General features: G+C 41.8%; 1 protein-coding gene and 1 non-coding gene across 2 annotated transcripts; both read left to right on the forward strand.

The window, feature by feature from the left end:
• Window positions 1-100,671: 100,671 nt before the first annotated feature.
• On the forward strand, window positions 100,672-825,584 carry LOC126474444 (glycine receptor subunit alpha-4-like). Its single transcript, XM_050101915.1, has 12 exons — window positions 100,672-100,800; window positions 224,408-224,497; window positions 423,949-424,037; window positions 457,536-457,603; window positions 609,011-609,234; window positions 707,034-707,116; window positions 709,815-709,949; window positions 720,370-720,561; window positions 729,036-729,104; window positions 798,715-798,935; window positions 814,438-814,581; window positions 823,263-825,584. The coding sequence occupies exons 2-12, from the start codon at window positions 224,433-224,435 to the stop codon at window positions 823,404-823,406; spliced, it is 1,434 nt and encodes a 477-aa protein (XP_049957872.1). The 5' UTR covers window positions 100,672-100,800; window positions 224,408-224,432; the 3' UTR covers window positions 823,407-825,584.
• On the forward strand, window positions 571,215-571,289 carry Trnat-ugu (transfer RNA threonine (anticodon UGU)). Its single transcript has one exon. It is a non-coding gene; the product is annotated as a tRNA-Thr (tRNA).
• Window positions 825,585-1,153,433: the final 327,849 nt, after the last annotated feature.

Below are 1,153,433 nucleotides of genomic sequence, written 5' to 3' on the forward strand. Positions count from 1 at the left end.
TGGATTCTGTTTTTCTGTAAGACTGATGGTATAGCGCCAGTCTCATTGACTCTAATCACCAAATGAACAGTCGTTAAGCTGCCAACTTCCCCAGTGATTTTAGATGTTCCTTTGGAATTTTATCTTTAATTCTTATTTGGAAAAAAAATATTTCCCATTTCTGGTATTTATTGAGTTTTACAGGAGATTTTCCTTGATTGTAATCAAATTCTGGTACTAGAAACTTCCTCCAAAATATTTGTATATAAGACTCCTTAAGTTATACAACAATTTCACGAGGTACAGGGGGCGTAATGACTACTGTGCGTACGAGATGTTGTGTGCATGACATTACTGTTTACGCCCATGTCGGAAGCTGATGTCATGTGTGTTATCTTATTTCTGTTCATTCAGTTAGTGATTAGCAAGTAAGACTGTGCGGAAAGTGTCGAAGCAATACCGGTATTACTGTTGTTGGATTTAACGCTCTCCAGTCATAAAACAGAAGTGATGGATGGTGTGATTTATGGTTTCTCCGGAGATGCAAGTCTGCAAGGGATCTGGCTGTCGAAATGTTGTAGGAAAAACTGGAGTTTGGGGCTGCTAAATTTACATCGGAAACAAATGCTGAGTATTCCCATCTATATGCTGTCTTGTAGTAGCACAAAGGGTACCACGCCATGAGGAGGAAAGAAGCAACGTATTAGGAGCACGCATTAGGTACAGAAGTGAAGCTTCTCTGAAAATGCTAGGAACTCCAACTACCCAGTAACATTCCAAAACTGACGATGCTAAGGTCTTTTAGCTTATTTTCCCCGTTACATCACGGAGATTTGCTGAACACAGCGCACAGGACACCAGCTCGTTTATGTTACCCGTAAATCGCACTTTTTTCACGGAATGACATCTTATGTGGGTTAACCTCAACAACCAGGTACAACATTTTCTCCTTTGACAGGAACACCGAAGGATAGTCGTGCGACTTGAACAACAGTACGTGGGATGGTTATATTATCTAATTCAGATACTTTATAGAACGAAAGTACTTGCATAAATACGTCTAATTGAGTAAAAGATACTTAAACGTATGATACATACAATACGGAAATAGTGCACAAGTTACACCCTGTTTCCTCAACAAAACTTTTATGATAGCCAAATTAGAAAACAGTGTGCTCATGTGAAACACTCCCTTTGACAGAAAACGTCGAAAACAGATTGTATTTAGTGTTTTCTGGTATCTGTCCGTTGATAGATGTGATAGTTACCAAAATCTTTTACTGTATTTTTTTCATTAATGTTTCTATAAAAGCAGCGCAAACTACAGCATGTAGCAGCGTGGATTTAACAGTGGCATCTAGAAACTGGGGAAGAGTTTCAGACTCCTGTGGAGCTAATATAGCACTTTTACCTGTACAACCGCCCTTACAGTTCATCAGAAATGAGAGGTGTGACGTCAAGTTTCTGGTGTGCTGTTTTAAAGACTTTGATGTTGGACCTCGATGTTGCCTTGCCCTAATGTATTCTTGATATGCAGTAAGCCTGCATGCAAAACATTGCGGATAATATGTAATATCATTGCTAGTCGGTGTGTTTTACTATTCCACTTGCATATGGAGCAATTGGAGAAATAATATGGTCCTCTGTCAAGTAACATTAAGCGTCCAAGTGTGGTGAATCTGTGAACCTTAAGCCGAGGCGCGAATTGAGACGCGTATAGCGCGTGTGGCACGACACAGCGCAGCGCGCGTTTTTGTAACATCACAGGTTCAAATGGGACCGCGCAAATTGCGATGCGACGCGACTGGGACGTGACACGCGCCTGCGCCAGGTCTCGCGGCGTTGTGGTTGAGGCACAGTTTCTAGCGGCGCGCGTCGCGCGTGCCTCGCTAGCACCTTGGGAAATTTGAGGCGGGCAGTGGAAAATTAGACCGGCCATATGCTCACATCGGAATGGCGCATTTGAGTATTGGCCATACGATAAATTTTACCCTACTGTGTACTAAATTTTATTGCCTTTGGGTAGTGTTATGTTTTTCGCCATTTAAACGCTCCAGCTTTCTTCGTTAGTATGTTATAATTTTCTGTTATTTATATCTGTATAGTTTTGTGTTGTTTCTCTTCTGTCAAGAAAAATGCATACTTCGGTAACTGATGAGCCATTGGCCGCTGGAATTGCATCATACACTCCTGGAAATGGAAAAAAGAACACATTGACACCGGTGTGTCAGACCCACCATACTTGCTCCGGACACTGCGAGAGGGCTGTACAAGCAATGATCACACGCACGGCACAGCGGACACACCAGGAACCGCGGTGTTGGCCGTCGAATGGCGCTAGCTGCGCAGCATTTGTGCACCGCCGCCGTCAGTGTCAGCCAGTTTGCTGTGGCATACGGAGCTCCATCGCAGTCTTTAACACCGGTAGCATGCCGCGACAACGTGGACGTGAACCGTATGTGCAGTTGACGGACTTTGAGCGAGGGCGTATAGTGGGCATGCGGGAGGCCGGGTGGACGTACCGCCGAATTGCTCAACACGTGGGGCGTGAGGTCTCCACAGTACATCGATGTTGTCGCCAGTGGTCGGCGGAAGGTGCACGTGCCCGTCGACCTGGGACCGGACCGCAGCGACGCACGGATGCACGCCAAGACCGTAGGATCCTACGCAGTGCCGTAGGGGACCGCACCGCCACTTCCCAGCAAATTAGGGACACTGTTGCTCCTGGGGTATCGGCGAGGACCATTCGCAACCGTCTCCATGAAGCTGGGCTACGGTCCCGCAAACCGTTAGGCCGTCTTCCGCTCACGCCCCAACATCGTGCAGCCCGCCTCCAGTGGTGTCGCGACAGGTGTGAATGGAGGGACGAATGGAGACGTGTCGTCTTCAGCGATGAGAGTCGCTTCTGCCTTGGTGCCAATGATGGTCGTATGCGTGTTTGGCGCCGTGCAGGTGAGCGCCACAATCAGGACTGCATACGACCGAGGCACACAGGGCCAACACCCGGCATCATGGTGTGGGGAGCGATCTCCTACACTGGCCGTACACCACTGGTGATCGTCGAGGGGACACTGAATAGTGCACGGTACATCCAAACCGTCATCGAACCCATCGTTCTACCATTCCTAGACCGGCAAGGGAACTTGCTGTTCCAACAGGACAATGCACGTCCGCATGTATCCCGTGCCACCCAACATGCTCTAGAAGGTGTAAGTCAACTACCCTGGCCAGCAAGATCTGCGGATCTGTCCCCCATTGAGCATGTTTGGGACTGGATGAAGCGTCGTCTCACGCGGTCTGCACGTCCAGCACGAACGCTGGTCCAACTGAGGCGCCAGGTGGAAATGGCATGGCAAGCCGTTCCACAGGACTACATCCAGAATCTCTACGATCATCTCCATGGGAGAATAGCAGCCTGCATTGCTGCGAAAGGTGGATATACACTGTACTAGTGCCGACATTGTGCATGCTCTGTTGCCTGTGTCTATGTGCCTGTGGTTCTGTCAGTGTGATCATGTGATGTATCTGACCCCAGGAATGTGTCAATAAAGTTTCCCCTTCGTGGGACAATGAATTCACGGTGTTCTTATTTCAATTTCCAGGAGTGTATGCCTCCGAGATATTTTCAGATCGCAAGAAGGGACAGCGGGTAGTGAATAAGGAACAAAGGAGAATTATAAAATCATGTGATTAAGAATCAAGGCAAGAAAATAAAACAAGGTTATCTTCTCACGGCCTAGTATGCTGGCGTATCTGTACGATAAAAATTTAGAAAGCGATAATCTTCACAGGTTTGATCCCTTTCCGGTTCTGGTAAAATGCGTCCACTATCTGAAGTATTGAAGTCACATTGTGATTACTCTGATATGGATGTAATAATGTACATACTGTACTACATGCATGTGAACATCATATTTCCACTGCTAGAAACAGTCGAAAAGCAGTCACAAATAACAATGTTTTAATTGGTTCACCGTAATGAGAAAAAGCATTTCAATTGTTGCATGGACATTATCAGCATTAAGAAACTAATTATACAAGAGGCTACACATAGGAAGAAAATGGTCTGTGTTATTACGAAAGTAGGAATATCCTAAAAGAGTGTTTTGATTATATATATTTAATTTGTTGAAATGTACTGTTGAAAAAGGCAGATCTACTTTCCTGACAATATTTTTCGTACTCCAACTCACAAGGCACACATGGCTAGCTTGTGCATTCCTGTCGCGCATTATCCTTCGGTGCTGACAATACACTGACCACTGTGGTGTGCGACAGATCAATTGTTTATTTTTCTCAATAACTACTATTTTATTCGCGATTAAACATTGTCAGTTTAGCAAGCCCTAGGTGAGTAACCAGTATCTAGCATGAGCCTATTATTCCGGCTGAAGGAACGCTCGTCATTATTTTAATACTGCTCAGTTCAAGAGAAGGAATAAATTCCTTTGGTAAGTTTCCATTCCAGTCGCTCTGTGTTAAAAATACGAGGGCAGTTCAATGAGTAATGCAACACATTTTTTTCTAAAACAGGGGTTGTTTTATGCAGCATTGAAATACACCAGGTTATTCCCCAATCTTTTAGCTACACAACACTATTTTTCGACGTAATCTCCATTCAATGCTACGGCCTTACGCCACCTTGAAATGAGGGCCTGTATGACTGCACGGTACCATTCCACTGGTCGATGTCGGAGCCAACGTCGTACTGCATCAATAACTTCTTCATCATCCGCGTAGTACCTCCCACGGATTGCGTCCTTCATTAGGCCAATCATATGGAAATCCGCCCCCCATGAACCATGGACCTTGCCGTTGGTGGGGAGGCTTACGTGCCTCAGCGATACAGATGGCCGTACCGTAGGTGCAACCACAACGGAGGGGTATCTGTTGAGAGGCCAGACAAACATGTGGTTCCTGAAGAGGGGCAGCAGCCTTTTCAGTAGTTGCAGGGGCAACAGTCTGGATGATTGACTGATCTGGTCTTGTAACAGTAACCAAAACGGCCTTGCTGTGCTGGTACTGCGAACGGCTGAAAGCAAGGGGAAACTACAGCCGTAATTTTTCCCGAGGACATGCAGCTCTATTGTATGATTAAATGATGATGGCGTCCTCTTGGGTAAAATATTCTGGAGGTAAAATAGTCCCCCATTCGGATCTCTGGGCGGGGACTACTCAGGAGGACGTCGTTATCAGGAGAAAGAAAACTGGCGTTCTACGGATCGGAGCGTGGAATGTCAGATCCCTTAATCGGGCAGGTAGGTTAGAAAATTTAAAAAGGGAAATGGATAGGTTAAAGTTAGATATAGTCGGAATTAGTGAAGTTCGGTGGCAGGAGGAACAAGACTTTTGGTCAGGTAATTACAGGGTTATAAATACAAAATCAAATAGGGGTAATGCAGGAGTAGGTTTAATAATGAATAAAAAAATTGGAGTGCGGGTTAGCTACTACAAACAGCATAGTGAACGCATTATTGTGGCCAAGATAGACACAAAGCCCATGCCTACTACAGTAGTACAAGTTTATATGCCAACTAGCTCTGCAGATGATGAAGAAATAGATGAAATGTATGACGAGATAAAAGAAATTATTCAGGTAGTGAAGGGAGACAAAAATTTTATAGTCATGGGTGACTGGAATTCGTCAGTAGGAAAATGGAGAGAAGGAAACATAGTAGGTGAATATGGATTGGGGGGAAGGAATGAAAGAGGAAGCCGCCTTGTAGAATTTTGCACAGAGCATAACTTAATCATAGCTAACACTTGGTTCAAGAATCATAAAAGAAGGTTGTATACCTGGAAGAATCCTGGAGATACTAAAAGGTATCAGATAGATTATGTAATGGTAAGACAGAGATTTAGGAACCAGGTTTTAAATTGTAAGACACTTCCTGGGGCAGATGTGGATTCGGACCACAATCTATTGGTTATGAACTGCAGATTGAAACTGAAGAAACTGCAGAAAGGTGGGAATTTAAGGAGATGGGACCTGGATAAACTGAAAGAACCAGAGGTTGTTGAGAGTTTCAGGGATAGTATAAGGGAACAATTGACAGGAATGGGTAAAAGAAATACAGTAGAAGAAGAATGGGTAGCTCTGAGGGATGAAGTAGTGAAGGCAGCAGACGATCAAGTAGGTAATAAGACGAGGTCTAATAGAAATCCTTGGGTAACAGAAGAAATATTGAATTTAATTGATGAAAGGAGAAAATATAAAAATGCAGTAAATGAAGCAGGCAAAAAGGAATACAAACGTCTCAAAAATGATATCGACAGGAAGTGCTAAATGGCTAAGCAGGGATGGCTAGAGGACAAATGTAAGGATGTAGAGGCTTGTCTCACCAGGGGTAAGATAGATACTGCCTACAGGAAAATTAAAGAGACCTTTGGAGAGAAGAGAACCACTAGTATGAATATCAAGAGCTCAGATGGCAACCCAGTTCTAAGCAAAGAAGGGAAGGCAGAAAGGTGGAAGGAGTATATAGAGGGTTTATACAAGGGCGATGTACTTGAGGACAATATTATGGAAATGGAAGAGGATGTATATGAAGACGAAATGGGAGATGTCATACTGCGTGAAGAGTTTGACAGAGCACTGAAAGACCTGAATCGAAACAAGGCCCCGGGAGTAGACAACATTCCATTAGAACTACTGATGGCCTCGGGAGAGCCAGTCATGACAAAACTCTACCATCTGGTGAGCACGATGTATGAGACAGGCGAAATACCCTCAGACTTCAAGAAGAATATAATAATTCCAATCCCAAAGAAAGTAGGTGTTGACAGATGTGAAAATTACCGAACTATCAGTTTAATAAGTCACAGCTGCAAAATACTAACGCTAATTCTTTACAGACAAATGGAAAAACTGGTAGAAGCCGACCTCGGGGAAGATCAGTTCGGATTCCGTAGAAATGTTGGAACACGTGAGGCAATACTGACCTTACGACTTATCTTAGAAGAAAGATTAAGAAAAGGCAAACCTACGTTCCTAGCATTTGTAGACTTAGAGAAAGCTTTTGACAATGTTGACTGGAATACTCTCTTTCAAATTCTGAAGGTGGCAGGGGTAAAATACAGGGAGCGAAAGGCTATTTACAATATGTACAGAAACCAGATGGCAGTTATAAGAGTCGAGGGGCATGAAAGGGAAGCAGTGGTTGGGAAAGGAGTGAGACAGGGTTGTAGCCTCTCCCCGATGTTATTCAATCTGTATATTGAGCAAGCAGTAAAGGAAACAAAAGAAAAATTCGGAGTAGGTATTAAAATTCATGGAGAAGAAGTAAAAACTTTGAGGTTCGCCGATGATATTGTAATTCTGTCAGACACAGCAAAGGACTTGGAAGAGCAGTTGAACGGAATGGACAGTGTCTTGAAAGGAGGCTATAAGATGAACATCAACTAAAGCAAATCGAGGATAATGGAATGTAGTCGAATGAAGTCGGGTGATGCTGAGGGAATTAGATTAGGAAATGAGACACTTAAAGTAGTAAAGGAGTTTTGCTATTTAGGGAGTAAAATAGCCGATGATGGTCGAAGTAGAGAGGATATAAAAAGTAGACTGGCAATGGCAAGGAAAGCATTTCTCAAGAAGAGAAATTTGTTAACATCGAGTATAGATTTAAGTGTCAGGAAGTCGTTTCTGAAAGTATTTGTATGGAGTGTAGCCATGTATGGAAGTGAAACATGGACGATAACTAGTTTGGACAAGAAGAGAATAGAAGCTTTCGAAATGTGGTGCTACAGAAGAATGCTGAAGATAAGGTGGGTAGATCACGTAACTAATGAGGAGGTATTGAATAGGATTGGGGAGAAGAAAATTTTGTGGCACAAGTTGACTAGAAGAAGGGATCGGTTAGTAGGACATGTTTTGAGGCATCAAGGGATCAGAAATTTAGCATTGGAGGGCAGTGTGGAGAGTAAAAATCGTAGAGGGATACCAAGAGATGAATACACTAAGCAGATTCAGAAGGATGTAGGTTGCAGTAGGTACTGGGAGATGAAGAAGCTTGCACAGGATAGAGTAGCATGGAAAGCTGCATCAAACCAGTCTCAGGACTGAAGACCACATCAACAACAACATGGAAATACGACGGTGCGAGATCGGGGCTGTAGGGTGCATGAGGAAGAACAGTCCACTGAAGTTTTGTAAGCTCCTCTCGGGTGCGAAGACTTGTGTGAGGTCTTGCGTTGTCATGAAGAGAGAGAAGTTCGTTCAGATTTTTGTGCCTACGAACACGCTGTAGTCGTTTCTTCAATTTCTGAATAGTAGCACAATACACTTCAGAGTTCATCGTTTGACCATGGGGAAGGACATCGAACAGAATTACCCCTTCAGCGGCCCAGAAGACTGTAACCATGACTTTACCGGCTGAGGGTATGGCTTTAAACTTTTTCTTGGTAGGGGAGTGGGTGTGGCGCCACTCCATTGATTGCCGTTTTGTTTCATGTTCGAAATGATGAACCCATGTTTCATCGCCTGTAACAATCTTTCACAAGAAATTGTCACCCTCAGCCACATGACGAGCAAGCAATTCCTCACAGATGGTTCTCCTTTGCTCTTTATGGTGTTCGGTTAGACAACGAGGGACCCAGCGGGAACAAATCTTTGAATATCCCAACTGGTGAACAATTGTGACAGCACTACCAACAGAGATGCCAAGTTGAGCACTGAGTTGTTTGATGGTGATCCGTCGATCATCTCGAACGAGTGTGTTCGCACGCTCCGCCATTGCAGGAGTCACAGCTGTGCACGGCCGGCCCGCACTCGGGAGATTAGACAGTCTTGCTTGACCTTGCGCCGATGATGACACACGCTTTGCCCAACAACTCACCGTGCTTTTGTCCACTGCCAGATCACCGTAGACATTCTGCAAGCGCCTATGAATATCTGAGATGCCCTGGTTTTCCGCCAAAAGAAACTCGATCACTGCCCGTTGTTTGCAACGCTCATCCGTTACAGACGCCATTTTAACAGCTCCGTACAGCACTGCCACCTGTCGGAAGTCAATGAAACTATACGAGACGAAGCGGGAATGTTTGAAAATATTCCACAAGAAATTTCCGGCTTTTTCAACCAAAATTGGCCGAGAAAAAAAATGTGTTGCATTACTTATTGAACTGCCCTCGTACGATGGGTTACGGGGATTCAACCAAAATTCCAACAGAATTGCCAGTCTGATTTTGTGTGTGTTGTTAAGCTTTTCTCATTCGAAGAAGCATCACAATTTATGAGTAAAGGCCACATTTCTCTTGGTGACTGGTTTAATTATACTTCCGTTGTCACAATGAAATTTGCCAAACTCATCTCACAGCAGCTATTGAGACAGAATTCCAAAACGGAGGGCCTCATTAAACAAGTAATTGGCAACCACAGAGCTCAATAGCTTACGAAAAACCTCCTAGTATCGGTTTGCAGTAACAGAAGAGAAGAAATTTCATATTTTCATACTAGGAAGCTCTTGTTTCTCTAGCTGTCGATAACTTTTAAAAAATTTTAGTCACTGGAGTGAGATAAATAAAAAAGGAAGTATAAGTGGTGATATATCGCCATCGATAAGAAAGTTCCGCGTGTTTAATAATTGGCAAAACACTCTCCTCCTTGTGTGCTATCATTCGCCACACTTTCGTTTCGTTGTCTCCAGCGGTTTAGGAGATATGAGAGATGTTCCGAGTATTTCATACTCGCGGGCGTGAGATCGGAAGTGAGCGCCCTACATGGGGTCGGAGGCAGATAGAGATCTCCTCCCAAGTCTAAACAAAAATTCAGTGTGTTAGCTAAACTTCATACGCAGTATCATATGGTGTAATACGCACCAAACGCAAAATCATAGCGACCCCTAATTTTCGTTGCAAACTTTTTGAGGTTTGCGTGGTGTCTTACTAAAATGTGTACATCACAATAAGGATGGTCATTAGCGAGGTGATGGGCACTTCGCCACGAAGCTGACATATAATGCTACAAGTAAGGCAAAAATCATATATTTTCAGAGAATAGTTTCTTTAAAATAGTTTGAGAATTATAACAGGTTGCGCGCGCTTCGATTTAGTCAGCGCAGAGCGTCGCCAGTGGGCGCGTGCGAAGTATGGTGTACGCGTTGCAATGTGCGCTGCACACGCGCGACCAGTGCTATACGCGTCTCAATTTGCGCCTAGCCTTAAATACAAGGTGCACTGTGTGGCGATCACAACGCGTCGTGCTTGTTTGGATAAATAAACGTCCCTGGCTCTTCCTATCCTGCAACGTACTGGCCGATGGTCTTAGGTGTCGGGTCTCCTTCTAGCACAGTCGGCGTCTCACATCTTCGTGTCATTACACGTTACATAAAGACATATCAAACAGACATCCTCTGCCATGACACAGAGAGAGAGGTGTGGTGTGGGTGAAGTCAGCCGGTGCCACGACACGACTGACGCTCGGCGTGGTGTAGACGTAGCGGTGTTTAAATAATGAAGCAGGTGAATATCTCTTCCGTCCCTTTTCAAAACTACATGCGACAGTGACTAGTGTTTGACAACCAAACAGACTGCATCAGTGAGTTATTCAGTTTTAAAGTTAGGACGAGAGCTCTAATCTTTGACAGCCAGCAGACCTGCCATAATTTACAACTTGGGGGAAGTGGATTTTCCCACAATTTGAACTTACAGTAGCTGGTGTGCAAGGGTAAACTGGTTAAACTGTAATGTCAGACAGGGTGAGAGGCTTGTTGGAGCATGGCGCAAGTGAACTAGGGATGGGAGAAGAGAGCCAGTATGGAGCAGAGGGACCTTTCCCTCCCGGCATTTCTTTAAGATACAAAAAGTGGAGGAATCCAAATCTGGATCTGGAGAAGCAATATGCAGTAACCATACACCTCTGAGGGTCCAGTATGTCGGAATTATAAGCTGTTATAAGGAGACGGACTGGTCTGAGCTGGATTGTAATGTCACGGAGCCTGTGCCAGTATTGGATTCTGACGTTATAGAGCTGCGCCAGTATATCCCCGGTCACCATCCTATATTTTTACTTTATGGAGCCCGTCCCAGTGTTCCAAATCTTGGATTACAAAGTCCCGGGTGAGCCATCCTTTATCGCCACCTTCGATTCGGACGTCACAATCCAGTGGAAACGTCTGTTATCATTATACTTTGCGTAAAACGTACAATACCATGAGTAACGATACTTGAGCCAGGTTTTTACGTGAGACGTGAATCGCTCACTGCATGGTGATCCTATTGTTGATGTGTATTTTCCATGTCCTTGGACGATTCTTACATATTGTCTTTCGGTAAGACTCAGCGCTTGGGAGTTGAACAATGCAAAATTTTGTGCTAAATTATGATCCTGCCCTATCTCGTCCTACAACGTTTACGTGGAAATACGCATCGGTAGAGACAAGTTATGTAAATGATGCCGCTATACGATCGATTTTAGAGTGCGTTACGAACATAATCGAACAAAATCACTGGCACCCTGTTAGGTTCATAATATTTATTTATTGTCCAGATCAAATTGTAGCAGTGTAACGCGAAATTCACTTCTTTCGGTAAAATGTTCTTCAGTTTATGCACCAAGTTGAATGATACGGTTAGGATATATTTTTGCTTCCTGCGTCACATTATGTTCCTTAATTACACCTAGAGGCTGAGTGTCAATACTTCATTCAGTTGGGTGATAGGAACAGTGGACTGGAATATCACTGTGGAGCAGTTGTTGCAGCATATTGAACCGTATCAGGATGTTGGACGTAAGGTAACTGTGAGCTTCAGTCTATATTTTAAACGGCGAGCCGTGTGAAAACCTGATTCAGGGGTAATTCAATTCCCTACAACAGGTTGCCCCAAGTCAGGGGTGGAAGATAGAAATATGAAGGTGTAGATTAATGTAATAATGATATAACTGTTGAGAGAAGCCAGTTCAGTATTAACTCCCTGTTCTGTAAAGGTAGTCACATTACAGAACAGGATTAGAGCAAGACGGGGAGGGATGGGGTCTCCTGCATGAGCGTTGACAGTGTAGTGCCGCCACTCGGTCTCGGAGCAAAAGTAATGGGAAGCAATGAGATAGCTGCTGTATAGTTTTGCATTTGCCGGCAAAAACCAGAAGACACAACTGTGATGAGAAACGTGTCGCAGTAACAGACACGCAGATGATTGCATGGCAAGAATAGCGCACCACAGTAGTGAACTTCAGTGGAAATTGGTAACTGAGTAGCAGGTGGGGCAGAGTCACAACTCTAGGGCAAGTATTTTGTTATGAGCGACGTGTCTAGGTACTGCGCTATAGTGAAAAAAATGAACACCAGAGGCGTACAGATATGTTTCGGCGTAACAACAAGCGCCGGCAGGATGATCAAGAACGATGATGCAGAGAGGGCTGTGAGACGACGGCAGCCTATAGCACGCTAATTAGGACGTCATCACGATAGGAGCGCTATCTACACGAAAAGAATAAAAGCGACGCGCCGCCTAGACGCGGCCGGACAGTAGGAAACGCCCACTAGTAAACCCGGACTAGAAGAGTGCACTAGAAGAGCCAGAGTGATATTAACGATAGCAGTAACTTATGAACTTGTGTGACTACCCTGCATGGAAATTGTATCTACAAGAGGACGTTGATTATTTGCATGCCATAATTGCTAGCGAATCATGTAGAAACGAAAGTTTTGTCAATTTAATAACTGTAACTAACTCCATTAATATTATTCGCTTGTGTGTTGTCTAGCTATCCGAGAAAACAGCTTCCTGGGCACCCTATGAGACGCGAGTGGGCTGGCTCCCACAATATAAGTCTGTGAGTTGCCGGAAACCAGATGAATCAGTACGATGCCATAGCTACACAGGACACCGAAACGATTGGGCAACGCCAGCAGCACCATGGGTTCTAGAAAAGGATGTGCCTGCCACTTACACTAACTTGATCGTCGGACATGGTGTAGGGGAAGGAGTAGAAGAAAAGGTTACAGGAGAATATGAGCTTGGGACAAGGAATGAAAGAGGAGAAAGACTAATTGAGTTCTGTAACAAGTTTCAGTTAGTAATAGCGAATACCCTGTTCAAGAACCACAAGAGGAGGAGGTATACTTGGAAAAGGCCGGGAGATACGGGAAGATTTCAGTTAGATTACATCATGGTCAGACAGAGATTCCGAAATCAGATACTGGATTGGAAGGTGTACCCAGGAGCAGATATAGACTCAGATCACAATATAGTAGTGATGAAGAGTAGGCTGAAGTTCAAGACATTAGACAGGAAGAATCAATACGCAAAGAAGTGGGATACGGAAGTACTAAGGAATGACGAGATACGTTTGAAGTTCTCTAACGCTATAGATACAGCAATAAGGAATAGCGCAGTAGGCAGTACAGTTGAAGAGGAATGGACATCAATACAAAGGGCCATCACAGAAGTTGGGAAGGAAAACATAGGTCCAAAGAAGGTAGCTGCGAAGAAACCATGGGTAACAGAAGAAATACTTCAGTTGATTGATGAAAGGAGGAAGTACAAACCTGTTCCGGGAAAATCAGGAATACAGAAATACAAGTCGCTGAGGAATGAAATAAGTAGGAAGTGCAGGGAAGCTAAGACGAAATGGCTGCAAGAAAAATGTGAAGACATCGAAAAAGATATGATTGTCGGAAGGACAGACTCAGCATACAGGAAAGTCAAATCAACCTTTGGTGACATTAAAAGCAACGGTGGTAACATTAAGAGTGCAACGGAAATTCCACTGTTAAATGCAGAGGAGAGAGCAGATAGGTGGAAAGAATACATTGAAAGCCTCTATGAGGGTGAAGATTTGTCTGATGTGATGGAAAAAGAACCAGGAGTCGATTTAGAAGAGATAGGGGATCCAGTATTAGAATCGGAATTTAAAAGAGCTTTGGAGGACTTACGGTCAAATAAGGCAGAAGGGATAGATAACATTCCATCAGAATTTCTAAAATCATTGGGGGAAGAGGCAACAAAACGACTATTCACGTTGGTGTGTAGAATATATGAGTCTGGCGAAATACCATCTGACTTTCGGAAAAGCATCATCCACACAATTCCGAAGACGGCAAGAGCTGACAAGTGCGAGAATTATCGCACAATCAGCTTAACATCTCATGCATCGAAGCTGCTTACAAGAATAATATACAGAAGAATGGAAAAGAAAATTGAGAATGCGCTAGGTGACGATCAGTTTGGCTTTAGGAAAAGTAAAGGGACGAGATAGGCAATTCTGACGTTACGGCTAATAATGGAAGCAAGGCTAAAGAAAAATCAAGACACTTTCATAGGATTTGTCGACCTGGAAAAAGCGTTCGACAATATAAAACGGTGCAGACTGTTCGAGATTCTGAAAAAAAAGTAGGGGTAAGCTATAGGGAGAGACGGGTCATATACAATATGTACAACAACCAAGAGGGAATAATAAGAGTGGACGATCAAGAACGAAGTGCTCGTATTAAGAAGTGTGTAAGACAAGGCTGCAGCCTTTCGCCCCTACTCTTCAATCAGTATATCGAGGAAGCAATGATGGAAATAAAAGAAAGGTTCCGGAGTGGAATTAAAATACAAGGTGAAAGGATAACAATGATACGATTCGCTGATCACATTGCTATCCTGAGTGAAAGTGAAGAAGAATTAAATGATCTGCTGAACGGAATGAACAGTCTAATGAGTACACAGTATGGTTTGAGAGTAAATCGGAGAAAGACGAAGGTAATGAGAAGTAGTAGAAATGAGAACAGCGAGACACTTAACATCAGGATTGATGGTCACGAAGTCAATGAAGTTAAGGAATTCTGCTACCTAGGCAGTAAAATAACCAATGACGGACGGAGCAAGAGGACATCAAAAGCAGACTCGCTATGGCAAAAATGGCATTTCTGGCCAAGAGAAGTCTACTAATATCAAATACCGGCCTTAATTTGAGGAAGAAATTTCTGAGGATGTACGTCCGGAGTACAGCATTGTATGGTAGTGAAACATGGACTGTGGGAAAACCGGAACAGAAGAGAATCGAAGCATTTGAGATGTGGTGCTGTAGACGAATGTTGAAAATTAGGTGGACTGATAAGGTAAGGAATGAGGAGGTTCTACGCAGAATCGGAGAGGAAAGGAATATGTGGAAAACACTGATAAGGAGAAGGCACAGGATGATAGGACATCTGCTAAGACATGAGGGAGCTGTAGAGGGCAAAAACTGTAGAGGAAGACAGAGATTGGAATACGTCAGGCAAATAATTGAGGACGTAGGTTGCAAGTGCTACTCTGAGATGAAGAGGTTAGCACAGGAAAGGAATTCGTGGCGGACCGCATCAAACCAGTCAGTAGACTGATGACAAAAAAAAAAAAAAAAAAAAAAAAAAGGACTTGGTGCTATTGCTCCACTGACCTGTCATCCGTGCCTGCTGTGTCCGATGTTGAGTTTCTAGTGGCATAAGGTGTCATAGTCTCAACCATAGTCCGATTTCTGCCAGAGGGTACAGCTTCCTTCAGGTACCGACGCAGTGATGTGAGCAAAATGAGCAGCAGCAAGGGATCCAAAATGCCAAGAAAATGTGCACTCTGCAGTCATCAACAGCCGTGACCTCTAAAGGCTACCGGCCTACCATGGATGTTGTGGTATCACATATCGATACCACCCCAGAGGCATCGTTACGTTGGTACAGGAACTGCAAGTTTCTGTTAGACGCCGATAAATGTCGCACAGGATCTGAAGGACCCAAATGTGCGCACCTCTGACTGGTACCGCTCAGGTCGCTCCATCCTGGGAGAGCCCTCTGACGCCACAGTAGGACAGCCAGCAGCTGCTGCTCACTGCCACTCGCTCTTGTAGGCACTGAACTACGGGACGCTACACAGATGCCACCGACTCACAGCTCCGACTCCATTGTCGTTGCTGTTGTGATAGCTGGGCTCGATTTCTCGCTGCATCATTTGTAATAAGTCTTCGTTCACTTGGAAAATATAAGTTACGTATGGCTTCGGTTCTTTGTTCTATATTGTTCACTAATCATTTGTACATCTGTCCAGCTTTCCTACGAATGCAAAAAAATGGTTCAAATGGTTCTGAGCACTATGGGACTTAACTGCTGAGGTCATTAGTCCCCTAGAACGTAGAACTACTTAAACCTAACTAACCTAAGGACATCACACACATCCATGCCCGAGGCAGGATTCGAACCTGCGACCGTAGCGGTGGCGCGGTTCCAGACTTTAGCGCCTAGAACCGCTCGGCCACTCAGGCCGGGCCTACGACTGCAGTTGCAATACCCCTCTGTAGCCCATCTCTCCTTACCACTGTGTACGAAGTCGTACACAACAAGTTTCCCGTCAGCATTCTGGGGTGACAGATCAGCAGCCAGGGTGGAAACCACTGCCCTTAAGTGAGCGCCAGCCTGGACCAAGGCCGGCTGCGGTGGCCTAGCGGTTCCAGGCGCTCAGTCCGGAACCGCGGGACTGCTACGGTCGCAGGTTCGAATCCTGCCTCGGGCATGGATGTGTGTGATGTCCTTAGGTTAGTTAGATTTAAGCAGTTCTAAGTTCTAGGGGACTGATGACCACAGATGTTAAGTCCCATAGCGCTCAGAGCCATTTTGAACCTGGGACCAAGGACATAAGAGAAAGGCATGTTTTCCTCTATATTTCATGTATTGGAGTTAGTATAATTCGTTTCTAAATGTCAGCAGTGTGTCCTGTATCCATCAGCTCACGAACCATCTCACGACTCCATCAGTATATAAATAAAATCAGATCTACATATACTATTCATCTACATCAATACTCCGCAGTCTACTTCATGGCGCGTGGCCGATGGTATCCCGTACCGCTATTACTCACCTCCTTTCATGTTCCACTATCAAATACAATAAGGGAAAATGACTCTATATGGCCCCATACGAGCCCTAATTTCTCGTATCTTATATCCGTACTCCTTACGCGCAATGTATGTTGGAATCAACAGAACAGGTCTGCAGTCAGCTTAAAACGGCCGTTCTCTAATTTTTCTCAGAAGTTTTTCTCGAAAAGAATGTCGCTCTCAATTTAGAACACCCATTTCAGTTCCCAGAGTATTTCCGTGAGATTTGCTTTTTATTCAGACCTACCGGTAACAAATCTAACAACACGTCTCTGAATTGCTTCGATGTCTTCCCTTACACTCGTGCGGTACTCAAGAATATGTCGCACTAGCTTCCTATACGCGGTCTCGTTTACAGATGAAGCACACTTTCCTAGAACTCTCCCAAAAAATCGAAGTCGACCATTTGCTTTTCCTATTGCAATCCTTACACACTCTTTCCATTTCATATCGCTTTGCAACGTTACGCCAGATATTTAAACGACGTGATGTGTCAATCAATACCCCAGTAATACTGTATCGGAACATTAAGAGCTGGTTTATCCTACACATCTTCATTAACTTACATTTTTCTAGATTTAGAGCTAGCGGCCTTTAATCACACTAACTAGAAATTTTGTTTCAGTCATCTTGGATCCTCGAACAGTAACTAAACGACACAATCTTTCCGAAAATCAAAGCATCATCAGCAAACAACAGTAGATTATTTATGTTTGTTGAAAATAACAGCGATCTTATCGGCTTTCCCTGGGCACTCCTGACGATACCTTTGTCTCTGATGAACACTCCCTGTCGAGTACAACGTACTGGGTTCTGTTACTTACAAAGTCTTCGAGCCTCTCTCATAGCTGTGAATCTATCCCATGTGGTCGTACCTTCTTCAACAGCCGGTAATGGGGCACCATGTCAAACGATTTCGGGAAATCTATAAATATGGAATCTGCCTATTGTTTCTCTTTCTCAGTTAGCAGTACGTTACATGAGAGAAGGGCAAGCTAAGTTTCACACGAGCGATGCTTTCCAATCCATGCCGATTCGTCAACATAAGGATCTCGGTGTCAAGAAAATTTGTTACATTCAAACCGAAAATAATTTGAAGGATTCTGGAGTAAGAGATATTACTCTGTAATTCTGCGGGTCCGATCTTTGGCCCTCCTTATTCACGAGTGTCACATGCGCTCTTTCCAGTCACTTGAGACTTTCTGCTGGGTGAGGGATTCGCGATAAATACAGGCTAGGTAAAGGGCCAAAGCAGTAGAGTACGCTTAGGAAAACCGAACTGAGATTCCATCCGGCCACGGCGACTTATTGGTTTTCCACTCCTTCAGTGGTTTCTCTACTCCAGGGATAATTATTACTATGTCGTCCATACTGGAGTTTGTTCGATGGTCAAACACCGGTATGTTTGTACGATTCTGCTGTGGACGATTTCTTGAACGTGAAAGTTAAAACAACGGCTTTAGTTTCTCTATCTCCAAGCGCCACACCAAAGTAGTCAACGAGGGAGGGGATGGCAGACTTAGATCCACTTAGCGATTTTACAAAGGACCAGAATTTTCCCGTGCTGTCTGGCAGATATTTTTCTGAGGTATGACGGTGGAAGTGGTTGTATGCTTTGCGCATAAGTCTTGTCACAGACCCATGACTCCATACTAAACTTTTCTTGTTGTCATTTACACGTTCTCTTCTGAACCAAGAATGCAACAGGCACGGTTTCCTCAGCAGTTTCCGAATATCGTTACAAACCATTTTAGACCGTCTGGCTACAAATGTATGCATTAATGTTTGCCGTGTAGTACCTGCAATAGAAATATTATTCCTCAATTGGAACCACATGTTCACAATTTTTGAATTTTCAGTCCTTTCACGATCCACAATTGCTGCCACCGGTTGGGCATAAATATTAAAATATCAAAAACGAAATATAGCAGTACGCAGCAGCTTGTGGCCACCACAATACACGAAAGTGGTTGGATAGTTGTATTCCACTGTAAATTTGAATAATGTTATTTTCCTGGCAATTATTGAATGATCAATTTCTTTCTTATGACAGTGAATCTAAATCTACATGTACATGGATACTTGCAAATCACATTTATGTGCATGGCAGAGGGTAATCGAACCACCTTCACAATTCTCTATTTTTCCAACCTCTAACAGCGCGCGGAAAGAATGAACACCTGTATCTTTCCGTATGAGCTCTGATTTCCCTTATTTTATCTTGGTGATCGTTCCTCCCTATGTAGATAGCTCAATATTTTAGCATTCGGAGGAGAAATATGGTGATTAGAATTTCGTGAGAAGATCCCCTCGCAACGAAAAACGCCTTTCTTTTAATGATATCCAGCCCAAATCCTGTATCATTTCTGTGACACTCTCTCCCACATTTCGCGATAATACAAAACGTGCTGCCCTTCTTTGAACTTTTACGATGTACTCCGTCAGCCCTATCTGGTAAGGATCCCACACCTCGCAGCAGTATTCCAAAATAGGACGGACAAGCATAGTGTAAGCTGTCTCCTTAGTAGGTCTGTCACATTTTCCAAGTGTCATGCCAATAAAACGTAGAGTTTGGTTAGCCTTCCCCACAACATTTTCTATGTGTTCCTTCCAATTTAAGTTGTTCGGTATTGTAAAACCTAGGTATTTAGTTGAATTTACGGCTATTAGATTAGACTGATTTATCATGTAACCGAAGTTTAACGAGTTCCTTTTAGCACTCATGTGGATCAACTCACACTTTTCGTTATTTAGGGGCAACTACCACTTTTCGCACCATTCAGATATCTTTTCTAAATCGTTTTTCAGTCTGTTTAGGTCTTCTGATGCCTTTATGTGTCGATAAACGACAACGTCATCTGCAAACAACCGAAGACGGCTGCTCAGATTGTCTCCCAAATCGTTCATATAGATAAGGAACAGCAAAGGCCTATAACACTACCTTGGGGATCGCCAGAAATCACTTCTGTTTTACTCGATGACTTTTCGTCATTTAATACGATCTGTGACATCTCTGACAGGAAATCACAAATCCAGTCACATAACTGAGACGATATTCCATACGCACGCAATTTCACTACAAGCCGTTTGTGTGGTACAGTATTAAAAGCCTTCCAGAAGTCCAGAAATACGGAATCGATCTGAAATCGCTTGTCAATAGCACTCAACACTTCATGTGAATATAGAGATAGTTGTGTTTCACAGGAACGACGTTTTCTAAACCCATGTTGACTGTGTGTCAATAGACCGTTTTCTTCGAGGTAATTCATAATGTTCGAACGCAATATATGTTCCAAAATCCCGTTGCATATCGACGTTAACGATATGGGTCTGTAATTCAGTGGATTACTCGTACTACCTTTCTTGAATATTGGTGCGACCTGTGCAACTTTGCAGTCTTTTGGCACGGATCTCTCGTCAGCGAACGGTTGTATATGATTGTTAAGTATGGAGGTAATGCATCAGCATACTTCGAAAGGAACCTAATTGGTATACAGTCTGGACCAGAAGACTTGCTTTTATTACGTGATTTAAGTGGCTTCACTACTCCGAGGATAATTACTTCTACGCTACTCATGTTGGCAGCTGTTCTAGATTCGAATTCTGGAACATATACTTCGTCATCTTTTGCGAAGGCATTTCGGAAGGCTATGTTTAGTAACTCTGCTTTGGCAGCTCTGTCCTCGATAGTATATCCATTGCTATTGTGCAGAAAAGGCATTCATTGTTTCTTCCCGCTAACATACTTCACATACGACCAGAATCTCTTTGGATTTTGTGCCAGGTTTCGAGACAAAGTTTCGTTGTGGAAAGTGATATAGACATCTCGCATTGGAGTCCATGCTAAATTTCTAGCTTTTGTAAAAGATCACCAATCTTGGGGATTTTGCGTCTATTAAAATTTGGCATTTTTGTTTCGTTGTTTCTGCAACAGTGTTCTAACCCGTTTTGTATACAAAGGAGGATCAGCTCCGTAGTTTGTTAATTTATTTGGTACAAATCTCTTAATTGCTGCCGATACCATTTCTTTCAATTTAAGCCACATTTGGTCTACACTTTTATTAGTAATTAGGAATGAGTGAAGATTGTCTCTCAGGAAGGTGTCAAGCGAATTTTTATCGGCTTTTTTTAAAATAGGTATATTTTTCGCTTATTTTTCGAGGATTTGGGGATTGCAGTATTCAATCTCGCTACGACAACCCTGTGTTCACTAATCTTTGAATCGGTTTTGATGCTCGTTATTAACTCAGTATTATTTGTTGCTAAGAGGTCAAGTGTGTTTTCTTAACCGTTTACTATTCGCGTGGGCTGATGAACTAACTGCTGGAAATAATTTTCAGAGAATGCGTTTAGCACAATTTCGGATGATATTTTATGCGTACCTCCGGAATTAAGCATGTACTTTCGCCAACATATCGAGGGTAAATTAAAGTCTCCACCAACTATTATCCTATGAGCCGGGTACGTGTTTGAAATCAACCTCAAGTTTTCTTTGAACTTTTCAGCAACTGTATCATCTGAATTGAGAGGTCGGCAAAAGGATCCAATTATTATTTTATTCCAGTTGCCAACAATGACCTCTGCCCATACTAACTCACAGGAAGTATCTACTTCAATTTCGCGACAAGTTAAACTACTTCTGACAGCAACAAAGACGCCACCGCCAACTGTGTTTAGCTTATCCTTTCGGAACACCGTTAAGGTCTCCGCAAAATTTCGGCTGAGCTTATATCTGGCTTTAGCCAACTTTCAGTGCCTGCAACGATATGAGCATCAGTGCTTTCTATTAGAGCTTGAAGATCTGGTACTTTCCCAACACAGCTACGACACTTTACAAGTGTTATACCAATGGTTCCAGTGTCTAAGTTTTTCCTGTGTTCAGCCTGCACCCTTTGTGATTGAAGCCCTTCTTGTGTTTTCCCTCTAACCTAAAAAACTACCCAGTCCACGCCACACAGCCCCTGCTACCCTTGTAGCCGCCTCCTGCGTATAGTGGACACCTGACCTATTCAGCGGAACCCGAAACTCAACCACCCTTTGGCGCAAGTCGAGGAATCTGCAGCCTGCACGGTGGCAGAACCGTCTGAAGCTCTGATACAGACCCTCCACTCGTCTGTGTACCAGAGGTCCGCAATCTGTCCTGTCGACTATGCAGCAAATGGTCAGCTCTGTTTTCATCTTGCAAGCAAGACCAGCAGACTTTAGCACTTCTGTTAGCCGCTCGAAACCAGAGAGGATCTCTTCTGATCCAAAGTGACACACATCATTGGTACCGACGTGAGCTACCACCTGCAGCTGGCTGCATCGTGCTCTTCATGGCATCCGGGAGGAACCTTTCCACATCTGGAATGACTCCACCCGGTATGCACACGAAGTACACGATGAATTTCTTACCCTCCTTATCAGCCAAGTCCCTAAGGGGTCCCATAACGTGCCTAACGTTGGAGCTCCCAACTACCAATAATTCCACCCTCAGCGATTGCCCGGATCTTTCAGGCTGAGTGGTTTCCTCTGAAACAGAATAGGCGACAGTATCTGGCTCAGCGTCAGTGTCAGCCACAGACGGCACCTGGAACCTGTTTGTCAGACAAACCGGGGAGGCATTACGTGTGGCCGCCTGGGAAGTCTTTCGCCACCTGCTTCGCCCTGGGGCGACCTCGCACTCGACCACAGGTGAGGGGGCGGCCTTAGTGCCAGCAATAACTAGGTTGGCCACCGGTGAGGACCGATCGGAGGACCCTGAGGTGCTGGACGTGCGTTGGATCCACACGGTGGTTCCACAACAGTGGTGCCCATCCACAACAGCCTCAAGCAGTGTAACCGAAGCAATCACAGCCTGTAGCTGAGAGCGAAGTGACACCAACTCGGTTCGCATCCTCAAAAAACAAGCGCAGTCCCTGTCCATAGTAGTGGAGTTAATTACTATTACTGAATTGATAAAACTTTCGTTTCTACATGATGGGTTGCAAGCATGCAAGTCATCAACGTTCTTTGATAGATAAAATTTCCATGTAAGGTAGTCACACGAGTTCATAAGTCACTGTTATCGTTAATATCGCTCTGGCCCTTCTAGTGCTCTCTTCTAGTCCGGGTCTACTAGTGTGCGTTTTCTACTGTCTGGCCGGGGGTAGGCGGCGCGTCGCATTTATTCTTTTCGTGTAGATAGCGCTCCTATCGTGATGACGTCCTAATTAGCGTGCTATAGGCTGACTTCGTCTCACCGCCCTCTCTGCTGCATTGTTCTTGATCATCGTGCCGGCGCTTGTTGTTACGCCGGAACATATTTATACGCCTCTGGTGTATAGTTGTTTCACTATAGGGCAGCACCTGGTCTCGTCGCCGTTAACAAAAGACTTACTTTAGAGTTGTGACACTCCCCCACCTGCTACTCAATTACCAATTTGCGGTGAAGGTCACTACTGTGCTGCGTGTCCGTTACTGTGACCCGTTTGTCATTTAGTGGTGTCTTTCGGCTTTTGCTCGCAAATGCAATACTATACAGTAGCTTTCTCACTGCTTACTTTTGCTCCGAGACTGAGTGGCGGCACTGCACTGCCTCCTCTCATGGAGAAAACCCAACCCCTCGCGCCTTGCTCTGACCCTGTTCTCTAATGTGACTACCTTTACCCTTAATCTGCAGAACAAGGAATTAATACTGAATTGGCTTCTCTTAACAGTTATATAATTATTATATTAATATTAACCTTCTTATTTCTTTATTCCACCCCTCGTTTGGGGCAACCAGTTGTAGGGACTTGAATTACCCCAGATTAATGTTTTCACACGGCTCGCCGTTTAAACTATACACAGAAGCTCACAGTTACCTTACGTCCAACACCCTGATACAGTTCCATATGTTGCTACAACTGCTCCACAGTGATATTCCAGTCCTGTGTCACTATTACCCGACTGAATGAAGGATTTGCACTCAGCCTCTAGGCGTCGTTACGGTAGATAATGTTTGATTACGACAGTCTGACTAGACGTTTGGCCAATACAGCTGTGGGCGTGTCACAGTCAAGAGACTAACTACCATCACAGTAGCTGGTAAATGTGATGTACATTCCATAGTTTCAGGATTACTGGTTATGTAAGGAGAGTTCTCGAACGACATAGGAAGTTACCTGTATTTCTGTGATATCACCGATATAATCACCAATAATGACATCAATGACGTCATCGGTGGGTCAGGAGTTTCGCCTCTGCCCAACACAATTCCCTCTTACCAACTGCCCTGTGTGTAAAACGGCGAGAAAGTCAAATTTTGGGGCTAAATTCAAAATTTTGAAGGGAAACTGAGAAACTAGCCTAACTGCGCCAGCGTGTTTCCTATGGAAGTAGGTTTGATGTCCTGAGTGTAAATTGGTGGGAATTTCCAAACGCTGGGTAACATATACTACTGGGTCAGGCTCTATGACGACAGAGTCGAAGACTTGGAATACTGGAATAGGATTTGTGATTTTACAAGCCAGCTCTCGGGCTATTTACAACAAGGTATAATCCCGATTTACTGACCCTGACTGGAGATACTGGGACTGTTTTTTGACATCAGAGCTCAAGTTCTGGAATATTGGCACTACGACGCCAGAAACAAAGGATATTTGTGCTAGTCCATTAAATTTCGGGCTTACAGCAGCGCAAATAAAATTTCCTCCACAGATATTTCGGCCGCGTATCTTCCGGCCATCCTCAGAGTGAGTCACTAGACTGACGACAAGATGCCAAGCGCGGCCTTATATGCTCCACCGTGGCGGTACTGCGCATGCGAGTCACACATGCTTGTGGGCGGCAGAGAAATACGTTTACATATGCGCCGCCTGTGGCGAAGGCGTACAGACATTCGATTCGCTTATCGATGTATGATCGGCGGCGATGACACCATGACGACTTCTCTGTAGTTTAATTACGCCAAGAGCCGGATTCCATGCTTTTGTCCTAATTAAAACCATTATCTCTATTTATTAAATTATTAGCTAAGCTAATCTCTGTAGCTTCCTTGAAAGCAGATTCCCTAGAAGAAGAGTTGGGTGCTAAAATCTTCACATCACTGTAATTCATGGAAAGCCCTGTATCAATACAATGTTCGGCCACAGCTGACTTGTCTGGCTGTAATAAGCGTGTGTATCTTCGATGCTCCACACACCTCTCATGAACGGTGCGCGTTGTTTGACCTATGTACGACTTCTCACAATTTCCACAAGGAGTCTGATACACACCAGCTTTACGAAGCTGTAAATTGTCCTTCACAGAGCCGAATTAAGCTGCAATCTTCGTGGGGGACCGGAAGATCACCGTAACACAGTGTTTCTCAAGAATACGGCCTATCTTCGAGGGAAGAGCACCCACATAGGGCAAAAACGCACTAGATCTGAAGGAATTACTGCCTTTTCTCCATCACATACTTGCATTTTAGATTTTGCATCGAATGCTCTACGAATTTGTTGCGGAGAAAATCCATTCGATTTAAAATTGCTCTTGGGGTATGTGAGCTCTTCTTCCAAATTGTCTTTATCGGATATATAGTGCGCCCGATTCACTAAGGTCTTAAGAACACCTGTGGTCTGTGATATTTGTGCTGGTCGAGACAATTTGCTGCCCTACATAACATGTTTGTCACCCATAAGTTACTATTCACATGGAAGTGTGTGGTCAGTGTGTATCCCAACTTTAGATTTGGATCGCTTCAATTGTGTCTTTACTGAAACAAAAGCTGGTGGAGGAAAGGGAAGGTTTTCCACCCACAAACTTACGTCCCACCCCATCGCTCTATGCCTCAGCCGCCAAGCGTGCACGTTGTCCTGCCGTCCGCGACATTCAAGCAGTAGCCGTGACTTATTCCTTAAGTTAAAGTCCAAACTATGCACTGTATATTAGGAACACTTGCATTTTTATTTATGCAAATACCTTAGTAGGGAGAGCTCCCTATTCCATGATCGCCAAATTAACCATCACAAGCCCGGTACAGAAGTTTATGGTACCCCACATAAGAATGAAGTAGCCGTGGAATTGCGGCGCCACACACCGATGACAGCTCTGTTCAGAGAGACACTTTACGCTTGCTGTTGATTCTATAACCTAGCGTGGAATGGGATTTAGAAATTTCGATACCCAATGCTACTATCTACTCTGTTGCGTCAGCACTGATGCCACATCCTGCATGAGTGGAGTTAAAATGACAGAAAACACGAAAAATGCCAAAATAAAATATCTACTTACTCTAGGTTTAAAGTACGTTCGATGGTTGTCAAACTATGAAGCACTCGTCCCAACTTTACTTCTGTACATCCCAAGGATGCAGCTTGTGTGGTGGTCAAGCACTCGTCACTGTCGTATGCAGTCGGGGGAAAGGAATGGGACAGGTACTCACATGCACCTTTATTTTAACACCGCCATCCCCACACCGTCAGTCGCTGTGGCGCACCTCACTTTGCAGTGCCGGGCAGTGTTGGGCCACGTCGGTTGTCGCATCGGAGATATACTCTCAGGTTGATAGACCGCGTGTAACTCAGCACCAGAATTGCTCGGAGCGCACACCATGGCGTCAAACATGCCCTGAATTCATCGCTACAGAGAGACTGCGTTCACCAGTAGTATGTACGTTGAAAGGTGGCTACACTGAGCCACTGCGCCAGAGATTGCGCCAAAGAGTATTATTCTGCCGCCTCCACAGTGCTTGTCGAGAGCTCGTAGAAGTCAGTGCCTGTTAAGAACTCGTAGCAGTCAGTGCCTGTCGAGGTCTCGTGGTAGTCTGTGTTGAGATGTTGTAGCAGAGAGTGTTTGTTGAGATGTGCTATTAGGCAGTGCTTGCTGAGATGTGATATTGGAGAGTTCTGGTTGAGATATAATGTAAGGATTAGAATGATTTTCATCAATATAAATGAGGTAACTAACTCAGTTTGTTTTCAATTTCAGTATCCTAAATAATGCGTCATTACAGGTTCAGTCAACAAAGCATCTGGCGTGTGTTCTTGTATTAGAGTTCAATTCTGCTTTCCTTACGCAATTATAGTATTTGTAATTTTCTTTTATCACGTCAGTAAAATTGGTATTTAAAAATTCTTGTCTTGTTGAAGAAGAACCGTGCCAGATGTGCGTTGAGTCATACTTCCACATACAGAACAGTTATACTTATGCTTTGGTTTCGTAGGTTTCATAGTTGCTGGGGACTTAATTAATTAATTGTGTTAACGAAAATTTTTATTTCATTCTTTGTTGTTGTTCTTTGCAGTCAGATAGCGTAATAATACTAGTCAGGGCCAACCGATTACGAGACACAGCGTAATCGGACATTCAGCTACTAAAAAACTAAAAGTATTTTCAATCATATTTAATTAAGCCCCCATGCACGATCCTGGCAGGAACACCAGACTCCACATCATACAGTGGGGAATGTAAACTGACTTCTCACGCTTTTCTTTGATGCAGGCCGAGTGGTCCGCCACAAGCTGGTCTCTCTCTAGTAGGAGGGAGTCCATTTCCAGCACCTTACCTACATTCACCTACCAAGTTTCTCTGGCACAGTGCTCTAAAATTTAAGGGATGAAATATTAAATACAACACAAATTCCGTCTGATAATAACCATTTATAAATTTTTGAATGCTTACATCATTTTCTTCCATAATATCTGTGTTGTCACTACAACCACAGCTCAATGTAACTTATGACAAAATGTCAGGGAAATTTAAGAGTGCGAGCATCGCACATTTGATTCAAACTGTATTGAGAAAAAGTCGGCAAGTTCAGTATAATGTACAGCCCTCGTCAGTGAAATTTAAAAATCAGAGTCAGTTCATAATTAATCACACTATTCCTTTTATAGTACACATTAGCGACCCACCTCACATGAGATACGAAGAGATCGAAACAATCCTGGTGAGTGTGAAGGTGTTCTTTTCGAGCTGCGTTATTCGGAACAGTTATAACGGTAGCATTGCGATGTAAGTGCTGTTCTGTTACCTTAAGACATATATAACGACGGTATGTAGACGTAGTAAATGTTGTAATCCTGTCTAAAGGCCGCTTACAACACTCACGGTTTCTACTCTTGCAGTTTCGTTTAGTACTTCAGATGTTATTCTAGCTTCGGTAATTAAAGCACCTAATCACAACTACCACCTTAACAACCGCTAGTGACCTCAGATGCTGCGTAATGGATAAAGCTCGGTCAAATGTGAATTTATCGTATATACTTGGTTACAGCTTTCCTTTATCGTCAAACTACTTCTTGCGAGTGATAATAACACTGAAAAACACGTTCGCCAGCCAAAATGAAGAATCGATTGACGTTATTCAACAAATTCACCACATTTGGTCTTTACTATATTTTCGTTCTACTTAAAACTTTTTCTCTTTTAATAATTACTATCATTGAAGGAACAGGCTAATGCACGTAGATAGCTGAACAATGATTGCAATCAGAATCGGTCACACGCACACACTTAGAAAGTTCTGGTCCATGGAAACAACGCCGGAACGACAATAATGCCTACTTACGTACCTGAAGGTAATATCAGCAACACTGCCTCTGAAAACATGTATTATACATAGTTCACGATACATTTGTTGGTATCGAAATGATTGCAAAAGGTTTTTATACTCGGATTTTCCCAGTTTTATTGAAATAATTACTCTAAGTAATTTCTTGGACAGAAGTTCCCAGTTATCAAGTTTACACACTAGGTATAATTCTTATTTACTTTACTTACTTTCAAGGCAATCTGCAATTCTCCACATATACTATAATTGTTGCACGTGCGTGATAATTTAAATTGGCTTTGCAAGAAAACACTCAACTGCCCAATAATGTTTCACACCGATGGGTTCTCGGTTTCATTCTCTTTAGTATAGGAAAAGATCCCTACCCGGAACCCTTTAGGTTAAACGAGTAGTTTTACGTAAAAAAACCCTTAAATGATTATTGAACAAAACAAGCAAAAACTAGTCAACACAGCTCGTATACAGAACTATGGACGGTTGATTTCAGTAGTGTCGTTGTGAGCACAGTTGCTGGAGATTTAGGTCCTTACCGTATCGTTTACTTCGTAGAGGCACATTCTATCATGCGCCTCGAGGTCCTTGTAACTCGCAACAGATCTATCTAATTGTGAACGACAATTGCGAGATTGGTGGCTGCTGAAGCTCTGCTGCAGAACTCTGATCTCTGGTGGGACACAGCATCTGTAACATGGAAAAGCAGTGCAAACCACCAGCCACACCAGCGTGCACTAATTCAAGCTGCTGGGAGGGCCTGGCTTCGCTATCGTAGCTAATAACTTGTCTAGTGCAGTCTCTGAGCCTCGTGTTGAAAGGAGCTCCTCACTACAGCACTCAGTAATCAGGATGACATGTGTGGAAGTTAACTAACCCCATCTACCACCCTACTACTAGCTATCGCCTTCCCAGTGATGTGACTAATTTTGAGGTAGAAACCTCTTGCCTATGTACAGACGCTCTTTGCAGACGGGAAATGACTTGGAGATTGTAGTAAGCAAGTTGGTGATATTAACAAGTTACTGAACACTAAATCGAAGACAGTTTTCATGCCTTTTCGTATTTCACAAAAATTCCAGATTTAGTACACAAAGTGTTAAACTCCTGACTAGATACAAAGTTTTCAGGGAATCCTCATAACCCCAAAACACGTAATGAATTTTTTTTGTCACGGGAAGTATAAGTGCGTGCAGATACAGTAGAAATCGTACGCAAGTCTATTTCGCAAGGAAGTAACACTTCTGATTGCCGTAAAATCACCACAGAAAAAGGGACGTAACAGAGAAATTAAAGGTGCAGATTCACAGAACATTGTGAATTCAGTGTTTAAAAATGAGCCACAATTAATTATTTAAAAGTATTTGTATCCATGTATGTTATCTTTCCTTGTTTTTTCAGACTTGTATAAAACTGGAAACTCAAGTTTTTACTGAATGAAAAATCATTTGCGTATTTCGTACTACTGTGCGCAGATAATAAAGTGATTGTAGGTAAAGCTATCATTTTCCATAAAAGATGCTTCGGCTGTTAAAAGTTTGGTTACTTTCCCGACATGTTTCGGGCCAGAAGACTGCTGTAAGTGAAATCACTGCACTGTTAAAGTTTTATAAAGTCCATTGTCCATCCTCTTGGCAACTGTGATACTTTTGTATCAATTCGTCCACCTGAATGTTTGGGTACATTACAACTGCTACGATGACGATACTTGCTGGTTGTACACTGTGACAGTGTTGTTATTGCATGAACGTTAAAGAAAGGTGCATATAATTCAAAACAGATCGTACAAAAGAAACTCTATAATCGCAGACATAACGACTGTGGAGACATTCAAAAACTGTTAGGGATTCGTAGCTACTTATTTATTTCAGTCATAGTTGGAATTTAATATAGGCAACTATACTAAATGGCATGTGTGACTGACGTAAATAATCAGCTTAAACAAATTTTGAGAAACTCAGAAAACATTTATTGAATCAACTATGCTTCACTGAATTCATCCGAGGGGCCCAAAACCAGGAAAGAAATATAGCGGACCGAATTAGAAGCTTTCTGAGTCATCAAGGGCTGGCACTCTAATGGTCACCCCAACTGGAGACGAGATGCCTTGCTTTAAACGAAGCAGCCGTTATGTTGGATATTTCTCCCCAAAAAGCAGTTGCCACTGAAATAAGTTAATGCTTCTGACGCCTGATGCCGTCTGCAGGTCACCAGCTGTCGTTCGCCTGGCATAGCGGCAACTGAAGTGATAGTGAAGTATTTCTAATATTTTAGCCAAATCTTTGAACTGGATTAAGGGAGACCAAAATTATTTTTAAGGAGGCTTTGGTCTATTACTCAAAAAATTGCCACCTATTTTCTAAGCTGCTATATAGGGTACAACTAAAATAGTGACCATTTATAAGGTGGTATTTTCTATGTTTCCCTGTGTCCTAACATGCTTTTCCCGATACACTACTTTAGGATGGGGTCTGCACTCTGTGATTACGTCTACCTAAATTATGTTATTCACAATGCTCAATATCAATATCAGCCGTTCACTTCAGCACACACCTGCCAGTTCAAGCGTGAAGAACCCCATTGTACAGATGCTCCTTTGATGTACAGACTGAACAGTAGGGGGGAAGGAACACTTCCCTGTCTTACGCTCTTTTTAATCCGAGCACTTCTTTGTTGGTCGTCCAAACATATTAATACCTCTTGGCTATTGTACATATTGTATATTACCCGTCTCTCCTTATAGGTTACCCACATTTTCTCATCGTCTTAACATACCATGAAGAGATTTTAGGACATAGTCCCACACACGGTGAGTCTCGAAGAAAGGTAAATGCTTTGACGCTTGATAGTATCAGTGATACTGAAAAAAAAGCTGTATGGATATGCGTCCTGCTCTTAACAGCGTCAGAGGAAACTAATGAGAACATTATGCAACACGTGAAAATGAAGGTGATAGTAAATCACAAATTAAGATCTAATGTTTTAATTGCATACATTTTCTCACATAAGATGTTAAAAAAGTCCATCATGATTTGCAATGCATTTTGCAGCCCATGTAGACAGCTGCTGTGTCGCTCATTTTAGATAATTTAGAGAGCCCTTCACTTCAGCACACACTTGCCAATTCAAGCGTGAAGAACCCAATTGTACAGATGTTCCTTTGATGTACAAATTGAACAGTAGGGGCGAAAGAACACTTCCCTGTCTTAAACTCTTTTTAATCCGAGCACTTCTTTCTTGGTCGTCCAAACTTAGTAATACCTCTTGGTTCTTGTACATATTGTATATTACCCGTCTCTCCTTATCGGTTACCCACATTTTCTCAGAATTTCGAGTATCTTGTGCCATTTTATGTTGTCTAACTTTTTCTCAGCACCATAAAACCTATGATAATGTCTTGATTTCCCTTCAGTCGTGTTTCCATTATCAATCGCATCGTCAGAATTGCCTCTCTGGTGCCTTCACTTTTGCTAATGCCAAACTGATCCACATGTAATACTTCCCCAATTTTGTTTCCATTCTTCTGTGGATTATTTTTCTCAGCAACTTGGATGCATGAGCTGTTAAGCTGAGTGCACAATAATTCTCGCACTTGCCAGCTCCTGCCGTCTTCGGAAATATCTAGAAGATATTATTCCGAAAGCCAGATGGTATGTCATCAGATTCATACATTCTACACACCAACGTGTATAACCGTTTTGTTGCCCATTTTCCCCAATGATTGTAGAAATTCTGATGTAATTTCATCTATCCTTTCTGCCTTATTTGATCTTAGGTCCTCCAAAGCTCTTTTAAATTCTGATTCCAATACTTGATAACCTATCTCTTCTAAATCGACTCCTGTTCCTTCTTCTATCACACATCAGACATATCTTCCACTTCATAGAGGCCTGCAGTGTACTCGTGCCACCTATCCAGTCTGTCCTCTGCATTTAATAGTGGAATTCCAGTTGCACTGCTAATGCTTTTAATTTCACTGAACGGAGTTTTTTTTACTTTCATGTATGAAGAGCAAGTTCTTCCGACAGTCATTTCTTTTAGAATTTCTTTATATTTTTCTTTGCTTCCCGGCACATCCTATTTATTTTATTCATCAGTGACTTGTATCTGTATTCCTGAGCTTCCCTGAGCGTTTTCGCGCTTCCTTCTTCCATCGATCAGCTGTAGTATTTCTTCTGTTACCCATTGTTTCTTCGTTGCTACCTTGTTTGTACATATGTTTTTCTTTCCAGGTTCTATGATAGCTCTTTTTGACAGATGTTGATTCCTCTTCAGCTGCACTGCCTACTAAGCTATTCCCTATTGCTGTATCAATATCTTGAGAGAACTTCAAGCTATCTCGTCATTCCATAGTACTTCCGCAACTCACTTCTTTGCATATTGGTTCCACCTGACTAGTCTCGTAAAGTTCAGCTTCCTCTTCATCACTACTAAATTCTAGTCTGAGTCTGTATCTGTTTCTGGGTGCACCTTACAACTCAGTATCTTATTTCGGAATCTCTGTATGATCATGATGTAATTAACTGAAATATTACCTTATCAACCGGCCGTTTCCTTGCACGCCGTCTCCTCTTTTGATTCCTGAACTGAGTATTTGCTATTGCTACCAGAAATTTGTTACAGAATGCAATTAGTCCTTCTGCTCTCTAATTCCTTGTCACAAGCCTATATTCTCCTATAACCGTTTCTTCTACTTCTTGCCTTAAAACTGGATTTCAGCCACCAATGACTATCATATTTTTGTCTCCTTTCTCGTACTGTATTACCCTTTTAGTTTCCTCATATACTTTCTCCACCTCTTCATCTTCAGCTACGACATCAGCACTAGAAGTGCCGCTGTCGTTGTTGGCTTCCTTTCGATTCTGATAAGAACAATCCTGTAACTGAATTGTTCATTGTAACAGTCTCTCTGCTCTATCTTCCTATTCCTGACGAATCCTACTCCCGTTATATCATTTGCTGCTGCTGTTGATATTATCCTGTACTCATGTGACCAGAAATTCTTGTCTTCTTTCCATTTCACTTCAATGACCCCTACTATATCTAGACTGAGCATTTTCATTTCACTTTTCAGGTTTTCGAGCTCTCCTAGCACGTTGAAGTTTCTGAGATTCCACGCCCCGACTCGTAGAACGTTATCCTTTTGTTGGCTATTCAATCTTTTTCACATGGTCACATCACTCTTCGCAGTCCCATCCTGGATACCCGAATGGGGGACTATTCCGGAATTTTTTACCAGTGGAGAGATCATCACGAAACTCTTTTAGTTACAGACCACATGTCCTTTCGATACATGTTACGTGTCCTTAATGCAGTGCTTTCCATAGCCTTCGGGATTCTTATGCCCTTGGTCATTACTGTTTCTTTCGCATTTAGGGGCAGTTTCCCAGCCCAAAGGCAAGAGAGTGCCCTGTGCCTGTATCGCCTCCGGTACCCACTTTGACAAGACCATTGGCAGAATAAGGGTGACTTCAAATGCTGGAAGTCTTCGGCCGCCAATGCTCTTTATTAATCGAAATTTAAATACTGGCGTGTTTCGAATCTACGATCGGGGACGTTTCGTTTGTTAAACAAAGATGCTACCCGTATACGACACTATGCAGGCTAGTGTCACTCTCATTGTATTCACATGTGAGGGTGGTGATTAACAGCATGCGGCTGAAGCCTGTGATTTTCAAACATCTGCATGTCGTACACGACTAACAAAAGGACATACGCTTTTTTGAAATTTCCGTTTTTTCTGTATCGCCAATATTACCCCTCTGCCCCTCAAAGCATGTACCTTTCCTCACACTCTACTACGAAATATCACTGGAACAGTTCTCAGAGGAGTAATTTAAACCGCATATTATCTACGAATAAATTGCAAGCGCTATTACGAATATCACAGTGAAGAATCACGAATCAAACCATCAAGCTATCAAGAATATCGCATACTTTGTTTGGCCTAGTTGTTAAGTCTGCTTGCTAGTAGACAGTAATAAGTGATAGCGAGACTAGAGGTGTATTTGTTATATTGTTGTTGTTGTGGTCTTCAGTCCTGAGACTGGTTTGATGCAGCTCTCCATGCTGATCTATCCCGTGAAAAACTCCATCTCCCAGTACCTACTGCAACATACATCCTTCTGAATCTGCTTAGTGTATTCATCTCTTGGTCTCCCTCTACGATTTTCACCCTCCACGCTGCCCTCCAATGCTAAATTTGTGATCCCTTGATGCCTCAAGTTATGTCCTACCAACCGATCCCTTCTTCTAGTCAAGTTGTGCCACAAACTTCTCCTCTCCCCTATCCTATTCAATACCTCCTCATTAGTTACGTGATCTACCCATCTAATCTTCAACATTCTTCTGTAGCACCACATTTCGAAAGCTTCTATTCTCTTCTTGTCCAAACTGTTTATTGTCCACGTTTCACATCCATACATGGCTACACTCCATACAAATACTTTCAGAAACGACTTCCTGACACTTAAATTCGATGTTAACAAATTTCTCTTCTTCAGAAACGCTTTCCTTGCCATTGCCAGTCTACATTTTATATCCTCTCTACTTCGACCATCATCAGTTATTTTGCTCCCCAAATAGCAAAACTCCTTTACTACTTTAAGTGTCTCACTACCTAATCTGATTCCCTCAGCGTCACCCGACTTAATTCGACTACATTCCATTATCCTGGTTTTGCTTTTGTTGATGTTCATCTCATATCCTCCTTTCAAGACACTGTCCATTCCGTTCCACTGCTCTTCCAAGTCCTTTGCTGTCTCTGACCGAATTACAATGTCATCGGCGAACCTCAAAGTTTTTATTTCTTCTCCCTGGATTTTAATACCTAATCCTAATTTTTCTTTTGTTTCCTTTACTGCTTGCTCAATATACAGATTGAATAACATCGGGGAAAGGTTACAACCCTCTCTCACTCCCTTCCCAACCACTGCTTCCCTTTCATGTCCCTCGACTCTTATAACTGCCAACTGGTTTCTGTACAAATTGTAAATAGCCTTTCACTCCCTGTATTTTACCCCTGCTACCTTTAGAATTTGAAAGAGAGTATTCCAGTCAACATTGTCAAAAGCTTTCTCTAAGTCTACAAATGCTAGAAACGTAGGTTTGCCTCTCCTTAATCTTTCTTCTGAGATAAGTCGTAAGGTCAGTATTGCCTCACGTGATCCAACAATTCTACAGAATCCAAACTGATCTTCCCCGAGGTCGGCTTCTACCAGTTTTTCCATTCGTCTGTAAATAATTTGTGTTAGTATTTTGCAGCTGTGACTTATTAAACTGATAGTTCGGTAATTTTCACATCTGTCAACACCTGTTTTCTTTGGGATTGGAATTATTATATTCTTCTTGAAGTCTGAGGGTATTTCGCCTGTCTCGTACATCTTGCTCACCAGATGGTGGAGTTTTGTCAGAACTGGCTCTCCCAGGGCCGTCAGTGTTATATAGGCTAGTAATATTTCCTTTATAGACCATGTCTACAATTATGATATTGAAAACTGTCTTTTCCAAGACTGATGGTGCCATCAGAAAATTCTGTTCCTTAGGTATAAAAATTTTTGCAGTTTTTACCACTGTTGAATACGAAATTCTGCAGAAGTCGCACGCTTGCAGCACTGTACATTCCTAAGACTGTAGGTGATGTCTTGTAGAGTCTACAACAAATGCTGGTAATCTTACACAGTCGTTTAAGAAGAGACACAGAGTTTCGTTTTGCAGTCTGAGTTATTCTGAATGTAAATACAAGGTGACGTTTATTGGACTGTATGAAATAAATTCGACGTAACTTCTGAACGGTTTGCGTTAGGACTTTAAAACTTCACGTTTGACCGTGGGGTGTGATTGGAATCAGTATGTACATGTGCAAGCGCCTTGTTGTTGTTGGTGATTTTAACGTGAAAATGTCACGGTACAGGGTGAATGAGCGTAAAGCGGTTGTGAAAGCGTTTTATGCAAGCAATAACATCCCAACTGCGGCTCAAAGGAAGTTTGCGACCGAGTTCAAGCTGAAGACAACTGGTCCAAGTGTGCTGACAATCAAGAATGTCATTCACAGCATCGACCGGACGAGTAGTGCTCGTGATGACAGTGTTGGCAATGTCGGTCGTCCTAAAAGGCTGAAAACGCCTGAAAACATCGATCAGAAGAGCTATATAACAGGCGGGAGTCAACTAGGAGACAACGAGCAGATGGTTGCTAAAGACTTGCATCTCTTCCCATACAAAACTGAAACCCATCCGCCCTTAAGCCCCAGGGCCATGGGACAGTGGTTGTGTTTCGCTAACACTATTGTCCACAGACATGACGAACAGGACACCGATGTGAACGTAGTTAGGTTTAGTGACGAAGCCCACTTTAATTTGGATAGGTTTATCAATAAGCAAATTTGGCGCATTCTAGGGACCGAGAATTGATTTTCACGGTCGAGATGTCTCTTCACTCTCAATTGGTGACTGTGTGGCGTGCAATGTCCAGTCACTGTATAATTGGTGCGATATTCCTTAATGGCACAGTGACTACTGAACGGCACGTGAAGGTTTTGGAAGATGATTTCATCCCCATTATGCAAAGTGATCCAGATTTCGACAAGATGTTATTCATGCAAGACGGAGCTAGACCCCATCGAAGAAAGAGAGTGCTTTAAGTCCTGAAGGAGTTGTCTGTGGACCGCATTCCCGCTCTGGGGTACCCAAAGGTCGCTGGCATTGCCTTCGATTGGCCGCCATATTCTCCGGAAGCGAACAAAAAAATGGTTCAAATGGCTCTGAGCATCATGGGACTCAACTGCTGAGGTCATTAGTCCCCTACAACTTAGAACTAGTTAAACCTAACTAACCTAAGGACATCACAAACATCCATGCCCGAGGCAGGATTCGAACCTGCGACCGTAGCGGTCTTGCGGCTCCAGACTGAAGCGTCTTTAACCTCACGGCCACTTCGGCCGGCCCGGAAGCGAACACTTGCGTCTCCTTTTCGTGGGACTACATTAAAGACATTAATCACAAAACCACTGTTGAGCTGCAAACAGCGACTGAGGAGGTCATCGACAGCATCGATGTTCGACACTTCAGCGGTTCATTCAGAATTTCGCTACTCGTGTGAACCACATCATCGCCAACGATGGCAGGATACGGAACATGTCATTACCTAAATCCGAATATCTGTAGTGACTATTACATGTTGGATAAAGTGTGTGCTCGCCGTAGTTTGTAACCAGTTTATTTTTATTTCTTATAGTTCAATAAATGTATCCTAAAATTTAGGAGACTCCCATCTGTTTACACACTTCTCTCCCATTCATCAATTTCTCGCGTCCTATATTATACAAGACTGCATGCTAAGTTAATAATAAACCATTTGCCTTGTAACAATCCAATTGTTAATAAAATGTAATTTAAATTTCCGTATTTGATGTGTCTTCTTTACAACCTAGTTTTTAATTCTTAAATCGCAATCGAAAATGAATCTATATGAACAAGTACTAGAACTGAATACACTGAAGTTGTTTCAGAACGAGTCATCATATTTCACAAGACTCTGTATCTTCCACTTAATTGTAAATGGAATGGGGTGCATTTTAACTCCCAACTTACGGATGGGAATTTATTTTTTCTCCAAAATGAGGGTTATTTTACAAATATATGTCCTTTACATGCTTCCATGTACAAACTCTGGCTACAGTTCACAATTAATTTTAGGAAGAGAGCTTTCTTCTACGGGTCACAAATGTGTCCGTCACAGGACCAACGACTATGCTTCAAACTTTAGATCAGCATGTCTCATATTTCACAGATAACATATGGAGCTACTGCATTTGAAACGTGACTGTTTAATGAGTGTGACGAGTCCTTAACGTCTTAAAATGCTGGCAGTGTCTAGTGTTATGTCATTTTTACCTTCTGTTAAATTACACAGAGCCCCTGAATTTGGGAAGAGCGACCGTTGTTTATTTACTTGCTCACAGCTCCTTCTGTACCCAGTTTTCTCCGCATGTGGTCATGTTCAGTCAGTATGAGTGACTGTATTTTGAACTTGGCTCCAGATGTCAGAGGGTGTAAGGTAGTGGCTTTGCGTTCGCAAATTAACTGGTTTGTGTTCCATCGTAGAGCCCAGAAGATTCCACAGAACTTGATGAACTGTAACAGGGCAATAGTAGGGACAAAACAATCTCCAGTGAATTTGATACAATCGTATACGTGCTAAATGAATGTCACTTTCACACAGGCCATCAATGGATGGTCAGAGCCCACAACCTATTGGACACTCTTTCGGTGATGAAGGTAAGGGTGGCTGTCTCTTGAATTCCAGTTGTCAAGAGGATAAAGATGTTGATTTAAAACTATCCTAATTAGTCATTATTCTTTTCTCTCATCTATGAGGATAGGTTAATTAAGCCGCAAGCTCTCTTACCTGCAATTTTAGCCATATACTTCCTTTCTTCCCTGTGTAAAATGCATGTGAGATGGCTTCCATTATTTTTGTGGTAGGCTCTAAGGATGTTTTCGTTTTACAGTCACTTTGTCCCTTCCTTGACAGCTGCTTACGTGGTCCTGTTGTTTCTTAAACTCCATGTCAGCGAGTACTGAACTGAATTTTTGGGTACTATCAAGTACTGGTCTATATATTAACCTATTTTCGACTTGTCTCGTCGTCTTCACCGTAAGGTCATTCGAAGCGTGGGATTGTCATACCTTGCCGCTTGAAACATACCTGACACTGTGTAATTTTTCCATTATTTCCTCACTATTTAATGCCTCTCGAAGTTACGTAATTCTGCCTCAGCTAACCAGTTGCTCTCAGATGAAAAGACGGAGGTTATCTATACCGATTTGAAGATGGGTCACGAGATGCAGATTCAACGAATATTTGCACGGTGTATAATCTCCATTAATTAAAAATTCGTTCGACTTAGGGCAAGTGTGGTGTTCGCTCGATTCTTGTGCTCTCCGTCATGAGGTTAGCCAAATACCATCTCTTACAAATGTAGATGGTAAACTAATGATTCGTATGACAGCCTGCGTGTGTACTAGATATTGCGGAATTTTGTTGATAATCTGTATCTATTTTTTTTTCAGAAACTTTATTTGCCGTTTAATACATTCAGATACTCACATCACATAACTGAAGGCATCAGAAAACAAAATCACTTTATAAATACTTATATACTCCACAACACACATTTAAGTCTGTAATGTGGTGTTCTGTAAGGTATTACCAACTGGGTAAATTACTAGGTGAAATTTGTGTTGAATTCACATTACATTTACCTTAAGGAAGACGGCATATTTCTTATAAAAATGTAATTTTTTTTGTAGTTTGTGGATTTGCGTAGTCATGTACAACAAGAAATCTTCTTCATACCCGTCATGTTTGAGAACATGTAAAATATCGTAGTTTCTATTGAGTTTATGGTAAGATATTTCATCTGTATGTTGAAGGATCGTCAGTGTTACCGTGTTGGACGATGTCCTTCAGATGCAATCTAATTTTTTTCTGATGCACAATCATACAGTGGTTGCATTGCCACAAACTTTGGTGTCAGTTAAGTTGCAGGTGGAACACACTGAAGAATCTGCCATGCGAAACAACTGCAGCCTTGAGTTTTTTCGGAATTTTCTGTTGGGTTCAAATGGTTCGAATGGCTCTGAGCACTATGGGACTTAACATCTGAGGTCATCAGTCCCCTAGACTTAGAACTACTTAAAGCTACGGACATCACACACATCCATGCCCGAGGCAGGATTCGAACCTGCGACTGTAGCAGCAGCGTGGTTCCGGACTGAAGTGCCTAGAACCACTCGCTCACAACAGCCGGCTTTTGTGTTGGAAACATGGGGTTTTGCTCTTACATTGATGGACAAGAGCATGTCATGCATATTTTTCCAGATTTGAGTTAGTGGGCGTCTTGTTCACACTCATCCATACACCCCCTCCTCCTCCATCACCGTCCTGCTTTTCTGAGTTCTAAAATAGCTGATCTAGGTCTGTGATTTGATTAAATGGTGCTATACTCTTCGTGAACGTGATTACCTACACGTATGAAGGGCCTGTGGGCACATGATTTTATGACTTTCATTTCAGTTTGTTTTTTCTATATGAAACGATACATGAAGGATTTTGAGTATTTTCGTACCTCGTCCTTATTGCAGCCTGTTATAGTAATATGACTTCATGAGTTGTTCATGATAAGTTCAGTTTGTTTGCTGAACCCCACGAACACTTCATGGAGAAATGCATACTAGTGTAGTACGGTTTTTGAGTAACAAATCCACAGGTCATTTCCGCAATCCATTGGTTCTTTAATGTACCCTAAACAGCTCTGTCAGAGTTCTCCTCCATTCCATATCCTAATTTTAAAGGCTTGCAGAACGAAACGCATGGTAAATCGTTAATGATATGGAACAATGACTCCGAAAAGTTATTTATCCATCCTCTTGTCTTCGACCAATTGTGAGTTAGCTTCCCATTTCTCACATGCCTGATGAGTGTTCAATAACTAACATTCGAGCTAAGTGTTGCTCATAGTTGTCTTCCTGTTTCTTTGATTCATTAGCTAGCCTCTATCTCTGGACTATTTCAATCACGATGTATGTTCATCTTGAGTGGTGACACTAGAGACATGGCTACAGATATAATTATGATACAGTCTATCAGCCAAGAATTGGGCCAAGTAAATGGCATTCCATATATGATCCATCCCATGTATGACTTTTGTCATTCGTTGCGTATAAATACATTGTGTTAGCGGTATAAGGGCACATATATCTGTGTGACCATTGGTACCTTCATCCACTTGAGTGTGTTATTTGTTTCTTTTCTGCATCTAACGGTGTTCCCTTAAAAGTCACAAAATTACCTACCTGATGTTTTCTGCACAGTCATAACGGCACCAATAAGTGTACCACACCTGTCAGTACAGACTGAACATTTTGATTCCATGTGTCTTCACTTCAACAGTTAACCTGCTGACAAGGGAAAAATAAAGATTAATTGCTTGCTCTGGTCACATATACTTCGAGGTACCAACGAACCTAAAACACACAATCTTCTAACTGCTTTTATTTATTAGTTTGCAAATTATGTAAATACTGCTATAGTGTTGTTCAGTTCAGTGTTCTCAGTTACAAATAAAATTACCGTCACTTACACCCTGACACGCATATTAATATGTGTGTGTTCAGTTTCTCCACCGAAACCCCCTGATCGAATTAACTAAAAGTGACACAGGAACAGCCGGCCAAACGAGTATCAGCACTTTGGGATTTACAGCTTAATAGCTCTAAATGGGTCATAGACATGGTCAACAGCATGTTTTTCCAGGCCCTAGAATATTTGATACCCTGTATGGTATTTATGTTGTGTGAGAATAGTACTGACCTGGCAAATCAACCTGCTTTGCAGAGCAGCATACATGTCAGGTGCAATGAATGGTTTTTTGGCCCCCATCATGTAGGTTGCCCTGCAGGTTAGGTGTGTTGTGTAGTAGTAGTATCGACCTACTTTACTTGGGCAAATAAATTATTTTTTAAGCCCTTGATCTGTAGCCAGCCCTAAATGTTTGGAATATTGTGTGAGTAGCAGTTGCCTAGTTTGTTAACAATATAGCAGGTGGTAGATGTGCCAATGTCATAGCTTCTGATATGTTGTGAAAGATAGTATACGGGATGGACAGAGCCAGGCCAAGAGGAAATGGACAGATAGGAGTAGAAAGGAAGATGCATGAGATATACAGAAGGTGTAGATGGATGGTGGAGAGGGAAAGAGGCAGGGGGAGAAAGACATATGATCAGAGAGAGGGTGGGAAGATATGATCAGAGAGAGTGGATAGAGGATATAGAGTAACAGAGGAGGAGGAGGAACACAAGAGAATCAGAGAATGGGGAGAAGGGGACAGATACTGATGCAAGGAGTTGTGTTCGATGTAAGTGTCAAATTCACACGTGGCCAAAGCCACAGGGAAACTGCTATATATTACATTCATAGTGGTCACTTTTAGCAGGCAAAAACGAATACATATGTCTCAAAAATGAGATCGACAGGAACTGCAAACTGGCTAAGCAGGGATGGCTAGAGGACAAATGTAAGGATGTAGAGGCTTATTTCACTGGGGGTAAGATAGATACTGCCTACAGGAAAATTAAAGAGACCTTTGGAAAGAAGAGAACCATTTGTATGAATATCAAGAGCTCAAATAGAAACCCAGTTCTAAGAAAAGAAGGGGAAAGCAGAAAGGTGGAAGGAGAATATAGAGGGTCTATACAAGGGCGATGTACTTGAGGGCAGTATTATGGAAATGGAAGAGGATGTAGATGAAGATGAAATGTGAGATACGATACTGTGTGATGAGTTTGACAGAGCACTGAAAGACCTGAGTCAAAAAAAGGACCCGGGAGTAGACAACATTCCATCGGAACTACCGATGCCCTTGGGAGAGCCAGTCCTGACAAAACTCTACCATGTAGTAAGCAAGAAATATGAGACAGGCGAAATACCTTCAGATTTCTAGAAGAATTTAATATTTCCAATCCCAAAGAAAGCAGGTTCTGCCAGATGTGAAAATTACCGAACAATCAGTTTAATAAGTGAGGGATGCAAAATACTAACCCGAATTATTTACAGACAAATGGAAAAACTGGTAGAAGCTGACCTCGGGGAAGATGGGTTTGGATTCTGTAGAAATGTTGGAACACGTGAGGCAATACTGACCTTACGACTTATCTTAGAAGAACGATTAAGGAAAGGCAACCCTAAGTTTCTAGCATTTGTCGACTTAGAGAAAGCTTTTGACAATGTTGACTGGAATACTCTCTTTCAAATTCTGAAGGTGGCAGGGTTAAAATACAAGGAGCGAAAGGTTATTTACAAGATGTGCAGAAACCAGGTGGCAGTTATAAGAGTCGAGTGGCATGAAAGGGAAGCAGTGGTTGGGAAGGGAGTGAGACAGGGTTGTAGCCTCTCCCCGATGTTATTCAATCTGTATATTGAGTAAGAAGTGAAGGAAACAAAAGAAAAATTCAGAGTAGGTATTAAAATCCATGGAGAGGAAATAGAAACTTAGAGGTTCCTGTCAGAGACAGCAAAGGACAGAAGAGCAGTTGAACGGAATAGACAGTGTCTTGAAAGGAGGATATAAGATGAACACCAACAAAAGCAAAACGAGGATAATGGAATGCAGTCGAATTAAGTCGGGTGATGCTGAGGGAATGGGATTAGTAAATGAGACACTTAAAGTAGTAAAGGAGTTTTGCTTTTTGGGGAGCAAAATACCTGATGATGGTCGAAGTAGAGAGGATATAAAATGTAGAATGGCAATGACAAGGAAAGCGTTTCTGAAGAAGAGAAATTTGTTAACATCGAGTATAGATTTGAATGTCAGGAAGTCGTTTCTGAAAATATTTGTATAGAGTGTAGCCATGTATTGAAGTGAAACATGGACGATAACTAGTTTGGAGAAGAAGAGAATAGAAGCTTTCGAAATGTTGTGCTACAGAAGAGTGCAGAAGATTAGATGGGTACATCACATAACTAATGAGGAGGTATTGAATAAGATTGGTGAGAAGAGAAGTTTGTGGCACAACTTGACTAAAAGAAGGGATCAGTTGGTAGGACATGTCCTGAGGCATCAAGGGATCACAAATTTAGCATTGGAAGGATCAACAATTTAATTTTGGAGGGCAGCGTCGAGGGTAAATATCGTAGAGGGAGACCAAGAGATGAATACACTAAAGAGATACAGACGAATGTAGGTTGCAGTAGGAACTGGGAGATGAAGAAGCTTGCAAAGGATAGAATGGCATGGAGAGTTGCACAAAACCAGTCTCAGGACTGAAGACCACAACAACAACAACAAACCTTATCCATGAACTTTCTATATAATGTATCCACCACCACTAAAACAAGGTAATTAAAATTCAATCCACCCTCTTTCGCATTCTGTGTTTTTGTCACATGGATTGAACACCCACGGCAGATCGTGGGTGAGGGACATACAGAGTCTTTCATAAATTCACTAAGGAAATCGCATTCCATGAGAGCAGACAACTGTCACATAAACAGACAACAGAATTTTCGTTTGTAGTGGATTACAGAAGTCACTCTCTGTCCCTGTATTTTTCAGCAGCTAGAGCTTAATGACATTACACTAGATAATTCTTTCATTGTTAATACAGTCAGACCATTGTTGTCAATGTTTAATTCTTCCTCTTGTCCAATTGATCCCTTTGTTGTTCCTACACTCACGACCAATTAGAGACGTTCTGATAGAGTGTAGCACACTGTGAAGCGTTGTGGTATGGTCTCCATGTTACAGTGGAAAAGTCGAGAACCTATCATGCTCTATAGGCGTTAATGCACCACTCACTACTGACGGCCATTGGGTGAAGCTAGGTGTTAAATAAGTGCAACCCCTCTGGGTTGGCATCCCAGATGTGTTCAATCGGACTGAGGTCAGGTGATGTAGTAGGATTTATAAGAATCCTAGAGTTATTAAGACTCAATTAGAGAACCATGGTGCTTTACTGAGGTTCATGTCTCCTGCGTGTTCTGTAGGCGATGAAATGGACGCTATCATATGGTAACCTCCTGTTTGTTCCCCAGTGAGGAGCAGTGGTAGACATATCTAAGGCATCATTTCACCTCATGTGATCATTAACTCATGCAAGAGATTACATCTCCCTTCTGGTTTATGCTGAGATAGTGTCAGTTGCTTTCTATCAAACCAATCACTCCCAACCGTTGGGTCCGACACATACCTTAACACATCAATCCATGTAATCATTTTCAACACAACCTGTCCCATCCTTGTCGCAATAGACTTTTTCGTAAATGTATGTATACAGAGAGCGGGTTTATGATTTGAAGTCACTGTACACTGAAGCACATACTGTGAATGTTTTAAAGTGTAACCGATTTTCGTCACATACGAAAATTCTACAGCATTTAGAAGAGTGAAGCCATGCACTTGCAATAATGAGTTATCTCTACATCCTGACAGGAAATTAGAACATGGAGAGACTGGAGTAGCAAAATACTTATACTGGTCACAAATATAATTATGAAATTGAGAGATTCGTTGTGGAAGCCATATGGCAACTTTACAGGAACCAGGATCATGGGACCACATTGAACGGAGTGTTTTAGAAAGGCAATATTGTAATGTGTGTAGAGGTGGTAGTAAATTAATAGTTAATGGAAGGTAGAGGAAAGGAAAGTGTCGTGTTCAGAACGTGATAGACTTTATGCTACTGGAGAATGGCGAGGAGTTTGAAACACTCCCTATTAAACCCACCGTTTTTGTCTAGTTGATTATCGCCTAACAGTATATAATAGCTTGAGTGTGTGCAACTGATAAAGGCTGTCTGGTTAATATTTGCAGAAGAGATGTTTCGTATCAAATCCAACGAAACTAACTGGGTGGCATACAGCAGTTAAGCAACTGTAAATTCAGTCAGCCATCTTTCTGAAATCCACCGTGGAAGCTTGGCAGCCAGCAACTTACTTGCTCGAAGTCTCAACACTGACTGCTCTCTAGTGCGCTGGGTGCCCGACCATCGATAGTACCTATAGCGACCTGTGTGAGGCAAAGATATATTGTACTTAGTATGTAAGAGGCAGTTGACCCCTTACATCACCCCAAAAAGACTTCTTTGAAACTGGAGGTGGAAAAGAATATAAACAGAGTTCACAGTGATAGAAAATAAACGTATGAATTGATGTACAATAAGATTTACATATTTAATGGTGAAACCTCTGACTCTGGTCGTAAACTTATAACGGTGTCTCACGGTAACCACGACAACGCCGACGGCGAAGGAAGATACGGTAGAAACTGACTCTACAAAGCAGATTACATCTAAATTACAAACTATCCTAATGACACAACTAAAAAATTGTAATTTGCTAAAACAATACTATTACACATAGATTGCAACAAAACTTCTCTATACTGCAATCGATCAACTATACAAATGGGGGAATCTACTGAATCATATAATAAGAAAACTATTTTCATTTCAGTTTGTCTCAGCGAGGTCTGTCGTCCATAACACAACCAAAATCGTACTATATTTGCACCACATCACAGGAAAAAACTAGACCAATACCTGCTTAACCTAATATATCAGTGGCCAAAAACATAGTGTGTAACAAGTAATACTTAATACAAATGCAGATAAATGACCATAATTTACTCACTGCTCAATAATGCGTATATGAATGTACCATCCGTGTGGTCATTGTAAGATCAATCTCTAAAGAAATGTCTTTCACGGTTGTTACAAATTGTGTTTCCTGCTTTTGAGCGTCTATTGCTAACAAATTTTTCAGAGTGGTCCGTATCTAGGTCATATTAATTCACACTACCATATTCTAAATGTTAATACTTCTCACACTATATAACGAGATCTCAGTTCTTATATGTAATTCATACCATAAATATGGTTGTGTCTGTTCTCATCATGAAGACCTGTAATCCTGAATATATACAAATATAGTAACTAAAAGAAAACAACTGACTCTTGAGCACCAGTTCTCATGACCTTTATTCTCCAAATACACATAATAAGGAAAAAACATCCATACACATTTATGTTTATGTCTGTCTAGGCCCTATTTCAGCATCCTGATTACTTCTCTCCTCTGGGTTCCTCCGATCTTCACGCAGATAGTATCGCTTTATACTTTTAACATGTTCCTTACCATGAACTCGACTGATTTGAGGATATTCCAGCTCCTCAGTATTGGGGTGTTCGATCTTTATAATTCTATATGGTCCCTTCTGTAAATGGTTAAATTTGTATATTTCAGAATCTATCTTCTTCGACTTAGCAAGAACTTTCACCAACACTAGGTCCCCTACCCTTTAGATTATAGGTTTCACCGATTTATCATGTCTTTCCTGTGTGCTTTTTGCCTTCTCCCTCATGTTCAGTTCTAGTAGTCCAAGTTTTCTCTTCCAAGTTAGGTTACCTTCCTGTGGATATTCCACCATCTCACGAGAAACACGGTCAGATTCATGTTTAAGTAAGATTTCGCATGGTGCAAATCCTGTTGAATCATACAGTATGTGATTCCGACTATGCTAGAATTCTTCTAGGTATTCATTCCAAGTGCGATGTTTCTCGTGACAGTAGGTCCGAAACATAGCATTTAAATCCTTCGTCATCCGTTCAGCTGGGTTCGAGGCCAATGTGAATCTACAGATGGTGATCTGTTCTTTTTGACGCTTATTCAACATTTCCCTCTACTCCCTGGATCGGAATTGCGATCTAGTATCACTTAGGATCCGTTTCGGTTTACAGACATTGCTGAATTAGTCTTTTTCAAACTTATTAATGATGTCCTTGCTGGTCGCTTTCTTTAATGGATAGAAATTTACAAATTTAGATACTAATTCTCCTACAACAAGAATTTGGGTGTAATTTCCTTTTCCCACAGGCACGGGATGGAACAAGTCCACGATGTCACTAACTGATTCCGGTATGACCAGACGCTGGTAAACTTTATGTCGAACAGTGGTAGTTTTAGTTTTCTGGCAGGTATGATAAGTGCTCTGCAGCTTGAGTATATGTCTTCCCAGGTTGTTGAAGACACAGTCAAATTTCAGTTTCTCCAGGCATGTCTTAGGTCCATAATGGGCACTTCTATAATGTGTGTACCAGATTAACTTGTCTATTATATGCTCTGGTATACATAATCTCCAGCTCTCTTCATCCTCTTTTCTTCTCTTGTACAGTATTCCTTGATGGATATAAAATAATGTCCTAATCTTTTCTTCAGCACCACATCTATACCTACTCTTGATTATTTTAGTCTTTCATCCTGGTTCTGCTCTCTACGTATGTTCTGCAAGAACCTCTTCACATAATCTTCGTGCTGTACTCCCTTCATTAAATTGATCCGAATGTCTCCTCCTTCTGGTCCGCTCACAGCTGTTCCCCAAGAGTCGAGTGGCAGCCTTGATAACAAACTGAGTCTGATATGTGATTTACCAGGCTTGTATATCACTTGGAAGTCAAAATCTTACAACACCAGTGCCCATCTTATTAAGTTTACTTGTAGTTGAGAATGTTAGGGCTTTGTAGTCCGTGACCACCTTTAAATGTCGTCCTGTTAGATAATAACGAAATTGCCTAAAACCCACAACGATAGCCAGTGCCTCTTTCTCTGTAACGCTATGTATCATTTCCCATTCATTCAAGCTTCTCTACCAAAAGCTACGGTCTTTATTACTTCGGTATCTCCTCCTTTCTCAAGCTGGTATAAATGTACGTCTATAATCTGAGTTATCCGTTGCTAAATAAAGGACTCTAGAGAAATCAGGATGGCATAATACATCTGTATTACACAATGTTACTTAAATCCTTCCTAATTCTTCTTGACATTCGTCACTCCAGTGCTTTGTCTTTAGTAAGTGTTCTCAGTTTGGAGGGGCAGTGAGTAGACGTTCCTTGAGGAATTTTTGATAGAACTCGCGTACGCTGAAGAATGCTCTCAATTGCCTTTTGTAATGAGGAACTGGAAATTGCTTTGGGTCAAGGTAAACATCCTCTTTGGTTGACATTAAAGTTTTCTGGGTATGGTACCACGTCATAATGTAAATACTACTATTGCTGGAGAGAAACCAACGTTTCAGCCACGGTTGTAGCCGCTGTCTTCTGAGTAGACCCAGAAGAAGGCCGCTGCAGCCATAGCCGAAACGTTGGTTTCTCTCCGGCAGCAGTAGTTTTTCACTCCTGGAAATGGAAAAAAGAACACATTGACACCGGTGTGTCAGACCCACCATACTTGCTCCGGACACTGCGAGAGGGCTGTACAAGCAATGATCACACGCACGGCGCAGCGGACACACCAGGAACCGCGGTGTTGGCCGTCGAATGGCGCTAGCTGCGCAGCATTTGTGCACCGCCGCCGTCAGTGTCAGCCAGTTTGCCGTGGCATACGGAGCTCCATCGCAGTATTTAACACTGGTAGCATGCCGCGACAGCGTGGACGTGAACCGTATGTGCAGTTGACGGACTTTGAGCGAGGGCGTATAGTGGGCATGCGGGAGGCCGGGTGGACGTACCGCCGAATTGCTCAACACGTGGGGCGTGAGGTCTCCACAGTACATCGATGTTGTCGCCAGTGTCGGCGGAAGGTGCACGTGCCCGTCGACCTGGGACCGGACCGCAGCGACGCACGGATGCACGCCAAGACCGTAGGATCCTACGCAGTGCCGTAGGGGACCGCACCGCCACTTCCCAGCAAATTAGGGACACTGTTGCTCCTGGGGTATCGGCGAGGACCATTCGCAACCGTCTCCATGAAGCTGGGCTACGGTCCCGCACACCGTTAGGCTGTCTTCCGCTCACGCCCCAACATCGTGCAGCCCGCCTCCAGTGGTGTCGCTACAGGCGTGAATGGAGAGACGAATGGAGACGTGTCGTCTTCAGCGATGAGTGTCGCTTCTGCCTTGGTGCCAATGATGGTCGTATGCGTGTTTGGCGCCGTGCAGGTGAGCGCCACAATCAGGACTGCATACGACCGAGGCCCACAGGGCCAACACCTGGCATCATGGTGTGGGGAGCGATCTCCTACACTGGCCGTACACCACTGGTGATCATCGAGGGGACACTGAATAGTGCACGGTACATCCAAACCGTCATCGAACCCATCGTTCTACCATTCCTAGACCGGCAAGGGAACTTGCTGTTCCAACAGGACAATGCACGTCCGCATGTATCCCATGCCACCCAACGCGCTCTAGAAGGTGTAAGTCAACTACCCTGGCCAGCAAGATCTCCGGATCTGTCCCCCATTGAGCATGTTTGGGACTGGATGAAGCGTTGTCTCACGCGGTCTGCACGTCCAGCACGAACGCTGGTCCAACTGAGGCGCCAGGTGGAAATGGCATGGCAAGCCGTTCCACAGGACTACATCCAGCATATCTACGATCGTCTCCGTGGGAGAATAGCAGCCTGCATTGCTGCGAAAGGTGGATATACACTGTACTAGTGCCGACATTGTGCATGCTCTGTTGCCTGTGTCTATGTGCCTGTGGTTCTGTCAGTGTGATCATGTGATGTATCTGACCCCAGGAATGTGTCAATAAAGTTTCCCCTTCCTGGGACAATGAATTCACGGTGTTCTTCTTTCAATTTCCAGGAGTGTACATTATGGGGCGCTACCGTACCCAGAAAACTCTTATGGCGACTGACTCTGGCAACTGAAGCCTACATAATTATATCGTCTTTGGTAGTTATGAGGCCCAAGAATTTTATATGGGATATACCAAATTCTGACTTATCCAAGTTCGCTGTCGCCCCAGCTACCTCAAATGTCAGCAAGACTCACTCGACTTTCTCTAAATGTCCTTCCCAAGTCTCACTTGTAATTATATATCACCCCTGTAAACAGTAACCTTCTTAAGTAATTCTTCACCAAAAATCTTATCCAGTGGTCTAATGAATTCCGTGACTAACAAATTAAACCCAAATGGCAATACTCTAAAATTATAACTTCTGCCAGCATAAGTGAAGGCTGTATACTGATGTGACTCAGTGGCCACAGGTATTCGGCAGTAGCTGGCGGTCAGGTCAGTGCTACTAAATATCTTGGCCCCCTGAAAAATGGAAATGAGCGTTTGGCGTCATTGGCCTGGAGGCCCCTTACGGGACAGGTCTGGCCGCCTTGGTGCAGGTCTTATTATATTCGACGCCACATTGGGTGACCTGCACGCTGGATGGGGATGAAATGATGTTGAAGACAACACAACACCCAGTCCCTGAGTGGAGAAAATCCCGAAACCAGCCGGGAATCTGTTATCACTGTCCCGTCATTCTTGTCTACCACATATAATGTACTATTATATTGGTTCTTGGTTCTCTCAATAAGCCGTGTTCCTCAATTTTCAATTTACACTCTGCCCCTTTATGATTCCTGGCTGCTGAGAGAAGTTATTTCTGTGCTTATGTATGATCTCCACTAACCTCTTCCAAATCTCTTCCTCCAAATGTGTCATATCTTTTAACTTCTTGCCTCTAGGGTATCCACTAAGTTAATTCCCTTGTCCTAATCACTAGTAGAATATCAATACTTCCTCATCGTATGGTTGTTCTTCCGTAGACCTTTCCTCACAACGTAAATTCAGCCATCAGAACTCTTCTTTCTCTTCTGACTTCTTACATTATAGCAAGATTAATTCTGTCCCTTCTCCCTCACTTCCTTTCACACTCACTGTGCCTTCATCAAAATTCATGATTGATTCCACTTCATTCGGCTAGTCAATTTCCAAAATAACTGCCTTGTTAAAACGTGGTACCACCAAAAATGTCACTTCATATTCTTTGCCCTCTACTTCAAAACCAATCGATACTTATTTTGTAACGGGCTTATTTTTGGCACCTACAGAATTTACAACTCGGACACCATTTACAGGAAAACTAGGTAAGCTGGCGTTGGTATTCAGTATCTGTTGACATAGCTTTTGAGATACAGCACACGCTTCACCCTCGGTGTCAACTAGGGCATCAGCATTTAATCAATACAACTTTATCCTGACTACAGATAACCTCGCTTCTTTGGAACTCTGTTCCATTTCCCTCATGAGGTCTTCTCTCAGAACTCTATCATGCCTAATCAGATTTATATGGGTCCTCCTTTGTCCCACTCCCAAATGGACTTCATCATGTGCATGGTTTAGTATACTGAACTTCCTTCCTCCTGATCTTGGATCTCACTATTTCTTTGCCTGTCCCTTTCTCTCTCTCACTGCTCTGCTGCAATTTACCTTCTCTATCCTGACAGTGTTTCGCCCCACCTCTTCCTTATAATCCTGTAATTCTCTCTTCAGATTTTCTTGTTCTCATAATGTCATCTGAATCTTCTCATTGACAGTATCAATATGTTCTTGGGTTATTCTAGTGGTTTGCTCGATTTTCCAATTGGTGGCTCTGATTTCCTTATTAATGGCTTCGATTTTGGCTTAAATATTTTCTTGGGATGTTCTATTATCTTCCTTGATTTCCTGCCTGGTTTCCCCCATTTTCTGATTGGTGGCTTCAATCATTACATCAATCTTTTCTAATATCTCCAATAGAATCTCCTGCTGTCCTGGATCTACAAAGTTTAATTTACTACTCCTGGGTTTAAATAGTGTCTCACGGTAATTGGTGTAATGTGCTAATGGGCTTTCAATTGACAGTCTATAGTCACTAATTCCTGAATCACCCCTATCTTCCTGTCCTATCTCCTTCCCCTCAGTTTCTACCTCCGGAATCTCCTGCTTGGTTTCAGTAGACATATTTGGTTATGTATATTATAAACCAGCAATATTAAAAATTAAACCTTGGACAATCTAAAAACTCTTGGCCACCTGAGAATTTAAACAAAATAATCACAGCAACACTTCATCTAGCTCAAAACAGAAACAATACCTATTCATACAGGATACAAAAAAACCCTCACTAACTTCTCTGAACCAAACATCAATGGTAAAGTTCATCATCTGACACCAAACCATCAAAAATCCAATAACATAAACAATTAACACTACAAAACTTGTAATCAACAGCTAATGCTGTAGCATTAGTTTTAATATCTATTCGCTACTGCCTTGCATGTGAAAACACACATAAAAAAGGCATACATGAACACGCTATTGTAGAGCCAGAAAATTGCCAAATGTACGGAAAAAATATTATACAGCTCGTGTAGCTTTACAAAATATGATTAATGTTCGTTAAATGATCTGCAGATAGCGCAGTATAAATTATTATTGCAACAGCAGGTTGTCTTCACTCACCACACAACGCTAATACCAGCCAAGGAGTTCTATGTTTGGTGCGTACCGTGTTTACTGGTAGCCGGTCCGCTACTAGTCATGTCGCCGCCGCTGCTGTTGGTGATATTGGCTTGTTCCATGCAGCGACTGTTGGCTGACACATCGCTGTTGCTGGCTGCCCCTTGCAGTGCCTGTAGACGTAGTCGTCAAAGTTCACTGATCAGGAGCGAAATGAGGCTGCGGACAGGATACTTCGTAGCTTCGCCACAAGATGTCAGACTCGACAGCATGTTAGTCGCTACTCAGTTTAGCTTGTCTATACTGTCGAGGCTCTCACGTGGCTAGAACTAGTGTTGTTTCGAATTACTACCTGGCTTATGTTCTTTGATGCGGCAGCTGGGCTCGTTTTCGTGACGTCACTCAACAATAACATAGCCACTCACATTATCGCCTACATAACAGTTTATGAGTCCACATCAAGTTACACGATTGTAAAACAGTTTAAGACCAGTTTCACGCGTAAAGTTACGGTGCAACACTTCTCAGATACGCTTGTAATGAATATGTGATCGGTTATGTCGTGACAATGTCTACCCGTGTCCCTAGTTAATATTCACTTTGCACTGTTTTCCAAACGTACTTCCGTGTTTGTACTCCACGGGTTTATTAATACTGTCCCTATCGCCTGGTACGGCCATTTACTTTTAATGATGAGGTGTTACTACGATCTATATCCTACGCACAACTGATAAAGGCTGATCAGTTAATATTTGCATGGGAGTTGTTTTATACCAGATCCTACAAAGCTAATTAGGATGTCAGGTAGCAATAATCAGTACATACTTTGTGGTTAATGATCTATATCTTTCGTCTAAACAGCACAAATGAAGTAGTTACTCCCTTTGTCTGACACATTCATAACTCTTAACTCATCACAGGTTGCCTATTAATGTCGTCACACACCAATATCCTCCATGTGGCATGGAATACACAATCCTCACTCAATCGATGTCGTGGGTGTCATCGATGTTGTCGGGTAATCAAGGTGCACAAATGAACACTTAAATACACTCCTGGAAATTGAAATAAGAACACCGCGAATTCATTGTCCCAGGAAGGGGAAACTTTATTGACACATTCCTGGGGTCACATACATCACATGATCACACTGATAGAGCCACAGGCACATAGACACAGGCAACAGAGCATGCACTATATCGGCACTAGTACAGTGTATATCCACCTTTCGCAGCAATGCAGGCTGCTATTCTCCCATGGAGACGATCGTAGAGATGCTGGATGTAGTCCTGTGGAACGGCTTGCCATGCCATTTCCAACTGGCGCCTCAGTTGGACCAGCGTTCGTGCTGGACGTGCAGACCGCGTGAGACGACGCTTCATCCACTCCCAAACATGCTCAATTGGGGACAGATCCGGAGATGTTGCTGGCCAGGGTAGTTTACTTACACCTTCTAGAGAACGTTGGGTGGCACGGGATACATGCGGACGTGCATTGTCCTGTTGGAACAGCAAGTTCCCTTGCCGGTCTAGGAATGGTAGAACGATGGGTTCGATGACGGTTTGGATGTACCGTGCACTATTCAGTGTCCCCTCGACGATCACCAGTGGTGTACGGCCAGTGTAGGAGATCGCTCCCCACACCATGATGCCGGGTGTTGGCCCTGTGTGCCTCGGTCGTATGGAGTCCTGATTGTGGCGCTCACCTGCACGGCGCCAAACACGCATACGACCATCATTAGCACTAAGGCAGAAGCGACTCTCATCGCTGAAGACGACACGTCTCCAATCGTCCCTCCATTCACGCCTGTAGCGACACCACTGGAGGCGGGCTGCATGATGTTGGGGCGTGAGCGGAAGACGGCCTAACGGTGTGCGGGACCGTAGCCCAGCTTCATGGAGACGGTTGCGAATGGTCCTCGCCGTTACCCCAGGAGCAACAGTGTCCCTAATTTGCTGGGAAGTGGCGGTGCGGTCCCCTACGGCACTGCATAGGATCCTACGGTCCTGGCGTGCATCCGTGCGTCGCTGCGGTCCGGTCCCAGGTCGACGGGCACGTGCACTTTCCGCCGGCCACTGGCGACAACATCGATGTACTGTGGAGACCTCACGCCCCACGTGTTGAGCAATTCGGCGGTACATCCACCTGGCCTCCCGCATGCCCACTATAAGCCCTCGCTCAAAGTCCGTCAACTGAACATACGGTTCACGTCCACGCTGTTGCGGCATGCTACCAGTGTTAAAGACTGCGATGGAGCTCCGTATGCCACCTCAAACTGGCTGATACTGACGGCGGCGGTGCACAAATGCTGCGCAGCTAGCGTCATTCGACGGCCAACACCGCGGTTCCTGGTGTGTCCGCTGCGCCGTGCGTGTGATCATTGCTTGTACAGCCCTCTCGCAGTGTCCGGAGCAAGTATTTTGGGTCTGACACACCGGTGTCAATGTGTTGTTTTTTCCATTTCCAGGAGTGTACATCAGACAAATCACTCAATTAACGCCATTTACGCATTTGCTGAAGGTCAGACCCACGGCTTTGAGTGACACATACAGATGTAAACAATTGTAAACAAAGTCGGCCATCCTGCCGAAACCCGCTCTGCTCGCTTAGCAACGAACAACTTACTTGCTCGGAGTCTCGACACTGACTAACCTCTGGGGCACTTGGTCCTCAACTATTGATAGTACCTACTGTGATCTGTGTGAGGCAAAGATATATGGTTCTCAATGAAAGGCGGTCTACCCCTTGCAAATTGTATGGAAAGAAACAGGCTATAAAATGTGTGAAACAGATTATTCATCTGTACGTTAGGAGACTGTAATTCAATAACAAATGCACATAGCGTAGGAAAAGGAAAGGCATATTATCAGCATTAAGTTATGGTAAAGAAGAGACTTCTTATACTTCTCAAGGCCATTTTCTGAAGATACAGTAGGGTATATGAAAGTCGGATACATACAAAAATGCTATGAAATGCTGCAAAAGTAGCAAATGATCAGCGCTTGGTCTAAATTCTTCACCCTTCCCCTAATTAACAAAAATATCATGCAACTAGTAGTTACTGTATGAAGCTAATTAAAATGGTACAAGCAGATTAATGTAACTAACGCGAAGGATGAAGGCGGACTGAAACTTTCATCACGGATGATGAAAACGTATACCTCATGGATGTAAATAATGCCTTACGTAATCATCTTTCGGCCAAACTGAGAGTAATGTTTGCCTGCTTGGAACTCATAACAATCTGGATTACCTAAAGATAGGGGAAACATATAAATGAGACCTAGTCGACCCATCGCTAGTAAATTTATGATTTTCTAATAAAGTTCTAGGTAAGTAATTTCGTCTCATGTTTTAATAAAAACATGTATCTAAAACTTTATATGAGGAGTAGCCGTAAAGTAATAATTATCACTTTAAATAAAGTTTGATGTGGTGCTAGTCCTTCTCTATACTTTCAATACGGCACATGACACTTTCAGTGCGACACATGACTTCGTCACAAGAATGTGTTTGTAGGAGTATGCAGTTTGGCTGTTCAGAAAACGTTGCACCTGAAAAATCACCTTGTCATCAGTCTGCAAATGCTTGTCATGCAGTAGTTTCGTCATCTCAGCAAAGAGTAAGAAACCACTGGATGTCACGTCATGAAAATGCGGGAGTTGGGTAAAGTTTTCTAACTAGCAGAAGCTGAGTACGTGTGTGCCAGTGTGACAAAGGCTGTGGCGTTATCGTGGAGTGAAAGCGAATACTTCGATAGTTTCCTATGACGCTTCATATTGATAACCTCCCATAACCCGGTCAGGAGGTTTCAATAGAGTTTTGCTGTGTCTGTTTGCCCGTTACGATCATAATTTATTATAACCACACCATGGTAATGCTGAAAAGCTACACTCTTCATCTCCTTCCCCAATAGCGGTTGGTTCCTTGTGTTTATCGATAATTAGATCCACATATTCCCATTGCTTGAGGTTCAGTAGGAACTATCATTATTTCAGTTCCTCAAATTATGGTGTGAAGCCAATTGTTTCCTCATATAATTTGTTTAACTATTCAAGGCCGTACTGATAAGCAGTGCCTCCAAAGTTTTGAAGTGAAAGTTCTTGAAGACTTATAAATACAATATACGTTATAAAAATTCTACGTTTTTACTCATGTCTACATATTTGCGCCCTTTGGTGCTAGAGGGCTCCGAATTGTAGCAGATAACATAGCTGTGTGTAGCGTCGGTACGTGAAAACAGCGTCCTATAATCGTGTTCGTCTGCAAATAGAGCACCTCCTCTTACAGCATGACAATCCCAGGTCAATCATTAGTACTGCAACATCTTCAACAATCGGACGCCTTAAGTTCACCGTCATACTCCTCGATCATCTTCCATAAACTACTGACTTACCCCTATTCAATTTTCATCTTATCCCAAAATCCATAAGGGACACCTTCATAAACTTCAGTTTGACAGAAGCGGTGCAAACATAGGTTTTGGATCCGTCAACGAATTCAAGCTCCCAACAGTGACGGTATCAGCAAATTAGTCTCTGAGTGAGAGAAACGTGTTCGTCGTCAGGGTGACTATGTTGAGAAATAAAAATGTAGATATGAAGAATAAAATATGTAGAGTATTAACAAAGTTGTTTTATTTAAAATACGAGTTTTCACATAAAAATTCGGACGAATTACTTTTCAGCAATCTCTCATACGATAGGGCTTATAAACCGAATTTACATTTGGGCACTGTTCAGCATATGTGGCACTGTGATCGCAAAAAGCAATGCGACAAGTAATTCTTCATTCAAAATGTAACGCACGCCGTCTCCCGCTCTCTCTTTTGAATTGGGTCATTCATACATCTTGAAGCATCGTCAAAAGCGTAACTAGGCAAGCGGTTATAGTTCTACAATGTTCTTCACTTGGTTTGTCATCCAGATGTTACTTCAGCCACCCATTGCACAACTGAAAGAGCAGAATCCTCATATGATTTCCCAACATTGGATGAATTTTAATTTGTGATGAACTGTCGAATAAAATGAACTGTGACTGCACAATAGCGTAGTGTATTCATGTCCAACGTACGCACTCTTAACGCCTGTTGTTGAAAGTCGTATCAGAAATACACTTGCCAGAGTTTACATGTTTAATTTATTGAGCTTCATATACAAATATTTCAAAAGGTATAGTGATATAAACAGTGTCTCAGTGAGAGGCCGAGTGCCCTCCACGTTGTCGTCGCGTAGTATGCAGTAAGAGACGAAGCTCAGGCGGGTGAGGAGTGCGCACAGCTGCCTGGCAGTGAGTCGCGTCGCGGCAGAGTGAGTCAGCAGCCGCCGCGCCACAGCCGCCAGGCACGTTCCAGCAGTTGCCACGAGCCAGACAAAAAGAGATGGCGGGGGTGATCGATAGCGTACGCAGCGGGCGCCGCGAAGGTGTGGCGTTAATGAGGAACCGCCGTGATGTGTGCACCACACGGGAGGCAGCAGGTCAGTCATGTGCCACATCCGTAGCAGCTGCCTCACTCCTTAGGGGATCGATCTGATCGCTAGAAATTTCTCTCTTCGTGTGAAATTAGCTCCGGATGTAACAGAAACAATCAAGAGTGTTTAACTGCACCAACGGTAAAGCAATTGACACGCTTAACCAGTTTTTGTCTTCATAGACCTGTCGTAAAACGCGTCGTACTGACTGTTTTCATGGCTCTTTCAGTTCCTGGATTCACGCAGTAAACTTTGCCGCTGCAGAGTTTGAATCGTATCCGATTCCAAAGTTGCTCCACACCTCTAGCACTGTATGTAAGTGTTTATCAAAGAACTAAATGAATATTCTTTCATAACTGGAGTGCTGACCAGATTTCCTGTTGGGAATATTAAGTCACTACAAAGTTGAAAGCACCGTCATAGGTTGTTAATACAGATTTAGATGACAATAATGTCTCTTGTACTATATAGAATATACGCAACTATAAAAATATCTGAGAAGTGCTTAAAACACTATATACTCTATATTTTAAGTGTATATGGCTTAAGCTGTTGTTATCATATTGCAATCAGTGAAAGGGTGCTATCTTTCCACCCAGTCTCTCGTGAAGTAGTATGACATTAAAGTTAAATACCATCAAGAGAAATAAGAACCACTAAATTCCTCAATTAAATGTCTGTTCGCGCATGACGATACCGTTAATACCACAGTACTCTTTGACCGCCGCACACATTCAGACAATTTCTACAGCACACACTCTAACAGTATTTGTACATTTGTACGATGGACGACATCTCTTTCTACTGAAGTAGACTCCGATTCATAGAACCAATTGAGACTGCTTAATGCGAGTTAGGCACCAGGTCTTTACAGATTTCTTGTTAGCTTCTACATTTATTACGCAGCGCAATTAGAGAATATCTTGAATGGGAATGACCTCAGGCCATACCATCTTACATACCGGGAAGCCTTATGTACGTGAGAGCCAGCTTTGTTCACATGGGATATGCTGGAGTCAATAAAACCTTGTCAGCCACTAAAGTCTGTATACATAGATTTTCGAAAGGCATACAACATTGAAAGACTTCATCGACTCATAAACAATACTTCGGTCTATGATATTATCTGCGGCCACAAATAAAATCATACTAGGTCCCGGGAACTTATTCAGCGACTGTTTAAAGTCTAAATAAAAACCACTTGCGATACCTGTCGAGTACTTCTGCTAGAGGAGGTCATCCTCCTTTTGCCAGCGGTCTTATCAAAGAGGATAGAGCAGTACACTGAGTTTCGGGATACGCTCCTGTACTTAGGGTGGGAAACTGCCACTAAAAACGGAAGAATCAGCAACGATCAACGTCATGAGTGTGCAAGGCAATTTGAACCACTGTACTGAAGACACACAGTGTGTTTTCACTGGTTATGTAGTCTGTTTTTGAAAAAGAAAACTACCATTACGATATAACCATTGGCCAAGGATTCCGGTTTAGTATCCCAATCAGATCTCAATGAAGGGAATACGAAGAGGACGGTGAACATCAGAAAAAGATTAAATAACATTCTGTGCGTCGATACGTCGAATGCCAAAAGCCTGTATCAAGTATGGAAACTAGATGAATCAGAAAAAGGAGAATGCAAAGTTTCAGTCTATATGTAAAGTGTGTTACTGAAGTAACATGAAAATACGGTAACGATTTCATCATGATTAGGAAGTTGGGACAGCTAGTGAGTTATTCTCATCAAAAACCATGCAAAGGGAACAACAGTGTAGACATACATACGACGCCATAACCGGAAGACAAATAGCTGGAGACAGCCTATATAGCCTCTGAACGTGTGATACGATATGTAGAGGGAGACGAAAAAGTAATAATCAACGGAAACTGAAACGCTGTAGCAGGAAAACGAACTGTTTTTTAATATTATATTATATTATAGTGTAGGAGTTTGCTTGCAACCGCAGAGGCTGACCGGCGGCGGCTGAAAGACAGGGCGCGGCGGCTCGTGAAGGAGGCAGTCGGTATCGAGCACTGGGCTGTGAGTGGCGCGGCGGTTAGTTTGGCAGCAATGTTCTGTGGAACAGCATGGCGTGGCCTAGCATCTCTCTGATGGCGAAACTGGTTTTTGGATGGGGCCGCGGAGCAGACGTCGTTGTCTGCTCCCGCTGTCGCCAATCCGGTAAAGAGGAGGAGTTGCTGCCTTGCTGCGCTGTTCGCATTGATATTGAACGATTAAGCTGTTCGCAGTTTAAGTGTCCTGCTTAGGGCACAGTGTGCGGTTGTGTGGCCAAGCTTCTTTAGCGGATTGCGCTGTCGTAACCGGCCATGCACAATGACCCTGTGATATCTTGACTGATTTTACACTAAGGGAAGGTTTTTGCTCTTGACAATATATTAGAAATCGTAGTTAGCCCATCATATGAACATTTTTAGTGGGCGAAAGGGGTTTATTGTTTTTAATTGACACCAATCGATGCGAATCGGGACTTGGTGTTCAACTGTAACTTCTTGTATGCAAATTTGTTTAATGTATAGTATCAGAAGGGTTTTTAGAAGTAAGGTGGTGCCTAGTTGTAAAATGATTATTTCCCTGCTTCTTAATTTGGCCTCAATGACTTGGAGATCAGAATAAGGGAATGTTTGTGTGAGGATTTTCCTTTATTATTACGTGTCATGTATACATCTTTCAGAATGAATTGGTCGATAAATTGAGTGACCAAGAGTAATACTTGTCGCTGTTAACTGATAATTTGGTGGTAATAGTTGTCTGAAACTATTTTTATAAAATTGAGCAACAATTGCATCTAGCTAACAGCTAGTGGACCGAAGAAGAGAAGAAACAATAATGTTGTTTAATTACTTTTAAGGTTGCTTCTTTTCCTTTTAAAGAAAGGAGGGGAAAGATTAAAGAGTGCATCATCTTGTAAGGTTGTTGCCTTGCCGCTTTAGTTAATTCTGATTTAACTGTTGCAAGCTCATCAAATTGGATAGTAGTCAGTGTTTTTGCTGACAGCAGTGGAGCTTGTTTTTTAATTAAAAATTTAATCGTGTATTCTCAGTATTTCTTCTCCAGCAGCCTCTGTGGCTCGCTTTCATACCTACCAGTTATCTCTGAAAAGGACAATAACTGATGTAGGACAGACAAATATAAGACGAAGTAACGTATCTGAGAAAAACTGAAAAAGAAACAGTCGTGGGAATAAACACTTCTCTATAATTAGAGAAACGTCACAATAATATTGTCGGAAAATTGAAATAAAAGCGTCAATAGGCATGGTGCTATAGGAATTCACCATTAAAAGCAGAGGCAATGGCGCATACATAATGGAGTTAATTGAAGGAAAGCGACAGAAAGAGAGGAGCTGTTTCATGGCATGATAGATGAAGAAATGGGGGTTAACGTGGAAGATAGTTGGACCTAGTACAGCAGTCAGGTTTTCAAAGAGCTTAGAAAGACCAAAGAACAAACACGGCAGAATATCTAAAGCCACTGGATGAAATGACCACCAAATGATTAGCAAATTTTTTTAATAGAATCTGAGTCAGGAGATGTACCACAAATTTTATAGAGAAATGTCATCAACGTCGGAATGTCACCTAGCTGGTTTAATTGCTATTTCAAATTTTAATTTTGTTTCTAAGAATTCCCTTCAACACTGTCATTTAATGTATAAGAACAATTTATTGTTGCTTATGTGGCAAACAGGATCGTCGCTTCAGCTAAGGTTGTTTCTTCCTGCAGAACGTGATCTGCTAGCAAAATTCTGAGTGTTGGCCCGTTCTCAGTAGCCAACAGGTAGCGTATGAGAGAAATCACGAGTTGATTTACGTCGAAGCGCGTCGCCTCCAGTCACAAGCTCTTACCTACTGGCTCCCAGATGGCAATTACGTCAAATCTCAGCTACTCTCCTCATTTCTCGGACTTGGTTCCAACACAGAAAGTGACATATTTCCCTGACCACCTTCACTGGGTAACGGTCTCACAGACCGACTGGCGTGCTCCCATATGTATTACGCCTAAAGACGATAATATGTTATATTTTATTTAACTCTGCCGGCCGGTGAGGCCGAACGGTTCTAGGCGCTTCAGTCCGGAACCGTGCGACCGCTACGATCGCAGGTTCGAATCCTGCCTCGGGCGTGGATGCGAGTGATGTCCTTAGGTCAATTAGGTTTAAGTAGTTCTAAGTTCTAGGGGACTGATGACCTCAGATGTTATGTCCCATAGTGCTCAGAGCCACTTCAACGATTTTTTAAATTAACTCTTTTATTTAATGAAGACGCGTCGAGTCACCCACATCGCTGACTATCCTTACCAGTGCTCTCTCTGCATCTGCATACATTCTAACTAAAATAGCAAAGGCAGATAAGTGTGAAAACTACCGAATAATCGGCTTAAAGGCGCATGCATAAAAGAAAGTGACAAAAATAATACACGGGGAAAAGGTAAAAGAATATTTAAGGACTCTTAGATGATCATTGTTTTGTGTTCAGGAAAGGTAAAGGCATTACAGAACCAGTACTTGATAATGGAAGCAAGAGCTAAAAATATGAAAGGGCTTTCATAGAATTTATTGACTTAAAAATGGTTTAGATAATGGTAAGGTGGCGCAAAACATTTGAAAATCTCATAAGAATAAGAGGTAGGCTTCAGAGAAAAATTGTAGTACACAATATGTACAAAAACAGAGAGGAAAAGATAAATTTGTAAGACAAGGTTTCGGTGTTTTCCCAGTACATAGAAGAAGTTATGACGGAGATAAAAGTCAAGTGGAGAAGTGGAGTTAATATTCAGAGCAAAAGTAAATCGATGATAAGTTTCGCAGGTGACATTTTTATCTCACTGAGATTTAAGGTGAACTACAGAACCGGTACAGGAATGAACAGCATAATGGAGCACGTGGTTACATGTAAATGTGGCATAGACAGTGGGAAAACAGGGTAAGAAAAGACACGAAGCATTTAAAATGCGATGCTTTAGAAGGATGTGCAAAATTGATACTCTATTAAGATCAGAAATGATGAGTATATAAACAGAGTCGGCGAGGAAGGGAACCTATGAAGAGGATTGACCAGAAGACAGGACCTTATGGTAGGACATATGTTAAGACATAATTGAACATCTTTCATTTTATTAGATGAAGATTTATATTGAGATGAAGAGGTTCGAACTAGAGTGGAAATCATGGTTCACTGCATCAACCTTTTACAAGACTAATGACAGTCTCGAACCCTGTACATAAAAGCCAAGACGTGTGGTTCAAATGGTTCAAATGGTTCTGAGCACTATGAGATGTAACATCTGTGGTCATCAGTCCCCTAGAACTTAGAACTACTTAAACATAACTAACCTAAGGACATCACACACATCCATGCCCGAGGCAGGATTCGAACCTGCGACCGTAGCAGTCGCGCGGTTCCGGACTGAGTGCCTAGAACCGCTAGACCATCGCGGCCGGCATGACGTGTGGAATACCCTACCTAATACAGGGTGATTTTTTTCAACCGTGTACGAACTCTATGACTGATCGACGAGAGGATATGGGACAAAAAAGCCGGAATGAACTTATGTCCGGAAAGGCATGGTTTCCATGCTGGAGTCCATTTATTTAATCATACATTGTTACAGGAACTGCTGTCTAAGACACGCTGTACCATGCAGCCGTAGTTACCGTATGTGATGAAAATGATTTAAATGTGCCTCATGCGGGCGTGTATGTGCCGTAGCATTTTCTGTTTCACACGTTCACATTGCCCAGGCTGCGTCCGAATAGCGTCAAGTGCAGCATGAACACGCTGCTCCCATGTCTCCACATCTGGAATGGGCTCTGCATACATGACTCTTTTGAGATGGCGCCATAACCAGAAATTGCCCGAGTTGAGAGCCGGTGAACGAGCAGGCCATGCAACTGGGCCCCTCGTCCGATCCATCGACCAAAGAAGTCACGATTGAGATGCGTCCGCACTTTAATGGTGAAGTGGACTCTAGCGCCATCATGTAGCAGCCCCATAACCCTTTGAAACATCAGCGCCACGTCTTCCAGCAGGGGAGGCAAAGTCACCCGCAAGAAACGCCGATAGTTCTGACCTCTCAGGCGACGTAAATGGAAGTATGCTCCATAAATGCGGCTGCCAATTACCCCGGCCCACACATTCCGGCTGCACCGATGCTGATGATTCGCTGTCACCACTCTATGGGGTTTTGCACACTACCCCACAGATGACGGCTACGAAAGTTGAAGATACTATTCTGCGCAAAGGTGGCCTTTTCTGTACCGGCGGACCAAGTTGACGGTGGTCGCCTTCCACAGTGGTAATCACATTTTCCTACAAGTCTGGTGTTCGAACATTTCGGCTACGTCGTTTATAATTTCCTGTTTGCTGAAACGACGCTGCCCAGACGAACAGCGAATTGTTCCTAAAACTGAATGCTGTAGTTGTTGCCAGCGGGGATAGACTTCGCGATATCTCCTTGCTGCCTGCCGCCCATTTCCATTTGCCTTCCCGTAAGTAACCGCCATGTCAGCAAGCTTTCGATTCGAATAGCGAACCGTTGTGCACAACGCTGTATCAAATCAACTACAAGGTGAGTCAGGAGAAGAGAATCGAACAAAACTTTACCAGCTACTAGGGCTTGAGAGGGCGCTAGTGCATGACGTATCAGGAACAGTACCACACTCCAGGAGGAAGCCGTGCATACTTTAACTGTGGATGCATGGTACAATGCATGTTAGACCGCAGTTTCTGTAACAAAATATGACTGAAGAGATGATCTCTAACAAGGATAAAATGCGTTTCCGGACATAGGTTTATTAGACCTATTTTGTTCCGTGTCTTGTTAGTGATCAATCCGTAGAGTTTGTACACGGTGGAAAAACATTACCTTATATGTAACTCAGTGCAAGTGTGTTAAAGTGGTGCAAGTCAGGCAGAGGCGCTATCCGGCGAATGTTCGATCCAAACGGAAGCGCTGGACCACAGATGATCTCAACGAATGATGTATCAAATAGAGTGAGAAGCAGTACAACTTCTTTAAGACATAATCTAGTAAATCAGGGGAAGGCATTCGTCAAATGATGATGAGAAAGTGCATCTCGACTGCCTGTAATGAATAGAAGTGAATAAAAGTGCCATAAAGTCCGTAGCCAATAGAAAGAGTTGGAGTCCGCCTATGTCGCTGTAATAAATTATACTAAGAGGGACTTGGAATATAAAAAATATCATTAGCACAGAAGATCAGAGCGTTATATTTGTGTGTAGCATCATGTAAAGGTGGAATTAATATGGAAAGAGAACTGCATTCAACACGATAGTATCCTGCTCTGTAAGTTCATTATCGGAGTCTATAACATTAGCATGACAACAAACACTGAAGAGATTCAGGTACGTCCTGTCAGGATCGTAAAAGACAGTGTAGTGCACACGACTGCATAACAGTCATGTTCAAGAATGTTAAGTGAGAATCCCTGGAAGATAGACAACACCGTTGTAACGAAACCCTATTCGATAAGAGGACCAGTATCTGGCGACGGAAATGGTTATCAAATGCGTGACGCTGACGACGCAGAATTTCTTCAATGTATGTATAGGTCATTTTTCATCACCCTGAAGATTTTCACTAATAACAGCTGCTTTGAACACTCAGATCCGACAATGATTATTCTACATAATCTAAATTTATAATAAATCATTCATCTCAAGGAATCGAGAGTCCGTCAATTTTTGCCTAACAGATACAGTCGCAGTATTGCACACAACAAAATATCGTCCATTGTCAATAATGATTTCTGATTCAAATTTGCACCTATTGAAAATGTAAATATCGTTGTTGTTATTGTTGGTTTGTATTTCCCAAGCAGTGGTTCCAGACACCTATCGGAAAGGCTATCGTTCTTCCTCGCACAGTGGATCCTGTCATACATGAAATATGAGACTTATGTCGTATGTACACTTCTAGAGTGTAATGGATGACTTATGGTGACGTGCTATGTTAGTGCTGCATAACGAGAAATAACATTATCAGAGAAGGAAGAGAGTGGAATCTGGTGCCGGCGCATGCTCTGTGCATCTCGGGTAGCACCACGGCCTTAACGTCATCTTCCGACCGATGAAGTGCCATCAACAGTGTCACATGCTCTCATGAAACAAGCACTGCGTCATTGAGAGAGATGCAGAGGCGAGTGAGTGTGCCCAGACTTACCCCAGGTCACTACTACTAGCGTCACGTCACCATGACATGCCCATGTGTAGTATACAAGATATTGCGCCACTATCTAAGAACGAAATTAAAAATTGAAGTAGCTTTTCCAAACTGTTTTAATGTATGCTTCAATATATTAAGGTTAAAATAGTGAAGTCTCAGAATGATCTGAGGAAAATATTTGGGTAAATATATTGTTTTAAGAAAAAAATAAGTGGCGCTAAATAATAAAGCTACAAAGGTAAAAATTGTTCAGAATGTGCAGATATGTGTCAAACGCGAAAGTGAAAAGTCGCAGCCTGACCAGAGCAATATTTTGGTGAAAATCGGCATTTTTAAGTAAATTTGAAGGCGCTAAGTATTAGATTCAGAAAGATAAAACCTCGGCAACATGATTTGATGAAGGTAACTATTTGTATGCCGCCTGTAATGATGACAAAACCGTACGGCAAGTGGTGAAATTATTTTCCACATTTTTCGTATGTAGCATCAGTTTCATATAAAAACATTTACTAAGTGACTCCATTAAGCTACCTCCATTAGTTTTCAGGTTACTTACAAAAACTAAATTTGGGACGAAAACCTCCCTACATACAATAAATTAAGTATGATATGAACGTGTTATAGAAAGTTTAACTACAGCACGCGATTTCACTGATCAAATAATAGAGCTATACCAAGTTTCAAGACTTCAGTGTAAGTAACAATCATTACAAGGAATTTAACAGAAGCAGCTCAGAAGTCATGTTCTACTGTCGGTTTTATTCAAAAAATGTAGCCAGCAAAATTTAAATACAGTCGAGCTAAACTTTTTCCAGTAACTAAAGCCAACATTGTTCCATTTATATAAAAATTAAGACGATTTTAAACGACAGAGAGTAAATTATTACGTGTCCAAGAGAGATTCCATGTAGATGCTGCTACCTGTACCTAGAGAAGTTGGTAGCAGATGTTCTGTTCGGTGGTCTACTGCCATTGTATGTAAATACAGCCAGTGAGGGAGTGGGGAAAGACACTTTGCACCGAGATATCAATCAGTCCGCGTCAGTCAAATGCCAGCATACGCTGTGCCTCGGATGACGTTAGAGACAGGTTGCTACAAAAGTATTTTTGGTAAAAGTAGGAAGAGAACTCGTCGGGACTGTACACCGTTCTGGGTAACATAATTTGATGGAAGTAACTGTTTGTGTGCCGCCTGTAATGATGACAAAACCGTGTGGAAAGTGGTGAAATTATTTTCCACATTTAAGGTGAGCAATTAACTTTTGGTCATTACAAGTCAGGGCGATAGACTATTTTACTTGGAACTTCCCGCAGAGGTCGCCTCTGAACTGTTCATAAGCCTACTTCCGATAGGGATATTATTATTATTATTATCACTAGATATATTGTTATATATTTTGCATGTGAACTTTTAATGAATATATCAATCAGTAACAATGATAGTGATAGCATCCTGATCATGTTGAGTAAATTAGCAAGTAGGAACATTGTCTTTCAGTTAGCACAACGAGTAAGGTGTACTTGCAAACTGGAAATTATAGACAGGCTCCATAACGCCTTCCCTTCGTGAGACAATGCCGTGAGATTTGGAGTTTGATCCTGGAAACTTTGTAAAAGCTGATGATCGGGAGTCTCACACAAACACTTCTCCACGTCTTACTGTCGAAATACAGCGATATTATCTGCCATCGAATCGGCTTACCTCCTAATCGTTCGTTACCGCACAGAAATGCGTATCGATCTTGCCTTCGGTGACGGGTTGCGTACGTCTGGATATTTTGTAACAATGGAAATGGACAAGCAGTGCGTTTCCCCCTCTCCCCACTTTTATAAAATGTGCTGGAAACCAGTTTGGTTTCTTGTCATTCTTAGATGTTGCAGGAAAGCCCATTTGACTCTACCCATTCGCTACCCTCACTACGCTGTTCTGTTACATGATTTACCCCATAATACCATACTGAAACACTGTGAAGATGACTGAAAATCCATTGACTTTCAGATTTTTGTTAAATAGGATCCCATTGACAATAGTCTTTAACATGAAACTCTATATTTAACATATTATCTATTAAGTGAAAAATCATAAATTCATTTTTGTACAGGTAGTAGTACCCTACTGTGGAAACATACACCGCGGTGGCCGTGCGGTTCTAGGCGCTCCAGTCCGGAGCCGCGCTGTTGCTAGGTCGCAAGTTCGAATCCTGCCTCGGGCATGGGTGTGTGATGTCCTTAGGTTAGTTAGGTTTAAGTAGTTCTAAGTGCTAGGGGACTAATGACCACAGCAGTTGAGTCCCATAGTGCTCAGAGCCATTTGAACCATTTTTGAACCCAAAAATTCCATACATAGCCCGTAATTTATTAGAAATTATATCAAAAGCGCGCTATATAATTTTTCATTTTATTGGTGTGTCAGGTAATATATCTATAAATTTTCTGTTTCTAACGTAATTTCTTTGGTGATGAAAATTCTTTGTTTCATTGCACGAAATAAACGTGAATAAATTCTTTTACGATAACACTAGAAAACGTCCTTGAATCTCCATCCTAAGTAATTTAAAATAAAAAATTGTGAAATTTAGGGAGAAGGAGTGTTTCCTCGTGTAAGCATTCAACATAGGTTTTGTAATAATGCAGGAAATACCGGTTAGTTTGTTTTATTTGCATGTAAGGTTATCCGAAATAGTTACCATTGTCGTGTAATGACAGAGAGCGAAAACCAATAACGTACTGATCTAACGTTTATGGTTCGTTTCGAGTGTCTACCAGCATAAAAAATCTAAATCCGTATGTAGTGTACCAATAAGACAGCAAACGTCCCGTGTGTTATCTTGCTGTCTGTCCGGAGTTATACATTTAGTTATTTATTTTTGGCTTTTAAAGCTTATATTATAGAGATATTTTCGTTAAGGACAACTTCGTTATGAAGAATAATCTTAGAGAATGTTTGCACCAGTCCTACTCATAATTTATACGGTCGAAACCTGGAATATCCCCCTTCATGAAGTTGTAAGCTTATCCTACCTGCTTGTTGACATTTGTTTCGTTAGCGCCTTTTTCTACAGGAGTATATCGACTCTGATACTTAGATTTTGATTACCGAGTGTTACATCCTATGGATGAAAATCATTTAGCCGGTATTACGGCAGATCTGCAGGACATGCCTTGACATGAACGATTTATAATCGGAAAAACTGTTGTAACATCTCATAAGCTGTGTTGCCACTAACACAGCAGTAGAGATTTGAAATATTTTTTTCATATGTGCTTCATCATAACTTCGGTAAATAAACTAACTGGTTCACTAACTTCCTGTACACGTGCCGTAACCGTGATACCAATAGTTAACGTTCGGCGAAGCCAAATAATCATGCCATATGACGTTATTAATTTACTGTTCTATTAATCGACAGACATTAGTAAGTAAAGGAATATGTTTCCAACGGGTTAAAAAAAAAGTACCACTGTGAAATCGGAGCTGCGTTAGAAATCCCACCACCGTAGTAGATGAATGTGGAGACAAAAGATAAAACATGTGTCTATTATGGGACAGGATGGTAGTGATACGTTGTTTATCTATTAAGAAACATACATTACGTGAAAGATTAATGTGTTAATATTTAAACCGTAAGAGCATTGATCAGATGTTTCACCATTTCATTTCCTGCCAAGGAAAGCACCTTAAAAAGCAACCATCAAAGTTATGGTTACTCTGCATCTGCTTATGCAATAGTATTCACTTCTACTGCTCCTTCCCATAGATGTGTTGCTGTCGTCGTACTTTGCACTCACAAATTTTAGTCATCCCATCAGATCGATTCCATTTATTTATTTTCCTTGCATTGCTTTAGTCATTGTTACAAAAGGATCAGACTGTTTCTTTACGCACAAAGGCCCCGACTCCATACGAAAGTGTCATTAACAAAATACCTCCTGGTAGTCGTGAATGAATTACTTTTCAATAAATCGTATTGAAAATTTACATAATTCTTCGTTTTATGTAATCCAAAGCCAAAATTTTTACTCTTAAATTCAAGAGCGTACGAAAAACCTTACCGAGAATGGTGTAATATTTATTAGAAGACGAGTAGCTTTTCCGAATCTTCCAAACATCATCGAGTGAAGGACTCGAGAGTCTATCACATTTGAAGTAATTTCTATGCAGGTCAGTGTTTTATGGAGACTTTAAATAGCAATCTGGAGAAGAGTAGCAGAAAACTTCTTGAGTGCGTGAGGCTATGTTAATGTAGAGTACTTTTTGTCACATGTGTAATTTTCCTCATTTATACCAAATCTTTTAAGGGTGTTTTGTTTCTTACTAAAGTTTAATATTTGAGAATATAATAATTGTAGACTTCTCAAACTGGATAAAAATTTTGGAAATTTGTGTTAAGGTCTAATGGGACCAAATTGCTGAGGTCATCGGTCCCTAGGCTGACACACTACTTAATCGAACTTAAACTAACTTACGTTAAGGACGACACACGCACCCATGGTCGAGGAGGATTCGAACCTCCGATGGGGGGGGGGGGGGGGGGAGCCGCGTCTACCGTGACAAGACGCCCTAGACCGCATGTCAAACTGGATAAGACTGATATCAGATATGAAATTTTGTCATATGATGACATGATGGAGACCGTGGCTGTTGTTTGAAGAGAAATGTTGATGGTGTTAGGACAGCAACCAGCGATTTACCATCTGTTGACGTGGTTAAACTCTTTAGTTGAAAAGAATTTGGCTGATCACGAACAGGGCGTTTTCTTTACAACACTCAGGGATTGTTTCTATAAGCGTTTTATGGTTCAGCAACATTTTTGTTAAAATGTTAAGAACATTGTGAATGAAACTCATCAACAGCGAAATAAATAAGAACAGGCAACGCTTCGTCTGTCGTTTAATATTATGAACAGACTGCATTGGCAGAGGTGTCTTGTGGTGAATACGACGCACACCTTTATACTACGTATACGAACACATACAATTGCTTGAGCAAAAGTCGATTTTATTTACTATTTTTTTCGTCTCGTATTCAATTCGAAATTATTCCTCTAAGCATCGTCCTTGGTCAACTTACTAGTCGCTTGTTGTATCTGTTGACAGTGTTAATTGTGGTGGAGGCGTCGATGGCTGTTTCCCAGGTTCGCTGTGTCTTCGTACGCCGACCTACAGAGACTCCGAAGTGAGCATAACACTCGCTGGTGGCCAGCATTGAGCCACTACACCTGGCTGATTTTGGAGCTCCGTGATTTCAGCGTCGTTTCTGGTCGGCATAATCTCTGCCAATTCCGCATTCCTGCCCCCTGGCCTCCACCCACCAACCTTACGTACCATTGCCGTGTAGTGTGGGTGTGGGCAATAACGTGGGGAGGCCTGCGCTGTGCTGTGGTCGAGATGATGGAGGTGAACAGGTGGCTATGGCAGATAATGCTGTCCAGCCCATTTACTGTTTTTCGTTTTCCGAATTTGCGAGAACATGTCCCAATAATTATAAATAGAAATAGGACGAACATCTACAATAAACAGTAGACTCTGGCGCTGGCACATGATGATGATGATGATGATGATGATGACACTGGTGGAGATGATAGTCGAGGTTGATGAAGGATGTCACTGATGGTGGCAACAAATGTTGCATCGGCGGTTGCGAAGTCTGCTGCGTAGGCTGGCAGGGATTGGCTTCCGTGGACCTGTCTTCAGCGGAGCCTTGCGACTGTATCTCTCGCATCGGCAATGGCACGCTACTGGTAGCTGGCTGGCTATCTAGCAGTGGCGCTGAATAACGAAATCCCACGGCGGATCTATGTATTCAGGTGGTCAAAGTCGGTTTCGGTGCCATCTAAAAGTGCCTATTTCGCTTTATATTGTCAGCGGCAAGTTCCGTATCTTGGTTTAACCCGATAGAAATCGTTGTTGTATTTGCGAAATTTCTCTCTGAAATTTTTCTTTCAAGTAGCGTTTTGAACTGTAATGGTATCGGCTACGCAGTCACCATTATCAGCCAGCAAGATAGCATCTGCCTCAGAATGGCACGTGCATGAAGAGTGAGTAGTGTTCTACAAATACTACGGTGAGCTCGGAATCAGGAAAGCTCAGTTAGTAATAAGGTTGTTTATTCAGCAAGGTTTACATATAGGGGTTGAGCATAGCGTCTTAGCTGTGTGTTCGGTCATCGAGGTAGCGGCTGCTACATCAATGTGACTCCCAGTGCCGTGGTCGTGTCCTGGCAGTGCCTGTTTAGGCAAGGCAAAGGGGCTGCTGCAGATAAAGGCCATGGGAGGAGCGACGACTGTCATGAGATAAGGTAAGAACCTCTGGAAAGCAGTAATCGTACGCCACAGTCGCCGAGTGAAGCAAGTCGTCGTCGCAGATGACCTTTATCGGACCCAGGACCCACAGTGTCGCCTTGTGCCGGGCGCGGACACTCTAGGCGAGGACTTGCCGTCGTGGCACCGGCTCGAGACCAAGTACCATGAGGTACAGCGGATGCTGGTAGACCAGCAGCTGGCTGATGACACTGCTACGAAAAGTTAAATTTGGTTGGCCCCACATTGGACTGTCGGCTGTAGTGTTGAGTGTTACGGCGCCAATTGCCGTGCGGAGGTGGATACAACGGTTTCGTCCGATTACCGAATTTAAGCACCCTTCGGGGGTGGTCAGTACCCGGATGGATGAACATCTAGGTTCGCCGCGCGCTGTTTAAATGTTCCACGTTGTCCTTACACTAGAGGAGACAGGAGTGGTGTTGGCGTGAGTCCCATATCACCAGTCTTTGAGCGAAATGTCCCGAATTCAACTCAAATCGTCCTCACTATATGTCATGAAGTGAGGGGCACTGTTTTGGTGATCTCTCAGTCGGATTGGGATGTTAAGGTCGGCGGCACGTTGGTGCTGTTGGAGAGCAATAGGCAATGTGCTGGCACCATATTCCACCCTCTCCCTTCTGTCATCATTTACAACACGAACATGACACTACACACACACACACACACACACACACACACACAAGCGTAACTGTTATGGACATTTAATTATTACACTTAGATACAGAAGTCTCATACTTCGATGAGGAAATATGCCTACGGGTGCGAAAGATAGGGAAAACCTTTCCAATTATGCGGCTGATCCTGCCCTTCGGGCCGACCGGAGTGGCCGAGCGGTTCTAGGCGCTACAGTCTGGCACCGCGCGACCGCTACCGTCGCTGGTTCGAATCCTGCCTCGGGAATGGATGTGTGTGATGTCCTTAGGTTAGTTAGGTTTAAGTAGTTCTAAGTTCTAGGGGACTGATGACCTCAGCAATAAAGTCCCATAGTGCTCAGAGCCATTGGAACCATTTTGAACATGCCCTTCGGGCTCTCCCAGCCATTCAAGCCATACGACTTTACTTCACTTTAGTGTTACGGCGTCGGCTGTAATGAGTAGTCCGGGAACCAGTCCTAGTACGTGTGCTGCTAAGGGCTGAGAGGTGACTATTTACAGTTTCTCTGCCCGAATACATTGTGACAGGAGCCTGCATCCGGTTACGAAGGTGACAACGCTAATGCAGTATTGTTCCAAGACATGTGGAAATCCAGTCCGCCCCCAAAGCAGACTCGCAGTATTTTGGCACTCAACAGCACGATTTCATAAACAGTACGCTCCTGGATGTGATGTGACGACTGGACTGCCGTTGTTACTGCGACGGAGTGTACTGGTTTTGGCCTCTATAGAGAATGGCGTGAATAATAACGAGTGTTAATTTGAAGAGATGTTGCCAAATAATCATCAAGCAGATGATTTGTCTGTGTCACTGAAAATTGTGATTTTTGTCATTCACCTACCTGTAGGCAGTTACCCTGACAGTGGCTGGCACCGAACTATTGCTCATATTGCAGGGGTTCAGTTGACGGTTGGGTAACATAATGGTTCAAATGGCTCTGAGCACTATGGGACTCAACATCTGAGGTCATCAGTCCTCTAGAACTTAGAACTACTTAAACCTAACTAACCTGAGGACAGCACACACATCCATGTCCGAGGCAGGATTCGAACCTGCGACCGCAACGGTCGCGCGGTTGCAGGCTGATGCGCCTAGAACCGCTTCGGCCACACCGGCCGGCAGTTAACATAATGGATAGCACAACAGAGGGGAGTTACAAACAAGAGAAAATGCATCTGTTCTGGTAGAATATTTTATATTTTTCCTCCAGTAACACAGAATAAATTGGTGAGGTATCCTGAAAGTGTGAAATTGTTTAACTGTGTATTCGCCACTCAATTATCATTTCCCGGTATACAGCATGCGGAAGTAAGGCATTTGCTTTCGCCGAGCTCTTGCGTTCGATGTTTATTCAAACACAGTTCCGGTAAGACCATGTGGGTACTATTCACGGACGCATCGGTATATTTCTGTTTTCCAGAAACGTACGGAAGCTCATCATACAGCAGCCTCTGTCAGTTCTATTGCTATGCCAAACTACATTATTTATGTATGTGCTTAATGCGAATACCGGTCTCTTGTACTCATCTAATATGAAGGTTGGTTACTGAATGACTTTTTGGGGACCAATGTTATTGATTGATTAACTCTTAATATGTTACATATTCTAAAAGATAGTATTGAAAGCGACATAATTTATAGTTGTTATTGCAAATCTCGTCCGATCATTTAAGAGAGTCATTTCAGAACCCCATGGAAACGACGATACGTCGTTCGCCCTCAGGCGCTGAAGTTAAAAACTCTAACGTTGAACACATAACTTACAAAGTGAAATAATAGTTTTACTAACAAACTGTCTCTTGCAGAGCCAAATATTTGGTAGCTGATGAATCCTAATGATAGCTCTGTATTTCTCTTTCGGTTGCCATTTTTCATCAGACAGAATTTGGAGCATAAAATTTAACGGTACGGGATCCTGTCACTGTTGTGACTTTTATAGGCTAGGATGAGATGTGACTTGTAACTTACAATATTATATTGCACACTCAGTCTAGCGTGATTTAACCTTGGATAGATCGAAGAGCAGTACAGTCAACTGAGACAGAAGTAACTTAACAATCGGTTTTTAGAAACACAGCTTAAAATAAGCTTGGACACAATAAAAGTGCAAGTGGAATTCCAAGTTTGAAACTGACGTGAATTTTAAGGTAAAAAAGAATGTTTATATATATATATATATATATATATACGTATATATATATATATATATATATATATATATATATATATATATATATATATTCGTCGTGGCGGAAATGTTCGATGCATTTGGCAAAGCACTCACAGCCCGTTTCACAAGAGAATTACAGTGTCGATAACTCTGAATGTACTATATAATTGTTCATTTCATGGAAATTACTCTATCTTGTCGATTGCATCTTATCACCTTCCTTTTATTACGAACTTTGTTTGTCGTGTGCTGTGCCGTATTCTCTCTTCGCGACGAATGCATAGTTTTATTTGTGTCTCATTCAGCCAACTGCTCCGGCGAAGTTTCTAGAATTTGCAAGTCCTCCCCTTATCTCACCAATGCCCCCCCCCCCCCCCCCAGAGAGTTGTTTCCTGCACCGCAACAACGTTTGTTAATTGCAGAACTTTATCTATAGCCTACTCTACTGCAGAGATGTACTTCTACTTTGTAGCCACAATTGTATCCCCTTAGTGCCCTCTCGACTCTACGCAGAGCACAGATATCATGCTGTCCGTACTACTAGTTCTCATTTGTTAGTAACACTTTACTCAATACAGTTAAACATGATGTTCACATGATAAACCACACATTGCGTTAAAAATATACGGTGTGTGATGACGGTGAATGTCCTCTATGTCCCTCATCAGGTTTCAGAAGACATTGCAGTTCCACATTAACACGATAGGTGACGAAACTGGAGTACGAAGAAAACAGGGAAATTCTCGATTAAGTGGCATAAAACGAAGTGGTTATAAAGGGAAACTGAGCATGGATCACCAACTATGTTCAATAAGATAAAAAAAAGGGAAACTGAAATGACTTGTTCCTTAAACATAAATGTACGATACCAAAAATCAGAGGATCGATACAATCACACTTGGGAAACTTATTAGTTATTTTATATGCCGATAGGGCGCTTTTACAGCACTGAGGCAGTTTCGCAGGCATTTGAGAGGCGACAGATCTGTTTTGCAGTCCGTTTCCGATCGCACCGAGGCTTTCGTCAACAGTGTGTCGTCGTCGGACAGCAAGTCAGCGCCCGACTTTGCGATGAAGTAGGTGGTGCTGTTAGCGACAATTGGTAACCCGAGCCTCTGATAGTTGTTACTTGGGCATCTGTTGAATGACAGCGAGAAACTTTAACATCATTGTCATAATTAAATTCCCCTTCGTTTCAGTCTACCTTATTTTTATGTGCCGCCCATATTCTAAATCCGTCTACCGAATGGATTATTATAATTTAACACATTTAGGGGAGCTAAAGTTTGCTTTAGATTTTTCGAGCAATTTGTCATCGAAAAGGTATTTAAAGATAATGAAGCTTTGAGGAGATTTAGATTGTGAACTGTCCCACATACTGATTTTAGAGCAGTCGAATGAATATATACTGTTAATCCAAACAGTGAACTATTAATTTTATGTCGTTACTTCCTCACTCCCTCCATTCCAGCCACGTCAAACTGAAATGTGGACAAGGGGACCACGGACTGCGAGTAACGCATTAAGTAATATTTTCCGGTTGCTCACTTAAGTAATTCACGGGCAACTGTGGAGTAGTTGAACCTCCATTTAATGAAATGTACAGTTAAAACACGCTGGCCCAAAAATTCTTAGTTGCGGCATTCAGCTTTCTTATTCCTCCGAATGCCAGGATGCCCTTAGTTTGTACAAATCACAAAACCGTGCCGTTTCTTCGTAAGTCTCATACAGCTGCAGTTGTTGAGCATGTTTAATAGGAAAATCTTCTGCATTTATCATACGAAGTCAGTGTTGGCACTATGGAGAGCGAGTCAGTTATTTTTACCGTGTGGATAACTGCGATGGTTATACTGCATATTATTATCCTGTCTTGGCTAGGAACCCGTTCTTGTAAGTTGATGCCTATTTCGGTAAGTGAAATAATCCATTCTTTATACATGGAACAGCTCCATAGGCACAGCTGACGGTATCATTGATCTGAACGTGTATCTATACTGGGTCATTCCCAGATGGTGTTATGAACTTTCAAGGTTGATGGAGAAGGACAAATGAATGAGTTTCACGTCAGGGAGCCTCCTCCGGGAACGAGCGAGTCGAAAGTTACAAGCAAAAACCTTTCTGAACCTTTGCACTGGAAAACATTTACCAGCACTGATGTTTATAAAACTGAAGGGAAGGCAACTTTCAGAAGCGATAATATGAACCAAAACAAAAAAAAGTTGTTGTTGTTGTGGTCTTCAGTCCTGAGACTGGCTTGATGCAGCTCTCCATGCTACTCTGTCCTGTGCAAACTTCTCCATCTCCCAGTACCTACTGCAACCTACATCCTTCTGAATCTGCTTAGTGTATTCATCTCCCAGTCTCCCTCTACGATTTTACCCTGCACGCTGCCCTCCAAATGCTAAATTTGAGATCCCTTGATGCCTCAGAACATGTCCTACCAACAGTCCCTTTTTCTTGTCAAATTGTGCCACAAACTCCTCTTCTCCCCAATTCTATTCAATACCTCCTCATTAGTTATGCGATCTAATCTAATCTTCTTCTGTAGCACCACATTTCGAAAGCTACTATTCTCTTCTTGTCCAAACTATTTATTGACCATGTTTCACTTCCATACATGGATACACTCCATACAAATACTTTCAAAAACGACTTCCTGACTGCGGCCGGTGTGGCCGAGCGGTTGTAGGCGCTTCAGTATGGAACCACGTAACCGCTACGGTCGCAGGTATGAATCCTGCCTCGGGCATGGATGTGTGTGATGTCCTTAGGTTAGTTAGGTTTAAGTAGTTCTACGTTCTAGGGGACTGATGACTTCAGAAGTTAAGTCCAATAGTGCTCAGAGCCATTTGCAGCATTTTTTGACTTCTGACACTTAAACCTATACTCAATGTTAACGAACATCTCTTCTTCAGAAACGCTTTCCTTGCCATTGCCAGTCTACATTTTATATCCTCTCTACTTCGACTAGCATCAGTTATTTTGTTCCGCAAATAGCAAAACTCCCTTACTACTTTAGTGTGTCCCATTTCCTAATCTAATTCCCCCAGCATCACCCGACTTCATACGACTACATTCCCTATCCTCGTTTTGCTTTCGTTGATGTTCATCTTACATCCTCCTTTCAAGAGAATGTCCATTCCGTTCAACTGCTCTTGCAAGGCCTTTGCTGTCTCTGATAGAATTAAAATGTCATCACCGAACCTCAAAGTTTCTATTTCTTCTCAACGAATTTTGATACCTACTCCGAATTTTTCTTTTGTTTCCTTTACTACTTGCTCAATATACAGATTGAATAACATCGGGGAGAGGCTACAACCCTGTCTCACTCCCTTCCCAACGACTGCTTTCCCTTCATGCCCCTCTACTCTTATAACTGCCATCTGGTTTTCGTACAAATTGTAAATAGCCTTTCGCTCCATTTATTTTACCCCTGCCACCTTTAGAATTTGAAAGAGAGTTTTCCTGTCAACATTGTCAATAGCTTTCTCGAAGTCTATAAATGCTAGAAACGTAGTTTTGCCTTTCCTTAATCTTTCTTCTAAGATAAGTCGTAAGGTCAGTATTGCCGCAAGTGTTCCAATATTTCTATGGAATCCAAATTGATCTTCCCTGAGGTCGACTTCAACCAGTTTTCCCATTCGTCTGTAAAGAATTCGCGTTAGTATTTTGCAGCTATGAATTATTAAACTGATCTTTCGGTAATTTTCACATCTGTCAACACCTGCTTTCTTTGGGATTAGAATTATTGTATTCTTCTTCACGTCTGAGGGTATTTCGCCTGTCTCATACATCTTGCTCACCAGATGGTAGAGTTTTGTCAGGACTGTCTCTCCCAAGGCCGTCAGTTGTTCTAATTGAATGTTGTCTACTCACGGGGTGTTGTTTCGACTCAGGTCTTTCAGTGCTCTGTCAAACTCTTCACGCAGTATCGTATCTCCCATTTCATCTTCATCTACATCCTCTTCCATTTCCATAATACTGTCCTCAAGTACAGCGCCCTTATATAGTCCCTCTATATAGTCCTTCCACCTTTCTACTTTCCCTTCTTTGATTAGAACGGCGTTTATATCTGAGCTCTTGATATTCATACACGTGGTTCTCTTTTCTTCAAAGGTCTCTTTAATTTTCCTGTGGGCAGTATCTATCTTACCCCTAGTGATATGCGCATCTGCATCTTTACATTTGTCCTCTAGCCATCCCTGCTTAGCCATTTTACACTTCCTGTCGATCTCATTTTTGAGACGTTTGTATCTCTCTTTGCCTGCTTCATTTACTGCATTTTTATATTTTCTCCTTTCATCAATTAAATTCAGTATTTCTTCTGTTACCCAAGGATTTCTACTAGCCCTCGTCTTTTTACCAACTTGATCCTCTGCTGCCTCCAATACGTCATCCCTCAGACCTACCCATTCTTCTTCGACTGTATTTCTTTCCTCCAATCCTGTCAATTGTTCCCTTATGCTTTCCCTGAAATTCCATACAACCTCTGGGTTAGTCAGTTTATCCAGGTCCCGTCTCCTTAAATTCCCACCTTTTTGCAATTTCCTCAGTTTTAATCTACAGTTCATAACCAATGGATTGTGATGAGAGTCCACATCTGCCCCTCGAAGTGTCTTACAGTTTATAACCTGGTTCCTAAATCTCTGTCTTACCATTATATAATGTGTCTGATACGTTTAATATGTCCAGGATTCTTCCATGTGTACAACCTTCTTTTATGATTCTTGAACCAAGTGTTAACAATGATTAAGTTATGCTCGGTGCAATATTCTACCAGACGGCTTCCTCTTTCATTTCTTATCCCCAATCCATATTCACCTACAATGTTTCCTTCTCTGCCTTTTCCTACTGTCGAATTCCAGTCACCCATGACTATTAAATTTTCGTCTCCCTTCAGTACCTGAATAATTTCTTTTATCTCATCATACATATCATCAATTTCTTCATCATCTGCAGAGCTAGTTGTCATATTAACTTGTACTACTGTAGCAGGTGTGGGCTTCGTGTCTATCTTGGCCACAACAGTGCGTTCACTATGCTGTTTGTATTCGCTTACCCGCACTCCTATTTTTTATTCATTATTAAACCTACTCCTGCATTACCCCTATTTGATTTTGTATTTATAGCCCTGTATTCACCTGTCCAAAAGTCTTGTTCCTCCTGCCACCGAACTTACCTAATTCCCAACATATATAACTTTAAGTTATTCAGTTCCCTTTTTAAATTTTGTAACCTATCTGCCGATTAAGCGATTTGACATTCCACTCTCCGATCCGTAAAACGCCAGTTTTCTTTCTCCTGATAACGGCGTCCTCTTGAGTAGTCCGCACCCGTTGATCCGAATGGGGGACTATTTTACTTCAGGAATATTTTACCCAAGAGGACGCCATAATTATTTAACCATATAGTAAAGCTGCATGCCCTCGGGATAAATAACGGCTGTAGTTCCCCTTGCTTTCAGCCGTTCGCAGTACCAGGATAGCGAGGCCGTTTTGGTTAATGTTACAAGGCCAGATCAGTCAATCATCCAGACCGTTGCCCCTGCAACTACTGAAAAGGCTGCTTCCCCTCTTCAGGAACCACACGTTTGTCAGGCTTCTCAACAGATACCCCTCCATTGTGGTTGCACCTACGGTACGGCCATTTGTATCGCTGAGGCACACAAGCCTCCCCACCAACGGCAAGGTCCATGGTTCATTGGGGGGATGAAAACAAAAATACTTATAGGTAATGGGCTCTAAAACGCGGGTGTTAATTGTAATGGGAAGACGTTCAGCGAGGGAGATGTTATTCACAGTATAGAATATGGGAAAAAGCTCGTAACTCGTACAGTATGCATTTTACAGCCAATGTTTACTACCCATTTTTCTTTGTTCTTGGTCACACTGCCACCTCTGAAAGTTGCCTACCCAACAGTCTTAGCAACAACACTACAGGTACAAGAATTCCACTATTTAAGGTACTTGAACGGTTTTCACTTTTAACTTTCGAACTGGTTGTTTTTGGTCCAGGGTCCCTTACCTTTACTTGATACATTTACGATCCTCCATCGTCCGCAAACTTTTGTAACAACATTACCGAAACACAATATATACCCACACACCACCTAGCCATTCTTGGAGAAGGATTTCTAAATTGTTGCTGTTAGTTACTATGTTCTTAGAATAGTCCGTTAGCCGTGCCAGCTGCTATAGATACTGCGAGCTGGCAGACTCTTTGTTACTAAGCAACGGCTATGCGTGTGGTGTCGCAGACAGCGTGCTTGTCGAGTTCCGTGCATTTTGCGTACGTACGGAGCTGACGAAGGTGAGTCTTGGTCTGGCAGCTTCAGCGCCATCTCCACACCTATCAGACAAGCTTAATGGGCGTCTTAAAAGATGTGCGAGGTCTGCGTCGGTTCCTGCGTGTGCGTGCTGAAAAAAGATTAAGTGGTCAGCTGTACATTGGGCGAAACAGTCGCCTTGTCGCGGTTTGCGCCAGAGAGTGAGGTGCAAGTGGTCACTTCCGACAGCCCCTGTTCAATTGTAAGAACTAAACTAGGTGAGCACATTTCAGAACATTGTCCGTTGCTGTGAGCCTGTGCCACGAGGCTTACTTTAACATATATTCCAATCAGTTCAGTAATGTTTTCCGGACTTTGTTCCCTGTTGAGTTGCTGCCGGTTTTTTCTTGGTGTTTCTCATAGTTTCTCACACACGCGAAGAGAGCGAATTTCTTATGGTTTCATATTGAATGGTGTGAGTTAACTAGCAATGCGCTCTCATTTACATATATGGCCGAAAGAGTCAACCTACAGGAATTGTGAAACTAACCTTGTCCTCCAGGATCGCGTGCCACAAAGGGCGCAGATTCATCACGAGATGGGAAAATTCACAGGCGTCTATTGTCTATTGAGACCTAATCACTGTAGTGTGCGAGTGAGACCGACGAGAACCTACGTCATAGGGAAATCCAGTAGAAGGCTTTTGTGGGCGAGGTGACGTAGCAGTGTTAAATGTGGCGGACCTAAAATCGGCCATAAATGGAAACAGTAATGAAAATTATTTAATTCTGTATTAATGCAGGGAATCAAGCCACAGTAATTTTAATCTGCCATCATCAATAAATTTTGAAAATGATCCCAATAAAACTTAAATATTGATCATAGCTATAATAGTTTAGGATTTACTGTTAAAGTGAAATGAACGTGATTTATAACGAGGACCTGAATGCTAAAATCTTAACGCTTTGGTCTATCTTAACGATCCACATTTCATTTAGAAGCGCATCATTAAAATGACAAATGTTTTAAATATCAACTCTGTAACTCTATTTGCTTAAAAGCTATAGTAAATTTAAATTATCGGTATTTTCAGTTAAGCATCAGGTTATCATTTCCTCCACACAAAACACACTGAACGATGACAGCATGGCAGCTTCTTGAATCCTTATGTAATACGATATTTGTTGTAAAGTTTAGTGCATAATAGTTACTTTTGTTCTTTATTTATTAATCAGAAATCACATTGGTGCAAGGCTACTGGCCGTGACATTCAAATTTTAGAAGGAAATTATATTGGTTTTATGTAAGAGAATTTATCTTTTATTATGTAATGTGTATTATTGTTACTTTGTTTAGAACGTGGAAGTGATCACGATTTGAGTATTTAAAGATGTAAAATGTAAAATAACGTATAAGTTGTAAACAATCAGATGGACCTCTTCAGGAAAGGGAATTGCCCTAGTTAGTTGAGCTATATTCGGCGCGCGTGAAAAGCGCTCGGATACGGGCGGGGGGCAGTTCTGGTCTAGACACCAAAGAGTACAGTTCGGCTGGAGGCACCGATTGGCACAGTTCGGATTGAGGCACGAAAGCGGGAAGTCGGTCTTTAGCCAGCTAGGAAGTGAAACGACTTAGAATATGTCGCGTTGAGTGGTATCGCGGGGCCGGCCATGGTGGCCGAGCGGTTCTAGGCGCTACAGTCTGGAACCACGCGACCGCTACGGTCGCAGGTTCGAGTCCTGCCTCGGGCCTGGATGTGTGTGATGTCCTTAGGTTGGTTAGGTTTAAGTAGTTCTAAGCTCTATGGGACTGATGACCTCAGAAGTTAAGTCCCATATTGCTCAGAGCCATCTGAACCATTTTTTTGGTATCGCTGGAGTTAGTCTCTGAGCGGTGAGCAGGTTTGCACCTGGTGTGAACACTAACTTTTCGCTTCGTAGTTAACGAGGTGGAGTATCGGACATGTATTTCGCGCTGAGATTGTGAATGGTCGAACCGTGTCAGCTGGATATGCGCCCTAGTGTAACAGTAACTCTCAATACGACCACTTGCGGTAATAGTTTGGTTCCTGAATAAACATTATTCTACCCAAATCGTAACCGTGTGGCCTACAACTATGGGTCGTTAATTTAGATCCCGATATTATTATTATCGTTATTATATGTTATATTAACTCTGCATTTCGCAAACTTATCATCAGCCAGACTATTTAACCAAAGGGTCACAAGTGTCTAATTTAGGGCGTGTAATGCAACACACGCGGTTCAGCCCTAGACGAGTGTGAGACAAGACTTTTCAATGAAGGGGAACCGCATGTGAGGTCGAAAATCTTTGGGATGTTAGCTCGCAATGGCTTCCGCCCGTTAATTGCCTTGCGCACACAGGATGGAATTAAATGTTTTGGTCTGAAGGCTTAAATTATTCATTTATTAGTGTGTGTAACAGGATGGATCGGAAGAATACTGTAATTTCCTAGAATGATTGCAAATCGAACACGCCTACCCCTAACGATATATATTGAAAGTGCGACTCGGGTGGTGCGACTTACGGACCTTCCTTGCTGTGTTTACTAGAGCAACGACAAATAACGCACCTATACCAGGTTATAATTAATTACAAACGAAAGTGTTAACTTTACTTACTTTACCCGTCAGCCACGTCTTGTTCATGCGCTGTTCCTAGTGTTGGATAAGCCGCCTTCAGGAATCCCTTTTTCTCATAACCCGTGTATACTCTTACTGCGTCAGTCAGAAATATCGTGAGAGTATCAGGAGAGCTAATTTTTCCACGCAGCATCAGGCTGCGTAAATATAGGTTCTGGAAGAGGCGGAGTTCATATCTCCTGGACGCCTTAGTTTTTATCGACGACTAACAGATTTCCACAAGCATTCGACGTTCTATTTCAGTGATTCACAAATTCATGTTGAAATTCTTCTTTCTTTAAAATCTTGTAAGACTTAAAGTAGTCTGTCATCCCTCGAACAACCTCAAATTATAAAGCACGGCGGGGAAGGGGGGGGGGGGGGGGGCGGCGGATTCTTTTTCAGTGCCGCCAAATACCCAAACATTTTCAACTTCAAATTTCAACAGCAGCAGTCCTCTCAGGTGTTTCCTAATGGCTATAGTTTATTTGTCTATTTCGGAAACCGATTGGAACACTGTCGTTCGTGACTACGACTTAACAGGTTTCTCGGCAGTAGCAGTAGTAGTCGCAGACGCTTCTCGTGGACAACAGCGTTTCAAAAGCTGTCGCTTTTGGCGTACAGCCTCTTATACAACAAGAAACTGAACTGATACTCTTCTCCATGGATAAGCTGGAACAGTCAAACCATGTGTATTTTCTTATAGATTTTCTCTTGCAACACAGGGCACAGTGCAATTGCATAGGAAAATCAGGAACGGCATCTTTCTTGCGAAGTATGACGGCGTTGAGTCCATGACATTGAACAAATTTCCCGCTATCTTCGTTCGTAAGCAATCCGTAGTTCCAACAGAATTTCAAACAACTTTCCACTCTTCACAACCAAGGCATTAGATTTCGCTTTGTGAGCCTATCGGCACTCGAAATTGCAACGCTTTAACTCACTGCTAGTCACAACCGAAAACCACAAGGTATGTTCTCCTTGCAATGGAGGAGGAGGAGGAGATTAGTGTTTAACGTCCCGTCGACAACGAGGTCATTATAGAGACGGAGCGCAAGCTCGGGTGAGGGAATGATGGGGAAGGAAATCGGCCGTGCCATTTCAAAGGAACCATCCCGGAATTTGCCTGAAGCGATTTTGGGAAATCACGGAAAACCTAAATCAGATTGGTCGGAGACGGGATTGAACCGTCGTCATCCCGAATGCGAGTCCAGTGTCTCCCAGCAATGCTTTAAACATTTACCATAATCAGCGCTACCAGATACGTATCGTCGACATCGGGTGGCACGCTCTGTATATATTATCGGTAGGTACCCGTGAGTTCGATACGCAATCACTGTTGGAAATTACTGAGATGAGGGTCTGATCTTGCTTAGTTAGTTCGTCTGGTTTCTAGTCTATAATGTGATTGATTGTAATTCGTCTCAGTTGACGCTTTATGTCGCTTAATTCTATCTGACTCGACCTAGCTGCATTAGGCTTGTATCAGATTGGTAGTTGTTGGTTATCTATTCAAGAGTCAACAGCTATTGCCGTCACATAAAGGCATTATCTCTTTTAACTTGTTTTGCTTCTTATTTGTGGAGATTAAATTAATTACTAGTGTCTTGACATGTTGTTTGAAATACATTTCTACATGCAGGTAATGCAATGTGTAATTTACTAAATTTGAAAGGATCACACGCTTTTGTCAGCTAGTTGCTGTTTGTGTGCGTCAAATGTGTTTCATTTTTGTGTTTCAGAAGCACCGGCGACAGCGTTATTTGGCCAAATCCTGTAGAACGGTATATAAATTACTCTGAACTGGTGCCGTATTTGGGTTCAACGAGTATTAAGGTGACTGTAAAAAAAATTATTGGAGATCTGCTGTCATTTATGACAGTTTGTAACCATTTGCCTATTTTGTATCTTGACTTCGTGATCACAGCGCAAGCCGATTAAAATTCCTGACATTGTCTTTCTTCGACCGAAGCACCTCGTTTACTATGCAGTCTTCAGTTTCGATGTTAAGCTCTGTCGCTAAGCTCATTTCTGTTGCTCCTCAATACTTTTATCCTTGTACGGTTTACTCTTAATTAGTATTCTGCAGACAGCAACTGTTAATGCCCCAATTTCTACTTCCGGTAACGATAAATGTAATTACTACCCGATTTCGCAGATGATGACAATGCCATCAATGACATCTGCTCGCTCGCAATTGTTATATAGTTTCTTGACTTCCCGTTTCTTTCTTTCATTGTTTCTTCAGCGTACAGTTTTAGCAGTAGCGGAGATCAATTATAAGGAGATCAATTATATCCCAGCTGCACATCTTGAATAATTAGAGAACGTTTCTCTTGCTGTTTTATTTTTATTCTTCTCTTTTGGTTCTTGTGCATGTCGGATATTCCTCTTTTTTGTTACGAAATAAACGTAATTTCCCAAGAACTTCTAACATCTTGGATCTGCTTAGATTCTCGTAGCATTTTTTTCAAAAAAGTAGACGGGCGGTAAAAAATTGCGACCCGAAGAAAGAGTTGTGTGTCAAAACGAAAGTAGGTAGTCGGATTTCTACATCTGAGAGATCATTTCAATTGAAATATCGCACCACTTGCATAACAGCTGCGCTAGCAGGGCAACTGTGAGGATGCCGATCATTTTGGTTTTAACTACATGCTATAACAGTCGTGAGGGTTAGTTACCTTTGAGATTGGGCGTGGTGAGTTGAAGTTCGCCAAGAATGCCCTTAAGGTGTCAAAGACGCCATTATCGTCACCTTACTGAGTGTGAATGAGAAGCTGGATGTTGCTTCTGCGATACAGCACGAAGACTTGGTAGGATTGCTGCCACTTTAAGTGATCTCCGGGAGCGATGGTCACGAGAATCTGCGGTGGCAAGAAGACTGGGTCCCAGACGGCAATGTGGCACTACCGAGAAGGAAGACCTTTGCGTTAGGCGTATGGCTCTGGTGCATCACACTCCATCTGCAGCAGCTGTTTGAGCAACAATTAAACTATTAGACTTTGGTTATGTCAAGAAGAGCTCCGAGGCAGTCGCCTTGCAGCGTGCATTCCACCGAACCCAAACCACCATCATTTTCGACTTCAGTGGAGTCGAGCTCACCGGACATCTGTGGTGTTTTCTCATGAAAGGTGATTCTGCCTCGGCGCCAGTGACGCCTGTGTGTTGGTTAGAAGGAGGTCAATTAAGGACCTGCACCAAACCTGTCTGTGGCCTACACACACTGGACCTACTCCTAGAGCTATGGTCTGGGATGCCATTTAGTATGACAGCAGGAGTACTCTCGTCATTGTTCCATGCATTCTGACTGCAAATTTGTACATGGGTCTGTTGATTCGACCTGCTTTGCACCCATTCAGGAACAGTTCCAGGGGGCGTTTCCCAACACGATAACATCACTCACAAACCGCTATTGTAACCCGACAAGCTCTACAGTGTCGACATGGTGCATTGGCCTGCTAGACCACCAGATCTGTGTCCAATCGAGCACATATAGGATATTATCAGACGACAACTGCAGTGTCATCAACAAACAGCATTAACAGTCCCTGTATTGACCGAACAAGTGCAACAGCCATGGAACTTCATCCCACAAACTCAAGTGCAGCACCTGTACAGCACAATGCAAGCAGTGTGTATGCATGCATTCAACATTCTGGTGATTACTCCCGTTTCTAATGTACCAGCATTCCAAATTTTGCAATGGCTAATCTGTACATACTTTCACCTGTGATCTTATAATGTTAATCACTTAAAAAGTTGCCTAGTCATATATATTCCCAAAGTTTCATTACCCTACATTAATTATTTCTATGTTGCAACTTTTATCATCAGTGTATTATGAAGGTGTTTCGTGGTTACGATTTTGCTACATTAATTTCGTCTGTGATTGCTGGTTATCGGTTTTAGACGTGTAAAAAAAAAAAAAAAGTAGTCGGTCGACGGAGTGTGTAGACGTAGCACGGCAACATCTCAGAGAAGGTAGACTGTTTCAATAAAACGAACACGGAATTATGGAAGTGAAAAATTACCGAATGCTGGCAGCATAATACAATTAATATTTTAAATCCGTTTGACAGTTTTTAAACCATTCCATTGACTTTCGTGAGCTATGTTTTCAGCTAACATTGGATGATTTAACTCTACCTGAGTAAAATACAGTTAATCCAATTGGAGTATAATTGATTGTGTCACCTTCAGCACTGTTACTCTTCCTTATATCCTCACAATTTTCACATTTATATTGTCATTAACCTTGTGGTAATTCGTGCAATGTTTTCTGGTATCTCTTCAAAATTAAATGTACAGTTTTTGAATTCAATTTCTTAAACTTAAACTTACTGCTTTGGTACTGGTTTTGTACATGTAGTTTACGAACACTTTTCATTACACCATCACTAACGCTTTCAAGTGTATCATAGTATACTTAATGTTTGATGGGTCTCATTGCTTGCTATGTTGCACCATACAGTGTTTTATCGAGACAATTCATTTTCCTTTAATATGGAACTGCCAGTGCGATTGTCCTGAAATTCCCTGTATGGTTGTCCCGGTGGAAGCGCCCAGCTGCGGTGCCTTCTGCGGTGTGCAGTGGCTGGCAACACTGGAACATTTTGTCCCTTCCGGCAGCAGCTCCGGGCGACCCGCATATACTATGTTCCTACGTTTCACGTTGCTTACGTTAATGCGCGACTCTTAAGACGGCCTCAAGGCGACATTATTCATTTCTAGCCTTCAAGTAACAATTTTTCGAAAGAGTGGTCCCAGTAAACTCGCTAAAGGCTCAGGTACAGGATTATTAATTTTCTTTACTATTTCGCAACAGTTAAACGGCCTCAGTTTGCAGAAGGGTGCTAATCTGAAGCATAAAAAGTGAACTGGTGTGTGGAATATCGATAATTAAGGAATGAGGGCTCCAAACTAGAGTAATGATATGTCGATCTACACACATCACTATAAGAACGAATCATTTCATTCATTTCTATGCGAATCATTTACTTTTTCCCGTAACGTGCATACATTTCTTCCCTTTACGTGCCTAATTAAATCTCTGGTGCCATAACGCCTTGGTATGTCCTCGAAATTCACATACGGCTCAAAACGATGACAAGAAACTTGAAAACAAGCGAAACACGGGAGTAAATAGTTAAAACTATGAGCGTAAATAGTTAAAATCGGCAAAACCCGTCGTAGACAGATTTAATCAATACTAATTAGATACATATATTCGTTAGCACCTTCTTGACTTTTGAGAAATGTTACTAACTTCAATTCCCCTAGCAAGGTAATGGATGGTGTTTCCCTTTGTGCTAGAACCGAGATTTCGTATTGGTGACCAACAATGTAATCTTCCAGACCGAGACAATGGTATCCGAAATACCAACGAGTCTAACATCCCGACAATACCATCACAAATCTCTAAAACAGTGTCTATATACCGCTTAACACTCAGTCTTAACGAACAATCAGTGTTGCCCTTGTTGTTGTTGTGGTCTTGAATCCTGAGACTGGTTTGATGCACTTCTCCATGCTACTCTATCCTGTGCAAGCTTCTTCATCTCCCAGTCCCTACTGCAGCCTACATCCTTCTGAATCTGCTTAGTGTATTCATCTCTTGGTCTCCCTCTACGATTTTTACCTTCCACGTTGCCCTCCAATACTAAATTGGTGATCCCTCGATGTCTCAGAACATGTCCTAACCACCGATCCCTTCTTTTAGTCAAGTTGTGCCACAAGCTCCTCTTTTCCACAGTTCTATTCAATATCTCTTCATTAGTTATGTGATCTACCCTTCTAATCTTCAGCATTCTTCTGTAGTACCACATTTCGAAAGCTTCTATTCTCTTCTTGTCTAAAGTATTCATCGTCTTCGTTTCACTTCCATACATGGCTACACTCCATACAAATACTTTCAGAAACGACTTCCTGACATTTAAATCTATACTCGATGTTAACAAATTTCTCTCCTTCAGAAACGCTTTCCTTGCCATTGCCAGTCTACATTTAACATCCTCCCTACTTCGACCATCATCAGTTATTTTGCTCCCCAAATAGCAAAACTCCTTTACTACTTTAAGTGTCTCATGTCCTAATCTCATTCCCTCAGCAACATCCGACTTCATTCGACCACGTTCCCTATCCTCGTTTTGCCTTTGTTGATGTTCATCTTATACCCTCCTTTCAAGACACTGTCCATTCCGTTCACCTGCTCCTCCAAGTCCTTTTCTGTCTCTGACAGAATTACAATGTCATCGGCGAACCTCAAAGTTTTTATTTCTTCTCCATGGATTTCAATAACTACTCCGAACATTTCTTTTGCTTCCTATATTGCTTGCTCAATATACAGATTGAATAACATCGGGGAGAGGCTACAACCCTGTCTCACTCCCTTCCCAAGCATTGTTTCCCTTTCATACCCCTTGACTCTTATAACTGCCATCTGGTTTCCGTACAAATTGTAAATAGCCTTTCGCTCCCTGTACTTTACCCCCGCCACCTTCAGAATTAGAAAGATAGTATTCCGATCAACATTGTCAAAAGCTTTCTCTAAATCTACAAATGCTAGAAACTTACGGTTGCCTTTCCTTAATCGTTCTTCTAAGGTAAGTCATAGGGTCAGTATTGCCTCACGTGTCCCAACATTTCTACGAAATCCAAACTGATCTTCCCCGAGGTCGGCTTCTAACAGTTTTTCCATTCGTTTGTAAAGAATACGCGTCGGTATTTTGCAGCTGTTACTTATTAAACTGATAGTTAGGTAATTTTAACATCTATCAACACCTGCTTTCTTTGGGATTGGAATTATTATATTCTTATTGAAGTCTGAGGGTATTTCGCCTGTCTCATACACCTTGCTCACCAGATGGTAGAGTTTTGTCAGGACTGGTTCTCCCAAGGCCATCAGTAGTTCTAATGGAATGTTGTCTATTCCGGGGCCTTGTTTCGACTCAGGTCTTTCAGTGCTCAATCAAACTCTTCATGCAGTATCATATCTCCCATTTCATCTTCATCACATCCTCTCCCATTTCCATAATATTGTCTTCAAGTAGATCGTCCATGTATAGACCCTCTATATACTCCTTCCACCTTTCTGCTTTCCCTTCTTTGCTTAGAACTGGGTTTCCATCAAAGCTCTTGATATTCATGCGAGTGCTTCTCCTTTCTCCAAAGGTCTGTTTAATTTTCCTGTACGCAGTATCTATCTTACCCCTAGTGAGATAAGCTTCTACATCCTTACATTTGTCCTCTACCCATCCCTGCTTAGCCATTTTGCACTTCCTGTCGATGTCATTTTTGACACCTTTGTGTTCCTTTTTGCCTGCTTCACTTACTGCATTTTTGTATTTTCTCCTCTCATCAATTAAACAAAATATCTCTACTGTTACCCAAGGGTTTCTACTAGCCCTCGTCTTTTTATTTATTTGATCCTCTGCTGCCTTCACTATTCCATCCCTCTAAGCTACCCATTCTTGTTCTACTGTATTTCATTCCCTCCTTCCTGTCAGTGGTTCTGTTATGCTCTCCCTGAAACTCTGTACATCCTCTGGTTTGGTCAGTTTATCCAGGTCCCGTCTCCTTAAATTCCCACCTTTTTGCAGTTTCTTCAGTTTCAATCTACAGTTCACAACCAATGGATTGTGATGAGAGTCCACATCTGCCCCTGAAATTGTCTTACAATTTAAAACCTGGTTCATAAATCTCTGTCTTACCATTATATAATCTATCTGATGCGTTCTAGTATCTCCAGGATTCTTCCATGTATACAACCTTCCTTTATGATTCTTGAACCAAGTGTTAACTATGATTAAGTTATGCTCGGTGCAAAATTCTACCAGACGGCTTCCTCTTTCATTTCTTACCTCCAATCCATATTCACCTACAATGTTTCCTTCTCTCCTTTTTCCTACTCTCGAATTCCAGTCACCTATGTCTATTAAATTTTCTTCTCCCTTCACTTCCCGAATAATTTTTTTTATCTCATCATACATTTCATAAATTTCTTCGTCATCTGCAGAGCTAGTTGGCATATAAACTTGTACTGCTGTAGTAGGTGTGGGCTTCGTGTCTATCTTGGCCGCAATAATGCGTTCACTATGCTGTTTGTTGTAGATTACCCGTACTCCTATTTTTTATTCATTATTAAACCTACTCCTGCATTACCCCTATTTGATTTTGTATTTATAACCCTGTATTCACCTGACCAAAATTCTTGTTCCTCCTGCCACCGAACTTCACTAATTCCCACTATATCTAACTTCAACTTATCCATTTCCCTCTTTAAATTTTCTAACCTACCTTCCCCAATAAGGGATCTGGCATTCAACGCTCTGATCTGTAGAACGCCAGTTTTCTTTCTCCTGATAATAACGTCCTCTTGAGTAGTCCCCACCCAGAGATCCAAATGGGGGACTAGTTTACCTCCAGAACATTTTACTCAAGAGAACGCCATCATCATTTAATTGTACAGTAAAGCTACATGCCCTCGGGAAAAACTACGGCTATAGTTTCCCCTTGCTTTCAGCTGATCCCAGTACCAGAACAGCGAGGCCATTTTGGTTAGTGTTACAAGGCCAGATCAGTCAATCATCCAGACTGTTGCGCCTGCAACTACTGAAAAGGGTGCTGCCCCTCTTCAGGAGCCACACGTTTTCTGGCCTCTTCAACAGGTGCCCATCCGTTGTGGGTGCACCTATGGTACGGCTATCTGTATCGTTGAGGCACGCAAGCCTCCCCACCAACGGCAAGATCCATGGTTCATGGGGGGGTTGCCCTTAATCAGTAGCATATTTGGAGTTATGTGATGAAGTAATGTTCACACAACAATTTAATCAGGGGAGCTTAACACTTGCTGATTCGTGGTGTCACGTCTACCATTGATGGAGTGATGACTGAATTTACTTGGATGTTGTTTAAGATAGCCTCTAATGCCAAGGGATATTGCTCCACGTAAGCATATGGTTTTTTTTCATTAATTTTCTCGAGTGAACAACCACCATAAAAAACCTTAATAGAATCCCCTGCAACGATTAAGTTACCAATATAAAAATCCTAAATTTGACAATTGTCTGCTGCGTGCTCCGCTAACAAATCAATTTTTCCTATAAGGTCAGTCAAGGAGTAAACATATATGAGTCAGTGCACCACTAAAAAGCTGCAAAGGAATCTAAATTATGGGATGTTAACAAGGAATACTTCCACATCAGCTGATTTTGTAAAATAAACCAATAATTACTGATTTGAAAATAACCATCTGCTGATATGACATGTGTCGCCTCTCATTCCATGGCTGTTTTCCCGCTCCTCTACCATGTGCACGTCAGTTTCTCGAATGTTCCACTGCTCAGAAAGCATTGCTGCGAGGCGGTACAGACGTTCTTTGCTGTGTATACGCAACAGATTCTGCCCATGTTATTAGTAGAAGGAACTTTTCCCACTTGTTGCTCCCCTCCAATCACTCAGTGTACGTTTAAGGACCACTATCATCTCTTTTACATTTTAAACTAACGGTTTAGGAGGAATTTAAAAACGTATGGAACTGGATTGTTGCAGTAGTTTGCGACATGTACATATTACGCTGAACAGACTTGTGCTTGTAGTGATACCAAGTTCAGAATATCCCAAACATTCTGCAAACTATTGGTTAGACTTTAGGATCGTCAGCTGACTAGCGATGGTTTGTCACTTGTGTTGTAGAGCTGAGTCATTCAACCTTGCATATTTATCGGTCTTCTTGCCAGTAGAAGTGTGTAGTCTGTTAGTTGAGGCAGTTGGTCCATGGGAACTATTTAACAAATAATGGTCCATATCTTATAGGCGAAGGCGACGCAGCGTTGAATATCTTAACTAATTAATTTAATAGTGAAGTTACAAACTGCACTAGTCAAATAAAGGTGATTAATTGCACCTGGTGGAAAGACCTCCACTAGTAGTTTCGTCAGATTCTATCAAGTTCCGCTTACCATAACTTAGTCTAACATACCCAACGAGCCTACGTTTCTTATACTTCCATACATCTTGCAGTCACGATTCACAGCTTAACCCTACAGTGGAAGCGCTGTAAGAAGGAACATATGTGGACTCATGGATTTTATTTTATGCCGTTTTCTTAGATAAAGAAGAAAATATTGCAGTTTGGCGCTAATTTTATTTTATGTTTTTTACGTTCTTCATAATACTGTTTATTAAAAATGATCAACAAAGAGAAACATTTTTCTTCCTATCTGAGAAAACAATAAGGTTTTAAAAGTACATTACAATTTTAACTAAAATAACGTCACTGGCTATGTCTGAGGTTAAAAAATCCATATTCTGATAAGTAGTGATTTAGTCACGCACTATTTCCTAATCACATTATGTGGCCCACTAGTGGTCGCAGATCGAGTGGCCCAGTGGCTCTGATACCTGGCTTTGACCCAGGAAGCCCTGGTCGTCTCCCGATTGTGGACCGAACAGTATGACTATGGAGTGAAGTGTTGGGCTGTGTGACTGAGACTCGGTTCTGCAAAACAATCTTTTCCTAAATCTTTCAGTTTAAAATCTCACCAGCACGCAATTTTCGGTCTTCGGAATCTGAATGAAATTTCGACCACCCGACGTCGTCAGAGTGAATCCTACACCAGACATCAGAATTTGACCCTTCTTGACCAGAGTTACGTCGATACCAGCGATGGCGCGATTGGGATTACTGAGGGTGGAAGACAAATGCACAAGCGATTTAGTTCTGAAACAAAGATCTGAATAACTAATGTGAGCATTTAACTCTTTAATTTCCTTCTGACTCAGCTTAAAAAGACATCTGGCTAGCTAAATTCGTATTTAGAACAGACCAAACAAAACATTCAATCGACTCACGATTTAACTGTTTGATAAGAAATTCATTCGGCGATCACAGTTAACTGAAGACTGCAAGCAAATGAAATTCTGCTCTGAATGATTATTAGATGTCACTGCTGATACTGTACTTAAATTTGTTATCACACAGTTGATAACCCGGGTATGCCAATTTGCGCAAACAGAACCACCTAGTGGTACTCAGTACGTTATCATAATGTTGGTGATTTGGCTACGCTACTTTGCGCAAACAGAACCACTTAGTGGTACTGAGTAACACATAGATTAAATGGTAACCATAGAATAAATTAACAAACAGCATCAGTGGCAGAGTTGGTAATTAAGTAATGGAGATATTGAAAGGTTCAAAATGGTTGAAATGGCTCTGAGCCCTATGGGACTTAACATCCGAGGTCATCAGTCCCTTAGAACTTAGAACTACTTAAACCTAACTAACCTAAGGACATGACACACATCCATGCCCGGGGCAGGATTCGAACCTGCGACCGTAGCGGTCGCGCGGTTCCAGACTGAAGCGCCTAGAACTGCTCGGCCACTCCAGCCGGCTATTGAAAGGTACTCAGTTGGCAGTAACGGGTGCTATGAATTACTAAACAAACGAGAGGCCACTCTCTACGCTACCAACATCGCTCATTTGATGTTCACCAATACTAATGATGTTACAGTCACTTGCTACCAAGAAAGCAGCCGCTTGTCGTTGTACATCACTTACTCCATCGGGCAATAACCCTCTTACCCTTAGGTGGCTCTAAATATACCTCATCAGTGTTTTCGGTATACAGCAGGGAAACTTCTTTGTAAACACACAGACTTTAGTCTAGTCAATACTGACAATAGAACAGAAGCATACGGCAGGAGCCTTGCAAGTAATCTGCACAGTAACGCTGATTCACCGCTGGTATAATCAGAACCGTTCTAACTATAGGCTTTTGCGTTTAACAGCTCAAAGTACCCACCGAGCAAAGTAGATCACATGCGATAATAAACATACGTTGTTATTTACAATCAATCTTTAATAGCCGGCCGCTGTGGTGGAGCGGTTCTAGGCGCTTCAGTTCAGGACCGCGCTGCTGCGGTCGCACTTTCGAATCCAGCCTCGGGCATATGGATGCGTGTAATGTACGTAGTTTAGTTAGGTTTAAGTAGTTGTAGGTCTAGGGGACTGATGACCTCAGATGTTAAGTCCCGTAGTGCTTAGAGCCATTTGAATCTTCTATACTTCACAGAAATCGAAAGGTAATGCCAAACATATAACGACAGAACTCAATCAAGTCACAGATCGAAGCAACGCAACAACGTAAGCTAGAAATGTATACATACAACCACTAAACACAGTCAACAAGATAAAAAAAGCTCACAAACGTAGTCAGCCCACACTCAATGCTCACTCGGGCATAGCTTTCGTAAACCACACGTCCTTTGACGAAGACAATTTAAACCACAGTGGTACAGCTGGTCTTATTCATGAAACCCGCATTCAGTTAGTTACAGTAGCTTAACATTCTAAACAGTGCCTCAAATGAGGCTTACTTTCTCCCAAATGGTTAACAGAACCAATATCCCACAAATAAACTGACTGGACGAATCATGCTAACGCTGTTGTGAACGAGTACAAAATTTCAGTCATAATTCACAAACATAAAGATCTCACTACATAGTTGACAATACAAAACATCAGGCAGATATACTATTGATAATTATATGATCAGTTGGTAATGGGGATTTAGAAGCCACATACAATTAAACAGCGAATTTTAAGACGTCTGGCTGTGTATAGTACCCATTTCTTTTCCAGTTCAATGAAAACAGTGTTCACTACTCACGTTTATAATTAAATAGATAATAATACGAAGATAGGTCATGTTCGACAATTCAGACTATCAAGTACATACACTATGTGATCAGAAGTATCCGGACACAAGAGACTGAGAATGATTTACAAGTACGCGGCGGCCTCTATGGGTCATGCTGGAATTCAACATGGTGTTGGCCCACCCTTAGCCTTGATGACAGCTTCCACTCTCGCAGGCTTACGTTCAGTCAGGTGCTGGAAGGTTTCTTGGGGAATGGCAGCCCATTCTTCACTGAGTGCAGCACTCAGGAGAGGTATCGATGTCGGTCGGTGAGGCTTGGCACGAAATAGGTGTTCCAAAACATTCCAAAGGTGTTCTATGGGATTTAGGTCAGGACTCTGTATAGGCCAAGTCCATTGCAGGGATGATATTGTGGTGTAACCACTCCGCCACAGGCCGTGCATAATTAACAGGAGTTCGATCGTATTGAAAGATACAGTCGCCATCCCCAAATTGCCCTTCAACAGTGGGAAGCAAGAGGGTGCTTAAAACATCAATATGGGCCTGCGCTGTGATAGTGCCACGCAGAATAACAAGGGGTGCAAGACCCCTACATGAAAAATACGAGCACACCATAACACCACCGCCTCCTAATTTTACTATTGGCACTACACATGCAGGCAGATGACGTGCACGTGGCATTCGCCATACCCATAGACTTCCATCGGATCGCCACATTGTGTACCGTGATTCGTCACTCGACACAATATTTTTCCACTGTTCAATCGTCCAATGTTCATGCTCCTTACACCAACCGAGGCGTCGTTTGGCATTTACCGGCGTGATGTGTAGCTTATGAACAGCCGCTCGACCATGAGATCCAAGTTTTTTCACCTCAAGCCTGTCATAATATCTGCAATGGATCCTGATGCAGTTTAGAATACCTGTGTGATGGTTGGGATAGATGTCTCTCTATTACACATTATGACCCTCTTCAACTGCCGCCGGGCTCTGTCAGTCTAGAGACGATATCGGCCATTTCACTATCAAATCGGAAACACTGGACTTACGGATGTTTAGGAGTGTGGAAGTCTCACGTACAGACGTATGACACAAGTAACACCCAATCACCTGACCACGTTGGAAGTCCGTGAGTTCCGGGGAGCACCCGATTCTGCTCTCTCACGATGTCTACTGAATACTGATGTTGCTGTTGTGGAGTACCTGGCAGTAGATGGCATCACAATGCACCTGAGGTGGCTGTTATGGAGTACCTAGAAGTAGAAGGCAGCACAATGCACCTAATAGGAAAAACGTATGTTTCTGGGGGTGTCCGGATACTTTTGATCACAGTGTAGTTATAATCACTCTGTAACTTCATTAATGTCAATCACCGTTTCTTTTCATTTACTTGTGTTTGTTTACCTACTCGCCTGAGAAACTTCAAACCAGAACACCAGTTAACTAATAGCACCTAAATGGCAATTTTTCCACTGAATCAATAATTGTTATTCTTACTCTAATCACGTTAATAGATGTTAGCAAATATCTTCTACTAAAAATATTATTGCCACCAGTGAAATCCTGTGCACTTTCTGTTGTCACTTCCACGACTCCTAATGAATGTACGTTTGCCAAACTACTCGTATATCTATGGACGTGGTTGAGTTACGCTATACACACATGGAGATATCGCACATCGCTCTGAAATTTGTCAGAGTCAGCACTGGTTTTCTGTAACTATCTTTGTTCATAATAAAAGCCAATATCTTCTCAAGAACTTTTAAACGCCTTAAAAACTAATATAGCTCAATTTAATAAGAAAAGTAGTAACTTCATAATCCCTCCAGAGAAAATCGATTCTAGTTTAAAAGATACCGGAAAATATTACAGTTATTCCTACAGTGATAGGTGAAAAATCTTTCTTGGATTGATGCATAAGCTGACAATCGATCCTGAACGTAAATAAATGTAATTTATATCTTCTAAAGAGGCGAAGAATTTCACTACCGACGACTACATATTGGTGAAAAATCACAGGAGACAGTAACTACCGCAGAAAACCAACGAGTAAATGTCCCTAGCTACCTGTAAGAAAAGAAGATGCCACACTTCTATTCATAGAAATAACCATAAGGAAATGTAATTCATAGACGAAAGAAATGACTTAAAAGTACTTTTTCGACCTAATCTTGAGTATTACCACTCTGTTATTGTTATTAGGTTGAATTAATAAAAGATATAGAAAAGATCTAACAGACAGTACGGTGTTTCGTCACATCATTAATGCACAAAGAGCAATGGTCAACTAACTCCAGTCACAAAGGGAATAAAAGAGGCATTGTGCATCACGGAGAGGCTTACTTTTAAATTTCCAACAGAGTGCCTTCCAAGGAAAGAGTTGGCGTTGGGTTGTTTGGGGGGAAGAGAACAAACAGCGAGGTCATTGGTCTCATCGGATTAGGGAAGGATGGGGAAGGAAGTCGGCCGTGCCCCTTCAGAAGAACCATCCCTGCATTTGCCTGGAGCGATTTAGGGAAATCACGGAAAACCTAAATCAGGATGGCCGGACGTGGGATTGAACCGTCGTCCTCCCGAATGCGAGTCCAGTGTGCTAACCAAGGAAAGGTTGGGGAAACGAAATAATTTAAGGTTTGGAGCTAATTCGGAGTTCTGCCGACGACCCGTCTTTTGCGAATGGAACAGGGAAATCGGGAAGGAGTAGTGGCGTCAACAAACCCTCGAACACACACCGCATAGCAGCTTGCGGAGAATAGATGTAGATGTAGATGAAGATAGGTTCGAAGTCCCTGTAATTGTTTCCAGCCACTTCAATCTCCTGATATGCATAATGTGACTTGAATTAAGTGTTCTGATAGATTTATGATAGTTATGTGCTTTAGAAAAAAGGAACTGAAGGAAACAAACCCTTTCAGAAATAAGAAACTTTGCACTAATTGGAAGGAATAACATGACTGATACAGGGGACAAGGTTTGGAGGATGCACTTGCTGGTAACGCATGCGCCGTCGCAGTTAGTAATTTCATTGTAGCCGAACTCGGTGCACGTGGTGGTGGCAGAGGAGACGGAGGGCCACAGACGCGGTTTGGCGTGAGGGGCGCAGGCGCCGCGCGGCCGCCAGCTGCCACCTGCGCGGCTGCGTCTGGACAGCAGGCAGAGCACGGCAGCGGCGCTACGCGAGCCACCAGTCGCGCTCCGACGCCCGCCGGTGGAGTACGGGGCTGCCTACATCCCAGGCACCAGGCGGGCGCCACAACGCCGCTACCCGGCACGCGCCGCCGGCCGCATCACAGGCAAGCTGTTGCACAGCTGCAGCCTCGCGGTGATTTCATTTCTCACTGTAAGTGAACAAGAGAAAACTCAGTAACCTGCAGTACTGTTAAAAAAATATGTATATCACTATTCCATTTACTGTGGTTGGAAACGACTGCTCTCTTATCGGTTGAGATTCTACTGACGACCAAGAAATTCTTTGAAAGCATGGTACTGATGATGACGAATATCATAAGAAGCTGAAGAAGCTAGTACGTCATGTTTACATGTCACATTAGTATGTTCAGTGTCACTTTAGTCTGAAATAGGATTTTTAATGCTGTTACTAATATCGCAAATGATAGACATAGAGTTTTCATCAGTTTATTGTTCATGTTTAGAACCCATTTGCTTTTTAGCTAGGCCGTTCTGGAATGTACATTGTCACTTTATTCCAATTTCTTGCACTGCACAACATCTTGCAGTTAAAGATGTTGCTGTTACTCATTGCTACCACTAGTTACTCGTACAGAGTGCCTTAAACAAGACTGGTTGTACGGAATGATGCCAACTGCATGCAAGCAAATGGCTCTCCATTTCGTAGAAACTACAGTCTTCCATTTTCTAAATTAAGGAACATTAATGACGACCAGATGATGGGAGTAAGAAGTATGTGCTCGAGGACAACAACACTAGAACTAGTTGTTGAACTTCATTCTGTTTCAATGTCTGTTGCGTTATATTGTGTGTTACATTGGAGTCAATGTAATATTTACATACAAAGCATACCGGATATGAGACAGAGCACAATGCGTTGCTTCTTTCAGCCTGCTATATATAAATACGCTATGTGGTATGATTTGAAAATTATCTTAGCTGTACTGTAAAAAGGCTTACATTCCAAATGTACATAATGTACAAGAGCTATTAGGACACAAGCGAAAAAATTTTCTTAATATTTTACGTGTGGTAATTCTTAATGCAAAACTTTTGGCTTGATTATGAATGAACGCTGTCTCTAATTTATGTGAAAGCTGTATTGGTATTCGCCACTTATGCTAACATACTGAATGTATTATACCAAAATCGAAGAAATACAAAAGTAATAGTAAAGTCTGAAAATTTGTCAAATAGAGTGAATTTGTAGTTTCTCTTGTGGTTATTTAACGGGGGAGGGAGGTTGGGACTGGGACTGAGGTTTTAGCTGTTGATGAAGTACATTTTCATAACCTGAGTTGCTTGTTTAGCAGTATATACAGACTTGTTAGTGAAATCAAACGCAACGAAGCTGTTTGTTGGTTCAGGTTTACACAAAGGCTCTCATCATAATCGAACTTCCATATTTAACTACATAAAATGCTCAAAGATGAATATCATATTGAAGATATCTGACACTAGGTATTAACAAGCACGACATTAGAGAGAATTCGTTTATAAAACCGTGTAACTATCCTGACATTAGTAAAACACATAGTGTTAAATATTTGTCATATCAAGAACGTCTCTTACATTTGATGATCCTCCGGTTTCAATTCCAGAAGTCACTAGCTACATCATGTACCTTAGCATCCTATGTTAAATGAAATACGTGTTAAGTTCTGTAGGGGCCTCTTAGATACTGTAAAAACAATTTGAATGCGGTACAGTGCTAAACAAACATAAAAGGCTTTCATCTTACAGTGTTTCAGTAAACCAAACTAACCATATTTGAATTTATTTGTTGTGAACATTTTACCATAAATCATATTTAATATGAGTAACATCAGAAATTTGTAGACTGATGGCACTAAACGTCAATCAATTGTATTTGTAAATTCGGATTAAAGATTTATGTCTGCTAAGTAGTAATCATAACGTAAGTAAATTAAACATTCTTTTCTCTCTGTATTGCATTGCAGTTATTTTGCGAGATTAGTCTCGACCGTAGATATCAATTGTGCAAAATGAAATTGTTACTAAATTTTTGTATTGAAAGGTGCAACGCCTGTTTCTCTGCATGTTAAGGTAGTCGTTATCTCTCACACACAAATCCATGATTTTAATGATTATTTGTTTATCTCCAATGTCAAATAAAATGTGAGGATATGAAGAAAATAATTTGAGGACTGGTTGAAGGTAACATAATATATCGAAAAACCAAACTAAGTATCGACACAAAGTGGAATTAATCCAGTTAACAAAAATCCCCCATGTGGAATAGAAAGAAAGAAACACAGCTTTCTATATATTAATTTGATTGGGAATGAACATTATGTAAATTTTATTCACTGTTTCATGTAGGTATCTGTTCGTATCATGTAGAAAAGTGAAACGATGCAGTTGCATTTCAAAGATTCAGTTACCCTGTTGTACACAATTGCTCAGTTCAGATTGTTGACCGTGATCTTACTATTAAATAATGCTGAATTTAACTAACTATATCTGCCACTCATGATGTATATTTAATTAATGTTCAATTTTGGAACAAAATAACCACTTACAAAGCCAATCACAAACTGAGTTATGTGATTCATCTCCACGATCACACAAGATCTTAAATGTCCAATGATTGTTACTTGTATAATTTAAGTACTCAGTTATATTGTAACATAATCACAAAGATAATGTTGTGCCATTTTCGACATGAATAAATTTCTCTTGTATCTGGTACGTCTAATACGATCCCTATGTTTACTTTCATCTGAGATTGTTTAGGAAACTTATTAAATGAATCATCGAAAATCCACAGCAATATCTTTGTCTAACAATGCGTCGTTCTACCAAGGTTCTGCTGATGATGAAGATAAAGTTTGACGGGCGTGATAATATTTGTGGAATGATGAAATCATGGTACTTGCAACGAAATGGATGTCGTATTACTTCATGCTAGTGGATTACTCTTCCCTTGCACAGGCATAGAATTTCATCCTGTTCATGTTTCATCGCCAATTTTCACCTGGTACGTGTACCTCAGTTCCATAATCGTAGCGCTTCTTTTATTAACATACAATATCGATTCGCCGGTTCTGATAGTAATGGACCTAAACCAAAACTTTCCAAGACCCATCTATGTGATCGCTTGTACTATCCACTGTTTAATCACTCTGTTCAGAACTAAAGCTGGCATTTGAGGAATTGCATGTAAATCCGATAGTTAAGTTTTGATAATGATGCCATTGTTTCATAACCCCTACTTAACGAAATTTAAATCTGAATATTCCCTACATAACATAAGCCCTACAAGCAGCTTTTGTAGCCACATCTTCTATGACGAAATTTTATCTTTAACTATGTAGTGGCTTATTTTTAGGACAGTTCACATCTGCTTTACTGTTCATAGTGAAAAATTTAAAATTTGGACTTTCAAAGTGCCTTTTCCTAGACAAAAAAAAAAGCAGAATGTTCTTAATTACTGCAATATTTATCCGTCTATATTATGATGGAAATAAGAAAACTCACTGAAAATTACAACTGGAGATCTAAACTGCTCTAATTACTTCCTTTAACACTAAATTATATTGGCTGTGTGCAGGGAACTATAATGTTACCTCATTACTTATATCTTGTAATTCATTTTACTGTTGTATTTGCGTATGGTTCCTAGAAAATATACTGAAACTCTCACCAGTTGACGTCATAATCAGTTAATGTTCATAGCAATTCTTTAGTTGTTATTTTAAGTAGCTGATTCAAGAGTCATTTTTCGGTAATATCCACTGTGAAGAATAGAGCAGATAACTTTTATTTAAGAGATTTTGAACTTCTATTAGTACTCCTGCTGAAGCAAATTTTTACTCACTGTTAGATTACTGAGAGGTGGTGTGACCTATATTACATATGACTGTGAAGTAAATATAGATGTGACAATAAAACAGAATAGTTTAAAGAGAAGGTAACAAGTACAACATCTTTCTTACAGCACTAATATGAAAGCTGTTGATTGGTTGTGCAGCTATTCCTAGCTTGGATACTCGCATATGTTACTTTCAGATCATATAGAATTTGGAATTATAATGTCAGTGTAAATATTATCTTGCTAAACCGGCTACAATACCATTGAAATTCAGCAAACCTCACAACACATACAAACTGTTTTCATACAGATTCTTTCAGGATTGTTGTGACCAAATTAAAATTCACACATATTGGTGAATACTAGAAACGCAGGAAGGACGTTAACGAATAATGTCACAATGAAAATGTGGTATTCTCGTTTTCGTCATCAATTACTGCAAAAGCAAATACTTCATGAAATAATGACTCACAATGATAGAGAAGTTTATGAATGATCGTTGATCTTGTAATACAACTCCCTTCGGCTAATCGGTCGAGTTCATTACACACTTTACACAGTACAATTTTAGCCAAAATCCGATGTACTACAAATTTAAAATTTTACAATACATCAATAACAATATAGTAACCGAACAGTGAACGAGAGGATGAACTACATATCAAGTGTTGTCATACCCAATCAGATAAAATGAATGTGTTTTGCTGCTAGACTCAGTCGCTCAATTGTTAGGTCAATAAGGTACTGTGTATCAAGAGGGCAAATAACAGCTTCCTGTAACATGCATACACTGACATAGGTAGGCCCTCACACTGTGGTATAATGAACACCCATATTAGAACAGTAATTCTTGCCATATTAAAAATATACTTCCTACGTTCTGGTCAATACTCGCCTCCAACAATAGTCATTTGATGACAACATTTCAAAAATTTGCAATTTTCATCAGTAGCCTACACCTTTCAGTTACGTATCTGGTGACGAGGCGCTATGTATCTGGTGATGAACGACAATGTATTGCGCGTTATTTTATTCGCTGTTCTAGATATATAGGTGTCAACAAACTTGTGTAACAGTAGTGTACTGCAGGTTTTAAGAGATCTGATATAGGCTACAGCAGAAGCTGGTCGTGGGTGAAGTGGAATTGAGCACATGTAGACTGTGATAAACTTTCAGAACCAATAAGTATATATTTATTTATATTTTCAAATCTCGACTAGAGAACTTAAGGTCATATCATTAATTCTATCCGGTGAAGCAATCATATCTTACGTGTTACTGAGTCGTCACATATAATGTGCTCAGAGCTATGACAAAGGAATGGTTTTTAAAGATTTCTCAAATTGTACTCTCGCGATCCAGCTTTAGGAATCCATATTTGATTTACCTTACTTGATTAATGTAACATATTACTGCCCATATTACTGCCCACATGATCAATGTTATCAACAAAACAGGGATAAATATCCCGCCATTAGTTACTAAATCGGCCACCGATCGCGAAGAACCGATTACAATTCAGAAAAAAATCGGTCAATGTGAATGAAGGAAGTGTTTAGTAACTGTGAATGTTATGCTATACTGATTCCTGTAAGAGGGACATTCTCTTATGAATAAGACCACTGTGTATATGAAGATTTTTAACCGGTGATGTCTGTATCCCAAAAGCGCCTGCATCTACAACACATCAGACTGGCATATTTAGACAAACATCATGATACCAAGGACACTGAAAGACACATGGTGCAACACGTTGAAATGATCTCCTAAACGAGGAAATAAATACAGATGACATAAAATGCAGAATATTCTTGGCCAATAACGAAAGCAGAAACTTCGTTATCATGGAATATCTTTAACTTTCTTGCCATTAAATGCGAATTTAATTTTCAAATAGTTACCAAAATGTGATATTTCTTATTGGTAGGAAGATATAATACCATAACAAGGAACGAGCTAGCAATAATTTATCAGATTTCTTACATACACTGAGGACAGCTAATACTATTATTAAAGTCTGTGGTTCTAAGGCTTTTTGTGAACTCATCCATTAAATTCCGTGGAAGCACAACACATTTCCGAAACACTTCCCATTGCTTCACACAATGATGTGCATCTTAACTCAGCGAACTGTCAGATGACCTACCGAACTATATGTAGAGGCAGTATGCGAATACTACCACTCTTATGCTATTATCTCATTCATAGAACTAATGTCTCACCAATAGAAGATGTATGATAATTAGTAGAGAATAATGGAATATGGGTAGATATTTAATATAAAAAGTTCTAAAACATGTATACCCAAAAAAACGAGCAGTTTTCAAAGTAACTGTGAAAGTGTGATTTATAACCACACTCACTTAGTTACTAAATCATGTCATAGTTGGCAAAAAACGAATTTTAAATGTAGAGTGACAATCCTGCGGGGTCAGATTTCATATTGGTAAATTTAAAGTGAAATACAATAGTGCGTCAGCGCCATTCATGTTACAGTTTACTGTACACTTGTGGATGGCAAAGTAGATGTTCTACATTTCTTCCTCGAAATTGGAGTCAATACTACACTCGTCTCTATAGTTACTTACGATGATGATCTCGTGATTCCTGACAAGAAAACAAAGTTCGCTACACCATTTCTTCAACCGTATCAAGGACAGTGTCATTCACTTGACCTTTGAAATGACATTATAAAAAACAGTCCTGAGGTCTGAGGCGAGGTTACCTTGGAGGCCGAGATTACAGGTCCTGCCTAACCTATCCATCCTGGACCACAAGTGTGTATTTGCTGTAGTCTTACATTAGCAGATGAAGGTGCCGCTTCCCAATAATACATGTACCATGTTCGTAAACCTATGGTCGGGAAGGATATTTGAGGCCGAGTAGATTATTAATTAATCGACAAATACGCTTTTGAAAACTTGTACTCGTAATGGCATATTCGTAATTACTGGAACTTCGCTGTCGACTCATTTTTGTAACCTTCTTTACTGGAATGTTTATGAGTCTCCTATCGTATACTCTTTCATGTTTCAGTTTTCACTATAAATTATGACAGATTGTGTGTTTATACTAATCAGCCAAAATATTCTGACCACCGACCTACAGTCAATATAAACCCATTTAGCCGATACTAATATCACCTGGCGAGTAGTGACTGCTGGTCAGACACACGCACAGTGCATGCAGTATCAGTGACTGTGCTGTCCATGTGTAGAATGGGGAGGCCCACAATCTACCTGAGTATGACTGAGGGCAGATTGTGATGGCCAGCAGGCCTGTCACGAGCATCTGGGAAACTGCACGACTTATCGAATGTTTGAGGAGTGCCGTGGTGTCTTCAACATGTAGCGAAACAAACGGGAAACTACGTCCAGACGTCGTTGGGTTGGGCGGCCACCGCTCATTACAGATGTTGGATGTCGTAGGCTGGATGGACTGTTAAAACAGGACAGATGATGAACTGTGGCGGCACATAGTGCCATGAACGCTCTTAACGGTGGGCCTCCACAGCCGACGACTCATGCATCTGACAATATTAGAATTATGACATCGGCAGCTACGACTACAATGGGCACGTGTCCATCGGTATAGGACGTTGGCACAGTGGCACTGCGTTGCATGGTCTGATGAATCTCGATACCTTCTTCATCATACTGATGGGAGGACGCGAATCAATCGTCTGCCAAGGGAACAGCTCCTTGACACCTCTACTGCGGGACGGAGACAAACTGGTGGTGTCTCCATTATGCTCTGAGGAACATTCATGTGGGTATGCATGACGGTCAAGGAGTATCGAAAACTGGTTGCAGAGCATGAATGCCACTTCACGACGATCGTCTCCCGATCCCGGTAGCACTTTTCAGCAAGATAATGCCCCAAGTCACAAAGCCAGGAGTGTGATACAGTGGTTCGAGTAACATAGTGGTGAGCTCCCATTGATGTGCTGGCCCTGACTCGCTATATCAAACCCCAGTCGAACATAACTGGGATGTGATTGAACCTGGTGTCAGAGCCCATCGTCTCCCTCCCCGGAAATTATAGGACTTAGGTGACTTGTGCGGGCAGATGTGGGGTCAACTCCATCCAGCGACCTACCAAGACCTCATTGTTTTCATGCCACGATACGTCGCTGCTATTATCCATGCCAAATGGAGACATACCAACTATTAGATAGTTGATCACATGTTCTGATTGATGAATTTCCGATACATATATCATGGTTAATTGTTAAAAATGCATTTGTAAGCTAAATTCCCAGAGTGAATATTTTATCTTCAGATACTAGATGAGTATGCTCCTGCTCTTAAGTCGGTTTGTTGTCAAATCATAACAGTTGCTTCTAAGCGAATGACATATTTTATTAGTTATTGTGGCTCATTAATAAAGCGTTTGATCTGTTATCTACTTGAAAGAAATTGATATTACCTTCAGTAAAGTATATGTATACCCACTATTCTAGCCAAGGATAGGTCGCTACGTCCTCAGTGGTTTTTCGCACTGATCGGCACTGCCGTTTGCGAGAGCGGGGAGTCCAAAACACAGATGAACGTTGGGATTAAAACGGCGTTACGGCGGGCAACGATGCGCGGCCGAGGGCATTCAACCGTCACAACAAAGGGAGGGCGTTTTAAATTGCTTCGTTAGTTGTACGCACACAGCCACTTCGCACTCATAATTAAATACAGAGTTTTTAAAGAGCTCCTACCCCCATAGAATTAAAGACTGTCGACGACTCCGGATAAAAACTGTATATCCTATTATGACAGTTTTGGCAAAGGCAAACTAAGAGACTGCTTCAATTTCTTTTCGAACACAATAGAGGAAACTAAACATTAATACACCAAACGTTAGAGGCGTCCCGAAATTTCATCCTCGGAAATGATTTACAGACTTCCCAGAGGCTATATGTACTTTAGCTCAGCAAATGGTGCATGACAAAAAGTTTCCATCGTTAGCCCATTTCATGTTAGCTGCATCTAAAACTGTCCTTAACGCAGTAAAGGAGGGAAAGGAAAATTTGATTCCATTACTCAAAGTTTATCTTTACTTCGAAACATCTCCAAGTGAAGATATCCATCCGATTGTCATAACAAGACGCCTCCTGAGACGCGGCAAGGTAGTAGTAGGCAAAACGCAACAGGGAATAACAATATTAATGTGGTGATAGTAAACTGCAGGAGCGTCTATAGAAAGGTCCCAGAACTACTCTCATTAATGAACGGTCACAATGCCCACATAGTACTAGGGACAGAAAGTAGGCTGAAACCATACGTAAACAGTAATGAAATTCTAAACACAGTTTGAAATGTATACCGCAAAGACAGGCTGGACGGTGAAGGGGGAGGCGTGTTTATAGCGATAAAATGTGCAATAGTATCGAAGGAAATTGACGAAGATCCGAAATGTGAAATAACTTGGTTGAAGGTCACAGTTAAATCAGGCTCAAACATTGGATGTCTCTATAGACCCCTGGCTCAGCAGTTGTTGTGGCAGAGCAGCTGAAGGAAAATTTTGAAAATATTTCGAGTAGATATACCCACCATGTTGTAATTATGGGTGGAGATTTTAATTTGGCGGATATAGACTGGGAGACTCAAACGTTTTTAACGGGTGGCGGGGACAAAGAATCCACTGAAATTTTATTCAGTGCATTATCTGAAAACTATCTCGAGCAGTTAAACAGAGAACCGACCCGTGGTGATAACATATTAGACCTTCTGGTGACAAATAGGCCCGAACTATTTGAAACAGTCAACGCAGAACAGGGAATCAGCGACCATAAAGCGGTTGCTGCATCGATGATTTCAGCCATAAATAGAAATATTAAAAAAGGTGGGAAGATTTTTCAGTTTAGCAAAAGTGACAAAAAGCAGATTTCAGAGTACTTGACGGCTCAACACAGAAGTTTTATCTCAAGTACAGATACTGTTGAGGATCAGTGAACAAAGTTCAAGACCATCGTACAATATGCATAAGATGAGTATGTGCCAAGAAAGATCGTAAGGGATGGAAAAGAGCCACCGTGGTACAACAACTGAGTTAGAAAACTGCTGCGGAAGCAGAGGGAACTTCACAGCAAACATAAATATAGCCAAAGTCTTGCAGACAAACAAAAATTATGCGGGACGAAATGTAGTGTGAGGAGGGCTATGCGAGAGGCGTTCAATGAATTCGAAAGTAAAGTTCTATGTACTGACTTGGCAGAAAATCCTAAGAAACTTTGTCGTATGTCAAAGCGGTCAGTGGATCAAAACAAAATGTCCAGACACTCTGTGACCAAAATGGTACTGAAACAGAGGATGACAGACTAAAGGCCGAAATACTAAATGGATTTTCCCAAAGCTGTTTCACAGAGGAAGACTGCACTGCAGTTCCTTCTCTAGATTGTCGCATGGATGACAAAGTGGTAGATATCGAAATAGACGACAGAGGGATAGAGAAACAATTAAAATCGCACGAGGGAGGATAGGCCACTGGACCTAATGGGATACGAGTTAGGTTTTGCACAGAGTACGCGAAGGAACTTGCCCCCCTCCTTGCAGCGGTGTACCGTAAGTCTCTAGAAGAGCGTAGAGTTCCCAAGGATTGGAAACGGGCACAGGTCATCCCCGTTTTCAAGAAGGGACGTCGAACAGATGTGCAGAACTATAGACCTACATCTCTAAAGTAGGTCAGTTGTAAAAATTTGGAACACGTATTATATTCGAGTATAATGACTTTTTGGAGACTAGAAATCTACTCTGTAGGAATCAGCATGGGATTCGAAAAAGACGATCGTGTGAAACCCAGCACGCGCTATTCGTTCACGAGACTCAGAGAGCCATAGACACGGGTTGCCAGGTAGATGCAGTGTTTCTTGACTTCCGCAAGGCGTTCGATACAGTTCCCCACGGTCGTTTAACGTACAAAGTAAGATCATATGGACTATCAGACCAATTGTGTGATTGGATTGAAGAGTTCCTAGATAACAGAACGCAGCATGTCATTCTCAATAGGGAGAAGTCTTCCGTAGTAAGAGTGATTTTAGGTGTGCCGCAGGGAAGTGTTGTAGGACCGTTGCAATTCACAATATACATAAATGACCTTGTGGATAACATCGGAAGGTCCCTAAGGCTTTTTGCGGATGATACTGTGGTATATCGAGAGGTTGTAACAATGGAAAACTGTCCTGAAATGCAGGAGGATCTCCAAAGAATTGACGCATGGTGCAGGGAATGGCCATTGAATCTCAATGTAGACAAGTGTAATATGCTGCGAATACATAGAAAGAAGGATCCCTTATCATTTAGCTACAAAATAGCAGGTTAGCAACTGGAAGCAGTTAATTCCATATATTATCTGGGAGTAGGATTAGGAGTGATTTAAAATGGAATGATCATATAAAGTTGATCGTCAGTAAAGCAGATGCCAGACTGAGATTCATTGGAAGAATTCTAAGGAAATGCAATCCGAAAACAAAGGAAGTAGGTTGCAGTACACTTGTTCGCCCACTGCTTGAATACTGCTCACCAGTGTGGGATCCGTACCAGATAGGGTTGATAGAAGAGGTAGAGAAGATCCAACGGAGAGCAGCGCGCTTCGTTACAGGATCATTTAGTAATCTCGAAACCGTTACGGAAATGATAGATAATCTCCAGTGGAAGACTCTGCAGGAGAGACGCTCAGTAGGTCGGTACGGTCTTTGTTGAAGTTTCGAGAACATACCTTCACCGAGGAGTCAAGCAGTATATTGTTCCCTCCTACGTATATCTCGCGAAGAGAACATGAGGATAAAATCAGAGAGATTAGAGCCCACGCAGAGGCGTACCGACAATCGTTCTCCCACGAACAATACGAGACTGGAACAGAAGGGAGAACCGATAGAGGTACTCAAGGTATCCTTCGCCACACACCATAAGGTGGTTTGCGGAGTAGAGATGCAGATGTAGATGTACATGTAGAAGTACCTTATTTATAATGTCAAATTACTATGATGCTCCGTCCACATTTTGTTTTGTCATTTTTTCCTCAGTAATATGGCCTCCCATTCAGTTACGCAAAAATCGTGAACTATAAATCACATCGTGAAGGATTATGGAGGGAGTTATGCGTTAACTGGCAGAAGGAATCTCAAAATCCCTGTGTAAATTATGCGACCAACACTACGATAAATTTGGGTATTTAGTTAAGAGATTTATTTCTGCATCTCATTCTTAAAGCGTTAAAAGTTACAAAATTTGGTATTTTATTAGAGTTTCGCCTGGCTTGAAAAGCCACTGTTGCGCATCATAGACTACTCACGATTATACATAACCATGGTTAAATTATATTTTAAGGAGAAAAATAGCACAATTACAATATATCAGCCATTGTAATCGACCCTGCGTGGAAACTCTGCCATAATTCGGACATTAAGCAGTTATTACCTACAGAAAGTAGAGCTTACGAACTTTTGCGGGCACCGATTGTTTGCCGCTCACTCTGCGCCACTACAGCCATCTGAAGCTAAAACGTTGAGTACCATACAGAGGAGTGGGTAAGACATCTGTGAATTTCTGTTTTCACAACGCTAACATGATTTGCTCATTTCGTCAAATTCGCTGCTTTTAACATGTAGCTGTTGCTAGAGATGCTTTGAACATTTTTATAAAGCGATAAGCAAATGCAGTACAGATGTATGAAACGAATCTGTTTGTCTCGAAAGAAGCAGCATTGCACTATTTAATTATTACTGTAGCTTCTGTGTTCAAATAGCTCTGAGCACTATGGGACTCAACATCTGTGGTCATCAGTCCCCTAGAACTTAGAACTACTTAAACCTAACTAAGCTAAGGACAGCACACAACACCCAGTCATCACGAGGCAGAGAAAATCCCTGACCGCGCCGGGAATCGAACCCGGGAACCCGGGCGTGGGAAGCGAGAACGCTACCGCACGACCACGAGCTGCGGACTGCTCCTGTGTTTTTCTCTGGATTTCGAAGGTTCCATTGTCAAATAGACGTAGAATTTGCAAATTTGCTTTTTTCTCCAACATAATCTGCACCTTTAAATTGTGATTCGAAAAACGTTAGCGTCATTTATAATTCTTCAGTTGCTCATGTTTACCCAGTCCGTTTTGTTTTCATTTGACTATCCCGTATTCATTCGATATCGTTTCAACTGTATAGTCGGATTGATATTCGGCAGAAATACAACGTAATTCAGCTCCCCCTACAGGTGGGTTTTGTGCAAGGCAGAGCGCCTTCAAATAGAACAAGAAATATTTTCATTTTTTTCGGACTATGCGCAAACTTTGTTCCAAAGAAAAAAATTAAGATTACTTTTTTGTAAGATATTTTATGCTGTTGATGTTTGTACTGAGATACGTCTTTGCCAGAGGCTGTAGTTTTCGACCAAAAAAATTCAGTAAACTTTTCATCGTTTCAAAAGTAATCATGATACCTGTTAATACTTTTATCTCACTGTGAGACAAGACGGCCAAAGCCCTCATTGAGAAATGTTTTGCGGTTTCCTACTGTACAGTGATTATGACCGGGCGTGCACCTCTGCATCCGAAGAAAAGCAACGGCCGCTTACGTCTCTCTTCAGTACAACAAATTTATTGAAATCGCATGGAGAGAAAAAAATTGTTCAAATGTGTGTTAAATCTTATGGAACTTAACTGCTAAGGTCACCGGTCTATTAACTTACACACTACTTAACCTAAATTATCCAAAGGACAAACACACGCACCCATTCCCGAGGGAGGACTCGAACCTCCACATGGAGAGAGATCGGAAGCGGCACACATGTTACCAGTGCTGGATCGGGCATGCTGGAGAAGTTCGCTAGGAAGCCTTTACACATCCTCCTTACAGTGCAGATATCTCTCCTTGCAATTTCCTTATTTTTGGAGCGCTGAAGAACGATATTCGTGGCCATCTATTTATTTCGGACGAAGAGGTGCATGCGTAAGTGCGACCGTGTTTCCGCAGGCAACCGGAAATATTTTCATGAAGGCACTGACAGTCTTTGCCCACTGTGGGATGAATATATACAATAAACAGTTTACATACATTGTTCCATCTGTCTTGTTTTCATTTGCCGGCTCCTCGTTATGAGAGCGAGGTTCCTTTATTATGCGTTCATGATATTTAATGTTTTGCATTTGGAATAACATGCCCTCGAGCAAAATTTCAGTACACATCGTGCAGATGTTCCCGTTTTCCACGTCTTCTACATCCCTAGAATAAGAAGTTCTGGTTGTTACTCTGCAGTACACTACTTCGCTCTCGGGCATTAGGCAGTAGCATTAGGGTAGGGCTACTGACAATCGGATCAGGCGAAACTTTAAATGTTGTACTTTCAATAGGCCATAACTGCGTACTATGACATTATAATCTTGATTTTAGCGCAGAGGCAGTTGCTGAGGGTGACGTCTTGCAAGTATTCTCCTTCATCCTTTAAACATGACGTCAAGTTGGGGATTTTTTCTTGTCAGACGCTATTTTATCTACTGTTTCATATAAACTCTCTAAGTAACTTCACTGACTTCAGAGAATTTTACCCGCTGTCTATTTACATGGAATAGTGGAAACAATTAATGGTTACTTATTTCCCTGAATTCAAATGTTTCAAGGAATTGCATAGAGAGTTAATGAACAGATATTCAGATTTTCTTGTATGCCTGCGTTAGTCGTTCAGTCACACGAACTTTAAAAAAATTACGGTTCGCCTAGTTCAGCGCTGTATTCTCATTCAGCAGTTCAGTTTGCTTGAAGGTTACAGATCGAAGAAATATCGGTTTTCCACTGCACGACGAACTATCCAATCAAGAGGAATTATTTCAAATACGTAAACAGCTTTAAAATTTTCAGTGGTACCTGAGAGCGCCTCCCACTGCCTGTGCTAACTTATTGATATCTGCAGTGTAATCAACCAGACAGTTATTATTACTTCTCACCAGCTACATACCCATTTCTATACATTTCGTCTTTAACCCCATGTTAACGACGGATCTCTTAGCTACTTAAAACATATCCGCCTGATGTTGTAGCCAGCATACTTCTCGGACAATGACGACGTTACTGATGCCAGTAGGCGACGCTTCAATTAAAAGAGATATAGAAATGGAACGTTTGAGGAACTGCGCAAATCCGTGAAGCTGAAGAATATAAGTTTGGGGCCTTCTCTTCATCATGGGTACAAAGTGGACACCGATAGGATGACGACGTTTTTTAAGGGAACCACTACTGACAGTGAAATTACTAGAACATCGTAAGTTGTTACACTTGGGACCCACTAATGGCGAAGGGTATATTTAGCGCCTAGGTCACTCTCTTATTTATTTGGGATCCGTACTACGCATTATTCTGCAAATTCCCCGTCTGAAGCTCGACTAGTAAAGCTGTTGGTGTCATCAGATCCATAATTTCAATACAGCTAATATGTTCATCGTAAGTGACCCTAGGTAAGATCGTTGTTGCTTAAAATTAGTTTTAACGAAACTTCCGTCTTATAGACGGTGAATGTGTAACTAATAGACCTTTTCGGATCTACCTGTAACTGCTGATATAAAAATGGTTGCGACTGAGCAGCCGTTATTTGAGGGTAACACAACCTTTCATACTCGATTACAGCTTATACGTCATAAATAGGTTCCCTGTCAGCTATTGATGTACTCTAAAAGGCGGAAATTCACCCACCCTCATCAGTACTGCGTTCGGTAATGGGGTAGGTGATCCTATTTTTGCTTTATTTTGAAACATTCTTTGAAAGTATACTATTTTATTTCAAGATTAGTAAAAGGGTGTCCAAGCATAATATAAACCTAAGCATATTAAACGACGGCACAAATTTAACTCACTCTAATGTTTCCCTACAATTCCCATTAACGATTTTACTACACTCCTGGAAATGGAAAAAAGAACACATTGACACCGGTGTGTCAGACCCACCATACTTGCTCCGGACACTGCGAGAGGGCTGTACAAGCAATGATCACACGCACGGCACAGCGGACACACCAGGAACCGCGGTGTTGGCCGTCGAATGGCGCTAGCTGCGCAGCATTTGTGCACCGCCGCCGTCAGTGTCAGCCAGTTTGCCGTGGCATACGGAGCTCCATCGCAGTCTTTAACACTGGTAGCATGCCGCGACAGCGTGGACGTGAACCGTATGTGCAGTTGACGGACTTTGAGCGAGGGCGTATAGTGGGCATGCGGGAGGCCGGGTGGACGTACCGCCGAATTGCTCAACACGTGGGGCGTGAGGTCTCCACAGTACATCGATGTTGTCGCCAGTGGTCGGCGGAAGGTGCACGTGCCGGTTGACCTGGGACCGGACCGCAGCGGCGCACGGATGCACGCCAAGACCGTAGGATCCTACGCAGTGCCGTAGGGGACCGCACCGCCACTTCCCAGCAAATTAGGGACACTGTTGCTCCTGGGGTATCGGCGAGGACCATTCGCAACCGTCTCCATGAAGCTGGGCTACGGTCCCACACACCGTTAGGCCGTCTTCCGCTCACGCCCCAACATCGTGCAGCCCGCCTCCAGTGGTGTCGCGACAGGCGTGAATGGAGGGACGAATGGAGACGTGTCGTCTTCAGCGATAAGAGTCGCTTCTGCCTTGGTGCCAATGATGGTCGTATGCGTGTTTGGCGCCGTGCAGGTGAGCGCCACAATCAGGACTGCATACGACCGAGGCACACAGGGCCAACACCCGGCATCATGGTGTGGGGAGCGATCTCCTACACTGGCCGTACACCACTGGTGATCGTCGAGGGGACACTGAATAGTGCACGGTACATCCAAACCGTCATCGAACCCATCGTTCTACCATTCCTAGACCGGCAAGGGAACTTGCTGTTCCAACAGGACAATGCACGTCCGCATGTATCCCGTGCCACCCAACGTGCTCTAGAAGGTGTAAGTCAACTACCCTGGCCAGCAAGATCTCCGGATCTGTCCCCCATTGAGCATGTTTGGGACTGGATGAAGCGTCGTCTCACGCGGTCTGCACGTCCAGCACGAACGCTGGTCCAACTGAGGCGCCAGGTGGAAATGGCATGGCAAGCCGTTCCACAGGACTACATCCAGCATCTCTACGATCGTCTCCATGGGAGAATAGCAGCCTGCATTGCTGCGAAAGGTGGATATACACTGTACTAGTGCCGACATTGTGCATGCTCTGTTGCCTGTGTCTATGTGCCTGTGGTTCTGTCAGTGGGATCATGTGATGTATCTGACCCCAGGAATGTGTCAATAAAGTTTCCCCTTCCTGGGACAATGAATTCACGGTGTTCTTATTTCAATTTCCAGGAGTGTACATTTACCGCGTTTTGCTTTCTTCTTTAACGTGTTTCAGGTGTATCGTCCACCGTAGGTTACTAGTATAATGGTGTGTCAGCACTAGTTTGGAAGTGGGAATGCCAGGCTACCGGTGCCTAGGAATTACCACTACAGTTATGAACAATCCATACGACTCACTCAATTATTAGTACATTTCACCAACGACAGATTCATTTCCTATACGCCTTCCGACAGTTTTTCATACAGTGTGTAAACATATCATCAGTATTTCAAGGATTGTTCGTATTTACGGTGAAGGGCCGAATGAACGCATAGTTATAAGTTGCTATGACCGATACTGGCAGAGTTTTTCTTCGGAGGGGGAGACTGGAAGGGGGGTGCACTCAGTCTCGTGAGCCCAATTAAATAGCTGCTTGAATAAGACGTACCAGCTCCAAGTTACGATAGCTACCAACGGCTGAGAGAGCGGTGCGGCCCTCGACACTGCATCTAATGACGCCATTGGCAGAGGAAGACATGGCGGTCGGTTGGTAACGATAGGCTGTCCAGGGTCTGTGGACGGAGTTCAGGTTTACGTAGTGGTAAAAGGATTCTACCCTATGCAGATCCTATGATACTTATCTCAGGATCTCACAGACTGTTTTACACTTCTTGTCAACCTGAGTGACTTTCTAATGCCTACGACGTCGGCTGCAATTTTATGCATTCCCATTTCCTTCACAAAGAGACGTCAGTAGATGTTAAAGTTTACATTAACTGTGTCGGTGACAATACTAAATTATTCTCTTTGTTATTCGTTCATAACAGTCGGTCGAACGTGGCCCTGAGAACCATATTGCAGTGTTTATGACACTACCCATATTTGCATTTTATTTAAATTTTCCGGATTCGTATCACAAAGTGTAGTAGCGTTGTGGGCATATAATTGATAAAACTACGGCATAATTTGCATATTCATCACAGAACCGACTGATTACCTTTTTTATTCAATAACATCAATTCTAGTGGTCCATATATTATTGCAAAGGCTCCTAACGAATTACATCCTAGAACTGGAACGTTATATAACATGTGGTAACGTGGGTAGCGTGTACTCCTGAAGCTGTACTCTCACTTGACAGTGATATGCTCCGTTCTTCAATAGTAAAGAGGCCATTTGGACAATCACTATAATCTGTATCAGTATACTTCATCGCGGATTGACTTATTCGGCTGCTAACTACTGCATAAGGAGACAGCAATGTTTCTTGGCTATAGATATAGACTTCAACTGTTGTCTTATAAGCAGGGCAGTTTCGTTAGTTTACGTCATATGAAGGCGAAGGCACGTCCTTACGTAATGAATAATGGAAGTAAAGCAATGTGTACCTATTTATCTACTTCGTCAGTGTCTTTGTGTAGCACCTTACAAAATTCGGTACTGTCTGCTTTGGAGGCGTCTCTGCCCAAATTAATAATGAGTTAAGGAATGAGTGGTTTCTCTGCAGAATCGGAGAGGAAGGGAACATTTGGAAAACACTAAGATGAAGGGACAGGATAATAAGTCATGTGTTAACATATCAGAGAATATCGTCCACGGTAGTGGAGATGGAGATACAAGGAAGCAATTGTTGAGACAGAAAGAGATCGAACTACATCCAACAAATAAGTGAGGATGTTCGGTGCTAGAGCTACTTTGAGATGTCGATATTGGTACACGAGACAAATTCTTGGCGGGCCTCGTCACACAACTCAAAAGAATGATAACGAATCTGAAAAAAATCTCGTTAAACAGCAAACAAATTATTTATTTCCTTTGATTCACGTAAATGTAGCTGATTGGACCAAGTGATACGCATTTATCAAACAGTTTCATACGTTGTGCTTTGGTGAAATTCAATTCTGAACCATTTAACTCAATGTTTTTTCATCTCTTCTTGTCATTGTAACGGTTCCCTGTATCAGAACTCAGTGTGCTGATACATTTCGTTATTTTGTAATAAAACTGCTTCACTATATTAATTAGTTTAACGATTGACTGTACCTTACTGTCCCCTCTGATTTTGTAGTTCTGTCGTGATGAACAAATACTCTTTCAGCTATTCGCTGAATCACATTATTCTTAAATTCCCTCAAATTAAGGCAGCTTTAAGTGGAGCAATGCAGTCGTCTCTCGTAGAACAGTGTCAAGTACGGATTGAGTATCATTTCCACAACAAGTGGGAAGTCAGTTTATGGCTATAACAGTTAAACAACAAAATACGTATGACACAATGAGCAAAGTAATTAAACGCTGTCGCTGCACTTGACCAACGCACTTGCTTAATTCTGCATAAAGTTAAACAAAACAATATAACGACGTAAAATACAGGAGACATCTAAATTTGAATTTGATGGCCTTCTGTAGGGATGTATCTAGAATAATGTTCTATGACATAACGTAACCGACTTAATTTTTGTCGTGTGTTTCTCATAAGACATTTTTAGTTGTCATTGGTAGCAACAAAATGAAAATTTAAATTCAGCAGATTTAATTACTTTGGGAATACGACGTGAGACACTATTTCAAAAAGAGCAAATGTTGCTGATTCTCAGAACAGTGATCAAAGGACGAATGACAATGATATGATTTACAATGGAAAACTCTGATGAGCACGGTGCTGTTTAATGTGTTAGTACGTGGTCTGATATTTATCGCTGATATTCGATGCGGACTTTGTTTCAAGCAGATAGCGTCTGTCACCACAACCATACACCTCAAAATGTATACAACTTATTAATTCGTCGACGTCACGAAACTATTTGTATAAACACTAATTGCGAACAGTTCCTGCAAAAAACTTGATGCAAGTATTTATTTCTCTAGAAATCTCTACAGTAGTTATTAACAGAAAAGTTCGGACTCTATAACACATATACCAATACATCTCTTGAAACTGTAGATTTTAACTATTAATGTGGGAGGGTTGTTATAGGATTAAAACGCTGTGGCACAACGAGCATTCAGCCAGATACTGCTCTACAACAGCGAAAATATAGTGCCTCGTAACTAGGTATATTCTTTATTCTATAGGACAGTAAAGTATTGGATATTTTAAAAATTGTGATGTTGGTTGTACGTTAAGATATAATATGGCAAATAACAAAACAAAAGTAACAGAGATGACTAACGACAGACGTGAGAACATGTACTATGAGACTGTAGTCTCAGTTAGGTGTTAAATAGTTTCAAGAAGAAGTGGAACATATCTGAGGAACATCCGTATCTATAGGTATTACACTGAGAGTTCATTAAGGAAGCATATCATTGGACACTGCTTTCACTAGACGCTTCTTGTTTCCATTCGTTCTCAAGTTTACTAAATATGCTTATGAAAGATTAGGGTAAGAAGCTTTATATTGTACAATGAATCTGCACGAAAATTTATGGGTTTAACGTCACAACAATAGAGCACTAAAAATCTATGTATAGTGTTACAGTCATACGATTACCATACGTGGGATACATTAAGATGCAACTATATTCCACTCTTACTGCACAGAACTCATTTCAGTTACATTATACAATCTAATGAGAACAGTGGGAGCCATACTGACACGGAAGACCCATTTCTAAATACGGTAAGCCAAGTGGTTTAAGTACTGTATCCCTTTCCTCAGTATATTATAGTAATCTTCTTACTGCTAAAAAAGTTTCTGTGTCAGCTTCTTTTACCAAGTTATTGAGTAGACGGGTATAATTATTATTGTAGCTCTAAAATAAACCTGCAAGAACTTTAGAAAAGTATAAAATATTACTTTAAATTATTCCGACATTAGTATAGCAAAGAAGGGTAACCTATTTCTTCATGGAACAATTCGAAGCACAGGCACTGGACTCGGCGACTTGCAAACCTAAGGTGTGGTACAGGTACGTCGATGATACTTTCGTGGTGTGGAGCCACGGTGAAGAAAAGCTCGGTGACTTCCTAAGACACTTGAACAGCCTCCATGCCAACATAACATTTACCATGGAAATAGAAAAGGACAAGAAACTGCCATTTCTAGATGTGCTGATCACAAGAGACGGCGAAAACCTGGGACACAGCGTGTATCGAAAACCGACACACACGGACCGATACCTGCACAAACTGTCAAACCACCACCCGAGCCAGAAAAGAGGCATGATTAGTACGCTCGTAACGAGAGCAGGACGAATATGTGAGCCGCAACACCTCAAACGAGAAATGCAACACCTGGAAACTGTCCTGAGGAGCAATGGGTACTCCACAAATTATATTAGAAGTGTAACAGAGCCAAACACTCGGCGAAGTAAGGAACCAGAAAAAGAAATGTCGGGTACGGCCTTTCTGCCATACATTCCCAGAGTGACGGACAGAATCGGCCGTATGTTGCGCAAACATGGCGTAAAGACGATTTTCAAACCTACAAGTAAGATCAAAGAGTGTCTTAGATCGGCGGAGGAGGAAAGAGACCCACTTGCAATGTCGGGAGTATACGGTATACCATGCAAATGGGGAAAAATTTATGTCGGAATGACTGGACGATCCATCAACACCAGGATCAAACAGCATAAGCGACATTGCAGGTTGGGGCAGGTGGAGAAATCGACCGTGGCAGAGCACGCACTGAATGAGACCGACCACGTAGTAAAATTCGCCGACACGGACGTTCTGGCTGTAGAGAAACACTATCACACGCGCTTGTTCAGAGAAGCTGTAGAAATACAAAAACACGCGAACAGTTTGAACAAGAAGAGGAAAGCCTTATGGTAAACGGATCCTGGCTTCCCGTACTGCAGCGAACGACCGTCGCAGGTAGCAAGAGGAGAACCGCACCGGAAATGACCTCAGAGAAGCCCTCGGTCGTTGGCGCGCCAGGTACATATAGTCTGCGCCCGCGAGCTCGGCTCCAGTTCACCACCGGCAATGGAGGGTGAAGCTTTGACAATGCCAGCCACTCGTGCTGGCGAAACGTCAGAAAAATCTTTATATGAACGTCGGCCGAAGAACCCGAGACAGAAGCCAATAGGCAGTTTGCTAACACTATAGCTTCCATAGTCTTCACGTTCAGGCTGAGGCACGTTAATCACCAGCTCTAGAGAAAAATACTGAGATATTCAGTAAAAACTTATTTCTAGGAATAAGTTACCTATACTTATGCTGCGATAGTTTTTATAGATTTTAAAATTACGACTCCTCGATAATGCACATGAGCTTTGAAATATTCGTTATTCGTCAGAAAGTAAACCACTGTACACGGTGTAAGCACCACCCACCTCGCTTGTGGCGTGAGGAGTGATGCTGATGCAGCAGTCCAGTGATAACTCCATTGCATTTCCATGAATGGGTAACATGCATGTCCATGTCATTCTGTAATAGATTTTTGGTAGGTATGATACCCCTAACAGGGATCGCCAGTCCACGGCTGATCCCACTATTTATAACTATTTATATGGTCCTGCAGTCAAATGATTCAAATGGCTCTGAGCACTATGGGACTTAACATCTGAGGTCATCAGTCCCGTAGAACTTAAATCTAGCTAACCTAAGGATATCACACACATCCATGCCCGAGGCAGGATTCGTACCTGCGACCGTAGTGGTCGCACGGTTCCAGGCTGAAGCGCCTAGAACCGCTCGGCCACAACGGCCGGCTCCTACAGTCAACCAGTTAAGCAGTAAACCTTGCCAACAGGTAACCTACCGATACAAAGGGCCCCAACCATGCCACTCAATCACAACCAGACTCTGCCGCTATTGAACTGATAGAGATCTAGCCTTTGGAAGTAGTAAGGGGCTGAATGAAAATAAAATAGTGTATGACCAATGCCCTCCCCCGATGAACCATGGACCTTGCCGTTGGTGGGGAGGCTTGCGTGCCTCAGGGATACAGATGGCCGTACCGTAGGTGCAACCACAACGGAGGGGAATCTGTTGAGAGGCGAGACAAATGTGTGGTTCCTGAAGAGGGGCAACAGCCTTTTCAGTAGCTGCAGGGGCAACAGTCTGGATGATTGACTGATCTGGCCTTGTAACACTAATCAAAATGGCCTTGCTGTGCTGGTACTGCGAACGGCTAAAAGCTATGGGAAACTACAGCCGTTATTTTCCCGAGGGCGTGCAGCTTTACTGTATGGTTGAATGATGATGACGTCCTCTTGAGTAAAATATTACGGAGGTAAAATAGTCGCCCATTCGGATCTCCGGGCGGAGACTACTCAGGAGGACGTCGTTATCAGGAAAAAAAAAAGAGAACTGGCGTTCTGCGGATCGGAGCGTGGAATGTCAGATCCCTTAATTGGGCAGGTAGGCTAGAAAACTTAAAACGGGAATTGGACAGGTTAAAGTTAGATATAGTGGGAATACAGGGTTGAAAATACAAAATCATATAGGGGTAATGCAGGAGTAGGTTTAATAATGAATAAAAAATTAGGAGTGCGGGTAAGCTACTACAAACAGCATAGTGAACGCATTATTGTGGCCAAGATAGACACGAAGCCCACACCAACTACAGTAGTAGAAGTTTATATGCCAACTAGCTCTGCAGATGATGAAGAAATTGATGTAATATATGATGAGATAAATGAAATTATTCAGGTAGTGAAGGGAGACGAAAATTTAATAGTCATGGGTGACTGGAATTCGAGAGTAGGGAAAGGGAGAGAAGGAAACATAGTTGGTGAATATGGGTTGGGGGTAGGAAATGAAAGAGGAAGCCGTCTGGTCGAACGTTGCACAGAGCATAACTTAATCATAGCTAACACTTGGTTCAAGAATCATGAAAGAAGGTTGTATACATGGATGAATCCAGGAGATACTAGAAGGTATCAGATAGATTATATAATGGTAAGACAGAGATTTAGAAACCAAGTTTTAAATTGTAAGACATTTCCAGGGTCAGATGTGGACTCTGACCACAATCAATCGGTTCTGAACTGTAGATTGAAACTGAAGAAACTGTTGAAAGGTGGGAATTTAAGGAGATGGGACCTGGACAAACTGATTAAACCAGAGGTTATACAGAGTTTCAGGGAGAGCATAAGGGAAAAGTTGACAGGAATGGGGGGAAGAAATACAGTAGAAGAAGAATGGGTAGCTCTCAGGGATGACGTAGTGAAGGTAGCAGAGGATCAAGTAGGTAAAAAGACGAGGGCTAGTAGAAATCCTAGGGTAACAGAAGAAATATTGTATTTAATTGATGAAAGGTGACAATATAATAATGCAGTAAATGAAGCAGGCAAAAAGGAATACAAGCGTCTCAAAAATGAGATCGACAGGAAGTCCAAAATGGCTAAGCAGGGATGGCTAGAGGACAAATGTAAGGATGTAGAGGCTTATCTCACTAGGGGTAAGATAGATACTGCCTACAGGAAAATTAAAGAGACCTTTGGAGAAAAGAGAACCACTTGCATGAATATCAAGAGCTCAGATGGAAACCCAGTTCTAAGCAAAGAAGGGAAAACAGAAAGGTGGAAGGAGTATATAGAGGGTCTATACAAGGGCGACGTACTTCAGGACAATATTCTGGAAATGGAAGTAAATGTAGATGAAGACAAAATGGGAGATACAATACTGCGTGAGGAGTTTGACAGAGCACTCAAAGACCTGAGTCGAAACAAGGCCCCTGGAGTAGACAATATTCCATTAGAACAGCTGACGGCCTTGGGAGAGCCAGTCCAGACAAAACTCTACCATCTGGTAAGCAAGATGAATGAGACAGGTAAAATAACCTCAGACGTCAAGTAGAATATAACAATTCCAATCCCAAAGAAAGCGTGTGTTGACAGATGTGAAAATTACCGAACAATCAGTTTAATAAGCCACAGCTGCAAAGTACTAACGCGAATTCTTTACTGACGAATGGGAAAACTAGTAGAAGCCGACCTTGGGGAAGATCGGTTTGTTTTCCGTAGAAATATTGGAACACGTGAGGCAGTACTGACCTTACGACTTATCTTAGAAGAAAGATTAAGGAAAGTCAAACCTACGTTTCTAATATTTGTAGACTTAGAGAAAGCTTTTGACAATGCCGACTAGAATACCCTCTTTCAAATTCTAAAGGTGTCAGCGGTAAAATACAGGGAGCGAAAGGCTATTTGCAATTTGTACAGAAACCAGAGGGCAGTTATAAGAGTCGAAGAACATGAAAGGGAAGCAGTGGTTGGGAAGGGAGTGAGACAGGATTGTAGCCTCTCCCCGATGTTATTCAATCTGTAAATTGAGCAAGCAGTAAACAAAACAAAAGAAAAATTCGGAGTAGGTGTTACTTCCAGGAGAATAAATAAAAACTTTGAAGTTCGCCGATGACATTGTAATCCTATCAGAGACAGCAAAGGACTTGAAAGAACAGTTGAACCGAATGGACAGTGTCTTGAAAGGAGGGTATAAGATGAACATCAACAAAAGCAAAACTAGGATAATGGAATGTAGTCGAATTAAGTCGAGTGATGCTGAGGGAATTAGATTAGGAAATGAGACACTTAAAGTAGTAAAGGAGTTTTGCTATTTGGGAGCAAAATAACTGATGATGGTCGAAGTAGAGAGGATATAAAATATAGACTGGCAATGGCAAGGAAAGCGTCTCTGAAGAAGAGAAATTTGTTAACATCCAGTATTGATTTAAGTGTCAGGAAGTCGTTTCTGAAGGTATTTGTATGGGGTGTAGCCTGGTATGGAAGTGAAACATGGACGATAAATAGTTTGGACAAGGAGAGAATAGAAGCTTTCGAAATGTGGTGCTACAGAAGAATGCTGTAGATTAGATGGGTAGATCACATAACTAATGAGGAGGTATTGAATAGAACTGGGGAGAAGAGGTGTTTATGGCACAACTTGACAAGAAGAAGGGACCGGTTGGTAGAACATGTTCTGAGGCATCAAGGGATCACAAATGTAGCATTGGAGGGCAGCGTGGAAGGTACAAATCGTAGAGGGAGACCAAGAGATGAATACACTAAGCTGATTCAGAAGGATGTAGATTGCAGTAAGTACTGGGAGATGATGAAGCTTGTACAGGATAGAGTAGCATGGAGAGTTGCATCAAACCAGTCTCAGGACTGAAGACCACAACAACAACATGACCAATGCATTTGCAGTTCTCAAAGAACAGTTTCTGTGATACACTTCAGCAGGTACCTGACACTGGAAATACCGTATAAATCTGACAGATAGAATATACTGTAGGATCAATAAATACCAAAACATGAAGGTGAAAGACTTAATAGCAGTAAATTAATATATACACATACGAAGTAGGCAAGGGGAATGTTATGTCACTAATATGTACAACACTAAAATTTAAGAATCTATTTATTCCCTGTAACAATAATTTTTGTAGTACTGATCAACAGGTTCCCAAAAATAATATTCCACACAGGCTGTCAGATACAAGCTGCGATACCACGTGGGACTCGCTTTTAAAAGTGAACAGATATAGTTACTGAGCCGTGCATGGGCTTATATTGTGTCCTGTACTTGCAGAAATTCATCGCCTAGAGTTGCTAAACTAACGTTTCCTTTGAGCCTCGAGTAGTGGTGCCTCGGCAGCTTGGTAAAAGATTTAATAGCACGTGCTGGCTGATACGAGATCTGCTGCGATTTGGTAGTTTTTATGGAGACTCGTGTTGTATCGTGACATAACTGAAAGCCATGGGGTTCACTCAACGCATCTGTAAGCTTCATGTTGAAAACGAGGGCACAACAATCGCCCACTTGGGGTTTGTAGTTCGGGCGTGTTCCATCTGCCCTGGCATGTGGACGTGGCCACATACACCGTCCATGATTCGCTTGGCCCCAAACCGGAACGACGATTGGCGTCATTTCTCGTGGGCGATTATTGGTCGTGGTGCAGTCAGTTCTAAGGGACGTTTATTCAATACCTCGGTGTTTGGATTGTTGTTAATGACTAACTCGACTCGGTCTGAACGTGAATACTGTGGAAACTATAGTCTGAAGTCGAAATAAAATATAGTGCAAAGGAGATGTAGGGTAAACTGCAGAAGTCAGTAAAAATTTATGGAGTGATACGTATCGGAACGCGATACTTGTTTAATCTTAGGTTAGTATATGCCTGTGTCCCGTTGATCTGCGATTTTAATATAAAGTTTCCTTCATTTACGTGCATTCACCTACTCCACTAGTTGTTTCCAGATTCCAAGCATTTGTTTAGCAGGCCACTAATATGGGCTTCATTCCCCACAGTCCTTAAAAAGTACTTAAAGAAATTTATCTTTCCATATCAGCCGAGAACTGAGAATCCGTTTTCCCTCCGACAACAGGGCCAATCCGTCAGAATAGGTTGAAACCTTTTTTTCAGGTGATAGTTGTCAGTTACCGAAAGCGCCCTATAAGTGATTGGAAATGTACTCCATACCAAGCTGAAGCAGCATGTCGACTTTGTTGTAATACATTGGTGAAGTTAACACAAGAAATCGAGAGCTATAACTGGTGGGACTATAACAGTTCCATCAAACGCAATTAAGCGAAATTTTCCATCTCCAAGCATTAAATGAATATAACAAATCTAGTGTTTTGTGTGTACAGCCGGACTGCCATAGATTCGTCGAAAATGGTACGGTACGCGACTACACCAGGTAAAGCATGTGACGGACGTGAATAGAGAAAACAGTCACGTAGAAGGTCACTAAGACTGTTGAAACAAACTTCCTGATTCCTGTTGACCGAAACCTGAATGAGTGGCCTCTACTCATTCAGCGGAATCTGCTTCCGAAACATCACAGGAACCTCGCCCGTCTGAATTACAGTCTCGACACACAGAGGATAGACACCACATAAGATCTCGGTGCACGGGCCGCCTTTCATTAATAGAAAAGAGGTCATTTCGCCACATGTAGGGCAACGCTACACATCAGTGTCACGCTTATGCGTATTTTAGGCCATTGAAGAGCAACTCTAAGGGGCACTGTGAGGAACAGCCCGTCTCCAAACGTCCGTTACGTGCAATTACCTTTGCAATGATCACTCGGCAAATGGTAAAGACGGATCTACATACACGACCATGACCTGTTTGTGTTGCATTGGAAAACGATTGTCACTTACAGTGAGTGGCAGTAGTATCTTGTCCCTGCTGGTTAGGCCGGCCGCGGTGGCCGTGCGGTTCTGGCGCTGCAGTCAGGAACTGCGGGACTGCTACGGTCGCAGGTTCGAATCCTGCCTCGGGCATGGGTGTGTGTGATGTCCTTAGGTTAGTTAGGTTGAAGTAGTTCTAAGTTCTAGGGGACTTATGATTTAAGATGTTGAGTCCCATAGTGCTCAGAGCCATTTGAACCATTTTTGAACCCTGTTGGTTAGGATCTACATTTACAGCCAATGTTCTTATTCCGTGTTATATGGCTGCAAGCGGTAGAGAGTTCCCTGGAGATATGTTGCATGGACCTCTATGATATAGCAACACATTGGACAACGTCAGTTTCGACAAAACACGAGAGCCCCATTCTCCCGTACTGTCACGTCTCTACTTCGATTCACCTCTCTGCTATGCTTCCATACGAACGGCTGAATCATAAGCACTATTCCTCTCCCACAACCTACACATATATAACCTATTTAGGAGACAATGTGACTAGCACTCTTAGATTGTTTGCAAGTAATGCTGTCGTTTACCATCTTGTAAATTCGTCAGATGATCAAAATGAATTTTAAAATGATCTACGACTTATCTTAGAGAAAAGATTAAGGAAAGGCAAGCCTACGTTTCTAGCATTTGTAGACTTAGAGAAAGCTTTTGACAATATTGAATTCAATACACTCTTTCAAATAATGAAGGTGGCAGGGGTAAAATACAGGGAGCGAAAGGCTATTTACAATTTGTACAGAATCCAGATGGCAGTTTTAAGAGTCGAGGGGCATCAAAGGGAAGAAGTGGTTGGGAAGGGAGTGAGGCAGGGTTGTAGCCTATCCCCGATGTTATTCAATCTGTACACTGAGCAAGCGGTAAAGGAAACAAAAGAAAATTCTGGAGTAGGAATTAAAATCCATGGAGAAGAAATAAAAACTTTGACGTTCGCCGATGACATTGTAATTCTGTCAGAGACAGTAAACGACCTAGAAGAGCAGCTGAACGGAATGGACAGTGTCTTGAAAGGAGGATACAAGATGAACATCACCAAAAGCAAAACGAGGATACTGGAATCTAGTGGAATTAAATCGGGTGATGCTGAGGGAATTAGATTAGGAAATGAGACGCTTAAAGTAGTAGTTTTGCTATTTGGGAGCAAAATAACTTATGTTGGTCGAAGTAGAGAAGATATAAAATGTAGACTGGCAATGGCCAAGAAAGCGTTTCTGAAGAAGAGAAATTTGTTAACATCAAGTATAGATTTAAGTGTCAGTAAATCGTTTCTGAATGTATTTGTGTGGAGTGTAGCCATGTATGGAAGTGAAACGTGGACGACAAATAGTTTGGACAGGAAGAGAATAGAAGCTTTCGAAATGTGGTGCTGCAGAAGAATGATGAGGATTGGATGGGTAGATCACATAGCTAATGAGGAGGTATTGAATAGAATTGGCGAGAAGTGAAATTTGTGGCACAACTTGACTACAAGAAGGGATCGGTTGGTAGGACATATTCTGAGGCATCAAGGGATCCACAATTTGGTACTGGAAGGCAGTATGGGGGGTAAAAATCGTTGAGGGAGACCAAGAGATGAATTCACTAAACAGATTCAGAAGGATGTAGGTTGCAGTAGATACTGCGAGATGAAGAAGCTAGCACAGGATAGAGTAGGATGGAGAGCTGCACCAAACAAGTTTCTGGACTGAAGCACACCATAGCAACATGGTATCTGCATGACGTAAAAAATTGAAATTGCAAATAGATAATGAAATGTGTAAAGTAGTCCACATGAATAGGAAAATGAATCCGCTAATTTAACTTACACTATAAATCAAACATATCCATAGGCAGTTAAGTCAACTAAATACTTGGCGATTACAATTACAAATAACTTTAACTGGAACGATCACATAGGTAATGTTGCAGGGAAAGCAAACCAAAAACCGCGGTTTACTGGCGGAACATTAGAAAATGTAACAGGTCTACTAAAGAGATGCTTAGACCACGCTTTTCCGTCCTCTTTTGGTCTACAGCTGGGCGCTGAGGGATCCACATCAGATAGGATTGACACAGGACATCGAAAAACTTCAAAGACCGGCAGCTCTGTTTGTACTGTGGAGTAATAGGGAATAGAGTGTCACGGACATCATATGTGAATAGGAGTGGCAATGATTATAACAGATGCATTATTCATTGCGGCAATGTCTTCTGAAATTTCGATCAACAAATTTTTCACCAGAGTGTCAAAATATTTAGTTAGCACTACCTACGTAGGGATATATAATCATTATAATAAAATAAGAGAAATCAGAGCTAGCACGAAAAGAGTTGTGTTAATTTTGCCCGCACGCTGTTATAGAGTGGAGCGGTAGAAAAGTAGCTTAATGGTGGTTTCTTGAACTCTCTGCGAGCCACAACTCGTGAGTTGCAGAGTAATCATGTAGATTTAAATGCAGATGGCAGCCTTTTATTAGTTCTACACCTACTACATCGTTCCAAAGGAGCCTTTTTAGTTGGTGACTAATATTTTATCTGCGAAGCTCTTGTGCTCGTAGAGAGGGTGACGCGGACACCAGGGACTAAAGATTGAAGGCTGCTTAGTGATATATTGCTATAAGGGACACAGTGGTCTCTGTTGACTCTTAACAGACTATTAGAATTTCTGATTTTGTTCCTAGGTGCAGAGTATTTGAATAAGGATGAAAAGTCAATCGTCAACTGCACTGAAAACTTTATTTGGTTCCCTTACTGGTTTCAACAGTTTAAAGCGTTATCTTCGGAAGGGGAATAGGCTGAAACCATTGGTAAGCCAACGTTAAAAATTAATATCGGACAGTAGTGTCCTTTGTTATAGAATGAGTAAACAGAGACATATCGTGAAATATACGTGGTATGTCCGATGAGTAGCAAATAAGAATCTGTCAAATCGCAATCGTACATGGTATAATAGGATTTGACTAGTGATTCTTTGCTACTCATCGCAAACATCACTTATATTTTTCCGATGTGTCTCTGTTTATTAATTCTGTAACAAAGGACATTACGTTACGGGTTATACTTTTGACGTTGGTTTACCAGTGATTTGAGCCTATTTCGCTATTGAAGATGAGAGTTTAAACTGCTGAAACCGGTAAAATAGATCAAATAAAGTGTTTTGTATAGCTGGAAACTGTCTTTTCATCATTGTTCGTATCAGCATATCGTTTGATTTCATATCTCATTTTATCTTTGTATCAGTTTTCCACTGAAAACATGTACGTGGCAGTGCGAACGTCGACGGTATGCATTGTGTACCTCCATTCACTCTCGGTGCTTGCGTTTAACAACAGTAACGGCAACTTTACTCTTCACCGTTGGACTTGCATTCATTAGTGGTTGGGTTTGCCTTTTAGGAAATTTTATGTGTATGTTAACAACGATACACCACATTATGGATAACTTAGCAAGGATCTGCACCTCGTGTATGGGTCCTCTGAAATCAATTGAGCCGGCCGCATGGTGGCCGAGTGGTTCTAGGCGCTTCAGTCTGGAACCGCGCGACCGCTACGGTCGCAGGTTCGAATCCTGACTCGGGCATGGATGTGTGTGATGTCCTTAGGTTAGTTCAATTGAAGTAGTTCTAAGTTCTAGTGGACTGATGACCTGAGATGTTAAGTCCCATAGTGCTAGGATTATCAGTGGCACTACGCTGGCTACTAGGTCATCTAATGGGAAGTATCGACTGTTGCCCAAATCAAGGTACTGGCCAAAAGTATGAACACTTAAATGTACTATGAAGGAATCCTGATCGAAAAGAGGAAAACGGATCTTCAACATCTCCTAAATACGACATTCCTAATTATCAAAATAACAATGCAACGTTACGCGGAAACATAAGCAAGCCTTGTGTTACGAACTAGTCCCTTTACTGATAGGGAAAAAACGAAGCCAGCAGCGAGGTAGGAAGGGAGATAGGGGGAGAAGGAAGAATATTAAATGCATGTTTGAAATCATTCACTTATCATTTTTTTCTCTAGAATAACGACAACACGCAGCATAAGAGGCTTCTGATAACTGGAGGAATGTTTTAATTCGAGGACAGCAAAAGAAGACAGCGACTTTTTTCCTTGCACTTCGGGGGTCATCCGAAATTTTTCGAGTTGCAGCTTAGCGCGGCGACTTTTCCGATACGCCTTCTTCTTACTACTGGTTAAAAATGACGTGTCTGTATATTTTGAGAGATCCTTCACAATACTGCTACCTTTTTCCCGTATTACATGCTCATACGTTGAGTAATCGAGGTCCATCAACATAATACGTTTTTCTTTAATGACTGCAGTACTTAATAATAACAAAAGGTTACTACAGTACTGACAACAATAATAACATATAGTAGTTTACTGACTGGTGGTAATGAGCAACGGTCCCTGGGAGAGCGTAAATGTGAAGTAGCTGGCTTTCCGAAACCCTACTGAAGAGTAACTGTATTAATCTAATGCTTACTAAAGCAGTAGTCGTCATACAAATTCCATCGACTCCCCACTACCGTCATCCAACCTACCATCTGACTCATGATAGAACTCGATTACGTTTAACCAATGCCCCGAAAACCGGACGTGGGGGAAAATTGTTGAGAATGTGAATTGTATGGGAGCTGGCCACCTTTTACAGCTAGGAAAATATTAGGTTTCTGACGAGTGATTGTTCCTACTTTAATTTTGTAACAATACATGTCAGACAAAAATACTAAATTGTTATGCATGTACCACACTAAGGCGCTGCGACATTGAACTCTTCACGTCTACCTATCCTCTAGTGATTTAACACTCTCAATCTAACTCATTTCTTAAAAACTGCCGATTAAAGGCATGTAACTGTTATTTTCGAGATAATCCTTTGCTGCTGTCGTAAGTTTTTGTTTCTCTAAATTAGATATTTCTCTCCAAACGAGGCACATGGGTTGGAAAGCTTTCCTTATCTCGATGAAGGCAGGCACGGCGAAGTAATACTCTGGGAATTCCTCGTCCGTTTAACTTAATGAAGCCGTATTAAATAATATTTGGAGTGTGGCATCCATCACCGTGCGACTTACTTTAAAGTTGTGGACTATTAATTTAAGATAGTACACAGGAACTCTGAAACTGTAAATTGCAGCTATAAAAGATTTGCTTAAAGAACAAGGATATATTATGCTAAACTTTTGGAATACTGCACAAAGAGCGGTATGAACACTGTGTATTGACAATATATTAGAACCATAAAATCAGAAAATTAACAAAATGTAAAGGACACTTCGTACTATTTCTTGTTCAATCGACTGTATCTGACGTTTGACTGCCACCAATTTATCACTCGGGGCAATTTCTTGGTCGCATAAGCTCTTTAACACACAATCCATTATTCAATGCACTCACTTTGTTTCACCCACGAAAGAGACAGTACATGTATTTTAATGACTATAAGGCTTTCTAAATTCCAACAGTAATACCGTGTAGTTCTGTGCATAGGCTCTCAGACCATTCTCTCGACGCTCTTCCCTGTTTCACACATGCTACTATTTTCAAAGGAAAATACTTGGAGCTAAGTAAGAAACTGTTTGAGGCATAAGATTATTTTTCAAAATTTTACTTTTACATTCCCATATAGGTTCACGAAAATTTTAACACATATAATGATTCAGTCATAGTAATGTGAAGTGCAAATCTACATATTGTTTCCATGTATCACTGTGAAGAGCGTGGCAGAGAGTACTTCTCATTGTACTATGTATTATCGTTTCTCTTACTTCTATTCACGGAGGGAGCGCTGGAATAATAACTGTTCTAAAGCCCCTGTGGGATTTGTAATTAGTCTGGCGTTGTTTATGTGGTCTCTGTGGTGCAACACCTAGGGTGTATAGCATATTACTATATTATTCACTTATAACTGCATCTTGAATATGTGTGTGTAGCCCTTGAAAGGGTTGTAGGCGACTGACAGTTCATGTATCTCACCTGCACAATAACACTCTCCTGTGGTTCAAATAAATCTCTGACCACTCAGTCAGCCTTTCTTTGCATTATTAAGGTATTCCTTGTCAGTCATATGTGATAGGAATCCCACGTGCTTGAGTAATATTCTATTTGTGAGCCATATCCTCATGTAAATTTCCTTTACTTTACGTCTATGTTCACAAATTTTTTACCGTCAGACCATTTGTCACCATAGACGTGAAGTAAAGCTAATTTATCTATTTTCGGTCAACGTCCAAGATACTCATGTTTTATAAACCACCTCCTTGGTGGACTAATTTTAACTTTCTAGTATCCAACCCATTGTTAATTAATCGGCTGGAGCGGGCCGTGGCAACCGGTCGGAAGGTCTGCCACTGAAGCTGTTCCAGTGGTAGGCACCGTAATACTGCTACCTGAGCATCTTGTACTGCTCAGGTTGCCTTAAGGCAGGCCGGGTTGCTCCACACCAACCTCGCATCGGTACTTCTCAGGCAAATGTGACAGCAAATGGTCCTTTTTGACAGACCCACGCCGCCCTGGAGGTACATCTGGGCCCAGACCAATCCAGCCGAAAGTCGCTTGCACTGGACCATTGTCTCTTTCCACTCGACGTTACACAAGTCCAGTCTTGACGTCAGACTGGGCTTGTGCTGTGACTACCGCTCGCTCCAAGCTGGGCGTCAACTTCTGTCCTGGTTCTGACTCCAACCTCGGCACCAGTCAACTACAGCCGGCGGCCTCTATGGGCCGCACCCGGTGCAAGGCACTGTCGCGAGTCTGCTAGCACCCTCTAGCCTAATGCCCTCAGGCGTCAAACTCGGCTCAGCCCCGTGGGCCGTTCAGCTCACTCTTTAGGTATAGTATTGGTATTCCATACATAATGAAGTTTTCCCTCCATTGCTCAGCGTGACATGCTTCGTACATGATATGAAGGGCTGTGGAGTGTACTACATGTTCCCTTTCAGCTTACTGTACGTTGCACATCTCTCCCCAGGTCTAACGCAGCTATCAGTTTTCCGGTCAGTCCAGTAAGTTACAGGGCTAAATTAATAAAATGTAGAAAAATGGTGAATTTCATAGTGCAAGTTTTCTACTTAGTCCGTTTCACTTGAGTATAACGCCAGAATATTCATACAACCAAGTGAAACTGCGAGCAAAACCATTGTTTGAGGCGTTGCTCAGCTCATGCGTCACATTCTCACATTCTTCTGCAAAGGTGAGCCATCAGAGGCCCATTCAGCATTCTGCCATTTCTTGGTAGGTTCGTACTGATAACACCAAGTCTCATCAAGCATATTATTTTTTTGTCAAAAAATAATTGATGGCACATTTTTATTTCAATCAAGTCGCACCAGTCGTTTATGTATCGAAGTTTTTTCCGGAGTTAATGTGTGCGGGACGAATTTAGCATACACTTTTCTCTTCTTCAGACCATTCTACAGAATGTCTTGAATCCTTCATTTAAAAATGTTCATTTCGTTGATCCACTGTCATTTTTGACGCTACAACGTCGACGCACTACGGCCGGTGTCCAGCCGCACTGGATAGCGGCGCGGTCTCGGCGCTTTGCCACGGTTCGTACAACTCCCACCGTCGGAGGTTCGGGTCCTCCTTCGGACGTGGTTGTGTGTGTAGTCCTTAGGATAAGTTAGCTTAAGTTACATTCAGCAGTGTGTAGGCCTAGCGACCAATGACCTCAGCGGTTTGGTTCCATACGAACATACCACCACCACTGGACATCCACTCCCTAAGGCGGGCTGCTAAAAACTGACCGGTCGAATGGACATCAGTTTTCAAGCTTTCACCATAGTTACGGTGTTGACGTCGTTTATACGCCAGAAATAAATTAATTTTCGAAACTTTCTGAACGGACGGTGTATGGTATCCTCATAAAAAATATTGTCAATCATTCATTCTGTGACAGTTTTGCGAGTCGTATATTCCGCAAAAGAATCAACTAACCCCAGGCTAGAGCCATTTATAAGTGGCGCGATTTAGTCCTCCTTCGAACGGAAATATTATGAGAGATAGCTCTGGCCCCTTGAGATACGCAGACTTTTGTAATTGGTTAATAATTCTTACTTATAAAGTGGAGCAAAGCATTCTATGTTGATACAGTAGTATATTTACTGTGACAACAAGAACATCTACGATTTCGTTCGGTTTCAGTGAAAGACCACATGTAGGTAGACGGTGCGCTCAGTGCCAAGATCTTGAAATCTGGAGAAACATTGTCAAAAACGTATAATAAACTGTGGACAGTCTAGAGAAGAGGGTATACAAGAAGAGACTGCAATAAAACAAAACAAGCGGCAATCTGTGAGTGCCGTAAAAAGTAGGGATAAAAAGTGGACGGGGAACAGGTATAAATTCACATGTATCAAACGCTCCTAACAATGCAGATCTTAATAACGGACTACGGTTAAGCGTCTCGTATCACAGGAAATCTAAGGGAATCTAATGACACTATAACGTGCCATCTATGTAAAAGACATAAATCTCCTTCAAAGAGAAGAAGGTATGCAGAAATAGCGAGGGCTCCTTCAGAACCGGTGATCAGTAAGAACCATAGAATAGACCATGCTATACAGACCAAAATGGAGTTTCATGTATCTACCAAAAAACAGGAAAGAAATTTTGGGCGAAATTCATAACTATGCGGTATGACGGATAAGCAAGATCGCGGGTGGAAGCGGAAGTGACATATGATACAGGTGACAGAAACTGGGCAGTTGTATGTGGAATGTGACATCAGACAACCTAAGAAGTAAACGAAAATTTGACAATGCAGCATATGATCTGCAACAAAAATAGCACGGGACTTAACGGCCTGTTCGTACAGGCAACAAACACCTACTACTGAAAAGTATGCACTAGAAGAAAGACCGGAATAGTTCCGCTATGGATTTATGAAAGCACATAGAACGTAACGCCGTAACTGTCTAGGCTAGAAGAGCCGATGCCGCTTAAGACAGCTTTAAGACATAGGTAACGAGTATGCAGCCGAAGGAAGAGTATGCTATTTTTCCTGCAATTTATTTCGTTGAGATAATCTATCTCAGAGTAAGCAATCTAATGTCAGAGCTGGAGAAATCGGTAAGTTATTGAAACAGATCTCCGCCACAAGAAATGAATTAATTTCCTTGGATAGCTTGTACACGCACGTTATGATAGCGCATAGTAGTACAGCGTGGCACTACAGGAAGATTTCTAGTGCATACCCTCCATAGCTAATGGAAATGCAAGCAGGGTAACTTAATGCCATAACAAGAGACAACATATATAAGGCTAGAAAACTGGAAACTGCCAACAGCCTTGCTCCAGTGGTAACACCGGTTCCCGTCAGTTCACCGAAGTTAAGCGCTGTCGGGCTGTGCTAGCACTTAGATGGGTGACCATCCGGTCTGTCGAGCGCTGTTGACAAGCGGGGTGCACTCAGCCCTTGTGAGGCCGATTGAGGAGGTACTTGATTCAGAAGTAACGGCTCCGGTCTCGTAAACTGTCACACGGCCGGGAGAGCGGTGTGCTGACCACATGGCCCTCCATAACAGCATCCAGAGACGCCTGGGGGCTGAGGATGACATGGCGGCCGGACGGTACTGCTGGGCCACTACGGCCTGTACGGGTGGAGAAAACTGGAAGAAGAGTTGAAATTGAATGTGAGGGTGGTTATAATTAAACTTTGAGCCAGTGTAAGCGGAGAACTATTTACCGTATTTTTATCCACCTTTGTGGGAATAGTGTTCAGACTGTACGCTGCAATATTTGCATGGTCAGTACTGTTAGTGTCACGATTTGACATCAGGCTCTGATAATGGTATTGCATCGAAAGGTTCAAACACAAGCATCAGCGTGCAATTACAGTAGCAGACTGTTGACATAGGTCTGGACAAGGTGACCAGGGCTTTCCTCGTGAAGCTATCTTATCAAAACAACAGCAGTAGGGCTCCTGATCTTCACGAGTAGAGACACATTAAAGGACTACGAATGGGTCTTATTTCCACACCGGATTTGAAGAACATGATCCGGAAGTTCGAATTAATTGACAATTTGGGAATTGCCTCACGAAGATGACGACGATCAGTTGCGTCGCAAGTTGCTGAAGTTAGTTGCTATGGCTGTGATAAGGGACACGGAATACTACCACACCTTGGAACTTGAAGAGGAACATACCGAAGAAGGTAGACAATATCCCACCTGAGATGTTTCGTGGCAGTAGTAGAGTCAGCTCTAGTGCGGCTCCAGGCTGTCGTGAATGTAAATGGTCGTAACACTGAGCAACCTTTTGTAACGTGGAACGTAGCGTACCACGTGGGAATGTGTTTCATTCAATGGTTTATTCGTTATTTCTTTACCGCCTTTACCGCGTATTCTTAAAAATGTTTTCAGAAAGTTTCATTGCCTTACGTTTACTCGTTTTTAGTTTCGGCTGTCAAGTATCGAAAGTTTAATTACAATCACGATGTTGTGTACCCAACAACCTTGTACAGGAAAGACAGGAAAGACATCAGTATGCCAGTAACTGCCCAGACAGCCACCCAGGGGAAACGTCTTGCGGCAGCAATAATATAGTTAGAAAAATACAGTTAGAAAAATATACATTATTATCCAAAGCACATAATCTATGTGGAAACGTTAACTGGAAAACAGAGTAGGAGGCTCGTTTCCATGTATTTTTAATGTAATGATCAGATCGAGGAGTATATACTAATGCTAAAGTATATTTGTTACGTAGAACGAATTAAGCCTCATGTGTACGCAGTGTGAAATCAATATTGTGGCATAGCCGCCTGATTGATGATCTTGGAAGGCAAACAGAAGAAGTCATTATGGAACTTAACGTACACGTACAGAATACACGTCGCAGTGCTAGGCGTCAAAGTAACGAGAAATATGGACGTCACTGTAGCAAATACGACAGTGGCTCGCTGTGTGAAAGGCTGGAAGTTTGAGAGTGGAATGGCATAGCGTGATCACACCATATCATCATTGGAAGGGAAATCCAAGAAACCACAGAAAACGTACCCATAAAACTCAAATACATCATTAAGGACGCTAAATGGGATTAACTGAAAAAGGTTTTTTGATGTCTGAGATGTCCAACGCTCCGTGATGATGCAGATGTTGAAGAGTTAGAACTGAAAGTGACTGTACACAAGCAATGGAGGTGACGAGACCTATTGACGGAGGTCCTTCTAGAGGAGTAACTTGCATCTGCACCAAGGCTCTACAGAAATGAAGAAGCGAAACAAGACAGGAAGCCACACCAGCGCAGCATGACCAAAGCAGAAGAACTAGAAGGCAGCGTAGATACAATTATGTTAAATAGCGTTTTAAGGAAGAACTATGGAAAAAAGGTAACGATGGAAAAAATTCGTGGATACTAATTTAGAAAACGTTCCTTGGCGATTACCATAACGTACGGTCTCCTAGAAAATACTATCACCAACAGTGTTATCCATTGTCAAATGGAATGATGGGATGGTAACAGATGTATGAAAACAATGAACTGCTCCCTGACGACGAAGAGGATGCGTACGTTACAAAAACTGTTACGGGAAGTATGCAGAAACAATAAACTAGTGTACCCAATATATTTTCAGGAGGTGATGCCCCATAGCTCCTATGTATATGAAACTTCTCATATTACCGACCTGAGCTGTTATTTACCAGCAGCTCAAGGTGATAATATGACATTCTTCAATCTTTTGTATCTCTTCACTCAATACGAAAGTAGGAAAACAATTTTAACACTGGAAGAGAAATGATCTGCAGCACAAGATGGGATTCCTGTAAATGCAATACAAGCCTTACGTGCCCGATAAAATATAACCTTGAGTGAACTCAACAACGGGTGTCTCTTTCAAGGAAGGTTCCCTGCACCACGGATAAATGCGCTGGAGCAGTGAATATTAATAGACGCCAAGACAACAATCCCATACACACAAATTATACAGACCAGTTTCTTTTCTGAACATCCTCTGAAAGATGCAATGGGGTTGTTGGACCGTCGCACCAAGATACTTCGCTGCCTGGCGGTAGTGGCATGCACAGCAGATTCACGCACGTTTTGCTACACGTTGGCATGACAGACTGACATCATGGGAAAGTGATACGCCCGTACACATATGGCGGTAGTATTAGGTACACAATGTACAAGAGGTCAGTGCATTGGCGGAGTTGTCATCTCACGTGAAATGGATTTTGATGTGACTGTGGTCGTACGACAAGAATTAACAGCCTTTGAACGCGGAATAGTCGTTGAATCTAGATGCAAGGGATATACTATTTCCGAAATCGTTGGGGAATTCAATATTATGAGACCGCAGTGTCAACAGTGTGTCGAGAATACGACGTTTCAGGCATTACTTCTCACCACGGAAAGTGCAGTGGACAATGTCCTTCCCTTAACGATCAAGAGAAGCGGCGTCGAGTAGAGTTGCCAGTGTATGTAATAACCGCAAAAATCAATGTCGCACGTGCGTCGAACGTATCCATGAGGATGGTGTGTCGAAATTTGACGTTAATGGGCTGTGGCAGGCGACGACCGACGCGATTCCCTTTGCTAACGAAAGGATATCGCCTACAGCGCCTCTCCCGGGGTCCTGGCCACATAGATTGGACCATAGACGACTGCAAAATCGTATCTCGGTAAGATGAGCCCCGATTTCAGTTCGTAAGAGCTGGTGGTAGGGTAAGAATATGGCGCACACCTCACGATACCACGTACCCACGTTGTCAACAAAGGACTGTGCGAGTTGGTAGTGGCTCCATAATGATGTGAGCTGTGTGTCCATGGACTCGCTTGGTTACTGTGGTTCATCTGAACCTGTTGGAGTCCATCTGCAGTCAATTATTGACTTCAAGTTCCCAAACAACCATGTAATTTTCAAGGAAAACAACGCGCCATTTCACTGGGACACAGATATTGGCGATTGGTTTTACGTACATTCTAGACAATTCGAGAGAACTATTTCGCCACCCAAATCGTCTGACATGAATCCCATTGAACTTTTATGGGACATAAAGTCCTGAATCGGCAACAGTTTCATAAATATGGTGGGCTGTAGAAAAAGCGTGGCTCCGTAATTGTGTAGCGGACTTTCAACGAATTGTTGAGCCCATGCCACGTGGAGGTGCTGCACTACAACTGGTAAAAGAGGTACGAAACGATATTAGGAGGTAGTCCATGCCTTTTGTAATCTACGGAAGAGAGTACAGGATTAAAAACTGGAAGAGAGTACAGGATTAAAAACTGGCGCATCGGATGAGCCTCTCCAGTACACCTTAAGGTAAGTGATCAATAGGATTTAAAGAGAAACATGATTCGAAGAACATGAAACTAACTACCAAGAGGCAAGTTAACTGAAGAGGAAACTAGTAAGGCGATCTTGTTAGCGACTGATATTCATTTCTACAGTACGTACGATCTAGCGATGATATGTATTGTTGGCACTTTCGATAACCTATAGTGACCTTGTTTCTTTGGTCGACTTCGGCGGTTGGAGTGATCAGAGGCGCTGTTCAGCTACCTTAGGGACTACTGCTACTGTAGACATGCATCTTGAATATGCTCAAAAAATGAAATAACAAAGAAAATAACAAAAGGTTGTCCTCAGCAATTACCATATGGTTTAGCGTTTTGGGATGTTGCACTGGTGCCTCTACTAAAGATATTTTTTGACGGATTAATAGTAACTGGAATTGTAGCATTAGGACATGACATGTTCATTATAAGTGCTACTTCCGGAAGAATGATTAAAGAGAAACGTAAAGCTGAGCTTCATGAATTTGAATTGTAGTGTCAAGGAGTCGTGTCGTTATTAGCGGCTCAGAAATCTACGAAACTCCTGCTGAAATGGAACCTAGCGTGAAACGGTCTAAGAATTATAAGAAGCGCAGTAATGAGATATCTAGGAGTACTCCTGGACGAACGTGGTAAATTTGCACACCGTATGGAGGAGGAAGAAAAAATATATACAAATGTGATGAACAAAATTATAACCTTCGCTGGTATTCATTTTCGAATTCTCTCGACAACGCTCAGAGCGTACCACTAGTCAATATCAGCATCAGCAGTACGATAAGGTGCGAACGTTTGGGCACGTGAATAGCTTGAGAAGTCATTAAACAGAAGAATTCAACGAGGTGTGATACTAAGATTAACAGGGTGGCCATGGGACTTGAAAATCAGAAAAAGGAGAGCCCTTTATTCGTTGAAGAAAGGCTGTCAAATGAAAGTACGAAGGATACTTGGAACTGAGACCAACAGAAAATGTTATATAATTGTGACAAAAGGAATGGAAGGTTTGAGGTACAGATGGGAGAACGTACCAATTGGTTACTAGAAAGAGACTAAAAATGATATTCCTTAATTCGTCGAGTGGACTGATACATTACTGGACCAGTCATGGACCGTATTCTACGTATCTAAATAAAAGCAAAAAACAGATGAAAGACAGTTGCACCTGTGGCAATATGGGCCCTTCAAATACAAATTGTGGGACTGTACGTTTTCCAAACAAGCGGGGACAATGGCCGTCAGGCAATAGGAATGTTGGATCCTAGAACATTTCAGAGGATCTCCTCAACCAAGCGCTTCTTGGATGATGCAGGAAGGACAAAGAAGACCTCATGAGGCATTTAGCCACACGTCAGCATGCTTCCATTCATTTAGACATCATAATCTACAGATGGAGAGAAGACAACTGAGGTTGCCGCACTGATTGAATTAACTTCTCAAAAATTTACACTGTGTCGGTGCAAGGGATCACGGAAATATGGATAGTAACACTAACAGTGAACTGCGGAATCGCTTGTTGTAATGGAAAGGATGCTGACGTGCTGCCCTGTGCCCAAGGAATCAATCAGATAATTGTTTTCGATTGTGGTAATATGAGGGTGGCTCCACTATCGCTGATAACCACCTACAACCCATAGGTAACTGCACCAAAATATATGAACCAAAGCAGAGCATATTCTGTAGTACTAACAGTAGTTACATAACTGGATTGGGATTGTACTGTAGTTTTCTAATGGTAGAAAGTAGTGGTAGTGTTCCCGCATCTTTTTAGTAGTAATTATGTACGTATAATGGGTCAAAAACGGTCTGAAAATCTTTTAGGTGATGCTAAGAAATAAATTTAAAGAAAGGTTACGCTGTTTCCAAGTTAATTAGCTCGGAAGTTATCAAGTCAGGCCATTGCACGTGCTAATTCAAAAGGCCCACCAGAGACGGTATTGTCATATATGTTCTTCGTTTGGTTTCCGAAACAGAACAAGAAATCGATACAAATACTGGGCATGCGACTGTAGTATGGATTGAAACCGAAACAGAGGCTCATCAGTCTTGTGCACTATGAACTACGCTATGAGAACAGCCAACACCATTTGTAACTGTTGGGCCTCTTGAATTTGCACACACAGTGGCCTGATTGACCGCCGTATTATTTCTCAGTACAGTGTACAATGCAACACCCTTATAAGGTTTTCAGACTGTTTCTGAGAATGCTATATTTATACACTCACAGTAACCTTTGCATGTAGGATAACTGATGTGACGATACTATAGAACCCTTATTCACAGAATATGTTTAGGCTGTGATAAGGCCTAATGGCATAAAAATTGATTCAAACACATGAAAATGGGGTAATGTTGCCCTGACACATATTGTGGCAATAATCACATGATTGATAACTGGGCTGATATCCTCAATATTGCTTTGTGTGTAGGTTGTGATGTGTTGGTAGTGGGGGTGGCTAATAATGGCAGTCAGATATCTAAAAAACAATAACATGGTAATAAGTTTGTTAACACTATGTACACTTAATAACTGAGATATGCATAATTTTACATAGCAGTTGGTTGTTCTGCGATGCCGACTTATACACACTGAGAGTTATGTTCTTGATACATGCAAATAGTGTAGAATATTGGTACACAGCGATAGCCTCTGAATATATGTAAGAAGTGGGACAAAGCCGCCACCAACGAGTTTTGTTAGTGCTGGTGGCATACATCAGGGTTAGGTATGCACTTAGGGGTAACCTCATTATTCTCCTTTGATAGGTGGGTCATTAACCTATTATTCTCCTTTGATTGCCAGCTCCTTAACCTAAGGTTCTGCTAAAGTAATCCTACCTTTAGAATGACCTTTCCTTAACCTATTGTTCCACCAGCCCCTCCTCCCTCAGGGAACCTCCAACTGACTCCCCCACACTCGCTGCTACAGGTATACTTTAAGGTCATGATTATTGGTAGAGACCATCTTGCTCTCATCAATTTGATTGACTAATTAATTAATTGATCCATTAATTAATCTCTCCCCCACTGGTAAACCCCCTCCCCTCAACCCTCCACCTGGAAACTGGTGGGAAAAAGACTCAGTTGATCTGTCAGTGGGAGGTAATTCGATTGCAGTGTAGGGAATATTGTTTAACACTTTAGAAAAAGTATAGAGTATTTTTTAATTATTTATGGCAGTGTATGTAATATTGTTTTTTATTTAGTTAAAGAATTTCTCCAAATATCTATTGCTGTATATGGAATATTGTTTAGACAATGTAGCCAATAGTTTACTTATTTGTTTAAAGAATTCTTCAGGAAATCTATCACCACCACATTTTTTCCACCAGTCTTTGATATGCTAGATACACACACCACAGTCGATGTTCTCTCAACCAAATAAGGGCGAGAAATGTGGAGAAGCGTTAAACTGTATAATTTACATGGGAACGAATAATGGTCCAGCGCAAACACCCATCCATATTGAATCTTCTCAGATTTCACAACAGCTGTCAACACATATTAAGTATTAGTTGGCTATTATTCCGTCTGGAGGACAACACCGTTAAGTCAGCTACATTCCTGCATCCCAACAGGCCTTTCAATTATAATGGCTCCTGCCATTAGCGGCAATCATGAATCATTCCCGCCAGAGGTCACCCCGACCGCGCGCCGCGCGCCAACCACCCCTAGACGCAATCGTCCTTGGAACCTGACGACGTACATTTTTGATCACTATTCTTACAATTAAATATTACAATCGCGATCTCAATTGGACGACATTCAACAATGAGCCAAGTATCGGGAAAAGCTCCTGCTGATGGAAGTGACTCTGGAAATTGAAATATCTGTAATATTCTTATGACTTGACATACTTTTTCCTTTGCAAAGACAGCATACCACGTTAAATCAACCCCTTCCTTATGACTGGACATAGTCCTTTCCTTTGCACTTGTCGGAATACACACACACACACACACACACACACACACACACACACACACACAGAAACACACACATAGTTCATAAGCCCCATGCTCAAGGTGAACCTAACACACATCCCCTATTACTAGGTATAATACTTCGCTAATATCTGATTGGTGCCGATACGAAATAATACTGACGAAAAATCAGAGATCGCTGGACATGTCACATAAGTTTTTCCTATGAGTGGTACCACTGTATCTTAGAAAGAGAGGCATATTCGTCTTACAAACAGGCAGATGTTAGAAAAACACGATGACAACGACCATATTACTATCAGAATAGGTCTTGGTTCTACAGATGTATAAATGTATCCATATCAAAATCCATACTGGCTTTATAAATCCAGGTATTGCTTTACCTCCCAATTATGTGGTTTATCCAGACAAATACCATAACACTTAATGTAGATGGTGATCGCCGGAGTGTATATTACCACACCAACGGTACGGTTACACGTCGCTAACTGTGCTAACTCGTAATAAAATTAACGAATTTAGAAAGTGATTCGGCTAAGGAACGTGGTATGAAGCCAGGATTTGCAACACTCTCACGTCGCCGCTGGGTATTGGGATGCAGGAATGTAGCTGACAATAAATAGATTGAGAAGGATCAGAAATAGTAGATGGTGTGCTGATTGAGCCCTTAAGAAATGTACTCTAGATTTTCGGAACTCTAGTGCTATGCTTTTCGGTAAACATGATGTCTGTGATTTGTAATATTACATCCTCTAGTGAATCATATTTCTGGCACTCTCATATCTCTAAACGAGTCACCTATCAGCTACAGTACAGTTTTAGAAAGTCCATAATGCCTCTGGCAAATGCCGCCTTTTCTGCTGCTTTGCACATGTGATTGTTCCAATTCAAGTCGGGACTGAGCAGAAGTTCCAGAGAGCTATATCTACCACCTTCAGCAACCTGTATAGAAATAGACCTGAGTTATTGCAGCAGGAGCGTGTTTTGACTATTCAGTGGAATTGGGAACACGTTGTCATAACACCACTAACCACTTACGATGTGTAAGGTCAGCGCAAAATGAAACCTGCTTCTGCAACACGAAGCAGTATAAAAGACAGTACGGGAACTGGGAGAAGGACGAGGATTTTGCTACTGCATTGTGGTGCATCACCAAACTACACACAGGTACTGCTCTCTGAAGCAGATCCGAGTCCCTCAGGGCCCATTCACATCTATCACCCCAACATGCTATCATAGTTATTCTGTACCATTCAACACATAAGAATTATGAACTATAAAAGCTCCACTAACTTCATCCAATAGAGAACTTGATAAGATTTTTACCCTAGCCCTCTGCTCCCATACGTTGGAAATAAATACCGTCTGCATGCTGGCATCGAGCACATGTGATGATCCCATTAAATACACAGGTACTGATCCAGTGCACAGTCCAGTGTAAAGTTGCAGGAGCATGCTTCATTTGGCGCTGAACTTACACATTGTACATTGTCAGTGGCGCTTTCACAATGTGTTCCCATTTTCACTGAACGGTCAAAACACGCTCTTGTTGCAATAACTCAGGTCTGTTTCTACACCGTTTGCTGAAGTTGGTAGATATAGCTCTCTCCAACTTCTGCTCAGTTCCTACTTAAATTGAAACGATCACATGCACAAAGCTGCAGAATTGGCAGCATTAGTAAAAGGTATTAGGAACTATCTAAAATTTTACTGTAGCAGGTAGGTTCGAAAAAGGTGACTTGTTTTGAGATATGACAGTGCCTGAAATATGATTCACTTGTGGCTGTAATCATTGAAATCTTCTCCATCGGATACGAAACAGGTATGTGCTTGACTGGAAAGACTTGTTTCCAAACCAGAGACATCATTCCTACTGGAAAGCGTAGACCTAGAGATCTGAAAATCTAGTGTACATTTCTTATGGCCTCAATTAGCACACCATCTATTGTTTGTGATCCTTCTCAATCTTCCATTGCTTACAACCTGGTGGATATACTCGTATCACCGAACCTCTGATGTGGCACTGAGGAAGAATGCATTAAAAATAATGGAGAAATATCTAGCAGCACCAAGAGAAAGTAGCAAATACGAGCTTCATTCCACGTTCCTTTGCCAATTCACACTCTCAATTCAGTGATTTTATTAGGAGGAGGAGGAGATTAGTGTTTATCGTCCCGTCGACAACGAGGTCATTAGAGACGGAGCGCAAGCTCGGGTGAGGGAAGGATGGGGAAGGAAATCGGCCGTGCCCTTTCAAAGGAACCATCCCGGCATTTGCCTGAAGCAATTTAGGGAAATCACGGAAAACCTAAAACAGGATGGCCGGAGACGGGATTGAACCGTCGTCCTCCCGAATGCGAGTCCAGTGTGCTAACCACTGCGCTTTTATTAGGAGTTATCACCTTCGGCGACATGTAACCGCACTGTTGGTATGATAATATACACTCCGGCGATCACTATCCATATTCAGTGTCGCGGTATTTGACTGGATAAACTACGTCGTTTGGAGGTAATGCAATACCTCGATTTATAAAGCTAGTATAGCTTTTAATATGGATACTTGTGTGCACCTGTGGAACCAAGACCAATTGTGATAGTAATTTGGTCATAGCGACAGTGTTTTCTTCACATCTAGTGGTTTATAAGACAATAACGCCTCTCTTTCTACGACACAGTGGTACCACTCGTAGAGAAAACTTATGAGACATATCCACCACTCGCTGATTTTCGGTCAGTATTACTTCGTATCGCCAGCAATCAGTTATTGGCGAAGTACTATACTTAGTAGTAGGGTATGTATGATAGGTTCGCCTTGAGCATCAGGCTTATAAAGTATGTGTGTGTGTGTGTGTGTTGCCAGACATGTGAAAAGGAAATGACTATGTCCAGTCGTAAGGAAGGTGTCAGTTTGACGTGGAATACTGTGAGAGCAAAGAAAAAAGTATGTCAAGTCATGAGAATGGTACAGATATCACTATTTCCACAGTCACTGCCATCAGCGGGGGCTCTTTTCGATACTTGGCTCATTGTTGAATGTCATCCAATCGTAATATTTAATTGTAAGTACAGTGACCAAATATGTATGTGGCCTGTTTCCCAGGACGATTGTGTCTAGGGGTGGTGACCTGTGGCGGGAATGATTCACGATTCCCAATAACAGCAGGAGCTCTCCTAATGAAAAGGCCTGTTGGGATGTAGGAATGAAGCTGCTTTAACAGTGTCGTCCTCTAAACTGTCGAATAGTGAATTAATAATTAGTTTGTGTTGACAGTTTTCGTGAAATTTTAGAAAATTCAATATGGATGGGTCTTTGCACTGGAACATTATTCCTTCCCTTGTACATTGTACGGCTGACTGCTTCTGCACATTTCCTGCCTTTATTTGGTTGAGAGAACATTGACTGTGGTGTGTGCATATAGCAGGTTCTCTAGATATGAGAAACACTTTAGTTGACTTTGTAAATTATAAGGATAATTTGGAATCGACTACAGCGCCGACATCGGTATTTGTGAGCGTAAATATCAGTTTCCTTCATTATTTTCCGAGTTTTCACAGAAAGATCTTCACAGATGGGATAAGTTTCTAGTTACTCAGTAGTTTACAGTATGCTGCAACTTGCTTATGTTTCGGCTTTCTAGAGAAATAATTTCCAGTCTACACCTCTCGAATTGTACGGTGCAAGCGATAGTGCTATGCAACTGATATTACTATGTGCTTGATATCGAGAAGTATCGTGTAAATGATATAATACTCTGGCAAACCGTATGAAAATACATGTGTTCTTGTAATCCCACAGTCTGGAGATGGGTGTAGAAAGCCAGCAAGCAGATGGGGCCCAGAAACAAGGACGCCTTTGTGCTGAGGCGAACTGAGCAAGCCTTTGCGCAACAGTCTTCATTGTATACGTACGAGTGTCTCGTGGTCGCTAGTGTGTGTCCTGTCATGAGGGAGATATAGATTCGGTACATTGATAGCCGTAAGGGGAATTAAACATTTTTCCTATGTAATTATGTGTGCTACAGATATTGGGATTCGTTCCAGAACCATGGCCGTCAGGAGGAGACGTTTCCAGTACATTGCTCGGTGTCAGACTTCGGCATTTTTTCCCTTTATTTTCATTTCCAAACCTTGAAACTTCCCCTTTGATCAATTGTACATGACTGTGCTTAAACTGACACACAATATTTTGTTAGCGCAACGCAATCTGACTTTCAAAATTCCCTACAAAAGAATGGCCCTGACTAACATTAAACTATACCTTTCACAAATCACTTACCTCACAAAAATCTTCGCTGCTCAAGCTACTGCAATATAGCGAGCGCCACTACTGCCAGCTAAATAAAAGATTCAAACTATGGAAGGCACTAACTACTGATAGGGATAGTTAGCAAATGAAAGATATTAATAGAGAACAAACAATGTATTTACCTTGATATCATCATATATAACTATAGCAGTTCATGACAAATTACAAATCTCCGCCATCTCTCTCCCCACATCCACCACTGCTGGCGGCTCACCTCCAACTGCGCAATGCTATACGCTGTTCACAGCCAGCTGCCTAACACTACAATGGCGAGTATTACAACAATGCAAAGCAGCCACAGACTGCACACAGCACAGCCAGTGATTTTCATACAGAGGTGGCGTTACCAATAAAAAAACCTAAACAGCCTACTTACATAGCCCCCATGCTCCCCACAAAAAAATTTTACAAATTGGATTGGGCAGTGGCCAATACAGATTTGAAAAAAATTTTTCATAATTACAATAACAAAGAAATCAAATGCACACACTTATTGATACAATGTTGGTCAAAAGCTAAAAATTTCTCACAGTTCATAAAGACAGTCCAGATTGTTCATCACAGTAAAAATGCAGAGTTTTTCTCAAAGTCTGAGCAGTAAAAGAAAATGCACACAGAAGTAGTGGATTTCCATGCAGTCTTGAAGAAGTAGTGTTGTCCTTCCAACAGAAAGACAGTGCTGACTCTCGACATGCTGACAGGTAATGGGCCACCATGGAGCAAACCCACTGCAGAGTCAGTCGAAGTTTTGATGAATATTGGTAGGTAGGTTATCACAGAGCAGACCCACCGTAGTCCTGGTAGAGATTACGATATTGGTGGGCCACCAGAGGTGCAGACCCACTGTAGTCCTTGTAGAGATAATGGTATTGGTGGGCCACCAGAGGTGCAGACCCACTGTAGTCCTTGTAGAGATAATGGTATTGGTGGGCCACCAGAGGTGCAGACCCACTGTAGTCCTTGTAGAGATGGCCAGCAGCCATCTGTTGCGACTGTGCAGGTGCACAATCACCATCGAAGAGTCTTGCGGAGAATATAGCAAGTCCATAACCACCACTTGTGCATTCACAAAGTTTTTGGAATTGTCCTTAGAACCAGCAATGCTGTTATCCAGTCCCTTGCTGAATCATTAACACACGTGCAAACACTAACAGTCCCTACTTCTCACATATTGTCCATATACTATGACCAACAGAAACGTGTGCAGTGAAATGTAATTTACAAGTTAATAATATCATGAACTGGTGACAATTACAATTTTATAACATAAGAATACAATAACAAAGGTACAAAACACATCATTAAAAACATAATAATACAGATAACATTTGTAGTAATAGGGGCTTTACAAAAGAATAGAAATAAACATATACATCAGTGTTACAGGAATTATGACATAAGTAAATACATAAAAGATCAGAATAACTTTTGAAACATCAACTTTACACATGAGCATTAAAACAGAATGAATAATGTCTAACATCTTTACAAAGTAAATAACATATTATTAATGCCAATTATATTTGAGGATAACAGTATTCCTCATCATAGTGAATGTAACTTAGTATTAGAAGAGAAAAAAGTTCTATGAAACGGTACACAGAGACAGGAAAAAAACAAATACACAAGGGTACACAAACATATAGTGGGATAACACCAATAGGAAAGGACAGGGTTCGTTTTCAGTGTAACATGTGGTACTGCAGTCCAACCCAAAACTTCATATATCTTTCCTCTTATTTCATCCTTTGTTTCCACCAAAAAAATTCTATCTAAGCATGCTTTCTGTATTTATATGTTCACACATTTCTTACCTCAACATTTATTTCCAAGAAAATCCTACCTATACCTGCTTTCTGTACGTTTTTCGTATAGATTCTCAATGCATTTCTTCCAATTCATCGCAACTCATTCTCTTCTATAGTCTACCCCCTCTTAAGCTAACTTAAATCTACTGAGCTCAGATGCTAAACTAAGGGACGAGGCAATGCAGCAGCACATAAAACAATTAATATAAACAGCAATGAAAAAAATGGAAAATCGCAAAGCAACCTACAGTAAATCTAAATTACCAAGCAATCCAACATTACAACTAATATGAGCCAATGTGCAGCAACAATAAAAATAAATGAGTAGTAAAACTGGCTTAGCAGAGTAACACAAAGTCAAATTCAGTAACACTATGCCTGGCAAACAGCAGTAACTTATACCTAAACATGACATAGCTCAAGCAGAAAAAATAGTACACTAAAGATAACAATGCAGATAAGGGAAATGTATAATCACATCTTAATGTCTATGTAATTAAAGTGGTGCACCACAACAACTTATTGTAAAAAAAATATTATCATGTACTTGAAAAGAAAATTACGTGTTACTGTTACTAGTTCCTTCTTATTGTTCTTTCCTTTCCAAGTGCTCCTTTTTTAAAGAATGTGGATCATAAAATAATTATTTAATAGATCTGTTGACAGAAAGTGTTCACATTAGCAAATGCATTTCATTTTATAAAAGCAATGCTGCAACACAGCTGGAAACCAGATATCAAATGAAATAAGCAACTATGAAAAGCAAAGCATAAAAATATCATTCAGTAACTATGTGGCATTTCGTAAGTCAGTAGCTCTCAATTCTCGTAGAAAGACACTTGTCATTATCAGGTTTCCAGATGTAAGAATATTTCCGAGGATAATGGCCTCCCCTTTTTTTTGTTCTACCTGTGCCGCTGAAAAGGGCTCGCAATAATGGCTTTTTCTCCAGGCATCTGACACAGCTGGGTGCCTGCGACGCATTACGTGCAGGTGGTCACTTAACTTTCTTACGGAAATATTTACGACAGCAGTTTCCGCTACAGTGTCAGTCTCATATAAAAATATTTCACAGGTCAAAAATTAGCGTTGCAAATCTGTAGAAACAAAATCCTAAAAATATAAGTGTCCAAAAAAATTTTCTCCGGCATTGTGATACATTCACGCATTTACACACATTTCATAACTCTTAAAGTACGATTCTTGGTTTCAAACATCCTGTTTCACAAGTCAAGAGTCCCTACCCACTATTCATTACTCCTTACCTTATTACACATATACGTATCCATCGACACTCGTCAATATTTCGTCATTATAAATATGAAGCATAATCAAATAACTCATATAGCCTCAGCCTATTAATCATAAACATACCTCAGCAGCATAATACACATCGTCGTCGTAAAAATAACATCATAACACCTCAGTCAAATCTCAAAATCGTCGTAGCTTCCTCCAATAATTTCAAAACCTAAAAAAAATTCTCTGCTCATTTCAATAGTGTCATCTACCTCAAACGTACTTTAAAATCATGCTCCCTTACCAAATACATCATTCAAAGCTCTCATAGTATCACAATGGTTCCGAAAAATGTGAGCATTTCTCAAAGTACAGACAAAATACAATTTCGTAAGTGTGAAGTTATCCAACTGTGTAATTACGTAAACATCTGTCACTGATGTAGTAAAAACGTTTGTCTGTCTCAGTTAAATGATCAGATAGCTGTGTAATTATGTGTTGGAGAAATATGGTACTGATGTGTAAAGTTGTATAAGCAAATACCATATTAGCTAGGGTTCCTTGTGGTTGCCACACACATGGTACACAAAGTAGGTATGTACCCCCCTGAGGATTAATGTAATTATACCCTCAGGTGTTACAGATTACAGCAATGGAATGAAATGTATCATGGAAAACTTTCTTTGTAATTCAAAAATCTTTAAAAATAAATGTTTTGAGTACAAAATTAATCACTCAAATACGTGTACTGTAGCGCTAAATATGCGTCTTGTTGCAACATAATCTGTGTGGAAGTGTCGTAGTTATCGTCCTCCGAAAGCTAAATTCTGCAGAAGTCAATGTACTTACCTCATGATAAACAAAAGTGAAATGCTTTGCGTATATATATCTTAGTTATTACGCTTATTGCCGTGATGAGGAAAGTACTATACAGTAACATATTGTTATGCCACGAAAAAGGCTGTCTCATTGTTGCTATACCACAAAAGTTACTACTAAAACATGTTTTTCTTCCTAGAAGAATTCAGAAAACTGTGCAGATATAAAACAGATACACTGCAAAAGCAACATTGTAAATTGTCACTCATTAGTAGCGTCATGATAAAAATCGTGTAGCTGTCACATAAACTAACCTCTGTGTCGTCTGGTATCTCACAGAAAGTACTTTAAACCCAGAATGTATTTTCAAGTAAACCAAAATGTTGCATTAAAACCTCATTAGCAGTACCAGTATGTGTCCTAAGTATGTAAGCCTGATAGTCGTTACGTAACCGTGCAACTAACAAGCAAGAATGTACAAATACAACACTGTGTCGTCTGTTCACTATAGCAATGCATTCGAAATTTCTGTTTAAAAATGTTCCCTAGGTTCTAGACTGGATATTTAACTTCAAACATTGTAGCATGTTAACAGTTTCTTAAGTCTGACAAAGCATACTAGAAATGTGAAGTGAAAAGTCTTATGGCAAAGACAAAGTTAAAAAGCAGATTATCTTTCAATAAATGGTTTTACATGTGAAATGTGGTGTAAACCTTTACTCTTCCTAGTACGCAGAGTTTCAACTTCAACGCAATTATCATGTGGTATACGTCGGATTCTGTATGGTCCATTGTAAACTAGAAAGAATTTGTGACTCAAGTGTTTCTTCTTATGTGACAATGAATGAGCTTTAATGAGAACTTTCTGACCAATATACAATTTCTTTGCATTTGCTTTACCGTGTAGTTTTCTCCTTTTGTCTGCTGCAGATTTTATATTTTTAAGAGCCAAATCAATTATGTCTTTGTGTCGAAGTTTACGTGTATTCGGGAAAGGTACAAGTTCTCTGATTCTGTTCGGTGGTTCTTCATTCTTCAGTACAAGAGTAGGTGGTAAAGCAGTGGAATCATGAGGCATTTCATTCAGCACGTTTTGAAATAAGTGTAAATATCTGTCCCAATGCTGATCCTTTCTGTGACAATAAAGTCTGCAAAGCTTATTGATTTCTTTCATAATCCGTTCGGAGGGGTTACAATGTGGTGAGTACAATGAAATAAAAACAGGTTTGATTTTATGGTTGCGAAGCATGCGTGACCAAACAGCAGATCTAAATTGCGGTCCGTTATCTGAAATGACTTTAGCAACGTGGCCAACTTCACGTAAGAAATTTTTAACAAAGGCGTTGGATACAGACCGTCCAGTGGCTTTACGTAACGGTGTGAAAGAAACAAATTTTGAAGTAAGTTCAACAGCGACTAGAACGTACGAAAATCCATTAGATGTTCTGACAAGCGGTCCCAAGAGATCAACAGCAGCAAATTCTTTTAATTTAGAAGGAATGATAGGAAACAACGGAGCACGATGTGAGACAGTAGATGGTTTCGCCTTTTGACAAAGTTTACAAATAGACAAGACTCTTCGAATTCTCTTTTCCATATTGTTAAAATAACAAGTCGTTCGAAGAATATGATAACATTTTCGTGGACCAAAATGTGCGTAGCTGAAATGAATGTACCAAATGAGCTTATTAACAAAATCGTCAGGAATGCAAAGTACCCATAGCTTGTCATCAACAGTGCAGCGTTTGAACAGTATATTGTTTCTAACCAGATAATAATGCCGAATCTGTGTGTGTGTCTTTTCATGCCATTTGCTCTTGATGTCTTTCCAAATCGGATCTTTATCTTGTTCATGAGCAATGTCCTTTAAAGATGTGGTGATGAAGTTTTCAAAGGCGACTTTCTGAATGTGAAGAATACTGAAATTTTTCTCGAGGTTGCCTTCTGTGGTACTTTTCTCAAGCCCAGCCGGTGCGCGTGACAGTGCGTCCGCAACAATGTTCTCCTTGCCGGGAATGTAGACTATTGTGAAGCGGAATTCTTGCAGAAACAATGCCCAACGTTTTAACCTGTCATGATTTAATTTTGAAGACATAAGAAATTGTAATGCACGATGATCACTGTATACTTTTACGTGCTTACCAGAAAGAAAGAAATGGAATTTGTTAAATGCCCAAACGATAGCTAAAGCTTCTAATTCAGTAATGGAATAATTTTTTTCAGATTTTGTTAGCACTCGGCTAGCAAAAGCAATGGTTTTCTGAATGGTAGTGCTATTTTCTATGGCTTCTTGAAATAAATGGGCACCAAGACCGACTTTAGAAGAATCTGTGCTAAGGCAGAAATCTTGTGACAGATCTGGATGAGCTAAGATTGGCGCGTGAAGTAACGCTTCTTTCAAAGAATTGAATTCCAACTGTGCTTGTTCGTCCCAGTTCCAAATAGTATTTTTTCCAGTGAGAGAACAAAGTTTTGGTGTAACAAGAATTTGCATATTCAGAAAACGACGGTAAAAATTTACGAGACCTAGAAAACTGCGGACTTGTCTTTTTGTGGATGGAACTGGAATGGCTCTGATTGCTTCTAACTTTTCAGGATCCGGCTGAATGCCTTCAGAAGAAATAATATGTCCCAAAAACCTCACCTTTGACCTACCGAATTCAGACTTTTCCAAGTTAACTGTAATTCCAGATTCTGCAAAAATACATAAGAAACTGTTGAGGATGCGATTATGTTGTTCCCATGAAGCTTCTGCTATCAGAATATCGTCCACATATAAGGTGATGTGACGTTTTAAGAACTCAGGTAATATGGAATTTAACCCATGAATGAATGCTGCCGAAGAAATGTTCAAACCAAAAGGAAGTTTCCGAAACTGATAACAAACGCCGAAACAAAGGAAAGCTGTGTATTTTCTACATTCTGGATGAAGTTCGATCTGATAAAAGCTGGATCTGAGATCAATGGAAGACAACACTTTTACACCATTAAAATTTTGAAGAAGTTCTTCTAACGTTTGCGGTCTGTCTGTTTCAGGAATAATGATCATATTGATTTGTCTCGAATCTAAGACAAGCCTGATCGATCCATTTTTCTTCTCAACAACATGTAATGAATTGTTGTATGAGCTTACTGCAGGCTCAATAATGCCCTCATTAAGCATAGATTGTATTTCTGTTCTAACACGGTCCCTATAATGTGCTGGAATTACATATGGTCTAACACAAAATTTAGCATGCTCACGAACACGAAATTGGTATTGAAATCCCTTGATTGTTCCTGTTTTATGAGTAAAAACTGTGGAATGTGCTTGTAAAATCTCAAAAAGGTCCTGCCTATGAGTGTCATTACAATTCTCAATTGTTTGAATTTTATTCTGAATTAACTTGTTAGTGTCAAATGCGCCGTCGATATCATCCCTGTCAGTACTTGCAGAATGATTGTTAGCGTCAAGTTCCGTAGAAAAGTCCGAACTGTTGTCTAACAGAAGGTAAAGCCGATTAATTTCCTCATCATGGTTTGAGAGCCAATCTTCAAATTTCAAAGCTATTGACTTACCTTCTTTCTCTAAACTTATTTCAGCATCGTGAAAGTTTAAGATTGCTTTGTATTTATTCAAAAAGTCTACTCCCAATATAATTTCCATCGACAATAATGGCACAATGAGAAAGTTCATAGAGAAGCTGTGGCTTTGACAAAAGAATTCTAAATTGGTTTGTTGGCGTACATCTACACTTTTTCCAAAGATTGCACCTTGTAATTTAATCTTACGTAACGGAAGTGTGGGGCAAGCGTTCGATTTGTTGCATTTGATAAAGGCTGTTTCACTGACTACTGAAATGGGACTGCCAGAGTCTAGTACTGCCGTAAATTTTATGTCATTTACTGTAATGTGAACCACAGGATATGCAATGTTGTTATGTTTTACGTTGTGTTCTTGGAGTAAGATGTCCCTAATGTCTTCCATTTTTACGTAATTACTAGCTACGGCAGCTGCGTCGTTAGTGTCATAAGAACGTTTTGTGGCTGCCAGCGGTGTGAATCATTGCCTATTGTCTCTTTGTTGGCGCGCGTCGTTGTTGGGATTTGGAGACCTAACTTCTACAAATTCACCTCCTCGAGAGGGCCCTGCTCTGTTTGAATCCCACCAGTTCTGATGCAATTCAGGTCTGTCGTTACGATCACATCGTCTATCGTCATGTCGGTAGTTCCTGTAGTTTCTCTCTTGTCGGTTAAGTGGTGGAGAATTTCTCCCTGAATCGTAACTGCGCGTTGAACTGTTGCGTCTGAAGTTATTCTGTCTCCCTTGATAATAATTATTTTGGTTCCCATATTGTCTGTTTCTCTGATTGTCTCTGTGATAGTCACTACCGCGGAGGGGTGATCTTTCCCTGTAATTATTACTACTCTGCCAACGGTTGTCGTACGGGTGGTGTCTATTTTGGTCACGATTTGCGTTGTAAGAATAGACCAGTCGTGTCCGGTTATTGTTTCTGTCATCACGGAATTGTGACGGATGTGACCTGTAATTGTTGTGTCCTTGTTTTTGCGTTCCGCGATTATCAGTGTCAATTTCTAGTTCTTGTAACAGTCCCTGAAAAGCTTCAATGTCGTCTTTGCAACGTCCTGCTAAAATCATATGCCGTAAATGTTCAGGTAATTTGATTAAGCAAATGCGGATGAGTTCTGAGGGGCTGTATGGGTTTGACAGGTACTGATTCTTGTGCAACATGTCTTCAAAATATTTGACAAGACTGGAAAATTCAGATTGTTCAAAGTGTTTCATCATCATGATGCTATGTTTTACTCGGTCTTGTGTGGCTTGAGACGAATATGCTGAGAGGAAGGCATGGTAAAATTCTCCTTCACTGTGGCAATCGTGAATGACCGATCGCATTCTTGCAGCTGGTTCATTCTCTAAGTAGCCACACATAAATTCTAATCTGTGTTCCAACGACCAGTTGGGAGGAAAACAATGAGAGAATTGATGGAGCCATGCTTGTGGATGAATGTCGTTGCCAGAATTCTTAAATGTTTTGAATTTACGTGTAGTAATGAACAGCTTATAGTCAAAATCATCATGTCGGCGAGTCGTATATCGGTCATTGTTAGGTCGTGTCGGCCGTTCCATCTCAAAATTCGGTGCATATTGCCAATTTCTTTCATAACTTCCGAAATGCCCTGTGTTATTATTTTGCGGCTTTTCCGTGTTTCTAAGTCCCTCTTCCCGTGTTGGAGCGCGAGTGTCCTCTGAAATACGTAATTCTTGTATTACCTGTGTCAGCTGATCTTGTACTTCCCGGATTTCTCTTTGGTGTTGTGTATTAATTTGATTCTGATTTTGTTTGAATTTTCTTATTTGTTCATACTCTTCTGTGTCAGTGAAGGCTACGGGCCTTGGGTCATTCAGATCATCATCTACCTTTGTAGATAAGTTAGTGACCTGATCCGAAAGTTCGGCTACTTTCTCCGATAGTGTACTTATTTCTTCAGTGTGTTTTTCTGAACCAAGTTTCAGAGTATCTACTGTGTCCTTAAAGTTTTCCTGAGTTTTTGCAAGTTGCGTAACCGAATCGGTAGATGCAACTGAGTCAAATTTAGCTTGCAAGGTCTCATGATTTTCATGAACAATAATTTGCAGTTCTTTTATGGCTGCTTCGTGATTCTGTAACGCATTTTCATGCCGTGAAAAAAATAGGTTGAAAATGCTCACAAATTTGTGTTTTTACGTCATTACAGACTTTTTGACATTTCGATTCAATGTTATGTAACTCAGTAGTTAAATCTTCACGTGTTTGTTCAAGTGTTTGTTCCAATGAGTCTAACTTTTTAAGATTTTGTTCCACTGTGTCTAACTTTTGAAGCTTTTGCTGTGTTTGTCTCTGATTTTGTTCCAGTGTGTCTAACTTTTCAAGCTTTTTTCCCATTTGTTGCATTAATTGTAATAACAATGCACTGGTGTCTGAAACATGTTCCTCAGTGCTTTTCGGCAGTGAAGTTGCACCGGCAACATTCACATTTTGACAAGCGGAAAATGTGTCTTGACTCATTTGAGAAAACGGTGAGAACCCAGAACCTGAGTCTGCAGTATTTGCAATATTGTGTTCTGTCATTCCCGATTCCTGAGGCGAGCTGTTGCCGACCAATCGATAGATAACGCTTCCCTGTCCACTACCTGTTTCACTGTCTACACCATTGTCTGCCGCCCGCTCCATTTCCCTATGCGCAATTACCAAATTACTACTTTGAACATTAGTTAATTCATTACTCTGCGGCGCTAACACACTGCCTTCGTCTTCACTGTCATTTCTCAGTTTACTTTGGAGCCTAGTATTACGTTTTTCACACGCCATAATTGTCATAATATTTCACACGATAACACAGAAAAGCGCAATTTGAAGAGCAAAATAAAATAACATAGCAATGGAAATAATGTCTACTTAATTGCCAGCGCAGCTGCGAAATACTTCGTGCAAATCTACATGCATGCCACAACAGTTTTACTGTACAACAATGAAAAACTACAACTACAAAGGAAATTCTCTCTATGATTACGTGCTATCAATAAACAATAGCTACACTAATTACACAAACTACAAGAAAAAAATCAGAAGATTCCAGTGAGGTATCCTCGGCTAAGGGTCGCCATATGAAACTTCCCCTTTGATCAATTGTACATGACTGTGCTTAAACTGACACACAATATTTTGTTAGCGCAACGCAATCTGACTTTCAAAATTCCCTACAAGAGAATGGCCCTGACTAACATTAAACTATACCTTTCACAAATCACTTACCTCACAAAAATCTTCGCTGCTCAAGCTACTGCAATACAGCGAGCGCCACTACTGCCAGCTAAATAAAAGATTCAAACTATGGAAGGCACTCACTACTGATAGGGATAGTTAGCAAATGAAAGATATTAATAGAGAACAAACAATGTATTTACCTTGATATCATCATATATAAATATAGCAGTTCATGACAAATTACAAATCTCCGCCATCTCTTTTCCCCACATCCACCACTGCTGGCGGCTCACCTCTAACTGCGCAACTTACGCGCTGTTCACAGCCAGCTGCCTAACACTACAATGGCGAGTATTACAACAATGCAAAGCAGCCACAGACTGCACACAGCACAGCCAGTGATTTTCATACAGAGGTGGCGTTACCAATAAAAAAACCTAAACAGCCTACTTACAACCATTACAGGAAAAGTTGGCCGGCAGCGGCAAAGCAGACTCTGGCACCAATCCTAATTGTTTATTTTAGTTACACTGATAAATATGTGCCTGGTTCCGAATATCCTTTTCAGTCTGGAGATGGCCGTTGAAAGCACAGCAGCAATCAATCAGGTTATAGACGTAAACAGTGCCTCAGCAATGACTTTGTTCCAAGCTGCGGCTTGCCCAACCTTTGTACACTGATTCAGAGAGTCGGAGAAAGCTTCTGTCTCGCGGCTCTGCCTGGACGGGTGAATAGTGAACTAATACCAGTTTGCATAGAGTCCATATTTCGATATTGGGTCGCGTGTATACTCTGCCGAAATTTGAGAAGATTTAATATGACGAGTGTTTCCGCTGGAAGTACTTACAGCGTTCGAACTCCTACCACTCAGCTCCTCATCGTATGTGGGGTCATCCGCAGCAAGCTGGCCTCTCTCAGGCTGACACGCTCTTTTGTAGCTATGGCCATGGGCCGCGTTTACGGCGGCAGTTTCCTCAGTCGGCGCTGCACAGCGGCACGGTGTGTACGTGGGATGTATTTCACGATTTGTAGACGAGACGATCTTTTAACGGTAGGTGAAGTATGGCGGTCTGCACAAAATAGTTTTGTGGCTAAAAGTCTCGTCTGCAGAAAAAAACTGGCGGATAGTGTTCCCACACCAGCAGCGTCAGTAATTTGGGGGATAAATTCAGTAGAGCGAATCGGAATGCTCCATCCATTCACAAGACTTCCATCACGCTGGGGCATAGGAGCCTCCACAAACATGTTGAAAAAGATGGAAGCAAGGTAACTACATAAAGTTCTGAGAAAGCAAGTGTTCACAGACAAGTTGAAGCAGGCCATCCATCTCTGGTGGGGATGCTTTCATTCTACTGCCACTGTGACATTAGGACATTTCCAGAGCAGTAACTAAAGGACACCGATAAATTCCATTATTTTTCTGTTCTGTTGGACAGTGCTTCGAATCTTATTTCAATAATTGTTCTGATTTCCCTTGTATTTGCTTAGACAGTGCACTTCGTCCTAACAACGAGAATGCTTTTATGTTAACGTGTTTTAGAGAGTCAGCACAGACATGGTGAAGGCTTTTAGCGGTGAGAACGCTTACCATTTCTGAGATGTATGATGAAAGCAGGATGTCACGATTTTCAGAAAGGGAACAGATGACGTCTCGTTAGGAAGATTGCAATCGGTGTTATTCTGGGCTGTTTTCGTAAACAGGTCCTATTATGACAAGAATTTCCATGGAGACAAGCTGAGACATCACGAAAGCTCCTACAAGAAATGGAAAAGCGACAGTTAACTATTTCTGTGATTAACTATTTCTGTGACATTAAAAAATGGTTCAAATGGCTCTGAGCACTATGCGACTTAACTTCTGAGGTCATCAGTCGCCTAGAACTTAGAACTAATTAAACCTAACCAACCTAAGGACATCACACACATCCATGCCCGAGGCAGGATTCGAACCTGCGACCGTAGCGGTCGCTCGGCTCCAGACTGTAGCGCCCAGAACCGCACGGCCATTCCGGCCGGCTGACATTAAAAGATTTCCGAGGGAAAGACTTGGCTCTTATTTACATAGACATGTGACATCAGTGTAACACTGACTACCCTTTAGTTGCGCCTGCGAAGGTGAGCCGCTATTCAAACATCTCGCTGAGGGTGATCCACTGTGCAAACAGCTCTCTCAGTGTTGGAACCGCAGCTATATCTCATGGTGCCAATAACGGTGCCCAGCCGAACAAGTATTTCGACAGGTATTTCTCAGGTGTGATGTATGAAAGAGATGCTGCCACCTTATCCTGGCGGGACCTGAACTGACACCTGCACGTTGTTAGGCAGCTGAAGGTTGTGTCGTCACTTCGTGGGGGCTGCCGGAGTATCTGGACTCCGGGGAAAGTGTGCTGTGGCGACCTGTGCGGTCCAGTGGACAGGGTTGGAGGGCGGTGAGTGCTTGGTGATCGAAAGATTTTTAACTGTGTAGTTACGTGTGATGTGTGTTTCATGATGGTATTCCTTGCACAATCGGAATAAAAAAAGAAAAAGGATCGATGAAATTAGTTCTCACAAGACCTGCATCTTTCCAAACAGCTGAGGATGATGAGCAAGAGAAATCCAAGCACTGCAAACTGATGTTTTAAAATGGCTCTGAGCACTATGGGACTCAACTGCTGAGGTCATTAGTCCCCTAGAACTTAGAACTAGTTAAACCTAACTAACCTAAGGACATCACACACATCCATGCCCGAGGCAGGATTCGAACCTGCGACCGTAGCGTTCTCGCGGTTCCAGACTGCAGCGCCAGAACAGCGCGGCCACTTCGGCCGGCCTGATTTTTTTAAAATAAAAAGAACAATGTACCCTTTAATTTCCCTTTGTGAGATCTTCCTTCCCACTGCACGCCGCCAGTTTCCAGGTAGAGGACTGGTGGGTGAGAGAGGGGGGCGAGGAAGGAGGGGATGTGTTTAAATGTACAATATTCCAAACATAGTCTTAATTGTTTAAACAATATTCCATACACAGAAATCGATTTCTGGACAAATTCTTAAACTAAACGAAAAACTATGTTCCATACACTGCCATAAATTACTATACGACATTCCATACTTGGTTTAAATTTTTAAACAATATTCCATACAATGCAATCGAATTCCCTCCAAATGACTGATCAACTGAGTCTTTTTCCTACCAATTTCCAGGATTGAGTGTGGGATGGGAGGGTGTTTACCAGAGAGGTTAATTAAAATGGTTCAAATGGCTCTGAGCACTATGGGACTCAACTGCTGAGGTCATTAGTCCCCTAGAACTTAGAACTAGTTAAACCTAACTAACCTAAGGACATCACAAACATCCATGCCCGAGGCAGGATTCGAACCTGCGACCGTAGCGGTCTTGCGGTTCCAGGCTGCAGCGCCTTTAACCGCACGGCCACTTCGGTCGGCAGAGGTTAATTAATTGATCGGTATAATTAAGTAGTCAGTCAAACTGATAAAAGTGGGAGGGGCTATTCCAGTAACTCTGACCTGAAAGTGTACCTGTAACAGCGAAGGGGAGGGGGTTGGTTGGTGGTTTCCCGAGGTGGGCGAGGAGTGCGGCGATGTGGTGCAACGATAGGTTATGGAACCGTCAATCAAAAGGAAGGATCCTTTTAGCAGAACAACTGGCTAAAGACCTGTCAATCAAAGGAGAACAATAGGTTAATGACTAGTCAGTCAAAGGAGAACAATAGGCTTATCCCTGAGTGCATACGTGCCCCTGATGTAACCAGCACTAACAAAACGCACTTGTGGAGGCTTTGTCCCACTGCTTATGTGTTGTTTAGTAGTGTCATTGTATACCAAAGAATTGTCCTGAGAGCAACCTTCGTACTAAAGGAGATGGAATATAAGTCTGTTGATATAATTAATCTGCCCTCAAAGCTCTGACAGAACATGCTTAAAACGTTGTGCCCACCAGTCAGTGTCATGGTCATTGAGATCATGTCAATTTAGCGTTGTGTATGTGAGGTGCCACCCAACAGAGAACAGCGAGTGTTGAAGAATGAGTTTGTCAGACAGCATGCAGGTGCAAGGTTTAAAAGTGGTGTCTTTAATGCAGCTGTAAGCGGCGCAACAGGTGCGGTCTGCCAAGATGTTACAGATACTGCAGGTTGTCATTCCTTTCCTGCAAATTCCCGTCATCTGGCTGCACGGATCTCGTTTAGTCTCATATATAACTTGCTGGATCTTATATCTGACTTAATTATTTTGATGAGTTATTGACGAAGTACGAGATAAAACATTTCACCAAAGGTAGAAGTTACACGTTGTTAAATCACTAGACTGGTATGGCCAGGTGCAATATGTTATTTATCGTTAAGCAAAATGAACGATAATATATTGCCTATTCTGTCTGATAATACGTGGAGTAAAATAATGAAATTGACTTCTGCAGTCTGAAAATGAAAAAAATAAATCTTAGCCGTAATAAAAATGATCGTACAGCGATCCAACCATGAGACCACAGAGACATAAACCAAATGCATCACATAATACTACATTACACTACTCTCGCTTCTTTGGGGTTGTGAATTCTAAAGATCATTTATGTAAATAATTCTCTTTTTCATCAATGGCTGAGGTTGGTTAAAATTGCATAGTCAAGTCAAATTATTTCATTCAATTATTGTTATTGCTTGAACATACAGTATCCTAACAGCAGTATGTATGCTTTCCTAATGAGTCACGTCAACAATACCGATCAAAATGGGATAATATATTGGCTGACAGTTCTTTTATATTTGACTATTTCCCCCAGTAGATTGTAGACCAGCATCAGAGAGTTTTAAAAGACCCACTCATATTGCGCCTCCGGATCCTAACGTGAACGATCAGAAACAGAGATGTCGCGAAATACGCGATCTGTATAAAATAGATGATACAGGTTAAATTAGCATAACATGAATTATACAGAACAGTTCATTTTCGAGACAGGTTTAATTAGCATAACACGAGTTATGGCGAGCAATCCACTTTTCAGACATAAAAGGTAATTTTTCAACATATAGTGAGCGTGTGAGAGGTTTGGTTTTCTTTTTACCATCTGTTTGCAATTTGAGATAGCAAAAACTGGTCTTTAGTAATTGTTACTGCACAGCCATACTCATTTTCGTTGAAATAAATACCAATTACGCCACCAGTAAATATGCGGCTTCATACATAAGAACTCTGAATATGCGAACACGGCTTATGATTGATACGAGGGTTTTAGTGCCTATATGATAGTTTTATTTATTTATGTACGTTTTGCGGAAGAATTTGGCTTCATCGGAGTATAACATTTTATGACAAAATGTATTACCAGTTTCACTAATATGCAGTGTCCTTGAAAAAAAATGATGGTGTTGAAATAATGACACGGTCAGTCAGATATTACTCGTAAATGTATTCAGAAGGAGCTCTATCACGCTTGACTGCATAATTAAATTCTCTGTAAAACGTGAGCGTTGTACGTACATGTACACAATGGGTGACAGTTGTCCTTCATATACGAATTTTTCTTACGGCATCATACAACGGAAACATGTTCAGTTATAAAGTATCATTTTGTCTACGTTTTCGTCATTCAGTCCGATGATACACGTAACCTTTGACTAGCTATACGTGTCATATGAAAGAAACTTAAATTTCACGACACTGGCTGTGAAAAATACACGTTCTTCCTTATTGAGCTCAGCCATGGACTCTTGCAAACCATGTTCTTTTTAACTAATTTCGATCGTAGATATTTCTGACAGAAGATGTTAGCGAAAATTTACCCTTAGTCCACATGAACATCTTGCGAAGACTTACATATACACTCCTGGAAATAGAAATAAGAACACTGTGAATTCATTGTGCCAGGAAGGGGAAACTTTATTGACACATTCCTGGGGTCAGATACATCACATGATCACACTGACAGAACCACAGGCACATAGACACAGGCAACAGAGCATGCACAATGTCGGCACTAGTACAGTGTATATCCACCTTTCGCAGCAATGCAGGCTGCTATTCTCCCATGGAGACGATCGTAGAGATGCTGGATGTAGTCCTGTGGAACGGCTTGCCATGCCATTTCCACCTGGCGCCTCAGTTGGACCAGCGTTCGTGCTGGACGTGCAGACCGCGTGAGACGACGCTTCATCCAGTCCCAAACATGCTCAATGGGGGACAGATCCGGAGATCTTGCTGGCCAGGGTAGTTGACTTACACCTTCTAAAGCACGTTGGGTGGCACGGGATACATGCGGACGTGCATTGTCCTGTTGCAACAGCAAGTTCCCTTGCCGGTCTAGGAATGGTAGAACGATGGGTTCGATGACGGTTTGGATGTACCGTGCACTATTCAGTGTCCCCTCGACGATCACCAGTGGTGTACGGCCAGTGTAGGAGATCGCTCCCCACACCATGATGCCGGGTGTTGGCCCTGTGTGCCTCGGTCGTATGCAGTCCTGATTGTGGCGCTCACCTGCACGGCGCCAAACACGCATACGACCATCATTGGCACCAAGGCAGAAGCGACTCTCATCGCTGAAGACGACACGTCTCCATTCATCCCTCCATTCACACCTGTCGCGACACCACTGGAGGCGGGCTGCACGATGTTGGGGCGTGAGCGGAAGACAGCCTAACGGTGTGCGGGACCGTAGCCCAGCTTCATGGAGACGGTTGCGAATGGTCCTCGCCGATACCCCAGGAGCAACAGTGTCCCTAATTTGCTGGGAAGTGGCGGTGCGGTCCCCTACGGCACTGCGTAGGATCCTACGGTCTTGGCGTGCATCCGTGCGCCGCTGCGGTCCGGTCCCAGGTCGACGGGCACGTGCACCTTCCGCCAACCACTGGCGACAACATCGATGTACTGTGGAGACCTCACGCCCCACGTGTTGAGCAATTCGGCGGTACGTCCACCCGGCCTCCCGCATGCCCACTATACGCCCTCGCTCAAAGTCCGTCAACTGCACATACGGTTCACGTCCACGCTGTCGCGGCATGCTACCAGTGTTAAAGACTGCGATGGAGCTCCGTATGCTACGGCAAACTGGCTGACACTGACGGCGGCGGTGCACAAATGCTGCGCAGCTAGCGCCATTCGACGGCCAACACCGCGGTTCCTGGTGTGTCCACTGTGCCGTGCGTGTGATCATTGCTTGTACAGCCCTCTTGCAGTGTCCGGAGCAAGTATGGTGGGTCTGACACACCGGTGTCAATGTGTTCTTTTTTCCATTTCCAGGAGTGTATAATTCAGTCCTTGTGGACATGAAATACGTAGAAAGGCTGAATACAAAAATCTGACATTTTGCATACAAAAATTGCTATTTTAATCTCCGTCACACACTGTAATAGTAAAAATATTGCACGCTCTACTTCCAACATTTCCTACAGTGTAAGTACGGGCACGTTTCGCATAAAAGGTATTCGAGATCTACGGCTCAAAATTAGAGAGTGAATATATGCTGAAACAAGTAGGGAAGACAGAGAAGAGATTCTTCTGGTATGCCATAATAATCTTCAGTTAGTAAATGAGTGGATAAACGTGGAACTTGATAAGATAACAAGAACGATTACATTAATCTCTTAACGAAATTATATAACATTGCATGCTGATACAAGTTATTTGCTTGAAAATGTCAATATATTATGCAAACCACTGTGCTCTTGCAGACACCTAATGAGCGGCGAAGAAAGACTTTAATATCCGTGAAATTTCATCGGTTGCTAAGTGTGCTACAAAAATATCACTTATTTTACAATTTCACAATGTGATTAAATATTTATAATAAATGCGGAAAGTATCCAACAGCCACCAGCCTGAATACTGTAATAGAGGTTTAGTAATACGGTCGGTATCGAATGACAGGTGCCTACTGCACGTGCACGCCGACTACCGCCCGCTCCCTGCGTCAGGACACAGAACAAGGCATTCTCGGAGGAGCAGGTGCCAGCGGCCGAATCACGGGTCCGTGCGGAGAGCTACGCTCCGAGTCCTGCTTTGGCTCGCACGGTAGTCAGGCACGCCAACTATTCGGCCCGCGCAGCGCCACGCTGCTTCTGCGGTTATAGCAGAATTGCCTCACTCCGCCGGCTCGCATCTGCCAGCCGCATGTAGGTCAAGTCTACTGTCCACCAGCGGCGACATCGCCGACGTATATCCTCGTCGCTTTTTAAAGGAGATGTGTTGGGCTCTCACAGCAAAATTTTCTTGTATTCGTGGAATATATATTCATTTCTGCATAGCACGCTTTCACAAATGGTTTACACGAATCTATTTAAATAATTAGCCTGTTTTTCTGGCATTAGATGCAGCGGACTAGACCAGATACAAATATATTCAAGAAAGAGGAAAATACCAGCTAAATGTAACGATAAATGCACCCTGCTTGGGTTAAGCTGCGTAGCACGCTTGTAATAAAAGAAACCGGTATAATGTCAAATTTTGATGGATGCTGTATCAAATGAGGACAATACCTATCCAGGATACGTTTAGCATCATGCTGTGTCCAGTTTGTGCAATTAATATGCTAAAGGCAACAGATGTGTTTGGAATGTAAGCTGTTACGGTATTTCAACACTCAACACTTCGCTGCTAAATTGAAGTTGAAACAGAAATTGTACATCGTCAATAAAATAGATAAGTAATAGCAACTACGTTAAACATTCAAGTAAAAGAAGAAATTAAGGATCTGTGGAAAGGATAATGTGTTTGCTAATGGCACGTGTACGCATATGCTAGGTGTGCTTAAAAAGTAAGTGTCTTTATACTTTTATGAGAAAATGTTTATTTATTCATCAATATTCATGTTGTCCCCTTCACAGTAATCACCATCATATGCAATACACTTGTGCCAATGCTTTTTCGAATTCTCTAAGCACTTCTCATATGCACTTTCTGGTACAGCCTTGAGTACTTCCAGCGATGCAGCTTTTATTTCTTCAGTCGTTGAAAATCTTCGTCCTTTCATAGATTTCTTCAGTTACGGGAACAGGAAAACGTCGCACGGGGCAAATACGGTGAATATGGTGGCTGAGGCACGATTGTCTTGTTGTATTTGGCCAAAAAATCTCTCATAAGCAACGATGAATGAGCAAGTGCACTGTCGTAATGCAAAACCGAGGAATCGTTTTTCGACAATTCCTCAAGTTTTTTGCATATTCCTTCTCGCAAACGGCGCATAACGTCAAGGTAATACTTTTTGTTGACCGTACGACATTGAGGTAAAAGTTCATGATGCACTACGCCGCGGTAATTGAAAAAACAGTGAGCAAAACTTTGACATTTGATCGAACTTGGCGTGCTTTTTTCTGTCTTGGCTCTCCGGGATGCTTCCATTGGGACGATTGGGCTTTCTTTTCGACATCTCGACATCATAACAGCAAACCGGTGTTCTGCCACCAGTTATGACCATTTTCAGCAAAACAAGATCATGATTGAAATTATTCAGGAGCTCCTGAGCGATGCTCATGTGACGGTTCTTCTGATCAGAATTGAAAGGTTTTGGAACAAACTTTGCTGACACACGTTTCATGCCCAAAACATCCGAAAAAATTGCTTGACACGAGCCGACCGATATGCCAACATCTTCACCAACCACTCTTACGGTAATCCGGTGGTTTTCCAAAACAATATTATTCACAGCTTCGACGTTATCATCTGCTGTTGTGCTGGCGCGTCCAGAGCGAGTTCCGTCATTTGCATCTTCTCGGCCATCTTGGAAGAGCTTCTACCACTAGTAAACTTTTTTTTACTTAGAGTATATTCACCGTATGCCACTACCAACATTTCAAGTGTATTAGAGCACTTGATTCCGCTTTTCACACAAAAAATTTGATGCAAATTTTTTTCTCCATTTTTTATAATAACCGAAAATCGCCGAGCACATTAAAACTCGTTTAACCTGTCTATCTGTCAAATACAAACGAAGTATGCTGTACACTTGAATCTGTGAACATGTGTTCGGGACATGTGTACCAACATAACGAAAAGTAAGATCGATAGCCGACTGTACGTTGCCTGTGCAATATGAAAAGTCACCTTACTTTTTGAACAACCCTCGATAATACTGAAACAGAGATATGTCTGTATCCTAATTCGGTACGTCTGTACCGTCCCTTAAGATTTAGACAACGAAGGTACTTATCTTACCAGATTTTTAAATTTCTCATGAGTTTAACATAATACTGCTAGTAACAAAATGACTCTTAAGCACGATTCCAAATCCTATTGAGGTACATGTAGCTCAAAACCCTAACCTGTGTTGTTTCAATTATTAAGTGAAGTACACAGACACCGATTAAGGACATAGAATTCAATTCGCCAAGAAAGGTCATAAGGAAACGTATCTTTTTTCATGTCTTCATCAGAGATAATACATCCGTTGAAGTTCATTTCGTAAAACGTAACAAGTGAGGACTTATGGCCGTACAAGTTTCCTAAATTTCAGAGTCGTGTTACCATTTTACTAAGGTTTGAAGCTCCTCTTGTGTTTTTTCGTCTTTGCCATTTAAAAGTAGGATTGTTCTGACATTTAGCCTTATGCAAAAATAATTAATTTATTTTTTATTTTTATATTTACCTGGACTTGTTCCGACACCTATGTGTGATCTTCGGTGAGTCAAATTTTTATTTTTGTAAAGTACAATATCAACTTTATAATATTTTATCTTCTGTAGGCCTACGAATTACAATATGTGCATTTTACTTTGCTTTGTTTGGACGTTCACATTAAAATTACATCGCTAAATGCACTGCATTACTATACATCAGTTTCGGCTCACACTTTCGTTGATTTCTTTGACAGCATGTCATCTACAATCCAGCCATTAAGAAAATTATTGTGTATTTGTGAATAACTGATTCGTGGGTAGAGGCTATGTGCGTTTATGTACTTACATTTCTCGTCCTGCTGCTTGCCTCTGCTTGATGTCTCGTTCAACCGCTATTCAGCTCACTGTTTCGATTCAGTTTTTAACAAAATTTTTGCTCACTAGCTCGCCTCACACGTACTTTCACAAAATGTGGCGAAACGTGATCTGAGCGGACACTTCAGACTCCATACTCAGTGTGATATTATGCTCTGGTCTTGTGTTTGTCCTGGAGTTAATTTTTAATGTTTCGTCAGAACTAGTGTGGTGTGGCTGCTGGGAGAGGGCAGAATGCATGTACAGTGTATATGTGAGTGTGCGGAATAAGAGACAAAGAGAGAGAGAGAGAGAGATAGAGAGCCCGAAGGAGGGGTAAGGAGGAAACCAAGAAAACAGAAAGTTCGATATTTGAGAATATCTGATTGTATTTTGTCGTACAGTGTTGTGTTTTCATTCAGGACTCTCTTCCTTTGTATTAGTGCTTTTTGTATGTGCTAGTTCCGCTCTATTGTGAGTTTCTGATGGAAACAGTTGCTACCTCTGAAGATCATAAGACCTCTCTCCATGTTTTTCTGATGGTGGTTTTCTTGTATTAGATGGTCGGCAAAGGTGGAGTGCTTACTCTCTATTCTAAGGCCTCTGAGATGTTCGGAGTATTTCGATTTGATATTTCAGCATATTTGGACTATGTAGACCAACTGGCATGAATTAAAGGTTAACTGATACATCAAATCTTCGGAGAATTTGTCTGCAGAGGTATTCTTAGTGCTTAGATTTTTCTACACTGTGTTATTTGTGCGGAAACAAATTTGTAGCCCTTGTTTCTTCACTATGTTTCCCACACAGTGGACGTTTCTGTTACCGTATTTTAGTATGTGCCACGCTGTACTCTTTGTAGGGTGTTCCTGGTTCCCTGTGTTTCACTAGAGTTTATGTTTTTGGTTCTCAATTGCGGTTAGTGATTTGTTCATGATTTGTTCTATTTTTATTTGTTTTTTGCTTTTGTTGTTTAGTTTGTTTGTAATTTGTGTGTTGTACAGATTCTCTTTGGCTATCTGGTGTATTGTGTTTAGTTCCTGTGTGTAGTTGACTTTTTCGAGTGGAGTTCTGTTGCACCTGCGTAGCATGTGTCTCGAACTAGAGAGTTTGTGTACTTGGGGGTGTTTGGAGTTGATGTGCAAAGTTGTACTTGTGGCTGTAGGTTTCCTGAAAATCCCAAAATTATGTTCGTTGTTGTGTAAAGTGATGTGTTACAAATAAAGTTCTGTCTCAATGGTGAATTTTATTTTTGGGTGTACTGTATTTACGTTCCTGTGTAGTTGTTTTATTTGGGTGTCTATTTCATCTATCAAGCAAATGAGTACCTGTATATAATCTTCCACTGGTTTCGATGTATGATTTCACTGAATGTTTTGTTTACAATGTGGTTTAAACATATGCTTGCAAGTAGACTGCTGATTGGTGAGGCAGTCCTTTTGTAGTTAGAACTCCTTCTTGAAAGTGAAGAGGTTCTGTTGTATTACAGCCGGGCGGTGTGGCCGAGCGGTTCTAGGCGCTTCAGTCTGGAACCGCGCGGCCTCTACGGTGGCAGGTTCGAATCCTGCCTCGGGCATGGCTGTGTGTGATGTCCTTCGATTAGTTACGTTTAAGTAGTTCTAAGTTCTAGGGGACTAATGACCTCAGATGTTAAGTCCCATAGTGCTCAGAGCCATTTGAACCATTTTGTTGTGTTACAATCTTTAGAGTGGCTTCTGTTTCATCAATGTGTGCAATTGTTATCTCACCTCAATGCTACAGCTACTTTTTAGCAATGCTGATTGTTTCTTCTACTGGCACATTTGTGTATCAGGATGTGATGTCAAAAGATGCCAGGGTTTCTGTTGATGTTATGTTGATATCTTTTATCATTTCTATCTGTTCACTGGTATTCTTCAGGTTTCTGTTGTTTTTCAAACTGTAAAATTTCTGTAATATTGTTTGTAAATATCGAGCTAGGTTGTAGGATGGTACATTCTCCAAACTGATTTCGAGTCTGATTGGACAGTTATTTTCATATATCTTTGGTAAACTATTGAGGCTGGGTGCTTTGAGATCCTTTTGTGTCATGTATTTGGCTCTAGTTTCAGTGAAGGTTCAAAAAATGTTCAAATGTGTGTGAAATCTTATGGGACTTAACTGCTAAGGTCATCAGTCCCTAAGCTTACACACTACTTATCCGAAATTATCCTATGGACAAAAACACATACCCATGCCCGAGAGAGGAGTCGAACCTCCGCAGGGGACCAGCCGCACAGTCCATGACTGCAGCGCCTGAGACCACTCGGCTAATCCCGCGCGTCTCGGTGATGGTGACTATGAAGGTTTTTAAGAGTATTTGTATGTTACTTTGGTACCTAATGGTAGGATCATTCATCAGTTTTATGATGTAGTTCTGTAGTATAAATTCTTCTGTTTTCTTGGTGTACTCTGCCTCATTTATAAGTTCAAGTGCATTCTCTTTGTCTGCTCTGATGACCACAGCATTGTGATCTTCAAGTTTTTCGTTTAATTTTATGTATATATTTTTTTGCTGTGTTGTTTTTGTTTTTGAAATGGCGTGAGTCTTGTTCTTCTTGATTGTGTGTTTTATCTCTTCTGCTACAAGCTCCCTTGTCAAGTTGGATTGAAATCTGTGTTGTCCAAGTTTTCTTCTTGCTTTCTTATGTATTCTATTTCTGTGATCAGGTTTCCTACGATTAGTGTGACAAGTTTTTGTTTAAGTGGTGTTTTGGCCCCTTTACGAGTAATTATCTTTCTTGTTTTGTTACGTCTCTGTCAATTAAATTGACAAGTCTGTCATGGAACTTGTGTTGGTTCCCTAACCTGTCTTTTCTATCTATTGCTGAGGCATCTCTCATGACGTGATTCAGTTTTTTGTTTTATGTTTATTTCTTTTTGTTCATTAGTTCCCACCCCCCTTCCCATCTTTCCAGCTCTCTCTTCCTCATTCTCTCTCTCTGTCTTTCTATCTCTCCCTCTCCCTCCCTCTCTTCTTCAGCACACACACACACACACACACACACACACACACACACACACACAGTGCATCCATTCTGCCCTCTCCCAACAGCCACACAACAATAGCTATGACTAAACATTCAAAATATGCGTCACAACAAATAGAAGACGAACGATGAACACGTGAGCTGCGACAACAACGTAACACCTCTCACTAAGTTTGGTGTCAGAAGTGCCTGTTCACATAACGCTTCGCCAGATTTTGGGAAAGTACGTGTGAGAAGAGCCCGTGAGCGAAAATCTTCGGGGGAAACTGTGTGGAAACAGTGTGCTGAATAGTAATTGATCGAGACATCAAGCAGGGACAGGCAACAAGACGAAAAAAGGTAAGTATAGAAACGCACATAACCTCTACCTACGAAGCAGTCCTTTACTAACACAGTAATTTTCTTCATGCCTAGTTTGCAGACGACATGCTGTAAACGAAAAAAAGGAAAAAACGCAAAAGGGCACAAGAGGCTACGTGTAATAATGCAGTGCATTTAGCGGTATAATTCTAAGGTGAGCGTCTCAACAAAACAAAGCCAAATGCACAAATTGTGTTTCCTAGGTCTACAATAGATCTAATTTTATAAATTTGATACTGTACCTTACAAAAATAAAAATTTGACTCGCAGAAGACGACACATAGATTTTGAAATATATCTGGGTAAACATAAAAATTAAAAATTAATTGTGTCTGCATAAGGCTGTTTTTGAAGAAAACCCAATTCCCGTTTTACCATTTTAGGAAATATAGCACCTACTTCCATTCTCTGTGTGACTTTAATACCTTAGATCCAAAATGCCACAGGCAAGTGATTTACAATTCTACACCACCAAGAAATGAACACACATGCAACCTGCAGCTTCGTAACTTGTAGGATCGTCATGAAATAGGACTTTCCCTCATTACTAACGATTTTATGAGTTTCTCACACTAATCAAGTACTTCAATAGCACTTCTTATTGCTAATGTAGTACACAGTGACAAAATATAAATTAAACATATTCAATAATAACCATCGATAGATGTTGCTTTTTATGTTTTATTATCCTTTGGTTGTAAAAATGCAGTACTCTTTATTTTACTAGAACATGATAGTAGTGGGACAAGGTTCGTGTCACCCCACTCTACATTGTTGCCAAATTTATTCAAGAGGGCGGCGATGACGTCATCGAAGATAGCGGCATGTAGACTTGGCAATAGCGCATGTCGTCATCCAAGATGGCGGTTTTGGCGGGAATATAGGCCAATTGTGCTATGTCCACTAACCTAACCTCAAGAAAAAATGGGAGAAAGTTAAAATTTTGGCGGGAAAATAGCCCAGTTGTGCTATGTCCACTAACCTAAGCCTCCAGAAGAAAAAATGAAAAGAAGTTTGAATTCCAACAGGATAATGCATGCAAAAACCGTACTTATCTTTATTATTATTTATTATCATTTATTAATATTGAGTACCATTTGTTATTATTAATTATCATTTATTATTATTTATTATTACTGACCTGCCACCACTAGAAAATTCCCTCCAAATTCAAATTCTCACACGATAATGGCTGCAAAACCTTACTTTTGTTTATTATAATTCATTATTATTCATTATCATTTATTAACATTCATTATCCTTCATTGTCATTTATTATCATTCATTATCATTTATTATTATTATTATTATTATTATTATTATTATTATTATTATTATTTGTTATTATAGGCCTACCTCCACTAGAAAACTGCGCCAAATTCAAATACCAACATGACAATGTCTCGAAAACTGTACTTCTATTTATTATTATCATTTATTACTAATTAAAGATGTCCGATTTCCTCAGCGAGAAAGCCATTTTCCTTACATTTATAAGAAAATCTATCACAAGTTCAAATCCCAACACCATAACTGATCACACCTACGAACTTTCTCCGTCACTTATCTTACTTCACTGGTAGCCTATCATAATCGCATCAAATATTAAACTGCACTTATAGTAACGTAAGTCACGTCCTTTGATGTTGCAGGAGGGAAGGGCCTGAAGACTTTATTTCAAGCAGTATGGTCATCACTTGTTCTCCAACACAGTCAGCACACACATTTTTGATATCGCAGTGCAGTCGCCACGACGTCCGTGCTCCAACTGAATTACTTCAAATCCTCGCCACCCCCTGGCCAGCACGTGGAGACACTGCCGACGCCTGTCACGTGAGGTTGCCGGCCACTCACGCTGGACTGCCGGTACGCTGGGGGCGAGTACAGCGTTCGCTCCCACGTCGTAAACATGTTTTCGGTGGACACGCTGGAACTTGCCGAGTTTGACGTCACAGCGCTCCCTTGTCGGCTCACCATGTATATTCGTCGCCTCCGCACATTTTGCGCCAAAATTGTTTGCCTCGGAGCTGAATCACACAACGGCCGGCCATCCCTGCCACACTTTTGGCGTCAAAGTTGTTTTCCTGGGCACATTCAAACCTGTCGATGCCGACCACTCACCTTCCCCAATGTGCCCGTGTGCGAGCGAGAAAGCGGTGCTGCAGTTTTGGTGGCAAAGTTAGCTCGACAGTGGAATCCGCCATGTCTATACAACAGCACGTTTGGTTCGCACTAGAACGCTCGGTAATTGACTCTCTCTCGTGCGTGCATAATAGCTGTACAATTGTTGCACCACCGCCCCGCTTACGTCAGACACCCTCCATACACGCAACAGACGTAGTCTTCTGTATATACCTAAGTATGTAATTCCAATTCGTTTTTAATGATATTATATAATTCAATTTACAATTTCATATACGTATGCAAAGGTGTTCAAATACCTAATTTCATCTACTTTTCGAGGACCAGACAGCCACTTCTCCCCAGGAACCAGTGCCAAGTTTGAAATCTGCCAGTAAACAAAGCTCACTTGCGCTCCCCCAACCAACCTATGAAAATTGTTGCAAACGAAGCTCATCACCACTAAACTAAGTCACCAGCACTTAACCTCTTCCTACACGTTTTGGGAAAAAGGGACACACCCTGCACTAGGCCCATGAATGGAGGAACCAATTTACCTTCAAAACACTCCTACATAACTCTTTTATAATGCTCTAGTCACACGCTTGCTATTTGTAAACAGTTAAAAATAGCTCATAGCACAGCATACAGACATGCGAACTGCTCATAAATAATGCAAAACATTTACGTCCAAATAGCCTAAAAACTCCTAATATTCGGAAATAATTTCAGTTCATGGGCTGATCGAAGCTGGAAAGAGTGTACTTTAATTATTTGGGACATATCATTTTGAAACTTTTGCATCTCATAGTTTTCGATATGTAAGGCTGACATAACGCAGTTTCTGAACTTCAGTAGTGCACTACACGTAGCAACACAACCACACACACCAATATCTTCACTCCAATCCTGACCTCTAGCTCCTCTACAGATAAATTTGTCCAGTTATTAGTTGACTCACTTACAATCTGACCAGATTGCAGTTTTAGCGCAAAAACCACTCAGACTGCGCTGTGCTGCTCGGGGAAGTAAGGAAGGGCTCCACTCTATTTATTTGGAGCCCTTTTATTTAGTCGTGGAGTATATTTGTCACAAAATACCCGCACTGATCCGACTGTGGTCATCTGACACAGGCCACAAACAAGTAAACAACTCCCAATTTCACCACACCATAACAAACAGCTCTTAAATAACGCAGTGCACAATATCAGCAGATGAGCTCTGTACTCTTAAACCCTCCAAATAAAGCACCCAACATTGCACAGACATGCTCGCAATAGAATGCTACAGACGCGCCCAAACATCCCCAGCTGCCAAACCGACCAAAAGTCTCTGCTCGGCCTTCCCGAAACATGACCTCAACACAGTCGCATTCGCACCTAACACTGGAGAAACTGATATCCCCTACGCGCCTTAGATTACGCTCCAAGGCAGGCCGCAGGCGCGTGTGGTCGGCGGGGAAGGGGCTTCCAGAGTCTCCAGACAAGTTTAGCTTCCGAGCACTCGTGACAGCCGACACATGTGAAAGCTGCATTGTTCTACTCATGTATACCGCCCGCATCTCAGGTTTGGACCGGCCTTCACGTCTATTGTCAGAATAGCTCATAGCTCATTGACACACACGATTAACGTGGCCGGGAAAACATTTAACTCTCGCATGCAACCGATATGGTGAGGGAAAACCAGTCACTCTGATCTGCGCTGCAGGCGCGTGTAATCATTGAGAACACTCTATTTATTGTTTCGAACAACTTATTTAACCATGCAGTATACATATCACGCTATCACAAAACACCAATCCCAGATGTGCCCTGGGCTTTGTTGCACAGCCCACAGACACGCACTAAATCACAATTTCAGTGCACACTATAGCAAACTGCTACTAAATAATACCTCACAAAGATGTTTAGATACGCTCAGTACTCGTAAACTATCATAATAATGCATAGCAGAGACTGCGATCCGCTCGCAAAATAAATCAGCAGACGTGCGCGTGCACGCGCCCTCCGTCCACATCGTGTCCACATGATCGTGAAGTCACGCATCCGTCTGATTTCAGACGTCTTACAGCCCCTGCTCGGCTTCTGCAAGCGTGAGTTGGCGCGGTCACCTCGCTCGTCAGCGGTCAAAGCGCACAAATACGTCCGTCCAAGACCGTGATCCGTCACAATCCCGAGCCGCGACCACCCAACGAGGGTGAAAGTCAACATTATACCAAAGTAGCACAATTCCAAAGCGCAGCCCCCATACGCTAGACACATCACAGCAGCACATGTCTTTACCTCCTATGACACTGTAGCACACTGCGCATTGCTCCTCACACGACATTACACTGCCCTTTAACTAAACACAGCTACACATCCCTGCTCTCGCCTCGTCGCGTGACTAGCCATCTGAAACCTTCTCAATATTATTCTTACTTTACAACATTAAAAAAAAAAGATCTAATTTACACCTCCCTCCGCACCTAACCTCACACACGTCCCACCATCAACATACGCAAACGTCCTCAACCCTATCTTGACACTCATATAACACCCCACAAACCATGCCCATCAATCAATTTACCATTCTCATTCCCTCTTTTCGAATTACAAACGTAGTATCTATCTAAACACCAATCAACTCATCTTTCTCGCACTTTCTACAGTAAAATTAAATTTACACACACCCAGAAATACCAAATGCAATTAAAGAGTCTACCTTTTATACAGAGCATCAAGCACACACGACACTCACACCAATATTCAAAGCCTGGTCCATATTTACCACCTCCACCTTGAATTAAATATTATTACCATTGCTGTAACATTCTGAAAGGGCTCGATTCGTACCTATTCTTCCGCTCTGATCTGTTGTCACTAGCGGCCGAATATCACTATCTATAGATTACATAAATTTCCACATAAAAAAATCTCTCCACGCCATTTAGAGACTGCTATAGCCAAACACATAGCATCATTTAACTACCACTTGCTCTTATATAATAACTCATTCATCAGGTCTGGGGGCAAGGTCACACCTTTATTTCTTTCTTTCTTTTTTTCAGCAGCAGACAGCTATTGTTTTACAGTGGTAGCTAAACTGCGCCATCAACTTAACATCACCATTCGCGAAACATATCTTCAAATACGTAAACACACTTACTCAATTACATAGCGGTGCCGCTGAGGACATGACCCTCAATATTACAGTTCTTAATCCATTAACCACCGAAACAAGTACTAAATGCTCAAACTAATCCCATAGTGCCTTACAAAGAGAGTGTCCGAGCGCCGCCGCCGGCATGTCAAAGCCACATAGCTGTCCATCTAAACAGCCGTCCACTCAGCCCCAGGACCAGAATGCTGAAGTGGGCTTTCCCTGTACCTGCTCTCCAGCTATTGTCTAATGACATACAGTGCACAAGTGGATTCCTGAATAGCACAGATCTCTATCTCCCACTTGCATCTCCAACAGGACATGTAAACAGTGTCCCCACCAGCCAGCAAACTGGACGTCATTCACCATTCGCTGACAATTGCCACTCATATACATAAAACCATATTCACTGCTGCCAAAACTCACTTAATAATAAAAAAGTATTCTCCCTTTCTAAGCATAGATGGGTATGCATTTATCTTCACCCATCTGATCTATGCAATTTAAGTCAGAGAAAGACATATCTATTACCTACTGCAACCTGTCCATAAACAGAACGATCTCAGTTACTACAACTGGACCTTGTTTTGACCATTCGCCAGAAATGCTGCAATGTTGTACGCCTCAAACCAAGAACAAGTACAACAGATCCACAACATCCTCTTTATCCTGTACCATCAAACAGTGAAAAAGTCACGAAGGCACCAATGTGATCCACCTCTAGCGTGGACAAATGGTGTTCACAATACTCCCTTGGAATAACTCAGAGTGCGACCATCCCAGAATTCCAAGCAGCTCGCCAAGTCAGACACCCCAAACTACAGATGTCTATACGAACAAGATCATATTAAATAAACACACGCTGCCGAAACCCCTTTAAGGTTTGATCACCCATACTCTAAGCGAATGAGAAGCTGCCTCTGGCCTTTGTTCAAACAGTGCTTTCTACCATGCTTTTGCACACTGCCGACATTTCGTCTTTCTGCCGCGACATCAAAGTCATTGTCTGAACTTAAATAGACATTAATAAGGAATGATGCACGGACTCTCACAGGAAACTATACGTTGCACCTTGTAAATCATATTCTTACAGTCGATAGCATAACACTGAATGATACCTTGCACCTTCTACATCATTTTCTTACAGTGAATAGCATAACATTGAATTATTTTAAATAAAGGACAGCCTCAACACAAAGAATCTAGAAGAGCGTGCTGGCGTTGTAACGACTTCCCTCGAAAGGGATTGACCACCTTTACATTTAAACTCATATGTCGTAGTGACCGAATAGTTCATAACTCTACATTCCATTTCTAGTCATAGGTCATTTTTGGACACATGTACGGGATCACCATTTTCGTGCTAGCAACGCTGTAAGTAGCGGTCCATCAACCAAAATTTGTCCCCCAACTCAAGCAAGCATTATCAGTCAATCATTATGTCGTACCCAATGCACAGATGCGATTAATAACACACCACCGATCTACTGTAATATTATCCATCACAGCTGATATCGTGAAAAATTTTACAGTAATTCCAACATTGGCCAATCAAGTGACTGCTTGTTTCCTTAATTTCAGTATCATAGCTAAACCATACATCCTCTACTTTGCAAGTGTCATTGCGAACATTCATAGATCACTGCTCATCATGTCCATTCAGACTTAATTCTCGAACACATAAAGACGATCAAATTATACCAGACAACACTATACATATATCTAAGACCTCGGGCATAGTACTCGATCAATCTCTCTGCGTATGGCGGTCCCAGAGCTATCTAGTCCTCTCATGTTAAAACACCATGCTCACCTCGGCATTGACCAACCTACCCCGCAACATCGCTACACAATTATTCCTGAACCAAGCAGATGAATACAGCTACACTCCACCTTTCTTGACTGAATACAGCTTTCCTAGTCGTAACCCCTCCAAGTGCACCACTTTTCTTGGAATCTAACCAAGACTTGGAGCTTAGCACAGCTTATCGATCTACAGTAACAGATCTCAAAGTGCCTTAATTTAGTAGCATACAGTTAAGAAGAACAAGAACGGAGCGATATTTATACACAACGTAGATGGCTAGATTTTTAAGTAAATCATCCAATCTATCACGTGTAAAGTATTGTTCGAGAGTCCATGATCGGTGCATCGACGGTTCTGGTAGGAGAGAGAGAGAGAGAGAGAGAGAGAACATTAACACACACACACTCCCAAGACCAGAGAGCTCTGCACTTAAAAGCGAACAATTAACTTAGATCGCTTACTTTTCCGTCCTGTCAGACATACATCCTTCCCCTCGGTCACCCTACTCTGAGCTATCTCTAACCCAACCGTATAACTTTTCCTTTCCATGATACAAGCCCAATATAGCCCTGCGGACACGTCTAGTGCCCAATGATCACACCAGATCACGAGTCAGAAATAAAACTATTACTCCATCAGGTCTATATAGAAATGATAGTTATTAGCAGCCAGTACATCCTACAAGCAAACAGATACGCATAACAGCAGCGTCCGGCATGTGAAAATTACAAATCATCCCGTCACCAACTCTGTAAACATCCGTCTGTCAGGTAAGTGTGTACACAATGATTAGAGCCCCTCACAAATACCCATACCTAACTTAGTTATCACGTGAATGATTCTCTGTCCTCCTAAAAAGCATCAAATACAATATTCAACTCGTGCTGACTGCCTTCCTTATTCCGTTCGTTTCGATGTCATCGTTTTCCTGCATTCCTCTTGCTGCCGCATACTTGACTCCATGTACAAATGCCCCCCTGCGAACCAGAACATAAGCAAGTAAGTTCTCATTTTCAATACATTTCGGTGTATATTAGGTTAGTTTATATCTATGTGCTAATCAGTTTTCGCATTTCTTTCGATTTTATGTCAGATCCATCCATGCGACCGCGACATAAGTTATCGTTCTGTGTTCTAAAAGTGCCTCTAAATGTAACCAAGGCGTATCCAGTCACCTCCACATTCGGAGAGCGCTTGCTCTGATTTCTGTATCTCTATGAACATGCACTCCTCGCGGACGGCTCTCAGGACCCCGTCCCATCGGCTGGTGGACCAAACTTCGTGCATAGAATACTTCTCCGGACGTAACGCGTGCTTGGTCCACCCGCGAACCCTATCACGGATGCTGCGTATGGTGGATCCGCCTCTCGGTCACAGCTCTGGATATATAGTGCGCATCAGATCCACACTCGAACGTTAACTCGGGTATTCAATACTGTGGATCTGCATTCAAATGCAGCTTCCTACCTTGCTCGAGGCGGATCCACCTTCAACCCTACCCCGTGTGCGGCGTATTGTGGATCCGCATCTGGACACCGCTCTCGATATAACTCGTGGCGGATACACATTCGAACGCTAACCCTACTCCACCGCCGCTCCTGGGAGACTCCCACGAGGCATGCAGGTCCATAGAGATACAGAAAACAGAGTATGCCCTCTCTGAATGTGGAGGTGACTGGATACGCTTTGGTTACATTTAGAGGCAATTTTAGAACACAGAACGATAACTTATGTCACAGCCGCATGGATGGATCTGACATAAAATCGAAAGAAATGCGAAAACTGATTAGCACATAGATATAAACAACCCTAGTATAGACCGAAATGCGGTGAAAATGAGAACGTACTTGCTTATGTTCTGGTTCGCAGGGGGACATTTGCACATGGAGTCAAGTATGCGGCAACAAGAGGAATGCAGGAAAACGATGACATCGAAACGAACGGAATAAGGAAGGCAGTCAATTTTTTCTCGTTGAGTTCGTATTATAGTGTATGTCTACTGAGGTAGCAGTGATACACGCGAGTTGAGTACTGTCTTTCATGCTTTTCAGGAGGACAGAGAACCACTCACGTCTAAACTTCCATCTGTGTTAAATGATAACAGAGAGTGTACGGGATGATCGATTGAGACAGAGCTGCAACTAGGTACGATTTAAACGTTGACTCATTTATTCTAGAGAAGGACAAGTTGATGAAGGTAGATTTTTTCCCCAGTATTCAATTTGGATGCTTTAGTCACGTGATATTGATAGCGTTCTACTTGCGATCGTTAACGGTGAACCCGTCGGTCATCAGAGGACTTCCATCTCATGTGTGATGAAAGTTGACACATTCCACAAAACGCACTTTAATTTACGCGATCCCCACCCTGTCGCATGCTTGGTATAAAATCAAGACTCCAGTGTCATTACTAAGTTAGCTGTGTGTATTTGTGAGGGGCTGTAAACATTGTGTACACACTTACCCGACAGATGGGTGTTTACAGAGTTGGTGACGGACTGTCTTGTAATTTTCAAATGTTGGACGCTGCTGTTATGCGTATCTGTTTGCTTGTAGGATATACTGGCTGCTAATAACTATCATTTCTATATAGACCTGATGGAGTAATAGTATTATTTCTGAATCGTGATCTGGTGTGATCATTGGGCACTGGACGTGTCCGCAGGGCTATATTGGGCTCGTATCATAGAAAGGAAAATTTTTATGGTTGGGGTAGAGATAGCTCATTGTAGGGTGACCGAGGAGAAGGATGTATTTCTGACAGGGCGGAAAAGTAAGTAATCTAAGGTTATTTCCCGTTTTTAAGTGCTGAACGTTCTAGTCTTAGGAGTGTGTGTGTGTTAAGGTTCTCTCTCTCTCTCTCTCTCTCTCTCCTACCAGAACCTTCGATGCACCGATCATGGACTCTTAGAACAATACTTTACACATGATAGATAGGATGATTTAATTAAAAATCTATGCAACTACGTTGTGTATAAATATCGCTCCGTTCTTGTTCTTCTTAAGTGTACGCTATTAAATTAAGGCACTTTGAGATCTTTTACTGTAGATCGATATGGTGTGCTAAGCTCCATGACTTGGTTACATTTCGAGAAATGTGGTGCACTTGTAGGGGTTAGGACTTGGAAAGCTCTATTCAGTCAAGAGAGGTGGAGTGTACCTGTACTCGTCTGCTCGATTGAGATATTATTGGGTACTAATGTTGCGGGGTAGGCGGTCAACGCCGAAATGAGGATGGTCTTTTAACGTAAGAGGACTAGATAGCTCTTTGGCCTCCATACGCAGAGTGATTGATCGAGTATACGCGCAAGGTCTTAGAAATATGTATAGTGTTGTCTGATATAATATGATTGTCTTTATGTGTTCCAGAATTAAGTCTGAATGGACGTGCTGAGCAGTGATCTATGAATGTTCGCAATGATACTTGCAAAGTAGAGGATGTATGGTTTAGTTATGATACTGAAATTAAGGAAACAAGCTGTCACATGTTTGGCCAATGTTGGGACTACTGTAAAATTTTTCGCGATATCATCTGTGATGGATATATTATAGTAGATCAGTGGTGTCTTTTTAATCGCATCTGTGCATTGGATACGACATAATGATTGACTGACAATGCTTGCTTGAGGTGGGGGACAAATTTTTGTTGATGGACCGCTACTTCCAGCGTTGCTAGCACCGAGAACAGTGATGCCATACTTGTGTGCAAAAATGACCAATCACTAGAAATGGAATGCAGAATTATAAACTATTCGGTCACTGCGACATATGAGTTTAAATATAGAGGTGGTCAATCTCTTTCGAGGGAAGTCGTTACAACGACAGCAGGCTCATCTAGTCTCATTGTGTTGTCGCTGTCCTTTATTTAAAATCATTCAGTGTTATGCTATCGACTGTAAGAATATGACTTACAAGGTGCAAGGTATAGTTTTCTGTGAGAGGCCGTGCATCAGTCGTTGTTAATGTCTGTTTAGAATCAGACAATGACTTCGAAGTCGCGGCAGAAAGACGAAATGCTTGGCAGTGTGCAAAAGCGTGTAAAAAAGCACTGTTTGAACAAGGGCCAGAGGCAGCTCCTCATTCACTTAGAGTATGGGTGATCAAACTTTAAAGGGGTCTCTGCAGCGTGTGTCTATTTAATATGATCTTGTTCATACAGACATCTGTAGTTTGAGGTTTCTGACTTGGCGAGCTGTCAGGAATTCTTGGATGGTGGCATTCTGAGTTATTTCAGGGGAGTATTGTGAACTCTGTCTGTCCGCGCTGGAGGTGGATCGCATTGGTGCCTTCATGACTTTTTCACTGTTTGATGGTAGAGGATAAAGATGACAGGGTGTTGAGGATCTGTTGCACTTGTAGCTGGTTTGAGGTGTACAACATTGCGCGCATTTCTGGTGAATGGTCAAAACAAGGTCCTGTTGTAGTAACTGAGATCGTTCTGTTTATAGACAGGTTGCAGAAGGTAATAGATATGTCTTTCTCTGACTTAAATTGCATAGATCAGATGGGTTAAGATAAATGCATACCCATCTATGCTTAGAAAGGGAGAATACTTTTTTATTATTAAGTGAGTTTTGGCAGCAGTGAATATGGTTTTATATATACGAGTGGAAATTTTTAGCAAAGGGTGATTGACGTCAGGTTCGCTCGCTTGGGGGGACACTGTTTACATGTCCAGTTGGAGATGCAAGGGGGAGATACAGATCTGCGCTATTCAGGAATCCTTTTGTGCACCGTATGTCGTTAGACAATAGCTGGAGAGCAGGTGTAGGGAGAGCCCACTTCAGCATTCTGGTTTGGGGCTGAGTCGACGGCTGTTTAGATGGACAGCTATGTGACTTTGACATGCCGCCGGCGACGCTCGGACACTATCTTTGTAAGGCGCTATGGGATTAGTTTGAGCATTTAGTACTTGTTTCGGTAGTTATTGGATTAAGAATTGTAAAATTGAGGGTCATGTCCTCAGCGGCACTGCTATGTAATTGAGTAAGGGTGTTTACGTATTTGAAGATATGTTTCGTGAATGGTAATGTTAAGTTGATGGTGCAGTTTAACTACCACTGTAATAAAGAAATAAAGAAAGGCGTGACCTTGTCCCCAGACCTGATGGATTTGTTATTAGATAAGTGTGAGTGATAGTTGAATGATGCTATGTGTTTGGATATAGGAGTCTCTAACCGGATTTTTTTATGTGGAAATTTATGCAATCTATAGACAGTGATATTCGACCGCTAGTGACAACAGATAAGAGCGGAAAAATAGGTACGAATCGTGTGGGGATGTGGGGAGGTACCTGTGCCCGTCTGTTGAGTTATTTTGCTAGCGGATCACAGGCTCTGTTTTGCGTTATTAGGATAGTTTACGAGTACTGAACGTATCTACACATCGTTGTGAGGTATTATTTAGTAGCAGTTTGCTATAGTGTCTACTGAAATTATGATTTGGTGTGTGTTTGTAGCCTGTGCAACATGGCCCAGGGCACATCTGGGATTGGTGTTTTGTAATAGCGTGATAGATATACTGTATGGTTAAAAAAGTTGTTCGAAAAAATAAATAGAGTTTTCTCAGTGATTACACGCGCCTGCAGCGCAGATCAGAGTGACTGGTTTACGTCACCATATCGGTTGCATGCGATTACTAAATGTTTTCCCGGCCGCGTTAATCGTGTGTGTCAATGGGCTATGAGCTATTCTGACAATAGACGTGAAGGCAGCTCCAGACCTGAGACACGGGTGGTATACATGAGTAGAACAATGCAGCTTTCACATGTGTCGGCTGTTACGAGTGCTCGGAAGCTGAACTTGTCTGGAGACTCTGGAAGCCCCTTCCCCGCCGACCACACGCGCGTGCGGCCTGCCTTGGAGCGTAATCTAAGGCGCATAGGCGATATCAATTTCTCCAGTGTTAGGTACGAATGCGACAGTGTTGATGTCATGTTTCTGGGAGGCCGAGCACAGACTTTTGGTCGGTTTGGCAGCTGGGGGTGTTTGGGCGCGTCTGTTGCATTATTTTGCGAGCATGTCTGTGCACTGTTCGGTGCTTTATTTGGAGAGTTAAAGAGTACAGAGCTCGTTTGCTGATATTGTGTACTGCGTTATTTAAGAGCTGTTTGTTATGGTGTGGTGAAGTTGGGAGTTGTTTACTTGTTTGTGGCCTGTGTCAGATGACCACAGTCAGATCAGTGCGGATATTTTGTGACAAATATACTCCACGACTAAATAATAGGGCTCGAAATAAATAGAGTGGAGCCCTTCCTTACTTCCCCGAGCAGCACAGCGCTGTCTGAGTGGTTTTTGCGCAAAAACTGCAATCTGGTCAGACTGAGAGTGAGTCAACTAATAACTGGACAAATTTATCTTTAGAGGAGTTAGAGGTCAGGATTGGAATGAAGATATTGGTGTGTGTGGTTGTGTTGCTACGTGTAGTGCACTACTGGAGTTCAGAAACTGCGTTATGTCAGCCTTACATATCGAAAACTATGAGATGCAAAAGTTTCAATAAGATATGTCCCATATAATTGATGTACACTCTTTCCAGCTTCGATCAGCCTATGAACTGAAATTATTTCCGAAAATTAGGAGTTTCTAGGCTATATGGACGTAAATGTTTTGCATTATTTACGAGTGGTTCTCATGTCTGTATGCTGTGCTATGAGCTATTTTTAACTGTTTACAAATAGCAAGCGTGTGACTAGAGCATTATAAATTCGTTATGTAGGAGTGTTTTGCAGGTCTGTATGGTGTGGAACATGTCGGTGTGATACATACACTCCATTCCTAAATAAAGTAAATTGGTTCCTCCATTCATGGGCATAGTGCAGGGTGAGTCCATTTTCCCAAAACGTGTAGGAAGAGGTTAAGTGCTGGTGACTTAGTTTAGTGGTGATGAGCTTCGTTTGCAACAATTTTATAGGTTGGTTGGGGGAGCGCAAGTGAGCTTTGCTTACTGGCAGATTTCAAATTTGGCGCTGGGTCCTAGGGAGAGGTGTCTGTCTGGTCCTCGAAAAGTAGATGATATTAGGTATTTGAACACCTTTGCATACGTATATGAAATTGTAAATTGAATTATATAATATCATTAAAAACTAATTGGATTTACGTACTTACATATTTACATAAGACTACATCTGTTGCGTGTATGGAGGGTGTCTGACGTAAGTGGGGCAGTGATGCAACAATTGTACAGTTATTATGCACATGCGAGAGAGAGTCAATTAGCGAGCGTTCTAGTGCGGACCAAACGTGCTGTTGTATAGTCATGGCGGATTCCACTGTCGACCAAACTTTGCCGCCAAAACTGCAGCACCGCTTTCTCGCTCGCACAAGGACACATGGTGGGAGATGAGTGGTCGGCATCGACAGGTTTGAATGTGCCCAGGAAAACAACTTTGACGCCAAAAGTGTGGCAGGGATGGCCGACCGTTGTGTGATTCAGCTCTGAGGCAAACAATTTTGGCGGAAAATGTGCGGAGGCGACGAATACACATAGTGAGCGGACAAGGGAGCGTTGTGACGTCAAACTCGGCAAGTTCAAGCGTGTCCACCGAAAACATGTTTACGACGTGGGAGCGATCGCTGGGCTCGATCCCAGCATACCGGCAGTCCTGCGCTAGTGGCCAGCCACCTCACGTGACAGGCATCGGCAGAGTCTCCGCGCGCTGGCCAGGGGGTGGCGAGGATTTGAGGTAATTCAGTTGGAACGCGGACATCATGGCGACTGCACTGCGATATCAAAGATGTGTGTGCTGACTGTGTTGGAGAACAAGTGATGACCATACTGCTTGAAATAAAGTCTTCAGTCCCTTCCCTCCTGCAACATCAAAGGACGTGACTTAAATTACTATAAGTGCAGTTTAATATTTGATGTGATAATGATAGGCTACCAGTGAAGAAAGATAAGTGACGGATAAAGTTCGTAGGTGTGATCAATTATGGAGTTGGCATTTGAACTTGTGACAGATTTTCTTATGGATGTAAGGAAAATGGCTTTCTCGCCGCGAAATTCGGACATCTTTGATAAATGATAATAATTAATAGAAGTACAGTTTTCGAGGCATTGTCGTGTTGGAGTTTGAATTTGGCGCAATTTTCTAGTGGAGGTAGGCCTATAATAATAATAATAATAATAACAATAATAAATGGTAATGAATGATTATAAATGATAATGAATGATAATAAATGACAATGAATGATAATGAATGTTAATAAATGATATTGAAAATAATGATTAATAATAAACAAAGTATGGTTTTGCAGCCATTATCGTGTTGGAATTTAAATTTGTAGGGAATTTTCTAGTGGAGGCAGGTCAATAATAATAAATAATAATAAATGATAATAAATAATAATAAATGATACTGAATGTTAATAAATTATAATTAGTAACAATTAAGATAAGTACGGTTTTTGCATGTATTATCCTGTTGGCTTTCAAACTTCCCGCCATTTTTTCTTCTGAAGGCTTAGGTTAGTGGACATAGCAAAAATTCAATTTTCCCACCTTTTTTCCTTGAGGTTAGGTTAGTGGACGTAGCACAATTTGCCTATTTTCCCTCCAAAACCGCCATTTTGGATGACCTCATGCGCTGTTGCCAAGTGTACATGCCGCCATCTTGGATGACGTCATAGCCGCCATTTTGAATAAATTTGGCAACTGTGGAGAGTGGGGTGACACAAACCTTGTCCCACTGCTCATGATTTGGATGCAAGTTACCGAATATTCAATGAAAACATTATTTCACACTCTGCACTCTCATTGTATTTGACTTTTTTACACACAAGGGAGTAATTTGACAGATACAGTTTTAAAACAAAAGACTTGTAGAACACAGTCTTACAACAAAACGCAGCATGATGACAGACTAAATGGAAACTAAATGAGACAAACTGGTTTTGTGTGCATTCCTTTCTACATATTAATTTTACGTTTTTCCAGAATGTTCTAGAAATCGAAGATTATCAGGTTACCCAAATCTTCTGTAACTGCAAGTTTTGAATAAAATAACATTATTTTGTGCTGATGAAAATCTGAGATATGAAGTAATATCGTGAATTATTTTATATATGAAGTTACGAAAATAAATTAAAGAATTTCAAAACACAATATCACAAGATTTCTATTTATTTACTTTTATATCAAAATAAGTTGTTTGTGGAAAAGTGTGTTTTAAAATATTATTATTAAATTTGGAAAAAGCCATATCCTTGCACATTATTTATGAATGATACATATAAAAGTCGCATTAAAATAAAAATCAGAATACTGTTTCTATAGATTTATACTTTATTTTGACTGTGGTTATTCTACAATGACATCTGTTCTTGTTGTTGTTGTTACTGTTGTGGTCTTCAGTCCAGAGGCAGGTGTGATGAGCTTCCCTGTGCAAGCCTCCTCACCTCTGAATAGCTAATGCAACCTACTTGCATCTGAATCTGCTTAGTGTTTTCATCTCTTACTTTGCCTCTACAATTTTTACTCTCCATGCTTCCCTCTTATAGGAAATTGGTGATCCCTTGATCAATGATCTCTTCTTCTAGTCTTGTTGTACCACAGTTTCCTCTTCTCCCCAATTGTATTCAGTTCCTCCTCATTAGTTACGTGATCTATCCATCTAATCTTCAGCATACTTCTATAGCACCACATTTTAAAGCTTCTATTCTTTTCTTGTGTAGCCTGTTATCGTCCATGTTTCACTTCCGTACATGGCTACACTCGTTACAAATACTTTACGAAAAGACTTCCCGACACTGAAACCTTTACTCGATGTTAACAAATTTCTCTTCTTCAGTAAAACTTTCCTTGCCGTAGCTAGTCTGTATTTTATATCCTGTCTACTTCGACCATTATCAGTTACTTTGCTCCCTGAGCCTCACCTGATTTAATTCGACTACATTCTATCATCCTCGTTTTGCTTTTGTTGATGTTCATCTTATAACCTCCTTTCACTGTCCATTCCATTCAGCTCCGCTTCAGGTCCCTTGCTGTCTCTGACAGAATTACAATATCGTCAGCAAACCGCAAAGTTTCTATTTCTTCTCCATGGGTTTTAATTCCTACTGCAAATTTTTCTTTCGTTTTCATTACTCCTTACTGAATATATGGATTGTATAATATCAGGGATAGACTACAACCCTATCTCACTCCATTTTAAACATCTGCTTCCCTTTATGGACCTCGACTATTATAACTGCCATGTGGTTTTTGCACAACTTGTAAACACCCTTTCGATCCATGTGTCTCACACCTGCCAACTTCAGAATTTGAAAGAGAGTATTTCAGTCAACATTGTCAAAAGCTTTCTCTAAGTCTACAAACGCTAGAAACGTGAGTTTACCTTTCTTAACTTGTCTTCTAAGATAAGTCGTAGGGGCAGTATTGCTTCACGTATCTCTACGTTTCTCCGGAATCCAAAATGATCATCCTCCAGGCCGACTTCTACCAGTCTTTCCAATCATGTTAATATTTTGCAACCGTGACTTATTAAACCGACAGTTCCGTAATTTTCACACCAGTCAACAGCTGCTTTTACATCTTGCTCACCAGATGGAAGAGTTTTGTCATGGCAGGCTCTCCCAGAGCTATCAGTAGTTCTAATGGAATCTTGCCTACTCCCAGGGCGTTGTTTCGACTTACGTCTTTCAGCGCTCTGTCATATACTTCACGCAGTATCATATCTATCTCTCCATCTCCATCCACGTCGTCTTCTGTTTCCATAATATTGCTCCCAAGTATGTTGCTCTTGTATAGACCCACTATATACTCCTTCCACCTCTCTGCTTTCCCTTCTTTGCTTAGGACTGATTTCCCATCTGAGCTCTTGATATTCATAAAGGGGGTTCTCTTTTCCTCAAAGGTCTCTTTAATTTTCCTGTAGGCAGTATGTTTCTTACCGCTAGTGATATATACTTTCACATCCTTACATTTTTCTCCTGCTTCATTTACAGCATTTTCAGATTTTCTCCTTTCATCAATTAATTTCAGTATCTCTTCGGTTACCCAAGGAATTCTACTAGTCCTTGTCTTTTTACCTACTTGACCCTCTGTTGCCTTCACTATTTCATCCCTTGAAGTTACCCATTCTTCTTCTACTGTATTTATTCCCCCTGTACTCGTCAAAGGTTCCGTAATGCTGTTTCTGGAACTCTCTACAACGTCTAGTTCTTTCGGTCTATGCAGGTCCCAGCTCCTTAAATTCCTACTTCTTTGCAGTTTGTTCAGTTTTAATACAGAGTTTATAAGCAATAAATAGTGATTACAGTCCCCATCTGCCCTGGAAATGTATTACATTTTAAAACCTGGGTCCTAAGTCTCTCTCTTACCATTATACACAGAAGCACCACTGAAACTGGTATAAGCATGCGTATTCAAATACAGGGATATGTAAAAAGGCAGAATACGGCACTGCGGTTGGCAACGTCTATATAAAGCAACAAGTGTCTGCTGTAGTTGTTAAATCGCTTACTCCTGCTACAGTGGCACGGTATCACGATTTCAGTAAGTTTGAATGTGGTGTTATGGTCGGCGCACGAGCGATGGTACACAGTATCTCCGAGGCAGCGATGAAGTGAGGATTTTTCCCGTACGACTGTTTCACGAGTGTACCGTGAACATCAGGAGTCCGGTAAAACATTAGATCTCCGACATCGCTGCTGCCGGAAAAATACATATAAAACTCCCTGACAGTACTGTAATCAGCAAGTCTCCACTAAATCCAAACTAGTATGAGTACCTCCAACTGAATGCAGGAATAAGACATTAATAGTACACATTCACTTAGACACTAATCATTCGTCGCCTTCTGGACTGTTTTAACTATTGTTCCTTGGTTGGTCATTGAGGCTACGATATGTTTCCATGTTCTTTACATGCAGCATTCTATAAAACTACCCAGTTGACATTTATACCAACACAGCACCCTATGTGAACGTGTAATTCACAGAAATTTCAGTTCTGCTGAAGGAGTTAAACACACATACGGATATCAGTGTTGATTTGACGTTCCACATGGCATTATCCATTTGTGCATCCAGTAGCTAACTGGCTTTACAAGTTTATTGTGGGGCACTTTTCTTCGGTCTGCTATTTTCAAAATATGTTCTTTCAATGTATTTGTTCAATCTTCTGTGTAATTTCTGTGCAACGTAAAACTTTCACCTACTCGATGCGTATGGAAGTCTTAACCTGTTGTGATTTCAATTGTTGACTGCCACTTACAAATAACAATCCTACAGCCCATAATTTTTGCTGTTTACTATAGTAGGCTTGAACATTTAACCTAGCTCTATTGTATAGTTGGAGGAAAAACGTGTAGTTTCATTCGACAGTGTATCTCATACTTTTTGTAAGTATATGCGTATAAATATTTTATTTGAGTTGAGGTAGACTGCGTATCAGAAATCCTTTGTGCTTACTAAGAATTTGGAAGTAGACTTTATCAACTTGTTTTTCATGCGGTTGCTAAGAATCTTCTTAACAGATGCAAGTGGACGAATTTTGATAACTATTCTATTACATTGCGGAATAAGAGTTAAGTGGTACCTCGACTTCCACAACTGAGACGTATTTCAAGCAAGCACAACCTGACCTTGCAGTGAAATCACGATTAAGAACCTAGTTAACAGGAAAATGTTGAACCTTAGAATTACTAGCACAGCTCAAACGTGAATCACCGCCAGACCACTGACTGCTCAACCAATGTTCCATCAAGCTCCGAAACAAGACATTCTTCTTTGGCACAGCCGTTAATGAGAACGTACCACAGGTAGAAGTCACTTGTGTTGAGCCAGCAAAGTCTTCACTGCAGCCAAGATGCCAGGTACTACTGCCCTCTCCAGATCTGGAACTGACGCCTGCGTGTTGGTAACAAATAACCACTCCGCGCTAGGCCATGACTAACTGCCCCACTGCTGGCCGTGCGAACCTACAGATTCTCAGCAAAAATTCTAGTCTCGGTTTTTCCCTGGTAGGTTTCACCCTACTGGCTCTCCAGAGACTGCTTCTCCCAGTCCCTAAAACAACCATCCCTGCCCCCGCCCTCGATACATGCAGGGCCAATATCACGCTTTGCCGGCAGCCAACCATCACCTGTCTTCTCAGGTACAACCTACTGGACTCAGTAGCTTCATTGCAGATCAGTCATCTGCCAACCGCGAGGCAACATTCGCTGGCCAAGGATACCTCCATTATGTTGTCAGCTTGCTAATTACGACTCGTGTCCGCAGGCGGATCCTCTGAGACCAAGAAGTGCTGTTGCTTGTCGTCCGAATCTAAGAAACAGAACCTGCTAGACCAAGACCGTACCAGATGGCAGCCCCTCAGTGGACCAAAGCCACTCTTAAAGTGTTGTACCACTACATCAGCTCCAAGTCGTGGCCACTTAATCATCCGACACCTGGCCCTTTCAAGAGTCACTTACAGACGCTCGTCGCCTCGCGTTGGCGCCTTCTGCCTTAGCCGCAACATATCTCCAGCCATGCCTCCAAGTGCCGAGTGGGGAAGAACCTTAGAGGTGTGACCTGCCACAAAGTCATGGCACAGCTGCAGCCTGTTTTTCTAGTTATTTATCATACTGGTCATTAAACCTGGACGCTTTTGTATTATCACTTCGATAACGTGAAGCCCATGGAATTACACGATAAGGCTGCTCAAATCATCGTCGAAAATAAGCAGTGTTTCATTCATGCAACCAGAAGTTGGGTACAGTGTAAAACAAATCTCACCCGACCAAATCACTTTCTTCCATTGCTCCATGTTCCAGGTCTTACGGCTTAGGTCTTGTTACAGGCATTTGTATTACTGATGACTGATTCTGGAATTCGAGCTCACCATGCAGTTCTCTGATTATGGAACTCTCTTACGGCGTTTTGATGCTGGTAAGGTTCGAGGGTGCGACATTCAATTCTGCTGTGATTTTGCAGCTGTCGTCCATTCGTTATTCGGCATAATCCCGTTCACTGACTGTCTGTCGCGATAAATCAAGAAACACTTCCGTCCTTGCAGTAACTTAACGGATGATTTTTTTCCGCTATTCCTGTAAGCGGTGTAAGTGCTGGATACCATGCCTCTTGAAACACCAAGCAAATTGACTACCTCGGTTACAGAAGCACCCACCACACAAGCGTCAACTATTGACTCACGTCTGAATATACATAAATCTAGCTCAATGCACTCACAACTACACAGAACACTGTTTTGGCTACGGTTGGCGCTTCCGGCGTATTGAGTCTTGATCATACTCTATTTGCTAACAGGGAACCTCAGCGGGTCTTGATGCCTCATCTCGCTCAGTTCACTCCACACGTGGGTACAGACATCGAGATAACTTCATCTCCGACATTGTGAGTCGTCTTGGTGTGTTTAGCAATGGGTTCTTCGACTCGCCGATGGATTGCTGCCTTACGTGGCGACACCGACGAGGGACCCCTAATAATACGGGATCTTATACACACATAAAAATTTTTTTGCATCACCTCAATTCCGAGAGTTCCGGAACCTGAACAGAAAGCCGCGTGGGATTAGCCGAGCGGTCTAGGGCGCTGCAGTCATGGACTGTGCGGCTCATACCGGCGGAGGTTCGAGTCCTCCCTTGGGCATGGGTGTGTGTGTTTGTCCTTAGGATAATTTAGGTTCAGTAGTGTGTAATCTAAGGGACTGATGACCTTAGCAGTTAAGTCCCATAAGATATCACACACATTTTTGAACCTGTACAGAAAACTGGGATAGAGATCAACATAAACATCATTTCCGCCATTTTTTTTGCTCTTGAAAACCACACATTGCATGTTGTACACACCAGTACCTCTAATACCCAGCAAAAACGCCTCTTGCGTTGATGCATGCCTGTATTCGTCGTGGCATACTATCCACAAGTTAATCAAGGCACTGTTGGCCCAGATTGTCCCACTCATCGATGGCGATACCGCGCAGATCACTCAGAGTGGTTGGTGGGTCACATCGTCCATAAACAGTCCTTTTAAACCTTATCTCAGGCATGTTCGGTACGTTTCATGGATGGAGAACGTGCTGGCCACAATAGTCGAGCGATGTCGTTATGCTGAAGGAAGCCTTTCGCAAGATATGGCCGATGGGGGCGGGAATTGCCGTCAATGAAGACGAATTCCTCGCCATTATTCTACCGATATCGTTGCACTATTGTTCTGAGAATGGCATTCACTTATCGTACAGCCGTTAGGGCGCCTTCCATGACCACCACCGGCATACTTCGACCCCACATAATCCCAGGGGGAAAAAAAAACATCAGGGAGCCTCCACCTTGCTCCACTCGCTGGACAGTATGTCTAAAGAGTTCAGCCTGACCAGGCTTCCTCCAAATACGTCTCCGACGATTGTCTGGTTGAAGGCATAAGCGACACTCATCGGTATACAGAACGTGATACCAATCGTGAACGGTCCATTCGGCATGTTGTTGGGTCCATCTGTGCCGTTCTGCATGGTGTAGTGTTTGCAAAGATGGACCTCGCCATGGACGTCTGGAGTAAAGTTGCGCACAGTTTGAGCCGTAGCACTACCCGCTGTGGCTGCACGAAAAGCATTATTCAACATGATGGCGTTGCTGCCAAGGTCCTCCGAGCCATAATCCGTAGGTAGCGATCATCCACTGCAGTAGTAGCCCTTGGACGGCATGAGCGAGGCATGTCATCGACAGTTCCTGTCGCTCTGTTTCTCCTCCATGTCCGAACAACATCGCTTTGGTTCACTCCAAGTCGCCTGGACTCTTCCCTTGTTGAGGGCCCTTTCTGGCACAAATTAACAATGTAGACGAAACGAACCGCGGTATTGATGGTTTAGGCACGGTTGAATAACCGACACAGGACCTGTGTACCTCCTTCCTGGTGGAATGACCGGAACTGATCGGCTGCCAGAACCCCTCCGTCTAACAGGCGCTGCTCATGCATGGTTGTTTACATCTTTGAGCGGGTTTTGTGACATCTCTGAACAGCCAAAGGGACTGTGTCTGTGATACAATATCAACAGTCAACGTCTGTCTTCAGGAGTTCTCGGAGCCGGAGTGACGCAAAACATTTTGGATGCGTGTACTTTAACTGTCTTTGGTCCTTGATATCCTACTGTAGGAGGCTTTCCGCTGTCACATGCGTGGTACTAACATCACGCCATGCAAACGGAATACTGGTGTCGTATGGACCCCCTGTTCTTTCTCCTAAGTTTCATTTATCTCCCGTGATCCGCCTGTAGAAGCATTCTTTCCCTTTTCCCTCATGACAGTACTAACTGCAGATCTTGTATTGTTTAAATCCTATGAAATCAGATCTTTAAATAAATTATCCGCCGTCATCGTGCTCCATTTAATGACTACGTTTATTGCCGATAGCCCGTCGTTGCCGATGATATGTAACATTGAGCGACAAGTCATGACTAACAATGGAGTTCACTTAAAATTCGCTTTGCCCGTCACTTGACGACAACAAAACTTGTTTCTCCACGTGTTTCCTTCTTTTCTCGAACGCGGGAATAAGCGAGACCCCTTTAATGAGAATCTCCGCTAACTTCCTGGCCCTCTCTACCAATTTTACCACACAATGTGGCACAAAGGTTAGAACATTGCACTCGTGTTTTTAAGGAAGGCGCTTCAAATCTACGTCCAGCCATCAAGATTTACATTTGCCATTTTTCCGAAACTTCTCTAAGAAAAGTACGGATCTGTTCTTTTCGAAGGGCACAGCTGATTCAATTCCGCATTCTTGAAATAATACGAGCTTATGCACTGTCTCTAATGACCTCGATGTCGACGGGACGTTGAACCCTAACCTTTCTCCTTTTTGTCTACCAGTTGCCGTGAAAAACACTCTCGACCCGGCCGTTACCTCTGAAGCAGAATTCAGACGAGAATGTAATTCTTCTATGTGCATTTCGATGAGTAACACAGGTTCTGTGGTCAACAAAATATTGCTCGAAATCATCATGTGCTTGTGATCACCAGTACCACACAGCGAGTATGTGATTATCCCTCTGCATCAGGCTTCTCCTGGGAAGCATTATTCCACTTCGCCTATATTTGCATTTAACTGTCGTAGCTCCACCTTAGGCAGGGTCTGAAGCGATGGGAATGGTTGATCCCTTCTTCACCTCTGGTTTCATGACTCACTGACTTGATTAGCGCGGCGTCATTGACCCGGCGCTTCATTCCAGCTCATCTCACGCTCGTTGGTCACAAGGTGAATCCCAACCTAGTCTAAGCACGACATTTCTCCCGTCTCCTGTATTCTGCCCTTGCGAAAATTTTTGGACGGTTGCAGTCAGGCTGACTTGCTTTTATATTACACCGTGACACCTCAAATTTCCCACAAACTGTCTTTTGATTATAATGCACGAGTGTGGGGATGTGTGACAGCAAAAACCTTCGATAATCCCCACCCGTTAACTATCTTCCCACTAGCCCTCCAGAACCACCAAATGTCCGGCATCTGTTTCCATCGACTGTCATGGTTGTGAAACATTCTGACGCAACAAACATTCATTCTTGCAGTCGTCCATGCGGCCACTAAGCAGTCAGGAAATTCGTGAACTATTTATTTGAGCTTCTTTCACTGATGGAAGGATTGTACCGGCAGACTTCTCCTTATTTAGTATTTGATGTGACATCAGACCACGGCTTTCCCACGTATACCTAGATTTCTGTGGCACGCCTTAGTATGAATGCGCCGATTAACGCCGAACCTGTCCAGTACTATATCGTCTTCTGGTAATGTTGTAGGTAAACATGTCGACGAGACCTGTGTCTCACAGCTGTTTTCCAGTCCGACTGGAAACTGAAGATTTTCGAGGGTCGATATCCCAGATTGTATGTTGTCTTGTTGTTCTGCCTTACTGGATAACTGTTTTTTCCTGTGTCAGTGGAGGTGCAGATTTCCGTCATTTAAAACTGAGATCCGACTGCACGCCATTGAGCTTAGTAAAGCATCACCTTGCACATCACACTGTGTTAGACTGTTTCTGCCCGGATTTCATTAGGTTCTCATATAAAATGATGCCCCAGCACTGTGAAATGGCCTTCCCTCTCGCGATTGCACGCCTTAACGGCCTCTCTGCTTTCGAACAAGTTGCCTGGTTTCCTTCCCTCATCTCCACTAGTTGCTTTGTTTGCCTGTCGCTACTCTATATCCGTTCTGCTAATTGTTCCGCGGTGATCGTCAACACTGCAAGTATCCGATCCAACACGCTTGGTTACTTATTTCTACTACACGACACCCTGTGGAGCCACCCCAACGCCTTCACTGGTCCCTAGTTGGTTGCCCGACTTCAAATCGACTAATTTTCCTAAATGTCATTAGATTCGTAGAAGATACGCCACAGGTAGAGCAATGACGAAATGCCCATCACGACACTAGTTTGAATGGAACAGGCTTGCAACCAGGCAACACAGTAATGTAGAGGCAGAAATAAGAAAATAAGACAACAAATAACAACACATGCAATTTAGAATACAGGAATATACTGGAGGGACAAAATACGTACTGTGCCTGACCAGACACATCAAGCAAGCAGATTCACAGTAACTACGTCATTGCCTATCACATGCTGCGCATTCAACACAAATGAATTTGACAGTCTCACACAGACACGTGAACTCCATCTGTTTGCCTAAGGCCAAGCATAAAATAGTCATCGTGTCCTACTATAATCCAATTAAGTATTTAGTTAACTATAAGACATATCCTACACGAGACGCTAAAATGTGATGAATCGGAAATTTTAGAGAAGATATACGGAAAAATTAATGAATTTCTTGATTTCTGTGCGCCAGGTTAGATCAACATTAATCAGAGCAAAAATTATCTGTCCACTGGATGTACGTGAAACATCGGAGTGAGTGAGAGATGGAAACAGCTATATCAAAACAATTTACTATATCTAGAATAAAAAATGGAAAAAATCACTAAATACAGCGACTCAGGTTTCTTGGACTGGGTAAACACGGTATTACAACAATTTTATGACGACCTGGATTACCTATTAGATCTCACCGAAGTCTTCAATTTGCTGTCGGCCGTGTAGTGTACCTCTTGGGCTGCCGCCTTGTCCATCACCGCTTGCGAGTGAGCAGTACATGGAGCATGACTGAGAGCCGTCGGTGATTGAAATTCCTGTTCCCACTGTGCAAGCAGAGAGGACTAATTCCACGATTCACTGGTGGGGTCTGCATATCCAGATGTTTCTCCGTTCAGTAGGATTAGTCATCTTGCTGTTGCCGAATTACAAAGGCGGCTCCAAAGGTATCGAATTTTAACCGAATGACTGTGGTCGTGAGTATGACTCGTTGCCAGCAACGTCTGTCGTTCAAAACAGGGTAAATACTGGCATCAGAATTGGAATCTGACTGCGAAAGCAGCATTAGATAAGGGACGTAAATCTTGCTTCAAAGAAGTTAACGAAGTCGAATGCTCGCGAGAATAAGCACCGGACTGGACTGAACTCCATCACAGACTAGAACTGGTATCACTACAACATGGGGTAGACGGAAGTCATTTCACAATCGGATCAGAACTGAGGTCACTGCAGGCAATGCCCTTCATCTCCAAGTCTTAATGTGACTCCCCAACGTTAACTAGCTCAGAAGAATAATAACAAAGTTTCACTGATCACTGACTCTCTCCACTGAGGAAGTTCACCGAATGCGATCACCGAATCTCATAACCCAAAAGCAAACTTCTTTACTCTTCGGCTCTCAGGTTTCTGATACACGTCTTCCCTCCACAGCACTTTCACAGCTGTGAAACTTGTTGTCACGTCTTATCACTGGCTGACGTTGTATCAGTACCAAGCAACACATGATTCCTCCTGCAAAGTCACACATATTCAGGAATTCACTACAATATAAACTGAAGAGTCATTAGAAAGCTTTTAGTTGCATTTTATATACAATACTGGAAGCTTCTGAACAGCTTCATATTTAGCTGAGTGAAGTTCAGTGCATTGGTGGAGATGTTTTGTGTATTCTGTAGTGTCACCAATTATTGTATATCCACAGCCGAAATCGATCTTGTATTAAATGCTAACATGTCATCCATACACTGAATTCACCGCAAATATCTATCGTCACATGAACTTCGTCCACCTATGTAAATCCCTGCTGGTCGGTATCGGCAAAACAGGGACTAATCAATAGAGTGACTTAGTATTTAGATACGTCAGTCTCGGTGGCGGTGGCTATGTAGGCTTCCTGACCGTGAGGAAGCCGAAGATTGTAGGTGCCGCAGGTACCATGTGGCCTTCGACCTAGCAGATCTGCATCTTGGATTTTCCGAACAGGCCCTCCTCGCAGTTGATCTACGCCAGTTGTTCACTTGCAGCGGATGTGTTTACACCGTCATTCACATTATGCACTCGTCAGCAACCTCGTTTCGTAGTCCTAAGTTACTTTAGTTCTGTGCCCTGAGTAATAGAAATACATGCAGCAACGAATAGGAATGGCTGTGTTCTCAAAGATGGTCATTGCAGTTGGATGTCCAAGAAACATAATGAATATGTGAATTGGTTTTGCGTGAATTTCAAACGGAGTGAACTCCAGAACCGTTAAAAATGGCTAAAAAGTAAAATTATGGCTGAAGAGCAATATTCTTCCCAACTGACGAAGCATATGTGCGGGTTTAAAAACAAATGCGTAATTGCATGAAAAAGTACACGAAGAAAAGACGGCAACTATTCCCCAGTTTTTTAAAGCGGTATTTCGAGATTTCAGTGAGAAAATTTCAGATTTCGTCGTAAATATGGCAAATAATGAGACCTCCAAGACTGCGTTGTGCAGATCAATAAGGGAAACTACTGGCACGACCCAGAATGCTAGCACTACTTTGGTGAATCAGGTGGGCGACGATGTTTTGAAACTGGCTGACGGCAATTGTTTTTTGAAAACTGATGATTGATCCGTTCCTGAGAAAAGGGTTCTGATGATCGGCATTGAAGAACGATGGAAACCCTGTGTCTAAATGAAACATTTCTTATGGACGAGACATCTGACAGTTGTACGAAACAGCTCAAACAACTGTACACCATACACGCTGACATCGGAAACGTAAAATAATTGACGCTGGTATTACTTGTTTTATTTACCTTGCTTCCGGATGAAAGTCAAAAGAAGAATTGCAGTGCTAGACTTTGAAAACGCTACAATTTAAGCAAGCAAAACAGTGGTCCCCGAAATATCCCTTTCTGGTTGCTGTTTTCACTTCAACCAGTGTTAACGCAGAGAAATAAAAGAACTGCGACCGGTGGAGGAGTACAGAGATTGAGGAGAAGTCCGATTGTCTTGACATACGTATGCTGCCGTATTATTTCTTCCACCAAACGATGTTGATGAAGCTCGCATCTCGTGGTCGTGCGGTAGCGTTCTCGCTTCCCACGCCCGGGTTCCCGGGTTCGATTCCCGGCGGGGTCAGGGATTTTCTCTGCCTCGTGATGGCTGGGTGTTGTGTGCTGTCCTTAGGTTACTTAGGTTTAAGTAGTTCTAAGTTCTAGGGGACTGATGACCATAGATGTTAAGTCTCATAGTGCTCAGAGCCATTTGAAAATGATGTTGATGAAGCATTGATGGTAATAAACTATACGGTCAATATACAGATGGAAAATGCAAGTATCCAAATTGAAATGGGGAACGTTTTGAAGCATGGGCAAAGGACCACGAATGCTGTCGAAATAGGACATGGGAAGCTAAACTCTCCTTCCTCCAGAACAATCATCGCTAGGTCCAACGGTACCGAACGACCATGGTGTCATCCTCAGCCCAAAGGCGTCACTGGATGCGGATATGGAGACGCATGTGGTCAGCACACCGCTCTCCCGGTCTCAATAAAATAGCTCTTCAATTGGCCCCCACAATGGCTCAGAGACCCACGCTTGCCATGAACGCTCGGCATACATGGACCGTGACGCATCCGAATTCTAGCCTACTCCAAGAGCACTTAACTTCAGTGATCTGATGGGAAAACGGTGTTATAACTGCGGAAATGCCGTTCGCATAGGAAACACATCCGAATGTGTATTTCCTAATAAATAAGCTGAAGGAAGAATCAGGAATCCAATATCTGGAAAAAAAATGCTCCATTGGCCTGTCCTCACAAAACAGGTACAGTGATACATAGATCTTGACAAAATGTTAAAAGACATCACACGAATACGGAAGTACTAGGGTGATTTTAAGAATTTGTTTGATATGTCTGGATTTCCTACAGAAAACTGAGTGAGATATTAATATTCACAAAATAAGACAAGATGTTTAATCAATTGCTGCAGTAATGTAATTGAAAGAAAGGAAGATAAAAATTTACAACAAAAAATTATTAACAGTACCTCGTGCATAGACAGTCCTATGACTGTACGTATTGAAGACGGATGTTTCTATCGCAAAACGTTCGGCAGGGCCTTCTACTGTTGTGACTTCTTCCATCGATCGGAAGCCTCACGGCTGTGGTCGGAAACATCAAGTTGACGACACGGTTCGCAAAGCCCACGATCGAAAAGCCTACAACGCCGTGGCGGCCAAACAAAATAATCTGTTACCGGCCTTAACTACCTCCTGATGGGACAACGTCACAAATATCGACTGTCACTAGGACGTATGTTCTTTTTATTTTTTTATTTTTTTTTATTTTGTATAGCATGGTGCATTTTTTTTCTCTCGTGGCTCACAGTGTCTCTGTATTAGCACGGACTTTTCAGCCCACTTCACGAGCTTCTTCTGGTCAGATTCTTGTCCAAACAACCCATTTGTCATTATCTTGACATTTACATCATACAGTTGATAGCTGCTTTAAATACTGTCTTCTTCCCAGTAGCTTCGGCTCACCGGATGATATAACTTGCAAATGTTCTCTCTTCGTTCAGAACGTCATAAGCTAATCTACTACCAAATTACAGTTACACGTAAACTTTATTCCTATTTCTCATTCTAAATTTTAGCTATGCTCGACTAGGAAATGGTTTGAACCTCTTGTGCAAAACTCAACGACGGAACAAGTTTCGCATATCTTCCTGCCCAGGAACATGAGTCGATGAAACTTGGACCATACATATATGAGTTGCAGAAGGTAACTGTAGGAAATACGCCCTGAGACAACGGAAATAACCCTTCTATTACACTGACGTCAACATAATTCATGCAGGCCTCTAGGAAAACACAAAAGGCGGGACGTGATTCTCAATGGGATGTGTTACCACCGCAGACGGCAATGCTTGTTCTGCAACGTGCTCCCATCCTGGCGGCAAGGTTGGTACGGAGATTAAGCATTCCCGGGTTCGATTCCCGGCGGGGTCAGGGATTTTCTCTGCCTCGTGATGGCTGGGTGTTGTGTGATGTCCTTAGGTTAGTTAGGTTTAAGTAGTTCTAAGTTCTAGGGGACTGATGACCATAGATGTTAAGTCCCATAGTGCTCAGAGCCATTTGAACCATTTGAGATTAAGCGGTCAGGCGTTTCATTTCTCCACCAGCGCTGTTGACGGTCCTGTTGGTGCGTGTCAACGTGCTGCAGTCCCCCATTTGTCTGATGGCATTTAAATTGGGGGAACAGACAGGCCAGTTCATTTGTCGAATATCTTCTCATTACAAGAGCTTCTCCACCTGTGCTGTTCGATACGGTTGCGCATTGTTTTGCCATTCAGAAAAAAGAAGTCATAGCCTAATCCACCACTCAAGATAAACACGTGGAGAAAGAGTACGACATCGCAGTAACATTGACCAGTAAGTTTACCGTGTTCAAAGACTTAGAAGTAGGTAGGCTCGTGCAATATTATGCCTGCCCGCACATAATGCTTGGATCATCAAAAGGATCGTGTTCAACAACGTGTCTGGATTCATTACGCCTTCCCATCTCTAGTAACGTGAGGGTACATCCTACTTTGTCCAACGAGACAATTTTGGTGATCCAGGTCATGTGACAGGGTACGCCTTCCCCTAGTCCGTCTTCTCAGCGTTGCATTCGATACTGACTTCATTTTTGCGGATGACAACGCTCGACCTCACCGATCGGCGTGGTTGGAGGAGCTCTTTGAACGAACCTTGTGCCCAGCGTGGGAGCAAGTTTCAGATCATGCAAAACCGTCCGTGGTGACCACACACCCTGTTATGAGCCAAATCCATCCTCTCCAGTGTCGGTGGAATGATCATGAATCGCAGTGACATCAGGGTATTCTCTTGTCCGAATTAAAGTGTTATTTCTGTTTGTCTCATTGTGTATTTATTTTTTAAGTTCTTGAATACAGTGCAGCAGATATTTCTACGTATGGTCCATGGTTCATCAAGCTATGTTACATGTCAGTGATACACAATGCAGGAGTTACTATCATCCTTATGGTTTGCACACCAGTGTTGTAGCAAACAAGGTCGTTGTCAGTCACTGCTAAAATTTAGACTGCAACATAATTAATACGAGCAACGTTTACTTGTTACGCCCTTTTGTGTGTAGCTGTACTTTGATAGGTGGTTAACAAGCAGATATAGTTATCATATGCATTCCCGAACAAAACCTCTGGCCAGCATCCAAACAACAACCCTTGTGACATTGTAAGGTACACAGTGCTTGCTGCATGTGCCGTGTAACAGCCGTTCAAAGGGTTTCTGTACGTCTCTCCTACACTTTCCTTCTCTGCTTCTTGCTATATCTTTGAAATTATATCCTTCAAACTTCTCACATCATTCATCATTTCGCATGTATTGAAAAACATCTTCATCCGTTGACAACTAGCAAGAACATATCTGACAAACAGCACTCAACTCTCCAACTGTTGATCCCACAGCTCTCCTACTCCGTTCTCGATTATGACATGAAGCGCTGCCACATTGTGATTTCCTTTATCACTATCCTGGATATTCAGCAATCTGCCACTTCGAAAGACCTGACGTCGCTAAAACAATAAGTAACTCTACAGTTTAATCTAACCTACACTCTGCCCTCACTTATCCAAACAGCATAGTGCACATGTACGCCTTACTTCCTCGGTCTCAACCCATATGGTATTGGCGATACACAATCCCCGTTCTCACCCTTTTTCGTACTTCCTTTCTTCCTTCTCTTAGCACTCGATGCTGATATGTGTCACAATGCATCCAGAGAGCCCCAAAACGCTCGTAGGCGTCACATGTGAACCGTGTTCGCACTAACATCACCCATTGTCCTACCTGATATTGCTTCAAATTTCCCATAAGTTTTACTGCCTCTTCCTGAAGTTCCAGGTCCTTTGTGTTTGCCCCCTGTGTGCATTTCTATAATTCCTTTAGCGTCTTTGCAGAATTGCCAATTGAATTTCCACCCTGCCCAATTATCAGTCAGATTTTGCTAAACGTTGAAGAGAGCTTCCTTGCATACTCTACCTCATAAGGGGATACGAGGGCTAGTTTGATCACTGGAGTTGAATTCTTCTGTACAGTACCTAATAAGGGGATTGCCCAGTGATTGAGCGAACTTTGGAATTGTATCCTGCTATTACAAACGGCAAGCAAGTATGCCAGTCATTCAGGTGGGATTTGTTGTAGCAACTAAACGTTCTACCAATCGTTCGATATATATGATTAATTCTACCATTAGCTTCAAAACCCATAGCAATTGACTTACACTGAGGTTACAGAAGTCATGGGGTACCTCCTAATATCGTGTCGGATCTCCTTTTTCCTGGCGTAGCTCGATGCAGCACGGACTCAACAACTTGCTGGAAGTTCATTGCAGGATGACTGAGCCATGGTACCTCCAAAGGCGTCCATAGCTGCAAAAGTAGTGCTGGCACAGGATTTAGTGTTCAAACTGACATTTTGATTATGTTCCATAGATGTTCAGGGGGTGGACAAATCATTCACTCGAGCTGTCGAAAATGTACCTGAAACCATTCATGAACAATTGGCGCCAGGTGACATAGCACATGGCTATCCAAACAAATTACATGGCTATTTCGGAAAATGGAATCCATTAATGGCCGCGAATGATCTACAAGTAGCCAAACTAACAATTTACAGTCCATGTTAATTTCATGTAAATACAGACCACACCATTATGGAGCCACCATCAGCTAGCACAGTGCCTTGTTAGCAACTTGGATCCATAGCTTCATGGGGTCTGTGCCACACTCGAAATCTACAGTCAGTTCCACCAATTGAAATTCGGACTCACTGGACCATGTCACGGTTTTTCAGACGTCTAATTTCCTAGTGATGTGGTCTTGAGCCCAGGAGAAATGCTGCAGGTAATGTCATACTGCTATAGCTCAATAATGCCAAATTTCGCTGCACGGTACAAACGGCTACATTTGTCATATGTTCCACATTGATTTCTGTGTTTATTTCACACATCGTTGCTTCTCATTAGCACTGAAAGATCTATGGAAATGCTACTTCTCTCATTCGCTAAGGTCCGCAGCTAGTGGTCTCGCGGTCGCGTTATCGCTTCCCGAGCACGGGGTCCCGGGTTCGATTCCCGGCAGGGTGGGAGATTTTCACATGCCTCGAGATGACTGGGTGTTTGCGTTGTCCTCATCATTTCATCATCACTCATGAATGTGGCAAGTTTGGACTGAGCAAAGGTAGGGGATTTGTATGGACCCTGATAACTGCGCAGTTGAGCGCCCCACAAACCAAATATCATCATCATCATCATTTGCTAAATGAAAATCATCAGCCATTTCAATGTCTGAGGTGAGTGGTAATACCATCAATTTGGTGTTCTCATCATGCACTTGACACTGTGGACTTCAGAATATTGATTTTCCTAACGATTTACGAAACAGGATGTTCCATGCTTCAAGTTTCATCTACCATTCCATGCTCAAAGTCTGTTAATTCCCAGCATACGTCCATAATCACTTCGGAAGCCTGGTTACATGAATCACCTGAGCATAAATAACATCTCTGCCAATTCACTGCCCTCTTATTCCCTGTGTAAGTGCTTCTACCACCACCTGGATATGTGCATATTTATTTACAATGACTTCTATCACCTCTGTGTAGCTTCTTCATCAAGTCTGACATGAAATTACTACCTTGCTCTATGATCACTCTTTCAGGGACACCCAATTTCTGCAACCAGCTGTTCACCATGGCCTGTACCTCTGTAGTTGCTTGTTGATTAGGAGTGGTGATAATTTCCATGTACCTCGAGAAACGGTCCATAATCGCCAAAACGTAAGGGTTTTTGACAGGAGCATAGTCAATAGGATCTATAATAGCCGTCCCTATCATTTCAAAATATTTAGCTGCTTGTTGTAGCTTTTGTGATGGCATTTGCTGATGATACATTCCTGCTTGTTTTGGACATAGTACACATTCTTACACATTCCTGTTTTTACATATAGGTCTACATCCTCTGTCCTAGTTTTACATCAGTATTACTCCGCCGTCCTTCAATTCTTCACCCTTCAAATGCCTTACTCCGCAATACAGTACTTTCTTCAACATCCCTTCTCTCAGCTTACCAGGTACTACAGTGCACTGTATCAACTTAGTTCACCTACATAGCAAGCTGCAGTATGCAATGAAATGTGGCTGTGTTGCATACAGCTTGTATTTAACATCAGCAACATGCACCCTCTGCCAGTCGACAAGGTCAGTGCTTGTACTACCATAAGTTTCCTGCCTAGACCACTTAACATGCTTCTTCTCTGACTTTCGAATAGCTTCTTTGTCAAAGTCACATACTCTCAATGTCCATCTAGTGACACTGCTGGATGGTTCCTGAGACCCCAACTATCTCTTCATTGCTGTATGGCCATTTACTACCTTTAACTTCTTCCTTTACAAATAGCGTCAAAAGTATATGATCATGTACATTAAGCTTATCATCTCCTTCTCCATGTGGAGTAATTCCTTTCCTAGTTGTTCAGCTACTGAATAGTGTAAACCACTGAATGCTCTTCACTGTCTATGACTGGACTCAAAACACACCCCAGCGTGGGACTGAGAGCGTTACGTGATAGGACAAACTCCTTCCCATAGTATAGCAAAATCAACATAGACCTGAATCAAAGCTTCTTTCTATCCCTGTAGCGCAGCTTGACACTGTTCTGTCCACTCCAATTTCACAATTTTATTCCTCTCTCTAGCAACTGCATAAATGGCTGAGTCGCTTCTGTGAACATCTTCACGAATTCTCTATAATAATTGGGCAACATCTAAAATGATTTTCAGTCCTTGCTTGTTGTAGGAGTCAGAAACTTTCGTACTGCTTGTACTATCCTCAGGTCCGTCTGTACCCCATCACAACGACCTCTATGCCCCAAATAACTAACATCCACCAAAGCAATATGACACTTCTCTGTGCTTAAATCAGACATGTGAAATGTAACCTTCCTAAAACTTTTTGTAGCCATTGCGCATGCCCCTTCATATCAGCACACTTATATCATCGAGGTTTCAGACACCTTAGAACCCCGGCCAACAACTTTTTAAATGTTGCTGGAGCATATTTTCATTCGAATGGCATCCCTCAGTACTGGCAATGACCCAAGCAACTGAGAATATCATCTTTGACCGGTTTTCGGAAACCACCTCCAACTACATCTACATCTACATCCATACTCCGCAAGCCACCTGACGGTGTGTAGCGGAGGGTACCTTGAGTACCTCAATCGGTTCTCCCTTCTATTCCAGTCTTGTATTGTTCGTGGAAAGAAGGATTGTCGGTATGCTTCTGTGTAAGCTCTAATCTCTCTGATTTTATCCTCATGGTCTCTTCGCGAGATATACGTAGGAAGGAGCAATATACTGCTTGACTCTTCGGTGAAGGTATGTTCTTGAAACTTCTACAAAATCCCGTACCGAGCTACTGAGCGTCTCTCCTGCAGAGTCTTCCACTGGAGTTTATCTATCATCTCCGTAACGCTTTCGCGATTACTAAATGATCCTGTAACGAAGAGCGCTGCTCTCCGTTGGAACGTCTCTATGTCTTCTATCAACCCTATCTGGTACGGATCCCACACTGGTGAGCAGTATTGAAGCAGTGGGCGAACAAGCGTACTGTAACCTACTTCCTTTGTTTCCGGATTGCATTTCCTTAGGATTCTTCCAATGAATCTCAGTCTGGCATCTGCTTTACTGACGATCAACTTTATATGATCATTCCATTTTAAATCACTCCTAATGCGTACTCCCAGATAATTTATGGAATTAACTGCTTCCAGTTGCTGACCTGCTATTTTGTAGCTAAATGATAAGGGATCTATCTTTCTATGTATTCGCAGCACATTACACTCGTCTACATTGTGATTCAATTGCCATTCCCTGCACTATGCGTCAATTCGCTGCAGATCCTCCTGCATTTCAGTACAATTTTCCATTGTTTCAACCTCTCGAAGTACCACAGCATCATCCGCAAAAAGCCTCAGTGAACTTCCGATGTCATCCACAAGGTTATTTATGTATATTGTGAATAGCAACGGTCCTACGACACTCCCCTGCGGCACACCTTACATCACCCTTACTTCGGAAAACCTCTCTCCATTGAGAATGACATGCTGCGTTCTGTTATCTAGGCACTCTTCAATCCAATCACACAACTGGTCTGATAGTCCATATGCTCATACTCTGTTCACTAAACGACTATGGGGAACTGTATCGAACGCATTGCGGAAGTCAAGAAACACGGCATCTACCTGTGAACCCGTGTCTATGGCACTCTGAGTCTCGTGGACGAATAGCGCGAGCTAGGTTTCACACGACCGTCTTTTTCGAAACCCATGCTGATTCCTACAGAGTAGATTTCTAGTATCTAGAAAAGTCATTATACTCGAACATAATACGTGTTCCAAAATTCTACAACTGATCGACGTTTGTGATATAGGTCTATAGTTCTGCACATCTGTTCGACGTCCCTTCTTGAAAACGGGGATGACCTGTGCCCTTTTCCAATCCTTTGGAACGCTACGCTCTTCTAGAGACGTACGGTACACCGCTGCAAGAAGGGGGGGGGGGGGGGGGGGCAAGTTCCTTCGCGTACTCCGTGTAAAATCGAACTGGTATCCCATCAGGTCCAGCGGCCTTCCCTCTTTTGAGTGATTTTAATTGTTTCTCTATCACCCGGTCGTCTATTTCGATATCTACCATTTTGTCATCTGTGCGACAATCTAGAGAAGGAACTACAGTGCAGCCTTCCTCTGTGAAACATATTTGGAAAAAGACATTTAGTATTTCGGCCTTTAATCTGTCATTCTCTGTATCAGTACCATTTTGGTCACAGAGTGTCTGGACATTTTGTTTTGATCCACCTACTGCTTTGACATAAGACCAAAATTTCTTATGATTTTCTCATAGTATCCACTCCACAAATCTAACAGTCATGGAGAATTACTGGAACTACCGAAAGTTGTCAATGGTGTCTGTGAGTTGAGTATGAATGTGTTACCATTTTACTATTTAGAAGATGACAGTTCCAAGAGAACCAATACTTGCTCCAACCATTGGCTGATTTTTTGGGCTTGACCATGACAGCTGACACCCCCCTCCCGCACCCCTCCCCGTGGACTAGTATTCTACTCTAATATTCCATCAGCTACTTCATGGTCAACGAAGTTATTTGTAATTGGCTGTAAATGCCGAGGTTTATGGTATGCTTTTCGATATACTGGTGGTTTGGCAATTTTTTCGCTTTTGGGATTCAATGTTGCGTCTTGGACGTTGCTGGCATTTAGACCTGAAGATTAAACTGACCCTCTAATTCCAGAAAGAACCATTTCATATCCATACTCTCTGCTCCCTTCATGTGCTCTACCTCCAGACATAAATCAGTTGCATATGAATATGGCAAACACATAACTTGTCTTAATCAACTCTGTCTACGATATATAAATTTGCTACCAACAACTCCTCGGTCAGCTTCACCTAATCAGCGTCAACATAATCTAAACAGAGAAGTACCACTCTCCTTCAGTCTCTCTCCTGTACACATACAGATCCTCTTCTTACAAAACAATGTGAAATGTCAATACATCATTTTCTTCTGGCGGCTCTACGACACACAACTTGTCAACAAGCATCTGCAGCAACAAAATCACCCAAAGCAACTTCTTGGTGCCTCCAGGTATCATATAATGGGAAAAAGCCTTAGTTTTACTGTCCATTAAGATAGATTAATCTTGTGGCAGCCCTCTACTGGTGACAGATTCCCCTCGCCGGAAAACTCTTCCTCTAGCTTCCACTGTGTGTCGGCGAAGGTGATGGCGTGATGTTTGAACAAAAAGTCAGCCACAGGCTGTGCGTTAATCTTACTTCACATGAGGCGTTACTTCTACATGTTACTAAAAATTTCTCTGCCCCAACCCGAAACCTATAGGAAGGTGAGCTTAACTCCATCCTCTCTATGAAGTTCACAGTTCCCGCTAACACGTCTGGACAGGTGTGGACCGTTAGTTAATGCAAATGGCAAATAAAAGATTCATAGGGGAACTGCAAGATTTTATCAAATGTACAGAAGGTTTACAAACCGGGCAGGAGTCTCTCCCCTCTCCTCTGCTCCCTTCATGTGCTATACCTCCAGACATAAATCAGTTGCATATGAATATCGGAAATACGTAACTTGTCTTAATCACCTCTGTCTCCCACAGATATTTAACTGTCTTCTCCCATACAATTCCTACTACACTACTATCAGCCTATGCGTACCTACCTGTAGCATCAAAATTTAATGTTAACGCCGCTTAGTGAACTTGGGGTTTCCATTCACATTTTACGCACGCCTATTGCCCATTTGCCTGCACTGTTCTCCGCCTCTACAGTAATGTCGCTTGTGTCCAACGCCATCACACTTTTCACACTGAGGCTGACGACACTGCTGCTGGACGTGCCCTAATCGTCCACACCTGTAATACCTTACGTCAACGAAAAATACACATCGCTTATCGCACACTCCTATCTCTACATAAATTTCCTCTGACCCTTTAGTCAATCTGACGGCGGCGTGTACAACTTCTGGTGTGCTTGTCCGAACACTCCTAGACATAACGGGTGGCAGGCTCCTCAGGATGATGTGCAGTGCCGTACGTCCACCTTGTTGGAGTACTATCCTATTTGTCTTATTACTCTCCTCCCAGCCCGTAAGTCTGCACATTAACTTTTCCTCCTCTGTCATCAAAACTTTCTACTGTCTCCTTGTGTTTCTTCGTTAGTTCACTTAACTGCTCGAGGAAAATTCTTGTGCTGTTCGACATTTATAGCAATGCTGGAGCTCCTGCTTCAAAACTCCTGCCCGGTTTGTAAACCTTCTGTACATTTGATAAAGTCTTGCAGTTCCCCTATGGATCTTTTATTTGCCATTTGCATTAACTAACGGTCCACCCAATTCCCAAACTTTGCTGCTGCTTGCTGGTCATTCAGTTAGGGTTAGCTCAATCTGTTAGAGGATTAGCAGGCGTGAAAAACGCCTCCCTTTCCTCTTAGCTCCCTAATGCCTATTCGTCTCTGCTTTATCTGCCGACAACTACGCTCTCTGATTAACAACTGAACTGTTTCCCATTTGGAAACACTCTGTGCCCCTGACTATGCCATTTACCACAATACACAATAATGCATACACATTGACAGCACTGCGAAACAATAGTTTACACACTCATAACCATAGCATACTAACTCAAATCACTAATCTAATCATTAAAACCGTTTACGATTGGCATGCGATTTTATTCAGACTCAAGCTACCATCGTAGTACTTATGGTGTGTGTCGACCACGCCCCCTGCGGCACGTTCTGTGGGTGGCAGGTGGTGGACCACTGAGGCTAGCAGTCAGCCAGAGACTAGCTGAGACGCAAATGGCTATGCAGTTCCCGGGATGCGTGAGGTGGTATCTGCGCTGTCAGTACACGAAGCAGCTGCTTACGTCATTGTGTTCCAGTGACGCGGAAGTCCTCCCTAATTCATGCAGTGGACGCCAGCCATCAGAAGTGGAACTCGCCCCTGTGAGCGAGGGCACGTGGCAACAGGATGACAGCACAAGCACAGAGGGGCACGGGCTGGACTGCTAGGGAGTCGAATGGCTGCCCTCCAGGGCAGAAGTCCGCTATGAACTGAAAGGCGCTCGCCAGTGGGAAGCTGCCTAGTACAAGGAGGTGGACTCTGTTTCCTTAATTTGAATGGATACGATGAAGATCCAAACTCGTCGTGGGTGCTTGCAGAAACATATCGCCCTCTTCAAGTGGATGGCGCTTCCAGACTAGAATACCTATGGGAAGAAATGCTGGGTGTCTGGTTGTTATATACCTAGTTTTTGGTGTGATGTACCACTTATGACCAAGTATGGTACGAGCCCGTCTTTTGAAGGTGTGGAAACCGCCCAGCTGCTGCTGCATCAGTCCCGCCCATTTGCAGTCATCAGTACTGCTGGGCACGACCCGGCTCTCCCCCAGCGTGGCAACACACTGGTTGCAGCTTCTTAAGCTTTTATTTCCATAGTAGCAACAAGAATGTAGTCACTGCGCAACAATGATGACGAAAGCAATCTGGCAACGTCCGTTCTCCAGGAGCCTCCACACACGGATATGTCCATCATAATGGCTGCCGTCAAACAGTGAGACGCCTGAAGAGACGACGTGCAGCCACTGACGAGTCCAGGCCTGTTGGTTAGCGAACCAGAGTCCAGGTTCCTCTCTCTGCGCCGGCCGGTGCGGCCGTGCGGTTCTAGGCGCTTCAGTCTGGAACCGCGTGTTCGCTACGGTCACAGGTTCGAATCATGCCTCGGGCATGGATGTGTGTGATGTCCTTAGGTTAGTTAGGTTTAATTAGTTCTAAGTTCTAGGCGACTGATGAGTTCGCATAGTGCTCAGAGCCATTTGAACCTCTCTCTGCTGTCGCATCAATGGAAACTGCGGCAATACTCGTAAACTGAGTGTGCACTATGATCCATATGTATTTGCAAGGGTGGTATGTACACGTATCTTACTCTTGAAAAGTCGATGTTGTGACTCAAGGTATGGGACATTTTTTCGGGGAGGGCATACGACGTTGCAATTGGCTCCCCGTTTCTCCTGCAACAGCTAAGGCGGTCGTGGGGGTCTTTGAGCAAGTAGTAGTGGTTTCTCTATTTTTATCCCTGCAAAATCATGTTCAACTGAGTGAAGACTATGAAATTAATGATTATTGAGATGTCCCTTAACAAACCATTTATACTTCAATAAGATATATTTTTTAGTAACCATAAGCAGCATCTGGCCATTAAATCTCGCTACAGGTGGCTACACAAACATTTTGGTACTGTATCAGCATCGTCAGCAATATGTCGTCCGTAAATACGTAAAACGGCAACCATTCGCTTTTTTGAATAGTTATTTATTATTCCATGAACCTGTTTTTGAACCTTTTCAGGTTGATCTTCAGATGACTTTCTGGGAGTTACATCACTGTTTGTAACATAATGCTAAGTGCGAGCTCTGTGACAATAAGATGGAACACACTTTTGTCACAGAGCCAGCACCCAGCATTGTGCTGGAAACAGTGATGCAACTTCCAGAAAACCATTTGAAGATGACTCTGAAAACGTTAGAAAACGGGTTCATGGAATAATAAATAACTATTCAAAAAAATTACTGGTTGCAGTTTTATGTATTTAAATTCAATTAACAGTGAAAGGGTTCTGAAATATCCGTAACAGATAAATTACCGTCCGCTCATGAAACTGTTCTGTTCTAGTGAACATGTTTTGTCCCTCTTTGGACCTACTGAATTTTAGTGAGGATGAAATATTCAAATGTAAACACCATGAACAGACTACACTATCGGCTGTGACACACAAATACCTCTTAATGTTACTCATAACAGATGCAGCTGAAAACTTGTGCTTTACGTGAATTGTGCAACGACGTGGAAAATACGTTTCACCGATGGAGGATACCATGGAGGATGTAATACACTCTTTATACACCGTGAACCTGTGAAAGTGTCGTTCAGAAATCATATTTAATTTTTGTGATGACTTCAGTAAGAGAATATAATCACTAAACTATTCACGAAACATATAGGTTGCCAAATACACTTCACAGCAGCTTATACTAGCTATTCCCACATTTTCTGTGTGAGAGGAATGTGGCTTGTGGTCAGCAATTTATTCCTTCCATAGTTAAAAATCTTTAGAATTTGGAAAAAGTAAATCAATAATAAAAAGTGTATGGATAAAGTGTAGAGAATACTAGGCGATGACTTTTGCAACCCCTATGTAATGAAACTCCGCAACCTTCTAGATCATTATTCCTTAACTAATTTACTAATGCCATTAAAACGTTATATTGTTTCCCTGTCATTACTGTTCATCACGTAGAATGATACAATCTTACAATTCCTTATTATTACTAAACAAAAGCATAATTTGAATTCGATTCATGTATTCGAGACGTAATTAACGGCTGCGTTAATTTACTCAAAGTTTCATGAAAAGAATTTGTAAATTACATTCCTTAATAAACACTGAAGAGAGGCGCAACTTAATTTTCTGCGAAGCGCCGTCTTGTGTAATTTATTTCTTGACTTCGTCAGCTGCTGTCAAGCACGTTATCTTTTGTGTCCAACGTATCCAGTGAAGACACCAATTTCGTTAACATGCAGTTAAGGTTAAATAGTAAATTTGCGTACCCCATAAAACTGATTACTTCATACGCTGATTGGTGATAAGCTCAAAAGGTCTCAGTCTAACAGTCAGAACGCCACGAAACGTATATCTTCTTCTGATAACAGACTTTGCTTAAGCACTTGTTAGTAATGTATTATCATGATCAAACGTATCCGAGGGATCTGAATTGTGTTCCGCCTGAACTGGATGCATCTCACATGACGTAATGTCTTTCGGATACTGTCACCATACGTTACGTAAGTCATTTACGTCAGTAGAGGACGTTTCTGTGCTTCACCAAATGAGCTTTGTTAAATTACGCTTGTCATATAGGTCTCCAGTACTTTATTATAATGTTAACAGATCATAAAAACCATCTGTATGAACTCTTTTATGTTTTTCTTGTATTACTTACTTGGTGGATCACTTTATCACTGTGATACGAGCGAATACTCTAGAGCTTAGCTTTTGTCGACTTTGAAATTGGTGTGGAGTTATATTTTCTGAAGACAATCTTCAAATTTTTTAAATATTTTTTTGATATAATACAGCAATTCCGTATAAGACTGTCGTAGGAACCTGTTATTAATCTTTTGCATAAGATTTGGTGGATCGCATCATCGCTATTATAAGAACAAACACATTACAAACTGGCATTTCTGGATGCATTTCGAAGCTGATATGCAGGTTTACCTCCTGATTTTATTTATCAAAATAGTACTTTTTGTATGTTGGAATCAAACTGGATCAGTTATTTTTGTGCTTATACTTCATGACAGAAACTGAGGCTGCTGTACTTGTTGTAAACGATAACCTGTTTCCGTCCGTCTGTACACTAGTGATGTCATACGGTGACATGTACTCCTGCGAGTTGGTTGTATGGTAACTCACTCAAATGGTATGTTGACTAGAGTACGTTGACAAGGTGTTTTACTTATTGTTTTAAGTAAATCAGTTCTAATTCGGTAATTTTCTTGCTTTTTAGAACTGGAGGTAGCTATTTGTAGCTGATATCTGAATGTGCAGGAATAACAGAAATCCAGTGGTGTTACGGCTGATTCAAGCGTTCGTATTCTTCCTTCATTTATCAACGGTCACTGAACACAACTGTTCCTTATGGAATCAAAGTTGGTTATGAGTAGCATTGCTTATAGTTTAGAAAACGGAGCTTTAAACGGGAAAAGGTTTAACATTTGTAACATATAATTCACTTTGGATTTAATAGAGGGGTGAAGGAAGGCCGGCCGTTGTGGCCGAGCGGTTCTAGGCGCTTTAGTCTGGAACCGCGTGACCGCTCCGGTCGCAGATTCGAATCCTGCCTCGGGCATGAATGTGTCTCATATCCTTAGGTCAGTTAAGTTTAAGTGGTTCTAAGTTCTAGGGGACTGATGACCTCGGATGTTAAGTCCCATAGTGCTCAGAGCCATTTGAACCATTTTTGGTGAAGGAAGTGGAGGAATTTGTTCTCTGTATGTAATAAGTTCAATCGAAGAAATTACGTCAGGAAATAGGTATATCGCTTCATATAGTATCATTTTGACATGAATTATTAGTCTCATTCAAGTAGCTCAACGGCCGTAGCACTGTCATATAAAGGATAAAGCGCTGGGCTTCTCCGAGAATGGAACATAGAGACAACACGGTCTTGGATTCACAATTCATTGACGTTTCCTCAGATCTAACGAGCAACTTCGGTACTCAGTCCACTCCCATTTTCTTAGTGATGCGTAACACAGGTAAAAGTTTTGGTGCATAGTTTTAGGACTAGACTGTTTTGTTATATTTTTTCCAGACAGTTAAATTCACTATGTAAAGACGAAAGTAGTTGCAATTTCTGCCTGGAATAACCCCCGGGACTAAAAACATGCATATGACAGTTAGATGTCACACCATAACTTAAATTCATTCTGAGTATTTAACTGAAATAAGGTTGAACTATCAAGAGAATGTAGCAGGATAATAATTTAGCAGGATACTTCTGTATTACTGTAGGTGTAACTCGCCTGTCACATGGTTGAAAGACATATCCTGCAAAGTTCTATAGTCCCAATCGCGGAAAGAAGGAATACCTTTGCATCGCCGACGTGCTTCTTCAGTCAGGTAAAAATGCAGAAATAAAGCATTTGTTTCAGATACACGTAGAAAACGACTACCAAATTGAAAGATGCCTGAAACATGACAGGTGTAAGCAAATGACAACCGAAATACCACAAATGAAGAAAAGGGTAAATTACGCGGATGACCCGTCTCTTTATAGCTGTCATTATTTTATTTTTGTTTTAGTTTACAGGTTAACAGAATATTGACATAACAATTATCCAGGAGTATGTATTAGAATGCACCACCACTTTGAAAGTAAATAACAAAATAGCTTAATGCTCATTTTAATACTGAGTTCAAATACACCTAGTCCTTAAACGAAAAGAAAATAGGAGAAGCAGCCTCGAGTGACGTTTGCCACATCTACGCATGCAACGTCTATGGATACGATTAGGATGATATACATGGGCAGACAGACCTGCAATGTGTGGGGATTACCAAGAAAGCTGATGATTCATTAAACCAAAGTACCAAAATCCATTAAGAGCACTCGTTGGCAGCCAGATTATGGCTAAAACCTAATCTCTGTCGTGGAAAGGAATGGTCAGCAATGCGTGAACAGGATCAACTTTTTTGTACCCCACATACAACACAATCTCATCACCTATAGCTAATGACAGCAGTACACCCTAAGCTTACACCTTCCTTAACACGATTTATTTTATTCGCGGGTCACATGTCCCTCATTTACGAGGCGCTAAACCTGCCTAACAGATTGCCACAGCTCTTGCACCACCACTACTCAGCCCCCCCACCCCCCCCCACCCTACGTCCCCAACTAAATTCCATAGCGGATTTCTGATGAATTATGATCCCACACACAGAAACGCAACTGAAAGTTTTGTGGTCTTACCGCACTCGAAATTATCTTGGCAGTTCCCTATGGATCTCAAACGTTTGTCTTGTGAATCTGGTGTACTACCGAAGACAACTGCCATATCCTGCGCACCTTTGGGACCTAGATGTTGTTGTTGATGATGATGATGATAGTGATGTTTGGTTTGTGGGGCGCTCAACTGTGAGATTTTCAGCGCTCGTACAAATTCCCATTTTTTACTCAATCCAGTCTCTCCACTTTCCATGAATGATGATGAAATGATGACAACACAGACACCCAGTCGCCGGACGGAGGAGACCTAGAGACTTTCTTCTACACTCGACGAGGTATGACAACCAACTCCGTAATTCTGCGTGTTGAAAAGTCTCTTGAATTTCTTTGCGATTTATCCATTTTCACCACTCAGGTCTGTGGTAAAGTTTTATTTGCATCTTGTCTCACCCAAGGACATTTACACCAAAAGGCACTTATCTACAAATTTTACGTAGTTCCCTTGTTGTGAATGTTAGAATGGTTCGCCTGACGTCTCGGGCAATCATCGCATCAAATAGAGGACATGCGGCGAAAATAATTTTTCTTCATTAATAGTTGTGTGTAAATGGATGCATTCAGCTACCGTACCTTCTGCTTTTAGCTTGTCTAAATTACTAAAACTCTCGTAGCTCGTTCCGTTGTTCAGAGGAATTAATTTTCGTGTATGAATAGTAAAATGATCAGGAAGAATATCTCTTCTAACAGCTCGTTTGTATAGGTTGGTAGATAAACCTTTGCAAAGTAGTTCGGTATTCCTAAAGCAGTTGTAAAGACATTTCTTTCCCCGAAAATCGATAAAATTTATTTTCTTTTGTGCATTACCTTGTCATAGTACGTATGTATCATTTATTTCAACTATTCTTTATTTGTTAATACGTCACATTGTTTCATCATTCATTTTGCTACTGTTTTATATATTATATTGTACGAATATGAATGATCCGGTTTTATATGCTTTGTAAATCTTTGGTTAGGCTAGGAGAAGTACTGTGTCAGAGAGAGAGAGAGCGAACGACTATCGATAGCGTGCGAGTTGTTGTGGTATCGTGGCCGGTTCGCGGGTGGAGAAACGTTGCAACGCTCGGCGTGAAAGACGGTGATACGCGGAGGAACAATTAATGACAGTGCGTCCGCTGTGTTAATAGGAGATCGTGCATTATTAAGTGAACAGTAAAACTGAAAAGTATATCGAGTGTTTGCGGTGACGATTTTACATTCTGTGTGAACTTGTGACAATTAGCCGCCAACCAGACACCACTGCGTGTGGAGACACTAACTGTTAGAATTGCGTGAAAGTGGAACAAACCAAAATGTTAAATAAAGGAACAGTGCTGTTATTTGATCAAGAAACATTAATTATATCATCCAAACTGTCTTAAAGACGACGACGTAAAGTGAACTCATGTTTAACGGACTGTTATAATGATAAACATATGTGACTGTTTTCCTGTGGCACCATGGTGAAAGAACTGTGCGAAGTATTGGCATTAACCGGCTATACATCGTAAATACTAAATACATTTCATAATTCCGACCTACCCTCACCGCGTGATTAATAAACTTTTAATAATAAAACGTTGCGCGCATAACGACAACGAACACACTGGAACTATTATTATCGCTCCAGTGCTGCCAGCTGATTCGACCACAACGGAGACGTGGACCACCCACGTGGTAGTACGCTTTATTGAAAGTACTGCTAGGATTAATCTAGCACGACATTCGGTTTACCGATATGTTTTTACAGGAACCACACAACACGAAGGATAATCTGTACTCCAGCAGCGACTGAGTAGAGCTGAAGGGTGACACACTAGAACGTTAAGTCAATCAAGGAAGAGGTGACGATCGAGACATTTAGTGTGTTTTACCGTCCATGTTAATGCACATCCCAGAAAATAAATAAAATGTTGTGTTTGTAGGGCCTCCCGTCCGATAGATCGTTCGCTGCGTGCAAGTTTTTCGATTTGACGCGACTTCGGCGACTTGCGCATCGGTGGAGATGAAATGATGATGATTAGGACAACACAACACCCAGCCCCTGAGTGGAGAAAATCTCGGACGCAGCCGGGAATCGAACCCAGGCCCTCATGATTCACGTTCTATCGCGTTGACCACATTTTTTTTAAAATCACACTTTGTTCTATATTACTTGTGGCGGACGTCCGATGACATCCGTTGAGGTTCTTTGTCGATCCGTTCACTCAGTTTCTTACTATAGAGGGTAGCTAACCCTCTGACCGAGCACGCTGAGCTACCATACCGGCTTCAAAATATGTGCCGGCCGGAGTGGCGGTTCGGTTCTAGGCGCTACAGTCTGGAGCCGAGCGACCGCTACGGTTGCAGGTTCGAATCCTGCCTCGGGCATGGATGTGTGTGATGTCCTTAGGTTAGTTAGGCTTAATTAGTTCTAAGTTGTAGGCGACTGATGACCTCAGAAGTTAAGTCGCATAGTGCTCAGAGCCGTTTGAACCATTTTTGAAAATATGAGCCCCGGCCGGGAGTCGAACCCGGACCACTCAGCTACCGGGGGAGGACATGTTTGAACCTAATGTAACAGTACACTAATTTTTGACCAGTTATCGAATAGGCACGTAATATTCCGCTTTAAAAGCCATTATGTTTGTAAGAAAAAAACCGACCCCTTCCGCCGACACTGAGCAGGCGTGACGAGCGGTATTTGTCTGGATCGAACGGTCTGTACTCACTGCAGAAATGAAATGAAGCATGTCTGCCGAAACACGAGAGACACTTCACCTGACGACTCTTAGAACAGACACACGTTGTACAGACAACTAACTTGTTCTAAAAACAACTGAGAACGCTTCGTAAATAATGGGACGTGAAACGTGTATGCACAGAAGGAAACAGCCTTTTCATTTACCTGTACAGGTGGACCACATCTCTAAAATGCGACGTTTAGTCTCATTGTTCACTCAGTGGCACATGGGACACATTTTCTTCACTTTCATTTTCCATCACCAAGTACACATCGCACAACGGGACTTACGGGGCTTGGGCGCCACTTTTGCCCGATCTGGCAGCTATTTATGGGGTTATTTTACTGCCTACTACGATACTTACTGTAACAATGCACAGCTTTCATGCAAGAGCACATGACAGTTATTAAGAACAGAACATTCTTCCATCTACTGCAACGATGTCACCGTATCCTTATATGTTGTCTGCCATTTTCAAATATAGTTAATCATATCAGTAATCAAATTGACTATGACGTAGTTAGGAAGATAGGGCACACTACGTAGCCAAGAATTCGCAACCGGAAATGTCGAGACGTATAGTGTTTCCTTTTCTTCATTGTATGGAATGCATTTCAGCACAAATATCCGTTTCGCATAGCAACACTGTAAGAAACATTAGTCTTGCCAAACGGTGGCACAATATTTTTAATATAAATATAAACCCTTAGAATATTATTACCACTTGCTGTGAATTGTATATAACTGAGGTCAACTGCATTTAGAATGCAGAGGAAACAATCAGAACAAGAGCCAAGGAAATACCAGGAAGGATGCAATGGAAATAACAGTCTCTTGCACTGTAGTGAGAGATTGTTGTGTAACTAGCGGCCTTTACGCTGTGTTTCAGGTTTCTCGGGGACCATTTACCCACTATGAAGCGTCCGTACTTACCACTGCTATTGCTGGCGGCAACCACCACTGTTTTCGGCCCTGTTGTGTAAGTATTACTAACGAAACCAAGTATCTCTAGTAACTACCAGCTTTAGTTTCCACTCTCCTTCCAACTTACTGGTGCAGACCGTAGCATAGAATGTTGTCATGTTATATTTGTCCTTTCTGTTGAGGCTCTTTTAGTCAAGTATTGTGTTTTCCCTAGAATTAGAAACAGCAGCTGCTCACAAACGCTACGCATCCTCGCGCGCGTTGCTGTTTGCTCATCTGTGACATCTGTGATCAAACAGTCTCCAATATTTGGGAGATTCGCTGTGATGAATGTGCATTGCCTACTACCGATTAATATCCAAGTTACGTTTTGCAAGTTTACGTCATCATCCCGTAAGCTACCTATCTTACCGGAAGCGCACTAGAAAGTGAACTAGGATTTCGTAATAATTTCACTTTTACTATACCTGACCACTCGGGACTTCCGGTGGCATACATCAGTAATGAAGCAAAAGAACTAGTATTTTTGCAATATACTCACGAAAAGAAGAAAAGTTTACATTCAGGAATTGCGGTGATAACGTAATGCCTTTACAACATGTAAGCAACTATTCGTCTTCTGAATCCACTACGTTGTCACCTAAATGTAGCACCCACAAGTAACAGGTCTCAGTAAACTTTCCCAGTTCAAGACCAACCCTAATATCGCAAACAGAATATTTATTTTGTTTGCGGTGCGGATGAAAACGGCAACGCCAAGGTTTCTCGGCAAACAGTGATCCATTTATTGTCCCGAAGGCACAAGGCTGACGACGCAGTCTACCTACAAACCGTCCTACATAGAATTACCTGACAAAAGTCACGGGACTCCTCCTAATATCGTGTCCGACGTCTTTTTGCTCGGCGTATTGCAGCAACCCGACGTGCCATGTACACAACAAATCTTTGGAAGTCCCAGACAGAACTATTGAGCCATGCTGCCTCTATAGTAGTCCGTATTTGCGGAAGTCTTACCGGTGCAGGATTTTGAGCATGACCTGTCCACTCAATTATGTCCCATAGGTATTCGATGAGATTCGCGTTCCGAGGTCTGAGTGGCCAAATCACTCGCTCGGACTGTCCAGAATGTTCTTCAAACAAATCAGGAACAGTTGTGGCCCAGTGACATGGGGCACTGTCACCCATAGAAATTCCTTTGTTGTTTGTGAACATTAAGTCAGAGAATGGCACTAAATGTTCTCAATGTAGCTTAACATAACTATTTCCCGTCAGTGACCAAGTCAGTTCCATGTAAGCGAACCCCACACCATTATGGAGCCACACCAGCTTGTACATTACTTGTTGACAAGTTAAGTTCATGGTTTCGTGGCGTTTGCGCCACATTCGACCCTACCATCAGCTCTTAGTAACTGATATTGTGACTCATCTCACCAGACCACGCTTTTCGAGGTGGCTAGGAGAGGCGCTGTAGGCGATGTGGTGCTGTTAGCAGAGGCCCTCGTGTCAGTCGTCTGTTGCCATAGCCCCTTAACGCCACATTTCGCCGTATTGTACTAAGGGATACGTTCGTCGTACTTCCCACATTGATTTCTGTAGATATCGTACGCTGCGCAAACGCAGCTACTCCAGTTCGTGAAGTAAAGACAATCAGCCAATGCTTTCTCCTTAGGCGCAGTCAATGCTTGAAATATGATATTCGCGGCACACTCCTGACAGTGTGGATCTTGGAATATTGAATTTCCTAACGATTTCCAAAATGGAATGTCACATGCCTCTCCTTCCAGATACTATTTCGTGGTCAAAATATTGTCGTGCGTGTGTAATCAAGGCGATAACTTTTCACGTGAGTCACCTGAGCAAAATGACGGGTCTGCCAATGCACTGCCTTTTGTGCTTTGTTTACGCGATACTACCACCATCTGCTTATGTGCTTCTCGTTATCCCATGACTATATTTACCTCGGTGTATTACGTCAATGTGTAGACAGACCCTGGTAGCGCCGCATTGCGAGAATCCGCTGTGCTTGCCACACCCGTCAGACAGTAAATTACCCGTATCTTGGGGCGACGGTCCTACAGATCGTTGCGTACCAGTAGCGTGCGTGACATTCAGCGAAGTTCGCAGTATGTACGGATATGGAGATACTGTCATTTTATTTCAGGCTGCCCCCAGGACAACGGAATGCTTCTGTAACTCCCACATCTTATAAATAATTATGTAGTCAGACAATCTTGCGGAGACTGCCTCCACCTCTGACGTATTTCTCTAGTCCCTGCCAGACCATCGAAACCACTACACCCATCTGGTTGTACACCTACGCCATTCTGACGGCCGGAAGAACGTCTACCACCCCTCCACAGGACTCATATCACGCCGAACACTACAGTTCCTACTAACAAGACAGTGCTGTCTACGAACATCGTGACGATCTCCGTTATAATCTTCTTGTTAGCAGAAATGCACCAAATAAATTTTGTATCCTTTTTTGAAAACCTTGAGTCTATCATGGATGCTCTTTTTCTGTGCTAACGTTTTTAAATTATTAATGCATCGATAACTTAGATCTGTCCTTCGTGTCACTGAAATCCATTTGTTTCCTTGATTATGGATAAAACAACTTTATCCATTTATTAAATTACGCATCTAGGATTACTTCAGTTTTTTTATAGATAATTTATGTATTCCACAGCTCACCAAAAACAAATTATGGGAAGTATTGCTATCTAAACACAGTAGGCCGGCTTGCCCTTTCTAGAACTCAGCAAACAATTTACCAGTCTTTATTAAAATTATGTTCTTTGGACACAAATATAACGATAAAACGATTTCCTGAATGTAACAAAACGTGCAATTACTAAACTTATAGCTTATATTGACACATAATCAAATATACATTCAAAGAGCTGGCTGTTCATAACAGTTTAAAATACCAACTCATACATAAACACATTCAAATTCTATATCTAGATAGAAATTGATTTACGACATGCCCGACAGACAGACGCTAATTACACAGTATAGGGCCAGCCGCTATGGCCGAGCGGTTTTAGGCGCTTCAATCCGGAACCGCGCTGCTGCTACGGTAGCAGGTTATAATCCTGCATCGGGCATGGATGTGTGTGATGTCCTTAGGTTAGTTAGGTATAAGTAGGTCTAAGTCTAGGGGACTGATGACCTCAGATATTAAGTCCCATAGTGCTTAGAGCCATTTTTGAACACGATGTAGGATACAAAGTTAGACCATTTATCACGTGAAACATGAAAAATTCTTGCTGAGTTATTCTTTTATACAAGAAACAAATTAAAAATCAATACTACAGTAACAGCATATTACCAGTATAATTAGTCGATAGTTCACTCAAATTTTATATTTCCTTCAAAAATGATTCAAATGGCTCTGAGCACTATGGGACTTGACTTCTGAGGTCATCAGTCGCCTGGAACTTAGAACTACTTAAACCTAACTAACCTAAGGACATCACACACAGCCATGCCCGAGGCAGGATTCGAACCTGTGGCCGTAGCGGTTGCGCGGTTCCAGAGCGTAGCGCCTAGAACCACTCGGCCACACCGTCCGGCTTATATTTTCTCTCAATGATTGTCGTGTCCTTGCGTTTTATTTTTGTTATCCACAAATGAAACGAAGCAAAATGTCCACTAAAATCTGAGAGACCATTAACAAATATTTCAGTATTGTTATTGCGAAATGGGAAATGTTATTCATTTTATTCGTAAAGGATGCAGCTGTTGTGTGGTTGTAAGCAAATTAACCTATTTCGGTTCGATATCTCATTTCTTATTACACTACGTATTATCGTACAACAAGGCATTCAAAGTATCCTAATATTTCAGTAACTGAAATAAACATTTTTATGAATTATTTTGTCGTGTCGGATAACTAAGCAGTGTATATTCGAGCTGCGCTCTTCTTCGACACGAAGAACATATTCTTCTGTATGCTGACACAACACTTTCTCTTTCAGAACAATCTTCAAAATATTTACACCTTTTAATTTGTTGTTGTTGTTGTAGTTGTTGTTGTGGTGGTCTTCAGTGCGAAGACTGGTTTGATGCAGCTCTCCATGCTACTCTATCCTGTACGAGTCTCTTCATCTCCGAATAACTACTGAAATCTACTTGCCTCTGAATCTGTTTAGTGTATTCATCTCTTGATCTCCCACTACAATTTCCCCCCCCCCTCCCTCCCCTCCCAATTCTCTCCTGTACTAACTTGGTGATCCCTTGATGTCTCAGAATGTGTCCTATCAACCGTTTCCTTCTGTTGGTCAAGCTGTGGCACAAATTTCTTCTTTCCTCAACTCTTGATATAAGAAGATGTATACTGTGTATCTAGCAAGTAACAATTTCTTAAATGTCTCAACGGTCACCAAAGGTATTTACTTATGACTGACTTATCTTTTCAACAACTGTAGCGAAATCATGTCAGTTTCGGTCTTAAATGAACAGGAAGGGTGAAGAGTAATATTTTTATTCACTTCATGTATTAACGGACTCATCATTATTTTTATTCTGTTTTAGTAGTTGAGACGTTGTTATAGTACCTTGACGTGTTTGGAAAGCTGGTGCTTTATAATTTTACCTCCATAAATTGTTCCTAATTCGTACCAAGAACTTTTATTTCATTGAACCGAGTGATATTATCAAATTATAATATCAAAAACTCATTTTTAATTTTTGTCGACACCCCCATGAACTTGCTCTTTTGTTAGGGTCCCCTGAAATCAGGATACCAGGTGCTGTTTGTTTGGTCTCCTAATCAAAATTCGACTGACGAGTGGTTTAAATACAGGATATTTGAAGAAATGAGTTGACACGTTGAAAGCAAGGAGACAACACTCTTTTACCCAAACTTTTTTGAGTCTTGAAGAACTTGCTTACAAATGTAATATCTCTTCTGATTGGCTATAGTGTAAACTAAAACACAAGCATCCTGTTTCTAGGAGATGGCAGATTGCAGTGCAGATGTTATGATGGTATTTTTCCCAAAACACCTGGAGGCTCGCAGGGAAAGCAAAACCAGTAAAGAGTCGATATGAAAGTTTCAACATACCTCACAACATAAGGAGACAAGGAGACCGTTAGCTTAAAGTGTACTGAGTAACTAATATGATGTGACATTTTCCGAACTTGATCAATATGAAATCAGTATAATCAAAATTGAGGTAATATGGTTGAAGATTTTCAATTGTCTAAATCACATAGTATACTGTTCTACGAAAAACTGACGGAAAATGTAAAGGAAATAAAGCAGTGGTATTCACTGTTGTACGTAAGTCTTATAATGTCTGGAAACACTCAAGGAAGAAAAAGAAACGCCCGAAAGTGTTTTATCACTTGTACAGTAAAATTTCGGTCAAGATTCAGAGTTATATATATATTTGAGGCTTAGCGAAGCTAGAGCTCAAATACGGAAAAAACTTAGAATTTGCTGAACTGTAAATTGATCAGTATCTATAACAATGTTTAGTCAGAATTACTACATGGTTGTATAGTGTTTCAGAACTAGCTTTATGCTGTTTCCATACATGAGGAATACAGACAATGACAATGACGCCTTAGGCACAGTAATGTGGGCTGTAGGAGAGACTGGATGTTTGTCATTGGACAGCGTGTCATTGAGTGTGTATAACATATTGTACGTTCTTCCATAGGTTATAATTCATTACAACCAACATTCGCCAAAAATTTTCTATTGTGATAGAATCCGGAAAGAAGTGTCAGAGAAATGAAGCCATAATCAAGATTTTCCCTAGAGGTAACATTTTTTTCTAGTGGACGAGCAAAAATTAGGAACAGAGGGGCTTGCCTATGAAAAAATCGTTGTTATTGTTTCTGAGTGCATAGGGAGGAACTAGAGATACTAAAACTATATTGTGCTGGAGACAGCTTAAGACTTCGGCAATGAGAGTAAATAGTGACTGTCATTGATTGTGATTGTCACTGGTGATCGAATTCTGATTCAGTTCTTTGTGGCAGCAATAGTTACATGCCATAAATAAATAAATAAATAAATTGCTGTCGCCTAGACAATATGTGAATCTAATGCATCACTCCATGTAGTGAATCCACTGACAGCGTTTTGATTAGTTGCTGTTTTAATTCCAAGGAGAAGTAAACATGCCAGTTCCCCATTTGCCTAATAGTTAGAAATATCTAATATTGAATGAAAGAGAATAATGGACACATGATTGCCTTAAAATCAAGATTTATAATCAGAAGATGTTAGTTCATTGGTTTCAGAATTCAAAGTAATATATGAATAATATAACCATTGTATTATGTTTTGCTCAAAAGTATAGAATTGTTTTGAAAAAAAGTGCCACTGGCGTTCTCAGATATAAAAATTTTGGCAGCTGGTACACGAATAACCTTCATTATTATATATCACAAATTCTGGACAAAATATGTGACTTTAGTTAATCTGTTCGACTGTAATTTTGTATATTTTGGTTTATTACTCATGATAAAGAGTATCGGTTAGGGATAGCGACATAAATGAACTACCGAAATTAGGCCCTTAAGATACTGAACATCTACTTTCCGTCGGTGATTCAGATTTCCGGCCATCCCGGGAAGTGATATGGAGGAAATTTCTAAGATACTTTTGCTTCATACCAATGTCTAGCCGCAGCCACAGATATATCACATGGAGTCGCCCGTTACGCGTGAGTGCCTGTAAAGACGCGGCTTAACACTTGTCAGTTATCTGTTGCTATTCTGTGAAGCATGCTGTACGCGTGTCATTGGTATTACGGTGATTAAACTAGTCTATTTACGTTTTTCGATTCGGACCGCTTGAGAGAACCATTGCTACACTTTGGACATATCTTCTGGTTAGCCGTGCTCCACCGTCATCGACCACAGGAACTGCGTCTTTGTTCTGCCAGCTGCCGCCGTGTGAGACCCCGTTTCCGTTTTATCGAACAGAACTAATACCAAAATTCTAATCAGCCATTCCGTCGAGCTTCTACTGTTGATTCACATTCTGACTTAGTAGACGAGAAACTGTGGCATCCTTATATCCGTAGCATCTCCTCAGTATTTCAGCGATGGTTGACGAAGCAATACACAGAAGCGCTCAGAGACCGATAACCACTGTTTAATTTAATTCTTTCTATCGATTTCTTCTGATTCTTTGCATCAGTCTTTATGATTATTATTACGTCTCAACGAACTGTGGGGCTGCTCGTTCGTCAGTACAGCTGACCGCTACTATATGATTCGTAGATTACCTTGACAATGAACATATTCCCTCACATATTTGTCATAAGAAAACCAAAGCAACCTTTCAAGCCTTTTGGTATTTTTCAGAGATCAGTTTTCCACACTACATTGGCTTGCCGGATGAGTGAGTGACTCATCCTACAAGGTAAAATGATCGATTATAGCTCGGTAGTCGATCGATCTTACAGTTTGCACTACGTTAGTTCTTTCACCACTGGAAACGAATTTCTGAAATGCAAAATTTGAACTTTCAACGTGAGGTGGCGTCCGATGCTTGAACATGGTGTATAATTTAGAGATCTGAACAAACATTACAGTGAAAGTAACAGTACATAACGCATACGATTTTGAAAACTTATACGTTGTTTTAGAAGTTATATTGCAAACAAGTGACTTCAGTATAAGGGGTATTACAATGAGTCTACGAAACACACACTGTAAAAATAAAATCTAGGTAGACTTCTTCCACGGGATAGTGAGAAAGGTGTTCTACTTGATACTCTGATGGCACTCGTGTATGAGAGACCACATATGGCAGTAAACATAACGTTCACATACTACATAAGTGTGAGGCAAATTGTTTGTGCATTTAGTTATTGTACTTCCTAATGTGAAAAAAATTCATAAAGTGAAGTTACGAAAAGTGAACTGTTGTTAGGCTACAAAGCAGGAATTTTCAACCTACACATCGCACCTCCCATGTACGTCGCAGACTTACAGTACTGGCATCACGGTGGGTTCACAAAATAAAAATTGGTTTATTACATTTCTGAGTAAAGTAATGATATCTAGTGGGCCGACATGCATGTATTGTTGCTATGGCTGCCAGATCGTACTACTTAATAAATGTTCCTTTATTCAGTAGCGATTAGTTGGAAGGTTAGTTTTATCTATTGAAGACTGATTTTAACTGTTGCTTGTCTGTTTTCATATCTGTGTCAGCAATGACAAATGTTCAAATGTAAGTACTAAGCACTAATTGTGATACTTCAAAAGTATCATGCAGCTCTAAAGACTTAAATAGAAAAAATACGCAAGAAATATGACGACAGGTACTCGAATTTCGGTTCTATATTAGAATTGTAGAACGACCAAAATGTGCAATTTATTTCAAAGCTCTATGTACTAAAAGCTTGCGCCCAACAAAATGAAACGGCATTTGGAGTCAAATCATGAGAATATTTTCCCAAACTGAAACGAAATTACCAGAACAAAAAGAAATTTTACTATTCAGGCTAAGATTCCTGCAAAGGCTCTTCTTTATCTTATAAAGTTGTCTACCGTGTAACAAAGACCAAGAAACCTCACACCGTAGCGCAAGACCTCATTTTACCAGCTGCTCTTCACAGGATATCTACTGTGACTGGTGAGTCAGTTGCCAAGCAGCTGCATGTGTGCCTTTCTCAGGCAATACTATAACTTGACAAACACTCGATATTATCGAAAAGTGAGTTAAAAATTCAAATATATGTTGATTTCACTGTTCAGTTCGATGAAGGTACAAATAACTACTATCAATGCATCTAATTTGTTACGTGCAGTTTCTACACAACAGAGTAAAAACAACTCTTGGAGCCGAAGCAAAAGACCTCTTTGAAATGCAAGGCTCTTTTATGGAAGATAAGCTCTGATCCGTACAGTTCCCCTTGTTATTTGTATAAACTACTTTATTCACCGAAAAGCACTGGCGTCAAAAAGCATGGGCCCCGTCCTCCAAGAGGTTCCTCAGTGAGTGATATGAATGGTAAACTTCATTCGCTCATTTAAGTCGAAATGTTTTCCACAAATGTGCGTTGGTATGGGGTTTGGCTTCCACTCTGGAATGTTATGAAAATTGTTTATGAACTCAGTAAACAATTTTATTATTACTTTGTTCCAGAGAAACATTTGAATTCTGAGAAGTTTGTAGACTCCGACGTTGTTTGGAAGCTAGAGTACCTTTTTGACGTCTACTTGAAACTTTGTTAACTGAATGTATCCTTTCGAGGTAATTCTTCAACTGTTGGACAAAATATCAGCCTCCAGAAAGAATCTACTGTTATTAATGAAATAATGGATGATAAAGATAGATTTTTGTTTTCCCCAACTCTTAACCCGACGTTAAAGACAATTAATTTCAATTGAATGAAGGAATGAAATCAGTATTTGAGAATCATTTATCTGAACTCAGTAGATACTTTTTGAAGTACTTTGTAGAAGAAGGTAATCAACATACCAGAACTCCTATCAACACATTGAAGAACAAGAGCAGTTTATTGATACTTCTTCAGACTCCACATTGAAATATAAGTACGACTCCTCAGCACTGCTTCAGTTTCAGAGCTTGTTGAAGCAGGAGAATTGACAAGTAGGTAAGAAGATCCTCCGGGTTATGACACCTTTTGCCTCATAGTGCTTTCTTGATGTAGGGTTTTCAGCACTGGCAGTAATCAAAACGAAGTATTGATCGCGAATTATTCTGGAAAAAGAGATGCGACTCGCAGTTTCCATCCTTGTGCCGCGAATTGTAGAAATGATGAGGAAGAAGCAAGCTCGTCCTTTTCATTCCTTCCGTTCCAAGCGTAAGAGACACTAACATTAAATCTGATTAAAATGTGTTACGTCAACAGTTACTAAACAAATAATAACTCGTATTTCTTTTTTAGAAACTTAAGTTCGTTTATCCGACGCTTCGAGTCGGATGTCATGTGTGATAGGAGCCACAGTTGTTTATGTAAACGTCACCCTCTGCCAGGCACTTTATTGTGAATAACAGAGTAATCACGTAGATGTAGATGAAGGGAGTCGGGACCCAAAAAGTTCGAAAACAACTGCTGCAGAGTCATGTGGTTGCGACTGACGGAGGCACATTGCTTGTCCAGAGGTCTATAGGCATCTACAACTTGAAGATTAGAAAAAAATAGCTCCAAATAAAAAGCGGCCTAATATTACATTTTACTGCTGCTTTTGTGCACGTCGTTCCCATAAACCAAATGTTTAATTAGCAGTTTACAGTGACATTCATAATCACATTCCGTTTAGGTTCAGTATTGCATGCATATGTAACGTTCAGGGGCTAAGAGTGCGCCAAATGTTTATCATCTTTGGCTTCACAAATGGAGAAGTTGGTAATCAGGTTCATACGAGTTATAATACTTATGTTGATGAAGACAGTTATTTACTTAAAAATTTACTAATATAGCATCATTATCATACATACAGAAAGTAGTATTCATAACCAGAAAAGTCTAAAATACGAGATCGGTGAACATATTGAAGACATGAAGCACTATAGGTCACTAGTTTGTGGACAAGTTGAGGACCAAGTACGAATTGCTGGTATATGGTGGGAAAGTGGATGAAATATTTCGGGACACAATTAAAGATCAACTGACTAAGGTTCAAAAATGGTTCAAATGGCTCTGAGCACTATGGGACTTAACATCTATGGTCATCAGTCCCCTAGAACCTAGAACTACTTAAACATAACTAACCTAAGGACAGCACACAACACCCAGTCATCACGAGGCAGAGAAAATCCCTAACCCGGCCGGGAATCGAACCCAGGAACCCGGGCGTGGGAAGTGAGAACGCTACCGCACGATCACGAGCTGCGGACAACTGACTAAGGACACGTAACATAAATATTGCTCCATATTTCCTCATTTGCGCCAGCAGAAATGTGACATGGCATCACGTGATGCGCACTGAGGCCTGGCGCTTGTCGGCGTCACGTACCGGGCTCTTGTCGGCAATGTTAATAGTATCTGGCGTTGCCAGCGAGCTGGCTTGTTCGCATTTGTAATAACACCGTCATATCGGAATTCTGTTTACTAAATACACTGTGTTCAGTGTTTCTCGTATGGTGTGAAATGTATGCTAAAACGATGGTCAATCAAACGCACAGTAGCACAGAAGTCGTAGAATTAAAATTAATGCACGCAGTAAAATATTTGTGCCATGGATGTCGGTAAATGATAGAGCATAATATCAAATGAAAAGCAGAACTGGAATTGACTTGTTGGAATGTAACTGTCACCTCAAATTAGTTTATTACACGATGCGGCACACTACAAGTGGCCATACAGAAGTAACGTGTTTTACTTACCTTATAAAAATAATGCCATCAGTTTAACTCTGGATGCACATAAATAAATTTGGAGTTATGCAATAACATTTGTGAATAATGTCGCATCCATACAGATATACCAATGCCTTCTACGCTTCGAAACATTGCTAAACAATCTGCAAGCCGACATCAGCCTAGCTTATGTGCACAGGAATTTCAATGTTATACCATACTCAGTAAACGGTCGCCTAGCGAAGAAATCAGTAGCTAGTACACCCCTTTATCAGGTAATTGTGCAATATATGCGTGTCGCTGAGTTCGAACTGTGATGAGTAACCAGTTTACGGTAACACGTTCACTGCAGCGTAGCACTTCGGCTCATATCTTGCCTGCTGCTACGAGAGTGATGTTTGTTTACTACGCGTAAGTATTACATATTCGTGATCAACGATGACGTGGCACTCGACCACGAAAACTGACCGTCATTCGTCAGCGTTGTAATAACAGACCATTCAGTCAGTTGGCGTTGTCTACACGCAGGAGATCTGAAATGGGCATTATTTAGCCCCGTCGTCTAATTGTAGATGGACTGGACAAGTGACAGCGACAAGGACGCATTCGCTTAGTGTCAGCTGCATAGAAATAGTAATAGACCAATACTGCAGAGAGAAAGTGGCTGACATTGCATAGAAACCATAGAAGGCTCAGAATCCAGTCAGAAGAACGACGCAGTCGATGTCGTACTTAGTGTCAAAATTTATTAACACAGTACGAGTTCCGTCGTGCAGTGGTGACAGCATGCAGGTCAGATACTAATGAGATTTGTGGAATCTGAATGACTGCCACGCTGAGAGAAATAGTAAGTAAAGAATAGATGTAAAAGTTGGAGACATCATTGGATACATTATGCGGTCTACACTACTATAAGGTCCCGTCACGTTAACCTGAGCATCGCATATGTTCGACGTCAACGTGGAATAACCACGCACATATGGCAGTTGGAAGCAATAGCAGTGGAGGGTATGTAAAGACTGTAGAGGGGACGCGGAAAACAGTGCTGTCGTTGCAACAATCGTCGGAAGGGTGCACGTTGAAGATCATTCCCTTAGTGATCTCATTATTCTGTAAGGCACACTGAATCAACGTAAGTATGATATGAATACATCCTTTAGGACCATGTCTGCCGCTGCACGCAGTTTGTTTCTCTTCAGCACTGTGGCATCCGTCAGCAGCACAATGCAACGTGTCACAATGTACGTACGTGTCTCAAACAGCAAATATTGAGTTTACCGGACTCCTCTGACTTTTTGCTGTTAACACCAGCACAAACGGTTAACAGGATGCAAAGTGGAATACTTCTTCGGTTGAGGGGAGTTTTTGGCACTTTGTCAGTTGAGGCGTTGCAAGTAGTGCTTGGAATGTGTACAGGCGATCTCATACGGAAAAAAGCATCAGTTTATCTGCTGAATAAACAACAGTATCATGAGCGTAAGTCGAGCAATGAGAGAAGCGTTCAATGATTTTGAAAGTAATATGTTGTCAACCGACCTGAGTAACAACCCTAAGAGATTTTAGTCGTATGTAAAGTCATCTATTCATTCTCTCAGCGACCAAACCGGCACCGAAACGGAAGACCACAGAGAGAAGGATTAAATACTTAATTCGGTCTTCCGAAGTTGTTTCACTGCGGAAGATCGCAACACTGTCCCTCCTTTCAATCGCCGTGCGAAAGTCGAAATGGCAGAAAGTGAGATAATCGATCACGGAATTGAAAAGCAGCTATAATCGCTTATTACTGGAAGGGCTTCAGGACCAGATGAGATACGTATAGGATTCTGTAGAGATGATGCGAAAGAACTTCCTCCCCTTCTAGCAGTAATTTATTGTAGATCGCTTGAGTAACGAAAGGTACCTAACGACTGGAAAAAAGTGCAGGTCATTCCCTCTTCTAAGAAAGGCCGTGAGACAAATCCACACAATTGTAGACCTATATCGTTGAGGTGAATCTGTTGTATAATTATAGAACATGTTTTACCCTCATGTATTATGACGTTATCGAAAAATGAACATCTCCTGTATAAAAATCAACATGGGCTCCGCAACTGAGATCCTGCGACACTCAGCTCGCTCTGTTCCTCCATGAGATACACAGCGCAGTGGACAATGGCGCTCAGGTTGATGCCGTGTTCGTTGATTTCAATAGGGCATTTGACACCGTCCCACACTGCCGTTTAAAAAAAAAAAAAAATACGAGCCTGCGGTGTATCGGAGCAGACCTGCGATTGTATTGACGACGTTCTTGCAAATAGAACTCAACACATCGCTCTTAACGGAACTAAATCGACAGATGTAAAGATAATGTCTGGAGTATCACAGGGAAGTGTGATAGGACCGTTGCTGTTTACAATGTACATAAATGATCTAGCAGAAAGCGTCGGATGCTCTTCAAGGATATTTTCAGGTAATGCAGTTGTCTATACCGAAGTAACAAAGCCAGAAGATAGTAAGAATTTGCAGAACGACCTGCAGAGAATTGATGAATGGTGCAGACTTTGGCAGTGGACCATGAACGTAAGAAAAAGCAACATATTGTGCATGTAGAGGAAAAGAAATCCGTAATCTGCCGTAAAATATCTAGGCGTAACTATCTAAAGTGACCGTTGGAATGACCATATAAAACAGATAGTGGGAAAAGCAAACACCAGACTCAGATTCATCGGAAGAATCTTAAGGAAATGTAACTTATCCACGAAAGAAGTGGCTTATAACGTGCTTGTCCGCCCGATTCTTGAACACTGTTCTTCTATCTGGGATCCCTATCAGGTAGGACTGATAGAGGAGATAGAGAAGATCCAACGAAGAGCGACGCTTTTCGTTACGGGATCGTTTAGATGGCGAGAGAGCGTTACGGAGAGGCTAAACAAACTCTACTGGCAGACGATACAAGAGAGGCGTTGTGCATCACGGAAAGATTTACTATTGAAATTTCGGGACAGCACTTTTCAGGAGGGGTCAGACAACATATTACTTGCCCCCACATACATCTCGCGTAATGACCACGAGGAGAAAATTCGAGAAATTAGAGCCAATACAAAGGCTTACCGACAATCATTCTTCCCACGCACTATTCGCGACTGGAACAGGGTTGAAGGGATCAAATGGTGGCACCGAAAGTACCCTCTGCCACACTCCATCAGGTGGCTTGCGGAGTGTGATATAAATGTAGATGAAGTACTGAATTTAATAGGAGCACGAGCTACAAGCTACAGGGAGGCAACCCATGGTTTTTTGATAAATATAAAAGAGAGACAGAATGAAGCATCTGACTACCGCAAAAGGCCTGACATTCTCCTTGATTAGCCACGGACCATACGCCGTCTACTGGTATCGGACTAGTAGAAGACAGATCTACGAGTGTTGCCTGTGATGAAGAACGTACCTCACATCATAGTATCTGGGGATGTCCTCTGTCTGACGACGTAGCTGATACTCATCGGCGACTGAATTAGAACGGAAGCTCAGTGCCAAGCAGAAACTGCATTACAAAACAGGATGGCAGATACTGTACAAAACTCTCAAAAATCTCAAGATTGACCTGGGCAGTGCGTTATCTCATCAACTAGTCCCGGCTACTGCAGTACGAGAGGCTGCGACAGAAGATCGTGAAGCGACGCAGAGAAGGCAGCTGATATGATACTGCTTGAAGAGTTTGACAGAGCACTGAAAGACCTGAGTCGAAACAAGGCCCCGGGAGTAGACAACTTCTGGTGAGTAAGATGTATGAGACAGGCGAAATACCCTCAGACTTCAAGAAGAATAAAATAATTCCAATCCCAAAGAAAGCAGGTGTAGAGAAATGTAAAAATTACCGAACTATCAGTTTAATAAGTCACAACTGCAAAATACTAACGCGAATTCTTTACAGACGAATGGAAAAACTGATAGAAGCCGACCTCGGAGGAGATCACTTTGGATTCCATAGAACTGTTGGAACACGTGAGGCAACACTGACCCTACGACTTATCTTAGAAGAAAGATTAAGGAAAGGCAAACCTACGTTTCTAGCATTTATAGAATTATAGAAAGCTTTTGACAATGTTGATTGGAATACTCTCTTTCAAATTCTGAGGGTGGCAGGGGTAAAATACAGGGAGCGAAAGGTTATTTACAATTTGTACAGAAAGCAGATGGCAGTCATAAGAGTCGAGGGGTATGAAAGGGAAGCAGTGGTTGGGAAGGGAGTGAGGCAGGGTTGTAGCCTATCCCCGATGTTATTCAATCTGTATAATGAGCAAGCAGTAAAGGAAACCAACAAAAAATTCGGAGTAGGTATTAAAATCCATGGAGAAGAAATAAAAACTTTAAGGTTCGCCGATGACATTGTAATTCTGTCAGAGACAGCAAAGGACTTGGAAGAGCAGTTGAATGAAATGGACAGTTTCTTGAAAGGAGGGTATAAGATGAACATCAACAAAAGCAAAACGAGAATAATGGAATGTAGTCAAATTAACTCGGGTGATGCTGAGGGAATTAGATTAGGAAATGAGACACTTAAAGCAGTAAATGAGTCGACGTAGAGAGGATATAAAATGTAGACTGGCAATGGCAAGGAAAGCGTTTCTGAAGAAGAAAAATTTGTTAACATCGAGTATAGATTTAAATGTCAGGAAGTCGTTTCTAAAAGTATTTGTATGGAGTGTAGCCATGTATGGAAGTGAAACGTGGACGATAAATAGTTTAGACAAGAAGAGAATAGAAGCTTTCGAAATGTGGTGCTACAGAAGAATGTTGAAGATTAGATAGGTAGATCACGTAACTAATGAGGAGGTATTGAATAGGATTGGGGAGAAGAGAAGTTTGTGGCACAACTTGACTTGAAGAAGGGATTGGTTGGTGGGATGTTCTGAGACATCGAGGGATCACCAATTTAGTATTGGAGGGCAACGTGGAGGGTAGACGGAGACCAAGAGATGAATACACTAAGCAGATTCAGAAGGATGTAGGCTGCAGTAGGTACTGGGAGATGAAAAAGCTTGCACAGGATAGAGTAGCATGGAGAGCTGCATCAAACCAGTCACAGGACTGAAGACCACAACAACAACAACGTGCTTAAATTACCGGTAAGAAGCTACAATGTAACAAATAAATAAACATGTTACCGTACTCCCATGGCCACCAAACTCCCCATACTCAAAACAAATCGAGACTCTGTGGGACCGTCTCGATCGGGCTGGTCAGGCCATGGAGCCTCATTCGAGAAACCTAGCACAGCTTGCCCACCGGACTGGAGCCGGCATGGCGCTACGTCCCTGTCGATACCTAACATCACTGAATCTCTTCCTGTGAGTCTCGCAGCGGCCGCGTTATAAGCTTTAGTTATTCATTATTTGAACAGTTGTTCACATTAATGTGACTGGAGAGCGTATATTTTAAAAACAATAGCGATGGAAAACTCTGCGTTCAGCGAGTGTAGTTTACCTTTCAAAATAATTCCCCCTTACAATCTCAGATGTTTCAAAACACACCTAAGACTTATTCTATCAATAAAACGTCGTCTATATCCCCTTAGTAGTACTGCATCCTTCGGCAACACATGTTTTCCTTTCTATATATGCGGATTATGATTGATCAGTACAAAGTCCGTTACATTCTTCATTAAGCACGGCTGCTGATTGTAGACTCGCAAGTATACACATGAAGTGAATTTGGTCAAGCATATGTGTGGTAAATTATATATTTACTTTTGATTCTACGTCATACGCACCGGAATAAGGATCTTAGAAGTCATCTGCTGTACTGTAATACAATCAATTGTTAACTATTGTGGGCTTAATCCTCTGCATAATGTTCGCACTAACCGATTTTTTCCTATATTTCAGAAACCATTAATAAAGTATCACATAAATTTTACTGAGCTTAAACTAATTTGTAAGTCCTTGGACAAGTATCGAAGAGCTCAGTGAGCTTTGTCATGGCAAAATGTCGGCCTTGCACGGCATTAAATTTAATTACAGCTTAGCGAGCAGTTACAGGAAGCGATCCCACAAATACTACTTTCAAGGTAATTCAAGAACTAATTTTGCTTTTCAGAATGTGGCGAACTCTAGGAGGAGTATAATCTTGTTGCAGCTCCTTATTTGTAAGCTCTGCAGTAGCATTACGAACTACGCCCCCATAGTTGCACATGTATTACGAAACGGCACCTGAGGGAGTGCTGTCAGCTAGCCTCAGCGGTATGTTCGGTGCTTCTCGAGAGCAGCACGCCATTCTGGTCAATGAATTTCGACTTGTTGTGTATCCCTCTAAAACCTCTGCAATCAAGACCACACCCTACATCGTACGGTTTATTACGCACGTAGTATAAAGGCAACTTATTCTGCACTGTTGTGTAACAGGAACGACATACGAATATCGCGAAAGATAAGTGCCAACAGTTGCTGGGAAAGAAAGAAACTGCGATTACTAATCCATTGGCCATTCTGAGCTTATAATGTCACATGATCCATTAGATTCTAATGTGTCTGGTCGTATTTTTCTACTTTCAATAATAATAGCGCCACTTACATGCACTAATCTTATTTCCTATCTCTAGCTTTCCTTATTAATTCTTTTAAGGATGAATCACATTTCTGAATTTTATTACTGCATTTCTCCACTGTGTCTTAGGTCATATTATAATAGATTTATTGCTTTCAGTATCTTTAGTCAGCCATTATGTAACTTTCCCAAAAACAAAGTCACGTAGAATCTCAATTCTTGTTTTTAAATTTTGACAATTCTGAATGCGTATTCGCCAGACACTGAAGTTTCTTGATTTAGTCACGCACGCGATGGTTTTCTAATAGTTTCATAACGATGAAAATAAAAAGAAATTCTTATGAGATTTAAGAGAATTTTGTATCGCCGGACATGTAAACTTTTGCGTCTGGGGGATAAAGAATTACCCTTGGGTAGAGCTGTTTTGAAGATGATCGCCAAAACTTCCAGAAATGATCAAAAACGACAGAGTCTATGAAATACCTTCGTTTTGGAAACATCACTCATTGTTTATCAGCTGAAACAACTGCAAGTAGGCTATATTATGGTAGTAAATTCTTTCAAGAATCTACAGTAAGAAATGGCAAACTCGAAAACAAGCAGAAACACGTAACTGAACTGGCCGACTATATAGAGACTGTAGGGTTCTCGTTAACTCATTGATGTAGGTTCCTAATTAGGTGACAAGGCATTTGGTTATTAATTAAAGGCGCTCGCTCCAACTTCCCAACTTTGCGTGAGAGTTCATTATCTGTGTACTATACGTCGGTGTGGAACCAGCCTGTACAGCGAACCGACCTCTTGAAGCAGCGACCTTAGATACTGAGCTCGTTATCCACCAATAGCTGCAAGACGGGAGACAGTAGAGGTGTGAGCACATGGATAACGAATTTATATCGCTTTTGGTCTATTGCTTGTTTCCAGCGAAGAAGTTCTGTACTTAGTAATACAACTGCTCTGTCTGGCCAGCTTGGATCTTCCTGTTTTGAAAATAAATAACAAAATTTCCTCTGCTTTGAATGCTGGCAAGACAGTATACACTTTTAATCACTAGCCAATGGAGTGCTTTAGTGCTGTGTTATACGCTAACAGATTCGGGGTGATGATGGTACCGTCTTGAATAGGGCGTCGCCATAGCTATTGTTTGTTCCGGCGTAATTTGTGCTTTTCCGTATGAGAAACAAGCCATCTTACTTAAGGAGAGGACATAGTGTGCTAGACCAAATTGTTCCTGTACAAGTGAACATCGTTGTTGCGATCTTCACTTTCAAGGAGACCGCGCCTGATCTTCATCGCCGATTTCGTCCAAATTTATGGCGTATGGAGGACTTGGCCACAAATGAAAGAGGAAGAAGTGAAGATCCAGATGACAGGTCGCTTAGGAAAAAATAGCGGTTTTGGCGCGGGTCAGTTGAGTCATCATACAATTATGTTATCTTTATTTCTAGCCGGCCGAAGTGGCCGTGCGGTTAAAGGCGCTGCAGTCTGGAACCGCAAGACCGTTACGGTCGCCGGTTCGAATCCTGCCTCGGGCATGGATGTTTGTGATGTCCTTACGTTAGTTAGGTTTAACTAGTTCTAAGTTCTAGGGGCTAATGACCTCAGCTGTTGAGTCCCATAGTGCTCAGAGCCATTTGAACCATTTTTGAAATTAATTCTCTGTCTGCGAATCAGTTTCGAAGTAATGAATTTCGACTCAGTCTTCTCAGAATGTGATTTGTTTCTCTCTCTAGATGAGATAGTACCTTCTTTACCTGACGATAAAAACTGACCTCGCAGCGTTCCATTAGCGGAGTGGATTTAAGGGAATGTTACCTTGGACGTTTATTTCCAATCCAATATACTCCTATGGCTTTTCTTTTCAAGCATCTTATAAAAATATCGGTAAACACAATATACTGAGCATTATTACAGTTTATTTTCAATGTAAGTAACGTAGCAATTCAAAACAAATAATAAAATAAGCTTGTACATAGCGACTCGAACGCATGAACCTCGAATTATCGTTCTGCGCGATTTCCATTGCACGTTGTAACGAACCTGACTTAAAGGACTCTCACCTCGCCCGATCCGCCCCAATAATGCTACTTTTTCTAAACGCTTGTTCATGTGCAACTCCTACTTCCGTCACTTTCATCTCTGACAAAGTCCTGCATACTTGATGGAGCTGTAAAATAACTGGACTTGATTCTGTCTTAAGGTAAGTAAGCATGATCCAAAGATGAATTACCAATAGCTGTAAAGACGTGAAGCCTTCTCAGCCGAATGCGTAATCTCTGGTGCCTGTAGACAAATCAGTGTGGCCGTGGCGTTAGTTTGTGTAAGAGCTGTTATTTTATTTTGTCAGAAAAATAAATGTAATTATAGAGAAACGAATTGTCTTCAAATTCCACATGATAATTGGAAAAACTGCCAATAAATCCTATCTTTTACTGAAAGTTGTATATGGCGAAGACTGTTTATCGTGTATCCGAGTTTCTGAGTGGTTCGCCGACCGAAGTGGCCGTGCGGTTCTAGGCACTGCAGTCTGGAACCGCGAGACCGCTACGGTCGCAGGTTCGAATCCTGCCTCGGGCATGGCTGTGTGTGATGTCCTTAGGTTAGTTAGGTTTAATTAGTTCTAAGTTCTAGGGGACTAATGACCTCAGCAATTGAGCCCCATAGTGCTCAGAGCCATTTGAACCATATTTCTCAGTGGTTCAAGCGTTGCAAGATGGCCGAAAAATTTTGAACGTGACTCACGCTCGGGACTGCCTTCAACATAAAAAACACATGAAAATATCGAAGAAATAGGTAATCTAATGCGAGCTGACAGTAGGCTGAGTATTCGATTGATTGATGTAACTATAGGAATTGACTAAGAATGCATAAGGTATTTTACATAACCCATTTAATATCGGAAAAGTGTCTGTGGAACAGGTGCTGGAAATTCTTACTATCGAAAAAAAGGAACTTGAAAAAATGTTTGAACTAACACTTCAAATACCAGTGAATGTGACCCTAATTTCTTGTAAAGAGTAATAATGTGTGATGAATCTTGGTTTTTCAATTATGATCCAGCAACTAAGTGCCAATCTATGCACTGGATGGTCCGAACTCCACCACGAGTGGAAAAAGGCTTGGAGAAGAAAATTAAGTTGTAAAACATGACGACTGTTTTTTTAATATTCATGGAGCTGTGTATCCTCACTGGGTTCCTGAAAACTAAATTGTTGATCAGCATTGCTACCTTTAGGTCCTTCCTCAGCTCCAAGGGAAAATAAGAGAGCAAACGATCCGAATTGTGGAAGTGCAAGTCACGGGTTCTGCATAAAGAAAATGCACCGGCTGAAACGGCAATCTCAGTGTTAGTCAAGTCGCCTTATTCGCCTGACCAAGCACCATGTGGTTAATCTATTCCCCAAGGTCATGCATGAATTACAAGCAGCAACGTTTCAGTCCTTTGAAGCAGTGAAAGAAAAAGCGGCACTCGTCATCAAGGTGCTCACAGAGGAAGTTTCCATTGAAGTAAATTTGCATGGTGCGTTGTAGGAATAAAGGAGGGGAATATACTGACGGTGTCAATAACTAAACACGTATGTCTCTGAAACACGATGTTTTACAGCTGTAGTCCCGTTATTTCCTAGCCACACCTCGTATATCAAAATTTGTACGAAATCGGCGGTGACTTATTGGTGCGGTCCCCTTGCTAGAGGCCTATTTCATGCAGCTCTCGACTCTATGGCATCTAGCTAATATATCATGTCTCCATACACTCTAAATCTGCATTCATTAGTACTTGCTTAGTGAAGTCAAGCCTGGTCTCCCTCAACAATTTGTATCGCCCTCCACCCCAACACACACACACACACGCACATACAATCTCTCTCTCTCTCTCTCTCTCTCTCTCTCTCTCTCTTCCACATATTACGAAATTTACTATACTATGAAGACTTTGAACATGGCTTTCAACTAATCCTTTCCTTCAGTCAAATACAAGCAGAATATTTCTCTTCTCTAAGATGCTATTCAGATATTCTTCATTAGTTATTTTAACAACACATCAAAACATCAAAATTCTCCTGTAGGACCAAACTTCAAGAGGATGTATTCTACTCTTGTTTCTTGCTCTTTGTCGCCCATACTTCACATCCTTATCGGGATACACTACAGATAAATATTTTCAGAAGAGTTTTCCTTACAAATTACTTTAGTTTACCTATTTTTCTTTCTCAGAATAGCTGTCCTTACTAATACAAGAGTGCTATCTTCATTTAATTCGCAACCAGATCGAAAAAAATTCCCTTCTACTTTCAGTGTCTCATTTCCTAATCTAGTTCTTGCAGTAACCTGGATTTATTCATCTTCATTCCTTAAGTTTTGGTTGTGCTCATCGTTTAACCAATTTAAAGATAATTTCAATCAGGTTAAACTGATTCTCCGACTCTTTTGCCGTCTCAAAGAAAAAAACACCCTGCATACTATCGGAAAACAGAAAGTTCCAATTCTTCTCCCTGAATACTAACTCCCTAATAGAATGTTTTGTAGGTTTAGTTTATTTATTGATAAACTTATAGAGTAAATAACAAGGGGATTAACTGCAACACTGTCGTAAACAGTTGTGAATTACGATTTTTCTCTCATGCCTGTTGACTTCTGTAACCGTAATATGGTTACCGTAGAGACCGAAGGTAATATTCGGCTCCCTGTATTTTATCCGCTCTACCTATAGAGCACTAGTCGGAGTCTCCAGTAGTTCGCTCTCCGAACATACAATTGCATGTACTACTTTAGCCAGATCGTGTGTTAACCGTGACCCATTTGCAAAAAATATTGGTAAGAATTTATTTTATTTACTAGCGATTCATCAAGAACATTAACACATTTAATCACACTATGTAAGAATGGAAGTAATTGCCAGGGAGTAACTGATGAAATCACAAGCAAATTCCCGGTTAACAAATGGTAATTTATTCACTTTAACGGTGCCTAAAGCCTTTTTAAAAGAAACAGAATCAAAATGATAATCAGAAAGCACCCTCTAAATATCAATTTACAATTTATTCAGAGGCAGAAAGAAACAAATTTTTGACTGGATAAGCTTTCGGGCTGAGAACCTTGCCGCTCACCTTTGACACGGCCGTAGTTACAACAGCTCCCAACAACCTCTGAAAGACTACACTGGTGCAAATCTGTAACACACCAGTTTACTTTAAACTAGAAGTTTTAACAATTCACACAAGCACACAAACTATGCACCCCGTAGGACGGATGGAAATGGTACAAAACACTAAAATTAAAATATTAACTTTGCCACCGGAGGTACAAATTGATTTTAACTTCCAAGAAAAGTCTTACGGTGAAAGGGTGGCAACTTTATATACTAAAATGACCATTTAAATAAATACCCATGAAATGCAATCTAATATAAAATTATACAAGGCTGGCCAAACAAGTTAACTTGCTCTACAATACACAGATACCGCCTCTCAAGACGATAGGCAAGATCAAAACATATTTCAGGCATTAGTCCGTTACACCCCAAGCAATAAATTCGTTAACACCTAATCCGACAAACATGACAGAGGCAGCTACTAACGTACGGTATATTGATAGGGAGATTACCGAACAACCAGAATCGCAGGTTGCTCTAACGCGCCCCTACTCCACAAAGGAAAAACGGACCATCAAATTCATAAACAACCACCTTCCCGCGGGTGAGTAAACAGAGAAGAATGGTGGGACGACCCCAAAACAAAACGGCTGGTGACCTCACCAAGAAAACAAGTAGAATTTAACAAGTAGATGAAAGAACATATCATTAATCACTTAACTTCTAATAAACTGCGACTTCTGGAGAAGACCTGGCGCAGCACCCCCAAATCGCTCTCCAGAACCGTCCGCCGCCAGCCGCTTCAACGGACGCAGGAAGGCGCGCCGATCTCCCGTCTCACGGCGTCGCAGCTCGCACCGGCCAGACCGATGTCGTGGGTTGACTCCTGCTGCTCTCGTGTCGACCGCGAAGCCACTACCCCTCGCTATACGGCGCGGCCTCACATGCACCGATGCTCAAGCTGGACAAGTCATATTGTGTCTCAGTGCGCGACCGACCGACCGATCGATCCAACCGCCTTGACCATTGCCTGAGCAAACTCGAGCAGACTGGCGGCCTAACGCGCAGAGTCAGATGCAGGAACTAAGCCCTGATCGAGCGACCACTCGCTGAGTTCTCTTACTGCCGGAGAGGAAAGACTCTCATTTTGCCGGCTTTGAAGGTTGATCCGAACGATAGACATACTAGCATTCCGGACGACAGACACACACTAGCTGCCTCACAACTGCGGACTTGAGACAGACTAGCAAGCTGGGGACTAGAGACTGATCCAGGCTGACGCCAGACTGACCCCTGGCGAGCTCATAGCGCCCCTTAAATGCACGTGAACAGGCAACCTTTCCCCTTTCGCACCGGAGGGAGACACCAAAGCTGCGATTGCCACAGCGGCACGCTCTTCAAAACAGTAGTTTTTACGACGGCTCAGTGTGTAAGAAGAAATGACGATGTGACACACTTCTTCCATTAACTTTCGAGGATTGCAGCCGGGTTCCATCAACTTTCTGCCACGATATTTCGGCCCAGAGACGTCAGGCCATACTCAGGTAAGTAGACGAAGTACTGAAGGGCCCTGATGCAGTCATGGTATTTGTAGCAAACTCCACGTATGTGAATCGCACTGGCGGTTTACGGCGCATGCGTTAAGATGTGACATGCGCCAGGCAGCCAAGTTGTGTGTGCTGCCCTCAGTGGGGAAGTAAGAACAGTCTAAGCGCTGAGTGTCGACTAGGCATGTTGATTCAGCTGTGACGGCATCATAGTGGAATTCGCTATAAATACCATGACAGCATCAAGGCCTCTTCAGTACTTCGTCTGCTCATCTGAGGATGGCCGGACGTCTCTGGGCTGAAATACCGTGGCAGAATGTTGATGGGATCCGGCTGCAAACTTGAAAATTACTAGAAGAAGAAATACGCCAAGAAAATTTCAATGTAACACTTAATTGAGTAACTTTAATTATTGACGACAGGTAGCAAAAACAGTAGGAATAGAAAAGCTTGAAGTAAAGGCGAGCTTTCTCTAATCGCTGTAACTGTAAACATTCAAGGAATGCTGTAACATCACAGATCACACCACAAGAAACGCAGCCCCTCTGGCAGGCGGTGCGTGAAATCTTTTACAGTTCGCGCGTACACAGCAGCTGAGTCAATCTTAACTGACGGCGCTCGGCGATATCGTCGATAAATCGTCGCTTCAGCAGCCCTGTCGGTGAAAGTGGAGCGTTCTACAGAATGCGTGCCGGGAAATGCACCACTCATCTGGAAGGCGAAGTCAGCGTCGCAGGTGCTGCTGCTGGTGCTGGAAGCTGAGGTCGTGGTACCACATTCGGTCGCAACTCCTAGAAACATATGCGGGCTTCGATGATTCAGTATAGACGGTAGGGGGCGTCCCATGCTGATACGTCCACAGAGCGCGCTCCTCGTTGTACGACTCTGTTTTGACCTTTGTACGGTGGTTGAAGCGACGGTTTGACGTCATCTGTACGGAGGAAGACATGCCTACATGTTTCCGCGTCCTGATGTACAAAGGTGAAATGTGCCACGACGAGAAGCTTGGTGTGGGCCAGAACGGGAAATGTGTTCCCTGGGCTGACGAAATAAATCACTTTGTTTGTGGTCAGAGCGTTCGAAGGACAGCGTCTACAAATTCTGCCGGCAAGCAGAGCGCTTCACCATAAATTAGCTCCGCTGACGATGAATCTAACTCGGACTTGTAGATACTTCGTTGACCTACTGGTGTCATTATTATACATGAGTGCTGCTTTTAGTGAACGGTGCCAGAGTTCTGCAATACCGTTACTGGCTGGGTAGTAGTTTGTTCTGTGGTGAACACTACCGCAGAGTTTAATTAGGTGAACAGAGAGGTGAGATTCGAACTGACGGCTACAGCACGTTATGATGTGTAGCGTTCAATAAAGTCAAGCAACCCAGCTAGAGACAAGTGCAGAGAAAACGGTTCAAATAGATCTGAGCACTATGGGACTTAACTTCAGAGATCATCAGTCCCCTAGAACTTAGAACTACTGAAACCTAACTAACCTAAGGACACCACACACATCCATGCCCGAGGCAGGATTCGAACCTGCGACCGTAACGGTCGCGTGGTTCTAGACTGTAGCGCCTAGAACCGCTCGGCCGGCCGGCACAAGCGCAGAGACTAAGGTTTCTTTGGAGATGTTGTCTATTGGCTCTACTACTGGCCAGCAAGTAAATCGATCAACCATGCTGAGAATGTAACGTTGGCCATTAGATGGAGGCAATGGGCCTACAACGACAATTCGTACATGCGCAAATCATTTAGCTGAGTCTGACAAGTCCCTCAGAGAGGCGCCCGTATGGCGGGATACTTTGCTTAGCTGGCACTTGAGTCCTCTCTCGAAAGTTTTTTAGAATTCCTGCCAAACAAATCGTTGCGGAATTAGACAGATTGTTAGTCTGACCCCAGGATGAGGCAAGTTTTGCACGCTGTCAAAGGCACATCTGCACAAAGTAGATGCCAAAAATGGTCGAGATTTTCCTGTCGATAAGTCACAATATAAATTGACATCTGCAGCAGCAACATCAACAAGTTGTGAATCTAAGTCTGATTAATTATCCTTGAGGAGATTCTTGAGACCCTGGTCTGTCTCCTATGATTTGGCGAATCGCGTGCAATTGATATTGTCTGAAATGATAATGACATGGGAAATACTACCTTGCCAGTTCCAGAGACGTGTCTGATGTCTGTGATACACTGAACGATAAATACCAGTTGATTACTTCGCGAGGCGAGCAATTATTGTTGTTTTGCAAGCACGCATAAGAGAATGGCTTACGGCCTATATAAACCGCAAAGTTTCTAGCTTCTAGTTGTGAGCGAAAGGACTTGATGGCGTCGTAAATCACGAGTTGTTACCTGCCACACACACCCCACTTTTGCTGTGATGGAGACAGCTTACGCGAGAAAAAAGCGAGGGGGTACCATGCACCAGCGTGGAATTGCTGTAACGCTGCACCTATAGCTGTCTGGCTCATTTCTGCAACTACTTCGACAGATGCATTCAAGTCAAGATGTATGAGGAATGTTACGTTCACCATGCTCTATTTGCCGCTTCGAAGACATAACTCATGATAGCCGTCCACGGAATCAGTTAAGCTGCTCTTGGTTTTAGGATCAGTGAATGCTGCGGTCAACGGTCAGATGTCGAGGATATAAGTTTAGGATGCCTAGGAAGCGGTGTAGTTGCTTAGAAGCATTTGGTCGAACAATCTACAGGATGGAAAATTTTGAAATTTGTGGTAATACCTTATGGGACCAAACTGTTTAGGTCATCGGTCCATAAATTTTTTATCTAACTTAAACTAACTTACGCTAAGGACAACATACACACCAATGCCCGAGGGAGGTCTCGAACCTGCGACGGGGGGAGCCGCGCGTCTGCAGGATGGCTTCGACTTTTTCTGGTAATGTTAGCGAGCCAGCAGATGAAATGTAGTGTCCTGGAAAGCTGACCTGTGATTGACGAAATACGCACTTACCAGTGTTCAGAACCACACCATACTATATTAACCGCTTAAAAAATTCTATTAAATGTTGTTTCTGTTGCTCAGTGGTGGAATAAAAACCAGAATATCGATATTAAATTTTCATTCTGCAGCGGAGTGTGCGCTGATGTAAGACTTCCTGACAGATTAAAACTGTGTGCCGGACCGAGACTCGCACTCGGGACCTTTGCCTTCCGCTGGAAAGTGCTCTACCAACTTTTGTTTTTTTTTCTTTTTTTCTCATTTTGTTCGTTAGTAGACGTTGTATTTGTTCGGGGAGGATGTCTCTTGACGCTTGTTGAAGTTCATCGCCGGCCGCGGTGGCCGAGCGGCTCTAGGTGCTTCAGTCCAGAACCGCGCGACTGCTATGGTCGCAGGTTCGAATCCTGCCTCGGGAATGGATGTGCGTGCTGTCCTTAGGTTAGTTAGGTTTCAGTAGTTCTAAGTTGTAGGTGACTGATGACCTCATAAGTTAAGTCCCGTAGTGCTCATAGCCATTTGAACCATTTTGAAGTTCATCGTTGATCCATTAACTCAGTAGTTTACTACAGAGGGCAGCTAACCCTCTCACCGAACACGCTGAGCCACTGTACCGGCTGCCAACTGAACCACCCAGGCACGACTCACGACCCGTCCCCACAGCTTTACTTCCGCCAGTACCTCGCCTCCTACCTTACATACTTCACAGATGATCCTCTGTGAAACTTTCCGGACTAGCACTCCTGGAAGAAAGGACATTGCGGAGACATGGCTTTGCCACAGCCTGGGAGATGTTTCCTGAATGAAATTTTCACTCTGCAGCGAAGTGTGCGCTAATGTGAAACTCCGTGGCAGATTAAAACTGACTCAGTTGGTAGAGCACTTGCCTGAAAAAGGCAAAGGTCTCGAGTTCAACTCTCGACCCGGCACACAGTTTTAATCTGCTGTCAAGTTTCATATCAGCACACACTCCGCTGCAGACTGAAAATTTCATTCTGGAAACATCCCCCACGCTGTGGAAAAGCCATGTCTCCGCAATATCCTTCCTCCCAGGAGTGATAGTTCGGAAAGTTACACAGAAGAGCATATGTAAAGTTTGAAAGGTAGGAGACGAGGTACTGGACGAGGCAATGCTGTGAGGACGGGTAGTGAGTCGTGCTTCGGTTCCTCAGTTAGCAGTCTCCTGTCGACACGCTACCGGCACTGACGTCTTGTTTTCGTCCTCGCCGCGCAGCTCGCTCGCGGAGTTGTTTACGTGACATTTCCGCCGTAGCTCGCTGCATTTCCTTCTAAAGAAAATGGCTTATTCCTACAGAAAATCGACACTGAAGACGAGCTTCTCATCTGAATATAACCGACCAAACGCACTTTAAATGGAACACTTTATCAGGGATGAAGTCAAGATTGTTTGCAACGATCTTGTTGGCATCCACCTGTCTATGGTGAGCACTGTGGTACACGTGAAATTGGTTAACGAAGACGTATGTGACAAAATTCTAAGTGCAACTGTAAATGGTCTTACGTTCCGGTTCTCTGATGGACACATCGGTGGAGACTTGGACTGCGAATGATCCTTGTTTTTGAACTCCCTTCGTACGACCCTTCAGAGGTAGTGGGATATGAATTCCGCCCATATGGAAACCGGATTAGTTGTACAGCTGAAAAATGGGTTCAATTCACTATATACCCGGTTCTCAATGGTATACAACAGATCCGCATAGTGCCAACCAAACCTGTGCCGTCCTATTTATATATTGATGGCTGACATGCAATTATAATTTATGGCGGCCAGCCGAAGATATGCTCGGGATGTAGCAAAGAAGGACAATTCCGTTCCAGCTGTCAGCAACACAGAATCACACAGCTACCGCCTCGGGACCTGCACACCACGACCGCTCCGACGACGCTACTGCTGACGTTTGTCGAAGTTGGCCACAACGACCCCCAACCGCTATCACCACTGGTTCCTACTAATGGTGGGCGATTCCTAGTGTAGGGGATGGTTCTTGACTCTATGTTGGAGCCTACCAAGGCTTTTGTGCCTGACCATCCGGATCCCCAGGCGTCTTCGGACGCTGAAAATCACGTGCGCAAGCAACGGTTACCGAAGAGATGTCGGAAAAGGCGCATCGATCCGTCTGACTGCAGGATACAGTCTCAAGAGGATGAGGATCACAACTCTCAAGATGTTCCCCCGATGGACGATTCCGTGGTGGAAACACCGGCCTGTCCCCCGTCGGAGGTACAACCATCCTCACACGCACCAGGCGCTGTACCTATGGATGTTGGAGAGAAGCTGAACCAGCACCACTCTTCCACCGCCAACGTGGCCCCGCCTTCGGACTCCACAGGTACTCCACTGGACGCACACCATCTATACACCTTTGCATAGACTGACGATGTAGAAGGCGAAACACCCACAGTTGTGACAGCAGCGATGGTGCTGCTCCTATCCACGACTGCTAATCGACGGGATTACAGGATGGGGAGGTGCAGCCTGCTGGAACAACGTTCCTGTTCGCTGCTGCTCTTCGTGCCGCAATAAGGGTCCCAGTAGTCTCCATTGCGCAACAAACTTACAGGATTGGCTCCATCAATGTCAACACCATTGGCACCACTTTCAAACTACAATTGCTCCTTGAAATGTTGAGGGCGTCGGATCTCGATGTTGCCCTTCTGCAGGAAGTTCGCATAGCGACGTTTTCTAATATCTGTGGCTACGTTTCTTACCTCGTGTCGAGTGCTGACGGTGGCGGTGGGACGGTTACTCTTTTAAAAGAAGGCTTTGACGTAGATGACGCGATGGACCTACCATCGGATAGGGATCTTGCTGTGACATTCCACGGTGTTCGGATCATCAATGTTTACACTTCCTCGGGCACGGCCAACCAACGGGAACGATCGCGATTCTATTCAGAACAGGTCGCTCATCTGTTTGTGGACACGACCATATTCTTCTTCGCAGCGAATTCATTTGTGTGTTATCCCAGAAGAACGAACATTCCCATTTCACCACGTGCCAGGAACTCGAGTTGCTCGTGAATGTACTGAACCACACCGATACCTGGGATCGCATGCATGGTGATCTACCTGGCTATACGTACGTCACCAGACATTCAGAAAGTCATCTTGACCGTGTCTACGTTTCCCAAGGAATCGTAACTGCCACGCTTGACGCTGAGTTACGGCCTACAGCCTTCTCCGACCATATCTGCCACATTTGCACTGTTTCGATCCAGTGGCAGAGTGTCACCCATCTCCAGGATCCGGACTGGAGGCATGTCGCAACATGAAACAACTGTGTGAGACCTCTTCCAGCGTATCCTTCAACACTTCTGTGGTGACTCGACTGCACCAAGCATGCTTAACGTCGTTCGATGGTGAATTACGGTAGCGACTAAATGCTGTAGCCACGACATACCATGGAATACTATTTCACAATTCTCTGCGAACTCTCACATCATGCCTCCTCTGTTCAACGACAGGTTGAAATTCAACGGATTAAGGCGATGATAATTTCTCTTATGCGTCGAAGCCATGAAGGCACAATAGTACACGCAGGATGTCACGATTGTGTACTAGGAGAACCCCCGCCCATGTATCATATTATACGAGAGAGGCAGCGGTGTCGGAGACAGCTGGTCAGCGCCCTCTACATGCCTGTTGGTCGCCGATTGACGTCTCAGAACGATATCCTAAACGCCTTTGTGGATTACTACTAATAGTTCTATGTGGCAGACCACCGTAACATGATGTTATGGTAGGTGTCCTCTATTCCTTGACAGGTGCCCTTGACAGGGCTGCTGCGGAGATTCTCACAGCGACAATTACGGCTGATGACGTCGCTGATGCTCTTCATAAGGGTGCGGCGAACAAAGCCCCAGGTCCCGAAGGGTTTCCGCTGGAGTTTTACCGCACATTGCATGACATAATGGGCTCACGCTGGATGCGATCTATGAAGAACTGATGAATCCTATCCTTCTCCTCCCACCCGAATTCGTAGAAGGCTTCTTGTCCCGTTCCTCAAGCGATCGGGAGGTCGGGGAGTTGGACATTTTCGGCGGTTGACCATGTTAAGTTGTGACTTCAAGATTTTTACCCCAATTCCAGCCGTTCGCCTTCGGTGCGTCATCCCTCAAGTCATTTCTCTGGATCAAACGTGCTTTGGTGGTGACAGTAACATTCAGATGGCACTCGGCGATTACCATGACGTCATAGGCCTGGCCACGACCTGCAGCAGTGACGGTGTCATAGTGACAGTGGGCTTCGACCACGCCTTCGATAGATGAGTCATTACTTTCTAGATAACGTACTCCGACGGATGGCCTTCCCCCACAGATTTATATACATCTTGCAGCTTCTCCGAGGTGTCACGTCGCAAGTGCTGGTCAGTGGCCGTGTGGCGGGCCCTATTAATGTCATGCGGTCGGTCCGTCAAGGACGTCAGCTGTCGATGCTCCTTTCCGCCATCGCCCTTGAGTCACTGTAACATTGTTTGAGGAGCCGGTTGACAGGGATAACAGTGAGGGGTCATGCTTTCATCTGCCGTAGTGTTCTTGGTACTTTCTGAGAATTAAGTGTGAGAGGCACTGGCATGGATCAGTGAGTACGGGACTGCTGCGGGCAGCCGTCTGAACCTGACGAAATCTAGTGCTATGTTCTTCGGTAGAGGTCTTCCAACAGAGAGTGTGGCTTCATTGAAATTATTGGACAGCCTCAAATGTTTGGGGATCATCTTCACGCGTAATATATAGTGCACGATCTCATTTAAATATAAACGCCTGCTTCAAGCTATCTGCAACAACGTTCGTGGCAAACCAGTGAGAGCACTGGACATGTTAAGAAGGTGGATTTTGTTAACACTCATCTCATCTCGCGACTACCCCATTTAGCACAGATTTTACCGATGTCTAAGGCAATGGCACACAGACTGCTGGCGGCGTTCGGCTTCTTTGTAAGCGCGGGTCTTCTCTTCTAAGTCCGCTACGACACGCTGACACTACCTGCTCGAGATGGCGGCCGCGGCCTTGTCAACGTCCAAGCGAAAGCAGCTGCCCTTTACGTAAGTACGATGGTTAAATTGTGGACCCACCGCCGAACAGGATTATTGGGAAGCCTGATAGACGAACTGGCCCCTCCCTCTCGGGTGGCACCCGTTACAGTAGCCCATATCTCTCTCTCACTCTGCCAGCCGGAGTGGCCGTGCGGTTCTAGGCGCTACAGTCTGGAAGCGCGCGACCGCTACGGTCGCAGGTTCGAATCCTTCGTAGGGCATGGATGTGTGTGATGTCCTTAGGTTTAAGTAGTTCTAAGTTCTAGGGGACTGATGACCACAGCAGTTAAGTCCCATTGTGCTCAGAGCCATTTGAAACATCTTCCTCACTCTCACATGTCAGGACCTTTTTCATCGAATTCAGTTATGTCCATGCCGATTTCCCTAGTACCAGGAACCCTACGGAACGTGATGTTTACCACCTAATGATGAGAAATCATACTCGGAATGTTGTGGACAGCCGATATCCTACCATCGCGGGACCCTAGGTTTGGCGTTCTGTACAACATGTCCAATTTGACACGAGTGCTCGTGCGACCTGATACCTGGTCGTTAATGGGAAGTACGTGACACACCTTCGTCTAAATGCAATAAAAATGACAGATTCACCGCTGTGTCCTCGTTGTCACATGCTTCATACGGACGAACGTCGACTGATGGGTGGTTCTGCTAAAGAGGTGTGGCAGCTGATTCTGAAGATGCTTGTCTTTCCTGTACGCACGGCTCCCCATGCCATTACACCGAAATCACTCATGTTCCCAGATGAGATTTATTTCCAACGTACGAAGACCAACGCTGTGATCAGGATGAAAGGCCTCTCGATCTCTTATTTGTTCCATGAAGGCGATAAGAGTGTTCTTGATTTTTGGACGGTCCTGCAAGATCGCTTTACTTTTCTCGTGCGCAATCCGTGATACCGTCAGTACTATGCCAACTTTTTGGGTAGTGCATTTTTCGATCCCTCCTGCAGCTGCTTTGTCCCAGGTATGAGAAGGTGATTTCAGTATGGTTGTATAACACTAGGACTCGGTCCAAAATACCGGCAAAATGGAATGTTCTTCGAGAAGACGTGCGTGGAACATGCCTGACTGCCTTTGGATTCAGATTGCGTCCACCCACAAGTTGGCGAAACGCGGATGCCTTTTTGTTTGTTCTGCTAGGAGGGCGTTTCCTTTAATTTCTTTTTTTTTTTTGTTGGTTATTTATGCTAATTACACATCATTATTCTTCGCCTGGAGGGCGACCTATGTGATCTAAACAAGTAAAAAAAACAACAAAAAACAAAGAAAGTATTTGGTATGATACACTATCTGGGAAAAAAACCTGATGTTAAAAAGTATACGCATTTAACTTTTTCAAAAAAAAAAGTTGGTACATCACTTGGCGACGAAAGGTAATGGTTCCGTGTTCGAGCCTCGTTCCGGCACACAGCTTTAATGTGCCAGGAAGTAACAAGAATATCGCCTAGGTAGGCAAAGCAGTAGGGTAGATCTGGCAGTACAGAGTCCACACATCTTTGCCATGACTGCGCAGTATTCCTTAGGCTGAATGTCATAAACATATTCTCGAAGAATTGAACTGGAGTGATAACAGCTATCTTTGAAATATTATCCTCTACCACTGGAATTTGTGTTCAAGTCTTAGCACTGTCATGCATAGTGAACGAGTTTGCTCTGGATAAAGAGTGATTATAGTTGCATTACAAAGCACTGGGTACCGATCTGACACTGTTCGGGCATTAAGTGCTCGACAGTCTTCACATGGGCACCATGTACCACACTTCTTAAGCACGTACCTCGTGAGGCGCCCCATTCTCGCGCGTCAGGGTTGGAAACTTTTGCATAGGCCCGCATACTTCCCGTCTCCGCTAGCCGCTAGCTCACTCTTGGTCTTGTGCACAGCTGTGCTACGTCAGAAACCCAGAGCTGTCACGCCTGTCATTCTGTTGACATTTCGGGCTTTCACCCTGCTTGGTAACAGGTGGTAGATCTCCAAAATATCAGCTCCAGTGATGCTCTTTCTGATACCCGCAATTTTAAAGTCCCATACGAACACGACGACGCATCCAAGGTCCTGTTCCATATGTTGTGTGCCTTACGTTCTCAGAGAGGAACTGTTCACAGCATACAGACAACGAAGTGGCTAGCCGACTGCCGTGTAACAATGTACGTGGAAATACACACAAAAAAAATTTTCAGATGTGTGTGAAATCTTATGGGACTTAACTGCTATGGTCATCAGTATCTAAGCTTACACACTACTTCACCTAAATTATCCTAATGACAAACACACACACCCATGCCCGAGGGAGGACTTGAACCTCCGCCGGGACCAGCCACACAGTCCATGACTGCAGCGCCTGAGACCGCTCGGCTAATCCCGCGTGGCAGCAAATATACACAAATCTTATCCCGTGTCTACTAAATACTTACAGCTTGACTTTCTGTCGCTTATAAACAAGCGCTGCAACTGTGCTCGTCAATCGAATAATTCTCCTGGCACTTGGGAAGGCGCAAAACGTGGTGCATTTGCTCGCCGTCTCTCAAAATCAGCATTGATACCAACAGAGGGAGTGTTTATCTGTCACAGAAGTCGTAGAGGTTGCGGAAGAACGGCTCCCTGACCATTTGCGGTATTGGCTCCCGTTGCAAATTCGATATCACCGAGATAACGACCCGCTACTCTGATGAGCAAATCAACCTTAGCCACAGGATTATAGTAGTCTGCGCGTGTTACCATTGTTAGTGTTATGTTGCTGGACGACACTGTCACTGTACTATTCGATCGAGCATCATTGCTTCCATGATCTTGTCAACAAAGTGGGCCACTGCGTCCAAGTGCATCTCTGTTTGTGATGCTGCCATTGTCTTCACATGCAGTGGCAGGCAACTGCTCCATAACGCACGTAGCAAGTTGTCAGATACTGTGCCAGTGTCGACTTTGCTTCTAAAGTTCCTGAAATACAGAGATGACTTCCGATGGGCGATTTTCTCCTCCGTTGAAATTTACCTGATCCGTTATTTTTGACATGCAGAGATTCTACGTATCAGTTTTGATTTGAACTCATTGTAGGATTTCGTGGTAGGTGGTCCGGGTCTTCAGTCTTCAGTCTCGGCTGTGTATGGATGGCGTAAATGGCGCACAACTATTACAGAATCAGTAAATAGTAATTCCGTCATAATGAAAACTGGCTTCCACTTACGCAGGCCACAAAGTCGTGTTATGTGGCCAGAAGGGCGGTAAACGTACGGCAAGTCCAGAGGCAGACTTTACTGTCGCGTCTGGGAATATTGTCACAGTTCACAAACCTTGATGCATACATATAATGAAATACTCCTTTGTCGTCGTGCTGACTAAATCACGGGTTACAAATATCGGAGCCTCTAGTTGGTAGATCTTTGAACATATAAATGCGCGTTCCACTTCAGCCAGATCGTATGCAATTAGAAATGACACTTAACTGAGTAACTTTATAAGCCGACGAGAGATAGCAGAATACTTGAATAACAAAGCTAAAACCGTAGAAACAGAGTAACCTGAAGTAAACACATACTTTCTATAACCTCTAGAAAAAGTCTCTGTATTTCTGCAACAACAAACGGTAAAGAGACGCAGTACCATCACTGTACACAACACAAAAAACCGACTGCCCGTGGTGTGTGGCGAGTGAAGTCTTGACAGCTCACGTGAGGGCAGCAACTGACGTCAGCCACAGCAGACGGCACTCGGCGAAATCGTCGCAAAATCGTCGCTAAATACTCGTAGTCGAGATGACATTGTGAAAAGATTTCCTTAAATGAACAGATGATGTCGATGTGGAAGTGGCTTTCTTTCAACCAATCTCACAATGCAAGTGATAGGGTCAGTATTGTGTGATGCATTCATGACTTTCTGCGGATGTAACATTGATGTCTTCTAAGTTTGCTTCTACAAATCTTCCTATTCATCCACAAATAATCTTCATTAGTATTTTGCTAAAACAACTTACGGTTCATTAATATTTGTACTTGTCAGCAAGTAACTTTCTGAAATTGGAGTTGTTCCAAACTTTGTAATGTGAGAGGGACATTCACATAATTTACGATACTGCAGAACCTTGTTAAGACGAACGGTGCAGTGCTCCTACGGGAACTATTTAAAGTGTGTACAGGTATAGGCTGTGGTGTCGGTCGACGACATATGGAAGTATGGGTTTTGCCGCGAGTCGCGCACGAATAGCCAAAGCGGTTAAAGCAACCACTCGCGTAAATCGGAAAATTCAGGGTCGTGTCGATTGTTTTCCATTTTCGCAAATGTGAATATTTTTCATGTGTCCCATATTCCTCGCAAAATGAATAGAATTGTTTTGTTGTGGTTGGTTCTCCTCAGGATCTTAATAATTCTAAGGAAATGATGCCTACTTGTGGTTCCTTGCTTGCACTTTAGGCCTTCAGTTCTCTGTGAAGTTAGTCTCTCAGTATCACGCCTTCCATCTGACCCTCATCTGTATCCTCTTCCGCTTCCATTAGTTTACCTTACAGTAGGCTTACTTGTACATAGATACTTCTTGCCACATGCAGTGGCCGCGCGGTTTTAAGGCAGCATGCACGTATTGAGCGGCCTCTCTCACCAGAGGTTCGAGTCTTCCCTCGAGCATTGGTAGTGAGTTGTGCTCAGCATTAGTTAGGTTAGGTGTGTGTAAGTCTAGGGACCGATGACCTCAGCAATATGGTCGCCTAGGAATTTACACACATTTGAACATATTTCTTCTGCCTTTAAGTCTAACTATCTTTTCTTAGTACTAGCTTGAAATTTGGGATACATATGTTCATACAGTTTCTTCTCGTTATCCTAAGGATTATTTACTTTCTTATAAGGGTCCTACGCTAGAAGCCTACTGTCGTCTGGATTTTCTGAGGCGGGTGTGATGATTAGGGTCTGTTTATGCTCGGGAGTGCCAAGAAACATAATCCATAATGACATACTTATTGTTCGGGAACACAGATTTTTCTTCCCAGGGCGTTGGCATCTCAGTCGGCCAGTGTTGTGCCATCAGCGGCACATGCACACGTCGCCTAGCAGTATTGGTTGGTTCAAATGGCTCTGAGCACTATGGGACTCAACTTCTGAGGTCATTAGTCCCCTAGAACTTAGAACTAGTTAAACTTAACTAACCTAAGGACATCATACACATCCATGCCCGAAGCAGGATTCGAACCTGCGACCGTAGCGGTCTCGCGGTTCCAGACTGCAGCGCCTGGCAGTATTGCTGCATAGTGGATGGCTCGAGTGACAGCCGTTACATCACGGTCGGTCGCTAACCGCAGGTCCTAACATGACTGCAGACGATTAGGCATACTGAGAGGTCAGTGACGTAGCCTCCCTCTTCACAGGACAGCTGCAACTGTAATCACTGGATAAATAAGGAGTAGCTTTAACTTTGGCACTATCTGTGCGCTCTGATGCGGTGGAGGTAGCAATGAGATCATGTCCTCTGGTTTTCCCGTTGAGTCAGCTCTCCTATTGGCTTTAAACTTTCGAAACTTCATCTTTCAGCCTCGTCTTTCCTCCTGCCTTAGTGGCTAAGTGGTTTCTTCATCCAACTCTGCGGCAGACTTCTCGTCAACGATAAAAGCAGATACAAATCTATAGATTTCCTAACAAGAAAATTAGTTGCCTGAAGACGACGCTATGAAGTGTCCAAACTAGTTGCTGAGTTTTGGGAAGTTTTAGGAAGATCTACGTCCATTGGTATCCTTCTACCACGAGCTACTGATCACAGTCCCACATCCACATCTTTAGGATGAGTCTACAAAAACCAAATACATCTTACTAAATAATGGAGCGAGCGTATGGACATCTCAACAAGAAATGAATGTCCAGAAGAAGAAGCGTTGAAACTGGTTGCTTAAATCAAGATCCCAATTTTAGTGTGAGTTGCCGTTGTTGGTATCCCTTTTCTACGAGATACCGCATCGGGGGCCTTTCCTGAAAATGTTTATGTAATGTTAGCTGCTATGGAGTCAACTAAAGGGTCCAGCACACTCAACAGTTTGGTGTCGCTTGAATGATACTTGCTCACCACCGGCATCCTATTCCTCCACCCCTGTATGCAATGCCTAGTTGTACTATATGGTGGGCTGCAATCACCAGTTATGTAGCTGTATACCCCTTCAGAGTTTGCACCCTATTTATCAGAGTTTCTGCCCATGTGTGTGGCATTTTTCTAATCTTCATCTGCCCTTATACAAAAAAAAAAAGTAACAGTACACAAATGAGAACAAAACTGCATTAAATCTTTGTGCCGTAACACCTAATCACCTACACATTCCACATGTAGGTAACAGCCTGAACACATGGCAATTCATTTCTGGAAAAATTGCAATATGGACGTCTGACTGGAAGCAGATAAACCTCCCTAGTATTTGCAAGGAACAAAGGAACGGTACCAACTATGGACAAATCTCAAGCCGTCAACAGCCTTACTAATGGAAGAGTTGTGAAAAACTTTTCAGTGATTTCATTTCTACCAGTACCATTTGAAAGGTAAAAAAAAAATCTTTTATTATCATGTAACCTTAATTAGTTTCTCTTAGAGAACGAGATTTACATGTGTAAATGCGGCCAGTTATTTTATAAGAATTTTGCGAGTCACAATTCCATAAAACCTTCAAGTCTGGCTTTGGGGACATGTATAGCGTAAATCTTCTCTCTTCTTTGAAAACAAAAAGCAGGTCGTCAACAGTGACACAATCAGTAGGCACATAGCTTTGTTCGAAGATTTGAGATAAGCATTGCAAGTATGCAAGCTATTGCAGCCGCTTTGACACTTTTCAAACGCTCAGACCTAGTATTCACTTTGTATAATCTCGTATCTCTGCTTATCTGCCAAAACCAGTTGGACAAGCTTGCACGATACAGTGCAAATGCGATTGTTTTCTACATTTCATTTGTGTGTTCGCCTTAGAGTTTCCTACGCCAGTTGTAATCAATATGATAAGGTAAGCATGTAATATGTCACTTGTAAATCGCTTCCACACTTTTTATGCTGCTTCTCAGTAGATATTATAATTTCTGAATACCTGATTTGTCTCCCTGTTGATTTCACGCATTATTATGTCACACACTTCATCTGTATATATACTCTTGAAAGTGTCTTGTATAGAAAGAATTTTTGTTGCATATGTTGGACCAGGCCAGCCCCACAAAATATTACATTTGAACACCTTTCTTGTCCCAAAAGGTTCCTCATTTTATTCAGTTCGATCGTTACCATGTAGAATGTCTCCAGAAAATACAATCCGCTCATAGTTTTCATTAACTCTGTCATTCTCATCACTACTGTTATCACTCGTTTCACTTTCAACTTTAAGCATTAATAGCACATCGAATATCTGAAGCAGAAGCATCGTCCTTACTCTGAATCGATTCATCTATAGAATGTTCTTAACTGAGATGTGTGACTTCATCCACTTCTGACTCAACAGCAGACAATAACCTCTTAATAAATATTCTTCATAGTTTTACCTGCTGTATTTTGATCTAGAGAGTTCTCATGTATCACTCATGAGAATACTGAGCTCAGGCCCACTGTAGCAAAGCTTATACAATAATGAACAGTTCATAATGTTGTGCAACAGCAGCAAGCAATATGTTGTAATGATTTGGTGTGTAACCAAAGCTAACTTTTGCCAACTGTGACTGTATGGCAATAAAGTCTTTGGGCAACACCAGCTACCTGGTTAGAGAGCAGAGTACAGTTTGGTGTGTGTGGATGGAAGAGTTAACGAGCTGTGGAGGTCCCTACAGTTGAACATGGCCATTACAAAAGACACAGGGGAAAGACTGACAAATATCACTGGCGCACTGCACCACACTGTAGCGACCTGCAATCCGTAGCTGGTGGCCTTAGAGCTGAGTGCAGAGATGATGTCCGGTGTTGCTGTAGACAAGTGGGTGTGGCACCAGGTGTGTACGTCTCTACTGATTATGAGCACTTACTGACACCGGGTATTGTCTTCACAGGACGCTAGCAGCATAGTCAGGCAGGTACTGTGCAGACCCCATCAGACACCTGACCACCTGGTAGTAAAGGTGCACAGAGGATGGTTCATGTACCACCTTTTACGTTACAGCCAGTCTCAGTGTCGTAAATGGCATGGTTTTCATTGTACTGTAATGTACAGAATCTCTACGAGCTGAACTCCAAAGTGCTCTCATTGACGTCGAAAATGTGCTCCTTGGACACTCGCCCTCCAGTTTAGCCTGATGCGGTCATTTCGATGTAGAGTTCAAACGGCAGCCAACAGTAAGGAGATAGAGGCTGACACTATCAGTGCTGGCTGCAGGAACAGGGCGAGCAGCATCTGTGACTCCTCGTGTTGGCAGATGGCGAAAGCTTCTTCACACCATTGGCCAAACGTCCAATAGGGAAGCAGACTGATGGCGGTCTCTTCATCCCATCAGTAATGACCCAGCTGTTGGTGGCAGTGTTCATTTACAGAGTCTCTCCTGTAAGACTTGAGGCCTCATAGGTGACTGTAGACGCTTAGGCGTGATGAGAGTCGACTGACATAGCCTGTCCCTTCTAGATGACAGCTGCAACTGAAGTAATAGATTAGGACGGAGTAGTATTTACAATGGCGCTTCTCGTGAACTCTTCTCTGGTGGAGGTAGCAATGACATCACACGTACGGTTTTGGTTGTCGCGTTTGCTCACCTCTCCTGGAAGTTTCAGAGTTTTGTATCGCCTTTCTTCAGACGCAGATTTCTACTGCGTCAGATGCTGAGTATTTACTTCCAGCTTCTCATTTTTCAGTTGTTGTGAATCTTTTCGCATATCTCTTATCCTTCAGTTGCTGATATTTGTTATTTTTCCGGTTTGTATATAACACTGAATAACTAATGTGCTATCCAATGATCTATGCGTGAGCTAATCCATTTTTATTATTTCAATTTTTGTTTCTTTCACTATTTCGTCTCAAAGCCCCTTCTTTCACTGAACCTGCCCTTCGACAGGTATCAATTGGTATCCCCCATATATTTTTCTCCAGAGCACCCTCCCTCATTTTCTTGTAACTTATTCCTGTCTTCACAACGTCTTCTTCCTTTGGTCCATTTTTCTTTCAGTTTTCCCTCCTAGATTCGCTGTAGTAAAAAATTCCTACGTAATGTGGGGCCCATCCGACAAGTTTCCTTCTTCTATATTGTATGTTCCAGTCTTCTCTTAGAGGATGGTGTTCTTCGTTAACTATGTTTGACTGACTTAGGATTCTAGTTACTTTTTTATCGATGGGTATTTGGATCTTTGATTGAGACATTATTTTTTTCTTTTCTTCCTTCCTTTTTATCATCGAGGGGAAGTATATATTTTTTCTATGTGTTCCTTCTACAGTACATTCATTATTATAGGTTAACTTAAATATTTCAAAGTATAATCCAAATCTTTCATATTTCCATTTTTCCTAGCATCAATTAAATATTTCATTCATTTAATATCTATACTGGGTAAGTCAGTTTAAAGTTAACTACAAATTTCATTTTAGATACTAGTCACAAAAATTCACTTTATATCTGTTACGGAATAGATCAGTTTATACTAATTACACATTCCAATTTATCTTATATCTTAAATATTTCATTAATTATCTTTTGGGACTGGATTGTAGTCTTGTCTGTTGTTTTATCTGGCGAGGTCTGCGATGTGCATTCATCTCGCCGTCCCTATGCGGCTGCAAAGTGTGATCTTTTTGGTTCTGCAGGTCATTCGTGCGGTTGTCAGAGTGGGCCATAGGGAAAATGGGTAATTTACGTCATCTTTTCTCGTGCCACCTCTTTAATGGCTAAGCAACACGGCTTTTTCATTATGTAGCTCATGTCGTCTCTCCTTTATAGCTTGAAACATGATTGTATGTGTTGTGCCGTCTGTTCAGCGGTTAAGCAGCACAATGTTTTCATTCTTTGACCTATATTGCCTCTTCTTAAGATTTCAACATGCCCATCGTAACAATGGACCATCTTACCCTCACATAGCATAGCTTCTCGTATGATTGCGCCATACGACGTGTGATTTTAGAGTTTTCTTCCTCTTCAATTCCCATTCGCCGATTCTTCGTCTCTACTGTTAAGCTTCCAAATGCGTTCTTGGGATTGCCTACAGCTGGCGACCTTTTGCGGTAGGGTCTCCTTTTCCTTCAAAGTCTTCATCTCATCGATACCGATGTTGCCAGCAGACCTCCTTGTCGTTCTTCACTGAACTGACAATCAAATTTCTGGTTGACATCAACGAACAGGTCGCTTCTTGTATAAATTATTCGAGTGAATGCTTCGTGTCGACGCCCACCATGTAGGTCTTGCGACGTCTCGTAGCTGTTAGTTACCTTTTCTGGAAACGTGCTGCCAAATTACGACTCGCTGCATCAGATAACAGCTGCAGTCCTTCAGGTTGTTTGGGCTGCCACCTCAGCGATGAGTAATTTGTCTCCACACATTCTCCAGAACGACGAATATAGAACATACAGAGCACATATAGACATGGCATACAGACATGACATATCAAAATAACGTCCATTAATGTTACTCATTAAATTTTGGCCGCAGTAATGATTATTTTTGTTCTCTACTTTGTGAGGAAATAAAACCTTTTGTCGCCGCAGTTATCTTAATTAGCTAACAAGTAGCTTCCCTCATGTGGAATGCGAATGATATGGTGAGGTTCGGCGTAAACATGTTGCCATTTCTTGTTTAACCTCTTGAGTGGAGATGACTTACGGTGTTTTCTTAGTAAGACCTTATCGCTTATGGTATATGTCACAGTCGAACTCAATTTACGATCGAGTTTGGCCTTCTTCAGTCACGCATCATGCTCCACTGATTCACGCACGTCGTCCAACAGCGACTTCCTATCTTTGTTTGGCTCATCCAAGATCGGTAAAGGTTTAATCCACTTGTTAGATTCGGGCGTGTTGTGTATCATCTCCGCTGGAGTATGCCTGGTGAATGAGTGCAGCATGTTAGTGTGAATCTCTTCAAAGATCGAGACGTGCTCTACCCACTTATATTGTTGCATTGCAGCGTAAGTCCGAATAAATCTGTTCTAATTATATATTCAACTGGCGACGCTTCTCCATGATATTGTGACATCAAGATATCTCTTATGATTTATTTTGACATATGCTCCTTCCAAGCCTTGCTTGCCAGCTTAATGGAGTAAGAGTTTTTACAGTAAGTTTAATGAAGGTAGACATCCACTTGACAAACATAATCTTTGATCACACCAGGCTTCTCATCGAACACTTCCAAATATTCCTTTAACAAGCTAGCTAATTCATTCTGATGTACTGCATTTAAGTCTTCATATTCGACTACTTTATTCTGAATGACGTATTCGACGTCCGATGACATCTCTATTGGTAAACCACTTAGTCCACAATCTTCAATTACATGTAATATATTAGTACCTAAATAATTAATCATTGTTCTCTGGCAGAATCTCTCATGCAGTTCCATCTTCCTCACCAAGTTCGAAACAACAATTCGCCCATCATTGGTTAGGGTGAATATCCATTTTAAAAGGTCAATTACTGCATTTCTGTCCCTCAGAAAATTTCCAACTCCAGATATACGGATAAGATAGAGTAGAAGCTAATAAGATGGTGCTTAATAGTATTTCCCCATGTGCAACAGTCCAACCTGCTCCTGAGGCTTCACAGGAACGGAATGACCACTTAACGCACCTGACAGACCGCGTACAGTTAGGAACTGGCAACACAGGAAATCTTTGTTTACCATTATTGTTTAAACAGACAAACGCTCATCACACTACAAGTCGCTCCAGTATCGAGCAGGATATCCACAGGTTCGTTATTTATTTAAACTTCGACCATTTCCTGCATTATTTCAGTAGATTTCATTTACGGCCACTCGGATTTTCTAGTAATTCTTCTCGAATATCCATCCTATCGTTGTGTCTTAGCAATCTTCTTTATAATGATGTTTCGAGCTCCTCTTTAGGATCAGACACTTCCGGAAGGCGTGAGGAGGCTGGCTCTGATTTGTTTATTCAGCTGTCCTGTCGTTATTCCCTTCCTCTAGTACTACCAATCGTACTTCATGGTTCTAAGCCGCCCATTCATGGTCTTGATTACACGGCCTGTTTTCAGTTTTTTTTATCATCTGAGGTAGCATGTAGTGCCCTAACTTCTCTACTACGTTTGGAGACGTTGTCCATCAAATGGCCTATTGGTCACCCCATTGAACGTTTCCCACGTTATCATTCTAGGGTGGCATATTATGATCGTTACGTTTTCGCTTCTGTGTGTAACTGAATGAACCGCTATTGCTCTCGTTCGGTCTCTGCCTTAATACTCATTACTATTATTGTGCATAGCACCATTATTATGATTGCCGTTACCCGGATGATGATCATGTGAACTAGACACTCTGTTTCCCGAATGTTCGCTATTACACTTATTACTATTACGGTAATTTCGATTACTCCTGTTACTGTTACTATACTGCGATTTTGGCTGCGATGGTTTTCATTGCAACAACTACCGTGGTATACATTGTACGGATTCGCATTATTTGCATTACACATTGAAAACGGAAAGAATCTGGTACACCTGCCTAATATAGTGTAGGGCTTCCGTGAACACGCACAACTGCCGCAGGACGACGTGCTATGAGCTCGACTTACGTCTGAAGTTGTGCTAGAGGCAACTGACACCGTGAATCATGCAGATCTGTCCTTAAATCCTTAAGAGTACGACAGGGTGGAGTTCTCTTCTGAACAGCACGATGCAAAGAATCACAAATATGCTCATTAATGTTCATGTCTCGGGAGTTTGGCGGCCAGTAGAAGTGCTTAAAATCAGAATACTGTTTCTGAGCCATTCTGTAGCAATTCTGGACTTTTGGGGTGTCACATTATTTGGGGCGGCATTGTTGGATTGTTGGTGACTATTTGGTAGTGCCCCACTTTCTTCCACCCAGGCTCGACGGACAAAGTTATCATAATTTCGTAGAGAATGCTCTATCTGATTTGCTAGCAGATGCGCCTTTAGCTTTGGGACAAAACTTGTACTTCATGCACGATTGACCATCTCCTCATTTTAGTGTAAATATCTGTCGGCTTCTAAATAACAGATCTGGTGTCAGACGGATAGGTAGAGAGGCACTGATATCCAGGCCTCCGCGCTTTACGGACCCAAACACACTAATTTTTTATTTGGAGGGGCATTTGAAAACTGTTGTGTATGTAACCCCAGAACAAGATGTTCAGACACTCCGTGCCCGTATTATGGAAGGCTGCGAAATCATACGCAATACTCCAGGGATACCTTAGCGCATTAGGGATTCACTACAAAGACGGGTTTGAAGCATATATCAACGTCCACAAAGTTGAGTGTGGCACGCTGGGGCGTTCCGTCCGTGTTGTTTCCCGTGATTCATGAGTTCGAGAAAATGAGTTGTAACATGGAAACAAAGCGTTTCCAGATCCATGTTCATATAAAATAATTTATTCGTCTACGTGAGAGGTGTGTGTCCTGCAGTTTTTGCTGTACATTTTTGCTATACCCTGTATAGACAGGATGCTACGAAACGACACTGACGAAATTCGAGGGGTTGTAAAGGGTGTCTTGATGAACAAATTCAGGATAGGATTCCTTGTCGGGAAAAGGCATCCAATGACGCTACGGAACGTTGCATAGACAATCCTTGTCTTCTATGAGTGCGATGCTCTGGTGCCTTGATGGATGACAGTTTATTTTTCTCCTGTATGACGAAGAGAAATGAGATTTTAAAGGGCTCCAGGAGAAAAAAAAATGTTCGAGTGGAGATTCGCTGCCGAAACCGTTATCAACAGATGCAACACAGCTTCGCATCCATAGGAGGCAAGGCTTGTCTAAGCAGCAGGTAGCCGTTTAGATGACGTAGGTGGTTAGATGACGTTTCTAGTTATGGGTTCCTATCATCGACCTGTTCCTCAAGACGCCGTCTAAAACTCCTCGAAGTCTGTCGGTATCGTTTTGTAACACCCTGTGTACGAGGGCAGTTCAATAAGTAATGCAACACTTTTTTTTTTGAAACAGGGATTGTTTTATTCAGCATTGAAATACACCAGGTTATTCCCCAATCTTTTAGCTACACAACACTATTTTTCTACGTAGTCTCCATTCAATGCTACGGCCTTACGCCACCTTGAAATGAGGGCCTGTATGCCTGCACGGTACCATTCCACTGGTCGATGTCGGAGCCAACGTCGTACTGCATCAATAACTTCTTCATCATCCGCGTAGTGCCTCCCACGGATTGCGTCCTATATTGGGCCAAACATATGGATATCCGACGGTGCGAGATCGGGGCTGTAGGGTGCATGAGGAAGAACAGTCCACTGAAGTTTTGTGAGCTCCTCTCGGGTGCGAAGACTTGTGTGAGGTCTTGTGTTGTCATGAAGAAGGAGAAGTTCGTTCAGATTTTTGTGCCTACGAACACGCTGAAGTCGTTTCTTCAATTTCTGAAGAGTAGCACAATACACTTCAGAGTTGATCGTTTGACCATGGGGAAGGACATCGAACAGAATAACCCCTTCAGCGTCCCAGAAGACTGTAACCATGACTTTACCAGCTGAGGGTATGGCTTTAAACTTTTTCTTGGTAGGGGTGTGGGCGTGGCGCCACTCCATTGATTGCCGTTTTGTTTCAGGTTCGAAGTGATGAACCCATATTTCATCGCCTGTAACAATCTTTGACAAGAAATTGTCACCCTCAGCCACATGACGAGCAAGCAATTCAGCACAAATGGTTCTCCTTTGCTCTTTATGGTGTTCGGTTAGACAACGAGGGATCCAGCGGGAACAAACCTTTGAATATCCCAACTGGTGAACAATTGTGACAGCACTACCAACAGAGATGTCAAGTTGAGCACTGAGTTGTTTGATGGTGATCCGTCGATCATCTCGAACGAGTGTGTTCGCACGCTCCGCCATTGCAGGAGTCACAGCTGTGCACGGCCGGCCCGCACGCGGGAGATCAGACAGTCTTGCTTGACCTTGCGCGATGATGACACACGCTTTGCCCAACGACTCACTGTGCTTTTGTCCACTGCCAGATCACCGTAGACATTCTGCAAGCGCCTATGAATATCTGAGATGCCCTGGTTTTCCGCCAAAAGAAACTCGATCACTGCACGTTGTTTGCAACGCACATCCGTTACAGACGCCATTTTAACAGCTCCGTACAGCGCTGCCACCTGTCGGAAGTCAATGAAACTATACGAGACGAAGCGGGAATGTTTGAAAATATTCCACAAGAAATTTACGGTCTTTTCAACCAAAATTGGCCGAGAAAAAAATGTGTTGCATTACTTATTGAACTGCCCTCGTATATATACGAGAAGTAACTGGAAAAAGCACAGGTGTTTCTATTGGCGCATGAATATGGTGTACTGAAAAACATTACATCAGTATTCATGTCATTTGCAAACTAACAATTGTAGCTGTTTCAAGCTGTATGTTTTTGTGTTGGACAGTAACTCCAACATGAAAGTACTTGTGGCAAGAGCAAGCCATTATTGATATTTTCGCCTGGACAACTGGGGTTTTTAAGTGTGATTGAGTGAATGCCAAACGGCGTGTCCACTTAGTGGTGCAGTTACGATGCTGAAAAAAGCTTTAGATAGTATATCATGTATATCATGTAACGTGTTTGCGGGAAAACTGTTCAACGCAGAGAAAAAACAACCAGCACACTGATGTGTACGTACGAAGGTACCACATACAAAACATCTGCACGTAAAGCTGTTACAGCATATACATATATATATATATATATATATATATATATATATATATATATATATATATATATATATATATATATATATATGCAGGTGTTTCTATTTGCTCATGAGTACTGTACGATGTATACAGGGTGAGTCACCTAACATTACCGCTGGATATATTTCGTAAACCGCATCACCGATTCCACAGGCCGAACGTGAGGAGAGGGGCTAGTGTAATTGGTTAATACAAACCGTAAAAAAATGCACGGAAGTATGATTTTTAACACAAACCTACGTTTTTTAAATGGAACCCCGTTAGTTTTGTTAGCACATCTGAACATATAAACAAATACGTAATCAGTGCCGTTTGCTGCATTGTAAAATGTTAATTACATCCGGAGATATTGTAACCTAAAGTTGACGCTTGAGTACCACTCCGCTTTTCGATCATGTGTATCGGAGAGCACCGAATTACGTAAGGATCCAAATGGAACGGTGATGGACCTTAGGTACAGAAGAGACTGGAACGGCACATTACGTCCACATGCTAACACCTTTTTATTGGTCTTTTTCACTGACGCACATGTACATTACCATGAGGGGTGAGGTACACGTACTCACGTGGTTTCCGTTTTCAATTACGGAGTGGAATAGAGTGTGTCCCGACATGTCAGGCCAATAGATGTTCAATGTGGTGGCTATCATTTGCTGCACACAATTGCAATCTCTAGCGTAATGAATGCCGTACACGCCGCAGTACATCTGGTGTAATGTCGCCGCAGGCTGCCACAATACGTTGTTTCATATCCTCTGGGGTTGTGGGCATATCACGGTACACATTCTCCTTCAACGTACCCCACGGCAAGAAGTCCAGAGGTGTAAGATCAGGAGAACGGGCTGGCCAATTTATGCGTCCTCCACGTCCTATGAAACGCCCGTCGAACATCCTGTCAAGGTCAGCCTAGTATTAATTACGGAATGTGCACGTGCACCATCGTGCTGATACCGCATACATCGACGCGTTTCCATTGGGACATTTTCGAGCAGCGTTGGCAGATCATTCTGTAGAAACGCGATGTACGTTGCAGCTGTTTGGGCCCCTGCGATGAAGTGAGGACCAAAGAGGTGGTCGCCAATGATTCTGCACCATACATTTACAGTCCACGGTCGCTGTCGCTCTACCTGTCTGAGCCAGCGAGGATTGTCCACGGACCACTAATGCATGTTCCGTAGATTCACTGCCCCGTGTTTTGTGTAACCCGCTGCATCGGTAAACAGGTAGAACTGCAACGCATTCTCTGTTAATGCCCATTGACAGAATTGAACTCGATGATTAAAGTCATCACCATGTAATTGCTGAAGTAGCGACACATGAAACGGGTGAAAGCGGTGACGATGCAGTATGCGCATGGCACTACTTTGACTCAGTCCACCGGCTCTCGCAATGTCCCGTGTACTCATGTGTGGGTTCATGGCAACAGCAGCTAACACACCAACTGCACCCGCTTCTCCTGTGACGGGCCTGTTACGGACCCGTTTGCGTGCTACGACCATACCTGTTGCATACAGTTGGCGGTAGATGTTTTGCAATGAGCGACACGTTGGATGCTCTCTGTCCGGGTACCGTTCTGCATACACCCTGCAGGCTTCAACTGCATTTCATCGACACTCGCCATAGATGAGTATCATCTCCGCCTTTTCAGAGTTCGAATACACCATGCTCACAGTTCCTACAACACTACACTATCACAGACGTCTGGTAACACGGTGTACTACAGTTGGTCTGCGTGGGGTGACGAATGCAGAATAAAAATAGCAGCAAGCGCTACATGCGGACACTGTGACAGCTAGACCAAACCACAACAGTGCACTACAGCCACACTCGTAAACACGGTCGTCATCGTAAACATGTCCCTGCAGATGCTGCTCGCCGACCGTGGCCCGTGTTTGTTACAACACGCAACTGAACGTCGGAGGTTTCAAGCGTCAACTTTAGGTTACAATATCTCCGGATGTAATTAACATTTTACAATGCAACAAATGGCACTGATTACGTATTTGTTTATATGTTCAGATGTGCTAACAAAACTAACGGGGTTCCATTTAAAAAAATGTAGGTTTGTGTTAAAAAACATACTTCCGTGCATTTTTGTATGGTTTGTATTAAACAATTACACTAGCCCCTCTCCTCACGTTCGGCCTGTGGAATCGGTTCGTCAGTATTTGATGCGGTTAACGAAATATATCCGAGCGGTAACGTTAGGTGACTCACCCTATATAGCGTGGTGCTGATATCTTGACTGAATACAGTGTACAGAGCAACAAAACGTCACTATTTACTTCATTTGCGGACGAAAAACTGAACCTATAGGGGGTTGCATGTTTTTAATTTGGTTACTTCTTCCATACACATGAGGTAGGAGCAAGACATTAATGCTTGTTTTCCCCTGGGATCAGCTCTGGTGTCGAAGTCTGAATGCAAGGAGGCAAAGCTGTTAATCTATACTGACTTAGTGGTGCAGTTACAACCATGCAGAAAACAGGAGGTAGTAAATTAAGTGACTTTATCGTGGGAAGACAGACAAAAGAGAAAACGCAACTTAAGGTACTAATGTTCATATCTGTATCTATAATCCTAACACACACACAGACACGCACACACACACACACACACACACACACACACACACACACACACACACACACACACACACACACAATATATGAGATTTGCTGACGATATAGTGGTCCTAGCTCACATTAAGGTTGAAATGCAGTACTCTATAAAAGACTTAACACATCGTTGTTGGACTTATAATAAATCACTCTAAAACTAAGGTTATCCATAATAAGTGGGAAGCTACAGAAGAAGTAACAGTGAATGGCAATATCCTAAACAAAGTTACAGAATACGTTTATCTGGAGCAATTAATTGACACACAAGGGGATTCGAATCCTGAAATTTTTCGTCGAATTAAACCGGGTTGGAGAGCTTATGGAAGGAATGCAACAGTTTTCAAATCTAACATGCCAGTCTACTTAACGAAGACAGTTTCTGATCAGTGTGTCCTACCGGTCTTAACATACGGGTGTGAAAGTTGGACTTCAAATGAATTTCTCAAAAAGAAACTTCGAACTCTTCAGAGAGCCATGGAAAGGTCAATGTTAGGTCTCACTAAGAAAGAACGACAGAGAAGTGAAGACATACGAGCAATAACAGGAGTAAAAAAAATGATGGAGCGGGTTAAAACTCTAAAATGGCAGTAGGCAGGACATATTGCAGGAACGAAGGATGGTAGATGGGCAAAATCAAGTTTAGAGTGGAGTCACAGTGGGAAACGAAGACCACGAGAAAGACTAAATGATCGCTGGGTTAAGGAACTCAGGAAAACTGCGGGATTCAACTGGCAGAAGACACCAGCGGACACAGATACATGGAAACACCTCTTAGAAATGTAAATAGCTAAATAATAAATAAAATAGAGGTTTGCATCACCTCGGTTCCGAGAGTTCCGGAACTTAAACAGAATATTGGAATAGAGATCTACATAAATATCACTTTCGCCCTTTTTATTGCTCATGAAAACCACACATTGCTTGTTGTACCACCATACAGACAGACGTTCAGATGTGGTGGTCCAGATTGCTACAGACACCGCTACCTGTAACACCTAGTAGAACATCCTCTTGCTGTGATGCATGCCTGTATTTGTCGTGGTATACTGTCCAGAAGTTCATCAACGCAATGTTGGCCCCGATTGTCCCGCTCCTCAACGGCGATTCGGCACAGATCCCTCAATGTAGTTGAAGGCTACGTCGTCCTTAAACAGCTCTTTTCAATCTATCCAAGGCATGTTCGATAGAGTTCAAGTCTGGAGAACACGCTGCCCACTCTAGTCGAGCGATGTCGTTTCCCTGAAGGAAGTCATTCACAAGATGTGCACGATGGGGGCGCGAATTGTTATCCATGAAGACGAATGCCTCGCCAGTATGCCGCCTATATGGTAGCACTATCTGTCGGAGGATGGCATTCACGTATCGTACAGCCGTTATGGGGCCTTCCATGAACACCAGCGGCGTACGTCGGCTCCACATAATGCCACCCGAAAACAGCAAGGAACCTCCACCTTGCTGCAGTCGCTGGATAGTGTGTCTAAGGCGTTCAGCCTGACCGGGTTGCTTGAGAATACGTCTCCGACGATTTTCTGGTTGAAGGCATATGCGACACTCATTGGTGAAGAGAGCGTGATTGCAATCCTGAACGGTCCAGTCGGCATGTTGTTGGGCCAATATGTTCCGCGCTGCATTGTGCCGTGGTTGCAATGATGAACCTCGCCATGGACGTCGGGAGGGAAGTTGCCCATCATTCTGCCTACCGCACACAGTTTGAGTCGAACCATGACGTCCTGGGGCAGCACGGAAAGCTTTATTCAACATGGTGGCATTACTGCCAAGGTTCCTCCGAACCATAATCGGTAGGTAGTGGTCATCCGCTGCAGTAGTAGCCCTTGAACGGCCTGAGTGAGGCATGTCATCGACAGTTCCTGTCTCTCTGTATCTCCTCCATGTCGATGCAACATCACTTTGGTTCATTCCGAGTCGCCTGGACATTTCCCTTGTCGAGAGCCCTTACTGGCACAAAGTAACAATGCGGACGCGATCGAACCGTGGTACTGATCGTCTAGGCATGGTTGAACTACAGACAACACGAGCTGTGTACCTCCTTCCTGGTGGAATGCCTGGAACTGATCGGCTGTCGTACCACCTACGTCTAATAGACGCTGCTCATGCATGGTTGTTTACAGCTTTGGGCAGGTTTAGTGACATCTCTGAACAGTCAAAGGGACTGTTTCTGTGATACAATATCCACAGTCAACGTCTATCTTCAGGACTTCTGGGAACTGGGTGATGCAAAACTTTTTTTGACATGTGTATACAGTTAATTACGCAATTCACAAATATTTAGAAAACTTTCGCTCACTTTCCCATGAATTACACTATACACAGTCTGTTGGTGATCACATATTCAGTTCTGAGAAGTAACGGGGTGCCCACAGGAAGGGCATCCGGCCACCCATTACACTGACCGTGCCAAATCCATTAGTAACGATAACGACTCCACGCAGATGCGAGATGGAGGCACAAGAGAAAGAAGAAGAAGTCGCCGAAACTTCACGCCGTCTGTTATCCACTAACGGGTAAAGTATGTAGTGGTGCTTGCAGTTCTGTTAAGAGTTTATATTGATTGAAATTGTGCCTCGCTTTTACTAGTATTCCTGCTGAAGGCAGAGAACGTATCAGAGTTTACACTTTCCAAGTTAAATGCAGTTTGTGAAAAGCACGCAATACCCCATCAGTAACTTGATCTTCAGTCACTGATTCAGCAGTGGGACGGAAATGTGAATAAATCTTAGAATTTTCGGATCAATTGGTAATTATTTTGACTCAGACGAAAGTCATTGATACAAGAAAGATTAGAACAATACGCATGTGAAACATATGGCATACCCGGTTCCACAGAAGACAGTACTTAATATAAAAAAATCTGTATCTGCTTTTAAGTAAGTGACAGTGCGAAGTACTCAACAATTCTGCCGTTAGGGTGGATTGGCTCTGAGCACTATGGGACTTAACTGCTGAGGTCATCAGTCGCCTAGAACTTAGAACTACTTAATACTAACTAACCTTAGGACATCACATACATCCATGCCCGAGCCAGGATTCGTACCTGCGACCGTAGCGGTCGTGCGGTTCCAGACCGTAGCGCCTACAACCACTCGGCCACTCCGAACGGTCTTAGGGTGGATTAATTGAAACCAGATTCTCTATCCTGTGTAGCGAAAGCTAACTGCCTGATTGTAAAACGATCGTTAAATTTGAACACAAGTATAGGTATGTTCGTGATCTGTAAATGCCGGAAACAATATGACACTGAGCTGCACGATGAGAGCCTTTTTCTCATCATACTTCTACAACTCATTGTATGAGAATGATCATCGGAAAGGAACTTCAGAGCTCCCAATACTACTCGTCAACGTAACTCTCGTCAGTCATGTCTTCTCAAATATTCAAAGACTGTGGTACTTCCAGTAAACGATCACTTGTTTCAGAACATCATGGTAACATGCTTGCAATTCGAAATGTGTGGAAGAAGGTTCTGGAAAAAAATTAAAAAATATATATAAGGAATACGTAAAATGCTGGAAACATGAAAATCCAAATAGCAGATGTATTATGGACATGAACCATTTAACATGGAACACCACACGACAATTGTTATTATGAACAATCATAACAGAAAACACGGATGTGTAACGAACTTAGAACAAAACTTACACCATAAACACACAGACACACACACACACACACACACACACACACACACACACACACACACACACACACACATGCAAACAGTATTAAACCAGATCCGCGACCGCTACGGTCGCAGGTTCGAAACCTGCTCGGGCATGGATGTGTTGTGTAGTGTCCTTAGGTTAGTTAGGTTTAAGTAGTTCTAGGTTCTAGGGTACCGATGACCTCAGAAGTTGAGTCCCATAGTGCTCAGAGCCATTTAAACCATTTTAAACCAAATCAAAACACGGACGAAAAACACAGAGCGATAGTTGGCAATCCTACATAAAGTAAATAAATCAGGAAAAAATACAACTATCAACGGATGTGAGGTCTTAAGTCGAAATTCACATGAAAACACAGAGAATTGTACATGTTGGATACGTAAACCATCAAAGTATAACTCCAGGACGGCAGATATGCACTAATAAGATCACATAATGTAATTAGAAACAAGTATTAGTTATACAGTACATCACGAATCTTTGCTACTTAAAACTAGGCTCCTACCTAACAACGAAAGAATAAGAAAAAACTGTAATGTAGTAGCAAATCTGTAATTATTACATAGCGCAAATGTGGAATACAAAAACAAAATGTACCGTAGGCCACTGAAGAAACTTCATCAATGAAAAGAAGGGAAACACGCGTGCCACAATAAAAAGAACTCTCAGACATAACCGAAGAGGAAGAATGGGTTGTTCAAAAAGTTGACAGTGTGACACTGAGCTACTTTGTATTATACCTGTAAGTATTCACAGTGCAATGCGTTTCCTTTATTCATCACTGTACTTGTTTATTGTAACGTCACAGTTTGTTTCCGATAACGGCCCCAGAAGGACAAGTGCAGTAATATGGTGGTGGGGTAGTGTGCGATATTATTGCACTTGGGTACGCGTTGCTGTTGATGGAAACACGAGATGACGTTACAGTAAACAAGTACTGTCGTGACTAAGAAAAGTGCATCGCACTCTGAATGATTTTAAAACCATTATGCATATACTTCAAAATGGTTCAGCCTTTCTCCATGAAATATCACAATACAAACCCTCTATGAGCCAACTGAAGCCGCCGGACTCCATGATTTAATAATACTGTGGTCAATTAATACACTTTTACGTCAACGTCAGAGAAGTTTGCTTACATGTTGGTAACTTTATTACACTAAACGCTGTATCAAAAGTCTCTTTAGCATCAATTTATTAGTCGGAGGTTGTGTTGTCGGTTTCTCAGTGTTCTATTTCGCACTTCCGTTTGGTTTTATACCTTAGTGATTGCGTTGGAGTAGTCGATAGATCAAGTGCACTAACTTTAGATTATTAATATGCGCGACCACTCTATATCGCTATGTTAGTTCAGCTTTCCTGCGTCATTTCGCTTTATAGCTGATGGTTTCTTCTCTTTTCTGTTGCTGTGTAAACTTTAGCAGCATTCTATTCGTTCTGACTAACGGCCTTGCCGCAGTGGTAACGGCCGTTCCGGTCAGATCATCCAAGTTAAGTGCTGTCGGGCTGGGCCAGCACTTGGATGGGTGATCATCCGGTCTGCCGAGCGCTGCTGGCAAACGGGGTGCACTCAGCCCTTGTGAGGCAAACTGAGGAGTAACTTGAATGAGAAGTAGCGGCTCCGGTCTCGTAAAGTGAAATATGGCCGCGATAGTGGTGTGCTGACCTCATGCCCCTCCATATCCGGATCCAGTGACTGCTGCGGGCTGAGGATGACACGGCAGCCGGTCAGTACCGTTGGACCTTCCAAGAACCTGTTCGGACGGAGTTTAGTTTTTTAGTTTAGTTCTATTTGTTTCAGATTCCTTAATTACGTTTTTCGCTTGTTCTAAATGTACCACATACAAACAGTCCTCTGTATTGTTCTACGGATTTTTTCTTTTTTTTTCATTTGGATGCAGAAGGCCGCTTACAGTTCCATACGCTGCAGCAAACGTACCGGGCATATTGTGAATATTTATTTAGCATGCTTTATTGTAGAGTTTATACAAGTTTTCTAAAGTGCTACGGATGAGTCGAAAGTACGAAGCGCATTATTCATTGCGAAGTAATTATCTCACCGATGAAATGTGTGTACCAGATTTAAACACAAAGTTGAAGAACAGTCTCTCATTAGTGTATGCTTGTGACACAGCTTTTTACGTCAGCAGCCACTTCTATCGATCTCATACCAGTCAATTAGTTTACATTGACTTATGTCCATAAGCCACTGTGATGATGGAAATATACGCGCTGTAAGGATGAGTGAAGGATAAATACATTCGGAATATGCGGTTATGTTGATGGTAGACCAAAAGGCAAGATCTAATGATAGTTCCTATAGTCAGAATCAACGCATCCATCTAGTTATTAACTTGTAAATTCATTTAACATATAGACTGAAGGAAAGAAGGAACAGAAACTTCGATTTGTGTTTGTAGTCTGGTATGTTGCGGGCCATACAAAGTCACTAATTCATAAAGACGTGTTTAAAGAAGTGTTTTGTTAATGAACCAGTAAATGAATAACGAAGGTCTAACGAAGTTGAACGATAACTTTCATATTGATATAGTAATGAGGTTTAATTATTTCGAGACAGATATAAAGGTACTTAAATGAGCAGTAAATAAGATAAAAAGAGTAGTAACTATTATACTGGAAATCTTGAACGCATTATAATTTCAGTAATCAATCTTTTTTAATACAGTGATCATAACAGTTTCAGCCCTCCCCCTTTTTTCTTCATTTGAATTCTGAAGTGTTCTAAATTGGTTTGACCAGCAAAAGTTAAAGTCAATATAAAAGGCAAAGTTTATCAGTATTTTATCTTTATTAAAATTGACATTTTGTGTGTGTCACGAAAGTGCTATTGCTAGGGTAACCTATGCCCGATTTTAATCAGATTAATTGAGAGTATAAGGTTTTGTAGTATACATTATAGTGTAGCGTTATGTATTCATGGATTTTCCATATCAGTACAGAACGTGAAACTATCAATTCAATAGATTTTCTGGTTCTAAAATTCTACTTTATTGTGCAGTGTTACTACGTGTTGTTTTGCATGAATATATACCAACTTGTACAGGGAAGAAATTCAGTTAATGCCTAATTAGGCTGGTGACCGTATTATTATCAAATTGGTAGCATCTTCAGTGTCTTTGGTCCATCCTGACGTTTAATTGCATTTCGGACTTGCTTGATGGACCATTGTAATTACAGAGTGGATGTAAGTCTGATTTGCCACCATTCAGGTACATGCGGTCGATATCTATACGAAAATCCTTTCTCATAATTTGAACCCCGCTCACTTACCGGTACCTTAGTACAGGCTTTAATGAGTATTGTGTGCCCCACGCGCACATTACAAGTGGCTTCCCGGTGACAGGACATCCAGTTGATTTCGGTCACAAATTAACGTTAATACCGAACAGTGGATGTTCAGTGGCACGAATTGCAACAATATTCAGTAAAGTAAACAGCAGTGAACGTCAAGTACGGTAGTGAGGTGTAATTTGCGTTCAGTATGGACAAGAACGTAGGCCACAGTAGATGTGCCGATCTTAATGGAAGAAGCGGCTGGCAATGACAGGAGTTTACGTGGCCAGATAACAGATGGCGTTAGCGGAAGACAATTGGCGTACATACAATACCACGAACATGTTAACGAACAGATTGAAATGTCGAGATCGCCTCGAACACATCAAGGAATAAAACAGGAAGTAGAAGATGACTTTGTAGATGATAGTGGGTATGTGAACGAAACGACCGACATGTTTGATTCACCACACATAAAGAAAGAACCGAAAGAAAATTTTGAAGTAAGATCGGAACGCACCGATTCTGTACAACAAGACCGTGTGAAAATTTTAAGTATGAACGACTTATTTGAACGATTAACCAAACAAATTGCAGGACAGAATGATCAGCTTCAAACACAAGACAGTAATCAGGTTAGTCAGCTCAAACACAGTTGACAAGCAGCTTAAAACACAAGTTGGTCAGCTTAAAGCACAGGTCGAAGAACAATGAATTAAAATTAGTAAACAAATAGAACAGGTAGAACAAAAAGTGAGTAATTTAAGTTCTGCAGTAAATACTATGAAGTCTGAAATTGACACGATTACAAAAAATATGAATACTATGCAGTGGGAAATTGACGACTTTAACAGTAGGTTGGATGTTGAAATTCTCGACATCTAAGAGAAAGTAGAGCCGCTAGTTGAAACAAAAGTAGACGATAAAGTTTTCGGTCTTAAAACTGAGATCGTAAACGAATGCCAACATGGAATATCACAGTTGAAAAAGGCAGTTTCAGATACCGAAAGAGATTTAAGCGAAAAAGTTACCGGATGTGTACAAAAGTGTGAACAAAATACATTGAAAATTCAAGGCAAAATTTTCGATCTCGAGAGTAAAATCAAAGATAGTCCTGGTGTTGTCTGTAATGGCACGCCACTTACGAAGCTGTTGGAAGGTGAGGGGCGCTTCGATCCCGCCAAAAAACATAACGGATGGCATCCATTGGATTTCATCAAAAATTGCGAGAGAATGTTTCCTAAACACTTATCTGGTCAGGAGAAAATAAACGTAGTAATTAGCGCTTTAGCAGGTGACGCTAAGCGATGGGGAATTAACTTGAACACCCAACCAATGACGTTAGAAGAGTTTAAACAAAAATTTACGGAAGAGTACTGGTCCGAACAAAAACAGGATCATTTGTGGCGCGAGTTTATCATGGCCAAACTTCATGATAACAGGGGCAGGAATTCTTTGAAAGATTTCTGCGAACATTGGTACCGAAAGTTGACTCACTTAAGAGGGAGAAGATCCGATTCTGAAATCGTATAGGAGCTATATAAAAAGCTTCCAGAAGATTCGAAGAGATACGTGTGAAGCAATCATCGCAGCTTCCAAGCATTTCTCGAAAGGGTCGAAGACGAAGACCACTGGGGCGAAAGTCGTGCCAATTTTCAGAATTTTAGTAACAGGAATAACAGCAATAATGACGAGAGGAATGACGGCGATGGTTTTCGCGTCAACATGATACAGATAGGTAGAGGCAGAGGAAGAGGAACAGGGTGTTATCCAGGTCGCGGTAGAGGGTACACCGTGCAAAATAATAACGACGTGGGAAACTGATTTCCGCGAAAGTTGCGGGCCAAATGGAAGCAGACAGAACATACCAGCCCTGATTTAAAAAACATTACCGGACTGACAGTGAAGTTATGAGACAGCTTAGACTCAGGCATGGAACGACGCAGCATGTTGTTGCGAAACAAGCGTCAGGTGCGTGCGCAGATGATTCATCTTCGGCGCGTAGTTCGATACATGTTAACAGGCGACTGGAGCATCAGAGTGCAACGGCCCAGCCTAGCAGATCAGCTGTTCAGAGAAAAGCCGCTAGCAAAGCGGCAGCACTAGGTACGAACATTGCCGTAAGAGCTCGCGAATACATTATGAGTGATAATTCAGTGGCGAAGGAAATAGTGGACGGAACAGTGGACACACAGAGAGGTGCGGGTAGCAGTGTTAGCAATGAAGTAAATGGCGAGAATGAATTAGCAGAAGTAACTGATTGTCGTGTGCAGATCGACGATCTGTACAAGGACCTGAAGCAATGTGAGTGGAAGGATTTTAAGAAGGAATATGAGGCAAGGAGGTTAATTAGTGTAAAAGGAAATACTAGGGACGTCGATAAGCTGACGTGGCCCGAATTTAAAGAGGAAAGAGAAAAAAAGCGCCGCGCGAAGTACGCGTGTTGCCGATAGGACGATGGTTAAATATAGGAGGGAATTGGAGGATGAAATCCTAAGCATTGACGAGGAAGTAACTTCTGTTAATGATCCGCCAACAGTACAAGCTGTTACCGAACGGAACCGTGGGGAAGGGGCAGTTAATTACCTACGAGTAGCTGAAGTTCACGAGGATTACACTAAATATGAAGTAACAGTCGATGTGAGTAAAGCTGATAATGAGGTCGTTTTGCCTAAAGAGGATATTGAGTTAAAATTAAAGCCTGACGAAAATGCAGAGGAAGAACTTAGTACCTGTCTCAGAAAAGCTTTTACATTAGAACCTGAAAGCAATCCAGAATGGTCGGATGCGGACTATAGTTCAGATGACGAGTGTTTCGGTACTAGTGAAAATAATGGGAATACAGCTAATTGCGATATTGTACCTACTGAAGTTTCAAAACAAAACCCACATGTTGAGACTGAACACGGAAAGAAAGAGCCACCTGACAACTCAGTGTCTATTTTGCAAAGAGTTCAAGTAAGCAAAGACTTTGAACTCCAGAAACCGAGAAAGTCACCGGATATAAATGGTTCACAGGTCAGGGAAGTATCTTGGGACAATGTCACAATCTACCAAGGTGTGTCGTGGAAAAAACAGGAATGGGCATCATTTAGAGCTTGGGGTGGGTTTATATCGGACTTTGAGAATGTTATGAACACCTTACATCATGAGTCTACTGGGTTCCCATCGGAAGAAATTTTGTTAGGCAGCAGAAGTAAAAGTTTAATTGAGGAAAAATTTGAGTTTCCACCTTGTACAAGCTTGGGGTTGAGTCAAAAGAAAGAATTAGTCAGAAAAAAGGCAAAGCAAAAAGCTGAATCTAGATCTAAAAGACGTGATAAAAACCTGAAAGTTTCAAAATTTAAAATTGGGGATTATGTTCTTTTAAAAACCACGAAAAATCTAGTGAACTGAACCATGAAATTTCCAAATTTAAATATATTTATAATGGACCGTATATAATACAGAACATTCCACATGATAATGCTTACTACCTGATCTACCCAAAATCCAAGAGACCTTGAGGTGTAAGAAACGTTGCGGACCTGAAACTGTATGTTCCTAGGAGTGAGTGACCTAAGTACACTCAGAAAGCAATCTGCAGCAAATGTGCTGTATCTTACGGTTAAACTTATTTATTCTAAATGTAACAGATCTTTGTAAATGTATGTACTTATGTACTTATGTAAGTTTCAGATTACCAAATGTACTATAAATGTAAAGGTGTATGGAAAAAAGAGCTGAAAAGAAAAAGCAAATGCTGCATGCCAAATAAAAGATGAGACTGCCAAGAATCAAAGTGGGCAGTATGTGAGTCATGATATAAATGAATACTAAACACCAAAGAGGTCAGATAAATAATCAAAGGAGAATTGTAAGTGTGGTACAGGTGATGTGATAAAATGATGCGAAATAGACTGCCCAAATCTAAATAATAGGCAGCAAATATGTGTAGTGATTTTTCTAAATAGTATTGTGTTTTTATTAGTAAATAAGGAAATGGACTGCCATTCAATGGAAGCTGCAACAAATTGTTTTATTGTGTATATAGGTATTTCTTATGCCTTGTAGTTAAGTGTTTGTGTTCCAGATTTTGATTTTTATTTCTCTGAGAAATTTAATAATGATAAGTAATTTGCTATTTAAATCATGTTGTGATAGGAGGTTGGACTGAGCCAAAGGCATTTAAGTAAATGATAGGTAAATGTTCTCGATATATTAAATAGTAAAGACCTATATAATGTGAGTGAAGGAGGTTTTGTGATATAAAATTTTATGATGGCATATTCACACGAAGCTTCATAACCCCTGTATTAATATAAAGTTTAGTGTTCCCATCAAATTTGCACTTAGTGAAATTTACTGGAAACAGGGGCACGTGTAACAGCAACGACGCTGTACTATTGTACATGTAAGTAATTTTTTTCTTCTGATTTTTCGATAAACTTGTGTAATTTATGTTCTTATTTCATTTCTTTTTGTTTCATGCCGTTGTGTTAAGAAAACTGTAAACAAGTTTCAATGTAAATATTAATGTTTATGTCAAATGTCAAGTAATATTGTGATAAAATTGAAATGTAGCAAATGTTGAGACTGTTGTAAGATGTTTAAAATTGTAACTGTGCATGTGGTCCATACGTAGGCAATGTGTTAGGATATGTAGAATGCAAAACCTAAGGTGAATACCCGGCCTGTCAGGGAGCGGTAGAAGGTGGATGGCAGGCGAGCGCGGGAAAATGCACGCGCGCACTGCACGGCACAACGGACTCAGTAGTAGTTGGAGTTTGGCATTGGTTTGAGCAACACCTTCTGGAGCGAGGAGGCTCTCCTGGAAGACATAGCTTCACTGAGCTTCGGATATGCCGTTCCAACGCCCACACAGGATGACAAAATTCCACAGGCACTAAATGGAAAAGTATTGCGACGTTAAGAAGAATTAAAGTGCCGATACATCAAGAGCCATAGCTGTGGTTGTATGTGTGCTCTGTGCCTCGCCATCTCGCCGCCCGCCAACCGCCGCATCGATACAAGCAGGTTGAAACTATTAGTACTATAATCGTATGGATCAGAGAGTGAACTGTGCACTAAGAACCTAAATTTTACCAGAACTTTCCCATCATTTAATTATCCCCTCCACCAACCTAGACAGGGTCCTTTCCAAATATTGTGCAATTCTAGTGTCCCGAAATGATAAATTAAATTTTGAATTAATAGTAATTATTTGCAGTCCTAGCTATGTTAGAATGGTGTTTAAAGAAGTGTTTTGTTAATGAACCAGTAAATGAATAACGAAGGTCTAGCGAAGTTGAACGATAACTTTCATACTGATATAGTAATGAAGTTTAATTATTTCGAGACAGACATAAAGGTACTTAAATGAGCAGTAAATAAGATAAAAAGAGTAGTAACTCATATACTGGAAATCTTGAACGCATAATAATTTCAGTAATCAATTTTATTAATACAGTGATCATAACAGTTTCAGCCCTCCCCCTTTTTTTTCATTTGAATTCTGAAGTGTTCTGAATTGGTTTGACCAGCAAAAGTTAAAGTCAATATAAAAGTCAAAATTTATCAGTATTTTATCTTTATTAAGATTGACATTTTGTGTGTATCACGAAAGTGCTATTGCTAGGGTAACCTATGCCCGATTTTAATCAGATTAATAGAGAGTATAAAATTTTGTAGTATACATTATACTGTAGCGTTATGTATTCATGGTTTTTCCATATCAGTACAGAACGTGAAACTATCAGTTAAATAGATTTTCTGGTTCTAAAATTCTACTATATAATGCAGTGTTACTACGTGTTGTTTTGCATGAATATATACCAACTTGTACAGGGAAGAAACTCAGTTAATGCCTAACTAGGCTGGCGACCGAGTTGTTGTTGTGGTCTTCAGTCCTGAGACTGGTTTGATGCAGCTCTCCATGCTAATCTATCCTGTGCAAGCTCCTTCAACTTCAGGTACCTACTGCAACGTACATCCTTCTGAATCTGCGTAGTGTATTCATCTCTTGGTCTCCCTCTACGATTTTTACCCACCACGCTGCCCTCCAATGCTAAATTCGTAAACCCTTGATGCCTCAGGACATGTCCTACCAACCGATCCCTTCTTTTAGTCAAGTTGCGCCACAAACTTGTCTTCTCCCCAATCCCATTCAATACCTCCTCATTAGTTACGTGATCTACCCACCTAATCTTCAACTTCTTCTGTAGCACCACATTTCGAAAGCTTCTATTCTCTTCTTGTCCAAACTATTTATTGTCCATGTTTCCTGGCGACCGTATTATGGATGGACCAAAAACAACACTGAAGAAGCTACCAATTTGATAATACGGCTGCAGCCGTATTATTATCAAATTGGTAGCATCTTCAGTGTTGTTTTTGGTCCGTCCTGACGTGTAATTGCATTTCGGACTTGCCTGACGGATCATTGTTATTACACAGTGGGTGTAAGTCTGATTTGCCACCATTCAGGTACACGCGGTCGATATCTATACGAAAATTCATTTCTCATAAGGTGAACCCCGCTCACTTACCATAGTACAGGCTTTAATGAGTATTGTGTGCCCCACGCGCACGTTACAGTACATTCGAATGTAATAGTCAGCTCCAGGTTTGCTTTCTTTTGGTTTTTATTCATTATTAAACAATAATGTATGTTCGGTTGTTCCGCATGAAGCCTGCGGCCATGCGCTGTTAGGGTTCACACGAATCTCTTGAGATCGCTTTGTGCACACCCAAATTCCATTGGCAGTTCGTTGTTTTTTCTTAATACGAGTTCATAATAGTAAGTAATAGACCATAGGGTAGAGGAATGAAATAATAATCTTAGCAAATCTCGAATGTAGGCCTGAGAGTTCACAAGTTTGTATTATAGGGACAGTCTCCCTGACAAATACAGTTTTAGAAAAGGTATGATTGATGTTCTCAAGTGAAAGAATTACCTGACCTTGCCACTTTTCGTCATTAGATACTTTCAATATTCATTTCTGAAGTCTAGGCCTATTTTTATTGATGCCTTCTGAAGGAGTTCCGCGGTTAAAAAACAAACACTGTCGCAGTATAATGGCTATAACGCCGTTGTCATTAAAGGAATTCTAATATCTCCTGGCACGTAATTGGAAAAATTTGTTACCTGCCAGCATCAACAATTTGATGCAGTTACATGGATATGTCGTAGTGGTAAATTACAAACACAGTGGGGTGAACCGGAACTCCACCCACAAAATTTCAGTGACACTTCTAAGATATTGTCTAAGCATTAACATATGAAGGCCGTGTTTCCCCGGTTGCTACTTCAAGAGTAATAAGTTAATTACGAATTATTCGGTATGTTAAGGTATATGAATTTATGTCACTGAAAATACCACCGCAACAGTGAAGAAGCGTGCGGGACGTAATAATCCAAACGACCACCGCCAAGAAAGAAAAAAGAAAGAGTAATACGACATCCCCAGACACAAGAAGTACACTTTCATCACTGTGTTTTCAATCAGTTCTGTCACTGTACAGTGCAGCACGCAACAAATACATTTCTTTCCTTACCCTTACTGTTCAAAATGTCGATCATCATGAAAACGGTATAGTTACAACGACTCACTATCGATTGTTTTACACGCTCACGAATCGTTGAGTTTGGCGTAGGTCTTACACGTCCGCGACAGTCCCAGTAGCCAGATCCGTGTGAGTAACAAAAGTACTCGCAAACTAAGCTCTTCACTAGCTCTCACAAGTAAAATTTAATTAGTAAGTGTACGTTTCGGGTATTTTCACTGTTGTTAAGATATTTTCAAATAAACACTGTAAAATGAGGTAACATCCAGAATAAATCTTAATTAAACTATTGCTCTGTAAGAAGCTAATGAAGACCATTGGTATTTAACACCAAAATGCGCAGAGGACAGCCCTGAACCGTCTCCGAAATATTCTCAGTGGAATTCAGTTTCTCCCTAAGTACACTATCTGTCGTCTCGTAATACAGAGTTGTACACAATAGAATAAATGAACATATTTATATTTGAAGTAAAAACATACCGAAATTCTGATGACATGAAATCAGGGATGTGAGACGAAACTTTGATCAATACTTCAATTATCCTCTCACTCAGCGGACGTACTCACTAGAATGAATCCTACGTCTTGAACTTGGGTTCCAACGCTCAAATATTCTGCAGGGAATTCCGATAACGGCCACACGGAATTGAGAAAGCATTTTGAGTTCAGTCAAGTCGAAAAAACGCGATCGCGGTAGACACTTCGCCATGTTACTGAGTTTCACTTAGCCTTGCCTACGAAGCTCCCGCCACTCGCATCTCACACGTCAAAGTGTTTACATTCTCAGAAACATTAACTAACCAGTATATTTACAATATTCGTACGTAAATTTCCATCTCAGTTTTGGATTCACTGTTAGAGTTCAGGCAGTACATAGTTCCAAAGTATCATATTGATATTTTCGGTGTTTCCACATAGTTATGACATGCAGCATCCTTTACTCAATTTCGACTAGAGAAAAATTTCTCTGAATTTAATAACCGTCTTTGCATAATTACGTGTACTTGTAACTTTAGATAAACCTTTTCATTTCTCTCTAGCTGAAATGTTTAGTATACTATGGAATCGTATATTAAAAGCGATGGTCTTATAGCTAATATCAGTTTAAAGTCCTTTACCTACATGTTGCTTGTTTTACGCTACGTAACGCCGAATAAGCGTAGTCATGTCTGTGAACATTTACCCTACACACTATTTCAAGAAATACATCAGCTTACTTATTTCTCGAGTTTCTACAAACACGCATCTGTCTTTTACTGGCCACATTATAGGGTAATGATCATTGAAGCACTTATGAAAATGACCATTGTTTTAGTTCTGGGGTAAAGGGCATTTCTGATTATCTCCATGAGGGATTGTGTAACGAATTAAAGCTCGCAGTTCTTGACAGAACTGTGTTTTAACCACTAAGCATTAACATGTTCTGACGTTGGTTTTCTCTGTTCCAGTTTAATATTAAAAGAGACTTCTTCGAATCGCCGTATGTTGTGCTGTCTATAGATCGTTAGTTTACCTTCGGATCAAACACTATAGACATGTATACGTCGCAAAGGAGAGCTACACAACAAATTTCCTGTACGTTTGATAATTATTTCGTGGTCCCGTCAATTATTGGGTTCATGTTGTAAATGGTTGCTATTTGTTACGTTTGTCGCTGTATCTAACCAAGCATGTGACGATATAACTTTAATGTTTTACACGGCTTCCGCAATGTATTCTATATTTACCCAACCTATTTGGTATAAAGCTCCGAGAACAGAGATAAATCGTTTGATGAAAACCATTCACTGAATCAAGTAGGAAAATGGTACTGCGTTTGAGTCGTTGCCATCAGATGTGATGCACTGTTGCTGAGAGTGCTATGTCTGCCATAAAGTACATGAAATGTCGTTGCACTATTCAGCTGTAACAGTTTACAAGCAAAGAACGATGTCACATTTCGCCAGATCAGGTTTCATTTGGTGTAGTTGCTCAAAACTTTAATTAGTTAGGTTAAGGCTAAGGATACCCCAGTCGTCTAAATTCAACATAAAGACATTCAGTGTGATAGTATTATCAAGTCGAATGTTGAAAATGGAGTAATTTGGCAACTGTTATATTTTTGCCTCATTCACTCGGTTGTATTTGATTGCGAAACCTGTAATAAAAAATCTACCAACGTCTGCCAGTTGGGCCCTTTGAAAGCTGACCATTATTTAATTGGTGGTTTAGATGAGTGAAGTATCGTTGACGGAAGCTTGTATTATGCAGATATTTAAGGTTAAACGTCTCTCCAACAAAGAGATCATGGAGTCGGAAGAAACTAGTCGTTGCCTCTTGTCAAAGAGCGTGCCGTAAATTTTCGTAAGTGACTTAGAGAAACCATGGAGAATACACAGCTAGATGGACAGACAGGATTTTCAACTGCACTCCTTGACGTCCATTGGTCTTAGCCGCTGCGTGACTTGCCACCGGTGCTGTTATTACTCCAAAGTTCTTCAACAGTTGTTTTAACCCGGTTTTGAAACGAGCCCTAAAAGTACAATCAATAATAAAACTTATCTTCTAAGGAAAGATTTTAGCCCAGAGAAAACGATGGTGTAAATAACTGATATAAGGAAATTTCCTTACACCACACAGAGCGTGGGCAAAAATAAGTTGAAATTATTGCAGCGACTTCTACAACTCCAACTGCAGAACAGATGACCAACAGAGGCCCATCTGGAAGATAGGTGAAACCGTCAGCAGTCCGAAAATGAGTAATAGGATTCAAAACAAAAAAATGATATCTGCTTGACTCAGTCAACCAACGTGACAGCTCGAGTGCACAACGATGTTACACAACACATCTATTAGAAAACAACCAAAACAGTGGTGTGTAGATCCAGGTCAAAAAGGGAGTATGTATTCATACTATCAATACTTTTGAAAATCTTTGGGAAATGAGGACGTCCTCCTTTGGATGGAACAAAACTGAAGGAAAACACATAACGAGGTTTACCAATCGTAAGATTTAATTTTTATGATACACAATAAATTTTTAGAGATTATATGCTCTTTCAGTCTCCTGTAATTGCTATTGGATCGTCAGAGAACGACGTCGTATGACACCACTTCTGGTTCAGTCACTCTACTCATTCGGTAGTGCCTTCGTTTTCACGTATCATCAGATGATTTCGTCTCTGCATACACTTGAGATTCAACGTCTTGAATATTCTATCATGTTGTCATCTTTATTTAGTATCCAACACTATCTCTTTCCAGCTCCCTTCACCAAAAAATAATTATTTTTGTGTGATTAGGAAATGTTCGTTATTTTTGCAGGAATTTTTATATTTTCCTGTCAGATTATCTCGAAAAACTTCAAAATCTCAAATTCCACAATCCACTTTTGTTCCAAACTCATCCTGCTGCATTCCATGATTCCATTATCTTCTGCTCTCGTTTCTACTCCGTTTCAGTTCCTTCGAACCATGTGTTCCCCAGACAAGCTACTGTAGCATCTATAAGCTCCATATTGTTTGACGTTTCATCTGCTAATATGGCCCACAGACCATTAAATGTACTCGTCCCACGACAAGAGTGAACAGCATGGACCTACCTGGTGCATGGACTGGGGAATATGGAAGGTGAATGGGACAGCTTTGCATGCCTCAGCTGGAAAATAGAGAGTATACAGATAGGAAAATCGGCTGCAATGCTGGCGTCAAATTTGTGTGCACATGCACGAAATCTACCACAAGTGAATCGAGTAAACAGTTATGTTTGAAGCCAAAGGCGAAAAGATGAGATTTCTCTATACTTTTTTTAATTGTGAAATTTTGATTCTTGGCTACCTAGAAGTTAGGAGTTGTTTGATGTAACGTCCAACAGCACACAAGGAAACAACGAGTGATTCCCACGAAGCAGCTTATAGCAGTACTCCAGAAAAATGAATTTTCCAAGTTTTCTTGTTGTAAACAGTAAAATCTTATTAAAATGCAAGTAACACGATAAGTAAGTGAGAAAGTACCTCACCACCTCTACTCAGTTTTTAGGTAGAAGTTCTCCATTTTGTTTAAGAATTTAAGAATGGGTTGAGCTGCATTTGCGCGTTTTCTTCACTACCGCATATAACACCTCTCAATGGATTCTCAGGAATGTAAATGGCACACAGAATTAATTTTTTTGGATTTGATGGTTTCATAGCACAGCTCAGTGATGTAGTGTCTCTTTCTGTGATAATGGTCATTGTTATTGTGGTACTTAATTTTTCAGGTACTCTGCAACATAAAATTTAAGGGGTTTTCTGTGAAAATGTTCTCGATGGCTGCTTTACGTTTGTCTCAACTTACGTCATAGACTTCTATGCACTAAATGTGGTTGGCACACCGAAAATGTTTCTAAAATTGGGTGGAAAGCCACATCCCACTACAGTTTAAAGAAATTACGAGTTCAAATATTTTATTTTAGCGCACAGGCGCCGAGCTTACCGCCTAACCAAGCTCCGTGCAAGTACTGTACCCTGCAGATCAGTTGTGAACAGTGCTTGCAAGTAACAGTACGTATCGCAAATTGGTGGTCGAGTTTTATTTTTGAACTTACTGCTGGAAAAAAAGATGAAGAAGAAGACATTCTACACCAACCATTACTTAATGGAAATGCTGAGACACATCTCATATTTAGAAAAAAGCTTGACAAAAGTTTCTTTACAAAATTTGTAGCCCTTTATTTACGAAACGAATATGATTAATATTGCATAATGTGTGAAATTTAACCTGTAGGTCTCGACCTCATTCAAAACATTTGTATCAATTAAACTTTAGAGCCACGGACCTATTTATTGAAAGTAATACCTAAATGCCATTTCCAGGTTGAAAATATGGATGAAATTTCCAGCACTGACACAAAAACGTAAATTCCTGCAGTGCGTGGCACAATAGCTGCTTCTAATGGAAGTTGATTTATTAATTCCGAACTCCAGAAAAGAAGCATTAAGAAGTAAAGTAAAAATGATGCAAGTAAAAAACTGATATTTACAAAACAAAATAGCTTCATTGTCACCCGAAGATAAAAGCTTGTAGTTCACAATTTACACATGTGAACCGTAATGAGTTTAAAGGCTTATCTGACAAGTTTTTATCTAAATGTTTATCACAACTTTTGTCATTAACTTTCCCCTTCGTAAAAGTTTTCGTTTATTTGGTTAGATTACTTCGTTATGTAGCAAAGTCCATTTAGAACCGAATCGTTTCGCGTTAACTCGGTTCAATATGGCCTGAGCACAACTTTTCAGTTCATGTAAATTAAAGGGGCCGCCCCGTCCTTTCCTTTCAGTATACTCTGTGCTTCAACCATAGCAGCCTTTTCAGCAGTCACAAGGGTAACAGTCTTGATGATTGACTGATGTGGCATTGTTATGTTAGCCTAGATGGCCTTATTACGTACGGTCAACGCCTGCAAGAAAAGAGTAGTTTGACATGTTATTTTCCCCTGTGTTTGCAGCTCTACTGTATGGCATCCTCTTGGACAAAATATTCCGGAAGTAAAGTAACTCCACATTCGAATCTCCAGGAAAGGACTACTCAGATGGATATCTTCATCAGGAACAACGAAAGTGACAGTCTATGGAGCGGAGAGTGCAATGCTAGATTCCTCAGTTCGGCAGATAACTTAGAGAATGAAAGAGGAAAATGGATAGGTTGAAGTAAGATATAGAGAGAACTAGTGAATAGATGTGGCAGAAAGTGAATAACACCTGGTCATGAGAGTACAAAAACAAACCGAGATAATCCAGAGGTAGATCTAATAATGAATATGGAAACAAGAATGTGGATAAGCTATATAAACAGCGTAGTGTAAGCTTTGAAGTAACCTAGATATACACAAAGAAACAGAAGTACGAGGGTCGTTCAATACGTAATGCCCCAAATTTTTTTTTAAAATTCATCAATATACATAGACAAACGTCCTTCTTGTTGGTGCTTCACATTTGATGTTTGTTCTGTGCGCCGGTGAAGATTCGAACCGTTCTTGCAGGTGGCAGAGCTATACAACAGCGTCAAAATGGTGTCTACATACGACTGTCGATACAAGTAGCGTGCTGTTTTTGAATTCTTGTGTACAGAGAAAGACTCCCTTGTGAACATCCATGGACGTCTGTGTGCAGTGGATGGTGATCCTGCAGTTGACAGGAGCCCAGTTGGTTGATGGGTAAATAAAGTTACAACCTCAGGGACTACAGAAACCCGGGAACACATCGCCAAATTGGGTTCGACATCACTGCGTCATCCACCATACAGACCAAACCTGGCATCCTTGGACTTCCGACTCTTTACGCGCTTTACGACTCTCTACAGGGAACACACTTTAAAGATGACGAGAGTGTCAGTCATGCAGTGAAAATATGGCTACACCTACAAAAGAAGAGCTTTCACCAGCAGGTGTATGGCCATAAAACGTGATAGAGACTACGTAGAAACATAGGACATCGACAAGACATGTTTATGTATATTGTCACCAAATTCTGGCTCTTAACAATAAAAATTTTCTAAGAAAAAATGTGGAGCATTACTTATTGAACGACCCTCATACAAGTTTATATGCCAACTACCCGCGTCGCGCAGAGTAGCCGTGGGACCTAGGGCGTCTCGTCATCTTCGCGCGGGTCGCCCCTTCAGAGGTTCGAGACGTCCCTCGGTCATCGATGTGTGTGTTGTCCTTATCATAAGTTAGTTTAAGTTAGATTAAGTAGTGCGTAAATATAGGGACCGATGACCTCAGCAGTTTGGTCCCATAGTCCTTACCACAATTTTCCAACTAGTTCCGCAGATGATGAAGTAATGGAAAGGACGAATTAAATAAACCATTCAGAGAGTTTAGGAGGCTCATAATTTAACTGCAAACGGTGAATGTAATTCGACAGCAGGGGAAGGAATGGAAGGAGAAATAGCAGGGAACATCACTTTGTGGATGGGAATAAACAGAAAGCCACCTGGTAGGATTTTACATACAGCACATAGCTTTTGGAATTTCTGAGGAAGCATTAGTAAATGACTGTTAGAGAGAGAGGATTAACGTGGAAAACCGATGGGTTAGCATTGAGACATGAAATAGTGCCGGCAGCAGAGGATCACATAGGTAAAAAGGGAATGTCTTTAAGAAATCCTTGGATAACTCAGGAAACTCAGATATTGAATTTGATTGACGAAAAGAGTAAATAGAGAAGCGCATGAAATGAAGCGGGCAAAAGGGAATACAGACATCGAAAATCTCAGACACACATTTTTATACTCACGAAATTCTGAAGACGAGCGCGGACGGATACGACACTTAGCGCCCGCTAAAAATACTGCGTTACCCTAACCGAAGAACAGGGGCACGAAAGCAAACTCTAGGACAGAACCTGAGATGTAGGAGAGACTGCATGAAGGATGAGCAATACGTAAACAAGCTTAAGTAAACTTAGATAAACAAGGGATCTGCGCTATTACTAGCATACGAATCGCCTCGGATTCGGTGAGGTTGCACCACTTCACTTCTCAACCGCGGAGCCAGAGTCTGGCAATGATAAGAAATCCTACCCGTCCTCCCCCCCCCCTCACCACATTAAGAAGAATGCAGACCCGAAACTGCAAAACTGCTCCGGTTTGTGCTGGAGGCGGCAAGGGACAGCCAAGAGACGATAGGGAAGTCCATCAGGGTTTCTGCTTCCGTAAGGAAGTCGTTGGCGACGCTGAAGGCAGTGACAGGCCGATGCTCCGCCGGAGGCTCATAGCCGACAACCGAAGAGGAACGTGGGGAAATCTTTGCCGGCCGGCTGCTATAATGACGAAGGAGACTATTCTACTTCATCACACCAGTCCCTGCCAAATATTTGTCTTATGTGGTGGATTGCTCCTGGAGAGGACGCTCGTTATACGGTAAGAGGGGCACATGCAACGGGAATGGCTGCAGGGACAGTTAGGTACTTGAAACAGACGTCGTCTGCTTACCCAGTCGTAGTAGTGGCACTCGTCGCTGGTGGAGTGGTTAGTATAGCAAGTCAGGCGTTGTTGACCCACTGTAAAGATATTATGCTGTCGCCCCGTATGTCCCGTCACAATCCCTTGCGTCCACCCAGTGTCCACCCAAACGTGCCATGCCCAGATGGTGGAACCTTGCTGATACTGTGACATGGCCATACTGTGACTTGGCCACCAGGCCAGGAGCGTGCGATACTGGGTAGTATAGGTCAACGAGACCGTGGTCATGTAGCACTTTAGCTGGTCTGCACTTGTTGACTGGGTTTTCTTGGTAAACCACAAAAGTCTGGACAGGGCATCGTCTATAGGTGCTACTGAGACAGTTTTCTTGGGTTCCACTTCGAACATCCTGACCAGTCACTCAACACCTACAATTCATGCCGGATGGAATGGCATAGCAGTCAGGTGCTGAATACCATTTTGCTGGCAGAATGCTCGAAGTTCCTCCGAAACAAACTGGCGACCATCGTCAGAAACAAAAGTCGCAGCACAACCACGATTTCTAAAATGAAACTAATACGTGAGTTGCAGCGTATGATGTCAAAGAAGACAAACTAGCAACTTATGGGAAGACAGACCGGACGTATACCATTGACAGTAACATGGCCCCCAAGAAAGAACCCGCGAAACCCATGTGCACACCATGTCGCAGGTGCTCCAGTACTGCTCACGAAGAAAATAATTTTGATGGGGATGCCTGATTGGGAGTGCATGCTGAACAGTTTTGTACCGTGTGTTCGATGGAAGAATCATTTGCTGGTCAGTAGTAGTTGGGCCAATACTTTCATTCATGACGACACCGAATGTAACGTCTCCAAAAGCAAAAGTTCGCTATCAAAACAATGGTGAAAAAAAAAAACTACAAAGCAATACTGATCTTACGTAGCAAGTAGTAGATCAACGGTAACAACGTGGAACTTACTGTGTGGTTGAAAGTATGTCCAGAGCACTGTCTCTGACTCCATCGTACAACGTTCTGCCTGGCCTCTCTCTCTTGTGAAAGAGGACTGTACTGATGCCATATTGGGATCTACCAGCGGCCAGGGTCAAAGCCTTACTGGTGGGGTGGATTGGAGGCGTTGATTCGATTTCTGGTACGCCGACTGACTGCTCAAACTTCGTTTCTCTTACTAAGGAAATTCAACGGATGAGAAAATTGAGCAGCCCATAGAATGAATTCTGTACAGTAACTGATCTTCCCTAAATTCGACAGCAACTCCCTGACATTATTAGCAACTGTTAATTTGCCGATTGATGCAGTATTGACATTGACATTGGAATTATGCCGTTCATACTTATCACATGCCCCAAGTACTGCACTGCAAGATAAAAAATAAATGTAAATATCTAAGGCTTCCAAGGCAGCGCATTGTGTAAAAGGTGCTTAAGAACTTCCTACGAGTATTATAAATTATGATCTCTCGTGGATCTGGTAACCCAAAACAGATCTCAACTATCTTGTAGCAGACATAAGAACTCTGAAAGATAGTAAGATGAAACAGCATGTAAACAAATGAAACCTGATGAAACTGAAAAACGAAGATAACGAGCCCTTTACAAATATTATGGAAAAAGGCTCTGGAAGTACCAGTCTGTGTCTGGATCTATCGTAGGCATCAGTTATCATGAAACATGCAGTACTGGAAACTTGAGAGAAAGAAGTTGGAAGAGTTGAATAAAGGAAGAATAAAAAGAAATCGATCACACAGAACGTATTAGATAAAATGGATGGCCGGAGAAAATGGACAAATTACTCTTCAGAAGAAGGAAAACGACAATAGGGAGAAATGAACAACGAACGGAGGAGAAGAGAAGATTGGATGAAAAAGCAATGTGAAGAAATAGAACAGTTAGAAAGGCAAGGAAAGATAGGTGAAATATTCAGAGCTGCAATGTGTATAATAATAAAAGAACCGCTAAATATCTCACGAAAACAGTGCTAAAGAAGTAGGTTAAGGCAGCAATGAATACTGAAGAAAACGAAGGTGTGTGGATGGCTTATATGGATGATCTCTATTCTTCTAATGCTGATCATCAAGAATTAGTCTTAGAGGATGAACAAGAATTCGGGGAAAATCACCAGGGACTAGTAATAGAAAAATGGGGGCTGGAGTAATCGACCCAGAAAAAAAGCTGACTGCCTGAGATAAGACGCCATCAGAGGCACCGAAGGCAATAGGAAATGGTGTTATAACGAGAATTGTAATTATAATCAAGAGATGTATGAGACAGTTATCTGGCCTGAAGAGTGGGTGCATATGGTGAACACACCGCTCACGCGGCTGTTATCGGCATTTTTGTCATGGAGCCGCTACTTGTCACTCAAGAATCTCTTCATTTGGCATCAAGAGGTTAAGTACACATCGTTCCACTCCTCCTAGCAGGGAAAAATTCCTGGCAGTACAGGGAATCTAATCCGGATCCTCCACGTAGCAATTACACATGCTAACCATTGAGCTTTGGAAGTAAAGTGGCTAGTTTACAGAAATCTAAATACTGCTGAAGCACAAGAATCCGTAATTGCTGACGTAAAACCAAGGAGTAATATACAATGACAGGTAAATAATCGCAACACCAAACAAGAGGTTGTGCGATATGAACCAAATTTCGTATGCGTGTTTCTAAATTTGGAAGACAGTGCCTACTGAGATTGAGCGGCAGTCTCATACGAGTGGCGCTAGTAGCGCCACTACGAGGATGTAAATCACGTTTGCTTTCAGTACACGCTGTAATGGTCGTGAGTATTAGTTACCTTTGAGATTGAACGTGGTGACTTGAAGTTAGTCAAGAATGCTTTTAATGTTATAAATACGCCATTGTCGACACCTTGCTGAGTTTGAACGAAGTAATCCAATAGGGCTACGAGAAGCAGAGGGCTCCTTTTGCGATATTGCAGAAAGGCTTGGCAGCATTGTAGCCACTGCGCACGATTGCTGGCAGCGGTGGTCACGGGAATGTACGGGCATAAGAAGACTAAGCTCCAGACGGTTACGTGGTACTACTGGTACTGGAAGACTGACGTGTTGCGCATATGGCTCTAACGCATAGTAGCGCATATCAAGCAGCAATCTGAGCAGCAGTTGGTACCACACTGGGATAACGGACTGTTACAATTACGTTACTTTAAGCACAGTTTGCAGCCAGTCTCCCTGTAGCGTTCATTCCAATTATCTCAAACCACTGCCATTGGCGACATCAGTCGTGTTAAGTTCATTCGAAGAAAGGGTAGAGGTCTGTTCTGTTTTCTGATGAAAATTAGTTCCGCCTCGGTGCCTGTGTGTTGGTTAGAAGGGAGTCAGTTGAGGGCCTGCAACCAACGTCCGACAGCAGGAACACTCTTGTCGTTATCCCACGAACCATGACTGTAAATTTGTACCTCGAACTGGTGATTTGACGTATTGTGCTGCCATTCATGAATAGCATTCCAGGGGTTTTCCAATAGGACATCACTCGCCCATATACTGCTTTTAACCCAATAAGCTCTACACAGTGTCGATATGTAGCCTTGGCCTACTCGATAACCAGATCCGTCACCTATCGACCACATACAGGACATAATGGGACGACAACTTCAGCGTCATCTACGATCGTCATTAACCGTCCCCGTATTGACCGACAAACTGCAACATGCATGGTACTTCATCCTACAAACTGACTCCTGGCAACCGTACAACAAAATGTATTCGCCTTTGCATGCTTGCGTTCAACGCTCTGGCGATTACACATGTTATTAATGTACCAGCATTTCACCTTTTCAATGCCTTATCTCGAGCTTACATTAAACTATTGATCTTAAATTGTTAATCACTTACATATGTTACCTCTGCATTACTTACTATTTGGAGTTGTGATTGCTTCCGTCAGTGCAGACTATTATGCCATGTACATCTGCACTCCGCGCTCCTTATACAATTGTTCTATCTTAGGATTACTTGTCCAAAAGCACAAAACTCAGCTTCACCAATGAGATAATGGCGTACACGTACACTGTAATGAGAACTGTAAGGAAACTGCTAAATATATGTTAACTGTATAAAGCGTGTGCCACCTAACCGTAACATCTGATATATTTCCGAAATGAAAGAAAATAAAAAAAACGGATTTGGTCAGGGTTGCATCTATGTCAGGGGCTCACACAATGGGCAGGAATGCGTAATCCATAAAGGCCGACGAACAACCCTTTCAACATGAAGTAACGTTTATTGAGATGGGAATGAATGATTTTTCTACGGAAATAAAAACTAGAGGTACAATTTAGTGATACGACGTGGTTCTACTGTTCTATACACAATTATTCTTGGGATATATCCAACAGAAACTTAAAACTTGAGCATGACTTGCTGCACAGAATACGCATTTACTCATTATGGGTAACATCACGTTCGCTGAACCTGCGTTGCCTCAAGAGATGTTCGAAGTGCCCACCTTTACGACATAACACTCGCAGAGGCGAAGAAAAAGTGAGCCTTGCACATATTGTAGTGTTTCCTTAGGTATTGATGCACAGGTAGAGGTAATATATTATTGTATATCCCCTGGTGTCTTTGGAGGTCCGTGGTATGTAACTCTTTCACTGCTCCCCGCCCCCCTCTACCCCCCTCCCCACCCCTTCCCGGAGAAAGGCGTCTAACGGCATCAAGTCGGGGAGCTGGACTGGTAAGGTCAAAGGACCTTCTCGCCCTATCCGTCTATTTGGGGACACTGCGTCCACAACTGCCCTGGAAATACATGCGGAGTGCGCGGGGCATCGATCATGCTGGAACTACATTGATAGACGCGTTTCGAAACACATGTCCACCATGGCAAGGGGTAGAGTGCTTGCTTGCAGAAACGACGCATGTCACCGTCCAGTTAATATTCCCTGATAAAAATTCGGGCATAGAATACGGGTACCAATGACGTCACACGCAACACTGACCGCCACTGTCGTTGATGAGAAACGACACGAAGCCTTTGTGGATTTTTCACGGACCTGTAGTATATGTTGCGCAGATTCACATGACAGTGATATGTGAACGAAGCATCATCCGGAAAAAAATGTTACCTTGGAAGTCAGCATAACCTTGTAACTACTGAGGTGCTAATGCAGGATTAAAAGTCATTTCCGCACACCTGATAGTCGAGTGAGATAAGATATGGATGAAACTTTTGTCTGTGCAGAATTCTCCACACAGCCACACAGAATTACGGCTTGTTGCGGAATCGCATGCAATCTGTCTTACACTCACCTCAGGATTGTGCACTACAGCAGCCAGAACAGCAATTTCGCTGTCATTGTTAAATTCTGTGTTATGCGCTGACGCTTCTGCATATTCTGTTGCCTGTTTGCATGAGAGTTGCGCAGATGTTGGAAATGACGCGACGTGAATCACGGTGTCGATCTGAGTAGCGTTCAGTGTATACTGTCATAGCAGTGGTTGAATTTCTGTGACATTAGCCGTAGATTAACATCATGTATAGGTTTGGAGACGACCGCACACGGCATATTTCACACCAAAACATCGAAAGCACGGTCCGAAACGTAAGTGAAATGCGTCAAAGTGTGTTTTCCCGCTTGACACTGACAGCAGTACAGCAGGCCAGAGCAGAGTGCGCTATAGTTCAATTCTTTTACCTTGGCGGTCGCGCATGCCTGCCCAGACGCGGGAGATTGCTGCGTTGCCAGTTGGACGCGCCAAGAGAAACAGCGCCATAGTATAGTCCGTAGACTTACGTTAAGGGGGAAGCGCGCAGTTTATGAAGTAAAGCCACCACGGCCGCATGAACCCTTTCGCTGCTACAGAGACGTACTCCGTGCGTTCCGCGCTGTGCGCGATTTTGTCATCACTGTAGTGCTCCCTGTGCTGACACATGGTGTTTCGACTGCTTTGACACCCTTTATCATTGGATTTCACAAAAACTATTTCCCCAATAATTTGATTTTTACACATCTTCTTGACTGATACCTTCCCCCCATGAATGACATAATTTTGTTTCGATGTTCAACGCAGTTATTGTGCAGCATTAGATGTAGTAAACCATTGCACGAAATTTTGAAGATTTTCCAGAGGTAAAAGTCCATAGGGTATACTTTCCGTATGGTCGATTTTAGTTGCCACTAGAAATTTCAAAAAATTACGTTCAAGTGAGTAAAATTCATAAAGTAAGACACTACGGTATTGTTTCGAAATAAAGAAAAAATTAAGCTTCGAAGTAGGTTTGAACTGGTAACCTGACGCGTTAACCATTACACTAACGCAGCTCATCATTCCATTACTTTCCCAGAGGACTTTATAGCGTCAGGCAAAATACCGACAAACACTGTTGGTATGACTATGAAGTACTCACGTTTCGTCGAAGTACAGTAGGAAATAAACAATTACTGCTGTTCTTTATTGCGAAAAAGCGGTTAGTGAGAATGATACAGACACCTTTCCTTGCTATCACCTGAATTAGGAGGCTTATTGCTTGTTTGGTTTAATTAATTAATAGAATATGAAGCAATTGGTATAAAGAATGCCTTTTCCAAACTTTCTATAAAAGATAGTGTGCTAGCAAGACATTGCTTTTGTTCAATTACTTTATTTATGACTGAACGTTTCTAAAACTGATGACACTCCTCCATACTCTACACTGCAGTCGAGCTCTGGCAACGTTGTTCTCTGTGCATTGGCTGACAGTGTTTTGTGACGTCAGATGCGCAGAACGAACCTAAATTCGGCCGCCGTTGTAAATGACGTGCACTTCAGTAGACCGAACAGTACATGTAGAACGTCCTGTGGTCAGTTCACTCCAGGTTGCAGGACAGTGGAGGAAGCACCTGCTCTGCGCGTTGCGGGAAAGACGGCGACAGTATTGCCATCCCATTAAAGTCTAATATTTCAGAATGAATGTGGTTCAGAACAGTGACACGAAATGTAATATCACTATCTGTACCTCTAGTTCCCGTTTCTGTAGTAAAATCACACATGCAGCACTTAAAAAAAAATAACTTTTTGTTGACAGTGATGTTCGTTGACCTTCAAGGAATAAGCATTGCTGCTCATTTGTGAGCGCCTGACTTAGGTACATCCCTGACAATTTATCACATTTTGTTTCTTTTAGAAAATATATGAGGTGTCTGATTTAGGTTCTTTAGGTTCAACTTCTGTTGAATCAACAACACAAATCAAAACTATTTGGACAATGTTTGCTACACTCATCTTCATAAAAATACTGTGCGCAGAACACTGGGTAGAGAGATGGACATCATGTGTAACTCTTCTTTATTTCGAAAGTTTCAAGTCTTAACGGTAGCAACCGTGATATAAAATTTTACAGAAGAACATTGACTCTGAATATAAACCATATTATTCCACGAGGAATATTCGCAAATTACATGTTCTCACATTATCAGGCGATCAACACTGCCTTCCCCTGACTTAGGTGAGTGAAGGACCTTTCTAAAACATTTCCTCGTGATTACGCTGTTACAAGGCTGACAGCGCATTAAGTATTTGTCAGCAACATTCCACGAAAAAACTCAGTAATTTTATTTGCAAGTGTTAGAAACATGTAACTGGGAAATGTCTCATAGTGCTGTTTGACACTATGATAAGCGACGTGTAAAGACTCTGCTGGAGATTGGCATATTCTGTTACATGTTATTTGTTTCTGAAACGACACATATATCCCGGAAAAGGAACTGATGATCCCCAGGAAGATAACATATCACTTGCTTTAGTATGAGAAACAGTTAATGTGTTTAATACATTAGCATAATTAGTCGACATTTTCCTGTTTTACTGACGAACTCCTGCAGCGCAGTAATGATCTAAATTATACTCAGTGTCACCTTCACGACAAGAATCGTACTGATCATCGTCTGGCTGTCTCTGCTCTTGAGAAGATCATCTACACATGAGATCTCGACCAAGGTTCGGCATTACAAACTAGAGACGATCGTGCGCTGAATGCACCATTTCCTTCTGGCGTCGGCTAATTTCTGATTGACCCAGTTTAAATTTCAGCAATGATCTTAGGTATCTACCACAGAATGGGCTGTGTTGTTCTCTAGAGTTCCCAATTTTTCCACACATTCGGAATGTTTTCTGGCCTCGACTTTCCAGCATATATTTTCTTCTGTTCCATTTAATTGATTCCAGCCTGTGTTCCAATCGCCGCGCGGGATTAGCCGAGCGGTAGAGGGCGCTGCAGTCATGGACTTAGCGGCTGGTCACGGCGGAGGTTGGAGTCCTCCCTCGGGAATGGGCGTGTGTGTTTGTCCTTAGGATAATTTAGGTTAAGTAGTGTTTAAGCTTAGGGACTGATGACCTTAGCAGTTAAGTCCCATAAGACTTCACATACACTTGGCCTTTTTCTTTTATTCCAATCTCCGGATCGCTATGCCATTTTCCGTCGCCTCCTTAATATGCATCCTCATCAACTGTAACCACACTGCTTATAGTATCTAATACCTCTTCCCGCTGCTCCTTTAGCATCCCGAAAATCTCGTGGATCCTTATTCTCTAGTGCCCGTGCCTCCTCCCTGTTTTTGACCTATTCATCTCCCATAGTATCATCTATCTTTTCTTCTCTTTCCTCTCTTTCTGTTTCTTCAAATATTGCATCACACATAGACACCAGTTCCTCCAAAATTCGTGTGCCTACATTTTAAAACTTTACACTTCTAACTAGAGCAGTTCTATTAATAGTTCTTTAACTTTTCCCCTATAATTTTTATTTAATTCTTTTACATCCCTTTGTAAACTTCGTTTTAGCACGCTAGTCATTCCCTTATTTTCTTCTTTTCTATCTTTATTGTTCGCTTTCTATTTGAAGCTGCTGATCCAGACCTCTGAAACGGAGGCGAATAAGAATCCTCCGTAACTATTTTTTTTTCTTGCCGTACAGGTGTTGTGACCCGTTTTGGTACTACCACTGTAGAGTGGTGTTAAGGTAAGCTTCGGGTCATCAGAACGTTGTGGATTCTATGGGCCGGCGGGTCTACAGGAATCTTCCGGAGGGGATGTTGGCCACAGCTGGGTAGATGGAATTCTTGAAAACTTCTTATTATTAATGAAGCTAGAACAGATACAGTGCCCTCGCCTCGTAGAAGCAGCCTGAAGACGATCAACTCTGTCTTTGAATGGGTGCAGTGGAGACAGGCATCTCTGAAGGCCGCTCACAACGTTGGTAGGCACAACAGGTGAATGTAGTGCAGCATTCGTGCAGTCGAAAGCAACTGTTCTCCGTACAGCCGCTAACAATTTTGGGGAAGGATTCCCCCATTGGAGAAATTTGGCCCAGAACCTAGCCTGGTGCTACTACAATGAAGGCTGTCTATAACAGATTCTGAGACACATTTAGGAACTACAAATCTCTCTGTATATAGTTCTAGTCAGTGGCGTGTTCCAAAAACTATGTAGGTGTGCTATGAAAAGTCACTAAGATAGCACATACATTTATTCTTGAAATCTGTGACTACTGTTGTCCATTTGTTTACGCTTAGGACCACTCCTTTCATAAGGCACTAACTTTCTACGCTGTTCCATTGAGTCTGTAGGCAAAGCTAGTCCATAAAACTCTCTGACAGTCCACACGACATTCTGCAGCTTTACTAACCAGCTCCTAGGGTTAGTGTTTTGGGACTTCTGGAGGTTTCGTATAATTACGTAATCTCTACATCATACCTGTTTTTCCTATCCGAAAATTACAGAATTGTATGGTCGCTCATATCTTCTACATATTCTCAATAAATCCATATCTTTCTTGATCAACATGCTACTCATCAATAATGTATTCACCGTTTCCCATGTTATACAAGTCCTAATTCACTGATTACACTCACTGTTTTGCCTTAATATCTGATTCTTAAGGTACAGAGGCAGGAATTCGTCCAGAAGTACTTAGCCTAAAATATTTGTAACAAGAAATAGTTACTAGAGTCACCTTACCAATCGGAATACTCGGACTATCGTCACTACTGACAGGTTTGATTAGCCACTAGTTCTCTACCAAATGGTTCAAATGGATCTGAGCACTATGGGACTGAGGTCATCAGTCCCCTTGAACCTAGAACTGCTTGAACCTAACTAACCTACGGACATCACACACATCCATGCCCGATGCAGGATTCGAACCTGCGACCGTAGCGGTCGCGTGGTTTCAGACTGAAGCGCTTAGAACCGCTCGGCCACAACGGCCAGCTAGCTCTCAACCAGCTTCAACCTGTGATGGCTTATTTCGAATCATTTTACACAATTAGCGACACGTGCTCTTTCATCTTCAATCTATGTTAGCATCTTTCAACTCCTATTAAGCACCTAACACTTTCTCCTCATCGCACTTTTCCTTTCTAAGTTCTGCAATTTTAACAGCCTTGATCTTTTACCCATGATGTCCCACGTTTGTTCCAATAGTTATCTTACTAAGACTCTCTACTGTCATGCCCACTGAACTTAGAGGAGCCAGGAGTGGTATAGCGATGGCATCATGACCAATTACTCATTTTGCATAGGCGCTGTATCCCATAGTCTGGACTATGTTGTATATAATCAGAAGATGCATTAATAGTGTTAATACGGGCTTTTTTACTTCATGTAGTTACTGAAATTAAGGAGTGGTCCAATTTACCGGTTTTATTATAACCATGATGCAAGCAAGAACAAACGTGATTAAATGAGAGCACATCCACAATTCGAAACAGTCAGAGGTATAAGACAATCACAACAAAAAGTCGGTAAAAAGACTCAGTTAGATGTGACTGCACTGCGACAAAGCGCATAAGATTCGGCAAAGAAGAGGCTCAGGTACTACGCTTCGTACTTCATCAAAAAGACGAAATTCACGATTCCGTTGAGGACATGACGATCTGCCTTCGAGTTAAATTATATTACTTGTAAAAATTCAAAGTGCTTGGACTATCAGCAAGCCACCGATCACTTAGTGTAATTGTGAAATAAAATCCCATTAAATATTAGGAACGTACCTACACATTCCTAACTTCCCTTATCTCCCCTGTGGCACTGAAGTAAGATTTTATCACGTTACCTCTCAGCTGCAGTGTGAAATGGATTTTCCCACCGGCCTCTCACGGGAGCACGGAAGTTGGTGGACACGATACCCATCTGAATCTTGCATACTCCAAATGTGCCTCCCTCAGCTATTTCAGTATATCAAAGTCTTGTATCCACACCCCAGTCTATTGCCTAAGTAAGGGCGGCACCTTCAACCAAGTGGGTGCTAATATAAAAGCCAAGCGTCCGAAAATTCTCTTTGCTCCCCCATCTGCAAGGAAAAGCCATCAAATCATACCCGATCTTCCTATCAAGAACGTCACACCTACTCTGTGTTTTCTCATATAGCGGCGCCTGATCACCCACTTAAGCTCCTCTTTTTAGCACTAAGTTAAGATGGAGGAAAACCACTATCTTCTGCAGGTCTCGGGTAAACAAACCCCTTTGTCTGGCGACAAACCAAGAGTGTGGTTGACATTTCAAACGTCAGCACTGTCACGAATCAAATAAGATCTCTTCTTTCGACAAGTCTCACATCATTATTTCACGACCAGTGTTCGGCCTGCGGCCAGCAAGCACCATGTGTTATAGTTTCAGCTAAAAAGAGCAAAAAAATTAAGAAACGGAATGGTCCCGCCCAGTCGCAGGTTTCTCAGTATTATGCATTGGTAAGGGCTCTTTGGCGTCGCCTGCCCGCCTCTCTCGCTGCAGATCCTCCGGAAACCCAGCGCGTCACGCCACATTGGCGCTGAGACACAACAGCAGTGGTTCGACGACCTCCTCCCGTCGTGATAGGCTACTTCAGAATATTGCTTTGTACCGCGGTTGGGGTCGGAAATCTCAGGCTAAGTTGTCCTTTGGGAATACATACCTAGCCCATGGATGGCAGGTGTACTCTAGCTGGATGGTTCGACCAAGACTATGTAAAATTCTCCAGGCAAGTACTTTATCCACATTAAATATTCAGTCATTCAGGTTTATTGTATAGAGTGATTATCTGTACCGCTTATTTTGACATGTTGTTATGTTGTGGTCTTCAGTCAAGTCTTCATCTCCCAGTACCTACTGCGACCTACATTCTTCTGAGTCTGCTTAGTATATCCATCTCTAGGTCGTCCTCTACGATTTTTACCTTCCACGCTGTCCTCCAACACAAAATTGGCGATCCCTTGTTGCCTCAGAACATGTCCTACCAACCGATGGGTTCTTATAGTCAAGATGTGCACCCAATTCCTCTTCTCCCCAATTCTCTTTAGTGCCTCCTCATTAGTAACGTGAACTACGCCTCTAATATTCAGCATTCTTCTTTAGCGCCACATTTCGAAAGCTTCTCATCTAAACTATTTATCGATCATGTTTCACTTCCATACATGGGTACACTCCATACAAATATTTTTAGAAAAGACTTTCAGACACTTAACTCTATACTCGATGTTTACAAATTTCTCTTCTTCAGAAATGCTTTCCTTACGGTAGCAAGTCTACATTTTATATCCTCTCTACTTCGACCAACATCAGTTATTTTGATTCCCCGTAACAAAACTTATTTACTATTTTAAGTATCTCATTTCCTTATCTAATTCTCTCAGCATCACTTGATTTAATTTAACTACATTCCATTATCATAGTTTAACTTTTGTTGATGTTCATCTTATATCCTCCTTTCAAGACACTGTCCATTCCTTTCAATTGCTCTTCCAGGTCCTTTGCTGTCTCCGACAGAATTACAATTTCACCGGCATACCTCAAAATTTTTAATTCTTCTCCATGGATTTTAATTCATACACCTAATCTTTCTTTTGTTTCCTTTATTGCTTGCTCAATATACAGATAGAATAACACTGGGGATAGGCTAAAACACTATATCACTCTCTTCCCAACCCCTGCTTCCCTTTCATGCCCCTCGACTCTTCTAACTGCCACCTGTACAAATTGTAAATAGCCTTTCGTTCTCTGTATTTTACCCCTGCGACCTTCAGATCTTATAAGAGAGTATTACGGTCCACGTTGTCGAGGGCTATCCCTAAGTCTACAAATGCTAGAAACGTAGGTTTGCCTTTCCTTAATCTATCTTATAATATAAGTAACAGGGTCACTGTTACTTCACGTGTTTCAATATCTTCACGGAATATAAACTGATCTTCCCAGAGGTAAGCTTCTACCAGTTTTTCATTCGTCTGTGAAGAATTCGTGGCAGTATTTTGCAGCCGTGACTTATTGAACTGATAGTTCGTTAATTTTCACACCTGTCAACAACTGCTTTCTTTGGGATTGGAATTATTCTATACTTCTTGAAGCCTGAGGGTATTTCACCTGTCTCATACATCCTGCTCATTAGATGGTAGAGTTTTGTCATGGCTGGCTCTCCCAAGGCTATCAGTAGTTCTAATGGAATGTCGTGTACTCCCGGGGCCTTGTTTCGACTTAGGTATTTCAGTGCTCTGTCGAATTCCTCACGCACCATCAAATATCCCATTTCATCTTCACCTACTTTCTCTCCCATTTCCAAAATATTGCCCTAAGGAACCTCGCCCTTGTATAGAACATCTCCACAGGGTGTTACAAAAAGGCACGGCCAAACTTTCAGGAAACATTCCTCACACACAAATAAAGAAAAGATGTTATGTGGACATGTGTCCGGAAACGCTTAATTTCCATGTTAGAGCTCATTTCAGTTTCGTCAGTATGTACTGTACTTCCTCGATTCACCACCAGTTGGCCCAATTGAAGGAAGGTAATGTAGACTTCGGTGCTTGTGTTGACATGCGACTCATTGCTCTACAATACTAGCATCAACAGGTTAGTGTTCATCACGAACGTGGTTGTGCAATCAGTGCAATGTTTACAAATGCGGAGTTGGTAGATGCCCATTTGATGTATGGATTAGCACGGGGCAAGAGCGCGGAGCGGTACGTTTGTATCGAGACAGATTTCCAGAACGAAGGTGTCCCGACAGGAAGACGTTCGAAGCAATTGATCGGCGTCTTAGGGAGCACGGAACATTCCAGCCTATGACTCGCGTCTGGGGAAGACCTAGAACGCCGAGGACACCTGCAATGGACGAGGCAATTCTTCGTGCAGTTGACGATAACCCTAATGTCACCGTCAGAGAAGTTGCTGCTGTACAAGGTAACGTTGACCACGTCACTGTATGGAGAGTGCTACTGGAGAACCAGTTGTTTCCGTACCATGTACAGGGTGTGCAGGCGCTATCAGCATCTGATTGGCCGCCACGGGTACACTTTTGCGACTGGTTCATCCAACAATGCGTCAATCCTCATTTCAGTGCAAATGTTCTCTTTACGGATGAGGCTTCATTCCAATGTGATCAAATTGTAAATTTTCACAATTAAAATGTGTGGGCTGACGAGAATCCGCACGCAATTGTGCAATCACGTCATCAACACAAATTTTCTGTGAACGTTTGGGCAGGCATTGTTGGTGATGTCTTGATTGGGGCCCTTGTTCTTCCACCTACGCTCAATGGAGCGCGTTATCATGATTTCATACGGGGTACTCTACCTGTGCTGCTAGAACATGTGCCTTAACGAGTACGACACAACATATGGTTCATGCACGATGGAGCTCCTGCACATTTCAGTCGAAATGTTCGTACGCTTCTCAACAACAGATTCGGTGACCGATGCATTGGTAGAGGCGGACCAAATCCATGGCCTCGACGCTCTTGACTTTCATTTATGGGGGCATATGAAAGCTCTTGTCTACGCAACCCTGGTACCAAATGTAGAGACTCTTCGTGCTCGAATTGTGGACGGCTGTGATACAATACGCCATTCTGCAGGGCTGCATCAGCGCATCAGGGATTCCATGCGACGGAGGGTGGATGCATGTATCCTCGTTAACGGAGGACATTTTGAACATTTCCTGTAACAAAGTGTTTGAAGTCACGCTGGTACGTTCTGCTGCTGTCTATTTCCATTCCATGATTAATGTGATTTGATGAGAAGTAATAAAATGAGATCTAACATGGAAAGTAAGCGTTTCCGGACACATGTCCACATAACATATTTTCTTTCCTTGTGTGTGAGGAATGTTTCCTGAAAGTTTGGCCGTACCTTTTTGTAACACCCTGTATAATCCTTCCACTTTTCTACTTTCCCTTTGCTTAGAACTGGTTTTCCATCTGAGCTCTTGATATTCATACAAGTGGTTCTCTTATCTCCAGAGCTCTCTTTAACTTTCCTGTAGCCAGCATCTATCTTACGGCTAGTGATGTATGCCTCTACATCCTTACATTTGTCCTGTAGCCATCCCTGCTTAGCCATTTTGCGCTCCCTGTCGACCTTATTTTCTAAACGTCTGTGTTCCTTTTTGCATTTTCATATTTTCTACTTTCATGAATTAAATTCAATATCTCTTCTGTTACCCAAGGATTTCTACCAGCTCTCGTCTTTCTACCTACTTGATCCTCTGCTGCCTTCGCTATTTCATCTCTCAAACCTACCCATTCTTCTGCTACTGTATTTCTTTCCCCCGTTCTTGTCAATCTTTCCCTAATGCTCTCTCTGAAACTTGCAAAAACATCTTTTTCTTGCAGTTTATCCAGGTCCCATCTCCTTAAATTCCCACCTTTTTGCAGTTTCTTCAGTTTTAATTTATAGTTCATAACCAATTGATTGTGGTCAGAGTCCGCATCTGCCCCTGGAAAGTCTTACAATTTCAAACGTGATTCCTAAATCTCTGTCTTACCATTATATGATCCATCTGAAATATTCCAGTATCTCCAGGCCACTTCCATGTATACAGCCTTCTTTCATTGTTCTTAAACCAAGTGTTAGCTATGATTGAGTTATTCTCCGTGCAAAATTCTACCAGGAGACTTCCTCTTTCATTCCTTACCCCCATTCCATATTCACCTACTATATTTCCTTCCATTCGTTTCCCTACTATCAAATTCCAGTCCCCCATGACTATTAAATTTTCGTCTCCCTTCAGTATCTAAATAATTTATTTTATCTCACATTTCTTCAATCTCGTCGTCATGTGTGGAGCTAGTTGGTATATCAACTTTTACTACACTGGCAGGCGTGGGCTTCGTGTCTGTTTTGGCTACAATAGTGCGTTCACTATGCTGTTCGTAGTAGCTTACTGCCACTCCTACTTTTTTTTGACATACAATTTAGAATTAATCGAGGAAAAGAAGGGACATAAACTGCCAGATTGGCCTATGAGTAATTAATGATAATTGAAATAGGATATCAGTATGGCACCATCATGACGTTTTTCACAATAAATAACTCGGAGACTGTGGTGTCACCGCCAGACACCACACTTGCTAGGTGGTAGCTTTAAATCGGCCGCGGTCCATTAGTACATGTCGGACCCGCGTGTCGCCACTGTCAGGGATTGCAGACCGAGCGCCACCACAAGGCAGGTATTGAGAGACTGACTAGGACTCGCCCCAGTTGTACGGACGACGTAGCTAGCGATGCACACTGACGAAGCCTCGCTCATTTGCAGAGCAGATAGTTAGAATAGCCTTCAGCTAAGTCAATGGCTATGACCTAGCAAGGCGCCATTAGTAACATTGCATGTATCTATGGAGTCTCACTTATATCGTCAATAGCGATGTACCAAGGATGGATTAAAGTTAAGTATTCCAGAAGCTACGTACTTTTCTTTATAGCATTGATTACGTATCCTGTTACAGACCTATCTCTTGCATGCTTTAACTAAACGCGTGCCTTTCGGCTACTTCCGTGGCGTGGCTGTCTTGCTACGCCACAACAGAGACGAAATAAAGTACTAAATTCCCAGTAATATTCGGTAAAAAGAATGTGAAATCAATCACTACAGCACACTCAACAAATTACAAGACAAAGATGAAATGGTAATCATTGAGAAAAATTCAAACTCCACAACTCAAATAACTTAGAATCACACGCTAATTCTACCTTTAATTTCTTTACCACCAGAATCACACTTCGAAAATAAAAAATTCACACATCTAAATGCCTACGGTATTATTCTGTCACACTTGCTTCGCTATAGCGCATACTAATTTCTTCTCTTATTCACACAACGTCAGACCATTGCAGGAATATCTCAGATCGTAGGACCACATGATCACAAATGAGACAGTAAATATATACAAAACAATCTCCGAGAGAGAGAGAGAAAGCGGCGGCGTGGAGGGGGGGGGGGAGGGTCATTGTTTTTTGGTACTGCTAACTTAAAAGTTTGTCCCAGTCATTATCTGTCATGTCTCTCATTAGTAAATTCTCTTATCCCACAGGATAAATACACATAAGTGAGAGAACACAAGAATGGGCTATAGTAATAAAAACATTCACTTGGAGACCCTAATATTAGATTTGCCTCACTACCTAGTTGCTGCACAAAATTCACCACAATCAATGTATACTTTACAAAAAGTATCATTAAGAATAAAAACACAAAATTTTGCATTATAGAAAAACATTGGTGTAGAATATTAAGGGATGTAGCAAATCATATGACAATTGAAAAGTTTGTATTAGTTGTACTGAATGTTGCAGTGACTTTTATGCAACATAGAAGCACACTTGACTTAGATGGAATACACAGAAAATTTTTTTCATTGTGAATAAAACTGAATACCGCATCTGGCTAAGACTGACTGCTTAATGTCAACGGCAAACAATTTTACCCACTAGTAAGGCCGACTAAATTTGCAAGAAAAATCCCTTTTCATGACTTGCAGTAAGTACATTTGGTTAAATTGCATTACTATTACTTAACCAAATGTACATACTCGATAATGGTATCGCCGGCGCAAAGATAATCCATTAAATCTGCTCCACTGTTCTATACGTATCCACTTGTGAGACATCCTGGCAGCCTTGAGAAATTACAGGATGATTTGCCAACTATTTGTAATTCTGTATGTAGTCTCCTTTGCTCTGCAAGAGAACGTCGAAAGAAGAGTGATTTAGTGTTACATCTTCTAAAAATTCATTGTCAAATGAAGTTGCTTTAATATCTCTCAGTCGATGTTCCTCACTGTGATTGTCTTGCTAAAAAGGGTTTGCACTTAAGAGAGAACAAATGGGAACAAACATGTGGACACAGATGGCATGTGATGGACAAAGTAGACATAGATTAACAAGACCAAATAAAGGGAAAACACGAATGCATTAATTTCATGCTCCACGTCTGGAATCAAATTACGTTTAACTAAACAGTTAGACGTTCTCACACCTCACATACTGTACACTCCAGGACAACAGCGTTAGAGAACAAGACAAATTTCGTTCTTGAAACATTTCTCGGGGTTTACATAATATATAATGAAAAACAGAGCAAATTACATGACGCACAGACAATTCTATAAAACGAGATGCCTTACGCTCCTTCGCATTGTATCCACATGAGGGATACAAAAGTTCCACTTTCCAACAGTCAGTCAAACAAAAATATCCTACAAAATATGAGAGAACATTCACCTCTCGTAAAAACCACATGGAATCCCATCTCATTAGTTACAGTTGGTAAGACAAAGAACTTAGTGATTCCTAGACATCATGTGATACGTTAAATCTCACATTTCCAAAAATAAAGTACTCTCAAACATCTTATGAACGTAAATCGTGTTTCAACATAGAAATTTCCGAATTATTTACGTAACACATTGCCGGAATTCGGCCACAGTAACGGCATATTAGTTCTCACAAGGCAACATAGCATGGGACTGTAAACAACCTCTGGGTATGTCAATCACAAAGCGTTACAGGTACAGAAATAAACTGTGTTTAAATAATGTATTGCAGAACATTTACATGATGAATAGGCAAGAAGGTGCCACTCAAGAAAATATTTCACATTACAGTCCATGGATCAATACACAAAAAATGACAAAACAGTTAATGTTAGAGAAGATATGTACTTACGGAAGCAAAGCAAAAGTAATTCTCTTTCTCCTAAACAAGCTTAGTATGGAATATCAAATATCACCCAAGTATTTCAGAGCCGCAACAGAGTGGCCTGTATTCCACATAAAAGTGTTAGCAGCGAGGTGTGCCTGTGTTCGCCATATACGTGAAGTCCTGCACCTGAGCTGGCCCAGATTAACGATTGCTCTGTGCCTGAGCAGGCCAAGATAAACCACCTCTCTGTGGTCACAGATCTTGCTCACCTAGACTGTCACTTGCCTTACTAACCCACCGTTAACGTCACATATTTAACCAAAATATAAGAGCGAAACATAAAGCTCTTTGCGAGAACCGCAAATACCTCACCTCACTAGCCCATGCCAAATATATGAGCGACGTGATGTGTGAACGGGTATGAATACTAATACTCTGCATAAAAGGTAACCTTACGTAGTTATTGAGTTAGCCTCTCGTTTCAGGACATTTTCAACATACTACTTAATTCTACACTCCTCGAAATTGAAATAAGAACACCGTGAATTCATTGTCCCAGGAAAGGGAAACTTTATTGACACATTCCTGGGGTCAGATACATCACATGATCACATTGACAGAACCACAGGCACATAGACACAGGCAACAGAGCATGCACAATGTCGGCACTAGTACAGTGTATATCCACCTTTCGCAGCAATGCAGGCTGCTATTCTCCCATGGAGACGATCGTAGAGATGCTGGATGTAGTCCTGTGGAACGGCCTGCCATGCCATTTCCACCTGGCGCCTCAGTTGGACCAGCGTTCGTGATGGACGTGCAGACCGCATGAGACGACGCTTCATCCAGTCCCAAACATGCTCAATGGGGGACAGATCCGGAGATCTTGCTGGCCAGGGTAGTTGACTTACACCTTCTAGAGCACGTTGGGTGCACGGGATACATGCGGACGTGCATTGTCCTGTTGGAACAGCAAGTTCCCTTGCCGGTCTAGGATTGGTAGAACGATGGGTTCGATGACGGTTTGGATGTACCGTGCACTATTCAGTGTCCCCTCGACGATCACCAGTGGTGTACGGCCAGTGTAGGAGATCGCTCCCCACACCATGATGCCAGGTGTTGGCCCTGTGTGCCTCTGTCGTATGCAGTCCTGATTGTGGCGCTCACCTGCACGTCGCCAAACACGCATACGACCATCATTGGCACCACGGCAGAAGCGACTCTCATCGCTGAAGACGATACGTATCAATTCGTCCCTCCATTCACGCCTGTCGCGACACCACTGGAGGCGGGCTGCACGATGTTGGGGCGTGAGCGGAAGACGGCCTAACGGTGTGCGGGACCGTAGCCCAGCTTCATGGAGACGGTTGCGAATGGTCCTCGCCGATACCCCAGGAGCAACAGTGTCCCTAATTTGCTGGGAAGTGGCGGTGCGGTCCCCTACGGCACTGCGTAGGATCCTACAGTCTTGGCGTGCATCCGTGCGTCGCTGCGGTCCGGTCCCAGGTCGACGGGCACGTGCACCTTCCGCCGACCACTGGCGACAACATCGATGTACTGTGGAGACCTCACGCCCCACGTGTTGAGCAATTCGGCGGTACGTCCACCCGGCCTCCCGCATGCCGACTATACGCCCTCGCTCAAAGTCCGTCAACTGCACATACGGTTCACGTCCACGCTGTCGCGGCATGCTACCAGTGTTAAAGACTGCGATGGAGCTCCGTATGCCACGGCAAACTGGCTGACACTGACGGCGGCGGTGCACAAATGCTGCGCAGCTAGCGCCATTCGACGGCCAACACCGCGGTTCCTGGTGTGTCCGCTGTGCCGTGCGTGTGATCATTGCTTGTACAGCCCTCTCGCAGTGTCCGGAGCAAGTATGGTGGGTCAGACACACCGGTGTCAATGTGTTCTTTTTTCCATTTCAAGGAGTGTATTTCCATTATGTGAGTAACTCAGTTTTCAGGGTCCTGTTACAGAGGATACAGCTTAACAAGATTATGTTTCGAGGCTGCATTTTCAAAATTGACACAAAAGTTGTTCATTTGAAAGAGAAACGAGCTGAATATTTTTAAGAATTGTGATACTTCAGTTTTGCACATTTCGCCAGAAGATGAATTTGGTAACTATTAATGCTTAGTTATAAGCAATAAAATGTCGTGATGGAGCTAAAGGAGCCATTTCTCTGTGGGTATCATGCCTGAATGTAACAAGTAACGAAATGAACATGACATAATGACTGGCCATAGAAAATAAAATACATAGCCGTTTTTCAGGCGTGGAGAAAACAAGGGGCACTTGCATCAAATCGATTAGCTGTGGTGTGCGGCCAGAGGCTTTGTGTAACAAAGCACGTATTTGCATGAGATTCGCTGGAAAATTGATTTCATCATTTTAGAACAAGAAAACGAATAATTTGTCATAACACTTACGTTAGAACCATGAAAACCTGAAAATTAATCCACAGCGGCAATGACTATTTACAGTTTTGTTTACTTGCGGATAATGAAAATCTGTCTGCAACTGCGCCTTTCTCCTTTTGGTATTACGGGATAAACACATTTTCCTCCACTTATGACCAACCACCAGGATAGAATCCTCTTAAGTGTCTTCTTTCGGCCCAAAGAAGCGTGATGTCCCCCTTCTCTCCCCCCCTCCCCTCCATTCTCCTTTTCTTAATTTATTTTCTTAATTTATCCCCAGGAAGTAACGAAGAACAGCGTTCCTCATTTGCGTGACGCTATCTGCATATCATGAATCTGTTGTATTGTATTCCACAGTAATTTGTAACTAGCATATGAGCAAACATAATATCTTCAGAAATTGCTAACAACTCGGAAGTTACATATATCTTCATGTTTTTCAGTTATACCGCCATTTTTTACATATTTAATCAGTTGCCATCACTAATACAGAAATAATTGTCAATGTAGAGGCTCAGTGTATGTAGTGTGGAAGAGCTAATGGAAATGAGGTTACGTAACATTTTTCTGTGTTTTTTTCGCATGCATGAGCATTTTGATATTCTCCGTGTGAGAATACGTCGATCCACCTATTACTGAAGTGTTCTGCATATTTAAATGCAAATGCTCAGTTGTGTGAAGAGAACAGTACATCCGTCAGAAATTTTGCCTAGGCGTTGTTCATGGGAAGATTCGAGTTTTTGTTCAGCCAAAATGAATAAGATTAGTAAGGAATCACGTGTCGTTTCTTGTGCCGTATTCATTATATTTCCGCAAACAGCTTTTGTCTATGAATGAGATCCTCTTCAGAAAATAGACAGATGAATGAACAATTTCCCTACGTTTGTTGAATGCCGCTACTGGTTTTTTCCTTATATCTCAAACATCGCTGTCGCGGTGCAGTAGAATCATGGATCTCTATACCACCTGCATGTAGATATCCTATCTCCGAGCACAGAACTTCGACGTGCCGGAACATTCTTGTCATCAGCATAGTCCACCATGTTCTAGTAGTTCTCCTTGATATAAAAGTAAGTGTCCTGTCTTAGTACCTGGAGGTACACTCAATATTCTGTCGCTATCAGGAGTGTCTTAACACATGTCTTCGCTGGTCAGTGATGCTCAAGTCGAAGCAGGATTCTTCGCTGAAGACAATTATTCTACTCCATTCGGTGGGATTCCAGGTCAATGATATATCTGGAGATGCCGTGGAAAGTGATGGGATACCAACCTGGCAGTCGCCCACCACAAGAGAGGACAACAAGGAGTGGTCTGGTATGCCTTTCCAGTTCATAGTGGGACTCTTTGGCTGCCATCTTGGGGCAATCGTTACAGAACAGCGGTATATCGACGGTATTCCGCGTCCCGTTTTGTTGCCCTTCATGGCAAGCCAGTCTGGGCTTACAATTCAGCAAGATAATGCTTTCCCGCACACGGCGAGGGTCTCTACTGCTTACGTTTGTGCTTGCCAAATTCTACGTTTGCCACCAAGGTCGCTGGATTTCTCCCCCCAGAGGAAGTCATTTTCAGCATTATGGACAGGAGCTCTCTAACGAGCTCGGGATTCTGACGATCTAGCGGCTGTTGCACAGAATTTGTCGCGATAGCCTTCAGAAGAAGATCCAACAAATTAGTCACTGTCAAGCCGAATAACAGCATACATAAAAGCCAGAGGACGACCAACGCGTTTTTGATTCGCTTAGTTTGTGAATCTTATTCTCCTGAATGAACTACTCAATTTTTCTTAAAATGCAACTGCATATGTACACCAGGACGCCAATCTCTCTCCCATCCGGATATTTCCTTCCTGATGCGTAGTTTTTCCCCTTAGAGTTTCGAAAATTTGATAAGCAACACTAGTCTGTAGGTCTCACGCCCGTGATAAGCGACTGTTTCACGCCTATTGCATGATTCACCTCGAGGTGTTTTCGAATGAAATTACAAACCCTTCAGTTACTGCTTTTAGTACTGCTGTGCGACATTGACTGCAGATCTTGGGTACTGATGATCGCCACAGCTCGCATTTGCCATTATGTCTGATAAGTTTCCGAACTGATTTCGTCACCAGCATGACACATACTAAAAATCTTGCGAGAGTAGTGAGTTCTGACAGCACTCTACAGATGTCAACAGAAAAACTACCTATTCTGCAAATGAAGAGTAGTCAACAGAGATTACTCGATTCGTCACGGCAATCGGAGAATTATCAGCTGAGACACCTATCTCCCAATTTAGACACTGCTAGGCTGTCAACTGATGTGCTAACGGACGAGCAAATACACTTCTTTTGTCTAAGGAGGATTACAGTTCGGATAAAATTGTGTGCGAGGATTACAGTTATAGAGCGGATCGCGCACCCTTCTCATCACGTCCGACGGTATCAAATGATACCCTGTGAATCGATGTCAAGTTTAAAAACGAATGATGTGGTCGCTCCGTCCAACGTACTTACTACATCAGTCGAATTACCGCAATTACCGTCCCTTAACGTAGATGCCATTTCAGGAAACATGAAGAGTTTACCAAGATCTTGAGAACAATCTGAAAGCTCAGTGTATAGCAACCTGTCTTTATCCACTCTTAATGAGTATGTCTTTCTTTCTCGAAGGAGGAACCCAACATACTTGCCGATGGTATCGCTATAACTGTGACTACGTACTAGAATACGAAGAAAATTCTATGGCACCGTACGGCGATACTAACAAAGTCATTCAGAATAAACAAAATTGCTTGTGTAACAACTAAAACGGCTTTTGACACCAAATGTAACAGTTGTGTTACTAAATGTGACACTTCTGTCACTCAGTGTAACTGTGTTTTCTCTTTTGATGCTGTCAATTGTCAGGATGAGCATTCTAAAGCATTCTGTCAGGGTGAAAATGTTAAATAAATTAACTTTTCTCTCTTAACAACATGTGGGCAGGGTGGGTTCTTCCTTGGCTCGGGTATGAGGTCGAATGAAACATCATTTTTACATAAGATAACTTTTATTGAAGATTTATACAAATGTATCTTACGGGATGTTCTGGTTCGGAGAGCGGCAGCTGTGTCGTTTGTGAAGTCTTCTGCTGCGGCAGCGGCAGTGGCGGCGGCGGCGGCGGCGGCGTCTGATTACGCGTAGCGGTGTGTATCTCATGTCGCCGTCTCGCCCAGCTGACCGGAGACGCGCAGCGCGAGGTGGCCGGTTTAACTATTGCGAGCGAAGTCGTGCATCGGATGATACATTGGGTGCGGCGTCCCAGTGTTTCTCTTCTCTAAGCGGCCGCGTGTGTTGTGCGTCGACCAGCGGAGCGGCGCGGCGGGGCAAGGCCAGTGTCCCGAACTCGAACCACGGACTCCCGCTTGCCAGTCTTCGGCTGTCCGGTCTTTATCCCAGCTCACAGGTGACTGCTGAGGTGAGGCCGTCTCCTTCCCATCCTCACGAGTCACCCGGGTACGTAAGAATCAGACTTCCAATACCTTTTAACTTCTGTCTTCTGGCGCCGCGGCTGCTGCTTGCTATTCCATTACAGCGGCGGACTTGGTGCGACTGTGCATGATGTAGTCTCTTCTTGCATGACGGTCTTCAGCACCGAAACTGACTGAAAACTACTGCTACTCTTCTTTTCTTCCTTCGTCTCTCGTCTTCGTCTCCGTCTGTCTTCATCTATCTTCATCTGTCTTCATCCCTCGGGGCCACCGCGTCTCGCGTATTTATTCACTTCAGTTCACTGGAGGTGAACGACTTCACGGCCATTGCCTCTTCTGTCACGTTGAAAAGCTTCTCGAAGAATCTTCTTAACGTCGGTCATTGGCTCTTGGAATGTAGGCGAGGGCCTTTGCTCACATGCGACAACTGAGAAACACGAGAGCCGGTCGGGCGATGCCCTGACGGCTGAATCGACAGCACCCGCTTATGTGGAACTCGCTGACTTCACGGTCATTGTCTCTTCTGTTCTGCTGTTCTGCCCACTGAATGCGAGTATGTAACTCTCTAAACTAAACCAAGTTTTCCATTTATATTCTAATTTCTAGTTCACTTTGATTTCACTAATTTATTTACTTAAGTACCACTCAACACTTGGAAGGGATTGAGCCTATTCATATCTCCGGAAAAGTCCCAATTTAACATTCCTAGAACGTAACCGAAGAACACAGCAATTAAAGTCATTGGAGGAAGACGTGAGTATCTATGGAAGAGTCTTGGTTCCAATGAATTGCTGGCCTTTCCATAAGAAATCTCTTGTCGCTGGATAATCCGCTTAAAAGACAGACTTTTCCAAAGAAGAATTTTTACAATTAATGGAGGTTCTAACGAAGCAGACGGAACTCCCATTCCTCAGACGATCCATGGAGAAGTACAGCTGTATTCAAACACGCTACCCTCTGATTCGGCTCGTAATACACAATCTAAATAAATTTGCCTACCTGCAATAATAAGGGGACCTCGGATCTGTACTGCGTGTTCTGCGGACGACTGGCTCATTTGGTTGATGACGGCCAAACGGCACTAGAGGCACATAAGCGTCGGAAGATACTGGAGTCGTGTGACCACTGTTTCCTTAGCCTCAAGTAAGGCCATACTTTTAAAAACTGCGTAAATCAAGGGTTTCTGCTCCTCTGTAAAGGGAATCATCACAAATCTATTTCTGATCGCAACATATCCTAGAGCGCGAAAAAGTTCTAGTTCAGAGGACAATGTGAACGCCGGACGCCCAAACTTCACGCACCTGCAAAGAGCACGTGTTTAAGTAGCGAGATTCACATACGAGGAGAAACTAATTTGTTTCATTATGGACTCTGGCAGCCAATTAACTTTTGTTAACAGATCTTTGTTAACAGGCTGCCATTCCGGCCATTACAATCGTCGCATCTGAGTTCCCGGCTGCCAGATCTAAATGACGCAGACTCATCAGTCTCATTTTAGGAAGTAAGTGGAATATCGAGCACGTTAGTATCGACGCCTTTAGGGGGTTCATATCCCTTTAGCAGACACCAGTCTGTTCCACGAGACGCACCAGTTATTCAGCACGGCTGTGCCCTATCGCTGCCCAGTCATATGGACAAAGATATGAAAGATCACATTGATATGCTTACAGGAGCTGATCAATAATGGTAACTTGTTCGTGACATACCGCCTATACGAATACTTCACTCTCCAGCAGTAATGTCCTCGAAATTTGGTTAGATACGTAGCGGAAGTTGACCAGGTGTTTCAACAATACAGAGAAGAGTTAACCTTATTAACCCTACGTCACAACAGCCAATGTATGACAATATGAGGAGATCCTGGTATTTGGAATAGATAGCTATTACCTCTGAACAGAGGCCTTCAGTGAGTGCGAGACACTCCGCAATTTTGGAAGAGTTTGGCGTATCTCATCCACCACCGAAAATGGGTAGTTCGTCTTGTACGTGACTCAACATTCTTTCTCCGTAATAACGGCTGAAACACTGCAATTCCTTTTTCTGCACTTCATAGGCAGATATTAAAACACGACGAGCTAAGACAAGCTTATGACACTCAGATGTTGAGTTAGCTTCATAAGCTCATACGGGAACCTTTTATCTGCTACATCGGATACTCAAGAAATAATTGAGATATTGGTTAAGCGCACCTTCATCTTGATCTTTAATTACTCGAATTACTAAGATCTCACGAGATTCCTGTGTTATAAGTTCCCCGTAAATGAAACTTTGGAATCACTTCAGACACGACTACACATTGCTTTAAACGTCTTCCTTTCAGTGTTTCATGTAGGTTCTGTCCTTTACCTCAAACGCACCTTGCAAACCACATAAAAGTCACTCTTTCCCAAGACAGCAGCCTTAATGTGAAGAATAGGTACAAGGATGACTTTGCGACGGGAACCAAAGTACAGGCCGGATTAGTGTCTATTATTAGCTGAACTCTTTAATGCAACATATATTTTTACTATCGTTGAAGTGGGCAACAAATTCACCAACCTTAACCAAATACGGAAGTCCAAAGGACAAGACATAAGAACGAAAGCTATAGTGCTGGGTGTATTGTGGGACACAACATGCGATATGCTGTTTCACCTCAAATAGATATTACTGACAAAACATTGGAGGTATTAGCAGGGAAACGAAATTCGTTGAAAGTTACTGCAGATTTCCGCAACCTCATCTACCGTAAAAGTCGTGTAGCGCCAATCAAGACAGTAAAAGTCTCGTGCCCCGAAATGTAGCTATATTATTGATAATGAGACTGTTGCATTATTTCTCTAAAGCTTCAATCTGTGAGATTGGACTGACTCTTCCATTCCATAGACTAACATAGGTACGAGCAAACCCCAATAGCTACAATCTGATTCAACTACGTGCGGCTTAGGGGAAGACTGTCGGGGAAGAATGGTAAGTTCTCGGACAAGGCTCTCGGGACGAGTAGAGGTTCCTAACAGTTCTTGAAAGCACCGAAGCAGCACTTACCTCAAGACCTATCTTTCTAGCTGATGACGAGGTGCTCAGGCCATCACGTTTTCTGGCAGGAAAGTGACGAAATACTTTACCTTGTGCCATCGAGGTCACAAAGCCAACTGTTGTAGTAAAAAATTACAAACTCCCGCTGACCCTAAAAGAAAACATCTGAAATCGGTGGAGCGAAAGTTTTTTAGTGTCACTGAGGAGCTTTAATCCTGTTCAGAACGTTAACAGAAGCTAGAACAACAGCGTCAACGTCCTTCTCCAAGAAGACGTTTTGCCCCAACGTATGAGACGCCAAATGACTTACGAACTGGCCGAGACGAAATATATCCTACTGTTGTCCTGATTACTCCGGAACGACGACGGTTACTAGAGCACTTCAGCTGATTACGCGGCTGGAGGTTGTCCAGTGTGTGGAGGACGTCGCGGTGCAATACAATTACGTATCATAATATTTTTGTATGACGAAGTGTGTTCCTTTCCTCTTTGGTATAAATAAATGTTCTTCTCGATGTGAAAGCAAGCGGCTCATATTACGTACTTCTTCGGGGCTATACAGAATAAAAATGGTTTAAATGGCTCAGATGTTGAGGTCATCAGTCCCCTAGAACTTAATACTAATTGAACCTAACTATCCTAAGGACATCACACACATCTATGCCCGAGGCAGGATTCGAACCTGCGACCGTAGCGGTCGCGCGGTTCCAGGCTGAAGCGCCTAGAACCACTCCGCCACACCGGCCGTCTATGTCGCGCGGTTCCAGGCTCAAGCGCCTAGAACCGCTCCGCCACACCGGCCGGCTATACAGAATAATCTCTTGAAAATTATGTTTATAAACTTAATATTTCTTTCAATTACTCAGTATATTGTTGTAAATCATTGCAATTTAAGTTTCCTAAAGCTGTTTGGAACAAGCTGTAAAACTATCTGAGATATACATGCCGTGAAAGAAGGAGACACATTTGGAGTAGATTGCACATGGTACATTAAGATTAATTTCGAAATAATATTGGGAAAGAATAAGGAAGGAGGTACGGTATGCAAGTGTAACATCTAAAACAACCTTCTGTGTTTTTGTTAATGAAATACGGGGGAAAATGTATGTGAGGTGTCAGAGATTATTAGATCAGTTCCAAAATATATATTAAGTGTGGGGTTTGAATGATAGATTTTCTTAGTCACAATAGAATGGATCTACAAACAAGAAACAAAAAGAAAACAGTGTCTTACTCTTCCTCACTCTTCAGTCTCTTGAGTAATCGAGGTTTTTGAATCATTCAGCATTTGATCAAATGTATCGAAACACCTGCTAGTGGATATTATAAGGACGTGTCCACCCATTGCCTTTATGAGGGCTTGAACTTTGCTGGGGACAGTTTCAGTGATGTGACTGAATGGATGTGGGAGAATGGCAGCCAATTCTTCCTCAAAGGCCGATTCCAGACAAAGTAGTGATGATGGACGTTGGCGTCTACAGCGAAATCGACGTTCATCCCAAAGCTGTTCCATTGAATTCATATCTGGACACTGGTTAGGCCAGTCCATTCCAGAAATATCGTTATCCGTAAACCATTACCTCACACATGCTGTTTCATAACCAGGTCCATTGTCATGCTGATAGAAACCATCATCGTATCCGAATCACCCCTCCACGGTGTCTACTAAGCAATGCTGTAAAATACGTTCATATTCTTCTACATCTAACGTTTTCTTAGGCACAATAAGGGAACCACACTCTCATAATGAGAAAAAAACTCGCACCATAACATCAGTGAGTCCATACTTCTCCGCTGGCAGAACACAAGACGAGAGAGCGTTCCCTAGGCGTTTGACAGACACAAACACACCACTGGGTTGTCACAAGATACAGCATGTTGCATGTTTCAAAATCATTGGTTCCTCATCCACTGACCAGTGGCGTCGCTCTTTACACCACCTCTTAGCATCGCTTAGCACTGAGTACAGAAATGTATGGCTTATGAGGAGCTGCTCGACCACTGTACTCCATTCTTTTTAATTCCATACACACAGTCGTTGTGGTTGCTGGACTCCTAGTGTCAATTTGGAACTTGCACGTTTTCCTTCCTCTACCTTCATGCGGTGTTTTACAACCACCGTACTGCTCAGTGGTGCCTGTACGTCAGTATAAGAGGTCTGCCTGGTCTTTGTTAAGGTGTAGTTGTTCTTGCAGGTGTTCACGTCACAATCAGATTACCAAGCGGCGACGTAGGCATTCTAAGAAGGATTCAAATTTCTGTGATGGTTTTGTTACCCAGGTGTTCCGCATTACGTAAGGGTGTCCAGGAACTTTTGATCAGAGAGGGTACTTTGTTCCCAGTACAGTCAGGGGTCGCCTTCTAGGTAAAATGTCTACTTCGGCTCCTCCATCATAGTGCGTGTGCCACTGCATTCTATTAAGACAGTCTGCACTTTTATAGCTACATCTGTCTTAACAGATGTGCGCTATGACCTGGAAACAGTATTAGAAGAATGTATCTTACTCAGGAGCGCTGTACAATGTAACATTATTCCTATACCAGCTGTTTGAGTGATAGAGAACATTCGGTAGGACAGTATATCTGAAATATTATTTTGCCTAGATGGCCTTGAAGTTGGTAAATGATCTGTGTTGGAATTCGGATTGTGACCTACAGGTTAATGAAAGCCAAGATATGAAAAGCACATTGTATTCACAAAACTCGTAATAGTGGTAACCGCTACCGGATCATCAAGCATGTTATCAACGTGCCAGTCCCATTTAAACATATGGTCTGCCAACCATTGTGAAATGCATGACAGAGAGTACTTCCAACTACAGGACTTGGTGCCTCTTCCCACACGCTGCGCGAGTGTTTGCTTAAATGCCTACGAGCAAGTTGTAATTGGTCTAAAATTCATGGTTTCTGTTGGAGGCAAATTCAAGGATTTTTAGTTTAATCCTAAATAATGCTAGTTGTTAAAACATTGTAACTAAGTTTCCGTTAAAGTTCAGATTTTTCCACAAATTCGTGGTACACCTGTGACCGATATTCTTTGTACGCGGTCAATATCCCACTGAAGTCATACTTGTTATGGTTCCCACATACATGATCAATAGTGTATGGTGGGTCAAATGGATGTTTTGTAAGCAGTCTAAATTTGAATGCATTTCCCCATAGTCTTGAAATTATCCAATGTCTCCTATCCGTTTTACAATTAGCGAACCTATGTCACCATTCTACTTTATATCCCTACCAGATGTTGCACTTAGATATTTGTATGAATTCACGGATTCCATTTGGGACTCTCTGGCATTGTAGTCACAGGATACTACTGTATGTATCTTTCTGGTGAAGTGTATGCTATTACGTTAACGAATATTTTAAGCATGTCGGATTTCTTTGTACTTTTTGGAAGTCTTACGAAGACTTGACACTTGTGCAACGTTCTTCTGAGTATACTTCATTATAGACAAGTGCATAAAATACGACGAGCGTTCAATAAATAATGCAATACATTTTTATTTAAGCCAATTTCGGTGAGAAAAATGCAGAATTTGTTGTGGGACACCGTGGAATATTCCCTTTAAGAACCTATAGATTCATAAAGTTCTAATAGCACGCGGAGCTGTACCTATTCTTTGAAAGGGAGACTGTCAGCAGAGAGCTGTCACTGAGAAAACTAGAGCATCGTAGATGTAAACAGGCGCTTGCAGAGTGTCTTCGGAGACATGGCAGAGAACAAAAGCGAGGTAAATCGTTTGGTGAGTTGTCTGACACCATAGAACAAGGATTCACGAATCTGTCCGATCCCCCACGTGCCGCACGGCCAAACACAGCTACGATTCCTGCAATGTTGGAACATGTGAACACTCTAATTCGAGATGACCGAAGGAACACAAACACTTCAGTGCACAACTGGACGTCTCTGTTGGTAAAGATCACACATACTCGTCCACTAGTTGGAAGGTGTGCGCCCACTGGGTTCGTCATCCCCTAACCGAAAACCATAAAGAGCAACATATGGCCATATAAGAGTAATTTCTTGCGCTTTGCTAGGATAATCGTGACAAATTTTTGTTGAACATCGTTACAGGCAGTGAAATATTGGTTCATTACTTCGAACCGGAAAGAAACGTCAATCTATGAAATGGCGCCGCACCACCTCTCCTCCGAAGGAAAAATTACAAAATCGCATCCTCAGCCAGAAAGACTTGGCGACGGTGACCAAGCTCATGGTGCAACAATCCTCTCTGAAGTGTGTTGTGCTACTCTTTGGAAATTTAAAAAACCGTTTCACCGTGTTCGTCGCCACAAATGTGCAAACGAACTTCTCTTTCTTCTTCTCTACGACAATGCAAGGCCACGGTCATATGGACAGCCGAGAGAAGATGAGAAAATTCACTGGGATGTTCTTTCTTATCCAACCCTACAACCCGGATCTCGCACCTTCCGACTTTCATGTGTTTGGCGTAATGAACGATGCATTTCGCGGGAGTCAGTTCGTGGATGATGATGATCGGGATGTTATTGATGCAGCAAGACTTCGGCTCTGATGTCGCCCCTCCCCCCCTTCCTGTGTACCTTGAGGGAACTGTTAACATTGCCTGCCAGCTCATTAATAGAAGAAATGAACAGAAAGGGTGCACACACTCCCATTGGAGACGCTTTAAATTACTTCTGTATCTGTCGACATTTTGAATATAGTCACAATATCTCTTTGATAACCCGTATGATTATACTTTCCTTAGCAAACTTTGGGATGATACTGAGTCAAATTCTTTTCGGAAATTTATAAATACAGCATCAATGTGGACTGCGGGTGTCCAAGGCTTTCAGGAAGTCATAAAGGAAAAGCGCTCGTGGGATTTCACGTGATCACCTATTTTCGGAAGCTATGCTGGCTGGCGCCGAGATTGTCCTACTAGAGGTATCTCATTACATTTGACCCCATAACTTTATCAAAGATTCTATGGCCGATATCTTTCCTGAAACTTACCTGATCCTGTCTTGTGCAACCAACGCTAAAGATAGTGAAATCCTAGTCTTATGCTCTTCCTAGCTTGTTTTGTCAGAATTCCACGTTAGCCTTTCCTGTGTGACAATGCAATCTCCCATTAAATCTTCACGGTGTCACAGTCTTCAGTTATTCCAGATTGAATCTAAAGATGACATACAAAATATAAATCACAGCCGACAAGTCATGGAACTCGACATACACTTACATCATAGCTAAGGAAAACAGTAATTAACTTTCCAATTTGTTAGAATATTATCCCACTGAAAATATAATAACTGTTTTATTCATTAACTGAGACCAACAGTTACGTGCCTCGCAGAATACTTGCCGAAACCTAGACTTTTATTGTTCACCGCTGTCGAAATTGTTTCAAACCCCCACATCTATCCGTCATAGCACAAATGGGACACTTAGTTGACTGGAAAATTGGAGCCTGGGAGTTTCGGGAATCTCGACGTAGCGGGCGTAAGTTGGCGAGCAGGCACCAACACAGGGCTAGCCCTGATTAGCGGCTACGGCGGTCTGAGCTGCTTCCCAGCCAGCGCCGCAGGGGGTGTGGGTGTTGGGCGAAGGGCCTGGGGTAAGGGGAGGCCCAGAGATAATGGCCAGACGACTCCCTCCCACCAGATGGCGGGCCGATGCGTGCCCCAGAGTACAGAGATCGGCGCTTTCAAATCCGCTTCGCTCTCCCGGCAATTCTCACGAATGCACCAGCAGCTGAGGAAATGGAAGCAAACGTAATTGCCTCAGCATCCCCAGTTGACATTTCTGTTCATCATACGGTATAAAAATAGACTTGGATTTCACATGTGAAATCATTACTGTAAGTATAAATAGATGTGTAGTAAAGCCATCTATAATGGAGGAGCCCATTACATTCACGCCAAAATATAGTGGAAATGAACCAGAATGTTTGACATAAATTGCTTCTTAAGAGTAACAAAAATTTCAAACGAATAATAACAACAAAATTTAGCATTCGGTATATAGGTACAAGTTATCTCATACAATGAGTGGAATAATTTTGTTTGTGTGTGTTCATCAAATGTGTGTGAAATCTTATTGGACTTAACTGCTAAGGTCATCAGTCCCTAAGCTGACACACCACTTAACCTAAATTATCCTAAGGACAAATACACACACACATGCCCGAGGGAGGACTCGAACCTCCACCGGGACCAGCCGCACAGTCCCTGACTGCAGCGCCTGCGGCCGCTCGGCTAATCTTGCGCGGCTGTGTGTTCATCATACAGCCGGTGTTATTAGGGCCATAGTGACACTAATGTGACTAAAACCAGTAATACTAAAACTACATCAGAAACAAATTCACTTTAATTCATAGTCACTTATCCCCAGTTTCACTCAAATCCACCTACCCAGAAATATATCATCACGCAAATTAGCAACTTCACATAACAGTAAAATGTTCATCACACTCGCATCAACGTCTCATAAGCAGTGGACACATCAGCGGGATAAATAGGCTCTTCCCTTCTGTAGAAATAATGATTTAAAATGTGGTTTGCTGGAAATCCTTATGCCTCAATCACCATTTATATGAGACTCATGCTGCCAGAATGGAAAACCATGTTCGTTTGGACTGTGCCTTATTTGAAGATGTTTACAAGGACATCGTCGTGCCTCCATGCCTGAAAGTAGGTACGCAGTGACCCAGTATTTAGCTCCACCAGTCATAATTTACTGCCTGTGTTTACAGCCACTTACTTTCCCACCAACATACTTCCTTGAAATTAAGAGTATTCTGTTGGTTACTGCAAATGGATAAACAGAAATACAGGGGTGTTTTTATATTCGTTGCTTCGACATTTTATCGCGAACGGAATAGATCATAATTTAATGAATGTTTACAATGATTCTGTTCCTTCACTTTGAACATTAAAGAGGTGGCTGCTGAATTCAGTATTTTCTACTGGGCTAGAACCATGGGCCCTGTGGTTGTCAATATGGCATAATGTGGACTGAGAGGGCGATGATCTGTCGGACGCCTCACGGCGCTAGTTAGACGTTGTTAACAGAATGCACATTTATTGTTCATGGGTACACTGTTGACTTCTTTGAGGTGGCCAGTAGCGAAGAGAGTAGATAAAGCTTTCAGAAGCCCACTATCCACTGATGCCTGCGGATACCGCTACGTCACTGAAGACTGCTGCCAAGATGCATTGCGGATGTTGCCTGTGTAGTCCTGGTAGCCAGCAGCATGACTAGCGGGCTACCAGGGGGCTCTCATTGACGTCGTGGATTGTGCCCCGGAAGGGCAGCCAGCAGCTCTGCACAAGATACTCATGGGTGTCAAGAGTTACATCACGGCCTCTCAGGACGAGATAGTGGTTGGGGTTGTAGGCTACTGCACTCTCCTGGAATGGTGGTAGTGTGGCGGCTTATCAGGTACCATCATCTAGGCCACAAAAGGGCCTGGTGGTAGGAGGCGTCTTTTTATCAGCCAAGGGGAAGACGAGGCTGCAGCTGCCCACTGGAGCAGATGCTGGGCTGGATATTCCGTCACAGATAAAACTCGTCTCTGCAGACAGCGGATGGTGTGGTCACTGGTCCCACCTCAGAACTGATTACCTGCCAACTGAGAACTGGGCTTTGTAAGTCAGAGTATTTGTACCAGTCAGACCATGCCAATGATCTTCCCATGCGGCAAACGTGATAGAACGTAGCCTTCTGTTCTCAGGACTGGTCGAGAGTCTAAACTGTCCCACAGTGTGACAACTATTCACTTCAGGCTTTCAAGTTGTCTACTTCTGCCTTGACTGTGAGCTGTAAAGCCACTCTTGCATACGAGTTACGAGTTGTTACTTTACTGGGGATGGTCAACTGCCTGACAACATGTTCCCCTCCCCATAAGGCCACTCTGCTAGGTCGACAATTTGGTCATTCCACTCTGGTGGCGTGTGACAGTTATCTCGGCTGTGTGCCCATGCTACACGTTGTTCCTTGTTCCTACTCCAAATTAGATATTGCGTACCAGCCTGCCTTCGCTTCAGCCCTGCCACTGTCGTCGGTCAGGGAAAACATTGAAAGTCGTTCACATTTCGTTTTGCGGCGCAACAGTTCTCACTTATAAACCTACCTCAGAAAGCATATTAGGATAGTATATCGTATTCTTTTTGTGAAGTGTGGCAAAACCTTGGTAGAGGTATGCCGAATTTAGGAAAGAGGCAGCAAAGGAAAGGAGATACCGAATTTCTCACCCATGCTATATGTTATTTAAAATGCATACAACCCATTTTTATCACCGATTTTTGAGTATGGTTAATATCCAGGCAAGCTACTTACCACAAGACAAAAGTCTGAATACATCAGTGTGTAGAGGCCGATTGTTCATAGACCTGAAACTAGAGAGATTGATTTCCGATGAGGAAAGATTACAACCCCCACTATCTCTGATCCGAAAGGAATAGTTACTGGCGACTGCCCTTCAAACAGTGGAAACAAATACGAAGAGCAGCACGGTCCTCGCCAACAGCAGTGCGCCACCGCACTCAGTGCTGATCTTGCGGAATCACCTGGTTCAATACGTAGGAAGTGGCGAGATAGTTGAAGCAAGATAACTATGTTCGTCGCTTGTAGCTTGGTTTATTTTGACTATTGGCTCTTGAGAAATATTACGTAATAATGTAACACACAATCGACTCTGCTTACAGTGCTGAAAGACCTAAACAGCTACACTACTGGCCATTAAAATTGCTATACCAAGAAGAAATGCAGATGATAAACGGGTATTCATTGGACAAATATATTATACTATAACTGACATCTAATTACTTTTTCACGCAATTTGGGTGCATAGATCCTGAGAAATCAGTACCCAGAACAACCACCTCTGGCCGTAATAACGGCCTTGATACGCCTGGGCATTGAGTCAAACAGAGCTTGGTTGGGGTGTACAGGTACAGCTGCCCATGCAGCTTCAACACGATACCACAGTTCATCAAGAGAAGTGACTGGCGTATTGTGTCGAACCAGTTGCTCGGAAACCATTGACCAGACGTTTTCAATTGGTGAGAGATCTGGAGAATGTGCTGGCCAGGGCAGCAGTCGAACATTTTCTGCATCCAGAAAGGCCCGTACAGGACCTGCAACATGCGGTCGTGCATTATCCTGATGAAATGTACGGTTTCGCAGAGATCGAATGAAGGGTAGAGCCGCGGGTCGTAACACATCTGAAACGTGACGTCCACTGTCCAAAGTGTCGTCAATGCGAACAAGAGGTGACCGAGACGTGTAACCAGTGGCACCCCATACCATCACGCCGGGTGATACGTTACTATGAGGATGTCGAATACACGCTTCCACTGTGTGTTCACCGCGATGTCGCCAAACACGGATGCGACCATCATGATGCTGTAAACAGAACCTGGATTCATCCGAAAAAATGACGTTTTGCCATTCGTGCACCCAGGTTCGTCGTTGAGTACGCCATCGCAGGCGCTCCTGTCTGTGATGCAGCGTCAAGGGTAACCGCAGCTATGGTCTCCGAGCTGATAGTCCATGCTGCTGCAAACGTCGTCGAAATCTTCGTGCAGATGGTTGTTGTCTTGCAAACGTCCCCAACTGTTGACTCAGGGATCGAGACGTGGCTGCACGATCCGTTACAGCCATGCGGATAAGATGCCTGTCATCTCGACTGCTAGTGATACAAGGCCGTTGGGATCCAGCACGGCGTTCCGTGTTACCCTCCTGAACCCACCGATTCCAAATTCTGGTAACAGTCATTGGATCTCGACCAACGCGAGCAGCAATGTCGCCATACGATAAACCGCAATCGCGATAGGCTATAATCTGACCTTTATCAAAGTCAGAAACGTGACGGTACGCTTTTCTCCTCCTTACACGAGGCAGCACAACAACGTTTCACCAGGTAACGCCGGTCAACTGCTGTTTGTGTATGAGAAATCGGTTGGAAACTTTCCTCATGTCAGCACGTTGTAGGTGTCGCCACCGGCGCCTACCTTGTGTGAATGCTCTGAAATGCTATTCATTTGCATAACGCAGCGTCTTCTTCCTGTCGGTTAAATTTCGCGTCTGTAGCGCGTCATCTTCGTGGTGAGCAATTTTAATGGCCGGTAGTGTATTTTCGCCATGGTTTTCTTGGACTCATCATGTGATTCACATACTCGCCGTCAAAGACTACAGAATGACAGGTCACATATATAGATGGTAATTCATTTCGTCTCATATGCTCACGAAAGTATCATCAGTTATCCCTGCTGCACTGTACGAGGGACGTAGTTATTCGAAAAGTTCAGTTACAGCCGTAGATTGGGGGAGTACAAAATTTCGTAGTGGTTTCCTCTGTCTCCTCTCACCGTTGCTGTGGACATCTGTAGAAGTACCGTTTTGTTGAGGAAAAGTAACTGGTCAGTTAATGCTGCAGCTCAAATATAGATCACAATGGTGAGTTGTCTATGCAGGCGAAGGTGTGATCGTAGTCGCAGCGCCAATATTTTGAGCCCATAGCTTTTGCATACACTTATCGCACATGAAACATTCGCTACTGAAAGTTAATTCCCACATTACACAGCAGTGTGGAGGTTTTATTCGTTCCCGACCCTAACATAATGACGAATAATGTTTCTGGGTACGTGTGATATTATCAGTTCAATGAACACTAACATCTTGCCGGCAAACACATCCGCTCATAACCGATTTCGAATTTAGATGCCAAAGTCACCAGTTACGTCTTGTCATCCGATCTCGGTTTCAAGCAGCAGTCACAGTAACAGTACTGCTGGTGGCATTACCATTTACTATACAGGCAAAAATTAACCTTACTGAAAACAAAAATGTAATCGGTATACAGTGTGAAGAGAAATTCTCGCACTTGGAGCTCGGCATGCGATTCCTCATTCAGATTCAAGACAAAAACTTTATCTAGCATCATCAGATCGAATGCATTTTGAAAACACATGCATGGAAACGAGGAGCTGGCAACTCTGATATCGTGCAGTACATCGCGATGTACGGATGAAAGTACACCACATCAACCACCTTACCAACCGTCGTAGCTCATTGAGTAGGCAGCGAGCACGGTAGCTCAGCGTATTCGATCAGAGGGTTAGCTGCCCTCATTATGAAAAAAATGAGCGAATGGATCAACGACTAACCTGAATGGGTGTATGGCGCCTCCGCGAAGGAGTACAGGAACGATGAATAACTCAATACGCCTTAGGTGGGTGCATCTGATAACTAAGCTGCTCCTGCTGGTGGTGCGTATGCTGCTCAAAAGCGCCATCCCGATTTGGATGTTTCTCTTCGCCTGGAGCAATGCCTTCAGGGAACTGGCCATCTTCGTCCACAAGTAATGGACAGAGGTCGTCAAGTGCAAGAAGTACTCCACAAAAAGAGGACGTGCTTCTTGAACCGTTTTCTAATCGTCTCTGTTAAGTACCAGTGATATAGCAAGGCAATTCCATATATCTACTGACTAATCGTTGAAGCGTTGCACGATAAAGAACTGCATCCATATCATCGTACGTTAACGCAACACCAGCGGCCAGAAGACCCCACTGGGCGGGATCAGTTTTGTGAATGGCTTTTGCACCAAGTGGGAGGTAACGAACATTCTTAAATAACGTGATATTGACTGACGAATCTAGCTTCAGTTGTGAAGGAATTTACAACCTCCATAACTACCATAATTGGTCGGAACAAAACCAACATGTCCACCGTGACTGTGGTTTTGAAGCACGCTTTGACATTAACTTGAGGGCAGGAACCATGAGAGGAGTGCTCTTGGGACATCACTTGTCGCTGTACAAGTTGAATGAGCCCCTGTATATTACGTTCCTTTGCAATGTTCAGCATGACACATTAGGAAACGCCCCACTTTGTGTTCGGGAACAGCTGTGGTTCGAGAACGATGATGCGCCTTCACACTTTGTAGTAAATGTACATAACTATTAAAATGAAGCGTTTCCAAGGAAATGGATTGGTCGTGAAGGTTCTATATTCTGGTCTCCACTGTCTTCGGAAACTAGATTTTTATTTGTGGGAACACTTGACGTAACGGGTTTGTAGTACCCCATCTATGGATGTACTTGACGTAATAGCTCGCGTGCATGTCACTTCGCCAATGGTGAATTGAAAGGTGCTGCGTAGGGTCGAGTAAAGTGTGACCTGTCGAGTGCTGAAATGTTTGCAGATTTAAGATGGTGACCTAGAACTTCTTCTCTAAAGTGAACGTTACTCGTACATGTACGTACCGGCTGTGTGAAAATAAGCCAGGATATCAAACGTATTGAACGGAATTATTGTGCTTAGCATAATGTGCGATCTACTGTAGCCTACCTATTCTGTTTCTTGTGACTCAGTGGATACAGGCGATGTTTCTGTTGTCTTTATTACTATCATGGACGAAACAAACTGCCCGTTTATGTCTATAAGAAATTCAAGTTAAATCACAATGTTTAAATAAATGTAATACTAACAAAAAGAAGTACACAAGATACCGCATTGTAGAGGTGTCAGTTGTATAAAGATTGATGCCTTAATTGTAAAAAAAAAAAAAACATCGGTGAGTCTGCATATCCGTTTCCTAAGGTATTCTCTCATCTCACTGAGCTAAAGCACAGTGCCGAGTTCATGTAAGCACAGTGCCGATTTCATGTCACCTGTTCTTCGCGACGTTGCTCGCAGTTCCAGTCCCTGTGTTGCCTAAGTCTCTTTTTTTTAAACAAAAATCACATTTAAAATAAATCTATTGGCGGGACCAAAATTTTGTACGCAGATGCAGTTTTGTCTTGAATCGGTTTGAGGAATCACATCTCAAAGACCAACCCTCTGTATATCAATTAGGATCTTGCGTATCAGTTGCTTAAACAACAATAAACTTTTACTTAACATATTACACTGCAATAACTTGTATTAATAAGCTTATCAGAGACATTATTAGTCACCCCATAAAAGAGCACACTGGTGTATTTGGAGTGGTTAGATGGTATGAAACTGATTCCTGGGTGTCACATAGAGCTCCACTGCTGAGGTACTTTAGGGCAGTAAGGTGGTATGTTTCACATTGCTCTAAGCACTATGGGACTTAACATCGGAGGTCATCAGTCCCCTAGACTTAGAACTACTTAAACCTAACTAACACACATCCATGCTCGAGGCAGGATTCGAACCTACGACCGTAGCAGCAGCGCGGTTCCGGACTGAAGCGCGTTGAACCACTCTGTCACAGCGGCCGGCGATGGTATGTTTGTGCCAGCCGGTTGCGCAGTAAAACAGGTCGACGAAGAGCTATGATAGAACTGCAGAAACAAGCGATTTGTTTGGTATTACCCATGCCTGATTTGTTGATTATCAACGCAGATTGTCCATTTCCTCTGCAAGAAATGGCGTTAAACTGTTTGCTTAGTAGCACGATGTAAGAACAGACATCGTTAAAAAGGACATTCAAAGATCCAAACAACAGACCCAGGGCAAAAAAGGGAGGAGGGTAGTGTGGGACAACTACTCGCTATTATTGTCTTTTTTCAAATGTTGCAAGGCGTCGAGACTTCGACGGCCTAATTTAGGTGGCAGGGCATACTTCCTGCTCTAGTTTCTTCTCTCAGTTTTTGAGGTGTATCCCGTACGATGACTCATTATGGCTATCGTGTGCTATAACCAGGTAGCTTATCTCATTATTCTTCGTAAAAGTGTTACTCCATTTTTATGACGATTATGTTGTGGTCTCTTCCGTCTTCCAAGATAACAACAGCCATATTTACAGGGCTGTATACGAATGTTTCTGGTTTGAAACACTCAGGAGGCTCATCTCACTTCGAACTGTACCATCATATTCCCACAAATCATCGTCTGGGTGTATGTGGACCAGAGCGTCCATATACATCCTCACAATCTGTTGTCTGTCCGAGATGCTATTGTCAGTGAGTGACTGTAGCTGGATATTAAATACCTGAGGGAACATGTGGATCTTCTTTATCGTTGAAGTGATGCCATTTTGAATGCTAAAGGTGGACCTTGTGTGATACATCCGCGGAATGACAAAGTTTTGGTCCAGTCGCCTTATTTACTTGCACTATACAAAAACAGATATTTTCTCTGTATTTTGGTGTGTAATTTATCCTGGTCTGGAAAAGGAAGAAAATAATATCTGCACATGTGATGCATGATCAGCCACTGAAACTAATGATGGTTCCTTCCTGGTTTATTGAAACATAACAGCACATAGTAGTTTATTTTATTGGTATCACTTATAAGACTACAGCATTCTAAATTCCATATTGGAAACTTCAGTGTCAGTGAGATGATACCAGTCGTTCAAAATGTATTGACAGTGTAGAGATACATCCATCTTTAAAAGTGAATCATAGTATCGAAGTACAGTGCCCACACCAATCAATCTGTAACACTTTGATAAATATGAGAACTGTAGTATTAATGGATAATACTTCTTTCTTTCGGTAGCTGATTGTTCACGTGCATTGATTAATCAACCTTTGCGCTCTGTTAATGATTTCTTTTTCTTTCGATTAACAGAAAAATTTTCGAAGTTGATTACGTCGAAAAATCTACTACACAGGAAACCGTTGATGTACATTACACTACATAAAATGTCCACGTTTCTAAAATCTCTACTCATTACTAGTCAGAAAGACTACCCACTAATCGTTAAATATTTTAACTACACCAATTTTTTCTAACAGATTCGCGAGACTGAAACGTTACTCCTGCCACAGATTATACAAATAGCGATATCCTAATGACTGGGACAACATAAACGGACTTGGTTTTAGTTGATAAGTATGCACGATGTGAACTCACAACGAACACCAATCACAGTCCTAAGAAGACTTGAATAAATTCATACAGAAAGTCCATCATGCCTTGTTATTGACTGTTGAGAACACTTCGAAAGATAATTGCTGAGTGGGAGGGCAGTTGTGATTCAGGATACAATCTCACCTCGAATGGAGTAAAAGGCCTTGAAAACAGTAAATAATATGTGGCACTAAACCTGGTCACTCAGCCTGAATACATTACATACACATTCAAGTTACACCATCAACATGATTTGGAACAGATGGTGACATCACACCCCTCCTCTATCCTAAGCCATACCCGTCCACATCCCCTCTCATGATCTCCCCTTCTCTCGTTCAGTCAAAGTCCATTATTTTGATCAGCCAATAAAACCAAACATACCACAGAGTCGTCATGGTCTTCTATACGTGCCACTTGGCACCACTTTCAACTCCTTTTTAAGCCACGACTCTTTCTTGGAAATAGGCCACTTACACACATACGTATTTAGAACTCCTTATCACACTCAGCATTTTACAAGCCATTAAAAAGGAAACATTCATAAATTACATCCCATCATTTTCCTGGCCATTAATATGAAAAACTCAGTCAGCAACTGATGTAAGGCAAGTTAAATATTTCATGTTAAATCAATGGAAATGCCGTGTGGCTAGGGCCTCCCGTCGGATAGACCGTTTACCTGGTGCAAGTCTTTCGAGTTGACACCACTTCGCCGACTTAAGTGTCGATGTGGATGAAAAATATTGTTCAAATGGCTCTGAGCACTATGCAACTTAACTACTGAGGTCATCAGTCGTCTAGAACTTAGAACTAATTAAAAATAACTAACCTAAGGACATCACACACATCCATGCCCGAGTCAGGATTCGAACCTGTGACCGTAGCGGTCGCTCGGTGCCAGACTGTAGCGCCTAGAAACGCACAGCCACTTCGGCCTGCGATGGGAATGAAATTATGATGGTAAGGACAACACAACACCCAGTCCATGAGCGGAAAAATCTCCGACCTCTCCGGGAATCGAACCAGGGCCGTTAGTTATGACAGTCCGTCGCGGTGACCACTCAACTACCAGGGGCGGACTCAAGTATTTCCACACATAAATTGTCTGTATTACTTATGAAAATACGTGTGGGCCTCTTATTGGCAGCAATAATCGTTCTTGTTGTTGTTGTTGTTGTGGTCTTCAGTCCTGAGACTGGTTTGATGCAGCTCTCCATGCCACTCTATCCTGTGCAAGCTTTTTCATCTCCCAGTACCTACTGCAACCTACATCCTTCTGAATCTGCTTAGTGTATTCATCTCTTGGTCTCCCTCTACGATTTTTACCCTCCACGCTGCCCTCCAATACTAAATTGGTGATCCCTTGATGCCTCAGAACATGTCCTACCAACCGATCCCTTCTTCTGGTCAAGTTGTGCCACAAACTTCTCTTCTCCCCAATCCTATTCAATACTTCCTCATTAGTTATGTGATCTACCCATCTAATCTTCAGCATTCTTCTGTAGCACCACATTTCGAAAGCTTCTATTCTCTTCTTGTCCAAACTATTTATCGTCCATGTTTCACTTCCATACATGGCTACACTCCATACGAATACTTTCAGAAATGACTTCCTGACACTTAAATCAATACTGGTTGTTAACAAATTTCTCTTCTTCAGAAACGCTTTCCTTGCCATTGCCAGCCTACATTTTATATCCTCTCTACTTCGACCGTCATCAGTTATTCTGCTCCCCAAATAGCAAAACTCCTTTACTACTTTAAGTGCCTCATTTCCTAATCTAATTCCCTCAGCATCACCCGACTTAATTAGACTACATTCCATTATCCTTGTTTTGCTTTTGTTGATGTTCATCTTATATCCTCCTTTCAAGACACTGTCCATTCCATTCAACTGCTCTTCCAAGTCCTTTGCTGTCTCTGACAGAATTACAATGTCATCGGCGAACCTCAAAGTTTTTATTTCTTCTCCATGAATTTTAATACCTACCCCATATTTTTCTTTTGTTTCCTTTACTGCTTGCTCAATATACAGATTGAACAACATCGGGGAGAGGCTACAACCCTGTCTTACTCCCTTCTCAACCACTGCTTCCCTTTCATGTCCCTCGACTCTTATAACTGCCATCTGGTTTCTGTACAAATTGTAAATAGCCTTTCGCTCCCTGTATTTTACCCCTGCCACCTTCAGAATTTGAAAGAGAGTATTCCAGTCAACATTGTCAAAAGCCTTCTCTAAGTCTACAAATGCTAGAAACGTAGGTTTGCCTTTCCTTAATCTTTCTTCTAAGATAAGTCGTAAGGTCAGTATTGCCTCACGTGTTCCAGTGTTTCTACGGAATCCAAACTGATCTTCCCCGAGGTTTGCTTCTACTAGTTTTTCCATTCGTCTGTAAAGAATTCGCGTTAGTATTTTGCAGCTGTGACTTATTAAGCTGATAGTTCGGTAATTTTCACATCTGTCAACACCTGCTTTCTTTGGGATTGGAATTATTATATTCTTCTTGAAGTCTGAGGGTATTTCGCCTGTTTCATACATCTTGCTCACCAGATGGTAGAGTTTTGTCAGGACTGGCTCTCCCACGGCCGTCAGTAGTTCCAATGGAATATTGTCTACTCCGGGGGCCTTGTTTCGACTCAGGTCTTTCAGTGCTCTGTCAAACTCTTCACGCAGTATCATATCTCCCATTTCATCTTCATCTACATCCTCTTCCTTTTCCATAATATTGTCCTCAAGTACATCGCCCTTGTATAGACCCTCTATATACTCCTTCCACCTTTCTGCTTTCCCTTCTTTGCTTAGAACTGGGTTTCCATCTGAGCTCTTGATATTCATACCAGTCGTTCTCTTATCTCCAAAGGTCTCTTTAATTTTCCTGTAGGCGGTATCTATCTTACCCCTAGTCAGATAGGCCTCTACATCCTTACATTTGTCCTCTAGCCATCCCTGCTTAGCCATTTTGCACTTCCTGTCGATCTCATTTTTGAGACGTTTGTATTCCTTTTTGCCTGTTTCACTTACTGCATTTTTATATTTTCTCCTTTCATCAATTAAATTCAATATTTCTTCTGTTACCCAAGGATTTCTACTAGCCCTCGTCTTTTTACCTACTTGATCCTCTGCTGCCTTCACTACTTCATCCCTCAAAGCTACCCATTCTTCTTCTACTGTATTTATTTCCCCCATTCCTGTCAATTGCTCCCTTATGCTCTCCCTGAATCTATGTACAACCTCTGGTTCTTTCAGTTTATCCAGGTCACATCTCCTTAAATTCCCACCTTTTTGCAGTTTCTTCAGTTTTAATCTACAGGTCATAACCAAAAGATTGTGGTCAGAGTCCACATCTGCCCCTGGAAATGTCTTACAATTTAAAACCTGGTTCCTAAATCTCTGTCTTACAATTATATAATCTATCTGATACCTTTTAGTATCTCCAGGGTTCTTCCATGTATACAACCTTCTTTCATGATCCTTAAACCAAGTGTTAGTTATGATTATGTTGTGCTCTGTGCAAAATTCTACCAGGCGGCTTCCTCTTTCATGTCTGTCCCCCAATCCATATTCACCTACTATGTTTCCTTCTCTCCCTTTTCCTACACTCGAATTCCAGTCATCCATGACTATTAAATTTTCGTCTCCCTTCACAATCTGAATAATTTCTTTTATTTCATCATCTATTTCTTCAATTTCTTCGTCATCTGCAGAGCTAGTTGGCATATAAACTTGTACTACTGTAGTAGGTGTGGGCTTTGTATCTATCTTGGCCACAATAATGCGTTCACTATGCTGTTTGTAGTAGCTTACCCGCATTCCTATTTTCCTATTTATTATTAAACCTACTCCTGCATTACCCCTATTTGATTTTGTGTTTATAACCCTGTAGTCACCTGACCAGAAGTCTTGTTCCTCCTGCCACCGAACTTCACTAATTCCCACTATATCTAACTTCAACCTATCCATTTCCCTTTTTAAATTTTCTAACCTACCTGCCCGATTAAGGGATCTGGCATTCCACGCTCCGATCCGTAGAATGCCAGTTTTCTTTCTCCTGATAACGACATCCTCTTGAGTAGTCCCCGCCCGGAGATCCGAATGGGGGACTATTTTACCTCTGGAATATTTTACCCAAGAGGACGCCATCATCATGTAATCATACAGTAAAGCTGCATGCCCTCGGGAAAAATTACGGCTGTAGTTTCCCATTGCTTTCAGCCGTTCGCAGTACCAGCACAGCAAGGCCGTTTTGGTTATTGTTACAAGGCCAGATCAATCAATCATCCAGACTGTTGCCCTTGCAACTACTGAAAAGGCTGCTGCCCCTCTTCAGGAACCACACGTTTGTCTGGCCTCTCAACAGATACCCCTCCGTTGTGGTTGCACCTACGGTACGGCTATCTGTATCGCTGAGGCACGCAAGCCTCCCCACCAACGGCAAGGTCCATGGTTCATGGGGGGGAATCGTTCTTAACGGTTAAATATCAACTGTCGACGATACTTATATCTTTATACACCACATGGTTTTAGGAACAATGGAACAAATTTATTATTTCCGTACGAAAATTTTTCTGTTTTATTGCTCTGTAACAATGTATTACATATGTGGCTCAGATAACATGCTTATCAGGCAAATCAGAAAAAGTTGTCAGTTTCTTTAGGCCTAAACTCTGCATGTACATACCTGTAAACGTTCTACACAAGATAATTGTAACTGACTTTTTTGGGTATCTAATACAGCTCCAATTGTTTATAGCTTTAGGGTATTTCCATAGATCTACAAAATACAAATTTGGAGAAGGCTACAACACTTACCAGTGGCAACTGTAGTGCCAAATCTCTCATCAAAAGTTTATTGACGGTCCGTCTTTTTCATATCCATGAACAAATATTAAATAATACCAATATTGGTTACATGTTTAGCCGCCAACATTACATTTTTCGACTGTAGAACACCTAAGCATAATAAAACTGCCTCATTTTGGCGAGACATAGTGAGGTGTGTCACTTAAACTGCATGTTTTCGTAATACGCAAGTAAAACTTAAAAAAGCGCTAATTACATTTAAACCAACGCGGTGGCTGCCTAGTTTGCTTCTGTCAAAGACAGCGATAGACAAGGTTCTCCAGAGATAAAAGGTAGATCCCTGATCACAAACGAAGATCCCGTCTTTGCATCGGAGTAATATAGCACATTTGTACCAAACTAAGTTAAGAATTCTTCTACAACACAACAGAGCACACATAGTACTGGAGATGTCACCAGCAGGTTAAGTGCCGTTGGCATCGACGATAATTACATCTCGATACCCCACTTGAAAGAAAATAGATAGTCCGTATTATTTTTCAGTAATAGTAAAAAACACATGGCTCACTTATTGCCACAATCGATCCAAATTAGAGGCTGAGATGCACTTGCCGATATTTGTACCACTTATTAACAAATAAAAAATTTGTCTGTACTACTTACCAAAATGCCGGCCGAAGTGGCCGTGCGGTTAAAGGCGCTGCAGTCTGGAACCGCAAGACCGCTACGGTCGCAGGTTCGAATCCTGCCTCGGGCATGGATGTTTGTGATGTCCTTAGGTTAGTTAGGTTTAACTAGTTCTAAGTTCTAGGGGACAAATGACCTCAGCAGTTGAGTCCCATAGTGCTCAGAGCCATTTGAACAATTTTTACTTACCAAAATAAGTTAATATTTCTTGTATAACAGTGCTAATAACACTCAGGTTGCTTATTGGCACTACCGCTCTAATTTACAAGTTTAGATACACTTGGTGATAACTGATTATCTTTTTCTGTCACACAATGTAAACTACATGACACTTCAGTAAATACCATACTAGGCAGCAGTTTTAATAACTGAATTTAGCACATATATGTAGTTGTTGTACTTTCATCTATCCACTTCAAACTTCTATCCAAAGTCAGTCAAATATTATACTGACCCGTATTAGGGAAATAAATTTACCTTGCAGTACAAAATGTTTTTCGTTGTAGCTGGCAATGCTGACTTATGCAGCTGCAGTGGAATGTACATAACACTGATGAAATATCACGCTGAAAAGTAGTTTTAATATATGCCTCAAATAAACATTCTTTTAGGTAAGAAATGAGGGTTGGTATGCTTTCAGCTACCCACTTTCACCTACTTTTCGAAGTCAGCGAAATATTAGAGAGTGGGCCTGTCACGGTATTAACATTATCTCACAGTACAAAACGCTTGCCATGTTCTAAATTAATAACTCTCGAATTGTCTGATCACTTGCTGACTAAGTGAACATTCACATCTTAGCACAGTCCTCCTTACATAATCATGGCGTTAATTCTATTTATGCCGCCTATATTTTCTTCAACACTCTATTTTTCTGGATAAGCCCACATGCTTTTGTATCGTCTGGGTGAAATATGTCATGCTTGGAGATGGTGTCAGTTTTTTTAAAAATATGAATGTAAAGATGTCTTCAAGTTGCGTCTACCAAATTTAGGAGAAGTCTGAACTCATCTTGAGTTGCGTGGGGTTCCTCTGGGTGTTCATCAGCGCAAAATACTTCAAAATCGTAACCTCTTTTCTTTATCAGGTGCTACTTGTGACTCCTGGTAGAGTGAAGTAGTACTTACTTATACCTTTACCCTCCACAGTGGGTTCTAGGCGCTCAGTCTCGTCTACTCTCAATAGAATATTTCTGAGATGTTCTGACTTCAGTCCAGTGCAAGATAATCAGCAGAGATAAATTTGATGGAGAACTTCATCAATTGTGACACTGTTTACCAACTCGGTAAAGCCTGGGATCCATCACTGGAGTTGCTAAAAACGCAAAGTTACACCAGCATCACTCTACAAAACACTTGAGAAAGCTGATATGGATAATGTGACCCAGGAAGAAAACCAGGAGCACCAAACCGAGAGCAGAACACCAGACTGTTGTGAGGCGCTTCGATCCGAACGCGGAATGACAGCTCGCGGCCAGACACACCGGAATGAAGACAGAACGTATGAGGATGACTAGTGGTAACGGGGTGTATGTGGAACGCCTACAACAGGCTATGGAAGGGGAAGACCATGGATATAAGTATTGGACCTGTTCCAATCGACTAGCCATCTCAAATAACACCTGATGAACCCAGTGACACGTAAGTATTGCACCACCTCCCGACGACTAGCCGTCTCAGATAACACCAGATGAAGGCAGCGAGTCACGTCGTTGAAATATTGTGCGTGGACGACACTGACATAACGCCCGACATCAACACCCGGTGATATTATTATTAGATACACAGATCACCGGGAACGCCTGAAGATCTACATGTCGGGACTCGTCCAAGAGCTTGCTGACTGAGATGAAGTACACATTTCAGAACAACCCCCCTCACATCACTTACTTGCAGCCTCTGTCCACAGCCTCTCCCTCCCTCCTCATCGCATGCATCCTTGTTTAGTAAGCAATGACTCAACAAGTTGAAACTTGTGGGCGTAGATGTTGTCAAGTGTTTAGTACTGCAAATAAAGTAAGTTTACTACCACGAGGTAAGTATAATGTTTGGCCATGTTTGTAAAGTACGTGAAGTGGGTAGTTCACCGTCTAGAATTCCGCGTTCCTTTCCTGCACTAAATTCATATTTTATAATAGAAAACCTTTTTTTGTTTCATCGGAGTGTCATTTCGTTTCCACGGTATGACAGAATAAGCCGGCCAGTAGTCGCCAAGTTTACGTTAACCTGTAAATTAAAACAACAGTACCAACAGGGGCTAGCAAACTGTCCCTGAAAGGAGGAAGAGTAAGCAATGATCAACAGTCTGAGGCTGCAGAAAGCAATGGGGACCACTGCGTTAAAGACAGGTAATGTGTATCCACAGGACGTGTAGTCTTTAATTAAAAAGTGTTACCCATTGCCAAAAGATTCCAGAAAAGTCCCACATATTGGGTTTTTCTGGAAAGGACTAAGGGGAGGGGGGGAGGGCTGTAGGAGAAAGACTGAATAAGGATATCCTTCTACGAGTCAGGTCAAGGAATGCAAAAGTGTGAACGTGACATGGAAGCTATAAAATCTGAAAAGGGAAATGCTAAGGCTCAGTCTAGACATAGTGGAAGTCATTGAAGTCAGCCGGCCAGAGTGGCCGAGCGGTTAACGGCGCTACAGTCTGGAACCGCACGACCGCTACGGTCGCAAGTTCGAATCCTGCCTCGGGCATGGATGTGTGTGATGTCCTTAGGTTAGTTAGGTTTAAGTAGTTCTAAGTTCTAGGGGACTTATGACCACAGTAGTTGGGTCCCATAGAGCTCAGAGCCATTTCAGTGAAGTGAAATGAAAAAATGACAAGGATTTCTGGTCAGACGAATAAAAGGTAATATCAACAGCAGTGGAATATTCTGTAAACGGAGTGGGTTTCATTATGAATAGGAAGATAGGGCAGGGATTGAGTTACTGTGACCAGTTCAGTGATACAGTTGTTCTCATCAGAACTACATCATGGTCAGAAAGAGATTTAGAAATCAGACATGAAACTGTGAAGCGTACACAGGAACAGATACAGACTCAGACCACAATTTAGTAATTATTAAGAGTAGGCTGAAGGTTTAGAGACTAGTCAAGGAATATCTATGAGCGGAGAAGTGCTATACGCTTTCGGCTATCTGAGCCCATAGACAATGCGATAATGAATAGCTAGGTTGAAGAGGAATAGACATGTCTAAAATGACCAGATGTAGAAGCTGGAGGAAAACACAGGTATAAGGAAGGTAACTGCGAAGAAATCATGAGTAATAGGAGAAATATTTAAGTTTTTCGAAAAACTAAAGGAGTACAACAATCTTCATGGAAATTCGAGAATAGAGAAATACACTCCTGGAAATGGGAAAAAGAACACATTGACACCGGTGTGTCAGACCCACCATACTTGCTCCGGACACTGCGAGAGGGCTGTACAAGCAATGATCACATGCACGGCACAGCGGACACACCTGGAACCGCGGTGTTGGCCGTCGAATGGCACTAGCTGCGCAGCATTTGTGCACCGCCGCCGTCAGTGTCAGCCAGTTTGCCGTGGCATACGGAGCTCCATCGCAGTCTTTAACACTGGTAGCATGCCGCGACAGCGTGGACGTGAACCGTATGTGCAGTTGACGGACTTTGAGCGAGGGCGTATAGTGGGCATGCGGGAGGCCGGGTGGACGTACCGCCGAATTGCTCAACACGTGGGGCGTGAGGTCTCCACAGTACATCGATGTTGTCGCCAGTGGTCGGCGGAAGGTGCACGTGCCCGTCGACCTGGGACCGGACCGCAGCGACGCACGGATGCACGCCAAGACCGTAGGATCCTACGCAGTGCCATAGGGGACCGCACCGCCACTTCCCAGCAAATTAGGGACACTGTTGCTCCTGGGGTATCGGCGAGGACCATTCGCAACCGTCTGCATGAAGCTGGGCTACGGTCCCGCACACCGTTAGGCCGTCTTCCGTTCACGCCCCAACATCGTGCAGCCCGCCTCCAGTGGTGTCGCGACAGGCGTGAATGGAGGGACGAATGGAGACGTGTCGTCTTCAGCGATGAGAGTCGCTTCTGCCTTGGTGCCAATGATGGTCGTATGCGTGATTGGCGCCGTGCAGGTGAGCGCCACAATCAGGACTGCATAAGACCGAGGCACACAGGGCCTACATCCGGCATCATGGTGTGGGGAGCGATCTCCTACACTGGCCGTACACCACTGGTGATCGTCGAGGGGACACTGAATAGTGCACGGTACATCCAAACCGTCATCGAACCCATCATTCTACCATTCCTAGACCGGCAAGCGAACTTGCTGTTCCAACAGGACAATGCACGTCCGCATGTATCCCGTGCCACCCAACGTGCTCTAGAAGGTGTAAGTCAACTACCCTGGCCAGCAAGATCTCCGGATCTGTCCCCCATTGAGCATGTTTGGGACTGGATGAAGCGTCGTTTCACGCGGTCTGCACGTCCAGCACGAACGCTGGTCCAACTGAGGCGCCAGGTGGAAATGGCATGGCAAGCCGTTCCACAGGACTACATCCAGCATCTCTACGATCGTCTCCATGGGAGAAAAGCAGCCTGCATTGCTGCGAAAGGTGGATATGCACTGTACTAGTGCCGACATTGTGCATGCTCTGTTGCCTGTGTCTATGTGCCTGTGGTTCTGTCAGTGTGATCATGTGATGTATCTGACCCCAGGAATGTGTCAATAAAGTTTCCCCTTCCTGGGACAACGAATTCACGGTGTTCTTATTTCAATTTCCAGGAGTGTATAAGTCATTGAGGAGAGAAATAAATAGAAAAACCGGGAACCTGTAGGGAAACTGCTAAATGAAAAGTGATGAAATCGATAAAGAAATAATTGTCGAACGGACCGACACAGCATCTGTCGAAAGTGAAGTCAACCTCCAGTGATATTAAAGGCAAGGGAGATAACATTAAGAGTGCAATGGGAAATCTGCTGTTAAATTCAAAGGAGAGAGCGTATAGGTGGAGGAAGGACGGTAACATTAAGAGAGCAATGTAGAGGAGAGAGAGGATATGTGGTAAGAGTGAGTCGAGTGCCGCTATGAGTAAGAGGACCTCCCTAATGATGTGATGGAACAAAAAACATTAGTCGATTGGGAAGAGATAGGGAATCTAACATAGGAATCAGAATTTTAAAGAACTTTGGACGAATTGAGATCAGGTGAGGAAGAAGTGGTAGATAATATTCCATCTTAATTTCAAAATCGTTGGTAGATTTTAGAGCAAATAATGAATGAAACTGGCAAAATACCTTCAGATTTTCGGAATAGCATCATCCACAGAATCCAGAAAAATTCAAGAGTCGACATTGAAGGATTATAACACAATCAGCTTAACAGTTCACGCATACAATCTGCTGGCAAGAGTGATATACAAAAGAAAGGAAAATAAAATCGAGGAACTGTTAGATGATGACGTTCTTGGCTTTAGGAAAGGTAAAGGCACCTTAGAGGGAGTTGAGGGAGTTCTGACGTTGCGGTTGATAATAGGGGAAGGGCTGCAGGTACATCGAGACACATACTTAGGATTTATTGATCTTGAAAACAGTGTTCCACAATTTAAAATGGTGCAACAGATTCGAAACTCTGATAAAAAGAGGGATAAAATACAGGCAAAGGTGGATAATAAACAAAATACACAATATCCTGGAGGGGCTATAAAACTTGAAAACTAAAGCCAAAGTGCTATGACTAAAAGGACGTAAGACAAGGATTGAAACTTTCGCCCCTATTATCCAATCCATGTATGGAACATAAATGACGGGAATAATGGTAAGTTTTCAGAATGGGATTAAAACTCTAGGTGGAAAGACATCAATGATAAGATCCGCTGAAGACATTGTTGTCCTCAGTGAAAATGAAGAATAACTACAGGGCCTATTGAATGGAATAAACAGTCTAAAGAGTATAGAATATGGATCGAGAGTAAACCGAGAAAAGAGAGAAGTAATGAGAAGTAGCAGAAATGAGAACAGCAAGATATTTTACATCGAAATAAGCGCTGTAACCTCCCTGGAAAATTTTTGTAAGGACATTAATTAAATGTAAATGGACATAGTGCTAAACGTAACCTCCCAGCAGAAATAAAAGAAAAGTCTATGGTAATGAAAACGAGCCAAACGTTTGGTCCCCGCAAAAATTATAAAATGATAATGACCCAAATGTAAACTCGACACAAAAATTGAGAAATCAACATTAATCATTAAACCCACAATAATAGGGCAGCAACGCTGACCTTAAGCCCTGTGCAATAATAAATCTGATAAATTGATTCTGCGAGGAAAAACATAGGAAATATCGTTTCAGTTGGAATGATTTTTTTTCTTAAAACGATTGCTTTGAAAACAAAATTATTATTGGGGCATTTCTTGAACAAATTAATTACAATTAACAGATGTTAGTGGCTGAGAACAATGCTCTTCATTACCTTATTTAACAATATACCTCGTCCCGAACCGTGACCAGAGACCCATGTCGACGCCCGCCGACACCTCACACACTACTTCCGACTGAGTCCAACTCACAACTGAACTCTCGCGCGGTCAAGCGCAGACTAGCAATGATAAACAACTCTCTGGTCAGAGATTCTGTCATGCCTCGCCATCGCTGGTACTGAATACATACGCGTTTCAGCGCTCAATATTATTACAAGGGAGACAGGGCAACCAAGAGTACAGGATGACGGCATTACCATCAAAGCGAATGGAAACTTGACAAGCAACAAGCTGGAAGTCGAAAACATTTTGAATAATCATTTTCTAAATGTTGTAGAGAAAATGGGATCTATATGTTCATTAGAAGAAGCAGGGCAGTTAATGGAAGAGGCCTTACCCACACAATTTGATACAATTAAAATTCCACCTACCTCTCATTCTTAAATTAGGAAGATAATAAATTCTCTCAAGAATAAAAGCTCACATGTAACTGATGGCATTTCCAGCAGGATAATAAAAGCTTGTTCCCAAGAGATAAAATGGTTCAAATGGCTCTGAGCACTATGGGACTTAACATCTGTGGTCATCAGTCCCCTAGAACTTAGAACTAATTAAACCTAACTAACCTAAGGAAATAACACAAATCCATGTCCGAGGCAGGATTCGAACCTGCTACCGTAGCGGTCACGCGGTTCCAGACTGAAGCGCCTAGAACCTTACGGCCACACCGGCCGGCCTCAAGAGGTAAGTGGGATTCTTAGCCACATATGTAATAGCTCTTGAAGCAGGGTATTTTCCCAGATAGAATGAAGTATGCCATTGTTAAACCACTGCATAAAAAAGAAGATACGTCTGATGTCAACAGCTACCGCCCAGTCTCTCTTCTGACTGCCTTATCCAAAATTCTTGAAATAGTAATGTATTGTACAGTAGCTTCACGCCTTTGTAAAAATAAAGTTTTAACAAAATGTCAGTTTGTTTTCCAGAAAAGGTTTTCAACGGAAAATGCTATATATACTTTCACTAATGAAATATTAAATGTTCTGAGTAACTGGAAGTCACCCTCTGGGATTTTTTGTGATCTCTCAAAGGCTTTTGTTTGTGTAAATCATGGAATACTTCTAGATAAGCTCAAATGCTGTGATATGAATGGGACAGCGCTCAAATTGTTTAAACCATACCTAACTGGAAGAGTGCAGAAAGTTGAAATAGGCAGTTCACATAATGTGCAAAGAAAATGGTGATTTCTAAAACTGGGGAACAATCAAGACTGGGCTCCCACAAGGTTCGGTCTTGGGTCCTCTGCTGTTCTTAATATATATTAATGACTTGCCATTCTGTATTCACGAAGATGCAAAGCTGGAACTTTTTGCCCTTGATACAAGCATAGCTATCCCACCCAACAGACAAGAATTAAGTGATGAAATTGTAAACGATGTTTTTCTGAAAATCATTAAGTGGTTCTCTACAAATGGGCTCTCATAAACTTTGTCAAAACACAGTATATACAGTTCCACACAGTAAATGGAATGACACCATTAATAAATATAGACTTCGATCAGAAATCGGTAGCTGAGGTAGAATATTCGAAATTTCTAGGTGTATGCATTGATGAGGGGTTGAACTTGAAAAACACACTGAAGATCTGCTGAAACATTTGAGTTCAGCTACTTATGCTATTAGGGTCTTCGCAAATTTTGGCGACATGCATCTCAGTAAATTAGTTTACCAAGCCTGTTTTAATTCCCTGCTTTCGTATGGCATCATATTCTGGAGTAACTCATCATTGAGTAAACGAGTGTTCATTGCACAAAAACGTCTAATCAGAATAATTGCTGGAGCTCACCCTGCACCCTGCACCCTGTAGCCAAACAATATATGTACATTTACTTATGAAATTTGTTATTAACAGTCCGAACGAATTCAAAAGTAAAAGCAGTGTACATGGCTACAACACTAGGAGAAAGGATGATCTTCACTACTTAAGGTTAAATCTAACTTTGGCTCAGAAGGGGACAAATTATGCTGCCACAAAAATCTGTGGTCACTTACCTAATAGCATCAAAGGTCTGACAGATAGCCATACAGCATTTAAAAGGAAATTAAAAGAATTTCTTAACGCCAACTCCTTCTGTTCATTAGACGAATTTTTGCATATAGTAAGTGGGTAATTTCCCCACCCTCCACAAAAAAATATTAAGTGTCATATAATATTTTGTTTAATGTAATATCTTGTATAGACACCTTTTATTAACCTGACACGTTCCACATCATTACGAAGTGTCGTATTCATGATCTATGGAACAAGTACTAATCTAGCCTAATCTAATCTAATCTAATCATGAAGTTAGGAAGTCTGCTACCTAACTAGCACAGTAACTCATGATGGACAGACCAAGGAAGACGTAAAAAGCAGAATAGCACTGGCAAAGAGGGCATTCTTGACCAAAGGAATTCTACTAATATTAAACACAAGCCTTAATTTGAAGATGAAATGTCTGAGAATCTACTTTCGGGGCAAATGGTATAGTAATGAGACTTGGACTGTGGGAGAACAGGATCAGAACAGAAACGAAGCATTTTGTACGTGATGATACAGAAGAATGTTGAAAATCAGGTGGACTGGCAAGAGAAAAAATGAGGAGGTTCTCTGTAGAATCGGCAAGGAAAGGAATATGTGGAAAACAGTGACAATAAGAAGGGGCATGGTGATAGGATATCTGTCAAGACATCAGGGATTAGCTCCCTTGACACTAAAGAGATGTGTAGTGGGTAAAAGCTGCTGAGGAAGACGGAGGATGTAGGTTGTAAGTGCTACCCTGAGATGAAAAGCTTAGGACAGAGGAGCGATTTGTGGTCGCCACATGAAACCAATCAGAAGACTGATGACTCAGAAAAAAACCGAGTGCGATTAGTACTGTTTTAGAAGGTATCTAATTGTGTATTGATGAACAATGTAGACAATTTTTGTTTTCTTTGAAAAGCGGCACGAAAGTCAAACAATTGCTATCAGCAAGTGTTCCTTAACTTTTAAATTAAATCAGTAGTGCCAAAAAGGGAGTAACTTGCTTTTAAAGGGAGCACAGACGTTGTCGACGCCATTTACACGTTAATCTGCAAATTACAACAGTTGTATCATGTGTTTTGTGAATGGTTCTTGATGAAATTTTTATATATTTTGGTTAATTTAAAATGTTGATTGATAGTAGAGCAAAGATCAAATTTTTATTAGTAATCAGATACCAAATTTTTCTTTGTGTGGAATCTGTCGAGATGAAAAAGAAGGATGATGGCGGTATGGACTTACGCTGCACGGTGTTTTGTAGTCAAAGTGTGAGGGGTCTGCCGCCAACTTAAACTGCTCAGAACATTAGCAGACTGCTGTTTACAATTGCTTCTTGTTCACTTTTTCTGTCTTGGGCACGCAACAGCTCTTCTAAATAATAAAAGTTGCAATGTTTACATTAATAATATAGTATCACAAAGGCCATTTCGAACGTTTTTCAGTTCTTGATTGCGTATTTGCTCTAGTACTGTGAGATATATGGCCTCGTTCTCTTAACATGTTTTATTTCTTAATATCTTTCGAATAATCAGAAAGACAAAGTTAGGATGTGAAAAGGGTGCTTTCGTAATTCATGTAATTCCAGTTTTACTGTATGTTTATCTATAGGAAATACAGCTGGAACTCCGAAACCAGTGCTTGTTTGCTTACTGGTACTGCTTCATATTCGTTACACATTCAGTTCTTAGCTCGTCGGCACAACAATTTCAATGTTAACGTGTGCAAGAAATGTAGCTACGAGTTCTTTGTTGGTTCATAATGATTAAAAAAGCAAGGCGTGCTCTCTTACCTTGTGTTTGTCAACAAAGTGAGCGTTTATTGAAGTGTTATTGCTTTGTGAAACTATTACATCTTCATGTAATCAAAACTACAATATGTTATGTGGGATACGACTACGAACGTCTGTAGTTGCTCCCAATGGTCGAAAACGGATATGGAAGTGTCAAAGAGGGGATTACCACGGTGAACCATGGAGGTGTAAATGAGGGGAAAGTAATGTTTTTGGGTTACATAAAATGGTGGTGGTCGGCTTCAGGTTTGAGGCGTAATGACCACTGCCCTGCTTTTTTAACTCCTTAGTGGAACTTTATGCATCATTATCTTTGACAGAAGCAAACAAAGCAGCCTACAGGCTCATAGACCTTAGATAACATAGACTGCACGTGTCATATTTACACTTAAACCGACATCTACGTCACGTGATTCGGGGCATGAAGACCAATTCCTGTTATTACGCACTGTTGGAAGTGGAGTTGACAGTTACAGTCTTTCTCTTTTGTAGTTGAAAGGAAGTATTGATTTTAACAATAAAAGAAAAATTTTAATGGGATGGTTGTTGTTTTACATGTGGCTAGGGGGAACGTACTTACAGTTCGGTTTACAAGCAACAGAATTACAGTTCAGCATTGAATACTTGTTTCTTTTAGTCCATCACTTCCACGGGAGTAGAAGAAAAACTATCAGTTTAGCAGGCGGCATTACTTTTCTAACGATAGACCAACAAAACGCGTGGAATGTTTGTTGTGCTTTTATAAGAAATGAAACTATTTATATCCATAATTTCTTGGTTTTATGCGCCATAAGATTTTGTATTTTATGGCTCTTGCCACATATAACGATAGCGGTATGTAAGGGAAAGAGTTTATATCAAAAGAATCGTCTGAGTGTACCTGACATGTTTATTCGACAGGAATCGGTTTTATAGGTATAATTAAAAGTTTATATTCACCTTTAGTTGTCTACGGCGCTGTCAATAGCAGATTGTCACCACGAAGGACTTTCGTTCAAAATTGTTCAAATGGCTCTGAGCACCATGGGACTTAACTTCTGAGGAAATCAGTCCCCTACAACTTAGAACTACTTAAACCTTACTAACCTAAGGACATCACACATATCCATGCCCGAGGCAGGATTCGAACCTGCGACCGTAGCTGTCGCGCGGTTCCAGACTGTAGCGCCTAGAACCGCTCGGCCACCCCGGCCGGCCAAATACTTTCGTACTAGCATATAAACATAGTCAAGATCTGCTCGAAGTGTTTTTCAGTGCCAAGTATTTGGGTAGCTAACTATCAATCCAGCAGTCTGAAGCTTCTACCAAGAGATTTTTGATATTTATTCAGACTGGTACATCTACTACTTCTAAACTCTCAGTCGTTGCAATAAACAACGACTATGATCATATACCTCATCCAGTTGCTTACACTTCGTATTTGCCTATGAAACTCAACAAAAACTGGAATGCCACTTCTGGCAAATTTCACTACGTTCTTAGGTTTCTAGTACGGTACCTTGAATAGAGAATAAGAAGTGTATTGACTATTATATCCAATGATAAAGTTCATCTATCCAAATGGACGGCACAGGTTTAGACAAATGTCCGTCTTTAATGTGAAAAACACTCTGAAAAAATTAGTTGCCTCAACTTTGCAGGACGCAAGCAGCCCTCTACTTGATAGTCACTTTTATCATCTGTGAAAAAGCTGTACTCATCGAGTATTGTAAAAAAGGCTACATCGTGAAGTGAGACTCCACAGCGAGAAGATACACCATGTTCCGATTGAAGTTTCCACACAAAAATAGTTTTGATTAATAGCCAGTGACTTTGTGATTGTTTTGAAAATAGAATTACATACAAATGTGAAGGCACCTACAACTGCAGAAATCAAGCCACCTTCAGCTGAGTTGTAGTTTTTTGTTTGATTCTGTGAAATAAATTAATGAATTTGAATGCCATTCTGTAAACTTTATCTGTTTTTTTTTTTTCTTAACCCCTGTTGCTGACAAGTGAGAAGTTAATGCGTTATATTTGTTTCCGTGTGAAATTTAAAATATCAGTTTCCAAATTTCGATGCATTACAACTGTGTTACCATCTTAATTTTTAAGACGACTGAAATATTTTTTCTTCTTGCCCTCATACAGTGTTTCCTCTGCAGTAAAAGATGGATTAAATGAAGTTGATTCTAAAAGATTTGTGTTATGTGGTACAGTAATAAAGTTCCACAGTGAAGGGATATAAGTATTGCATAAACGCTGTTTTTATATGACGCGAATATTCATAAATTGTTTCTTTTTTTACCAACAGCATTTTTTCGTCTCTCTGTTGTGCTCATCGCTGTCCATTGAATCTGTTGGACTTTTAGCATCAGGCCAGGAGGAGTGAAATTTAAGTCACCAGAAACCATTCGTCCCTGACAAATTTTCAGAAAAGGCAGGAATCTTCAATTTCTATCATGCCATATAGCCTATTGCAGAGCCTTATGAAGTTAATGTATTTCTATGGAACTGATAATGATCCTGTTAAAGAGAGGCTGTTTACCTAACAATGAATTATTCCCTGAGGCGGGATACTCAAAGTGAATCAAGTGTTTCTCACTAAAATTCAACAGGAAGATAATCGTGTAAAGCAGATAACCATAACCTGTGCAGTATCCTTCTTAAGACCCTTGGAACTCTTCACACTCGCCAATACATGTACTGTTTCATGGTTTTTCTTGCAGCCAACAAAAAGTAGGTGAACTCTGATGTACACGGTCATAAGACAAGTCATCCAAAGTAATCTGCAAGTACACTTTGGCCTTTTGCACTGTGTTCGGGATGGAGTTCACATGGGAATTTCCAAGAGTTTAAATGAAAAATCACCCTTTCTAGAAATTGTCTGAAGATCTTGATAAAAGGATTACAAAGTCCTGTCACTTACATGGTAGATAAGAGAGTTCTTTACAAACCTATGTGTTAAATAGTAATTTACAGACGGAAGAAACTATTTTGTTAAATAAAAACAGGGGTAATTAAGTACATATAAAGCTACCAGTAGGAGATAATCAAGAACTGTTTAGTGTAACTGTGGAGCGGCATCTTCTTTCGAAGTAGAACCTCACTTTTTAATTTTCTTAGTTAAATTTAGCTAGTGTAGTCATGAATGCTACAAACCAATAAAAGGCTGGTAGATTAAAGTTAATATCGGTACAGATATAGTCTAAAATATGCACGTCTTTTGTTAATGTACATCTTGACTAATTTTAAATCCTGGATGTAGTCCTTCTTCATAGGATTTTGTCTCGGCTTACATTTTGTGCTTCGTACTAAAAACAGAAGTAATGAGCCGCATACATACTCAGAGAAGCAATGTTTCGCAGCCTCCATATTACACAAAACTACGAAACTCCAACTGCAGGAGTGTTCTATTTCACAATCCTTGCAGAGATATTCCCATGAGTTAAAAGTTAAGGTCTATGTATGACTTTCGCAATGAACCTCGATCAAAATTTATAGATTTTAAGACGTCTCAATGTTAATATCTAACTAACTAGAGCAGTTTTCTCTATAACCAACGTTTTCTACTAATTTATATCATGTTTCGGTATCTATACTGGTTTCAACAGGAGTCGTAAAATAGAGATCCTGACTTTGCATAAGAACCTGAAATTATGGATATAAGCGGATTTCATTTATTGTAGAAACGTAACAAAACATTTCACGTCTATTGTTGAGAAATCATAGTTTGGTCTCTTCCTTCAGTGGAAGTGGTGAACTAAAAACCTCACAGTGAAACAAAAACAGGTATTCTCAGGAGAACCGTAACTGTGTTGCTTGTAAACAGAACTGTCACTACGTCTCACCTCGCCACATGCAAAAACGACAACTATCGCATTAATATTAGGAATTCTGGAGGAATTAGGTTTGCTGTACTACTCCATGTATAATGGCAATAAGGCACTTTGATTTATCGTTAAAAGCAAAGTTTGACTTCAGTTTTAAATGAGAAAAACTGTAACTGTGAACTCCACCTCACATAGCATGATCGAAACCCGGCTTCTATCCCAAACCATGTGACTTAGATTTTGGTTTAAAACCTCAACACGGCAGAGAGAGGGTCTTGAGCAGTTTATGTTTTTATTGTTTATAAACATGGTAATTGATTGGAGCCATGTGCATCATTATTATTGACAGAAGAAAACAAAGCAGCTGTCATGCTGAGTGAAGTGTTAGCGAAGCTGACAATTCGTATTTGGATCATTTCGATGTTTTAATTGCTTATTATGAAAATATGCAGTTTAAGCGCCACGTTCCATTAGGCTTCGCTGAAACGCACCAGTTATAGTGTACTTAGTCGTGATAAAGTAGAAATATGTTACGTCGGCGGAAAGAAATGCTACAGATGCTGTTCAAATGGTTCAAATGGCTCTGAGCGCTATGGGACTCAACATCTTAGGTCATAAATCCCCTGGAACTTAGAACTACTTAAACCTAACTAACCTAATGACATCACACACACCCATGCCCGAGGCAGGATTCGAACCTGCGACCTAAGCTGCCCCGCGGTTCCGGACTGCAGCGCCAGAACCGCACGGCCACCGCGGCCAGCACAGATGCTGTTATTTTGTAGCAGTTCACTATGGAAAGAGAAAGGAACTACAATCCATTACTTTTTGATAGATTTGACGCCATGCTTTCTATTGGTAAATAAATGTCACTGCCTTCCTTTAACGTTAGTTTTCGTAGATTAGTGGTACATACCCTTAGGTGATGAACAGTGAAACCTATATTTGGCACTCAATAACGTCATCTATATGTTTCTTGTGGAGAAAATGATGCTCTGTCCTCTTCTTCTTTGAAATGGTGCTTTGTGAGGTGATGACATTCCGTTTTTCTATCTCCAGCAACATAGCTGCATTTAGACCTAAGAGTAACTGTTTTTTGCTGTTTGGCTTTACTGGTTGGCAAATAATATTTGTGGCTGGTTGAGAGAAGAGTGGGGAAGGAAAAGAGGAAGGGACATGATTTAGGAGAGGGATGCGGTATGATGACGTTATGCATTCAAGATCAATCACAGGCGGTTGAGAATCAGTCATTACATCACTCATTCAAGGTCAGTGGTCAAGTTCAGAGTCACTGATTATGTAATGTGTCAAGGTCAAGGACTGCATTCAGAGTCAAACTGCATCCCGCATCAGCATTGTTTTCCTACTCTACCGAACTGTGATAAATATGTTTCCACCAGTTACATATCAGTCTCGTTTGACAGGCCACCGTTCACGTCACAGTGTGTATCCTGAAAGCGGTACTAACCACTGGAAGACGTTTTTACACATGTGAGAAAGTGTTCCTAGTTTTTGAGAAACAGGACGTAATTAATTGGTGGGAGGAATAACCATAACTTGGTCTCCAAGACGTTACCGAAGAACTAGCTCCCTTTTAGATTTCCCAGTTTACATGGGGGTATACACAGCTATTTTATATGTTGGTAATGCCAATCTAGAATATTAACTGGCAGTTTGTTATCATGGGGATATGGTGCAAAAATTTGCGAATATCATTGTACACAGGTTGAATAACTGCCTTTCATTCGCAGATATGCAGATGAATATTTCACCTCACTTTATTGATGTCTGAAGTGACGTAATAGTGTGCGAGCCTCTGGCTCAGCATAGAGAAACCTGCATCCAAACATCGGAGCTCACAGGTACATCCTGATTAAAAAGAAAACAATGTCCAGCTGACACTGAGTTCGAAGGTCTGCGGCCCTTACGCCCCATAAGTCTATGTGATACTTACGCCGTTCGGCAAATATTTTGCTTAGGTAATCTTGCTATACTGTCGCAGCAGAATGCTATCTTCTCTTGCAAACCTGCTTAGAATAAACTAGTCGCTCCGCCCATTTCGATCGCACACAAATGATTCTACTGGACAGCTAGACATTGTCATTTTGTTGATGACTCTTATTCCCAGTTCGGCTTAACACAGACGACCCTATTAGGGACTGTTCGTCCAACTGGGTCCGTCTTGAGTACCAACAAGTTTTAATGATAAATAATTGCATCCAATGTAACAGTTTGCACTCACTAGCAGGTGTGCCAAAAGAATGTATTTCCGTTTTCACTCTTCCGTTTCAGTTACTTATTACTGTCTCATGTAACTTCTGAATAGGATTTAATTTGACTGTATCGGTCTTCACGAAAATTACTGCACGTGCGTTTGAATATGAATACGTAGAAACACTGCTTAGAGTGCATCTATCATCGCAGTAGCAAACGAAATAAATTAATGTCCAGTTTTCCACATTATAATACACAGCTGCCTGCTACAAATTAAGGTTCATCCTATGTTTTGGTAATATTTAAATTTTTGTTTCATCATACAGACACAGTTTAGACTTAAATCCAGGGATTGTTAACCACAATGGGCGAGTATTGTATATACTTTGATATAATGTGTACAAAGTTCTACATCCATCACACTGAGATGATACAACTCATGGGATACTTCCCAATGTCGTGTCTGACGTCATTTGCCCAGCGTAGTCCAGCAACTGACGTGGCATAGACCCAACAAGCCTTTCGAAGTCGCCTGCAGAAATATAGATTCATGCTGTCTCTATCGCCATCCATAATTGCGGATGTGTTGCCGGTGCCGCATTTTGTGCACTAACTGACCTCTCGATTACGTCCTACAAATGTTCGAGGGATTCATGTCAGGCAATCTGGGTGGCCAGATTACTCGCCTGAAGTCTCCAGAACGTTTTTCTAAACAATCGCGAATAATTATGGCCCGCTGACATGGCACATTACCGTCCATAATAATTACATAATTGTTTAGGAAGATGACATCCATGAATGGTTAAAAATGGTCTAATAATAGCTGAATATTCCAAGGACCCAGGTCAGTACATGTAAACAAATCCTACACCATTATGGAGCCACCACAAGTTTGCACGGTGCCTTCATGACAGTTTGGGTCCACAGATTCGTGGGTCTGCGCCACTATTATCAGCTCGACCAACTGGAATTGGGACTCAATTGACCAGGCCACGATATTTGAGTCTTCTAGGGTTCAGCTGATGTGAACACGAGCCCTTGAGAGGCGCAGCAGCGATATCATGCTGTTAACAAAGGCACACGAGTGGACCGTCTATTCCCATAACCCATCAACGCCAGATTTCGCAGTACATTCCTACCGGATACATTCGTCACTCGTCCCACACTGATTTCTACGGTTGTTCACGCAGTGTTGCTTGCCTGTTAGCACTGACTGTCTACCCAAATTTAACCGGTCTCGGTCGTTAAATAAAGGTCATCGGCCTCTGCATTGTCTGTGGTGAGAGTGAATGTCTGAAATGTGGTAATCTCGGCACAGTCTTGACACTGTGGATCGCGGAATATTGAATTCCGTAAGATTTTAGGGATGGAATGTCTAATGCTTCTAGTTGCAAATACCGTTCTGCCTTCAACGTATGTTAGTTCCCCTCCTACAGCCATTTTCACACCGGAACCTTTTCATATGCATCACAAGAGTACAAATGTCAGTTCCGTAGTTGCAAGTACACTTTTATACCTTATGTATGCCATACTTCAGCCGACTGTATATGTGCACATCGCTGTCCCATGACATTTTGCCACCTCAGTCTGCACCTCAATCATACTCCGCAGGACACCTGACGGCGTCTGACGGAGGATACTTCTGGTATCACCACCTGATCCCGCCTACCCTGTTCCACTCATGGATTGCGCAGGAGAAGAATGATTGTCTGTAAGCCTGTCTATTAGCTCTAATTTCTCGAATTTTCCTGTCGTGGTCATTGAGTGAGATTTATGACGAAAGGACGTAATATGTATTCCGACTCTTCAAGGAAAGTGCTGTTTCGACATTTCAGATGTAAACTTCTCCACGATGTATACCGCTTTTCACGTATCTTCTGACACTGGAGTTTGCTGAGCATCTCTGTAACGCTCTGGTGCTGTCTTTTCCGGCCGGTGACGAAAAGTTTCGCTCTTTGTTGTACATTCTCTGTCTCTTGTGTGGTAACGGGCGAATTGTGGCACCCAGAAAATACTCTAAGTTGGCGTGGCTGTACAGGACGCTCGTCAAAGCCGCGGCCCAGCAGCAAACACATGGTGCCGAACGTTAGTTGAGCAAGTGGGGTGGCCGGAGCACGTGGTCCGTCGGCCGCATGGCTGGGAATTCCATGTTGACACTGTGACGAGAACGGCGCTTTGTATCGAAGGAGATGTCTATGCCCGGAGTGCCAAAGATAGCGGACTTTGTCAACCTTAATGGCAGACATTTCACAGTCTGTATAGAAATTAATAGTAGCCATATGAATCGTGATACCTCGAAAAGAAACATGTATATTACTATTATTTGCACGACGATTCTGATGGTGTAATCAGATTTTCAATATATTTATTAGTTTAAAATTTAGTATCTAAAGGTAAATTATACAAGTAATACCCAGCAACAAATTTCCAGAATATAAATGCTTCATCCGATCTTCTCATCGCCGAGTCTTTAGAGAGCTATTGGTATAAACTTAAACTGGTACAAATTACAGGCATGTAACTTAAATAGTACATGATTTATTGGAGATCAAAGTGGCCGATTACTATCGATCGCGTCAGGCCATAAGTACTCCACAGTTACATTAAAAAACGGTAACAGCATGCTTATAAATATATTGATTCATCTATGTCTTTGTTTATATCCGATATATACTTTTCATGAAGAAATTGGTTAATTATTTACTGTGTAATGGAAAGCACTGAGACATTAGGATCCTGGCCTCCGTTTTGCATAATTTCTTTTGATTTATTTTTAATTGTTTATGTATTTAATAATGTGCGTTGGAGCGTGTTTATGGTGCAGCCGTAGGAATATTTATTTAATTTCAAGTATTTAAACGTAAATCCAGTATTTCGTATGTGGTTAAATGTGTGTGTGGGTGGGTTCGCTTGTAGACAAGGCGTAAGCGCTCTAGCCAATTACAACGCTCGTGAATGGGGTGACTGGATGGTAGCATCGTTTCCGGAGAGGACAGGAGGTAGTTCTGGCAGTGCGGAAGTTCTGAACTGTATGGCACGAGACACGGGAAGGACTTGGACTGTGGAGCAGTTTGCGCGTGGTCGCGTTAGATAGAAATACTTTGGAGTGCCGACTTGTGCACTTGTGAGATTTCCGTGGCTTCTACCGTGAAGACGTAGTGTGCGTTTAGAAGTGAATATCCCGCGAGCTGTGTTGTCCACAACTAATTACGTGCTCTACGAATCTATTGTTTCCCTTTTATTCAACTTATATTTTATTTAATTGCAGGACCATCGACACCAATAAGTGTTTTGCAGAAATAAACCACATTCTCAGGAGTACTTATACCATCATACTCATCATTTAAAGTCATTATGATAAACCTGCAGATTTTATTTTATTGCAATCTTTCATTTATAAATTTCTATACTAATTCGCAATTGCCGAGTGATAGGAACCTTCGACCATTCGATTCATGTGTGTATTCATATTGTATACTGTAGACTTAGCAGCATTTGGCCTGTAATGCGGAAACTATTTATCCCAGCCCCTAGACAACGAAACCAGACAAAACTTGTAATATCGCAACTCTGAGTCGGAGGGTGCGTAGTTATTTGTTCGAAAGCCCACACTCTTCTATCAGTTCCACATGGTAAGGGTCCCAGACTGATAATCAGTACTGTGTCATTGCGGGAGAGTCACATGAGAAAGAAAGATCGTGCGTATGATCGCCCATAGCTGCTCAGATCAGTGGAACGTTACTCAAATAAGAACTGGGACGGTCACTGAGCAGCGCCATGAAAGACCTAGATAATATCTCTTTTATGGTCGTGCGACACCAACTGAGGGTGAACATCAATGAAAATGAGTTCTTCTATTTGTTGGAACTACGAGGAATTTAGGTAAATGGCAGCTTGTTGGTGTGTTTGATGATGATGTGACTAAATGCAGATACATCGAAACATCAATTTGATCTGCTTTTGCTTAAATCAGAGAAGCTATCTTCAGATATATGACTCTGTAGTGACATTGTTTGCTGAAGAGCTGTGCCAACAATTGTTTATCAGTGATGGACATGACACTGTCTTGCATACAGTTTAAGACATCCTATACCGACATATCTAATACGCTTCGCCAATGAATACACTCTCTCTACGTCACAGGCCTGTGCTAAACAAAACACAACGAGCACTGCTATCTGAACTCCAAGGGTCCCCTCAGACTAGTCCAGTCTTAAGAACGTAGCATAAGCAGGGTCAATAAACAGTGAATCGTCGCATTAGGAAGATGTCTGGCACTTTGATGAGATGCAAATCGTTTCATAAATATGTATGAACAGTGTATCATTGTATATACACAGAAGAGCCAAACCACCGCCGAGAGAGCAATTTATGCGAAGTCCCCACGCTGAGGTTAGTGGATATGAATACAACTGTACGTATAAATAAAAGTTGTTCCATTACGTCGTAACACGCTTCCCATGGTCACGAATAAATTATTTCAACCTAAGTCTAGGATGTGCTGCTACGACACAAGAGAAATTTTATCAGCCTGACTTTTTAATATAGGTAAACCCATTCGTACATTCAGTGTCCTTTACGTGTACCTAAGACTTCATTATTTGTCTGTACATTTCACTAAACACCTTGGACGAACATTCAATTAAAAAGCAGCTTGAATTCCTCAGGAACCAATTCTCAAAAGAAACTCCACAATAGATGAAAATTACTTACTGGTCACAACAGCGACTAACAAACATGACCATCATCCATAAATATTTCTCATTTGCCTCAATCTGAGTCAATCAATTGGTCCAGGCATTGAGATTTTCCCCGCATACATGTTTGGTATATACAGGGTGATTACAATTAAACTTAAACTCTCTAACCGCTCTAGAAATCACACCACTGGTCAGAATGACGTCAAATTGCAACGGAATATTATCGGAGAAGGGATAAAACGTATGGCAGAAGAAAAATAAATAGTTCAAAGCGTAACATTACATGGCCCTGTAAGCAACATATTTTAATGGTGGTCGACTACAAATGGCAAATGAATCATACAACAATGCCTAAGGTGCAAGTTTGACGTTAAACAAACTATACTACTCAGTGTCCAAGGGTGTACAGATGTGATACTGTTAGTTACGTATGCGCATCCACCACGGCAAGGTCATATCACATCGGATATGAAAAATCAGTTTTTCACTGTCCTGAGACCAAATACCGTATAAAAAACATCACTCACATGAGTTTTTAGTTGTCCTGAGTCCAAAAACAGCATAAGAAGTATCAAAGAAAATGAAATCGGATAGTTAATTTCCGTGTGACTGGCGCAATATATGTTCAATATGCTGTCCACCGTTTTCTGCAACAAGTTGAAATCGAGATACAGCATGTTCCACAACTGATCGAAGTGTTTCCGTGGTCATGTTCACAATGTGTTGCGCGTTGCGTGCCTTCAATGCAGCTAAGTTTGCAATCGGAACACTGAACACAACATCTTTCAGGTAGCCCCACAGTCAGAAGTCTCACGGATTAATATCAGAGGATTCGGACGGCCAGGCTGCAGGGAAATGGCGGCTAATAATTCTAGCATTTCCGAAATGGCGCTTCCGCAGCTGCCTAACGGGATTTGCAATGTGCGGGGGTGCGCCAACTTGCATAAAAATGATCCCATCGACACATCCACGCTGTTGGAGAGCTGGAATGACGTGGTTGCGCAAAAGACACTCGTAGCGCTTACCAGTGATGGTACAAGTAACAGGACCGGAAGCACCTGTCTCTTCGAAAAAATATGGCCCTATGATAAATGATGCCGTAAACTCGTACCACACAGTGATCTTTTCTGGATGAAGTGGTACTGATGATTTGCGTGGGGATTTTCAGTTGTCTATATTTCACAATTCTGTGTATCGACATATCCTATCCGATGGAAGTGGGCTTCCTCTGTCCACAAAATCTTCCACGGCCAATCATGGTCCACTTCCATGTGCGCAAAGGTCTCTCTTGCTGGTAGGTCAACAGTAAGGAACTCGTGCACATAGGTAATTTTGAATGGATAGCAAAGAAGGATGTTTCGTTTGATTTTACACACCGTGCTCACTGGTATGACTGATGTTCCGACAATTCACCATGCACTACACTTTTCACACCACCACTTGTCTCCACCTTCTCTGCTATGGCCACTGCTTCCACTGGCGTCGAATCAATTCAAATTCAAATGTGTGTGAACTCCTAAGGGATCAAATGGCTTAGGTCATCGGTCCCTAGACTTTTACACTTCTTAAACTAACTTACGCTAAGAACAACACAGACATCAATGCCTGAGGGAGGACTCGACCCTCCGGCGGAAGGGGCCGCGCAGTTCGTGACATGACGCCATAAACCACGCGGCCACTCCGCGCTGCCGAGTCAATTGGTTTCACCCCTCTACCAGGTTGCACGCCAAAAGAAACCGTCTTTTCGAGTTTCCGAATCATTTTCTCCAGACCCACGGCAGTCATCGGACCAACGCAATTTTTCAAACCCTTCAGTGTCCGAAACTTCTGCAGAGCGAAGTGTGCACAGTCATCATTCTTGTAATACAGCTTTACAAGTAGAGCGCGATCCTGCATTGAGACAGGCGTGGCGTACGTCGCTGACGCGAAAGGAGGAAATGCCGAGTACTCGGCGTGTTTATACCAACTTCAATGGGTCGTGCGCGTGCTAGGTGATTTCATTTGCGTGTTCTAACACATACAGTGCCATCTATTCATCAGTTTTCCCACTATTTCTTTTCTTCTGCCATACGTTTTCTCCCTTCTCCGACAAAATTGCGTTGCAATCTAACGTCATTCTGACCCTTGGTGTTATTTATATAGCGCGTTGGAAGTTTAACCACAATTATATTCACCCTGTACTTCCACACATTTTCCACTTCAGACTGCCTCGTCACACTGGTTTTCTGTAGGAGCTCATAAAATACCACACTCACCCAAATTCATAACATGCCTTAGCTTTCCCTACTTTGCCCATAACTTGGCAGTAAATCAATATGACTGGGAACCCAGCCTGCTCCGAAACTGATATGATCGTATGTAGATAGGAAAGTAGGTATACTCCGGTATGAGGACGAAATGTTGCACGTAATACATACAGAACAATAGAAGTGGTTAACGTATGTTGAAGGTCGTGTTACTTTTGTTCTGTCCTGAGCAAGAGCCTGAAAATAGAAACATCTGCCGGCCGCGGTGGACTCGCGGTTCTAGGCGCTCAGTCCGGAACCGCGCGACTGCTTCGGTCGCAGGTTCGAATCCTGCCTCGGGCATGGATGTGTGTGATGTCCTTAGGTTAGTTAGGTTTAAGTAGTTCTAAGTTCTAGGGGACTGATGACCACAGATGTTAAGTCCCATAGTGCTCAGAGCCATTTGAACCATTTTTTTTAGAAACATCTAATTTTAATATAGCGTAAATTATGCTGTGTTAAAGGGCTGCACGCTATCGATGTCTATTTGGGAGCACTTTATCTCCAGCCGAGGGGAAAGACCGACTCTTCTAGTAGCAAATATGGCAACACGTGTGCTACGCATTAGTTATTTATTTGTAGTCATGTGGTATGGTCCATGGAGAAAAATAAAAAATTTTGAAGTTTTCCAGTGTCATTGTAATTCTGTTAGAGACAGAAAAGGACATGGAAGAGCAATGAAAGGAAGATTTTAATTCCTACTCTAAATTTTTGAATTGTTTCCTTTACTGTTTGTTCAGTGTACAGGTTGAATAACATCGGGGATAAGTTACAAACCTGTCTCACTACCCTCCAAACCACGACTTCCCTTTCATGTCCCTCGACTCTTACAACTGTCATCTGATTTCTGTACAAATTGTAAAAGACTTTCCCTCCCTGTATGTTACCCTGCCACCTTTAGTATTTGAAAGAGAGTATTATAGTCAACGTTGTCAAAAGCATTCTCTAAGTCTATAAATGCTAGAAACATAGGTTTGCCTTTCATTAACCTATCTTCTAACGTAAGTCGAAAGGCCAGTATTGCCTTACGTTTTCCAACATCTCCATGGAATCCAAACTGACCTTCCCAGAGGTCGGCATCTACCAGTTTTTCATTCGTCTGTAGGGAATCTGTGTTAGTATTTTGCAGCCGTGACTTATTGAACTGATAGTTCGGTAATTTTCACACCTGTCAACACCTGCTTTCTTTGGGATTGGAATTATTATATACGTCTTGAATTCTGAGGGTATTTCACCTGCCTCATACATCTTGCTCACCAGATGATAGAGTTCTGTCAGGGCTGGCTCTCCCAAGGCTATCAGTAGTTCTAATGGAATGTTGTCTACTTCCGGAGCCTTGTTTCGACTTAGGTCTTTCAGTGGTCTGTCAAATTCCTCACGCAGTATCATATCTCTCATTTCATCTTCATATACGTCCTCTGCCATTTCCATAATACTGCCCTCAAGTGTATCGCCTTTTAATAGACGCTTTATATACTCCTTCCACCTTTCTGCTTTCCCATCTTGCTTGGAACTGGTTTTCCATCTGAGCTCTTGATATTCATATAAGCGGTCCTCTTTTCTCCAAAGGTCCCTTTAATTTTCCTGTAATCGGTATCTACTTCACCTATAGTGATATATGCGTCTACAGCCTTACATTTATCCTCTAGCTATCGTTGCTTAGCCATTTTGCACTTCCTGTCGATTTCAGTTTTGAGAATTTTGTATTCCTTTTTGTCTGCTTCATGGAGCGCATTTTTATATTTTCTGCTTTCATCAGTTAAATTCAATATCTCTTCTTTTACCCAAGGATTTTTAATAGCCCTCGTCTTTTTGCCTACTTGGTCCTCTGCTGCCGTGACTATTTCATCTATCTAAGCTTCCGATTCGTCTTCTACTGTATTTCCTACCCCCGTTCTTGTCAATAATTCCCTAATACTCTCTCTGAAACTCTCTACAAGCTTTAGTTCTTTCAGTTTATCCTGGTCTCATCTCTTTAAGTTCCTACCTTTCTGCAGTTTCTTCAGTTTTAGTCTACAGTTCACAACCAATAAATTGTGGTCAGAATTCATATTTGCCCCTGGAAATGTTCTACAATTTAAGACCTGGTTCCTAAATCTGTGTTTTACAGTTATATAATCTATCTGACAGCTTTCAGTATTTCCAGGACTCTTTCACGTATACAACCCTCTTCTTTATTTCTAAATTAAGTGCTAGCTATGATTAAGTTATGCTCTATTCTAAATTCTACCAGGTTGTTTCCTCTTTCATTCTTTAACCGCATTACATATTCACCTACTGTTTTTACTTATCTTCCTTTTCCTACTATCGAATTGCAGTCCCACCTGACTATTAAATTTTCGTCACCCCTCACTATCTGAATGATTTCTTTTATCTTATCATTCATTTGTTCAATCTCTTCATCATCTGAGGAGCTAGTTACCATGAAAACTTGCACAACTGTGGTAGGCGTGGGCTTCATGTCCATTTTGGCTACAATAGTGCTTTCACTATGCTGTTCGTAGTAGCTTACCAGCACCCCTTTTTTTATTCCTTCTTCAACCCACTCCTACATTACATCTATCGAAATTTGTATTAATAACCCTGGATTCACCTGACCAAAAGTCTTGTTCCTCCTGCAACCGAACTTCACCGATTTACACTGTATCTAGCTTTAACCTATTCATTTGCCTTCTTATATTTTGTAACCTGCCGGCCCGATTTTGGAATCTGACATTCCACGCTCCGATCCGTAGAACGCCAGTTTTGTTTCTCTTGATAGCGACGTCCTCCTGAATAGTCCCTGCCCAGAGATCCGAATGGGGGACTATTTTACCTCCGGAATATTTTACCGAAGAGGACGCCATCATCATTTAACCACACAGTAAAGCTACAAGCCCTCGGAAAATATTACGGCTGTAATTTCTTGTTGCTTTCAGCCGTTTGTAGGACCAGCACAGCAAGGTCGTTTTGGTTAATGTTACAAGGCCATCTCAGTCAATCAACTAGACTGTTGCCCCTGTAACTATTGAAAAGGCTGCTGCCGCTCTACAGGAACCATACGTTTGTCTGTCCTCTCAAAAGATACCCCTCCATTGTGGTGGCACCTACGGTGCGCCTATCTGTATCGCTGAGGCACACAAGCCTCCTCACCTACGGCGACGTCCATGGTTCATGGGGGGAGATCAACTGATGAATCATTATTTTATTAATAATATATTTATTTGTTCGCAGGACGGTATGCAGTGGTTCGGAGGTAATCACTTACGACTAGGTGTATATCGACATGTAAGGCCAGACGAATAAAATCCAAAGCATAAACCATGACTACGTTGGGTTCCTGTTCATCTAATGACCACTGCGTGCCACAAAGTATTGTTTGTCTGATCAATACACTTCGTGACAGTCGTTCTCTTCATTGCCAGCACGCTACGTTTATGACATGTAAGTGTCTGGTATCACGCAAAACGTGACCAAGCATTCCGTGTCAGTGGACTGTTATTATTTAACTTCATACATGAACTGGATCTCATCAGAGCGGTCAACGTAACTGCCTCGCGTACGACGCATATTAGGCCCTATGTAGAATCAGAAACCTTCTGGTAATGCGAGGACAGAGAAAGATATTCAGTGTCGTAGAACGAACTAATTCGTAGAATGCTTATAAGCTTTGAATGCTGACACTGGTGGACTGGATGGTTGTACGCGGACAACAAACTCCTGTGGAAATTACTCCCTGTAACAACATATTGAGATCGAGGCACACTCGTATCTACACACAAACTCTGGAAGTCGTGCTATCGCGCATGGCTGTGGATGTCTTGTACCGCCGCTAGTCTTTTCCTTCCTGTTCCACTCGCAGATAGAGGAAGGGAGAAAAGACTGTCTATATGCCTAAATATGAGCCCTAATTTCTCTTATCCTCGTGGTCCTTATACAAAGTGTACTTTGGCGGCAACAGAATCGTTATGCAGTCAACCTCAAATATTCAGTTCATTTGTCAAAGACATTATTCTCATAGCTTTGTAATATAACGTGAATTTCATTTGTACTTCAGTCTCAAGACGTATCCCTAAGAACTTTCCCTTTGGTTGCTGAGTTGAGACTTTATTATTGCTTGATGCTCCACAAAAAATATTGATGTCTGCATCACGTTCGACGGCTGCTGTTCAGGCAGAAATTTCCTCTTTTCGTAACTACCAGTCTATGGTGGCGTCAACCTCAGATAAATTTTACGCAGTATTCATTTCTTCAATCTTACAACGTAACTAGGAAAATTGTTAATGAGATTTTTTATAAATACTCAAACAAGCAATTTACTGAAGAACTTTGCAGGTTTATGCAAGTCCCTGCCAGTGATTGTCATATATTGTGGTATGAAAAATATTCACTCTAGAAATAAGGTGCAGCTCCTTCAGGTTAGGATAATAATGTTCCAAAAACTCCTCACATTTAAGGCAGTACTGATTTCGTAAGGTATCCATCTCTAAAAACAAAATAACAATAGATTAGGAGGAGAATGCTCCACCCTACGCGTTTGCAGGTCTCAGTACACAAAATAGTGCTGTTACTCTGACAAAACTATTGATAAACAACATAAAATTTAGGAAATTTGACTACAAACGCAACACAGTTACATTTTGAGATAATTACCATTGACATTGCTGTCGTGATTTCAGTCCGAAAATTGGTCTGAAGCATCCATTCGTGATGACTTATCCTGTGTAAGCCTGTTCGCCTCCAAATAACTCAACTAACTACTCCTACTTGCATTCATTTGAATCTGCATACTCTATTCTTCTCTTGGTCTCCCACACCAACTTGTACTCCATATTACGCCCCATGATGTGTCCTGTTAATCAACTTGTGCGACCAACTTCTTTTTCCCCAGGACTGGGTTTAGTACCTTCAGAGAAGTTACTACATCACCCATCTAATCTGAAGCAATCTTCGGCTGAACGGCATTTCGAAAGCTTTTAATTTTTTTTTTGTCTGAACTGCTTATCGTCCAAGATTCCCTGCCGTACAAGACTACACCGCTCAACTATCTTTAGAAAGACATACTAACACTTTAATCTAGAATTTTTTAACATAGCTATTAGGAATGCTATCTGTCGTGAAATACTATTAAAATGTAACAAAAACGGTGCAGGCCGCATAAAATTATTTTATTTCAATGAAACAGGCCCGCGTTCGCAATTGCTCTTCACGATGTCCTGCATCAGTTCGTCCTCCATGCTACATTTCAAGCTGACAGCGAGGACTAACGATCTGAAGATGATCATATATTGATTGAAACCGTTAACCATTTCTTGAAATAAAACTATTTTATACACTGTTTTTATTATATGTTAAGTAAGATTTATATTACGTATTAATAAACATCAGACTTTCAGGAAAGCTTCATCTGATTTCTGCAGTCTGCGTCTTAGATACTCTCTACACTGAAGAGCCAAAAAACTGGTACATCTGCCTAATATCGTGTAGGGTCTACGCGAGTACGCAGAAGTGCCACGACACGACATGCTGGAGGGAACTGACACCATGAATCTTGCAGGGCTGTCCACAAATCCGTAAGAATGGAAGCGGTTGGGATCTCTTCTGAGGCCGGCCGAAGTGGCCGTGCTGTTAAAGGCGCTGCGGTCTGGAACCGCAAGGCCGCTACGGTAGCAGGTTCGAATCCTGCCTCGGGCATGGATGTTTGTGATGTCCTTAGGTTAGTTAGGTTTAACTAGTTCTAAGTTCTAGGGGACTAATGACCTCAGCAGTTGAGTCCCATAGTGCTCAGAGCCATTTGATCTCTTCTGAACAGCACGTTGCAAGGCATCCCAGATGTGCTTCATACTGTTCATGGTGGCCAGAGAAAATGTTTAAACTCAGGGGAGTGTTCCTGGAGTCACTATGCAGCTATTATGGACGTGTGGAGTGTCGCATTGTCTTGCTGGAATTGCCCAACTCCGTTGGAATGCACAAGGGACACGAATGGACGCAGGTGATCAGACAGGATGCTTGCTTCAGAATCGTATCTAGACGTATCAGGGTCCCATATAACTCCAGCTGCGCACGCCCCGCCCATCAGAAGCCTGCACCAGCTTGAACAGTCCCCTGCTAAAATGCAAGTTACATGGATGCATGAATCTGTCTCCATACGCGTACACGTCTATCCCCTCGATACAATTTGAAACGAGATTCGTCCAACGAGTCAACATTATTCCAGTCATCAACAATGTTGACGGGCGGCCACGCGTGAAGCTTTGTGTCGTACAGTCATCAAGGGTACACGAGTGGGTCTTCGGCTCCGAAAGCCCATATCGATGATATTTCGTTGAATGGTTCGCTCGCTGACACTGGTTGAAGGCCCAGCATTGAAATCTGCAGCAGTTTGCAGAAGGGTTCCACTTCTGTTACGTACAACGAGTTTCTTCAGCCGTCATTGATTCTTTTCTTACAGGATCGTTATTCGGCAGCAGCGATGTCGTAAATTTGATGCTCTACCGGATTCCTAATATTCGCGGTACACTCGTGAAAAGGTCGTACGGGAAAATTTCCACTTCATCGCTACCTCCGAGGTGCTATGTTCCATCGCTCGTGGGCCAACTATAACAACACATCAAATTCACTTAAATCTTGATATCCTGCCATTGTAGTAGCAGTAATCGATCTAACAACTGTGCCAGACGCTTTTTTCCTATATAGGCGATACCGACGGCTTGCCGTATTCTGCCCGTTTACGTATCTCTGTATATGAATACGCTTGGCGCTTCAGTATACATCGGCCTTCACGACGTACTTTGCTTCCAAACACATCTACTACTTTTAGGGTTTCGTTTCATAATCTAGTTCTTCAACACACCCTATTTTTATTCGCTTTGTTGATGTTCTCTTATAACCGCTTTTCAAAACACTGTCCATTTTATTCAACTCATCTCCCGAGTCCTATGCCGAGACTGTTAGTATTACAGCGTAATCAACAAAGTTTAACGTTTTTGCTTGTCCCCACTGACTTTAATTTCTTTCCCAACTTCCCCTTTTGTTCCCATTACAGTTTTTTCATTGTACATGTACACTGTATAACCGCAGGTTTGTCTTTCTTCTAGATGTTTTCAAAGGTACGTGGCATGGAAATTATCGTCTTTCCTGTTCCCATATTTCTCCGCATGCCAAACTGATCTTCCTCGAGGTTCACATATCAGTTATTGTATTCTTCTGCAAATAATTCGTGCCTATATTTTGCAGTCGTGATAAATTAAACTGATGGTTCGGTAGTATTCACACATGTCAGCACCCGCTCTTTTTGGAATTATATTTCTCTTCAATTCTACGGGTATTCCGTTTGTCTCATATATCTTGCACACCAGGTGCTGTTCCAAGGCTCTCAATAACTTTGATGGAATGACGTCCACTCCAGGGCCCTTGTTTTGCTGCCTTTCACTGCTCTGTCGTATTCTTCTCTCAGTAACATAGCTTTATCTCATCTTCGTCGGTGTCCGCTTCCCATTCTATGTTATTGCCCGTATGTTCATTTCATCTTTATAGCCCCACGCTGTCTTGCTTCCATCTGTCAGCTTTCCCTGTCGCTTAGTTGTGCTTGTGATTTGAGGTCTTGATATTCATACAGAAGATTCTCTTTTCTCCAGAGTTCACTTCAATCTTCCTTCAGGTGGAATCCGTTATTCGTCTATTTCTACATGCTTCTGCGTCCTTGTATTTCTCTTCTAGTCATTCATGTATTGCCGTTCTGTTCTTCCTGTCAATGTTATTCCTGTATTTACTTTTGTCTGCTGAAACTGGTGCATTTTTATATGTTCTCCTTTCGTCATTTCGATTCAGTGTCTGATGCGCTGTCCTAGGATTTCTACAGGACTTAACTTGTTTCCTTCTTTAATCTTGTACTGCCTCACTATTTCATATATCAAGGTTACGTCCAACATCGACATTATGAAGACCTAATAACTGTGAGACTCTCCCTCAAAGTCGACAGCTTTGTAATAGCTTCAGATGGTCCTCTAAGAACTACACATCCGTCTTCATTGCCTTTCTAGAGCTGACTTAGTAGAAGTGTCAAACTTAATGAAGTCTTCGGACGGAATGTTCATGTCATTTTTTGAAGTCTTCGGACGGAATGTTCATGTCATTCTTTTTTAAAGAAAGAAAGAAAGAAAGAAACTTTGTAGAAATTTATTCGGAGGTTTTGTTGAACTCAGTGTCACTGAAATTTGTAACTAGGACTAAGTTTGGCGGATAATGAAAACACAGTTCAATTTCGGCACATAGATGGCAGTTAACACTATTTGCCATTTCCTAAAACGTTGATTTTATTCCCTCTGAAGCAAGGGTTGTGGTCATCATGTTCGTAACTTTAGTTACACTTTCCCCATATATGTCATCTCAGGGAGCCTAATCTTCTGCACTTGAGTTCACATCAACCGAGCTGGATACATAAATGGAGTTATTCCCCAGTAACTTCAGGGCATGCTTCAACAGCCAGTTTGTGGTAATATAACTAACTTCCTTCCTTACACCCTATTACATTGTCCTTCCACTGTTAATCCTTACTTCAGTGTGAAATTGAGTGCAAAACACACAAATAAACATTCTGATTAAAAAAATCGACACTTACAGGATTTTCATGATTTCCTGTACTTTTAACCAGTAGAATGTATATGAAACATGTTCGTGAATGAGTTGTTGTTGTTGTTGTGGTCTTCAGTCCTGAGACTGGTTTGATGCAGCTCTCCATGCTACTCTATCCTGTGCAAGCTTTTTCATCTCCCAGTACCTACTGCAACCTACATCCTTCTGAATCTGCTTTGTGTATTCATCTCTTGGTCTCCCTCTACGATTTTTACCCTCCACGCTCCCCTCCAATACTAAATTGGTGATCCCTTGATGCCTCAGAACATGTCCTACCAACCGATCCCTTCTTCTGGTCAAGTTGCGCCACAAACTTCTCTTCTCCCCAATCCTATTCAATACTTCCTCATTAGTTATGTGATCTACCCATCTAATCTTCAGCATTCTTCTGTAGCACCACATTTCGAAAGCTTCTATTCTCTTCTTGTCCAAACTATTTATCGTCCATGTTTCACTTCCATACATGGCTACACTCCATACAAATACTTTCAGAAATGACTTCCTGACACTTAAATCAATACTGGATGTTAACAAATTTCTCTTCTTCAGAAACGCTTTCCTTGCCATTGCCAGCCTACATTTTATATCCTCTCTACTTCGACCATCATCAGTTATTTTGCTCCCCAAATAGCAAAACTCCTTTACTACTTTAAGTGCCTCATTTCCTAATCTAATTCCCTCAGCATCACCCGACTTAATTAGACTACATTCCATTATCCTTGTTTTGCTTTTGTTGATGTTCATCTTATATCCTCCTTTCAAGACACTGTCCATTCCATTCAACTGCTCTTCCAAGTCGTTTGCTGTCTCTGACAGAATTACAATGTCATCGGCGAACCTCAAAGTTTTTATTTCTTCTCCATGAATTTTAATACCTACTCCGAATTTTTCTTTTGTTTCCTTTACTGCTTGCTCAATATACAGATTGAACAACATCGGGGAGAGGCTACAACCCTGTCTTACTCCCCTCCCAACCACTGCCTCCCTTTCATGTCCCTCGACTCTTATAACTGCCATCTGGTTTCTGTACAAATTGTAAATAGCCTTTCGCTCCCTGTATTTTACCCCTGCCACCTTCAGAATTTGAAATAGAGTATTCCAGTCAACATTGTCAAAAGCTTTCTCTAAGTCTACAAATGCTAGAAACGTAGGTTTGCCTTTCCTTAATCTTTCTTCTAAGATAAGTCGTAAGGTCAGTATTGCCTCACGTGTTCCAGTGTTTCTACGGAATCCAAACTGATCTTCCCCGAGGTTGGCTTCTACTAGTTTTTCCATTCGTCTGTAAAGAATTGGTGTTAGTATTTTGCAGCTGTGACTTATTAAGCTGATAGTTCGGTAATTTTCACATCTGTCAACACCTGCTTTCTTTGGGATTGGAATTATTATATTCTTCTTGAAGTCTGAGGGTATTTCGCCTGTCTCATACATCTTCCTCACCAGATGGTAGAGTTTTGTCAGGACTGGCTCTCCCACGGCCGTCAGTAGTTCCAATGGAATATTGTCTACTCCGGGGGCTTTGTTTCGACTCAGGTCTTTCAGTGCTCTGTCAAACTCTTCACGCAGTATCATATCTCCCATTTCATCTTCATCTACATCCTCTTCCATTTCCATAATATTGTCCTCAAGTACATCGCCCTTGTATAGACCCTCTATATACTCCTTCCACCTTTCTGCTTTCCCTTTTTTGCTTAGAACTGGGTTTCCATCTGAGCTCTTGATATTCATACAAGTCGTTCTCTTATCTCCAAGGGTCTCTTTAATTTTCCTGTAGGCGGTATCTATCTTACCCCTAGTGAGATAGGCCTCTACATCCTTACATTTGTCCTCTAGCCATCCCTGCTTAGCCATTTTGCACTTCCTGTCGATCTCATTTTTGAGACGTTTGTATTCCTTTTTGCCTGTTTCACTTATTGCATTTTTATATTTTCTCCTTTCATCAATTAAATTCAATATTTCTTCTGTTACCCAAGGATTTCTACTAGCCCTCGTCTTTTTACCTACTTGATCCTCTGCTGCCTTCACTACTTTATCCCTCAAAGCTACCCATTCTTCTTCTACTGTATTTATTTCCCCCATTCCTGTCAATTGCTCCCTTATGCTGTCCCTGAATCTCTGTACAACCTCTGGTTCTTTTAGTTTATCCAGGTCCCATCTCCTTAAATTGCCACCTTTTTGCAGTTTCTTCAGTTTTAATCTACAGGTCATAACCAATAGATTGTGGTCAGAGTCCACATCTGCCCCTGGAAATGTCTTACAATTTAAAACCTGGTTCCTAAATCTCTGTCTTACCATTATATAATCTATCTGATACCTTTTAGTATCTCCAGGGTTCTTCCATGTATACAACCTTCTTTCATGATTCTTAAACCAAGTGTTAGTTATGATTATGTTGTGCTCTGTGCAAAATTCTACCAGGCGGCTTCCTCTTTCATTTCTGTCCCCCAATCCATATTCACCTACTATGTTTCCTTCTCTCCCTTTTCCTACACTCGAATTCCAGTCACCCATGACTATTAAATTTTCGTCTCCCTTCACAATCTGAATAATTTCTTTTATTTCATCATACATTTCTTCAATTTCTTCGTCATCTGCAGAGCTAGTTGGCATATAAACTTGTACTACTGTAGTAGGTGTGGGCTTCGTATCTATCTTGGCCACAATAATGCGTTCACTATGCTGTTTGTAGTAGCTTACCCGCATTCCTATTTTCCTATTCATTATTAAACCTACTCCTGCATTACCCCTATTTGATTTTGTGTTTATAACCCTGTAGTCACCTGACCAGAAGTCTTGTTCCTCCTGCCACCGAACTTCACTAATTCCCACTATATCTAACTTCAACCTATCCATTTCCCTTTTTAAATTTTCTAACCTACCTGCCCGATTAAGGGATCTGACATTCCACGCTCCGATCCGTAGAACGCCAGTTTTCTTTCTCCTGATAACGACATCCTCTTGAGTAGTCCCCGCCCGGAGATCCGAATGGGGGACTATTTTACCTCCGGAATATTTTACCCAAGAGGAAGCCATCATCATGTAATCATACAGTAAAGCTGCATGCCCTCGGGAAAAATTACGGCTGTAGTTTCCCCTTGCTTTCAGCCGTTCGCAGTACCGGCACGGCAATGCCATTTTGGTTATTGTTACAAGGCCAGATCAGTCAATCATCCAGACTGTTGCCCTTGCAACTACTGAAAAGGCTGCTGCCCCTCTTCAGGAACCACACGTTTGTCTGGCCTCTCAACAGATACCCCTCCGTTGTGGTTGCACCTACGGTACGGCTATCTGTATCGCTGAGGCACGCAAGCCTCCCCACCAACGGCAAGGTCCATGGTTCATAAGGGGGGGTGAATGAGTTATTGCTGGCTAAAAAAAATTTATCATTAACATCACCAGCAACAATGATAGAAGCAATTTCTTAGACCATGTATTGTTACCTATTAAGTAGTGCTATATTCCCATTCCAAGGAGTAGAATGGACTGTTTTCGATCGGGATTGTTACAAAGGCACAGTTCTTTTCAGCGAGTACCGCCAGATGACCTGATAATGGAACAGAGTGGATACCCAAAAGGTAATAAACGGTAGGTGTTTAAAAGTTCTCGAATTTACTCGAAAACCTTGGCTGTAATGGTATCGAAATTCTGACAACCCAGCCCCCAGGATGGAGCCTTGAAGGATGGTCCGCACGTTCAAGACCTATTTGTGGAAGGCCTTACAGACTTTATCAACTGAAGACACTTTGAACGAGTTTTTGTAAGAAATAGGTCCACACCGATCAACGAGGCCAATCTGGCCTAAATCCTGCATGGACGCTGGCATCACATCCTGTTCGGCCTCTTGCATTCTGTACAGCATGACCATTTTGTGTAGAGGTCTACCTAAGTCTGGGACACCTGTCGCTCGGCATGCACGTTTGGTAGACGTCCAGGGTTGACACGTAGGGTCATTATAAGGCACAGGAGTCGAGTTCTGACTGATAACATACCCAGGCACTCCACTTGTCCAGTCAGAGCAGCCAGTTCTTTCCGTGATCGCAGCAACAATCGGCACCGCTGTTCTTACCTCCGAACCGTGGACTGAACTTAGGTCTCTCGCACTCTGCCTATGTCTCCTCCACTAAAGAACAACTTCTGCCTCCACGCCTCCACTCATCTGCATGGGGTAATGGGATCATGGTTTGGAAGTGTATGGAGACGTAACCATTCACTGTGTCACAAGTAACTCTCACTCCATTGTTACCAGAGCAGTCTAGTGCCGCGAACGTGCCACTACCTCCACCACATCCGCTTCCCTGCGCTGGGATGCCTAAGGGTTTCGGCTCTAAGCATCCACTGGTGGAGAGTTCTGCCATACAACCAGCCCCCTACCACCGACAATGGTATCGGTCAGGTTATTTTCGGCCCTGCATGCAGATTTCCAGAGAGGTTGCTGGAGGGGATTTAATATCGCCGGAAACAAAGGATATCGACTGTGGGTCGCAGGCTTTGCAGCTCGTGGAAGAGAAGCGCCACCTGCAAAGCGGATGAGGGTCACATAGGATAAGCCACTGAAAATCTTGGGCTAAGCAATTCATCAGGGCTCATTCTTGTATAGCACGACACTTGAGTAAATATTTTCCATGCGTAGCTGCTTCACACATACTGATCGTGTTATGGACTTGGACATTTTCGATGTTGTTAATGGCATTCTTCCTGTATTCCGCTCACGACGAAATTGGATTTTTTTATAGATGGCGTGTTTGTCTCTAGTGTTATTTAAAATACAGGTACATAGACATAACAAAGCCATGCATGGAAATTTAATGAAGAAACGTAATAATTACGAACACTATTCTGCTAAGCTCAAGTAACTGCCATCCAGCTCTTTACAGTATACAGATATATCTCTCCTACGTAGAGTGACCTCTGCAGTTCTTTTTCTTTTACTTATTAATTTTTTAAATTTTTTCTTTAATAATTTATTTGTCTATATTGTCTGTTACATGGACTTGCACTTTACACAATTTGTGGTAGTCTTCTGCTCTCTTACTACTTTACAATCTTCGACGTACTCCACCACTTTCGTACAACACTAATACCATGAACTAACAAATGATGATGAACTACAATGATACCCCATTCCTTCTAGAGATTAATATCCCATTCAACAATTAATCCTTAGTCTACGACATATTCCATCATGTGTCTTGCACTGCATATTTCAACTTATCTCGCTCCTCTATTCGTACATACAAAACATTTAACGAAATATGCTACTATTGACAAATGAAATAAGTTTGAAAATTCTCTGCAGATCGGCTGGTTTGTGGTTTTTTTGACAATCTCTTTCTCTCAACACTCACGTCAGGCTCCATCTCTACATTCCTCCTTATTATCATTTCCAAAAGTCTGCTCACGAGCAGTTCACTACGTCGGGTTTCCATAACTTATGGTTGGCAGTACTATATCCACACTTTGCAATTTATGCTTATTCTCTTTTCCACCAATAAACTTCCATCTGTCGAACATTAAATATTCTTTTCAGTAACTGCATATTCTTTTTCATCACTCACACAGATTTACGTGACTCCACTCTCAAATTTTCCTTGACGTATCTTCAAGAGCTAAGTTACCCTATTGCATTCTCCCAGTCAACTTATTTTCTGGTGCATAATAATAAGGTCTGCCATTATCTTAATTCCTTTTAGCAACAAACTATCACTTACTCCATCCGACCACACACTTCAGTGTATCATGTACCTGCATGACATGCAATATTGAAGACAATGCTTCTCTTCCAAACCTATGTTCCCCTTCAATCAGTTATTTCAACACCTCAAAAACTTCAACAAAGTAATAAATTATAATAAGACGCCGATCCAGTGGTCGGAATGGGTTGATACTGTGAAAACCTCGTACTATATTCTCGTGTTTCTTTCCTGAATTTATCACATGTATTCTAATGCTACACTAGGACCTTTACAAAATGTCTCACGTTTGGAATGAACTGTAGCTATTATCATGTATTATAACTGCCTTTACTGATCAAAATATTTTAACTGTCAGTGATAATATGAAACTCAAAAATAACTGCCACAAATAGAGCTCAACCCACATTTATGTGCCACTGACCCGTCTGAATAAATATCTGTTCTTAAAAGTATACCGGATTTCTTTCCAAATTGTATGCTATTTATATAGCATTTCTTCTCAATACTTTCAGTTAGTAAAAATCGAATACGAACGCTCATTATCCCCACCTAAATCCGATTCCGTTTTCCGTTTGATCATTAATAAATTTCGTTAGTTAGTGATTAGGCCAGGAGACACTTCAGTGCCTTATTAACATTCTCTAAGTCTGGCTTTGTACCTGACGTATATTCGCACCTATATGTATCCAAACTCTTCTACCTTCACTAAGCTTTTCCTCAGCCCTTGTCGTATTTTCTTCTTCAACCTTCATCTTATAGCCTTATTCAACCCTTGCCTTGCTGAACTCAACTTCGTTTACTACTGACTTCGAAATATCAACTAAATTCACTGGTCGATTCCACTATTGGTGCTGCTGTCGACCTAAACAATACATTCAGCGTAATATCCAACTATGTAATACTAGAACAAGAACAACACGACGCTTGTATTCAATGCTGATCTGACAGAAATGAAGCAGTATATCAAAGCGCATGAAATCACAAGACGCTATAGTGGCTTGACGACGTGACATCTAAATTGCATACGTTACAACGGATCAGCTTGTGGAGCCTTCAAGGAAAACGAACGTTGCAAGCTTGCTTTCATCATTGTCGTACATGTCCATCAGGTGGACGGATTTGTTGAGATATGTTGGGTCCAAAAAACGATTACCTATAGTTTGCAGTAACTCGAACAGCACTTCTTTCAGGACACTATCTTTCAACAGGACGTTGTATATCGGATGTTGCTTCTGCTGCCAGACCATCCTCACACAGACCGTCTTTGACTGTTGTGAGTGTACTATAAAAGTCTCTCACCCACATGAAGCATGACGTCATTACTTGCCGAGAGACTGTTACCCTAGTAATGGACAGCCAATGCAATTGATGAACTTGGGCGTAGAGGAGAAGAAACATGGAATGAGGTATCATACCAGTCATATAAGCTCAATTTGACTCGATGCTCAAGCAAGATAGAGCTATTAATGCTGTCAGAATTACCAACTTTTCTGTATTCAATTTAGTACCCTTGTATCCAAAGACTGTCAACGCCATTCTGCAGTGGTAACACAGGTTCGCGTCATGTCACCAGAGCTGAGTGCTATCGACCTTGGATAGAATTTGGGTGGGTGACCGACTGGTTGTGCAGAACACTGTTGGTGAGCCAGTGCACTCAGCCCTTGTGAGGCCAACTGTGGAGCCAAGTGACCGAGAAGTAGCGGTTCTGGCCACGAAAACTGACAATGGTCTGCAGATCGGTGTGCAGATCCACATGCCCTACATTTTCTCATCCAGAGAACCGAACAATTTTTGAAGGTAGTTTACGTTCGTGAATACATAATACATAGTTGTTTCTGAGGTGTTATATGAATATGAATAATGAAGGACGCTTATAATAAAATTTTTGTTAATTTAGACCGTCATTTCCAGATCTATCACGACTGAATCAAGAGTGTCAACAGAATTCTTGTGTTTTAGTTCATACAAAATCATTAGTTTCCATACTTAACGAGTGCAGTAACCAATTCTAAAACAACATTTGTAACTAATATTATATGGATTTCAAGTTCGCTGTGCGTAACCGAATTCTATCAAGCGTAAGGGAGAGTAATATATCTTCGCCTGTTTCATCTGCTCCCTCCTTTCAGCTGTTAAATTAATTATCTTCTACGTTATTGAAGGATTTCTGCTACACATCGAATTTTTACTTATTTGATTCTCTTCTGTTTCCACTATTTCACCTCTCCAATCTATCCATTCGTCTACTGCTGTCTTCTTACCAATTCTAGTCAATCGTTGGCTAATGCTTCCTCTGAAACTATCAACAACCTCTGGTCCTTTCTGGTTGTCCTGGTCCCATCCCCTTAGTTTGCTACCTTCTTGCAATTTCCTTACTTTTAATCAACAGTGGGAAACCAATAAACTATTTGTCAGAGTCCAAATCTTCCCCTAGGAGCCGACCGGGGTGGCCGAGCGGATCTAGGCGCTACAGACTGGAACCGCACGACCGGTACGGTCGGAGGTTCGATTCCTGCTTCGGGCATGGGTGTGTGTGATGTCCTTAGGTTAGTTAGGTTTAAGTAGTTCTAAGATCTAGGGGACTGATGACCTCAGAAGTTAAGTCCCATAGTGCTTAGAGCAATTTGAACCACTTTTTCCCCTAGGAATGTCTTAAAGTTTAAAATCTAATTCCGAAATCTCTGTCTTACGATTATGTAACCAATTCGAAACTTTAGGTATCTGCAGATCCCCTCCATGTATAATAACTTATTTCACGATTCTTAAACCAAGTGTTAATTATGAATAAATTATGTTCTGTACACAATTCTAGCAGTCGGCTGCCTCTTTCATTACTTTCCCCAAGTCCATATTGACCTGGAGCTTTTTGTTCTCATCCTTTTAGAACCATCGAATTCCATTGTCCGATAAAAATTAAACTTTCGTCTTCGTGTTCTTATTTACCACATCAAACATTCCTTCAATCTCTTCATTATCTGCGGAAGTAGTTGGCATGTAAACTTGTACTACTTTGATGGGTGTAGGCTTTGTGTCTGTCTTGGCTACGAAAATGAGTTCTCTACGCTGTTCATAGTAGCTTCAGCACATTCCTACTTTCTTATTCATTATGACACGCACTCCTAAATTACCCAAATTTGATTTTGTATTTATAACCCAGTATTCACCAAACGAAAAGTCGTCTTCCTCCAGCTACCGAATATCACTAATTCTCACTAATTTAACTCCAGCCTGTACATTTCCCTTTTTTAATTTTCTAATGTACCTGCACAATTAATGTGTCTGGCACTCCAAGATCCGATGAGCAGAACGCCAGTTTCCTTTCTGCTGATGACTACATCCTCCTGAGTAGTCCCCGACTGAAGATCCGAATGAAGCACTATTTTACTTCCAGAATATTTTACCCAGGGAGATTTCATCATTATTTAACCATACAGTAGAGCTGCATGCCCTCGGGAAAAATTAGGTTGAAAATGGTTCAAATGGCTTTGAGCACTATGGGACTTAACTTCTGAGGTCGTCAGTCCCCTAGAACTTAGAATTAGTTAAACCTAACTAACCGAAGGAAATCACACATATCCATGCCCGAGGCAGGATGAGAACCTGCCACCGTATCGATCGCGCGGTTCCAGACTGAAGCGCCTAGAACCGCTCGGCCACTTCGGCCGTCAAAAATTCGGCCTGTAGTTTCTCCTTGCTTCAAGCAATTCGCAGTATCAGCGCAGCAAGTCCATTTTGGTTGATTCTACAAGGCCAGATAAGTCAGTAGTCCTGGATGTTGTCCCTGCACTCCAATAAAGGGTGCTGCCCCTCTTCAGAAACCACACGTATGTCTGGCCTCTTATCAGATACTCCGTTGTGACTGCACCTGCAGTACTTGTATCTGTATCGCTGAGACACGAAAGCCACCCCACTAATGGCAAAGTCAGTGGTCCATGAGGAAAGAATATGACTGAAGTTGCAGGTAATATTGGGATATATTAAACTGCATCCGAACAGGCCTCTGAAGGCCCAAATGTACGGCCCGTCCAACGTACCAGCCTCAGTTGGTCGTAAGATTAACCAAAATTTTTTTCTATAAGCGTCCTTCATTATTCACATTCATATAACACCTCAGAAACAACTATGTATTATGTATTCACGAACGTAAACTACCTTCAAAAATTACTACCAATATTGAAAGCAGGCCGGTGTGGCCGAGCGGTTCTAGGTGCTACAGTCTGGAACCACAAGACCGCTACGATCGCATGTTCGAATCCTGCCTCGGTCATGGATGTGTGTGATGTCCTTAGGTTAGTCTGGTTTAAGTAGTTCTAAGTTCTAGGGGACGGATAACCTCAGCAGGCCCATAGTGCACAGAACCATTTGAAACATTTGAACCAATATTGAAAATTCATCTTAAGTTACAACAATGTTTACTCACGTAACTAAATTTCCGTGTACCCTTGTAATTGAGGTTATATTTCGTTTCCTGTTCCTGACGTTAATCCCATACAGGAGTGCGTGTAGCCAAATTAAGCTGTATTTTATCACAGTTAAAGCTACAAAATGGATAGTTTTGTTTAAATTAGAATTCTGTGAGCTGTATATTTGATAGACTGACACCTTCTACAATCAAACAACTTTGGTTTAATAATTTATATTTAAAACGGGGAAATAAACAGACGTACTTAACAACAGAGCCTAGAAAACGATGCTATTTATTTTAAACCTGTTATTAAGACAATATTAATGATAACCACCTACAACGTTATTGGTAAGTCATAGTAATAAGAACACAAACTGGTTATGACTCTCCTACGAACAATTATTTGGTTCCATAATATAACCCATATAACTAAAATATCATATGGATTACATGTGTGCTGGTATTGTCACAAACGTATTTAGGTTCTTGACTGCCTTGTGATTCAATGTCGTGAGTAAAGGGTAAACTGATATGGAAATAACAGGGCACAGGAAGCAGAAAAGAACGAGTAGTTTATTATAACTGGAGAAATATGGATGTAATGTATATTTAACTATTACATTTATGTCTTCATAAACCTGTATATGGAGGTGATGATTGCTATAAAATAATACTGAATGATATAGCATTATGTAACGTAGATTTATAAATTTGTGATGTATTAAACATTATCTGCTAGCTAATTATGTACGTTTTACCAGTTTTAGTTCCTTCTCTCGCGTTGTCCGATGAAAACCAATGAATAAACGGCAGTACTGTCGGAGCCGTATCTACTTTGCAACTAAGAGTTTTAATAAAAAATTGTGCAACAGCAGGTAACAGTTAGTATTAATATTTACAGCATGTACAGCTGTGTTCTCTGTAAAAATAGCTGCAAAGCCATATATTACAATATTCTACCCTTTATATTGAAAAGTACGTTATGTAGGAAGATAGAAATGACGTATTAAATAATTACAAGTGAGAAATTTATTCGAACTTTGTACTGTGTGTTATAAAGCAAATTTTTGTGATATGTTTATAGCTTCTGTGGGGCCAAATAGGTAATTAGTTGATCTGCTTGTTAAAATTTGGCGCTATATGGGACTAGATAGCCTTGGTATAACATGGATACTTATGTGAAAACTGGAACCACTAGACGTTGGGAAGTATTTTGTGTACTTGTGAATGTGTAATGTTCTTTGGTATGATTTATAGCACCAAACTGTAATCGTTCGTATTATGTTCATGCTACACAAAATAAGGTAAAAATGTTGTTATAATGTCTAAAGGTGATGACCATTGAAAAACATATTTAGTAAGGTTTGTGCTAAATGTTAATTATTAAGTTTTAAATTCCGTTAGAAAACGTTGTACTGAACTCCATAATTTTTAACTCGTAAAAGCTATATCTTGTTTAATTTGTGCAACTGCAGGGAAATAAAATTGTATAATATTTCAGTGTATCAAACATTGCTACACATTTATTGAAGAAGTGACATTTATGTTAGTAGCAGCTGAGTGAGTCGGTTAGTAATTCAGTCGTGAGCCAGGTTCACAAGAAAACAGTAATAATATGATGTTTAATTTTGTAACGAAACTATTGGTGGTAATTCTTCAGAGGACGTTAATAAGCGTCGCAAAATAAAAAAAGCGAGTTTTCCTCAACGCTGTTTTGATTTTTATTGGAAGTCTTACATAAGTTCTAACCCATGTCATTTAATATGAAGTTTGTGTCAGTTAAAAAACCATGCTTTTCTGAATGATTCAAAGACAAGTGTTAAGGCACATCAATTTTATTTTGTAGTCTATTTCATCGTAACTTTGGCCATACTGTACGAAATGATAGGTGAAACTTACTCGCTTACGAAATTAATTATGTGTGGTGCTGTGCCTATTACTGCAGTAAGCATTCAGATCGCCATGATTTTAACAGGAGTAAGCCACAGGCTCCACGTGCCCAAATCAAGACTTTTGAACGTAAACAGACTTCCGTGATGAACAAAGACTTTTTAAAGTAGATAGAATTCCTTGACCAACATTAGTACTCAATGCATTGCATTTCCTTCCTGTGTCACCAGTTATTCATTGCATTTTCTTCTCCATATTTGTTTGCTATCCGTGTTTCCAAAAATTAAACACTACGTTTGATAAATTTCGTAATTGCTGTACTTTTCCTGCCCTAGATAACTTTTAGCTAGATTCCACTATACGTCACATATCTTTGATAACTAAATTGTTACAATCACAAATGACATTTCAGTTAGGTCTGAATGATGACTATGTGGCAACGGATTTTGGGACTGAAAGTCCACAACAGATCTTAAAGTTAGAGTGAACAGTGTAAAATTACTTGTCTAGTATCACGTAGTTAGTTCAACCCTGAATCTCGTCATTGAGTCTTTTCACCTGATTTGTAGCAATCGCTGCAAATATTTGCGATCATAAGCGGTCAGCGTTTCCTATACGGAATAGTATTATGTTGTTCTATAGAAGTAAGTATTTATTGTCTCAGGTACAATTAGAGTACGGCAGAATTCTAAAGAGGTTAGAGTAAAAATTACGGTTTTTCAGTACGTGCTGCTATTGTCTTCACAGCAGGTATAAAACTGCGTGCACCTTTGCTGTCATATGTTGACAGCATGTTACCTACTTTTTGTTTAACGGGCTATTGTCAGAAACGTGTGTCGGGTCGTTGTTCAGCTGGAATGAATGGAGCTTAGGTGGAAAACTGGGCGCTGCAGAGGGATTTGAACAGGGACAACAGTCAAACACACATTGAACAGAGGTTGGTTTATGTATCACAACAGCTATGTTTATGGCTACGGATACTTTATGGAGAATGAGGCAGCCTTCTAAACATGCAGCCAATCCCTACCACAGAGGGGCCACGAACGCTTCTCGGGAATACGCTCGTGTACTACATCAGGCAAATAACCTTGTGTTTCATATGCTGTTGATTATGTGAGGAATCCATTTTCATCGAAATCGTTCATGGAGACGTACACTATATTGGTCGTCGTGCGTAACGTCTGCTCAAAATGTCCATAAACATTTGAAAACTTAGTTCTATGCACGCCACCGACCTTCTAGTACTTCATCTATATTTATAGCTATAACTAAGCTCTGCACAACACCTTACGGATTGTTTTAGAAAATATTTAGGTTACCATTGTCATTTCTCTTTTTCTACTTCAGTTACTAAATAATTTGATGAGGGGAGGGGAGGTATGATTTGGATCGATCAGCCACGGAACGATCTCAAATTTATCTGATTTTACCATTATTGCCATTTCGCAAAGTGTATGTGGGAGGAAGTAACACGGCTCTTCTCTTCAAAGAATGAGAATTCTAGACTGATGAACAATGCAAATTAATCGATAGCTCCAATTTAAACGACTCCGGAATCAGTCGACTAGAGGCATAACGGAACTGATATTTCCGGCGACTGTTCGCCGGTCACGTTATCAATGAATTATTTCATGCTGGCGATAGAAAGAATTCCACTCTCTGGACCAGCTGTGGGCACTGAGCTTCCTGCAGTCAGTTACTGATTTCTTGTGATGCATTTCCTTTGTACAACTGAGCTTCTTCATGTAGCCATCTACATTATTAATGAATTGGTTTCTGTTCCCAATGGCATCTGTGACCATCAGCTGCAGCCATAATACGTATTTATGTAGCATTATCATGCCATTTCCTCATACCACTTAAATAAGTTCATTAGAATTTGCCTGTACCAGACGTCACGCTGTAGTTCCTTTATATCTGTACTTGTACAGCATGGTTTAAAGAAAACCACCCCGGACGACTGGATACGATTGTACGTGCATGTGTGGATATAACAACACCCAGTGACGCGCATACCACTTGTACGGCCGCCACGGGATCCACAACGTTTCAGTGTAGGGCGGGCTGTATCAGTGTGAGTGGAAGAGTTTTGAGAGGACTATGGTACTGACAGTGGAGCAACGGGTGTTCGTTGTGGTACGTTACGTAACAACAAACTCGTGACAACAGTGTCGTCAGTTGTTTGCTGACAGGTAGTGTCAAAGTACTTGCAAAGAGTGATATGCAACGCTTAGTCCGAAAATGGCATCAGACAGGATCTGTATTGAACAAGTGAAAAAAAAAGTCCGAAATGTGACCGCACACTCGAACGTGTGTCTGCAGTTCACCAGAAAACGCTTCGGAGTCCTACCAAATCAAACTGACGCCTGTCGCACGAGACCGGCGTATCACGTCGATCATCCGGACGAACACTCCACCTGGGCCTGCTCTCCGGACCACTTTTATTTGCTCCTCCCTGTGCAATTCTTACAGTCATGTAGATTTAATCGATGTGCACTCTTTGAATTCTTTGAAACTATTGCTATTCATTTCACGTAATTGGAGGAAACACATTAACATTATTCTTTAATATTTTCGTTGCTTCCTTGTCCTTATTCACATTCGTAGGCAGAAACAGGAATGCTCAGTCACGGGATTGCGACAGACTCTCAGACATGCGATTCGGATCTTTGGGTTTGGAGACCTACAGCTTGTCGCAATGAGCCGGCAACGAGCGGAAGGGTTGATGGAGTACAGTTATTGGCGTTAGACTGTGTTTGAAATACCTATCTTAAATATCAACTTTTCCCGGATACATTCTGTGTGAGACTGCTAATTGTGAGGAAAACATCAAGTATCTCCACCCGCCTCTAGTTTCTTTTCGTACCCTGCACGTAAGGTACCTGACACGAAAGCTACCGAGATGCCGACAGTAAAGCGTTGTACAAGACCACGCGGCAGATATATCAAAATTGATTGTAGTCCTTAGGATGCCACCTGTAAGGATGGAGAGGTAAGAAATTTAGGCACGTAATGTGCTTCAGCAACAATCTGTGAAGCGGGATCGTCCTGAATTTTGATAAGACGCTTTCTGTGTATTCCATAACACATGTCTTGCAGAGTCTCGCTGATGTTTCTGAAGGTTGCCGCGCAGTTACAGAGCGAGGTCGTCCGAAGATGAAACACTGCACTCGTATCCTGGAGTACTACGTAAGATCTCCATCCAGCCATCCTGATTTTGGTTTTCTGGGACTTAGGTAAATCTCTTGAGTCAAAGGTGGGGTGGTTCCTTTAAAAGGCTTCGATCGATTTCCGTCCACAGTCTGATCTTGTTCTCTATCTCTAATGTAGTCATAGCCGCGGGTGCGTTAAACCCTCACCTTAGCTTCTATGTACAGACCTCCTTGATGAAAGAAAAAAAAATTAATTAGAACGGATTTTGTATCAGAGATGATTAACTCCGTAATCAAAGATGATGGATGCATACTACAGTGAAGTGTACGTCCTTGTACAAAATTTCGTATAATTATATGATATAAAGTTTCCCAAAATTTACCTAACCAGTTAATGTTACACGTAAATTATGATTTCCATAGCCGCTATTAGACGTTAAGGTGGTATGTCCTTGTATTTCCCTGACCTTTTCAAGCGAGAACTAGAGTTTCATGGGTACTTTGAACTATGGTACAGCTTGTCATTTTCATTTTAATGAAATATTGACAGGGGGAGAGAAGTCACGGATAAATACTGGGATCAACATGGGATCTATTTTCAGAATTTAGAATTTGGGGTACACTGTGAGATGTAGATGACTTTCCACACTTTCTTTGACCGATTACTAGAAGGTATTTCATTCATGCACAAGTCAGCACATAATTTATCTTTTCAGATGACGTGTTATTTTTCACTTAGTAGTAACATCAGAAAAAAAGTGTTCTACCGTTTAAGATCTTTTAATTACGAGATTTTTCTGCATTAATAGTATCCTGTTGGAACAGTCTTCTCAAGAACAATGCAGAATATTCGCGAGATAATCTCAAAACACTAAAGAAAGAGAAAAATATAGCAAAATTATCGTTGATAATAACTGAAGACTACGCAGGAAGGAAGGATCAAGTACATTTAATAGATTTCTCAGGAGATAATTTTAAAGTTTGAAAGCTTACTGTTTCAGTGTTTATTGAAATAAGATTTCGTGACTAATACAGTGCATCGAATCACCATTCTGTAGTATACCGTTAACACTATTAACAATTGGAACCTACGTGTCTATTTGTCTGAATGTCTATTTTCCTGTTTCTTAGTGTATCTCTCAAATCAGATAGTTCTTGTCAGAATATAATGTGATTTTGGGACAAAATTTCACTAAATAGCCTCCATGCTGCTCACACGACAAAATCCTATTTAAGTGCGAGCCTGGTCATCCATCGTAGAGGTTATTCATGGGTAACTGGGTTTCAGAAATAATCAGTTTTCTGTTTTTATTTTGAATGAAGTTGAGTGACTTATTATTATCTATAAGTTAATACGTTACTTTAGAGTTTCAAATTTTGTATCAGAAATAATCCTGTATATGAATTCGAATAATCTTTCAGTCAATGGTTACAACACTCATAACCAAAACAGATTTAGTGGAACACAAGTTCAGTAAATATACGTAAATCTCGGTTATTATACACCGCAGTGTTCATGTTTTACGTTTGACTTACACAGAACTCGTAATAAAAAATAAGCTTGTTATTCACCGTCGAAAATGCATGTTCGTAGAGTACTATAGGGTCACTGCGTCACAGAACATTTTCAGTTCCTGCAGATGACTACATTTCTCTTTGGCGGTGGATAGCAGTCCTGAATAATTGAGCAGGTGATCTCCTATTCGCATGGTATCTCAACAGGTTTGTTATTACAGAACTGGAAATGCTGTTTCAGTCAACGTTATGATCCAGTTTAATTAACTGTGAGTAAATTCTTTACTAACTTACTTTCGTTAAAGGATTACAAGAAAAAAAGGTAACTCTCCTCACCTCTAACAGAAGCAGTGATAACTGAAGTGACCCGAAGTGCATTTTAAACGTCAAAGTGAGAGATAACCCATACATGATGCCACTCCATCTTCTTTGCTTAATAAGTCCATATGAAGATGGGCATTTTGTCGGTATCTTCGTTGCAAGAAATAATTCTACTTACGTATCATTGAGCCGTCAACTTCAACACTGCTAAAGATAGTGGGTTGCTTTAATCATGTCCACCCTGTCCTTCGTAAGCTCAGCTTTTTCTACGTCTGATGACGCCATTGGTTTTGCTGCTTTCCAGATACAAACATCCTCTAACTAGGAATATCACGCGAATTGATACAAAACTTTTTATAAGATAGAAAGGATAGTACTTCAACATGAAAATAATGAAACTTTTTTACCCATACATGATTCAGAGAGACTTAAAAATTTTTAACCTCTGGATCCAAAATCATAGTGACATAACCTTGCAGGAAAAGAATGGACTTTATTTGAAGCTTTCTTCCCTTTTGTTTCAGGATAAACATAAAATACTGAATTGCTGTCTGAGGGGCGATGTGCGTTTAATAGACATAGAGAAAGCAGGCGCTTGTAATAGACAGTATTGGTACTGATGTTTGAACACGGAAGATTCGTTTGGAAATCCATTAATATCGATTCACTGTCTGTAAACTTCCCGCTTCTGTGTCGTCGTCCTTTTGCGTTGATAGACTCTATCTGTCTTTTGGTGGTGTAGTTCATATTCACTTCTTCCTCTTAATATCATGATGGAACGACTTGTCTTTCTTTACCATCCGTTGAGGTGTGTCTACAGACCTTTGAAATAAGCAGTTTACTTATTGCAAGTAATGTATGTTTCGGTTCGAGAGATACTGAACTAGACATTACAGTTTGTATTAAATATTTTTCAATAAAGTCTGTGTGATACTGAACAGGTAGTATTTGTCTCTTAAAAAATGTGAAACGTCTTCTTGATACTTAGGCCTTTCGGTAAATAAAGTACTTTTTTTTATTTTGCTGTAATGAATGACATGTTATGAGTGCCGATGCTTCTGCTGAAAGCTTATGAGAATGGTTCGTGTTCCTCCCACTTGCCAGCTGGGGAAGTGCCTTCATTTTTAGGAATTCCTAACATCTTCCAATTGTTCCTTTGAAATCCCTTGCAGTCACATAAAAGCCTTTTGACAAAGAGTCAATTCTGTCATTGTATTATCTCTCACTATTCTTACCTTACACTGAAATGTATGATCACGCAAAGTAGCAACTGTCTCGCCTCTGCGAGGCCTTGGGCAATGAATATCATCATATTTTCGGACATAGTTGCCACCAAAACTGAACATTTCTCGTAGTGTGCAATCAGTTCAAAGAAACCACTCTGGTGAAACACGGTTCCTTGCGATTCAAAGAATTCTCACAAAGCCGGCTCCGTCTCCGGATTGGTTTGGAACTGACCTCTAGTGTGTGCGGTTTTCAATGCAGGGAACAGGTGAATGTCCGATGGGTCACGATCGGGAATGCTGACCGGGTCATCCAATATTTCCCATTCCGAAATCACAAATGTGATCTTGTTTTGAGCCTTTCTGTGTCTGGTTTTGCTTTGTTGGCCAAGAGCACAACGCCACCACTCAAGATATCTGGTCTTTTGCGTCGAATGAGGAATCTGTGTTTGGTGAAGGTGTCGCAGTAGTGTGTGGTATTTTCTGGAGAAAATCAAGGAGAACCCCAGTTTTCGCCTCCAGAATACAGTGCTCATATACTTTCTTGCGGTGTGTGACTTCAAATTTTGAAACTGCAATGAAATCCAGACCATTAGCTGCTTATAGGCGTTGATAAATATCAACGGGGGCAGTTGAACATATGTTCCCGCGATCTCCTGCTCACATGGCAGATGCTCTCTCCGTCTGAGCCATCGAGAACAAAGAGCACAGTGCGACTGCAGCGACTTGTCTCTATCACGCTCCCCGTGAGACCTATATTTCCTACTTACTGTCCTCACACTACATTTGTTGTGCCTCTGCCCACTACACTCATTGCTCACGGCAGTCAATATGCCGATTCCCATAAGAGTTTGAGCAATGTGAATAGATCCGCACTGAAGAAGACCGTTGACCGGGAAGCCCTATCTATATGAAGATGGTATATTTTCTTTCGTTCATCCTCTGTGTCATCGATGGCTCACAGTCTGTTTCAGCCGCGCTAACGAGTGCAGGCACGCGTACACACACGCCGACGGGCGTGAATTCTGGAACAGGATAACTATTGAATGGTAGCAAGAAAAGTACGTAGCTGCTTTATACTTGTCTACTGCCGCGCTGCACTACCGTGTTTACATCGCTGTGCTTGTGCTTCGCCGAGTTCTGTGCGTCCGTTAATCTCCGTCGTCGTTCGTGTTCCTTGTGATCAGATCGCTCCTTCTGGTCGTGCTGCTGCTAATTGGAATTTTGGGTTGTTGGCTACAACCATCAGAAATAATACTCTGGTATTTGCTTTTGACAAGGAATCCCGTCCTGTTCAGCCGACATCCCTGGAAGTAAATGACTGGATTACGCAGCTAACTGGTCTCAATTCCGAAATCTGTCCATACCTGGCAAATGGATCAGCCAAAATACTGTGTTTTTGTCAAGTTGTTCAGTACTGCGACTGTTGGTAAAGTGTCACCAAAGTGGAGCTATGAAGTACATTTTGTGCATAGAAGTGGTTATAAAAGTAATGTTTCCATTTGTAGAGTTGACACTGATTACAAAACCGTTCTTGTCTTGAAGCTTCCCATTGAAACTGATAATGATAAGATTAAGGAAGCTCTTCAAACTTAGGGGACGTTAAATCAATTGCAAATGAAAGATGATCGCCTCACCTCAAACTGCAATGTTTCAACGGGAACCGCTGTGTATAGATGAACGTTAAGACAAATTTTGTTCTTAAAAGTAATTTTATACAGCGTCAGAAACTTACCTTAAATGATGTATTACCAAAGAATAGTCCGTAGCAACTGATTTATGGTGTTAACGCAGCGGGCCAAGTTGATGTCCCCCTTCACGATAATAGTCAATTTCCCATTTAACAACAAAGGGAAACACTGTTACCACCATTCTGTGAAACTGAAATGCAACTGAGAAAACGACCTCTGGAAACAACTGATATTTGTTCAGAGGACGAGCTATCCTGTACAACTCCCTCAGTTCGCAAGCAAAAACAGTGCGATGAAGAGGCAGAGGAACCGGAAGGCCGAATGCGAATGGAAACGGATGGACAGGAAGATAATAGACATATGGCACCAGAAAATGAAGGGGGTGTAGTCAGTATATTAATTTGCAAGAAACAACAGGTGAAGTGGCTGACTGCAAAGATCAGCAGCTATCTGTTAGTAAATAAAGTCAGGTAGAGGTTGCGAAACTGCCGTCTCCATTTCTTTCCCTCGATTAGGAAGTAAGTTTTATTATTAAAGAACAAGGAAGTGGTGGCCAACATGAAATCACAGTCAACACCGCAGGGCAGGAACCAACAACAGAAATTGCGAAAGCGTCTGCTGCTGCTCCATATGAGCCGCGAAGTAAAATAAAAAAGCAACCAAATGTGATTGTAGCTCGTAACCAAGGGAAGGGAAAATCCCGGAAAGGCGACCCAAGCCCAAAGAATGTTCGGTACGAAACTGTCCTACACGAACCGCTGAAGGAAAAATCAGAAAGTTTACAAGGAATTCAGTCTGCTAGCGGTACAATAGAAAATCCCAGAAGTAGAAAAAAACGTGACAGTAACTAATAAACTGATTGAAGTGTTATTCTACGTTCAACCTTCCGATAAAACTGTTAATAGTTTAACTGAACCCTGAACCACAGGAAACTAAATTAGTTCATTAAAACAACTACATAGTGATAGCGCAATGACGCACTCTTATTCTTTCACCACTATGAACATAAATAAAATTACGTCTGGTTTGAAATTATCAGCACTTATGGAAGTTTCGTACGATGATATTGCCCTGTTACAAGAAGTTATAATGTCGGATTTAGTAATTCCCGGTTATGTCAGTTACGTAAATGTGTCTCACGAAACAAGTGATGGAACATCTGTTTTGGTGAGGGATGGGATTCCTGAAAGTGAGGTTCAACGACTGGAATCCGGAAGGGGAATAGGACTAAATATCTGTGATGTGACTATCATTAACTTGCATGCCCCTTAAGGAAGTTCTCATCCAGGCGACAGGGCACGTTTCTTCAAAGATGAACTGATGTATTTGTTAAGGAAAAATCCAAGACAGTTATTACTTGGAGGTGACTTTAATTGTGTTTTAAATCGAAAAGATCAGTTACCTAATTTTTATTTCTCAAGTGAACTAAAACAAGTAGTTAGTGGTTTAGAATTAAATGATATTTGGGAAACCAAATACCGCTCCACTGTTGAGTTCGCTTACGTCACGGCAACATCTCTTAGCAGGATTGATAGATTATATATTTCTAGAAATCTTGAAACCTCCACCGCGTGACCGCTACAGTCGCAGGTTCGAATGCTGCCTCGGGCATGGATGTGTGTGATGTCCTTAGGTTAGTTAGGTTTAAGTAGCTCTAAGTTCTAGGGGACTGATGACCATAGATGTTAAGTCCCATAGTGCTCAGAGCCATTTGAACCATTTTTTGCTATCGACTGGTGGTTAAAATAGAGATGCGAAAGTGGTGGAAGGTTCTTATTCAATACAGCGCCCAGAGCACAAGAAAAATGAAATGCACTATAGAATGCGTTTTGAGAGATCTATATAATCAGGTCTCAGAAAGTTCCTCACTTCGAATAGCAGACATCAAAAAAGTCAAAGCCAAGTTGCTTAAAACCAAGAGAAATCAAATGGATCGGTTGAAAATAAAATCGAAGGCAAATTCGGTGTCAGAAGACGAAACAACTTTCCTTTATCAATTAGTGAAGTATACGAAAAACGGAAGAAAGACTTTTATTAATGAAATTCGAACAAAAAGCGGTACAATTCTCAAAACCCAGCAGGATATCATGGACGAGGTTTATGGTTACTATTGGGAGCTATATTCTGTAAATCAAAGTAATGATGCGTCCTTGGAAGAATTCCTTGACATCCTAGCTCAACAGTTAGCAGAAGAAGACAACGAAAATTTTCTCGAGGTAGTCAGTAAAGAGGACGTGTATGAGACTCTGTGCGCCTCACCACCAAAAAACTCCCCAGGACCATATGATCTGCCAACAGAGTTTTACATCCTTTACTGGGCAATAGTGAGTGTGAAAATCACGGACATCGTAAATGAGATTATTCAGGTTAAAATGATTCCGGCTGAGTTTCAGGAGAGTAAAACTGTTCTTGTGCCAAAAAGTAATAGTAACAAAGATTTAAATAATTTTCCTCCAATTTGACTGCTGAATTCTGATTATAAATTAACAGCTAGAATAGTGAACAAGAGAATGTCATGCCTTACGCATAAAGTTATTAGTACACATCAGAACTGCACGCAAGGCAGAACCATTTTTCAAAATCTAGAAGAATTCAGGGATATCATTGCAATGACTTCTGTAACAAACATAAAGTATGCTTTATTCTTTTTTCAGATTTTTATAAAGCCTTCGATGTAGTATATCATGACTATTATCTGCAGACATTGAAGAAAATAGGTTATAGCGATAGGGGCATACAGTTGATAAAGAACATAGCAACTGGAATAAATGCAAAAATAGCGGTGAATTGTCAACAATCCAGGCCGATACAAGTGAAACAAGGTGTTCCTCAAGGAAGTCCTCTATCCATGTCGCTCTTCGCCATTTCACTGGAATCTTTCCTCCGACATGTCCATGCTAGATTAAAAGGCTTAACATTATCGGGAAATAAAACAGTTATAAGAGCCTATGCTGACGATATAGGGGTCATTAAATGGAATAATGAAGGGAATAATCACGCTGGCAACAGTGATTGATACGTACTGTAGAGCATCTGAAGCGAATGCAAACGGAAAAAAGTAAGATGTTAAATGTCAGAGGTTTTGGCAATATGAACGTCGAGTAGACAAAACTAGTCCGAAAACATAAAACACTTTGGATCACCCTGACAGCATGCCCCACGAAAATGACGATTTTAAATTGGAAAGTTGCAGCAGATATGGTGCAAGGAGCCATTATAGAGAATTTAACTCGATATATGAACCAAGTTCAAAGAACGAAGTATATCAACTCATGCATATTTGCTAAGGCTTATTGTACTGCCCAGCTGTTTCCAATAATGAGAATGTTACCGAGGAGAATAATGTCCAAAATCACAAACTTTTTGTAGAAATGGGAAGTGTTCAGAGTACCTGCTAAAGTAGCCACATTAGATCCCAAAAATTGTGGGCTAGGATTAACTGATATAATGGATAAAGACTCTGCACTTTTTATCAAAAAGGCAAGTCAATTTAATAGGAGACTCGCGAGAAAGCATAACCAGCCATCTTTTCGAGATCATTAAAACTCGAAGCCTGCTTTTCTCGATTGGCGTGCAGAATATCAAGAGTCTTTTACAGCATGTGAGGGTTTTCTATGCTGAGTTCAGTTATGTAAGTGCCGAAATCAGACGGTCACGACACTTAACATCAAGAGCCATAATGCGGGAACGAAAGAAAAGCGAAGCAAGGAAAAAAATAGAACGACAGTTTGCAAACATTGATTGGAATGAGATTTGGAAAACCATTAGTTATAATGTGCTCACTTCAATATAAAAACGTCACGGTACACGACAGGTAACAACATAGTTAGCAACAATGAAAGACTGTACGCAATCGGACTCTGTGAAACAAATTTATGAACAATGCCATCTAACTGACACAATATTTCATGGATATACTTGCAGCGGTCACAAGAAAAGTTGGAAGTGGATCTGAGAGCAAATAGCTCTCATTAGAAATACATCAACTGAAAGTATATCGCTATCATTGATACACAGGCCTGAAGCACGCTATTTTCCGGAGGCAAAAGATAACATTGTGTACTAGTTGCTGGTAAATTTTATTAATTACATCATTAACAGACTAGGATGCGACAGCACCATACAGATCAGGGTACACATGCTGTGTGAATACCACAAAATTAGAAGGTATTCGAATCATAAGAAAAAGTTCAGTAATACGTTAAAAATTATATTTGAAGGAATGGGCATTGGTTAATATATAAAAGAAGACTGTGTTGACAGTGGTGTATTGTATTTACATTAAGGATATTATTTAAATTTTTACTGTACATTTTTGGTGTGTGCTTTTTCTACTTCAGAACTTATGTGACGGTCAGATTGTGTGTCTAATAGTGTCAAAACAAAAAACATTAAAGCTCCATTTTTGGTTTATAGTATAAATATGAAAATTGGCAGTTTTTATGGAAATGACTTTATCGATTGGTTAAAACCATACAATTGTATCTGATGTAATGGAATATTCAATGGTTGGCAAATCGCCCTGTTCGTTTTTTCTCCGTGATGTGAAGTCCGTTTTCAAATGAAAGATCGTTAATATAGGTCTGATCACGTCACATAATTAACATTCCATTAATGTCCAGAAACTGTAGTTGGAAGGCTGGTCAACTTTATAACATCTCTTTTCTGCCATTCTCAAGTATTTAAGAGGCTGTCTAATATGATTATTAAATTGTTTTTATATTCGATGTGCATAAATCTTACACATACTGTATAATTTTTGGTGACGACCATACAATTTTGTGAAATGCTCATAGCTAGTCTGACTGAGCTGAGAAGGTTAAAGATCAGTTTCTTCCCTTGACCTGTCTCTCATGGAGACAGTTTCCTTGTGTACACTAATATATTACAAATAATCCCCAAAACTTGCTAGTATCCTTGATAAAACGCTATTTATTCTTCTGTAAAGATTGGATCACTTGTAAGTCAAACTACAGTTTTTTATTTATTCATGTTTGAAGAAGTTTGAATGTCCTTAAAAAACTTTTCTTGATATTCAAATTAATTCTTTCTGATAATTTAGTCTGTAACACGATCTTCTGTTGTATTTTTTAACATCAGCATAAATGCAATTATCAAACTATTTTTGTTTACATGATTTCATGTATAACATTCGTGCATGATTAGTACATGTGCTTAGTATGTATTAGGAATGTGTAACATTGTTCCTTAAATAAATGTTTTAAAAAAGTTGGATAGAGCACCTGCCGTGCAAGCAGGAAATCCGGGGTTCGAGTCCCGGTCAGGGCACACAGTTTCAACTGTCCCCGGTGATATTTATCAACGCTGTAAACAGCTAATGGTCTGCTTTCATTGTAATTTCATTTTTCGAGAGCTGCAAGATCTCAAATAATATCTGTTGTTTGGACATGTCCGAAAGAAGAGATAACATCTTCGTACTTCAAATTAATCGATTACACGTCATTCAGTCTACCTTGGGTGCTGGGGTAAGTGCTGTACCCATGTCACTTCGCCTTTGATGATTCTGAACAGAATCTCATTTCCCTCTTTCCCATACCGCTTTAAATGGCCGAGGCTGATTGCACTCTTATCATACGAGGTTAGGTACGTCGTACTTTTCGGTAACATAACACACCATCGAACATGTGATGGGTCTTAGCATGGTCAATGCGCATGTACATCCACATCTGAATGGATACTCTGCAAGTCACACTTTAGTGCCTGGCAGCGGTTTCATCAAACCAACTTCACAATAATTCTCTGTTATTCCAATCTCCAACAGCCAGCGGGAAAAACGAAGCTCTACAACTTTCTCCGCGAGCTCTTATTTCCCTTATGTTGTTATGATGGTCGTTTCTCCCTATGTAGGTCTTCGCCGATAGCATATTTTCGCATTCCTAAGACAAAGTTGCTGATTGAAATTTCGTGAGAAGATCCCGCCGCAACGAAAAACAACTTTGTTTTAATGATGTCCACCCAAAATCCTGTGTCATGTCAGTGCACCCTGTCCCATATTACGGGATAATCCGAAACGTGCTGCCCTTCTTTGAATGTTCTCGATGTACTTCGTTAATCCTATCTGGTAAGGATCCCACACCACACAACAATATTCTAAAAGAGGACGGACAAGTGTAGTGTGGGCAGTCGCCTTAGGAGATCCGTAACACATTCTAAGCGTCCTGCCAATAAAACGAAGTCTTTGGATAGCCTTCCTCACGACATTTTCTATGTGTTCTTTCCAATTTAAGTTATAATAATCGTAATTCCTAGATATTTAATTTAATTTACGGCCTTTAGATTTGCCTGATTTATTGTGTAATCGAAGTTCAACGGCTTCCTTTCAATAATCATGTGATAACCTCACGTGTTTCCTTATTTAGGGTCAATTTCCAATTTTTGTACCATACAGATGTTTCTAAATCGTTCGGCGACTTGTTTTCATCTTCTGATGACTTTACTAGACGATAAACGGCAGCATCATCTCCAAACAATCTCAGACAGCTTATCAGATTGTCTGCTAAATACTCTATATACATAAGGAACAGCAGAGGGCCTATAACACCACCTTTGGGAATGCAACAAATCACTTCTGTTTTACGCGATAACTTTCCGTCCTCTCTGACAGGAAATCACGAATCCAGTCACATAACCGAGACGATATTCCATAAACATGCAATTTCAGTACAAGCCGCTTGTGTGGTGTTATGAGAGAAGTGTTCTGAATATCTAGAAATATAGAATCAATTTGAAATATTTTGTCAACAGCACTTAGTGTGAATAAAGAGCTAGTTGTGTTTCTCAAGAACTATGTTTTCTAAATCAGTGTTGACTGTGTTTCAATAGACTGTTCTCTTCGAGATAATTCATATGTCCAAAACCATGCTGCATATTGCCGTTTTCGATATGGGCCTGAAATTTATTGGATTACTCCTACTACTTTTCTTGAGTATTCGTGTGACATGTGCAACTTTCCAGTCATTGGGTACCGATCTTTCGTCAATCGAGAGGTTGCGTATGAGAGTAGAGTAAGCAGTTATTGCATCAGCATACTCTGAAAAGGACGTAATTGGTATGCAGTCTGGACTGGAAGACTTGCTTTTATTACGTGAGTTAAGTTTTTTCACTACTCCGAGGATATCTGCTTCTAAGTTACTCATGTCAGCAGCTGTTCATGACTCTAATTCTGGAATATTTACTTCGTCTTCTTTGGTGACTTCGTCTTCTTTGGTGAAGTAATTTCGGAAGGCTGTGTTTAGTAACTCTGCTTTAGCATCACTGTCGTCGAAAGTATTTCCAGTATATCCATTGCTGTTGTGCAGAGAAGGCATTGATTGTGGTTTGTCGCTTCCATATTTTACATACGACCTTAATCTCTCTGGATTTTCTGCCATGTTTGAGACAAAGTTTCGATGTGGAAACTATTATAAGCATCTGGCATAGAAGTCCGCGTTAAATTTCGAGCTTCTGTAAGAGATCGCCAGTCATGGTGATCTGACATTCTTTCAAATTTGGCATGTTTCTTTCGTTGTTTCTGCAACAGTGTTCTGACCGGCTTTGTTAATTTATTTGCTATAAATCTCTCACTTGCTGTCGAAACTATTTCTTTGAATTCAAGCAACATCTGGTCTACGCTTACATTGTTAATGTGGAAGGAGTAGATATTGTCTGTCAGGAAGGCGTCAAATGAATTTTTATCTGATTCTTTGAAAAGGTATATTTTTCAGTTATTTTTGGAGGATCTGGGGTTTACAGTGTGGAAGCCACGTGTGACACTGTTGTGTGCCTGTTCGTTAACACCATGTCCGGTGCTCTAGAAACGTTGTTTACATTCGTGAATGTGGGGGGACGTCCACTTCTACCATCTTCCTCCGCAATTCGTCTTCCTTCTCAGAACATGCAACACCAGCGATCAACCATTAGACGAGGCATGCCCTCTTAAGAAGCATACACAGTCCGTAGGCGTTAATGGATGTCGGACAAACAATTCCCACCACCCCAGTCATACGGTATAACAGCACGAACTTCCACTGGCGACTGCGTTATTAGTACACGTCCGTCGGCCATCTTCATGTGCACTCGGAAGAACTCTGGCACCACGGTCTCCTGCTGTGCTTTCGTCATCGGCACGAAGTAAGTCTTATGGGACATTGTCTCATCGAACTTCTGCACGTTTCAATATATTTAAGCCTAATCTCACCCCTACTTTCACCAAAGCCATACTTTGTAATATACGTATGTAGTATTGTTGATGATACATCTGCTTGTAATAAATATATATTAAAATAAACGTATATTACAATTAAAAGTATTATTGACAGTACGTACGTTTAGTATAGAGTATAGCTTTGCCAAAAGTAGGAGTGAAATTATACTAAAACATACATAAATATACATAAGTTTGATGAGACTACTTCCCATAAAATACGTTACGTATGCACACGCACATGTGTAACTCCTGAGAGCTCTTCATACAGCGAACACAGTGCAAGTAAGCATCGTGATATTTTCGGGAGTTCGACTTTATTTATTTATATCTTTTTATTTATTGATTTATTTAACCTGGCAAGATTAGGGCCATCAGGCCCTCTTTTACATCTAACCAGGCATTCTACTTATTTTACATTCATATGTTTTAGCAGGCATGTTGAACTACATCTAATACAAGTAAAAGTGAAATAAACAATTACAAAGGCACACTTGGAATAATGCATACATATAGAGTTTATATTCGTCGATGATAAATACTGTTATAATTAGACATTATGATAAGAGACAGATTTTAGATAGGAGTGCTAGCAGCAGGGAGTGTGAGGGATACTGATGGTAAAGGGAGGAGAAGAATAGAGACATGACGAAACATAATTAAGGAAATATAAAGGAAAAGAAGATTGCGTGGCTAACAGAGATAGACGAAGACGAAGAAGAGAAAGGAGCAAGATGGGAGACACCAGCTTTGCTATTTGACAGAGGAGAGGATTGGCCTTTTACATTAAATTTGTGGAAAACATTATGAGGATGATAGCAAGACATGCTTCAACTTCTTCTTAAAAGCAGCAGTGGATTGAATTTTGCGCAAGGTAAGGGGCAGTTTGTCCCGGAGGCGGACAGCGGCAACTGAGAAGGAGTTTGCAAAACTTTTTGTTTTGTGAGTGGGCACAGTTAGGATACAAAATAAGACTGACCTTGTGTTACGATTATGATGGCATGAAAGGTACTTAATTTCTGAAGCAAGGTGCTGGGGTGCTTGCGCGACGATGAGTCGGTGAAGTAGACATAGAGTGTGGTATTCACGCAATTTGTCCGGCCGCAGCCACCCTAGCTGGGAGTATGAGGCACTAACATGTTCATATCGGCGAATGTTGCAGGTTAACGCACACAGGCATTCACGGTTAGTTCTAGCCGTCTTTTGTTTTCACTACTCATGCCTTGTTGAATTACATCACGATAGTGGAGGTTCGATGGAACGAGTATTTGCACGAGCTGGCGTTTCAAGTCCTGTGGTCATATGTTCCGAAACTTTTTGAGAGCATAGAGGCAAGCGGACGCCTTCCGGCACACTGCGACTGTATTCTCCGCCCAGGTAAGATACTCATCCAAAGTTACACCAAGGTTATTAACTGTTTTCTGATATGGTATTGGAATACCGTCGAGCAGAATAGGAGGCAGCCGTTCGCGGAAATCTGAACTTATTAATTCCTGATGGGCTTTTAAGATTACTTGTAATTTTTTGCATTTAGTTTAAGCCCCAGGTTTTTCGCCCATGTCACTACTGAACACAGATCATTATTCATCTGAGCGATTGCAGTGCATATATCTTCAGGTCTGACACTTAGGTAGAGCTGGAGGTCGTCGACATAGAAGTGATATTTACAGGAGGACAGAACTGACGAAATATCGTTGACATAGAAAGAAAACAAAAGTGGTCCTAAGACTGATCCTTGTGGCACGACCGAGGAGACATGTTTCCAGGAAGATTTTTCTTTTATGCAGACAACACATTGCTGTCTGTCTTTTAAAAAGCTTTCAAACCATCTCATTGCACTATCTGAGAGATTAAGCTGTTGCATTTTTTTGAGCAATATGTCAAAGTTAACAGTGTCAAAAGCTTTGCTGAAGTCTAGTAGCGTCAATATTGTTGCCTTTCGGCTGTCGATGGGATATTTCAGGTCATCAGTTACTTTAATTAGAGTAGTGCTTGTGCTGTGATGTTTACGGAAACCGGATTGGAATTTGTCATGTAGGCTGTATTCATGCAGGTGTTCAGTGATTAGATCATGAACAATATATTCAAGTGCTTTGGAAATAGCAGGCAGTAGAATAATTGGTCGGTAATCATTGGGTAGTTGTGGTTTTTCGATCTTAGGGATGAGTCGAATTATGCTTCTTTTCCATGGAGTGGGGTATATTCCGTTCACGAGGGAAGAATTAAATATGTCAGTTAAGACAGGTACTAAGATATCGGCAACATTCTTAATCATGGTTATACTGATACCGTCATTGCCTATCACATCAGAAGATATTATCATTATTGCTTTTCTTGCCGTATTTATTGTTACATATTTTAGATGGAAGGTATCGTTGTTAGTTATCCAGTTAGGGGATTCTTGTGGACGGTAATTATTGGCCGTGTGGGTATTCAGAGGTGCAGAGAAGAATTCATTTAATTCGTTAGCTGAGACATGAAAAGCAGTTTCCGATTTTGCCTTTCCCATCCCCAAGCTACGTAGGTTCTTCCATAGACTCATGGGCGTCCAATCGCTGCATACAAGGGAGCGAGCGTGCCAGATTTTCGCATTTCGAATGTATTGTTTCACTGTGTTCCATAGCTTTCTATAATCTTCGAAACGCTCGGGTTTCGGATCTGCCTTGAAACGCCTGTGGGCAGCATCCCTACTATTCATCATTTGACGAAATTCAGCTGTCAGCCATGGAGCAGGAGGTTTTCTTACACAGATTGTGCGTACAGGTGCGTGTTTGCCATAGAGGGCTGTGAGTTTATCACCACGTTCATTAATTTTGCCATCGATTGTAGGTTCTCTGATTATTTGATGCCATGAGATTTCTGAGCAATCGGCTGTTAGAGCGTCAACGTCAATACGTTTCATGTTCCTACAAGTTATGTAACGCAATTTCATCCTTGGGGGCTGCACAGCGTAGGCCAGGAATATTACATCATGTGCTGAGAGGCCTGGGGCCGAAGTTTGACCAACATCTCTTACTTTGTCAGTCTGTTTCGTTGCGATCGCGCCTATAAGAGTGTGACTGTGCACCATATGGTGTGTAGATTGTAATGGCAGCATGTTCATGCTATTACAACTAAACAATCTTCTTGGGTTTATTGCGGAGGGAGTGTCTCTTAGCAGGTCTATGTTCAGGTCACCCATTACGATGACATCTTCGTACTATCACTGAAGTGTATGTAATTCCGACTGAAAGGAACTCATTGAGCTTATTTTTGGCGACCTGTACACGACACCAGTGAAGAGCTTTCGACTTTGTGTATTTATTTCAGTGAACTTGAATTCAGCCTCTTTCTATTTGGCAGGGTTTGACGTACATAAGACTTTCGCTTTGAGATCTGTTCATAAATACGCGCCGATCCTGCCACCTCGCTTTTTTTATCTGTCTGACCTAAGAAGTGTGTACCCTGGGAGATGAATAGATGTAGGGGATATGTGTGGTTTTAACCGCGTTTCGGATAAGAGGATTACGTGGTAATTTAGTTGGTTGAAGAGGACGCTAAGTACTTCCTAGTGTGCAGGTAAGGACTGGATGTTGCAGTGCGGTACTAAAAGCTCTGACGCGTTCCGCTGGGCAGCCTGGAGTAGGGTGGCAGACTGGTTTGTCCCTTTGTGAGGCGCTACCTGCCGCGAGGGGCACTGGCCGCTGCTTCCGCGTGGTGACATAACAGATGGGTGACCGAGATCTCGCACGCCCTGATTGTGACTCCCCGAGTGCCGAAAGAAAGACGACCGCAAGAGATTTCCTGAGGTAGCAAAATGGTTCAAATGGCTCTGAGCACTATGGGACTTAACTTCTGAGGTTATCAGTCCCCTATAACTTATAATTACTTAAACCTAACTAACCTAAGGACATCACACACATCCATGCCCGAGGTAGGATTCGAACCTGCGACCGTAGCGGTCGCGCGGTACTAGACTGTAGAACCTAGAAGCGATCGGCCACCCCTTCCGGCCCTGAGGTTGCAGGTTCACAGAAAATGGAGTAGTGGGATTCGGTGCAACGAGAATATGACCAAAACAGTGACGGCTGTGAGTCACTGCGTATCCCCTGTCGTAAGAGCTGAAATGTAATTAGTGTATTTGAAACAGCTTAGGGTGGAAATAAGGAAAAGGGGAGTGATTTAAAAGGCCGATGCTGTCAGCAGAGAGAAGGAAGCTTAATAACTAATAGATTATCGTAGGAAGCTAGAATTTAATTTAAATTTACTAAAGTGGTACTGATAGTGATTATCGTAGGAAGCTACAATTAGATTTTAATTTACTAAAGTGATACTGATAGTGATTTTTGTTACGAGCAATTTAAACCAAAGAGATGGGTGATTAATTAACTAAAGGAGAGACTAATAATTGCAATGGTACTATTACAGAATGGAAGAAAATAAACTGAGCAAATAAAAATAATATTAGGAGTAACTAAAATTAAGTAAACGTTAGAGCCACAGGTACAAAGTTAATACAATTACAAAAACCATTAGTTGAAGGTACATATATGGGATAATTAAAAAGTTAATACAACTACAGGACAGTAAATTTGTGTATAGGGATGTTACAATTTGCCAATGGTGTTAAGTTTGCACTTTTGGTTCGAGGAGCTTCACTTAATACTATTCAGTTCTGTTATGTTTGTGACTGTCTCTCTTCCAGTTGCTGTCTTAATGATTACTCTGCCATCCTGAGTCCCCACATTCAGAAGACCGAAATGGGATATAGCACTGTTAAAAATCTTTAGCCGTTCGTGTGTCAGATCTTCCCTTATTGTAAGCCCTGTCCTTGCTGACCTCTTCTTCTGGGTAAAGATCTCTGCCCTTTCTTGGTATGACACAAATTTAACTAATTGGACGAGGTTTGGTAGCACCTGGTAGTTTTCGTCCCACCCGATGGCTCCTGTCAATGTCTGCCTTATTCACTTCAACGCCTAATTTTTCAGGTGCAACCTGTATAAGCAGTTTGTCTGTGTCTTCTTCCTTATTTTCTGCTACTCCAAACAGTCGTAGACTATTTCGCCTTTGGTACTGTTCTAGTTCGCCTGTTGCGGCAGATAGTTTCACTTCCAACTCTCGTGCCTTTTTCTCGTATTCAGACACAGACTTTTTTAAGTGCTGTAATTTCGGCAGTATTGGCCTCAACAGTCTCATGCATTTTGGCCAATACTGCTGCCGTTAGTGTATCTGATATAGTGCCTGCAATGAGATCGAGACTGTCTTTATCGCGAAGCACAGCGTTTACCTCAGAGCGGAAGAGCTCCGCTGTACCGGGAGCCGTGGCCACACCTTCCGCCAAGAGCAGACCCGCCGCACCTGCTGCTTCCTCGCTGCTGGACGCGCTCCTGTGGACTCTCCTGTTTACCATTTTCTTCAGCGTAGATATTGGTGGAGCACTGAAAAAATAGCACTACTGCACAGAAAACTGTTGTTTACACAATTTCCACTGGTACTAGACAACACCATTTATTGGTTGGAAGAAGGATTTAGGCAGAATTTGTAACTCAACAACACATAATTTGTAAAATAATCAGGAGTATCGTCAACAGAATTAAGAAGAAACAAGTAGAAGAATGGGTGTGCCGAAGATTTGCTTAGAGGAGGAGGGTAAAAGTAAGAAAACCATATCTTCATTTCAGTTGGTAACTAATTTTATTCAACAATAACCAGCGAGGGTTGTGGCAAAATCTGGTTAAGATTTCAATTTAAATTTATTCTGTGCTTCCATAACCCTCTTTATATGTACATTCCACATACAAAGCCCGATAAGATGTTTTTCCGTGATTGTAGAACTAATCAAGTCTTGATTCTTCGTAACGTACAGAACGATCTTTCGAGGGTACATGTTATGCATCACTGCGCAAATGAAAAATAAGCGCCTGTTTAATGGCTGGGTAAAACAGTAGTTTTTCTTTAACCAGCGGAACAAGCTCCTTTACATTTCGCTGTGTGCCACATATTTTTGTTCCCACATTTTGTACCACCGTTCAGTCTCACCAGAAAACCACTTGAACTGTAATAACAAGAGGGCTCCATTTTTCTCAAAACGTCTTCCTACGACATTTGAATCATTACCTGAAGGTGCAATGTAATCAATGAATATGCATGTAAATTATCCTCGAAAAAACTGGACACATCATGAAAGAACCTGGATTGAGATTCATTAAAGATCTTTTCCAAGACTCGCTGACACTCTATGCCGGAGGATTTGCACGATATGTCTGGCGATTTGTTATTTGCGGCATTCTAAAATCAGTCACAAGATCGTTGGCGATGGACTCTGCTTCGTTTATCAAATTGTCGGTTTGAACATCGACTTTATCACGATGTTTCCTCAAAGTATCAGCTATTCTTCCGATATGATATACAGAACTTAAAATCCTGTCTGAGGCCTGCGATCATTTTTACGTTAATAATTGGCAACCAATGCTGTACAATCGAAATAAGTTCATGAGATGTTCAATTGACTCTTTTATTAGATTATGTTACGCGTTTCGGGATTACACCCATCTTCAGACATCACAAACTTCAACTCTGCTCTGCTTCAAGACTGCTTGTTTCGCAGCCATATGTTATTCGACACTTTCTTTGAGTTGTCAAGGCTGTACGCGTGGTTGGTTAGGAAGGAGTTGAAGTTTGTGATGTCTCAAGATGGGTGTAATCCCGAAACGCACAACAAGTTCTAACAAAAGAGTCAATTGAACATCCCATGACTTTATTGCGATTGTACAGCCTTGGTTGTCAATTATTATCTTCCGATATGGTTTGCCCTTTGAAGCATATCCATACCTATGGACTGAAGAGCATTTACTTTTAGTTGCAGCGGTGCAGAGTATTTTGCTATAAGGCAAACGCTGACAATAAATTCAGAATTTGTAGCGGTGCAATGCAACTGACAAGCAGATTTTCTTGTTGGACTGGTACTTTCTTTTGACAGTGTGAAAAGCGTCATCACCACCTGGACATAATTCTGTTTAAAATTACTGATAGTTCTGTGTTTTTGGGGCCATCGGATTCTACAGAACAATGATATATTTGGTAAGCTTTCTCGACAAAGTGCCGACTCCCGAAAGAAGTTTGGTATTTCTTTTATTGTGATGACAGCATTTCATATTACCGGTATTTGGTATAAGTCATCCACAAACAAGTTCAGTTTGCTGTTAGCGAAGAGAAAAAAAGCGCTTCGTTATATTTCTCTCGTGTAATTTTCTGGACACCACTATTCTTTCCTGACATAGGTGAACGTCTATCATACTCTTATCCTGCTCAATATTCGGGATCCAGATCTGTGTTCACTATAAAATTGTCGATGGCAGAGCCTATAGATTTCGCATCATTGGTAGTAAGTTCGAGAAAGCCAAGAAATTCTTCACCAACCACAATCTTCTCTTCATCAAAAAACCTAACAACAATGGGAAGTTCTCTTCTCCTGATCTATTACAGCTCTTGACTACCAAGATACTACAGGCAAGTGCGTTCTTTATGTCAGCAATGATATAGTCTCTAATAATATTTTCATACGAATTAATTATTTCATTCTCACGTTTTGGTGAAGTGTATGTGGCATGGTTTTCACAGCTTTCTGTGTGTCCTTTAATAACATGGTCATTAGATCTAATTTTAAGATCGTAAAGGTCTTCAAATACACCCTGAAGCTCCTTTTTGCACCTTAAGGATAAGTCATTTTTATTGCAGAATACCACAGTCAAAATTATTGATCGTACAATTTTCTTGTTGATTTATATTTCCTGTAGGTCGGCAGAAATAAACTGTACAACTGGAACATTTTCAGCGAAACATTTCGCAGCTATAGCTAATAATTTGTGGTTTTTAAGATGCCGCGTGAATTTTTGCAGATCATACATATCTTTACCGTGAGTGAAATGCCTCACCGTGAGAGAACATTGCAAATTTGTTGTTTTTGGTGGACACAACATTCAATGAATGCATATTGCAGTCTTCAGATTCTGAGAACACGCCAGGCAAGGAAAATATTCTGCGAACCAACTGCACTTAAAGTTCCTTTTTGATTGTACAGCTTCCTTAGCAAAGTCATTAATTCGAAGGTGGAATGCAATTTTGTTTTAAATTTCAGGTTTTAGAAATGACGCCATATTTTACCAACGACCTAGCCATTGACCCACGTCATTGTGGCAGTTGATCTGATTCTGTGTGTGACATCGAGATAGGAGAATTAGTTCACGTGACACAGACGCAGAGGAAACAGGAACCGCTACGGTGATGCTATTACTAACGCCATCGCTAATAGCTGCTACTATCTTCTGCTTCGTCACTTCTCCACCGCTATCCCTTTCGCCACTACAATTTGTACCTGGTTGTTTCTTCTTCTTACTCTGCTGCGCTAAAAAAATCAGTTAGGTGTAATTAATGGAAATATAGGCCAGGCTAAATGATGTTTTCACCGTTTTTTTTCGAGTTGAAATCATCAGATATATTACCAGAATAATTTACCAAAGTAGCTACACGAAATTTTTAAATATTGTAGTTAGTAGGTAATAAAAATAGGCAGGTTTATGATGGAAACATGTTATTAAAAGTGAAGCAAAGGTTTAGAAAACAAATAATTGTGAAAATAATCGGATAAGTAAAAATGGGTTAGAGAATTAACATTATATCATAATATCATGTAGGTGTTACTAGGTTTCCAACCCGCAACTTCTCCCGCGTTATTCTATTTTTCTTTTGGAACGAGATATTTTCTCGCCATGTCTCCGCAATATGCTTTCTTTCAGGAGTGCTAGTTCTGCAAGGTTCGCAGAAGAGCTTCTGTAAAGTTTGGAAAGTAGGAGACGAGATACTCGCAGAAGTAAAGCTGTGAGGAGCGGGCGTGAGTCGTGCTTCGGTAACTCAGATGGTAGAGCACTTGGCCGTGAAAGGCAAATGTCTCGAGTTCGAGTCTCGGTCGGGCACACAATTTTTTTCTGCCAGGAAGTAACATTTCAGACGAATTAACAGGCGTAAAATTGATACAGTGAAGCAGTTTTAATTTGTGTCACTCTCGAGTGGAATAGTTACGGACGGAACAAACTGTGGCGGGAAGCAACATTGCCACAGGTTGTATACCTGTTCAACGTCACATTTTATATTCGGCGTTCTCCTTCCATTGTCACACCACTACGGTAGTTAAACCGGGTTATTAAGAAAACTTGAATTTAATTATGACACGAGTAGCAGTTTTGATGTATTTCTATGTCGCTGAATTTTCAAAGGTAGATTTAATACGCCGTCACCATATCCGTAGTCGGATCTTTACATTACATAGCAGAGACGAACTAGATGTCTACAAAACATTGTTGCGTCAATGGCGTAATCAACTATTACTTTGATGTTTATAGAATTATTGTACCTTCGGTCTATTTCCTTTCTCCTGCGTTTCCGTATGAGTAGTCTTCGTTAAGAAATTCCTGTAGTGCAAGTCACATCCAGTTGTTGGACGGTAATATGAGTGACCCTGTAGACCAATTATAATCTTCAAGAACGTCTAGTCAACTAGGAATAAAAATAATAATAATAATAGAAACAATAAATAATGAATTAGTTTTAGGAAGTTCTTTGTGTTTTACAGAGATATATTGATATGTGTCTGTGATACAGGGGGTTGTAACCGAACCCATCATTCCTTTTGACCATATATCCGATCTGAAGGATCTCTGGAAGCTGTTTACGTAAAAAAAAAAGAAAAAAGAAAAAAAAACACTAATTATTTTATACTTCGGAATCTAAATTTATCCACGACGTATTAAGGATAAATGTCTTCGCGTTTATTACTATTATTTGTACACAGATCAGAATTGAAATGTGGTGTCTGGAAATCACAGGCAACTACCTCCTCCGTTTATGGTAGTAATGGCAGGCGGCTCATCGCCTTACCACAAAAAACGGCCGTTAGCCACGCATAATATCTCTGTTCGCTTCAGATTCTCATTTCGCTCTGAGGGGTATTGGTGTAATATGCTCCACTGTACAAACTTAACATTTTCAATTAAAGAAATTAACTTTCAACAATTTTTAATTAGATTTCGAAATAACTTTTAACTGGTGTGTCATAAAGGATTTGACATTTAATTAAGGCAATCAAAAACGATTTTATCTTTTAAACAAAGTACTAACATGATTGGAGAGTCCCATTTATAATCAGAGTAGACCACTCTTTTATCAGTGCCTACCTCAATCGTAGTCTCCATGACTGGTTCCAATCTGTGTAGCAGCCGTACTGTAGACTCGAAAGTAATTGGTTTTAAGGGGATTTCGACGTTATGAGGGCCAAAAGATTGGAATTTTTTACTGAATAAAATTCTGTGAGTCTTCACGATCCTAAAAATATATGCTTTATGTATCGTACCTCATCATTTTCTTGTTTAAATGCCTTTCTGAAACATGCATCTAGCTGTCACACTACTGTGAAACAGAAAACATTGCCTCCAGTGCCTCGTTATTTTATTTGGCCACGCTATTCCCATAGAAACTCGTTTGTGTAATATTCTTGAAGAACATACCAACTTTGATATGAGCAAGGATTTATTGAAATCGATATTTCTACCGCTACAAGTAGATTCCTTAAGCTTACTTGCGTTTTTCGTGTGCGTTCGTGTCGTCATATTGTTGTTAAGTCTGTGTATTTCAACAATTTTGCATCGTAAAATGCCAAAAAGGAAGAACTTTAATTGCAGTCGTAAATTTTCCGATAATCAACAAAAAAATGTTTTAGAAATGATAAAAGTGAAGGAAATGCTACGCTGCAGCGAGATGAAGTTAGTACAAGAAGTTCTATAGGCGTTGCTACAAACGCTAGTCGAAACATTTTTATCGAAAATGAACAAGATGTTAATGTTGTAAATTGGGAAAGTAAAGGTTACATGTTAATTATTAAGTGAAAGCTTTCGGGATTGATTTTATCTCTTGCTAAATGTAAATACCGCAATAATGAAAAATACCTTAAGTCTAGAGAGGACATAAGTAGGAGAAGAGACATATACAGCAAAATTATTTTGGAGTGACAAACGCGTAAAGTGAAGAAATGTACAATAACATCTCCTCTAACATGCAAAAAATACAATGAAGTGAATTTACGTCATTCTTATACAATAAGGTGTATTAGAAATCTCCCACCGCCACCTGTCGAATTGGAGAGGTGTTATAAACGTTTCCATAATGCCCTAACGGAAGTCAGTGAATCATTTATGCAGAGAGTAGAGAATGAAACTGTAAATGTTTGTGAATCTACCGATATTGTTGCTGGATTGGGCGATTTCTGTCAAAAGAGAGTCTATACATGTCTGAATGGAGTTGTCACAGTTACTACTCTATGTACAGGCAAGGTGATGAACTAGGGGTGTCTGACAAAACACTGCCAAGGTTATGTCAGTGAGGTACATCGACGCAAATGTGTTATAAATTTTGAAGGTTTCAGTGGTGGTAAGGAAATCGGGAACAGTCCGAATGTTATTTGGTCAGTTGCTAGATGTGGTGCGCAATACACTCACTACCTTGGTGATGATGACTAAGAACTTCAGTAATGTTAAGGCCACTAAATCATATGGTGAAAGTGAAACTAAAAATTAAAATTTATAGAACTTGTGGAGAAGAAAACGGGGCAAGACCTACGATACTTTGCAAGGATACGACAGGAAAAACCTCTTTGATGCAAAGCAGTTGGTGGACAAAACAGACTCGCCAAATCAGGAATAGTACAACTCATAGATTATTATGATCTAGTCATTCGTGAAAACATCAAAAACGTTAGTGAGATGAGAGTAGCAATTTCGGTAACTCTGCTCCACATAAAATCCTCTAATGAGTATCCATATCATGCCCTCTGTCCAAAAGGTAACACATTATGGTGCAAGTACAATTAGTATCAAGCGAATGGACAAAAACAAATACATGCCAGAAACTGCTGTGTAGGAACTCAAGCCAAAATGCAGAGATTTTCAGATTTTAAACTCCTGGAAAAATTGTTACTTGGCAAAAGACAAATCCCGAATGAAATCTTCAATAGATGCATTTCGGAATGCTTGCCAAGTACTGTTTATGTTGGCATGTCAGCTTTTCGTCCTGTTGTGATAGACGCTAAATATGCTTTAATGATGGGGTAACAAGTAGATAAAGAACTATCAGCAGACTAGGCATAAAACTTCTGGCAACACGAGAAGTGGGCTGCTGCGAGTGGACATCCAACGTGTCGCTGGCGCTGAAAAAGCTGCTGAAAGCACGAGAAAGGAAGCCAGAATACCAAAGAAAGCAAAGAATACTGAAGAAGATGAAAATAACACTGGCTGAATAAGATTATGGAGCAGGAATATTTTGACATGTTACCATTGAGAAGAAAATGGCATTCAACTATTACTGTCGGTTGCCCATAAACAACATCTATGCACACTTAAATCTCATCCAACATTAAAACTATAAAATTTTTTCCTTGAATAACAATCTAATTCTTGCCTACACAGTGAATCACATTATTCAACTAGGTATCAAATGTTTTAAGATGGCGCATATCATATATTCTTAAGGTAATAGGAGGAAAAAGTAGCTATTTTAAAAAATACACAGGACAACTTTGTTCACTGTTTCAAAATGTTAATAATTAAAAGAATTTTATATTTTTAACTTTTATTTTAAATACCGTGGAAGCACAGTGTACCCACAGTAAAAGTTGAACCTATTCAGAACGTAAGATAAAAATCAATATTCACTCTACTATGTATTCCTATGTTTTTAATATCTTTCTCGTAGGGGACACAATACACGAATTATTTGGTTAATATTTACTTCAAAACTCTACTAAAATTTCTGAGTCACTAAACTTGAAAGTACTAGTAAAAAAGCACATTCAATGACATCCAGGTCCCCTTAACTCATGATTGTCCCTCTGAAATCGGATTACATTCCTACAAAGATTCGATCTTCAGCCACGAGGGTGCGAGTGATGTTGATATTTTCTGAAGGAAAGCTGAATTTATTTTGATTTGAGTAATATCCGTTAAGTCTGAAGTACTTTCATTATAGGTACGATGGATCAATACTACTCAATAAATTATGTAGCAAAATTTTCCGTTATTTAGAAGTTACTGATTCTACTTTGCAAATTAAGTCACTCATAGACCCACCAGCAAAGTATAACACCGCTGTTGTTTGCAATTAAAATGAAGTCAGCTATTAAAACAAATACTTTATGAATAAGCATTTAAAGCTGTGACTGATAATAATTGTGACAATAATTATCGCTCTGTAAACTCTTACAAAGTGTTTTCAAAATTTTTATGACCACAAAGTAGATGCGACATGAATCTTGGAAATGTATCAGTACTGTTGGAAAAGATTAGAACGAACCACCGCCGCCATTATGTATGCAATTGCACCGACCAACAAATCATTCTAGATAAAGCAAGGGTAATTCTACATCCTTTGCTCATAGTTTTAAGAGATGACTTTTCCTTCCAGATGAAATAGCTGCACCAAATATTATCATCGTAGACACAACTTTAGCACACACCTCAGAGTAAACGTATGATCAGATGGCACGTACGCACCTATCACAGGCTTGTTAGCTAGTGTTCTTCCCTTTCCCTTTCCTTCCTCGCGACGCGACGCTCCAATGTCATTTCGACAATGTGGAGCTAAAGCCCATACTAGGTCTCCGTGCTGTCTCCATTTATACAAATATGTTATTCTCATAGTGTAATTGCCCTGAGATATTTACAATCAGTTTTTAAAAATGTACAATGTAATACCCATAATATTGGTAACAGTTACTTCATTTTTCCATCCTCGTTTAAAGGGTAGAAAAGAATATTAAGCAGCTGAATAATCGGCGAGTCTATATCGACTCTTTAACTTCAAATAAAAATTTTACGAATTTATTCTGACTTTAGCTGTTAAGTTAAGAGACGAAACAAATTTCGGAACATCTCTGGCTTGCAAACTGAATAGCACACTTTTCAATTGTGGATTTACTAATCACACTTTCCTTTATAATTATCTTAGCCCCCGCTGCTTTGCTCGCATAGACTGTATGGGCTGCAGAGCTTTTTTTGTTTTTATTCAAAAAAATGGGTCAAAAAACGGCTCTGAGCACTTTGGGACTTAGCATCTGAGGTCATCAGCCCCCTAGAACGTAGAACTATTTAAACCTAACTAACCTAAGAACATCACACACATCCATGCCCGAGGCAGGATTCGAGCCTGCGACCGTAGCGGTCGCGCGGTTCCAGACTGAAGCGCCTAGAACCGCTTGGCCACACCGGCCGGCTCTTTTTATTTGATGCTATTTTTATGTTGTTCACGAACTGCAAAACCATCTAAGCTTTTCAATCTAATTATGGGCATTTAAGCACAATCTTTTCCGAAGTACATCTGAGAAAAAGCGATTCTGGTAGCTGGAGTCCAAATTTTTTGTTAATAATGTCTTTTGCGTTCTTTTGGAAATATGTACATTGCAACTCTAATCCCGTGACAGATATTTTCTTGTACTAAACTGAAAGGTGAATTACCAATTTGTATAAATTGAACTTTAAAATTTTTTAATGTAACGAAATATTTTCTTACAAGTTTCATCCCCTGTTGCTCTCACTTAAGGGTTGAATTTCCAGAAGCACTGTGGGGGGTTAAAATAACAAAGACGATCGGGCTCACATGCGGTTCCTCTTCGTAGAAATGTCTTCGCTCAAACTCGTCTAGGGGTTGAACCACAAGTGTCGCATTACACGCCCTAAATTAGACACTTGTGACCCTTTGGTAAAATTGTTTGGCTGATGGCAAGTTTGCGAAAGTGGTCGTACTTAGAGTTACTGTTAAACTCGAGAGCATATCCACTTGACTCAGTTGGATCATTCACAATCTCATCGCGAAATACAAGTTATCTAAGCAAAGAGTTACGTGTTCACAACAGGCGCGCGGCTGCTCACCGCTCGGAGACTAAATACCGCGATGCTACACAACGCGAAATTTTCTAAGTCATTTCGCTTCCTAGGTGACTACAGACCGACTGTCCACTTTCGTGCCTCAATCTGAGCTGTACCGTTTGGTTTCTCCAGCCGAATTCCCTCTACCCGTCCTCGGCCGGTTTCCGGCGCACCGAATATCCTCGCTCAACTGACTAGGGCAGTTCCCTTTTCTGAAGCCGTCCATCTGATCGGTTAGAGCTTATTCTACATTATTTTACATTTTAACATATTTAAATAATCAAAGCTTGGCCCTTTCATGTTCTAAATAAAGTAACAATAATATGCATTACATAATAGATGTTAAATTCTTTTGCACAAACCAATACAATTTCCTTCATAACTTTGAACTGTCACGGCCAGTAGCCTTGGACCAATGTGCTTTCTGATAAATAAATAAAGAGTAAAAGTAACTAATATGCACTAACTTTTCCAACATATATTATATTACCTAATGATTCAATAAGGTGCCATGCTGTCACAGTTCAATGTGTTTCGTGTGGAGGAAATAATGATCTGATGCTTAACTGAAAATACTGATAAATTAAATTTACTATATCTATTAAACAAATAAAGTTACACAGCTGATATTTACAACATTTGTAATTTTAATAATGCGCTTCTATATGAAATGTCAGTCTTTAAAATCGACAAAAGCGTTCAGATTTTAGCACTCAGGTCTTTGTTACAAAACTTGTTAATTTCACTTAAACAGTAAATCCTAAACTATTATGGATATGACCAGATTTAACTTTTATTGCAATCACCATGAAATTTTATGGATGATGGCAGATTAAAATTACTGTGGCTTCTTTCCTTGCACTACTACAGAGTTACATAGTTTTCATAAATGTTTCCCTTTACTGCCTATCTTAGGTCCTTCATATTTAACACTGCAACGTCTCCTGGGTTACAAACAGCTTCTACTAGGTTCCCCATGAGGTAGGTTCTCGTTTGTCTCACGCGCACACTATGGCGCTTAGGCCTCAATAGACAAGAGACTCTTGTGAGTTTCCCCATCTTGTGGTGAATCAGCGTCCTTTATGGGACGCGATCCTGGACGACAGGTTTCGTTTCACAATTCCTAAAGGCTGACCCTTTCGGCCATATACTAAAATGAGAGTGAAATTCTCGTTAACTCACCACTGAAAAACTTTTTTTTTTAATTTCTTACCGGGAAGTCAATTACCAGTTCCCACAGATGCAGCCTTAAAATACTTTAGTACTTCATTAGTAATTATTTATTTTCAAGAAAAGTTTCACCCACTGTTTTACCTCCTTAGTGGCCGAATTCCCGAAAATCCTGAAACACGTATTTCTTTATTGTGGACTGAGAAACAGAATACCACTTTTCATAGTTTTAGCTTCTACATTCCCTTGATAGCGACATACTTTCAAAAAGGCTTTCATTCCCTATTTCGGACAAATTAAGCGATGCCTAAAACATAAGAGCCATATTCTCTCCCAACTTCAAGTGTCTATCCTTTGTGGTTTGAACTGACCGATGATGAGTCAATGTATGAGTCTGACGCTATTTCACTTCATTAGAGGCTGAATTTCCAAAAACAGTGAAACACGTATTTTTTTATCTCTAACCAAGACAGCAAACATGAATTTTCAATGATATAGCTTTAAAAATCCTTTCGCAATGGAAAATTTTCGTAAAATATTCCACCATTATTTTAACCCCTTTTGGGTCGAATTTCCGAAAACAGTGAAACACCTGTTTAAATATTTCTAACTGGGAAACCAAATATAAATATTTATAGATTAAGCTTTAAAAATGCTTTCATATTAAAATATTTTCTTAAAGAAACTCATCAGCAATTTCACCCCCTTGGGGGTTCAGTTTCCAGAAACACTGGCACACGTTTGTTTTTATTTGCAACTGAGAACTCAAATACCAATGTTCATATACGTAGCCTTAAAAATACTTCTGTTGTTTTCTAATAGCGATTTCTATTAAAAAAAGCTTTCGCACTCTACACTCTCCTCACCCTTTATTTAATCCCCATGCGATTAAATTTATAAAAATGATGAAACACGTATTTCTTTATTTGGGACCGAGAAACCAAATATTAATTTCTGTGGGTCTAGCTTGAAAATTGCCTTAAAAGCGACATTTTTCAAGAAATCCCTTCATTAATTTTTCATCCCCTTACGGTTGAGATTTCGAAAAATCCCTTCTTAAAAGACGTCGAAAGTGCAAGATCTTCACCTGTACCAAATTTCACTTTTCCGTTCTTAGAGGTTTGGGGTGGCCGAAGATGAGCCAGTCAGTCAGGTCAGTCTGTCAGTCAGGACACTTCCTTTTCTACATAAAGAAGAGTGCTGTTAAAATGAGACACACAAAACTCATTAGCCAAGTATATTGATGGTAATAATGTACAGTTGTACTAGAATCTAAATTGTATATGATACATTGTCATTTCAAGCAGCTTCGATAATTAACTAATGGAAATGCATGTACAACGTTGTCACTCGCCAACTCAATATATCTGGAATTTATTGGTATTTGATGGTGCATTCAAGACCAGTTTTGGAAATAATAGATATACAACACGAGGTACGATAAATGAGTATTGAAATTAATCGGCATATAGGTATGGAGACTGCGTTTTATACACATGGTTTCCTTTTAATTTACAAACTTTGAAGTACAGCCGGCCGGAATCGCCGTGCGGCTCTAGGCGCTACAGCCTGGAGCCGAGCGACCGCTACGGTCGCAGGTTCGAATCCTGCCTCGGGCATGGATGTGTGTGGTGTCCTTAGGTTAGTTAGGTTTAATTAGTTCTAAGTTCTAGGCGACTGATGACCTCAGAAGTTAAGTTGCATAGTGCTCAGACCCATTCGAACCATTTTCAAGTACAATGTCTTAAAAATCCGTCAATGAAGAATGTACAAGATTTTGTTTCCGATTAAAAACACAAATGAAATAAGCCTATCTCGTGCTTTTCCATAGTCATGCACTCGAAAATATGTGTTTATCAAATTTGTTCATCATTTGTTAGTCACAACTTTGCAGTTGTAATATTTAATGGTCCACTCCTTTTGTTGTTAGATTGTGCGCAAGAATGGACCAACTTCAGATCCTGGATGGGCTTCTTACGAGTGCCTATGACCGTCGCGCCACGCCCACCAACCACCTAAGTGAGTAGTTTGAAACTTGTAGACTTTTTTCATCTTATATTTCAAGATAAATTATGTCACTGTAATGGAACCAACTTATGACGTTATTCACCTGATCGACTAAATTTTCACGTGTAATAAACAATATTAAGCTCATTAATGTAAGTCTGTTTCTACTGAAGTGAATCGTTGATTATGTGTAGCCATACAGACGATTGTCCCCTGACACCATTATCCGGTTCAGCTAACGTAACATGTGTAAGTCAGTAACCGCTACAATAACTTTCTAAGTTACTTAGAAAAATGTTCAGCTTTTGCATTTTTCCTTTCAATAGGGTGCCAAAATTCCTCAATATTGGAAGATTACGGGGAAGTCTTTCGGTGTATTAACAACTATTTCTTAATATTGTAGTAAAACATATTCACATAATTCTTTTATAATTTTGAATTTTATTCTTAGGCTACAGATGATCAGTTTTGTTAAGTTTTGCAAAAAGTTTCGGTTACGAAGCTGAATTATTTATCTTCCTTAACGTTTATGCGTTATCTAGAAATTATCTAAAAATCAAACGGTCTCTTTAGCTGTAGTTGCTGACGGCAGAGAATTTTCTGATGACTTTGGTGAAGCAGTCTCAGACGTTCATGTTGCATGGCAGTTTTACTACCGTTATCTTAGGGAGGAGTTGGTGACAAGGAGTTCATGATTGTTAGGTTACGCACCGTATAATGATTTATATGTCATACCTCTCTGTCCCGGAGTATTCATTGGGGGACATGTGAGCATGTTGGTAGTGGTAATATATTTATATTGCAGGAAAGTTAACTGGAGTAGCCTTCCTGGTGTTATTAAAGGCGACTTGAAGTAAGTTCCGGCTTCACCAGGCTATTGTTTTCTGTATTGTTAAGATAGCAGATCCAAGTAGGTAACGTCGAGACAAGTTGGAATTGGTGAGACCCGAGTTTCTCCCGGCGTATACAACATTTAACTAACTAACGGGAATAGCGCCGCGTAATTTCGTCGAGAATCGCCGTTGTTTGGGCAAATGTACACCCCACAATTTTAAAGTATAATCACAGCATGTGAGAACTGTGCAGGAGAGTTTAACTCCTTGGTTTTCAGAGAAACATCATGATGATAACACTTACATGCACTGTAAATTCTAGCGCCATTGTAAACCAAAGATGACCGATATCAGAAGTTATCGATTGTTAAATTAATAATCAACGGATGAGGCAGCAATACCTCTCTCCCCTGTTTTCTGACGAAGGAGAGAGCAGGTTTCCATGCAGAATTCCAACAAAAACCACCGTCTCTGTTTATTAGTTACTGCTTATTTAATTTCAACAGCTTCCTTAATAACACTACCCCAATAACAAGAAGAGCATGTCAGAATCTCCGTGTTGATTTATTCCATAGGACGAACGGTACCAAGAAAATGTTCTGCAGTGGCGGATTTGCTCGGCTGTTGTAAGTGTATGTAACGCTTATGCTCAGTATACCGGTCCTCGACAGCCCTGATATATGACACGTCAGAACTGCAACGAATACTGTAGAAACCACCCTTACGCAAACGAAGATAGTCGTTCATGAAACCTGATCCTTTACAGAACTTGATCTTAGATGGTGGTCGAAAAGCACATTTCACATCATAATTTGGCAAACTACGATCAATCCTGTTCTAAAAGCTCCCTCCTAATGGAAAAAAGGCTGTAGACTTTGGTGTTACTTGGGTACTGACACCATTCTCACGATGCAAAGTGGTCGACAGCGCAAGGTGCGTCTGATCAGTCCTGCGCAGTAACCACTGTGTTGAAATATGACTTCCAGATGGGCTAACTCAGCTGACAAACTCTCAGCGTCCTAGATGGCATGAGCCCTGTCAACCTAAGTACGAAACGCGTGTAGCCGAATGATAGTAACTATCAGTCTGCTGCTACAAGTCAGTGTGAGTGGCTTGCTATAAGAGGCATGCCCCTAAGGACCATCAACCTTTCTCCTTACCAACACATAACACTTCATCGAAGGGATAACAGTCATCCTATTGCGCCACAACCGTAAAACAAACATTCGGGTGGGTTGAATTCAGGTGTTCTAAAAAGTCGTTCAAATTCTCACTGTCATGACGCCAAACAAGAAGAGTATCGTCTACATATATGAAAAAAAGAAATAAATATCACCCATGATTCGAAGCCGCCGACTCCAAGGTAGTCCCTCGAAGTTGGTAATAACAGGTGTCAAACGGACTTCAAATTCAATTAACATTTGTCTGTTCGAAGTACTGGTTGTTGAATAAAAAGTAAGTAGAATCTAAACATGTCGAAATTTGTTCGTTAATTCTGCACCAAACCTGATCTCAATCAACTGTAACGAATCAGGCAGAGGAGCACGAGTGAACAGAGAGACTACGTCATAACATAAAGGAATATTAGAGTCATTCAAACATGATCCCACTAATCGCTGTGAGAAATCGGCCGAATTCTTAATGTGGTGGTCACACCGACCTACCATACGACTGAACAGAGTAGCAAGGTGTCGGAACACCAACATTACAACTGAAAGAAGAGTGGCCCCTTCCTTATAGACCTTAGGGGTGCCACACAAACCAGAGAAACAACGCAGTAAGAATTAAGACTTTTAATGGTCTACTAAGGCAAGGAACTTTTCTTCAGGAGGCTGTTAGTTTTTCTCTCAAAACTTTTTGTGTGGTCAGAATCGATTCTGCAATATGCTGAGTCAGCATAAGATGTGATTTGAAGATCAGGATCCTTTTATATTCCGTAAAGCATGATCTTGGTGTGCGTAAACCGGACCTCTAGCATTTTCGTGGCAGTTGTGGCATGTCATATACTGGTCTGACTATTAGGACTGTGAAGGACCAGTTTACTAAGCATAAACATCAAACAGACGAGCATATACGCCACGGCAGAACGTTATCTTGGCCGCGGCCATCCTATCAAATACAACAACACGGAGATTCTAGCATGTACTTCCAGCTATGGAGATAGTGTTACTAAGGAAGCTGTTGAAATTAAATTAGTAAGTAATCTTATGAATAGATGTGGTGGATTCTGTTAAAATTCTTCATGGAATCCTGCTCTGTCTACTGGAAAAAGAAAACAGAGAGCCTGAGTTAATGCTACCCCATCCGATGATCATTAATTTCACTACTGATAACTTCTGACATCGCTCATCTTCGGTTTGTGATGGCGGTAGTGTTTACAGCGTGTGTGAGTTTTATCATCCCGGAGTTTCTCCGATAACCGACGTCTTAAATTATCATGTACAGCGTTTATTTGCTACAGTTATATCTTTAAAGTGGTAGGGTGTGCCCTGTGGAAATAATGGCGCTTGTCGACGACATACTCGACTGCATTCCCATAAGTTATTTGAACAAGTGAAGATTATCTCCTACTTAAACCTGGAGACTACACGCAATGATTTACAATAATTCCTACCCCAAAATAAATCTGCTCATACGAAAGAGTGTAATTTTTGTTAATACTGAAGATTAATTGACTTATAATGCATCCTAATGATAGGAAAAGCAACCATCTCCGGAAGAAGCACCATTATATTACCGGAGAATCAAAGCAGGCATTTAATTTCTGATCAATAAATGTCACTCGTTGTTCACAATATAAGGCACGTTTGTAAATATTATAAGCAGCTACTGTGCTATTCTATATCAGCAGTGCTAGCGTCGCCTAAGAAATTTCCATTTCTCGTCTGGGTGATAATTTCCGTGGGAAGATACATAGCTAATGTTGCTGTAGCCCACAAAATTATGCACTTCGGTCACAATTATTTATTAACGACGTGCTGTATGGAAAAGTTAATCCGGAGGGTTCTACTGCTCCGTTAGGACCATACTCGCCACGTAAATACAGGTCAGTGCGCGATATCGGAAATTGCTATCGGACTCTCTCTCTCTCTCTCTCTCTCTCTCTCTCTCTCTCTCTCTCTCTCTCCCTCTCTCACACACATACACACACACACACATGCATGCAATAATTCTATGACTCGACAGTAAATCTCGATATTAAACTCTCATGCCAAACTGGCATATAAAACTATTATGTAAGACAAGTTTATGTAATAATCTTCATTAAGTGTCTGACAAGTTTGCGATGGATGTTATGTTTCATATCTTTATTCCATTGTTTCTGCATTTTCAATAAAAGTTCCTCTAATATTCACTGTTTCCAATAGTGAATATAACCAAGGAATTAAAATTCAGGATAATAAGATATTAATGATAAGCTTCACTGATGAAGTTGCTGTCCCCGTTGTATGCGAAGAAGAATTACAGTTCTTCCGGATGGAAAGAACAGTCTAATGAGTGTAGAATAAGGAATGAGAGTAAACCGGAAAAACACAAATTTAATGAGATACAGCAGAAATGAGAACAGGGAGAAACTTAATAACAATACTGTTGATCACGAAGTTGACGAAATTAAAGCACTCTGCTACCTTGGAATCAAGGTTAGCCATGACGGGCGAAGCTCGGAAGACAGACAAAGCAGACTAGCTCTGACAAAGAGGCGCTCCTGGACAAGAGAAGTCTACTGGTAGCAAACATAGGTCTTCATCTGAGAAGGAAATTTCTGAGAATACGCGTTTGGAGTACTACATTGTGTGGTCCTTAATCAATAATGGTTGAAAAACCAGGAGAGTAGAGTAACGAAGCATTTCAGATGTGGTGCAACAGAAGAATGTAGAAAAGTGGGTGGACTAGTAAGATAAGAAATGAGGAAGATATCCGAGGAATCGGACAAGAAAGGAACTTGAGGAAAATACTGAGAAGAAGAAGAAAGAAAATGGTAGGACATGTGTTAAGACATCAGGAAATAACCTCCATGGTACTATAAAGAACTGTAGAGGGTATAAACTGTCGGGAAACACATAGATTTTAACACACCTAAAACCTCACTGACAACGTAGATTGTAAGTGCTACTCTGAGACGAAGAGGTTTGCGCAGGAGAGCAATTCGTAGCGAGTCGCACCAAATTAGTTGATTGATTGCATACAGAACAAAACTGCATTACCTGTCGAAGTAGACTATGAGACACAAGTTTATTCTGGAAGAGAATATTATTGACAGGGTGTAAGTGGATACACCCTCTTTTCAACTCTCTATATCATCTACTTAGAATAGTCGGGGACACTAATTTCTTATTATCGTTTTACTATCGAAACCAAGAATCATTTCGAAAGTTTAGTTTTAACGTAAACTCTGCATTAATACATTTTTCATTGTTCTTTGCACCCTATTTTGTAAATAAATTAATTCCTTGCGTCAGTTCGAAGGACCTTACAATCACTCGTTATCTCTACCTGTGTTTCATAAATTCACTAAGGATTCATAAAGAAACATTCACTCTTTACATAGTTTAGCGGCCTAATGGTCTTGTCATATGAACATAAAATTATTTATTCACTCACACTTAATTAGCCTTCTCTTAATCTAAAATGTCAATTACTTGAAACAACTATTTGACAGTAGAGGTCCTTATTGATCCGATTGGTTCTCCAGACGACATTATACACGAAATACTAATTTTAATGTATTTTGTTGGAGCTTTATTTAATTAATGTCTGCTTTCTATCTGTGATCCGATTTCACTGCTTGATTTCTAATACATGCCTTCTGTCTGAGGCTCTTATTATAACCTAGGACTACGCTGTTCATGTGTTCAAGCATGATGTTATCTTCAGTCTTGTATTTCCCTGTGTTAGCTGAATATAAGATAATAGTTGGTCGTTCCAAATTTTTTTAGTGTATATATGAGATACCTCCGAAAGAAATTATAAGACAATGAGGAATTTAACAAAACTCTGGTGTCTCACCTTATTACCTCGTTGTTCTCGTGCATAATGATATTTAGATCTGTGACAGATTTTTGAAGTCTCACGCCACGAACGAATTTCTTCAACATTTTTCTAATTCTTCTGTTCGTTTCATGCGTCAATGCTATCTGACATTTGAAACTCATAGTACGCTCTAAATATATTTCCTTTTAAAGGATCCAGTACTTAATGATAGTAATACGCTAATGGCTCCCACAATTACACTGACCCTCATGAAAATAAAGTGAATGAAATATGAAGCAGAATTTTAATTCAAAGTCATGTTTACACGTGTTATAATAGTACCATACTATTACTGCTTTGTGAGGAGTATCTGTAACTGCTATTTGAGGATGATTCACAAAGTACGTCCTGGTACACACCGTTCCATCTCACAGATCTTGTATCTTCGTTTTCATTTCAGATTAAAGTCCAAATAGCAGCAGGGCAGCTTTGCTGGGCGGTCGAGTATTAATTATCATAATAGCCTGCAGCTGTGTAATTTAACTGCAGTCTTAGTCTGACAACGGCCTCCTGAAGAACAAACCCATGCGAACAATAAAACGAATCCCCATTGTTTAAAAATAAAATATTTCTTCGGTTGCCACATCGATAAAGGACAAAAAAAGTAGATTAGGAAGACAGAGGTCGAGTGTATATTTAATTACATTAAAGCAAGGGAAATTGTCCACAAAGACGAATATTTTCATTAAAAATTTAATTATCGTCTGAGCCTTTAACGTCACAAAACGCCTCAGTTGCCAAAATGGAACAGTATACTACATATAAATTAAATAAGTGCAGTATAGTGCTTTTATGGATTAATGTACTTAAAGTTGCTATCCGATTGTCAGCCTTGCAATGATGCGGCTCAATTATGAAGTAATACAGGTTATAAAGCTTGATAGTTTAAATATCTTACTTTCATGTTTGTGTTAGTTTGTTAAAAGTGAAACTTTTTAGGGAAATTGTCTGCTTCTTAATGTATCCAAAAGGTATTTACTGTTTGGTTGGTCGGTTGGCTGGTTACCAGACTTTATGGAGGCGACCAAAAGCGAGGCCTTCGTTCCCATCGGATTAGGGAGAGAATTTGAAGAATGTCGGCTGCGCCCTTTCAGAGGAACCATCCCGGCATTTGTCTGAAGCGATTCAGGGAAATCATAGAAAACGTAAATCATGTTGGCCGGACGTGGTTTCGAACCGTCGTCCTCCCGTATGCGAGTCCAGTGTGCTAACCACTGTGCCAACTCACTCTGTTTCTTTTTAAAGAATGTTGATGCATACTGCAGCCAACAAAAAGTAATAGTAAAAGAACTTTCTATCATCGTTATGATCCCTTTCTTCATACTATCCCCTTGTTTAAATGGCTACACTTGTTTCGGAACACCGTGTGTACCACCAGTGGCATGTCTCCTATTTTACTAGCAACAAGGTTCTTTTCCTCTTTCTTTCCCAAGGATTTCTGGGAGGAAGCACAGCATGAGTAGACAGAAACAATATGCACACACTATGAAATCATCTGTGGAACATGCGAAGAAAGCGGTTCCTGGAGGTTTACTATGACCGTGAATTTGTAATCAGAAAATGTTTAAAGAAAAAGTGCATGAAGTAAATTAATATTGTATAAACCCTAAGAACCAGTTTTACTTGCGGAAGCTTCAAAAGCAAACCTCTATATGAAATGTTTCCCAATCCTATTAAAATTCTGATAACGAAATCCTTTGATAGTGGAAAATAATATAACACTCTGAGGCTAATTTGATGAATAATCACACAGTATAGTGTAATTTTGCTTACCAGTAACAGTTATACCCAGATAAATTTGTATCTAAACATGAATGACCGGAAATGTGACGTTAAGTGGCGTACTTTGACAGCTGTCAGATTCAAAGTTCCCTCCAATACGCTAACTTGAACTCATGGCGCATAAGATAGTTCTTTGTAATTGTTCGGTGTAAATAACTTCAGTGGCGGATACCTCAACTTGCATGCCTGGCCCGTTTCACTGTACAACACATAAATTCTCCTCTCTAAGCTACTGTACATAGACATCGAAGCACACCCTTCCAAAAGACAAATACAACCCACGCAACGACTAGTACAAATACACTGAAAAGCAAAAACAAATAAATGATGGCAATAACTACTGTTAGTGGTGGGGTGAACAATCACTGAAGGTGAACAGCCTTTGCAATACACTACTTTTATTTACAGAGAGAAACCTTAAGAGATAGCCTATTACTAAGCAGAAAGAAATTAAAGTGGTTGAAATTGTGTTTCTCGGAGAGTGGAATGGTTTCGAGATTTATCTGTTCTGGGTCGGCGTGATGTGGCGAAGGCGGTAGAAGCAGTTTGAAGTTGCTGATATGAATCCTGCAAGTTCATCCAGTCGGGCCCTGGCATTAATATATCCTCCTTTCCTTACATTCTGTTTCGGTTGGCGGTGGTAGTAACTTGCGTAGCATCCATTTTTCGTAGGCTGTAACAAAGTAACAGTTCATGCAGAACCTGAAGGTGGTTTTAGTTCAACTGCAACTTTCACACACGACTGTTTGGCACAGTCCACATGACTTGTTTAAATTAAGATTCTATTTGCTGTAATTTGCCTATTGGGATGTTAGACAGCCCAAATACAGTTAACATTCATGGTTCACGATAACACTGTTCCCGCAAAAACAGTCACTTACGTAGCATCACAATTCACAGTTTCCACACAGGCTGTCAGTGTTACAGCATGCGTTATAACTGTAGTTTGGATGTGTAAGCGCTTACAACACTCATGGTTTCTCCTCTTGCAATTACGTTTAGTACTTCAGATGTTATTCTAGCTTCGGTAACTGAAGCACTTAAACACAACTACCACGTTAACAACGGCTAGTGACCTCAGATGCCAGGTATCGGATAAAGCTCGGCCAAATGTGAAGTTGTCGTATGGTCTTGGTTGTAGCTTTTCCTTTCCGTCAAACTACTTCTTGCGTGTGATAATAATACTGAAAAACACTGTCGCCAGCCAAAAGAACGAATCGATTGACGTTATTCTAATAATTCACCAAATCTGGTCTTTACTATACTTTGGTTCTTATTAAAACTTTTTCTCTTTTAATAATTTCTATCACTGAAGGAACAGGCTCAAGCACACAGACAGCTGAATAATGACTGCTTCCAGAATACGTCACACGCACACACTTAGACAGTTTTGGACCATGAAAACAACACCGGAACGACAATAATGCCTTCTTATGCTTCTGAAGGTAAGATCAGCAACACTGCCTCTGAAAACATGAATTATACACAAGAAATATTTCGCGATACTTTTGTAAACATCGAAATGATTGGAAAAGGTTTTCTACTTGGTTTTTCTAAGGTTTATTGAAATGGTTACTTTATGTAATTTCTTAGACAGAAGGTCCCAATAACCAAGTTCACACACTAGGTAGAATTGGTATTTACTTTTCGTTCTTTCAGTACAATCTGCAATTCTCCACATTTACTTTAATTGCTGCACTTGAGTGATAATTTAAATTTACTTTGAAAGAAAACACTCAGTTGCGCAATAATGATTCACACCAATTGATTCTCGGTTTCTTTCTCTTGAGAATAGTAAAGGATCCCTAATTGGAACACTTTAGGTTAAATGAGTCGTTTTGCGTTTAAAAAACCATAAAATGATTATTGAATAAAACATACAAAAACTTGTCAACGTTGCTCGTATACAGAACTATGGACGCTAAATTTCAGTACTGTCGTCGTGAGTACAGTTGCAGGAGATTTAGCTGCTTTGAAGGCACGTACCGTTATGCAACGACGGATATTATTACTTGCCTTCGTGGCGTCGAATTATGCGACTTATACCAGCGCATTATGACTTTGACTTTCCTGGGATCTGCGTCGGTCTAAGGAATGGATGCCTTAGATCTTTCCCATCCAGGAAAGTTGCAGACGTAATTCTATATCTCCTCTAAAGCATTGCAAACTTGTACTTTAGCACTTCCCCTTCACACACGTCTATTAAATAGTTACACTTTTGCCTTTGTTTAAATGATACTGCGGGTTACAGCGTGCATCTGCTTTCGTCACCTGCCTCAACAGTGCCTTGCGCCTGTCTGCCCTCCGTCCACCTCTCCCCTCTCCTACCTGCTTCCGTTAGCAGCAAAAATTATCCAACTTTCCCGGTGTACCAGAACGTCTGGTTTTCACCTATATTTAACCTTAGCCCTCAGCTGGTGTTGACATCACTTTACAAACAATTATACATAGTTAAAGAAACAATATTTATTGTTACTTAAATAATATTATAAACATTTGTTAATTACATATAAACATCGAACTTCACATAGTCAAAGAGTATTGTCTTCTGCAGACACTCTTATACACTACATATTGTACAAATCTCATTCTTTGCATCATTAGTGCAAAGTCTAACGATCCTCAAAAGGTCGATAGAGTTACAACGTCATATATCGTAGTCAAGAAAATGAGCAGTATCAAATTTACAGTTTATGTAATGCAGCTCCATTCTAAACCGTCGACAATACTGTCCGTTCACGAGTGCATTGTCACTGCCACAACCACCATTCCATAAAAACCAACAGCGTTTGTTTAATACAGTGTCCCTGTAAAATATCTATCACAAAGTCAAATTTGAAACCGGTGTAACACAAGAAAGTACGCTATTAATATCGCCTTAAACGCACACAATTACTACACACAGCACTTGCTTCCGTACTGCCACGCCCATGCGCCATTCGCGACTGTCTGCCACACACCGTTCGACCCCATAACTATCGATACCTCTCTCGCTCGACAGTCTTGCAAAACGTCTGCCTACTGCATTCCGTTTCACACAATACATATAACAAAACTGTATGAAAGATCAGAAAAAATTCGAAATCTTTACGTAAGGAACTCGTATAGAAAATAGCACAGTAAATATAGTCATACATACTTCATGTTCAACACTATACACCAAATGACAAATATTCTATATCATCAAAAATATATCTATGGAGTAAAAGGTAGTAAAGAAAAGAAAAAACCTATATCTTATTTTTAGCCATGACATCACACACACAATTACCTTATTACAGTCCGGAGTTTCAGGCATGTCCGTTACACATAATACATCGACCTGCCATTTCAGTCATCTGTAAATATTCCTAATTCGTTTTCATATTTTAAATCATGGCTTATTATCGTCATGGTTCGATAATATACACACGTGTCAGTACTTGTCTTTCTTGGAACTGCGACTAATATTTTCCCCTACAAGTCTGAGAGTATTTCGACCATTGTGTACATCGTTTCAATTACATGATATAGCTCTCTCATGGTTATGCTCTCCCAAATACCTCAGTAATTCTGAGAGAATATCGCCTACTCCAGGAGCTTAAGTTTTTCAGTGCTCTGCCAAAATCTCCTTACTGTACTACTTCTTCATCCATTTCCTCTTCCGTTTCTATGACATTGATTTCAAGTTTCTTTCGATTACATAGCTCTTCTAAATAGTCCCCATTTCAGCCTACCCGTCTTTGATTAGTAGTAGCCTGCAGTATGAACACTCGATATCCATAAAACTGCTTATCTTTTCTCTAAAGGTTTCCTTAATTTTCGTATACACAAGATACACCTTTGACAAAGTTTGAAAGCAGCCATCTGATACTATTTTGTGATTTACAGTTGATTATTATTTGCTACAGTCCGTCTGATTGGGAAACTAGGCAAAAGACATTGATAATCAACCATTTTGGAAGGCGAACTTTCTCCCTTGTTACATGAGCTGATAAGTAGCTCTGACCATGAGCATACGATGCATACCTGTCTATTCTCCCACAGTGTTCTATGACTTATTACCTAGGAAAATATTGTCATAATTATGAAGAGGTGACATTATGTAAACAGATTTGCATGATACAGTTAATTTAAAAAACTTTGCCGGCCGAGGTGGCCGAGCGGTTCTAGGCGCTACAGTCTGGAACCGCACGACCTCTACGGCCCAGGTTCGAGACCTGCCTCGGGCATGGATGTTTGTGATGTCCTTATGTTAGTTAGGTTTAAGTAGTTCTAAGTTCTAGGGGACTGATGACCTCAGAAGTTAAGTCCCATAGTGCTCAGAGCCATTTAAAAAACTTTAAGTTCGAGTGTCACGTTCCTACCTGTTCAGATCGCCCTGACACTACAACTACAGCCATTCAACCATCACTATTTTATGTGAGTTGACAACTGCCAACTCCTTACTGTGTGATCGCTTTTTAGTAATATAAAAACCCTCCAGATACGAGTGTGGGTGAGTCTGTGTCTATGTACGGTCAAACAATGTATATCGTAGTTATAAATCGAGCTTAGTATTTTCTTCTCTCCACTATTATCCATTCATCATTCCATGCGTGGAATGACTGTAGCATAGCAATATGATCACTAGCCCACTACCAGCAAATGGTTCTTTTACAATGATGATGATTGTCCATACTAGTAAGCCAAAACCTCTGGAAGATTGTAGTTGTTGCCTGCCACACCTCCGAATGGCTAACTGCAATAAACGTGTATCATCATTATATCCGGTTTTTGTTCTATTAGCAACATAGCACGACCCCAGTAAGCCTCCTGACGAACTGATTTCCACATCCCTTATCATTCTATCAAGACTGTTGCATCTTAGAGATAATTATCTGTGGGCTGAAAAGAACTGAAGAGTGACTGTCGATAAACCTACATATTACATATAATATCCAGCATTTTCCAGTAGCGAGTTGTATACATACGATCTGCTTCTTGCTTCAATCCCCACTTGGGCTACCTAGCACAGCCACATTAACAACTAACAAATCCCATACTTCATAAGCACCCAAATTGTCCACAGTATATAATATCACCAAATGTTCTATTTTAACTACAGTTTTTTGTACAGCCCTCATCTTTCTGAAATGTAATTCGTGTACATTGAATAGCTGTAATCCAGCAGAGCAGTGGAATTTGATGTGAGTGCAACATCAATTTTCTAGACAACAAATTACAGGTGTATCAGTGTCAGTTTATTGTGGTGTGCTTTTCATTAATAATATGACGTTTAAGGACAATGAATATATCATCTACCCGTAACTGTTACAATATTTCATCACAACAGTAATCTTAACACTGGTCTGTTCTTTTCTCTAGCAAGAGTTTTATTTTGTTTATCAATTATTGATATCTGTACCTTGTTATTCTATGTATAAAACATCGTAATGTATAGTTATCTATCAGCTGTTCTACTTCATGGTGTTAACTGAATCTTAGTGACTTTGCGTACAGTTAAATTAGATTGTACACTGTTCCATGCAAATTTAGTTCATAGTCTTCTGAAAGTATTTGTATGGAGTGTAGCCATGTATGGAAGTGAAACATGGACGATTAATAGTTTGGACAAGAAGGGAAAGAAGCTTTCGAAATGTGGTGCTACAGAAGAATACTGAAGATTAGATGGGCAGGTCACATAACTAATGAGGAAGTATTGAATAGGATTGGAGAGAAGAGAAGTTTGTGGCACAACTTGACTAGAAGAAGGGATCGGCTGGTAGGACATGTGTTGAGGCATCAAGGGATCACCAATTTAGTATTGGAGGGCAGCGTGGAGGGTAAAAATCGTAGAGGGAGACCAAGGGATGAATACACTAAGCAGATTCAGAAGGATGTAGGTTGCAGTAGGTACTGGGAGATGAAGAAGCTGGCACAGGATACAGTAGCATGGAGAGCTGCATCAAACCTGTCTCAGGACTGAAGACCACAACAACAACATTCTATAAATTTAACCACATGTCATATATATATATATATATACGGTGAATCACCTAAAACTCGCACCGCAAATATTGCGGAAATGGACACTGCTACTGATGTTCGGTTTTTACAGAATGGGTTGGTGATCTGGAGCTCGTATTCTTTGCCAGTCAACAGATTGTAATAATATTTTCAAAGTAAATTTTTGTACAAAAATACGGTTTTTAAATGAAGTAATGCACACTGACATTAACAAATGCGATTATCGATGTTGTTTGTTGCAGAATGCTAATGGGAGTCGTTTACGAGATACCGTATTTTGAAAAGTTCTCACACCTAAAGAAGAACACATGTGCATACACAAGTTATTTGGAGTCTGCCCAGTAACGATTCAACTGGCCACCACAGTTTATGTTCAAAATGACCACAGGTAGCAGCAATACACGCTTCCAGTCTGGTATGTAACGACTGCTGCTCAAGTGCTAGCATCTCAGCGGAGACGTCCGAGAATCCTGCAGTAATACGTCATGGCATACCATCTGGTGATATTTGTATGTTCTTGTAAGCAACGTCTTTCACCTTCTCCCATAGAAAAAATTTCACAGGTGACAAATCTGGGCAAGAGGCTGGCCAAGGTACTGGTCCTCTGTGTCCGCACCACCGATTTTTAAATAATTTGTGAAGACATGCTACAGCACTTTGTGCACTACGGGCTGGACAGTCATCATGTTGGGACCACAGGGTCCTATTAGTCTATAGAGAAACACCTTTAGCATCTGTGGAAGATGGTCTATTAGGAGACTGCAATATATGTGCACACTCAGTGTTCCATCTGTGAAAAACAGGGCTATGATCTGATGGTTCACTATCCCACGTCACATGTTTACTGCATGGACGCTGAATTTCCACCTACCAAAGCCAACGTACCTATAGTGAATGTTTCCGTGGTTTACCTGGCCATCATTGGAAAATGTGCCTTCATCACTATACAATATATATATGCTATATCTGAAGCATCCTCTCTGAATGCCTATGTACAGATGTTAACATGATTGTTATAATTGTTTCTATGCTTCTCTTGATGAAGGGAGATGTAACAGGAATGGAACCTATGTCGATGGAGGACGCATAGGACAGTTGCCTGATTCACGCCACCTCCTGGTACGATTGCAGGGAACCTAACAGCCGGATCAGCGGCAAACAGCAGCAAGAACATTCATTGTCTTCTGTGTCGAGGAACAGCAAACTGCATGTACGGGAGGATAGGGATCCCAAGGATAGATGCATATATCTCTTGATCCATTATGCCTTCCAATATGACGAGATACCACAGGGAATGCCAAGGAAACATTTCCCAGACCATAACACTGCCTTCTCTTGACTGCAAGCTTTCGACGATTGTTGAAACCAATTTCCTTTCAGACGTTTCACACTGTACACGCCAACGGCCATCTGTCATCTGAAAAGGCCAGATGTCGCCACTAAAGGGATGCCCAATTCCGGCACTGGAATTCAAACTCCACGTTTCGTCGCCCATGAACAGCAGTCAGTATGGGTGCATGAACCTGACACTTGCTCCAGAGACCCATACGCTGCACCGTTCACCGAATGGTCATTGAGGAGACACTATTGATAGCACATTGGTTCATCTGGCCGGTTAGTTGATTAACAGTAGCACGTTTATTCGCACGACCTACCGTCCTTTCCTCCCTTTCCCTTCCAGTCCCTTCCCTTTCCTTCTTCTGTCAATCTCTTCATCGGTGTAGGAGGCGGGTAATATCGATTGGTAAACAGTCACGGCTTCTGTACCGACGAAGCAAGGCACCTGTGATGTGCCTTAAGGGCGTATGTCAGGATACTTCCAGTGGCATATGGACATTCACTACATCCCCTGCCTCTTGCCAGTCGTATCGGCCCTACGATCCACTGCCAACCAGAGGCAGAGGACGAGAGAGTGGATCTGCATCTGCGCAACTGCTTGTCCACTTTAAATACCTTCACGCGCAGATGACTCCGGCAAAGTTTCAATGGACTATGAGCTTTGAAAGTCCTGCGGCGGTGGAGTACTGATGGTGAGGCAAGGGTTTGGTGTGCCTGAACCTTAGTTGGTGCTCTGCACGTTAGGCGGTCAATCGGTGATGGTCGTTCTGGTACTCGTGAGAGACGGGAGGACTGGTTCGGCAGCTCGTCAGACGACAAAGCAGCCCTATTTAGGATCTCTCTGCTTTCCCTAATCCAGGGAAGGGGCCTAGAACAGGTGGCCCAAACATAGCCCGTCTCAATCCAGCACAAGTGGCAAACTGCGGTCACTTGTTCACTAACATATGAGGTCAAAAAAATAATAAAATAAACAGTTACCTTAAATATCTAATGATTGGAGTCTGGAACGTCCGTACTTTACAGGATAACGACCATAATCAGTGCCCAGAGAGTAAGACAGGACTTATCGCATGGGAATTGGCTAGATATAACATCGACATTACCGCCATAAGTGAAACACATCTTAGTGACTCTTGACAGTTATGTGAACCGCTCGGACGTTATACCTACTACTGGAGTGGAAAATCATCCACTGAAAGGGCGGAAAGTGGGGTAGGCTTTGCCATACGCAATAAATTGGCATGTTCACTAACAGAACTCCCAAAAGGTATCAGTGACAGAATAATAACACTCAGACTTCACCTGGCATCCAAGAAATATCTTCACTTGATCAATGTATACGCACCTACATTGCCATCTGCGGATGAAGAGAAGAACAAGTTCTACCAAGGCCTCCGACATTTCCTTAGGGATATTCCTTCTGCAGATAAACTTCTGTTACTTGGTGATTTTAATGCTCGTGTTGGGAATGATTTCAGTGATTGGAATGGAGTCCTCGGTCGCCATGGGATTGGAAAATGCAACTCGAATGGTTTGGATCTTCTAACTCTATGTGCCGAGTTTGAACTCTGTCTGACACATACATATTTTCGTCTGCCTGAAAAATATAAAACGACATGGATGCATCCGCTATCTAAACACTGGCACCTTCTGGATTATGTGATAGTACGAACAAAAGATCTTGGTGACGTACTGGTCACACGTGCAATGAGAGGCGCTCAGGGATGGACAGACCATCGACTCGTGAGGTCCATATTAAAGATAACATTGAAGGCACCACGCCGAGCTTCACACAAAATACCAACTAAATTGTCCTGCAAAATCTTGGCCAATGATCAGACTATGAGAGCAAAACTGGATGAAAAATTTGGTGTCGATGGCCTTTTGATATCTGAATCTGCCCCTGTAGATGAACAGTGGAGTGCCTACGCTAGCAGACTGTGTGGCTGTGCTTCGGAAGTCTTGGGAAAGCCTCAGAAGAAGCACCAGGACTGGTTTGACGACTCAGATCTAGAGATCAGAAAGCTAATTAATGATTTCAGAACCTCTCTCCCCACCCCTGATGATAACAAGCGTAGAGTAGCGCATTACAATCTGAAAGTGAAGGTACTTGCTCTCAAAGACAGTTGGTGGGCAAATAAAGCAAATGAAATACAGTTATATGCCGACACACACCAAACGGGCAGATTCTTTGAGTCCCTGAAAACTATCTTTGGTCCAAGAGTTGGGAAGATAGCACCAGTCTATAACAAAGATAAAAGTTGTCGGCTGACGCTACAGAGTGACATCCGGTCTCGGTGGGCGGAACATTTTAATGACGTTCTTAATCCCGACCATCAGACAACCGATATTCCACACATAGAAGCGCTTGAAGACCTGCCAGTTGAGGAACAACTTGCGGATGCCCCTTCCTACGATGAATTCATTTCAGCACTGGCTAAGCTGAAAAATGACAAAATAACAGGATTAGATAACTCGCCATCAGAGCTATATAATTATGGGGGGCCAAACATCAAGAAACCATTGTTTGGTCTGATCTTACGGATTTGGGAGTATGAACTGATTCCACAAGACTGGAAAGATGCTTGTATTTCCAAGATCTATAAAGGCAAGGGTGACATATCAGATTGCAGCTCCCACAGGGGCATTTCTCTTCTCTCAGCAGCGGGAAAAGTCCTTGCCCACATAATTAACAACCGGTTAACACACTTTGCAGAAAAACTTCTACCAGAGACCCAGTGTGGCTTTCGCCCAAACAAAGGCACAGTGGATGCCATATTTGTTGTCAAACAAATGCAAGAGAAACGCTTAGAGCAACATCGACCTTTGTTCATGTGCTTTGTAGACCTGGAAAAAGCTTTTGATCGTGTCCCACGGGAAGCTCTCTGGATCATACTAAAGAAAACTGGGTGCCCTGACAAAATTGTCAGTTTGATTCGGCAGTTTCATGAAAACATGATGGCAAAAATGCGCCATGGGGACAAGCTCTCAGAACAGTTTACCGTGACATGTGGTGTAAAACAAGGCTGTGTTCTGGCTCCCACATTCTTCTCACTTTACTTCGCAGTTGTTATGAGAGTTGCGACCAAAGCCCGTAGTAATCAAATTAGTCTCGACACAAGGACAGACAAAAGTGTCTTCAACATCTCTCGCCTCAGAATAAAAAGTCGCGTAACCAAACTATCCATCTTAGAGATTCTCTACGCGGATGATGTATGCATGATGGCTAATTCTTGCGAAACTCTTCAGACTTACATAAATCTGCTAAATGCCTCCTGCAGAAGATTTGGCTTAGCAATTAGCATCGCTAAGAGGCAAGTTCGCAAACAGCCACTTAGAGGTCTTAATGCAGATGACTCCAGTATTGAGATAAATAACAAACAATTGCAAAATGTGTCAAATTTCAAATACCTGGGAAGCCAAATTAGAAGTGACAACAGCCTGACAACGGAAATCGCAGCGCGTATAGCCAGCGCAGCCTCAGCCTTCCGTAAGCTTAATCACCGAGTATGGAAATCACATGATCTCAAACTACACTCCTGGAAATGGAAAAAAGAACACATTGACACCGGTGTGTCAGACCCACCATACTTGCTCCGGACACTGCGAGAGGGCTGTACAAGCAATGATCACACGCACGGCACAGCGGACACACCAGGAACTGCGGTGTCGGCCGTCGAATGGCGCTAGCTGCGCAGCATTTGTGCACCGCCGCCGTCAGTGTCAGCCAGTTTGCCGTGGCATACGGAGCTCCATCGCAGTCTTTAACACAGGTAGCATGCCGCGACAGCGTGGACGTGAACCGTATGTGCAGTTGACGGACTTTGAGCGAGGGCGTATAGTGGGCATGCGGGAGGCCGGGTGGACGTACCGCCGAATTGCTCAACACGTGGGGCGTGCGGTCTCTACAGTACATCGATGTTGTCGCCAGTGGTCGGCGGAAGGTGCACGTGCCCGTCGACCTGGGACCGGATCGCAGCGACGCACGGATGCACGCCAAGACCGTAGGATCCAACGCAGTGCCGTAGGGGACCGCACCGCCACTTCCCAGCAAATTAGGGACACTGTTGCTCCTGGGGTATCGGCGAGGACCATTCGCAACCGTCTCCATGAAGCTGGGCTACGGTCCCGCACACCATTAGGCCGTCTTCCGCTCACGCCCCAACATCGTGCAGCCCGCCTCCAGTGGTGTCGCGACAGGCGTGAATGGAGGGACGTGTCGTCTTCAGCGATGAGAGTCGCTTCTGCCTTGGTTCCAATGATGGTCATATGCGTGTTTGGCGCCGTGCAGGTGAGCGCCACAATCAGGACTGCATACGACCGAGGCACACAGGGCCAACACCCGGCATCATGGTGTGGGGAGCGATCTCCTACACTGGCCGTACACCACTAATGATCGTCGAGGGGACACTGAATAGTGCACGGTACATCCAAACCGTCATCGAACCCATCGCTCTACCATTCCTAGACCGGCAAGGGAACTTGCTGTGCCAACAGGACAATGCACGTCCGCATGTATCCCGTGCCACCCAACGTGCTCTAGAAGGTGTAAGTCAACTACGCTGGCCAGCAAGATCTCTGGATCTGTCCCCCATTGAGCATGTTTGGGACTGGATGAAGCGTCGTCTCACGTGGTCTGCACGTCCAGCACGAACGCTGGTCCAACTGAGGCGCCAGGTGGAAATGGCATGGCAAGCCGTTCCACAGGACTACATCCAGCATCTCTACGATCGTCTCCATGGGAGAATTGCCTGCATTGCTGCGAAAGGTGGATATACACTCTACTAGTGCCGACATTGTGCATGCTCTGTTGCCTGTGTCTATGTGCCTGTGGTTCTGTCAGTGTGATCATGTGATGTATCTGACCCCAGGAATGTGTCAATAAAGTTTCCCCTTCCTGGGACAATGAATTCACGGTGTTCTTATTTCAATTTCCAGGGGTGTACAAACAAAAATTGCAGTCTACAAAGCAGTAGTATTATCCACCTTACTCTATGTCTCGGAAACCTGGTGCTGTTACAAAGCTGACATTAAGAAGCTAGATAAATTTCATCTTCGATGTCTGAGATCAATTCTGCGCATCAAATGGGAAGACCGTGTCCCAAACACGGAGATTTTGCGCCGCGTGAAACTGGCTGGTATTGAAGCTTTAATAATGAAACATCAACTGAGATGGAGTGGTCACATAGTACGCATGGATGACAGTAGGCTACCTAAAGCGGTGTTCTACTCGCAGCTCTCGTGCGGGAAGAGGAAGAAAGGTGGTCAACACCTGCGATATAAAGACACCATTAAACGCCACCTTGCAGCCTGTGGCATTCCAAGCAACCTTTGGGAGGAGCTAGCATTGCGCCCATCGGAGTGGCGATCAACTGTACATAAGAGCATCGAACAATTCGAGCAAAAGCGTCTAATGAACCTGGATGCTAAACGAGAGCTACGAAAATCTCAGCTCAAGCCAGTCTACACGTATACTTACAACTCTGCTGGTCAACTTCACTGTGCTTCATGCAGCAGGATATTCCAAGCGAAATTCGGATTCGCGAGCCACATCCGAGCCTACCACAAGAAGGATAGAGAAGACTGACGGAGTCGCTGTCGCAGGACACGGCGAGGAGGACATCAATCAATATTCGCTTATACACATCTCCGCAGCCGTCGTTCACCCTGTCATCTATGGTCCGTGGTGCACCACAGCTGACTTTGCGGCATTTTTTGATAGCGCCACTTCTCCATGCACAGCATATTTAAACACAGCTGCACCTGAACAGTTCTCAAACGTAGCCGTTTCGGAAATATTTCTACCCTTTGCCAAAAAGTAGATAATCATGTCCTTTTGGACGTCAGGTATATCGCTGCATTTCCTTAGTAGGATAATGACTGCAGTGCTTCTCTCGTCCACCCGACTGGCTTTATGCACTACTGGCCATTACAATTGCTACACCAAGAACAAATGCAGATAATAAAGGGGTATTCATTGCACAAATATGTTATACTAGAACTGACGTGTGATTACATTTGCAGGCAATTTGGGTGCATAGATCCTGAGAAATCAGTATACAGAACAACCACCTCTGGCCATAATAACGACCTTGATACGTCTGGCCATTGAGTCAAACAGAGCTTCGATGCCGTGCACAGGTACAGCTGTCCATGCAGCTTCAACACGATACCACAGTTCATCAAGAATAGTGACTGGCGTATTGTGACGAGCCAGTTGCTCGGCCACCATTCACCAGACGTTTTCAGCTGGTTAGAGCTCTGGAGAATTTGCTGGCCAGAGCAGCAGTCGAACATTTTCTGTATCCAGAAAGGCCTGTACAGGACCGGCAACATATGGTCGTGCATTATCCTGCTGAAATGTAGGGTTTCGCAGAGATCGAATGAAGGGTAGAGGCAAGGGTCGTAACACATCTGATATGTAACGTCCACTGTTCAAGTGCCGTCAATGCAAACAAATGGTGACCTAGACGTGTAACCAATGGCATCCCATACCATCACGCCAGTATGGCGATGACGAATACACGCTTCCAATGTGCGTTCACCTCGATGTCGCCAAACACAGATGCGACCGTTATGATGCTGTAAACAGAACCTGGATTCATCCGAAAAAATGACATTTTGCCATTCGTGCACGCAGGTTCATCGTTGAGTACACATCGCAGGCGTTCTTGTCTGTGATGCAGCGTCAAGGGTAATCACAGCCATGGTCTCCGAGCTGATAGTCCATGCTGCTGCAAACGTCGTCGAAATCTTCGTGCAGATGGTTGTTGTCTTGCAAACGTCCCCATCTGCTGATTCAGGGATCGAGACGTGGCTGCACGATGCGTTACAGCCATGCGGATAAGATGCCTGTCATCTCGACTGCTAGTGATACGAGGCCGTTGGGATCCAGCACGGCGCTCCGTGTTACCCTCCTGAACCCACCGATTCCATTTTCTGCTGACAGTCATTGGATCTCGACCAACGCGAGAAGAAGTGTCGCGATACGATGAACCGCAATCGCGACAGGCTACAATCTGACCTTTATCAAAGTGGGAAACGTGATGGAATGCATTTCTCCTCCTTACACGAACCATCGCAACAACGTTTCATCAGGCAACGTCGGTCAACTGCTGTTTGTGTATCAGAAATCGGTTGGAAACTTTCCTCATGTCAGCCGTTGCAGATGTCGCCACCAGCGCCAAACTTGTGTGAATGCTGTGGAAAGTTAATCATTTGCATATAAGAGCATCTTCTTCCCGTCGGTTAATTTTCGCGTCTGTAGCACGTCATCTTCGTGGTGTAGCAATTTTAATGTCCAGTCTCTGAGTCGCTATTGCAAGTTGACATCGAACGTAAGCGGAGGTCACATTGATGTGATTTGACCGTTAATATTTCAACATAAATTTTATTGTAATAACTGAATGTCCTGACACGTACTGATAAACTTATTGAATAAAACGAAGTAATAAATCGAAATAAATTTTTATGTAAGATCGCTATAGCTATATTTTTTCAATTTGGTCATCGAGAGCGTTAAAATAAAAGTCATGGTTCACACTCGTGTTCACGATTTTGCGAGCCACCCAGCTACGATTGCTAATTTCATAATCTTCGCAGAGCCATGGTAAAATCGAAGAGGGCGTTCATAAGTGGCCTAACAAAGTGTAAGGGTAGATTGATTAATATCAGAAAGCTGTTTCTCATAATCTAAAAAGAAATTCATAGAGAATTCCGAATGAGTAGTCCCACTTTTTCCAGTGGCTGCTTAATACTATTACTTTTCGGTAATGGAATGGACATCTTTATCTGCATATCCACAAGCCGCATTCCGGCCTGTGGCGGAGTGCCTCTCAAACCACTACATGTCTTTTCTCCCCTGATCTATTGGTGAAAGACGATTAAGAAGAGTGAATTTTAGTAAACAACCATGTTAGTTCCAATATCTCGAATTTGCTCGCTGTTGTCAGTTGGCGAGACGCATGTGCGAGGAGTGTTTGTTACCCGGTAACCACTCTTTCGAAATTTCAGTAGTAAACCAGTCTTTGATGCACAGCCCCTCTCTTGTAGCGTCTTCTACTGGGGTCTGTAGAATACGTCGTCCTGACTAAACGATCTCGAAACGAAACGTACAACTCTTCGTTGGATTTTAGTCGATGCTTTTTAATAAGCCAATCCGATAAGAGTCCCAGATTGATGAGCAGTACTCAACAATCGGTCGAACAAGTGTTTCTTTCGAAATATAATTACATTTCCTAAGTTTATTGCTATGAGTCTCAGTCTGGTGTTTGCTTCGCTTACTATTTGTTTTATTTGGCTATTGTGCTTTAGATTGATTTGGATACTCGGGAGCGGATTTCTTCTACTTTTTCACATCAAAATCATTCAGGGTCAACTGTCAGTCCCTGCTGTGTAAGTATTGTGTTATCTTCATATGACCGGAATTCTGGTCATCCTAGTTGAAGCCATTTTTCCAAGTAGTATATCAGGTGTTTCCTATGGCACTGTGATTAATATGTGTACAGTTTAGAATATATTTTATGGTGTTGGTTACGGTGGGTTAAAAGTCAGGCCCATTAATCCACTACTATTATGTGGTTACTCATGTTGAGTAAACAAGAAGGTATACCGAGTTTATTCCACCAACCGATGCACGGACTGCTGTTAACATTGTTGAGTCTCCTAAACCCCTAAAACACATCGTTTAAATTCACAGATTAATAAAGAAGGCCATTAAAAGATCCACGTCCGTTGCCGGCCAGATATTGTTGCAAATTTCTTTTTAAACTTCTGTCTTCTCGCAACCTACCTTGTTAAATCTCCTACGAATACGTTGGCATACTTAGCTACGGATACAGAGTGTACATAGCCATGTATGACCGAGACTCACATGTGGACTCTACCCTTTTGTGGTGTTACTGTTTTCAGTTGTGTTGTCCAGGCACGGCCTATCTGTCCGAAGGTTTCAGGTAGCCAATAACACTTTCCTACTCTCCAAAGCCAGTTCAATCACTCCTACATACCTCGCTGGGCTAGCAGTCGTAAGGGAAAGGATACAACGTTAAGGTCTTCGTACAACCAACACACATAAATTAGTGGAGTTTGGATGGTAGTGGTGAGCAGATGGCAGATTGAGTTTCTGTATTATGTTGTCACTCGCTGCTGGTCTTCTTGGATGATAAATGTAGTGTTCTGCTTCCTAACTCAACACAGAATGTTGTTGTATCACGAAATTTATAAACATCTAAGATACATGATTCATAATATCCATCTTTCCAGAAACCCAATAGAGATGGGACACGAACGTGTGCAAGAGCATCTGACGGGTTGAGAAAGGAACTAGCATACTGAAGCTATTAACCAAATTTAGCTGAATGCGAGTAGCACGATCGATATTAGCAAGATCTAGAAAAGTCGCAGGTCTGTGCTCAACGGTGGTTTGTCATGTTATCTGGCAAGACTTGTGTTAGTGGCTATTTTTTCATAGCACTCTTTCAAAGGTGGAGCGGTTCAGGAAAGCTGGATCTCCACGGAAGATGGTATTAGTTAGGATCAGGTGCTTGCTCTGTAATCATTAATTTAAGCTGATTGTGTTCTTCAATATGAAATGGGAAGGACCATAAAAATCCAAGTTACTTCTGCGCAGATAACCCACTAAAATTTTGAGGTCATACACTCAAGAACCTTGAAAAGAGCGCAGTAAGGTGGAAAATCGGATCGAAATGAAATTTATTAAACACGCTGATACAGATGAAAGATTCACTTTATTCGAACACACAGACATGTTAACAAATTCATTCAGCAGAATTAAAGAAATACAATGCAACACCAATAACGTGTCGGACCAACTTTTGCTGCAGTACGTGCCACCATTGAGTTTGTTCGACGTCTGATGCTGTCCTGAGGCATACTGTCCTGAACAACCAGCTCCAGATCAGAGTAACATGGTGGCATCTGGCTTTTAAGTTGGCCCCAGAAGTGTTCTGTAGGTGACTAAGTGCGGGAAACAGGCCGCTCATGGGAGTGCTGGACCACGACGAAGAAAGTCTTGAGCAACTAGAGCGGTATGCAGACGACTGCAACTGCTGTGTTCGGATGCAGGCTGAATTGGCATCCCTTCGCTCCCAGCTTAAGGCAGTGTTGGCTTCGGTCACACAGCTTGCGGCTGTTGCCAATGGGCATCACTGTGGGGGTCCGGATGGGGGTTTGTCGGGGACGGCCAGCTCGTCCCACGCATCCCCCGATCGGACTACGACTGTGGTTGCCCAGGATACTGACCGCATTGAGGCTGATCCCTCACCTGTGGTAGAGTGGGAGGCCGTCTCAAGGTGTGGCAGGGGGCGAAAGACATTCCGGAGGGCAGAACGGAAGGCCTCTCCAGTTTGTCTGACGAACTGGTTTCAGGCTCTGTCTCAGGCTGATACTGATCTTTGGCCTGACATGGCTGCTTGTCCTGTTCCAGAGGTTGCCCCTCAGTCTGCAAGATTCGGGCGGTCGCAGAGGGTGGGCTTACTGGTAGTTGGGAGCTCCAACGTCAGGCGCGTAATGGGGCCCCTTAGGGAAATGGCAGCAAGAGAGGGGAAGAAAACCAATGTGCACTCCGTGTGCATACCGGGGGGAGTCATTCCAGATGTGGAAAGGGTCCTTCCGGATGCCATGAAGGGTACAGGGTGCACCCATCTGCAGGTGGTCGCTCATGTCGGCACCAATGATGTGTGTCGCTATGGATCGGAGGAAATCCTCTCTGGCTTCCGGCGGCTATCTCATTTGGTGAAGACTGCCAGTCTCGCTAGCGGGATGAAAGCAGAGCTCACCATCTGCAGCATCGTCGACAGGACTGACTGCGGACCTTTGGTAAAGAGCCGAGTGGAGGGTCTGAATCAGAGGCTGAGACGGTTCTGCGACCATGTGGGCTGCAGATTCCTCGACTTGCGCCATAGGGTGGTGGGGTTTCGGGTTCCGCTGGATAGGTCAGGAGTCCACTACACGCAACAAGCGGCTACACGGTTAGCAGGGGTTGTGTGGCGTGGGCTGGGCGGTTTTTTTAGGTTAGATGGCCTTGGGCAAGTACAGAAAGGGCAACAGCCTCAACGGGTGCGGGGCAAAGTCAGGACGTGCGGGGACCAAGCAGCAATAGGAATTGTAATTGTCAACTGTCGAAGCTGAGTTGGTAAAGTACCAGAACTTCAAGCGCTGATAGAAAGCACCGAAGCTGAAATCGTTATAGGTACAGAAAGCTGGCTTAAGCCAGAGATAAATTCTGCCGAAATTTTTACAAAGGTACAGACGGTGTTTAGAAAGGATAGATTGCATGCAACCGGTGGTGGAGTGTTCGTCGCTGTTAGTAGTAGTTTATCCTGTAGTGAAGTAGAAGTGGATAGTTCCTGTGAATTACGAGTATTATGGGTGGAGGTTACACTTAACAACCGATCTAGGTTAATAATTGGCTCCGTTTACCGACCTCCCGACTCAGCAGCATTAGTGGCAGAACAACTGAGAGAAAATTTGGAATACATTTCACATAAATTTTCTCAGCATGTTATAGTCTTAGGTGGAGATTTCAATTTACCAGATATAGACTGGGACACTCAGATGTTTAGGACGGGTGGTAGGGACAGAGCATCGAGTGACATTATACTGAGTGCACTATCCGAAAATTACCTCGAGCAATTAAACAGAGAACCGACTCGTGGAGATAACATCTTGGACCTACTGATAACAAACAGACCCGAACTTTTCGACTCTTTAAGTGCAGAACAGGGAATCAGTGATCATAAGGCCGTTGAAGCATCCCTGAGTCCGGAAGTTAATAGGAATATAAAAAAAGGGATGAAGGTTTATCTGTTTAGCAAGAGTAATAGAAGGCAGATTTCAGACTACCTAACAGATCAAAACGAAAATTTCTGTTCCGACACTGACAATGTTGAGTGTTTATGGAAAAAGTTCAAGGCAATCGTAAAATGCGTTTTAGACAGGTACGTGCCGAGTAAAACTGTGAGGGACGGGAAAAACCCACCGTGGTACAACAACAAAGTTAGGAAACTACTGCGAAAGCAAAGAGAGCTTCACTCCAAGTTTAAACGCAGCCAAAACCTCTCAGACAAACAGAAGCTAAACGATGTCAAAGTTAGCGTAAGGAGGGCTATGCGTGAAGCGTTCAGTGAATTCGAAAGTAAAATTCTATGTACCGACTTGACAGAAAATGCTAGGAAGTTCTGGTCTTACGTTAAATCAGTAAGTGGCTCGAAACAGCATATCCAGACACTCCGGGATGATGATGGCATTGAAACAGAGGATGACACGCGTAAAGCTGAAATACTAAACACCTTTTTCCAAAGCTGTTTCACAGAGGAAGACCGCACTGCAATTCCTTCTCTAAACCCTCGCACAAACGAAAAAATGGCTGACATCGAAATAAGTGTCCAAGGAATAGAAAAGCAACTGGAATCACTCAATAGAGGAAAGTCCACTGGACCTGACGGGATACCAATTCGATTCTACACAGAGTACGCGAAAGAACTTAACCCCCCTTCTAACAGCCGTGTACCGCAAGTCTCTAGAGGAACGGAGGGTTCCAAATGATTGGAAAAGAGCACAGGTAGTCCCAGTCTTCAAGAAGGGTCGTCGAGTAGTTGCGCAAAACTATAGACCTATATCTCTGACGTCGATCTGTTGTAGAATTTTAGAACATGTTTTTTGCTCGAGTATCATGTCGTTTCTGGAAACCCAGAATCTACTATGTAGGAATTAACATGGATTCCGGAAACAGCGATCGTGTGAGACCCAACTCGCTTTATTTGTTCATGAGACCCAGAAAATATTAGATACAGGCTCCCAGGTAGATGCTATTTTTCTTGACTTCCGGAAGGCGTTCGACACAGTTCCGCACTGTCGCCTGATAAACAAAGTAAGAGCGTACGGAATATCAGACCAGCCGTGTGGATGGATTGAAGAGTTTTTAGCAAACAGAACAAAGCATGTTGTTATCAATGGAGGGACGTCTACAGACGTTAAAGTAACCTCTGGCGTGCCACAGGGGAGTGTTATGGGACCATTGCTTTTCACAATATATATATAAATGACCTAGTAGATAGTGTCGGAAGTTCCATGCGGCTTTTCGCGGATGATGCTGTAGTATACAGAGAAGTTGCGGCATTAGAAAATTGTTGCGAAATGCAGGAAGAACTGCAGCGGATAGGCACTTGGTGCAGGGAGTGGCAACTGTCCCTTAACATAGACAAATGTAATGTATTGCGAATACATAGAAAGAAGGATCCTTTATTGTATGATTATACGATAGCGGAACAAACACTGGTAGCAGTTACTTCAGTAAAATATCTGGGAGTATGCGTGCGGAACGATTTGAAGTGGAATGATCATATAAAATTAATTGTTGGTAAGGCGGGTACCAGATTGAGATTCATTGGGAGAGTGCTTAGAAAATGTAGTCCATCAACAAAGGAGGTGACTTACAAAACTCTCGTTCGACCTATACTTGAGTATTGCTCATCAGTGTGGGATCCGTACTAGATCGGTTTGACGGAGGAGATAGAGAAGATCCAAAGAAGAGCGGCGCGTTTCGTCACAGGGTTATTTGGTAACCGTGATAGCGTTACGGAGATGTTTAATAAACTCAAGTGGCAGACTCTGCAAGAGAGGCGCTCTGCATCGCGGTGTAGATTGCTCGCCAGGCTTCGAGAGGGTGCGTTTCCGGATGAGGTATCGAATATATTGCTTCCCCCTACTTGTACCTCCCGAGGAGATCACGAATGTAAAATTAGAGAGATTAGAACGCGCATGGAGGCTTTCAGACAGTCGTTCTTCCCGCGAACCATACGCGACTGGAACAGGAAAGGGAGGTAATGACAGTGACACGTAAAATGCCCTCCGCCACACACCTTTGGGTGGCTTGCGGAGTATAAATGTAGATGTAGATGTAGATGTAGCATTACTTAGATGTAGATGTAGATGTAGCATTACTTTGCTGGCAGAACATGTAGGAAACGTCCCACATGGGAGTGAAGAATAACATCAATATAACGCTGGCCCTTAAGGTTTCATGTACAACGGGTTAGAGGGAACCGGTTATTGTAGGCTATGGCCCAGTAGAACATTACACCGGTTGTGCGGGCTGTGTGGCGCACGAGGGCGTGTGTCGAACTGTACCGTTCAACAGGCTGCCTCCACATTCGTACGTGGTTATTATCCGTCCCCAGACCGAATCTGGGTGCATCACTAAACACCATGTTTTGCCAGTCTGTGACAGTCCACGTTAATCTGACCAGGCACCACTGTATACGAAATCGCCGGCGTTATTGGTGTTAACTGTAGTACACGACAGGGGCGTCTGGTTTGCCGAATCGCACCCACAAGGTGACTGTAAATGGTTTTTGGAACAACTGGCACCTGTACACAATGTAAAATGTCTGATAGTGTGGCGCGCGACCCTTCGATCTTCTCAATGATTAGAGTACTCTCAAAATGACTTAACTGTGAGAAACGTCGTCAAAGACGTCTAACTGACATTCTGCGCCTACCAACGTCCTTCTCGAGCCGGAATGTGATAGCAACCTGTATTACTGGACAACTCTGCGCTGTTTAAATACCGCTCCCTGCCATAGTGGAGCACCACTGCCAGATGGCACTGTATTTGGATTATTTGCATACCGGATCTCAGTGTACTTACCTGCAAAGTTTCGCAATTGTACCTTTCTTCCCTCTGGCTGCACCATTTTCAGTGCCCCGAGTGTATGTTGAGCGATATGTGGGACAACTCTTTGACCGCAAGGGAATAATTTATACAGAAATTTAACTGGCACTCTAGTGAAAATTATTCGACCAGCAAAATAATCAGTAATTACACATGCACTCATTCCACGCTGGAGACGTTCTCACTGTTATCTAAGCCGTTTTCCAGTTGCGGCCAAACCCACTGGTCCACGCCGACTGCAAGGCACTGTTTATTTATTTTTTAATCCGTCGACAGAATAATAGTCAAATGGCCTTAGTCAACCCATAAGAGTAACGAACAATATAATATTTAAATCCATGTAGGAACCGTTAATCCCGTGTGATGACTACTTCCAAATTTTCGTTGACCTCAACACACATCCTACCAGCCCTGGTTGCTTTCAGTGTGGTTCCACCTTCAGCTTTGTGCCTGATGATTTTACATAGACTGTCCTATTCCTCATTATTCATTCGAAATAATTATCCAACGGTGAAAGAAAAGTCAGTAATAAATCACAGTATTTTAATCGTAGGTGAGAGTATCCTTTAAGGAACACACTTTATGCTCTATCACGTTTCCTACTGTAGACAGAGGACTCCTTTCCAATATAAACAGTTAAATTGTCCTATTTCTCGCATCTTGTTCGATTAATCATTCTTAGCCCAATGGACGACATAAAACCACTCATTCCATTACCGAGGAACCGTGGATCAATCAGTCTCCGGAGCTCACGGAAGTAAAACCAGAGGATTTTTGATAGAAAATAAAATAAAATCGCCTACTTCTTGACAGAGCGTAGGGGAACGATGCGGGAGACCCGCACTGCCGTACTACGCAGTGAAGACTACACAAAAACACTCAGTCATCTCGGAGCAGGTGAAAATCACTGACCTCCGGGAATCGAACCCGGGACCCTGTGCTCGGGAAGCGAGAACGCTACCGCGAGACCACGAGCTGCGGACATTAACAGAAAGGGGCTGTTAATCTTCTGATAGAATAGGTTAGTTATTTTTATACCTAAGCGTTTTATTTTCAGAAAACAATGAGAAGGAAGTTACATAAAAGTTTAGCGTGTAATCGACTGATATAAAAGCACTAATAATAGACAAGACTATTTAGTGACAGCCTATATTTTACTGAAATGTAACTGTTATTAGAACTACCTGAGACCGACTTGTATACACCTTTTACTTACTTGCAAGCTGTAAGTAACTCTCCTTTACAGATGTTGGGAAACAAAACGGTTAAGTTTATCATTGAAACTCATATCCCGAAACGTAACGTTTTCCCGCCAGACGTAAAATACCACAACACAAGTTCAGATCTCAAGAATTTTCACTGCCACTGTCTAAAGTGTTATGGAGATCATTCACCGATCACCTGATGTCCCATACGCACTGCTGGTTTGTTTGCATGCAACACAGGTCAGTTTGTGGGCATGCAACACAGGTCAGTTTGTGGGCTGCCCAGAAAGGCTTGTACCTGCTGTTTTGCTTGAGGTCTCTATTCATGCTATGCTAATATAAAATATTCGTCATTCACTTTAGTAAAGAATGCAAGCTGTACGTACATATCGTTATTAGTGTGTAGCGGTTGACCATGGTGAATTACACGTTTACGGAAAACGCCGACATGATGTTACTGTACGGCTAATCTCGGTGCAACGGGAGGGCTGCTCGGTAGTTGTATGCGGAGCGTTTTTCGCACCTCCAGACACCCTCACACTCCCTCTTTGATGCTGTGTAGCTGCGGGCCTCGGAGAAGGGCACATTCACCAACAGCAGGGTCGATTGTGTTGCTCCACGACGGCGGCGCACAAAAGAGCTGCTCTCAATGCTGCTGAAGAGGAACCGACAGCGAGTACCAGAAACATAGCAGGCAGACTGAATGTGAAGCAGCAAACTGTCTGGTATGTTCTGCATAGCAGCAGTTACACCTGTACCACTTCCAGAATACTGGCAGTGCAGCCACGGGTTTTGCGTCACGAGCCCACTTCTGAGTCAAGGTGTGGGAGAGCCCGCCCTACTTTCCAGCGGATCCTTTCTGCGGATGAAGCTGAGTTTAGCAGTGAAGGTGTTCTCAAATCCCGTACAAGTCATGTGTGGGATGGTGGAAATTTGCATGTTGCACGCTCCCATGGGCTTCACGAAGAACTCAGTCTGAACATTTGGGCTGGTTCGTGGATGACGTGTGATTCTTCCACCACATCTCACAGGTGCCACGTACTTGCTATTCTGCATAGCAGCAGCTACACCTGTACCACTTCCAGAATACTGGCAGTGCAGCCACGGGTTTTGCGTCACGAGCCCACTTCTGAGTCATGGTGTGGGAGAGTCCGCCCTACTTTCCAGCGGATCCTTTCTGCGGATGAAGCCAAGTTTAGCAGTGAAGGCGTTCTCAAATCCCGTACAAGTCATGTGTGGGTTGGTGGAAATTTGCATGTTGCACGCTCCCATGGGCTTCACGAAGAACTCAGTCTGAACATTTGGGCTGGTTCGTGGATGATGTGTGATTCTTCCACCACATCTCACAGGTGCCACGTACTTGCTGTTCTTTTATGGTGTACTGTTGTGTAGTGGGCTTCTGGAAGGTGTACCACTGTATGTGAGACACAACATGCGCTTACAACATGATGGTGCAACACCTTAGATTTCAAGTGCGATCTGAGGGCATTTGGACCACTGATTTGGTCAACAGTGGATAGATAGTGGTGGCCCGACTGCATGGCCTCACGTTCTTCCTACTTGAAACCGCTAGTCTATCACCAGTGCGGTCATACGATATCCTTGATTTACGAGACCGCTATAGCATGAGAAGAAAACCTATTGGCTTGGTTGTTTCAGCGGCAGGTGCTATAAGACCAGGGTTTGGAGATCGTGTGTACCGGAACATGGTATGCATTTACCGTATCTGTTCTGCTGTCACATCTGGTCCTACATGCTAGTGGACACAGATAGCAGGGAGGAGGAGTGAGGGCAATGTCTGTAATGGTGTTTTGTGTGTAGTGGGAAAACTGCATGTTTCCTAAGAAGACTACCTATACTAAACTAAACCATTTTGATCTCCACTACAAGCCCTCAAAATCTGTGAACGGAATTTAGTTACACCCTGTACACAGAGAATGAAGGTACAGAGTGTGATGGGTACAAGTGTAGATATATTGATATGTGATACCTCAATATGTACACACATAAGTGTGATGGTTGCTTTTTTCTCTGTGTCAAACATTCTTCCCACAAACACATCACATCATTTACTACCTGATGTTTTGTTCACAGTCATAACTGTACCATTAAATGGACTATGCCTACAGAGTAGACTACCCGTTTCGCTTCCGTATGTCAACAGCTCCATACCGGAAATGCTTGGCTCAAATGGCTCTGAGCACTATGGGACTCAACTGCTGAGGTCATTAGTCCCCTAGAACTTAGAACTAGTTAAACCTAACTAACCTAAGGACATCAGAAACTTCCATGCCCGAGGCAGGATTCGAACCTGCGACCGTAGCGGTCTTGCGGTTCCAGACTGCAGCGCCTTTAACCGCACGGCCACTTCGGCCGGCTATCCGGAAATGCTTCCCAGGGGAAAATAAGCATTAATGGATTGCTCTTACCACATGTACTTGGAGGTATTAACCATCCTCAAAACATACTACTCCTGAGAGCTATAATTATTAGTCAGCAAGTGACCTAAATATTGATGTAATGTCGATCAGTACACTGTCCTCAGTCTACAATAAAAATATCTGCATTTACACCTGTTACACCTTGATAATAGAATGTTACATTCTGATATTGAGTGATATATTTCTCACTTGTGTTGCAGACAACGCGACAACGGTGCACTGTGAGCTATATATTCGCAGCTTTGGATCCATCAGTCCCGTTACTATGGTAAGTACAGCTTGGCACTCGCACCAGGAAAATTGATAATTAAAGTCGAAGCTCACTTTTAGTATAAATTTATAATCTTCCAACAAGACCTTGTACTTAACTGTTTAAAAATTTATGTAATGTGATAAAAGTTCCGGAGAATTCTAGTTTTCAGTGGGGAAAGTCTGTTGGTAATGAAAACTCTGGTGGTTACGCAAACATTACAGGTCACCTCACGTTTTCAAAATGGCTAACGCCCACCTCCTCTGTGGCTTTACGGAAGTCATACATGCCCGTGATTCATGACTAAGGAAAACATCTTTCTTCACTGATAATGAACACAGGTTCGTAGGCATGGAACTAGTGAACACCACCTGTGCTCTGTAACCATAAAGCCTAGACAAGCTTTAGCGACCAACATTTGGTGCTGTGGTGGAATATTGTGTGTCACAGTAGGCAGGGATCTGGGCTTAAGTGACTTGTGCAAGTCTTTCAATTGGGCACTAATTGGGAGAGACGGATGTCAATAACCTACGCCAGTAATCGTACTGGAGTAAGTGCATCTACAGTGTGTCATGGAATCCGAACAATGTGTGGTGCTTGGCGAATTTTCACGTCAATATGTGCTACACGCTGTTGTCGCGAATGTTTATTGAGGCGGCACAGTCGATAGCGTCAAACCTGAAGGGTAGCCGCTACACTCGAGATACATAAAGCATACCCAGGCATGCTGCCTGCCAATCGTCCATTATATTTCGGCAACCAAAACTGTAGTATTCAGTATTTATTCGGATTCCCCACCCAGCACGAGTATCTATGAACAGAGAAGGTCAGAGATATTTCGGCATTCTAGCACGGCCGCTGTTTGCTCCCGCTCACCCATGCGACAGTGTGTAATAGTACATAAGCCACGCAGTTGTCCGGCAGAATACTCTGATGCCTTGGATACGCGCCGTTGATAGGATGGTGAGTGACCTTCGTTTTGCTTACGTTTATCGATTCGGATCGCTCCCTGGACTGTTTGCACGTGCTTGCGACGACTTTCACAGAACTCTTGACTTTGCTTTTGTGTAGCCTTTCACTTTGTGAACTCCACCATCATCGACCACAGGAACAAACTGTTACATTCCACGGGTATTTGTGTCCCGGCCATCGTGAGGGATCATAATCTTTGTTCTGCCAATGCCGATAGAAAAGATGCCAATAATTATTCAGACGTGATAACCATTACCGGACTGAGTGGACCACTAGCTGACACTTTCGACGACACAAAGTGGACAGTTGCCTATGCAAACCCTACCGATCAAAACCCTTTGTCATTAAAGGGCAATTACTAACAGAGTATAGAGAGGAAGGAGTCATTCAACGAGATGGAACTTTTCTGTATTTAGAAAGAACCAGAATATACCACTAACGAGTTCCTCGCTTGGGCTGTGAAAGTCCAATGAATGTCTACCGACCGCCGTGACGTCCTCAGTGTTGCGGAATGATGTGGTTGAGGTTATGGAGAGCCATGTGGTAAGCTGACTCCACTCCTGGCCGTTTTGCAAAAGTAGCTCCTTAATTGCAATTTGTATTACGAGGTTGATTGCACAGCGTACTAGACCTACCACCAAGGAAAAATACTTGGCAGTACCGGGAATCGAACCTAAGTCTTCCGCATTGCAGCCATCTACGCTGACTACTTACCGACGGAGGCGGACAAATATATTAATCCCTAACTAAAGGTGAAGGTACTTAGAAATGCATCACAACAAATTTAATGGTAACAGGTAAAGACGCTGAGTGAGTAGCTGAACACAAAAATTTATGGGACTTCTTTGTTGTGGAATTACGTAATTACCTTAACTCAACGAAAGGTACTGTCATACTGAAGAATTATTAGTACTGATATAACGAAATAGTAGAAGTATTATTCTGATGAAGTCGTAACATGCATTAGGAATATTACGATTCGGATCGGTATCAGTCATGAAAATCCACCTGCCTTGTAACTGTCTTTAAATACCTTTTGCGCCGTTTAAATGTGTGACCATGGGTACTAGACAGCACGAAGTGTTGTAAGTCTCAGTAATATGAGGTAATATGAGCTAACGATGCTTTAACGTGTAGGGTAGATTTGGTATGACGCCCAACAAAGTCATACGCTCACTACAACAATTCTGCATCAATTTAAATGTTAATCTAACAGAGCGGAATAAAAGCTGCACAATTTACAAACTACAAAGCTAATTTTATAGCCTCAGCTAGAAGTTGTACAAATAAATGCAGCTAAAGAAATGATATCTTTCCTATCAGGATTGAAGACACTTGTCGCCAAATTTGGCACGTTCCGTGAAACGCTAACCCGGACAGTGAAAGCAAAAGCTGCTCACGTTGTGTGCTCAAATGGTACCAATCAACTATTGACTTTCTCACCCTGTTTATGTTAGCTGTACACGATGGGGCTTCTATGGTGAAAGAATCTGTTGTTGTTGTGGTCATCAGTCCTTAGACTGGTTTGATGCAGCTCTCCATGCTACTCTATCCTGTGCAAGCTTCTTCATCTCCCAATACCTATTGCAACCTACATCCTTCTGAATCTGCTTAGTGTATTCATCTCTTGGTCTTCTTCTACGATTTTTACCCTCCACGCTGCCCTCCAATACTAAATTGGTTACCCCTTGATGCCTCAGAACAGGTCCTACCAACCCATCCCTTCTTCTAATCAAGTTGTGCCGCAAACTCCTCTTCTCCCCAATTCTATTCAATACCTCCTCATTAGTTATGTGATCTACCCATCTAATCTTCAGCATTATTCTGTAGCACCACATTTCGAAAGCTTCTATTCTCTTCTTGTCCAGACTATTTACCGTCCATGTTTCATTTCCATATGTGGCTACACTCCATACAAATACTTTCAGAAACGACTTCCTGAAACTTAAATCTATACTCGATGTTAACACATTTCTCTTCTGGAGAAACGCTTTCCTTGTCATTGCCTGTCTATATTTTATAACCTCTCTACTTCGACCATCATCAGTTATTTTGCTCCCCAAATAGCAAAACTCCTTTACGACTTTAAGTGTCTCATATCCTAATCTAATTCCCCAGCATCACACGACTTAGTTCGACGACATTCCATTATCCTCGTTTTGCTTTTGTTGATGTTCATTATATATCCTCCTTTCAAGACAATGTCCATTCCGTTCAACTGCTCTTCCAAGTCCTTTGCTGTCTCCGACAGAATTACGGTGTCTTCGGCGAACGTCAAAGTTTTTATTTCTTCTCCATGGATCTTAATACCTACTCCGAATGTTTCTTTTGTTTCCTTTACTTCTTGCTGTTGCAATCACTATCAATGACATAGTATGATACTACTTAGAGGCACATTATTCTCTGATCCCTTCATGTAAGAGATTTCTGTTGTTGAAAACCTGTACTAAAATTGTCCTTTCCATAATAGTATAGTAGTGGTACATACACATATCAAAAGAATTTTAGCATCTCCTCGGTTCTGAGAGTTCGTGAACCTGTACAGAAAATTGGAATAGGGATCAACATAAACATCATTTTCGCCCTTTTTATTGTTCATGATAACAACACATTGCATGTTGTACCACAATACAGCGAGACCTTCAGAGGTGGTGGTCCGGATTGTTGTACACGCACGTACCACTAATACCCAGCAGCACGTTCTATTCCATTGATGCATGCCTGTATTCGTCGTGGCATACTAACAACAATTTCATCAGAGCACTGTTTCCCAGATTGTCCCACTCCTCAAGGGAGATTCGACGTAGGTCCCACAGAGTTGTTGGTGGGTCACATCGTCCATAAACAGCCCTTTTCAATCCATCGCAGGGATGTTCGACAGAGTTCATATAGAGAACATGCTGGCCACTCTAGTCGTTATGGTGGAAGAAGTCATTCACAAGATGTGCACGACGGGGGCGCGAGCTGTCGTCAATGAAGACGAATGCCTCGCCAATATGCTGCCTATATGGTTGCACTATCGATCGGACAATGGCATTCACGTATCGTACAGGCGTTACAGCGACTTCCATGACCACCTGCCGCGAATGTGGGCCCTACCTAATGCCACCCCAAAACAGGAGGGAGCCTCCACCATGCTGCACTCGCTGGACAGTTTACCTAAGGCATTCAGCCTGACCACGTTGCCTCCAAACGCGTCTCCGACGATTGTCTGGTTGAAGGGATATGCAACACTCATCGGTGAAGAGAACGTGATGCCAATTCTGAGCGGTCCATCCGTCATGTTGTTGGGCCCATCTGTAGCTCGCTGCATGGTGTCGTGGTTGCAAAGATGGACCTCGCCATGGACATCGGGAATGAAGTTGCGCATCATGCAGCCTATTGCGCACAGTTTGCGACGTAAGACGACGTCCTGTGGCTGCACGAAAAGCATTACTCAACATGGTGGCGTTGCTGTCAGGGTTCCTCCGAGCCATAATCCGTAGGTAGTTTTCATCCACTGCAGTAGTAGCCCTTGGGCGGCCTGAGCGAGGCCCGTCATCGGCAGTTCCTGTATCTCTGTATATCCTCCATGACCGAACAACATCGGTTTGGTTCACTCCGAGACACCTGGACACTTCCCTTGTTGAGAGCCATTCCTGGCACTAAGTAACAATGCGGACGCGATCGAACCGCGGTATTGACCATCTAGGCATTGTTGAACTACAGACAACACCAGCAGTGTACGTCCTTCCTGGTGGAATGACTGGAAGCGATCGGCTGTCAGACCCCATCCGTGAAATAGGCACTGCTCATACATGGTTGTTTACATCTTTGGGCGGATTTAGTGACATCTATAAACAGTAAAAGGCATTTCATTTGTGATACAAAATGTGCAGTGAACAACTATCTTCAGGAGTTCTGGGACCCGGGGTAATGGAAAACTTTTTTTGATGTTTGTATTTTGTGAAGGTTTATCTGAGAGCTTTGAGCGGGAGTGTAGTGTTCCTTAAGGTGATATGTTATGTGTAACATTTTCTTTCATAACCGTAAATTAATGTGTGTGTGTGTATGTTGTGTATTTAGAGTTTAGGGGCACTCAACACTGAGGTTACCAGCATCCTTAAAAATATGTAAAAGAAACGAATGTTAAACAACTTATATTCGTAATTCTTTTCGGCCATAATGGCTATGATTGTGAACCGTGACTGTGTGAGTTAGTAATTTATTTGTGATTTCTGTTTCCAGACACCTTTCCATGTTTTGTTTTATGTTTAATCTAACATAATACAACGCGTTTCCGACATGTTCTGTTGATCTTCAGGTTTTTATACATGTAAACATACATAAAGAGAAATATTACTTAAATATAAACTGTCTTAAACAAGATTGACATAGAACTTTTTGTCCTTTGTTTGTTACTGTAGTTTCTGGTGTTGCATTTGCAGAGGAGGGGGGCAGTGGATGGCCAGAAATCGTTGACATTATGTTTAGTGCTGGTTTTTTCTTGTGGTTGATTATGTATGATATCACAGCTTGCATAGGATGCAGATAGTTCTGCATCTGTTGTGTGTTGTGAAAATAGCGTGAAAGGCTTTTATATGACAATTGATCACTTACGATTTCATCGCCTTGCAGCTTCACTTGCGTCACTGGTGTAATGGCGGGTCTGTCGAGTAACAATACACGATTGCACTTTCTATTTTCTCACTGTTTTCCAACGTAATTCACTGCACATTTTGTTTCGACATACATGTAAACGTTATGCACTTAACACAAAATTTCGCACGTGTAACATGTCACTAAGTATCGATTATCGAGGTTTTGGAAAATTTTGGAAATTTGTGGTAAGGTCTTATGGGACCAAACTGCTGAGGTCATCGGTCCTTAAGCTTACACACTACTGAATCTAACTTAAACTAACTTACATTAAGGACGACACACAGACCGATGCCCGAGGGAGGATTCGAACCTCCGACGGGGGAAGCCGCTCGGACCGTGACAAGACGCCTCAGACCAATCGGCTACCAAGCGCGGCTATTTAGGTTTTGAATCCATATTGTTGGTACTGGTAGATTTGTAGGCGTTTATTTGTACTGACACATCTTGAATCTATTGAGTAAGAACTGACTTAAGACTGTCGAAGAGTTTTGAGTGTTTGAATTCGCTTATCTCATTAAGAATGTTATCTCCATGTTTTGCATTATGTATGAAAATTTCCATTTCTTCCATGCTATCCATTCGTTTGTCTGTTCGTATTTTGTGTAAAATTTCGAGGTTGTCTTCGATTTTCAAAGGGTGACCTGTGCATTTAATGTGAGTTGCTACTGCTGATTTGTTACATTTATCAAGTTTGTAACAGTCTCAATGTTCTTTGAATCGAGTTCTGAAATTTCTGCCTGTTTGGCCAATATAAAACTTATTATAGTGGCTGCAGGTAATTTTGTAAATGCCAGACGCGTCAAAACTAAAGAGATACCTTCCCTTCAGGGAAGCGACTATCATTTTAACGTTCGTATTAACTTGGTGCATAAGTTCGCAGCGTCTTTGTTTTGCGTGTTGGTATTCCGTTAGCTATAGGTTTATTTCTCGATTGTCATTTTTCATCTGTAGTTCACTGTTCCTATGTAGCTTACATATTGTCATTTGGAGATAGTGAGTGGAGCTGCGGACGCTGAACAGTGGAGTTCCAAGTGAAGAAATCGCGACATTATGTTTGAATTCAGTAGGTTGGTGACAGCAGAGGACACAACCTGAAACATTTGCATTGTGTGTGCCGATAATGCCAGTGGACAGAGCGCTATAAGAAATGAATCACGTCTGTGTACTAGAGTACTGGTAAATGTGATGAACTATGATAATTTCACCGTCGTGCGACATTTGTATGCAACGAGGAAGGTTCAAAACCGGGTGTATGGTTACCACTTTCTCAAAGCCAAAATCCCAAAAATCAGCGGGCAGCCAAGTGTGAGTCTCTGGTTGCTCGTCATCAATTGGCTAGCGACCAGCATCGACTATTCGTATCCTGTATCGTCACTAGTGAGGAGAAATGGAATCTCAATGCTAACATAAGGAAAAGAAAAGAAAGCCCAATTAACACAGCAGCTCCACGTATAACGACCTGCGAACACCTAGTGGAACAGCTTCGGTATGTAGTACTACGAATTGCTTCCCCGAGGTGTAACCATCCCTACTGACATTTATTGTCAATAACTGAGACGTCTTGCAGACGCAGTCTAAGGACCACAACTAGAAAGATTGCGTGAAGTAATGCTACTACACGATAACGCCCGCCGGAATTCTGCTAGGCTGACAAAAACACCATGCAGGAGTTGTGTTCGGAAGTCATACTGCATCTACCTTACACATGATCTTGCCCTCTCTAATTGTCCCCTTTTCGCTTTCGGTACAGCATGCTTAATGGAAATTCCTTTCTGGATAACAATGCTTAATGGAAATTCCTTTCCACAAGTTCATCAACACAAAATCACTTGATTTCTACATTCGCGGAATCGAAAAGATTTCCCAGCATTGGTAGACTGTTATAAACAGTGAAGGAGGATACCTGTGTATTACTCATGACAAAACCTCTATTATATGTATCTCCTGCATTTTTTAAACTTATGGAAAAACGCTACGAACTTTTGCATCAGTCTAATACATTTGACGGCCGCTATGACCGAGCGGTTCTAGAAGCTTCAGTCCGGAACCGCGCTGCTACTACGGTCGCAGTATCGAATCCTGCCTTGGGCATGGAAGTGTGTGATGGCCTTAGGTTGGCACTGAGCACTATGTGATTTAACTTCTGAGGTCATCAGTTCCCTAGAACTTAGAACTATTTAAACCTAACTACATCACACATATACATGCCCGAGGCAGGATTCGAACCTGTGACCGTAGCGGTAGCACTGTTCCAGACTGTAGCGCCACCCCGGCCGGCGATGGCCTTAGGTTAGTGAGGTTTAAGCAGTTCTAAGTCTAGGGGACTGATGACCTCAGACGTTAAGTTCCATAGTGCTTAGATCCATTCGAACTAATTCATTTACACCCATCAAAAATGTTTTGCATCACCTCGGTTCTGTGAGTTCCGGAATCTGGACAGAAAATTGGAATACGGATCAACATAAACATCATTTCCACCCTTTTAGTGCTCAAGAAAACCTCACATTGGATGTTATACAGCCATATAGAGGGACCTTCAGAGGTGGTGGTCCACATGTGATGCCAGACCTGAGCGGACCATTCGGCATCTTGCTGGGGCCTTTTGTACCGCGCTGCGTTGTCTCGTGGTGGCAAAGATGGACCTCGCCATGGACGTCGGGAGTGAAGTTGCGAACCGTGCAGCCTACTGCGCACAGTTTGAGTCTTAACACGACGTCCTGTGGCTGCACGAAAAGCATTATTGAACATGGTTGCTTGCGCTTGCAGCTGTGGTATTTTTGATTGTTATGTCAGTGGTATGAACCATCAATGTACCTATATTGTTTCCCTGTTCTTAGTGCCCTGTCTTCAAGACCTGATGTTCACAAATTCTGCGTAACCGTTTAGCTCTGGCTCTGAGTTAAGTGGACACCGCAGTTAATAGAAACTGCTCGGATTATTAGTTTAGATTTACAGAATTTTCTAATACTCCGTTAGCTTCCTATTTAACTGTTGTGCAAGTCACTAAATTGCAGCCGCGAGGGGTAGCCGCGCGCTCGAGAAGCCTGGCCATGGCCCGCGCGGCTTCCCCCGACGGAAGTTCGAGTCCTGCCTCGGGCGAGGGTGTGTATGTTGTCCTTAGCGTAAGTTAGTTTGAGTTAGATTAAGGAGTGCGTAAGCTTAGGGACTAATGACCTCAGCAGTTTGGTCCAACAATATAAGTTCGAGTTATGACTATTTTTCTGCTGACAAAGGAGATCCCTTGCAAGTCCTAATGCAAAAAAAAAAAAAAAAAGAAGATCAGTTTTCTTTCAGTCTTCCTTAGTCAAATTAAGTGAAAACATTGTTGTTCGCTACGGATATTCTAACAGCTTTCCAAATGAAAGAAGGCTCTTGGAGCCAGTTTGATTTCTGTCGCTGAATGGCAACAGCTCAATCTGCACTTTGTGTTCGCATGAAGAAAACGGAGAACGAATATGTACAGATGACGTGAAGATGTTGAAGCAAGATAAACGTGTGCTAAACCAGATTCAGAATCATGTGATGAGCGAGAAGAAATGGAGCACGAGAATGATACAGAGACTGAAGGTGATGGTAATGAGATAAGCTCTGGAAATAATTTCTGCTTGGGAAAAGACAAATCAGCGAAATAAATGAAGAACGCTCCTCCACGAAATGTAATCAACTATAATTCTTGAAGTTTTCTCGGCGTACTGTATCTTTTATGAGGTTTCGGGATGCAGCCGGATGATGTTGACTTCTAGCCACAGTATTCCGGTTGGCAATCATCCAGCCATCTTCAGATGAGTGTCCGTCACTCAGTGGCAGATACTTACCGATAATGACAGAGCGGTTGACAGCTGAAATATTGTGGCAACAAGTGAACATCATCCGGCTGCAATCCCATAGAAAATGAAGTGAAATGACTTAAAAAGACTATTATTTCTTGCTAGGTGTAAGAGGTGCCACAAGAATTGCGAAATCGACTTTAGAGTTTTTCATATTATTTATGGATGAAGATACGAAGGCGTACCGAAAAGTAATGCCTACGAATTTTTTATTAAATAAAACGAACTTTATAAACACTCGAGACATTTATTTTCCATGCCCGCAAATTTATTTCTCGACATAATTATTCTGGCGACAAATATAGTTCCCTCAACGGGAGACCAGTCGTTGATGCCGTCGCTGTAGAATGTTTGACTTTGATTATGGAGCCACAATCTCACCTCTGCTTCACCATTTCATCACTGTCAAAGTGAAATCCTCGGTGTGTCCTTTAACTTTTGGAAACAGATGAAAACCGGATAGAGCCAAACCGGGTCTGGATCGAGGATGCTCGATAACACCGAACCCAAGGCGTTCGATTGTTGCAAATGCTGCAGCGCTCGTGTGTGGTTAACATTGTAACGCTGAAGGATTGGGAGCTCAATGTTTGGACGAAGTCTTCAGATCCGTGTTCTCAGTTTTCTGCGGTTAGAAACTCGACTACAGCATCATGCTTCTCTAGCACCGACAGAGTTCCGTTATACAAAATGCCGTGTTACACTCTACAATTCGGAGCCCTGTAGCGGTAAAATGTTGCAACAGGTGACATCGATGCGAGAATGTGGACCGAGTAATATGCATGACATGTAATATTTCAACTGATGTTGAGAACAGAATTTAAAAAAAAATTGTAGGTATTACTTAACAGCGCGTTCTCGCATGGTCAGTGAAATATGTGGACACAAGAAGATTCCGGGAACTTTTTACCAGGAATAAAACGACAAAGAGAAATATGTGGCTGAAATTAAGGCTTTTGTGGGGCCACTTATTTTGGACAGCTCTCAGTATATGAACCTCAAGGACTGTCGAACATAAAGGATTTAGAAATTGAGATACTTCACAATACTATGATTTTGTGTCGGTTTCTGTTCAGATGCACACGGTTTGATGATATTCAAAACGGGCAAAAGGGAAAGCAATTAGATAAAACTGCACGGACTAGGGATTTATTTGAACTGTTCCAGGTGATCATAAACGACAACACAGTGGATAAAAGATGCGATTGTAATGCCAGGACATAATACGCCCTTGCTGTGGAGGTATGCGTTGAGAAACAGTTAAATGGGCCGTAAGATGTGGTGATTCGTTTAAGTCAGACAGTTCAGTGGACAGGCCATAATATAACAGCAAATAACTGGTTTTCTAGTTGCATCTTGTCTAAGGATCTGTTGAAGAAGGTACCTACTTTGCTTGGAACTGTTGATTAGAATAAAACTACTCCCTCCTGAATTTGTGAATGTGAAAAAACGTGAAGAAACAGTAGCTTATTTGGATTTCAAAAATATTTCCCAGTAACGAACTGGACTAGTGAATGTAGGCCAATCCTGAAGATCTGTTGTTTCATCAAACGAGTTTTGTGGCTCTTAGGTAACAAATACTTTGAATTCACGTTGAGGTCCTATCTCACTATCATTAAGCATTTGGTGTAGCGAAATGGGTGTTCTTTCTGTTGATACATATTTCGATAATTCTCCAGTGAGGCACGCAACTTCAGGACTGAATCAACTGTTAATATTCGACCGCTCGTCGTTTATTTAGTGCCTGGAACCTTAGCTGACTTTAGCAAACGTTACCACTGTCCCACTACCTAGGATATTATTTCCTTTGCTGCAGTATCACAGGATTTTAAATACCTGTATATATAGGTGCTTTGAAGATATTTTCATGCACATAAAACGCAATCTAGAGAAATCTTAGAAAGAGGCCTCATTAGCACCTTATAGTCGTTCGGAGGTGAACATCTGTCATGTACAATAAACAGATCTAACATTGAGTCTAGGAAAGAAAGATCCAAGAAAACCTGCGATTTAGGCGTTCAAAACCGGCAGGATCGTAATGAAGTGTTTTATAGGCTATTCTTTTCGGTGGGTCCCACAGCATCAGTAAATCTGTAGTCGGACGTTATTCTACCAAGGTGTACTTAAGACCTTTTGTTTGCACTACTAGTTTCGGGCGGTGCCCATCCTTAAGTGCATCTACAGTAACAGATGTGGATACAACATTTTTCCATTTCCTTTGCATGACACATGATTTTTTTCGCCAAACGACAAAGATATATTGACACTTGTTACCATAGACGACCTTCAGAATGGGCAGCACCCGAAACCAGTAGTGGAAATAAAATATTTTAAACACAGCCTGGTGGAATAATGACATGATTTTTTAACCAAACGACAAAGATGTATTGACTCCTGTTACTATAGATGACCTTCAGAATGGGCAGCATCCGAAACCAATAGTGGAAATACAAAATTTGAAACACAGCCTGGTGGAAAATGTGTTTCTTCAAATTCTGTTATCCATGGTTGCAGGGACAAGTTTCTTTAGTACCTCCAGATTAAAATAGGTGCCAATGACTCTTTCACCCAGTCGTAGAAATGAGCTGGAAAAACAGACGTCATGAATTTAAGTAAACATGGGCTATTATTCCTGTGTCTACAAAGCTATCATATGTTTTCGACTGTTCATCACCGGTATGTGTGCAAGTTTCACAAATAATGAACAGCTCTTTGAATAGGATCTGAATGGAACGTTTAATTCCTTATTAACAGAATACTGAAAATAATTTAACAGCCATTGTTCTCCTACATAGAGGAGTCTCCAGGGAAAGTTTACAGTTCGTAGATTGCGTACACCGATGACCTATGTACGCCAGTATTTTCTCTGGTAGCACGCTTTAGCTGGGCGCTTGTAATAATCCACATCAGATGGTATGAAGGTCGGTGCCGCACCAGGTTGTCGGTTGATTGTAGTGCCGGCATCGTGTGGCGCCGCTTGCAGTATTTGCTCGTTGCCATCGACCGGGAACGATATCCGTCGCACCTCGCGTGTGACACGATAGCCGGCCCGTCAGTCACCGTCAGTTGCGTGCAGACCCATGTAAAACGCAGTCCCGCTATTGCCACCTGCGCGCAAAAACGTCTACAAAATAGCATTTGGCTGAGTGGTGAACAATCAACAGTGCTGTGAAAAACAACTTCGCTTTTAATATCCGCACCGCCGGCCGTGCTTCGGGTCGTCCCGGAGGATTAATGACGGGGATCGGTGTGCCGGCCAAAATACTGGGTAAATAGCAGCACGTACTCACGTACCGTCTCAGATACACCTCCGAAAACATTTAGAAAATTCTTCCGACCTTACACATAGAATTAAGCACAGAGGGGTGGGGTGCTCTTATTCCACCCTGAGAAGTGAAAAGGACACTTACGACCTTAGATGTTTCGTCTTCTTAAACACATTGTCAGCAGCAGCAACCACAGTTGTTCAAGCAGATTTTGTAAATTACATTTCTTAGATCAAATATGAATAGTTAATACTATATAAGTAGAACTCAACGCACTCCATGACCTAAATTATAAATAAACTCTTAAGTTTTACCGCTACATATTGCAAGAAAAGAATGGACGGAAGGCTATTGTTTCAATCTCCGTTGAAGTCAAGATCATAAAAACAGAATAAAGATCAAAACTGCCGTCTAATGTGGAAGCGAATTGGCATTGTCCTTTAATAAGTAACCTTCACAGAAATCATCTGCATAAATTTGGCAAACCAATGAACACCTAAATTCAGCTGGCCCGTTGTGAGTTTAAACACCGTTAAAGTTGAATGCGACGACATTCTCTTCAAATTTCAGCCTCATCGTTGGGTGCCTCAGTTTCCATCGTAATAAAACTTATGATTATTTTACTATGTCCTATACACAGTTAGTTCCGACATTTCAAGAAGGGCTGAAATAATTTTGAATTGATAAATCGGGCATTTACGTTCCTTGATGGGTATGCGACGTCTGTAGGAGACCCATCACCCATGTAGATGGATTCTAAGGTTATTAATGGATCCAAGCTATTGATCAACTAATTGGTTAGATTAAATACCTAAATCATAACTTCAAGTTTCCAATTCGTTTATGGCATTCACTGACCTCTTTCTCGAGTTATGTATCCTCTCCCATAACAAAATCCCAACTAACCGTACTGCCCTATGTAGTCCTTATCACAAAATAATTCTTCTTTCGAGACCTGTGTCATTTACAGTCATGACAACCAATCAAAATAACTCAGTGGTTGGAACACTAGACTGGCCTTTCGGAGATGCGGCTTCAATCATCTGTTAACGTAAACTAATTTAGGTTTTACGTCGTATCCCTAACCGCTGTAGCCAGATGCTTCTTATGATTTGTCTGAGAAGATCGTGGCTGATATTCTTGGCCATTCTTCCATTCCGGATCTTATCATGTACACATAATCGGCACGTCGTGTCTGCACGCGCAAACACGCACATTAGTACACGAAGGCGCATAATGGTTGGTTGGTTCATTGATTCGGTGGAGGGGACAAAGACAGTGTGGTCATCGGTCCCGTCGGCTTAGGGAAGGATAGGGAAGGAAGTCGGCCTCGTCCTTTCAAAGGAAACATACCGCCATTTGCCTCAGGTGGTTTAGAGATCAAGAAAAACGTAAATCAGGAACGCCGGAATCGTGTGTGAACCGTTGTCCTCCGGAATGCGAGTCCACTGTGCTAACCACTGCGTCACCTCGCTCGGTAGCGTATAATGAAAGAAACTTGAAAACTTCTAAATCACTGGCTCCACATATCGCAGAAAGTAAAACCGAACTGAGACCTGCTGCAAAGCAGAAGTTCAGTATGAGCATTTGAGGGATACTTAGGGATGTGGAGGGATATTTCTACGTCGTTCGCTACCGAATATGAAGAACTATCTGGCCACGATAACCTGACGATTCAAGCGCCGGCTGCTGGCAACACCGTTGCCCTCACATTAAAGCTGCAGGTGGGTGTGCAATGGTAAGGGGAAGGCAGTGCCTGCTGCTTGCATTACCCGTAGCACTGTGTACACTACCACTTCGCGTCTACGGGAGGCTTAACGTTGGCACCGTTCGGAGACAAATGAATATCTTTCAACTATACCGATTTTCGCAATCTTCAACTTATCGTCACCAGTTGACGTCAGTCAGTTGTCGAATTATGGTACACTTTTTATATTCAAGAATTATGACGTTCTTGGACAACGAAAATCTTCTCTATAAAAACCAACACGAATTCCGCAAACGGAGATCTAGCGAAACTCAGCTCGCTCTGTTTCTCCATGAGTTGCAACAACGGCGATCAGGTTGGTGTCATATTCCTTGATTTCAGTAAGACATTTGACACCGTCCGGCACTGCCTTTCAGTGAAAAAAAAAAGATATTACCAAGCACTTGATCGGATTTGCGTCTTTATTGAAGACCTCCTTGCAGATAGACGGCAAAACGTCAGTGTCAACGGAACAAATTCGACAGATGTAGAGATGATATCCGAAGCACCCCAAGGAAGTATGATAGTATCATTACTGTTAAAAATGTATATAAATAATCCAGTGCAAGGGGGCAGAAGCTCTTGAAGACTGTCCAAATATGATGCGGTTGTCTGTAAGAAAGCAGCAACGCTCGTAGACAGTACCGACTTGCTCAGTGACTTATAGGGGATTGATCAATGGTGCAGGCTTTGCCAGTTAACCCTGAACGTAAGTAAATGCAACATATTGTGCGTACACAGGAAAAGAAACCACTACCGTACAACTACACTATTGATGAGAAATTTCTGGAAATAATATGTATAGTAAAATATATGGGAGTAACTATCCCTAGCCAGCTGAAGTGCGGTGACCACATGAAACAACTGTAGGAAAGCAGGTTCCAGACTGAGCTTATAAGGCGCTTCTTCGATCGATTCTTGAATACTCTTCATCCATTTGGGACTCTTACCAGGTAGGACAGATAGAACACAGAGGGAAGATCGAAAGAAGAGCAGTGCGCTTCGTTATCGGGATCGTTTATTCGGCCCGAGAGCGTTACAAGGATGCTCAACAAACTCCAGTTGCAGACGTTACAAGAGAGGCGTTATACAACACGGACAGGTTTGCTATTGATGTTTAGAGAGAGAGTACTTTTCGGGAAGAGCCTGACAACATAATACTACCTCCCATATACATCTCACCAAGTGATGACGAAGAGAAAAATTTTGAGTAATTAGCACCTACTAATACAGAGGAAGCCGACAATCATGCATCGCATGCACCGTTCGCGAGTATAACAGGTTAAGGAGGATCAGTTAATGGTACCGGAAGTACCCTCCGCCACACACCGTCATGAGGCTTTGTGGAGCATTGATGCAGAAGTAGAATTTCACGAAGAACTGGGAGGTGTAAATTTCTTCGCATTAAAGATTATTTAGCATATCAATTATAAACCTCAAGTATTCTTGTCGTAAATCCTAATCATAAGTTATTTGGCTATGCTTTACAGTAAAGAAAAGAGCAGTAAGGACTACTTAAAAATATTTTCATAAATTATCATAGCTAACTCATGAGCTAAATTACAATATTACCAAAATACATCGACTGTTTCATTATTTAGTATAAACGGTTCTCCTCCTAAGATATTAGCCTTAATGGTAACTCGCGTTGAATATTGAACGGCCTAGGACACATTCTGAATTCTAGCCTACTCTAAACTACTACCAGTATCTTTTTCGATACTACATTTGCACCATAAATTGGTTATAAATATAGGGTTCATATAATCTTCATCAGTGTTGCTACTTAATTTATATTATATATGGATTGTGGTATCATGCATCCCAATCGAAGGTTACTATAGCACATGATGAAATAGCTGAACTACACTGCAACAGCAACAAACTTGTTTTAGCCAGTACACGACAGATCAGACAATTCGTCATTCAGAAACACAAAGGAAAGCTACTTTATGGACATCAGTTAGGTGAATGGCATTTTATGGGCATTTTGGAACGGTTATACAACCCCGAATTCGGCTAAGAAGACTTTTATGTCTTTGTAAGGAATCTTATCCCAAATGTATTCTATCCGACCCCACATTTTAGCTTTTATGGTTAAAAGAGCATCAAGAGCAAGTTATCGACAGCTAGAATCCTCGATATTTCTGACGGTGACATCAAGAGCGAGAAAGTAATGCAGGCGAGTGATACCTCTCGTGCCGACGACGACATGAAAACCCCATGCAGCATTTGAAAGACCACTGGTGTCTGGAACATCATCCAGCAAAAATTAACAAGGAACATACTAACTCGACTGACATTGTAACTATCCATAATATACAATACTTGAAGTACCTATTCTTCTGAAGTCGCCTTCGTCAGCTCAGTCAGACGTTGATTTTCCCAGCAGCGTTAACCCACCACTTGATCGGAGCGCAAGCCTCTGAGCGCCAACCAAAGATCTTGTTAACGCCCCTGGATTACCTCTGTTATTAGATGTTGTGTTAAGTAGTTTTCTGCTCACGAAAGCAACAATCACGCCAAATATCCTGAATGATGCCAGCGACGTCAAAGATCGCGTCTATCGTTCTTTCTGTGGATTTAGAATACCGTGGATGTAGGACATCTGCACATTACCTAGCAATTATTAGTGCAGATGTCCTGTTGCCATGCCATCTTCTTTGGTATTGCTGTGATAAGCAATGGGAAGAAGAGGGACGGAAACTGTGTGAGACGACAGGCTATCATGTAGTAATATTCCCTTCTAGGTGACGGATTAGCAAGAACGGTATCTCTGTTCGTCTCTCATCGTTAGCCATTGTGAAAAAAAAAACAGTTGAAAGATGCAGAGCTGGGGAATAGGCTTCCAGTCTGGCAATGAGCATCCATGTACCATTATTACCTTTCTACTGCCTAACGATTAAATTGACACCAGGCAATACTATACCACCACAAACTGAACAACTAGCCTGCAAAGACACACCGCTGATTGCATTATGACCTTTAAAGCTACATCATGTTCAAGAACGATAAAGTGGTTTAGGAAAGATTTCGGAATAGCTTTATTCCAACGTAAGTTATGCCTGGTCATAAGCCTTTCATTTGTTTGCAACTAAATACCACTGCTTATTATATTACGATGTCTGTCCTGTGCTTCTACTGTCACCTAATGTTGAGGGGAAAGATGAGAGAAATTGTCAGTAGCTGAAGAACACATGATTAAGATCTAACATGATGCACATCTGAAGCCGTATTTCCTTTTGTTCATAGTTTGAAACTCGCTTATTACCTACATTTGTCCAAATTTGTATCCATATACGGATATCTGTTTACGTAAGGTTCTTCAGAAACTAACACTTTTAGCAAGAATGAAACGTCCTTCACCAAACCAACTGGCCTGAAATTCAGTTCGACTGTGGGAAACCAGCATCCTTACTGAGCTTGTCAGATGTAAAGGCTTTTTCAGTGTATCTAAGACAACCGCAAGTTTTTATTTCATTTAAAGAAAAAGCAGACGATTAGCGTTGTTCGGACATCATTAATTTTGAAGAGGTTCGTACTTCGTGAGTAGTACATGTATTTCTTTTTCCGGAGCGAGGATAAACATTCATCTACCTTTGTAAGTCACGGTACTGAAATGAAAAGCAGAACATTAGAAACCAACCAGTCGTGTGATGCAGTTCTAATCTATCTTCTGAAAGTTTTTCTTTTTCTGCTTGACTATTGCAGCCAGCCTGTACTTCAATTCGCATACTGTATTCAGATCTTTGTCAACCCCTCCCCCTCCTCAATGTTCTTCTCACCATTATCAATCTAACGGTTAACCGATGCCTCAAGGAGTGATCTACCGACCTGCCCTTTGTATTTGTTATTTTGTCCCGCAAAGGTCATTCTAGTTAAAAATGAGTATCGATAAGCGACTGATTTACGGTCTTAGCTACATTTTATAGTTATGAACAATAGTATATTCCTCATTATAAGAAATTTACCATATATTATTTCTTGCAAAATATAATAGTATTTTTATCTGTAACTGTATATTGTGAAAGGTAACTGGAAGTTATGCACTTCCGGCAACTAAGCAATTCATTTGTCATATTGTTGTACAAACCAGGTAATTACTGTGCGAAAGAATGGGATAGACCACAATAGTTTTTATTCGTGAAAGTAGCCTCTAATATTGTACATGTGTAACAATATTTCAGAAACATAGCTAAACCAAAGAATAAAAGGAAGTAACTAGTAAAAAAAATACATATTTTGGGAATAAAAGTCAAATCAGTTACAGTCTCATAGTGTAGCGTAATGTGTATGGCGTTAATCTGCGAGACAAAGAGGTGAACCAGATGCGAATCGAATGCACGCTGCGGATTAACGGCCTTGGGTAGGTGTACTGGCCAGCCTGAGCGCTGGCTTCAGGCGGTTTCTCACGCTCGTTTAGGCAAATGCTGTGGTGGTCCCCTCTGGGAATACACACAAGGTCAAAATACGTTAACGCATGGACCAAAGTTCGCAAGATAAAAAAATGTCGAATCAAAACAATATCAGCAGTCTAGATTTCCAATTGTTATATTATTTGAGCAACCAGTTTGAGCTCTACGTTAAGCCTTCTTCTTTCCCACTGACCGACCCATAGGAAGAATTGTATCTCTGGTCCAGTCAAAATAGGGGCCAGCATTCAGTGACTGGTATCCTTAGATTTCTGCTTTACGTAGCGATCCCTGCAATCATCAGTTGCCAACCAAAGTTTACGAGATTCACAGGCAGACAGATGGCGCACGCAGCTTAACTTCCTTGTTTTACCCGACGATTTAGACGTCAGGAATAGCATCCTGCTATCAGGTTCATTTATGAATAACATTTTGCAAATCCCCAGAAAGCGGTCCCTGAACTAGACGGGATCCGCATTACACTCACACATACAGAGAGAGAGAGAGAGAGAGAGAGAGAGAAAGAGAGAGAGAGAGAGAGAGAGAGAGAGAGAGAGAGAGAAAGGATCACGCTACTACCAAACTAACCTATCTTAATAACTGATTGAGCTAAAATTTTATGAATCTTCGTAATATCGGCTAAAAACCCACGTAGAAGGTTATGGCTACGTTGTTTTTGGAATCGTTAAATATTATGCCTTTACAACATTATTCTGAGACGCCATCCGATTGAAGATAAAGAATGTGCATGTGAGGACAAATTCAAAGAATTTGGTCAGTCTGAAGCTGAATTGGTCCCTGATCAGTCCGAGGAAATCAGAAAGCGACACTCCGATGTCAGATCAACGGATGGCGTCGCCCGTAGCGTGCCCTCTGCCATCGGTAGTGGCAAATTTGTTCGTGGAGGATTTCCAGAGAAAGCACTGAAATAAGTTGTACATACTTTTCCAAACATGTTTATGACACATTCGTGGTATGGCCACACGAGAAAGAAAGGTTTGAGTAGCGTTTTCAACATTGTAGCTTCCTCCAGTCGAGGATAAATTTCACTGTGGGGTTGAAAGTGGAAGATGCCGGCAAAGTATCGAACAAAATCGGCGATGTTTTTGCTCGACGTAACATGAAATGCGTTTTTCCTTCACCTCCGAAACCGGGTGCGGTATTAGGTATGATGGAAGATGATTTGGGACTCCGTAAACCAGATGTCTACAGTATACCACTTATATGCCGTAGAGGAGACTGCGTTGACAGTCTAACAAAGATCCCAGAAGAATAGGAGACACACCGAACTAGGTCAGCCAACATAATCTGCGTTTGCGGAACACTGCATATCCACACGAGGCTCAGTGAGGTATGAACAGACGGAACTCGTAAGAAAACACCTCACTCATTAATTTAAATTATTAACAATTCCTTAGTTGATTTATCTGCACCAACAAGTATTTCACTTTGATGAAATTTTAGGTCCCTATTCATCTCTCACGGCCGAGAGCGTCTTCAGTGCCCGACATGGACGGCATCAGAAACACTACTGGCGCCCAGCATTTGGTTATAACCTCGCCCCTGCCCCCCCCCCCCCCCCTCAGCACTCCCCCACGAAACCCATCCCTCCAACCACTCCGCGCAACACAGCAAGCGGCCTAGTATTGAGGAAAGGACAGGACGCGATAATAAAATAAAGAAGACGGTATACAGCGCAGAACTTCATTCTGGCGGTATCACATAAAGATGGAGGCTAGATGCGCCTCGAAATATCGTGTTTCCTGAACTGCTGCACGTGGCTGCACGCCTGACATCAGTACGATCACGGAGAGCTACCAAATCACTGTGAAAAATATTAACTGAACATTAACTCGAAATATAGGCATAATATTTCATCAGATTTGTACTTCTTTCCTGACACGTGATGGCCAAACTTACTAGACCGCTCAGTGTCAGCTGCGTTAAATAGTTACTGCAACATGATCTCTTTCTCGTCCAATTTCGGTTGAAAACACGTGTAACTTTGATGTGGAACATCATGGCAAATCCCCGCTTCAGTCGCTATAGTTTCACGAAGTTCCGATTGGTGGCGACGCTACACGTAGCCTTGAAAACGACGTCTGTAACGGAGGAACTTTCCAAGAAGACAGCTCTCAGTGAATTTCTTTTGGTGGAAAGCCAGAGCATCACGGATATTCATAGGGGCTTGTAGACTGTCTACGGTCATCTGACAGTGAACAAAATCACTTTGAGTCGTTTCGCGAGGCGTCTGGCACCATCGCAAATAGTTGACGCAATCCATGGAGTGCCGCCACACCACTTCTGCTCCGAAGAAAAACTTGAAAGCCGCACCCTCAGTCGGGAAAATCACGGCAACGCTCTTCCAGGATAATGATGGGGTTATTCTGTTTGATCTCCTCCCTCATGGTGCACTGATAAACTCGAGAGTGTACAGCGCTACCTTCAGGAAATCGAAGAAACAACTATAGCGTGTTCGTTGCCACAAAAATCCAAATGAACTTTTCCTCCTCCATGACAACGCAAGGCGTCACATGAGTCTGCGCACTCTAGAGGAACTCATAAAACTTCACTGGACTGTTCTACCCCATCAACACTACAGCACAGATCTCGCACCTTCTGACCTTCATGTGTTTTGCAGAATGAAGGATATACTCTGCGCGAAGCAGCACGTGGATGATGGAGAGGTAATTGATGCACTAAGCCAATGGCTCCGCTGTCGATCAGTTGAGTGATACCATTTGGGCATGTAGAACTACTCATTAAGGTGGGGTAAGGCCATCACATTAAGAGGATATGTGGAAAAATAGGATTATGTAGCCAAAACGGTGGAGAATTAAATTGTTTGGAACCCTCAATGCAACCAATTTGCTTTGAGAAAAAATGTGTTGCACTACTTACTGAGCGCCCTTCGTTCTTGTGCGAGAAAAGCGCTATATAAGGCACTTTCCTCGCAGTCCGCCCCCCGGTAGCTGAGTGGTCAGCGCGACAGAATGTCAATCTTAAGGGCCCGGGTGTCCGCAGCTCGTGGTCGTGTGGTAGCGTTCTCGCTTCCTGCGCCCGGGTTTCCGGGTTCGATTCCCGGCGGGGTCAGGGATTTTCTCTGCCTCGTGATGACTGGGTGTTGTGTGATGTCCTTAGGTTAGTTAGGTTTGAGTAGTTCTAAGTTGTAGGGGACTGATGACCATAGATGTTGAGTCCCATAGTGCTCAGAGCCAAGGGCCCGTGTTCGATTCCTGGCTGGGTCGAGGATTTTCTCCGCTTGTGTTGTCCTAATTATCATCATCTCATCCTCAAATTGAAAGACTTGCACCCGGCGAACGGTGTACCCGATGGGAGGCCCTAGTCACACGACATTAGAATGACTTTCTTCGCGCGTGCACGCACACACACACACACACACACACACACACACACACACACACACACACACACACACACATATATATATATATATATATATATATATATATATATATATATATGCAGCAGCCTACACATTCTGTTTCTTGGGCTAATAGCTAGAACGTGTATACTTTGAATCACCGTATGTTCTGTTCAGAATATTTCCTTCGCATATCTATTCGGTATAAATATACAATAGAGCACCATTGGCATGTTCAGCCGCAAATTGTAGTCCATCGAATTTCCACAGTTACTTCTAGCCTTAATGTTAATTACGTGCTGCTACTTAACACAATTTTAATTTAATGTCTATAGTTTACGTCAATATGCCAGAGAACTAGAGTAGAAAAGGTAACCCTACAAATAAGAGACACTTAAGAAGAAGTTAGCTCCTGTTATAATGTTTTTAAAGTATTTTTTCCATAGCTGTCACAACGTGTGTAGCAAGTGTGTAGGCAATTTTTAAATCTAATAGTTTTTGTGCTTTATCAACAGAAAACTGAAAGGGAGCGCATTGCTGAAAACTAGAAGCTTTGGAATGCCTATAATCGGGTTAATGTATATTTAATAAGGAATGTGAGATATTTATGATTTTATTCTTGAAATTACGAGTCTGCTAATTGCCCAGAAAACTTGTAGAGGCTGACACAGTTGTTGCCAACTTCTAAATATTTTGTCAAAGTGTGCGCTTGGTGCAATACCCGACTGCATAAGATAGAAATCTCTTAGAAGACAGACCTCCATTAGCAGAATCCCTCCAAAGGAACGTCGCCCTATTGACGTTGCATTCCCTAGAGCCTCTTAGTGTCCGCGGAGCCAGCAACTTTTCCCTTGAAAGCCTCTTACGCACTTTCCAGCAGACACGGCAGGGCCTCCTTTCCTTAAGTCCACATTCATCCCCATCGCACGCTCGTTTTGGTAATCGACAAACTGCTCGCATTCCAAAAGAGCTCTGAGCGGCACTGCAACTTGCATCCGACCCAATGCGGTGTAGAGTGACTCATAGTTCAAACTCAAGCACTATGTAACAACATGAGTAACTGAATGTTTAAAGTCATAGTTCCTTGCAAACATGTCTGCTCCTTCTTTAAACAGAATCCAAGGTGTTTGTACAGAAGGTACATTAGCTTTGGACTAACTTATTTGTTGTTGGTAAGTCATGTGTTTATGCAACGACCTTTTTGTTTTTGCTTGTGTATCGATTTTCAGTGAGCATCACTGGTTGTTGTAGAACAGAAACGGCAGTCCAGTGGGCAAATGACTATGGCTAATATGTCAAATCTATAAATGTACAGAAAAAAAGGAAAATGTCGACAAACAGATATTAATAAATTGTATATTTGGATAACAAAAGAATTAGTATGTAATTCGTCAACTCTGTAGTAACTATTTTGGTCGTTTTGAATATTCCATACGAAGACGTTAACAGGTGTTTCATTACCTACAGTTCGAATGGACTGCGTCGTATGCACAACCGTATAGCTTACGTGTATCCTACTAAGCGATAGAGTACGAAAAAATTTCATGCACTAGTGGCTCGCAAAATATGGTGGTATCAATCAGTGCAGAACTGATACCTTCAAATGCTGTAACCTCGTGTGGGAATTGTCTCTCAATGGTTAGACGGGGTTCTCTTGCCTTCTAATAAGAATTACATAGTGATGGAATAATGTCATGGTAGAACATCACTAGCATTCCTGCACATTCGGTTAGACAATTAGCTAACTCAACAAGAATTTTTTACATCACAATCATCAAGTGTTGGTAGATATTGCGTATATCTGCCTTCCTATCAATTCTTGTGAAGTAGCAATTTTATTACTACTCCGTACATCTCGATCACGGGCACACTTCTTTGACAGAACGAGTCTTCCGGAAAGACGGTAGACCTAGGTAATGTTGGTCTCTCTAAAAAGGCATCAACCGTTTTTTATGAATATTTTCCATGTGATTACGAATGCGAAAAATAAAACTTTGACGTGTGTTCTAGCGGACAAAATTCTCTCCGAAAGGAAGAAGGAGAGTAGCTTGGACAATAGTTTCTTATACAAGTATGTGCACCAACCCCTAGTTTCCTAAGTTGGAAGAATTTCCTGACCGACCTCGAAAAAATCGATTTATCCGACATGAGACCCAACAACATCTGTCGTGAGGAACTGAACTCGTATTGTTTACTTACGATGTTCTCAGGGAGGTGTGTAGAGGGTACTAGGTTGATACAGTATTGTTTGACATTCAAAAGGCGCATGATCAGTACTAAATCGACACATTCTAAAAAACAGTATGGGATATATGACGGGAATGAGGAGTCATCTGTGGACGCGGATATAATATCTGGTGTGCTCAAGGAACCTAGATTCACCTTTACTGTTTATGTGCAACATTATTTCTCAACTTCTAGCAGTTGATGCAGTTACTTATCAGGAAATTATATCTCTGTAAATTTCTGTATCATCCAGCTAGATCTCGACAAAATATCAGCCAACAATGCGGACTGGTGACTAACTGTTTATGTAAAGAACTTTCAGTTCTGCACTTCACGAAAACTAAGAGTATAATGCGAGTATCATTGCACTACAGGATTGCGGTGCTACAGCAGTAGTCACTGAACAATAGAGGTTACTGTGGATAACAATTTATAGAGATATGAAGTTCAATGGCCGCGTAAACTGAGCTAAATATAAAGCAAACAGCAAGCTATATGTGGGATACTGTGAAACAGTTACTGTATTGGTCTCCAAATGACACCACATACTACATATTTGTACTGTTCAAACTCGATTATTGATTAGGGGACCAATGAGATAGCATAAAAGTTGATGTCGAGCGTATACATGATGGGCGATACGTTTAGTCGGCGGCATGTTTCATTTGCTAGAATGTAACAGACATGTTATGTAAGTGGCACTGGTACGCAGAAGCTGCTTTCATACGAGAAACTGTTTAGAAAACTTTAAAGATCACCTTTCACAACACGGAAGAAAATATGTATTACTCATGTTATTATGTATCTATCTTTTCCAGGTCGCACGGGTAAAATTAGAGACGTAAGAATAGCACATATGCATGTAAGCAGTATTTCCTGTCTCACTGCACGAAACCTTAAAATATGACACAATAAAGTGACTTTTAGTGACTCGCTGTATATTGACAGGAGAAGCCGTGACAGAACGGAACCAGGGGGCAAAACGGTACTATAGAATCCTTTTGCCTGCAAAGTGATGCACTTCAGAATAACTTTCAGGAACTAGTATCCAATAGACGAGCATGGTAACAAGCCGATGTAGAAGAGTTTGTCTTCGATTGTTCTACTAGTAACGTGGTTTCTCTTGTTTTTTACGTTCATATTGCGATGTTATTAAAGTTTTATCTGCAAGGCAAGCGAAAGCGCTTTATCTACTAGTTTTCTCTATAATAAAAATCTCAAAACACATATTAACCTTTATAATGTAGTGCGATCTGAAGGCGTTTGCTTTCCAAAGCGCTTTCTGAATTTTGAGCTCTATCTAATGTCACAGGTGTTAGTAGAGAAGTTGGTCTAGAGAAAACACGCATGAGGCAGCGGTAACTGATTTGAACAATAAAATGGGACATAGGAGAGACAGTACTCAGTTCAACGTGTCTACAACAACTCTTCATAGGGTAATTTAGAGTGGACTTCAAAATGAGAGTTCTAAAATCGACAACTCAAACGGCCATTTTTCATATTTCCCGGAATGAACAAAAGTTAGAACTTGCCGGTTATTTAAAACACGTAACAGGCACATTGTTTCGATTGACAATAAAGGAGTTCAGAGCTTTAGCTTTTCATTTGATAGAGGAATTCAAACTAATGCCCCGGCATAATAAAGGACTGAAAATGGCGGGTGAAGACTGGATCACTCAGTTTCCGGACTTTCGTGTCAGAAAGCAGGAGCCTACGTCTGGTGCTCTAGCTATGGACTTGAATCGTACAGATATTTCCAAGTTTTTGAGCTTTGGGTAACGATTATTGACAAACCGGTCGGGGTGGCCGAGCGGTTCTAGGTGCTTCAGTCTGGAACCGCGCTGCTGCTACGGTCGCAGGTTCGAATCCTACCTCGGGCATGGATGTGTGTGATGTCATTAGGTTAGTTACGTTTAAGTAGTTCTAAGTTCTAGGGGACTGATGACCACAGATGTTGAGTCTAATAGTACTCAGAGCCATTTGAACCATTTTGAAGGATTATTGACAGGTACAAACTATCTACACATCGAATTTATAATTGCGACGAGCCTGGGACCTGTGTGAATCCAAAGGGAGATTCAGAAGTAACTACTCCCTGAGGGAAGGGTGAAGCAGGCGTTCTCACGTCCTCAGAGAGACGTATATCATAAAAGCAGCAGTATAAGCGAAAATTTTATTGTAACCACCCAGTAGATTTTCTTGGAAGTTCGGAACACCTTTGTGAGAACAGTTATTTCATAAATGCACGTTTGTTTTTCAGTTAGTTTACTGTTGCTTAAGATATAACAGTTCGGTTCACTTGAGGAAAACCATTGAGCGATGAGCAATATTAGATGCTCCATTTGTTTTAAATAATAGCACTTTCAACCAAGGAACGAACTTTTATCCTTGAACATGTATTCCGACAAGGTGATAAATACACAGATTTAGCATAACACGCATTTGCTAAAAACGTACAAGAAAGAGCTGTACATCATGAGAATCCTGTTCGTCGACTTATTAAGAAATTTCGAAAGACAGGCTTGCCGAATGAAATGGAAGACTACTTAAACTAAACGACCAGAGCCGGCCGCTGTGGCCGAGTGGTTCTAAGCGCTTCAGCCCGGAACCGCGATGCTGTTACAGTCGCAGGTTCGAATCCTGCCTCGGGTGTGGATGTGGATGTTGTCCTTAAGTTAGTTAGGTTTAAGTAGTTCTAAGTCTAGGGGAGTGATGACCTCAGATGTTAAATCCCATAGTGCTTAGAGCCATTTGGACCATAAATGAGCAGAACTCGTAGGATACTGCTGACTCTATGCAGCAGAGACCAACAACATCTTGCCCAACTTGGCACAAGAAAAAGTTATTGTGTCTGCAACCGAGCATAAACGTTTTAAGCAACCGTTGATATTTTCCCCTTATAAAGTGACAGCAGTGCAAGAACTGAAAGATGCGGATCAAGAAACTCGAACCCCTTACTGCAAGTCGTTTACATCTTTTATTGAGAGAAAATCTTTATGTCACTTTCTGTATAGATGAGGCCTGATTTCGCCTCTCTGGTCATCTTAACATATAAAACACACGACTATAGGCAACGGAGAATCCTCGTATAGTTTTTTTGCGATGCTGCAGCCATTTTACTATCCAGGTACACGCATAACTTTTTATTGCATGGTAGTTTCATATAACAGCTGTGCTGTAGCGTCCAGATATCAAAGTCTGATGTGTATTTAGTCCATTTAGAGATGTCCTTACTTTTACTAACGACTAGATTATCTTTCCGACAATGGATTGTATTTCACCAGTCTGGTATACTTTGACATATAAATAAGTATTTGTAATCGAAAGTATTGGCGGCACTCAAAAAATTTAACTGATTGTGGCTCGAGGCAAAATAAATATTATCAGTCCTCGTGGTGTTCTTGAAACGCTGCTGAATGATCAGACCGTTAGAGTGTGGGTAGGAATAATCAGACGGCTCATTACTGAAACTTAGTTTTTTGAAGTGTTAAATGATATTGTTTAATGATCCACGGTTACATTGTCCAGCTAAAGGCAGACGAAATCCGCTACCCATACCTTCAATAAGATGGCGCTAATGCGCGCACAGCTAACAAACAGTCTTCTTGAAGAGCTTTTTGTATAACGCGTTATATTAAAGAAATCTGTGGCCCCCTTGCTCTCTGGACCTTACTCCACCACATTTTCTTTTTATCTTCGAGGGGCAGCAAAAGCTATGGTGCAATGTAATCACCCACGCACGCTTTGTGATTTAAAAAGTAGAATAATTGCCAGCATGAGAAGTGTATCACAATCAGACCTGAAAAAGGTTTTTTCCAATAAAATTAACTGGGTTCATATTTGTGGCGCTGCCCGTGAACGTCATTTACAAAATATTTTGTAACGGAACATCAGTTTTCCGAACAACATGTAATAACAAGCGTACCTTGAGAGATTTGTCGTGAAAACTCAATAATGTTTATTCATATACCACGAAATCGTCTCCTCAGCCCCCACCCAGTAGCCGTGGTTACATTTCCGTCACACATATAATAGCTAACGTATGATTCTCAAAATCCCGTGCACGATGTAGATTTTTTCCTTTCTAATAATTCCTGTGGGAACACACGATTTCTATGTACGGATGCAGTCGGCAGAGCGGTTCTGTGATCTTCTAAATAATTTCGGGTGTGCCGCAGGACCCCGTCGACATTTTGCCACGATATTTCGGCCCAGAGACATCCGGCTATTTTCAGGTGAGTAGGCAATTACTGAAGGCCCTAGATATATTCACAAAATTTATGTCGAATCTCCAGCATGCGAAATGTGCTGGCGTCTTTCGGCGCATATATCAGTAGATGACATGTGCGGTACAATCGAGTTGTGTGCGCTGCCCTCGGTGGTGCAAATAACAGACAGGATTTAATCACTGAATATCGAATGATCCTTCGATTCCACTGATAGTAGATGGTTTTAATTATAGGATTCTAATTTTTATCCAGTTTAAAGGCTTTGTCAAGATTTATAAGATTATTGGAAAGACGTATTTCCACCGTTTCCTTGATTACTGACTAAATTCCAAATACTCCAAACTGGAAATAAAATTTTTGTTCTGTTATATTCTATTGAATGCCCCATAGAAATATGCTGCTGATTTTAACGGTTGCCGAAGACGTGTGTGTACCTTTTTCTTTATTTGTAAGTCGTGTTTGATGAATGTAGCCGGGGCAAGCTCTATCCTGGTGGATGGAAGATACCCTTGATAATATTTTTCCTAAGCAATCTGTCTATTTTAGAAGACACATTCCCGGCATGATAAAAGAACGCGGTTGACTTCTCGTCGTCATCAGTGTCCCCTGTGCGTTGTTCCTTGTTAATATAGCTGTGCATGGCCTTCCGTATTTGGCGTGAAGTGTAACTATTCTGTTTAAAAATCTTTTCCAAGTGTTCTAATTCTGCGTGGAGGTTTTCATCGGCCGATATTACGTGCGGCCGTTGTATTAAGGTGTCAAGAACACTGTCCGTTTGTGCGGGGTGATTCTGCATGCAGCAAAATCGAAAAGGAAGCGCAAAATATCAAGAAAAACTGCTACTCTTCTGAAAGATAGTCCTCTACATAATCAAGTTATCAAGAGTCTGAGACCACACAATGCGGGCCACCAAGACTATATGGTCCACCCAAGATTTACAATGATGGTGTTCCACTACCATTAAAATTGAGTAATATTGGCGCCTCGACCTATTCTACTGCAAAACATCTGGCATCTCTACTCAAACCGTATGTGGGTAAGTGTTGTCACCGTACACGTAATTCTGTGGAATTTGTCATTTGATTGACGACAGTTTAACTTAACAGCTCGGATTTTCTAGTTACGTTTGATGTGGTCTCACTTTTTATCAAAGTGCCTTCAATGGACTCATTGCATCTAAATATACTTTCTCCTCGACGTACTTGTCATTTAATAAAGAACTGTTTGAACAAACAGACGGCGTCACAATGGGTAGCCCTTTGTCCCCTGTGGTGGGTAATCTTACTATGGAGGACCTTGAGGAGAAAGCACCTACGTCTGTTGTTTTAAAGCCTAAGGTTGTCTGGCCTTACGAAGATGGTACTTTTGTTGTACGGCCTCTTGACAGACAAGAACTGAGGAAATTCCTTTGTCACTTAAACTCATTACAAGAGAGCAACAAGTTTACGATGGAGATTGAAAAAGATGGGACTTTTCCCTTTCTGAACGAGTTAAAACGCTATAAGAATGATGGGTCATTAGGGAATTCTGTGTACAGAAATCCCACGCACAGAGATCTACAACTCCTTGAGTCTAGCTCTCATCACCCCGCACAAACCGTCGGTGTTAATACATTGTATGCACGTAATACTGGATGATGAAAATCTCCACTCAGGATTACATCACTTGGAGAAGGTTTTTAAAGAAAATGGCTACCCTCCACGCCCAATAAGGAAGGCAATGCACAGCTATATTAACAAGAAGCAACGCGCTGAGGGCGCTGAGGACGACTATTTCCTTCCACTTGCCGGGTATGTGTCTCCTAAAATAGGCAGATTGCTTAGGAAAAATAAAATCAAGGTTATCTTTCATCCACCGGCGAAGAGCTGGGTCCCGATTGCATCCGTTAAAGACGACTTACAACTGAATAATGCGGACGTTTACGAAATTCCCGGTGTATGTAGTGCGGCATATATAGGTGAGACGATACGAACTGTGGAGAAGCGTTCTACAGAACACGAGAGATACACCAGTCTTCGGCAACCGTTAAAATCAGCAGTAGCAGAACACAGTATTTCCGTGGGATACTAAAATGGATACATAATAACAAAATTTTTAGCTCCAGTTTCCAGACTTTGGGGTTCCATAATCAAATAATCGGTGGAAATACGTCTTGCCGATAATCTTATAAATCGTGACAATGTCTTTCAACTGTATAAAAATTGGAACCTAATATTTAAAATTATCCATTCTGCGTGGAATCGACGTGGCCATTCGATACTCAATGATTAGATCCTGTCCCACTTCTTCCAACCAGGGCAGATCAAACACTTCAGCTGTACCTGACACATGCACCGAAAGATGTCAGCACATTTCACATGCGCAAGATTCAGCATAAATACTGTGACTGCACCTGCGATCTTCATCAGATGTCTAGTCACCGAGGGTGGCCTATGTCTTTGGCCCGATAAATCGTGGCATAATATCGACGGGATCCGGCTGCACACTCGAAAATTATTCGATGAAGAAATACGCCAGGAAAATTTCAGAAGTTACAGTCCTATATACCGTACATATTTAGGACGATAATCCATCAGGTCGGTTCGCTGAGCTGCCGCTACGGCCGGAGCAGGCTTGTTGGTATCTCACCCGATAGGAATGCCACTGGGATTCTCCGCTACGAACTGCGAAAGGAGTCGCAACCCCATGAAACGAGTCGTAAATCGAAAGACGGATAGTATCTACACGCATAATAGGCTAAGAAAACAGACAACAGCATAACTTCAGAAGAACCTTAAGCATATCATAATGACATTTTTATGTTTTATTTACAATATGTGTACTCCATGTTTAACTGACCTAATTTAATATTCTGAGGCATCATGTAGATGATAGCATCATACTGAGTCCTTATAAATAATTCCCGTAACGACATTATACACTGACGGAAAAAAGTCACAGCACCAAAAAACAATTAATGTAGAGTAATGAAATATAGGAAAAAGATTCGTCTCGGTAACACTGCAAGATCACAGGTTAATGTAAGCACGAAATTAGCCATTGGAAATGTGAAACGGTGGTACATTAATAACAGCAGTATATAGGAATGTTGAATCGTTACATGCAAACGTGCATGCATTGTGTTTTACAACTGCCTGCTTAGAAGTAGATACCTTAGGGGTTGCGAAGCGACTCAAATCGTTTGATACGGGCAAGTCTTCAGGTCCAGATTGTATACCGATTAGGTTCCTTTCAGATTACGCTGATACAATAGCTCCCTACTTAGCACTCATATACAACCGCTCGCTCACCGATAGATCTGTACCTACAGATTGGAAAATTGCGCAGGTCGCACCAGTATTTAAGAAGGGTAGTAGGAGTAATTCATCTAACTACAGACCTATATCATTGACGTCCGTTTGCAGTAGGGTTTTGGAGCATATACTGTGTTCAAACATTATGAATCACCTCGAAGCGAACGATCTATTGATACGTAATCAGCACGGTTTCAGAAAACATCGTTCTCGTGCAACGCACCTAGCTCTTTATTCGCACGAAATAATGGCCGCTATCGACAGGGGATCTCAAGTTGATTCCGTATTTCTAGATTTCCGGAAAGCTTTTGACACCGTTCCTCACAAGCGACTTCTAATCAAGCTGCGGGCCTATGGGGTATCGTCTCAGTTGTGCGACTGGATTCGTGATTTCCTGTCAGGAAGGTCACAGTTCGTAGTAATAGACGGCAAATCATCGAGTAAAACTGAAGTAATATCAGGTGTTCCCCAGGGAAGCGTCCTGGGACCTCTGCTGTTCCTGATCTATGTAGATGACCTGGGTGACAATCTGAGCAGTTCTCTTAGGTTGTTCGCTGTAATTTACCGTCTAGTAAGGTCATCCGAAGACCAGTATCAGTTGCAAAGCGATTTAGTAAAGATTGCTGTATGGTGTGGCAGGTGGCAGTTGACGCTAAATAACGAAAAGTGTGAGGTGATCCACATGAGTTCCAAAAGAATCCGTTGGAATTCGATTACTCGATAAATAGTACAGTTCTCAAGGCTGTCAATTCAACTAAGTACCTGGGCGTTAAAATTACGAACAACTTCAGTTGGAAAGACCACATAGATAATATTGTGGGGAAGGCGAGCCAAAGGTTGCGGTTCATTGGCAGGACACTTAGAAGATGCAACAAGTCCACTAAAGAGACAACTTACACTACACTCGTTCGTCCTCTGTTCGAATATTGCTGCGCGGTGTGGGATCCTTACCAGGTGGGATTGACGGAGGACATCGAAAGGGTGCAAAATAGGGCAGATCGTTTTATATTATCACGTAGTAGGGGAGAGAGTGTGGCAGATATGATACGCGAATTGGGATGGAAGTCATTACAGGAAAGATGTTTTTCGTCGCGGCGAGATCTATTTACGAAATTTCAGTCACCAACTTTCTCTTCCGAATGCGAAAATATTTTGTTGAGCCCAACCTACATAGGTAGGAATGATCATCCAAAAAAAAAAAAAAAAAAAAAAAAAAAGAAGAGATATCAGAGCTCGAACAGAAAGGTTTAGGTGTTCGTTTTTCCCGCGCGCTGTTCGGGAGTGGAATGGTAGAGAGATAGTATGATTGTGGTTCGACGAACTCTCTGCCAAGCACTTAAATGTGAATTGCAGAGTAGTCATGTAGATGTAGATGTAGATGATGTCATTTTGTGGTACAGAGTTCCATGCCTGTTGCACTTGGTCAGTCAATGCATGGACGGTTAACGCTGTTTGTAGATGACGTTGTAATTGTCGTGCGATGGTGTCCCATATGTGCTTCATTAGGGACAGATTTGGTCATGAAGCAAGCCAAACCACCATATCCATACTCTGTACAGCGCGTTTAGCTACAAAAGTAGTATGTGGGTGAGCGTTATCCTATTGGAAAATACCCCATTCTAGTTTATGAATGGCAGCACGACAGGTCAAATCACCAGATTCTGAGTCCGTGTGCTTGGGATAGCCACGAGAGTGCCCTGCTGTCGTTCGAAATCGCACTCCATATTGCAACTCCAGGTGTAGATCCAGTGCGTCTAGCACGCAGACAGCTTGTCTGGAACGTCCTCAACTGGCCTACTTCTAACCAAAATACGACCACCACTTACACCAAGGCAGAAACAGACCTCCACCGTGGCCTCCAATGAGCTCTTTCTTGACACCACTGAAGTCGCAAATAGCGGTGGTTTTGGATGACTGGAACGCAAGGTACAGAGCGTCTGTCTCAGAGCTGTCCTTGAAATAACCGATTTTCAACAGTTTGCTGTGTCACTGGGGTGCCGACTGCTGCTCAAATGGCTGCTGCAGATGCAGTACGATGCGCGAGAGCCATACTCCTAAAATGGTGGTCTTCCTCCTTGATAGTGGAACGTGACCGTCCGAAGCAGACGTTATCAGTCCTAAATCCATCAAGTCATGCTATTTTGAACATTCCCGTATCACTTCACGATCCAAACCCATCTAATCGTCTTATTTCTTTACTTGTTCGTTACCACCGCTGCCAGCAATCATGTAGAGCACATTCGTGCCAATTCTTTCTGCAATACCGCAGAAGCAACGTCCAGTTTCTCGTTGCCCTGTTGCACGACCTCGTTCGAACTCGAGGTGGTGTTGATAGTCGTTTCTTTGATGCTGTAAAGCGATTCTTGCCTAACATTAATTGACCACGTCCAAACTCGTAGTTAGCTATGGCACACAACCGCTACAGGGTGTAATTAAGGCAAACTTCATTTCGGTCCTCATAGTGGCGCTACTAGCACCACTCTTATGGGACCGGCATGAAATATGACTAGGCATCATCTTTCAGATGCCTGCAATGGTCACAAATCGTCCTTAACTTCTTCATTAATTGTAACAAGATCATCCAAGAACATTTAACTTTATCTTATAAGTAATATGGCAGTTATGAACTCTATGGAATAAGATATATACCCTATCTCTTACAGCGTGTCCTTCCTATACCAGTAAGCGTGACAGCAAAGAGTTCTATGGGCAGAGGACTTAGTAAACGTGGCATATATATAAGACTTCAAGCGACATACGAGCCATTCACGGGTCTTCTAAACAATAAAAGTTACTATGTCCCAATTAACGCCTTGCTGTAAATCATTGGTGTACGATTCGCTACTTAAATGATTCTTATATTTATCTGAGAAGGCGGCAGTAACGCTTTTGTCATTATAAGAAGGAGTCTTTGTCAATTACAAAGATAGTCATGAAGTTTGCGGCTTGTATAATGCAGTACGTTCCCGGTCCTCCATACCTCTGAGTGATGGAAAATTAAGCACTTGATGAGAAGTCAGCGCGCGTCGAACCTGCTTTCCAGGTGAACACACTCATGGGGCGCTGTATAAAACCTTGAATTGTCACTGATAATTACAAATGCCTGGGTCCCCATTCTGTTCCGCAGAAGAAAAAGTAACCACTGCTTTGTGGTTCTGATTAACGTACACTGAAGCGGTCGATAGCAGGAACAGTTCCTTTGCTTTTGTTTGTTGTGTTCCATTACTAATCTTTCTTTTGCTCTTGCAGGCAACTGTTATCTTACTTTTCAAGCGGATAAATTAAACAAGATGACTACGTACGTCAAGATTGTTTTTTTTGCAACAGAAGACCTAGTTTTAATGTGATTAATATGTTTCTCATGTGATTTCTGTGCTCTCCACAGAAACCGATATCTTCTGTGAAAAGTAACATGCCTAGTCTCTGACTATCTCTCGAAATTTCTTATTGCGTTAAGCTTTGTCCTCCTTTATATAATGATCATTTTACGAATGTCTTACGTAACTAAAAGACACGAATACTCTTCTCATTTTAGTCTACGATTCGTGTAGCAGAAATCTCAGTACGGCCATTTCTACTTCATAAAGACGCCACATAAATTCTCTTATTTTATGATTTATATTCACAATTTTCATTTTCCGAAATTGGGGTTTCCCTCAGATGCTGTCAATAGCGTTATGAAGATGAAGAAACCCTTTGCAAGTGTGATTATCACCCAATCATTCTCTCCAATACTCATCTGCACGCAGGTATTTCTTTGCTGGTCCCCGTGCCTTTACAAACAAAAATAGATCTTTCCTGACATGCGCCTCAGTGTCATGTTCAACCCTGCCAAAAAAATTCCTATTCAGGTTTTTTGATGCAAGTGAGACAAGAGTTATTCTATGCTACCGTTGACATCTGTTGACAGATGTTTTCTTGGGTCTTTTTATCAGCATGCAGTTTAAGCAGTGTGAGACTGCCATCAGTTTCATGAGTATCAGTCTGAAACTTCTGCAGTGTATTTTGCACAGGTTTATCCACATGCATCACGTAAGATACAAGAAAGAACCATCTGACGTATAGGGAGAGGACAAAGATATGACGACACCAAAAAGCTCAACACATTGCCATTCCTAACACGGGGTTGGCAACGGTTTTTCTCTCTCTCTTTCGGACTGCAGCTGCTGTTACTTTTTTAAAAATTTATACCCATTTATTTAATAAATCTCCTTATTGTGTAGGGAATCCTTTATCATCTTGTTTACCGTTTCAGTCCATGAACAACATACAACGAGCAAGTAGTAAAGTGGATGTATAGGTATTTTAGACCCTATGGCAGTGTAATTCGATTCAAGTTTCACTCTTATAAGTCCTGCCACAACACCTCAGAAATATACATCTCAAATGAATTTATGTTACACTTTAATACATTGTAAATGAGGTTACAGTTTACTCTATTCCCTCAAAAGGTTAAATGTAACCTGTTAGTCGTTTCATTATCGGCAGACGTACGTAATAATTCCCTGAAACGCAACGTAGTGAAAGGCCAATGCTCAGTTGGACCATATATCGTATACGGCAGTTCTCTGTGAACCCCGGTAGGTGAAACGTGCAGCAGTCGCGAGGCATGCCGGCTCACCGCAGGGAAACCTTAAAGTTGTACTGCCCTGGCGTAGCCGGCATCCCCTCTGCCGAATAACTCCGCCAATTTCGGAGCCGAAGTTGTTCTCTCGCCCTCCCCTTTCTCGCTGTCTGACATACGAGCACACACACACACACACACACACACGCACACACACACACACACACACACACACACACACACACACACACACACACATATCGCCTCTCACCTCTAGCCTCCTCAGTTAAACCTTTGTATCATCTTAAACCTTCTCCTTTCCAGTCCTCCTTTTTCTGTTCTGTACCTTTCCTATTTCAATAATTAGTTAAGTCATTCGAAATATAGCTTATGTTTGTGAAGCCGACGAAATGCTCGAAATATTGTGTCCCTTATCACCAATTTCAGGAAGTCTAATAGTTCAGTAAACTTTAAACGTAAACTAATAATGCTTTAACCCACAGACGTCCTACAGTGCGAAAGCAGAAAATGAGACGATGTAGCATATTTCCCAAACGGTAAATGTCTCCATGGATGGAAAGATAGCTTCTTAATTCCATTAGACTAACTTTATCGATCTATAGAAAGCCTATTAAAAACCGATGAATGAATTTGAAATTATAATTTCAGTTTTTCATATTTATTCACATTAGTTCAATGTTCTTCTTCCAAAGCACAGTCGTTTGGTGGCGTTCGACTCTGACATGGCCGATTTGAGTCCCAGTGATTGAGAAACCTTCATCATCAGTATTAGGCTAGCAAGAGGAAGAGATGTGGGGATGTACCGTTCCTGAACATCTGACTTTGTTCTGGATTAAAATGGTAAACTGTTAGCTGTGTCTCACAATGTGACAGCTTGTCACTCTTGATTTTCATCCTTTAGTCGAACAGGGATGTTAGACACAGAGCTAGTCGTGAGAAGCAGGTAGTGTGACGGCACCGCTTTTACAATCTTCTCTCTCTCTCTCTCTCTCTCTCTCTCTCTCTCTCTTTCTCTCAAATAAAACAAATATCATACAATAGGGTAGAGTTTACGGAGGACGTTTTCTGGTCAGTATATTACTGTAGTGACTAATTTTAGAATAACGTGAGGAAGTGCCCAGTAGAGACTACCGTAAGCAATTTCCTTCATTTTCTACAGTTTTCGTCGTTGTATGACATGAGGTTAGATTTTATGCAATATCTGTATGTATTTTGCATTCTGCGTTTGAGTGCTATGTAATACACCAAAGAAATTTGGAAAATATATTTAATTCTTCAGTTACAGAGTTTTTATTGAGTGAAATGCTGTATATTTTCCGAAATATTTATGTACGCTGTGGGCTGTTAAGCCAGTCTTCGTCGATCGTGCACCAACTTCTATCATGAAACAGGTCTTTTATTATGGTACGTTCGATACTTGCAAATGACCACAGTTTTTTTCTGTTTTAATAGCTTTATCTGTTTTCAAAATGGAAAATGTGTTGATTTCGAATAGCTTAACTTTCAAAATCTATTTAGCTTATAACTGGTTGTTCATAGTATTTTCGCTTAATGAAAGCCAATTGGTCTAAGGCGTTGCAGTCATGGACTGTGCGGCTGATCCCGGCGGAGGTTCGAGTCCTCCCTCTGGCATGGATGTGTGTGTAAACTTACGGACTAATGACCTTAGCAGTTAACTACCATAGGATTTCACTCACATTTGAACATTAGAATTTTTCGATTAATGTATTTTCACTCGCTGATTTTTAGTGAGGAGAACAGTAACAATGTAACAGATAGGCGATTTAACACTGTACTGATAATATTTTCTCTAGGTCAATGCTTCTAAATTTCAATAAAATATGTGTACTTAGGGACGAGATCATATTTTACCTTGGAATATATTTGCATGTTTGGAAAAACCGCGACTTGCTGGAGTAATTTTTGTAGTTTCATACTAGGACTGCAGTGCATAAAAAGTTAATGCTATATTTTAAACAAAGCTTGGTTCCAGTCAAACTCTGTGACACGAGTTTTACTGTTGGTTTTTCCCCTTTCTTGTAGATTTAGGTCGGGAGTCACAGATATGACACTAAATTCTCGGCCAAACTTTAATTATCAGTAGGAAATTAGAGGCACTATTTACGTTTATTTAGTCGCAGTTTTAGCAACTGGTTTCTGTACATGTCATTTGCCTTTGTGGTGCACTGTGCTGCTCCCTTCTCCACCGTGTTTCTCCACCTACAGCAATCTAACGCACTGCGATCGTTCTGTCCACATACTGATCGAGGCACTGTTGCTCAGTCCTGTTCCACACTTCTAGGGTGGCCCTATTGAGGTAACTGAGTGTGGGAGAAGGGTTCCCAGAACGGTAAGCTGCTACTTCTAACTGGATCGAAGCAGGTAATTATTTTCGATTGATTTCCATTTTCTCGAAGAAGGTATTCATGAGATAGGTGCTTCTGTTCGCGAATTATAGTCTGAAATATGAATCCATCGCCGAAACAATTAAACAAGCTTGAACGGTAGGATGGGTGATCCTGCCCCGATACTGAACAGCTCTCAAATTATCCTCCAAAACGAAAACAAACATCCATTTCTGTACATCATATCGCAAAAAATCATGACTGAAGCACCTCTATGCTGAATGCATTCAGGCAGACCTGAGACGTACAATGGTGCCTCTTCTCCTACAGACTATTCTATGATCATAATCAAGATTTTGGCGAATACTTCACTCCTCAATGAAGGGAGCCTGAGGCCGCTAGTGTAGGCTCCACTCCAGGGGACACCTTGACCACAGTCTTCGCCCATCTTTGTGGGAGGAAATCTTTGTCTTTGTTCCTCATGGGGTATAATCGAGTAGGGACAAAGCTAGGTAACAATGGTGCTTTTGACTGTAAGGACTTCAAATTTATTTTAGTGAAAGAAAAACTAGGCGTGAACAACATGTATGAATCTCAGGAAAACATGCTTTTGGCTCAAATTATGTTTAATATAACGCACCACCGTGCAGTATACAATTGTACCCCATACCATGGGGTAAAGGCTAGTTCTCTGTTGGCCGCTCCCGGGCAATGTTATGTTTCCCGGCTGATACTAGGTAAATGCTGAAACTCATGCGAGTCACTTTCTTTCCACCACGTGCAAACCTCATGGGTCATTTTAAACCCATCGCTCGACCATTTGCTTTTCTTGTTGACGAGTAGGTCTCTCTGCAAAGAAGATGTGGTTCATTCTCATCTTCAGAAGAGCTGTTTGCTCCACACGATTTCCCTTTCTATTGGTCTCGATTCGGCGCCTATCAACAATTTTTTTAACCTGTTAGAAAGCCCCTTTTTCCGTTGAGTTCATTTTTGTATTGAGATTCCACAGTCATCGCACTCTTTTCTCTTCGCCCGGTTGATGACTTTGTCTCATTACGAGGAATTGGCTTGACACTGTTTAAGTGATACAGTGAAAGAAGACCGTGTCTGCATGTCAGAAGACGCCACATTGCGAAGAAAAAGCTGTAACTGACTTTGCTGCCTTCTGGGAACCTCATATTGTTTGCGTCTTATGTAATGGCACAAATTCATCTTCGTCAAATGTATCTGAATTAAGCGGGAAAATTTCTGTCTTCTAAAATCTAAATATGGCGCTTTTTAATGTTGTTTCTCTAGCATAAACTAGTCCAAAGTAATGGGCTATTTTGGTACAAAGTAGCAGCAATGCCCAGCTGTTTGATAACTCAAGTCTTAATTTTCAGACCGTAAAAAGTGCTAAATGGTTCCATGAAACTGATCTCTAGCGGTTGTAGCTTAAGAGTGCAGTGTGGTACAAGCAAACAATCACGACATCGTGTTTTCTAGCAAGTTCGATGACCTCCAAGTTTTTCTCATATGTTGCAAGGCGGTCCTGCAGCTGAAAAGCTGATTTACTCTTGGATGGTTTGCCGAGAGAAATGAAGTAATGTAACAACTGGCGGAACACATCAACAACCGATAACACGCTGCTACTGTTTTTTACAATGCGCCATCTGAAGTTCCTCATGCATACTAACTGGAGGATATACTAGAATGTAGAGCAATGTAATGGCCTGTTGCAGAGAAACTAACTGCAGCTGTTAGCGACTGCCCTCGCTGAAGCCGATCTCAAGTCACACACCTGCCTCCTTCGATTTAGGGCTATGATCTTTAAATGCGACTTTGGTACAATTGTCAGTCCCGTTTCATCAATGCTATAAATCTTGTTCGATGATAATTTCTACTTCTCGAAACATTTGGATAAGATGTCAAAAAAGTTTGCAAGGACTGTTTAATTCATACCCACAGCAAGTGAGGCCGAATTTGGCTCTGGTTTTCTAAATGTGGGGGAGTGCTGCATACAAACGTCATTTAGGTAGTTTATCCCAGCCATTTTCTCTTCCGTGCTGAAACTGTGATAAACATAATTCAGTTCCGCCAGTTGAAACGTATGATGTCTTTAATTAATAGTACAAATAAATAGTATTTCATTATCATGAGCCGCGCGGAGTAGCCGCGCGGTCTCGGGCGCCGTGCCACAGTTCGCGCGGTTGCCCCCGTCGAAGGTTCGAGACCTCCCTCAGGCATGGGTGTGTGCGTTGTCCTTAGCGTAAATTAGTTTAATTAGATTAAGTAGTATGTAAGCCTATGGACCTATGACCTCAGCTGCTTCGTTCCTTAGAAACTTACCACAAATTTCCATTATGATGATGCTGAATACCGATTCAGCTTCCTCATTCGCTATGAACACTGTCTTGACATAACTCAGATATTAGAAAAAGAAGAATATACAATTATTTCTCCACATTGTTTGTACTCTTTTCATGAACAAATTTTAGCACTTCAACTCAGAAGATACGCCTACCTTTCTTGCTATATCTTCTATAGATGCACCATTTCTTAAATCTATCTCGTGATTTCGACTGCAGCACACCGAAAATAGTACCTACCTTTTTGTAACCTGCCTTACCACAGTGGGTACACCGGTTCCCGTCACATCACCGAAGTGAAGCGCTGTCTGGCATGGCCGGAACTTGGAAGGGTTAAAATCTGGGCCGCCATGCGCTGTTGCCATTTTTCGGGGTGCGCTCAGCCTCTTGATGCCAATTGAGGAGCTACTCGACCAAATAGTAGCGGCTCCAGTCAAAGAAAACCATCATCAAGACCTGGAGAGTGGTGTGCTGGTGTGCTGACCACATGCCCCTCTTATCCATATCCTTAGTTGAGGATGACACGGCAGTGGGATGGTCCCGATGGGCCACTTGTGGCCTGAAGACAGAGTGCTTTTTTTTGTAACCTATGTTTAAAGAAATAAAAAAAAAAACCTTCAGAAATTGCCCCTACACATATTTTTCTCTTCTCTACATCTGCAGTTGCGATGACCAGTGACCGGATGGCTTAGTGGTCAGAGCATGTACCTAATAAACAGGAGACGTGGGTTCGAATCCCGGTTTGGCAGAAATTTTCAAACTTTCTCATTTATTTCAACCAATGCCCACTCACAACCAGTGTCTGTAACTCCTTTGTGTCTTAATTGATTTTACGTTAGAAGGTTTTCGGCGTGTTGAAAGTAGACTATTTATACTGAATTGATGATGCTAATTCTAATAATAATAATATTAATAGTAATAATAATATTAATTATTGTTATTATGTAGACGAAATTGAACCTTATCCTTCATATATCGTACGTCAAATTAAAATACACCTCTGCAGTTAGGGATGAAATTATTAATGACAAAAATCGTCTACGAATGGCGCAATATAATTGTAGTTTCTGTATGTAATTGTAAATTATATTTGTTAGAATGTGTACATGCTATTAGCATAACGTTAAAGAGTGTAAACTTAAGTCACACGTAAGGTAAATACGCGAGTTCCGGTTTTATGCCGTTGCTTCTACCCGTACTTACTCCAAATGAACTGTTTCAGTCAAATTCCTTCCGCGTAAAAAAACAAGGTGAACATACATTTATAAAGCCTTTTAAAATAGTTATGCATTGTCCTTACATCTGTCCACTTGTAATACGACGGATAAGTTCTTCCTTCAAGGAAGAAGTTACATAATCAGATATAAAACCACAAAAATCTATATTTTGATCAACAACAATGCGTTCGACGCTGCGAACCCTCACGCCGGTACTAAACCTACCGGCTGCTTTCGAGGTTTAACAGCCACGAAACCACGAAACAATGTTACCAACTTGCAAAGGGAAATATGAAGTTTCCCAGTTTGAACCCGATAGCCGATTATACCCCGATTCCCTCTCTGTTGAATGAACCGATTCTGTTACTGGAAAATTAGTCTTCACAACGGTGAAAGCATCCAATTCCCGTGCAACATATCGCTCAAAAATATGACTGACACTTACTTCCATGCGGAATGAGTGGGACTGCATATATGAGACGTGCAATGAAACCTCTTCGCCTGCACATTAATGTGCGATCAGAACAGCAGCTTGGCAAATACTTCACTCTTCGGATGTCATCCCATTGGTGTAGGTTCCATTCCCGGTGAACCGAACTTCTTTGCACACCTTTGTGGGAGGAGATTTTTGTTGTTGTTCGTCATGGACGTGTGTTGGCAAAACGTCGTGTGGCGATAGCCGTTTACCGTCTGGGAACTCCCAATAGCTTCGAAAAAGGAAGGGTACAATTCTGTTACATTTTCTTCTAGTTCGGCGGGAACCGGGCCACAATGACAGACATTATTTGCGTTAAGAGACGATGCGGGCACGCTCTTAGCTTGAAATGGTATTCCTAAAGTGTTTATAGAATAGTCTGTACAAGCCGCAGTGGCAAGATCGTAAGTGCAGACAAAGGGCGGTCTATCTATGTCCTTACTTATATTAGTCAGGCGCTATTCATAACGAATTCCTCTTGTCAGAAGAGCATTGACAAAACGTTTTCTGCTAAACAAAAAGGAAAAAAAGAATACTTTACCAGTCGTGGTGGTGGCGCAAAACCGTTTTTGAGTAGTTTGTGTGTAATCATTCAAACAGAGCACTGATCTACTGAAGGGGAGGAATATGAGGCGATGCTTTTTTCAGATATTAGGAGACTATATAGTTTCATCCCAAGAAGAGACTAGGGTGAGCGTGGAGTTTGTTAATTTACGATGTGACGACTCTCGCTCTTCAAAAGAACTGAAACGCCTAATATCAGCCAGCAATTGTCATTGGGATAACATGGCTATTGGATGTCATGGAAGCTACGGAGATTTCAGTAACCGATTGTGGTCAATATTCATGGACTGTCATCTTCTTTTACATTACTGTGAATACAGGGCTTTCAGTTTTTAGCACGGCATCCGTAGCTTATAGTTAAGCAACTTATTTCTCCTCAGTTGCAGCATCAACTTGATGATATTCCGTTCACGACAGACATGCTGGTGGATGGATTCAGGAATGAACTGTTGTGGATCTCGGAAAAAAATTTCAGAATCTATATCAACATTTACATGGTTACTTTGAAATTCAACTTAAGTGTTTGGCGGAGTGTCATAGAGCAACTTTCTTCACTTGTTCTCGACCATTCCACTCTCGAATCGTACTTGGATAAAATATAGATCTTCATTTTGCAGTCCGATCTTATTTAGGCACGATAGACGCTCCTCCCTGGTTAGGTGGGAGTCGAGGAGTGAACAAAATGTCATGGCTTTCGGAGTAGATACCAGTTTCGTCGCACCGAAACATGCAAAACACCATTGCTTTCAGGATTCCCACCCAAGAGCTCCTATAATATTCGTGATTCTATGTCGTGAAAGCAGCTGCCTTCGTTAAACTTTTTCGCTGTCCGTGATGGTAAGGATACCGTACCGTACCTATTCAGAAGTGATGTAGTATTTGTCAGTGTTCTTTCGAATTGGGTGATGACCTGGATGCTGAACGAACTATGCTGCTTGGCTACCTGATTTTTTTTTTGTTGGTCGTCAGTCTACTGACTGGTTTGATGCAGCCCGCCACGAATTCCTTTCCTGTGCTAACCTCTTGATCTCAGAGTAGCACTTGCAACCTACGTCCTCAATTATTTGCTTGACGTATTCCAATCTCTGTTTTCCTCTACAGTTTTTGCCCTCTACAGCTCCCTCTAGTACCATGGAACTCATTTCCTCATGTCTTAGCAGATGTCCTATTATCCTGTCCCTTCTCCTTATCAGTGTTTTCCACATATCCTTTGCTCTCCGATTCTGCGTAGAACCTCCTCATTCCTTACCCTATCAGTCCACCTAATTTTCAACATTCGTCTATAGCACCACATCTCAAATGCTTCGATTCTCTTCTGTTCCGGTTTTCTCACAGTCCATTTTTCACTACCATACAATGCTGTACTCCAGACGTACATCCTCAGAAATTTCTTCCTCAAATTAAGGCCGGTATTTGATATTAGTAGACTTCTCTTGGCCAGAAATGCCTTTTTTGCCATAGCGAGTCTGATTTTTATGTCCTCCTTGCTCCGTCCGTCATTGGTTATTTTACTGCCTAGGTAGCAGGATTCCTTAACTTCATTGACTTCGTGACCATCAATCCCGATGTTAAGTTTCTCGCTGTTCTCATTTCTACTACTTCTCATTACCTTCGTCTTTCTCCGATTTACTCTCAAACCATACTGTGTACTCATTAGACTGTTCATTCCGTTCAGCAGATCATTTAATTCTTCTTCGCTTTCACTCAGGATAGCAATGTCATCAGCGAATCGTATCATTGATATCCTTTCACTTTGTATTTTAATTCCACTCCTGAAGCTATCTTTTATTTCCATCATTGCTTCCTCGATGTACAGATTGAAGAGTAGAGGCGAAAGGCTACAGCCTTGTCTTACACCCTTCTTAATACGAGCACTTCGTTCTTGATCATCCACTCTTATTATTCCCTCTTGGTTGTTGTACATATTGTACATGACCCGTCTCTCCCTATAGCTTACCCCTCCTTTTTCAGAATCTCGAACAGCTTGCACCATTTTATATTGTCGAACGCTTTTTCCAGGTCGACAAATCCTACGAAAGTGTCTTGATTTTTCTTTAGCTTTGCTTCCATTATAAGCCGTAACGTCAGAATTGCCTCTCTCGTCCCTTTCCTTTTCCTAAAGCAAAACTGATCGTCACCTAGCGCATTCTCAATTTTCTTTTCCATTCTTCTGTATATTATTCTTGTAAGCAGCTTCGATGCATGAGCTGTTAAGCTGATTGTGCGATTACTCCCACACGTGTCAGCTCTTGCCGCCTTCGGAATAGTGTGGGTAATGCTTTTCCGAAAATCAGATGGTATGTCACCAGACTCATATATTCTACACACCATCGTGAATAGTCGTTTTGTTGCCACTTCCCCCAATGATTTTAGAAATTCTGATGAAATGTTATCTATCCCTTCTGCCTTATTTGACTGTAAGTCCTCCAAAGCTCTTTTAAATTCCGATTCTAGTACTGGATCCCCTATCTCTTGTAAATCGACTCATGTTTTTTCTTCTATCACACCATACAAATCTTCACCCTCATAGAGGCTTTCAATGTATTTTTTCCATCTATCTGCTCTCTCCTTTTCATTTAACAGTGGAATTCCCGTTGCACTCTTAATTTTACCACCGTTGCTTTTAATGTCACCAAATGTTGTTTTGACTTTCCTGTATGCTGAATCTGTCCTTCCGACAATCGTATCTTTTTCGATGTCTTCACATTTTTCCTGCAGCCATTTCGTCTTAGCTTCCTGCACTTCCTAGTTATTTCATTCCTCAGCGACTTTTATTTCTGTATCCCTCATTTTCCCGGAACATGTTTGTACTCCCTCCTTTCATCAATCAGCTGAAGTATTTCTCCTGTTACCCATGGTTTCTTCGCAGCTACCTCCTTTGTATCTATGTTTTCCTTCCCAACTTCTGTGATACCCCTTTTTAGAGATGTCCATTCCTCTTCATCTGTACTGCCTACTGCGCTATTCCTTATTGCTGTATCTATAGCGTTAGAGAACTTCAAACCTATCTCGCCATTCCTTAGTACTTCCGTATCACACTTCTTTGCGTATTGATTCTTCCTGACTAAAGTCTTGAGCTTCAGCCTACTCTTCATCACTACTATATTGTGATATGAGTCTATATCTGGTCCTGGGTACGCCTTACAATCCAGTATCTGATTTCGGAATCTCTGTCTGACCATGATGTAATCTAATTTAAATTTTCCCGTATCTCCCGGCCTTTTCCAAGTATACCTCCCCCTCTTGTGATTCTTGAACAGGGTATTCGCTATTACTAGCTGAAACTTGTTACGGAACTCAATTAGTCTTTCTCCTCTTTCATTCCTTGTCCCAAGCCCATATTCTCCTGTAACCTTTTCTTCTACTCCTTCCCCTACAACTGCATTCCAGTCGCCCATAACTATTAGATTATCGTCCCCCTTTACATACTGCATTACCCTTTCAATATTCTCACACACTTTCTCTATCTGTTCATCTTCAGCTTGCGACGTCGGCATGTATACCCCAACTATCGTCGTCGGTGTTGGTCTGTTGTCGATTCTGATTAGAACAACCCGCTCACTGAACTGTTCACAGTAACACACCCTCTGCCCTACCTTCCTATTCATAACGAATCCTACACCTGTTATACCATTTTCTGCTGCTGTTGATATTACCCGATACTCATCTGACCAGAAATCCTTGTCTTCCTTCCACTTCACTTCACTGACTCCTACTATATCTAGATTGAGCCTTTGCATTTCCTTTTTCAGATTTTCTAGTTTCCCTACCACGTTCAAGCTTCTGACATTCCACGCCCCGACTCGTAGAACGTTATCCTTTCGTTGATTATTCAACCTTTTTCTCATGGTAACCTCCCCCTTGGCAGTCCCCTCCCGGAGATCCGAATGGGGGACTATTCCGGATTCTTTTGCCAATGGAGAGATCATCATGATACTTCTTCAATTACAGGCCACATATCCTGTGGATACACGTTACCTGTCTTTAATGCAGTGGGTTCCATTGCCTTCTGCATCCTCATGTCGTTGATCATTAATGATTCTTCCGCCTTTAGGAGCAATTTCCCACCCCTACCTGATAATTCACCCAAATGTATAGATCTTTACATGTTGTAAGTGTTACTGAAATTCAAAAAAGAAATCACATCATGGTATCACATTTTGCCTTAGAGGAAATTTCTTTAAAATCTGTTCGTTCACAGCGATAGACGCCCAACCACATTTTCTACAAACCGTCAGTGTGAAGCATGTCGCCATGTACTTTACAGTCCTAACAAAGGGTGTCATAGTGCAAGGATCTCACTTACGACTCTTATGAGCATCTAATAGTTCGAAAATGGATAATGTTTAAAAAACAGAAACGGTATCAAACCTATTTAGTAGCATGTACTGAACAGCGAAGACCATTACTACACGTTTTCTTCCTCCGCAGCATAGCATCCAACACACCAAATAACTCACATCTCCGTCTCGGCTCTGAAGTCTAGGTATTGGAAGAAACTGATCAGTGGTCCATTTTTGTTGCGTTTTGTACTCGACCATAAACATTAATAATCGTTGAACTCGATACAATCTTTTACTACTCAACCACTATATTATTGCCCTTGGCTGTTGTCGGCAACACGCGGTGACGCTACAATAAATAAGTATAGTGGTGACTAAGGAGTACGCATCGCCCTGTAATGCTTTCACATTAGTTGTGCATATGCTATCGACATCGATTATGTGGTGACTCACGGTAAGGTGATCGAAGCGTTCTCACTCCCAGCTGCAATACTATAGTGATTGACTAATACTAGGAGTGCCCGATTCACTTAGACTACCAGATCAATAGATACACAGATATTTTTCCAAAATCATAAAAATATTTGCTTTTCATCTTCGAGTAAAGCAATAATAAAGTATTTTTTTTTTTACATTTTGTTGTAGTATTCAGTCCAAAGACTGGTTTGATGAAGCTCTCCGTGCTATATCTACCCCGTGCAAGCCTCTTCGTCTCCGAGTAACTACTACAACATACATCCTTCTGAATCTGCTTACTGTATTCATCTCTTGGTCTCCCTGTGCTATTTTTCACATCTCGCACTCCCCAGGCTTCCCTCCAGTACTAAAATGTTGGTCCCTTGACGCCTCAGTCCTACCAAACTATCACTTCTTCGAGTCAGGTTGTGTCATTGTGCCATAGATTTCTTTGCTCCCAAATTCTGTTAAGTGGCTCCTCATTAGTTACGTGATCGGCCACACTAATCTTCAGTAGCACCACATTACGTAAGCTTCTATTCTGCTTTTGCCATAATGATTTATCGTCTATGTTTCTCTGCCATACATGGGTACACTCCATACAACTACCTTCGGAAAACACATCCTGACAGTTAAATCTATACGCGACGTCAACAAATTTCTGTTTTTCAGAAACGTTTATCTCCCATTGCCAGTCTACATATATCCTCTCTATGTCGCTCATTATCCGCTACTTTTCTGCCCAAATAGCAAAACTCATCTACTACTCTCAGCGTCTCATTTTCTAATCTAATTCCCTTAGCATCACCTGGTTTAATTCGACTACATTCCATTGTCGTCGTTTTTGTTCTGTTGACGTTATCTTTTATCCTCCTTTCAAGAACCTGTCCATTGGGTTCAGCTGCTCTTCCTAGTCCTTTGCTGTCTCTGGCAGAATTACAATGTCTTCAGCATACCTCAGACATTTTTCTTCTCCCTAGACTTTAATTCCTAGGCCAGATTTTTCTTTTGTTTCCGTTACTGCTTGCTCAATATACCGGGTGGTTATAATTAAACTTTCCCTATTTAACACATTATAAGTAATTACCATATGAGTACCAACCTTGGTAGCATTGATGTCCAGAGTATGGGATGCATGGTTTCCATGGGTCACAGTGCCACCGTCCAGTTTCCATTATGGCCACCAGGTGCCGTGATCAGTCATGGCGGTTCATAGTCTCACATAGCTTACCCGTCACAGTGCACCTGACGTTTCAACATGAGCCTGGGCACAAGGAGCAGGACATTATTGGTGAAGCTCTATTATCAAAACAGCGTAATGTTGCAGCCGCACTTCGAGAATATTGCCGGCTGAAAGAAATGGTCCTCTTTCTCCACCTGTTGTGCGGAGTATGGTGAAGAAGTTCGGTCTACTGGAGAACTGGGCGTCACTTCGGGATGAGGCCGACGACCGATTGCACCACAGATGGTTGATGAAATCGCTGTTGCTATGCAGACAATTCTGCGTGCAATTCCCGATCGTCAGGAAATGTGCGTGCGGTGTCACCACGGTTGAACATTCTGTGTTCCACTGTACAGAACGTGCTCCGAACCATTCTCGAACAGTATCCGTATCAGATCCATATCGTAAAACAGCTTGTAGTACAGGACGCACAACGACATGTTGACTTTGCTCTCCATTCTCTCGTAAGGATTGTAGTTGACGAGGACTGGCCCTGGACCATCCTATGGGTAGACGAAGTTCATTTTTTTCTGATGGATGAGGTGAGACTTGCCGAGTGTGGGGACCTTCACCTCCAGTCACTGGACATGAAGTTCTTCTGTAAGGTGAACGTGTTACCGTATGGTGTGGCTTCACAGCTATGGTCATCATTGGCCCATTCTTTTTTGAATAGGCTGCCTGTCAAGGATCAAAGACGTGCCGTGTGAGTGGCCAGCATTACTGCGTCAAGCTTCACTAGCTTGTCATACCTGCCCTACAAGAGAGAGACGCATTGAACTCAACAGTTTCCATGCAAGATGGAGCCCCGCCGCACATCGCTCGTGAAGTTCATCTGCTTCTCCGAAATATTTCTTTAATTATTAACATTCACGTCACGTTACAGTGAACTTAAATGCATTTGTGCTCTCTTGCGTGAATATGTTGTGTTGCCCGTCAGAATGCCTCATCTCTCCTCCTAATGATGACAGCAGTAGCCATGAAGCCATCAAGCCTGTTGTCTCACGTATTTACCATTCCTTTCTATACTTCATACTACATCCAGCTCCATAAACAAACAAAAAAATAATAATAATAATGAAAATCTAGCGTCGCTAAGTCTGGCATTTTGGTGGCTAGTTAACAGTACCACCTCTACAAATTCAGTTATTAGGGTAAGCGCTGTTGAGATTTTCCCTCATACGTCTATTAAAATGTGAACGTTCTTCGTCACTGAAGTCGGGATGGCCAAAGGAACGTCCTCTAGGTGTTTAACAAATGACTTTGCCCAAAAAATTCAAGTAATTCTGTCCCGTCGTTCACTCTTCTAAAATGGCTGTACCTATCAACATGTCACCGATCATGCCAGACAAAAAATGATCGAAAAACGAACTTGGAAATAAATATCCATTGTAGCGAATGGATTTTCCTCGGACTATCGACGATTATTACACGTGTATTTGATTCCATTTCGTGTAAACATGGCTTAGATGGTGAATAGTGTTAATGGAAACAAGTGATGATTACCAAATTCAAGTGGTGTAGCAATGGCTTTAGTGTAAATATTGTGAACACTCTCTAAGTGCAATGCGTACAAGGTTTCCTCATGTAATGTTCGCCATACACTGTTTGTGGTGCACTGATACGTACAGCATGTAGCGAGTCGCGGGTAGTAGAATGTGTTTCTTTCCTTGCACAAGTTTTTGAACAAAAATTTTAGAAGAAAAATGAGAATTTGGGAGAATATTTGCTTCAGACAATGTGTTGAAACCTCTTGTATATCTTTGAAAGATATGCTTTTTAACAAAGGCCGTACTGAATATATCGAAACGGAAACTTGACGTCTGGTGAACATGAGGAGTGACTTAAGACACCCCATTCGAAATCCCTTAACGTTCCCTGAATCTATCTGTGACAAGTTGTTTGGTACTGACACGAACCAGAATGAGTGTCATGTGTCTGAGCACATTGCGGGCATTTCCTTTTCAGAGTGCTATTCAGATTCAGTGACTGTGCATCGTAGCGTTCATTGACTGTCTCTGTTGCACCAGCTCATGGTCTACCACATCGACGAGGACCCATTTTTTCACTCACTTCAAAATCATTATCTTACAATTGTCGAAACCAATCTCTGCACGTTGTTTCCGAGGGAGCTGGTTCTCCATATGCATCATCTATAACGAACGAAAGATGACCTCCCTCAGCAGATATCTTGAGATGAAAGCATAAGAGTAACAGTTCTCGCAAATTTTGTTCTGTACGTACAAAACCCGACATATTCAAGCTTCTAAATATGTATGTTTCTTTCACTCCACTAGAGAGCTTCACACTCACCTGAAGCCTAATGTTTCTACTGTTGAATATTTGTTGTGGCGCTATAGCTATGCTGCACTTCAACAGCTACTGTTCATTGTTACTCAAGAGGGAGAAGTAACTCAGCCTCTCAATGATAAATTACGGGTTTGCCAATGACGTGTTTCTCGCAGAAACGGGTAGTGAGATGAAAGCGCAATGCAACATAATGGATAGTTCCTTGAAAAGAACTCGTAACATGAATATGAGCAAAAGTAAAATCAAGTAAATTTAAATTCGTCAAATTACAGTATATAGGGCTATTCTGAGGTAATTACGGCGGACTTTCCATAAATAATGCAACAGAATATTTTCTGGAGGCAAGTTGGTTTTATTCAGGATTCGAATATTCTACACTGTTCCCCCACTGACTCGCTAAGAAACCCTATTTTTCAACATTATCTCCGTTCAACGCAACATGATTAAGCCACTTTATTGGGAGGCCTGTAGGGCCACATGGTACCACACTACTGGTTGACGTCGGGGAATACGTCTTGCTACTCAATGACGCCCCCATTATCCACGCACTGCATTCTGTGGAGAGCATCCTTTTTTGGGTCCAACAGATGAAAGTTGGAAGCTGCGACAGCCGAGCTGCAGGGTGAATGAAGAAGAACAGTCCAATGAAGTTTCGTGTGTTCCTCTCGGGTGCATAGACTTGTGTGAGTCCAGTCGCACAGCGAGATGTTCCAGTGTGATCCGTCGACTAACTAGAATGAGAGTGAGGAGTCACAGCTATGTGTGGCCGTCTGTCACACGGGACATTGGCCAGAATTGCACGACCTTGCTGCGATGATGAAAGACACATCGCTCAGTGACTCAGCGTGCTTCTGTTCACTGCCAGATCTCGGGTAGACATCGTTGAAGAGCCTTTGATCACCTACGATGCTATGGTTTAACACCAACAGAAGCTCAATGACAGCCATGTGCTTGCAAATCACCTTCGTTGCAGACGTCATTTTGAACACTACATATAGCACCAGCACTCGTCGGAACTTCATGAAACTATAGGGGCTAACGAGAAAATATTCCACGATGGCTCCACGACAAATTACGCCTTATTTCAACCGAAAGCGGCCCAGGAAAACGAGTGTTGAATGACTTATTGTAAGCCCCTCGTAGATGAGCAAACGAGACACTGAAACTAGTAGATTAGTTTTTCCATTTAGGCAGATGATGGCCGAAGTAGAAAGGCTATAAAATGTGCACTGACTATAATAAAAAAAGAGTAATACTGAAAAGTTACATGTGTTAACATCTACCACAAACTGAAAGATTGGGAAATCTTTCTGAAGGTTTTCTCTGAGTGTAGCCTTATACGAAATTGAAACATAAACAATAAACACTTCAGACAAGGAAGGAATAAATAGCTTTTCAAATGTGGCGCTAAAGAATACCACAGAATAGTTAAGTTCAGACACATATTTCCAGCAGCTAATTAGGAACGTCTGACTGTAGAAAATTAAGTGTATAGCAAAATTGGAGTTAAAAAAATGGTTCATTTGATGGGATACAAACTGAGGCATTGAGGAATTGTAAATTTGCTAATGGGGAGAAGTGTGGGATTAAGAATAGTTGGTGGAGGTCAGGGCACGAATACAGTATAGAGGTTAAAATGCATATAATGTAAAATAGTTACACAGTAACGAAGAAGATTGTGCAGTATAGAATAGCATTGAGTGCTTCACGAAACCATCTGTGGACTAAACATCACGACAACAAATCTGTCATAGGGTGCTACACCGATGTTTCTCGATGATTCCCAGGCAGTTACATGAAGCTGAGTGGCAGTGAGTCAAAGGCATTTTTGTAAACAATAGAGGTCACGTGTAAATTAGTCTTCGTGATTTTGTAGTTCCCTTGAGTCATTTATTCGTGAAAGATAGGCTTGTGGGCCCATTTACCTGAACTTGTTAGCTTTATTGTTCTGCTGGAATCATTTTTTTCCACTTTCATTCCGTTCATAGAAAATTCCTTCTCAAATAATTTCATCCACCCAAAAATTTTGTTGAACGCTGGGTTGGATAAGATCTGAATATTCTGAGGTTCATTTCTCGTCGAACATCATTTCTTTAGCCGAATTTCTGGCGGACCTCGATGGCAGTAATCCTATTTATTCTGTTACTTTTACTGTTGTAGTGTAGGAAAGATGGTTGAACTCTTCGTTTATTGGTATTTTCATAGTTTCGATGGCAGCATTGACGACATTGACTGATGGAACTAGTTGCTTTTGGATTATTTTTATTATTATTGTTATTATTAATGTGGCTCAATATCATATAAGGTTCTATGGATGCTCTGCTCTTATGAAACGTCAAATTGGTACCTTGGTACATTAGAAGCTGTCAATTTATTGAAATGTATCTTTTGAGCAAGATGAGTGCAGTATGCATTTACATGTCATTTGCTCTAAAATGTGATGTGTAGGAACCCAGTTCCATCCATGCTGTACTTGATAAATCACTTACATTTCCAACAGCCTTGTCACAATGGTAACATTGGTTCCCGTCAGATCACCAAAGTTAAACACAATTGGGCAAGACTACACTTGGATGTGTGGATGTCCGTTCTGCCGAGCGCTGTTGGCGAGTGGGTTGCGCTTAGCCCATGTGTGGCAAATTGAGGAGCTACTTGACTGAGAAGTAGAGGCTCCAGTCACGAAAACTGACAACGGCCAGGAGTGTGGTGTGCTGATCTCATTCCCTCCATATGTGCATCCAGTGACGCCTGTAGGCTGAAGATGACCTGGCGGTCGCTCAGTACCATTGTGTCTTCCGAGTCCTGTTCGGCCTGAGTTTAGTCACTTACAGTACCATTTATTCTTTCTTCCAATTAGTGTACACGGCCTCTTATTTCTTACACCTTCAGTTGCTAATCCACCAATGCAATTTTGAACACCTTTTCAATTCCTTATACCTGTCACTATTATTTTATGACATTCTGTTAGTCGTTCATCTTCAACAGAAGTACGAAAGTCAGAAATAAATTGCGCTAAATGATCCTGAACTTATATGACGAATGAGAAATTCGTTTCCGATCTGAAATAAGAACAACCAGAATAGATAAGCATTGAAAGTCATTATGAAGAAAACTTTTATCCAAGTCTGGTTGGTTGGTTGGTCGGCTGCTTGGAATTATTTTTCTGTAGAAGCAGGGCAACCTTACAAGGAACTAATTTTCACTTTTATCAGTCTCTTCTCTGCACCAACCTTTATTTTATTCATGTAAATAGGCCCGAGACTCGAATCATACTTCATGTAGTCAAAACATAACACTAAGAATATCCGTAAAGTGGTTTTAGCCATCTCTCTCCAGTGATCCTTGCATTGTCTCCTAGTCATCATATTAGGCGCTAGAGGTATAGTTAGAGAAGGACGAATCTAACGGAGTGGAACTTAGATATAGTTAACTACCGGAAGCAGTACACCATGGAATCAACCCTAATCCAAGCAAGCGCAGCCTCAACTGTAGCGTGCTGCTCCCCCGCGCTTAGCTGCTCAGCTCACGGGTCGTTGCTGTTTACGCGGACTGTGAGCTAATTAGTGGGCAGCAAGACGCGCGTAACACTGTCTGGAGGGCCGCCCGTCCCATAATGAGGGGCTGCGGTGGCGTCAGCGGCCGACGGCGCTTTCACGACCCGATGGCGCCGGCAGGTGTCGGCGGGTGGGCAGGGGCTGCACGGCAGTCCCGCGCTACGTGTCGATACATTAGTATGCAAGAGGCGAGGCAGGCAACCAGCGCAGCAGATACATGAATACTACACCACTCGTGTTTGCTGTGTGTTTGTTTGCCGACTCTCATTTTGCTGGCCTTCATCCCTTATGCATTTATTAATGCCACATGGAACCTCTAGTTAACTGTGTAGTAGCATACATTTCATCACATAGATGTTGTTGGTATACGTCAGGTAAATGTTTAGTGAAGTGTTCTGCTTCTGAGGCTTCATTTCTTAGCAACACCTGTACTACTTTACAAAAAAGTGAAGATACGAATCGATCAGTTTATTGGTCTTTACAAAACCACAATTTCATACAATTCTGATGTAGCAGGCATACTTCTTTGCGCAACAGTGACCAACTAGTAACCAATTTTTTATCTATGTCAGCTTCAGGTAATGCAAATGGTATTACAACTGTTTTACACTACTTAGAAATTGACTATCGAAGGAGATGAACATTGTATACTGTAGCTCATCAAAGTACAACTGAAAATCCTGTGGGATTATTGTTTCATTGGAACATCTGGTAAATAACGTTAAAGGAAATATTAATTGTTAAAGAGGACCTAGTGTCTAAAAATTTCCTAATATTGTGTCTCATATTTGACAACAGATTCTAATTTGCTAAAGGCTGTACATTAATTTCATGTTCAATGAGCAAATCTAATCATACATACCAATATTAGTGGACATATTCATTACTTATTCTGGCATATCCCTCACAATACGAAGAAGGTTGGAGGGTAATTCATGTCTACCTTTTCAAAATATTGTAATCTGATCGACACTTCGCATTTTGAAATTTAGAAAAAAATATTAATTCTTTTTAAGGAATTCTTCTATGAGCTCCCTTAAATGTTAAAATTTTGAGTTGAATTTAACCCGAAAAACTAAGACTTAGCAGTAGATGTATTTTCCCCTATGAATATCATATTTAATATTTTCACTTTCAGTACCTTACTTACACACCAATATTTATTTTAAAAGTGAGTCAAACTGAAAGTTTAACATGTTTTTGAGGCAAGCGCTATACAGTTTGTAATACATGTCATTGTGAGTGCCTCGATATTTCTAAGAGGGTGCTAAAAATGTGTGTTGTTAAAATGTGTGTTGTTACTATAAGCTGGCCGGAGTGGCCGAGTGGTTCTAGGCGTTACAGTCTGGAACCGCGCGACCGCTACGATCGCAAGTTCGAATCCTGCCTCGGGCATGGGTGTGTGTGCTGTCCTTAGGTTAGTTAGGTTTAAGTAGTTCTAAGTTCTAGGGGACTGGTGACCTCAGAAGTTAAGTCCCATAGTACTGAGAGGCATTTGAACCATTTTGACTCAAGTGTTGATAATGTTTGATGGTCCTACAAACGTCTATTGTGAAGTATTAATACAGAGGAATAGTTTATAGTATCAGATTAACCAAATGCAGATTATGTTGCTGAAATGATGAACCATGGCAGATATGTTAATGCTGCATTATAAGAAATGGGTGGTACTCATTGCAGCAGACCAAATGGAGAATGTGTACGAAAATTGTGTACCCAGAACAAAGCCGTTCAATTGGTTTATGTTTTGACTTCACATTGTTGTTACTTGAATTAACTCAATAAGAAAATTCAGAAATCGCAGCTATTTACAGGCAACGTCTGCACATTCTCTATTGGTGTAAAGACCTTAAAGCCAGAATTTTTCTCTCGTGTGTTTTGTTTTCTTTGTCATTTATTGTGGGATACGTCGTTATGCTTGCTAACAACTTATGAAAACCTAAACATGAAAATGTAGCTGATTTTATCTTGTGTACCGAAACATTTTAACGCCTAAAGTGAAACTGTAGTCAAAGGACACAAACTGGTGATATAGCTCTCTTCACGAAAATTTGGAAACATTGTTAACCCCCATGAAAACTATTTGTGCTCCTTTCCATGAACACTTCTGTAGGAAAATCTTCCACTCGTACCTCGTCATGACACATCATATTCACGCAAAGTAATAAATTCATAATTCGAGCTCTCCACTTTCCTCTTTACCTCTCCGAGTTTTGTACCAACATCTGCCTGATATTAAGTGATGCTGACAGCTTCTGTACCACGTATCACTGCAGGTTCATGAGACTATGGGAAATAGTTTCTGATGAAAATATACAATAATATAGCTGGATCGATAACAGGGTGATGAAATTATGTTAAAATGTTCTTGACAGAAAAGGTCCCCAAATTAATTAAGTAAGCAAGTCAGAAGTGAAACTTTCTTTGACAGAAATTATCACCCCTTGCGTTGCTAACAGTCATTGTTACAAACATTCAAAGATTACATTTACGCTCTGTAAAGGTTATGTGGTACATCAGGTGGGAACGTTGAAAAACCGCTGAGCTTATGACCGTGGAACAAGTAACTATTAAGTGGAGTATTTAATTCCGTAACATGTGCTAATTAAAGTAATAACTAAGCAAACCAGAAATATTGAAGAGTTGATCGGTTCGAGCCATGAAAACGTGTAGTAACAAGGAAATATACTAACTGTTGCATATATAGAGCTAAGGCCCAAATTACATTAGATTAAAATGTTAGTAGACAGAAGAAGACTAAATTTGAAAAGGGCTGAAAAAGAAAACATATCTCTCTCTGTCACACACACACACACACACACACAAACACACAAGCACGAGCGCGCAAACCAACACGCAGGCACGCGTCTGCACTAGATACTTTGTGTACTGTTGCCCACTATTACCTGGTGTTGTGGTGGCTCTCACGTTTTGCACATTCTTTGTCAATAGTTTCGTTATACTTGAACCAAAAGTGTCACTCTCTACATAGCAGCCTGTAGTCCTATATGATAACAGTACACATTAGTTTATCTAGTACCATGTACGACGTTACTGCAACAACGGCATCCTTTGACTACTATTCATATCCATAACGAGATTCAGTTTTTGAAATAGTGTTTATTCTTCTATACATGATACTAAAAAGCTTCACTACACCATCTAGTGAAAGCGGCCAAACATTACATCGCACATAAAATCAAATAATATATGTAATTCAATTTTAACGATTAGAATTTATATTCAACTTAGTGGGTAATTGTTTGTTTATCACGCATTGTGTAGCTCTGAGATAACAGCCAATGTGTAAGATTCTCTGAGAGCCGTACCATAGCTACCACAAGCGAATGTAACGTTATGTGCTAAGAGACCACAGGATGACGTCTCGAAAGACAGAAGGCCTTAGTATTATGGCGGCGAAAGATGTATGTTCGTGCTCAGATGAGTGGGACGTAAAATGAACCATCGGATTTGCCGTAAATAAAATTCATAAATTAGGCTCACAAAACATAAAATATGCAAAAATTTATTTTCCTCCAAGTTATTTTGATAAGAAAGGGATGTGTCACGTTATGGGAGTAACACACTTTTGTGCGCTCCTGATTATCTCGAGAGGCATAAGCTAGAAATGGACGGAAGTACAGCATCTATGTTCTGTGTAATAAAGTAAATGAATTCGAGAATGCTTGTTTAAAGAAAACTCGATCTTAGTTACACAGAGTATACTGAAATAAGATTTTGCTCTTGTCTATCGAACTGATGTAACCATGTGCAAAGGGTTGTTAGTGTAAGAGTAAATGATAGGTATGCCTAAAAAAGGTGATGCAAAAATTAATAAATTATTTAAATTAAAGAGTTCGGTAGTCAGAAAAGTATGCGGTGTTGAAACATCAGTGCTTTCTTACGAAAGCAAGCAACTCGTGTTCTAATGGCTAGCGTTGCTACCTCTGGATCACGGGGTCCCGAGTTCGATTCCCGGCCGGGTTTGGGGGCTTTCTCTTCCCGGGGACTGAGTGTTTGTGTTGTCCTCATCATTCCATCATCATACATGAAATTGGCTAGGTTGGACTGTGTACAGAGTGGGAATGTGTACCGGCACTGATGACCGCGCAGTTGATCGCCCCACAAACCAAACATCATCATAATTTTTTACGAGAGTGTAAAGGACGGTACAAAACCTAAAAATGGGAAAAAAGTAGTTTAAAGAGCTTAACAGAACCACGACTCGGAAGTAAGACCACGACAACATCCACTGAGTACCCACAATTATTAATAATGTGTTCAAAATACCAAAGGCACAAAAAGACAATTTTAACGACAAATTCCATTTTACTGAAGACATGCATGGATCATCTAAAGTTAAGATAAGAGGTACTTAACATGCATTGAAAGGAAATATTTAAGGAGAACATCTTGATATAATCTTATAAACCATAAAACAATGCATCAAAGGACAACTTACATTAGTAACTGTAATACACATGAAGCTATCTCCCTAAATTTAGAGCGTAACGTTCTGACAACCACAAAGTGTTGTCCACTACTTAGCCGGGAAAAGGAGTTCATAGGACTACCCATACAACAGTTACAGATTTTAACATAGACCTGTTACTGGAAAGGCTTATGAAGAAGATGAAAATATTTCATTATCGTTAGACATTCGACATTTACAAGTATACAAAGATTTTCTTTTCATTTCACTCTCTGGTGTTTCCCACATGTTACAGCCTTCAGAAAGCTGTACATATCTTTGAACTTCGTCCTTGTTTTATAACAACATTGACCCTTCTTCCATTACTCTGTCGTCTCAGTCTTACATAACACTTGTAATTCGGAGCATAACTTCCATGGTCTACCTATCGAACATTCTAGTGAATACATGTTTTTCCCAACTGAATTCCCTGTACATTTGTCACAGTTACTTGTTTCCCTCTAGTCATTTCGCTTATCCGTTAGTTTTCTGTCCCTTCCACTCTAACAGTTCTCTCCAAATTTATCGATGAAGAACATGTCTCACATTAGTAGTCCGTCTCACTACCACAAATTAAAACTGGTATCCAGATCTTCATTTGAGGACGTAAGTCTTGAAATTCTGACTTATCTTACCTAAGTTATTTTTCGTTTAATATTAATGATTTAATTGCTTTTAGGTTTTGAGTTACGTGAGATATTGTCTTTGAATAAAGTAAGAAACAGTAACAACTTTAAAGGAATTCATCTTCTTATTCAAAATATCTATACACTTTGCAGTTCGGTAACTTTTTACGAAGTAGCAAACCCTGAAATGCCAAAAAGCCATGTTACTGGTTTGTATGATTACTTTTCTAACAAGGCATTAGATTATTTTGCATCATATACTTCCGAAACTCCTCCTTTTCCTTTTACTAAAATGTACTTAACAGACAATTTACTGCACCTCTTATATTATTTGTTGTCTGTTCACACGGTATGCCTTGCGGTATAACTGCAGGTTTATCCCTTCGACAAACGAATTTCTTTTTCTATGAGTTTTCCTTGAGCATTCCTAAAAGGCGCCACCTAGGGACTATTATTGTTTTTTCTGTTAGCGATTACGAATACGGAATTGAGAAAAAATCAACTCAGATATTGATATAGCTAAACCCAATGAAGAAGGACTTCTGTAGAGTAGCACAGTTACAGACATTACAGTATTCTTTTAATTTTCAAAATGCCCGGGACAAATGGATGTTGTACAGTGGTGCTAGATACATAGTGCTGTGGCGTCCAGTAACAAGTGCCTCGACCGTGCCATTAAGAGGGAACAAAGCAGGCAACGTCGGCAAATGAAGCGCCGCTTCGCGTGAGCGGGGTAGCGCGGCAGCTCCCGGAGACGAAATGAAACAACTGATGGTCCCATTTGGCGGACGTTTCTGTCCCACGGAGCGGACTAATAGGCTTAAGCAGCTCTCTTGCCGAAAATTGCTCCATTCAGAGCCTGGCAGAACGCCGACGCAAGTTTAAAGCAGGAAGCGGGAGTATTCATTATCTTTCGGGCTCAATTGGCCCGACGACGTAGACACTAGGACATATTAGAAAGCTAAACGCCATTATTTATGCAGTATTGCTCATAATCTCCCTGTCATTGTTCATGCGTTTTAATACTTCATGGTAAGATCTATTCGGGTTTGTTTGGAGTTATTAATCATATACTAGGGCGCGCTAAAGGTAATGCCTCCGATTTTGTAAGTGAAAACTTTTAAAAACAAACATTGTTACCATTCATCCGTATTATTCACATCAACATATATTCAGATATATACTGTTAGAGAGCTCCAAATCATGAAGGTATGTAACGTAGTTGCTTCGGTGCGTGAGAAACAGCGTGCAGTAATCGTTTTTCGAATTGGAAAATTGCTACCGTAGATGGAGCACCCCCACCTTCACCATCACAATTTATTTTACTGTCATCGATCATCCTCCATTCAGTTCCGACTTGGCTCCAAACCATTTTAATCTGTTTCCAAAATTTAGAGAACTACTTCCTAGTGTTCGCTTTGATAATGATGAAGCGGTACAAGCAGAGGTGCGGTTGAGGCTCCGTCACCAAGCCACACATTTTGCAGTGATGGTATCGACAAACTGAGCTCACTTTGCGAGAAATGTGTTCGACGCCAGGGTAACTATTTTGAGAAATAAGTACGTATTTATGAAGAATGAAGATGTAGAATATTAATAACTATTGTTTTATTTAAAGTGCTTTAAGATTTTTAACATAATAAATTCGGAGGCACTGGTTTTAAGCATGCCATCGTATAACTTCACTTAACTCAGGCCATTAGTTTATTGAAAGTCATCGCTACTCGAAAGCAGTGCAAGGTAACGGTATGTTGCCCACACAATTTAGAATTCACACAAGATGTTATTTCTTAATGGCTTTATAGTAAGATTAACCTCGCTTCACTTGTTTCCGGCACCCGCAATTGCCATTTTCATTCCGACATCACGGTGTTATATGTTTTCTGCACTAAATGATACTATGTGTTTGTGAGAGCTTCCAATCAAGAACGCGGTCTTTATCTCATTCATCGTTAACGATTCGTGTCCAGGCGGAGTCGTCTACGAAATCGGAGACACAGGTACTCAGTACCATATTGTACTCAGCTGTGTTTTATTAACACCTCTAGATAAGACATTCCGTATGAACCCGAAGTATACAAAGCTGTACGAATCTCAGAAAATTGCTGTATACTTAGCAATTTAGTGAATAAATTATCAGAAACTGATAGAATATAAGGGGATGTGTCACCGATGAGTTGCGAGAGTGCCGCATGTGCAGAACAGGGACTAGGATTCTACAGTGAAAGCGAGTAAAGTGCGATCGTCAGGTAATGAAAATGAAGTGTTCACAAACGACATTAGACATATCGTCGTATTCTCGTGGGCACTCATACTTACGACCTACCTAAACGACGGAAAAAAGACGTTCTATTTCCTCATTAGCTTCATGTCACACACTTTGGTCAACGTAATTATTAAAAATAGATTAGCTGTATGGCATCATCAATGCAATATACAACGACAACTTTATGAATTAACATAATCGGCTATACCTCGCAGATCTTGAGCCACACTTTTGTAACAAGTCACAACGAATCGGAAAAGAATGTAAGCGACCACCCGGAGATTCTGGACTCAACTTAGTCGTGTGTTACAAGGCATCAGCCCAAGACAGCTATGAAGGGAGCTTCATCCATAGCTCTTCAAGGTTTCAAATCTCTCTTTTGTCTTATTGTCTTTTAATTAAATTTTCTGAAGTTTCCGTGTAGTTTAGATCTTTTACGTTCGATAGTATCAGGTTGCATTTCCGTAAATTTATATGATTTTGTTACGCTGTGGAAGCTAATTGTGTCACTAATGGGATACACAGTTTTTCATAGCATCGAAACGGCAAATCGCAATGTTTCTGCAGTAACCAAATAAACAGTACATACTCTGCGAGAAAGTAACCCACCAAAAGTACTTGATTCGAATGGCGCTATTATATATTTCGTGGTAGTCGGGGCCAGTTGAAATATCCCTCATCCCCCTCGATATTTTTCTTACTAAAAACGACAACGTCCACCTTAGTGCTCCCGTAAGATCTGACACTGCCCCAGAAGAGTTACCGTTATACTGGTATCCCTACATGATGTTCCCGTACCGGTTGCTACACTCCGCGAAAGCGTTCTGTAAACTGAACAAGAGCTCATTTGTGAAGAGCCCAATCGTCTATTCGTTCATAGTGCAATTTATACTCCACTGACTCTACTTCAAAGCGTTCGCACTGCTGGAAGTCTGCAAACAGACCTACCCCTGTGTTCGTACGGTTCGCCATTTCTCCGGATATTGCTACTGCTGAGGAACTGCAGACTGACTTTCGGGTTTTTGTGAACTTTGTCATGGGTTAAAGGACGGCGATCTGCACTGTTGTTCTACCTTGAACTGATCTGTCGAATAATATATCCCGAGTCTCGGAACCACAGCAAAAGCTTCACGTTCAACACCCTGGACAATGTAGACTGTCAATTTCTGCAAACAATTTGAGGAGACAACCGTGTATAAGTTGATCATAATGACTAATCTCTTACGTTCGATTTTACACTACTTGCAATGAGTTTTTACAACGTAAGCAATAATTAGATTGAGACATAAATTATTTATTGGGTTCTGTACCTCAGTCGGTAATTATGGAAACATTGTAGAATCACTTCGTCGAGCATATGTCTGCCCGTCAATTAAGACTGAATTTTCTCAGGAATGGTTACTGATATTAAGCTCAAATGTATGTATAACATGTTCTTTTTCGAAGAAGTGTGTACTTGTTTGATAGTCAGCCCGCGTTTCAGCTCTTCTGAGTAACTTGTGCAGTATGACTGTGGTAACATTGATCCTTACCTACTTTTCTACTTTTATTCCTGATCTGATGTTCTTTGTGTTATTTTCCTAATTTACGAGTTGATGATCAGTTCTTAACAGTTTTTGGAGTGTACAATGATGATGTGACAGGAAATAACACTTATATCTAAATGTTTCTAGTATACAATACAATACTGATCCATGGGATTTTCTGGTAATTTAATAACGATGGTGAAGTGTATTACGTCCTACTGGATTGCCTTACAGATATTATATCACTAATATTTTTGTTTTACAATTCGCAGTCCTCTTGCGAACGTTTTGACATATATACTTACCAGTTGGGTCAGAGCGATGAAGCGAATAGTGTTCTGTTGCAGGTGTACGTATTCGGGTTATTATTTTAATTAAGTGTTATGTTTCGGGAATAACTGGGATCGAAAGCAACACAATGGCAGAGTTAGGAATTCGAGGTGTGTCAGAACCAAAAGCGGTATGGATTTTGTTGGTAAAGGTAGCACAATTGACGTCAGTCAATACGCAGTTGACATATATAAACGGTGGTCCATTGATCGTGACCGGGTCAAATATCTCACTTAATAAGCGGCAAACGAAAAAACTACAAAGAACGAAACTTGTCTAGCTTTAAGGGGGAAACCAGATGGCTCTATGGTTAGCCCGCTAGATGGCGCTGCCATAGGTCAAACGGATATCAACTGCGTTTCTTAAAATAGGAACACCCATTTTTCATTACATATTCGTGTAGTACGTAAAGAAATATGTATGTTTTAGTTGGACCACTTTTTTCGCTTTGTGATAGATGGCGCTCTAATAGTCACAAACATATGGCTCACAATTTTAGACGAACAGTTGGAAACAGGCAGGTTTTTAAAATTAAAATGCAGAACGTAGGTACGTCTGAACATTCTATTTCGATTGTTCCAGTGTGAGACATGTACCGTTGTGAACTTTCATTTCTGAGAACGCTTGCTGTTTCAGCGTGATTGCCTGTAAATACCACATTATCGCTATAAATGCTCAAAATGATGTCCGTCAACCTCAATGCATTTGGCAATACGTGTAACGACATCCCTCTCAACAGCGAGTAGTTCGCCTTCCATAATGTTCGCACATGCATTGACAATGCGCTGACGCTTGTTGTCAGGCATTGTCGGTTGATCACGATAGCAAATATCCTTTAACTTTCCCCACAGAAAGAAATCCGGGGACGTCAGATCCGGTGAACGTGCGGGCCATGGAATGGTCCTTCCACGACCAATACACCTGTCATGAAATATGCTATTCAATACCGCTTCATCTGCACGCGAGCTATGTGCCGGACATCCATCATGTCGGAAGTACATAGCCATTCTGTCATGCTGTGGAACAACTTGAAGTAACAACGGTAGAACATTACGTAGGAAATCAGCATACATTTTACCATTTAGATTGCCATCGATAAAATGGCGCCAATTATCCTTCCTCCCATAATGCCGCACCATACATTAACTCGCCAAGGTGGCTGATGTTCCACTTGTCGCAGCCGTGGTGGATTTTCCGTTGCCCAGTAATGCACATTATGCCGGTTTACGTAACCGCTGTTGGTGAATGACGCTTCGTCGCTGAATAGTAGGCGTGCCAAAAATCTGCCATCGTCCCGTAATTTCTCTTGTGCCCAGTGGCAGAACTGTACACGACGTTCAAAGTCGTCGTCATGCAATTCCTGGTGCATAGAAATATGGTAGGGATGCAATCGATGTTGATGTAGCATTCTCAACACCGACGTTTTTGAGATTCCCGATTCTCGCGCAATTTGTCAGCTACTGATGTGCGGATTAGTAGCGACAGCATCTAAAACACGTACTTGGGCATCGTCATTTGTTGCAGGTCGTGGTTGACGTTTCACATGTGGCTGAACACTTCTTGTTTCCTTAAATAACGTAACTATCCGGCGAACGGTCCGAATACTTAGATGATGCCGTCCAGGATACTGAGCAGCATACATAGCACGCGCCCGTTGGGTATTTTGATCACAATAGCTATGCAGCAATACGATATCGACCTATCCTGCAATTGGTAAACGGTCCATTTTAACACGGGAAATGTATCTCGAAGCAAATACCATCCGCACTGGGGGAATGTTATGTGATACCATGTACTTGTAACTTTGTGACTATTACAGCGCCATCTATCACTTAGCGATAAAAGTGTCCAACTAAAATATTCACATTTCTCTACGTACTACACCAATATGTAATAAAAAATGGGGGTTCCTATATTTAAAAAAGCGCAGTTTATATCCGGTTGACGTATGGCAGCGCCATCTAGCGGGCCAAACATTGCGCCATGTGGCTTCCACTTTCAAACTAGACAAGTTTCGTACTTTGTAGTTTTTTTCGTTTGATGCTTATTTTGTGAGATATTTGGCCCAGTCACTACCAGTTTATTATGTCAAGTTCGCCACTAAATATTAACATTTATGTTAGCAGTTTTGGCATATTCAGTAATATGCTTGGATAGAGATTTCAGATGTGGCCATAATCCAAAAATAATTTCGTGGTAATCTTTAAATGAAGCATTTTATATGGCCGACCTTTTTTATTACTGTAGTGGCATCACCGTTTAGGATAGGGAAAGTTAGTTTTTTGCAATATTCTGAGCACAAGTTACAGCCAGTTGTGGGCCAGACTGCAGTGAGTTACGCACACCAATAGTTGCGAAGTAGAATAGAGGCCACAGGGCTGTCAAATTGCTGAAAGAGTACACGTAGCGGTTTTGCATGTCGCTAATCACAGGTATAAGGGGCCCATTGGCCAACCTAGCGTGTTATGATTACGTGATGCAGAGCAGCGCGTGTGGCAAAACCGAGGTGCACAACCGCGTATAAATAAGCGAGGGTCTCTAACGAGATTGACTGAAGTGTGGCAGCTCTTTTGGACGGCGTCACGTATCATACCACCAGCTACACACAGCAGCAGATGGGGCGCGAGCGTTCCAGTCCACGGCGGGTCACTTGTTCAACCCTTTGTAGCCGATGTGGTGTCGGTATCCAGCCAGCGGCGGGCCACTCCATGGCTTCCTACTATGGGCAGTCGTCCTGGCTTCCAACACACGCTGGAGGAGTCCCGAGGCGAGGGCCGCAGATTCTGACTCCCGATCACAGACGCATGTTGTCGCCGCAACCTTAGCCACGTTGGCGAGAAGCATTGCAGCTGGCCGCCTGTGGCTCACACCGAATGGCGCTGAGTTAGTAGGGACGCAGATGGTTGAGACAACTGGTGGCATCCTGATGATGCTGCATCTTTGCTGCCGTACAAGGCCAACACACAGCAGTGCGCACACGGGTCGCTGAGGCAGCCACTCCGCGCCAAGTGGTTTCTGAGACAGCGAAATGGTGTCCTCAGCATTGCAGGACCTAGTGATGCATATAGAGAGGAATGGGGGCACTGTGGCTGGAACAATAAATCACTTGCAAAGTTCACCAAGTCTTAATACGGTGCTTTCTACCTCTTTCCGCTACATTTGGTCGTCCTCATACATTCGGTGTCTGAAGTTGCCACTACATTGGGTTTCATAATAGACCAGTACGACGTCTGAGCCCACTTCCTGCATTACATTCATAACATGTGGTGAGTTTTGACCATTTTCATTTTGACTATGGGAAGTTTCCTTGCCTCTTTGTGTTTGAGTATAGCCCATGGCAGTCCCTTTTAGATGTTTTGCGTAGGCATATTATTTGTTTCTCAGAATAAATCTTAGTGTAATTGGGGCAGTAAGATCTGTTTTCGTGGCATTTAATTACTTTTGTATTCGTTTGAGTATGATGTTACCGAGTACGATGATACTGAGGTCTACGTAGTTGGGTTATTATTTTACTTAAATGTTTTGCTTTGGGGCTAACTGGGAATGAAAGCAACACAATGGCAGAGTCAGGAATGCGAGGTGTGTCAGAACCAGAAGCGGTATGGATTTTGATGGTAAAAGTAGCACAATTCACAACAGTCAATACGCAGTTGATGAATGAATTAACATCTAGAAGCGATCGGGAAGCCGCATCTGTTCAGTCGTTATTGCCTAGGGTACAGGAGATTCGTCGAGCTGCAGCAAGTTTGATTATTCCGTTTTTTGGCAAGGCATCTGATGATGTGCGTTTGTTTTCGGAGGACTTGGAGACTTCAGCGGTGATGAATGGATGGTATGGTGAGGAGTTGCTACACATAGTCAATATTACATTAACAGGTGAAGCAAAAACATATGTAAGGTGTCCTGAGGCCTTAAGGAAGGTAGGACAGTTTAAGCAGTTAAAAAATGTTCAGATGTGTGTGAAATCTTGTGGGACTTAAACGCTAAGGTCATCAGTCCCTAAGCTTACACACTACTTAACCTAAATTATCCTAAGGACAAAAAGACAAACCCATGCCCATGGGAGGACTCGAACCTCCGCCGGGACCAGCCGCACAGTCTATGATTGCAGCGCCTTAGACAGCGCGGCTAATCCCACGTGGCTAAGCAGTTAAAGCAAGGACTTTTACGAAGGTACAAAAAAACAGAATAGCGCTTGTTATTTTAGGGAGGGGTTAAATACAATGACAGAGAGACAGGCGGAGACGGTGGAGAGATTTGCGGGCAGGATAAGGGAAATTAAAGAGTATACTTACGGGTTGGGTCAGAGGGATGAAGCGAATAGTGTTCTCTTGCAGGAGGCCGAGCAAAGGGCTCTTGATGTCTTTTTGAGAGGGTTACCGGCGCATATGTCTCGGAAAGTGAGTGAAGGGACTCCGAAAGATTTGTGTTCTACCATTCAGCTAGCAATTCAATGTGCGGAAATAGATGTGGCAACAGGGGTACGCGAGAGGTAAACAGTGTTTACAGCGGGTATGAAATGTTTTAAATGTGGTCATACGGGATATGTGCAGAGGCAATGTACCCAGTCACCAAGGAATTAAGGAAGGGGTGGAAATCGGCAGCGGGGAGGATGGTGAAGTGGAGATAGGAGAGGTGGACAAGCATTATACGGCATATGGGGCCCAAACCGGCCTAAGAGAGCTCAGGTTTAATTTCAATGATACGAATACGTATGCAGTGGTGGAATTTTCAGTTGTAGATCCACAGGTACTAAAATATTTAAGATATTGTTGGACACAAGGGAGCAAGTGTCAGTGGCTACTAGGAATACAATGGGACGAAGGAAGCTAGACCCACCACGTTATAGGTTTCGTGGAGTGGGGGATAAGGAGGCCATGCCTTTGGGATCGCTGACGGTTGACTTTCGAATAGTGAAAGTCCTATTTAATGCATGCATGGACGTAGTACATTTAAAATATGTGATTTCATAGATTACGCTAAGCATCTCCCTCTCTGTTGTTAAGAAATTCCTCTGTGCTGCATTCAACTGCCTTGATGCATGGGCTACACGATGTACTTTCCCATCAATTTCCTGACTAAGAACACACCCTAATGCTTGATTCGAGGCATCCCAGGCTAGTAAATGCGAGGGCTACGACATGACCCTAGGAGTAGGTTTCTTCCATCAGCATCATGCCTAAATTGACCTTGGACCACGAACTGTGAAACTTGGTGGCATGTTGTTTCAGCTAGGGGAAACTGTTGTCAATGTAGAGCTGTCTCGAAGGGCGTTCATCGTAATAATCAAACCAACTGAACCGCGTACATTTTCATTAAGGCTTAATTCGCATGAGTGTGTCTCTAGTGGCACCGGGAAGTCGCTTTAGGTAAGTATGGAGTCGAATCTACCTGTGGGTACAGTATGTGTTATTGAACCATTGGAGGATAATGAAGTTTTGAGTCCATTGGAAAGGAGTTTTAGTAGCAAATTTGGATGTGCCAGATGACAAAGACTGATGTGTGAGAAGTAGGCGAGCGATCAAACTCTAACTGCCCATATAACTGCATTTGAAAGGAGGAGAAAAAGAGCATATAGAAGAATTATTGTGGGAATTTAAGGATTTGTTTTTCCCACAAGGGTCATTACCAGCGACTCCATTAGTTCAACATAGGATACCAACAAGGAATGAAGCAAAATGGTTCAAAAATGGCTCTGAGCACTATGGGACTTAACATCTGTGGTCATCAGTCCCCTAGAACTTAGAACTACTTAAACCTAACTAACCTAAGGACATCACACACATCCATGCCCGAGGCAGGATTCGAACCTGCGACGTAGCAGTCGCGCGGTTCCGGACTGAGCGCCTAGAACCGCTAGACCACCGCGGCCGGCAAGGAATGAAGCACCTGTTTACCGTAAACCATACAGAATACCGAGGTATTTGCAGCCGATTGTGTAGAATTTCATTGATGAGCAGCTTGCGGACGGTATTATAGAGCATAGTAATTGTTGCTGCGGCGTGGGAATCGTCGTTGTGCCTAAAAAATCTATGGATGGAACTAAAAAATACATGTGCTGTTGTGACTACCAAAATCTCAATAATAAGACAGTAATGGACGCATACCCCATTCCAAACATATCGGAGACTATGGATCACTTAGGACAGTGCCAGTACTTTTCTACGATGGATATGACAAGTGGTTATCATCAATTAGAGGTGGCTCCAGGGGATCGTCAAAAAAAAAAAAAAAAAAAGGAAGTGGTTATGAGCACTATTGGACTTAACATCTGAGGTCATCAGTCCCCTAGCACTTAGAGCCACTTAAACGTAACTAACCTAAGGACTTCACACACAACTATGCCCGAGGCAGGATTCGAACCTGCGACCGTAGCGGTTGCGCGGTTCCAGACTGAAGCGCCTAGAACCGCTTTCTCTACTGCTGGAGGCCATTACCAGTACATTAGAATGCCATTCGCTTTGAAACACGCTCCGTCAAAATTTCAGAAGTTGCTAGACAGTGTCTTGAGGGGTCTGGAACCACAGCAGTATCTTGTCTATTTGGATGACATTATAGTGTTTTCAATTAGTATGGAGCAACATAGATAGCGGTTAAGGTAAGTATTTATGAGGTTAGGAGTAGCTCGTTTGACGTTGAGCCTGGAGAAGTGTCATTTTGCATTAGAAAGTAAAATATTTGGGTCTTATTATCAGTAAGGACGGAGTGCGAACTGATCTGTGGTTGGTACAAGCTGTAAGGGATTTTCGGGAACCGAAAACAGTTAAGGAAGTGCAGTCATTCATCGGAATTTGCAATTTGTATCGAAAGTTCGTCAAGGGTTTTGCAGATTTTGCACTGCCGTTGACATGATTGTTACAGAAGGGGGTGAAATTTGAGTGGACAAAAGTGTGTCAGAAAGCGTTTGACAAACTGGAAGAAGTGTTAACATCAAGTCCGGTTCTTGTGTTTCCAATTTTGAAAAGGAGTTTATACTAGCATGTGATGCATCGAATCAAGCATTAGGGTGTGTTCTTAGTCAGGAAACTGATGGGAAAGAACATCCTGCAGTCTATGCGTCTAGGCAGTTGAGTGCTACAGAGAGAAATCATTCAACACTAGAGAGGGAAATGCTTAGCGTAATCTATGGAATCACGTATTTTAAATGTTATTTACATGGGAGAAGATTTTGGGTAGTGACAGATCATGCTGCATTGAAGTGGTTGTCGGGGTTGAACGATCCGTCCACCTGACTCGCTAGATGGGCAGTGAGGCTTAGTCAATTCGACTACGAGGTGGTGCACAAGCCTGGAAAGAAGCACGGTAATGCCGATGCACTAAGTAGGAAGATGGCAAAAGTAGATGTCATAGGTTATGACCTAGCAGTATGGCAAGAATTATAGGATGCGGACAACGATTGTAAATTGTATCGGACACAGCCACAATTTAATATGTACGACGGTCTTCTGCGCAGGGAAACGAACAGCGCCAAGGGTAGTAGTGCCAGCGAAGTTGAGGGATGAGGTCTTAAAGAAAGCATATGAGCACATGTTATCTGGTCATGGAGGGTGTAGAGCGACGAATAGCAGAGCGGCGGAGAGGTATTGGTGGAGAGGTAGGGAAGTAAATGTGGATCAGTATGTCAAGAATGGTATACCATGTGCGCAGAGAGCAGATTTGGGCCGGAAACGTATACAGCTATAACGATTGCCGAAAGCTACATGTCCATTCTCTGTGTTGGGGTTCGATGTCTTAGGACCTTTCAGGCGAACACCATTGGGGAACAGATTCGTTTTGACAACAATAGGCCATTTTCGATGTATGTGGAGATAGTGGCTACGCCAAATCAACAGGCAGCAATGGTTGCGCAAGCGTTAGTAAACAACTGGATTTTGAAGTTTGGCGTAACGGAGACAATAATTACTGACCAAGGGACCAACTTCATGTCGGATTTAAAGAAGGAAATGTGTAAATTGTTGAATGTAAAGAAGTTGAGGACGAGCACGTTGCGTCCAGAGGCCCATGGAAGGACAGAACGGGTGCACAGAACAATCGGGAAGATGCTGAATTTTTATGTGGATTCTCATGACTATCAGTGGGATGAGTATTTGAAGCATATTTTATGCGCATACAACGCAAAAATCCGTACAGATACCGGTTTGTCTCTATATGGGGCACTGTGCGGGCGAAAAATGATGTCACCGATTGATTTGGTGAGGCTACAGAAAGGAAGGCCGGTGAATCTGTACACCAATTCACAAGGACAATTTGTGATGTTTGGAAACGGTTACAAAAGTCGAATAGAAAGGCATTGGAAAGGCAGGAAGACGCAGTAAAGCTGAAAGGAAGTTTACCGCCGTGTAGAGAGGGGCAATGGGTAATGCTGTCCATCCACTTTACGCAAAAAGGGAAACGGAAGAAGTTCCTCACGAGGTATCAAGAGCCATACCAAGGTGTTGGAGCAACATAGATAGCGGTTAAGGTAAGGCGTGTCACAGGAAGGAAAGAGGAAAGAGAGAGTGAAGAGAGGTGCTACGTACAAAGAAAACCAGAAAGATTGAGTACAGAATGAAGTACAGTATGATTTGCGATCCCGAAAGTAGTAGACTATTTGTAGATTTTTTTTGTGCTATCGTGCCATGTATCATTGGATTTGTGTAGATTAATTAGGCATTGTGTTTTCATATGTTGTATGTATTTTCGATTATAGCTTGGTGCAGATAGTCCTTTTGGAGAAGGAGGAAGGTTGATGGTGACTCCTGCCCTCAGGTCACTAAAAAGGGGAGCATTGAGCCAGTTTGTAAAAGTAAAAACGGAGGAGGTATTGCTGATCTCGGCAGTTAACAGCCAGTATGCCTAAATGACAAGGGAGGAATTACGAGGCTACAATAGAGGGAAGATAACGGTGTCCAGCCAGGATGACCAGCACCATCCAGGACACGTGAATGGTGCAGTTCCTTTTAGCCAGGGGGAAAGGAATAGACTGTCCAAGGGACATCGTGGAGCCAAAACTGAGCATGCAATTGGTCGGGATGCATTCGACCTCCTCCAGCTACGAAAAATAAAATTGGTAGCAAGTTGTTTTGAGCGGGGAGTATTTGCAGAGGCGAAACGTATGGAGCTCGAAGGGAGCAGAATTTTAATCAACGGGACTAAGTGTAATATAATAAGACTAACCTACGACCTGCCAGTGTCAATTTCAGGAGCCACAGAACTGAATGTTACGCAGCCACAGCTGTACTGGCCAGACGCCACTTCAGAGAGTTTGTCAAGGTAGAATCTGACCTTGTTAAATAAAACTCTGGAGCCAGGTCTGTTGAGATTTGTAAACCAGTTCGTCTTAGAGCAAGAGGGGCGCATATGAGCCGAACAGATTGTGCAACACGTCGCTCAGTATAGTTGAAGGCAATGGCAAATAACGATCATTTTGAGCACCTCTGTGCCAAGTGTCATCGCAGCCTTGACTTTGTTATGTGTTGTTTTCTTTCTGATCAGGCGGAGAGCTAATTCCAAGAGTTAACAAAGGGTAGTCCAAGTCCCAGTGGGTTGGACACCGAGGGCGTGAGACGAGTATGTAAGGGGTTGCTCGAGCAGTGGTTGTGCAGTAAGAGATTTTTTACGTTTTGTTCCATGTCATGGTTTTAAGGGGCACTATACCACATTTACGTTTTCTAATAGTAAGGAAATATGCCATAGGTGCCGACCCATACAAGTTAAGAGCTAGTTACGGGTCGTCCTAAGGACTGGGTTTACCCGAAGAGGGGAATAATGTAGCGGCACCACCGTTTAGGATAGGAAAAGCTAGTTTTGTGCAATATTCTGAGCATAAGTTACAGCCAGGTGCGGGCCTGATCGCAGTGAGTTACGCACACCAATAGTTGCGAAGTAGAAGAGAGGCCACAGAGCTTTCAAATTGCTGAAAGAGTATACGTAGCGGTTTTACATGTCGTAAATCACAGGCAGAAGGGGCCCATTGGCCAACCTAGCGTGATATGATTATGTGATGCAAAACGGCATGTATAGCAAAACAGGCGCACAGCCACATATAAATAGGCGCGCGTTTCTAACGAGATTGATTCAAGTGTGGCAGCTCTCCTGGACAGTAAGGCGTGTCACACCACTAGCTACACACAGCAGCAAATGGGGTGCCCGTGTTCAGTCCACGGCAGGTCGCTGGTTCGACCCTCTGAGTCCGACTCGGAGTCTGTAGCCGGCCGGCGGCGGGCCACTCCACAGCTCGCTTCCGTGGGCAGTCGTCCTGGCTTCCAACACACGCTGAGGAATCCCGAGGCGAGGGCCGCAGATACGGACTCCAGACCGCAGGTGCCTGCTGTCACCATGATCCCAGCCACGCTGGCGAGAAGCACCCAGCTGGATGTCAGTGACTCGCACCGATCGATGCTGTGTCGGCAAGGACGCAGTCCACTGAGTCAACTGCTGGCATCCTGATGATGCCCCAACTCCGCTGCCGGACAAGGCTGAAAAACAGCAGTGCGTGCACGGTTCGCTCAGGTAGCCATTCCAGCTCTTCCAACTCCAAGCCATTTCACAGACAGCGAAGTGGGACCCAGTGACACAGATCGAGAGGCATGAGGGCACTGTAGTTGGGATGAATAATCAATTGGGAAGCTCGGACGAGTCTTAATACGGTGCCTTCTACTGCCTCCCATTACATTTGGTCATGCTGATATATTCGGTGGCTGAAGTTGTCTCTACATTATATACGAGACATATCCAACGCAAAGATATTCACTGTGGAGCGCGGGATATAATCGCTGTATAAAGGCCACAATGGGGAGAGAGGTCAATCAGCACTGGTTAGAGAGTGGCTTCTGGCCAGCGTAGGTGAGTCCCGCTGCACGTGCAATGAGAGAGGACTGTAACGTGAGCCAGCGGGTGCCGTGGTCGCGACGAGACAGTGTCTGGACTCTGTACGGGTGTCAACAGTGAGTCCACACTGTGTTAAAGACAGCACACTGATAGTGTGTCGCCATTGTGAATGAATAACGCAACAAGTGGTTGTAGACTACACTGGAGAGATATACGATATGTCAACCATGAAACTTTAGAGGCATTGTGGTCATCAGAGCATGGGGTTCTGGGTTTAAGTCTCCCTAGAGGACGTGGTTATATGGAAAAGAGCGGTAGAACTGTGTTGCGAAAGTGATTCTGCTACAAGTGGGACGGAATACTGAGAAAGCTGTTTTCCTAGGGATGGCTGAGAAAGGTTTCCTTCATTTACACAGCCTTCAGTCCAATGTCGTTTTTCAGTACCACCAGCTAATTTGCATCTTGCGTTGTGTTGTTAAATGTACCTTGCTGATGTTCAATCCAGAAAGAGGTGGCATGAATAATTTTGATGGGTGACCGATCAACCGGGAATTGTAATAATTATTTGTTAATAAGAACATGTAGTAAGCTTCACTGTGGGACAGTTTTCTAGCATTAATAGTGTTTTTAATGAAAGCTACTTTATTTGTGTACTCTTCCTCAGTAACGACCTGCGAACTTAAATTTTTTTGTAATTTAAAAGGCAAAAGATTTTTGTACTTTTGGAAAATTTGAGTACACGAAGTTTTAGCGGATATAGTGGACATTATGATTAAATTCTTCAATTTCTTCGTCATCTGCAGAGCTAGTTGGCATACAAACTTGTACTACTGTGGTAGGCGTGGGCTTCGTGTCTATCTCGGCCACAATAATGCATTCACTATGCTGTTTGTAGTAGCTTACCAGCTCTCCTATTTTTTTTATTCATTATTAAACCTACTCCTGCATTCCCCCTATTTGATTTTGTATTTATAACCCTGTATTCGCCTGACCAAAAGTCTTGTTCCTCCTACCACCGAATTTCACTAATACCCACTATATCTAACTTTAACCTATCACTTTCCCTTTTTAAATTTTCTAACCTACCTGCCCGATTAAGGGATCTGACATTCCACGTTCCGATTCGTAGAACGCCAGTTTTCTTTCTCCTGATTACGACGTCCTCCTGAGTAGTCCCCGCCCGGAGATCCGAATGGGGGACTATTTTACCTCCGGAACATTTTACCCAAGAGGACGCCATCATCATTTAACCATACAGTACAGCTGCATGCCCTCGGGAAAAATTACGGCCGTAGTTTACCCTTGCTTTCAGGCGTTCGCAGTACCAGCACAGCAAGGCCGTTTTGGTTAGTGTTACAAGGACAGATCAGTCAATCATCCAGACTGTTGCCCCTGCAACTACTGAAATGGCTGCTGCCCCTCTTCAGGAACCACACGTTTGTCTGGCCTCTCAACTGATACCCCTCCGTTGTGGTTGCACCTAAGGTACAGCTATCTGTATCGCTGAGGCACGCAAGCCTCCCCATCAACGGCAAGGTCCGTGGTTCATGGGGGGGGGGGGGTAGTAGGAAAAGGGAGAGAAGGAAACGTAGTAGGTGAATATGTATTGGGGGGAAGATATGAAAGAGGAAGCCTCCTGGTAGAATTTTGCACAGAGCACAACTTAATCATAGCTAACACTTGGTTTAAAAATCATATAAGAAGGTTGAATACATGTAAGAACCCTGGAGATACTAAAAGGTATCAGTTAGATTATATAATGGTAAGACAGAGATTTAGGAAAGAGGTTTTAAATTGTAAGACATTTCCAGGGGCAGATGTGGACTCTGACCACAATCTATTGGTTATGAACTGTAGATTAAAACTGAAGAAACTGCAAAAAGGTGGGAATTTAAGGAGATGGGACCTGGATAAACTGAAAGAACCAGAGGTTGTACAGAGTTTCAAGGAGAGCATAAGGGAACAATTGGCAGGAATGGGGGAAAGAAATACAGTAGAAGAAGAATGGGTAGCTTTGAGGGCTGAAGTAATGAAGGCAGCAGAGGATAAAGTGGGTAAAAAGACGAGGGCTAATAGAAATCCTTGGGTAACAGAAGAAATATTGAACTTAATTGATGAAAGGACAAACTATAAAAATGCAGTAAATGAAGCAGGCAAAAAGGAATACGAACTTCTCAAAAATGAGATCGACAGGAAGTGCAAAATGGCTAAGCAGGGATGGCTAGAGGACAAATGTAAGGATTCAGCGGCTTGTCTCACCAGGGGTAAGATAGATACTACCTACAGGAAAATGAAAGAGACCTTTGGAGAATATAGAACCACTTGTATGAATATCAAGAGCTCAGAAGGAAACCCAGTTCTAAGCAAAGAAGGGAAAGCAGAAAGGTGGAAGGAGTATATAGAGGGTATATACAAGGGCGATGTACTTGAGGACAATATTATGGAAATGGAAGAGGATGTAGATGAAGATCAATTGGGAGATATGATACTGCTTGAAGAGTTTGACAGAGAATTGAAAGATCTGAGTCGACACAAGGCGCCGGGAGTAGACAACATTCCATTAGAACTACTGACAGCCTTGGGAGAGCCAGTCCTGACAAAACTCTACTAACTGGCTAGCAAGGTATATGAGACAGGCGAAATACCCTCAGACTTCAAGAAGAATATAATAATTCCCATCCCAAAGACAGCAGATGTTGACAGAAGTGAAAGTTACCGAACTATCAGTTTAATAATTCACAGCTGCAAAATACTAACGCGAATTCTTTACAGACGAATGGAAAAACTAGTAGAAGCCGACCTCGGGGAAGATCAGCTTGGATTCCGTAGAAATAGTGCAACACGTGAGGCAATACGGACCTTACGACTTATCTTAGAAGCTAGATTAAGGAAAGGCAAACCTACGTTTCTAGCAATTGTTGACTTAGAGAAAGCTTTTGACAATGTTGACTGGAATACTCTCTTTCAAATTCTGAAGGTGGCAGGGGTAAAAACCAGAGAGCGAAAGGCTATTTACAATTTGTACAGAAACAAGATGGCAGTTATAAGAGTCGAGGGACACGAAAGGGAAGCAGTGGTTGGGAAGGGAGTGAGACAGCGTTGTAGCCTCTCCCCGATGTTATTCAATCTATATATTGAGCAAGCAGTGAAGGAAACAAAAGAAAAACTCGGAGTAGGTATTAAAATCCATGGAGATGAAATAAAAACTTTGAGGTTGGCCGATGGCATTGTAATTCTGTCAGAGACAGCAAAGGACTTGGAAAAGCAGTTGAACGGAATGGACAGAGACTTGAAAGGAGGATATATGATGGACATCAACAAAAGCAAAACGAGGATAACGGAATGTAGTCGAATTAAATCGGGTGATGCTGAGGGAATTAGATTAGGAAATGAGACACTTAAAAGTAGGAAAGTAGTTTTGCTATTAGGGGAACAAAATAACTGATGATGGTCGAAGTAGAGAGGACATATAATGTAGACTGGCAATGGCAAGGAAAGCGTTTATGAAGAAGAGAAATTTGTTAACATCGAGTATAGATTTAAGTGTCAGGAAATAGTTTCTGAAAGTATTTGTATGGTGTGTAGCCATGTATGGAAGTGAAACATGGACGATAAATAGTTTGGACAAGAAGAATATAGAAGCTTTAGAAATGTGGTGCCACAGAGGAATGCTGAAGATTAGATGGGTAGATCACATAACTAATGAGGAGGTATTGAATAGAATTGGGGAGAAGAGGAGCTTGTGGCACAACTTAACTAGAAGAAGGGATCGGTAGGTAGGACATGTTCTGAGACATCGAGGAATCACCAATTTAGTGTTGGAGGGCAGCGTGGAAGGTAAATATCGTAGAGGGAGACCAAGAGATGAATACACTAAACAGATTCAGAAGGATGTAGGTTGCAGTAGTTACTGGGAGATGAAGAAGCTTGCACAGGATAGAGTAGCATGGAGAGCTGCATCAAACCAGTCTCAGGACTGAAGACCACAACAACAACAATATGAATAAAGATTAATATCATTTCGCTTATAGTTGAAGGATTCACATCTGCATCTCTTAAAAATTGTCAAAGGGTCTTGATCTTCAGTACTGACATTTAGAGATTTTTTTAAGTGTGTTTCTGAAGTATTATTCTGAAGTATGATTGTCAAATACTCTGGTACAGCAAGGTGTGACTGTTCAGATGATGTTGACCTTGTGTGTTGGAATATTCAGTGTCAGGGAAGCGGTAGTTTCATTTCGGTTTCAGAATACAACCAGTTCGCTCCATTCCTACCTGACACGGGTCTCTACCTATTTCAGTAAACACTAGACATTTGTAAAGGGAAAGACTCGTCTGATAACTTGATAGAAGAAGAAATAGGCGTCAATATAGATGAGATGGCGATCATGTAATAGAATCAGAATTTAAAACAACTTTGGAAGGTTTGCGTTCCAATAAGGTGGAAGGGTTAGGCAACATTCTTTGAGAATTTCTAAAATCGTTGGGAGAATTAGCAACAAAACGATTATTCATGGTGGTGTGTACAGTGTATGAGTCTGGCGATATATCATCCGGCTTTCCCAAAAACATCTTCAAAATGGTTCAAATGGCTCTGAGTACTACTGGACTTAACATCTGTGGTCATCAGTCCCCTAGAACTTAGAACTACTTAAACCTAACTAAGCTAAGTACATCACACACATCCATGCCCGAGACAGGATTCGAACCTGCGGCCGTAGCGGTCAGGTGGATCCAGACTGAAGCGCCTAGAACCGTACGGCCACATCGGCCGGTTAAGAACATCTTCCAAACAACTCCTAAGACTGCAAGAGCCTACAAGTCCAAGAATTATCCCTCAATCAGCTTAACAGCTCACGCATTCATGTTGCAGACAAAAATAATATACAGAAAAACAGAAAAGAAAGTTGAGGATGTGCTAGATGACGATCAGTTTCGACTTAGAAAAGATAATGGCACTAGATAGACAATTGTGAGGTTGCGGTTGACAATGGAAGCAAGACTAAAGACAAATCAGCTCACGTTCATAGGATTTATTGCCCTGGACAAAGTGTCCAACACTATCAAATGATGCAAAATTTTCGAAATTAAGAGGAAAATAGGGGTGAGCTGGGGGTGAGGGGGTAATACAAACCATAATTAGATTTTCACTCTGCAACGGAGTGTGCGCTGATATGAAACTTCCTGGCAGATTAAAACTGTGTGCCGGACCGAGTCACGAACTCGGGACCTTTGCCTTTCGCGGGCAAGTGCTCTACCAACTGAGCTGCCCAATCACGACTCAAGGCCCGTCCTCACAGCTTTACTTTCGCCAGTACCTCGTCTCCTACTTTCCAAACTCGCTGTGAACTGTGAGGACGGAGCGTGAGTCGTGCTAGGGTAGCTCAGTTGGTAGAGCACTTGCCCGCGAAAGGCAAAGGCCACGAGTTCGAGTCTCGGTCGGGCACACAGTTTTAATCTGCCAGAATGTTTCAATAGAAAACATGTACAACAGCCAAGAGAGAACAATAAGAATGGCAGACCAAGAACGGACTATCGGATTAAAAAGTGTGTAAGACAGTTGTGCAGTCTTTCGCCCTTACAGTTCAATACATACATCTAAGAAACAAAGATAGAAATGAAAAGGAATTTCAAGAGTGGGATTAAAATTCATTCTGAAAGGATATCAATGACCAGATTCGCTGATGACATTGCTACCCTCAGTGAAAGTGAGGAAGAATTACATGATCTGTTGAATGTAATGAACAGTCTAATGAGTACACAATATGGATCGACATTAAAACGAAAAAAAGACGAACGTAATGAGGATTAGCAGAAATGAGAACAGCAAGAAACATGACATTAGGTTTAATTGTTTGGCTGATGTGGGGGAAGGAAACAAACAGTGAGCACATCAGTCCAATCGGATTATGGAAGGATGGGAAAGTAAATTAGATGAGCCCTTTCCGGAATTTGCCTGCAGCGATTTAGGGCAATCATGGGAAACCCAAATCAGGATGACCGGACGCGGATTTCTACCATCGTCCTCCTGAATGCGAGTCCAGTGTGCTAACCACTGCACCACCTCGTTCGGTCCGGATTGGTGATCATGTACCCGACTCTCGACTATAGTTGGTGGTGACTTTATTTTACCCTCGATATGTTGGCGAAAATAAATGTTTAATTCCGGAGGTACGCATAAAACATCATCCGAAATTGTGGTAAATGCATTCTCTGAAAATTATTTTGAGCAGTTAGTTCATGAGCCCACGCGAATAGTAATCGGTTGTGAAAATACACTTGACCTCTCAGCAACAAGTAATCCTGAGTTAATAACGAGCATGAAAACCGACACCGGGATTAGTGACACACAGGGTTGTCATAGCGAGATTGAATATTGTAGCCACTAAATCCTCCAAAAATAAATGAAAAATATACCTATTCTAAAAACAGATAAAAATTCATGTGACGCCTTCCTGAGAGACAATCTCCACTCTTTCCAAGTTAATAATTCATGTGCAGACCAATGAGGCTTGAATTCAAGGAAATAGTATCCGCAGCAATTGAGAGATTTGTAGCAAATGAATTAACAAACGACGGAGGTGATCCTCCGTGGTACACAAAACGGCTCGGAACACTGTTTCAAAAACAACGAAACATAAATGCCAAATTTAAACAGACACAAATTCCGCTAGATTGGCTACCTTTTACAGAAGCTTCAAATTACCACGGACTTCAATGCGAGATGCTTATAACAGTTTCCACAATGAAACATTGTCTCGAAACTTGGCAAAAAATCCAAAGATATTCTGGTCGTATGTGAAGTATGTTAGCGACAAGAAACAATCAATGCATTCTTTGCGCGATAACAATATAGATACTACCGAAGAAAATGCTGCCAAAGCAAAGTTATTAAACACAGATTTCCGAAATGCCTTCACAAAAGAAGACGAGGTAAATGTTCCATAATTCAATTCTAGAACAGCTGCCAACATGAGTAACGTAGAAGAAAATATCCTCGGAGTAGTGAAGCAACTTAAATAACTTAATAAAAGTAAGTCTTCTGGTCCAGACGGTATATCAGTTAGGTTCCTTTCAGAGTATGCTGATGCACTAGCTCCATACTAAACAGTCATATACAACCGTTCTCTCGACGAAAGATCCGTACCTACAGACTGGAAAGCTGGACAGGTCACACCAATATGCAAGAGAGGTAGTGGGAGTAATACACTTACTTACAGGCCCATATTATGAACGTCGATATGCAGCAGGATTTTGGAACACGTTTGTGTTCGAACATTATGAATTACCTCGAAGAAAACGGTCTATTGACACACAGTCAACATGGGTTTAGGAAACATCGCTCTTGTGAAACACAACCAGCTCTTTATGCGAATGAAGTGTTGAGATTCCGTATTTCTGGATTTCCGGATGACTTTTGACACTGTACCACAAAAGCGGCTTGCAGTGAAAACTTCTGCTTATGGAGTATCGTCTCAGTTATGTGACTGGATTTGTGATTTCCTGTCAGAGAGGTCATAGTTCGTAGTAACTGACGGAAAGTGATAGAGTAAAAACGAAGTGATTTCTGGCGTTATCGGCCCTTTGCTTTCCTTATCTGTATAAACGATTTAGGAAACAATCTGAGCAGCCGTCTTAGGTTGTTTGCAGATGATGCTGTCGTTTATTGACTAATGAAGTCATCAGAAGATCAAAACAAATTGCAAATAGATTTAGAAAACATACATGAATGGTGCGAAAGTTGGCAGTTGACCCTAAATAACGAAACGTGTGAGGTAATCCACATAAGTGCTAAAAGGAATTCGTTAAACTTTGGTTACACGATAAATCAGTCAAATCCAATGTCTGTAAATTCCGTTAAATACTAAGGAATTACAATTACGGACAACTTAAATGAGAAGGAACACATAGAAAATGTGGGGGAAGGCTAAATAAGACTGCGTTTTATTGGCAGGACACTCAGAAAATGTAACAGATCTACTAAGGAGACTGCCTACACTACACTTGTGCGTCCTCTTTTAGTATACTGCTGCGCGGTGTGGGATCCTTACCAGATAGTACTGACATCGAAAAAGTTCAAAGATTGGCGGCACTCTTTGTATTATCGAGAAATATAGGAGAGAGTGTCACTGAAATGATACAGTATTTGGGCTGGACATCATTAAAAGAAAGGCGTTTCTCGTTGCGACGGAATCTTCTCACGAAATTCCAATCACCAACTTTCTCCTTCTAATAAGAAAATATTTTGCTGGCACCGACCTACATAGGGCGAAACCATTACCGCCACAAAATAAGGGACATCATAGCTCGTACGGAAAGATATAAGTGTTCGTTCTTTCCGCGCGCTGTATAAGATTGGAACAAAAGAGAATTATGAAGGTGGTTCGATGAGCCCTCTGCCAGGCACTTAATCTGATTTGCAGAGTATCTACGCAGATGTAGATGTTAAGGAATTCTGCTACCTTGGCAGGAAGATAACATATAATGGACAGAGCAAGGAGGATATCAAACGCAGACTAGCTCTGTTGGAAAGGGCATTCTTGTTCAAGAGAAGTCTACCAGTATCAACGTGGGCCTTGTTTTGAAGCAAATTTTTTTGAGAATGTACATTTAAAGTACAGCATTATATGGCAGTGAGACATGAACTGTGGTAAAACCGGAAAACAAGAGAATCGGAGCATTTGAGATTTGGTGCTAGAGAAAAAAGTTCGAAATTAGGTGGGCTGAAAAGATAAAGAATGAGGAAATTCTCCGGACAGCCGCCGAGGAAAGGAATATATGGCACACACTGACAAGAAGAAGGGACAGGGTGGTAGGATGTATGTTAATACGTCACGCAACAACTTCCATGTTAATAGAGGGAGCTGTAGAAAATAAAAGCTGTATAGGTAAACAGACATTGGAATACAGTTAATGGTTCAAATGACTCTAAGCACTATGGGACTTAACATCTGAGGTCATCAGTCCCCTAGACTTGAACTACTTAAACATACCTAATCTAAGGACATCACACACATCCACGCCCCAGGCAGGATTCGAACCTGTGACCGTAGCAGCAGTGGGGTTCCGGACTGAAGTGCCTAGAACCGCTCGGCCACAGCGGCTGGCAGTACAGCTAGTATATAAGGAAAAATGAAGGTTGCAAATACTATTCTGAGATGAAGAGGTGGGTACAGGAGAGGAATTCATGGGAGGCCGAACCAAATCATTCAGAGTACTGATGAGTCAAAGAAATTTTGCATAACTGCTGTCAAAATACTGTTAGAATTTTAGAAGTACACAGTTAATCCCTTTATGCAGGCTTCCAATCCCATCTGTGGATAATAGAGTATATTTCTTGATGCTTCACATGTATATGTTATGTTTGCGTATCTAATTCAGAAAACTAAATCACCATTCACATCTTACCAAATATTTTATATTTGGCAATGATAGCAAGCAGTCTAGATTCAAAGCTATTTTTAAGACTTTCTCAATGCTAGTATGCCTTAGCCTATATTTGCATAACTACTGCAATTCAAGATTTGGACTTCATCTATATCTTTTCCACATTTCTAAACCCGCTTTCGTCTCCCCTCTCCCTCCGCCGACACCGTACGATTACCAAAGTAAAAATCCAGTATCATGGGTGAAAGGTTTTGTTTCTATGCCAGTGACATCTCAGTTATTACTTCCTAGGTTTTGATGTTGATGAGCTCTTAAACTACAATCTGGTTTCTGTACTAGCTGTACATGGTATCGCGTTCCCTTTGCGTTTATCTCTGATAAGTCTTCCAAGAATTATACCACTTAACATTTTTAAAAGCGCTTTCAAGACCTATACTCTTTCTTCTGGGATAAATTGTACCATCAGCTTTGGTTAATGAGTTGGTCACTATGTGATCGAAACAATTCGGGAACTCCAATGTAGTTTGGAGCCCATAACTAGATGTCACGAGAGTCGGGCTCGCTAATATAAAAGGAGGTGGCTCGTATTGTGTTGTCAGTACATAAAGAGCAACAGTAGAATGAGGTGGACAGGAAAGCTCAGAGACTTTAAACGTGAACTAGTCATTGGATGTAACGTGAGTAACAAATCCATCAGAGGCCATTCACCTTTTCTAGACCACTCCAAGTCGACTCTTGCTGATATTATCGTGAATTATAAGAGCGAAGGAACTACTACAGCTAAACCTAGACCAGGCAGAATGACTGACGGAAGGAACGTGGAGCACTGTGCAGGATGGTTGTAAACATCGCATTACATCATCAGAAAGAATCACCCATGATTTCCGAGGTGTACCTCGCAGTCCAGTTAGCACAATGATAGTACGTGGAGAACAAAAAAGATTGAGGCAGTTATACAGTTCTACTTGAGCCACACACTTCTGTAGTGTGGTTAAGCGACCCTTTACGTGGTGTAAGCAGAGACGCCCTTTGGATAGTGGATGACAGGAAACGAGTGATCTTAGTACCGAATCAAGTTGTAAACTGTGAAAATCAGATGGAAGGTTTGAGCTTGACGAATGTCTTGAAACCGTTACCTGCCGTCATGTGCTGTGCCAACAATGAAGTAGGGAAGCGGTGTGTTTCCGTAGGAGGGTGCTTTCTGTGGTTAGGGCGTGGTCCTGTTATTGCCCTTAACGAAATAGAATTCTGTACTGCGTACGTTAGAGAGTCTGTTCAAAGACCCATCCACATGGATATGCACTCTTTTAGAAATCAACATCTCTGAGACAATGTTTTGTGGGCCGAACCTAATGGAAAAACTTCGGTAGTACCTTAACTTAGCTCCAGAACTCAGCATCCCCCATCGCAAAATTCTCTGGCTTCCGGTCTTGAGAAAGAATGGGTAACTATTCCTCCATAGTTGTTCATACAACTGATTGAAAGTGCTCCCAATGTAATGTTAACCGTCATAAAGGCGAAGTGTTGCGATGTAAATATCTACCGCGGTTGTTAGAAAATTTTCAATCTCGGACGAGACCTACGTTGAAAGACGTTTCTCGTACTTGCTTGGATTCGCAGTATTACAATAGTTATTTTTTTGCTGCTGGTGAAGACAAATCGAAGAGATAGAAGTTACGTGGTGAGTTTTTCTAGTTATTTGGCTACTTTCTGATGTCTGAAAGGTCAACCTCACAACTGTCGCATCACCAAATTATCGTCGTACTGATTACACAGGCTTGTGATTATTTAACTAACGTGCACAACTCACACGGTTTTGATCGTGAAATAAATATATTTTACTGTAGTTTTAAACTTCCTCAGTTCAATAAATTACAGGAAAAATCTTTGCACAAAGAGTAGCAAAAGACATTACCAAATTAACTTTTGATGCTAAGCCTTGTTATTGCAAACTAAATGTAGGTCCTCAAATTGTGCTAAAAGTTAGTGTTTCAACCAAACTATCTCCAATAATATCAAATCAGAATCGAGGAAAATTATAAATCCAGTTGTGGTTAACTGAAGGTATTTTGCAAAGTCAGTGGTGCTACCGAATTTTGAAGTGCCTTTCAATGTTACTCATTAAAGTTAATAAGCTTAAAAATAGTGCGAGTCTGCCTGTGTTTAGTGAGAGGTATTGAGTATCGTATTAAAACTTCACGAATATTATACCTTCACATAACTATAGCACGATGTTTTCAATGTCCTTACTGTACACAGAAACGTTTTAGGTTCGTAGAGCAGTATCATGAATATTCTTTTAGGTTCAGAGCACCCTCGTGCGGAATTATTCTAGACAGAAAACTGGACTCTGGAAAAGTTCTACACGAAGCGTCTTAATAGTCGCCCACACAGCATATAACCTACAACCATTGAAATTTGATGAGAATTAACAATAATCCAAGACGTCCGCCACCGTAGTAACGTTTTGACCCCTGACAGATCATCAAAAACTCATTTCTCATATTACATTCATTAATGTAACACACTTATGATTGTCGTGCCATCCTCAAAACTACGTTGGCTGAACTAGTTCAAAAGTTATTAACAGTTTTATCTTTGTGGTACCTAAAGAAACCAAATATATCACCAAATAATGAAAAACATAATGGAGTAAACACTTGTATTGGAACATTCCTTAGCACAGTTAAGCGTACTGCCGCTACTTATTTCATGTAAAATTTAGAATTTTCTAGCACGAAATCAACACTCCAGCTCATTACCAAAGTTGTATTAAATTTATACAAGTTATGATAGATTTCTTTTATACGGTTCCTCAAGTACTAACCGTTGAGGCAAAGTATGTAAAAATCATCCGTGGCGTTAAAGAGATATTAACTTTTTAGTCCAATCTATGAAGAGTATAGTGGCACATACTCGTTTGAACTTCCTCTTTTGATTAGTGTACCAGCCAAAATATGTTCGTAACGGAGCGCCTACTCATGCTCCTGTTTAAAGGACTCCGAATGAAAAGAGTGGGGTACCAGCTACCTCATTCTACCTTCCCAATCATCTGTCAACATTTTCCCAAACATTTTTGTATGCGAACATATTCACACTCTTTTTAGCGAGCTACTCACCTCTCACTCTCACAAGCTCCTCTAATGTAACTCACTCGCTAACATCGCAGTAAGTTGCTTGTACCTATTCACTACAACTTGCCCATTCTCACACACTCATTCCGCCAAAGATGTTGTCATTAGTTCTTTGTGTCTCTCTGTCACCTTCTCTTGTCTCACAGCTACAGTCTTCCTTTATGTCATACTATTGACTCCTCTCACTATCACTGTCTCCTTCTTCCTCTCTCTTACTTCTACTGTTTCATTCATTCCTTCCCAATGATGCTGTCTCTTCTCACTGTCAGTATCTCTCTTTCTCCTTTTCATTGTCATCTTTGACTTTGTATCTCATTATCACCGGCTCTAACACACTTCCACTTTCTCCTTATCTTTATTCCTCTCCTATTGGAGCCGTCTCCTTCACTGTTCCTAGCACTGTTCTGTCATTGTCAACTATCACACAATGTAAGCTTTCACGGCTGGTATTGTCTTCACTTAAAACTTCCGGGCTGATAGGCCGTGGTCGAAGTATAATACACTCTCCTGACGTTTCGCCTCCGGCTGCGGGAGACATCCTCGGAGGTAAAGCAGCGAACAGTTCGCCGATTTACCACCGAGGATGTCTCCCGCAGTCGGAGACGAAACGTCAGGAGAAAGGTTTATACTTTGGCCGCGGCCTATCAGCCCGGAAGTTTTAAGTGAAGATTGTCAACTATGTTTCCACTGCCGCCATGTCCTCTTTCTCTCACTCTGTCTCCTTCGCTCTTTCTATACCATAACGGCTGTGTACTATCCCGTGATATTTATTACTTTTCTGTGTCTTTCCCAGTGCAACTGTCTCCCTCTTTGTCAGCATAGAGAGACACGAATATGTTCACATGCCAAATTGTCTGAAAAATGTTTAAAGGCGCTGAGCAAGGTAGAATGGAGCAGCTGCAACCCCTCTTTTGGTACATAGATTTTAATGAACAAGAGAACATTAGCCTTTTTTTGTATTCCGATAAGAGTATTTTTCCCCTGATTCACTTATTTTCCCTCTTACAGTAGCGCAGGTCACTCGTGTGAAAAGAACTTTATGGATGAGTAAAATTTTGATAGTTTACTTACGTGAAACTGAAATAAGGCAAATCAGATTTTAGACCTCAGAGTGTATTTTTCATAGACAGAAATTTTACATGTGTCTTAGTACTACAACATGTGGTATCGAGAATCCTTCTGATGATAACGGATACTTTAGAGCCTATTTCTTCGTGCTGCGTCACTTCATAAACTATGTTTTCCCCTCACACCGGGTATTATGTACGTAGTTTACGTATACACGTGAGGTATCTTTGGATATTTGTATCTAAGAAACGAGTAAAGATATGACGTAAATTTTCAGGCTCTTCGCTGTCGGGATCTTAACTGTATATCGAAAAATTTACAGCCTTTTGCTGTGCATAGCCGTCTTGCAATCTGGGGCTTGGTTTTTGGGGTATTTCTTGATAACGGAAAATTAATTTTTGAAACGGGAAGAAGGCATTTCTATATAAATTCCTAAAATATATACCGTTAAAATTTGAGCAATTTGGGCGATTCTTTATTTAGATATCCGCTGCTGATAGCCACGAAATGGTAAGAAGTGTTTTATTCGGATTTTCTCATGAAACACCAGTAAACTACATAAGCCTCTTAAGACGCACCGTGGGCCACACTTAATACAAAAAAGAACCAACCGATCTGATCTATTTGCCTCAGATGAAGAAAGAACGTTATTTTTAAAAATTTGCCCTGTATTGTAGGACAATTACAATAAAGCCATCTTTCTGTATGGAATACCAATGGTTCGTAGCCCAAGAGGTACTCAAAATACTTTGCCCTACCCTCTATCACCAAGAGAAACCAAGGTATGGAGCCCGGACGTTTTTTCGCGCTGCGTTGAGGAACGTACAGGTGGCGTTTACTGCCGACGTGCCTATTTCGTAGCTGCTGCAATCTGTATTCATTGATTCTTGGCGTGTTTCGTGAATAATATTGTCTCTCGTTCCATCAACCCAGCATACACACTTAACTGTCGCTGGTGCGGGACTTCCGCGGAGTCAGTAAACCTGGTAGTTCCGCTTTGTCGCTACCTGATAGCCCCCTGATAGCTTGCACTGTTACATGCTCTGGTGCCTACCAATTACCAACTCTTAAACTGTCGTTTTCTGGTCCCTTGAACCAAGCTGCCCAATCCAAGGCAGAGGGGCGTCTCGGCACCGCCTAGTGCGGGTGCGCCCCTGCGTCTGGCCGGCCCGGATCGTGCTCCTCCCTCTCAGCTGTCACAATACCATAGTCCAGCCCAGAGCGAGTGCACCTCCGGCACTGTCAATACAAGATGCGCGCCCAGCCGCAAGCATCTTTAAAGCTCCAGCGTTTAGCTGCATCTCACTGTTACCTCAAAATGTGCACACACCAAACTGATGTCTGCTAACAAGAGTCCGGATACTTTTGGACACAGAGCTTCCTCGGAATACAAACTTATATTCCCTTGGATCTGTTTCTAGCAGTCCTTCAAAATTTCTTTAGATAGTTCGTGTGCACATATTCAGCTATGGCTTATTCAATTGAAAATTCATTAATACTCACTATTGCCAATATTTATTTATTTATTTATGCATTTATTTTACCTGGCAAGATTAGGGCCTTCAGGCCGTCTCTTACACCTAACCGGGCATACTCAGATTCAACAAATTTCAGTGTCTACAGAAAATTAGGACATATAACATGTTATACAGTATTAATGTTAAAGAAAAAAAATAGAGATTATAAAAGTAGTACAATGATAATTATAACAATCGAATAATAATTATAACAATCAAGAATAATAAAAATAATAATAATAATAATGATAATAATAACAACATGGCAAGCACCTGTATCATCTAACACAGTCACACATCGATCAAGACGCATCCAACACATGGCTAAGAAAAGGCAATATATACAGTGAGACGGAAGGATTCATGATTGCAATACAGGATCAAACAATAAACACCAGATATTACAGCAAGCATATTATTAAAGATCCCAATACCACAACAGATAAATGCAGACTTTGCAAACAACAAATAGAAACAGTAGATCACATAACAAGCGGATGTACAATACTAGCAAATACAGAATACCCCAGAAGACATGACAATGTAGCAAAAATAATACATCAACAAATTGCCATACAACATGTACTAATAAAACAACATGTTCTCACATACAAGTATGCACCACAAAATGTACTGGAGAATGATGAATACAAATTATACTGGAACAGAACCATTATAACAGATAAAACAACACCACATAACAAACCTGACATCATACTCACCAATAAAAAGAAGAAATTAACACAACTAATCGAAATATCCATACCCAATACAACAAATATACAAAAGAAAACAGGAGAAAAAATTGAAAAATACATCCAACTGGCTGAGGAAGTCAAGGACATGTGGCATCAGAATAAAGTTGACATCATACCAATCATACTATCAACTACAGGAGTCATACCACACAATACCCACCATTACATCAATACAATACAGCTACATCTAAACTTATATATACAATTACAGAAATCCGTAATTATTGATACATGTTCAATTACCCGAAAGTTCCTAAATGCAATATAACATGTACCGTACAGTTAAAAGGAAGTGACGCTTGATCAAGGTCCGCGTCACGTCCCATTTTTAACCAGACTTAACGTCTGAGAAAGTAAAGAAACAATAATAATGAGTATGTATATGAAAATAAACATATTTTTCTTTTATGAGTGTCAGTCCTATTGCTAGTTGGGAATTTTCTCGTTATATTCTTGCAGCTTGTGAGTTATTCTCATCAAGCAGAGACATAAGACGATGGAATGGGGTGAAAGAGATATAGAAGAGGTAGATAGGTTAGAGGAAGAGAAATAGAATGGTAAAATTCGAAGCTATGATGGAGAGGAGAAAGAAAAAGATGAGGGGGGGCACAACAATGGTGGCTATACCGTCCCTAATATGTAAATCTTAAGTTCCCTCTTGAATGTTGAGTGGTTTTGGATAAGACGCAGATCACAGGGGAGCGCGTTCCATAGTCGTATGGCTGAGATGGAGAATGACACGGAGAAAGATTTTGTGTTATGTAAAGGTACAGCCAAGATGCTAGACGTATCCGATCTGGTATTGCGGTTGTGGAATGATGATAGGTGTTTAATGTGAGAAGATAAGTATTGGGGGCACCAGTGGCTAAGAAATCGATGAAGTAAGCACATCGTGTGGAGATCGCGTGCCTTATGTGGGCGTATCCAACTAGCTGGGAGTATGAAGGACTGATATGATCATACAACCGTATGTTGCATACGTATCTAACACAAGCATTCATCACTAGCTCGAGGCATCTCGAATTTTCATTATTTGTGCCATGTTGAACTACATCACAGTAGTAAAGATTAGGCAAGACTAGTGTTTGGACTAATTTTTGTTTAACATGGGTTGGAAATATTTTTCTAAATTTTTGAATTGCATGTACGGAGGAGAGCGATTTCCGGCAAGCTGTGACTGTTTGTTCTTCCCAGTTTAGGTGTTCATCCAAGATTATTCCAAGGTCTTTTACTGTTTTTTGGTATGGTAGTTGGGTACCATTGAGGAGTATTTGAGGGACTGTTTCGTGAAAGTACCAACTGATTAACTTTGGATGAGATATAAGTATGACCTGGGATTTCTTGGGGTTTAATTTCAGACCTAGGTTCTGTGCCCATCGAGAAACAGAGCAAAGATCTGCGTTCATACTCGCTACTGCGTCAGCAATGTTCTTGGGGCTTGCACTTATGTACAGCTGGATGTCGTCGGCATATAGATGGTAGTTGCAGGAGTGAATCACTGAAGAAATATCATTAATGTACAGTGAGAAGAGTAATGGACCAAGGACGGAGCCTTGGGGAACTCCAGAGCGCACGTTTTTCCATGATGACTTTTCCGACCCACAAATGACTTGTTGACTTCTGTTTTTGAGGTAGCTGTCGAACCAGAGTATTGCGCTGTTTGAGAAATTCAGCTGCTTCATTTTAATTAGTAATATATCAAAGTCAACTGTATCAAAAGCCTTGCTAAAGTCAAGCAGTGTTAGGATGGTAGCTTCACGTCTGTCCATAGCATGTTTAATGTCATCAGTTACTTTGATTAATGCAGTTGCTGTACTATGGTGCTTTCGAAAACCTGACTGATATTTGTCGTGGATGTTATGAGTTTTGAGGTAATCCGTCAGCTGTTCATGGACGATGTGTTCTAGGGCTTTAGATATTGCAGGAAGTATGCCGATCGGCCTGTAGTCACCTGGCGACTTAGGGTTATCAGTCTTGGGTATAGGTTGAATTAAGCTTTGCTTCCACTCAGTAGGATATGTACTACTGACAAGAGACAGGTTGAAGATGTCTGTGATAACTGGAGTAATAGTGTTTACGACGTTCTTAATCATGCCAATGCTCACTCCATCATTTCCTACTGCCTCGGAAGAGATTCTCATAATTGCCTTGTGTACTGTGCCGGTAGTGACATGTTTTAGGAAAAACTTGTCTCTCGAGAGATTGATATCTTGGGGATGGTAATTTGTCGCTGCGTGGCAGTTTACGGCTGTTGAGAAGAAATCGTTTCATTCTTCTGCAGACGCTTGATAGACAGCGTCAGATCTTCGCTTCCCTATACCGAAACTGCGCAGCTTTTTCCACAGTGCAGCAGGTTTTGATATGCCGCATACGACAGAGCGGGCATGTCCGATTTTGGCATTCCTCACGCTTTGCTTGGTTCTATTTCGGAGTTTCCTATAAGCTTCGTACGCCTCGGGAGTTGGGTTACGCTTGAAGGCCCTATGTGCAGCATCACGTTCATTCATTAATTTATCCTCTTTTTTATTGGAATTAATTCATTTTTCTTGATTACTAATGATATTTCGCCCTGTGTCATATACAGCGTGACTCAAATAAAACTTGCGTCGTAAATATTTCAGAAATGGAAAGTGCTAATGATGTGAGGTTTTCACAGCATGGATCGGTAGCCGGGGCCACGACTGTTAAGCAATAAACAGATCGTATTAGTACTTATAAAGCAAGATTTTTGTGCAAACAAATATTTTTATTCATTGGAAGAAGGCCTAATAACATTAACAAACTAAAAGTAGTGTAAATTAGTATGTCAGTGGTGTTTATTGCAGGATTTTATTGCGAGTCGCTTACGAGATACCATATTTTCAAAAGTTTCCACATCGACACTTGTTCGTGTCATTCAGCCTGCATAGTTGCTAGGTACGATTGTGTTAAATTTTCTTATTGTGTGCTTGTCTCTTCCTTGAGTGTATTTCGACTTTCTAGTCAATTAGAGTGCGACAGTCCAAGAAGTAGGCATTGTATTGACTATGGGATTTACCTATGCTGAAAGAGCCGACATGCTCTTGGTGTAAGGAGAGTGTATGAAGAATGCAGTTCGTTCTTGTGCGGTGTGTGTGGCAAGATATCCCAATAGATGTCATCCGTATCGGTAATTGTTTATCAACCTCCCCACCCAGTTAACTGAATGTGGTAGTGCAGCACCTCGACAGAAGGAAACAAGTAACGACAGCAGAGAGGGGAAATTAATGTTCTAGTTGGTATTGCAGTTGATAACCACGTTACTTCCCGCGCGATCACACGAAGAAGTTCTAAGACTCAGGCAAGTGTCCTACTCAATCTCCATCGACATAGGTTCCAATCCTAGTACATCACTCTCCATCAAGAGCTGCATTGAAACGAACACGAGAATCGTGTTAATTTCTGCACATGAGCATTAAGGAAAAATACTTCTGATGTATCATATGTCTTGTTCAGTGATAAAGCCACATTTACCAGTCATGTCTAGGTAAACCGCCGACACATGCTTTACTGTCCTATTAACAGTCCCCGTTGGCTTCATTAATGGAATGTCAGCGTCAGAGTCGAAGGAGTGTAAGCCTGTGGCGTGAGATAATCAACCATCAGCCCATACGTCTGTTTTCGTAAGCGGAACACTAAACGCGCACAAGTATGGCAACCTCCAAACATATTATTTTCCACGGATGCAAGAAGACGTTCCTCTGCAGACTAGAAGAAATTGGCGGTACCAACAGGATGGTAGTCCACTCCATAGTGTAAGAAGTACTACAACATGTCTTCACGAATACTTTTCAAGTCATTGGTTTGCGCGCAGAGGACCTGCACCTTGGCCGGACCGTTCCCCGGCATAGAAGTCTGTGTTCTTTTTTTCTTTAGGGAAAGCTGTAAGACTCTACCTATAAGGGCGTACCAATTACACCGGATGATATGCAAGGACATGTTACCGCAGCCTGTTCGGACATCCCCGCTGAAACGATAGGACTTATGGAGCAGCAGTTCCATACCCCGTTATAATTGTATATTGCCACTGCCGGTGGTGATCTTGAGCACAACCTGTGATGGTCAGTTGTCTCGTTACTGATCAGAATCGACGTAAGTAGTATATGTACTTGTGTTGTTCTTTAGTGTGTGCTACCAGAAGTGTTGTGCAAGTGTCGGTGTGGGAACTTTTCAAAATAGTACACTGCTGGCCATTAAAATTGCTACACCACGAAGAAGACGCGCAGCAGACTCGAAATTTAACCGACAGGGAGAAGATGCTGTGATATGCAAATGATAAGCTTTTCAGAACATTCACACAAGCCTGGCACCGGTGGCGACACCTAAAACGTGCTGACATGAGGAAAATTTCCAACAAATCTCTCATACACAAACAGCAGTTGACCGGCGTTGCCTGGTGAAACGTTGTTGTGATGCCTCGTGTAAGGAGGAGATATGCGTATCATCACGTTTCCGACTTTGATAAAGGTCGGATTGTAGCCTATTGCGATTGCGGCTTATCGTATCGCAACACTTCTGCTCGCGTTGGTCGAGTTCCAATGACTGTTGGCAGGATATGGATTTGGTGGATTCGGGAGGGTAATACGGAACGCCGTGCTGGATCCCAACGGCCTCGTATAACTAGCAGTCGAGATGACAGGCATCTTATCCGCATGGGTGTAACGGATCTTGCAGCCACGTCTCTATCCCGAGTCAACTGATGGGGACGTTTGCAAGACAATAACCATCTACTCGAACAGTTCGACGACGTTTGGAGCAGCATGGACTATCATCCCGGAGACCATGGCTGCGGTTACCCCTGACGCTACATCACAGACAGGAGCCCCTCAGTCTAAACTTTTTTTATGCTTTCTCACCGCCTCCTACACTCCCCCCCCCCCCCCACCCACCCCATCTCCCAGTGATTCTGCAGGTGATATAAGTTATTTATCTGCTATATTAATACATAGGCTAGTATTTGACTGTTAGTTTCTCTCCTCTCCCTCAGTTGGTTTTCGTTTTCTCTCCACTCCGTCCTCCACGTTCCCCTTACCATCCCCCAGTTCTTCTATCCTCTTTCCCTGTTACCTTTTCTTTTTCTTTACATTCTCCTATGCCTATACTGAATCTTTAAAGTTTCACTTTAGAGAAATAGTTCCATCCTCCATCCACCCCCCCCCCTCCTCCCCCGGCTTTGTTTCTTTAGTTATACTTGTTTAAATTTGATATTTTTCTAAACACTCATTTCAGTTAAATACACTTCAAAGTTATTATAGATTTGTTACTAAACGTTTAGGTTATTTTGACCTCCCTTGTTTCTGTTTATGTTGTACGCTTAATACTACGATCTGATTCACAGACTTAAGTTGTTTACTTTCAATCAAAGAATACACTGTTCCTCTTCGGTTGCAGCTTCAGTTGTTTTCAGTCTTTAATAAGGCATTATGTTTGCCTGTTTTGCTTTTACTGCTTGACCAATTTTCGTCTGCTATTTTTTAGTGACTGACGATGTGAATAAGACTTCTGGCGACAATTGCTTTGTACAATTATTGTACTGATGACAAGTATATCGATTATAGTTAGGCTGCAGCAGCAGCATGTAATCGGTTATGTCAGTGTGCAACATTCCTGACATTTACGCCTGTAGGTAACAGGTTCATAAATCTACACTAATTAGTCAAATTGTACAATCTCTAACGTCTTATATTTCCTCGTTTAGGCTCAGCTTTAAAATGGTCAGTGACCGAAACTAGCAGCACAATGTAAAATAAAAGACAGCTGTACGTTTTCAACATCAATTTCAACGGTTTTTAGCTTCGGATTCTCCCCCTTCCATACGCATACATAAACATCCGACTGTCGCAAATGAGAGGAAACGTACAGGACAGCCATGGATCCACACGCTTGTCAAGACTTTTGTGTTGTGTACTGCTGCGTAGGTTGCTGCATTATCCCTCTGGTCATGGCAACTGGGTTCGCAATTTTCCCCACACAACGGCTAGAATCCAGCCCCCACTCAACAGTCAAATCAGGTTTTCTGGAGAAATACGGGTCCCGTGAATCAGTGCTTCCTGCGATTTCCAACCAAGTCGTCTGAGGATAGGATGAGGCTGATCTAACCGCCACCAACAGAAGAGTCACTCATCGCTGATCACCGCAGTATACCACCCAGCACTCTTATGAATCTTAGGCTCTGGAAAATACATATGTCTGCTGCTTGTGCTATGTTATCAGGGTTGAACGAAGTGTGGAAACTAGGGGACTCAGTTTCCACTAATCCTTTTCTTACTGTTCATGGTGACTCTCTGCCTCTAAGGTCTGCTCCAGTTACAGTCAGAGCGTGTCGAACAAGCATTCGTCACGGAATCCTCCTGGACGTACTCGTGCCTGTTCGTTCTGCCGCACAGTGACCTCATCACGACTCGTTCTGCATACATTGTACTGCAGGTAGCTGTCCGTACGATATGTGTGCACTGCGCTAACATGTCCCGGATACCAATGATTCGACCCTTCTCCAAGTTCGAAAGCAGACGATTAGCTTCATGTGCATTTCCTCGCAGCATGCTGTGTTAGACTCTATACTTGAAAAATTTCAGTAGGTATCATGTTCTCAGACCATTATTCATTTTCTGATTATGTTCTTCTAATACGTATTACAAACTCTCATAAGGTTGAAATGTATATCACATATCCCACAGTGACGCAGATAGTGGTGTACTGGTTTGCTACTGTTCTGTCGAGGTGTTCATTGCGTAACAGTTGCCATTTCCGCCAGTAAATATACGTGCTTTTAGGTATATGTACATTCTTTCTGAAAAGGGAACAGTTAGTGTAGAGTATAATCCAAGAACCTTGATGATACACAAAATACTCGTAAAACACTGTTCCCCTTCTGGCTTTGTCCCCAATAGAAGAAATAACATGTTTAGCATCAGAACGTTGACGATTCTTCTAAACGTAAATCCTATTCTGTAAGTTTACGTTGTACAGCAGGTAGATAACGCTTACTTTCATTAATAATAAATAAAATAAAAATGTTAGAATCATTAAAGAAACAGAAATGTCACTGTCTGTTCCATAGGTGTCTAAATATTTCAACAAGCAAACAGTTATGGAGACAACAAATTTACTACCAATAAAGGAGTGTACGATTCCACAATGCAGTGAAGTAACTGGCTGAAGTGTTCTGTACATCCTATTATTAGAGCAATCCACTTCATTTTCATTGGCGTCACATCTGTCGACATGTAAACAATGGCTGAATTATTCGAACATTACAGGCAAATAGAGCATCTATATTTTTATCTGCATTTACTTACTTGTAGGACGAGGAATCTATTACGGATCTTTTATGTATATACATACTAGTACTTCATATTATTGCTAAAAGTATTTCATTATCTAATAATAATAATAATAATAATAATAATAATAATAATAATAATGAGGGATTTTAAACGGATATGCCATATCAAAAGCGACGCCTACGACATTAACAACGTCTAAAACATGACCATGTTCAATTTATTCCACAATGATCTAAATTCTAGTTCTTGGGTCTGTGGAACTGATACAGCATGCTATATTTATTTAAGTGTCTTACTGCCAAAAGACAAGGTGACATACTCCCCGCTCGCTATTTTAGCTATTAGACGCAATGTTTTCTCAATTACCCGAAATATATCACAAGTTCAGAGGGATAAATAACACGAAATGATGTACGTTTTGCTCTCGAATAACGGAAATCCGTTGTCATTTACAGCAACAAGAAATCATAGCTTGGCTAACTGCAAAGAGCGGCAGATAAACTGCCTTTCTTGAAGAGCTTTAAATCTTCAGACAAATAATTCAACATTAATGCATTACTTTTCGTAATAGGTGTAGACGCTTATTTTCTGCCGCCCTGTCGGTACTATCAAAAATGATTCATTTTATAGAGAGGCGATATCCACTGCCCATTCTATAGCTACATTATTATATTGCCATTACATTTTTTTAAAGAGCCTCAACACACAGCTATCGGTCACTCCTTGTTGAGAGACCAGCTGTCTGTGGATTGGACGACGGATACTGCTCGCTGGCCGCATCCCGGCTGAGCCCTAAGGGCGCGTGGTTTCGCGAACCTGCCGGCTATGCCGCTCAGTCAAACACAAGAGCCTTTTGATCCGCCCACCGGCACGCCCAGGTAGTGTCTGTGGCAAAAGCGTCATGACTTGGGAGCCTGCAAAAGGGGAACTGCTGACGTGTGCGGGTCAAAGTGCCGGTAGCTCCTGGATAGCTACGGAGTCGGACGCGTGTAACTGTAGATTGTGGGAAGTTCGTCGAGTTGGGAATGCTTTTTCCAGGTCATTTATCTCCGTACATAAACCAACATTTTTCTGCATTATGCAATTTGATCTAAAAAATGAATACTGCCCATGTGAAATAAGTTATTTACACAGTAGTTCCGGGTCCCGGGTTGGTTTCCCGGTCGGGATGGTGATTTTCTCTACCCGGGAACTGGTTGTTTGTGTTGTCCTCATCATTTCATCATCATTCGTGAAAGTGGCTAGATTGGACTGTGTAAAGATTGGGACTTAGTTCGGGCGCTGGTGACAGCGCACTTGAGCGTCCCACAAACCAAATATCGTCATCATCATCATCATCATTTTCACAGTAGGCAGCCCATCGCCATTTATACATAAGTTCCAGAAATTTTATTTCACCTTGCGAACTCCAGAAGGAATGACAGAATATTAAGTATTATGGAGATAATATATCGAGATGTCATCAGTTAATTTATTTTGAGATTTATGACGTAACACGATAATTTCTTCCTTTCTCTCCTTCTTCCTGTGTCATCTCTGGTAAAGTTTCTATGATTTGGAAATATATAGGACGAAATTCAACTATATATAATGAAGGGAATTATAGAACTAATTACCGAATCAAGCGACGATGACAAAAACTGTACCTTTTATTAGTGAAACTTAAATAGAACAGAAAGTGCGAGCCTGTAGATGTGATTTAAGGAACATGGCTTTCTCTTAAATCGGAATAGCAAAGGGATTCAGTTATTTGGTTTGTAGACAGATCGTCTCAAGGTACTTCAGTGAAATAAGAAATTGTAGAAAGAGGGATTTAGCAGAGTTGGCTTACTTCAGTGAATTAAGAAATTCTAGAAAGAGGGATTTAGCAGAGTTGGCTTATTAATATTCTGTCCTGTATTTACAAAACTAAATGAAGAATACGATTGAAACTATAGATAAAAGGCAAATAAATAAAATTACTTAAGTGAAAGATGAATCACTCATTAACAGTAAGGGCAGCGTCAACTTTGTTCTCCAGACCATAAAACGGCAGTCAAAATGTTTACTTAGAAGTAGTAATTGTTTAGAAGTAGCGTAGAAGATGCTGCACGAACGACCACGTTTCCCTTGAATGTCGATATGATTTAGAAATAAATCTAATAGGACATAGCAGTTTACTCTCCATAAAATTTTGCACCTGAAGAATTATCAATATGTTCCAAAATAATAGGTGTAATAAATTATACAGCACTTAAATGTGTAGAACGGGAAATATTTAAAAATGTAGTTGAAAGCCTACGCCTAACACAGCAGTACAAATTATATGCCAACTAGCTCCGCAGATGACGAAGAGACTGAAGAAATGTAGGATGAGACAAAAGAAATAATTCTGGTACTGAAGGGAGATGAAAATTTAATAGTCATGGGGAGCTGGAATTCGATAGTAGGAAACGGAAGAGAAGGAAAAGTAGTGGGCGAATATAAAATGGGGGGGTAAGGAATGAAAGAAAAAGTCGCCTGGTAAAATTTTGCACAGAGCATAACTTAATCATAGCTAAAACTTGGCTTAAGAATCATGAAAGAAAAGGCCTGGAGATACTGTAAGGTTTCAGATAGATTACATAATGTTAAGCAGACCGTAATCTGTTGATTATGAGCAGTAGCTTAAAACTGAAGAAATTGCAAAAAGGTGGAAATTTAAGGAGATGGGACCTGGATAAACTGAAAGAACAAAAGGTTGAAGAGAGTTTCAGATAGATAATTAGGGAACACTTAACAAATACAGGGGAAAGAAATACAATAAAAGAAGAATGGGTACCTTTGAGAGATGAAATAGTGAAATCACCAGAGGACCAAGTAGGTAAAAAGATGAGCGCTCATAAAAATTCTTGGCTAACAGAAGAGATACTGAATGTAATTGAAGAAAGGAGAAAACATAAAAATGCTGAAAATGAAACAGGCAGAAAAGAGTACGAACACCTCAAAATGAGATCGACAAGAAGACCGACAAGCAGGAATGGCTAGAGGACAAATGTAAGTATGTAGAGGTGTAAGATAGATACTGCCTAGAGGAAAATTAAAGAGACCCTTGGAGGAAAGAGAATCTCCTGTATGAATATCAACAGCTTACATGTGATCAAGGGATCACCAATTTAGTATTGGAGGGTAGCGTGGAGGCTAAAAGTAGTAGAGGGAGATCAAGAGATATATACACTAAGCAGATTCAGAAGGGTGTAGGTTGCAGTATGCTCTTGGAGATGACGAAGCTTACACAGGATAGAGTAGCATAGTGAGCTGTATCAAACCAGTCACTGGTCCAAACACCACAACAACAGCCAGAGGTAGGTATACCTTCTTCCAGAACTCGTGTAAAACTGTACGAATAGCTTCCCTGAGCAAGTCACTCGCAAAAGTAAATCTGCACTTGACCCCCATAGTATTGCGCAACTGTCTGCTTCTCCACTGGGTGAAGACCTTCATCACCTAAAATTAATTGTTCTGGACGTCTAAAGACATGACTGACTCATCATAACCACTTTTGCACACTAAACTAACACATCACAACAATATTTAAACAAAAGATATTATAAATTTTCAGTCACAAAAAATGGTTCAAATGGCTCTAAGCTCTGTGGGACTTAAAATCTGAGATCATCAGTCCCATAGACGTAGAACTGCTTAAACATAACTAACCTAAGGACATTACATACATCCATGCTCGAGGCACGGTTCAAACCCGCTACCGTTGCAGCCGCGTGGTTTCCGACTGAATCGCCTAGAACTGGTAGACCACAGCGGCCGGCTTATACAGTCACACTCAGCACATCCACAATAAATATAATTTTAATTAATTACAAATAAATGTTTGTCCATTATAAATCTGTCAGTATTCTTTCGCAAGTGGGCTCATGTCATGTGACCACAAATAGCTGTTATATATTATTTGAGAAATTATTAATGCCCCATTGACCGGATCTTCTTTTGGCTCTCTTTTGAACTGCTGTGTCAACTAACACGCACGATTGACCACTTGAACATTATTACAGTTTTCTGATAGCACTTGGACTCAATATTTGAACAATGTTATTTGAAAAATAATAAACTATTATTAAATAAAAACACAAGTATGACGAAATATGAGCTAATTCTGTACTCGTTTGTTGTGTAAATGTGGTGCATTCGGTGTTGTGACAAACATTTCCGTAATAAAAAAATGTAAAAACGTAACAATCCAAGAAAAAAATGATACAAATACGTATCTTTGAGTGATGATAGCTGTCGTGCAATTCCATCATTGGAGATAAAGTTCGTCAAAATAGTATGAGTTGATGGGAAGTTGTTAATTCAGAGGTTCAATGTGCAATTTTTTATTCATTGTGAAATATTAACTTCTGTAGTTTTAAAAATATTGGAATATTGTTGTGTCTTTGTATGCACCTCATTTATCTAAGACTGTCCATGTATTCAGTTTTGCGTTGATACTTTGCTGTGAGTTATCGCCGAATTTCAGACTGCTGTAATATAGCCGTCTTGAAGATTTTCTGACATTCAATCACTTCTTGGAGCATGTCCTACACAAGGGCCATGCGAGTAATAGCTGTCCAAATTCCCAGTTTCGAGATTTTCCCCATTTCCGGCTTCGCCGCTAGTCTTTGTACCTGGACTCGTTCATGTCAGTCATCTAGCTGAAGTCGGAATCTCTATGGCACGCCCAGAGACCTGATACTGCTAGCGTCCAGCCGTACAGGGAATTCATCGTGCCTCGTGACAACACTATGCTGTCAATTAGCTTGCCTCAGTGCACGCAACGTTACAGTGTAAGGCACGGCGAATCTTCCGTTCGCAATATTCAGTCTGCTAGAATATGGTAAAGATTTGGAGTAGCTCATCGGATAAGTTGTATCAGTCCAATATTGTTTGTATTCTGTGTAGCAACGTCCTTAGCACGACACTTCGTTGTGAAGAATGGAGACGGTGGGTAGCCAGTAAATATACGTCTGTATTTGTAGGCTATAGTAAACAATGTGACCCAAGATACACCTCACCAACACGGCCAGGAACAGTTCACTGATTGTCTTCGTCTCCACCGTACACTTGATGTTCCAATGGACATAATTTAGATGTTGCAGATATACATCCGGCAATCGAATGCAGTGGGGCCAAATTACAATGATGTGAACCATAATTTGTGGCGTCTCGATTTTCAGATTCTCATTTATAAGAATTTGCGATTTCCTGTGTTGTTAACTATGAGCAAATATCTTTGTAGTATAGTCTGTGCGTGCACGGATATGTCACGCTGGCACTATCCGACTGTGCAGCGAGCCAATTCTGCTCCGTGCACTTCAATATTGTTTGAGTTTGACAGCTACCAATCGCTACGCTGTGTCGCGTCTGTGCTTCAAAATGCCAAAGCGATAGAGAGCAGTGTTACGGCTTAAACATAAAAGAAACGTTATTGGTTCATTAAAGAAAAGCAGAAACTGGTTCCAAGACAGCCGATCAGTATGGTGTACGTTCTTCAGCAATAACCGATATTAAGAAGAATGCCAATATAATTTTGAAGTACACCTGTAAACTTGATAGGAAAGACGGAAGCTAACATCGAAAAGTCATATATAAACCGAAAAATGAACTTCTGTAAGAAACTCTGAGTTGCTGGTTTTTTACCAATACCAACAACTTTGCAACCAATATCCTGCCCTTTACTCTGTGAAAAGGCATTAAGTTAGGTATAAAAGATTGTAGATGGCGATAATTCCTTTGTGACAAGTAACGGGTAGCTGTTTAGATTAAATCTCGTCGTGGACTAGGCGAACTAGTAATGGAAGGTTAAAAAATATCATCTGATGTAAATGCAACAAATTGAAAGCTGGTTTTGTGAAAGAATCGGACGAAAATGGGTATGAGTTCATTTACAACGCTGATGAAACAACATTAAAATGGAAATCACTACCGTCCAAGTCTTTAGGTTCTAGGTGAGAGGAGTTCACCTCCAGGATATAAATATAGCAAAGAGCAAGTGGCAATATTGGTTTGCGGAAATCCTACCGTGACTCATGACATGCCTTTGCTTCTCCTCAGAAAATCCTGAAACTTCAGATGTTTCAAAAATATCAGGGCCCCCTTAACTTATAAAAATCAAAAGACACATGGATGAATGGTGAAATATTCATTGACTGATATTACAGCACTTCTATCACCGTAGCAAAAAAAAAAAAAAAAAAAAAAAAAAAAAAAAAAAATTATACACAACGACATTGGTAACGCCATACTTTTACTTCATTCTTCGGTGGAGCTATTAGAGAGAGAAAATGGATGTTTCCATTGTATTGTATTGTATTGTATGTTAACCGGGGGCCTAGAAACGACGGAGAGGCTCCGTCCCCTCCGCACCCACAATAGTTTACAACTCCAAGACGACTACCGCACCCCACTTCAACCCTCCGCCGCCCCACACCGAACCACTCTTTCAGGGTTATTGTGCAGTTAGGCCCCGGTGGAAGGTCATTGTGAAACTTGACCTGACCTAACGTGTCATTTTCCAGGTTCGCAGCAGTGCTTTCTGGCTGTAGTGGTGTTTTAAATGATAATGTTAAAAAGTGTTAGGGGCTAAATTAGGAGATTGTGGTTGGAATTATCAGCAGAAATTATTATAACTTGCAATTCTCTCGTTATTTACTGCCATTAATTTCAAGGTGTGTTTCTATATATGGGTTCATGTGTCCATATCCATGCACACTGGATCATGCATTGCTGTGATTGTGTCCACATTAACACTAAAAATGATTGTTCTGTGGTACTAAGACTGGCTCGTTTTGTGACAATACATTTTTATTGGGGGCTATAACGTTAATAATTCATCGGTTTAATACTGTTAGCCTTTCTACTAAGACAGTTTTTCTTTCAGCTAAGTGTGAAGTATTGTTTTCATATTTTTGCAGTATACGCTTTATCTATTTCCATGTTTTAAGAGATTTCTTCAAATGTTTTAGTTGCCTTGTATGGACAGTTTAAAGCACCAGAAAAAAATGTAAAACTGCATCATCTTAACAGGCAGTGTACGTGTCGAGACTGTTGGCACAAATGGCACATGCTTATCGTAAATTGGTTGTTTTAATGAAAGTTTTATAAATTTTTCTCGCTTTGGGAGCATGTCACTCGAATTCTTATGAACTTATGTTAAGCCTGATGGTAATAAACTTGTGAAAAAAATATTATCTTCGTGAAGAACTTCACAGACCGCAGGTCAAATAACCTAATTTCTTTTCTTAGGGAGTAACCTGGATTTTACTGCTAGTTTTCACACCCAACTCTTTGTTCACAACATTGCCACTTGTAGCAGAGTTTGGTTGCATGGGTGCTGAAAAACGTAAATCCTTCAAAAATCGTGATTTTTAAGTGTTTTGCCAAAACAAATTGTTAGTTTGTCTAAAGCGAGGGTTTAGTTCTGAGTTTATGTGGCAGGTCACGTTGTCACAAGCTGTGAAGCAGAGAGGGGTAGCGGGGTTCCCATGTGTTAAAAAAGAAGAAATTCACTATGAGCTGAAGTTTTGTAGTCAAGTGGCAGAAGGTAGTATCGCCAAGTTCTTTGTGCAATTCTGTGGCACACTGGGCTGACCACTACCCGTCAACAAAGCCAATGTGAGTGTAGTAGGTACCATCGTGTGTTTTCTGTCCTGTCCTATTCGGTGAATTCTTAGAGCACAGTTACCAGTCAAAAGCTCAAATTTACCAGCAGCAATTTCAGATTAAGCATTTGTGTAATCGAGCTCAGTAGCTAATTTATGTCAGTACAGTTCTGAGATGTATTCCAGTAATTGACGAACTACAGAATAAGGTAATGCGGTATGTGGTCAGACTTGATGTTTTAAAATGGCTCGGCATATCATTTTTTGGGAACTGTAAACCTTACCGAGGTGTAGTCACAAATCAAGGGTTGGCTGAAAGATTGTTGAGTAGTAGTGGTATAGAATTACCTAAATCATTTAACAAATTACATAACCACATTTTACCCATCGTTTTCAACAGGGTTGGGAGCAACAACCTTACGAATCAGCATTGTTTCTGGGTATAGCCTCAGAATAAGACACTTGACCAATATTTGTAATTCCATGTTATATAAATGGAAGAACGGTACTGCAGATGGTCAACGACTTGCAGACAACAGATATCCAACAGCTGTAAATGCATGGAATAACTTTTTTGTACAACCAGTTTCGTTGCCTCATTGGCACCACCTTCTGGCCCCTACTCGAAACGAGATAAGCCATTAAGTCGCTCGCACTTACTAAAGGAACAACTATATGAAACTGGTTTCCTTAGATATCTTCGCAACAGACGTGGACACTTCGCACATCTAATGACAACAGTCATAATGATCAAGTTCAAGAGTCTACATCTGAAACTGATTTTGTTAATAAAGAAGAGGGATGTGAAATTCGAGAGAATAGAAATTTATTTAGCTGCAAAAACCAACACATACTGTTCATGATTGCCCCATTCGACGTGACAGATGTCAAAATAACCAGAGCTGCAAGATCACTGGTTTGGGAGTGGAAGGGTGGAGGAGGGTTGCCACTGAAAGGACGGAATAAACTAAGAGCTAAGAGCTGTTTCTAAGCAGCCTCTTCCATGTGGAAGGACGTTAACCAGGAACACACGTTTACCTTATTGTACTTGAGGACCAGTGTTTCCATATTCTGTTATGTGTGGTGCCTTAAGCACCGAAATATATGTAAATTCTCTGTACTGGAACTGGTTAGTCATCAGTCGGAACTTGATTGGAAATGTATTGCCTTTCGTCGGCCAAGCAAGCGGTAGTGTAGGCATTCAGAGTTTGCCATACCCAGCCAGTTTTGTCACAGCCAGAGATTTGTCCACTAGTGTTTTGCTAGTTTGTGCCTTTAATGTGTGGCTTATATTGAGTCTTGATTGTTCTGGCAAGGAGCTCTACTTTAAATTTCAGCCTGACAAGATACATAGATAATGTATATTTGGAGAAGAAATTTAATTTCAAAGATATAAAAGACAACTTTGAGGTGTGCCTATAACATTTAAATCTATGAGAGGCAAGAAAGGACTTGGAAGTGCAGCTGAACAGAATGCACAGTATCTTGAATAAAGGATACAAGGTTAACAGAAGCAAAGTAAGGGTAATGGAATGTAGTCGATTTCAGTGAGGAGATGCTGAGGGAATTAGATTAGGAAATGAAACACTAAGAGGATAATGGAATGTAGTTGAGTTCAGTGAGGAGATGCTGAGGGAATTACATGAGGAAATGAAACACTGAAGGCAGGAGATGACTTTGTCTGTTTACGCAGTAAAGTAACTAATGATGGCCGAAACACAGAGAATATAAAATATACGTCAGCGATGACAAGAAAAACACTTGAAAGGAAGAGAGATTTGTTACATCGAATAAAATTTTTGGTGTTCGGAAGCTTTTTGTAAACACGTTTGTCTGGAGTGTAGTCTTGTATGGAAGTGAAATTTGGGGCATAAACAGATTAGACAAGGACAGAATAGAAGCTTTTGAAATGTGGTGCTAAAGCTAATGATGAAGATTAGATGGGAGGTCGCGTAGCTAATGAGGAAGTACTGAATAAAAATCGGGAAAAAGAAAGTTGTGGGATTAATAGACTAAAAGAAGGGATCGATTTGGTAGTACATATCCTGGGACATCGCGAAATCGTCAATTTAGTATGGGTGGGTGGGGGGATGGGGGGGGGGGGGGTGGGGTGGTTGGAGCGCACAAAATAGAGTTGCTTGGAGATAAGCATCGAACGAGTCTTCGGGTTGAAAGCTTCCGTGACTATAATATCTTAGAAAATTCTTTCTTAATTATTTCCCAGATAATCACGTCCGTCCATCAGTTGTGCCGTGAAGAGGACATTTCTCAGTTAGCCGATAGTAAGCAGACTGCCTTTGATGCACATAAATATGCACTAAATAGGGCTCCAGGTTTGGCTGTTAGACATACGGATTCTCTATTTATAGTGATAGCCAATGCTTTCCATTCTGGAGCTGCAGATGTACGCCCCTAGAAACAAGTCAGCGACAAAATATCCACTCGCGTTCGCTTCTAGAGCTTTGCCTACAACTGATAAAAGTATTCCGTGTAAGAGTTAGCAGCGCTAGTGATCCTCTTCGCCTTGGAGAAATTTCAGTTTGATCTTGAACATACGGAATCATATTCGCTAACCGACAACCACGCCTGAAGCTGGGTGCTTGCGAGACCGCGTGAAACTGGTAGGATTGGGAATTGGGCTGTCTGCATTTCCTCCTTTCGGTTTTCAGTGAAGCATAAAAGAGGATCAGATTATCGTACTGTGGATGACTTGGGCCATATACTTGAGGTCGATCACACTGGTCCATGGACATTTCAGGATATCAGATGTGGCGCTTTTCTCGGCCGTATTAGGCGAAATGACTTAGCTACTCGCTAATTGAAAGGAAATAAAGATCTGGATCCACAAATGCATGGTGTTAAATTGAGGTAACATACAGATGAAAGAAATCAAGTTTATCAACTTAATGAAAGATCGGTTGTTATCACATCCATGATGATGGAAAATTGAAAATTTATCTTCCCAAGGTACTTTTCCCTGTAGTTTCCGGCATTTTCATGAATCGTTGCTTGTAGGACATTTGGGGATCTATAAAACTGTCATGACAATTAATAACCAATTCAGTTGGCCTACGTTAAATACAGTTGCAACAACGCTGGTCAATACGTTCGAGACTTGTACGGTCAACAAGCCTAATTCTAATATGAGTTGTGAGCTACCCCAGTCACACATGAAGAGAACCGCATGAAGAAGTTTTTTGTGAATTATTAAGGTGCCCATCCCCTCATAAAAAAATTGTAACATATATTTCATATCATTATGGATTCTCCCTTTTTGCGTGGTTTATGCGCAGTAATAGGATGACAACAGGAGTAACCATTCAACATCTGGCTAACGTTTTTCTTTCTGTTTATTGGCTGCTTGGGTCTCAGTAAATAACCATCCGCTGTTGTGTCTAGAGAGTTTAGAAATTTCTGCTTTGGGAATGCACTATCTCAAAGTACCACCATTCCCTATTAGATGCAATCTTCCTTCTTAGAACTCATTATTTCCCATGCTCAGTCTCAAGCTGAGTGGGTTCAGTCCATAGATTGGATGAATTTCGCATTTCATTCTGCTGTTTATGAGACTTCAGCTAGACTAATGTTTGCTTACCTCCTAATTCACCTGTGTCAAACTTATGGTATATAAATGATCTCCTTATAGAACAGATCGATACCCAGACCATCAAGAAAAACTGTAGGTGCGCAAATAACAAGAATGACCGCGTACACTGGATGGAGGCTGGAAGGTATAGTTGGGGAAAGCGTACTGCCGTGTTGCGCTTTGTAAACGTCATCAATATTAATATTTTCGTGACCCCACACTAGCGGGATAAGATAAACTGTGATAAACTATCGAAAAATTTTGTTGGACCCTGGAGGATTGTTAAAATTTCCACCCAAGTTTTGGTTAGATATGTATCCGTCAATAAAACCGCTGTAAAAATACATTGTGCTCGTAAGGCAGCGGGACATCACTATGAAGTTCGCCTCATCCGATGTTAGTGTAATTTGGGGGGGGGGGGGGGGGGAGTAGGACTGAGCGATTTCCCGGCACGTGAAACTACTGTCTATAATAGTCCTTTCTATTCTTTGCACATTATAGCCTAGCAACCAGAGCTACGAGGGCTATCGCGTCACGCTTTCATATCGCGCAGCGTGTAACGGCCGCTCAATTTAGGAGTGTTGCGTGCGTAGTCCCGGCTCAGGGTTTATTTCTCGCTAGTCAAACTGGCCACGCAACTGTTAGCAGCTGTGACTGAAGTGCTTCGATGAAGACATGGACATGTTTTTCTTTGTGTTGTATGTTAAGCCAGATTTTTTTTGTGCCTTCTATCGGCTTGAGGCACACGGCTCAGTGTTTCCACCTTCCAGCGTTTGGAGGCGGTACACTTGGAATACTGCTTCTGAGGGGATCTCAGCCTCAACATGCTACAGCTTGAAGGGTCGAGCTAGTTTGTACTTCAGTTACTGCAACACAAGTGGAGCTATAAGGAAAATTTAGTCTGCTGAGAACTATTTTAAAACAAAACGTTTACAGCTTTCTTGCCTACCACATCAGTGTGACCTCTGTGTGTTTTTTGTCTGGTCAATGTAAGACTGGCATTAGCTAACATTTCCTGTTGCGGTGTCGTTACGGTGCTGTCTGCCTTTGGTTGTGATTTCCGTTATAATGGTTATAGCACCATAAATATTATGCGTTAAGACAGGCTTTGCTAGAATTATTTACAAAACTTATTGCGGGTCTCACATTGTTTGCTGCCACTTTTTACAAGGTTTATATCGTATCTTGATTCATGATTATTCTGGCACGGAGCTCTGTTTTAATTTTCAGCCTGTCAAGATTTATAGGTTATGTAATCATAAATGGAACCAAGAAGCTAATAATATTCAAGGTAATTTTGACGAATCGAATTTTATGTACGTATAGGTATGTATATGTATCCGTACACATGTAAAATAGGTTATGCTTTATTCTGATTGTGTCGGTATGAATTACTATAAGTGCGTGTACTGTGTTAATGTGTTGGTACTTTTCGTGATTACTGTTAGTTTTTAAAAATTGGGTGTCTGCAATATTAGTAATTCTTTTTATATGATATCAACTTTTTTGTTCATAAATGTTTTCTTGTATTTAAGGTCAAATATTCTGCTTTATCTGTTTTCGTGTTTTATTAGAGTTCCAATGTTTCTAGTTGCCATGTGCGGACAGTTAAAAGTCCACAAAAGGTGTTGTCACACACGTTAGCTGTTTATTATAAATTGGGTTAATGGCTTAAATAATGTTTTATAAATTTTTTCACTTCCTGTAGAACATGTGATTCTAGTTCTTATACACTTGTTTTAAGACTGACAACAGTAAACTAGTGCAACGTTATTGTTTTTGTGAAGAGTGGAACATTCATCGTGACTAATAAAATAATTTAGGATTTTTTGAGGTCGTCAATTTTTATTGGCAGTTTGCAGTCCCAGTTCGTCAGTTACAACGCATCCAGTAAGTTCGTGCGTAAGCTAATAAACGAAATCTTCTCAGTTGAAGATGTGGTGCTTACATTTTCCTGTCAAAGGCAGTCAGATATTTTGCCGAGCTGCATGTCGGCGTCCCGACGTTACTAACAACTAACTGAAGTGGTACGCTATCCGTATGAATTGCACGTGGTTTGCATAACCCGGGAAGAAAGGGTGTGTTACGCAGCTCCTTTGCCGCAACATCGGACATCACGCTGTTCCTGAGGAGCTCTATAGTTCTTGGCTACCTTTTTGTAGTAGGGCTCTTGTTTCGAAAGTGACGTGTAGAGTTGCCCGAAAGCTGGTCTATCTTGCTTAAGAACATCTGTCTGAGGATGACACTACCGTTGCCTTTATTCGCTGGTGAGATCACAGTATTAGGATCCCCCGTGGCTATAGAAGCGCTGAACTCTCTCCAACTGATAGTTTCTTGGCGTTCGCGTTCGTGTCAGAGAACAGTAAGTGTCCCTCCTGATTTTTTTGGTAGCGTACCTCGACAGTTTTAGGATTCCCTGTTCAACAAATCTATCCATGTACAGAACTGGCGGTGTACTCAGGTATGCATATGAGTTCAGCCCCATTTACATGACTGAAGCCGTCGCACTAGTCAGAGGTCTGTCAGTTAGGTTGTACACGGTCCATCTGCGAAGTTTGCTCCTAAACTTTTCGTTTTGATGTGTAAGGTTTCTGAAATGATGAAGTTTTGAAATTTTGCGTACTACGTAGTGTGGTCGCTTCAACTCCGAGAACGCCGAAGTAGCGCTATTAGTCCACGTCCGAGTAACTCCTCATAATTTCAAAAGGTGGTGTCCCAGAGCTCAAAGATTTGAAAAATGTCATACTACTGCGTTGAGCTGTTGGTAAAATACTTTCCAGGTACTTAAACGACCATATTCACTCATGTGACCATCATCAGGTTCATAAATTATATGGATTTATTTTACCTGACATTTTGCTGTGAATGCTTTTATTAGCCTGATGAGGTGACTAAAACTCGTTGCATAAATAAAGTATTTTTCCATCAGCAGAAGGTGGTAGGACGTTATTTTTCAACCTACTGATAGTCGAGACGAAATTTTCACATGAAGAACCTATAGATTTCTGGAAACGAAGTCCAATTCCTGCTGAGTGTAGTGAATCCTCTCTGTTACCAATAGGCGGCCACGTCGAGTATTAATTCTATTGACAGTGGCAAAGGTAAAACGACTTATAAAGTGCAGTTGAGTTCTCTGGTAGGAAAGTGTGAGAACCACAACCGCACCTCTTCAGTAACTTGCGACTTGCACCACGCAATTTTGACTTGGTGTAAATTTTCACTCGCGTCCCATTGCCGGAATCACTGTTCTTCATAGCTGAGAAGCTGCAAGGGAAACTTCTTGTCGTTATTCAGGATTCAGGATTCAGGATTCAGGTAGGATTATTCCTACCAGAAAATGAGTAGTTTACGAGGATGTTGACGGTACTTCTCTTTCACATTTCCCTGCTTTCTCTTTTAACTTCTAAAGAAACAGTCTAATTTGAATGAGGACATGCAATGACCCTTTTTGTCGTTATTCAGTGATCAACACTTTGAACAGACAGGCGTTGTTGCAACGGATAATTCTTAGTCAGCCATTGTGGCTAACGTTTTTATGGAAGATGTCGAAGAGAGAGCACTCTAGGCGGAGGAATTAAAACCTACGCGCTTTCGTCGGTATGTGGATGACACCTTCGTAATCTATATGAATATATGAAGATGGTATCTGCTCTTTCGGATATCTTCTTATAGTTAAGTCTAACGGGCCATTGATCTCCTTCTTCGGTGCTGGATGCACACTCATTGCCTGAACTCTTACGGGAGTCGGTAAGATTATCTGCAGCGAGTAATCAGTGTAATTGGGAGGCCCACTACGAATGTAGTGTGTGGACATTAAGGTGGAAATGTGGGTCTGACGGGGAGCGTGGAAGGGATAAATCCCAGCAATCTCACTATCCTCTGTGCCCTCGGTGGCTCAGATGGATAGAGCGTCTGTCATGTAAGCAGGAGATCCCGGGTTCGAGTCCCGGTCAGGGCACACAATTTCAACTGTACCCGTTGATGTATATCAACGCCTGCCGACAGCTTATGGTCTTGATTTAATTGTCATTCGTTCGCAATCTGGTCCCAAGTGGTTCAAATGGCTCTGAGCACTATGGGACCTAACATCTATGGTCATCAGTCCCCTAGAACTTAGAACTACTTAAACCTAACTACCCTAAGGACCTCACACAACATCCAGTCATCACGAGGCAGAGAAAATCCCTGACCCCGCCGGGAATCAAACCCGGGAACCCGGGCGTGGGAAGCGAGAACGCTACCGCACGACCACGAGCTGCGGACTGGTCCCAAGTCACTGCGTCGATGGATGAATTTCTACAACACACAAATTAACTTCATTCGAACATAAATTTACGATAGAAGTGTCGTCCGTCTCTGGACGCGTTCTGCGGTGAAAACAAGATAGCATTTGGTTTACACTGGCTACCATAAACCTGCCTACATGGACTTATACTTACTGGCCGCCAGCTGATCCGCAGAGCACGAGGCATACCGGATTCAGATAACGCAACCAGTGAGCTACACAGAATCCGTTTCGTATTCTTGCAGAATGAATACTCCGAACTGGAGATTCGCCTTGCCTTACACCCGGCTCACTTTAAGAAAAGTGAGGAGTAGGAAGGCAGTAGAATTAGTAGGAATGGTCATCTTGACATACGTCGGAATTGTAATATCGAATGTAGGGAGATTACTGAGAAAACGTAAAGCCATACGCACCTTCTGTCGGACAACCAAACTCTCGACTGTTGTAGGCTCAGTGACAGACAATCTTGGTTTGAGAAGACCTGAAGCGATTCCAGGTAGCTATAGAACGTTGTATGTAGGACAAACAGATTCAACGAAACTCGACGATACTCACTTGTGTTTCTTCTAGAGAGACCTGTGATGGTCAAGAATTGTCTCAGTATGTGGCACAATATAGACTACAAGAATACTAAAATTCCCTCGTCGAGGTCTTTGTAGTCGGACAACATTATTAATGAAGCAGTGGAAATGTGCTGCTCGGGTAATCTGCTGAATACGGGCACAAGTTACCAACTTAGCACAGAATGCGTTGCAGCGTCAGCCATGTTAAAATCACTGCGGCCACTATTTATAAGTACTGGCCATACTCCTAGTAGGGACGACGCTGAGGCGGTGACACAGACATTCGGATGACTACAGTGGAGTTGGTCACACGCCAAAGCGGACGCATGTGTCAAATGGCTCAAATGGCTCTGAGCGCTATGGGACTTAACATCTATGGTTATCAGTCCCCTACAGCTTAGAACTGCTTAAACCAAACTAACCTAAGGACATCACACAACACGCAGTCAGCACGGGACGCATGTGTCAGCGTGCGGTTTCCGAGGGAGCGCGCTGCGGCGGCAGAAGGCAGAGAGCACTACGAACGACATGCTTTGCGCGTGCGACCAAGTTCTTGTTTAATCGTCGGATACTTGTCGTAGGTGTCCTTGCAGCTCCTGATCAGGAAATCTTTGCTGTTGACCACCGAACGTCGCGCCTACACACCTACGCGTTTTCTACTTAGGGTGACATAAATGAGACTTCAGCTCAGCAGTGAGTTCATTGCATCAGAAGACGTCGGGAATTTGTGGCGATGAAAAATTATGAGAATCAAACGACTTCCGATATCTCGCCCGAGAACAATTCTACCATTTTAACACATTATGCCTTACGGAAATGATCCTCCATAGTTCGGAAGCCTCTCCCCGATGCTATTCAATCTGTATATTGAGCAAGCAGTAAAGGGAACAAAAGAAAAGTTCGGAGTAGGTATTAAAATCCATGGAGAAGAAATAAAAACTTTGAGGTTGGCCGATGACTTTGTAATTCTTTCAGAGACAGCAAAGGACTTGGAAGAGCAGTTGAACGGAATGGACAGCATCTTGAAAGGAGGGTATAAGATGAACATCAACAAAAGCAAGACGAGGATAACGTAATGTAGTCGAATGAAGTCGGGTGATGCTGAGGGAATTATATTAGGAAATGAGACACTTAAAGTAGTAAATGAGTTTTACTATTTGGGGAGCAAAATAACTGATGATGGTCGAAGTAGAGAGGATATAAAATGTAGACTGGCAATGGCAAGGAAAGCGTTTCTGAAGAAGAGAAATTTGTTAACATCGAGTATAGATTTAAGTGTCAGGAAGTCGTTTCTGAAAGTATTTGTATGGAGTGTAGCCATGTATGGAAGTGGAACATGGACGATAAATAGTTTAGACAAGAAGAAAATAGAAACTTTCGAAATGTGGTGCTACAGAGGAATGCTGAAGATTAGATGGGTAGATCACATAACTAATGAGGAGGTATTGAATAGAATTGGGGAGAACAGGAGTTTGTGGCACAACGTGACTAGAAGAAGGAATCGGTTGGTAGGACATGTTCTGAGGCATCAAGGGATCACCAATTTGGTACTGGTGGGCTGCGTGGAGGGTAAAAATCGTAGAGGGAGACCAAGAGATGAATACGCTAAGCAGATTCAGAAGGATGTAGGCTGCAGTAGGTACTGGGAGATGAAGAAGCTTGCACTGAATAGAGTAGCATGGAGAGCTGCATCAAACCAGTCTCAGGACTGAAGACCACAACAGCAACTCAGTTCGGAGTTTGGAAACCAAACATTAATGTTATATGGGATTACTGACACCTCGAAGTTTAAAATACACCAGACGAAATAGTTTGTGAAACCTGGCGTCAGTGCATGAAATCCTGACAAGACAGCCAATGAAAGACTATTCCTAAAGAGCGTCTTCTACAAAGTAAAATTTAAATTACAGGGTATACATAAAGTGTGGGAACAGTTTCAATTATTTATTGCATAAGAACTAAACATTGTTTAGATGTCATATATATTTCATTTTCTAGAGAGACTCTGAAACCTTTTTTTTTTTTCCAAACATTCGACATGCGAACCATGACTGACCCAGCAGGCGTCAATGCGGTAATCGAATTCTTGCCATACCCGTCCCTACATGGCATCGTTGAGTGCGGCAGTCACTTCCCGTATTCTCACTCGGAATTTGTTGTGCCAGTGGTAATTGGCCTTCCTTATTGGTGGCTCCATACCGTACTTGGTTCTCAACACCCATTGAAGGGCTGCAGCTCATTTGTTTTTGTCGAACTCCAACACACAGAAAGCTCGCTCCGCACCTGAACTCGACATATTTGGGAGTAGCGAAGACTATCGGCAAATTACCAAACTTCGTTGTGGCGGTATACATGAAGAAAAATAAACTTTCAGGGTTTTCATTCAAAATGATATATGTATGATATCTGTACAGTGTTTAGTTCCTGTGCAATAAATAATTGAAAGTGTTCCCGGACTTTATGTACACCTTGTATAATTATAGGAATGTTCGCATTTAAAAAAAAATCACCCAATTTAACTTACTGTAACGAAGCGACAACAGAATATCAGAGGAGTTGATAACGCCCACAACACCGAAGCCTAATGGTCACCCACTGTCTCGTTTGAAACACTAATGAACACTCTAACATTGTTCCGCTCATCCTCTATTAACGCTTCAATTATTGAATTTTATTGGGGTAACTTATGGCATGGGAAAAAGTCAATGTGAGTAAGTTGCGTTAACGGGATGATTAGAATGTAATAATATGGGCAATAAACTTCAGTATTACCTACTTGGTTGTAATAATATTTTTAGCATTCTCTTAAACTTACCTGCTTACGAAAGGATGCCCATTATGTATAGTAATAAACATTAATATCCAGCAATAGAACAGCGGGTTCCCAAGGAGCGTTCCGTCTTTCTTAGCAAGGCTAGACATAATGTGAGACTGGTTTAACGTTTTGTACGTTGAGAGTTTGATGGAGACATCGAGGATTATTCCTACCAGAAAATGAGTAGTTTACGAGGATGTTGACGGTACTTCTCTTTCACATTTCCTTGCTTTCTCTTTTAACTTCTAAAGAAACAGTCTAATTTGAATGCGGACATGCAATGACCCTTCTTCAAAGCTAATATAGCAATGGCAACGCTGTGGGTTAACGGAGATACATTTTCTAACTGGAACGGAAAGGACAGAGAGAAAAGTGGTCTGAAAACGCTAAATGGCTCTACAGTATAATTTCAGCAAGTAACTATGATTTGAGGAAAATTACATCATATTTCAAACGGGTTATGACAGTGTTTTCTATCAGCTTTCGGGAGTGCAGACTGTAATCACGTTTTACACGTTGCAGAACCCACGCTTACATGAAATCTATTGATGAATTTCCTTTGTTCCTTCTTATACATATTTGTATATGAAATGATGAAACACGGCAATATTACAGGATGAGATTCAACACATCTAGGAGATAAGAAAAGGTCATATTAAGATTGTTCCAGAAATGGATATTCACTGAGAAATGAGACACGGAAGTCTATTACATAGCACATGAAAAACTCCTGTTTATTTTCACAATGATGCACTCGGTTCACTGCCTCAAAAGATGTGTTTGAAACGGCCGTCGTCTGCTTGTCGTCGCAGTGAGGTGCCAACACGTTCAAAAATTCCCAGGGTTGTACGTATTCTTTGACTACCGGCTTGAATCGTTGCAAGAAATGATGCCTCATCCTCCACTGGTGTGGCAAACTCCAAAGCCTTCAAGTAGCCCCAGAGGCAGGAGTCCAACGGGCATAAGTCAGTGAGCGTGGGAACTAAGCAATTGGTCCAGCTTTACCTACACTGTGATTAGTATAATAGCGACTCAGGTGCTGGCGGACACGAACACTGAAATGGGCAAGTGCACGACCGTGCATGAAACACATCTGTTGCAGGAGTTATAGTTAAAAATCTCCCAACATAGAAGACAAACATATGCGAAAGATCTGTCTGTTCTTCAGACCATTCAGGCAGTAGGTAAGTACATGGAAACCAGTCAAGAGATCCTCTATAATCCCGGAACAGACGTTAACGGAGAAACATTTTGATGAACAAAACAGTTGGATGGGGATTGACGTGCGCCCACTCATGCTGATTATGGAAATTTTGGATGTCGACACGCCTGGATTATATCTCGTCCGTCCATAACGCTATTGCTGGAAGAGCAAGCCTGATACCAAATCGTTGAATAAAACACCGACGGAACGTCAGTCTTGCAGGAAAATCCCCAGGGGCCAGTGCACGAATCCACTGTTGGCGGTATAGATGCAGCTGTTATTCACGGAGGCGTCGGAAAACGGTGTTGACAAACATCCTGCTGACGACCAAAGCCGAGTGCTGCTGTGAGGATTTTGTTCTGCAGCTCCAGCAATAGCGTCCTCAGATACAGGTGATGTACGTCGTGGCCGCCCTCTTGATCGAGGTGAAGGTTGAAACTACCATGCTCACATAAGCGGCGGTGGACCTTCGGAATGTTTTTCTGTCAGCTCACCGGTGGTCTGGTTATCGTTCACGGTACAGCCGTGTCCTTCACCAACCCACACATGAAATGCAAGGATGCGTACTCAGAATTTTAAATCACCCTTGGATGAAACAAACAGAGTTCACAGTAACTTAGGAGGAGGAGGAGGAGATTAGTGTTTAACGTCCCGTCGACAACGAGGTCATTAGAGACGGAGCGCAAGCTCGGGTGAGGGAAGGATGGGGAAGGAAATCGGCCGTGCCCTTTCAAAGGAACCATCCCGGCATTTTCCTGAAGCGATTTAGAGAAATCATGGAAAACCTAAATCAGGATGGCCAGGGACGGAATTGAACCGTCGTCCTCGCGAATGCGAGTCCAGTGTGATAACCACTGCGCAGTAAGTTAGAACATTACAGGAGGACAAAACTTGTAACTCGAGAAACTCACACCATACGGCAGCTGCGGTCTACATGCTAACCGTGTTCTCCGTCAGAGCAAATTGCAGGTCCCGTCATGAAGTACAGCAATTCCAGTCCGGCCACAGAGCACAGCGACCCTGTCACACCACAGTGTAGCCACACAGTACTGCAGGACCGCTAGGGCAAGTTCATAAGCAGAGTTAGTAACGTACGTGGTAACCGACGTCCATGTCCGACATCTTAATAAATATCCGTTTCCGGACCCTTGTTCATACGGCTTTTCTCATCTCTTACTTGTGCTGAGACTTACCGTTAAAAACTTACCCTGAAATGCAGACCTATATTTTGAAACAACCTGTGTACCTTCCGATTCCTAAGATGTTAGTGAAATTTTTGAATGTTGCATATATTAGGATGTAACTTTTGACGATTTATTTGATTTCACATTGTTTTGTGGAAGGTGTTTCAGATCGTAAGAGAAATAGGCATATACAGATACAATAATAAATGAATGTTGTAGTTTGTAGCCTTGGATGTGTCGCTGATCTCACACTTTTATATGTCGCTGGACAGATATATCCAAGTATTCCAGAGTGGATTCTATAGCTATAAATCATCTATGGCGGCTACATAACCATCAGTTCAGTGCAGTTACGCAAACAACCAGCAGGAAGTAAAATTAAGAAAAAAGAGCTTCATAGGGTAACACCTACACAAGTATCCGTGCTACTGTCATTTAAATACTCCTCTTCAGTTCCATTTTTGCCATTGCAGTTAAAAGGGCAGCTCATATTCCAGAAGGTTACTCATGCAAACGAAACATTTTTTGACAGAATGAGATAAATCAGGACGTGTGCAAGAAAATTTTTCTGAATAGTTCAACAGTTTTCCAGAAATTAGGTTTTCTGAATTCTGATAACTGTATTGTTTACCTTCTTTGTTGATATTTATTAATTTCACCTCATACTTATCCCAGTATTGTGGCAGACTTTTTATGGAGGCCAAATATAGTCATCTCAATTAGATAATTTAGAAATTTTTATCAAATTAATTAAGATTCCATCTGGGAATTAACCAACGGTAAGGGAAAATCAGAAAAAAAACAAATTTTTAAAAATGATCAAAACTTTTCTGGGCGATGTACGGCTTCATTGTATAAAATATAGTACTTTAGGATACACAAACTATAAAACAGGCATTACGGCCGTTTACAGCGGCCTTCCTTAGGGGCATGGATTCTATGTGCTCTAACGCGTAATTATTTAAAATATAAAATGTTTTGATATACATTGCTTTTATGTTTTGAATTATTTCACGTTTTATACAGTACTTCAAAATGCTTTAAATAAATTAAGATACTTAGAGATATGTAAACAATAAATACTTAAAAATATGTAAACTATAAATTTAGTTCTATACTTTAAACTGTTTTATATTTTATATAGTGGTGCATTACATCATCCAGAAGATTTTTAGTCAGTTTGACACCGGCTGTAGAAGCATACGTAGATATGTATTTTTTAATATTTTTATGAATTACGTAGGTGATTGAATGAGCGAAAGATAGCCTAATTTTTCACGACCCAAGCAAGAAAATGATTGTCATGATTATATGCTTTGTAAATCTTATCCAAAGCACGTTACTAAATTCTTTCTGCTGTAATGCCGGAAGTGAGGTAACGAACTCACTGTCTGTATAATCTGCTTGTTAACCTTCAGAATAGTTAATAACACATACTCTCTTTGCAGTAACATTACAATTTTCCCCCTGTAGTGGCATACTTTACAAGTCTTTTTTAAGAGAAAAGATTTTTTCTGGCATACCTTTATAGGATTCTTAGTCGTTAAGCATTTATTGTTCTTACAGTCATACTCTAGATGATGCTCAGTTAGCTGTAGAAGAGTAAGTCAGAAAAATAGAACTGGAGATGGTAAATTAAGAAACCCAAATAAACGTTTTACATTTCTTGGACTGTCAGGGCTTTGTGCTTCAAGTCCCTGAAGAGTCACCTCTGAAGAGTCATTAGAGCTAAAAGCATAGTACAGATCCTCCGTGCAGCGTGAGTTAGTCTCTAGGGTACAGCAAAGCACTTACAGTGAAATGGGGTAAGAAGCTGAAAGTTGTGTTATTAAAGCAGTCCCAGAAAAAATTAGTGCATTTCATTCCCCTATTATGCAAAGGTATAATTTTCGAGCTCACTACACTCATTTCCTCATACTTTACACCATCAGAGAGCCATTTGTGTGAGAATTTTTCAAGACAGGCCAAACTCTGATTTTCTCTTTATCTCTGCTTTATTGCTCTTTCTAGCTCAATCTTTTCCTTTGCTTGTTTTGCTTTTTAAGGAGATGTCGTTTACGTTTCGGCGACTCTGAAGTTCCTCTCAACTGCCCTTACCATATTTCGGAACCATAAATCGCCACTTTTTGGATAATGTGTGATATGTAGCGTTTACATATCCCTGGACCCAGAAAAATATTTTACCCTGGATTATTCGAAATTGAAGTATTTGGGACTTTGTTATGCAATGCCTCTTAAACGGGTAGACTGCGTGATTGATCAAGCCAGAGAAACAAATTACGTAAAACTCAATCTAATCTTACAAGATAGCTTGTTGAATCTTCAGTTGAATGTTCACTGGAATAGTCTGAGCTTAATTATTTCCTAACAGTAATAGGTACAAAGAACAACACCACTTTTAAAATGGTACAACGAATATTTGAAGCGAAATATGTGGAAAAAGTCTCGTTTGGCTACGTTATAGTACAAAAAACAGGAATACATAGAATCATGGATTACGTTTTAGTTGATCTTATTTTACAAAACCTCATCTTCCAATACGATTTCAAGCAAAGCTCCTTCCAGTTAACCAGTATTTCGTCGTCAGCTTCTTACATCTTAAGTTCAGCTGATTTAGAAATTCTCGTGATTTCTGTCCATGGTAGTCTGAACAGACCTTGCAACACTTCCACGTGAAAGAATAACTTGAAGTAAAATAGGATATGCCTGTTCAAAACTGCCCTGCACGATACTTTTATACTGAGGAGTTAATGTTAGCGTGTATCGAAATATCCAATCCCTCTAAACCTCTTCTAAGTTTGTCGTGCTAAATCAACACCTGTTCGATTTTATTCACAACGCATCTCTGCTTATTTAAACACATCACCCTTGGAAAAGAACAGGTCCACAAGGCTGAAGATAATTTCAAAATATTTGAGCAGAATAATTTGAAAAATTATACACATCGTTATATTTCAACGAACAGTGTTTATTATTATTAGCAGAAATGTGTTCAGCTAGCAATACATCATTACATTCTCAAAGGGAAGGCATTTTATGGTAAATAACTTGTTCGTTTATCTACTGCAATTTTGCATGGCGCAGTAGTTTTTGTAATCCAATACACTCGGCGAATTTCTTTGTAGATTGTTTAATGAGTAGAAACAGTAAATGTTACAATACGGCCTGAATTTAGTTACTGTATAGCAGTTTCGCCTTCATTGCACGTAACACAAGACAGTATTTGCATGTTGCATTTTCTGAGGCAAGTAATGTTTTTGTAGTTATTTAATTTATCGTTACCCTGACGGATCTTCCTCTGTTCACAGTTTGATTTGCAGCTACATTTAATACCCATTTATCTGCAATGTATTCCAGCGATGGGTAGAAACTCCCCATAATTCTATTCGTAAAGAGAAAGGATCAAACCCAGCCTAACTGTAAACAGAGTGATCTAGGATGAAGCAACTAGATCAGATACAAGAATGTGGTATGGAATTCCTGAAGAATATGAGACTCATTGACATCATGGTACTTGGACGTAGGTCGCCGGTAGCTTATGCGCATTCTAGCTAGCTCAAATAATACTCTTTGACACACTTTCAGTGATATGGTAGATGTTTATTTTAGTGAACAAAACTAATGAAACTGTGGTGGTCTACAGGGGCCAGTAACATTTAGGTCAAGCTATTATCTTAGCCAGGAAAAAGTAACTTTTGTACATAATTTAGTACTGAGTCCGTAACTGAGTGCTTCTGCCTCATTACGCAGGATCGGAAAAAATCATTTTGTCAATTAGTAGGTGACTCACTTCTTATTGAAAGGCAAATGTAATCCACAATAGGTTGTCGAAATAAGCGTCTTTGATCTATAATTATCGAGCCTGAACGTGTAGTAAACTAATGGCCGCCATAAGCGCTGATTTTAATCCTCATATCACTCTGGTTCAAAACTAGTAACATTGGCAACACAGTAAATGGTCAGGTGATAAATCTTTAGGGTAAAACATTAAAAACAATCTTCACTTCGCAACATAATGAAAACAAGAATTGTTGAGATTTGTATCTCTGTCTTAAAATTCGGAGTACGTCTTATAAGTCTTATCCTGTTGTGTCGTATAGCCGTTCATGAATAATTATGGTGGAATTGGGTAGAAGTACCATCCACTTCGAGAAAAAAAATTCTAATATAACTCAATATTTTAATGATAGTCTTCGCGGCAATATCACCTTGTACGCAAGGCACGCAACACCAGCCTCTTCAGCGATCCTAGAATTTGCGTCTGGCCAGTGCTAAAAACATCTGTCTGTTGGTCTACATCATCCTCGAAGTTAGCATGAATGTTTTCAGTGCTCCATATCCTAACGTTGTGGACGCTATAGTGAGTCAACTATTAGCTCACGATATGACGTTGCCTCAACACTGAACAGTAGGCAAGTTAAACCAACGTCTTGAAACGAATTATTCACTTTAGTGTTTTTGTATGTCCATCCCTGTAAACTTCCGGGTGAAGATACTTTCGTATACGACACAGTAGTTTCCACAAATCTCAAACCCTCGTAACCGATTTTTTCATATGCATCTACATTTCTTTGGAATTATTCTGTACTAAATTGGAAAATAAATGACGATCTGTTTCAAGAAAGAATAATTATTTAATCACAGCCAATCGCCGCACTTTATCACTAACGTTCCTAAAGTGGGATATATGCAAAACACACCTTGTTGGAAACACTTTGAAACTCTTGCAAGCAGACTGCATAGATTGCCTCTAGGCATGAAGACCATATATTTTATATCGCATGTATTACTTGGGATTTGGGCATTGTAGCCGCTACGGATGAGACTTCCTGTTTAGGACACATTATTTTCGTGGATATATATCCCTAGGTACATTCCAGCGATATTCGTCTGGTCATTATTCAACAGTGACAACGTTAGTAAATTTTCTTTAATTTTCCTCATACGTATTTAATGCGACAGTTTCTCAAAACTAATTAAATGTTTCGTGCAATTTAGCTGAGGATAAGGCGCACGCAGTGTCCGCTTATATATTACTACCAAGAGAAAGTTCTACAGAAGCGACAGTTACAGGTGGCCCAGAAAATTGCTGTAATATTCGATTAAAATATCAACTTCTGCTTCACACAGCAGTTAAAACGAATTATGAAATTATTTTTCCAATACTAATATCCCAATACAGGTTTCTTGTTTCACTTTACATATATTCTAAAATACATCGAAGGCGAACTAAACTTCAGTTTGTACTCACCGTTCTTGGTTTATTTATTTATTTATTTTTGTAGTTATCTTATTTTGTATCGTCCTGGTGGAAAATTTCGGATGAGTGTATTAATATTGCTGCGCTTTTCCGTAAGTCATTTTGATGTGTTATATGCGGTTTCTCGCAGACCAAATTCAGATATCAGGTTACCCACGACGTAGCCTATGACCTTGAAGGCGGACAGGTTAGAGTGGAGCAGAGGGCAGCAACCTGTGGGTAAATGTTCTCTTATCGCCCACTATAACGCAGTGGCGGTTGCTGGCCGCGATGGTCTTAAATAAAGTCGCGTGGTTACACTCCATTCCATGTTTAAGGTTGCACATCGACATCGCCTACTTTATCAGTGTAATACCCAGCGAAAACCATACGTTGTATTGAATGGTGCAAAACGTCAAAATTATCACGATAAAACAGGCAATTATTTAATATTTCTTGTCTAAATCGGTGATTATTAAAAATGTAGTGATTCATCTACTCCTATTTGAAATTATCTTCCTTCGTTGACAAGGAAAACTCTGAAAGGATTGAAGATATAAGAAAAACAAAGAGCTTGAGAGAAGAGAAACTGAATAAATAAATACAATTAGCATACAGTATCAGTTGGTCACTTTGTGAAATAAAAATTTCAGAAAACATCTCAATTAATAAATAAACAGAACAGGACGAAGATAATGGCATAAGAAACTTGAAATCCCAAATACTCAGTTCCATTATTTCCAAACTGCTGACACGTAATTTCAGAAAATGCTGGGTCAAGGAAACTGCATCTTAGGTTTGCTGGAAACATTGTTGACATCAATACATTTTTGTTTCATCATCTTATTTCACTTACGATAATAACATAATAAATGGTAGTTGCATTAAGTCTGAACAGGACCACATAAAACTCCGTGATGTCATGTAATTCTTCGTGTTGGCGATTTATTACAGATGAAGTCACTACAAAGTTAATGTGGTTTTAGATGCAATGTGCTGTTTCATCTGCAGCTGTTAAGAACTGGGCAGTTAAGCTCAATCGTGCCAATGTAAATAATGTGAGAACTTCAGGACGTATACCCATATGAGTCGGTGACTTGCGATATATTTTGAATAAGAAATAATAATAAGCAACGTATTATAAAATGAAGTAGTCAGTTAAGTTTAGACCATTCTAATAACCGTAATTCGTATAGTGCGGCCTACTGTAGCAGTGGAAAGAATATGGGACTTACACATCACGCAAGTTGTAAAACGAAAATCGAAGAAGTAAGCAGCATGTGGCGGCGCTGCACCTGAAACAGAGATATATGTGAGGTTAATCCTGACAAACGGTTATGGCCAGAGTTATATGGATGGAAGAAGCATTTGCGTTACTTTTAAAGATGTAGAAGTCAATTCTGAAGAAGTATTGTACGCCAGTCTATTGGAGCATTTGGAAAACAATACAACTGCAGAAAAACATTTTAAAGGGAAAACGTAACGCAGAACTTGGAGTAAATGGGTGGCAGAAAAAGTCTAGCAGCAGCTTCAGACGCTTATAAAAATGAACGAAATGGTGTTCAAGGCAACAAGTAACTGGAAGAATTCGTAAAACAGAGTACATTTATTTCCTTGTACCAGTGTCTGTATATTACACAGTTGTACCCGAGTTCGTTGAAGGTAGTATATTAATCAGTGAATCATACATCAGCTGCAGAAATAATAAAATTTTACTTTCCTCAGTGATATCTGAGCTCAATGAAAGACTTATTTTCTTTCGTGTGTATCTGTAAACGTCCGACGGCATGTGACCTTCTGGCAAAGGGAATAAGGACGTCAAGGCCATGGCGCACTCATCATTTCGGCGAGACGTCGCGCCCAGTGGTCCCACACTTGCTCCGCAACATGAGGTGGCGACCCATTCCGGGCGACCCTATCGAGCTAAGAGGTTCTCAGCCAAGCGTCTTTGTTGGGGTGCCTTTCTTTGTCGGCCCTCCGCCTAGCGACGCGGAAAGAGACGAACGCCGCATCGCCCCAGTTCACCAACGGCAGGAAGCCGTATGCGGCCGTCGTCAAAAGAAACCTTCCTCACTCTTTCCTGGTCACTCTTCTGAGGAATCTCGCACTTTAGTAGTGACGATGAAAAGTCAGTTTAAATTGGAAAGATGCAACACTGAAGTGGCCGTGATTGCTCGTTAATGTTATAGCTAATACGTTTCGAAAACAAAACTGTCTTCGTATCAAAATAATGATTATTTAATAGCGCGTTTCACCTTTTTGTGGCATCATAAGATTATGTTGAATTTTGCGAATAAGCATTAGTTGAAACGTGTGAGAGTGCGTGGACTTTAAACACACCAACACCAGCAAACTTAGAAGTTCAGAAAGAGGACCACGCTAATGTATTTAAGGCCCACGCTCCATCTCGCATGTTTTAACAAATGCTTATTTGTAGAATACTAAATAATCTGATGGCACCTCAAACGGTTGAAACGCTTTGTTAAATAATCATAATTTAGTAATCAAGACTCTTTTTCAATTTGAAAAAAAATGTATCAGTTCCAATACCAGCCAGCCATCGGATTGCAAATGATTTTGTGCTATAGTCTTAACGAGAGATGCCTTGCATATGATGCAATGAGACGGCAGTTTTGTTGGGGCTAAGTCAGTGGTTGCAGCTTTAATCTGAATGGGTGACGCTCGTAAGCGAGTCACATCAGAGAGTTTCTCAAGGAGACAGAAAACTCTGATGCGTCAACTGCGAGTTATTTAGCAACGAAGGGCATTGCTACGAGCAATTCTGAAGTACCAGAGACATACTGTGAACCTTACATACAGGAATTGGGAGCCACTATACGTGGCCGCTATGGCATATGAACTTCAATGCAGTGTTAAACCGAACTTCTCTATCAACATTTTGGAAGGTGATTCTCTCCATATAAATATGGGAACTACGGTTTCTTGTGGATCACTGCAGACGAATAAAGTAATTGTGTTTTGTTTGGTTTCTTCTCGAATTATCTCTGTATCTGCGAAAATATTTTCTCAACAACAAAAAAATGGTTCAAATGGCTCTGAGCACTATGGGACTCAACTGCTGTGGTCATCAGTCCCCTAGAATTTAGAACTACTGAAACCTAACTAACCTAAGGACATCACACACACCCACTCCCGAGGCAGGATTCGAACCTGCGACCGTAGCAGCAGCGCGGCTCCGGACTGGAGCGCCTAGAACCGCACGGCCACCGAGGCCGGCTTTCTCAACAACACAAATGGCTCCAATGTGCAATAACAATATGTATGATACGACACATGGAATAATCCAACAGCACTGAGACGAAGCGTGCAGACTGCGATGTTGCAGCCGCTGCGAGAATTGCTCACCATAACGCTGCTGCGCCACCCTTCCATTACATTCAATGAGCCTATAAACGAGGTACATATCGGACAACTCTTCAGCAGGAAACGTATCAATCATGCTGTGTACCACTGTTATACTAGAGTTAAAGTTGTTGAAAGAATATGAGAGAGAATGGAGCAGTGTTGAATGAAAGCAGAAAGAGAAGAGTACTGTGGACATTACTGTTGTCAACAACAAATACTGCGAGTGATGCGAACGAGTTGGTTTCCAAACAAGACTCAAAGCGTGCAGTGTCAACATTTACTTTGTTCTGCAATGCAAATTGAAGTGGGAGTAAATACCGAAACTAAATGCAATTGATTTCTAAAGAGCCATCGCCGAACAGTTGTTTGTTATCCTAAACTAAAAACCCTCTGTCATTTTTGTTGGTGAAGTTAGGGTTCACTATTCATATGGTGGTGAAAGATTGAAATTTACTGTCATTTATTACATTCTGAAATTCTTTGTGGGAATCTTTCTACCTCCCATCTAAATGTGAGCACGTTTTCCCATAGACCTAGAAGAGTTCCATGGAATTTCTCATGTTCATTTTTAAAACTATTCATTGTGACTGTAATTTCATCGATACTTGTAGCATTGTTTCAAACTGTATTCTTCACAATAAGACTACAGCTGTTCTTATTTCATGCTGTGTTTCACTTCTTTGAAGCTCTGTAATTGTTTCCCATTGAGACGGATAACTTTCAAATTCGGCTCAAACGTTTCAACAACCCTCATCTGTAACCATACCAAAGCGTGGCGCCCTCCGACGTAGAACTCGGCTTCAGCGACGTTTGAAATAGCAAAGTGTCAACACATGCGGAAGCTCAGAAAATCATGTGAGGTGTAATATGGGTTAATAATGTCACAATGGCTCCAAATTTCACCACAATTCTACCCAACGCCAAAATTTCAACTTTTCTTTTGAGGCCTTTCAATGAAGATCAGCACAGCGATCACCAGAGTTGAAATTACGCGGTTTTGTTATGCGTGGCCGAGTAAACCATTTGAGGTACACCATCTCTCACAATCTACACCAAGAACCCTGAGGAGGTAGCAAAAATGGCGACAATGAAACTACACCCTCCCTTGTGGCGTTGATTCACACAACTTTGGCGGACTGAAACGACATTTCACATTACAATGAACAACCCCACTGAACGTGATCTGATCCCTTTAGAGTGTATTGTGACAGCAATTTTTGCTCTGGTATATAGGGGGGGGGGGGGGGAGCCACAAGGGACATTTCAAAACCATTCGACGAAATTTGAACGTGTTAACGCTTTTCCGCGCCCCCACGTGGGGGTGCGACAATAACATGCACTTGAATAAAAGAGCAAAGGGTTCCTCAATGACCTTCCAGTCCAGCAACACCATTGGTACCCCCACAAGCCTTCGATGAGCTCTTCCCAAATGTACCAGTCAGAGAACACATCACTAATTTACTAAGTGTTAACTCGCGACTACTCTATCTCCCGAGAGCAAGCAGTTCCCTATACACCCTATTTAGCCAAGTGGTACCTCGCGATTGCCCTAGAACCTGAGTGCAAGCAACCCTTAGACAGTCCTTAGATGGTGTTACCATCCGAAGGGTGTCAGTAGTATCAAACATTGTCAAAAACGTCGACCTGTTGTTAATCGCAATGCGAAATGTCGTTATTGACCACGAAATGTTGGGAAATTAATTTCCCAAGGGATTCGATGCCTTCATTCACATTCTTTATGACATTTCCTGAGGGCTTTCGTGTCGATTCTGAGCCGCGTGTGTCTGCAATGCCTTTCTCGGCCTTCCATAAGAAAATCTCGTTATTAAAAGCTGGATGTCTCAGTTCTGAGCTCCACAGCAGGCACATCAAGAAAAGGGATGAAATGTGGGGAAGGGAGGTTGTGACGACCTTTTCATCCAGCGACAGGTTGTAAGAGGTCCATGACTAAGGAATTTATTGCTAGCGCACTCGAGCAGATGTAATTTCTATGGACTGCTCAGGCGCTGCCTGCGATATGTATGCTACAGTAGACTTGCAGACCAGAGAGCAGTGTCGGCAGTAGTAGTAGTAGTAGTAGTAGTAGTAGCTCACGGTCAGGTGGTTGGGGCCGGTCGTGGAGAGCGATGGTGGTGCCTCAGCGATGTAGTATAAGGTAAAACCAAAAATTACTATTTATAGCACCAAGCCTGTTTAATTTGTAACAAATGATTTTGTACTATTTACATCAAGTCCCATGTAAATGGTTTGAAAAATCTTTTAGTAATAATCTTTCTTATAAAATTAACTTTCGACAATCATTTATCTGAATTTAGAGATTTAACTACTTTCTCCTATCCCTGGTCATCCCGATTATCGTAAAGGAAAATCAGTTGTTTCTTTTTATACATGACAAATCTAGCGGTCAACACTGCACTGGGCTGTACCGGAAAAATTTCTTATAGGAGCAGATAGATAAGCATTATCCGGCGACATAATTGAGGTAAGAACTTTCAATTTATTCAGAATGATCTTTCAGGGCCATGACGCAGCACTGATGACGTCCAGATTTACCAGTTAAGGTTCCCAGTCAGTTAGTTAGATACGAGTCACATTTTCGTTGGGAGGTTACTCACATTTTATTCCGAAGCTACGGAAAGAATTTATCTGTTGGGAGGTTATAACGTCAACACGGCGCCAGGCAGAATTGTGGTAGATTTTGGTTCCCATGTAACCTCATTAAGCTCTGACGTATTTGTCGCATGTGTCGACACCTTGACGTCTCAAGTTTCAAGCCCGAGGATGACGTTGCAGTGCGCCACATTTTAGCACTATAACTGAAGGAAGGTTGTAAGCACCTGCGAGCCAAATTTTAAACTTATGCGTCCCATTGGAAGACAGTTAGAGGGCTTCGAAGAAGTGATGCTTTCTTGCGTAATGTACAGGGTGTTTAGAAACGGACCTGATTTCAAAACACCATATATGTTGATAAAGAAATATACTACAAAAATAGGATTAGTTGCGAAACACTGATATAATTTTAATATTTTAGCTGTGGTGTTACAAATGCCCTGTGTGTCAACCAGCACCAATACGAACAACATCTAAATCGTAGCCAAATTCGTCATATACTTTACACAACCTATCTGCTTCTATAGAAATTGTGGAGGCTGTTATTATGGTCTTCGTTTCTTCTGTGGCAGAAGGTAAAGGAGACACGAACATACTTTCCTTCACATATCCGGACAAGAAAAAATCGAGTGCAGTCATGTCTAGCGACCTTGCTGGTCATGAGTGTAGGACAGTGTCTCGGGCTCTGTCCTAAGTTGAGGCGGAGTGCCACTTAAGGAACTGACGACCAGCCGGTCTAAGTGGCTGAGCGGTTCTAGCTGCTTCAGTCCGGAACCGTGTGACTGCTACGGTCGCAGGTTCGATTCCTGCCTCGGGTATGGATGTGAGTGATCTCCATAGGTTAGTTTGGTTTAAGTAGTTGTAAGTTCTGGGCGACTGACGACCTCAGATGCTAAGTCCCATTGTGCTGAGAGCCATTTGAACCAGCCAAACTGACGAGCGTTGTTGTTCCAATGTGGTTGAGCCCCGTCCTGTTGGAAAATTAATTCATTTGAGTTGCCCTGCAATTGTGAAAAAAGCTAATTCTGCAGCATCTGAAGATAGTTGAGGGCTGGGTAGGGAGCACGCGACTCCGTGGCATTGTCCTGCGTCGTTGGCCTCATGATGGCCAGACATGAATCTCTGTGATTTCTTCTTGTGGGGTATGAGAAAGAAAGCGTATTCTTCTCCCCTTTACCAAATGGCTTAGAAGACGTGAAGAACAGAAGAACAGCCTTAAAACATCCTGTATTCTGTGCAAATTACTCCTTCGAACATCTGAAGACTATCATGCCTGCTGCAGGCCGCCACAGATGACGCGATAGATATTATAAAATGCAGTGGTACAGGTAACCAAGTGATTAATAATAATCATTAATTCCAGTGGAAAGAAATGTCGTTTATCAGTTTATGAAGTAAATGACAAAGTATTCGTATTGTGAGGTTCAGCGAAAGCAAGGAAACCAGATGGGAAATTTGGAACTCACTGCTCATTCTGGGTCCTCTAATAAACTTTGTGCTACCTACTTCTCTTTCTGTCTCGGTGCGTGTGTTTGGGTGTATGTGGTGGGTGGTGTTGGGGACAGGGTGGGGGGTGGCGGGGTGTATTCGGTACGACTCACCTCCTAACGTCAGCACTGTTGAGATTACGCAGCGGATTTGCTTGGGACTGGCCTACACCTCTCGATGTTTTCTGGAAAATATTTAAGTGGATTTATGCATTGCGTAATTGAAGAATTTCTTAAATAAGACGTTACAAGAGCGAAAAATGGAGTTAACGATGGCTGTTGTCTCGGGGAGATATTGAGGGTTGGGTAGGGATGGAGTAGTGGGGGAGGGTTATTACTACCAAGAGAAATAAAACAGTAGTGTATGTCTCGTGGCGTGTGCCTAGCGCTCAGCAGAAGGTACTGATTTAGCATCAGCACTGGACTACAGCAATCGATCGGTGGAAGCATTAGAAACGGTCGTTCGGACTGATGAGTTGCGGCACGCATTTGCTCAAGTCGATTGTAGATGTCTGGAGATCTTGGAGGCCAACGATAAAGGACAGTGCCTCGGAGTCGTGTGCTCCCTACCCAGCGCTGAACTACCTTCACATGCTGCAGAACTGGCTTTTATCACAATTTCAGGAAGACTCCGATGCCTTAATTTTCCAACACGACGGGGCTCAACCACACTGGTACAACAACGCTCGTCAGTTTCTTAAATGTCACTCCGCCTCAACTTAGAATAGGACGCATGGGACCCCGAGACACTGTCCTGCACTCATGGCCACCAAGGTCGCTAGACGTGACTGCAATCGATTTTCTCTTGTCGTGATATGTGAAGGAAAGTATGTTCGTGTCCCCTTTACCTCGTGCCACAGAAGAGATGAAGACCAGAATGACAACCATCATAACTTCCATAAAAGCAGATTCGGAAAACACATGAGATGTTGAACTCAGTTTGCCGAACCAGGACACCATTCTAAGAGGTGGTGGACGGATTATCACACGGGAAACGTTTACACTTGGTAATACGCGAAACCTCATAGGACAGCCTCCGTTTGTCATAGTCGAAAACCACATCAATTTACTGACCGACAATATGTATTCGCTTGCAACTTCCTGGCTGAATAAAACTGTTTGCCTGACGGCGTCTCCAACCTGAGACCTTTGTCTTTGGGGGGCATGTGCTCACCGACTGAGTTATACAAGCAAGATTCAGGAGGCGCCCTTACAACCTTACATCCACCGGCACCTCATATCTTACTTTCCAAACTTTACCAAAGTACTCGTGGGAAAAAAAGGATATCGTGAAGTATTGTGGAGATGTGGCACAGCCACGTCTTCAAGGACTGTTTACACAACGAATTTTCGCTCTACAGCGGCGTTTGCATTGATTTGAAAGTCACCGGCAGATTAAAATTGATCGCTGGAGCGGGACCCAAAACTAGTTCTTTAGCCTTTCGCGGGAAAGTACTGGCGGAAGGAAATTTGTTTGGGGCAGATAGTGCACCGTGCTTTGATAGCTCAGTCGATGAGTACTAGTCTGCGAAACCCAATAGTCCCAGGTTGGAGTCCCCGTCCGGTAAACGGTTTTAATGTGCCAGGATGTTTCTGATCAGCCCAATCTCCACTGCAGAGTGAAAAATTCTTTCAGGACTTTGTAGCCGTTTGTTGGCTACAGCACTATGACAAGAGATTGGAATTCTCAGATAGATTATGAGTCACTATAAAGATCATGATCTTTATAACTGATTTCAGAACGACTTCCCGCATGTGAGGATCATAGAGAATGTGATCTGCAGATCTCGTTTCAGTTGTAGCAAGTGCGAGACGAAATAGGGTGAAATGTGACGCAGCTATTTGATTTGTATTGGTTAAGACTGATTTGTACTATACGTATAAGTATTTTTCTGCGACAGTGCCTGTGGATCGTGGAGTCCATGGCACGCCTTGCCACTGACAGTTGATCCAAACGAATAGTCGGGCACTATTGGTAGCTATGAATGTACAGGATGTTTCACAATTCATAGATGACATTTTGATATGGACCCATGTCAGGAAAACTGCCGTTTGGACACGAACGAAGTCTGAAAGTTGCATTTCTTTCAAATCTTCCATGTCAAGGTAAACACACTGCAAGACAATGGGTTCTACAGGGAACCCAGGCATGGGCCACGTATCGAGTTCTACTCGTTGGGATCTCTTCTGCTCGATGAAGTACGTCCACTTCATGTCGAGAGTGCGATGCGTCCGTGGAGCGCCACAGTCAACACTCCTAGTTGCGAATGTCCCAGTTTCATGTAGACGTTGTAGCTGAATCAAAGTAATATGCCATGTCATAAGTGCAACAGGGATTGACGACAGTGTCCCCTACTCAGTCTGTTTGTGTGAGTACCACGAAGAGGTGGATTTGAAAATTATCTCATAACGAAATACTATGATGTCGGTTGTCTTCAATTTGCCACTTCTTGGTGCAACAAACCGTACATATTCGAAGCCAACATTTCCATAACAGTGTTTGCATTACTACGACATAATGACTTGCCTGACCTAGGGAAATTCCCTTCGTTTGCTTTTAATAACGGGCTTAACTTCCACTTTTAACCAAACTTTGAGGTTACACAATGCTAAAATTTCCTGCTCGCTATTCGTTACGCTCAAAAACTGCCTCTTGTTCAGCCGATCGCCCGACTTGGCGCAGCGTGAAGTAATATTGTAGCCACTTCACAAGACATTTACAAAACTTTGAAGCCCGGTTTCACCCAGTTGAATGGAGACACTTAACTTACACTGTACAAGCACATTAATAATCACAGTTCTGAATAACATTGTCTGTAAAAAACGCAAACTAAAATTTATTGCTTTTGAGACGATCGACTATAACATTCCAAAGGGTATGGTTAATATGGCGTTCGGTCATAAGCTACAAGGCACACGAATATTTCAGTTCACTGCCCACCTTAGTTATACTTTATAGGAAAGTAAAAACAACCTTCTGTGACATAAAAGCGAGGATGGTAACATTAAGAGTGCAACGGGATTTCCAATGCGAAATGCAGAGGAGACAGCGGTTTGGTGGAAAGAATACATTGAAAGCCTCTATGAGAGGGAAGATTTGTCTGATGGGATAGAAGAAAAGGAGTAGATTCAGAAGACATAGAGGATCCTGTATCAGAATCAGAATTGAAGAGAGCTTTGGAGGACTTAAGATCAAGTAAGGCAGGATAGATAGATAACATTCCATCAGAATTTCTAAAATCAGTGGATGAAGTGGCACCAAAACGACTATTCACGTTGGTATGCAGAATGTATGAATCCGGTGACATACCATCGTACTTTCGAAAAAATATCATCCACATAACTGCGAAGACTGTTAGAGCTGACAAATGCGAGAATTATCGCACAATAAGTTTAACAGAACCTACATCCAAGTTGCTTATATGAATAATATATATATAGATGGAAAAGTAAACTGAGAATGGGTTTGATGACAATTGGTGTGGCTTAAGAAAACGTAAACGTAGCAGAGAGGCAATTCTGACGTTGCGATTGATAATGGAAGCAAGGCTAAAGAAAATAAACACACATTCGTAGTATATGTCGACCTGGAAAAACGATCGTGAATGTGAAATGATGCAGTTTTTTGGAACTTTTGAGAAAAAACGGGCAGAACCAAAGGGATAGACGGGTAAAAGCAAGAGCCAAGGCGGCATGACAAGAGTGGACGACAAGGAACGAAGTGCTCGGTTTAAAAAGGGGAAAGACAGGTATGTAGTCTTTCGCGTCTACTGTTGAACCTGTACGTCGAAAAAGCAATAATATAAATAAAAGGCAGTATCAGGAGTGGACTTAGGTGAAAGACATCAGTGACACGATTTGCTGATGACATTGCTATCCTGAGTGAAAGTGAAGAAGGCTGAATGGAATCTAATGAGTACAGAATATGGATTGAGAGTAAATCGAAGAAAGACGAAAATAAAGAGAAGAAGCAGAAGTGAGAACAGCGAGATACTTAACATCAGGACTGATGGTCACGAAGTTTTCGCATCGTGCATGTTTTATTGTCATACAATGCTGTGCTCGAAATTTACATTCTCAAAAATTCATTCCTCAAATTAAGACCTATCTTTGACACCAGTAGATTTCTCTCGGCCTGGAATACAGTTTTTGTCTGTGCTAGTCTCCTTTTTATGCTGTCTTAGCACCGTTGATGGTGGGTTATTTTGCTGCCTACGTAATAAAATTGCTTAACTTAGTTTTTTTGGTGATCCGCTATTCTGATGTTAATTTGCTGTCTATTATCATTTCTGATCTTATCTCTGCTTTCCCCTTTCTTCGTTTTACTGTCAGCGCATATTCTGTATTCATTAGACTGTTAATTACTGTCAATAATTGTTATATAGTTCTTCGTGACGTTCTCTGAGCATAACAATGTCATTAGCGAAACTATCATTGATTTCCTTTCAGCCTGAATTTTAATCCTAAACACGGATATTTTCTTTATTTCCGTCATTGCTTCTTCGATGTTTGGACTCAACAGTAGGGGCAAAAGAATACATCTCTGTATTACATCCTGTGTAATCCGAGCAATTCGTTCTTCGTCTTCCAGTCTTATTGTTGCCTCTTTGTTAGTATGGTCGGAAAATTCATTCAGCCAAACATAATTTTCAGAGTCGACATTTGCATAAATGTGCTCAATGGGGTCACCTCCTTATATACTGATTCGACCCACTTTTCGGCATGTCTCTTAATTCACATCATCAGAGATGGACACAAGGTCCTATGGCCATTCAGTCCTACTGTGTCGGCGACGATGCAGTGTTATTGAAACAAGCTGGAAAGGAAAACACATTGTGTATCCCCACCGTGCGTGATAAGATATTCGAAAATTGAGTTTCAAAAAGTACGTCCCCTGGTAATATTTCTTACAGTCATTTCGAATAGTACCACTATTCTTTGTTATCCTGTTCCAAAAACTACTTAATACATATTAATTCAGTTAGGTGGTTCCAGAGATTCACAACAATGCCAGTAGGTTAATTCAGATACTTCATTACATAAATCGTTCTCCAAAAACTTAATGATTTTATAGTGTTTATGTGGTAACTACTGCTGTTACGTTACAACATAATATTCAACTTTGTTTTACATTCATACGGTAGATTTGAGAACACGGTTTTTAGTAAGTTCCCTCCACACCTCTTGGAATCCTGTAACAGGAATTATGAAAATCCCACACTTATTTATATGGGAAAGAGCGCAGCGTAACAAATTGAAACTGCTTAAATGTTGAAGAAGTGGCAGGACAGATACGAAACGGGGTTTGAAAACAAAATTTTCTGTGCATTAGAGTGCGTCACATACTTCTTCCATGTCTTCTCGAAAGAGAAGTTGATAGGCCTAATTATTAAAAATTTACTTTCCATGACAAAGCCAGTGTGTCTGTAAATTTATGTTAGCGGAGGGTTTTTTGGTTGTTGAAAACGTGTTTTCTAAAGAAAGTACATGCTTTAGAAAATTTAATCTATTAACTACTCTGCCCAGTAGGTATCTCGGGGTTTCTGATTGCTACTTCGTCCTCTTCAAATTTACTGCAGACTGAAGGTCTGTACGTGTACAAACACGTGCTTATTACTGGGTTTAACAGAAAGTAATTTAGATGGTGTTAGACCGAAAGCTGGACAGTTGCGGTCAGGTACTGATTCGTTTGTGTTGTGTTTATGTCCCAAGTTATATTTGCGTGCCCGCCGTTAGTTTCGTTAGTGATGAGGCATTTCAGTCACAGTAATGTTATTACTGTACTTCATAGTGTTTGAGAGCTCACTAGTACACTGATGTCTTTATTCCTTGTACACAACATTCATGTACAGTTTCTATGTTTAAAGCTAAGAAAGCCTAACAATTTTGTGTTCGGGATACTAGAGTCTTACAGAAATCATTTAAAGTTTAAAACTGGTTGCCTGCGTCGATTCTGTGCAAGAATATTGGATGAAAGAGCTAAGATCACGCAGCAGTATTCGCACACCTCCGCGTCCCTAAATCTTTGAGAAAGAAGTTTCATGAAACAAACGCTTTCGTAGCTGATTAAGTAAATATATTTGCGAATTTGGAACAAACAATTGATATCTGGAATTCTCACTTTTTGGAAATACATGGCAATGGGATCTGATGAACCTTTGAAGTACGCACAGTAGATCAGCAGATGGATTGGACGCGTGCTACAACGTGTGGCCCTGCACTAACTGTACCACTGAGATAAAGAGCAAGTGAAGAGGACTGAGGATTAACGAAGGGAGTATGTGTGTGTTTACTCGTCTTACGAAACGACCAGGCAAACAGTTCATATTAGAATCAGTGCGAATTACCAAAGAAATGTACAATTACATACAGAATTAGTTTTGATTTTCCACACCCAGACCGTTCATAATATTTTATTACAGAAGAGGCCAGTTCGCCACACCGAAACTGTTACGATTATATCCATTTGCGATGTTTCTTGTGGTCGTTGTTATACCTGATTTTGAAGACTCATATTGTTCGTACGTCTTGTGTCATAGACACAGATGCTACACGAATATTTTAGTGACTCGTTTAATTTGAACTTAGGTGAGTCCACCGAGAAGTAGGGCTATTTCTTGGTTTGTAATTGTGTTATCCGTAGCAACTTCCCTAATTTCCTCAAGACATTGTGTCTTAAGTTTACCACATGTAAGAAAAATTAATTTGTAGTTGCTCTACTACAAACGATACTAAATAAAAAACAAATTGTGGAAATGGTCTGGCCTAGATCTTCACACAGTAAGTATTCCAGAAATAAAAAGCTCTGAATTTGGTAAAGCCTTAACCATTAAACGGCTATATGAGACCATCCTCTCGTTACGAGGAGCGTCATACGACGGTTAAATAGAAGTGTGTCTTCATTAGAGGCCCGTCGTACCACAAACCAAAGATAACGTATACTTAGTCAGAGAAGAATCACAGATCGTATGCTATTCAGTGTTATCAGTGTACAGTTTTAAGATTTAAGCCGCCGAATAACATTTAAACATCCTTCATACTTTCATGTTTTGAATTAAGTGATCTATACATATACCTTTATTGGAAAAGGGTATTCTAGTCCTATTTCTGTTCATGATGACTGTGAATCCATTAAGAAGGGAAACTAAATCCGTGCCAGTAGGTGAGGTCCTAGTAATACTTGTAGTGACTAATTTAAACTGCTGCCGAATTTTTTGTAAACTGCAACAGAATGCTATTCTGTAACATCCCAGTCAGTAAGCCCTCCAAATGAAGAGCCATGTTAGCAGCATGTTTTCTTCCCTGGTAGATGCCGATATTGACGTAGGTTTTTGTTTCATGTAAACAGAAAGTAGCACATTTAATGATCCGCATGTCACATGGTTGGGCGTTGCAAAAGTAGGGCAATAGTTGATACCCCTAGCAGACAATTGAGCCCATGCTGTATTTGATCTGCACACCCGGTATCACAAGGCTGTCGCGTTTATTGGGAAGGACCACGGGGTTGCAATATTCAATAATTTTCTGAAATAGTTTGATAAAATTCTTCTAGAGTTGATCGAGGCTTTACGTACTCATGGACGCACCGCCAGAAATATAAAAGTTAGGAATTACTAAAGCTTATTTAAGAACAAAACCTCAGGTTGGAAGAGTATTCTCTGCTGATTTCAGACTTGTGGCAGAAGAATAAATGGGAAGTGGAGCCGTGTGGATATGGTGTCACTTTGGCCAGGTGACACAGCGTCTTGTAGCATTGCATCCTGTCATTGATATCCATACTGTGAGTAACACGTCATGTAAAGATAGCGATAGTTTTGGGTAGGGTTTCATGGTTTTGTGGATCGACAGCGTAAGATCTGTTAAAAAACTTTGTTGTGACTACAAAGGGGCTCAACAACTGATGTAGTGGTTGGGGGTGTATAGCCGCTACAGCGAGTGGTGTAACTAAGATGTTAACGTCAGGAAGCCATTATTTCACCATCCTGGTTGGGGCAGCACTGGTGCAGTGCGCGAATGCTTGATAGTCGTCCGACGTGTCAATATGAAAATTTTTGAGTACATTCATTTATTACACAATTAACTATTGCAGCTCTGGATTATTCTCGGAGAAGCGAATGTACCGAGGCCGTAAGACGTAGGCGGCTCTGATAGAAGTGCGAGCGTCAACAGAGACGCACGTCGGATAGAGTGATGATGACAACGACCACGCAAGGGTGCTGACTGCAGCAACAGGCGACAAGCAGTTCGCATGCACTAAACGTTGCTTGGTTGCAGCAAATGAGGTGCGCCGTATCACGCCGTGTCCCGTACAGTAGCATCAGTGTCTGCTCACACGAGGAGAGGCACGCGGCAAGAAATTTGCTCACGCAAGCGATGGTGGCTGAGAGGTTGAGTGGCTGTTAGGCCCCGGGCTTGAACGTTGATATCCATACAGTGAGTAACATGTCATGTAAAGAGTTTTGGAAGGGGCAAAGTCCACGGCATCGGACTTGGCGCAAGAAGCAGGTAGCAGCCAGCTGAGTCCGGAGATGGCGACTGCCACTCGTGGTACTTGTAACAGTCACCTAGTGATGACTCGTGAAACACAGTAAGGAAAATCTTGCTGTCTTAGATCGCATCCATGTAGCTCCCTCCTCAGAACTGGTGGCTGGCACACTGTGATACCTTTAAAAAAAAGGGGACAATTAATTATATGGACTTGGTGCATCCTTCTTTTGTGGCATCAGATCTTGTCATATAAGCCACAACAAACCATGGCTCGGCCGTGAGGCTCTACATTTATGCTATATCAATACTATTATGTCTCCGGTGCCTTAGATTGGTTGCAGGATTTTGGAATCTACTCAAGGCCTTGGAACCAGTACTTGCCATATCATCGGACAGCCCCATCTGCAACCGCATCTCGCCAGCTTACTCGAGGCCATCTCGTCATTATCTTCCGCATTTTAGTATTAATTCTACCAGTCAGCAGCTCTGTTTCCGCATTACATACAGAATAGAACGAGAAAGTTGTGAGGTGCTGGACGTCACACCATTTACATTTATCGTAAAATTCCACAGAGAAAATCTGTTGGTCATCTTGAAGGATCATGTGCAGAGCTGCTCAACAGTAAACGAAGACACCGGAGACAAATCCACCACTCGTGCAATAGTCGTTGACGTCTGGTCATAATCCATTAAACAAGAGAGATTTTCTTTTCGTAATAACGACAGTTGTCGTGTGAAGTTAATGTTCACCTGCTCCTAAAGGGATTCAGACATGGGCCTTTCCTAAAACGCTGTTCTCTGGCCGCTTGACTAGGGGACCTTGTGGATCAGACCCAAATAGTGCCAACTATTTTACAGTTAGGCCAATCACAGTTTAGATTATTCATTGTTACTGCAAAGAAATGCCAAAATTCTCCAAAATAATCTTAAAAAGTCTTGTTCTTCTTTTTTGAAAATGAATGAAAATTCTTCAAGGCCTCGTTAGCCGCACAGTTTCCCTTATCAGTCAACACAGGAACCTGTAGACAGCTAAGATGGCCTTAAAGAGTATTCAATAACTTAAAGGATCCTATTGAAGATTATTAGAGAATGTTTGGAAATTTCTTTACGCTAACGAAACAATTTGCATTATGACAGTATCGAGAACTCACTACCATTCATAGAAGTGCGACTTCCGGAATAACTGGTGAAGCAAATGGAAAATTTGAGAAAAGTACTTACTTTCAATCCAGTATGTAACAAGTAATAGTTACATAATGTTGGATTTCTGTAATCATGGATGTCCACCACCATCTTAAGTGAGAAACCGTAACGCAGAGTCCTCTTAAATTGGTCTGACTTACGTTTAATGTTGTCACCGGAAATATGTTCAATGTGTGCAATATCTTTTGAACCCTATGCAACCCGTGTGGCATTTACCTGTGGAAGCCGTGATCGACCTGGATCACATGGGCGTTGTGACGTCTGCATTGGGATACTAGATGATGGATATGCAGTACGAAGCTGAATCGTTATAGTAGTAACATGCAAGGTTTCAATTGTCAGTCAAATTTTCAGTGTACGAAGTGTGTGTTGTGTGACTAAAATGTGTGCAGGGACATTTTGTAATTAATATTCGAGATTACATGAGATGAATACCGGCCAGTCCTATGAAGTGGTATCGATCGCCCAACGAGCTTTCGATGAAAAGGTAAGAGATATCAAATTAGCACAAAACATCGTAAAATATTATTGATACGAATGTACTTTCTCATGACCAGTAATCGTCGGACCTTATCTTTCGTTAACTATCAAGAGTTTCTCTTTTCTATTACAGTCAATATTTCGGTTTTTAGTCATGTGAGGCAGTATACACAAGTAGTATAGGATAATGTGATAATGTTTTAGAGTTGCAACCATTTTGGATGACTAACACGTCAGATACATGTGCTGAGAAATGTGATCACCCGATGTCAATGTTTTCCACTAGTACTTAACCCGGTCCGTCAGAGCTTCTGCCACTAACAACGTCTTATTTGAAGGCGAAGATGCTATCCACTCGGTGACGATTTACCCTTACGACTGCATGTAGAGAACAATACCCGTCGCCGTCCGTCTCGTGCAGTCATGCCATACTGAGCATGAAGTTGAGCTGTCCAAACTTCGTCACTTATAGTGAGAGTTTGCATATGTGAAACTCAGACAGAAGGGCAGCTGCTATAATGGGAAATTGTTGACAACCAATGTCACTTCTTTGCTTCTCAGCTCGGGCATAAGTTAACGTCTCATCCGGCAGCAGAACTAGTTAATTATCTGTAAGTACACTCCTGGAAATTGAAATAAGAACACCGTGAATTCATTGTCCCAGGAAGGGGAAACTTTATTGACACATCCTGGGGTCAGATACATCACATGATCACACTGACAGAACCACAGGCACATAGACACAGGCAACAGAGCATGCACAATGTCGGCACTAGTACAGTGTATATCCACCTTTCGCAGCAATGCAGGCTGCTATTCTCCCATGGAGACGATCGTAGAGATGCTGGATGTAGTCCTGTGGAACGGCTTGCCATGCCATTTCCACCTGTCGCCTCAGGTGGACCAGCGTTCGTGCTGGACGTGCAGACCGCGTGAGACGACGCTTCATCCAGTCCCAAACATGCTCAATGGGGGACAGATCCGGAGATCTTGCTGGCCAGGATAGTTGACTTACACCTTCTAGAGCACGTTGGGTGGCACGGGATACATGCGGACGTGCATTGTTCTGTTGGAACAGCAAGTTCCCTTGCCGGTCTAGGAATGGTAGAACGATGGGTTCGATGACGGTTTGGATGTACCGTGCACTGTTCAGTGTCCCCTCGACGATCACCAGTCGTGTACAGCCAGTGTAGGAGATCGCTCCCCACACCATGATGCCGGGTGTTGGCCCTGTGTGCCTCGGTCGTATGCAGTCCTGATTGTGGCGCTCACCTGCACGGCGCCAAACACGCATACGACCATCATTGGCAACAAGGCAGAAGCGACTCTCATCGCTGAAGACGACACGTCTCCATTCGTCCCTCCATTCACGCCTGTCGCGACACCACTGGAGGCGGGCTGCACGATGTTGGGGCGTGAGCGGAAGACGGCCTAACGGTGTGCGGGACCGTAGCCCAGCTTCATGGAGACGGTTGCGAATGGTCCTCGCCGATACCCCAGGAGCAACAGTGTCCCTAATTTGCTGGGAAGTGGCGGTGCGGTCCCCTACGGCACTGCGTAGGATCCTACGGTCTTGGCGTGCATCCGTGTGTCGCTGCGGTCCGGTCCCAGGTCGACGGGCACGTGCACCTTCCGCCGACCACTGGCGACAACATCGATGTACTGTGGAGACCTCACGCCCCACGTGTTGAGCAAGTCGGCGGTACGTCCACCCGGCCTCCCGCATGCCCACTATACGCCCTCGCTCAAAGTCCGTCAACTGCACATACGGTTCACGTCCACGCTGTCGCGGCATGCTACCAGTGTTAAAGACTGCGATGGAGCTCCGTATGCCACGGCAAACTGGCTGACACTGACGGCGGCGGTGCACAAATGCTGCGCAGCTAGCGCCATTCGACGGCCAACACCGCGGTTCCTGGTGTGTCCGCTGTGTCGTGCGTGTGATCATTGCTTGTACAGCCCTCTCGCAGTGTCCGGAGCAAGTATGGTGGGTCTGACACACCGGTGTCAATGTGTTCTTTTTTCCATTTCCAGGCGTGTATATGGATTATCGTAGCAACCAATTATACTTCTCCCACAGTGAAAGAGGTCAACTTAGGACTATTGTCAGTGTTCTGCGCAAGCCGTCATCATAGTATTCCGATGCTGATACATGCGGTATGGCGGTATGGTGAACATAGTTCCCTAGACTTTGTGAAACGACACAAACTACAGCCCATCTGTGCCTTTTCCTTTTTTGGAAAGACGGTTAATCAATTCATTAAACAGTCAATGACTCTGTTGGAATCCATATAACGTTCATGAAAAATCAAGTATGCATTTCTAGGAGTGGAAAATTGCTTATAGCTTATTGATCATACATTTTTCTTGATGCCCTGGAAAACAAAATATGAAAAGTACCTCTCCAACTGGCAATAAAAATCAGTACAAGGATGGGTTGCGGGGGCATTTCCAACGTCCGGGAGTTTTCTTCGACGCCTTTACGTGTGAGATACAAGTCCTGAGCCATCAGTACCAGGAAAATTGGCATTATGTATCTTCTGACTTCGTTCTTCTGATATTGACCTTTCATTACGACAAGATCTCTACAGAATACAAAACGCTTTTATAAAAATATTCTCTCCTATTTTACCGATTAGCCATATAGTGAACGACAAATGAGATTATCAAGTCTTATCAATCAGTACCGCACCTCCTTCATTCTGTCATTTGAATCTACATTTTCACCAGGCATTCTGTGTCTCAGACTTATCGCAAACTTTTAGGTTTTCTTATAAGCTTTTTGCAGAATCACGGATACATGTTTCCTCCCTATATTCATCATTACTTTAATATCCATCACGTACCACGAGTCAGAGACAAGTCTGTAGAATCCCTAGGGCTCGTATCCGTTTGGATGTTCTGTAGTAGTATAGCTATTCCCGAAATAATCTTTGATGAGGACATACCTGTGCTTGTTGTAACTGCCCAACTAAAATGTATTTATTCGGATGAAGTAGGAGAAACAAGAATCAGTACAAATGTAATCTGTTAGGAAATGCCCAAAGAGTAGACAGTTTGTTAGAAATAGGTCCAAACAATTAATCGATTAGTAAATATGCTACACTTCATTATGATAGAATTCTTATATAGAGAACCTACTACTAAACAGTTTACGTTTGCACAGCCCACCTAACGATCCCGACGATCGGAACATCATTCTGTAGGTAAATAACGGCCGGACTGTGAATGATTGAAGCTGAAGACACATACATGTTACAGTTCCATTGTGTGTCTAATAATTTATGTGTCAGACTGCTGTCTTGACGGTACAACAATGATTTAAGTAACTATGGTATGATTAGTACGATTAGAATATGATCGGTGAACATTGGCTGCACAACTAGAAGCCGTACCTGATCAGAAATCTTGACAGGAAATATCACGAACGTTGTAATAATACCTGGAGGTCCTCTTAAAGTCACTGTAATAGATATCATGATGACAGAAACCACACATGGAAAGATTTTTTAAAATTGTGGTCTGACATTTACCAAAGTTTTGAGCTGCGCTTCTTTGCATAGGCGGCATGATTCACATGTAGCCCCAACTGAATATTTGGCAAAGTAGCGAAGAGCCGTTACGAGAAAAGCTAAACCGTTGGAAGCCGCTTATAGCTAGGAACTCACAATAAAGACAAACGTGTGCATAACAAGCATCCTCCGAGCTGCTGTCGATGTAGGCAGAACTTTCTGCTAAAATGGATTCTGCTACATTTCGTGGTCTGGTAGGACATGACGTGACCTTTACTTGTAATTGGAAGGGATATGAGTGATTGATAGCAGCTGTACAAACTGAAAAAATCACAGATACGCGTCAACACATCTTTATGTTGTAATTTAAAGTTTAAGAGACATATATTTACGTGGTATCAGAGTTGGTAAACGTCGTTATTCATGTGCTGCGACTATCGTAGATTACTGATTACGAAGAAAACAAGAGCACCAATGATAATATACGACATATTCCTACATACAATTCATCAGACGTAGCGGATGCAGAATGAAAAAAAATCCTGGGAACCATCTTATTTCTACGAGGGTAGATGATATGAGCGTAACATTTTATGTATGGTGTTTTATTGATTACCAATTAAAACTGTGCATGTAAAAGCCTAACAACGTCCTACTGACAGCACTCTTCGTGACATTCAACTATGAATGGGAGACCAAATAATACGTGTAGCACCGTTACCAAGGGGAAACGACATACATTATTTTACCGTCTTACCAACATGGCAGATGTATTGGTGTGAAATTATCAGGACTACGTAGTTTTAAAATGTAAGGTACGAAAAATCTTAGGTATCCTTGTCAGTTTTTAGAGAGGACTTCTTTGTATATCAGATACAGAGGATACTAATTAGATTATTCGGCAAGTTAAATAATCATAATATGTAGGACTTTCTGCCCCCCCCCCCCCCCTCCCGTTTTATTCTTCTCATACTGTGCTCTTCGCGGACTTCGTAGTGCCCTTTCAATACGTCATTTATATAAGATGTTGGCATATTATTTGGGATATATAATACTTTAGAAAAAACGTACTTTAGAGTGGGATGTTAAAGTTAAGCACACTAATTGTAGTAATGCAGCTGAGGACAGTACCTGCTACTGAGATTCGCGGCATTTGCTGGGTGATTCCGTTGTTCTGGAAGGCATAACGCACGTCTCGCAGCAGTCTGCGCTCCGAAACGAGGTTATTCAGACTTTTGATAGGTGGTCACATTAATGTGACTGGACAGTGTATGCTCATGCTGTTAGTAACAAATTTAGGCCACTTTCATGACAGTCAGTTTACGACAATGAGACAAGCTAAACGTTGATTGTTGCACGTTTAATTTAATACTTTAACAAGTTTTTTAATCTGGTGACAATAAGTGTGTGGCACCAACCTGTAACCTTTGTACTGCACGTCGGCACAGGAAGCAACGATAAGCACTGAACCAAAGGATCCCACGACAGAAGTACCACTGTCACACATAGCCATAAATGCAAAGTATCCTACAACAGTAGCTATAGTGAAACGAATCTTTCATTCTCCCTTCACATTCAACAAAATGTCAGCCCTTGTGTGTTCTTACTTGAGATGCCCGCTGAGAATAAATTCCTTCAGCCGACAAATCAAATCATTCATTGATGTCACTACAAGTGTGTTACTTTCTCTCTCTCTGTCACACACACACACACGCACACACACACACACACACACACACACACACTGTTCCTTGCAGCCGGCCGCGGTAGCCGAGCGATTCTAGGTGCTTCAGTCCGGAACCACGCGACTGCTACGGTTGCAGGTTCGAATCTAGCCTCGGGCATTGATGTGTGTGATGTCCTTAGGTTAGTTAGGTTTAAGTAGTTCTAAGTTCTAGGGGCTGATGACCTCAGATGTTAAGTCCCATAGAGCTCAGAGACATTTGAACCATTTTTTATTCCTAGCATACCTGTAAAATCATTGAAGTGTAATACCTAATTTCACCCATGGTCAGTGCATGCCCAATATATATAGCCACAGCAACAATATGCAACGTGTACAAGTTTATTGGCAAGACATTATCCATCACGAGTAGAAGAGAAATATACAATTCCGTCTTCTTGATATCTTGCATTGCGAAGAAGAGTATTGTAAAGAAAATAACAGTATCAGATGTCATGTTTCATCGCAGCCATATAAAAATCATCTAACATTGTACATCAGTAAAAGCGTTACTCTAAGAATCATCTTTACCAATAAGTAGAAACTTTATTAGAAGGACATCTTAGATTTTTTACTTGAAACAGAAGTAGGAGTGGTACACCAAATAATAAAAACCCACCAATTTTAGAGGTGAGCGTTAAATATGCATCTATTCTTTTCTTTATTCGGCCACTATTGTTTTTTTAATGAAACAGATCGGTTTATTTAATTAGGCGACTGGCTTCTCAACGAATGTACCAAGATAGCTGCATGTATAAGGACAAATAGAAACAAAACTGTGCATCAAAATCTGCAGCGTTCACCTGTTGCGCAACTTTTGGTGGTTCAACAGCAACTCACAAAAAACTAAAAATTTAGAAGGATCTGTACTGTCTTACTAATACACACGCACAGTGCCCATTCATATAGCGTAACACCTGTTATTGAATGCAGCTGAATATACGCTGTCTGACAAAAGAAATGTAGTAGCCGGGAGTGGAAGGTGGGAAAGGAGGGGGAGGAAGCAAACTGCACGCCTTTAGAGAGTATGTAGTGCTATTTCATTGATTACAAAATCGATTCAAATATACAAAGAACTTGGCAGTATGAGACTACTTATCAGACGTTGCGTCGCCTCTGCTCAGAATGCACGCACTGAAGGGAGTAATAAATCCATATTATCCTCTCCTGATGCTAGTTCACCCACAAGTGTTGGAACTGGTGCTTCATGTCGTCTATATCTCCGACCAATAAAGTGAGCTTGACAGGATGGTAGAGAGAGTCCATTACTTGTTTCGGATGACGGACGCTTTTGTGAAGGGATTAAGATTTGCTATATGAAATACAGCATTCCTCTCTTGTGACGGCCACACTTGGTCGACAGGAACCTTGACGATGAGTACGGCTACTCCCAGATTCCAGTGTAGTCCTCCATCGGGCCACCATCACATCCGAAAGCGCCACAAGTCTGGATATTGTACGATTCCGGCAGTCGACAAAATGGTGAGCCACAATGAGGTCCCCCTCAATCTCAGTCCAGTGATGATAACCCTGTCTCACGAAAATACACAGCATCTTCATGACCCACAAAGTGATCACCCAGCATCCGAAGTTGTCCGAACCGTTATACACAATGTGTTCAAAAGTATCCGGACACCCACAAAAACATACGTTTTTCATATTAGGTGCATTGTGCTTCCACCTACTGCCACGTACTCCATATCAGCAACCTCAGTAGTCATTAGACATCCTGAGAGAGCAGAATGGTGTCGTCCGCAGAACTGACTTACAACGTGGTAGGGTGATTGGGTATCAGTTGTGTCATACGTCTGTACGGGAGATTTCCACGCTCCTAAACATCCCTAGGTCCACTGTTTCCGATGTGATAGTGAAGTGAAAACGTGAAGGGACACATGCACCACAAAAGCGTACAGGTCGATCTCGTCTGTTGACTGACAGAGACCGCCGACCGTTGAAGAATGTCGTAATGTATTATAGGCAGACATCTATCCAGACGCCGGCCGCGGTGGTCTAGCGGTTCTAGGCGCTCAGTCCGGAGCCGCGTGACTGCTACGGTCGCAGGTTCGAATCTTGCCTCGGGAATGGATGTGTGTGATGTCATTAGGTTAGTTAGGTTTAAGTAGTTCTAAGTTCTAGGGGACTGATGACCATAGATGTTAAGTCCCTTAGTGCTCAGAGCCATTTGAACCATCTATCCAGACCATCACACAGGAATTCCAAACTGTATCAGGATCCACTGCAAGTACTATGACAGACGAAAGGTGAGAAAGCTTCGATTTCATGGTCCAGCGGCTGCTCATAAGCCACACATTACGCCGGTAAATGAAGAATGACGCCTCGCTTGGTGTAAGGAGTGTAAACATTGGCCGATTGGACAGTGGGAAAACATGTGGAGTGATGAATCACGGTACACAATGTGGCGATCCGGTGGCTGGGTGTGGGTATGGCGAATGTCCAGTGAACGTCATCTGCCAGCGTGTGTAGTGCCAACAGTAAAATTCGGAGGCGGTGGTGTTATGGTGTGGTAGTGTTTTTCATGGAGGGAGCTTGCACCCCTTGTTGTTTTGCATGAACTATCACAGCGCAGGCATACAATGGTGTTTTAAGCACCTTCTTGCTTCCCACTGTTGAAGAGCAATTCCGGGATGTCGATTCCATCTCTCAAGACGATCGAGCACCTGTTCATAATTCACAGTCTGTGGCGGAGTGGTTACACGACAATAACATCCCTGTAATGGACTGAGCTGCACAGAGCCATGACCAGAATCCTATAGAGCACCTTTGGGATGTTTCGGAACACCGACTTCGTGCCAGGCCTCACCGACCGACATCGATACCTCTCTTCAGTGCAGCACTCCGTGAAAGATGGGCTGCCATTCCCCAAGAAACCTTCCAGCACCTGATTGAACGTTTGCCTGTGAGAGTGGAAGTTGTCATCAAGGCTAAGGGTGGACCAACACCCTACTGAATTCCAGCATTACCGATGGAGGGCGCCACGAACTTTTAAGTCGTTTCCAGCCACGTGTCCGGATACTTTTGATCGCATAGTTTATATCCAGCCTGGTCTGTAACAGCGCTAAGAACGAACTACGCTAATGCACTCTGGTCACCTTTGATTCTATCACAAAGGTCTGCTAGTTTCATCATTTACATACAGCCAGTTACTGTGTGTGCGTGTAAGAAGTTACATTGACATTGAGTACTTCATTTTTTTCATGTAGATAAGGTATTTTGGATTAGGGGCATGAGTTCTTCATTAACATACATTACGAACAGTGAAATGCTTATCTCATTAAGAGGACCAACATTTCGATTGAAATGAATTTGATAACCAGCCAACAAATCACTGTATCATAGTAATTCATTTGTTTCACAGATAATAATCATCAACCGTATTTGTTGACTACCATAAATTGTAGCTTAGTATGAATGTCCGTGAGTTCATATGTTGTTATTATTTCAGAATTAGTGGTCGCTGTCTGCTGCCTTTGTTCAAATTTTCTTTTGTGGTATTCCCGCAGGACTACGAAGTAGACCTGTACCTGCGGCAGAAGTGGCAAGACTCGCGACTGCGGCACTCCAACATCACGGAGCCTCTCGATCTTAATGACCCTAACTTGGTGAAGGCGATCTGGAAGCCAGAGGTGTACTTTCCAAATGCCAAACATGCAGAATTCCAGTTCGTGACGGTACCCAACGTACTGGTACGCATCCATCCAGACGGCGAAATCCTTTACATGCTAAGGTGAGTTGGAAAAGCCATCGATGGAATGTCTCAAAATAATTTATTAGTTTTTAAAGTATCAGTGTCAACTACATCCGTTTTTCAGCGATTTACAGCGCTTCGCTAGTATTCTATGGATAGGAACAGATCAATATGGTCTGCGAAACGCAACGTGGTGTGCTGTTGTGGGACTGTTCGATAGTGAATTCTGATGGTACTCAGCGTTACTGCAGTCGATTCGCAGCAGCTATATGGGTATACATTATGTTGATACCATTATCTCCCGTTACAATGATCTTCGTCAGAGGCTTTTAGCGCTCCTCAGTTGGAGTGGAACTCAAAAGATGACAATATAAATGGTCTTCCTGAAAATCACGTGTTTCTGTTAGTCTATAAGTTTGATCAAACGTGTCCAATTTCTTTAATTCTAATGGTGTTCACCATAAATTTGAATCAGTATTATCTGCTTGGTAACACAGAAAATAAGAGGTACTAGGTACTAATTAAAGCTGGCGCATAGGTAAGAAGCATACTACAGTTTACCGTTTCCCAGTGGACTGGAAAAAGGATAGCCTACTGAAACTAAACAGAAAAGTACGAAAAATAAGAACAGTTTTCGCAGTAGAAGGAATGCTTTCCGGTTTAGTTTCATCATACAACCAAATTCAAACGTTGATAATTTTCGAAGATAGGAACAACCTTTTATATCTTACGTAGATGCTACCTGGAGGTATATCATCCACGTTTATAGCTCAGTTTTCGAATGGATTGTAATTATTTTGGCCCTCCCCAGTTAAAACTACCATTTAGCCTTATTTCAGTCAATAAAACATCACGAAGGTCCGATAACAAAACAAATAGCTAGAATGATAGGTTTTGTAATCTGGAAGTTCCAGATTTTCACAGAGGCAAAAGCAATGCTGTTGTATGCAGCTCCATGGGAAATAGATGAGCTGTTGTTTCCACGGTCTTGGATTACTTCTACTCCCATTTAAGATACAATTTTAATAATATGCCTTGTATTTTCCAAATACAAAAATTATACCACAGCCAACGTAACCATCTTCAACCTGGCATGGACGCGTTGTTTCCACATCACACTCCTCGCAAGTGGTCAGCCACTAGAATTGTCATAACTGTACTGCGATTGGTTTCTCTTACTTCAGTACTGTGTCTGAATCCCAAGGGCCAGTTCCGTATCCTAGCGCCTTTCGGCATCTGTTTATCTGATTCAGCTGGTACTGACACATATATACATTATTTTGATTCTCATTGGATCTTGGATAATTGTAGAGCTCTCCCAATCGCCCCTTATTCACATACTGACTTCATCCTCTCCTTCTCGTAAACTGTGCCAGTTATTCAACAGTAATATTGCACGAAGACGTTCCGACAGAGCTATACACTAGGCTGTTTGTACATAATTAAATTTGTAAATAAGCAAACGTATAAGAAAACTCGTTCATTCCATAATCACAACAACATTATTTCGTGTTAACAGTTGCATACACGTATTTTCATAGCACTTTGCGGAATACCGGTAATGGTAAGTAAATTCTATACAGATTCTTTTCCCAATATTTCAGATGGATACCTCCCATTCGGTCTTAGCGGGAATCACTGACTGTTTTTTTCTGTAGAAATTTGAGCTCACACGACATGTAGCTGAAAGATGAATCACAGAGGGTTGGGGTTGGGTTTGTTTTGGGGGAAGAGCCAGACAGCGAGGTCATCGGTCTCATCGGATTAGGGAAGGATGGGGAAGGAAGTCGGCCGTGCCCTTTGAAAGGAACCATCCCGGCATTTGCCTGGAGCGATTTAGGGAAATCACGTGAAGCACAGAAATTCATTGTAAATATGTTACAGAAAACGCAGGTGATACACTTACACCACAATCAGAACTTTTGAAACCTGTCGCGGAATTTGCTGGAGGTCATTGGATAAGAACACCCTATGTAATAAATCACAGGGCAGATCGATGTAAAATGCAAGTTCGCAATTACTGTGTCCGATGTGATCATGGCTGTAAACTTTTGGACGTTCTCAGAATGGCAAGCACGAGATCTCAGAACAAATGTTGCTTTAGGGCCGAGTATGAGTTATAAGAGGGGCTGCAAGTTTCAAGTCATACATCATATCCCACCACCGAAGCGTGTCGCCTGGGTTCGGAGGGCAACCTTGGCTGCTTTCGGCTACTGGCTGAATTTATGAAGACCGTTAATATCGTTCGTGGTCTGAAAGCACAGTTCACGATTTGTAGCATAGCCACCGGCATCGAAGCGTGGAGTGAGACGCTTTAGTTAGAAACTGCCGCACAAGCATAAAACAGAAGTTTCGTCCATTCGGTGATGATCGCGGATGATTTTTTGAATATATATTTTGGTTTGAGAACTTTAGAGCCTCCTTGTTAAATCTCAAATGTACTACGTTCCGGAAGCAGCTTCTCAGATAGCAGAGTACGTATGGCGTGCAGAAGAGAGCGTTTCTTACTCTTTTTTTTTTTAAGAAAAAGGAGAGAGATCCTGTCTACATTAGTGAGGTGGAGTACTCCAGAAAGTCACCTGGAGTTTTTATGGAGCAGAATAAACAACACTGCAAGTTAGAAACAGAAAAATTTTAATTGATACCACGAGCATATAACTCCTGGTGTATTCAGGATAATATCCCAGAATTAACTCATCCATTAATGGTAATGACGCACGTGAAATACTTCGAACTGACCGGTAACTGTGACCAAAAGTCAACAGCAACCAAAACACAAATATTCTGAATGTAACCTCTCTATTTCGTAGCGTCTGTCCAGGGTCCATTGATTTCATAATTTCATGATTTTAGTTTCAATTAAGTTTGGCTCTGCGTTATCGTGTTTAAACGGTCTGCTTATCATACTTTATGAAATAGAGATTGGGAAACAGACCAGCATTTGCCGAAACGAGTGTCGGAACAATATAAAACCATACTCAGGCTGGGCGCTGTATCTGAATATTGAAGATCCCGTAGTACCATTCAGCACGGTCAAATATATGGGGAAAGGCCTACATTTGTACGCAGTATACAACGGAAACGTAGTAATACGCTTCAACGTCATATTTATTACACCAAAAAGTTCTACGTATGTCTCTAATGGCAGTAAATATTTTATTGTGAGTAATGTTTAATTTAATTTGTCCTGTGTGAAATGCTGTTGTGAAACTGCTCGACTAATCCACCGTTACTTTCCACAGGAAAGTTTTCTTTTTCCTTCATTGTCAGTGTATGTTTATTTTTCTTCTTTCTTTTTCGGTGATTCATATGGGTAGATCTCGATTAGGTTCAGCACATTTGTCTGCTCAACCTTTATCCGGTTTGAGTGCACCGAATGTAATGTCGCTGGGGAACTCTTTTTCACAGAACTCTTATCAAAACCACTTTCAGTTCCAAGACGATCGACAGGCAAATATAAAGCTTTATCAGCATGCCATTATGGACTATCAGTGATAATTGACACCAACTCTTCTCATTTAAATGGCTTGAATTCTTGAACGCTACGAACCACCCGATAAGTAATTAGGAATGTTGTGTGTTAAGTTACGTTTAAAATATTTAATAAAGTAATTCTGATATTACCCCCCACTTTGGTGGAATATGGTACAGGGTTCGGAGCCTTATCTCCATGCCTGCAATGATTTTCAGCCTAGGAACAGTATCTCGTTTTAGTACGTTCCTTAGAAGGAAACGTAGCTGCTCGTTTTCCAGAATCCTCACTTACCCACCTCCCGGAAAAACACGTACAGATTTGTTCTTCACATTACATAGATTCATTTTACCAGTTATAATTGCATCTCAAAACAATGTTTTCTAGAAGTGAAGGTAAATAATTTACTTACGTTTTATACACTACTCTTTGCTAGTTTCATTAGAAATTCAATATTTCCCAGAAATAAAACAAGCAAAACAGCGATTAAACTACGGTGCATTCACGAGGCGGAAACTATTACTACTACCAGATATGTTGGCCACCATCAGACACATTTGCAGAAAGATCCAACTTCTCGCTGTCTGTCAAATGTCGTCACACCACATGGTGACGAGTGACCTAATCATCCATGGGAAAGCAGAACTCACGGAATAACACTTTTGAAAGTCAAAGCACGGTAAATTACGTCCACTGAGGCAGACTCGCAAGTTGTTAGCGTATTATATTACTTTACGATGGGACATTATGTAAATGACTCGTAGTATAGTGCACCTTAGTTACGCAACCATCGACACGATGGTTGATTGGATCACTATCATCTCTCCTTTGGGAAAAACAATAGCACGTAAATTGTCCTTGCCACTCTCCGACCAATTAACCAGAAAATTAAATCAGTAATCGGTAATTGCGGAAAGTGCTAAACAAACTACTCAGAACCGACATATTCAAACGGCGAAAAGCTGCTATAACAACATATTTTTTAATTTATCACTAGTTACAAAGTCGACGTGGTATCCCTTGTTACATTCGTACCATGTGAATTGACTGAATCTGTTCAAAAATAAGAGAAAAGAATTGATATACTTCTATTATGGTTTGAGAATGTCATTCCTCATCCAATAACAGGTAATCAATATCTTAAATAATAAGGGTAACCACGCTGCCACTTTGCTAATCAGATCTGAATATTAACGTAGAAAAAACCAAAATAATTCAGTCTAAAATCATTGGTACCGTGTGTGCTCTATGACAGTTTTTAAACTTTCTAGCATATTAACATCGTATGACGATAACGACCATCAAATGCCCTAAAAAGTTTATAGAGAAACAGAATAATCTGTATGCTGACTCATTAACTGATTAAAACTGATTTCGTTCTTTCCTCTTTGTTTTCATTGTACTATATCACGACTTTATTTATTAAACAATCTCATTTTTATGAATCGTTTCAAATTTCTCCCCATTTTATTCATGAATAATTGAGAAAAACGGCCGAAGCGCATCACGGTTGTGTTGCGAAGATTTCTTCAAAATAATGTGAAATTAATGAGCTAGTTCGGCAATTTCACAGCTAATGAATTATGTTTTACTTATTTGGCTGTTCTGTTTACCATTTTTTACGTTAGGTGTTCTTAATCTCTCACGGAAACGTTAGAGGTCCAAAATGTAGATTGTAATTTGACGATCAGTGAGTTAAGTATTTCAGTTTTAAATGAAATTTTGAGGATTCTGACAAAAAAGTTTTTTGGGGACACGACTTCGGATCTTGGATCACTAATGTGGTTAATACGAGTAAAATTGTTACAAATTGTAGATTAAAAGGTTAAAGTGTTTCATAAAACTTCCGTTATTAAACACACATAAACACGTAAACGAACGTGCTATAAAAGATGGTTATATGTCATGAGGTCATCACAGACGAAGAAGAAGGATGGGGAAGGAAATGCCGCTTGCCCTTTCAAGAGAACCACATGGGCACTTGGCTTTAACGATTTGCGGAGATCACTGGAAAGCTAAATGTGGATGACCGGACACGTATTTGCGGCGCCGTTCTCCCTTATGCGACTCTAGTGTCTATCTGCTGCGCCACCTCGCTCTGTGTTGTCCTGGAAAGATGGAAAAAAGAAAAGACACAGCTTCATAAAAAGATTTAACAAGAAGGCGACTGTTACATGTGGCTAGCTGAACGTTAGCTTAAAAATGATACTTCAGCAAATGACACTACGAGGGTTATTTGGAAAGTAAGGAACGATCGGTCGCGAAATGGAAACCACAGTGAATATCCGATGAAGTTTTGCAAAGGTGTGTTGGGCAGTGCCTCTAGATGCCCGTCGATTGCATTACGTCGTTCTCTTTAGTTCTGAGCACACACGGAGCACATAAAGATACCTAGAACAGTAGTGTCTCCCACCAAGTACGAAGGCCTGATGAAAAATTTCGCCTAAAGCTATACAGCCAACTTTACATAACTGTCGTGCGTTTTCTTCAAGACAACTCTCAACCGCATACTGCAAGGGCAATGAAGATGCTCCTGCATCGTTTTCAGTTGGAAATGTTTGACTAACCACAATACAGCCAGTAATTGTCTCCCTCTGAGTTTCATCTCTGCTCATATGAACTGTTGGCTATGAAGACAACATTTTGGCACAGACAGCGAGCTGTAGGCCAGCGTAGAGAATTGGTGGAAAGCACACTTCTATAACGAGGGTATTGGGAAGTTGGTAGAACACTACGACAAACGTCTAAGTCGGATAAGTGACTATAGGGATAAGTAGCTGGAAGTTGTAGCTAATTGTTGCAAATAAAACAGTTTTCATTTTCACTGTGGTTTCCATTTCGCGACCTATCGTTCCTTACTTTCCGACTAGCCCTCGTATATGGTTCCAGAAACATTTCAAGTCTCAAACAACTATCATGTATTTTTTTTTGTTTTGTTTTCTTGAGGCGTCAGCCTTCTGACTGGTTTCATGCGGCCCGCCATGAATCCGTCTCTTGTGCCAAACTCGTCTTCTCAGAATAGCGCTTGCAACCTGCGTCCTCTTCTATTTGCGGCATGTATTGTATATTCCAATCACTGTCTTCCTCTGCAGCTCCCTTTAGTACCATGGAAGTCATGCGCTCATGTCTTAACAGACGCACTATCATCCTCTCCCTTCTCCTTGTCAGTGTTTTCCGTATATTCCTTCCCTCTCCGATTCTGCGTAGAACCTTCTCACTCCTTACTTTATCAGTCCACCTAAGTTTCAGTATTCGTCTGTAGCACCACGTCTCAAATTCTTCGCTCCTCTTCTGTACCGGTTTCCCCACAGTCCATGTTTCACTACCTTACAATGCTGTGCTCGAAACGTTTATCTTCAGAAATTTCTACTTCAAATTCAAGGCTATGTTTAATACTTTACCAGGAATGCCCTTTTTGCAAGTGCTATTCTGCTTTTGATGTCCTCCTTGGCCCGTCCGCTATTCGTTATTTTGCTGCCCAGGTAGCGGAATTCCGTAACTTCACCAACTTCGTGACAATCGATACTGATGATAAGTTCCTCTCAATTCTGCTACTCCTCATTACTGTCGTATTTCTTGGATTTACTCTCAGTCCCAATTCTGTACTCGTTAGTTCACTCCCTTCAGTATATCATATAATTCTTCTTCACTTCCACTCAGGATGGCAAGGTCATCAGAGAATCGTATCATTGATACCTTTCTCCTTGGATTTTAATACCACTCTTCAATCCTTCTTTTATATCCATCATTGCATCTTCGATGTAAAGACTGAACAGTAAGGGGAAAGCCTAAAACCCTGTATTACACAAATTTTAATCCAAACACTTTTTTCTTGGTCGACCGCTCGTATTATCCCTCCTTGCTCTTGTACAAGTTGTATATTACACGTCTCTCCCTACAGCTTACCCCTATGTTTCTGAGAATTTCGAACATCTTGCACCATTTTAGATTGTCGAACGCTTTCTCCAGGTCGACAAATATTACGGACGCCTTTTTATTTTCTTTAGCCTTGCTTCGATTATCAATCGCTTAGTCAGAATTTCCTCTCTGGTACTTATACGTTTCCTTAAGCCATACCGACCGTCATCTAACACATTCTGAGTTTTCTTTTCCATTCTTCCCTATACTATTCTTGTAAGCAACTTGCATGTGTGTGCTGTTGAGCTGAATGTGCAGTAATTCTCTCACTTGTCAACTCCAGCAGTCTTCACAAATATGTGGATAATATTTTTCCGAAAGTCAGATGATACGCCACCGGATTCGTACATTCTGCACACCAACGTGAATAGTCGTTTTGGTACCACTTCCCCCAGGGATTTTAGAAGTTCTGATGAAATCTTATCTGCCTCTCCAGCCTAATTCGATCTTAAGGTCTCCAAAGTTCTATTAAATTCTGATTCTAGTACTGGATCCACTATCCCTTCTAAATCGAATCCTGTTTCTTCTTCTACCACATCGGACAAATGTTCCTACATCGTAGGGGCCTTCACTGTACTTTCTCCACCTGTCCGCTCTCTCCTCTGCATTGAGCAGTGGAATTCCCGTTGCATTCTTAACGTTACCACCCTTGGTTTTTATATCAGCGAAGGCTGTTTTCAATTCCCTGAATGCAGCTTTTGTCCTTCCGACAATCGTTGCTTTCTCTGTTTCTTTACATTTTTCGTGCAGCCATTTCGTCTTAGCTCCCCTGCACATCCTATCTATTTCATTGCTGAGCGACTTGTATTTCTGTATTCCTGAATTTCCTTGTAAACATTTCTACTTCCCTCTTTCATCGATTAACCGAGGTATTTCTTCTGTTGCCCATGGTTTATTTGCTGCTATCTTCCTTGCAATTCTGTGACTGCCCTTTTTACAGATGTCCATTCCTCTTCCACAGTACTACCTACTGTGCTACTCCTCCTTGCTGTGACTATAGTTGTAGGGAGCTTCAAGCGTAACTCATCATTCCTTAGTACTTCCGCATCCAACTTCTTTGCATATACGTGCTTCCTGACTAATCTCTTGAACTTCAGCGTACTCTTCATCACTACTATATTGTGATCTGAGTCTGTATGTGCTCCTGGGTATGCCTTAGAGTCCAGTATCAGATTTTGGACTCTCTGTCTGACCATGACGTAATCGAACTGAAATCTTTGTGTATCACCCTGCCTTTTCCAAGTATTACTAGCTGAAATTTATTACAGAACTGAATTAGTTTTTCTCTTCTCTCATGCCTTGTCCTGTAACCTTTCCTTCTGCTCCTTCCCCTACAACTTCATTCCAGTCCCCATGACAATTAGATTTTTATCTCCCTATTACCCTTTCAGTATCTTCATGTACTTTCTCTGTCTCATCGTCTCCAGCTTGCGATTTCGGCATTTATACCTGAACTATCGATGTCGATGTTGGTTTGCTGTCGAATCTGTGAAGAACAAATTTATCAATGGACTGGTCACAGTAACGCACTCGCTGCCCTGCCTTCAAGTTCACAATGATTCCTACTCCCGTTGTACCATTTTCTCCTGCTGTTGATACTACTCTGACCAAAAATCTTTGTTCTCTTTCCATTTCGCTTCACCGACCGCTAGTATATGTAGCTGGATCCTTTGCATTTCCATTTATGAGATTTTTTGTTTCCCTACCAAGCTCAAGCTTCTGGTATTCCTCGCCCCGACTCGTAGAATGTTATTCTGTCATTGGTTATTTATGCTTTTCCCCATGGTCACTTCCACCCTGGCACTCCGCTGCAGGAGTCCGCCTATACATATATTGTAGAAGAAGGATACGCCCACTACTCTGAACCGCACAGAATGACCAACCTAATAGTTTAGGTTTAAGACTTGACAATTCACAGAATTTTACAATGTGTAACACACTTGGTTCGGCAGTGGGTAAAGTAGAGAACAGGTCCGCACTGAAATTTATTGCTGCTCTCTCGTTTGAATGTAAAATACGTTTTGTAAAATGTGATGTACCATTATTAGCTATCTAAAAGATGTTGCTCTGATAACGCCATCATGACGGATAACTTTTCTTGGATAAAATGATAAGTAGTTAACGACTTTGTATTCAAAATACCAAAAATGAAAGACTACTCGAAAACCGAAAACCTGGAGCTGTTCGGGACTATTTCTTCTCCAAGTAGTACCGTACGCCTTCTGAAGGTTGTAAAAGATAACAATTAAGTGGCGTATGCGAAGGAAAGCCTGTTGCATAACTTCCTCCAGCAGAGACAGGTTATCGCTGAAGGCAATTGAGGGCTGCCAGTATCGTGAGATCCACATAAGACAGTGGGTGATCATCCGCCCCACGAAGCTGGTGAGAGTAATACTACCGATACGATAGTTCCCTGGTTTGTGGAAAGAGATTAGCAAACTTCTCTCCGCGAATCGGTGGACTGTTTAGTTTCCAAAATGAAATTAAAAAGAGCGAGGAGGATTTATTTAAATTTTCACTGATACATCACAAAAAGTTGTAGCAAATGCTGTCGTGACTTCGTTTCGTATCACGACCCACAGAGAGAGAGCGGAAACAAACTCTCATAATTAGAAATGGACATTTTTAAACGATGGTTGTAGCACGGAGGTCAACAACAGCTGCTTATTGGTCGATCGAAATTGACAGAAAGTAGGGTCCCGTATGGAGGTTATTTGAGTTGCTACAAAGCAGAGCTGTCTTGTGGGCATATGTAGAATTTTGCCAAAGTTCTTTCCAGTCTGAACCAAGTCATGGAAAGCCTTGCCTATGCACCGTGTCGCAATGAAGACGAGAAATGGTATGATTCTCGTCGTCAGTTATTATGATGACAGATGGCCAGCGGTAAATAGAAACACATATCGAAGGTTTGGCAGCGATGTCGGTAAGGAGCTGGCTGCATAGTCTGTATCTGCAACGACTGAAATAATTAGTAGTCGTCGGTAAAAAATAATGTATATTGTACTTAACTTGTGTTGCAGGCTTCTTCATATGCTGCATACATATAATTACAAACAGATATCTAGAGAGGCATTACTTATGTCATACTTGACTAAGCGCCTTGTTAGAGGTTGCTTCGTATCAGCTGAAGGCTATGCTACAATCCTACTTGACTTCCCGAGGAAGAGTGGACGAGAGCTCGCTAGATGCTTGTCACAAGCCGCGGAGGGGCGCTAGCGGCGCTAGTCGCGACTCGCGGCCCAGCGAGATCTATTACGGACCTTGGTCGATATCTGCAACGACTAACAAGTGTGGTATCGAACGCAAATCTGCGAACGGCCGGTGAATATGGCTTACGACTGCCGGGTGGAGGACCCCATGCTGACGCAGTTCAGGAGGTGGGAAGCCTGACTTCAGGCGAGGAATGCTCACGCGTACCCTGCCATTCGGACCGAGGGGAGACAGGAAACGCCTGGAAACCTGCTCCAGGGTGCACGTCAAATGAGTTGTGTGTGCTTCAACAACAATGGGAGGAGCCGAAGGGTCGACCTCGATCGGCAACAATGACTGGAGACCATGAAGTGCTGACTGTTCTACGGCGGTGGACGGCGTTGTGACCGTAACGTCACTGTGCCCTATCACAGTTGAAGGCACGTGGTCCATATGGTCCATATGGTCATTCGGTCGCCGCTGCGATACTGGCGCTGCGGGCGACTCAAGCGCGAGACATGGCGTCCGCGTGGCAAAGGCGAAGTTACAGACGCTGACACCCAGGGGCGAGGGGAGCAAGGAAGAGGTCCCCGCTGGGACAGCCCAGTCGGCGCCGACACTGGAAACATAGGGCAAGCGGCAGAGACCCACAAGTAAAGAGGCGCATCTGATTCTGATGCCTGCGCATCTCACCAGATGGACCTGATATGACAAACACAGCGCGGCCAAGATGGCGAAGAATGCGCCCTTTCAACCACCGGCGATTCCAGCGGAAATGACGAAAATAGACAATATCATCTGGCAAGAGTTTGTGAGTTTGCCGTGGCAAAGAAACGCGGTGCGGAGGGTGCAACAAATTCATCAGAGTTCCCTGAGGATGACCATGCAACAGTTGAGACGGCGAAGCACCGTTGCGGGGCTGAGATAGGTACGAAGATAAAAACAACAAAAGAGCGTCCTCGCGAGAATGAGAGTCGCGCAGTTTAGACATTTGCGACTTAAACGTCCGAACGAATCTTTCAGCTGCTCCTTCGATTGAGGAGAGAACGGTGCTGAAGTTAAATTCTGAATACCATTACGTTCACAAAAGGTTTCGAACTTTGGAGACACAAATTGAGGCCCAATGTCGGTGACAATGACTGGTGGCAATCCTTCTATGCAAAATATAGAAGACGAGGCTTTCATTATATCAGACGATGTCGTTGATGACATGCGAACAGCAAATGGAAAACCGCTAAAAGAATGAAGAAGAATTAACCATTGTGCGTCCCAAAAAGGACCAGCGAAATCTAAATGCAAGCGATACATGGCAAAGTTGCCTTAGGCCAAGAGGAAAATTTCTGCGGTGGTGTGGACTGGTTTTCGGCACACACAGAACAAGAAGAACAAATCTTGGTTATGTCAGCATCAATTCCAAACCAGGTACAGTGACGGCGAGCAAACTGTTTTGTCCGTACTATACCCCAATGACCTTGGTGAAGAAGTCGAAGCACAACTGACTGCAATGAACGTGGAACAATAACATGAGACTGATCGTTCTCAGTGCGGAGCAAGAGTACACCACGTTGTACAAAAGTCGTTGTCGGTGCACAAGGTAATTACGAACCAACGGACCTTCAATAAGATTATAGACAAAGGCCACTGGGTAGTGACATAACGCAAAACAACACTTAACACTGGGTCGTTAACTGTTGCTGTGGCTATACGACGAAAGTCAACAGGAAAACTCTCTACATCATCATCATTTTGCACATCGATGAAAATAAAAGCCTGCTCGGAAGAGTCGAACAGCGTGTCTTTAGCTATTGGCAATCAGGATAACGCGTCTGCGTTACCGTACTGGGCACCAGGCCGATACAACATGTCGTAACGGTACTGCGACAAAAATAGTGACCAAGAAATAAATCTTTGAGCCGTACGCTGAGGCACGGGCTTTGACGGGTGAAACAAAGACGTCAAAGGCTTTTGGTGGGTGATAACTGTAAACTTCCCATCACATAAGAAGTCGTGGAATTTTGTAACTCCAGAAATCTAGGCGAGAGCTTGCTCCTTGATATGCGAGTAATTACTCTGCGCAGAGGAGGTTAGCTTCGATGCAGATGATATCGGGTGATCGAGCAAACCAAATTTGTGAGCAAGAATAGCTCCGATACCGAAATCAGAAGCGTCAACCATGAGGACAAGAGATTTTGCAGGATCGAATGGCGTAAGACATTTGCTACATAACAATGCAGATTTAAGCTGCTGAAACGCACGTTCGCATTCAAACGACCAAATGAACGGAACGTTCTTTCGACACAGTCGATGTAATGGCTCTGCAAGAGATGATGCGTTAGGCAAAAACTCGTGATAATAATTGAGCTTGCCTAGAACTGATTGCAATTCTTTAACCGTCTTGGGTGCTGGTAGCTCTGATATTGCTGTTAAATGATCCAGGCTTGTATGGATGCCTTGAGAGTTTATTACATGTCCCAAGTAGGATAACTGTTCTGAAAAAGGTACATTTGTCCTTATTGAGTCTAAGTCCAGTTTCACGGAGCACTTCAAACAGCTGTCTCAAGTTTTGCAAATGTTCTATCAGCGTAGAACCAGAAACTATGATGTCATCTAGGTAATTACACACTGAAGGAATCGACGCACAAAGAGTCTGTAAGTACTGCTGAAATTGTGCCGGTGCAAAGGCACATCCGAATGGAAGCCTTTTAAATTTGTAGAGACCCAAATGCATATTCACGACGACAGTCTTCTGGGATTCTTCATACACAGGAATCTGAAGATAGGCATCTTGCAAATCTAACTTAGAAAAATAGTTGCCTGGACACAATTTGTCAAACAGGTCTTCTGGATGTGGCAAAGGAAATGTTGTAACAACAAGTTGAGAATGAATAGTGTCGTTAAAATGCACTCACAGTCGCAATTTGCCTGATGGTTTCGTTAAGATATCAAACGGTGATGCCCATAGTGATGCTGTCACTGGTTCAATCACTCCTTGATCCTGAAATTCATGCAATGTTTTAGCAACTTCACTTCGAAGCGCGTGAGGCACTGTGCGAGTGCGGAAAAAATTAAGCTGTGCATTGTCCTTCAATTCAATATGCTCCTGAAAATTGTTCGCGCAACCTAAACATGGCGAAAAACTGTCATCAAACTCTTGACATAGTTCAGAAACACTGTTTATGGGAACACTTTTAGTGACGGCTAGTACGTCATCGGGCACAGTTAAGGAGAATACATCCAATAAATCAAGACCAAAAACATTTACAGAAGATGCTGAGCACAGTACATGAAAAGAAACAACCTGAGTTTGTCCACGGTTTGTCGTTGGCAAACTACTCAGTCTTAATGCCGGGATACTTTGACCACTGTAGGTAGCTAATGTAACATTTGCGTTACGCAATGGAGGTGAACCTAGCAATTTTTAAGTTTTACGATTAATTAGTGAAATAGACGCTCCAGTGTCCAACTGGAAAGGAATCGTATGATTCTGAATGTGCAAGTCGACAAAAAGTTTGATCTGCTGTCGGTGACAAATGTCATTCTGAGAAGCTATGTTCACTGACAAATGTTGACGGGCAGATCGGGCGTAGCGGGACTTCTTTCGTTGGCGTGTACTGGCATCACAAGCAAAATTGTCACCATTGGGGAAAGTCACAGGTAGTGGAGGCGAATTTACAACATTTATTTGCACTTCAGCCCCGCGGGATTAGCCGAGCGGTCAGGGGCGCTGCAGTCAAGGACTGTGCCTCTGATCCTGGCGGAGGATCGAGTCCTCCCTCGGGCATGGGTGTGTGTGTTTGTGCTTAGGATAATTTAGGTTAAGTAGTGTGTAGGCTTAGGGACTCATGACCTTAGCAGTTAAGTCCCATAAGATTTCACACACTTTTGAACATTTTTTTATTTGCACTGCTTGTGGCTCGTTGTGATAGAAAGTCTTATTGCGGTAACCGTTCTGGTGGAAGCTGCTTTGTCCGGAAATGTGATACTGTTTTTCAGAGGTCTGTCTTTTTATGCACACTGCCTGGACATGTTCCGCTTTGTTGCAAAAATGACACACGGCCATGCGCGATGGGCAATTCTGGCGCGAGTGCTTGGAATTACACTGTGGGCATGATCGCAACGCGGGCGGCTGCGGCTGGTGCTTAACGGGTGTCCGTTTCCTGGAAGTGAATTGGGCCGGTGTGCGCCGAGCCGGCACAGCGGCACATTCAAATAGTTCAAATGGCTCTGAGCACTATGGGACTTAACATCTGAGGCCATCAGTCCCCGAGAACTTAGAACTACTTAAACCTAACTAACCTAAGGACATCACACACATCCATGCCCGAGGCAGGATTCGAACCTGCGACCGTAGCAGTTGCGCGGTTCCGGACTGATGCGCCTAGAACGGCATGTATATGTGATGAGCGAACAGCTGGCTTGCTAACCTGACAGACAGCGGGAGGCGATTCGAAAGAATTTGCAGCAAACTCCAAAGTGTCCTGTCTGTCCAAAATTTCCAGCACTTGTACTAAAGTGGGTTTGGATAATTTAAGAATTTGCAATCTAAAGCTTGCGTCTGATACGGTTTGTGCAATAGCATCCCGTACCATGATGTGAGAATATGATATTCCACAAGAACATGAAAATTCACAGTCGCAAGTGAGGCCGTGCAAAATTGCTACCCACTCACGGAATTCTGCTGAGGTGGACGTTTAGTGCAGAAAGGGGCGCTCCTTTTTACCCCAATGTTCATATTCTCCTTGCAATAATCGGTCAATGTTCTAATAAGTGTGATGTTCTGGCGAACTTGTCGGGCTATGTTTGAGTAGAATGCGGTACGAAGCCACCCCCACACAAGATAAAAGCGCATGCAGCCTCGTTTTACCTTGAACCTTGTATGCAGCCAGATGTTGTTAAAACTGCTCCTGCCACTGCTGCCAGCTCTCTACGCGAAACGGTCGTGCTTTGGCTCGCTGAACGGTCGGCTCCTGTGAAGGCGGTACGTGTCGCACAGCTTGTTGCTGTCCCTGGACGGGCTGCCCAAGGTGTGCAGTAGTGCTTTGGACTGCTGATTCTACAATTGTAACAGTTCTGCCAGTACATTTTATTCCTCCAGATTTCCCATCACAAATAAATCAAAGAATCACAATCGGGAGTAGGAAAAAATTCCGTGCACACGTCATTCATACAAATCAGAGAGGACGGGTAGCGCAGTCGGGTACATAGTCTAGAAATACCGCAAACACAAATGAAATAAACGTCTTCTCCGATGTATCGATGAATCCGCTCTGCCGTCTCTGCACAGCTTTCCTTAAAAAACTGGATCACATCCTCGTCGCCATTTGTTATGATTCTCGTCGTCAGTTGTTATGATGGCAAGTGGCCAATGCTAAATAGAAACATGTATTGCAGGTCTGGCAGTGAAGTCGGTAAGGAGCTGGCTGCATAGTCTGTATCTACAACTACTGAAATTATTAGTAGTCGTTGGTAAAAAATAATATATATTGTGCTGAGCTTGTGTTGCAGGCTCCTTCATATGCTGCATACATATAATTACAGACAGATGTCTAGAGAGGCATTACTAATGCCCTACTTGACTAAGCGCCTCGTTAGAGGTTGCTTCGCATCAGCTGAAGGCTATGCTACATTCGTACTTGACGTCCCGAGCAAGAGTGGACGAGAGCTCGCTAGATGCTTGTCACAAGCCGCGGAGGGGCGCTAGCGGCGCTAGTCACGACTCGCGGCCCAGCGATATCTATTACCGACCGCGATCGATATCTGCAACCACTAACAAGTGTGGTATCGAACGTTGATACCACAAGAAAGAAGCAGAAATCCAAAGACACCAGGAAGATATTGACTCACCTCACGTGAGTCAGCTCTGTGGGACGAAGATATTACGTCGTTCCAACAGTAGAACTTAATTTCGCTTTAGACAGTAAATGCTTCACGTCAACACCTTTAAGTCTACAGATATGGCGGAAAAGCAAGAAACGAAAGTACTGAAAACCCCTCTTGCGAAATATAGCGCAGGTGAAGACCGCTGAAGAGCCTGGCAAAGTGGGGTACCTCTGGCCATCATTGGAGTGACAGCGTCATTGCATCAGATAAACAGTAATAACCTCTAAACCTCTACGTTACGCCGAATCAGTGATATACTTCGTTCCAAAGACGGACAAACATGCTATTATGTATGTGTCATAATTTTTAGCTCTTCAGTGAAGTTTTGATTTCAAACATGGTACTCTCCTCCTGACTTTGACTGTCATAATCTTCATTCATCCAGAAATAGTTGAAAATTACGGCTCCAAACAGCGTAGTTGCCTTTGCAGTTCACGGAAGACACAGGAGCTGCACACGTGTTTACATCTTTATGCGCAGACTGGCCACATTTATCGCAATTCACCGATCTGTTGCTTACTATAGAGGATAAGGAATGAGGAGAGTTTCCAGAGAACCGTCGGCAAAAGGTACATATGTAAAAGACCGACACGAAGAAGGGATGGGATGACAGAGCATGTCTCAAGGCATCAGTGAATATCCTCCATGGTGGTTCAAAATGGTTCAAATGGCTCTGAGCACTATGGGACTTTATCTGAGGTCATCAGTCCCATAGAACTTAGAACTACTTAAACTTAACTAACCCAAGGACATCACTCACATCCATGCCCGAGGCAGGATTCGAACCTGCGAGCGTAGCGGTCTCGCGGTTCCAGACTGATGGGTCTAGAACTGCTCGGCCACGCCGGCCGGCATCCATGGTGCTAGAAGGAACTGTGGAGAACATAAAATGTTAAGGGAGACTGAGATTTGAATACCGCAATCAGTAATTGAGGAAGTAGGGTGCTAGTACTACTCTGAGATGGAAAGATTAACGAAGGAGAGGAATTCGTGGTGGGCCGCATCGAGCCAGGCAGCAGACTGATGTTAGAAAAAAAGACCAGTCGATATAACCAGCAGCGTCATCAGCGTTACAACAGGTCAAGATGTTTTCATTCCATGTTAGCGATCTGAAGCTGTTTCGTAAACGCAGTCGCTTATTAGATAACCTCCAGCTACTTAACTTTGTATTGCTATATTATTTTCGAATGTTTCTCACATATCAGACAAGCAAAAGTGTTGCCATGCGCCTAGCACTAGTAGCTCACATTTGCTGCCAACCGATATATTAAAAATAAGGAAAGAGAGCTGCACTAATAACATGCGCACAAAAGGGTCACAAGTTTATGTTGACTAGGGTGCACCACTCGTGAAGTCAAAGGTTATTTTGCCTGCAGCCTCCTCGCCGGATACTCCTGCAGCCTTTGTGGCGGTTCCCGCTCGCCGGTCACTTGATACTGGTAGGGCCAGCAGCTACTCCACTCCACCCCACGGCGGCGGTCCCAGCGGGCGCCACGCCGCAGGCCGCCCTGCACGCGTGCCGTGCCTCGGCTGGGCTCGGCCCGGCGCGCCGCAGCCCGGCGTGTGCTTATTGCACGGCGCTGCGAGTATTTCTGGCGCCCATTGTTCTCAGGCGGCGCTCCAGGGCGGGCGCGTCATTCATTTCCTTTCGTCTCGGTTTCGCTGACAAGAGCATTCTCGAGGGCGTCGATATTTCCTCTGTTCTTGTACGACTCTCTTTCGGCATTATGTGGACGCCATCAGCCGTCACGAAAACTGCTTTCCCACCACCAAATTGCCTCTGGCGCTACTCGACTGGAGCTACGGAGCGGAACACTTCATTTGTCAGGGAGTCGGTGACGTAATTAGCTGTTCTTTCATGAATGCAGGTGGAGCAATATCTGTTACGAAGTGGCTTAGTTTGACCAGTTAACCACTAGACGGGACATTATCCGCTACTCGCTGTAGTAGTAAAAATCTACTGATAGCATGAAATCAAACTTAATGAAGGGAAGAAAGTTTTGGATTCCAGACATGTAAATCAGACATCCCTCAAAATAGAACGACAGTCCTTAAACATGTGACTGAATTTTAACAGTCATATAACACTAATGTCCAATGCCTGAATTTTCCAACTGTCAAAGTACTGTTGCGACGCACTTATCTCTACATACAGTATTCAGAGTTTTTGTGACACAATTACCACTTAAGTAGCGATCTCAGTCCTTATTGTAGTCCTCCTCTCGAAAACCGTAACTTGACTATGTTTTCTGAAAAGTGGTTAAACCGGTGTGTGCTAAATAAAATTTGTACTTACAAGATCGGTCAAGTACTTATTGTAATGTATCTCCCAAACAAAATAAACACAATAAAGTGAATTTTTTTAGTATTAATTGTTATACAGGTGGAACACATCACATTGATGAAGGGAGGAGTGTAATAATGTCTTGGAATAAAAGATTCATTGTCTTAATGTTAAAGCTGAAAACCTGCCGCGACGGATAAAAACTTTCACCAGAAATTTAATATTCTCATGAAAGTCAGGCGCATAAGTCGTCATTAGAGAGCGGAAAAGACCGAGATTTTATTAAATCATGATGTACTGAACCTTCCACGAACCATGGACATCACGGTCGGTGGGGTGGCTTGCGTGCCTCAGCGATACGGATAGCCGCACTGTAGGTGCAACCACAACGGAGGTGTACCTGTTGAGAAGCCAGACAAAAGCCTGGTTCCTGAAAACGGGCAGCAGCCTTTCCAGTAGTTTCGGGGACAACAGCGTGGATGACTCACTGATATGGCCTTGTAACATTAACCAAAATGGCCTTGCTGTGGTAGCAGTGCAAACGGCTGAAACCAAGGGGAAGTACAGCCATAAATCCTCCCGAGGTCATGCAATTCTACTGTACGGTTAAATGATGATGGCATCCTCTTGAGTAAGACATTCCGTAGGTAAAATAGTCCCCTATTCGGAACTCCGGTAAGGGACTACTCAGGAGCATGTCATCATCAGGAGAAACAAAACTGGTGTTTCACAGATCGGAGCGTGGAATGTTAGATCCCTTGATCGGACAGATAGGTTAGAAAATTTAAAAAGGGAGATGGATAGAGTGAAGTTACACATTGTGGGAATTAGTGAAGTTCGGTGGCAGGAGGAGCAGGACTTCTGGCCAGGTGAATACATGGTTATATATACAAAGTCAACTGTCGGTAATGGAGGACTAGGTTTAATAATGAATAAGAAAATAGAAATGGGGGTAAACTACGACGAACAGTATAGTGAACGCATTATCGTATCCAAGATAGACACGAAACCCACATTTACCACAGCAGACCAAGTATACGTGCCAACTAGCTCCGCAGATGATGAAAAGATTGAAGAAATGTATGATGAGATAAAAGAAATTATTTAGATAGTTGAGACGAAAATTTAATTCTGATGTAGGACTGGAATTCAATAGCAAGAAAACGAAGAGAAGGAAAAATAGTAGGTGACTATGGAATGGGCTAAAGGAACTTCAGAAGAAACCATAAGGCAGAATTTTGCGCAGAGCGTAATTTATTCATCGCTAACACATAAAAGAAGGCTGCGTATTTGGAAGATACCTGACGACACCGGAATGTTTCAGAATGATTGTATAATAGTAAGTCAGAGATTTAGGAACGAGATTTTGATTTGTAAGTCATTTGTAGACTCAGATGTTGGCTCTGACCACAATTTACTGGTACTGAGCTGTATATTTAAACTGAAGAAACCGGAGAAGAGTAGGGAATGAGCAGATGGGAGCTGAATAAGTTGAAAGAACCAGATTTTGCTGAGGGTTTCAGAGAGAGGATTAGGCAACGGTTGACTGGAATAGGCGAAATGAATACTGAAGGAGACGAATGGGTAGCTTTAAGAGATGGAATAGTAAAGGAACAAGAGGATCACATATGGAAAAAAAAATCATAATGATTTTAATTGATGAAAAGGGAATATATAAAACTACAGCAAACGAAGGGCATACAAACGTTACAAAATCGTATGAAGGGAAATGCAAAAATTGCTAAGCAGGAACGACTAGAAGTCAGATCCAAGGATTTAGAAGCATTTTTTACTAGGGGTAAGGAAAATTACAGAGGCTTTTGGGGAAAAGAGAAGCAGCTGTATGAATATCGAGAGCTCAGATGGAAAACCGGTCTTAAGCAAAGAGGGGAAAGCTGAAACGTGGAAGGACTTTATTAGGGGTCTGTGCAAGGGAAATGAACTTGAAGGCAGTGATACAGAAATGGAAGTGGACGTAGATGAAGATGAGATGGGAGATATGATACTGCGAGAAGAATTTGACAGAGCTCTGGTATGCAAGATTATGAGATAGGTGAAATACCTTGTAATGCAGTAATTCCAATTTCAAAGAAAGCAGTTGGTGGCAGGTGTGAAAATGACTCAACCATCAGTTAAATAAGTCATTGTTCCAAAATACTAAAACGAATTCTTTATGCAAGAAGGAAAAAACTGGTAGAATCCGACCTCGGAAAACATCAGTTTTGATTCCAGAGAAATGTAGAAACACGTGAGACATTACTGAATCTACGACTTATCTTAGAATTTGTAGGCTTAGAGAAAGCTCTTGACAGCATTTTCTGGAATATTCTGAAACTGTGAAAGTAGCAGGGTAAAATACGGGGATCGGAGGTTTATTTACATCTTGAAATAAATAATAGTATAATGGGATGAGGTGGGTGATGTGGAAGGCCATTTAATGATTCTCTCACAGTCAATCCACCGTTGAAGAAATGTATTATTCAGATACTGGGAAACTTGCTTGGTACGGTGAATCAGTGATCCATCATGTTGCAGGCACATTTTTCAATGTTGCTCTATTGTCAAGTCTTCCAAAAATGCATGCAAGACTTCTATCATGAAATTGGCATATGCCGCTGCTGTCATGATATTTGACAGGAACACAGGCTCTATCATCGTATCATCAGTCATACCACGCCAGGCGTTCTCTGGGAACCTAACTTAGAACCTTCTTTCCTAGTCGCATATGCGTTCTCCATCGCCCAATTATAAGAGATGCTGGTGCCCACGATACCATTGCGTGTACAAATAGCGTCATGTGTTTATAAACTGTATTGCACAACGTCTCTGTGTACAGCCAACGATTCCCAAATTTGTCTCCTTACTGAGTGATCTGGATGTAGATGTTGTACGAGCTCTACATGGAATGGGTTCAAGCGGCAGGGGAGGCCGAGCGGTTCTAGGCGCTACAGTCTGGAACCGCGTGACTACTACGATCGCAGGTTCGAATTCTGCCTCGGGCATGGATGTGTGTGATGTCCTTAGGTTAGTTAGGTTTAAGTAGTTCTAAGCAAGGGGACTGATGACCTCAGACGTTAAGTCCCATAGTGCTCATAGCCATGGGTACAAGCTCTCGGAATGTAACGTACGCCACACTCGCTTTTGTGGAATATCGAGCTGATGGCTACTGTCCGTGTACTGGTGGTGGGTCTCCGTTGTTCCATTGCAATAATGTCTCCCGTTTCTTTAGCTCACTGGACGGCCTCATGTTCTGATATTACATGTACATTGGATAGTGCTACAGATTCACATAATGTTTGAAAACCCTGCGAAACTCCCTATCACACCGGGTTCATCGATCATGGAAATATCTCTGATATTCTGTCACAGCCACACAGCCACGCCATTACAGTGCCCATACACAAACGACAAGTTTGCGTATTCTGCACGGATGAACGTATGTGGCATATTGTTATTCATGTATACAATGGACTTGCTCAATGAAATAACACTCAAGTACGACCCGCGCACGGCATTACGAATGCTCACTGATCCAAACCACGGTTGCACACTGGGTATGCTTGCAGCTGTAGCCTCGATGCGCTGTCACAGTGCTGACATTTGTTGTGGAGCCCCGAACATCTCTTGCAGGATGAATCAGCCATCTATCCTGTCCCACCAGTATTCTGTCCACAACAGAGGACATATGTTCAATGGAATCCGCGGTTTATTTTCGCATATGGAATTTTTTCACAAATTATGTGACATATTTCCTGAATCGCCTTGTACCTGCTGCTAACGAAAAATAAACATACAACCCACTTACTGTCTGTTGTCTAATTTTATATGGGTTCACGTAAATTCGGAAAAGTACTCTCGTGAAACTAACTTGAAGTGGCGTTACAGACAGCAAACAAGGACTTGAAAAGATGTCTTGTCTCGAGCTTGAACATGCTTCAGTTTACCGTCTGTTCATTCAATTGTGAGATAGTATCATTGCACAATTTTTCCAATCATTTACACGTGTCGCAGTTCTCATATTCCGCCACGCTCCCTCTCTCCATAAACACACACACACACACACACACACACACACACACACACACACACACAAACACACACATCAATAGTTCGTGTTTCACATATCCTCATTCCATTCTGCACCCATTCCTATGCAGCTGCGTTGCATATATAATGAACCTGATGCAGAAAACAGATAACATGTTAAACACGAAAATGTAATCAGATTAAATAAACTGTTGAATAAACTCCACCCTGCGTATAAGTACGAATGAGATGTGACTGAAAAAAATGAAAGCGACACATACGATGAAATGCTTGTAGCATTGTGAAATTTCCATAGACTATTACTTAAACCTATTCCCAGTTGAGAAATTAATTTTGGATGACCGGCAGTTCTGTAGATAGGCGTTGTGTATTTAATGCTGTGGTTTCCATTACCTCCTGCGTAGTCATGTTGTTTATTATTGTTGGTTCTTCGGCCTTTGCAAAGTGTTGCTCGTATAGGAATGACTCCTGTATAGCTGCTTCTAAAAGCATCTAGCGATAGTCTATGATACTAATATCGCAACCGATGACATTTGACCACATACCGCAAGATCTTTGTGATGAGGCCAGTGAGATCAAAATTAAAACTTCTGGTTGCGTGTTTATAGTCTTTTCGAGGCATTAAAAATGAAAATTACATCCTTTCGCGATTAGTTAAATCATTCTCTTGCTACTTTGTGCTAATACGAGGAAGGTTTCCTTAACATATCTGATTAGATGACGCAGTATGATGTAACTGGATTCGTTTTCACACATTGCCTTATAAGATGAAGCAGAACATGCCCATATCAGTCAAAAATGGTTCAAATGGCTCTGAGCACTATGGGACTTAACAGCTATGGTCATCAGTCACCTAGAACTTAGAACTACTTAAACCTAACTAACCTAAGGACAGCACACAACACCCAGCCATCACGAGGCAGAGAAAATCACTGACCCCTCCGGGAATCGAACCCGGGCGTGGGAAGCGAGAACGCTACCGCACGACCACGAGATGCAGGCCCCATCTCAGTCCCCATGTAGTAGAGGGACTATTTATTGCTCGTACCTGATGGAAATCAAATCGCAAACAGCCTCATCTTTAATCACTTGCCAGTCTGCGAAGCCGTCCCTCGTACTGCGGTACTGGTGTTTACATCGATGTCCTCCACCGTGATCTGTCCAGTTTCTGTAGTATTAATCAGAAGACTTCCATTCTTCGTCGCAGCGTTCGTACGCCAGGTTCCAGCTCACGCTCAAATTCTCCAGTTACACTACTGGCCATTAAAATTGCTACACCACGAAGATGTTCTACAGACGCGAAATTTACCGACAGGAAGAAGATGCTGTGATACGCAAATGATTAGTTTTTCAGAACATTCACACAAGGTTGGCCCTGGTGGCGACACATACAACGTGCTGATACATGGAAAGTTTCCAACCGATTTCTCATACAAAAACAGCAGTTGACCGGCGTTGCCTGGTGAAACGTTGTTGTGATGCCACATATAGGGAGGAGAAATGCGTACCATCACGTTTCCGACTTTGATAAAGGTCGTATTGTAGCCTATCGCGACTGAAGTTTATCATATCACGGCATTGCTGCTCGTGTTGGTCGAGATCCAATGACTGTTAGCGTAATATGGAATCGGTTGGTTCAGGAGGGTAATACGGAACGCCGTGTTGGATCCCAACGGCCTCGTATCACTAGCAGTCGAGACGACAGCCATCTTATCCGCATGGCTGTAACGGATCGTGCAGCCTTGCCTCGATCCCTGAGTCAACAGATGGGGACGTTTGCAAGACAACAACCATCTGCACTAACAGTTCGACGACGTTTGCAGCAGCATGGACTATCAGCTCGGAGACCATGGCTGCGGTTACCCTTGACGCTGCATCACGGACAGCAGCGCCGGCGATGGTGTACTCAACGACGAACCTGGTTGCACGAATGGCAAAACGTCTTGGTTTTTGGATGAATCCAGGTTCTGTTTACAGCATCATGATGGTCGCATCCGTGTTTGGCGACATCAATGTGAACGCAAATTGGAAGCGTGTATTCGTCATCGCCATATTGGCGTATCACCCGGCGTGATCGTATGAGACGGCATTGGTTACACGTCTCGGTCAGCTCTTGTTCGCATTGACGGCACTTTGAACAGTGGACGTTACATTTGAGATGTGTTACGACCCGTGGCTCTACCCTTCATTCGATCCCTGTGAAACCCTACATGTCAGCAGGATTATGCACGACCGCATGTTGCAGGTCCTGTAGGATCCTTTCTGGATACAGAAAATGTTCGACTGCTGCCCTGGCCAGCACATTCTCCAGATCTCTCACCAATTGAAAACGTCTGGTCAATGGTGGCCGAGCAACTGGCTCGTCACAATACGCAGTCGCTACTCTTGATGAACTGTGGTATCGTGTTGAATTTGCATGGGCAGCTGTACCTGTACACGCCATCCAAGCTCTGTTTGAATCAATGCCCAAGCGTATCAAGGCCGTTATTACGGCCAGAGGTGGTTGTTCTGGGTACTAATTTCTCAGGATCTACGCACCCAAATTGCGTGACGATGTGATCACATGTCAGTTCTAGTATAATATATTTGTCCAATGAATAGCCGTTCATCATCTGCATTTCTTCTTGGTGTAGCAATTTTAATGGCCGGTAGTATAGTTTCAATTACATGGATTGTTTTGTGAAAAGGTAGGTGGAATTCAGAGACTGGTGCCACAGTGTCTTTTTACTGTCTTTAAAAGTACAACGTCACTTTTGACTCAGCGAAGCAGGCGTTGCGAGGTTCGTAGGAAAGGAAAGAAAATCAGATGTTAACGTCCAAGTTACTACGAGACTGTCAAAATCGAAACACCGGCTTTGACAATGGAGGTCCAGGAAAGGAAATAACACTGTATCATTCCAGATGAGTCATCCCGACGTTGCCGCGAGGGGTAGCCGCGGTGTCTTCGGCGTCTTGCCACGGTTCGCACGGCTGACCCCGTCGGAGGTTCGAGTCCTCCCTCGGACATTGGTGCGTGTGTTATTCTTAGCGTAAGTTAGTTTAAGTTAGATTAATTTGTATGTCAGCCTAGAAACTTATCACAAATTTCCAATTTCCACCCCGCCATTCGACTATATGCCAGTCCAGTGTCTTACGTTCGGTTGAATGTTATGACCAGGCGATCTATACCTCAGCCTACACAAAGGCATATTCTCATTATAAATTGCAGAACGGCGCTTATTCATCAAACAAGAGAGAATTTGTCTTCTTAGCTTTCCTGGAGACCATGAAGTGGATATACTGGCAGCGATGGCGAATGTGCTAAGAAAGTCTCAATGCATCCTGAAAGGTATTCCCACATTCAGCCACAACCAGGTGGTGTACGGTGTCCAGTTTCCCTTTCTGATTGCGTATCTGAATATTTTCCTTCGCATAGAGGTCTTTCTGGTAGTTGTATCCATGTTTGAAATGTATGACTGGGTTGCCGACCATCAACCACTGCCTGCTGCGCCACTTTCTTCACGAGGTGCGCCATAGTACCAACAACTCGTAATTTGTTGTTGAAGGAGACAGATGATCTGCGGTGTATTTCGTTTATGAAGATGACGATGCCACTTTTGCGCCTGCATCTGCGTTACGGTGCGTGGTTGAGTGTGTTACTGGGCACTGTAATTTCCCACATCCCTGTTCCGCTCCTCGTTGCATTTTCTCTACCTCTTTCTTCTACTAATCTTACCTGATGTCTAAAACTCTACAATCTGACAGACTAGTGTTTAGTAAAGCACGTCTTGTGTGTATGAATTAAATTTCTTTTAGATTCAGCTAACAGATCTCAGCCTGAAACCCACTTTCTCTAAAATTAGCTTTGTGATGGTTTCACTTTCGGTCGCTGCAGAAGGTTATTCACGGTTGTTGCTGCTGCCGTTGATTATTAACAATAGCAAAATCGAACAGAAATGGAAGGTTTTGACTATTTAGAAGCAATTCGTTATATTTAAACAACCTAATATCCTACTGCCAATCCCTGCGCCAACTGTCAAACCTCTTTAGGTTTTCCAGCATTTCACTACAGTCTTCTTGCATAGAAAACTCCATGTATATAGCACCATTGCCCATGAATAGCCTCAACTAGCTTTGGATGCTATTCACTTTATCATTAAGATGCGTTGTAAACAATGACGGTTCTACAATAATACTTTCGGGTACTCCCGAAAATACAATTTACGTAAGTTAGCTTTTTCCCATCTAGAAACCAGGTTTTTTATTCTGTAAGAAAGTATTAGATCCAGTAAGATATGTAGTACGAAAATTTGCAATCTCTTAGTTTGTTTATTAAACGGCAGTGCGGGATATACAGAATGCATCACGAAAAAGAGGAACAAGATATTAACTTGGTCTGCGACCATATTGATCTCATGGAAGAACAAGTCGAATTTCGCAAGGTTGATTTTTATACAAGAAAATTTCTGACTACATACAAGTCATAATACGTGACAATAAAATATAATCCACAAATCTGCAGCTGTCTGACATCAAGGATAAAGGTCGATAATTACGTACAGGGTCTCAGTTTCAGTTTCAAAAAAGGAAAACGCTTTAGAAACGGAGCTACTGCTCAGAATATCAAATTTGAGCCTCATATTATTGACGCAGGGGCAAACGTCATAAAACCAAGAAAAAAGATAAAAAAATTACCAATAGTGAGCATCTTAACGTAAATAAGGTCGGATGCAAATGACACAATAAAATCAATACGACGGCTTTGGTTTGAGTAACACATTACTCCACCTATATTGTACAATGTGGATGACAGCACAAGTTGGGCAGCTAACAGTTGTTTCACTGTTAGTTACGTAAGCCCATTCACCACGGTAAGGTTGTGCCCCATCGGATGTGAAAAATCGGTTTTTAACTGTCCCGAGGCGGAAAACAGCATAAAAAGCTAACTGAGATGGGTTTTTAATTGTCATGAGGCAAACACAGCAGAAAAACCGAAATGACATCGGTATCTAATTGTCGTGGGGCTGGTACAAAACGTAAGTGAATAATATGCTGTTTACGTTTGACGTCATTCTGAACAGTGGTTCTCTTTCTACAGCGTTTTGAAACTGGAATTTTGATTATAAACATATTGTGCAACAGTTCTAGGACCCTTTCTGAAAACTCGAATAAGCTTTTTTGCGGTCGATTGGTATCTACGTTGAGCTACAAGAAAGAGGGTTTCTTTCTAATATTCTTTACAGAAACTCACTAAAGATTTTTCCGAGAATGGCGTTGCAGATCATTCTCTGTTTAAAGCAGATAACTTGCTATTAGCCATTTGTCCTCAGAAAAAGAATGTAAAAGAGTTTGTGTACGATGAAAAATTCCAGATTGCTGCGTGTAGAGAAATCCTGACCTACAAATGTATGATCTTGATTATCAGGCCTTGAAAAATCGGCGCCCGAGGTCAACACAGAACAGTCTGTGTACATAGGTTAAACACTACACTCAGCTCTAAACCAGAGAGTGACGATCGACTCTCGGTGCGATGTTGATAATAGTTAGCCATGTTCACACTATCCGTGTGAGACGACCTGTCTTCTCTATTTCAACTAAACATCTGAATCGGACTGTTCCAGCGCTACCCTACAGGACTAAGTCTTCAAATGGCAGCACACTGGTACCTCACAGGCCGTGGCAGCTAGTACGTTGTGCCTACCAGGCCATCCTACTGCACTCTTTTGAACATATGTGGGTCATTGATAACCCCCACCCGCGTGCGCTCGGCCAGTCAGTACGCTCGTGTACGCTCAGGCCTGCTGTCTCGCTTCTGTTGTTTTCCGACCCCTTCCACCTGTGCCTGTGAGTGCCCGGGTGCCTATGGGGGAAGGGGCAGGCGGAAGGGAACTAGAACTCGAGACCCCACAAGTCGGGATATTTGCACAGATGTTCGCTACAGTTTGCAGGTTACTGCACTCAGTTATTTCGAAACACTCTGGCAGAGCCGCATCCACATCTCGGTGAACTGAGTGCATGCTGGCCACATAAGTGTCTCCAATAACCGCTTAATATTGGAGCTCCCAGTTGTTGTTCAAATGGCTCTGAGCACTATGGGAGTTAACATCTATGGTCATCAGTCCCCTAGAACTTAGAACTACTTAAACCTAACTAACCTAAGGACAGCACATAACACCCAGTCATCACGAGGCAGAGAAAATCCCTTACCCCGCCGGGAATCGAACCCGGGAACCCGGGCGTGGGAAGCGAGAACGCTACCGCACGACCAGAGCTGGGGACGGGGTTGTTCTTCCCCTTGTGCTTTTTCCCGCAGGGAAATCCGATAATACCTCTACAAATGAGACATCCCGTGGTGACAAAGATGTACTATCGGCATTGTGGACAAATTCGTGCCTGTCGCTGAAGCGCAAGGGAACAGCTAGGCTGACAGTTTCCACATCTACGTCTTGCCCAGCGATATGTGAACTCACTACTGTGTGGGCAAAAACCAGGCAAATGTTTCCCATTGAAACATATCATGAGATAGAATTTACCAGAGATTTCAGCAGCACGATATTTGTCACACATTTCGCTGCTGGTGTCCCAACGCCAATGCGGCTTATGGCAACAGTATGAAGCCTGTCACTGGAAACTAATGCATCGTTAACTGGTTCAGAACATTGATTAACCCCCTAAATGTCCTGTGTCGTCAGAGAATAGCCACGGCCCCCCTTCCTTCACCGTTTTCTGTTGCTTAAAACAACAGTTATTTACGAGGCAGCTACCTAACCGAACCAGAAAAAGAACAGAAAATATATGATGAACTCGACATGATATTCATATAAGAAAACTATTATACTAATCGTTGTATAGGTAACATGTAGATACTGCTGGAGGTTGTTCTTTCCTCTGTTACTGTGGTGAATTTTCCCCTGACTTCAATAAGGTGATCGTTTCTGTAGACGCTAAAATCTATTTGAGTAGGCTTACCAGTCCAGTCAGAAAGGCCTTCATGGGATTAGCGTGCATCTGTCTCTTTTGCACCACGTGTCATTACTCCTCCGCACGAAGATTAAATCCATGAACGTTACACTACATTAAGTGAAGCATTTTAGGGGTGAGACTTCCCTATGTCTTTTGCTTTCTGCCACCAGCATTCGGCAGTTTGTATGAGGATCTTCTTGTTTTACTTACTCTGAACTCTATAGTATCTCCTAACAAAGGATCCTCTGAAGTGTCAGACTCATGTTAGGTCCAATTGTCTCAGTCTAGCATTTCTGGGCCTGCGAGTTTGCTATATTAAACTGATAACTTGTTCCGGATACGTAGGCTTATTTCTATTTTTCGCCTATGTGGAAGACGTGGCACTATTTAGATTATTCATATGTGTTTCCTTAAGACCTGGTAGACGCAGTCGAATAAAGTGGTGTCAACAAATGCTGTGTTCCAAGCCGATGTGCCATTCTCCTATCCTTAATACAAGTTCTCTGTCCTTTGCATTTTATGCTACAATTTTGACATTTAAAACACTTTACCCTATTCGACCCACAGGGTCACATCACGAGGAAGACATCACCGTTAACGTACGTGTTTTGGGAACAGGAACTGTTGAAGGTGACTATATATGCGGCTGTTTCTGCTGGTCCACATGTAATGACTGTAGTGTGCCTCTAATGTTTATAACACCTTCTTCTTCCCTTTCATCTCTTATCTTTTCTGTATACAACCTTACTAAATTCCTGCAACAGGCAACGTCCTTTGCTGACGTTGGGGCGTGGTGAAGCTTTGTAAGTATTATTCGAAAAATATTTTCTCCTTTTGCAATGGCTTGCTTGCAGAGGTGTAGAGGCTTCTATAACAATCGTTCGGTTTATAAATCACTTTCACGATGAAGGATTCAAATGGTTCAAATGGCTCTGAGCACTATGGGACTTAACATCTGAGGTCATCAGTCCCCTAGAAATTAGAACTACTTAAATCTAACTAACCTAAGGACATGACACACATCCATGTCCGAGGCAGGATTCGAACCTGCGACCGTAGTGGTCGCGCGGTTCCAGACTGAAGCGCCTAGAACCCCTCGGCCACGACGGCCGGCCACGATGAAGGAGATCCTGCGGTGTATCGGGAAGCTCTTTTCACAGTAATAATTTGAATCTTTAAATGATCCGTCAACAAGTTTCAGTAGAATGAAAACATGAAGTAAGACAATATATCTTCTGTAACAGCTCGATTATTTATTCAAGACTGTCGTTCTTGGAAGACTATTTTCCAAACTGAATATTATCAGGTGTCTGGTGGTACACACGTTTCGCTTCAGGTGTAGTTAATTTGTGATGGCAACAAGAATTATCTCCCAAGCAGATAGATACATATATAGGTAGAGATACACAGAGCTTCCCGTAGTCGCCAAAGTCTTGTACAATAGACTCGCAGCTAATGCCTCAGACGTTACTGCTATTGACTGCGTCATGTGAGGCACCTTGAGGTAGCCACGTTGTGGCGTACAACGTTCCACCTCTCCGCCATAATATCTCCAATGAAGTGTGAACTGTCGACGCTCACCAGCCCTCACCTCAGTGATCACATGGGAGTCAAACAAGTGGCAAGTGTTGATTACTCAACGCCATAGATGCAGCCAGCGTTAACCACCTCATTTGTTGTATCTGTTCTGGTCTAACAACCTGCGCCACAGTTCAACATTAATATCTAAGTGAATCAGCCATTTTAGAAACAATGTACCTCCACATTTCATGCAAAATGAGATATTTATGTCTTGTCCTTCTTTAAGAATAGCCGTAGCGTTCTGTACAGAAACGACGTACTTTCCGTCTACCTGTGTTTGTGTTAGTTATAGACCCAACGTAGCTGCTGGAGTTCTGGTGTTACTAATCTTAACGCGGGAGCATTATTGATTCTGTTGGCAGTGCTGTGTGATCTGGGGTTTGTCGTTGCTGAAGAGGTGATTGTCTTTTAGACATAACTGAAAATTCTTGGTCTTGGTTATCTTATGCGACTCCAAGATGACAGTTGATAGCAGCTTTATTTTAAAGATATGTGAAAGCTCAATACAAGAGTGAGGTAACTTACAGACCGCGTGTTCAAGGAATATAATATATATACTATGTAGGGAAAACAATTCCGGAAAGAAAAACGTGTGAGAAATGCAATTGTAAGAAAACATGTTTTGCTAATGTTGACATATTTTGTTAGATGAATGTAATAATTTCAAGAGCAAGGAAGAACAGGATATATATGCTTGCAAGGTCTCATCGCCCGTAGCAAAGTACAAAAACCTTTTCAGTCTAAAAATGTGTCGCCCATTAAGCGTAGTCACAGTCTTAAGTAATTCATCATACTCAATGATGAAACGATAGACGTCTGCCAGAGTGCTTTTATAGCTTTCCGTGGTCTTAAGGGTGACAGTAGGCTTCGTCGTCTAAGAGAACTGTTGATAGCCGATAAGTCTCCAGCTGATTTAAGAGCAAAAAAACCCACACGAAATCCAAAGCCTTCCGAAATTGAGATTCTCATTCATCAACGTATTGAGTTTTTTTTGCAAGAAAACTGCCTCACTATTCCTCCAAGGTAAAAAATTACCTTGATGCAAAGTTAAATGTGAAAATCATGTTTTAAATGTTTAAAGGGAAACATCCTGACGTAGACATTACTTATCCGTACTATGCTAATTACATCAAAGACAATTCTCACCTCAGCTGTAAGAGGTTGATATCTGCTGTAAATACGAAGTTCTGGAATAGAAACTGAAGCCTCCATTCCTTAACGAGAGGCAAAGAACGTGGTGAAGCATAATTAATGATCTACAAAAGAAGGGCTGAAAAGTTTTACAATACACTTCTAGCTTCAACAAATCTGGGCAAAGAAAGGGATGATCCGGCTGTTATAACATTTGACTACATGCAGAATATTTCACTGCGTAATATGCAGGTGCAAGAGTTGTTTGGTCTTCGACTGTTGTTCCCCAACGTGTTTGAAATTCGTAATGCAAAACCAGGAGAAAGTCATTTTCACCACAACGATAAAACGCAGATTAACAAAGGACCAAATGAAGTAACTTCTTGTCATCTGCATTACATAGATAATTCCATTCCGAAGGATGCGAAGGAACAGCACCTCTTTAGTGAGAACTGTGCTTGTCATAACAGAAATCACATTTTAATAAGGTTTCCAGTGGCTCTTGTAGAAACAGATGCTTGTTAAAATACAGCATTTCGTTCCCCTGGGAGAACATTCTTTTCTCCCCAATGATGCGATTTTGATGTTCTTAGAGGCTTTTGTCAAAATAAGTATGTGAAATAATAGACTCACTAGGAAGCTTGTGGTTACTATGGTAGGCGTGGAAGTTGTAACTTATTTCAAGGATTGGTGACCTCCTCTACATAAGAAAATAGCAAATTCACTCGAACGCGAAGATCTTTTAAGAGACAAACGTACTGCATTCCTGATGTCAGCACTGAGGCATTTCAAGTCGCATCTCAGCATCCAGCGGCAGTAGTTGCACCATACATTCATCCTTAGCATTATTGGGAAGTGAATATTTACCGCAGACTAGGGCATACAACAGATAGCTGTCAATCACTGAAGCTACGTATGCTGACCTGAAGATGATCTTGCAGTGTATTCCTGAAGTGACTGTTTTGCATTTACATTGCCAAGCCATAACATTATAAAGTTATATTTGTTTCGCGTCCGCTCCCGGTAAGCTGAGTGGTCAGCGCGAAAGAATGTCAATCCTAAGGGCACGGATTCGATTCCCGGCTTGGTCGGAGATTTTCTCCGCTCAGGGACTGGGTGTTGTGTGGTCCTAATCATCATCATTTCATCCCCATCGACGTGCAAGTCTCCGAAGTGGCGTAAAATCGGAAGACTTGCACCCGGCGAACGGTCTACCCGACGGGAGGCCCTATTCACACGACATTTACATTTTACATTTTTGTATCATAGTTTTAAAAAATATAAAATGGCTCAAATTAATGTTAATGTTAAAATAAATACATTTCTAATTTCATACGTTTGTGTAAATTCGCTGTATAAATCAGTTTTGATATGTTTCATAGCTTCTGAAAATAAAATTATTATTAAGCCGATTACAGTAGCAAGTTTCAGTGACAAATTTTCACAAGTATTTAAGTTAATTTAAAAAAAACAACATAACTCAAATCTCTTTGATCTCTTTTGCCTGAGCCTACTAGGGGCTGGAGATTATATTGCATATTAAATTACTCACCTAACTATACTTTTTAAAAAGGACGAACCAACTTTTGATATTTGTTCAACTTCCTTTAAAAGTAGTTCATTTTTTTGTTTCCCGAAAAATATTGCTTTATGGAGTTACGCTGTTTCTAAAATGACCGATTCACGTATTGTTTTTTATTATTAGCGGCAACAATGGAAACAATACAATCCCAACGAGTCACCCATCACATGCCGGTTTTGGTGGCCATTTGAAACGGATGAGAATCTGAAATCTTTGTTTACGGTATTATTGGGAACGTTGACCACAATCTCATCAGAGTAGGTCAGGTGTGATAATGGGTTAAGGAATGAAAGGGTTATTACAACAATACTTAAATAAAAATCGACTATACCATGAATCAAATTTTGATAAGAAAAACTAATATCTTAATAATGAAAGTCACACGACTGAAAAAGTTGAAAAGGCACTGAAGAAGTTGGCAAGAGTAGCTAGATACGAGAGAAAACGCACCGTCAATGAAGAATAGTCAAATGCATATGTAATCAGTAGGGTTTAATGGTCCAAAACGTAAGAAATAAAATATAAATTTATAAAAGTGTATGTAAAACATTCTTGTAAAAATTTTTTTGTACAACATGCAATACAAAAATTCTCTCTAAATCCATTATAAATACAGTATGCACTTTCTGGCGTGTTTGACACTAACTAGCACTTGTTTTGAAAAATCTACATGTGTCGGAAAGAAACAATAAGTACAGTGAAAACAATAATACCTTTCCACACAAGAGAACCATGTTTTAGCTGCTGCGCACCATTTCTTTAAAGTAATCCAAATTAGTCAACATGTTCTGTCAAACTTCAACTTCTACAGAGCTGCACTGGATCACTACACTTTCCTGTTTTACACTTCCAAAGATCCACGGTTGTCGCTGAGAATAGTTTGTAACTTCAAAAGCTCCTTCAGCACCACAGTACGCCACAGGAGATTATTTGAAGGCGGCTAGGTTACTGCAAGCAAGCTTTGGTTACTTGTCTTCATCGTCATGGCATTCCCAGAAAGACTATCAGTAATTTCACACAATGTAGAATATCCAAGATTCCGCTGGATAACACTTGGCTATTTGTTGTTTACTTTGTCAGTCACCTGACCACAAAGTCGATTCCATTTACTCTACACATGTTGCACAATATCCTGTTGAGTACGAGACGCTTTTAGTCATGTGACGACTTTTTATGGCGCTGAAAAGTTGGCGTTGATGCACGACACGTGTCCTGGCAAGGTATCTGTAAAGATCTGTTTCTCATATTTGATAGCACTTACTTCATCACTTTGAAGCTCGCAAAAAATTGTCTTGCCACAGGAAACTAATTTTTCCGCATCAGGGTAATTTCATCGCACATAATCTGGAACTCTGTGTAACGCATGTGCAATGCAAGTCATGTATGCCATACTGAGGTAGAGAATCTGAAGCCCCTTGATTGCTCTGACGTTGTATGAAGGACCAAAAGCAGCAAAACGTTTTCTATGCTCACACCAGCCAGCGACAATGCCTTCATATACTTGTCAAACAAAATGGCTGTTGTCAAGTTGTACACGTTCTCAAGAGGTTCACACATTAGGAGGAAAATTTTGCAAGTCGCGTCAACATTTTGAATTCCAAAAAATTTCGCAATGACGGTGGTTTCATCTGCAGACCTCTCCGTTTGAAACTCTAATTCATGTATTGTCGATCACCTCCTCGTAGCGCACGGATGAATAGTTATGTTTCAAAGTAGATTCATCTGGAAGTGGATGTGTTGTTTACTTCTCCAAGAACTGTCTCAAGCGTGAATTCTTCAACTTCTCCAATACGATGTTGCAGGGCACCATCATCTCACACGAACCCTTGAGAATGGCTCTGGCTCTGAGCACTATGGGACTCAACTGCTGTGGTCATCAGTCCCCTAGAACTTAGAACTACTTAAACCTAACTAACCTAAGGACATCACACACATCCATGCCCGAGGCAGGATTCGAACCTGCGACCGTAGCAGTCGCACGGTTCCGGATTGCGCGCCTAGAACCGCGAGACCACAGCGGCCGGCCCCTTGAGAATGATTTCACAACTGAACATTGACCTGCTGCTCAAATAACCGTGTTTGTCTACTGTCATTTTCAGCACTCCTCGTCACACAGCACCTTTGTATGGTATCACTGTGTTGTTGCACACTAAAGAGCTTTTCTGCACTAACTTCAAGTAATTTACAAAATAATACTGCCCCGTTGGTGCGTAAAATCACTAACAAAGCCTCACAACTTCATGCTGTTGGTGTTCTGAGTTTCTCTTCAAACTTAACAGTGTTTTGTTGCCACTTCCCCCAATGATTTTAGAATTTCTGATGTAATGTTATCCATCCCTTCTGCCTTATTTGACCGTAAGTCCTCCAAAGCTTTTTTAATTCCGATTCTAATACTGGATCCCCTATCTCTTCTAAATCGACTCCTGTTTCTTCTTCTATCACATCAGACGAATCTTCACCCTCACAGAGGCTTTCAATGTATTCTTTCCACCTATGTGCTCTCTCCTCTGCATTTAACAGTGGAACTCCAGTTGCACTCTTAATGTTACCACCGTTGCTTTTAATGTCACCAAAGATTGTTTTGACTTTCCTGTATGCTGAGTCTGTCCTTCGGACAATCATATCTTTTTCGATGTCTTCACATTTTTCCTGCAGCCATTTCGTCTTAGCTTCCCTGCACTTCCTATTTATTTAATTCCTCTTCGACTTGTATTTCTGTATTCCTGATTTTCCCGAAACATGTTTGTACTTCCTCCTTTCATCAATCAAATGAAGTATTTCTTCTGTTACCCATGGTTTCTTCGCAACTACCTTCTTTGTACCTATGTTTTCCTTCCCAGCTTCTGTGATGGCCCTTTCTAGAGATGTCCATTCCTCTTCAACTGTACTGCCTACTGCGCTATTCCTTATTGCTGTATCTATAGCGTTAGAGAACTTCAAACGTATCTCGTCATTCCTTAGTACTTCCGTATCCCACTTCTTTGCGAATTGATTCTTCCTGACTAATGTCTTGAACTTCAGCCTACTCTTCATCACTACTATATTGTGATCTGAGTCTATATCTGCTCCTGGGTACGCCTTACAATCTAGTATCTGATTTCGGAATCTCTGTCTGACCATGATGTAATCTAATTGAAATCTTCCCGTATCTCCCGGCCTTTTCCAAGTATACCTCCTCCTCTTGTGATTCTTGAACAGGATATTCGCTATTACTAGCTGAAACTTGTAACAGAATTTAATTAGTCTTTCTCCTCTTTCATTCCTTGTCCCAAGCCCATATTCTCCTGTAACTTTTTCTTCTACTCCTTCCCCTACAACTGCATTCCAGTCGCCCATGACTATTAGATTTTCGTCCCCCTTTACATACTGCATTACCCTTTCAATATCCTCATACACTTTCTCTATCCGTTCATCTTCAGCTTGCGACGTCGGCATGTATACCTGAACTATCGTTGTCAGTGTTGGTCTGCTGCCGATTCTGATTAGAACAACACGGTCACTGAACTGTTCACAGTAACACACCCTCTGCCCTACCTTCCTATTCATAACGAATCCTACACCTGTTACACCATTTTCTGCTGCTGTTGATATTACCCGATACTCATCTGACCAGAAATCCTTGTCTTCCATCCACTTCACTTCACTGACCCCAACTACATCTAGGTTGAGCCTTTGCATTTCCCTTTTCAGATTTTCTACTTTCCCTACCACGTTCAAGCTTTTGACATTCCACGCCCTGACTCGTAGAACGTTATCCTTTCGTTGATTATTCAATCTTTTCTCATGGTAACCTCCCCCTTTTGCAGTCCCCTCCCGGAGATCCGAATGTATTCCGGAATCTTTTGCCAATGGAGAGATCATCATGACACTTCTTCAATTACAGGCCACATGTCCTGTGGATACACGTTACGTGTCTTTAATGCAGTGGTTTCCATTGCTTTCTGCATTCTCATGTCGTTGATCATTGCTGATTCTTCCGCCTTTAGGGCAATTTCCCACCCCCAGGACAAGAGAGTGCCCTGAACCTCTATCCGCTCCTCCGCCCTCTTTGACAAGGCCGTTGGCAGAATGAGGCTGACTTCTTATGCCGGAAGTCTTCGGCCGCCAATGCTGATTATTTATCAAAATTTAGGTAGTGGCGAGGATCGAACCCGGGACCGAAGACGTTTTGATTATGTATCAAAGACGCTACCCCTAGACCACGGGTAATGCCGTGTTTTCTATCTGAAGAACTGGGACATTTATCTTAAACTGACTAAAAATTGACGTAATATCGGAAGTAGAATGCGGGACATTTATCTTCAGCTTCAAGAAAGTGAAAGACGTGAGCAAATTTTCCATTTAGGTGGGAGACTGCGAACCGCCGCAGCGATCTACTCACGCTTGGAGAGAAGTGGCTCGCACGAGCAGGACCTCGGCCCAGGCATCTCAAGCAACAGCCGTCCTACATTCACTGAGTCACACTATGTTCGAGGGGGAAGAAGTAGCCGCTGTTGTGGCTGTGGCCATATTACAAAAAAATGACAGAGCGGGGAAAGAAAGTTGTGGGGTCACTTCATTACTGCCACAAAACTATACAGGATGTTTCTATTTAAAAGATTCGGTGCTAAGGTACATCTGCTCATTTATTTATTTGCCGACCAATTCCAATCGCAAGTACTCAAATTCAAGATGCACGTACTTCAAATTAATTTTGTGGATCAGTAGGCCTAAGGGTATTTTTCCAGTCCTTTTCCAACAACCAATAGACATCTAATCAGACTGACAAAACCGTGCAAATCCCACTGTGGCTGTCTAAGAACGGTGCAGTTTCCTGTTATTGCAGTAGAACGGAATTTAAAACTGGCACTATTCCTTTATTGTCATATTTGTTGCGCTTCCATTCTGGCTCGTTCATGTCTCTGGGCCCGCCCACACGGTAGATGGTCAGCGTCGCAGCTTGCGATCAGTCGATTACATATCAGTTCGTCGTGTGTAATGCTAGCAGCAGGGGATTCGCTTTACAGCTGGTAACGCAGCTGCAGAGCCGAAGAACTGCCCGCCACGAGATCGACTGAACGTTCTTAATTGACTCAGTTATTCAGAATCATATAGGCTAACTGCAGCCAGCCCCCATTTTTTCCGCGTCAAGGACCCACAGCTACTTTCAACTGATGTTTTAAAATATATATATCACAGTCAATATTACATATAGTTCATATAATAAAACCACAGGAAGAATATTATAATAGCAATACTAGTGACAACATAAGAAATTACCCAGCTACTTTAACATCTTTGTATTATGAGGCATAAAATTAAATAGTTAAGTATGATTAAAAGCAGAGTTTTCGTTGTATGTAACTAAGAAAATCACACGCTGAATTTTGTGTTTTTTTCTACACATTATATTTATCGAATTTGTGAGCGTTAGGGAAAAGATTCTGCCGGTCAATGACGTAGAAATAAAAGTCAGATAAGCTCATTTCATAATTAAAAACCGGTGTTAGTATTGTCTCAAATGTTGGTACTTGTAATTTGTTTCGTTTCTCAGTTCACTGAACATTCACAAGATAGAATACTCTTCCCACGTCAGCATTGTGCCCTAGAACACTAAAGATGAATTCGCACAAATTTAGTGATTGTGCATGATGCTTTAAGCGTCCACACTGTTCGAAGACATTTATCCATTTCTCGTGACATGATGTTCTAGACCAGTTACCACTATTCTTGCTGACTTCTGATACAGTGAACTTCTTGAGGAAGTAAAACTGGCTTAAGAGTGTACTCTCGTCTACTGATATCCCTTTATCCTGCAGAAGTTACTGTCCTTGTTACTTCCTTGCAAACATCTATTTCAAAATGGAAAGTTCCTTCAAGTTTGTTGATCATATTTTTAGAATAATCCGGACATGTTTCGTAAATCGTTTTAATATCAGGATGAGATTTCAGAACATCCCTATCTGATGCCAACCCTATTTTCTGTAAGGTACATCCCACTTTCAGGGGTAAAAATTGTTTCTCTTTATGCCGTCCGATCGCTCTGACAACATTTTCGACAATCGCAGCTACTTCTATAATAATGCTGTCTGCCTTTTAGACTTCAAGTTTTTGTCTTTAAAACACAGCCTCCCGATGGTGCAAAAATATGGGTTAGTGAGCACATTCTGGAACAGAGTTCTCAGAAATGTAGGTACTTTTTTTTTCTTCTGAGAGGATAGATTACAATAATAGAATACATGGATCTAAAAGGAGACAGTCATAAAGCTTGGAGACTTCTGAAACATCTAAGTAATGATCCCTCTACGACCTCTGTGCATCGTAACATTACAGGCAATAACATAGCACATCAGTTACTGCTGAACGGGAAGGCAAGCCACAAATCCAAAAAGGAAAATTTTCAACATCATTCAAAATGAAAGAATTAAATGAGGCTATAAATCAAAGTAAAATTGCAAAAGCAGTTGACTTAGATGATATATGAACAGAAAAACTTAAGCACTTTGGCATAACAACAAAGAAATAAATTCTGCAACTCTTTAATAATTGTGTGAGCAGATGTCAAATACCGAAGATATTGCGGAAGAACGGAGTGATTGCTTTGCCGAGACCTGATAAACAATCTAAAAAATTTTAGACCAGTTTCATTACTCTGTCATCTACACAAACTGCTGGAAAGAATTATCTTAAACCGCCTCCCACATGTAGTTGACTCACTGTTAATACCTCAACAAGCTGGATTTCGCCCTGGTAAAAGCTGCACTAGACAACTGCAGAATCTTATGCAGTTGATAGCAGATGGGTTTGAAAGTTGTAAGGTCAAGGGGTGGTATTTGTCGACTTATCAGCAGCCTATGACACTGTCAACTACTAGCTACTGTTATTCAAGACATACAGTATGACCCACAATTTTAGCCCAATTAGGTTCATCACAGCAATTCTGCAAAACTGCAGGCTCTTCGTTGCCTTTCAAGGGTAACGCAGTCGATGAAGACTACAGAAAAACGATCTTGCACAAGGAAGCATGTTGGCTACAACTATATTCGACATGTATACAAACTTGTAGCTCCCAATACCAGGAGTTCTTTGCATGCTAATGACCTTGCTCCTGCCACTCAGAGCTCAGATTTTGAATCAGTGCTGAATAACCTTACCAGTGCACTTGAAGATCTCTCAAGATACTATAGCCCAAATCAGCTTACACCAAACCCCTAAAGATTCAAGTCTGGGCTTTTCATTTGAGAAATGGGAGAGCTGCTCGAAGGTCGATGATAGCATGGAGTTGAGTATTAATACTGCTGCACTCCAGAATACTTACAAGTGACGCTGATTTCTTACTTTCAACACACACAGCATGAATTGTAAGTTGAAAGTTTCCACAAGGAACAATCTGTTAAGAAATTTTCCGGATCACAGGGTGGCTGTCAAACTGAAATCATCCCAACCTCTACTCTTGCATCAGCCTTGCATCAGAGTACACTTGTCGTGTTTGATATAATTCATCACATGACAAATAAGTAGAAGTAGGCCTCTACGATACCTGCAAAACTATAACAGGTTGTTTGAAATTTGCTCCTGTCGAATAGATTTACCACCTTGCAGGAACATCACCACCTCAAATACGAAGAGAAATTGCGGCGAATAAGGAACGAAAGAAAGTGGAACAAGAATAAACTCATCTCCTGTATGTGCATAAACTGCATTCACAGCGATTAAAGTTAAGGAAGAGGTTCCTCAGAACATAAAAGTTACTTACTACCACCGCTGAAAATCCCAGGGTCCTACTTTGGAGGGATAAGACATCCCTTCCCTCTGGTTGGAAAACAGTTTCTGAAACTCTGCCTCCGCGACATAACGAAGAAAAGGCGGAGATCAGGAGTGGGTGGATCAAGTTTTAATCAGGAAAGATGGGGCTACAATACAGAAAAGAATATTAAGTGTGATTTTGGAGACGTTCAGACTGTGCAGCACATGCTTCAGTGTCGACTGTGTCCAGCCTCCGGTACTGCAGAGACCTTCATCGAGCGACCGAAAATGGACTAAACTAAATTCCACTCGAAGAATCCATTAAGACTGAACGGTACCGACCAGCAGCCGAGTCATCCTCAGCCCGCAGGCGTCACTAGATGTGGATATGTAGCGTCATGTGGTAAGAACAGTGCTCTCCCGGCTCTTTGCAACTTTACGTGACGGGAGCCGCTGCTTCTCAATCAAGTAGCTCCTTAGTTTGCCTCACAAGGACTGAGTGCATCCCGCTTGCCTACAGCGCTCGGCCGACCATATGGTCACCCATCCAAGCGACAGCCCAGCCCGATAGCTTCAGTGATCTGATGAGAACCGGTGTTACCAATTCCGCAAGGCCGTTGGAGACATAAAATGGCCTGGAAGAGGCGACTGAATGACATGTTAACTGTACATCTACGTATGTTTCTGACACGAGAATAAATAAAATAAATCATATGGTTCCAGTACTGTATCTGCTGCAACAAACAAAGGTTTTTGAGTCTGACAACAATGCGTGATACTCGATTTCAAGAAACTCATAAAATTTTTAGATACTCCGTTCGTAGCGTATATTTGGAAAAGTAATTGAAAAGTTTAATTACAAATGCTGCCATAACAGCATTCATCACGTCAGTGGCTGCCTTTGCAGCTTTGTGTAATATGCGTGTGGGGCATCCAAGTTCTACATTTTCGTTTTCTCCACCGTTATGCACTTACTTTCATCAACTTTTTTTCGTCTAAGGCAGTGACGCCAAACGTACTTATTGCACAGGAAGTTTCATTTGTAAAAGGATTTAGTATAAGTAATTAAACTCAACCGTAATTTGCAGTGTAAAATAGAGACCAATTAATGGAAATGTTTTCTCGGCTTTGTGATTACTAGCGTCTGTGGATATACCAAAATTATTGACCTTTGAAAGATCATAGCATATTTTCTTGAAAGCGTGGGACACTGACAGATTTTCACAGTTGCTGTTAATTTTCTTGTATCTGATGTCACACTTTTTGCTGCTTCGGAATCGTAAAAAGTCTGGAGCTTAGCCTAGTAGTACAGTCGACCGGTTTCAAAGACGTATGATGTTTAACAGTATGGTAGCACATTACTAATTACTCTGTTGTTAGTAATTTCACTCTGCAAATGAATTATAAATAAAAAGCGGAGTACACTTTTTATTTATGCTTTTTAATAGCTAAATGATGCTTAATATCTGCTTTTCCACTAAGTGTAATGAAAAATTAACGCAAGCTACAGAGTCGACTCCATTGTCACTTCTGACTGGCTTTATGAGGAAAAATTTTTCTTAATATTTTTCTTAGAAGAAACCCTTCTTCATTGTTATTTTAAGTTCACTTGAAACAACCAAAATCTTTAGTCACAAATTAAGCACGATGCGACTAAGAAACAGAAACGGAGAATCAGGTTGCTGCATAGCTTAAACTGGGCTGAGATAAGGGAAAATAATGTAAACCACAAAGCGTCATTGCACAATAATTCTCCTTAAGCGACTAAATTAGCTGTGATGATAAGACTTTCATTATTTACCTTAACAGCTGACTTTTAAATATAGATCCACCTAAGAATTTCGACAAAAATAGACAGTATGAGACTATTTATCTGAAATACAAAATCCGGGACAAAGCACAGTCCCGAAAGCATATTTTCCATACACGGATTTCTGTAATAGGAGAGCACCAATTTATTTTAGGTTACATGGAGCACCAACCAACGATAAAATCTGCTCGTGTTACAATAGGCCATAAGTCTAGTCATATGTGTTTATGGCTCTGAGTACTATGGGACTAAACATCTGAGGTCATTAGTCCGCTAGAACTTAGAATTACTTCATCCTAACTAACCTAAGGACAGCACACACATCCATGCCCGAGGCAGAATTCGAACCTGCGACCGTAGCGGTCGCGCGGTTCCAGATTGAAGCACCTAGAACCGCTCGGTCACAACGGCCGGCATATGTGTTTATTTCGAGTGACTGTATTATCAATGTATGATCAGTTTAAAGGTGCTTAATGAGTTACAACTAAAAAAACGTATAATATGAAACATATATGAAGTGATCTACTATTTTTTCTCTGGGAAAACCTGCAAGAAGCAACAGTTATCGAAACTTGTACAATGAAACATGAAGTCTCAACTTGAATATACCTGCTGTCCAAAATTTTTATTCACTCTCTGCTCTAATAACTGAATAATGTATATTTGTCATTGACAGAAAATTTCAAGAAAAACTATGAAATCTTCACGGGTTATCAGTCAAGTGGCGTGGTCTTCTAGTCGCAACATTTCAATGGATTACGTATTCATCATCTTCAGAATAACCCGTCAAGATTTCATAGCTGAAATACGCCGAGAAAGCCTGCAATCGCATATAACACATGTCTACGGGGAGGATATATAGCGCAGCTACAACACGCTGCAGAAATTACGACCTGAAGATGATGGATACGCAATCCATTGAGAGATTGCGACTAGAAGACGACGCCACTCGGCTGATAACCCGTGAAGATTTCATAGCTGAAGCACACCGAGAAAGCCTGCAGTCGTACAGAAAGAAAAACACTTGCGTATGTGTTGGGTATGGTATAATATGGAAAACTTCCAAGATGCACTCTTCAGTTGGAGAGCATGTTGTTACTTACAGACGACATTTACCCCCTCACATAAAACGGTTGATTCTGAATGACTCTTACACAATTGGGACTGCGCACCCCGAGGAGTCTGTGAATATGGGTAAACAAATTAAGACAGTACACAGAATTAGTAAGGAAACTGCTATAATTTGAAGAAACATTGGTTATCCTGATCAGTTACTGAAACAAGAATTTAGATACAAATTGATTTATGGTCAAAGAGCAAAGTATGCCCTTAAGCGTGGAACTTGTACCATTTATTTGCAATTTCTAAAACGTAATTCATATAAATTTACAGTACAGCACTTAGTAAGGTGACAGACAAATAGGAAAATTCCTGTAGAAGGATGCTTGTTACGATTATTTAACAAAAGAAAAATCTACGGCCAATTTTTGCCCATGCTTCTTGGTAGCAGGGTTAATTTGAAACCGGGACTGTCCAGGAAAACCGAGACATCTCGCAATCCTAGTGCGATCACGAGTGCGATGATCAGAAGCAGCCTTCGTTGGCTTCGAGAGTGTTTTGGCGGACCCCCACGTGAACGCTTACGCTGGTGTACTGTGTTACGGTGACTGTCGGCTGCAGTCCTCGTAAAAAAAACTGTGTCGTAAATGTTGTCTTTATATGTGACACTACCGCTTGAAAAATTGTTATGTCAACAAAATATTCAGCCTTTCATTCCTACCTGCATAAAGATACGACAAATGTACTCATTTTTTAAAAAACATCGGTTAAAATATGACATTTTATGGAAAAGGTGGCCGATATATGACCCATTACTAATAAAGGGTATAAATATTACTTTATACGCACAATAAAGAGACATTAAATTGTTGTAAAATTCAACCTAAAGCACAGGAAAAAAATTGACTTGTCATTAAAAACGGGGCCCAGCAAATTAGAGGACGCAAGCAAATGGGAGAAATAGCACAATTGAGGACGAGCTAGAGAGGTACTGTGTGGCGGATGGAAATCGTCAGTGTTTTGTATGAAAGGGTAATGAAAACTTTCCATTCAGATAATGGATGATCTGACTGGTACTACTAGCGAGTAACTAGATCATTAGATATGTCTAAGACTATCCGGCTATCGAATGTCGACTTCCTGGTACCTACAGTGCTCAAACTGTCTCCATATGGTGCCTGACAAGTAAAGTCACACAGTTTGGTAAGTTACTTTGCCATCGGGAACACGCCTTAAGGACGGAAGAGTCTGGGTCCAAGGGAGACAGAGCTCTTGCTGTTGTGGTTATTTAAAACATAGGATATCGAAGAAAACAGCCGACAGTACTGATGACTTTTAATAGCCAATTTAACTGTTCTCATCTGCACAGTTTTAGGCATTCTGCTCAGATGTGTTAGTTTTCCATACGCAGGCCTCTTTTAGCTGCCAGAACCGCTTCTGTAACACCTATCTGATGTATTCATGCGCAAAGGATTGTTTTGATACCATAAAGGTCTGATTCCCTTTCGACGGAAAACGACATCCCAAAGACTTGAAATTAGTTGCAATTACAGCTATCAAGAATTATGGACAAACCTCGATACTGAGGTATTATTACTATTTATGTGGTCTCTCTTTTGTGTGTCCTCACAACACAACTACTAATCAAATTACGGTCAAAAGCTGTTACTCCACACAGGAGCCTCAGTGGCTCGTTAATGGTTCAAATGGCTCTGAGCACTATGGGACTTAACTTCTGCGGTCATCAGTCCCCTAGAACTTAGAACTACTTAAACCTAACTAACCTAAGGACATCACACACATCCATGTCCGAGGCAGGATTCGAACCTGCGACCGTAGCGGTCACGCGGTTCCAGACTGGAACGCCTAGAACCGCACGGCCACACCGGCCGGCGGGTCGTTAATCTCTGATTAATCTGATGTGTTGACAATATTTGCCCCACCCCCTCAACCCTCCTGGAGAACATGTGTAGCTTAACCCACGTAGCCTATGTAAATGAAATGCAAAAATATTTGGAAATTCCTTCGGCAATACTACGAGAGAAAAACCTATATACCCCAACTTTGAAAAATACTGATATTGTTATTCTGCATGATCTTTGCCTTGCTGAATAATGGAAGTGAAAATAACTCATTGTCATTAGTAAATTAGGATAGTAAGAGTTTTATGTGAATTGGTCTTTGCTATTCCTTTGAATTGTATTCAGCTTGTACTGTGTCACCCTTATAAAACGTCTGACTTCGTATATTGCTGATGAGTTGAGCAGGTTCTTGTTTTCAGCTACTGAAACTGCGATCGGTCGAGAAAGCGGACCATTCGTCCATACTTGCACTCAAGCGTCAAATGTTACAATTACTGAGTCCTACACTATTTACAAAAACATCTTCAGTTTAAAAATTAACAACTCATGTGACTCTGCATGCCTGAATGACATTCAGGACTTATTTTCTCCTGGTATTATTAAGATAAACAGCTCAGACATCAAGATGCGACATCAGGCAGAGATAGGATACAGAACAGGATATAGAATAATTAATCATTGTCTAATATACATTATATTACAAACAACATAGGCATGAATATGAACATAACGTAATAGTGTCTTAGGCTTATTGTTATTGTTTAATAAATTACAATGTTATCTTCGGTACTTTAGCAACACTTTATACACTTTACAACTTTTTTTATATACGTAACTATAAAGAAAACAGTTTAAAATACCGAAAGAGTGAACGACGTTGAAAGTAGCGCTAGACGTATACTTTCGAGATTCTAGAAACCACTAGCCGTCGTGTGAAAATCGCCTGTACGAAAGCCAATAGAGTCGGTCATGACCACTAGATTACCTCATGTTCATGCTGAAGAAAACCTTCTTCATGCCGGTACCGGAAAACTAGTCTTGGGTCCATTATAACCTAAACGCCTATGGAAGGCCAAGAGTGATATTTGACGTATCATACACTGTGGGCGTCAACATACTATTGCAAGATCCGTTGAGTTGTAGTTCTTGTGATTGTGGTGGTATTCGAGAGCTGTTATCTCTTACAGATAGTGTCCTCTACAACCAAAAACTTCCCTTCCTGAAGAAACCTGAAATATGTTCCTGTGATACAAGAAATCCATCGCTCATTCTGATCAGAGTACAGCACAAACGTTTCGGTTATATTATTCTCTTCTTCGCGGTCGCACGTATCACGACTGAACTACTGCCTCCTGTGATTCTGAAAATGCAATACCGTAGGAAACGCTGCAAGAGATCCAACAAGTCGCTCACAATCCCGGCTTATTTTCGGCTGTGAATAGCGGTCCGTGGTAGCTGGCGTACGATAAGAGCGCCGAGCGCCGTATCTGATCCGCAGCGCAGGCCGCGACACGGGGTAACACAGCGCGGGTTATGGCTTCTCTGACGTCACACTAAAAACACGTGCCACGCCAGAAAAGTGCTCTAGGGTCCGCACTCTGACCTTCCCCTTAGTGATAATATCCCTTCGTGATCCAAAATAGTTATTAAAGCGTACTCATTACGTGAAAATAACCACAGAGTATTACTTTCTGTGATTAGCAGAAACGTTTTATTAAGTTTCATAAACTGTACTATCAAAGCACCCGTCTCTGGGTCTCAAAGCTGAAAACGTGGTAGAAATGTTAAACTCTCAGTCAATAATTAAATTTCGCATAATACACACACATAACGAGGCAACATGGTTCGGAAGTGGATGAAGAGTGACCGACGGTGTGGGGGATGTGGAGGGTGCGGATGTTGATGAAAGCCGATTCTGCTTATATTTGGACAGTATGTGTTAAATAAGGTAGGCAAAACAGAGAGTATTCATAATATATCCAGTCCAAAAATTATAAGGCACTGTTTTTCAGTAGCTTCGGTGACTTCATTGGAGTTTACAGTGACGATAAAGCATCGGTTAATCGATGCATGAACTAATACTTGTAATAATACTTAATAGCCTAGACAAGTACTCTTTCGTCAGAGCGCAATGGCCGGTGAAATTATTATTTTGGAACTATCTGCATCTCTATACGTACTCTGCAAACAACCGTGCGGTGTTTGGCAGAGGGTATCTTCTAGCACTGTAGTCATTTCTGTTCCTGTTCCACTCACAGAGAGAGCAAGCGAGAAATGACTATCTGTATGGCTCCATCTCTGTTATCTTCATGATACTTACGCGAAATGTACGTTGGCGGCTGTAGAACCTTCTACAGTCTGCTTCAAATGCCAGTCCACTCGTTTTTTCTCTTTTCGTGGAAAGGAAGTTGCTTTCTAGCCAGGGGAATACTCGCGTGCTGATACAATTTACCGGTAAGAAAATAGCAGTACACCTGTGAATTGCTTTGACGTCTTACTTTTATTTGATTTGGGATGGAGGTTGGGAGTCCCTAACTAACGAGTAGTATCGAAGAATGGATCGCACTAGTGGGCCATATGCAGTCTCCCTACAGATGAACCGCACCCTCCCAAAATCCCCCCCCCCCCCCCCCCCCCCAATAAATCGAAGTAGAGAGGATATAAAATGTAGACTGGCGATGGCTGGCAAGGAAAGCGTTTCTGAAGAAGAGAAATTTGTTAACATCGAGTATAGATTTAAGTGTTAGGAAGTCGTTTCTGAAAGTATTTATGTGGAGTGTAGCCATGTATGTAAGTGTAACGTGGACGATAAATTGTTTAGTCAAGAAGAGAATAGAAGCTTTGGAAATGTGGTGCTACAGAAGAATGCTGAAAATTAGATGGGTAGATCACATAACTAATGAGGAAGTATTGAGTAGGATTGGGGAGAAGAGAAGTTTGTGGCACAACTTGACTAGAAGAAGATATCGGTTGGTAGGGCATATTCTGAGGCATAAATGGATCACCAATTTAGTGTTGGAGGTCAGCGTGGAGGGTAAAAATCGTAGAGGGAGACCAAGAGATGAATACGCTAAACAGATTCAGAAGTGTGTAGGTTGCAGTAGGTAACGGAAGATGAAGAAGCTTGCACAGGATAGAGTAGCATGGAGAGCTGCATGAAACCAGTCTATGGACTGAAGACCACAACAACAACCACAAACCGAAATCGACCATTCGCTGTCCCTACTACGAGCTTTCCATGGTCATAAAATTTCACATGGCTCTTACAACGTTACGCTTAGATATTTAATCGACGTGACTTTGTCAAGCAGGACATTGTTAATGCTGCATTCAAACATTACGGAATTGTTTTTCCTATTAAACAGCACAACTTACATTTTTCTACATCCAGAGGAAACTGACATTCATCAAATCAACTAGAAATTTTCTGAAATCATCATGTATCCTTCTACAGTCATTCAAAGGCACCTAGTTAAGGATTATAAGGGGACAAATTTCCGGTCACTGAACATGTAAATAAAAAATAAAGTACGTTATGCGTTTTTGTTCGGCGGCAGAGATGTTGTAGAGTCGCACTGACGTTATCTCCGAACGTAAAGGAGTGGGCATCCGAGTATATGGATCTCTGGGACTGTGAGGGTTGGTCGCATGGTAAAGATCGGTGTCGGTTGCATAAAAACCTCAAACGTCGTTATGAGGTAGATTACATGAAAAAGTCAGGCGGTAATTAATTATTGAGCGTTGTAAATAAAAGTAAGAGGAGGCAATGCTACCGTGTTCTTTCTATTTGGAGCACAAGTGAAGTAAGTGATTAGAATTTATATGAATTATGTATCGATAGGAGAATACTAAAATTTGAAAATGTTACCGGTGAAACAATCACGATCAATTAAATGATGAATCTTCCCGAATACAAAATTATCGCTCCGGATTACAGAAATGTATGCGTTGCAGGCCCAAATAAGAGCACTCGTTGTTTACAACAAATAGACTAAATCTATGTACATCGTGTTGTCATTTGTGACAGATCCTAATCATGTGTAATTTAGTAATCATTAACTCCAGATACGTTGCGAACCATAAACAGGCGTTGTAGTTCTGTGTCGGGCATAACCGGTTGTAAGTCGTCTCCTACAAAGGTTCGGTAATTGAACACGTAAATAAAAAATAAAATACTTGAAATTCAAGAAGGAGAGCATACACAAGCTCTGATCAGCAGTGATTTGACCGAATCTTAACCCATGCTGTGCAATACAAGATTACCATTCATACTGTGGGAAAATCTTAATCCATGCTGTGCAATACAAGATTTCCTTGGGAAAAAGGAAATTTTCAATCAGATTCTTAGTTTGTGAACAAGCATAGACAGAGTCTCTACTTAAATGTGAATCCTATATTCTGTAAAACAGCTGATTATGAACGAAGTTCTCGATTTTACATTTAAGAAAACAGGAATATTGTTTCATACATCTGTTATTCGAAGATTTTCCAAGAGCATGAATTTTTCTCATTTAATATGGACCAGATGTAATATTGTAATTTCTTGGTTTCCTCCCTTTTTGTTTTCTTTGAGATTCATATTATTTCACTTAAATAATTATCATAGTGTTTGTGCTTAGAATAGGCATATTGCAATTTACAGACAACGTGGCACACGAAAAATAGTTGAAAATGTCAAAAAGGGGTTCTGAAAGTTTGGAAAGTATACCTCTCTCCTATGAAATTTAACTTATTCAAGAGCAGATGTCCTACACTTAACTACACGAATATGACTAGCTGAAGAGATTCGGACATAATATTTGAGTGTTTTCTACACACAGCTACTTGAAATGCTACAACAGCATACATCTAAACAGTCTTTTAGTCATGCTGGAATTACGCAAGGAATTAAATTCTTTGACAGCATATTACAACTACCTTACGTAAGGATACAACAGTTCTTTATCAACGTAATCAACTTTATCGCTGTCGTAAATGCATGGAAGGATAGGCCAACCGTTTCTGTCAAATTAATCACCTTCATTTGAGAATTTCAGAGGTGCGATGATGGCTCAGCAGCCAGACATATTAAAGCATTTCTTTCTAGATACTCGAAGACACATTTCAAATACTTAACAAAATTAATGGGCTCTTCGTAAGTGCTTGGTACTGCATATTTGTTTCCATTTGACTCATAGTTTGTACTTTTTTAGAACTTTTCCTCGAAATTAAGTCAGCAAAACAACCTAAGTGGAGAAATTCGATGAAAATGGAACATACTTATAATGTAATCAACGGAAAAACTTTTTTAGCTTTTTACCAGATATTAAAGAGTAGATGATTTATTAAAAGTTTTACATTGAAGACTCCGTTTTGTCGTTTAGAGGACCGAAAATTGTAATAGTAGAATCAACGGAAATTTCAGACAGGCAGCAGTCGCAAATACGATCAAGTTAGAATACGAAAAGAATTGGCCAATCAACATTTTAACTTTCGCCGTCAAAAGGAAGGAAAGAAGGCACATCTTCAGCGCCTTCAGTATAAAGCACTTACTTAGACATTATTATAGGTGAGAGATGGCGCCACACAATCGAATATAAGAGAGCATACTTTTATGCTAGGTACAAAAGAGCCCTCAAGGGAGACAAATTTTTTGGCGAATTAGGGGCTAGAAAACAATGAAATTACAATTACATCAATACAGTGAAATGAATACCCTTAGCCGCATACAGGCGTTGATGCAAGTCAACGGGGAGAGTTGAAAATGTGTGCCCCGACTAGGACTTGAACCCGGGATCTCCTGCTTACGTGGCAAACGCTCTATCCATTTTTTAAAGAGAATTCGCAGCCGGGAATTGAACTCGGGCCCTTAGGATTGACATTCTGTCCCGCTGACCATTTTTTTTTAATTTTTTTTTGGAGTAGTGGACCGGTGGTGGCTCGGGGGCAAAGTGGGCATGGGTCGAAACCCGCGGCCTGGCAACAGTGTCCCCGTCACCACCACCGAGCCTGTGGGGCACAGGGAAGTGGGAGACACAGGAATCAACAAAAGTGGAAGGCGTTGTTGTTGCTTATTTATTTGCATTGTGTTTTTGTAATATTCACTATTTTCCTGAAATTATGTGGAACACATCGGTGACAGAGAAAAAAATTTATAAATGCTGGGTAAAGAAAAAGAAAATACAAAAGGAAAATAAAAAAGAAATAAAATCCGCGCAATTTACGGCGCGCTCTCCCATCCGCGGAGGTCAGATGTAGAATCGATCATAGTGGGCTTAAGCTCAGACACCTCCAGGCGCCCCCCCCCCCCCCCCTTCCAACTTAGTCGAGGTCTATCAAAGATCCCTCGAAGATAGTTAGCAAATAATGTTCGGTAACGTGGCGTGTTTTCGAGAGCAGCATGGGTTGTTCGTAAATAGGTCCAGAAGTCGAGGCGGGATCTAGATCCCTCATAAAAGAGATAAGCAACCACCCACTCTTTGACCCACGTAATAACATGATATTTGGCGACGGGAAAATGTTTGGCCTCCGAGTATAGAAACATTCGAGGTTCGATTGTGTCTGGTGTGGCACTCAGAGATAGCAGGCAATGATTTGCTGCAGGAAGCGCCAGACATCTTGCGAAGAGGTGCATGTGAGACGGTGGTCATCAGGGTCCAGTTGCTGGCAAAGGAGACAAAGAGAGGAATCTGACAAGACAGTGTTATGCAGTCTCTGTGTCGTAGCAAATTTCCTGTTGATGGGGTGATACCACAGTGCCCGGACGTTCGTAGGGAGGAAGGGCAGGCGGACGGTAGTCTACACTATGGGTCACTGGATGGAGGGGTGTTTGGTCTCCACCACATTCTGGGGAACACGGCGCAGTAGCAGGCTGTAAAAATCCTTAGTTCTGGGTGGGCGCGTGTCCGGGAGACTGGTATGTATGTAACTGTAGTGGACGAAAAAGGTCGATATATGAGACAAATGAGGCATGATATGGCCGACAGACACCGGAGGTGAGGTGGAAGCAGGCAGGAGGACCTCAAGCAAGCTGCGTATTAGAGATGTGCCCCGCCCGGTCCACTGTCTTCTCATGGTACTCATATACAATGCTGCAGCTCGCATACGGACATTGACGAGTCCAAGGCCAACATACCGTGGGGCCAGGGTAAGTGTCTCATAACGGACTTTAAACATGAACCAGCAGTGAGATAATAGCCAAAAGCCGCCTTAGGTTACGCCCAATTGCAGTCGGCAGAGGGAGAACTTGCCCGATGTGGACCAATTTTGATGCCACATTAAGATTAACTAACTCAAAGCATTGAAGTGTGTCCTGGTGGCGCCAGAGGTTCTAGCGGACGTCGTTGCGGATAACATGTAACAGGCGACGGAAATTCGTTGCCACTGTGCGCGAGACCGTGGGGGTAAAGGTAATGCCCAGGTACCGGAAGGTCCACTCAAACGGCAGGGGTGTCACTTCACCCTCCTGGAGGACTCGTCCAATGTGCATTGCAGAAGATTTGGCGACATTCATGGCACTGCCAGCGTCAGCCTCATAACGGGTATTCAATTCGAGGTCTGCTCGAATCTCAGAGCCGGAGCGAATGATGAGGAGGAGGTCATCAGCATATGCCCGATACCGAAAAGTGTGTTGGCTTAGGGTGAGGCCAGAGAGATTGGTCGTCAAGCCCCCACTGAGGGCCTCAAGGGCAATGACATACAGGGGGGTAGAGAGGGGGCACCCTTGCAGTATGGAGCGGCAGATGTTCACCGGCCCTGCTAAACGTCCATTGACTTGGACACGTAAACTGATACTGTTGTAAAGACGCCGGATGACGTCGAGGAACGGAGGAGGCATGAACATTCGGGCCGCCAACGAAAAAAGGAACTGATGGAGCACTTTATCGAAGGCGTTGTCGAGGTCTATAACGACCACCGCTGCACGGAGTCTGCATCCCTCCGCCATCGCAATTAAGTCGCGGCATTCCCCTGTGGCAGTCTGTGTGTTAACCTGTCCATCATGCGTCATTTGCTCTGGTGAGAGGATATGAGAGAGTATTGTTCGGAGTCCCATTGCCAGTAAGTGAGCGAAAATCTTGTAATCGCCATTGAGTAGGGTGAGTGGTCTGTAACTCATGACCATCGAACCACGGGCTGATATGTGGACCGGAACGATGATGCCCCCAGCCCGTCCACTGCGGTGCCATGAGGTCCCGGAAGGTACGGTGAAACTCAATCGGTAAGCCGCCAATGCCGGGCGACCTGTTGACTGTACCCTTCTCGACTGCATTGTCGACTTCGTGCCGCGTGACCGTCATTGTCAAAGCATCCGCCTCTGTGTGGGGGAGGATGCACGTGAAGTAATGCAAAAAGGAGTCGTCTGCTTCGGTATCAGCATCTTCTTCACTATAAGCACGACGGTAGTGTTCGACGAATTCGTGGACGATGTCATTCTGATTGGTCACCTGCGTGCCATGAGGCGTAGTCCGAGTGTTGATGATCTGCCGACGACCCCGTCGTTCGTCGGACACTATATGACGCATGGATGGAGTTTCTAAACCCGTGTGATTGTGGCGCCGCGTCCGTATCACCACCACTTGCAATTTCCGGCGTGCCAGCGCAATTATCCTCGCTTTCGTTCTTTGCCGTTCCAGCTGGTTGTTTGGTGTTGGCGGCTGAGTGACCAGATCTCAGAGAATCGCATAACAGAAGTCAACAGTGTTGCGATGCCAGTCGGCCATGTCCTTCCCGTATGTCATCAGTGTCCTGCCGCTCGCTGGTTTGGCGCAGTCCATCCACCATATCAGTGTCGAGCGGTAGGGGTGGAGTCGTCGTTCTCAGGCTGTCCACGTCTCAGTGACTTGTTGGCGACGGACGTGACACGTCATGCAGATTAGAAATATTTAGTTTATATGGCGCAGTTTGGATTCCGTAGAAATATCGGTACACGTGAGGCAATACTGACACTACGACTTATCTTAGAAGCTAGATTAAGGAAAGGCAAACCTACGTTTCTAGCATTTGTAGACTTAGAGAAAGCTTTTGACAATGTTGACTGGAATACTCTCTTTCAAATTCTGAAGGTAGTAGGGGTAAAATACAGGGAACGAAAAGCTATTTACAATTTGTACAGAAACCAGATGGCAGTTATAAGAGTTGAGGGGCATGAAAGGGAAGCAGTGGTTGGGAAGGGAGTGAGACAGGGTTGTAGCCTCTCCCCGATGTTATTCAGTCTCTATATTGAGCAAGCAGTGAAGGAATCAAAAGAAAAATTCTGAGTAGGTATTAAAATCCATGGAGAAGAAATAAAACTCTGAGGTTCTCCGATGACATTGTAATTCTGTCAGAGACAGCAAAGGAATTGGAAGAGCAGTTGAACGGAATGGATAGATTTTTGAAAGGAGGATATAAGATGAACATCAACAAAAGCAAAACGAGGATAATGGAATGTAGTCGAATTAAGTCGGCTGATGCTGAGGAAATTAGATTAGGAAATGAGACACTTAAAGTAGTAAAGGAGTTTTGCTATTTGGGGAGCAAAATAACTAATGATGGTCGAAGTAGAGAGGATATAAAATGTAGACTATCAATGGCAAGGAATGCATTTCTGAAGAAGAGAAATTTGTTAACATCGAGTATAGATTTATGTGTCAGGAAATCGTTTCTGAAAGTAATTGTATGGAGCGTAGCTATGTATGGAAGTGAAACATGGACGATAAGTATTTTGGAGAAGAAGAGAATAGAAGGTTTCGAAATGTGGTGCTACAGAAGAATGCTGAGCATTAGATGGGTAGATCACATAACTAATGAGGAAGTATTGAGTAGGATTGGGGAGAAGAGAAGTTTGTGGCACAACTTGACTCGAAGAAGGGATCGGTGGGTAGGACATGTTCTGAGGCATCAAGGTATCACCAGTTTAGTATTGGAGGGCAGCGTGGAGGGTAAAAATCGTAGAGGGAGACCAAGAGATGAATACACTAAGAAGATTCAGAAGGATGTAGGTTGCAGTAGGTACTGGGAGATGAAGAAGCATGCACAGGATCGAGTAGCTTGGAGAGCTGCATCAAATCAGTCTCAGGACTGAAGACCACAACAACAACTACAACCATGCAGATTGCGGCGGTAGGAGGACCTACAGATGTACGAACAATAGTCGGACAAGGCCAGTGGCCAGCGTTCAGCGCCCCGTATCGCAGATCTAAGTGTTCTTGGGGCATATATCCTGTCTAGTCGGCTTGCGGAATGACTGGTAAGACAGGTATAGCCATAACGGTCGCGAGGTTGAAATTCCCAAGTATCATGAATCAGGAGGTCCCGCACCACTATACGTAGTTTCTGGCATGTAGGATAGTGGGGAATCTGATCTTTGGGGTGCAGAACGCAGTTAAAATCGCCTCCTAGCAGACAGTGGTCATATCTCCCTAAAAGCAGGGGGGCGATTTCCTCGGAATAAAACTGGGCCCTTTCATGTCGTCGGTCTGTGCCTGAGGGAGCGTAGACATTAATGATGCGTGTCCCCATGGCAGTGAGTACTATGCCTCGAGCTGATGGAAGGAAGGCGACGTCGGTCACAGAAATACCGTGGCGGACATACATGGCCACTCCGCGGCCAATAGGATCACTCGCGCTAGCCATTGATATCCGGGATACTAGATAAGTAAACTTCCTGCAGAAGCCCAGAACATCTCCTGCATAAGCTGATTTTCACTCTGGAACGGATGTTGTTGGTGTTTATTGTTGTTATCCGGTAGTCTTGGTGGCGGACTGTTGCAGGCTGGTCCACTCTGCCGTCAGCGCTAGGGCGTGGGCGTTGCAGTAGAACGTTATCCCGCGCGCCCGCAGGGGATGCTGGGGAGGGTATGATTAGTGTTTCGGCCCCGGCGGCGCAAGGTCCCGTATCGTGTCCTGCTCCTCGACCTTCTCCTTGTGCCACGCCGTGGAAGCGGGCACCGGTGTATCGTCCATTTTGTCTGCAGAAGATTATGTAATGGTGCGTGGTGTAGTGTCGCCTATGATATGTCCATGAATTAGTTCAACGTCCACATTGGGCGTCGGGGAGACGGGCGCAGGCACACCTGTGGATGCCTCCCCGGTCATAACGTCTTCGTCAGCAGTAGCAGGTTCTGGGGCGTCGTGCTGTTCGACAGTTGCGTCATCCTCGACTTGCAACGTTTCCTTTTGGCCGGAAACGGTGCGGCGCCTTCTCTTGCCACGTTTCGGGAAACGTTGTTTCCTTGTGCGACCCTCCGTGTCCAACAACGGAAAGGAGTCGCGTCGCTCTGGCAGAAAGGCCGCCGTAGGGACGGTGAGCGAATCGATTTCCATCGTGTTGCTGAGAGTAGTGTCAGCGTCCGATTCCGTCGGCATCGTCGGAGCGGCGGCGATGGCCGGCTGAGGCGGACTGCCGTCTGATGCGCTCTCCGTCGGTGTCTGGACAGGTTCGTTGGTGGCGTCATTTGTGGCGCCAGGGCGGCGTTGCGAAGCGTTAGGAGAAGCTAGAGCAGCGGCATAGGCCACCGCTAGCACTGTAGGTTTCGACGTAGGTGGTCCTTCGACAGTTGGAAGTTTTGTAATACGCCGTTGTAGGCATTTGGATCTAAGGTGGCCTTCTTTGCCACACCCGGAACAGGTCCGAGGCTGGCCGTCGTATATAATTATTACACGGCATCCGCCGATCTGTAAGTAGGACGGGACGTGGCTTCGGAGATCAGTGGTGACCTGTCTGACCCCGTTTACGACAGGATATGTCCGAAGCTGTGTCCATTTCTCTGCAGTGTGGCCATGGACTGTGCCGTATGGTCGGAGTGCTGCGACGACTTCCTCAGCGGGAAGGTCGAATGGCAATTCCAAAATGCGTATCGTGCGCATACCTAAGCCGGCATGGTCGACGGTTACCGCCCCTACATTGCCATCAGCATGACAGAAGCGGAGTCCCTGTTTGGTCTCACGTAGGATGATGCGTTCGCACGCCGCGTCGTTAATGATTTTAACATAGACCTTGCTGCTCACTATCGACAAATCACTACCGATAATATCGGCCGCCGGTATCTTCACCTCCTGTCGCAGAAAACGCTCCAACTCGAGTGCTTTGGGTAGGGCATAAGCGTTGCAGGAAGTAAATTGGAGTGCAGATTTACGGTAACGGTTCGCCATGGCTCGTATACGGTAAGCCGGCCCTTAAGCAACGGCCGTCAGAATGTAAACTAGGTGAGCTCGCGCTCCGCACGCTGTAAACACAGACGCGTCAGCTCTGTTTCCCTGCCAAAAGCACACTGTTGCTTAGACAGTATTATAGGTGAGAGACGGCGCCATAAAATCCAATACAAGCGGGCATATTTTTATGCAATGTACAAAAGAGCCGTCAAGGGAGACAAATTTTGTCGCGAATTAGGGGCTAGAAAACATCCTGGTTTTAAATCAATAGAATGAAATGAATACCCTTTGATGCATACAGACATTGATATACGTCAACGGGGACAGTTGAAAATGTGTGCCCCGACTGGGACTAGAATCCGGGATCTCCTGCTTACATGGCAGACGCTCTACCCATTTTTTAAAAATAATCTCATATTGTTCGGTTTCGTTCGTTGCATCTGCTCGGGCAGGATGTCGCAAGACACCCGTTTCAGTTCGTCGTTGATCCATTAACTCAGGTTTTTTATTTATTACAGAGGGCAGCTACCCCTCTGATCGAACAAGCTGAGCTACAGTGGCGGCTGACACAACACCCAGTCCCAGAGCGGAGAAAATCTTCGACCCAGTCGGGAATCGATCCCGGGCCGTTAGGATTGACATTCTGTCTCGCTGACCACTCAGCTACTGGGGGCGGACATCTGAGCCACCGGGGACACAGAGGATAGTGCGATTGCAGGGACTTATCTCTGGCACGCCTCCCGTGAGACCCACATTCCGAACTTATTGTCCCGCACTATATTCGTAGTGCCCCTGCCCATTACACTCATTACTCGCGGCTTTACGGAACCCTATAAGAGTTCGGGCAATGTGTGTGCATCCCCACAGAAGATGGTTAAATGGCCTGTGGGTCTAAACTATATATATGAAGATGGAATATGTTCTTTCGGACATGTCCGAAAGAACAGATACCATCTTCGTATATATAGCTGGAAAACAAGTAGTATCAGTGAATCTATGTATGACAGAGAAACGTCACGCGGATACTAAAACAAAATTACTGAAGCAAACGATGAACTTGAGAAGGTAAAATTTAAGAATAAGCATGTCACTTTCAGATACAAAGGGAGGGGTCAGAAATAACCGTTAATTTTTTTCTAGATAATGAACAAGTGAAATGTCAGAATGACGATCAAAATGTAGGCAGCTTAAGGCACAAACCTGACATAGCGAAAAAGGAGCCTGATACTAATTCTAGGGTGTATAAAAGCTAATGTGTAGAGAGTAATAAATATTACATATGCCAAACTGGCTGAAACTAAAATAACTAGTGTAAACAAAAGTGGGCACAATAGTAGGACGGCGTTTGATGTGCACATAAAAAGCAGTAACAATGCATTCCGTGAAGTAGGAGAACGCGTGGAGATACTACACAGAGCTAAAAAACCTTTTATATGAATGTGCTAGAAGAACTTGAGAATTACTCTCACTGGCTAACAATCTCAAGAGGACTGTTGTATTAAAAATTGATTTTGCACATAATTTTGTTATACTATTTTTAAGATGTATTGTAGCTTTCCAAGAGTATGCTGCACTTCACACGACGTACAAAACCTCAGCGTGGCGCTAATTTCAGAACATAAAAGTTTTTTGACTGTTTCCCTTTAAAAGATATTGTTTTGTTGAATATAGGAACTCTAATACAATGGTTTATGTTTAACGCAGTGTATTGTTGGAAACAAATAATTTCAAGACTATGATTTTAAAACTGTTATCACATGTAACTTGTACTCATTAATACTGTAGACATTTTAAGACATTTTACATTAATCAGGTTTTCTCTAAATTGTAATATAAAGTTGCTACAAGCAATTGTGTACTAGACGACGTTTGTATTGTTATTACACTGAACAGCTTTTCTTTATTGAAAGTAAAATCTTGTGGGCTGTTAGAAGGCGTCAGGTTCTACTTCAGTTTCTTCCACACGGTCGACGATTAGTTCACTGTCTTCTTGGAGCTCTTCTGATGTTCACCGTTCAGCTAGCCGTGGGCACCCGAAGAAGGCATGGAGACTGAGTAAATAACGACTGATGCTTTTCGCGATTTAGACTTTACAGACGTTTCGAATTTCAAGGTGAAAAAGAGTTAGCCAATATCAGGCACGCCTGAATAACATGTTGCTGTCAAAACGTTACAAAACATACGACATATATCTGTACCAGTCCTTTCATTGTAAGACCTGAAAGCGGATTAAAAAACCAGGATTACAACTAACATTGCACACGGGAGATACCTTAAAAGTACTGTCATGTGATACTGCTGGCTTACACAGTGATGTGGTAAGCACAAACCACGTCAAAACATGACGTAGCATTGATGTTTGTATCTCAAGTGCCTTTTTGACTCTGAACATACATAAATTTAACTTATTACGCATAAACAGACGAAGACATCCACTTCCGCTCGACTACGGTAATGGTGAAGTATCCCTGGAAACAGTAACTACAGTAAGAGACCTAGGACTATCATTCGAAGGTTTGTAACATGATATACCAATATAAAGGAACACGCAGAGGAAGCGGAGTACAGATTGCGATTAACTAGATGAATGTCAAGCAGATGTAATTCACCGCCGAAGAAAGTTCCTTATAAAACACTTGTTTGGCCTGTTCTTGCATTTTGTGTTAGTAGAAGAGACAGAGACGATCCAGCAATGAGCGGGACTCTCCACGAGGTCGTCACATCCGTGCGTGAGTGATGCAGAAATGAACAACAATCTCCAGTGGCAAGTTAACTAGAGAGACGTTGTGCATGACAAAGAGATTTGTATTGATGTTCCGAGACAGTGCGTTCCACAAAGAGTTGGACAAAATATTTGCTCCTCTCACACAAATCTTGCAAAACCATAGGGACAAGAAAATCAGAAAAATCAGAGGTAACACTGAGGTTCTTCGACAGTCATTCGAGAAGATCTTTAAGATTTTGAGCAAATGAAAGTAGTATGGGGCCAAGTAACGTTGGTTTGTAGGGGGATCTATGACAGTGAACCCGAGACAATGGATTGCTGCACATGTCGCACCAGCGTTCGATTGTGGTTCGGCGCTGTCTTGCTGAAGGACGAGCTTTTCAAATTCATGCATTCAGTTTTTCCTTTTTTGAGTCATCAGTCATCTGACTGGTTTGATACGGCCTGAAACATATTCCTGTGCCAATCTCTTCATCTTTCATCTCAGAGTAGCACTTGCAATCAACATCCACAATTATTTGCCGCATGTATTCCAATCTCTGTTTTCCTCTACATATTTTGCCCTCCATAGCTCACTTTAGTGCCATGTAGATATTCTGTGAGGTCTTAGCAGTCCCTTCCTCTTGCCAGTGTATTACCTTCCTACCGACAGGGGTAGCGCAGTGGCTAGCACACTGGATTTGCTTTCGGGAGGACGGCGTCTCAAACCAGCGTCCAGCCATCCTGCTTAAACTTTCCCCAAATCCCTTAAAGCAAATCCTTCCCTACTCGAGCTCATCCTCCGTCTATAATGACCTTGTTGTCGACGGAAAGTTAAACATCAGTCTCCTTCTATTCCTTTCCTCGCCAATTCCGCAGAGTGCCTCCTCACTCCGTTCCTTACCACACTATCTAATTTTAAACGTTCTTCTGTTGCAGCACATCGCAAAAGATTCGATTCTCCTTTATCCGGTTGTCCCACATTTCATGTTTCGCTACCATAACATTCTGTGCGCCAAATGCACAATCTCAGAACTTTCATTCTCAAATGAAGGGTTATGTTTCATACGAGTAGACTTCTCTTGACAAGGAATGCGTTTTTTCCCAGTGCTAGTCTGCTTTTTGTGTCTTCTTTTCTCCATCCGTCATTGGTTATTACGCTGCCTATGTATCATACTTTCGTAACTTAATCTACTTCGTAATCACTAATCCTGATGTTAAGTTTTTCACTGTTCTCATTTCTCTGACTTCTCATTAATTTCGTCTTTCTGCGATATATATCAGCGCATACTCTGTATTCACTAGACTGTTCATTGCATTCAGCAAATGCTGTAATTCTCCTTCGCTTTTTCTGAGGTCACCAGTGTCATCAGCGAATGTTATCGTTTATATCCGTTCACCCTGATTTTTTAATTCCACTCTTGAACCTTTCTTTTATTTCCGTCATTGCTTCTTCGATGTACAGATGTAACCCAAGAACTTTCTTCATGGTCTTCCATTCTTAATTGTTTCAACTAACTCGCCTCTTGTACGTATTGTACATTACTTTTCTCTCTCTATAACTAACCCTATTTTGCACAGAATTTTGAACATATTACAATTTGACATTGTTGAACGCTTATTTCAGGTTCACAAATCCTATGAAGGTTCCTTGATTTTCCTTAAGACTTGCATCCATTATCAACCTTGGTTTTCTTTTCCATCCTTCTGTATATTATTTCTGTCGGGAACTTGGACGCATAGGCTGATAAGCCGATCGTGTGATAATACTCACACTGGTCAGCTCTTACAACCTGCGTAATTGTGTGAATGATATTTTTCCGAATCTCTAATATTCAATTCCCCCAAAAATTTTCTAAAATCCAGTTGCGTATTGTCTATCCCTTCCGACTTATTCGATCGTAATTCTTCCAAATGTCTTTCAAATTCCAATTTCAATGCTGGATCCCCTATCTCTTCTGTATCGATTCCTGTTTCTTCTTCCCCCACATAGAGGCCATCAATGCGCTCATTCCACCTATCTGCTCTCTCCTCTGCATTTAGCAGTGGAATTCCCATGGCACTCTTAATGGTACCACCGTTGTTTATAATTTTACCGAAATTTGTTTTTACTTTTCTGTATGCTACGTCAGTCCTTCCGACTATAATTTTTTTTTCGATTTCTTCACACTTTTCATGCAGCTATTTCGCCTTAGCATCCCTGCACTTTCTATTTCTTCCATTCCTTTTTCTTTCTTTCGTAGATCAACTGAATTATTTCTTCTTTTACCCATGGTTTCTTTGCAGTTGCCTTATTTGTACCTATGGTTCTCTTACCAACTTCTGTGAAGGCCGTTTCTAAGGGTGTCCATACCTCATCAACAGAACTGCCTTCTGAGCTATTCCTTATCGCAGTATCTATAGCTTTAGAGAACTTGGCCGGCCAGAGTGGCCGAGCGGTTCTAGGCGCTACAGTCTGGAACCGTGCGACCGCTACGGTCGCCGGTTCGAATCCTGCCTCGGGCATGGATGTGTGTGTTGTCCTTAGGTTAGTTAGGTTTAAGTAGTTCTAAGTTCTAGGGGACTGATGACCTCAGAAGTTAAGTGCCATAGTGCCCAGAGCCATTTGAACATAAGTTTTCAGTCCACTGCATTTCAAAGTGTAACTTTTCAGTACTCATAGCCTTACATAGCACTTGACTTGGCCTTAGAAATACGTTAACTGATGACACTAAACGTGTGGGCCGGCATGTAACAATCATATGGTCCTTACTTCGTTAAGCCGCCGTGGAAAGAATCTTCCATTGTCTGTTCATGTTTTCCACCTACCTTTTGCATTTACAAGAGCCTGAAAACTATTTTTGCATTCAGGCTGAAAGTGGGGAAGAACATACTGACCATAAATTGCGGTCTGCTAGTTCACGTTACTCTTTATGGTCACTGAAAGAAAATGTTCCAACTTGCTGTTTACTCAGCGGGATCAGGAAATATAGCTATAAATAAAAGTTTTCAGTTTTAACTGATTGACATTCTGTAAAAGTGCACATGCACAAAATATGTCTTATTAATTATAACTAATATCCCTAGCAGAAACAGCACTATTAACAGTTCAGAGGACACATATATAAGAAGTAGCAAGTATAATGGTCTATTGCCCTGACTTTTAATCACCAAAAGTTAACTGCTCACCTTCAAAACGGAAAATAATCTCGCTATTTGCCACGCCGTTTTGTCAGCATTACGAGCTGCAAACAAACAGTTACATCCGTGAAATAAGTTATCCATGACGGTGTACAGTCCTCGCGGATTCATTCCTACTGTTACCGTAAACGCATTCACCTCAGGCATCATCCGAGGTACAAAGCAAGTTCGCTGTTTGACTGACGCGGCCAGTTTGATATCTCGGTGCAAAGTGTGTCATACCACTGCCTCTCTGGCTGTATTTAAATAGGGGCGCTGCATACTGCCAAACGAACATTCAGTATCAATTGCAGACATATGTATCAGTACCCAAATGACTCCTTTCTGGGACATGAATTAACTAATAACTCTGTCGGTTAACAATTTGCATTTTTCTTAATTTTTGTATAAATAGAGTTACGTTTGCTTTACTTACTGAAAAAGTTTTAGCTTGACTGCATTTAAGCTTTGCCCTTTACAATTTTAAGAATGGAACCGAAAGGAGGACATGACCTTGAACCACATCTATAAGGTTTCTTGTAATCATTGTTATTTACGATACAGTCTTCCAAACCTGGGACAGCTGATTATGCCTTGAACGTCACTGAGGGTTATAATTAGTACCTTCTATTACCAATGCAGATGATACTTAATCTACCATGAGTAAGTGCATTTTCATTCCAGATATTGTTTTTCGTAAACAACTTGAAAACTGGTAGAGGTAGCTAATTGGTGTTACATATTTGACGTTTTTGCACGATAGTCAGGCTACAAACGAATTTTCAGCTTTATGAGTTTAATGTTTAGCCGTTTCAATTTTTCGTGAAAACGCCGATTGTAACTAAAATCTAACGCAGTTGAGGCTTGTAACTTTTAATTGTGACATGCTTTTCGATATTCTCACCAACGGTTAGCTTTCTACTTTTATTATTCAGTGCCACCTCTTCTTTAAGATCGCGTGTTTTGCCCAAAATATTCATTTGATCGTTCTGAGACCTTACAATGTCATCATTAATATACTTAAGCATACACTGACGAAGTTAGCAAAAGTTACTTTAGCTTTTAATTTCACTCTTAAATTGCAGTTTATGTTAAGCACAAGAGCGTTATTATGACGTGATGCTCGCAGTAGTGAACTGTGGTAAGCCCCGGCACACTCGCTCGCCTCTGTACCTCTTACAACGATACGATTTTGTCGCCTCATACCACATGCCTCTAGAGCAGATAAGAATGAACACCAGGCAAGTTTGAAGTAGATTTGAAAATAGAAGGATTTATCATAAATAAAATGAGAATGGTGTTATAGAACCAGCTGGTAGGTCTTCATATTTAGGTCAAATGATGGTAATGACCATACGTAAAGGAAAAGAAATAGCCAGATGAGTGAAAACGGCTCGGAGCGTTTCTTTTTCTTTCACATTCAGCGCTTGCGATGTGTTCGTAAACAAAGGTTTAAAATCAGTGTATGATACTCATTTATACTTAATTCAAACTTTCCGTGAAAGTTTAATGTTGAAATAATTGTAAAACTAACGATTTTCTAGCGAGCATTGCAGAGATATGCACTGAGACTTATTAGGAAAGATAGAGAAGGTGGAAAACGAGTGAAACGACAGACTGGAGTCCACGTCGTAAATATGGCTGCCTCGATATTAGAGAATAAGCAAGAGGGCTTGATTTCATAAAAGCAATTCGGAGGAAGCCATTATGCTACGTTGGACATCGAATGTTGATGGTAATGGTCATTGATGTCGATAGAGCAGGTAAATGTTGTGAATGTGTCTATAGAAGACAACTTCAATCTGAAGCGTGCCATATAGATTACGAGAGTAACTAGTGATATATCAGAACATCTCAGACAACCAAGCTGAAATAGCAATCTGACTGTAAGTTTATGTGCTAAGGGTACTGCTGTTTTAAGTGGCAAACTTGTACTTGGTTGGGACACAACATACAGAAAATGTAACGATCTCACTTCACACCACAGAAGAAGCAAGTCCACATTTTACGACGCTGCTGCTTTGTGTCACGACGCCAAGGATCGGAGCTGGAGCCATTACCTAGGAAACATTACGGCCTTCCTTTCCGTCATCCTATCTCTTTGCCATTAAGGATGCGATTTCTCAGGTAGAGCTTCCTCTTACCCCTCCTGAGGCTTGCATGCGTGACTTAGGAAGTGACCACTGGTCGTTAGGGGAGATTATACCTTTATATCTTTGTATTAAATGTATCGACGTGGAAAAATAGTGCGGTCTTACGGCACATTAAGGTCACACAGAAAATCTCAAGTGTTACAGATATGGTCTCGTACTTACGGCGTTATCGATCTCTTGGGTGGTGCAGTTCTACCTGAAAGGTAATTTGTACAGAACCCAGGGTACAACTATTTTTCGTTGTTATACATAGCAGGTTAGGGGAAGAGAATTCGTACTGTCCAGCTTTTGGCATCGGACTGTGTTATAGTATAGCATTCTAATAATCACTGGATTCATATGACTTTACGGATGGTAAGAACTTGTGATGCTTACAGTCAACGTTATTAGCACCAGTGCTCTTTTGACAGCGATCAGTCAGTCGGGTATGAACTTTAAGCTTCACAACAGATTCTTTCATTTCACTACAAAGACAGGCACCAGTCCCCTGTGAAACTACTGGTTGCTTGGGAATATCAAATAAGTAATGTTTCTTTCCATACCAGTTGGAAAACTGGTTGACAAGGGAAAGAATATAATGCTAGCGGTTGATCCTGGTTCAGTTGCGAAACACAAATTTCTACACCGACAATCTTTCATTTGTCGAAGATATAAACCGTAAAATACAGGATATTTTTATACAACTGCTTTCAAATTCATATCATTACTTGATAAGCTCTTTTTTGTTAAATTCTTCGACCAGATCAGACAAATAAACGTTGTAGAAAAAACGATGCACGACGAATGTATTATGCGAACGGGATGGAATTCGGTAGGTGCGATGTACATGTACAGACAAAACCTGATTGCAATTTCTGAAAAATGGGATGATTTATTGGAGAGAAAGAGATTCAGAAAATGAACAAGTCAAGAACTCGTTGGCCGCCTCTGGCCGTTATTTAAGCAAATATTTAGCTTAGCACTGATTGATAGCGTTGTTGGATGCCTTCCACAGGGGTATCGTGCCAAATGCGCTCCAATTCGAAAGTTAGAGCGCCGAATTGCCAAGGGGGTTGGAGGGTGTAACACTACCGCCCTTCTCGGACGTAGGTTAGCTATATAAAGCCTGTACTGTAACAAGTTCACGGGCTTCACCTTATAAACAAGGATTTTAGTACATTAGTTGACCGCGTGTACCTAATAGAAGCAAGATCGGACTTATATTCAGTCAATAACTACAGTGATGCATCAAGCAAATGTACAGTATAATTACTCCTTCGCATGGACAAGAAGTACACACAGTAGATGCTACCTATAATTAACAATTCGGTCGCCAGCCTACTTAGGCAATGAATGAGTTTTTCCTTGTACAAGTCGGTGCATGTACAAGCATAGTAACACGTAGTAATGATGCGTTATATGGCAAAGTTTGGAATCCGAAAAATCCACTGAACTAAAGTTTTCTCTTTTTGATACTAATTTGGACGAGCTACATTTACACAACACCACACAGTAATGATTACTACGAACTGCATTTTGTATGTTGAGCAGACTGAAATCGGGCATAGATTGCCCTAGCGTCGACAATCTTAAAAGTACACACACAATATCACTATGAATAATGGAAAAACACTAATACATTTAGGATTAATATAGAATTTAGCTTTACTGGTCAAATTTGATCAGTACACATCAAGGTTTGAACGAATGAACAAGAGCAAAAGGGGGGGGGGCCTGAAACTGTTATAGTCGTTATACTGAAACTATCTAGTACTGAAGGCAAATTAACACACAAATTTATCAATCTCTGGATAACTACTCTTTTGTCTTACTTCTGAATAATTTAACTGTCGTTATTTCTGTCTCAGATTAATTAAATAACATCGCTAACTCAATCCAACAAAAACTCTTTTGTTCTTTACCCATATTTGCAACAGCACACGGAACTATAGATTCCTTTATGGCATAGATTCATCTGCTGATAATTTTCATTAACACAAACATTAAACTTTCAGTTTAGGATACTCGGATTGCACAATACGAGGTAAGGATCCTGTCTAGGTCAGTGATCAGGATAAGTCATGGCTAAAGCAATTCTGGTGAAAGTCACGTTATTATTGAACCATTAGAAACAGTTTCGACACTGGTCCACACAGATACACTTCTAAAGATGGAATAAATGTTTGACCTGTGCAAGTCGGTGCGGCGGTTGGCGGGCAGCGAGATAGCGGGCAGCACGGCACACATACTAGCACGGCTAAGGCTCACACAACATCGGCACTTTCCATCTTCTTAGCGTCGTAATCTTTCCAATTTTGTGCCTCAGAATATAGCCATGCCATGTAGTCGTCGGAATCGGTTCATCCGAGGCTCAATGGAATCCACTTTTCCTGGGTAGCCTCCTCGGTACAGTACGTGTACTTCCGACTGTTGCTCGTCTCCGACTGTGTTACTGAGCCCGTTGTGCCGAACCGCGCCCAGTGTGCGTTTTCCCGCCTCGCCTGCCTCCACCCTTTTCCCGCTCCCCTACAGGTAGGGTATTCACCACAGGTTTTCTACTACATATATCCTAATGCATTACCTACGTATGGACCAAGTGTATAAATTACAATTTTCACATCTTACAATAGTTTTAACATTAAATACACTTTCCTTTGATTACCACATTATTTGAAATCTAACATAAATAATATTCGTTTCAAAAGTTACTCACAGTTTCTTTAACATGACACGAAAAGAATCGAAAAAGAAATTCAACACATTGCTATTATTAATTTATCTAAATTCATAAAGAAAAAAATTCTTATACGTATAATTCTCGTTACAAGGGCCCTGCCCATTATGCTCCAAACGTTCTCGGTTGGCCAGGACAGGATTTGAGAGACTCGAAGACAAGCAGTAAAAACTCTCCATGTGTGGGCGGGCATTATCTTCCTGAAATGTAAGCCCAGAATCGACTGCTATGAAGGGAAACAAAAAGGGGCGGAGAACATCGTCGACTTACCGCTTTGCTGTAAGGGTTCCGCAAATGACAACCAAATCAAAGGTTTCCTGTCATGAAAACCTATGTTACCCCAGACGATCACTGCTGGACGGTGGGCGACAGTCAGGGTGATATCCCATCTTGTCCAGAGCATCTCCAGACACGTCTTCGGCCTGTAATCTCATTCACTGGAGTGAAATTGTCTTCAGTGATGAGTCGAACTGAGCACCGGTGATGAATGAAGACATGTCTCGAGACGCCCCGACAGCAGTGGTATACCAACCGGAGTGTTGCCCACCGTACGGTCCGACAAACACTAGTGATGATCTGGGTGACATTTCTTTTCATAGCAGGAACTCTTTGGTTGTCATCCGAAACACCCTTACAGCACGGCGGTAAGTTGATGGATTCTACGGCCCGATTTGTTGCCCTTCATAGCAAAACCACCTTCCGCTACAGTTCAATGACATAACGCCCGTCCCCATACGGTAAGAGTCCCTACTGCTTGGCTTCGTATTTGCCAAATCCTAACTTAGGCAGCGAGACCGGCGGATCTCTCCCCAGTTGAGAACGTTTGGGGCATTAAGGGTAGGGACCTTAAGGCAAATCGATGTTTGGACTATCTAACTCGCCAACTGATCAGAATGTGACACGCTACTTCTCAGGAAGACATATAACGACATAGTCAATAAATGCCATGCCGAAAAATTACTTGAATAAGAGCCAGAGGTGGATCAACCGCTCGCTCGACAATAGATCCGTACCCAAGACTGGAAAGTTGCTCAGATCACACAATATTCAAGAAGAGCAATAGGGGTAATTGACTAAATTACAGGTCCTTATCATTAACGTCGATATGCATCAGGATTCTGGGACATTTACTGTGTTCGATCATAATGAATTACCTCAAGGTAAACTGTCTACTGTCCGCAGCTCGTGGTCGTGCGATAGCGTTCTCGCTTCCCACTCCCAGGTTCTCGGGTTCGATTCCCGGCGGGGTCAGGGATTTTCTCTGCCTCGTGATGACTGGGTGTTGTGTGATGTCCATAGGTTAGTTAGGTTTAAGTAGTTCTGAGTTGTAGGGGACTGATGACCATAGATGTTAAGTCCCATAGTGCTCAGAGCCATTTGAACCAGTCTGTCTACTGACTAAAGCAGAAGTAATTTCTGGCTTTCCCCAATGCAGTGTTATACACTCTCTTCTATTTATTATCTATATAAATGATTTCGGAGACAAACTCAGCTGGTGTCTTAGGTTGCTTGCAGATGATTCTGTCGTTTATCGTCTAGTAAAGTAGTCAGAAGATCAAAACCAACTGCTAAACGATTACGATGACACATCTGCATGTTGCGAAAATTAACAAATGACTTTAGAAAATGAAAAGTGCTATCTCATCCTCGTGAGTGCTAAAAGGAATCCGTTAAGCTTACGTTACATCGCAAGTCAATCAAATTTTAAGGCCGTAAATTCAAGTAAATACCTAGGAATTTCAATGGCAGACAACATAAATTGGAAAGAGCACATAGGAAAAGTTATGGGGCAGGTGAACCAAAGACGGCGTTTATTGGCAGAACACTTAGAATATGGAACAGATTTACTAAAGAGAATGCCTGCACTAAACTTGTTTCTCCTCTTTTGCAGTACAGCTCAGCGGTGTGGTATCGTTACCAGGTAGGCTTAACGGAGTACTCTGATAAACTGCAAAGAAGAGCAGCACGTTTTTAATTACCGAGAAAGAGGAGAAAAATGTCACGGACACAATACAGGATATGGAGTGGACATCATTAAAACAAAGCCGTTTATCGTTAAACTGGGTCTCCTAATGAATTTTTAATCAACAACTTTCTCCTCTGAATAAGAAAATACTTTGTTGACGCTGAGTTAAATAGGGAAAAACAGTCATGGCAATAAAATAAAAAAAATCGGAGCTCGCATGCAAAGATAACGCTTAGGCCTGATCAGCCTGGCCTCATTCAGGACAATAGACGCCTGTGAATCTCCCCATCTCGTGGGGAATCTGCGCTCTTTGTGGCAGACGGTCATGGACGACAGGATACGTTTCACAATTCCTGGGAGGCTTTCTCTTTCGGCCAGATACTTAAATGAGAGCAAAATTCCCGTTAACTCACAACTTGCCCAACTGGAAGCTCTTTTTCTTGAACTAGTCATCCAATTATTCTGAAACCCTAATGATCAGCTTGTCTGTACATATACATGGTATTACCAACATGCGTCACTTTCGGATAGTTCACACGTCATGCACCCTTTTTTTGCCTTCGAGTGTATACACAAAAGGGTACCTCCAGCTTTGTCAAAATACATTATCTGCTCTTGCTCTTCGACAAAAGGCGTTGCTGCATCTATCCATTGTAATCAGTGCATCCGTCCTTGGATTCATAGTCAACAACAACATTCAGTCCTCATAATTATTTATCCCTCCCCCGTGAACCATGGATCTTACCGTTGGTGGGGAGGTTTGCATGCCTCAGCGATACAGATAGCCGTACCATAGGTGCAGCCACAATGGAGGGGTATCTGTTGAGAGGCCAAACAAACGTGTGGTTCCTGAAGAGGGGCAGCAGCCTTTTCAGTAGTTGCAGGGGCAACAGTCTGGATGATTGACTGATTTGGCCTTGTAACAATAACCAAAACGGCCTTGCTGTGCGGTACTGCGAACGGTTGAAGGCAAGGGGAAACTACATCCGTCATTTTTCCCGGGGGCATGCAGCTTTACTGTATGGTTAAATGATGATGGCGTCCTCTTGGGTAAAATATTCCGGAGGTAAAATGGTCCCCCATTCGGATCTCCGGGCGGGGACTACTTAGGAGGACGTTATTATCAGGAGAAAGAAAACTGACATTCTACGGGTCGGAGCGTGGAATGTCAGATCCCTTAATCGCGCAGGTAAGTTAAAAAATTGAAACGGAAATGGATAGGTTAAAGTTATATATAGTGGGAATTGGTGAAGTTCGTTAGCAGGAGAAACAACATTTCTGGTCAGGTGAGTACAGGGTTATAAATACAAAATCAAATAGGGGTAATGCAGGAGTAGGTTTAATAATGAATAAAAAGATAGGAATGCGGGTAAGCTACTACAAACAGCATAGTGAACGCATTATTGTGGCCAAGATAGATACGAAGCCCACGCATACAACAGTAGTATTAGTATATATGCCAAGTAGCTTCGCAGATGACGAAGAGATTGATGAAATGTATGATGAGATAGAAGAAATTATTCAGATAGTGAAGGAAGACGAAACTTTAATAGTCAGGGGTGACTGGAATTCGATAGTAAGAAAAGGAAGAGAAGGAAACTTAGTAGGTGAATATGGTACGGGTGTAAGGAATGAAAGTTGAAGCCGCCTGGTAGATTTTTGCACTGAGCATAATTTAATCGTAGCTAACACTAGGTTCAAGAATCATGAAACGAGGTTGTATACATGGAAGAAGCCGTTACTGGAAGGTATCAGATAGATTATATAATGGTAAAACAGAGATTTTGAAACCAGGTTTAAAATTGTAAGACTTCTCCAGGGGCAGATGTGGACTCTAACCACAATCTATTGGTTATGCATTGTAGATTAAAACTGAAGAAACTGCAAAAAGGTGGGAATTTAAGGAGATGGGACCTGGATAAATTAACCGAACCAGAGGTTGTAGAGAGTTTCAGGGAGAGCATTAGGCAACGATTGACACGAATGTGGGAAAGAGATACAGTAGAAGAAGCATGGGTAGCTTCGAGAGATGAAATAATGAATGCAGTGGACGATGAAGTCGGTAAAAAGACGAGGGCTAGTAAAAATCTTTGGGTAACAGAAGATATATACAAAAGTGCAATAAATAAAGCAGGCAAAAAGGAATTCAAACGTCTAAAAAATGAGATCGGCGGGAAGTGCAAAACGACTAAGCAGGGTTGGCTACAGAACAAATGTAAGCATGTAGAAGCTTATATCACTATGGTTCAAATGGCTCTGAGCACTATGGTACTTAACAGCTATGGACATCAGTCCCCTAGAGCTTAGAACTACTGAAACCTAACTAACCTAAGGACGTCACACAACACCCAGTCATCACGAGGCAGAGAAAATCTCTGACCCCGCCGGGAATCGAACCCGGGAACCCGAGCGTGGGAAGCGAGAACGCTACCGCACGTCCACGAGCTGCGAACTATATCACTAGGGGTAAGATAGATACTGCCTACAGGAAAATTAAAGAGTCCTTTGCAGAAAAGGGAGCCACTTGCATAAATATCAAGTGCTCAGATGGAAAAACAGTTCTAAGCAAAGAAGAGAAAGCAGAAAGATGGAAGGAGGACAATATTATGGAAATGGAAGAGGGTGTAGATGAAGATGATATGGGAGATATGATACTGCGTGAAGAGTTTGACAGAGCACTGAAAAACCCAAGTCGAAACAAGGCCCCGGGAGTAGATAATATTCCATTAGAACTACTGATAGCCTTGGGAGAGAAAGCCCTGAAAAAACTTTACCATCTGGTGAGCAAGATGTATGAAAGAGGCAAAATACCCTCAGACTTCAAAAAGAATATAATAATTCCAATCTCAAAGAAAGTAGGTGTTGACAAATGTGAAAATTACCGAACTATCGGTTTAATAAGCCACGACTGCAAAATACTAACACAAATTCTTTGCAGACGAAAGGAAAAACTGGTAGAAGCCGACGTCGGGGAATATCAGTTTCGATTCCGTAGAAATGTTGGAAAACTTGAGGCAATACTGACCCTACGACTTGTCTTAGAAGAAAGCTTAAGGAAAGGCACACCTATGTTTCTAGCATTTGTAGACTTAGAGAAAGATTTTGACAATGTTGACTGGAATACTCTCTTTCAAATTCTGAAGGTGTCATGGGTAATATTTACAGTTTGTACATAACCAGATGGCAGTTATAAGAGTCGAGGGGCATGAAAGGGAGGCAGTGGTTGGGAAGGGAGTGAGACAGCGTTGTAGCCTATCCCCGATGTTATTCAATCAGTATAATGAGCAAGCAGTAAAGGAAATACAAGAAAATTTCGGAGTAGGAATTAAAATCCAAGGAGAAGAAATAAAGACTTTGAGGTTCGCAGATACGATTGTAATTTTGTCAGAGACAGCAGAGGACCTAGAAGAGCAGCTGAACGGAATGGACAGTGTCTTCAAAGGTGGATATAAGGTGAACATCAATAAAAGCAAAACGAGGATAATGGAATGTAGTGGAAATAAATCGGGTGATGCTGAGGGAGTTAGATTAGGAAATGAGACGCTTAAAGAAGTAAAAGGGTTTTGATATTTGGGGAGCAAAATAACTGATGATGGTCGAAGTAGAGAGGATATAAAATGTAGACTGGCAATGGCAAGGAAAGCATTTCTGCAGAAGAAGAATTTGTTAACATCGAGTACAGATTTAAGTGTCAGGATGTCGTTTCTGAAAGTGTTTGTAGGGGGTGTAGCCATGTATGGATGTGAAACGTGGACGATAAATTGTTCGGACAAGGAGAGAATAGAAGCATTCCAAGTGTGGTGCTACAGCATAATGCTGAAGATTAATTGGGTAGATCACATACGTAATGATGAGGTTTTGAATAGAATTGGAGAGGTGAGGAGTTTGTAACAAAACTTGACCAGAAGAAGGGATACATTGGTAAGACATATTCTGAGGCATCAAGGAATCACCAATTTAGTATTGGAGGGCAGCGTGGAGGGTAAACTCGTAGAGGGAGACCAAGCGATGAATACACTATACAGATTCAGAAGGATGAGAGGGGATTGCCAACGTGGCATGGAACTGGTTCGCTACAGGATGGTAGCGTGAAAGTCACAGCTATACCTGCGTTAAAGTTTATTGTAGAAAGAGCTTTAATTTCCTCTTCAATGCATCTTCATTTTGGATCTGATGAAGGTTACTTGGCAGTTTGTGAGAGAGGCGAGTAGCTGAAATGGAGATGGAGAAAAACTTTCTGTTAAGTACAGGGATAGCCAAAATACTGAAGGCATCGTCATATCTTCTACTATTGTTAATGATACATGGAAATTAGTTCATAAAGGCAAATATCCGCTACCAAGAAATCTATGAAGAATGTAGAACATACGAAAACGACGTATCTTATCAAGTCGAGTACACTACAACTCGTCTGAGGAAACTGAATATTGCACACATATCTTACGCAAGTATTCTTGGATAGCTCTTGGCGTGGCTTGCTGTAGATAACAGCAGTATAATTTCATTATTCTAATGACTAGACTAACTTTTATGTATTATTAATTAGGCAAATAATACATTCCAGCATTATGTGAGCTATTATGTTCACCCGACATGTCCATCCATCACTTTATTTATTTAATTATTATTTATTTATTTAAATTTATCAGATTAGGATCTTCAGTCCCCTTTTTTACATTGGACCAGGATTTCAGACGCACAGTACCTGTTTCATATCTTGGTTAAGTATGAAACACAAATAATTTTAATACGACAAATGGCAATAAATTGACTTGAATGTTTGGAGAGCCGATGTGATAAATAGTGATGATTAAGAGCTAATATGGTTAATACAGATCGTACCTATGCTGCTTCCAATAACACTAATAAAAATAATAATAATAACTACAGTTATATCAATAATGGTACTGGCAGATATAAAAAAAATATGGATGTAAAAAACCTATTTTCTGAGTAACGAGTTCTGGGGAATACTGCACACATTGCAGCTAAGAATATGAGGAAATGAGGAAATGGTGGTTGGAAAGAAGAATGTTAACGGATAACGAGTGAGTACAAGGACAATGGTACCCCATTTTGTTTCTTCAGTAGGTATGTCATTAACTCCATTTTGAAACTAGAAATGTTATTCAGTTCTCTAATGCAATGATGGAGATTATTCCCAGTACAGATTCCTGCTACTGGTACTGAAGCGGTACAGCGATAAAGTGGGACACAAACGGTTTAACACCGTTGGACACAGGTGTTTCTACCATGCTGTTCAAACAAGAGCGTTAAGGTCGAGGTCAAATATGAGGCACAGTGCACGTTGATAAGACAGACGGTATGGAAATTTTGGCCCTGGCCTCACGTAACCAGGATAGCTGCGCATATGATGGTCAAATATGATTAGATTCTAACATCACCGATATATCGTAGACAGGCGTTCATAAGCAGTTGCAGGAGCTGTGAGATTTTCTGAGAAAGTCCTTCCATAATTGGAAGTGCTTGTACACATTCCTTTTTCAGGTAAAGAGGGTGGATCTTTTAAGATTTGTGTAGGGCATGGAGAGATTCTGATGTCCTCTTTCACACTGCAGTTTCGTGCTTAAGGCACTTTGGATTTTCATCTATTATTACTTCTCAACTCTTTGTTGCTGCAGTGAAGATGATATTTGGCCCATTTAGGATTAAAGACGATAGGTTTTCGCGATAATTCGAGTTTATGAGTCTAGAATGATCAGCCAGTACCGCCTGAGTTTTGGGTGTCATGAGCTTTAACTCTACATTGTGTACCTATTTTGATAGTGCACAAACGTCTGTATTAAAATTCCCTATAGTTTTCCTTACGTTTATTGGTGTTGCACTTAGATATAACTGGATATCATCAGCACACGTGTGGTATTTCCCTTGGACACCATTGATAACGTATTATTTTCATACAGTGAAAAAAGTATAGTGCGTACTACTAAACTGTCATGTACGTCTGATTCTTCCTGTCTCCATTGTGACTTTGTGGTGCCGGACACGATGCATCGCTGGCGAGATTAAAAAAAAATGGCTCTGAGCACTATGGGACTTAACATCTATGGTCATCAGTCCCCTAGAACATAGAACTACTTAAACCTAACCAACCTAAGGACATCACACAACACCCAGTCATCACGAGGCAGAGAAAATCTCTGACCCGCCGGGAATCGAACCCGGCAACCCGGGTGCGGGAAGCGAGAACGCTACCGCACGACCACGAGCTGCGGACCTAGTTTTTAATATAAGCGTCAAAGGCTCTGCTGGGGTCTAAGAACACATGAAAGTCGTGTCTTGTCGAAACATGACATGCTTAAGGTCATCTGTTATCTTTATTAAAGCATTATGATGACACCTTAACCAATTGTATATCGTGATAGAGTAATTTGGTATCATCAGTGCATATGTCTCTAAGTGCTTCTTGGAAATGACTGTTGATCTACTTTCGGAACACAAGTGGCTTCTTATGACTGACTTCGCATCCAGGTTTTGAGACCATCGCAATACTAAACAAAGTCGATTATTCTTGAAGAGTGTTAGATATGTCGCTCAGATATAGACAAATGTCGTCGAACTATGTGTAACTGCTCCAACAGTGGACCACAGTGGCACTACGAACTGAATCTCAAAGCAAAATTAAGAGCACATTTCACTCAGCGCTCTGCCACAACGAGAAGCCCTCTCTAGAAACCCAGCTCACTAGATTTACACTCTCTTGTGCTTCTCAAATCTCTAACTTTTTATCTCATCTTATTACTTGCTGACGATTCATCAGTGTCAATGAATAGACGATCCCTCCTGGGTAGTTCTTTTGGTCTTAGTTCCTTGTTCCAGACAGCTAATTTTCTGCTGTTGCAGACAGATTTTCATGTAGAAGCGACCAGCAAGCGTTTTCACCATCTTGTCCCACAGGATGATCGCTCGCAGCGGTTTCCAAACAATCTCAGCCGCTGATACAACCATCAGGTGGCTTCTGTATAGTCACACATATGCTTGAAGTGGTTATCTCCTTCGTCATGTTCCTCACGGAGACACATGTTTCGCGATATAATGTGTTTACTTAGTGTAAAAAACAGACTGACGACGAGTTACCTCTGCCAGTCATTGGTCTTTCACAGCAAGGTCTCTTTAGTGTGACTGCTCTTCTCTGGTCCGCACTGCACATCATTCACGTGGCGAGGAAGGATTTCCACTGACCATCAATAAGTGATTTTTTGTTTCTTTTGTGTGTGAAGCGGGTGGATTGCAGTCATTATACTTAGGCATTGGCAACATTGCTCCTTGGCATCACCCCTTAGTTTACGGCACAGAAACTGCCTAACTCATCCCAATGTCGTCCTCTTACTACACACCAAGCCAGTTACGCTCACTTTGTACAAGAAGACATTTTTGTCATTATACTGCAATATGTAGTTCGCAGGCTCTTGTAATAAGATGGACGCATTGTCACGGGTCTGGTCACTGTCGCCAACATGGACATGAAACTGTCTTCAGAAACGGAAGAAAGCATTTTTATAGAATGTACTGTACTTGCTAACATATGGAAAACTTTATTACGTACTGTATTTATGTGCACAAAAAAAGAAATAATGTCAAGATATTTGTTACTACATCACTGAGTAACTTATGTAACATCACAAAACTGAACCTCATTGTTTTACTAGATCTGGCTGTTTTTTTTTCTCTTTTTAACTTACTCGCACAACAAAGAACAACTAGGAGTTAGATCAGGCTACAGATATAGATTAAACATTATTAAATGTAGAGTGCAATAGTTTGTTTTTATTGAAGGATTTTCATCATACACACAGATGTATTTTCAAGTTCGTGGTACATCATTCAGAACTCGTCTTGTACCTAAATAGTTAGCACCTGCAGGTACTATTTCCTAAAGTGTGGAAAGTGAATGGTTGCAGCATATGTATCATGGGAAAACGAGCCATTAATATAAAAAGTTCTGCTCTTGTTTGGACATTAGTACGCGTAGAAATGCATCACACATGTATTCATAGTGAGCCATGTATGGGTATAGGCAATGTGGTCAAGCATCGTAATAGAAATAGCACCAATATATCAATAATGTACGGGAGGCATTTATATAGCGACCATGACAGGATAACAAATTGGAAAAACATTTCGACATGTATAGAATAAATTAAACATTCTATAAACCCTGACAGCCAATCGATTATCACATTAATGACATCTAAATTACGTCTTGAAAATGAAGAAGAACTAGTACAGCGTCTAGAACTGACACCCATGCATTAAGGGAGATTCTATCAATATCAGTTGTCCATCGGTATCATGAGAACAAAGCAGAATGCCCACCCATTAAATGAGTTTCAGAATGAACACAATTACAATCACCAATGAAAATATGGATCAAGGAAAAGCAGAGGAGGAAACGGCAGAGAACATGGTGGCCACCACTCTGGATGCCACAATCATGACAAAAAATTACATCAAACGGAGACTACTACGTGGAAGAGCGGCTGGAGAGTCGGTTTGGACCACAAATAGACCGGATTTATATGGGAAACAATTAAGAGTTCCGGATACAGCCTAATTAGGGAAATCGGCTATCGAGTAACCAACTAATCACTTTCAAATATAGGCTGCAAAACAAGACAAAAATAGCGAATTAGGGCTACAATTTTTACCTTCTACAGACATTGTTGCCGATTGTAACAATATCGATGCTTTGACAGATAAAAGTAACTGTCAGTGCTGTTTCACAGCACTTATATCGGAATGGCTAAAAATGGTAGAGAATATTTCATGTCTTACAAGGACATGTTGCAGTGCCAGTACAGAACTAAACAGTGAAACAAAAAAATCCGTACAGATATAGAATAAGACGATAAACAGTTAATTCTCAGTTCTAGTGGTACCAGAGCATAGCATTTGAAAGTTATTGTAGAGTTTCCAAAGCGTTAATGCTAAGAACAGAAAGTCTTATTACTACGTACCTTATAAAGTAGATTTGCAGAACATCACTCATTAAATGACCCACAGCTGACAAACACATTAAAATTATAGCTTTTTTGAATTAGACGCAAGTACATACAAATGCCTTTGGAGCCATTAAAAGGTGATGGTGTTGTCTGGAAGAATAAGCACATACAGAGCTCTCAAATCGTTCAAATGGCTCTGAGCACTATGGGACTTAACATCTGAGGTCATCAGTCCCCTAGAACTTAGAACTACTTAACCCTAGCTAACCTAAGAACATCGCACACATCCATGCCCCAGGCAGGATTCGAACCTGCGACCGTAGCGGTCACGCGGTTCCAGACTGAAGCACCTACAACCGCTCGGCCACACCGGCCGGCACAGAGCTCTCAAAAATTCCTGAATGGCCAGTGTTAGTTTGCACTACGCCACTGGAGTACATTTTTAACTCGAGGATGACAATAGTGTTATTACATTCGTCATCACTATGCTGAATAAATGAGAACGGTAGAACACCTCCACACGACGATGGACTCAGCTGTCTGGCAGGGAAGTGAAAAATTTCGATACTATTTAGCTAGAAGGCATGTTGTTGTTGTTGTGGTCTTCAGTCCTGAGACAGGTTTGATGCAGCTCTCCATGCTACTCTATTCCGTGCAAGCCTCTTCATCTCCCAGTACCTACTGCAACCTACATCCTTCTGAATCTGCTTAGTGTATTCATCTCTTGGTCTCCCTCTACAATTTTTACCCCCCACGCTGCCCTCCAATACTAAATTGGTGATCCCTCGATGCCTCAGAACATGTCCTACCAATCGATCCCTTCTTCTAGTGAAGTTGTGCCACAAACTTCTCTTCTCCCCAATCCTATTCAATACTTCCTCATCAGTTATGTGATCTACCCATCTAATCTTCAGCATTCTTCTGTAGCACCACATATCCAAAGCTTGTATTCTCTTCTTGTCCAAAATATTTATCGCCCTCGTTTCACTTCCATACATGGCTACACTCCATACAAATACTTTCAGAAATCACTTCCTGACACTTAAATCTATACTCGAAGTTAACAAATTTCTCTTCTTTAGAAACGCTTTCGTTGCCATTGCCAGTCTACATTTTATATCCTCTCCACTTCGACCATCATCAGTTATTTTGCTCCCCAAATAGCAAAACTCCTTTACTACTTTAAGTGTCTCATTTCCTAATCTAATTCCCTGAGCATCACCCGACTTCATTCGACTACACTCCATGAACGATGGACCTTGCCGTTGGTGGGGAGGCTTGCGTGCCTCAGCGATACAGATAGCCATACCGTAGGTACAACCACAATGGAGGGGTATCTGTTGAGAGGCCAGACAAACGTGTGGATCCTGAAGAGGGGCAGCAGCCTTTTCAGTAGTTGCAAGGGCAACAGTCTGGATGATTGACTGATCTGGCCTTGTAACAATAACCAAAACGGCCTTGCTGTGCTGGTACTGCGAACGCCTGAAAGCAAGGGGAAACTACGGCCGTAATTTTTCCCGAGGGCATGCAGCTTTACTGTATGATTAAATGATGATAGCGTCCTCTTGGGTAAAATATTCCGGAGGTAAAATAGTCCCCCATTCGGATCTCCGGGCGGGGACTAGTCAAGAGGATGTCGTTATCAGGAGAAAGAAAACTGGCATTCTACGGATCGGAGCGTGGAATGTCAGATCCCTTAATCGGGCAGGTAGGTTAGAAAATTTAAAACGGGAAATGGATAGGTTAAAGTTAGATATTGTGGGAATTAGTGAAGTTCGGTGGCAGGAGGAACAAGACTTTTGGTCAGGTGACTACAGGGTTATAAACACAAAGTCAAATAGGGGTAATGCAGGAGTAGGTTTAATAATGAATAGGAAAATAGGAATGCGGGTAAGCTACTACAAACAGCATAGTGAACGCATTATTGTGGCCAAGATAGATACGAAGCCCACACCTACTACAGTAGTACAAGTTTATATGCCAACTAGCTCTGCAGATGACGAAGAAATTGAAGAAATGTATGATGAAATAAAAGAAATTATTCAGATAGTGAAGGGAGACGAAAATTTAATAGTCATGGGTGACTGGAATTCGAGTGTAGGAAAAGGGAGAGAAGGAAACGTAGTAGGTGAATATGGATTGGGGCTAAGAAATGAAAGAGGAAGCCGCCTGATAGAATTTTGCACAGAGCACAACTTATTCATAGCTAACACTTGGTTTAAGAATCATGATAGAAGGCTGTATACATGGAAGAACCCTGGAGATACTAAAATGTATCAGATAGATTATATAATGGTAAGACAGAGATTTAGGAACCAGGTTTTAAATTGTAAGACAGTTCCAGGGGCAGATGTGGACTCTGACCACAATCTATTGGTTATGACCTGTAGATTAAAACTGAAGAAACTGCAAAAAGGTGGGAATTTAAGGAGATGGGACCTGGATAAACTGACTAAACCAGAGGTGGTAGAGAGTTTGAGGGAGTGCATAAGGGAACAATTGACAGGAATGGGGGAAAGAAATACAGTAGAAGAAGAATGGGTAGCTCTGAGGGATGAAGTAGTGAAGGCAGCAGACGATCAAGTAGGTAAAAAGAAGAGATTTAGTAGAAATCCTTGGGTAACAGAATAAATATTGAATTTAATTGAAGAAAGGAGAAAATATAAAAATGCAGTAAATGAAGCAGGCAAAAAGGAATACAAACGTCTCAAAAATGAAATCGACAGGAAGTGCAAAATGGCTAAGCAGGGATGGCTAGAGGACAAATGTAAGGATGTAGAGGCTTATCTCACTAGGGGTAAGATAGATACTGCCTACAGGAAAATTAAAGAGACCTTTGGAGATAAGAGAACGACTTGTATGAACACCAAGAGCTCAGATGGAAACCCAGTTCTAAGCAAAGAAGGGAAAGCAGAAAGGTGGGAGGAGTATATAGAGAGTCTATACAAGGGCGATGCACTTGAGGACAGTATTATGGAAATGGAAGAGAATGTAGATGAAGATGAAATGGGAGATACGATACTGCGTGAAGAGTTTGACAGAGCACTGAAGGACCTGAGTCGAAACAAGGCCCCCGGAGTAGACAACATTCCATTGGAACTACTGACGGCCTTGGGAGAGCCAGTCCTGACAAAACTCTACCATCTGGTGAGCAAGATGTATGAAACAGGCGAAATACCGTCAGACTTCAAGAAGAATATAATAATTCCAATCCCAAAGAAAGCAGGTGTTGACAGATGTGAAAATTACCGAACAATCAGTTTAATAAGCCACAGCTGCAAAGTACTAACACGAATTCTTTACAGACGAATGGAAAAACTAGTAGAAGCCGACCTCGGGGAAGATCAGTTTGGATTCCGTAGAAATACTGGAACACGTGAGGCAATACTGACCTTACGACTTGTCTTAGAAGAAAGATTAAGGAAAGGCAAACCTACGTTTCTAGCATTTGTAGACCTAGAGAAAGCTTTTGACAATGTTGACTGGAATACTCTCTTTCAAATTCTAAAGGTGGCAGGGGTAAAATACAGGGAGCGAAAGGCTATTTACAACTTGTACAGAAACCAGATGGCAGTTATAAGAGTTGAGGAACATGAAAGGGAAGCAGTGGTTGGGAAGGGAGTAAGACAGGGTTGTAGCCTCTCCCCGATGTTATTCAATCTCTATATTGAGCAAGCAGTAAAGGAAACAAAAGAAAAATTTGGAGTAGGTATTAAAATCCATGGAGAAGAAATAAAAACTTTGAGGTTCGCCGATGACATAGTAATTCTGTCAGAGACAGATGGATTTTAATACCTACTCCGAATTTTTCTTTTGTTTCCGTCACTGCTTGCTCAATATACAGATTGAATAACATCGTGGAGAGACTACAACGCTGTCTCACTCGCTTCCCTACCACTGCTTCCCTTTCATGCCCCTCGACTCTAATAACTGCCATCTGGTTTCTGTACAAATTGTAAATAGCCTTTCGCTCCCTGTATTTTACCCCTGCCACCTTCATAATTTCAAAGAGAGTATTTCAGTCAACATTGTCAAAAGCTATCTCTAAGTCTACAAATGCTAGAAACGTAGGTTTGCCCTTCCTTAAACTAGCTTCTGAGATAAGTCGTAGGGTCAGTATTGCCTCACGTGTTCCAACATTTCCACGGAATCCAAACTGATCTTCCCCGAGGTCGGCTTCTACCAGTTTTTCCGTCCATCTGTAAGGAATTCACGTTAGTGTTTTGCAGATGTGACCTATTAAACTGATAGTTCGGTAATTTTCACGTCTGTCAACACCTACTTTCTTTGGGATTGGAATTATTATATTCTTCTTGAAGTCTGAGGGTACTTCGCCTGTTTGATACATCTTGATCACTAGATGGTAGAGTTTTGTCAGGACTGGCTCTCCCAAGGCTGTCAGTAGATCCAATGGAATGTTGTCTACTCTGGGGGCCTTGTTTCGACTCAGGTCTTTCAGTGCTCTGTCAAACTCTTCACGCAGTATCGTATCTCCCATTTCATCTTCATCTACATCCTCTTCCATTTCCATAATATTGTCCTCAAGAACATCGCCCCTGTATAGACCCTCTATATACTCCTACCACCTTTCTGCTTTCCCTTCTTTGCTTAGAACTGGGTTTCCATCTGAGCACTTGATGTTCATGCAAGTGGTTCTCTTATCTCCAAAGTTCTCTTTAATTTTCCTGTAGGCAGTATCTATCTTACCCCTAGTAAGATAAGGCTCTACATCCTTACATTTGTCCTCTAACCATCCCTGCTTAGTCATTTGGCACTTCCTGTCGATCTTATTTTTGAGACGATTGTATTCCCTGTTGCCTGCTTCATTTACTGCATTTTTATATTTTCTCCTTTCATCAATTAATTTCAGTATTTCTACTGTTACCCAAGGATTTCTACTAGCCCTTGTCTTTTTACCCACGTGATTCTCTGCTGGCTTCAGTACTTCATCCCTCAAAGCTACCCATTCTTCTTCTACTGTATTTCTTTCCTCCATTCCTGTCAATTGCTCCCTTATGCTCTCCCAGAAACTCTGTACAACCTCTGCTTTAGTCAGTTTATCCAGGTCCCATCTCCTTAAATTCCCACCTTTTTGCAGTTTCTTCAGTTTTAATCTACAGTTCATAACCAATAGTTTGTGGTCAGAGTCTACATCTGCCCCTGGAAATGTCTTACAATTTAAAACCTGGTTCCTAAATCTCTGTCTTACCATTATATATTCTACCTGAAACCTGTCAGTATCTCGAGGCCTCTTCCATGTATACAGCCTTCTTTTATGATTCTTGAACCAAGTGTTAGCTATGATTAAGTTGTGCTCTGTGCTAAATTCTACCAGACGGCTTCCTCTTTCATTTCTTAGCCCCAATCCGTATTCACCTACTACGTTTCCTTCTCTCCCTTTTCCTACTACCGAATTCCATTCACCCATGACTATTAAATTTTCGTCACCCTTCACTATCTGAAAAATTTCTTTTATTTTATCACACATTTCTTCAATTTCTTCGTCATCTGCAGAGCTAGTTGGCATATAAACTTGTACTACTGTAGTAGGCGTGGGCTTCGTATCTATCTTGGCCACAATAATGAGTTCGCTATGCTGTTTGTAGTAGCTTACCCGCATTCCTAATTTCCTATTCATTTTTAAACCTACTCCTGCATTACCCCTATTTGATTTTGTGTTTATAACCCTGTTGTCACCTGACCAGAAGTCTTGTTCCTCCTGCCACCGAACTTCATTAAATCCCACTATATCTAACATTAACCTATCCATTTCCCTTTTTAAATTTTCTAACCTACCTGCCCGATTAAGGGATCTGACATTCCACGCCCCTATCCGTAGAACGCCAGTTTTCTTTCTGCTGATAACGACACCCTCTTGAGTAGTCCCCGCCCGGAGATCCGAATGGGGGACTATTTTACCTCCGGAATATTTTACCCAAGAGGGCGCCATCATCATTTAACCATACAGTAAAGCTGCATGCCCTCGGAAAAAATTAGGGCCATAGTTTCCCTTGCTCTCAGCCGTTCGCAGTACCAGCACAGCAAGGCTGTTTTGGTTAATGTTGCAAGGCCAGGTCAGTCAATCATCCAGACTGTTGCCCCTGCAACTACTGAAAAGGCTGCTGCCCCTCTTCAGGAACCATACGTTTGTCTGGCCTCTCAGCAGATACCCCTCCGTTGTGGTTGCACCTACGGTACGGCTATCTGTATCGCTGAGGCATGCAAGCATCCCCACCAACGGCATGGCCATGATTCATGGGGGAGGGGGGGGGGGGGCTAGAAGGCATATGAAAGTTATAATTGGTCAAATACCTAATTCTTTCTGTCGAACAGCAAACTGTACCACATTTGGTTGACCAGATGCACATTAGCTTCTAAAGACTACGATGGAAAGCGAAATGCTCTTTCACATGTGTTGTCTCTCTTATCTACAGAGTTTCACGATAATACAGCAGTGAACTGTCAAGAGAAAGAAATTTTTATTGGAACAAGAAGACCTGCACAGTATGAAGGGGAAGATTACACGTGATGAGGATGAAGACCAGGAATTAAAAAGTATGAAAATATGTTTTGGATGTACAATTGACGGAAAGTAGCCGAAGCGTTAATTGCTCCACAACGAGATATCGTAGCATAGATAGCATTTGCTTCTAATGATCCAGTATTGCAAAATTCATATGACACAACATAAAGATAGAGACTTCTTCAGGCAACACATTAGAACAACGAACACTTCAGAGCCGGCAAATATGTAGTTCCTTTTCTATTTTTTTGTAATAAAATGCAAACGTGCAAACTGTTATGTTGCTGCGAACAGAAATAGGTAAGTTCTAGTGTATCCGATCATGTAGAAAATGCAATAGATATTGTAGCCATCCATATACAGGGAAAACTAATAACAAATTATGTCTATATACAGTACGTTCTGTCAGATTAGGAGTGACAACCGCAAAGCATCTGCATTGAGAAATGATTATCAAAGTCCAATCTGCCATCCCAAACATATCAGCCAAAGAAACAGGTACATCTGCCTAATATCGTGTAGGGCCCCCACGATCATGCAGAAGTGTCCCAAAACTACAGGGCATGGACTCGACCAATGTCTGAAGTAGTGCTGGAGAGAACTGACACCATAAATTCTGCAGGGGTGTCCACAAATCCGTAAGAGTAGAAGGGGGTGGATACATCTTCTGAAAAACACGTTGCAAGTCATCCTTGACATGCCCAATAATATTCATTTCTGGGGAGTCTGGTGGCTAGTGGAAGTGTTTAAACTCATAAGAGTGTTCCTGCAGTTACTCTGTAGCAATTCTGGACGTGTGGGGAGTCGCGTTGTCCTGCTGTAATTGCCCAAGTCCGTCGGAATGCACAATGGACATGAATGGATGGAAGTTATCAGACAGGATGCTTACGTACGTGTCAACTGTGACAGTCGTTTGTATACATATATGGGGTCCCATATGACTCCAACTGCCCATACCCTACTCCATTACAGACTCCATCAGCTTGAACAGTCAACGGCTGACATGCAGGGTCCATGGATTCATGAGGTTGTGTACATACCCGTACACGTCCATCCGCTCGATACAATTCGAAACGAGACTCGTCCGACTACGCAACATGTTTCCAGCCATCAACAGCCGAATGTCGGTGTTGACGGACCCAGGCGAGGTGTAGAACTTCGTGGCGTGCAGTCATCTAGTGTACACGAGTGGGTCTTCGGCTCCGAAAGCCCTTATCGACGATGTTCCTTTGAATTGTTCGCACCCTGACACATGATGGCCAAGCATTAAAATCTCCAGCAATTTTCTGAAGGGATGCACTTCTGTCATTTTGAACGATTCCTTCAGCCGTCGTTGGTCCCGTTCTTGTAGGATCTTTTTCCGGGCGCAGCGATGTAAGAGATCTGATGTTTTAACGGATTCCTGATATTCACGGGACACTCGTGAAATGGTCGTACGGGAAAATCACCACTTCATCGCTCTCTCGGAGATGCTGGGCCACATCGCTGGTGTGCCTACTGTAACACCACGTTCAAACTCACTTAAATCTTGAAAACCTGCCTTTTGTAGCAGCAGCAAACGGTGTAACAACCGCAACAGGCACTTGTCTTATGTAGGCGTTGCCGACTGCAGCGCCGCACTCTGCCAGTTTAGATAGCTCTGTATTTGAGTAAGCATGCCTATACCAGTTTCTTTGCAACTTCAGTGTCAAATAAATTATGATAACCGAGTACAGACGTAAATCTAATCCAGCTTAAAAGATAATAAAGGAGATCAATCAGATGTGTCGTGCCTACTGCCAAAAACAACAGAAAAGTGGAGAGACTTATAATGACTTCATGACTGTTGTAAATAAGGTACCTAGTGCAGCAACAGGACTCGTGACAAGTGAAATAATTTACGACCTACAGTCCAGCAGAAATATACGAGGAATCATTAAACACACTCCTCGACAAGAAATGGATTGGGGCATCAAAATACAGAAGGCCAAGTAATATTAGAAGCAAATTCTTTACAGAGTCACAAGAGCTATGACAAATCAGGAAGACTGATATATTACAATGCTGGTAAGTTTATGTTGATCACAACGCATACACTGTCATCAGGGAAAGAGGACAGATCAAGAAATTCCATTCTAAATACGATCATACTTTCCGTATCATTGCCCGGTAAAGCCCAAAGACAGGCAGCCTAGAAAATATTTACACGACACAGTAATAACGCAGACACAATGTCGGAAACATCAGTTCTTATTGCGGACCTGACAATATGAACGCATATGGAGAAAAGGAAGCTACTCGGCATTTGTCTCGTTCCAGCAACGATAAGTATTGTTGTGCAGTGAAAGTAGAGGAAGGAGTGGAATGCAACCTTGGAGAATACTTCTGGTTACTCAAAGAAATTTTCAATAATAAGTATACAAGTTTGGAGACCCTGGACCAACATTTCGAATTTTTTGTGGAGAACAATCAGTTCCTCCCACACAAACGTATAATCGTAGATGGAGAGTGAAAGATGAATGTTACTAGAGGTCCTGGGTGACGCAGCTACAAATATCTTGATAATAATTCGTGTTTTTATGTACATAAAAGTTCCGAGTAACAATAATTTTAATTTGTTAGCAAATATTCATCTGTTTATGGCGACTGTCTTGTGTTTATTATGGCGACAACGACCGGCACCTGTGAAAATGCCTCAAATCCTATTATAAGTGCCGATGCACTACTTAAATATACTGAAATATTGTGAATGGTGGGATGGCAGTATACTGACAAAATGCCTTGTAAGTGATCGTAACTGACCTGACGTACAATAAGTGGGCGGCAGTGGTATAAGTCATTTAATTTCTCTGGCATAAACTAAAGAGAGATCCTTAGCAATAATGTCGTGAAAGCCAAAGTATTAGTACAATGACAAGCATTCACCAGCTTCACACAAAAGAAACCACTAATCAGCTATTGGTGTTCTATGGAAACCCCTCCTCAAAATGAGAGCAACGTACAAGGCACACATCTCTAGAAGAGTTCTGTTTTCCACTAGATACTCCTTGCTGTGAAGGATCATGACTGACAGGGGTATCTCCCTTCCAGCTGACTTTCTGAGCCAGGAAAACACATTGTATCATGAAAGCTGCACCTCCATGCGAAACTTAACTGCGTACTCATGTTTTTCCTTGTTACTGTAACTAACTATGAATTTGTTAAACATCGTCGGTGAAATTAATGTAGGTAATGTCAGAAACTGCACGCATATTACATTATGGATATTTCCCAGATAACTGCTACGTGATGTCACTGCGAATGCTACAGACAGCAGAGAGCTCAATCAGGCACTTGAATGTAATTCGAAAACAGTAAACATACACATCAAAACTAATTGCGATGTCATCAAAAATTTGATTCTGTAACCAGACCGCTAATGATTACATAAAGAAACCGTATAAATGAATTTTGGTGTGTGAAATAGCGCTTACTACTTCTACAGTAAAGGTGTAATAAAATTTTACATATAGGCGAGCTTTGTGATGGTCAAACGAGACATTGTTAAAGCAAAAACAGAAGTAAAAGTACAATCTTAATTAATAAAAAGATATTCAGTAAATATGGAATCAAAGACGTTCAGATGGAATAAATACTCTCCGATGCTCTGCATCAGTACTGAAATGTTATTCAAATTTGACTGGTTACACCAATGGAACAATTAACTTGTTCTGGGTGCTACAATAACCTATAATGGCTAGAAACCAATGACAAAATACAGTAGGAAAAGCCTTGTTAGGGACCTTTTAGAAATTCAAATTCCAGATCAACAACGTAGAATACAACAACGAACAGTGCTCTTTTGATACGCGTGACATGTCTCGGACAGAATAGCTATGGTGACCTGATAGTGTTACTCACATGACAGACTCGTCCACAGCAGTTCGTGCTCTACCCAAGATATCAGCCGCTCAGGCAGGAATGTCAGGGTCTCAATGCAAATCCTATCTTACACGTTTCGCTGACGTCAGTATGTGGGTCTGTGTTCCGGAAGCTGCTTTCGAATAATCCGCTTCCGACTCTCTATGAAACCCAGGCCCGCTCCCCAAATGAGCCACGAAGACAGTCAACTTATCACACAGCCTATGGCCAGCAAAATTCATTTTCTGCACAAAAGATAGTGTCACGTATTGCAGTCATGTTTTTACGTGATTGCGCTGACAATATGAAAACTGTATGTCCTGTAATTGCTTGACTCTTACTAAGTCTAACGTCAAATATACATTAAAGAATTAGATATTTAGCCTGGTATCAGCCCCGCAAGTATATGAAATGTTCGCAAAGACTTACTCAGCAGTTAGTAAAGGTACTGTTTAATCGATACTAACATGAGAGATTTTTGTTAAAAGGTGTAAGACATTTTCGAAAGTAGCTAGAAAAATCAGGGTTACAGCTTTACATAAATACGAAATAATTGGCCATGATTCCTCTATTGCGCTAAGTATTATAAATTTTCTTGTCCATTTCTCCTTAAAATGAGCACAGACGGTGGTATGTAGTCGCACTTAACTAGTTTTGTAGCTATAACGTCTCTCGATGCCACATGTTTTTGCTGACAGAGGTAATAGCTTTGTTAATTACGGACTTACAATCACCTTAGTGTTTGACAACTGTCTGTAACCAGTCATTATTACAGATTCAGGTAAACAAAATGTGCGAGAGTGAAATTTAAAAATAAAAAAGGCTAAGAAATCTTAGTCATTTCCCAACTAGATCTACATATCTGGCTGTAATTGGTGCCATATTTTCAATTTTATTGTTACTGTAACGGATAAATACGTTTTCATACATTTCAATGAATGAAAATGTTCTGGGATTTCACACTCCTTGTGTTTACTGAACATATAACACAGATTAATTAACCAGGTACCTCCTGCACCATTTTCTGGTTATTTAAATTTTACATTTGTTGCTTTTATCTTTTTGTTACATTGAGAAACAGGCATTTAAAATGGAAAGACAATTTTTACCTTTCTAATTTCAGTATAATATAGTATTACTGTATGATTACATGATGATGGCGTCCTCTTGGATAAAATATTCCGGAGGTAAAATAGTCCCCCATTCGGATCTCCGGGTGGGGACTACTCAAGAGGATGTCGTTATCAGGAGAAAGAAAACTGGCGTTCTACGGATTGGAGCGTGGAATGTCAGATCCCTTAATCGGGCAGGTAGGTTCGAAAATTTAAAAAGGGAAATGGATAGGTTGAAGTTAGATATAGTGGGAATTACTGAAGTTCGGTGGCACGAGGAACCAGACTTCTGGTCAGGTGACTACAGGGTTATAAACACAAAATCAAATAGGGGTAATGCAGGAGTAGGTTTAATAATGAATAGGAAAATAGGAATGCGGGTAAGCTACTACAAACAGCATAGTGAACGCATTATTGTGGCCAAGATAGATACGAAGCCCACGCCTACTACAGTAGTACAAGTTTATATGCCAACTAGCTCTGCAGATGACGAAGAAATTGAAGAAATGTATGATGAAATAAAAGAAATTATTCAGATTGTGAAGGGAGACGAAAATTTAATAGTCATGAGTGACTGGAATTCGAGTGTAGGAAAAGGGAGAGAAGGAAACATAGTAGGTGAATATGGATTGGGGGACAGAAATGAAAGAGGAAGCCGCTTGGTCGAATTTTGCACAGAGCACAACATAATCATAACTAACACTTGGTTTAAGAATCATGAAAGAAGGTTGTATACATGGAAGAACCCTGGAGATACTAAAAGGTATCAGATAGATTATATAATGGTAAGACAGAGATTTAGGAACCAGGTTTTAAATTGTAAGACATTTCCAGGGGCAGATGTGGACTCTGACCACAATCTATTGGTTATGACCTGTAGATTAAAACTGAAGAAACTGCAAAAAGGTGGGAATTTAAGGAGATGGGACCTGGATAAACTAAAACAACCAGAGGTTGTACAGAGATTCAGGGAGAGCATAAGGGAGCAATTGACAGGAATGGGGGAAATAAATACAGTAGAACAAGAATGGGTAGCTTTGAGGGATGAAGTAGTGAAGGCAGCAGAGGATAAAGTAGGTAAAAAGACGAGGGCTAGTAGAAATCATTGGGTAACAGAAGAAATATTGAATTTAATTGATGAAAGGAGAAAATATAAAATGCAGTAAGTGAAACAGGCAAAAAGGAATACAAACGTCTCAAAAATGAGATCGACAGGAAGTGCAAAATGGCTAAGCAGGGATGGCTAGAGGACAAATGTAAGGATGTAGAGGCCTATCTCACTAGGGGTAAGATAGATACCGCCTATAGGAAAATTAAAGAGACCTTTGGAGAGAAGAGAACCACTTGTATGAATATCAAGAGCTCAGATGGAAACCCAGTTCTAAGCAAAGAAGGGAAAGCAGAAAGGTGGAAGGAGTATATAGAGGGTCTATACAAGGGCGATGTACTTGAGGAGAATATTATGGAAATGGAAGAGGAGGTATATGAAGATGAAATGGGAGATATGATACTGCGTGAAGAGTTTGACAGAGCACTGAAAGACCTGAGTCGAAACAAGGCCCCCGGAGTAGACAATATTCCATTGGAACTACTGACGGCCGTGGGAGAGCCAGTCCTGACAAAACTCTACCATCTGGTGAGCAAGATGTATGAAACAGGCGAAATACCCTCAGACTTCAAGAAGAATATAATAATTCCAATCCCAAAGAAAGCAGGTGTTGACAGATGTGAAAATTACCGAACTCTCAGCTTAATAAGTCACAGCTGCAAAATACTAACACGAATTCTTTACAGACGAATGGAAAAACTAGTAGAAGCCAACCTCGGGGAAGATCAGTTTGGATTCCGTAGAAACACTGGAACACGTGAGGCAATACTGACCTTACGACTTATCTTAGAAGAAAGATTAAGGAAAGGAAAACCTACGTTTCTAGCATTTGTAGACTTAGAGAAAGCTTTTGACAATGTTGACTGGAATACTCTCTTTCAAATTCTAAAGGTGGGAGGGGTAAAATACAGGGAGCGAAAGGCTATTTACAATTTGTACAGAAACCAAATGGCAGTTATAAGAGTCGAGGGACATGAAAGGGAAGCAGTGGTTGGGAAGGGAGTGAGACAGGGTTGTAGCCTCTCCCCGATGTTGTTCAATCTGTATATTGAGCAAGCAGTAAAGGAAACAGAAGAAAAATTCGGAGTAGGTATTAAAATTCATGGAGAAGAAATAAAAACTTTGAGGTTCACCGATGACATTGTAATTCTGTCAGAGACAGCAAAGGACTTGGAAGAGCAGTTGAATGGAATGGACAGTGTCTTGAAAGGAGGAAATAAGATGAACATCAACAAAATCAAAACAAGGATAATGGAATGTAGTCTAATTAAGTCGGGTGATGCTGAGGGAATTAGATTAGGTAATGAGGCACTTAAAGTAGTAAAGGAGTTTTGCTATTTGGGGAGCAAAATAACTGATGATGGTCGAAGTAGAGAGGATATAAAATGTAGGCTGGCAATGGCAAGGAAAGCGTTTCTGAAGAAGAGAAATTTGTTAACATCCAGTATTGATTTAAGTGTCAGGAAGTCATTTCTGAAAGTATTCGTATGGAGTGTAGCCATGTACGGAAGTGAAACATGGACGATAAATAGTTTGGACAAGAAGAGAATTGAAGCTTTCGAAATGTGGTGCTACAGAAGAATGCTGAAGATTAGATGGGTAGATCACATAACTAATGAGGAAGTATTGAATAGGATTGGGGAGAAGAGAAGTTTGTGGCACAACTTGACCAGAAGAAGGGATCGGTTGGTAGGACATGTTCTGAGGCATCAAGGAATCACCAATTTAGTATTGGAGGGCAGCGTGGAGGGTAAAAATCGTAGAGGGAGACCAAGAGATGAATACACTAAGAAGATTCAGAAGGATGTAGGTTGCAGTAGGTACTGGGAGATGAAAAAGCTTGCACAGGATAGAGTAGCATGGAGAGTTGCATCAAACCAGTCTCAGGACTGAAGACCACAACAACAACAACAACAGGGAACGTTAAGTACTGTTTAGAGCAAAACATACATGTAAATGAAATGGCTACACATTTTTGTGCTGAAATAAACCAATTGAAGAAACTCCTAAAGAATCAGACACAACTGCGTGATTGGTGTAGTATAAATTAGTGGGCTGCAGATAGAGATCTGATGAATGTATTGCGTTTGGCTGTCAAGAGCGCAGATCGTGACGCTTTAAGTGATTACCGTAGAAAAATATTGTCAAAAAATCTATCACAAGACCCAAATAAATTCTACCTCCATGTAACAATTGTTAGTGGCCACAGAATTTGCGTCCAGTCACCCACAGAAGAGGCAGGAACTGAAATTGAAGATAGGAAATGCTTGATTCCAATTTTAAATGTTCCTTTGATAAGATAATCCAGAAGTATTGCCCCCATTAGTTCTCGTACCACTCAAAAGATGAGCGAAATAGATTTCAGTGTCAGTGCAGTGACGTCGAGAAACAGCTGATATCGTCAAAATTAAACAAAGCTCTGGCTCTATCAAATGGCACAATGAGTATGCGGATGAGTTACACCCTCTTTTAAGTATAATCTACCGTAGATCTCTCAAACAAATAACCATTCCTAGTATTTGAAAGAAAGCATAGGTCCTACTCGTATACAAGAAATATTACAGAAGTGATCAACAAAACTGCCTTCCAGCATCCTTGACATTCATTTGTTGTAGAATCTTAGAACTCACTGTGACCTCAAATGAAATGTATCTCGAGCAGAATGACCTGCTCCATGAGTACTAATTTGGTTTCCGAATACATGTACCACGTGAAACACAATTCTCACTTTTCACACATTACAGCCTGAAAGTCATGGACCAGGTTAGATATGTGTCTGCAGTATTCCACGAGATTTCAGAAGTATTTTACGGAGCACCATGTCTATGCTTCATTTGAAAACTGCCATCTTACAGCCTATCAAGCGTAATTTTTGATTCGATCGACGAATTTTTTGGTAGGTAGGACGTAGCAAGTTATGTTGGATTGAGAGTCGTTGATAGATGCAGAAGTAAAGTTGAGTGTGCCCCCGGAAAGTGTTAGGTCCTTTGGTGTTAGTGCTTTATACTATTAACCTTGTGCACAATGTTAACAGTAACCTCCGACTTCTTGCAGCCGAAGCAGTTGTCGATAATGAAGTAATTTCTGAAAGAAACTGTGTAAATATTCAGTCAGATTTTGATAAGGTCTCAAGGTTGTAAACAGATTGGCAACTTGCTTCAAATGTTCAGAAAGGAAAAGTAGTGCACTTCTCGAAATGAGAAAAAGAAGTAGTATCCTATCGGTAGTAACCTGTAACTGAGTCACATTTGGAATAGGTTAACTGATGCGTACACCTGGCTGTTGTGTTATGAAATGGTTCAAAAATGTTTCAGATGCCTCTATGCACTATGGGACTTAACATCTTGGTCATCAGTCCCCTAGACTTAGAACTACCTAAACCTAACTAATAATCTAAAGACATCACACATATCCATGGCGCAAGGGATGATTCGAACCTGCGACCGTAGCAGCAGCGTGGTTCCGGACTGAAGCGCCTAGAGCCGCTCGGCCACAGCGGCCTGCATGTATTATGAAATGGAATGTTTATACAGTATCAGTAATAGGTAAAGCAGGTGGAATATTGCGATTCATTCTTAGATTACTAGGGAAATGCGATCCGTTTACAAATTACTCGCACGATCCTTCCTAGAAAATTGCCCAAGAGTGGGATGCTTATCGAATTGCACTAACAGGGGACAATGAAATATGAAGAGAAGGGTAGGGCGGTCTTCTTCGACCCGTGATAGGGTGTCGCAAAAATGCTAAACAAAACAGGGCTGGCTTTTTGTTAAAGAGAGATGTGACATATCCAGTCAAAACCTACTTACGAAGTTCCTAGATTCAGTTTTAATGATGACTCTAGAAACATATTACAGCTCTCTACCTATCGTTTCCATAGGGGTCACGAAGACTGGAGACTCAGTACAGACTGCATAGAGGCATTTAAGCAATCAATCTTGCCACCATACACACGTGAAGGAAACGAGAGAAAGCCCTGATAACCAGTGAAACTGGACACCCCCTCTGCCATGTACTTGGTTTGCAGTGGTAGGTGCAGATACACACTAAAATATCATTTTCATCATTCTATGAAAGACAGAGTATTTGAAAACTAGCTTACTTTAAAGTTAACTGAGTCCCAGCAGGAACTATATGCACTTAATATGGAACGCAGCCAAGAACTATCACATTAAGGCCATGAGAATTGAATCATTACATTTGTAATATCTGGCAGGAACACTGATTAAGTCAAATGTCTCAATTATAATTTCATGAACTCTCTTTACTTTCCATATAACACAAAGAAGATGATTTACTGAATTATTCAGCAGTATTGGTCGCTCGCTGGACTATTACACCGGCATAAAATTAATGCCATCCAAACTAAAGAAAATAGCTCTCAACTTGGTATATGTGCATTCATCTGCCATTATTTTACCTGTAATCGCAGCCACAGAAAAACGGTTCAATACGCTTTCGAAGTACCACATCTATTGTCGCTCAAGGGTCCCCCAAGACTCTTGACCCTCTGCACGCAGTGCAGTTCGTACTAATTGGAGGGCTCGTAACTTTTTTTTATTCGACACCAGCCAAAATGGTGTTTCACATCTGTGACTCCTTGATGTGCTTCAACATATTTGTATTAAGGGATTAGTGGATACTCATAGTGTTTTGGGGTTGTATGATTTTCTGCTTGTATCTCTGGTTCCTTTTGCATACATCACTGTAAATATTTTACCTTTCCTCGTGATGTACACGAAATATAAAGTAAAATATTCTCGCATGTGTGCATACAACCCTCATATCATTCTTAATTTATTGAGTGTACTGTTGCAGAAAAGAAAGTTTAATTTCTTATTTAATAGTATTTTTATGACTAAATGCCTTCAACAGGAATAATGGTATGTAATTAAATGTGACATTTCATAATTTAAATGTATGACTTCATTGAACATTTGATATTGGCTTATCACATTGTTTCAGACTGAAGTTAACGTTTTCCTGCATGATGGATCTCTCAAAGTTTCCACTAGACAGCCAAGTGTGCACGATGGAGGTTGCTAGCTGTAAGTACTATTCATGAGAGGAAATACTGACGTAAGGGCATTAAGCTTGTTCCATAATCGTAATAATATTCTTAGTAGTATTGACGTACAAGAGACTCTGGTTGTCACAAGCAACTCTGCCAAAAATTAAACAAAAACTTATCATTACTCTACATCAATATAATCTAATTGTTAATATATGTTGTTATCAACGTACAGCACCTAACGAAAACATACGATCCTTCAGTTTCTCCCGGCATAATCACTGACCGGTCACTCGATGGGTATACTGCCGGTTCATAGTATCAAGAAGGCACAATAATTATCTGAGTCCAATTCCAGCACAAATGTAGAAATACTGGAAAAGCGCCGTTAGTGAGACCATCGAAATAAGCACCTTCTACAGTCTTATTAACCTTTTCATTGTTAATATTACTTGCATGCATATGGAAAGTAAAACGTCAAAAACTGCCTTCCTTCGTGATAGATATTAAACTTTCACTACCAAAAAAATTGTAAGTTGATCGATTTGGCAAAAAGGGGACATATGTCGCAGGAACCTAACTACATCCATGTATGTGCGCCTAGGTTTTTCAGAGATAATTTTTTAATTGTAGGATGAGTTTATCACAACGGAAATTAAGGAGAAAAGTATAACTAATCAGTACCAAAATAGATTTATTCTCCTGGCATGAAAAACTTGAAATATCGCACACAAGGTTACAACGTAGTATTTGAATATGACTTTGACATATAACATACCAATGTTTTTAACATTTTGAATTCAAAATTTATATAAAAATTCTATTTCAAAAATTAAAATTGGTAAATATCTATCACATGGATTCCAAGTCACAAAAGGATTACGTCAAGGATGTAGCATCTCACCTACATTGTATAAAATATATACAGAAGTAACTTTACAGAATTGGAAGAAAAAATTTCACGCTATGGGAATACCAATAAATGATAGAACAATATACTCGTTACAATTTGCAGATGACCAACTGATTATAGCCCAAGACTATGAGGACATAGAGTATATGACCAGAAAATTGATTCAAGAATATAAAAAATCAGGTCTAAATGTAAACATGAATAAAACAAAGTACATGGTAATTGGTGGAGTGAATGGAGACTTAATATTAGAAGAAGGGATGGGAAGAATAACAGCTACTGAGGAATATAAATATTTAGGTGTGAAAATTACAAATGATGGGAAACAGGACAAAGAAATTAGATCAAGAATAAATTCTGGAAAGACGACAATCTCTTTATTGAATGGAATTCTCTGGGACAAACACATAACAACTGATAACAAAATAAGGATTTTTAAAACAATAGTTAGGAGCATTATTACATATGGTTCAGAAGTGTGGACAACAAAATGGCAACTGAAATCAAAATTATTAGCCACAGAAATGGATTTCTGGAGACGTTCAGCAAGAATATCAAGACGAGAAAGAATAAGAAATCAAGTAATCAGAAACAAGATGAAATGTAAAAATTCAATTATTGATTTCATCGAGCACAAACAACTTAAATGGTATTGACACATCAGACGAATGGAACAGGAAAGGCTACCAAAATGCATAATCGACTGGGTACCAATTGGAAGAAGAAAAAGGGTACGACCACCTGATACATGGATACAGGGAGTTCAGTCTACAATGAGGAAGAACAACATTCCTGAAGATTTATGGACAAATAGAGAAGAGTGGAGAACAATAATTAGTGACTTACTGTAATCTAGAATAGGTGCTGGAAAAATGTATTCACATTGTAAACCCAGAATAATAATAAAAATGTTTTTAACATTCTGCTAAGTTTTATGGAGTATATAAATACCACTACAAACAAATTATCTACAAAGCAGCATAATCACTTAGGTGTGTAGGGATGTTTCAAAAGAATGTCAGAGATGTTTAAGGAAAAACAGTTACTTCAGATATTGTTGGAATACTGAAGATAGTGATTTGGTATGTTACTCGTGAAACAAATACACTATACATCCTATAGACACACACCACCCAGTTTGATAACAGTCTACTATATATCCATCCAGTGGAATGTACAATTTTTCTCCAAGTTCCGAAAGGATCTCGCTAGATACTATCACCGGACAGATGAGATATAGATGTCTCAATGCTCAAAACCGAGCGTTATTTAGTGGACGTACGTATCCCATCAACTACGAATGCGTTAACTGGGACTGCGGCTATATTCTCAGCATGTCTTGAGAATAAGCACTAGGTGTACTTACCAGAAAGATAGTGCTGATGGCGAGGTCGGACGTAGTGGCTGCTTCCACGCAGTCACAGCCAGGTTACTACGCCAGGCGTCGCCGGCCACAATCTCTGACACGGTCAGTGCTTTGGCTGCTAACAGGTGCCTTCGGGTGCAGACCACGTACGGTGCGGCCAACAGGCGCAGGCGTTGTAAGTCGGCCGTATGCCCTCAGGACGTCAGTGTGTCAGCGTACCTATCTCGACAAGTCTGTTTGCCGAACGCTATGCACCAGCAGTACACTCCTGGATCGTTCCATTAACAAACACATAGATTCAGTCTATTCAATTACTTTTAACAACTGTGGGATCGTATTTATATGAAATGCACACAGTTACTTATATTTCTTTACTCCATTTCGTTAAGTTAAATATATATAAAAACAAATCATTAGCCACTGTTACCGGCATTAAAAAATAATTTCACTTTACAGTTTCCAAAACCATAGAGGAGCTGAGCCTTGAATGGAAAACCTTAAATCCAGTAATCATGGGGAAAGGATTACGTATGCCACAGTTCGAGATTGTCAAGATTGCAGCGTCTGATTGTCAGGAATCCTTTCAAATAGGTGAGTCGGGGTAGAACGAAAAATAAGTTACTTTGTACTCTAATATACCTTAGAACGTTACTTATAGTCCATAACCAACATTAAGATGTCGCTGAAACTTTTCCAACGTTTGGATAATAAAAATGACAACTCCCTTTCGCACTTTTCATTTGCGAACTGATTTACTCTTTCAGAAATCATTCATATTGACACATTCTGTTCATTAAATTATCTCAAGTTTTCTTTCAGTCTTTCATGAGGTAGTCATCTAACACACGTAGAGATAATTAATTAGCATTGACTGTAGAAACATCACCATAACCAGTTAACGCTATAAAAGAAACCTCTGCGGGTAATTGCACGTTCACCGAGACAAATATGCAGTGAATTGATAACAGAACAGTAAAGACATATTTTTGACAAATGCTGTCTTGCCCCTTACAACTGTCCCACTTGTACCTGTTTATTCACCAGCAAATAATTTTTTTAATATACAGTGATCTCCAGCAATATAAACAGGTACGTGAATTTATAAACATCTGAGGATGGGCGCAATCCTTAAACCAGTCGTGTGAAAAATAAATAATCTTTGATCGTGACTGGTAGCGGAAATTTTTCTACAACCTAGAAATCAACAATCACGGAGTTGAACAGCATCCACTGTGGATAAAATTCATATCACAAAACAGAAAAAGACAGACTTTGTCTCACGAATCAAACCACACAGGCAGACTACATGTCCATAAATTTCATCGTAATGCACAACGGGTTTAGACTCTGTAAAAAAATGTTTACCTATCATTTCTCTTTGTTGACTGAAGACTGGTTTCATGCAGCTCTCGCCTCTAGTATATCCTGTGCAAGCCTCTTCACCTCTGTACAACTCTTGCAACAAACATCCACTTGCTCTTGGTTGCTGTAGACATGTGTTGCCTTCATTCTGCAACTACTACCATTCACACTGTTCTCCATAACTAAATTGACTATCCCTTGTCGCCTCAGATGTGTGTTCAGTTAGCCGATTCCTACTTTTTCTCAGGTGGTTTAATATATTTCCTTTCTCCTCAGTGTGATTCAGTACCTCTTCATGAGTTATAAGATCTACCCAAATAACGGTCTGCACTCAAGTGCACAATCACGTTTGTAAAACTTACGTTATCTTCCAGAATATGTTGGGTATAGCTCTAGTATCACTTGGTACAAGGGTACCCTCCAGACAAATACTTTCAGAAAGCAGGCCTACACTTTTATATTACATGTTCAAATATTTACTTCTTCAGAAAAGCCTGCTTTCACTATGTTTTCTATCTCGACTGTTGTTCGTTATTATTCTGCAAGAAGAGAAAGCTCATTTTCTACTTTTAGTACCTAGTTTTCTAATCTTATTCATTCGGCATCGTCTGATATAACTGCAGTTCGGTGCATTGCCCTTCTTTTACTTTTGCTGATGTTCATCTTATACCATCCTTCCAAGAACCTACCTATTTCTATTGATCTTCGAGTCCTTCGCCCACTCTTGCAGAATTACTGTCATCAGAAAACTTTCATTTATTTCACTGAACTATAATCTCTTTTCCAAATACGTCTTTGCTTTATTTTACTGCTTCCTCGAATTACATATTGAAAATTCTTCCATCTTTTCACGTCTTTTTACCCTCATAACTACATTCTGTTTCCCGTATCAGTTGTATAGAACCTTCCCCTCGATATATTTTATGGATCCTGTCACTGAATTTTATAAAAAATTTACTTCAGTCGAACCTGATGAAAGCTAACTCTAAGTATACTGTTTCTTTTAATTTAGGTTTGGCTTTCTTCAGAGTTTATTCAAAGTGGTTGTGTAACTATTCCTTCCTTTGTGTTCGATTTCTCCAGAACCCAAACTGATCTCCTCCTATCTTCCACTAGTCATTCCACTCCTCCGTATTATCCCAGTGCACTCAAGAAATATAATCATTTGTTTGTAATGTGGCGTTATACTGCAATGCATAAAGTTTGTACTGAAATGCAACGGTTTGCAACCAGCTTGTTTGATGGCTGCTTCCTTTCATATTTCTTTTTTCTTGACCTTTAGTCCGTATCTTCAAAGGATCGGCTCGGCATGTTAATTTATGGATTTGCCAATGTTATGGTAGCGTGTGGCTGCATGATATCCCTGTAACCCCTTTCATCTCCCCTGCTGAATCGTAACAGAAACTCATACATGTAACGAAATAATACGGTTGTGATTTGTAATAGCAAATGTAGATCTCAGGAAACAGATCATAGCGTTAAAAACCAGTGAATAACAGTTAAATGTAAAATAACCCATCAATGAAAAGAATACAGATCTGAACATTTTGCTTCAACCGTGACACGAGAATATTGCCATCCACGCACAAAGAACTAGTTAACATGTACGAGCAGACAAATTAAAAGTTAGAACTCATTAAAAATTTCTTACATGAACAGGTGTAAGGGTAGTATGTAGCGTGTATTTCATGACAAGGGTCCTTTTTTAAGAATCTCAAAACCAAAACATGATAAATACATCTAGAAAAGCAGTACGTAACAGGAAACGTAGGTCACATGGTATATGCAGTGAATATGATATGCTAACAAAGTGACTGTGCACAGGGAACCTAATAACATTTCGTCATATACTGTGTAGGAGCTAGACTGAACACAAGTATCACACAGAAGAGGCAAAAAGAATGTACAGTATCAAAAAATTCGTAGGCGCATGAATATATACGGCAATGTAGTTTAATAAAGCTCTGTCAAAAATACGTAGTAGACCTAGCTATTAAGTAGGTAATTTTAAAAATTTTCAGATGAATACTGGAATATTCTGGTATTTATATAACATGATTCTATTTAGAGAGAAAGATTTATTAAGACAGATAGTTGACAATTTTGATTGATTCTACAATCATATGGTATTGTGCCTACATTCTAGCACTGTGTGTGACAAAATTTATACAATGGACAATAAATACTACTAAATTCATAAAAGGTGATTCAAGTACCAATATGTATTAACTAATAACTATGAGACTAAAGGAGAGGGGTGGTGGAGGTGCGATAAAATTAAGAAGGAGGACGATGAGGTGAAAAGAAAACTTACAGACAAGAAAATATCTTGCAATGTATAAAACCCTAAATATGAGTGCACAAACAACAGAGGATTTCGGTTCACAACTTAAAACTGTTATATCTGATGGAAGATAGACTGAAAATAAACCTAAAACTTGCCACGTAAATGGAGGTTATAAAATTCTGGAAAGTATAAATATACAATGAGTAATTTAAATTACACGTAAAAATCTAGTTCACCTATTTACAAAAAGCTTGTAAAGGATGTACATGAGGGAATTACTATACAATAAAATTAATAAAATGTACAAATGTAATGAAACAAGGTACAACAAGAAACGTGTTGTGCTCCTGAAGTGTATAAGCCAAGGGTATTACTACCTTTACATGTTTAGATAAATGGTGCATCACATGAGAACTTAATGATAAATTAATGTAAAGTAGCCACAATAGGTTAGATTACAAGTGGGGACGGGGCGTGACAATTAAGTGAATAAATATAACACATCAAAGAAGTTTTCTAAGAAATTATTTTTCTTCTTCTTCTTCTTTATTGTATTATTATTATTGTTAACAGAAAAGCCAGTGACAGGTAATGAGTTCAAATCGAAACTTGCTTTTGGCCATTTTTTCCTGCAGACAGTCGTCGATGCAGAACGGCAGTATACTCGTATATTTTAACCAGGATCTTGAGTAGTTTCCTCCTTGTAAACAGATATAGTGTTTTATATTTTGATCGATGGAAGTCGTAACGGGACTCATCATTTCTGTTGTGCGGTTAGTATCCTATCTATACGATTTCTCTTATTCTCTGTTGCTGCATCAGGTGGGCCGAGTGAGCTCCTGGAATTCTAAACTATTTTTAGCTGTCCACTGCTCATGAAACGTTCGACTTCCACTAATCCTTTGTGATGTCCTATCCGTTCTCCGATATACATGAGCTTATAATATTCGTCATTTTACCTACGTTCACAAAACCGCTCTGACATCCGTAATGTCTATAATGTGGTAAAGCGCGATAGCATTATTGGGGAGCTCAACCAGGTCGTGAATCTAGCGGACACTGCGAAATATTGGCTGTAGGGATTTAGGGTGACATACTTTGCCGACACAATTCCTGACACCGAAAAATGAGGCGTTTTTAAGTAAATTTTATAGGAATTGTTTCAGTTACATTTCGCTACACCTCTTTGTACAAAGGCTGCCTGAAGATAGTGCAGTTCATATTAAAAATTGTTAATTTCGCTAATCTGTTGACACCTCGGTAGGTGTCGGGGGTGCTGAACATCATCGTCTGTAGTAGACAGTTCCCTACAACCTGATGACTGTGCGAACCCTCAAGCACTCTTTGTAAAGTTCTTATTGAAAGTTGACAGAAAGAATTACGGTTAGTGTGGAAGCAATATCTCCTAATCACACAGGGTGCTGAGTAGAGGTAAAAACCTTGAAGAACACAGTGGATCAAATTGAGCGCTGAAGTTTTATATGCAATAATGACTGAGGTTAGCAATAGGTAGAGAAAGAACACTGTAAATCCGAAATTTTTCATCATGTGCAAATCTATGAACCTCAGCTTCCAGGACATAGCTAAGCAAGTAGTAGGTTGCCATTTGTATACATCCTAAGGTTCTCTTAGAGATTTCTCAGGAGGTAAAAGAATGAAACCATTAATTTCCCCATGGTCAGGAACTATTTTTGAGATAATGACTTAAGCAACACAGCTGCTCCTGTACTTTTGGGCAAATGCGTAATGAGAAAGCCAAATTAGAAAAGGAGTGTCATTTAAGTGACATGTTGCTCGAATGGTTACTAGAAGATATCAGCAGCTGACAGCTTCAGCGCGACTAACAGAGAGAGAGAGAGAGAGAGAGAGAGAAGAAGGTAGAGGGAAGATGTATCTGTAAATGAGGAAGAGTCAAGGAGATGGATGGAATAGAAACGAAGCCCGTTCTCAACCCATCTGTCTATTTCTTACCATTATCCCGTAGACGGGAATACTATTACAACAGATACAACTGAACCACATGGAACTTCATTTTCTCCCGACGTGTAAAATGGTCAAATAAATTACGGGAATGCAGCCGGATGACGTTCTCGAAAACACCGATATTACTACAGGTGCGCACCCCGTCATTTTCAATGTAGGAATGCTACAATGGAGCGCCGAGCAAAGCTATTTAAAGCATCAGGACTCAGGGGATATGCAGAGAGAGAACATACAAGCCGAAACAGCTGGCGCCACCACACAACTAAAGATGACCAACATCAAAAGTTATTTACAGTGAACATTAATTATCAGTGGGTGAGCAAGCAGGGTGAACTCTGTCCTTCTGTTGTTTCACCAGGGAGAAGGCAGGCTTCCAAACGGAATTTGGGCAAAGACCTCCGTCTTTATTGATAAGGTCATTGCTAATTCTATCTCAACTACGTATTTAATTACCATATGATAACAGCAGCATTTCGTTTGAATGTCTCATTTTTTTAATCTTTTTCTTCACTCGCGTTACTCTGACTGATTCGTTACATCCATGTGTTGATTTAACGAATCTACAGTGGGTGGACGAATATAGAAAAACACCAAAACGCAACAGCTCACCACGCCTGATACACCAAGAGTTCTGATTATGGGACAGTCGAAAGTGTATACGTCCATTTTGTAAAATGAAGAAACCACCACAGTTGTTTAACATAAAGTCCTTTATTGTGTACACCACCGGTTTCGGAAGACTTTAAAGCTTCATCATTTGGTGTAAAACATAAAATCACTTAACCATTTGAAATCATCCTCACCCCATTTGACAACTGGGCAAAGATGCTGTCAGTCTATCAGATCCGACGATAAAACGTCGAGTTATGAAAGTTACGAGACTCGTACATGAACATGTCTGAAGATGGCAATCTAGCCGAAATGTATCGTTCACAAAAAATTCTAAACTCTTATAGCAGCAATCTGTACTTTCTTACATAATGTTTCTAAGAGTATCTTCAACGCTGTGGATTTATTGGATAGTAAACGTTCTTGACTAAAATTCTAAACTATTTACTGCACAATCTTTGGTGAATTAATTTCGGTTGTCAAAGTTCTTCGTACCAATTAGACGCTATAGTCAACAACTAAGTAGCTGTCTTTACCCTTTTAGTCTATGTTTTATATTGTGAGCGTCGCTTATATACAGCGTACAAGGAGTCAGCCAGTACATAACTGAGTTCTTCGGCACGGGAAGATACTGAAATTCCGCTTCACCAATACCTGTCTTTGTGCGTTTGCTTTCCGTACACTTCGTGTTCTAGTGCGTTATTCGATGTCCCGTATGATGCGGCGTCTATGAATAGAATTCTTCTGCACTTTGAGCCTGAAGTGAATCCTCTTGCGCAGATTGTTCAAGCTTTAGATAAACATGTGTAGCTGTGGCACTTTATGGGACCTGTAATCCACATGTCATCCTCTATCTGAACCGGCAGCACGGCCGTCACACTGTCGACTGGTGCCTCAAAAACAAGGCTACAACTTGTCTTTAGTTAAGGTAATCCCATTTTTTATCTGCCTTAAGAGATGATTTTAGTTGTATATTTTCGGTACTCCACAAATTGTGTGTGAAACGCGTTCTGCGCATGAGTCACGTGGCAGTGTACCTGCGTTTTTGAAACTATGTTGGCTTTACGTTCGTCCTTATGTCTTCGTACTTGAGTTCAGTTAATGTTTTTCATTTTGTGCCCTTGTTGCAGGGTGAGCGGGATAGATGTAGCATTCTACATCTATATCTACATCCATACTCCGCAAGCCACCCAACGGTGTGTCTTTTTACATTATCATAATTCCTTTCCTCTTCTATAATAGCTGCAATTACTAATTCTAAGGTTTTAGTTCGGTGGAGTAGAAAGTAGTAAAATTTGAACTGTATCCCAACTAATCGTCTCACGTCATGCGTTCTGATACAGCGAAAAACAGACGTCGCACAACGTCGCTGGAACCGGCTAGTCATCTATATGATTTTCGAGATGCATATCCTTATCAGTAATAACTGATTTCCGGACATGCGCACTTAATTAACTGAATGTATATCATATAATTACATCTCAAATTTCGATTCGGGTTTATAAGTTATCGACTTGTGCACCAGTCCATTGTCAACGTCCCAGAACTGCAATGAACGACGAAGTCCATCGACCATCTCGGTGTGTGACGGTGAAGTTGAGAGTTGAGTTATCGTGGCAGACTCATTTGTAAGCGTAATCATAGTGAGCAACCGGAGAGACAGCAGTCCACGGACGAGTTACAGGGCAGTGCTCAGCTTTGTTTATTTCGTGCTCGCAGGCAGCGTGGCGACTGACGTGCGGCAGAGCCACCCAGTTGCTGCCCACTGCAAAACGAAAGCGCACTGCTATTGTAGCTGTGGTCGACAGGAGTGACGTGCGATATATCAGTCAATGGTCGTCTCCATGCTCTAAATAAGATGCTATGTCCGAACATTTTAAAGAGGCAGATACAACTTATTTCCCTTTGGTATATGAAAGTTTGTGATACATTTTCTATCTCTCAGTAAAGAAACATACCTGAACTTTGGACAGTGCATGTATAATGTTTCTGTGTGGAAGACTCAACCAACGCCTTGAGAAATGTTTTGAGTGTGTGATGGAGGGAGCTATTCAGATCCACTCAGTGACGGAATTCAATAATCCAATAACCCAGCAGATGTAACTTTTTCGGAGGTAATTTGTCGTGTTTATATTGAATTCTAAGTAGCCAGATGCTCACATTTATATTAAACTGCACAGTCTCTTGTCCTCTACTCTGTAACTAAGAACGATGATTTCGTCTCAAGTGTGGTAGGATATGGCACCATTTCTGTATTGGTTGGCACTGTTGTATCAAAGCTAGTCTACACATCAGTGATAGATTCGTTTCGGGAGTACAAAATTGAGCGACTATCGTCTTGTAGCAGGTTCTTCTGAGTTTTATAAAACGAAAGTGTATAATTCGTGTAGAATTTGTTTATGAGTTGGCGGTTCTCTCGTCGTGTACGCATGATTTTTTTACGTAACAGGAAACTGATAAGAGTATTTGTACCCAGTAACAGGTTTCGAGCCTCTGTTATGAGTAAGAGCATTAAAATAAATGTGAAGATGTTGAAAATACATACATTACCAAAAATATCCTGAAAAGAAAAACTTACTTATAGGTAACGTTGGTGTTTACAAAATTAGTATGACACATCATCCTATGAAGGATAAAGAAACCCATTTTAATATCGAAAGTAGAATTACTAGTTTATTTTATCAACAAGTCACAACAACTAATCATTATGCTATACTTCAGATTTAGTAATGTCCATCATCGCTCATCGTATTGAAAAATACGGAAACGCTTCACTCTTTTCGAACTGTTCCATTGGAGCAGTACTGTGATTGGCCAAAAGACATGTTGCTGTTTTATGAACTTCTTCTTCTAGATTTTCGCATACATTGCACCTGCTGTAAACGAATAACGTAATGATGTTTATAAGGAAAGCAACTACTCGTAGACTGAAGAAAAATGTTGAAAGAAATAAAACAATAATTGTTATCACACTGTTTCAACTCTGACCCATCTGAGGAAAATGGTGTTACTACACTCCTGGAAATTGAAATAAGAACACCGTGAATTCATTGTCCCAGGAGGGGGAAACTTTATTGACACATTCCTGGGGTCAGATACATCACATGATCACACTGACAGAACCACAGGCACATAGACACAGGCAACAGAGCATGCACAATGTCGGCACTAGTACAGTGTATATCCACCTTTCGCAGCAATGCAGGCTGCTATTCTCCCATGGAGACGATCGTAGAGATGCTGGATGTAGTCCTGTGGAACGGCTTGCCATGCCATTTCCACCTGGCGCCTCAGTTGGACCAGCGTTCGTGCTGGACGTGCAGACCGCGTGAGTCGACGCTTCATCCAGTCCCAAACATGCTCATTGGGGGACAGATCCGGAGATCTTGCTGGCCAGGGTAGTTGACTTACACCTTCTAGAGCACGTTGGGTGGCACGGGATACATGCGGACGTGCATTGTCCTGTTGGAACAGCAAGTTCCCTTGCCGGTCTAGGAATGGTAGAACGATGGGTTCGATGACGGTTTGGATGTACCATGCACTATTCAGTGTCCCCTCGACGATCACCAGTGGTGTACGGCCAGTGTAGGAGATCGCTCCCCACACCATGATGCCGGGTGTTGGCCCTGTGTGCCTCGGTCGTATGCAGTCCTGATTGTGGCGCTCACCTGCACGGCGCCAAACACGCATACGACCATCATTGGCACCAAGGCAGAAGCGACTCTCATCGCTGAAGACGACACGTCTCCATTCGTCCCTCCATTCACGCCTGTCGCGACACCACTGGAGGCGGGCTGCACGATGTTGGGGCGTGAGCGGAAGACGGCCTAACGGTGTGCGGGACCGTAGCCCAGCTTCATGGAGACGGTTGCGAATGGTCCTCGCCGATACCCCAGGAGCAACAGTGTCCCTAATTTGCTGGGAAGTGGCGGTGCGGTCCCCTACGGCACTGCGTAGGATCCTACGGTCTTGGCGTGCATCCGTGCGTCGCTGCGGTCCGGTCCCAGGTCGACGGGCACGTGCACCTTCCGCCGACCACTGGCGACAACATCGATGTACTGTGGAGACCTCACGCCCCATGTGTTGAGCAATTCGGCGGTACGTCCACCCGGCCTCCCGCATGCCCACTATACGCCCTCGCTCAAAGTCCGTCAACTGCACATACGGTTCACGTCCACGCTGTCGCGGCATGCTACCAGTGTTAAAGACTGCGATGGAGCTCCGTATGCCACGGCAAACTGGCTGACACTGACGGCGGCGGTGCACAAATGCTGCGCAGCTAGCGCCATTTGACGGCCAACACCGCGGTTCCTGGTGTGTCCGCTGTGCCGTGCGTGTGATCATTGCTTGTACAGCCCTCTCGCAGTGTCCGGAGCAAGTATGGTGGGTCTGACACACCGGTGTCAATGTGTTCTTTTTTCCATTTCCAGGAGTGTATTTCTGGAATAATTAGCAAGTGGATACCATGAAGCTTTTGGGGTAGCTTCCTATGTGTAAAGTTTCTGAGTACTGTTGTTCTCATACAGATATAGAGTGTGTGTGTGCCTGTGTGTGTGTGTGTGTGTGTGTGTGTGTGTGTGTGTGGGAGAGATAGAGAGAGAGAGAGAGAGAGAGAGAGAGAGGGAGGGAGAGGGAGACTATTTTATTTGGGAACCCACGGATTCGGTAGTGACTTTATTATTTTCTGTAATACCTGCAGACTGGCGAAACACAGAAACACTTGTGGCTGTAGTGTTGTTACGTTGTGAGTTGGGTGTCCGCTCTGCGCAGGCAACTACAGCTGCCTGGTGGCGGAGTTCCACCTGTCGCGGTCGGTGGGCTACCACCTGGTGCAGAGCTACCTGCCCACCATGCTCATCGTCGTCATCTCGTGGGTCTCCTTCTGGATGGACGTGGACTCCGTGCCGGGCCGCACCACGCTTGGCGTCACGACGCTGCTCGCGGTCTCCTCGCAGTCCTCGGGTAACTACACGGGGCTCACTTTCTCCTCACATGGTGCTAACTCTACTGTGCATTTTAATAGAGCGCTAGCACTACCTTGCACCTCGCTAATTTAATTAAGTTTCGAATCCTTAAGCATTTTTTACCGATCGCTAAGCGTTTTCAGTCGCAACGCGGAATCTTTTAAGTTAATAATTTTAGTCTCTTTTTATCTTTATATGATTATGCATTCTATATCAAGTTGTTATACCCAGATACATGTGATAATATATGAATTCAGAACTCATGTACCAATGTCCAAGGGGAGTACGGAACATGCAAGTAAACCCATAGCAAAACACTCTTTTAACAACGATTGAGAAGTCTTCAGAGAGAAAGCACGCTACTGCCTTCCGTGTCTGCCTGCAGAGAGACTGTTCTGAATTACGCTCTCTGGTACTTAAGATCTTCTCCAGGTAGACGTCATCGTCTAGGCCTGTCTCTCTAGTTCGTTAGTTCATGCTCCTAAGCAGACATTCTTTCGCTGTCTGCCGCAGGCTGTCTTGTAACTAGCGTCTTACCTCTGCTTCTCTCTATTCTTGTTCGTTCGTCCTGAAATATCGTTGTTCCTTTCGAAAATCTTTTAATATTTGCCACTCACCCTGTTGTAACCTATCATATGGTATAAGTACATCCATCTGCAAGAGTCCTATTCTGAACTCTAATCTGAAATAATAACAAACAAAATTTACGTTTGTTTATGGCTTTCAGTAGCCCCTGTCAGCAGTCTTTTCTATCCGCACACTGCATCATACGTCCTTCGACGTAAATATTCTAACGTTTTTCCATCCCCAAAATTCGTCTCAATTTTACTTCCATTTCTTATGCAGATATTCCTGGACGTCTTATTACATGTATTAGTATCCATTCCCTTCTTCGGTAAACGGTGAATTTTTCCATAGAAATGAATTACGGCACGTGTACGAACACAAGTTATAAATTTTTGTGTCGGACTGCAGTACTGTGAATATCATAGTTATCGCAGTTACAAACATCAACGAGACGTTTAGAATTATTTCGTTTCTTAAGAAAACGTACCCCCCCCCCCCCACCGCCACATGAACCATGGACCTTGCCGTTGGTGGGGAGGCTTGCGTGCCTCAGCGATACAGATAGCCGTACCGTAGGTGCAACCACAACGGAGGGGTATCTGTTGAGAGGCCAGACAAACATGTGGTTCCTGAAGAGGGGCAGCAGCCTTTTCAGTAGTTGCATGGGCAACAGTCTGGATGATTGGCTGATTTGGCCTTGTAACAATAACCAAAACGGCCTTGCTGTGCTGGTACTGCGAGCGGCTGAAAGCAAGGGGAAACTACGGCCGTAATTTTTCCCGAGGGAATGCAGCTTTACTGTATGATTAAATGATGATGGCGTCCTCTTGCGTAAAATATTCCGGAGGTAAAATAGTCCCCCATTCGGATCTCCGGGCGGGGACTACTCTAGAGGATGTCGTTATCAGGAGAAAGAAAACTGGCGTTCTACGGATCGGAGCGTGAAATGTCAGATCCCTTAATCGGGCAGGTAAGTTAGAAAATTTAAAAAGGGAAATGGATAGGTTAAAGTTAGATATAGTGGGAATTAGTTAAGTTCGGTGGCAGGAGGAACAAGACTTCTGGTCAGATGACTACAGGGTTATAAACACAAAATCAAATAGGGGTAAAGCAGGAGTAGGTTTAATAATGAATAGGAAAATAGGAATGCGGGTAAGCTACTACAAACGGCATAGTGAACGCATTATTGTGGCCAAGATAGATACGAAGCCCACACCTACTACAATAGTACAAGTTTGTATGCCAACTAGCTCTGCAGATGACGATGAAATTGAAGAAATGTATGATGAAATAAAAGAAATTATTCAGATAGTGAAGGGAGACTAAAATTTAATAGTCATGGGTGACTGGAATTCGAGTGTAGGAAAAGGGAGAGAAGGAAACATAGGAGGTGAATATGGATTGGGGCTAAGAAATGAAAGAGGAAGCCGCCTGGTAGAATTTTGCACAGAGCACAACTTAATCATAGCTGACACTTGGTTTAAGAAACATGATAGAAGGTTGTATACACGGAAGAACCATGGATATACTAAAAGGTATCAGATAGATTATATAATGGTAAGACAGAGATTTAGGAACCAGGTTTTAAATTGTAAGACATTTCCAGGGGCAGATGTGGACTCTGACCACAATGTATTGGTTATGATCTGTAGATTAAAACTGAAGAAACTGCAAAAAGGTGGGAATTTAAGGAGACGGGAACTGGATAAACTGAAAGAACCAGAGGTTGTACAGAGTTTCAGGGAGAGCGTAAGGGAACAATTGACAGGAATGGGGGAAAGAAATACAGTAGAAGAGGAATGGGTAGCTTTGAGGGATGAAATAGTGAAGGTAGCAGAGGATCAAGTAGGTAAAAAGACGAGGGCTAGTAGAAATCCTTGGGTAACAGAAGAAATATTGAACTTAATTGATGAAATGAGAAAATATAAAAATGCAATAAATGAAGCAGGTAAAAAGGAATACAAACGTCTCAAAAACGATATCGACTGGATGTGCAAAATGGCTAAGCAGGGATCGCTAGAGGACAAATGTAAGGATGTAGAGGCTTATCACACCAGGGGTAAGATAGATACTGCCTACAGGAAAATTAAAGAGACCTTTGGAGATAAGAGAACCACTTGTATGAATATCAAGGGCTCAGATGGCAACCCAGTTCTAAGCAAAGAAGTGAAGGCAGAAAGGTGGAAGGAGTATATAGAGCGTCTATACAAGGGCGATGTACTTGAGGACAATATTATGGAAATGGAAGAGGATGTAGATGAAGATGAAATGGGAGATAAGATACTGCGTGAAGAGTTTGAAAGAGCACTGAAAGACCTAAGTCGAAACAAGGCCCCCAGAGTAGACAACATTCCATTAGAACTACTGACAGTCCTCGGAGAGCCAGTCCTGACAAAACTCTACCATCTGGTGAGCAAGATGTATGAAACAGGCGAAGTACCCTCAGACTTCAAGAAGAATGTAATAATACCAATCCCAAAGAAAGCAGGTGTTGACAGATGTGAAAATCACCGAACTATCAGTTTAATAAGTAACAGCTGCAAAATAATAACGCGAATTATTTACAGACGAATGGAAAAACTGGTAGAAGCTGACCTCGGGAAAGATCAGTTTGGATTTCGTAGAAATGTTAGAACACGTGAGGCAATACCGACCTTACCTTAGAAGAAAGATTAAGGAAAGGCAAACCTACGTTTCTAGTATTTTTAGACTTAGAGAAAGCTTTTGACAATGTTGACTGGAATACTCTCTTTCAAATTCTAAAGGTGGCAGGGGTAAAATACAGGGAGCGAAAGGCTATTTACAATTTGTACAGAAACCAGATGGCAGTTATAAGAGTCGAGGGACATGGAAGGGAAGCAGTGGTTGGGAAGAGAGTAAGACAGGGTTGTAGCCTCTCCCCGGTGTTATTCAATCTGTATATTGAGCAAGCAGTAAAGGAAACAAAAGAAAAATTCGGAGTAGGAATTAAAATCCATGGAGAAGAAATAAAAACTTAGAGTTTTGCCGATGACATTGTAATTCTGTCAGAGACAGCAAAGGACTTGGAAGAGCAGTTGAACGGAATGGACAGTGTCTTGCAGGGAGGATATAAGATGAACATCAACAAAAGCAAAACGAGTATAATGGAATGTAGTCGAATTAAGTCAGGTGATGTTGAGAATATTAGATTAGGAACTAAGACACTTAAAATAGTAAAGGAGTTTTGCTATTTGGAGAGCAAAATAACTGATGATGGTCGAAGTAGAGAGGCTATAAAATGTAGACTGGCAATGACAAGGAAACCGTTTCTGAAGAAGAGAAATTTGTTAACTTCGAGTATAGATTTAAGTGTCAGGAAGTCATTTCTGAAAGTATTTGTATGGAGTGTAGCCATGTATGGAAGTGAAACATGGACGGTAAATAGTTTGGACAAGAAGAGAATAGAAGCTTTCGAAATGTGGTGCTACAGAAGAATGCTGAAGATTAGATGGGTAGATCACATAACTAATGAGGAAGTATTGAATAGGATAGGGGAGAAGAGAAGCTTGTGGCACAACTTGACCAGTAGAAGGGATCGATTGGTAGGACATGTTCTGAGGCATCAAGGGATCACCAATTTAGTATTGGAGGGCAGTGTGGAGGGTAAAAATCGTAGGGTGAGACCAAGAGATGAATACACTAAGCAGATGCAGAAGGGTGTAGGTTGCAGTAGGTACTGGGAGATGAAGAGGCTTGCACAGGCTAGAGTAGCATGGAGAGCTGCATCAAACCAGTCTCAGGACTGAAGACCACAACAACAACAACAAGAAAACGTAGGAGATGAGGCGGATAGATGACCATATTAAATTACATCTTGATAAGACGCCAGCAAACACCCTGAGGCAGACATTTCTACCAATACTGAAGATGGAATCGCTGAATGACAAAAATATTCAGTTACCTATTTTTTCAGAGGTGGGGGCTATAGTAACAAAACAGAAGAATACTAAATCAGCAAGGCCAGAGTTCATAAATAGAGAACTCTTGACAAACTGGGGACGTTCCCACAAACTACACTTTCTTCACTTATAAAACACCTGCTGGCTTACAATTAGGATACCGACTACATGATTAACGTCAGCTGTTTCTTCTATACTAAAGAAAGACGAAAGAGGTAAAACTATATATAACAGAGCTGTTAGCATTCAACGTACAAACTGTACCCCGGTGTATTAAACACCCGGTTAAAGTCAACACCAGAGCCACTCTTGCAGGAAGAAGAGAATGATTTTCGAAACGGGAGAGTTTCCATTGTCAATGTTTTTACCATCAAACAGTTAATACAGAAAATAAATCAAAATGTGGACGTAGAGAAGGCTTCCTATCAGTCAGACGGGCATGAAGTTAGGAATACAGTGGCTAAGCGGTGCTTCTCTCAACACATAATAGCGTGTACTAAAAGCTTATACAAGGACACCTACTTAGTCTCAATTTATCTGATTACAGTGGCACAAATATAGTTATTAATGAGAAAGTGAGACAAGGGTGTGTATAATTACCCAAGCTTTTTAACATTTTTTGGACGATGTCTTACAGAGAGGGAAAGAGTAGGTACCACCTGGTATTATGTTACAAAGGACCACTCCACATATGCTAGCACACGCTGAAGACGTAGCCGTTATGCGAAACACAGAACGAAATTATCAAAGAGCTATTTATTTAATACTTACGGTTGGTGAAGGATTTACCTTCAAAACATCTGCCTCAAAATCAGTAACCATTTCATCCCAGGGCAAACAACCAATGGCTTGGATGACAGAATCTTAAAAGATGCTGAACTTTTTAGTTGCCGGCCGGAGTGGCCGTGCGGTTCTGGGCGCTACAGTCTGGAGCCGAGCGACCGCTGCGGTCGAAGGTTCGAATCCTCCCTCGGGCTTGCATGTGTGTGATGTCCTTAGGTTAGTTAGGTTTAATTAGTTCTAAGTTCTAGGCGACTGATGACCTCAGCAGTTGAGTCGCATAGTGCTCAGAGCCATTTTTTTTAACTTTTTAGTTATTTAGTCTGTAATACCTCGTACGCTTGCGATGGAGATATAAAGAATGTCGAAGATGCCAACAATGTGCGGAACTATTAGAACAACACTGAAAACATCGCCGATGGAAACACGACAGAAGCTGTGGAAGATGATAGCAGTGCCGGCTATTTTATATGGCAATGAAACGTGGATATTAAGACAGAAAGACGGTAACCATAAACAAGCCACAAAAATGAAATGCCTTAGAACACAACTGAAGCACACACGCCTAGATAAATTGAGACACCAGAATATAAAATCGGTTACAAATATGTTCAATACGGGGAAAGGTACACGTTTATAGCAGGATATGAGAAGAGCATTTAGAACAATGGACAATGTAGGGATTCAGAAGGAATCGCTGAAACGATGACGATGATTATGATGGTAATGTTTATTGATGATGGATTATGTTTCAAATGGCTCTGAGCACTATGGGACTTAACATCTGAGGTCATCAGGACCCTAGACTTAGAACTACTTAAACCTAACTAACCTAAGGACATCACACACATCCATGCCCGAGGAAGGATTCGAACCTGCGACCGCAGCAGCAGCGCGGCTCCGGACTGAAGCGCCTAGAACCGCTCGGCCACAGCGGCCGTCATAATCGATTATGATGACCTTGTCGGGCTGCTAGCACTATATGTGGGTGCATGAGAAAATACACCGGTCAGGAATATGTGTATTATAGAGAATTAATAGATAACTCTTTTTGTGCCATTTTATCACTGCTTGCTCCGTGTTGGATTACGTCACAGCCCTGAAGGTTTAGTGAAACCCACAACACTGAGAGTGGAGTATGTTTCTACCTATTTACCCTGAGGGCCCAAAGAAACTGCTATAGGCAGCTCTGACAGCTGAAACGTATGTAAGCATCCTGTCCGATCAACTTCATCCATTCATGTCCATTGTGCATTCCGACAGTGTTGGGCAATTCCAGCAGGACCATGCGACACCCCATACAACCAGTATTGCTACAGAGATATGTAAACAGGCAGAATACGACGCTGCGGTCGACAACGCCTATATAACACAGCAAGTGTCTGACGCAGTTGTCAGATCGGGTACTGCTGTTGCACTGCCAGGTTATCAAGATGGTGTTATAGTCGGCGCATGAGGGACGGAACACAGCATCTCCGAGGTAGTGATAAAGCGGGGAATTTCCCATACGATCATTTCACGAGTGTCCGGTGAAAATCAGGAATCCGGTAGAACATCAAATCTCCAACATCGCTGTGGCCGGAAAAGGATCCTACAAGAACGGGACCAACGACAACTGAAGGGAATCGTCCAACGTGACACAAGTGCAACCCTTCCCGCTAATTACTGCAGATTTAAATGCTGGGCAATCAAATAGTGTCAGCGTGCGAACCATTCAACGAACCATCATCCATATGGAATTTCGGAGGCGAAGGCGCACTCTTGTACCCGTGGTCACTGCACAACGCAAAGCTTTACGCCTAGCCTCGGCCCGTCAACATTGGACTGTTGATGACTGGTAACATGTTGCCTGATCGGACGAGTCTCGTTTCAAATTGTATCGAGCGGATGTACGTGTACGAGCACGGAGAAAACCTCATCAACCCATGGACCATGCATGTCAATATGGGACGGTTAAAGCTGGTGTAGGCTCTGTAATAGTGTGGGGCGCGTGCAGCTAGAGTGATATGGGACCTTCGATACGTATAGAAACGCCTCTGACAGCTGAAACGTATGTAAGCATCCTGTCCGATCAACTTCATCCATTCATGTCCATTGTGCATTCCGACAGTGTTGGGCAATTCCAGCAGGATCATGCGACACCCCATACAACCAGTATTGCTACAGAGCTACTTCAGGAACACTCTTCTTAGTTTAAACGCTTCTGCTGGCCACTAGATTACCCAGACATTATTGAGCATATCTGGGATACCTTGTAGCGTGCTTTTCAGAAGAGATATCCACTCCTCCCCCCCCCCCCCCCGACTCTTACGGATATATGGACAGCCTTGCTGGATTCATGGTGTCAGTTCCCTCCAGCAATTCTTCAGACATTAGTCGAGTCCATGCTACGTAGTGTTTCGCCACTTCTGCGTGCTCGCGCGGGCCCTATACGATATTAGGCAGGTGTTTCAGTTTCTTTGGCTCTTCAGTATATCTTCAGTAGCAAATTATGGCATGATTCTGATTAAATACTGATATCTTGCTCCTCAGATTCATAGTTATTTAAAAATCAATGCTACCACACGGGAAATTAATTATCCCGATCTTCCAGCCCAGTCAAGACGTTAAATATTTACGAGTTTTCAGAAGAGCGCTCTTTAGTCATTATCAAACGATGACTCCCATTTGCTTGCTGCTTCTGTCTTTATATAGCGGTGTTACCATGTAGAAGCATTGAAAATATTACCATATTTGGCAATGGACAAGGCTCCTGTGACATCACAGCCCTGCGATCACATGTGACAATAGCACTGCGTTATAAGAGAAGAATCTGCAAGCTTAAGGCAGTCATCTCTTACCAATGTCACAGGACAACGCTTCAAAATGTGAATATCTGATCACTCGACGCAGCTGGAAGTTCGAGAAAATGTTTGTGATTTATATCGCCAATATACCATGTATTCGTACACAAGTCGATAAAGTCTACATTTTTTGAGGGGGACACTCCTGCTGTTTGCTGATATGATCCATTGTGACGGAGAATGTACCATTCTTTCTATTCGATCCTGTGATTACAGAAATTTGACCCTCTGCATATTTGTTGAGAGGCTTTAAGTGTGGTTCAGTCTCCTGTTGAGTAGTGCCGGGGTACACTGATGTTTTGCAGCCGGCGGTCGGGTGTGTGGTCCAGCTCCGCTAGAGCAGTGCTCTCGGCATGTTGTAGGCATCCAGAGCGGGCTGCCGCAGGTCAGCTACGTGAAGGCCATCGACGTCTGGATGGGCACCTGCACCGGTGAGTGACCGAGGTAGCGCTGCCGCGCCCCCGTGGCGCTCATCTGCACGCCTCCTCATGCTTGCACCAGCCAACACCAGTACCACTACGGGACGCCAGAGTCAAGGTCGTAGTTGCACATGCCACGCACTGCACAGCTCAGCCTCGCGCCGGGCAGGCTGATGAGCTATAGCGGTATTTCTCCTACATTCTGGTCAATGACGTTACTGTGTAGAGGTAAAAGGTATTGGCTGCCTTGGGTAACCTGTACGTTACTTTTTACAAATTTAAAGTTTTCGACAAACAAGTAAAAGCAATTCCTTAAGGAAAACATGCCTCTGAAAAAATCTTGCGGTATTTGTAAGACTGTCTTATTAAAACAAAGTTTCCACGGATTTTCAACGCATTTCACATTTCAACACATTTCACACAGATCCTATTAGAAAATATCTTATACACTCGGGGGATGATCTGAAATGGAAGGTGAAATGCAACGTGTGCAATTGTCTCAGCTGTAATATGACGCCACAGATAAGAATGCGCTGTGTCAGTACATTCACCACCCGTTCCCCCCTTCCACACTGCTGGTGGTACTACAGTGCTATAGCTGTTACAATTAGCATGATGACTACGGTCGCAGGTTCGAATCCTGCCTAGGGCATGGATGTGTGTGATGTCCTTAGGTTAGTTAGGTTTAAGTAGTTCTAAGTTCTAGGGGACTGATGACCACAGATGTTAAGTCCCATAGTGCTCAGATCCATTTGAATTAGCATGATGGTGTGACGATTATGCGCTGTACCTCTAATCAAAAAGAGCAATGTTAATATTCCTAACCGATGTAACTCATTTTAAAATAATTCTCATTTATTGTTCCATCTCATTTGTACGTTTGTAATTAGATTATATCTTTCGATCACTCAGGATCATCTTGAGATCCAAAACAAAGTAAATGTGAATATTTACAAACGAATATTTTTTAGAATAAGTAGAAAAGAAAAAAAATTCTAAATATATGTAGAATTTACCTAAGAAGTTGCACCCGAACCCGTTTTATTTACTCAATACCACATATCAGATACTGTGTTTCACAGTTGCTCAAATGGCTCTAAGCTCTATGGAACTTAACATCTGAGGTCATCAGTCCCCTAGACTTAGAACTACTTAAACCTAACTAACCTAAGGATATCACACACATCCATGCGCAAGGCAGGATTCAAACCTGCGACCGTAGCAGCAGCGTGGTTCCGGACTGAAGCGCCTAGAACCGCTCGCCCACAGCGGCCGGCTTTCACAGTTGCAGTCAATATTTTAAATTGATATATGTTGGAGTTAAAAACATATAATCTAAACGGCATAGGATAGTAAAATTATTATATGTGGCGAGGGGAGTTGCAAACGTGCAAAGAAGGCAATCCGGGGGGAGAGGAACAGATAATAGGTGGGATGCTATGGCTTTAAAAACAGAGGGTCATCTACTAAAATTGCAAAAAGTCTATTATGTAACAAACCTACACAATGCCACATGGACATGCTGTCGATCAACTCCCATATACAGTGCGAGTTGCCCAAGACACACAGATCGCCATTTGGTATTGACGTGCTCTAAAGTAAATGACTGCCTACCATTGTTCTGTTGCACTTGTTATTACCACGATTGTCATAATACCTAGGAACACAGGCTTTCTGGGTAAATTTTCGATAGTGAAGTCTTCCCGGGTTATCAGCTGAGTCAAGGCGACATTCTACGCCAACGTTTCGACATGTTTACCACTCGTCATCTTCAGGCCTGTCTTGCTCTTGTCCAGTTCATATCTTTTCAGTCTCTGGACTGTAAGCTTCTCTTTCTCGTCTGCAGCGGCTGGACCAATCGCACAGTTCTGGAATGGGTGTCGTGGATGTTGGTAGGGCAACGCGGCTGGTGGTGTGGGTGGGGGCGTGTTGGTGGGTGCTGGGGTCACGTTCTGGTGCTGTCCGTCTATTCTACCCTCTGTCTATTCTACATGCTACCTCAGCCGCCAGCGCGACGCCAGGACCCTGAAAAGCCAGGACCATCCAAAACGTCGGATCTGCCCCCCCCCCCCCCTCCAGAGCCACGACAAACCACCGTCCGCGATTGGCTCTAGCACCATTCACGACACCCCATGTGGAGTCACGCGATTGGCCTAACCGTTGCAGAGTAGGCAGATGAGCCTACAGTCCAGCGTCTATAAAGACATGAACCGGGTATGAAACTGGCACTTCGCATGAAGATGGCAATTAGGAAACTTTTAGAAATTCTGCAGAACGACGCCTTGACTCGGCTGACAACCTGAAACGACTTCGTCATTGAAAGCCTGCATTCCCACATAGCTTACCTATATGGAATGCTACAGGAACTTCGAATGAAGAAGGCCAGTTTGCGTAGGCCACTAGTATTCTGACAGAGTTCTTGGAACGAAGACATGATACCTCTGTTTTCTCACACAACACGTATTTTACAGGATGCTATTTCGACACTGGTGCTGGAGCACATAAGCATCACAAGGTTTTAACTAGATAAAATCGGAAGAACTCTCCTCGCCTGCCATCTGCGACTGCCAATCAGTCTCTTGCCCTGCACATGGGATTGGGGTATTTGGTAACACTCCGCTTCCAATTAAATCTGCAAGTGCAAAGCTACCTTGAAACAACGCATTAAGTTTCACCGACTTCTGATGACACGCATGCAAAGTATCGACACCAAGGATTCGAGGACCATGACCATTTCGACTGGAAAAGAGCTGGACGAGGCGACAAAGTCCGTGCTGTGAAAAGGATTAAATTTTTCACCTAAACGGGAGATCACCAGCAGCGTCGAGCATGTCATTCAGTGGCTTCCCTCCGAGACCGCTGAAGAGGCGAGTAGGGTGACCTGCGGGGTTCTTGACAATCCAAAAATGCTGAAAACAGACATCTCCATGGCAGAACGCAGGGCGATACACGACCTCCACGTAGGCGAAGATACAGTTGTCCTAGCAGCTAACAAAGGCAATGTGACGGTGCAGTTACGATGGGTTGACTACTGGTAGAAGATTGAGATGCTGTTACAAGACCCAACTTACAAGCCAGTAGAAAAGATCCTACACCTGCTGCGGCTAGGAAGAGCATCTCACTCCTAAACAACTCAGGAATTGATAAGGATGTCGTCAGAGGGCTCTGTCCCAGAGCACTTATATCACCATGGCTGTATGGCCTCCCAGGGATACAGAAGAAGGTAGTTTCACTACGTCCAACAGTGGACACGATAAATTCACCAACATATGAAATAGCGAAACACGTGACGCGGTTGCTAAAGCCTCTCGTGGGTCGTTGCAAACACCATGTCAGAAACTCAACTTAATTTGTGAAGGTGCTTTGGGGGGATACAACTGGATAATGATGATCTCCTAGTGAGTTTCGATGTCACGTCTCTCTTCACACGGGTACCGTTAGAGGACTCCTTTGCACTGCTAGGCAGCCACTTTCACGAAGACATTGTGGACCTGTTCCGCCACGCGCTCACAACCATCTGCTCCAGTTTGCTGGATAGTTCTACCAGCAGTTGGACGGAGTCGCTACGGGATCCCCTCCTGCTCCAGGCACTGCAAATCTATGTATGGAACATTTTGAAAAACAACTCTCAGAACAACGCGTCTGAAATTAAAGGCCCCCTACCGACGCGTGGAAGACACACATGTGGTGTGGCCACATGGCCTCGAAAACTTGCATGAATTTCTTGAGCACCTTAACAGCGTACACGACAATACAAAGCCCACCATGGAGGTAAATGAAAACACATGCCTGTCATTCCTCTGTATCATGGTAAAGAAGAAAACTGATGGCACGCTGAGACATTCTGTCTATAGAAAAAAAGACACACATGGACCTGTATCTAAATAGCCAATAATTGCCACCATCCAGCAAATCTTTCCTCACCACCCTGTCGCACAGAGCATGAGAAATATGCTACAAGGGGAGTCTACCCACCGAGTTTCAGCATCGCAGAGAAAACTTTCGCAAGAACTGCTTCTCGGAGACACAAATAAGACGCTCTCCAGCCGAGAACGAAGTAGACAGAAGACGATGCAGAGGAAGACATAAGGCTACTGGAATTCGTTTCCGCTCATCGGATCAAATCAAAAATATGCTTGGCTAGATGGAAGACAAACTACAGCTACGGACATCTGGAGTCTTCAAAGTTGCGCATGTAGCAAGCAATATGTCGGTCAGACGCAACGATGTATTTCACAGCTCCACTCAGAACACGTGAGAAGCTTTAGTCTCGGCCAGACGGAGAAATTTGTAGTGGCAGACCACAGCCTCAACGAGCCCATTCCTTCTGAATAAGATAATTTTATAAATATCGAAACCTAGGACAAGGGCTAAATAAACATTTCTTTTAACTGGTTGGCTAATTTTTTTAAATCTCTTTAGGCATTTTCTTCTTTGTTTGGATGTTTTGAATGATAGCTTGTAATAGTGTAGCAAGTATTTTTCCAGAATATCTAACTATGTTTTCCATTGTCTTTCCTGATATTTGAATCTATAAAATTAGTAGTATCATTGATTTCCACTTCACATGTAAACTTGATTTTACCGTGTATGTCACTGAACTTAGAGATCATTAACAACATAATCGTTAAATTTGACCAACAAAAGTGTATCGTTATCATATCTATAGCAAGCTACTCCATCTTTTCTGTTAAACTGCGATTTTCAATGAAAAACTTGTTTTCATCTACATCTACATCCACATTTATACTCCGCAAGTCACCCAACGGTAGTTGATAAAATATCAGCCAGCAGACCAGAATTGGAGATCCCCATGCCTGATGTTGGTGGTCTAGACATCGTTGCTCGCCTCATACGACGTAAGCTGCAGTTGGTTGTACTGCTCTGTAAACAGGAGGCTCACTTGACGAGTCCATATTATTCCGTTTATATGGTACGTTACATAATTTTGTCACTTTTGTTGTGCAAATTGGGTTATTTATTCATTTGGTAATTAGTGATTCTTGCATATTTTCTTTTATTTTCTTAACACTGAACGGTATCTGAAAACTATACTTTAAGAACAAATAAAAATTTATTTACGACTGATTGCTGATCTCTTTCCCTTTTCTGAAATGTACTACAGTTTCCATGCTTATCTGTACCGATGGAATCAAAGTGTTAGACCCACTAGCGACTACTTACATCATTAAGGAAGAGTAGATGACTGTCCTAGCTAAGCTAGTACCATGGTTTCGACGCAACAACCTCTTATTTAAGCTGATTATATTAGTGACATCCTTATGTTGACAATATATTTCCGCTGTTAATATGCAGTTATTATTTTCCCGCAGTTAAGTATGATTCAGTAGGTAGAATTTATATTAATTTCAGTCAGCTGATATGCAGGAAAATTTACGGTAGCCACGTCGATTTCGATAACGACGTGTCGGTTATTTTTGGAAATAAAAGCAAACGAATATAATGCCCTACTCTGTTATAGTCTGGGAAGTATTCTTAGTTGTTACTGGATGTATTAAACATTAAGGTGAGGGCTATTCCTGTGAGATATTTGATTTCCTATACCATTAAATAATTCTGGAAACCTTGATTCAGTACTAGACTGAGTTGACAAAGATCACTGTTTTCAGAACATAGACCTAAATCACTTCAGAATATTTAGAAAGATTCCACAGCAGCATCAGCGATAAGAAGCTAAACTGTATATATCAATTCTGAGTCGGGCAGAGGAGAAAAACTACGGATCAATCAACATTATCATTTCTATGTGATGTATTTGGTAGTAGAATACGTTGAAAATCCACAGTAACAGTGTATTCATGTCCGCAATTTTGTTTCACCATTAGCGTATATGGTTCCGATTTTTTTTATCGATAATACCACGCTTAACGGATTAATGTGTGATGTAAAACAATGTTGTTAATTTTTATGAAGTGTATGTATTGTTCGACGAAAATATCGTTCCAGGAACATAACCCAGACTTTTTTGGTCGTTATAAAATGCCATTCGTTAATGAGGCAAAACCGCAAGAGATTGAAGTCTCTTTCATGGTAAAATGTTTATAATACTTTATTGCTATTTTAAACGTTCATAAGAGACGGGTTGCGGTTACTTCTAGTCTAAGCTAACAACTATAACTGTACAAACCTCACACCCGTCGCACGAGATAGCTTCCAATACAGACAGAGCTGGCTAAAATATGGCTTCTCTAGTCAGCTTAAGGTTTCTATGAATCCTTCCACGACGCTGTGTGAACATTCCTATTGAAAGTGTTTCGTACACTTCTAACATTCTGTAGACGTTCCTCGAGCAAAGAAAAACATGTTTGTGCACGCCAAAAAGGGTACCGGAGGAGGTCGCTGATTTTGAAAACGTACAATAACCAAGATTAATTAACGGCTATTTCCAAATCCATTGACCTGTTTGATAACGCCCTCCACTATCTTTCCTGCGTTAATTTTGTGCCCCTTTCTTTTACGACGTGAAAAATTATTTCTTCATCCTTAATGTATGAGTATATACACTCCTGGAAATTGAAATAATAACACCGTGAATTCATTGTCCCAGGAAGGGGAAACTTTATTGACACATTCCTGGGGTGAGATACATCACATGATCACACTGACAGAACCACAGGCACATAGACACAGGCAACAGATCATGCACAATGTCGGCACTAGTACAGTGTATATCCACCTTTCGCAGCAATGTAGGCTGCTATTCTCCCATGGAGACGATCGTAGAGATGCTGGATGTAGTCCTGTGGAACGGCTTGCCATGCCATTTCCACCTGTCGCCTCAGTTGGACCAGCGTTCGTGCTGGACGTGCAGACCGCGTGAGACGACGCTTCATCCAGTCCCAAACATGCTCAATGGGGGACAGATCCGGAGATCTTGCTGGCCAGGGTAGTTGACTTACACCTTCTAGAGCACGTTGGGTGGCACGGGATACATGCGGACGTGCATTGTCCTGTTGGAACAGCAAGTTCCCTTGCCGGTCTAGCTGTGGTAGAACGATGGGTTCGATGACGGTTTGGATGTACCGTGCACTATTCAGTGTCCCCTCGACGATCACCAGTGGTGTACGGCCAGTGTAGGAGATCGCTCCCCACACCATGATGCCGGGTGTTGGCCCTGTGTGCCTCGGTCGTATGCAGTCCTGATTGTGGCGCTCACCTGCACGGCGCTAAACACGCATACGACCATCATTGGCACCAAGGCAGAAGCGACTCTCATCGCTGAAGACGACACGTCTCCATTCGTCCCTCCATTCACGCCTGTCGCGACACCACTGGAGGCGGGCTGCACGATGTTGGGGCGTGAGCGGAAGACGGCCTAACGGTGTGCGGGACCGTAGCCCAGCTTCATGGAGACGATTGCGAATGGTCCTCGCCGATACCCCAGGAGCAACAGTGTCCCTAATTTGCTGGGAAGTGGCGGTGCGGTCCCCTACGGCACTGCGTAGTATCCTACGGTCTTGGCGTGCATCCGTGCGTCGCTGCGGTCCGGTCCCAGGTCGACGGGCACGTGCACCTTCCGCCGACCACTGGCGACAACATCGATGTACTGTGGAGACCTCACGCCCCACGTGTTGAGCAATTAGGCGGTACGTCCACCCGGCCTCCCGCATACCCACTATACGCCCTCGCTCGAAGTCCGTCAACTGCACATACGGTTCACGTCCACGCTGTCGCGGCATGCTACCAGTGTTAAAGACTGCGATGGAGCTCCGTATGCCACGGCAAACTGGCTGACACTGACGACGGCGGTGCACAAATGCTGCGCAGCTAGCGCCATTCGACGGCCAACACCGCGGTTCCTGGTGTGTCCGCTGTGCCGTGCGTGTGATCATTGCTTGTACAGCCCTCTCGCAGTGTCCGGAGCAAGTATGGAGAGTCTGACACACCGGTGTCAATGTGTTCTTTTTTCCATTTCCAGGAGTGTATATGTATGTCTCGTGAAACTGAATAAAATTTATAATCCAGTCCTTATGGTTCATTGGAATAATCCTTTTGTGTTTTTTGAAAGGTATCACTGTACTTTGTCAGGAGCATGTCTAATCCATGCAGTCTAATCTGCAATTACCAGTGCTAGGTACATTTGTCCAAACTACTTCATACAGTGGTAAGTGTTGACTCCCTTATAATTAGGTACGCCGCTCAAGCTTCAGATATGGCCCATTTTCGCCATTATCTTTATGTTAAGGATATTAGCTCAATAAATTGAAAATACACAAACCACAATAAACATTAATATGATATTTTACCTATTTCCCATTACTAGTTCTTTAATTTTAAGGATTCTCTTGCTACAAAGTTTACATCGTACGATTTGCCATGTAGGGTGACTCTGTAGATCAGGCTCGTCCAAACTGTGCCCCTGGGGCGCTAGCGCCCTTGTTCGCCCGTGGCCAGCGCCCCGGGCGAATTCGTGTGTTGCTGCAGTGGCCGAGCCGTGCCGCTTAGCTGGCCGTGCCGCTTAGCTGGCCGTGCGGACCGCCCGAACGCCAGCCGATAGATACATTTGTTCCCCCGTTTTCCCTTCGGGCAGAGGACGTCTCACAAGTGCTTCAACTAGAACTGATTGACCTACAGTGCCATATCCGCCTCAAGCACCGCTTTCTTATGCGTAAAACTTTGGAAGACTTTAACAGCTGTCTTCCACGAGAGAAATATCCTCTTTTGCACAAGCACGCGGCCAAAGTTCGCTCAATGTTTGGTTCCACTTATATTTGTGAGCGCTTTTTCTCTCTTTTGAAGCTTGCTACAACTAAGAACCGTTCATTCCTTGGCGATAAAAATTTGACCAATTCTTCGAGGTTATCAGTCTCACGGAATATTGTACCAAGCCTAGACAAAATCGTTTCCTTCAAAAAGAAAAACGTGTAATACATTCGAAAAAAATGGCTCTGAGCACTATGCGACTTAACTTCTGAGGTCATCAGTCGCCTAGAACTTAGAACTAATTAAACCTAACTAACCTAAGGACATCACACATATACATGCCCGAGGCAGGATTCGAACCTGCGACCGTAGCGGTCGCTCGGCTCCAGTGACCGCTACATCACGGATTATAGCTCGGAGGAGCCCTGACAGCAACTCCACCATGTTGAATAAAGCTTTTCGTGAAGCCACAGGACGTCGTGTTACGACTCAAACGGGTGGCAATTGGCTGTGTGATGGGCAAGTTCACTCCTGACCACCACAGCGAGGTCCATCTTTGCAACCAAGACACCATGCAGGGCGGTACAAATGGGCTAACTACATGCCGAATGGACCGCTCAGGATTGGCATCACGTTCTCTTCGCCGATGAGTGTCGCATATGCCTTCAACCTGACAATCGTCGGAGACGTGTTTGGAGGCAAGCTTGTCAGGCTGAACGCCTTAGACGCACTGTCCAGCGAGTGCAGCAAGGTGGAGATAACCTGCTGTTTTGTGGTGGCATTATGTGGGGCTGACGTACGCCGCTGGTGCTCAAGGAAGGCGCCATAACTACTGTGCGATACACCATTGCCATCCTCCGACCGATAGTGCAACCATGTCGGCAGCATATTGGCGAGGCATTCGTCTCCATGGACGACAATTCACGTCCTCATCGATCACATCTTGCGAATGACCCCTTCAGGATAACGACATCGTTCGACTAGAGTGGTCAGCACGTCCTACAGACATTAACCCTATCGAATAAACCTGGGATGGATTCCGAAGGGTTGCTTATGGACGACGTGGGACCTTCGCCGAATCACGGTTGAGGAGTAGGTCAATCTGGACCAACTGTTCCTTGATGAACTTGTGGATAATATGCCACGTCGAATACAAGCCTGCATCAGTGCAAGAGAACGTGCTACTGGATATTAGAGGTACCGGTGTGGACAGCAATCAGGACCACCACCTCTGAATGTCTCGCTTTATGTAGCGGTCGCACGGTTCCAGACTGTAGCGCCTAGAACCGCTCGGCTACTACGGCCGGCTACGTGAATTTACTCTCCAATATATAAAATTTACAAGACTGTATAATAATAATGTATGAAAATCGTATCAAGAAATACACAATACTAAATAATATTTTTAAAAATTGCAAACGTTTTAGACCAACTTAAATTTTTCCTGTGAGACTTAATAGTAAATTTGTTGGAGAGGGGGACTTACCAGTTTATAGATGCCTTAATGCATACACTGGAAACCAAGTTACAGTATAAATGCAAGAGGACACCACTTATAGATAAATTAACACATTCAATAATAAATGACTGTCTCTCTCTATACTGACTTCCTTTGTACCAAATATCAAGATGCTGAATAAAGCAAATAAAAACATATTTTTTAACTGTGCATTGATGATACGGAGTCACATAGAAAAAAAAATATATATTTACTGACAATAGCAAGTCAAGCATGTACATGGTGTCCCACCTAAACTTTTCACTGCCAATATCTCTGGAACCACAATAGCTATTGACAAGCGCCTTTCACGGCTATGAATGTGCGGCCGAGGTTCTCGGAAGTTAATGCTATGAGCCATACTAAACCGTGTGCAAAATCTGGTTTTAATTGACACGCGATATAACTCCATATTCAGTCAATAACATGAGAAATTACAATAATAATAGCTTTGGTTACATCGAAATAGGTCAATTACATCCAGAGATGCCAGAACGCGAAGTTGATGCATGAAATAACCGAAACGTGCAGCTGTTGCACTTCCCTCGATGCTAGCGTGATCCGCAAGTTGCTCGTAACCGCGATGTGATTGACGTACTGCGATGTGACAAACGCTGTACTTACATATTGTTATGTACACTGTTAGTACGTGTTCTGGGAAACATACGGATGTTAATTCACCCATAATAGAAACAAGGAACCGTGTAATCGTACGTGATTTATTGAACTTTTCGACAGTACTACAATGGAGTGGACATGTGGCCGCTCCTTCGGCAAGGTCCGAGCAGGCACACAGGGGGAGGAGTTTATTAGTTATTGGGAGCTCCAACGTTAGGCGGGTGATGGAGCCCCTTAGGGAAATAGCGGAAAGGTCGGGGAAGAAGGCCAGTGTTCACTCTGTCTGCTTGCCGGGGGGTCTCATCCGAGATGTGGAGGAGGCACTGCCGGCGGCGATAGAGAGCACTGGGTGCACCCGACTGCAAATTGTTGCTCATGTCGGCACCAATGACTCCTGCCGTCTGGGTTCAGAGGTCATCCTCTGTTCGTACAGGCGGTTGGCGGAATTGGTGAAGGCGGAAAGCCTCACTCGCGGTATGGAATCTGAGCTAACTATTTGTAGTATCGTTCCCAGTACCGATCGCGGACCTCTGGTTCGGAGCGGCGCAGAAGGATTAAACCAGAGGCTCAGACGATTCTGCGGAGATCTGGGGGTACAAATTTCTCGACCTCCGCTATCAGGTGGAGAAATGCTGGGTCCCCCTGAATAGGTCAGGCGTGCACTACATGCCGGAAGCGGCTACAAGGGTAGCTGAGTACGTGTGGAGTGGACATGTGGGTTTTTTAGGTTAGAGAGTTCCCTCCCTAGGCCCGACAAGACGCCTCCTGAGACGCGGCGAGGTAGGAGTAGGCAAAATGCAACAGGGAATAACAGTATTAATGTGCTAATAATAAACTGAAGGAGCGTCTACAGAAAGGTCCCAGAACTGCTCTCATTAATAAACGGTCACGATGCCAATATAGTACTAGGGACAGAAAGTTGGCTGAAACCAGACGTAAACAGTAATGAAATCCTAAACTCAGATTGGAATGTATACCGCAGAGACAGGCTGGACAGTGAAGGGAGAGGCGTATTTATAGCGATAAGAAGTGCAATAGTATCGAATGAAATTGACGGAGATCCGAAATGTGAAATAATTTGGGTGAAGGTCACGGTTAAAGCAGGATCAGATATGGTAATTGGATGTCTCTATAGGCCCCATGGCTCAGCAGCTGTTGTGGCTGAGCAACTGAAGGATAATTTGGAAAATATTTCGAGTAGATTTCCCCACCATATTATAGTTCTGGGTGGAGATTTTAATTTGCCGGATATAGACTGGGAGACTCAAACGTTCATAACGGGAGGCAGGGACAAAGAACCCAGTGAAAAATTTTTAGGTGCTTTATCTGAAAACTTCCTTGAGCAGTTAAACAGAGAACCTACTCGTGGCGATTACATATTAGACCTTCTGGTGACAAACAGACCCGAACTATTTGAAACAGTTAACGTAGATCAGGGAATCAGCGATCATAAAGCGGTTACTGCATCGATGATTTCTGCCGTAAATAGAAATATTAAGAAAGGTAGGAAGATTTTTGTGTTTAGCAAAAGTGACAAAAACCAGATTACAGAGTACCTGACGGCTCAACACAAAAGTTTTATCTCAAGCGCAGATAGTGTTGAGGATCAGTGGACAAAGTTCAAAACCATCGTACAATATGCGTTAGATGAGTATGTGCCAAGCAAGATCGTAAGAGATGGAAATGAGCCATCGTGGTACAACAACCGAGTTAGAAAACTGCTGCGGAAGCAAAGGGAACTTCACAGCAAACATAAACACAGCCAAAGCCTTGCAGTCAAACAAAAATTACGCGAAGCGAATTGTAGTGTGAGGAGGGCTATGCGAGAGGCGTTCAATGAATTCGAACGTAAAGTTCTATGTACTGACTTGGCAGAAAATCCTAAGAAATTTTGGTCTTATGTCAAAGCAGTAGGTGGATCGAAACAAAATGTCCAGACACTCTGTGACCAAATTGGTACTGAAACAGAGGATGACAGACTAAAGGCCAAAATACTAAATGTCTTTTTCCAAAGCTGTTTCACAGAGGAAGACTGCACTGTAGTTCCTTCTCTAGATTGTCGCACAGATGAAAAAATGGTAGGTATCGAAATAGACGACAGAGGGATAGACAAACAATTAAAATCGCTCAAAAGGGGAAAGGCCGCTGGACCTGATGGGATACCAGTTCGATTTTACACAGAGTACGCGAAGGAACTTGCCCCCCTTCTTGCAGCGGTGAATCGTAGGTCTCTAGAAGAGCGTAGCGTCCCAAAGGATTGGAAAAGGGCACAGGTCATCTCCGTTTTCAAGTAGGGACGTCGAACAGATGTTCAGAACTATAGACCTATATCTCTAACGTCGATCAGTTGTAGAATTTTGGAACACGTATTATGTTCGAGTATAATGACTTTTCTGGAGACTAGAAATCTACTCTGTAGGAATCAGCATGGGTTTCGAAAAATACGATCGTATGAAACCCAGCTCGCGTTATTCGTCCACGAGACTCGGAGGGCTATAGGCACGGGTTCCCAGGTAGATGCCGTGTTTCTTGACATCCGCAAGGCGTTCGACACAGTTCCCCACAGTCGTTTAATGAACAATGTAAGAGCATATGGACTATCAGACCAATTGTGTGATTGGATTGAAGAGTTCCTAGATAACAGAACGCAGCATGTCATTCTCAATGGAAAGAAGTCTTCCGAAGTAAGAGTGATTTCAGGTGTGCCGCAGAGGAGTGTCATAGGACCGTTGCTATTCACAATATACATAAATGACCTTGTGGATGACATCGGATGTTCACTGAGGCTTTTTGCAGATGATGCTGCGGTGTATCGATAGGTTGTAACAATGGACAATTGTACTGAAATGCAATAGGATCCGCAGCGAATTGACGTATGGTGCAGGGAATGGCAATTGGATCGCAATGTAGACAAGTGTAATGTGCTGCGAATACATAGAAAGACAGATCCCTTATCATTTAGCTACAAAATAGCAGGTCAGCAACTGGAAGCAGTTAATTCCATAAATTATCTGGGAGTACGCATTAGGAGTGATTTAAAATGGAATCATCATATAAAGTTGATCGTCGGTAAAGCAGATGCCAGACTGAGATTCATTGGAAGAATCCGAAGGAAATGCAATCCGAAAACAAAGGAAGTAGGTTGCAGTACGCTTGTTCACCCACAGCTTGAATACTGCTCAGCAGTGTGGGATCTGTACCAGATAAGGTTGATAGAAGAGATAGAGAAGATCCAACGGAGAGCAGCGCGCTTCGTTACAGGATCATTTAGTAATCGCGAAAGCGTTACGGAGATGATAGATAAACTCCAGTGGAAGACTCTGCAGGAGAGACGCTCAGTAGCTCGGTACGGGCTTTTGTTAAAGTTTTGAGAACATACCTTCACCGAAGAGTAAAGCAGTATATTGCTCCCTCCTAAGTATATCTCGCGAAGAGACCATGAGGATAAAATCAGAGAGATTAGAGCCCACACAGAAGCATACCGACAATCCTTCTTTCCACGAACAATACGGGAGTGGAATAGAAGGGAGAACCGATAGAGGTACTCAAGGTACCCTCCGCCACACACCGTCAGGTGGCTTGCGGAGTATGGATGTAGATGTAGATGTAGATGAATGGAAATACCGATTACCACCGGCCAGAGTAAACGAAATTGATGGTTGTCAGAGGGTCAGACAGAGGGGTACATGCTAATTGTAAGAATTTGTGCATCAGTTACACAATTGTCCATGCCACCTACAGGATATGTCACTGAACACCTTTAATGACTGCGACACAATTCAACTGTTGTAGGTGGTGCTAACCATACTTAAATGTGCAGTAGTACCAACAAAAAACAAATATACATCTTCTCCATAATACACATGTATCGTACGCCGGTGTGGAGACAGATTTATTACAGCCGTCACGCTACTACATTTGTTCGAAGAGATCGCCATTTGCTTGGCAACATCGCTGTGGATATTCCATCAAAGATCCACTCACGGCTTTCAGTGTTTGTGTAGTTATTGTACCACATGCAACATTAATACAGGCTTTCATGTTGGCCATTGTTCTTGAGACCTTCTGGTACACCACATCTTTCATGTGTCCCCAGAGAAAAAAGTCCATGGGATTAGGTCCGGCGACCGAGCTGGAAATCCCTGCACCGGACTGCCCGGTCCAGTCCATCGATGGTTGAACTGTTGGTTTATCGCCTGTTTTGCCACCATGGCATTAAGCACATGGCATCCAGCTTGTTGATAAAACATTATTTGACGCAAATGAATAGGTAGGGCCTCCGTGAGTCCAGGTAAGATACATCTCACTGTGATAGACTACATCTCACTTTCACCTGTTCAGAGTGCCATCAGTGAAATACGGCCCACTGATGTGGTGTCCTACAACACCAAGCCATACACTAACACTACACTGACATTGATGTTCAACCGGGTGAATGCAGTGTGGGTTTTCTGGAGACCAGTAATTAATATCGTGTAAGTTGACGTTCATATGGTTTCTAAACGTGGCCTCATCGGGAAACTGTACCCTATGCATGAAGTAAGGGCCTTGCCACAGAACCCCTGACAGTAGTCCAGGCGAAAAAATTTGAAGTTTGTGGTAAGTTCCGGTGGTACCAAACTGCTGAGGTCATTAGTCCCTAGAATGATACACTACTTAATCTAACTGAAACTAACATACGCTAAGGACTGAACACACACACACACACATGCCCAAAGGAGGACTCGAACATCCAACGGGGTGAGCCTCACGAACCGTGGCAAGGCGCCCGAGACACCGCTGCTACCCCGTGCGGCATTTCCAGGCGATTGTGAATGCCGTTGCCATAGAGGCCTTGGTGTAGAGCTTCATGATACGGGTGGCATCTATGCTTGTGCAGAATATGCATCACGCTTGTTCGAGGGACTCCCATCTGTCTCTCCACTTCACAAATACTTACATGACGGACGTCAGAACAGATACTTCTGCTGCTTCATGCGTTCCGCATCTGCTCCGGATCTCCGTTCGTGGTGACAATCGCCCTGTCGCGTGAAGCCTTCTAACAATATACATGAAGGTGGGCCGGTCGGATAACTTCTATGGTCCCGCTGGGCATACACGTGTACCGCACGTGTGTCATTTTGAGTACATTCGGCATACATTAATATGATGTCAATCAATTCCTCATTTTTGAATACCATGTCCAACGCATAGAACAGATGGACAGGTACATTAATATCACGATTACAACAGTGACCGTATTAAAGTGTACAGAACTCAGGTGCCATGTACATGTACGTACTTCAGCACAGAAGAACCTGCTTCGCAGTGAGCCGTTCCCACACATAGTGCCGACCGTGGTGGCTACGCGGTTCTAGGCGCTGCAATCCGGAACCGCGCGACTGCTACGGCAGCAGGTTCGAATCCTGCCTCGGGCATGGATGTGTGTGATGTCCTTAGGTTAGTTTAGGTTTAAGTAGTTCTAAGTTCTAGGGGACTGATGACCTCAGATGTTAAGTCCCATAGTGCTCAGAGCCATTTGAACCCAAACCCACACATAGTGCTGATTGCGGCTCCTTCCTGTAGGCAACTGGAGATGCGAAGGGTAGACCTGGCCGCTGTAACGGGGAGGCGTACACCGGCCGGTACAGTTCTGTGATCTGTAAGTATATACACACAACACGCACTAGGGACGTAGTTATGTAGTTTTTGTAGGAATCCCCATTATTTCTTTCAGCCCTTTTGATAACAGTGCAATTAAGAATACGTAGTGTATCACATCGCCATTAGGAGCATCGTATGGATCACGCTTCCATCGCGGGAAGTGCAATAGCGGCGCGTTTCGTTCATTTCACGCGTCAACTTAGCGTTCTACTTCCTAGAGATGTAAGTGACGTATAGCGATGCAATCAATGCCTTTATTATTGTAATTTCTAATGTTATTGATTGCTTATGGAATAATATGGAGTATCCATTAAAAAAAGAAAGAACATTAATTTCTATTGAAAGCAATATTTACACACGGTTTAAAAAGTCCCATAGTATTTCCTTTCGTGAGCCCTTGCCATACATCCATGTGTGTGTGTGTATGTGTGTGTGTGTGTGTGTGTGTGTGTGTGTGTGTGTGTGTGTGTGTGTGTGTGTGTGTGTGTGTTTCTTGTATAAGTTAAACTTCTATTCAATAGAGGAAGCTGCGAAGATATTTCAACTTTCACTCACTAGATGGTAGAACACTTCACACTTTTTGTTCTCATACAATGAGGAACTAGTCTTTTTCTTCTGCGACACAATCCAAAGCCACAGTAAAATGTTACTTGCAAATAAGAGATTATTTCCATGCATAACCGATAAAGAACATTCCGAGACAGAAATGGCTAGTTCTGAAGAAGATTATTCGTCCAGTGGCAGCAGTTATTGTCCCTCTGATGAATATTCATCCGAAGAATGACATGGTAAGTCGAAAATACTTACTTTTTTTAAGAATTTGAAACATTGAGGCTTAGGATGTATGAGAGTCAAATATTATTGCGTAATTATTACTATTATACGCTCACTAATTAAAATACGTAAGTGTAATTCATGAACAAATTACACTTCTCCTATTCATTACTGCATTATTGGTACCAATTTTAATACTACAAGTCTATTTGTATAATATATTAATGTATGTTATATGTGTTAAAGTGGCTTTCGTCTTTCTCATTCTGAATACTTTGTTTGGTTTAGGATGCTGACGAATGTAAAAGGTCTCTGGAAGTATCACCTGCTTGATAAGAGCATGGCATAAGAAATACAAGAAATATGTGCAATTGGAAAAGGAAAAATGTAAACATCGTATAAAACTGGCAGAGAGTACATATCTGATAAAACAGGACAACCTGTTGATGCTAAAATTCGTCGTCCTGGATGTAAATCAAAGAACAAGTGTTCGAGCAAAATTCATGAATGTGTAGAGCAGATGTTCGATTATTTTTGGGATAAGGGTGATTTCAGTTGGCAAAATAATTACCTTCTGAGCAACATTAAGATGAAACACTATTATTAATAAATATCTGAAATTAATTTTACATCCTGTACTTATTATAAACACAATATTATAGTTTTTATTAAGATATTTTCCTTTCTTAGGTAACCAAAGAAAAGGAAAAGTGTAGTTTCGCAGCGAATGGTTAATTTTTTGTAACAGGTTAAGGTTAACAGCTGTAATATTTCGGTATGCAGAGATGAGTTTTTAAGTGTACAGTGGCTTCAGAACAATCAAGGACATCTTAAGAACTTACGAAAAAACTTGCGTAATGGACACTCAACTTTTCCAAAAGCCGGGAGAGGTGCTCAAGGATTAAATTAATATTGCTTCGAAGACAACCGGTTGCGAAGGCAATTATACAATATGTCGGGAACACATCGGCAGAGGTCGGCCGAATACTCCGAAAATACAATGTCAAATGCGTGTTTCGCCCTCAATCAAAAACAAAGACGTTATCAGGATCAGTTTAGGACGACTTAGGTCAACGCAAATCGGGAGTTTACCGCATCCCTTGCCAGTGCTGGAAAATGTATGTACACCAGACCATCCGGACAGTACAGGATAGATGCACTGAACATAAACGCCATACAGACAACGCACAGCCTACCTAGTCCGCTGTGGCGGAGCATTGCATCTCACATGGACACGACAAAGGTGTTGCAGCAATCGAGCACCTGTATCCTCGAAGAGGCAGTGGAGATCCGGCTGCATGACGAGCTAAAACATAAAGGCAGCGGTTTCCAGCCAAACAAGGCCTGTCATCCAGTTAAGCAACGACACCTCAAGCAGAAGGCGCCTTGTCACCATGGCTGCTGAATTCCGCACGAGGCTGTGGCCGCGGTAGAGCTGCGGTCCATGATCTATCGCGGGACGTCGTGCTTCCCCCTCCACCCAGCACCGCGCTTTCCCCACCACCGGCCGCGGACCGCAAGGAAGCGCCAAGATGGAGGCTACGGGAGGGGGTAAAGGTTATATAAAGTCCGCATCTATCAGAGATCAATGAGACTCCAGGAATGCCTGAAGATGGCAAGAAGTCGGGTTCCTGAAATATCGCGCCTGTTGGGCGACGCCACGCGGTGGAATACCCGATAACTTTTCAAGATTTCCATACGCCGGGGAAACCTCAGGTCACACAATATTGAAATACATGTTAGAATGCATGCAGCTTGTGTGTACTAGCAAATATGTAGCACAGCACTCAGATGTATGTGCGAATGATATTATTGAAAGGGATGGAGAAGCACTCAGCATTAACCGTACTCTATACTGGGTAATTGCGTGATGATGTAAGAAACTTGTAGAGAGGATAGGAAAGGGTGAATGTATCATTTTGAAATAAGTAATACCGGTCTAGGAACGACCTAGTCAAAAATTATATGCGAAAAGTTTTCTGCTACCTACGGCAGTGGACTACATGTACAGGGTTATTACAAATGATTGAAGCGATTTCACAGCTCTACAATAACTTTATTATTTGAGATATTTTCAAAATGCTTTGCACACACATACAAAAACTCAAAAAGTTTTTTTAGGCATTCACAAATGTTCGATATGTGCCCCTTTAGTGATTCGGCAGACATCAAGCCGATAATCAAGTTCCTCCCACACTCGGCGCAGCATGTCCCCATCAATGAGTTCGAAAGCATCGTTGATGCGAGCTCGCAGTTCTGGCACGTTTCTTGGTAGAGGAGGTTTAAACACTGAATCTTTCACATAACCCCACAGAAACAAATCGCATGGGGTTAAGTCGGGAGAGCGTGGAGGCCATGACATGAATTGCTGATCATGATCTCCACCACGATCGATCCATCGGTTTTCCAATCTCCTGGTTAAGAAATGCCGAACATCATGATGGAAGATCCTGTTGAAAGATGAAGTCGGCGCTGTCGGTCTCCAGTTGTGGCATGAGCCAATTTTCCGCGGGCTACGCGTGAAACTTGCCCGTACGCGTTCAACCGTTTCTTCGCTCACTGCAGGCGTCCTGTTGATTTCCCCTTACAGAGGCATCCAGAAGCTTTAAACTGCGCATACCATCGCCGAATGGAGTTAGGAGTTGGTGGATCTTTGTTGAACTTCGTCCTGAACTATCGTTGCACTGTTATGACTGACTGATGTGAGTGCATTTCAAGCACGACATACGCTTTCTCGGCTCCTGTCGCCGTTTTGTCTCACTGCGCTCTCCAGCGCTCTCACGGCAGAAACCTGAAGTGCGGCTTCAGCCGAACAAAACTTTATGAGTTTTTCTACGTATCTGTAGTGTGTCGTGACCATATGTCAATGAATGGAGCTACAGTGAATTTATGAAATAGCTTCAATCATTTGTAATAGCCCTGTACTTGTATTGTTGTGAAGGTTATAGTTCTCGCGTCCGTCGGCCGTCGTAATTTAATATATATATATATATGTATATATTATTATTATTATTATTATTTTTTAATTGTTGCCGACTTACGTGGTGGGCCTTAATAAAAATGATATTTCATTTAATTTTGATTTTACGATTAAATGCTTTCCTGAAGTTCTCCTTTTTAACAATATTAATTTCAAAATATTTGTTACGTTAATGAATGTTAGACTCGCTGAATCTTAAAACATGAGCATATAAGTTGTACAATGTAATAAACTTTTCATATTAATTTCCTCGGCTAGTCAGTTCACTTTAAAGCATAAGATCTTTAGTTATTAATTAAAATTGCGGCCCACACACACGCGAGAGTGTTTTTCTTACCTCCGTTAACCATTGTATTGTAGTCAGAGTCCTGGCTCTGGGTGTCGGCTATGGTACTGAAAATAAGAATCTTAAAGCTAAGTATTTTCTGCAACGTCGGGCGGCTGTGGAGAAAAATTAATATTAAGTTAATAGCGGGCGAGTTTTCCGCTTCCGCAAATTTTTCATAAGTTAATATCGCCACGTAATGGCGTCGTTGGCTGCATCGGACGCTGCGATTGTTGAACTGTAAATTACTTGAATGCAGGTTAATTCAAGGAAGGCGGACATGAAATCGGGATCACCTCTTACAAATTGAAAGTGCACAATAATATTAAATCAGTATATTATATGCTTAACTCACACAAATATGCTTACATTTGCCAGCACTCGCAAGATGTCCCTCTATACACATTCAAGACAAAAGAGGAAGTCAAGACGACTAAAAAAATTAACAAAAGAGCGTATCTTGCGTCTCTTTAGATCATTTTGTCATAAATTATTTCTTTGCATTTGAAACTTGGACAGAGAGATTATTATTTTACGGCTACATGATAAAAATATATTATTCAATTTATAAATACCGTTTTTTAAGTCTTTTCGTAATATAGTACTGGGGACGCTATATTGCACCCCGAAATGTTTATGTCATAAAAAATGTTCGTGTTTTTTGACATAAATATTTCCTCTTTCATGTCACAGTGTCCACACGCAGATTTTTCTTTCACAGTTTACATATGTCACATCGTATGTTGCAATTACTGAGGTGAGTTGGACACAAAGTGTAATACAGATGAAGTTCAAGCTATACAACCACGAGTTAGTTCGGAATATTTGAAGTCCCAGGGGTGTCAACTGTTCGCTCCCCACTTGGCGCGGCCATAGGGAAACCTGGGGAAAACCTCAGCGGAGCAACAGACTAACTGCTTGGGTCACTTTCACTTAAACGTTTCTGGGATGTCATTGGAGTACAGGATGTGCATACATTACAAATAATGTTTAGTTGCACTACGCAAAGATATGAGGTAATTATAACAATTGATTGCGGTGTCGTTGATGATCTACGCCGCGGCGTTTAGCTCGCGACGGCGTCGGTTGGTATGTTCGGTGCTCGGCGGTCGCGGCGGCTGTGGAGAGGTCAACGCCCGCTCGACGCCAGCGTGTCTCTCGCCGTCGCGGAACGTCAGAATCAGCTGATCGGCTGCACCGTTGGCGATGCGTTAATGTCTCGCCCGGGCGTGGTGGAGTGGGATGATATTCGCCCCCCCCCCCCCGCTCTTGTTGGCAGGAGTCAGCTCTGCTACGTATCTCCGACGTAGTACATGAAACATACACACAACCAACGTAATATTGGTTTCCCGCTGCAGATGGTTACGCTAGTGGGAAAGAAGCAATTATTACTGCAGCAGTTGTTGTTAAGCTTTCGCCAGTTTCCGAGTGTCAAGCCAGCACTGTCTTGCAGAATACATGACATGGACCTTCTCCCGTGAATGCAGTTTTGATGCAATACTGTTTCCATTACACGTCAGTTTTTGTCTTGACAAAATTATTTGTTTTCGCCGCACTCGCAGGCACTGGTGAGTGTCCCAATACGAGCTTAGCACAAACATTCGCCGTTTCTGCGGTCGCTGTTTTGCAACAGTCCACCCATCGCATTCCAATCTCGCATTGTTGTATTCACTGAAATTACAGTCTGTCCCAAAAATATTTACTGTGGGTTCACTTCACGTTAACAGTTCACATGTATAAGCAAATTCACAGTTTTTCGTGCGTAATATTGGCGTTTGGCGTCCTTACCGCTGTTGAACGTTCAATACTAGCACTTCACTGTCCATATCACAGTTTCACCTTCACAGTTTTTCACACTGCTTAAAGTAACTGTTTCGATTAGTTCACAAAAACTAATGTATTTCATTCAGTCTGAACTGGATTTTGGCTCGTGCTGGATTTTACCAGTCTCTCGCACTAATTTTCTCTTTTCATTTTCCACTTAGAGTCGTACTTGCCTTCAGATTTTTTGACTATACAATTGTATTTCCGTCTCCTCTGAGGTAAGTCCCCATGTCATGTCTGCCCACTCATTGTGTACTAGCCCTCCAGAGCCAGGCTCGACTTTACAAAACTTTGCCTCTCGCATTATTGTCCACATTTTATAATCTAAGCCTAGCGTGCAAGTTCCTAGATTAATGTTAGATTTGTGACTTTTGTTTACACTACAAATTCGTGCAAATATCTGCCTTAGCAGATGGCAATATATTTTAAGAGTGCTTAGCGGTAGTCGCGTTTCCTGATTTGCTTTGTACCTTGTCCACAACAGATGAGGTACCTTGGGTGATGTACACCCTGCACTGATATTGTTAGGTAAATTATGATTGAGCATATTTCAAGATCGGTATAGACATAAAAACATGAAACGACATATACACTATAATATTGAATTTCAAAAGTTGCATTACTACTACAGTTCAAAAATATTCATGACACACTAATGAAAAATTCTTTCATCGTTACATGCTGTTGAATTTTTTTTAAACATATTTTTAAAGCATTTTTAAACATGACATTTGTAAAATATTCTTAAACCTACGTTCATTTTTTTCTTTCAAAATTCAATTGCTTAAAAATACTATTATTCCTTAACATCTACAAAATTGAATCGCACTAATCTTGTGTGCATCATTGTTTTTAAATGTTACACTAAAATCTGGACATTTACACACAGAAATAATACACTATAAACTTAACCTACCACACATATGTAAACGTTGCTCTACTGAGCGAACTTCTTTAAGTCTTTGTAAGTATTTTCTCTTATATCCTTCGTAACTGCCTCCTTCATTGACCACGGGATGGTGTAGTTTGCGTGACAGAAAGTAACGTGAGGTATCATTTCGATGTTATAGGTGTAGCCCTCGATAACACCGGGTTTTTCCGAAAACACATTCTCATAATCTGTAAGTAGCTGAGTCAATTCGTTTTGTTGTGCTTCAGTCAAATGTTCTGACTCCCTAACTTTTATGGCTATCAGTTTCCTTTCTTCCCCTTTATCTTCAGTAATAAATTCTGTATAATATGCTTGTCTTGTACTTAAGTCAGAATATAAATTCATTACCTGTATTCCTTCGAATCTCGACTGAAGGCTCCGGCAATATTTACCGTGCACTTCCCGTGTCCTCAACAACGGCAAAATTACACGTCTATCCTCATTCATAAGGCTTACCTCCCTGCACAAGAGGTCGATTTTTGCGTCCCTCTGGCGTAAAAATTCTATCCCCAGGATGCAAGCAACACCTAATCCCTTAACTACTAGGAACGAGCTTTTCATTGCTTCATTTCCTACTATAAACTCGACTGGTACCTGGTGCCTTATGATATGAGATTGTGCACCTATTGCACCTGTTACACGACAATTTTTCACTGGCAATACTGGTATTTTATTATTTTGACTCAAGTACTTGTAAAAATTTGCACTCATGACATTGGTTGACGCACCGGTATCGACTATTATGTGTATTGGTGCTCCATATATATCTGCTTGCAATATAGCCTGCACAACACCTTTGTCGGTTCGGTTACATTTCTGCGGTATGTCTACAAGTTCCTTTTCTATTTTTATTCCCTCATTGTATCTCAACATACAAAGTTTATGGCTGTCATCTGTGAATGTGCCCTCACTACACCATCCTGCAGCCAACAACGGAGGGCGTATTGTGGCTGTCTTTAGTTTAACGGATGAGCATTAGTGGGTTGACAATTGTCTGTCACTTCCACTAACCTCACATTGTGGTTCTGGTTGTTGTTGTTGCTACTGTTGGGTTGGCCGCCCTGCCTCCCCGATGGTGTCTTTTGATATTGTGTATGGCTCTGATTTTGCGGTGGTCGGTTGTAACTTATTGACATGTTCTGTGACGGACCTGGGTTGGCGTTCCATTGTGGCGCTGTGTTTTGTTGCCACTGTGGTGTCGGTTCATTACAACCACGCCACTGGTTTCGGTTGTTCCGCCATTGTGGATTGCCGTTACCATTACATCCATTACTCATGCGTCCATCATGATGTCTCTTTCGATTTTGACGATTATAACCGTTGCCGTTATAACGATTGCCATTGTTTATGCCTCGATTCTGTTGCCGGTGCTCTTGCCTATTCCCATTACCATTTGGTACTAAGTTACTACCGTTGCTGTGGCTGCTATTGTAATCGGCTTTTTGTTGATTACAGCCTGCATGGTTCCACTTGTTTTCGGTTTTCATATCTTCGATCAATAAGTCAACAGAATCCACTATTTCCATGAATTGTTCTATATCGTATTCCGGCACATTGATGAAATATCTTTTAATTTCACTGGGCAACTTCATTTTTATTAATCTGACTATGTCACGATCGGACATTGGCTCGTCCCAGTACCTGGTTTTGTTTATATACTTTTCGAAATATTTGCGTAACGTTCCCATCTTAGGATTGTACATTTATGGACTGTACAACTCCTTTCGTAGTCTTTCTTGGACGCTATCGGACCAGAATTTTTGCAAGAATGCACCTTCAAACTGCTGCATCGTTAGACATTTTTCGGACACGTCGGTGGCCCACAGTGCCACGTGACCTTGAATAAAGGAGACCACGAACTGTATTGTTTGTCTTTCCGTCCATGTCCTAGGAAACACATTCCTCAAGCCCTTAATAAATACAACAGGGTGGACATTTCGTTTTTCGCTATTGAAGGGTTGGAATGTCCTGTGTTTTATTACATTGTCCTCTTTTTTGCCCATCTGATTGCTACATTCTGGGACATTCATCACTTCGTGATGTGCGCTGCACGGTATCGCATGTTGTTCGTGCTCATAATTCGCATTAGGTTGCGGTTGCGCACTCGCACCCTGCCTACCTTCAACGTTATTACAGTAATCAGTACGCGGAGTCGGATTCATGATCTGTCCGCCACTGTTTACATTGCTTTCCAACGCAGACAGTCTCCGCGCGACCTCCTGTTGCCAATTTGGCAACTCCGCTGTCACACGGGATTTGATCTGTGTTAATTCGGCATGTAGTACAGCAGCGCTAGCGTCAATATTTACACTCGCGGCCGCAGTCGCTTGTTCTACAGCTGTTTTTACGTCGCTTTCAATCTTTGCAGATATCTCGCGATCCTCTACTTCTAGCCATTCATTTAATTCTTTTTCTACTTTTTGAGCTTGCACTTCCAAATATGCGTCAATACTTTTCCGTGCTTCTATCTCCACATTATCCACGTGGTTGGTTAAAGTCTGGACATTGTCTTCAAGCCTAGCCTGCGATATCTGTAATTTCTGCATCTCGCCGGCTAAGCTTTGCACAAGATCGGGGATTTCTTTGCAAGCGTCCCGCATCTCGGCAAGTTCGCTTTGGATCCTATCTAGTTTCGCTTCATAGCGCTGCTCTTGCTCACGTAGCATCTGAGCCAGTTTTTCCTCTCTTTGTTTTTCCCTCTGTTCTGACACTCTTTCTTTTTACCTTTCTTTCTGTTCTCTTTGTTGCTCTTGCTCATAGAGCATCTGAGCCGGTTGCTGATCTTTTTCCCTATCTCTTTCTTCTAACCTGTGCAGAAATTCTGCAAGTGGGTCTGCAGTCGGTGAGCATACTGGTGCCCCGCTTAATCTAGCACTCGATTGGCCCCCCTGCCCAGGCAGTGGAGTTGTTACTCTATTCCCATTCTGCTGTGGAGCGTCATTCATCGTCCATAGATCCTCGCCCCCCGCTCCAGAAATTATGTTATCTGAGGTGGTGGCATGGGATTCGTTTACGTATTGCAAATGATCCTCACTTTCCATATTAACAGAATTTTATTCTTCTGGCACGGATGCTTTAGGTTGTCCTATCTTACCCATACTAAATTCACTTTAAGCCACTGACGAATCTTTAACACTGATACACACACGATTAATTATCCCCTCCAAAAATAAACATATGAATAAACAAAACGAATAATTATCCCCTCCAAAAATAAACACATAAATACACAAAACACCGAAGGTATCTCATGTGCACATGGGTTCGATATTCCGCACAGAGCTATACAGAATGCTTGCACAATTGGCCTTAACTTACTTATTTTTCTTTCTCTCAATCCTTTTTCTTTTCTACACTTTTTCCTCTCCAGATCTCCTCAGGGTGTGGTTTTGTTGTTGTACATGTAAAAGAATTCAAACAAGCATTAATATTTTACAACTATTAGACACATACATAATTACATTCATTACAGTAGAGTCAGATTTCGTAAATTTCGTATTTTCTTTAATCGGGCCCCAAAGTTGCGGCGCCAATCTCGCGTCCGTCGGCCGTCGTAATTAAATATATGTAAATATTATTGTTGTTATTATTTTTTAATTGTTGCCGACTTACGTGGTGGGCCTTAATAAAAATGATATTTCATTTAATTTTGATTTTACGATTAAATGCTTTCCTGAAGTTCTCCTTTTTAACAATATTAATTTCAAATTATTTGTTATGTTAATGTATGTTAGACTCGCTGAATCTTAAAACATGAGCATATAAGTTGTACAATGTAATAAACTTTTCATATTAATTTCCTCGGCTAGTCAGTTCACTTTAAAGCATAAGATCTTTAGTTATTAATTAAAATTGCGGCCCACACACACGCGAGAGTGTTTTTCTTACCTCCGTTAACCATTGTATTGTAGTCAGAGTCCTGGCTCTGGGTGTCGGCTATGGTACTGAAAATAAGAATCTTAAAGCTAAGTATTTTCTGCAACGTCGGGCGGCTGTGGAGAAAAATTAATATTAAGTTAATAGCGGGCGTGTTTTCCGCTTCCGCAAATTTTTCATAAGTTAATATCGCCACGTAATGGCGTCGTTGGCTGCATCGGCAGCTGCGATTGTTGAACTGTAAATTACTTGAATGCAGGTTAATTCAAGGAAGGCGGACATGAAATCGGGATCACCTCTTACAAATTGAAAGTGCACAATAATATTAAATCAGTATATTATATGCTTAACTCATACAAATATGCTTACATTTGCCAGCACTCGCAAGATGTCCCTCTATACACATTCAAGACAAAAGAGGAAGTCAAGACGACTAAAAAAATTAACAAAAGAGCGTATCTTGTCGTCTCTTTAGATCATTTTGTCATAAATTATTTCTTTGCATTTGAAACTTGGACAGAGAGATTATTATTTTACGGCTACATAATAAAAATATATTATTCAATTTATAAATACCGTTTTTTAAGTCTTTTCGTAATATAGTACTGGGGACGCTATATTGCACCCCGAAATGTTTATGTCATAAAAAATGTTCGTGTTTTTTGACATAAATATTTCCTCTTTCATGTCACAGTGTCCACACGCAGATTTTTCTTTCACAGTTTACATATGTCACATCGTATGTTGCAATTACTGAGGTGTGTTGGACACAAAGTGTAATACAGATGAAGTTCAAGGTATACAACCACGAGTTAGTTCGGAATATTTGAAGTCCCAGGGGTGTCAACTGTTCGCTCCCCACTTGGCGCGGCCATAGGGAAACCTGGGGAAAACCTCAGCGGAGCAACAGACTAACTGCTTGGGTCACTTTCACTTAAACGTTTCTGGGATGTCATTGGAGTACAGGATGTGCATACATTACAAATAATGTTTAGTTGCACTACGCAAAGAAATGAGGTAATTATAACAATTGATTGCGGTGTCGTTGATGATCTACGCCGCGGCGTTTAGCTCGCGACGGCGTCGGTTGGTATGTTCGGTGCTCGGCGGTCGCGGCGGCTGCGGAGAGGTCAACGCCCGCTCGACGCCAGCGTGTCTCTCGCCGTCGCGGAACGTCAGAATCAGCTGATCGGCTGCACCGTTGGCGATGCGTTAATGTCTCGCCCGGGCGTGGTGGAGTGGGATGATATTCGCCCCCCCCCCCCCCCCCCGCTCTTGTTGGCAGGAGTCAGCTCTGCTACGTATCTCCGACGTAGTACATGAAACATACACACAACCAACGTAATATTGGTTTCCCGCTGCAGATGGTTACGCTAGTGGGAAAGAAGCAATTATTACTGCAGCAGTTGTTGTTAAGCTTTCGCCAGTTTCCGAGTGTCAAGCCAGCACTGTCTTGCAGAATACATGACATGGACCTTCTCCCGTGAATGCAGTTTTGATGCAATACTGTTTCCATTACACGTCAGTTTTTGTCTTGACAAAATTATTTGTTTTCGCCGCACTCGCAGGCACTGGTGAGTGTCCCAATACGAGCTTAGCACAAACATTCGCCGTTTCTGCGGTCGCTGTTTTGCAACAGTCCACCCATCGCATTCCAATCTCGCATTGTTGTATTCACTGAAATTACAGTCTGTCCCAAAAATATTTACTGTGGGTTCACTTCACGTTAACAGTTCACATGTATAAGCAAATTCACAGTTTTTCGTGCGTAATATTGGCGTTTGGCGTCCTTACCGCTGTTGAACGTTCAATACTAGCACTTCACTGTCCATATCACAGTTTCACCTTCACAGTTTTTCACACTGCTTAAAGTAACTGTTTCGATTAGTTCACAAAAACTAATGTATTTCATTCAGTCTGAACTGGATTTTGGCTCGTGCTGGATTTTACCAGTCTCTCGCACTAATTTTCTCTTTTCATTTTCCACTTAGAGTCGTACTTGCCTTCAGATTTTTTGACTATACAATTGTATTTCCGTCTCCTCTGAGGTAAGTCCCCATGTCATGTCTGCCCACTCATTGTGTACTAGCCCTCCAGAGCCAGGCTCGACTTTACAAAACTTTGCCTCTCGCATTATTGTCCACATTTTATAATCTAAGCCTAGCGTGCAAGTTCCTAGATTAATGTTAGATTTGTGACTTTTGTTTACACTACAAATTCGTGCAAATATCTGCCTTAGCAGATGGCAATATATTTTAAGAGTGCTTAGCGGTAGTCGCGTTTCCTGATTTGCTTTGTACCTTGTCCACAACAGATGAGGTACCTTGGGTGATGTACACCCTGCACTGATATTGTTAGGTAAATTATGATTGAGCATATTTCAAGATCGGTATAGACATAAAAACATGAAACGACATATACACTATAATATTGAATTTCAAAAGTTGCATTACTACTACAGTTCAAAAATATTCATGACACACTAATGAAAAATTCTTTCATCGTTACATGCTGTTGAATTTTTTTTAAACATATTTTTTAAAGCATTTTTAAACATGACATTTGTAAAATATTCTTAAACCTACGTTCATTTTTTTCTTTCAAAATTCAATTGCTTAAAAATACTATTATTCCTTAACATCTACAAAATTGAATCGCACTAATCTTGTGTGCATCATTGTTTTTAAATGTTACACTAAAATCTGGACATTTACACACAGAAAAAAATACACTATAAACTTAACCTACCACACATATGTAAACGTTGCTCTACTGAGCGAACTTCTTTAAGTCTTTGTAAGTATTTTCTCTTATATCCTTCGTAACTGCCTCCTTCATTGACCACGGGATGGTGTAGTTTGCGTGACAGAAAGTAACGTGAGGTATCATTTCGATGTTATAGGTGTAGCCCTCGATAACACCGGGTTTTTCCGAAAACACATTCTCATAATCTGTAAGTAGCTGAGTCAATTCGTTTTGTTGTGCTTCAGTCAAATGTTCTGACTCCCTAACTTTTATGGCTATCAGTTTCCTTTCTTCCCCTTTATCTTCAGTAATAAATTCTTTATAATATGCTTGTCTTGTACTTAAGTCAGAATATAAATTCATTACCTGTATTCCTTCGAATCTCGACTGAAGGCTCCGGCAATATTTACCGTGCACTTCCCGTGTCCTCAACAACGGCAAAATTACACGTCTATCCTCATTCATAAGGCTTACCTCCCTGCACAAGAGGTCGATTTTTGCGTCCCTCTGGCGTAAAAATTCTATCCCCAGGATGCAAGCAACACCTAATCCCTTAACTACTAGGAACGAGCTTTTCATTGCTTCATTTCCTACTATAAACTCGACTGGTACCTGGTGCCTTATGATATGAGATTGTGCACCTATTGCACCTGTTACACGACAATTTTTCACTGGCAATACTGGTATTTTATTATTTTGACTCAAGTACTTGTAAAAATTTGCACTCATGACATTGGTTGACGCACCGGTATCGACTATTATGTGTATTGGTGCTCCATATATATCTGCTTGCAATATAGCCTGCACAACACCTTTGTCGGTTCGGTTACATTTCTGCGGTATGTCTACAAGTTCCTTTTCTATTTTTATTCCCTCATTGTATCTCAACATACAAAGTTTATGGCTGTCATCTGTGAATGTGCCCTCACTACACCATCCTGCAGCCAACAACGGAGGGCGTATTGTGGCTGTCTTTAGTTTAACGGATGAGCATTAGTGGGTTGACAATTGTCTGTCACTTCCACTAACCTCACATTGTGGTTCTGGTTGTTGTTGTTGCTACTGTTGGGTTGGCCGCCCTGCCTCCCCGATGGTGTCTTTTGATATTGTGTATGGCTCTGATTTTGCGGTGGTCGGTTGTAACTTATTGACATGTTCTGTGACGGACCTGGGTTGGCGTTCCATTGTGGCGCTGTGTTTTGTTGCCACTGTGGTGTCGGTTCATTACAACCACGCCACTGGTTTCGGTTGTTCCGCCATTGTGGATTGCCGTTACCATTACATCCATTACTCATGCGTCCATCATGATGTCTCTTTCGATTTTGACGATTATAACCGTTGCCGTTATAACGATTGCCATTGTTTATGCCTCGATTCTGTTGCCGGTGCTCTTGCCTATTCCCGTTACCATTTGGTACCAAGTTACTACCGTTGCTGTGGCTGCTATTGTAATCGGCTTTTTGTTGATTACAGCCTGCATGGTTCCACTTGTTTTCGGTTTTCATATCTTCGATCAATAAGTCAACAGAATCCACTATTTCCATGAATTGTTCTATATCGTATTCCGGCACATTGATGAAATATCTTTTAATTTCACTGGGCAACTTCATTTTTATTAATCTGACTATGTCACGATCGGACATTGGCTCGTCCCAGTACCTGGTTTTGTTTATATACTTTTCGAAATATTTGCGTAACGTTCCCATCTTAGGATTGTACATTTATGGACTGTACAACTCCTTTCGTAGTCTTTCTTGGACGCTATCGGACCAGAATTTTTGCAAGAATGCACCTTCAAACTGCTGCATCGTTAGACATTTTTCGGACACGTCGGTGGCCCACAGTGCCACGTGACCTTGAATAAAGGAGACCACGAACTGTATTGTTTGTCTTTCCGTCCATGTCCTAGGAAACACATTCCTCAAGCCCTTAATAAATACAACAGGGTGGACATTTCGTTTTTCGCTATTGAAGGGTTGGAATGTCCTGTGTTTTATTACATTGTCCTCTTTTTTGCCCATCTGATTGCTACATTCTGGGACATTCATCACTTCGTGATGTGCGCTGCACGGTATCGCATGTTGTTCGTGCTCATAATTCGCATTAGGTTGCGGTTGCGCACTCGCACCCTGCCTACCTTCAACGTTATTACAGTAATCAGTACGCGGAGTCGGATTCATGATCTGTCCGCCACTGTTTACATTGCTTTCCAACGCAGACAGTCTCCGCGCGACCTCCTGTTGCCAATTTGGCAACTCCGCTGTCACACGGGATTTGATCTGTGTTAATTCGGCATGTAGTACAGCAGCGCTAGCGTCAATATTTACACTCGCGGCCGCAGTCGCTTGTTCTACAGCTGTTTTTACGTCGCTTTCAATCTTTGCAGATATCTCGCGATCCTCTACTTCTAGCCATTCATTTAATTCTTTTTCTACTTTTTGAGCTTGCACTTCCAAATATGCGTCAATACTTTTCCGTGCTTCTATCTCCACATTATCCACGTGGTTGGTTAAAGTCTGGACATTGTCTTCAAGCCTAGCCTGCGATATCTGTAATTTCTGCATCTCGCCGGCTAAGCTTTGCACAAGATCGGGGATTTCTTTGCAAGCGTCCCGCATCTCGGCAAGTTCGCTTTGGATCCTATCTAGTTTCGCTTCATAGCGCTGCTCTTGCTCACGTAGCATCTGAGCCAGTTTTTCCTCTCTTTGTTTTTCCCTCTGTTCTGACACTCTTTCTTTTTACCTTTCTTTCTGTTCTCTTTGTTGCTCTTGCTCATAGAGCATCTGAGCCGGTTTCTGATCTTTTTCCCTATCTCTTTCTTCTAACCTGCGCAGAAATTCTGCAAATGGGTCTGCAGTCGGTGAGCATACTGGTGCCCCGCTTAATCTAGCACTCGATTGGCCCCCCTGCCCAGGCAGTGGAGTTGTTACTCTATTCCCATTCTGCTGTGGAGCGTCATTCATCGTCCATAGATCCTCGCCCCCCGCTCCAGAAATTATGTTATCCGAGGCGGTGGCATGGGATTCGTTTACGTATTGCAAATGATCCTCACTTTCCATATTAACAGAATTTTATTCTTCTGGCACGGATGCTTTAGGTTGTCCTATCTTACCCATACTAAATTCACTTTAAGCCACTGACGAATCTTTAACACTGATACACACACGATTAATTATCCCCTCCAAAAATAAACATATGAATAAACAAAACGAATAATTATCCCCTCCAAAAATAAACACATAAATACACAAAACACCGAAGGTATCTCATGTGCACATGGGTTCGATATTCCGCACAGAGCTATACAGAATGCTTGCACAATTGGCCTTAACTTACTTATTTTTCTTTCTCTCAATCCTTTTTCTTTTCTACACTTTTTCCTCTCCAGATCTCCTCAGGGTGTGGTTTTGTTGTTGTACATGTAAAAGAATTCAAACAAGCATTAATATTTTACAACTATTAGACACATACATAATTACATTCATTACAGTAGAGTCAGATTTCGTAAATTTCGTATTTTCTTTAATCGGGCCCCAAAGTTGCGGCGCCAATCTCGCGTCCGTCGGCCGTCGTAATTAAATATATGTAAATATTATTGTTGTTATTATTTTTTAATTGTTGCCGACTTACGTGGTGGGCCTTAATAAAAATGATATTTCATTTAATTTTGATTTTACGATTAAATGCTTTCCTGAAGTTCTCCTTTTTAACAATATTAATTTCAAATTATTTGTTATGTTAATGTATGTTAGACTCGCTGAATCTTAAAACATGAGCATATAAGTTGTACAATGTAATAAACTTTTCATATTAATTTCCTCGGCTAGTCAGTTCACTTTAAAGCATAAGATCTTTAGTTATTAATTAAAATTGCGGCCCACACACACGCGAGAGTGTTTTTCTTACCTCCGTTAACCATTGTATTGTAGTCAGAGTCCTGGCTCTGGGTGTCGGCTATGGTACTGAAAATAAGAATCTTAAAGCTAAGTATTTTCTGCAACGTCGGGCGGCTGTGGAGAAAAATTAATATTAAGTTAATAGCGGGCATGTTTTCCGCTTCCGCAAATTTTTCATAAGTTAATATCGCCACGTAATGGCGTCGTTGGCTGCATCGGACGCTGCGATTGTTGAACTGTAAATTACTTGAATGCAGGTTAATTCAAGGAAGGCGGACATGAAATCGGGATCACCTCTTACAAATTGAAAGTGCACAATAATATTAAATCAGTATATTATATGCTTAACTCATACAAATATGCTTACATTTGCCAGCACTCGCAAGATGTCCCTCTATACACATTCAAGACAAAAGAGGAAGTCAAGACGACTAAAAAAATTAACAAAAGAGCGTATCTTGTCGTCTCTTTAGATCATTTTGTCATAAATTATTTCTTTGCATTTGAAACTTGGACAGAGAGATTATTATTTTACGGCTACATAATAAAAATATATTATTCAATTTATAAATACCGTTTTTAAGTCTTTTCGTAATATAGTACTGGGGACGCTATATTGCACCCCGAAATGTTTATGTCATAAAAAATGTTCGTGTTTTTTGACATAAATATTTCCTCTTTCATGTCACAGTGTCCACACGCAGATTTTTCTTTCACAGTTTACATATGTCACATCGTATGTTGCAATTACTGAGGTGTGTTGGACACAAAGTGTAATACAGATGAAGTTCAAGGTATACAACCACGAGTTAGTTCGGAATATTTGAAGTCCCAGGGGTGTCAACTGTTCGCTCCCCACTTGGCGCGGCCATAGGGAAACCTGGGGAAAACCTCAGCGGAGCAACAGACTAACTGCTTGGGTCACTTTCACTTAAACGTTTCTGGGATGTCATTGGAGTACAGGATGTGCATACATTACAAATAATGTTTAGTTGCACTACGCAAAGAAATGATGTAATTATAACAATTGATTGCGGTGTCGTTGATGATCTACGCCGCGGCGTTTAGCTCGCGACGGCGTCGGTTGGTATGTTCGGTGCTCGGCGGTCGCGGCGGCTGCGGAGAGGTCAACGCCCGCTCGACGCCAGCGTGTCTCTCGCCGTCGCGGAACGTCAGAATCAGCTGATCGGCTGCACCGTTGGCGATGCGTTAATGTCTCGCCCGGGCGTGGTGGAGTGGGATGATATTCGCCCCCCCCCCCCCGCTCTTGTTGGCAGGAGTCAGCTCTGCTACGTATCTCCGACGTAGTACATGAAACATACACACAACCAACGTAATATTGGTTTCCCGCTGCAGATGGTTACGCTAGTGGGAAAGAAGCAATTATTAGTGCGGCAGTTGTTGTTAAGCTTTCGCCAGTTTCCGAGTGTCAAGCCAGCACTGTCTTGCAGAATACACGACATGGACCTTCTCCCGTGAATGCAGTTTTGATGCAATACTGTTTCCATTACACGTCAGTTTTTGTCTTGACAAAATTATTTGTTTTCGCCGCACTCGCAGGCACTGGTGAGTGTCCCAATACGAGCTTAGCACAAACATTCGCCGTTTCTGCGGTCGCTGTTTTGCAACAGTCCACCCATCGCATTCCAATCTCGCATTGTTGTACTCACCGAAATTACAGTCTGTCCCAAAAATATTTACTGTGGGTTCACTTCACGTTAACAGTTCACATGTATAAGCAAATTCACAGTTTTTCGTGCGTAATATTGGCGTTTGGCGTCCTTACCGCTGTTGAACGTTCAATACTAGCACTTCACTGTCCATATCACAGTTTCACCTTCACAGTTTTTCACACTGCTTAAAGTAACTGTTTCGATTAGTTCACAAAAACTAATGTATTTCATTCAGTCTGAACTGGATTTTGGCTCGTGCTGGATTTTACCAGTCTCTCGCACTAATTTTCTCTTTTCATTTTCCACTTAGAGTCGTACTTGCCTTCAGATTTTTTGACTATACAATTGTATTTCCGTCTCCTCTGAGGTAAGTCCCCATGTCATGTCTGCCCACTCATTGTGTACTAGCCCTCCAGAGCCAGGCTCGACTTTACAAAACTTTGCCTCTCGCATTATTGTCCACATTTTATAATCTAAGCCTAGCGTGCAAGTTCCTAGATTAATGTTAGATTTGTGACTTTTGTTTACACTACAAATTCGTGCAAATATCTGCCTTAGCAGATGGCAATATATTTTAAGAGTGCTTAGCGGTAGTCGCGTTTCCTGATTTGCTTTGTACCTTGTCCACAACAGATGAGGTACCTTGGGTGATGTACACCCTGCACTGATATTGTTAGGTAAATTATGATTGAGCATATTTCAAGATCGGTATAGACATAAAAACATGAAACGACATATACACTATAATATTGAATTTCAAAAGTTGCATTACTACTACAGTTCAAAAATATTCATGACACACTAATGAAAAATTCTTTCATCGTTACATGCTGTTGAATTTTTTTTAAACATATTTTTTAAAGCATTTTTAAACATGACATTTGTAAAATATTCTTAAACCTACGTTCATTTTTTTCTTTCAAAATTCAATTGCTTAAAAATACTATTATTCCTTAACATCTACAAAATTGAATCGCACTAATCTTGTGTGCATCATTGTTTTTAAATGTTACACTAAAATCTGGACATTTACACACAGAAAAAAATACACTATAAACTTAACCTACCACACATATGTAAACGTTGCTCTACTGAGCGAACTTCTTTAAGTCTTTGTAAGTATTTTCTCTTATATCCTTCGTAACTGCCTCCTTCATTGACCACGGGATGGTGTAGTTTGCGTGACAGAAAGTAACGTGAGGTATCATTTCGATGTTATAGGTGTAGCCCTCGATAACACCGGGTTTTTCCGAAAACACATTCTCATAATCTGTAAGTAGCTGAGTCAATTCGTTTTGTTGTGCTTCAGTCAAATGTTCTGACTCCCTAACTTTTATGGCTATCAGTTTCCTTTCTTCCCCTTTATCTTCAGTAATAAATTCTTTATAATATGCTTGTCTTGTACTTAAGTCAGAATATAAATTCATTACCTGTATTCCTTCGAATCTCGACTGAAGGCTCCGGCAATATTTACCGTGCACTTCCCGTGTCCTCAACAACGGCAAAATTACACGTCTATCCTCATTCATAAGGCTTACCTCCCTGCACAAGAGGTCGATTTTTGCGTCCCTCTGGCGTAAAAATTCTATCCCCAGGATGCAAGCAACACCTAATCCCTTAACTACTAGGAACGAGCTTTTCATTGCTTCATTTCCTACTATAAACTCGACTTGTACCTGGTGCCTTATGATATGAGATTGTGCACCTATTGCACCTGTTACACGACAATTTTTCACTGGCAATACTGGTATTTTATTATTTTGACTCAAGTACTTGTAAAAATTTGCACTCATGACATTGGTTGACGCACCGGTATCGACTATTATGTGTATTGGTGCTCCATATATATCTGCTTGCAATATAGCCTGCACAACACCTTTGTCGGTTCGGTTACATTTCTGCGGTATGTCTACAAGTTCCTTTTCTATTTTTATTCCCTCATTGTATCTCAACATACAAAGTTTATGGCTGTCATCTGTGAATGTGCCCTCACTACACCATCCTGCAGCCAACAACGGAGGGCGTATTGTGGCTGTCTTTAGTTTAACGGATGAGCATTAGTGGGTTGACAATTGTCTGTCACTTCCACTAACCTCACATTGTGGTTCTGGTTGTTGTTGTTGCTACTGTTGGGTTGGCCGCCCTGCCTCCCCGATGGTGTCTTTTGATATTGTGTATGGCTCTGATTTTGCGGTGGTCGGTTGTAACTTCCTGACATGTTCTGTGACGGACCTGGGTTGGCGTTCCATTGTGGCGCTGTGTTTTGTTGCCACTGTGGTGTCGGTTCATTACAACCACGCCACTGGTTTCGGTTGTTCCGCCATTGCGGATTGCCGTTACCATTACATCCATTACTCATGTGTCCATCATGATGTCTCTTTCGATTTTGACGATTATAACCGTTGCCGTTATAACGATTGCCATTGTTTATGCCTCGATTCTGTTGCCGGTGCTCTTGCCTATCCCCTTTACCATTTGGTACTAAGTTACTACCGTTGCTGTGGCTGCTATTGTAATCGGCTTTTTGTTGATTACAGCCTGCATGGTTCCACTTGTTTTCGGTTTTCATATCTTCGATCAATAAGTCAACAGAATCCACTATTTCCATGAATTGTTCTATATCGTATTCCTGCACATTGATGAAATATCTTTTAATTTCACTGGGCAACTTCATTTTCATTAATCTGACTATGTCACGATCGGACATTGGCTCGTCCCAGTACCTGGTTTTGTTTATATACTTTTCGAAATATTTGCGTAACGTTCCCATCTTAGGATTGTACATTTATGGACTGTACAACTCCTTTCGTAGTCTTTCTTGGACGCTATCGGACCAGAATTTTTGCAAGAATGCACCTTCAAACTGCTGCATCGTTAGACACTTTTCGGACACGTCGGTGGCCCACAGTGCCACGTGACCTTGAATAAAGGAGACCACAAACTGTATTGTTTGTCTCTCCGTCCATGTCCTAGGAAACACATTCCTCAAGCCCTTAATAAATACAACAGGGTGGACATTTCGTTTTTCGCTATTGAAGGGTTGGAATGTCCTGTGTTTTATTACATTGTCCTCTTTTTTGCCCATCTGATTGCTACATTCTGGGACATTCATCACTTCGTGATGTGCGCTGCACGGTATCGCATGTTGTTCGTGCTCATAATTCGCATTAGGTTGCGGTTGCGCACTCGCACCCTGCCTACCTTCAACGTTATTACAGTAATCAGTACGCGGAGTCGGATTCATGATCTGTCCGCCACTGTTTACATTGCTTTCCAACGCAGACAGTCTCCGCGCGACCTCCTGTTGCCAATTTGGCAACTCCGCTGTCACACGGGATTTGATCTGTGTTAATTCGGCATGTAGTGCAGCAGCGCTAGCGTCAATATTTACACTCGCGGCCGCAGTCGCTTGTTCTACAGCTGTTTTTACGTCGCTTTCAATCTTTGCAGATATCTCGCGATCCTCTACTTCTAGCCATTCATTTAATTCTTTTTCTACTTTTTGAGCTGGCACTTCCAAATATGCGTCAATACTTTTCCGTGCTTCTATCTCCACATTATCCACGTGGTTGGTTAAAGTCTGGACATTGTCTTCAAGCCTAGCCTGCGATATCTGTAATTTCTGCATCTCGCCGGCTAAGCTTTGCACAAGATCGGGGATTTCTTTGCAAGCGTCCCGCATCTCGGCAAGTTCGCTTTGGATCCTATCTAGTTTCGCTTCATAGCGCTGCTCTTGCTCACGTAGCATCTGAGCCAGTTTTTCCTCTCTTTGTTTTTCCCTCTGTTCTGACACTCTTTCTTTTTACCTTTCTTTCTGTTCTCTTTGTTGCTCTTGCTCATAGAGCATCTGAGCCGGTTTCTGATCTTTTTCCCTATCTCTTTCTTCTAACCTGCGCAGAAATTCTGCAAATGGGTCTGCAGTCGGTGAGCATACTGGTGCCCCGCTTAATCTAGCACTCGATTGACCCCCCTGCCCAGGCAGTGGAGTTGTTACTCTATTCCCATTCTGCTGTGGAGCGTCATTCATCGTCCATAGATCCTCGCCCCCCGCTCCGGGAATTATGTTATCCGAGGCGGTGGCTTGGGATTCGTTTACGTATTGCAAATGATCCTCACTTTCCATATTAACAGAATTTTGTTCTTATGGCACGGATGCTTTAGGTTGTCCTATCTTACCCATACTAAATTCACTTTAAGCCACTGACGAATCTTTAACACTGATACACACACGATTAATTATCCCCTCCAAAAATAAACATATGAATAAACAAAACGAATAATTATCCCCTCCAAAAATAAACACATAAATACTCAAAACACCGAAGGTATCTCATGTGCACATGGGTTCGATATTCCGCACAGAGCTATACAGGATGCTTGCACAATTGGCCTTAACTTACTTATTTTTCTTTCTCTCAATCCTTTTTCTATTCTACACTTTTTCCTCTCCAGATCTCCTCAGGGTGTGGTTTTGTTGTTGTACATGTAAAAGAATTCATACAAGCATTAATATTTTACAACTATTAGACACATACATAATTACATTCATTACAGTAGAGTCAGATTTCGTAAATTTCGTATTTTCTTTAATCGGGCCCCAAAGATGCGGCGCCAATCTCGCGTCCGTCGGCCGTCGTAATTAAATATATGTATATATTATTGTTGTTATTATTTTTTAATTGTTGCCGACTTACGTGGTGGACCTTAATAAAAATGATATTTCATTTAATTTTGATTTTATGATTAAATGCTTTCCCGAAGTTCTCCTTTTTAACAATATTAATTTCAAATTATTTGTTACGTTAATGAATGTTAGACTCGCTGAATCTTAAAACATGAGCATATAAGTTGTACAATGTAATAAACTTTTCATATTAATTTCCTCGGCTAGTCAGTTCACTTTAAAGCATAAGATCTTTAGTTATTAATTAAAATTGCGGCCCACACACACGCGAGAGTGTTTTTCTTACCTCCGTTAACCATTGTATTGTAGTCAGAGTCCTGGCTCTGGGTGTCGGCTATGGTACTGAAAATAAGAATCTTAAAGCTAAGTATTTTCTGCAACGTCGGGCGGCTGTGGAGAAAAATTAATATTAAGTTAATAGCGGGCGAGTTTTCCGCTTCCGCAAATTTTTCATAAGTTAATATCGCCACGTAATGGCGTCGTTGGCTGCATCGGCCGCTGCGATTGTTGAACTGTAAATTACTTGAATGCAGGTTAATTCAAGGAAGGCGGACATGAAATCGGGATCACCTCTTACAAATTGAAAGTGCACAATAATATTAAATCAGTATATTATATGCTTAACTCATACAAATATGCTTACATTTGCCAGCACTCGCAAGATGTCCCTCTATACACATTCAAGACAAAAGAGGAAGTCAAGACGAGTAAAAAAATTAACAAAAGAGCGTATCTTGTCGTCTCTTTAGATCATTTTGTCATAAATTATTTCTTTGCATTTGAAACTTGGACAGAGAGATTATTATTTTACGGCTACATGATAAAAATATATTATTCAATTTATAAATGCCGTTTTTTAAGTCTTTTCGTAATACAGCACTGGGGACGCTATATAGTGTAGAAAAATTTCAGAGCTGCGAGTATGGACCAGTGCAAGGATAAGATATGTAATAAACAAGGACTCTAACACGCATATCGCAAGAGCTAATAGTATTTGTTCATTTTCGTTTCTGTCAAACACGTCACTTGTGACGTAAGCTGTTTGGTTTTCATATTTTTGGAGAAGGTCGCATGAACCAAAGAAAAAGTCTCCAGTAAATATGGGCTCTAAAACGCATACGCTGATAGCTAAGAGCACTTAGTCGTCTTTACTATTGTGAAACACATCCCTTCTGCTCAACATGTATGCATTTTAGAGCCCATATTTTCTGAACTTTTTTTCTCAACTTGGTCCACACTACGTCGACCAAAATTATGCGAACCAAAGAGGTTGTAGTTGAAGAGATACACTGATGAACTAAAGAAACTGGTACACCTGCCTAATATCGTGTAGGGTCCCACGACCACGCAGAAGTGCCTCAACATGACGTAGCATTGACTCGAATAACGTTTGAAGTAGTGCTGGAGGGAACTGACACGGCAGGTCTGTCCATAAACCCGTAAGAGTACGAGGACGTGGAGATCTATTCTGAATGGTACGTTGCTAGGAATCCTAGACATTCTCAATAATGTTCATGTCTTGGGAGTTTGGGTGGCCAGCGAAAGAGTTTTAACTTAGAAGAGTGTTCCTGGAACCACTCTGTGGCAATTCTGGACCTGTGGGGTGTCGTACAGTCCTGCTGGAATTTCCCACTTCCGTCGGAATGCACAACGGATATGAATGGATGCAGGTAATCCATATATGTCACCTGCCAGAGTCGTATCTGGTCGGATCAGGGGTCCCATATGACTCCAACTGCACACGTCTCACACCATTACATAGCCCCCACAAGCTTTAACAGTCCCCTGATGACATGGAGAACCAGGTTGTCTCCTGACCCGTACACGTCCATCTGCTCGATACCATTTTAAACGAGACTCGTCCCACCAGGCAACATGTTTTCAGTCATCAATAGTCCAATGTCGATATAGACGAGCCTATGCGAGGCGTAAAGGTTTGTGTCGTGCAGTCATCAAGGATACACGAATGGGCCTTCGGCTCCAAAGCCCATATCGACGATGTATCGTTGAATGGTCGCACGCCGACACTTGATGGCCAAACATTGAAATCTGCAGCAGTTTTCTGAATTCTGACATTTTGAAAGATTCTCTTAAGCCGTCGTTGGACCAGTTGTAGCAAGATCTTTTTCCGGCCGCAGCGATGTCGGAGATAGGATGTTTCACCCGATTCCTGATATTCAGAGTACACTCGCGAAATGGTCTTAGGGGAAAATCACAACTTCATGACTACCTCGTAGATGTAGTGTCCCATCACTCATACGCCGAGTATAGCACCACATTCAGACTCACTTAAATCTTGATAACCTGTCATTGTTGTAGCAGCTGTAACCGATCTAACAACTGCGCCAGACACTTGTTGTCTTATATAGGCGCTGCAGACAGCTCTGCCAAATTCAGCATTTATTTGTATTTGAATACCAGTTTCTTTGGCACTTCAGGTGTATGTTTCAACAGTATTGTGGACGAACATGGGTCCATAACTTTTAAGGTATGCATTTAAGGGTCCTTCTTTATCAGATTTATTTCCTTGTTTTGGTCTATACTACAGCCTCTGGCAGTTACCTACCCTAAAATATTAACAAAAATAGCACTAGTACATGAATTCCACTGTTTGGCTAAGGCCTATCAGAACGGCTTTCCTTATGAATTTCGACTTGGTTGTTTCCGGACCAGAGTTGCTTACCTCGAAAGATACATATTCCCCCTCCATAATTCCCGAAAGTTTGTAACATCATAACGAAATCATCATGTCTATTAGAGAGGGTATGCAGCAACACAACATCCTCTTCTTAGAATGAGAGGCAGAATGTGTGTCTTCAGTACAATAGCTGTAGCGTATGTTGTTGCTGTTGCGGTCTTCTGTCTGAAGACTGGTTTGATACAGCCCTCCCTGTTAGTATGTCCTGTGCAAGCCTATAATCTCCAAGACTCCAGCCCTTCTGAAACTGCTTACTGCCTTTACTTCTTAGACTCCCTGTACGATTTTCATCCCCCAAACTTCCCTCCGATACGAAATTGATGATCCCTTGATGCATCTGAATGTGTCCTACCAAATCGATCCCTTCTTCCTATCAGGTGTTACTTTCTCTTCATTTACGTGATCTACCAACCTAATATTCAGAATTCTTCTGTACCACCACATCACAAAAGCTCCTTTTTGTCCAAACTGTTTATCATCCATGTATCACTTTGTAAATGGTTACAATCCTTACAAAAACTTTCAGGAAAGACTACCTAACACTTAAACCAATATTCGATGTGAAGAAATTACTTTTCTTCAGAAACACTTTTCTTACCATTGTCAGTTTAGATTTCTTACCCTCTTTACTTCGGTCATCATCAGTTATTCTGCTGCCCAACCAACAGAACTCGTCTACTACTGTGTCTCATTTCATAATCGAATAACCGCAGCATCACCTGATTTAAGTCGACTACATTACGTTATCTTTGGTTTCCCTTTCTTGATGTACATCTTAAATTCTCCTTTCGAGACACTGTCCATTCCATTCAAATGCTCTTCCAAGTCCATTGTTGTAACGTGACAGAATAATAATGTCATCAACAAACATCGAAGCTCTTATATTTTTCTCGCTCGACTTTAATTAATACTCCCAACTTTCCTTTTATTTCATTTAATACTTGCTCAACCTACAAGTCTGATTAAATTTGGCGATAGGCTACAACATTCCCTCACTCCCTACTGCTTCCCTTTCAGACACTTTGAGCCTTACAACTGTCGTCTGGTTACATTAAAAGTTATAAATTGCCTTTAGCTACGTGGATTTTACCACTGCTACCTTCAGAATTCCAAAGAAAACCTTCCATTCAACATAGTAATAAGCTTTTTCTAAGTCCGCAAATGTAATAAAGGTAGTTTTGCCTTTTGTTAACCAATCTTCTGAGGCAGGTCCCTGGGTCAGTATTGCCTCGGGTGTTCCTACATTTCTCTGGAAACACAAAAGACTTTCCACGAGATTGGCTTCTACCATTTCTCCCATTTTTCTATAAACAATTCGTGGCAATATTTTGCGGCCATGACTTATTAAACTAATACTTCGGTAATATTCACACCTGTAGTCACTTGATTTTCTTCTTAATAGAAGTACGACATTCTTCTTGATCTCTCAGGGTTCTCCGATTGTCTCTTACATCTTGTACATCAGATTGATGACTTTGTCATTGCTGGCTCAGCCAAGGTTGTCGATAGAACTGGCTAAAAGTCGTCTACTCCTGGTGCCTTGTTTCGGCTTAAGTCTTTCCGTGCTCTGTCAAATTCTTCTCGCAGTATCATATCTCCCGTCTCATCTTTCCCCTAGTGAAATATGCTTCTACAGCTTTACGTTTGTCCTCCAGCCCTTCTTACTTAGCCATTTCGCACTTACTGCCAATCTCAGTTTTTAGATGTTTGTTATCCTTTCGTACGCTTCATTTGCTGCGTTTTTATATTTTCTCCTTTCATCAATCACATTTAATATCTTCTCGTTAGCCAAGGATTTCTATTAGGCATTGTTTTCTTACCCATTTGATCCTCTGCTTCCTTCACTATTTCATCTGTCAACGCTACCCATTCGTCCTCTACTGTATTTTAAACCTTGTTCTAGTCGATTGTTTCCCAAGACTCCCCTGAAATTCTCAACAACCTCTGGTAGTTTCAGTCTACCTAGGTCCCGTTTCCTTAAGTCCCTAACTTATTTAAATTTCTTTATTTTTAATCTAAATTTCGTAAGGAATAATGTGAAGGCAGAGTCCACATCTGCCCCTGGAACTGTCTTAGAATTTAAAACCTAATTCTGTGACCTCTGTCTTATTATGATATACTCAATCTGAAACCTTATGGTATATTCCACGTATTAGTAAACTATGTATTAGCTGTGATTAAATTATCCTCTGTGCATAGTTCTTCCAGTCTGGTACCTCTTTAATTTATTTTCTCCTCTTCCTTTTCCTACTGTCAAATTCCAATCCCCCATCAAAATTGAACTTTCGTTTTCTTTACCTATCTGGAAAATTTCTTTTATGTTATCAAACATTTCTTCAGACTCTTCATCATCTGCGGAGCGAGTTGGCCTACAAACTTTTACTATTGAGTTAGGTATTGGCTTCATCTCTATCTTGGCTATGCTAAGCTTTTCATAGTAATTTACCCGCAATCCTGTTTTCTTATTCTTTATTAAACTCTCTCTTGCATTACCCCTATGTGACTTCGTATTTATATCTCTGTTTTCACCTGGCCAGAAGTGCTGTTCCTCCTGCTACGAAACCTCAGTAATTCCCATTACATCTAACTTCAACCTATCGATTCCCTTTTGAAATGTTCTAAATTTTGGTTGATGTTACTAGGCCTCCAGTCAGTCATAAGGATTGTTGCCCCTGCAGCTACTGAAAAGGCTGCTGTCCCTCTTCAGGAAACACACGTTTTCCTGGCCTCTCATATCACTCCCCTCTCCCTCTCTCTCTCTCTCTCTCTCTCTCTCTCTCTCTCTCTCTCTCTCTCTCTCTTTGCCATAGAACCTGTACGCGTATCCGTATAGTTCAAACACTCAACCCACCACACCTACCGCAATGTCCATGCTTCCAGAACGCGGACATTTAGCCGATAGAGAATGAAAATACATCTGCAGTCGCCTTAGAACCAACAGCCTTGCTGAGTCTAACGAATTATGTGAAAGACGTTTTCACCTACTTTGTGCTTGCTCAGCCTAAATAGGACACATAAAATGCGGAGCTAGAATCCTTTGATGGCTGGTCGTTAGATATTAAGCAGCGCCAAGACAAACACAGTGATGCTGGATGTCTTTATACTGGTGTCGACTGCAGTGGAAACGTGCAAGTTTGGGAAGAAATGCATGATCCATGGGTCGACAATGCGCTTTGGTTTTCCACGTATTTGCATTGATTCTTGTGAAGGGTAAATATTTTGCAGGTAATATACGTCAGAACAAAGACACATTATTTATGGTAAAGATATAACTAACATCAAACCACCATCAAATATTCAGAAACCGGGCACATTATTTGTCCGTAAAACAGCAGCAGAATAGCATGTGACTGTAAAGATTCTGAACAATGACTGTCTGGGCAAAATTTGCCTTCAGGAAGAGATAACAAAAAATGGCTCTGAGCACTATGCGACTTAACTTCTGAGGTCATCAGTCGCGTAGAACTTAGAACTAATTAAACCTAACTAACCTATGGACGTCACACACATCCATGCCAGAGGCAGGATTTGAACCTGCGACAGTAGCGGTCGCTCGGCTCCAGACTGTAGCGCCTAGAACCGCACGGCCACTCCGGCCGACGAAGAGATAACAGTACTAGTCCTTACACGAAAACACTTCGCTGCTTGCGATAAATGTTCACCTCCCCTTCTCACGTGTGCTGCTTGTTAGAAAAATATTTAAGCCACGACAAAGGCAATTTTAGTGAAATAAATTCAATATTAGCTAGTATTTGTGAGATACAAAACGTTTAGTTGCATTATTATCATTTGTAGCGAGCAATACTTCGATAGATAAATAAATTTTGGAGTTAACTGCTTATAATACAGCAATTTGTTGCTTTACATAAACTGACTGGAAATCGATAGCAGCAAAAGGAAGAGAAGGAAAAGTACTCGAGAGGATATTGACTGGGGGAAAGGAACTGAGCCGTACTGCAGCTAACGTTGGTGCTGTTGTAGGTTTCCGTCCTGTGTTGGAGCCCAGACCGTATCGTTTAGTTGACATGGTTGCGGTTGTTTGTCTTCTTCAAAAATTGTTCAAATGGCTCTGAGCACTATGGGACTCAACATCTGTGGTCATAAGTCCCCAAGAACTTAGAACTACTTAAACCTAACGACATCACACAAATCCATGCCCGAGGCAGGATTCGAACCTGCGACCGTAGCGGTCACGCGGTTCCAGACTGAAGCGCCTTTAACCGCACGGCCTCACCGGCCGGCTGTTTGTCTTCTTCTTGTGTTGACTGCCGCCACTTGATTCCTCAAGCGTTGCCTGTCCGTTAGTGGCAGCACCATCGTCATCGATATGTAGTAACTGTGGCCTTATCTTTGGAGTGACGTCGTTGTTCTTCTGTAACGTGTGAGTCAGTAGTTCGGTTGGGGATTCCGAAGGAGCCAGATCCGCGCAGAGCGAGAACACGCCGGGAACACTGGTGGCGCGCATGGACTGCCGGATCGAAGGGCTGTGGTCATGAGAGTGCACGACCTCGTCGATACCGGATCCTACACGTTTTAAGTTGAGTACATTTCAGTTCGAGTAGACAAACCTCCACCATTGTGAAATCTCGCGATTCTCCAGTGACTTGGATTCGTGTTACTACTCGCAGTGTCGTCGAGGCGAAGAACAGCGAGTGGGCTGCTCTGGGAAGGCGGATCCGATGAGCCGTCCTGTGCTCCGAATTACTATTTACCACCTTCAGCTTGTTACAATTGTGAAGTTCAACCAGCGGTATTTTCCTGCCTTGTGGCTGCTAACACCCCAGTTACCTGCCCTGGAGGTTAGTATGGTAACGGCAGTGTACGTCCTCGCCTTACCACTGCTGTCTGGTGAGGCGCGTTAAGTTTGACAGCTTTCTTGATTATAGGCTGGTTGGCAATTCTTCTACCTTGGTGGTAGTGATTCCTTTCTTGTTCCGGGCGCTCTAAGCATAATATTCTGAGGCTGGAGACGTGACCATCAGTTCTGGCTTTGGCGTATTTTTACAAATGGTTCAAATGGCTCTGAGCACTATGGGACTTAACTTCTGAGGTCATCAGTCCCCTAGAACTTAGAAATACTTAAACCTAACTAACCTAAGGACATCACATACATCCATGCCCGAGGCAGGAATCGAACCTGCGACCGTAGCGGTCGCGCGATTCCAGACTATAGCGCCTAGAACCGCTCGGCCACCACATCAGGCGTATTTTTACATCTTTGCGTTTGGTTTATTGGACAAGAGGTAGCGTCTCCAAGATTATCATTAGCCATTCGTTAGGCTGCCACTAGTCTGTGTTACCATGTCGTGAAGTGAATGCAGCTCTTGGCTGAATCTCCAATTGCTTGCGAAGTTTTGAGAGACTTTCCCAGGCCGATTCTTGTAGCAACGTCTGGCCCCCCCCCCCCCCCGCCCCCTTCCCTTTTCCGTCTTGGTACTAGTTCTCAGGAATGATAGAGGAAACCACCTGGTAGAATTTTGCACAGAGTGTAATTTAATCATAGTTAGCACCTGGTTTAAGAAACGTAGAAGAAGCTTGTATACGTGGAAGAGACCAGAAGGTTTCAGAATGATTGCATAATAGTTAAACAGCGCTTTTGGAACCAGATGTTAAATGGTAAGACATTTTCAGGTGCATATGTGGACTCTGACACAATTTATTGGTTATGAACTGTCGAAACTGCAAAAAGGCAGGAATTTAATAGGATGGGACCTGGATAAACTTAAAGAACCAGAGGTTGTAGATGGTTTGAGAGATAGCATTACGGAACGATAGACAAGAACAGGGGGAATGAATACAACAGAAGGAGCATGGGTCGGTTTGAGAGATGAAATAGTAAAGGCAACAGAGGATGAAGTAAGTAAAATGACGACGGCTAGTAGAAATCCTGGGTGACAAAAGAGATATTGCATTAAATCGAGGAAAAGGGGAAACATAGAAATGCGATAAATGAAACAGGCGAAATGGGATACAAAAGTCTCAAACCATGAAATCGACAGGAAATCCAAATGACGAAGCCGGAATGGCTAGAGGACAAATGTAAGGATTTAGAAGCATATATGATTAGAGGTAAGATAAATACTGCCTACAGGAAAATTAAAGAGCCCTTTGGAGAAAAGAGAACTACCTGTATGACTGTGAGGAGCTCAGATGGAGAACCAGTCCTAAACCAAGAAGAAAAAGCAAAAAGTCGGAAACAGTATACAGAGGTTCTATACAACGATGAGGACGTAGCGAAAGATGATAACAGAGATATAACACTGTGTGAAGAAGCTGATAAAACACGGAAGACTTAAGTCGAAACAAGGCTCTGGAGTAGACGACATTCCATTAGAGCTACAGACAACCTTGCGACAGACAGCCATGACAAAATTCTCCCATCTGATGAGCAAGATGTATGAGATAATCGAAATACTCTCACACTTCAAGAAGAATATAATAACACCGAATTCCAAAAAAAGTAGGTGCTGACAGGTGTGAAAATTCCCGAATTATCGGTTTAATCAGTTACGGCTGAAGAATACTAACACGAATCCTTTAGCCGGCCAGTGTGGCCGAGCGGTTCTAGGCGTTTCAGTCTGGAACCGCGCGACAGCTACGGTCGCAGGTTGGAATCCTGCCTCGGGCATGGATGTGTGTGATGTCCTTAGGTTAGTTAGGTTTAAGTAGTTCGAAGTTCTAGGGGACTGATGACCTCAGATGTTAAGTCCCATAGTGCTCAGAGCCATTTGAACCATTTGAACGAATCCTTTACAGAAGAATGGAAAAACTGGTACAAACCGACCTTGGGGAAGATCAGTCTGGATTATGGAGAAACGCAGGAACACACGAGGCAATACTGTTCATACGTTTCTCGTAGCTGATAGGTTACGGAAAGGCAAACCTATGTTTACAGCATTTGCTGACGTAGAGATACTTTTTGACAATGTTGACTCAATTGCTCTCTTTAAAATTGTAATGCAAATAAAATAAAATACAGAGCAAAATTTTGGGAGCGAAGGCTATTTACAATTTGTACAGAAACGAGATGGCAGCTATTACTATAGTTGAGCGGCACGAAAGATAAGCAATGGTTGAGAAGGGAGTGAGACAGGATTGTAGCCTATCTCTGGCATTATCCAATCTGTGTACTGAGCTAACAGTAAAGGAAACAAAAGATACATGTGGAGTAATAATTGAAATCCATGGAGAATAAATAAAATCTTTAAGGTTTGGCGATGACATTGTAATTGTATCAGAGACATCAAAGGATTTGGAAGAGTAGTTCAACGGAATGGACAGTGTCTGAGAGGAGAAAATAAGATGAACATGAACAAAAGAAAACCGAGGAGAATGGTATGTGGTCGAATTAAATCTGGTGATGCTGAGGGGATTAGATTAGGAAATGAGACACTTAAAGTAGTAAATGAGTTTTGCTATTTGGGAAGGAAAATGACTGATGATGGTAGAAGTATGGGGTATATAAAATGCAGACTGGCAGTGTCAAGAAAGCATTTTTGTAGAAAAGAAATTGGTTAACATCGAGTAGATTCAAGTGTCAGAAGTCCTTTGTGAAATTATTTGTATGATGTGTAGCCATTTATGGAAGTGAAACATGGCCGATAAATAGTTTAGACAAGAAGAGAATAGAAGCTTTTAAAATGTGGTGCTAGAGAAGAATACTGAACATTAGATGAGTAGATTACGTAATTAATGAAGAGAAGTTTGTGGTAGAACCTGACTAAAGGAAAGAATCGGTTGGTTGGACACATTGTGAAACATCAAGGGATCAACAGTTTAGTGCTAGAAGAAAGGGTGTACATGTCTGGCGGAGGACGAAGCTCGTCAAACTCTGTCATCTGTCACTCTATGTATTTCATCATTCTATTTAGGTGGTTCCACTTCATCGCAGTAAACAGCACTTCAGTACTACGTAAAACATTCTCGATTTTGTATTACTACCATACAGTCACTGACTAGTGGTATGCCAACATTTACACATTTAGACACACTGGCGGTCAGTTGGCAAGTAGTGGTGATAAACAGCATTCCGAAGCGACTTACATGAAGCTTTACATGTTGTGCACAGAGTGGTGAGAGTGGAAACTCACTGTCGGGAGACAGTTCTGCACGCTGACTTGATGGCAGCCTTAACGTATTAAGTACCCTACCATGGTCTAGGGGTAGCGCCTATAATTCATAACCAAAACGCTCTCGGTTCCGCGGGTCGAATACCGACATCGCTTAAGTTTTCGACGTAAATGATCAGGGGAGAATCAGCAATTATCAACGGCATAAAGATTGCATTAAAGACATAAAATATGTATCCACAGGACATGTGACACGTAACTGAAGTACTGTCATGATAATCTTTCCATTGGTAAAAAATTCCAGAATAGTCCTCCATTCGGATATCCTGGAGGGGACGGCCAAGTGGGAGATGACCAAGAGAAAAAGGATAAATAACTAACGAAATGATAATGTCGTAGTAGGGGATCTAAAAAATCTGAAAAGGGAAATGCTAAGGCTCAAATTATATATAAGGTTTGGAACATTAATAGTGACATCTATTTATTTACAGCTCCTACAAAATAGATACGTGTTTCAAAGTTTTACTGACCTTCAGAGTAGTCAGCAGCATTGTGTATAACCCATTACCAGTGATGTGAAAGTCGTAGGATTCTCTTAGCAGCGCCAGGTGCGCTAACAGTTCGAGCAGCGCGGTCTATTGCCCGACGAATTTGTAGTAGTTCTGAAGCGAATGCAGTGAAGTGTTTCCTTCCGTTTAAAACACGAGTTGAACTCACCAGGGCTTCAGTCAGGGAAGTGCAGTAGGTGGTTGTAGGTTCTGTTCCAAAAATGAACAGCATAGAGACGGAAGGGCTGACACTTTCTGTAGGACCTGACCACCATTTAGCAGGACAATGCTCAGGCACGTACAGTGCAAGCTGTTACTGATTTTTTTGGTGGATGGGGCTGCTAAGTGATATATCACCTACTGTACTTCCCTGACATAAGCCCTCGTTAGTTCAACTCGAACTCTAAACTGAAGGAAACACTTCACGGCATTCACGTCAGAACTGCTACAAATTCTTCGGGCATTAGACCGCACCGCTCGAACTGTCAACACAACTGGCCCTGCTAAGAGTATCCTACGACTTCCATATCGCTGGCAACGGGTTATACACAATGCTGGTGTCTACTTTGAAGGTCAGTAGAACTTGGAAACTCGTACCTATTTTGTACGAGCTGTAAATAAATAGTTCCCACTATTAAAGTTCCAACGGTCGTATTGTAGGGTCATTGAAGTGAAATGGAAATAAGACAAGAATCTCTGGTTAGATGTCACGAACAGAAGGTGAAGAGGTAGAGGAAGCATATATGGATATTGATCAGGTAATTCCATAGGAAAACGGGTGAAGAAATTACATTCGTCATCAGGATTAGATTGCGGATGTGGGGGAATTTACCTTTGAGATTCTACTAAGAGAATTTATCTTAGCCAAGAATGGTTGTAAGTCGAAAAAGACCCGATCACGGACTCCTACTTGCTTTCACGAAACCTCTTCGTAATACTTGCGTTTGAACGAGATAGGGCTACGAGAATCCGGATATTCCTGCCGGCCGCGGTGGCCGTGCGGTTTTAGGCGCTCCAGTCCGGAGCCGCGCTGTTGCTACGGTCGCAGGTTCGAATCCTGCCTCGGACATGGGTGTATGTGACGTCCTTAGGTTAGTTAGGTTTAAGTAGTTCTAAGTTCTAGGGGACTGATGACCGCAGCAGTTGAGTCCCATAGTGCTCAGAGCCATTTGAACCATTTGAACCGGATATTCCTCCTGCGATATTGCAGAAGAACTTCGCAAGAATGCAGCCGCTGTAAGTGACAGCTGGCAGCGGTGGTAAAGAGAATGTATGGTCGCATAATGACCGGGCTTCAGAAGGCCACGTGGCACTTCCGAGAGGGAAGATCATCTTAATTGGCGTATGGCCCTGTCGCGTACTATATCTGTCGCAGCAGTTTAAGCAGCAGTTGGCACCCCAGTGACACAACGACCTGTTACAAATCGGTTACTTGAAAAAGAGCTCAGAGACCGTCGCCCTGTAACGTGCATTACACTGATCCCTCACCATCGCCATTTCCGACTTCGGTGGTGTGAAGCGAGAGCTCATTGGAATGTAGGTTGGAGGTCCGTTATGTTTACCGATGACAGTTGGTTCTGCCTCGCTGCCAGTGATGGCAACGTTGGTTTGAAGAAAGCCAGCACCTGTACAACCAACCTGTCTGCATCGTAGACACAATGGACCTACACCTGGAGCCATTGTCTGGGGAGGGGGGGCGATTTCGTATAGCAGCAGGAGTATTCTCGTGGCTTTCCCAAGCTCCCTGACTGCATATCTGTACGTTAATATGCTGTCGTACTGCCATTCATGAACAGTATTTCAGGAGGTGTTATCCAACGGGATATCGATAACCCACATACACATGTTGTAACGCAACATACTTTACAGAATGTTGTCATGTTGCCTTGGCCCGCTCGATCACCAGAAAAATGGTTCCAATGGCTCTCAGCACTATGGGACTTAACATCTGAGGTCATCAGTCCCCTAGAACGTAGAACCACTTAAACCTAACTAACCTAAGGACATCACACACATCCATGCCCGAGGCAGGATTCGAACCTGCGACCGTAGCAGGCGCGCGGCTCCGGACTGAGCGCCTAGAACCACGAGACCACCGCGGCCGGCGATTTATTTTCTTTTAGCGTACACTGATCAGTCAAATCATTAATACCACTGACGAACTATCGAGGTATACCTGTCCAGACTAGAGCTGCGACTCCTGGCAAGGAATTACTGTTAGTCAGCCTTTTTTTAATCTTGAGCTTTTCCTCATTATTACAAAGGCATATCTGCAACATAATAATTTACTTGAAAAGTAAAATACAAAGAATAAACGTTCTTAAACTATATTTTCAAAATATTCATCCAGGTGTTTCGATCTTGGGTGTCCTCTTCCACTATGCCCATTCTCCTCATTGTGTGCTGTAGATTTTGGAGCCAGGTGGTAATAGGTCGTCCTCTTCTTCTTCCCCCCTCCGGTTCCCACTCCAGCATCAGTTTTGGTAGTCTTGCTTTCTCCATTTGTCGTACATGCCGTTAATCTGATATATGCACGTTGTATGCAGTATCAGTGAGCGTGCTGTCCGTGTGTAAAATGTGGAAGACGCTGGATTTGAGTTTGACCGAGAGAAGACTGTGATGTATCGGAGGCTCGGCAAGAGCATTTCTGAAACCGCTCTACTTGTCGAGTGTCCGAGGAGTGGCGTGGTGTCTCCAACACGTTGCGAATCCAAGATGGACCTGGGTACAAACTTCGAGGGTTTGGGGTCTACCCCCCATTACAGATGTCGGACGTCGTAAGCTGGGCCGACTGGTACAATAGAACAGGCAGCGAACTATGGCGGAACTAACATCAGACTGAAATACTGGGTAGATTACAAGTGTGTATGAACACATAGTGCACCGAACACTTCTCACGATGGTCCTCTGCAGCCGACGACCCGTCATGCGCCAATGTCAGCACCAATACGAGTGGGATGGGCACATGACCATGGGCACTAGACGTTGCCGCAGTGGTAGACCATTTCATGGTCTGATCAAGCCCGATACCTTTTTCATTATGCCGACGAGAGGGCGTGAATCCGTCATCATCCACGGGAACAGCTCCTTGAGTCCTGTACTACAGGACGGAGACAAGCTGATGGGGGCTCAATAATGCTCTAGTGGAGTTCGTGTAAGGCACCGTGAAGACCAAGGAGTTGTAGACTATGTACACCTCTTCATAACGATCATATTTCCGGCGGCAGGGCAATTTTCAAAAAGACTCGCATTCGTGGTCTAGAGGGATAGTGTCATTGATTAGTAATAAAAAACGTCTTCTGTCTCGGGTTCGAAAGCCGTCAGTCTAGGCATAGTAGGGATCAGTGAAGCGAAATGGAAAAAAAGACAAGGATTTCTGGTCAGATGAGTACAGGGTTGTTGTGTACATCGTTCCGCGTAGTCATCGGGTACACAACTTTCCCACTACAGCGCGCCCCACTAAGCACAACAGCGCAGGCGCAGCGCTCGTCCGTCTCCGCACTACGAGATGGCGCTGCCATAGAGATGGCCCAAATTCTGCTTCTGCTGATCCGCATATAAATATGTAACGCAGTCAATGAGATTGCTGCTTACGTAGAAACTTTTCTCCTCGCGAATCGCACGCGCGCAGTGATACATGAACGCGCGAGGAATTATAACGAGTGTACAGACCTCCGATTAGTCAGTCTGTATTAGTCTGTACCAGTCTGTACGAGTTCTACATTTGTCTGTACCAGTCTATAGTCAAGTTTCAGTCTGTGCCTAATAAGATTACCATATTCCTGTACATAGCCATGAAGATAAATGTATAGACACTTTTGTCAAGTGTCAGAGATACATGTGAGAATACGATTAACGTACCAATATCAAAGGAACTTCAGATTGTCAGTTGTAAATATCATCCAGAACCAAGTTAGGTAATTTTTATGCTTGTTATTATTTAAATAAATGCGTGTCAAAATTAATCAAGTTCTGTTTAAAGTTGGTCACCGTCAATCTGCTACTCTAAGTGTGCAAGTGGCATTTATGTTGTCTGACCTAACGGCTGAAGATAAACACGCCACGAGAAGACCACGAGACATATTGCTGACACTCGCCTACTTAGTTAGAGCGACAAGTCAAATAATCTGATGGTGTGTGTACCGAAGGTCTTACAGTACGCACACCACAAGGGTAATACCAACATCAATAGAAAACGGTATAATGGGAGAAGGATTCGTTATAAATAGGAAGATAGGGCAGATAGTATGTTACTGTGAACAGTTCTGTGATAGCGTTGTTCTTATCAGAATCGACAGCAAACGAACATCGACTACGACAGCTGAAAAATAAATGTCGAGAAGGCAAACTGAAGATGATGAAATAGAGAACGTACATGACGATATTGGAAGAGTAATACAGTACATAAAGCCAGATAAAATTCTAGTAGTCATTCGAACTGCAATGCAGTTGTATGGAAAGGAGGGAAAAAGTTTACAGGGGAATATGAACTTTGGACAAGGAATGAGAGAGGAGAATGACTAATTGAGTTCCGCAATAAATTTCAGCTAGTAATAGCAAAAGCTCTGTTCAAGAACAGGAGGAGGAGCTGTATTTGGCAATGGCCGGGTGATACATGAATATTTCAGTAGATTACATCGTGGTCTGGCAGAGGTTCAGAAATCAGATACTGGATTGTAAGGCGTACTCAAGAGCAGATGCAGCCTCAGATCACAATGCAGTGGTGATGACGAGTAGGCTGAAGTTTAAGAGATTAGTCAGGAAGAATCAATATGAAAAGAACTGGGACACAGAAGTTCTAAGGATTGATGAGATACACTTGAAGTTCTCTAAGGCTAGAGATACAGCAATAATGAATAACTCAGTAGGCAGATCAATTTAAGAGGAATGGACATCTCTAAAGAGGGTGATCGCAATTGGAATGGAAAACGTAGCTACAAAGAAGGCAATTGCGAAGATATCATGGGTATCAGAAGAAATACTTCGGTTGTTCGAAGAGAAAAGGAAGTCCAAAAATGAACAGGGAAACTCAGGAATACAGAAAACATTTCACTTAGGAATGAAATGAACAAGAAGTGTAGGGAAGCTAAGGTGAAATGGCTACATGAAAGATGTGAAGAAAATGAAAAAGAAATTACTGTCGTAAGGACTGACTCAGAATATAAGAAATTCAAAACAATCTTCTGAGAAATTAAAAGCAAGGGGGATAACATTAAAGAGAGTAATGGGAATACCACTGTTGAATGCAGAGGAGAGAGCAAATAGGTGAAAGCCTCTATGAAAGGGAATACTTGTGCTGATGTGACAAAAGAAGAAACAGGAGTCGATTTAGAAGAGATAAGGCTGCAGCATTAGAATCAGAATCTAAGAGAACTTTGGAGGCCTTAAGATCAAATAAGGCAGAAGGGATTGATAACCTTCCAACAGAATTTCTAAAATCGTTGGGGGTTGTTGCAACAAAACGACTATTCGTGTTTGTGTGTAAAATGTATGAGTCTGGCGACATACCGTCTGACTTTCGGAAAAATATCGTAGACGAAATTCCGCAGACTGCAAAAGCTGAAAACGCGAGAGTTATCACACAATCAGCTAAACAGCGCCTGCATCCAAGTTGCTTACAAGAATAAACAGAGGAATGGAAGAAAAATGAGGATGTGTTGGATGTTGATAAGTTTAGCTTTAGGAAAGGTAAAGGCACGAGAGAGGCAATTTTGACATAATGATTAATAATGGAAGCAAGACTGAAGAAAAATCAAGACACGTTCATAGGATCTGTCGACCTGGAAAAGGGGACTGACTGTGTAAAATGGTTGAAGATATTCGAAATTCTAGGAAAAAATAGGGGTAAGCTATAGGCAGAGACCGGTATTATATGACATGGACAAGAGCCAAGGTACAGAAATAAGTGTGGACGACCAAGAACAAAGTGTTCGGATTAAAAAGACTGTAAGACTGGGATGTTGTCTTTCGCCCATACTGTTCAATCTGTACATCGAACAAATAATAATGGAAATAAAAGGAAGATTCAGTAGTGGAATTAAAATTCAAGGTGAGAGGATATTGGCGAACCGATTCGCTGATGACATTACTGTACTGAGTGAAAGTGATGAATAACTACTGAATGGAATGAAAAGCCTAATGAATAAAGAATATCGGTTGAGAGTAAATCGAAGAAAGACGAAAGTAATGAGAAGTAGCAGAAATGAGAACAGTGAGAAACTCAGGGTTGATGGTCACAAAGTAGATGAAGTTAAGGAGTTCTGCTACCTAAGCAGCAAAATAACTAATGACAGACGGAGCAAGGCAGATTTCAAAAGCAGACTAGGACTGGGAAAAAGGGCATTCCTGCCAAGAGAAATCTCCTAATATCAAACTAGGACTGAATGTGAAGAAGAAATTTCTGAGAACCTATGTTTGGATCACAGCATTTTCTGTTAGTGAAACAAGAACTGTGGGGAAAACCGCAACAGAAAGGAATCGAAGGGTCTGAGATGTGGTGCTACAGACAAATGTTGAAAATGAGGGGGACTGATAAGGTAAGGAAAGAGGATGTAAACGTAGGCTTCCGCGGCCGTTGTCACAGTCAATAAAATTCTTCTGGGTTTGAGGCCGCATTGTCATCTGTAAAATTCCGACGTTTCGGCGACTGTTGCAAGGCGCCTTCCTCAGTGTGTATTGCTAACTTCTGAATGAGCACTAGTCTGGATATTTATATACTATAGAGGAGGAAGGATATTAGGCGTTCATTTTATAGGTCTTTGCATTGCGTATTGCCATTGGCAGAAATGGGCGTTTTCCATTGCAGTTTCCGTTACTGCTTGCCATTGGTGGAATTCGGCGAACAGGAGACTGAGCGGCGACTACACGTAGCGTTGTTTACCAACTGCCTAGTATCGGCTAGGTCGCGTCACCGCTGTGACCTACAGCGCGCCTGTTGCTCTGCGAGAGCTGTCCTTCCGGAAAGCTCTCACAGCTGGCAGCCAAGACGCTGGAAGACGGTACCAGCCTCCTCTACTCATATTGTAGGGTCGCTTGACTATTTCTATAGCCTGTCTAATCTTCCTCCTCAAACTAAACGGCTGTTTCGCCAGTACGCGGGCCTCTCGGAATTCGATCTTCATCCTTCACTATTCCTGATGTTCTGCCACCGCTGATTTGCTGTATTGTTTGAGGCGGTTATACCTCAGTTAACCTTGTGACTGTTGGACGCCCAGTATCACCTACATACACATACCTGTACACATTCGCACCCGATTTCGTAAACTACGGCGGCATGAACCTGGTCAATTGTGTCTTTCGTCGAGCCCAGAATGTCTTTTATTTTGTTGTTGCTACGAAAAATCGGCTTAATGCCTGCCCGACGGAGAATTTTCCCCAGACCTTCAGTAACCCCTTGTACATATTGTAGCACGACGGTGTTCTCAACTTCGTTCTGCATTTGCATGTGGCCCTTCTCCTTCGGCGCCATGGTTTAATGGTGTATCATCCTCATGTCGTAGCCATTAGCTCCAAAAATGGACCTGAGGTTATGTAGCTCAGCTTACAGGTTGTGTTCATCACTGATCCTCTTAGTTAAAGTTGGCAGGGCCGAATTCTTTTGCGTAGGATGGTGGTGGGAGGATGCATGCAGGTACCTGTCCGTGTTGGTGGACTTTCTATAAACTGTGTGTCCAAGCTTCCCCTCTGGCTTACGGTAAACTTCCACGTCGAGAAAATACAATACCGTTCTTTTCTATCTCCTTGGTAAAGTGACTTTTGCTGTGCTGCTGGTTGAGATGTTCGTGAAAGCTCTGAAGCTCTTCTTCTCCGTGTGGCCAGATAACAAACGTGTCATCAGCATATCGTAGCCAACATTCTGGGCGTAACGGTGCGAACTTGAGTGCTGTTTCTTCAAACGCTTGCATTAAAATGTCTGCTGCGGCCGGCGAAAGGGGGTCACCCATAGCTGCACCGTCCGTCTGCTCATAAAGGGAATTGGCTCCAAAGATTGGACGTTTAGTGAGCCATACAGATTCATACATCAAGTACTCCAACCATTTTATAGCACTTTTGATAGAAAAGCGTGTATCGGATTCGGTTCTGATTGTCAGGTTTGACGTGAAGTCTTTGTTCGTGAATTTACCCGTGACGGACTCCATGAACATCTTAGAGGAACGAATGGCACCTGATGTCTGCGAAGTAGTGCGCTACTATTTGGCGACCACCTATTTCAGGTGGAAAGGGGATTTTTATGAGCAGACGGATGGTGTAGGTATGGGTTTCCCTCTTTTGCCGGCCGCAGCAGATCTTCTTATGCAAGCGTTTGAAGAAAGAGCACTCTAGTCCGCACCGTTGCGCCCAGAATGCTGGCTACGATATGTAGATGACACCTTTGTTATCTGGCCACACGGAGGAGAAGAGCTTCAGGCCAATAAAATGAACTAATACCGTTCCCCCTCACCGTCAAATCCAATGACAGTACTCCTCCTTAGTACTATATAAGTATCCAAACTAGTGCTCATTCAGGAGTTTGCAATACACCCTGAGGAACGCGCCTTGCAACAGTCGCCGAGACGTCGGAATTTTACAGATGTCAATGCGGCCTCAATCCCAGAAGAATTTTATTGACTAAGGAAGGAGGATGTTCTGCGTAGGATCGGAGAGGAATGGAATATGACAAGGAAGGGACAGAATGATAGGACATCTGTCAAGACATCAGGGAATGATATTCATTTGACTAGAGGGAGCTGTAGAGGCAGAAACTGTAGAGGATGTCAGAGATTACAATACATTCAGCAAATAATTGAGGACGTAGTTTGTAAGAACTACTATGAGTTGAAGAGTTTGAAGCAGAAGAGGAATTAGTGGTAGGCCGCATCAAACGAGTGATAAGACTGATGACGCAAAAGGAGGAAGAAAGCACCATGTCACACAGCCAATAGTGTGATGGAGTGGTTCTAGGAACACAGTGGCGGGTTACAATTGATGTGGTGCGCCCCCCCCCCCCCTCCCTCCACCTGCTACTTGACAAATCTGAACCCGTTCGAACGCGATCGGAATGCTATTGAAAGTGTCGTTAGACCCCATCGCCCCGGTCCCTGGAATTAACGGAACTAGGTAACTCGTGTGTGTACATGTGATGTCTTCCCTTTAGCGACCTACCAAAGCCTCAGTGCTTCCATGTCACGATAAGCGATCGCTGTTATCCGTGCCAAAAATGGACATAGCCGCATTAGGTAGGTGCTCAAATTGTTCTGGCTAATCAGTGTCTGTGGAGATAAAAGGCCATCGAAGAAGACTGGCTTGAAATACTTTTGGGTTGCCCTATTGATTTGCTAACGTATGACAATGGTTAATAAGTTACAACGGAGTTGTTAAAGTTATCATACGTTTAAAAGCAAAACAAATAAAAAAATCATCACACATTCCAAGATAAAGCGTGTTATTTAAGATGTGAATATTTGCTCAGCCTGCGGTAATTTTGTGAAGCTCATGTTTAGTTTTCGTAGCTTTTTCGTTGCAAATAAATGTCGTATGACTCTTTTTTTGTTTTTCTATTTTTTTATCCGTAGTTTTTCATTATTTTTTGTTTTTTGTTTTTCGTTTTTTTAACAACTTTTTTAAATTTCTGCACCCGAAGCAGGAGGGTAGCTAGCAAAAACAAATAAAACAAAATCATAGCCATCCCTACGGGGCACCGCCACTTGTGTCCCTGCCAAACAAAAATGAACTCTTACCTCTTCACGCGTTGGTTCAAAATGGTTCAAATGGCTCTGAGCACTATGGGACTTCTGAGGTCATCAGTCCCATAGAACGTAGAACTACTAAAACCTAACTAACCTAAGGACATCACACACATCCATGCCCGAGGCAGGATTTGAACCTGTCACCGTAGCGGTAGCGCGGTTCCAGACTGTAGCACCTAGAACCGCTCGGCCACTCCAGCCGGCTTTCAGATATTGCCTTCCCTAACTATACGCAACCACACCCCATCGGTCGCGCGGTTCCAGACTGTAGCACCTAGAACCGCTCGGCCACTCCGGCCGGCTTTCAGATGTTGCCTTCCTAACTATACGTAACCACACCCCATCTAAAATGTGAAGAAACGATGCTATACGAGACTAACGGGTGTGCGCCAACCCACAAAAACACAATGAAAGGAATGTGGGCAAGAGTATTTCTAGCAGGGGGCTGAAGATGTTTTCATTTTTTTTTATTTTTTATTTATTTTTTGTTAATATAGATATCAATGTGCGAACAGACATAGATAGTCGAGACTGGAAAACTGAAACAGAATGAAAACATCATCGAAGACAGTAAACATAAATAACATGAAAATAAAGCTACCACTTCGTAGTCAGGCTTCCCAGCGACTGTGCCCACTGATAAAAATAGTTCAATGTATGATCGTTTGCATTTCGTTCTGACCTCATCTACCACTGCCTGTAATATTCCAACTACACTGCGGGCTGTGAAAGGCACTCCATAGGTAGTTTGCGAAGCATCGTCGATATTTAGTATGCCCGGCAATAGCATGATGTCTTTCCTGCAAATAGAGCCTAAAATCAAGTAAATTCTTATGTCCGTCACGATAGAGGTAATGGACCGTATGTCCACGTATCCAGGTGACAGAGTTGGTTCGACGTTTGGTGTGAAATGTCTCATCCGGAAACAATAACGTGCATGCAGATAGATGGCCCGGCGTAACTCGCGAGAGATAAGCCAGCATCTGTCATACTATGTGCCAAACCGACTCCGCCTCTCCGAAGCTGAGGCGGTGCTCGTCAGAATCTACTGTATTACAACTCACACAATTGGGAGATTCTGTCATGTGGATATTGTAGAGACGTTCTTGCGTCACCAGCTTCCCATTAACGACTACGTAACAACACCGGAACAACGAAACATCGGAATGAAGCATAGCATCGTGTACAGTCTTCCAAACCACACGTCACCGTACATAAGTATATTTTAGTTCGATCACATTTAGGGGGCGGCGTTGCAGCATGTGATATAGGCGTCGATGTGTGGCCATTCGTGATGTCGTGAGCGCTACACTGGAATAACTTCGTTCCAAATAGAAACGTCCTATATAAAAGAGGGGCGCTGGGATGTCCTGTAGCGGCACCGGCGATCTTAGTGAAGCAAGTCGTAGAGCCGAAGCAAACTCGTGAGGCTTGTAGGACAACGGCGCAAGTGACATAAATGTGAGCTAACATAGAGGGCAATGGCCCTGTCGTGGACGTTAACTAGGCCGAGATCACCTTTTTCCTTGGGGAGGGTAAGAGATACGTATCTGATCTTCAGTAACAGACCAGCGCTGACGAAGTATCCCAGCGCTGCCATAATGCTACGTGCCAAGGGGTTCGGAATGGGTAGCGTTTGGTCGAGATGCGGTATGCGGGACACAAGGTATACATAGGCCTACTGAACGATGTTGAGGGACCACAAGCGCTGGTTTGCAATTCCGGCCGAATTTGCTTAAGAAGGCGCCATATCGGCAGCTCCACGTATGACGGTCAAGTCATCCGCATAAGCAGTGCAGCGATAGATGGAGCCACGAAACTGTATTCCAGTGAGCCTGTCTCGGAGACCACACAGGAAAGGTGCTAAGGCCAGTGCAAATAACAATGTAGATAATGAACATGCCTGTCGTACTGATCGGCAGATCGGCATGGGTGCTGTCGTTCTTTCATTAACAAGAACTCGAGAAGTGACTAGGGCCTCCCGTCGGGTTGACCGTTCGCCGGGTGCAAGTCTTTCGATTTGACGCCACTTTGTCGGCTTGCGCGTCGATGGGGATGAAATGATGATGATTACGACAACACAACAACCAGTCCCTTGGCGGAGAAAATATCCGGCCCAGACGGGAATCGAACTCGCGCACTTAGAATTGACATTCTGTCGCGCTGACTACTCAACTACCGGGGGCGAACAGCTTTTTCGTTGAATTATACTTTGTACTATTTTCTTGGAAATAATGAAGTTCAGAAATTTAGGTAACCTGTTAAAAATACATACCGGTCGCTTCAGAGAGCTGTAGACGGTGTACAATTGCTATCAGCCTCTTACGTAAGACTTAAAAGCTGACATATGTCAGGGCAGCGAGGTTGTGAGTTTGTGACAGCCTTTTTAGTGTATCAAAGTGACAGGGTCAGTTGTTTCAACGAGGAGACGAGACAGAATAGCAGAAATCAGTTCTTGTATCTGCACGTATTCGTGATCATATTTTGAATAAAGTTGCCCGAATTGTTAGTTTATGAATGCGGACTGTCTACCGTGGAAGAATGATGTACCACTCTCAGCCTGCTCCATGGCTTAGAAACAGTAGTAGTAAGACTGTCCTAATTGACAGGGGTCAGAGGAAGGCATCATGCCTTGTCATTAAAAATCGATTTCAACCTGAAAAGAGTTGCCGCTGTCAACGAATACCGACCTATCCCAATAAATTTATCAGCTAACAATGGAATGGGAACTCTGTGAAATACATATTTCATACCTCGCGGAAGTTATTCATCACATCGACAAATAAACCTGTACGTCTACATTGGGCCTTCCGCGCGGGATAGCTGCGCGGTCAAGTGCGTCTTGCCATGGTTCGTGCGGCTCGCCCCGTTGGAGGTTCGAGTCCTCCTTCTGGCGTGGCTGTGTGTCTTGTCCTTAGCGTAAATTAGTTTCAGTTAGTAGTGTGTAAACCTAGGGACCGATAACCTCTGCAGTTTGGTCCCATAGGAGTTTATCACAACTTTCCAACTGACATTGGGCCTAACAATACAGAATCTATGTGTTTTGAGCGGTCCGACGATTCGTAATTTTGTCCTACAGCCCGGAGAGAGAGAGTTATACACCACCACAGTGTGAGGCATGATTATATTTTTCATTTCTCAAACATAAAGTAACATGATGAGAGTTATCACTCCTTGTGCAGTTTTTATGAAGTGCTCTTCAATCAGAATTTCCATGTTTATAGTGTTAATGTGTAATTGTTGTAATCACCGAGCTATATAAGGCGAAGAGAGTTTTAAACATTAAGACTGTTACGTCTTCCGAACAGTTACTTTTAACTCTGAAAACCGAACACGCATGGGTGAGCGCTCTAGACGATGGGAGGAGTTCAGCCACTGAACGTGTCCTTAACAGCGGGTTTGGGCAGCAAGGAGGACTCGTAAGAGAAGCTCGCATGAGTATGCGAGGCCTGTGCTAACAGCGTGCGACTTCTCGCAATCGTGACACTCTTGAGTTTCAGTGGGCAGAGAAGAAAACTGTAACAGGTTATCCCATTGCACTATATGAATGAGTTTTCTCAGAACTTCGGATGTGGAGCAATGCCGCGCCATTTCCAACGCCATCCAAACTCTTCACAAGATTACGATGTCCGACGACGCCAGCGCATATAACTATGAGAGGATGCTTATAGTTCTCACTAATTTAAATCATGAATATGAGCGGCTCTTTGGAACACACTGGTTTTTTCCAGAATGTAGTGTTTTGTTTTAGCGTAGGTATAGTGTGGTAGTCTGCATTAGTGACTTATGTTATTTCTGGGGAAGGTTCCATATTCCTAGTTTACAATTGGCGTGATCGAGTATCATAAACATGCAGCAGAATTTAGTGACATGAAATTTTCTTTCGTCGAAGAAATCATAAGTAGATCTAAATTTAATAACAACCAGCTTCCTGTAAAAGGTCATCAGCACAGTATTCTATTTCAGAGTCATTATTTTATATTACTTGAATACTCAAAGAAATTGCCTTATTTATTTTTCATTGTGTGTTATTTGCTCGGCGAGCAGTATATCAGCATTGTTTCAACTACTGATATTTCATTATGACTTTATTTCGTTTGAAAGTATCAGTGTTCTAATCTGAGTAATTAATTTTAAACTAAATTTGTGAAGATAACTGTTAGTGCACTTGTACGTCTCACTGTACGACTCTAGTGTTCAAGATCTTTTCGATGTTACTGTAATTACAGTTTTATCTTATTAAGAATTTCTGTCAAGATATTTGAGCAAAGTGATTGACACATTTTAAAGTCAATATTCCAACCTGCAGTTTTCTGAGGGTGTAATTAAGGCCTTAGGTGACTGTGTTATTTTGTGACTTTTTTGGAGACCATAACTTGATGGCACTCACTAAGTTACTATGAACGCGAACTGGAATGTTTATTGTATCGTTTTCGGTGACCAAGTGTTGCCCTTCGTCCAAAAACTTCATGGTGCGTATGCTATGGACACTCCCATATACCAGTATGAGCAATAGATAAATTGCAGTACCATGTCAATATTGAACCAGAGACGAAAACGTTGTAATATGCCACTGGACAATCATAATTTGAAGGACAGGAAATAGCTGACGCAATAGTCACATCAGAAGAAAGACGGCAATAAAATTGACGAAAAGCATTGATATAAAAGAATTGTGGCACAGGGATGAGGAAATTGTTGAACACTGTGCATAACTTCACAAAAATGTGTCATTTGCGGTTTTTGAACAGTTAAGACTACGACTGATGTAGTACTTCGATTTTTTCCTGAGAAAGGGTCATGTGGCCACCAACCCGAAACCGGGAGTAAATAGGCGTCTTGGCAGCGGCTGAAATTCGGTAGCTTTGCACCAAGCAAACCCAAACTGGCTTCGTTTCTCGTAATTTATACGGCCAGAGTGCACTTTGAAGAAAAGTAAATTCTTCTTAGTGTCAACCTTACGAAAAGAATGATTATCAAAATATAGTGCGACGGTAATCGAGTAGACTAGGAGAACATCGATTTATTAGGTCTGAATTACTAAAGAAAAAACACTATGTAGCCATTCAACGTACTTGCCCACAAAAGTATGTTATCTACGAATCGATAGAGCACAAGCAATATTCACTACAAATTGTAATGGAAGTGTGAAGAAATTCGTAGCCATCACAAATGGTTCAAATGGCTCTGAGCACTATGGGACTTAACATCTGTGGTCATCAGTCCCCTAGAACTTAGAACTACTGAAACCTAACTAACCTAAGGACATCACACACATCCATGCCCGAGGCAGGATTCGAACCTGCGACCGTAGCAGTCGTGCGGTTCCGGACTGAGCGCCTGAACCGCTAGACCACCGCGGCCGGCTGTAGCCATCACATTTTCGGTCAATTGAAGAGCAACATTCGTGCACACTTCTGTGTCGAACTTCAGATATGGAGAAATATTAGAGAATTACACAAAAATTTAAACAAATTTCTTACTATAAAATCTCATCCGCTGCCGTACAAAATTTTTTGTTGTTACGTTTCAAATATGGTACACTCAGAAACTTTATGATCTTATTCTATTCAAGCAGCTTAGTATATTTCTTATATATGTTCGCCGGACAAGGTTCGTACAAGCATTTATTGACCTTGTAGCAGATCACAATGACGTTGCAGCATCATTAACATGCCGTTAAGTATGCAAAACCGGATGGTCGGTCGTTGTGCAGTCAGGAGGAGGTAAGGGAATAGGATCAAGTTTATGTATCAGAAATCATACACAGACTGCCGAAGTTGTCTCGCTGAAGTCAGCATCCCAGATGCGTACGCCATTTCTGGGCTGTTGCGTCGCGGTCGCTACTTCAAGTAGTAGTTTAGGCTGCCTGACCCACAACAGGTCGATTACTGACGGGGAGTACTTCTCACTGCTGGCTGCGGGCTATGACAGGTGCTGCATAGCTGAGCGAGCGGTATTTGTGGCCGCTCGACCTGGCTCTTTTATGAGAGGACATAGGCTTTTATCACTTAAACAACAGAAACATTGCGGCACCAGGCCCCGAAACTGCGTAATCCATGTCACCACTGTGACGGTCTGCCTCCAGTGCTATGCTCTGTCGACGATGTTACAGTCCCGGAACGTCTGTCACGTGGCAGCATAGCTCATTTCAGTGCCAGAGTGAAACTTCCACCACGTCAGGTCAGCTCCTTTACAGCCTCTGGTAGAGGAATAAGGCGACAGCATTCTTGTGTCTTAGCCGCAGGTTACGGACACCAATTTCGGAAATAGTGGAGAACCGATGTGGAGGCAGTGTCCGTATCCTAAACACTGACTAACATTAGCTGTAAATTTTTGCGTATTTCGCGAGATATACATTATTTATAATCATAAATAGTGGTCATCATACAAAATGGGAAAATTACCTGCAAATGTTATTGTACGTATTACCATATGTGAACGTCATATCTAGGCACGCCTGAAGCTGAAATGGTTCAAATGGCTCTGAGCACTATGGGACTTAACATATATGTCCATCAGTCCCCTAGAACTTAGAACTACTTAAAACTAACTAACCTAAGGACATCACACAACACCCAGTACGCCTGAAGCCATAGCCAAAATTCGAACCTACTCAAAGATTATTCAACGTACAGTACTGGTCTAGTATTCGGAAGAGGAAAGAGAGATTCTGTTAAGTAAAACGGTGAAGTATAAAGGTTCCAGAAGATAGGATTATCATAGGAAAAGTGAAAATTGCCTGTTGCTTTATTGTCAATACGGAACATAACAGGAAAAAACATTTTTCTTGTGTCAGGTACAGTCATAATGAAACAGAACTGAGAAGATAAACATATTGTCACTTGATAAACACAGACAGGAAACAAACCCTTGCGAAAGAATCCACAGGAGACACAGCATTTTCTTTTCATTGTCATCTTGAAAAAATACACAGTTTATAAACCAACTTTCCCTTCTCGAAACTGGAAACAATTTTGAATGCGGTTAGGCATATTCCCTAGCAAACTGATGAGATGAGAACGTGGGATATGCTCCCATTTCGTCACAGCTGTCTCTATGGCTCCCTGTAAGGTCACTGGTGGGACGGTACAACTGCAAACCGTTCGTATTAGCAATGCCCATGCATCCTAAGTGCAGATGATATTTGGAGAATATGGAATGCTTTAAATCTCAATGATTCTATGTACGGCTATGAAGGTGTTCGCAAGACTATGATGGTGTATGCGTGGGCTGTCGCCCATCAGCGTGAACGCAGATACACACGTTCACCATCTGGAGATAGGATGTTGTCCCTATAGTGCACACCAGTCATCCTCCCACGTGGGAGCACAGGAGGGTCCTGCGGTCGTTCATGATTCCACTCCAAAACGTGAATGAACCGTCTAGATAATGGAGGCAGTCTGCGATACAGAGTAGGGCGTAAACGTTGTCTTCGTTGCCTTCTCATGCGAATATTACTATTAGCAGCGTGAAGGCTGATACGGGTGTCAGCAGAAAAGAGTGAACTAGTCCACAAAAAGTGATTTCTAGCGCCTGCGACACGGATCCCTCTACGAATCCGATTTGGAGCAAGAGCCTTGGGGGGGGGGGGGGGGGGGCCCTTACAGTAACCCTTGCTCATGTGTTGACACCTGCATTCCTGCAGCTGTTTAGAAATGCTACCGTAAATGTGTGGCATTATGCTGAGTATCTCTGCTTGCAGTTTTAGGCAGATATCGGCCTTGCACTAAAGTTGCTTTTCTTCCACGGCCACTTCTATGATGACCCTTGACTGTTCCTTCCGCTATAAACTTGTTCCCGATTTAGAAACATCAGTTTGGCTCTTAGCAATATTCACTGCGACGTCCACCAGTTTGATTCACTGCTCCATTAGCCCGTCTATACGGAGCGTCTACTGTAAGTTCTTCCTGTCCGAGCGCTTCAGTCCAGGACCGCGCCGCTGTTACGGTCGCCGGTTCGAATCATGCCTCGGACATGGATGCGTGTGCAGTCCTTAGGTCAGTTAGGTTTAAGCAGCTGTAAGTCTAGGGGACTGATGACCTCATATGTTAAGTCCCAGAGTGCTTAGAGCCATCTTCTTGTCCGAACCATCCTGAGCAACACAACTCTCGCAAGCAAACACAGTATAAGTTATGCAATGTTTAATGCTGACTGGGACCTGAATCATGAATGTTTCTTCATTCAACTGGTAGTTGTGTTTGCACACACAACGTCGCTTTTACAGTATTCTAGGAAGCCGGTTCATAGATAATGGGCACTGATGGGAACGCATCTACGACTGTTCATCCCCAGAGCTACAGGTGTTTAATTTTATTACATGTCCATCAAAGTTACACCTTAATGAATGTAAAATGATCTCACTGATACAAATCTGGAGAATGAAAACTAAGTCCGCAGCTAGAAGTCATGATGGCAAACACGCTATAGGGTGCCTGTGAATGTTTTCAGCGTTCGTGTTCTGCGCGCTGCTGGAGTTCACCATCGTCAACTACATGTGGCGCAAGTCGTCAGACCCGCTGCTGGCGGCCGTCGGGATTTCTGCGGACGCCGTGACGACCAACGGCAAGGCGGCCGCTGCTGGGGCTGCGGCGACGGCGACCACGCCCCCCGAGGCAGCCGCCGGCGCTGGCGCCGACGCCGCTGTCGTGAGGACGGCCACGCAGGCCGCGGTCAGTGGCCCCTCTCTCCTGCGCGTTGTTCCCTTGTGATGATGATGAGTAACACATTTCAGTTAACTCTACGTCACAAATAATCCTCTTTATAGTGAACATGCAGGTGGGCTGGAAGTGAGTATATACACTCCTGGAAATTGAAATAAGAACACCGTGAATTCATTGTCCCAGGAACGGGGAAACTTTATTGACACATTCCTGAGGTCAGATACATCACATGATCACACTGACAGAACCAAAGGCACATAGACACAGGCAACAGAGCATGCACAATGTCGGCACTAGTACAGTGTATATCCACCTTTCGCAGCAATGCAGGCTGCTATTCTCCCATGGAGACGATCGTAGAGATGCTGGATGTAGTCCTGTGGAACGGCTTGCCATGCCATTTCCACCTGGCACCTCAGTTGGACCAGCGTTCGTGCTGGACGTGCAGACCGCGTGAGACGACGCTTCATCCAGTCCCAAACATGCTCAATGGGGAACAGATCCGGAGATCTTGCTGGCCAGGGTAGTTGACTTACACCTTCTAGAGCACGTTGGGTGGCACGGGATACATGCGGACGTGCATTGTCCTGTTGGAACAGCAAGTTCCCTTGCCGGTCTAGGAATGGTAGAACGATGGGTTCGATGACGGTTTGGATGTACCGTGCACTATTCAGTGTCCCCTCGACGATCACCAGTGGTGTACGGCCAGTGTAGGAGATCGCTCCCCACACCATGATGCCGGGTGTTGGCCCTGTGTGCCTCGGTCGTATGCAGTCCTGATTGTGGCGCTCACCTGCACGGCGTCAAACACGCATACGACCATCATTGGCACCAAGGCAGAAGCGACTCTCATCGCTGAAGACGACACGTCTCCATTCGTCCCTCCATTCACGCCTGTCGCGACACCACTGGAGGCGGGCTGCACGATGTTGGGGAGTGAGCGGAAGACGGCCTAACGGTGTGCGGGACCGTAGCCCAGCTTCATGGAGACGGTTGCGAATGGTCCTCGCCGATACCCCCGGAGCAACAGTGTCCCTAATTTGCTGGGAAGTGGCGGTGCGGTCCCCTACGGCACTGCGTAGGATCCTACGGTCTTGACGTGCATCCGTGCGTCGCTGCGGTCCGGTCCCAGGTCGACGGGCACGTGCACCTTCCGCTGACCACTGGCGACAGCATCGATGTACTGTGGAGACCTCACGCTCCACGTGTTGAGCAATGCGGCAGTACGTCCACCCGGCCTCCCGCATGCCCACTATACGCCCTCGCTCAAAGTCCGTCAACTGCACATACGGTTCACGTCCACGCTGTCGCGGCATGCTACCAGTGTTAAAGACTGCGATGGAGCTCCGTATGCCACGGCAAAGTGGCTGACACTGACGGCGGCGGTGCACAAATGCTGCGCAGCTAGCGCCATTCGACGGCCAACACCGCGGTTCCTGGTGTGTCCGCTGTGCCGTGCGTGTGATCATTGCTTGTACAGCCCTCTCGCAGTGTCCGGAGCAAGTATGGTGGGTCTGACACACCGGTGTCAATGTGTTCTTTTTTCCATTTCCAGGAGTGTATTTAGCAGATATCGGCAACCTTACTGACACCAGATTTTCAGTGTTAAAGAATGCATGTAATATAATATAAAAAATGCAAATTATTGTCAGCAGTGTCCCAAAGATGCTTATATGTATTTTGAAACCGGGGAGCGAAGGATAGAACAAACAATTCACAATAGATCAAGGCGATTACCACCACACACAGTGAGTTGACAGAAGACATGGGATACGACTTAATACCGTGTCGAACCTCCTTTTACTCAGCGCAGTCCAGTAGCTAGAAGTGTCATGCACTCAACAGGTTTTTGAAAGATCCCCACAGAAATATTTATGCGTGCTGCCCTGTAGCCGTGCATCATAGCAAAAATGTTACAAATGCAGGTATTTGCGCACAAACTGACCTCTCGATTAAATCTCATCGATTCTCGGTTGAGTTCATGTCGGGAGATGTGCACGGTGAAATCAGTCGCTCAAATTGTCTAGGATGACATTCAATCAAGTCTCGAACAGTTGTGGCAAGGTGACATAGCGCATTGTCATCCATAAGAGTTCCATCCTTGTTTCACTGCAAATGGTCTCCAAGTAGCCGAACATAACCATTTCCAGTCAGTGACCGAGTCAGTTAGACCAGTGGACCCATCTCCATGTAAACACAGCAGACAACTTAAACTGGAAGGAACACATACAAAATGTTGTGGGGGAAGGCTAACCAAAGACTACGTTTTAATGGCAGGACACTTGGAAAATGTAACATATCTACTGAGGAGACTGCCTATATTATGCTTTTCCATCATCTTTTAGAATACTGGTGCGCAGTGTGGGATCCTTACCTGATAGTACTGATGGAGTACAATGAAAAAATTCAAAGAAGGGCAGCACGTTTTCTATTATCGCGAAATATGGGAGAGAGTATCACTGAAATGATTCAGGATTTTGGCTGGACGTCATTACAAGAAAGGCGTTTTACAGAATCTTCTCACGAAATTCTAATCACCAACTTTATCCTCCGAATGCGAAAATATTTTGTTGACACCCACTTACATAGGGAGAAATGATGACTACGATAAAATAAGGGAAATCAGAGCTCGTACGGAAAGGTATACGTGTTCGTTCTTTCTGTGTGCTGTACGAGACTGGAGTATTAGAGCATTGTGAAGGTGGTTCGATGAACCCTCTGCCAGCCACTTAAATGTGATTTGCAGAGTATCCATGTAGATGTAGCTGGAGCCACCATCAGCTTGCACAGTGGGGTCTGTGATATACATACACTCCCACCAGCCCTTTACAACTGAAATCGTGTTTTCCAGTCGTCTAGGGTTTAACTGGTGTAGTTACGGGCCCAGGAGAGGAGCTGCAGACGACGTCGTTCTGTTAGCAAAAGCACTCACATCCGCCGTCTGCTGCCACAGACCATTAACGCCAGATCTCGCTCCACTGTCATAAAAAATACTGAGCTATGAGTGGCTCGTGTTACCGCCATCATCTATTTTACACCCTGTTTTTAACGTACTTCTACCTCACTAATTTAATTAAAATTGCTACTATCACTCAGTCGATTCTTCGCCTGACCATGAGCGGCGGTAGCAGCGCGTATCTATATATATCCCCTCTAGTGATATCTTTGCTCTAATGCGTTTATTTCCCAGTTGCCTGTCAGAGGCAGTTCAGTTCCCACAGCGAGATCAGGCCGCCAGTTCGGGTCGGCCAGTCTGTTGGATCGCGTCTGGAGTGGAGTCCGGACCTGACAGTCGGGAGTTGCAATGCGCCACTAGTGCAGTCGGGTTGCAGCAGTGAGGTCTGCGTCCACATGGCTCGCCCGACCATTGCCGCCACGCATCACTTAAGCCGGGCCGCGGTCTTGGTGGATCGTCGGTAAGCCGACTTACAGGACTAGGCGTTTTGGCTCGCCAATCGTTCATGATTCGGCTGTGTGTGTGTGTGTGTGTGTGTGTGTGTGTGTGGAAGTGAGTCGGAGACGCACTGGCAGTGCAGTCGCAACGGAGGAGCAGTCGGGGACGGACCAGTAGTCGGTTTGTCGGTTGTTGCGGACGGGGAAAGTTATCTCCGCGCGGTGCAGTCGACTGGGGCCGCTGGTAGCCCCTGTGCAGTCATTGGGCGTGTGTCTGTGGAGCTGTCCGATCGTTACGAGTTTCGTGGTTCACCGACCCAGGACGTCGAGGTTGAGTTGTGGTTTCAACTACCCAAGCCACGTCTATTCATGTTGTGATGGTTGGCTTTGGTGGTTTGCTGTTGGGGAGGTTTTCCGGTGAGCAACACCGAGACTGGTTCTACTGCTGAGATTTAGCCACTATGCCGTGCAATTAACTATTAGGGTCGACTATGGTTTGAGTGCACCAGTGGAATTTTCTGTCTAGCGGCCGTCAGTGTTCTGGTCACCTGCCCAGGGCCGTCCAACATAGTTTGTACTTTTGACAGCTAATACATACTCTATTGTGGATTATCAAGTTTATAACATTGCCGGTTGGGAAACAAATCGTTGTTTCGGTCAGTCAGTGGTGGTTAGACACCGGACTAGCATTCGTCAGGACGACGGTTCAATCCCACGTCCGGCCATCCTGATTTAAGTATTCCGTGATTTCCCTAAATCGCTCCAGGCAAATGCCGGGATGGTTCCTTTCAAAGGGCACAGCAGACTTCCTTCCCCGTCCTTCGCTAATTCGATGAGACCGATGACCTTGCTGTCTGGTCTCCTTCCCCAAAACAATCCAACCCCTCAGTCAGTGGCTGTCCCCTGGTTGGTTCCAGTGGATCAAGTATAGTTGGGCTCACCACCTGCCTCACCTAAGAGAACGATGGGAAACCGACCTCCTTGGAGGCCTTCTTAGTGCCACCGGTATTTAATTATCTGTTGTCAGATATTTAAAATTTTAGGCTTATGGTTATTTGTTTGTTTTCTTAAAATTTTGCAAAATTAATAATTCAATTTATGTTTCAAGCAAAATACTGCGGCCTTCTTCCTTTAAGGGTTATGTAATATATTTTAAAATTTTGAAGTTTAAATGTGCCCTTCAGTCATTTGTATTGCACCTTGCATATGTTTTTTTTTGAATTATTTTATTGCTATCTTAATTTGATTTTAATCTTGTTAAGGTTTCTTTTAAAAGGCCTTCAGACGTAAAAGGTTGCATTCGGTAGAGATTCGGCTATATGCCGTTTTGGTTGTAAAGGTTATTAAATTACAGTAAATGACAATTAGGAGCATAAACTGACCTCAACCCATGGCTATTTCCATAATCATTACCTGTTCTGTCCAGCGGGTTTAGCGGGTGTCTCAGTGATAGCACTGTATAGTGGCTAAATCTCAGCAGTAGATCCACAAAGTGTTGCTCACCGGAAAACCTCCCCAACAGCAAACCACCTAAGCGAACAACCCCAACGTGAATGGACGAGGTTTGGGTAGTTGAAACCAGACTTCCTGGTTCGGTGAGCCATGAAGCTCGTAGCGATCGGACAGCTCCACACACACATACCCCGACACTGCACAGGGGCTGCCAGCGGCCCGAGCCGACTGCACCGCGTGGAGATAACTTTCCCCGTCCGCAACAACCGACCAATCGACTACTGGTCCGTCCCCGACTGCTCCTCCGTTGCAACTGCACTGCCAGTGCGTCTCCGACTCACTTACAGACACACACACACACACACACACACACAGCCGACTCATGAACGATTGGCGTCCGGTAGGACGACCGACCGACGCTCCACCAAGACCGCGACCAGGCTCAAGTGATGCGTGGCGGCAATGGCCGGCCGAGCCATGTCGACCCAGACCTCACTGCCGCTCCAACCCAACTGCACTAGTGCCGCGTTGCAACTCCCCGAGTGACAGATCCAGACTGCGCTCCAGACGCGTTCTAACTGACTGGTCGACCCGAACTGGCGGCCAGAAGTCGCTATCCGAACTGAACTGCCTCTGACAGACAACCGGGAAGTAATAGCAGTAGAGCAAAGATATCACCAGAGGGTGTACCTATCGATACGCGCTGCTAACGCCGCTCATGGTCAGACAAAGCAGCAACTGAGGGACAATAGTACATTAAATTAACGTAGTGAGCCGGCCGGTGTGGCCGTGCGGTTCTAGGCGCTTCAGTCTGTGACCGCTACGGTCGCAGGTTCGAATCCTGCCTAGGGCATGGATGTGTGTGATGTCCCTAGGTTAGTTAGGTTTAAGTAGTTCTGAGTTCTAGGGGACTGATGACCACAGATGTTAAGTCCCATAGTGCTCAGAGCCATTTGAACCATTTTTTAACGTAGTGAGGTGGAAGTACGTTAAAAACAGGGTGTAAAAATAGATGATGGTGGGAGCATGAGTCACGCATGACGCAGATACGTTCGCCATATGTTCCACATCGATTTCTGCGTTTATTTCAGGCAGTGTTACTTGTCTTTTATCACTGATAACTCCACACAAATGCAGCTCCTCTCCGCCACTGCCTGAAGTTTCGTATTCTCGGTGCACGTCTGACAATATGAGTCTCAGAATATAGAATTCCGTAACCATTTCCCAGCTTTAATGTTCCATGTGTCTAGCTCCAACTACCATTTCGCGTCCAAAGTCTGTTAGTTTGCGTCGTGCGGCCATACTAAAGTCGGAAATTTTTTCACATAAATAACCTGAGTATAAATGGCATTTCGTCAATGCACAACTATTTTATACCTTGTGTACACGATACTACCGCTATCTGTTCACGTGCATATTGCTGTTCCATGACTTGTCACTTCAGTGTATGGTGGTCATGTTTATCTTTCTTGACCTATGGAAGATTTGGGAACTAGTCAGGGCTAGGTCGCACCACATCGGCGGTTTGCTGTATTGAGTTACCATAGTCGTCTTCTGATAATATCATATTCAGTTGAAGATGTTGTTGTTGTTGTTGTCGTTTTCAGTCCAAAGACCGGTTTGATGAAGCTCTCCATTCTACTCTATCCTGTGCAAATCTCTCCATCTCCGAATAGCAACACACACACACACACACACACACGCACACACACACACACACACACACACACACACACACACACACACACACATTTCCCTCCATTTGTAGTACCGTGATATCGCATAATGTGTTGTATCAACCATACCCATCTTTTGATCACGTTGTACCCCAAATTTGTCTCCCAAATTACGTTCAGTATCTCCTTATTAGTTATGGGATCTACCTCTATGATTTTCCACGTTCTTCTGTGGCACCACATGTAGAAAGCTTCTGTTTGCCTAAACTCTTCGTTGCTCATGTTTCACTTCCCTACTTGGCTACACCCCAGACAAAAACCTTCAGAAAACACTTTCTAACACTTATATCTCTATTCGACGTTAAACTTTTCTTCTTCAGAAACGTTTTCCTTATCATTGCAAGTCTACACTTTACATCCACTATTCCGACCATCATCAGTTATTTTGTTCCCCAAATAGCAAAACTCATCGACTACTTTAAGTGTCCCATTTCCTATTCTTATTCCCATAGAATCGCCTGATTTAATCCGGCTACATTACATTATCTTTATTTTTCTTCGCCGGCCGTAGCGGCCGTGCGGTTCTAGGCGCTACAGTCTGGAGCCGAGCGTCCACTACGGTCGCAGGTTCGAATCCTGCCTCGAGCATGTGTGTGTTTGATGTCCTTAGGTTAGTTAGGTTTAATTATTTCCAAGTGCTAGGCGACTGATGACCTCAGAAGTTAAGTCGAATACTGCTCAGAACCATTTGAACCATTTTTTACTTTTTTACTTTTCTTGATGTTCATCTTATATCCTCCTTTCAGGACACTGTGCATTCCGTTCAGCTGCTCTTCCAATTTCTTTGCTGTATCTGACAATTACAATGTCATCGTCAAACGCACAAGTTTTTGTTTCTTCTCCATTAACTTTAATTCCTACAACAAATATTTCTTTGGTTTCCTTTACTACTTGTTCCTGTACAGATTGAATAACATTGCAGGTAGGCTACAACGTTGTCTCACTCCTTTCTTAACCACTGCTTCCTTTTCATCCCCCTTGACTCTTGTAACTAGCGTCTGGTTTCTGTACAAATTATGAACAGCCCTTCGCTCCCTGTATTCTACCTCTACTATCTTCAGAATTTCAAAAAAAAAAAAAAATGGCTCTGAGCATTATGGGACTCAACATCTTAGGTCATCAGTCCCCTAGAACTTAGAACTAGTTAAACCTAACTAACCTAAGGATATCACACACACCCATGCCAGAGGCAGGATTCGAACCTGCGACCGTAGCAGTCCCTCGGTTCCGGACTGCAGCGCCAGAACCGCACGGCCACCGCGGCCGGCATCAGAATTTCAAAGAGTATATTCCACTCACTATTGCCAAAAGTTTTCTCTAAGTCTACAAATGCTATAAACGGAGGTTTTCGGTTCTGTAACCTATATTCCAAGATACATACGTCTTAGGTTGAGTATTCGCCTCGCGTGTTGTTACATTTATCCGGAATCCAAACTGATGTTCCCCGAGGTCAGGTTCTACCAGTTTTTTCATCATTCTGTAAAGAATTCGTATTAGTAATTTGCAACCATCACTTATCAAACTGATGGTTCGATAATTTTCACTCCTGTCAGCAACTGCTTTCTTGCGATTGTAATTATTAAGTTCTTCTTGTAGTGTGAGGGTATTTTGTCTGTTTCCTACATCTAGTACGCCAGATGGAAGAGTTTTTTCAATGCTGGCTCTCCAAAGGCTATCAATAGTGCGGACAGTAGTCATATTACAGTTCCTGTCAATATGAGACTATAAACGTTTGTATATCCTTTCCCCTGCTTGTTTTAGACCATATAAATATTTTCTTTTTTCGTCAGTTAAACCCAATAGGGGCTGTGTTATCTACGGATTTCTTCTGGGCCTTGTCTTTTTTACCTATTTTATCCTCTGCTGCCTTTAATACTTCGTATCTCAAATCTGTCCATTCGTCTTCTGTTATGTTCCTTTCCACTGTTCTAGTCAACCGTTGCCTAATGTTCCCTCAGAAACTTTCAGTAACCTCTCGTACTTTCAACTTATTCCGGTCACATCTCCTTAACTTCCTAACTTTTTCAAATTTCTTCATTTTTAATCTGCTGTTCGTAATCAAAGTTCGATAAGAATACGCAGCCTGCCCCTGAAAATGTCTTGAAATTTATAATCTGGTACCTAAATCTGTGTCTTACCATTAGATAGCCAAACTGAAACTAAGCTATCTGCAGGTACCTTCCGCATAAACGATCTACGTTCATTATTCTTAAACCAAGTGCCAGCGATTACTTTTGTTATAGTCTCTGCAAAATTCTAAAAGGCAGCTTCTTTCATTTCTTTCACGGAGTTAATATTGAGCTGAACTGTAAAATTATTACTGGTTCACCAAAGGTTATTAATCAGAATTAATACATAAAATGTAAAGTGGAAGTAGGTGCCAAGGAATAACTAGTGAAATTACACACAATTTTCAGTAACACTCTTTATTCAAATTTGGTACAAGACTCTACGATATTTAAAAATCTACAATCATTTAACGAATAAGTCACAGTTTACGATAGGAATAGACTTTTAACTTGTCAAATTATTATAAAAAATTTGACGCCAGTAAAAGTTAATTACAGGCAATCAATTTAAAGTATACAACGCGACGCTGTATAATATTTCAATCACTGCTAAATTACAGGTGAAATTCACTCCATTAATAAATGAATACAATTTGAATATATGACTTCACTTTTGGGCAGACAAATTTTCCATTTGGTTACAACAGCCGTAGCTACGGCCACCCACAACAGCCTCACTCAGGCTCATTAAATGGCGCAGAATCTAATTTGTTTGCAACATATAAAGACAATCATGTTTACAAATGTTCTCAAAACAGAAAAACCAAAACGCATGAGTCATGCACACGGGGGGGGGGGGGGGGGGGGACACTCGGAGTTAATAACATTAAAATTTTCAAAATATATAAAAATACAAACATTACAAATTTCTGCCAGTTAAATTACGGCAAACACACACGCTTTGCAAGGTAGGAATTGCGAAATTTTACAACATTCTCCTCTCAAGGCAACAATTTCTATCCATAATGAAATGGCAAACTTTTGCATGGCAGGAAAACACACTAACAATCAACTACCTGTATAAAACACATAAGAACGTTGCCAAAAAGCCTTAAAAGGTATTGGAAAAAAACAACAGTTTTTGCTGACTAGAAACAATATAAAAAAATTCACTACGGCGTACATTAACTACTTTGCTTGATTATAGTTAAATATACGTAAACAAAAATTTACGTAAGTTACAGCTTCCAGATGAGCACGCGTTCGTTATGCAATTGACTAGTTCTTACCACTAGGTAAAAGGAATTTTTCTTCTTTCTTAGAGTACATTTTTCACGTGAGTCTAGTAATACTAGTTATGGCAGACGAGAGAATGGATCAGGTCTTAGTGCCTTGCATTTTAAACAGTACAGCTACTGTTGCCTTATACCTTTACAATCATGGCAGAGGCTAACAGTGAACAACACGTACGTAAGCTGGCAGGGAAAAGAAGCAATTCGAACCACAGATTTTCTCTGACTCTCCCCCTCCCTTCCCACCCTTTCGTCCTCAAAAAAGGGACAAACGGATCACCCTTTCTAATTTTACCACCTTCCCGCGGGTGGGCAGACGAGAATGAATGGCGGGAAACCCCCCAAAATATACGGCTAGTATAATTAACAAGAATACGTAAACCGAATTCAGTTAAACTCCATAAAATCTGTTAACAATCAATACTCAACTTCTGGTGCGTTACGACTCCCAGGACTGATCCAACGCAGCACCTCCTAATGGTCTGCCGAGCCGAACGCTACTTGTCGTTTCAACGGGCGCAGGAAGGCGCGCCGTTTTTCAGAACCTCCTCGCCGGTCGACAGCATACGGCCGAACTGCAAATTAGGCCCCTTGCGGGTCCACGCTCAGGAAGATTCCTATCGCGACGAGCAGTTAACACCCTATACCACGAAGCCGATGCTCGCGTCGCTAACTCTGATGCCGCGGTCTGCATGCTGTCCCTCTAGCACCGGCAGAGAAGTCGCTTCTTGATGCCTCGACTACCAACTCTCTAAGACAGCCCATACAGCCACTTCTTAAACCCACGCGAACAGCCCACTTTTCCCCTTTCCCGCTAGAGGGAGACACCGAAGCCTTCAATTGCGACAACGGTGCGACCGCCAGAAAACAGAGGGCGACTGCTTCAAACTACGCGCCGCGGCGCGCCTTTCAAAACTAACTTTACTACGGCTCATCGGCTAGTTGTTTTCCTTCTTTTCCTTTTCCAACTATCGAATTACACTCCCATATCACAATTAAATTTTCGTGTCCTTTACTTATCTGAATAATCTCTTTTATCTCATCATACATTTCTTCTTCACCGGCGGAGCTAGTTGTCACACAAAGTTGCACTAGTGTGGTAGGTGTGGGACTCGTGTCAGCCTTGGTTACGATAATGAGTTCACTATGCTGCTCATAGTAGCTTACTCGCATTCCGATTTTCATTTTCATTATAAAACCCACTCCTGCATTATCCCTATGTGACATCGTATTTATATCTCTGTATTCACATGACCAGAAATGCTGTTCCTCCTGCTACCGAACCTCACTAATTACCAATGTATCTAACTTCAAAATATCCATTTTCCTCTTCATATTTTCTAACCTACTTGCCCGATTAAGTGACATAACATTCCAAGCTACGATCGGAAATATCCCATTTATTGTTTTCCTGATGACGATATCCACCTGATTAGTCCCCGAGCGGAGATCCGGACGATGAACTATTTGAACTCCAGAATATTTTACATTTCACGCTACGATCGGAAATATCCCATTTATTGTTTTCCAGACGACGATATCCACCTGATTAGCCCCGAGCGGAGATCCGGACGATGAACTATTTGAACTCCGGAATATTTTACCCAAGGGGAAGCCATCATCATTTAGATAAACAACTGAGCTGCACGCCCTCGGAAATAATTACGGCTGTGGCTTCCCCTTGCTTTCCGTCATTCGCAGTACCAGTACAGTTACAAGGCTTGATTTAGTCAACCACACAGACTGTTGTCCCTTTAACTTCTGAAAATCTCCTGGCCTCTTCAGGAGCAGCAAGTTTCTCTGGCGTCTTAAAAGATACCCCTCAGCTGTTGTTGCATCTATGGTACGGCTATCTGTATCGCTGAGGCACGCAACCGAGGGCCATATCCGTGGTTCATCACTGATCTACAAAAGACTTGATATTTATTTACAAAATCAGAATGGTTAATGTCAGTATCACAATTCTACTAAAGATAAACATGAACAGTAGGGAATTCGAAAATCAAGAATCCGGAAGGGTTTATAAGATGATGGATGTCAAAATTTGTGTGGACAGACGAAGTACGGAGTAGTGAGGTACTAGAAGAAATGAGATAGAAACAAAGTCCCTAGAAAATATTTAATAATACAAGTTGGAGGCTGTCGGTTTATTGTAAATCATCCAGAAATAGTAAACCTGGAATCAAAAGCAGCAATAAATGACAAATCTGTGCACATTGACGGATATTAAAGCCTGCAAGATAACTGCTGATTTATTTTTTTTTTATTTTTTATTTATTTATTTTTTTTTTTTACGACACAGTCACAAGAGCATTTCACAATTTCGTAATTAGTTTCAAGCAGCTTCTGTTTATATCCAAAGATTCAACCCGATTCAAAACTGAAGGCACAAAGTCTGTAGATGAGTCAGCCATCATGTTACGGCACTTTATTCGTGCAGGTCCTTTTTCATCACGTAAGTTATTCAATTCAAACTTACCGGTTCCGGGCATTGTCATCTGTTACAAATAGAAAAACAGTGGTGTAACCAAGTAAGTTCAGTTAACCGAAGCGAAATCTACAACAAGCCAAGTGATGGGTAAGAAAAATAAAAATAATTTACATGATTAACAGCTGTTGATACCTGCCTCACATACCATAAAAATATTCTAACGTAGGTATGAACATCAAAACCTATGTATATAGGTACACAGTAAGTGCTGTTGATAGACTGAATACATCCAATATGTTCACAAATAACTAAGTCCAGCAGAGGACACTAATGACAGAGTACACAGGTAAACAATATCGTAAATTTATTAGTTAAGATGCAGTATGCTTAGTCATTAATTGATGACTATTGATTATGGCTATATACGTATTTGACCATAAAACATCAACTGTCATGAAAAGCTTGGAATTAAAGACCTCAAAGTTTTCGATTTAGGAATGTTTTGTTTCTTTTAACCTTTTTCTTCTGACTCTTACGGAACAGTGTGTTATTTACTTTGCCAGTATAGAAGCGTTCTTTTATTACTTTTTACACCTTTTATGTGGATTTTAAGTACGGATTTTATTTCCACAAATATTATGAGAGGTGATGCTTTATTGTCAGATAATTATTTTGCCAACTGAAGTAATTTTAATCAACGACAACGAATACTTTGTCTTAACTACCGATTTCACGACACTGATTGCCCACGTGCCTTAGCATCGGTAACCTTTACTGGCCTCAGTCATTTTTATTCCTGCACATATTCAGGACAGTAATAACATTTACTATGTACCTAGATACATAGATTTTGATGTCGATAACTTCGTCAGAATACTCTTATGGTAAGTATGGCAGCTACGCATGGCGGTTAATCATGTTAATAATTTATATTTTTCTTATTATGACTAGGCACGTTGCAGTTTTCGCTTCTGCTAACTGAAGTTAGTTGGTTATACCACTGTTTTTCTATTTGTCACAGATCTCAAGGTAACAACTAGCAGAAACAGGTAATTGTGAATTGTACAGTTTATGTGATCACGATGGGCCTCTAAAAATATACTGGTTACGACATTGTAGGATGTTCATGTGGTTGTGTTGCACAACTTACGTTCTAAGAACAGATTTGTTCAAGGACAGTAGGCCTAATTCATTTTTGCACCACCAGCGTATCTGCAGTTGTCTAATGCATAGATCCAATGGGAGTACATAATGAAATAATATGCCTACTGAAAGTAACGAAATAACTTTACTGTTAAATTAAACCAAAATTACTGTGAAATGAGAATATAACATTAAGTAATACTCAATCGCTATTTCCTCAACCCCAACCGTCCTCCCTGTCGCGCTGTCCACCGACAAGAGCAGCTAGCCGTTGCTTTCCTAGCCTGCTACTGGGTGGGGTTCATCAGTCACACGCACTGGCACACCCCACACATTGTAAACTGACACTTCTTTGGCGTGCTGCCTGCAGTCGTGGCAACGCTATTGGTGAAGCCTTTACAACTATTCGAAGACAGATCTGAGCTTCTTTCTTGTGCGTGAAGCATTTCTGGGTCGTCACACTGAAAGACTCAACTGGCTTCCATCCTGCTCAACCGAGTACTTGACGACAAATATCGTTGTGGTTTCGATTGGATTGATACCTGGAATAATGTGTGCCTTGATACAGCTGCATAGCTCTCAGGCTGTCCTGGTCAGTGATGGGAGCCGTCTGAAATAGCCACATTACACTGGCCCAAAATGTAAGTAACCTATCTGCTTTCTGAACAATGTGCCTCCATGTCTGAGCAGTGCATTGGTATATGATTACATCTTCGCCCTTTTACCACGTTTTTAGGTGTGAAACAAATGTTGACTTCGTCGATGAAGAGGTCCTTATAGTTCCATTCGAGAGTTCCCTTGCCCGCCTCCTCGTCCCACCCACTGTACTGTACATATTGGACCACTCCTGTCACATCGTTAGTACAGGCGTAATTTCGTATCATGGGTGTTGACACAGATTTTACAAGTGTCTCCATGACGCAACCTGCAGATTGGTTGTATTTTTCTCGCAAGGCGTACGGGTCACAATTTCTGGACACCAGCGGTCAGGTAGTGTTTCTGACTGCGGGTGGCCACCACTAGTTACATTTTCAATGTTTTTTGTCTCACAACAACGGGTAAATGTTCGGATGAAATGGCTCTGGTGTATAACAACGCGACGGGAAACTGGCATTTCTGAGAACTCTTCTTACCGCTGTAGTAGTAAAGAACAGATTTTCCAAATTTCAAATGACACATTGAGGCTTACTGACAAACCTGATTGGTGTTGAGAAACTGTAGTTTGCACATAACGACCCGAGCTTAGATGCAGTCGATTGAACTAGATGGTATCGAATTTACTTCCACATATACTAAAAAGTTGCTCCTACGGCGCTGTACCCTGTGGTAAAAACAGCATTGGCTAAAGGGTTTCTATTGGTATATACTTAAAATCGGCAAGGTTTGATCATGATACAAAGATTATTTTTTAGCCGATGGTGCTGAGTGTAGTAGATATGTACTGGCGATGCGAATAGGACACTGGAAGAGAGACGACGGATCGATGTAATGAAAAAATCAATGAGCTTAAGAATGTCAGCAGTCAGTAGATTTGTTTCCTCTAAGGGATTACAGAACGATGACAATTATACTGGATGACAGTTATTGAACTACATGAAATAAAATCATCATAACGTCTGTGTTAGAACGTTCGAACTGCACTGTTGGCTGCGGGGCCTGGTGGAATTAGTATGAGCATGAGCACGCGCCTTGTTTTTGTCGGCCTCTTTCGTTTGGATGGGGCCATCAATAAGTAAAATTCACGCTTTTGGAGCACTGACAATCCGCATTTCGCTGTCAATAAGTCTCTTCACCCTCGTCGAATCATCTGAACATGACCAAGTTCGTTTGAAACCTCTAACTTTTGCCCAAGATAGAATTTGTAAGATGAAATAGCTCATTATTTACATGACAAACCACTCCCTTCCTCTACGCCCTGGAAACCCCATGTTGCCGGCCTTCTCTGTAGGTTTCTTCTAAACTGCACAAAGTTTTTTGAGTCTGGAGACAATCTAGAAGGCTGCATACATTTCCCTCCACGTCCGAGTTTTCATCAAGCGACCAATTCTAATACAGGAAGACGACTACTTGGAGCTGGCAACGGTCGGCGGCAGACTGGGACATTTCCACGAGACCTCGCCGCTGCGGGCTGGGGACGACCGCGATGAGGTCTCCTATGTCTTCAGCGAAGACACTGCCGGCCGAGCGCGAGTGTACTGCGTGAGGTTTAAAGCTGATATCACTCTTCACTTGAAACACAGCCACCAGCACATTCTTGCACGGTACACGAGCACAACATTGGCACTCCTAGCCTACAACTGCCACAGTATGTACAATTTATTGTATGCACAGACTTAAAATTTATTTATCACGATGAATTCACGGTAATGAACAATCAAGTATAAAATTTTCTTTGGGGAACAATAAATTTTCTGTGAAAGTGTAAAACACAAAAGTTATTTTACAGAGTTATTTTCAAGTGTCTGCAAATTGTGTTACCCCACAACAAGTGACTACTGAAGTAAACATTACGTAGAGTTCTCATGGATTACCTTTCGTGCAGTTTTCTGAAACAGTGTAATTAGGAACTGGTACTGTCCACTTTGGTGTACAGTAATTGTTTTATCAGTTACTAAAAGGCAATATAGTAGTCCATATTTGAACTCTGCATAAAATAAATATAGCTGTGACAAAAGAAAAAGCGAAAATTCCTATCAATTACTAATTTTCCACCATCTAAGTGTTAATGTTGAGGGGAGAAAATAAAACCTTCATGACTTCAATACTTTTAACATAAAACGCCTCAAAAATCTTTCTCGAGCTGCTGACTACCACATAGCTTTAATATGCAGGAACCATATGAATAAGAAAGTCTGTGACCTAGAAACACTCCCGCGGTTAGCCGGCCCACTGTGGCCGAGCAGTTCTAGGCTCTTCAGTCCAGAACCGCGCTGCTGCTACGGTCGCAGGTTCGAATCCTGCCTCGGGCATGGATGTGTGTAATGAATGTCCTTAGGTTAGTTAGGTTTAAGTAGTTCTAAGTCTAGCAGATTTATGTCTTTAGATGTTAAGTCCCATAGTGCTTAGAGCAATCTGATTTTGAACTCCCGTGGTTAGCTTGTTCGTCGAATAAGTTCTTTAAATTTATTGGACTATGTAGGTAACGAGAAAATAAGAAAGCCTCCATTGTTTCCACTGTCAGATGCTGAAGAAACGTTTTTCTCTTTAAAGATACAGCACAGATGTGACAAGCCTTTCAATTTCCTGAGAAAAAATCTTACTGGGAGATTTTTTTACATTTGTGAATTGCTTCTGCACACAGAGTGAACACGTTTCTATGAGATTGCTGATGATTGTATTCGTAGATGATTTTAATAGCCAAGTAGGTATTATCTAAATACTTGAAGTTATGATCATTAATATCTCAGACAGCAGCCCCATTTATCTGTAGTGAATCAGTTTCTCCGATAACAAAGAATACCTCTCTTCGCTTTTTCGCGTTTTTGAGCGAAAGGTACATGTGAATGCATGCATGTTACCAACTTATGAGAAAAAATGTACGATCAAGTGCTGCTGGTAGTCGTTCTTAATTGCATCGTGTGCGCCTAATCTTACAGCAGATATTCTGATAGCTGCTGCATCACGTATCACATGTACCTGCAATCCTAACTTGTGCCTGCATCTCAGACATAAAGATAACTAACAGTAATGACAACTCATTGTTCCTAACTTTTCTAACTGAACTAAAGGTTACTTCTTCTCGGGCAGTGTCACATACTTATTAAGGCAATGAAGTAGTACTGGGGGATGAGTGGCATTCTAAGGCCTATTCAGCCATTAATATTTAGTTCCTAGAAAATTCTGAGAATAATTTCTTTCCTTCTCAATACTTTTTTCTGACGAAGCTGGTGCTACGTCAATGCCAAACACGATGTGGACCAGGCCAAATATGTTTGTGTTTCTTTCTTCATCACAGATAATCAAAAAAGAAAATCATAACTGTAACTGGTTTAATCAGGTACTAATTCAAATGCCTCTCATGATTAAGATCACTGTATCGTCTGCCATAACAAATAAAACTGTTGGTATAATAATCCCCTTCTAAGTGCGAGTATTAAATAAGGAAACAATCTGTGTTGTGCTTTCTGTACCCCACATGTTAATTTGCACAGATCTAGAAACGTTTAAGGCTGCACATCTAGTTTTTTATTAATTTATCACTGGTTTGTTTTCAAGTTCTGTCCATATCCCTGAAAAGTGATGTAGAAATGTACAGGCCGAATTAATTCAACCAGGAAACTTTTGTAATAGTTACAGTTAGTGGAAAGCGGACAAAACCGTTATTGCATTATTGCACTTTACATTAATCCATATCCCGAACGACAGTTTTATTGGCTATTATTGGAATGCAGTCTGTTGTTATTTGGGACTTCTACCACAAGTCTATCAGACCAAACTTTATGTCTGTTAGCCACCATTCATAAAACCTTAACTGAATTTCGTAACAGCCACGAATACCGGTAACATGTCACTATCCTCAAATTTTAATAAAGTGCAATGTAAGTGCAGCCTCTTTATCATACTGGGAGCAACTAAAATAAGCAGGGACGATACAAACACACACGCAGTTAGCTGTCTTAAAAATATCTGTAAAGAGATGTCTTAACAAAAGGAATAACTTCCGTGATAAGTGTGAATTACGAGGGGAACCGTCGAAACCATAGAAGTTAAGAGGGTAAGCGCGAGTTTAAACTGTGCGGAATTTTTATTTTTCTTCTATTAATTATACCTGGTAAGGATCTCAGGCTGAGGAGTAACGGTCGATCGAACAAAGTTTTGGAACACACTTCATTTGACCATGAATTCCATTTCATTACGGTTCTCCCAATTAATCTCGACATGACATCTGCCATCCCTAAAGGACATTTCCATTTTTGGAAGCAAGCAACCGCAAACCTCTGACTTAGACTTGAGTTTCACAACATTGCCGATAGCGCAAACTATGGTAATTTGTACGTAATATCGAACCAGCATGAAACTTCTTCCATATTTCTATAATAAGACTATATTCATATGCATCTGTGAGAGTAACGTCCTTGAAAAATGGGGTAATCTACGTGTGTTTCCAGGCGTTTGTAAAACGTCGTTTCTCCATCGGCCTACGATGAACTACTACAAGAAGGGAGCAAGTAATTTTGCGTAACCCATATGACCAAGACATCAGCAATGGCTCAGTAATACTGCAGCACTCCAGTTACAATTATCGAATGTACTTTTACACCTGGTAGATTGTAAACCTTCGAGAACTTACATATCACTAGGTACTGTTAGTTGCTGAATTGTTAAGTTCCATTAGAAATATCTAAAGTATGTGTACATTTAGGCCACTTAATTCAATTATTTTAGTACATTTTCCAATAATGTTATAGTATTCAGTATCGATAACAACAGTTTTACTGTACAATACCGTGGAAATAGACACTGAGCGAGAAAAAGTCATGAAAACATAGTGCTACTGCAGATACGGATAAGTTTCCCATTACACCTTTTGCACTTTCAGCACTGTTTGCAGCTCGTAAGTGACAGCTTACCTTAGTGAAGACTTTCTCTGCAGCAGAGCCTTAACAGGTGTTTGTATTGTAACGGTATGCATTGGGTTCTTCTTCTTCTCTGTAATCCTTTGAGGTGCCTAAAGCTATTTCCTACGTTGTTACCGGACCACATCACTGTAACGTTGCCTACTAAGCAATATATTCGTACAGTTTATTAGCACTGAGTTAGGCGAACAATCCAACATTCGGCAGAGTACATGTGGATTTTGATATCACCCACAATGTGGAATTTCTACAAACCGTGACGTTAGTTACGATTACAGAACAAAGAAAATTCTTTCTGCACAGGAAGTGAGTGTTAGAGAGAGATCCTGATATTTGAGGACATTTTATTTCCACAAACATGAGGAATTAAAACATTATGGGTGGGAATTTAACATTTGGAACCCGTATTCCACAAAGCGCTGCAGATATCCAAGAGTTAAACAGCGGTTCACCACTGTATACAGGGTGTTAAGCGCGTAAGTCCAGGTATTTTTATTGCTGACTGAGGACAGTGTACATAACAATACTACGTTAGTATTTACTTCACTTGGAGACTAATAATTACAGCCATTAGGATAATACATTTTAAGTTATTTAGTGCCGCCAAGTACATGACGCAAGAGCAAGCCGTTAATGCGTATTTTTAATTGCGCAACAGATCCGGTGTTGAAACTTGGATTCATGGATGCAAAACGGGGGATCTACATGACGCAAGAGCAAGCCGTTAATGCGTATTTTCAATTGCGCAGCAGATCCGGTGTTGAAACTTGGATTCATGGATGCAAAACGGGGGGTCTTCATTGACAGGCGTACGCTACTTTGTAGTGCCGTTAGGGCCGTGTAGAAAACATCAGGTAGTAAATTATGTGAGGTGTTTGCGGGAAGATTATAAAACTCAGAGAAAAAACAGATAACACCCTGAAGCGGATACATATTAAGGTACCAATGATCACAATATCTGCACTGATACCTCTTAACACCCTGTATACACCGACTACAAGAGGTCCATTTTGTGCAACAGACCCGAGTCATCGCCTTGTACAGACGACTCCAACACACTGTACAGCCTCTCCAACAAGGATTAAGAATCCATGACTCCAAATGTTATCAGAGTGTTATTGAGTAGTCTGTCATATAGAGACATTCACTGTAACGAGCACATCTGTTTCTGTAAACTTCGAAATTTTCAGACGTTCCTGGCCTGGCTTCCTGGATTCTTGTATGTCATCCGCAATACATTCGGGAGCAGTGACATATATTCTACACGTAAACTACAAGTCGAAATTTTAAAGCTATCAATCGTAGCCTTTTTAACTTATGTCTCTACATGGAGGCAGGTGGCACAGTAAATAACTCATTGAGCTCTTTTCCGGAGACTGCAAGTTTCACATCTGCGTCAGGTCGTCCAAATCTAGATTTCCCAACCTAGTTGTTTGTAAAGGGCAAAGCCGAATTCTTTTTCCATCCATGTCCCGTCTGAGCATATTCTCCATCTGTAAGAGCTCATTGATGAGAAACACAATTTTAAACGTCTTTTCCCGGTCCTGTAATATAGGTCTGTGCTCTGCTAAAACCTGCTTTCTGTTTCTCCTCCCTTTCCGACACGGTTACATAACTGATTCACGAGTGTTCGAGTGAGTCCCTTCTTGTCATCTACTGTCATTTAACAGTATAGGGCTCCTTTTTACAGCAAATTAGTAGGTATTTTCATAACAATTGATAATACCTGCCTTACCTATGCTTGATTCATTGCAGTTTGTTTTTCTTTTATCACTAAGAAACTGATGTTTATGGCAACGTCATTAATTTTACTCGTCACTACATATAGTTTCCAACTGCCTCGTCATAAGCATCATTTTAAACGCCGATTAAATGACACTTCAGTGTCGGATAGGCACTAAAATTATACTACCAATTGCTCAGCATTATTGCAACTGAATATAACATTTATGATACCGTTCATACCAGAAGTTTTTATTGCTCAGCGGATTGTTTTGAAGTAATATAAATATTGTACTGAAGTCTATTAAGACCTTACTCCCTATATGAGTAAAATACGTTGCTATTCATTAAAACCCCTGATGCTCAAAACTTACAAAATACACGTCCTTATTTAGAATGCGCATCATTTTCTAGTCTGTATGCAGTATGTTGTTAGAAAATTTGGCTTACCAAATGTTCGCCAATTTTATGTCTCAGTAAGTGAATTGACATAGAACACACTCCGTCATCGGATAGTTCTTATCTTTCAGCCAACAGGTCTAGGGCTGGGTCGTTTCAGATCCTTCCATATGCCATTATTTTTGTGTCCTGTCTTTTACTACATGTTCTTAGTGCTGGTGGCGCTTTCAGATTCAAACTGGTTTATGGTATACAATACATAACATAATTCTAGCTTTACATTAACAGAATAAAGTATTTTTATGCTTGTTTATGTACACACAGTAAAATTCCTCTTTGTTGCTATTTTTGAAAGATGATGATGATGATGAGGTCCCATACTCCGAGGAGCGTAGGGGACGATGCGGGAGACCCGCACCGCTGTACTAGGCAAGGTCCTAGTGGAGGTGGTTTGCTATTGCCTTCCTCCGACTGTAATGGGGATTTTGAAAGATTTGAATTTAAATTTAAAATTCCTGCTTTCACACGTACTTCTTGCCTTTATTTCTCTTAAATAGCTGTCATCCCACTCACAAAAACTAAAACTAAACTCCGCCAGAACAGGCCATGAAGGTCCAACGGTACGGACCGGTCGCCGTGTCATCCTCAGCCCACAGGCGCCACTAGATGCGCAAATGGAGGGGCATGTGATCAGCACACCGCTCTCCCGGCCGTATGTCAATTTAGGAGACCGGAGCCGCTACTTCTCAGTCAAGTAGCTCCTCAGTTTGCCTCACAAGGGCTGAGTGCACCCGCTTGCGGACAGCGCTCAGCAGCCGGATGGTCACCCATCCAAGTGCTAGCCCAGCCCGATAGTACTTAAATTCGGCGATCTGACGGGAACATGTGTTAGCACTGCAACGAGACCGTCAGCACCACACCCTCAAGGCTATGAAAAATTATAAGCATCGGAACTGATAGACACAGAGAGCTGTTTGGCTGTGCAACCAAAAAACGTTAGATGATCTGCTTCCGACAGTGATTCGGAGGATATTTTTATATTTTATCAGAAAAGAAAATGAGCCATTGTCAACGAGAAATCATTCTATAACAACTTCTATATCGTCCAGTTTGTTTATTTTTATTCTGTTACTTCTTTTAATTCAAACAGTTGTAATAGAAAACTGCTAAAATACACATTGCTTGTGTCTCTCAGTGCACATATGTGCATCGCCTGACGAGGGCAGTTGTTTGTGTGTGGGTGTAGGTGTTTCAGTATATCTAGTATACAAGTAGCAGATTCAACCAAACATTGAACACACATGCTTTATCAGTTGATGTACTCTCGCCGGCCGGAGTGACCGAGCGATTAAAGGCGCTACAGTCTGGAACCGCACGACCGCTACGGTCGCAGGTTCGAATCCTGCCTCGGGCATGGATGTGTGTGATGTCCTTAGGTTAGTTAGGTTTAAGTAGTTCTAAGTTCTAGGGGACTTATGACCACAGCAGTTGAGTCCCATAGTGCTCAGATCCATTTGAACCATTTGATGTACTCTCGGGAAAAGACACTATTTCGACCCGTAGGGGCTGGTGTGAATAAGACACTAGAGAATCACGGAAAATAATCAACCAAAATTATACTCGTAGCTTATTGGCGGAAGTTGGAGACTGGTTTTGTGGGATATGACAGTGCCAGAACCCAGAGACTAAAGGTACAAGTATTTCTGTTAAATCTTTAGTTTACAGGGTCGCTGAATTATTAATAACAGTCCCCAAATGTATATTCGATTTCAGTCTAAATGAGGGAATCTAACTCTGTAGAAACATCTTTAAATATCTAGGTGGGACAGAAATAGCTTTTCCTCATTTATATATTTTCAGAGATTTCTGTCAACAGCTGTGTACAACCCATTAGATAACCATTAAACATTTCTTACTGGCTAATGACACATTCGTCGTGTACTCTAAAGGTAGTATCCACATCCACTAAGTTTCCATAGCTTTCAAAAGTATCATCTTCCTACACTTTCACAACGTTCGGAACTAGCAGTGACACCATGTCAGTGGAGGTAGTTTAAAAGTGAAGAGAGATTATTTCTCTCATAATGTTACCCAGCTGGAGCCCGGATTATGTTTAATGCGATTGATGAATGCTAGTCTACTCTGTTGCCAGTAGGGACGCTGTGACAGCAAAATCTGTCGGTCAGGAGATGACACTGATTTCTGAACGTGGATGTCACTCGTGTGTTTAATCCACCAGGGAAATTTCTACCCTTCTAAAGCTGCCCAAATTAGGAGAGCCGAGGATTGTGGATGGTGATTATGATAAATCGTATGAAATCAGGGGAAGGAAGTACTCGTGCGTTTTACAAAAGCCCAACCAGCACCATGATTCCCGTACAGAGTAAAAAAGAATGAGGTACAATGATCGAACAGCTCCATAAAGCACATGTTTCCATAGTCAGTGTTAAGCGACGCTTGCAGTGATATAAAGAGCGATGCAACTGGATATTCACTTAAAGTGAGTAATAATGTTTTACCCTGTGCCAATCTCTTGGGAAGGTGTGGTTGCGGTGAAAGCGTGGAGAACGTTACCTGCCTTCACGTATAGCTTCAACAGTTGAATACAAACGGCTGCGGTTTTCGATGATAGAATGTGGTCCCTTAATTGCTCTTAAGATAACGCTAAATGCGGAAAAATATGGACATACTTTGCAGCATTGCATACTTCGTACCACAGAGGAACAGTTCGCAGCCTGTGACTTCATCAGTATGACAAAGTACCCTGTCGTGGAACAGCATCCGTGCGCCCATGATCCGTGGACAATTACATTCGTGAAAGGAACTTGCCTGCCCCAAGGATCGGTCTGAACGGAATGGAAAACCCTAGGAAGCGAAAGACTGTCAACTTCGCTCCTGGCGCGGTGAAAGTAGAATGGCGTTCCATTCCCCCACAAAAGCCCAGATACCGCATTTAAAGTCTCGCCAACAGTATTCAAGCCATCAAGAGATCTTACTGTCTAGTAATACTTTTGATCATATAGTGTATGTATTTGGTGAAAAAGTGTTGCTCTATGAAACTTTGGTACTCTTATGGCCACATGGATGTTTCTGGAGATATTCATGGCGGTTTTCGTGCAGTTGCCACTTTGTTGCGGCTGAAATCCCAACATGTAAACTAAGAGAAACCTGGTGTGTCCGCAGAAGGGTGGCTGCCCGCCGGCGATTGCCGCCTTCCCGCGACACAAGCTGCGGGCCCGTCGCATCGACGAACTGTCGCGGCTCTGCTTCCCACTGGCCTTCGCCTGCTTCAATCTGCTGTACTGGGCCTACTACCTAGTGTGGTGAGCATCATGCTCTTCTGGGCCTACCATCTCATTCGGTGAGCCGCCTGCAGCACTGGCCTGTTACCTAGTCTGGCGAGCAACGTGCTCTGCTGGGCCGATCACGTGGTCGGGTCAGCAGCCTGCCCCACTGAGAGTATTACCTGACCTGGTAAGTGTGACGGCTGCAGGCTGCCGACAACCACGAGAGAATACCGTGAGACAGTCCAGAGGGACACCAGGATCTTCACCTGTTACTCTTTCATCGTGTGAAGAGAACGAGAACATGGATCGTTTTGCAGTTATTACTGTGTTACATAAGAACTTTGTTTGCGTTGAACCTCATTCATGAGAATGAACTATAAATCTCAATAACAGCCGCAGAATTTTGTTTTGCAATGTGGAACTTGATATACCCCTTGTGTAGCGTCCATAGAGTTGATAAAATAGTGACATCTCCATGACTTTTAAGAATGTGACAAAGAGAAACTTGAAATGTTGTTGTTGATCCATGTAACCCCGATAAATGATAAGAAATCACTTATCTTCCTGTAGGAACTGGTAGGAGCTTGGCTTAGATGCAGTCATTTCAGAGTAAATTTTTCATTCCTGAGCAAAGCGTAAGTGGTCATGAAACTTACTGACATAACCAAACAATAAGATATATCGGAGATCGAGCAATAGCCCATATTTTTCTCGGGAAACATTTGTAGAGATTGAAATGTACGAGAACCATACTAGCGTATGGGATGTTTCACTTCTGTCATGGATTATGCCTTGATAGCTCAGTTTTTCAGACCGGTATTCAAAGCTAACGAGCACTTTCCTAGTTCGGCATGGTATGCTTCAGAGGTCACATGCCTCTGAGGTGCCTACTGCCTGTCACATCAAAAGAGAAATACCATACGTCGAAACACTGTACCAATGAATCTATGCGATGAAACTTGACCAACTTTTGAATAACTGTACCTGTATAACGTAAATCTTTATCAAAGAAATTTAATAGAATACCTAATGTAGGTCATTATTAGTCAGTTCATTTCTTCCACATCAACGTTACCGCAGTGTTCAGTACAAATGTTTGGACATGGCGAAGATTTTATTTTAATTTCATGCAATAAAAAACTGAACGAATGTCTGTTAACACATTCAAGACACTTAAATAAATGTAAAGTTTATCTCTGTAGCTGTCATGATATCCTAATTTTCTACGCTTCCAATTCAGAAAACGAATGTTTACTATTTCAGTGGCCAGCGCCTGACATACATTAATATTTCATAGACTATAACTTGTAGTAAGCAAATGTTTCACCAAAACAGAAATCAATATTTTTATTGTGTACATATTTGTCCGCTAACATACATCTCGCTGACGCAAAGAATAATAGTCCCTGCTCTCACTTCTGGCTGAGTATTTGTCATCTGTCTTACCATCGATTCTATTTTTGTGTGTACACTTTAAAGTCCCGAAAAAATACTATTTTTAACAGACTTAAGGAACGAATATATTTTCATTTCGTAAATATTTAGAGCACAAGTTACAGTGAAATCACTACGAGACGTCTCCTTTGTCAAATAATGTAACTACTACCATATTTAAAGAATTTTTTTTGTTTAACGTAAATGATTGGCTATGGTTTCTAAACACAGACTACTTTACTTAACAGACTGTATATTTTGCTGATAAAATCTTCCCCATTTTCCATAGGAATGTACCCACCTGCGTTTTGCCTTACTGAGACAAACATCAGTAATATAGTGCGCTACGTTTGAGCGCCGAACCCGTCACGATTTGAATTTTACTTCGTTTGCAAAATTTGTTTGACCCCATCCAATTTGTTTTTAAGGAGGTCGAAAATGGATCTTACAGTAGCAGTGTTAACACAATTTTTGCCACTCATTAAATGACAGAAATAATAGTCAAGTAAACATAATTCATCTATCTACATTGTATCATCTGGGTTCCAAGTACAGCCCTTTAATAAGTCAGAATAAATAAGAATTTATATAGCAGCCCTTCATAGGAAATAGTAAATATGACTTTTCTAATAGAGGCAAAATATTTGTTTTTCCTTTCAACACAGTAACTCTCCTATCACTATGTGTATATATATATTGTCCTCATCCATTGTCTACAAACCTTTTCTACAGATGTAGCGTTTACCATTTGTACTTTGGGAGATATCACTATGTTTTATTAAAAATGCGCAGATATTCTTGATGTCATCTCTATCAAAATAATGTTCTCCTTTTCTACTCATTTCGATAATATGTGAATTCTAAACATATTTCACTAAGATCTCTTTGTCTATGAATTCTATGACTAATGCAACTTCAATTTTTGATGCAATATCTGTACCATTGTAAAATGAATAATAAATTAAACTATCGTGTTAGGTAGAGATTATTTATTTAGACATAAATAAACTTCCTTTCTGACGTATTCCATTGTGTCACTGCACTCACACTGTAGCTTTTGATGTGGATTGATTGTTTAGGCTCATATACAGAAATATAGGATTTTATGCTGCTCATGTGCTCAGGGAAGACAACAAAGGTGACAGCGTCAGTTTAAAAGTTAATAATTCCTGCCTTCGTGAAGTTAAATTTTCCTTAATATCACTGACTTGCAGATTTTAGAGATACTATTGTTTTAGTATTATCATTAGCTCATGACACATGTGAAACATAAAATGAGGTACACAGTAAATAGCTGATGAAAGTGATATGTTTTACTTGTGTAACTCAAGAATTTCTCACATCACTTTTCAACAGCTTTCAAAAGTCGCTGACCAGCTACAGCTATTGAATGTAAGACGGCTCCTACAGTGTAAACAGCAAGTATGACTGACTTGGATATTTTAGGTTATTTAGCACACATTTTCCTGCAGTAGAAAGTGGAAAGTGACGCATCAGCCATCTCAGGCCAAGTAAAAATCTGCTTGAATAATTCAACAACACAGACACCACATGAGACTTTGAACCCAGGTCTAACTCAAAAGATTTCACTGTGTTGATAGATCACCTTAGCAGTAGTGAGAATTAAAATATCAGTAACTGTAACATACAAAATATATGTTTATAGCTGCAACTGTGATAGCGATTCACCCACAAATTGTGGGTGTTTGACGCATGCTTTATTAAATTTCCTTACCTTCAATTCATTTTTAATCCTTACATACTATAAATAATGAATTCTTCAAGAAATAGCTTCTTACACACTGCATATAGCTACTGTGCACTGCTGCCTAATTATAAACCTGATATAAAGGCTCAAAATTCGGTGAGGCCCACCAGTGGATAGGTAGTTATAGGCACTTGCAACATCGTACATTACTTGAATATCTGTTCTACCCTGGCTGCTCTGTATTTATGACGCCCATTTTCTTAAATAAGTTTTCAATACAAGTGTATGTGAATTTCTGAAGTTACATTTTTCCAAAAAGAATATTAATATCGGAAGAATTTGAGAGGATAATGTGTTTGGGTGATTTTTCAAAAATACAAATGACATTCCTATATACTGCGACTGAAACAAAAGAATAGCTAGCACTGATGCCTTGTTATGATTTCTAAGTCTGTGCTGAACAGGCAGCCACCAGATATGTCTCAATTCAGCACAAAGTAAATTACATGAGCAAATTCTAATCAGTGGAAGTGAAATTACACAGGAAATTACCAGTGTTTTAGAATTAACTTTTTAATTTCGATTAGTAATCCTATGTTGTTTAGAATCCTGTACGCCAGAGACCTATCATGTTCAATTTGTGGCAATGTTGCAACAGACAAACGTTTCTGCGCCATATCAAAAGTGGTAAGGCTTTGACAACCGACAGTCTCAAACGCAAAATTATTAGAGCACAACAATAAGTATAACTTTCTCCCTTAACTCTTTAATAACGTTCCACAAGTTCGAAGCATCTGTAAGTTAGATATTTGCAGACAATGGAAATATTTAGATACTACTGGAATGTCACACATCCACAATACGTAAGGTAGACGCAATTAATCACAGAATAATATAGCTACACTTGCATTCCAATGTATGTTGTGGTCAACATAAGCATGAGCAGATTGTTGGGTGAGGAACGAAAGCCTTGTTGGTGCTTTTAATCACAGGACAAACGCAAAGTTTACTCGAACCAATAACGAATTATCAGCATCTGTTAAAAATATTTTATTTTCCTTTGTACCAGCTTTAAAGAATTTGATTTTGCGAAGTATGAAAAATCAGTGAACCACTTGTGTAACACAGATTTATTGGATAAGGCTTATTACACAATAATAAAATTATCTTCTTCAGGTGAAGAATTTGACGCATATTGTGTTGGAATGGTACGCTAGAATAAAGCCGTAATTCACCCCAAATAAACGACGAATTTTACTAGTGAAGTTACACTCACTTATATCATGACCATGACCTGTTATTACTTTACTTGTCAAGAGCCAAATTGCCCCATTATAACATTAGTTTTCCACACAAAATGTAACAAGCGTCACAAACTCCTTTGAAGATAATATTTTTCTAACCAGAAACCCAGGTAAAGGGTTTTCATTAACCTATGTTACGCAACTGGTTGGGCAATTTTTCATACTTTCTAAAATCATCACATTGCAGTTGCTGTTTAAGTCCATAGTCAGTATCTTATTAAATTAGAATTCAACAAAAACAAGGAAAATTAATGATTACAAAAAGTGAATGGTAATGTTCGACGTGTGCGAGTAAACGTAGTTGTTGACTAATACTATCAGACTGTCCATAAATATTGGTGAAGTCTTATAATCTCAGCAATTAGCTCTTCATACTGCAGTCCAAAGTCTAGTCCAGTACGGAGAAGCCGTGTTCCAGTAGAGCGCGCGAGGATGATGGGAAGGTCTTCTCTCGACAAACGATGTGTCGGTGGAGCCACCGGTCGCCACTGTCAAGTATACAGGTAATGTGAACTCTAGGTGATGAAACCAGGTGCGTTACCGAGCTTGCCACCTATCTTCACACGATAACTTCGATATCTTCTATGGGACAGTTTACGTTGTTATCTTGAATTTCAACTTACATTACCTGATAAAGTTAAGAAATTGCCATAACCTGAGGTGTGTTGACTGATAGTAAACAGTTTGCTGAACCGTTAACACTAGTTATGAACTGCAAACAGCCACAGTCACATATGCGTAATTCAACTTACATTACGTGGTAAAGTTAAGAAAGTGCCATAATCTGAGGTATGTTGACTGATAGTAAACAGTTTCCTGAACCGTTAACGCTAGTTATGAACTGCAAACAGCCACAGTCACATATGCATAATTCGTTTTGGAGATTAGCTGCACCATCTCGATAGCCATTGAAAACATTGAATATCTTAGAACTAACATGTATCTGTCTCACAGCGATTAATGTTGCGATAGAATTGTACACGTATTGCCATTCCGTCTGTTCTACACACCCTCGCTTGTTACACGAACAGAGGTGATTATCAGCCGTAGATATCACATTGCGTCTTTGAACCAATTTGTAGGTTAGAACAGTAGTCCTTTCAAGAAGATTTCTCCGATTCCACAATTTTTACCCCCCGAGCTTCCCTCCAATATCAATTGGTAATTCTTGATGCCTCTGAACGTGTACTACAAACGATCCCTTATTCTAGTCAAGTTGCACCACAATTCCTCTACTCCCCAATTCTATTCAGTACCTCCTCATTAGTTACGTGATCTACCCACCTATTCGTAAACATTCTTCTGCATCATCACATTTCGAAAGCTTCTGTTCTCTTCTTATCTAAACTGTTTATCGTCCGTGTTTCAGTACCATAAATGGCAAAACTTCATACAAACACTTTCACAAAGGATTTCCTGACCCTTAAATCTATCGTCGATACTAACAAGTATCTCTTCTTCAGTAACACTTTTCTTGCTTTTGCCATTCTACATTTAATATCCTCCCTACTTCGACCATCATCAGTTATTTTGCTTCCCAAATAATAGAACTCATTTACTACTTTAAGTCTCTCATTTCCTAACCTAATCCCCTCAGCATCACATTTATTTCTACTACATTCCATTATCCTCGTTTATCCTTTGATGTCTCTGACAGACTTAGAATGTCATCGGCTAACCTTAAGGTTCTTATTTCTCCCCCCTAGACTTTAATTCCTGCTGTAAATTTTTCTTTTGTTTCCTCTACTGCTTCCTCTATATATAGATAGAGTAACGTCATGGAAAGGCTACAACACTGACTCACTCCCTTCTCAACCACTGCTTCCCTTTTATGTCCTCGAGTACTATAACTGGCATCTGGTTTCTGTAAAAATCGCAAATAGCTTTTGGTTGGCTGCACTTCACCCCTGCCACCTTCAGAATTGAAAGAGAGTAGTTCAGTCAACATTGTCAAAAGCTTTCTCTAAGTCAAAAAATGGGAGAAATATAGGTTTGCCTTTCCTTAACTTATATGAGAAATTTTACATTCAATATTGCCTCGTGTGTTCCTACATCTCTCTGAAATCCAAACTGATCTTTCCCAAGACCCGTTTCTACCAGTTTTCCCATTCTTCTGTAGAGGATTCGTGTCGGTATTTTGCAGCCATTACTTATTAAACTGATAGTTCGGCGATTTTCACACCTGTCAGCTCCTGCTTTCTTTGGAATTATGATTATCACATTCTTCTTGAAGTCTCAAGATATTTCGCCCATCTCATACATCTTCCTCACCAGATGGAAGAGTTTTGTCATGGCTGGCTCTCCAAAGGCTATCAGTAGCTCTAACAGAATGGTGTCTGCACCCAGGGCCTTATTTCGACTTAAGTCTTTCAGTGCGTTATTAAACTCTTTACGCAGTGTCATATCTCCCTTATCATCTTCCTCTACGTCCTCTTCCATTTCGATAATATTTCCCGCAAGTACGTCTCCTCTGCATAGTCCCTCTGTATACTCCTTCCACCTTTCTGATTTCCCTCCTTTTCTTAGGACTTGTTTTCCATCTGGGCAGTTGATATTCATACATGTGGTCCTCGTCTCTCCAAAAGTCTCCTTCATTTTCCTGTAGGCGTTATCTGTCTAACCCCTAGTGATATACGTTTCTACAGCACTGCACTTGTCCTCTAGCCATTCCTGCTCACCTTTTTACACCTCCTGTCGATCTCGTTTTCTGCTTTTCGCCTGCTTCATTAGCTGCAGTTTTACATTTTTTCCTTTCATCAAATAAATTCAATATCTCTTGTATTACCGAAGGTTTTCTACTAGCCCTGATATTTTTACCTACTTGGTCCTCTGCTGCCTTCACTGTTTCATCGCTCAGAGCTACCCATTCTTTTTCTACATTATTCCTTTCCCCTGTTCCTGTCAGTTGTTCTCTAATTCTCCGTCTCAAACTCTCTACAACCTCTGGTTCTTTCAGATTATCCAGGTCCCATCTCCTTATTTCTAAGTATTTGCAATTTCTTCATTTTAATCAACAGTTCATAACCAACAAGATGTGTCCAGAGTCCACATTTTCCACTGTAAACGTCTTACAATTTAAAACCTGTTTTCTAAATCTCCATCTTACCATGATATAATCAACTTGAAATCTTCCCGTTGCTCCAGGTCTCTTCCAGGTATACAAAATTCTTTCATGATTCTTAAACTAAGCATTAGCTTTGATAAAGTTATGCCCGGTGAAACATTCTACCAGACACCTTCCTATTTCATTCCTTACCCCCAGTTATATTCACCTACGGCATTTCCTTCTCCTCCTTTTCTTACTACTGAATTCCATTTTCATCTCCCTTAACTAACTGAATAATTTCTTTTATCTTATCGTACATTTCTTCAATCTCTTCCTCATCTGTGGAGCTAGTTGGCTTATAAACTGGTGCTACTGTGGTGGACGTGGACTTCGTCTCTAGCTTGGCTACAATAATGCGTTCACTAAGCTGTTCGTATCAGCTTATACGTGTTCATATTTTTTATTCATTATTAAATCTACTCCTGCATTACCCCGACTTGATTCTGTATTTATAACCCTTTATTCACCTGACGAGAAGTCCTGCTCCTTTTGCTATCGAAGTTCATTAATTCTCACTATATATAACTTTAAGCTATCCATTTTCCGTTTTAAAATTTCTAATCTTCCAGCCCGATTAATGGATCTCACTTTCCACACTCCGATCCCAAGAACGCCAGTTTTGTTTCTCCTGATAACGACGTCCTCCTGAGTGGTACGCGCCCCGAGATCCGAATGGGGGATTATTTTACCTCCTAAATACCTTACCCAAGAGGAAGCCACCATCATTTAACAACCCAACTGAGCTGCACTCACTCGGGAAAAAATACGGGTGTAGTTTCCGCTAGGTTTGAGTCATTATCAGTACAAGCAGAGCAAGGTCGTTTTGGTTTATATTACAATACCAGTTCAATTAATCACCGAGACTGTGGCCCCTGCAACTGCTGAAAAGGCTGCTACCCCTCTTCAGGAACCTACGTTTGTGTGACCTCTCAAAAGAGACCCCTCCGTTGTGGTTGCACCTACAGTACTGTTACCAGTATAGCTGAGGCACGCAAGCCGCCCCACCAACTACAAGATCCATATTTCACGGGGGCCCCTATTAATTATAGGCGAGAAACACTTTTACGTACTTTCGTATCCACTCCCTTTCCTCTACACTTCTTCCACACACGTAAATCACTCCCTCCCAGAAATTTTGGCACCATAACTATGATGAAGCTGAATAAACCTGATTCAAACAAACGGAAGCTAGTAAAAGATATTATGTCTAGTAAAAACGGAAAAGGCTGAGACGCTTCGTTTTCCCTTTCTTAGTGAGTAACTCGTTTTATACGCTTGAGGAAGAATAGCTAGTTTAACATAATTGATCTTGTAGCTCCTGCAAATATTAACAGAGGATATCTCATGTGCAATAGAGGAAAACATGGCAACAAACTAAGTTTTCTGAGGATTTCATGGTTTTTCCAAATACTTTTGCAAAGCGTTTAGGGTTTAATCACCAATGTAACCTAAGTTTTTCGGAATAAAGCCACTTTACGTGTGCTATTACTTCCTAACCAGCAAAAGTTGTATTAATGCACATAGTCGTGTTTCGTTAACATACAGAGAAAGAAATCCACTCACCCTACCAACCGAAAGAAAAGTACACAATCATCGTAAGTAGAGTAGCATTCACCCATGTAAAGCATGATCATGTTACACAAATAAATAAATACAAATGACTTGTGCCATCCCGTGAAGACAGTCGTGATGCCGACTGTTTCAACATGAGCCAGACAGTACGGCAGATAGAACTGTACTGAAAAGCAAAGTAGGCCCAGCGCCTAGAACCGCTCGTCCACAGCGGCCGGCACCGCGGTGCACTTTAGCTGCTTTTGTCGCACTGAGTAGGGCTTCATGACTATAGTGCACGTAAATACATTTTATAGGTTGTGCTGTAAGACGCGTACCTCACTTTTAATTATGTGAAGTTTCTAGACTGTTGCTTTTTACGAAGACAAGAAATCATCAAAGTCTATATAGCTCATATTCTCATATTACGTTGTTAATTAGTACTGTATCATTTGGATATAAAAAATGAATAATTCACCTTGTGAAATGCAAATAGTTACATTATCGACAGCGTTGTCTATCTCCCAAGAAAAAATGCCAACCCATACTTTGTTTATGTATTTACTCCTCTGATTTCACACAATCAATGTAAGATGTTACATTTCGTAGAAAAGTAATCAGGCAATGGTTACATATAAGGAAAGAGATTTATAATTAAAGCCTTTACACATTTATGTGGTGTGCCATTAGGTACTTTCTTCTTTATGAAAGAAAATTGATGTACTCAAACAAATTCAATACATCTAACACATAAATCGCTCACATGACACACAATTATTACTTGACAACTCATGACAAAATATAATTGTTAAAACACGTCTATGACTTCATTTGTTCCCTCTTAAAGTTTACCGGTGCATAGCAGATGGGTTACAACTGAATGTGTACGTAATGGGTAAGTCGTTAGATGCGAGCCGTATGAAGAAATATCGTTTCGGTAGTCAATAGTTTTTCTTCCAGCTTGAACGATTATAAAAAAACTGGCCATCGTCATGAAATAAACATCAGTAGGTATTTAAGTTCTATATTACGCCGCTAATTAATGGTTCATCACGCAACCCACATTCTTACTACTAGTGGGTCATTCACTTTGAGTATAGGGCGATGTGAAATTGGAGTACCGCTTGCAAGTCAGGTGACAACGTTTACTGGCAGAGGTGTAGAACGGCTCTGAGATTGCCGAGGTCCCTAGCAAGCAGATTAGAATATCGGACCGCTTGGCCAGTCCTTTGATGGTGAAGCGCATTGCATCTGCACTCGCATACTAACTGGATATTCCCTAGGTACGCCCCGCAACACTTTGATGTAGTACTCGGGCGACGTGAAAGGCTACGCATGAGCCAAGTAGAGATCGCCACGGGTCAGTATAGGAGACAGTATTTTACTTGACTGCCTTTGCGTGAAAGTCCCTAGTAAGTTTTTTGTCAATGCTCTAGTAAATGGGATGACTTCAGGGGAATTACCGAAATGAGGGTAGCTGTAGCTGTTAGAAGACACATGGAGTAAACAACAAGAAGTGCCTTTTTGAAATCAAGTATTAGCTGTCCTCTTACTTCAAAATTATTTTCCACTCATCAAGACAAAATACAATCTCATCACAACAATATTTACTACCGATTAAAAAGAATGTGAAATGCTTGTTGATAAATACCAGCTCTCTCATTTACTTGATAATATACTCAGTAAACCACACTCAAGTACATCTTTATTGGGGACAAATGGACAGCAGCGCACAGCACACCTTATCGCCCGAAAACGGCACAAACGCAACTTGGCACAAATTTCACGAAACACAAGAAACGTTGGGGAGGTCAACCTAATCCTCGACCTCAAAAACTGCCCACCCCCACAATGGCATGGACAATAGTTGGTGCTGGGTTAAGGTTAACGTCAGGTGCCCTGTGACGGAAGAGATTGGGGAAGGTACAAGAACCAGGATGAGTATTCTGCAAACCATTAAGAGAGAATAAGGGAGCTATTGTGTTGCACAGTATTTAGCTGAGGACACAGCAGGTGTTGTGGCTGAACCATCGTTCTAATCGTCTGTTCTTGCACGCGTGTTTCCCCCTACCGAAGGAACATGCAGTAGTGTAGTTAGTATGTTGCGAAATGTGTATCACATGTAATTTATTGTGACAGTCTACACCGGTATCTCTCATCAAGACACTGTTGCTAAGGGTAGGTGCTTCTGGTGTCCTATATGACTTGAAAAGTCCAGTGTGTTCGTATATGACTTGAAAAGTCCAGTATGTCTTCCAATTCAGCGACGAGGTAGCTTATGGATTATCAAACGAGGAAATGTACTCATCACACGTCTATCCCATCTCGCGCACCGCTGCTACGCAGGTAGACAGCAGGAAGACTGGACATACACCAGTCATATGATACGCCGCAATAATTCGTCGATCAAAGTTACAGAAGGGCTCTCCAACGTAAACGCTACCTCTAATCTATGATATTTCTATGAATGGATATTGCGTTTTTGTGTACTAGGTTCAAATTTCTTAGAACTGCATCTGTTAATAACGCATCTGTGAACTGAGGGCAGTGTCATACTATTTTCAAAACAATGAAACGTAGCCGTGTGTGGGACATAGCGTGGATGAGTTTCATTCAAATTTTGCCAACATATCGGTAGGTTCAATAATACATCTCAAAAAAAAATTAGGGGAATAGGCATCCTGACAGCTTACATGGCCATATGAAGTGTGGATTATTTACCCGAACAATACAAGATACTCTGTTTACTGGAGCCCCAGACGACGTAACTCCTCAGTTCGTTATTATAAGCAGTAGGTGTCTACATGATTGACCAGTGAATCTGCTAGTTGTGTTTATGTCGAGCAGCCGGGACCAACGTACACTATTAGAGATATTAATTTCGTAACACATTTTCTCATATGTTGTATGTTTGCGCTCTACTTAACATAAATAATGGCGAAGGAAATAAAAACATCCACCTAACACTTATCCAACACACTTAATTTTTTACAAATATCACAAATAGTAAGAGGAAACTGAGCAATTACGGCCAGATAACATCTATAAAAGTCCGTATAAACAAATTTTAGAGCTGTACATATCAGGAAAAATTGTAATTGAAGGTGTACATATCGTGAAAAATGACAGTTTATTCGGCATATCTGACAGTGTGTTTGAAGCTTGTACCACGATGATCATCTCCACATGTCAAGATACGTGAGTGACACGTATTCTTTGGTTACCAGACATTGTAGTAGTATTGACTAGAGCTCAGGCGAGCCAACGAGTCTGAAGCAGTTATCGGCCAGAGAGGGAAAGAGAGTGTTGTGTCATGGTAAGATGACGAGCTTATGTGGTGGACGTGCCATAGAGAGAATTTAGAAGTTTCCTGATATGTGACTGTGGATGGAGGACGATGAGAGATTATTTTATAGATGGATGGCTAATATGGAAAAACAGATAATCTGCATTAAGTTTATTTTTCTGCAAGCGCTAGCCGAGTAGTTGTTTTACTATAACGATGTCATTGCGTTTAATAATAATAATAATATCTTTGTGTTGGTATCCAAGTTGAATTGTCAGTCATGTGTTCAATATTCTAACTCGTTTCTTCCTACCATCATTAGTTAAATGTATTACATTTAAAACAGCAAACCGTGACATTACGTAAGTTAGTTTCTCTGAATAAAAGTGAGAAAAGGTTATTGTTCATGATAGTACGGAATATTTCTACTCTATTAAAGGTGTTCATTATAATTGCGTAATACTGTATTATTCATTTTTAGGTACTTGATGTGCTTCTTCCTACTACCATTTGAAAGATTTGGCAAGACCTGCATTGTTACACCTTGCAGTAATGCGTGGACAATGAATCACATTTTTGGAAAGTGGACATAAGTTTAATTTGCTGATCAATAAAATGAAGCAGTTTGCCGAGCTGTGATTTATTCTAGGTACACGCAGTTTACTAGTTCAGATTCCGCTGCGTGAAGACAGAGTAGAGCCGACTTATCCTTTGCCAAGGTAAAAAACAATTGTAGAGCTCAAACGAGCTTTTCGAGAGAAAATTAGGAACAGTACTCATTAGCAAATCTCAATTTTAATTCAGTATATGCGTTTCCCTAACGAATATTTTTGTTATTTAACAGTTGGCCATTCCATGTGACTGTTTTATGAAAAAAATTATTCAGTCTCATTTATAGATAGTAACATGCAGTTTAGATTCATATATGCACGCTGAAAGAATTTTGCACAGTTATTTTCGTGTTTAAAAATAGGGTAGCAAAAGTGTTTATAGCTCAGACACTAAATGTAATTTTAAAGTAGTGGCTTTCACGTTACTAGGGAGAGGTTTTATCACACATGCTTTCCACTAAACAAGTTTTAGATTTTTGCTTTCCAATTAAAGGGTCATCCTGGTAACCCACTACCCACAAATACACTCACGAGCCAGATGATTATGACTGCTGAATGCCGAGTGGTAGAACTGTGGATTTGTGGGCACCTTAGCAGATAAGGAATGTGTAGGGTCTATAAGCGAAGCAGAGATGAATGAAGCATTATTCTAGTGGTGATGTACTCCTCATACACGGAAGTCAACGGTCGAAAGTGAATCTGACAAACGGCAGACTGTTATCCAAAGACATCTGGGAACGAGCATCTCTGAAGCGGCGATGCTTCTCGGATATCCCCTGTAGCAAATATTTGTCTAAAGTAGTTGGAAGATGGTGAAACCACGTTTAGGTGGCAAGGTGTTGATAGTCCGTAACTCATCGCAAAATATAGAGGTCTGAGGCTTGCCCGCTTTTTAAAGCAGGCAGGCAGTTATCGGTGGCAGGTATTGCGACAGAATGCAATCCTGGTTTAGGCACAAATTCTTCGAAGCACATCATTTGAGAGCACAGTGTTGCACATGCGGCATTGCGGCAGACGACACATGCATTCGGTGAAGCTCCAAATTAAACAAGTAAGAGTCCCTGCTCACTTTCACAACAACAAGAACATTTGTTTATATCAAAGAGAAAATAGTCATACAAAGATATTGTAATACAAAAATCTCCGGCGCCGCAACATCTTCCCCATCCCGGACAATTGCCAACGCTATAACCAGTTCGATTGGCCTGGTAATCTCTCATCGTTCTACAGCAGTGAGAATAATTGTAAAATAAACTTATTCCGATTTTAGTGGTTGTCAGATGATTCAGCTGACGAAGATAAGATGGATCCGAGGACAGGATGTAGGCCACGTTTGTCGTCTGCACAAGGACCCATCGTGATAGACAGGTTCCACACAGAGAGTTTAATGACCAGAACAGCAGGTAAGATGCCACAGTGTAGTTTGGTTACATCTCAAAGGTGCTAGCAGGTAGTCCATCCTAATCGGGTTTATGTAACATATGTGTAAAGTAACCAGAAAGACAAAATACACGAGTTCATAAGTTCCACTGCAAGGAAAAATTTCGTCAAAAGACAAGTAACCTTATACATAAGTAAGAATGACAGGGAATAACTTAAATACATCAAATAGATTCGCGTTTAGATTACTTCTTTAGAGCATAGTTTAGCGTCCATTGCACTACAACGTAAATTATCATTTATCGCGTTCACACAGCAGATGAGGTCAACAGCAATCTTGTGAAGTTAGTGACGACAACATGCACCCATAAAATCTCTATATTGGTTGAATTTTCCTCTATATTTACTGTACAGTTCATAATAGAGCGCACGCATTACTTCACGTCAACAATCAAGTTTTGCTAGAAGCAGACGGGATTATTGGTTACTCCACACCGATACACAGTCGCCGTTACAAGTTCACTACAGATATTTAGTGAGCGCTATTGCATATAAAATATTCTCTCCACATTCAGACAAGAATCTAATGCTCCACTCAGCACGACAAACGAGAAAACTGTTTTACGAATTCGATTCAGGTAAGTGGAAAATACTTTACAATGCTTTTGTCCGTGTAATAGTCCGATTAAAATTATCTATGGAGCGAAGGATTTAGTTTTGTATGGAAACGTGTCTACGTCTTTTTTCCTTTTGAAGATCCAAGTATAGTAATTTCAAGTCATATAACACCATAGTAACCGGCCGGTGTGGCCGTGCGGTTCTAGGCGCGTCAGTCGGGAGCCGCGTGACCGCTACGGTCGCAGGTTCGAATCCTGCCTCGGGCATGACTATGTGTGATGTCCTTAGGTTAGTTAGGTTTAAATAGTTCTAAGTTCTAGGGGACTGATGACCACAGATGTTGAGTCCCATAGTGCTCAGAGCCATTTGAACCATTTGAACACCAAAGTAATTCTACCAAACCACCGAAGGCAGTGGAAAATTGGAAATTCCTTGTTCAAGGCATGACTCTGTATATTCACCATGTGGAATACTACACAACGCAGTATTCATGCCTTAGCTTACATTGCATACAACATACACACTGACATTAAGAATGTCTTCTTGCCTTGTGTCTCTTCTACCTACTATTTACATATATAAATTCCAGTCAGTTACTGTGAGACACAGCTATGGTAGTGCTCATTACTCATTTCATCAGATGTGTGGAAATATTGTGGAAAAGGCTGCTTAATTAGTGCACTAGAATTCTAAGTTACTCATATGCAACAAACGTTAAAAGTACAAATAGTACTGCTGATAGAAGCTTCTCCCATTCCATGTGTTTAAATATGGTTCCAGTTTCAAAACTACTCTTATACAGGCCAATTATAATTATAGATAAACTTTCAAAACGCTGTAGAAATAGCACCACTGATCAAAATGATGTCAAATTGTAACGGAATATTATCGGAGAAGAAGAAAAAAATTGTGTGAAAATTGATTAAGAGATGGGACTGTATGTGTCAGAATACGTAAATGGAAACATGACCCATTGAGGTTAGTATAAACACGCCGGGTACAGGGCTGTTTCCTCCTTTCGCGTCTGAGCCGTTCGCCAGACTGTCTCAATGCAGGATCGCGTTCTGCTTGTAAAGCTGTTTTACAAGAATAATGACTGTGCACACGTCGCTCTGCACTAGCTCCGGACCCTGAAGGGTTTGAAAAAAATGCGTTGGTACGATGACTGCCGTAGGCCTGGAAAAAATGATTCGGAAATTCGAAAAGACGGGTGCTTTTGGTGTGCAACCTGGTTGAGGGAGGAAACGAATTTATTCGATATCAGTGGATGCAGTGGCCACAGCAGTGCAGGAGGAGACGAGTGATGGTGTGCAAACGTGTAGTGCACGGAGCATTGCCCGAACATTGGACATACCCCTGAACACGGTGGGTAAAATCCTACGAAACATACTTCTTTGTTGTCCATTGAAAATTAACCATCTGCACCAGTTGATTCCTGTTAACCTGCCAGCAAGAGAGACCTTTGCTTTAGAATATCTTGCTCGCATGAAAGTGGACAATGACTGGCCGTGGAAGATTTTGTGGACAGACAAAGCCCACTTCCATCTGACACGATATGTCAATACACAGAATTGTCGAATATGGGCAACGGAAAATACACACGCAAATCAACCGGCACCCCTTCATTCCGAAAAAGTCACTTTGTGATGCGGGTTTACGGCACCATTAGTCATAGGACCGTACCTTTTCGAAGAGACAAGTGCTTCCGGTCCTGTTACCTGTACTGTCACTGGTAAGCGCTATGAGTGTCTTTTGCGCGACCACGTCATTCCAGCACTCCAACAGCGTGGATGTGTGGATGGGAACATTTTTATGCAGGATGGCGCACCTCCACACATTGCAAATCCAGTTAAGAAGCTGCTGAAGCTAAAATTATCAGCCGCCATTTCCCTACAGCCTGGCCGTTCCGATCACCTGACCTTAATCAGTGTGCCTACTGGCTGTGGGGCTATCTGAAAGACGTTATGTTCAGCGTTCCGACTGCAAACTGAGCAGCATTGAAGGCACGCATTGCCCAACACATTCTGAACGTGACCCCGGAAACACTTCGATCAGTTGTGGAACATGCTGTTTCTCCATTTCAACTTCTTGCAGAAAACGGTGGGCAGCATATTGAATATGTTTCGCGCCATTCAAACGGAAATTGATAATCCGATTCGATTTTGAGTGATGTTATTTATGCGGTTTTTGGCCGCATGACAATTGAAAACCGATGTGATTGATGCTTTTTATGCGGCTTTTGGCTTCAGGACAATTAAAAATCGATTTTTTTCCATCCGATGTGGTATGACCTTGACTTGGTGTGTGGGCTGTCGTAACTAACAGTATCACACCTTTACATCCGTGCACACTGAGTAGTACAGTTTGGTTCAGCGTCAAACGTACACCTTATTCATTGTTGAATGATTCTTTCGTCATTTTTAGTCGACCACTATTAAATTATGAAGCTTACAGTGTCATCTATTGCTACATTTTGTAACTATTTGTTGTTGTTCTGCCACACGTTCTCCTCCTCCTCCGATAACATTCCGTTGCAATTTGACGTCATTCTGACCAGTGGTGTTATTTCTACAGCGATTTGACGGTTTAACTGTAATTATAATCTCCCTGTACATTTAACTGTCATTAATTTACAAACAGTAGTGAAGTGCAAATAAAAATAATCATTTGCGTAAATATTTATTAAGATCACAATATGAATATAGCTTCTTTATTTTGTTGGTTCTAGCGTAGCTTAACAAGTAGCCTGCTTCATGACGAATTATGATTATTTTGTAAGGATGAGTATAAAGCAATTAGAGATTTACGGCTCTTATATTGAAGAAGCGAATATTTTTCGTAAGTTCTCAAAAGTACTCTTTCCTACCTGTTACTTTTGCATGTAGCCTAACTTCTTACCATAGCAAACCTTTCTCAAGCGTGCATGTTCTGTAATAGTGACTAAATCTGACCTTATTTTATATTCCAAATAGCATTTCTCAATTGGAAGCGATTGAAGAGGAAGTATCCATTCATTTCTTTTCTTTACTCCTTGTAAGCTCAGCTTGTGTATGTTGTGTGAATAGAGTGGCACACTATCTACTATTTACTCGAACAGTGCATGATATTCTACCGACGTGTTTGTTGAATAAGGGAAATGAACTTCTTAAACTCAACAAAAATTCACTCCATCTAGTTTATTTTGGATGAAATTTGGATATTAAAATTCGCTTAATTTGATGTTCTCCATTTCCGTCTAGCGAAATTTGATGTACTGACAGAAAGTAGGGCAGCAATCATTCAAAATTCTCTTGATAACCGTAGTTCGGATGGTAAATTTTGAGACATATAATCTGAAATATTAGGGAAAAAATATCAGACTGCTAGAAGAAACATGACCCCACATCTCGTTGTAGGGGTTGAGTTGATAGTTTAGAGTGCTGTTCTGTGTGACAATACGTGTTGTAAGAGTTTATTTTCTGATATATTGTACAGGATTTAACGTCATTAGCACAGTAACGCAGGGTTTCGTACTGCGCTACCAAAATAAATAGGAAATCATTTAAATTTTGTTATTATGTAACATAGAGTACAAGTTATTGAAATGACACAATCGTTTAGCAGCAAGGCTCGAATAAGAAGGGACTGTCAGTTCAATTGGTTTGACAAAAAATATTCTAAATGTCTTTCATAGATAGTGAGTATATGAAGCTGAAAGAAAGTCACTCGAAGATATTGTAATACGTAGTTCCACAGCACCGCGAAATCCTAACTGTTCATAGGTTGACACGACTACAACTATACGATGTTACTGGACATGTCATCAGTGAGCTTGGACAGGTTGGTTGGTTGGTGGGTTGGTTGGTTTGGGGAAGGAGACCAGACAGCGAGGTCATCGGTCTCATCGGATTAGGGAAGGACGGGGAAGGAAGTCGGCCGTGCCCTTGGAAAGGAACCATCCCGGCATTTGCCTGGAGCGATTTAGGGAAATCACGGAAAACCTAAATCAGGAATGCCGGACACGGGATTGAACCGTCGTCCTCCTGAATGCGAGTCCAGTGTCTAACCACTGCGCCACCTCGCTCTGAGCTTGGACAGTGGATTAATGGAAACTAGTCGTATGGTCGGGTGAATCACGTTCCTCGCTACGTCAGGTCGGTGTTCGTGTCCAGAAACGCCATTATCCAAGCGAACTGCTGATGAAACATGCAACATGCCTATGACGGTGGCCGACAGGAGCAGTATTATGCTGCAAGCGACACTCTTCTGCGCAGCCACGGGACCTGTGGGAGTAATCGAAGACCCAACAGGTGTAGACTGTGTCTATATTATTGCAGACCACCTGCAGCCCTTCAATCTTGACTCCTTCTCCAACGCAGATAATATCTTCCATTTGTACTGCTGTCCATGTCACTTAGCTCAAATCATCGTGCTATAGTGCTTTGAAGGGTACGGCAATGAACTCAGTCTGAAGTCTTGGCCAGAAAATTCGCCTTATATTAATTTGATGGAATACATTTGAGATACTTACTATGGCCAGCTCTGCGGTCACAAACTTCCGGCCCATAGTTTACAGAAGCTGCATCACTATAACTCGTGCCACATACCTCAGGGGCCGGTCGCGGTGGTCTCGCGGTTCTAGGCGGTCAGTCCGGAACCGCGAGACCGCTGCGGTCGCAGGTTCGAATCCTGCCTCGGGCATGGATGTGTGTGACGTCCTTAGGTTAGTTATGTTTAAGTAGTTCTAAGTTCTAGGGGACTGATGACCGCAGCTGTTAAGTCCCATAGTGCTCAGAGCCATTTGAACCATATTTGAACCTCAGGAAACCGACCTAGGACCTGTGAAACAATGCCACGACGAATCACTGCCTATTTGCTTTATAATGGTAGACCAGCATCCTATTATGCATGTGATTTCGATGTTTTGGTCCATAAAAGTACTTTCACACTTAACTGTCAGCGTCTTGGCTAATAGTTTTTATCGGAAAAGCCGCTGCATATGTACATCTTTACCTATAACGTCTTCAGCTGAACTGGGCTGTTTAGCCGAAGATTAAGTTTCTCCACAAAATACTACCTGGTACTTCTCAGTGATTACGTTTGTCTGAATTTAACCTGTAACATCCAGGTAATGGCTAAATAAAATCCTAATCTCACGAATGTACGAACCCATTTACAAGAATACACAGCGTGCATCGAAGTATCTGTATTTTAATAGGACTCGATCTTATGTGAACAGAGTTAACTGGAGGGTTTACCACGCTGTTCTTAAGGCACACACTCCAAAAATTATTAAAGCAAATACTTCTAATTCATCTAACGCATATGAGGTGAGCACAATTATCAGTTTCTTTATACATACAGGAAGTTAAACAAATGGCATGTTATCACGAATCCATGGTCTGGTGGTAGCGCCTTTAACTATTAATTAAAATGTTCTGTGTTCGAGTTACTATGTAGCCAGTGTATAAATTTGAAAAAAAAAAAAGTCGTCAGCAATGACAGCAGAAACTTCCAACATAAGAATCCAACTTCGCTCTGCTGGAAGGCCCCCTCGTTCTGCCAATTGCCTTGTCAATGAGGGTGGTGGAGTGGACAAAGATTTATGACATACTCTGGCCTCTGGGACGGGAACGTGTCCTTGAAACTCTCAAGAATCAGCATGATGACGCAGCAGGCAATGGAAACCATTGCATTTAAGTGACTTAAGATGTATCAACAGGATATGTGGCCAGTAACTGAAGAAGTGTCATGATGATATTTCCATCGGCAAAGGACTCTGAATTAGTCACCCAGTCAGAACTCTGGGGAGGGAATCCAAAGGAGGAATCCATAATGTAAAAAACATTGAATAACCGGCGAAAGCGAAACATTCTAGGAATTGAACCGTTTTATACCAGAAGCAGGAACATGGTAGGAAATCTGAAAAGGGAAATGTTGACACTCAGTCCAGATATAGCAGGGGTCAGTGAAGTGAAATGGACAGAAGGTAAGGATTATGGGTCAGATGAACATAGCGTCATATCAGTAGCAGCTGCTGCAGCAGTAGAAAACGGTGCATCCTTAGTAGGATTCGTTATGAACTGGCACATAGGTCAGAGAGTGAGTTCAGTAATAGGATGTTTCTCATCTGAACTGATACCAGACGCCAACAACAGTAGTACAGGTATACCACGGAGAATTATGATGTGCTTGTAGGGAAGCAGCGGAAGAGAGTTATACAGAAGATAGACTTCGTATAGAAATGGGAGAGAAGAAAGACTAATTGGGTTCTGCAGTATACGACAGCTAGTAATAGCGAGTATTATGTTCTCGAATCACAAGATGAGGAACTATATTTGGGAAACATCTAGATAAATGATAACATTCCAGGTGGATCATATCTTAATCAGACAGAGATTTCGAAATCAGATATGATTTGTAAGGCATAGGTCTACGCAAAAGCAGATATAGACTCATATAACACTATAGTAATGATGGAGTGCAGACTGAAGTGAAAGAGAGTGGTCCAGAAGGATATGTGAGGTACTGAAGTACTGAAGAATGACGAGACGACTTTCAAGTTTTCTACAGAGAAGGATATTGCGATAAGGGCTACCACTGTAGGTAGATCAGGCGAAGAGCACTGGACAACTATAAAAGGAGCAGTCAGATATGATGGACAGGCAATGTAACACAAAAAATTTAGCTACGAAGAAACCATGGCTAACAAAAGAAACCCATCAGCTGGTTGACAAAACGAGGAAGCACAAATAAGTTAACGGAAAGAACAGGAATAAAGAAAAACAATTAGGAAATAAATTAATATTAAGTGCAGGAAAGTCAAGATGAATTTCTGCAGGAAAAACGTGAAGAAATCTAAACAGAAAAGATCATCAGAAGAACTGGCTCAACATATAGAAACGCCAAAACAAATTTTGGTGAAATTGAAAGTAAAGCTGGCAAAATTGTGACTGCAATGAGAGTTCGATTCTTGAATGCAGAGGTGACAGTGGATAGGCGGAAATAAATGAACAGTGAAGGCCTCTATGAGGGCAAGTCATCTGATGACGTAATAGAAAAACTAATTGGAGTCGATATGAAGGAGAATGAGAGTCATAATTTGAAAGAATTTTCGAAGTTTTGAGATCATATAAGGCAAGAGGGACGGATAACATTCTATCGAAATTTTTAAAATCACTAGGGGAAGTAACAACCAAATTACTATTCAGGTTTGTCTGTGAGATACATGGGACTGGCGACATACCATCAGAGTTCCGGGAAATTTTCATTCACACAATTTCGAAGCTAACAGGAGGGTGACCACTATCGCACAATCATCTTAACAGCTCATGCATCCTAATTGCTGAGAAGAATAATGTACCGAAGAATGGAAAAATTATGAATCTTTTAGATGACGATCAGTTTGGCTTTAGGTAAGGTAAGGATAACAGACAGACGTTCCGGATATTGCCTTGGATAATGGGAGCAAGATTGAAGACATTTCAAAGTACCTTCATAGGATTTCTCGACCTGCAAAATGCGTTCGACAATGTAAAATTCAGCAACCAGTTAGAAATTCTGAGCAAAATGGGATAAGCTAGAGGGGAAGACGGGTAATTTCTTATAACCACAAGACCCAACAGGGAACAACAAGATCCAAAGAGGAACATCGAAGTGCTCGGCTTAAATAGTGTGTGAAACTGGTACGCAACCTTCCGGCCCCAATGTTTGACTTTTTGATCTGTAGGTGAAAAAGCATTGTTGAGAATAAAAATAAGCTGCAACAATTGATTTAAATATCTGGGTAAAAGGATACCAGTCATAATATTAGCTGATAATGTTGCCATCGTCTGCGAAAATGAACAATTAAAGGCTCTGTTGAAATGAATGAGTTGTCTAACGAATACAGAATACGGACTGACATTAAACTGAAGAAATACGAAACGAATCAAAGTAGCAGAAACCGGAATAGCAAGGAACTTAACATCAAAACTGGTGATTAGAGACAAGGAGAGCTTTCTTAGCGAAAAAGAGTTTACTAATATCAAACATAGGCCCTATTTTGAGGAAGACATTTCTGAGAATGTATACGTTTGAAACACAGCACCGTATCAGCTAATAATGGGCAGCGTGAAAGGCGAAACAGAAAAAAATCGAAGCGTTTGAGGTGTCCTGCTATAGAAGTATGTCGACATTATGTGGTCTGATAACGTAATGAATGTGACTGTTTTTCGCAGAATGGTCGGCGATTGATTGATTGATTGATTGAGAGGGGTTATGGGACGAAATGGCGAGGTCTGATTCACGCGATTCAAAAGTTACGGGCTTAAGATAGAGGCATCTGCTAAAAATGGGCGGATCCAGTCAGAGAGGACAAACTATAAAGGAAGGAAGTTAAAAACACACACAGTAGAAGGCATAAACGGGAAGGCCAAATCTATAAACTGGAAAAACTGAGGGATAAAGTAGCGGTCTTTGCACGGGATAGTGGTCGTGGGTCCCAGACATAGAGAATCAGCCGAGAAGCAACGTATGGGAAACAAGAAAAGGACACGGGATGCGAGGACATGTTTTATGACATCAGGGGGTAACTTCCATAATACTAGAGGAAGCCGTAGAGGCTGAAAATTGCACAGGAAGATAGAGACTGGGATACATGCGACAAATAATTGAGGGTATAGAGTGGTAGCGCTACTCTAAGATGAAGTTACCACAGGAGAGGAATTAGTGGTGGGCTGCATTATGCAAGTCAGAAATTTGACAGAAGGGAAAAGAACGTGGTTGTTGAGCTGGGCTTAAGTTTTCAAGAAGGGGTCATACACGATAATTTTGTGAAGTCTCTTTCGTATCGAAACTGCCGTTTCGCAGCATCGTAACAACGAACGTGAATGATCTTCGGTAAATGGACTGTCCTGCTCTTCATCAGACTCCATCTCATTACGCACTTGTGGGATGCGTTCGGAAGAGCTACTGCAGCACGTACACATACACAAACGACCATCCAGCAGCTGACAGCCACGCTGGTGGAGGGATGGAACGCTCTGACACATGAACTCCTTCTCAACATTGTTAGCAGCATGGGAGAAATTTGCAGACCGTGCATTGCCATCTGCGGTGGTCGCATTCGTTATTCATAACCATGTGCTACCTTTTGTAATGACCTGGTAATTAGGAGAAATCGCGTGAGTTCAGTGGAATTATTTTGTGGATGGAACTTTTCATGAATTTAGTAGAAGAGGATTCAGATGGTAAGATTGATGGCCCAGTAACACGATGATAAATTAACAGCAGTGTGAATAATCTGATCTCAAACAATTGAACAGGGGACGATGATGTACAGTCATGCTCAAAAGTATCAGAACGACTTGAATTGCATTTCGCCTGATTCGCATGCAACCCACATAACGCAGCTGTCTAGTAGGATCTCTAATCGATCGTTGGTACAATCGTTTGACTATTGAAAATGGTTTCAACAAGTCACCACTAGAAAACACTGTCTTGTATCGCAATAACTCAAGATGTAAAGTAATACCACGATACTAGAAATATCAGGGAACACCTTATCACAGATAAGACTGTCCTTAAGGCTTGTAAGCTCACATTTATTGCAATAAATGACATACCTGAAATGTTACCACTCTCATTATTACGTCAGATAGGTAATGCACGTAGTAAGTTCGTCGTATTCATGATTTCCTCTTCAATGTTATTTAACAAAAAATGACATTTAAAATTTTATTCACGACAGCTAGTTGAGAATATGTATGAACTTCAAATGGCACTATGAACCGTCTCGTTCCGCATATGGATTCAAACTCAGGACATGCAGACTAAGTTTTCGTTACTGACGGAAACTAAGTCATTCCTGACTAGACATACAGAGAGTGATATAGCTCGATTTTAGACAGTATCAGTTAGCAAATATCAACTTTAAATTACATAACACAAACATTTTTAACGGGCTCGAATACCTACACAGCATATATTGTCCCTGTTAACGAACTACGAGAGATATTAAATATTGCTTCTTCGCAAGTAACTTACTTGTTGGACAGGGATTCGAACCCCGAACCTAATCGGATTCTAATCGAAGCACAAATAACTGTGACATATTGGATTTACTCGGCAGTAGCTAGATGTTTTAACTTATATGACGAGACGGAACATTAATTTTTTCCTTGACAGGAATCCTACCCGGAACCTATCGCTGTTATATTCTAGAGAAAACGAACGTTAAATGTGGGTTGGTTACACCACCAGTGACATGTGAGCATGTTTGAACTAGGAATAATATGACGAAGGTTTCAGTGCTGACTGGGAATCGAACCCCACACATATCGTTGTTGACTACACACAAACAGACGTTAGCTACCGAATTTTTCTCCACCAGCAACGCGGAGTAACATCCTTGAACTTACAGTGATCTCGCAATAGTCTCACTGGGAATCAAAAACGTCAGATATCGTTAGTGCTGACCACGAATGAAAATGCATTAAAAATCAAAATTATTATCCACTAGCAGATAGGTGTTCTCATGCTAGAGCTTGATAATTCATAATGAAAACCTTAGTTCCAGGCCAGGATTCCAACCCATTCACGACCAATATGTGGAGATGTTGAGGAATCTGCAGCTTTGAGCAAACAACAATTTGTAGTCGAGCTGTATTGCCACGAAGGGATCAAATTCAGCGTTAAGGGCGGACTGAGTTGCATTCCCAGGTCAGAAACAATTTTATCGGCATTCAAAAGCTCAAATAAAAGATGGAATAAGTGTCCTGTGACCATACATAGCGTTTCTTTCGTCACTGGAAATAAGTAACTAGTATAAGAAAGGATACTGTTGATAGAGTTTCCACATGTCGCCACTCCTAGCTTAATTGTGGTTCAACCTAACGTCTACTTGGTAGAGAAGGAATATCATGTTTAATGTGAATTTCAGACCACAAAGCCATTATATCTTCTTAACTTTGCGTATCCAGAAAGGAGTAGAATCCGTCTCTCCCTATCAAAAAACATCGGCAGAAGTTCGAATCGAACCTAGAAAGACAATACTTGAACCTATTTTCAGTCCAACAGACGACCATATTCTCTTTTCTGTGACTCATTTTTCTGTCATAACACCGATGCGGCACACTCGATGAGAATTCTTACATACAGGCTCCCTGTAGTGGTTTGTAGCATGTTCAGTACATTCATTCACTTGGTTGACCGAATCGCCATGAACTAACTGCCTCGGCTACCCAGTGCATACCTTCGACAGTATTTTGTAACCGCCGAAATAAAATCACGTAACTGCCACCTACACAGAACTGCCAACAGTGTAGGACACAGAAATTTAAATAGGAAGTGTTCCTTGCTATTTAAGCTAGTCTATTGCGCTATCTGTTTGTTGAAACCGTCGTGCAGTGCAAAAGAAAAGCTGTAACTGTCTGTCTCTCAGAAGTCTGCCGGCCAGAGTGGCTGAGCGGTTCTAGGCGCTACAGTCTATAACCGCACGACCGCTACGGTCGCAGGCTCGAATCCTGCCTCGGGCATCGTTGTGTGTGATGTCCTTAGGTTAGTTAGGTTTAAGTAGTTCTAAGTTCTAGGGGGCTGATGACCTCAGAAGTTAAGTCCCATATTGCTCAGAGCCATTTGAACCATCTCAGAAGTCTAGATCCAGCCATATGCATTATCTCACAGCACTGTGGAATGCGGAAGTTCTGGCGGAACTGTTGTAGACTTCTGCAGCAACTGTACTTACAGCAAGTAGCATAATGGTAAGCATTGCGCACGTCGCGAGTTCTACTACATTTGCTGCTACCTTTTTTATATCGCAATTCTGCCATCTGCTGAAGTTATCAATTTCAGTCGAACTTTGAACATAATTCCCTTCACTTCTCAACTCAAAATAGTCCATTTGGAAAAGGGGCTAACTTCTTCGACATTTTGTTCTTTTCAGGTTAATAGACGTCCAGGCAACCGATGTATCTCGAAGCTTTTGTATTATGATGGGAAGAGCTCATCGTGCCAAAATAGAAAAGTTTTTCTACCTTAGCTGTCGTCTGGTACAGGCATTTTATTCTTCTTCAAACCATGTTTGACAGCTTTAACTCAGAACAAGTTATCTGCGTATATGTAATCAATAAACTGCATGTGCATTGTCAAACTGTTATAGATAACATCAGAGACTTCGCATATATCGTTGATTATTAATTTCTCTCTCATGTTTAGTATTGTTTTAACAACACTAAAAGGAACCTTACGAAAATTATGCGCTGTATTATAAGAGATGAAATAAAACTACCCAGATAACCTTACGACGAAAGTCTGTTTTAATAAGACTGAGTATCTGTACACAGGCGTGCCTGTATGGGCACGAATTAGTAAAATCCCACTCCCTTAAATTTCGATTAGGTCTATGTTTAATTGGTATGTTGTGTCATACTCAACAGGTATGCAAATGAAGCATTTCATAAATAAAATTATGTGTTCCTAGAAGCCCAAAATTTTGCTTGTCAGCAGCGGAAAGAGGCGTTACCTGTTGTGCAGCATTGTAAGTTTTTCACCATTTCACTAGGAGCTGAAAGTATTTTCTTGCGATTTGCTCATCGATGTTTGATCTGACGGCTTGCAGCTCTTTCACAGAAGGCATAAAAACGCTACAGTCAGCAATACTGGAACTGCAAACGTTAACAGACATTTTCTCAAAGGTTAGCATGTTTCCACAGAGCTAGGGAAGAAGAATGCGTCTACATTTCCTTTTACGGAACCAATAGTGGCTAGAACTCGTAAACCGCTATTTAAAGGACGAGATTAGATGCGATTTTCACGTGCAACGACTTTCCTGGGCTGAAAACCGTAAATTTAAAATCTTCTGTTACACCTCAAGCGATAATAACTCAGATTATTTAATGGAAATGACAGGAAAAGTCAAGTGAACTTTGAGGCTAAATTCCGCGCACACCAGGAAGTAACTCGTTGCGAAACATACCTTGCCTTGTTGCCAAATCTCAATTTCAGTACGAGCAGGAAGAAGACGAACCGATGTGATCCTACAGTGGGCTGGGAAGTGACCATAGCTGGCGTCCCAGAGACGCGGCTGCTACGGCCTGGAATACGTAACGCGTCTGATTCGCATTTCCGTAACTAGGTTTAGGAACTGGAGCGTAGTTACTAATAATACTCAGAACTTACTGCTAACTAAACATCATAAATCAGTAACTCTCATAGCTGTTTTTATACTTCTTTCGTAACTGTAGCCGGCCGCGGTGGCCGAGTGGTTCTAGGCGTGGGTCCCGGAGTCGCGCGACTGCTACAGTCGCAGGTTCGAATCCTGCCTCGGGCATGGATGTGTGTGCTGTCCTTAGGGTAGTTAGGTTTAAGTAGTTCTAAGTTCTAGGGGACTGATGACCTCAGCTGTTAAGTCCTATAGTGCTCAGAGCCATTTGAACCACTTTTTCGTAACTGTACTCAAAACTAAGAAACTCATTCACGGACGTTTTCGTGCCTCTCCGATAGCCGAGTACAACAAACAAACAAAAATAAAAAGAGAATATGTGTGTGTGTGTGTGTGTGTGTGTGTGTGAGAGAGAGAGAGAGAGAGAGAGAGAGAGAGAGAGAGAGAGAGAGAAGATAGCGAGAAAGAGAGAGGGAGAGAGAGAGAGAAATAAAAAAGAATGAGAGAAAGGGTAAAAAATTGTTCTAAAGAAATCTTTCATTAAAATGACACGTTCCACATCATTACGAAATGTCGTATTCATGATCTGTGGAACAAGTATTAATGTAATCTAATCTAATCATATTATATTACTGACTAGCCATGAAGAGTCATGAATTATCGATATTTTCACCGATATCAGTACCCAAATCTAAACTTGAAGACAAAAGGCAACACTTTTTGTAACAAACCATGTCTCCTATCAAGACTCTTTCATCCCTGTTAACTAACCACGAAAGATGTCTGATGTACTTCAATTCAGAAGTTACAAAGTGTGTATCCATTTAAGGATGAAGCGGATGATGTGAAGTTTTGTGATGGACATACGAACCCAACATGTGATCGGATTGTTAAATAAGTAAAATCAAATGTTACGTATCGGTTTTTCTTACCGGCTGCTAGGTGTTTGAATCTAAAATAAGGATACAAATATTTGTGTCTGAGCGACAATCGAACCGCACTCCCATCGTTCTTTTCTATCGTCCACGAATATAGCTTAAGTATCAATTACTTACTCACCAACAGTGTGTGTTTGACAAGAAATTGTTCGCAACACATGAACAGACCTTAAAAATGCACGTTAATTTTCACTGGCAGGTCGGTGTGCACGTGATAGGGCATGAAATGAAATTATGAATATTTTGTATCCGATCAGGATTCGGACCCACATACTTACCTTTGGAGGAGACCTAGAGAAGACTGCAGTCTTGGGAAAAGGGACGAAATGATTGAACTATACCGTTCCGAGAGATTCAGATCCTCGAAAGAGGAGATACGAATTCGAATCGCAGTCCAGCACCAAATTTTTCAACGTCTGTAGTTCAATCAAGTACAAGTAAAATAAGAGTCCTGATCCTTTAAATGGCTATTGGGTCATCAAATAAAATAAAATTTTCTAGTGTAAGTAAATTTACTGGCGACAGTATTTCTGTTAACCGTGACCTCCACTATGTCATTTCCCAACGTCAATCGCCTCTGCCCAGTTGGGAAAAAAGGAACGTGATAGAATGAAATTTTCACTCTACAGCGGAGTGCGCGCTGATATGAACCTTACTGGCAGATTAAAACTGTGTGCCGGTCCGGCACACAGTTTTAATCTGTCTGGAAGTTTCAAGGAACGTGATGTTTAATGCAGATTCTGGATTATAACATCTTTCTCTTGAGGTTACCAGAGGTAAAGTAAATCTGTTTGTGCCTCTTAAAAGTAAATGCCTGAACCCACGCATTGCACTTGTTAGAGTTCGTTCCACCAGACCACTGTGGCGACAGTTCCCAGCAACAGGAGTGTGCTGTAACGGATAATGTGCTTAGCTTTCCAAATTAGTCACGGTGGAAAAAATGCGAGTCTATTAAATGGTTAAGTAGAAGCAAGCTTCTGACGTGGAGATTATGCTATTCTCATGCCAGCAGACTCTTTTAGGCATAATAGCCTCGATGTGAAGCCAGTTTGAAATTTTCATTAATTCAGGAAATTTCTTAGTTCGAAAAAATCCACTGTGAAGTGTGGAGTTACCGGATAATTCGATTATTACCGTCATGATTACTATCATTTTCTTCATACCGCTGCTGGAACACATGCGATTGAGGATCATTTAAGACCTTTTGGTCATTATAGAAGTAGTTGCCCAAGAACAGGTTCTTTCCCTGTTTACGGAATCCTTTTCATATTAATATCAAACATCAGCAATTACTCGTAGATCACATTAAAACTAAAGTAATTGATGAAGACGTTACTTGATAACATAAACGCGCTGCCTTTCTTTATTTACTTGCGCCTAGAAATGCTGTCGAATACTGCCAAACCAAAAGCCATGCGATCTTACTGCCTTCCGATATACGTCACTGTCAGTTCTTCCATATGATGTGGTCGACGTGACCTGTTTCAAGTTGCGTACGACAGAGAATGTTTTAGAAAATCAATTGTTTTCCTTTGCAATAAAAGAAAGATTTTCATTCTAAGTTATCCAAGTTCTAAATTTTCGCAATATTAGTTCAAATTTAATATTCGCTTCTATAATGTAGGAAAGTATTTCACAGTTGCAAAACTAGCATCCGACTCATTGTCCTTACCCTTAGTCGCTGAGCATCAATTCTAGCTCAGAGTGACACCAGTTTAAGTAACCTAATGTAGCGAAGACTATTGGTCAGTGCTCTTTCTCACCGGAGAATATGCAATTCACTCACTGAGCTCCATACGTACACTGTAACAGTAATTTCTGTGTGTATGCAATGCATACGGATTGTAGAATTTGGTGGTGCTCTCTCTTCCACTTCTGTATACAATATGCCTGACCTAAACGGGCCCTTTATCATTACCGGCCCAGTGCGGTGAAACACCATATTGACAACAGTAATGTGCTTATGCTGACAACCTCACTGTTCGTTTTACCTGATTTTGTAATCATTTAAATTAAACAACATGACCCTCCAGTGGGAGACATTTCTTCCCCCTTTTGATTCTGTGAAATTTAACAGCAAGCTTTTTGCCTTCCAACCAGCGAAATGCGGGAGAGTACGGCCGGGAAACGATTCACAAATTACGATTTAGTGCCGTTAAGACGATTTCTTCAAACACTGACGTAGCTGAAGGAATTTAGTTTCTTCTTAAATCATCTTATGCAGCAACGTTCACAGATATCTCAAATAGGAAAAGCTCTTTATCCAGGTACGAAGGTTGTAAAACAAACTGCCCAAAGTTTGTGTCAAGTTGATCTTTCCGTCTGATAGCACTGTGTAAGTATTTTGTATAAGAGGTATCACAAGTAGTGTTCCTGTAGCTGTGGGAATCATTGGTTGAAAACGAGTTTAACACCAATGGGTACAGTACTGCTAAATATTCAAAATTATTATCAACCTAAGTCTGCGTTCATCCACAAATTGAGGCGTATTTATAATATTGGAGCTAGACAGTGTATTCTTGTCTTCCTTGAGTGATCATTGGAAGGCGTTTACACACACGTATACGAGGATAATCCCAAAGGTAAGGTGTCCTAAGGGGCACGCAAATGCCAGTGCAGGCACAAACGAGAGATCCCAATTTCAATGCCAGGCAGCAACCCCAGTGTTGGGTGGGTGGTGGCAAGGTGATATAGAGCAAGAATACAGACACGAAGGTCGTCAGTCTGCTTTCGGCCAGTGAGCGTCGAGGACGTCTTGTTTACGTCCCGTGCGCAAAGTCGCGAGCGCGCGTAGTTTGTTTACTTCCTCGCCGCAGCTAATACTCGCGTCCGTTAACACTGAGTCGCCATGGCCCATTCGTACAGAAAAGCTACCATCAAGATCAGCTTCCAGCCCGACTACGCCCGACGACAATCCTTTGAAGTAGAGCGATTCATCCGTGACGAAGTTCAAATACCGACACAGCACATCATCGGTATCCACCTATCCATCACAAGTAGCGTCGTTTACGTCAAGATGGTCGATGACGAGTTATGTCACGCAGTTGTGAATAGATGCGCGACCACTTTCAAGTTCAAACACTCCGATGGTCACATCGGAGAGGTTACTGTTGACCATGCTGGACCAGGTTACGCACATTAAGAGGCTTCGAACTCCCTTTCGAAGTGCCACTGGACGTCGTTACCTCAGCTTTCCACCTTTTGGGACGCTAATTAGCCAAGTGACCGAAAAATGGAACACCTTCGAGACGTACCAGGTCCTCAACGGCGTCCGACAAGTGAAAATTGAATTAAAGAAACATGTGCCATCGTACTTAGTCATAGGTGGCTGTCGAGCAGTAGTAATGTACGACGGACAACCTCTTACTTGTTCTGATGGCGGCCAGGAGGGTCATGTGGACTCGGCGTGTATTCAACGTCGGATTACACAAATTCCATTACATGATACGACACCACCCCCTACGCTCACGGTCCTCCCCCTCAATTACGCTGAGGTGACACGATCGACCGTCATGACAGGTGACAAACCCCTTGGAAGACAGGAAGCGTTAGAATGCACACCTGTCGCCAGTCATGGATTGACCAACAACATTACGGTGTCTGCAAAGATTGAAGAACGCCGCCCATCGACTCCACATGAAGATTCGGACGAGAGAATGGAACTCGACGCTAGGGTTGTACCGACATCTGCCTTTCTACCTGAGAGGGATGCGATACGGGAACCACACACTCTTTCGGACACAGAAACCCACGTCCGCAAACAAAGTTCACCGAGAAAACATAGAAAGCGACGTCGCACACCCTCAGAAGATTGCCTCCAGCGCACGTCTTCTCCAGTTGACGACCGGACGGCCGGCGAAACGACGAGGAAAATGGATGACACAGGATTGCCCTCACCTGTCACTTTGTCTGATTTTGACAAACCCGATTCCGCTCTCTCCGGCTAATAGATGGCCAGCACAGCGCCCGCCGTTTGTACACAACCAGAAACCACTGCGAATTCACCCTTAGTCCCTCAGCCCACACGTGTTCTAGCGCAGCCACCGTCAACTTACGGACCTTTGGCGGATGGCATTGAAGACGATTCTACGCCCGCTGTGGTGGATGAGGAGAGGGGTCTCACCACGCACACCTCGGCCCCTCCCGAGTAACAACAGATGACGTCGCGGACGCGGCCAGCAGTTCACAGGCCCCACCTTTTACGGCGACACTGACGGCGGCCCCCACCGCAGGAGTCGATCTACAGACCTATCCCTTAACGACCATCAACATTAACACCATTGGGACACGTACGAAGTTGTCGCTGCTCCAAGACATGCTCAATGCAGCGGACGCTGACATTGTCTTTCTCCAAGAAGTCTTCGTCGCCGATTTCCCGGGTGTGTATGGTTATACGGCTCATGTGTCCCACGCCTCGCCAACTAACAGTGGAGTCGCAGTTCTCCTCTGAGAGGGCCTCGAGGCGGACGACGTCCGATATCTCTCCGACGCTAGAGGAATAGCAGTAACGGTGCAAGGCGTCCGGTTTATCAATGTGTGCGCCCCTTCCGGAACGAATCGCCGTCGTGACCAATCGCTCTTCTTCACAGAAGGAATAGCACCGCTTTTTCAGGGCAGGCACGATGACTTGATATTAGGGAGCGATTTCAATTGCACCCAAGCACCTAACGATCAGCTGCCATGCCATTCACCGTGCCCCGAATTTGGGACACTCATCGGCGATCTCCAGTTGATAGATACATGGGATCATGTCCGAGGAAATAGACGGGGATACACCCATTTCACGAGTCGCTCGTCTTGTCGCATCGATAGGATTTACGTCTCCAGTTCTCTCGCGGCAACGGTGAGTGACGCGGAGGTGTGGCCAGTAGCCTGTTCTGATCACGAGGCCTATATATGTGCCGTCACCCTTCGTCACCAACGGGTGTGGCGCAGCCGACATCCCTGGAAATTAAACCTTGCTCATCTCGCTTCTCCGGATTGTCGACGCGCCATCGAAGACACGTGGAGTTTGTGCGTCCACCGACTCCCGGCGTATCCTACGTGGACTAGTTGGTGGCTAAACTGCGCCAAGCTGGCCCTACGGAGAACGTTTATTACGTATGGTCGTGAGACTGCTGCATAGAGGCGGCAGACCCTCGATTTTTATTTCACCGTCCTTCGCGAATGCACCTCCTTGCCACCCACACTGGAACGACAGTTGACAGTTCAGCGTACGAGTGCACAGATCGTAGCCCATATGCGCCGACGATCGTCCGAGCGCGAACACAAGAGAGACTCGCAACGGAACGACCCACCATGCACCACGTCATCCGAGAGCGTACACTGCGAAGACGGGAGCTGATACGTGCCATCACCACTGAGAACAGCCGTCATCACACCACACAACGCGATATTGCTGCAGCCTTCTTCGACCATTACGTACGACTTTAGTCTGCTCAATGTTCCGACCCGACGACGCTGACAGCAGTCTCACAACTGGTTAACGGCATTGTCCCACAGGATTTACAAAATGAATTATTGAACGACATTACGGAAGACGAAGTTATCGACCCCACAGGTAAAGGAGCGGCGAATAAGTCTCCTCGCCCCGACGGGCTCCCTGTGGAGTTTTATAGAACTTTCCAGTATTTACTGGCTTCCAAGTTGACAGACATCTGTCGGGAGCTTATGTCCCCCGCGGTGCAGCTCCCTGTGACCTTCGTAGAAGGAATAATTATACCGGTTCACAAACCTAAAGGTGGGACTCGAATACAAGATTACAGCCCGCCAACGCTCGTCAACTGCGACATGAAGATATTCACCAGACTATTAGCAAACCGTCAACGACCGACCCTCCCTTACGCCATCTCACCAGATCAGACTTCCCTAGGGGGTATCAACAACATCCACACAGCACTGTGTCGATACCGTGACTTAATAGCCCTAGCCAGGGCACGCCACATCCCGGGAGCGCTGCCATCACTAGATTTTAGATAAGCATTTTATCGAGTGGATCACGTGTACCTAACGTCCGTTCTCCAGCACATGCAGTACCCACAGCAATTCACAGACGACGTGATGCGCCTCCTCCGAAGGGCGACTTCCAAAGTGCTCGTTAACGGGCGTCTCTCGCAGTCCCTCCCGATTTTCCGCACCGTGCGTCAAGACTGCTCCTTGTCGACGTTACTATATGCTCCGGCACTAGAACCGCTCCTCTGTGGCCTCCGTCAACGCCTTACCGGTCTTACCTTACGTGTCGTCACATTTCGCTGTACGGCATATGCAGACGACCTGGTTCTCGTGTTTCGCAATCGCGATGACGTCATCAGAGCACTAGAATGGATTACCTCGTACGGTGTGGCTTTCGGCAGCTGTCTCAACGTCGCCCAATCGGTCGCCATGGGCACAGGAGACGGGGTGACCCCAGCGTGTGTCGAACCTCTACAGTTTCATGGCACTATCAAATGTCTCGGAATACAGTTTCACGACGACATACGGTGCACTGCGGTCTTAATTACCACCGCTTATTACAACAAATTCGGGTCCAGATCTTTAACCTTCGTCTGCGGACCCTCGACATTCTCCAAAGGACACACTTTATCAGTGTTTACCTCGCATCTTGCCTTCCACACATAGCGCGTGTTCTTCCAATACCGTTGCTGATGGCTAAACGTCTATTAGCGGCATTCGGAGCCTACGTCAGTACAGGCATGCTCTTCAAAGTCAGTTATGAGTCGCTGATCCTTCCCCCAGGAAGGGGAGGTCTTGGTCTAGTCCATGTCCACGACAGAGCTGTGGTCCTGTATGTCAGCTCACACATCAAGCTTTGGCGCCACCACCCGGAAGGTTTGACAGGTTTGCTGTTGGAGTCCTTAGCTCCGCCCTACCTTATGCCCCCACTGACGACGCAAGACATACCCCCACCCTTCCACTACTTCGGGAACTTTTATATTGAACACAGCTATGTTCGTATCGCAGTACCACCGACGAAACAGGCGTCGGCGCGGGATATATATCATGTCCTACAGCAGAGGCGCCCACCAAACATAGTGGGGACCAGAAGTCCTCAGGTTAACTGGAAGGTGGTGTGGAAGACGATTCACGCGGTTACACTGGACACAGACGTCCGATCCACATGGTACATCACAGTCAATGGTAAACAGATCACCCTATCACGCCTCCACAAGATAAACATGGCGGAATCGCCTCTATGTGTAGACTGCGGGATGCTGGACACGGACGAACATCGTCTCACATGTGGCGCGGCAGAAGACGTATGGCGCGTGGTGCGCCAAATTTTGTCGTATTTTCTACAAGTGACTCCGGAACACATTACACCTCGTTTTCTACTATTTCCGGATCAGCAGTATTTCCCGCGCACCAAGACCACCGCTGTCACGTGGATCCGTACGCATGCGGTACACTACTTATTTCACGATGGACCTAATGACGTATTCGACTTTTGGAACTAGCTACAAGAACGTCATTGCAAGATCGTACGGAACCCAAAATACAGACAGTATTTTTCTAATTACTTAGGGAGTGCCCTATGCGACCCTCCACGCAACTGGATCGTCGACAGGTAGGAGAACACACCCATTGAGTGGGCTGACAAGACTAAGTTCGATTCTCGGTGGAATAACATACGCCATACGTGAAGACGTACCTGGATGATGAAGCGTACGGAGAGTAGCGACACACACTTCTGCATCATGTACGCAGCACTTTTTTTTCGTTTTCCCCATATACATTACCTCAGTGTAGGAACGTGCCGAGATATTGTTTTCTTTACTCAGAGCACGATGCGGTGCTAGATAGATTTATTTTTGTTGTGGTATAAAGTAAAACCAAATTATGAAGATATTAAACACAGTAAATAAAAAAAAGTGTCAGGTCCCATCCCTCATCAGTCCCACTATTTTTATTTGCCATTTTATTCTTATTTCCCCTCGGGCAGTGTTTGTTGATGTGAAAAATGCCGAGTTGCACTGTGGTTCGAAAGCGACGTTAAACTGTAGGTTCCCCTATTAACTGGCTAAGTAAGTCAACTCAAGGGTCGGAGGAAAGCAACGGCATACCACCTCCAACAAGACCGTGGCTGTTAAAGCACTGTGGTGTTCAAACCACTCTTCCGACTGATGACTGCTTTACTTCCTATGGGTTCCAAAATTAATGATCCTCAGGTTATTAAGATTTTTGTGTTTACATGCTGTAGCTTTGATACCAGTAAACGTAAGTAAGCCGCCGAGCACTGTCACTGTTCGAGTTGTCAAGGTGGTAGACGACGATGCTGTCGACCCCAGTTACAATCTTGGTCATGGCTATGTTTCAGTCGAATACCTCTATGTGCGGCCGGCCGGTGTGGCCGTGCGGTTCTTGGCGCGTCAGTCTGGAACCACGAGACCGCTACGGTCTCAGGTTCGAATCCTGCCTCGGGCATGGATGTGTGTGATGTTCTTAGGTTAGTTAGGTTTAAGTAGTCCTAAGTTCTAGGGGACTGATGACCTCAGCTGTTAAGTCCCATAGTGCTCAGAGCCATTTTTGAATCTCTATGTGCCTTTCGGCGCATTTGACGATATACTTTTATAAACTTGCTACGTATCCAAATTGATATCTGATAGAGCTGTATTTAGCAATATGAATCAGATATGTTTTCCGTGCAATATATCGGACAACACGTCAGTGCAACGAGATTTCGTTTGTGTTGCGCATGTTGCATGAAATATCCGTGTTTTGCTTGCTTCTATGATAGGTTTCACCCCATTGGGTGCGAGCAAGCTCACGCATAGACTGTCAGTAACTGAAATTGCGCAATAATACACTTAAAAGTTGTATTTTTGCATTATGTATCCCAATGAAAATAACTGTAAACAGGTTATATGCCTACTTGCTTATTATTCGCGACTCTCGATGCTTTCCTCAAAAAATAAAAAAAGAGAGAGACAGAGAGAGAAAACAGAAATGTATTTCAAATATCAACTCAGTGACGCCATGTTCGTCTTGTGATGTAAGGCAAGTATAGTTCATAGGTAATATCTCGTTCTACTAGCGATATGTATCTTTCATTTCTCTCTGCAAACAACCAGAACAGAATTCAGTAACAATGTGGTAAGAACACCTACGCAGTGCACCAATTAAACACTCAGCCTTTCTTTGTTATCTTGTTAAACGTCTGTAATGCAGTAAACATCCTTGATTATTGATTTGTTATTACTGCCATAGTTATTGTTATTCGTCACCTCACAACAGCTTTCCTATCACTCATTGCCGACGATGCACGTAACGAATGGATAAGGATGAATGGAATGTGGGATGTTTCGTCACGGAGAATATACCCATTTATCTCGGCGTCTCGTGTTCAGAGTTATATGAAAATCTCAGTAAGAGAAGACGACAACGGGATGCCGATGATGCAGGCAATAAAACCCAACTATTTCTGTCGACTTAACACCATGACGACAGACAATTTGACGTCTCATTGTATTTTGATTATAAATCGTTAGCCTTCTTGCGACTTTGTTTTAACACCTCGTGGGAGGAGGCATGGTATTTTGCTTTTTGAACACCGAATAATAACACACAAAGATAGTAGATGAAAGGATACAAAGAAATAACCAGACTCATGGGTGTGGATGCAGTTCGTCATTAGAAGACTAAACAAGAGGGAAACATTACGAAAGCAATGAATACGCTGGTTAGTATACATTATTTGTACAGATCTGAAGATGAAAAAGCGCAGATCTGCACACTACCCGCATCTGCACTTAAGTTGCTGCCTTAATGGGCATAATTTTTAGTGTCTTCTCTCCCGAATTTTCAAATTAATTGATTATTGTGTGGTACAGAATAATTAGTTAACTGTGTTTCTTACATCTTCCATTCGCACCAACATTTTTCTTCATTCTCGTGCAATTAATGAAATTCTACGTGTATGATCATAAGACTGCGCATTGATGCAATCGATTTCGAGGTGCAAACTGTTTGTTCTCTTACTTTTCGTGGCAGGTGGGCAAAGTTGATTTCCAGACTTTTTGTTGTACTGAAATAATCTTTTGTCACAACGTAACAAGGTAAGTGTTTTATTCTTATATATTTTGTGGGAAACTGTAATTGTGATGGAAGATTATACAGCTGAATGCTTGAGACAACTGGTAGGTGAAAACGCTGGATATTAACCGAACCCCGCGCCTCCTCTCCGTATCCTCCTATGACAAGAGCACGGGATTCTCCTCCTATAACGCTACAGAGCTGTAACTAGTACAGCTGAGAATTGGCAACATCGTCACAAACATTTGGCAACACCGTGACAGTGCAATCGCTTCTGCGTATGGTACTGAATTAACTCGCTAAATTCACTTGATATTCCCTTTCCATTTGAATGATTCGTACTGTATAATCCTCATGTAAACTAAGACACTCAGACATAAAATTCAATTTTTTGGCTAAAGAAACGCTGTTGTTCACATAAGAGACAACTTTTATTATCTTTCACGATGCGTCATGAGGCTGAGCGACCAATACCAGGATGAGAGTGGCATGCTAGCAGCAGTGTGTCCTTAGCCCCGTGGTACCGCCTATGTCTCGTTCTGCAACGGTTCAAGGTGTCGTCAGTTTTAACCGTGGTAGGGGCCAGCGTGTGTGAATTTTTTTTCTTTGTGTTTTATTTTATGGAGCTGCGAATTTCCAGAAAAAATTCTGTAACGAAATCAGAAGAAAACCTTCATAAATCAAATCTTCTTGGCAGCTCGACTCAGTAAGTCGTGTTAATGGTCATAGATCTCGGCTTTCTGACTGCCAAGCTGCTTCAGAATACAAGCCTCTCTGACGAAATTCGAATTGACCGCCAACGATACGATATTCAATATTGTTCTTCACTTAAGACTCAAATGCCAGGGTGATAAGTATGAAGCAAATGAACTGATAAGCAAATCGCAGGAAAATACTTTCAGCTCATAGTGCAATGGTGGAAAACTTATAATGCTGCACAACAGGTAACGCCTCTTTCCGCTGCTGACAAGCAAATTTTAGGTTTCTAGGAATATGCAACTTTATTTATGAAATGCCACAATTTCATACCTCTTGAGTATGGCACAGCATACCAATTAAACACAGACCCAATCGAAATCTAAGTGAGTAGTGTTTTACTAATTCGCGCCGATAGAGGCACACTTGTGTACAGATACTCAGTCTTATTAAAACAGACTTTCGTCGTAAGGTTACCTGGGTAGTTTTATTTCATTTTTTAAAATACAGTGCACAATATTCGTAAGGTTTCTATTAGTGTTGTTCAAACAATACTAAACATGGAAGAGAAATTAATCATCAACGATACATGCGAATTCTCTGATATTACCTAAAACAGTCTGACAATGCACATGCAGTTTATTGATTACATGCATGTAGAAAACTTGTTCTAAGTTAAAACTGCCAAACAAGGTTTTTATAAGAATAAAATGCCACAACCACGCTAATGTAGAAAATACTTTTCTATTTTGGCACGATGCGCTCTCCCCATCATAATACAAAAGCTTCGAGATGCACCTGCTGCCTGGCCATCTATTACACTTGAAAAGAACAAAATGTCGCAGAAGTTAGCCCCTTTTCAAAATGGACTATTTTGAGTTGAGAAGTGAAGGGAATTATGTTCAAAGTTCGATTAAATTGATAACTTCAGCAGACAGCAGAATTGTGTTTTAAAAAAATGTAGCAGGAAATGTAGTAGAAGTCGTGACGTCTAAACTACAGTGTGCAATGCTTACCATTACGCTACTAGCTGTCACGAAGGTAGAGCAGCTGCAGAAGTCTACAACAGTTCCTCCAGAACTTCCTCATTCCATAGTGCTGTGAGATAATGCATATGGCTGGATCTAGACTACTGAGAGACAGACAGTTACAGCTTTTCTTTTGCACTGCACGACTGTTTCAACAAACAGATAGCACAGCAAAGTAGTTCAGAAAGGAACACTTCCTATTTAAATTTCTGTATTCTACACTGTTGGCAGTTCTGTGTAGGTGCCAATTACATGATTTGATTTCGGTGATTACAAAACAGAGTCGAATGTATGCACTGGATAGCCGAGGCAGCTAGTTCATGGCGATTCGGTCAACCAAGTAAATGAATGTACTCAACATGCTACAAACCACTGCAGGGAGCCTGTATGTAAGAATTCTCATCGAGTGTGCCGCATCGGTGTTGTGATAGAAAAATGAGTCACAGAGAAGATAATTTGGTGGTCTGTTGCACTGATAATAGGTTAAAATATTGTAGTTAATAGTAACATCGCTACACACAACTTAGATCGTCCTGTATTCGTGTGTATCGAATGCGCTATTCAAAGGGAGTGTTAATGAAACTTACTTTAGCTGTTCATGTTCAATTTTCTTTAACATAATGTTCCAAGTTATGCCTAATTAGGCTGGCGATCGTTTGTTATTTCCTTTTCTACTTTCATTACCTACAAATTAGAGCTGTTAAGTTTTCTAGTACTTCCAGTTATACGGAATTACTGACAGACACCCTCTATTCATAAGGAAAACACACAGTGAAAATACCAAAATTCCTCTCAGAGGGTAACGCTAGCTTGCAAGAGTGCGTTACATTTTGCGCCAAGGTAGCAATATAGTCTGAACCCAGTCTACAGTTTTAAAAGAAAGTGAGACCCAGAAGTAATCGACTGATTCAGATTTGAAGAATGTGGTATAAAAAAGTGGTTACGTCTGCAGACAGCTGCACTAAACGTTGTTAGGACCATTAGCATAGGCGGCCGGAGTGGCCGTGCGGTTCTAGGCGCTACAGTCTGGAGCCGAGCGACCGCTACGGTCGCCGGTTCGAATCCTGCCTCGGGCATGGATGTGTGTGACGTCCTTAGGTTAGTTAGGTTTAATTAGTTCTAAGTTCTAGGCGACTGATGACCTCAGAAGTTAAGTCGCATAGTGCTCAGAGCCATTTGAACCACCATCAGCATGCAGGCACATATACATTCAAGGGTCTCTTTTGAACATGGACACCTTAAATCAGGATATGCTGAGGGTGTGTGACCATTCGCCGTTCCAAATACGAGACGATTCTGTTAACAACAGCGTAACCTCGTTCGGTTTATTCCTCGTAACGGCCAGTGTCTAAGACATCGATTTTTGACATCAATGAGTTGGTCAATTTAGAGATGTAGTATCATATCATAAGAATTATACTTCAAAGGTGGATTACAAAACTTATAATATGCCAGAGAATTGATGGTTATCTACTCAATATATGATGAAAAAATCTTTAATACAGTTTGCAGGGCAAAGGGGCGGGACAAAGTGCCCCCTCTTGCCTCCCCTATGGATTCATATGTCCCTTGTGTACACTGCTGGCCTGTTTAAACACTTCTACGGAGAAGTTACAGCATAATGTCATACAGAGATTTAACTGTTATTATGTAAAGAAAAGCATTGTCGTTAGTTTTAAAATGCAAAGAAAATTCTAAACTCTCACACGTAACTTTTTTTACTGATCGAGTACATTGTAAATGATAGTTCATTATAGAACGTGTTGGTCAAAAGGTACATTTCACAAGTACTTTTAAATAGATTCGTTATACTGATTTCTTTCACATTCCTAAACAGTTTATAGCGCAATTTAAACTCCTGGTGGAAATGCTGTTTCATCTTTTTCATTTATTCTTCCGTGATAAATGGGACTTCACTCTGAGTCTCGTTGCAGAGTCATGGATTTAACCATCGAGATTTTTGTACGTGCAGCAATAGATTCTAAACGAAAATTTAGCCAATAAAGCGACAGGAAATAGCGAAAAGTCAAAGCAAGTCCTGTGTTATAAAAGATCGCATTTTCAGCACGTGGTACAGTGGCCAATGGTTGGTCATTGTTTGTTACATATCGCTTCTTACAGGATATCACGCTACGGTTACAAGTGGGCAACGAGACGATAGAAAACTGATGTAAGCATTTATGAGTGGGTGTCGGGAAACGTAATTAGAAAACAACATCGGATATAAGGCGTCACGTCCAAATTTGAACATTGCGTTGATTCTTCGCCAGAACACTCCTAGATATATGAACCTCACGGTGTCGGCAGTTGGAGCTTATCTGCTAGGAAATGGACAGACGTCACCGCTTATGTTTCCGTGTACTAAAAGGTAGAAACGTCTCAGACTACAATGAGCACTTAAAGAGCACTGAAGCCGTGCAGATTTACTGAATGCAGCGTTTTTCGGCTACTCCCGCTTTAGCTTTCCAACGACAATGGTAATACTAACATGGGACCCATGAAGTACGTTGCGCTGGTGGCTGAATGGGCGGGGGAGGGTGGGGGTGGGGATTCGGGGAGGGGGGGGGGTGGCCTGCGGCGTTGCAAACGTTAAGTTTGGAGCCCTCCATTGGACACTACAAGTGATCTTGACTGGCAGCCTGACAACAATATAAACAACTGCTACAGTACGATTCTGGAGTGCAAGGTTTGATATTTTCTTGGGTTCTTCTACGTTCTGTATTTCATATAGCAAATAGAAAACTAAATAAGGCGTAAAATACACAATACAAGCAATGTGGGACGGATACTGCCGCGTCGCTAACCAAAACGGTCGAATGACATATTGCTCCTAAAAATTGCAAAGAACATGCTTGGTTGGTAGCTCATTCACCAATGTTTCTAACAGACTTCAAAAACTTATCACAGTACGATATGCAAGTCAGACTACAAGTTAAAACTTTTAAAGGTAAACTGACCACGTACAGTTCTGTAGCCCAAATCAATGCGGTATCGTAATGTATCGTATATGCTGCAAAAATTCCTTTCAGACTGACGTCTCTGTCACAACCTCAGAATTTGTGGGCCGTGCATTTCTGTGTTTGGTGCATGCTGGAAACATAACGGAAGCTTTTGTATATTTTTGAAAAGAATGTTGTTTATTGATCTACATCATTGCTATTCCGTCAGTGTAACACCCACCTAATATCGGACACATTGCCAGTGTTTTCTTGTAATCTCTGAAACATTTTCGGAACTCTATGTTTGAGATAGTTTCCTGCTATCTCAGCATTTACATTTCATTTATGTTTGTTTACCGACAGGCATCATTACAGTGCCATTTTTGGCTAAATATGCACAAAGAGACAACGAAGTGTGCAAAAGCCATTAGTTGTTTTGCTTCGAACCTGAGTATTTTTTCGGATTGTTTCACGAAAATGGCGTTGAACCTGTAAGTAATATTCCCAATTATCAATCGACGTCGTGGCAGCCACTCATGGTGCACTATACTGTTAAAACTGCAGAACACATTGAGTATAACATTCATATTACTACACTTGCCTAGCTTTACTTGCTGTGGTGTTACAGACTGTCTACACTGGGACGATTAAGCCTTAGTTTCGATGTTACGTACGTCAACCAATGTGTCGTCGTCTGTTATGATACGGTTCAGGACTTCTGCATCATTTTTGCCTTCATCCAGAAAAACACGAGCGAGTCCGCTGCATGTGAGTGTGATTCAAAGCTTATAGCAAACAGTAAGGGAAAAGTTCTCATTCATTTTTATACAAAATATAAATGGTCGCTGACACTACAAAAAACGCATGTAACCTTTTACAGCAGACACCAGGTTAAACATCTGATATGCTTGGAACTGTACCGATACTTTACAAGCACAACAACGAAAAACCTACTAGACCTGGAGTAAAACGCGAAAAATTACAGCATTTCCTATACTGGTGTACATTTCGGAGGTATAAGCAACACTAAATTTAGTCTACATAGGCAGCAGGCCGAAGACTACCGGTGTAAGTAGCCGCACTCGTTATGCTAACGGTGTTGTCAAAGAGTTTGGAGGAGCAAAGAGAGTTTCAGGACAACTTCTTCCCCTTTAAATGTGAAACTATCTGTAAGAGTGGAAGAATGAGCAATGATCAAAGGTATGAGGATGCATAATACAATGATAATGCAATGAAAACCACGGCATGAAAGACGCACAATGAGACTCCATACGATGCTTAGGGTGTAACTATAGAAAATCATGGTAATCTCTCCATTTACAACACAATTCTGGATTAATGTGCATTTACCTCTCTGGGAAGTGGCTGCCATGAGGTGGTAATTATGAGAAAAAGATCCTTTATCCAGCAAAAATTGGCTCATTCTTTCTCCTGGAAAGATTGTTAAACAGTAGTCTGCCACTGCTTCCTCATAGAGAAGTCTCGAGATAAAATGCACTGACAATACTGCGTAGTGGCTTCAACATCCCCTCTTTCGTTTGGGTATCAGATCAAGCCTGCGAACCTCACCCACTTGTTCGAGCATCCCTGGGCTAGCATTTCGGAGTGTCCATTCTGTTTGCACCTCTTATATTGCGACTTATTGCAATGAAGGTGAATATGGCCCATTTGGCAACATCTGCAACACACGGTCTCAGTATTTAAATCCAGTTTTCCTAGGCCTTGTTTCTCGAATTATCTTGCAAATGTGGCTTTGGCTGTAACAAACTCATTTACTTTTGAGAAGTTTCCGTATGAACTTGACGCGACATCTCAGTAGGCTAATCTCGCAGATCGCATCTAATGTCCTTGGCGCTGCCTCCTCCTGAATAGACTGTGTTATGTTCTTGTTATCAATCAGTCTTTATGTTTTAGTGTTTATCTTCCTTAGCAGCGCGGGATTAGCCGGGCGGTCTAAGGCGCTGCAGTCATGGACTGTGCGGCTGGTCCGGGCGGAGGTTCGAGTCCTCCCTCGGGCATGGGTGTGTGTGTTTGTCCTTAGGATAATTTAGGTTAAGTAGTGTGTAAGCTTAGGGACTGATGACAGCAGTTAACTCCCATAAGATTTCCCACACATTTCAACTTTTCTTCTTTATCTTCCTTATGTAGTCCACGAAACTCTCCACGAAGTGTCAATGTCTCTGAGTTACCCATTAAGTCCTTCTCGATGGCATCTAGATGCCTTCCTTCTTCTTTAATGTTCCACTAGTGCTTACTGTAAACCCTGGGATGGTTGACCATTTAGCAACTTTTCGTGACACATCACGTATCATCTATCAATACGGGCCAGTTTCAGTCGAGCCATAGTTGACAACTCCTCGTCATTCGAACCCCATAATATTGTAGCCGTATAAAGCCAGACTTTTCTGAGTATAGAGTCACTAATGAGGCAGTGCTTGCATCCAGCCCAGGTGCGGATATGTTAGGAATCGACTGTTCCCTTCCTTCCTCTCTTAGTTTGTGTACATTCCTACTTAAATCCCTACAATCAGTCTGCATCTGAGCTCACTGAAAATAAAAGTGGTGATTTGTTTCCTTAGTTGACATCCGGTCACTTACCGACATTTTGCTTATCTTTTATTACCAAAAGCGTGATATGTACCCCAAAAAAGAAATACGAGAATAGATAGGTAATTATTATACAGATCCATCCGGGAAAAAGAAAATTACTTGCACATTTACTTACAATGCCACTGCTCTATTACTACTGCCATCCTCATTATTATAGCCTCCCAATATAACTTATTACACAACTGTAAACGTGTGAGCGAGTAGTTCTTCGGTGGATGCGTAGTATTGGTAGAGAAGTGCCAAAGGTGACGAGGAGTTTATTGACTTCTAGGTTGGACAAACGTAAGACAGAGTATCTGCAGAAAGCGGTCAGTATGAGAGGTCAGCTACTCAGACCTCGATGGTGGATGAGGTGGCGCCGATGTCACCACCTTCGATAATGCAGTAAGGCAGCTACCATACTAGCCGTGTATCGGTGGGTCCCGTGCAGGTCAGAAGGCACGCTTTTTCTCTCGCACCTGCGGTCGGTACGGCCCGGTGTGCAACTCCAGCGACTGCCAGCGATGCCATAGGGTCAGGCCCGGGAGAGATGACTTGGTAACAACTGCAGAACTAACACACCTCGATGGCTCAGAGCCGAGAGGATGTTAACTTGAAACCAGCCCATCTAGGCAGTGGCCGGACGCCACCAGAAGCTGCTGACGAGGTGGCAAATAGACTCTGGTGTCCTCAGAGTGGAAATACAACACCGCGGATACCGATTTGAACCCCGACTGTGTCGACATGCCCAGCCTGGCCGGACAGCCAGTTTCTACACAAAGCAGCTCTTGTTTAGTTTGAGATTACATACGCTGCCTGCCAAGTACTGTCGAAATGTCTGGGAAGATCAAAAGTTTCTGTTCAAAGGCCGAACAGTCGAGAATCGATATACCAATCACGCAAAGTCGCCGTTAGTATCGAGGCAACCATCCAACCGATGCACCATGTTCGAGATACCCATTTGGTAAGACACCGTGCCCAGCCGCGTGAAGAAGTCCGTAAGTACCTGCTGCACCCCCCCCCCCCCCCGCCCAACCCCAACCCCACAGCCCCCACCGATAAAAATCGTCAACTCTTCACTGAGTTTTCATGGGATTGAAGGCATGATAATTGCATGGGGGGAGATCAAAACTAATGGCAGCTGCTAGAATGTGTCACACTTGAGTTGGATGTGGCTAGCCTTCCAGATCCACTGGCGTCTGGTGCCGAACCTGAACCGGCACATTATTTTACACACCATTCCATAACAGTGATTTTTGACAGACATGCTGCCCCACACATATTCTTCATTTCCCAGTGGATGTCTACCAGTGTTCGTCCTCCAACAGCCAAGAAAAGAATAACAGCATGTCCGTCCTGTTTGGACTCTTTTGGTAACAACGTCGCCGTAATTCCCGTTTGCACATTCAACACACACAGGTAGGAAGGCACGTAAGCAACACTAATGCCTTGGCTAGATGTCCTTACTTATATACACACATCAGAGTCGCGCTGTGTTGCATATATGCATCAGCAACGTTCTCCGTTTGATCGCCTCTTATAAAAGAATCTGACTTCATAGCTTAACATTACAAGTATTGGGATTCGCTCTGTGCTATGAAGTATTATCTTTATATCCTGCTGGATCACTATGTATCGATACAATTTATAGAAGTCGATGTACTGTCACATCCAAAAGAATCCGAACGATCTGAATTGCGTTTCGCCTGATTTCTATGCAGCTCATTTAATGCATCTCTCTGGCAGGTCCTCTGATCTCTTTGCAGTACAGTCGTTTGACTGAAGAGGATTGATACCGCAACAGGTCACTACAGTACACTGTTAGTCCAGATGTAAGTAAACTCCACGATGCTGTGAATAGGAAACACGTTATTAGAGATGATACAATCCTTAACGCTAGTAGACTCAATTTTATTACTTGAAATGACATTTCAAAATCCCTACAACACACCTAAGAATTTGAGTTAACTCCGTCACGTAAGTCATTCCGGTAATCTTTCCGTAAAATTAATTACTTTTATGAACAAGAGATTTTGAGACAATATCGGGCCTAAGGCAGTTCTATGCTAAATGGAATTATATTTGCTCTTTAAGAGTTTTCCCAACACCTCATATGAGTGATTTTCATAAACTTGATGTTGAACCTACCAGTTAAAAGCAACGTGATTAACAGTGGCAGTGGAAACCTCAAAATTAATATTGTGTCACCAGTAATTTCCATGCTTAATCATGAGTATACTTGTTTGTGCATATGCCTGAACTGTAAACGATGCCACGAACTTTCTTGTTCTAGATACTGATTGAAATCAAGCACCTACAGCTGTTGTAACTAAGCAAACCTTTCTTACCTGACCGAGACTCGATCACAGCAACGTTCGTTATTGGTGACTAGGCGTAAAGAGTCATGAAAAATCGAAGTTTTCACCAGTATCAGTTAGCAAATATGAACCTGAAAGTTTTTGTGCACTGTCGAGACCTTTATCTCGCTGTTAGAACCATGGATAACTTTTAATATAATTTCAAGTAATAAAGTTTGCACGTATTTAAAACGAAGTACCAGGACGGAAAATTGTGTGACGGATACTCAAACTCAGCACGTAGTCAGATTTTTATCTAAGTACAATCAGACGTTAGATATTGAATTTTTTTCATCAGCAGCGAGATATTCCAATCTGAAATGAGGCCACATTTTTTCTTCCCTGATTGATAATTACAGCCGGCTCCTACACCGCTATTTTCTACCCATGAATTGTTTGCTCACCAGCATTGAGATGTGACCGGATTTTAATAGAAATAACGGCAGCCATAGTTACTGTCGACAGCACATGAAGAGGCAATAAAATGAAAATTATTTATCACTAGTAATTCGGTATGCGCATGTTAGGGCTTGAAATGAGACCATGAAAACTTTTGTGATGCACCAGGATTTGAACCCACATATTTGTCTTTCGGGGAGACCTAAAGGAGTTTGCAATCTTGGGGTAAACTACGATATGATCGAACTACGAAAAACGAGATCCGAATTCGAATCGAGGTTCAGCACCAAATTTTTCAACGTCTCAAATTCCAAATTACGAGCCCTATGACTTGAAGTGACCATTGGCACATTAAATAAAATGATGTTTCTGGTGTAAGGACGCTTACTGGCGACACCTTTTCTGTTTGTCGAGACTTCCTCCTCTGCTATGCTCGAACCAAATCCGGCTTTTCCTCAGTTGGTAACGAAGTGATATGATGTTTATAATGCGGATTCTGAACTACGAGGCAACCTGATATTCCTCACTTGGCATTATTAGACGAGAAGAAGATAGTGTTTATATAAAATACATGACGGAAGTGGGACTCAAAACCACACTTAGCAACTAAGAAACTACGATCAGTGAAAGGGACCATTAAAGCCCACATTTGCTACATCCATTGTTGTATAGTACGATGCGCTTAGCTTAGAAATAGACGCGGTGAAAAAGTTCAGTTCTCGATTAACTGTTTAATTATCAGCAGCCTTCGTAAACGGAAATTACTTTTGTTTCATGTTAGTGGGATATAAAGACGCCTTTAGCTATCATAACGTCGATTCGAAGTCTTTCTGAAATTTTCGTTAATTCAAGAAATTTTTTAGATCGGGAAATACCGTCTCATAGTGTAAATTTACCAAGGTACTTCGCTTAAAACTGCCATTACAGATATTAACTGTAACGTTCCGCAGCTAGCGCACACTTGCTTGATGAAAGCTTTTAATGCTTTTGGACATTTCTAGAAGCAGATCCCAAAAACAGGTAAATCTTTGGTTCGCAGCAAATGATTGTGGCGTTCTGTGGCAATGGGACCGTAGCAAGTAGTTATTTACTTCCATGTCTAGAGAATACTTTACAAATTAATATCGGACTTCTCCAACTCTTCGTAGATTACATTAAGACAAAATTAACTGATGAAGACCTTACTTTATAACAGAAATTGCGTTGTATTACTTCATTTACTTGCTCCTATCAATGACGCTTTTAAATGGTAAAACAGGCGGTAAACACTTTCAAAGCCAGAGGATGTTAGTGTCTTCTATTAAATGTCACGATCATTCTCTCCAGATGACACCGTCAACATGCCTATTTCAAATAGTGCAAGGAAGAAAATATTGCCGTAGATCAACTGTTTTCCGTTGCAATAAATTCATTCTGCGTAGTCCAACTTCACATTTTCGTGAAATTACTCTAACTGTAGTATCCTATTCAATAACTTTGAGAAATATCTCAACGCTTCAAATCCCACATCCGACTCATAGGCCTTACGCTTAGTCATCAACCAGAAACTCTAACACCAGTTTCAGTAAACAAATGTAGCTAAGACTGTTCACCACTGCTCTTCCTCAGCGAGAAATACGCAGCTGACTTATTGTGCTCTATAACTATACTGCAAGAGTAATTTCGTGTGCAAACAATACAAATCAACTCCAGATTTTGATAGCTCCGAGACTTCCAGTTCTGAATGGTCCTGACCTAAACTGGCTCTATGTCATTTGAAATACAAGGTCCATGACGTCGGAACAAGAGAGGTATCATTTCTTTTACCCTTTCCTTCGGGGAGATTAGTTTTGTATTCAAGTATCTTTCTCCCTTCTAACCAGAAATCTCTTCAAAAGCTGCTATTTAGTGCTGTTAATATTTCTTTTAAGGTACTCGTGGGTGAAGGAATTTAGTTCAAGCTTAAAACATCTTCACCAGCAGCGTTCACAAATTTACTGAATAAGAAAATCTTGCCGGCCTCGGTGGCCGTGCGGTTCTAGGCACCTCAGTTCGGAACCGCGAGACTGCTACGGTCGCAGGTTCGAATCCTGCCTCGGGCATGGATGTGTGAGATGTCCTTAGGTTAGTTAGGTTTAAGTAGTTCTAAGTTCTAGGGGACTGATGACTTCATATGTTAAGTCCCATAGTGCTCAGAGCCATTTGCACCAATAAGAAAATCTTCTTACCCTGGTAGGAGGAGGTTTAAAAACAATCTGCACAGCACAGGCTAGGACGATCTTACAGTCTAATATCACTATATTATAGTTTGCCGAAGAGGTACCACACGTTGTGTTTCTGTAGCTGTGGAAATCATTTGTTGAAACGGAGATTTACGTCTAGGGTATGATTTAGCAGCAACGTTCACAGATTTACCGGCGATGAAAAGGTTGTCATCCTAGTAGGAAACAGTTTTAAAAACAGTATGCACCGCTTGAGCCAAGTCATTCTTGTCAGAAATCACTTAATTGTTGATATTTTGAAGAATCAACCTCAACTGCGCAAATTTTCTGGTCTTTACCAGTTTTCGGCTACATTAATCTAGCCTTCTTCAGAAGCATAAAATTACTATAACATGCCAGAGTAAGGCACAGTCAACATTAAAATTAAAATCTATAGTTCCGTAGTACAATGTCGAATTAATTATTGTTTGCCTAAGAGTTATCACACGTTGTGGTCTTGTAGTTGTGGAATCATTAGATGAAAACGACTTTAACATATAATGATATGGTACTACTGAAAATACAAACTGATTAACAACCGAAAGCTCAGTTCATTCTAAAACTGAGATGCGTTTATAATAGGGAAACCTGGGGAGACGATTTCTCCTCAAATTCTTAGAGTGAGATCTCCAAAGCATGTGAACATATGTTCACAATATTACGAGTAACTCGAACGTTACAACTGACGTATCCTCCTAAACTAACAGTATTCTTTCTTTGCAACGAATTAAAACTCTTAGAAGGGGCAGAATTCCAACCTGATAACAAGAGATTAAAACCTCACCGTTTTTCCTTACTGCGCTCTTCTCCACATGTATGAAGCGCTGTTACAGCCTTATGTGGTTTAATATGTCAGGTAACACAGTTTACTAATATACGAAAGCTGGAACAGCATATCAAGCATCACAATGTAAGTGTAAATTTTACATTTAATCTCTGAAAACGTTGTCATTTTTACTACTACGTGTGACGTCTAGAGAGATCGAATATATTTATTCTATACTTTAAACAATATTCGAAAATAACTACTTTATAAAATCCTTTTCAAATCCTGCAACCGGGAATGAATTTGACTACTGAGACGAAGGAAGTGCTCTACACCTTGGATCTCATTTCGTTTGCTCCTGCCTTGTCAATAGGCCCTTACCTGAGAAATGTCACAGCTCAAGCAATTCTATGAAGGTCGCAATCTCGCACTTACTGAAGATGGAAAATGTATCAGCGCCACTTTTCGTATCCTAGCATACAGAAAATCTACGATACATCATTAGACGAAGAGGATGGCGGACGAAAGCCACGTCAACCGTCGTCATGGACCTGGAAGTTCACGGACAAGCGCGGAGGTTCAATAGAATGGTATAATCCACTGCAGTGATGAAGACCCTTCAGGGGTACACAGAAATCAGGAACATACTCCAGATAAATGTGAGCAGGTCCACCATTCGTCGTCGTTGTCATCGTCGTCTCAACGAGAAAGGAGCGTACAGACGAAAATCAACGGTTAAGGAAATGTTGAAGTAGCAATATAAGGCTGGATGATTGAACTTAGCAATGGTGAATTGAAGGAGACCGTTTCGTGCTGGTGTGGACTGAGGTAAGTTCCTCTGTCTCGCGCAGCGAGTGTCGGTCTTACTCCCTCTCAGGACACGACATTGGGAACAAATTTGTTTACAGTCGAGAAGGTGTATTACACTGCACCAAATACTTCAGTTCATGTATATAGTCCAAGAGGAGCGAGATTCGACAGCAAATATGTCCGTCAGAGGCAAAGGTATGGCCGAACTGCTGTCACAGTTTATGGAGAAAAGTCAGTAAATGGTTGCGGCGTTCTGTGGTCTGCACTGTCCGTTTGGTAGTCATTACTACTGCGAAAAACTGGAGAACGTAATGCTTCCCTCTGTTAGTCAGAGAGTTTCGAGAAGTGGAATAATCTTCCAACATGACTGTTCTCCTGTCCACAAAGCGAACTGTCTAAAACACTGGTTTCACATGAATAGAGATATCGATCTGCAATGCTGCCCTCCCAAAGGTGTTGACAGCAGCCCCAAGTTTGGGCAGAAAAGGAGAAAATTAACATCTTCAACTTTTGTTGTCCTGACTTCCTCAGCTGCGTGTAATATTACGGTATATTCATAATGTTGCCTTTTTGGACCGTCTGACTACAACTGAATGAAACACAATTTTCGTGCCATACGCGTTTCGCCTTATTCTCTGCAAGGCATCTTCAGTGGCCTGGAATATGTACATATTTTTAATATTTAGTTTACGTTTTGGAGAAATATATCTACAGGTTATAAACAGTTCTGGAGGCTTGTTTTGCTATGATGTAGTAATATTTTAAATTCTGCTTACAGGTTGTATGATCGATTTTCTGTATATTATGTTTCTGTTCCATTTTTACTGCCGTTTCTCTTCTCATAATTACATTCCACAGCACTGGGAACTAAACACTTTGCTTTGATGCAGTATTTTGGTTCGTGTTGCCGACTGTCGGATGTTATTTCCAAAGATCGAATGTTACTGTCAAATTTCGAAAGCAATTTTTGAAATATCTCTGACCTATTTGTGTGTGCATTGGAAATTTGTGGTAAGGTTCTATGCGACCAAGTTGCTGAGATTATCGGTCACTAAGCTTACGCACTGTTTATCTAACTTAAAGTAACTAATGCTAAGGACAACACACACGCCCATGCCCGAGGGAGGACTTGATCCTCCGACGTGGGGAACCACGCGGACCGTGAGAAGACGCCTAAGACCGTGCTGTTGTGTATGTGTGTGTGTGTGTGTGTGTGTGTGTGTGTGTGTGTATGTGTGTGTGAAGCATGCAGCACTAAGACATATGTTACATAGATTAAACAGGATCCCGCTCAACAAGAGAAACTATGAAACAGAAATGAGCCAATCATACAAATAATTAGGAACAATGGGTATGACACACATGTAGTACACAGACTCAAGCAAATTATAAAAAACGCAAATACAAAATAAACACAACAATTCCAGAATACAACACGACTTACAAGCTTCAAACTCACAAACTCATTCAACGAACAGACACAATGACAACTTCACACAGAAAGGAACCAGATGATACACTATGACTCACACACATAAATTAACACACAGAGTTGTCAACATACTACAGAGACAGGGCTTCCACATAGCATATAAGACTGAGAAACCCCCCTCCCCCCCAAGCCAGTGACACCTAAGCAAACCAGAAACCAATAGGGATAAATTCTGGGCATCAGGAATATATCAATTTGAATGTGAAACCTGTGATGCAGTATGCATAGGCATGACATGCGGGAATTTTAAAACACGATACAAAAAATGTATCAGGTGCTGGAAGTACGAAATAAACGATTCCAAATTGCAGAAAGTATAAGACACAATGACCACCATCCTACATACCATGGAACAAGAAATGAACAAATTTCTTTGTCACATTGCGCTTGACAATGCTAATGGAAGCATCGAAGAGAAAGTATTTATTTTTGTTAATTTATTTTTCTTCTGTGCTATCCAGATTTCAGCTTTTATTCCATCAGCAAATACAATGGTAAAAGCTACAACATGCAAATTATAAGACACATTATAAAGAAGTTTTTAGAAAATATTAGATTCACGGAGACACAGAATTACGTGATATTCACTTACTTGATGGACGAATATTAAGTCATATCTGTTAAAGTAGCCCAAAGCAGGTAATCAAGGCTAGCACTAAGGTGTTTTTAAGAGGTAATTGTCTAAGAATATAGACTCTAGAATCATTGGTAAATTTGGAAGTATTACAGATATACACTTACAAGTGTTAGGTATCATGTGCCCGCATGTGCTTCCCTTTCGAGGCAGCATTTTCAATCATCATTATTGCTTTTATGTATACACTAGATCGTTAATAACCTGAATTGAAGATACTTTATGCAGCATGAAATAACCGAAGTCTGTAAGGAAGAGACGAAATAAAGTACAGAAGCCAATGAATCTCATTTAACGGTACAGTAAGTGCCAGTAGTAATGTAAAAAGTACTAAATATAACGATATGAGTGAAAAAACAGTGGGGCAGGGGGAGGGGAGGGGGGGGGGGAGGTAGGACGTAGAAATAGAGGGAGAAAAATAAAGTCAGATATTATTATGTAAAGGCTTTTGTCATTGGCATGGTGTATACTTAGGTAATGCAAATATTTTATCCTTTGACACCTGTTACAATTCCATGTTGACAAGAGCCTTTACCAGTGGGCGTATCAATATGTGCATGTATTCTGACGTACGCTGAATGTAATCTGGCTGCTGTCTTAAGCCATGGCTTGTGATGTTACCGGTTTTCATTTCAGTTTTATATATAAAAGGAGTCGCTCAGCTTCAGCTAATGTAATTCACCACCATGTCGAGTAACATAGCCATTCCTTCTGAAGAATATATTTATAGAAATATCGAAAGCTAGGTTAAAGGATAAATAAATCTTTGGTTTGCAACTGGTTGGCTGATAGTTTCAACCTCTTCAGATCGATATAGTTGCTGATTCGCAGCCATGTTTAAGATTTTTAAATAGAGACCGTTCGTAAGTCTAGAATGTGTAATATCTTACTAATTCGTGCTGATATAGCTACCGTCTTGTTACAGACACGTTGCGTTTTATTAAATCCGACTTTCATCATAAGGATATCACGATAATTTTCATTCCATTTGAATTAGGACAGTGCACATTTCCATAGCGTTGCCCATTCTTTGCTTGAAATGGTTCAAAATGGCTCTGAGCACTGTGGGACTTAACATCTGTGGTCATCAGTCCCCTAGAACTTAAAACTACTTAAACCAAACTAACCTAACGACATCACATCCATGCCCGAGGCAGGATTCGAACTTGCGACCGTAGCGGTCACGCGGTTCCAGACTGAAGCGCCTAGAACCGCACGGCCACACCGGCCGGCTTTGCTTGAAGATAACAGTAAACGTAGAGAAAAATAATCGTGAACAGTATATTCTCTCTCATTATCGAAAATGTTCTGATAACGCTCAGGTGGTGTACCGATTCCACATCTGTAGAAACCTACTGGATCCCAGTTAAAGATATCGTCAAACCTGGTTTCATGTGAATTTTCGTCCAGAGAGGAATATTCTTTACTGATTTCCGATAACGACCGTGGGAGGTAAATATTTTTCTACTATTATAAGAGAAGAATAAGTATCTGAAGGACGACTTTTCAAACTCCTGGACAGCTTTGTTCGTGAAATAGGCGGAGTGCGTTATTGCGCATTATCAACACGTGATGTAGTGCGGAGGTTTTCGTAAAGCACAACACTCTTTTGAGCCACGAGAGGCATAATCTGTTCACACTACACTTTTCTCGAGTATATGTCTTTTGTTACGGCTCAGCCCTTCATTCTTCTTAAGAAGTTAAGTTAAAGACATCATAACTAGTCACCAGTAGGAATGCTACATTGAATTTCTCAATGAGCCAACTGAAGACGATCAATCAAACATGCGTTAGTAGTCACCCATTTGATTATCGTTGTTTTAAATTGGAGCATGCAGTACTACTGCTCCTGACTTCTGAATCTTGTCTACAAAATGAAAATGTCTCACAACGCTTAAATGGTCGCACTTCATCACATGGGTCTGTCATAGAGGCTTCTAGAATGTGCAACACCATTCATGCCACAACGCTTCTTCTTGAAGCCAAAAATCTTTTTCTGACGTGTTTTGCCCAAATTCGCTCACACCACACATAGCACAAAGGATAAGATCTGCCTCTGCTGTCTTCACGCCTTTAATGAAGCCAAAGCGAACAACATACCGCAAATGTTACAACTTTCTTTACTTCCAACTATCTTGTGTGACACTTTAGCAACGTTAGTAAGTTACAGGCATGCAAAATCGAAATCGTAACTGGGAGATAAATACGAGAACTTTAAATAAGAAAATGACCGCTGATAAATACACGTTCAAATGGTGAGAGTCGTGTGACAATGGGGTACATGTCTCTGGTGGCTTGTAGCTACTGTGGGTCACGGAAACCCTCGAACATGAACGGTCCTGACTCTCGACACAGCCTCAAGCTGTTAACCAGAAATATTTGTGGAACCTTCTACTATTATAAGAGGAGTAGAAAATGAATCGACTTATGTTTGACGTTCTATCAGGCTTACAATATTAGTAGATAAATGAAATGCAATTTAAGAAACTAGGGGATGGAATAAGACTCTAACAAGCATCTACATGTTCACGAGCACAATGCTTACCACTCAACCACCAGAGAGTCATTTTCGTAACAGCTCAGGAAGACTGGGAGACTTTCTTACACTTCCACATCCTACGGTGTTGCCAGATCGTGCATGTGGCCTGACTTAGAATTCTGATGGATGCACACAAATACTGGCCTTCTTAAGCGCGTGCACCAGTGGTCCAGGGATCGTGTCTTTGCCTTGTCAGCATAACATTCTACGTCCCTGGTTCGAAACCGGCCAACGCTTGGATTTTGATTATTATAAACGTTGGTGGCCGAAGACTTCTGGCATAAGAAGTCACCCTCATTCTGCCAACGGTATTGTGAAAGAGGCAGGAGGAGCGAATGGAGATTCAGGACACTATCTTGTCCCTGGGGAGGGAAACTGCGCCTGAAAGCGGAAGAACCAGCAACAGTCAGCAGCATGAGGATGCGGAAGGATATCGAAACGAGCATTAAAGGTACATAACGTGCATCCATAGGACATGTTGCCTGCAACTGGAAAAGTGTCATGATGATCTCTCCATTGGCAAAAGTTTCTGAAATGGTGCCCATTTGGATCTCTAGCTGTGGAGTGCCAAGGGGGAGGTGACCATGAGAAAAAGACTGAATAACCAACAAAGGGATAATGTCCTACAAGCCGGGGCGTGGAATGTCAGAATATTGAACCTGCTAAGGAAACTAAAAATCGGAAAAGCAAAATGCTAAGGCCCAAACTGGATACAGTAGGTGTCAGTGAAGTGAAATGGAAAGAAGACAAGAATTTCTGTTCAGATAAATATAGGGTACTATCAACAGCAGCAGAAAATAGTATAATGGAAGTAGGATTAATTATGAATAGGAAGGTAGGACAGAGAGTGTAGTCGGTTCTTGTCAGAATCGACAGCAATACAACACGGACAACAACAGCTCAATTATACAAGCCGATGTAACAAGTTGACAATGAAGAGATAGAGGAAGTACATGAGGACACAGAAAGAATAATGCAAGCAGATGAAAATCTAATAGTCATAGGGACTGGAATGTAGTTGTAGGGGAAGGATCAGAAGGAAAGGTTACAGGTGAATATGAGCATGAGAAGAGGAATGAGAGAGGTGAAATAATAATTGAGTTCTGTGATAAATTTCAGATGGCAGTAGCAAATACTCTGTTCACGAATCATAAGAAGAGGATGTATACTTGGAAAAGGCCGCGTGATAACATGTCTAAAAAGGGTAATGACAGAAGATGTAAATATAAAAACAGGTACAAAGGGAGTAACTGTGAAGAAACCATGGGTAAAAGAAGAAATACCTCAGCTGATCAATGAAAGAAGGAAGTACAAAAATGTTCAGGGAATTTCATAAACACAGAAATATAAGTCGCTTAGGAATGAAATAAACAGGAATTGCAGGGAAGCAATGACGAAATGGCCGCAGAAGAAATGATTGTCAGGAAGACTGACTCAGCATATAGGAAGGTCAAAAAAACCTTTGGTGAAATTAAAAGCAAGGGTGGTAACATTAAGAGAGCAACAGGAATTAAACTGTTAAATGCACTGGAGAGAGCGAATAGCTGGAAAGAGTACATTAAAGGCCTCTATCATAGGGAATGCCTTACTGAATTGATAGAAGAAACCCACGGAGTCGATTTAGAAGACATATGGGGTTCCAGTATTAGAATCAGAATTTAAGAGAGTTTTGCAGGGCTTAATATCAAATAAGGCCGAAAGAATAGACAATATTCCAGCAGAAATCATCGGTGGAAGTGGAAGCAAAACGATTATTGTCGTTGATGTGTAGAGCGTATGAATCTCCTCAGTTACCATCTGACTTTCGGAAAAAACATCATCTGCACAATTCCGAAGAGAGCAAGAGCTAACAAGTGCGATAATTATCGTACAAGCAGCTTAACAGCCAATGCATCCAGGTTGCTGACAAGAATAATATACAGAAGAACAGAAAAGCAAATCGGGGATGTGTTAGATGTAGATCAGTTTGGCTTTAGGAAAGGTAAAAGGCACCAGATATGTATTTCCGACGTTGTGGTTGATAATGGAAGCAAGAGTAATGAAAAATAAAGACCCGTCAATGGGATTTGTCGACTTGGAAAAAGTGATCGACAACTTGCGCAAGACGTTCGAAATTCTGAGAAAAATAGGGGGTAAGCAATACGGGGAGACGGGTAACATACAATACGTACAAGACCCTAGAGGGAATAATAAGAATGGACAACCAAGACCTAAGTACTCCCATAAAAAGGGGTATAAAACAGGGATGTACCCCTTCGCCCTTACTAGACAATCTGTACATCGAAGGAGCAATAATGGGAATAAAAGGAAGGTTCAGAGTGGAATTAAAAATCAAGGTGAAAGGATATCAATAATAAAATTCGCTAATGACGTTGCTATCCTCAGTGAAAATGAAGGAGAATTACGTCACCTGCTGAATGGAATGAACAATCCAATTAGTACAGATTATGGACTGAGAGTAAACCGAAGGAAAGTAATGAGAACTAGCAGAAACGAGAACAGCGAGAAACTTAACATCAGGATTAATGGTCACTTAGTAGACGAGGTTAAGGAATTCTGCTACCTAGGCAGCCAAATAACTAACGACGCACAGAGCAAGGAGGACATCAAAAGCAGACGAACACTCTCAAAAAGGGGATTCCTGTCAAAGACAAGTCCACCAGTAACAAACATAGGCCTTAATTTGAGGAAGAAATTTCTGAGAACTACTTTTGGAGCCCAGCCTTGTATGGTAGTCAAATATGGAGTGTGGGAAAAATGGAACAGGAGAGATCGAAACATTTGAGATGTGTTGCTACGAGTTTTGAAAATTAGGTGGTCTGGTAAGGGAGTGAATGAGGAGGTTCTGCGTTGAATTGGAGAGGAAAGGAATATGTGGAAAACACTGGCAAGCAGAAGGTGGTGGTGGTTGTTGGGATGTTTAAGGGGGGCTAAACAGCTAAGGTCATGGGATGATAGGACACCTGTTAAGACATCGGGGAATGAATTCCACGGTACTAGCTGGAGTGCCGGCCGGTGTGGCCGAGCGGTTCTAGGCGCTTCAGTCTGGAATCGCGCGACTGCTACGGTCGCAGGTTTGAAGCCTGCCTCCGGCAAGGATGTGTGTGATGTCCTTAGGTTAGTTAGGTTTAAGTAGTTCTAAGTTCTGGTGGAGTGATGACCTCAGATGTTAAGTCCCATAATGCTCAGAGCAATTTGAACCATAATAGCGGGAGCCTTAGAGGGAAAAAACTGTAGAGGAAGACAGACGTTGGAATACATCCTGCAAATAATTGTGAACGTAGCTTTCAAGTGCTACTCTGGGATGAAGAGATTGGCACAGGAAAGGAAATCGTGACTGGCCGCGTCAAACCAGTCAGACGTTTCGTATTCTGGAATAGTATTTTTCGATTTAAGAAACTTTTTTTGAGATAATGGAAGTTTCTAAATGGATTCGATTCGATGCTATGATGGCGTAAAGCTATTCCCTATTCCGCTGAAATGAGACAATGATAATTATTTGATGATTGCTGATACTGAACCAGTTAAAAGAGAACTGAGCTTTTTCACCGTGTAATTCGAAAGCACCATATGTTAGAGCACCATCACGAAAATTGCATATGTGGGTTTCAGTGACACTAATTAATTAGTTGGCAGGTGTGAGTTTGATTCATATTTCTGTCATATATTTAAAACAAACAGCGAAGAGATCTCATTCTCGTCTAGTAAAGACAAGTGAAGGCCGTCAGGTTGTACCGTAATAAAAAATCCGCTTTATAAACATCATACCCCTTCGTTATAAACTGGGTCAGGGCCGGCTTAATTTGCTCCAAAGCAGAGGCGGACGTCGCGGCAAACAGAAACTGTGTCGCCAGTGAGGTTCATTAAACTAGAAAATTTTATTTAATGAACCAGTGTTCCCTTTAGTTCGCCGGAGATTTAGCAACTGGCAAAATATAAATAAGTAAATAGATAAATAAATCAGTATCCAACGTCTGATTTTACTTAGTTAACAGTCTGGTAATGTGCTGGGTTTGAGGCTCCATGACAAAAATTTACATCCTGTCACCTCGTTTTAAACTCGTTCATACTTTGTTACGGAATCATATTAAATGTTTTTTTGTGATTCATTAACACGGAGATGAGGTTCTAGACAGGGCTCCAGGCAGAGCACAAAAATTTTCAAGTTCAGATTTATAACTGATACTGATGAAGACTTCGATGTTTCACAACTCTTTATACATCGTCACCAGTGACGAGCACAGCTGTGATCCATCCTGGGTCGGGCACGAAAGCTTTGCACAGTTACAGTGGCTGTAAGTGCTTCGTTTCAGTCGAGATCCAGAAAGAAGAGGTTCGTCCTGTTTTAAAATTCACACTTGTAGACTAATAACTGCTCAGTCATGAGCACAGAGAAATTAGTGGTTGTGCGATGTTAATTTTGACGTTCCCGTAAAGGGCTTGCCACTGTTAATCGCCTTGCTTTTAATTAGTTAGTTTAATATCCAGTGTACGACAAACCACTTCTATCAGAAACGACGGTTTACAGGCATGGGAAAACCTTTCAAAGAGGCTAAATACTTAGAAGTATCAGAGAGCTTTACTAGTCCAGATAGTCTCTAAATATCTTGCTCATAGAAGCCGGCCGGTGTGGCCGAGCGGTTGTAGGCGCTTCAGTCTGGCACCGCGCGACCGCTACGGTCGCAGGTTCGAATCCTTCCTCGGGCACGGATGTGTGTGATGTCCTTAGGTTTAACTAGTTGTATGTTCTAGGGGACTGATGACTTCAGATGTTAAGTCCCATAGTGCTCAGAGCCATTTGAACGATTTTAGTACATAAAAGTATTTGATTTTGCCTAAAGATTACTGGAACGACTTATGCCATGGATTTAACTCAGATTCTAATGAGTATGGTGGGGATTTCGAAATGTCACTTACTGTAATAATACTGAGTTTTCAAGCGTTAAGAACTGTTTCATCTCCAATGGTGCGTTTCCTAGTACGGTATTAGAAACATTGTGATGCTGACTTACATCTGGACTGATTACCCGAAGAAATACATATTCTCAAGCAGTCTCCTGTGGTATCTATTTTTTTATAGCCGAACGACTGTACCGCAAAGAGAGGATCGTCAAGGCAGCAAGGCAATTACTATAAGTGGGCTACATGCAAATCAGGCGTAACGCGACTCAGGTAGGTCGGACACTTTTGGATACTATAGTATGTATGTATGAACGTACGTAAGTGTGTATGTATGTGTGTATTTATGTCTCGTAAACCACTGCTGTGATTTATTTCAACGAAACGTTGTTCGCTTGCCATTTACTGTCTGAAAATAACCACCGAAGGAACCCGTGAGGGGGGGCGGGAAGAACCACCCACCTATGAAAATGGAGGGGTTTGGAGTGAAATAGCAGTACAACATACGACGCAAGATTATCCATATTTTAGTTAGCCATTATTTGAGAACGCAAGCACTTAGAGTCACAACAAACTTTACATAAAATTTCAGTTCTCTCCAAAACTTTTTCTCGCCGACGACAGAGACAAATTGATGAACGTTTGTCGCTTACTGCATTTTCACACTTGATGTAGTGAAACTGCCACATGAAGCTAGTAGTACGTCTGTACTACTAGCAGTATTCGTGTACTTTTCAGGGAATATTTTCATATATCACTAAATGTTCCAAAAAAGTTGTATGACACTTAGGTCTGGAGGAACGACGTCGTAAACACTGAATACATGAAGTACTATCGCATCATGCAAGATGTTTAAAGCTGTCTCTTCATTGCTATTAATTATAACTGCTACAATTTTCACACACAGTTTCCATATTTGCCGCTGAGTGTACGTACAAAAATATTTATCGTTGTACGATGTAAACTTCATGGAGATATGAAGAAAGATTCTGATATTCCTGATAATCTGCCACTTCATGCAAAACATTCTGTTTTATCACTACTTTGCTTCGAATCCTATTCGCAAAACATTTATTAGGCGGTATCCACACATGCCGCTGACCGTACTTAGAAATACATAATTTTTCAGCACACGGTTAAGAAATATGACCTACCAAACACTGACATGCTTTAGATACTGCCGCATCAGGCGTGACGTTTTTATTCATTACAACCTTACTACTACCAACTGTACTCAGAACATGTTTCGCAGACAGAAGGTGCATGTACCACTACTGTACGCACGCGTAAAATTACATCAATGTACAGAACGTAGTTCAGGAGATACGACGGCACAACATTAAATTGCGTGAAAATCAAACTGCAGCGCGAAATCTGCTAGAAATGCAGGTGAAACATGCAAATAAACGAGCAAAACACGTTAAATACGAGGGTCATTCAATAATTAGACATATTGATCCGGGAAAAAATTGGAAGTAGGCCAATTTGGTATTTTAATGGCTTTAAGTTGGCATCATTGGGAGGAGCCCTGATCAGCTGATTTATCAACATTGTTTTGTTTATAACCTCACAAATACATTTCAAGATGCCAGTTCCGCTTGAATCATCCACATTAGTTGAACAACGTTCCGTTATTCTTTTTTTACTTGCTGAAGGTGAGAAACCAGTGAATATTAACTGTATAATGTCTAAAGGTTATGATGAAGGTTGTATGAATCGTGAAATTTTTATAAGTGGGTAGAGCAGTTCAAAAATGGTCGGGACTCAGCGACTGACGAACACCATTCTGGCCGAGCATTTGCATTTTCAATTCCCTCACTTGAAAGTCGAATTGATGACGTTATTCGTACCGATAGCCGTGTGACTGTGGAAATGATAGTTGATAAGGTTCAAGTTAGTACTGGTACTGTTCATAACATTGTCTGTAACAAGCTGAAGTACCGCAAAACATGTGCAAGGTGAGTCCCAAAGGAGTTGACATGGCTACACAAGGATACAAGTTTGAGAATGTGCACAGAGCTAAAGGAACGTTATGAAAGAGAAGGTGAGCACTTCCTCAACAAAATTTTAACTTTTCGTGAAACTTGATTTTATTATGAACCTGAATCAAAAAGAAAAAGCATAGAGTGGAAGCACACCAACTCACCTGTCAAGAAAAAATTCAAAACCCAAGCATCAGCAGGGAAAGTCACTTTGACGATGTTTTTTTTGTGATTTTCTCGAAGAGCATCGTACAATCAACAGACAATCGGATTTTTTTTTAAACAATGCGAAACCAGCCGTGAGAGAGAGATGTCGTGGATCTCAGAGGAGAAGTGTAAAGACAACACACTTCCTCATATTGCTCAACTAACCCGTGAAACCATCGACAAAATAGGCTAGGAAGTACCGCCTCATTCCTCTTACAGTCATTTAAAACCGAGTGATTTCGATTTGTTTGGTACATTGCGTAGGAAGAGGTTCCATAACAACGAGGACGTGAAATTGTGGAAAATTGGTTTAAACATCAGGGTAAAGTGTTCTTTGCAGCCAGAATAAAAAAAGCTTGTAGCCAGTGGGAACAAGTGCATAAATGTTCAGTAGAAAAATTATTATTTTGTAAAAATTAACGCTTTCTTCTCCAGCCCAATTTGTCTCTTTAATTACTGAATGACCCTCGTCTATGAGAAATGCGGGAGGAAAGAGATGGCAGACAGAATGGGGAGGAGGTAATGGACAGGAAAGGAAAGAGAGGGAGATGGCCAATAAAAGGGGAAAGGGGACACAGACAGAAAGAGGGGAAGCAGAGGGTGGGTAGACAGAGGGGCAAAAGAGGGCAGACATGAAGTCATTAACATATATTGCTGCAATAATGCAGAACTTCTAGAGAGTGTTACTTGGCTTTTATTGTTTGACTGCATCCACAGAACACAATCAAATGAGCAATCACACAAAAAAACATAAAATAATTCCAGAAAACAACACTAAGTAGTCAAATACAAAAACTAAAAATAATCAAGGAACCAGAGGAGTTCCGTGAGCAGTCATACTCCGCTGCAGTGGAACGTCTCGGCTTTTAGCGCGACCACTCGAAATCGCTGTCGTTCGCTACACAGCCTCCCTGATGAATGTGCGGAGCACCCGGGACGTATGGGTACTTGAAACATACCAGTCGACCCGCTCGTGTGTCTATGCGGTGCTTGCTCGGGCTATGTCTGCTGACTGGACGGTGGAGGCACAAGAGAAACTGTTTCCTCCGATATCCTCGGTGCTGCCTCGTTTGCTGGGTGGGGTTCTTCGCTACAGTCAGCGGGCATGTAAGCTGGCTTGGCTCTTTCCATTGACACCACTGTTGGCTTCCCATTGTAGGAGATTTCCATCGTATGCGTGTTTCGGCGCTAAACTTCGTAAGGCCCCGAATACGGTTGTTGCAATGGTGGTTTGATGATGTCTGATCTCAACATAATGTGCGTACAACTGCTCAAGTCTTTGTGCATGAGAGTTATGTACATGCCTAGTGCCTAGAATTGTGCCCAGACGCGACACTTGTTGTAACTGCTCTATGAACGTAGGCGGTGTATCAAATTCTCCTGTTGTAGGACTCCTGTCTTCAATGAAGTCCGCTGAGACGTGGATATTCTGGCCATACACAATTTCTGCGGTAGACGTGCCTAAGTCAGGCTTGTAAGCAGTGCGCAAACCAAGTAATACCAAGGCAGAGTCTGTGTCCATTTATCCTCATGAGAAAAAAAATGGTTCAAATGGCTCTGAGCACTATGGGACTTAACTTCTGAGGTTATCAGTCCCCTAGAACTTACAACCTCTTAAACCTAACTAACCTAAGGACATCACACACATCCATGCCAGAGGCAGGATTCGAACCTACGACCGTAGCGGTCGCGCGGTTCCAGACTGTAGCGCCTAGAACCGCTCAGCCACACCGGCCGGCCTCCTCATGACACATAAGAGTAGTTTTTAAAGCTCGATGCCATCTTTCAACCATACCATTACTCCTAGGATGATAACTGGTAGTTTTGTTGTGGTTAATTCCTCACAGCTTGGCTAAATGTTGAAATAAAGTTTACTCAGACTGTCTCCCTCTTTCCGTGGTTACATATACGGGACATCCAAAACGCGCAATCCACACGCAAATGAACGTGTTTGCTGTCGTTTCTGCTGAAATGTCCGCTATCAGAACGGCTTATGCCCAACGGGTATATCGATCAATTACCTTAAAAAGGTAGCGGAAACCATCTGAAGGCTGTAATGGTGCCAGCAAGTCAATATGGACATGAGCGAATCTTTCGCAACTGTCAGGAAAAATCCCTAACGGAGGATGGGCGTGACGACCTACTTTGCTTCTTTGGCAGGCCAAACATTCTTATGCCCATCTCCTGCATTCTTTGCTTACCTCGGGCCAGACGAAACGTTCTGTCATCTGACGCCATAATGGACCAGATCGTGACACTATGAAATACTCATTGCGGTAGTCCGTTGGCACAAATGGGCGCTTTGTACCTATAGAGACGTCGCACCAATCTTTGAGACTCGAGTTCGGTAATCTGATTTGGACTAGATGGAGACACGTGTTCTCGTTCGAGAGGACATGTTGCAACTCTGCATCCTTCTCTTATGCCTCTGTCAACTCGTGAAAATCAATGGTTTGGGATATGCCATTTATTCGGGAAAGATAATCTGCTGCAAAATTGTCTGCCCGTGCTATATGCCGTATGTCGTATGTATAAATTCAACCTGCCTGTGTTGCCTTGGAGAACTGTGTTTGCCTAGCTGTTTGAAAACAAACGTTAAGGCTTTATAGTCCGTGAAAACGATGAAGTCTTTGGCATCTACTGACGTTCTGAAATATGTGTTTGCCTCACAAATCGCCAGCCACTCACGACCATATGCACTCCAGTTTCTTTTCTGCATATTTAATTTTTTGGAAAAAAGTTCCAAAGGCTGCCACGAAAAGTAACATATTGTTGCAGGACTGCGCCTATGATGACTGACTTGCATCGAAAATAACTGTCAAAGGTGCGGTCGGATCAGGGTGTGCTAGAAGCGTTTCGTCAACTACACTTTGTTTCACTGTCTCGAGCGAGTGTTGCATTTCCATAGAATACTGAATTCTGCGTTTACCTTGAGCGTTGGTACCTGCGAGTGCTGCTGTCAACGGCTCCTGTTTCTCCGGCGTCCCTGGTAATTGCCGCCTGTTGAAATTTACCATTCCTAGAAATCTTCGTAATTCTTGGTATGTGGCCGGGGGTGATACTTGCTGTAACTCTTGCACCTTCTTCGGCTTTGTAGTAATTCCAGCTGCGGAAACTAAATACCCTAAAAAAGTCACTTGGTGATGTCCTAGGACAAATTTCTTGCAATTAATGCTCACGCCATAATCACTGAGACGTTTAAAAACCTATGTCAGATGATCCTTATGCTCGGCTGTAGTTTTAGAAAATACTAGAATGTAGTCAATATAAGCGAAACAAAAATGCAGGCCACGCAAAACTTCATCGATAAACCTTTGCCATTTCTGGGCTGCCTTTTTAAGTCCAAAAGGATTATACATGTGTTCTAAAAGGCCAAACTGGGTAGTTATAGCTGTCTTTGGGACGTCTTCTGCCGCCACTAGAATATGCATAGAACATCTCGCACAATTCACTACACTGAACACAAGTGATGCCGCTAGCAAATTGTTAAACTCCTGTAAATCCGGAACCGGATGCTTGTCTCGCACTGTCCTTGCGTTTAGAGCCCGGAAATCGCCACAAGGTCTCCCTGTTTTATCTTTCTTGGCAACTAATGCAACGGCGAAGCCCGAGGGATGTTAGACGGATGGATCATGTTTTCCTTCAACAATTTCTCAAATTCCTGTTTTGCTATTACTAGGCGGTCAGGTGGTAATTTCCGTGGCCGTGCGGACACTGGAGGACCTGGTGTGGTTTTGATGAAATGTTGCCTATTATGTTTCACATATTTCTTCTCGGATTGTGTTGTAACAATCGCGGAAAAGTGTTGAAACAGCTGCTCATTTGTGTCGAATGCTTCTCGCACCTGTTTCATCGGATAAGGTGCCTGGGTGCCTCTTTTATAGCAACCGGAAGTATTGTCGATTAGACAGCCCCTCCTGACATCAGACAGCAAGCTGAAATTCGCAATGACGTCTGCTCCTATTATTGGTTCCGCTACATCAGCTATAATAAACTGCCACTGATATCTCTTCCCCTGTCCGAAATCTAAGGGCAGAATTATTTCACCATATGTCTTAATCACCGAGTCGTTTGCTGCAGAAAACTTCAAGGGCATGGGCTTCACACGAACACGTAACGTCTTGTGCGGGTATAAGGAAGCATCCGACCCTGTGACTATGAGAAACTTGCATCGCGAAAGTTTGTGTGCCACAAAGAGTCTGTGCGAGAATGAATTGCTTTGTTGGCGCTGTAAATAATTCCCGGAGACGGTCGTGCCTATTGCCGGCTGCTCGCGAAGTTTGGGTAATTGCACGGTGGTGAGTATCGTGTTGCACGTTCACCAAACGCTCGTGATAACAACAAAATTGACGACGATGTGGGCTCGGGCTGTTGCTCCTAGCTGGTGATTGAGAATACGTTTTCCGTCGTCTCTGAATTTTTTCTCCTTATGGTCTACTTCCGTTTGCTCATGCAGCACTGTTAACGTCTCTACTTGGCATGACAGCTGTTGTACTGCATTTGAAAACTGTTGCAACTCGTCCTGTACATCTGTATGGTTCTTCCGCTGTGTTGCTGTGTCCACCTCTGTTGACGCTGTTGTATAATGTCGTGGAAGCTCTGTGATTGGAGGTAGCGGAAGCGAAATTGTTTCCTGTACTCGGTCAGCCATCTCTGCCAGCGTATCTAAATTCGATTCCATGCGTAAATGTACCATGGTTTGCACTGATACCGGTAGGCGACTTTCCCACAGCACTCGCAGCATTGAGTCTGGCATTCCCGTGTCCACTGCGAGGCTTCTCAGGCGTCGGAGATATTGCGAAGGCGTATTGTCTCCTATCTCTTCATGATGCAATACATATAGGATTTGTTCCTAAATCAACTTGGAAACCCGTTGTACGAGTATTAACGCTGACTTCAGGTGTTGGTAACACTTTTCAGATGGTGGCCATAGATGTGTAGTTTTGGTCCAACTGGCTTACCGCATAGTCGAATTTTGTTTTCACGTTTGCTAATCCACTATACAGGAAATTTGCTTCTGCCTGTGTAAACCAAATTTTCGGGTTCTGTGGTCAAAACGGCGGTAAACGTAGAGCCACCCGCGAGATTAAATCTGTTTCTGATTCGCCGCTGTTACGAAACGGCACGGATGAATTTTCATTTGTAGTTGCTTGAATTCCGCTGCTTTCATCTTCCTGCCGTGCAATTACTGTTCGTGATCGAGTCCCTTCGATTCTTGTGGTCACTTTTTCTTGTGAGCTAATTTTCGTGTTCGTAATATCGGAGTCACCACTGAAGGTACTAAAATATATTGCTGAAATAACGCAGAACTTCGTGAGAGTGTTACTTGGTTTTCATTGTTTGACTGCATCCACAAAACACAATCAAATTAGCAATCACACAAGAAATCACAAAATAATTCCATATAGCAACACTAAGTAGTCAAATACAAAAACTAAGAATAATCAAGGAGCTCCGTGAGCAGTCATACTCCGCTGCGTTGGAACGTCTCTGCTTTTAGCGTGACCACTCGAAGTCACTGTTGTTCGCCTCAGACAGACATAGACACATGGGGGTGGAGATACAGAGGGGCTGGCGGGTGGACAGGCAGGGGACAAAGGGGTGGACAGACGGAGGAGTAGGACAGGGTGGACACACGGAGAGGCAGGAGGGGGTGGAAAGATGAGGGGCAGGACGAGGTTGACAGACAAAGAGGTAGGAGGAATGGACAGATAGAGGGGTGCAAATGGGATGGACAGAGAGAGATGCAGGAGGGGATGGACAAAGAAAAGCAGAAGTACAGAGAGGGGCAGCAGGAGATGGTCAGAGAGAGGGGGTGGAAGAGGTGGACAGTGAGAGGGTTTATGGAGGTGGGCAGATGGAAGTAGGTATGGAGGTGATTGACAGGGTCAGAAGGGATAGATAGAGAGAGGGGGAAGGAGAGTAGGATGAAAAGAGATGGAATAAATGAAAAGATCAGAATGAGGAAGTGGATCGAGATAGGGAGAAGTAGAACAAAGTCATTGATAGGGTTCACGAGGAGTTTCACAGAGAATGGGTGGAAGAGGTGATGGCCCGAGAGAGGACAGAGGAAGAGGTAGACTAATAGAAACTTAGAACAAATAAACTCTTGTGCTAAATCGACGGTCCCAGCTAGTAGTTAATAAATGGAAACCTTGTAGGCAACATCACTTGTAGTATGTTTTGAAGACGCTACAGCTACTGTTAAGAAATGTAATTCTACAGTTTTGGTTTATATTTTTCATTTCGTATGTCTACAACAGGTTGGTGTTAAGCAGTCAATCATGATCCTTTACCCAGTGCAAATATTTTCAACTCTGAGTAACTACAGCAGCCCACGTTGATTCGATCCTTTGTCTCACTCTACCATTTTTCCTGCCACACTTCCCTCCATTACTAAGTTAGTGGTTCCTTGATGTGTCAGAATGTGTCAATTCAACGGATTTATTTATTCTGGTTAAATCGCATTTTTTTCTCATGAACTCTACTCAGTACATCCCTATTAGTTACGCCACCTATCCACCAGATATCTAGCATTCTTCTGTAACCCCACCGTTCAAAAGCACCTATTCTCTTCTTTCCGTTCATCTATCACTTCAGTACAAGCTATGCCTCAGATAATTGCCTTCAGAAATAATTTCCTACCGTAACACTTCAATTTATAATAGATGTTTACAGATACCTCATTTTCTTAAAAGCTTTCCTTGCTATTGCCACTCTACCTTCTGTAACTTCTCAACGGTATTCGCCATCGCCAGATTTTTTGCTGTCCAAATGGCAAAACTCTTATACTGCATTTAAATTCTCATTTCCTTGCCTAATTCTCGCAGCATCACCTGATTTAACTGCAATACCCTTGTTTTGTTTTTTGTACACGTTCATGTTTTTCCTTTCTAGACTGTTCATTCCATTAAACTGCTTTTGAAAGTCTTTTGCTTTTTCTGACGGAAAGCCTACGAGCTTTTAGTTCTTCTCCCTGACCTTTAATTCCTTCATCAAATTTTTCTTTCGATTTTTAATAAATTTGTCATGATTCCTAAGTAACAAGCGATGTTCAATAAGTTTCCCAGCCATTGATCTAGGCTATGACTGTTGGTGTAATTATAAGTAAACACTGTAATCTGCTTTATGTTGGTAATCCGTCAGAAGTAAGTTACATTGATAACGGTTGATGAGCATGTCAGTGTCGCCAAAAGGTGTAATAATGCAGGAGGACCATTACGGATTGCTTCTCAACAAGAAAGTTCTATGTTTTTCCCATTAGAAAAAAAGTGATTGGCGGCACAATTTGCAGCATCTTAAAAATAAGGAAATTTACTCTGTTAAAAACCGCTGTAACACTAGGACATTGGTCGCCTACAGAACATTACTACGTAGTTCTTATGAACACAGGTTATTACGTTATAGCATCCCTTCGTCTTTTTGAAAGATTCTGTCTTTTATGGAAGAGATTCCTGAACGGATCAGAATCATAACCCTAACCTTTCCTTAGGCTATGGTTGAGTCTTCAACTAAAGACATTGGCACATATTCATCGAAAACGTATCTCGTTAAATTGAGAGGAAATTACAAGAACCTTCATTAGCTGCAGATTACCTTTTAATTCCGGATCGGGTACACCTTTTGCTTACCGTAAGGCTTTTAGAGGCCTCGAGAACTAATTTTAAGAGAATTTCCGTGCAAACATGTACTGGTTTTGAAAACTACTTTGGTGTGCAGTCTAAGTGAGTTCCACAGTCGTACAAAATTTATGCAGCATTCCCGCCAAAGGCAAGAGATCGTTTCCACGTCCCATCCACGCTTTCCCTGGTGCTGGAAGCCAGCCTTCAGCCCAGCGTTTGGGGTGGTGTGGGGTGAGGGAGGGGGCTGGGAAGGGCGGGGGGGGGGTGGAGGAGGGGGCATAGTGCCAGCGTGTGGTCGCATGGCGTGCTGCTGCGCCGCTCAGAATTATCGTTAAGTTTTTTTCGCCGTTCGTTTTCGCTCTCCTGAGTCCTGTGGGTGATGCAGAGGCGTTAAAGATGAAAGGAGCACGCGAACGTCTTTAATTAACTTCTGGAAAGTAAAGTGCGTCTGGGGCCCAACCGGCTCCAATGGCGCAACGTCATAGCGCACTGGTCCTCTTGGAGTCTCGAAAGCTTTTTTCTTTCCTCTTTTTTTCCCTCACGTTTGTATCCAGTAGCAGTTGTTCACGGTAGCCACACATTCATGTGATGCATATGTTTTGAAATAAAAACATATTCTTAACAGAATGACAAGTATCAGCCAATCTCTGCTATAAAAGGAGGTATGCCTTTCTTTATATATACTAAGATAGTATCTGTTCTTTCGGAAATGTGTGCCCCGACCGGGACTCGAAATCGGGATCACCTGCTTACATGGCAGACGCTCTATCCATCTCAGCTACAGAGGATAGCGCGACTGCAGGTATTTATCTCTTGCAAGCCTCCCGCGAAACCCACATTCTCAACGTATTGTCCCGCACTACATTCGTAGTGCCCCGCCCATTATACTCATTACTCGCTGCGCGTTGCCCATTCCCGTAAGAGTTCGGGCACTGTTTGTGCATGTCCGAAAGAACAGATACCATCTTAATATATATACAGTTAAGGCTCACCGGCGTCTTGACCAGCTTCTTCTTCTGTGCGAATGCACAAACAGTGCCTGAACTATTACGAGAATCGACAATGCAATGCGAGTAATGAGTATAATGGGCGGGGGCACTAGGAATGTAGTGCGGGACAATATTTTGAGAATGTGGTTTTCGCTGGAGGCGTGTCAGAGATAAATCCCAGCAGTCGTGCTATTCTCTGTGCCCTCGGTGGCTCACATGGATAGAGCGTCTGCCATGTAAGCAGGAGATCCCAGGTTCGAGTCCCAGTCGGGGCACACATTTTCATCTGTCACCGTTCACGTATGTCAACGCCTCTAAGCAGCTAAGGGTGTTCATTTCATTGTAATTTCGTGCCTTTCTGTAACATGTTTCTTTGGTTATTCATATACATGAAACATAAATAAACTACAATTAGTCGTGTGACATCGGGTCGAGGAGAAAGCCTGCAAACGACACAATAGCCCAGATGTAGACCCCCATCCCCGTATTCCTAGGTCTGTTTCTATTATGGTTGGGTGGTGATTTATGGCTACAAGGTGGTCAGCAAATGTGCTATGGGAACTGTTGCGTATTAAAGCTCTGATATGTTCTGAATATATTGTTTTGAAGTATCTGCATGTTTCTCCTATGTTCACTCACTGGCAAGTGAGAATACTAAAATCCAGCCACAGCCTATACAGCAAACTGACCATTGAGTAAAACGTCCATATATACAAGGCAATAGCAGAAGGAAAACAGGTCTTAAACGAATAGACTACACTCTGCAAGGGCACACTATTTAACACATTAAAGGAACTTTACAAATATAAACAGCACAAACGAACAAAGTCTACACACACACACACAAAGATAAAATGCAAACAAAATTCAAATTTGGTGCCGAACTCTCTGGTGAACAAATGAACACTGACTGGGCAGGGACACATAACAAACCACAATCACACTGTGTTCTGCTGAAGTGAAAATTGTTTTACTATGTTATTTGTGAAAAATACTTGTTATAGTTACATGTGCATAACAACACCTCAGCATTATGCGGAGAATGGAAGTATTCGCCACACGAAGACGTAAGTAAAAACGAATACAGGCACGAAAACATAGCGAGAAACTGAATTACATTCTAGAAGATAGGTTACTCTCAGCAGAAAAATTTTCTCACCAACATCGTTTGGTTGCAGATGACAATCTACCTGTTGTAATTAATACACAAGTGATCCAGAAAATTCATGTACATCAAATATAAAGGTATTTACAAAAGGAAACGATGTGTTGTTTGAACTAAAAATTCACGTAATTTTATAATCATTCAGCAATAATGTTCACATTGCAGAATAAATGGAAAAGAAAACCTACTGATGATCGCACAGTGGTGCCGAAACATGTTTGGGTACTGGGAAAAACGGTGTTTTTCATAACTGGCGGACCTCACATCCAACAATAAGATCGCAGTTATAACACAGCCTAGTTCGCTAGGACTCCAAATGAAAACGCAAGTCACTGCCATTAGATGTTAACTTAAAACAGGGCGCCCACAGTTTTCTTAAGGATAACAAACTCTAATAGGCAAATCAATTGCTGTACAGGACATAGCTAAGCATGTGTTGGATGTTCGTTTATCAAAATATCTCTGAGCACTATGGGACTTAACATCTGAGGTCATCAGTCACCTAGAACTCAGAACTACAAACATAACTAACCTAAGGACATCACACACATCCATGCCCGAAGCAGATTCGAACCTGCGACCGTAGCGGTCGCGCGGTTCCAGACTTAAATGCCTAGAACCGCTCGGCAACACCGGCCGTCTGTTCGTTTCGCAAAGAGTCAATCGATTACCGTACGGCCGTATGAATACTGACTTCAAACCAGGCGGGGAAGCAGGCACCAAGCTACTCCGACACAACAAGCTGCCGACGACAGCGACGTTCTTTTTTTTTTAATTCTCACAAATGTTACTCACCATGGGGGTGGGGTGGTGGGTGTAATGGCGGCAGGGACCTCAATGAAGATGTGGGTACGATGCAGTCCGGAACAACACTAGTTCCACCAAGCACGCCGCGACAACAGACACACCACTATCTCCTGCAAGGCTGGCTCTTAGCGCACCATTGGAAAAACGCCTGCGCAGGAAATACTGGCCACGCCTGCCGAGGAAATAAGTACATTGGACGTTGCACGTCTGCTTACGTCGACCACTCACCTTCGACTTCCGTCACCCACAGGGACCTATCGCTCTTGTCCAAGAGTTCGCCAGACAGTGATCCTCTCATGAGAAAAGACAGTGTACAACTTATCGGGCTCGAGGTATCGACTGCGCCGCACAGCTCAGTCTTTATCCTGAAGCGAGAGACTGACGTTAACGTCTATCTTACGGACATCAGTTAACACACAATAAAATCCAGTGCCGTTGCACGCTCTGTATTCCATATGGAGAACTTCATGCCACTGTATGTCAGTCGCAGACAGAGTACTTTCTAAATTCTGAGGCAAGATAACCCCTCCAGTATCGGCTAAAATTTGCCGGTACATTGTGCTAACCTCTGCGTAACTCCGCTCTATAAGCTGCAAGTGAGGGCTTCTGAATCACAACGTGATTTACTGTTAAAAATTCAGACAACGTATATTCCTACATGAGTACCAAAATATTGCTTCCTTCTAATATATTGCGGCAAAACGCCATGGGCGTAAAACTGGAAAGTTCGGAGTGAAGACGGAGCATAATAACAATCGTTCTTCCCGCGAACCGCTCGAGACTGCAACACAGCGTAAGGTGGCTTGCGAAGTGCTGATATAGATGTTAAGTTACTGTGTGGTATGGTCTTACTACTCCAAACCACAAACAATACAACACAGTACAATACTATTGCTTCTCGAAATTGTTTTTCACATACATCCATACGGAGATTAACTTCATCATTATTCCATTTTATTACTACTTTATTAATGGAGGCGTTACCCTAATACCAACCATTGGAACCACGCCACACCTTATGAACTGTTTCTGAGATTAAAGGCTAATGTCTTACCTAGGAATATCGCTTAATAACTATTCTGAAATTTAAAGCTGATGAACAAAATAATACTACATGTGCAAGCATTAGGCAAGAAGTGGATACAAAGATCACAGGAGATATTCTCACAAAATTATGTCACAAAAATTTTTTTGTTTGGGCATTATTGTCGATTTTATTATGTGATAACAATCATAGGGTCAAAAAAAGCTTATTAATTTCCCATGGATTCGTAATCCTCTATTTAGTACTGTTAGGAATTGTGTAATCTTTGTTCTGCTGAGGCCATGACACTAATGAAACGAAATTGTATTTAAACGGCAGTAATTCTAATTGTTTACTATAATGCGTTCACTGATATCGTTGTATGTAACAGTGCAAAGCCCTGTTTTTCGCTGGCTGATTTCTAGCTACCGGTTAATGAATTTGTTGCTTGTCATATTAAATCATTTAACGAATGCGACATAACATAGGACACTTTCTCCAACGTTAGCGTCCGTCTGTGTTAATCTGTTATGCGTACAGAGCGCAGCTCTTTACGAAGAATGAACCCTTGAGCGTTTGAGTGGCTTCGGTGCGTTAGTGGCATAAGACTGGAAGGTGGCTGTGGCGATGCCAGGAATATTTAGTTTTTCACTCCTTTCACATATCAATCCATATCAACTCACATGGTTCACGCGTTTTCTTATATAGAAGCGATACTTGGCACTAAATGCATGTCGACATCCGCACCGATTGGGTGCAGGTGGGGTTAATTGCTATATGTATTGTGTTTCAGATATTATAATTTTTTAAATTTAATTTTGAATTAAGATATTCGCTTTAAAGACGACTTTTCAGCATATACATCTTGATTATAAATTGCATATGACTGACGCCTTTTTTGTCTAAAAGAAAATCGTGATACTCTTTACAATGGTGTTCTTGCTTAACGGATTACATCAGAGTTTATCTGGGTTTCTAGTTCTTTTAAATCTTTATTTTAATTAACTGAGAACATTAAAAGGTACTGTTAATGTATCATGGTAAACGAAAAATAGTAATTTTCCTAAGTGTTGTTTTACACTAAGGCAAGAGCAGAAATTTTTAAAATTATGAAAAATCGTTGGAGTCTTGATTGTGTGTCTGTTCTTTTTCCTAATTATCCACTTCCAGTAGCGTTTGGTCCCAATATCACCACTATCTGCAGCCAATATTAGTAAGGTATCATGTGAGAAACGAATCCAATTTGGTTCCATGTACATTTATATTTCATGAATACTGCTGATTTGTTTAGAGAAAATTCTTTTCCTGTTGAACTTTTATAATCGTCCTGAGTTCGAATATGCTCTATTATTAAGAATTACATACTCACAGAGGATAATAGAATAGAATTCTTGGCAGGCATTTGCTGTCCATCATTGGAAAGTGTGACAGGCTGAATATAAGTGTCTTATGACGATATCGAACAAAGCACGTTAACACATCGATGATGCGAAAGTGGCGGTATTGTATTAAAACATGTAATTTTTTTTCATATTCCTTTTCCCATTCATATATCGCGCTCGGTAACCTCATTGACTTTTTCCGATTCAGTCAACAGTATTCAGAAATTCACGTCCTTGTCTAATTATTGTAGAGAGTTGATAGTTCAGAAGTGTTACTCGTTTCTCCATACTCGGATTCGGTCTCTCTGTCTGTCGCTGTTTGTATCGTGTACTTTCTGTCCTCTTATGTATTTTTTAAATTCAACATTGTATTAAAGATTTGCGATCACACCATAATTAGGAGAAACTGCACTATTTCGAGACTTTGGGTGGTGTACAGCTTCCCAAAGAAAAGATTTGCGATCACACCATAATTAGGAGAAACCGCACTATTTCGAGACTTTGGGTGGTGTACAGCTTCCCAAAGGGCGTCTTCAGAGAAAGGGAGAGGGGGATATTAATGTTTAACGTCCCGTCGACAACTAGGTCATTAGAGACGAAGCACAAGCTCCAATTGCGGAAGGCTGGGGAAGGAAATCTACCGTGCCCTTTAAAAGTGACCATCCTGGTATTTGCCTGAAGCGACTTAGGATATCACTTGAAATCTAAATGGGGATGGCTGATCCGGGTTTGAACCGTCGTCCTTCTGAATACGAGTTCAGTGTTCTAACAAATGCGCCACTTCACCCTGTCCTGACGGAGTGATTACGCAGTATTTACCTCCGTACCTCTACGCGTCCTACGACTACACGTCTTTGTAGTTATAAATCTATGAGTAGGGGGTGGGGGAACTTACATCTTGTTGGTCCAGAGGAGATGCGGACTGATCAGGGAGCGTCCCCAGTGGGAGGGTGTTGGAAGGTGACCTTTCATTAACTTCGCCTTTTGCTTGAGCTGTAACCAGATATCACAGATGTCTTACCAATTCCTGGAATTACCCCATTTGTCTTATGAGTGACCATTAGATAAGATACGAGGGTTAACCAGAAATTAATTGACCGCACTTTTGTTTCGGAGCAGAAAAACAATGCTACGAATGAGAAACGATACGTGTGTGTTATTTGAAGCCTCCTGAGTGAGTGCGCTAAGTTTCCGTCACTTCCGACAGACAGCGTAGTTGCAGGAAAGTCTGTAGGTGATGTACGTTACAAACAACGTGCCGTCATTAAGTTTCTCATTGCGGAGAAAGAAACTTCGGGGAATATTCATAAAATCTTGTGCAAAGTCTGTGAAACATCTGCTGTCGATAGAAGTACAGTTAGTTACTGGGCAAGGAGGGTGGTCATCAGAAGGCGATTCGACGATTTGCAGCGGTCGGGAGACCATCCACAGCTGACCTAGCCCCTCCGACTTCCATCTGTTTGAGCCATTAATGGATGCTATTCGTGGAAGACATTTTGAGGACTATGAGGGGTTGACTGACAAAGTGAACCACTGGCTTCGTCACCAGGACAAGGATTGGTACCGACAGGGCATACATGCCTTTTCTCTTGCGATGTGGCAAGGTCATAGAACGGGATGGAGATTACGTAAACATAGGGTGTGTAGATAAAATACCATTCTTTCGACTCTGTAATTCTCATTATGTTCAACAAAGAATTTTTGAAGAAAAAAATCCGGTGTATTACTTTATGAAGATCCCCCGTAGTTATAAAAGCTCATTCTCTTCCTGAGTGACGACTGACGACATCCTCGAAATATTACGACTTTCTGAACAAAGTTGAGTTCAATTTAATTTTTTTTACTGTCGAAGTTAAGTGTTCATCTCAGTATGTTCCCCTGTCCATTTCTTCATCTTATCAAGTCTAGTAATGCTCTCAAAATTCGTAGCCTGGAAGTCCTCTGACTTTTTGGATACCATAGCACAGAAGAGTTCCAGTACAGCAATCGTGGTTGCCGCAGCGCGGTCGCGAAGTGGGGCTTCAGATATGTTTTTGCAGTCTGACGACAATTTATGGATTTGTAGTTTTAGCTTGACGATGTTCACTATGGACAAACGGTAGTTAGTTTTATTCTGAACAAGGTTGGGTTATCCCGACTCAAACATAGGTAAATCTAGGTAAACTTTATAACTGAGGCTGTTAGTTTTTAAAATTAAAATTAATATTTATACAGTTGCTGACAGGGCAGCGAAAAGTTGAAGATATTTAAATACTATAGCACTTTCATATATTATACACATAATATGTCTGTCAATTTGTAAGTTAAATACATTGTGTATTATACTGTATTTGTATTTCTGAAGTGATGTGTAATTGCCATATGATTAATGGAATAATAACAAATTAAATTGATTGTTATTCCAGTTACGTGACTTTCATTATTCGAAATTTGTATGCTACAGTGAGGGGAGCGGCAGCACCAGAGCTATGCTACTTAAAAAATGGCCTTAAATAGTACCATAATTTATGACTTTAGTTATTTTCATATGATAGTGCGTGTATAAATTAATGACGCCATGTGTATTCTGCACAATGATTCTCCACTTTAACATAACTAATGACGTAAAATACTCGACAATGCGGTGTGTTGTTGCATGCACTATAATTTTACCAAATCTGCGTCAACCCGACAGTACTAGAATGTGTGTGACGTCATTTTGTGCGCGTTAGAACATGCTTGTTGTCCCATTGACAGGAGTACTCTACTTCAATGACGCCACAGCGTATTCTGTTCAATCCCCATAAATACTGGGTGTAACAGCAATAAGTACAGATATTTTTATGTGGTACTTTAATATGTACACACATCTCTGTGTTAGTTGTTCTTTCCCTGTATCGAAAAGTCTTCCCACAAACATGTCACAAACTATACGACCTGATGTTTTTTGCATGGCTGTACCTAGGCCGTGAAATGGAGTGTGCCTGTCAGTACAGATCGACTGTTTTTCGTCCACGAGTCCACCTATACCCAGTTGACCTGCTGCCCAGGAGAAAACGATCTTTAATGGCTTGTTCTTGTCACATGCGTGTTGAACCTAAAAACTTGAAAATTCTAATAGCTACTGTTATTGTTCTGCAAATGAAGTAAATACTGATGTAATGTTGTTCGGTACACTACCCTCAGTCATCAATAAAAATATCTGCACTTACACCCGCTACACGCTGTATCAACAGAAATTCTTTTGTAAGGCACATTGACAATGCAGTGTTTGTCTGTGGCACGGCTTCGTTACTATTATGTGATGACGTTATTGCGTATTCGGCAGAGTACCACAAATTTTTGAAAAAATTGTCTTGTAAAGTGGAAGTCTCCAATATACTCATTACTTTTTTCGAATCTGGTTCTTTCGAGTTATTAGATGTTTTGCGTTTCAAATTATGCAGTTTCGTTCAAACGAGGGCAGGAGAGGGGCAATGCGCTTGACGCTCCTTTTTTCCACGAACATATCTGGCACCAGCTGCAGTTCGCACAGTGAGTTTAAACCAGGCGTGCAACATCTGTCTGTGACCAGCAAGAGTTGCTATTTCGTGGTACAGGGTTGTAGTGCACAACATTTTTCCTACGATGCACGAAAATGTCCGGACAACCTGAATTGCGTTCGGTTTTGATTTGTATGCAACCCACATAACGTAACTATTTTTCAAGTTCTGTGTCTCTTTTCGGTATAATCGTTCGACTACACAAAAGGGTGACTACAAGACACAACTTGAGAAAACTGCTCTGTATGGCTACCAATCCAAATGCTAATTAATACTATGATAATAAAAGTATCAGAAAATACATTATTAGAGACAACACAGTCTTTAATGCTTTCAAACTCAAATTTATTACAATAAACGGTATTTAAAGAAGGAAGAGTCAGCTTGAAATTAAATGGCGAAAATATTTTGACTGTACTGGGATATGGAACCCCAATGAAGCAAATATGAGCAGTGTCACCGTTGACTCATCACGAGAGATCTTAAATAAAATTTCAATCACCAGTGACAAAATGTGCACACGTTTAAATTTGAAGTGACATGGCGTAAAGTTTTATGTTGGGCAGCTATTCGAGACCAGCACCGAATCGGATTGTTAACTACGCACGTTCAAATATTAGATGACGAGATGTTTCACTAGCAGCAAGACGCTTGAAACTGAAATGACTAGAAGAAAATATTATGCATTCCCAGAATTCGAAACCAGAACAAATCCTCTTCTATTTGCTAGCCATGAACAGACGTAACATATGAGTTCATTTCACCAGTAGGGACATTTGAACAGGTCTGAATTGGAAATAACGTGACGAAAACTTATTAGCTGACTGGGAGTCGAATCGCTGTTGACTACACACGAACAGATGTTTAGCCGTGCGGGATAGCCGCGCGAGGTAGCCGCACGGTCTGCTGCATAATGTCACGGTTAGCGCGGCTGCCCCCGCCGGAGGTTCAAATCCTCCTTCAGGCATGGGTGTGTGTGTTGTCCTTAGCGTAAGTCAGTTTAAGTTAGATTAAATAGTGGGTAAGCTTAGGGACCGATGACCTCAGCAGTTTAGTCCCATAAGACCTTACCACAAATTTAAAAAGAACTGATGTTTACTATCATACTTTTTTTCAGCAATAACTAGAAGTGGCATGTTTCAACATTGAATGATACAATGACAAAATCTATATATGACTAATTTGGAAACCGGCAACAATCGTTATTGTTTTTAAGGCACGAAGGAACGTCAAAAGTCCTATTTAATTTCCAGCAAGTGTTCTGTGTACACGCTCCACAACTTGAAGTGCCACGATGAAAATTTTTGTGCCAAAACAGGACAGTAATGCAGAAGCATGCCCTTCTTGGAGACCTTGAGGTCAATGTTTCATTAAATAGCACTTCAGAGAACAAAAAAAGTTTAATGTTCATTTGATATCAGTATGACATCGTTATGGTCCTGTATTTATGTCGTTTCCTCTTCCACATGTTTTGATAGCGAGTGTAGTTTTAGACACAGAATGTAAGGTTCACTTACACCAGATCAAGGGCTCAATGGATCCATTGCGAAGAAATGAATCCCAGACCAGGACCTGAACGTGAATCTCTGCTGTGAAAATGAAACTTCTTAGCACCAAAGCTATCCGAAAACGGCAGATAATTCAACTCAAATCCACATTATAACAGTACTACTCTTCCACTTCTTCCATGTTGTAGGGTGATCGTGTCATTTGGTTTTTGTATGTCATCGATATGCACACCAGAGAGAGAGCACGTTACGTTACTGTTAAACAATCTTTCGTCTTGTCCTGGCACAGACCTTACCTCTGCGTAATCTGACACATTCTTAGCTGAGGCGTGGTAGTTCATGGACTTATTCAGTAGCGCTGTGCCGACTTGTGGTTATACATGTTACATGAAGAATATTGTAAAGAACATGAAGGACGAATAATGTTAGAAAGTGAAGAGAATATAAATTCTGAACAATGTTATGTTTTGAAGAGAAAAGTGTTTGAGGTAAGACTGCAGCATTTCACAGCTAGGAATGACTATAGTAGGCTAGTGTCCTTGCTCAGAGAAGAGAGAATGACCACCCCACTTCCCTAAGTCATTCATTAATATTTTAATTGATTAAGGTGCTTGAGTTTTACGCAAATTCTCTGTTAACATTATAACCTCTTTAAATCATTGTTCACTGTGTTAAACATAGGATTGTTCAGACCTATGTTATATGGGAAGATCACCAAAAGTATTAATCTGTCTTTTTAAATATATACTTCTTTCTAAAATCGTTGTCTTGGAATATCATTTCGTACGAATTACTACTCTCCCCACTCGACTGTTTATTGTTAGGCATTACCACTTCAGCAGTTTGAATATCTGTTTAGAAAGAGAAATCTAGCTTAGCGGCTGCCTGCTTGCTGTTTGTTGTGATTTTCAGATATCTACAACAATGTGGTCAAGAAGCGAGGTAAGTAGAAAGATTGATAAGGGCCAGATAATTCTTTCATTTCAGTTACGCACTTAATATAAGACAAGTTGCATTCAGATCAGTTACTGTTCAGTTCTAATTAGGCTCTGTTTAGTCAAAGACTAGCATATGAATCTGCAATTGTGCAGATACAGTTTTCGTAGTACGAAGACTTTTGTGGAGTGGGAGATTAAGTTTGGCTAAATATCAGACAGGTATTAATATAGTGGGGAGATTACATTTGTCGATCTTTCTGCCAGCTTCGCTGTCGGTTCTTTTGGCATTACGTAGTCAGATAGTGCTGGATTTCTCGAAAGCAAACCTATAGCTGTGCTAATTTTATTAATGTTGTACTTCCCTTTCAGGCAGTTAATTTAAAATTCTGTGTTCTATTTGTGAAATTTTGTGACGCGTGGCAATTATCGATTACTTTGTTGCTTCTGTGTGGATTTATTTAATTGTTGAGTATTTGCATTCACTAAGGTACAGTTTTGTTTGTTTGGTCATTGTAGCAATTTTTTTCTTCAAGAAATAGTGTTTCACCATGTCTGGCACAACAGAAAACAATATGAAAGTTCGACGCAGCACAAGCCAAGGTACGGCGTTGCAAAATAACGAATCGATACAGGATGAGGTAATCCACCTTGAGCGAATAGCAAATACCAACAGTTTCCATGAGACTGCAGCAAATTATGGATCTATAATTATTAACCTGAAACAGAAATAGATCAAACGATGGGTAATAAAGACGAGAATTCTAAAGTTGAGTCGGTAGGCGACAAGTCGCCACAGTCTAGAGAACGTGTACTAAAATCGCCACAGTCGTGCGAACCTTTACAACTGGTAACTGACACATCAGAATTAGGTTTTGGTCAATGTCTTTTGAAAAAACACAAGACACATCAACTTCAGAAGAACACCGCGTGAGTCCGACAAATTTCCTAGAATGAATTTGCCAGATGCTTAAAGAAACGCAAGACGAATTGAGTAAGAAAATCGACGAAACACGAGATGAAATGAGGAAGAAAATCGACGAACCACGGGAAGAGAACAGAAAACCACCAGATGAGAATAGGAAATCACAGGAAGACAGCAGAAAATCACAGGAAGAAATGAAATGGAAGATACGAAATGTTGGGATTAGGGTAGAAATTATATATTATTTCCAACCTGTAATCAGCAGTTTTGCAACTAGATTACGTGATCTTGAAACAGAATACGAAAACTTGAAAACAAGTCGGCGTAATGACAAGGACGGATTGTAAGCTAAAATCAACACCGTAGTTCTGAGTGTGATTGTTACAGAGATTGAAGAACAGAACGAACATCTTAGCACAACGGTAAGGTAAATTAGCGAGCAGGTAGAAACTTTGACATTAAATTCTGGAGAACATAAAGAACAATTAAAGAGAAAGTTGATGACCAACAACGATAATGGAAAACTTGTAAACGAGAGCGGATAAAGATTCAAATAATACAATGCCAGCACAGTTTTCAGACACAGAAGACTATCAGCCACTAATAAATTTTAAAGACAACCGAGACAAAATCAATCGGGAAAATAAGCGTCACAGGAATACTATGAATGGAGCCGTCGAGCATATTGAAAGAATGCTTAACCACGACGACGAAAAGGACGAATCTGACAGTGAATATTCGTATTCAGAAAACTTTTGTAACTATACAGGTTTATGGAGTTTAGATGATTTGCAGCGAGAACAGCAGCACACATCCGGATACGGCGATGAATCGTCTTTGTGGGGCAATAGAGAACAATGTGGTTTCGATTGCAAACACTTTTCGACACTACGTAAATTCAAAGTTTCCAGGAAATACTGTAGTGAAATTCATCCCAAAGGTTGGATTGATCAGTTGCTATATTCTTTACCTCAAAATTGGTCATTTGGACACAAATTAGTATTTCTCTGTGATTATTTGGAAAATGAATTTTCGGCAAGAAGGCGCTCAATAGTGAAAGATTGCCAAAGTGCAAATGCTTTCTGTAGAGTATTTTTGTCCGCCAGTTGGTCGCAGACCACCAACATCGAGTAAAACATAGCATTATAATATTACGAAGCCCAGCAGAATACTTTGAAGATATAGTACGCAGAAATCAGTACTTAGTCAGAGCTAATATGCATTAGTTTGTAAAGATGACTTACACGCGTTTCAAACATTACTCCAGGAGTTGGGATTGGACAGTGACAAGGGTTCAACAAAATGACACAGTAACAATCACAACAGGAAGTATGACACACATGACGCTTTTGTACCGCGTGAAACCAAAAACTATGGGAACTCCAATAACAAACACAGCATCAGGAACAGTTACAGGCGGGATAACCAAAATCTTCCATGATTAGTTTGATAGAAGTAATGTCCAGAGCTCTGACTATGAACACAATAACAGGCATCTCAGGAATTTCGGTAACAGAAATAGGCGTAATCACAATTACCATAACAATCAATGTAATCAAAGGCAATACGCAAACTCAAATGGTAATCATACAAATTCTCATGGGCGTCTTCAGGTAGGTCGAAACCGAAAAATACAGGGCACAACAGTTATGCAAATAGCAACTAACACAGTCAAAACCAACAAGGTACAGTAAACTGTATCATAAGTCACAATGGCAAAATTCTGCAGGGGTAAGCCTAGCGCGGCAGATAGAAATACTAGAAGTTAGATCACTAAATACACGATGAGGAAGCAATACAAGACAATGAATCGCGACTCCGGCAGCAACCAATTTTGTGGGTCACTCAAAACACACCGCTGCCGAAATTTTAAAGTTTATCCTTTTTTGAAGACAGTAGGGATATTTTACCGGAAGAGACTGACGACAAAGGAAACTCTGTAGCACGACCAACAACAAACATTTCAGTAGGCAACGCAACTCTTTCCACTGTCCCTGACTCTGGTTTATTTCTGTGCTCAGTGACAATACATACCACAAACGTATGACAGCAACAGATTGTCCCTCTTTACCTTTACATAAGATTAAAATACAAGGAGCGATTTCTGGAAAAGTGTTGACATCAAGCATCAAATGTGTAAATGCTAGAAATTTTCGATGATTTTCTTGATTATTTCTCTGTTGTCCACTGAAATATGTTAGGAGCAGATTTTCTAAAAAAATTATAAAGCTTTTCTGAATTTCAGTGACGCCGAAGTAGGAATGAAAGTGGAAGGTAAGTCAATTTCATTAACATTTCAAGATTGGATCTCGAAACACTAAGAAGAAATAAATTGTTTATGTTTTTTGATACAGAATGTATCGCAAATTCCATCCGAGAACTTTGGTAATGACACAACTAGTGCTTACACCTTTTACGATGAAATATACAGTCTCATTCAGGAAGAGTTGGACAGAAAAGACCAATGAACAGAAACTAACAGTAAGGGTCTTTTTGGCATTCTGGGCACACATTCCATTATTTATACAATCTTGCAGGGTTATCAGCATAAATTCCAGGTCAAAGGGCACAATAATTTTGCGTTAAACTACACATCAATCCAGCTTGATACACAGAAAAAAGCGAAGGCACAAATTAAGTCCCTGCTATCAGAGTCAGTTTATACAACAGCCCATTACGTACTGTGAAGAACAAAGATTGCTCGATTAGACCCATTTTAGACTCTGGACAGATTAACACTGTTATTTCAACGGAAACAAATAGACCACAAACTTTACTGCAGTAGACCTGTTAGGAAATTTTGTTACACCACTCAATTGATTCTCATACCTTTTTGTTGCAAATCAATTTACTTTAAAATTCCATTCCTTCACTCCTTTACGAAAAGCTACTGCCAAAACAGTATCGAAAGCCTTCTGATAGAAGCTGATCACATTCATAAATTAATTTCAGACCACGACCCACAATTTCGCTCAAATATTTTGGTTACGCACTTTACGAAGTCACAAAATTAAACGTGTTTTCATTTCACTCCCTTGGCCTCCGTCCAGTCCTTCAGAATACATTATGCCAGAAATTAACAAGCTGCACAGAATATATTGTCATCGTCATCACCAAACTTTGGACAAACACATTAACTTATTCCAAGAGATTCTCATGACTTACCACACGATTCTACATTGTTCCCAGCTTCAAAAAAAATTACGAAGTAAGGAAGTAGTAGATATAGTGCCAAACAACACAAAAAGGCTGTGAAAGAAGAAAGAAATCTCAGCAGGGACAAGTAAACAACAAAACGCTGTGAGTTAGACAGAAAATTCTGGTTAAATCTCAACCTTTATCTTGTAATAGTAAGCATCTTAGTCACAAATTCTTTCTTGCATATAATGGACTTTTTAGGATTCGTAGAATTGCACATAACAATAGGGTGGAAACTAAAGCAATTTGACACAGAAGAGCATAGGATCTCATCATATTTCGCTTATCAATCTATATATAGACTAATTCTATCTACTAAAGTGATACCCAGATTATAAAACTACTTGTCACCTGTCTCTAAAATATTGCTTGGTTAGAGAGCATAGCAACAGTTAGCGATAAACTATCCTATTGCACTGCATACCACAGCAACTCCCGTCGCACAGCAGGTAACTTTTGATAAGAATCGGGCGACTATCGCCAAGCAATGAACTTCATTTCTTGTATGACAACTCGAGCGGTTTTCTGCCAGAACGCGTACGCTAAATAAACTGCTATGAACTTCGAAATTTCATTTAGAAACCTAATAACAATAAATAATTTTAATGAAATGAACATTGACAGTATTTCTGAAACCAGTTCTGATGGGTTACACTGATTATCAGCAATGTGTTGTTCACTTGAGAAATATTTTTGGCTGTGCACAGTGATGATAATACACTTTCTACCACTTTTGCTGAGTTATATAGACTGTCAGTATGGTAGTTATGTTGTGTGGTAGGTGTTGTGGTGTAAGAATTTTTTCAGCATCTTTCGTGAGGTAGTGATGCTGTGTTTACTGAACAGTAACATTTACGATTATAGCTATGAAGTTTGTTCACGTGGAAAGAAGTGGACGAAAACAGAGCAAGAAATTGTTATTTGAAGTGTATATTGAGATGAAGAAAGCTGAGATTTATGTTGTTGTGGTACATGAGATGACAATATTAGGAGATTTATAATGAAAATTGTAATAAAATGAGACAATGATTATGGTGATTAATGAAGAGAAAGAGTAAGTGAGTAATGGTCATGGCATAGGAACCCAGTTTCTTGTTATAGTCAGTTATTATACCATGTGGATGCATTTCGTGTTGGTAATTTTGAAGGGTAAGTTTTTGAAAATATGTGACTGGATGACAAAAGTGAATGAAGATAATGGTACTTGAGACAACACAGTTATTTTTTTGATGTGGAGTTCCTAATTATCTGATGTCAATTATTCAGCCTTTTCCTAAAGATACAGTCCCATTTTTTTATTAGGGCAACACAACATGTAACAGCTATACTTTATAATAATTCGAGAAGTGTTTATCTTTGTCCCCATTTCTGAACGAAAATTGTTTTTCGAAAATGTGGCCCTAGCAATGACTGCTACTCCATACTGGGACAAACTCTTTTAGCATAAGGTAACTCATTAAACATTTTGTGACACTAATTTTTTATAGTGTCTGTTTTCTTGTATATATTCATGAATGATACAATTTTTTTATGATTTGTGTATAGCTGCATGCGCACGAAAATTTAATTTCTACTGACTTCTGAACAACTAATCTGCCTTTTCTTTGTATAACAGATAAACTGTTATGATATGTATGAAGGGTGTATGTATGAAACAATGTGATAACAGTTTATAGGTTTGGGAAATTTTAAATTTTTGGTATGTGAAGATGAAATTCATCCTTCGTGAGGCCAGGCAATGTCCAAGAGGTGTAAGTATTATCAATGATTTGTCTTTTACATATCAGCTTTACTCCTGTTTGCATGGAATAAAATAAGATTCTTTTGTATACATATTTTGCTACCAACATATGCGACTACTGAGTGTCTTGTATTTAGATATCATATAATATAATAACGTGCATTGCTTTAACTTAACGGATTTTCAGGTTGTATTTGCCTTTTACACTGATGTCATTTATTGAGTTTCCTCATAATGCATATTGTCTGTATAAATAGTTACTACAGGATGTGGCGCCATTAGTTATAGTAATTATGTTGAGTATAGCACTGTATGGAGTTCTCATAAGTAACTTAAGATGTATAAGAAATCATGAAAGATGTGTAAGGGTGGGACAAAGAGGAAAACCAAACAAAGAGGAAAGAAATAGTTACAAAGATGAATATGAAAAATGATTAAGTAGGGACAATATGAGAAATGGTTCCGTAGGGCAAATATGTGAAAAGATTAAATAGGGAAAAGGTGAGAATAGTTTAGGTAGTGTAAAAGACCAAAATAACATGAAGCTATGAGAATATGTGAAAATGTGACAGAAAGATGCAAAAAGTACGAAAAACAGTGGTATTTGTTGAAAGTGTGGTTAAATTGTAGGCAAAATAATTAAAAAGTGCAGAACTAAATGACGAAATATAACTAGAAAACATGCTGATTACTCGCCATATGATGTATAACAATAGACTGATTTTTGACTAACTCCATAAAGAATTCTTTGATGTGAACCTTCGTTACTACCTAATCCATGTTTTCCTAATTATATATCTGTGTTATCTTAATCTGTGTGTGCATGAGAGACAGATGGAGAGAGAGACCACCAGCTTTATATATTTATTTCCTGTATGTGATCCCTAACCCTATGTACCTGTTCCTACCTTACTCTCTATACTTTTGTTTATTTCACTGATGTTTCCACACAAACATATTAATTTGAATTGATTTAGAATCTTCTGTAGGGTCATTCTGTACAGAAATTACGATAGTTTATTATCATGCCTATTACTGTACACAATTTCGTATGATTTACTTGCCTGTTGTTTCTGTAATGCATCAATGTAAAACAATGATGATATTGTTATCTTCGTTATTTATAGACATAGAAATCTGTTGTTACCATTACACTACATGTGCATCACATATGACAATTATCTAAAATCCAATTATTCCTGTTTTAATATAATATGTAATTTTATACTGTGAATGTAAAAATTGTAACTGACTCATCATGCACCACAAATGGTTGAGACTTGCAAGGAAAGTAGAAATATGTCTACTGATTAACCACAGAAACAGTCTCTGCTAAATACAACAATACAAGCTGCAAACGACTTTCAAATGGGGCTCCTGGATACTACAAGATGGCTTTGGAGTTATCAGTGGATCTTTCCATGTCGCCTCCAAGCAGATACTACGACATTTTACTGTTTGTGCTTGTTTGGAATTGTCAGTTGAGAACTGTGCTTAGTCTCACTGAGTCTGCTTCCACATAACTTCCCTCAACATTGACATTATTCCAAAGAGTTAAAGAAAGTTTGGTCATTTATGACAAAGGCACTTTAACCCACTACCTGTGGGATACGAAAACAGTGTAGATAACCAATACCTAATCAATACAAAATATGAGACACAAACTTCCAGAATACTCATGTGCAGAACGCTCTCATAGACATCACAAAGAAAAATAACATACTAGAGGTGAATTCTATTGATTGATCACTCACATGTTCTTTAATTTTGTATAAATTTTTTACTTCCAGTTCCCTAACTCATATTCTTCTAAAACTAATTCTCTCTTTGTATTTGTAACATGTTTTGTATGTTCCTATCCATAATGATTGGAATTTTGTCCTCATCCCTTTCCTATTTGAAATGACCCTCGTACAAATTTCTACTGGGGAAGGTGGAGGATAAGTAGGTGGTCATATAATTTGGTTTTTGTATGACATCAGTGTGTGCATTTGAGAGAGAGCAAGTTATGTTAGTGTTAAACAGTCTTTGATCTTGTCATGGCCCAGTCTTGGCCTCTCCGCAGTCCAGTACATTCTTAGTTGAAGCATGGTAGATGATGGACGTATTCAGTAGTGCTGAGTTGACTTTTGAGTGTATCTGTTAGATGAAAAATACTGTAAAGGACAGCAAGTACGAATTAGATGGATGTACTAGAAAGCGGAGAGAATGGAAATTTTGAATAATGTTGTGTTTAAAAAAAAAGTGTTTCAGGTAATACGGCAGCACTGCTCAGACAGGAACGATCATTGTCAGGTACAACTTGTTCAGAGCAGAGGCAGAGACCACCCCACATCACTGAGTGATACATTAACATACTAACTGATTAAGCTGTTTGATTCTGTTAGAAATTCTCTGTTAACATTGTCCTTCATTCTAAAGCCATTGTCGTGGAATATCATTTCATAGGAATTGTAACTCTCCCCATCAGACTGTTTAGAAACACAAATTTAGCTTAGCCACTGCCTGATTGCTGTTTGCTGTTGTGCTTTCAAGAAATCAGCAACAATGTTGTCAAGACGAGAGGTAAGTGGAGATTTTGATTAGGGCTAGATAGTTGTTTCACTTCAGTTACACATTTAATACAAAGAGAAGTTGCATTCAGATAAGTTACAGTTCAGTTCAAATTAGGCTCTGTTTAGTCAAATGTTAGCATACGAGTTTAAGTAGGATACCAGATTGTGGTTTTGGTAATACATAGTTTTGGTAATACATGGACTTTTATAGAAGCTTTGGCGTATCCCTAGATCCTGAGCCCAACAATGTTGAAACTTTAGGCCTATATGTAATCTCCCACGAAATAGTTGACATCTACCTTCAAGCTTTTGCGGATTCAGGTTAGCTGTAGTAACATGTCGAGATCAATGAGTCAAGCAAACCTTGTTCATTGTGTTGCCTTTCTTTGTATAGTTTAAATTCTCGGTTATTCCCACTTGTTATCATTGCCACACTCGTAAATGGTATTCTAAAGTTCGATAAATATTTTGTGATCTGATCCCTTTGCAGACTAAATGTATTATCCCAGAACCCTATCAATGCGCCAAAGTCTACGATCTGCATAACCTATGAAAGCAGGAAGTGCATGTCCGTAATCCGGCGACCGACGTTCACTCGCACTTCTTCCCTCCAATCTTTTACACCCCCAGAACACAATCTATCCCTGAATACGGCTCTACTGCACTGATATGTGGAACACACATTTAATATTTGTTCTTAACTCACTTCATTTAACAGTAAGTATTAATTTTTAGCATAAAAAGACTCTCCTTTTAGAGTCTGTGGTTTATGCATCCCTGGAACGTGGAAACTGTTAGTCCCAGAGAAAAAATGAGTAGGAACTTTTCCGTAGGAAATTTAACATAGTTTAATCATCTACTGCGAACTATTTTCTCTAGAAGCAACAGTTTTTGATTTATTCAAGAAAAAGAGAAAATTGTGACTTTCAAACGCCCTTATCACCCCCACCACCTCACCCTACCCTGGACCGGTGTGGATTTTAAGTATGTTGTTCGTGCTGTTGCACCCTACCATGCGACTACCCGAATTCCCTATACGACCTTATTTTCCTCTTTGTTGAGTGGGCTAACGCGAGAAAAGCGCGAGTTGGGTTTTACATGATTGTAGTTTTCGGTATACATGGTTGTATTAGGAATGGTAAGTCTGTACACAAGGATATATTTTACCACTCCCACTATTTTCATCCATTACAAGTTATTTACTTCCACTTTACAGTGGACTGTGAGCTAAAATAAATGTTAACGTTGATTTAAACGAAGCACAACGGTGAATCTTCTCAGTAGGTTTTAAACTGTGAGACTATATTTGTCAAAGCGAAATCCATTTGAAGAAGGAAGTGAGGGTTTAAATTGTCGCCAAAGACATAATTTAGGATAGACAATAAGCTAGGACAGCACAAAGACGGTGAAAGAAATCCATTACGCCGTTTCCAATGGAGTCGTTGGAGCACTCACATTGAATAATTTTGAGGAAATTGAAAAGAAACATTTCAATCAACTAACACTACAATTTACTGTAACCGTCATAAGTTATTTTTTAATTACTTCCACTTTGCACTACGAAGCGTTGAATATCCATCGTCAGGTAGGTTTATATCAATTAATAACGCATGTACGTTTTGCATGTTCACTTTTTGGGTTGTATGTACCATCGTCTGGTATCAAATGACAAACATTCAATCAAAAACCACCCCATAAAATTAATGCTTATTCTAAAATAAAGTTCAGTCGTTGTCGTTTGTTACCAGACAGTGCCGCAGATTACCCAAAAGGCGCAAGTAAAATTCTCAAATGTCTTACTCATCCAGACAAGTCGACTCACGATATGGGTTCAATCCGCCAACAATCTTGGTGGAAACAAGAAGAAATTATGAGTTTTTACAGAAACCTATCTTAATAACTGATGATCTGGACGTCTTGAGAGGAATTTGCACGCTGATTGAAAGTTCAGTGTTCAACCACTGGGCAGTGCCGGTCGGGTAAAACTGGAGTAGCCTAATCTGGGGCTGACTTCCTTAACCACCCCGGCGCTCGATGTAAAATCATTTTCGTAGCTGCAAACTTTGTGTGTAGGTGGTTGTGGCCATTATTTGACTAGCCATTGTTGATTACGAAAGGATCCAACACAGCCTACGTGTGTATAACTAATTAAAATGTGGAAAAATATTGAGTCCGAAAAGGAAACATGAGGTTTACTTAAAACTTGAATGCTTCGATTATTTAGCCGTTTGGAATGAGACGGGTTATTCCTCTTGCTTGTGTTTCTGCGAGTCACAAATATGTGTTTACGAAGCAGTTCAGAAAATGCATTCCAGTTAATGTGTAGAACAACCCATTGGCTCCACAGGCACTGAGTATTCAGTTTAGAGCTGCAAACAAAATGGCATGAAGTAGTTTCAAACCGACGGAGTAAACACCACATCCAAGTTTACCCTTCTCGTTGAGATACATTACGTGAACAGCGGTATGTTGGGAATACTGAAGTGGATCCTCTAACTGCAGAGATAATCTTAGCTGTAATGTGGCGGCGTACTTGAAACAGTAAAGTTATGTGTCCGTGAGAATGTGTCTGTGTTATACGTTCAGGGAAATGATGAGAGGGACTGCTGAAGTAGAAGGAGATGATTAAATACGAATTATCGTTGAAGTACTATCTCGGGTGAATTTTATTCCTCAAACAGTCTCTGTATGTAGACGCGAGGAAGCGGACTGCTTCTCGTAGCAGCAGCACCACTGCGTAGCTCTGCGCTTTCCACCAGCAAAGAAAATCTACGTACTGAGCTCTTTACAGAGCATTAATTGGTCCCTTTTGTATCCGGTGTGTCTCCTAACATATCTGTTCTTTTTAGAGAGGTTGCAGTTTTTTCTGTCAAATTTTTCCTACATGTTTTCCGCGCAATTGCCTTACTCTACAATAGGAAACGGAATGTCTCACGGAAGAGATAGCGTTGTTTATTAAGACTGCACACTTAGTCATTTTCATGAAAGAATTAAACCCGACGTGCACACTGACATTCTGTACTGTGTATAATGGACAGGCAAACGATATATATTACTCTCTTGCCATAAGCAATTTAGAGATGATTCTGAGATGGAAAGATGGGTTTCATTCATCGAAACCTGAAACTATCCTGCTATGAAACAGTTGTTTTAGTTATTGTTTTGTCATAATCCGAATATTCTTTCAATGAGAGATGGGAGTTGTGTGTTTTTATACTCCGATAAGCGATCACATTGTGGTCACTACCCACGGCGAGACTGAATGACGTCTGGTGCAGTTGAGGGCACGTCACTAGACGAGGAAAATGGATAAGCGCGGCAGAGTTCAATGACAAATCATGCTCAGACACTTGGGGAGCCATGTCTGGATAAAGGAGCAAGAAATAAGTTTGGGATATGAGTTGGGAACGACAGAGGTGCGAAAACTATAGTGTGATCACATAACTCAGGTAAGAGGAAATGTAGAAATGAACTGGTAAGCAATAATTGGTAATTCAATAACAAATTTTTCTGTATATATTACGAGCCATACCGAGTGAGAAGAATTGTACACGACAATGTTATAGCATTAGAAACCATTAAAACCCAGATATCAATAGAGAATCATCACTTGCCAACGTAAAAATTCAGGATTGAGGAAATGTAACATCTAGTTTGTGTTCAGTCGTCAACGAAAGATAATTTGCAACTGAAGCCGCTCCAAGAGAAATTGCATCGGATGAATGGAGCCTATCACAAGAATTCAAAGAGATGGTAATGGCGACACAGAGAGTAGGAACCTTGCACGATTGTTGGCAATAAGTGTGCAAGCAGAGAAATGCGTATTGAGGATTAATAGTTTTAAAAGATAATATTAATGAGATTTTGAGGACGCAAAGGACGCTGCTGAGTTATGACAAGTTGCATATTACGTTTATGAGGATTAACGACCGCAAATGACGATTCGGTTAAGAGAAATACCTTGTTTTAATTTAGCAATTTATGTGCAACTGAAAAGAAAACGTGACGATTTTACTTATCTCCAGACACTATTAAGATGATGTGAGCTTTATAAATAACCACCCATGTGACAAGGCAGGCACCAGAAAGACTAACAAAAGGCGAAACCTTGGATGGATACATTTATAGACAGATGAAAGGAACGATGGAACACACTGAGAGGTGAAAGAGGAACAATAGAGAGGTTACTTAAGCAGAAAAGGTAATATGAAAAGAGGTTTACAGGTAACAAGGTAGTGATACAGTATAATTTTTGTGTATGTTCTGAAGAAATTATGTGTGTACTTCTTGTTATAGAACTAAGTTTCCACTGTTGATACATCCGCAATGAACTAAGATTAAGGAGGACTCAGACTTTCCTATGTAAATAAATGGACAAGAGCAATTAAAAATGAGTAGGAGGGATAAGGATAGGTATTATAGGTGGCAATGGCAACAGTAGACTACTAATATTATAACTGTAACTGGCGTAAGTAACAAAGTAAGAGAACCACCCAGTATTGGTGGATTTATCAGCTACAACGTTGTAAAAGCAACTACAAAAAAACTGATGAAACATGACGTCAACTTAAGGAAATTTCGGAATGTAAAACAGAGAAATGAACGTGAGATCTTTTAAGTACGAACTTTAAGTGATTTAGCAAGCTTACCAACAATAATTTTGAATTGATGAGACAGAAGCACTTTTGTTTATTCAGAGGATAGTTTTAAACGACAAACGTAAATGTAATACTTTTACTTTGTTACCGAGTAATTTAAAAGCAAGAAACATGTTTTACTTCCATAAATTTTATTAATATGTTTAGTTTCAATTTTTGTCAAACAGTAATTTATACGAAAAAAATCAATGAGATAGTTTTAAGTCCTGTAATTAATTTGAAAAAGAGGAATTAATATGCGAGTTGTATGCTGTTGAATAAGAGTAACAATTTGTACTGTTCTATGTAAGCCATGTAACTAATTATTGCTGTAACTATTCGGGGTCTCACCAACCACATCAGAGCCAGGAAAAAAGAAACGAGAGAAATCGCAGATTAGAGATGATGCAGTTCACTACATGAGTTTTGATGGACATGGAAGTAGACGTTGCACCACCCGAAAGTGGGTTAAATAGGATTAGGCACATGTCCGCCATGCAGGGCTATTTTTGTAGAGTGCAGCCCAAGGAAACAAAATGGAAATTCGCCAACTTGGTCTGGGCCAAATCAGGTCACCATTACATCACGGGCCGCCCCAAACGCCGTCAAAGCCACAGAAGGTCAGACAGAGCAGCTGAGACAAGCGTGCGTTGCGCGCTGGCCAAGTCATTCACTGACTTAGTATTCACTTTAACAGCCTAGCTTGGTCATTACGTTCGAAGGACTACTTGTCACATGAGACCAAATGTCTTGTTGGGAGATTGATTTACACTGGATTCACTGCCGTGAACTACGGGACTTTACTTATAGCTGCGTGTTCTGCATATCAATCACGTGTCATTTCAACACTGATCATTCATTCTTCACAAACATCGAACATCTAAGGAAACTAAACATTCATCAGTTAATAGACGTGTCGACCACTTGCCAACGCAAATATTATACACCGAGTCATGACATGAATCGGTACACGGTAGAACAGTTAAGGTCACTTGTGTATCTGAGAATATGAACTATGAATAGTGAGTGTGTCCAAGATATACTTTAAGACTGATGCACTAGGAACGATGCCACGTCCATAGCATGCTACATTGTACCAAAAAAAAAAATCCCATCAGCAATATTACGATGGTCAGACTGTGAATGAACAGTGATCAGCTATCTAGTGCAAGCCTCCAGTAATGGAATAGTGTGATGATTTAGTGTGCCTCGAAACAACGTAACATTTTGTTTATACATTACTCGATGTAATTTCATGGAAAATTCTTAATAATAATGTTTTAAATGTATTATGCTTATAAGAAAGGACGTTATTTCTGATTGAACGCCACTGGACATTGAACGAACTGTGAGAGTAGTTAAGTTCGTGGATTTAATGGAATGGTTGGAATACCTTCCTACGAAAAATTAATGAGTTTGACGATTAGATACATTGATAATTATTTAATAGTTATAGGTTAGTATCAATTATCCTGTCTTGGAATACATGTGTTTTTATGGCCTATATTAAAGTATTGTAATTTATTTCTTGTAAAAACGTTAGATTTTGTTTGTAATTTCTAATGATGATCTAAATGGTAGTATTTTTATGTGTTTTATGATTATGACTTAAGATATGATATTGTTTTGCATATGTTTGGTAAAGTAATATTTTGAGATTACTAATTTGTAGTTCTGCCAGTGTTTCATAGTTAAAAAGATCACACGTTGTGAGTGAATGAGCGAGGTAATTCACAAATTATTTGGGAATTACTGTGGAGAAGTATTGTATTATTCCGGGAATTGAATGTGTGAGTGTATGATGCTAACCTTTGGTGTGAAAGAATAAAATAAAATGATAGTACTACCCATAAAAATTTTGGTACGAAAGGAAATAACTGAACAAATAATAATTGATATTTAAATGAGTGTGGATGAGTGTGAGCTGAGGAAATTAAGAATTGCAAAGGTGTAATGCACCAGCAACACTAATGAATGAGTTGTTGTTAGTTTGCTAGGAAAGAATAAAGACTAAATACTCACCCCCCTTGGCCACTTCCGTATGTCAAACTGTGTCTTTCATAAACACGCAAACCTAATGCCACATAGGATTCAAACTTTTTCCACACACTTGTGCTTTGAGCACAACTGCCTCGGCAAAAAATTTAAGTTGAAGGAAGTAATGTTGTTACGGGACACTTTTGTGGAATGGACCCGCAACATCGCAAATTCCCGAGATTCGAATCAGAGATCGACCTTCGACTTCCGCAGTTAAATTTATCTTAAATGTACAAGTGATCATATCTCACAGTACTGTAAAACCGGACTTGTATGTTATTGCAAACTAAGAATATATTTTGGAAACGAAATGAACGACACGGCCAATGAACTGACCACTGGGGCGGCCAGCCACAACACCATCTTACTTCTGAGAACGTACCACGAGCGGACGCGGTCACACAGTGGCCAAGGGCACTGCCGTCGGAGTTCTGCTACAGGGAGAACTTCCAGTAGCCACCAGTCACCAGAACGTTTCATGAGACTGAGTGAGAAGGAACTTTAGCAGGAGGTGCTGTTATTTGCCAAATGGAGACACGACTTTTGGGACAGACACCGGAGGTCGCTATACGGAAGTTGAAAAGAAAGCTCCAAGTCTTTGGGGACCATGCTGGACTAGTACATAAAATTTTGTGTAAAAACATAAGAAAGGCAGACGTTAGTCGTTCTGGAACTTTTCCCAGAGTGACTAAGAGCACAGTAATGCCGAAACGAAGTTCCTTCACTTGCTGGGAAAAGAGACAGAAAGAGCGAGGAGTGACTTTTTTCCTAGGAAACTGTTGGGAATAAATTCATTGGTTAACCGAATCAAACACGATCCAGAGAAGGGGACCAGTACTCTCAGGGACGCATTTCTAGCGGTCAAAGATCTCAAGAAACAGAATCCAGCCAGTCAGGTCTAAGACGTAACGAAAAACGCGCTAAAGTGTAGCTTCCTTGATGGATGACGTCACACAGTAAAAACATAGTTCATCATAGTCTTCCCACCTATTGATCGTCTCCTAGAGGTTCTCCAAAAGACTACTTAAATCTTTATCACAGACATTCAGCTCATGATGCTAACGTAGAAGAAAGGACGTCAGCGTTACCTCAGAGTGAGGTCGCAATATCTCTGCCTCAGCAGCTAAAATAGGGTGAGACCCGGCCATTTCTTCATGAGATATATAGAGAGTCATATGAGATTTTGCTTTTCCGTCCGAATTAAGACACAGTCAGGGCAAAAGCACCACAGGCGCTAAGATGCGAGCTGGTGCCAGTGCCATAGCTACTCTCCACATTCGCGAGTTCCACTAGCGCCACGGACGGCGCTGAGAATGAAGATATCGACTTCGCCGGCCGAGTACAATCCGCCAATAACCCGACGACAACGGACAGAAGCCTACTCGGAAGAGAGAAGAGTAGGTATCACCCATTTGGTTATAGATCATCGTCCAGGGCTGACTTAGACAGGGAACGTCGTTCAGTGAACTCTTAGAAAAGAACAGACCGTTGTTGTAAATGCTATGTACTGAGAGGTTTACCTAGGATTATGCACTTAGATACTGGGGGCCTTTTTGTATTGTTTTGAAAGCAGTGTTGCGGACTTCATTGTTCAGCTAGTCACAAAGATAAGTAAAACTTTCAACTCATTTGTGTATCTTTGTTACTAATTTGTTAGATATTTGTAGAACTGTCGTTCTCCTATCATGTTAACTGACCCTGGGGCATAGCTGTTTAATGGTGGCAGGAACAAACTGTCTTAGCAGCATACTGTACCAGAAGCCGTTTCATGAACCCAGAAACTCGGCCTGCCATAAGAATAGTGGCAACTCAGCCTCCACAGAAGTAGCGATGAGGCCTTTACAAAACTGGCGGGGAGGGTTTACAAAAGTTTACAATTGTTACATGTTAGATCCTGACTGTAACTATTTATCTTGCAAGTCATGACATATTTGCTTCCAAATTCGACAACATGTGCGAGATGCTATCTTCCTTTACCGTACATGTTACTTTCACCAGTTCTTTCCTTTACTCATTTCATGACGATTACGCTTTACGTATGCGATTTATTTTCAATTTTCCCCTCCGCCTCTACGTCAAATTAATAGGTCTGCGTTCGCAAAGGTTGCCTTAAGTAGCTGTTTATCAAGATAATGGCCACAGCACGCCTTTACAAAATTTCATTGACAGTTAAGCATTTTTATCTTAACTGTGAATTGTCGAGATGATATATAAACCAAATGATTAATATCTCCAGTTTCATTCAGTTCCACATTCTCAATAAAAGGAAACCACCTGCACTCTCGGAATATGTTATTGAATTTTACGCCAGATGTGGAAATTTAAATTTGGTAAGCGTTGAACAGCACATTCTTGTATTATTACCAGTTCAGGCATTTATCAAAAGCTGTGAAATCTAGTAATTTTATATATCTTCAATTACAGTTAATCAGAATTGGCATTATAGAAACATATTTAATTTTTAAGAGAATTCCACGCTGTATTGATAGTTCATTAGTTTTCCATGCTGCGGTTGTAAGTCCCACTTTGTACGTGGCCACACAAAATTGTTTTCTTTTTTTAACTTACATTCTTAAAACCTAAGAGTAGAGGTCGATGTTTTGTTTTGTAAAGAGGAAAACTTGAATGTTCAGATTTGTGGTTTTGAATAGAGCCTTTCAACATTCTATGCAAATATTAAAAGCTATCTTCTTATTAGTTTTCATAATAAATTTTGAAACCTAGGCTGATAAAATCTTTGTAAAACTAACCATCTAATTTCGGCGAAGCACCTTACCATTCCCTACATACTCCCTACCACAACCCTCTTCTACCTTTGGTTCTTCAGAGTAGCTGCAGTCCCTATTCCAAACAGGCTAATATTCAAAGCAATTCACATAATTTATAGGAAATGAGCAAACGACTCCTTACCACATTTTAACAGGTAGCTTCTCCCTTAAGTCATAAGGTGGCATGCCAAAATCTCCTGCATTTGAAGTAGTGCACTAGTTTGGGGACATACGACAGCATGTTTAAATAAAGAATGCCCGCGTTTACGTGCTGGATGAAAGAGCCAAATTACAACACATCACGATCCATCCTTTTCATGGTATTTTGCACGTCGACGATAACTTCTTAACACCACTCATCTTCAGTTCCCCTTTCGGAATGTTTGACAGACCCCTGCAAGTCACAACACCTTTGTTGTAGATCAACGTGACGAATCTTTTCACTTTCTGCAGGTTTATTGCTTGTTGGAAACTAGAGGTTTCGACCAACACTGTCCAGCTGCCCAACCGCTTCAAAGATATTAATGTGTCTGATACGTCCTCTAAACCCTGTGAACGCAAAGAAGAAAAACTTTCTCAAATTTCCCCTTGTTTCGTTTAACATTAAAAAACACATTGCGCTGTGCACAATACGTTCTGTTAGTAAAGACTGAACTGCGCTGAACAAATCCAGAACCTGGAGACCTCGTCACACCAACCATCTTGATCGACTACCTACCAGCGGCCCACACATTCCCCTGGGAGGAGGAGAAGAAAATTTGAACGGTGCCATCTTTGTCCCACTAGTAACTAAGGAAATAACGGTCCATTCAGAAGGAGCGTGACGTTACTAGGGATATCTCATGTAACTGAGGTGTGGCAGTTTCCCCAAAGGTTGCCCGCTAACGACTGTTACACCTCAACAGCCATGCATCTCATCTGTGTGCAGGACGCCTTCAGACCGAGGGGATCTTTTTTTAAACTTTGCATTCTCGGCGGTCAAGTCAAGTTCTCCAGTCACTATGGCTTACAACATTCCACAGCAGCGCCTTAGTGTGGTCGCTGAAGTGTGTGCAGAACTTACGGTGATGGAGGACTGGCGGCGCTTGCTAGAGCCCTGCACCCGCGAGGCCTATCGGCATGGCCCGCATGCGCCTATAGAAAGCGAGTGAGAGTGAGAATACGCTTCAGGAACATTGGACGAAGTTGCCGAAGATTACCGATGTTGATGACAGGCACTTGAGCCCGTGAACAACGCCCACGCGACTGGCACAGTCGCGTGAGGGCTTGTCCACAGTCACGTGTATTTCACGCGCCTGCACTGGCTTGCACGTAAGTTGCGAATTTGCAGTATGCACATGTGCAATACGCTTTGCTTAGCACCAGTCTCGGGCAATATTTATACGAATGGCGAATAACGAATACAGATATGAATTACTATTCATTATTTGTGACTAACAAAATTTATTCAAAACATTATTCATTTATATGAACAAAACACTCATTCGTCATCTATGAATAAAACGTATTAACAATAATAGATAAATCTGATATGTAACTGCTCTTACAGCTCCAATTCTTCGTCATTTATCAAAAGAATGTATTTTTCATTTCTTTTACATTAGTTTTCGACCGCGTGATCCAAGGTGCCTAGCCATGGTACGCGCAGCTCTCACCGTCGGAGATTCGAGTTCTCCCTCGGGTATGAGTGTGTGTGTTGTCCTTAGCGTTAAGTTAGTTTAAGTTAGATTAACTAGTGTGTAAGACTAGGGACAGATAACCTCAGCAGTTGGGTCCCATAGGAACTCACCTTAAAAAAAGGATAGTTTTTGCGAACAGCTCTTTTTTTCTTTTCTTTCTCTTCTTTTTTTTTAAACGTCTCGTCAGAAACTTTAAATGATTTACGGTGATATAACATTGTGACCCTAAAGAAAATACGTCATACATACGCAAAGCCCTCCTGAATTCCTCTTAAACCACGGCTTTGATATGACCTTCAGCTCACACGCTTCTTTAACAAAAATTGAGAAATCATCAATTCTGCTGTAGTTTTTGGCGAATAATTTGTTGTGATTCCACTTCACTTATCAAATCATATTTCATTTAAAATCTTCTTGTTACTCCATAATATGATTCAACATTCATGTAGTAATTTGTTTGACATTTCATTTGCTATTACGTGTCTGAATTTGTTATAATCCTCGTTTGGTAACAGACAGTAACAGAGATGAACTACTTCTTTTTAAATCTTGAGCAAGACTTTGCTGCAGCTGTTACTGTTGATATATAAAGCCAGAAAACGTCTTCCAATCGTATCTTGACATTTACACGGTACACAAGTTGTAAGTTTGCTGCAATATTATGAACTCCTTTTATATACTCGAACATAGTGTCTCGTTCAAAATTTTTGAACCTTAAAACTCTATGCAAATGAATAGATGGATGTTGGATGGAAAAACTATTCCATATTCCAACGGCAAATGCTGTTAAAGTTTATGATAAAACAGTTTGTATGACTTTGGATGTCAAGCGACATTTCATAAACGTTTTTTTGGAGATCTCAGGTCAAACGTCTGGTGATGGTAAGCGTTAGGATCCACTGAGATGTTACTTTATTTACTCATTTTGCAGCACTGCAATCACGAATTACGTAATTACATCTATCAGATATGTATATCCGATGGTGTTAGCAATCTAAGAATGGTGCTGAAGACTGAGCGGTTTTGTTGGCTGCATTCTCATCATTGGCTGCTTACGGAGAGTTCTTGTGCCATGTTTCTAGTGGGAGAGGGAGACGTATTGTCAGGTGCAGAAACAGTTGACTATCATATGATTGACTAAATTCGCTGCTTAACATTGTGACTGACTACTGTGTTTAGCCCAAACTGCTGAAGCCACGAATCTATAAGCATTTTCATATTTCATTTGTTGTTCTAAACCCGAGTAAAGCTATGCCTTACTTGAAGGATAGTTGCAGCACTGCAGTGCTTTACTGGGCTTGGTGATGTCTGCTTGACTGCCTCCCACCTCTTAACAGACTTATACAGGGGAATCTACATTTGAGCATGTACTCAGAAATACGTTGCAGCTTAGCTTGGCCTTATTTTCATTGTGCAGGTGAAAGAAGCGATAAGAAAAGAGAAAAATGTAGGAACAATTGAGCATCGAACTCTAAGCCCTTAGTTTTTTAGTCTGGAACTTTTGCCAGTGAGCCACAAAAGCATATTTCCGAGTAAACCAAAAAAAGTTATTTATCAAATAGAAACTGCACTGAGGCGAGGGAACAGTTACTAGTCCGTTACAATTAGTAAACAAAGAAACTAAAAGGGTATCATATATTATTCGTTATTTAATTTAAAGATAAGTTATTGGCCAATAAATTTGTTTGAATGATCTACTTATTCGAATAATTACCGTGGCAGACATCTATTTCAATAATACACATGTATTTTCACCATTACACCTTATGCTTCGTTTCTCTTTCTATTCATATTATCAATTGTTGATGAGTACTACAAGTTCGTTTTCTCAATTTACTCATGAAAACATTTGGTGTAACTGGGTGGTAGTTTTTCTGTTAATAATATACAAAGTTGAGAATTACAGTCTATTTTCACACATCTCAGCGGTAAACTTTATAACTTCTATTCAAAATATGTCTGAATGTCAGAGCGATTTTAGCGGCAGACTGAAAGCGAGCATTGATTCAGCTGCTATTATTACATGGAAATATACAGTTCCACAACCGAAACAATGACTTTTAATAACATTTAATATTCGGATACCGCTTTAGTTTTCGTTATACTGTGGTGACGCTTGGTGTATTTCAGGTAGATAGTACACAACTTCTCCACAGGAAACATATGCAATCGATGGCTAAAACAAATTCGAACTCTAAATGCATTTGAAAGCTTGTAGGGCCCAGTAGTGCAGCTATGTTGTGTAGAAGCTGTATAGCAAGCTGTGGCAAGGGTACACAGCTGCTGCCCATCGTTCAGTGAGTGAGTGTTGCATGATACTGGGTGAATGGACTGCCAGCCGTGTGCTTCCAAGTGCTGATGCATGGTGACAGATACAGAAGAGCGCTTCTTGGGCAGATGTAGTGCTCTACCAGTTTACCAGTACACAGCTCAGGAAACCCTGAGGTCACCAAGCGTGTAGCCTTAAAACGAATGCTGAGTCTCTGAGAGCTACTGGCTGCTGTATGACAATGACAGGAATAGTGCTTCCGAAATAAAGGAATTTCTTAACAGCTACTAGAATTATAGTTCAGAGATCTTTTCTCAAGGTATTTACCTGGAGTGTAGCTCTATAAGAAAGAGAAATGTCAGCGAAAATTGCCAGCAAGTCAACAACAGAAGCTTTTGTAATGTGGTGTTACAGAAAAGTGTTAAAAATTAAATCCAAGATTAACTGCGTAGACTAACTAATGATATATAGAGTAAATGTTGATATTCCTGCAGGTTGGCATGTATCAGTTGTTCCACACATCTGTAAATAGCTTGTGTTAGCAATGTGGAACCAATAATAATCGTATCGATGGTTATGTAATATTCACATCTGTCTTTGGTATTGGGACTCATATATTCATTTTGAAGTAAGTGTCGGTCGACTGGTATGCAAAAAAATTGGAAAGTAACAAAACGCTAGAAATAAATTTCTCAAGCTAGTACAACTGCAGTAAGTACTTTCACACATTATTCATTTTGCATCTATTGACTGTAATACTTCTCTAGACTTAAAAAAAGTATTAAAAATTGGAAAACATACAAAATTACTTACGCTACCATCCCTCAAAAAAGATTACTTATTTCTCTGAAATATGTCATACTCCCGCATTGAGCTGCTGTAAAAATTCTCTATTTATACAGCCAGTTTCTGCTGACTGCCCATCATCAGTATCAAAAAAGAGATCTCCACCTCATGTTACGAAAAATATAAAATCATTATCGTCAGGTGATAAAACTTTGAATTATAGATTGGTATAGTTACATCGTCAGTCTATAAAAGAATTGTGCTAGTAAATCTTTGAAAAGATTCGTACCACACAGAGCGGCTCTATGTCGTATGAATTTGTTCACATCAATCCCCTAGAACAGTTTTTATAGTTTGACGATGTTATTTGTAATGTGACGTGATGGAAGTGCATAATACACGGTTTTATCACCTCACAATATTGATTTTATACTTTGTCTAATGTGAAATCCCTTACGAACCTGATGATTGAGAGGTGACTGAAACCTGTTGTGTAAATAAAGAGTTTATCCATCAGTTCAAGGTAGTATTACAAAATTTTTTAAATGTATAAGAGCAATGGTCGCCCAAGACTCCTGGCTTAAGAAATCACCCTCGTTCTGCCAATGGCATTATCAAACAGGGCGGAGGAGTATAATGAGGTCCACAGCACTCTGTTGCCCTTGGGGTGGGAAACTGCCCCTAAAAGGCGGAAGAATCAACAACAATCACGTCATGAGGATGCAGAAGGCAGTGGAAACCACTGCACTAAAGACACATAATGTGTATCCACGTAACAAATGAGACCCTAATTCTTAGGTGATAAGTTGGAGTCATATAACGAAATTGTCTCTCCAATGAGGTGTGATGTCTCAAGGTAACGAATCTTCGCTCTACTAAACTAAGGGCGCACATTAAGGTCCATAAGGAATTGAAACTTGTGAGGCCAACTGTTGATGGTAAGAAAGGCACATTGCGTAAAGTAGATAAAAAGTACCTACGATTTCTCAATAAATATTACAAATTGAATCAGCGATTTTCAATAGATGACAGTGTCGAGTCAACAAGTTTAATTAAAGATGTCCCTGTAACCCGTGATATGACTTTCGTTTCACTTGACATTATGAACTTACATTCTAATGCAGCTGTATATCAAACTTCAGATGTTGTCACCAAGTATCTAAGAAGACTGTGCACTTTGTCTAAAACTGAAACCACAGAATTAATATATTGGTTTCCTCACGGTGTCTGGAACTGAAATGACTGAACTCAGAGATTTGTGATTTCTCTCTTTAAAACACAGTTAACCTATTTTTAATGATAAAATATATGTTCAAAACGATAGCCCAAGTATGGACAGTGTCATATCTGGTTTTTGGTAGAGATTTTTACTTATTAGCTTTAAGAGAGATTTACACATGAAACTCCTGATTTAGATAGTATAATTATTTGTTACTACAGATGTGTAAATGACACAGTCTTGCTAATTAAACGAAGTAGAACCGATGGTGATAAAATTGTACCAAAATTTAACGGACTGCATCTGAAAATTGTTTTTGCAGTTGAAGTGGGTACATGCCACCCGCTAATTTCTTTGCCCATGTATGGATAGTGTCATATCTGGCTTTTGGCAGACATTTTTAATAATTACCTTTAAGAGAGATCCTTACATGAAACTCCTGATTTAGATAGTATAATTATTTGTTACTACAGATGTGTTAATGACACATTCTTGCTAATTAAAGGAAGTAGAGTCGACGCCGATAAAATAGTACTCAAATTTAATGGCCTGCATCTGAAAATTGTTTTTGCAGTTGAAGTGGGTACATACCACCCACTAACTTCTTTGCCATAGTCATAAAAATGAAAATGGTGAACACGCTTTTGGAACTTTTAATACTTGCACAAGTTTTATTTTGGAATATAGCTCCAAACATCCTAATAAATATAAGAAAGTCTTTTCCAGTTTTATCATTAAAAGAATATTTAAACTTCCACCATCGCAATCTGACCACAAAATTTAGATTTAAACCGTACAGTTTATATCTAAATCTAATAATTATTCTAATGGCTACGAAATGAATATTTACATTAAAGTAGCTAAGACTTGTAAACAGGGAAGAGTGAATCTAGGGATAATGAAGGGCAGTGTACAAATCTCTTGCCATGGTAGTTTCGATTTCCAGGAAACTTAATTTGGTGTCTCATTTTCCGCTGAAAATAGACCAGGCCATTTACTAGCCAATACTATACTTAAGTTTATTTTTCGTAACAAATTTGGTTTATATAGGTTACAATGTTCTGAGTGGAATGCTATTTATGTTGAACAGACAGAGGACGATAATAATGAGATTTCATGAGCATGTGGTATTACACAGATGATATACAGCTGATTAGTCCTTTTAGATACCTTGCTTAATAGGCACGTAGCTTTAAGGAACACCAATTTTTTGGGAATATTTCGAAAGCTGTCTGACATGACTGACAAAAAGAAAAAAATACTTCCATTAATAGGAGGATTAATATCTTTAAGTGATCTCCTATATGGTGCCACACTAATACCCTCCACACGAGTACACATGTTACAATTGATGTGTTAAGCTTCTCCTCTAATTTTCTCTGCCTGTTGTTTTACATGTTTCACAACATCAAACTAGGTGGTTATTCGTCCCCTGAAGATTTTACTATGTGGAATTATGGACATAAATGGCATTCATTTTATGAAGAGTACTGAAGTTACTCATTGCACTCGATGATGTAGGATTCGTCATTTATAGGTGAAGCAAAAATAAATATTAGTTAAAATGGTGGTGTAAAGTTATTAATTGTTGGATTTCTTCAGTTATTAATTGAACTATAGTCTTTTAATCTTTGTTAGAGGCTGCTGATGGTTTTGTGAATTATACGTTAGAGGGTGCTATTTTTCTTATGGCTGTGTTTATATATTACCTACATTCCACATTTCTCGTGTTACAAAGACTATGTTTAAATTTTTAATTGGTTTCTACTGTTCTTTGTATAAAATCTTGGTTCAAGTTTTTTAATAAAAATATATCCCATGTAATATGTTCTTTGAATGGAGAGCGCACTGTGACGCCCACATCATGTACCATACTTCTTTGCTGCGTATGATTGCAAGCTGCAATCTCGTTTAAAACATTTGTTCGTTAACTGTATTCTCCTGAACTGAAGCCGTGTTGAATTTGTAATATTTTCTTACATGTGTAATCATAAGTTTAATATTTCATATGTACTATACACCATATTTGTAATCTACTCAATGTGACTTGCGCCCGTGTTTTATAACACGGTCTTCATGTCTGACTTTATGTCTTATACTTTTCTAGCACTGAAGATGATCATTCAGTGGCTGATACCGCTTTGCTGCAATAATTTAAAACGTTATACGAATGGTGGTAATTATTTTATGTTTCCCATTCTTGTTTACAAATGAAAAAGTGCCATCACGATCTCTCCATCGGCAACAGATTCTGGACTAGTCCCCCATTCGAATCGGTGAGAGGGGTCTGCCAAGGAGGAGACGAACTCGAGGAAAAGAGGGATAACGTTCTACGAACCGGTTGGAGTAATTTCAGAAATTTGAACGTGTTAGGGAAGCTAGAAAATCTGCAAGGGGAACTGCTAAGACGCACTCTAAATTTAAGTGGAGGTTCAGTGAAGTGAAATGGAAGACAAGGATTTCTAGTCAGACAAGTATAGGGAAGTACCACAGAAAACAATGTAAATGGCAAAAGATTCTTTATGAATAGGGAAGTAGGGCAGGGAGTGAGTTACTGTGAACAGTTCGGCGAAATGGTTGTTCTCATCAGAATCGACAGAAAACGAGCACTGACAACAATAGCTCAGGTATACACGCCGACCTCACAAGCGTAAGATAAAGAGGTAGTAAAAGTATATGAGGGAACTGAATGGGGTATTCAGTACGTTAAATGGAGATGAAAATCTAGTAGTCTTATGGGATTGGAATGCGGTTGTAGAGGAAGGAGTAGAAGGAAAGCTTACTGGGAAATATGCGCTTGGTAGAAGGAATAAGAGACAAGAATGAGTAATAGAGTTCTGCAAAAAATTTCAGATAGTAATAGCGAATACTCTGTTCAAAAATAAAAAAAGTAGGAGGTGTACTTGGAAAAGTCAAAGATTCCCAAATCAGACTCTGGATTGTAAGACGTACCAGGAGCAGAGATAGACTCAGAATACAATTTAGTGATAATGAAGAGTAGGTTCTAGTTTAAGAGAATATCCAGGAAAACTCACTCCGCAAATAAGTGGGATACGCAAGTGCCAAGAATGAAAACATACACTTGTAGTTCTCTGAGGCAATAGATACTGCGGCAAGGAATACCTCAGTAGGTAGTTCAATAGAACGGGAATGGACATCTCTAAAAATGGGAATCACAGATACTGGAAAAAAAAAACATAGGTACCAGAACGTAGATCTGAATAAATCTTGAGCAACAAAAGGAGTACTTCTATTGTTTGACGAAAGAAGGATACAAAAATGTTCAGGGGAATACAGGAATGTGGAAATACACATTTACGAACAAAACGAATGTGAAGCGAGGGGAGGTAAGGTGACATGGTTGCGTGAAACATGTGAAGAAATCGAAAAAGACGTGATTATCGGAACGAATCACTCAGCATACAGAAAAGTCAAAATAATCTCAACTGTTAAATGCAGAGGAGAGAGCGGATGGGTGGAAAGAGTCCACCGAAAGCCTCTGAAAGGGGAAGGGCTGGTTTGATGACGTGATAGAACAAGAAACAGGAGACGACAGGGAAGGGATCTATGATACAGTATTACAATCAGAATTTAAAAGTGCTTTGTGCGATTTAAAATCAAATAAGACAGAAGGGACAGATAATATCCCACCGAAATGTTTAAATTCACTGGGGTAAGTGGCAATCAAACAACTGTTCATATTGGGTGTTGAATATATAGGACTGGGGAGACACTTCAAAACTTTGTGAAAAACATCATCCACGCAACTCTGAAGACAACAAGGACCGACACGAGCGTGAATTATCGCGAAATCATCTTAACAGCTCATGCATCCAAACGTCTGACAAGAGTAATATAGTGAAGAATCGTAAATAAAACTGAAGATTTGTTAGATAACCATCAGTTTGACTTAAGGGAAGGTAAAATCACCAGAGAGGCAGTTCTGACGGTGCGGTTTATAATGGAAGCAGAACTTCACAAAATAAAGACGCGATCTTAGGATTTGTCCCCGGGAAAGAGAAATCTACTAGTATCAAACATAGAGCTTAATTTGAAGAAGCCATATCTGAGATTGTCAAGGAAATTAACGTATGGTAGTGAAACATGGTCATGTTGATAAACCGGAACAGAAGAGATTTAAAGCACTTGAAATGTGTTGCTACAGACCTATGTTGAAAATTAGATGGACTGATGAGGTAAGGGTGAAGAGTTCTTCGCAGAATGAGCGAGCGCAGAAGTATTGTGTATGGTAAACACTGACAACAAGAAGAGTCAGGATGAAAGGACATCTGTGAAAACATCAGGGAATAACTTCCATGGTACTAGAGGGAGTTGTAGAGGATAAAATGTGCAGAGAAAGAGATTGAAGTACACCCACCAAATAACTGTGGACGAAGGTTGCACTTGCTACTCTGAGGTGGGACCCATCAAACCACTGAGAAGACTAATGACTAGTATCATCATAAAAGCTGTAGCACACGAGTTACTGAACATTATTACTTTTCCCGAAGATTACTTGCCAAAGTATCACCTTTGCTTTTACGGCAAAAAACTGAAAATGATCACAGTAGAAGACATTTTCTAATAATTTTTAGATGTCTAGATCGTTATTATCTAATACTTTGGATTTAGGTGTAACAGAAATACAGTCCACCGGATCAGTAGGTTAGTAGAGCATATTTCTAGCATGGGGAAGAACGCCACAGCATAGAAGCCGTACTTATGAATATGGAAAATTTGTTTCAGTCTGACGCAAACAGATTATTTAAAAACTGCAATCGCTGAGTGTCGACAAGAAGCTACCGATGTAGTAACATCGTTCCTAAAAAAAAGCAACGCCGTTCCTAAGAAACGCTACATTATGAAGGTACTAACCTAGTATGACAGCGAAACGAGATCAACGAAAACTGTCGTGCTTCATATCTTCATTGTAAATTATTTCACTGACATGCCAGTGTGTGCTTCTTATGATGCACATAGCTCCATTGTGACTGATATACAAAACAAGATATAAAGACACTGACGATTATTAAGGCAGATGAGTATCTTGTGGAAAATAACTTATTTGATGTACAGTCTTCATATTGACTCAACAAACAGCCAGTTATAATTTTTACATGCGATATAGTAACAAAAAAAATCTGATTATTGTTACACACTTTTAAAACTAACTCTGTCAGTGAGCTATTGATTTGATGTGACATTTTGTCTTTCATGAGCACAGCAAGATTAAAAAAATAATTTGAGATGCTTTCGTCAGAAGTCTGATGCATATTATGTTTTGTATTACAAAAAGCCGGCCAGCGTTGAGATGGGATGAATCTGTTAGACCTACAGGTAACCGGGAAAATACGAGCACGACGGTTAAGCCTTTCAAAGATATTACATTTTCGTGGAGTGGGGGATTTCATCGTTGCCCCCAACGTCATTTTTTCTTTTGATTCTACCTCAGACAAGAGTTTAATCTTGATAACATTCAAATCGGAGTGATTGCTTACTGCTGTGTTCGCTTCTTCTGGAATTGACGTCTTTTCTACTGCACGTAGACAAGTTCCTCAGATTTACTGTTACAAGAGATCACTTTTCATACAGGGAAATTTCAATTTAATTGAATGCTCCACAATTTGTTGCATATTTCTATATCTTTCCTTCACAGATAACGTATGAAAGAGTAAACAATTCATTTCGTAGCGTATGTCAGCAAGTCCAGTGTTTTTAATAGCTTACACGTATGTGCATATTGTTATTACATATCAAATGAAAAAACTTTTTCTAAATATGAAAAGACTAGTGAAAACTGGCTTGCTTTTTTGGACTAGTTCTATGTTTAGGTATTTTAGAAGTTCCTGTTTTGTTACATTTTTATGCTCTACATTGTTGGCAAGTATAGCTGGATAATTCCAAATTGCTAAATACCGTAATAGAATACATATTGTGAAGTCACTACATACTCGAATCAATACAATGGGGATTTCTCACTTCATCTGTAATGTGCTCTGCTCTTATTACACATCTTGAGCGTTCCATCGTTTACTTTAACGACATTATCGTCCCTGTCTCTAATGAAGTTACAAGGACGCCTCCAAAGAATCTTTCCTCTGTCCGAATTTTTGTTTGCTGAGAAATGTTTTGCAGCACTCACTACTTTTAACCATAATGTACGTGTTCATGCAGTATCATTAACTCTGCTATGGGTGATTCACGTATCCAAACGACTTCAATATAAACGGGTAACATGTACGTTTACACTGTTTAGTCGAATGTATCGGGGTAGCCATATGTATTACGAAATTGACCACTAGATTTAGCGACAGGCTGTCCATAGAAACAAGGTGACACCAGAATGGGCCGGTCAGAAGAGCTGAGTGACTTCGAACGTGGACTAACCACTGCATATTACTTGAGTAGCAAATACATCAGGATCATTATAACCCCTCTAAAGCTGCTCTTGTCTGCTGTAGAGTAATAGGAAACTCGGAGAACAAACCACGTATAAATCTAGAATAGGCAGGCCACATGTACTGCCTGACAGGGTTTGTTTTGCAGTCGACGGATCGTTGTAACAATAGCATGAAATCAGTGGAAAGAATCACTCGTAAGGTCTATAGTGCTACCAGCTGTCCAGCTAGCACAATGACTGTGCGTACGGAGTGCTGTTCCTCAAAAGGCCACAGATTTCTGGAGTCAATGCTATGTAATGATTGACGTGGTGTAAAGAGCAATTCCACTGGAGAGAGAATGACTGGAAAAGAATGATTTGGAGTGATGACTCATGCAATACCCAGTGGTAATCAGACTGAAGGGTTTGGGTTTAGCGAGTACCTGGAGAACGTTAACTGCCCTCAATGACACGTAGTGCTACTAACGAGGTAAGGTGGTGGTGCTGTTACGCTATGGGGCGGTGGTGGCTGGTTGGGGAGGAGGTCATGGTTATGTTATGGTTTCCTTGTTGTGCTTAAGAAAACGGTAAACGTCGAAGGATATAAAAGTATTTTTCAGCGTTGTGTACTGCCTACAGTAGAGGAACTTTTAAGAGACGAGGACTGTATCAACATAAGAATGCAGATCGTCGAAAACGACCACAAGTCAGACATTAGTTTGTGTCCAATAACGTTTATGAAATGGACTGACCTGCACAAAGTCCCTCCCTGAATCCAATGAAACACGACTGTGATGAGTCAGAACGCCAGCTTTGCTCCACATCCCAGCGTCAATCATTACTGCCTGCTTTTGTTTCGGTTCTCGTTAAATATCTGGTTACCGTTCCTTCTCTGACATTCGGACACTTCATTGAATGTGTCCTAAGCAGAGTAAAAGCCATAATAATGTCAAAATACCAACACATCTCATACTAATGTCCGCTTATAGGTATCCGGATGCTTTTCATCAGCTTTGTTGCAAGATAGGAACCTACCTCCGAACCATAGCTCGATAAAAAAATGTACGCTCTGCCTGTGCTTACATGAGACACTTACCTTCCATGGCCACAATTTCTTATTAAATATACATAATGATTAAAAAACTGTTACAAACTGACGTGGCACATCTGGCATACAACAAGGATCAGTGACCACATAGGAACCGGGGGTCGCAAAGGCCATTCGCCACTACTAAACGGTGTTGCAGTTATTTAGTCACATACTGCAAATGGACTCCTACTACTGATGACGCTAAAAGATTTGTCCAGATGCACTGAGACTAGCCCGACATCCTGCTGCATCCACAATCTGGCCCGGTAGGTCTTCCACGATGTAACATGAGTTTCTACGCATGGCCCTTCACTTACCCAACAGGAAAAATTCGATTGGGATCAGATGACGTTATCTTGGTGGCCATGGTACAGACCCATCGCAACTAATCCAGCGGCTGGGGAAGGTTGCCTGCAGATGTGCAATCACCTACCTGGGGTAATGTCTAGGACCTCGTCGTGCTGAAATCGAATGCAGCGATGAACCGGCATGGGAACATAATTTAGCATGTCTAACAGAACCACTCGCATGACTACGAAATAAGAGCACTATGAAGTCGGTCCGGGAGAATGTACAGCCCAATGAAACAGTCTCCGACGATGCCAGCTCACAGGTTAAGGGTAAATTTGCGCTGTGAGGCATGCGTACGTGTAACACGTGGGTTGACATTCGCCCACGTATGAAGGTTGTGAACTTCATCACACCGTCGAGTGAGAACGCAGCATCATCGGTTAAGAGGACACTCGATGTGAAGCTTCGGTCTCATGACCGTAGCGTCCTCTCTTGGCGTTTTCAGCGCCGTTACTGATTCTTGCTCTATGCCCAATATGCTAAGTAAGTCTGTAAACTTTTCTTTTCCTGAAACACCATTTACTATGCGATGAAAACCCCACTCACTTTAATGAAAATTAGCTACTTAAATTATGTTATAATGGGCCTCACATTTGAAATTTCAAACATGGAATGGGATAGAGCTGATAAATATTTAAATTCAGGGTTCAGTGAAATTAGATTTACTTTTTCTGTCCGAACTCAGATCGGCAAGATACAGTAACTTGACGTCACAAAGTCTGCAGGGAAAATGATATCATACCACACATAAACGTTGATACAGTTAAATAGTACAATACAAAGGTGAGAATGTAACGCCGGAAATGCATATCCTCCTATTTCCATCTATTGTACTATAATTTGTTTTCCTTATTGTTGTTACCTGAATATATGACATTTCTGTGTCTTTACACATTGTAATTGTTTTACTATTTGTATATATATATTTATGCATTTATGTCGATGTATAATTGGTTTGTTTCTTAAATATTATTTCTATTTTTACGCTGGGTCTTGCCTAGGGAAAACTGCTATCGAACGATTACATCGATAGGTCGTGTGACGACTCAAAGTGTGTAGGATCTTTGGTAGTGTTAACTCTGCCGCGTGGAGCGCGGGCAGAGCTGTCGGAGTCTGGCTGGAGTAGCGAGTGGAGCAGGTGTGTTGTGTGACGCTCCCGCGAGTTGCCGCGCTTTCGGGGTTTGGCAGCATGTAATTGCGCTCGACTCGCGATGATAGTTTCTGACATGGTGTCGCGGACGGGAAGCATTAGCTGGCGCACATCAAGAGCCCGTTTCGCCTGGTGACCGTGTCGAGAAGAAGGCGCGCCAACGTCCAGCTTCTGCAACAACGACGGCCGACAATGAGTGACTGTCGCCACCTCCTCGATCGGCGGCTTCAAACCTTCAATCAACCAACAAGGAAGACTAAAAGCACGTAAAGTTTCAGAACTGTATGGCAGACCTCAGCTTTTCAAATTGTTCCATTTGCCTCGCAAAATTACAGCAACTTAGCATGAACCTTTGTTGCTCATTGTCCCAATTGCATTGCCAAGCAGGGTCCCTTCCTTTTCCGAAATGAACCCGAGTGTCGTTGAAATTCAAACGCCAGCATAATTCCATCTCACTGCTTTAACTTCAAAGTTCAATTTAAGTATTCATAGCTGGCTACGATAGTTAGATTACACAAGCACAAATTAAGAGTGCGAGTTTTGTTACCGTATTTTAGCTCACCTGTGACTGCAGCTCAGCTTGGTACGTACTAAATTTTACTATTGTTAATTGTTCAGAATCGTTTAATTCAAGTTCAAAGTTAAATCTCTTCTTTCTAAATTGCGTAGATTCAAGTAGCTTTAGAAATGATTGTTGAGGTAGTCCAAGATTAACTGTATTTCGATGTGCTTCAGAAAGAAAGCTCACTATTAACTTCAGTCACTTAATTAACTTTCGATTTTCCGGTTTCATTAATTGTTTAGCTAAATTAAGTGTAGCGAAATTTATTACTTCTGACAAACTTTCAGTTTTCACACTACACGTGTCAACCTTCAGTTGCCACGCTTCTAGTGCTAATTATATGTGCAATAACCTTTCTTTTTCAGTTATTATAGTAATTGTCCATAGGACTGGCGACCGTAATTTCCCCCAAATCTCAAATATCTAATTACCGCTAGTTGATTGTTAACTTAACGGCCGCACATTTACTTTCTTTATTAACTTTATCCCTGTTTCAAAATTAATTTCCACCAGTTTCACTTGCATTTTTTCTTTCATTTAGATGTAACCCTTTCCTCCCTCTTTACCGACAGGTTAACTTCGGTGACGATTGCTTTTCCAAAATTCCCATTAGGTACACGCGGTTTCATTTTTCACTATCATTAAGGTCGATAAGTGAGGGGGAGGTTACAAGAAGACCGTATTGGTAATGAGTGAGCAAATGGGTAATAACATACTGCATTTAAAAGACAACCACGTAATTTATCATTCGCAGCTAGTTGCATGAGTGGTTACACAAATCTGATGCTGCAGGTGCAAGACACACGTAGCCGCAGTGGATGAGCCCCAAACATCAGTTGTGAGGCGGCAAGATGTCTCCCAGTTCTGATGCACTTCTGCTTCCGCAACTCATCAGCACGAAACTTTCTAAGACTGGGGCGAGCGCCAAAAGTGCTTTATGAAACCCAAGACCCGAAACAACTTCACTACAAGAGAGACTACCTCGTAATCCTCTGAGACTCATCCGCTTCTCAGTTCCAGAGTTCCTTATTGTGCTTCCGTGCTCACTCCTCCGCCAATTGGAGGGCAAGCTTCAAAGCTCCTGCGCAGTGGCTAGTTAAATAACAAGTTAAATCCCCGCCCACCGATATTTTCTAAATGAACCAGTGCGCTGAGTTCCCACATACAGCGAAACAAAAGTTAATCTCAGGGTCGGTGCCAGACCGGCGATTTCTGCCCCACAAAACAGAAAACAAAGCATAGCCCAAAATGGCGACAGCCTCTCATGTAGTATAGAAAGATACTATCTGGGTAAAAATATTTTATGCCATCACTTCAGGAAGGCACCCTTTTAGCTAATTACTGCATTTTTGTTTTCTGCGGGGGGGGGGGGGGGGGGGGGGGAGTCCTCTGAAAAAAATGGATGGTGTGGCCAAAGCGCAAGCAATTTCCGTCTCTACGTTTCTTGAGGGACTCCTACATCCACAAGCACTACAACTGGGCCATCCCACTGATACTGTCATCAGGAAACCTGCTAAGGCAGCGCTCGGCCACAGTGTTGATTCTAGGCCTGCGAACCCATTCTGGGCTAGGAATCTCTTCCTTGGGACATCCTCCAAGTAAACTGTGACAAACTTTCCCCTTCCACTTTTTCCTATGTTTCACGCAGAATCACAAACCTAGCCTGCAGTCGGTGGTGCTAAAAAATTATGCAGTCTAAGCACTTGAATCTAATAGAAATTAGAAGGAAGAGAGGGAAACGCCAAATGAATCATGTAACAACTCTCGATTCCTGCGAATCAGATTAATATCATAAGCAGAGTAGTGAATTTATAAAATTAACATATCAACATGAAGAAATTTATGAAAAGGACAGGAAGCATCCCAGTCTCAAGCTGTGCCGCTAAATGTATGTGGGTATTCGACCCTTACTTCCAATGCTGCCAACTGTTTTACAACGTATCTTAAACATATCTGTCGCTCTTCAGTTAATAGCGGATTCATGAAATGTCATTGTGAAAAACCGTTTATGACCGCTAAATTATATCTCCAAGCAAAGCAACAGTTGATTAGCACTTGACCATGAATGTCCAACAATGAAATAACTGAGTCTGTGTTCTGAATGGTAAATAACTGATTCGGTGCTTTTTTTAAATTATCACTCTTCTCACTGGCTTAATGAGGTCTGATATAAATTCTCCTCCTGCGTCCACGTATTATCGTGTCCCTTCTTCTTGACAGCATTTTTTGTATGTTACTTTCTTCGCCGATTTTGTAGAGGGTATCTCCTCCTTCCCTATGTTATCAGTCAACCTGATTTTTAACGTTCTTCTGTAGCACCACATCTCAAATGTTTCGATTCGCTTTTGGTCTGACTTTCCTACTGTCCATGGTTCACTACCACATAATGTTGTGCTCCGAAAGCACGTTCTCAGTAGTTCCTATGTAAGTTACCACGCGCTACAATTAGCGCGTGTAATGACTTCTTTAAGGTGTAAATGGAACCGAGAAATCTGCTATCTTTTCTCCCAAAATCATCAACGACAGAATCTTTCTCATCGTACCTTGGTCCTCTAGAGACAATTTGGTGCTCATTTACGATGCTACCTTCCTTCATGGTGATATATATTTCTATTACTTTTATCCTCCGCCCTTAAAAACCAAAATCTTGCACATTAAGAGCCTGCAACTTTTGGGAACGAGAAATGCAGACAGTGTGATCGGTCCATTGGTCATGGTGTGCTTCTTCATAGTGATTTCGTACGTGATCTATAGATGCTACAGGGCGTTTATTATGCTTGATGAATATGCCAAGTGACTAAACTGTACGAAGTGAGGCAAAACATTGAACGGAAAATAAATCCTAAGACATTTATGTAAGATAACAAACTTAATTGGTATATTTTCGATCACACTGTAACAAATATGCAGTTGCGAAACTGTGTTATACTGTGTTGTTTTAGTCGAATCAGCCATTTGAGTCCTATTTGGAAGAAGTTTCATCGGTTGGAAACCAATTGCTAGTTTTTTAGTCTGGAGAGGATGGTGTGCTGCATCATGATGAAAATGTTACGTTCTAACAACAATTAACTCCAAACATAGTCACTATTTTTAAACTACATTCCGACATGAAACACCGATAGAAGCCTACAGTCTTGGTTTGGCTATCGGCTTACATTCATTTTACGTAAGAATGAGCTCTCTTCCCAATGATATTTTTATTTCAAGAAATTTCGACATGGTCGTGTTACCTCGATTCTGTAAATATATAATCAATCCGTTTTATTATCTGTCAGTGGTACAGCTACGACGTTAACACTGGTAAATGCTCTCCTTTAACCTTTTAGAAAATGCAACATGTAAACAAATCAGTTTTATCAAAAGTGATGAGAAATGGATGATAGTAAACGTCAGCCTTCTGCTGAAAATTATACTAAACAAGATAGTGATAATTTTCTAAGACATATATATTCGATTCGTTAATACGTTTCGTTTAAGAGAATGCTCGAAATAAACAACATTATCAGTGGGAAATTGCGACTTTACTAAAAGACTGAGATAACACTATCCAGGTACAAACATTGATTATATGAAAACTGATACAGCTAAAAGGAGAACGAACTAGTAATGCCACGTTATCTGTTCTGTGATACCATTTCTTTAAATAGTTTGACGAACTTAGTACAACCAACTTCAATTAATTTAATGTGGACGTCGTGGATGAATCTAATTGGAGTTAGTTGTAGTTAGTTACTCAAACTACTTTAAAAATGATATTACGGAAACCCCCCCCATGAACCATGGACCTTGCCGTTGGTGGGGAGGCTTGCGTGCCTCAGCGATACAGATGGCCGTACCGTAGGTGCAACCACAACGGAGGGGTATCTGTTGAGAGGCCAGACAAACGTGTGGTTCCTGAAGAGGGGCAGCAGCCTTTTCAGTAGTTGCAGGGGCAACAGTCTGGATGATTGACTGATCTGGCCTTGTAACATTAACCAAAACAGCCTTGCTGAGCTGGTACTGCGAACGGCTGAAAGGAAGTGGAAGTTACAGCCGTAATTTTTCCCGAAGGCATGCAGCATTACCGTATGTTTAAATGATGATGGCGTCCTCTTGGGTAAAATATTCGGAAGGTAAAATAGTCCCCCATTCGGATCTCCGGGTGGGGACTACTCAAGAGGACGTCGTTATCAGGAGAAAGAAAACTGGCATTCTACGGATCGGAGCGTGGAATGTCAGATCCCATAATCGGGCAGGTAGGTTAGAAAATTTAAAAAGGGAAATGGATAGGTTAAAGTTAGATATAGTGGGAATTAGTGAAGTTCGATGGCAGGAGGAACAAGACTTCTGGTCAGGTGACTACAAGGTTATAAACACAAAATCAAATAGGGGTAACGCAGGAGTAGGTTTAATAATGAATAGGAAAGTAGGAATGCGGGTAAGCTACTACAAACGGCAATGTGAACGCATTATTGTGGCCAAGATAGATACGAAGCCCACGCATACCACAGTAGTACAAGTTTATACGCCAACTAGCTCTGAAGATGACACATAAAATGAAGAAATGTATGATGAAATAAAAGACATTATTCAGATAATGAAGAGAAACGAATATTTAATAGTCATGGGTGACTGGAATTCGAGAGTAGGAAAAGGGAGAGAAGGAAACATAGTACGTGAATATGGAGTGGGGGAAACAAATGAAAGAGGAAGCCGTCTGGTAGAATTTTGCACAGAGCATAACTTAATCATAGCTAACATTTGGTTCAAGAATCATAAAAGAAGGTTGTACACATGGAAGAATCCTGGAAATACTAGAAAGTATCAGATAGATTATATAATGGTTAGACAGAGATTTAGGAACCAGGTATTAAATTGTAAGACATTTCCAGTGGCAGATGTGGACTCTGACCACAATCTATTGGTTATGAACTGTAGAATAAAAATAAAGAAACTGCAAAAAGGTGGGAATTCAAGGAGATGGGACCTGAACAAATTGATTAAACCAGAGGTTGTACAGAGTTTCAGGGAGATCATAAGGGAACAATAGTCACAAATGGGGGAAAGAAGTACAGTAGAAGAAGAATGGGTAGCTCTGAGGGATGAAGTAGTGAAGGCAGCAGAGGATCAAGTAGGTAAAAAGACGAGGGCTAGTAGAAATCGTTGGGTAACAGAAGAAATATTGAATTTAATTGGTGAAAGGAGAAAATATAAAAATGCAGTAAATGAAGCAGGCAAAAAGGAATAGAAACGTCTCAAAAATGATATCGACATGAAGTGCAAAATGGCTAAGCTGGGATGGCTAGAGGACAAATGTAAGGATGTAGAGGCTTATCTCACTAGGGGTAAGATAGATACTGCCTACAGGAAAATTAAAGGGACCTTTGGAGAAAAGAGAACCACTTGCATGAATATCAAGAGCTCAGATGGAAACCCAGTTCTAAGCAAAGAAGGGAAAGCAGAAAGGTGGAAGGAGTATATAGAGGGTCTACACAAGGGCGATGTACTTGCGGACAATATTTTGGAAATGGAAGAGAATGTAGATGAAGACGAAATGGGAGATACAGTACTGCGAAAAGAGTTTGACGGAGCACTGAAAGACCTGAGTCGATACAAGGCCCTCGGAGTATACAACATTCCATTAGAACTACTGACGGCCTTGGGAGAGCCAGTCCTGACAAAACTCTACCTTACGGTGATCAAGATGTATGAGACAGGTGAAATACCCTCAGACTTCAAGAAGAATATAATAATTCCAATCACAATGAAAGCAGATGTTGACAGATGTGAAAATTACCGCACAATCAGTTTAATAAGCCACAGCTGCAAAATACTAACGCGAATTCTTTACAAGCGAATGGAAAAACTAGTAGAAGCTGACTTTGGGGAAGATCAGTTTGGATTCCGTAGAAAAATTGGGACAAGTGAGGCAATACTGACCTTACGACTTATCTTAAAAGAAAGATTAAGGAAAGGCAAACCTACGTTTCTAGCATTTGTAGACTTAGAGAAAGCTTTTGACAATGTTGACTGGAATACTCTCTTTCAAATTCTAAAGGTGTCAGGGGTAAAATACAGGGAGCGAAAGGCTATTTACAATTTGTACAGAAACCAGATGGCAGTTATAAGAGTCGAGGGACATGAAAGGGAAGCAGCGGTTGGGAAGGGAGTGAGACAGGGTTGTAGCCTCTCCCCGATGTTATTGAATCTGTATATTGAGCAAACAGTGAAGGAAACAACAGAACAATTCGGAATAGGAATTAAAATCCACGGAGAAGAAATAAAAACTTTGAGGTTCGCCGATGACATTGTAATTCTGTCAGAGACAGCAAAGGACTTGGAAGAGCAGTTGAACGGAATGGACAGTGTCTTGAAAGGTGGATATAAGATGAACATCAACAAAAGCTAAACGAGGATAATGGAACGTAGTCGAATGAAGTCGGGTCATGCTGAGGGAATTAGTTTAGGAAATGAGATACTTAAGGTAGTAAATGAGTTTTGCTATTTGGGGAGCAAAATAACTGATGATGGTCGAAGTAGAGAGGATATAAAATGTAGACTGGCTATGGGAAAGAAAGCGTTTCTGAAGAAGAGAAATTTGTTAACATCAAGTATAGATTTAAGTTTCAGGAAGTCGTTTCTGGAAGATTTTGTATGGAGTGTAGCCATGTATGGAAGTGAATCATTGACGATAAATAGTTTCGACAAGAAGAGAATAGAAGCTTTCGAAATGTGGTGCTACAGAAGAATGCTGAAGATTAGATGGGTAGATCATATAACTAATGAGGAGGTATTGAATAGAATTGGGGAGAAGAGGAGTTTGTGGCACAACTTGACAAGAAGAAGGCACCGGTTGGTAGGACATGTTCTGAGGCATCAAGGGATCACAAATTTAGCATTGTAGGGCAGCGTGGAGGGTAAATATCGTAAAGGGATACCAAGAGATGAATACACTAAGCAGATTCAGAACGATGTAGGTTGCAGTAAGTACAGGGAGATGAAGAAGCTTGCACAGGATAGAGTAGCATGGAGAGCTTCATCAAACCAGTCTCAGGACTGAAGACCACAACAAGAATCAACAATATTACGGAAAAGATAACGTGGCATCATATATATATTTTCTATGTAGTGAATATGTTCATTCATTTTAGAAGCTATAAAGATGACAATTGAATTTATTCAGCACAAACTTGAGAGTCCATTCTTTTAATATATATATATATATATATATATATATATATATATATATATATATATATATTTATTTATTTATTTATTTATTTATTTCCGTTCCAAGTTAATTTTGAAGTCACTGCTTTGGCCAGTAAGCTATAAATGATTATATACCTTTATCAAATGAGTAGAACGAAACTTCTTCCCCCGATAGTGGCACTAGAAAGAAATTACTAACGTAATCGAAACAACTGTAATGATAGTGGGAGTAGCGAACAAGAAAACCAAAAATGCAAATTCATACTTCGTGGATAGCTACAAGACCCAAAAATATTTTAATATCAGATCAGTTAAAGAAGCAAAGTCGTCTACTAACTTCTGTCTCTCGAAATCGCTTCATGGAAACAAATCGCAAAGCTGTTTCTGAATGTAACATTCATAAAGAGATGAAACCGGCATGGAAAAATCTTTCAACATGGAATTGAGAAAAATTGTCAAGTGGACAAGGGAGAAAATACCAGAAGACTTGGTGTGCTGGTCTTTGGATGCTGTATTCAGCAAGCATATGAAGCGAGAGAGCATCACAGAGGTGCTGAACGACCTTCACTTGTAGACGCTACTGGTTGCACCACGAGGAGCCCACTGCGCAGATTTAATCAAGGAATATACAGCTCGCTCCCTAATACACTCCTGGAAATTGAAATAAGAACACCGTGAATTCATTGTCCCAGGAAGGTGAAACTTTATTGACACATTCCTGGGGTCAGATACATCACATGAACACACTGACAGAACCACAGGCACACAGACACAGGCAACAGAGCATGCACAATGTCGGCACTAGTACAGTGTATATCCACCTTTCGCAGCAATGCAGGCTGCTATTCTCCCATGGAGACGATCGTAGAGATCCTGGATGTAGTCCTGTGGAACAGCTTGCCATGCCATTTCCACCTGGCGCCTCAGTTGGACCAGCGTTTGTGCTGGACGTGCAGACCGCGTGAGACGACGCTTCATCCAGTCCCAAACATGCTCAATGGGGGACAGATCCGGAGATCTTGCTGGCCAGGGTAGTTGACTTACACCTTCTAGAGCACGTTGGGTGGCACGGGATACATGCGGACGTGCATTGTCCTGTTGGAACAGCAAGTTCCCTTGCCGGTCTAGGAATGGTAGAACGATGGGTTCGATGACGGTTTGGATGTACCGTGCACTATTCAGTGTCCCCTCGACGATCACCAGTGGTGTACGGCCAGTGTAGGAGATCGCTCCCCACACCATGAAGCCGGGTGTTGGCCCTGTGTGCCTCGGTCGTATGCAGTCGTGATTGTGGCGCTCACCTGCATGGCGCCAAACACGCATACGACCATCATTGGCACCAAGGCAGAAGCGACTCTCATCGCTGAAGACGACACGTCTCCATTCGTCCCTCCATTCACGCCTGTCGCGACACCACTGGAGGCGGGCTGCACGATGTTGGGGCGTGAGCGGAAGACGGCCTAACGGTGTGCGGGACCGTAGCCCAGCTTCATGGAGACGGTTGCGAATGGTCCTCGCCGATACCCCAGGAGCAACAGTGTCCCTAATTTGCTGGGAAGTGGCGGTGCGGTCCCCTACGGCACTGCGTAGGATCCTACGGTCTTGGCGTACATCCGTGCCTCGCTGCGGTCCGGTCCCAGGTCGACGGGCACGTGCACCTTCCGCCGACCACTGGCGACAACATCGATGTACTGTGGAGACCTCACGCCCCACGTGTTGAGCAATTCGGCGGTACGTCCACCCGGCCTCCCGCATGCCCACTATACGCCCTCGCTCAAAGTCCGTCAACTGCACATACGGTTCACGTCCACGCTGTCGCGGCATGCTACCAGTGTTAAAGACTGCGATGGAGCTCCGTATGCCACAGCAAACTGGCTGACACTGACGGCGGCGGTGCACAAATGCTGCGCAGCTAGCGCCATTCGACGCCCAACACCGCGGTTCCTGGTGTGTCCGCTGTGCCGTGCGTGTGATCATTGCTTGTACAGCCCTCTCGCAGTGTCCGGAGCAAGTATGGTGGGTCTGACACACCGGTGTCAATGTGTTCTTTTTTCCATTTCCAGGAGTGTATATTTCAAGTAATAACCTGGAGCTAATGTTAGATCGTTTCGGGTATTCGTAGGGATAGTGACAATCTTTCTTGACGCTTACCATTTGCAAATGAAACAGGGAGAGGAAGAAACTGATACAATGAAAAATGTGCCCCAAGTGGCTCAGAGGTAAGACTCAGAACGCACATTCGGGAGGACAACGGCTTCAGTCTCCGTCCAGGCAGCCACACTGAGCTTTTCCGTGCTTTCTCTAAATCGCTTGAGGTAAATCCAATGTTGCTCCCTCTATGTAGGTCACGGTTGATTCCCTACCCATCCGTCTCTAATCCTGCCTGAGCTTTGGCTGTAATGACCTCTTCGTAGGCCGGATGTTAGGTCCTAACCTGCCTTTTTACCATCCACCATACACACCGAACACTGGCTTGTTGAGTACTGACGAACATGTCGATTTGCAGTGTCATACATTATGTTAATTACTACAAATTTCGTGCATGATTGTGGAATTTTTAATGGAAGTTCAGTTCTCGCTTAAGGTTATTGTCCCCCTTTATGGTTTAGTATATAAATATAGAGTGAAATCATTTTAACTCCTCTGCCACAACAGAGTGTTAGTTGAGTTAGTATGATGGGATTCGAAGCTCACACACAAATCTCACAGTCAAACAGAACAAAGTTCTATTATTTACGGAGGAAACATTTATCTGGTAAAACTTCAAAGAATTGCTATGTTACTCAGGTACATATCTAATTACTTGAGCTCATTTAGTGCTTTACAGATGAACTGACGAATTACTGTCCAAATAGTCACTTAAAGGTGGGTCTAAGTACCTGAAATTCATCAATGCGAAATATGTTCATTGTTGTGACAGGTTGCAGAATAATTTCGTTGCTTTTATAAGTCAATTAACAGTATCTCACATAGTGTCACAAAATGTGGCTATGTCGAAATTTATTATAAGGTTTCATACTTTCCTCCACTTCTTAACATCTACGTCTACATACATACTTCAAATGCGCCGTATGATGCGTGGCGAAAGCTACCCTGTGTCACTATAAATCATTTGCTTTCATCTTCCACTAGAAAATAGCTCGTGTACGAGCCGTAATTTCTCTTATTTTATTTTCGTGGTCCCTATGATGGCGACAGTAGAATCGTTCTGCAGTCAACTTCAAATGTTGGTACCTTAAATTATCTCAATGGCGTTCCTCGAAAAGAATGTCGCCTTCCTTCCGATGATTACCATTTGACTTCCTGAAGTATGTCCGTTATATCTGAGCCCTGTTCCAAACTGCCGGTAACAAATGCAACAATCCGCCTCTGCATTGCTTCGATGTCTTTCTGCGACAAAATCAGGCAGTACTGAGATATTGGTCGTATTAGTGTCCTAGTGGTGGTATCCTCTACAGATGACCGACACTTTCGTAGAATTCTCTCAATAAACCGAAGTCTATCATTCACCACCCCCACTCCAATCCTTGCATGCTCGCTACATCTAGTATCTCTTTGCAAAGTTACGCCTGTATATTTAACTGTTGTGACTATGTCAAGTGCCACACTACCAATTCTGTATTCAAACATTCCCAATCATCTGCTTTAACTTACATTTTTACACATTTACAAGTAGCTGCTATTCATCACACCAATTAGAAACTATGCTTAAACTATCTTGCATCCTCCAAACGTTGCTCAACAGCGCCCATCTTCCGTTACACCAACATTACCATCAGCAAACAACCGCATATTGCTACTCATCCTGTTCGTCAGATAGTTTACGTGTGGAGAAAACAGCAGTCGTCCAACTGCACTTCAACCACATTTGTTCTTCCTTACATCGTAACTCTTGGTCATAAATTTTATACATCTTTGATTCATAAATTTTAGCTCACTACTAGATCGTGCAATTGACCCTCAAAGTCTTTCATGTACACACAGATGTAAGGAGTGGCTGAGACAGGGCAGCGTGCCGCGCGTGGGCGCGCAGCTCGGCGTGCTCTTTGTGTGGGGACTCGGGCGGCGCTGGTTGCGGCGGCGGCTAATGTTATCTCTCCCCGCCAGGGCGGCGCCCACACCGGCCGATACGCCTGACGAAATGTTTTTCAACAACTCCCTCCGATAACGCAACAAACATATGTAAACGTGATTGCGGTGCTGTTGTGGAGGTCACATTGCAGAACCCAAAGGAAAGAATGTGTAGCGAAACCACCGAAAGAGGAGGCGCTCTTCTCCTTTGTTGGAAAAGGACAATTCAGCATACCATCATCAGTACGTGGAAAACATTTGAATTTAATGCAAGTATCCACACACTGCTTTTGTGGGGTGGTGGTACGCCAGTGCCAGCCAACTAAATGTGTAACGATCACAGGAATGGGGATACCTGATCCAGAGATGAGCGTAGCAGTTCGCTCAGAATTTAACATTTCCCTTTTTCCTTAAAACAATCTTAAATGCAAGTTTCCTACCAGGGTAAGTGACTATCAGATTAATCTAGTAGTTTATTAATAATTAAGAAAGCACCAAAACAGTCATTGCAACTGTATCAAAGAATTCTTTTAAAAGTTCACCAACCACGCAAAACCCATTTAAAGAACTTTCTAAAAATAGTAAAACATTATTACCCCAAATAATCTTATTAAAAATATTTAACCGCTAAGTGGAACTCAACCTGGAGAATATTAGTTGAAAAAAACAGCCGAGCAAGAAATGAAATCAGGAACCAATGTGCCATAACAACCGATGATATTCGAAACTAAGTACTAAGTATCAGATACTGACACCAGCCTCACTAGCTGGATTATAAAATGTTCTAACTCAACTTACTCATAAATCGCAAAACATGGAGAGTAATACATTGATATTCTGATTCAACACAATACCTGTAAGTCAGTATGTTACATTGAAACTTCATCCAGACCATTCAAAATCAACTTCAACTTTATTCTGATGCACAATATAGTAGCTTCTCAATAAGTACTGCCCTGTTCACAGAATCCACCGGCCTACTCGCCATCGGAACCCGAAAGATAGCCAAGTGTGTCCTCGACTGAATGACGCCGCCAAGTTGATCCGCCGACCGGAAATATTCTTCTGCCGCTGGGGGTGCAGCGGTGGTCGTCCAGTCCTGGAAGCGTCCTCCCAGCACTTGTGCGGCGCTGCACTCGTTGGGCGGGAATATAAATCCGCGAGTACTGGTGACGTAAATGAACCGTCACAATGTCGCCTTCCTTAGACAAAAAAAGCCCCTTGATAAAGGGAAGGAACGCTGAAACGTGCACGATATATATCAGTCTTTGGGTTACAGCACAGTATCATCCTATTAACACTATCACAAACTGCCTCTAGATGCAATCTTTCTTACTCACTCGCGTGCTGATTACATGGATAGTGAAAAGATATAAAGCACTTTGCACAGCAGCACGCTAATCTTTACACGAAATACTTCATAAATAAGCACTTACTCAACAGATTTGGGCAATCTATGGTCACTGGTGTGTACTCCACACCTGAAAGGCTTAGTTTCTCAAATGTGGATTCCTGACGAGCAATGTGACCAGTGTCAGAAAATGTAGAATCTGAACCAGGCCTACAAATATAGGTCAGAGTCCCCTATTATCTTATCCTGCTTCTGGTTTACTGATGTATAATTTTGAACCCAAACACTGTCACCTGGCTTCAAAGAGATCAGCTTCTTCCCAGCACGGTAGTGGCGTTCTGATTTCTCATGAGCGAGTTCATGATTGCTCTGAACGTGCTTCCAGTTATCCTGAATTTGCACAGCGTCAACTTTCTTGGGAAGCAACTCATTCAGTGTTCATACATTGCAGAATGGAGAATTTTGTTCTAAAGACAAACCACGAAACTGCTGGTGTCTCTATATGGACCCCATGCATGGCGGTACTACATGCAGATCCCGGGAGGGGCAGGGAGGTATCGCAACACTTCTGGTTCACACTATGGAAGTCAGTGATCACCACAGGCAGGTTACAGGTGATACACTCGGTGAAAGACTGATTAATATAATATGCCATAGTCATGCTATGGCTAATACCTCCATTGAAAGAGAAGATAGAGAAGAATGTTGAAGGGAAGTTTGTTCCATTATTCCTCCAAAAGTCGCTCAACGGCGCCCATCTTCCTTTATACCCACATTACCAGCAGCAAACAACCGCATATAGCTGCTCATCCTGTCCGTCAGAAGGTTTACGTGTGGAGAAAACAGCAGTCGTCCAGCTGCACTTCAACCACACCCTACAGTGACAAAACATGCCAAATTTTACTGTACAGATCTGATGGTAATACTTGAGGTAGTACCTCGCCTTGCAGTTAATCAACAAAAACATGTAAATACATCCACGCCCACAAGTGTGTACCGGTTCTCCTCTCATAAATGTGGTAACCTACACAGTTCTTTCCGTTGGCAGATTAACTACCTCAGATGACAAAAATTTACACCAAATTTTAATCACTGGTTTGCTTATAGCATACATCTTACAGCTGAGAAATAATCCCTTAGTTTCCTTATCCATTCCCTGCTATATATCCTGTTCCTTGACCTTCATTGTGACCCTAAAGGCCCCAGCGGCCATCTGCGGGAGTTCCGTGATAATAGTTAAAGAACAGAGGTACTACATCTTTCGGTAAAACTATTTCATCCCTGAAGCTACCTTGTGTGGTACAACACAGGATGAAACCTTTTAGAAAGTATGGCTTAACGAATTCCCCTCTTGATTCACTCCTTCAGGTGACCTAACTCCAGATCAGCATCCTGCTTCACCCCAGTATCTTTAAAAAGAAGCGTAAAACAACTCAGAATAGGACAAGCCATATGATCCTGTATTTACAGCTCCTTAGCTTCGTACACCAATTCACTTAATCCATCAATCACAAGTCTGTCACTGTCCCGAAATTTGCTTAGCCTTAAACTGCGGTTAGGCGTGTAGTCAAACGCACGGCTTTTCGGAGTTGGAAGAAGCACCGGTCCCCGGCACGAATCCGTCCGGCGGACTTGTGTCGAGGTCCACTTAGCCGGACAGTCTGTGGATGGTTTTTAGGCGGTTTTCCATCTGCCTCGGCGAATGCAAGCTGGTTCCCCTTATTCCGCCTCAGCAACACTATGTCGGCGATCGCTGCGCAAACAAGTTCTCCACGTACGCGTACACCAGCATTACTCTATCACGCAAACAGAGGTTACACTCGTTTGATGTGAGACGTTGCTGCGGGAGGGGGGGGGGGGGGAGGGAATTCCACCGGGGGTCGAACCGCATAATAACCCTGAAAGAGTGATTCGGTATGGGGCGGCGGAGGGGTGAAATCGCCTGCGGTAGTCGTTGAGGGTTTGTGGACCTCGGCGGCTGCGGCGGGGACGGAGCCTCTCCGCCGTTTCTAGGCCCTCGATTCACATACAATACAATACTATACAATAAAACCTTAAACTAAAAGGCTGAGGTACTAACTTGATACCTACACACTTGCAGTGTATCTAGTATGCCTTGATCTAGCGAAAATCCAGCTAAGGGCTTGGTTGTCGAACACAATAGCACGATGTTACAAATAGATTTAGAATTTTTCAATGGCAAATAACACAGCCAGGGTCTCTACCTCATATACAGAGTAATTCACTTTGAGGGGCGAGGTGCTTCATGATATGAAAACAATAGGACATCTTACACCGTTATCCTCCTTAAAAGCATCCTCACATGCCCTGACACTGATACATCTGTTTTATTTTTAACTCCTTATTGAAGTCAGTCACTGCCAGCACTGGCTCCAAGCCAAAAGCAGTTTTCAAACTTTGGAATGCTGCTTCGTGCGTCGTATCACCTGCTGGGAAAAATTACAAATAAATTTTCCGAAAAAATTGACCATGCCTAACAATCATGCTACCGTTCTCATATTCTTTGCAGGTGGGACTCACCGAATAGCTTTTGTATAACTCTGATCTAGCCTGACAGCATTAGCTGAAACGAAGTGCCCCGAAACTGACATTTCGGATTGCACAAACTTCACCTTTGATGGTTAGACAGTGAACCCAGCCATGTGAAGACGCTCTAGTACTTCTAGAACATGTTTCACATGTTCACTCGAACTTCAGAAGAAGATTACCAGATTGTCCACGTAGTAATAAACACAATGAAACTTAAGATCAGAAAAAACTTCTTTATTAAAGCAGACATAAATTATGCTAAAGAAGTTATCGATTGAATACCGTAAACAGGTAACAGGTGGTTAAAGACTACAATGGACAAGGATCCTGGGTGGCAGAAGTGTGTCAAATACACTGGCCCTGAGAATGCAATCTGAATCTACCTGACGCTGAGCAGATTTTGAGTAATCAAATCTAGAGTAGTTTCATTAGGTACAGCTCAGAGCAAGTGGAGATTGAGATCTGTACACTATGACAATCCTGGAGCGACAGTACGTTACCGGCCGACTGGTGTGGCCCAGCAGTTCTAGGCGTTTCAGTCTGGAACCGTGAGACCGCTACGGTCGCAGGTTCGAATCATTCCTCAGGCATGGATGTGTGTGATGTCCTTAGGTTAGTTAGGTTTAAGTAGTTCTATATTCTAGGGGACTAATGACCTCAGACGTTAAGTCCCATAGTTCTCGGAGCCAGTACTTTACCCTGTTTACTTGATGAGGTGCTGTAACTGCCAGCTTGCGAGATGTGAGCGGTGGAGATGAGACGTGAAGCGGCACCTTTGAATCGATGGCGACAATTAAAAAAATGCGAAAATCTCGCGGTCTAGCGATCAGGCAGATGGATCGAAATTTATTATCTTCCAGAGCACTGAAATCACGGTAGATTTCAGTGCGTGACACACCCGTTCGTTGGTCGTACCAAGGACCAATTTGGCTCACTTATATGACAGACTGCACAAGGACACCAAACGTGAAGACTGATAAAGCCAAAACGAATAAGTGTGAACTCGGCAAATGAGTAGCCCGAGAAGTTTGAAGTCACAGTGTCGATACAGTAAGAACTTCACCACAGGCTCCCTAGTCCAAACTACTCACAAGTGAAGTCAGTCTCAGGACCGGTCCGAAGCACCAAAGACACATGCCAGAGATTCGACCAGAAGTGCTGTTACCAGACCAAATTCCAGCACCTGAGTGCTTCGCACCTCTTCCAAAAAAACTCCCTTTTCCCACAAAGTGCACGAATGACATCGCCTTCACGCCATCTTGAGCCAATCACCGGGCTCTAGACGCGCTAAATTTCCCCTTCCCATACAACAGCACAAACTCACGTCGAACCAGGGCAAGAGTTACGAAACCTGCATCTCTGGAAAAAAAGAAAACCGCCAATTACTGGCTTCCTTAAAATTTCGCGCAGTGGGAAGATGATTTTCTACGAAGTCGTGTCGCTTTCCACGGCAACAAGCAAATAGATAAAATCTTAAAGATCATTATCTGAATCAACTGTGTCTTGGAGCTTGTTAGTCCTAGCTATGAGGTGTAATAAAGATTCTATGTCTAAATGTTTTTCAGATGCCTGAGTTTCGTATTCAACCAAGGCAGCTGATGGAATTGGTTGACAGGTCTACTTGCAATATTGCCAAACATGAAAACTTGTGAATTTTAACTACGCATGGCTCTCCACGCAGTGCCCAGTTTATGACTCCACTGTGTAGACGCGTTCGTTCAGACGATCTCCCCCAGCGCATACTTCCGCTAGTGTCACGGAAGATAGCTCGGCATTGTTCTGCTGGAGACCTGTCTCGATGACGGCAGCCTTGTCCATCCTGTATGGCTGTGGGCATGTTTGGCAATATTTCCTGAGGGATGGGCTCGCCACCAATTGCTTTCAACTCCCAACAGCCAACATTAATTGAGAACATGGCGCTCGTGCACAGGCACAAGTGCTCAGTGCGCACGTGGACTGTGATGCCACGTGACTCGCTTGTCCCTCGATTAGCCGCCTGGCGAGATGTTGGCCGCTAGCGGGTTGCTGTCGGCACGTGGTGGCGTCCTCGTGTCCATGCTGGCTTGAGACATACCGCCTGCACTGGTAGACAACTGCACTGCGTGACGTAGGAGTGTCAGCTGGCAGTGGCGGGTCGCAGTGGGCGGTCCGTTCCCCCGCTGCCCACTCCCTTCACCCCTCGCTGGCTGGTGTGGACCATGACGCCCAGCCTGTCATGTTGGTTCCGGACTCTTCATAATCCTCAAGTGTGGTCAAGTGCCATATTGTCTCACAAATGTCATTACATCGATATAATAAATTTACAGAAAACCGAAATAATGATGAATACAATTTGTTTTGTTTTACTTAATATACTTATTTATTTTTTATTACTAAGGACGCAAACCCAAAAATAAATTTAGTGACTGCAAGGCCCTGTTAACGCTGTATGGGCGCAAATTATGTTGGGTTATGTGTCTTTGTTTGTGTGTGCACGTGTCTTTGTTAGTTTGTGGTTAGTTCTACTCCTGTCATGCACCCACATTTTACGCTGGCGCTACCTCTATACCTCCACCAAACGTGCACACTTCTCCCAATACTAAATACAAACTTATTGTACTACCCTATGCCTCTGCTAATACTACCAAAGCGAAATTTCGTGCATTTTACACCTTGTATACTCATCTTTTATTTTTCGATGTCTGGTGCTGCTGTCTGCTGACGCTGAAGTGGTCAGGAAGTGTGTCTACTCACTCAGGTGCTGGTGATTTGCCTGAAATCTTTGAAGTGGTATTTTATAATTGTGTACACATAATTTTTCATAGCACAACGGTGCCTCCAGTCTCCTCTGTCAGGATAGCTGCTGCTGAAATGAAACAAAAGCATCAGCATTACAGATATGCATATACAGGGTTATTACAAATGATTGATGCGATATCACAGCTCTACAATAACTTTATTATTTGAGATATTTTCACAATGCTTTGCACACACATACAAACACTCAACAAGTTTTTTTAGGCATTCACAAATGTTCGATATGTGCCCCATTAGTGATTCGGCAGACATCAAGCCGATAATCAAGTTCCTCCCACACTCGGCGCAGCATGTCCCCATCAATGAATTCGAAAACATCGTTGATGCGAGCTCGCAGTTCTGGCACGTTTCTTGGTAGAGGAGATTTAAACACTGAATCTTTCACATAACCCCACAGAAAGAAATCGCATGGGGTTAAGTCGAGAGAGCGTGGAGGCCATGACGTGAATTGCTGATCATGATCTCCACCACGACCGATCCATCGGTTTTCCAATCTCCTGTTTAAGAAATGCCGAACATCATGACGGAACTGCGGTGGAGCACCATCCTGTTGAAAGATTAAGTTGGCGCTGTCGGTCTCCAGTTGTGGCATGAGCCAATTTTCCAGCATGTCCAGATACACGTGTCCTGTAACGTTTTTTTCGCAGAAGAAAAAGGGGCCGTAAACTTTAAACCGTGAGATTGCACAAAACACGTTAACTTTTGGTGAATTGCGAATTTGCTGCACGAATGCGTGAGGATTCTCTACCGCCCAGATTCGCACATTGTGTCTGTTCACTTCACCATTAAGAAAAAATGTTGCTTCATCACTGAAAACAAGTTTCGCACTGAACGCATCCTCTTCCATGAGCTGTTGCAACCGCGCCGAAAATTCAGAGCGTTTGACTTTGCCATCGGTTGTCAGGGCTTGTAGCAATTGTAAACGGTAACGATTCTGCTTTAGCCTTTTCCGTAAGATTTTCCAAACCGTCGGCTGTGGTACGTTCTACTCCCTGCTTGCTTTATTCGTCGCGGGCTACGCGTGAAACTTGCCCGCACGCGTTCAACCGTTTCTTCGCTCACTGCAGGCCGACCCGTTGATTAACCCTTACAGAGGCATCCAGAAGCTGTAAAGTGCGCATACCATCGCCGAATGGAGTTAGCAGTTGGTGGATCTTTGTTGAACTTCGTCCTGAAGTGTGGTTGCACTTTTATGACTGACTGATGTGAGTGCATTTCAAGCACGACATACGCTTTCTCGGCTCCTGTCGCCATTTTGTCTCACTGCGCTCTCGAGCGCTCTGGCGGCAGAAACCTGAAGTGCGGCTTCAGCCAAACAAAACTTTATGAGTTTTTCTACGTATCTGTAATGTGTCGTGACCATATGTCTATGAATGGAGCTACAGTGAATTTTTGAAATCGCTTCAATCATTTGTAATAGCCCTGTATTTTCTCTTCATATAAGCCGTGGTTCATCATTTCGTTTCTGCTTTTTATTTCCGGGTCTGGGGTTAGCCACTCTAACGTGACTTGCACTTGTCCATGCTACTACCCTACGACGGAGCTCACATGGCGCTGGCAACATTCCAACACAAGACAGGCTACATCGTGTGACAGGCGATGGCTCCTAACACCCAGAGTCTTAGCGTCGACACGTGCCCAAAGCATGGACTGCTAACACCATACGAAACACATCTGAAGATCGTGACTTACATGCTCATAGCACACTCTTAACTTCGACAACCGCCCAAAGCGTGGACCGCTAACGCCACACGAAACACATTCAAAAATCGAGGCTCACACGCTCATAACACACTGACTCCTAGCATCGACTCGCGCCCCAAGCGTGGACTGCTAATACCATACAAAACACATCCGAAAGTCGAGACGCACATGCTCTACGGCACGATTTACCGTTTTGACACCACGAAAAACCTAAAGTGTTGTACATCCGTCCCTTGGGCAGTGCATAAGAAAACACGGAAAGCAAACAGAACAATTACATGGACCATGCTAATGATTGTGAAAGATCTTCTACGGGAATGCTATGACATAACACAATGCACAGTTGCGGAAATCGGACAATAATTGGGTCCAAAGAAATAATAGCCGTACTCAGTTGGTCTGAGTACTCAGTGTTGCAACGTGCCTGGTTAGGTATACCACAAAAAGTGAGAATTGGTAATGGCATGTAACTGGCACCGGAATTTTAATTCAATCTTCCACCTGCCAGTGAATGTTGGGGTGAAGATGTCACAAATAATTCATTTGAAGACGTTCAACAAGGACTTATGCTGAAAACTAATGGAAATGACAAAAAATCAAAATAACATCGAAATTGAACAAATGAAAAATTTTGCTAAGCAACATAATATCTGTATTAAATTATGTTAAACAGTTCCCCCATGGAGACTATTTACATACTGCACCTTCTTCACTCGTTGCAGTTCTCTTGTATATTACTACTCTAACAGGTTAAAATCGCTCGTTCCGACAGTTTCTTCGACATTGTGTTGAGCTGAGACCTCAGCGGCTGTGTATCAATTCCTGTTCGAATTTTCTCTGCGTGATCCCTGCGATGGGTTAGGTGGCCTCAATTCCACATATTCGCTATCTTGGTCTTTCCATTGACCTTAACCTTTGTGTGTCCTGCTATTGCTTTGATGTTGGCCCCTAGAATCATGTTGGTCCTGGTTCGAGTTCCGTTGCTCTCTCCAGTTTCCGTTTCGTCGGTAGTAGTAGTTGTTGTTATGATTATAATTTCCTCGTCTTCTTCTATTTTCCCATGATGGCTACTTATTCCCATTGTAGTTTGAATTTTGGTTTCGATTCGATCGATATTTTCTCCCATTTCGTCCATCGTCATTTCTCTCTGGCAAATCTGGCCAGTTACGGTCTTTATTTCTACTTCTTTTACGTGAGTTGTGAATTTTATTCACATACTCGAGTTCGCACAGCGCCCTGTTGAAAGTTTCTATTGAATCGCTGCATCTACCGATGAGCAGTTGCTGGTAACGTAAAGGTAACTTAATGTAGCAGTGCCTTATAGTTTCCTTGGGACTGTACGTTGATCCAAGAATCGGTTCTTCTAGCCCAGGGATTCGCAGAATTTTCAGGTCTGCGAAATCCTGACGCTTTTAAGTCCTTTCCTAACATGATCTCCTGTTTTTCTCCTCTCCTGTTTATCTTGCGACCAATATGTGTTAATGAATGCGTCCTTAAATTCTTGGTAGGAGCAACAACTCTCCGCAACTCCACGGATATGTTCTGCAATCGATAAATACCAGAAACCACAGATAAACCGGAGCTTGTACTTCAGTGGCGAAGATTCTCATAGCACATGATTGTAATGTGTCATCCAAGTCTCTGGATGGAATGCGTTGTTTGCCTCCTTGTAGACTTGAAAATTATGGATCTCCAAGAAAAGCTTTTGGTCGAAAGTTTCGACGTACCCACCGTACCAATTTTCCTTCTCGTCTGCAGCGCATGATTCCATGTGTCCGTGTCCCAACGATCCTCGTGCACTGTTATGATATTCCCTCGTGTTGTCACATTATGTAATAACGCTTCTGAAGTCCGTAGACGTGTACAACTGTTTTCGGGCTCGACGGAGCATTTTCTATTACACGATCCGCCGCGGCAGAAGCATATTCCAGCTGCATTCGCCCACGTGCAGGCGGAGTGTCCTCATATAGCGGTCCAGAGACCCGCAAAACATTTACTTCCTACTGTGATGCTCTATATGGCGCTGTACCGGACGAGATTGAGTTTGCAATTGTGCGACGCGTTCATATGCCTGCCGATCGTTCTTTGCCAACTCGTTTTGCTGCTCGGGGACTCGGGTCTGCAGACCTTTAACTTACGAGATATCTGTCAGTTTTATTTCTATTTGTTGGAATCGCTTCGCTGTTTCACTCATTTTTCCACTTTAGCTTATTCTTGGGCCACTGATGCGTCCTTTCGTGCTACCTACGCTACCAATCGAGCTGTTTTGGCATCGCGCGACGCCTGGTCCGTGACCTCAAGCGTATCTGCTGTCGTTTATTTGATGCTCTCTAGCTCTTCCTGGATTTCTGAGAATCTCTTCCTTTATTCTATCTAAACCGTCTGTGACCGTCCTTATGACAAATTTGTGTCTTTCCTTCTCTTCCTCCTCTCTATTTTTCTCTGCCTCTTGTATCTTCCTTTCTGTCTCTTGCATGAATTGCATCAGAGCCTCAAACGAGATTCTATCATTCTGCAACTGTTCGTGATTCTGGTCTGCCAGTCTCACTGATGGTGCTTCTCGTACCAGCAGCGCCTACATCTGCTGTGGTCTCCCGTTCACTATCGTCACCTGACTGAGACATGTCGTCATACTCTTCAGGTTCTACGATCGAAATTTCTGCCTATCTGCAACTGCTTTACCTGAGAATCCCGTGTAATATTTGCCTGGTCACCGCTAATAATCCGACGAGGACAAACGGTTAACAAAACTCAATTACTTCCGCTACTCTATAGCACACATGCCTTGCTTCTTGCAAGCATGACTCTAATTCTGACCCAAACGAATTTAAAGACTACACATTCCGGTGCCACACAGATTCTACTCTAAATTACGCCCCCGTGAGCTACTGATTCCTAGTTCGTGACAACGAATTCAAATAACAGCACGCTTATCTACGATCACAAACGAAAATCTCAATCTATCCTAACAAATCAGCGCAACGCCGATCGCTGTCAGAAACAAACAATCAAGTGACACAGAAGCTACAACCAAACCATGAAAATACCACATTCTGTACTTATATATTAGTACTATGTCTAGGTACCAGGATCGCGAATATGTCCTACCAAGTGCACCATATTAAACACGGGGAACAGAAACTTAATTATGCAACAGCATCTACGATCTAAGGATCACAGAAGGTGCCATCAATTAAAAATTCTGTTCAAGAGACGTCAGATTGAATGACTATGCTAGGCAATGACATCTGAAGGTCACAGAAGGTGCTATTAATGCGAGATTCTGGCAAGGTCCCCACACTGAAAGATAACCATGTGGAGAATATATACATGATTGAGAATAAAGTAAAATTGTATAACAACATTTATTTTATCAAACCAGACATAATTATGCTAAATAAATTATTGATTAAATACCGATAACCACTAAGGTGGTTTAAGACTACAGTTGACAAGGATCCTTGGTGGCAGAAGTGTGTCAAGTGCTCTGGTCCTAAAAATGTGGATAACGCAATCTGAATTGATCTGACGCTGACGATGAGCAGACATTGGTAGATCAAATCTACTGTAGTTTCACTACACAGGTGCAGCTGAGAACGAGTAGCGATTGAGATCTGTATTCCCTGAAAATGCCAGAGTGACAGTACGTTACTCTGCTTCATGAGGCGCTCTAACTGCCAGCTTGTGAGATGTGAGCGGTGAAGGTGAGACACGAAGCGGCCCCTGTGAATCGATTGCAACCACGAAAGAAATGCAAAAATCTCACGTTCTAGCGATCAGACAGATGGATCGCAATTTACTCTCTATAAGAGGCCTGAAATCGTCGTAGATTTCAGTGTGTGACACATCCATTTGCTGGTCGTAACAAGGACCAATTTGGCTCATTTATACGACAGAGCGCACTTCAAAACTGCTAAACCAAAAACGAATAAGTGTGCCCTCGGCAAATGAGCACTCTGAGACATTTAAAGTCACACTGTCAGTGCAGTAAGACCTTCATCACAGGCTCGCGAGTTCAAACTCTTCACAAGTGAAGTTAGTCTCAGGACAGGTCCGAAGCACCAACCACATATGCCAGAGCTTCGACCAGAAGTGCTCTTACCAAACCAAAGTCCAGCACCTGAGTGCTTCGCATCTCTTCCGAAAAAAAATCCGCTTTCACGTAAAGTGCACGAACAACACCGCCTTCACGCCGTCTTGAGCCAATCACAGGGCTCTAGAGGCGCTAAATCTCCCCTTCCCATACAACAGCACAAACTCATGTCGAACCAGGGTAAGAGTTACGATTCCACGTCTCTGGAAAAAAAGGAAACCGCAAATTACTGGTTTTCTTAAGTTTTCATGGAAGGGAAGATGATTTTCTCCGAAGTAATGTCACCTCCCATTGCAACAAGCATATAGATACAACCTTAAAGATCTTTATCTAAATCGCCTGTGACTAGGAGCTTGTTAGTCCTAGCTTTGAGGTGTAATAAAGATTCTACCTCTAAACATTTCTCAGACGCCAGGGTTTCTTATACAATCAAGGCAGCCAATGGAAGAGGTTCACAGGTCTATTCGCAGTATAGTTTTATTGCGTGTGGCTCTGCACACAATGCTCAGTTTACGACTCCACTGAGAAGACACGTTCCTTCAGACCGTCGCCCCAAGCCCAGGCTTCGGCTGGCACCACAGTAGGTGTCTTGGCATTGTTCTGCTGGAGACCTTTCTAGATGAGGGCTGCCCTGTCCACCCTGTATGGCTGTGGGCATGTTTGGCCAGATTTCCTGAGGGATAGGCTCGCCGCCAATTGCTTTCAAATCCAAACAGTCGGCTGCTATGGCCGAACAGTTCTAGGTGCTTCAGTCTGGATCCATGCGACTGCTATGGTCGCAGGTTCGAATCATGCCTCGGGCATAGATGTGTGTGATGTCCTTAGGTTTGTTAGGTTGAAATATTTCTAAGTTCTAGGGGACTGATGACCTCATATGCTAAGTCCCATAGTGTGCAGAGCCATTTGAACCATTTGAACTGCCAACGTGCCGTTTCTACTAGCTAAGAATCATAATAACACCTCATGTTTTTAACACCTTACCAGACTCCATCAACATCTGGTCAGGCCGTTCACTTTCTAGAGTCTCGCTCAAGGTGCGTCAGGTTTTAATAAATTGTTTAATAGTTTTAAAATATGCTGAAAATAGGTGAGAGAGTAACTTGTCTTCTGTCAGTGCTTAAAATTTTAAAACTGTCCCTAAGTACTAATAAATCTTCTAGTTTCACACCTCGTAATTCCCAAAAATCACATCAAGTAAACTAAGTATTCACCAGTGCACTCCGAACAAGCTGTGTGGTAACTGTTCCGTAAAATTAAAGTGCAACATATCTCAGAGAGCCAGGAAAAGCAGGAACAGAGTGAGCAGATAGGTAAATAATACTGATCGATGCTCAAGAAGTCCGAACACTTAATATTTCACTCAACAAACGGACAGCCAAATCCGCACTTACGGTAATCCAATAGAATCTGAGACAACTATCAGTTCCAACAACGACGGTGATTCTTCCAAGTCACATACTGGTTCCCTCGGTGCTCAGGGTCTGTTTTCCAAAGAGATGGGCGCTGCCAAGTTGTATCGTACTCCAGGACTCGGCTCTAACTAACACCCGGCTGGCGTGCAGGACTTTTTCTTCACGTTTCCATAGGCAACGATAAGTCCAGAGACACTACACTACATTCACACGACCTGTTGAGATGCAAGTAAATCAGACAAATAAACGAGCAAAAGACTCGATTCGAGCCATCATGGCTCAATCTCCCCCATTCAAGCGGAAAACAAGCCCCATCTTCCTGCGGTATCAGAGAAAGAAGGAAGGTAACCAGCCTATTTCACCTGACAAAGATGAAAATTAAATGTTTGGCTTATAACCAAAGCACAGACCAATAAGTTGACCTGCCCCAACATCCTGATGATGGAACAATGCCCTATAAATCGAGGTGCAAATTTTTTATTAATTACCCTAGACTGCTCCCCACCAACACTAAATTTGCGTAAAGCACTTTATCCTCTACGCTCGCCAGAAAGGGTTGCCCTCTTTGGTTATAGCGCCTCTCTTGACGACGTTGGGCTGACTGGATGTTCCTCCTAGCTCTGCTCCAACTTTGCTTACTGACTTATGGAGTAATAGGCTCAGGCGATAGATCTTTAATATTGCGTAAGTTGGAAAGAAGATAATTAAGTGGATAACTAAGCATGAGAACACCTGGAACTTCCTTGGAGACCTCATAATAAGCAGAATTAAATGATAGTTTAATACATGCGCTAGTTTAATCCTACTTATTCTGAGCTTTAGCATGATAGATACTCAGTGCAGTCTCTCTAATTCCAATTCACTCTTTCAGCAAATGAAGACTTGGAGTTGCATGGGGTCGTGGTAATGTGCTTAAGGGGGGTAAGACATCAAACGGGCTGACTTGGAGCAAGAGAGGTGCCACAGGACATTTTAATTTCCACTGTGCATGATTTTACAAATAAATTCATAAAACTTTGTCAGCATGACCAGGAAGGGTTCATGATTCAGATTCATAGTAGTGGAAGTTCAAAAACATAACAAAATAATTTTTACATGTTAAATTTCATCATTTTTTCACGTACTATTGGCTGCATTTGTTGCCATAGGGACACTTTTCGTCATAAGTAAGAGAGATTTTTCGATGAGTTTCGCACAGTATACAAACAATACTTACAGGTGTCTGAAACTATAGAATTATCCAAATCTATTAAAAACTGTCGTAAAAATTTAGATAATTAACTACAAAATTTTAGTTTTTTCTTAACATAAAGTTTAAAATGTGACTGCTCATTAACTTTTCATAAATTAAATAAATTCTAGAATTTCATACACCCTAAGTACAGTTTGTATGCTGCGCTAAATACATTGAAGAATCTCTCTTACTTATGAAGAAAGGTGTACCTATAGCAACAAATGCAGCCAATAGTAAGTGAAAAAATGATCAAATTTCAGATGTAAGAAAAAATTATTCATTGGATATTCCCCACGGTCAGAATGCAGAATACCCATACATGAATTATTACTAAGTTTAGCGGTTTTACATAATTCAAAGTCCGTGAATAGATGGAGGACATCTTTACACAGCGTGGGCAACGTAAGGTGACGCACACCTTACCCAAGGCGTTACACAGGCCCTTATTCCCTACCAACGAAATATCGTGAAAATACTGGGACACTGAGGGGACATTCTCCCTAGGCAAACAAATTCCTAGTTGACCTGATTTACCAACCTCATGACAAAGGATTTCTTACGTAAAGAACTAACCAGGAACCTCTTCCCCGATCAAAAGCCATTTTCTAATAAGGCCCAAATCAGTCTTAATCTCACTGACCTTTCGGTTGCCAAAGAGTTGAGGTATGTCGGTGAGAACACTAGAGACTAGGTAATAAATGCTCAGATTTTACCTTCATGAGTTCCCTTATCAATCATTGGTCTCAGGGTTTAGTCCATCTGGTTGACGGAGTCTTTAATATTTCATACCCAGAAACGAAAATGTAACATCTAAAACGGCTTTTGACACCAAATCTAACAACTAAAACAGCTTCTGACACCCAAATGTAACAGTTGTGTTACTAAATGTGACACTTCTGTCACGTGTTACTAAATGTGACACTTCTGTCACTCAATGTAACTGAGTTTTCTCTTTGGATGCTGTCAATTGTCAGGATGAGCATTCTAAAGCATTCTGTCAGGGTGAAAATATTAAATAAATTAACTTTTCTCTCTTAACAACATGTGGGCAGGGTGGGTTCTCTCTTGGCTCGGGTATGAGGTGGAATGAAACATCATTTTTACATAGGATAACTTTTATTGAAGATTTGTACAACTGTATCTTACGGGATGTTCTGGTTCGGAGAGCGGCAGCTGTGTCGTTTGTGAAGTCTTCTGCTGCGGCAGCGGCGGCGGCGACGGCGGCGGCGTCTGATTACGCGTAGCGGTGTGTATCTCGTGTCGCCGACTCGCTCAGGTGACTGGAGACGCGCAGCGCGAGGTGGCCCGTTTAATTATTGCGAGCGAAATCGTGCATCGGATGATACCCTGGCTGCGGCGTCCCAGTGTTTCTCTTCTCTAAGCGGCCGCGTGTGTTGTGCGTCGACCAGCGGAGCGGCGCGGCGGGGCAAGGCCAGTGTCCCGAACTCGAACCACGGACTCCCGCTTGCCAGTCTTCGGCTGTCAGGTCTTCATCCCAGCTCACAGGTGACTGCTGAGGTGAGGCCGTCTCCTTCCCGTCCTCACGAGTCACCCGGGTACGTAAAAATCAGACTTCAAATACCTTTTAACTTCTGTCTTCTGGCGCAGCGGCTGCTGCTTGCTATTCCATTACAGCGGCGGACTTGGTGCGTCTGTGCATGATGCAGTCTCTTCTTGCATGACGGTCTTCAGCACCGAAACTGACTGAAAACTACTGCTACTCTTCTTTTCTTCCTTCGTCTCTCGTCTTCGTCTCCGTCCCCGTCTCCGTCTTCGTCTTCGTCCCAGTCTTCATCTGTCTTCATCTGTTGGGCCCATCGCGTCTCACGTATTTATTCACTTCAGTTCACTGGCGGTGAACGACTTCACTGCCATTGCCTCTTCTGTCACGTTGAAAAGCTTCTCGAAGAATCTTCTTGACCTCGGTCATTGGCTCTTGGAATGTAGGCGGGGGCCTCTGATCGCATGTGACGACTGAGAAACACGTGAGCCGGTCATTGCCTCTTCCGTCACGTTGAAAAGCTTCTCGATGAATCTTCTTAACGTCGGTCATTGGCTCTTGGAATGTAGGCGAGGGCCTTTTCTCACATGCGACAACTGAGAAACACGTGAGCCGGTCGGGCGATGCCCTGACGGCTGAATCGACAGCGCCCGCTTATGTGGAAATTGCTGACTTCACGGTCATTGTTTCTTCTGTTCTGCTTTTCTGCCCACTGAATGCGAGTATGTAACTCTCTAAACTAAACCAAGTTTTCCATTTATATTCTAATTTCTAGTTCACTTTGATTTCACTAATTTATTTACTTAAGTACCACTCAACAGGCGGATATGTGAACAGCTCAACCGGCCAATACGCCAGTTTTCTGTGGCGGCACAGAAAGTCTTCCGCTGGTTGTCGCTCTTCAGGTCAAATTATCTGCGCTCATGATAAAATTTAAATTTTTCTACAGAAAATAGAACCGCCAACGCTCCGCATTTATAACCGAGTATCTCAGCTCTTCTGGAGGCATACGGTACAGTACGCCTTTACCCTGAATCCTCCTGCAAAAGGACAGTGGCAAGGCCAACATTGAAGGAGTCCGTTCGGACAATGAATATTTTCGTCAAAATCGGAAATACCTAATACCGGATCGTTATTGACGGTGGTTTTAATGGCTTCAAATGCAGATTGCTGCCTCATTCCAAATAAATTTCTCTCTCTTTTTTCGAATATTATTAAGGGTAGCCCCAAGTTCAGCGAAATTATGAACAAATTTCCTAAAATAATTGGTCAAGCCAATGAACCTGGCCACTCGCTTTTATCGTTAGGGGGAAGAAACATTCTGAGATCAGAGGTGTGTTCTTGATCAGTTCTAATGCCGTCACTGGAAACCAGATGCTCCAAAAAGGAAATCGGCTGCCTAGCAAGAGATATCTTGGATGGTTTCACAGTTAATCCAGCAGAACAAAGCCTTAATCTTGTTCAAGCTGACGTACATGTTCCTCAAAGGAACAACCATATACGACCACATCGTCATGATAATTATAGAGGCAACCAATCTTGAGATCCCCCGAAACATGGTCTCTAGGATGTGAGAACACAACAGCGCCAGTGGCCAAACCAAACGGCACTCAGTTCAATTCACATGAATTCCAATCTGTGCAGAAAGCCATGACGTGCTTGGACTCCTCGGCTTATAGGGAGCCTGATTAAGGTCAAGCACTTGAGGTAACAGACACCAGCGAACCACGTAAAAAAGTTATCTCGATCGGGATTACAAGATAATCTTCTTATGAGCTCTCTGTAATAAAGAACTGCTCTCTAATTCTTATCTTAACCTTTAGGGACTAGAAATATCGGTGATGCGTAAGGTGAAGTGCAGGGTCTGCCAACCCCATCTCGGTGCATATCATTGACTTTTTATTTTAAAATTCTCATCTTGGGAGGGAAGAGACGAAAAGGCCTAGGACCCACCGGAATATCATGAAGCAAACGGATCTGATAGTGAATCCAATCACTCGCTCACAACCGGTTCGCGGCAGCATCAGGAAAATGTTCCAAACCAGCCACTGGCAGGTTAGCCTCGTTATGAGTGAAGTTGACGAAGCTCAAATTCAGATTGCCCAACTTTGAATGAGTTGACGTTGATAATAACACGATACGAACAAATGGCTGTTTTTTTCATATGAATTAACTCTAAATGGAAACGCGTTACTAGCAAAATCAAAAACTAAGCCTGTCCGCTGAATAAAATCGTATCCAAGCAAGATTGTAACCGACAAGTTCTTGACAAGAATCACTTTAACAGGCCATGAAAACTGCAAATTGACAGACTCCCTTGCGCTCCCCCCACCAGAGGCAACTCTTGACCATTGGCAACACATCTATCAGACGAAGGGCGTAACTTTACTGTCAACATTTAATGACAGTTAAACAAAGGATTTGTGTAAAACATGTTCCCCAAGCCATCAATAGACAATCTGGGCCGTAACGTAGATAGACACAAATAGCCTTAACAAACGATTTAAATCTGGATAAGTGGAATAGTAGACAAATTTTCTTAAAACATGAAACAATATTTACATGACACAAGGTGACATTATGTTAAAACATTAATTACTAAAAATCAAGATTCTAATAGTAACCCTCAGAGTGAAACAAGTATGACTTATTCAATTAGAGTTTCACAGCAGCCTAAAAATACATACGTCTACATACACAAGCATGCAGTAAAACAATAATCTTTTGGTGGGAAAGAGAGAGGCTGATAAAACTCAACTTAATATCTGTAGACAGCTGACATAAACAAAGTTGTGCGCCACGGTGCGACGCCGCCTCAGTCACCAGCCGATACCGCAAAGAGCGCGGTGTCACACTGGGGAACAGGCTTAGCACTCGCGACAAGCACGTCACAGTCACACAACGGCCTCACCTTCAGGAACACAATTACCAAAACTGCCGACTACAATAATATAGCCTAAGAACAAATAAATTTAGTCAAGATAACTCGCTCTTTTGGCGCCTTAAGAAGCTAATGCTAAGAAGCCAGAAAATTTTTCACTCAGCTATGCATCTAGAAATGTATACATAACAAGGAGTTGAAAACAAGAAAAATTTAGTACACCACTCGCCAGTATGTCTGAGGGACCGAATCTAAATGTAATCACACAAAACTCCAGGAAACATAATTTAAATGTAAGGCCTTACCAATACACATCCAGCAAAGCGCCGGTAATGCAATCAGTGTCTTAAAGAATGCGTAAGCCTTACCTCTGGAACCGATGGTATTTAGCGTAAACTTTTATACACCAAGAAATACATCAAAGTCTTAAGCTTACAAAATAGGATCTAAAACAATTCAAACACATATTAACAATAGCCTCTAAAATCACACATCAAAAATAACACATATCTGTATAAAATAATAAATAAGATGCAACAAAATTTAAAACTATCCTAAGTACTAATGAATTTACGAATTTGACGCCAGACTTGGCCCATTGAACCTCATAATTCCCAAAATCACATAAGGTACACTAAATATACACAAATGCACTTTCAATAAACCGTATGGTAACTGTTCCGTCAAATTAAACTGCAGCAAATCTCAGAGAGCTACGCAAGACAGGAACCGAGTGAGCATATAGGTAAATTGTACCGACTGTTGCACAAGAAGTTCTGTCCAGCCCAAAAACTTAAACTTTCAGTCAACGACCTGACAGCCAGATCCGCAGTCACGGCAGTCCAGTACAATCTGAGACGACTGCCAGCACCAATAACTGCAACGATTCCTCCAAGTCATACACCGACTCTCTAGGTGCACAGGACTTGCTTTCCAAAAAGCTGTTCGCCGCGAGGCAGCGCCTTACTCCAGGACTCGGCTCTAACTCCAAAACACAAGGTGGATGCGCAGGGCTTGTTTTCTCACGTTTCCACGGCAACGATCAGTCCAGAGAAACTGTACCAAAATCACAGCACCTATCGAGATGCCAGTAAACCACGCAAATAAACGAGCCAAAGATTCGACTCTAGCCGTCAGGGCGCTGGTAATATGAACGTGGTGCGGACGTTGCAGAAAATACTTTATAAACTGTGTCAGGATGCAGACAGTAAAGTGATGTCCTAAGGAATGGGAACATATCAAGAATTGCACTTGTCCTACGAGCGATTACAGTGACAGTTGCAGCAAGCAGTGGAGATAGTACGACCGACTTTGCAAAGGGGCAAGAATCGTTGAACGGTGGTGGAAAAAATTTTAAAACAGTATTCCACATAATCAACAACAACAATATCTGGTTGCTCAGTGGAATCATTGGGTGGATAAGGGAAGTGGTATTTGATAACAAAGCAGTACTCGAATGGCATGCAACGCTATTGTAGAACTTGAAGTGTGGTAGACAGCTACTGCGTGAGGTTGTCTTGTAGGGGGAGAACCAGGCCCAAATAAGGGTTGAACATTGATCCTGACCAAAGTATTTATTTAACATTTTGTGCTTAAAGCATCAATGAAACCAATGAAGAGAAATTTACTTGTAAGCTTTTAACAATTAATTTAAAAAAAATACGTTAAGTACAAAAACAAAGGGTCTCTAGAGAATTTCATAAGTATGTACTTCCGCAACATGTGCTGCGTTGTTTGCTTTGCTTTCTTGTGAGACTTTAATACACTGTCACACTGACACACATTACACTGTTAAAACATGGGAAACACAAAATATTGAATATGGTTATGAAAATATCTATGTTCAAAGAAGACAGATAAGCTTTGCGCTTAACTGTCGCAGTTATGGAAACCAATACTTTTAACAATGTACATCAAAGAGGAAAGGAAATTTGTTGTACTTCCCAGAGAATTAATTTCTGCACACTAAGTTTCAGTTGCTAAAATGAGATACTGTGTAATTATTAGAACACAATAAAATTATTAGTACAAACTTACGTGGCACAAGAACGATGCAAAAATTTAACACCGTAACTGTGCTTCAACATGATAGCCACAAAAAGAAGAATTTGTGTGATAAACAATTCCCTTATCGTATTTTCTGACAGATAGTTTACTGATTTACAATTTCCTTCGTACCACAGAGTGTTCCACACCATCACTCACCAAAGAAACGAAAACTTACTAAACCAATGACTTTGAAATTTACATTCAGTTCCGAAAATGACACATACACACATTTAAAAAAATACACAATTAAAAAAACACAAGACAGGTACCATCTTTTTTTTCGTTTTGCCCGCGCGAGTGCTGTTGATCAAGAGGCAACCCACGACCTCATAATCCTACCGACTGCACCCAGGTAACTGCTCAGCGAAAGTCAGATACAGACACATCACGGATAACTGAAACAATTCTGTGCATGGTGCTAATAACTGATAGTATTACCTGGCAAGAAGAAGGATCTTTAAGTTCAAAAAATAATTAAATCGTAAATGCCCCTTTAACCTCTCAGTCATGAAACTGAACACAATACTGCTAAGAGCGTAATTATACATCCATATACCAATAGTGGTAACAGGAGAAAAAGAGTAGGGCCTTATTACTGAACTCACATAAAAATCTCAACAAGTAGATAAGAAGATTTGCCCGCCAACAGCCAGTTTAAAATCAACGCCCGATGACGTAATGGTAGCAAGAGGCCGCCGCACGGGACAGCCTGTGGCTGCTCAAAAAGCATTATTCAACACGGTGGCGTACCTGTCAGGGTTCCTCCGAGCCATAATCCATTGGTAGCGGTCATCCACTGCAGTAGTAGCCAGTGGGCGGCCTGAGCGAGGCATGTCACCGACAGTTTCTGTCTCTCTGTATCTCCTCCATGTCCAAACAACATCGCTTGGGTTCACTCCGAGACGCCTGGACCCATCCCTTGTTGAGATCTCTCCGTGGCACAAATTAACAATACGGACACGATCGAACCGCGGTGTTGACTGTCTAGGCATGATTGAACTACAGACAATACGAGCCGTGTACCCTCCTTACTGGCGGAATGACTGGAACTGATAGGCTGTCGGAACCCTTCCGTCTAATAGGTGCCGCTAATGCATGGCTTTGTACATTTTTGGGTGGGTTTAGTGACATATCTGAACAGTCAATCGCACTGTGTCTGTGACCCAGTACACATAGTCAACGTCTATCTTCAGAACTGGGGTGATGCAAAACTTTTTTGATGTGTGTATAATAGAAATAGACACATACAATGGATACAAAGAGAACTTAGTAACAAAGCTGAATAAGAAAATCAAGAAACGGAAAAGAACAAACTCCCAACTGTCAGCAACACAAAGAGAAAATCACGTAGAAACAAATGCACAAAATACAAGAATAGAAACAACACAAAGTGTGAAAGAAACAGAAAATAATGGATGTTACACAATGATGAACAACCACAAATGCACACAGATAATATCCCATATGGCACACCAAAACAACAATTAAATTCAGAAATACTTCCAAAAACAATAGGAGAAACTTATCAGTGTCAGAAATCAGGAATATGCCAGCTGAAATGCAATACATGTGATGAAGATACATAGGTCAAACTAGGAGGACGTTTGACACCAGATGCAAGGAACATGTAAGAGTATGGAAGTATAGGACAAATCATTAAACTTTTGCTGAACACTTACACCTACACTAACACCAAATCACTACCACAGACACAGACATGGAAATCATAGGGATAAACAACAACAGAAAACGCCTCCTGACCTTGCAAGAGAAGTAGCACTGCCTTCCCGGCACAAAGTAACAATGCGGAGGCGATTGAAACGCGGTAGTGACCGTCTAGGCGTGGTTGAACTATAGACAACACGAGCCGTGTGCCTGCTTCCTGGTGGAATGACTGGAACTGATAGCCTGTCGCTGCAGTCACGGACTGTGCTGCTCGCACCGGCGGGGGTTCGAGTCCTCCCTCGGGCATGAGTGTGTGTGTGTGTTTGTCCTTAGGATAGTTTAGGTTAAGTAGTGTGTAACCTTAGGGACTGATGACCTTAGCAGTTAAGTCCCACAAGATTTCACAAACATTTGAACATTTCTTTTTGATAGCCTGTCATACCCACTCCGTCTAATAGACGCTGCTCATGCATGGTTGTTTACATTTTTGGGCGGGTTTAGTGACATCTCTGAACGGTCAAAGGGACTGTGTCTGTGGTACATTATCCTCAGTCAGCGTCTATCTTCAGGAGTTCTGAGAACCGGAATGATGCAAACCGTATTTTGATGTGTGTATATACGTTAAAACTGAAAGATGCTTCTCCTTAGCGATGATGAAATAAAGAACGAAAGAACTCGTAATGTGTCCGACCGTTATACCTCCGAACACTTCAACCTGAATCTTTTCTTTATGACCTCTAAGAAATAGCAAAATCTCATAAAAAAAATATCTTTATCAAAATGGGACTCAGACAGATCAAATATTACGAAATAATTACAATAGACATAGATATTACAATATGTTTTATTGAAGCCCTGTATCAAAAATCTGCTTACGGTAGAAGAGCAGGTCGAGAAGTTAAAAAAAAAAAAAAAAAAAAAAAAAGGCTACTCGGAGCCCTTGGCCTGAAAGCAGGAGAGCAAGAGTCTTTGGGCATGAAACTTTACTTTAACTTAATAACACGAAGCATTTCACTTATAAATCAGACAACAAATTCACCTATCGTTTCAGTAATCATACATTCATTTAATAATTATACACGATTTTTTATTTATATGACTTTGTAATTTCGTGTATTATGCTTAAATATTTCTCATGGGTGATATTGGGAACGTTATAATAACAAAAGAAAATTTCCAGTGTTATTGTACAGAAGATGCCGTATGTAACAGGTGGAGAAAAGAAGTTTATCTAAACAACCGTCGTAAACCTCATGTCTTCTGAGTTATGGTCTATTACCATTACTGTGAATGATCACAATGTTTCCGCAATATCTTGACAACATGAGCTCAATGAGAACACCGTTAATTGCAATGCAGCCTTCCATCCAACGTCTCACGAAACCACGCATTCATTGAATCACCACTGGTTGTTGCCGGATTGCGCCTCAGGCACTGAGCAAACTTTCTCGTAGTGTACCCACATCATTTATGGGGAACAAATTCACTAAGGTCTTTACATATCCCCAAAGCCAGAATTCAACAGAGTTAAGGTCAGGACAACGGGTAAATCAGGATACTAGCCCTCCCGACCAATACATCGCTCCTGAAAGATTCACAATAGGTGTCGCCGCACCCGACGTTGCAGATGAGGTGATTCCCCATTTATCAAATGGTTCAAATGGCTCTGAGCACTATGGGACTCAACTGCTGTGGTCATAAGTCCCCTAGAACTTAGAACTACTTAAACCTAACTAACCTAAGGACATCACACACATCCATGCCCGAGGCAGGATTCGAACCTGCAACCGTAGCGGTCGTTTGATTCCAGACTGTAGCGCCTTTAACCGCTCGGCCACTCCGGCCGGCTTTTCCCCATTTATCATACACCACATTTTCAGTCGTTTATGTAATGGCACATTCTACAGCAACACAGGCAATAGGTGCCTAAGGAAATGACGATACCTAGCATCATTCAGTATGTTGTGTACAACAGAAGGACCTTGCAGTCTGTCCCCGTGGACCCCTGCCCAAGTTTTCATACTAAACGTATGCTGGTAACGTCCCTCTTCAAGTGTATGGGACGCGAAATTTGTCCGTGCGTGCATATTATGGTATTTACAATACCGAATTTCGTGAAGCCTGCCTCGTTGGTAAACAGCAGGTTCGCCGCGATCTGCAGATCATGGGTACACGTTTGGAGGAATCACTGGCTGAACTGCAATCTGGCGGCCCGATCTTGTGGCAGGAGAGCTTCGACCAGAAAAAACTTGCCGTTACAGCTATTCTTTGCCCATTCGTTCCAGGGCTTTCCTCCACATGTTCCAATACCCGTTGCTCCACATCAGGTGGGCGAGATGTTTGAGGTTAGCCGCGATCCAGTGTTTTGTTTCTGAAAGTTGAGATAACAGGGTAATAAACAGCTTTACATATCAGATGGTATACAGCAACGTGGAAGTTTGACAATATACATACTGCACGCCCGTATGTTACTTCTGTCTGTCATAGCGGAAGATCATCTCCTGTGTTGAATACTAGGCCTCCATTGATAGGTGCACGTCCTGTAATGGATACGGAAACAAATAATTATAATATACTGCTATTCATAACAAACGATGTACCATATGAACACTACCGGTACACCAGATGCAAATAATGTACCTGACCGATACACTACGTACTGTAGTACTCCTGGAATTCTGCACGTACTCTTGTGTTGGCTTTGTGCTTGATACCACCGTTAACACATTGTGCTGCGTAAACACCTAGTACGTTTGCTGTTTCCTCATCTGTCTCGTGGCACAATGCTCGTTGTACATGATAGGCTCCTCGTAAGAACGCAAGCCATAACTCAGAAAATATGATGTTTATTGCCAATTTATAGGAACATTTTTTCCTCCCTTGACTCGTACTACATTCTCTGTAAATACTGGAACCTGTTTATCAGACACCCTGTATGTACTCACAGCACCTGAAGAATTTTGCAGAAAATGGAAACTCTGTAGAACACTCCAGAGCATATTACTAGTTAATCGCGCAGAGATAACCTCAGAAATCACAAAAGAAATATGATTTCTGCGGTTGCTCACCCGAAATTTAATGGAGGACCCTTTCGTTATTAGTTCCCGAACTTGGCTCGCGGAGTTTTGAGTTTCGGTAAGGTTTCCGAGGAGGCTTAGTATCTTCAATTTGCCCGTCGTAGTCATTTCACGAGACTAACGTAGCAGGAGGTAATATATCGCCATACGCCCTTTAAATGTGAATAGTAACCTTCCCCGTGAAACATAACGCCTCTCTTCTAGTGTCCACCACGGGATGTTAATGACCATCTCCGTTACAGTCTCATTCTTACCGAGAAAGTGAATGCCAAAAGCGTTCCCACAGAGACTAAAAATTTGAGTGTTTACTGTCGATGAAGCCATTGTTACGAATTATTTGTAAGCTGGTATTGTATCGCCATGTGACAAAGCAAGTGAATTATCATCATAGATCTAAAAAGCAGATAATTTGTTGCAAGCAACACAATTTAATGCCAAACTTATTCAGTTTTAGTTCACTTGGATACCTTGTTCCATGAAAAGATCGTTACATATAACCGTTTATAATAAATTTTTAAATATTCCTAGATCACTTTCGGGTCATATTATGCTCCATATGTGGAGTACTTTTCAATTATTTGCTTAAAAAACATCTGCCATTGTCGTAACCTCAGTCAGATTAAATATTACTCGAAGGCTTAGCATACGCCTCGCCTAGCTCTCTCTCTCTTACTCTTCTGTGAGTTTCATTTCGTGCTTTATTTCTCTAAGTGTTTCTTTCCTATCCCATGTAATACCACTTTCCAACAATGAGGGTACTTAAAAAAGAAAAATCCAGTTCTGCACTAAGCCGTGACTGTTTCCACTTCAACAGTTTCCCGAAAAAGATTTCGCACTTTACATCCATGATAGCTAACCAATACTTCAGCGAAAATGTTCGTAGTTTCTTTGTGATATTCGCCGAGGAAGTCATGGCGCTAGACTTTTTATTAAATTGAACCAATTTGTATAATCTTAAAATACTCGTTCACATTTTTTCACTTCAGAAAACACCTAATATATTGACTGGTTTGCTTTTCTAGTGACTAACATTACCGTTTAACAGATTTCTGGTGCACCTTTGTATACCACTAGCACTGCTTTCAGTTCGAAAACTTTGATGTCAGAAAACGTATTCGAGACGTTTTTGTCCGAATAACACCGTAAAACTACAGGGCACATTTTAATTTACTCATCAATAGATGGCTCTGGCGCGTGACCTTGAGTGTGCGAGAGAGAGCGCTGTGGAGTGTGTGAGAGAGAGGTGCCGCGAGCCCTAGTATTACTAGGCTCGCGGCGGGCTATAATCAAGTTTTTGCAGAGTCATTTCCGGCGCTTTATGAATGGGCGCCCAGCAGTCCACATCCGCTGCGTGCGCCAGGACTGATGCTATATAAGGAGCACACTGTCCTGTCTAGCGCATTCACTCTTGTGTGAGTGAATAGCCACTGAGGCACTGCTTCTTACAATGGTTCGTAGACGTTGTTATCGTCGTCGCCGACGATTGCTTGTCTACAAAACACTTGTAAATGTGGACGGCACTCTTGGTGCTTCGACATCTTCTGCTAAGGAATGCTGTGTAAATTTAATCACTGGACAGTTCAGTGTCTCAGTTCCGCTTTAAGTGCGATGAGATTACATTTTCATTTCATCTCCTCCGCCATCTGTCTATTATTCCACAATTCGAATAAATATTGAGAAGTATTCGAACAGGAGTCTCGCGTTAATCTCTTAGATATGCAGTTCACGAGAGAGGGTAGAGTAGGGAGGTGAGGAGTATTTTAGGGGAGGAGCCGAGTGCGAATAAATCTGACTGTACACGTCGCAGTGTTCGTTATGACCTGAAACAATCACTTTTGTTAATAAAATGAAGCACACTTGCCGGCCGTAGTGGCCGTGCGGTTCTAGGCGCTACAATCTGGAGCCGAGCGAACGCTACGGTCACAGGTTCGAATCCGGCCTCGGGCATGGATGTGTGTGATGTCCTTAGGTTAGTGAGGTTTAGTTAGTTCTAAGTTCTAGGCGACTTATGACCTCAGAAGTTAAGTCGCATAGTGCTCAGAGCCATTTTTTGAAGCACACTTCATCCGTGATTCGATTTTTGGTAGCAGCATTGCTAACAAATTGAGATAACTGGATTGGTTTTTGGGTTGTTCCTTACACTTTCTGACGTTCATTGGATCGAATACTGCCTTTGTTTCATTGTTACCTGGAGTAACGTTTTCATTTTATCCTTCGGCTTGGCCAGAAAATAACAAATAACTGGCAAACTAAACCTAAATATTTACTGAGAAAATTATGGTTTTAAATTTTACTAAAAATCATACCTTCAAATCCCACTTATCATCTGAGGAGAATTAAATAAGAGAGTTGATATTGATCAGTTTGAATTCTAATCATAGACAATTAGTCTGTATCTTCAAGCAAGCTAGAACTATCTATTACTCCAACATGTCGCCTAGCAGCAGAGGTAACGCACCTGAAATCACTTCTCTGTCAAAACATTTCAAAGCCCTGACGACACAGTACTTAGTATTCAGCCTCACAGGGGCTCCTTGTCGTGTAATCTTTACTGTTCTCAAACAGTATTTAGAGAATAATGATTGAATGCTTTTATAATATTAAATTCTAGTTTATTATTATAATGAAATTTAACTTATCCGGAAATTTCTACGAAATTCTATTGCAAGTTTAACTAATGATAAACAAAATCTCCTTCTATGTTAGTAGTGCTATTGCTGTACAGCAACAGCCCACGGTGAGATCGTAGAAAGCCAGTATTATGTCCATATTCTGTTAGACCTCCTCGGGAGGGATACGAACGGATACCATTCCACAGTTAAAGATGAAAATATGCTGAATACACGCTGGTACCGCATGATACGATTAGAAGCGATCGGTTATAAGAAATCACTTTACCATTCTCAATATTTAAAGTTATATGTTTAATATTCAGATCGGCTCCAAAAGTCTCACTCTGTTCAAACTCATTCATCTGTCTCTGTCGATTCCTTTTGACAGAAACAACCGTAAAAAGCGTTATCAGACAGTAGCTGGAGGGCTTTCAGTTTCACAGTGAAACTTTCGTCCACGTAGGTTTTACCGACGTAAAGCGTTCTGATTGTGCTGTATGTTTGAGCCCAAGAATCACAAAATATTCGGCTCATCAATGAAACACTATTTGCACTTACCTATTCCTGACTTAGTGTACTTACTAATACGTAAATACTAATCTATGGCATAGTAGAAATGCGAAAATAGAATAAAACAAATTTGGGCTCCTGTTCTAATATTTCAGTTCGCTTACATAAGCAAGAGCTTTTGATAAATTAAAAGAAGTAACAGTAAAATGTTTTTATCCTCAAACAAATTTCACTTGCAAACATTATAAAAGATACTTTTTATGTCTATTTGAGACAAAAAAATGCACTATGCACAAGCGGTTGGAAATACAGGTTTCCAGAAATTACTGCCACCAATCGCCTTTTTTGATTCTTCAACTTTTATTTACCATGGCCGATTTTCAATCGCCTAGCGATTTGTCATCAGATGGTGCGCATTTATTGAATGTTTGGAGGATTTTGGGGGTCTTGTAGCTCTGGAAAGATAAAAAAAAGACACATGTAAGAATCGAATTATTTTCATCAAGAGATCGACTTAAACGAAATTCTTCCCATTATTAGTATCCTTTGGTTTACACGTGATGCGCACATTATCAGGAAAAAAATATATGTTTTCCAGTAACGTTCCGAAGGTGAAGGAACCAGGAACCACTTCGTGGCATTCGCTTCAGAACTGTTCCAGATATTCGACAGGCAGCAGAGCTATCCATTCGCACCATCAACAGAACAGGCTTTGCTAACGGTATACTACGCCTTCCACGTCGCTGGCAACGGCTTTTACACAACGCTGGTGACTACTTTGAAGGACAGCAACAGGTGCAAACATGTAACGCTTTTGTTTCGGTTGTGAATAAATAGTTACCACTATTTAAGTTCCAACCCTCGTACTTGCACCATGAATTGCAACCCGCCTCATAGCCATTTCTCTATGACTGCATCACTGGTTCTATCTCATTTTTAACTAGAAACATCTCTCGTTCTCGCCAATTCTTATTGTCCTACCTTATTTTTACAACATAAAATAATATTTTCTGAGATTTTTAAACTTTACTACCTCCTTATACGGACAAAGGCTGCAGGTGGAGAAGTCCGGTGAAACTGTATTGAGCTTTCCTCATTCTTTCTTCCATTAAAAATAGTGGTGTCACAGGTGCTTCTTCCGGGTCTTTACCTTTCCTAAGGCATATGTGACCGTCAGCTAACAATTCCTCAATTTTATTTTCCATTCTTCTCTACTTCATATTAACCATTTATGTTTAAAAACCGAATCTGACTTATTGTGCGTACGACGTAAAGTAGGGAGAAAACATGATTAAACTTACACGTGATCTGAACTTTCAACGCATGCCCTCCACCGATGGAAAAACAGTGGCTCAGACCCAGCTTACATGACAGATTCGGGTACATCAGTCCATGTTGCTTCAGTTACGCTTTATGCCAGAGTCTATCACTATACTGCCTGGTGCATGGTTGTAGTGTCCTGCGGTAAGCAGGAAAGAATTAATAGTCAACTTGAACACACTTTATTATAATTAAAGGAAAACGACTTCTTGGCATACACTAAGTTTAAAACACAAGAAGAACGAGAAAACCCCACAACTCTTGTGAAAGGAAACCGGATAAGAGGGAAATAACACAATGGAAGAAAATACTGACCAAAATCTATTCTAGCCTTTACAAAATACAACGTGCTACTACAATATTACGGCGAGTGTATGCAATGCTAGGGCCGGCGTAAGTACTAGCCGGAGCTGTTCCTAGTGGTAAGAAAACACTGCCGTTCTGACTGTCCGGACGTACTTATAAAGCCGGGTCGGCGGAGTGCTACAGGAGTCATATGAGTTCCGATTGGTGGAACACTGTTACATGTTGTCTGGCGACGTAGTTCAGTGTTTATTTGGACAGACTGTTATTGTTTATATCCGCTGGCCATGTTTTTCCCGGCACTCCTGCAAGGAGGTCGACAACCCTGGGGAAAAAAATGCACAGCACCACAAACGTCCATGGGAGTAAGGGCGTCCTGGTCGATGTCCATGGGGTTCGTGGCCGGTAGGGGCGGGAGGGGGCGACGGACGTGGACAGCTGGCGGAGGAAACAGCGGCTGATGCGGAGGAGCTTCCGCCACAGGGCGGCTCTTCATAGGTACTGACAAATCTCCTGGGGCGTCGTGGTCCACCATACGGGGACAGAGCTGGTTGAAGTGCCACTTGGTGGCGGAACCGTCGGCCCACCGGAGAGACGCCATCGCTCGGTCGCCCTGGGCGCCCATGAATGAGAAAAGATCCCGGCCCAGACCTCCTGTCCAACGCGAAAGGAGTGAGCTAGCGTATTGGCGGCAACCATGGCAGATAAGAGACAGCCGAATGGTCGACCGTGAAGTATCTCCACTGGACATTTACCTCTATAGTGGGCGGCTAGGTACGTAGCCAGAAAAAGAATTATGGCCTCTTCCAGCACGTGATGGCTCAGCCGCTCATCGAGCTGGTTCTTGCACGTCAGCACCAAACGTTCTGCCTGGCCGTTGGACGCAGGGTGAAAAGGGGACAATCTGGAGGAGCGAAATTCCATTGGCAGTACAGAACTGCTTAAACTCCGTCAAGCTATAATGTAGACCGTTATCCATAACAATCGTTTTGGGGAGTCCCTCGGCAGCAAAAATGCACTGGAGAATTTTGATAGATTTTTGGATGCAAAAGTGGTGTTTACCATGTGGGAGACATAAGGGTATTCCGACACGGAGTCGATCAGTATCAGACACTGGGAACCATGAAATGGCTGTACAAAATCCAAATGGAGACATTCACATGGAGCAGCTGCATCCGGCCACGAAAAATACATTTTCAGGAGTGCTGCCTGAAGTGTTTAGCACGTGGTGCAGGCTGACACGAGGGAGGGAATGTCTTTATCCAAACCGCACCAATGAAGTTGTTGGCAGGGCAGATGTGTGGTGAGGACGATGTCCCAATGGCCAGCGTGGAAGTGATAGAGGATACGGTGGCCTAACGCATACGGTGTTACCGCCCAGGGAACGTCGTATCATTATGCAAAAGGATGACGCCACTGTGAAAAAGGAGACAAAAGGAGACTGTGCCGATTATCCCAAAAGTATTGGATCTCTCCATCATGGATGCTACGATGGTTGGTAGGCCAACTCCAAGCGATTTGGAGGCGGAGAGCTTGAAGCGTTTGATCCTGAGTGGTGGCCCGCTGGGCCACTTGGGCAGCCAATAGAAGCGGGTCCGGAGCTGTGTCCACGTCCGGTTCCACATGAAACAAACCAAAAGGGTGGTGTCAAACTCACGGTCCGCGCCGGCAGGCAGCCTGGACAGAAAATCGGTGTTTGCGTGCCGTTCAGAGGTGCAATAGACAACATCAGAGTCGAACGTCACCAGGAAGAGCGCCCAGTGCTGGAGGTGACGTGCTGTCTGGGTGGGAACTGCATCTCACTGATGAAACAAAGATAGCAAAGGTTTGTGGTCGGTCAGCAGAGCGAAATGATGACCATACGCCAAATAGTAGGTTTTCGTCAGTGAGAAAAGCAGCTTCAAAGCTTTCTTTTCAATTTGACCATATTTGGTTTAAATGTCGGTCAATTTTTTGGAAGCAAGAGCCACCGGCCTCCACAACGCCGCCCACCGCTTGAGAGAAGACCGCACCCAGGTCATAGCCCGAGTCATCGGCAGCGATGATGAGGGGCTGGGAAAGATTGTAAACGGCCAGACAAGTAGAACGGGAAAGGGCTAATTTGAGACTTGTGAAACCCTTCTCACGTGACATCTCCCAAAACCTACGCGCATCCTTGCACAATAACTCCGTAAGGAGCACCGAAGTCTCAGCGGCATTAGGTATAAAACGCCGATAATAGTTGATTTGACCTAGGACATACAGCAGTTGTTTCACGTTGGTGGGAGAAGGCACATTTTGAATCACCTCGACATGCTCCTTACAGACGTGGAGGCCGCGCGCATCAATCGTGAACCCTAGATGCCCGACCTCTCGCGCAAAAAGTAATATTTTTCCTTCGAGCAACGCAGGTTAGCCTCGGAATAAACCTACAACAGCCAATCCAGCTTGTGCGCGAGGTACACTGTGGACGAGCCACCGACGATGACATCATCCACATTATTGGCCCCACCGGGCACCTCGCTTGTGAGGCGTCCCAAATAACACTGGAAAATGGCGGACGAGGTGGCAAAGGCAAACAGGAGGTGGTAGTACTTGAAAAGGCCATGCAGGGGTATACATAACCATGATCTGCTGCGATTCCTTGTCCAACTGCAGATGCAAATAACCAGCGCACGAATCAATTTGGCGAAAACGGTTGAGCCCGCAAGACGTGTGATTAAGTCATCCACCGATGGGACAGGATATGCATCGAACACGGAGAGAAAATTGATCATGACTTTAAAATCGTCACAAATGGGTAAAGCACCGTTCAGCTTCTCGACTATCACGATAGGCGTCGTCCAGCGACAGTGTGCGTCGAAAGAATGGATGCCTTCGTCTTGTAAGCGGTGAAGTTCCACCTCGAGCCTGTCTCGGAGAGCAAAGCGGGATAGGCGAGCCTTAAAAAATATATTTAAAAAATTAAAAAGGGAGGAACAGCAAAGGTAAAAAGCTGAATATTCGCGATGAAACCCTTCATCCCTGGTGTGAAGGATGAGAACAACGTTTCGTATTTGCTGAGCAACGGGGCGAGGAGGGTATCCGATCAGGGAATTGACACTGCCTATACCGCGTCCTGCACTGCTAAGCCCAGAAGACCAAAAATGACCACACCCAGGAGGTTAGTAGCGTCGGAAGATCCGACCATCAGAAAGTGAGCGGTGAAGCAATGACCGTTGTAAAAAATTTGTGTAGAAAAAACACTATCGACTGATATAGAGTGATTACTGAAACTGCCTATGGTGCGATGTATGGGGATAAAGCCAGCGAGCTCAAGCGTGTCGGTGTCACGTTCACTATACAGAGGAACTTTATGCACAGTGACTGGAATTGAAGATCCACACACTTGGAAATTCCGTGTGTTCACGTAACCCAGCAGAGAGTAATGAGGCTCGGCTGTCCGTAGGGTTGTCCAGGGCCAGCCCTCGTCAACTTCAGTCCTTGTGAGAAAGTGGAGAGCAAAGTCAACACGTCGTTGCGCGTCCATGTCATACAAGCTGCTGTACGATATGAAACTTGTACGAATACCATACATGGTTCGAAGCACCTTCTGTACAGTGGACCACGGGATGATCAACTGTCGTGACACAGCACGCGCACTGCCTGACGAACGGGAACTGCTTTCAGTGTTGTCTGCCATAGCAACAGTGATTTCATCAACCACTGGTGGTGCAACCGGTTCGTCGCCCTCTTCCCAAAGCGACGCTCCGTTCTCCAGTTGATTCGAACGTCTTAATCATGTTCCGCCCAGCAGGTGGACAAAGAGTATCCTTCCGTCATCCTCTCAGCAGGTGATATTCTGGATGTGCAGCTGCAGCATTACTATTGTTTTGATAAGAGAGCTTCACCAGAAATATCCTGCTCCTTTTGTCCAAGCTCATGTTGACACGTCAACAAGTGCACGGCGACCAGTCAGGTGGGTGTGACTACGAATCATAATGCCTGATCACAGCACCTGGTGACCATAGTTGGAACTGGACGGTAGCGCTGTGTCGCATGGAAATCATGCATCCCATACTCTGGACATTGATGCTAACAAGTTTGGCTCTCGTACGGTAATTACTTTTGCTGTTACAACGTGTTAAACACGCAAAGTTTAATTACAACCACCCAGTACTATTGTTATGTTTACTCAGTTCTTACACACGGAATTATTTTCTGCGGGACTAAGTTGGAAAATGTGGGCACAGTAGTAAAACAACTGAAACGTGCCATAAAATTACAACCAAATTTAGTAATTGGAGCCCTTGTAAACAGCTTTTCAAAACATTATGGATATCAAGTATAGACCTATTATATGAAAAAATTAACTGTCATTATGTACATCAAAACCAAACTTGACAATTACTGTACAGACAGCTCTGTCCACGACCACTGAGCGAACTTTCATTTACCAGGAACAAATGGAAATAAAATTCATAGCAAAATTCTCTACAAAACAAACTCAGTTGTAAGATAAAGAAGCTAATTAAAGGACGTGTTAAGCAAATAAAACACAATCTTGGGAGTGTTAAAAAATGTAACCCTCGTTTAGAATAATAAAATATCTCTGTCATTTCACAACACGGTGTCGCATTATAATGCGTTATATTTCTCTTTTAGGAAACGTTATACCATAGTCCCGCAATGAATAATTCTATCATTTCAAACACTTTTTAAACTCAACGTTACACTTAATATAGAGAGATGTTATCTCAGTTTTTGAGGCAAGCAATAGGAAATTAGTGGTACACAAAATGAAAACCAAATACATTCTTCATTGTTCAGTTTCAGTAATCGGCGTGTGGTGTGTAAATATTATCTAGTGGGTGCAGTAATTGATACTGAGAAACAGATGAACAGTGTAGCACCAGCTTTTTACATTATGAAATAATGTGCACAGTGAATTATGGTGAGAGGCGAATGGAGAGTGTAGCATTACATTTTTGAATTATGAAATAATTTCTTTGTAACAACACGGTCGTATAAATAAAACGTTAGAACACAGTAGGGATAAACCGAATGAGGTTTCGCTGTTTTAAGCTGACTTGCGACATATTAGTCAGAGAGGAGATACTAACCTTTATCCTACCAATCAGATGTATGTTTCTATTTCTTTTTTTGTGGTTTCCCTCAGTTTCTTCGCGCAAATGACGAAATGATTGCTATTATAGTGTCAGGGCCGACTATGTGTACCATCCTTGTCAAACAAGACCTTAGTATATGTGACTTACGTTTTGGTTTTTTAACTGTAATATCACGACATGTCCAATATCGAGACCCTCGTCTGACTAAATCTACGAGGACTAGTTAAAGGATGGGACAACACACATACCATGGAATATGGTTTGAGGGTAAACGAAGCAAAAATGAATGTGATGAATAGCGCTAGAGGGATTACCGTGTAGCTTGAAATTAAATATGCGAACGACGCCATGATTAAAGAAAGGAAAAACAGTTCTTCGGCAAACTAACCGTGTCATATCAGCTGTTGATATGGGAGAGAGGAACAAGTCCCTGTACCTACGTATACATCTGAAGACAGCGTTGTATAGAAATGAAACGTGGAGTGATCGAAAGAAAAAGTTGAGGAAACCGAGATGCCATCCTGAATAGCCTTAAGGCATCGAAAACTTCGGTAAACACAAATAAATCTATATTATGACGGTAGCAAAAAGATTAAGTAATTCAGTTTAGGAAACTCTTTTCTTTAATTCTCTTAAGAAGATTTTAATTTTATTTATGAATCAGTGTTTTACGACACACTTTTGTGCCATTCAGTCTCCTCACATACTCTTCTGATAAGCTGCTCGATGTTTCTTGATGACGAACTTCTCAGTATTCTAATGTCAAGGACATGTGCGACAGCAAGTAGAGGGTGGGATGTTCAGGTTCCACGCTGACGGATCTGCACGCCGCAACCATATCAATGTGTTGTGAGCGACTGGAGGTAATTCAGTAAGTGCTCTTGTCATGAGTATCGCTGACATAAAAGTCGCTTCTTCCAATTAACGGCGACCTGCCCCTCCTGAAATACCCCAGATTTCCCAACACGATTTCCGACGATGGCATATAACACTTGTTTAGACAATACTTTCATTCACTGAAAAAGATCTGATCGCATAGCTGCTGTGTAGCGTTGCTACACGACAGTGTCCATACATAGCAGTTAATACTTTCGGAAATCATGCACGCTCAACAAAAGTGTGGTCCCAAAATAAAGGTAGTAGGAAGCGAACCTCTTGAGGCAGATATTCGTAGCTAAAAACAGAAGTGGCTTGCTTGCAGACTAACTACAGACTCTTCAAGGGCTACATATCTAAAGCAGAATTAGGACACAGCACGAAAGAAACAATAAAATTTTTTGCTATAAAGTAACTCTAAATATACTTAGTTTTCTCTTCCAGTGAAGGTGTTGCACTGATGCCAAGTTCTGCACGTGAAGTGACCAAACATTGTAGATGTTTTAACTTGGAAAGTTCTCTGGAACCTTAGAGTTTCATTAAATTAAAGCAACCACGTCTGGGTTTCAGACAGGATTCCCTGTTTCGTTCGATGACGAGAAGCTATTCCAATACCGTTGGGAGTGCTTCTCCATTGGTGTTCAAGATCAGCAGAATACAAAAATGGGATCAGATGTGTTGTGTCTAGACAAGACAGCCTAGACACAATGAGAGGAAGCCGAAAGGCACGCGCTAAGCCAAAGCAGGGTGCGTGAGGTCTGAAACAGGATACGTAATGACTGCTATAAAGAAAAGTACGTAGCTGCTGGAATACTTAACTTTAATCCATCCTTTTTGGTACATCTGGAGATTGTGGCGATACAAGTGAGACTCTTTAGATACTTGCAAAGTTACTAATGGCGCCTTGCTAGGTCGTAGCCATTGACTTAGCTGTAGGCTATTCTAACTATCTGCTCTGCAAATGAGCGAGGCTTCGTCAGTGTAGTCGCTAGCTACGTCGTCCGTACAACTGGGGCGAGTGCTAGTCCGTATCTCGAGACCTGCCTTGTGGTGGCTCTCGGTCTGCGATCCCTGGCAGTGGCGACACGCGGGTCCGCCATGTACTAATGGACCGTGGCCGATTTAAAGCTACCACGTAGCAAGTGTGGTGTCTGGCGGTGACACCACAAGATGTGAATGGGGATTTCGGTTGAGGTGGGATGCGTGCCATGGGGGAGTCCGTGAAGTTGTGGAAAACCACTATGCCAGGGTGGCATAGAGGTTAGCATTTCTGCCTAGTGAGCAGGGGAACTGGGTTACAATCCAGACCTTCGTTCAAATTTTCATTCGTCCTTTAGTCTACATGTATACATCATAAAAGTTTCAGATATGGAAAGGCCTCTGGAGCCACATAGTTTCATTTCGTTTAGTTTTGACATACGTTGACTGACTTTCTCTTAGAGATAAGTAAAATGGTACATATATCATTAATTTACGTACAATGATTCTATTGTGATCCTGGCAATTCGCTGTTAAAATTTATATGCTGTTAATGGGATCGTCATGTTACGTAATGTAATAATTGTCCCAATTAACCTCAGTTTATTATAAAGTTCTCTGCTATCACCAACATGAACAAGAATTAATCGCAAGGTCTGATTGAGACTGAAAAACACAAGGAACACGAAAACTAACCATTATTGACACATAGATGAAATGGCAAAAACCTGTAAGGTTAGGTAAATTGGAAAGACCAGCGCCTTACCGATCAGTTATAGAAAGATAGATTCGTGGTGGACGCTCGGTGGTTACCTGTTAGCGCCAGGACTACGGATAACTGCAACATGCAAACATCACTGAACAAGTGACTAATGAGCCTTCAGTCACTTTGCGAAACCCATTTAACTCTAACAACGCTCCCACAGACAGTCTCGTATCCCACTCGGCTAAGCAATGATTTTTCGCCATGCTCTGCATACTTCAGAGAAAGAAGCTGTGAGTGTTGCGATCTGCTTCTCTCTGCAACACATCATCTGCTGGTTGCGGCAACGTCTCAACATCACATCTGCAGGTGAAGCGTCCTTCTCAAGCTCAGAGGACCAAGTGGTTCTCAAGATCTCCAGACGAAGTGTTCTACTCGGAATCCCTATATGTATTGTTTCACACTCAAACGATCATTTCCCTCCTCTCTACAAATCTCGTGCAGTTCCTGTGCATCGGGCTCTGCAGGTTGGAGACCAGTGATATTTGTGTTAACGAATTAACTAAGTCTCCGTGTGCCATAAATTTTACAACCTTCAGCTCCCATGTTCCAGTTCTTGAAACATTATGTCTTATAACCCCACACTTCAGTTAAGTTTTTCACTTCAGCCAATAAGCTCACAAGCTACTCCGAAATTCCCAAAAAATGGTGTCCCGGTTACCTTTACCCTGCTATTTTTTTAAAGATTAACCAACGAGGTGCTCACTTCCGACGTTCTGACCAACAGGATGATCACCCGAAATGGAGCGGTTCCAGAACGTTGGTCCATTGTTTTTACATAAACAGAAAAGAATTACATAACAAAGTGCAGCTATATCAGTTTTACGGGATACAGAGATCTGTATCTGCAGATCACTTCCTCTGCAGCTCACTTCCCTCTCCACTGCGTTCTATCGACCAAAAACAGTCCTTTGGAATTGTATTTCGACCTGGTGGCGCAGTTCCTGCATAAGCACAGTTGATCGCCGGGGGACGTTATTTGCTCTCTTCGGGTAGAGGTCCGGATCCCATATCGTGCAGAGTGTGTTGCGACAAAAATTAGTGGAATGTGAACCCCAAGACAACTGAACTAAACAGTGCTTGACCTATAGCAGTGGTTCTTTCCTGATTAGGCTCTTCTACCCATATCCTTGCTCTCACCTCTGAAGGGAAAGCTGAAACTCCTAGGTGGGCTTAACTGGACTGTGAATCGCTACACTGCAGCTCACTTTATTCTCTGGCTTATCATGGACCTGATAAACTACAGAAAGTACAGTATGAAACATTTTCGTTGTAATTAAAACACTGCTCTCTCACTCACAAATCCATCAGCTCAATTCATTTCAAGTTCTGACATATATGTCGAAAACTTAATTTTTGGGCATAAAATATAATAAGAGGAAAACCATGTGTTTATTATACAATAACTACTCTTTGAATACATTTCTCATTTATACTCAGAGTTTTACAATATTTGCTTTTTAGGCCTACTATCGCCCTTTATCACTTTCATTCTTATGATGGCTTAATAATCTAACAACATTCACTCATTACCTGCACAATTCATAGCAGTTTATGTTCCCTAGCTAACTGAACAATTTACCATCCTTACGAACACTCACACATCACTGCTGTACGAGTCAATATAAGTCAAACCGGTTACCATTCAAACACTGAACTCTAAAGTTTCGATTAACGGTAAACAATAACTAATATGTATAATTTTTGTGAAAGTGAGTAAGTATTATTGAGCCTCAATTGCTCTACAGAAACAGATAACATACAAGAAAAATGGATATGGAGAAGATCTATAAAAATATGATAAAATACCGTCAAATGGAAACAGAAATCTATAAACATAAGGTAATCAAATAACGTACGGAAGGGTCAGTTCAAAGTACTTAACAATGTATTTTAAGCGTACACAGAAAAATACCTGTACATTGATGTGAGTAAGTCAGAATGGTAAACACTGATGTCGGAGTAATAAATCAAAACAGCCTACACTCATGAAAAATGCACATCCTCTTCATAAGGAGGCCAAAATTACAAAAGTTACACTAAAAAGTTAAGAACTGTTCACATATTTCACAAATTACATAAGAATAAAAAAGCATCAATCTAAAATCACACCCATTAAGGTGTTGGAAAAAAATATATCTCTCAAAAACTGTTCCACAAATTTCCACCCAAGGGATAATCAATTAATATTTACAAGTATCATGACAGTTCTCGCGACCTTAAAGTCAATCCTTGAAAAGAAACGCAACATCATACGAAACAAATCACCTATTCGAAATTTTTAGTTAGTCGCTGACGGGCGGTTTTTTAGGTTAGATGGCCTTGGGCAAGTACAGAAAGGGCAACAGCCTCAACGGGTGCGGGGCAAAGTCAGGACATGCGGGAACCAAGCAGCAATCGGTATTGTAATTGTCAACTGTCGAAGCTGCGTTGGTAAAGTACCGGAACTTCAAGCACTGATAGAAAGCACCGAAGCTGAAATCGTTATAGGTACAGAAAGCTGGCTTAAGCCAGAGATAAATTCTGCCGAAATTTTTACAAAGGTACACACGGTGTTTAGAAAGGATAGATTGCATGCAACCGGTGGTGGAGTGTTCATCGCTGTTAGTAGTAGTAGTAGTAGTTTATCCTGTAGTGAAGTAGAAGTGGATAGTTCCTGTGAATTATTATGGGTGGAGGTTACACTAAACAACCGAACTAGGTTAATAATTGGCTCCTTTTACCGACCTCCCGACTCAGCAGCATTAGTGGCAGAACAACTGAGAGAAAATTTGGAATACATTTCACATAAATTTTCTCAGCATGTTATAGTCTTAGGTGGAGATTTCAATTTACCAGATATAGACTGGGACACTCAGATGTTTAGGACGGGTGGTAGGGACAGAGCATCGAGTGACATTATACTGAGTGCACTATCCGAAAATTACCTCGAGCAATTAAACAGAGAACCGACTCGTATAGATAACATCTTGGACCTACTGATAACAAACAGACCCGAACTTTTCGAATCTGTATGTACAGAACAGGGAATCAGTGATCATAAGGCCGTTGCAGCATCCCTGAATATGGAAGTTAATAGGAATATAAAAAAAGGGAGGAAGGTTTATCTGTTTAGCAAGAGTAATAGAAGGCAGATTTCAGACTACCTAACAGATCAAAACGAAAATTTCTGTTCCGACACTGACAATGTTGAGTGTTTATGGAAAAAGTTCAAGGCAATCGTAAAATGCGTTTTAGACAGGTACGTGCCGAGTAAAACTGTGAGGGACGGGAAAAACCCACCGTGGTACAACAACAAAGTTAGGAAACTACTGCGAAAGCAAAGAGAGCTCCACTCCAAGTTTAAACGCAGCCAAAACCTCTCAGACAAACTGAAGCTAAACGATGTCAAAGTTAGCGTAAGGAGGGCTATGCGTGAAGCGTTCATTGAATTCGAAAGTAAAATTCTATGTACCGACTTGACAGAAAATCCTAGGAAGTTCTGGTCTTACGTTAAATCAGTAAGTGGCTCGAAACAGCATATCCAGACACTACGGGATGATGATGGCATTGAAACAGAGGATGACACGCGTAAAGCTGAAATACTAAACACCTTTTTCCAAAGCTGTTTCACAGAGGAAGACCGCACTGCAGTTCCTTCTCTAAATCCTCGCACAAACGAAAAAATGGCTGACATCGAAATAAGTGTCCAAGGAATAGAAAAGCAACTGGAATCACTCAATAGAGGAAAGTCCACTGGACCTGACGGGATACCAATTCGATTCTACACAGAGTACGCGAAAGAACTTGCCCCCCTTCTAACAGCCGTGTACCGCAAGTCTCTAGAGGAACGGAGGGTTCCAAATGATTGGAAAAGAGCACAGATAGTCCCAGTCTTCAAGAAGGGTCGTCGAGCAGATGCGCAAAACTATAGACCTATATCTCTTACGTCGATCTCTTGTAGAATTTTAGAACATGTTTTTTTGCTCGCGTATCATGTCATTTCTGGAAACCCAGAATCTACTATGTAGGAATCAACATGGATTCCGGAAACAGCGATCGTGTGAGACCCAACTCGCCTTATTTGTTCATGAGACCCAGAAAATATTAGATACAGGCTCCCAGGTAGATGCTATTTTTCTTGACTTCCGGAAGGCGTTCGATACAGTTCAGCACTGTCGCCTGATAAACAAAGTAAGAGCCTACGGAATATCAGACCAGCTGTGTGGCTGGATTGAAGAGTTTTTAGCAAACAGAACACAGCATGTTGTTATCAATGGAGAGACGTCTACAGACGTTAAAGTAACCTCTGGCGTGCCACAGGGGAGTGTTATGGGACCATTGCTTTTCACAATATATATAAATGACTTAGTAGATAGTGTCGGAAGTTCCATGCGGCTTTTCGCGGATGATGCTGTAGTATACAGAGAAGTTGCTGCATTAGAAAATTGTAGCGAAATACAGGAAGATCTGCAGCGGATAGGCACTTGGTGCAGGGAGTGGCAACTGACCCTTAACGTAGACAAATGTAATGTATTGCGAATACATAGAAAGAAGGATCCTTTATTGTATGATTATATGATAGCGGAACAAACACTGGTAGCAGTTACTTCTGTAAAATATCTGGGAGTATGCGTACGGAACGATTTGAAGTGGAATGATCATATAAAACTAATTGTTGGTAAGGCGGGTACCAGGTTGAGATTCATTGGGAGAGTGCTTAGAAAATGTAGTCCATCAACAAAGGAGGTGGCTTACAAAACACTCGTTCGACCTATACTTGAGTATTGCTCATCAGTGTGGGATCCGTACCAGGTCGGGTTGACGGAGGAGATAGAGAAGATCCAAAGAAGAGCGGCGCGTTTCGTCACTGGGTTATTTGGTAACCGTGATAGCATTACGGAGATGTTTAATAAACTCAAGTGGCAGACTCTGCAAGAGAGGCGCTCTGCATCGCGGTGTAGCTTGCTCGCCAGGTTTCGAGAGGGTGCGTTTCTGGATGAGGTATCGAATATATTGCTTCCCCCTACTTATACTTCCCGAGGAGATCACGAATGTAAAATTAGAGAGATTAGAGCGCGCACGGAGGCTTTCAGACAGTCGTTCTTCCCGCGAACCATACGCGACTGGAACAGGAAAGGGAGGTAATGACAGTGGCACGTAAAGTGCCCTCCGCCACACACCGTTGGGTGGCTTGCGGAGTATCAATGTAGATGTAGATGTAGATGTAGATTTCTTGTAACACTTCATCCAGTTTGTGCTAGAAAGTGAGATACAGTACGCTTCACTCGGAAAAGCGAGAATTTCACATACCATCGAATGAAGGACATAGTGGAATAGACATAATTTTGACAAGATTTAGTCCAGTTGAAAGATTTTCAACCTGAGTGGGGCGGGGACCCCATCGTCCTATCCCGAGGCCTTGACGTGGCCCTGGAGCTTAGTAGCCCCTTGGATGCGGTGAAGCTGACACGGGAAGGGCCGTCCACGCATGACGTTAAAAGACTAGTCCTTAACTGGGTGCAATCCCTACTGGTCCGCGCTGGCCCACCGTGAATTATGAAAAGCGGTGGGTGAGACATGGTCGGTTATGATCCCACAGTACGTGTGGAGACCCTCCGGGGAACGTAACTCGAGTTTGAGTGTCACACCGTCCCGCTGATGTCAAACTCCACAACATAAGACCATGGCCAACATCCATAACATCTCCGAGCTGCGTTGAACGGTGAGGGTTGTCGTTGTGTCAATGAAGGACGTAAAACTCCGTTCATGGCAGGACGTTAAACGCCCCCAACCCGAGGCGAATGCAAAGGGTGCGTGGCGCAGGGGAGCTGCGTTACGAGAGACACGCCATGTGTCTCTCTTGAGTTGAGCGCGGCGGTCGGGCGAGGGATGAGGGTAAGTCTTACGACCATCCCGGACTCCTGCGGCCCGGCTGCTGCAGTTCCTCACGTCCAGGACGACGTTAAAAGTCTCTCAATCCAAAGCGAAAGCAAAGGATGCATGGCGCAGGGGAAACTGCGCAAAAGGGACACAACATTTGTCCCTCCTGGGTCGGTGGGTCGAACGGCGGCTGTAGGGCAGGTGTGGCGTGTTCCTGGCCACGCTTGCTACGTGCTACGCCTGCCTGTCGCCGCTGCTCCCCAGAATGCAGGGACACGCCTCAGTCTGTGTATCTGCTGCCAGTGGCCCGGTTTGCGGTCATGGGATCTTGTCCGAAGTCTGCAAGTGTGCCTCGCCGCGCATCTGGTCTTCTGAGACGTGTTCCGCCAGGCCTGGGAGGTGGTAACACAGCCCAGGTTAGTTAGATGGGTCCAGATCCCTGAAAGACTGGGTGAACGGCCAACCACCTGAATGGGAGTGGATCCTTGGCCGTTAGGTGGAAGCTCGGACTAGTAGGGGGCGAAGGGCGAGAGGTGCATCTGCTTCTCCGGAGTGAGGGGTGCACTTGCCGATGCGGGACGAGTGAAATGGGCTGTGACCAGGTACTGAAAGGGACCAGTGCGCTGGAAACGGCGTGTTGAATCCGGCTGTTCTGAGGGGCCCTTGATCTAGGGACGAAACGGTGGGCGAGCTGCAGTTATTCCCCCACCCCTCCCCCACCCATGCTAGAGGAGGTGGTTCGGGTAAGAAACGTGACTCTCGATCTTTTTTCACTTGTCAAATACATTATGGCTACAGAAGAGACACGCCATTCCAGTGCGCCCATAACGGCTTCGATGCTAGCCGATCCCTCGCCACAATATGTCCTGGGTCAGGCCATGGAGGATAACATTATGAACAGGCATACAAGAATCTCTCAGATCCTTGATCAAAGCATCAAAAATGGGAAAATTGGACAGGCCGCAGTCCAAGCCATCACAAATGACCAGGCGGCACGGGCAGTTGCCAACACCAAGCTAGAATATCGAATTGAGGAATTGGAGAAGGAAAATGTTAGGTTAAGAAAGCACCTGTCAAAACATGGGCTGTCGTGGTTGCACAAGCAGCACACCAAAGGCCCAGTCAACAAGGGACACAATAGCCAAGGTCTCAAAACGGCCGGACACTGCGGTCTTTCTAAGACCCACGCCCAGGCCAGACGTAAAGAAAGTACAGTAAAGCCAGCTAGAGAAAATATTAAAATAAATAGAGTTAAAGCAACCAAAAGCGTCGTTATAGTTGATGTTACCACAGAGGAATATAAGAACAAATTATTAGACCATCAAAATTTGTGCAAGTCCGTGAAATGTGAACCTCCCGAGAAACGTAACCCATTGTTTATCCTGTACGATGTCTGCACGTCCTTAAAAGAAGAGGACTTATGTGAAACACTGTTATCATCAAAATTTAGACGACATGGACATTAACACCTTTATGAAAGACTTCAAGTTTTCAGGATATAACATAGGGACTGAGATGTAGTCCATCACGTCGCGGTGGTCTCGGGGGCCTGTGGAAGAAATTGACAACTATCGCAAGGTTTACATAGATTTGCATGCAATAAATGTTAGAGATTACCTCGTGGTAGCTCGTTGCCACATCTGCTGGGACATAGATCATGACACAAATACTGCAGCAATAGACTGGCATGCTCCGAGTGCGGAGCTGAGGACCACATAAGGAAAGATTGTAAAAACCGAAGCGTAGCGGCACGCGTAGCGGCAAAAGACCTGCGGTGCCAATCGTAGAAATTGCCCAACATACAATATGTTGGAACAACGTCTGATATCTCGAATAGACTATGGCTCAAGCGGTCATTGAGACCGGGATAGTCAAGAGAAGGAAGTCCCCGAGTAAGAGGAGGAGGGATGCGGAGAGGGCATACAAATTCAAAGACTTTCTAAAGTCTTTATCAGAGATGAGAGAGCGAAGAACAACAATGGTTGATGTACGCATTCAGACCGAGCCAGAGGCTGAGGCTCCTCTCGGTATCTTCTCATCCCTCAACCGGGGGCACAGTCAAACAGAGCAAGCGGAAAAACATGTGGGGCGACCAGTGATAGTGGGCCAGCCAGTTATAATTCAAGGCGGCGAAGTATCAGATAACCACTCGCGTGCCTGTATGATTAATAGCACTACACCCGTGCAAGAAGGACAGTCACAATAATACAGGTCAGTACAGTTACCAGCACGATGCACCTACAGGCAGCGCAAAGAGCTACGGGTGCAGACCCAAGAACGGTGTACCCTAACTTAGAACATGCTATCGAGTTGTAGCGCATGGAGCAGCCGGCTGTCTTGACAACTACACTCAGATACGTCATTCACGTAGGACATAAATATCGCAGAAAGGTCACCTTGTCCACAATGGAGGTTGTGGACAGAATACAGCTGAAGTCGATGAATCTCCCCACTGACTTCGGAGCCCTATGTAACCTCATCAAAAACGTTTTTGAAAGAAGAGATGGAAAATTTGACCTGGAGGAAATTTACATATAGTCCGATTTGTTATTCCTTTCGAGACATCGAAATTAAACACATAACCAGTTTGTAGTTGCAATACACTTCTTTATTACAAACACATGTTCTTAATGAATTTAACAGTAACAACGATTATAATAAAAGGAACCTGCCCTACAAAACCACCAGCAGGACTCAGATTAAAGCATTTTGCAGTTCAGTCCGATAGACACAGATATTTCAAAATTTACTCAACCAATTTTCACTAATCAAAACAATGTTCATAAAACCACCATTCATCCAATTTAACTGACATAACTGAATCACACAAACCATTTAAACAAACTTCATGACTTACATGGAAACTGGCTCTTACACAACTCATATCAAATTCTAAAACTACTTCCAACAACTAAGGCAACTTCCATGAAGTGATCTTAAGCAGTTCTAACAAATTGAAAGTATTATGAGATACTCAACTAGGTTTCTCTTTACTATTAATTACAGGTACGAGGTTCAGATACATTTCATCCCCAGAATATAATAATAGCATAATGAACAGTCTTAAAATGGGGACGTTCCAATTTTGCGTTGAAAATTTGTGAATGACGCGAGCAGACTGAAAGTTTCTAAAAGATGCAAGAGATTCACGGACCAGAAGGTGACGTATTACTATACTCAACTTTGAGCTACAATTAAGCTTCGGGAAAACCACAATGCTCCACCGGATATATGGAATTGACACAATGCTCCACCGGATATATGGAATTGCAGTAAACTAACAACGTAACCACAGACACCGACCCAGGTACTTAAATTTCCTTCTTCCTCCGTGATACGCCGATCGGAGTTTGCTCACGTTGACCACCGCCATTTATCTGAATCATAAACCCATCAGTGGCCGACTACATTCTGGCGCATCAGATACACAAAACATATCTACCCAACAGGTTATAAATAAACCTTTAATTATACACGGCACAAAATGAACCGAAGCAGAACTAACTCACATGACCACTTGCCCAGTAACGGCTCTTAAAATTTGATTAGCCAGTTCTCTAGAACAAACAAATAAAATACTTACATAGAAAAAGGAAATAGGGAAAATTATTTCGGGCCGCTCTCGAACGCCATGCACAGACTTACGCACTACTTGGTATGACCTCCAGCTACACATTAAGCACGGCTTCATGTCTGTTTGTTGTGCGTAGCTGGCACTGCCTTAAATGCCGTCAACTTGTCAGGCGGCCAGACGAAATACAGTGACAAGTAACTGAAACAATCAAGATAGTTTTCAGCGCAATCGGGTCTTCAGTTAACATGAACAGAACCCACCAAAGAACAATTCTACGACGCCAGTTCATTCAATTTGAGTGACATGTAACAACGAGAAGGAAATCTGTTCTTCAGATCTCAAGGAAATCCTAATCACCGTCAGCAGCGGATCTGCATCCCAACGGCTAAACAAGCTGCTGCAGCTGCCCACGTTCCTCCGTCGTACCGACTAGGCCACTCGCCATGCTGCATACATCCACAGCGCCACATGTCACTGTTGCTCAGATAGCTGATCTCCGAACTCAAGCCCCAGCAGTGCGCGCGCGCCGCAGTTAAATACCCATCCGCCAAAGATGCGAAGAAGACAAGCAGGCATCTAAAATCGACTTACAACGACCGGGATGACAATCGATGGAGACGCGTCAGCAGTGCACCAGCTCACAGTCTGTCTTAGCAAATGGGCGCATTGCGCTGGAATAGAAAAAGACCTGGCCTGATTGAAATGTACATAATTATTTTCCATAATGACACGTGGAATAAACATTGGAGATAAACACACACAATAGTCATTTGGTCATACAGGAATTGTAAAAGGTACTGGAGGAGTGGAGACTGGATGTAATCTGCTTGCAAGAGCCATACTCCCAAGCTGGGCAAATTTCCTTTATCGCTGCCACTTGGCACTTGGAGAAGAGCCAAAAGCAGCTCTAATTGTCGCTAACACAACTATTAAATAGCCATTGCAACGTCATGGAACTACAGTCACGTGCAGGGCTCGTATACATCCAGTACGGAGGTAATTTCGAAGATTTTTCGTACCATTTCACTCGAGTCACTACAGCGTTGCGAGGGCAAAAGATTATCATAACCTCTGATATAAATGCCAAATCCCCCCTACGGTACAGCGGTACTAGAGATGCAAATGGGGAGAGGGCTGAAGAGGTAATCATGGCCTCCCAACTAGTTGTGGCAAATAGACCAGGGAATCCCCCGACCTATAGAGGTGGAGGCGGCTTTGGAACGAACATAGATGTCACCTTATCAACACCAGTGCCATCAGCAACAGTAAGAACTGGAGAGTCTTAGGTCAAGTCACAACAAATGACCACAGTCTGTTTTCACCCGAAGTGACGAGGACTGCCGCTGGAACATGGGGTGGGAGATTCAATATAACTTCAATAAGACAGATTGGGAATGTCTATCTCGGGAGTGTGATGTTCTTCCATTGCCTGAAGGTGACGTAGGCATGGATAGGTATGCTGAAGAACTAGTGGGATCAATAGTTAGAGCGGTGAAAGCTGCTGTACCAGCAAGGAGGAGAGCCGTTGCGGCCTCCCCATCTCCATGGACTGCTGACCTTCAATGTATGCATCAGTCTGTACGAGGGGCGAGGAGGTACTACCAGCGAAGTGTCGTCTGGCAGGAAAAACAGTTATGGCTGCAGCGATGCCCAGAAGCCACAGACGTCTTCCAGAAAGAGCTAAAGGTGGTTCGGGTAAAAATTTGCGAAAGATATGTGCTGCACCACATAGCCACTAACCCTTGGGGAGACCCCTATAAGATGGTCAGGGAAAAAATAAGATGTTCTACAGTTCTTTCGGCCATCAGGGATGGCGGCCGAATGACTGAGTCCTGGCAGGAGACTCCGAGGTTCTCCTTCGGACTCTGCTGCCAGATAATGAGGAAAATGAGGACAACAAAGTCCAACGTCAGATGCACAGGGAATATCGTGAAGAGTACACCAACAACACCTTGGTGCACCCCTTATTGGAGGAAGAAGTGGCGGCACATATCAAATCTCTTAAAAGAGGAAAGGCTCCAGGGCCATATGGCATTGTAGCGAGGGTTCTGCAATTCCTCGCCCCTGAGCTAATTGCGCCTCTCACACGCTTCTTCAAGGAGTGCCAATTTCCAAAATTTTGGAAAAGGGCAAACGTCATAATTGTAAAGAATGTGAAAGACAAGGACCCTTTGCAAGCCAAGTCCTAGGGGCCAATATGTCTCCTGGATATTTTGGGGAAAATACTGGAAAGGCTATTGGCTGACAGACTGACGGCACACAGGATACTGCGCGGGATAAGCGACAGGAAGTTTGGCTTTCTGCCGGGGCGATCAGCGTCTGACGCAATTTCCCTGACGGCCGAGATCTGCAGCTCAGCCCTGCACATGTATGTGGTGGGCATCATAGTAGATATCAGTGACGCCTTCGACAACGTGTGTGGTGTCCCTCGCTCTTCTTGCACTTGCATGGGAAGGAGTGCCCAGGGACCATCTATGTCTAAGAACTTTCAGCATTGCAGCGCGTGAGCAATCGTAGGTATTGAAATAATTATAAAAAATCCGCCTCGATTGCACAAACTACCTGGTGTTTACCTAGGCTTCAGCGTGGGTAACCACGCCTTCTTCGAAGCAAATATAAAACAGCTTGCCTAAATAGGCATAGTCAAAGGCTAAAGTCAACACCTACAGCGGCAAGGCCCCATAAAAAATTTTTACAAGTACACGGTACATTAGTAACAGGTCAATATCACTTATCTCAACCCTGTGTGTGCTGCCTTGCCCCCGCCAACATACGATGGTCACAGGCTCTCCACGGAACTCAGGTGGAGAGCCTGTGGTCATCGTACGTTGGCTGGGGCAAGGCAGCACACATATCATATCAGTACAGCGAGCTTACATCATATTCACTTTAGGCATTCTCGACCGTTAGGTTAAATACCACTTTTCTTCCAGATGGCCATTTTACATCCGGAATTTAAAGCGAACTATGATAAATGAGTCCAAAAGCTTATTCTTTTTTGAGTCATCAGCCTCAGTCTTCTGACTGGTTTGACGCGGCCCAAGGCCCAACATGAATTTCTGCCCTGTGCCAGCCGTTTCATCTCAGAGAAACACTTGCAACTTGCAACCTATGGCCTCAACTATTTGATAAATGTAATCCAATTTCTTCCTTCCCCTTCAACTTTAACACTCTACAGCTTCTTCAGGTACGATGGAAGTTATTCCCTGATATCTTAAAAGGTGTCATGTCATCCTGCCCCTTCTCTATATCCGTGTTTTTGATATATTCCTTCGATTCTGCAGAGAACCTCCTCATTACTCACCTTATCAGTCTACCTAATATTAAAAGATCATCTGTAGCACCACATCTCAAATGCTTCAATTCTCTTTTGTTCTAGCTTTCCCAGAGTCGATGTTTCACTACCAAGGAATATCATGCTAAAAACGTACATTCTCAGAAATATCTTCCCAAGTTTAAGACCTATGTTTGATACTAAATGACTCTGTCAGCGCTAGTCTGCTATTTACGTCCTCCTTGCTGCATCTGTCACGGGTTATTTTGCTTCTTAGGTAGCAGAATTCCTTGAGTTCGTCCACTCTATGATCCCCAGTTTTGGTATTAAGTTTCTCACTTTTCTGGTTTGTACCATTTCTTATTACCTTCGTCTCTCTTCGATTTACTCTCAAAACATATTCCGAAGCCGTTACAATGTTCATTCCATTCAACAGATGCTGATGTTATTCTTCGCTTCTACTGACGATAGCAATGCCATCAGCGAATCTTATCATTGATATATTTCACCCCGAATTTTAATCCCGCACCTGTATCTTTCTTTTATTTCCGTCATTGTTTCTTCGCCGTAGAGACTGAACACCAGGGGCGTAAATCTATATCCCTGTCTTACAACCTTTCCAATCCAAACACTTAGATCTTGGTCTATCACCCATATTTTTCCCTCTTACAAAACTGAATAGCCAAAGAAATTGGTACACTTGCCTAATTTCGTGTATGGTCCCCCGCGAGCACGCAGAAGTGCCGCAACACGACGTGGTGCGAACTCGACTAAGGTCTGAAGTAGTGCTGGAGGGAACTGACGCAATGAATCCTGCAGGGCTGCCAATAAATCCGTAATAATACAACGGGGTGGAAATACCATCTGAACAGCATCCCAGATATACTCAATAATCTTCGTGTCTAGGGCGTTTGGTGGCAAATGGAAGTGTTTAAACTCAGAAGAGTGTTCCTGGAGCAACACAGTAGCAATTCTGGATGTTTGGGGTGTCGCATTGTCCTGCTGGAATTGCCCAAGCCCGTTGATATGCACAATGGACATGGATGGATACCGGTGATCAGGATGTTGTAACGTGTCACCCGTCAGAGCTATATCCAGACGTAACACGGTTCCCATGTCACTCCAACTGAACACGCCCCACACCATTATAGAGCCTTCACCAGCTTGAACGGTCCCCTGCTGACATGTAGGGCTCATGGAATCATGATATTGTCTCCATACCCGTACACATCCGCTCGATACAATCTGAAACGAGACTCGTACGACAGTCAACATGTTTACAGCCATCAACAGTCCAATAACAGTGTTGACGGGCCCAGGTGAGGCGTAAAGCTTTGTGTCGTACAGTCATCAAGGGTACGCGAGTGGGTCTTTAGCTCGGAAAGCCCGTATAAATGATGTTTTGTTGATTGGTTCTCACGCTACACTTGTTCATGATCCAGCACTGATATCTGGAGCAATTTGTAGAAGGTTTCTGTCACGTTTAACGATTCTCTTCAGTGGTCGTTGGTCGCGTTTTCGCAGGATCTTCTTCCGGCCGCTGCGAAGTCGGAAATTTGATGTTTTACCGGATTCCTGATATTCACGGTACGCTCGTGAAATGGTTATTCGGAAAAATCCCCACTTCATCACTACCTCGGAGATGCTGTGTCCCATGGCTCGTGCGCCGATTATAACACCACGGTCAGACTCACTTAAATCTTGATAACCTACCATTGTAGCAGTGGTAACAGATGTAGCAACTGTGCCACACTTTTGTTGTCATATATAGGCATTGCCGATGGCAGAGCCGCAATCTGACTATTTACATGTTTCTGTATTTGAATACGCATGCCTATGGCATTTTCTTTGGCGCTTCAGTGTATATACTACTGCTCTTTCCTTATAGCTTAAGCCTACTTTTCACAGAATTTCAAACGTCTTGCATCACTTTACATTTAGAACGTACAATGTCTGTATTCGGTTCCACTTATTATATCCTAATTATGGTGTAGTGATTGTTTTGTTAACCATGAATTTCGAGAGACAGTCGCGTGCAGCAGATGCTGATCATCTTCTTTTGTATGTGAGAATTCTCAATTTACCACACGAATTATTTTAAATGTGAGTGAACAGATAATAACAGCAAATGATCTTAGAACAGACCTTGTAATTTTAATGTTAACCACCTTTGAGGTGACAGTCATACAGGATGTTCAGCATGGGGTACTTAAATTCGCAGGAGTGCTAAATATTAGTATGTCCATATTTACACATATGTAATTACTTTAAATAGCACAGAACTTTAAAACAAAATTAACGCAATAAACTTTAAATGAGTGACCTGATAAGCACTGAAGAGACTCATCTCCTTTAGAGGCAAAATATTTAACGTTAATATTATAAAAATATTTCATATATAGTATCAGAAGGTTTAAGTCACTTACCAACAGGTAATCAGAAATTCCGTAATGGGTCTCAGTTACTGCCTGTACCTATCTGTAACTAATATCTGCTCAGATTTCGTCACATGCTGCTGGTTTCGATTTGCAAGGCGCACAAGCCACCACAGTTTGCTGAATAAAAAAAGTAGAACTTCCAATTTTCCTTGTGGTGTCCTACTCTCAACAGTAACTGACAGACAACACCCATACAAAATGTGGCTGATCTATAATTTACGTAGCAAAGTTCATTGTCATTCAGCGAACTATTCTGTTTTTCAATAAATAGCATCTTTCATCACTGTAAAAATCTTTGGTTTAAAACATTGGCATTATAAGTGTGTTGAATTTTAAATACGTAAGTAAACACACGAGATAAACATTTGCTTTATAAATAACCAGTATACTATTACTCAACTTTCGTTTCCACTTATGTCACGGCTTTTATACAGTTTGCTAATATGGCTTCCTTACTGGAAGTCCACTGTACGTTGTAGCACAGACAAAGTAAGTCTGTTACATGTTGCGGCATAGACTAAATAAAACTTTAGCATTTCACATGATGACCAGCTATGTCTAATTGTAAGCCTCTTTAACTAATGCTATCGAAATCTGAAATGGCAGCTCACTGTTAACGACTCTGAATGCTACAGTATCTTTAGTTGTAAATATAGCCAGCAATATGCCTCTTGCACTTGCAGAGCCCCATGATTCACAATAGAACTGGCATTTTGCTCCACAACAAGTCAGAGCAAGCCTCTTCTTTCGTAACACACAGTTTAGCTACACTTTTTTATATTCGAGGCTAATTTTGCCAGTGATCGATTTTCAACATGTGAATACCATGCACGTACACAGCGCCTCTTTCAGTGCCAGCAGACAACTGCTTTAGTTGAACCATTTATTAATTTTCAAAGTTATGGTGTATATGGACGAAAATTTTACCTGATCGAAATTTAGTAACTCAGGTAACAAAAATATTCCAACCAGTCCTGCTGGGTAAGTGTTGTATACATGTATTGTTACACAAGGCCTCCAACTCATCATGGATTTTCCATATGTTGCATATGTACTGGCATAAATCTTTTTGCAGTGTGCTAAATCTAGTCTCATCTTAACGATAAATTGCAAAACATTAATTACATACAGCATCACATATTTTACATCTTCAACATATTTTAATACAGCAGAAATTGTCATATAGGATTTTACTTTTCATATTTCTTCTTTCAAGTTTCTTTTCTATAAAGTTACTCAACATTAATGTACATTCATTATGTCACGAAAATCATTTTCCTTTACACAAAATATTAGATAAGATTTTGATTGACATTAAGAATTTCTCATTGGCCCCAATTTCAATTTTTTTCTACAAATGATTTCGTCCATCCATATACTTATATGCCACATGTGTTATGCACAATCAACATTTTGTCAATAAATTCTGGGTTTCATTATCAACAATAATTCATCATAATTTAAACTTATTTTAAGAACCTGTAACACAAACATTGTTATGTTTGTTATTTTAGTTATATTTTAAGCAACTTTAATAAAGTCTCTTCCAACTTACCATAGATAAAATCTCTGTTTTTCGAATAATCGACTGTTGCTCTTTACCAGTGATGCCACAACAGCTTAGAAAACTAAATCAAACTTCACACAGTTAATATTTGTGCATTACGGCACAGACTGTCCATATGTCTTCCTAATTTTAATGCAATATTAAATTTCAATTCACTGATCACCAAATATGACTCAGCCCTTGAGTTATAACACTTCATTTCCCACATGACTGTCCTCATCATTTAATTAATTACATAATACTTTATATTTGTCTAATTTAAATTTACTTGATCCAGTCACAGAAATATTCTGCTCCTATAGAGCTTTAAATCAACTGCATTTTGGACCCCATATTTTTCATGGATTTTGGACAGATTAGGTAACATGCATTGCAATGGGGTATATAGCCATCTCAAAGGGATCTTTATATAAAGGGAAACATTTAGAAATTCCAGTTGTGATTTCTTTAGAATTCTTACATGATGTGACTAAAAGATGGTCCCTTGTCTGAATTTTACTTACTTTTTCATCTTTCATCATGTCTTTCCAACGATTTATCATCTAATTTTATATGCATACCCTAACTAATTTCCTTTTGTCTAACAATGTAACATCTCTCCAAGTTTAACACTCTCTTCTATAATATTTGGGTCTTCCTTCTTCCAACAACTTTAGTAGGTGCGAATCCTGTAATTTCATGTCCTAAGTACTTTAAGATATTCCAAATACCTGATATATATATTTTTCCATTTGCTATATTTGTTATGCCAAAATGTCAGACAAAGTCTACTAATCTCCCTCACGCACCGTTCTGTGAGATTACTCGCTGCATGATATACTGCTACATATTTTAATTCCATGCCTTATTCCTGTATACTACTTTCCCATTTCTTGAAAAAAAAAACCGGGAAACATTATCTGATGAAATGGTCTTAGGTTTGCATATTTTTTGAAGTAACCCTTGTAATTTTATCACATATTACTTTGCCAATGGCTTTTCTCATGGGATACAGCTAGATATAATAAATTTGAAAAACAAATCCATTCATACTAAAATGTAACATAAGCTTCCTGTTGTTTTTGTAAAGGGGCAAAGAAACCCAAAGTTACGAATTCTGAGATGTCATTGGGTAATATAGATTCCATGTGGCATCTATTCCTTTGATTAGATACCTTAGCTCTTGGAAACAAGTCACAGGTGTTTATTTTCTTTCGTATGCTCTTTAAAATGCTATTAAATTAGACTGATTGCATTAGTTTATCTATTCACTTTTTACTTCCACGGCGTCTGTAACTTAAATGGATACAATCAATTAAAATAACTACATGTTCATCTTCCCAACAAACTCTCCATATATCAGTTGTTTCTTGTTTCCTTTGCAAATATATCATTGAAAATACAGTAATACTTTCGAAATGCTTGAGCTAGCAGGACAGAGTGGGTTAGGTTGTGGAAAGGAGCCAAAATGAGGTTGCTGTCAGTTGCACTCAACATACAAACTTGATTTGTCCACAAACAATATTACACAACAATGCAAAACACTCAAAGTGTTAATGGATCTCCTTTGATTAATTTTAGAATGGCTGAAGGCCACACTCAAAATCCAAGACGCAAGGCCTAAGTAAGAGATTGACATAGAAGGCTCTTCTTGAAGTGTCATCCAAAAATATTTTCTAAATCTTCAATCTAAATGGGCTGAAGGCCTTAGTATTTTACGTTTAATGGAACTCAGCTGGAGGGGGCATATTAAGCAATAAGAAGTGTTTCAATACAATGCAGAAGGCCTTATCTTAAAACAGTTGAAGAAAATTCGGCTGAAGGCCCCATACCAAAAGATCACAATGGTATGCCTTAAGGGCAAGACTAGAACATTAATTGAAGAGATATTAAAGCTCGGCTGAAGGCCACACATCAACCAAATAACTAAAACTCAAACAGGGGAACGGCGCTCAGACGTTTCCAAGGGTCGGCATGGAATTTTAACACTAACGCCCGTTTAGGCGAGACAGGCAGCCTGACCAACAATCTCTAAATCGGAAGGCAACCCAACCGACAGACAGCCGACGTACCAACCAGACCAAAAACACTACAACCAAAATGCCAGCTAGGCGAAGATACCAGTGACACTCGTCTTCTGATATTGGTTTGTAACTAAGCCAAGGCACAGTAACTACTAACATACATGAAGATCGCCACGGTTGTGGAACTACACGCCGTGACGGACGGCATCAACATGGTAAGAAAACACTCACTCGCTGCTCTGTCGCAGCCGACCAACTGGCTACTACAGTACGCAGACAGCTGTACAACATTTAAAGCATTGCTCAGTCGAACTGACACATGGTACACAGTGTTCCACGAAACACTCCCACAAGAAACTCGAACACTCGTAAAACGAATCACTCATGAACAACTAGAACAAACCTCAGGTGGACACACACACAAAACCGAAAGACGGTCGGTGACGAAACACACGTCGTCTGACCAGACGACCGACCAACAACCAACCAAGATCGTTGCCACTCAGACCATGTGTGTCGGCAACTTAACTATGCGGAGCTCACTGCAGCTCCAAGACGACTCAACCCGATGTCTGCCAGGAACTGGGAGAAACGGCGATCTGAGCACACTAGCTTAGACCAAATCGTGTGTCGCGAGTGGTCGGTGAGTACTGGCTGTCCGCGCCTCCCTAGCGCTCCCTCCCCAACTGCTGGTACGTCCCGACTGCACTTCAGCCACGTTCCAACCCAATGACTCCAGGTCCTATCTCCAGCTCACTTCCTTCGGGCGGACGACGTCCCGGAGACACTGGCTCCGACCCAACCGTGCAGAGGGAACACAACCGAAATCTGTGCACAGGAAGGAGCCGACCCAACAATACGTCGTCGATGAGACGACCGCCCGAACGACCAACCAACGGTCGTCCCCGCTGGCACTGGCTGTGCAGACCTGACTGGGGCTCTGTCCGCGACTGCACTGCTGCTGCGTCCCGGGAGCCCTCCTGGTCCGTCTCCAACTCAACAACTGCTAGGTACGATCTCTCGCTGACTGCCAGATACACAACGACCCGGAAATACTACTGGTCGCCCAGAGATAGTACGACAGTGCACTTATCGATACGCGCTGCTGCTGCCGCTCAAGGGTGGGCAAGACAACAATTCAGTGACATCAGTAATTGAAATTAAAATGTCGATGCGGCCGTACGGTAAAAACAAGAGGCTAAACAAAGATGGCACGAACATGAGCCACGCACGGCTCAGCTTTGATACCTTATTGTTACCCTCGTTACTAAGTTCAGATTTTACTGACTTTGAAAATAGATCGTTATTCTGTTCCCATCTTGAACTGTTACAGATAATTTTCATTTGTTATTATAGATCATCTGTCTTGAGCAGACTGCAATCTAATTAAAAAGAATTACGCTCGACGCTTTTCGCTTTTATTTACAACGGATCTTCTGTGCTCATTCTGTAAATTGGATACACACATTGGTACATTTATAATTGTTTTAGGTTATAAACAGCATTTTCTATATAAAGTTGGTCTGCAAGCTACTAAAGGTGTTCATTTACGTAATCAGCGTCTTTCCGTCTTGCTTGCAGTGGTGGGAGTCGACAGGCTTCGTTTCACATCTGCACTAGGCAGTATTTGGCGTTCTGCGTTATTTCCTGTGCTGCATTACTTACAATTGACTTTCTTAACTGTTTTTAGTCATCACTGTCTAATTTTTTATGCCTATTCCTTCGTTTTCGTTCATATTGTGAGTTTTTGCCAACCTGTGAAACGATTTTCTGTGTGAGTGTGTGTATGAGAGAGAGAGAGGAAGAGAGAGACAGAGGCAGAGAGAGAAGGAGAGCTACTGAAATTGTCTTATATGAAAGTAGAGAGGTCTGGGGAGTGGTTATTTTGCAGGGGGGTGGGCGGAAGGTGAGGGAGGAAAGACAGGGATGGCCTGGACACTGATTATAGGACAGAATCTGGGAGGAAATGGTAGAGGTAATTGGAGGCTGTGGTTATGTACTTTTAATGTTGTATGGAGTGGTCAATCAGTTTAAAAATGTGTGGATTGCCAAGTTGATTTAATCATTTATTAGTTGTTTCTATTCTGTTATGGTTTTTTGGATGTGGTACTTCTCTTGTAAGATCAGGAGGCGTTTTCTGTTGTTGTTTATCCCTATGATTTCAATGTCTGTGTCTGTGGTAGCGATTTTGAATTAGTGTTGGTGTAAGTGCTCTGCAAAAGTTTAATGATTAGTCCTATACTTCAATATTCTTATATGTTCCTTGTATCTGGTGTCAAATGTCCTCCTAGTTTGACCTATGTATCTTCCATCACATGTATTGCATTTCAGCTGGTATATTCGCGATTTCTGATACTGGTAAGTTTCTCCTCTTGTTTTTTGAAGTATTTCTGAATTTAATTGTTGGTTTGGTGTGGCATATTGGATATTCCCTGTGTGTATTTGTGGTTGTACATCATTGGGTAACATCCATTATTTTCTGTTTCTTTCACACTTGGTGTTGTTTCCATTTCTGTATTTTGTGCATTTGTTTGTATGTGATTTTTCTCTTTGTGTTGCTGACAGTTGGGTGTTTGTTCTTTTCCGTTTCTTGATTTTCTTGTTCAGCTTTGTTACTAAGTTCTCTTTGTATCCATTTTTTGTGGCTATTTCTATTATACACACATCAAGAAAGTTTTGCATCACCCGGATCTGAAGATAGACGTTGACTATGGGTACTGGGTCACAGACACAGTCCGGTTGACTGTTCAGATATGTCACTAAACCCACCCAAAAATGTAAAAGCCATGCATTAGCGGCGCCTATTAGACGGAACGGTTCCGACAGCCGATCAGTTCCAGTCATTCCGCCAGTAAGGAGGTACACGGCTCGTACTGTCTGTAGTTCAATCATGCCTAGACAGTCAACACCGCGGATCGATCGTGTCCGTATTGTTAATTTGTGCCAGATAGAGCTCTCAATAAGGGATGGGTCCAGGCGTCTCGGAGTGAACCCAAGCGATGTTGTTTGGACATGGAGGAGATAGAAAGAGACAGAAACCGTCGGTGACATGCCTCACTCAGGCCGCCAAAGGGCTACTACTGCAGTGGATGACAGCTACCTACGGATTATGGCTCGGAGGAACCCCGACAGCTACGCCACCATGTTGAATAATACTTTTCGTGCAGCCTTAGGACGTCGTGTTACGACTCAAACTGTGCACAATAGGCTGCATGACGCGCAACTATACTCCCCACGTCCATGGCGAGGTCAATCCTTGCAACCATGACACTATGCAGTGCAGTACAGATGGGAAAACAACATGCCGAATGGACTGCTCAGGATTGGCGTCACGTTCTTTTCACCGATGAGTGTCACATACCCCTTCCAACAGACAATCGTCAGAGACATGTTTGGAGGCAACCTGATCAAGCTGAACGCCATAGACACACTGTCCATCGAGTGCAGCAAGGTGGTGGTTCCCTGATATTTTGGGATGGCATTATGTGGGGCCGACGTACGCCGCTGGTGATCACAGAAGGCGCCGTACCGTCTGTGCGATACGTGAATGCCACCCTCCGAGCGATAGTGTAACCAAGTCGGCAGCGTAAAGGCGAGGTATTCGTTTTAACGGACGGCAATTCACGCCCCCATCGTGCATATCTTGTGAATGATTTCCTCCAGGAAGATGACATCACTCAACTAGAGTGGCCAGGATGTTCTCCAGGCATGAACCCTATCGAAGATGCATGGGATAGATTGAAAAGGGCTATTTATGGACGACATGATCCACCAACCACTCTGAGGGATCAACGCAGAATCGCCGTTGAAGAGTGGGACAATCTGGATCAACAGTGTCTTGATGAACTTGTGGATGGTATGCCACGACGAATGCAGGCATCCATTAATGCTAAAGGACGTGCTACTGGGTATTAGAGATACCGGTGTTTACAGCAATCAGGACCACCACCTCTGAAGGTCTCGCTGTGTGATGGTAAAACATGCAATGTGTGGTCTTCATGAGCAATAGAAAGGGCGGAAATGATGTTTATGTTGATCTTTATTCCAATTTCCTCTACAGGTTCCGGAACCCTCGGAACCGAGGTGATGGAAAACTTTCCGACGTGTGTATAATGGTGACGGCACTTAGCAGCAGCTGAAGTAAACACAACAAATGACACATTCCTTGCTAGTGCAGGACTGGAACGTAACCACTCCATATCACTGCCAGCAGCAGACTGTTAGACCATGTGTGTATGACCGTGTTTCCAGTCCTTCTGGAGGTTTCTAAACAATCAAGGGCAACAAAGAAATCTCTTCAACTAGAAATGCCTCAATCATTTGTCTAGCACTGCAAACAGACAGAAAGAGAAATCAGATAAAGGATTTGCAACAGCAAACCAACCAATGCCAAAGTTCATCGAAAATCACAGTCTTTTTCATATGATAATTTACAGCTGGATGGATAACAGTGTTGGTCTACTGTAGAATATGTATGCAAGATTTCGTTCTTCTTACTGTGAGGAGTATGAATTCGGATAAATGCTCAGTCCTAGGAAGTTCCCTGAATTAGAGTTGATTGTGATTACTGATTACTCCAAGTAATCTATAAACATGTTTACTGAATTTGTATGATCGCAAAATTTCCCTAAAAGCACTGCAGCATATATGTTACTGCCACACGACAGTGTCGTAAATTACTCACCTCTTATAGGAATCATATAGCGTGTGGCAGAAATGTAAAGGTATTCCACCACATGCATCATTATCTCAAAATGATGTCTCAGAGTGCAAATATCGCTGCATTGAAAGGTACTAATGAAATATTCCAAATTCGTTGCCTCACCAAAACCATCTAGTGCAGTACAGCATGCTAAGGACTGTCGGACAATTGCATGGCTTACTCGCTGTCTTTACAGAAAATCGTCAGACAAGCAAGAGCGTCGTATGCAAATATGGTAGCATGTTTCAAAACTATGACCATAAAGAAAGTACAGTTTAAGTCAAAGGCCATCAAAATGTATTGCGGCTGTATGATATCTTCAAGGGTGCAGTGGTATGTGATCTCGAGGACTCAAGCATATGTGTGGTGGCAGCAAATGTATTGTAACAGCAAGAACAGCAGTTGTATGTTCCTCAGAAATGTATAATTACACGTAAGCCGAATTATCAATAAACATATTTTTAGAAATAGAGCTTTGTATTTACGTATTCACATCAAATTTTTCTCTCACCTGCTCACTTTCAGGCTAGAAACAGGTATATAACATATGAAACCTATGCTGCTCTTGAGGGACTGTGGAAATAACCTTAGAGTATCTACACGAGGCTGAAATCTCCTCGGGAGCGTGCTGACGTGTTCTGCACACACCTCATGTGGGAAATGAGCTCTCTTCTCCACGGTCTGTGCCGAGTGGTCGGAGCACAAGTGTATGCTACGTGTGTTCGATGGAAGCATCGATGGTGAACTCCATTGCGGGCTGCCTCAAGGTGATAAATCCCTTTCGCCGGCGCACCCGATGTCTGCCTAGCGTGACCCCTGATAGGTAACGTAAGTGTCGGCTGCCTCGCCGCGATAAACTGCTATCGCTGTGCGATTCCACGTACAGGAGCAGCGCCCAAGTCAACTTGTTTAAATCACACGCGAGCGCACAACTATAAATAGTGCATGGGATATCCGCAAGCCAACTGAAGAAAAACAGTGGTGGTGTGATTTAAGTGCTTGAAATTATGCATTTGCAGGTTAGCTGCTTTTGCACTGCAAAAATATGGTGCTTTCGCATTTTTTTTTTTTTTTACCTTTGTGAAACGTATCGATAAGATGAAGTATGCAGTACGCTTCACAGCTACTCCTCTGCTTCCTCGTTTAACACATCGTGCAGAACATTTCCTGCGCCAGAGCTCTGTTGAAACCACTCGACAGCTACAGACAGGTAGATGATAACGTTTATACACTGATTCTTTTTTTCTTTCAAACCTCCAAAATAGCATTGCTTGACAGTATCGCGGAGAAACAAATCCTTCTCCTGCTGCTTTGTCCTTATCGTATGTCCGTTAATGCAGTAAGAGGCCTAGATTCCGAAAGTTTTCGATCAGTACTCCAGCATATGGCTATTTGCTGTTAACATGGCTGGCAGAAGCATTGTCTTTCCAGCGGTTTTCTTTGCTAGTGATAACAATAAGGACAGAATGTACCAAGATTAATGATGGTACTGTGGTGCAAAATATCTTTCTCCTGCCGCTTTTATGTAACGCATGGTGACAAAGGATTGTTTTACACACACACAACATCCTATTCGAAAAGAAGACAGATTGTTGGTACTGACGAAATTGGACCCGAGGCTTAGACATGGAATTCACGCCTGTGACAATGCATTTGATCACAGCTTAGCACACTGCCGTCGCATTTAGATGGATGATGCTTTCAACTCCGTCTCTGTAACAGTCTTCTTTAGAGTGCCGAATTCATTCTATGCCTCTTAACTTCTATTTTAAAGCACGAAAGGCAATATAAGCAGCGTATAAACTGCGTAATGTGAGGTTTTCGTCGTCACACAAGATAAAAGAACTTAATGTTTAGAAGCAGCTCTCGAAAACCAATTATTACTGCAATTAGCTTTCTTCAAGGTACTTCATTATCTTCGAACATGGTGTATGTTAAGACCATTTGCTGTGAAATTACATTCAGCGATACTTTTGTATGTACTGAACTATTCTCCTGTCTCCTAGAGGTCTCATGTTGGGTAACTGGCTGTATATAATAAATACAAACATATTTTATGCAAGGTGCTGATGACAATCGTCTGACGCGAGTGTAACGCCATCACGATGTCATTGTGATGCCAACACAATTCCAACAAGATACTAAAGTGACTCCATTAGATCCTTTGCGTATCTCAGAGGGCAGAAACATTGTTTGTTATAAAAAACACCTATGCACTGAGCTATAACGGAAAACATATGGCTCAAAAGCAGTGGGAGCCTTGTATCCTTGTTATTCATAATATATCCTGATTTTTAACTTTTTTAACATGCTGTTGAAGTATCTTACAGCAGTAATGATTTCTGATATATGCATCTAAATATCAGCCACAAAATAGTATTTACAATACGCTCATTGTACTCCTTATCAGTCACTTCCATGTTGTGCTATACATCATATTGCAGTCTCCACCAAAGACGAGTAGGAGTGCTGGCAGCGGTCATATGGCCACCTCAATAGTAGCAGCCTAGAACTAAACATTGCATATGTTTAAGGAAAGTGGCATAATAGATTACAAGGTAATGTCTCGCTACTAGCAACTCATAAGAGCTGGATATGACATGAGGGAGAAATAACAACAATTTTCTTAATTATTTAGATATATATATTTAAAATCATTATCATGTAGCAGAGTATTTTGTAAGAAGTTTTCTTCTGTAAGCCTTAAATTCAACCTGTAGTGCACTTAGTCCAATAAACTCGTGTGCATACATTGGAATACCATTGGTGAATATCCTCTATGGGCCCAACAGGTTCCACACTTACACACTTCGGTTAAGATGGGATACACGGATGGGTGTATTGCTGCACCTGGCCCATATTTACGTGGCTTTTGGGAAATAACCAACAGATTCATAGTATGATGCTCCTAAAAAATGTTGCCAGTGATATAATCTACCTGCTATAATGCCTGATTGTTGTACATATATGTTTGTATTCTATGAATTTAATTCTGGCATTGCCTTGCCATACGTTTCTGCTGTAGACACCTCATGGCCAACGATGTGAACATCAACCATGATCTCCATATATTCTGTCATACCACAAATACGGTCCCACTTGGACCATGACTGCTCAGCTTTAGCACCACCACATTTTGCGTTTCCATTTCTATTATCATATCAGAGTAACAGGCCAGTGATAGACCCACATTCCTATGATTAGATCCACTTGCTGCCACCTTGTAAGTGTTGGTGCAAAGTAGTACCCTTGAGGAGCCTGCCTGCAACTTGACTCCCAGCTGTGGTTGTGATGGTGAATAGTCGAATGACGCGAAGTCAGGAAGACATCTTTGAAGTTGCTGTGGTTCAGGAGCTCTACGCTCCGAATCGTATTCTTTTTCTCATGGTAACCTCCCGCATGGCGGTCCCCTCCTGGAGAAACGAATGGCTGACTGTTCCAAAATATTTTTCCAATGGGGACATCATCATGACACTTCTTCAGATACAGGCCATATGTTCTATGGATACACTTTACGTGTCTTTAATGCAGTGGTTTCCATTGCCTTCTATATCCTCCTGCCGTTGATCACTGCTGATTCTTCGGCTTTTGGGGGAATTTTCTCATCCCTGGGACAAGAGAGTGCGCTTAACCTCTATCCCCTCCTCCGCCCTCTTTGACAAGACCGTTGGCAGATGGAGGGGTAACTACTTATACCCGAAGTTTTCGGCCGCCAATGATGATTAATAGTAAAAATGTAAGCAGGGCCGGGATTCGAGCCCGGGGCCAATGAAGTTTTCACTAGGAATCAAAGACTATAGTCATCTCACATGCTTTCTGCTACCTGCATTATATGTAGAGATAATTCTTATTAGTTCATTATATTCGATGGCTTTTCTCTACCTACATTTTCAAGTCAGTCTCCTTATCTCAGTGGTCAGTGGAGCAAAAGCCTTTATCATCATTTCATCCTCATTGACACACAAGCGGCCGAAATGGTGTCAACAAAAATTACTTGCGCCAGGTAACAGATCTACTCAATGTGAGGCACCAGCCACGAAATGGTGTCAACAAAAATTACTTGCGCCAGGCGACAGATCTACTCAATGTGAGGCGCCAGTCAATCACACGTTTCATATTTACTTTATCGAAATCATTTGCCCGCATCTCGTGGTCGTGCGGTAGCGTTCTCGCTTCCCACGCCCAGGTTCCCGGGTTCGATTCCCGGCGGGGTCAGGGATTTTCTCTGCCTCGTGATGGCTGGGTGTTGTGTGCTGTCCTTAGGTTAGTTAGGTTTAAGTAGTTCTAAGTTCTAGGGGACTGATGACCATAGATGTTATGTCCCATAGTGCTCAGAGCCATTTGAACCATTTGAAATCATTTACATAGTCTATGTATAGTAGATGCGTCTGTCTCCTGAAATCTGTGATTTATCTAACAACCAATGTATTGTCTATACACAATCTAGCTTTCTTAAAGGATGATTGTTTTTCTGGCAGAATGTACTCAACAATTACTGTTAGTCTCTGTGTTGCAAGTTTGGTATATATTTTATACTCTGTAGTTAGTAAACAGGTGCCCCCATAGTTTTTGTAATTACTTCTGTCTCCTTTATTATAAGTAGGTACTATTGTTCCTGACATGTTCTGAGGCATCAAGGGATCACCAATTTAGTATTGGAGGGCAGCGTGGAGGGTAAAAATCGTAGGGGGAGACCAAGAGATGAATACACTAAGCAGATTCAGAAGGATGTAGGTTGCAGTAGGTACTGGGAGAGGAAGAAGCTTGCACAGGATAGAGTAGCATGGAGAGCTGCATCAAACCAGTCTCAGGACTGAAGACCACAACAACAACACTATTGTTCCTAATTTCCAGTCCTTTTTCTTACTTGTTAATATAGTATAGAATACAGATTAGAAATCTGGATTTCAGTGTGGGAGATTTTTATTTAATCAGCTCTGTGTTAATTCCATCACAGCCGAGTGTTGTCTTATTTTCAATTGACACATTGCGTCTTGTAATTCCTTTATTTAAATTCAATTTAACGTTGTCTCTTCCTCTTATTTCTGGGTATCATTTCCTTTCAGATATTTACTTACTTCTCTTCCTGTTGTCTAAAGTCTTCCATTGTGTATTACTTATCACTTCTATTCCTGCATCATCTTTTGTGTCTTTATCCAGGTTCTTCACTTTAGCAGAAAATTCCTTTCGTTCACAGATATCGTTTTCTACTTCCGAAGTGAATTTGTCCTATCACTCTTGATTAAATTTCGGACGTAATTCTTTAGTTTTTTTTGATAGTGTTATAAATTTATCTTTGCTTTCAGTTGATTTGTTCTGTAACCATTTCAGATACGACGTATTTTTCCTCTTTGTCAGTCTTGCGTTATTATTGTTCCAGTACTTCAGTTATTTATTGATCTTCTTTTAACTCTGATCTCCTAGAGCCTCTGCAACAACCTTTACTATTACAGTTCATATACATTTCCATTCCCTCTTGGCTTTCTCCCGTTTAATGATACTGGATACTCACGCACTCCTCATCAAGGAACTTTATGAAATTTATGTTATTCTCGTTGTTTCCGGAAGCTTTGTTCTTTGTTCAACGTTCTTTAAGAGGCTGTGAAAGGTTCAGAATCATGGCATGTTCAATTTATAGTTCCTTGCATTTTAAATTTCTACAGACTTTCCATTTTCAATTTATACACAATTTATTTAGTTCAGAAGACTACAACTATTTTTGAAATATGTTCTCGGTAGGAGTGAGCCACTGTGGCATTGTTAACCTGTTGTCAAATGTTGTACTCATGAATATAATGCTCGTCATGTACATTGTAGTTATGCGAGAGAAAGTAAGTGTTACAAAATAAGTGTTGTGGCTAACCTGTGATAGTTTGACATGTATCGTTCGCTCTATTGTCGCGTGTTTCGTGTTTATTTACTTTCTTGTAATCGTGAAAATATTCGAAGTGAATTCTCTTCATTAATGTTTCTGTGTTATTGAAGGATAATCATGGGCAAACGTATAAAGTGATTAGATATTCTCCGAGGGCTTTTAAGAAAAGGAGAAATGTTGACAAGCTAAAGGTACGTGTTACTACTGTAAATAATAAAGACGATAGTGGCAGTAGTGGAGGAATTGAAGTCGCTGGCGTCGCTAGTTCATTTTCATTTCTGTTGCGTGTGATAAAGTGCGATACGTAAATTGCCTTGGTGACAGTGATCCTAAAATTTTCAAACATGTCATAGAACTGCAGTCCTATGGTGATGATGTTGTGGTGCAGAAATTTGAGTGTACTGGACGCGGTGACTGAAAGATTCATTCAGAAAACAAAAACTCAGAGATAATAAAGGGTTGGATGGGAAGGGAACATTAACTGGCAGTGTAATTGACAAAATATAAAACTTTTATGGAATGGCTATTAGGCAGAGCGAACAGTGTCGGTGAAATGAAGAAAGCTGCTTAGTCTCTTTGTTTTTCATACTTTTTGAACCCATAAAGGTCCCCTCATTACTTATGTCACAAAGGAGAAAACGGTGAAGTACAACATGGATAACTGGTGAAGGGCAAACTCATAAACATAGTCTGCCTGATGCGCTAATGGAGACGATGAAACCTATTTTGAAAGACTTACGATCACCTGAACCGTGCCGTGTGGGATTAGCCGAGCGGTCTAGGGCGCTGCAGTCATGCACTGTGCGGCTGGTCCCGGCGGAGGTTCGAGTCCTCCCTCGGGCATGGTTGTGTGTGTTTGTCCTTAGGACAATTTAGGTTAAGTAATGTGTAAGCTTAGGGACTGATAACCTTACCAGTTAAGTCCCACAAGATTTCACACAGATCTGAACATTTTGAACCTGAAACAGTGTGTTCATGGAAAAACTGAAAACCCCAATGAAAATGTAAATAGTGTTGTATGGTCAAGAATCCCCAAGACAGTCTTTTTGGAATAGGAATACTTCTCTTTGGTATGTATGATGCTGTTGCTACTTTCAATGGTGGCAACGTTGTAAGGTGTAAAGCTTTTCGAAATGTGGGAATGAAGATAGATTTCAACATGGTATGAACGACCCTTGCTTTAGACAAGGAACGTCTTTGGGCTGCTGTCAGAGCTGCAAATAGGCTAGAAATACAAGCCAGAGTAAACAAAAGGGGGACAAAGAGGAAGTTGGAGGACGAGTTGGACCTGGAACGTACTAAAAAGCTAATCCAAACTTTTGCTTCACATTTTCAGGAAATGTTACACACTTCCTTCTGCGTAACTTATCACAGACTTTTTTCTAAAACCTAAATTTTGTTGAATTTATCAAAAAATGGCATAAAAGGTAGTAAATTTTCATCACAATACACAAAATTGATCTGTAACAACTGAATTCAAATTTTTATAAATCCACTAAGTAACCTGTAAAAATTGCAGCTTCCTAGCTCAAATACTTTCTGAGAAAACATGTAATTTGTAAGTGCTATTTTAACATCGCAAAGATGTGTCTTTCCAGAGCCCCTTGAAAATTAATACGAGCATTAATAAATAATGGTCTGCATTCAATTCAGCTCCCCGGTATAATGTCACATCTGAAAATCTTGCAGGAGTTTTCTGACTTAAAAACATAATCTGTTATTGAGCGCCGTCCTTACATCGGAAAAATACATTCATTCCTCGGAAGCAATTAAAATGTCAGAAGTCTCGGGTGGCTAACATACAAGTTTCTGAGTATATTACCGCGTCATAAGGTAAAAAACTCCTACTGGAGAAGCCAACGTTCCAGTCACAGTTACAGTGGCCTTCTTCTGGGTGTGCTGGTGTGTTTTAGCTGTGCAGATTCACTTATATTTTGTAATTGCAACTGAGTGAGCATGGCATTATACCATAGTTTTCAAGAATCATTTTTGTAATTGGTATCTTAAGGCGATAGGAATGGGAGCTTTATTGTAATAGATTATTACGGTTGAGGGAGTGGGATCTGCTGTTATACTGGGCGATATTTTCCATCGTGTACAAAATCTTGGGATTAATCGATGAGAGGATACGGAAGAAAGAAAGTCTCCTGAACTTACGTCCGGAAATGCATGATTTCGGTGCTAGAGACCATTTATTCAATCATACATTGTTACAGAGATAGCAGTCTATACCATGCAGCCGCAGATACAGTATGTGGTGAAAATAGTTTCCACGTGCTTCGACACGTGTGTGTACGTGCAGTACCCTGCTCCTGCCTCATACCTTCACATTGGGCAGGCTGCATTCGAATAGTGCCAAAGGCAGAATGAATACGCTGCTCCATTGTCTCCACATATGGAATGTGCTATGCATACGAGAGACTTTTGAAATGGCCCCATAACTAAAAATCTCAAAGGCTGAGGTCCGGTTAACGAGCAGGTCATGCAACTGAACTCCTAAGTCCGATCCATCGACCAGGGAGGACATGACTTACATGCGTCCGGATGGTAACGGAGAAGTGGGCTGCAGTACCATCATGTAGCAACCACATAACCTTTCGAATAACCAATGGCATTTCTTAAAGTAGGAAAGGCAAAGTCATCAACAACAAACGCCAATAATTCCGGCCTGTTACGCGACATGGAAGTAAGAATGGTCACAAAATACGGTCTCCAGTGTCCCGGGCCACATATTCCGGCTGCACCGATACCGATGATTCGCTGTCACCATAACATGTGTGACCTGCGTACTATCCCACAGATGACTGTTAGGAAAGTTCAAGTTACGACTCCTCATAAAGGTAACTTCATGTGTGAAAGAATGGATGACGCAAATCGCAGAATCGTTATTACCTGTTGAAGAAACCTTTGACAAAACTGCTCCACATGTGGAAATCTGTCGCTAGTAAACCCTCTAAATAAGGAATAACTCACTAGGCAGTACAGTTGAAGAGAAAAGGACATCTGTAAAAAGGGCTATTACAGAAATGGGAAGAAAACCATAGGTACAAAGAAGATAAATGGGAAGAAGCCGTGAGTGACGGAAGAAATACTTCAGTTGATCGATGAAAAGAATGTTCAGGAAAATTCAGGAATACAGAAATACAAGTTGCTGAGGAATGAAATATGTAGAGGAAGTGTGGGAAGGCTAAGACGAAACGAGTGCATCAAAATGTGAAGAAATTGAGATGGAGATGATTGTCAGAAGGACTGACTCAGCATATAGGAAAGCCAAAATAACCTTTGGTGAAATTAAAAGCATGGGTGGTAACAATGAGAATTAAACGGAAATTCCACTGCTAAATGAACAGAGAGAGAGAGCCGACTGGTTGGAAGGTCTGTCTGATGTGACAGAAGAAGGCACCCGAGTTGATTTATCAGAGATAGGGGATTCAGTATTACAATCAGAATTTAAAAGAGCTTTGGAGGACTTAAGATCAAATAATGCAGAAGGGATGGATAACATTCGATCAGAATTTCTAAAAACATTGGGGAACGTGGCAACAAAACGACTATTCTCATTGGTGTGCAGAATGTATGAGTCTGGTGACGCACGATCTAACTTTCGGAAAGATATCATCACCAGAACTTTGAAGACCGTAAGAGCTGACAAGTGCGAGAATTATAGAAGAATCAGCTCATGCATCCAACTTTCTGACAATAATACTATAGAATAAAATCTAAAAGAAAATTGATGATGTGGTATATGACGATCAGATTGGCTTTAGGAAGCGAAAGGCACAAGAGAGGCAATTTTGACATTGTAGTAGATAATGGAAGAAAACCTAAAGAAAAATCAAGACAATTTCTTAGAATTTGTCGACCTGGGACAACCCTTCGAATATGTAAAATGGTGCAAAGTGTTCGAAATTCTTAGAAAAATAGGGGTAAGAGACGGCTAATATACAATATATACAAGAGCTAAGAGGGAATAATAAGAGTGGACGACCGAGAACTAAGGGTTCTGATTAAGAAGGGTTAAGACAGGGATTTAGTCTTTCAGCCCTACTGTTCAACCTGTACGTCGAAGAACCAATGACGGAATCAAAAGGAAGGTTCAGGAGTGGGGTTAGCATTGAAAGTGAATGGACGTAAGTTTCGGCGAAGTAATTGCTGTCCTCAGTGAAAGAGAAGAAGAATTTCATGATCCTCTAAATGGACTGAACAATCTAATGAGTTCAGAATATGGACTGAGAGTAAATCTAACAAACATGAAAGTAATGAATAGTACCAGAAACGAGAACAGCGAGAAACTTAACATCAGGTTTGATGGTCATTTAGCGGATCAAGTTAAGGTATTCTACCACGTAGGTAGCCAAATATCCAATGACGGACGGAGCAAGGAGGGCATCAAGAACAGAATAGCGTTCAGAAAAAGTGAATTCCAGGCCAAGAGAAGTGTTACAGCCGCGAGCGACCGACGAGCAGTGCACGGCGGAGAATTGGAGATGCGAAGCCGCCAGGAGGGGGAGCCGCTGGATGTATCGCTAACAACGAAGAAACGGGACAGACGAACAAGTATGGGACGACATACACTACGAACGACCAGGGGCCACACGATGCAAGCAAGCAAGAACTGGGGAAAAACACGGCGCGACAGTAATAACGCACGAACACTCCACCCAATGACAGAATGTACACGGAACTGGAACGCAGTACGGCCGATATGCCAACCGAACTTCGACGAATACCAGACTGCCGTGGTAACGCCGCGCGGCCGCCTGATTACATGACCGCGGGAAACGCGGTTGGCCGTGGACTTCACTTGACAGAGGGGGTGACGCACTCGCACGGCGAGGCTCGCGGCGCAGTCGCGCCGAAGCACAGAGACCACTAGTGGGAATCCTGGTCCATGCTCTCTGGTGCGCATTCAACATCCGCGCCTTCCGACACCAAAATAAGTTTACTAGTATCAAACACAGGCCTTAATTTGAGGAAAAAGTTTCTGAGAATGTACGTTTTGAGCACACCATTGTACGGTAGTGAAACATGGACTGCGGGAAAACCGGAAGAAAAGATAATCGAAGTATCTGAGCTGTGGTGCTACAGACGAATGTTGAAAATTAGGGGGACTGATCAGTTGTGGAATGAGGAGGTTCTGCGCAGAAATAGGAGATGAAATGCATATGTGATGAACACTGACAAGCAAAAGGGACAGGATGACAGGAAATGAATTCCATAGTACTAGAGGAACCTGTAGAGGTCAAAAACTGTAGACGAACACAGATATTGGAGCACACCCAGCAAATAATTGAGGATTTAGATTGAAAGTGCTACTCTGAGATGAAGTGTTTAATTTTGCTCCATACTGTTTGCATTTTGTGACGTTTCTGCTGTGTAACCTTTACATTGTTTTAGTTCTATTTTCGAATTGTCGCTAATCACTTGTGCCCATTGGCGAAGGCGAGGAATAAACTGGCTTCCCTGCTGCTACGATGAAATTGAATTGTTGTTAAATTCAAAATAAGACAACAATTCAAGCTGACGTCTTTACTGTTATGCGTATTTATTTCAAGTATTTCATTCAGCTAGGTGAAGCTGGTTCAATTTGTGTTAATGATTAAAGCGTCTTAGCACTGCTGTTACTTCTGAAGCGTCATAAACTACAAATTCAGATAAAAGTTTGACAACTTTTTTTTCTTGCATCTTATCTTCTGCTTGACTAGATCCTCGCTACTAGTTTCAAATATTATCACGATTCACTTTTGCCTCCTGGAAAGCACCACAAAAGATGTTTTTGAAATGAATTATTACGAAGATACTTATATTTCTTCGTATGCCTCTGTGATTGTATAAATTCCTTTTCCCTGACCGCTAACGCAATCATTTGAGTCGATTCACACAAACATAAGTTATTACTTTATATCATTGTTTTATTATTTATACTCATTACAGTACTTAGTTTTGATTTCTATTCAAACTATCACTAACAATTTCTCGGTTTACGTAAACTCCATCAACTACGGTTTTTCTTCAAATGGATATCCCCAAGGGTGTTCTTTTCATCCCCCTCCCACTGTTCTCTTCGTCATTAAGAGTCACCATTTCTTTTCTTTACATCCATAAACAGAAGAGCTGAAAATTCAGTATTAATTCTGATAGAAAACCTAAAAAACTTCCTCAAGGTTAATATATCAAACGTCGGACATCTGTGTACAATAGGTCTACTAATGACCCCACGTATTCACTTTATGCTGAGTCCGACTCACTGGCACTGTATCTTTCCAGTCTTCAAGGGTGCCAGTTTTGGCAGCCACAGGGAGCTGTAGTTCGTCACCTATACGAGTCCCATCCTCTTCATGTTCCTCTCCACTATTGCTCTTATTTCTCCAACCTCTGTTTTCATTACTTTTTATGTCCAAGAGCCAAAATGGCACTTCCTCAATCTCTCAAATATTTGTTAGAAACACATCTTCGTGATCTAACGCATTTGGATCTTCATTTGCGATCAAGATCCCGCATACATCGAACCTCTTTTCACCTTTTATCGAAACAGTCTCCGAGATTTAACTTAACTTCTTGATCATCACTTTAGCCAAGCCAAACATTTCCCTAGAGTGCAAAATAATTTTTTTATCGTGTTAACAAATAAAGTCGTAAAATGGCTTCCACTGTGAGACCTTGTTCGTGCTGAACATGTGTGATCGACATGCAGTATTCACTCCCATTCGCTCTTTTACTTCTGCAATTATCTCACTCACTGCTCTGTGCACTCTCACTGTCTGCATTCTAAATTCCGGCAATGCTTTTCCCTGTTTCACATTTACATTAATAATCGGATAGGCAATGATTACTTTCTACTTCACTCTACTAAAAATACCGCCGAAGTTCACAAAACCTGTCAGGGAGGCTCCGATTAGGCTTTGTTCTCACTGGCCACGTCTGGAGCCGATGTTGCTGATCAAATTCGTGGCGCCTCAGTCTGATCATCGTGCCGATCGCTATGTTGATTAGTAAGATTACTTATCTCTGCCATATCCACTAGCTCCCGAATTTCAGCTATGTTTCTTCTTTCATGGTACCAACACTTGTCCTGCCTGTCATGCTGAACAACTATCTCGTTACTGCTGTCTATTCAAGCAGGCAACCTTTCACCTCAGAGGACGCCTGTCTTTCCAGCTTTATGGGATACTCGCCTTTCTCGTTGAAAGTGATTTTACAGAATGTGCACTGGTTCCTGTTCCTTTGCATCGCGGTCTTAATGCAATTGTAGCTGCAAATGCTATCACATCATGCATGCTTCTTCCTGTTGTAGCAATCACCAACTAAGTCGATACGGTAACTGTATATAGCAAATGCATACATATTCCAGCTCATCGTATGGCACGTACAATAATTAGTTATGACGGATAATCTTCTTAAAATATTGTAAAGCGTTTTGACACAAGAATTTGAATTACGTTTCCGTCGTAGCTGTCACTAATTTCACTTGATTTTGGCTCACTTTGACCAGTACTTGACCAGAAAAGCACCCATGAATTTCTCGTAGGCCTGGCATACTCCTGCAGTTAAATGTTTCTACACAGTTCATCTTCGCAAATGTGTCCATACACAGAAATAATCGTTATGTCATCCAACCATGATATCGGCAATGTATCTTGATATTTTCGAACCAGATATTTAGTGGGTCTGGGTGGATCGACTAGTTTTGCACTGGCACAGAGTGCCTGAGATTCTGTTCTTCATCGTAATCATCATAATTTATGTTTGCATTATCACACAGCTGAAACGATGTGGTCCTGCTGTGGCATAGCCTATCAGTCAGGTCACGTAGTTTCCTATTCTTCTTCCTCTTCTCTTCCTCTTTTCGTCTTTTCGTCTTTTCCTCTTTTCCTCTCTTCCTTTTCTTTCTCTCTTTCTCCCTTCTCTTTCTCTCTTCCTTATCTTTCTCTCTTCCTTCTCTTTCTCTCTTCCTTCTCTTTCTCTCTTCCTCCTCTTTCTCCTCTTTCTCTCTTCTCCTCTTTCTCTCTTCTCCTCTTTCACTCTTGTCCTCTTCTTTTCCTCAACTCCACTACTATTCTTATCACACTGAAGCTGGAGCAAAATCATCTGATTAACGTTTGCCTGATCTTCTTATAACTGGACTAATTGTTCTATTTATTCGTTTTCTCTTTGCCGGAACCGTTTCATCAGACTTCGTATCACAACGTAATGAGAGCTGTTTCACGGCTGTAGTTAACATTCCTATTTGCTTTGTCACTTTATTAACCTCATCCCAATGGACTGTAGCCCCCTCTCCTAGAATGGGTAGTCAGTTTTGTCACTGACGGTGACTTGTGCATCGTTAATCGTTTTGATTTGTTCTGCAAGTCTGTCCTGTCACATACTCTCAAGATTTGTCCGTAAATTGGTGACATCTTTTCTTATATGATTTTACGTCCCTCTCCTCTCTTGGAAATAAGTTTTTAATTTCTGATTAAACTCGTTGGCCTGCTCTTCAATTTTCTTTGCCAAATTCTCCTCTATCAGTTTGCTTTGCTTCTCATCACCGTTACCTTCTACCTCAAATTTCATATGGATGTTTGTCAGCTGCTCATTATTCTATTAACTTAGGCTATTGGACTACTCCTCAGCCTCTAAAACTGCTTGGAGGGCAGAAAAATCAAATGCTGCTGGCTGCAGGGGAAGGCATTCTGTGACCATCTAGGCTGCAATCTGTTTCCTCATGTACAATCCGTGTCGGAATGTGTTTTGATTAGATGGCATAGTTTTTAGATTTTGCGCAATCCCAGGTGCTCCTCACTGGATGTCTTATGATTTTCTAGGATAGAAGAAACTGACGGGAGGCGACTTCCAGGCGCCCTTGCAAAACAGTGCTTGTACCTACTGTGAGTACACGCCTGTCTATCCCCTCGCTTTCGCTTCACTGTTCCACGAGAGCTTCACTGGATTCCGAGTCACTGCCTTGTGGTGCTTTCTTCTGAAGCTCATCATTCCCATGCTAAACTATAGAAAATATCACACGCAAAAATGCCAACAGAAAGGATAAGGAATTAAAATAGTAGACAGCATAGTCCATGCAGTTAGTGAGTTTACTTATTACCACGGCTAAAAATTTATTAACTGACAGATCATCAAGATATTGTGTGTGTGTGTGTGTGTGTGTGAAATCTTATGGGACTTAACTGCTAAGGTCATCAGTCCCTAAGCTTACACACTACTTAACCTAATGTATCCTAAGGACAAACACACACACCCATGCCCGATGGAGGACTCGAACCTCCGCCGGGACCAGCCACACAGTCCATGACTGCAGCGCCCTAGACCGCTAGGCTAATCCCGCGCGGCTCATCAAGGTATTAGATCAGTTTTAAATCAAATATGACACTTGCCATTCCCACAATGGACTGATCTGTTGGCGTGCACTTTTAATTATAATTTTGTGATAATATATTTCATTGCAGTGCTTTAAGAATATAAGGATGTGAAACAAGTATTCGTTTGCAGATATATGCTCTTAGTCAATTCCATAATATTGAAGCAGAGACAATTCTGTAGCCCTGTGCTTGAAACAGCAATCCCAAAATTTAATTTGAAACAAATAGTTATATAGTTTGATGAAGGTAGCTCCACGACGGAATGTAGCATCTGTCTCGCAGGAATTTCGGTCAGAGCGTGATACGACGGGTAACATAGAAAAACAGTCTCGATGTAGCAAGGCAGCCTCTGCTCAGTGGTTGTGATCTCTAGAACATATTGAACACTAAGTGGCGAAATGATGCGGTTTTCAGATGTGATCTGCTGTCAACCTTCGGATAAAACGATATGCGTAGAAGATGGGAGGTAATACGAAACATCTCTTGATTATTCGTGCTGCGGAATGTAACTCCAATATCATCTACTATAACGCCCGTAGACCGAAAATAAAAACATATAGCGGTATGCAGGAAAAATTAACTCCTTTTAGGAAGAGTCCAGTTTCGTTTCTCACGTCAATGATGACCACATTGTGCTAAATACTATAGAAACCCCAATTCACATTTAGTTCGTGTTCTGAAGTATTATGTCTGGCGATGATAATATTTCTACTAATTACACCCAAACCACATATTTTATGGATCCTTATAGGCTCCACAGTGAAATTCCCATATTCGCTGCAAGTAGTGCTCTCATTTTGCATTTAGATGCTGCTAGTTTGCATATGGCCTTAGAATACACGTCGCCAGCTTTGCATCTAACTAGGAAACAGAATTCTGCAATCCGATTGTCAGCAATGCAAAACTCGTAAGCCGGATCACGACTCTGTTTTCGGGGTTAGGCTCCAGGAGAAGTTGAGCCTCCGTACGCTCCTCAAGTTTGTAAGCCTATACTGAAATCAGTCTCTCCAACTGCACCTAGAACTGAAAATATTTAGGTATACAGTGTTATAGGGAACGCGTCCAATACTTTGCGTTCCACACTTCCTTCATTCATTCAAATGTTCGGAATGAATATTCCTTTTTATTCAGCATTTATATACAGCAGCGAAGGACATTACGCGCCTCGTCTTATTAGAAGCCACGTAAATTCATCATACTTTACGTAGAACTTCAAAATGTTGATTCATTAAAGTATGCTAAATGCATTTTCCTATTTCTTCACCAGTAGTATTGTAGCAGACGTTTTCCCCATTTGTAAACTTCAGATGTATTTTCAACACTTTAAAGTCTGTATTCTTACATATTTTTGTTGTTCGTTGTTGTTTTCATCCCGATAATTATTATGATGCAACTCACTACGCGACGCCATTTTGTGCAAATATCCTTTACTACAATCTGCACCCATTTGAACTTGTTTATTGTAGTAAAACCTTGGTCTCACTGTGTATTTTTACCCCTACACTTGTAAATGGTTCGTGACGAGTCATGCTCGTTCTTCTAATAAAGATCTAGCACATACCTGCATATATCTATTTTCTCTTCTGTTCAAGTCATTAACTCTTCATTATTCATCTGGTCTAATCAAATAACATTCTCCATTCTTCTGTAACATTATATCTCGGCAGGCTTTATTCTCCTATTGTTTGTACTATTGATCACTCTCATATAACTTTCATAATGCCTACAATCCTGACAAATGTTTTCAGGAAAGACTCCGCGAGATGTAAACCTATATTGGCTATTGACGTATGCTTATTTTTCATTGTCATTTTGCTTTTATATCACCTTTAGTTCTGCTACCGCCTATGACTTTGCTGCCCAAATAGCAAAACAACTCCGTCTTAGATTCTAGTCTTTTCTTTGCGTGCACTTATTAACTTGAGATACTAGCTTGCAAGTCTTTGTTAGTTATTTAGAGGGTTTTTCTATTTAATGCTAATGATTTCACGGTTTCGAAGAGTGACTGACTTTCTGTCGAATCGTAAACGTTTCGACAATACACAAATATTTGGACTATCTATTTTTATTTCCATGTACCTATATCTTTATGTAAGGTTTAAAATTTCCTCTGGACGGGATCTGCTACTCCTTAATCAAGATTGGTACTATCAAGTTGCTTTATGTAAATCAGGCTTTTATATGGCCAGAAGAACTTTCGGTACAATTTTGTATTCTAAAGCTAGCAATGAAAATTCTCTGCAACTACTTACATTTGTTTCGTCTCCTTTCTTAATGAACTGGATGAATCAGAGCAGCCTTACAGTCATCTGGAATTGTTTCAGTTCCAGAATTTATCTAGTTTTCCTTTTGTAATTTTGAGACTTAGACCTCGGTTAGTTGTGAAGCTATTTCCGGACTGGACGTTGATGTCTTTTAACCAATGTATCGTTTGACAATATCGATGTTTAATGCTTGTAAATAATTATTATGGAATTTAAGTGCTCTGGTCGATTTGTTACAGTTCATTAGCTTTTCAAATATGCTGCAAGCAATGTAAAGTGTTCTACAGTGTTAAGTACAAGTTCTTCATTTTCTTTCTTTTGCCTTAGCGATTGCAAAATTGACTGTTTCTTAGTGGTCTCTTCTAGCGCGTTTATTAAAGTGATCTATTGTTTTAAGCTGCTCATTCACAAAGCATCTCTTCAGTGCACAAAATATTTTATCGGCTCTATTCTTATCAGACTGACTATTACTGCTTGTTTTCCTGGTGCGCGTGTTATTTCAAGCTTCCTTCTTTTCTTCTAAATGTTGGAACTATTTTAACCACCGTAGGCTTTCAGATTTGTTCTTTTTATGCACAATCTAAGTAAGTTACATTACCGTTCTGTTTCGGCCTTAGGCTATTATCAAATCATGTTTTTGGTGACATGTGTGTCACATTTAAAAATGTTTCTTAATGGTGTAAGTTCCAAACTGAGCAGTAAAGTAACTTACTTGCAGGTTCTAATGAAACTGACAGCTAAGGTGGTTAAAATGGGTTTTTGACGAATCATTGGGACTGTGGCCCCATAAATGAAGAAGTTACTTCTTTTTCTTGTCTAAGTGATTCTTCACTTTTATTATTCAACCATAGTCGTATGTCTTGTCTTTATCTGTACTCTGGAGCTGTTACCAATACTATACAATGAATCGTTTCTAAAGAGTTGTTCGCATCAGTACTCATTTTCTTCAGCGTCTTCTGAAAATCCCATTCAGTTGCTTTCAAAGTCTTGTTACTAACGAACTTAGTAGTACTTTTCTCTCAGTTTGAAGTTTCTGAATATATGTCATGCGGATCTAAATTTTGTGATGATCTGAATCAACTTCCATTCCTCCCTTGACTATAACGTCCTTGATTTGTTGATAACGAAATTTGAACTTTACCACAGAATTGTTGACACTGAGAGAGGCCAGTCAATCTGTTATCAAACTACATATATTACATACCTGTGAAATAAATAGTGTTATTTAGTACATTGTAACCATATTGCATCAAAGACATCTTCGACCATCTCTGTCTAGATCGAAAGATAATTTTCTTGAGGCGATAGAAGATAATACAAGGCAGTATGACAGGTTGATGGTCACTTAGCACACGCAAAGGAGACACTCAAATATTAAATCCGGAGAAGCACTTATGTTAATCAGATATGTGTAGTGAATAAGAAAGGCGTAACACTCGCAGATCACAAACACTGTTTAGTGCTCTATTGGCGAAAGACGACTCGCAGTTTAATAAGTCGCCCTCTTTAGGAGGAGACTGCAATGGCGCTGGTGAGCTTAAGGAACAGTTTGAATAGGCAGTGCAACACAACGTCCTACGAGATAGATCGTGATATGGGATATGGGAACTTGAAAATCTGGGGAAGAAAACTGTAAAAGATCAGCTACACAAAATAGGATGCATGAAGTGGAATGGTTTTAAGGATTTCACGTCAGATCAATTTTCAGGTAATATTAAAAACATAAGATGATGACATAACAGGTGCAGGATTGCTTAGCAGCTCGAATGTAAAGCAAACAGGAAACAAAGAACATGGGCATGATAATAGGAATGAGAGAGGAGGAACTTTCGCTTAGTCCTACATTACATTTCAACTTCTAATGCAAATATTCCGTTCGAATATCGCAAGAAGACGCGGTGTATCTCGAAAAGGCCAAGGGGAACAGGAAGATACCAGCTGCATTATAATGTGGCCGGAAAGAGAATCTGAACTCAGATACTGGATTAGACGTACACTGAGAGCACAACCTAATAAGGATGAAAAACAGACACAAGAAACTCATTTGAAACAACCAACACACTAGGAGGGACTGATGTTAAGTCCCATAGTGCTCAGAGCCATTTGAACATTTGAACACACTAGGAATTGAGATACTGTAGTACTGAACAACTATCATCTAAATTAGAAGTTTAGTGAGGCTATAGTCAATTCGATACTACATATCAAGATAGGTAATTCAATTGAGAAGGGATGGACAGTTCAAAAGAGCGTAACCACATATGTTGGATAAGCTGATACAGTAAAAGGATGGTAACTGCGAAAAAATTCTTAACGACGTAGGACATACTTCAATTGATCCTCGAGAAAAGGACGAAACATGAAAATCTAAAGAAAAATAAAGGATTACAGCATTATGAGTAAATATGGAAGCGCAAGGACGCTAGAACTAAATGGCTGCTGGAAACACATGAAGTCAGCGAAAACTAAATTGTTCACCGTAATACAGATACACCTCGAACATAAATCAAAATCACTTTCCGAGGAATTAAAATCATAGTTCGCCTATTGAGCGCAGTGCAGGGGGCAGGTATATAGCGTTCATTAAGGGTCTCTACGACGCCGACAAACTGTTCGTAATCATAATCGAGCCTGAAAAGCATGTCAATTTTAAAATTTTAAAGCTGTCCAAGATAATCTGCTAGAGGCAGCTTCTCGCTGAGATTCTGAGGACTTATAATTCAACATGGATGTGGGGTTCAATAACATTTCCTCGAAATTTCTAAAATAATTTTTACTAGTGGCCAGCAACGACTATCTGGTTCATTTAGAGAATTTATGAGACATCCCTCTGAACTTCCGAAGTAATAATCCACACAGTCTGGAAGATAGCAGTGCCACAGAAATAGCATAACTGTGAAAAAAAATTTAACATGTTATGCAATCACGTTACGACAAGAATTGTACCATATACAGTATTACGAAAAAGATAATTTAGCACCTTTTAGATAATGTTCGGTTTGTCTTTAGAAAACGTAGGGCTACAAGACGGACGGTTCTGTCATTACTCTTGATAACATTGTGCAGCATTGAAAATTTAAATCGAGTGAAAATAGCCAATTCCTATCAATTATAATGCGCTGATCGCGAATATCACAAAGACAATCCTAAATTAGCTCTAGTATTCATTTTACACAGTTTTATTACCGAGAGATAATTACATAAGGATTTTTATGTTAAGTTTAAAATCAAATATTGTAATGGTTTGTGAAAGTCATAATAAGTAGTAACAATGGATTATATTATTTTCCCTGGTCTTACTTGTAAACAATATTTTGGATATAAAGATTCTGATACGAATTTTAGTGATCTTTCTGTCTCCCTCCTCATCAAATTCAGTGACTTTAGTAATGCATGTAATAATTTCTACACATTTGCTTCCAGATTAACTAGCAGTTGTTCAAGTTGACTGCTTTTAAAGTGTGCAAAAATGCCATGAGTTTGTGTTAACAGTGCTGACACATTTTGCTATGTGTGTGTGTGTGGAGAAGTGACATTTGCTTCACAAAAACAGGAAATAACTCCAGTACAGTTGTTATTTTGGTGATCAGAATAAACCCTGTACTCCACATGTGATCTGCAACACTTGTGCCAGCAACCTCAGGAATTGGATGCATGGGAAAGGACGTTCAGAGCCCTTTGCAGTGCCCACGATCTGGCGTGAGCCAACTAACCGTGTCAGTAAGTGGTACTTTTGTATGATTCCTCCTATCAGGAAGCGAATATCTAAGAAGAAGATGCGGACAGTGATCTATCCTAACATTCCATCTGCCATACGTCCAGCTCTACATCGGGAAGGATTTCCAATACCTGAACCACCAATATAGTACGAGATTACTTCTGATGGGGATTCCGAATGTCCTGAACCATGTACATCATAACATTCACAGTTTCTTCCAAATATATCGTCAACTTATTGAGCCGTACACGGATCGTATTCACGCCATTTATTGTCTGTCATCTTCTATTACTGTACTGCCGCCGCGTTTTCTTATTCCATGTACTGACGTCACTAACTTCCTGCCTTACTTCCTCGTGAGAGGCAGCAGCAGCGCGTTTCGATAATCACACTGTCGTACCATCTCTAGAGCGATCGATAGTATTTCCGGGTCGTCGTGTCTGACTGTCGAGTTGGAGACGGACCAGCAGTGAATCGGGGTGCAGCAGGAGTTAAGTCGGGGTCGGAGCACCGGTGAGGCGCCGAAAGGCAGTGCACGCCGACCGCTGGCGACACACACAAAACTGTCCGACGGAGCGGGATTGGAGCAGAACGACCGCTGTTTGGTCGGTCGGTTGGTCGTCTCATCGGCCGACGTATATTTGGTTCTTTCACTATTTCCGAGCCTGCAGTCGGTCGGTTGCCGTGGAGCAGCGAGGAATTCTCGGCGGGGCGTGCTTTGCCCAGGACCACTGGCGGTCTCTACGCGGTGTCGGAGTGTGTGGCACTGTACCCATGGTTGCGAGCTCCGTGGGTCACCGACCATCGACACGAAAGTTGAGTTTTTATTTAACCTACCAGCAAGTCAAGACTGTTCATATTGTGTCGTTTGGAGTTCCTTGTCGGCTGTCGGGATATTCCCGCGAACAACAATGTGGTTTTCAAGTTGGAAAATTCTAGTCACCCTCAGGTGGAGTTTCACTGTATTTGGTTATTTGAATTGAAGTGCACCAGCGGAATCTTCTGCCTTGTGGCCGTTAACGTTCCGGTTACCTGCCCTTACCGTTGGCGTAAATTTCAGGCAGTGTAGTTTCCTCATCATGTTGTTGCTGTCCAGCACAGTGTGTAGTTTGACAGCTCCATGTATGATTGGTTGTGGGTGACAATATCTTCTACATTGTTCCGTTGAACTCCCTGTTGTGCCCTGGTCGGGTGAAGTGGAAGTTATCTTGTCGGTGGGTCCCTTCACAGTTGGTCAGTTGTGTTGTCGTCAGATCGTCAGCGGTTGGCCCAACTGCCTGTCTCACCTAAGCGAGCGTTATTGTTTGAATTAGAGGCCGAACTTCAAACATCTGAGCGCCCTTGGGTGTGCTGCCCGGTTTTTCTTTGTTATCTTTGTTTGTACTCTTATGGCTTCTAGCCGATTTTTTTAATTAGTGTGGTTTTGCTCTTAAGGCCTTCAGCCTAAATTAAAGAACTGTTTCACGTAAGGCGTTTGGTATTTAGAAATACTTAATATTATGGAGTTTTAAGTGTTAGGCTTTCAGCCGATTGGAATTTAATTTCTTTACTTCACTTTATTTCAACCTAACTAAAGAACTATTTTATGATAAGGCTTGCCTGTTAAATTTCTCATTATGCTTGCTTTTAAAGTTATTGGTCTTCAGCCATTTTTAAATTAAAGTGGCTTTCAGCCGGTAATTACGTCCCAAAGATTAAGGCTGTGCGTTTTTTTTTTTTTTTTTTTTTTTAGAAAAAGATTTGAGATCTTGTAATGTTTGATAAAATAATAAAGCTGTATGTTCGAGTGTAACTGACATCCCTTATTTTGACCCCCATCCATAATTTATACTATCTGTCCTGTTCTGCAGGATTAGCAGGTCGATATCACTTTTGATCCACAAAAACTATGTGAAAATCAGTTAAGTGATCTCATTAGAAATTTGGAGCTCTCTAAAGCTTAGGCTGAGATCTTAGCATCGAGATTACAGCAGCGCAATCTTCTGGAAATCAATGTAAATGTTTCGTTCTACCTCAGAAAAGAGCAACAGTTCACTTTTTTTTTTAACATGCAAGATGTTCTTGTGGCATATGTAGACATAAATGGTCTAATAAAGTCTCTCAGAATTAATTACAACCCTGATGAGTGGAGACTCTTCATTGATTCGTCAAAGCTGAGCTTAAAAGCAGTGCTTTTACTTATTGGTAATGAGCTTCCTTCTATTCCAGTTGGGCATAGTGTGCATGTGAAAGAGTGATACTAAAACATGAAAATTTTGCTAGAAGCCATCAAGGGTAATGACTCATAGTGGCAGATTTGTGGTGACCTCAGAGTGGTTCCCTGCTAGTAGGTATTCAGTTAGGGTATACTAAATATTGCTGCTTTCTGTGTGAATGGTATAGCTGAGTTCGTGCATCTCATTACAGTAAACATGAATGGCCCACCAGAAAATCTCTTCAACCAACTATGAAGAACATTAAGAGTGAACCTCTAGTTGACCCTAAAGGGATTCTGCTCCCGCCCTGGCACATCAGGTTGAGTCTCATGAAAAGCTTTGTCAGGGGAGTGAACAAAGATAGTGATGCCTTTCAGTACTTCAGGCAAAAATTCCCTTACCTAAGTGATGCCAAAGGAAAGGAGGTCATCTTTGTAGGCCCACAGATTTCGAGAGCTTTTTGGAGACCATACTTTTGATGGAATCATACAAGGTGATGAGAAGCATGCATGGAAGTGTTTAAAAACAGTTTGTTTACAGTTCCTTGGAAACAAACGAGCAATAAATTACAAGGAGATTGTAGATAATATGTTGTCATCTTATGAAAAACTTGGTTGCAACATGTCATTAAAAATTCATTTCTTACATGGTCATCTTGACTTCTTCTCCAAGGATTGTGGTGCAGTAAGTGATAAACATGGGGAGAGATTTCTTCAACATGTTGCCACATTTGAGAAGAGGTATGCCAGAAAGTGGAACCCTACTATTTTATCAGATAACTACTGGACTGTCATGGGGGATGTTCCCGAGTATGTGTATAAACGTCAAGCGAAGCGAAAACTGTCATTTTCTGAATTTGTCTCTGAACAAAATATGTAAGTGTATGTGCTGTAAATATGGACATTTAACATTTGTACTCCTTTGTATACATTTGTGACCAGTTAGTTTGTAAGTCTACTTTGTACCAGAACTATGTAAAGCACAAAAGAAAATATATACAGTATTTTCATTCATGTAATATTATCTTCATTTTTTCTTAATATTTTACTTTTTTCCTGCCAGAATGACACTGAAATTTATCAATGCATAACAAATAAAATAATTCATATAATTATACACTTAAAATTTGTTATGCTGAATCTTGGAACATGAATGCATACTTAGTGAGTTATTTATTCAAAAATTTTGATTACTTTTTTTAAAAAACTACAGCTAAATATTTATGAAGATGATGATTTTGTATCATTTTATACTGAAATAAACATAACTAACTCAAAATCATGCAGTTTACACTCTTTCACTTCAAATTTGTGGTTCAGTGAAATGGGAACCAGGCTTGAGAAAAATTATTATATTTTCATAGGAGCTGCCAACTTACAAAAGTCGTTTCACAAAATAAAATTTTTCGAAATGTGAAATTAAGAAATCAGTAGTAGAACAGGGAGTTGATTATCTCCATCGTCAATGCATTGGGTGAATTGATTTACCATAATGAAAGCTTCTTTGCGATGACAGACTAGAAAACCACGAAGATTCCGACTTAAATTTGGCAGGAACAAACGTGTAACATGGTGAAAAAGTCTTTAAATTTCTCTTTACTGGTATTTGTCCATTATTCAGTCACTATGAATCACATTAATTCATTTAATTAAAATCTTAACCACTTTAAGTTAGTGTCATTAAGTTCCCTACACTTAAAACTAATTTTTCTCGGTACAAACATCAGGTGCAGTTCCACCTGAAGACAGGATTTTACCTATCCAAATCTGTCAAATTATCCGGGATATTGAGTACTGGCATAGTAAACTAAATTTTGCGAAGAAATATACCTGCTGTGTACTGCGATTATTTCCTGCCTGCTTGCCCTGTAGCCACTTCGATCCATTTGTGTTCGTTCAGTTGTTTTCCAATCTGTGAAATACGTGTGGATTGTGTTTTAAATTGTGGCCACTGTGGTTCATGTTTTTCCAAGAATAGTTACCATGAATCTGACGTCACCATGAATCTGACAATGGAGGTTGAGTTGCGATTAACGATTTTTTTCACTTTCCTTTGTCTTTTGGCACACCAGTAGTTGTCAGTTGGAAATTTGGATATTTGTGGTGAGATGTTATGGGACCAAATTGCTGAGGTCATCGGTTCCAAAGCTTACACACTACTTAATCTAACTGAAACTAACTTACGCTAAGGACAACACACACACCCATGCCCATGGAAGGACTCGAACCGCCGACGAGGGGAGCTGCAAGGATGGTGACAAGGCGCCTTAGATCATGCGGCTACCCCTCGCGGCCAGTGGCCAGTTGAATCTCCCAACTGTTTAAAATAGGAGCCTTAAGAAACGAGTAAATAGTGAGCTAAAATGGACGGATCTTTTATCCTGAGTTCTGCAGCATGCTGTATCCGTATTAATGTGAGGTCCTACATATGTAATCCTGTGTGTTGATTCAAATACCAACACTCTGGTCATATCCCCAGGGGATTAAAAGTCAGGCTACACGCGGATGTAGCGATTCAGTAAAGCACGAATCCGGCAGGTGTCAAACACATTCAGTTTGAGGTAAACAATGCTCTGTATTCCACAAACAGAGATTATACGACGCATCTCGTATTTTGAGGAGAAAAAGGCGTTTAAGACGATACAGCAATGTACGTTAGCGAAACCATTGGCTGGTTCAAATGGTTCAAATGGCTCTGAGGACTATGCGACTTAACTTCTGAGGTCATCAGTCGCCTAGAACTTAGAACTAATCAAACCTAACTAATCTAGGGACATCACACACATCCATGCCCGAAGCAGGATTCGAACCAGCGACGGAAGCGGTCGCTCGGTTCCAGACTGTAGCGCCTAGAACCGCACGGCCACTCGGGCCGGCTGAAACCATTGGCCTCAGTTCTGAAGGTGCAGTGATTACCTGCTGTTCTAATGGATCACAGCCTTTTCTGTGTTATAGTATTTATTACTTCCTGTATAAGAATTTATGGCCGAAGGTGTTTTTCCATGTCAGCAATTGTGATGACATGTGAATAATATCAGACGTTTTCATACCCAGAAAATGGTATATTACCGAATGCAGATCTGTGTAATGCATTTTTAAATGTACTAACACCGTTGGAAGTCGCCTTCTAAAAATGGTCGAAATCACGTTGTCAGCAAAACATTCCATCAGAAGGAGTGGTACAATTGAGCCGTGACAGGACTCGCGTTGGTGCTCTTGGTAGGTTTCCGCCCTCTGTTGCAAGCCAGAAGTACAGTTTAGTTAGCATGGTTGCGGTTGTTTGTCTTCTTCTCATGTTGACTGGCGGCACTTGGTTTCGCAAGTGTTGCCTGTCCATTAGTGGCAGCAGCGGTGGTTATCGCTATGTAGTAACTGTTGTCCTATCTTTGGGGCAATGTTGTTGTTTTCTCGGTGGTGTGAGTGTGGCAGTTCGGTTGGCGAGTCAGGAGTAGTCAGGTCCGCACAGTGCGATAACACTCTGGGACCGCTGGCGGCGCGCATGGATTGCCGGATGGAAGGGATGTGGTCACGAGCGGGGCACGACCTCGTCGTAAACCAGATATTGCAGGCTTTATGATGAGTGCATTTCAATTCAAGTAGAGAAACCACCATTGTGACGTCTTACGATTCTCCAGTGACTGGGTTCGTGTTGCTGCTCTTAGTGTCGCGAAGGCGGAGAGCAGCGAGTGGAGTGCTTGGGGAAAGCAGATGGAAAGCAGATCTGATTAGCTTTCCTCGACTTTTTATTGCTATTTACTGCATTAAGCTTGTTACAATTTGTTACTTTCAACCAGCGGTATTTTTCCTGCCTGGTGGCCGCTAACGCCCCAGTTACCTGCCCTGGGGGTTAGTGTATGTAACGACAGTGCACGTTTCCTTGCCTTGGCACTGTTGTCCGATAAGGAGTGTAGTTTAGACAGCTTTCTTGATTGTAGGCTGTCTGTGATTCTTCTACTCTGGTGGTAGTGATTCCTTTCTCGTTCTGGCCGCTCTAAGCACAGTATTCTGGGGGGGGGGGGGGGGGGATAGTGCAGTCCACCGGTTCCAGCTATGGCGTATTGTTCCATAGTTGCATTTGGTTTATCGGACATCAGGTAGCTTCAGCAAGATTGTCATTAGTCATTCATTACACTGCCACTAGTATGAGTTGCCATCTTGTGAAGTGAATGCAACTCTTGGCTGCCTATCTCATCGCTCACGAAAGTGTTAGTTGCTGGACTTTCTCAGAGGTTGATTCCTGGAGCACCATCTGTGACTGGTCCTTGGGTTTTCTTATTGTATTGTTTGTTACCATACCTTGTGATGCCTACATTAAAGGTTATGCATGTCTAGTTAATAGCTCTGGTCACCTTCTGGAATAAATCTAGCAGTGTAAGGGTTGTGTTACAAGGTTACCATCATCTTATTTCACCCATTTGGTGGTCAGTTGCTTGATTCTTTTAATTAACCATTGCTTGTATCTGCTGTTTTATAGCCGGTTTCTAAATTTTTTATATGGTTGTCGTTTCTGGCGTGTAAGGCCTTCAGCTGTGATTGTGGTCGTTTGCTTGGAAAAAATCATTTGATGTTTGTATTTTAGCAGTAAGCCGTAAAACCTTATTTCCAGCCATTCTAGGAGTCTGATCCTTCTGCTGTGTTTGCGCCGACTTACCTTTTAATATTTCAGTACCTGTAAGTTGTAAATTGCAGCGAGTTCTTAAGCATTCTTAATTTATTGCTATTCTTGGCGTGTAAAGCCTTCAGCCGTGATCACAGTGGCTTGTTTTTTTTGTTTTAAAAAAACAAAACATTATATGTTTATGTATTTTATGGTGATTTGCTAAATTGTAACGCACTGAAAACACTATGATTTACACAGTTGTTTATTCATTCATTAGTAACGTGTGGTTTTTTAATTTATTGTTGAGTCTGGAATTACTATTTTAAAAATAAATGTCTGTAACTGTAAAAGGCAACCAATAGTAACTGATTACGGCCCCGTCCAGAATCGTAACCGAACCCTGCCGACCCTTGACTATCTGGTCTCATCATCCTCGACGGAAATAAGAAACGTCCCAACCTTGAAGGAGCTGCAAGTGAAAAGCAAGAGACAAACCTCACCGCTAATAAGGAAGTTATCCTACAGTGGAATGCCAGTGGACTGAGTAGATATCTAGAAGAACAACTATTAACGTTAGGGAAGAGCAACGTCAATCTGTCTCTAGGAGACGCGTTTAAAGAAATAAGAAACCTATAAGCAACGTATCTACAACTTTCACAGAACGATCCTAATGGAGGGGATAATATTTTCGTGAGAAACGCAGATCATTCCTCTGCTCTTGCGTTAAGCACCATCTTGTAAGCAGTAGCTTCATCAGAGGATGGGCGTCATAGGTAGGCAGTATGTACCCCTGCGTGAGGTGCAAATGAAGAGACTCTTACCGAACTCATAACGCCGGTCCCCCGTCATTTCGGCCTCTGTGCAATTTTTAACGAATATAAGGTGCTTTTCAGCTCTGAAACCACCTGCATCAGGGGTAGAGCAATTGAGAACTTCCTAATGTCATCACACACGTGTCTGATGGACGGGGAGAGATTATACACTTCAGCACTGAAACAGGATTGTTCAGTGTTATCGCTCCCCCTGTATGCCCTCCAGCCCTCGCACACACTTCTCAACGAACCCCTCTGGGTTCACCAGCCAGACAAAGCGGCGCCGGATGAATTGAAAACTGGTCGCTTTACAGCATACTTACTGTCTGTGAGCACCTCGCAGCTCCTAGGAATAGGTGGATCATTTTGCCACAACGATCCACCATGCCGCAGAAGCATCCATCCCACAGTTATCTTGGCAAGTAAAAGGGCAGCGTTTCTCTTGGTGGAGTGACGAGTTTCGATCCTCAGGCAGAGGCAGGAGGGCGGCTCTTTATTGGCTAAGGGTCGGCAAATTGCAGAGAACCACGAAGCTTTTCGCCAAATTATCAGAGAAAGGGGAAGAAGAGATCGTGGCTACAGTTCCTGAACGTAGTAATGCTTTCCATTTAAAGTATAATCGCACAGAATACCATTATGAGAATTTCCTTGAGAGAACGGAAGTCTCCAGACGAATGTGTGAGACATTCACGGAATGTTTCGCCACAGCAGTTACTACCAGTGGCAAAAAGGATTCAACGTTACGACACTAGCGACTGGCTCATGAGAGGAGCAATGGGGACTTCCACTACAGATGAATATAACTGCCCCTTTTCTACACTTGAAACTATGCCTGTCCATGATAGATTCCAACACAGAATTTTAAGGCACTTCCCAGGGAGAAGGAATTCTATTCTTCCACCTTTTCTTAATTTCATTTTGCCCTAATGTAATTTTCCCATCCCATTAAGAAAAGTATTTTTAATTCTACTTTTAAATCGTCTGCAGGATCATGCATGTCCGAGAAAGTAATGTGTTGTATCCCTCACTAGCTGTGTGGGCAAGACATTGGAGGGGACGGTCTGTCTCCGCCTTGTCTAGTTCTTAGAATCTTGACAGGTACCTAGTAACATTCAATATATGTTCAAAAGGTATCACTCCACTTTTGATTATTCAGCCCACCCGTAAGCGCCTAAACAATCGAAAAGGCTCGTCATACTACTTCGATGCACAATACGATGCTTGGACAAGTCCATAAAGGAGAAAATATGGTAATGCAACCCGGTGACGTCGTCGACAACCGCTGATCTTTCAACAGGAGCACATCCTGCGATTTTTAAGCATAACAGCAAGTAAGCACTGTGCAACTGAATTTAAGACTTTGAATTTCAGAGAACCTCTGCAAAGATAACACTCACATACCTGTAAACAGTAGCGTAACTTAATAAAGTTTTCTCAGGCTTCCAGCCGCGTCAGGTGGTTAAAATCCCACGAGCTTTCGACGGAGATCTCCTCAGTCATTGTCAAGTGGTAAGAATGACTGCTGTGTCGCCGTGGCCGCGTTGTTATATAGCCGCACTGCTGGCTGTGACGTCACTAGTGCTCTCTTCCTCGCCATATATGGTAATGTTTTCGCCCCGCGTCCGTCGGGCCCGTTTTAGCCTCGCGATGGCCGGGTCCCAGGCTGTGCTGAGCTGAAAACCGCCGTCCTTGATGATGGTGTTCTCTGAGGTTTTTATTTCAATAGCTTCTTTTATGACGCTATCACAAAATCCCTTCTTCCTCATAACGACAGATGTTTCGTCGAATAAAATTCGGTGTCCATTGTCTAAGGCTTGTTCTGCCACGGCTGATTTTTCTGGAAAGCGTAGGCGTAAGTAAGTCTCGTGTTCCATCCGGCGTTGCTCCACATTGCGTGTTGTTTGGCCGACGTAGTAACAGCCACACTGACATGGTATCTTGTACACTCCAGGCGTTCTTAGCCCTAGATCGTCCTTCGCAGGCCTCATGAGCTGTCGAAGTTTTGCTGGGGCCCTGAACACAGATGAAATGATATATCTCTTCAGGAACCGGCTAATCTTTCCGGACACTGTACCACAGAAAGGCAGAAACACAAGTTTCTTGCTTTCTTCTTCGGTGGTGTTCTCTACTCGGTTGGTGTGTTTCTTGCATCTCACACCAGATATAGCCTGTGACACCTGTCCGTGGCTGTACCCGTTTTCCCAGAAGACTCTTCGGAGGTGGCTCAGTTATAGCGGCAGACTTTCAGCGCCTGAGACGACTTTAGCACGATGCTCGAGGGTATTCAGAACGACACGTTTTTGTGCCGGATGGTGGTGGATGAGAGCTTGCAGATATCAATCTGTGTGTGTGTCGATTTCCTGTAGACACTGTGGCTGAGGTGCCCACTGGTTTTCCGTCGAACAAGGACGTCAAGGAAGGGTAATGCACCATCTGTCTCGACTTCCATCGTAAACCTGATATGGCTGTGAATTCTGTTCAGGTGTTCTAAGAATTCTCCCAGTTTTTCAGCCAGATGATAAAAGTGTCGTCGACGTAATGATAAAAGTAACTTAGCTTAGCTGGAGCCATGTTCAAGGCAATGTCTTCAAATTTTTCCATAAAAAGGTTGGCTATGGATGGAGCTAATGGGCTTCCCATAGCCACGCCGTCCAACTGGTCGAAATACTGGTCGCCATGTAGGAAATACGAAGTTGTCAAGGTGTGCTTAAACAGACCCACAATTGTGCTGCTAAATAGCTGGGAGAGAAGGTCTATATAATCTTTGACCGGAACACGTGTAAATAGGGAGACGAACTCAAAACTAACCATTATATCTCCCTGATTAAGAAGCAGTTGTTTAATTCTGTTGATAAAGTCGTCGGTGTTCTTAGTGTGATGCAAACAACGACCCACATGCGATGCAAGGAGACTGGCCAGGTGTTTTGCCAATCTGTAAATGAGTGACCCAGTGGTGTTCACAATGGGACGAAGAGGAGAATCCGATTTGTGGATTTTCGGTAGTCCATAGAGTGTAGGTGGTCTTGGCGCCTGAGGGAGAAGATTCCTAGTAACGCCCTCTTCCAGTGTTGACTTTTTTAGAAGCTCTGATGTCTTCCTCATTATTCTTGTCGTCGGGTCCCGTGGCAGTTTCCGGTATGTATCCTATTCAAGAATCAACTGAATGGCATCGTAGTCATATGGTCGAAATACTGGTGCATTGCTTTTGTCAGCTGGCAGAACCACGATGAGGGGGTCGTTGCGTGAAGACCATTGCGCTCAGCCCTAGCCAAGTTAGACCTGGGTGGTTTAGATTTTGAAATGATACGACACGTTTCGTGACGAACTTCGTCTGCACCCTCAATAGGCATCTTGCGGATTGCTTGTTCAACCCCAATTATAATATCACAGATAGGGATGCTGCGAGGCGCTGGTGCGAAGTTAAGACCTTTCTTATGCGCCGAAATGACAACTGTGTCGATCTCTTTCTCCGTCATGTTGATGACAGTTCGTTCTGTTTATTTTCGTTCTGCGCCGTGTTGTTGTTGAGATAGCCGCGTGAACTTCCCTTTCTGTTTTACTGTGGTCTTCTTCTGCGATTACACCTGTTGTGCTGTGGTGGACGCGTCGATCCACTCCCAATCTACTTGCGAGAGTACCTCTGTGAATTGCAGATGGATAGCCAGGAGCTCGCGATCGTTTAAATCCAGCTGCCTCCTAGTGAAGCGTAGCACCATCAACAAGGACGGCGGTTTGCAACTCAGCACAGCCTGGGACCCGCCCATCGCGAGGCTAAGAGGGGCAAGACGGACATGGGACGAAACCACTACCATATATGGCGAGCGCGAGAGCACTAGTGACGTCACAGCAAGCAATGTGGCTATATAACAACGCGGCCACGACGACATAACAGTCATTCTTACCACTTGACAATGACTGAGGAGAGCTCGGTCGAAAGTTCGTGGGATTTTAACCACCTGACGCGGCAGGAAGCAAGAGAAAATTTTATTAATTCATATCCCCGCGAAACCATGCATTCATACAGTAGCGTCATTGCAAATCAAGAATTCCCAACGTCAGAAGTTATCGATAGTGGAATTAATAATCAATGGATGAGGTAGCATAAACATTTACTGTTTTCTGACAAGGGGAGAGCAGGATTCCATGCAGAATTTAAACAAAGACCACCATCTCTCTTGTAGGGGTAGTTGTTAAACTAATTTTCACGGTTTTCTTAGTAACACTATCCCAATTCTGGAAGCACATGCCAGAATCTTTGTGTTGTTATATTCCAAAGGATTATCGGTGCCAAGACAATGTTCTGCTGTGGCGGATTTGCTTGGCTGCTGTAAGCGAGTGTCCCGCTTATTTTAAGTACATCGGTCCTCCATAGACGTGATAGTCTGACCAATATGTGACACGCCACAGCTGCAAGGAATACGGTACACAGCCGCCTTACGCAAACGAGGACCACGTTTTATGCAAAATGGTCGAAAAACGCACTTCACATCGTATTTCCGCAAAATTCGACCAATATTGTTCGAAATGATCCACGTGTAAGGCAAAAATGCCGTAGATCTTGGTGCCACATCGGCATTGTCAACACTCACGTGGTGCATAACCTGTCGACAGCGCAACGCACATCTGATCTGTCGTTCATTATAACCAGTCTGCCGAAAGGTGACTTCGAGACCCGCTGCCTCAGCTGACAGTCTCTTAGGGTCCGAGATGACATGGAGCCTGTGAAGGTACTTAGTACCCCTTCACGTTGAGCCGGTTGGTGACAACTGTCAGGCTGCACATATAAGTCAGTGTGAGGAGGCTTCCTATGAACGGCATATCCCAAAGTACCATCCACCATCCTCCGGACCAAAACATCAAGCAAGGGAAGACAGCCATCCTTTTACATCCATCGTGGAGTCAATATTCGTATGGATTCAATTCAGGTGTTCTAAAACGCCGTTGAGATTCTCTCTACCATGAGGTCAAACAACGGAAGTATCGTCCACATATTTGAAACCACTAGCAGGTTTCAAAGCCCCCGACCTGAAGACACGTTCCTCGAAATCTTCAGTGAACTTATTGGCAATAATAAATGAAAAAAAACTTTCCATCGCAACTCCACTTGTCTGCTCATGGTACAGGTCAACAAATAAAAAGTAAATGGAAATCAACTCATGTCGAAATAGGGTATATAATTAAGCACAAAATTTTAACGGTAACGAATCAGACAGAGGAACAATAGTGAATAGAGAGACCACATCAAAACTTACTACAATATCGGAGTCATTCTAACGGACCACATCAAAACTTACTAGAATATTGGTGTCATTCACACGGACTCCCTCCAATCGACGTAATAAATCGGCCGAGTTCTATGTGTGCTTCTCACACCGACTTACTGTAGGGTTCAACAGAGTAGCAAGATGTTTCGTTGTACGATTTGTCGGAGCAGCAGTGTTGCTCACAATCGGACCAAGAGGAACCCCTTGTGGACTTGGGGAGGCAATATAACCTACGGGGAGCAACACAGTAAGAATTGAGACTCTTGATAGTCTCCCGCAATAAGGACCTTTTCTTGAGGAGGCTGCTGATCTTCCAACCGACAGTTTTTGTGGGGTAGGCACAGATCCTGCGATTCGCTGACCATACTGTAAACACTGTACTTTTCGAAAGTAATCCTCTTTGTCGAAAACAATGGGAGCATAACCCTAGTCGTCAGCTAAAATAACAATATCCAGATCAGCATTAAGTGAATTTAAGGCAGTCATCTTAGCTACCATTACTATTACTTTTGGGTGGACGAACCACAGTCAACACACGACATGCCCGACATGCCTCCTCTTCAACATCAGGAGGTGATTTAAGAACAACCTGACAAACGGCTGGGAGCCGGTGAAAATTTAAACCATTCCGTAGCACCGATAAAGCTGCGTCGTCAAAGCTTTCCTCTGTTACAATTATCACAGGACATCGAGATACAGTGTTAGACTCCGAGCCGCGGAAACATTCAAACTTCGCCAAATTCCCGGCAGTTACCGTTTGAAATTCCCATTCAGGCTGCGAGCATAAAGCATCGTCCAGCCAAAGGCAATAAAAAGTCAAAATTTTCGTTTCAGTCAACAAATAAAGCCAAAACAATTTCTGAGAAACAAAATCCAACTGTCGACGAGTGTAATGGATCCTTTCACGAACAAGAGTTTGGATCCACAGCCCTTTCTGAGTGACGCATCCGTCTTCTCTTTTTCCCTTTATTCTCTGTAGGCTGTGCAGCACGTGGAGCCAGTCTCATTGCGTCTCTTTGAGAAAATTGCAATTTTTGACCGTAAATTACTATACGTTTATTTAGGATAGTAATTTAAAACCCAATGCTGGAAATTTGTTTCAAAGAGTTTTATGTGACTATGGTCCCCCAGGAAGGAAAAGCCGCTAAAGCTCGTATCTAACAAATGGAGGAACTGTTCCGGTTTCCCACGCACCAAAGCTATAGGAAGAGGGGGAATGAAGCTTGCTGCCACCCATAGCAGACTGCATTACCACATACCAACTACCCGGGCACTACCATTCCTGCTGATAAGAACTCTTTAGTGTAACCATCAACATCCTGTCAGTCCTTCCGCGCTGGTCACAACTGCGACCTTCGTGTTTGCTAGGTTATTATCGAGAGTACACTGGCCCAGGCCTCAGCGACAGAGAGGGTCGGTGACGGGTTTTCGGCACGCGGTGCGACAGGTCGCCACATTCGGCCGTGCCGTAAATTTTGCGCTCGGCCGCCCATCAATTTTTCCGCCACAGTCCTCTGGCCAGCCGGAGTGCGCCTGCCGCTACGCGCTTGCTCGCTCGTTCAGTGCCCTGCTCTATTTATCATCAGCACAGAGAGCCATAAAGTGCACCATAGTCCAATTATTATACTTTGTTCTATTTAGTACAGACGTTCGTAAATTTCTTTATGTCAAAGGTGAAGAGGCCAATGTTACTTAATCAAGGATATGTAGTAAGTATGTTAGGTACTTTTATTCTACGCGTAGACTATTGCGCCAAAGAAAGCATCAAGATAACATATAGCATCAATACGGTGAAAAATTTCGTATTGGTTACTTTCTTGTCATGGTATTCTAGTGTATCTTTTTGGCTCTTGTCTTTACGCCACTTTTTAAATATTTATATGACATAGACCTTGCGGGCAGCTTTTGGAAAGAACTACCAGTTCTGTAGCATTCACCTGAGTGAGCTGAGTGTGCTTTCATATAACAATATGTATTACAGTACGTATTTATTTCAAAGTTCAGTTATGCCACTCTACCATCAATAATGACATGTTTTCACGGCATCCTACAGCCGAAGCCTCAATGTCGCCCTTCTTCCTTATCCACTTTTATTCTTCTTTTTTCCATTCTTCTTTGATACTCTTAGTTACCATTGCCGCATTACCGTTGTCTTCCTCACCTTTTTCTTCCGGGAGGTTGCACGAAAGGGTTCTCCTTGCGATCTTCTTCCATTCTGTGACATGCCTTAGCAATCCAAACTGTCATTTTTCTCTTGTATCTGTAGTACTATAACGGGACTGAGCCCTTCCACTTCTTTCATTTTCTACGCGGTTAAGTCTCGAAGCTCTACGCGTTCTTCTTAACTAGTCCAACCATTTTTTTAAATTTATTTCTGCTATTTCCCAACACCCACTCCCGTAATTGTAGAAATACGCTGCTGAAAGAATGAAATACGTGCATCAAGTTCTGTTACGTTTAGGCTACTTTGATACAGACGGAACCTGTAACCTTATTGCAGAGCTTGAGATCTCCGCTTTTAGTATATGCAACAACTACAGTCTTTCCCCATCTGTCGGTTGTGTTATGCACTTCAGTATCAGTGTTGCTGTAGATTCCAGTCTGTCACCTGTAGTTCGTTAATATGCTATAGGGAGGCCAGCGAGTTCAAAACGTGAGTTGGACAAGGTCACCGATGCAGTACATGAAAACCGATTTCTGGCTATCTCTGCGTTGCAGCGTCATACCAGCACCGCCAGAGCACTGAAAGACGATATCAGAAGGGCCACTGGAGCCCCTGAGTCCAATTAGATTGCAAGAAACAGGTTACCAAAAACGACCTTATGACCCATACGTCTTGTTCGAGTACCCCGCTTGACACGGCATCTCGCAGTTCGCCTTCAGTTCGGCCGTTCCCATTTCAACTGGCAACATCTTTACTGGCAACACCTTCACTGGCCAATCATGTTACTCACAGAAAAGCTCAGATTTCCTCTGACGCAAGCGGTGAGCGGTACTTGCCAAATGTTGTCCAGGAAATCAAAACATTCAGCATGGGTTCTGTGATGGGGTAGGGAAGCATCATTGTTGACAGCTTTACAGCCAGGTAGTGGATGTTGCGTACATTTCTTCACATGCGTGATAGTGCCAAGGCCCACGTGGCGTGCATGACAAATGGTATACTGCGGAGCCTAGACCAGTGTCGAGTCCCGACATAAACCTCAGGCTTCAAAGAGATGACCATGATCGTCTTGTTCCACCATGGACTCTCCAAGAACTCTCGAGGGCTCTCGTTGAAGAATGGGATAGGATACCACAGGGCGACCTTCGTAGATCTATACGGAGCATGCAAGGTATGGAAAACATTTTATTGAAGCTCTCAAAGTCCAATGAAAATCACACAGGACGAATTTGATTTTGATGCCTGTCTACATTTCTGATGTTGTTATGTAAATGAACGAGGATGTAATGATGTTTAATTGTGTACGTAATTTCTGGAAAATGAAGATGTAATCCGCTAATATACTCAGCCCTCAGTTATTGATCAATGGTGTAAGATAGACGTCGAAAGTCATGTACCCATAATTCTTTTGAGCAGTGTATGATGAGAAGCAGGTACCTGACTTTTTGAAGCGTATTCACTTCTTGAAGATCGCACTCCAAAATTCTTGGGTCATACAGGGGTTACACACACCTAATACGCTATTACCATTAATAACAACATTCATAGTTCCTCCGACAAGCTCGACGATACTGACATCAAACGTTACTTATAGCACAAGTACCTGGTACTAAGGAATACTGTCATTTCTGCCTATGAAGATTGATGTCGACTTTGATGCGCTATGACATATTGCTGCATGTAAGGCAAAGGCATAAAGGGCCTCTGTTGAGCACGATCTGATACCTCCACCGCAACCTCAAAACGTCTCGGCAGAGTGTAAGGAAACTTATATTGGCCGGGAGATAGGCAGTTATTGTAAGCATAGTATTGTATCGTTGACTATCGACAGTCCCCTCTCTGCCGAGCGCAGAGCAACAGTGGGGAGTCGTGGCGTAACTTTCGTCGAACGTGGGTGAAATGTTATGTTGATCCAGTGGCTGCAGCGTATATCTTACAAGTTACGGTGAAGTCATTGAAAATGTTTGCCACACACGTTCTGTGTTTAATTTCAGTGTTCATGACGCAGTATCTATGTTTCTCCAAACGGTGATGTTTCTCGGTTTCGTGCGTCGTGTTGGGAGAACAACAATCAACCACGTACCGACGGTAACGGAAGAATAATGTGAACTTGTATGATCCTCATTGCAAATTCTAAGGTAAAGAAACACATATTTTTTGTCTGATTGAATATCACGAACTCAGGTGCTTTCTAGTTCGTATATCGTACCCGAATTTTTTATGGAGCACCTGCGTCGCGATTTGGTCACGCGCACTCTCATGTTATAAGCTATTTAATTGTTTAGTACCGTTGGAAGAACTGTGCCAATCGTCGACTGATGAAACATGAGTTGAACAATTATTAATTTTGTGTTCTATGCACCGTGTTTTTGCATTGGATGTCATCATTTAGACAGCAAGCTTATACGTCACAACGGCCACGTACATGGAGTACAAATACTGATCAAATGGTTCAAATGGCTCTGAGCACTATGGGACATAACATCTAAGGTCATCAGTCCTCTAGAACTTAGAACTACTTAAACCTAACTAACCTAAGGACATCACACACATCTATGCCCGAGGCAGGATTCGAACCGGCGACCGTAGCAGTCGCGCGGTTCCAGACTGAAGCGCCTAGAACCGCTCGGCCACCCCGGCCAGCAAGTACTGATCACGTCCATTGGGGAATAATCTTAATTGTGAAGAGTACAGCCCCACCCTGTGCGAGTGTTGAACAGAATACTGTGAATTCTACCTGATCAACTTGGTATTGTTGGTGTGAGAAGAACCTCTCCCTGTTAGGCAATGGTTGTTACTGGGCACATCATTGCAGTCAGTGCAGAGGGATGGAACCCGGCACTTTTAGGATCAGGTACGTGGGTTTAGGCACACAGTTTCTAAATATCCAGCCCCGTTCCTGTGTGTAGGGAGAGTTCTATGGTCTCCAGTGCTAAAGGCTAGCAATTGCTAATACTGCACATCTACACCCCTTTCATCCCAAGTGTGTTACATGGCGACGTGCGCTTCCAAGACTTGTAATCTTCGGGGATGAGGTGCCGATTGATTCGAAAACGGAAACATTGAGTAACGTATAGAAACAGTCAGCTTATTTTGGATTTTTATGTGACGTCAGACAGACAGCGCACTGCGGACCAAGGAGTTCAGGTTACAGCAATTCTACTTGTCTGTTACAGAGTGCAGTGCAGACATCCTATTAGGAGGATAATTCTACTATTGCATGCTACATCATTGGCAACGCGGGCGGCACCTATGAGCAACGCGAACAACTACAACTGTACCGTTGTTGCATTCCGCCGCCGTCCAGCGGGTGGCAGTGCTGATCGACACAGCGACACCTGGAGCTGGTGTGAATTCAGGGCCGCGCACGCCGATGGGCTGTTAACAACGTTAAGTCTTAGGCAGCGCTGCGGTTCCTCGTGCATTTAAAGAATGCGTAGCGTAACTGACTGGCAGTGCAGACTTTCTCTAGATTATTTCAAGCAAATAGTGTTAAATGATTACAGTGGAAGAAATTTGTAAAACTTACTCGATAATCTGTTAGTGGGTACTAGATCACAATGCAGACTTATTTAGATAATCACAGAGAATTCTGCCAGTGTTGCTATAATACAGTGGAGGCAACTGTCATATTTGCACTATACTTTGACACTGGTTAATTACGCCAGCGAAGTTAAATGTCACTGCCCAGTTCTTCTGTAGTAACCCATGAAATATGCTAGTGTAATGTTATAGCAGTAGTGAATCTTTTGCGTAAATACTTACCCCCAAGCTATGCGCATCGCAATACTAACACCTCTTCCTCTTTCTGAGCTCAACATCTCATTCATTATGGAGTGATGCTGACTCAGTTTTTCAGGATAGCAGATGGGAAGCTGCGGTACAGAAAATGGCCCAGAGTTCACCAATCACCAGTGTGTGTGTGTGTGTGTGTGTGTGTGTGGAGTGAGTGAAGTGTTATGAAAAAATATGTGTATAGTGTGTGCAGTGACTTATAGTGAGATGTAAGTGAACAGTGTGGCATTACGTTATTTAATAAGTTATTTGCAAAAAACTATTGTATACCAGAACTAAATCTAATGATTGTCGCTAACTAGAAGTCCGTAAATATATGTGTAAACGAATTAGCTTCTTTTAAATTGATCTAAATTTGTAAATACTTTGACATGTCCTGTACCATTGTAAAAAAAGATCTACATATGAATAAAGCTGCTGCTACTACTACCACTAAATACAAGCATAATTTGTGACAGTGATTCTATGTGTATCTGGTGTGCTACTAAGCATAAATGTGTATCTGGTGTGCTACTAAGCATAAAAAACGGCGTTGAAGAGATTCAACGTCACAATTGACTTAATTTTTTTGTTTTTGTGCTGTGCAGGAGGGTTACTGTGATTTAGTATATATATATATATATATATATATATATATATATATATATATATTTTTCTTTTCCCTTCTGTTCTATCGTCTTGTTTTGTGATGTAAGTAATTCATCATGTCACCTAATGAATTCAAAGCAGCAGCGATGGTCAGGAATGCAGATGGAAATTCGTCAGGTGAAAGTAGTCCGATAGAGAGGAAGGTTCAGGACAGTAGTACTGGAATATCAAGAGATTCTGGTATGGGAGACTGTAGTTTGACAGCTGCAATGGGAAGCCCTGGTGCTTTGTTGTGACCAATCGTGGCTACACCCAGACGAGAGGAGCGTAGGCCCGACTCTGACATATTCACAGCATTAATGAGTGCGCTGAAGAAGGGATTCGAGGCAACCAATTGGCAGGCGGCCCAAAATAATAGGCAGCTTGACCAAACCAATGGGCAGATAGAAGAAACTAGTAAGGAAATGAAGGATGATAACGATCGACTGCGGGCAGCCATAAAGAAAGTGGGAGACGAGTGTAATAAAAATGTAGACACACTTACATCTTGATTAGATCAACACGTCTTAAAGCAGGCGTAATATTTTGACAAGGCTGAATCTGAAGTTATTGGGGTAACAGAAGAACTTGGCAAAATGGTTGAGGTCTATTGTAAGGAATTTGCAAGACTGGATGGGGAGATGCAGGAGTGTCAACACAAGGTGCAAGCTGTTGTGCTGAATCAAGATGCTTACGTACGCCATGTAGAGCAGGTGTGCAATGAGGCATTCAAGACCCAGTCACTTGTGGGTCAACGGGTTAAACATGAAGTGAAATCCTTACTGTGCAATGGAGATGTAATCGCTGGCAGTATACTTGGCATACAAAATGGCGAGGTCTTTCTTAGTGTTGGGAAATTTAGGAATTTTGATCGAAATGGAAAATGGTATCCGAGGGACTACTTAGAACAATTTAATAGTGTGCTACCTGAACTACTGGATGAACAGCGAAAGATACACTTTGTTGCATCGAGAATGGAAGGCGAAGCTGGTACATCTACATCTACATCTATACTCCGCGAGCCACCTTACGGTGTGTGGCGGAGGGTACTTATTGTACCACTATCTGATCCCCCCTTCCCTGTTCCATTCACGAATTGTGCGTGGAAAGAACGACTGCTTGTAAGTCTCCGTATTTGCTCTAATTTCTCGGATCTTTTCGTTGTGATCATTACGCGAGATATATGTGGGCGGTAGTAATATGTTGCCCATCTCTTCCCGGAATGTGCTCTCTCGTAATTTCGATAATAAACCTCTCCGTATTGCGTAACGCCTTTCTTGAAGTGTCCGCCACTGGAGCTTGTTCAGCATCTCCGTAACGCTCTCGCGCTGACTAAATGTCCCCATGACGAATCGCGCTGCTTTTCGCTGGATCATGTCTATCTCTTCTATTAATCCAACCTGGTAAGGGTCCCATACTGATGAGCAATACTCAAGAATCGGACGAACAAGCGTTTTGTAAGCTACTTCTTTCGTCGATGAGTCACATTTTCTTAGAATTCTTCCTATGAATCTCAACCTGGCGCCTGCTTTTCCCACTATTTGTTTTATGTGATCATTCCACTTCAGATCGCTCCGGATAGTAACTCCTAAGTATTTTACGGTCGTTACCGCTTCCAATGATTTACCACCTATGGCATAATCGTACTGGAATGGATTTCTGCCCCTATGTATGCGCATTATATTACATTTATCTACGTTTAGGGAAAGCTGCCAGCTGTCGCACCATGCATTAATCCTCTGCAGGTCCTCCTGGAGTACGTACGAGTCTTCTGATGTTGCTACTTTCTTGTAGACAACCGTGTCATCTGCAAATAGCCTCACGGAGCTACCGATGTTGTCAACTAAGTCATTTATGTATATTGTAAACAATAAAGGTCCTATCACGCTTCCCTGCGGTACTCCCGAAATTACCTCTACATCTGCAGATTTTGAACCGTTAAGAATGACATGTTGTGTTCTTTCTTCTAGGAAATCCTGAATCCAATCACAAACCTGGTCCGATATTCCGTAAGCTCGTATTTTTTTCACTAAACGTAAGTGCGGGACCGTATCAAATGCCTTCCTGAAGTCCAGGAATACGGCATCAATCTGCTCGCCAGTGTCTACGGCACTGTGAATTTCTTGGGCAAATAGGGCGAGCTGAGTTTCACATGATCTCTGTTTGCGGAATCCATGTTGGTTATGATGAAGGAGATTTGTATTATCTAAGAACGTCATAATACGAGAACACAAAACATGTTCCATTATTCTACAACAGATTGACGTAAGCGAAATAGGCCTATAATTATTCGCATCTGATTTATGACCCTTCTTGAAAATGGGAACGACCTGCGCTTTCTTCCAGTCGCTAGGTACTTTACGTTCTTCCAGGTACTTGGGGAATGAGAACAGGACAAAAATGCGAGACTTATGTGGGGTTTGAGAGGGAGTTTTTAAAACGATGTTGGTCTTTGCAAAAGAGAATAATATGCGAAACAGCTAATACTAAGGTATAAAAGGTTCGATAGACGTCGCGACCGGAACCTAAAGAAGTTTTCCCAAAATTAATATGAAAGAAACCTGTATTTAGATGAGCCAACCAAGAATATCCTTGATCATATGTAAACGACCAATAGCAGTTCAAAAGAAGTTGCCGGCGATTCCTAAGAACGACATAGAGTTGATTTAGTCAACTTTGGGACAGCTAGATACACTGTATGAACAATGAGGAACTGAAGAAGGTGGACATAATCGAAGTGTGTCAGGGAACAATGAGAGGAAGGATGGTACGCGATCGCGTAATGAGAGAGAAAATAGTGGTCAGCTTTTGAATCAAGAGGATGGCAGAAGATTTGAACGTAGTTTTTGAGGTCGTGGAGGTTACCGAGGACAGCGGTACTGAAACAATCACAACACAGAACACGTGTCAATTCAAGAAGTTGAATCATGTGGCAGGAGGCGGGATGTAGACAATGACCATGACACGTTACGGCGAGAGAGGAGCGTGGAAAACTAGATGAACTTCCTGCGGGGACCAGTCAGGGACAAATGACACAGGGCCAGCAATTATGTCGATATGCAAGATAAGAGTTGCGACTGATGTGATCAATGACTTGGTGGAGGAAAATGGCAAAGAAACTTATGAGATAGTACAACCTATAGTAGAAGCGGATATTTTGGGAACACGAATAGATGTTTTAGTTGACTCAGGTAGCCAAGTTATTGCTTTGTGCCAAAACCTATGTACAAAGTGGTTAGAGCAGGGAAGAGACATACTAAACTTTCCAGCGCATGATATAAGTATCACGTGTACTGTGGGTGTGGAAAGCAAAGTAATTAAGGAGCCAATCTTAATCACGATGAGGCTTAATGGTACGGATTATGATGTAGCAGCACTTGTGGTGCCGGGTTTAGCATTACCCGTAATTTGGGGTGTTGACTGATTAACGGAGCAGAAGGTTCGACTGTATTTTTGGAGAGTTTGTGTTGAAATGCAAAGGAAAGGTAAGGAAAGGAAGGTGTCATTGACATTAAAGGGAGAATCAATGTTAGGGATGTGGTAGGAATGACAGACTCATGCTGTTTTACTGATTTGCAATTAGCACCACAGAGTAATACAAGGAGAGACTCAGCAGCATTATGCAAGAAGCAGTGGAGATGGAAAGGCAAGGCAGACACAGATCTTGAATGTTTTTTTGAGCAGAAACTCCTGTCCCAAGAACGACAAAAACAGGTGGAAATGGAAGGTCTGATAAAGACCCTGAAGGTGCAAAAACGAGTTTTTCGAGTGGGCCAGGAGTGATAAAGACGGAAGAATGTAAATTGCAGGTGAGTGCAAACATCATGTGGAAAACATTAAACCATATTGTGAGCAGTATTGAGAAATATTATGTTTAAAGTCCCTAAATAAAATGTGTGGTAAAATAATTCTGCTGTATAGGTGATTATAATAATTGCTTATGTAAACAGACAACTTTGGAACAGTATGAATATGTGTTTATTCCTCATGGGAGCATTTAGTGAGATTTTCGTGCGAGCTTAAAGCTGAGAGGTGGCACTAAGTAACATTTTTGGGCAGTACTGATAAGCGTTAACATGCTGCCGGCCGATGTGACCTGGAGGTTCTAGGGGCTTCAGTCTGGAACCGCGCGACCGCTTCGGTCGCAGGTTCGAATCCTGCTTAGGGCATGGATGTGTGTGATGTCCTTAGGTTAGTTAGTTTTAAGTAGTTCTAAGTTCTAGGGGACTGATGACCTCAGATGTTAAGTCCCATAGTGCTCAGATCCATTCGAGCCATTCGTTAACATGCTTAGTTGCCTGTCGTTGTGTTCATGTTCTGAGTATTTTACAGCGCTTGTTCCATATGTGTACTCTTTATGAAAAAGCTAGATGGATGTGTCAATATGATTCTTATTATGTGGGTAACTTGCAGAATTTCGATTTCCTCGCTCCAACATGGAGACTAGCTCCTATAGTGCTTAGACACGACAATGTATATTTTCGGTGGGCACACTATCTGCAGTGTGCGCAGGCTCATTTAAAGTTTTGTAGATATTACTTTCATTCATATATTCCTGTTAAAGCTAGTTCAGCAACCTGTAAGGGCTACTATGAATAGATATAAGCTGAAGATATGATGTGTACATTAAGAGTAGATCAATAATGAAAAGAGACTGTTACATCTGTTTCATGTGCACCACGGACGGATTATCGCAAGACGAGGTTGGGATCTGATGTCTGGTTGTTTGAGCACAGTATTTCTGTGTCTGCGGTCATGTAATCTGTGGCAGCGCTGTAACAGACCAATCCTCTATCTCCACTTTTCTCAGGGGTGTAGTGCTGTGAGTATTGATTTTGTGTGTGTGTGTGTGTGTGTGTGTGTGTGTGTGTGTGTGTGGACGACCAAGTGCTGACGTGTAAGTGCAAAAATTTTTTTCTCTTCTTCTGAAGGTGTCAGTGGTGTTTTTAAGATCTCTGTGTTTACGTAGCGTTTGTGCATATATACCTTCCTTTTCAGAAACTTAAATGATATTGTATTTTCCTTTTGCATTTTTCTTTATCTTACATTTGTAATTATGCGTTTCTGTAGCGGGTTGCACTGTAGGTATCTTTGTAAGTGTTTATAATCTCCTTCTATTTAGTATACTTTTCTTGACATTTGTTTGCATGTCACGGTATGAGATTGCGTTCTCCCCCCCCCCCCCCCCCCTCCAAGTAACAACCTCTGGAAGAGTTTCATATTTTCTTGTTTTTTTGCAATTCTCTACTAGAATTCGAAACCGTTTCTGTGCGGGAATGTAAGCATTGTATTGTATCGTTGACTATCGATAGTCGCCTCTCTGTCGAGCACAGAGCAAGAGTGGGGAGTCGTGGCGTAGCTTCCGTGGAGCGTGGGTGGAGTGTTTGTGTTGATGCCGTGGCTGCAGCATATATCTTACATGTTACGGTTTACTAATTGAAAATGTTTGCCACACGATTTTTGCGTTTAATTTCAGTGTTCATGACGCAGTATCTATGTTTACTTAAAAGGTAATAATGTTTCTCGGCTTCGTGTGTCGTGTCGCGGGAACAACAATCAACTGCGTCGCGACGGTTACGGAAAAATAATGTGGACTAGTGTAATCCTCATTGCAATCTCTAAATGAAAGACACACACATCGTTTTGACTGACTGAATATCATGAGCGCAGTTCGTATATCGTACCCGAATTTTTTATGGAGCACTTGCGTAGTGATTCGGTCACGCGCACGCTTGTGTAATAAGGTATTGAACTGTTTAGTACCGTTGGAAGAACTGTGTCAATCGTCGGCGGATAAAACATCCGTTGGCCAATTATTAATTATGTGTTCTATGCACCGTGATTTTGCATTGGATGTCATCATTTAGACAGGAAGCTTATACGTCACAACGAACACGTGCTTGGAGTACAAATACTGTCCATTGGGGAATAATGTTAATTGTGAAGAGTGCAGCCCCACTATGTGCGAGTGTTAAATAGAATACAGTGAATTCTACCAGATCAACTTGGTATTGTTTGTGTGAATGGCTCCTCTCCCTGCTTCACAATACTTATTACAGGACACATCATACCAGACAGTGCAGAGAGTAGCAGATCAACCGCCGTGGAAGGTTCAGGTAAGTGAGTTTAGGTTCAAAATGGTTCTGAGCATTATGGGACTTAACATCTGAGGTCATCAGTCCCCTAGAACTTAGAATTACTTAAACCTAACTAACCTAAGGACATCACATACATCCATGCCCGAGGCAGGATTCGAACCTGCGACCGTAGCTGTCACGCGGTTCCAGACTGTAGCGCCGGCGTCGGTTTAGGCACCTGGTCGGTAAATATCTAGCTCCGTTCCTGTGTCCATGGCGTGTTGTACAGTCTCGAGTGCTGAAGGGTAGCAATTATTAGTGCTGCATATCTACCCCCCTTTCCTCCCGGGCATGTTACATTATGGAACTTCACACCTACTTCAGTCGCGTGGGTTCCAATACTTTTAGTGCTTCAGTCCCGCAGGAAAGAGTTGAAGTTTCCGGCACTGCCATGGCAGCTGCAGTTATGAGCTCGGTGTGAAACATGTGTGTTATTCTCTCAATTACCCTATTTTGCGTCAATTTCAATATCGACCTCCTACTTGCGTGATTATGGGTGCACATGGAATGTAGTATGAGTGACTATAAACCTCAAATAGAAGTGCTCGTATCTTTTAGAGTCAATGACTGTGGGGTTCCCGATAAATGCACTTTATGTGTTCCACTTCGCTCCAATGTGCTCGGAATGACATAGACTATATGGCTACAGTTAGGTGAACGGTTAGGAATGTTATTTAGCAGCAAGAGTGATCTATGTTCATGTAATCTTCCCCGACCGTTAGTCCGATGCCGAAAGAAGCGATAGGAGAGGTATTAGAAGAGGTAGTACTTCGTTACCTATGGAGATAACAACAGTAGCAGATGATGCACACAAACCTCTGTACTGGCCCGGCGTGACCGCTCACAGGAGCTATGAGTACATGATCAACTTCATCGCCCAAATTATCAGGTCTACTGCGAATATCTGGAAACCAGCAATCTGATAACGCGCACGTTGTCCAGTCACCTGCGATACTCTAGGTGAGTATAGGGTGGCCTAGTGGGTTCTCGTTGCCTATATTCGGTCTGTGCATTCGTAAAAGCCGCGAGCGAAACTGATAATCTTCTGGGGGTCATACCTTGAGCTGTATTCATCAAAGCAGTCAAGTGTTTTGGACAGTCCTTAGTCTAATATTCAATAGTACAGAACAAGGATACGCTAGCCATCCTATAGCAGAGAGTCAAAACTTAGACGTTACACACTTCCTCCAGCCCAGGCAAGCTGAGCAAACCCGATGGTTCTTTTGTGTTACCATATGTGGTCTACGGTGGACCTTAGGCAGCTTGTGAAAGCACAACTTTTTCATTTGTAGTTCCTGAGAAACCCTGAAAAATCATAATTTTTGAGTATGGAAAGTACCAGTTGGAGGGGGAGGGGGGTATGGCCACTACTATAATTTCTACTCAAGACAGATCGTCAAAATTTTTACCATATGTTTATAAGATGATATTCCAGCGAAAATTCGAAATCTGTAGTACTTATGCAGAACCCGCAAAACCCGGTTTATAGCCATTTATGGACGGTGGACTGCAATTATCTAAATAGCTAACCATAGCACATGACTCAAATTTTAAATGTAAATTCTTTAGACACTCATCTAGAAACACCATTTTCCCGTTTTGAAAACCTGTATCCGTTATCAAGATGTTAGCATACCAAAAGTACCCGTTGTGGGGTTTGTCGCTTGTATCATTTATATTCATGGAAAACTGTAGAAATTTTTACCATATGTTCTTAAGGTGGTTCGAAGTTACCGTACTTGTGTATAGAAAATACGCACGTAATATCTGGTCTCAGGCGTAAAGTTAGTTTTAACTGAAGCGGTAAGGGTTCTGTGACTGTATGCTTCACACCTATGCAAATATACGAAACATGGTATTGTTGGAAAAAAAATTTTGCTGAAAGTTATCTGAACATTTTTAAAGAAAACTTAAAATGATTCTAAAACTGTATGTAAAAATGGGAAGACTGCAAATTCAGTACATATTTCTAATAACATATTTCCTGTTTTAAGAAACAAATCACAAGCGGGACATTTGCGATAAAGTGCGATCAGTGGGTAAAGTATGTAGAAGAAATTGAAAGCAAACCATTTTGGTTTAATTTGGTTTAACCTTATATTATGTACGCTTATTTGTTGTTGATACGTGTCGAAATATGTAGATTTACCGAAGTACATAAATAAAGTGTCAAAACTTTACTGACCTACAGAATTCATTTTATATAAGCAACGCACTTTGCTGTAATGGGGTTAATGAATGTAACCAGTTGAAAAATATTCCTGTCGGAGCACTAAAAGCCGAATAGACTCCACTTTAAAAGACTCTTACGGGAAGGTGGGGAACCAGCTGCCTCAATCGTCATTGAGGCTTCCTAATCAAAACTTTTGTCAAGGGGAAAGGTTCTTGCTGAAAGAGAGTAGCAGAGAGACAGTAACAACGGGAGACAGATCAGTTAGTGCAAATGGGAGGAAAGAAGAATGAGGACAGCGTTGGTGAGAAAGAGAGGTGAATGAAGACAGTAGCGATAGGAGACTAAGAGAGAGGAGTTGGTCAGTGAGATACAGTTGCAGTAAAATAGGTAGAGACGTGGGTGGAGTTAGGAGCAGTGGGAGCAAAGGAGCGAAGAGAGAGTGGAAATGAAAAATACAGATGAGTAAAGACCACAGATAGGCTTGGGGGTCTGGATCTTCCCAGAGCGGTGAACTTTAGCACGTAGATATAGGGTACAGAGAATTTTGGACCGTAAGTTGAAATACTTTGGTACAGGGGATAACATAAGTGGGACCCCTCAGAATTTCTAACCTGACGAGGTATAGTGGAGACAGTGGCAATGGGAAAGAAAAGGAAAAGGAGACAATGTAACTGAGAGCGGAGACAGTGGCAAGTGGATATACTGTAAATCAAAGCAAAAAAAAAAAAAAAAAAAGAAACCGTGGGATATATATATATATATATATATATATATGACAATAAGAAAATGCTGAGTAAGAAGGCTTCACCACGAAAACAACTTAAAATTTTATGTGTAAAAAGGAAGCAAATATGTTCGCATGCCATAATTTTTAATGAGGAAGGAGGATTTAGGACTGATGCGGGTGTTTTTCCACTTTCCTGTGACAATCTTTTAATGAGGAACATAGTCTCCTTTCTGGTGTTCCAACAAAAGCTTTTCTCTCTGGTAGAGGAACATACAGCCTGGCAGATTAGTATGGCTATTCTCCAACGACGTCAGCAACTATCAGGGTCTCACGCAAGAACAAGTCCTATGTCAAAACCAGTGGTATCGCGGACGTATTCGTTAAAGTTTCTAGCCACAAGTGGACGCGTCCAACATACATCTGGCTGAGAAGCAACGAATACGATACATAGCTGCAAAGGAATGCAGTTAGCTGGCAGGGTTCATCACTCCTGAGAACGTTGAACAGCTTAGTCACCTCAATATCAGAAAGACTCCATAACATGGCCGGCTGATAAGCCTGTATCTACAGCAGCTCCTCTCAAAAGTGAGTCATCGTAAAGTAAATGACATACTCCACAAAGTAACGACATACATCAGACTGGGCACTATCCTGAGGCAGCTAAACGTTCCGGGGTGCCGAGGAAAAGGCTATACGAAAGGTAGAGTTCTTATTCAATGCTTCGACAGCTCGCACAGGGGTCAGACCATTTAATACGGGTGATAGTAATTGAACCTTACGACCCAGCCATCAAATAAACAAACCATAGAGCCTCCGAAGGACCTAGTGCTCAGTAAGTCCATTCCCGAGTGAACTTGAAACTATTTGACAAATTACGCTGGCCCACACTGCCGTTGCATCTCCTTTTTTTCTGGTCATCAGTCTACTGACTGGTTTGATGCGGCCCGCCACAAATTCCTTTCCTGTGCTAACCTCTTCATCTCAGAGTAGCACTTGCAACCTACGTCTTCAATTATTTGCTTGACGTATTCCAATCTCTGTCTTCCTCTACAGTTTTTGCCCTCTACAGCTCCCTCTAGTACCATGGAAGTCATTCCCTCATGTCTTAGCAGATGTCCTATCATCCTGTCCCTTCTCCTTATCAGTGTTTTCCACATATTACTTTCCTCTCCGATTCTTCGTAGAACCTCCTCATTCCTTACCTTATCAGTCCACCTAATTTTCAACATTCGTCTATAGCACCACATCTCAAATGCTTCGATTCTCTTCTATTCCGGTTTTCCCACAGTCCATGTTTCATTACCATACAATGCTGTACTCCAGACGTACATCCTCAGAAATTTCTTCCTCAAATTAAGGCCGGTATTTGATATTAGTAGACTTCTCTGGGCCAGAATGCCTTTTTTGCCATAACGAGTCTGCTTTTGATGTCCTCCTTGCTCCGTCCGTCATTGGTTATTTTACTGCCTAGGTAGCAGAATTCCTTAACTTCATTGACTTCGTGACCATCAATCCTGATGTTAAGTTTCTCGCTGTTCTCATTTCTACTACTTATCATTACCTTCGTCTTTCTCCGATTTACTCTCAAACCATACTGTGTACTCATTAGACTGTTCATTCCGTTCAGCAGATCATTTAATTCTTCTTCACTTTCACTCAGGATAGCAATGTCATCAGCGAATCGTACCATTGATATCCTCTCACCTTGTATTTTAATTCCACCCCTGAACCTTTCTTTTATTTCCATCATTGCTTCCTCGATGTACAGATTGAAGAGTAGGGGCGAAAGGCTACAGCCTTGTCTTACACCCTTCTTAATACGAGCACTTCGTTCTTGATCGTCCACTCTTATTATTCCCTCTTGGTTGTTGTACATATTGTATATGACCCGTCTCTCCCTATAGCTTACCCCTACTTTTTTCAGAATCTCGAACAGCTTGCACCATTTCACCATTTTATATTGTCGAACGCTTTTCCCAGGTCGACAAATCCTATGAAAGTGTCTTGATTTTTCTTTAGCCTTGCTTCCATTATTAGCCGTAACGTCAGAATTGCCTCTCTCGTCCCTTTACTTTTCCTAAAGCCAAACTGATCGTCACCTACCGCATTCTCAATTTTCTTTTCCATTCTTCTGTATATTATTCTTGTAAGCAGCTTCGATGCATGAGCTGTTAAGCTGATTGTGCGATAATTCTCGCACTTGTCAGCTCTTGCCGACTACGGAATTGTGTGGATGATGCTTTTCCGAAAGTCAGATGGTATATCGCCAGACTCATATATTCTACACACCAACGTGAATAGTCGTTTTTTTGCCACTTCCCCCAATGATTTTAGAAATTCTGATGGAATGTTATCTATCCCTTCTGTCTTATTTGACCGTAAGTCCTCCAAAGCTATTTTAAATTCCGATTCTAATACTGGATCCCCTATCTCTTCTAAATCGACTCCTGTTTCTTCTTCTATCACATCAGACAAATCTTCACCGTCATAGAGGCTTTCAATGTATTCTTTCCACCTATCTGCTCTCTCCTCTGCATTTAACAGTGGAATTCCCGTTGCACTCTTAATGTTACCACCGTTGCTTTTAATGTCACCAAAGGTTGTTTTGACTTTCCTGTATGCTGAGACTGTCCTTCCGACAATCATATCTCTTTCGATGTCCTCACATTTTTCCTGCAGCCATTTCGTCTTAGCTTCCCTGCACTTCCTATTTATTTCATTCCTCAGCGACTTTTATTTCTGTATCCCTGATTTTTCCGGGACATGTTTCAACTTCCTCCTTTCATCAATCAACTGAAGTATTTCTTCTGTTACCCATGGTTTTTTCGCAGCTACCTTCTATATACCTGTGTTTTCCTTCCCAACTTCTGTGATGGCCCTTTTTAGAGACGTCCATTCCTCTTCAAATGTACTGTCTACTGCGCTATTCCTTATTGCTGTATCTATAGCGTTAGAGAACTTCAAACGTATCTCGTGATTCCTTAGTACTTCTGTATCCCACTTCTTTGCGTATTGATTCTTCCTGACTAATGTCTTGAACTTCAGCCTACTCTTCATCACTACTATATTGCGATCTGAGTCTATATCTGCTCCTGGGTACGCCTTACAATGCAGTATCTGATTTCGGAATCTCTGTCTGACCATGATGTAATCTGATTGAAATCTTCCCGTATCTCCCGGCCTTCCAAGTATACCTCCTCCTCTTGTGATTCTTGAACAGGGTATTCGCTATTACTAGCTGAAACTTGTTACAGAACTCAATTAGTCTTTCTCGTCTTTCATTCCTTGTCCCAAGCCCATTTTCTCCTGTAACCTTTTCTTCTACTCCTTCCCCTACAACTGCATTCCAGTCGCCCATGACTATTAGATTTTCGTCCCCCTTTACCTACTGCATTACCCTTTCAATATCCTCATACACTTTCTCTGTCTGTTCATCTTCAGCTTGCGACGTCGGCATGTATACCTCAACTATCGTTGTCGGTGTTGGTCTGCTGTCGATTCTGATTAGAACAACCCGGTCACTTAACTGTTCACAGTAACACACCCTCTGTCCTACCTTCCTATTCATAACGAATCCTACACCTGTTATACCATTTTCTGCTGCTGTTGATATTACCCGATACTCATCTGACCAGAAATCCTTGTCTTCCTTCCAATTCACTTCACTGACCCCTACTGTATCTAGATTGAGCCTTTGCATTTCCCTTTTCAGATTTTCTAGTTTCCCTACCACGTTCAAGCTTCTGACATTCCACGCCCCGACTCGTAGAACGTTATCCTTTCGTTGATTATTCAATCTTTTTCTCATGTTAACCTCCCCCTTGGCAGTTTCCTCCCCGAGATCCGAATGGGAGACTATTCCGGAATCTTTTGCCAATGGAGAGATCATCATGACACTTCTTCAATTACAGGCCACATGTCCTGTGGATACACGTTACGTGCCTTTAATGCAATGGTTTCCATTGCCTTCTGCATCCTCATGTCGTTGATCATTGTTGATTCATCCGCCTTTAGGGGCAATTTCCCACCCCTAGGACAAGAGAGTGCCCTGAAACTCTATCCGCTCCTCCGCCCTCTTTGATAAGGCCGTTGGCAGAATGAGGCTGACTTCTTATGCCGGGGAGATGTTCGGGTATAGTACAGCCGATGTACGACTCATCAATTTCTTTAGCTGGAGTTTTGCGCTATGTAAGTAACGTAGTAATTCCAGTTCTTAGGATCCGTCTTCCTGGTTATTTACTTTCCTGTCGACAGAATATGGACTGATGACACTCTACTCAGTCTTTCTATCAAGGGACACCTTTGTTACGTGTTTGTCCCGTCCAGGTATATCGTCAGTAATTAATCCATTGTGCATTGCAGAATGACCAGATCACCCACGGAATGCCACGAAAACATTCCCGAGGCCATAACGCTCCCTCCTCCGGCCTGGCACGTTCCGACGACTGTTGCTGCGTGTTTCCTTTCAGGTGTTCCACGCCTATGGAGCATGAAACGTGATTCATATCAAAATGCCACCAGGAACCACTCAATGAACGTATAGATGCGATATTCACATGGAATTTGCCATCCGGCCGGAGTGGCCGTGCGGTTCTAGGCGCTACAGTCTGGAGCCGAACGACCGCTACGGTCGCAGTTTCGAATTCTGCCTCAGGCACGGATGTGTGTGATGTCCTTAGGTTAGTTAGGTTTAATTAGTTCTAAGTTCTAGGCGACTGATGACCTCAGAAGTTAAGTCGCATAGTGCTCAGAGCCATTTGAACAATTTTTTTTTTTTTGAATTTGCCACCTTCGTCGCTGATAAATAACAGTCAGTATGGGTGCTTCAACGAAGTGCCTCCTGCTTAGGCCCACACGCAGCAACGTTCGCTGAACGGCCGTTGAGGAAACACTATTGGTAGCCGCTTGGTTCTCCTGGGTGGTCAGTTGCTCCACAATTACACACCGTACACATATCCCTAGCCGTCGTTCGACCCTGTCATCTTTGGCCCGTGCCACACCACAGTTACCTCGGCGCCGATTTTGGACAGCACCACTTTAGTATGGAAGGTAAACTTTAACGACGGCGGCACACAAACAGTTTACAGACTTAGCCGATTTTGATATGCTTCTGCCCTTGGACCGAAAACCAATGACCATGCCCTTTTACACATAAGAAAAGTCGCTCCGTTTCCGCATTACGACGATGACTGCATTGTTTTCTGCGTCCTCTAACACGATTTATATACCCTTCACTATAAGTGCTGCCACTTATCCTACGTGTGTGGCCGGCCGGTGTGGCCGTGCGGTTAAAGGCGCTTCAGTCTGGAACCGCGTGACCGCTGCGGTCGCGGGTTCGAATCCTGCCTCGGGCATGGATGTGTGTGATGTCCTTAGGTTAGTTAGGTTTAAGTAGTTCTTAGTTCTAGGGGACTGATGACCACAGCAGTTAACTCCCATAGTGCTCAGAGCCATTTGAACCTACGTGTGTGTTTATTTTTTGATGACGTAGAACAAAGACGGTGGTCATATTAATGTGATTTATTCGTGTAGAAACTGAAACGTCACGGAGTTTACCAGTTTTATTTGCATTCGGAAGGATCGTTCACTTGCCGGGGACTACGGTGTAGAGTCTAATAGGGACGACAGTGGATGCCAGAGCTTTACTTGTCTTTTCGTACGCCTTACGTGTCATAATGACAGACACGAACACAGGTCGACAATGCTGCAACTTTGACATCAAAGCAGTTAACTCACCTGCACACTGATACATCCTTATTGAATAAGATATATCACTGCCAGAAAAAGCAGAAGCTCTGAAATTTCCTACCAGTAATACAGAAATTTCGTACAAGCAACACACCAATTTCAGCGTACAGCTTTTGCGTGGTTCCCTGCGCCTCTTGAATAAACATCGGCGCGTCTTGGCCCGCCTTGTGCATTATTCATGGTTAGTTCGAATTTGCGTGAGGGACGGTCTGGACGTGCAAGCCGCGCGGTGGTTTTGTCGCCTCCTGTTGCGCCGCCCCACAGAAATTTCGCATTCTGTTTTCGACGTTTTACATAAGGAGAAAATCAGTTTTCGCTCAGCAGCACACGTTCGGCGGGAAACTGAGACTGGAGGGAGAAGTGGAATAGCTAGTACAAGCCCGGATTCACCTATGAAACTTTCTGCTGACAGCGAGGCGGCAGTTATCACACCCCAGTTTTGTTTTGAATCCATGACGTTACACCGTCTTCAGAAGATCTAAGTAGAAATTTACGCTAAATTAACTCAAGAAGAAAGAGTTTACGAGAAAAATCGACCATCCGAAGGAATTATGATACACAAAGGAGGTTTCTAATGGGAAAACATTGGCTTCAAGGTGGAGTTTTTGAAACCGCACGTTCTATAAATTTGATAAGAAAGTAGAAAACTCGAAGACGAAATAAAAAGGAGAGATTTAAATTGGTGCTGCAAATTTAGTGAATATTTCACAGCTGTCCGTATCGCAGCCTTAATCCGCCAGGGAGTATCAAAACGGTGCACAGATTGTTGTAAGGGTTCATTCTGAATAGAGAGGTGTTACATTAATCAAGAAAGTATATAGGAAGTTTTACTGGAAGACAGAGGCTGCCTGTGAATAGGAAGAGAAACTAAAAAATTCAGAAATAAACTGGCCATTGACAAGGAACCCGCTGAGAGAGCTACAGACCAAAATTTTTGTTAAAACCATTACTGACTGGAACAAAAAAATTTTACAAAATAAAACGCCAGTGTGCCCAAGCATTGAGCTAAGTATTAGAGCACGGTGTAAGAACGTGATACGAGATGATGTGACCATTTCATTTTATAGTGTTTCAAACTAAAATAACTAAAAACTACGGCGTACTTGTGCGTATGCACCCCAAACCATCGGCACCCGTCGACGAAATGAACATTACACCAATCTCGCTTCCTGCACTGACGGACGTATCAGTTCAGTATCACTCTGAAGAAAGATGAATCATGTGACTGTTATCGACTAGCAGCAACACACGCACACAAACACACACACACACACACACAAATTCACTCTTACACAAAACACATGCTTGGAAGGAAATGATATAAATGAGAATATTGGGGTATCTTAAGGAATGTCGTTAAGGAATTCCATCCATGAGTTTACGAACTGAATGCACAAATTCTAGTAGTGCATTTCGATAGCCAGGAAATGTCCAGTCAAAGTTAGCTCCTCATATCAATGCGGAATGAGAAATGTGCAATTTTCTGGCTAAAAACTTGCTAAAGAAAATACTGTCCGGCCAATAAGAAGCAAATAATAATATGGTGGGTGTTACACAGAGGGCTCACCATTCCAGATACCAGCGCTAGCAACTCTAGCAGCTCACTACATCGGTTGCTGCTGGTACGTGAGACCAGGGAAGCGAATAAGAGCCGAACGTCCCGTCGATGTTGAAGGTATTAAAGACAGAGCCAAACATCGGACTGAGTAAGGACGTCGAATAAAATGGGCCATGTTCTTTCCAGAGGAACCATCCCAACATCTGGAGATATCAAATTGAATCCATATTCTTAGATTTCCAGGTCCTAACACAGTTTCTCACAAACGGCTTCTAATCAAATAGCCTGCTTATGGAATATTGTCTCAGTTGTGCGACTGGATTCGTGATTTTCTGTCAGAAAGGTCACAGTTCGTAATAACTGACGGATGGTCATCGAGTACAAAGGAAGTGGCTTCCCCCAAAGGAGTATTCTAGGCTCTCTGCTGCTTCAAATCTACATAAATTATTTAGGAATCAATCTGAGTAGCCTTCTTAGATTGTTGGTAGGTGATGCTGCCCAAATGCGTACAAAAAAGGATCTGTTAAATTTCGATTACAGGATAAAACACACAAATTTAAAGATAGAAAATTCAACTAAATGCTTATGGATTACAGCTACGAATAACTTAAATTGGAACGATCACATAGATAATCTTGTGGTGAAAGCAGACCGAAAATGTTGGTCACTTTGAAAATGCAACAGATCTACTGGAGAGACTCCAGAATGAGATTTTCACTCTGCAGCGGAATGAGCGCTGATATGAAACTTCCTGGCAGATCAAAACTGTGTGCCAGGCCGAGACTCGAACTCGGAACCTTTGCCTTACGCGGGCAAGTGCTCTACTTACTGAGCTACCCAAGTACGACTCACGCCCCGTCCTCGCAGCTTTAATTCTGTTAGTACTGGAGATACTGCTTACACTACTCTGTCCATCCTGTTCCGAAATATTGTTAAGCTGTATGGAATCCACTCAGAAAGGATCAACGGAGGACATTGAAAATGTTCAAAGACGGGTAGCGCGGTTTTTATTATCGCAAAATAGTGGCGAGAGGGCCACGGATATGTTACGCGTATTGGGGTCGCAATCATTAAAGCAAAGGGAATTTTCGTTGTGGCAGAATCTGGTCATAAAATTTCCAAGAGCAACTTTGTCCTCATCGTGTCAAAATATTCTGATGATGATGATGATCATAATAAAATGAGAGAAAGATTTAAGTGTCTGTTTTTCCGCACGCTGTTCGACAGTGGAACGATATAGAAATAGCTTGACGATGGTTCGATGATATCTCTGCCAGGCACTTAGTTGTGAATTGCAGAATAATCTTGTAGAAAAACGTAAATCTGGATGGCTGGGCAGTGGTTTGAACCGTCATCATCCTGAATTCGGGTCCGGTGTCTCACCACTTCATCACGTCACTTGTCCCAATCAGTCAATATCACAGTTGTTATAGAGTGAGCAGAAAGTTATCTGTACAAGAGTCGGTGGCAGAAACTTCCCAACTTCTGTAAGCCTGTATTTTCGGAAATTTAAACCTTATAATCACAGCGGGTATTGAAATAAATCTGCCTTGCTTCTTAAATCCTATCCCAAATGCACCAACGTTGGGCCATTACTCCTCAAGTACTGAGAAAAGCTTTTACCGCCTGTTTGTTATGTAACAGAACGAAATTCTAGGCCACCGCAGTGGCCTTCAGTTTAGGTTGGGATCTTTGCGGTTCGATCCGTTCAAAAAATGGCTCTGAGCACTATGGGACTCAACTGCTGAGGTCATTAGTCCCCTAGAACTTAGAACTAGTTAAACCTAACTAACCTAAGGACATCACAAACATCCATGCCCGAGGCAGGATTCGAACCTGCGACCGTAGCGGTCTTGCGCTTCCAGACTGCAGCGCCTTTAACCGCACGGCCACTTCGGCCGGCGTTCGATCCGTCAATTTGACCTAATTTAAATCGATACATTCCGCTCTGTATAACAAAACGAAATTTTTAGACCCAGACACGAAAGACAAATTCAGACTCGTACAACATATCCAGTTAATTTTATTGTCGTGTGAACGCCCTTTACCAGCCGCGTGTTAAGTCATCAGAAGCCCATCTGATACCTAAATCGTATTCCATCACATGAATAAACTTCTTACTGCACCACACATCAAATCGAGCACGGAAGTTCGAAAACCACTTAGAGTTACAGGCATCATAAGTTTTATACACTCCTGAAGGACAAAATTACTTTATCATTGCATATTTTATAATGTTACACTAGTCCTGAAATCTACTATTAAGATGATGGATTTACTGATGAGCAGGGTTTCACTATTTTTGTTTCGCAGCCGAATTATAATATCTACATTGTTCAAAACAGCAAATGTTAATAAATTTCATTTTTCGACGTCAGTTAATACTCTGTAGTTAAACAAAAGTAATTCACTAATGGCACTTCAAATTACAATAGCATTTTCCACTGGACTCGATAAGAGAAACTTCGAATTCGAACCAGTACAGCCGCGCTGTTTGGAAGCCCTAGATCTGGTAGACAACTAGAAGAAAGGACACGGCTGTAAGATATTTGTAAATGTCGTGCGGTCCAATATTCTGATGCATGTTCTACATTATGTGGGCGCTGCTAATGGTGAACTAGGTAGTTAGTCTCAGAGGACAAGGCTATGTCCCATCCTCATCTTTCATCCACATGAAGTCATAATATGAGTTTACAACCGCTCATTTTTAATCATTTGCATTAAGTGTAGCTTTGAAGTAGAATTATGGTATTTTGTGAAGTGTCAACAAGTGTAGTTAGAGTCAAGTTATTCAGTTCGGTTGCTTCAACAAGTCTGCCAGGAACGTTGCCAACATCCAATACGCCTGTACGCCCGTCTAAGTGCCGCGGAATTCAGAAATGCGTGACAACTCCTGTTTATTGCAAACAACCACTTCACTTCACAGTTTGGAGTTGACACTGGTTGTTGAAAATAAACGTAAACCGGACTGGAATTCTTGAAACCATGTGCAAATATTTCCATCATTCACTGTGTGTGCCGCAAACGCTCTGTTGATGCCTAAGACGATTTACACCACTACAGTAAAATGTAACTGATAAATCACATGGTTGTATTTCACTTGCGCCCTATCTGTGAACATAAGCCTTGAACATAAGCCGTGAACATCTGTAAATGACGACCTATTTGGCTCTAGGAAGGAAGACGCCCGCAGGGACGCAATTTTGACGTTGTGCTCGATAATGGAAAGGAAGATTGAAGAAAAATCAAGACATGTTCCTATCATATTTCGACCTGAAAAAAGCGTTCCAGATTATAAAATAGTGCAAGATTTTAAATCTGTACGAAAATTGGGATAAGCTACGTGAAAAGGACGGGTAATATAAAATATGTACAAGAACCAATTGGGAACAATAAGATTTGAAAACCAAGAATGAAGTGCACAGATAAAATGGGTATGAGACAGTGATTTAGTTTTTCCCACTTCTGTTCAGTCTCTATGTCGAGTTAGCAACAACGGAAATAAAAGAAAGTGTGGGATTAAAAGTAAAAATGAAATAATATGAATGTTAAGTTATCCTCAGTGAAAGTGAAGAAGAATTACAAGATGTACTGAGGGGAAAGAAGACACTAATGATTACACGATATGGACTGAGAATAAGTAGAAGGAATACGAAAGTAATGATAAGTAGCACAAATGAGAACAGTGAGAAGCTGAAAATTATGTTTCGTGATCATGTAGTAGACGAGTTAAGGAATTATGCTACCTTGTTAATAAATAATCCATGACGGACGGAGCAAGGGGGACATAAAAATCAAACTAGCACTGGCAAATAGGGATTTCCTGGCCGAAAGAAGTCTACTGGTATCAAATATAGGTCTCAATTTGAAAAATAAGTTTCTGAGAAAGTACGTTTATTGAAGCACAGCTTTGTATGGAACTGGGACATGGCTGCGAGTGAGCCGTAGCGGCTTGCGTCAGACCGCGCGCATCATCTACTGGTGCCAATTGTGCGTGCTTTCCATCGATTCTGGTCCTCGTCGTATCACCTTTGCTGGGTTATGTGTTTCCTCTGGAGCTATGTGATGGTGAGTGGTGTGTCGGACACAGAGCTAGACGGATATGCCTGTGTACCCGGCGTTCTGGCGACTACAGCGAGTTAACATCGTAGACCGTTGGGCTAGGAGAGCCCTCGTTTTCCTGCAGCGTTGACCGTTGCTACCGGCGAGTTTAGCGGGCAAGCAGTGGCTCTCGTCGTGTGAAACTTGATTGCGACGTGCATCAGTCAGTATACGCCGAGTTGTTTGAACAACTTGTTTGCAGCCACCAGTAGCAGGGCCATATTATCCGACGCCTACCTGGAGTCATGAAGCTATTGGCTTCCTCGGTATTTGTTTGAAATTATCTTTGAAAATTGTTTACTAAGTACTGTTCATTCTGACCGGTGTGAGCTGGCCAGGAATCCAGTTTCTGTATGCCTTTCGGTGACCCCTTTGGGGCTGTGTGCCTCAATCTGGAGGTTTGTGTATGCGCAAAGCTAGTATTTTGTAGTGTTCATCTTGTACTTGAAATCATGGTTTGTTATTATTGAGATATTTCTGTTTCTTGTAGACCTCAAAGCTTCATAAATCGTTTGAAATTTATGCCAGCACCAAATTTAAGTTTGGCGCGGAATGCTTCATCAACTATGTATTGTGCCAACTGGATGATATATTCTTATTCACATGTATGCTGAATTTCCTACTTTCTGAGCCATGAGACTGTTACTTATGTCCTCTGAAGCAACTGTTTATAATTTAATTTTGGGACTCACTCACAAAGCGTAATCTATAGTGCTTAAAATATCGACTTTCTTTTTGAACAAAGGCTCCGGACAGTCAGCTTAGTACGTAATGCGCACGAATACATATGGTGTAGCGCGTATTGCCACATTCACCTGCAACTCACGCAAGAAGTGCTTCGTCACTCATAGATGTAGCACAAAGCTTTTGTCTTGTCGCAACCTTTCAGAAGTAAATTTCATAGGTGTAACAGGTTTTTTTGAGTAGCCATCATCCGCAGCAAGCACATAAATATTCGTTTTGTAAATAAAAACTGCCTTTACCTCCTGCAATTTCTTCCATACTCGTCTCGCCTTTTTCTTTAAGGCATTTTCAGTGGAATCTATAAAGATAAAGTTTTGTTTTCATATGTTATATTTGTAGATTATAAAACAGTTCAAGTCTTTTTTTCATGTAAATAAGTGATCACTTACAGTTCTTCAGGTTTTTGGCTGGCATATGCGTTTCCTGTCATCTGCTCACATGCTGGGAGTCGCAGTTCCCTTACGAAACATAAGCACGTCTTCATGTTACGATTTTACTTCTTCACAATTTTCATATTGTTTGAGCTAACTGCTGTGGAACACTACTAGTCTTCAGTCGTTAGTTGTAGATAATTTACCGAAAAACTGCCATTTAAAGTCGTAACTACTGTGTGTTCTCTTTACACTGATGAGCTAAAACATTATGACCACCTACTTAAAAGCGTGCTGGTCCAACTCTGGAAAGCAGTTCAGCAGTGATTCAGCGTGCCATAGATTCTACGAGTACTTGATAAGTAGTCAGAGGTTTGTGGCCCCAGATGCCTAGGCACACTTCCCGTAATTTACGGACGGTTGGTTTGTGGCGCGGGGCTGGCGCCCTATAGCGTCTCTGCTGGGTTTCGTCGGATTCAGATAAGCCGAATTTGATAACCAAGACATCAAACTGAGTTCACTATCGTAATCCTTAAACCATTGCAGCGTGATTCCGGCCTTGTAACAGGACAGTTACCCCGATGAAGATGCCACCGCTGATGGGGAAGACATCAAGCTTAAGGAGTTACAGATTGTCTCTAATGATATTCACGTAATCCACTGCTGTTATGCTGCCTTAGATTATTACCGCTAGTCCCATGTAAGCCCAGGTGAATTTCCCTCATAATACTGCTTTGCTACAGTGGAGTGGTGCATGTTTCGAGCAGCCGTTTGCCTGGTTACGGCGTATCTGGACACGATCAACGACTTTATTTAACAATAAACGTGATTCATCCGACCGGGTGGTACGATTCCTTTGAGCCGCACTCCAGTTTCGATGATCCCCCGCCCTCGGTAATCTTGACAATGTTGTTGGGTCATCATGTGTTCAAAAATGGTTCAAATGGCTCTGAGCACTATGGGACTTAACATATGAGGTCATCAGTCCCCTAGAACTTAGAACTACTTAAACCTAACTAAACTAAGGACATCACACACTTCCATTCCCGAGGCAGGATTCGAACCTGCGACCGTAGCGGTCTCGCGGTCCCAGACTGAAGCGCCTAGAACCGGCCTTCTGTTGCGGAACACCATGTTCAGCACTGTAAGCTGAACAGTGTGCTCCAGAACATTTGTGCCTGCGCCAGGACTGTACTCTGTCGTCAGATCTGGCACACATCGCCGCCTATCCTCCTTTAGAGAGCGGGCAAGCCTCAGAAGCGAGGTCAAACTTCTTATAGCCTACTCATGTTTTAAGCATTCTTCATCTCCTTTCCATAGACGCTCAAGGAAGTAGCACGAAAACAGCGTCTATTCTCTTACACAGAGAGATTGTGAGTGTGTGTGTGTGAGAGAGACTGTGCGTACGTATATGTTGTCATTTCTGCCTGTGTGTGTGTGTGTGTGTGTGTTTATGTGGGTGTGTGTGTGTGTGTGTGTGTGTGTGTGTGTGTGTGTGTATTTTTGTATCTAAGACAGAGAGAGAGAGTGTGTATGCACTTTTGTGTGCGTGCGTGTATTTCGGTTGTTATTCAGGGCGAGTTACAAGAAGTTGAGTATGAACATAAGAGCTGTCAGAGTGGTTGAAAGTTTTTGTGTTGAGCTGATTTGAGTTTTGGTTTAAATATTTTGTAAAGGGGTTCATGGACGTGTGAAAGTAAAGAGGTTGGGTAGTATTTTTCATTATAGTAATCCTTTCTTCTAGTGTCACTCTATTATTTTATCTATTAACGTAAACAGTGAGTTGTTTGTCATGTGTACGTGATAATCCAACAGTGTTTTCTTTTCTGCTTTGGTTTGTTGTATTTGGTAATTTTCTTGCTAGAAAACAGAGTTGAGTAGTCTCTCGTTGTTAGCATATACCTCATTAGATTGGCAACATGTACGTAACAAATCAAGCAGGTACAGAATAGAAGTGAACACTCAATAGTTATGATTTTAAACCACAGTTTTCGGTAAAATACCTACAAGTAATGACAGAAGACTAATAGTGCTCTGGCCGAGTGTCTCTAGGTGGCTCAGTCCGAAACCGCGCTGCTGCTGCGGTCGCAGGTTTGAATCCTGCCTCGGGCATGGATGTGTGTGATGTCTTTTGGTTAGTTAGGATTAAGTAGTTCTTAGTGTAGGGGACTGATGACCTCAGATGCTGAGTCCCATAGTGCTCAGATCCATTTGAACTAATAGTGCTTCACAGCAATTAGTGCAAACATATGAAAACTGTGAAGAAAAAAGTTCGTAACATAAAAAGTGCGACATCAAGCATGTGACAAGATCAGAGAAAATGCAGATGCCAGCAAAAAACGCGAAGAACGTTAAATAATTGCTTACTTACATAAGAAACAAGACGCGAACTGTTTTATAGTCTACAAATATCGCATATCAAAACAAAACTGTATCGTTATAGATTCCACAGAAGATGCCTAAAAGGAAAAGGTGAAACATGTCTAGAAGAAATAAAATAAGCTCCGGTTTTTTATTTACAGAACGAATATTCCATAAGTGTACTTCATTTGAGTGTGGAGATCAACGATTGAGTATATCGTCAGACTGATGTCAAGTGATATATAGTTCTCATACAGAGACATTAAACTAACTTATTGTTTCACAACTGGCAAACGAATAGTTTTGTGTGTGTATTTGTGTGTGTCTATTTGTGAGTATGTGTATGTATGTGTGTGCTCGCGCGCGCTCATTGGTGGTAGGGTGGCTGTGTGTGTAAGTCTTTCTCTGATTTATACATAAATGGAAAGAGAGCTTCGTTGTCACCAGTGTACCTAATAAACTTTGTACCGTCACATTACAGTGCTGTCAAATATGTTCTCACGTCGCAGAATTAATTGTCTCTCAGTGATGTACGTTCCCAAGCAGTGCGACAGCACGTGCCCCAGTCGAAAGATCCGCCTCGGCCCACATGTGCCGCAACCTTTTCTGGGCGCGCCTCTCATATCCGTTTCGGCCTGAGCTGCCGCTCGTTTCCTGCAGCAATCAGTCCGAATCAATTCCGAACAACGGCGCCAGTCTTTCTGAGCCGCCACGCCCACCAAAATGGCTCTGTGCAAAATCGAGCGCACGCTGCCACGCTTCTGGTAATTGCTTCATTTTTCAGCGATATTCCACATGATTCAGTAATCGACCACGAATTTCTGAATACAGGAACGAAGAAAATAGCCAACACGGTCAACGGGCTACGGCCAGTTCCACGAGATTGGGTTTCCGCGGCATGCGCGTATTTCAGGCGTGAAATGCTGAGTAGCAATCAAAACAGAATCTAATGAACGTGCGGGTAAAACAGTGCTGCACTAGTCCTGTCAGTACAGGCGGCTGCACAGGAATCCTTTTAATAACGTGAGCCAATGCGTATCCCTAAAGAGTGGTCCCAAAAACGAATAGCTACCACGCCGCAACAAATTGCACCCATTTCCGCATTTGTGTCTGACACAACGCATTTCAGTGCATTGCAGTGTGTAAGTGAATGAAGTTTCGTACTTGTAGGTTCGACTGTTACCCGTGGTTTACGGAACCATTTAGTGAGCAAAAATAGCACAGTTGTTGTGGGACTATAGATTAAATTTTCGGTAGTACATTCCTTCAAAAGGGGACGGTCAGTAACGCCACTAACGGCGAATCTTTACAGAGTTGTATCGTAGCTCCCAACGCTTTTTTAGTAGGCTGTGTTTCTGAATTGGAATCGCTCTCATTTACATTTATATTCCAAAACCTGTCTTACACTGTGGCAAAGCATATTTCCGGTGTAACTATGATTTCCCCCTCTCTGCTCCATGTATCAGTGATATTTGGGGAGAACCGGTTTTGGTAAGCCTTGTGAGAACTCTGATTTGCTCGTTGTTATCATTTTCAAAGATATATGTTCGAGAAGAAAACGTTTCTTAGAACTTGTGCTGTCAGCAACAAATCTCTCTGTGACTGTCAACTCTTCTCCTGTATCGTATACCACGGGAGTCTGCTACACATCTGTGTAATGCTCTTGTGCTTACTAAATTATCCTGTGACTTAACGTCCCTTTCCTTTGGATTTTCACTGTCTCTTAAATAAATGAGTCTTCGACTGATGACAGTACTAAAAAACCAGTCGAACAAGTGTTTTGCTGTCCGATTCTTCCGCTGATGAATTACATTACCTTAACATTTTTCCCGTGCATCTGAGTCTGACTTGTAAACGATTTTGGTATTATTACAGTTAAAGTTGATGCGGACTGTTACACCTTGGTGTTTTACGGTTATTATTGTTTCCAGTGACTTTTTCCTCTATGATATAATTCAACTGTCATCTGTATTTCCGTGGTTTTGCATCAGTACTTTCCCCTTATGAATGCAGAGGATCAACTTGCAACTTCTACTTTTACCGCTGATCCGCCGTAGGTCTTCCTATACTTCACTCTAGAGCAGGCTCATCCAAGAATTGCGCCCGGCGGGCGCGCGCGCGCCCCGCGGGCTCAAGACAGTGTAGTTCAGTGCCCCGTCCGCGACCATGTGTCGCTAGTGTCGCCATAGGAGAGAGAGAGAGAGAGAAAAAGAGAGAGAGAGAGAGAGCTGCAGAGCGAGTGAGACCGCACAGCACTGCTCTGCGCTCGGCTGTCCCGCGGTCAGATCTAACGTAAACAAAATATTCTATTTTAGAATTAATTTTATGTAAGGGATATACAGTCTCATTCTAACTGTTAGTAGTTACAAGTAAGTATTTTTGTTATACTTCCTGCTACAATTTTTTGTATCCCTTTTCAGAATTTAGAAATGGGATCCTCAGTTTGCTGTTTTGTACGTAATAATTTTAACTGATCAAGTTTGAAAACTTATTAAAATAGAATTAAGCATATAAAGCTCTTTAATTCTTACAGTCAACATTGTTCAAGAAGACAATTAACATTTTACAAGTTTTTCTTTTTCGAGGAAACGATTTTATCTAGGCCTGGTACAATATTCCGTGAGACTGCTAACCTCAAAGAATTGGTCAAATTTTTATCACCAAGGAATGAACGGTTCTTAGTTTTAACAAGCTTTAAAAGAGAGAAAAAGCACTCACAAATATACGTGGAACAAAACATTGAGAGAACTTTGGCCGCGTGCTTGTGCAAAAGAGGATATTTCTCTCGTGGAAGACAGCTGTAAAAGTCATCCAAAGTTTTGCACATAAAAAAGCGGTCCTTCAGGCGGATATGGCACTGTAGGACAATCAGCTCTAGTAGAAGCACTTGTGAGACGTCCTCTGCCCGAAGGGAAAACGGGCGAACAAATATAGCTATCGGCTGGCGCTCGGGCGGTCCGCACGGCCAGCTAAGCGGCACCGCTCGGCCACTGCAGCAACATAACGAATTCGACCGGGGCGTTGGCCGCGGGCAATCGCGGGCGCTAGCGCCCTAAGGGCACAGTTTGGACGAGCCTGCTCTAGAGTGCTGCAGTAGCAGCCTTCCAGTATACAACGAGCAGCGAGCAGGGTCGTGGAGTTCCGTAAGTTGTTCACTAGATCGTTTACACCTATTGTAAGCAGCAACGGCCTGTGATAGGTCCTTGAGAAATTCCCGACATAATCTCGACGTTAATCGAATTTGCCCCTTTAAGAAAGGCGTGTTGAATTCTACATGCAAGGAAGTCCTGGATCCAGTCACCAACAAATCTAGTCCCACATTCGATAGTCTCGTATCTTTTACATCAAACGACAGTGCAGTGTTGTATCGGAAGCTTTCTGCAAATGTAGGTACTACAGTCCTCTAGGTCTCTGCAGAATCGACGATGATTTTACAGACGACATTTTCGCTCTCTGAAAGGTAGTAGTGCTCAGTATAAAACATAGTCCAAAATTTTCACCAGCTTCCGTGAAACATGAATGACCGATTCTTATTTCCAACTACTTGGTCCCTTCGTTGCTCCGATGACCTACTATAAACTGAAACTAGAAAGGGAGGAAGTTCTGTTGTGTAGAATGTGTACAATCTCACACGTGTCTCATACAACGTCTGAAGGACAAGAAAGCTATATTAATCCCTTACGTAGATGTCGGTGTCTATACAAGAACTACATTGAATATCTGCAGCCACGCCCTCAAAAGGTATCCTCTTGATTTCTCCTAGTATTTTCCGTTCTCTATTTAGGATTTCCCTGCGTTCACTTTCGGTTTCAGCCAGCTTTCTGATCGTAATATTTCTGACTAGCAAAGATGAAAGTCCTTTTCCGAGACTAATGAGACTGACGTTTCTCTGATTACAGCAAATTATTCATGTTTGACCCTGTGGAGCGGTTCATTAGTCCTACAAAAAACACGTGCACGCCACAGGTACTCATATTTTTACCGGATTCCTTTGTATAATGCGCACCCGACCTGTTGCTGGATAACCTACAATTAGGCTTACCACACGTCCGGAATTGGCTGGAGAGTCCTTTTATTACTGTCCGGAGTAATGTTCAGGGTTATAAAAATGTCGTGGGCTCAACAATTCTGTAATACGCGAGGTTTTAAATATTCTCTTACGAAAGTGCCACTCAAATCCGACCTTGGAGCAAGCGCTGACGTCGATGAAGAGGGGTGGCTTCCGCCTTAGTCACTTGGCAACACAACAAGACCAACGTGTTTATGTTGTTCTCGTGTGTGAAGTGAATCGCCTACACCCAATTGATCATTTTCTATTCGTAATTTGTCTCATGTTCTAATAATATCCAAAGACAGTGTCTGTTTAAAGTTAACCTACAACACGAGCAAAAATTTCTGAATTTTTGGAATGAAAGTAGCAACGAACATGTTTATTGCTCACTACGTACTGAAAAAATTTCTGTTACACATAAAGACATCTGGTCCAGCTGAGAGAGTGATTTTTTTTTTAAATCATGGAGAACATTTGGTCTGTAGAAAGGAGCAGACGTTTAGTATCTACTGTTAAATGGTAATACTAATCAGATTTTGTTGTCTTGAATTTTATGATGTAATTAAAACAAACTTTCTGAAAAAAGTCATGTCTAGCGAAAAATAAGAGTAAATGAATAAATTTTAATGTTTTAGATTAGTGCTGAGACTTTTAAGTAATTCAAAAGCTATGCGTTTGCATAGACCCAAAAGGAGTATAACCTGGGATGGATCCAAAAGAACGTGGTAACCCTACCCACAGTTCTCCATGTGGTCGAGAAATTCAACTAGAGATCATCACAGATTCGGCCGAGCCACATTTGCGGACCTTGTACTCGGCTCCAAACCAGACATCGCTGATCAGCTCTTAGTACCAATTGAGCCAACAGTCTAAGACGTCCTCAGAAACCACATGATAAACATCATTCGTGCATACGTGAAAAACTTTGTTCAACCGATTGCACGCACTGTGTTCGATTGCCTCTCGCAGAGCCTCCACATCTCTGACGGGACGTTCTGCCTAACATAATGCTTGCACACACCGACGTTTTTTTCCCTCAACGGTCTGTTGTCGCCGTAAGTTGAACCTACCAATGTTCAACATTCCTGCCTTTCGTATTTACCCGCATTTGTCAAGAAAATGAACTATTTTCCTGAAGACCAAGCACCTCGTGATGGCCCAAATGTGTTACCAACACTGGATAGTACTTCATATGCGTACCTTTTGCTACAATGTTACAGGAAAGTTCACACCTGTTTCTGTCAATTTCGTTCCACGTAGACTTATGTAATATCTGGACGTAACTGCACTAATCAAAGCGAATTATGATGTTGTGAAAGTGAGCTCACGGTGCTTGCGCTGGTAACACTTGGCTACTGGGGGAAAATCATCGGCGAGTGCTGATACTTGTTTTCAGCGTACGTGAGGAACATAAAATGCTTGAAATACGCAAAACCTGCAACGTGGGTTGTTTAATATCAAACAGTAGAGGGTCAGTTGCTGAGTCCGATCCGGAATGAAACCCCGCACTGTTTAGTGACAGAAGCCCGGGAACACCGGCCAGACTGACTGTGGGTTTTAGCCAGTATTCAGCCCTCATTTACGCAAATTGTGCTCTCGATCTCAGTCTCCTCCTGAGATAATACGATACTCAAGCATTTAAAATACGATATCACGCGGAACAAAGTTCACACGGTTCACTCACTCATGACGCACTCGACGTCCTTCCCCTAGGTAACTGAAAACTATGGCGGCAGAAAGGGTATCCAGCCACAGAGCTGAAAAAAATTAACGTTCTAATCAAGCGAGTAGAAAATAGAGCATCGTAGCAGAACAAGATAAACGCTATAAAGGAAAGAGGGAGGACAGCAGTACCTCCAGATATTTTACGAATTTCTGCCTTCTTTTCGAATGTATCTTCTGTGGCAAACGGTAGTGCACGGAAAGATTCAAGCTTTGCGACCATAGTCTTTGGCATCCGTGTTTAACATACACTACTCAAGTGCGCACAGTGCCTATAGATGTACGGTTTGGAAAATAATATTTCATATCATTTTGCCTAATGCAAATTGATTCATTAAAAAGTAACAAGTTTAGCGACAGTTGCAGTTATTAGTTTTAAATCATTAATCCTTTGACCGCTTTGATATAGTCCTCTGTCACTTTTGTTCTAGTGTTAGGTTACCTTTTCTTGGTATCTATCACATACAGAAACCTCCAAAGTCAGAGGTGTGTAACCTAACTACATATATATTATCCCTCAAGTTCTTGCTAGTTGCAAGGTAATAATTCATCAATTCCCCAGGAAGTTTCCAATAGACTATTACCTTGTTTTGGTCACGATTTTCCGTACCTCATTCGCTTGTATTTCCTGTCTGGTAATATCTCATTTGTATTTCATTAATCGACTTAGTTTTAGACGTGCTCCAGTAGCACCACATATGCATTACTTCCAGTTTCTAACTCTACCGACTTCATTAGTATGCTTTTCATGTCCAGTCAATGCTATACGACAGACATGTGCTCCATACGCACTTTCGGCAACTTCCTCGACTCCATAACAGCGTTTGGCACCTGTTTTCCGACATACATCTACTTGTGATGTTTTACTTACTTAATCATACTGTGCAATATAGCCTTCTGGGTTGCATACAAAATTTTCAACAGTAATTCTCAACTTTTAGAGCTCCTTTCCACTATTTTTCATGACCTTCGTCTCAGTTAAGAATAAACTGATCGACGTATTCTGTCGAATCTAGTGAACAGATCTGCAGCGTCTTTCTTAATTTATGGAGCAGAGCTATCTCACTCCGAATTCAAATGAATTGCCATGGTAGTTTTATTCCACAACCGAATCCTTTGTTTACTTTTATCATTTGTGCGATAAACAGTTATAGACAGAGTTTTCTCATGCATCGAGAGATAACCATAGCCTTGTCAGCGAATAAAGCTTGAGAGAAGTTGAAACGACTGTAAGTACACTGAAGAAATTGGTATACGCATGCGTATTCAAATATAGAGAAACTTACGTAAACAGGCAGAATACGGCGCTGCTGTAAGCAACGCTTATATAAGACAACAAGTGTCTGGCCCAGTTGTTAGATCGGTTACTGCTGCTACAATGGCAGGTTATCAAGATTTAAGTGAGTTTGAATGTGGCGTTATAGTCGGCGCACGAGCGATGGGACACAGCAATTACGAGGTAATAACGAAGTGGAAATTTTTCGTACGACGATTTCACAAGCGTACCTTCAATACAGGAATCCGCTAAACATCAAATCTCCGACATCTCTGCGGCCGGAAAAATATCCAGCAGGAACGGGACCAATGACGACTGAAGAGGATCGTTCAACGTGACAGAAGTGCAACCATTCCGCGGATTGCTGCAGATTTCAATGCTGGGGCACCAGCAAGTGTCAGCATACTAAGCATTCAATGAAACATCACTGATATGGACTTTCGGAGCAAAGGGCCCATCGTGTACCCTTGATAACTGCACGACAAAAAGGTATACTCCTCGCCTGGGCCTGTCAACATCGACATTGGACTGTTGATGGCTGGAAATATGTTGCCTCATTGAAAGAGTCTGCCGGCCGTGGTGGTGGGCGGTTCTAGGCGCTACACTCTGGTACCGCGCGATCGCTACGGTCGCAGGTTCGAATCCTGCCTCGGGCGTGGATGTGTGTGACGTCCTTAGGTTAGTTAGGTTTAAGTAGTTCTAAGGTCTTGGGGACTGATGACCTCAGAAGTCAAGTCCCAAAGTGCTCAGAACCATTTGAACCATTGCAAGAGTCTCATTTCAGATTGTATCGAGCGGATGGACGTATATGGGTATGGAGACAACCGCATGAACCGCGTGGACCCTGCATGTCAGCAGGGGACTGTTCAAGCTGGCGGCAGCTCTGTGATGATGTGGGGCTTGTGCATTGGAGTGATATGGGACCCCTCATATATCTAGATACTACTCTGACAGGTAACACGTACGTAAGTATCCTGTCTGATCATCTGCGTCCATTCATGTCCATTATGCATTCCGACGGAATTGGGCAGTTACAGCAGGACAATAAGACGCTCCAAACGGTCAGAATTACTACAGAGTCGCTCCAGGAACACTCTCCTAAGTTTAAACACCTCAGCTGGACACCAGACTCCCCATACACGTACATTGTTGAGCATATATGAGATGCTTTGCAACGTACTGTTCAAAGAGGTATCCACCCCGTCGCACTCTTACTGAATTATGGACATCCCTGCAGGATTCATGGTGTCAATTCCCTCCAGCACTAGACGTTAGTCGAGTCTATGTCACGTCGTGTTGCGGCACTTCTGAGTGCTCGCGGATTCCGTACACGATATTCCGCAGAGATACCAGTTTCTTTGGCTCTTCAGTGTGTATGTACAGTGACGGAAAAAAAAATCTCACCACCAACCCTTAATTAACATAGAATAATGAAATTTCAGCAATACATTTGTCTACGTAACATATTTAAGTCATTAACATTGCAATGGCACAGCTTAATGGAAGTGCGATGTATGTTATTGCAAATGTGAAATGTTGTTTCATTAATGACTGGTGTAACAGCCAGAATGTTGAATGCAACATACAGATGTGTTTGCATTGTGCTCTATAGATGCCGGATGTCATTTTGAGAGATGGAATGCCAAGTGTGTTGCACCTGGTCGGTCAATGTAGGGTCGGTTTGTGCTGTTTGTGGATGACGCTGGACTCGTCGGCCGATGATGTCCTATATGTGTTCGTCTGTAGACAAATCTGGCGATCGATCAGGTCAAGGCAAAACGTTTTGAAATTCAGTTGAGCACGTTGGGTTACAAAGCGGTATGTGAGCGAGCGTTGTCCTGTTGGAAAACACTCTCTGGAATGTTGTTCATGAATGGCAGCTCAACTGGTTGAAATATTGGATCAACCCAAAAAATTTCAGTGAGGTTGCATAACATAACTACAATAGTTCTCCTGCTGTCATACGAAATTGCACCAAAGACCATAATTCCAGGTGTATGTCCAGTGTCTCTAGCACTCAGAGTAGCTAGTTTCAGGCCCTCAGCTTGCCTCGTTCCAACCAACACACGGCCGTCACTGGCAGCGGGGCAGAGCCAACTTTCATTAAAAAAACACAGTGGACCTCCACACCGTCCTCCAATGAGCTATCGCCTGACACGATTGAAGTCACAAATGGCGATGGTTTTGGATTAGTGGAGTGCACGTTACAGGGCATCTGGTTCTCAGCTGTCCGTGAAGTAACAGATCTGTAAGAGTTCATTGAGTCACTGTGATGCTAAAGGATGCACAAGTTCCTGATATAGATTCAGTACGAATTGCTAGAACCATACGCTGAACACTATTGTCTTCATTATATTATGTGTACATCGTCAGGCTTACACATCTTTCAGTTTGGAGGTTTTTGGATGTGATAGATACCAAGATGACGTCAACTAAGAAAAGAACAAAAATGACGAAGAACTATATCAAAGCGGTCTAAGGACTAATGATTTAATTCTAATAATTGTAACCCTCACTACATATGTTTCTTTCTAAGAATAGATAAATTTACATTAGGCAACAAATATTACGTTCGAAATCGTAAAGCTATAGGCACTGTGCACATTGGAATAGTGTATATTAAGCACGAACGGAAAACATTATTATCGCAAGCCTTGAATCTTTCTCTGTGTTACTGTCTGCTGCAGAAGATACATTCAAAAAGAAGGCAGTAATTTGTAAAGTACCTGGAGATAATGCTGTGCTCCCTCTCTCCGTCATAGCATTTATATTGTTCTACGGAGGTGCGTTTTTTTCCATGTTTCGACACTCTCGATAGTGCCACGTGTCCTTCCGGACTACCGAGCAAGGTGGCGCAGTGGTTAGCACACTGGACTCGCATTCGGGAGGACGACGGTTCAATCTCGTCTCCGGCCATCCTCATTTAGGTTTTCCGTGATTTCCCTAAATCGTTTCAGGCAAATGCCGGGATGGTTCCTTTGAAAGGGCACGGCCAATTTCCTTCCCAATACTTCCCTAACCCGAGATTGCGCTCCGTCTCTAATGACCTCGTTGTCGACGGGACGTTAAACACTAACCACCACCACCTTCCGGACTCCAGTTTTATTGCGACTATTCCCATGACCACCGCTGCCGGCAATGGTGAATGGTGACTCTATTCCTGCCAAGCCTTCCTGCAATATCGCAGAAAAAACATCCAGCTTCTCGTAGCCCTATTATACAACGCCGTTCAAACTCAGTGAGGTGTCGATAATGACGTCTTTGTTGCCTTAAAGTCATTCTCAACTAACATCGACTCGCCACGTCCAATTTCGAAGGTAACTAACGCTCACGACCGTTACAGCGTGTATTTGAAGCAAATCTGATCTGCATCCCCATAGTGGCCCTACCTGCGCCATTCTTATGCGACTGATGCGAAATGTGAACAGACATCAGCTTTCCGCCGTTGGAAAACGCCAACCAACTTTCGTTCATGTCGCACAGCCCCTTCTTGACGTTGTGTTTTCTTTTCCTGTCAGCGTATACAAGAAGTTTTTAGTGAATTACGGAACCGACTGTTATTCATCGTACTGAATGACAATGCACCCGAAGAAGTTTAAATATTATGTAAAAGTCAGTCAACGGACCAATGCCTTCCATACTACCCATTGTTCATACGGACAGATAAATAAACGGCGGATAAAAGCGTGACCCAAAGCGAATTTACTTTTCCAGAATACTTTTATTTGATGAAGATAGTACTGCACTCTCAAATTCCGATCAACGCACGAAGGTTCCATTTTTATAAAGATACCTGAGTGAGGATAGTAAAAATCAACAAAAGTAGCTTACCTCTCAAATAAATGGGTACCAGTTAGTTTCTATATAGATTATGCGAAACAACTTGCTCCCGTTTTAGCAGAGTTATTACTTAACGTGTTCCACCCATCTCGAAGAGAGAGCACATCATTGTACGTATTGAAGATAGGTCGTTTCACTCAACACATGTCACGGATTACTGGAGCTTGTTCTGTTTTGGCATTTTACGAATGGCGTTTTGGTCCTTCATGTCTGCGAATAAAAGAGATCTCCTCAAGTAGCGGGTCATTACTTTTCGATACAAAATACTGTAGTGTCTAGGAAGCCTGCATACTCGGTTCGCTACACAAACAACCAAACAAGTAGTAATAATGTGCTCTATTACAATAAGATAATTACAATTCTTAACTTTGGAAATTACACAGGTGTGTCGCAAGCAAAGGGCAACATACAAAATAATCAATCTTCTTCAGTATAGACAATCCCAAGACTATGCTACATAGAAAGTACAAGTGAAGTAACTTGCGTTGACCGTGCTACTGAAGTCGTCAATCTTGAAGCTGGTATTGAATTGGACCGTCACCACTCGGTCGCGGCGCTTATGTCCTCTTCACACAGGGGGCACTGTTGTCACGTTGTAGTCCTGGAGGCAGATCCGGCCAGCGTGCCATTGGCTGATCTCTTCTCAAACGCGTCTCTTCTCTTTCGTTCCAGACTGGCGTGCCGGCGCTTGACTTTACGCCGTAATATTCCTCCGCCCTCCCCCCCACCCCTCCCCACACAAATCCAAAGTGACCGATCGTCGTCGTACAAGAAGCACGACAACGACAGGGGGGGGGGGCAAGAGCGTGGACACTCTGAGGGGCCAGAAGCTGTGGCTGCATGGGACGTCAGACTTCCGATCGTACCCCGCCATCCGGCCTTCGCTCTGGCGCTTTCGTAGTGTAGCGGTAGCGTTACCATCTACCACGCAGGGGGCCCGGGATCTATTCCCGGCTGGCGACTAGTTGTTGTGCGTCAGTCATCATTTTCGTCATTATTGATTCGCAAGTGCTGATGTGGCGTCACCTAAAAAGTACTTGCAGTACGGCGGCCGAACTCCCCCCCCCCATGGGGCCTTCTGGCAAACAATACCATACGATCAATTCCATTTACCATTTCCTGGTGGATACGTCCCACGGAAAACGCTCTGACGGGTACGTGTCCACATCCTGAGGCCCCTAAAATGTAGAAAGCATCGGCTGCAGCGGCGTGGGTTTGTCCAGCTCCTTCGGTAGGACGAGAGGAGGCTGAGAAGGCGAAGGCTCTGTCTTCATGGGGTCGTCCCGCAGTGTCATGATGACACCCTCTGGCGGCTGCTGTGGCCGCATTGTCCTCGGGATCCGTGAATTTGGGAAGATATACAAAAGGATCACAGTGCACATGATAGTGGCGAATTTGATTGTGATGTCGGCGCTGCAATCCGACTGGGCCTGAAATGACATGCCAGCACGAAGTCGACGAAGGATCTCGCCTCGCGGGCACCGTCTGCTGCCGCTAAAAACACTGAGAAACACAATATCATGCGGCGCGAAGTGATACTTGCGGCCTTTTTGTGGCGCCGTATGCTGAGGAGGGTGGACCAGGTGGAGCAGCGTCCGATGGCGGCAGGCGTGAAGCAATTCCGCCGGAGATGGTCCATCTCGTGGATGTGAACTATAAGAGACGAGAAACAGTTGCAAAGCTTGATCCCTGGTTTGTGCGGTGAAACGTTTGGCCATATGCTGCTTGAAGGTTCTGACAAAACGTTCCGCTTCGCCGTTTGACTGTGAATGGAACGGTGCGCTAGTTAGATGAGGTAACCCATTGTGTTCGCACGCTGTTTCAAATTCATGTGACGTGAACTGAAGGCGGTTGTCCGACACCACCTTCGAGGCAAGAAAATGAGGACAACGCCTGAACTGTGCTGCATGACGTTGTCGAGATCATTGCCACAGCAAAAGGAAACTTGCTATGAGTCTACCACAATCAACCAGAGAGTGTGCCGAAAAGTTCCCGCAAAGTCTATGTACAAACCTTGCCATGGTGATTGCAACTTAGGCCAGGCAGAGAAGTTTTATGGCGGTGCGGACTGATTTTCCTTACATGCGTGACACCCTGACGTCATCTGTTCTGTTTGGATGTCCATAGCCTGCCAAGTACAGTGTCGACGCGTTAACTGTTTCGTACAAACAATCCCCCAGTGTCCTTGGTGAAATAACTGCAACACATCTTTTGGCAAAGCTTTGTGGATCAACACGCGTGGCTGCCCACTGTCATGTTGAACAATACTCACATCTTGCTGTTTAGCGACGCTATGCCGACGTGCAAAGTATCGGCGCACTACAGCGTTCCACATGCTATGGAATGAGAGAGGCCTAGATGTGCGAATGCATTTCATCAAAATGTTCAGATCGGAATCAGCTTTCGTGGCCTGTGCAAATTTCCTGCAGTTCAAAGTAAAGGATTGAAGCAATTCACTGTCCTCAGCATCTATGTGACAACAACATCTAGCAGATGCCTTATAGTCCGTGTCATGGCCATTCGGAAGACGTGAAAGTGCGTCCGCATTACCATGTTGAGCTGTCGGACGATACACAGTCTCGTACCAGTATTGAGACAACAACAAAGCCCATATTTGCAATTTTTGGGCATTTCGAACAGAAAAGGGTTCATCGGATGAAACGAGGATTGCAGTGGCTTCTGATCTGTTACTAAGTAGAATTTTCTGCCATACAAATAGTGGTGGAATTTGATGACACCATACACAACAGCCAATGCCTCTTTCTCTATTTGTGAATAGTTACACAGAGCTTTGGACAACACTTTTGATCCGAAATCAATATGCCTGTCATTATCACCAAATTTGTTGGAAAGCACTGCACCGATTCCGTACGAGGAAGCGTGGACTTGGAATACAACTGGTTTGTCAGTATCAAAGTGAACCAAGCATCGATCATTGAGCAATGCATCTTTAAGTTTTCGAAAAGCTTCTTGGCACTCATCTGTCCAAACAAAGGTGACGTTCTTGCGACGCAAGCGAAGCAGTGGAGTTGCGATTTGTTCAGCATTCGGTATGAACCGAATATAACAATTGATTTTCCTAAAGACTGACTTCAATTCTGTGATGCTGCGAGGAACTGGCAAGTCCCACATGCTTAACAAATGTGACTGAAAAATCTGTACACCTTCACTGTTTATGAGATGACCAAGATGTTGCAACTCAGCCGGCCGGTGTGGCCGAGCGGTTCTAGGTGCTACAGTCTGGAACCGCGCGACCGCTACGGTCGCAGGTTCGAATCCTGCCTCGGGCATGGGTGTGTGTGATGTCCTTAGGTTAGTTAGGTTTAAGTAGGTCTATGTTCTAGGTGACTGATGACCTCAGAAGTTATGTCCCATAGTGCTCAGAGCCATTTTTGTTTGTTTTTTTTTTTCAACTCAGGTTTAAAAAAATCTCACTTGTGCAGTCTAGGCACGCAAATTTGTCATTTGTTCTTCAGGTGTATGACCTGCTACGACAATATTGTCCAAATAGTTTCAACAGTTTGCTGCTTACGCAGTCAGCTGTTCCAAATATCGTTGGAAAATGGCGCTTGCGGAAGCACTGCCAAAAAGCAAATGCAAATATTTAAAGAAGCCCAGATGAGTGTTCATAACACACACGGTTTAAGATTCTTCATCAAGTGGTACTTGAAGATATGCATCGCACAAATCAATTTGTCAAAATTAGCGACCAGCGCCTAATCTGTCCATGTGATCCTCTGGGCTTGGCAGTAGATAAATATCAATCACCATTTGTTGGTTGACTGTAGACTTACGGTCAACACTGAGGCGAATGCGACCAGAGGGTTTGTGAAGCAAAACCAGTGGACTTGCCTATTCATTAGCTTGTATGGGTGCAATAGCTCTGCTGTCCTGCAATTCTTGCAGTTCAGCAGCTACATTGTCCCTTAATGCAATGGGAACAGTGCTGGATAGTAAAAATTTCGCTGAGAATTGTCTTTCATAGTAATATGTGCAACAAAATTGTTAGCCTTGCCTAAGCCTTGATAAGAGTGTTCAGGCATTTTTTTCAGCGGGATAGCCACACTGTGTTTTGCATTGAATGCAGTCACTGACAACACATTGCCCTGAATTTGAAAAGCAAGCAAATCAAACGAATCAAGGCCAAATATGTTCCCACAATCGCGTGATTTTAGCTCAGTGAAAGTCAGTTTGCGTATGCGAACGATACATGGCTAGCAAAGTATGTTTTCCGAGAATGGGGATATCTCGTCCATTATAAGTCGCCAGATGCGTGCTAGTTTTAGTCAGGCGTGGGAAGCCTAACATTTCATATGTGTTACGATTCAGCAGTGTAACAGAGGCACTCCTGCCCAACTGAAATTTCACACACTTTCCACTAAGATACAACTAAACAAAATGTTTTTTGGACTGGCGTAGCACTGAAGAAACTGTTCGCTTAATACTTTTGCTAATTCCTGCAGCAGGCTTTGAATACACTTCATTGATTACTTCGCGCAGGCGCACTGTTGCTGCCTACTGGGCTGGTCCTGAGCAAGAAACTGACTCAGCCCAACAAATAGGTGGTTGCTCAAATTTATCGGCCACTAAGGCCCTGAATCATATTGATCAAGAATTTGCACTAAGTGCTGAAATGACGGATCTGACCGTTTCATAATCTGTTCTAAGTTTGACTTCAGTTACATTGTACAGTCGCATCACGCAACATATCATCCGCATATAAAACACCACAAGTGCATCTGAATTTGCATTTCCTCGTCATACCCTGAAAATCTGTTACCCATCAGAACAATGAAGTGAGCTTCATTCTGTTGCAACCACTCGAGCCTTTCCTCTTTTTTTTCGTTAAACTGGCGGAAAGACGGTATGTCACTTGGAGCTACAGTTGTTACCTACGACGCAGCATTAGGTGTTTGGTTCGCCAATAATTGTTGTGCCGTATTGAGAAGGTAAGCAAACTGTATCTGAAACTGAAACATCTGTGTTAGCTGTGTTGCGTCTTGCGCTTGCAGTTGAGTCGCCTCAGCATGGGGTGGGAGAGGTGTGTTGGTCATTTTGGAAGAGGCAAATTCAATAAACAGAAAACGCAAGCAAGAAAAGTAAGCACACAAGCAAAGAAAATTTCTGCAACGCCCACCTGAAAACACTGAATAGAAAAAGCGCTATAAGAAACACAGTTGAAACAGGGAAGCACACCCCTGCGAAGAAAAGGTAGAATTAAGGCGCCAGCAAAAAAGAAAAGCTCACGACAACACAAAATTGTGGCAGCCAGGTTCTGGGTTGTCGCTGTGGTATCCGTCCACAAACTTGTCGCCAAATATGTTGTGTCGAGGAAGCCCGCATACTCGATTCGCTAGACAAACAATCAAAAAAGTCGTATTAATTAGTTTCATTACAATAAGATAATTACTATACTTAACTTTGGCAATTACACAGATGTTTTTCAAGCAAAGGGCGACATACAAAATAATCTTCCTCAGTAGAGACTACGCTACATAGAGAGTACAAGCGAAGTGACTAGCGTTGACGGTGCTATTGAAGTCACCAGTCTTGAAGTTGCTGTTGAACTGGGTCGTCACCAGTCGGTCGCGGCGCTTATGTCCTCTTCACACAGGAGCCGCTGCTGTGGCGTTGTCGTCCTGGAGGGAGGTCTGCTCAGCGAGTGATGGGCTGATCTCTTCTCTTTCGTTCCCGACTGGTATGCCGGCGTTTGACTTTAACTCGTAACAAAAACACAAAGGAAGTAAATAGCAGCTCCCAAATTGATGCTACACAAATAAATCTTGAATTCCGTGAGGCACTGTGTACAGTCACGCACTGTTTACGCAGCTATGTGGACTTCCCGACCGTGGCGTAGCCGACAATAATGACGGTGCCACAGGTAACGTACTCAGTTATTATTTGACTCGGCTTGACTCTCTCCGCTCTGGTGCCAGGCGCAAGAGTATTTTGGAAGTCTTTTTCGGTAATGAGCGGTTATACCAAGCTACTGCGCTTCGAAGAAAATTTAGCTTGGTTTTAAATTGCAGTTGGGTTTTATTTCGCTTATCCCAACAAATCCTTAGTCATTCAAATGTCTCGGGATCTCTTTATCATCTTCGCAAGGGAGAGAATATGTTCAAATTGTTCAAATGGCTCTGAGAACTATGCGACTTAACTTCTGAGGTCATCAGTCGCCTAGAACGTAAAACTAATTAAACCTAACTAACACACATCCATGCCCGAGGCAGGATTCGAACCTGCGACCGTAGCGGTCGCTCGTTCCAGACTGTAGCGCCTAGAACCGCACGGCCACTGCGGCCGGCAGACAATATGTCATCTGTGTGTTTTGCATTGACGAATTTCCTAAGAACGATAAGCAGATGGTCATGGTATTCTTTCCATGTCAGACCGGAATAAACATTCGAGCTTTCGGAGATTGTCTCCATCTTCTTCGCTCTGGAACTACTGATTATCGTAATTGCCGCTGTAATGGCCTTAATTTCGGCTCATGATTGGTTGACTTACGTCATCGTGCCATCATGTGAAGTTACGAAGACGGTGGAAGATATCCTCGAACGTACAATTTGTTATGTTATTTTAAGAGATAAATAAAACGGGAGTATTTTATACACGGATTAGATGGATTAGAAATTCTCGTCTGAGCTCTTCTTGAAAGGACTCGTCGAAGCTGGATCCTCAAGGGAAACAGACAAGAATCAAATAGATACAGCGTGCTATGTCGTGGACTGATTCACTCAGGAAGTACACCTGAAAGAGTTCTAAAGTGCGAAAGACTTCTATGGTTCTGGTGTGCGTCACATAGAGTCTTATGGTCAAAGCTGCAAGGAGCGCCGTGATACAGACACACACTGGACCGTGCGGTACTCATTGTAATGCACATGGAAGTGTGTGGTAATGCACATGGAAGTTCATTGAGCCAATAACCTGAAAATCTTTCATTCAGCCTTCTAATGCCGTTTTGTATTTCTCGATTTTCCGCTTTTGCTACTACAACTTGGGTCCTTTCGTTATTGCACATGTATGATTTTTATCTCCCTTCTCTTTGAATGTCATTAACAGCAAACTGAATGTGACACAGCGTTCTATTTCACATCAGACTTTAATCTACCATATTGCAACAGTTGGGGGAAAGTGTTGTACCATGAAACATTTTTCATACTTTCGTCTCTGGTCACCTCGGAAACAACAGTGTTCCATTTTAAACGATAACATGCAATATATGCTATTGTCTTCCTCTGAAATTAAAAAAAAATGATCCATAAAAGTTAGATTTTTAAGAAACATGGAATCATGTAACAAGTTACAACATGGTCCTGTGCCTATGAACAAATATTATACTCAAATTAAAAAAATATTACAATCACAAAAATCTTGTCAATACCGTCTATCTGTAACATTACTACTCTACTACACACCAAAAAGGAGGGAGTGAAATCAAATTAAGTAGTAGCACAATGATAAACGCTTTGCAAGTTATATAAATTGTGAAACAGAAGCTGTTGGGAACTAACATAAATTCCTTATTCGAGACAAGTAAAATATTTTAAACATGAATGAAACTCGGTTCAGTTGAATATCACATGTTCCGAGGAAGAAAACCTGCTTCCGTTTCAGAGTACACATTTGTAGAATTCAAAATACTTACACAATTTTTGTAAACTTCAGTCTCTCAGCAAAAAAAAGGATAGAAATTTCCGAAAATTATTTAAGGCCGTCCCTAGTGCTCATTCCTTCATAAGACACTAAAATCTATCACTTGATTGAACCCCAATCAGGAAATAAAATGTATTACTAGCAACGCTATGCTCAAGCTCCCTGATTTGTTTAGACACTGGGCACATTTGACTCCGAGAAGCTGCAAAAAATGTAAGTGTTGCTAGAAATGTATTTGAACCATTCTGCATCTCAGTACATTGCCAGTAAGGTGATCTCGTCATCAGGCGGTTAAGGATAGGTTCAGAGCTCTGTTCCCCTGCTTGCCTACACAGAATGCCAGTGCATCGGCCGCCTTACTCTCATAGAGCGATGTGGGCTTCCACTCGACAGCAGCCTTGGTAGTTCCAGCTAAGGAGCCCTTGAGACGTCAAGCAGCCCCGAGAACATCTGAAAGCGATCCGCGTCCCCTCCGCCTTAAGAGAATTTGTCGCGGGGCACCACTCGCATAAATTATTTGCTTCTAAGCCGCGGTCGTAGAGTAGACGTCGGTAAAGCGCAGTCAGATACACGAAAAATTTAAGCCTGTCATACAAGCCGCCAGTTGAGCCTACTGTTGCCGATCTTTTTCTGTAATTTTTTGATAATACAGAAATACTGAGTCACAAGATGAGACCTGCCTTAAGAATTGTAGAATAAACTCGATAGTTTACTTTCACTTCAAACTGATGAGATTGTTTAGGCACTTCTCTGAAAAGTAACATTGTACGGAAGAGAAAAGTGGATGATAATCACATAAGACTTGAAGATAAAATAAGTAATGGAAGACTGCTCAATATTAAATGGGTAGGTAAATTTAATAATGAAATGGTACTGAATCGAATGGGACAAAAAAATTGATGTCACAACTAGATCAAACCAAGGGATCAGTTGACAGACATAACCTGAAGCAGAGAAAACTGTCGCTTTGATAATGGACAGAGGTACTGCGGTTGGAAATTGTTGGGACAGAATCGATAAGCGTGGAAGGATCCATCAAATCAGTCTTCGGACTTCCTGAATGAATTTCCACTCTGCAGCGGAGCACGCGCTGATTTGAAACTTCCTGTCAGGTTAAAACTGTGTCCCGGTCAAGGACTTGAACGGGGATCCATTGCCTGTCGCATTCAAGCGCTGTATCGACTGAGCCGTCGAAGTACGAGATATAACCCGCTCTCACTGATTTACTTCTGCCATTTACTCGTCTCTTGTGTTTCATATTCGCAGAAATTCGATTTACGGGGCAAGGACTTTGGAAGAAGAAAAAATGTTGTGACGTCTTGGCTAAGCCACAACCGCATTGGGTGAGGGGGGGAAGGGGAGAAGGGGAGGGTAGTTTATCCGGAACGAATTTCTCACTCTGCAGCGGAGTGAGCGCTAGTTTGAAACTTCCTGGAAGAATAAAACTGGTTTTTTTTTTATGAAATATTCAATTCTGAATCAAACTGTAATTCCCATGTATACTTACTGTATGAATCTCTGCCTATGATTCAAAATGAAGTCATATATTTTGTCTAAAGCTCTGGAGCGTCTTGCTGATAGGCAGCAGATTGAAAATTGCAGTTTTGCAGATACTCAGTGCTTTAATGATCGGGAGTGGATGGCCACCATTTTGGCTTGTGAATCTGTGGAGCCAGTAGTTCAGCAACCTGGGCAGTGTAGCAGTGGAGTGGTGTATGGATGCCTTGCAGTCGTCCTACGTACCAACATCAGTGCTGGTCCGTGCATTCATTTCTCAGTAAACGTCAAGAGCCGTGATCATGCTCAGACAACTGAATGTCCCCAGGAAGAAAATTGTAAGTGGCCCTTAAAAGGTTGAAGTCATCACCAGAGTAGTCTACAAGGACACTGATAGGAGCAGCGGAGGACAAACTGTTTAAGTGCAATACAAAGGCTATGTGGTTGCACAGGATGAAGAGCGCTGAAGCGAACGAATTACGCTGTGGTCCCAGCGTGGTCGACGAATCACAACAGCATTAGTCTATGCTCACACGAGCAGAATCATGTAGCAATGAATTAGCCTACACCATTGTTGGTGGCTGAGTGGCCATCCTGCCTCTTCCCCACGGTAAGGAGCCGGGAGAGGCTGAAGAAGGCTCCAAGTGGTCTACCTAGTGCAGAGCAGTAACTCTACATGATTGGACTTGGTGTTAGCTTCAGAGCCAGATCTAGGAACGGTAAGGCTTGGAAATGGTGATTTATTGGTACATGTAGACTCATATACACGTAAACCGCCGTAGGTTCCCCCAAAGGACTGTTGGCTGAGAGAGCGGGTTCCCTTTGACGAAACATGACGAGTATTCATACTGCCTTGGCTGTGTTTGTTATGGTACAGCATTAGTTTAGACCACATAAACCACAAAAATTCCTGGCTTTGACAGGGACCGACTAGGTCACCCAGGCCACAGTGGCTCTAGCTTTCTGCTGCAACAGTGCCTCTGGTGCCTCTGCTAAGTTGTAGCATGTAGTAATCGAGCCAACTGACATCTCAGCGTCTGGCTGACACCTGTCTGACCTGCTTCCAGGGCCTCTTCCATTTGCTGCAGGAGCGATGTTTATTCAGCCTTGCCAGAATATAGTGGTGACGCAACACACGTAAGCCCTCTTTGGTACATTCTGCCATCAGATATCACCTCATGCTAATTCCGTAGAGATTCAACTTACATACTACAAATTGATAATTGTTTGTGGAATATTCAAATTTTTCGTTACATTAGCCTACTTAAATCGTAAGTTTCATTGGCTGCGTTCTTAACCTAAGTAGCACTCCCATGATCGGCTTTTGTCCTGTTATACATGACTACTGAATTACCACTTACAAACTACCAAAGTAATATTCCCACAGCCTTTACTCTCAACAACTCACTCTGTAATAACTACTTAACAATAAATAGATTTACTCAATAAATTCCTTACGGTTATCACGTAGCGTCTATATCAAATTTTCACTTATATACCCCTTATTATCCACAACTAATCCATTTCATCTCAAGTATCTATTATCCTCATTTCCCACCTGTAAACATATTAGTCGTTTGATCCGCCATTTAATAAATTAAAAAAAAATTGAACTGGAAAACTCCTTTCCTCTTAACTAATTTCCTTAACAAATCGTCTTTCCACAGCATTTGGTCACATTTAATTGATCTCATACGTTCAGCAGATGTTTTGTTCTGTCTGGTGGCAGACCATTTGTAACTTTGTCTATACGATCGAAATTTCACTTATATGTCCCCAGCGTCCACACCCTTAAGAGTATGCTCACACACAAAATGCATACGGTACTACTATAGCCGATATGTTCACTGGTAGTTCCACTTGTTTTCTACATCTACATCTACATCCATACCCCGCAAGCCACCTGATGGTGTGTGGCGGAGTGTACCTTGAGTACCACTACCGGCTCTCCCTTCTATTACAGTCTCGTATAGTTCGTGGAAAGAAGGATTGTCGGTATACCTCTGTGTGGGCTCTAATCTCTCTGATTTCATCCTCATGGTCTCTTCGCCAGATATACGTAGGAGGGAGCAATATACTGCTTGACTCCTAGGTGAAGGTATGTTCTCTAAACTTCAACAAAAGCCCGTTCCGAGCTACTGAGTGTCTCTCCTGCAGAGTCTTCCACTGGAGTTTATCTATCATCTCCGTAACGATTTCGCGATTACTAAATGATTCTGTAACGAAGCGCGCTGCTCTCCGTTGGATCTCCTCTATCAACGCTATCCGGTACGGATCCCACACTGCTGAGCAGTATTCAAGCAGTGAGTGAACAAGCGTACTGTTACCTACTTCCTTTGTTATCGGATTGCATTTCCTTAGGATTCTTCCACTGAATCTCAGTCTGACATCTGATTTACCGACGATCAACTTTATATGATCATTCCATTTTAAATCACTCCTAATGCCTACTCCCAGATAATTTATGGAATTAACTGCTTCCAGTTGCTGACCTGCTATATTGTAGCTAAATGATAAGGGATCTTTCTTTCTATGTATTCGCAGCTCATTACACTTGTCTAAATTGAGATTCAATTGCCATTTCCAGCACTATGCGTCAATTCGCTGCAGATCCTCCTGCATTTCAGTACAATTTTCCATTGTTACAACCGCTCGATACACCACAGCATCATCTGCAAAAAGCCTCAGTGAACTTCCGATGTCATCCACAAGGTCATTTATCTATATTGTGAATAGAACGGTCCTATGACACTCCCCTGCGGCACACCTGAATTCACTCTTACTTCGGAAGACTTCTCTCCATTGAGAATGACATGCTGCGTTCTGTTATCTAGGAACTCGTCAATCCAATCACACAATGGGTATGATAGTCCATATACTCTTACTTTGTTCATTAAACGACTGTGGGGAACTGTGTCGAACGCCTTGCGGAAGTCAAGAAACACGGCATCTACCTGGGAACCCGTGTCTATGGCCCTCTGAGTCTCGTGGACGAATAGCGCGAGCTGGGTTTCACACGATCGTCTTTTTCGAAACCCATGCTGATTCGTACAGATTTCTAATCTCTAGAAAAGTCATTATACTCGAACATAATACGTGTTCCAAAATTCTACAACTGATCGACGTTAGAGATATAGGTCTATAGTTCTGCACATCTGTTCGACGTCCCTTCTTGAAAACGGGGATGACCTGTGCTTTTTTTCCAATCCTTTGGAACGCTATGCTCTTCTAGGGACCTAAGGTACACCGCTGCAAGAAGGGGGCAAGTTCCTTTGCGTACTCTGTGTAAAATCGAACCGGTATCCCATCGGGTCCAGCGGCCTTTCCTCCTTTGAACGATTTTAATTGATTCTCTACCCCTCTGTCGTCTATTTCAATATCTACCATTTTGTCATCTGTGCGACAATCTAGAGAAGGAACTACAGTGTAGTCTTCCTCTGTGAAACAGCTTTGGAAAATAGACATTTAGTATTTCGGCCTTCAGTCTGTCATCCTTTGTTTCAGGACCATTTTGGTCACAGAGTGTCTGGACATTTTGTTTTGATCCACCAACGCTTTGACATAAGACCAAAATTTCTTAGGATTTTTTGCCAAGTCAGTACATAGAACTTTACTTTCGAATTCATTGAACGCCTCTCGCATAGCCCTCCTCACACTACATTTCGCTTCGCGTAATTCTTGTTTGTCTGCAAGGCTTTGGCTATGTTTATGATAGCTGTGAAGTTCCCTTTGCTTCAGCAGCAGTTTTCTAACTCGGTTGTTGTACCACGGTGGCTGTTTTCCATCTCTTACGATCTTGTTTGGCACATACAGATCTAACACATATTGTCCGATGGTTTTGAACTTTGTCCACTAATCTTCAACACTATCTGTACTTGAGACAAAACTTTTGTGTTGAGCCATCAGGTTCTCTCAAATATGATTTTTGACACTTTTGCTAAACAGAAAAATCTTCCTATCTTTTTTAATATTTCTATTTACGGCTGAAATCATCGATGCAGTAACCGCTTTATGATCGCTGATTCCCTGTTCTGCGTTAACTGTTTCAAATAGTTCGGGTCTGTTTGTCATCAGAAGGTCTAATATGTTATCGCCAGGAGTCGTTTCTCTGTTTAACTGCTCAGGGTAGTTTTCAGATAATGCACTTAAAAAAATTTCACTGGATTCTTTTTCCCTGCCACCCGTTATGAACGTTTGAGTCTCCCAGTCTATATCCGGCAAATTAAAATCTCCACGCAGAACTATAATATGGTGGGGAAATCTACTCGAAATATTTTCCAAATTATCCTTCAGGTGCTCAGCCACAACAGCTGCTGAGCCAGGGGCCTATAGAGACATCCAATTACCATGTCTAAGCCTGCTTTAACCGTGACCTTCACCCAAATTATTTCACATTTCGTATCTCCGTCAATTTCCTTCGACACTATTGCACTTCTTATCGCTTTAAACACGCCTCCCCCTTCACTGTCTAGCCTGTCTCTGCGGTATACATTCCAATCTGAGTTTAGAATTTCATTAGAATACTGTTTACATCTCTTTTCAGCCAACTTTCTGTTCCTAGTACTATGTGGGCATAGTGACCGTTTATTAATGAGAGCAGTTCTATGACCTTTCTATAGACGCTTCTGCTGTTTACTATTAGCAGATTAAAATTCTGTGCCAAAGTCAGATTTAACTCTGCTTAGTGAAGATCATCCTTTCTCCTTGTGTTATAGCTATGCACACTGCTATTACTTTTGAACTGGGTTGGATTATTAACAACAAATTTCATAAGTGAATATATATTCTGTGAGGTTACTGTGAGGATCCCTAGATCCTTAAAGAGATGGCTGCAAGATGACCATGGGTGGGCTCCAGCAATTATTCTGATTACACATTTTTGAGCAATGAATACTTTTCTACTCAACGATGAATTACCCCAGAATATGATGCCATACGAAAGCAGTGAGTGAAAGTAGGGATAGTAAGCTAATTTACTGAGATTCTTATCACCAAAATTTGCAATAATGCTAATAGCATACGTAGCTGAACTCAGACATTTCAGCAGACCATCAATGTGTTGCTTCCAGTTTGACCTCTCATCAATGGACACACCTAAAAATTTTGAAAATTGTACCTTAGCTACAGGCTTCTGTTCAAAGTCTATATTTATTACTGGAGTTGTGCCATTTACTGTACGGAACTGTATATACTGTGTTTTATGAAAATTCAAAGACAGTCCGTTTGCTGAGAAGCACTTAATAATTTTGTGAAAAACATCATTTCCAATTACATCACTTCATTCTTGGTTTTTGGATGGTATTACTATACTTGTATCATCAGCAAAAAGAACTAACTTTGCATCTTCATCAATGTGGAATGGTAAGTCATTAATGTATATCAAGAACAGTAAAGGACTTAAGACCGAACCCTGTGGGACCCCATACTTGATAGCCCCCCCAGTTTGAGGAATCAGCTGTTGTTTTAACATTACATGAACCACTTTTTTCAACTTTCTGCATTCTTCCAGTTAAGTATGAATGAAACCATTTCTGCACTGCCCCACTCAAACCATAATGATTTAGCTTATCTAAAAGAATTCCATGATTTACACAATCAAAGGCCTTTGAGAGATCACAAAAAATACCAATGGGTGATATCGGGTTACTCTGAGCATTTAATATTTGATCAGTGAAAGCGTATACAGAATTTTCTGTTGAAAAGCCTTTCTGAAAACCAAACTGACATTTTGTTAGTACTTTATTTTTACAAATATGGGAGGCTACTCTTGAATACATTACTTTATCAAACATTTTTGATAGAGCTGTCAGAAGAGAGATTGGGCAGTAGTTGTTGACATCCGACATATCCCCATTTTATGCAATGGTTTTACAATGGCATATTTCAGTCTATTGGGGAAAACACCCTGCTCCAAAGAGCTATTACATACATGGCTGAGAATCCTACTTATCTGTGGGGAACAAGCTTTAAGTACCTTGCTGGAAATGCCATCAATTCCGTAAGAGCTTTCACTTTTCACTGAATTTATTATTTTACTGATTTCAGAGGGAGAGGTTGGTGGAATTACAGTTGTTTCAAACTGCACAGGTATGGCCTCTTCTATTAGTAGCCTTGCCTCTTCTAGTGAAGATCTAGATCCTATTTTCTCCACAACATTTAAAAAATGATTATTGAAAATATTTTCAATTTCTGATTGTTTATTAGTACACTTGTCATTCAGTTTTATGGCACTAAAGTCTTCCTGTGCTCTTGGTTGCCCTGTTTCCCTTTATATAAAATTCCAAATTGCTTTAATTTTATTATCAGAGTTACTGATCTCAGACACGATACAAATGCTTCTGGACTTTTTAATAACTTTTCTTAGTACTGCACAATAGTTTTTATAATATTGAACAATTTCGGGGTCAGTACTCCCTCTTGCTGTCAGATACAGTTCTCTTTTATGGTTGAAAGAAATTCTTATTCCTTTAGTTAGCCAAGGTTTTTTGTATGTTTTCTTGGAATTATGTTTAACTATTTTCTTGGAAAAACAATTTTCAAATAACCTTAAAAACGTATCGTAAAATAAGTTATATTTCAAGTTTGCATCAGGTCCCTTATACACTTCATCCCAATCTAGCTGCTGTAGGCTTTCCCTAAAGTTTGCAATATTTACACTGTTAATTGAACACACTACTTTGAAAGTCTGATTTGATATACTGCATGGAGCTATGTCATGTACTGCAACTAGCTGTGCACCATGATCTGAAAGACCATTCTCAACCGGATAAGCATTTACGGCCTTAAACTTATCTTGGTCTATAAAAAAGTTATCTATCAATGTACTGCCGTTCTTTGTTATCTGAGTAGGAAAATCAATGACAGAGCTCAAATTGAAAGAACTGAGTAATACTTCAAGGTCATTCTTCCTATTACACTCTTTCAGGGAATCAACATTGAAATCCCCACAAATGATAATTTGCTTCCCCTTGTCCGACAGATAGCACAACAAAGCATCCAAGTTTTCTAGATATAGCTGTAGATTCCCTGAGGGGGACCTATACACTGTTACAATTATGAAAGTGCCATCATTTAGTTTAGGTTCAGTGGCACATGTTTCCATATGTTGCTCTACACAAAATTTTTTAGTTTCTAAATTTTTTACACTCTGGAAGCTTTTGACATATAAGGCAACTCCTCCTGTCATCATATTATCTCTACTTACATGTGCAGCTAATTTGCACCCATTGATCCTAACCTTTTGCGTATCAGTGACAAGGTGATGCTCAGACAGGCATAGTGCATCTATTACATTCTCAGTTTCTATATCTTCTAAACAAAGCAGAAGCTCATCAATTTTATTCTTCAATACCCCAATATTTTGATGAAATGTACTAACATTATTTTTCACTTTACTTTTTTGAGTATCGTGAACTTTTTTAACATCTTTACTACTTGCATGGCTGAGTTTCCCACTGGACACTGATCTTACACTGAAAAAGAGTTTCCACCATGAAATGTAGTTCCTCCCCCCTTTAAATTTCCTGCTATCAGCCCAGTCAGTTTACCATTCCCTTTCTTGTTGAGGTGTAGGCCATGTCTAGTATAGTCCCGCCTACAGAGTGAATCAACAGGAACCACACCAATATGTGACCCTGCACCAGAACCAAGTAGCCATTCCAACTCCAAATTAACTCTCCTGACAGAAGAGCTCAAATGAGGTCGGTCGTGGCGCTCCAGAACCGACACAAACCCAATACTGGTATGACTCGATGTTGATGCAATCTTTGCCAGGTCACACTCTATGCTGTACCCCGGTTCTCTGTCAATACTGTATCCCGGCCCACCCACAATAACCACGGTATCTTCCTTAGTAAAGTCTCTACGTAGTGAACCTAAATCCTCTGTAACATGCCCCAGTCCAGCACTAGGTTTGAAAAAAACTTGTGACCTGGTATTCTGACCCTAATTCAGCCTGCAGAAGTTGGCCCACACCCCTAGCATGCGAACTATCTAGCAACAAGACTTTCTTTCTCTTTTAGACTTCCCTACATTCTTAGTCAATTTGCTGCTCAAAGCTTGTTGACCCCTGTCTACATGTACTTCTGTGAGAGGCTCATCAGTTTCTGACTGAGGCAACAGGTCCAACCTATTTTGTACATTAATAAGAAAGCTGTCAGAAGAATTTCTTGGCCTGTTCGTTATGCCTGTTGCCACTTCCCACCCCTGTTTACCCTTCTCCCCCCTCAACCTGCCCAGTTCTCGCCTAGCCCCATCAAACTCAGCCTGAAGGGCAGCAATCTTCCCCTCCTGTTCCACAATCTTTCTGTCTCTACTGCATAGCCTACAAAACCACTGATGAGTCTCGCTCATTTTCCCAATTCCTACACCACTACAATCGCCCCAATGAAAAAAGTTAATACATCCATCACACCAGACCCCGGAGCCAACGATTCTACGGCACGTCAGGCACTTTACACTTATGGTACAGATCGATTATAGTGACATAAATACAATTAACTTACCGGAAAACAATGAAAATACGTGTACGAAAAATAGGCCTACTCGCGACTATGTAACCAGTGGTTCAGAAGCTTTTGCTGGAAATTACTTAAGAGATGACGATAATCTACAGATATAAAGGGGCAGCAAACGTATTTAGCACACTAAACTATCAGTAAACTTAAAATCGTGGTATGACGTTTAATCTGAAAGCTCAAAACTCCGGCCTGGCCGCGATATGTAAACAAAACGAACTTTACGTGATTACTGTGAAAATACGCGAGTAAGACAAAAACCTTTAATGGTACTCTTGAAGAGCACTATAATTAACGTAATAAATTAGTTTAAAGTGTTAAAAACAGTTTATTACTATTTAAATTACTTATCTTGTACGAGAGCTGTGACTCAGACGTCCGTATTACTATAGTAATTGCTGTTGCTGAAAATGATGGTAGTTATGGAACACCAAAACATAATTGTCACGGAAACAAAACACAATAATGTTATTTTAATGTAGAATGAAAATACTATGACACTTAAGGAATAGGCATTAGGCATGGACAAAATGCTGAGCTCATCCAAGGAGAGGTACTGTCATGTCTCGATAAATAATAACGTGACAGATCAAAAGTGTGCATTAATAGAACAATATATGTATAGTAAGTGGCAACATGATTAGCGCCACAAAGTACAAAGACAAAGACATTGTCTAAAAGATCCTTAATCAGTGTAGCATAAACAATAAATAAAAAGGACTCCGAGAAAGTCCAGAAGTAACTGTAACAAAAAGTAACATCAGATAATAAAGCAAAAATAGCACGCCAACACATAACAAAACTTTTAACTGAAAGCATAGACCATAATATTATCTTAATACTGAAATATGTAACACTACCATAAAATAAAAGTGTAGAGACACATAAAGCAAAGCATAGCACAAGTGATAAACAATGAAGTACTAACAGATGATTATATATTTACTTCCAAAACATGTGAAAACAGAAAAAGGAAACATAGAAGGTAGCACAGAGATATCATAAAGAATAAGAATTAAGATACTTGTGGTGCTGTAGGTATAAAAAAATTATTAAAAAATGCTTGTAGTATGTCGTGAAATAAGTCCTGAGTGGATCCGCAACAAAGAGTCCGAAAACAATCCCAATTGGACTCTAATAATACCAAGTCATCATATTATTTCATTAATGGCATCTGAAACATAGTTGAAAATTAATAAACAGCACACAATTGAAGACAAAGTGTTAAGTTTCCAGAGAAACGTATTTGCTTATTATAAAAAGGAAAGGGTCAGAAACGAAAGTTACTTGGTACATTGTTAAATAGTTGATACTTGTTCTTAAAAACTGTGGAAAATATTAATTGTTAAATAGTATTAAAGTTAATTATGAAACTCGTCAGAAAATCACCATCAATATATCTGGGAAATGTAGAACAACATGGCTCACACTTCGTATTGCTATGGTCGTAACTTCAGCACACAGTATTTGCTAATCATCACTTGTAGTATCCAAGATTTCAAAGTCTCAAAAAAGGAACTTAAATCTAACAATATCTCATTCTGCTCATAAGTTTCAAATATCATCTTAAAAACTCGTATGAACACACCCTTTCTTCAAATATCTTAAAAGAATCAAAATCATTATTCTCATCTTCTTATACACATTGTCAATACTCATATTACATCCTTTAACACGAAAACCGTAAATAAACTTCAGAAAAATTGTTACCACTAGTTTAACATCAATATGCAAAGTGATCTTCGTTCCTACAAAATCTTGTTACAGTTAGTGTCATTACGTCATATGAACATAGTTCAATGTAGTCATCGCAAAGTAACAGAGGTGATACTCCAACAAAAAATAGGAGCAAATATATCGTGGAGAAAGTATCAACATCAATTTGATCATCGAAAGTTTCAACTCGAATGTCAACTTCAAATGCCAGTATGAAAAAAGTTTCACAGAAAACAATAATGTAGTTCATCAACAATGTACTGAAATAATCCCCAGTTATTACAATAAGTAAGAAACCTATAACGCCCTAGATAGAAAACAGGTAACTCTACTATGCTATCTCCAGAAAATGATGTCCTTGAAATCATGTCTTTATATAAGGCCAGAACAGAACACAGGTTGAGTTATTTGGAGCTTTTACATGGGGAAATATTCTGAATGTTTACACGCTGGAAAAGAAATGCGCTCGAACTAGGCCTAACGACGTGAAAAGGGTCTGTCCCGCCAGCGGTGCGTGTTGTTTCCATTGTGGCCTACCGCCAGCTGTGACAGGAATTTGTGCCACCCAGAAAGACTTTAGGAGGGTTACAGGCTACCGCCGCAGAGGCGCTACACGTCCGCAAGCCATGCCGCGGACAGGGAGAAATAATATAAATAAAATAGCTGGACATACGTAGCTGGGATTTACTGTAATAAGCCGATGTAGTGAACCCTAAATGTTACCAAGATGTGGAGACAATTGTGTGGAAGTATTTGGTAATGAATTTATTACATCCTGAAACATGTGAAGGTATTTGTCCCATTTATTGTATTTTGCATGTCAAAAGATCTTAAATAATTTCACCAATTCCTTCGTTAACCTTTCTGAGGGTTTCGATGAAGCATGGTATCAGGAGATATAAATGGGGGAAATGTTGTGAGTCTGAAGAGTACGTCGCCAAGTGCGAGAACGGAACTGCGGCCCATTGTCGGAGATTACTGATGCTACATGACCCACTTCTTTCAGAAAATAGTTAGTAAAAGCACATGAAACAGTGCAGGCCGTAGCTCGACGTAATGGAGTGAATGTGACGCATTTTGAAGTTAATTCCACGCAGACAAAAACGTAGGCGTAACCTCTCTTTGTAGTGGGGATGGGGCCAAATAAATCAGCGGCCGCTAGCTGTCGAAGACGTAACGGGATGATGGGAAATGTTTGAACAGCAAATGATACAGTGGGTAGTTTTGCTTTTTGACAAAGTCTGCATCTTGAGAGGACTTGGAGAATACGTTTTTCCATTTGAAAAAGTAAGATGTTTGTTTGAGCAATTGAAAACATTTGCGCGATCCATAATGCGCGTAGCTATGGTGAATACACCAAATGAGTTTGTTAATTAGGTCTCCTGGGATACAAACCAGCAAAATTGTCGTATCAGGTTTGATACAGCGGAACAGAATATTGTTATGTATTAGGTAATACTGTAGCAGAGTGGTGTTATTAACATTGCACCATTGGTGTTTCACATCTTTCCATATGGAATCCTTATCGTGTTCTGAAGCAATGTTGTGCGGGGCACGGGAAACAAAAGTTTTCAAATGCGACCTGGCGCATATATAGCAAATTGAAGTTGTTATGGCAAATGCTGTTGGCTGGATCTGTATTGTCGGTGTCTAAAGTGCGTGACGAAGCGTCAGCAACGACATTTTGAGGTCCTGGTACATACACAATGGAAAAAGAGAATTCTTGTAACAATAGAGCCCATCTCGCTAAACGACCATGAGATAGTTTAGCTGACATCAAAAATTCTAGTGCTCTATGATCTGTGTATACTGTGGTGTGTCTACCAAAAAGACAAGGTCTAAATTTGGAAAATGCCCACACAACAGCCAGAGCTTCTAATTCAGTGATGGAATAGTTTCTTTCTGAAGAAGATAATACTCTTCTAGCAAATGCGATGTTTCTTTGTACCTTAGTTTCACCTTCAATGAACTCTTGAAAGAGATGAACTCCAAGGGCTGTGTATGAGGAGTCTGTTGAAATGCAAAAATCAGTAGTAAGATTAGGGTGAGATAACAGGGGTGCACCTATCAGAGTCTGTTTTAGTGTCTCAAATTCCTTTTGAGCAGCATTATCCCAAATGCAGAGAGAATTTTTTCCTGCTAATTTACATAAAGTTGGCGTATCTAAAGCTTTGCTGCTAATAAACCTGCGAAAAAAGTGTATCATTCCAAGAAAACTGTAAGGTTGCTTTTTAGTGTGAGGAACTTGGATGTCGTGAATTGCTTGTATCATATCAGGATCCGGTTGAATTCCGGATGATGAAATAAGATGGCCTAAAAATGTAATTTGGGCTTGTCCAAAATGAGATTTTTCTAAATTTACTGTAACACCGAAGCTATAGAACGAGTGAAGAACTTGAGACAATATTCCATTATGCTGTTGCCAGCAATAAACGGCAATGAGAACATCGTCCACGTAAGTGGTAATCCTCTCTTTCAGATGAGGTGGCAACACAGTATTTAGTCCACGGATAAAAGCTGCAGATGAGATTGTTAACCCAAAGGGGAGCCTGCAATATTGGTAGCACTGACCAAAACAGAGAAAAGCTGTGTTTTGCGGCAGTTGGGGTGTAATTCTATTTGGTAAAAACTGGACCGAAGATCTAAGGAGGAAAAAATAGATACGCCGTGAAACTGTTGTAAGATTTCATCCAAAGTTAGTGGCCTATCCGTCTCTGGCATGAAGATCGTATTGATCTGTCTTGAATCCAAAACAAGACGATTTGAACCATTCCGTTTAGGCACAACATGTATTGGGGAATTGTATGGACTGGGGGCAGTTTCAATAATATTGTGAGCTACCATAGATTGGATTTCCTGTTTGACTTTGTGACGGTGCACTAGCGGTATCGGATAAGGTGGAACAGCAAAAGGGGTATGTGGTTTTACTTGAAATTCATATTAAAAATCTTTAATTGTGCCTGGAGCCGTGTCAAAGACAGGGGAAAACTCAGTTAAAATGGCATGTGAATCTTCCTTGTCTTGAACTGAAGCTGAATCAACTACTTTGATTTTATCCTGAATAATGTTACCAATGTCTGGTGTCGTATCGTCATTGTCAATGTTTGGGGAAGGAACAAAAAATTATGTCAGTGTTACGTCCGACTGGAGCTGAGACTGAATAAAATTAATTTTGTTAAGGTCTTGTTCTGCTTGCGACAGATGTTTGTGAAAGTCCAAAAAGAAGCAAACTCCATCATCACAGAGACGAATCCAATGATCTTCAAAATCTAAAATTGCTTTATATTTGTTAGAAAAATCGATCCCCAAAATGACATCTGTAGTGAGAAGCGGAACTATTAAGACTGAAGCCTATAAAAATGTTTATCGACTTGAAACTGCAGATAACATTGCTGTTTAATATCTATACTTTTGCCAGGAACAGCACTACTGACCTTAGTATGAGAAACCGGAAGTGTTGAAATGATAGAAACAGTGGCGCATTTTTGGAAAGCGGCTTCACTAATAACAGAAATGGGAGAACCCGAATCAAGGACTGCAGAGAATTTGTGTGTACCTATCAAAATATTAATGAGGGGATGATGAACAGTTGGTTGTAGTTCGATTTTTTCCAGCAGAAGGTCCTCTCGTATATCGTCCCAACGGATAACGTGTGATGTAAAACTTTCAGAAGAATCACGGCACCGCTCGCGCTGCAGCGAGCACGCGGTATGCAGAGCAGTTAGTTGCTATTTTTGGTGTTTTGTTTGACGCTGATGATCTCCACTGTTTCGTGGATTTGGTGGACGAACTTCTACCAACTGTACTGTTCTATCTGAAGAATTATTGAAATCATGTCTAGGGTGGAACCGGCAATCAGGTTGATGAAATGGTACTCGTCTGTCATTGCCGTAATTCTGATGGCTGTCACTGGTTTGTCTCTGGTTATGACTTGGATAATTATCATTACGATTTGGAAAATTCTGTTGACTGTACTGATGAGTAGGTTGGAGATCGAAGGTTTGTCGTCGTTGGTGGTAATCATTGGTTCCATATGGTTGATGGTGGTTCTGGTGTCAAATTTGGTTTCTTTGTACAAAAGAAGTGTTAGAATTATTCCGCTGATTCTCCCATTTTCTCTGGTTGTTACTGTACCGCCAATTATTTTGTGTGGTATTGCCATATTGACCATTGTGGAACGACATTGGTGGAAGGGGATGATAATTTTGATTCCTGGATGGGCAGGCATTCACAACATTCTGCTAATACTGGGGATGTGGAAGAAAGCATCCTGCATTTCCATATTGAGGTCTATTATAAGGTAACTGCCTGCCGGTATTACCGAAACGGTTGTCTCTATTCCTTTGTGATTCCGGGAAAGAGTGTTGACTAGGTCGTGGATTGTGTGTTTCATTCAGTTCAAGAAGCTGTAAAACATCACGAAAAGTGCGGTTTCCTGTCACCAACGGAACTCTCATTGATGTAGGTAATTTTAAAATACAAAGCTGAATGACACCGGAAGGGCTGTAAGGTTCAGTTAAATGAAGATTCTGTTGAATCATGTGGTCCAAATATTGTGTCAAAGTGCCAAATTGTGAATTATAAAATGGTGGCATATTTAGCAACTTATCTTTCACAGCACACTGTGAAGTGGGATTCCAGTAAGCATCAAGAAATTGTTGCTGGAATGACTGGAAAGACAAATATTACCGTGCAATGTATCTCATTCGCGTTGCAGGTTCGCCCTCCAAGAAACTGCAGACAAGTTCTAATTGATGTGCCACGGGCCAATTTGGAGGAAAAATGGATGTAAATCCAATCAAGAGGATGTAAATCATTCCGGTTATTCCGGAACGTCTTAAATTTCTTGATTGACAGAAAGTGTTTTTAATCTACATTGTCTTGGCGTGGAAAAGAAGGAGCATCACGGGCAAAGGAAAATTGCCTGAGAAGGTACTGGGAGGGTAATCTCGTGCAAATGGAGCCTGTGAAGTTAAGAATGGGGGCTGTCATTGCTGGTATGCAAACGGATTTTTTTACTGTTCTGGGACAAAATTACGAGGCCCACTGTCGCTCTGTAATTGTTGCTGAATATCGGAAAGTTTGCTACGAATTGACTTGAGTTCTCGTTTTTGTTGTCCGTTAATAGTGATTTGTTTACTCTTAAATTTAGCCAGAGCTTGGTATTCATTTGTCTCTAAAAAGGGAACTGGGGTTGTCTGGTCTAATTCATTTTCTGCATGAGTTTCCAAAGCGCCTACTCTTTCCGTTATGTTTTCTAATTGTGAGTGGAATTGCTCACCCTGTTCACTGACTTTTGTTTTAAATTGAGTAACGTCAGATGTCATGGATTCGGTACATGATTCTAAGGCGTGTATGTGCTCAGAATGGGCAGCGGAAGTTTGTTGCAACTTTTCAATAGATTGTGGTGGAAGTAGTGCATTGATTCATTAATGTCGTGCTTATGCGTTTAATTGATATCCTGTAATTTATTGTCAGTTACTTCCTTAAATGTGTCGATAGTTTGGGTTAATTTCTGAATGCTACCGGTGAGTTATTCGTCACGTTTTGCGTTCTGTTCATCACCCTTAGTATTCTCTGCACGGTATTGAGCAAATTGTTCATCACGTTTAGCATTGTCTGCACGGTATTGCGCAAATTGTTCATCACGCTTTGCGTCACGTTCGCTCAATAGTCGAAGAAAACAATCTAATTTATCTTCAGCTAGAGCTGGGGATGTCACCTCGGGATTTGGGTGTTGCTACTCATATTGCTGGGGAGGGTTGCTAAAAACTGTTTGAGAATTCTGAGATGAAACAATTTCTCTGTCTGTGGAGGAGTACTGCAAGAGAAATTGGTTGTCGGAATCAACCACATGGCTGTGTGAAGGTTGAGTTAATATGAACGAGTCATGGGAAACTGTTTCTAATTGGTTTACTGCGTTCGGAGAACCCGAAGGCGGAAGAGGAACCGATGCGGAATTTTGTGCCTCTATGGTGTCATTACTTGTCACAGCATTGTTATCAAATTCCAGATGACTTTGTAAAATAGGAGGGTTAGCTGACAAAACTAGGGCATTGTCCAGTTGTTGTTGCTTACGCGATTCTGAGGAACTGCGTAATTGTACTTTATCACCCTGTCGATTTGTTTTGGACATCTTGAGGGAGACAATATGGCGTACAGAATCTCAAAATGGTCGTAATTCACAAGACGATATTTTGTACACAAAAGGTAAAATATTTAGAACAGAAACATAATATCAGTGTAATCAGAAGTAGAGCTAAAAAATAAATATTCACAAGTGTAGCATCAAACTCAATATTACGAAACTAGCGATGCAGCACAGAGCTGAAACAGTGGTGTATCAGCAAACGCAATATTACACAACTAGCAATGCAGTGCACAGCTGAAACAGTGGTGGCGAAAAGAATGCTCGAAAACAAAGTCCACAGTTACTGAAAATATATCCAAGAACTTCACCACAGAACACGTCGCCAAGTGAAAGTATCATTGATAAAATTGTTCTAAATTAATTATTCAGCAAACCTGCATCTGACTGCGTCTGTGAACTTGTTTCTTGCACTCCTCCATTTTGCCAGAAATGCAACATGGATTTGACTCAGCAATGAAATTTAAGAGAATAATGCTGTTTGTGCAGTGGCATTAAGATTGTACTGGAAAATCAACTTTTGGCCCTGATGTTTACTTGGTTCTTTCATTGGTGGGTGACTTTTCTAATTTTCATAGCCAATTTAAGCAAAGGATTTGGATTATGATTCAGGCTGTTAGATTTAAACACATTGTTGATATCAATATATATATATTCCAACATTTTTGTAGCACGAAACAATCTTACAAAATATTTTACCAAACGCTTACTGTGTCAAACCTTGGACATACAAATCATAACTCTGAATATTACCTAACAAAACCAATTTCAAATAATTGTATATCTTCTCTCATTTACGTGCTAAGGTTTGGTCTGGGGCAGCGAGCGCGACCTACCTTACAGCTGTCACCACACGTCGACTTCCTCCGAGCACCTAGTTGCGACTCTTCGGTTTTTTACTGCACGTGCCTGGCTCTCTTAACCATTCAAGATCCTCCTAATCAAAGATATTATATTCGTTCCATCTTGCGGTTAGCAACTACCGACTATATTTTGGAGCTACCCTGATCAGACCTTAGCACATACATTTCAATATTACAAATGATGATTTTAATTTGATGACACTGCTTTTAGTTGTTGATCAGTTTAAAATAGGAAAATCTGAATAAATGTTTCAAACTATAGTACACTATCTGAGTCGTGTTGCCGCTAAATACGGAATGAGAATACCTAGAGCTTAAACCAAAGTGATGGCAGTTTCAAGGATTGGAACCCATTACAGCCAAAATTTTTATAGGCAGATAAATGACTTAATACGTAAGACGTTTAAATATCCAGGGTCAATTTCAAATTTTCCTGGTCAGATGCAGAGTTCAATTTGGACGGATTGAGACATTTCTGTGAAACCATGTAACAAGTACTAAAACATAAATTACTGAGAAAATCATTAATTTAGCTTTACAAGGCATTAGCCTTGCCTTTCCAGCTGATTGGTAGCGAAAATTGCATCACATAATCAGATCAGTTACGATTACACCTAATCACTAGAGATGAAGTCCCTATACCAAGTAGATGGAAATTTATTAATCATAGGAAAATCTGAATAAATGTTTCAAACTATAGTACACTATCTGAGTCGTGTTGCCGCTAAATACGGAATGAGAATACCTAGAGCTTAAACCAAAGTGATGGCAGTTTCAAGGATTGGAACCCATTACAGCCAAAATTTTTATAGGCAGATAAATGACTTAATACGTAAGACGTTTAAATATCCAGGGTCAGTTTCCAATTTTCCTGGTCAGATGCAGAGTTCAATTTGGACGGATTGAGACATTTCTGTGAAACCATGTAACAAGTACTAAAACATAAATTACTGAGAAAATCATTAATTTATCTTTACAAGGCATTAGCCTTGCCTTTCCAGCTGATTGGTAGCGAAAATTGCATCACATTATCAGATCAGTTACGATTACACCTAATCACTAGAGATGAAGTCCCTATACCAAGTAGATGGAAATTTATTAATCATAGAAGAAACATCAGTATTAGACAAGAAACAACTATAGAACTGATTAAAACTACAGATGAAATATACAGACTGAACTGAAAAGAACTTTTCCGGTGATTGTCTGATACCAGGATAATTAAAGCTTGGATACAATGCAATCAAACAAGAAAGAGAAACTTTGGAAGTTTCTGAAAGAGATGACGTGAACAATTGTGAGATGTGACCAATCGAAAGGCTAAACCCTTGAGGACGATGACGATGACATTTTGTTAGAAACATTAAATTAACAGAGAAACTAAGTGATGGAAGAGGACGAGCAATGGTTCATTTAAAACAGTCGCTTGTCTCCAAACACAAACATGTAGAAAAAAACCTCCAGTAATGAACAGTGTCACAATTAGTTGTTAGTGTATTTCACAGAAGTCGCTAATTCTGGCCGCATACAACTTGTGAGGAGTGTGTGGGTGCTCTTCCGTTATTCTGTGCAACGGATTAATTGGAGATGTACCCTTTATCTTGTGGCTCCTGCAAGAAGCAATTTCCACCTCACACTACTACGGAAGTTAGACAGACGCTCCTAACGTTCTAAAGAGAACACCTGGAAAACTTTCAGCAATAAATATCTTTTTGAGTCGTCCGCTGTAAGGAAATGAATCAAAAATTTCACAAAATATCTTACATAACTAGTGGGATACTTGGGTACTGGAGTAGTGCTAGTTAGTGTAAGAAAAAAATGAAACTAACGAAAATTATTATTTATTTGGCTAAAGTTCTGAGAAATCACAATGGTACTTTTAGTTAAAAACTTAACACATTATTTTCTGGTTCTTTTCGGAATGTGAAGTTACCTCTCAAGGATAGGATTCGATAATGAAATTTTTATACAAAGTTTAAGATTGTTATTGACTTGGCAGAATGGCTGAGAGCCACCCCTACTCAACTTGAATAATTATCCATTAGAATGTTGCTAGGTACGGTCGAGGCTGTCACATGTGAAATGCAGTGAAGCGTACTGTTGTGGAGGAAATATGGGGCTCGCATGAACTGTAGTGTACAATACCATAAGCTGCAGTGACTGCTGTCTGCGCCGCTCGCTGCTGACAAATAAGATAACTCTCGTTCTATCTGGATTGACCTCCGCCAATCAAACTTTCCCTATGCCTTGATGAACTCAAAGACTCCTATTCGTCCCTAGTCTAACTAATGGCGTGGTACACTGGTCAGATAACCTGTCCACAGCGATGCCACTAAAAAATTCGCTCGGAGGCATTTAACTATAACTCTGTCCGTTCACATCGCACAATAAGTGTTGCTGCCTACACAGTGAACAACGCTTAATCGCAAGGACTCAATATAGAGTCGCATTTCGATTTGCTCTCGACAGAGGTGCTCTCCCAGTGAAGTACTGAGAAGAGACTTGTTCCTCACTCTTTTAGTACACGTACGAGGGCGCACGCTCTCGTTAAGTGTTCTCGTTCCAAGAGCGACAACAGAACAGCCCCTCTCCACGCCAGACTTGGAGGGGTATATCTTTCGGTCTCATCCATTACTCCTTCAACTCAAGGCATCAGAAATATTCTCTGCCAATCAGCATTGCTCTTCTAAAATGGGAGAAAGACGTTTCGTTTAAGGTGACCAATCCGGAAACCTGTAGTACCAGTATTTGGCGTTTGCTGTCTCCCTGTGAAAATCTCTGAAACTGCGTGCTTTGTGTAAAGAATGCGTAGGCTGGCCGCTCCCACACAATGTAGCGAAATTTGCTTTTAAGCCGAATACGGGATCATCCTTTCAGTCGGGCAAATGCTGTCTGCTCTATGGGCGGTCACCAGCTGACATAGATAGGTTGGGACTGGTCTCCTGGCGTGTGATTGCCTCTATCCAAATAAAAGCTCCAGTGACCGTCGTGTGTGGAATGTATGTGTGTACTCCAGCCTCGAGTATTTCTACCACGGTGCGCACTTGCGATTTATTAGTTATTTGCGTATCGTTACATGAATTCATACAACATTGACTTTATCTTATCGAGTTTGGGTTCGAATGAAGCGACTTGATGTGCGGAATATGATTGGGAGGGTGGAATATGTAAGCAATGAAGGTCAAGAGACCACAACATCTGGCAAAAATTGTTCTTTTAGATTTCCGAATAAACTTTTCTCAGCCATTCTTAACGATTTTTTCTAATCATTTCTTTATAGCTATTGTTTATATTCTTGATTCTACAATTTATGTTTTGTTGTTAGGCAAATATAGACTTTACAGAGGTTGTTATTCTTTGTCATTGCCAGTACGTGTCTCTGTTTTTCTTTTTTATTTCCAAAAATTGTTTTTACAATATAAATTTTTCTAAACTCATTAGTGTATAGTGTATTATGTTTTAGTGTGGTTACATCTTTTATTTGGTTAAGCTTCATGCAAATGTTCGCAAAAGCTCTGTTGTGTTACTTTGTTTTATTTATTTAGGCATTATCTTTTTCTTTGTGTGTCACTTTTTTTTTTTTTTTGTATGAACGAAGAAGCGTTTCCTTCTTAATTCTATCCTTGGTATTAATATTATTGCCCCAAAAAAGGTGATATTGAATGTTAGTTAAAGAAGAAAAATCCTGCATAAATCCTTTTCTGATTTTACATATAAAAGTAATAAATTGACTTTCCATGAGTTTGTGAGATTATATAACTATACTAATTAATTTTCTTTACATAATATTTTAAGGTCTCTATCACATTATGGGCTTTACATATATGATAAAATAATGACTTCTACAAAAAAGGAAAATAATACTTTTACAAATATACCACTTTCTTATCTCTACATTTGTATTTTATTAGGTTTTTTTTGTTTTTGTTTTTTGTTTTGTGCTGCATCAGTTTCTGTACTTGACGATCCTCACTGAAATACTAGAAGGTGTCGACTCATTTGTATGGGTGTCACAAATCATGTGAGAAGCACTGTAGCATGCGATTCCGGGTCTTACTAGTTGACATTGTCCTCATTGAATGGTACTTTTAACCGATGATGATGACTGTGGTTTGGTGCATAAACAGTGATGTCTTGGTACTCCTTTGCTGTCTCACGTAGGATGGTATGGCAGTTCAATGATTGTAGTTGACTACCGACGATCGTCACCCGATATTGTGCTGTGACGTCTTGGTACTTCACACTTGGTTCAGTAAGGCAATGGCAATTTGATGATGTGGTAGGGAGAATACTGTTCATTTTTATGAATCTATTTCTAGATAATCTTGGTTGGTACTACTTAATATTCCGTTTGCCGTTTGCTTGTATTAGTTTGACGATTCAAGGTTTAGTTTTGGAGAGGTGGTTGTAGTAGTTGCCATGCCTCAAAGTTCATGGAATGATGTTTGTAGCAATTTGCTTTGTAGGATAGGAGAGAAAGGTATCTTGCTGTCTTCTGCCCTTCTTCATCTTGCATCTTCTGTTCTTCTCTTCTTTCTTGCATTCTTCTGTTCTTCTTGGCTAGGAATATGTGAATTTTAGTGTAGGAGTGATATAGGATTTGTAGGATCTGACTGCCTTTCCAACTGTTACTTGATGAGTTTGTAGATCTTAGTAATTTTTTGAACCATCATTGTCATCTCGTTGTATTATGATTCTCCCCATGCTCTTCCATTGTGTAGCAGTGTCGTGACATAGGAAATGTCCGTGCTATGCGTTGTCCTCCCAAATTCCTACCTGGTGTAACCTGCATTTCCAGTGTGGCGTTGGTCTTCATGTTGTTATTATTGCCATAAGTGCTTTCTCAATATGTCTGTACCCTCTCCGTCGCTATCTCAAAGCATCTGGTATTAAGGGAGCTGGTGATTGGTGTTGGCGGCGATGTCCCTCCGATGCGTAGAAATATTTACAATTTTTATTTTACATATATTTGTTATTTACATAAAAAACTTTGATTTTATATAATGCAAAAAATTTCTGATAGTGGCAAAAACTATTGTATATATATGATTCCTTTTCTTTATTCTAATTATGTCCTACCACTTCTTCATTCTTTTAATTGTTGTGTACCATTTATTGTTTGTGTGCATGTTGTAGTGTACTTGATACTACAAGAGATTGTTAGTGTGTATTCTGTCTCTTCTTTCTTTTAATTAATGTGGTATTTTGTTGATTCTTAATTTGTTTTTTGATTTAGTGGTTAGTATAAGATAGGGTGGACGTTAGTTTGCCTAACGTCTCCTGTATTTTTCACGTCAATCTTTACGTTTTGCAGTATTTGGTGGCCTAACTTCTACATCTGGTTTCTCTTGGCTGTGTGGTTCTTGTCTGTGTGGACCATAATTTCCTCGGTAATTATTCGCGTCGTAGTCTCGCCAGTTCCTGTTTGCAACATCGAGACCTCTTCCAAAGTACCCTTGACTGTTGGCCATTTGATTTCTAATCCCATATCCACCACTGTATGAGTGTCCATTACCGTTCCTATTTTGGTACCAATTATTCTGGTTATTGTTTCTATGCCAATTGTCTCCACTGTGCCACTGTCCTTGTCTGTTAAATTGCCTGAAATTGTTGGTGTTCGGATTACGATTATTATTATTGGAATATTCGATCCTAGTCATCTCCTTTTGCTGTTCCCTTTCATTTCTTTTTTCTTTCGCCTTGTCTTCTTTAAACATAAATTCAAGTTCCCTTAAAACCCCTTTGAATTCTTCGGTATTTTAATTTTTTTCCTGATGTTGCCTGTTGATACCTTACCGGTAAATTCATTCTTCATAGACGTATCAGCTCTCCGTTACTGTATGGTTTGTCTAGGCATTGATTCTTTTTGTCCATTGTGTCAAAGAATTTTACCACTTTTTTCTCTTCTAAGTTTTCATATGGTGTCATCTGAAGTAACTCGTATTTCATTTTGTTTTGCGCCTCCTTAGACCAATATCTTTCGAGAAATGCTGTTCTGAATTGTACGTAAGACGTACAGGTAGCCGCGATCTTTTGCTTCACCTCTGCTACAGTCCCTGACATGTGCGCACAAATAAAGTCAAGTCTGTGAGCTACGCTCCAGTGGTTTGGTAAGCCTACTTGAAACTGATCGATGAATGTACGTGCATGCAAGCTACCGCCTTCTTCCTTGAAATGTTGAAATTTTCTAACTGTAAGGATGTGGTGTGTATCAATCTACTCATAAATCCGGTTTGTGGCTGATTCATGGACTCAAATAATCTGCCACTGCTTGTGTCGTCGTGTTTATTCTCTGGTAATCTACTGGCTGTCTGCTATTCTCAATTTCCTGACTCATATCCTCGTCATATCGTATCATTGGTGAAGAAAAGTGTTGTTCGTGTTTTTCTGCTCTCGTCGTTCGCGGTATAGTACATGGGCTGCTATTATGTTATGTCACTGGATTTACTGGTTCGGTTGCCTGTCTTTCGATTGGTACCGGCTGAATGTATGTATTCCGCTTTTCTAGATACTGTACCTGGTCCTGTGCATGTCATGTATTACTTTAATCGGGGTTTTCTGTTTCGATTTCTGCGCGAGTGTTATGTCTAACCTTGGTTCTACTTGAACTTTCTTAGACGGCGCGTGTTCGTGTACTGAATTAATGCTTGACGTGTCAGTTGTTTCGCTACAGGTGTAATCGGTATCGATCATTTCTTCGATGATTTGTATCAACTCTGTTAGAAGCTTTTCAAACTGATCTTTTTTTTTAAGTTCTATTTTATTGATCCGATGATCATATTTTTTCAGTGCAACCTTTGTGACCTTGCTTTGAATTGCTTGTTCTTCCGAAATTGTATTGCTGTTCGAGTGGCTGTTTTCGTAAAACGTTCCACCTTTTTGTCAATGTTGACGATGTCCAATTGGACCTTGTCCACGTCAGTGCGTAATTGCTTGTGTTAGTACCTGAATTCCTTCTCTAGATTCTTTCACGTCTTTCTTTATCTGAGTGATCTGACTATCAATTCTGGCAATCCCTTCTTCCATCTGGATTTTAACCTGTTGGATCTGTGTCTTAATAGCTTGATTATTCAGATTTAATTCCTGATACTGTTTTGTCATCTGTGTATTAATAGCCTGATTCTGTTTCGTTATCTGTGTAATAATATCCTGCTTCTGTTTCGTCATACTAGCGTTCATTTTTTGAAACATCTCCATTATCGCGTCCTGTCCTGTAACATTACCTTCTGCTGAACTATGTATTCCCGATCTATTGTTTTCTGCTCGGTCAGTTACGCCGTTTACTGGGCTATGCTGTGGCGTTTCTAAGTTTGATAACTGCAGTAAACCTTGCTGTCTGTGTTGAGTACTAGTTGCGTTTGTCGTTGAACCATTACGTGGCGCAGACAACTCCGCATTCTGCCCTCTCTGTTGTGTGTGTCTTGTGTTTGCAGGTGCAGTTGTGTCTGTTACGAAACCTTTCCGTGGCGCTCGTAACCTCCGCAAAATCCTGTATCCGTTGTTGGAGCAAATTTACAATGTGTACTGTAGGTTCGACGTATTCTAAATGTTCCCACTCTTGCCCACCGTTACTTCTCTTTGAACGTTATCTAACTGCCGGTTCATTGACTGTATTGACGCGTATTCTGTCCCTGAATATGCCGCAAACAAACGCGTTTTCTGTGCTCGTTTCGATTCTAATCTCTGCCATTTCCTACGTGGGCTGTCTATTTCAGGCTCAGAATGTGCCCTACCTGGGATTTCATATTCTGGAAATTCGATGTTGACGTCCCTTCGATTCCCATCTGTCTGATCTGTCGGAATTTCATCCCGGTCTAACTGAGCCTGCTGATTCTGCAGCTCCCCGACTGTCCTATTCTCTGATTCACTGTCTGTCCTATTCTCAGGTTCACCTTCTGTCCTATTTCTCAATAAGCTTCTTTAGTTGCTGAGTATCTGGTTGATTCTCCTCCATCTTGTCTACTTGCTGTCTCTCACGTAACCTTTTGGCTTGTGCTCTCGTTAACACGGAAATTCTTTCAACACACCACAACTCTATCTACATAACTGTACAACCACTTACCAATTGGTTGAACCAACAACAACAACAACGTCGTGACTTCTCAGCTAATGTTCTGTCTGCTCTGCTACAGTCTCCAATCTCCACCTGTGCGCTTGCAAAGGGAGAAAAATGTTATTTCTTAATTCTAACTTATATGATGCTGCATCACACTGTGTCTCTGCGTCAGTCTGCATCTGTGCCTATCACCTGAAAATCCTATGCCCTAACAGCTACACAAAAATCATAAAAAAATGCAAAATTTTGTAACAAAATAACACAAACCCTTTTCCCTACAATTCTGCTTTCTTCACTACCTCTTCTGATCCCAATCTTTGCAAATAGCTATTTAACACATAAAAGGAAGTTCTTCAAAGTGCTACTGCTGCCATCTGCCATATCTAACTATTGTGACACGTTACTATCCTGGTAGCTTACCTGTTTTACCTATCCTGGCAGGTTACCTATCTTACCTATCATGGCAGCTCACATATTTTACCTATCCTGGCAGCTTACCTATTTTACCTATCCTGGCAGGGTCGCCATTTTCTGTGAGCGTGGGATTGATCTGAGATGTGCCCTTTACCCTGTGGTTCCCGCAAGCTGCAATTTGCACCCCCACACTACTACAGAAGTTAGACAGACGCTCCTAACGTTCTAAAGAGAAATGCCTGGAAAACTTTGAGCAATAAATATTTTCTGGAGTCATCCACTGTGAGGAAATGACATAAAAATTCACAAATTTCTTACGTAACTAGTGGGATTCTTGGTTACTGGAGTAGTGCTAGTTAGTGTAAGAAAAACAGTAAACTAACGAAAATTATTACTTATTTTGCTAAAATTCTGAGAAATCACAATGGCACTTTTAGTTATGAACTTAACACATTATTTTCTGGTTATTTACAGAATGTGAAGTTATCTCTCAAGGATAGGATTCGCTAATGAAATTTCTATACATAGATTAAGATTGTTATTGACTTGGCAGAATGGCTGAGAGCCGCACCTCTTCAACTTGAATAATTATCCATTAGAATATTGCTAGGTACAGTCAAGGCTGTCGTGTGTGAAATGCAGTGAAGGGTACTGTTGTGGAAGAAATATGGGGCTCGCAAGAACTGTAGCACACAATACCGTAAGCTGCAATGACTGCTGTCTGCACTGCTCGATGCTGACAAATAAGATAACTCTTGTTCTATCTGGATTGACCTTCGCCAATCAAACTCTCCCTCCACCTTGATTCAGTCAAGGACTCCTATTTGCCCCTAGTCTAACTATTAGCATGGTACACCAGTCAGATAACTGGTCCACTGTGATGCCACTAAAAAATTCACTCGCAGGCATTGAACTATAACACTGTCCATTCACACCGCACAATAAGTGTTGTGGTCAACACAGAGAACAGCGCTTAATCGCAAGGACTCAATATAGAGATGCACTTCGATTTGCTCTCGACAGAGGTGCTCTCCCAGTGAAGTACTGAGGAGAGACTTGTTCTCGCTCCCAGAGCGACAACGGATGGCCCCTCTCCATGCCAGATGTGAAGAGGTATATCTTTCGGTCTCTTCCATTACTCCTTCAGCTCAAGGCGTCAGAAATATCGTCTGCCAATCAGCATTGCTCTTTTAAAATGGGTGAAAGACGTTTCATTTAAGGCGACCAATCCGGAAATCTGTAGAACCAGTATTTGGCGTTTGCTGTCTCCCTGTGAAAATCTTTGAAACTGCGTGCTATGTGTAAAGAAAGCATAGGCTGGCTGCTCCCACAAAATGTAGCGGAATTTGCTTTTAAGCCGAACACAGGGTCGTTCTTTCACTTGGGCAAACGCTGTCTGCTCTACAGGTGGTCTAAGGCCGACATAGATGGGTTGAGACCAGCCTCCTGGCGTGTGATTGCCTCTCTCGAACTAAAAGCTCCTGTGACCGTCGTGTGTGGAATGTATATGTGTACGCCAGCCTCGAGAATTTCAACCACGGTGCGCACTTGCGATTTATTAGTTATTTGCGTATCGTTTACATGAATTTGTACAACATTGAGTTCATCTTATCGAGTCTAGGTTCGACTGAAGCGTCTTTATGTGCGGAATATGATTGTGAGGGCGGAATCTGTAAGCAATGAAGGTCAGGAGACCATGACATCTTACAAACGTAAACATCCAAATCGTTAGTGGCTCTCCATCGTTGTTAACCATTTTCCGTCTTAATTGTGCTTTATTACACAATTTAAATTATTACCTGCTCCTATTGTCTATCGCAAAAAAATGGAAAATATTATTGTACTCATGAAGATTATAGGGTAACACTCAGGGAAAGATACAGGCGTTTGAAACAGAGCGCAGAATCAGACTAAAGTAGGCTGAGCAAAGAACATGCCCATCTGTTTTTCGATGAAACTATCATGTCTTTCCGCTTAATCGTCTTCAGGGGCATTTTCAAACTCCTAGGACAAGAGTGCCCTGAACATCTGACCCCTCCTCCGCCCTCTTTGACAATGCTATTGGCAGAATGAAGGCGACTTCTTATACCAGAAAGCCTTCGGCCTTGCATTTGATTGATGCCCCCCCCCCCCCCCCCCAGCACGTTTAACCAGTGTTGATTCACATCTCTAGAGGCTTCTTCTGCTGCATATTCTCTCTACTGCCTGTGCTCGTTCGCACCTCATACGTAACTTTTGAAATCGTTATTTGGAGATGTATTAGAAGAACATTCACTATTTCCTTCTACAGTAAGTCACCAAATGTTTGTCATTTCTATCAGCTTGTGTTAGTATTTCACAAAAGTACTTTTGTTTCGTACGATGAAAATCTCTTTTTTCCTATCAACCACTGATATTAGTATTTTCTACTTGAGCCGTACTATGTGATCTGACGTGTTACGAGACAGAACTTACATTTCCGTAAATTACTTTCCGTTTCTTATTTTAAATTAATAAATTATTTGGTACTTCATTCTCGACCTATGAGGTAACTACTTCGTCTGTTCTTGTAAACAGTTTCTGTTAATAATTTTCCACAATTGTTGCTACTACTAACTAATCGTTGACAGTAACATCACAAATTAATTTTGCGTTCTGGTATTACTATATCAGTATAAAATAATACATAACTTATCATTTCTCCATATACAGAAAGAATGGAACTACGGTTATGTAAATATATAGTGTAGTAAATTTTGATCAACTCGTAACCTGTGATCTTTATCACCAAACAGTGGAATACATGACAATGTATCCAGCTTTACATACTCATCCCGCTTCCTGTAGAGAAGTTCCCCAATTTGTATTAAAACTACATATTTTAATTTTTTTTAGAAAATGCTTTGTATGCATTGACTGATGCCTGAGCAGTAGAATATCATTCTACGTTGGAATTAGTTTTTGTTATTCCGATGACCACCTGTGTTGACCTAAAAAAGTAAACTGTTGTCAGCTGTTAATAAATTGGTCAACACGTGTATAATGTGATACATGCTACTCCCGAACCGTTATTTGATTGACGTATATCTATATTTATTCATTTATAGATCTAGTAGCGTTCCACGTCTGTGAAGGCTCTTCATTTTTAACAACAGCTGTCCCGCTTAATAACACGATATTAAATAAATCACGATAACAGACGTACCTTACAACTGAAAAATAGGATCTAAGGCATTAAAGATCGACAGAAACACGTTGTAATATGCCTTGACTCCGGGAAATAGAATTTTCTGAGGACGTTGTAAAGTAGTCAAATAGTTACTGAAAATTGTCCGTAATGTGTGCTTTTATGAACTTACTTTGCTCTAGAATAGAAAAACTGTGCCTGTTTCTTGATTAATGTTGCAGAAAGTAGTACTAAGGTATCAGCAATGTACATAACATGAATTCCAGGGCATTCAGTCACGACAGTTACATCTTTATTATTTACATTCCACCTTAATACTCAACCTGAATTTGTAGCAAACTAGTCCTCTTAGCTTGAATCTAAATTACATCGAATTAAATGAAGAAGTAAAAAAATAAATTTTTGGCGCTGCTATTTGTTGCATGTTTATACTATTCCAATGCGGGTTACAAACCATAATTTTAGCAATGACGTCCTAGGAAGACACGCTCCATTCATCGAATCCGACAGTTTAAGAATAATATGATGACATTGGGTTCAAAAAAACTTGTCATAGAAAACTGAGTATTTAAATACTAGGTTCAGAAGGTGAAACATGCAAATATTCAGGTTCCTTGTGGATGGAATCTACGTGACTTAAAATATACCACATTCTGGGATACTGTCGCCGGGTCACAAAACTTTGTCATGCTCCAATCAGATTTCAACTGTGAGTCAGAATATGACGCGAACCCGAACCTTGGCAGAGTTGAAGCTGTGAAGGAAAGCCCTGGGTAGTGGCAATAGAGCATTACCCGCCAAATGCAAGGGCCCTTGTTCGACTCCGGGTCTGATACGCACTTTGTCTGGAAGTTTCACAATACCACACAACTCCTAGGAGTGTGGATTCATTCCAGATCAATCGCATTTTTATGATTAACAGTAAGAAGCACCTAACGCTAAATTTATGAAATTATTTAGTAACAAATCGTCAGAAGAATTTTAGAATATATATTAAAATATTATCTAATAAATAAAGATAGAATCCGTTGCTCTGGAAAATGTTCAAATGTCAGAGGATATCTGTAAGTCATAACTGTTTCATGACAACTCAATTCATATAATCTTCTTTTATTTGCATTGTGTAAACCTTGTTACTTCATAACAGGGTGCGACGTGTGACTAAACCCATCACTGCCGTGTTTGTCACGAGAGAGAGCTCTCTACTCTACACAACGCCATTAACGTCGCCATCATGAACACAAACACCTTTACACGAGCGTAAACACAGGCCGTAGCAGTGGACACAGCACAAGCATTGCATTGGCCATCAGGGACGTCGTTATCAGAGTGCCTGAGGGAGTTACGAAGTCCTCTAATGGGATGCAGTTGACAACACGTCTCACAGCCAGAGGAAACGTCATAGATCTCAGATATTTCTATGACCACATGATCAACACAACATTGAGAACATGGGACTGGGAAAATTAATGAAAACCACAGAAAATCTTTGTTGTAAGAGAAAGCAAGTGCGTGGCCTCCGAAAGAGACGTCAAACTTTTCTTCCCTGGTTGATGTGTTTCGAATAATTTCAAACGTTCGTGTATATTTCTGACCGCGTATTTGTGTGTCTTTTACATAGACAGCCAATGTATAAAACAATCTAATTTACATTTCGCAACCTTTCCTTATTATTTTTTCGTTTCTACATCTTCTTCTCGTGCCAGGTTTCCCATTCACAAATTCCTTAATACGAGTATGTGATAATCTTCTCATATAAACGCTGGGACGTACAGTTTAACAGATCCTGATGATGACTGCACTTAACCAATTCCACCCATGCCCAATATTGTTATAATTGATAATGAGTGAAGGTCGAATGATATAGTAATATAAAATAATGAAGTTCGTAAAATTAAATGGCGGAAATATCATTCAGACATATTTATACATCTTCGTGTAATAAGAACACTGTATATTTTCTCCTCACCTTGAAACGTTCTCCGCTACTTCCTCTTACAGCCACAGCTCAAGGTACTGTCTCTAATCTCCGTTTTGTTCCTTACTTGTCAACTGACAATTTTATGTTCTTCAGGAGATCCATTTTCCAAATACTTAGAGCGTCTTCTTCTCCCTTTAAAATGTGTGCTTCAGACATATTTTCTTCCTGAACTGTTATTTAGTTTCAGTTTCTTTAATACTTGTATGGAAGGCACAATTTTAAATATTTGTTTCCAAGCTATTAAACGAAATGTGTAATGCATTACAACTCCATGTCTCATCCTGTGAAAAACGTAAAAATTGTGTGTAACTTAGTACTCAGATAACACACATTTTAGTGTGTCTCTGTACGTCCTCCCTAATCTCCAAAAATTTAAATCATGTTGTTTTACATCACGCAGTGAAACTGACACTACAAATCTATCGAAAGTGGAAACGCACCCTCTTTCATACTTTCAACTATCTCAGGAAATTAATTGACTCTTCTGTCCCATATTACTCTCTGAGCTATACTACTATTTGCGTGGTAAATGATGAATATTTTCATTCATCTTTTCGTACATTATTTCAGTCACCGTTTCAGAAACGACTCTTTGTGTCATTCACATTTACACGCTATATAATATTGTGACACTGTTACCTTTCCGTGTGTTAAATGCAACTTTCTCATAGATTTAGGAAAGATAATGAAGTTAACTTGAAAATTCTATGCTTGACACAGAGTTTCTTTACATAAACGAATAGCAAATGCAAATCTTTTTGTTCTCTTATCATTCAGTGGTGACAAAATATCTCAGTTCATAAGTGTACCACATATAGCTTCACTTCACATCCAGTTTTCGTTTTCTGGGACTACTGTTCTCTTACTGAAACTTTTCCCTGTCTATTTCACTTATCGGCTTCTTTTCGTTCTTCTTTGAGCCAAGTAATGTAAAGACTCTATGCTTACCTAATATACCCGTGTGATGCATAAAATGTTTCCGTTTCAGTATCACTTCCGCTTTTCTTTGAATTTTCCTCTATCAATATCTCTAAACAAACTATATGACAGTTTCTTCTTAGTGTATTTATTACAATCCTGGCTACCGTACAGTTAGCTCGTAAGCGGTATTTGGAGCGAACGCCCTGGTATGGCAGTGGACTGTTGTTGTTGTGGTCTTCAGTCCTGAGACTGGTTTGATGCAGCTCTCCATACTACACTATCCTGTGCAAGCTTCTTCATCTCCAAGTTCGTACTGCAGCCTACATCCTTTTGAATCTGCTTAGTGTATTCATCTCTTCGTCTCCCTCTACGATTTTTACCCTCCACGCTGCCCTCCAGCACTAAATTAGTGATCCCTTGATGCCTCAGAACATGTACTACCAACCGATCCCTTCTTCTAGTCAAGTTGTGCCACAGACTCCATTTCTCCCCAGTTCGATTCAATACCTCCACATTAGTTATGTGATCTACCCATTCAGCATTCTTCTGTAGCACCACGTTTCGAAAGCTTCTATTCTCTTCTTGTCCAAACTATTTATCGTTCCATGTTTCACGTCCATACATAGCTACATTCCATACAAATACTTTCAGTAACGACTTCCTGACACTTAAATCTATACACGATGTTAACAAATTTCTCTTCTTCATAAACGCTTTTCTTTCCATTGCCAGTCTACATTTTATATCCTCTCTACTTCGACCACCATCAGTTATTTTGCTCCCCAAATAGCAAAACTCCTTTACTACTTTAAGTGTCTCATTTCCCAATATAATTCCCTCAGCATCACCGGACTTAATTCGAATACATTCCATTATCCTCGTTTTGATTTTGTTGATGTTCATCTTATATCCTCCTTTCAAGACACTGTCCATTCCGTTCAACTGCTCTTCTAAGTCCTTTGCTGTCTCTGACAGAATTACAATGTCATCGGCGAACTTTAAAGTTTTGATTTCTTCCTCATGGATTTTAGTACCGACTCCGAATTTTTCTTTTGTTTCCTTTACTGCTTGCGAAATATACAGATTGAACAACATCGGAGATAGGCTACAACCCTGTCTCACTTCCTTCCCAACCACTGCTTCCCTTTCATGTCCCTCGACTCTTATAACTGGCATCTGGTGTCTATATAAATTGTAAATAGCCTTTGGCTTCCCGTATTTTACCCCTGCCCCCTTCAGAATTTGAAAGAGAATATTCCAGTCAACATTGTCAAAAGCTTTCTGTAAGTCTACAAATGCTAGAAACGTAGGTTTGCCTTTTCTTAATCTATCTTTCTATATCTGAATCCCGCTCCAGCTACTTCCGGGTCTGGGTGCTGATGAGTCTTCTCCATTTGACGCGGTCCTCTCACAACCTTTCTTCCTCCACTTCCTGCCAGGTCACACCTCTCCTTTCTACGGATATTCTCACTCCCATTTTCCACCGTGTTCTTCGGCGCCCTCTAGGTCTTTTTTCATTCATCTTTAGTTCTTCCATAATTTTGGGGAGTCAATGCCCATGCAACCTCTTAACATGCCCATACCATCTTCATCTCTTTCTTTCAATTTCTTCTCCCATACTTTCTTGTTTGAGGTCCTTTCTAATCTCTACATTCCTTACTCTGTCCATTCTTGCTTTTCCCTTAACTGCTTTGAGAAATTTAATTTCCCCTGCTTGCAGTCTGCTCCAGTCCCTTTCTGTCATTGTCCATGTTTCTCCACCATAGGTGACAATAGGGATGTAATAATTCTTATACATAAGGCGTTTTGCTCTTTCTGAAACTTCATTATTCCAAATTAGTTATTTTATTATTTGGTAGAAATTGCCGCCCTTCTGGGACCTCCTATTAATTTCGTTCGTTATTCTTCCATCCCTAGATATTTCACTCCCTAAATAAGTAAAACTTTCTATCACTTTGAGGGGTTCTCCATTCTAGGTAATATTTCCGTTGATTCCTTTCTCTCTTCCAAATACCATTACTTCACTCTTATCTTTATTTATTTTTAATCCATACCTTTTCATTATTTCCTTCCACGCATCAAGCTTTATCTGTACATCTACCTCTTTATCACACCATATTACCATATCATTTGCGAAACTCATGTTTTTGTCTTTTTCTTCTTCTATATTTTTAACTGCCCTATTCATTCCCTCCATCACAACATTAAAAAGTGCAGGAGATAGAATACTTCCTTGCTGAAGTCCTTGTCTTATTTCGAAGTATTCAGAGTTCCCCAATAGTGTTCTAATTCTACAATTGTGTCCTCTGTACATTGTCTTTATAACATTAATGTATCCATCTACTATATATATCTTCTTCATTTCTTCCCAGAGTCTTTCCCTGTCAACTGAGTCATATGCCTTTTCTATCTCTATAAAAACCATTATCACCCTTTTGTTACACTCCCAACTTTTTTCCATCAATTGACGGATAGAGAATATCAGGTCGATCGTGCTTTTTCCTTTCCTAAACCCTAATCGCATGCTTCTAATATAAGTCGTAGGGTCAGTATTGCCTCACGTGTTCCCATATTTCTACGGAATCCAAACTGATCTTCCCCGAGGTCGGATTCTACCAGTTTCTCCATTCGTCTGTAAAGAATTCGCGTTAGTATTTTGCAGCCGTGACTTACTAAACTGGTAGTTCGATAATTACACATCTGTCAAGGCCTGCTTTCTTTGGGATTGGACAATGGACTATAGGTTCATATCGTCCCACAGTAGTTCACATTTAGGCTGTTCGGTCTTCCCCTAAATCACTTAAGACAATCGACGATGTCGTTGTTTTGAAAAGAACATTGCCGATTTTCTAGCGCATCCTCCGCTTCTAGTACTCCGATTGTCCATACAACAAATATTAATCTTTTTCTTCATCTTTTTGTGACAATATCGACCTCTTATTTTTCTAACATTTTTTCCGTTGATTTTCTTTCCATGTTCTGTCTTTCCATAGCTGTATACCATCTCACTGTTGTCATACTAGCGTCACCTCATACGTGCTTCATTCATTATTGCATGGATTCTTATGCATCCTATACGTCATTAACTCTATAGTATGGTATGAGTGTGAACCAACGAAGTTATTGTAAGTGTTGAATTTTTTCCCCTAGACTCTTGTCCACACGTCCCAATTCATATCGATGTGGATAATAAACAAGGGAAATCGGTGGGGACTATTTTGTTGTTACGCTGTGGACGTATAAACCGGGATATTCGTTTCCTTTCCATTTCGATTCCTTAATGTCTTCTACTTTTACCTTTCTGTCGATACTTTTCAGTTTCTCGAGATATATGCAGACCTGTCATTCCCTGTTAAAACCGTATTTCTCCTGATAATATCTTCGAGTCATTTTCCATCTGTAGAAGTGAACAATGCTTCTTTTTTAACAACATAATATTTTGCTTCATTGCAGTCAATATTGTTGCTGTATAGATCTTGGCGCGGTCAAAAGTTCCTGGTTCTTTCGATTTAAAGATGGATCATTGTTAGCAAACAGTATATCGATGTAAGATATGAGTAATGTTTGGCGCGAGTTTATAGATTAAAAGAGACCTTTCATCACAGATAAAATCACTAGCATAATCCTTTGTTCCAGTCTGCATTATTCACAGAAGTGTTAAAACATTTTAGATATTTGTTTGTTTGTTTTCTTTACCAGGGTCAAATAAATGCGTCTGCTTCAACGAACAAGCCCTTTACAACCTGCACAGTACATACGCATTATTTTATGTGACACAGATAGTATTATTGATAGCAATAAACTGGAATTGTTTGCTGGAGTTACATTGTAATTTATATAGTCGTAAATGTGGTCAGTTTGCTGACACTCAACAGCAGTGGCACGTTTTTACTTCGCCACATCGAAATAAGATAAACTTATTTTTATGTGGGATGAATCAGTAAACAATTGCGAAAATGTTTTGTGACGATTATTTCTGTAGACCTGCTCGCTCTGCTGCAGTGTATGGATGGAAGGAACAATAGCGTTTAATTTCCGATCGACATCATATTCGCTAGACACGGACCACAAGCTGACACTATTTCAAGGATGGAAAAGCAAATCGACCAGGCCCTTTCAGAGGAATCACCCTTGTATTTGCCTGGAGCGACATAGGGAAATCACGAAAGACCTAAATCTGGATGGTCGGACGCATATTTGAACCATCCCGAATACGAGTCCAATATGCTAAACACTGCATCACCTTTCTCGGTTGCTACATTTTTCAGATATGAGGTACATACTGAAATGCTTGGCGACTTAGTTCTCGTACGATGTAGGCTTTCGAGACGATATGGGAGACGGCAGTTCATCTCCAGCCTGATACATCTCATTTCTATTTTGCTGTTAGCCGAAGGCCCAGCATTGGCTAGGTGAGTATTTATTCCAGTCTTATTTTAGACTATCTCTTTCTTCAAGCTCTCTTTGTCCATCTCGTCTTCCCCTCTCTCTGCTCATCTCTCCCTACCCTCTCTCTCTGGTTATCTCCTTCTCTTACCTGTCTCTGCCTCCTCCTCCTCTTCTCCCCCTATTTATCTCATCATATTTTCTTGCTCTGTTCAACACCTTTTCTCCCCTATCTCTGTCCGTTTGCTTCTATGCGTATCTCTTTCTCTCCCTCCATTTTTATTTCTCTCTGCATCTCCTCCTGTTACGTGTAAGTATCCACCTGCTCTTTCATTTCTCTGTCCATTTGCGCCTGTTCCTCATTCTGTCCATCTCATACCCACCCTCTGTCCAGCTGTTACTCGTTCCTCTGTCTGTCCAACTCTTGCTCTTCCATATCTCTGTTCATCTGCTCCTCTTTCCACTTGCTTTCCTTTTCAACCTTCCCCCTAAATCTGCCAATCTCCTCCACCTCCCTTCTGGTCCATTTCTTCCTCCCACTCTCTGTTCAGTTCCACCACTCCCCTCTCTCTGTCCATCTCTTCCTCCTCCTATCTGAGTCCATCTCCTCCTTCCCACTCTCTGTCGATCTCCTCCTATCCCTTTCTCTCCACATGCTATCTCCTGCACATCAATAGGACGTTGTAGGTTCTTACCTCCAAGTATTTCATCCCATATAATAAGTGGTATGTATACCAGATTTGGTTGGAATCAACACGAGGATTTTTGAGGAGATTTCTACATGTGGCTTCATTCGCTAACGCATATGCCACATATATTTAACGCGTTTCACACATATTTGTACACACAGTTCACCTGAACCTCTAACGAATCTCCTCCAGTTCGTTTCAGGCAGCTCAATGTTTATGAAGTCATATCTCCAGAATTAAGTAACATACAATGATTTACCAGAGTGACATTTTCACTCTGCAGCGGAGTGTGCGCTGATATGAAACTTCCTCGCAGATTAAAACTGTGTGCAAGTGGTAGAGCACTTGCCCGCGAAAGGCAAAGGTCCCGAGTTCGAGTCTCGGTCGGGCACACAGTTTTAATCTGCCAGGAAGTTCCATACAATGATTTAATTTCGTAAGTACTTTCATCGGTAAATGTGGATACTGTTTGCGTAATGTGTTGCGAATAGAGTTACTTGCGAAGAAGTAATAAATGTAAGTCTTGCGGGATGTCGCAGGTTTTCACGCATCTCGGTGTTCATGACGTCTTAACTCCTTTCACTGGTCTATGTGAATACTTTCTGTGTTGCATATGCAGCTAGTAGTAGATAATTTATAAATCAAAACGTCATGACTCATCTGTCAGATTTACTGCAGGGTCGAAAATATAGTAAACTATAAACTTTTTCTTTTATCACGTTTGTGGGGCTTGGCAGAGAGAAAACGTTTCGTGAAGGTTTTAAATTTTGTGTAAAGTTTGTTGCATGTTCCTAAGTCCTCTCTCTCCCCATTGCTGGGTGAATAAATTTGGCTATTCGATCGCCATAGGTCATACTAATATTTTCACTCGCAACCTTTCCTCCTTGATAGGTATATGGTACTTACTCACACAACGATTGTTTCCAGACAGTAAATGATAAGCGTACAAAGTTTGGTTGAAATCGGTCCAGTGGTTTAAGAGAAGATGTGGAATACACATACATACGCGTATAGTTACATCTCTTTTTCCAATTTGCGTCGATTCAGTCAATCGTCATGTTTCAGCCAGTCGAAATACTAATTTGATACTAATTACAGTAATGATATTAGTAATTGTAAGGATCAAGCTATTTTCTTCTATTTATTAACCATATTTATTTTCATTGGGAATATGTGCGTGTGTAATAATAGATTTTGTTTGATAGGTGAGGTTTGCAAAGCCAGATTCCCGCGATGAGACACGGACAGGCTTGTGAGCCCCCATAAACAAGGGGAGGCGTAACAGTTCTGACCATCCAGTCCAGCTTATTGTTCTGTTCAGCACCCGTCTGGCTGCCACTTCAAACTTTTTTATGAGCTGTAGAAATGCAATACACAAAGCACGAGACCATTTAAAACGAAATGGCTAACTGTGGAGGCGTGCCCGTAGCAAATAAACGGCCACTTTCAACTGGGGCCAGGAAAGCCAATGTAGTTTCTAGTTCCTATTGTGCCCAGGCCGGTGACTTCTGGAAGGCAGGTTGGTTGAGAGAACTATTTGAACAGATTCTTATCTCTCTGCGAGATGTACAGAGAGCCCAGCCATTCAGCCTGTGAAAGCAAGTTGTGTCCACCTGACGACAAGCCCTTGGATTTCCCCCATTCACCCTCCCTCCACTGCAGACTGCTGGAAAGGAGCTTTACGGACACGCATAAAAATTTCTGTTGAGAGTGGAAGGTTTGGAGTCTCATTTCAAATGCTGAAAATATGAAGACAGCAGATTCATGGTTTGTAGTCTAAAACCAAAATAAGTGACGTAGATCACGGACCAGAATGTTCTCGAAACAGCATAGGCGAGAAACGGCTGGTATTAGAACGATTTTTACACAGTTCTTTGGCGGTGAATCAAAAGCAACTTCAGAATTATACCACTGGCCAGCACTGTGCGGAAAATATTTTTCATTAATGAACGATATTCTTTGTCGCAGATTGGACGAAGAGCAGGGAGAGACTAGTTGTTTCTCAGGTTTGGAGCAATACACTTCGACCCCAAACTTAGAGCAGACTTTCTGTTGGCGACACAGAAGAACGCAATGCAGCAGCAAGCAAAACTCCATCTTCTTTAGGCGATCTGAGAATTGGATGATGAGCTTCACTGACAGTCGCTTGTCCCCCACCACTCTTTTCCAGTACCTGGCCAAATCAGTTAATGCTATTACATCTAAATAACCTTTTACTGTGGGCTCAGTTTAATCTTTTGATATGATACTCATTGGCGTAAGCACACCGAATATGATGTCGGTTAGACTAACAGTGAGAGAGCACCTCGAGGTCCTGCTGCTAATAAAGCGAGTACACTGTTTGTTTGTTATACATTTTTACGCGCTTCAAACAGCAGCAACCTACTTTCCGTTATCTCTGTAGTTACTACCTTATTTTTGTAATTTCTTGGGTGCTTGAGTGCTTACTAGACACAACCTTTTTTTTTAATAACATGAAGCGTACAGTACCACCGTTATCATCGACTCTCGTATCGACACTCGTATCGTACATGTTTTTGTTTGTTTTTTGTTACAATAGCTCAGTGTCAATTAGACCATTAGTGAGAGACCACCTCGAGTTCCTGCTGCTAATAAGGCGAGTACACACTTCGTTTGTTACATACTTTTACGAGCTTCAAACAGGAGCGTCTTCAGTAATGGACAGGAATTATGATTGCCGCGTACAGGTGCGAGCTGAGTTGGTGACCCTTCGCTACAGCTCCAGGCGGTGTTGGCTTACATCACACAGCTGAGGCAGCTGCTAAGTGGCATAACCGGGAGGGGTGAGACGCGGGGATGCGAGAGACGTCGGTCCACTGCTGTGGCCGCCCGTGGTACTGCCTGCACTGAGTTTGACCTCTCACACATGGTCGAGTGGCAGCTCATTCCGAAGTCCCGCATGCAGCGAAAGACTTTCCGAGGGTCCAATCGTAGGGCCTCCCTGGTTCGTTTAGTGAACAGTTTTCGGGTCTTGTTTGTGGCTTGTGAAGCCTCTAATCAGATGCAGTCGTCCAACCTGTTCCAGAGGAAGGATCTCGGTCCCCAAGGCCTGAGCATTCACAGAGGGTAGTTTTGCTGGTAGTTCGGAGCTCCAACGTTAGGCGCATAATGGGGCCCCTTAGGATCATGGCTGCCAAGGAGGGGAGGGAAGCCAGTGTATACAGGGAGAAATCTTTCTGGATATGGAAATGGTTCTTCCGAATGCCATAAAGAGTACAGGGTGCAGCCAACTGCAGATGGTGGTTCATGTTGGTCCCAATGATGTGTGTCGCTTTGGATCGGAGGAGATTCTGTCTGATTTCGGCTGGCTAGCGGAAATAGTAAAGACAACCAGTCTTGCTTGCGATACTAGGGTGGAGCTCACCGTCTGTAGCATCGTCGATAAAACTGACTGTGGTCCTTTGGTGAAGGGCTGAGTGGATGATCTGAATCAGAGGTCAGGCGGTTCTGTGATAATGTAGGCTGCAGATTCCTTGACTTCCGCCGTCGGGTGATGAGTTTCCGGGTCTGGCTTAATAGGTCAGGAACCCACTACGCACAGGAAGCAGCTACATGGCTAGCGGAGTCTGTGTGGAAGCGACTGGGCGGTGTTTCAGGTTAGAGGGTCTCAGGAAACCACAGAAAGTGCGTCCGTCTAAAAGGGAACAGCTAAAACACAGTAAAGTAATTGTAGCAACAATCGGTATTGTAGTTCTAAATTGTCTTAACTGTGCTGCGAAGGAAACAGAGCTCCAAGCCCTAATAGAAAGCACTGAAGCTCAAATAGTTAGAGATACGGAACGCTGGCTAAAGCCGGAAAGAAGTTCAGCCGAAATTTTTCAAAATTTATTGCTTAAATACTGTTGGTGGTGGGGTATTTATCGCTGTCAGAAGTAGTTTCTCTTGTAGTGAAATTGAAGTAGATAGTTCCTGCGAAATAGTCTGGGCAGACGTTATACTTGACAGTCGGAATAAACTATTAATTTGAGCGTTTTACAGACCCCCAGACTCAAAGGATTACTTAGTGAACAGTTCAAAGAAAACTTGGCTCTCATTTAAAATAGGTACCCCACTCATACAATTTAAATCGATGGTGACTTCAATCTAACCCCGATATTCTGGAAAAATTATACGTTTAAAGCCGACGGCAGGCATAGAACGTCATCCGAAATTGTATTGAATGCTTTCTCAGAAAATTATTTTGAACTTTTAGTTCATGAGCCCACTGGAAGCGTAAATGTTTCCGAAAGCATACTTGACCTCTTAGCAACAAATAATCCTGGCCAAATACGGAGTATCATAACTGATACAGGGATTAGCGACCACAAGACAGTATCTACTAGGCTGAATACCGTAACAACCACAACCATCAAAAAGAAACACAAAGTACATCTATTTGAAAAAGCTGGTAAAAATTCTCTTAACACCTTTTTAAGAGACAGTCTGGACTCCTTCCAATCTGATCATGTAAGCGTAGGAGAGATGTTGAATGATTTCAAAGAGATAGTATTGACGTGAATTGAAAGATATATACGACATAAATTAATAAGTGATGGCACTGATAACCCATGGTACACGAAACGGGTCAGATCGCTGTTGCAGAAGCAAGGAGAAAAGCACGCCTAATTTAAAAGAACGCAAAATTCCCCAGATTGGCAAAGTTTTGGAGAAGTTCTAACATAGGACGTGCTTCAGTGTGAGATGCTCTTAATGATTTCCACAATAAAACTCTGTCTCAGAATCTGGCAGAAAACCAAAAGACATTCTGGTCATGCATAAGGCACACCAGTGGCAAAATGCAATCATTACCTTCACTGCGCGATAACACTGGCGAAGTCGCTGATGACAGTGCCACTAAGGCAAAGTTATTAAACACGGTTTTCCGAAACTTCTTCACCAAAAAAGACGAAGTAAAAATTCCTGAATTTCAATAAAGAACAACTGCCAAATGAGAAACATAGAAGTAGATATCCTCGGTGCAGCAAAGCAGCTTAGATCACTTAATAAAGGCAAGGTCTTCGGTCAAGATTGTATACCAGTCACGTTACTCTCAGAGTAAAGTGATATATTAGCTCCGTATTTATCAATTATATACCGCTCGCTCATAGAAAGATCTGTACTTAAAGACTGGAAAATTGCTCAAGTCACACCTACAGGGTGTTTCAAAAATGACCGGTCTATTTGAAACGGCAATAAAAACTAAACGAGCAGCGATAGAAATACACCGTTTGTTGCAATATGCTTGGGACAACAGTACATTTTCAGGCAGGCAAACTTTCGAAATTACAGTAGTTACAATTTTCAACAACAGATGGCGCTGCGGTCTGGGACACTCTATAGTACGATATTTTCCACATATCCACCATGCGTAGCAATAATATGGCGTAGTCTCTGAATGAAATTACCCGAAACCTTTGACCACGTGTCTGGCGGAATGGCTTCACATGCAGATGAGATGTACTGCTTCAGCTGTTCAATTGTTTCTGGATTCTGGCGGTACATCTGGTCTTTCAAGTGTCCCCACAGAAAGAAGTCACAGGGGTTCATGTCTGGCGAATAGGGAGGCCAATCCACGCCGCTTCCTGTATGATTCGGATAGCCCAAAGCAATCACACGATCATCAAAATATTCATTCAGGAAATTAAAGACGTCGGCCGTGCGATGTGGCCGGGCACCATCTTGCATAAACCACGAGGTGTTCGCAGTGTCGTCTGAGGCAGTTTGTACCGCCACAAATTCACGAAGAATGTCCAGATAGCGTGATGCAGTAATCGTTTCGGATCTGAAAAATGGGCCAATAATTCCTTTGGAAGAAATGGCGGCCCAGACCAGTACTTTTTGAGGATGCAGGGACAATGGGACTGCAACATGGGGCTTTTCGGTTCCCAATATGCGCCAGTTTTGTTTATTGACGAAGCCGTCCAGGTAAAAATAAGCTTCGTCAGTAAACCAAATGCTGCCCACATGCATATCGCCGTCATCAATCCTGTGCACTATATCGCTAGCGAATGTCTCTCGTGCAGCAACGGTAGCGGCGCTGAGGGGTTGCCGCGTTTGAGTTTTGTATGGATAGAGGTGTAAACTCTAGCGCATGAGACGATACGTGGACGTTGGCGTCATTTGGACCGCAGCTGCAACACGGCGAACGGAAACCCGAGGCCGCTGTTGGATCACCTGCTGCACTAGCTGTGCATTGCCCTCTGTGGTTGCCGTACTCGGTCGCCCTACCTTTCCAGCACGTTCATCCGTCACGTTCCCAGTCCGTTGAAATTTTTCAAACAGATTCTTTATTGTATCGCTTTTCGGTCCTTTGGTTACATTAAACCTCCGTTGAAAACTTCGTCTTGTTGCAACAACACTGTGTTCTAGGCGATGGAATTCCAACACCAGAAAAATCCTCTGTTCTAAGGAATAAACCACGTTGTCTACAGCACACTTGCACGTTGTGAACAGCACACGCTTACAGCAGAAAGACGACGTACAGAATCGCGCACCCACAGACTGCGTTGTCTTCTATATCTTTCACATCACTTGCAGCGCCATCTGTTGTTGAAAATTGTAACTACTGTAATTTCGAAAGTTTGTCCGCCTGAAAATGTACTGTTGTCCCAAGCATATTGCAACAAACGGTGTATTTCTATCGCTGCTCGTTTAGTTTTTATTGCCGTTTCAAATATACCGGTCATTTTTGAAACACCCTGTATATCCAAAAATTAAAATGGGAGTAATCCACTGACTTTCAGGCCCATATCACTAACGTCGATCTGCAGTAGAGTTTCGGAACATATATTGTGTTCGAACATCATCCATTACCTCCAGAAAAACGATTTATTGACGCATAGTCAGCAAGGATTAATAAAATATCGTTCTTGTGAAACACAACAAGCTCTTTATATTCATGAAGTAATGAGTCCTATGGACAGGTGATGTCAAATTGATTCCATATTTTTAGATTTCCAGAAGCTTTCCACACCGTTCTTCACAAGCGTGCCTATGGAGTATCGCCTCAGTTATGCGACTGGATTCTTGATTTCCTGTCAGGAAGATCACAGTTCATAGTAATAGACGGAGATTCATCGAGTAAAAGAGAAGTAATATCCAGCATTCCCCATGGTACTGCTACAGGCCCTATATTGTTCTTGATCTATATTAACGACATGGGAGACAATCTGGTTAGCCCTCATGGATTTTTTGCAGATGGTGCTGACGTTAACGGTCTTCTAAAGTCATCAGATGACCAAGGCGAATTGCAAAATGATTTATGTAAGATATGTGTGTGCCGCGAAAAGTGGTAATTGACCCTGAATAAAGAAAAGTGAGAAGTTGTTCATATGAGTACTAAAAGAAATCCGCTAAATTTCGATTACGCGATAAGTCATACAAAACACAAAGCTATAAATTCAACTAAATACTGAAAGGCGTATACTGGGGCACTATTGTATGTGGCACCAGAATAAGATAAGAATATTAATAAATTAAAATGAAACCATTATACTACAAACGATTAATGTCTCCGATAGGCTCGATAACGCAGATCGCTGACTGTGCGCGACCGCAGGGCCAAAGATGCTGCTTTGTTGGAGTAACAGAGCTCTGGGAGCACAGTTGTAAGTAGCTGACTGTGAGGCAAAGACAATGGAGTAGGCAGTTTCTGTGGTGTGCTGTGTGAAGCCACAAAGAGTTAGATTAATGTAGGTATGTCAGTATTGTTGAACATGGAAACAGAAGTCTTCAGGCAAATAAGGTAAACATTTAAATAATTATGAATTCTGTTTTTGCCAGCGCGTTAGTGTAGATGAGTTGGCTGGAAATTTGTAATTGTTGAGTAACCCCAGAATGTAGGTAAACTGTTTTGAGAAAAAGACCAGTTAAATATTTCTTTTTTTAATGCTTTTAAGATTTGTTAACAGACTTATGTGTAATTTGATGATTCGCATTTATGTTGGGTTAATGAACTTAGATAATACTTGCTGTTTAAATCTCATTTTTTGTTAATCAAATGTGACTATTGTAGCTTCAATTGTGAGATGTTTTTGAAAAGACAAACTTATCTTGAAAATAATTATGCCGAAAAACATGAGTGTTAGTAATCAGTACCGCCTTTCAGTCCAGGTCATGTATTTTTTAAAGAAGTTGAATTTTCTTAAATTTTCTCCTTTGTCAGCCAAAAGAATTTCATGTGCATTTCAAATTGCACACTGCTGAGCTTGCGGTTACCCTATTCATATGTTTTTATAAGCGACGAGAACATATCGCGTTACTCCGCTGTTACTTTACGGGTACTACAATTTAATTTATTTGTCGTGTGGACAGGGCCTTAGGGTTCAAAGCTTAAGGGGCTGGATGTATTTTGCAGTGACTGTATTTATATGTTGTAGTGGGAGTTGCATTACCCAATCAATTCGTGTAAAGGTTTGCTAACAATAAGACAGAGTAAGCATACCATCTGCACTTACAACACGCAGCTCGACAATTCGAGGTCTGTATCCATTCCACCGATGAGATATTCATTTAACGTAATCGTACAGTTTATTACTTCATTCACATTAATAAAGAATGTTACAATACTTAGGGATTATAATTACAAATAACCTAAATTGGAACGATCACATACACTCCTGGAAATGGAAAAAAGAACACATTGACACCGGTGTGTCAGACCCACCATACTTGCTCCGGTCACTGCGAGAGGGCTGTACAAGCAATGATCACACACACGGCACAGCGGACACACCAGGAAACGCGGTGTTGGCCGTCGAATGGCGCTAGCTGCGAAGCATTTGTGCACCGCCGCCGTCAGTGTCAGCCAGTTTGCCGTGGCATACGGAGCTCCATCGCAGTCTTTAACACTGGTAGCATGCCGCGACAGCGTGGACGTGAACCGTATGTGCAGTTGACGGACTTTGAGCGAGGGCGTATAGTGGGCATGCGGGAGGTCGGGTGGACGTACCGCCAAATTGCTCAACACGTGGGGCGTGAGGTCTCCACAGTACCTCGATGTTGTCGCCAGTGGTCGGCGGAAGGTGCACGTGCCCGTCGACCTGGGACCGGACCGCAGCGACGCACGGATGCACGCCAAGACCGTAGGATCCTACGCAGTGCCGTAGGGGACTGCACCGCCACTTCCCAGCAAATTAGGGACACTGTTGCTCCTCGGGTATCGGCGAGGACCATTCGCAATCGTCTCCATGAAGCTGGGCTACGGTCCCGCACACCGTTAGGCCGTCTTCCGCTCACGCCCCAACATCGTGCAGCCCGCCTCCAGTGGTGTCGCGACAGGCGTGAATGGAGGGACGAATGGAGACGTGTCGTCTTTAGCGATGAGAGTCGCTTCTGCCTTGGTGCCAATGATGGTCGTATGCGTGGTTGGCGCCGTGCAGGTGAGCGCCACAATCAGGACTGCATACGACCGAGGCACACAGGGCCAACACCCGGCATCATGCTGTTGGGAGCGATCTCCTACACTGGCCGGACACCACTCGTGATCGTCGAGGGGACACTGAATAGTGCACGGTACATCCAAACCGTCATCGAACCCATCGTTCTACCATTCCTAGACCGGCAAGGGAACTTGCTGTTCCAACAGGACAATGCACGTCCGCATGTATCCCGTGCCACCCAACGTGCTCTAGAAGGTGTAAGTCAACTACCCTGGCCAGCAAGATCTCCGGATCTGTCCCCCATTGAGCATGTTTGGGACTGGATGAAGCGTCGTCTCACGCGGTCTGCACGTCCAGCACGAAAGCTGGTCCAACTGAGGCGCCAGGTGGAAATGGCATGGCAAGCCGTTCCACAGGACTACATCCAGCATCTCTACGATCGTCTCCATGGGAGAATAGCAGCCTGCATTGCTGCGAAAGGTGGATATACACTGTACTAGTGCCGACATTGTGCATGTTCTGTTGCCTGTGTCTATGTGCCTGTGGTTCTGTCAGTGTGATCATGTGATGTATCTGACCCCAGGAATGTGTCAATAAAGTTTCCCCTTCCTGGGACAATGAATTCACGGTGTTCTTATTTCAATTTCCAGGAGTGTAGATAATGTTGTTGATTGAGCAAACCGTAGACTGCGACTCATTGGCAGATCACTGAGAAGGTGCAACTGGTCTACTAAAGAGACTGCTTACTCCACTCTTGTCCGCCCTTTTCTGAAGTATTGCTGTGCTGTGTGGGATCCGCATAAGGTGGTGCTGACGGCTGACGGATGACATCGAAAAAGTTCAAAGAAAGGAAGCTCGTTTTGTACTATCGTGAAATATGGAAGATGCAATCATTAAAAGAAAGGCATTTTTTGTTGCGACTGGATCTGCTCATGCAATTTCAGTCATCAGTTTTCTCCTTCGATTGCGAAAATTTTCTATTGGCACCCACCTACATGGGGAGAAATGATCATCACGATGAAATAAGAGAAATCAGGACTCGCCCAGAATAATTTAAGTGCTCGTTTTTCTCGCGCGCCGTTCGAGAGTGTAACCGTAGAGAGACAGCTTGAAGGTGGTTCGTTGAACCCTTTGCCAGGCACTTTATTATGAATAGGGGTGTAATCACGTAGATGCAGACGCAGACGTAGATGATTAGAGTAAACGTTGGATTCACTTTGGCCTAGATTTTAATTTAGTAGTTAAATAATTATATTTTATTATAATATTTTATTCATTTTAATCATCTGGAATTACTGCTCCTGTATTTGCAGCCTTTGTAGGTAAAATTATTTAATATCAGTTCCACCAGTTATCCAAAACACTGTTTATTCATTAAACTCACATGTTTCAGCTCTTCTGTACTGTCATCAGTGAGTTTTCATTAAATAAATCTGTGAAATATGAACATATGTTAAGTGATAATGAAACTAGGTTATAAATAAATTTTATTGTGCCACGATATTTCGCACATATATTTCCAGTAATGCAGGGTTTGCTTTTGTAGATTCTCTTTCTTTTGTGTTGTCATCATTAAGAAGCGAGCACAAATACATTGTTTCTAAGGAACACTGTTGATTCACCAAAACACTGTGTAAACTATGATACTGTGTGTCCTACCCGAGTTGGCATTCACTTGTTCTCAAGTGAGTTGGTTTCGGAATTTGAATCTTGTTCTCTCTTGCGTCCTTCCCCCCCCCCCCTCTCTCACCCCCCTTTCTGTGTGTGCGAGTGTGTGTGTGTGTGTGTGTGTGTGTGTGTGTGTGTGTGTGTGAGTGTGTGTACGTGTGTGTTACTGTGTCAAATAATGTGCGTTAGCGTAGGGTAGTCAATTCATTTATAACTTGTTTTCCTTCTTCTATTGCGATCTGTATGGGGAAGATTTCCTCTGTTGTTAGTTTACGGTATAGGCTATGGATGAATTTTAGTAAGTTAAAGTCCATTTCTATTGTAGTTGGATAACGGTTGTGGGCTATCATGTAGTGAGCAAATGTGCTATTGGAGCTATTCCTTTGAAAGCTCTGAGGTGTTCTGAATATCTTTTTTTTTATTTTTCAGTTACTTCAAGTTTGTCCTATGTATTCTGACTGACAAGTGTTGCTTGTGAATTCATATATGACTGATTAGTTGAATTAATCTGTGGGTGTGTATTCCGTTGTCTGCCCTGTATCCTACGTGAAGTCATTGTTTCTTTAGAATATTGCCTATTCTCTAAACAATTTTATTATTCTAGGTGAGAGAGACGTGGTAAAATTTTTGTTTGGAAGAACGCGTCGCAGCGCGTAGTGTAAAGCAGTCGCCCTCCATTTCTGGCGGTGGCGCAGCTGTGGCAATCGCAGTTGTGGTGTCTCCCCCTGGTGGAAAAGGGGAAACGTTGCCTATTCACGTGCATTTAAGAGGTGCTATGAGCTCGGCAGGAGGTCAGTCTGTCAGTCTGGGCGAGTCTGGTCAGTTGGTCAGCCAAGTTAGTCTGGGTCTGTCTTTCGTCCGCATTGTTGAGGCGGTTAGTGTCTGTCTGTCGTCAGGAGTGCTAGTATGTGTTAGGCCGCCAGTCTGCTCGAGTTTGTTCAGCCAATGGTCATTGACGGTTGGATCGATCGGTTGGTCGGTAGCGCACTGGGACACAAGATGACACGTCCGCCTGAAGCGTCAGCATATGTGAGTCACCACGTGAGTCCAGTGGCCGCGCCGTATAGCGAGGGGTAGTGGCTTCGCGGCCTACATGAGAGCAACAGGAGTTAACCCACGACATCGGTCTCGCCGGCGCGAGCTGCGACGCCGTGAGACGGGAGAGCGGCGCTCCTACCCGCGTCCTTTGAAGCGGCTGGCAGCGGACGGTTCGAGAGAGCGCTTTGGGGGTGCTGCGCCAGGTCTTCGCCAGACATCGCAGTTTATTAGAAGTTAAGTGACTGGAGATATGTTGTTTCATTTACTTGTTAAATTCTACTTGTTCTTGGTCAGTCTCTCGTCCCCAGCTTGCTCGTCTGTCTCCGTCCGCATTTCTTAGGCAGTTAGTGTCTGTCTGTCTGTCAAAATGGCTCTGAGCACTATGGGACTTAACTTCTGAGGTCATCAGTCCACTAGAACTTAGAACTACTTAAACCTAACTAACCGAAGGACATCACACACATCCATGCCCGAGGCAGGATTCGAGCCTGCGACCGTAGCGTCTGTCTGTCGGTCTGCCATACGTTAATAGCTGTCTCTGTTATGTTTGTTGGATTCGGTGTTAACGAATTTATAGAATTAAAGTGTAAAGGCCGAATTCCTGAAATATGTATTTATCTTTGCTATCATCTTGTGAGGCTGTGTATGTGTTATGTAGAGCATGTTGCACATTTTATGTAAGTCTGTATTTCATGGATTTTATCTAAATAGTCATTTTTATAAAGTTTCCACCCTTCCATCGTAAGAGTCCTTTTAAAAACAAATTGCACTCTCAGTGGCAAATAATTTCTTAGTGTGTTTGTACCATTTCCATCCCTATTACGGGGTGCATAGTTAATGTGTTTGTGTGAGTTGTTAAAATTTTTAGTTTAAAGTAATCTGGTGTGTTGCAGATTTGCACCAGTGTAGTCTTTCAGAGGTTGTTGTGAGCGGTCGTCACCACGGCCGTGTTGAAAGGGAGCGGCAAGCTTCTCAGCCCGAAAGCTCATATTGTCAATATTGTTCCTTCTGCCTCGAAATAAAATTGTAACATGATATTTCGAGGGTGCTTTTCTGCTTATAAATTTTAAATCTGTTTTGAAAAGGCTTTTATGAATTAAAATTCCCATTTGTTAAAGGTAATTTCATTTTCATCAGTTACTCCGTGGCAACTAGTTCCGCGCTCACCTAGTGTGTTTGAATGTGTTAATATTCTTGATGAATCACTACTAAATAACGTAAATTCATTAAGAAAAGATTTTGAAAGTAAAATCACGGTTCAGTGAGCTTTGTGCATGAGTTGTTGCTGTGATGTATCTGGCAGGTGTTCATTGTCTGTGTGCGTTTCTAAATTTTGTAAAGGCTAATACCCATCACTCAGTTATTAGGTCCATTGTGCGACAGTCATTATTTAATAGCTGAGAGGCGATCTTGACACAAAAGCTCTCCAAGAGGAATGCAAGCAGGCGCAGTTAGCTTTTGGCAAATCGTATACTAAAAGTGTCTAGGAGTAGGCCAGTGGCGTATTATCAAATCACAATTAGGATAATGTTTCCCTTTTTCAGTCTAACAAAGTAGTTAGAACCTACAGTTCTATAGGATATACACAGTCTTGTGCTATTCATTTATAATTATGAAGAGTGGAAATATAGTAACATGAGTGGTGCTGATTTCTGAGAGAGAACAGTTTGGCTGGGAATTGTGCAAACGTAACCTTGTAATCAACTGTAATTATATTTTATTAACGGTATGAAGCATACAATTACCAGAGAGCATTTATAAGACTAAATAAACCAGGAGTCTGAGCTGAATTTCCAATCCATATATCACAAAAATCCAGGAAAACAATCTGACACATCATAAAAATATACAATCGTGAAATCTTAACATAAATACACATATCATTATTCATGAATGTTTAGCCAAACTGAGATTAACTCGGTCTAAACTTCATCAACAGCTACTAGGCATTAGGTAAATCAAGGACGACACACTGTGATCTGCAAACGTACATAGAGTATCAAGGTACTTGCAAAGGCAACCAGAATCGCTGAAAACTTATCACTAAAATACCATTCCCCAGAATATTTACTGCTTTAAAATATTCTGGCCGGACACGGCCTTACAGTTATTTCATCAAAGTGCACTACATTTGTACAAGACTCTGTTAACCGAATTACAGACCCTGCCGTTCTTCATCAATCCAGAAATTTAGAAGTACAGTAGCACCTCAGATTCAAAGGTAGCACATAAATAATAGCATAAGCCACTCTTGTGCACAGCCTTCCGATCGTCATAATAGAAATCTTTCTTCTGCAAACTTTACATGGCCACAAGCTGACATATTCTCTAGGAAATCGGAAATTTGTAGTAAGGTATTGTGGGAACAAACTGCTGGGGTCATCGGTCCCTAAGCTTACGCACTACTTAAGCTAACTTAAACTAACTTACGCTAGGGACAACACACACACCCAAGCCCGAGGACTCGAACCTCCGACGGGGGGATCCGCACGGAACGTGACAAGGCGCCTAGACCGCGAGGCTACCCCACGCGGCTATTCTCTAGATTTACGGAGGCAAACACCATCTATTGCTCCAATAAAACGATGCATTCCATTAATAGCAGGTCATACCCAGTGCTGACAGTTCGCAACCTCACTGCTACCTTACCACCATGCTATCCGCTGCAACTCCAGGACGGACTGTTGAGCTTCATCCAGGACGCGTTTGCTTTTGCTGGCGGATTCCAACTCTGTCCGACAGAACAGTGTTCACCACGGTAATTCTATGGGCCAGCCATGACAATGTAAAGCAACATCGGCCGGCGTGCCAAATATAGCCCCAGACACCGCAACGCAGCCTTGTCGACCGCTGCCTATGGACCAATGCTGGTTCCCAGCTAAAGTTGCCATTCCAGTTTAGTACATCAGACTCTTGCGTCGTCCGAGGTCCGCATGCACCTCCTTCTCCACTGTAGGTCTCCATGACTGTCCCATATTGAATACACCGTGAGCAGCTTCTACCGACTGCCCACAGCCTACAGCCAGCAGTGTGGCCAGCCGCCGCTGTTCGGCGGCCAACTCCCAGGGCTAGCGACTCCGGGAGGAAGACAAGACCAGGCGGCATGCATGCCACGGTGCCGCACATAAAGTCTTACCAACGAAACGTGAAAAATGCTGAAGAATGAAAGACTGCTCACTCTCGGTTCAAAAGAAAACGCGCAAATGGCAACAGGAAAAAGTTAATAGAAATTCGAGCGTCTGTGAAATGACATATGAGAGTAGCTTACGACTACCACCAACATACCTCACCAATAAACCTTGCTGAGAAACCGAGAAAAATCCGATCCTTATTGAAGTCGCTAAGTGGGTCTAAGTCTTCTATCCAATTACTAGTTGACCAGTCTGCTGTGGCAGTAGAGGATAGTAAAAGTAAAGCCGAAGTTTTAAATTTCACATTTAAGAAACCGTTCACGCCCGAGAATCGTGCAAATATACCGTCGTTTGACCATTGCACAGATTCCCTTACGGAAGACATCGTAATAAGCATACCTGGTGTACAGAAATAACTGAAAGAGTTGAAAGCAAGTAAGTCGCCAGGACCTGATGGAACCCCCGTTCGGTTTCACAAAGAGCACTCTACAGCGTTGGTCCTTCATTCAGCTTTCATTAATCACGAATTAAACGCCCAGCGCAAAGTCCCAAGCGATTGGAAAGAGCGCAGGTGACCCCTGTTACCCGGTATATAAGAAAAGTAAAAGAACAGACCCGCCAAATTACAAACTACAATATCTTTAACATCGGTTTGTTGCAGAATCATAGAAAATATTATGTTAATATAATAATTTTCTCGAGAGGGAGAAGCTTCTGCCTACAGATCAGTATTGTTTTAGAAAGCATCGCTCGTGTGAAGTGCAGCTTACTCTTTCCACGTGAGATCACGGTAACTGTGGCTGAAAGTCAACAGGCGGACTCCATATTCCTATATTTCCATAAGGCTTTTGATGCGGTGCCTCACGGCCAACTGTTAACGAAGGTACGAGCATACGGAATAGGTTCCCACGTATGTGATTGGCTCCAAGACTTCTTATCTAGCAAAGCCCAGTATAATGCCCTCGACAGACAGTTTTCATCAGAGACAATGGTATCGTCGGGAGTGCACCGCGGAATTGTGATTGAAACTGCTGTTCTTTTCTGTATACATAAATGATCTGACGCATGGGATACACAGCAGTTTGTGGCTGTTTGCTGATGACGCTGTGGTGTCGTCGTTGAGTGATTGTAGGAGGACATCTGATGACTTATACAAAATTTCTAGTTGGTGCAATGAATGGCAGCTAGCTCTAAATTTGGAGAAATGTAAGATGACGTAGATGGATTGAAGAAAAAAAAAACAATCCATAATCTTCGAGTACAACATTAGTAATGTGCTGCTTGACACAATCACAACTTTCAAATATCTGTGCTTAACTTTGAAAAGCAGTATGAAATGGAATGAGCACATTAGGACTGTAGTAGGGAAGACGAATGGTCGACTTCGATTTATAGGGAGAAATTTAGGAAAATGTGCTTCTTCTGTAAAGGAGACCGCATAAAGGTCACCAGTGCGACCTAGTGTTGAGTACACTTCCCGTGTTTGAGATCCGCACCATGTCGGATTACAGGAAGACATCAAATCAATTCGGAGACGGACTGCTAGATTTGTTACCGATAGGTTAGACCAACACGCAAGCTGTATGGTGTTGCTTCAGGAACTCAAATGGGAATCCCGGGGGGGGGGGGGGGGGGGGGGGGGGGGGAGGGGAGGCACCCAACGTTCTTTTTGAGAAAAATTGAGAGAAACGGAATTTGAAGAAGGCTGCAGAACGCTTCTATTGCCGCCAGCGTACAATACGCGTAAGGACCACAAAGATAATGTTGACGAGATTAGGGCCCGTACGGAGTCATATACAAAGTCATTTGCCCTGGGTCTTTTCTGTGAATGGAACAGAAAAAGAAATGACTCTTAATGGTGCAGAATACACTCTGCCACGCACCATGTGGTGACTTGCGGATTATGTATGTAGATGTGTATGTAGACGTTCGCCACTACTGCCAACGAATCCGGTGCTGGCTAAAAGTTGTTGCTCCTTTCATTTCGCAGCATCTTTGCAAGGTGGGCGCGTAATTTTGATTTTTGTAAGTTATCAATGTGCACCTCTGACAGAGAGAGAGAGAGAGAGAGAGAGAGAGAGAGAGAGACAGACAGACAGAGATAGAGAGAATAGTGTTACTGCTAAACTATCTTTGTTCTTGTGGTACAGACTTTGCCTCTGCGCACTCTGATACATTCTTAGCTGAAGTGTGGTAGGTGATGGACATTATTCAGTAGTGCTGTGTAGACTTGTGATTCTATCTTTTAGATGAAGAAAGATTTATTGTAAAGGACAGCAAGGACGAATATGCTGTATGTGCTGGAAGGGGAAAAGAATATAAATTCTGAGTGATGTTATTATGTGTGAAGAGAAGAAGTTTCCTGTAAGACTGCAGCACTACGTCGCTAATATGTCGGAATAACTATCTCTGAGTTAACTTTCTCAGAGCAGTAAGAAAGACCACTGCACATCCCCCACACATGCATTAAGATATCAACTGATTAGGCTGTTTGGTTGTTATAGAAATTCTCTGTTAACCTTGTACCCTTTTACGATCATTGTTCACGTTATTACGCATAGTATTGTGTAAAGAAAACGCGAAATTTTACCCTATCTTTCTGAAAACATACTTCTTTCTAAAATCGTTGTTGTGGAATATCATTTCATAGGAATAGTTACTCTTCCCGTCCCATTGTTTAAAGAAGGTTTATCATCACGCATTACCAAGTTGCAACATATGCTATGCAATATCCTGAATACTGTTTGAAATTTTTTTTAACAATAGAAATCTAGCCACTCCTTGCTTAGTGCTTTCTGTTGTGCTTTCTAGGAATCTACAACAATGTTGTCAAAAAGGGAGGTAGGTGGAAATTTTGATTAGGGCTAGATAACTGTTTTACATCATTTGCGCAGTTAATAAAAAGAGAAGTTTTATTCAGTCTGTAAGTAGGCTGTATATGTTTTCTTGTTGGCAACGTTA

The sequence above is a fragment of the Schistocerca serialis genome, chromosome 4, assembly GCF_023864345.2.
Source record: "Schistocerca serialis cubense isolate TAMUIC-IGC-003099 chromosome 4, iqSchSeri2.2, whole genome shotgun sequence".
NCBI classification, from domain to species: domain Eukaryota; kingdom Metazoa; phylum Arthropoda; class Insecta; order Orthoptera; family Acrididae; genus Schistocerca; species Schistocerca serialis.

Excerpts from the sequence above, each read along its gene's own strand:
- LOC126474444 (XM_050101915.1), top strand. The coding sequence starts at position 224,433 with ATGAAGCGTCCGTACTTACCACTGCTATTGCTGGCGGCAACCACCACT. Across the intron at positions 707,117-709,814 it reads CACGATGGAGGTTGCTAGCT|TTTCCAAAACCATAGAGGAG; the intron begins GTAAGTACTATT and ends TTCACTTTACAG. Across the intron at positions 709,950-720,369 it reads TCAGGAATCCTTTCAAATAG|GCAACTACAGCTGCCTGGTG; the intron begins GTGAGTCGGGGT and ends CGCTCTGCGCAG.